The 1,144,118-nt window shown below is 46.1% G+C and overlaps 31 protein-coding genes and 15 long non-coding RNA genes across 78 annotated transcripts in view; 28 read left to right on the plus strand and 18 right to left on the minus strand.

Annotated features, from left to right (window-relative positions):
- Positions 1 to 5,154: 5,154 nt before the first annotated feature.
- Positions 5,155 to 6,918, plus strand: LOC310844016. The gene is made up of 2 exons (XR_014563884.1): positions 5,155 to 5,226; positions 6,416 to 6,918. It is a non-coding gene; the product is annotated as an uncharacterized lncRNA (long non-coding RNA).
- An 11,141-nt stretch (positions 6,919 to 18,059) lies between these two features.
- PLEKHB1 (pleckstrin homology domain containing B1) lies at positions 18,060 to 60,690 on the plus strand. 3 transcript variants are annotated; one of them, XM_083737481.1, is made up of 7 exons: positions 18,060 to 18,414; positions 20,388 to 20,465; positions 27,908 to 28,060; positions 39,654 to 39,756; positions 50,276 to 50,315; positions 52,321 to 52,423; positions 56,586 to 60,690. In XM_083737481.1, the coding sequence occupies exons 2-7, from the start codon at positions 20,429 to 20,431 to the stop codon at positions 56,720 to 56,722; spliced, it is 573 nt and encodes a 190-aa protein (XP_083593607.1). In that variant the 5' UTR covers positions 18,060 to 18,414; positions 20,388 to 20,428; the 3' UTR covers positions 56,723 to 60,690. The 3 variants fall into 3 exon arrangements, with proteins under 3 accessions (XP_083593607.1, XP_083593606.1, XP_083593608.1); XM_083737480.1 differs by having other exon boundaries at positions 18,066 to 18,202; XM_083737482.1 differs by lacking the exon at positions 18,060 to 18,414 and having other exon boundaries at positions 20,306 to 20,465; positions 56,595 to 60,690.
- Positions 60,691 to 65,465: 4,775 nt separating this feature from the next.
- On the minus strand, positions 65,466 to 125,221 carry RAB6A (RAB6A, member RAS oncogene family). Of its 2 annotated transcripts, none has more exons than XM_083737010.1 (8): positions 124,682 to 125,221; positions 90,365 to 90,423; positions 84,091 to 84,144; positions 81,722 to 81,827; positions 75,650 to 75,761; positions 73,998 to 74,091; positions 70,434 to 70,500; positions 65,466 to 67,600 (listed from the first exon to the last, which is right to left on the minus strand). In XM_083737010.1, the coding sequence occupies exons 1-8, from the start codon at positions 124,749 to 124,751 to the stop codon at positions 67,536 to 67,538; spliced, it is 627 nt and encodes a 208-aa protein (XP_083593136.1). In that variant the 5' UTR covers positions 124,752 to 125,221; the 3' UTR covers positions 65,466 to 67,535. The 2 variants fall into 2 exon arrangements, with proteins under 2 accessions (XP_083593136.1, XP_083593135.1); XM_083737009.1 differs by lacking the exon at positions 81,722 to 81,827 and adding an exon at positions 81,548 to 81,653 and having other exon boundaries at positions 124,682 to 125,193.
- Positions 125,222 to 138,065: 12,844 nt separating this feature from the next.
- MRPL48 (mitochondrial ribosomal protein L48) lies at positions 138,066 to 163,967 on the plus strand. Its single transcript, XM_083737452.1, has 8 exons — positions 138,066 to 138,222; positions 142,256 to 142,308; positions 145,049 to 145,092; positions 149,297 to 149,382; positions 152,667 to 152,833; positions 159,779 to 159,881; positions 161,968 to 162,057; positions 163,742 to 163,967. The coding sequence occupies exons 1-8, from the start codon at positions 138,202 to 138,204 to the stop codon at positions 163,814 to 163,816; spliced, it is 639 nt and encodes a 212-aa protein (XP_083593578.1). The 5' UTR covers positions 138,066 to 138,201; the 3' UTR covers positions 163,817 to 163,967.
- A 3,240-nt stretch (positions 163,968 to 167,207) lies between these two features.
- PAAF1 (proteasomal ATPase associated factor 1) lies at positions 167,208 to 184,155 on the plus strand. Of its 3 annotated transcripts, none has more exons than XM_083737094.1 (12): positions 167,208 to 167,608; positions 169,255 to 169,295; positions 170,040 to 170,143; positions 170,776 to 170,865; positions 172,479 to 172,577; positions 173,669 to 173,819; positions 175,334 to 175,528; positions 178,496 to 178,587; positions 179,200 to 179,315; positions 180,218 to 180,300; positions 181,401 to 181,483; positions 183,492 to 184,155. In XM_083737094.1, exons 1-12 carry the CDS (start codon positions 167,562 to 167,564, stop codon positions 183,567 to 183,569), a joined length of 1,179 nt encoding a protein of 392 aa, XP_083593220.1. In that variant the 5' UTR covers positions 167,208 to 167,561; the 3' UTR covers positions 183,570 to 184,155. The 3 variants fall into 3 exon arrangements, with proteins under 3 accessions (XP_083593220.1, XP_083593222.1, XP_083593221.1); XM_083737096.1 differs by having other exon boundaries at positions 167,208 to 167,491; XM_083737095.1 differs by having other exon boundaries at positions 167,301 to 167,600.
- On the minus strand, positions 184,052 to 189,867 carry LOC310844038. The gene is made up of 2 exons (XR_014563905.1): positions 189,689 to 189,867; positions 184,052 to 184,817 (listed from the first exon to the last, which is right to left on the minus strand). It is a non-coding gene; the product is annotated as an uncharacterized lncRNA (long non-coding RNA).
- On the plus strand, positions 189,246 to 200,628 carry DNAJB13 (DnaJ heat shock protein family (Hsp40) member B13). 2 transcript variants are annotated; one of them, XM_083737125.1, is made up of 8 exons: positions 189,246 to 189,515; positions 191,923 to 192,026; positions 194,103 to 194,264; positions 194,558 to 194,715; positions 195,063 to 195,176; positions 196,235 to 196,348; positions 199,183 to 199,259; positions 200,386 to 200,628. In XM_083737125.1, exons 1-8 carry the CDS (start codon positions 189,277 to 189,279, stop codon positions 200,537 to 200,539), a joined length of 1,122 nt encoding a protein of 373 aa, XP_083593251.1. In that variant the 5' UTR covers positions 189,246 to 189,276; the 3' UTR covers positions 200,540 to 200,628. The 2 variants fall into 2 exon arrangements, with proteins under 2 accessions (XP_083593251.1, XP_083593252.1); XM_083737126.1 differs by having other exon boundaries at positions 189,262 to 189,515; positions 199,161 to 199,259.
- A 1,221-nt stretch (positions 200,629 to 201,849) lies between these two features.
- On the minus strand, positions 201,850 to 223,082 carry LOC310843671 (dicarboxylate carrier UCP2). The gene is made up of 8 exons (XM_083737314.1): positions 222,941 to 223,082; positions 219,613 to 219,767; positions 213,359 to 213,594; positions 211,170 to 211,377; positions 210,354 to 210,548; positions 209,377 to 209,478; positions 207,757 to 207,937; positions 201,850 to 203,434 (listed from the first exon to the last, which is right to left on the minus strand). Exons 3-8 carry the CDS (start codon positions 213,482 to 213,484, stop codon positions 203,320 to 203,322), a joined length of 927 nt encoding a protein of 308 aa, XP_083593440.1. The 5' UTR covers positions 213,485 to 213,594; positions 219,613 to 219,767; positions 222,941 to 223,082; the 3' UTR covers positions 201,850 to 203,319.
- Positions 223,083 to 232,980: 9,898 nt separating this feature from the next.
- On the minus strand, positions 232,981 to 250,292 carry UCP3 (uncoupling protein 3). Of its 2 annotated transcripts, none has more exons than XM_083737316.1 (8): positions 250,093 to 250,292; positions 245,540 to 245,756; positions 243,040 to 243,244; positions 240,604 to 240,801; positions 239,867 to 239,968; positions 237,589 to 237,769; positions 235,736 to 236,220; positions 232,981 to 233,184 (listed from the first exon to the last, which is right to left on the minus strand). In XM_083737316.1, exons 2-7 carry the CDS (start codon positions 245,663 to 245,665, stop codon positions 236,106 to 236,108), a joined length of 927 nt encoding a protein of 308 aa, XP_083593442.1. In that variant the 5' UTR covers positions 245,666 to 245,756; positions 250,093 to 250,292; the 3' UTR covers positions 232,981 to 233,184; positions 235,736 to 236,105. The 2 variants fall into 2 exon arrangements, with proteins under 2 accessions (XP_083593442.1, XP_083593441.1); XM_083737315.1 differs by having other exon boundaries at positions 250,088 to 250,292.
- LOC310843911 lies at positions 233,191 to 235,256 on the plus strand. Its single transcript, XR_014563773.1, has 2 exons — positions 233,191 to 234,100; positions 234,770 to 235,256. It is a non-coding gene; the product is annotated as an uncharacterized lncRNA (long non-coding RNA).
- A 6,220-nt stretch (positions 250,293 to 256,512) lies between the features above and the next one.
- Positions 256,513 to 315,537, minus strand: C2CD3 (C2 domain containing 3 centriole elongation regulator). 6 transcript variants are annotated; one of them, XM_083735756.1, is made up of 33 exons: positions 315,352 to 315,537; positions 313,645 to 313,914; positions 312,483 to 312,640; positions 312,057 to 312,271; positions 309,721 to 309,959; positions 309,425 to 309,554; positions 308,501 to 308,623; positions 307,680 to 307,824; positions 306,178 to 306,335; positions 303,276 to 303,494; positions 302,762 to 302,874; positions 301,283 to 301,401; positions 300,176 to 300,298; positions 298,592 to 299,077; positions 296,637 to 296,788; positions 294,020 to 294,263; positions 292,306 to 292,480; positions 290,431 to 290,617; positions 289,371 to 289,543; positions 288,143 to 288,266; positions 287,654 to 287,922; positions 286,126 to 286,215; positions 285,346 to 285,972; positions 283,688 to 283,987; positions 280,668 to 280,806; positions 279,376 to 279,440; positions 275,228 to 275,433; positions 274,711 to 274,841; positions 273,660 to 273,824; positions 272,511 to 272,719; positions 268,054 to 269,077; positions 265,828 to 265,936; positions 256,513 to 257,968 (listed from the first exon to the last, which is right to left on the minus strand). In XM_083735756.1, the coding sequence occupies exons 1-33, from the start codon at positions 315,413 to 315,415 to the stop codon at positions 257,816 to 257,818; spliced, it is 7,104 nt and encodes a 2,367-aa protein (XP_083591882.1). In that variant the 5' UTR covers positions 315,416 to 315,537; the 3' UTR covers positions 256,513 to 257,815. The 6 variants fall into 6 exon arrangements, with proteins under 6 accessions (XP_083591882.1, XP_083591883.1, XP_083591886.1 ...); XM_083735757.1 differs by having other exon boundaries at positions 273,660 to 273,821; positions 315,352 to 315,530; XM_083735755.1 differs by lacking the exon at positions 256,513 to 257,968 and adding an exon at positions 259,125 to 259,465 and having other exon boundaries at positions 273,660 to 273,821; positions 315,352 to 315,531.
- A 1,219-nt stretch (positions 315,538 to 316,756) lies between these two features.
- On the plus strand, positions 316,757 to 353,019 carry PPME1 (protein phosphatase methylesterase 1). Its single transcript, XM_083737101.1, has 14 exons — positions 316,757 to 316,991; positions 319,920 to 320,013; positions 320,371 to 320,463; positions 329,197 to 329,254; positions 333,186 to 333,237; positions 336,578 to 336,732; positions 338,408 to 338,498; positions 339,524 to 339,589; positions 342,330 to 342,459; positions 343,822 to 343,951; positions 344,905 to 344,949; positions 346,956 to 347,020; positions 348,523 to 348,590; positions 350,373 to 353,019. The coding sequence occupies exons 1-14, from the start codon at positions 316,891 to 316,893 to the stop codon at positions 350,389 to 350,391; spliced, it is 1,167 nt and encodes a 388-aa protein (XP_083593227.1). The 5' UTR covers positions 316,757 to 316,890; the 3' UTR covers positions 350,392 to 353,019.
- Positions 353,020 to 356,043: 3,024 nt separating this feature from the next.
- LOC310843969 lies at positions 356,044 to 692,310 on the minus strand. The gene is made up of 3 exons (XR_014563837.1): positions 691,113 to 692,310; positions 550,514 to 550,600; positions 356,044 to 356,795 (listed from the first exon to the last, which is right to left on the minus strand). It is a non-coding gene; the product is annotated as an uncharacterized lncRNA (long non-coding RNA).
- P4HA3 (prolyl 4-hydroxylase subunit alpha 3) lies at positions 363,151 to 403,333 on the minus strand. The gene is made up of 13 exons (XM_083736848.1): positions 402,689 to 403,333; positions 397,661 to 397,803; positions 394,367 to 394,590; positions 390,629 to 390,778; positions 387,907 to 387,958; positions 386,138 to 386,301; positions 385,154 to 385,330; positions 377,327 to 377,391; positions 372,285 to 372,444; positions 371,054 to 371,116; positions 369,674 to 369,742; positions 367,242 to 367,338; positions 363,151 to 364,622 (listed from the first exon to the last, which is right to left on the minus strand). The coding sequence occupies exons 1-13, from the start codon at positions 402,868 to 402,870 to the stop codon at positions 364,552 to 364,554; spliced, it is 1,617 nt and encodes a 538-aa protein (XP_083592974.1). The 5' UTR covers positions 402,871 to 403,333; the 3' UTR covers positions 363,151 to 364,551.
- LOC310843962 lies at positions 363,155 to 415,897 on the plus strand. The gene is made up of 2 exons (XR_014563829.1): positions 363,155 to 363,981; positions 415,540 to 415,897. It is a non-coding gene; the product is annotated as an uncharacterized lncRNA (long non-coding RNA).
- On the plus strand, positions 369,732 to 370,057 carry LOC310844036. Its single transcript, XR_014563903.1, has 2 exons — positions 369,732 to 369,786; positions 369,900 to 370,057. It is a non-coding gene; the product is annotated as an uncharacterized lncRNA (long non-coding RNA).
- Positions 407,650 to 415,064, plus strand: LOC310843920. The gene is made up of 3 exons (XR_014563782.1): positions 407,650 to 408,639; positions 412,949 to 413,072; positions 414,907 to 415,064. It is a non-coding gene; the product is annotated as an uncharacterized lncRNA (long non-coding RNA).
- Positions 417,720 to 423,902, minus strand: LOC310843518 (sialidase-3-like; the record flags this gene model as incomplete). The annotated part of the gene is made up of 3 exons (XM_083737032.1): positions 423,823 to 423,902; positions 419,951 to 420,162; positions 417,720 to 418,787 (listed from the first exon to the last, which is right to left on the minus strand). The coding sequence occupies exons 2-3, from the start codon at positions 420,155 to 420,157 to the stop codon at positions 417,720 to 417,722; spliced, it is 1,275 nt and encodes a 424-aa protein (XP_083593158.1). The 5' UTR covers positions 420,158 to 420,162; positions 423,823 to 423,902.
- Positions 430,532 to 444,008, minus strand: LOC310843628 (sialidase-3-like). The gene is made up of 3 exons (XM_083737257.1): positions 443,729 to 444,008; positions 437,492 to 437,722; positions 430,532 to 432,856 (listed from the first exon to the last, which is right to left on the minus strand). The coding sequence occupies exons 1-3, from the start codon at positions 443,765 to 443,767 to the stop codon at positions 431,807 to 431,809; spliced, it is 1,320 nt and encodes a 439-aa protein (XP_083593383.1). The 5' UTR covers positions 443,768 to 444,008; the 3' UTR covers positions 430,532 to 431,806.
- Positions 449,288 to 460,206, minus strand: LOC310843548 (sialidase-3-like). The gene is made up of 3 exons (XM_083737093.1): positions 459,861 to 460,206; positions 454,410 to 454,615; positions 449,288 to 450,321 (listed from the first exon to the last, which is right to left on the minus strand). The coding sequence occupies exons 2-3, from the start codon at positions 454,608 to 454,610 to the stop codon at positions 449,338 to 449,340; spliced, it is 1,185 nt and encodes a 394-aa protein (XP_083593219.1). The 5' UTR covers positions 454,611 to 454,615; positions 459,861 to 460,206; the 3' UTR covers positions 449,288 to 449,337.
- Positions 466,797 to 481,504, minus strand: SPCS2 (signal peptidase complex subunit 2; the record flags this gene model as incomplete). 2 transcript variants are annotated; one of them, XM_083737254.1, is made up of 5 exons in its annotated part: positions 466,797 to 467,055; positions 470,577 to 470,711; positions 472,379 to 472,539; positions 473,111 to 473,194; positions 481,293 to 481,504. In XM_083737254.1, 5 exons carry the CDS (start codon positions 481,440 to 481,442, stop codon positions 466,869 to 466,871), a joined length of 717 nt encoding a protein of 238 aa, XP_083593380.1. In that variant the 3' UTR covers positions 466,797 to 466,868. The 2 variants fall into 2 exon arrangements, with proteins under 2 accessions (XP_083593380.1, XP_083593379.1); XM_083737253.1 differs by lacking the exon at positions 481,293 to 481,504 and adding an exon at positions 476,323 to 476,730.
- Positions 467,794 to 468,189, plus strand: LOC310844029. Its single transcript, XR_014563897.1, has 2 exons — positions 467,794 to 467,898; positions 468,041 to 468,189. It is a non-coding gene; the product is annotated as an uncharacterized lncRNA (long non-coding RNA).
- XRRA1 (X-ray radiation resistance associated 1) lies at positions 476,768 to 513,097 on the plus strand. Its single transcript, XM_083736135.1, has 19 exons — positions 476,768 to 476,843; positions 479,641 to 479,855; positions 484,300 to 484,412; positions 485,707 to 485,864; positions 487,769 to 487,840; positions 488,543 to 488,615; positions 491,376 to 491,473; positions 492,905 to 493,038; positions 495,774 to 495,872; positions 496,890 to 497,119; positions 498,441 to 498,481; positions 499,733 to 499,843; positions 501,768 to 501,861; positions 502,695 to 502,813; positions 504,605 to 506,209; positions 506,646 to 506,808; positions 509,112 to 509,227; positions 510,886 to 510,991; positions 512,467 to 513,097. The coding sequence occupies exons 3-19, from the start codon at positions 484,316 to 484,318 to the stop codon at positions 512,760 to 512,762; spliced, it is 3,612 nt and encodes a 1,203-aa protein (XP_083592261.1). The 5' UTR covers positions 476,768 to 476,843; positions 479,641 to 479,855; positions 484,300 to 484,315; the 3' UTR covers positions 512,763 to 513,097.
- Positions 497,163 to 499,819, minus strand: LOC310844043. Its single transcript, XR_014563910.1, has 2 exons — positions 499,711 to 499,819; positions 497,163 to 497,203 (listed from the first exon to the last, which is right to left on the minus strand). It is a non-coding gene; the product is annotated as an uncharacterized lncRNA (long non-coding RNA).
- On the minus strand, positions 514,632 to 536,386 carry RNF169 (ring finger protein 169). Of its 9 annotated transcripts, XM_083736820.1 has the most exons (8): positions 536,163 to 536,184; positions 535,865 to 535,910; positions 529,269 to 529,345; positions 525,732 to 525,878; positions 523,303 to 523,415; positions 522,444 to 522,540; positions 517,486 to 521,149; positions 514,632 to 517,340 (listed from the first exon to the last, which is right to left on the minus strand). In XM_083736820.1, exons 1-7 carry the CDS (start codon positions 536,175 to 536,177, stop codon positions 519,944 to 519,946), a joined length of 1,701 nt encoding a protein of 566 aa, XP_083592946.1. In that variant the 5' UTR covers positions 536,178 to 536,184; the 3' UTR covers positions 514,632 to 517,340; positions 517,486 to 519,943. The 9 variants fall into 9 exon arrangements, with proteins under 9 accessions (XP_083592946.1, XP_083592953.1, XP_083592951.1 ...); XM_083736827.1 differs by lacking the exons at positions 535,865 to 535,910; positions 536,163 to 536,184 and adding an exon at positions 536,230 to 536,386; XM_083736825.1 differs by lacking the exon at positions 536,163 to 536,184 and having other exon boundaries at positions 535,865 to 536,048.
- On the plus strand, positions 538,888 to 543,257 carry LOC310843869. Its single transcript, XR_014563720.1, has 3 exons — positions 538,888 to 540,183; positions 541,470 to 541,574; positions 543,052 to 543,257. It is a non-coding gene; the product is annotated as an uncharacterized lncRNA (long non-coding RNA).
- Positions 543,482 to 544,149, plus strand: LOC310843996. The gene is made up of 2 exons (XR_014563864.1): positions 543,482 to 543,596; positions 543,637 to 544,149. It is a non-coding gene; the product is annotated as an uncharacterized lncRNA (long non-coding RNA).
- CHRDL2 (chordin like 2) lies at positions 557,171 to 605,654 on the plus strand. Its single transcript, XM_083737029.1, has 11 exons — positions 557,171 to 557,582; positions 573,724 to 573,836; positions 575,887 to 575,980; positions 579,521 to 579,666; positions 580,800 to 580,893; positions 584,084 to 584,133; positions 586,842 to 587,010; positions 588,205 to 588,399; positions 592,587 to 592,760; positions 598,259 to 598,351; positions 604,496 to 605,654. Exons 1-11 carry the CDS (start codon positions 557,507 to 557,509, stop codon positions 604,573 to 604,575), a joined length of 1,284 nt encoding a protein of 427 aa, XP_083593155.1. The 5' UTR covers positions 557,171 to 557,506; the 3' UTR covers positions 604,576 to 605,654.
- On the minus strand, positions 634,760 to 662,592 carry POLD3 (DNA polymerase delta 3, accessory subunit). Its single transcript, XM_083736998.1, has 12 exons — positions 662,274 to 662,592; positions 661,202 to 661,257; positions 660,270 to 660,372; positions 654,511 to 654,550; positions 651,739 to 651,871; positions 650,267 to 650,534; positions 649,672 to 649,744; positions 648,658 to 648,808; positions 646,385 to 646,491; positions 640,963 to 641,051; positions 638,485 to 638,563; positions 634,760 to 636,985 (listed from the first exon to the last, which is right to left on the minus strand). The coding sequence occupies exons 1-12, from the start codon at positions 662,331 to 662,333 to the stop codon at positions 636,795 to 636,797; spliced, it is 1,350 nt and encodes a 449-aa protein (XP_083593124.1). The 5' UTR covers positions 662,334 to 662,592; the 3' UTR covers positions 634,760 to 636,794.
- Positions 663,877 to 668,611, minus strand: LOC310843835. The gene is made up of 3 exons (XR_014563672.1): positions 668,352 to 668,611; positions 666,800 to 666,914; positions 663,877 to 664,485 (listed from the first exon to the last, which is right to left on the minus strand). It is a non-coding gene; the product is annotated as an uncharacterized lncRNA (long non-coding RNA).
- LIPT2 (lipoyl(octanoyl) transferase 2) lies at positions 686,292 to 690,653 on the plus strand. The gene is made up of 2 exons (XM_083737419.1): positions 686,292 to 686,820; positions 690,006 to 690,653. The coding sequence occupies exons 1-2, from the start codon at positions 686,328 to 686,330 to the stop codon at positions 690,236 to 690,238; spliced, it is 726 nt and encodes a 241-aa protein (XP_083593545.1). The 5' UTR covers positions 686,292 to 686,327; the 3' UTR covers positions 690,239 to 690,653.
- Positions 692,311 to 699,533: 7,223 nt separating the features above from the next.
- Positions 699,534 to 729,369, plus strand: KCNE3 (potassium voltage-gated channel subfamily E regulatory subunit 3). Of its 3 annotated transcripts, none has more exons than XM_083737599.1 (4): positions 699,534 to 699,664; positions 702,880 to 702,974; positions 728,133 to 728,705; positions 728,984 to 729,369. In XM_083737599.1, the coding sequence occupies exon 3, from the start codon at positions 728,161 to 728,163 to the stop codon at positions 728,440 to 728,442; it is 282 nt and encodes a 93-aa protein (XP_083593725.1). In that variant the 5' UTR covers positions 699,534 to 699,664; positions 702,880 to 702,974; positions 728,133 to 728,160; the 3' UTR covers positions 728,443 to 728,705; positions 728,984 to 729,369. The 3 variants fall into 3 exon arrangements, with proteins under 3 accessions (XP_083593725.1, XP_083593726.1, XP_083593727.1); XM_083737601.1 differs by having other exon boundaries at positions 699,616 to 699,664; positions 728,136 to 728,705; XM_083737600.1 differs by lacking the exon at positions 702,880 to 702,974 and having other exon boundaries at positions 699,568 to 699,664.
- A 3,141-nt stretch (positions 729,370 to 732,510) lies between these two features.
- On the minus strand, positions 732,511 to 795,321 carry LOC310843244 (maestro heat-like repeat-containing protein family member 7). Of its 8 annotated transcripts, none has more exons than XM_083736215.1 (25): positions 795,152 to 795,321; positions 781,143 to 781,390; positions 778,332 to 778,456; positions 777,000 to 777,122; positions 776,692 to 776,765; positions 774,616 to 774,760; positions 772,212 to 772,307; positions 770,960 to 771,064; positions 768,851 to 769,014; positions 765,720 to 765,835; positions 763,497 to 763,672; positions 762,466 to 762,626; positions 762,233 to 762,304; positions 757,473 to 757,602; positions 755,275 to 755,453; positions 752,769 to 752,906; positions 750,827 to 750,941; positions 748,220 to 748,360; positions 746,692 to 746,856; positions 744,638 to 744,793; positions 742,950 to 743,072; positions 739,991 to 740,090; positions 738,060 to 738,125; positions 735,905 to 736,455; positions 732,511 to 732,785 (listed from the first exon to the last, which is right to left on the minus strand). In XM_083736215.1, exons 2-24 carry the CDS (start codon positions 781,387 to 781,389, stop codon positions 736,181 to 736,183), a joined length of 3,192 nt encoding a protein of 1,063 aa, XP_083592341.1. In that variant the 5' UTR covers position 781,390; positions 795,152 to 795,321; the 3' UTR covers positions 732,511 to 732,785; positions 735,905 to 736,180. The 8 variants fall into 8 exon arrangements, with proteins under 8 accessions (XP_083592341.1, XP_083592342.1, XP_083592340.1 ...); XM_083736216.1 differs by lacking the exon at positions 795,152 to 795,321 and adding an exon at positions 783,612 to 783,744 and having other exon boundaries at positions 763,520 to 763,672; positions 768,851 to 768,986; XM_083736214.1 differs by lacking the exon at positions 795,152 to 795,321 and adding an exon at positions 783,612 to 783,744.
- LOC310843938 lies at positions 783,787 to 792,001 on the plus strand. Its single transcript, XR_014563800.1, has 2 exons — positions 783,787 to 783,882; positions 791,407 to 792,001. It is a non-coding gene; the product is annotated as an uncharacterized lncRNA (long non-coding RNA).
- A 218-nt stretch (positions 795,322 to 795,539) lies between the features above and the next one.
- On the plus strand, positions 795,540 to 834,765 carry PGM2L1 (phosphoglucomutase 2 like 1). Its single transcript, XM_083736763.1, has 14 exons — positions 795,540 to 796,303; positions 808,802 to 808,969; positions 814,254 to 814,360; positions 816,571 to 816,655; positions 817,899 to 817,982; positions 821,650 to 821,843; positions 822,568 to 822,757; positions 822,864 to 822,961; positions 824,933 to 825,113; positions 826,399 to 826,492; positions 826,955 to 827,084; positions 827,713 to 827,902; positions 829,396 to 829,529; positions 829,962 to 834,765. The coding sequence occupies exons 1-14, from the start codon at positions 796,193 to 796,195 to the stop codon at positions 830,062 to 830,064; spliced, it is 1,869 nt and encodes a 622-aa protein (XP_083592889.1). The 5' UTR covers positions 795,540 to 796,192; the 3' UTR covers positions 830,065 to 834,765.
- Positions 834,766 to 842,974: 8,209 nt separating this feature from the next.
- Positions 842,975 to 862,615, plus strand: LOC310843253 (uncharacterized protein). 2 transcript variants are annotated; one of them, XM_083736279.1, is made up of 7 exons: positions 842,975 to 843,087; positions 843,945 to 844,452; positions 844,620 to 844,701; positions 844,986 to 845,068; positions 849,695 to 849,821; positions 859,653 to 861,958; positions 862,368 to 862,615. In XM_083736279.1, the coding sequence occupies exons 2-7, from the start codon at positions 844,036 to 844,038 to the stop codon at positions 862,410 to 862,412; spliced, it is 3,060 nt and encodes a 1,019-aa protein (XP_083592405.1). In that variant the 5' UTR covers positions 842,975 to 843,087; positions 843,945 to 844,035; the 3' UTR covers positions 862,413 to 862,615. The 2 variants fall into 2 exon arrangements, with proteins under 2 accessions (XP_083592405.1, XP_083592406.1); XM_083736280.1 differs by lacking the exons at positions 842,975 to 843,087; positions 843,945 to 844,452; positions 844,620 to 844,701; positions 844,986 to 845,068 and adding an exon at positions 847,496 to 848,356.
- A 16,976-nt stretch (positions 862,616 to 879,591) lies between these two features.
- On the minus strand, positions 879,592 to 881,502 carry LOC310844003. Its single transcript, XR_014563871.1, has 3 exons — positions 881,360 to 881,502; positions 880,599 to 880,715; positions 879,592 to 880,011 (listed from the first exon to the last, which is right to left on the minus strand). It is a non-coding gene; the product is annotated as an uncharacterized lncRNA (long non-coding RNA).
- Positions 881,503 to 883,900: 2,398 nt separating this feature from the next.
- LOC310842818 (zinc finger protein 202-like) lies at positions 883,901 to 926,770 on the plus strand (the record flags this gene model as incomplete). The annotated part of the gene is made up of 6 exons (XM_083734956.1): positions 883,901 to 884,356; positions 884,509 to 884,590; positions 914,699 to 914,781; positions 915,727 to 915,853; positions 924,702 to 924,740; positions 926,760 to 926,770. Exons 1-6 carry the CDS (start codon positions 883,943 to 883,945, stop codon positions 926,768 to 926,770), a joined length of 756 nt encoding a protein of 251 aa, XP_083591082.1. The 5' UTR covers positions 883,901 to 883,942.
- Positions 889,978 to 893,373, plus strand: LOC310843440 (uncharacterized protein). Of its 2 annotated transcripts, none has more exons than XM_083736843.1 (2): positions 889,978 to 892,086; positions 892,423 to 893,373. In XM_083736843.1, exons 1-2 carry the CDS (start codon positions 890,834 to 890,836, stop codon positions 892,565 to 892,567), a joined length of 1,398 nt encoding a protein of 465 aa, XP_083592969.1. In that variant the 5' UTR covers positions 889,978 to 890,833; the 3' UTR covers positions 892,568 to 893,373. The 2 variants fall into 2 exon arrangements, with proteins under 2 accessions (XP_083592969.1, XP_083592968.1); XM_083736842.1 differs by having other exon boundaries at positions 889,978 to 891,150; positions 891,247 to 893,373.
- A 26,569-nt stretch (positions 926,771 to 953,339) lies between the features above and the next one.
- LOC310843337 (uncharacterized protein) lies at positions 953,340 to 966,075 on the plus strand. Its single transcript, XM_083736530.1, has 5 exons — positions 953,340 to 953,780; positions 953,948 to 954,029; positions 954,314 to 954,396; positions 955,326 to 955,452; positions 963,690 to 966,075. The coding sequence occupies exons 1-5, from the start codon at positions 953,382 to 953,384 to the stop codon at positions 965,267 to 965,269; spliced, it is 2,271 nt and encodes a 756-aa protein (XP_083592656.1). The 5' UTR covers positions 953,340 to 953,381; the 3' UTR covers positions 965,270 to 966,075.
- Positions 966,076 to 966,108: 33 nt separating this feature from the next.
- Positions 966,109 to 1,144,118, minus strand: part of LOC310843952 — a 197,690-nt gene continuing 19,680 nt past the window's right edge. The window contains exon 2 of the long non-coding RNA XR_014563819.1: positions 966,109 to 966,264. This is a non-coding gene — a long non-coding RNA (uncharacterized lncRNA). The remainder of the gene's footprint in view (positions 966,265 to 1,144,118) is intronic.
- On the plus strand, positions 985,088 to 1,087,098 carry LOC310843286 (uncharacterized protein). The gene is made up of 6 exons (XM_083736365.1): positions 985,088 to 985,157; positions 986,342 to 986,834; positions 987,031 to 987,124; positions 1,045,909 to 1,045,991; positions 1,080,526 to 1,080,652; positions 1,084,557 to 1,087,098. The coding sequence occupies exons 2-6, from the start codon at positions 986,433 to 986,435 to the stop codon at positions 1,086,563 to 1,086,565; spliced, it is 2,715 nt and encodes a 904-aa protein (XP_083592491.1). The 5' UTR covers positions 985,088 to 985,157; positions 986,342 to 986,432; the 3' UTR covers positions 1,086,566 to 1,087,098.
- Positions 1,066,931 to 1,068,990, plus strand: LOC310842779 (zinc finger and SCAN domain-containing protein 31-like; the record flags this gene model as incomplete). Its single annotated transcript, XM_083734918.1, has 3 exons — positions 1,066,931 to 1,066,994; positions 1,068,158 to 1,068,650; positions 1,068,847 to 1,068,990. Exons 2-3 carry the CDS (start codon positions 1,068,249 to 1,068,251, stop codon positions 1,068,988 to 1,068,990), a joined length of 546 nt encoding a protein of 181 aa, XP_083591044.1. The 5' UTR covers positions 1,066,931 to 1,066,994; positions 1,068,158 to 1,068,248.
- Positions 1,093,508 to 1,144,118, plus strand: part of LOC310843355 (uncharacterized protein) — a 51,396-nt gene continuing 785 nt past the window's right edge. The window contains exons 1-6 of the mRNA XM_083736615.1: positions 1,093,508 to 1,093,570; positions 1,094,987 to 1,095,479; positions 1,095,676 to 1,095,757; positions 1,129,870 to 1,129,952; positions 1,138,147 to 1,138,273; positions 1,143,112 to 1,144,118. The exon at positions 1,143,112 to 1,144,118 is cut by the window's right edge and continues 785 nt beyond it. Of these exons, the coding sequence (XP_083592741.1) occupies positions 1,095,078 to 1,095,479; positions 1,095,676 to 1,095,757; positions 1,129,870 to 1,129,952; positions 1,138,147 to 1,138,273; positions 1,143,112 to 1,144,118 (1,701 nt within the window). The 5' untranslated portion in view covers positions 1,093,508 to 1,093,570; positions 1,094,987 to 1,095,077. The remainder of the gene's footprint in view (positions 1,093,571 to 1,094,986; positions 1,095,480 to 1,095,675; positions 1,095,758 to 1,129,869; positions 1,129,953 to 1,138,146; positions 1,138,274 to 1,143,111) is intronic.
- Positions 1,096,041 to 1,108,505, plus strand: LOC310843713 (uncharacterized protein). The gene is made up of 2 exons (XM_083737399.1): positions 1,096,041 to 1,096,124; positions 1,107,444 to 1,108,505. The coding sequence occupies exon 2, from the start codon at positions 1,107,602 to 1,107,604 to the stop codon at positions 1,108,364 to 1,108,366; it is 765 nt and encodes a 254-aa protein (XP_083593525.1). The 5' UTR covers positions 1,096,041 to 1,096,124; positions 1,107,444 to 1,107,601; the 3' UTR covers positions 1,108,367 to 1,108,505.
- Positions 1,123,163 to 1,144,118, plus strand: part of LOC310843331 (uncharacterized protein) — a 58,873-nt gene continuing 37,917 nt past the window's right edge. The window contains exon 1 of the mRNA XM_083736523.1: positions 1,123,163 to 1,123,217. The gene's annotated coding sequence lies outside the window, so the exon portion shown is untranslated. The remainder of the gene's footprint in view (positions 1,123,218 to 1,144,118) is intronic.

Consider the following 1,144,118-nt stretch of genomic DNA (forward strand, 5'->3'; position numbering starts at 1 on the left):
AGCTATTCTTCAGATTGTGTCTCTGTGTGTGTGCTGCAGGAGTCCTTTTTACAATGAATTTGTGATGATTCGTGCTCACAATGCTGCCAGGGCAGCTATATATCATAGAATCATAGAGTTGGAAGAGACCACAAGGGCCATCGAGTCCAACCCCCTGCCAAGCAGGAAACACCATCAGAGCACTCCTGACATATGGTTGTCAAGCCTCTGCTTAAAGACCTCCAAAGAAGGAGACTCCACCACACTCCTGGGCAGCAAATTCCACTGTCAAACAGCTCTTACTGTCAGGAAGTTCTTCCTAATGTTTAGGTGGAATCTTCTTTCTTGTAGTTTGGATCCATTGCTCCGTGTCCGCTTCTCTGGAGCAGCAGAAAACAACCTTTCTCCCTCCTCTATGTGACATCCTTTTATATATCTGAACATGGCTATCATATCACCCCTTAACCTCCTCTTCTCCAGGCTAAACATGCCCAGCTCCCTTAGCCGTTCCTCATAAGGCATCGTTTCCAGGCCTTTGACCATTTTGGTTGCCCTCCTCTGGACACGTTCCAGTTTGTCAGTGTCCTTCTTGAACTGTGGTGCCCAAACCAACAAATTCATATATATATAGCCAAACCAACAAATTCAAATGACAATTATAATTCCTATTTTATTTTACTTGATTATTTATTGAGTTTACAGTCATACCTCATGTTATGTCCGCCTCATGTTACCTTCTTTCAGGTTATGTCCTGCAGCGACCCAGAAGTACAGGAAAGGGTTACTTCCGGGTTTCGCCACTCTCGCATGCGCAAAAGCACAAAATGACGTCATGCGCAGAAGCGGCGAATCACAACCCGCGCGTGCGCAGACGCACCGCTGCGGGTTGTGCTCTTTTCATGTTGCGAACGGGCCTCCTGTACGGATCCTGTTTGCAACTAGAGGTACCACTATATATTCCCGCTTGGACTATTGCAATGCGCTCTACGTGGGGCTACCTTTGAAGGTGACCAAGAAACTACAACTAATCCAGAATGCGGCAGCTAGACTGGTGTCTGGGACAGGCCACCGAGACCACATAACACCGGTCCTGAAAGACCTGCATTGGCTCCCAGTACGTTTCCGAGCACAATTCACAGTGTTGCTGCTGACCTTTAAAGCCCTAAACGGCCTTATCCCAGTAGACCTGAAGGAGTGTCTCCACCCCCATCGTTCAGCCCAGACACTGAGGTCCAGCTCCAAGGGCCTTCTGACGGTTCCCTCATTACGAGAAGTGAGGTTACAGGGAATCAGGCAGAGGGCCTTCTCGGTGGTGGCGTCTGCCCTGTGGAACGCCCTCCCACCAGATGTCAAAGAAATAAACAACTATCAGACTTTAGGAAGACATCTGAAGGCAGCCCTGTTTAGGGAAGCTTTTAATATTTGATGAATTGTTGTATTTTAATATTCTGTTGGAAGCTGCCGAAAGTGGCGGGGGAAACCCAGCCAGATAGGCAGGGTATAAATAATAAATTATTATTATTATTATTATTATTATTATTATTATTATTATTATTACATATTATTCCGCCCTATACCTGGAGGTCTCAGGGCGTTTCACAGAAAAGATCACAGCATATATAATCAGAATAAAAACAATAAGCCAATAACACTCCCCACTCAGATAAGAGCCACATTTTTAAAAGGCATAGGAGCTCTAGCTTGCCCATCTTCCCTCAGCAAAGCAGCATGAGTTTCATTTCTTCACATTCTGGTCATCTCCCGCTTGGACTACTGCAACACACTCTGCGTGGGGCTACCTTTGAAGGTGACTCGGAAATTACAATTAATCCAGAATGCAGCAGCTAGACTGGTGACTGGGAGCGGAGCTTATTGTTGTAGACCAGGGGGTCAGCAAACATTTTCAGCAGGGGGCCGGTCCCCGGCCCCTCAGACCTTGTGGGAGGCCGGACTATATTTTGAAGAAGAAATGCCCCACAAATAACCCAGAGATGCATTTTAAATAAAAGCACACATTCTACTCATGTAAAATCACGCTGATTCCCAGACCGTCCGCGGGCCGGATTTAGAAGGTGATTGGGCTGGATCCAGCCCCTGGGCCTTAGTTTGCCTACCCATGATGTAGATCCACTGATCTCAGGTTAACCCTTTGAAGCACGCAAAAGATTTGTTGAAAGTGGTACGCCTCTGAATACTGTGTATGCAGTCAAGTATTTTTTTATTATTAAGTGAGAGGCTGCAAAGTCATCTGAAGTGTTTTCCTCTTCTGGCTTCCCTTCCTGTGTTAATTGTCTCCGGAATATATTTTTCGAGCTGTTCCGACTGTGTTCTCTGTGTGCTCTAATAAGCCCAATAAATAAATAAGTGCTAATAACGGCCTTGGGAAAAAAGATTGCCTGCACAAACATCCCTAAGTGGGCATGCAAATTTATTTAGATACTAACCTCAAACGACCATTTAGATACACCAGAAACGGCAGCGCGCTTGTTTCAAGCTATTAGCAGCTTTGCTGATGTGAAAACACCAGCCTTTGGAGAGAAAAAATGTGATTTATGCACAAAGAGGGCTTCATAAAATATGGAGCGCTTGATCATTTCATTAGGGATATGGTAAGAGAGATACCAGCTCCTGAACCCTCTGATTTAAACCATTATTGCCCTGTTTCAAACATGCCCTTTTGAGGTAGGTGCCCATTGGTCCATAAATTCCACCTTCTCTTGGACGGAACTGATATTTGGTTTTAGATCCCTGATTACAGTCTGGTTTCTGGCTGGTCCTACTCTGCAAGCATTGACCATAGCTGTTGTTAAGTTGTAGGTGAACATATCAGGCAACACAGCGATTCTTCAAACAGCTCTTGTTTATTCACAGGCCAGAACAGAACTGAACTGAAGGGTTCAGCCAGCCTGCTTATATAGAGCTCTGCTACAACGCAACAGTAACCATTTTCTGTAACTATCCAATCACTGAACGTCACTTTCAGTCCCTTATTTGCATATGTGGACCTGAGTGAAAACTATCTACAGTATCCCCCTGCTGGCCCAGGGTGAAAACTTCAGTACATAACAGCTGTCAACGTTTTCCTTTTGTTAAGGGAAATTCCCTTATTCTGAATAGGATTCCTCGCAAGAAAAGGGATGCTATGGCATTGACCTCAGCAGAGGCAAGGCCACAGTGAGATACGTGCTCTGCAGCCAACAGGACGGACCATTTTAAATCAATTTCATTGGCTTGCAACAGGAAATGGCTCAGGGTATCATATTTTCACCTGGAAAGCCCGAAATGACCTGGGATTAGGGTATCTCGAACAGCTTCATGGACCTGCTTAAGTGTCCTGCATTCCTGAGTCTTTCCTCATTTCACCTTTGCCACTGTGGTGTAGTGGTTAAGAGCGGTAGTCTCATAATCTGGTGAACTAGGTTTGCTTCCCCACTCCTCCACATGCAGCTGCTGGGTGACCTTGAGCCAGTCACACTTCTGTGAGGTCTCTCACCCCACTCACATCACAGAGGGTTTGTTGTGGGGGAGGAAGGGAAAGGAGATTGTGAGCCGCTTTGAGAATCCTTCGGGTAATGATAAAGCAGGATATCAAATCCAAACTCTTCTTCTTCTTGGCCAACAAAAGCGGGCATGGAGGGTGAAATATACCCGGAGTTGAGTGTTGATTTCGTGCTCTTTATTTCAGCTCATGGTAAACAGTGAGTGAGTGAGTGCTTTCCCCCAAAACCTCTGCCTATATATACATTATTTACACAATGGGTCCTGTCTGATTGGCTGATTCAACTCTCCTCCTGAAACCTGATTGGACTGCTCCTGCAGGCCAATCAGGTTGCTGATTCACTTCCTCCTGGAACCTGAATAGGCAGCTCCTGCAGACCAATCAGGTTGCTGCCTTCTAGGTGTTAGAATTCCTGCTCCATGATTGCAGTCATGGGATTGTTGTCTATCACATGACAGTAAATGTTTTGACTCCTTCGAGTGGGAAGTGATGGAGACAGGAGGTTACTGTGTTCCATGAAATGGGACTATTGTCATTTGTTCTTTCTCTTTGCTGTCTGATGCTGGAGAGAGATTGAGCCATGTTGCAGTGCTCCGTGTGTGTTTATATGTAAATAAAGTAGATTAGCCAAAATGCTGAGTTGCTGAGGTCTGTTACGCAAGCTGCGAAGACTCTGCGGATCCCTAAGTGTGCTGGTGTCTGTTGGCATCGGTCACTGTGATGTTCGGGCAGAAGGAAGCTTTTGAAGCTCCCGAACGAAATATCAGGAGGGAGAGAACATGTCAGTCGGGAATGTGTCTCTGCCAGGGTCCTACTCGAGTGTCGAGGATCCTACCTGTCTATTGTTCTAGGATCCAAGCTCAGTACATAACAGGGGGGAAAGGACAGAGCCTTCACGGTGGTGGCACCTAAACAATGGAATCACCTTGTTGCTGTCTTTGTTAATAAGAGCAGGAGGATACAGTGCAAAACCCAATGGAGGGCCTATCACCTGACCCCTCCTCCCCTTCTCTCCGCAGTAGAGGAGAGTCCATGGTAACCTGCTCTTCTGGGAAAGTTCAGGGTTTGGAGGGGGCACAAATGCTCGTTTTAAGCCTGTTGTCAGTAACTGCAGATTTCTCCAAGTTACAGATATTGTTGTGGGAAGCAGCAGGGAAAGCCGGCAAGAAACTGTGAGCTTTATTCTGATCAGAACAACATGCCCTCCTGCAGTTGGTTCTGACTTCATGCATTGACTGGAAGTCAGCAGAAACCACCAGGTTGATTAATCTCACAGAAATCCCTTCAGTTGCTTTCTGCCGACTTGCAGAAGGCCATTGTGGGTTAGGAGGGAGGCGAGTGGAGGAGAGAGGAGTTGGTGGCGGTTGGCAGATTAGGAGAGCTGTTGAGTTGATTATTTTCTCAGTTTCTTATTTTGATTTTGATTTCATTTATTTCATTCATTTGATTGATTTGATTCATTTTGATTTATTATTTTAGTTTTTTGTTTTAACACTTAATTTTTATTTTCTTCTTCTTTATTTTAATACTTTTTATTTTACATTTTCATTTTGTGCGCATTTGTGCACATTTTGTATATATTTGGTATATATTTATTTTGTACATAGAGAGGTAGGGTTAGGTGTAGGGTTGGGATTAGGCTTAGGTTTAGGACTGGGGTTGGATTCAGAGTTAGGCTTGGATGGGCATTTTAGATAGCTAGTTTAGAGAGGAGGGTGGGATTTTTCCCTGGACAAAATGGGCAGGCTGTAAGTAGGATTCCTCCCCTTTCTCTTGGTCCCCTGGGGGGGTGTGAGTCCTGGGGTCCCCTGCACAGTCTTGGCTCTCTGGAAATTGACCCGGCCCATCTTCTCCAGAGAGCTCAGCTCCTCCACACTCTTTCCCTGCCTTCCCCATTTCTCTCCCCTCTCATCATCCGCTTTTATTAGGACATTCCTAGCCCTCTTTCCTCCCAGGAGCTCAAAGTGGCCTTCACGGTTCTCCCTGCCACCAATTTTTATCTTCCCAGCAGCCCTGCAAAGTAGGCTATTGAAATATACTCAGAGTCGCAAAGTGATTTCATGCTCTTTATTCAGCTCATAGTGGTGAGGAGGAATGAATGAAAGTCCCCTCAAAGTATCTGCTTTATATACATTATTTACACAATGGGCTGCACATGATTGGCTAATTCTGGAATTCTACTGTAAGCCAATCAGGTTGTGGATTCACTTATATCTGGAGCATGATTGGGTGGTTCCTGCCAGCCAATCATGCTGCTGCATTGTTCTAGAACCAATCAGACTGCTGCATTCTGAATCCTATTGAACTCAGTACATAACAGCTATGCTGGCCCAAGGTCCACCAGGGAGCTCCATGGCTGAGTGGGGATTCGAACCCTGCTCTCCCCGGTCCTCCTTGTCCAGCCCTCCAACCACTACATCTCTCCCTGGCTCCATCTTGCATCTCTCCAGCTGCCCAATGCCATTGGCCATGTCCCTATTCTTGGGGGTCTCTCTGGTTCCAAGGAAGACTCCACCACCTTCCTCTCTCGGCCGCCCACACAGACAATAAACACACCTCACCCACTCCACTAGGGCTCCTGAGTCGCTCTCTCCCTGCTGCTCCTCTCTATAATAATAATAATAATAATTTATTATTTATATCCTGCCCATCTGACTGGGTTTTCCCAGCCACTCTGGGCAGCTTCCAACAGAATATTAAAATACAACAGTCTATTAAACATTAAAAGCTTCCCTAAACAGGACTGCCTTCAGATGTCTTCTAAAAGTCTGGTAGTTGTTTTTCTCTTTGACGTCTGGTGGGAGGGCGTTCCACAGGGCGGGTGCCACCACCGAGAAGGCCCTCTGCCTCGTTCCCTGTAACTTGGCTTCTCGCAGCGAGGGAACCGCCAGAAGGCCCTCAGAGGCAGCGTCTAACCCCTTCCCTCTCTCTCTCCAGCATCGTGAGTCCAACTCCCTGAAATGCAAGAATCTTGGACTACAAATCCCATCAGCATAGCTGGAAACTAGCATCCAAAACATCTGGAGGGCACCAGGCTGAGAAAGGCTATGTTGTGCGAAGGCAGGGGTCAGCAACATGCAGCCCATGGGCCAGATGTGGCACACAAAGACTGTTTTACCAGCCCACGAGCTGCCTGCAAACCAAGCCGCCCGCTCAGCAAGTCCTCCATGCGCTGCGCTAAAGTAGTGCATCACAGTGCAGGGACTCGCATATTGGCGCTGGAAATGGCGTCTGCGCATGCACAGATACCAGAAATTGCACCTGCGCATGTCCAGACGCCGAAAATTGCTTCTGCGCAGGCACGATTTTCAGTGTCTGGGCATGCGCAGAAGCGATTTCCGGCATCGTGCTGCGCCAGTCCAGCCCACAATCTCCGTGCGAGTGATCCTGCCTGTCAGGTGGTGGTGTGGTTGCTCGAGAGCAAACAGGCGAGACTCCAACCAGGCTATATTATTAATGCAGTAGTACCTCGGGTTAAGTACTTAATTCGTTCCAGAGGACTGTTCTTAACCTGAAACTGTTCTTAGCATGAAGCACCACTTTAGCAAATGGGGCCTCCTGCTGCCACTGCGCCACCGGAGCACGATTTCTGTTCTCATCCTGAAGCAAAGTTCTTAACCTGAAGCACTATTTCTGGGTTAGTGGAGTCTGTAACCTGAAGCGTATGTAACCTGAAGCGCATGTAACCTGAAGCGTATGTAACCTGAGGTACCACTGTGCAAACTACAGCGCAGAGCATCGCAAGTCCATGCCTGCTCAGTCGCTAGCAGAATCAGGGCGTGGTTGCAGTGGCGTAGCATGGGTTGTCAGTACCCGGGGCAAGGCAAGTAATTTGCACCCCCTAACCCGTGGATTTGCGCCCCCTAGCCCTAACCCCCAGATGTTGCGCCCGGTGCGGCCAGCCCCCCCTGCACCCCCCACGCTACGCCACTGTGTGGTTGGTCCCTGTACCTCCCCCAGCATAACAGTCGTGTGACCCCCATCCTTCTCCTCCCCTCTCTGCACCCAAACCTCCTGCGCAGAGTGGGCGCTGGCAGTGGCGTAGCGTGGGTTGTCAGCACCCAGGGCAAGGCAAGTAATTTGCGCCCCCTAACCCTTGGATTTGCACCCCCTAACCTGTGGATTTGCGCCCCCTAACCCTAACTCCCAGATGTTGCGCCCCGTGCGGCCAGCCCCCCCCCTGCACCCCCCACGCTACGCCACTGGGTGCTGGCAAAGGGGGACTTTTCTCCTCTCCGGTTTGCTCAGGTTTGGTGTTGGGGCTCTCCCTAACATCTCCTGGTCCCTGCATCCCCTCCCTACTGGAGGCGGGGCTTTCCTCCTCACCAGAAGAGGAACAGCTTCCCAAGATCTTCAGAGGCTCCCTGTAACACAACTGCCCTTCCACCTCTCAACTCTGAGCTGATGGCAGTTCCCTGACACTCCCCATGGCCGGTAAAGCTTGTGGCCCCTTTGCTAAGGCAACAACTTATTGCAGCGCTTAAGCGAAACCTGCAATTCTGGCAGAGGAAAGACGGTTGAGAATAATTGGACCCAACCGCAGAGCCCACATCCCTGCTGAGTTTTGAGCTAATAGTCAGCAGATAGCCTGGAGCGGATAAAAAAACCCCTGCTAAAACTTCCGCACTCCTTGCCTAAGGGAGCGACTTTAATTATTGTTATAAATTCGCTTTAAGGGTGGGGAGGGGAGCTCAGCACTTTGCTTAATTCCAAGCTGTGCAAAAGGCTGGCATGTTTAGAGGCTTGCCCGCCCTCCCTTAGCAGAAGATAACACACACATCCCGCTTTGTAATCAACTGGTTATGTCGCAGGGTTAACCTAATTCCTTCTGACGATTTCACTTGGCAAGTCCTGTCAGCACACAAAATGGGTGGGGGAAGCTTTAGATAGCGAGACTGCTTGGCTGGAATAGAGGGCTTAAGTATTTAAGAGTTGCCAAGTGATTATTAAACAACTTTATTATCAAGCCAGGCTTTGATTGACTATAAATAATTCAACCAGGGGATTCATTTTTAAGGCTTGGAGTCATAAGCACCGGTGTGTGGGTGGGTGGGTGTTTACTGTATGCTTGTGAAACATGGACCACTTATAAACGATATCTCCAACTCCTCAAAAGATTCCATCAACGGTGTCTCCGAAAATTTTTACACATCACTTGGGAAGACAGGCAAACTAATACCAGTGTACTGGAAGAAGCAAAGATCACCATTGTTGAAGAAATGGTTCTTCAACATCAACTTTGTTGGACTGGTCATGTTGTGAGGATGCCTGACGATCGTCTTCCAAAGCAACTACTCTATTCCAAACTTAAAAATGGAAAGCATAATGCTGGTGGTCAACAAAAGAGGTTCAAAGACTCTCTCGTAAGGCAAATCTTAAAAAAATGTACGTAGTATAAACACTGACAACTGGGAATCACTGGCCTGTGAGCGCTCCAGTTGGAGAACAGCCTTTACCAAAGGTGTCATGGGCTTTGAAGACACTCGAACTCAGGACGCAAGGGAGAAACGTGCTAAGAGGAAGGCACACTTGACAAATCCACACCGTGATCTAGTCCCGCCCGGAAACCTATGTCCCCACTGTGGAAGGACGTGTGGATCCAGAATTGGCCTCCACAGTCACTTATGGGCTCACTGTTAAGATCTCATTCATGGAAGACAATCTTACTTGGCTATGAGTGATCGCCAAAGAAGAATGTTCTTATTCTCTGTGTGTGGTATACATCACCTGAAGAGGAATCTGACTCCTCATCCCTGACACCAGGTTCCTGGGATAAGCTTCAGACTTAAACCTCCTGGCTGTTGTTTCTCAATCTCTTGCTGGCCTGAGCAGCTGGCTGGTATCATTGGTCCGGTCCTGGTGGGCAAGATGGACCCAAAAGTATAGAAATCTCACTGCTGGCGTGAAATTCTAATGCTTAAGGCATTAGGATGAATAACTCTCAGGCTGTCTCCTGAGCATGACGGTGAGGTATGACGGAGCATAAACTGAGCTGACATGGTGGGAACTAAAAATAGCTGCAGTGCATAGCTGGGACAGACATATTGTCAAGAACACAGAGTCATTGTAGTGTAGAATTGTTGAGCTGGAAGGGACCTCCAGAATAATCTAGTCCAGTGTTTCCCAACCTTGGGTCTCCAGCTGTTTTTGGACTACAACTCCCATCATCCCTAGCTAGCAAGACCAGTGGTCAGGGATGATGGGAACTGTAGTCCAAAAACAGCTGGAGACCCAAGGTTGGGAAACACTGATCTAGTCCAACCCCCTGCTGCAATGCAGGAATCTCAACTAAAGCATTCAAGACAGGTGGCCACCCAGCCTCTTCTTAGAAACCTCCAAGGAAGGAGAATCCACCACCTCTCGTGGGAATTTGCTCCACTGCAAACAGCTGTTACCATCAGAAAGTTCTTACTGGTGTTTCATTGGAATCTCCTTTCATGTAACTTAAAGCCATGGGTTCAAGTCCTGCCCTCCAGAGCAGGAGAAAACAAGCTTGCTCCATCTCCCATGTGACAGCCCTTGAGATACTTGAAGATGGTGATTATATCTCCTCTCTCTCTCTCTCTCTCTCTCTCTCTCTCTCTCTCTCCTCTTTCCCAAGCTAAACATACCCAGCTCCTTCAACAGTTCCTCATCAGGCTTGGCTTCCAAACCCTTGATCATCTTGGTTGCCCTCCTCTGCACACGTTCCTGCTTGTCAACATCCTTCTTAAATTATGGTGCTCATAACTGGACAAAGAACTCCTGCTGCATCACACTGTTGACTCATGTGAAACGTGTGGTCTACTAAGACCCAGCCTTTCTCAACCTTGGGTCCCCAGATGTTGTTGAACTACAACTCCTATCACCCCTAGCTAGCAAGGCTAGAGCTCAGGGATGATGGGAGTTGTAGTCAAACAACATCTGGGGACCCACAAGTTGAGAACCACTGCAACCCTTTTCACATGTACTCTAAAAATGTACTGGAACATCAATCCATGAATATTAAACATTCGTTGGAACATCAAATGTGAGATAATTACCCTTCTTCTTTTTCTTCTTATTCCTTGGCAATCACTCATATCCGAGTAAGATTGTTTTCCATAAACACAGTTTTAACAATGGGTCCGTAAGTGACTGTGGAGGCCAATTCTGGATCCACATGTCCTTCCACAGTGGGGACATTGGTTTCTGGGCGGGAGTTGATCACGGTGTGGATTTGCCAAGCGTGCCTTCCTCTAAGCACATTTCTCTCTTTCGTCCTGAGTTCAAGCGTCTTCAAAGCCCATGACACCTTTGGTAAAGGCTGTTCTCCAACTGGAGCACTCGCAGGTCAGTGTTTCCCAGTTGTCGGTGTTTATAGCACATTTTTAAAGATTTGCCTTGAGAAAGTCTTTAAACCTCTTTTGTTGACCACCAACATTATGCTTTCCATTTTTAAGTTCGGAATAGAGCAGTTGCTTTGGGAGACGATCATTGGGCATCCACACAACATGACCAGTCCAACGAAGTTGATGTTGAAGTCCAACAGTTAAACATAAAGAACCTGCCCCGTTTTATTTATGGTGGATTCTCAGACGGCTCAGCAATGGAAGTCATGTGCAACGCTCCCTAAAGAGGAGTGTTTCTTCAGTGATGGGATATAGCCTTGTCTGAACATCTTTCACAATGCAGAGGATTAGTCAGAGGTGAAACAAAGAAAGATCAGATCCAGGAAGTGTTTTGTTATTATTATTTCCCCTTTTCAAAAAGGACTAAAAAAATAAATGTGAATATTAATGACATTGAAATGAAATGAAGGGGTTCTAGTAATAAGGTATAAGAATATGTAAGAATGGATTGATATTAGATGAAAATTTGAAATTATAATATGTGGGGGAAAAAATAATTAAGGATAAACTAACAGGATATGAATTTGCTGAACCAATCTTTAAATGGAATACAAAAAAGGGAGGCGTGAGGAAGTCATGAAAATGTTAATCAAAGATGAGATATTAAAAAAGAGGGATTTTTGTTTTTTGTTTTTTCCTTTTGTTCTATGTTAAATGTTTGTATTTTTGTATTTTTGTATTTTTGGATCTTTTTTGTGTTTTTTCTTTTATGTGTTATAACTTATTTATTGTTAAAATGTAATAAAACATCATTAAAAAAAAATAAAAATAAAAAATGATCAGGCCCTCCAAACACCTGCGCCTCACTTTGGAGGGGCTGCACTGCTGCATAAAAATCAAACAAAACTGGTAAAAACTCTTCTAAGATCATTTAATCCAGGCATAGGCAAACTCCGGCCCTCCAGATGTTTTGGAACTATAATTCCCATCATCCCTAGCTAACGGGACCAGCGATCAGGGATGACTGGAATTGTAGTCTCAAAACATCTGGAGGGCCGGAGTTTGCCTATGCCTGATTTAATCATTCGCTGCAAGCTCGTCTGACTCTGTAGAAGGCATTATATAATGTGTGTCTGTAACTAGGTTGTGTTATGCATGTTTACTCAAAGTTGTTTTGTTTTTTAATTAGTTTTTTTTAAGCCTGCTAGACTCCAGGATGCCTGTCCAAATCAGACACGTCCTGATTTTCAGGTGTAAAAAAGGCGTCGGGTGGGGGGAGAATTTTGCCGAATCTGCAGAATGTTAGGGGGAACCCAGCTGTATGGCAACGTGGTGGGAAAAGCACTGAGAAGCTCAACAACTTTGTGGGTGCCAGGAATTTTACTTTTTGAAATATGGCAACCCTATCCCTGACTGATCAGAAGGTCGGCGGTTCGAATCCCCACGATGGGGTGAGCTCCTGTTGCTCGGTCCCTGCTCCTGCCAACCTAGCAGTTCGAAAGCACGTCAAAGTGCAAGTAGATAAATAGGTACCGCTCTGGCGGGAAGGTAAAGGGTGTTTCTGTGCGCTGCTCTGGTTTTCCAGAAGCAGCTCAGTCATACTGGCCACATGACCCGGAAGCTGTACACCGGCTCCCTCGGCCAATAAGTGAGACGAGCGCCACAACCCCAGAGTCAGCCATGGTTGGACCTAACGGTCAGGGGTCCCTTTACCTTTGCGGCGCTCATCTCGCTTTATTGGCCGAGGGAGCCGGCGTACAGCTTCTGGGTCATGTGGCCAGCATGACTAAGCCGCTTCTGGCGAACCAGAGCAGCGCACGGAAACGCCGTTTACCTTCCCGCCAGAGCGGGACCTATTTATCTACTTGCACTTTGACGTGCTTTCGAACTGCTAGGTCGGCAGGAGCAGGAACCAAGCAACGGGAGCTCACTCCGTCGTGGGGATTTGAACTGCCGACCTTCCGATTGGCAAGTCCTAGGCTCTGTGGTTTAACCCACAGCGCCACCCGCGTCTCTTGTAAGGGAATAGCTGAAGGTATTGGTGAATTTCTGAGAAGGGTAACCAGAATTGAGGCTTGATCCTCCACCTTCCTGCATGGAAGCCTTCTTCCGACGATTTCCAACTTTCTGACACTTGCCTGCTGCTGCGTCTTTACCAGACAGGCAGTGTGGCATAACGGTTCGAGTGCTGGACTGCGACTTGGGAGACCAGAGTTCGACCACCGGAGACCAGGCATGAAACTCGCTTGGTGGCCTTGTGCCAGTCCCTGTCTCTTGGCCCAAACTACCTCACCAGGTTGTTGTGAAGGTAAAATGGGGAAGGGGAGAAGCATGTGCAACACCTTGGAAGGGAATGGTGATATATCAGTGTAAAAAAATACAAATACAATCAACCACGGCTTGAACTTCAGGCATCAGCAGCTGAGCCTACCGATCTCCCATGTCGTTAAATAAGTTGGAGTTCTTGTTATTAAATATACCAAGAAAAAGCACACCAAGAACTCTGGCCGATATACGTTTCAATAGTGGGAGTGGTCCCTACTCGCAAATCAATCGTCAATTGTAACAAAAACTAATCCATTCAGAAGCATGTATTCTGACAAGGATTACAAACTCAAATAGAGATTACAAACCCAAACTCATAAGGATATGTATAATGCAATAATTCGTTACAGTATTAAAGATAAGAGTTTGTGAGTTCATGTTAGTCCATGGTCAGTTTTGACATGAAGATCTTAGTTTCAATCATTGAGCAGAAGTCAAAAGTCAATTATGGATCAGAAGCCAGGACAGGGCCCTGTTTCGATGTATTCGCCTTCATCAGCTGGAAGTATTAAACATTACATGAAAATACATTTTAATTCTAAATTATCATAAAGTATAAAACAGTCGTGCAAAATGTTGCCTGTTGATTTCTGCTGAACAAGCGGTGTAGCAGCCACAAGAGAGGGCAGGATGGACACACACACACACCCCCGACAGCTGGTCATCGTGAACTTCCTTCCAAATTCCTAATATGTCCGCAATGCCTGTAGCTAATTGGTAGGACGGTGAACGAACACCATCCGTGCTCGGAGGTAATTCTCCCCAGTTGTTTTCAGCAGCAAAACTCCTGTGCTGGCCCCGGGGGTAACCCATGAAACGCAGTCCAGGACCGGACCAGAATCCAAAGGTTCTGCTAGGAGTCAGTCCGACAGGGCCGAGGCAGGACACGAGGCAGGAAACCAGGCAAGGGCAGGCACAGGATCTCAGGCAGGATCTAGCATACAGCAATGTTGCTCCCGCAACCTGGGGCGGGGTCTGACAGCCTTTTATCTCTGTTGGGGTAGCAGCCGGTCCTGATCCCCCGGCAACTCACCTCCCTCTTTCGCCCGAAGGCGAGCACTTCTCCTGCGAGTACTCAAGTCTCTCCTTCTCTCAGACCTCAGTCTCTGCAGCTCGGGAGACGTCAGTGGGTTACTAGACCCAGAGGCCGCCTCAGCCTCCCCTGACCCAACTGGTAGTGGAGCAGCTGTAGGTGATGGCCCAGCTGGAGGCAACGAGGTCATCCCCAGGGCAGGCTCAGGCCCCTGACTCGGCCCAGCTGGTGCTTGTTGCAGGGGAACCTGTGCAGACTGGGACTCTTCAGGATCAGGCCCCAGACTTGGTTCAGATGATGCCTGAGGCAAAGGATCCAGTGTGGACTTAGACTCCTCTGGTTCCAAATCTGAGCCCGAGTCCCAGGCCACCACAACTCCAACGGAAACAATTGCACACCCGGTTTCTCACACAGCTTGGTGCAATGGCGCTCTTGAAGATTCCTCTTCCCACCTGCCCCTGTGCTCTTCCTCCTTGTAAAATGAGCCTTGATATCAACAAACTCGTTTTCTTCACGACATCAGAACCGTTTGGATGCAGATTGCAGCTCTGGGGGAGAGCGCAGATTCCCCAGTGTCTCATTCATGCGCATGGTAAATAAGCAGATGGCATCAGTGTCTGTCCGTGGGAAGGCACGAGCAACACTGTAGTATATTCTCCCTGTTCAATCTTTGCTCTTGAACAAAGGGGGATCTGTTTTTTCCCCGCATCCCGGAGGGAGAAACAGGCCAATCTCTTGGCTGGGTAAGGAACAGGCCAGGTAACCACAGGTTATCGATCAGTTCCTGGGCGCAATTGAAAGTGCTAGTTAGGTCCAGACTATCCAAAAGACCATAGTTTCTCACAGGAATTTGCCCAGGCTCTGAGGTCTTCAGGGAAGGCCTTTCTTTCATCCTCACAGGGACGCAGTACAGGGCCTTCTCGGTGGTGGTGCTCCCAGACAACTTTGGAACTCCCTCCCTAGAGAAGCCAGACCTGGAGACTCTCTTATCCCGAGAGGCCTTTGGGAACTGGCGCTCCCCCCTCTTTTTTAAAGGGCTTTAAATAGTACTGTGCTGTTTTCATCACCTATATTTCAATAGGCTGGGTTTTTTAAAAAAATTATTAAATATTATTTTTATATTATTTTAATTCCATTAGTGTTCAATTACTTTTAAATGATTGTTTTTAGCAAGCCGGGGTAAGCAGTGGTGAAAACAACTTGGGGCGCCTCCTCCCGAGGAGACGCATGCCTGGCACACGCCTGGTTGTCGTGGCCCCCGAGGCAGAGGAGGGATGCTTTTGTCTGCTTCATCCGGCCATCGTTTTCCTCTGTTTTGCCAAAGTCTTACGTAATGAGGGACACAAGAGTGTGGGCCTCGGTGGGCTTCTGTTTAGGCACGGTCAGTGCCTCCTGTCCTTTCTCTAAGCCAGAGGGCGGCGTGGAGGGGGGGGGCGCAAGTCACCGGAGCATCATTTGAGCAGCCGATGCGCCGAAGCACCACTAAAAATAGCGCAAGATGAGAAACACGCTGCGGGGAACAGATGGGAGCACCGCTGCTGCACACACTTCCAGCTGCTTCAACTGCACCTGCCCAGGCTGTGTATGCATCCTGCATTTAAAGTGCATCTCCTCTCCATCAAGAACCCCGGGAACCGTAGTTCACCCCCCTCGGAGAACTACAATTCCCAGCACCTTAAAAAAATCTATAGTTTCCAGGGTTCTCTATGGGGGTGGGGTGTGCGGGGTGTCCTTTAAATGTATGGTGTGGAGGCCAAGGCACGTAAGAGACTAAACATGGAGGCTCATTGGCCTAAATATTGGGAAATAATTGAAAAGATTGGAGACAATTGGAGGTTGCTGAGCTTGGAAAAACTGAAAACTAAGGTACGAGACTGGTTGCACTATGCGCAAATTCAGGAGGTCTTTAAAATAGATAAAAAGGTTGGATTCCAGGTGGAAAAATCGAAACTAGAGACTGAATTGTTAGAACCAAAAAGTAAACTACTTTCGAGAATGTATAACTTGCTGCTTAAGTGGAATACACAGGATGAGACAGTCAAATCCGCTATGATAAAATGGGCTCAGGACGTGGGGCATAACATTGTTTGTAGACTGGGAAAGGTTATGGAACACCGGGTTGAAATTTACGGCATGTACTGCCTTGAAGGAAAATATTATGAAAATGGTATACCGGTGGTACATGACCCCAGTCAAGCTAGCTAAGATATACCATCTGTCTGACAATAAATGTTGGAAATGTGGAGAGGCGGAAGGGACATTCTTTCATCTCTGGTGGGCCTGCCCGAAAGTGAAGGCCTTCTGGGAAATGATCCATAATGAACTAAAAAAGGTACTGAGGTTTACCTTACCTAAGAAACCAGAGGCCTTCCTTCTGGGCATGGTAGACCAGAGAGTGTTTAAGAAGGACAGAACTTTCTTCATGTACGCTACCACAGCAGCAAGGATCCTGATTGCAAAACACTGGAAGACACAAGATTTACCCACGCTGGAGGAATGGCAATCACAGTTGATGGACTATATGGAATTGGCTGAAATGACTGGCAGAATCCGAGACTTGGGAGAAGAAACAATTGAGGAGGACTGGAAAAAGTTTAAGGACTATTTGAAAAAACACTATAAGTTGTATGAATGTTAAAAAAAAAAAATGCACCTTTCAGGAAACTCTAGCTTCAGCAAATGTAAGTTAATGAAATGAAAATTAAGACACAAGAATTTAGAGGTAAAATAATGAAATAACTTTATTGTGTTTAATACAAAGCATACAAGAATTGGGTTACAGTAAAATTGAAATTAGGGAACATGATAAAATGGAAGATACAATAAGTTTTGAAATAAGTTAACAAATTGCTGATGTTTTATATGACAGGGAACGTAGGGTTTGGAGGATGTGGGGAAGTCCTTTAGATTGGATGGAAAAAGAACATGGAAATTTGTTATTCTTCTATTCTATTTTCTTATAACTATTCTTTATTCTTTTTTCTGTATTTCCTAAAATTAATAAAAATATTTAAAAAAATAATAATAAATGTATGGTGTGGACTCAGCTTGTGGCTCTTTCCTATCCAAAACCTGCTACTCAGCCAGCAAAAGAACAAAATCCCATTCGGACTGGAAGACTGGAATGCCCGCTGCTTTTTTCCTGGCAGGGGGGACACAGGGGGATGCATTTGTTGTTGTTGTTTAGTTGTGTCCGACTCTTTGTGACCCCCTGGACCAGAGCACGCCAGGCACTCCTGTCTTCCACTGCCTCCTGCAGTTTGGTCAAACTCATGCTGGTAGCTTCGAGAACACTGTCCCACCATCTCGCCCTCTGTCGTCCCCTTCTCCTTGCGCCCTCCATCTTTGCCAACATCAGGGTCTTTTCCAGGGAGTCTTCTCTTCTCATGAGGTGGCCAAAGTACAGTCGTACCTTGGGTTACAGGCGCTTCAGTGAGCCCTCAGGGCTGATTTCCTTGGATCGGTTTGATCTTCTTGCAGTCCATGGGACTCTCCAGAGTCTCCTCCAGCAGCATACCCCTAAACATTTTGTGAATCTTTGTACTTTTGTCCATTTACTGTATTTATCCCCCCCCCCCCCGATTTGAACTATAAAACTCTTATTTTCTTAGGTCAAGGTGACGACGGAGGGAGTTCTAGCTCCCCAATTTTCTGTTTTCTCCAAGGCTGCAGATCCTAGATGCCCGTATACCTGGGGGTCAGCCCCATTAGAAGGCAATGGGGCTGTTTTCTGAGCAGGCACCAGAGAGCATGAAGGACCTTCTTCCCCTTTGCAACGGATGCACAACGAAGCAGGGGGAGTCAGGTGAGGGGGGCTTTTGGGGAAAAGCAGGCGAGCATCTCCTCCTCCTCCTCTTGCATCCTGGGAGCTGGAGTCCATCCCGGGCTGCGCTGCCCAGTGCAAACTACGATTCCCAGAATTCTGTGCAAAGAGAGAGCGAGAGAAAGAGAGCTGGCGTTTGAAGGGAGGGTGTTGTGTTCCCATCTGCCAGAGGTTTGATGTGGCTGCCCGGCGAGTCCCGGGAAAGGGGGCAGCGCGCGGCGGGGGCTCTCTAGGTAAAAAAGCAGGGTGAGGTGGGTAGGTGGGTGGGGAAGAGAGGACTTGGACCTGATGGGCTGGGCGAGGGATGGTGCAAAGGGGTGGCGCGTGGCGGAGTTTCTTTGCGCGCAAGAACGCAGGCAGGCGCGGGCGCACCTGGGCATCGCGTGCGCATCTTTGCAACCCCGGGAGCGGCGGCGCAGCTTCTTATTTGCAACGGATCCACAAGGTGGGAAGGGAGGAGAGAGAGAGAGAGAGAGAGAGAGAGAGAGAGAGAGAGAGAGAGAGGCGACAAGGCAACCCGCCCCGATCCCAGGCTTGGTGTGGGAAGGAGGGAGCGGAGTTGATCCACCTTATCCACGCCCAAGGCGCATCCAGCCCCTTCGTTCAGGAGAAATGTGAGTGATCTGGACGGTCCAGCAAGCGGGTGTAACCGAACCCTGGTCCGGACAACGTCAGAGCGCGGCGACCCGGGTTCATTTTGAGTTCTCTTTCCTCTGCCGGAGGTGGAATCGCAAATAGAGTTTGGGTCCAGTTTCAAGCTCCAGATTAGCGGAGCAGATTTGTGCGGGCGGAGACGGGAACGCAGAGATAAACTTTGGGGATCCTTTTCCATCAGGCTTTGGGTTTCTCCTGCCGCCACTGGAAAAAAATTATATCTCCTCTCTTCTCCACATTTATCCCTCGCCTTGCGGGCTTCAGCCAGCCAGGTAGATCCGAGGCACGTTTACCTGGGGGGAAGCGCCAGGAAGAGTTAGATGAGGCTTGCCCCCCTATAAGCGTATATTGGTCGACAGCCTCAATGGTACTTTTCTGTAGTATTTTTGCTGCCCTGTTTGAACGAAACTCCTGGACTTTTAACCGCTCGTTTTTATCTTCATTATTTCATAGTCTAAAAACAGATTTTTGTTATTTTTAAAAATTGTTGAATTTAGGATTCCATGTGCTCCTATGATTCTCCAGACCCGAATCTTCCTTCCCCTTTCTCCTCTGGGTTCCTGGCCGCCCACCCCTTTCATTGATTGATTGATTGATTGATTGATTGCATTTATATCCCCTCTGATTGGCTACAAGGAACTCCAGGTGGCCTACATGGTTCTTCTCCCCCCCCCCCCCATTGTTATTGTTTTAAATATATTTTTACTGAAAGATTTCCCATAGGGAACAAGAGTACATTCAGCGTCTCTGTTTTCAAATTGTAGAGTCTTTCATAAAGGTCAATTACAGTCAATATGAGGCTTTTTTTTTTGTCGTAAGCAATGTGGGGTTGAGGGGGGCGAGAAGGGGGGAGAGAGAAGGGGAAGGAGGGTTGTTGTGAGAGAAGGCAGCGTCTGGGTCCAGGCTCACCCAGCGAAAGGTTCGTGGCTGAGTGGGGGGATTTGAACCCTTATCTCTCCCAGGTCCAAATCCAACACTAACCATTATACCACATTTCCCCCAACCCCCTTGCCTGGCCATGCTTATATTCCCCACCGTCTTGATCCCATTTCTGTACTCCTGCCAAGTTCTGCGCTCTGCGCAAATTAGCGAAATCATATGCTTTCAAGCGGTGTGGGTTTGTTTACGTGGCAGAGCCCAGAATGGGTGGGTGTTTATACTCTCTGTCTCCCCCCAACTTGGTTTTCATTGTGAGCCTGACTGCACAGCGAAGGGGTGTTCTGCAACAGCTCAGCAGCAGAAAGGAGCCAGGACGTTTAGAAAGCAGTTTAAAGCAGCCTTCTCCAACCCAGGTGTTTTGGACTACAATTCCCACCAGCCCCACTAGGGGTGGAATGATGGGAATTGTAGTCCAGAACAGCTGGAGGGCCCCAGGGTGGGGCAGGTTGCTTGGAAGCGATGCCCTGTGCTCCAGGTATGTTCTAGAGAGCTTCAGTTAAAGATAGAAGCAAAATGCTAATCTCTAAATCCCGCAGAGGGAAAAGGCGCTGGAGCCTCCCCTCCCCACCCTTTTGTAATTTACATAACGGAGATAATTCGAGAGGAGCATTAAAAAAAGATCTGGTTAGCCGCACACTCTGTGCCTTTATTTAGAAGTCCAGTGACCCCAATTGCCGCTCTCCTCCCTCCTCTCCACCCCACGGTTAGAAAATTCCCACTAGCAGAAAAAAACAAGTTGTTTTCTCGGAGAGGAGCGAAGGTGATCTGATGTTACAGCCTGATAGTTCTGCATTCCTAACTCCCACCTTTCCTCCTCTTCTTAAGTTCTCCTGCCGGGATAGATCAGCCTGGAGATCGCTGCAGAAATGGCCCTGCTGAAATGCGGCTGGCTCTGGAGACAAAGTAAGTCTTAACCCGGGGAATTTATAACTATATAAGAGGCCCTTTCTTCTTCCGAGAGAGGCGGGCGAGCTTCTGGGACTGCTGCCTTTGCTGGGTTCACGATGGGGTGCTTGAGAGACCAGTTATGTCTTGGGATTCCTTGCACAGTTCGGACCCCAAGCCCCCAAACTGTACACAGCCCATTTGTGTCTGCTTGGGAGCAAGGGCTGACTCCCAGGTAAGCTTGCGAAAGCTTGGATGTTTGCTCTTGTTGGGGGCCACACTCTTTGTAAAAAAAAAACTGGCTAGAGATGGACAAAGCTGTCTTTGCTTCCCAGACACATCTGGCTGACCACTGTCGAAAATGGGAAGGTGAACCAGGTATACGGTCGGATCCAGAAAGACTCTTTTTGTACTCTTATCGTGTTTCTAATATTCTGTTGGGAGCCACCATGGGTAGCTGGGGAAACCCAGCCAGATGGGGGGATAAATTATTATTATTATTATTATTATTATTATTATTATTATTATTACTACTACTACTACTACTACTATTATTATTATTATTATATCTTAGGGCATTTGGTACCAGCAGCAGAAAATCCAGGCAGCACTCCCCTAAAGGTGGTGGAATGCAACAATCCCTTTAACAATGTTCCGTGTCTACTTAGGAGCAAGTCCTGTTGCATTCAGCAGGGCTTCCTCCCAGGTAAAGGGGGTCAGGATCGGAACCTTATTTCTTTGCTCCGCTTCCATCCTGCGTCTCTGCCCAGGCAGTTTGCCACTTTTAAATCCAAAAAATGGGGAAAACCAATAAGAAGTTAAAGCAGGCAAAATAATACAGTGGTACCTCGGGTTACAGATGCTTCAGGTTACATACACTTCAGGTTACAGACTCCGCTAACCCAGAAATATTACCTCGGGTTAAGAACTTTGCTTCAGGATGAGAACTGAAATTGTGCGGCAGCAGCAGGAGGCCCCCATTAGCTAAAGTGGTGCTTCAGGTTAAGAAGAGTTTCAGGTTAAGAACGGACCTCCAGAACGAATTAAGTACTTAACCTGAGGTACCACTGTAATGAATATGACGCTGGCATGAGCTCCAAATGCAAAGGTCTCCCCCTTTCCCTCGTCTGGCCTCCTCCTCCCCTCCTGTTTACTTGAAAGCAAGGCCCCTTGCTTTCGACAGAGGGTGGGCTGAGGACTGTAGCCTAGGCAACATTTTGTTCCAAACTGCTCTGCTCAAGGCAATCATCCACCTGAATAACTGCTGAAGCCATCCAGGCAGAAGAAATCTCTCCACGCTCTCTGCGCTGCTGTCCGTCCCCTTGAAGCTGGACCACCTGTTCCCACTCGCTGTCTCCAGAAAGATGCATGAGTGAGAGCAAACACACAGGGTCCCCTCTCCTCTCATCCTCCAGAACCTTCCACGGGGTCCTTGCTCAACGCCTGCTCTTCTCTAATGCAGAGAGACGCGGGTGGTGCTGTGGTCTAAACCACTGAGCCTCTTGGGCTTGCCGATCAGAAGGTCGGCGGTTCGAATCCCCGCGACGGAGTGAGCTCCCGTTGCTCTGTCCCAGCTCCTGCCAACCTAGCAGTTCGAAAGCACACCAGCGCAAGTAGATAAATAGGTACCGCTCCAGCGGGAAGGTAAACAGCGTTTCCGTGCGCTCTGGTTTCCATCATGGTGTCCCGTTTGCGCCAGAAGCAGTTTAGTCCTGCTGGCCACATGACCCGGAAGCTGTACACCGGCTCCCTCGGCCAGTAAAGCGAGAAGAGCGCCGCAACCCCAGAGTCGGCCACGACTGGACCTAACGTCTCCCCCATCTGGAGGCGCAGGCCTGGAGAGCCTGGTGTTATGTATTGAAGTTCTCACCCTGGGCCAGCAGGGGGATACGGTAGATAGTTCAGGTCCACATATGCAAATAAGGGATCGAAAGTGACATTCAGTGATTGGATAGTTACAGAAAGTTGTTACTGTTGCATTGTAGTGGAGCTCTATATAAGCAGGCTGGCTGAACCCTTCAGTTCTTTTCTGGCCTGTGAATAAACAAGAGCTGTTTGAAGAATCACTGTGTCGTCTGATATGTTCACCCACAACTTAACACCTTGGATCTCGACTGTTTTCGCACACTAATACCCTGTCCTGTAGAATTCCATCAGTTATATTTTATTGGCATGGTCGGAATAAATTTCTGGGACTGAAATGCTTTTTCTGGGCGGCCTTGAGCAGGAGAAAAAGAGGTCGGAATAGGCCAATAGATACATAGACTGTCACTCGATCAAGCAAGTTTTCTCCTTTGAGAAAATTCCCCACCCCACCCCATTGTATCACACCCTCAGTGGGGTCTCCTAAAACCCAAGAGAGGCGAGATGTGGAAAAGGGCCTGGTTCTGTGTGATGATGTTGTTGTTGTTGTTACAGTGGTACCTCAGGATAAGTACTTAATTCGTTCTGGAGGTCTGTTCTTAACCTGAAACTGTTCTTAACCTGAAGCACCACTTAAGCTAATGGGACCTCCTGCTGCCGCTGTGCCGCCGGAGCACGATTTCTGTTCTCATCCTGAAGCAAAGTTCTTAACCTGAGGTACTATTTCTGGGTTAGCGGAGTCTGTAACCTGAAGCGTATGTAACCTGAAGCTTGTGTAACCTGAGGTACCACTGTATTATTATTATTGAATTTATATACCGTCCTATACCCAGAGGTCTCAGGGCGGTTCACAGAATAAATTAAAAATATAAAACCACAAAATACATAATCAAAATAAAAACAATAACCTCCCCACCCCCGCCGACATTTTGATATAACATCAGTGTTGTATATCTGCAATGTCTGCCTGTCCCTCGTTAACGTGATTCACACATTTATTCTGGGAATCTTCTTGGGATCAGGAGCTGTTTTCCCAAACGAGTAAGATCCCGTGCTCCTTTGTGGCCGAGCAAGGGCTCGCTTCTCCTGGTCAGGCAGTGTGGAGACATGTGTGGTTAACAGTCGTAGAATCGTGGAATTGTTGGAAAGGGACCCGAGGGTCCTCTAGTCCAACCCGCTGCAATGCAGGAATCGCAACTAAAGCATCCATGACAGAGGGCCACCCAACCTCTACTTAAAAACCTCCTAGAAAGGAGAGTTTAGCCCCTTCCTTCACATCTGCTCACGAGAGCAACTTTTTCTTTCTTTCTCAAAACACCATGAGGACTAGATTCATGCCTGGAGGAGAAAAGCTTGAAATAATTTGTCAGTTGTAAGGCTTGCTGATGCACTGAATACAGTCGTATCTTTATTTTTGAACAGCTTAGTTCTCAAATGTTTTGGCTCCCGGACGCTGCAAACCCGGAAGTGACTGTTCCGGTTTGCAAAGTATTTTTGGGCTTATTCAGCTTCCGATTGGCTGCAGGAGTTTCATGCAGCCAATCAGAAGCCAAGCTTTGGTTTCCGAACGTTTTGGAAGTTGAATGGGCTTCCGGAACGGATTCCGTTTGACTTCCAAGGTACGACCATATTCAGGTATTATGTTGGGGTGTTATCCAGAGTAGAAACCTTGGATAGGTGAATTAGGCAGTTGCCTTGTCTTGTAGGAGATTATTAATAGATTATATGGTGCGCTGCTCTAAAATGGTGGGTTCTTTTTTCCATAAAATAAATCGTTTGAAAAAAGGACAGGGAGCAACTCAAAATCACATGCGTGTTGTCCGGAAGAATTGTACACTTTACACATTCATACTGCATATTTGAAGCGCTGTGTCGTGGCGTCTCCCAGAGAATTCTGGGAACTGTAGTTAGTTAATGGTGCAGAGATGATGATGATAATAATAATAATAATAATAATAATAATTATTATTATTATTATTATTATTATTATTATTATTATTTATACCCCGCCCATCTGGCTGGGTTTCCCCAGCCACTCTGGGCGGCTCCCAACAAAATATTAAAAATACAATAAAACATCAAACATTAAAAACTTCCCTAAACAGATCTACCTTCAGATGTCTTCTAAAGAGAATTGTTCCTGTTCCCCCTCACAGAGCTACAATTCCCAGAGTTATATTTTGGAAGACAGATGGATTGTTAAACCGCTCTGGGAATTTCACCACTTCAAGGCTTCCTCTCCTCCCAAATCCCTTCGGTGCTTTAGCCGTCCTACCTGCAGCTGCCCACAAAAGCAAAATATGAACTGTATTTTTCTCTCCTTTTTTCCCCAAATAGCAAGCAAAACTTTCACATTGCTCCCTGCCCCTCAGCGAAACCAGCTTCTTTCCTCGTGTCAAATGCTTTTAGTAGACATTTGATCCCGGAGCCCCTATATATATATACGAAAGCATATATATATATATATATATATATATATATATATATTTGCTTTCGTAGATTTTCACGGGTACAGGAATGCAGGTTTTGGTGTCCTCGGGTGTCTTCCCGTGTAAAAGTTGGGGTGTCTAGGCGACGTTTCGACGAGGTCTCACTCGTCATCTTCAGGCTGGTGCTTTCGGCTTCTTGTTACTGGAACAGAGCGGGATCTCAATGTTTGAGTTACTGGAACAAGAAGCCGAAAGCACCAGCCTGAAGATGACGAGTGAGACCCCGTCGAAACGTCGCCTAGACACCCCAACTTTTACACGGGAAGACACCCGAGGACACCAAAACCTGCATTCCTGTACCCGTGAAAATCTACGAAAGCATATATATATATATATATATATATGCAGGTTTTGGTGTCCTCGGGTGTCTTCCCGTGTAAAAGTTGGGGTGTCTAGGCGACGTTTCGACGAGGTCTCACTCGTCATCTTCAGGCTGGTGCTTTCGGCTTCTTGTTACTGGAACAGAGCGGGATCTCAATGTTTGAGTTCCTATAAATACTGTAGAGGGGGTGTGGTGTCTAGCCTCCAATGTTCTGGGCAGAGAGGAAGTTCCCAGGCTAGTGTGCCTTTTCTTCTTTTGTTCCTTAATTACTTGAGAGATACCTTGAGTGATTTCTTGAGTGATATCCTGAGTACCACTTAGGTGGGTCATTAGGTGTGGATTAGTTGCTAAAGTCTTTGTGTCTTGACCTCTTGAACTTTGTGAAGAGTTTTCCTGAGAAGATGGCTGTATTGCACTTAGTTGTGCTTTGGCTTGGCTTCGTGTATAGGGGCGAGCTGTGGTTTTGTGGCTTGTGTCAGCCAGATCTGTGTAGGGATTGCAGGGGGGTGCAGCATCCGGAGGTGCCACCATGGATTGGCTACTGGATGGTGTCAGTAATTCATCTGTGGAGAGGGTCTGGGTTTGGGTCTGGTGTGGTTGATTGGTGTTGGCGTTCTGTGTGCCTCTGGATCTGGTGTCAGTTTTTGTGGGGAGGGCTAATTTCCAGATGTCTGGCAAGCGGGATGTGTCGTCACGCTTGTTCATGTTGTGAGGGTGTTTCTCTATCTCGATGGCTTCCATGATTATTCTCTTGTGGTGATGTTCCGTGTTAAAGAGCAATTTGGAATCTGCAAAATTAATTTCGTGTCCTGTTTCTTTCATGTGTTGGAAAAGAGAGGAAGTTTTTTCTTCTTTTTTGACGGCATTCTTGTGTTCTGCGATACGTGCATTTATTCGTCTGTTTGTTTGTCCAATGTACGTGGCTGGGCAGACTTTGCAGGGTATTTCATAGATCCCTTGGTTTTCCAACTGGATTTTATCCTTGGGGTTTCTGAGGATATTGGCTATCCTCAGAAACGAGATAGAGAAACACCCTCACAACATGAACAAGCGTGACGACACATCCCGCTTGCCAGACATCTGGAAATTAGCCCTCCCCACAAAAACTGACACCAGATCCAGAGGCACACAGAACGCCAACACCAATCAACCACACCAGACCCAAACCCAGACCCTCTCCACAGATGAATTACTGACACCATCCAGTAGCCAATCCATGGTGGCACCTCCGGATGCTGCACCCCCCTGCAATCCCTACACAGATCTGGCTGACACAAGCCACAAAACCACAGCTCGCCCCTATACACGAAGCCAAGCCAAAGCACAACTAAGTGCAATACAGCCATCTTCTCAGGAAAACTCTTCACAAAGTTCAAGAGGTCAAGACACAAAGACTTTAGCAACTAATCCACACCTAATGACCCACCTAAGTGGTACTCAGGATATCACTCAAGAAATCACTCAAGGTATCTCTCAAGTAATTAAGGAACAAAAGAAGAAAAGGCACACTAGCCTGGGAACTTCCTCTCTGCCCAGAACATTGGAGGCTAGACACCACACCCCCTCTACAGTATTTATAGGAACTCAAACATTGAGATCCCGCTCTGTTCCAGTAACAAGAAGCCGAAAGCACCAGCCTGAAGATGACGAGTGAGACCTCGTCGAAACGTCGCCTAGACACCCCAACTTTTACACGGGAAGACACCCGAGGACACCAAAACCTGCATTCCTGTACCCGTGAAAATCTACGAAAGCATATATATATATATATATATATATATATATATATATTAAAAAAAGCAGAATAGAAATGCAGCCGACGGGGCAGAATACGAGAGGAATATGGCTGGGAAACACAGTCAGCAAATTGCGGAGGGCATCAGAGCCCCACAGGAAGTAAGGCAGCCTTTCTCTGTGGATCGTGCCCCTGGTTTTGGCTTGCAGACAGCTTTTCCTGGCTTTTTCTGGCTCCGGAGCTGCACGAGGGATATGTAAATAGAGAGGCGCAGTGACCTCTGCGCTCCAAGAAGGGCTGGCAAAAATAAAGAGGCATGATATTTGCATACTGCTATATCATCTCCACTTTTTTCGTCTCCGTAGTCACCTTTCTCCACCCTTCCCTCTCTCTCTCTCTTTCTCTTTTCCCCCCTTCACAATAATATTTATTATTTTTCATACAAAAGCATAACAAAAGAGAGAATAAATGATAATAAAAGAAAAAGGAAAAGAAAAAATATGAAACATAAAATACTTCAAATTTCCCATATATCACCACATAAACTAAAACTTAGTTAATTGAAATCCATCTTCATAAACATATTACTTGACTTCCTCTAATCTCTTCAATCTGAGTTTCTTAGTAATTAAATGTAGCAGTTTCCAATATCATTATTTCATAAAACCGTATTACGGTCATAATCAAATTTCCTAACTTTTCTTATCGTGCATTTTCTTATTTATTTATTAATCCTAATTTAATCCTAGGCCTAATTAGTTGTTTCAAGTGGTTACATATCTTTAATATTACAATATTTATTCAAATAGCCTTTAAATTTCTTCCAATCTTCTTTCTGGTCGCGGATTTTCCCGGTGAGATCAGCCAGCTCCATAAACTCCATCATTTTCATCTGCCATTCTTCTACCATTGGTAGTTCTTGTGTTTTCCGTTTTTTGGATAGTAAAATCCGTGCTGCACTTGTGGCATACAAAAATACCTTTACATCTTTTGGGGGGCAATTCAGAACCTCTCTCTCTCTCTCTTTCTCTCTCTCTCTCTCCCTCCACAGGTTCCATCCTGAGACGCTGGAAAAGGAACTGGTTCGTCTTGTGGGTCGACGGCACCCTCGTCTACTACCACGATGACACTGGACGCGATATGGACGGCCGGATCAACATCAAGTTCAACTGCCGGGACGTCCGGACGGGCCGCGAGTGCCGCGGTGAGTGTTCACTCCTCGCTTGTTGACCGAGCCAATGCGCGTGATCCCACAAGGACAGAGAGCACTGGTGTTTTTTTGACACCGGAATCGAAACCCCCTGGGGAGCCGCCGTTTATTTTTTCCTTAAACAAGTTGCTAGACCTTAAGACCGCATCTGTTTGTTCATTGTGCTTATATCTTGAAAGACCTACACTGGCTCCCAGTACATTTCTGAGCACAATTCAAAGTGTTGGTGCTGACCTTGAAAGCCCTAAACGGCCTCGGTCCAGTATACCTGAAGGAGCGTCTCCGCCTCCATCGTTCTGCCCGGACACTGAGGTCCAGCTCCGAGGGCCTTCTGGCGGTTCCCTCCCTACGAGAAGCCAAGTTACAGGGAACCAGGCAGAGGGCCTTCTCGGTAGTGGCACCCGCCCTGTGGAACACCCTCCCACCAGATGTCAAAGAGAACAACAACTACCAAACTTTTAGAAGACATCTGAAGGCAGCCCTCTTTAGGGAAGCTTTTTATGTTTAATAGACTATTGTATTTTAATATTCTGTTGGAAGTCACCCAGAATGGTATAAATAAATTATTATTATTATTATTATTATTATTATTATTATTATTATTATATCTCACTTTTTCCAGCCCCCACCAAGGAACTTAATTTTTTATTATTAATAATATTTTATTAAGTTTTACAAAAGAAAAACAATACAAAAACCAACAACAATACATATCAAACATACAACAAACATCAAAACACCAACAAATACAAACAATTAAAGCACAACAAAAGAGAAAAAATATAACAGAAGTAAAAAAATTAAAAAATTAACATAAAAAAGAAAACAAAAAACACCTCTTTTTGAATTCTTATCCTTCATAAACTTATTTTCCTGACTTCCACCCACCTCCCTTTCTTGTTTTCCACTTTAAAATTAATTAGCAAATTCATTCTTATTAGTTTTATCCTTAAAAAAAAATTCCCTCACGTATTGTACTATCCAGATTTTTATCCAATATCTATCCCTTCTTTCATACTCTTATTTACCTTATTTACTAGAACCCCTTCATCTCATTTCAATGTCATCAACATTCAAAAATTTTACAGTGTTTTTGTAAGTAGATTTTAAACTTCTTCCAATCTTCTTCCACCCGCTCTTCTCCTTGATCTCATATTCTGCCGGTCATTTCTGCCATTTCCATGTAGTTCACCCACCAAGGAACTTAAGGCTGTGTGCATATCTTTCGCCCCTCCTGATTTAATCCCCACTGTGAGGGAGTTTGGGCTGAGAGGCAGCGACTGGTATAAGGTTGCCGGTGAGCTTTGTGGCTAAGTGAGAATTTGAACCCTGATCTCCCTCTGGTCCTAGTCCAGCACTCTAACCACTACACCACACTGGGTCTACAACTGTGAAAAGGGGCTGAAAAATAGGGCTGAACTGAATTGCTTCCCACTTGCACCAAGCCATGATGATGATTTATTATGTTATTATTTTTATTATTTTATTCTTGTTTTCCCCAGCCACTCTGGGCAGCTTCTGACAGATATAGAAGCATAGTAAAACACCAGACATTAAAAACTTCCCTGTACTGGGCTTCCTTCAGATGCCTTCTAAAAGTTGTAGAGTTATTTATCTCCTTGACATCTGATGAGAGGCCTTCAGACTATCAAAGAGGTATATTGGATCTCATTGCATATGTTTATAGGAAGCCGGTTTGCCAATATACTTAATATTTTTCATCATCCGTTCCAAGCGACCGCATTACAAACCCTTCCATTGAATTGCCTGCCTTCCCTTTGCCTCTGGGGACCCACCTGATATTTACAAAACAGCTCTGGTTATATAAAACAGGCCCAGAGGCACATTCTCCGCGGCAAAATATCCTCGGGGGACGGTGCTGGGTTGCAGCAGAGAGACGGTGGCGGGGAGGGATGCTTCACCTTTCCCCTGCCGGCTGTTTCTCCCCTGAAACCCCTCCTCTTATTAATAATAATAATAATAATAATTTATTATTTATACCCCACCCATCTAGCTGGCTTTCCCCAGCCACTCTGGGAGGCTCCCAATCGAGTGTTAAAAACAATACAGCAATTAAATATTAAAAACTTCCCTTCAGATGTCTTTTAAAGATAGGATAGCTGATTATTCCCTTCACATCTGAAGGGAGGGCGTTCCACAGGGCGGGTGCCACTACCAATAAGGCCCTCTGCCTGGTTCCCTGTAACCTCACTTCTCACAATGAGGGAACCGCCAGAAGGCCCTCGGCGCTGGATCTCAGTGTCCGGGCTGAACGGTGGAGGTAGAGACACTCCTTTGGGTATACTGGGCCGAGGCTGTTTAGGGCTTTAAAGGTCAGCACCAATATTTTGAATTGTGCTCTACAATGAACTGGGAGCCAGTGTAGGTCTTTCAAAACCAGTGTTATATGGTCTCGGCGGCCGCCAAGGTCTGCGTCAGCATCAGGCATCCTTCCGACGTTTATTTTTCGACTTGTCCTTGCTGGCTCGTGGCAGGTGGTGTTTGGAGGAAGCCTTGGAGAGATGGAAATGTGTGGGAAACATAGGATTGTCAACAGCAGTGGTTCCCAAATGTTTGGGAGCCTCTGCCCTCTTGGTTCCACAAACTCATCCCCAGGGCCTGCTACCCTGTTTAAAAAGCATCATTCAGAACAGCGGCCTGCACGACCCACTAAGAAAGACGATGCTATGATGAAATTCAAAGCGGTACCAATGCAGGTGGAAGTTCTGTGTTCTCTTGTTTCAAATGGATAAATGAATTTCCAGTTCTTGCATGATATTCCTTGTTGCCCTTCATAGCCAAGGAAGCGATGTCCCTCATCACCTTGGGAATCTGTGGACTCTCCTTCCTTGGAGGTTTTTAAGCAGAGTTTGGGTGACCATCTGTCATGGATGCTGTAGCTGAGATTTCTGTCCCAGGTCTCTTCCAAATGTACAGTTCTGTGATTTAATGAATTGTTGTTGTTTAGTCGTGTCCGACTCTTTGTGACCCCCTGGACCAGAGCACGCCAGGCACTCCTGTTTTCCACTGCCTCCCGCAGTTTGGTCAAACTCACGCTGGTAGCTTCGAGAACACTGTCCCACCATCTTGTCCTCTGTCGTCCCCTTCTCCTTGTGCCCTCCATCTTTCCCAACATCAGGGTCTTTTCCAGGGAGCCTTCTCTTCTCATGAGGTGGCCAAAGTATTGGAGCCACAGCTTCAGGATCTGTCCTTCCAGTGAGCACTCAGGGCTGATTTCCTTCAGAATGGAGAGGTTTGATCTTCTTGCAGTCCATGGGACTCTCAAGAATCTCCTCCAGCACCAGAATTCAAAAGCATCAATTCTTCGGCGATCAGCCTTCTTTATGGTCCAGCTCTCACTTCCATACATCACTACTGGGAAAACCATGGCTTTAACTATATGGACCTTTGTTGGCAAGGTGATGTCTCTGCTTTTTAAGATGCTGTCTTGGTTTGTCATTGCTTTTCTCCCAAGGAGCAGGCGTCTTTTAATTTCGTGACTGCTGTCACCATCTGCAGTGATCATGGAGCCCAATGAATTAATTGCACATTTATTCAAAACCCCATTTGAAAATGTTAGTTTAATCAATTCAGCTTAACTGATCCCGTTGTACCAGCTTTCCTCCCCGGGGCAGAAGCAACATTCCTGCCTCTGCCCTCTTTCTGTCTCTCCTCCCTCTGTTTGCGTGTTTTCGCTCTTGCACTACTTGGTACCACAGTGCTGAGTCACACATAGCATTCATCCGCAGACAATGGATGGAAAGAAACAGCCCAAACAGAGGGCTGGTTCATGCAGCACCATGTCTCTCCTTGCTGAGTCTTCCAGCAGCAAAAAATTAAAATTAAAAGTTGCAACGCTCTGCAGTTGCCCAAGCTGCCTGCCAGGTTCCAGCTCACTCCCTACAGGGGATTCCGGGATATTGATGCATAATGTTCAATAAACTTTAAGTGACCTGTTCATCTCGTTTTTCTTCCCTGGCTACAGCTGGGGCTGAAAGGGAACTCGCCGCTCTTCCAGCCTGAACGCTTGCAAAAGTCAAATTCCTCTTCCCAAAATGTGACTTTAAAAACAAAACTTTATTACGTTTTTGAAATTTACAAAGAAAGGATAAAAAGAATAAATTGATCCTAAATTACATATTCTGAGATAAGAAAAAAAAATAGTAGAAAATACAGAGTAGAAATGTATAAAGATCTAAGGTAAATAGGACAACAATGAAAAGGAAAATAATACAAAAAATATTAATAAAAAAGAAAAGAAAGAAAAATAAAAACTCAACAACAAAAATAAAAACAAAACAGAAACATTTATCGAAAACAACATTATTTAAAGAGTACAAACCATAATTTAAATATTCTATACACAAGATCCTAAAAAGAAATTACCTTCATACTGGTTTGAGTCCCTTATAAATTTGTTGACTTCCCTCTATCTCTTTGCAGTTTCAACTCAACTATTACATTTAAATTAGCTGTATTTCATTGTTTGTCTGGACAGGATGAAAAAAAATTTCCTCTTCCCAAAATTTGAGAGTCTTTTTGTCCCAACACCATTCTCAAATCTGTTTGATTCAGAATCATTTTCCATACATGAAATTGGAATGGCTTTGAATTGGTTTATTGTTCTTGATGCTTTTCCCGTGAAGTCCCTTCAAGCTATTTCATGGGAAGCGGAATAAAATCGATTCAGTACCTCATTTCTTACATTTATATCCCACCTTTCCTCCCAGGATCTCAGAGTCGGGGACATAGTTTTTCTCCCTTCTGTTTTATTCTCACAACAACCCTTTGAGGTAGGTCAGGCTGAACGAGGCCGTGACTGGCCCAGGGTCACCCAGAGAGCTTTGTTGCTTGAGTGGGGATTCGAACCCTGCTCTCCCAAGTCTTAGTCCACTGCTCTCTTTCGGAGGAAGAGAGGAGAACTAGCCCCGCTGTACATCGGGGAGGGCTGTGTGGAGAGAGTCTCTTCCTTTAAATTCCTAGGAGTTTAGCTCAGTGAAGACCTTACTTGGAAAATCAATACAACCCAGGTGGTTAAGAAAGCCCAACAGAGACTCCATCTCCTCAGAGTATTGCAGAAGAACGATGTCAATCAACATTTGATGATCTCCTTCTACTGGTCCACAGTAGGATGTCCTTTCCTACTGCATCACGGTGTGGTACACTGGTTTGACATCAGTGGATAGGAAGCGCCTACAGAGGGTGGTGAATACAGCACAAGATATTATGGGCTATCCTGTGAATCCGCTGGATGAAATAGTGGAAGAACGTTGCCTCAGGAGAGTGAGGAAAATTCTCAGGGGTGATTCACACCCTGGCCAGCACTTTCTTGATCTCCTGCCCTCGGGCAGAAGATATAGAAGCCGGATTAGTCGCACCAACAGGGTAAAGAACAGCTTCTATCCTGGGCTGTTAGGCTGCTGAATGAAAAGATAACAACAGGGCAACTGACTTTTGGGTTTGGTGGGGAATTAAGAGAGCTGAGTGGGGGGTGCTTGTGTGATCTCCTTGTATACAAGTTGTACAAGTGACAATAAGGTAAAGGTAAAGGGACCCCTGACCATTAGGTCCAGTCGTGACTGACTCTGGGGTTGCGGTGCTCATCTCTCTTTACTGGCCGAGGGAGCCGGCGTACAGCTTCCAGGTCATGTGGCCGGCATGACGAAGCCGCTTCTGGCGAACCAGAGCAGCACAAGGAAACGCCGTTTACTTTCCTGCCGGAGTGGTACCTATTTATCTACTTCCACTGGTGTGCTTTCGAACTGCTAGATTGGCAGGAGCAGGGACCGAGCAACAGGAGCTCACCCCGTCGCGGGGATTCGAGCCACCGACCTTCTGATCGGCAAGTCCTAGGCTCTGTGGTTTAACCCACAGCGCCACCCGCGTCCCGGCAATAAAGTTACCAAAGCTACCCCATTTCCTTTCCCTTCTCCCCTTTGAGCGCCCCCATCCAATTCCTGCCCCCTTATCTTTGCTTACATCAGGGACAGGGGAATAGCAAAAGCCTGGCAGAAATTTCAGAGGCAGAATTTCCCCCTCCCTTCACCCCACCGTGACCTACAAGCGCAAAGAAGATTTGCTTCCAAGCCCAGCTCAGGTCAGGGACAGACAAGTTTGCTGTCTGCATTTTGACTTGAGGCTGGATTTCCTACTGACGTCAAGCAGAGAATTTGGGGCAGCTAAGGCCCAGCCAGGTGTATCAGGCAGCCATACCCTCTGCCCTGGTGCAGTAACCTCCATCCCAAGAACCACTTTATGGAGCTGGTTGCGGTGATTTTAAAAACGGCAGTCTTGCCTAGTGGCAAGGATACTCCCATCACAGGTTTAAGGGCAGGGCCCCAATAACTGGAAATAGATATAGGGGCTAATTCGCCTGGGTGTAATTAAAGCTTTGTCAATTACACCCCCCGGAAGGTTTCACAGTCAGGCAGAGAAATCCAGAGACATCGTTGCCAAATCTTGGAAGTTCTTTAACCTTAATAATTTAGATCGCTGGTATCCAAGGGTTTGGCAAACTGCCCTTCCTGAAACGAGATTTCGTATGCTAAATGTCTCTAAAGGGCAGAGCTCAAACGACCCCTTTTTTTAAAAAAAATGGCATGGTTTTATTTCTTATACAAATATTGAGGCATGTGTTTCCTTCAGGGCTATCAGCTTTTGCAAATGGCTGGCTCTTTAAGGACTACATAGAACCTTTAGTTTCAGGAACGATGGAACTGACGGATGGAGAATACTGTCATTTTTGCAAATCTTTATTATTTGAAATGGGAATCTTTGTTGCGAGTTAATACTTTTCGATCCCTTTTGGAGGTGTGCTGCTTCTTTGTCCTTTTGTCCTTCCAGACCATGGTTTTAAATTCTGATTCCCTGTTTCCTTTCTTTCTGCTATGTATGCACTTTTCTTTTTATAACAAATCAATGCTTTTTTATTTTTTTGAATCCCATCTTTTGCATGCCAAGAGTGGAACTTGATGGAGTTGGGGGGGGGGGACACTGTCCTCCCTCTTTCTCTCCTCTGGTCTCTTCTGAACGCTGCCCCATCTCCTGAGTGTCTCTGGGCTCCTTGCCAGATCTTGCACCGCCATTCGTTTTGTTGTGGTTTCAGCAGGAGCCACCGAGTCGGCAGCTTCTCCCCAAGGTCCCAATTACTCCGTCGGTTGCAGCAGCGAACCTGACATGCAGAGGCATTCGGCTCGCTCGGCTGCGTGCGGCTGATTCCTTGCTTTGCCACAGACTTTCCCTTCCAAATCGGCATGTTTTTGGTCCTCCAGCAGCAGGAAGCCTTGGGCTAATTCTGGGCCTCTCCTGCGAGTCATTGGTCAAAATGAGCTGCGGGAGCTTCCTTGCACCACCCACCCTTGAGGCTTTGAGAATTCCTGCTTTCCTTTATTTATATATATTTTTATTAATTTTTTTAACATATCATTGCCTTTTTAAAAAGAAAAATTATTAGTTTTTTTTAACATAACTTCTTATCTTATACAATATTTTAGACTTCCATCAACACCTCTGATAATTTCCTGTTCTTTATCACTTATTCTCATAGCTGTCAAGTGTCCCTTATTTGAAGGGACAGTCCCTTATCCCAGCGCTGTGTCCCGCTGCTGCCCCTTATTGATGGATGTCCCTTAAATGTCCCTTAAATTTCAAAGGAAGCAGCTCCTCTCCCTCCCCTCCCTCCCTGCCGGCCAGGGAGGAGGGAGGCTCCAACTGTGTTGCTTGGCTGTGTTGCTCACCCAATAAGAAGTCTAAGAATGACTGAGGGGTGAAGCTTGCATGCCTTGTGTGTGGCTAGTTAATGCAAGCTGAGGGGGTTTTTGAATGCTGGACGCCATTTTGTTGCACGTGCTGCTGCAAACTTTGCAGTGCAAAGCCAGGCCGGGGAGCCTTCTTAAGTTGAGGCTGCATAGGCCTTGTGGTGCATGTGATTCAGATTCTATTCAATTGAACCTCTAGGTTCAAAGTTGGTTGGACAGTGTTCTCAGAGCTACCAGCATGAGTTTGACCAGACTTTTAGGACAGGAAGACTGGAGTGCCTGGAACAGGTGAGGCTGCTAGTCCCTTATTTTCAAGGCTGGTGGTCCCTTATTTTCAAATCTGTAAGTTGACAGCTATGCTTATTCTGCATTTCTTAATTTATCTATTAGTCTTAATTATCATTAACTAATAATTCTCCTCATAGTCTTGCAATATTTCATACGATCCTCCTTACAAAACTTCTTGCAGTCCTACTAGCGTAATCTGTTCATTACAATTACTTTTCAAATAGTTCGTATATTTACTCCAGTCTTCTAAGAATCTCTGGTCCCTTACGTTTAAGATCCTTCCTGTTATTTTATCTAATTCTGCATAGTCCATTAATTTCATTTGTCACTCTTCTTTCGTCGGTAGTTCTTCTTGCTTCCATTTCTGTGCCAATAATATTCTTGCTGCCGTTGTTGCGTATAAAAACAATTTGCTATCCTGTCTCTTAATGTCCTCCCCTACAATGCCAAATAAAAATCCCTGCTTTCCTTTAAAAGGAAAAAAAGTTCTCCAACTGCAGCACTCGCAGGCCAGTGTTTCCCATTTGTCAGTGGTTATATGTACTACATTTTTCAGATTTGCCTTGAGAGAGTCTTTGAACCTCTTTTGTTGACCACCAGCATTACGCTTTCCATTTTTAAGTCAGGAATAGAGTAGTTGCTTTGGCAGATGATCATCAGGCATCCTCACAACATGACCAGTCCAACGAAGTTGATGTTGAAGAATCGTTGCTTCAACACTGGTGATATTTGCTTCTTCCAGTACACTGACATTAGTTCGCCTGTCTTGTTGATCCATCTAGTATTGTCTACACTGACAGGCAGCCTCAGAACATAAGAAAAGCCTGCCAGGTCAGGGAAATGATGCTGCCACACTAAAAGATCTCTCTCTCTCTCTCTCTCTCTCTGGATGAGCCCTTTTAGTATTGTGTACGGTTTTCAAAAATTGTGTTCCCTTTGTATTTATGGCAATCCTGTGTCAAACATCTTTGGAAGTTGCTTTGTAAAAAGCGATGGATGAAAAGCTAAACGATAGGAAAGGTAGCATACAGGCATCCCAGCTACCTCTTAACGGTCCATAGGTGGGGCCTTGGACGGATCCGGCCCCTGTAATAGCAAGGGAATGCCTCCTTCCTCCCATCTCAGCCCATCTGTGGGAAGACCATTTGGTAAACCTTCGACAACCAAGCACATTGAGTGTGGCTTTGTGGCAAGCTGAATTCTGAATTTTTAAAAAAAACAGAACAAGAGGGATAATAACTCCTTGATTAATTACAAGGTCCTTTGAACCTGATCCCGGGCAAAGTAATGGGAAATTAATAAAGATATTCCGACCAGGCATTTTAATCAACACGTTGAACGCAGTTTAATGAACACGATTAGAGCAAAACATCTCATCTATTATTTTATTAAATAAAGACCGCGTTTAGTGTGGTTTTTGGTTTCCATCTTCTCTGCCCAAGGGACAGGTAAGCTTGTATAGAATCCATGGACTTTGGGCAAGGAGGGTCCTGGTTCCTGGGAGTGGGAATGGGAGGGGGTCCTGTAAATGATGCTGCCTGGCGCCAAGGTCAGGATGGCATCTCTCCCTCCCCCCCCCCCCCGATTCCAGGGACAGGAGCCGAGCAGGGCTGGCAGTCGAATGTTCCTCCAGCTTCCTCCGAAGGGATGCCGGTGGCACTGTGGTCTAAACCACTGAGCCTCTTGGGCTTGCCGATCGGAAGGTCATCAGTTTGAATCCGTGCGACGGGGTGAGCTCCCATTGCTCTGTCCCAGCTTCTGCCAACCTAGCAGTTTGAAAGCACACCAGCGCAAGTAGATAAATAGGTACCACTGTGGCAGGAAGGTAAACGGTGTTTCCGTGTGCTCTGGTTCCGTCACGGTGTTCTGTTGCACCAGAAGCGGTTTAGTCCTGCTGGCCACATGACCCGGAAAGCTGTCTGTGGACAAATGCCAGCTCCCTTGGCCTGAAAGCGAGATGAGCGCCACAACCCCAGAGTCGTCTGCGACTGGACTTAACTGTCAGGAGTCCTTTACCTTTACCTTTAAAGCCCTTAGGGACGAGGGTGGCGCTGTGGTCTAACCCACTGAGCCTCTTGGACTTGCTGATTGGAAGGTCAGCGGTTTGAATCCCTGCGACGGGGTGAGCTCCCGTTGCCCTGTCCCAGCTCCTGCCAACCTAGCAGTTCGAAAGCACACCAGTGCAAGTAGATAAATAGGTACCACTGCGGCGGGAAGGTAAATGGCGTTTCTGTGCACTCTGGTTTCCATCATGGTGTACCGTTGCACCGGAAGTGGTTTAGTCCTGCTGGCCACATGACCCGGAAAGCTGTCTGTGGACAAACACCGGCTCCCTTGGCCTGGAAGTGAGATGAGCGCCGCAACCCCAGAGTCGCCTTTGACTGGACTTCACTGTCCGGGGGTCTTTTACCTTTACCAGCTTCCTCCAGTTCACCAGTTGGGGCTTGCAGCTGGAACCTTCTACAAGCCAAGCAGCTGCTGTTCCACTGAGCTCCTCTCCACCCAGTAGTCTACTATGTCTTGGTGCACAGCTGCTTTTCCTGCTGTGTCGCTTGAAAACTTTTTCTGAGAGGTATCCACGCTCACTCCGCAGACCTTCTGAATGCAAAGCAGGGGAGCAGACATTCATTTCTGACGCCTTCATCATCTGAACCTACTTTCTTTCCTAATTTGTTTATTTGCTTTTCAAATCAAAGTTTTACTTTGTGTAAAATAGGAAAATTTGATAAAACTGAAAGCAAGTCAGACAACAGAGAGAAACTTTAGGCAAGTGCAAATTTAAGGAATTTAATGAGGGAACGCAATGGGAGGATTGGAGGTCAAGTTAAATTGAATCACAAAATGGTGTACAAAGCAAGTATCAGTTAAGGAATGAAAGATTGTATACTTTTATTTTTAGTTTAACGTCAGTTGATCATCTTTGTTTTCTTATGCAATTTTCAACCAATAAAGCATTTATTATTTTAAAAAAACACTCAAAGTTTTACAATCACATATCCAATATATAACATAGAAACTAGATTCCAATGAATCTCCTGGACTTCCCACCTCCCCTTTGTGGGTCCTATTGTGAATCATTTCCTCCTGCATCTTTTATAATAATACAAATCTTTCCCATCTCCATTATGTCCAAAATTCACCATTAAACAACAAGTGTTATTCCAGTCCTGGGAACAGTTTACAATGGTTTTTAAGATAAATTATAATTTTTTTCCCATTCCTTACTGAAATTTTGGTCTTCTTGATTTCTGATTCTTCCTGTCATTTGAGCCATTTCGGCACAAATCCATCAAATTTGTCTGCCATTCTTCTCTGGGTAGGAACATTTGTCTTCTTTCCATCTCTGGGCCAATAACATCCATGCAGCTGTGGTCGCATATATAAATAGTTTTTTTCTGCTCTCTCGGGGTTTCGGTACCTAGAATTCCTTTTTTAAAAAAGGTTTGGTTTTTTAAAGAAAAAGTTATGCATTTTAAACATTTTTTTGGCAACTGCTTTCTCCCCCCCCCCTTTTTTTGTCTGCCTCTCCTTTGGCTTTCCAGACATCCCTCCTCCTGAAGGCAGAACCCGCGAGTGTCTTATGTGCATCGTGCAAAGAGACGGCTCCAAAACGATGCTGTGTGCCGAAAGCGAGGATGACGCTGTGTAAGTTGCTGCAATAACAATCCCATTTTACAGGTGGACAATTGAGGCCAAGACTTGCCCATAGCTGCTCAGTTTAATATGAGTTAGTATAAATATTCTGCATTTCATATAGTTGTCATTGTTATGAATTGTTCCCCACCCCCTTCGCCCCAAGGGTCCCAGGTGGGTTCCAGCATTAAAAAAAAATTAAAACAGCTTGCGGCCGTGAAAATAAAGTACGTCCTTAAAGCACACACCTCAAGCCCCTTCACCATCCTCTGAAAAAATACAATGAAGGTGCCAGATGTATCTCTGTGAGGAGTTGCACGGTTTAGGGGCTGCCACAGAGAAGGCCGTGTCCCCCTGGGCTACTGTCAGGAGCTCAGCCTACACTCAAGTCGGACACTGGCAAAGACACATGCCCAACTGGCATGTTCTCTCCCTCCTGGTCGATCGTTTGGGAGCTTCAAAAGCTTTCTTCTGCCCAAACATCACAGCGACCGATGCCAACAGACATCAGCACACTTAGGGATCAGCAGAGTCTTTGCACCTTGCGCGACAGACCTCAGCAACTCAGCATTTTGGCTAATCTACTTTATTTACATATAAACACACACGGAGCACTGCAACATGGCTCCCTCTCTCTCTAGCATCAGACAGCAAAGAGAAAGAACAAAGGACAATAGTCCCACTTCACGGAACACAGGAACACAAACATCCTGTCTCCTTCACATCCCACTCTGTGGAGTCAAAACATATACTATAATGTGATGGACAACAATCCCATGACTGCAATCACGGAGCAGGAATTCTAACATCCTCCCCCAAGCCTCTGAGGGGCACAGGAACTACCAAGAAGACCTCCTCTGCCGATCCCAGCACCTGAGAGGATCTGTAGGGAAGGAATCAAAGAATTGTAGAATAGGAAGGGACCTTAGGGACATCTAGTCCAACCCCCTGCAATGCAGGAATCTCAGCGAAAAAATCCATGGCAGGAGGAAGAGGCCTTTCAGATATTTGCAGCCTAGATCAATTAGGACTTCAAACACCAATGCGAGCCTCTGGAATTGGACCTAGAAATGATTAGAACTGTTAAATATGGGAGCTAAGAAGGGGGAAATGGGTCTGCAGCCCTCTTTCCTCCACAATGTCCCCTGACTCTGGTTCCACGATCTGTAAAATGGGAACAAAAGCGCTCTACAGTCATACCTCAGGTTACAGACGCTTCAGGTTTTGTGTTTTCGGGATACGGATGCGCTGAAACCCGGAAGTACCAGAACGGGTTACTTCTGGGTTTCGACGCTCGCCCATGCGCAGAAATGCTAAATTGCACTTTGCGCATGCGCAGAAGAGCTGAATCGCAACCTGCACGTGCGCAGATGCGGCGCTGTGGGTTGCGGACACTGTGGATTGCGAACATGCCTCCCGCACGGATCACGTTCGCAACCCGAGCGTCCACTGTACTGCCAAACAATCGTCGGCCGCTGAAGCCTGAGAAAACTGCTGGAAAGGGCTTCCTTGGGACGAAGTGAGGCTGTAGCACCGGAGCTGGGACTACAAATCCCATGATTCCTGACCGTTGGCTGGGCTTTTTGCAGGGGCTGCTGGGAGCTGGAACCCAGGACATTGGGGAGGGGAGAGATGCCCCAGTTCTCTGCCCCTGAGCTTTTGGAGCATCACTTCCTTCCTTCATAGCTGTCAACTGTCCCTTATTTGGCGGGAAAGTCCCTTATCCCAGCGCTGTGTCCCTCTGCTGTCCCTTATTGATGATGTCCCTTAAATTTCCTGGGTTTCAAAGGAATCACTACTCTTCCTCCCTCCCTGCTGGCCAGGGAGGAGGGAGGCTCCAACTGTGTTGCTTGGCACGTTGTTCACCCAATAAGGAGTCTAAGAACGACTGGGGGGTGGAGCTTGCATGCCTTGTGCCGATCAAATCGTCTGTGTTGCCTGGGGTGTCGCCTTTGCTCAGCGCTTCCCAGCGGAGAGGTGACGGTGGTTTTCCTTGCTGCATCCCCTTGCCAGGTTGGTGCGCTGTGGGAACCACAGCTTGAGGCTTCATTTGGCTGCTGGCTGGGCTTTCTGTCTTTGGCTCGGAGGGGCTCAGAAGTCGAACATACCTGTGCTCTGAAAATCCCTTATTTTGACTGCTGATCCCTTATTTTCGAGGCTGCTGGTCCCTTATTTTCAAATATGTAAGTTGACAGCTATGCATTCCTGCCTTCCTGTCTCTGAGATCCAGCTGATTAAAGGTTTGCCACCAGCCCTTGTTAATGATGTTTACTCTTGATCCCGGTGCTGCTGCCTCCAGGCCTCGGGGAGCACTGTTTGGAAACAAACCGGCTTCCTCCGGGGATCTGGTCGCTCTTGAAAGATTTCCACCTCCTCGCATCAGCTGCTGTGTTTACAAACTGGAGGGCGACTGCATTTCTGCCAGGCTCCTCTGCAGATTCATGCAGTGTACGGAAGCCAGGTGTGTGGAAATGCAAGCTGTTCAGACTTAAAGCATGCCGAGGGTCGCGGGTTCAAGTCCTGACATTTCCAGGGGAGACTTCTGAGGCCCTGGAGAGCTGTTGGCAGTCATTGTAGACAATACTCAGCTAGGTGGATCTCCAGTAATCCTTGTGATCACTGTATATGTAGGACCAGATGAAGCCTGTGGGGTCCAGCTGTGGTAGAGGTGGGATGGTGTACGGAGGGGTCAGCAAACTTTTTCAGCAGGGGGCCAGTCCACTGTCCCTCAGACCTTGTGGGGGGGCAGACTATATTTTGGAAGAAAAAAAAATGAATGAGTGCACCCAGAGATGCATTTTAAATAAATGGACACATTCTACTCATGTAAAAACACGCTGATTCCCGGACCGTCTGCAGGCCGGATTTAGAAGGCGATTGGGCCGGATCCGGACCCCTGGCCTTAGTTTGCCTATACAGAGGGTCGGACTAGGAGCTGGTGGGGACCAGGGTTCATACAGGTTGGAGAGTGGGGCTCAGGCTAACAAAATGAATTTCAGTAGGGTCAGATTCTGCACTTAGACAGGAAGAAGCAGGTGTCAAAATAAAGGATGGGGGACACCTGGCTTACTAGCAGTACAGTGTGGTACCTCAGATTAAGAACTTAATTCGTTCTGGGGGTCTGTTATTAACCTGAGGTACCATTTTAGCTAATGGGGCCTCCTGCTGCCGCCGTGCGATTTCTGTTCTCATCCTGAAGCAAAGTTCGTCACCTGAGGTAATATTTCTGGGTTAGCGGAGTCTGTAACCTGAAGCGTATGTAACCTGAAGCGCCTGTAACCTGAGGTACCACTGTACATGTGAAAGGGATCTAGGGGTCTTGGTGTCAACAGTGTGATGCAGCAACAAAGAAGGCTAATGCTATTCTAGGTAAAGGTAAAGGGACCCCTGTCCAGTCGAGGATGACTCGGGTTGCGGCGCTCATCTCGCTTTACTGGCCAAGGGAGCCGACGTTTGTCTGCAGACAGCTTCCGGGTCCTGTGGCCAGCATGACTAAGCTGCTTCTGGCAAACCAGAGCAGCACACAGAAACGCCGTTTACCTTCCCGCTGGAGCGGTACCTATTTATCTACTTGCACTTTGACGTGCTTTCAAACTGCTAGGTGGGCAGGAGCAGGGACCGAGCAACGGGAGCTCACCCCGTCATGGGGAATCGAACCGCCGACCTTCTGATTGGCAAGCCCTAGGCTCAGTGGTTTAGACCACAGCGCCACCCGTGTCCCTAATGCTATTCTAGGTTGCATCAAAAGAAGTCTAGTGTCCAGATCAAGGGAAGTAATAGTCCCACTCTCTTCTGCCTCGGGCAGACCACACGTGGAATGCTGTGTCCAGTTCTGCGCAATACAATTTAAGAAGGATATTGACAAGCTGGAATGTGTGCAACCAAGATGATCCTGGGTCTGGTAACTTAAAGGAGCTGGGTATGTTGAGCCTGGAAAAGAGGAGACTGAGAGGAGATAGGAGAGCCATCTTCAAATATCTAAATTGCTGTCACATGGAAAAGTGAACAAGCTTGTTTTCTCCTGCTCTGGAGGGCAGGACTCGAACCCGTGGCTTCAAGTCACAAGAAAGGCAATTCAGACTAAACATGAGGAAGAGCTCTCTCCCCCCCCCCAATTTTTTTTTTTTAAAATTATAACACAACTAAACAACACAAACATAAAAACAAACAAGACTAAACATGAGGAAGAGTTCTCTCTCCCCCCCCCCATTTATAAAAAAAAATTATAACGCAACTAAACAACACAAACAGAAAAACAAACAAATTCTTGTCTTATCCTTATTTTTTCTAAACATTGTTAGGTGAGCTTCCCCAAGCCCGCCCCCCATATGATTTTCATTTTACCTCATCTTTAGCAGTTTACATATATCATAATCTTTAACCATTTTTTTATCACACTTACTTTTACCATAAAAATCTTCACAATTTATCCCTTAGAAGTAATACTATTTTAAAATACACTCTCTTCTACTTCTAACCCTACAGCCTATATCCACTTCCAAAGCTATTCTAAGATTTAAATATTCTTTAAACTTCTTCCAATCTTCTTCCATCGTCTCTTCTCTCTGGTCTCGGGGTTTCCCAGTCAGTTCAGCAAGTTCCATATAGTCCATCATCTTCATCTGCCATTCTTCGATAGTTGGTATATCTTGTTTCTTCCAATTCTTCGCTGGTAATATTCTCGCAGCTGTTGTGGCATACAGAAAAAATAGGAAGAGCTCTCTGGTGGAAAGAGCTGTTTAACAGCAGAACGGAGCCCCTCAGGAGGTTGGGGGCTCTCCTAAGAGGTTTTTAAGCAGAGGATGGATGGACACCACTCATGTATGATCTAGTTGAGATTCCTGCATTGCAGCGGGTTGGACTAGATGACCGCGGGGTCCCTTCCGACTCTGCAATTCTGTGAAACCCATGGAGCTCCCTGGGCGACCTTGGGCCAACCCTTACTTCTCAGCCCTAACCTGGCTCACAGCGTTGTTGTGAGCATTAGATGAGGAGGGATTGAACCACGTCCACCACCTTTGAGCTCCTAGGAAGGAAGAGTTGGGTTGTAAATTCAATAGGTTCAAGTCATCTCTGTGCTGGAGAGACATTAGTAACGCAATGTCCATCTGGGCCGTGACTGAAGGCCACCGGTTATTTCCCAGCTGCTTAGCAGAGCAGCTTGGGCAGATAATTAAAGATGACTTGAAGACGTCAAGGGCCGCAGAGGTCAGAGAAGGGCCAGAACAACCCCAGCTTAGCTGGGCCGGGATCATTTGCTGAAGTGATGCTCCCCCTGCAAAATCCAATTAGAAAAATCCCCGGCCAGTGAAGGCCGTAAGAATATTATTGGCACAAAAATGGAAGCAAGAAGAATTACCGACGGAAGGAGAATGGCAGATGAAATGGATGGACTATGCAGAACTGGATAAATTAACAGGAAGGATTCGAAACCTGCAGGACTAGAGATTCTTAGAAGACTGGAGTAAATATACGAACTATTTGAAAAGTAATTGTAATGAACAGATTATGCTAGTAGGATTGCAAGAAGTTTTGTAAGGATGATTATTTGAAATATTGCAAGAAAGACTATGAGAATTATTAATGATAATTAAGAGTAATAGAGAAATTAAGAAATGCAGAATAAGTGATAAAGAACGGAAAATCATCAGAGGTGTTGACGGAAGTCTAAAATATTGTATAAGATAAGAAGTTATGTTATATGATTGTTGGAAATGATATGTTAAAAAAACCCCAATAAAAATGTATAAAAAAAGAAAAGGAAAAAAAAGAAAAAAATTTGGCCAGGAGCTGCAGCCTCGGTGACTCCTCTAGAGTAGTCGCCAGGTGAAGTCTAGTGGCACAGAATCATAGAACTAGATTCAGGTAGGTAGCCGTATTGGTCTGACGCAGTTGAAATAAATTTAAAAAATTAAAAACTTGTCCAGTAGCACCTTAGAGACCAACTAAGTTTGTTCTGGCTATCTGAAGAAGCGTGCTTGCACACGAAAGCTTATACCCAGAACAAACTTAGTCGGTCTCTAAGGTGCTACTGGACAATTTTTTTTAGAGAATCAGAGAACTGTAGCGTTGGAAGGGACCCCAGAGGTTCTCTAGTCCAGCCCCTTGCAATGCAGGAATCTCAACTTAGGTATCCATGACAGATGGCCGTCCGGTCGCTCAGAGGCCTCTGCAAGGTCCTGCAAGACTCTCACGAGAACTTAACAGAACCGGGAAGTCTGCCTGTGGAGTGGGGAGCCCGCAAGGGGGGGGGGAGTTGCCATCTTCCAAAAAGTGAAAATCCACACACAAGAGTTGTTGAGCTTTCAGAAAATCTGGAAGAAAAAACAATACTTTTGGGCCAAAGTTGTTGAGCTTCGAAGAAGAAGAAGATGCAGCAAAAGGAAATTCGCCAAAATCTACACTACTGACACGGGTTGCCACATCCTGATTTTCCTGGACTTTACAGTGATTTTCACCCAGACGCTGTTTCCAAAGGCCAAATCCCAGCTATGTCTGGTAATTCTACTGCAATAATAATAATAGTAATAGTTTATTATTTATACCCCGCTAAAGTGAGGAGGAATTAAAGAACCTTTTAATGAGGGTGAAACAGGAGAGTGCAAAATATGGTCTGAAGCTCAACATAAAAAAATGAAGATCATGGCCACTAGTTCCATCACCTCCTGGCAAACAGAAGGGGAAGAAATGGAGGCAGTGAGAGATTTTACTTTCTTGGGCTCCATGATCACTGCAGATGGTGACAGCAGTCACGAAATTAAAAGACGCCTGCTCCTTGGGAGAAAGGCGATGGCAAACATAGACAGCATCTTAAAAAGCAGAGACATCACCTTGCCGACAAAGGTCCATATAGTTAAAGCTATGGTTTTCCCAGCATTGATGTATGGAAGTGAGAGCTGGACCATAAAGAAGGCTGATCGCCAAAGAATTGATGCTTTTGGATTATGGTGCTGGAGGAGACTCTTGAGAGTCCCATGGACTGCAAGAAAATCAAACCTCTCCATTCTGAAGGAAATCAGCCCTGAGGGCTCACTGGAAGGACAGATCGTGAAGCTGAGGCTCCAATACTTTGGCCACCTCATGAGAAGAGAAGACTCCCTGGAAAAGACCCTGATGCTGGGAAAGATGGAGGGCACAAGGAGAAGGGGACGACAGAGGACGAGATGGTTGGACAGTTTTCTCGAAGTTATGAGCATGAGTTTGACCAAACTGCGGGAGGCGGTGGACGACAGGAGTGCCTGGCGTGCTCTGGTCCAGGGGGTCATGAAGAGTCGGACACAACTAAACAACTAAACAACAACAACACCCTGCCCATCTGGCTGGGTCTCCCCAGCCACTCTGGGCGACTCCCAACAGAACATTAAAAACACGATAAAACATCAAACATTAAAAACTTCCCTAAACAGGGCTGCCTTCAGATGTCTTCTAAAAGTCAAATGGTTGTTTATTTCCTTGACATCTGATCAGAGGGCGTTCCACAGGGTGGGCGCCACCACCGAGAAGGCAGCACCTTCCTGTTTCGCCTCAGACAGCGAAAGAGGGCGAACCGTAATGCAGAACATCCAAAGGGTGTCAGGTTTGCAAAAACAGCTATGGAGGCTACTCCAGTTCTTGCTGCTGGGCCGAACGGCTGCTTTTCTGCTCCAAGCTGGGCAGGCGGAAGGAAAACAGGCCTCCTTTTGTGTCCCCCAGATCTGCAGAGCCCATGCAGCCACGCGGGAGGGACTCTGAATTTCTGCCTGGAATTTCTGTATGTGCGCCTTCCTCCCAGCAGAGGGGGAAATGGAGAAGTCCTGAGGACCCTGAAAGTCGTGGGTGCAGCTGCTGGACCTGCACATTCCAGGCAGAGCATGGGACAGAGTCACCCGGGTGGGTGAAGGTCGCAATTTGCCTTTGCGAAAAAATGCGCTCATTGTGATCTGCAGATCTGCAGAAGTTATGGGCACAAACATCTTATGAGAAGCTTCTTTAGCGATCCCTTGTAGCAAGTAAGCTTGTCTTCCATAAACACGGTTTTAACAATGCGTCCGTAAGTGACTGTGGAGGCCAATTCTGGACCCACACGTCCTTCCACAGCGGGGACATTGATTTCCCGGTGGGAGTTGATCACGGTGTGGATTTGCCAAGCGTGCCTTCCTCTTAGCACGTTTCTCCCTTGCGTCCTGAGTTTGAGTGTCTTCAAAGCCCACAACACCTTTGGTAAAGGCTGTTCTCCAACTGGAGCGCTCGCAGGCCAGTGTTTCCCAGTTGTCAGTGTTTATAGTACATTTTTAAAGATTTGCCTTGAGACAGTCTTTCAACCTCTTTTGTTGACCACCAGCATTACGCTTTCCATTTCTAAGTTCAGAATAGAGCAGTTGCTTTGGCAGACGATCATCAGGCATCCAAACAACATGACCAGTCCAACGAAGTTGAAGAATCATTGCTTCGACACTGGTGATCTTTGCTTCTTCCAGTACACTGGCATTAGTTCGCCTGTCTTCCCAAGTGATGTGTAAAATTTCGGAGACACCGTTGATGGAATCTTTTGAGGAGTTGGAGACGGCGTTTATAAGTGGTCCATGTTTCACAGACATACAAATACGAGAAGCTATAGCTTGCGGCTGAGTGTGCATTCATAATAATTGCACCAGGCAAGCTCAGAATTTGGAGGCTGAGATCGGGTTCCAGCATCCTGGAAACATCCGTTAGCGTTTGTTTTCCCATGAAATCAAGTTTCTAGTCCTTTACAGAAGCCACAATAGGCTTAGAAGTCAGGAGGAAATGCAGAAGTAAGAGGATTCAGATGAGCAGAACTTTGCTTCAGGATGAGAACAGAAATTGTGGTCCGGCGGCACGGCAGCAGCAGGAGGCCCCATTAGCTAAAGTGGTACCTCAGGTTAAGAACAGTTTCAGGTTAACAACAGACCTCTGGAACGAATTAAGTTCTTTACCTGAGGTACCACAGTACTGTATAACTGCATGCCACAAGCATGAATATAGTCACACAGCATATTTGGGCTGCAAAATTTGCATTTTTCTTCCCCAGCAGTAACAACCCTCCAGATTTTTTTGGTAGACTCCGAATCCCATGTGGCCCAGGCAGCAGGTCCAACAGTGAGGGATGATGGGAGTTGTGATGCCACAACATCTTCAGGGCATTCCATTTGTATCCCATCCCTGGGCTACACAGTATTATCAAAGGGAGGGGTCCTGTGGACCACTGAGTGTTGCTGAACTACAACTCCCATCATCTCTCACCTCAGTCTTGCTAGCTGAGGCTGATGGTTTCTGGTGTGTGACAACTGGTGTTGAAGTTACCTGAGCACAGGTAGCTGTAGCCAGGCTCTCTGCCCAGATGGCCTCCTTCAATAGGGACGAAGATCACGCGTTTGTGTGTCTGTACTGTATGTGCACACACACAAAGACACACACACAGCAGCTCGAATGGTGTTTGCCCAAAAAGTGGAAAGAAGAATCTGCCCCAAATACAGAGGTCCAGCAGCAAAAGTTTCGCAGAAATGGCGAAACTTACGGGAAGATTAAGAAATCAAGAAGATAATTTTTTAAAAAATTAAAACAAAAGCAAGAGTGGGGGTTTGGTTATTGAATGTTTAAAGAACTATTGCAAACAACTTAAAACATTAGCAGGACCACTGTAAACACGTGCAAAGGACCATGTTGAAATGGTGACTTCAAGAGATGAATTATAGTTAGGTTTTGATGTTGGAGGTGCAGGAAAAAGAAGAGACAGCTTATGTAACTGCCGAAGGAGGGAAGTTGATAGCAAAATTAAATGTGTAAAAAGAATGTCTGATGTATTCTGCAAAATGTGAAAATAAAATTTATTAAAAAATGAAGTACCATATTTTTCGCCCCATAGGGCGCACCTAGTTTTTTTTGGGGGGGAAATAAAGAAAAAAAATATTATTCCCCCCCCAGGCGCGTGGCTGGGGTGGGGGGAAGCCCGAGCTTCCCCAGCCCCCAGAACAGGCTGCTATCCACAAGCCTAGGGAGCCTGGCGGGAAGTCGCGCCGGTCTCCCCAGGCTTGCGGATATCTGCCTGAAGTCGCGCAGCTCTCCCACGGCTTGCTGAGAGCTGTGTGAAGCCCGAAGCCTGCAGGCTGCTATCCGCAAGCCGTGGGAGAGCTGTGCAACTTCACGCCAGGCTCCCACGGCTTGCGGATAGCTTCCTGAAGCCTGGAGAGCGAGAGGGGTCGGTGCGCACCGACCCCTCTCGCTCTCCAGGCTTCAGCGAAAGCCTGCATTCGCCCCATAGGACACACACACATTTCCCCTTCATTTTTGGAGGGGGGGAAGTGTGTCCTATAGGGCGAAAAATACGGTAGATAACTACAAAAGGGACTCCTAATTTAATCACAATCAAAATCCAATAATAGAGCTACAAGTGTTATGCATGTTCCCAATGGTTTCTTTTTGCAGCAGTTGGGTGGGAGGGGAACCTGGGGAAAAGGGGGAAGGACTTTTTAAATTGTCCATCTCTGCTGGTGACACTTTGCTTTATTTGCGGCCTTTCTCTTTTTCTTGACAGAGCTTGGAAGATAGCGATTCTGGAGGCCAAAGCTACTCAGGTAAGCTTGCATTCCTTGTCCGGTTTCCTGCCCTGACTGTGAACTGTTCCTGCCCCTTTAAATGCTCCTTAAGGGCAAGAGCCCTGCAAGTCTGAGATTCTTCAGGTTTCTAGTTCTCATTGCTTCCCTGAAAATACAGGAGAATGAAAAAGAACAGAATGCTGGACTAGATGGGCCATTGTGTTGAATGCTCTATGGTAATTTATGGACCTAATAGGTATCTAAAGCCATTTGCACATAACAAAATATGTATTTTATCAAAGTAACTGTGGAACTGAAATACAATTAAGAAAAAGTATATCAATTAAAAAGGTAAAGGACCCCTGATAGTTAAGTCCAGTCGCAGACGATTTTGGGGTTGCGGCGCTGCCGAGGGAGCCAGCATTTGTCCGCAGAGTTTTTCCGGGTCATGTGGCCAGCATGACTAAGCCGCTTCTGGCGAAACCAGAGCAGCGCACGGAAACGCCATTTACCTTCCTGCTGGAGCGGTACCTATTTATCTACTCGCACAGGCGTGCTTTTGAACTGCTAGGTTGGCAGGAGCAGGGACCGAGCAACAGGAGCTCACCCCGTCGTGTGGATTCGAACCTCCGATCTTCTGATCGGCAAGCCCTAGGCTCTGTGGTTTAGACCACAGCGCCACCCGCGTCCAGGAGTATCTCAATAGTGAAATACAATTAAGAAGAAGTATATTAATAGTTAAATTATTATTAAGCTTTAACTTAAAATGATTTTTTTATTCATAACAAACTTAATGCAAACACACTGGCATTTGGCAATAACAAATGTTCCTTTAGAAACACAATTTACAAAGACTCATAATCTAGCCTCTAGAAACTTGCTATAACATGACGTAAATACATCATGCAAACTACTAATAATTATAAATAGCAGAAATGAGCAAACTGGTGATATTTTAGGGAGCAGCCTAGCACTGCTTACATCACAGGAGCCTACACAACACAAAACACTGTTGCTGTTTGTAGGTTTTATTTTATTTGTTGTTTATCTTTTGTATTTTGTATCTTTTGTATTTTTATTTGTTTTTTATCTTTTGTATTTTTTTCCTTTATTTTTTTTGGGGGGCCCCCAAGAGAGTGGGGTCCTAAGCTATAGCTTGTTTAGCTTATGCGTGAATCCGGCGCTGTTCCTATGCTGCCCAAAGGGGAAAGTGGCAGGAAAAAGTAATTTGCACATTAAACTGATTTGCCAGTCGCCTTGTTGCCACGTCTTCCTGCTCTGGAGCCCCACAGCTCGATTTCTCTCCTGCTGAGGCAACTCTATTTTTAGCCGAGCCTTCTCCCCATTTCCCGGCCTGGCCAGCCACACAGATCAATAAGCGCAATCAGGCTGGTGATCGATGGCTCTGACGCCGCAGGAGGGCCTTGAGTGCTCCGGACTGAACTCAAAAGTCTCCGGCCTTTGGGATCCAAAGACTTGGCGAGCTGTTCAGGATCTGGATGGGAAAGCACACCCCCCCCCCCCCCGTTTTCTGCAATGCTCCCCTCCGTCAACAGACTGCTGCCCCTCTCTCCTTTGGGGTCTGGGTGAGAATCTCTCCTTCACAGCTGTCCAGCTGTGCTTACATCTTGCAGGAGATCTTCCCTTCAAATCCATCTTCTTTTCCCCCCATAGCTGCTCCATCAACAACGTAGCAAAGAAAACACTATAAACATCCCATGCACAGCAGGGAAATGAGCAGCAGACCCAACCAGTTAAAAAAATCAGAAAGAAAATGGGTTTCTGCTGGCGTACGCAAGAGAAGGACGAGGCAGGCCTCCCTGAGCAGGGAATTCCACAGATGAGGGGCCACCACCATGAAGGCCCAGTTTCTGGCTGCCACCCAGGGCACCTCAAAATGCCAGGGGAACCCCGGGGGAGCCTCCAAAGCCAATCTGGGTGCAGAGGCTGGTTGCTATGGGGAACTGCCTCCTGCCCCCCCCCCACTCCGGCTTCCGACTCAGGTTTCTCAGCTGCAAACGTTCTTGTTTCTCACCTTCTCCAGGTGCATCTGTATGACCCGTACGACGACTATTACCAGACGGTTCCCCTCGACTCCCACCAGGCGATGTACGTCAGCTCTGATTACTACGGCAACCAGTACGGAGGTGTGTTCATCCATCAACGTCCCTTTTCACCTCCCCCCCCCCGGGCCAGTTCAGGTTTGCTCAGCTGGGGGCTCTTTTCAGGCCCTCCCCCAAGGCTGGGTGGCGATGGGCCTCTGTGTGACGTTTTGGGTGCCGCAGCAGAGGGCCAAACATTGGAGCTGGTCAGACAGGATGCGGCGATGAGTGTTGCAGATGCAATGCTTCGAGGCTGTTGTTGCACACCAGCCCAGTCTCCCAAAGATGCAAGACTCTGGGGGTTCTGGGCTTTGAGGAGAGGCCAGGCTGTCTCCCTGCTTGCTGTCTGTCGTCTCGCAGATTAAGACTTTTCTTGTTGAAACAGGGTTTAAGGAACTGACTGCTTTTATGAAAGGGCCCGTGCCACGCTGTTATTGTGATTATTTGCATTAGGGAGAGAGAGAGAGAGAGAGAGAGAGAGAGAGAGAGAGATATCATCTATCTATCAATCATAATCAATAAGAAACAATTAGAGATAGATAGATAGATGATAGATAGATGATATAGAATTATAACTGCACTATCTATCATCTATGTATCATCTATATCTCTCTATCTATCAAAATCAATAAGAAACAATTAGAGATAGATGATAATTATAATTAATCTGCACTATCATCCATCTATCGATCTATCATCGGTCAATCCATCTATCACTAATTGTTTCTTATTGATTATGATAGATAGATGATAGAAATATAGATAGATAGATGATATAGAATTAAAACTGCTCCATCTATGTATCATCTATATCTGTCTGTCTGTCTGTCTGTCTGTCTGTCTGTCTAATGGTTCCTTATTGATTCTCTCCCCCCCTGTTCGTATTTTTATCTGTCAGCTACCTTGAGTCCTTATTGGGGGGGGTATAAATAATAAAATCATTAAATTGTAGAGCTGGAAGGGAACCAAAAGGATCATCTATTGTTAACCCCTGCTGTAATGGTTCTAGGGGTTGCTCGTGCATAAATCATCGCCACTCCTGGCTGGGTTACCTGGGTGAACCCTTTCTGTCCGGACAGCCTTTCACTTCGTGGCTGTTTCAGAGGCTGGCAGAATCCGTCAGTGGGCGTTTCTTGAACTTCTTCCAGCAAAGAAGCTCTTTAACGCCTAGTTGCCGCCTACTCTCCCTGCGCGGAAGCCTTCTGCGCAGGGAGGGTGTGGGCAGCGGAGGACCCGTGCTCTCCCCGCTGGTCTCCGGCGAGGAGTCATGGAGCCCCCTCGCCGATTCCCCCATCTGCCCCCCTTCTCCACTGGTGCTACGCTGATTTCCTTCCCCAGAAGATGGGCTGCTTCTCTCCCTCCCGGGACGCTCTCCGGAATCCCTCTGGAGCCCGCTCTCTCCCTCTGGCTCCGATGGCAGTTCCCTGACACCTGCAATGCAGAAATTTTTTACCCAATGTGGGGCTTGAACCCGCAACCGTGAAATTGAGAGTCTCACACTCTTACTGACTGAGCGATCTCCTTTCACATCAACTTTTCATTTGAGCTTAAACATCCTTGTCCTCAAAAGCCAGACCAGCTTACTTACCCCTTCCCAAGCTGGGTCCAAATTCTCCCTGCAAGTCTGCTGCCTCTGACGGTGGATGTGGACCATAGCCTCAATTGCCCTCCCCTCCGCACATTCGTCTAATGCAAGTTGTTAAGCATCACTGTCTCCTGTGGGAGGGAGTTCCGTAGTTTCACCACGCAATGTACTGCAAGATGCAGAACACCCAGAACTAAAAGGATGGCCAGGTGAATATGACAGATTTTGCGGAACTTGCCAAATTGACAGGGAGGATCCGGGAACAAGAAGACCAGAGATACAAAAGCAATTGGAGTAAATTTATCAAATCAAATAGAAGGGGAAGAAATGGAGGCAGTGAGAGATTTTACTTTCTTGGGCTCCAGGATCACTGCAGATGGTGATAGCAGTCATGGAATTAAAAGACGCCTGCTCCTTGGGAGAAAAGCGATGACAAACCTAGACAGCATCTTAAAAAGCAGAGACATCACCTTGCCAACAAAGGTCCGTATAGTGAAAGCTATGGTTCTCCCAGTAGTGATGTATGGAAGTGAGAGCTGGACCATAAAGAAGGCTGATTGCCGAAGAATTGATGCTTTTGAATTCTGGTGCTGGAGGAGACTCTTGAGAGTCCCATGGACTGCAAGAAGATCAAACCTCTCCATTCTGAAGGAACTCAGCCCTGAGTGCTCACTGGAAGGACAGATCCTGAAGCTGAGGCTCCAATACTTCGGCCACCTCATGAGAAGAGAAGACTCCCTGGAAAAGACCCTGATGTTGGGAAAGATGGAGGGCGCAAGGAGAAGGGGACGATAGAGGACGAGATGGTGGGACAGTGTTCTCGAAGCTACCAGCATGAGTTTGACCAAACTGTGGGAGGCAGTGGAAGACAGGAGTGCCTGGCGTGCTCTGGTCCAGGGGGTCACGAAGAGTCGGACACGACTAATTGACAAAATTGTTACTACTTCTGCTCTTACAACAAATTTATCAAATACTTAAAGGAGAACTGTAAAAACTTAAAGACACTAGCAGGACTGGAATAATACCTTCAATGTAAAATAGTAGCTATATAAGAATAATATACGCAATAAGAATGTGATAAATATACCAACTGCAGGGAGGGAGGGAAGTCAAGACTCGGCAGAGTCAAAGGGAATATATTGTAACAATAAAGATTGTTGGGAAAAGAATACTTAAAGAAAATAATAAAAATTACTTGGGAGAAAAAAGAGAACTAAAAGGACAGCCTTCTGTACTCTTCAGCCGAGGGGACTGACAGAATAATTCCAGCATCTTGGTACATGTAACCCAGGCATGTGCAAAGTCCGTTTTGGGGGCCTAATCCAGCCCATCGGCTGATTAATACAGCCCCTGTGGCAGTATATGTCCTGAGGTAAAATCCTTAAAAAAAAAAAGTTCAGCAACTTCAATCCTAAAAAAAGCTCAAGAACTTTGGTTGGCCCTCACGCATGTTCATTTCATCAAATCCGGCCCTCTTTTAAAAAAAGTTTGGGCAGCCCTGATGTAGCCATAGCTGGCTTAGGAACATCCTGAAGTGTAGGGTGACCTCTGGTGGCGCCGGGTGCGAATTTCTCCGCATTGCACAAAAAGCAGAAGAGACTGCATTGTTCAAAAGTCAGGCATTACCAACCAAAATTTCACAAAACATTGAAAAGCCTTCTGATTGCTGCATGTAGGTTTTATTTTATTTGTTTTTTATCTTTTGTATTTTGGAAATGTACATCCAGTGGTTTTTTTCCTTTACATTTTTGGGGGGCCCCCAAGAGAGTAGGGCCCTAAGATATAGCTTGTTTAGCTCAGGGGTCAGCAAACTTTTTTAGCAGGGGGCTGGTCCATTGTTCCTCAGATGCATTTTAAATAAAAGGACACATTCTGCTCATGTAAAAACAAGAGGCAGGCGCCACAAATAACCCAGAGATGCATTTTAAATAAAAGCACACATTCTACTCATGTAAAAACACCAGGCAGGCCCCACAAATAACCCAGAGATACATTTTAAATAAAAGGACACATTCTACTCACTAATAATAATTTATTATTTATACCCTGCCCATCTGGCTGGGTTTCTCCAGCCACTCTGGGCATCTTCCAACAAAACACTAAAATACAATAACCTATTAAACATTAAAAGCTTCCCTAAACAGGGCTGCCTTCAGATGTCTTCTAAAAGTCTGGTAGTTGTTTGACATCTGGTGGGAGGGCGTTCCACAGGGCGGGCGCCACCACCGAGAAGGCCTTCTGCCTGGTTCCCTGTAACTTGGCTTCCCGCAATGAGGGAACTGCCAGAAGGCCCTCGGAGTTGGACCTCAGTGTCTGGGATAGAATGATGGGGGTGGAGACACTCCTTCAGGGATACTGGTCCAAGGCCGTTTAGGGCTTTCAAGGTCAGCACCAACACTTTGAATTGTGCTTGGAAACGTACTGGGAGCCAATGTAGGTCTTTCAAGACTGGTGTTATATTCCTGGACAGTCCATGGGCCGGATTTAGATGGCAATTGGGCCAGATCCGGCCCCCGGGCCTTAGCTTGCCTAGCCATGGTTTAGCTTATATGTAAATCCGTCACTGGCCATGTTTCCTGCTTACATCGATTACTACATCTGTTCCTTTTCCTCTCTCCGCAGCACCCGGAACGACCCACGTCATTTTCCGCGAGGATCCGTACCGCGTCTCCGGAGACCAGATGGCCTTGGGCCTGCTGGCGGGGGCCGCTTCGGGGGCCGCCTTGGGCTCGTTCATGTGGATGCCCTGTTGGTTCTGAGCCCCCTCTTCCGCAGACCCAGCCCAGACGCTCAGCTAAGACGCCGCTGCGATTCCCCACCGGAGAGGGAGGGCCAAAGGGGGACCTGCTTTGTAGGGGGGGGTCAGGGGGGGGCAGAAGCAAAATCAGGATCCCCCCCGAACATCTCTGGGACGTTTGCGGGAGGCCGGCGGCCGTCCCTTATCACTAAATCGTCTTAACAACAGAGTTAGCACCAGAAAGGCTTCTTTCGTCGCAAGGAGGCCGTTAGCATCCCTGATGTGCAAGTAAGCCCAGGGGGGGCATGGTAGGCAGTAGGCCCCGCCCAGTCCCAGCCGCCATTCTTCATCTAGCCCCGCCCCCGAGCCGCCATTTTGCACTTGGCCCCGCCCACCCGAGCCACCAGTTTCTCTCTGCTCTAACAAACCATAGCTAGCAAATAGAATCAGAAATGGATTCCACCAGCCTGGTTAACTGCCCACACCTGATGTTGACTCCGGGTGATATTTGCTTCTGCTGTCAATCACAAGAGCCGCTTTCTGCGCTGCTGCACCCTCCCCTCCGCATTTCGCTTTGCTAGGCATCCTCCAGCTCGGCTTACTCAAATCGGTCTTCGTGTATTTTGGGGGCGTAGCTGCCAGCTACGTTGTCCTGCCTCCCCAAACAACACCTCGGTTTTTGTTTTGTTTTTGCTGGCACCCTGGAAATTGCAGGTGATTTCCCAGCTGCACCAGGGCGCTTGTGAAAAAGGGCAGACACCCTCCAGTCCCCAGCGGCTACAAAATTTTCCCACCCTTCTTTCTGGCAAGGACCCCCTCTGCATTTTGACGCTTCCACGGCAGGCCGGAATCCATCAGGTCAAGCCTTTCCGCAACAATGGGGAGCGGCGGCACCTGCTGAAATACTGCGTCTCCGAGGCTCAGAGCCCTGCGGGGAAGAAAGCCGCAAACCTCCAGTTTACGGATGTAAGCTTTCAGCTTGACCCTATTTATTCCGGTGAAACGAACTCCTGGGGGGCTCGTTTCAGATTGCTGGTTTTTGTAAAGGTGGGTTGCCATCTCTTCCAGATACTTGGAGGTGTTGTGGCTGATCTCACCGGGATCACGGCCCTGGGACTCTGGCTGATTTCTGGGATGGCAGCCGTTTTTAAGACGCCTGGCAACAGAGCAGCTGTAGCTCAGTGTACGCAGAAGCTCCCTGGTTCAGTTCCGGTTTCTGCCATAAATCCAGCAGGGCTGCTGCCTGCCCGTGTAGGCAGCACTGAGTTCAATGAACCAAAGGTCTGGCTCTGTAGGAGGCGGACTTCCTAGCTTCCTAATAGAGAGTCATAGGATGCTTTTGAAAACTGCCCAATTTATTATGGCACAAGCTTTTCATGCAAAGAAGTCTAGTCCGTGGAAGCGTCCCACTGAGTTCAAAGGGGGCTGGTGTCCCCGATATGTCTGTTGTTTTTGCAGGTTACAGTGGTGGGTTTGTGCTTTTTGGTTTATAGAAGTGTAAACCACTATGCACGCAGTTAAGACTGTGGAACTCCTTGCCACAGGAGCCAGCGATGGATGGCCACCAGCTTGGCTTTGAAAGGGGACCAGGCAAACACATGGAGGATAAGGCTGTGCTTAAGCTCAGCTCCGAACGCCACTTGCTTGGGGGCTGCTTTCCCATCGGGGCATCTTCTTGGCCGCTGTGAAACGGAGGTGCTGGCTAGACAAGCCTTTGGCCTGATCCCTAGAATCGTAAGAGAGCTGGAAGGGTCATCTGGTCCCTGCGGGAATCGCAGCAGGACTCTCCTCGCGCCCTTTGCCCATTTGGCGTGAAATTTTTCACGGTCACCCCGCCACATGGTTGCCCAGCCTTGGAAGCAATAGTTTAAAAGCTGCAATCTGCGTGTGCCGAGGTGCTATAGAGGAGTGCTGAGAAGGAACCGTGTCAGAGACACCCCCAGGTTGCCCCTAATAACACCCTGCCCTAGAGGAGTAGCTTGGCAAGGCTGAGTGGCAGAAATGCATTGCTTGTGTTTTAGCAAGTGAAAGGTAGTTTTTGTGAGGTTGCTAGCCACAAGGCCTGGCCCTTGAGCAAAGGCTTAAAATAAAAACGAGTAGATACAAGCTCTCCCAAGTGCCACAATACTAAAATCGCCGCAATCTTTTTTTTCTTGGCCGTTTCAGAACTTTCCCTCTCTGCAACTTGAAAGCACAATTATGTGACCAAACCACAACCGATTGCACTTCACAGCTAACAACGCAAATATATAGCCTCTCTCCTTCTTTTTTGACTTTGCAATATTGGCCATTCCACCACCCCCAGAAATTCCCCAAGCAGCATACAAAATTTAAAAAATCTCCCCTCCCTTCCCTATGGATCCATAACATTATTGTCATTAAAACAGTCCAAACGGGCGAGAGGGCTGATTGTAGGGACTCTGCACACTGAGACGCACCAACATTACAGAGACCACAGCAGCGGCTGGTTCCTTTGGGCACAGGGAACATTGCCCGCCAACCTCAGACTACACTCTGCCAGCCCCTGCTGCTTGCTTCCTTTATTACAACTATTCCAGGGGGTTGCACTGCCAGCCAACTACCTTCCCCCTCCATAGCCTCAGCTTTGAGCTCACCAAGGAAGATGGGGAAGATGTGAGGATGCGTTTGCTCTGGCGCCACCTACTGTTCAGCTCCCTGCCTTGTGCCCAACCCATTGACACTACTACTAGAATCCCAGAATTGTAGAGTTGGAAGGGAGTCAACTTGTGCAATGCAGGGATCTCAAGTGGGAGGCTGCTTATCAAAGATGGAAGTGGGGTTTGGGAGCATCGCTTGTGGTCCCTAGGAGGTGAGCATTCACCAGAGCACACACTCCCGTTCTACTTCCCGTTCATTGTAGTAGCTCAAAAGTTCTCTTGGGGCCGTTCTCACATTCTGGAGGCAGGACTGCAGCTTGCATCTAGTTCCAGGATTCCGTAAACACACATTGCATCGACTGACAAAGCAGAACGTGGAAAGCTGCAAAGCAAGACATTTAGACTTCCAGCTGCTCCGATGCAAATCGAAGGTGCCCCGTAGCCAAGGCTAAATGTTTTACTTTAAATCTCTCTGGGTTGTATTCCACAGGAACAATTTCTTCCCGCATGATGGAACATTCCCCTCCCCCCCACACAAACACCCTAAATCTCTGGCAGAGTTTTGGGGATGAGGAACAGAGCATTGGGGCAGGAGAGAGGAAACATCCTTGCACGAATGCAAAGTCTGAATACTGCCCCGTTTCATTAGCCTGCGTAATAAATATGGTTTACGTGATTCTCTGTGGGTGACTCTTAAGCAGATTAGTCAGAGTGGGGAAAGACCCCCTCCCCAATATGCTTTAACACCCGGGGGTGGGCATTATTTCTGCCTTGTCGGATGCAGTGCGGTTTGTGCAATGTGCATATGCAAAGAATCGTGGAACGAGCTGTTTGTGTGTAGTTCTGCCTTTTCTGAGGGGCTTTGGCCTGGGTCTGTCAGGCCTTGCTCATTAGTTAAAGGCCATTTCAAACGAGAGTCAGGTATTTTTGTACTTGGGTACACTGTCATGTTCACAGATCACGCCTCTTTTAAAAAGAAAACAGCCTGGAATAAATCCATGCACACTTCACCTCTGGATTTGCAGAGAAGTGCGCTGTACCTAAGCACTAAAATATCTCTCGTTGGTGAGAGTGCAGCAGCTGAGGGGTCAGTGAAGCTGCTAGCCGCTGCCGGAAGGGGGGTCCCCTTTGGGACCCTGCAGTCCTCGGCTGAGAAATGGGGGTGTCTGGATCCCCTCACTATCCACAGCACAAGCAAGACCTCGCTTAGGTTCGCTTCGCTCACCACACATTTCAGTGTCTGGGTTTCTCCTGTGTCAGTTTGCAGTTTGGTTCTGTCAAGTGTTGTTCAAAGCACTAATAGTTATGTATATTTTTTTGGGGGGGGGGAATAAAAGCTATTTAAGAATAATAAAAGTTGCTATTCACTGCACCAAAGTCTTTGTTTCCTTTGTGGGGTGTTAACGGAGAAATCCGAGGGCTCCCTTGGACAAAAAAACAAGGACACCAGCCAGGAATACCAGAGCAAAACAGCAGCCAGTAGGCTTGGTCTTGATTGAAGACTGTCGGGACAGGACTCCCACCTGCCACAAGGTGGAACAAGATGGAAGCACACACAAAAGAAGACCCCAATTTTTATTAGCTACTAATCCCCCAAACTACACTCCTAGAACTACATCACAAGTACATCATGACTACATCATTGACACATCACAAAAAGGAGGGGTTGGGGGAGGAGTTGTGGAGGTCACCTGAGTATCTTGTCACCTGGCTGGTCCCTCCTTTCCCCCTCCCCATGAGTCATTTCCAGAGGACAAAGGGGAGTTTGCAGTTTCCTGCCCCCAGAGGGAAGATCTGATCATTGTCCTTTGTTCAAGTCCATGTTGAATCCACTTCCATATGCAAGCCCTTTGTGACCTTGATGGTCTTCTGTCTAGGACCATCAGGGTTGGCATAGCAACTGGGCAGGGCTCCTGTGGATGTGCTGGTATGCTCAAGGGATTATGGCTGGCCTGTATCATGGAGTAAAATAAAAGTGGAACAGTGCAGATTCGATATATGGTTGATTTTCTATGAATTTATAACAGAAGCGTAGCGTATGTAGTGTGTGAGTGTGTGTGAAGTTTGTACAAACTGAATGATTGGGGGGGGGGGTTTCCTGCGACAGTTGTAAGGGTCTGTGGAGTCCAGCCTTTGATGGGTCTTGGCCAGGGGTCAGCAAACTTTTTCAGCAGGGGGCCAGTCCATTGTCCCTCAGACCTTGTGGGGGGGGGCGGACTATATTTTTTTGGGGGGGGGGATGAACGCATTCCTATGCCCCACAAATAACCCAGAGATGCATTTTAAATAAAAGGACGCATTCTACTCATGTAAAAACACCAGGCAGGCCCCACAAATAACCCAGAGATGCATTTAAAATAAAAGGACACATTTTACTCATGTAAAAACAGGCTGATTCCCGGACCATTCACGGGCCAGATTTGGAAGGTGATTAGGCCAGATCTGGCACCCAGGCCTTAGTTTGCCTACCCAGGTTGTTGGCCCACCAGGTGTTTTGGACTACAACTCCCAGAAGCCCTAGCCAGCATGTGATGCTAGGGCTGATGGGAGAGAATAGCTCTGCTCGCTAGGAGTGATGGGAATTGTAATTCACAACATCTTAAGGGTGGCTGAGCCGAGAATCGGGAGCACCAACTGGCTTTTGCCTTCTGGCCAGGCTTTAATGCCTTCAACCGGGCACAAGATAAGGGAAGCTTTCACCCTAACAGCAAGAAGGGAATGCCTGTTCTAACACAGAAATAACTCTGAACATGGTTGTTCTATTTCTAGCAAGCAACCAGCCAGCAGATGTTTCTATAGAGACATCTAGCATCTCCGGCCCTCCTGGAAAAATGGACTCCCAGATCAATAAGAGCAGTTATACAATCTGGCAATGTCCTTGACGTAGCCGCCGTGTATGTTTTAGATTGCTGTTACTGTTATACTTATTAAATGTCATTTTTTAGACAAAAGTGACTCAACTATAGCCAAAACCCAGGTGCCAGTCCCTACAAGTTCTGTATCCGTATATGGTACAAATCACAATTCAGGGCCAAGTTCAACCACCCAGCTGCATTATCGAAAGCCAGCCAAAGGATTCCTGCTGGTGCAGCTGGAATTTCTGTTCTCGTGCAACACACCTGGTGCCATCCCAAAATATGCTCCAGATTTAGAGGGCAGCAAGGGATGGGAAGAGATGTTGTTGTTGTTTAGTCGTGTCCGACTCTTCGTGACCCCATGGACCAGAGCACGCCAGGCACTCCTGTCTTCATGGATCACTGCCTTGCCGTGGCGAAGGGGCTTGAATAACTCAGAGAAGCTATGAGCTATGCTGTGCAGGGCCACCCAAGATGGACAGGTCATAGTGGAGAGTTTTGACCAAACGTGATCCACCTGGAGCAGGAACCGCAAGCCACTCCAGTATCCCTGCCAAGAAAACTCCATGGACAAAGGCAACAGGCATATAAGAGAGAGATAGAACCATAGAATTGTTGGGAGGGACCTCAGAGGCCATCTAATCTAACCCCCTGCAATGCAGGAATCACAGCTCAAGAATTCCTGATGGAGGACCCTCCAAACCTCTGCTTGAAAACCTCCACCACCTTCCGAGGGAGACCGTTCTGCTGTCAAACGGCTCTTGCTTCCAGAAAGGCCTTCCCAAGGTTGAGTCAGGGAGAAAATTCCATCGCACACAAGGCAAATTCTCCTTAGTTGTGGAGCTATGTTCAATACAAACCTTACTGGCCTTAAGTTCCATTTCCACCCAAATGCATTTGCACTCTTGTCTTTGGCAATTCTGCTCCCTGGGGAAGAGAGGTGGCGATGGAAAGCAGAGGGCTGTTTGGGGTTACTGGCAATCTTCCTTTCTCCTGGAAGAGAACACACACACAACCCAGGCTCCCACTTGCAAAAGCTCCCTGTCTCCCTATGAAATAGGGCATGGGTTGGCAAACTAAGGCCCGCAGGCTGGATCGGGACCAATTGCCCTCTGGATCTGGCCCACAGACAGTCCTGGAATTGTCAGTTGGATTGGCGTGATTGGGCTGTGCAATATTTTTTTTGCATTTTTTTTCAGGTGCCATTCCCCCCAACACACACACACACACACCGCGGCAGCGGTGCCTCCTCCTGGCTTCTCCCCGCCCTGTGGAGGAAGGGAGCTGTGCTTTCATTGGTGCCAGCAGCTAGCCAATCTGAAGCCTCGCCGTCTGCCAGCCTCTCCGCCCATGGCCACACTGTGGACATCGTGACTGGCGTGATAGTGATGGCATCATGGGGCTTCGGCTGGAGCTTGGCATGCCTGCTGGCCCCGTAATGGGCACCTGGGAAAGCTGGCCCAGAAAGGAGAGCCGCCGCCACCACTGCTGGCTCCCAAACGCAGGCAGAGTGGCGGAGGTGGTAGGAAATTAATTTAATGATAATAATAATAATAATAATTTATTATTTATATCCCACCCATCTGGTTGAGTTTCCCCAGCCACTCTGGGTGGCTTTCAACAGAATATTAAAATTGTTGTTGTTTAGTAGTTTAGTAATAGTCTATTAAACATTAAAAGCTTCCTTAAACAGGGCTGCCTTCAGATGTCTTCTAAAAGTCAGATAGCTGTTTATTTCCTTGACGTCTGATGGGAGGGCGTTCCACAGGGCGGGTGCTACCACCGAGAAGGCCCTCTGCCTGGTTCCCTGTAACTTGGCTTCTCGCAGCGAGGGAACCGCCAGAAGGCCCTCAGATCTGGACCTCTGTGTCTGGGCTGGACGATGGGCGTGGAGACGCTCCTTCAGGTATACTGGGCCGAGGCCGTTTAGGGCTTTCAAGGTAAGCACCAACACAGGGAGGGGAGAAGCTGGGAGAGAGAGTGCGCACACAGTCTGGCCCACCCAAAGGTCCGAGGGGCGGTGAACCAGCCCCCTCCTTTAAATGTTTGCTGACCCCTGGGATAGCGTTTTCCCTGTATTTGAGGGAGGTCACTGGCGCCTTTGCAACCAGTCCCAATAAAGATCTGAGATTCTTCTGCTTGGCCAACGCACCAAACCCAAAGTGAAAGGCACTGCAACAACTTGCCTCAGCTCCGTCCCACCCGAACTGGCCCTCCCCACCCTCCTAGCACCGTCATACCTACGAGGCGGAGCGCTAGAGGCCAGGAAGGAAGGCTGGGAGACGGGGACCGTAGCAGCAGCATAGCTGTCAACTTACAGATTTGAAAATAAGGGACCAGCAGCCCCGAAAATAAGGGATCAGCAGCCAAAATAAGGGATTTTAGTTAACTGAAATACAAAGTTAAAAGGGACCAGATACCGGTAATTTAGGAGAGCAGCGCCGGTTTTTAGCCCTTCGTTTCTAGAGGTTGCTGCTCAAGACACCAGCCGATGAAACACTGCAATTCAATAACTACAAGCAGCAACCACTTTTCGCGCAAAACGAAGTCCAAGCTACGAAGATGCTGCTGCAGTTCTGTATCTTTTCTCTTGCGCTCCATCTGCAGCTCTCAGTTCCATCAGGCGGGGCGGGAAGGGGGGGGGGAATGGCACCCAAAGTAAACCTGCAGATCAGACCATCTATGCTAATCTACCACTACAAATCTAGGGGAGAAGCGCTTGCGGTCCTTCTTCCGCTTTCCCCCTCTATGGTTAGCCCTTGGAACACCTGCCCGTGACTCCGCCTCCCCCTCCTCTCTCTGAACTGCTTTCTCCATGGTTGCCCTCGCTCTCCTCTCAAGGCTCCTCAGCAATTCATAGGCCACGCCAGGCTGCCCATCTCATCTGGGTCCTTCGGCAGCGCAGCTGCAGTACGGCCTAGCGGGGGCGACGGGCAGAGGGGAGGCCCCAGGCAGAGACGCTCAGTTCGGCGGCCACAAGGAGGATGGCGGCGGAAGGGCCCGAGACTCCCGCCAGTCCCGGTGGGGACGGGCTCCTGGGGGCCGAGGCAGGTGAGAGGAGGCCGGAGGGGGGCGGGCCGGGCAGCCAAGCAACACAGTTGGAGCCTCCCTCCTCCCTGGCCGGCAGGGAGGGAGGGAGAGGAACTGCTTCCTTTGAAACCTGGGAAATTTAAGGGACATCATCAATAAGGGACAGCAGTGGGACATGGGATAAGGGAGTTTCCCGCCAAATAAGGGACGGTTGACAGCTATGAGCAGCAGCGTAAAATGAGCAGAGGCGAAGGCCTGTCGATTTTAGTGTTTTGATTAGATACTTTATTGGAAGCAAAAAATTCTGTGCATGTTTAAAAAAATCCAACCCGTGTACACATTTTCATTGCTTTAAGAACCCAAGCCACGGAAAACTCAATATTAAAAAGCAGCAAGATGGATCATGTTTTTAATTTTTTTGTGGGTTTTTTTTTCTTTTCGCACACATAGAATACAACAATACAGGAAAAGTAGCGAGGCCTTCCTTCCCTTTCGTTTTTCTTTTCGGGGGGAGAAAAGAACACATCCACCTGTCGTCGCCATTATTTAAACGCTTGAATTCCAGACATGCTACTTCCAAAAAGGAAAAGGAAAGATAAACCACCTCTTCAATATTGCATTAAAAGCATTTGGGTGTCTTGTTCTGCCCTTGAAAGATATGATGACATTGCTGGTATATGCAAAGTTACTGGAAACTCAGGTCAAAGTGATGAATTTGCCATTCCAATTCCACAATGCAGGAACAGAGAGATTTTGCGTGTGCACATCTGAACGAAGCTGGGGTGCTTGGGGAGGGGGCTTCCCCCCCTAAAGTGAAGGGGGCATAGAGAGGGAGACCCAGTTCTCCCCATCCGCCCCCCATTTAAAACGATCACTTAGAAAAACGGAAAATTCGAGAGGCCTTTTCTGGATTCTACCCCTCCCCAGCCGCAAACGCTCCTCCCACAAACAATGTATTTACAGTTGTGTTAACTTACACAGCAACTTCACAATGACTAGTACAGATTAAGAGAGTGCACTTCTAGAGTGAGCATGTGAATGTGTGTCCCCACTTCCCAGTGTGTTTCTTGAATTAGCTATATCTCGTGACATTGCCAAAGCTCTAAATAGATGAACAAACACCTCCCCCCCCCACAAAAAAATTACCCTTGAAGACAGTAAAAAAAAAGCAAAGAAATAAATATTGAAGGTTACCACGGTTAATTGTAGTCCAGTTAAAACGTAATACTAAACAACCAATTATTTAACCAAACTATTAACAAATACACGAGACTCCGAAGACCCAAAATAATAATAAAAAATGCTAAAAACGAAGGCAAAAGTCTGCATAATTTTAAGTTTTGTTTCCATCTTTTGTTCCCTTCCTTTTTCATCTAAGGGACTTTTAAAATCTACTTTTACAAGTACCCCCCTCCCTTTCCAACTCAGGAATAGTCTCTTCTGCTCTGTCTCCTCATCTCCCTCATTACGTATTAACTTTATGCTGGATCTTTAAATGGCTGGCAGCGTAGGTGTCTCTGTTCAGAGACAGATTCACAGCTTGACCAAGTTGTCTATAGTGCCAGAACCTGTTTGAAGCCTGTGTGCCTCCCCCATCCTCATTCTGAAGACAGTCCAGCCAGTCCACCCAAAGGTGCCCTGCAAACTGGTTCATTTGTTCTGTGGGGCTCCTATGTAGAGCGAACGGTTTCTAAACCCCGAGAACAGTATCTTGCAACTTTGCCCCTTTACAAAAAGCATCTTATTAGCATTTCAAAAAGGCTACTGTTTAGGGGGAAAAATAGCCAGAGGATCTCAACCGAAAAGGCAAAGCAGGCTAGTTGGGGGTTTTTTTTTGCAAAAGAACAGGCTGAACATCCGAGGACTGCTCCACAGTGCCTGCCTGGGGTGCCGATGCATTTTTACCCTGCACACTCCTTTTCACCAAATCCAAACGTTCTACTCCCATTTCCACTAATTCTGTAAGTGCAATATTGAAACGTTAAAAAACAAAATTACCAAATTTGTACCTATCTTTCTGGCGGGACTGCTGTTTTCAAAAGAATCACTGAAATACGCTAGGATCGTTTTGGCTCGTTTTTGAAACTTCCTTATAAATAACGAAGACACCGACTTTTCTTTTGTGCTTGTGAAGCTAACAGATCATCTTCACGAGACAAGCAGCAATGATGAACCGCGGCTACGTTACGGATGGGGGTGGGTGGGGTGGGGTGGGGGTGGGCAAGCCAATAGTCACATTGCTGCCAATAAGTCTGGGGAGGGGAAAGGGGGTGGGGGGGAGGAAGAAGCAGTGATGGTCTGGAGAAAGGTAAGAGAAAAGCAATACACTATATTAGCACGAACAGCCCCCTTCACTGACTGGCTGCTCCTGAGGCTTTTCAAGTTTGATGTCGATCACTGTTGGGGGAAAGTAGTTAAGGGAAATAGGAGCAGAAAGAGGAAGACAGGCTGAAATGGCTGAAACCGTCTCCCCTCAAGTCTCATAAAATGCCCAAACATTCAAGGAAGAACATGTGGCTCACCCCCCACTTCCAAGTTCTCCATATGCAGATTGCGTGCTCTTTTTGGTAGCCCTCACTCCTACGGAATAAGCCCTTCCAGAGTCTCTGGCATTGCATTCCTTGCAACCCCTTCCTGCATGAAACATTAATTCCCCACTGGGTGAAAACTGCAGCTTCACCTGCAACCACAGTGGTGCCTCGGTTGTCGTAATCCGTTCCAGAAGACCGTTTGACTTCTGAAACGTTCAACAGCCAAGGCACAAAGTCAATGGAGAAAATTGAAAGGGAAAAAAACGCAGCAGAAGCCATTCGACTTCTGAGCCGCATTCGAAAACAGAAGCAATTGCTTCCGGGTTTTCGGCGCTCGAAAACTGAAACGTTAGGCTTCCAAGATGCTCGAAAAACGAGGTGCCACTGTATAATACAGCAAACTGCCCTGTGATCCTCAGGTGAAGGGTGGTATAGAAATTTAAACTACAGTGAGTGCTGGCAACTGATTTCCAAACAATGGGAATGCCTGGCAAAGTTTGTGATGGTTGCGGAGTCTGCTTGGGAAAGAAGCCACAGGGTCTGAAAAGATTTTCCTTTTGCTTGTAACCATCAACAATGAGGAGGAATGACGCTTCCGTTGATTTTCAGCAAGTGTTGCTTCCTTGAGGTTTCATCACAGAAAGAAGTACCACCCATCTCCTGAAGCTCTGAAAGCCTAGATATCCCTCTGAAGTGTGATTGTGCATGTGTGCGTGCTCTGTGACTGAGAATTAGCCTTCCAGTTTGCTCTCTTTTCTCCTCCCCAACCTCTTTTCCTTCTGTGTTGTGTGTTTTAGAGTGTAAGCCTGAGGACAGAATCTACATTATTACTGATCTTTGTAAGTTTGATCTGGGAGGCTTTTTGCAGGGGGGGACACATCTAATTAAGGGGAAACAAGCTAAAAAGCTTTGTATGCTGTGGGTAGTACGACACACACGTGGCAATAGAAGCAAGGACCTTTGAACATTTGCCTTCCAGCACTGCATGTCGTGTTAACCCACCATGTCATAAATGCCTCCTTTATCGGTCTGATCAGAACAAACAATTCACACAGCCGTGACTAGAACTAACAATTCAGAAAGGCTGGAAGGCGAGAAAAGTGGCTATCAATAGCCAGGGCAGAGGAATGACAAGTGAAGTGCCTCTGACCAAAGTTCTCCTTAGTCCATTCAGAAATCTGCTGCTACCTACATTCTAGAAGAGGCACAGTTACAAGTGCACTCTGATCTCGCCTGACTTTAGAAGACTGAACTCTGTCCACTAAAGTTGACTCCCGACGTTAACTTATTGGGCAATAACAACAACGTCACTAGGGTTTTGGGGTGAATAAATTCATGAAGGGTTATCATGCCTTTTCTGTTCTGCTACCCTCATCAGAAAAAAAGCTGTACTCGCTGCCTTGCGGGACATCTTCAGGTAAATCCTAGAGAAATCCAGAGTGCAGTCCCTAAGATGGCACCTGCTTTCCTCTGTACCATCTCAACAGGGGGGGGGGCATGTCTTGCCAACTGGGCAGCCCAGGACCTCCAAAAACACTGCCCAGGCTTGCATCCTGGGGAGGGTCACTTCTATGCTACCAAAGCAGCAAAAACATGTTGTTGTTGTTGTTTAGTCGTTTAGTCGTGTCTGACTCTTCGTGACCCCATGGACCAGAGCACGCCAGGCACTCCTGTCTTCCACTGCCTCCCGCAGTTTGGTCAGACTCATGTTTGTAGCTTCGAAGACACTGTCCAACCATCTCATCCTCTGTCGTCCCCTTCTCCTTGTGCCCTCCATCTTTCCCAGCATCAGGGTCTTTTCCAGGGAGTCTTCTCTTCTCATGAGGTGGCCAAAGTATTGGAGCCTCAGCTTCAGGATCTGTCCTTCCAGTGAGCACTCAGGGCTGATTTCCTTCAGAATGGAGAGGTTGGACCTTCTTGCAGTCCATGGGACTCTCAAGAGTCTCCTCCAGCACCAGAATTCAAAAGCATAAATTTTTGGGCGATCTGCCTTCTTTATGGTCCAGCTCTCACTTCCATACATCACTACCGGGAAAACCATAGCTTTTACTATATGGACCTTTGTTGGCAAGGTGATGTCTCTACTTTTTAAGATGCTGTCTAGGTTTGTCATTGCTTTCCTCCCAAGAAGCAGGCGTCTCTTAATTTCGTGGCTGCTGTCACGAAACATGGGACTCAGCAAAAACATGGGACTCAGCAATTACGAATTACTGGTCTCTGCAGCCACAGCAGGCGCTGTGATTCTCCAGTTCGACTCCACCCCATAGTCCACTCCATAGTCTCTCGAGACTTTCCCCCACAGCCACAGTTGATTGACAACTGAACTAATGGACTTTCCTTCACACCATATGGCCCAGTCGACCCAATCACTGGGTCTGAGGTCAAGTGGCAATTTCCCTGCAAAGCAAACTGACTCATGAACTCTGGTTTGGGGGACTTTGGGCTTACCTCAGTTGCTTTAGCTACCTGGCAGGGATCGTTTTCAGTGGGCACACCTGCACATTGTACACTGCAATTCCAAGTTAAAATGCTCAACCCAAGCTTCTGATAATCCCCACCTTTTGAAGAGTTCTCTTTTTGTACTTTTTACCCACCGCTCTCCCCAATTCAGAAAGCTATGCTTTCTTCAATCCCATGGACCTCGACACCCATTCTCCTTCTTAATCCACAGGCTGCAAATGCTGGGCTGAAAAGGATACTGTCTTCTCTGCTTTTGTCCTGCGTGCTTTCCATCCCAGGCAAGGCAGCAGCCACACGTCGGAAAAGCTAGAAAGGGTGAGAGGATTGGGGCAGAAGAAAACAGAAGAAGTAAATCAGAAACAAAACAACCAATTCAGGAGGGAGGCATCTGTTGCAATCCATGCAGCTGCACTGGGAAAGGCCTGTGGTTCTGCACAGGGCAAAATAAAGTCATGCAGGTCTCCCCCACAACTTACCGTATTTTTCGCTCCGTAAGACACACTTTTTCCCTCCTAAAAAGGGGAAATGTCTGTGCGTCTTATGGAGCGAATGCACTGGACGATAGAGGGATCCCTCGGCTGCCGCTGCAGTCGCGAGCTGAGGGATGCCTCTGCAGCCGGAGCCATGGCTCCCGTCCGTCGCTCGCTGTGAAGCCAGCAAAGCAAGAGCCGCTGACACGCTCTGCGCAGCTCTCACTTTTGTTGCTTTACAGCGAGGCGGGAGGAGGGGCGGGCAAGCAAAGTGAGAGCTGCGCAAAGCGGGACAGAAGCCATGTAAGCGGCTCTTGCTTTGCTTGCTTTAGATTAGATTGATTCTTTATTGTCATTACACAAGTGCAACATTGCACAAGTGCAACGAAATTGGATGCCATCCCTTAAAAACAACAAAAGCAACACAACAACAACAACCAAACAAACCACATTCCAGCCACACCCACACCCACACCCATCAAACTCCCAGGTCACACTATCGAGTTACTGCATTTAAGAAGGCCACAGCTCTTGGATAGAAACTATTTTTCAGTCTATTTGTCCTTGACTTTAAAGCAAGAAAAGGGAGAGCCGCTTACATGCTCTGCACAGAATTTTTTTTCCCCTTGCTTTCCTCCTCTAAAAACTAGGTGCGTCTTATGGTCAGGTGCGTCTTATGGAGGGAAAAATACGGTATCCTTTCTGCATCCCAGCAAAAAGAGGTGACTAGCATATACCATCATGATGAAACTTCAGTGCACCTCCTTCTCAACAGGAGAGGTGGGCTCATCAGTGAATTCAAGACAATTTTGTTTAACCAGGAAGTTGCTCTAAAAGTCAAGTTGTCCTCAGGATGCAAGTAACTGGGCATTTAAGGGCATTGCTAATACAGACACACATAACCAGGGGTGGGCAGCATAGAGCTTCCTGGGCAACACCCGTACTTCAAATCTCAGCTTTCAAAAAACAAGATGAGAAAGCTTCAACCTCTCATTCTCAAAGAGGCCATCAAAAGAACAATGTTTGAAAGCAGCAAACCACCTCACCACTAGGATTCCCAAATCTTTCACCCCCAAGCTCTTTCCACGCGCAGCTTCTACTCTGGTTAATGGCCTGTGTGGCATCTCAATCTGCGCTCTCAGGTTTGGCCCAATATTCCATCTCATGGGATTATTCTTGCTCTGGGAAAAACCAGTGGGTCCTCTGTTCACCATGGCTAATCATACTGAGTAATCAACGGGTGGTGAGGAATACTGAAAAGGCCTGAACACACCTTGGTCTGCAACTTCCTATGCTCATCCCAGCGTCACGGCTTCCGCTGCCTGCCTGAACAAAGGACTCCAAGGCCCTGGCGGTGTGTTTAAGTGATTATATTACCCCTAGCTCCTTTCTCCTGCTGACTGTGCTGGAGGGCTCCCCTTTGCAGTATTTAAAGACCATACTTTTTTTCTTTTGGAAGTCTTTTCTAAAAACGGAGCCACTTGACAGAAACCAATTGGATTACTCCATTTAAATCCAGCTGCTGACAACAGGCGTTTTAAAATACAGTAATCACTTCTTTATATTTAAGCTGGGAGCAAAATTATGCCCCGAGCAAGGTTGTCCACCAAAATTACCAAACTAAAGAGAGGGAATTGGCAAGCAAGTCAAGTCAAAGTGGATTTACCAGTCGGAGCATGCAAGAGTAAATCCAATTAGGGAAACGTTACAAAAAGCCAGAAAGCTGCATAAGGAATTCACGGTCTTCACACTCCAGTGTTCCTTTCCTAATGTTTAGTGCCTATTTTATTTGTCTCCTTGGGCTACGGATTTCTATGCAGCACGAAGCAATGCTGCTGTAGCAGGACAGAAGTGCAGCCTCATCTTTCAACATGAACCTGAACATCATTTAGTGTTGCATCCTTTGTCAATATCCAAAAAACCAGGGTCCCTGCCTCTGTAGCTTTTCAACGGATCTCCCAACCCAGGTTTCTCCAAGACTTGCAGCAGGTATAGGGGGTAGGCTTGCAACCCTTTCTTGGCAACTGTGAGATCTTTAAACCAATAAACCCCTGGGAAGTCAGGTTCCATCCCAAGGGGACACAAGGCATGCAAGCACACCCAGCCCAGGACACACACCTACCAAAACTCTGGAAGAATTATGTACAGTGGTACCTTGGTTCTCAAACACCTTGGTACTCAAGCAACCTGGAACCCAAACACTGCAAACCCGGGAGTAAGTGTTCTGGTTTATGAACTTTTTTCAGAAGCTGAACGTGCTCCATTTTGAGTGTTATGCTTCTGTTTTGAGTGTTACGCTGAGGTCTGTCCGTTTCTGCTATTTGTTTTGCGTTTTTGTTTCTGCGGCTGTGTGTGTGTGTGTGTGTGAGAGAGAGAGAGAGAGAGAGAGAGAGAGAGAGAGAGAGAGACACTGGGTGGAACCCAGTTCAGCTACTGACTGTTTTTGTGACAGCAGTACATTGCTTATTGTTTTCATTTTATGGATCAATGGTCTCGTTAGATAGCAAAATTCATGTTAAATTGCTGTTTTAGGGGTTGTTTTCAAAAGTCTGGAACGGATTAATATAATTTGCACTACTTTCTATGGGAAAGAGCACCTTGGTTTTGGAACACTTTGGTTTTGGAACGGATTATGTTTGAGAACCCAGGTACCATTGTATTCAGTTTTATTTTACCTGTTAAGTTTATCTGCCACTCTTAACCCCCACCCCACCCCCAGCCAATAGTCTATGCTAAGGGCCGGTTCATAAAATTCTTTCAGCATACAAGAATTTGGGTGGACCTAATCCTGGCATTTCAAATCCCCGTCGTTCGGTCCCAGCTCCTGCCCACCTAGCAGTTCGAAAGCATCCCTAAGTGCAAGTAGATAAATAGGTACCGCTTTATAGCGGGAAGGTAAACGGCGTTTCCGTGTGCTGCACTGGTGCTGGCTCGCCAGAGCAGCTTCGTCACGCTGGCCACGCTGGCCACGTGACCCGGAAGTGTCTCCGGACAGCACTGGCCCCCGGACTCTTAAGCGAGATGGGCGCGCAACCCCAGAGTCGGACACGACTGGCTCGTACGGTCAGGGGTACCTTTACCTTTAATCCTGGCATAGTTGAGCACACTGGGGGGAATAGTTGTTTGACTGTGTTACTGTTGGACGACTGACTACTTGTCAAAGCAATTCAACAACCAATGAATCCAAAACAGCATTCTGATGAAAGCGGGGAAAGTTCTGCAAACTGATCTCAAGTTTTCTAATGTGACTGCAGTTATTTGAGCTGAAAACATGACTTTACTCCTTTACTCCCCACTCCCCAAAATTTGGGGTGCTGCCTCCCCACCACTTACCTGTTTTACATTGTATCCGGCCTTTGCGCTAGTTTCAATAAACATTACATTCAGCTCTTTGGCTTTCCTCTCCCCTTCTTCAATAGATACTTGCCTGGAGAAAGAGGGAACACGTTGACCAAGATGACATTACAGGCACCTGCAATCTTGACTGCCCACCCAGCCTGCAGCCGCCTCAATCCCCAAAAGCATTTACAGAACTGCTACCAGCTTCCACATTCTAGGTAGTCCAAGACATTAACACAAACAAGCAAGACCTGCATTTTTATAGCACTGTCAATGCACTTAAAAGTAACCCAACAAGGGAGACAGCCCCCTGTGCCCTCAATAACTCAAGGATTTAATATTTTCGCAGATTTTTACACAGTTAACAAGGGATGCCTATTTCAGGAAGGGTTGAAGACTTGGTGGGCTAAGCCAAAAACTTCAGTGAAGAGGTGGGTGTTGCGCTAGTGTTTGGAGGAAGGAAGGCCACTCTGAGAGAGCACAGGAGAAACAGCAAACGCATTTGAAGGGAGCAGGAAGTTTTCGGTCTCATTTTGGTGACTGAAAAGATGAATCATTTCTCTAGGACTCTTCCTAACTCTCTGGAGGAGGTTTGCCCTCTTCAAGAGTGCTCCTTGGAACTGTCAATTCATATCCTACACCTCTTTTTGGTGTACATGAATCATCATCAGTTAACCTCTTAATACCATATGTTTCCCTTGAGATCATCTCTACTGCTCCATTACTTTTCTCCTTTTGCAAACTGACCATCTGAACATCCTAATACTGGGTGGGGTGGGGGAAGGAGCATATGAGTTCAAGATGCACTTATGTGCACCTCCAGACTGGATTATTGTAACTCGCTCTACGTGGGGCTGCCCTTGAGACTGGCTCAGAAACTCCAGCGGGTGCAGAATGCTGCAGCGAGACTCCTTATGGGGTCTTCGCTGCGAGATCACATTCACCCGGTGCTATACCAGCTGCACTGGCTCCCGGTGGAGTACAGGAGCAGGTTTATGGTGCTGGTTTTAACCTTTAAAGCCCTATACGGCCTAGGACCCTCGTACCTACGGGACCGCCTCTCCTGGTATGCCCCAAAGAGAAACTTACGGTCTTCAAATAAAAACATCTTGAAGGTCCCAGGCCACAGAGAAGTTAGGCTGGCCTCAACTAGAGCCAGGGCTTTTTCGGCTGTGGCTCCGACCTGGTGGAACGCTCTGTCACAAGAGACTAGGGCCCTGTGGGACTTGACATCTTTCCGCAGGGCCTGCAAGACAGAGCTGTTCCGCCAGGCCTTTGGCCAGTGGCTTGAATTTAATTAATTTTATAATGAATGATTTTAGAGTGTTGTTTGTGCTGTACTTTTGTACTGTTTTATTGTTGTTAGCTGCCCTGAGCCCGGCTTCGGCCGGGATATAAATAAAAAAATTATTATTATTATTATTATTATTATTACTATTATTATTATTATTATTACTATTATGTTATGATTTCCAAATTTTCCAGGCTTTAGCTCCTCAGGCCTCCAATTACAGCCCTAAACCTGTGGAGCTACATACAGCCCAAGGGCCAAATCATACACCACCCTATACTGTCGCACAGCACAGACTCTCTCAATATAAAAGCCAGTTGGATTGGCCACAACGGCAAGGAATGAGCTGCCTTACCTCTTGTCTGCTAGATCTGTTTTGTTCCCTACTAGCATTATGATGACGTCGCTACCTCTTTCCGTTCTGACGTCATCAATCCATTTTGTGGTTTGCTGGAATGAGTTTACATCTAGGAAGGAAAAGTAAACAAGCAGGTGAAAGTCACCTTACGACATTCCCATCACTCTCAAAGCATCTGCGTGTGATGAACCAGGTTGTCATCTGTGCCAGAGGTTAATTAAGATTTTGGTGTGTCAAAGACTGCAGGCAGGGTGGTGCAGAGATGATGGGTTCTGGACAGGGTCGCCCTCTCATATAAGCAGGTTTGCAGCTTGGGGGGTAACTCCTGGGTCCAACCCTGACACTGGAGGATCAGGTCTTTGTCCAGATACAGTTGGTTTGCCAGCCATGCCCCCTTTGGGACAGAAGTGACTTGGCCACTGGACTCCATGCTCTAGTAGTGGTTCTCAAAGGCTGTGGCAGGCTGGGTAATTCCCTGAAGTTTGGGCCGCAGTAGTAGTCATGTCTTTATTCAAAAAGGGCCAGATATAGACCATTTAGTTTGCTATCTGTAATGAGCAAATTAAATGCAAAGCATCTTCACAATAAGCTAGTTGATTGGATAACTGAAGAAGCTATTCTTGCCGAACAGCAAGCAGGATTTAGACAAGGCAGATCCACTATAGACCATTGCTTTGTACTAGCCCATTTTATAGATAAGTATGTTAAGAAACCAGGTGGTGTGCTATACGCAGCTTTCATTGATCTGAAAGCTGCACTTGAGTCAATCTCTCGAATAAAGATGTGGGATAAGTTGAATTCTTCAAGTATAAGGGTGTGGCAGGACAGGATGGAATGTGTGGCTGGAAGGTTCAAGGACAATCAAAGGAAAATTTAAACATTTCAGTTTAGCATAGTATAATATAGCATCAAAATATTTTATTTATTTGCAGAATGTGGATAGGTATCTTTTCAAAATGAGAGCAAGAGCATCAAGTGATACTGTAAGCTCACGCCTCTCATTGCGTTTGTATGCATACTTTCATATGAAAGAAGCTCGTTTACAATTATATTTTGGGAGTGATTCGTGTTCTTATGTAGCTGCATTGTTTTATACGTTCTGGATGTTCCATGATCATATTACAAAGTGTGTTCTATGTTATAACTCAAGCACTGCTAGCGGATGTTTTCCTTTTCCAATGTATTTCTTATCAATTAGACATCTGTAGGCAGCCCTTTTTAGGGAAGCTTTTAATGCTTAATGGATTATTGTATTTTAATATTCTGTTGGAAGTCGCCCAGAGTGGCTGGGGAATCCCAACCAAATGGGCAGGGTATAAATAAAAAAATAATTTATTATTGTTATTGTTATTATTTAAAATGGCCTGGTGTGAGAAAAAAAATATTCTGAAAGTGAGTCCCAGAGAAAAAAGTTTGAGAGCCACTGCTTTAGACACTTCTAGATTGGATTATTGCAGTACTTCAAAACTTTTTATTTTTTCAAAATGCCATTAATTGTTTCAAAATGGCTGGAGTTCTGTTTAGATCTCGCATAATATGTTAGAGGGGGGTTTTCCTCTGGTGGCAGATGACAGAAGCTATGACACCACAAGACCGGTGTAAAACCAAATCAAATAAAGGTTTTATTACAAAACAACAAACAGCAAAGCTTGTGGGTGTTTTCCCTTGCAGGCAAAGTCAAACTGCAACTTTTCCTCCTTTTGTAGTCATGACCAGCTGTACCCAATCAGCCCAAAGCTTACAGAAACAGTTCTTAAAGGTACAAACTTTTTTAATGTTTCTTTGCAGAATGACTCCCAACATAATACCCATTTCAAAAGAACTACGCTGGTTGTCAAGTTTGTCTCTGGGCTCAGTTCAGGGTGCTCACATGAGCATTTAAAGCTCTAAATGACTCAGGTCCAAATACTGCAAAGACTGCTTCCTTCCCTACAGACCCTCTTGGGTGTTTGGCTCAGCGGAGGAGGCCCTTTTGGTAGTTCTGCCACCCACAACAGCTGGGGGAAGGGAGGTGGCCTGTGAGCGCCCCCCCCCCCAGCAGCAGCAGCAAGCCCCTAAGCCGTGGAACTCTATTCCCACAAGCGTACATCTGGCAACCTCACTATAAAGTTTTTGGTGAATACTGAATATTCACCACTTTGCCATGACCTTTGACACTTGGTGTCCCACACTATTTTTGTGATTGTAAGTTGTTTTAAATTGTTTTCAGTGCTGCGTTTAAAATGGTTGTACCTCTCCCTGTGACCTTAGGGAGAAGGGTGTATAAGTTATTATTAGTAGTAGTAGTAGTGGTAGCAGCAGAAGTAATATTCTCAGCACATCCAGCGGAAGTGGGCCTGAAGTGATAGAAAACAACATGTATTATCTCCTAGAAAAGAGCTTCTTCAAACTGCATTACAGGGAACCTCTGTAAAAGGGAGGGGGAGGGGGAGAGGGAAGACCTGCTAGTTCTTTCCACTGCCCCAGTTCAGAGATGGATAACCCTAAGGGAGAGAGAGAGAGAATGAATCAAATCTATTTACATGGAGCTTTCTTGGGACATAGGCTAAGAAAGCAAATACAGTGGTGCCCCGCAAGACGAACGCCTCGCAAGACGGAAAACCCGCTAGACGAAAGGGTTTTCCGTTTTGGAGGCGCTTCGCAAAACGAATTTCCCTATGGGGTTGGCTGAGGTGGATAAAAAGGGGCAGATTCAGCACTCCGCCTCCTGGACCATCCAACAGGGCAGGTGGCAAGTCAGGTTGGCATTCATATGGATGCACAGAGACTATAAACCATATCCTATTACTTACTTAAACTGCGACCTAAAAGGTAAAGGTAAAGGGACCCCTGACCATTAGGTCCAGTCGTGACCGACTCTGGGGTTGTGGCGCTCATCTCGCTTTATTGGCCGAGGGAGCCGGCGTACAGCTTCTGGGTCATGTGGTCAGCATGACTAAGCCGCTTCTGGCGAACCAGAGCAGCGCACAGAAACACCGTTTACCTTCCCGCCAGAGTGGTACCTATTTATCTACTTGCACTTTGACGTGCTTTCGAACTGCTAGGTCGGCAGGAGCAGGGACTGAGCAACGGGAGCTCACCCCGTCGCGGGGATTCGAACCACCAACCTTCTGATCGGTAAGTCCTAGGCTCTGTGGTTTACTCTCCCATTAATACATGCTTGATTCACAGTCTGTGGGCCCCTATAAAAGGATGGTCACGGACCTCAGCTTTAAAAAAAAGGAATTTGTACTGCCAACTTCTTTATTTGTTAATTTGCATTGTTGAGAAAATTACTCCAGAAAAGAAGAGCTTATACAAATTAAACTGGGCAGAGAACAAAAACAGGAATATTTCTGTATTGTCTGTTTCTTTGGGGGGGGGGGTTAGAAATAACACCAGCCTTCAGTGTTTCTCTCTGCAAAATTCGCATGTAGGTCTGGACAGAGAATGAAGCAAAGTGTAGCACTGAACTTTGTTTTATCTACCCTTTCTCCACGCAAAAAGAGAGGAGAGAAGGGGGGCTTGAAAGCAGTTGGGTATGGAACAACATTGTCATACCTGCACAGAATGACAATTCCACACAAGTGGTTGGAAGGAGGATTGCAACAGCCTTGCTGCTGCTCATGGATTTATCTTTCTCGGTCTTTTTTGGGGACAGAGAGCTTGGTACATTTTTCTTCCACTTTCCTAGCAAACAGTGGCTGCTGAGGCAGCTCACAACAGTTGAAATTCAACGCAAGCAACAGTTAAAACCCAAAACGAAAAGATGCTGAGTCCTGGCAGGATATTTCTTGGCAATGATGGTGTGGGGGTGGGGAGTCAGCTGCAGAGAGCCTGAACAATTCTTCACCTGACGAGAACTGAGCCCATTCCCCAGTTGTGAGCAAGAGAGGCGCTAAGTGTTAAAACTGCTTTCGCTGCAGAGATTTCATTGGCCTACTTCCACCCAGGGTTATCTGAGGCCGACCGCCTCCCTAGACTTAAAAACAGAGGAAGTTCACTCAGCTGACGTGGACTTAAATAGCAACTATTGAGCAAGGAATGACACGCATCCTCAAGAGTTTGGTGCAGGGGGAGTGATTGCCTGAACAACAGTTTGCGTCCTAAAATAAATTAATGGAAGAAATAGCTTCCCCCCACGCCCCACTTCTTGAGGGTTAGGAGGCGCACCTAAACAAATGAGTTGCGGGGCTTGGAAGAGAAGGAGATGGGGAGCTTTCGTTCCAAGAAATTCCTTGTGTTAGCTTACATTAAAAATAATTAAGAAACATGAAGTGTTTGTTTTTAAAATTTTCAATAAAGTTTTTTTTTGGGGGGGCGCCTATCTAAGTATCTAAGCCAGTGTGCCTTGGATGGGGTCAGTTGATTTAGAGCGTCGTGCAGATAATGCCAAGGTTGCAGGTTCAATCCTATATGGGACAACTGCATACTCCTGCATTGCAGGAGGTTGGCCTAGATCATGGGGAGGCAACCTAAGGCCCAGGGGCCGGATCCGGCCCAATCGCCTTCCAAATCCGGCCTGCGGATGGTCCAGGAATCAGCGTGTTTTTACAGTAGAATGTGTGCTTTTATTTAAAATGCATCTCTGGGATATTTGTGGGGCATAGGAATTCATTCATCCCCCCCCCCCAAAAAAAGTATGGTCCAGCCCCCCACATGGTCTGAGGGACGGTGGACCGGCCCCTTACTGAAAAAAATTGCTGATCCTTGGACTAGATAATCCTCAGGATCCCTTCCATCCCTACAATTTTATGATTCTAAAATCAGAACCCAAAGCACATTTGTTGTATCCATTCAAGAGAAGTCTGGCTGGTTAAATAACATACATTTTGCTTTTTTTTTATCCTTGAATGCCAACAATTCTGATTCCATCTGTTTGTTCCACACAGGATGATTTGAGATGAAGCTGCAAAAAGTTTGGTTCTCTTGCAACTTAAGTTGTTTTTGTTTTGTTTTTTTAATTTAAAAAATGCTTTGCTTGTGTTTTTCATTTGTCATGTGAAGGTAATTTTTTTTGTTTTTGTTTTTAAATAGTTCTTAAAGATGTACATACCTCGGTTGGAAATGAAAGAGCAAAACTGATTAGGAAAGAAAGAAATGTGGCACATGGGGGGGGGTGTCACAATCCTTGGAGCTCACACCCAGCTTTTAGGAGCAGCGGAGAAGCAAACAGCGAATGACTTCAGTGGAGAAGCTCAGTTGGAGAATTACAGTTTGCAGAAGCCAAACACATGACAGTGACACCCATAGAACAGCAGATAACTAAGATGGCGATGAGGTCAGCTTGCTTTTCAGGAATTCTGGGCACACAGGGTGGGGTAGGGGAAGAGAAGTGAAAAATGGAACAGAAAAAGAGGTAGAGGTTTTGCTTCAAGGGTGAAAACCCTAGCACACCTTTGGGCAAACGTACCACAGTCCACTCAAGAAGAGAATCTTGCAGAGATAATGCTGTGTATAGGAGACAGTGCTTAAAATTTAGAACATCAGGAGTGCCAGGGGTCTTGCTTGTGAAGCCTGGAAGACCTCCTCTTTGAAGTCCCCAATGTGCACGTTAATTTTGTGTGGCCAGCAGTGAGGAAATGCTTTCTGCACGTGCTCAAAGACACTCTTCATCAATGCACATTGCAGGTGCGAGTTCCGGCTAGCTGCAAGGTTCGGCTCAAGTGAATCCAATTCAAAACATGTCCCTACACACAAGACGTTTGGGGAAAAAATATAAAGTCTCCCACTTGAAGCTCCAAGCCAGAAAATTTTCATGCCACAATGAGGAACAAGCAGGTGAAGGTGGTATGGCATGCACAGCTAGGCTTGAAGATGTTTGTGTGTGCATAGATGCGAGAGAGAAAAAGAAAGAGGGAGGGAGGGAGGGAAAGCAGAGAGTACCAGAAATGCAGAAATTTCCCCCCCACTCACTTGTGATATCATAAACAACAACTGCAACAGTGGAGTCACGAATGTAGCTAGGAATCAAGCTCCTGAACCGCTCTTGACCTGCTGTGTCCCACAATTGCAACCGTACCTAACAGAAATCAAGTCAAAACAAGCAAGAAAAAAAACAAAGTCAAAGCCAGAGCAAAATATACCTACTTGTGATATCGTAAACTACTACAGCAGCGGCAGAGTCACGGATGTAACTGGGAATGAGGCTACGGAAACGTTCCTGACCCGCAGTATCCCACAGCTGCAACCTGATCTGTGGGATGGGAGAAAATTAAAAAAAAAAGCCAAACTGCCACTAAAAATGAATCAATTTTTGATTGCTTTTTTTTTTAAAGAACAAAAAAAGCAAAGTAAAAATGATATAAAACTCATGCATGGAAGGAACCGCTTTAGGGTTGCGAGCGGAAGCAGAAGGGCGGGACTTTTCAGCGGCCCACCCGTTCTGGCAGGCAGGGAACAGATTGCCCAGCTGCCAATCATCCGAGGGCAGCGCCAATCTGCAGCTTTCCTTCACAAGCAGTAGAAGTTGGGTGTCTTGCTGCAGCTTGCAGGGGAAGGTTTAGAAGCATTCCCTCCACAGAGGGACCCTCTCTTGTGCCAAGGGCACGGTGGCCGAAAGATCAGACCAAACTGGATCTTTCGTGAGGAACCTAGTGGCTTTCAACAATCAGCTGAGCAGTGATCAAATGGGTTTCATCAGCAAAGCCAATCGCCAGCCAGCAGCCATGTAGAGAGAATCATTTTGGTTAAAAGGAGCGTGTCAAAACAAACCAACCAGCATTCATGGCGGGCATTCACATAAAGCCATCTGACAATACCCCAGAAAGGACACATCAGGGCTTCGGACAGTGAGAAGCCTAGGATCATCGGGGGCACCCACACTGCTGGACGCTGGTCTAGTACTACAAGTAAATTCCATTTAGATTCCATGAACATCATCTCTGCCAATACATTTCCTAATACACCAGCCTGGGGGAAAGCAACTGCCATGTTAAGAGATGGAACCAAGAGGTGGCAAACAGTGGGGTTGCCTTTTAACTTTGTAGCATCTGAGAGCAGGCAAGCTCCCCTGCTTTTTGGTTAAAACGTTTTTGTTCTCGTGGGCCCTTGGGTATCGGGAGAGTATCACTGCTGTTTCATTCTCAGATGTGAGAGGCAATTTTGTGCTGGTCGAAGTACTGTTTAACACACTTCGTTATTAATTTATGTGTCTGGCATTTTTTATTATGCACATCATCCTGCATCCTTTGGGTGAAGGAACAAAAAATAAGAGATATAAACCAACCAACTTGTGAAGCCCAAATCAGCTCGTCTTGTGTTGTATCTGCCTTCTGTTTCCCACTTGAAAGGGGCATGGGTCTGAAGGCACAAAATGTAGCATCTTTGGCTCCATCACAGAAGATGGGTTATAATGGGATAACTCAAAAGGCAATATATATCCGCTGCCTCAGTGTTGTTGCAAGGATTAAAAACAATGTACAATAAAATTAGAAACCGGAAAGCTGTGTGTGCGCGCGTGTGTGTGTGCTTTCAAAGGGACAGCATCCTTTTGTGACAGCCAAATTTGAGCTTCTAAATCAGGCATCCAGCCCCTCTCTTTTATGGCTGTCTGTGATGGTTAGGACCTGTGTTAGGAGGGTGAAGGAACTGCTTTTTAAGTGTTTTATCATAATATCATGTTTTGATATTATGCTTTGAGGCTCTTGAATATAGCAGCCAATAAGCTTAAGAAATAAATAATATCAATAAAATGTTGTTATTGCTTACAAGCAGCTCTGATTGCTTGGATTGAAGAAACAGCAGCAGATATTGCAAATAAAGAAAAGCAGATGTAGGGAGCAGAGGACCATTTTTCCATTCTGTTCAGTGGCAGACCTGGAAAATGCAAACGTCTGCATCCTTCTGGCTCAGCAGTGGGGAAGCTGTAGGGCTTCCAGATGTTGCTGGATTACAACTCCCATCATCCCTGGACATGGACATGCTACCCAATGATGGGAATTGGGGGCCAACATCTGGAGGTCACAGGTTCCCCTCCCTGTCTCAGCCCAAGAACAGACTATCCAATAAAGAAAAACCACCTAACTTATTCTGCATCTCTAATTATGGTAGTAAGGCAGCTTTTGCTCACTGTGTTAATCGCTAGCTGGCTTAAATGAGTTTATCTGCAAAGCAAACAAAAAGCCAGTCTGTAGAAAAATGCCCCATAAAATCTACAAGTGTTCCACTGAGATCTAGGTTTGTGTTTCCACATAAAGTCTGTTCTACAGCAGTGTGATCTAATTGTAAGCCCCGAAATGCACATTGAACCATACATTTTTCAAGCCAGTGTAGACATGCCATCTGGCATTCTGAAGAGTTTGCACTGACAGGGACAGAGGTAGCATTCTCCAGCTATGACCCAATATAGACATGGTTGGAACGCCAGGCTGCTCTCGCATTTGGACCTAAGTTCCATTTAGACTGCGAATGTGCTCCCTGGACTAGAGTAGTCCAGTTACTACAAAAGTCTTACTCACTGTGCGATCTTCCAGGTACATGGTTTTTGATAAGAAGTCAATGCCAATAGTTGCCTGCAAAACAAAGTTTTCATCAGTGAGCAAATATGTTACTTTTTCTTAGGTTGCTTAGGTCATGTTCCCAAAAACCAAAGATCTACCCTGCCATTTGGAAAGGACAAAAATACCTCATATATTGGCCACAATGCCAAGGCCACTTATTCCTACAATATTGAACAATGGGGGGGGGGGACTCATTTCTGATCTCAAGTAAATGGCCAGCAATAATCTACAGGGATGCAATCACAATAATCCATGGATCATGAAATTTACCCAATGGCAGGATCCATTGGAACTGCTCAAAAAAGACCTGAACTTTCCTTTAAAAAGCATGATCAAACATGCACATGCAACAAGGGAGGGCAAACAGTTATAAAGGATTTCCCAAAGGGGAGTGTCCCCAAAAGTGAAGATCCTCCTATGCTTTTCTGCCTCCACAAAAACCATTTCAAAGGGTACAGCACAAGTAGTGTGTTATGTAACATACAGGAGATGGATGTGATCTGGCCCCTGCTCAGAGTATTTAGGAGAATAGAACTAGCAAGGGAGAAGTGAAGGAAACCATGTGGTAGTAAAGCTGGAGCGCTTTGGGAAAGCCATAATGAAGAAGGTAATTTTAGACCTGAGAGGGAAGAAGAAGAGTTTGGATTTGATATCCCGCTTTATCACTACCCAAAGGAGTCTCAAAGCAGCTCACATTCTCCTTTCCCTTCCTCCCCCACAACAAACACTCTGTGAGGTGAGTGGGGCTGAGAGACTTCAGAGAAGTGCAACTGGCCCAAGGTCACCCAGCAGCTGCATGTGGAGGAGCGGGGAATCGAACCCAGTTCACCAGATTGCAAGACTACTGCTCTTAACCACTACACCACACTGGCTCTCTGGGAGAAGGTGTGGAAGGAAAGAAAGGAGCTGCAGGCAATGCTAGAGAAGATTGAACGTTTCTTTCAGACATATTGGCTTTCGCGCCAACACCCTATCTGGGAAAGGAAAGGTATCTTCCCCACTGAAAATCAGCTTGGGAGGGGTGGGTGGCGGGGAGACCAATGCAACAGGATTCACCTTCTTTCATAGCACCTTTGGGTGCTAATAATTCACGCCATTCCATTTTAGGTTTTCCAGATGGGCCATGGAAGCTTCTTGAACACACTTAAAAGTCTGGTCATTTCCAGCTAATTTCATTTCCAGCATTTCATTTCGGAAGTTCTAAACACATCCAAAGCTCCACCTATTTGCCAAATCCAGCTGAACAAACACCTGTTCCAAAATGGGTGTACAGTGATTCCTCACAAGACGAAGTTAATCCGTTCCGTGAGGCTCTTCGTATAGCGTTTTTTTTGTCTTGCGAAGCTTAGCGGATTAGCACTATTAGCGGTTTAGCGGCTTTTAGCGATCAGCTGTTAAGCAGCTTATCAGCGGATCAGCTGATAAGCGGCTTAGCGGCTTAGGAAAAGGGGGGGAAAGCGGGGGGAAACCCGCAGGAACTCGCAAGACATTTTCGTTTTGCAAAGCAAGCCCATAGGGAAATTCGTTTTGTGAAGCGCCTCCAAAACGGAAAACCCTTTCGTCTAGCGGGTTTTCCGTCTTGCGAGGAGTTCGTCTTGCGGGGCACCACTGTATCTACATCACAAACTTTTAAACTACTTTAACAAGTCAAACCCTCTTCCAGAGAAGCCTGGGAACTATACTTCTGCATGGGATCCAACAGAATTCTCAGCAACCTCTCCAAATGACAATTCTCATGAATCTCTGATACGTTATTTGCCCAGATACTTCTTCAAGACTGCTGCTGAAGAAGACAAGCCAACAAAGAGTAGTCAATATAGCTATAGCAACTGTTTTTCTTTTGTATGCTCAACAAGTCTGCGTTAAGATTTGAACAGAATCCCAGGCACATAAGTTCCCCATTATATGACTGACTGCTAATCTGCCCTTTCTCATGACTTTAATATATCCCTGCGTCTCCACCAAACACCACTGCAGCATTCCATTCTGCCAAATGTGGTATCTTTTTGGAATTAAGCAAATGAAAGATGGGATTCACTAAAAATATACACGGTGGTCAAAATGATGTGGCTCCGCATGGATTTCTAGACAAATAAGACATTTCTGTGCTTGCCAAAGCAGCAAAATTTGGTGTTCGACAAGGAGTATATATGTCTTTGTTTGCAGAGATTCATATATAAAAATTTGAGACTATATACAAGCATTGGAAAAACCTGCGCACACTGTTAGCAATTAAAAATGGAGCCTTTTGCTCTCCGTGCTATGAGAAGCCTCCTCTACAAAATGTGCCATTTCATCTCCTTCAGTTTTTCTGACACTCAGTAGGAAATGCTGCACTGATTTGCAAGTCTGTTCCGATGTTCTCCTGAAGGCGGTTTATTAATAATAACTGGCAGGCAACAGCTAAAGTCCTGCACAGCAGCTAGCAGGCACATGCACCACATACATACACAGCAAATTTAAAATACAATCTTCTTAATTTTTCTAGTGACTGACAACAGTATGAGGGTTATTCTGTCTAGGTGCTGAGCAACACTGATTTGCTTGCTGTCTTATTTCCACCACCAAACCCTAGATAGCCCCAGGCTTGTGAGAAGCCTTTCAGACATAGCTTTTTAATCAGGAAGGAGTAGCTAAGCTAGAAGAATCTCCCAAGGGGGAAATGAAGGAGAACAACAAACAGAAGCCCATTCCCACCTGGTCTAGACAAGCAAGAACAGCACCCAATCCCAGCTTCTGATATAAAGGTCAGACCTTTATCGTATCCACTGAGCACTAATTGCCTCTGATGAAAACTGAAAAGAAACAGTGACCATTTCCTGGACTCCAAGTTAACTTTCATATCTGTCAAAGCAAGGGGCATTTCTGCACAGTTAATAACATCATCTGTCCATCTGTTCCCTTTTCCATGTAATAAGATCTTGAGTTCCAAGGCATGGCAGGTCTTAAGGTTTTAAGTTGAGGTTGGATGTCCCTCTGAAAGAGTTTGCAACTTATGAGGCAGTCTGCTCTGCCATGGAACATCTCAAACCGTAAGCAAGAGTTTCTCAAGTTTTGTCTAAAGCCCTTCTCTTGTAATTGGGACCCATTGGTTTAGATCCTACCCAAAGCAACAGAAAGCAAATTTGTGCCATCATCTAAGCGATAGCCACTTAAAATCTGAAGATGGCTATTGCCTCTTAATAGTCTCTTCTTCAGGCTAAACACATCCAACAGCTTCAGTCCTTTGTCTTATCACCTGAAGGCTCCACACCCTTTACCATATTTACCAACCTCCTCTGAACACAGCTCATTAAATAATTTTGCCCTTTAAGCCATTAATATGCTGGCCAGGGAAACTGGGATCTTTTTCCATGAAGGTGAAGAGAAGGTGAGACAAACATCTGCTTGACTGAATATCCTAAGGCATGGGGATTGGCCTAAAATCATATATTGCTCTAAGACTCCAAGTATTCCTTGGGACCAACATAGCAAAACGGACAAGATTGCTTCCTGCATGAATTCTGACAAGTCACCTGTCCTTTTTAAACCACATAATTCTCACATCATCTTCTTGGTGGCAGCACCCCAATTATAGAACACTCCCATGAGGTATTTGATTAGCACCCAGATTAAAAGTCTTCAGGTATAAGATAAATTCATTTTTATTTATACAGGCCTTTGGGTCTTAGAAGGAGATACCTCCCGAAATTACTAGGGCTGTAAGTGACTGTTGCTGCTGATTTCACTGTAATTTCATGGTTTAATTATTGTTTTATTACTATATTGTTTGCTTTCGGTAATTTTATATCGATAGCCACCCTGTTTGAAGGAAGAGAATAAAAAAAATACATAAAATAAACCCGTCCCTCATTTGAGAAGTGCAGAAATGCAAACCACCTATTCTCCCTACTAGTGGCTTAGCTTTTAAAATTCATAATCACAGCATTCACATTTCAACCCTTATGGCTATTAAAATCATTTATGTAGTGAAGGCTTGGAAGCTACAGGGAAGGCCTTAGTTCCTGCCTAGACAGTTCCTGAACCGTCTCCCCTGTTTGCTTTTCTCCACTATGGCTAGACATAGATGCTGCCCTATTCTATATTTCATCTTCACGAAGCATTCTCTGAAGATCTCGTATTTGGTAGCAGTGAAAGTTTCTTACAAATTATGCAAATTCAGGTGAAGTTTGCGCAATTCATTATGCGCACCCAACAGGAGCTCCCCCTTGGGTAAAGGAGGTTTTCCCTCTCCTTAGATAGGGCTGGCAATTATGGTTGCAGAGCTCTCTGAGCATGTGCTGTACAGGCATGAGCTAATGTTAAGACTCGAATCAGAGGGACAAAGATAGTTAAGGGAGCCTTACAAGTAGCTGTTCTGCAGATGCTTCTCTACTTTCACACTGCTGCTCTCTCCCTGCCACGCCCCCCCAGCTACCAAAGATACTGCTGCCTGTCTCAATCTCTCCTTTCCCCACCCCTATTAAAGGGAGGGGGGCCATACAGACAGTGTGCTTCACTAGATTAGCAGACAGGAAAAGCAAGTGGTGGATGGGCACACAAATCCAACAGAACTGCTCTGTAACCATTCAGGCCAGAAAACCTAACTAGGGTGGTGCTGGAAGGATGGGCAGATGCAATCCAGGGCCAAATTATACTCGCCCAATGCAAATCAAGGCAAAGTGAAATACAGGGTAGAGTCTGTCCAGCAGAGATGCCTTGCAGTTTCAAGCTTTTAGTCATTCACTTTACAATTGGTTCGTTCATTATACCAAGATTCCTTTCCATGGAGATAGCCCTGTTATTATAAAGCGCCGAGGGTCAAAGATCGAAGCCAAAATCTAGGGCACGTGTTCCACAGAGAAAAAGCGGACTGAAAGGGGACCATGAGAAAGACAGATGATTACATAAAAGAACTGCTTCAACGGCTCTGTAATTACAGTGGCCGGAAATGGAAAGGATGTTTGCTCCACTGGGAGGATTGAGGCCTCTCCAAGTCGTCCTGTGCCACGAAAGCTTTGCCAAAGCTGCTGACCCAACAGGAATTTCTATTTGGCCATTAGGTCAAGTGTTGCTCACGTTGCAGGAAAGACTAATTCGTAATTGGAAGGAAATACGTTAAGAACTACCCTTACAAATTATTTTAAATTAGGGGGAAAGCACCCCCAAAGTGTGTTTAGCAAGCAGCCCATATGCAGAGGGACTTCTTAAGCTCTGCATGTGGGGTTTCCTTGATGACTTGAGATGTATTTGGAGATGGGATTCTCAGGAGCACCTTGCTGCCCAATACTTACAATGCATGCAATTGCTCTCTTAGTGCTGTCTGGGCTCAATCCTAGAAGCTAGATTCACTCAACTGCAGGTTGCAGAGAGTATTTCCTCACCAAGAACAACCAACAATATCAAGTGTACGAAGCCCGAATACCACAAGCTAGCCCTACATAGAAAGTAAAGGTAAACGTAAAGGGACCCCTGACCATTAGGTCCAGTCGTGGCCGACTCTGGGGTTGCGGCGCTCATCTCGCTTTATTGGCCGAGGGAGCCAGCATACAGCTTCCGGGTCATGTGGCCAGCATGACTAAGCCGCTTCTGGCGAACCAGAGCAGTGCACGGAAACACTGTTTACCTTCCCTCTGGAGCGGTCCCTATTTATCTACTTGCACTTTGTGCTTTCGAACTGCTAGGTTGGCAGGAGAAGGGACCGAGTAATGGGAGCTCACCCTGTCGCGGGGATCCAAACCTCCAACCTTCTGATCGGCAAGCCCTAGGCTCTGTGGTTTAACCCACAGTGCTACTCCCACACATAGATAGTAGGCATGTGAATTTGCTATGTGTGTATCCTGCACCCCATAGTCACCTTTGACTGGACTTAGCCATCCAGGGGTCCTTTACCTTTACCTTTCCTGATTTATAAGGCAAATCAGCATGATCTGGGTAAATTCTTATGTCTGAGCTGGATCAAGCTGTTAACAAGGTGTCTCATGGCAGATCAGGGACTCCCTAAGCTTCCAAGTGGCTGTGGTTACCCAAACAAAATATATGGCCATTTTTTTCTCCCCCTTTGAAAAAGGAAACCAATCTCCCAGCGCACAAATTAATATTATTTTTAAAAGCAAGTGGAAGGGGTCTATTGTCTCCCAGCTGTACAGTGTTAAAATCACATGAAAGTCTCTATTATTGGGAACCCGCACTGGATAAATCCCTGCATTATATAAGTTGACATTTGTAAATCATGAAACAAATACTGTCTTACCTGGTAGGTGTTGTCAAAGCTGTCATACATGAACCTGGTGATCAAAGAGGTCTTCCCCACTGGAAGACAAAATTGAGAGAGTATTAGTCACATCTAAAAAACGCATTCCAGGTGTTACACTTAAGATGTAGCAGAAGATTGTCATATAATCAAACCCACAAAGAGGAAAATCATCCAGTACAGATAGCATTTGAGAGTGAAGATGCTTCAGGAGGGGGAGACAACACCAGACCAGAGCAAGAGACTACAAAAAGTTACTAGCTTTACTCTTTTTTTACCATCTTGTGGTTGCCTAGGCGTAGGGTTTTTAGATGCTGTTTTCGGGGGGGGCAATCTTTGACATATTCTATAGAAGTATTTATATACAGCCCCACTCATAAAATCTCAAGTTGGTGCACAACATAAAATATCATAAAACGAGACAAAATATGCTGTTATCTACTCAGTGCATCCAACAGGGGGAAATATATAACAAGATCTTAAATTATAAGCTCTTACATTAGGATTGTTATAAAAGACTATCATTTGCAAAACCTTTAAAGTACAGTGGTGCCCCGCAAGAGTTAACTGTCCTCCTTTAAAAAAGAAAATACATCAAAATAATAGAAACTGACCAGAAATAACCAAACCAAGTCGGATTCCTTTCAGGAGATTCCCTTTACAATATTCTTGTAAATACCAAGCAAGAGACATTTTTGCAGCTTGAAATACAGTGGTGCCCCGCAAGACGAACGCCTCGCAAGACGGAAAACCCGCTAGACGAAAGGGTTTTCCATTTTGGAGGCGCTTCGCAAAACGAATTTCCCTATGGGCTTGCTTTGCAAGACGAAATGTCTTGCGAGTTCTTGCGGGGTTTTCCCCCTCCCCCCCTTTTCCTAAGCTGCTAAGCCGCTTATCAGCTGATCCGCTAAAAGCTGCTAAACCGCTAATCCGCTAAGCCGTCAATGGGCTTGCTTCGCAAGACGAAAAAACCGCTATACGAAGAGCCTCACGGAACAGATCAATTTCGTCTTGCGAGGCACCACTGTACATTTCATCCAAGTTTTCCAAGATTTTGATCTGCGAGTTTCATGAAGCTCATTTCAGCCTACATAATGACTATTTGTGTGGCTCATACTGGACACCCTTCCCTATAAGGTGACAAAAGGATCTCTTTCATATAAATGTCTTCAAGCACTGGGATCTCACCATTTTAATTCAGTGAGGACTGTTAATGTGCAAGATTGCAGAAGTGATAGCACAATGAAGTACCTTTCCAGAGATTATAAGAATCAACAATAGCCGCTTCCCGCTGTGTCTGTAATTAAAGAGAAGCAGTGGGCTCCGTTCTTAATATGAGCAGATTTACATAATGCAAGAACGCCCACTCAAAAGTTCGAGTACAGTATTCAGAGAAATAGGACCTCAGGATTCGGTGACACAATACATTCCTATGTTCAAAGCACTCCACCTTTTGTAACAGAATACCAGCCGGTAGAGCAAACAAGTAATGGAATCTGCACTACTATTTACTCTCACTGTATTAGAAGGGCATTATAGCCTATCAGGACCCAAGAGGAGTGTACAGGATCAGGCCAGCGGCCCATCTATGTCACATTCAATCTCACCTTCTGTGGGAGGAAATTCAATATATGAATCCCTGTGGACCCATGTGTGTGGGTGAACAACAACAGAATTGGTGGGGTGCTTGGATTCAAAACGTGGGGCTAGCAAAAAGAGAGCCCCAGTGGCAAAGTATTAAACTCATAACAATAAGCGGCACTATAAAGCGTTAGGAATACAGGTTGCTAAACTTTTTTATGCCATTGAGCTTCTTGTTCTCTTGCAATCAGCAGACCACACACTGTTAAGTTTTAAACGTTTCACTTGCAGACTCAAGGTATCAGTCAGGCATTGATCCATGCAGCAACACAGGTAGTACAGGCAGAAAACCCTTGGGTAGAAAAACCAGTGCTCAAAGTTTGGGAGCAAGCTTTTACAGTGGTGCCTCGCAAGACGAAATTAATCCATTCCGCGATTCTCTTCGTCTAGCGGTTTTTTCGTCTTGCGAAGCAAGCCCATTGACAGCTTAGCGGATTAGCGCTATTAGCGGTCTAGCGGCTTTTAGCGATCAGCTGAGAAGCGGCTTATCAGCGGAACAGCTGATAAGCGGCTTAGCGCTTAGGGAAAGGGCGGGAAAAAGCGGGGGGGGAACGCGGGAACTCGCAAGATTTTTTCGTCTTGCGAAGCAACCCCATAGAGAAATTCGTTTAGCGAAGCGCCTCCAAAACGGAAAACCCTTTCGTCTAGCGGGTTTTCCGTCTTGCGAGGCGTTCGTCTTGCGGGGCACCACTGTACATGCTATCCTTCGTTGGTTACATGTTGTGGGAAAGAGGGAGGGAGAAAGGAAGTGGAATGGCTTCACTTCCTCCCTCTCCAAAGGAGAGGGTTGTGCCTAGCTGAGTCTGTCTAGCAATACAGCTCTATTTTCCTCTATCCCTCCATGCACTAACTAGCAGTCCTGTAAAGTTACGTTTGCCTGCAATCTCTCACACCCAACGGGTACGCAACGGGAACACCATTCAACCTTTGTTATACGTTTGCCTGCAATCTCTCACACCCAACGGGTACGCAACGGGAACACCATTCAACCTTTGTTATACGTTTGCCTGCAATCTCTCACACCCAACGGGTACGCAACGGGAACACCATTCAACCTTTGTTATACGTTTGCCTGCAATCTCTCACACCCAACGGGTATGCAACGGGAACACCATTCAACCTTTGTTATATGCTATCATTAAGATAACCTAATGCAGCAGTGGCATTCTGTGCCTAGGGATTGTAATCAACAGTGGGCCAGGCTTGCAACCAAGAATTCCCAGGTCTGATCACCAGCATAGCCAGATGGAGCTGGGCAAAGGTGGCTTCCAAAGTGCCTGGAATTGCTGGATCAGTGGTTTTCCAAAATCCTACCATCAGGGAATCAATGTAAGAAAAGGGCTCGTGTATGCAGGAATCCTTGCATAGCTGCCATGAAACCAATGTATGTTGCAGCAGGGCATTCTGGGAGTGATCTTGAGACCACACTGTGAGAAGTGAGGTTACAGGGAAACAGGCAGAGGGTCTTCTTGGTAGTGGCACCCACCTGTGGAACGCCCATCAGATGTCAAGGAGATAAGTAACCATACAACCTTCAGAAGGCACCTGGAGGGTGTCAGTGCTTGTTTCTGGATATTCTGGAAGCCACCCAGAGTGGCTGGGACAACCCACTCAGATGGGTGGGGTACAAATAATAATAATAAAATAAAGTAAAATAAAAATAAGACGCTCTCTGAAAGCAAAAGTTCCTGAAAACTTAATGGATGCCAAGATTGTGGATTCTAGTGAATTGTTGTTGTTTAGTCGTTTAGTCGTGTCCGACTCTTCGTGACCCCATGGACCAGAGCACGCCAGGCACTCCTGTCTTCCACTGCCTCCCGCAGTTTGGTCAAACTCATGCTGGTAGCTTCAAGAACACTGTCCAACCATCTCGTCCTCTGTCGCCCCCTTCTCCTTGTGCCCTCCATCTTTCCCAACATCAGGGTCTTTTCCAGGGAGTCTTCTCTTCTCATGAGGTGGCCAAAGTATTGGAGCCTCAGCTTCATGATCTGTCCTTCCAGTGAGCACTCAGGGCTAATTTCCTTAAGATTGGATAGGTTTGATCTTCTTGCAGTCCATGGGACTCTCAAGAGTCTCCTCCAGCACCATAATTCAAAAGCATCAATTCTTCAGCGAACAGCCTTCTTGATGGTCCAGCAATACTGTTGCTGAAATCAGAGAGGCAGCCCTTCTCCCTCCTCGGGGGGAAAGCCCCCAAGAGCCACACACACACTCCACACGCCTCCTTAAAGTGAGCGCTGAGCAGAGCCTCCTGCCTGCATTCACTCACTCCATAAGACGCACACACATTTCCCCTTACTTTTTAGGAGGGGAAAAGTGCGTCTTATAGAGCGAAAAATACGGTGAATACTCTGGGGTGGGTTCAGCTAAGAAGAATTCTATAAGCCTTGTGCTAACCACTTTCATTAGAGGCTACCCAGCAAGTTTTAATGCTGAGGGCTTATCTACACAACGTTTGCCCCGCTCTTTCCAGGCGCAGATGTAGGCTTCAAAGCTCTTTAGTGCTCAATTGGAACAAATTTGGGTTTTCTGCAGTTTGCCATTTGCTCTGATCGAGTTCTTAAGAGCGGGTTTTTGCAGGAAAACTCCAGAGCAAAAAAAGGGGGAGAGGGTGTCTGGATACAGAGGTTTAAAGTACATACCATGCCTGGTAAGGTAAATGTGGATAAGCCCGGAATGGAAATTTAAACCTGGTTCCCAGCTCTGCCTCAGTCTCACAGCAGCCAACAGGATAGCCAATGGAACAGCTTTTTCACATCAGCTAAGCACATCAAGTACTGAGTGGAAAGTTCAATGTCTAAATATCAGACATTTAAGAGTATATTTCTGAAAGCTAGCAAGGAAATCTAAAGCAGCTATTTCTAGTGAGAGCAGCTGCTCACATGGATTCAAGCAGCCAGGAACATCATGTACTGCTAGGAGAGCAGGAGAGGAGTCTACTGCCTCAGTCGTCGTTCAGTGGCTTGTAATGGTGAGCTTTTAGGCAAATGCTCACACAAAATGGCGACATCTCATAATTCTGCACACCAGTCAAATTAAAATGTAAAGAAATGTGGCAATTAGCCAGTGGCTTGAGGAAAAGAAAGGTCCTGTCTTGGCAAGGAGTTTGGCTGCATTGGCCTTCAAACAGCTCTAGGACAGAACATAAGCAAGCTTTTAGGGTTAGCATTTATCTACATGGCTACACTGCTATAACTTTAGTTCAGCTGTTTGAAAGCATTCTTTTTGCCAATGATGACTCTGGTGTTTGAAAGCTAAAATGCAAGTCTTGCAACTATTTTCCTGGCTAGTAAAGGTAAAGGTACCCCTGCCCGTACGGGCCAGTCTTGCCAGACTCTGGGGTTGTGCGCCCATCTCACTCAAGAGGCCGGGGGCCAGCGCTGTCCGGAGACACTTCCGGGTCACGTGGCCAGCGTGACGAAGCTGCTCTGGCCAGAGCCAGAGCCAGAGCCGCACACGGAAACGCCGTTTACCTTCCCGCTGGTAAGCGGTCCCTATTTATCTACTTGCACCCAGGGGTGCTTTCGAACTGCTAGGTTGGCAGGTGCTGGGACCGAACGACGGGAGCTCACCCCGCCGCAGGGATTCGAACCGCCGACCTTTCGATCGGCAAGCCCTAGGTGCTGAGGCTTTAACCCACAGCGCCACCTGCGTCACATGCGTTTTCCTGGCTACCTCTACATAATTGATTGAGGAGTTTTAACTGCATGCTTTGTGCAAGGAATTGATGCATGGATGGGGAAAGGGCAAATATGCAATCCTGCTTTGACTCCATTCCATTGGGAGGAGCCAACAGGTATTCTGGGAACCTCCCCCCCCCCGCCCTGTTTCCATTTATAAGCTCCTCTGATTGGATTGCACAGTTGAAAATTTATTTTAAAATGTATTGACGGCTTTCCAAAAGTTCAAAGCTGAGTGCAATAGGCACCTTAAACAGAACCTCAATAGACAGAATGAGTAACCTTAAACTGAAAGAGTAATAAAATAAAATTAGAGGGCAATAGGATGCCCCAACATGAAATCACACTAAGAGCTAAACTGGCATTGAACCAAAGCCCGAGTAGCTATTCCCCACACTGCATATTAAAAACAAACACAAAACAATACATACTATTTTGTACTCAAATAAGGGCAAGAACCTCTATATTTTGCTTTTTCAGTTCTCATTCCAACAAAGTAAAGTACGAATAGGTTCATCACTCAAATCAATCTTGATCCCTGAATCAATTGGCCGGTGCCAGCCAAGCGCTGGGTGCAACTGCAAAGGGACCTGCATTGCAGTTTCTAAACTGCTTGTCTCGTTAGTTACAATGAGCAAATACCTATGATTTGCCAGTGCCTGCTGATGAGAGCCCACTCAGAAAGCATGGGCAAGAGCTCTGCTCGTCATCTCTGTGGGCTTAATTTGACCCATTAGCACTACAACCCGTTCTCAACACCAGGCTTCTGCTCTGGAACACAGGTAAAAGACTTTCTTTGCATATGTATGCGCAAAGTGCTGTTCCTCACCAATAAGTAATCACTACTAGGCCCCACACATCTATTACAGAGGACTTCCACCATGCTTGTGATATACAGGCTTGAACTGCAGCACTTCCCACCGGTGATTCTTGGTAATCTGCTCACCTGCTTCTAATCACTGGTGTTCAAGTTCGCTGTTACATTAAGAATAAGCAACTATCAGTGGATTCATTTGATCAGCCTGCTGTCCAAAAGTGAGATGCCGCATTGGCCCGAATATAAGCTGCACTCACAAATAAGCTGCACCTTTAAAATTCAGTATCTTGGGGGAGGCTTGGGAGCTGCGGATGGGACGGGTGCCATTGCCCCGTGCTCCCAGGATGCTTTTTTTTTGGGGGGGGGGAGCTGTGCTGCTTGGCCAGCAGTCTTCCCCCCATTCCCTCAGTCAGCGTAGGGGAGGTTTGGGAGTGGTGGGCAGGCTGCGCACCATTGCCTCACAGTTCTCTCGGCGGGGGGGGGGGGAGCCGTGCTGCTTTGCCGGCAGCAAACCCCCCCCCCCCATGGCTATGGGGAGGCTTGGGAGTGGCGGGTGGGTGGCACGCCATTGCCCTGCACTCCAGGGCTGGGGGGGGGAGAGAGAGCTGCACCACTTTGCCAGCGGCGTAAGGTCATGAATAAAAGCCACACTTTAACTTTTCACAATCAGAATTTGGAAAAAAAGTGCAGTTTATATTCAGGCCAATACAGTACTGAGTTTTACAAAACAGTGACAGCTGTGTCCATAACCATGCTGTGTTAAAATGTACTGGAGAGTACTGGGGAGTAACAATAATGAATAATGAATAATAACAACCACCACCACCCTTAAAGTGAACCTTACAGGGCAGGTTGCAACATTAAAACACATAGTTGGACCTTTCATGGTTCCACAAACATATATGAAGATAAGAAGGAGATAAGCATCAGTCCCATTAACATCTCTTCTGGTTTGCTGAATTCTTCTACATTTGAACCAAAATGAGACACCAAAGGCACAGAAGTGTTTATGAGAGGTTGGGTTAACATTCACCTGCCTGAAATGCATGTTCTGCTTCTTTCATTACCGACTAGGCCAGTTCCACTGCTGTTCATTCTTCCCTCTTGCCTTTCGGGCACACAAACACTAACCTCTTTCCACATTGGTCAAAATTCTGTATTTGTCATATTGTTTATCCCTACTTTATTTGTAGGCAGCAAATTGCCTGACAGTGGGACTAATTTACAGTGGTTCCAATTAACACGCTCTTATTTGCTGCTCCTGTAAAACTGTCCATCCAACAGCATACTGCCTCAGCACTGTGGAAAAGGAATCCTTGTTGTAATTGCAAGTCATTGCCATAATTGCTCCAGACAGCAAGATCAGGAATTTGAGGGAGTGGGAGAAAAGAGCAAAAGTAAAACTTGAGGAGGGGGGAAATGAAATTTATCTGCACAAATAGTCTTGCTCTTTCTGTTCTTTAACTGGTGCTTTGGCCAATCTTACATTAAGGTTTTGAAAATTGGCCTTTTAATCACTTCCTTGGAAAATTAGTCCCACTGTGAGGCAATTTGCTGCCTACAAATAAAGCTGTGAATTATTATTTTTTATCAGCAAGAAGAAGAAGCTCTTCAAAGTTGGGTCGCTGCAAATGCTTTTCAGTGCTCCAATCCCTTCACATTTCATTAGATGCTCTTATTTTGGATTCACAATGACTCTGCACTTTAGAGAAGGGCTACATGTAAGGAAAGGGCCTGCACAGCCCATAGGCTGCAGGCAGATTCCTATTGTGTGTTTTTTAAAAAAACCTTTTAGTTCTCAGGACTGTTAACACAGAAGAAGAGGAAAAGCTATTAGCATCCTGCAATTGATTGCCGAATTCCCTACCAATGTTTCTTAAAATGGCACCAAGGGCAATTTCCCAGATTAAAACTGGAGACACACTTTCTGTTCCACTCAAAAAGGCATTTTCCCCTTGATCAACTCCTTGACCCCCACCTGAGGCATTCTTGCAAATGAAGGACATACCAGTTAGTATTGTCTCCTATTCTCCTCTTTTATTTCATCAGACCATGCTTTCTGAGCACTGATGATCTTCTCTACAACTCTCTCTCAAGTAATCAATGGTGCAGCATTTGTGTGTCATTATTATTTAAAACATACACACAAATGTATAGAATGGGAGTTCTCCTTGGTGCTGAAATTGGGGGTGGGGTTGCACTGGACAGACATCCTGAGAGCGTAAACAGTGGACGCTCTGGTTGCGAACGTGATCCGTGCTGGATACACGTTGACAACCAGCGTCTGCACACACATCTAGGGAGTTTGTGGGATTTTGGAGTAGTATTTTGTATATTACGGATACCATCCCTGTACCGTGTCCCTTTGTTGTTAAAGGTAAAGGTACCCCTGCCCGTACGGGCCAGTCTTGACAGACTCTGGGGTTTGTGCGCCCATCTCACTCAAGAGGCCGGGGGCCAGCGCTGTCCGGAGACACTTCCGGGTCACGTGGCCATCGTGACAAAGCTGCATCTGGCGAGCCAGCGCAGCACACGGAAACGCCGTTTACCTTCCCGCCAGCAAGCGGTCCCTATTTATCTACTTGCACCCAGGGGTGCTTTTGAACTGCTAGGTTGGCAGGCGCTGGGACCGAGCAGCGGGAGCGCACCCCGCCGCGGGGAATCGAACCGCCGACCTTTCGATCGGCAAGCCCTAGGCGCTGAGGCTTTTACCCACAGCGCCACCCGCGTCCCACCCTTTGTTGTTAGGAGGAGGTTTTCAAAGGTTGTCAGGGGCCTAGTTGCTACTGATTTTACTACTGGGTTGTTTAAGAGGGCATGTAATTGGTGATGTGTTAACCAGGGCATTTGGGTGTCTTCTAGTTTGTCTTGTATTTCTTGTGTTGCCAAAGGTTTGTTATTTTTATAGAAATCTATTAGGCAATATAAGCCTTTGGTTTGCCAGGTTTTATCTGGAGGTTTTGTGCTGCATGGTGGAATAATGGGTGGTATGCCAGGGGAATTAGTGGGGATGGGGTTGGGGATAGTTTGCCTATTACTGTTTTCCATGCTTTGAGCATGGTCTGTGTGTACCGGTTAAGTGTTGTGGGAATTTTCCTTAGTTTGTTTGGGAGGAGAGGGTATGCTGTGGTGCAGGTATTTTCAATTGTGTCCTTCTCTAGGTGTATCCATTGTTTTGTCTCATCTTCTAGTATATATGGGATTATATGGCGTATTTGGTTGGCAATTTAATATATTTCTATGTTGGGGACTCCTCATCCTCCTTCTGAGGTGGAGAGGTGCAGGTATTTGGGGCTTATTTTTGGTTTTTTGTGTGTGAGAAGATAAAGGAGTGTAGTTTTCTCTGCCATCTGCGGAGTTGGGTTTGGGGAATCCAGATTGGGAGGGTTTGGAATAGGTAGGTTAGTTTTGAGAGGGTGATCATTTTGATCATGGCTATTTTGTCTGAGAGAGTGAAATTCATGTTGTTCCATCTTTTTAGGTCTTTGTTTATTTGGCGCCACAGGGGCTTGTAGTTGTGGAGGTATAATTTATTGAGGTTTCTGGTTATTTGTACTCCTAGGTATCTGAACTTGGTGTGGCAAAGTTTTATCTTGATGACATTAGTGAGTTCTTTTTGGGTGTGAGGAGGGGTGTTGAAGCACATAGCTTCTGACTTTGCAGATGACCTAATGGTCACAACACCAGACCCCTTAAACACAGCAACCTCCCTAATCAGAGAACTCAACACATTTGCAATGGTGTTGGGCCTACAAGTAAATTTTGCAAAGAGCCCTAATTTATATGTTCTGCCTTTTATTTCCACTCCCTTGATGTCTGTGGTTGCTCGGATTCGGATTGCTAAGGGTTCCAGAGCCAGGATAAATAAGAAGGTAGACAGTGGGCATCCTTGTTTTGTGCCTCTTTGGATTGCTGTGGTATTAGAGTCCATACTGTTAGTTCTGCATTTTGCTGAGGCTTGGGAGTATATTTGTTTGAGGATTTGTAGGAAGTTGGGGCCAAATTTCATGCTAGTTAGTACATGCCCCTGTTTTTGTAAATTAAACAGCTTAGGCAGATATGGTGAGACATGCTAGAGTCACAGCAAGAAATGAATATTTAAGAGTACAGTGGTGCCTCGCAAGACGAAATTAATCCGTTCCGCGAGTCTCTTCGTCTAGCGGTTTTTTCGTCTTGCGAAGCAAGCCCATTGACGGATTAGCGGATTAGCGCTATTAGCGGCTTAGCAGCTTTTAGCGGCTTAGCAGCTTTTAGCGGCTTTTAGCAGCTTAGCGGATCAGCTGATAAGCGGCTTAGCGGCTTAGAAAAAGGGGGGGAGGAAAAAAACCCTGCAGGAACTCGCAAGACATTTTCGTCTTGCGAAGCAAGCCCATAGGGAAATTTGTTTTGCGAAGCACCTCCAAAATGGAAAACCCTTTCGTCTAGCGGGGCACCACTGTACAGAGGATACTGTGACTTGTATATAAAGTGGGTGAGATAATATGGAAACTCACAATAAAATTCAGTTAGATGGAAGAATGTTTAAAATTCTCTAGAATCATCATCCGGATGCAGCAACTGATGGCTAAATTTCCAAAAAAAAACACCCCTGCAAACACAAAGCGAGTCTGTAGCTCTCAAAAGGGCCTGGGTGCTTTCAACTGCAAAGCTAAGAGTCTCAAGCATTAGTACACTAAACAGTCCTCTCCACTAGCATGCTAAGACAAAGCCCGTTAAAAAAGTAGTAGTAACAGGCCATGAGCTAAGTATACAAGACTAAAGGGATGACGGAAGCCCGCATGAATATTTATGACTGTCTGGTGTAAAAGCAGCAGAAATGGAAGCTAGAGTAGAGTGAAATGGCATGAAATAATGAGGAATGACACCCGGCTAGCAGCAGAGCATCCTCAGAAGAGAGAAAATTCTGCATACTCTGGCTCCACTGGGTGAGGGGGGTGGGGATGGCGAATCAAGCCTAAATTAGCCCCATTCTCAGCAGCACACAAATATCAACATCAACATTATCAAGGGTAATGGAAGTAGACTCTTGATAACCGGATCACACCAAATGCAAAACACATGCAGAATTTTGCAGATGTCATCACTGAAGGAGATTCAACACCCCACACAATTAGTTTCATAGCCTCTTCCACTTCTCCTCAAGAGAAAGTGGGGAAATGCTCGTTTATTATGTCGTCTGGAAAGCAAGAAGTTGCTGAATGAATGCTTGTACGCTACAGGGACTTCCCAACCATGAAGTCCTTGTTGGTGGAGGCTGTATGTTGGGAGTTCAGGGCAGAGTCTTGCTCCTGTTCCCCCGTCCTCCATAAAAGCAAATGATACAAATCATTTACAGTGGTACCTCGGGTTAAATACTTAATTCGTTCTGGAGGTCCGTACTTAACCTGAAACTGTTCTTAACCCGAGGTACCACTTTAGCTAATGGGGCCTCCTGCTGCTGCCACTGCGCCGCCGGAGCACAATTTCTGTTCTCATCCTGAAGCAAAGTTCTTAACACCCAAGGTAACATTTCTGGGTTAGCGGAGTCTGTAACCTGAAGCGTATGTAACCTGAAGCGTATGTAACCCGAGGTACCACTGTATATGGAAGGAGGAAAGGGATGTTTGTCAGGCCAAGTTTAAAAACACCTGGTGGCTGGGACAAGAGGCAGGCATTGCTCTAGTTCAACTCTGATACTATATCCCATTTACTTAGTTCCACTGAATTTCAGCGGGAAGCACTGAGAACAGTAACCTGCCCCTACAAGCATATTCTTATCCCCAGTTTCTAGACCCAAAGTATGATGAGCCCAGGCTGCCAGATGCTGGTGAAATGCTTACATTTTTTTTTACACTGCTAATGAAATAGCCTAACCCATATTCTCCATACTCCAAATGGAAGACATCAATGTTTTAAAATCTATTGTCTTGCCTTATGAGAATTTCCTTCCTGTCTTTATCTGGGAATAACTTGTGCACATTTTCAATGCAAACATATACAGATGGATTTCAAAGCAATACTGAAATCTTTGGTCTCTGACTTTACATCAGCAACCTATGCAGTCTTCTGTAGAGTGGAGAGCTTAACAAAAAAAAAAAACCAGATAAGCCTGGAAAGGTAGCAGAATTCTCCCATCACAATTGTCTGCCTCCAAGTGCAAACTGGAGGGCTTAGTTCCAGTCAGTCTGACAGGCAATATCTAAAGTAAACAAGATTTTTCATGCCTACTTACTGGCTGCTGGTGCATTCCTAAGAGTGCTCTCCTAGCTTAAGAAAAGCAGCAAGTTTATCACCTCTACAAGAGGCAGATGTCAAGCAAGGAGTACTCAGATCACATGTTTAGAGACAAGATGATTGGAAGAAGATGCGGTGTGAGTTTTAGAGATTCTTGTGCTGTGTTGTGATCTTTTGGAATTTTCATCTATTATCCTAGCCAGGAATGCATGTATTCTGCACCCAAAAGTGTCAAAAACCTAGTGTCCCACTGGGGAAAGGCCCCCCCCCAAATTATCTGTATTTCAAAATTATGCACTCACTCAATTGTATTTTTAGGTTTCATATTTCCTTCTTTTAGTAAACTGCCCTGTGTATAAAATTTAAGGGCAACAAACATACTTATTGAAATATTAAAAACTGCTTAATTTGCGCATCTTTTTCACAATCCATAGTTTATATCTCAATGATCTTTTTTTAAAAGAAACAACCCCCCCCCAAAAAAAAAAAATGATAGAAGGGAAGTTTGTAACAGCGTTTTTTTTAAAAAAGGGATTGTGGGGTGTGGATGGGAAGTTCATGAAATAACAAGCCAATTAGCCCAATGTCCATTCCAGGTCAATTAGTTAAAATCATTATTAAAGATATTATTAAAGACATATAGAGCGTCTACAACAGGACCATGGGTGTAGCCAAGGGAGGGGCAGCTGCCCCCCCACAAATCAATTAAAATATATAGCAAACTGAGGTTCTGCCCCCCCCCAACAAAATGTCTGCCCCCCTAACAAAAATCCTGGCTGCAGGACTGTGGAATGAGTTGTAGTCCAAAACATCTGGAAGCACTAGGAGAAGGCAAAAGTAGTCCAATTTGGATGCAACCAGGGCATATTAATTAAGTTCTAAGTATTAGCAGATGGCAAGATAAAATATATTGACAAAAGGCTCCTGGGAGGTTGCATCCCCTGCCTCCAAGAAATATAATCACAGCTGTCCTTGCATCCGTTGGTCAGAGAAGGAGAGGCTGCAGGGACTGCCAGCTACGCTAGAAATGTAGAGTACTTTGTCAGATCAGTAATACTGCTTATATTAAAACAAAAAAAATTCCTTCCAGTAGCACCTTAAAGACCAACTAAGTCAGTTCTTGGTATGAGCTTTCGTGTGCATGTCTGAAGAAGTGTGCATGCACACGAAAGCTCATACCAAGAACTGACTTAGTTGGTCTTTAAGGTGCTACTGGAAGGAATTTTTTTTGTTTTGCTTATATTAAGTAACTTTAAAATATAAACCCAGAGCAGACCCCAAGGAGCACAACTAGCTTTGTCGGTGGGGAAAAATCTTATCTGGAGATGTTAGATAGGCTTGCTATTCTGCTCAGTGTCAATATGTATTTCTTTTTTTCAAAGTGCTTTTTTCCTTTTCCTCTTGATGGTGCTATTATTTGAAAGATTATACCTCAGACATTTGTTGCAGTTCTTTGTCAAGTTGATGGGGTTTTTTTTGTACTATGCTTTTCAAAAATCAAATAAAAATAATATCAGATAATCTTTGCCTGAAGATTTACAGTCCTGTTCTCTAATCTCCAGGCAGTGCTTGTTATATTTGAAGCACTTGGAAAGCGATAAATAGTTCAAACTGAATTTTATTTAATTCCACATCTCATTATTGGTAATACCACTTGAGATTTTAGTGCAAGAGTAGTCAGATCACAGAAACACATAGCAGCAGGCACTAGTAGCATGGAAAAAGAAGTATTTCTAAACCTTTTTAATATCATAGGTAAGATACCGTATTTTTCTTTCTATAAGACGCACCGGACCACAAGACGCACCTAGTTTTTGGAGGAGGAAAACAAGAAAAAAAATATTCTGAATCTCAGAAGCCAGAACAGCAAGAGGGATCGCTGCACAGTGAAAGCATCAATCCCTCTTGCTGTTCTGGCTTCTGGGATAGCTGTGCAGCCTGCATTCGCTCCATAAGAGGCACACACATTTCCCCTTACTTTTTAGGAGGGGAAAAATGAGTCTTATAGAGCAAAAAATACAGTAAGTCACTCCTGCCCCCTGAAGACTATTAACAATATGATAAGCTATTTCAAGTGGCAGGATATTTGAGGGTGCATGTTTTTTTCCACAGCCTGAAGATTACATCTATTATCTTTTCCCCAAAGATAAGAGGAAGAGCTAATCAGCAATTACAAACAACAAATGCCAGACACAAAGGCTCCAGAACCCCTCTGAGCTGCACCTGCCATTGCATCCTTAAGCACTATTTCAGCAGCAATCCACACCTAAAGATGCAATCAAGTACATAAGCAATTGCATTCCCACCCCAACATTTAGGGACAAATGTGTAGCTCTCTGGAAAAAGTATCAACAGGGGGATCATCCCCATGCTCAAGTCTGGACATTGATGTTAAATTTAAAAAAATGTTGTCTGTCTGAAATTGGGATACAGAAAGTTAAGCAACCAAGAGTTAACTGTCCTCCTTTAAAAAAGAAAATACATCAAAATAATAGAAACTGACCAGAAATGACCAAACCAAGTCGGATTCCTTTCAGGAGATTCCCTTTACAATATTCTTGTAAATACCAAGCAAGAGGCATTTTTACAGCTTGAAATACAAATTTTAAAGGTATTTTAAGTATGCAGGGTGGGCAGATTTCAGGATACATTATAAACCTAGCAAAGTAACAGTTAAATCTGAGATCCAACTATTGGTTGACATTTGCATGATTACTTTAGTGTAATCTCTCTCACTAAACTTCTTGTCATTTATAAGCAACCTTTAGAGGATTACATTGTGGTGTGCAGTCCCTTAGACTGTGGAGGACCTTGAGCAAGGGACCCTAGGGAAGCAAAGAACTTTCTGAAAAGGCAGCTAGGTTTGCCCCATGGATCTCCACCACTGCCAAAGGAAGAAAGACTACAAAATTAGCCAGGTAACACTTGGCTCCAGAAAGTAGCAACTGATATAGGTTGCTGGGTGTGTGGGTGTGGGTGTGCAGGCATCTTGCTAAGAAGCGTGTCTTGTGAACATCCACGTGGCAGAAAGAAAGCAATTCCAATTAGATTCTGCAGTGAAATATGCAATATCTATCATTAAGTGCAAGTAAGAGATCTGGAATCACTGAAAATCAGCTACTCTTTATCTCCATCTGCTACCAACGTTTTCTGGACTTAAGGGGCCACTGGGTCTTTAAATTTCAGATGTGGGCAAGTCACATTTAATTGTCGCAGAACTGCTAAGAAAAGAAACACAGGACTATGCTGGCCACTGGGCTGAGTGCTAAAGGGCTGGGACAGACACCCAGGACAGCGCTAGGGAGACAGAGGGCCAGGTGCTGCTTCATCATAGAATCCTAGAGTTGGAAGAGACCACAAGGGCCATCGAGTCCAACCCCCTGCCAAGCAGGAAACACCATCAGAGCACTCCTGACATATGGTTGTCAAGCCTCTGCTTAAAGACTTCTAAAGAAGGAGACTCCACCACACTCCTTGGCAGCAAATTCCACTGTCAAACAGCTCTTACTGTCAGGAAGTTCTTCCTAATGTTTAGGTGGAATCTTCTTTCTTGTAGTTTGGATCCATTGCTCCGTGTCCGCTTCTCTGGAGCAGCCAAAAACAACCTTTCTCCCTCCTCTATGTGACATCCTTTTATATATTTGAACCCCTTAACCTCCTTGGCTGCTTGTAGAGGGACCAAACAATACCTGCCCAAGGTGAGCAGGTAAGTGGCAAATACTGGAGTTTCAACATCTTCAGAAACGTATTTCTAGTTTTATAGTGTATACCACAGTGCTCTCACATTAAGATCATCATTATTATCTTAATAAAGGTTTGTTTCATTTCAGGTAGCTTGAATTTCAAACACTTTCATTCATTAACTGCAGTTACTCCAAGGAAGCCAAACATGGAGAGAAATCAATGTTTTATATATGAAGTGCAACAGAAATATTATGCGCCAAAAACAGGCAAACACAGTCCTGGCTGGCCAAATACAAACAGCTATATGATGCCACTAAGTCACCTGTTCCAGTTCCAGCAACCATCATGCCACACTTAATGCAAAACACAGGGCTTTAATTGGATGGTTGGCATCTGTCTGTCTTGGGACCCAATGGAAATGCCTAATTAGGGCAACCTTTGGAATGTTCAAAGGTCCTTGAGTTACTACTGATAAGACAAAAGGACATCATAAAAACTTAAGAATGCCCAGAACAGAATTTTTGCTTCTCCCAGCAGCAAATCACACCTCAATTTGGGGAGGAGGGGTTTAAGCCCCTAGGTTTTTCAGGGTCTTTTATTTGTTCGATGGTACAATATAGCAAAAACTAAATTTGGACCTCCTGCTCTCTGCCTATATCCAGAAAGCTCTCCCTTATTATTACTGTTTCAGATTGGAGAATTAGTGTGGTTAAACATACCTGAACTCATATTTAATATCAGTAAAAAATGACAGCAGACTACAGCTGCAGATGGTTTGCTTGTTGTAAATTTGAAAACTATTCTTTGAGTTCAAGCCTATGAGAAGTACATGTACCACAATTCAGTGTGATGTCTGAAAGGAGCCAGTTTCCACATGATTAAGTGGGGAAAGGGGAGAACCATATGCTTTTGAGCAACAGTACACCTCATCAAGCAGCAACACTTTTCAGGTCACTTGGCGTTAAATTTTTTAGTAATAATTCACATGACAAAACCATAACTGCAGCAATATTCACTCTCAAGAGGATAATTTAATGCAATGGCCAATGGAGCAGATTCTGCTTCAGGTGGGAAAGTTCAGATCTTTTATTAGAGAGCCTGCTTAAAGGAGAAGAAACCTTCAAATTAACAGTTTAACATAGGCTGGGATTTTGAAAGCTTACACATCTGTTTTATCTATGAGGGTGCTAAAAAAAACCAAACCTGTTGCCAGAGTTCTTTTCTTGAAAAGCCAAAGCAAGTCAGATACTTTCCTGAGAAGGCTATCAGTACATGGGAGCATCGCCAAAGAACATAACGTTTAGGAGGAAGGGCCATTTTTAAGGGGCTGCTCACTTCCTTTAATTCTTCTTGCACCCAGTTAAGGTATTTTTATTCCGTATTCTGACCATTTGTATACCACTTAATCACCATAGTTTCTAAGTTGGACCACATAACTGGCTTGTTACCCATTGTTCTGAGAATATCTAGCAATCACACATGTCAAAAGGTTTTAGGCAGCAGATACAAGTGCATGTTGTGGGTGCAGGGCTGGCTAGTGCTAGCTGGCCACGTTTTCAAGTAGAGGAATTTGGTGGAAATGCAAGTTTCAAAAAGGCTGCCACTAAGCGTGAATATTTTAGTTACATAATTAACATTGCATGATCACAGTCCTTGTAGACTAGGAGACATTTTGCATTTCTTCTACAATGCTATTTATGCAATTTCCACTGCAAGCCTAAAAAGGAGTGCATTTTAAAATGAGACAATAAACGAAGGTATCAGCTTTATACCCTTTTGGTCAGATCAATTTTCGAAGGCATGTACATGTTTTAAAGGCTTTTGTATTAAGGCATTCAAACTCAAAGAAAAGACATCTTTAATTTGAGGCTTGAGCTAGTTCTATTATTTATACATACCACTTCATAATTTATCCCCTATTTTGTCCTCCCTTCCCCTTTCCCCATTCAAAACTGTTTTCTTAATCACGTGGCAGCTTTTCAATGGATGTCTCACTTGCATGTCTGGCATCTTAAGCAAAATAAAATCAGGTATTCAAGAAGTGAGGCATCTGACCTAGTATGTGGCTATAGAAAGATTTGTTTGATGCCGGAGCTACTTTGCCATCTTACTGCACAAAACAACTGAAAATATGGTGAAAATCCCATAAGAGAAGGCTTAGAGAGTTTTCACAAGATAAGTGCCCCTCACTGAGTAATTAAGAAGGCATGTGATCAATAAAGGCACTCCTAAAATTCTGGAGGCTAACATAACTGAAAGGAGTTAAAAAAATATTTTAAGCGTAAATATTTCCATTTTAAAAGACAGTATATTTCTATAGAACATAACACTCTCTTTGCTTTATTTAACAGCTGTCCTGTGGTTCCCCACCTAAACATCACTTTTATCTTTAATGCAGTCATTGAAGAAAGACTGGCTTTTCATGAGAGGCAGAAGCGGAAATGACTAGGTAATCCCATCACATAAGGATTTTACCAAGTAGATGCCTTATTCCCAATGGAACTTTGCAAGGCAATACTTTCAAGCTATGCGGATCATACCAGTTTAGTCAGTTTCCAACAACAGCAGAACTTCAAGGACAGGCTCATTAAATTGTAATCTGTATATCCCAATTGAATAGCTCCCCATTTACATTCTGCCAGATAAGAGTTTCTAAAGGCTGTGACTGCTCTGCTGTTAATCTTACAGCTTTAAGTAGTTCTCCAATAACAGTAACCAAATGCCATAATAAAAATATTCTACATTTTATATTTTGTTTTCTACCAGGATACTGAATACAAATCTCTCTTCTAAGATGGCCTAGAGCAGGCTTCCTCAACCTCGGCCCTCCAGATGTTTTTGGCCTACAACTCCCATGATCCCTAGCTAGCAGGACCAGTGGTCAGGGATGATGGGAACTGTAGTCTCAAAACATCTGGAGAGCCAAGTTTGAGGAAGCCTGGGCTAGAAAGGCAAACCATCCATGAGGCGCTGCACAAGAGAAAATACTGGCCTTCCATTTAAGCGCATCTTCAGATATCAGGCACTACCAAGACAATATTAAAGACTTCAAGTGGCCATGTTTATGGAAACTTTCAGCAAATCAGAAAAATCTAACACAACCGCTTAAGCTACCTGCAGAGCACATCAAGGCCTTGAGGTCCAGTTAATCATTTATGATGCGCCCCCACTTTAGTGTGTCACATTAATATAACTTTAGAAACCTATGACAATGTAACACATGCCAGACATTACACAATAGGTCAAGACTAATGAAGTTACATGCCAAATCTGCAAGTGGGTGATGTCAATGAAGGAGGAAGATGAGCGACATGGAACACAGGCATACTTGCAATAGAGCTGCTCTCAAGCAACCCAATTTGACAGGAAACTCCACTGCTTAGAATTCACACAGCACTGCAAAAGGCGCACACACACACACACACACACACACACACACATTCTCTCTCTCTCTCTAGTCAGCACAAAGCACTGAGGTAGTGCAAGACATTACAGGAGATCCATCAAGATCCCATTATGATTTACTCTGGTTTCCTTGCAGCGGAAGTACCGTATTTTTTGCTCTATAAGACTCACTTTTTCCCTCCTAAAAAGTAAGGGGAAATGTGCGTCTTATGGAGCGAATGCAGGCTGTGCAGCTATCCCAGGAGCCAGAACAGCAAGAGGGATTGATGCTTTCGCTGCACAGCGATTCCTCTTTTTGTTCTGGCTTCCGAGATTCAGAGTATTTTTTTTTCTTGTTTTCCTCCTCCAAAAACTAGGTGCGTCTTACGGTCTGGTGCGTCTTATACAGCAAAAAATACAGTAACTTCCATCTCACTGCTTTGACTTACAGTGGGAGCCATGCAAGAACTACCAGCCCAAGGAGCTATCAAGCAACTACCAATCTCGGGAAGATATAGTTACAGATAACTGGACTTGCCCCACTGGCCTGAAAGGAGTCATGTCCCTGCAGTATCATCATCTGGAAGAAGATTAATATCTTTGAGCTTTGGTGACTTTTCTATTTCCAAACAAGGGTGACATATGGTAATAACTCAAAGCTATAGTCTTCGTCCCTAAAGTGAATTAGCTTTATATTTGTGAGCAATATTGAGGACAGTCTGCTACAGTCTCATAAAAGCCACAAGGTTTTTATGGGAAAATGTCTAGCTCATTTTAGACAAAGCTACGTAGTTCCTGCTTTTAAAGTCTCACAGCTCATGCATCCCCAAAGAGCCAATGGTTAACAACATAATGACTTTCGCTGCAATATCAAACTAATGGACACATTAACTAAGGCAGGCCATTCCTACTGACATCTGATTACCACCCATAGCTGTGTATGCAGTACGATTTACTTGCTAGTAAATCAAGTAGGCTATAATGATAGTTCCACACTGAACACACTTCTGGATGCAAAGAACTGTCCTTTCTCTACCTGCAGTAATTGGGAGGAGGCTGCACTACGAATACTGGACCACATACACCAAGTAATGGTGTCAGCAGGCAAAGCAGATGGCCAAAACTAAGTACAGTGGTACCTCGGTTTATGAACTTAATCCGTTCCGGAAGTCCGTTCTTAAACCAAAACCTTTCTCAAACCGAGGTGCGCTTTCCCTAATGAGGCCTCCTGGTGCCGGTGCCCTTCTACCATTCAGATCCCGTTCTTAGAACAAGGTAAAGTTCTCAAACCAAGACACTATTGCCGGTTTGTAAACCAAATCGTTCTTAAACCGGATTGTTCTTAAACCGAGGTACCACTGCAGAGCTACATCAGCTAACAAGAAGCATGCACAGGACAGAGAATGAACTGAGCCAGAAAGCTGGTAATTCAAATGTCACATCAGCCATACACTTACTAGGTGGTCTTAAGCAAGAACAATGCCCTGCTTGAGAAATCTCTGTAAATCTGTTTGATGCTAATTTTCAAATCAGGATTAGAGGCAGCACTTCAGCTAGTTTCACAGTTTTGGCCTCACAGGAAACATGAATTCACCAGGAACAAGAGGAGGTTGGGGAAAAGAAGTGCTAAAGGTGGCTTTGTTGCAACACCAATAAACTGATTTGTTGAATGAGCAGCACTGTCCCTAAACTGAGCCACTGATGCTTAGCCTCAGCCATTTGCAGTACATTAACATTAGCAGCCCACCTTATATAAGGATTACCAAGGAGGCGTTTGAAGTGCTTTGAATGTTTAAATAGTGTTTTCTCCAAGTAGCACTGTAATTAGCACAATGAAGACACAGCTGCATAAACAGTACCAACTGTAGAACGCTCTCACCACGTATTTTATAGCTGAGACTAAGGCTGGGGCAGCAGAATCCAGACTTGGATTGTGGGGATCCCCCCCCCTTCCAACCTCACCATTCACGATCTGTCTGGACCTGATTCCATTGCCTCTATGCAGCATGCACTGCCTAGAACTCTATAATTGTATTTCTTTACTCCAAGTTCACAAAAGAACAATTCACAGAAGACAGGCCAAGGTAGGTGGAAATACAAACAAGGTGGTCTTCCAAGTCTGCCCGAATGCACAGAATATCAGCCCTCTTTGGACCCCAGAGGTCAGAATTTGAAACTTTCAGAAACTTGTACAACAGGGGAAATAAAAAAACAGGCTTTTAAAAAGGAATTCCACATACCCAGGACCCTAATAATCCTGGACACAACTATGTCCAAAAACTGACACTTCTTAAATAAGGGACTTCCCAATTCTACAGCTACCCGCCGTTATAAACATTCACTAGTAACGACACTCAAACGGCAAATCAGTTCTTTTGTCGGATCATACAGATCCATGTAGTGATTTTTTTCAACCAATGTGAATAACCTCCTGGGAAGATCAGCGGTGCGCTTCCCAATGGCGAAGGATGGAAGGGAAGAGAATGGTATAGGTAAGAATTGAGGCTGTAGACTGGGAAAGGCTATGTTCATCAATCCAAGTAAAGCAGCTGTAGCTGAAAGGGAGGAGGATTCCACACCATTCTTTGGAGGCTTGGAAGCTTTTGTATGGGACAATTGTAAAATGGTAATCAGTTGAAGAGGCATTGGAGCCAAGAGTCTTTTCTTCACCAAGGGTGAGAAGTTAAGAGATCCATGAACTGCAACTAATCAGAAAGAAGGCACATCAGGGAACTAACTATATGATGCTAATTAAGGTCGGATCTATGAAGCTGTTTCATGAGAAGAGAAGACTCCCTGGAAAAGACCCTGATGTTGGGAAAGATGGAGGGCACAAGGAGAAGGGGACGACAGAGGACGAGATGGCTGGACAGTGTTCTCGAAGCTAGCAGCATGAGTTTGACCAAACTGCGGGAGGCAGTGGAAGACAGGAGTGCCTGGCGTGCTCTGGTCCAGGGGGTCACGAAGAGTTGGACATGACTAAACGACTAAACAACAACAAGATCATCAAGATGCTAGAAGAAGAGAGTTGATATGAGTTTGCAGAATAAGAGCGAGTCAACATTTCTGGAAATCCCTCTCCAATTGATTGGTGTATGTACATTATTATTTGAATTTAATTTTTTAAAAAGCAGTCAAGGTCTCATGTGTGGAGAAGTGACTGGTTGTGACAATATAAAGACAGTTTCTCTGTTCATTGAACATACCTGTACCAACAGTAAAAACACCCATATAAATATCACAAACACATCATGTACACATTGTAAGCCTACTTCAAATCAGCAGATTGTTTTGTCACTTAAGCATGCTTGCTCAAAAGGGAGGATTATCTAATCTGTAAAAATCCTGCTCAACAATCCACAAGCATTTAGGTATTTTCTGATAGCTAAGGAATAGCAGTTTAACACAGCAGGACAGAGTTTCAGATCTTTGTATTATACAAATGTTATTAGACTAATGCAAGATGCAGCTGAGTTGCCTAACCCAAAAACTCAACGTGAAATGCACAGAAAAAGGCCTACAGCTCAGTTACAGACCTTTATAGACAGACGATCCCAAGTGCAATTCCCAACATCTCCAGGTTAGAAGGATCATGTGCTACAAGGGTGAGAAAGAACACTGCCAATTATTTGTATGGTGTATGTTCTCTGCCTGAAATCCTGGGAATCTGCTTCCAGGGTACACAATATTGCTGTCAAGGTACACAATACTGGTCTAGAAGGACCAAAGGCCTGACTGGATACAATGCATCTTGTACACCATGGGGCTGTCTCGATTTGTCATCAGGCTGATGCACAGAGCAAGGCATGATGCTCAATTTAAGTCTTTGCCTTGTGATGTGAGGGGATGGTCTGGATATTTGAGAGTGGAGAAAATCACCTTGTTATTATCATGATCACACCGCTACCAAGTGAAGTTTGGTCTTACAGCAGGTTGCCTCCACAACCCTTGTATGCTAGGAGATCCATTAGGATGGTCGCCACTGGATTCCTAGGATAGTCTAGATAATTTTGGGGTAGCTGAAGTCTGTGATTCTGTTGAGCTTTAGTCTCGCTATAGAACGGTAAATCACAAAGGACTATCAACAATATCACTTCTGGGTGCCCTTTCCAGTGCTATGGAGCCCAGCATGCCCCTGGTTCTCTAAGCAGCTCTAGGCAATGAAACAAGCCAGACCACAAAAGGCATTAAGACTCAATGTGTGACTGACCCAATGTGTTCAGAATGCATAATTTTACCTACCTAGCAGTAAAGGCAGAGAAGGACAACTTTACTGTCTCTGTTGCCTCCTGAAATAGCCTGTCAGCAGAGCTATCCCGAGTGGTGCAGGGCTTGTTGACATCTACCCCTGTGAATGGTTAATTGCCTACTGAGACAATTTTGCTAGGTATTTTGAGGATGAAATTGCTCACCTTCATGCCAGATTGAATACTGTCATTAGTGCAGTACCAAGCCATGTGTCGGCCATGTGTCCAATGTACCATTTTATCCCATTTTTGTGGAATCAGCTCATTTTTGTGGCCTGAAGACTTGCAGCTGTCCTGCCTACATCCTATCATTTCAATATTTGCCTGTCATGGCTTACTCAAGTCATAGGGGGCAACGGCTGAGCAGGCATGTGGGAGTGGTTAATGCATTTTTATGGCGTGGAGTGCAGTTCACAGGTTTTGAAGTGGTGATGAATACACTCCTGTAAAACAATCTTACACGGTAACAGCTTGACCAACTGTGATTCATGGCCTGAACTCCTCTAATGGGCTCTTTGTATGGCTATCCTTAGGACTGGTTTGGAAGCTATAGCTGGTGCAGAAAGCAGCAGCCAAGATACTGAGTGGAGTGCCAGTTGTGCTGAGTTTTTTTTTTCCTTTCTGCCAAAGTTGCTGAGTTAAAAAAAAAGTTTAGAAAATTGGCAAAAATTGCATGTATAGCAACCCTGCTTGTGCCGATATTACTTGTGTTGAAGGAGCTGCATATGCTGCCTTTCAGGTACTGAGTCATATCCAGGTTCTTGTTATTAACTGCTCAGGTCCTTTGAGAGCTCTTGTTGGCTGCACCACTTCATCTAGGGACAATGCAGAAACTGGCCTTCTCCATGGTAGCACCTATACTTTGGAATACTCTGCTTCCATATATGAGAGGCAGTAGAATGCTTCCAACATTTATTGATAACCTCTCTCTGCTCAGGCACTTCCAGTCATTAATACTGGATATTACAGGCTGGACTTTTTTACCATTATATACAGAGAAAGGGTTTGAATATATGTTTTAATGCTGTAATGTGCTCTAAGGTTTGTATTTAATAGAAAGTTGTCTAGAAATATTTTAAAATAAGATACATATGAAATCTTGGGTAAATGCAAAACACATAAAGTCCTCTAGCCATAGCTGCCCAAATCCTAAACAATTTACAGTTATACAAAAGATACAGTCTCATTCATCTACATACTCCAAGGCAGCAGTTAAGTGATCTAGAAAAAAAGTTGGAGTAGATGATCCTCAGGGTCCTTTCCAACTCTATGATTCTTCAAATTATCATCCCTGAACAAGAGTCCTGAAGGTCCAGTTTGTTTCATATGATATGGTCAATGATAACAAAAGAGGCTTTATGACAGTACTGTACCATAAACATGGATTAATGTAGTCACTCATGCAAACTTGAAGCAATGTGCTAGGAGAAGGTAGATAAGAGGTGCTGACACAGAAAATGATTCAATGCAAGTGACTCGCACACTCATGAGCATGATCAAAGTCTGAATGGCGTAAGTCAATGGGATTCTTTGCCTTGAGGCAACCCTTAGACATTTGGCCCTTTCAGCTTTCCTTAGATCTAAGGGTGGGTTTTAATGGGGTTGCACAAACCAATTCGGGGGAAACAAAAATCCAAGTTTTTAAAATGTGAAAGCTAAAACTCAAATAATAAAACAAATCTTAGAGTTACATGAGAAAAAGCTGAAGGAACTAAACAGACCAAGGAGGAAGGATGAGATTTATTTATTTATTTATTTATTTACTTACTTACTTACTTACTTACCTTCCACCCATCTGACTAGGCTACCCCAGCCACTCTGGGAGGCTTCCCAGATTGTTTCAGTTATCAAAAAAGAATGAGACCAATTTTAAATGGGCCGCTTCCACATCATTTAACCATTGGTGCCTATTTGCTTATGTCCCCAATCTGATACGCTGTTGCTGGCATACAGAGCTATGAAACTCGTGGCCTGGATATCTGCTCCCATATAGGCCCTGCTGCCCATCAATGGTGGGCTTGCACACTGTCCCTTCAACTTCTGATTTTGCAGCAAACTCTACAGCAAGCAGTTAAACATCTGAACCAACAAATTCTGGTTTGCTGCAAAATCTAAGCACACAAGCCCAAATCTTGCTCCTGTAGCACCAAGGCATAGAATCACAGAATGTGAATCACCCATAATGTTGGTGTTCCTCCACACACACACAAAAAATCTTGTTCCCAGATACTATCAAATATCCTAGCACACCACATGAGCTCAAGAAGCAGTAACTAATGCAAACTTATCCTATTTGAATCACATGGCGGAATTGCTATGAAGCTAACCACAACAGAGTACAATCCCTTTATATAACCATACACACAAACGCACATGTTTAGTCAATATGATGCAATTACTCAGCAATACCAAAAACAACCAAACAAACAACAGTTGGGAATCAGCTTAGATGATCTATTAGATATGTTGGGGTCAAAGCATTGTAAATGCTTGTGGGATGCACTCCCCAGAGAGGCTCCTTCAGTGCCTTTGTCACATATCTTTAAGAGCCAGTCAAAATAATCCCCCTTCTCTCAGGCCTTTAGCTAATTAAACAATCAATGTCCTTTTAAACTGGGTGTGGGGAATATTGTTTTTATTCCAGGCCCAATAAAGCTTATGCCATACCATTCCCAAATTATTTAAATAGGCACTGAGTCACTGGTGTGTGTGTCTGTGTGTGTTTTTTAAGGTCGCATAAAGCAACAGTGTATAGTATCCACACATGCAATACTTACATTAAAGATAAAGGTACCCCTGACCATTAGGTCCAGTCACGGACGAATCTGGGTTTGCAGCGCTCATCTTGCTCTATAGGCCGAGGGAGCCGGCATTTGTCCGCAGACAGCTTCCGGGTCATGTGGCCAGCATGACTAAGCTGCTTCTGGCGAACTGGAGCAGCGCACAGAAACGCCGTTTACCTTCCTGCCAGAGCGGTACCTATTTATCTACAGTGGTACCTCGGGTTAAGTACTTAATTCGCTCCGGAGGTCCATTCTTAACCTGAAACTGTTCTTAACCTGAAGCACCACTTTAGCTAAGGGAGCCTCCTGCTGCTGCTGCTGCGCCGCCGGAGCACAATTTCTGTTCTCATCCTGAAATAAAGTTCTTAACCTGAAGCACTATTTCTGGGTTGGCAGAGTCTGTAACCTGAAGTGTATGTAACCTGAAGCGTATGTAACCCAAGGTACCACTGTACTTGCACTTTGACGTGCTTTCAAACTGCTAGGTGGGCAGGAGCTGGGACTGAACAACAGGAGCTCATCCCGTCGCGGGGATTCAAACCGCTGACCTTCCGATCGGCAAGCCCTAGGCTCAGTGGTTTAGACCACAGTGCCACCCATGTCCCTAACAATACTTACATTAGATAGTTCTTAACTCTCTAAATACCATTTAGGAAACACCCCGATAACCATACAGCAAGATATTGGGGGAGCAAATCAACCCCTTTATGCCCCCAAAGCCAGCAGAAGATGAAGGCTGCACATCTGCAGTAGCCTCATGGTGCAAGAAAACTTCAGGAGGAGACTGCATGCTGCTGACAACCACCAAGGCCTGTATGTTGAAAGGAAGCAAACAGCCTGCTACTTGCTTCCTTTTCAGTCTGGGCCAAAAGTGGAAGAAGGGAAGCTGTTTTGAGTCTTCCAAGGGCACTTTATTGTATTTTTCTGCTGCAACAGATCCAACACCAGTAGACTTTCTTCTTGCTTCTTGTGCAGATTACCGTATTTTTCGCCCTATAGGACGCACTTTTCCCCCTCAAAAAATGAAGGGGAAATGTGTGTGCGTCCTATGGGGCGAATGCAGGCTTTCGCTGAAGCCTGGAGAGCGAAAGGGGTCGGTGCGCACAGACCCCTCTCGCTCTCCAGGCTTCGCGGACCTCTCCGCAAGCGGGGGGGAGCGCTCCCGCTGCTTGCGGAGAGGTGCCTGCATGCGGAAGCCTGTGCGCGCTGAGCTCAGCGCGTCCAGGCTTCGCGGACCTCTCCGCAAGCGGGGGGAGCGCTCCCGCCGCTTGCGGAGAGGTGCCTGCATGCGGAAGCCTGGGCGCGCTGAGCTCAGCACGTCCAAGCTTCGCGCACCTCTCCGCAAGCGGGGGGAGCGCTCCCGCTGCTTGCGGAGAGGTGCCTGCATGCGGAAGCCTGGGCGCGCTGAGCTCAGCACGTCCAGGCTTCGCGGACCTCTCCGCAAGCGGCGGGAGCCAGCCCTGGGCTCCCACGGCTTGCAGAGAGCTGCCTGTTTGGGGGCTGGGGTCAGGGGAAGCTCCGGCGGGCCTCCCCCGCCCCAGCCCCGTGCCTGGGGGGGGGAAATAATTTTTTCCCCTTTATTTCCCCCCCAAAAAACTAGGTGCGCCTTATGGGACGGTGCGTCCTATAGGGCGAAAAATACGGTACCATAAATTTCCAACAGCATTCTCATGATCTAAACACTAATCAATTAACTCATCAGGGAAGACTATTCTAATCTACTGGATTAAAGTGGGGGGGGAAACAGCAAGCACACCCTTTTTAACAATTCCTGCAAGACAGGAGCTGTTGGTTTTGCAATATCATTTACAGATCTCAGCTGGCTCGTTGACCTTTGAGCAACTACATCACCAAAAAGGATTGAAACTTTCACAGTTTATACCTGTAACCTGACTTCCAAGCAAATGTTGGCAGTGACAGATGGCACTGGGAGCTTGAAATCCAGGTTAGAGGGTTTCCTTTTTTTCCGGTCACCCCACCTCCTCCTGGTATTCACATCTGCAAAGATTCCATGTGGAAATAGATAGAGTAAGTCAACAGTCTCTCCTGCTCTCCTCCCCACATAGGCAGGATGAATAGTTTCAACTTACGGTATTTTTTTTAACCAAAGATTGCCAATGTACCCAACTGTTCTTTAAAAAACTATTCATTAGGAATTAGATTCTTTCCCCCAAAGAGCTAACTTATTAACTAATTATTTGCAGTTGGTAAAGCAAAAAGGCCTCAGTTTAATTTTAAGCATTTATATCCTGTCTTTATATTTAAAAAATTCCTTGGAGGCTACATCTAGTTAAGTCTCAAAACTGAATCTGCCCATTGCATCAAGAATAAGCCACACATTATTCCAAACAACTTTATATAGCGTATTAAAGATTATACACAGGCAGTCAGTCTCAAACAGCTATCATAACCTGAACAACAACAGTAGCTGGACTGGGCTGACAAACTGAAAAATCATTAAGACCGCATTGTTATTTATATAAATTATATAACACCTTTCATTTCAAGAAAAAAATATACCAGCATGGACATCTTTAGTCTTAAGCATGCAGTATTCATATGTGTTGATATAGCAAAAATGTTAAGAAAAGGAATGCAACAATGTGGTTCAATCAGAAGCTATAGCTTAAGAAATAGCCACAGTCCAAGCAGATATAGACTGGAAGATAGAAAAGCCACAATATTATTTAGAGCAGATTCAACTTGCATCTCCAACTAGAACACACTTCTATTTTTGAAGCATATGTAAAAATAGAATTGCTGCAGAGCATCCAATCTCAGGCAGCATCCTTGATCACATGGTATCTCCGTGCAGGCATTTGGGGCTTTGACAAACTTGATTAAGAATCAGAAACACATAGTTAAAGGGAAGATTTATGCAGCCTGCCCAAGAGGCCAGATCAGAGCCTTGGCATACTGATTTACAGTAACTCCCAATAACCTGTCAGATGCTTCAGAAAATGGCAAACAGACCACTAAAAAGAACAGTATTCCACTCTCCTAGGTGTAGCAGGAGCATATGGCTTCTGTCTGACAATGCAAAATTAACTAAAGCATGAAATGGAAACCATTTCTTTCTGTTTTTAATAGAAAAAATCCTGACAGATACTTATCATGGCTAATATTCACTTACAAACCAAACGAGAACCTCCTGAACGATATGGCACTGATTACATCTTGGATGCATCCAGCTGACCAGTTAGAAAGATGATTCTAGACTAAATCTTCTAAAACCTGCAAAGTAGTTGGATTACGTCATCTGCTCGCATACTTTTATACAGCATCTTATACAGACTATACAAGCCATATGGGAGTTCTTACCGTCTCAACATGTAATTTTGCTACATAAATAATGAACTAAAGAAAGGTTAAATAGCAAAATTACAGCTTCCATTAATCAAAGCCATTCCATTTTTCTACATAAAATACAATCAACGCAGCACAGAGGCATGAGTAATATACGGTAACCAGGGTGAAGCAGTGGTTAGCACATTAAACTCAGACCCAGAGGACCTGGATTCTAATCGCCCCCTTAGCCACAAAGCTCACGGGGTGACCTTGGTTTAGTCTTGCCCTCTTAGCCTAATCCAAGTCACAAGGTTGTTAGGACTGAGAGGGTGTGTATATATACAGAGTATATATATATACAGAGTATATATATATACTCTGTGTGTGTGTGTGTGTGTGTGTGTTATAAGAGCAAAATTAAAACAACAGAAGATACTGTACACCTTACACTGCTTTACAAAACATATCCATCACTTCAGAGCTGTACCAATTTCATTGGAAATTTCACAAACATTGTTTTCAGCCTATTCAGTATCTAGGTCAGCCACCTTGGCCACTGCACCATGTGAACCAACATATCAATTTACATGAAATATACCAGAAGTTTTTGGTGTGAGAAAAATTCTACTAAGGTGGGGGAGAAACTACTAAAAGAAAAATATTCCTGAGATGCCAATCCCAAAGGCTTTATTCAGATTTATGCATCACGTTATCAAACAGCTATATCCAAAAGGTCTGAGGCCAGCACTTTGCCTTCATTTTATCAATAGTTTCTTGGCACAAACCACCATCTTTAAATACTAGCAAAAAGCTCCTTGATTGCTCAGACATACGTGACCTTTAGCATGGGCATGCTATTGCCCCCAAATGCACTACCTCTATACAGAAACACAAAAAACACCCTCAGGTATGGAATCATAGAATCATAAAGTTGGAAGAGACCACAAGGGCCATCGAGTCCAACCCCCTGCCAAGCAGGAAACACCATCAGAGCACTCCTGACATATGGTTGTCAAGCCTCTGCTTAAAGACCTCCAAAGAAGGAGACTCCACCACACTCCTTGGCAGCAAATTCCACTGTCAAACAGCTCTTACTGTCAGGAAGTTCTTCCTAATGTTTAGGTGGAATCTTCTTTCTTGTAGTTTGGATCCATTGCTCCGTGTCCGCTTCTCTGGAGCAGCAGAAAACAACCTTTCTCCCTCCTCTATGTGACATCCTTTTATATATTTGAACATGGCTATCATATCACCCCTTAACCTCCTCTTCTCCAGGCTAAACATGCCCAGCTCCCTTAGCCGTTCCTCATAAGGCATTGTTTCCAGGCCTTTGACCATTTTGGTTGCCCTCCTCTGGACACGTTCCAGTTTGTCAGTGTCCTTCTTGAACTGTGGTGCCCAGAACTGGACACAGTACTCCAGGTGAGGTCTGACCAGAGCAGAATACAGTGGTACTATTACTTCCCTTGATCTAGATACTATACTCCTATTGATGCAGCCCAGAATTGCATTGGCTTTTTTAGCTGCCGCGTCACACTGTTGGCTCATGTCAAGCTTGTGGTCAACCAAGACTCCTAGATCCTTTTCACATGTACTGCTCTTAAGCCAGGTGTCACCCATCTTGTATTTGTGCCTCTCATTTTTTTTTTGCCCAAGTGCAATACTTTACATTTCTCCCTGTTAAAATTCATCTTGTTTGTTTTGGCCCAGTTCTCTAATCTGTCAAGGTCATTTTGAAGTGTGATCCTGTCCTCTGGGGTGTTAGCCACCCCTCCCAGTTTGGTGTCATCTGCAAATTTGATCAGGATGCCCTTGAGTCCATCATCCAAGTCGTTGATAAAGATGTTGAATAAGAACGGGCCCAAGACAGAACCCTGTGGTACCCTACTAGTCACTCTTCTCCAGGATGAAGAGGAACCATTGATGAGCACCCTTTGGGTTCGGTCAGTCATCTAGTTACAAATCCACTGAGTGGTAGCATAGTCAAGACTGCATTTTACCAGCTTCTTTACAAGAATATCATGGGGCACCTTGTCAAATGCCTTGCTGAGATCAAGGTAGGCTACATGGATTAATTTCCTTTCCATCATTTCTAAAGCAGAAGACAGATGCAAAGATTACAAGGAGGCAAAAGGGAATATTTTTCAATTATATATTTATATGTTATTATTCAGTGTTTTGAATAATAACATATACATATATTAAAAAATTGGAATCGCCCTCTCAATACCAACAATGGTTACAAGTACTCATTCCACTGACAGTGCAATCCTATAATGCCTATTCTGAAGTTTGTTGGCATCCATCTGTCTCAAGAGACAATGGAAGAGTGTGCCTTTGGTTTCCAGGATAAAGTCAAACCAGAGGAGAGTTACAGTGCCTGCTGTGGCTGTAGAGACTGATACAGGAGAGACATGTTTTATTGCCCCACTGAATTCAAGGACTTACTCCCTGGTGAATGTGCACAGTATTGCAATCTCTTTGATGGGAAGCCAAAATTGTATATCCAGATAATGGCCAATGAAAGTGTTTGAACATAAAAAGGTGCTTTATATTGACATCAGACCGCTTTTCATTTTATCCAGTTTAATTTGCTGATACCAGCGCTCCATGGTGTAAGACTACCTCCCTCAGCTCTGCTATCTAGATATGCCATGACTTAACTATGGTCCCTGTCTTCTGGAGTAAAATAACCAACTGCAAATTGTTGGGGGAAACCAAAGCCTAGTCTCCTAAGAAGCAAGTGGGCATGTAGATAAAGGAAGAGTAGGTGAAAAGATGAAAGGTTTAATATGATAAATGTCTAGACTACTAGAATCGTTGGATTAGGTTGTTTTTCTGTGAGGAAACCGCATTTAATTGTGAAAACATGTATTAAATAGAACTGCCCGCCTTCTCACCTCATTCCACACCCGGTAAAGCCACAGAAACTGAGAATGCATCAATCAGCAAGGTTGTGGTTTCTTTAAAAATAAAAAGCTTAATATGCTATTATCTAAATCTTTTATTCTACTTGAAGCTTTTCTCTTTCCCCAAGACCACTATTTTTTTCTTATACTAAATGGAGTGTGTACCATACCAGGACCAAACCACTCTGCCAAGCCCACATCTGAAAACCATGAATTGCTTGTTCCAAAAAATTATCTAGTCAGGGATTAAGCAGTGGGAAAGGTCTCAATTCTTACAGAAGCTTACAAAAGTCAATTGCCTAGTACTGAATTCAATTCTTAGAATATTGTCAAAGGATCAGGGTTGTCATTGAGGAAAAAAATAGTGGTCCAAAAAGCAATTTGCACACAACCCTTAATGAACAGGAATTCCTACCATCCTTACTCCTTTATCAGATTCAGGACCTCACATAGACTTGAAAGCAGGTACACACACTATAAACCCTCACATTTCCCCATTTGAGGAACAACAGCAGGGGGGGCTTTTGAGCCTCGAAGTTCAAAATGAATTATCTCATGCCTAGGAACAGCTGAAATATTGGGAGATTTCCATAGGGTACTATTTTTATTTTTTGCATTTTTGTTATCTATTCCTGGCAGGGAAAGGGATGGAGAGATATACAAAGAATATGAGGAACCGGGTGCAATCAGGGAGAGAGAACATTTCAATGGGCTCTGGTTTCTTCTACACTGGAATGGAAGGGGAAGATTTGGGTGGCCCTGTTCGTTCCTAGAGATGAGAAACAGCAAGACTCCCCCTTTAGTGACAGAATACGGCAGAATACGGAAAAGAAAAAGGAGAAAATCAAGGTCTCGACGATGACAACAATAACAACCAGGAGTGGCGGCAGGGAAGGAGGTGCTTGATAGCAGAGACACAGAAAAAGACAAATGTCACCCGCTGTAAGCACCTGGCCATGCTAGAGAGAGCACCAGACAGGCTCTCCAAGCTTCAGGCCTGGAGAGATCCGTGCATGGGTTGAATGACTCCCTCCATCTGCACCAAAGCCATCTTCCCCACCGCGACAGGAAGAAGGTGGGAAGCAGGGATTTGGGCTGCTGGCTTGGGGGCCTCGATCCGAGGGAGGAGAGGTTGCTTAGGAATATGCAAGCTGAGGGGGAAGATGGCTGTTTCTGGGGAGGGGGGGTGTTGGGTTTTTTTTAGAGGGGGGTGTTGGCTCCCAAGGGGGATTCAAGGGGGGGAGGAGGATATTCCATCCCTCTCTTTCCCTTTCCACCCAGAATATAGAGCCAAAATCGGGGGCGTCAAAATCCCGAGGGAGGAAAAGATCCCTTTTCCAGCCGCACCCACGATGAAGGGGGCAGGAAAGGAGGAGGAGGAGGGCGGCGGGGAGCGATCCGAGGTCTCCGCCTGAGCCTGGATCGGGTCCAACAGGACCGGCCGGGGAGGGGGGGGGAATGATGTGGCGCGGTGTTGCGATATAGGAGGCAGCCAGGTAGGATATTTTGGGGGGGGGGGTCTCACCGTTGATCACCCCCCCACCGGGGTGGGGTGAAATAGGAGGCAGCCAGGTAGGAGATTTAGGGGGGTGTTTAGGTGTCGGGGGGGTGTCTCACCGTTGATCACCCCCACCCTCATCCCCCCCACCGGGCTAGGATCGGGGCCTGACTCACCGCTCTGCTCCCCGAGGAAGACCAGCTTGAATTTCCGCAGAGGGTTGCCGAAGTCTCCGCCCGCCGACATGATGAGGAAGAGGAGGAAGGTGGGGAAGCTGGAAGAGGAGGAGGAGGGAGGAGCCGCCGCCCGTCCTGGGGCTCCCCTGGCTGGGCTCCCTGGGGGGCGGAGAAGGGGCGAGGGGGCTGGAGGGGGCGAGGGGACGGGGGAGGGAAGGGAGGCCGCCGCTGCTTCTCGCTCGCCCGCTCTTCCCCCCCGCGGCGGGTCTTTCCTCCTCCTCCTCCTTCTCCCCTCACGGAAAGGCAGCGGCGAAGGGAGGCAGCGGCCGGCGGGGCTCCGGGCTCTTCTTTTCTCCGGCGACGGGCGGCCGTCAGTCCCTCCGCCAGCCAGGCAGCCACGACGCAACGTCGCCCTCTGCGCCCGCTGAGGCAATCCCGGCCCCGCCTGCGGCCTTGCCTCTCCTCCCTCAGCCTCGCCGGCGCCGCCTCTTCCCCGGCTCCCTCCCCTCAGCTTGTTATTCGCTTGGCGAGGGAGCGAGCCCGGGCGGAGGGAGGGAGGGAGGAAGGTGAAGAGCGAGCTTGGAGGCCAATCAGAGGGCAGGGAGATGAGACACGTCCCGCCCTTGCCTCGCGCCTGACGGACGGACAGGGAGGGGCAGGGCGAAGAGAGAGACTGAAGGCCAATCACGGGGCAGGGAGAGGAGTAACGTCCCGCCCCTCTTCGCGCCTGACGGACGGAGGGAAGGAGGCGCGCGCGCCCGACTCGCCTGCCACTCATACCGCTAGAACAGCCCAGGCGGCGGCAGCGGCGCTCGAGACGAGTCTCTGCGCATGCGCGCGAAACGAGAAAGAGGGCGTGGCCCGCAAGGAGCCAAGTGGGTGGGGCTTGAGGTTGGCGGCGGTGGCTGCAGGGTTGCGCGTGCGCCCCCGGCCAGTGTTGATTGCTTAAGGGACCCTCCCCTGGGGAGGCGGGGTTTTCTCTTTCTTATATTTCGTCCTGGCGTGGCATTTATCCTGAATACCCCGCGGTGCTGCATTTATGTATAAGCTAAACAAGCTATAGCTTAGGGCCCCACTCTCTTGGGGACCCCCAAAAAAATTAAAGGAAAAAAAACTGGATGTACATTTCCAAAATACAGTGGTACCTCGGGTTACAGACGCTTCAGGTTACAGACTCCGCTAACCCAGAAATAGTGCTTCAGGTTAAGAACTTTGCTTCAGGATGAGAACAGAAATCGTGCTCCGGCGGCACGGCAGCAGCGGGAGGCCCCATTAGCTAAAGTAGTGCTTCAGGTTGAGAACAGTTTCAGGTTAAGAACGGACCTCTGGGACGAATTAGGTACTTAACCCGAGGTACCACTGTATAAGATAAAAAAGAAATAAAATAAAACCTACATACAGCAACAGTGTTTTGTGTTGTATTGGCTCCTGTGATGTAAGTCATAGGCCCTACCTGCTAGCTTGCTCCCTAAAATATCACTGGTTTGCTCATTTCTATTTATACGGACGCGAGTAGCGCTGTGGTCTAAACCACTGAGCCTACAGGTTGCCAATCAAAAGGTCAGCGGTTCGAATCCCTGCGATGGGGTGAACTCCCGTTGTTCAGCTCCTGCCAACCTAGCAGTTCAAAAGCACGTCATGTGCAAGTAGATAAATAGGTATCACACTGGCGGGAAGGTAAACAGCATTTCCATGTGCTGCTCTCGTTCACCAGAAGCGGCTTAGTCATGCTAGCCACATGACCCAGAAGCTGTCTGTGGACAAATGCCGGCTCCCTCGGCCAATAAAGCAAGATGAATGCCCAACCCCAGAGTCGTCCGCGACTGGAGCTAACAGTCAGGGGTACCTTTACCTTTACCTATTTATAGGGTGCCTACTTTCCGCATTATGATTTATGATTATTATTATTATGAATTATGGTGCTGGAGGAGACTCTTGAGAGTCCCATGGACTGCAAGAAGATCAAACCTATCAATTCTGAAGGAAATCAGCCCTGAGTGCTCACTGGAAGGACAGATCATGAAGCTGAGGCTCCAATACTTTGGCCACCTCATGAGAAGAGAAGACTCCCTGGAAAAGACCCTGATGTTGGGAAAGATGGAGGGCACAAGGAGAAGGGGACGACAGAGGACGAGATGGTTGGGCAGTGTTCTCGAAGCTACCAGCATGAGTTTGACCAAACTGCGGGAGGCCGTGGAAGACAGGAGTGCCTGGCGTGCTCTGGTCCAGGGGGTCACGAAGAGTTGGACACGACTAAATGACTAAACAACAACAGTTCCACCCTGTATTTCAGCTTCACGTTGGCTACAGCGTCCAGCCATGTGCCCCTAAGAAGGCAGCACCATTTTTTTTCTGTTGTTGCTCAGCAGCAATTGATATCCAAAGCAAGACTAAACCAGGAGGTTCCATTTAGTGAGCATGACGAATGTATTATATAGCCATGGAGTGCAGGTAGGGCATGTTTCCTCCTCCCACACACACATTACTCAGTGACACAGCTGCGATAAAGCCTTTGTTCAAATAGGCCCCATATGCATACCTGAAGGCAGATGGACATTTAACAAGGAAGCTCTGCCCATCACCGCTGCTGCGAAAAAGCTCCCCTGATAACTATATGGCTGCTCTGAGGCTATTGCAGGCCCAGCAGCTCTGACAGAAGAAACCCCTAAATACAGTCCATGTGGTATGTACTGAGCTGAATAGGATCCAAAATGCAGCAGTCTGATTGGTCCCAGAACAATGCAGCAGTATGATTGGTCCACAGGAGCCACCCAATCCAGCTCCAGGTGGAAGTGAATCCACAACCTGATTGGCCTACAGGAGAATCCCGGAATTAGCCAATCACGTGGGGCCCATTGTGTAAATATAAAGCAGACATTCTGGGGGAACTTCCATTCCTCCTCACCACTATGAGCTGAATAAAGAGCATGAAATCCACTCTCGACTCCGAGTATATTTCACCATCCTAACAAATATGGGAACAGGAAGCAAGGATGCCCCGTCAATAAGGCTTGAACCCCAACACCACGCTTTGGGCCCTTCCAATCTGTCACTATTTTGGAGTGGGATTAAATCACATACTGGAAAATTCAGGTTATACCCCCTTCCCCAGAAGATCAGACTTGTTGCACTAAGGAAACTGATGGGGAAATGTACTGGAAATTGCAAGACAGCATTATCTTACATCCCTTGGGAACTCATAACGGATGCTCAATAATTAACCAACTTTACCTAATGTCCTTGCAAACAAATCGGCACAAATCCACAATAACCATGTTGTTTACAAAGCGATGGTTCTAAGTCAGGGGTAGGCAATGTTGGAGCCTCTGCTACGACCGAGCTGGAAAAGCTCATCCTCCAGTCGAGTCCTTCGGAATCGCCTCCGACGATGATTAACGACCTGAGCCTCTGATAAGGCTCCAGGCAGGGTCCCTCATTACGCAGAGTATCCAGCAGCAGGGAAGGACGAGAAATAGGAGCTACATTGCAAAGAGTTTTATTTCTAACTACGCAGACAGAAAAGAAACATCTTCTCTCTGTGAGAGCAGAGAGACAACTGGAAAAACAAAGGAACGGGAAAGCAGTAACGTCACATGCGTCTCCCGTCTTCCAAGAGACTTCCAACAGTCTCGAATGTCTGGCATGCAAAACAGAGTCTTGTGACTCCAAGCACTGGACAGTGGCAACACACAGAAACCTAACAGGCAACCTAATAATAATAATAATAATAATAATAATAATAATAATAATAATTTATTATTTATACCCCACCCATCTGGCTGAATTTCCCCAGCCACTCTAGGCGGCTCCCAATCAAGTGTTAAAAACAGTACAGCGTTAAATATTAAAAACTTCCCTGAACAAGGCTGCCTTCAGATGTCTTTTAAAGATAGGATAGCTGCTTATTTCCTTCACATCTGAAGGCAGGGTGTTCCAAAGGGTGGGCGCCACTACCAAGAAGGCCCTCTGCCTGGTTCCCTGTAACCTCACTTCTCGCCATGAGGGAACTGCCAGAAGGCCCTCGGCGCTGGACCTCAGTGTCCGGCAGAACGATGGAGGCGGAGACGCTCCTTCAGGTCTACTGGGCTGAGGCCGTTTAGGGCTTTAAAGGTCAGCACCAACACTTTGAATTGTGCTCGGAAACGTACTGGGAGCCAACGCAGACCTCTCAGAACCAGTGTTAAGGCCCGGGAGCCGGATGTGGCCCAATTGCCTTCTCAATCCGGCCTGCAGATGGTTCAGGAATCAGTGTGTTTTTACCTGAGTAGAATGTGTGCTTTTATTTAAAATGCATCTCTGGGTTATTTGTGGGGCATAGGAATTTGTTCATTTCCCCCTCAAAAAATATAGTCCGGCCCTCCACAAGGTCTGAGGGACGGTGGACCGGCCAGGGCTGAAAAAGGTTGCTGACCCCTGTTCTATGTTAACCGGCGAATGAAGTGACATACATTGTGAAGAAAGTGTACCAACTGACCAGAAAAAGCTGACATGACATGCTCTTTTCTGCCTTTTACGGCCCTAAACGGCCTCGGTCCAGTATAACTGAAGGAGTGTCTCCACCTCCATCATTCTGCCCGGGCACTGAGGTCTAGCAGCGAGGGCCTTCTGGCGGTTCCCTCTCTGCGAGAAGCCAAGTTACAGGGAACCAGGCACAGGGCCTTCTTGGTGGTGGCGCCCACTCTGTGGAACGCCCTCCCACCAGATGTCAAAGAGAAGAACAACTACCAGACTTTTAGAAGACATCTAAAGGCATCCCTGTTTAGGAAGCTTTTATTGTTTAATAGGTTATTGTATTTTAGTGTTTTGTTGGAAGCTGCCCAGAGTGGCTGGGAAACCCAGCCAGATGGGCGGGGTATAAATAATAAATTATTATTATTTATTATTATTTTATCAGCAGCTTCACTTGCAGGAATCGGCAGGGGACATTTTCACAAAGGAGCACTAATCCACCTGTTAAGTCTGCACCACAAAGCTTCTGCTAAAGCTATCACCGACTCGAGTCTAGTCGAAAAGCCTAACAATATCTTGATTTATAAGAACGTAGAATGCATCCAGAGTAATTACTGTTCCTAATTCCTGCTGTGAAAGAACAATAAAAAAGGCGACTTGTCCATAAATAAGCACATATGTACCTAAAGCTATCTGCTGGCATTAGGGGCTTCCACTGTGCTTTCTGCCGTACTCCTGCACATTCCCAAAGGGCAGCCAGAATAGGATCCATTTAAATCATTTTGTGACTAAGGGTTTTCTAAGTGGCTTACTGGAAGCACTTTCGTCGTGGTGAGTGAGCTTCAGTGGGCTGGAAAGAGGGGAAATGGCAGCAGGGCTCTTTCTGCAAGAGGGAGGCTGCTGGGGGCGAGGAGCTGGTATCTCTTTTTAGAAAACCAGCCTTGCACCAGCTGCTGAGAATGTACATTTCATAAGCCCCTGCGTCCCCCACCTCGGCTTAAATGAATGGGAGCCGCCTGTCTTCCTACACAGGAACACGACCCGTGCTTTTTATATTTATTTATTTTCCGCACGCCTCCCATTCATTGCAAGCAGGCGTGCAACCCCGGGGGAACTCCCTGACTCGGAGCTGAGTCACGGGTTGCCAAGCACCTGTCCCCGAGAACATAAAAGCACGTCCGCTCCGCAGCAACAAATGTTTGCTGGTTCTCTTGCCCACCCAAACCCATTATAACCAGCCGGTGGTTTGTGCTACGTTTGTAGATGAGATGGGGTCGGCAGTTGTTTTCATTTGGGCATAACTGCAAACTGTTTATTACTATTGTTATTATTGGTTTATTTTGTTTTCTTTGTTTGTTTGTTGCCCATATATGATAGTTGGGGTTTTAAAAAAATGTTTGATGTTTTGTTGTGTTTTTATATACAGTGGTACCTCGGGTTACAGACGCTTCAGGTTACAGACTCCGCTAACCCAGAAATAGTACCTTGGGTTAAGAACTTTGCTTCAGGATGAGAACAGAAATTGTGCCGCGGTGGCGCGGCAGCAGCAGGCGGCCCCATTAGCTAAAGTGGTGCTTCAGGTAAAGAACAGTTTCAGGTTAAGAACAGACCTCCGGAATGAATTAAATACTTAACCCGAGGAACCACTGTATGTTGTAAGCCTCCCGGAGCCGCTGGGGAAACCCAGCAAGATGGGGGGGGTAATAAAATTTTAAAAATATTATTATTATGTGCCCCTAATGCTATGGGGCTTCATGTATACAGTGGGGTTAAGAACTTAATTCGTTCCAGAGGTCTGTTTTTAACCTGAAACTGTTCTTAACCTCGTATCTACGGGATACGAGGGCCCTTGTATCTACGGGACTGCCTCTCCTGGTTTGCCCCACAGAGGACCCTAAGGTCCATGAATAACCATAGTTTAGGGGTCCCAGACCTTAAGGAAGTCAGACTATCCTCCAGCAGGGCCAGGGCCTTCTCAGTGATGGCTCCAACCTGGTGGAATGCTCTGTCCCAGGAGACCAGGACCCTGCAGGATTTAACCTCCTTCCGTCGGGCCTGTAAGACAGAGCTATCCCGCCTGGCCTTTAATTTGAATTCAGCCTGATCTTTTATTTCCCTTCTCTTCCTTCCCCCTCCCCTTTTATGAAGATCACCCGCTCTGGGACCCCACAGCTAATTCTCCCCTGGCTTCCTTGCTGGCCCAATTAGGACCAATTCAGCCAGCTAGCCCTGGGGATTATCTAACTGATTTTTGAATTTTACAGTTATTCATGTTTTTATACTGTATTTTATGCTGCTTTTATAATTGTTTTAAATTTGTTGTTCGCCACCCTGAGCCTGGTTTTTAAACCGGGAAGGGTGGGGTATAAATAAAAATTTATTTATGATGATGATGAAATGAATGGACCTAAATTAGTCATGTGCACTAATTTCAACGGATCTGCTCTGCTTGTGGCAAATGTTGGATTCAGAAGCCTTGCTGCCTCCAACCGATCCCAGGTGCTCAAAACCACAGGAGCGGAGAGTTACTCTTGCGCAATGGTCCTACTTGCAGGTTTCCTGCAGGCATCTGTGAATGTATATTTTAATGAAGAGGCTGAACAGAGTGAAAGATTATGAGTCATCGGGGAAGAGGGTGTGTAAACCTGTGTGTGTGTTTAGCTTGATTTTTCTTGCTATTTTGTTCATAATGGGACATGCTGCAGTTGCGATGTTTAGCCTGTTTCTTTGTTGCTGCTTTGCTAATAGTGCTTTACAGGTTGTAATTGTTTTATTGATGTTCTGCTAATTATATATGATTTATGCTGTACTTGTTACGTTATTGTTCTTTATTGTTTGGAAGCCGATTCGATCAAGAAATCACTCCGGTTGGACACTGTGAGACAGGATGCCGGACTAGATGGGCAAATTGGCCACATCCAGCAGCCTCTTCTTATGGACTGAAATAAAAAAAATTAAGGTCTTATATATAATAAATGTTCATAAACGTACCAACCAAGCTCATACATAGATGTGTGGACCACATGTCTGGAGCAGCACAGGAAGACCGCCCTGAAACCATTTTCACTCCCAAACTGAGCAAATGTTTTCTCGGCAAGGAGGGAGGAGGTGGGGGAGCCTCCCCATTGTCTATTTCTTCACAAATCCTGTTTTAAGGGTATGTCTGTCTATGAATAGGGTGAGCCTGTGACCTGGCCCAGGAACTAAGTATTTGCCATTACAAAAGACTGGCCAGGCTCCCCAGGCAATCCAATCAAGTAAGCATTAACAGGTAACCTGCCAGACAGGAGATAAACAATGCACTCAGATTTCTGTTGTAGACCGCCCTTTCTGTGACGTATGTATGATGTATCTGGGGGTGGTCTTGGACTCCAAGGCGGGCAATTTAAAATGTTGATATAAGGGCGGACACACCTTTGTTCTGGGTCCTCTCTCCTGTGTGTGAGGGGGGCACCCTGTTGTAACATTTTCAATAAAGATCAGGCTTACTAGCTGCTTTGCTTCTCAATATTCTCTGCTTGGCCTCTGTTATTTTCTCTGACCGATGCAGAACCTACAAAGGACTCTATAAGGGCTCTTGTGTCCCCCATAAGGGAATAAGGGCAGATTTACGTTTATTACAGACACAACTTATTTTGTGGTGATCTGCCGACCAGCTTTGGGCCAGGTGGTCTCCCGTAAGATGCCCAATGTCATGTCTGAAGACCCTTCATTAGGCTTCCTCATTCGCCTTTCCACTCCGTTGGCACTTGATTAATAAGGTGGCTGCAGTAGCCCTTCTGCTTAAGGGACTCTCTTCACACAGGTCTTGCTGTTTCTCGAAAGCCTATTAATAATGGAGGAAGTGAACGAATAGCTATTTTGCAGACTGGGGAGTCTATAGTTTCTATTTTCGGTCTTTTCGGTCCCAGTTCCTCGATGTAATGAACTGGGTCTCCGAGGGCTGCTTCAGGCCACAAATGACAGATAACAGAAGTGAAATTACAGCTGTAACCAGGCAGCTGTTTTCAAAGAACTGGTAAATAGCAAAACGGAAAGGACGTCATTTTCTTCACACCGATATTAGAATATCTTCCTCCTTTGTCCTGCAGAAAAATAATACCTGTACCGCCGGCTACCGCTGGAGAACCTACAAAGGACTCTATAAGGGCTCTTGTGTCCCCCATAAGGGAATAAGGGCAGATTTTCATTTACTGTATTACAGAATGTTAGGGGAGGGGTAGCACTTCTGATAGTGCTCCTTCTGGGGTAATTTCTCCACCTTTGGTTCTCAACCTGCACTCAACTCTCACCTGTGTCTTCTAGAAGATGTTAGTATGTGACGGCAGCTACAAAACCGGAAAACAGCTTTGACCAGCATGTTAAACCAGACGAGGGTAGCCGATGGGTCTCAAACCCTCAATGAGTTAGGGATTTCTCCGGCGAATTGAGTGGACAATACCAAGAGTGGGTCCAATGGTCAAGCAGGTGGTTTCTGCCTGTGCTGCAGAGGAAGATGAGGGGCAGAGGGGGCTGGTCCACCTGGGAAGGGAGTCCATCTAGAAGAGGGCAAACTCTGATCCTAAACATCCGCTGCCTTCTGAGATATCTTCATCATGTTCTAAACATGCGTCTTCAAATTTTGAGACCTTGCTTTTTTATATATATTTTGCAGAATGTGGGCATACAAGTTCCCAGCTCTCCAAAGTCATGCAATCTAGAGCCCAAGATGTCAGCATTCCATAAATCAGCTGGAACCATAGCTGTCAACTTTTCCCTTTTCTTGCAAGGAATCCTATTCAGAATAAGGGAATTTCCATTTAAAAAAGGGAAACTTTGACAGCTATGGAACACCATTAAGCACATTGCAAATCACTTAAGAGGTGCCTTGCAAGAGGTAATTCATTAAGAAGAAGAAGAAGAAGAAGAAGAAGAAGAAGAAGAAGAAGAAGAAGAAGTTGCAAACATTAACAGGTAAAAATTGGGAAGACAGTAACAAATAAAAAGTGAAGGCATCCAATACCAAAGTGACATAACTAGTTCTAAATGAGCAAAGACTGAGCTGATATATGTTGTGTATTGAGTCAAAGGATTTTATATCTGTATTATTATTGTCTGTATTTGCATTAGGGTAAAGTGACTGCCTTTTGGTTCCAGAGGGTACAGCTACTATTGGTTCATTTAAGCTGCTGTATTTGGATCCTCTGTCTTATTGGTTGCCTCCAAAAGGCAGGACCGTGATTGCCTGATATTGTTCCCTCCAAAATGTATCCTTTCCAGCTAGTTCCCTGTCCCTATAAATATAGCTCTTCCCTCCTCAAGTCTTAGTTTTGTTGCTTTAATAAAGAAGTGTTACTAGAGAACTGTCTCCAGCATATTATGTCAAGAGAGCTGAAATCACAAGGGCAGAGGAGGCTTGTCCACCTGGGAAGGGAGTCCATCTAGAAGAGGGCAAACTCTGATCCTGAACATCCGCTGCCTTCTGAGATATCTTCATCATGTTCTAAACATGCGTCTTCAAATTTTGAGACCTTGCTTTTTTATATATATTTTGCAGAATGTGGGCATACAAGTTCCCAGCTCTCCAAAGTCATGCAATCTAGAGCCCAAGGTGTCAGCATTCCAGAAATCAGCTGGAACCATAGCTGTCAACTTTTCCCTTTTCTTGCAAGGAATCCTATTCGGAATAAGGGAATTTCCATTTAAAAAAGGGAAACTTTGACAGCTATGGAACACCATTAAGCACATTACAAATCACTTAAGAGGTGCCTTGCAAGAGGTAATTCATTAAGAAGAAGAAGAAGTTGCAAACATTAACAGGTAAAAATTGGGAAGACAGTAACAAATAAAAAGTGAAGGCATCCAATACCAAAGTGACATAACTAGTTCTAAATGAGCAAAGACTGAGCTGATATATACCCTGCTTTTAAAACCAGATTTCCCTCCCTGAAATGCCACACTCAATATGGCTGTTTCTCGGGGCTGAAAGTATGGGCCAATCAGAAAGCTAGTTGTTAGGAGCTGCCTCCCGGGGTCCCGTTGCTTTGATTGATGCTTTTTCAACCCAGTGACAGAGGCAGCAAAGAGGCCCAATCACTGCGGAATGGGTGGGGAATTCCTGCCAATAGGGTAGGACGCCCCGCAGTTTGGCTGCACCGTGCAAGCTGTTGCCACGTTTGAGATTTGCTGCTTTCTCAGCCTCCTGCGGGTCTCCCAGTGCTGTGCACCAGCCCTGTGACTGAGGAAATATGACATTCTCTGGACTTATAGGGAAGGCCTTGCAGTGCAACCCTATGCACAGAGGCCAATAGGAATAAGCCCCCTGAAAACCCGTACTGTGTTTAATAGGTAAAGGTAAAGGGACCTCTGACCATTAGGTCCAGTTGCGAATGACTCTGGGGTTGTGGCGCTCATCTCGCTTTATTGGCCGAGGGAGCCGGCGTACAGCTTCCGGGTCATGCGGCTAGCCTGACTAAGCTGCTTCTGGCGAAGCAGAGCAGTGCACAGAAACGCCATTTACCTTTCCACCGGAGTGGTACCTACTTATCTACTTGCACTTGACGTGCTTTCGAACTGCTAGGTTGACAGGAGTTGAAACAGAGCAATGGGAGCTCACCCCGTTGCGGGGATTCGAACTTTCTGATCGGCAAGTCCTAGGCTCTATGGTTTAAACCACAGCACCACCCGTGTGCCTCTGTTTAATAGGTAAAGGTAAAGGGACCCCTGACCGTTAAGTCCAGTCGCGGACGACTTTGGGGTTGCGGCACTCATCTCGCTTTACTGGCCTAGGGAGCCGGCGTACAGCTTTCAGGTCATGTGGCCAGCCTGACTAAGCCGCTTCTGGCGAACCAGAGCAGCGCACGGAAACGCTGTTTACCTTCCCGCCAGAGTGGTACCTATTTATCTATTTGCACTTTGACGTGCTTTCAAACTGCTAGGTTGGCAGGAGCAGGGACCGAGCAATAGGAGGTCACCCCTTCGCAGGGATTCAAACCGCTGACTTTCTGATCGGCAAGCCCTAGGCTCAGTGGTTTAACCCACAGCGCCACCCGCGTCCCTGTTTAATAGGGAGGGGTGCATATATAGGGTTGCAGCATGGTTCAGTCTGCCAGCAGATGGAGCAGCGTAAATGTGCATTCCTGCAGCAGCTGAGTCACTATTGTATTGAGTTCTGCCTCTGCCTCATGCAAGGTGATTCAGACAGTGCATTTGTCCTATGAGAGATCTGTCTTTTGTGCCAGCTGGTATGTCAGTCAAAGAGATACTGGAACCCACTGGTTTCTGGAAATCTCCTGGCTGCTTCCAAGAAATGTTCTTTCCCCATAAACTGGTGCATAGACTTTTTTTTAGACAGAACAGATTTGAGTCTGGGATCTTCTGATGATCTTTCTCTGAGCTCAGCGATTTCCTGATTGCTCACTGTCAAAGAATATTTTGTTGTTGTTGTTGTTTAGTCGTTTAGTCGTGTCCGACTCTTCGTGACCCCCTGGACCAGAGCACGCCAGGCACTTCTGTCTTTCACTGTCTCCTGCAGTTTGGTCAGACTCATGTTTGTAGCTTCGAAAACACTGTCCAACCATCTCGTCCTCTGTCGTCCCCTTCTCCTTGTGTCCTCCATCTTTCCCAACATCAGGGTCTTTTCCAGGGAGTCTTCTCTTCTCATGAGGTGGCCAAAGTATTGGAGCCTCAGCTTCAGGATCTGTCCTTCCAGTGAGCACTCAGGGTGGATTTCCTTCAGAATGGATCGGTTTGATCTTCTTGCAGTCCATGGGACTCTCAAGAGTCTCCTCCAGCACCATAATTCAAAAGCATCCATTCTTTGGCGATCAGCCTTCTTGATGGTCCAGCTCTCACTTCCATACATCACTACTGGGAAAACCATGGCTTTAACTATACGGACCTTTGTTGGCAAGGTGATGTCTCTGTCAAAGAATATAGCAAGCCTCAATTTTAAAGGAGCAGGCTCATTCATATGAAACGAGGTGCTATGAAATCAACAAGGACACTTTGCAACCTTCCTTCCTTACCTGTCCTGATGGTGCAAAGGGCAAAAAGAAAAGCAATCCCAGTGGAAGAATCGAAATAAGTTGCAAGTCCAGCCTTACAAGCTCTTTAAAGCCACTTCAGATGTTGCTGAACTCTCAGTTCCCATCATTCCCAGCTAGGATGGCCAATGGTCAGGGATAGTGGGAGCTGAAACCCAGCCACTTGTGGAGGGCACCAGGTTGGCTATCCCTGAACACACTAGGTACACTGTAGTGAGGTATAGGCTTGCTTTGTTTTTGTTTTCTTTATGTATTTTGTGCTTTTATGCTGTGAACCGCACTGAGATCTTCGGGTGAAGAAGGGTATACAAATTTAGTAAATAATAATAATAAATCCCAGACGCAGATTTGGCACATAGCAACCATAGCTTTGATATGATTATTATTATTTTATTATTTATTGAATTTATATACCGCCTTATACCCAGAGGTTTCAGGGCACTTCGCAGAACAAAATCAAAATATTAAACCAAATAATATATAATCAAAATAAAAAAAATATATAATCAAAATAAAAACAACCCAATAACCCCTAGATAGATAGATAGAGGCATGTGTATTAAATGAAGGGAAAGAAGACTCATTCTTCTATTTAGTAAGTAAAAGCGGGAAAATGTTCAGTAGTGCTGATGAGGCTTCCTTTTTGGGTAATGACGGATACAAGCCTCCTTCTTAGTAACAGGGAAACTCTTGAGCCTTGCAAAGAAAAAACTGATTTAAAAGCCACCCAGACATGAGACCCCGCCTTCCTCTGTCGGTCTCCAGGCTCCCCCGTCCTTAACCAATCGGAGCAGCCGTCGGGAGGAGGACGCCGCTGATTGGCGGCGGCGGCCGTCTCCTCCGCGGCCTCGGCCACTTTGATTGGAAGGACAAAATTGCGGCGGAACCCTGTGCGGACGGGCCGGATGAGCGAGGGGGACCCATTTTGTCGTTGCACGCGAGAGGCTTGGGGGGCGTGTGTCGGCGGTGGACCCATAGAGACTCGTGCTTCTCCCGCTGCGTCGCCGTGGTTACCGCCTGGAGGGGTTCTAGGAGCGGCTGGGGAGCATGAACGCGGCTCTGGGCAGAGTACGTACGCTTTTTTGGGTGGGCAGAGGGATGAGGAGAGAGACGGGGCATTTTGACCTTCTTACTGCACTCCCAGGAGTCTTTGCTTCTTCCTCGATTCTCATTACCCTCCCTGGTCAAAGCAATAGCTCAGGGCCCAGTGGTTCTCAACCTGTGGGTCCCCAGATATTGTTCGACTACAAATCCCATCATTCCTAGCCAGCATGACCAGTGGTCAAGGATGATGAGAGTTGTAGTCCCAAAACATCTGGGGGCCCACAGGTTGAGAACCACTGGCTCAGGCCTAGGTAAACTCAGCCCTTCAGATGTTTTTGGACTACAACTCCCATCATTCCTAGACAGCATGACCAGTGGTCAGAGATGATGGGAGTTGTAGTGCAACAGGGACCCACAGGTTGAGAACCAAAACATCTGAAGGGCTGAGTTTGCCTATGCCTGCAATAGCTCTCTACCATTCTCAGAATCCTTTTCTTTCGGTGCCAGTGATTCTAAGCTGTGCCCATATGTTCTCCATGGGGCACCTTGTTAGGTATAGGATTGCACTGTGAATTTCCCTTTAATTTGCCATGGATCCTCTCTTGAGTGGAATGAGCTGACTTGCAGGGTTTAGGATCGGTTTGATCTTCTTGCAGTCCATGGGACTCTCAAGAGTCTCCTCCATCACCATAATTTAGAAGCGTCCATTCTTCGGTGATCAGCCTTCTTTAGGGTCCAGCTCTCACTTCCATACATCACTACTGGGAAAACCATAGCATTAACTATACGGGCCTTTGTTGGCAAGGTGATGTTTCTGCTTTTTAAGATGCTGTCCAGTTTTGTCACCTTCAAATATCTAAAGCAAAGCTTTCCAAACCTTTCATGCTGACGACACTCTTTTTTAGACAGGCATCATTTTGCAGCGCAGCAATTCAATTTTACTAGCAAACCGGAAGTTAAACTAACCCCTTCCCAGCCCTGGGAGGAGTGCGGGGAGCATCTTTGTGACACGCCTACACATTGCAGCCGACACATGAATGTGTCGTGACAGTTTGGAAAGCTCTCGTGTAAAGGACTGGCACATGGAAGATGGAGAAAGCTTGTTTTCTCCTGCTCTGGAGGGTAGGAGTTGAACCCATGGCTTGCAAGAAAGGAGATCCTGACTAAACACCAGGAAGAATTTTCTGATGGTCAGAGCTGCTCAACAGTGGAACGGACGTCTTCAGGAGGTGGTGGGCTCTTCTTCCATGGAGTTCTTAAGCAGAGGTTGGTTGGCCATCAGGGATGCTTTAGCTGAGATTCTTTCATTTCAGGGGGTTGGACTAGATGACCCTCGGGGTCCCAACTCTACAATTCTATGACTACAAAACCCTACAAACGGTTTGGAGGTGATCCCAAATTTTGGAGTTTGTAGTTAATGAAGCTTCCTTCCTCCAGTATTTGCCTGATGCTGGTTGCCTTTTTTGTCTCAGGTTTCTCCTCCCAACAGAAAGCTAGGTCTTTAAATGTTTTGTCTCCAAGGGACAGCCTTTTTTTAGGGTTGCCGTATTTCAAAAAGTAGCCTTGTTGAGCTTTTGCGGGGAAACCTACCCCAAACATAGTGATTTTAAGCTTTTTGACCTGTTTCCGCTGATTTTTCTATCACGTTGCCATACATTCCCTGACATTTGGCCAAATTGGCAAAATCCCCCCAACTCCATTTTTACACCTTAAAACCAGGACATGTCAGGGATTTTCCTGACATATGGCGGGTCTAGCCTTTTTGATATTTGAAGGCATTTCAGAGCCCTCACTAAGGTATTCAAAGCTGTTTTCATCCATCCAGGAAACTTGGAAGTTCAAGCCTCATGGGACCCTTCCTTTGATTGCTTGTTTTAACCCCAGGTAGCTTTCCCCACCTTCTCCCTTCTCCCGCTGTTTCCTTGCCACCTTTCCATTGTTGTTATTTTCCTCTGGTTAGCAGGAACCTCAAGGGGACGTGAAGTCATGTGTTCTCCCTCTTCTATTTTTGGAACTGTCTTGGGAGCCTTATAAGAAACCCAAGTTGCTTACACAACACAGGACTCAAAGGTGACCTACAAAGGCTTGCCTATCTCCACAACCAACCTGTCCTCATTCACTGATGCAAATAGATAACAAAGGGCGACTTGATACCTAGGAAAATTGAGGCAAACTAGCTACCCAAGGATTTGCGCATTCTGAGAATGTTGGTTTAGGGCTTGTCTACAGTTCCTCTTGTCCTGCTGCTTTCTCCCAGGGAAAACTGCTCTTTAGCGCTCAGTCGGAGCAAAAAGGCAATTCAGGTTTTTCATGGATTGCTGTTTGTTCCAATTTAGAGCTAAAGAGCAGGTTTTCACTGGGAAAGGACTGGGGCAAGGGTGAAATCACTTGGACTCATGCCTAAAAAGCACGAGTCAAGCGCAAAACTGCTCAGACTGTGTTTCCTAGGCATGGGACCAGCAGAAGTGTGGTAGGTCCAATAAGGGCTGTTCCAGCCCCCACTCTGCCATGCCCACTTACCCCATAAAACATTGTGTGTGGATGGGTAAAGCCTTGGCTGCAAAGGAACAATTGAAAGCTGTAAAGCATGCTCTCGAATGTTGCTTTGCCAGCACGGCTTGCCTTTGGCTCCTTTAAAATTCAGCACCGATTGCAAGCCTGATAGAACTGGTTCCTTTTGGGAGCTCCAGATCAGAGGCAGTTGGTGCAGAGGAACGCTTTTCTTTTGCAAACTAGCCTTTGCGGTGCACTCTGTTGCCTTGATCCAAGCTCTTGGGTCATGGTGATACCAGGAAATCCACTCCTTCTCCCTCCTTGGAACAAGTAAGAATGACTCCTCCATTTTCTCTTTCTCTCTCCCTCTTATCACCTCCATTTCCTAAATCTCACCTTTCATTTGCCCTTGCATGGCCCAAACTCGTGCCACCTTCCTCGTATTTTGGACCGCAACTCCCATCATCTCTAGTTAGGTTGGCCAATGGTCAGGATTGATGGAGGGCATCAGGTTGGCCAAAGCTTCCTGGATGCATCTATATAAAGATGCCATTCTTTATACAGCAATAAAGGTCAGGCGTTTGGGGTTAGTGCTTTGTGTTAGGGTTAGAGGTCAGGCGTTGGGGGTTTGGGTTAGGGTTAGGGTTAGAGGTCAGGCGTTTGTGTTAGGGTTAGAGGTCATGCATTAGGGATTAGGGGTTTGTGTTAGGGTTAGAGGTCAGGCCTTAAGGTTGGGGGTCAGGGGGTTCGAGGTTTGGCCTCAGTTTAGGATGAGGGCTTGAGATTCCGCCTTGAAGTGGGTCGACTAGGATCCCCTGAGAACGTGCAGAGCGCCTCCCTCCCAAGGTCCATCTAGGGCGGCTTCCAATGCTCATCTATGGCTCATTCAGCAGGACCCTAAGGTCCATCTAGGGCAGCTTCCAAGGCTCACCTAATTCTATGGGTCATCCAGCACGACCCCAAGGTGCATCCACGGCTCATCTATTGCTGTCCATATCATCGAAACAAGCTAAGTGTAAACTGTTGTTCTGGGCAGAATGGGCTTAAAAAAAACTCTTCTGTATTAGTCTCAAAATATGTCACCAGGGTTATGTTTGTAGGGGCAGGTGCAGACTTGGGAACTTCCTCCCAGATTTGCTCTTTCCTTTTTAAAGATTGAAAGCCAGTGGGCAGATTTTGAAATAGATTGACTTAAGTGCATGTGTATCATCTTGAGCTGAAGACGAGTCTGTGGCTTCAAAAATAAATCCAGCCTAGCGTGTTCCCCATCGCCCTGAAGATTACGCTGTGGAAATACACAAGTACAAGTGGCAGAGTATGCAAAAATAGAAATTGCACTCATCTGTCTTCCTGTTGTTCTTTTGTGAACACCAGCCTTTAGGGCTTCTAATAACAGGTTGAGAAGTTTGCTGGTGGCTTGCAAATGTGGAGCTTTGAAGTAGGAGGCGAACGCTGGGATAGATTGCCAGAGAGCCATCGATGCCCTGAAAAACTCTTTGCAGTTTTTCTTGACATTTTAAGGGTATTTTTCTTTTCTTTTCTCCCCCTTTCTCCATCCCACTAGGCCTTCTACCTGGGAAAGGAACCCCTTTTAAAACAGACGCCTGCGCTTATCAGGTAAGGTGAATAACGTTGAAGCAAACATGACATCCTTTCCTGAACAAATTTATTCTTGTCGGTAGGGTGGTAGCAGTAAAATAAGCAAAATAGGTCTGGGATTGTGGCCTGGTCTTAAGGCATGTCTGCACTGGAGGAGCAGCCTTATGTTCTCATATTCCATAGTCAGATGTACAACCAGGGAAAAGGGACCCACCCTAACCCTCTGTCAGTTTACTCAGAATTAAGTCCATTTTGATGTTTATTTTATAGATTGATTGAGTGCATTTATATTCCACCTTTCTTCCAAGAAATCCAGTGTGGCCTACAATTTTAAAATACCGTATTATTCCATGTATTAGACGCCTCCGTGTATAAGACGCCCCCCTATTTTGGGGGGGGACTCCAAATGAAGAAAACGGGCCCAGAGATGTTGACCTTTTTTGGGAAGGGTTGCACAGAGTTCTTGAGCTTTTTTGGGGGGAGGGAATGCCAAAAATCACTCACCATACTAACATGCGCTGCCTATCGCACGCATCAAAAAAGCCATAAACAGTCTGCCCAATCGCAACCAGCGGCTGGCAAGCGCACACACAATTGACACAGCGGAAGCCAATCAACAGCAGTCCTTGCTGCATTCAACAATCACCATTGCAACTGCTGCAGCAGCCGCCAGTCCAAAGCAGCCCTTGCCGCAGCCACCAATCACCCGCCCAATCACCGCTGACAACCTCCTGCTCACGGCTGCAACCAGTCGCCAGTCGCCCCTCTGCACTATCCGTGTATAGGGCGATCCCCAATTCTGAACACTCTTTTCAGTAAAAAAAGCTAGTCTTATACAGTGGTACCTCGGGTTAAGTACTTAATTCGTTCCAGAGGTCCGTTCTTAACCTGAAACTGTTCTTAACCTGAAGCACCACTTTAGCTAATGGGGCCTCCTGCTGCCGCCCTGCCGCCAGAGCACAATTTCTGTCCTCATCCTGAAGCAAAGTTCTTAACTCGAGGTACTATTTCTGGGTTAGTGGAGTCTGTAACCTGAAGCGTATGTAACCTGAAGCGTATGTAACCCGAGGTACCACTGTACACGGAAGAGTATGGTACAGTGGTACCTCGGGTTAAGAAATTAATTCATTCTGGAGGTCCGTTCTTAACCTGAAACTGTTCTTAACCTGAAGCACCACTTTAGCTAATGGGGCCTCCCACTGCTGCCGCCACGTGATTTCTGTTCTCATCCTGAAGCAGTTTTTAACCCGAGGTACTATTTCTGGGTTAGCAGAGTCTGTAAACTGAAGCGTCTGTAACCTGAAGTGTCTGTAACCCAAGGTACCACTGTACTTTGATTAATGAGACTTACTTCTAAGTACAGTCATACCTTGGTTTTCGAACACCTTCGTTCTCGGACATTTTGGCTCCCGAACGCCGCAAAGCCGGAGGTGACTGTTCCAGTTTGCGAACTATTTTTGGAAGCCAAACGTCCGACGTGGCTTCTGCGGCTTCCGATTGGCTACAGGAGCTTCCTGCAGCCAATCGGAAGCTGCACTTTGGTTTCTGAACGTTTTGGAAGGCAAACGGACTTCCGGAACGGATTCCGTTCTACTTCCGAGGTACAGCTGTATATACACTTGGCTTTGGAGGCCAGCGACTTCCTACTGAGAACTTTTGTGCTTGTGTCATCCGCCACCTGTGCTGACTCCCAAATCCCCCATGCTGATCAATGGGGAACGTAGGAAGCTGTTCTGTACAGAGTCAGGCCAGTGGTCCATCCAGCCCAGCATTTTCTAGAGTGATTGGAATGGCTTTCCAGGGTTTTCGGCAGGGGACATTCCAAGATGCTGGAGAACCTTTTGTGTCTAAAGCAGATGCTCTATCCCAGGCATAGGCAACCTTTGGCCCTCCAGATGTTTTGGACTACAATTCCCATCATCCCTGACCACTGGTCCTGCTAGCTAGGGATCATGGGAGTTGTAGGCCAAAACATCTGGAGGGCCAAAGGTTGCCTATGCCTGCACTATCCTATCTGCAGGCAACACCTTTTGGGCCCTTCCCTAACATTTTTGTCATTATAGATATGCTTAAGTGTGCTCAAGACATCGATTCCATAAATCATATTTTGTTGCATTGTGCGAAGTATGAGCAAGCCAGGACTGAACTGATACTACCCTTGCTGGTGCCTTTCCCGGGAAAATCAGAGGCTCACTATGTCAGGTTCCTACTGGAAGACCGGACAAAAGCTAGAACGTTAGCAGTGGCAAAGTTTTTATCGGTGGTTGCAAGAACAAATAAGCCCTATATTCTAAACAAAATGCTTGATTAACCTGGAGGTAGGCTGTATGAACTGTGTATTGATTTGTAATGATTTGTTGGGTCTCTGGACCATAATAAAGATTGATTGATTGATTGATTGATTGATTGATTGATTGATTGATATGCTTAAGAAGGTGCTAAATGTCAGCCTTAAGAAAGTTTTGAAAAACAAAACACACGTGGGTGAAGGAAAACAAAACACACGTGGGTATAAGGGGAGGTGGTTGGAGGGTTAGATGTGGGAAATTGCAGAAATAATATATTCATGTTGCGTACAATGTTGAAGGTGTATGGTGATTAACATGTCATGTGAATTCATTGAAAATAATAAAATTTTTATAAAACATAAAATAAAATGGACACAGACAGTAAAAAAAAGAAAGAAATTTTCAAAACATTTTGCAGACAGAGACAACAAGAGCCTGTAGTGACGAACATTCTTCTTGTTTTTCTTTAGTCTTGCCTTAAAAACGTCCAGAAGGAATCCTGTATGTCCCGTAGGTAAGAAATGATCTTCAGGAACTTCTGCACCAGTAGCCTGAGTACTGTGCTCTGCTTTGTTGAGTGGAAGTTATAATTTCCCCCTCTCGCGTACAAAGGCAGCCTGAGAATGGACAGAACAGGCCTTCCGCTGATAGCGTTCACATCAACATTATTAATGACGAGAAATGACAATACATTGCTAGACTAGCCTTTGACCATCCCAGATGTTTTAGACTACAACTCCCATCAGCCCCAGCCAGTGTTGGTTGAGACTGATGGGAACTGCAGTCCAAACACCTAGGAGATGGTTGGACGGCTAGTCTAGCCCATGTAAGCATAATGACGGTTTGAATGTTTTGCTAGATGTGATACCGACAAATCTTCACAAGTTCTTGCCTGCAGGTTTGCAACCTAAACATTTCTCACATGAACAATTGATTCAAGAGTAGGGGGTGTATACCCTCTTTCTATATGAAGCCGCTGGGAGAGATCATCAGGGGGTTTGGGCTGGGTGTTCATCAGTATGCGGATGATACCCAGCTCTCCCTCTCTTTCAAATCAGAACCAGTGAAGGCGGTGAAGGTCCTGTGTGTGAGTGCCTGGAGGCGGTTGGAGGATGGATGGCGGCTAACAGATTGAGGTTGAATCCTGACAAGACAGAAGTACTGTTCTTGGGGGACAGGAGGTGGGCTGGCGTGGAGGACTCCCTGGTCCTGAATGGGGCAACTGTGCCCCTGAAGGACCAGGTGCGCAGCCTGGGAGTCATTTTGGTCTCACAGCTGTCCATGGAGGCGCAGGTCAATTCTGTATCCAGGGCAGCTGTCTACCAACTCCACCAGGTACGCAGGCTGAGACCCTACCTGCCCGCGGACTGTCTCGCCAGAGTGGTGCATGCTCTAGTTATCTCCCGCTTGGACTACTGCAATGCGCTCTATGTGGGGCTACCTTTGAAGGTGACTCAGAAACTACAACTAATCCAGAATGCGGCAGCTAGACTGGTGACTGGGGGCGGCCACCGAGACCACATAACACCAGTCTTGAAAGACCTACATTGGCTCCCAGTATGTTTCCGAGCACAATTCAAAGTGCTGGTGTTGACCTTTAAAGCTCTAAACGGCCTCGGCCCAGTATACCTGAAGGAGCATCTCTACTCCCATCGTTCTGCCCGGACGCTGAGGTCCAGCGCCGAGGGCCTTCTGGCGGTTCCCTCATTGCGAGAAGCAAAGCTACAGGGAACCAGGCAGAGGGCCTTCTCAGTAGTGGCGCCTTCCCTGTGGAACACCCTCCCACCAGATGTCAAACCAATAAAAAACTATCTGACATTCAGAAGACATCTTAAGGCAGCCCTGTTCAGGGAAGTTTTTAACGTGTGATTTTACTGTATTTTTGGTTTCTATGGAAGCCGCCCAGAGTGGCTGGGGAAACCCAGCCAGATGGGCGGGGTACAAATAAATTATTATTATTATTATTATTATTATTATTATTATTATTATTATTATTATTATTTTCTAACAGCAGTCTGTAGTCATCCTCACTTGATCTCCTTGTTTCGTGAAAACTGAAGCTGAAGCATACTAGCTGCTTGATCCTGTGCATGTTTCGTTGTGCATTAATCACAGGGTGGATAAAAATAAATGATTTCTTAAAAAAAAAAAATTAAAAATCGGAATTTAAAAATTTAAATCAGATTTTTAAAATAAAATTCTTTTGGAGGAAAAATCTTTCTAAAGATAGTTTTTTGTTTAAGTTACATTATAGTCCAAAGGCTATTCATCAGGAAATAAGGGTTTGTTTTAAGTTTTACATGTGTGCAGTCTTTTTTTTAAAAAAAATTGTTTAACCACATCAGTTAACAAACATGGATGTATATGCTATAACGTTATTGTTTTAGTTAAATCGTTTCAATTGTTATTAAGGAAATGGTTATTTTTCTCCTTCCAATAAAATACAGCAGAAAAGTTGTCCAAATATAAACAGTTAACTTATTAAACCTCACAATAATTTCATAATTATCTGTCTATGTATTTCTAAAGAGTATAACCAGATCAGTAATATTTGATATACAGTAATTGTAAAAACTACTCTGAAAATTTATTGTTCCAAAAATGAAACCTTCATTTGGTTGTAAATATGCAAGAATGAGTCTTTCTGGAGAAAAAAAAAGATTTAAATCAAGTCTTACTGACTAGTGATTTAAATCGTAATTTACCGTATTTTTTGCACCATAACACTCACTTTTTTCCTCCTAGAAAGTAAGGGGAAATGTCTGTGCGTGTTATGGAGTGAATGCCTACGGATGGCATGCCTACGGATTTTCCTCCTCTAAAAACTACGTGCGTGTTATGGTCGGGTGCGTGTTATAGAGCGAAAAATACGGTAAATCGTGATTTAAATTTATTTGATTTAAATCAAATCCACCCTGATTAATCATCTTGAGCTTGGGATTTTGAATAAACATGCGTTGGATAGGATTGCAAGGGCTTGTTAAAGCAAATAGCCTTCAAATACCCATCCACTCTCCTTCTCTTTCTATGTCCTTGGGACCTCTCCCCAGTGTCCAGTGTCTTTGCTTCTTTTCTTTTTTAAAAATAAATAAATTTTTTATGCACTTTCTTTTCTGTCATTGCAAACATCTCATATCAATAACATACGTATTACACATCTTCACCCCTTCCCTCCCGGGCTTCCCTCAGCTTCCATTTCTGGTTTGTTACCCCCTTATTACATACTGCTGTTTCTTACAATCCACTATATCATTTTTTCATTATTTTAAATGTTCTCTATTACTAAAGATGTGAGTATTTAAATCCTGCCATCAAGTCAATGTTCTTTCTTTGTTTCTGCAAATATATTATAAAAGGTTCCCACTCTTTTTCAGAGTCACCGTTGTCCTTGTCTCGTAGTCTATCCATCAATTTTGCCAGTTCTGCATAATTCATCAATTTCTCTTGCCATTGTTCTTTTGTTGGAATTTCTCCAGTCTTCCAGTTTGCGCTATCAAAATTCTCGCCGCCGTAGTAGCAAACATAAATAACGTCCTCTTCTCTTTTGGAATATCTTGACCTAAAATACCTAGCAGGAAGGCTTCTGGTTGTTTAACAAATGTTATTTTCAAGATTTTCTTCAATTCATTGTATATCGTTTCCCAATATATTGGGCAGTGTCTTTGCTTCTTGATGCAGCTGCTGTGAGCGTCTGGGCGATGCTGCGCAGCTCCTGCCATCCCGTTGTGACACCTGTGGTTTCATTTGAGTGGTCGGAGAGACGAACGAGACAGAAGGCAGCAGCTTGTCCTTCTTCCGCCTGACACTGTCTTTCATTCTTTTCTTTTTAAAAATATTTTTTATTGAATGATTTTATGTTACAAAAAATAATACAGCCATACTACCACTAAATATAATTAAGAAATAAAAATTACATACATCGATATTTAGTTTATTTGTTATTTACTGTCTTATTTCCTCCCAAACATTGCATACAACAAACACACATATGTGCAGACACCCACACGCGCACACAAAATGATAATAATGAAAGTAAATATTTTCCCCCCTTTTATCTTCCAAAAACTTTTCTTCAACTTTGACTTCCTGTCAAGTCCCTTTGCATATATTTTATCTTACATTTGAATGTACACAAAACAATAAACCTTTCTATATAATTTTTCTAATACATTCTGAAAACATAATAAATCCTTAATTGTTGTCCACCTCCTTTTAGTTCCTTTATGACTCGAATGCTAGCACGGAGTCAAAACTATTATTGTATTTTTGAGCATATCTTCTATAACCATCCCATTTTCCGCAAATTTTTGCTTTGAGTTTCCTCTGAGTTTACTAGTCAGTTGAGCCGTCTCCACCAATTCCTGTAATTTGATTTGCCAATCTGTTATTTTTGGAGCCTCGTGATCTTTCCATCCCTTGGCTACAAGTATACGAGACGCTGTGGTTGCATACAAGAATACCTCTCTTAGATTTTTTGGGGGATCTCTTTATCTAAAATACTTAAAAGAAATGCCTCCGGTTTTTTTAGTAAAAGTTATCCCCATCATCTTTTTTAATTCATCGTATATTTCCCCCAAAAAACACTGTCTTTCAGGAAAACGTGTTTGCCGTAGTGAACCCAATTTGCTGGGTTCCTTGGAGCACAGTTCAAAAAGCGCTTGGCAAGTGAATTTAAGGTTTCTGAAGGGACCTAACTGTGTCTGTTTTGTTTCCCAAAGGTAGCACGCTGTTGGACTGCCCCAGGCAGTACAGGTCCCAGCCTACTCACCGCATTGGCCGGTTCAAATACCTGCTCCCCAAAGAGGTAAGCACCTCTGATCTTGGACTCTGCTGACTGGGCAGTTTCTTGAAAGAAAAAAAACCAGAGATTGATGGGAAAACCTTCAGTGTAAACCATTTGATGTGGATTGGTGGCGTTGAAGAGCGCATGTTGTATTTCCTTTCTTTCCCTCCCAAAATATTTTTATTGATTTTGATGTGAAGAATTAATAAAAAGAAGGAAAAGCAAAAGATGTAGACCACAAAACATCACATGCCTGGAAGGACAAAAGCGCAGCACAGCTCCGGAGGAATAATAACTTACTGACCAATGCAAGGATTTTGTTTACAAATGGCAAAGATAATGTAAAAATAACAGTATCCTCTACCACCACTACTATTTAATTTGTTTGCTGCCTTTTCATAGATAAAATCATGCTCAAGGCGGCTAACAACATGAAAAGATTTCCACAATTTCAAAGCTAACCAAAGCAGTCCTAAACAAGAAATGAAAGACATCAAAAAGTACACAACCACCATTGAACAATTCCTATGTAAATTTAGAAATAAAGATTAAAAAAAATAATATCAATAGCAGCAGCAACCAAAATCTGCACAATAACCCAACCCAAGCATCTGTTCAGCAGCTTCAGCTTTTGCAGCTGGAGTCAGTCCGGACTCTGCCCTCCCAGGCCAGGCTGGAAAAGGCCAGCAAGGAGCAGGTCTTCGAAGACTCGCAGCCAAGTGAGCTTGTTGTATTTCTTTTTATAGCACAAGAATGGATGTAGTACGCTTTGTACACTCCTTGGAGAGAAGGAGTTTATTAATCTGAGACTATTAATACATTATTCTTGTCCATTTCACTGTTTTCCCACTGCACCAAGTATTTCATTGAAACTATAGGAGGGGGAGCGCTGTTGTCCCCCTTTCAGCTTTCTCACAAGCATCTGGTTGGCCCCTGTGAGAACAGCATGCTGGACTAGATGGACCATTGGCCGGATCCATCAGACTCTTATTATGTTCTTATCCGTGTAGCAAACTGCAAAATACAGTGGACGCTCGGGTTGCGAATGTGATCCATGCGGGATGCACATTCGCAACCCGTAGCGGCGTGTCTGCACATGCGCGGGTTGCGATTCAGCGCTTCTGCGCATGTGCGACTGCCGAAACCTGGAAGTAACCTGTTCCAGTACTTCTGGGTTTCGGCGTGTCCGTAACCCAAAAAAACGCAACTTGAAACAGCTGTAACCCGAGGTATGGCTGTACAGTGGTACTTCTGGTTGCGAACGGGATCCGTTCCGGAGTCTCGTAAGCAACATGAGCAGAATGCAACTCACGTCTACGTGTGTGCAGGTTGCGATTCTCCACATCTGCGCATGTGCCTGATGTCATTTTGTGCGTCAGCACGAGCAGCGAAACCCGGAAATAACCCGTTCCGGTACTTCTGGGTTTTGGCACGTCCGTAACCCGAAAAAATGCAACTTGAAGCCTCTGTAACCTGACGCAACAGTCGTACCTCTGGTTGCGAATGGGATCCGTTCTGGAGTCCTGTTCGCAACATGAGCAGAATGCAACCCGCGTCTGTGCAGGTCGCAATTCACCGCGTCCGCGCATGCGCGTGACATCATTTTGCGCGCATGCGCGAGCAGTGAAACCCGGAAGTAACCCTTTCTGGTACTTCCGGGTTGCCGTGGGACGCAACCTGAAAAAACGAATCATGAAGCAAACGCAGCACGAGGTAACTGTATATGGGCAGAGCAGTCCTAAACCCCAGGCGACCACTTTAGGATTAATCTCACTGAAAAGTGGAATAGGGATACAATCAAGGAACGATACAACAGTTGCCACGGTCCCAAACCTTGCTGCTCACTCAGACCAAGATGGCAGGTAAGGGTGATTTTTTTCCTCTTCTTACTTTGTTGCACCTGATTCCAGACGCCCTCCAGTAGCAGAAAAGGGCGTTAGGATCACACTCGAAGTAGCACAAATTGAGTTGCATGCTGTTGCTGAGCAGCAGCAGAGATGGAACTTTTCGGAGAATGAGAAATCTGAAAGGGGAGGCCTTTGCAATTTGGAAAGATAATGAACCAATCACTCATCTGGACAGAATGTCTTCAAGGCAGAAGTTGAAATAGGAGCAGTTTGTCCTAGCTTGTCAAGAGCCGGGAAAGATTTTAATTGTTCCAAGACGATTTCGGTTCTTCCCCACCCCCTCTGGCCCCGGTACTGGGAATCAGCTGAACATAAGAAGAGCCCGCTGGATCAGGCCAATGGTTCATTTAGTCCAGCATCCACTTTTCACAGTGGCCAACCGGGTGCCTGTAGGAAACCAGCAAGCAGGATTCGAACACAAGGGCATCACTCTGACCTCCTGTGGTTTCCAGCAACTGGTATTCAGATGCATTGCTGCCCTTTACTGTGGAGGCAAAGCATAGCCCTTCACGGCCTAGGACCCTCGTACCTACGGGACCGCCTCTCCCGGTATGCCCCGCGGAGGACCTTAAGGTCCATAAATAGCAACACCCTAGAGGTCCTGGGCCCTAAGGAAGTCCGATTAGCCTCAACCAGAGCCAGGGCCTTTTCAGTACTGGCTCCGGCCTGGTGGAACGCTCTGTCTCATGGGACCAGGGCCCTGCAGGATCTGATTTCTTTCCGCAGGGCCTGTAAGACAGAGTTGTTTCGCCTGGCTTTTCCCTTGGAATCAACTTGATCCCCTTCCCCCCTATCCTCTTTCCTTTTCCTTCTGTGATGGAACTCCTATTTGGGGACTTCCCTGGCTTTTTTCTGGCCCACGAAGGACCAGTCTGGATAGTTGGCCTTGGTGAAGATTTGATGTTTTCAGCCCCAAAAAAGTTTTTGATTTGAGTTTCTACTGAAATGAGGCTGCATTTTAATGTTGTGTTTTAATCTTGTTTGTAAGTTGTATTTTAATCAATTGTTTTTATACCTGGTGTTAGCCGCCCTGAGCCCGGTCTTGGCTGGGGAGGGTGGGGTATAAATAAAAATTGTTGTTGTTGTTGTTGTTGTTATGGCTAGTAGCCATCAGTAGCCCTCTCCTCCATGAATTTGTCTAATCCTTTTTTAAAGCCTTCCAAGTCTGCCTCCTCTAGAGGGAGTTCCATAATTTCACTATGCGCTGTGTGAAGAAATCTGTCCTTTTTATCTGTCCTGAACCTTCTAGCCTTCAGCTTCGCTGGAGGACGTTCCAGTGTTAGGAGGGAGAAAAGCTCCACTCGATCCATTTTCTCCATGCCATGCTTCAGGTAGATCCTTTTACACTTGCGGGTGCTCCCAGCTGCGTTTGAGACAATTCTGCTTCTTTCTTCTCAGGTTCCCAAGAAAAGGAGGTTACAAATGAAGGAGATTGACCCTGGGACAGAACACGCGTATGGAGTCTTGAACATCGTCATGACCGGCTACGACATGACCTTGGTTGAGCACTATGCGCAGTACGTCCACAAGCTCTGCAACCGACACTCCATCAAAGTGGAGGAAAGGTATAGATATCTGATGGATCCCTGCCTGTGTTCTCCAGTGAGAGATCTACGCTTTGCCACATGTGGTTGAATGTTGTGGTTTGAGGCTCTCCAGATAGTGGGACTCCCACTGCCCATCAGCCCCAGCCGGCTTGGGGCCCAGTGGTCAGGAAGGTTGGGTGTTGTAGTCCAATGACATCTTGGAGCTTGTTGTTGTTTAGTCATTTAGTCATGTCCAACTCTTCGTGACCCCCTGGACCAGAGCACGCCAGGCACTCCTGTCTTCCACTTCCTCCCACAGTTTGGTCAAACTCATGCTCGTAGCTTCGAGAACACTGTCCAATCATCTCGTCCTCTGTTGTCCCCTTCTCCTTGTGCCCTCCATCTTTCCCAACATCAGGGTCTTTTCCAGGGAGTTTTCTCTTCTCATGAGGTGGCCAAAGTCTTGGAGCCTCAGCTTCACGATCTGTCCTTCCAGTGAGCACTCAGGGATGATTTCCTTAAGAATGGAGAGGTTTGATCTTCTTGCAGTCCATGGGACTCTCAAGAGTCTCCTCCAGCACCAGAATTCGAAAGCATCCATTCTTTGGCGATCAGCCTTCTTTATGGTCCAGCTCTCACTTCCATACATCACTACTGGGAAAACCAGAGCTTTAACTATACAGGTGATGGAGCAAAGGTCGGCAAACTACAGGTGAAACCCGAAAAATTAGAATATCATGGAAAAGTTTATTTCAGTAAATCAACCTAAAAGGTGAAACTAATATATGAGATAGGCTCCTGACATGCCAAGCGAGATATGTCAAGCCTTTATTTGTTAGCCTTGTGATGCTGCTTGTGCACCTTTTTCTTCCACACTTTTCCCTTCCGCATAACTTTCCATTAATGTGCTTCGATACAGCAGTTTGGGAACATCCAATTTCTTCTGCAATTACCTTTTGAGGCTTTCCCTCCTTCTGGAGGGTCTCAATGATGGCTTTCTGCGCAACTGTCAGGTCAGCAGCCTTCCCCATGATGACGCCTTTGCTTGATCATTCAATACGTGCAAAATGGAAAAGCCAAATTGCTGAGTGAAGAATCTTAATTATTTTCAGAGGATTTGTCACTGGAGGAAACCCCAGAATGCCTCAGGGCATCCCCACCTTTGCTGTCTAGGTGGCCACCTAAATGCATTTAATCTGGCTGCTTAACCTGCTGTGATTTGTCCTGATGACATGACTGCGTTCTTCGGTTCTTATGCAACTTAAAAAACCATCGCCGGATTGCATCCGTAGCATGTAGCATGTAGTCACACGCACTCAAATCTGCTGAGATCCTACCATCCACTCCTTCCCACCACTTCAGTGCTTACTTTCCGAATTTTGCTTGACCAATCAAATCAGAAATCGCTTCTGCGCATGCCCAGATGCCGAAAACCGCGCCTGCGCAGAAGTGATTTTTGGCGTCTGGACATGCTTAGGCACGATTTCCAGTATCTGCGCGTGCGCAGACATGATTTCCAGCGCCGCTCAGCGAGTCCCCGTGCCGTGCTGCGCTGGTTTAGCACAGTGCGCGGGGGACTCAATGAACAGGCGGCTCAGTTCGAGGGTGGCTTGGGGGCCGGTAAAACGGTCTTCGTGGGCCGCATCTGGCCCATGGGCTGCACGTTGCCGACCCCTGGTCTAGGTCCATGAAACATCGTATGATCTTTGAGGAAGAAAGCGGATTGTCTTCCATTGTAGTATTCTGAAATCTGTTGGGTGGTTGGTTTGTTTTTAAAAAAACCTCTTGTACTCTTGTACATCTTAGAAAAGACTAGAGGGTTATGTTCAGCATGAACCTGCTTCTCTCTCTCTCTCTCTCTCTCTCTCTCTCTCTCTCTCTCTCTCCCCCTCTCTCTCTCTCTCTCTCTCTCCTGAGCTCTTCCTGTTGTGTGGATGGACCTCTTTTTTTCCTACCCGGCCCAGAGACAAAGGCTCCGTTCAGCCTCTCCAGCTTGACCTTTTCCCTCTGCTTTGGCTCTTTGAAAATCCCAGGAGCTGATCAGATCAGGCAGAACAGCAAGCTGGCTTTGTTCTGCCGCAAAGAGAAGCCTCCCAAAAGAAGATATCTTTAAAGGAATGTGTGGAATGGGCTTTTGAAAGGTGGTAGATAAAATCGGAACGAAGGCTCCCTGGATTGTGAGATGGAACATAGGAAGCTGCCTGCTATATATATATATAGATCCAGTTACAGATAGGTAGCCGTGTTGGTCTGCCATAGTCAAAACAAAAAAAATTCCTTCCAGTAGCACCTTAAAGACCAACTAAGTCAGTTCTTGGTATGAGCTTTCGTGTGCATGCACACTTCTTCAGATACACTGAAACAGAAGTTTCCAGACCCTTCTATATAGTGAGAAGGTGGGGAGGGGTATTACTCAGAAGGGTGGTGGGAATGGGTGGTTGGCAGATAGCTGTGATGAGCCTGTTGACGACTCTTAACGACTGCAATAGGTCTTACAGGAAAAAGCAAGGGGTGAGAAGGTGAAAAATGGCTTTGTCATGTATAATGAGATAAGAATCCAATGTCTTTGTTCAGACCAGGTCTCTCCATGGTTTTAAGTTTGGTAATAAGTTGTAATTCAGCAGCTTCTCTTTCCAGTCTATTTCTGAAATTCCTTTGTAGTAAAACAGCTACTTTGAGATCTTGTATAGAATGTCCTGGGAGATTGAAGTGTTCTCCTACTGGTTTCTCTGTCTTGTGATTCCTGATGTCAGATTTATGTCCGTTTATTCTTTGGCGTAAGGTCTGGCCTGTTTGTCCAATACAGAGAGCTGAAGGACACTGTTGGCATTTGATGGCATACACAATGTTAGACGATGAGCAATTAAATAGTCCCGAGATGGTATGTGTGATGTTGTTGGGGCCAGTAATGGTGTTGTCCGGGTGTATGTGGCAGCAAAGTTGGCATCTGGGTTTATTGCAGGCTCTGGTGCCAGTGTCCGTGTTGGGTCTGGTTGTAGTATTATTGTGGGTTAGGAGTTGTTTAAGACTGGGTGGCTGTCTGTAGGCAATGAAAGGTCTTCCTCCCAGAGCTTGAGAAAGAGAACTGTCATTGTCCAGGAGAGGTTGTAGATCTCTGATGATGCGTTGTACTGTTTTAACTTGGGAGCTGTATGTGATGACTAGAGGTGTTCTGTTATTTTCTTTTTTGGGTCTGTCTTGCAGCAAGTTCTCTCTGGGTATCAGTCTGGCTCTGTTGATCTGTTGTCTAACTTCATCTGTTGGGTATTTTAGTTCTAAAATGGTTTGCTGTAGATCTCTTAGGTGAGAGTCTCTGTCTGTAGAATTGGAACAGATGCGGCTGTAACGTAGTGCCTGGCTATATACAATGGACTGTTTGGTATGTTTGGGATGGTAGCTAGAGGCATGTAGATATGTTTGTCGGTCAGTTGGTTTACGGTATAAGGTGGTGTCTATGTGCCCATCCTGTATTTTTATAGTAGTGTCCAAAAAATGTATTTCTTGCATAGATTGATTCATAGTTAGGTTGATTGTGGGGTGAAAATCATTGAATTTCTGGTGGAAGGTGTTCAGGGTCTGTTGACCATGTGTCCAGATGATAAAAATATCGTCAATGTATCGCAGGTACAAGAGAGGTTTGAGTGGGTAGGAGTTTAGGAAACGTTGTTCTAAATCTGCCATGAAGATGTTGGCATACTGTGGGGCCATGCGGGTGTCCATTGCTGTGCCGCTGATCTGAAGGAACAGGTCATCACCGAATTTGAAGTTGTTGTGGGTAAGGACAAATTGGCAGAGTTTGGTGGCAAAGTCCGCTGTGGTTTTATCTGAAATGGTGTTCCTTATAGCTTGTAAACCATCGTTGTGTGGGATGTTGGTATACAGAGATTCCACATCCATAGTAGCTAGTATAGTATTGTTGGGAAGATTATTTAAAGATTGTATTTTCCTCAGAAAATCTGTGGTGTCACGTACATAGCTGGGAGCACTGATGGCATATGGTTTCAGAACAGAGTCCATATAACCGGAGACACCCACTGTAATAGTGCCAATACCTGAAATGATGGGGCGTCCTGGATTTCCTGGTTTGTGTTTCAGTGTATCTGAAGAAGTGTGCATGCACACGAAAGCTCATACCAAGAACTGACTTAGTTGGTCTTTAAGGTGCTACTGGAAGGAATTTTTTTTGTTTTATATATATATATATAGAGTTAGACCTTTGATCCATCTTCCTTAGGGTTTTGTACATTGATTGACAGCAGCTCTCTAGGGTGTCAGACGGGGCACTTTTCATATTGGAGTGTTTCTTCCCCCCTGCCCTGATTGTGTTCGATTTCTAAGTGTTTTACCCGGTCCTTTAAATTGTATTTTTATTTTTGCAGAATGTTCATTGGAAGGCATTAGTGTAGTAGGACAGTGTGACTGGAGAGGATAATGGATGGGCAGGGCTCAGAATCTGTTATCTCCTGAATGCTAGACATATTTTCAAACTTCTCTCTCTATAATACAGTGGTACCTCGGGTTAAGTACTTAATTCGTTCCGGAGGTCCGTTCTTAACTTGAAACTGTTCTTAACCTGAAGCACCACTTTAGCTAATGGGGCCTCCTGCTGCCGCTGCACAATTTCTGTTCTCATCCTGAAGCAAAGTTCTTAACCTGAAGCATTATTTCTGGGTTAGCGGAGTCTGTAACCTGAAACGTCTGTAACCTGAAGCGTCTGTAACCCGAGGTACCACTGTATGTGATTGGTGTCACTTTTCTAGTGAACAGTACATGCGCTGTTGTTACCTTGCCTCACACATCCCTGCTGGGCAACTGTGCTCCTCAAAAGAGTATCTGTTGAGAGTCCTGCCTGCCCCAGAGGTGCACTCGGTGTGTAAAAGAAACCGGGCTTTGAGTGTTGCAGTTCCAGGCCTTTGGAATGAGATACCAGCAATTGCCCAGCATTGTGATGTTTAGACAGGGGTCAGCAAACTTTTTCAGCAGAGGGCCGGTCCACTGTCCCTCAGACCATATGGTGGGTCGGACTATATTTTGGAAGGAAAAAAATGAATGAATTCCTATGCCCCACAAATAACCCGGAGATGCATTTTAAATAAAAGGACACATTCTACTCATGTAAAAACACCAGGCAGGCCCCACAAATAACCCAGAGATGCATTTTAAATAAAAGGACACATTCTACTCATGTAAAAACATGCTGATTCCCGGACCGTCCGCGGGCCGGATTGAGAAGGCAATTGGGTCGGATCCGGCCCCTGGGTCTTAGTTTGCCTATCCAGGTGTTTAGACATCTACTGAATATGTTTTTCTTTAAGGAGGCTTTCCCTGTATTGTGACCCAGTCACTTACGACATATTAATGATACATCTGCAGGAATGGTTTTATTGGAAAGCTGCTAAAAATGGTACCGCTTGCTTATAGAATTTGCATGGGTGTTGTTGTTTTTTTGTATTTCATCTTATTTTTATCTTTTTCTGCATCACTTTGATTGCCCTACACTGTAAATCAGTCTATAAATTTGTAAAATAATAAATAAACCCCAGACATCATTTTTTTTAAGATAGCAGGAGATTCGCCGTCTTAGAATTGGAACTTTCACTTCAAATCAAGTTCCTAGGGTGTGGAGATAGCATGTTCAGATTTTTTAAACCAGATGGGAAGTTGCACAGGGCATCTGGGTTTAGTTTAGTTTTCCTTCTCCAGGGCTACTAGAAAGAGAGACACTTTATAAAATATATGCAAAGGTGCATTGTTTTTGCAAATTGCAAAAATCAAGCTTTCTCGGCATCAGATTTTAATGAACTTTCTCCCGGTTCAAGCCCACTCAGGGAACTTCAGAGCCAACAGGAATGTTGCTGTGTCTCATGAAACCACCCAACCGAGCGCTCTGTGTCTCCTGCAGCACTCTGATTATCTTGAAAATCAACCTATGGGGCACGTACTTGCTTTTTCTTAGAATCATAGAATGATAGAGTTGGAAGAGACCACAAGGGCCATCGAGTCCAACCCCGTGCCGAGCAGGAAACACCATCAGAGCACTCCTGACATATGGTTGTCAAGCCTCTGCTTAAAGACCTCCAAAGAAGGAGACTCCACCACACTCCTTGGCAGCAAATTCCACTGTCGAACAACTCTCACTGTCAGGAAGTTCCTCCTAATGTTTAGGTGGAATCTTTTTTCTTGTAGTTTGGATCCATTGCTCCGTGTCCGCTTCTCTGGAGCAGCAGAAAACAACCTTTCCCCCTCCTCTATGTGACATCCTTTTATATATTTGAACATGGCTATCATATCACCCCTTAACCTCCTCTTCTCCAGGCTAAACATGCCCAGCTCCCTTAGCCGTTCCTCATAAGGCATTATTTCCAGGCCTTTGACCATTTTGGTTGCCCTCCTCTGGACACGTTCCAGTTTGTCAGTGTCCTTCTTGAACTGTGGTGCCCAGAACTGGACACAGTACTCCAGGTGAGGTCTGACCAGAGCAGAATACAGTGGCACTATTACTTCCCTTGATCTAGATGCTATACTCCTATTGATGCAGCCCAGAATTGCATTGGCTTTTTTAGCTGCTGCGTCACACTGTTGGGTCATGTCAAGTTTGTGGTCAACCAAGACTCCTAGATCCTTTTCACATGTACTGTTCTTGCATTACACCCACCCCATGCGCCTTTGGGACGAGACCTGTAAACAAATACGCCTTCCTGGTTTTTGCAGAAACCATTTTCAATGTAGATTTCCCAATTCCACTGGCACAGAGGTAGGAGTTTAGCGCCAACAGGCCTCATTAACGCAGGCGGCTGTGCTCCATTTAACGAAGGCAGCCAATCTTGGCTGCATCACTAATTTGTCATGAAGGCTCCCTCTCAGGAGCCTCGCTCCCTGGGGCTGGAAGTTTGGTTCTTTCTGCTGAATAGTGCAAAAGTCTCCTTTCTCTCACTCACCCCTTTCGTGCCTGTGGAATGCTGACAACAGCTGCTGTTTCCACAGCTATGCGATGCCCACCAAGACCATGGAGGTGATGCTGATGCAGGAACAAGGCTCCAAGGCACACCTGGATGCTGTTCTTACAACCCACCAACGTGTTGTTCAGGTAGGAGGTCTCACCTGCCCAATTTCCTCTTCGTTTTTGTCTTTTTAATAGTATGGTGACATCATGTTGCCCGGCAGTCTTACAGCTGAGTTCTCTGTGACTTCTTTGGAGTAAAAGATAAAGGACCCCTGTACGGTTAAGTCCAGTCAAAGGCGACTATGGGGTTGCGGCGCTCATCTCACTTCCAGGCCAAGGGAGCTGGCGTTTGTCCGCAGGCAGCTTTCCGGGTCATGTAGCCAGTAGGACTAAACTGCTTCTGGTGCAACGGAACACCGTGACATAAATCAGAGTGCACGGAAACGCCGTTTACCTTCCCGCCGGAGTGGTACCTATTTATCTACTTGTACTGGTGTGCTTTCGAACTGCTAGGTTGGCAGGAGGTGGGACAGAGTGACGGGAACTCACCCCGTCGCGGGGATTCGAACTGCCGACCTTCCGATTGGCAAGCCCAAGAGGCTCAGTGGTTTAGACCACGGCGCCACCCGCCACCCTCTTCTTTGGAGTACACTAAAAACAACAGGGGCAGTCCTGGAGATGCAGTCGTTTTAAAGTCCCACTGCTCTACTTTGATCATCTTGGTGGAACTCCTCTGCACACATTACAGTAGCGGGTAAAGGTAAATGTACCCCTGACCGTTAGGTCCAGTCGTGGCCGACTCTGGGGTTGCGGCGCTCATCTCGCTTTATTGGCCAAGGGAGCCGGTGTACAGCTTCCGGGTCATGTGGCCAGCATGACTAAGCCACTTCTGGCGAGCCAGAGGAGCGCACGGAAATGCCATTTACCTTTCCGCCAGAGCAGTACCTATTTATCTACTTGCACTTTTGACATGCTTTCGAACTGCTAGGTTGGCAGGAGCAGGGACCGAGCAACAGGAGCTCACCCCGTTGCGGGGATTCGAACCGCTGACCTTCTGATCAGCAAGCCCTAGGCTCTGGTTTAGACCACAGCGCCACCCGCATTGTAGCGGGTAGAGGAGGTCAATTCCCCACCTTTGGAATAGAGTGTTGGACAAGGGAGACCAGAACAGAGATACGCTGCTGTAGAGCTCAGTAGCTGGCATAGGTCAAGTCTTTTTCTCAATGTATAAAACGGGGGAAGACACATCTATCCCCTTCAGAGGAAGGATTGGATACGACAGTAATAAAGAAACACCTCTTCAGGCCAGCGGCAGACCTACGTAAGAATCCTGGTTTCACACTGTGTTATGGTCTGGTTCATGGGTGGTAGAAGTCCCAGCTGAGGACGTCGGGACTGGGTGGGAGCAGGAACAGGGGTCCAGAAGCCTGGAAGCCAAGAGTCCAAGGGTCAGAGAGCCAGGGGTCAGGAAGCAAGGAGGCATGAAGTCAGGGGTCCGAGGATCAAGAAGCAAGGAGTCAAGAAGTCGAGGTCTGAGGATCAGGAAGCAAGGAGCCAAACGCAGCAAGGCAGGAACCGTGTTGCTGTGGCAAAGAGCCGAAGGGAAATGCTGACCTTATATCCCTTCCCATCTCTTGCCACCAGGTGCAGTGAGTTACCAATGGGCCTCACCTATGCGGCCGCGCCTTGCCTCTTCAGAACAAACTTAGGAAGGCCCCAGTCCTGCGAAGCTCTACTGGTCACAGGGCCTGGCTCCTGCATGCACTCCTGATACACTGTGCCTTTGGTTCCTGCTGGAAACGGGCTCTTCCTCCCCCCCCCCCCATTATCTTTTTTATTTGATTTCCCAAAATATAAACATACAACATAAAATAGTACAAAATCCAGATATTGAGATTACTCTAAATCTCCATACTTCCCCCCCATCCCTTCCATGGGTCCTTTTATTTCTATTTTCAACTGCATAACAGTATCTGTATCAGTAGACGTATCTGTATCTAACGGGGAAAGCCACCATGACGTTTTTTGTTCTAATAAGTCTTTATACTTTTCCCATACTTTAAAAATTGATTTTCTTATTATATGATTCTGAAAGCCTTTGTGTACTTTCACCTTATCATAATGATGTGTGCTGATAACATAATAGGCCTGTTTTTGTGGGGGTTTTTTTGCTCTCTTCCCTTTCCCCTACAATGATCCATTCTGCTTCTTTTTTCCTCTTCCCCTTCAGATCAGTGGTTTGAATGCTGCATTCGCTCCTATTCTCTTGGAAATTGTTCAGAATAATCGGCCCGAAGGAGTCCATCTGTTAGTGAAAGAGGTATGTGGATTCTTACTGAAGCATTCGGGTTTAGCATTGTAGCTCCTCGCTTTTAAACTATTGTTAAAAAGCAGGTTCTGAGAAGTGCTCCAGGACACACACACACACACACACACCTCCCTCTCTCACACACACTCTCCCTCCCTCCTGCATTTGGTACTTGGACACCCTTTGGAATAAAAAAAATTCCTTCCAGTAGCACCTTAAAGACCAACTAAGTCAGTTCTTGGTATGAGCTTTCGTGTCCCTTTGGAATAAACTCCTCAGCAGCCATGATATAGAGCCTCCCTGTTCAGGCGCAGTTTGCCTTTGAATACCAGGTGCTGGAGACAAATAACCAAGGCGGGCTGTTGTCACTGTGCCTTGGAAGAAGCAAAGATCACCAGTGCTGAAGCAATGATTCAACATCAACTTCATTGGACTGGTCATGTTGTTTGGATGCCTGATTGTCTTCCAAAGCAAGTACTCTATTCCAAACTTAAAAATGGAAAGCGTAACGCTGGTGGTCAGCAAAAGAGGTTTAAAGACACTCTCAATGTAAAATGTAGTAAAGGTAAAGGGACCCCTGACCGTTAGGTCCAGTCATGACTGACTATGGGGTTGCAGCACTCATCTTGCTTTACTGGCCGAGGGAGCCGCCGTACAGCTTCCAGGTCATGTGGCCAGCATGACTAAGCCACTTCTGGTGAACCAGAGCAGCACACAGAAACACCGTTTACCTTCCCGCCGGAGCGGTACCTATTTATCTACTTGCACTTTGACGTGGTTTTGAACTGCTAGGTTGGCAGGAGCAGGGACCGAGCAACGGAAGCTCACCCCGTTGTGGGGAAACCAATGTCCCTACTGTGGACGTGTGGATCCAGAATGGGCCTCCACAGTCACTTACAGACTCACTGTTAAAACCGTGTTTATGGAAGACAATCTTGCTTGGCTACGAGGGATTGCCAAAGAAGAAGTAGCTTGTGGGGTTCCCGGATGCCCCTGCCTGCCCATTGCTAGGAGAATGCCAGACCTGATGCCTTTTGCTCAGGCCCAGCAGGGCTCATGTGGAAATGCTGAATTCTTGAGAGAAGCTTCACAGCAGATTTGAACCTTGGTGTCTTTACTTGGCGTCCTTTGCACCACAGGAAATTTGTTCCAGAACAAATGAGGGGGAAGTTTAAACCAAATGGCTGCGATTGTGATGGTAAAGGAAATGACTAGAATCAAGCAAAACAGGCAAATTACCACGCCCCCCATGTATTTGCATACTTTGGCTTTGAGCACAGAATCTGAGGGCATAATTGATTTTACAATGTACAGTCATACCTCATGTTGCGTTTGCTTCAGGTTGAATGTTTTCAGGTTGTGTCCCGCGGCGATCCAGAAGTACCAGAAAGGGTTACTTCTGGGTTTTGCTGCTCGCGCATGCGCAGACACTCAAAATTACGTCACGTGCATGCGCAGAAGCGGCGAATCGCGACCCGCACAGGCGCGCGCGAAAGAAGGGCTTTGCACCTTTATACAATATGCATGTGTGCTTGGGCCCAGGGTCTTTTGCCTCACCATCCCCACTACTGACTCCCTGTTGCTACTCAGCTTAAAAAAGAAGTGTCCCTGGATTCATTGAAAAAATTCTTGTAACCATATGCTAATATCTATAACATCCTGCTCTTGTTGTTTTCCCCTCCCTGTCCCTCCACAGCACACGGAAGAAGACTTCAAGGTTCGGCTGAAGGCTCGTCCAGAACTGGAGGACCTGCTTTCTCAAATGAGCTGAGTCAAGCACATCACAAATACCCGTTTTACATTGGGGTTTGTGGCTGATCGTCGACCTTTTCGCAACGTTCCACAACGCGGTGGAAGTGGACCTCTGTGTTCGCTGCAAAACACGACGAGTCCGTTTTTTCATAATAAATGTTCAATCTTTATGGCGTGCTTCTGCGGTGTGCTGTAACATGAGGCAATTTCTGCTGCTAGAGTTAAGCAAAAGTTCATTGCGTCACCTGTACCAATTTAGACTTCTGCTTACAGAATCTGGAAGCAGAATCCTTCGGTTTTCTGGGTAGAATACTGGCAATTCAGCACTCTGTACAGGGCAGGCCAAACCAGTTTATTGAGTGTGTGTGTGTGTGTGTGTGTGTGTGTGTATTAAGGTGTTATCAAGACCTGAGCTGTAATGTGCCCCCTGAGCTGGGCTGCTGCTCTCACGTCTGGTGGGGGACCTGTCCCATCCTGTCGTGAAGAAATATTCAGCTTCTGGCAGTGTTAGAAACTGGGATAGAAAAACAATTCCCCACATGGCTCCTGGAACCTAGGTTGTGGGTGCCAAAGCAAATTGTCCAGTAGTGTAGCCTCAAAGACAACATCTGGATTTTGAAATCAACACAAATAAGAGCTCTCTAGCAGATTTCGTCCCCATTCTGTGAATTGGTCTTAAAAGCAGTTCCGTGTGCATATACAACACCAGTCTGACCTTCCTTAAACTATCCCCCCTCCCAAATCCGGTTGAATGATAATCTAGACTCCTGAGCAATTATCAAATCCAGTGTGGGACAGGGGCAGGATTCATGAATGCCAACTAAGCAGTCTGGTCCAGGACCTCAGTTAAGTTTGTACGCATTAAGGGACAGAAAATAATTGAGAGTGATAAGGATGGGCTTATCTATCTCTACAATAACTTCATCTTTAGAAAACCCCTAAACGACAGAGAAAATGAAGAAGACATATAAATTCCACCCTTTATTTTTTGGCAAGAAAGTAAGTATTGCTTGTTCTGTTAAAAAAAACAGAAGAATTTAGCCAGGGGATTACTGCAAGAGCAATGCATGCAGTTACATCCCATCTCTTTGAACCACCTCCCACAGCAACCGTTTCCCAGGGCTCAACCTCTGTGCTGCACTGCCATTATTTAAATACTTCCTCCAAGCAAGGGAACTGCCCTTTGTGCAAAGCTGGCTCTTGTCAGCTTGTGGTTTGATGCTGTTTCTGTCTTCTGAGCAGCTCTGCCATCCTCTGCTTCTCGTGTGCCATCATGCAATCCTTGAAGCTCTTCACCTGCTCCTGGCACTTGCGCCAGTCCTGGTGTTCAGCCATGCACTCCTGCACCGCATAGTGGAAAGAGGTGCAGCCGGTGCGGGAAATCATTTTGTCGAAGGGATCTTCCTCTTCCTCCTCCTCTTTGGGCTTCCGGTTCCAGTTGTGACCCGAGGGGTTGGCACTTGACATCCTGGTGGGTCTGGAGGGAGGATGAGAGAGAAGGAAATGGACATTAAAAAAAAAAAGCAGAGAAGGGAAAGGCATTTTATAAAAGCAGTACAATGTCTCTTATCCTCTTAAACATAAAATAATGCAGAGTTTTATTCACATTTGTGAAAGTAAGCAGGGAAGGGCCATATGATTAGTAGATTAAGATTGCAGTCCTAACCCCATTTACCTTGGAATATGCCCCACTGAATTCAATAGGACTGAGTAAACATGGAACACCCTCCCACCAGACGTCAAAGAGAAAAACAACTACCAGACTTTTAGAAGACATCTGAAGGCAGCCCTGTTTAGGGATGGTTTTAATGTTTAATAGACTATTGTATTTTAATATTCTGTTGGAAGCCGCCCAGAGTGGCTGGAGAAACCCAGCCAGATGGGCGGGGTATAAATAATAAATTATTATTATTATTATTATTATTATTATTATTATTATTATTAGCAATGTGCTGTGTGTTTCGTTAACTGAACTGCAGCCCTACTTTCTCTTTGTCAGCTCTTATTATTGAGTTTATATACTGCCCTATACCCAGAGGTCTCAGGGCAGTTCACAGAAATGATAACATATATAATCAGAATAAAAACAGCTACCCAATAACACCCCCTGAAAAGAACCACATTTTAAAAGGGTATAGGATGTCAAACAGATCAACCAAAGCTCTAGGTAAAGGGAAAAGGACCCCTGACCATTAGGTCCAGTTGCAGACTCTGGGGTTGCAGCGCTCATCTTGCTTTACTGGCCGAGGGAGCCGGCGTACAGTTTCCGGGTCATGTGGCCAACATTACTAAGCCACTTCTGGCAAACCAGAGCAGCGCACGGAAAGCTCTAAGGCGGTAATTATCGTTAGGCCCTATACCAGGCTTCCTCAAGCTCGGCCCTCCAGATGTTTTTTGGCCTACAACTCCCATGATCCCTAGCTAGCAGGACCAGTGGTCAGGAATGATGGGGATTGCAGTCTCAAAACATCTGGAGGGCCGAGGTTGAGGAAGCCTGCCCTAAACCCAGAGATCTTGGGGCAGTTCACAACATAAAATTACAATATAAAAAAACACAAAATACATCATAAAAATAAGAACAGAAACAAACCAATCATCCGCCTAGCCACAACACATTTAAAAGGGCATCGGATGTGGTTATTTTGCCTTACGAATGGAGGGAATAAGAAGATGGGAGCACAGTGCATAGCTGTCAACGTTTCCCTTTCTTTAAGGGAAATTCCCTTATTCCGAATAGGATTCCTTGCAAGAAAAGGGAAAAGTTGACAGCTATGGCACAGTGTCTTTTGCATGTGCAATATACTGAATTTGCCACACTTTGCATTCAAAGGCCGTAGTTTCTTTCTCCCCCACTTTCCTGACAATTCTCCTGGATTACTAAAGTCAAAAGTAATAACTGAAGCTTTTCCGGCAAGTTGATGTGAAGAAACTTCACTTGCGGATCCTTAGGCTGACTCCGCTTTCTACATCATCCGGAGAACTTGTCTTATTTATAAATAGCCTTCCTGCAGGAGGAGGTGGGGGACCCTCTCCTCTGATACTCCTGGACGGCTATATAACCCTGAATGTTAGAATGATGTCGGATAGAAATTAAGTGGTTTCCAGCTGTAATGCTTTCAGAGAATATGGGAAGAAAAAAAAAGGGTTTAGAAATAGGCTAAAATTTATTAATAAGGATTTGCTGAACTAATAATTTGAATTGGAATACAAAAAAGGGAGGTATGAGGAGGTCTGGGAAATAAGTTAATGAAAAATAAGCCATGGAAATTTTATGTGTTTTTAATTATTTTTATTTTTGTTTTTGTATTTTTGTTATTTTTTTCTTTGTCTTTTTACTATTTGATCTTTATTGTATTATTATTGAAAACCTTAATAAATATTCTTTAAAAAAATAAATATATAACCTTACTCGAGAGGAGTCTTTGGCGAGGTGTTCTGCGCAGAGAGGCCAGGCACGCGCGAGCTACGCGGAAATGACGCCGCCGCTGCTCCGGTCTCCCATCCGAAGGCTGTCCGGGGCTGAGCCTGCTTAGCTTCCCGCGCGCGCCGGGCGCCCCGCCCACCGAGCTACGCAGGCAAAAAAGGAAGACACCGCCCGCCCACCCACGCCCGGCGGCGGCCTTCCCACGCCCGCCCGGTTCCCCTCGGCCTTGGGCTCCCCTGAGGCCTCCGAGCCGGCCAAGCTGCTTCCCTGGTGGGCGGCGCCCGGGCCTTCCGGGGGGAGGGCAGCGGGATGCGCTTTCCGGGGAGGGGCCCCGGGCAAGATGGCGGCGGTGGTGCGGATCCAGAGCGACTGGGACCAGGTGCTGAGGTGGGCGAGAGGGCCTCCTCGCGGCCACGCGGGGGCACCTGAAGTGGCGGCACCTCCTGCCGCCCCCCCCCCGTTTTCAGTGCCCCCCTCAACCTCTGCTCCCCCCATGACACCTTGCCCTCATTTTCAGTGCCCCCTCAAACCCATCTAGTGCTCTGCCCCCCATTCCAGTTCCTCCTCAAACTTACCTCTTCTCCTTACTTTGCCCCCCATTTTCAGTGCCCCCCTCGAACTTGGCTATTTTCCTTCCTCACCCCTCCATTTTCAAAGCTCCCTCAAACTGTCTCTCTTGTTCCCCCATTTCAGTGCCCCCTCAATCTTGTCTCTCCCCCCCCAGCCCCTCATTTTCAGTGCCCCCTCAAACTTGCCTTTTCCCTCCCCCATTTTCAATGCTCCCTCAAACATGACTCTCTTGTTCCTTCTTGACACCCCCCATTACAATTCCCCCCTCAAACTTGTCTTTTCTCCCCCCCAGCCCCTCATTTTCAGTGCCCCCCTCAAACTTTGCTTTTCTTCCCTTGCCCCTCCATTTTCAGTGCTCCCTCAAACTGTCTTCTCCCCCCTTGTCCCTCATTTTCAGTGCCCCCTCAAGCTTCCCTTTTCCCACCCCCATTTTCAATGCCCCCTCAAACATGTCTCTCTTCTTCCCCCTTGACCCCCATTTCAGTGCTCCCCTCAAACGTGTCTCTTCTCCACCTCCTTGTCCCCCATTTTCAGTGCCCCCTCAGATAAATCTCTCCTCCCCCCCTTGAACTTTCACTTCTTTTTCAGCCCCCTTCACATCACCTGCTGCTGGTGGTCCTTTCTGCAGTCATTCTCCCCACCTCAACGTAGGGCAGACCATTCATGGGGCTCCAGGAGTTGAGTTTCCATCTTGGGCTCACCTTTTTGAGTCAAGCACAAAGGAATCTGCCTGCCTGCCTTCGCCATCCTTCCCCCCCCCCCCCCGAGGTTTTGTTTTTTCCTTCCAGAAGGGTTGCCTGCCTTGACTTGAAAGGTCTAGTCCATTTTCTTTCACTGCCCTCTCCTTGGGTATGGTGCCAAGGTGCTCCCATTATCTGCCCTCCACCATCTGTCATTTGCAACCTCCCACCCCAAATTTGGGGGGGGGGGTTTGTCCCTTAAATGCTCTCCAGCTCCCCCAAATACTTCAGCCTGCACTAATAATAATAATAATAATAATAATGAAGAAGAAGTGAGCCCTTCCTCCTCTTTAGCCTTGCATGAACTCAATAGCTGCTCCTTTCCAAACTTCCATCTACTTCAGTTTCATTAATGTATAACCGCAAAAATTTGCACCCCCTTCAAACGGATGCCAATGTTTTGTGCTCATTTTGGCCTGTGAACCCTGTGTCTTGTGCTTCCTCACAAACTGAGTAATTGACACAGGAAACAGGTTGCAAGTTAACACCCCCTAATCCAACGTCCTCTGATCCCCTCCAAACTGATGCCAAGTGAGCATCTGATCCTTCATACTAGGGATAGCCAACATGGTACCTTCTGATGTTGTGGGATCACAACTTCCCTCAGCCCTAGCTAGCAAAGTCACTGGTACGGGATGATGGGAGATGTAGCCTAGCAACATTTGGAGGGCACCATGTTGACTGTCCCTGTTTTATGCTAACTGGAGTTTCTCATCTTTGCAGGAAGAATGAGGAGCAGGCTTGGCTAAGCTGCAGCAGCCCAGGTGAACAAGAAGAGTCTTCTACCCCTTTTGTGGTGATAATGTACAGTTCCATTCTCTTTGTGCCCAACCAGCTGTCTCTCCACACTTTAGCTTAAGCTCCAGGCTCTGAAATTCTGCCAATATTCAGAGTTAGAGAAGCTTGGCTTTTCCACCAGCTAATGCCATTTGTGAAGCAAAAAAAAACAAATTTATTTTTTAAACAAGCCAAAATCAGTGTTAGATGAAAGTACTAAGGACAAAAAACTTCAGAATTATAAGCCATTGGTACTTGGTGAACAAGTGTGTTAAGACTATAACAAGCCTCGTTTTCTGATTTTCTCTTATTTGATTACTGTTTATTTATGTTAGTTTGCTACAAGTGGGAGTCGAATAATAAACCTGACAGAGAACTGTTTCAATTCCCACCACCCTTCTGAGTAATACCCCTCCCCACCTTCTCACTATATAGAAGGGTCTGGTGACTTCTGTTTCAGTGTATCTGAAGTGTGCATGCACACAAAAGCTCATACCAAGAACTAACTTAGTTGGTCTTTAAGGTGCTACTGGAAGGAATTTTTTTTGTTTAGAGAACTGTTTGTGAATCATTAACTAAAAGTGGATCACATTTGTCTCTCGCTAGAGGAACTCATGTTGAAGGTCTTCATTAAAAATAAAACCTAAATAGATAAGGATGGCTTTATAAAGTACTGTCTAAAGTATTTAACACCTTTTAAGTCTTTCGTTTGTGTTTTTTGCATGCTGTAGGAAAACCTACTTTGTATGGTAATCTGACTTGTCAGGGGGTGAGCTCAGATGGAATTCCTGAAGTTGTAGCCTCTGAAGGATTTGTTGTCAGTGAAATAACTAAGGTATGGTCACTTCCGTCTATGGAGTTGAAGGGCAGACTAGTGGCTTGTAGCAAGAACTAAGATAACTCTATGGTTTTCTATGTCAGATTTATAATCTGAACTTGATCTGGATTAAATTGAGGTGGGGGGATACGGGATGTTATTTTGACGAGGATGGTGTCCTGTGCAGATTACACAAAACATACATCCATGAGCAGCTCTGAATTCACAAGAAACTGCTATGTGGAAGTGCCCTCTGTCATAACTGCATTTTTTTATTTGTTGTACTTATATTGTGCCTTCTGACTGTCACAGCCCCATTTCAGATTACTGTATTATATTTTATGGGTTTGGGCTTCTACTGGAGGAATAAAATGCTCTCTGATGGCCTTAGAGCAACTTAGAGCTCATTTTCTTAAACATTAATATTTTTTCCTCTTGGGGCTCACAGTATAAGGCAACACTCAAAATTACTCATTACTGCAATGGTTTATTTCATATCTATGATATTTAATAGAAACATCCAAAATAATTGTGGCTACCTGCTTTATTGTCTGGAGTTTTCACCATATTAGTTATTGGGTTTTGTGATGATGGGTCATAATCAGCTTCCAGTAAATGTTATCTTCTCCTTTCTGTTCTACCTACTCCAGAAAAGTCTGCTGGTTTCCTGCCCTCGTGAAAATGCCTCCACCAAATTTCTGGCGCCCTACACAACCTTCTGTAGAATCCATCAAAAAAGCGTAAGTATTTTTACAAAGTGGTTTTTCATAAGATGACTTTAAATGATGATGCAGCTTCAGTTAATTAAATGAGTTGCAGTGTTTTTCGATAACTTGTCAGTGCTGGGCGTATGTGCTGTAGAAGCTTGCCACAGAAAACAGCTGTACACCACACCACACACACACACACACTAGTTACAGATGGTACAAGAAGTCTTCTCTCTCTCAGCCCAGAGAGGATTATTTGCTTCAAAGTCCTTGCTGTGTTAAATTCCACAGCCAAGCTCCAAGTGCAGCTTCTTTGAAGTCCTGCAACTCTTCACAAAGTCTTCAGGCTTTCCCACAGTTTCAATTCCTCTTCTTCAGACGGTTTCACAATGTCTCACACCAATTATCTATCCCACCACACCAAGTGCTAAACTCCCAAGTACAAACTTGTCTATATGCTACACAGGTAGGTATGTTCTTCTGTCAGATGAGTGACAGCAGAAATTCAAAGTCATCTCGGGAAGGAGGTGGTCAAGGCTGGGGAGGACATGTCAAGTGCCAGGGGGGCAGGGGGACTGAGATTTTGTTGCATCATTTGCTCCTGAAGAAGCATCTCCACCCCCATCGTCCAGACCGGACACTGAGGTCCAGCTCTGAGGGCCTTCTGGTGGTTCCCTCACTGCGAGAAGTGAGGTTACAGGGAACCAGGCAGAGGGCCTTCTTGGTGGTGGTGCCTGCCCTGTGGAACGCCCTCCCATCAGATGTCAAGGAAATAAACAACTATCTGACTTTTAGAAGACTTCTAAAGGCCGCCATGTTTAGGGCAGTTTTTAATGTTTGATGCTGTATTGTGTTTTTAATATTTTGTTGGGAGCTGCCCAGAGTGGCAGGGAAAACCCAGCCAGATAGGCGGGGTATAAATAATGTTATTATTAATTAATTTATTATTATTATTATTATTATTATTATTATTATTATTAATAATGTTATTCCCTATAAGCCCATGTAAGTTCAAAATGGTTTTTGCCTGCTATTTTATGCACAGTTGTATATCATCTGTATTAGAGGTACTAAAAAACCGGGCAACCATTTTTTATTGTTTAACTATTTGATTTGATCTTTTATATGTCTCCTTGAATAGCCTGTGTTTTACAAATTGGCAGTTTAATTATATGGAATAGAGATTTCTCAATAAACTCATTAGCCTATACATCGTAATACAGTGGTGCCTCGCAAGACGAAAAGAATCCGTTCCGCGAGTCTCTTCGTCTAGCGGTTTTTTCGTCTTGCGAAGCAAGCCCATTGACGGCTTAGCGGATTAGCGCTATTAGCGGTTTAGCAGCTTAGTGGATAAGCGGCTTAGAAAAAGGGGGGGAGGGGAAAAAACCCGCAGGAACTCGCAAGACATTTTCGTCTTGCGAATCAAGCCCATAGGAAATTCGTTTTGTGAAGCACCTCCAAAACGGAAAACTCTTTCGCCTAGCGAGTTTTCCGTCTTGCGAGGCATTCGTCTTGCGGGGCACCACTGTACATTAGTAATACATGGACTGAACTGTATAACATGCCAGTGCCCATGCAGTGCCCATCAATATTTCACTTTTCTAGATTGTTGTCATTTATTCATTTTCTCTTCCTCTCCATCTTAGATTACTTGCCTTGACATTTCTAGTGGCGGAGGACTTGGAGTGTCAGCCAGTGCTGATGGAGCTATGAAAATTTGGCAGGCTGCTAATGGAGAAATAAGAGTAAGACCAGTATTGAGGTTGAAATTTGCCTTTAAGAAACCTGCAGTCTAAATCCTTGAATGTTGAACTAATCCCTGCCCCTCTCAAACTGCTGTTCAAACTCCAGAGTTTTAATAGTCGTTTGATATCATTGGGAGAGAGAGAGAGAGAGAGAGAGAAACAACACGATAAATCTTAAGTGCATGTGCATACCTGCGAGTGCACCTGTGGATCGTGGCAAGGAAGTTGTTTCTGATATTTAACCTAACCCTCCTTTCCTGTAATGTATTATTGCTGCATGTTCTGTCTTCTCAGTGGGTAGAGAAATCCATTTTCCCCATACTTCTTTCCATAAAGGAATTGGGATCTGGTCTCCTTACCATGTTGAGGATCATCTGACTTCCATGTCACAACACTCTGACAGGATAAAAATCAGTTCAGGAAGCCAACTATTATCTTACTTCTGATCCACCCCCTTCCGCCTGACTGCTTTCTGTATAATGAGTTTACTAACAGTGGCCCAACTCTCACTGTGATGCTAACCCTATGTCTGGACTACAGTTTCAGGTAGCAGGTATAGTCTCACAAAGAGACATATATTGGGGGAAAGGCTAGACTATGAAACTTCTTTCTGACATGCTAGTTGATGTAGGTTTTTGTTTTGTTTTTTTAAAATCAAGATCCCACCTGCAGTCTTAAGTTGATGCAAGTTTAGCATCTTAGTGAGAAACATAGCTGTCAACTTTTCCATTTTCTTGCGAGGAATCCTATTCGGAATAAGGGAATTTCCCTTAAAAAAATGGGAAATGTTGACAGCTATGGTGAGAAATAGGTGTGCTGTGACCTGGAAATCTCAGGCATATGTGTACCTTGTTTGGGCAGCTGGCCTAGATTTAATTACCCTTGATTATGGTTTTAGGATACTTCCAGAACCTCAGTGTTATAATCTCTGCAAAGAAACAAAATAAATGATGACAATCTAGGATGCAGTGATGTCATGGAGGCCGTGTAGACAGCCAGTGTGCTTGGCAAATAAGATGGCTGTTGCTAAGTAACAAGGCAGAGGATGAGATGAGGCTTTTAACTAGCTTTCAATTCTTTTGTCTTCCCAGAGATGTCTGGAAGGCCACGTCTACGATGTGAATTGCTGCAGATTTTTCCCGTCAGGCATTGTGGTCCTGAGTGGAGGGATGGATGCCCGGCTAAAGATCTGGTCTGCGGAAGATGCCAAATGCGTGGTAACATTTCAGGGTCACAAAGCAGGTACAGGAAATTGGCAACTGAAATAAATGCAGTTGTAATAGCAGCTGAAGTTGAGTTAAGCTCCAGGCTGGAGAAAAAGGCCAGTGTTTCTCTTTTGTGGCTGGGCTGATAAGGTGTTGGGAGCACCTCTACAGCTCACCACCTAAACGAACTTGGAGGACAAGGGCAGTTGTACCTGGTAGCTGCGGCATTCCAAAGCTCAGTGCAACTATAAAGATGGCTCCCACTCTACTCTCCAGTTCCAGACTTTGAGGGGAGAAAGTCAGCAATGGGATGGTCCCTGCATATGCACAGTGTGAGGTCAGGGATAAAGGCACTGGCAGGACCCTGGTGAATACAGTGGTGCCTCGCAAGACGAAATTAATTCGTTCCGCGAGTCTCTTCGTCTTGCGGTTTTTTCGTCTTGCGAAGCACACCTATTAGCGGCTTAATGGATTAGCGCTATTAGCAGCTTAGCGGCTATTAGCGGCTTAGCGGCTTAGAAAAAGGGGGTGAAAGGGAAAAAAACTCACAAGAACTCGCAAGACGTTTTCATCTTGCGAAGCAAGTCCATAGGGAAATTCGTCTTGCGAAGCACCTCAAAAACGGAAAACTCTTTCGTCTAGCGAGTTTTTCGTCTTGTGAGGCATTTGTCTTGTGGGGCACCACTGTACAAGCTAGCTGTCAGCCAAAAACTTCTGATCATCTGTCCTGAAAAGCTCAAAGTTACAGATTGCCAAAATTATTCAAATTCATCTTACGTACACAGTTATCAGAGCCAGCTGTCTCTTGCTGGAGAGATTTACCACAGCAGAATTGAGCAGATACAAGAATTTGTAGGATTGGATTTCTTTTGTTTTATACGTAAATGTATCAGCAGCTGTGGACAGCTGCGTCTATTAGAATTAATGGTGTTATTGGAAAAGAGTGAATGCTCTTCCTTGCTCGTTTCACAAAGGCACTTTGTTGGCCACTGTAGGAATAGGATGCTGGACTAGTTGGGCCATTGGCCTGATCCAGCAGGCCTCCTCTTACGATCTTATGTTCACTTGTAATCATTTGCTCTTGACCTATTATAGCTAAGTGCTAACACAGTATGGAATTTTGCAATTGCACAACAACAACAAAATACATTTGAGGCCCCAGATATCTGAGATTAGACTGGATTTTCATCTAAACTAGGCTCACATCCACACCATACATTGAAAGCACATGGCTTCCACCTAAGTATCTTGAGAACTGTACCTTACCCCTCACAGAGCTACAATTCCCAGCACCCTTAACAAACTGCAGTTCCCAGGATTCTTTGGGGGAAGCCACATGTTTGAAATGTATAGTGTGGTTGTCACCTAGATGAGCTGGCAAATCTTCAACCTTCTCTTTGGTTCTCTGAGGCTGTCTTAGCTGCTGACTCCTTGCTTTTTCCTTGTGGTGTGCTTTGGTCAGGATTATTGGGGGGGGGGCGGAATTGTGTCAGACAGTGTGGATAGACTTCTTTTCCCTCTCCCACGAGCGTTTCCTTTGCCGTCCTGCAGGAATTCTGGACACAGCCATTGTGGATCGGGGAAGAAACGTGGTCTCAAGCTCTCGGGATGGCACTGCCCGCCTGTGGGACTGTGGGACATCGTCCTGCCTGGGTGTTGTCGCAGATTGTGGCTCTCCAGTCAATGGTGTCGCTTTGGGTGAGGCCGACAACACCTTAAACTTGGGCTCTCCCGAAAAAATACCCAGTAAGTTAACAACATTAAGCAAGTGTTCTCTTCTTTTTTTAAAAAAAAAAAAAAAAAGCAGAGGCACGTTTTATGGTCATAAAGTCATGCCAAAAAGTTGCACACTTGAAAATAACTCCAGGTTTTATTTTGGCTGTAATTCATTGCTGGGAGAGCGGAGGATGTTTTGTATTGGCTGATTAGGCAGGGCCAGACCAGCAGGGGAGGAGCTATAGCCATGTGCCACTGACCTTTGAGCACAGGAGAACCCAGGTTCGGTTCATGGGTGCTTAGTCCTGCATTGGCCATGCTTACAATACAGTGGTGCCCCGCAAGACGAATGCCTCGCTAAACGAAAAACCCGCAAGACGAAAGGGTTTTCCGATTTTTTAGCGGCTTCACAAGACGAATTTCCCTATGGGCTTGCTTCGCAAGACGAAAGCCCATAGGGAAATCTCCGGGGACAGCGGGGAACCCTCCTCCCACCGCAAGCCCCGGAAACAGAGGAGAAGCTGCGCGCCTTCCCCTCTGTTCCCGGACCTGTCCTGAAGGCTTGCGGTGGGAGGTCCGGGAACAGAGGAGAAGGCGCACAGCTTCTCCTCTCTTCCCGGGGCTTGCGGTGGGAGGAGGGTTTTTCCTCCCCACCGCCAACATTCAGAAGGCTGTTCTGAAGGCTGGCGGTGGGAAGAAAAGCCCTCCCGCCTCCAGCCTTCAGAAGAGTTCCCCGCAGGGCTCCCCAAGCTGTGAATGTCTGCCCCGCCCGAGGGGCGCTCTGCTTAAGAGCACCCCTCGTGCGGGGCAGCAGGCTGCTATCCGCAGCTTGGAGAGCCCTGTGGGGAAGTCCGGCAGGGCTCCCCAAACTGCAGATGTCTGCCCCGCCCCAGGGGCGCTCTGCTTAAGAGCGCCCCTCGTGCGGGACAGCAGGCTGCTATCCGCAGCTTGGAGAGCCCTGTGGGGAAGTCCGGCAGGGCTCCCCAAGCTGCAGATGTCTGCCCCGCGCGAGGGGCGCTCTGCTTCAGAGCGTCCCTCGCACCGGGCAGCAGGCTGCTATTCACAGCCTAGGCAGCCCTGCAGGAACTCTTCTGAAGGCTGGCGGCGGGAGAAGGGCTTTTCTTCCCACCGCCAGCCTTCAGAAGGCTGTTCTGAAGCCTGGCAGTGGGGAGAAAAGTCCCCCCCCCCCACCAGCCTTCAGAAGTGGTCCGGGGACAGACTGTCCCCGGACCTGGTCTGAAGGCGGTCTCCCTAGGAACGCATTAATTGATTTTCAATGCATTCCTATGGGAAACCGTGCTTCGCAAGACGAAAAACTCGCAAGACGAAAAAACTTGCGGAACGAATTAATTTCGTCTTGCGAGGCACCACTGTATTGGGCTCAGTCCGACTTTCCCAACCTGGTGCTGTCTCTCCAGCTTCTTTGGACTACAGTTCCGACCAGCCCCAGCCAACACAGCCATGCGAGCTTCGGCTTAAGAAGGTTGGTAGTTCAATAACATCTAGAGCAGGCACGTCAAACTGACAAGAGACTGCAGTCTACTCCCAGTATAAAAATTATAGAAGTGATCTACCCATGAAAGGGGGTGGGATGCCAAAGTTGTTGACCTTTTAGGGAGAGAGCAATCCAAAGTTGTTGATTTTTTTTTAGGAGAGGAAAATTGCTCACCTAAAAAAAGATGCAGTGCTGACAGATACTTTAATTTTCTAACCCATTTGACACGTCGGACTAACACAGTGGCAGAGCAGGGGGGGGGGCGGAGAATTCCCTTGCATTGCTTTTCACTTCCGCCAATATAGAGGGAACGACCTCTCGATCACGGTCGACCGGTTAGACATCCCTGATCTAGAGGGCTCCAGATCTGGGGGAAAGCTGGTAGACCAGTCCTCCAGCTCAGTATAAATGGAGCTTCATATGACAAGTGTAATAATTAAAATATATTAAAGATAAGGCAGAAGGGTAACATTGATGCTGACCTGTTAACTTTTTATGGAGAGGTTTGTGGTCCAACTTTGTTTAAAAATAAAGACATCACCTTGCCAACAATGGTCCGTATAGTAAAAGCTATGGTTTTCCCAGTAGTGATGTATGGAAGTGAAAGCTGGACCATAAAGAAGGCTGATCGCCGAAGAATTGATGCTTTTGAATTATGGTGCTGGAGGAGACTCTTGAGAGTCCCATGGACTGCAAGAAGATCAAACCTATCCATTCTGAAGGAAATCAGCCCTGAGTGCTCACTGGAAGGACAGATCCTGAAGCTGAGGCTCCAAGACTTTGGCCACCTCATGAGAAGAGAAGACTCCCTGGAAAAGACCCTGATGTTGGGAAAGATGGAGGGCACAAGGAGAAGGGGAGGACAGAGGATGAGATGGTTGGACAGTGTTCTCGAAGCTACCAGCATGAGTTTGACCAAACTGCGGGAGGCAGTGGAAGACAGAAGTGCCTGGCGTTCTCTGGTCCAGGGGGTCATGAAGAGGCGGACACGACTAAACGACAACATATATTCATTCAATCAAATGAAGTTTGAAAAAGCATACTGAGAGCAAGGACAACCTTATGCACACCTATGTATGCACTCACTCATTCCTTCTCACTCCCTACCATTCAAAAAAATACATTGTCAATCTTTGACCACAGCATCTGGGCACAAACACAATGTGCTTTGTGAGCAGAACTGAAGGGGCAAATTCAACTCACTAGGTTTGGTCATTCACATGTCTGTCCTGTTCCAAATACATGAAAAGCCGACTGTTGCTTCGGGAACATTTCTCCTAGTTTGGCTCACTTCCGGCAATGTGGAGCAGGGATTAGGGAGGTTCTGTATCTGGGATGGCAGGGAAGTAAAATAGGTGAGCGTCCTTATGTAAAAATCAACCACGTGAGCTGCAAACATGGCTGCTCCCATCACCCCTAGTTTGGCCATGATTCTGGCCTTTAACAAACAACAAGGTGAGCAGCTGCTAACCTAACCCTAACCATGTTTCTTTCCAACACAGGTGAGCGTGAAATCGGAACAGAAGGGAAACTCCTGCTGTTGGCTCGAGAGGACAAAAAGCTGCAAGGGGTGGGGTTGCATAGCAGGCAGCCGGTAAGATATCACCATGACCATGTTTAATGTTGCCTTTTCTGCTGTTATTTGTTTTGAGCCTATCGACAGACACAGTGCAACAACCCAGCCATCGAAGCTGACGGGGAAGATTCGGAATTGCTGTGATGATTTGTTCCAAAAGGACTGGGGCAAATTTATACTCTATATGAAAGAAAATTGCAAACGGTTGAATACGTTTGTAGGTTTAAGTTGAAATGTTTGGTAATGGGAAATTAAGGAGCTGATTTACTTATAAGTAGGTGATTGTTAAAAGATTGATTTAAGGTAAAAAAGTGAATTTAGGAATGTGGAGAAATTGGTAATGAGATATGGAAGTCTGCTAGAGGGAAAGAAGGAGGTCGATGCTTTATTTAAGCAATGTCTTAAGTCATGAATTATTATTTTTTGATATTGAAATGTAATAAAATAAATTATATATATATAAAATGCAACAACCCAGCCAGATCTACTTCTGGTCAGAGGCCAGTTAGGAACATCCTTTTTTCAACAGAAATTTCAACTGCCGTTTTTCCTAGCTGCGCGCGCGCTCTCTCTCTCTCGGAGTAGGATCGCAATCTCCTTTTCATTCCCTCTTGCTTGTTTCCTCCTCAGGTTTTTCTGTTTGTTGGCTCGGATGCATTTAATTGCTGCACGTTCCTCTCCAACATCTACCTCCTTGGCGGCACGCAAGATGGAAATATATACCAGCTGGATGTGCGAAACACCAAGTGAGTAGAATTGAAGGGCAGCTGTTAACGTGGCCTCAGGAGCATCGTTGCTGCTTCCCATGTTGCTCCAGTCATGCAGGTCACTGGGGAAGGGCTGTAAGCTCAGTGGCAGAGCCTCTACCGAAAGCCCTGGGTTCAATTCTCAGTGGCTGTGGCGATCACACAGGGTCCCCGGACGTTTCACCATCTATTGTTCCCTGTGCCACCACTTTATTTCCCGCTGCCACCACCCAGGCCCTACCTGGTAAAATACTGAGTCCATTCAGGGTTAAATTGGAACATAAACTTCTGTTTATTTCTTGCAGTTTACCAAGCGTGTGGTTTCATTAAGGGTATCGGTCCATTACATTCTTGGGGGGGCCTATCCAGACCTATAACCTCCGCTACCTGCTCTCACTCACTAAACCACCTCTCAGATATTGACTTGTCTTCCTAGCTCCTAACTGTTCCTGACTCATCGTATTTCGCTACACTAGCTCAACCTGCCCACAGACTCTATCCCAATTCACTCCCACTCCAACCAACCACCCAACTCCCAATGAACTCCCCCCTTTGCCTCTCCCAGAGCTGGTTTTATAGTCCCTCTGACTCCACCCCCCTGGGTTCTGATTGGGTAACCTGTTTAACTATTTCGCCTCCAGCACTCTCATATGTTAACGTCACAGTGGCATCTCGAGGTAAGAGTAGGAGAGACTCCCTGCTTGAAATGCTGGAGAGCCCCTGCCAGTCAGTGTAAGCAATATAGAGCCAGGTGGACCCGTGATCTGGCTCTGATTCAAGGCAGCTTCTTATGCTCCCTATACAACATGGCCCAGTTTATTTGTCTCTTTAAGAAGAATTCTGACAAACTTGTTATAATGTGAGTGACTCTTTGTGATAAAGGTTCCTACTGCTCTCTCTAGGGCTCCAGTTCGTGTTGTCCATAGATCAGGAGCACCAGTTCTTTCTCTGCTCCCTTTTAGAGATGGATTTATTGCCAGCCAAGGTAGCACTCCTCTTTTCTTTCACTTACCAAGTTAGCATCTGTCTTGTCTTGGGAGACAATGGAGGAGGGCGCATGGGTGAAGTCAAATTGTTGGAACCATTAACGGACCCTCCTGAATTTCTTGCACCGTGAGTTCTCAGCTGTTAAGAAGTCACTACAGTCAAACCTCGGTTCCTGAACAGCTCCATTTGGAATGTTTTGGCTCTCGAACGCTGAAAACCTGGAAGTAAATATTCCAGTTTTTTAATGTTTTTCGGAAGCCAAATGGCTTCCAGAGGTTTTTTTATGACTTTGCCAACCGCTCTTTGATCCTTGGTTGTCGAACGTTTCAGAACTGTCTTCCGGAACGGATTACGTTCAACAACCGAGGTTTGCCTGTATTCTCCATAGACAAAAAGCCTTACAGTGGTGCCCCGCAAGACGAACGCCTCACAAAACGAAAAACTCGCAAGACGAAAGAGTTTTCCATTTTTGAGTCATTCCGCAAGACGAATTTCCCTATGGGCTTGCTCCGCTGTCCCGGGAAGGCAGGGGGGGGGGAGCTGCCGCCCACCAGCATTTTAAAATCGCCCCGGGACAGCGGAGAAGTCTCCGCTGTCCCGGGGGCTTTTAAAATGCTGGCGGTCGGTAGCAAAGCCCTCCTGTCCCCGGAGCTTGCGGGGCGGGAGGTGGGGAGAAGGGCTTTTCTTCCCACCGCCAGCCTTCAGAACAGCCTTCTGAAGGCTGGCGGTGGGGGAAAAAGCCCTTGCCCCCGCCCCAACTTTCAGAAGAGGTTGGGGGACAGACTGTCCCCGGACCTGGTCTGAAGGCGGTCTCCCTAGGAACGCATTGATTGATTTTCAATGCATTCCTATGGGAAACCGTGCTTCGCAAGACGAAAAACTCGCAAGAAGAAAAAACTTGCGGAACGAATTAATTTCGTCTTGCGAGGCACCACTGTACCGCACTGCACTTGAGGATCCAGCAGGTTTCTCACATTTGATTTCTCAGTATCTTGCTCCGGTGGGTGGGCATCATGACGACATTGGTATGCAGAATGTGAAGGCTTGCGATGTAAACTGCAGTTTCTTGTCTTTCACATGTTCTGCATCTCTTTCCAGGTGATGGAACCTGCTTTATTATGCAGCAAGATCTCGACCATGTGGCTGAGCTCACTGGGCCAGACTGTGACCCCGTATACAAGGTACCGTACCAGGGGAAATGCCCGTCTTGGTCTTGGTCTCGGCAAAGGGAGTTTCTGCCTAGAGAAATCACGGAAATTGCTGCTTAACTCCAGGGAAGAAGGGAAATAGGAAAACTCAGGGAATAAAATTATGATAAAATGTTTAACTATTATTTTATCATACACGCTCATTCATAGAATCTCAGAATCATAGAATTAGTACAGTTGGGAGGGACCTGAGAGCCATCTAGTCCAAACCACGGCAATGCAGGAATCTCAGATAGATCATACATGACAGATGGCCAAGCCTTATGAGTATGTTTCACCCGGAAAAGAGACGGAGAGGAGATATGATAGCCATTTTCAAATATCTCAAGGGCTGTCATGTGGAAGATGGAGCAAACTTGTTTTCTCCTACTCTGGGGAGTAGGACTCGAACCCACGGCTTCAAGTTAAAAGGAAGGAGATTCCGACTAAACATACAGAAACATACAGTAAGAGCTGTTTGACAGTTTAATAGTCACTTTCAATAGGTTGTTGGCTCTCCTTCCTCGGAGGTTTTAATGCAGAGTTTCATTGATTTCCGCCCTGTGGTGTTGACACCCATTATAATGAAATGTTTTGAAAAACTGGTGAGGAAGTGCATCTTATCTTGTCTGCCAGTGGGACTTGACCCTTACCAGTTTGCGTACAAGGCAAAGAGATCCACAGAGGATGCTGTGGCAATGGCTTTACATGCTGTCCTGACTCGTTTGGAGAAGCAAGGGAACTACGCGAGACTCTTATTTGTAGACTTTAGTTCTGCATTTAATACTATTCTTCCGCATAGATTGGTGCCCAAATTATTAGACCTGGGACTTCCACCATGTTTGTGCAGGTGGATATTAGATTTTCTATCAAACCGTTCCCAAAGGGTCAGGTTGGGTTCCCACGTCTCTGCGGATCTCATCACGAATACGGGGGCGCCGCAGGGGTGCGTGTTGAGCCCGCTTTTATATACGCTCTATACAGCTGACTGTGCCCCCAAATACCCCAGTAATAAGATCATTAAGTTCGCAGATGATACAACAGTGTTTGGTTTAATCACGGCTGGAGAGGGGAAGGCGGCCTATAGGAAGGAAGTTGAGCAGTTGGGGGAGTGGTGCAGGAAAAACAACTTACTCCTTAACTTAAAGAAAACAAAAGAGATCATTGTGGACTTTAGGAAATGTAAATTGAATATTCAGAGTTGGTCTCTGGACAATTTATTTATTTATTTTATATATTTCTACTGCGTCAGACCAACATGGCTACCTACCTGAATCTTACTTTTAAAAGACATCTGAAGGCAGCCCTGTTTAGGGATGTTTTTAATGTTTAATGGCATATTGTGTTTTTAATATTTGGTTGGTAGCCTCCCAGAGTGGCTGGGGAAACACGGCCAGATGGGCAGGGTATCTATGTATGTATGTATAATTAATTAATTAATAATAATTATAGTGGGAATATGTGTGGCCAGTTCAGAGGAATTACTGTAATTTAACGTAAATGTTAAGTGTCCTCTGATAGCGTCTATTCTATTCAAAGTACACAGAGAGATCTTTGCCACCAGTAGGGTAAGATGGGGTGGTTCTTCTTTTCATTCATTCATTCAATAAACCACCCTTTATCAAAAGATCCCAGGCCAGTGCACAACAATTAAAAATGCTTTACAGAACATCAATGATAAAAATATAATAAAAAACATGCTGACGGACAGCCTAACAACTGGGAAACAATGCATCTGTCCCTGCTTTATTTATGGTTTTAGGTGAGCGTAAAAGACCAATATAACATTTAAACCTCCTTAACGCTATACAGATCAGAGCAGGTAAGATCAAACTTCCCAGGCCCTTGCATTGTAAAACAAAAAGCCCTATAACATACATGAAAAATATATATACAGATCATAGCATGGGAAGGCGTCAGTGTTAAGGAATGAACTAATCCAGCTTCTTATTTGATTGTAATAATACCACTTCTGAAACCTCTTTTCTTACCGTCTTTTTAGGTGGCCACATGGGAAAAACAGGTGTACACATGTTGCAGAGACGGAATAGTGAGGAGATACCAGCTTTCAGACCTCTGACTTTACGAAAGCCATGAACACTGCGCTATGAATGCTGGACACACTTCAGGGATTACTTAAACACCTATTTGAAACAAGTCATATATCCGTGTCCCCCGTTTCCAGGACTTTGTACGGTAGCGTGAATGGAGCGCGCAGGCGTGAGATGTAGGGACCATGTTGAGACAGCACCCAAGGCCAAGCTGTAGGTAACCTTCCTGCCGAGCGATGTGAACACGGCAGCTCTGAAAGTTTAACGCCGTTTCCCTGCACCGAACAGCACAGAAAGTTTGTTGGGTCGATTGTGCCCTTTTTGTGTTTGCAAAAGTGTTTTTGATATCCACTGTGTGGCTGGTGGTTGTTCCTAAGTGAGAGGAAAGGAGCTGATGTGGGCGAGGAAAAGGGAGGCCAGCAGATGTCAATAGAAAGGGGTGTGTTGCTCAGGCTCGCTTGCTTCTTGTCTTGAGCTGCAAACTGCAGCAACCTTTTGTTTCCATCTCATGCCCTCCTTCCAGAATTATTCCTCTGTGGCAATTCTCACTGCCCACCAGCAAGCAGTCTGCTAGTTGTAAGTTTCCATCTTCAAATAAAGCTGCTTTGATCTCAAGCTGTTTGCCCAATTAAGTTGATTCTCTCGGGATCAGCCCTCATTGATTTTCTTTTTAATCTTCTTCTCTTACCGTTCTTCGCTTGCCATTTATCTTTGATTCCCAACAACCAATTGCAGAGGGTTATTTTTTGTCATTTGAGGCTCTCACCAGGCCTCCTTTCATCTTTGACAAGACAAAATTAGGGTTCAGCTCTCTCATCTGACCTCATAACACGGAGCGCAAAAATTACTTTTCAGGAGCTACGCAGGAAGAGCAGCTTGTGGGGTCTATTGCAGTCTGGTGGGGCCGAAAAACTCTGTTTTCACTAAGCTATGTTTATACCCTGCCCTATCCAAAAGACAAGAGTAGATAAAATAAAAAGAAACAAAATAGTTAATTCAAATGAAACAGCTAAAGATATGAGAATTAAATTCTTCAATCTGCCATTATGTTTGCTAGTGCTGACGGGAGTTGGTAGTTAAGCAAGATTTTGCTACAGGGCCAAGGCTTCCCCACCTGCCGTAACTTAACAAAGACAAAATCGCAACACCAGTTCCTGTAACTTCTTTGTTGATGGAGAGAGTGATCAGTCGGGAATCTGATACAAGATGCCAAGGCAGTGGAAGTTGCTCCCAGTACCTGTCACCTCATGGAAGCAGCTTAAGGTCCAAATGGTTTACTGTTGTGGAGGATAAGGCTCAGTCAAACAGTTCTGGATATAGATACAGTTATACACAGATACATACAAGTATATATGTACCTCCATATAAATCCTAGCAATTCACTGTACAACACCGGACAAGTAATACCAACAGACTGACAACTCAGACTTACAGAAAGACTACTGAGCTGACATGCATTGAAACCAGATGGGAGACTGAGCACTGGGCTACTACCATAGCAATTGGCTTGGCCTGCAGGGTACCTACAATTAGCTCATCCACTGAGTGATTTACTCTCATGAATTTACTCTCACGTCCAGTTACTTCAACATGATCAAGTAAATGTGTTTGAAGTGGAAGACAGAACAGGTCAGAACATTTGTCCGTTTAGCCAGATTTTTATTACTACTACTAATTATTTATACCCCGCCCATCTGGCTGGGCTTCCCCAGCCACTCTGGGCGGCTTCCAACAAAAATATTAAAATACTGTACTACATCAAACATTAAAAGCCTCCCTAAACAGGGCCGCCTTCAGATGTCTTCTAAAAGTCTGGTAGTTGTTATGCTCTTTGACATCTGGTGGGAGGGCATTCCACAGGGAGGGCGCCACTACCGAGAAGGCCCTCTGCCTGGTTCCCTGTAACTTGGCTTCTCACAGTGAGGGAACCGCCAGAAGGCCCTTGGTGCTGGACCTCAGTGTCCGGGTAGAACGATGGGGGTGGAGACGCTCCTTCAGGTATACTGGACCGAGGCCGTTTAGGGCTTTCAAGGTCAGCACCAACACTTTGAATTGTGCTAGGAAACGTATTGGGAGCCAATGTAGGTCCTTCAAGACCGGTGTTATATGGTCTCGGCAGCCGCTCCCAGTCGCCAGTCTAGCTGCCGCATTCTGGATTAGTTGTAGTTTCCGGGTCACCTTCAAAGGTAGCCCCACGTAGAGCGCATTGCAGTAGTCCAAGCGGGAGATAACCAGAGCATGCACCACTCTGGCGACGCAGTCCGCAGGCAGATAGAGTCACAGCCTACGTACCAGATGGAGCTGGTAAACAGCTGCCCTGGACACAGATTTGACCTGTGCCTCCATGGACAGCTATAAGTCCAAAATGACTCCCAGGCTGCGCACCTGGTCCTTCAGGGGCACAGTTACCCCATTCAGGACCAGGGAATCCTCCACACCTGCCCGCCTCCTGTCCCCCCAAAACAGTACTTCTGTCTTGTCAGGATTCAACCTCAATCTGTTAGCCGCCATCCATCCTCCAACGGCCTCCAGACACTCACACAGGACCTTCACCGCCTTCACTGGTTCTGATTTAAAAGAGAGGTAGAGCTGGGTATCATCCGCATACTGATGAACACCCAGCCCAACCCCCCTGATGATCTCTCCCAGTGGCTGCATGTAGATGTTGAAAAGCATGGGGGAGAGGACAGAACCCTGAGGCACCCCACAAGTGAGGGCCCAGGGGTCTGAACACTCATCCCCCCGCCACCACTTTCTGAACACGGCCCAGGAGGAAGGAGCGGAACCACTGTATGACAGTGCCCCCAGCTCCCATCCCCAGAAGGATGTTATGGTCGATGGTATCAAACGCCGCTGAGAGATCCAGCAGAACTAGGAAACAGTTCTCAACTTTGTCCCTAGCCCGCCGGAGATCATCAACCAGTGCGACCAAGGCAGTTTCAGTCCCGTGATGAGGCCTGAATCCCGACTGGAAGGGATCCAAATGATCCGCTTTTTCCAGGCGTGCCTGGAGTTGTTCAGCAACCACTCGCTCAATCCCCTTGCCCAAGAATGGAAGATTTGAGACTGGGCGATAGTTAGCCATATTGGCAGCATCTAAAGATGGTTTTTTTAAGAAGCGGTTTGATAACCGCCTCTTTCAGCGGGTCTGGGAAGGCTCCCTCACAGAGGGAAGCATTCACGACCTCGCAAAGCCCATCGCCCAGTCCTTCCCGGCTAGCTTTTATAAGCCAGGATGGGCAAGGATCCAGGAGACAGGTGGTTGGTTTCACTCGTCCAAACAGCCTGTCCACATCCTCAGAGGTAACAGATTGGAATTGATCCCACACAACTTGACTAGACAGGGCTCTAGCACTCTCCTGCCCCGGCCCTGCTCCCACGGTGGAGTCTACTTCTTCCTGAATTATTAGATTTATATACTGCCCTTTTATCAAAAGATTTTCAGACCGAAAAACCGCTCTCCAGAATCTTGAAGCAGAGGCCTTCTGATTCTTTTAGCTGGAGCTATATTGAGATGCTTCATAATTGCATTTGTTAGTCACTTCATATGGGGGGGGGGGGGAGCGCCCTGATGCAACTTCACAAGATAAAATACAACAGACAGAAACAATTGAAACCAGGAAATTCAAAGCAATATATAATGCAACAAGCTTAAAATGCTCATGCAATAACATAAATCCTACCCACTCCACTTCTATATTTTTTTATTAGGTGTACAAATAACATTAAAATGTTGCATAATATATGCTGTTGGGAAGGTCTAGCAATGTAGATTTGCCAATCCCTTCTTAAAAGTACAAAAAGCAAGCTGTGGAGACAAAAACCCCAGCATTTTGGTGGCCATTATTGCTGCAATCGCGTCCCTAATTCCACTTGTGAAATGACATTTAGCTTTTAGTCTCTTCTCCTGGAACTTCAATAAGAGCAGATGGTCGGAAGACATTTATTTTATATATTTTATATACAGTATGCTTTTACTGAATTAAAAACCGTCGCAAACCCTGAAACCTTTCCTCAGTTGGGAGTTGCTCCTCCCTCTTGAACGTTTTCGGAGGCTCTCAAAAAGAAACATAAGAAGAGCCTGCTGGATCAGGCCAATGACCCATCTGGTCCAGCTGAGCATCCTGTTCTCACAGGGACCAAAGGGATGTCTTTGATGGGAAACCAGGAAGAGGGACCAGAGCCCAAGACCAACTCTCCCCTTCTGTGGTTTCCAGTAACAGGGTGTTTAGAAAGAAGCATTGTTGCCTCCAACTTTGGAGCGCAGAGCTATCCTGGCCAGTGGAGGCCGATGTTGTAGCTCTCCGCTCCATATATTGGTGTGCTTCTCTTTTAAAGATCTTGAAGGAAGGTGAGGACAGGTGACCTCACCTAGGCCCGAAGTCACCCCCCACCAAAGCAGGCTCAAAGCTTCTCAGAGCTTTTCAAAATCATTTTTCTCAGCAGCTAAAAGGCATTAGCTAAGCATCAGAAACATTCCGCTTGCTGTAACTAAAAAGATTGCAGCAAAAGGTAGGGAACACAGTCCATTGTTTCTCAGGCCTTTCTCATGCCTTCTGGCCTTGCTAAAGAACCACATTGCAACTTGCTTTGTGTCCGGGAACCATGCCAGAACAAGAGATTGAAACATATCTGAACACTCTGAAACCCCTTTCCTGGGAAGGGGGCCAATAGTCCCAATAGTCCCAAAACAGCTTTCTGTTCATGCTCAGAGGACTCCTGAGGGAGGAGAAAGGAGGAGGGAACTGGAAAGGGGTATATATGCTTGTGCACATGACTGTGAACTCGTGCATGCTTTTTGTGACTTATCACACTTGCTCCTTCTACCAGTTCATGGATGGTAGAAATAAAAGCCTTTTCTGGGAAACTATTCCTTGAGTGTCTGTTGACTCCCACTTCCCTTTCCCAGGCGCAATATATTTTTCCCACCCGAGGGCAAAGCCTCATAAGGCTACATTTTCTAGAGCTATCCTGGCCAGTGGAGGCCGATGTTGTAGCTCTCCGCTCCATATATTGGTGCGCTTCTCTTTTAAAGATCTCTAGCTAGGTTGGTGGTGGTCAGCGTTGTCTCCTGCGGGAAGGAGTTCCGCAGTTACACAGTCCTCCCCTTCCTTTGCCCCGCGCGCTGGGGTCTTGCTCTCCCTTCGCGTCGGGACAGAGAAGCTCCGCAGAAAGCCACAGCTCCTGTTGCCAGCGCTGCTTCTGGGAGAGGGAGAAGCGCGGAGCTGCCTGCCGGGGTTTCCAAAAGCCACCCAGCTCAGCCTTTCCCCCTTGGGGCTTCCTCGTCCCGAAACGCGCCGGCGCCGGAAGAAGGGGTGCATGCGTTTGCATTTGCTGCACTGCCGCATGCATTTGTTGCAGCAATTGCAAACGCACGAAGGGGCGCGCAAAATAGCAATCATGCAGCAAATGCGCGCGGCGGCGCAGCAATCGCAAAACACGCGACGGCGCGCAAAATTGCAAGCACGCACATCAGTGCGGGAAATGCAAGCACGCAGCAAGTGCATGCGGCGGTTGTGTGCAGTGGCGCAGCAAATGCAATCATCCAGCAAATGCGTGCGGCGGTTGCAGCAGTCGCAAGCATGCGACTGCACAAAATTGCAAGCATGCAGCAGTGCGGGAAAAGCAAGCACGCAGCAAGTGCATGTGGTCGGTGCGTGCGGCGGCGCAGCAATTTCAAGCATGCAGCAAATGCAGGCGGCGGCGGCGGCGCAGCAATAGGAAAGCTTGCAGAGAATGGGGCTCCGGGCGCGGCCAGCTGCGCAAAAGGACTACGACTCCCGCCGTGCACCGCGCCGGGCGGGGGAGGCGGGGCCGGGCGGCGTCCCTAGCAACGGGCGAGGCAGCGGGGTCGAGTGGGCAGAGCAGGCGGGCCGGACCTGGCCTGGCCCGGGAGGAAGCGCCGCGATGGGTCAGGATTACTACGCCGTCCTGGATCTCACCCGCAGCGCCAAGGATGCGGACATCAAGAAGGCGTGAGACTCGGGAGGGGCTGCGGGACACGGGTCCCTGCACGTGTGTGTGCGTGCTTGGGGCACATGCGGGATCCACGCGGTGGCGTTTGCGTGCACACCTTCCCCTATCTATGCGCGCGATGCACTTATTATCATTACCAGTGCGTTTTTGCCTTAAAAAATGTTTGGGGTACCTGACATTGCGCACCGCTTTTCCAGGGGATGTTTGGCCCCTGATTCCTGCCAGCCCCCTCTCCTCCCAGCTCTGGAAACAGGTCCGCTTGAGAGCAGTGGGCTGGATCCTTACCTTCCCCTGTCCTCCCCAGGCCACGCACCTTGTCAATCACCATGACATCAGGGTACCCATTTCATTGTTGTTTAGTCGTTTAGTCATGTCCGACTCTTCGTGACCCCTGGACCAGAGCACACCAGGCACTCCTGTCTTCCACTGCCTCCCGCAGTTTGGTCAAACTCATGCTGGTAGCTTCGAGAACACTGTCCAACCATCTTGTCCTCTGTCGTCCCCTTCTCCTTGTGCCCTCCATCTTTCCCAACATCTTTTCCAGGGAGTCTTCTCTTCTCATGAGGTGGCCAAAGTATTGGAGCCTCACTGGAAGGACAGATCGTGAAGCTGAGGCTCCAATACTTTGGCCACCTCATGAGAAGAGAAGACTCCCTGGAAAAGACCCTGATGCTGGGAAAGATGGAGGGCCCAAGGAGAAGGGGACAACAGAAGACGAGATGGTGGGACAGTGTTCTTGAAGCTACCAGCATGAGTTTGACCAAACTGCGGGAGGCAGTGGAAGACAGGAGTGCCTGGCGTGCTCTGGTCCAGGGGGTCACGAAGAGTCGGACACGACTAAAGGACTAAACAACAACAACGACTGATTATATTTCTATATCTCCTGCCCAAGCGTAGAAAATTAAAGAGGTGCTGGCCGGGATGTGAATCGTCCCTGAGAATTTTCCTTGCTCTCCTAAGGCATTGATCCTTTGCGATGTCATGTAGCGATGATATGCACTGTGTTCACCACCCTCTGTAGAGACTTTCTTTTGCGCGGCTGTCAAGCCAACGTACCTCACTTTGATACAATATCAGAGGACACTTTCTATTGTGGACTGGTAGAAGGTGTTAGTCCAGCACATTACAACTTACTGGAGATACCCATATGTCCTGTGTGTTTTTGTACACACATATGCTTAGGGGCTAGGGACACGGGTGGCGCTGTGGGTAAAAGCCTCAGTGCCTAGGACTTGCCGATCGCATGGTCGGTGGTTCGAATCCCTGCGGTGGGGTGCGCTCCCGTCGCTCGGTCCCAGCACCTGCCAACCTAGCAGTTCGAAAGCACTCCCGGGTGCAAGTAGATAAATAGGGACCGCTTACCAGCGGGAAGGTAAACGGCGTTTCCGTGTGCTGCGCTGGCTCGCCAGATGCAGCTTGTCACGCTGGCCACGTGACCCGGAAGTGTCTGCGGACAGCGCTGGCCCCTGGCCTCTTGAGTGAGATGAGCGCAAGACTGGCCCGTACGGGCAGGGCTACCTTTACCTTTACTATTATGCTTAGGGCTTGACGGTGCTGCTTTTTAATGCATCAATGGGCTCGTTTAAAAGGGGATTAGGTAATTTTATGGAGGCTAAAGCTATCAGGTGGACCACTGGCCTGATGCAACAGTGCTGCTGCTGCTATTATTATTATTATTATTATTACAATATTTATAAATAAATATGCAATTATTATTACTACGTTCTCTGGTTGGCCACTCGTGCACATTCATTTCGGCGGAGGAATCTGACTCACAGATGGAAGTCGGTGGGTGTGTGGATTTGACCCCCGTTGGAATTAACCAAGTTGGTCTTACAGGAGGGTGTGTGTGTTTGTGTGTGTTTAGCAATTGCTGATAACCCAAACCAAAGGACAGTGCCTCCCCAATCTCCTTGCCCAGAGACAATGCCAATGTAAAATGTGAATAACAATTCCTAATTTTTTTTTTAGTTGAATGGAAGGATTACACACTTGGCCGGTGCTTTCAGGCCTGTTAAAATCACTTAGTGAAAGAGTCTTTAAATGTATATATTTTGGGGAGCAGGGGAGACAGAGAGAGAGAGAGAGAGACTCCAGGCGGACATCTCCAGGTAAGCCTGATAATATCCTACACCTGAAACCCTGGAGAGATGCTTGTTGTCTGTGCCAGGCATGGCCAAACTCGGCCCTCCAGATGTTTTGGGACTACAACTCCCATCATCCCTAGCTAACAGGACCAGTGGCCAGGGATGATAGGAACCGTAGTCCCAAAACATCTGGAGGGCCAAGTTTGGCCATGCCTGGCACTGTAGAGAGTACTCAGCTCAGTGGGCCAGCTTGGTTGGTACAAGACCACTTCCCCTGGCTCTGTGACTGCAGCAACCTCTTTGTGTGTGTGTTTTGCAGCTATCGGAAGCTGGCCTTGAAGTTCCACCCCTATAAGAACAAGGAGCCGTGGGCCAGAGAGAAGTTTAAGCAGCTTGCGGAAGCCTACGATGTCCTGAGCGATCGTGAGTAGGAGGGGATTCGTTTCATCTGTCTGTGCTGTGCTCTTCGGAAAGGCCCTCTGCCAAGGACCCTTGCCTGAGTATTTAATGATGCATTTCTTTGGCTGTCGTTTATTTTGTCAGAAAGCTTTTTAATGTCTGGTGTTTTGTTGTGTCCTTTTATATTCTGTTGGAAGCGGCCCAGAGCGGATGGGGGAAACCCAGTCAGATGGGTGAGGTGCAAGGGCAGTGGTACCTCGGTTTACGAACTTAATCCGTCCCAGAAGTCCGTTCTTAAGCCGAAACCATTCTTAAACTGAGCCGCGCTTTCAACGCAGGAAGAGACACAGATTGGCTAATTTATATGCATAGATGCAAATTTGAGAAATGAGAACTACAGTGTACATCTCACCATTGTGGGGAGGACTGTGATCAGCTGAGCTGTTTGTGTGCTCAGTTTTCTGCTGACCTGCAAACTTTGTGGCCCCTTCTCCTTTTCCTTCTTGGGGTTTCTTCACCTCTAAACTGGCTTGGACCTGGCAGCCCTTCCACGAGAGTACTGCCCTCTGTAGATCAGACCATCAGGCAGTCCACCTTCCATGTCCCAACTTGTCTCCCGTCTGCTCCCACGCCAAAGATAATTTTCAGAGTTGATTACATTATAGACAATTACATGAGTTGTACAAGGAAGATAATATGAAAAGGTTTAGTTACACCACTTCTAGATTTCAAGTGGAAGTGAAAGCTGGACCATAAAGACGGCTGATCCCCGAAGAATGGATGCTTTTGAATTATGGTGCTGGAGGAGGCTCTGGAGAGTCCCATGGACTGCAAGAAGATCAAACCTCTCCATTCTGAAGGAAATCAGCCCTGAGTGCTCACTGGAAGGACAGATCCTGAAGCTGAGGCTCCAGTACTTTGGCCACCTCATGAGAAGAGAAGACTCCTTGGAAAAGACCCTGATGTTGGGAAAGATGGAGGGCACAAGGAGAAGGGAACGACAGAGGACGAGATGGCTGGACAGTGTTCTCGAAGCTACAAACATGAGTTTGACCAAACTGCAGGAGGCAGTGGAAGACAGGAGTGCCTGGCGTGCTCTGGTCCAGGGGGTCACGAAGAGTCGGACACGACTAAACGACTAAACAACAACAAGAAGAAGAAGATTTCAAAAGGAAGTCATAGAAGAAGAAGCGAAGCTGCTGAAGAGAGCATATAGCATCTTGCTAGAATGGGAAACAAAAGATGAGGAGGTAAAATCGGTCATGATCAAATGGGCACAAGATATAGGACATAATATACAATTTGAGGACTGGGAAAAACTGTGGGAAACAGATTTAAAATGTACAGACCGTTCCCTTCTGAAAGAAAATTATATGAAAATGATGTATAACACCAGTACAGATAGCAAAGATGTATAAAACCGGCTCTAATATTTGTTGGAAATATAAAGAGAAAAAAGGGAGTTTTTATCATATATGGTGGGAATGTAAAGAAATTTTTAAAAATTGGGAAATGATATATAATGAATTGAAGAAAATGTTTAAAATTATATTTGCAAAAAAACCAGAAGCATTTTTGTTAGGGATTGTAGGACAAGGAAAATAAGGAACTTATTTATGTATGCTACAACAGCAGCAAGAGTCTTGATGGCACAAGGATGGAAGAATGAGGAAACCCCAACAAAAGAACAGTGGCAAAAAAAATTGATGAAATATGCAGAACTGGCCAAATCAACATACAAATTGAGAGACAAGTACAATTGTGACTTCAGGGAAGAATGGGAACTTTTTACAAATTATTTAAAAAGGACAACAAAATGAACTGGACTCCTTGGCAGGTTTTGAATAAACATACACAAATTTAGTGTTGATAACATAAAGGACAGATAGGTAAGGATATATATAATTTTATAATATGCAGAGAAAATATGTGTAAGCGAAATCAGGGAGAGGTGCTGAGGGAAGTCCTTGTGGGGGGGAGGGAAGGGGGGGATCATGCAGGTGACTGTATGGTTTGATAATTTGTTATGTGGAAATTGAGCAATAAAAATATTTTTTTTAAAAAACACCTCCCCTCCCCACCTGTTGTCTCCTTCCTTAGCACTGAAGAAGGGCATTTACGACAAATTTGCTGAGGAAGGCCTCAAAGGAGGGATCCCCTTGGAGTTTACGGTGGACACCCCCTGGACAGAAGGCTATGTGTTCCACGGAAACCCCGAGAAGGTCTTCCGGGACTTCTTTGGAGGAGACAACCCCTTTGCTGGTAGGCCCAAGCCCCACGTTTTGTCAAGATACCCCACTCATCTCAGATCTCCCCTGTTTTCGAGCATTTTCCAGATCAGAGCCCTTTCCACGGGGTGAGGGGCAGGGGGTGCGGTTATCAAAAGCCAGACGGCAACTTGCATTTAAGGTAGGCTGCCACAATTCTGAGTATTTATAGGGGCCTTCTTAGTGGTGGCACCCAGGCATCTTCCTACTTTTTCAGTTAGCAATGTGTAAAAATAATAATAATAATCACTACACACACACCCTGACACTGACTTTTTTCTTGCTTAGAGTTCTACACTGCAGAAGGGGCTGAAGTCAACATGGCATTTGGGGGGCTGCGAGGGAAGGGAGTGAAAAAGAAGGACCCTCCGATCGAGAGAGATCTCTACCTTTCGCTGGAGGACTTGTTCTACGGGTGCACCAAAAAAATCAAGATTTCTCGCAGGGTAAGGAAAGGAACTCCTTAGGCGTTTATTTCCTTGACATCTGCTAGGAGGGTGTTCCACAGGGCGGGTGCCACCACTGAGTAGGTCCTCTGCCTGGTTCCCTGTAACCTCACTTCTCGCAGGGAGGGAACTGCCAGAAGACCCTTGGAGCTGGACCTCAGTGTGGGGGCTGAATAATGGAGGTGGAGACGCTCCTTTAAGGCTGTTTAGGGCTTTAAAGGTCAACACCAACACTTTAAATTGTGCTCGGAAACGTACTGGGAGCCAGTGTAGGTCAGGGCCAGTGTTATGTGGTCTCGGCAGCCACTCACCCAGGGACTTCCATGATTCCTCTCTAAACCTTTCAGGTCATGAATGACGACGGCCACGCTTCCACCATCAAAGACAAGATCTTGACCATCGATGTGTGCCCAGGGTGGAAACAAGGAACGAGGATCACCTTTCAAGAGGAGGGAGACCAGGTAATGCTACCTTGGGCACGAGGGAGGAGAGAGGCTGCTTAAATGTTGGAGCCCCTGCCCACAATTCCATCTCAATATTTGCTGTTACGAGAAGAATGATTCCGACTCGAGGGTTACCTCGCACGACCCTGTGCTAAAGTTAGTCCCCACAAAACTGGAGAGGTACCGTATTTTTCGCTCCATAAGACTCACTTTTTTCTTCCTAAAAAGTAAGAGGGAATATCTGTGCGTCTTATGGAGCGAATGTGTGGTCCCTGGAGCCGAATTGCCCAGTGGAAAAAAGCAGGTTGTGCTTTCTTTTTTTTTTTGAAAGAGGGAGGTGGGTGTTGAAACCAAGCTGCTGATCGGTGAGTGATCGGAAGCGAGATAAGGGAGGCTAGCAATAAAGGAGGCTGCCTGGGAGGGGGGAGGTAAAAGCACATGGATCCTCAGGATTTTTGCATTGGGTCGCCCCAAATTCACCATCAGATCACATAGCAGGTCCATGGCGACAGCCTGCACCAAAGAAATCATGCATCCACTGTTTTCATGGTTACAAAGCATGGATCCACATGGATCCTCAGGATTTTTGCATTGGGCTACCCCAAACTCACCGTCAGATCACATGTCTGTGGCCATAGCATGAACCACAAAAATCATACATCCACTGTTTCATTCAGAATATGTTTTTTCTTGTTTTCCTCCTATAAAAACTAGGTGTGTCTTATGGCTAGGTGTGTCTTATGGAGCAAAAAATACTGTAATTCTCACAGGGCTTGCTTCCGGGCAGGGGCAGCGCTCCTGTCCCCAGCCTCAATAGCTGTAGCACGAGCAGTTTTTCTCCGGACTGCAGCCAGGGGTTTTATAACATCAGGTCGAAATCCAACTGGTGCAGCACTTGGTTGTTTTGGGGGTGGGGAGGTGGGACCAGGCTTGCCCCTGTGTGGGCATGCTTCCCACCTTGCGGTGGGCAAATGGGTCAGTGGGTCCTATCTTCTGCCCTCCCTGCAGATGCCGGGGACAACCATTGGGTCTGAGCCCCATACGCCCTTTGGGTTTCTTCCTGTGTTTCGTTCCAGGGCCCAAACATCATCCCGGCAGACATCATCTTCATCGTCAAGGAGAAGATCCACCCCAGGTTTAAGAGAGAAGACGATAACCTGATCTATGTGGCCCCCCTCCCTCTGGGGAAGGTAATGAAGGCATTCTGGGAGCCAAAGTAGCCCCCTTTTCCTCCCCAGGTTTCCACCTTCGCTGCATCAAGCAGTTGGTCCCTTCCCTTTCCCGCCCCAACCTGGCCACAGTGATCCATGCGACAGTCACCTCCAGGCTTGACTACTGTAATTCGCTCTACGTGGGGCTGCCCTTGAAGCTGTCCCAGAAACTCCAGCGGGTGCAAAATGCTGCAGCGAGGCTCCTCACGGGGTCTCTGCCATGGAAGCATATTCGCCCAGTGCTTTTCCAGCTGCACTGGCTCCCGGCAGAGTACAGGTTCAAGGTGCTGCTTTTGACCTTTAAAGCCCTTCCCGGCCTAGGACCCTCGTACCTACGGGACCGCCTCTCCCGGTATGCCCCGTGGAGGACCTTAAGGTCCATAAATAGCAACACCCTATTGGTCCCGAGCCCTAAGGAAGTTAGATTGGCTTCAACCAGAGCCAGGGCCTTTTCAACTCTGGCCCCAGCCTGGTGGAACGCTCTGCCTCATGAGACCAGGGCCCTGCAGGATCTGAGTTCTTACCGCAGGGCCTGTAAGACAGAGTTGTTCCGCCTGGCCTTTGGCTTGGAGCCAGTTTGATTCCCTCCCCCTCTTTCTTTTTTCCTTTTTCCTCCTGTGATGAGGCTGCATTTTAATGTTGTATTTTAATCTTGTTTTTAAGTTGTATTCATTCAACTTGTTTTTATAATTGCTTGTAAGCCGCCCTGAGCCTGGCCTTGGCTGGGGAGGGCGGGGTATAAATAAAACATTATTATTATTATTATTATTATTATTATTATTATTATTATTATTATGCCCCTTCTGCTTACTATATGTTACCAGGGAGTCTAGCAGACTAACCCTCTTCTCAGGATCCCTCCTGAGCTAACTGAAGACGGCCGAGCAGAGACTCGCAGAGAGGGGCAGCGGGCAGCCTCTTCTGAAGGCCAACACCTCAGCTCTGGCCTCGATTTCCTTTCTTTCTTGCCAGTGAGTCCTGGCAGCTTGAGAACGAAAGGTCTCACGGGGGAATTTCAGTCCCATGTTTGAAGAGCACAGCTAGAATTGAATCCCCGCAGCCTGCCTGCATAGAGGGAAGTGCTATGGGGGGGCGAGAAGTGTGTGTCCCTTCCTGCCTTTGTCGACGTCGCCAATCCTCTATTGGTAAAACCTATTTGGTGTTTCGCAACTTTCTGACTAGTTGCAGGACCTTAGCCAGACCTAGCAGAGTAAACACAGAATCCACGGAAGCAATTGGCAACTTTGCTGCAGACAGGATGGATGAAGCAGGAACCAGTAACTTGTAGTTAGGTGTTTATTATATACAGTGGACTATTTACAGGAACAGAACGTGGATCTTATGCTAGCTCTCTCTTACACGACTCACAACTCCTACACTGAAACACAACTCTGAACTCAAACACTGAACCTCTGAACACTGAACTAACACATTCCAGTTAGTAGACCATTAATTACCACTCCATTGAGAGAGCTTGACCAATCAGGGAGCAGTCTCCATGTCTCTGTTATCACCAGGCAGACTTACTCCTTCAGATTGCCTTCTGGCTGTCTGCCAAACCTTAATTGACTCTGTGTGAGTAGCTGCACGTACACAGTTTCCCAACATCCTCTTCCATCCGCGTGCTCAGTGTCACTGCAGAGCCTACTTATTCTTAGGTTTGTAGTCGCCGCCACCCCTCCAAGGAGGCTTCCCGTCGCTTCTCTGTGTGAAGCCCTGTTCTGCTTCCAGAGGCAGGCCCAGCACTCATGCAGGGACAGGGAGTACGGACTCCTCCACAGAGCCAGCCGTCCTCAAAACGCTGGACGTAAGCCGAGAGCCAAGCTTCTCTGTACGCAGGAGTCAAAGTGTGACTCCGCTAATATTTATTGTCATTGTCCCGTACAGAACAACGAAATTGAAAATCTACATCAGACATTCAGAAACCAACAAGCCTGCTATCCCAGCCTGGTTAGCCCCCTAAAAACTCTGATACCCCATAATTAAATACAATATACTCCCATAGAGACTACCTTAAAGGTAAAGGGATCCCTGATCATTAGGTCCAGTTGTGACCAACTCTGGGGCTGCGGCGCTCATCTTGCTTTATTGGCTGAGGGACCTGGCGTACAGCTTCTGGGTCGTGTGGCCAGCATGACTAAGCCGCTTCTGGCGAACCAGAGCAGCGCACGGAAACACTGTTTACCTTCCCGCCAGAGCGGTACCTATTTCTCTACTTGCACTTTGATGTGCTTTTGAACTGCTAGGTTGGCAGGAGCAGGGACCGAGCAACGGGAGCTCACCCCGTCCTGGGGATTCGAACCACCGACCTTCTGATCGGCAAGCCCTAGGCTCTGTGGTTTAACCTACAGCGCCACCCGCAGCCTTAAGACTACCTTACACTGTGTTTAAAACCAAAACCACATTTGGATAGAAGCTGTTTCTCAGGCGGCTAGTCCTAGTCTTTATAACCCTGTACCTTCTTCCAGAAGGCAGAAGCTGAAAGAGATAATTTCCGGGGTGCACACTATCCTGCGCTATCTCTACAGCTTTCTTATGGCACCTGGAAGCGTAGATTTGATCCAAGGTGGGAAGAGTGCGCCCAATTATTCTCCCTGCAGTCTTTACAACCCTGGACAGCATTGGGTTTTCCCTGACCACACATACAGGAGACTCCCATTGTAATTCAGAAATTAAGCATGCCTCAGCTGCCCAAAATTTAGGCTACCTTAACCTTGGTATTCTGTGAACCGTCCTGAGATCTTACGATGAAAGGCAATATTTAGATCTAATAAATATTGCCTGCTCTCAGCCTCCGGCACTTTGCTTTGCAGGCTCTGACCGGGTGCACCGTGGATGTGAGGACCCTCGACGAAAGGCTGCTCAACATCCCTCTCAATGACATCGTACAGTAAGTGCCTGCAGCCCACAGTCCTTATCTCAGGAATCCTAAGAGTTTTAGAGCTGGAATCCAGAATGCGGCAGCTAGACTGGTGACTGGGAGCAACTGCCGAGACCACATAACACCAGTCCTTAGAGACCTGCATTGGTTCCCAGTACGTTTCCAAGCACAGTTCAAAGTGTTGGTGCTGACCTTGAAAGCCCTAAAACGGACTTGTATACCTGAAGGAGCGTCTTCACCCCCATCGTTCAGCCCGGACATGGAGGTCCAGTGCTGAGAGCCTTCTGGTGGTTCCCTCCCTGTGAGAAGCCAAGTTACAGGGAACCAGGCAGAGGGCCTTCTCGGTGGTGGCACCCGCCCTGTGGAACGCCCTCCCATCAGATGTCAAGGAAATAAACAACTATCTTACTTTTAGAAGACATCTGAAGGCAGCCCTGTTTAGGGAAGTTTTTAATGTTTGATTCTATTTTTAACAACAACAACAATTTATTATATATACCCTGCCTGTCTGGCCGGGCTTCCCCAGCCACTCTGGGCAGCTTCCATCAAAATATTAAAATACAGTAATGCATCAAACATTAAAAGCTTCCCTAGACAGGGCTGCCTTCAGATGTCTTCTAAAAGCCTGGTATTCTGTTGGGAGCCGCCCAGAGTGGCAGGGGAAGCCCAGCCAGATGTGGGGTATAAATACAGTGGTGCCCCGCAAGACGAACGCCTCGCAAGACGGAAAACCCGCTAGACGAATTTCCCTATGGGCTTGCTTCGCAAGACGAATGTCTTGCAAGTTCCTGCGGGTTCCCCCCCCCTTTCCCCCCTTTTCCTAAGCCGCTAAACCGCTTATCAGCTGATCCGCTGATAAGCCACTTAACAGCTGATCGCTAAAAGCCGCTAAAAGCCGCTAATCCGCTAAGCTGTCAATGGGCTTGCTTCACAAGACGAAAAAACCGCTACACGAAGAGCCTCACGGAACGGATTAATTTCGTCTTGCGAGGCACCACTGTAATAAATTATTATTATTAAGCACCATCTTCGAATGCAGAAGCCCCTGGTTCAATCCCCAGTGGTGTCTCCCCTTTTCTACCCCCCCCCCCGAAACTGCTGCTGAATCTGACTCAGGCCTCTCTTTTACCTTCAGCCCCAAGTACTTCAAGGTGGTGCCAGGAGAGGGAATGCCCCTGGCCAGCAACCCCACCTGCAAGGGGGACCTCATCATGTACTTCGACATCCTCTTCCCCCAAAGGCTCACCCCGGCCAAGAAGGAGATGCTGAGACACGCGCTCCTGACCTGAGCAATGCCACCCCCCAAAAGCCCATCCCTTTGCTCCTCTCCTTGCCCCCCCCTTTTCTTCAAAGAAATAAAAGCTGACTATTTTTGCCAGATTTTGGTCCTCCCTTCTTTGCAACTGCTGGTCCGGGGAGAAGCACCCACAGCCCCACAACCCGCACAATTGCTGACAAACCTGGACAGCATCTTAAAAAGCAGAGACATCACCTTGCCAACAAAGGTCCGTCTAGTTAAAGCTCTGGTTTTCCCAGTAGTGATGTATGGAAGTGAGAGCTGGACCATCAAGAAGGCTGATTGCCGAAGAATGGATGCTTTTGAATTGTGGTGCTGGAGGAGACCCTTGAGAGTCCCGAGGACTGCAAGATGATGAAACCTCTCCATTCTGAAGGAAATCAGCCCTGAGTGCTCACTGGAAGGACAGATCCTGAAGCTGAGGCTCCAAGACTTTGGCCACCTCATGAGAAGAGAAGACTCCCTGGAAAAGACCCTGATGTTGGGAAAGATGGATGGAGGGCACAAGGAGAAGGGGACGACAGAGGACGGGATGGTTGGACAGTGTCCTCGAAGCTATCAGCATGAGTTTGACCAAAGGCAGTGGAAGACAGGAGTGCCTGGTGTGCTCTGGTCCATGGGGTCACGACTAAATGACCACAAGTTGAGGCCGACAATGCAGAGGCATATTTACAGATCTGCAGTAGAGTGGTACCTTGGTTCTCAAACACCTTGGTACTCAAACAGCTTGGAACCCAAACACTGTAAACCCAGAAGTAAACGTTCCAGTTTGCGAACTTTTTTCAGAAGCTGAACATGCTCTGTTTTGAGTGCCATACTTCCATTTTGAGTGTTACGCTGAGTTCTGTCTGTTTTTGCTATTTATTTTGTGTTTTTGTTTTTGTGACTGTGTGGAACCGAGTTCAGCTACTGACTGATTGATGGTGTGACTGCAGTATATTGTTTATTGCTTTCATTTTATGGATCAGTGGTCTCGCTAGATAGTAAAATTCATGTTAAATTGCTGTTTTAGGGGTTGTTTTTAAAAGCCTGGAATGGATTAATCCCTTTTGCATTACTTTCTTTGGGGAAGCTCGACTTGGTTTTGGAACGGACTTCGGAACGGATTAAGTTTGAGAACCAAGGTACCACTTGAAGGTTGCTTCCACCTGCAGATCTCTCTTCCCAGATCAAGACCTGGTCCATGGGCCAGCGAGAGGTACCGGTATTTCACATTTGCTTGGTCGATTTGAGCCGCCTTGTGGAATCAGATATGCACCCACGATGGAAAAACCCAAAGACGCCGCAGGAACGAGCAAGGGGCAGCTTTGTACTTTAGCTTTATTTTTAAAAAACAAGTCATGCACGACACAAAAGGTGCTTAAAATAAAAATCCACCACCACTTTCCACCATCACGGACAGCGCCACCGAAACGTTAAAACACATAAGAAGCCTCACAATGCATTTTTCTCTACTTGGAAAGTTTTTTAAAGTTGTGCACCGTTAACAGAGACACGAGGTGCTTTATTAAGCTCTGCAGAAAATCCTAAAGAAGGGAGTCGCTTCCCAGAACAGAATGCAGACTGCAAGGACAACCTGGGCTGGTGGATTGGGACCCGAAAGGTTTCCTGTTTGCCAGAGATGCCTTCAGCCAGGAAGGGTGAGGGCGCCAGATTCCCTCTCCACCAGTCAGCATCTCCTACCAGCAAGCTTGATGCCAGGGAGACAGAACCGCTGGCCAGAAGGCTTTGCCAAGTTGCAAACAGGCAACCCTAAAAAAAATAAAATACAGGCTTTTGGGGGAGCCTAAGAAAGGTCGTCTGTTTTTTCTCTCTGCCCAATGGGACAGCCACACAATTAACTGGAGCTACAGGGCTTATGCCGACAGCCTTGCAAGATGCGTAACGGTTTCCAAACAAAACCCAGTTTGCCTGAAACTGACCTTGACTCAAGAGGGACAAAGCAGTGGCAGTCCAGATTTTTGTGTGCAAGCAAGACAAGGTCCCTTGCCGACTCGCTATAAAGTGGGGAGACACCGTGCCGCATGGAGGGTTTTTTCCTCCCCTTCTGGGGGGCTCTAAGACTGGAAGCAATCCTTGCACCGAATAAACAACTTTTAAAAACAAAAGTTTATTGAAATGCAAAAGCAAGGGAGGATTGCTAGGCAGCCCAAACTCTGCTTGCAAATCACCAGCACTTTATAAATAAATTGGCAGGAATCTGCACCTTGCTTGGTCAGAGCTACCCGCAAGCAGCAAGCGCTGCCTTGCCCCAACCTGGTGCACTCCATTTGTTTCGGACTACAATTCCCATCAGGACCCAAGCCAGGCTGGGGCAAGGCTGGGCTAGTCACTTGTGAATTATTCCAAGCATCTCTGCTTGGGGGAAAAAAGCACAGCCCTGGGTAACGGGGGTAACTGACGTTATCTAGTATAGAATATCTAAAGCACAAATTTATAACTCTGTGCGGATGTTACAGATAGAAAAAGGGAACTGGAGCTCTCTTGCAAGTTGAGCCCTTGTGGTCTAAATTCCTCAGAGCTTAATAAAGCACTCGTGTCCCGCAGTTGAAAAGGAGAAAGGTAGACCGGACCGTAACATGTTAAGAACAAATCACTTTGTAAAAGCAGCCAGGAGCTTCTGTTTGTAATGAAACGGAAGCCACATAAACGTTAAGACAGGAGTAGTTTAAAAAATGATAATATGGGAGAAAAGACGAGGGAGAGATCTAGATCGAGGATCCGTTGCGCACGCATATGTGCAAGATCTGTGAAATGCACCAGCCCGCTAGCTCAGAAGGGGGCTTCCCGCGATCCGCGGGCCGCCATCATGGCTCGCTTCAGTTGCTCGTAGGTCACGAACATCACCACGTTCCAGGATCCCAGCCGCAAAAACGAGGGAGTGAAGCTGAGAGACGGAGAGAGAGACCAGGCAAAGGAGAAAAACAGAGCTGGAGTTAGAACAAATGGAAAATGACAGGAGAGCCTGTTGATGGATGGCAAGGGGCGTTATTGCTTTTGTTACTAAGAGATGTATTTTTGGGTTTTTTTATATTGCAAACTGCTTATAAAGGGCCAGGGCCTTTTCAGTGATGGCCCCGGCCTGGTGGAATGCACTGTGCCAGTAGACCAGGGCCCTGCAGGACTTGATTTTCTTCCACAGGGCCTGTAAGACAGAGCTATTCCGCCTGGCCTTTAACCTGAATTCAGCCTGATCTTTTATTTCCCTTCTCTTCCCTCCCCCTCCCCTTTTATGAAGATCACCCACTCTGAGACCCCACAGCTAATTCTCCCCTGGCCTCCTCGATGGCCCAAGTAGGACCAATTCAGCCAGCTAGCCCTGGGGATTATTTAATTGATTTTTGAATTTTATTGTTATTCATGTTTTTATACTGTATTTTAAGCTGCTTTTACAATTAAGTGTTTTAAATTTGAAACTGCCTTGGTCACACTGGTTGATGATCTCCGGCGGGCTAGGGACAAAGGTGAGAGCTGTTTCCTAGTTCTGCTGGATCTCTCAGCGGCATTTGATACCATCGACCATAACATCCTTCTGGACCGTCTTGAGGGGCAGGGAGCTGGGGGCACTGTCATACAGTGGTCCCGCTCCTTCCTCCTGGGCCGTGTTCAGAAAGTGGGGGGGGGGGGTGAGTGCTCAGACCCGTGGGCTCTCACTTGGGGTGCTTACTTGGGGTGCTTCAGGGTTCCTTCTTCTCCCCCATGCTTTTCAACATCTACATGCAGCCGCTGGGAGAGATCATCAGGGGGTTTGGGCTGGGTGTTCATCAGTATGCGGATGATACCCAGCTCTGCCTCTCTTTTAAATCAGAACCAGTGAGGGCAGTGAAGGTCCTGTGTGAGTGTCTGGAGGCGGTTGGAGGATGGATGGCGGCTAACAGATTGAGGTTGAATCCTGACAAGACAGAAGTACTGTTTCTGGGGGACAGGAGGTGGGCAGGTGTGGAGGACTCCCTGGTCCTGAATGGGGTAACTGTGCCCCTGAAGGACCAGGTGCGCAGCCTGGGAGTCATTTTGGACTCACAGCTGTCCATGGAGGCACAGGTCAAATCTGTGTCCAGGGCAGCTGTTTACCAGCTCCATCTGGTACACAGGCTGAGACCCTCCCTGCCCGCAGACTGTCTCGCCAGAGTGGTGCATGCTCTGGTTATCTCCCGCTTGGACTACTGCAATGCGCTCTACGTGGGGCTACCTTTGAAGGTGACTCGGAAACTACAACTAATCCAGAATGCGGCAGCTAGACTGGTGACTGGGAGCGGCCGAGACCATATAACACCGGTCTTGAAAGACCTACATTGGCTCCCAGTATGTTTCTGAGCACAATTCAAAGTGTTGGTGCTGACCTTTAAAGCCCTAAACGGCCTCGGTCCAGTATACCTGAAGGAGCGTCTCCACCCCCATAATTCTGCCCGGACACTGAGGTCCAGCGCCGAGGGCCTTCTGGCGGTTCCCTCATTGCAAGAAGCAAAGCTACAGGGAACCAGGCAGAGGGCCTTCTCGGTAGTGGCGCCCACCCTGTGGAATGCCCTTCCAGCAGATGTCAAAGCGATAAATAACTACCTGACATTCAGAAGACATCTTAAGGCAGCCCTGTTCAGGGAAGTTTTTAACGTGTGATATTTTACTGTATTTTTGGTTTTTATGGAAGCCGCCCAGAGTGGCTGGGGAGGCCCAGCCAGATTGGCGGGATATAAATTATAAATTATTATTATTATTATTATTATTATTATTATTATTATTATTATAAATTTGTTGTTAGCTGCCCTGAGCCTGGTTTTTGGGCCAGGAAGGGCGGGGTGTAAATTATAAATTATTATTATTATTATTATTATTATTATTATTATTATTATTATTATCATCATCATTATTATTTATTATTATTTGTGAGCCTCGGATGAACGCTGACAAAGGAATTTAGCAAATGAGATAAAAGGTAAAGGGACCCCTGACCATTAGGTCCAGTCGTGACTGACTCTGGGGTTGCAGCACTCATCTCGCTTTATTGGCCGAGGGAGCCGGCGTACAGCTTCCGGGTCATGTGGCCAGCATGACTAAGCCACTTCTGGCGAACCAGAGCAGCGCACGGAAACCCCGTTTACCTTCCTGCCGGAGTGGTACCTATTTATCTACTTGCACTTTGACGTGCTTTCAAACTGCTAGGTTGGCAGGAGCAGGGACCGGGCAACGGGAGCTCACCCCGTCGCGGGGATTCGTACCACCGACCTTCTGATCGGCAAGTCCTAGGCTCTGTGGTTTAACCCACAGCACCACCCACGTCCCATAAGGAACAGGTAGCCATGAGCAATGATGGCTGGTGCCCATTGAGACTGGTAGGGCAGAAGGCAAGTAGTCTGCCACTAGGTGGCAGCAGAGCCCATGAAAGGAAGAGCCAACTACTGTATTTTTCCATGTATAAGATGACCCTTCTATTTTTGAACCCAAAATTAATAAATCAATATTGCTTGAGTTGTCGAGCTTTTTTTTTGGGGGGGGGGGAGATTTCCCTTCACTTGATGCCAACAACGCCCCCCCGTATTCACTACCCGTGTATAAGCCAACCCCCCCAATTGTTGATAATAATTTTTATTTGTTTTTCAGTTACAATAATTCAATGATAGCTTCATAATAACAGTGCCGAATTAAAATACCATACCCTAATACAAATAACTCAGGTGCCAAATTATATAATTTAGGTGGCCCGCCGCGTGCTAGGATTGACAGCTTGATGATTCACTTTGTTTCTGCGTTCCAAAACCTTATTGATTTCAATTCCATTACAGTCGTAATAGCAAGCCCTTATTCACCAGCTGCAATATTTATAACTTCTATTCGTGTTAACGCATTAAATAATTTATATGAGATCTTCACTTGTAGACCCATAATTTTTGCCATTTTTTTTAAAAGAAAAAAATCGTCTTATGCATGGAAAAATATGGCAATTCTTTGTCTTGTCCCCATCTTCCTCCTGTTTCCCACATTGCACAAAGGGGAACTAAGGAGGAGGAGGAAGATGAAAGGCGGAATTGCCCCCTGGGCTGTTTGCAGGGCCGAATTTAGGTTTGATGAGGCCCTAAGCTACTGAAGGCAATGGGGCCCTTTATATGTCCAGCTGTCCTTTGTCAACAACAAATGGTTACTGTTTTGTGTGTTGAATATATGCTATATCAGGGGTCAGCAAACTTTTTCACCAGGGGGCCGGTCTACTGTCCCTCAGACCATGAGGGGGGCTGGACTATATTTTGAAAAAATAATAATGAATGAATTCCTATACCCCACAAATAACCCAGAGATGCAATTTAAACAAAAGCACACATCCTACTCATGTAAAAACACCAGGCAGGCCTCGCAAATAACCCAGAGATGCATTTTAAATAAAGGCACATTCTACTCATGTAAAAACACGCTGATTCCCGGATTGTCCGCGGGCCGGATTTGGAAGGCGATTGGGCCGGATCCGGCCCCCGGGCCTTAGTTTGCCTACCCATGTGCTATATGGTAATTGATGGACCTAATAGGTATCTAAAGCCATTTGCACATAACAAAATATGTATTTCATCAAAGTAATTGTTGAACTGAAATACAATTAAGAAGAAGTATATTTTGGGGGAGGGACGCGGGTGGCGCTGTGGGTCAAACCACGGAGCCTAGGGCTTGCCGATCAGAAGATCGGCGGTTTGAATCCCTGCAACGGGGTGAGCTCCCATTGCTCAGTCCCTGCTCCTGCCCACCTAGCAGTTCAAAAGCATGTCAAAGTGCAAGTAGATAAATAGGTAGCACTCCGGCGGGAAGGTAAATGGCGTTTCTGTGCGCTGCTCTGGTTCGCCAGAAGCGGCTTAGTCATACTGGCCACATGACCCAGAAGCTGTACGCCGGCTCCCTCGGCCAGTAAAGTGAAATGAGCGCCGCAACCCCAGAGTCCGCCACGACTGGACCTAATGGTCAGGGGTCCCTTTACCTTTATATTGGGGGGGGCAAGAGAATGGGGCTCTACGCTATAGCTTGTTTAGCTTATACGTAAATCTGGCACTGGCTGGGTGCAAGGAAGAAGACATGCCAGCAGGGGCTGGATGAAGGCGGGTTGAGGCTGGCGGGGGCACTTGCCTCCGTTGCCCGGGGGTCTCCTGTTGCGGACAGCCCAGTCGCCCCACCCTAATTCCCAGATCCTGCCAACCTCCTGCCCCGCGGGGGCCTTCAAGGGAGATGGAGACTCACCCTTTGTAGAAGGCAAGGGGCCCCTCCTTCCGCAGCATGGCGAGGGCACACTTCACGGCACTTCCGTATTGGCCGGGGGCAGAGTTCATATATCTGGTCTTCACTACGTCGACAGGGGAGGCGATGACGGTCGTGCAGAAGCCGGCTCCAAACGCAGAGGTGAAGTGGCAAGGGAGGTTGTCTGCAAGGACAAGCGGGAGGGAGGCATCGTGAGCCGGGAAGAAAACCAAATCTCTTCCGCAAAACGAGCCATTGCGGAATATGTGGCTGAACAACAACACGGAAAAGCTAAAGCCGAAAGCTTGTGACGTGGAAGTTGCACAAAACAAATGAAATACTGTTAAAATCCCTGGAACAAGAAGTAATCGACTATACAGTGGTACCTCAGCTTAAGTACTTAATTCGTTCCGGAGATCCGTTCTTAACCTGAAATTGTTCTTAACCTGAAGCACTTTAGCTAATGGGGCCTCTCGCTGCTGCTGCGCCGCCGGAGCACGATTTCTGTTCTCATCCTGAAGCAAAGTTCTTAACCTGAAGCACTATTTCTGGGTTAGCGGAGTCTGTAACCTGAAGCGTATGTAACCCGAGGTACCACTGTAAATATTATCTTGTAGAAATCCACTAAATTATAAAAATCAAAAAGCCTAAGGGAAAAAATTAGAAAAACCTAATTTTCTTCCTTAAAGGTTTTGTTCTATTTTAGGTTTTGATTATTGTCTCCCAAAGCAACTGCTCTATTCCGAACTTAAAAATGGAAAGCGTAATGCTGGTGGTCAACAAAAGAGGTTTAAAGACTCTCTCAAGGCAAATCTTTTAAAATGTTGTGTAACCACTGACAACTGGGAAACACTGGCCTGTGAGCGCTCCAATTGGAGAACAGCCTTTACCAAAGGTGTCGTGGGCTTTGAAGACACTCAAACTCAGGACGCAAGGGAGAAACGTGCTAAGAGGAAGGCATGCTTGGCAAACCCTCACCGTGATCAACTCCTGCCCGGAAACCAATGTCCCCACTGTGGAAGGACATGTGGATCCAGAATTGGCCTCCACAGTCCCTTACAGACTCACTTCTAAAACCGTGTTTATGGAAGACAATCTCACTCGGCTACGAGGGATCGCCAGGAAGAAGAAAAAGCCCAGTGTGGAGAACCCTGAAAAATCAACATTTGTCTGTATGAACTTACAGACTTTAGCTATTGCAGAAAAAATGCACGTCTCCAGTCCATGTTTAGGGCTTTAAAGGTGCTGAAGCCCTAAATGGCCTCAGCCTTGTATACCTGAAGGAGCATCTCCACCCCCATCGTTCAGCCCGGACACGGAAGTCCAGCTCCGAGGGCCTTCTGGCGGTTCCCTCTCTGCGAGAAGCCAAGTTACAGGGAACCAGGCAGAGGGCCTTCTCGGTGGTGGCACCCGCCCTGTGGAACCCCTCCTGGGAGATGTCAAACAGATAAGCAGCAATATGCAATTTTACATGGTGATATTAAACTGTCAGAACCCTTTGGTGATCTGCAGGAAGGATCCACCACAGCGTGGGCAACGTTTGCAGGAACCTCGCAAGAGGTGGACCCTCCATGCATCTCAAAATCCAGGAGCAACAGCCTGGACCTGTCGATCGCTCCTCACCTGTCATGAGGTTGTACTTGAGCAGAGCATCCTTGATCAGGTCGTAGGTCACCAGCTCAGCGCAATTCACAAGTGCGTTCCGGGTTATATTAGGGGAGGTACCTAGACAAAGCGGAAGCAAAAAGTATTTGATAAATTCAACAGTGTAAGTTTTGATGGATTAATAATGGAAAACTGAATGGTTTAGTTTATGGTTTGCATTCATGTTATGCAAAATGAACCAAGGAAAGTAAGAGAGTCCGTGTACTGGTCCAGTAAACGCTTCCGCTGCGCAACCAGCAACAGTTCTCTTTGCAGAGCATTAATTAAGTCCAGTGCACAGATTCTTGTTGCAGTACAAGCTTCAGAGACTCAGCAGCAAAGAAATAACGACACAGGGAAGCCTGTCTTTCCAAAGACAGGTTTATTGCCGAAAGATAACAGAAACACCTCCGGAGCTTTCAGACATTTTTGCTTCACGCCCCACAGGCAGAGAAAACAAACACTCTTTATATACTGAGCAACTTAACGAGCTTGACTACTTAAAGTCACATGACATTGCTAACTTGCCAGCGTCTTAGGTTTCACACCCTAACAGAAAGTCGTTGATATTTTATGGTTGTTTAATATTTTAAATTGTAAAACAGATTTTTTTTTAAAAAAAAGCAAAAGAAGCACCAAGGCGAAATCTCTTTGTAACAGGGCATGAGTTTGCTACTCTGAATTGGGCCACCGTGATATAGTGCTCAGGGCGCTGGACTTGGACCTGGGAGACATCAGGGTTCAAATCCCCGCTCAGCCACAAAACTCACTGGGTGGCCTTAGCCAACCTCACAGGATCGTTGTGTGGATGATATGGGGAGGAGGCAAACTGTTACACCACCTTGAGCCGCTTAGAGGAAAAGATGGGATATATAAATGCCATAAGCAAAATAATAATGGCTTGGAGGACTTTGGAAGCGTCGATTCTCCCTTTGCCGAAACCCAAATTTACTGACCTTTCCAGAGGCCTCGAACCCCTTCCTCTCTCGCGATGGTCTTGTAGGCGTCGAGGGTCCCTTGGTACCGCCGGCCGCCCTCCATGCGGGCTTGGGCTTGGAATCTCACTTTGACCACATCGGTCGGCTGGGCCACGGCGACAGCCATCGCCCCGGTGGTGCAGCCAGCGAGAAGTCGGCTGCCAATACCAGCATCTGCCAAAATCAGAACGCAGCCATGTAAGAACAGGATTCATTCCCAAAAATAGAATTACAAATGAGCCTCTTTCATGTGTATCATAAATGTACAAAGTCACTGAGAGGTGTGCGCTTTCTTTGGCCGGGTAATCTCATTTATATTAGGTCTAACTGGAGGCAAACAAACTTCTTATTGACCCAAAGAAGCCTTGCTTGGTTTGCTGATCTTTCCTATTTGTCACAGAGTTGGAAATCCCTGTTCGCAACAAAAAGTCGTGGAGAACAGTAGAAGAATAGCCAACGCTCTGGAAGAGAGGCTTAGATATACCGTTTCTGATTCTATAGCCAAATTTATTTTACTATACTACAGTGGTACCTTGGTTCTCAAAATGCCTTGGTACTCAAACAATGTGGAACCCAAACACAGCAAACCCGGAAGTAAGTGTTCCAGTTTGCGAACTTTTTCCGGAAGCTAAATGTGCTCTGTTTTGAGAGCCACACTTCCGTTTTGAGCGTTATGCTGAGGTCTGTCTGTTTTTGCTATTTATTTTGCGTTTTTGCAGCTCTTTTTTTGTGTGACTGTGTGGAACCCAGTTCAGCTACTGATCCTTGGCCCCAGAGAGGCCCAAGTCCACTTACGCTCGGAGCCCTTGGTGTAGAAATGCTTCACCGAATCGTACAGCCCGATGCGGACAGAGGCGAAGCTCATCTGGCGCTGCAGGCCGGCCACCAGCCCATTGTAGAGGCTCCGGGGCCCCTCGTTCTTCACCATCGTCGCCATGGTGCCAAAGACCCCTCTGTACTGCGCCGTCCTGGCTTCCACAGCCACCTTGTTCTCCCCTTGGATCTGCTCAGGAGGAGAAGAGAAAAAAGAGAGAGAGAGAGAGAGAGAGAGAGAGGATGAAGAAACTTAAGAGTGAACTAGAGCCTGCCTGCCTGAGCTCAGAAGCAACATTCTGGTGCTACTTTATCCCAGGTTCAACAAGCAAGACAGGGGACTTTTTCAAACACTCCCTTTTCCCTACAAGAGTGCTTTGCCAGCTAGGAATATCTCCTGCACGTAAGTCCAGCTAACTTTGCACATGTTGTATGTTTTGGTAGGTGTTCAGCGACGAGCGTCCCACTTCTGACACCAAAGTTGCTGCCTAACCTTGACTTCTGGATGACAGATGCTGGCTGACTTAGGCAATTTCCCTGCAGGGTTATATACAACTCCCTGGAGGGGCTTGCTAGCACAAGCCTGCATCAGGGCTTCTCCTTCGCAAAGGAAAGGGGAGTTCTGGGCTGTGCGGGGAAAACGTCGCTTGGGGGCTCAAGTACGGAGGCTCACACCAAATTCTCAGCTGGTCAGGCTTTGTTCAGCAGTGCATTGCAGGACAGAGGCCAGACAGCCTGCAAGAGCTTTCCATTGAGACATACTCTATATTGGAATAATATATCTGGCAGAATCCGAGACCAGGGAGAAGAGTCGGTGGAATAAGATTGGAAAAAAATTAAAGATTATTTACAGAAATATTGTAAAATTAATGAGCTTTAGAAAAATGGTGGAATGAAGTTATATGGCTTTGGCAGAAATGTTATAAGGAACTAGGTACAGATTGTTAATGTATTAAAAGGGGGGGGGAAACAAGGTTAGAATATGTTAAGATTAATTACAGGACAGAAAACAGAGGAAGATGGAAAGGAATTGCTGAAACAGTTAATTGAAGTGGAATACAAAAAGGGAGGCGTGAGGAAGTCAATGAAACAAGTGAATGAAAGCTAAGTTTGGAAATATTGGAAGTGTTTTTAATTGTTCTTGTTTTGTTTTGTTAATTCAATGTTCTATGTAGTGTTTTTGTTTTTGTTTTTGTATTGTATTATATTGATTTGTTTAATTCTTTTTTTTTGTAACCTTTAAACTCTTAATAAATATTATTTAAAAAAATATGGGAATAATATATCTGCCATCTTAGGTATTCATCCTCTGGCCAACGCCCGTCCACCACCCATGCCCCATCTCTCGATCCAACTGTGGTCCTTGAAAACATTTCCTCAACCCATTTTTTTTTTACTATACGTGCAGAGGCCCTCCTTGTACCTATGTGGATATGGTTTTCACTTTTAACAGAGTGCTAAGTTCCTCTTAACCTAGACAGCATCTTAAAAATCAGGGACATCACCTTGCCGACAAAGGTCCGTATAGTTAAAGCTCTGGTTTTCCCAGTAGTGATGTATGGAAGTAAGAGCTGGACCATAAAGAAGGCTGATCGCCAAAGAATGGATGCTTTTGAGTTCTGGTGCTGGAGGAGACTCTTGAGAGTCCCATGGACTGCAAGAAGATCAAACCTCTCCATTCTGAAGGAAATCAGCCCTGAGTGCTCAGTGGAAGGACAGATTCTGAAGCTGAGGCTCCAATACTTTGGCAACCTCATGAGAAGAGAAGGCTCCCTGGAAAAGACCTTGATGTTGGGAAAGATGGAGGGCACAAGGAGAAGGGGACGACAGAGGACGAGATGGTTGGACAGTGTTTGACCAAACTGCGGGAGGCAGTGGAAGAGAGGAGTGCCTGGTGTGCTCTGGTCCAGGGGGTCACAAAGAGTCGGACACGACTAAACAACAACAAGTTCCTCTTATGCTGGTTCCCACCAGTTTTACATACGTGACACTGATCTCACCGATAACGGGTTTTGCAGAAATCCCATATCAGCTGTTCCTAAGCGGACAGTGGGCACCGTTAATTCAGGGTACCTGAACCTAACTTTTGGGAGCTGCTCCCTGCCCACAAAGGAGTAGTTGGAAAAGACATGGAACAACAACCTCTGGGTGTGGCATCTGCTGGGGCTCACCTGCAGCCGGACTTTAGCCGTGTCCAGGGGGAAGGTGATTAGGTCTGCAATGCAGGCAGCCGTCCCGGCTCCAACGAACTTCACAGCAGCCGTCGGAGGGACGTCGGTGGGCTTGAATCCAACCATTTTAAACCAGCCTCACGCCTGGGTTTTTTTGAGGAGATGAAGGAAGCAGCGAGGGTCGCTGCTGGGTGCCGATGTAGGAAGTGGACAAGACCAATGAACTCTGCCCCTGTCTGGGGAGAAGAGAAGACACCCTTAAAATCCAGGTGCAAAACATGGAATAAATAAATAAATAAATAAATAAATAAATAATCATAGTTTAGAGCAGTGTTTCCCAACCTTGTGCCTCCAGATGTTTTTGGCCTACAACTCCCATCATCCCTAGCTAGCAAGACCAGTGGTCAGGGATGATGGGAGTTGTAGGCCAAAAACATCTGGAGGCACAAGGTTGGGAAACACTGGTTTAGAGGTCCCAGGGCCTAAGGAAGTCAGACTATCCTCCACCAGGGCCAGGGCCTTTTCAGTGATGGCTCCGACCTGGTGGAATGCTCTGTCCCAGGAGACCAGAGCCCTGCAGGATTTAAACTCCTTCCCTCAGGCCTGTAAGACAGAGCTATTCTGCCTGGCCTTTAATTTGAATTCAGCCGCTCTGAGACCCCACAGCTAATTCTCCCCTGGCCTCCTCGCTGGCCCAAGTAAGACCAATTTAGCCAGCTAGCCCTGGGGATTATCTAATGTTTATTTCCCCTAAATTGATTTTTGAATTTTATTCTTATTCATGTTTTTATACTGTATTTTATGCTGCTTTTATCATTAAGTGTTTTAAATTTGTTGTTAGCCACCCTGAGCCCCGTTTTTGGGCCAGGAAGGGTGGGGTATAAATAAAAAATTATTATTATTATTATTTATTTATACCCCACCCATCTAGCTGTGTTTCCCCAGCCACTCTGGGCGGCTCCCAACAGAATAATAATAATAACAACAACAACAATAATAATAAAGTGACAAAACATCAAACTTTAAAAACTTCCCTAAACAGGGCTGCCTTCAGATGTCTTCTAAAAGTCAGGGCAGCAAACTCCAATTGTTATTGGACTACAACTCCCATCATCCCTAGCTAGCAGGACCAGTAGTCAGGGAGGAGGGGAGTTGTAGTCCAAAAACAGCTCAAGACCCAAGTTTGGGAAATCCTGCTGTCTCGGCTGATTTGGAGATAACAGAACCAGCTTAGCTTGCTGCCTGGGCTCACTGCTATAGCCTATTCCTGATCCTCGCTTTGTCTGATACACAATAAGATTCGAGGCTTCCTATTTAGGTTAAGAGTTCAGCATGCTGTCCACTCCCTAAACTGTGGTTCATCTTCATTACGCTTTCTGAAAAGCCACCTTCCTAAATGACGGTTCGAAGTTTCGATCAAGGCACAGTTAATTTTAATCACTGTTTGTCAAGACTGAACAACACAACAATCTGCAATTAATCTAGAACAGAGACACAAAAGCTTCCTGTCTCCTCCACAATAACAGAACTAGGGCTGCCAGACGTACGGACATATGCAGGATTCTTCCATCAAAAACAGTGTCCGGGTGGAATTTTCTATAATCGGTTAAAGTGTCTGGGGAAACCCATATCCGAAGTGTTGGCTTTTTTTGGCAAATTTCCTTAAGAAATCTCAACTACTGTTTCTAATCTAATCCAGAATAGCTCAACAACTGGTATTTGAAAGCACTGCAGCCTCTAGAGCGATGGAGTCAGTACAGTGCAATAATAATAATAATGATAATAATCCCAAAAAAAATATTAAAATACAGTGGTCTGTTAAACATTAAAAGCTTCCCTAAACAGGGCTGCCTTCAGATGTCTTCTAAAAGTCTGGTAGTTGTTTATCTCTTTGACATCTGGTGGGAGGGCGTTCCACAGGGCGGGTGCCACCACCGAGAAGGCCCTCTGCTTGGTTCCCTGTAACTTGGCTTCTCGCAGTGAGGGAACCGCCAGAAGGTCCTCGGAGCTGGACCTCAGTGTCCGGGCAGAATGATGGGGGTGGAGTCACTCCTTCAGTGCCAGATTTACAGTGGTGCCTCGCAAGACGAAATTAATCCGTTCCGCGAGTCTCTTCGTCTTGCGGTTTTTTCGTCTTGCGAAGCACGGCTATTAATGGCTTAGCGTCTTAGCAGCTTTAAGAAAAAGGAAAAAAACTCGCAAGAACTCGCAAGACGTTTCGTCTTGTGAAGCAAGCCCATAGGGAAATTCGTCTTGCGGAACGACTCAAAAAACGGAAAGCTCTTTCATCTAGCGAGTTTTTCATCTTCCGAGGCATTCGTCTTGCGGAGCACCACTGCACATATAAGCTAAACAAGCTATAGCTTAGGGCCCCACTCTCTTGGGGGCCCCCAAAAAACTTTAAAGGGAAAAAACTGGATGTACATTTCCAAAATATAAGATAAAAAACAATAAAACCTACATACAGCAAGAGTGTTTCGTGCTGTGAAGGCTCCTATGATGTAAGTAATGGGCCGCGCCTGCTCCCTAAAACATCACTGGTTTGCTCATTTCTGTATCAATTACTTTGATAAAATACATATTTTGTTATGTGCAAATGGCTTTAGACACCTATCAGGTCCATAAATTACCATAAAGCACATATTCAACACACACACACAAAAAAAACCCCAGGGACCATTTGGTTTGCATCCAAGCCAACTGCCATCCTAAACCTGGTGGGTGAAGAAGATGCATCAAAGACATATGCAAAAAGAAGAATAAAAAATGGCACTCAGGCAAGGAACTTTGGCCTGCTGACCTTTGATTCACAGGTCTGAAAATCTGATAAGTAGAAGCCATCTCCAGATAATAGAGATATGACTCCAGTCCGCCCAGATCAAAGCAGCCACACCCGAATGCTGCCTCAAAATGCTGCAACAGCAGCCTGGTTGCTAGCAATGACCTTTGCCGAAGTTCCCTTTTCTATTTACTGCCTGGACTGAGTCAGCGTTAACCGGAACCCGGCTGAATCACACATTGCGCGTGGGAAGCAGGGACAGCCCACCCACGTCATTTTACAGCTTTCTCACTGAGCAAACTAACTGGAGAACCTGGGAATGGATGCAATTTATCCTTTATTATCCTTTATCTAGGAAGCTCAGGCTGCAACCCTCACCAACCCTCCCTCTGCTCCCATCTCAACAGCTTTCGCTCGGCTGAAACGCAGCCTTGTTGTCACGTCCACCATCACAACTTCTGCTTCCCCCCCTCTGCCACTGGCATGTGGCCCCCAGAAAGTTAGGAGGCCCTCGATCTCAACAAGGATACTGTTATGTACTGAGTTGAATAGGGTCCAAAATGCAACAGTCTGATTGGTCCTAGAACAATAGAGTCCAGAATGCAGCAGCCTGATTGGTCCACAGGAGCCACCCAATCCAGCTCCAGGTGGAAGTGAATCCGCAACCTGATTGGCCTACAGGTGAATCCCAGAATTAGCCAATCACGTGGGGCCCATTGTGTAAATAATGTATATAAAGCAGACATTCTGGGGGACCTTCCATTCCTCCTCACCACTATGAGCTGAATAAAAGGTAAAGGGACCCCTGACCATTAGGTCCAGTCGTGACCAACTCTGGGGTTGTGGCGTTCATCTCGCTTTATTGGCCAAGGAAGCCGGCGTACAGCTTCCGGGTCATGTGGGCAGCATGACGAAGCCGCTTCTGGCAAACCAGAGCAGCACACGGAAACGCAGTTTACCTTCCTGCCGGAACAGTACCTATTTATCTACTTGCACTTTTGACGTGCTTTTGAACTGCTAGGTTGGCAGGAGCAGGGACCGAGCAACGGGAGCTCACCCCGTCGCGGGGAATCGAACTGCCAACCTTCTGATCGGCAAGGCCTAGGCTCTGTGGTTTAACCCACAGCGCCATACACTTTCGACTCTGAGTATATTTCAGATACCCTCCCCAGATTTTGGCCGTTAAGGAAATCACAGAACAGCCTTCCCCCACGGCAAACCGGAGTCGGTTCACCCCCTCCACTTTTTTCTTCCCTGTCTTTCTATATCACCCGACGGGTGCAATACAGAATGGAATATATAGTTTTACAACTCTCACTCTGGTATTGAATGGGTGGGGCACCCAGGATGACCCCCCCCCCCTGAAAGTAAGAATTGAGCTCAAAAGTGCATCTTACAATGAGATGGTGCCTGCAATATCCTGGAATGACGAGGGCTCATTATCACAGAGGCAGGTGAATTAGAACATAGAGATTTGCCCTTGGCACCTTTATGGCACAATAATGGCGCCTTAGGGCTCCAGTGTTCTCCCTATCCCATGATGCAGCGCAAGTGCGTGATTTTAAAATAAAAGCCCACTATTCTGACTATCTTGAAATAAACTCTCCAAAAGCACTTGGGAACCTGGTGCCATCCAAATGTTTTGGATTATCACTCCCATCAGCCCAGACAGCTTCATCTCCATGCATCGTACTTGCTGAGGGTGATGGGAGCTGTAGTTCCAAACACCCAGAGGGCAAAGGCTGCTCTGTGGTGAAGTATCTCCACACCATGGATTTAAAAAAAAAATGTATGTTTGGTGGAAGCAAATTAATACATTCAGAGAGGAACAGGAAGCCCAAGTTTAGGGAGAAAACGCAACTTCTGCAACGGGTACTCTGATGACTCCCCAAATATTTATTTTCTTACAACTGTTTATGCAGCACATATTCTTGCAGGGATGGTCAAACCCATCAGTGACTGCAAACAAGATTTTTGGGAGTTACTGCTTGTTAAGTACTTGAGGAGGCGGCTTTGTCAATTTGCAAACGTGCCAGTGTTTTGCTGAGAGACTGAGATAACTTGGCCTGGCAGAATTGGCTGGAAGAAAACTGGCTTAATGATCAGAGCCAGAGATTGTATCATTATGGTGAAATTTTGAGGGCAAAAGACCCCAACATGGTTTGCAAGCAAGCAAGGTGTAAACAGATTAGCTACACCAAGCTAATCATATGCCAAGGAATAACTGAATGGATTTTCCTTTCATCCTGTACACATTATGGAAAGAGCAAGCAAATGTTTCCTTAAGTTATTCTGCTACTTGGGAAGAGAACTGGGGTTATCCAGGGCAATGAGAGCCCTTCTGAGACAATTAAATCCCATCCCACACCAACTGAAAATCTCCAGAAGCTGAGCTAGAAGCCAGCTAGATTAAAACAGGTGCTGTCTGTACATTTTCAGACCTACATTTGCATCCCGGGGTCTCAATTGCCCGCTCCATTGTTAAAAATCAAAGCAGGAATGCTGTTTTCAGAATTCTCAGGAACCAAAACCAATTTCTGCAACTTGTGCAATATACTGAGAACCAATGTGGTCAGATATAAATGCAGTTAATATACCTAAAGGTAAAGGGACCCCTGATCATTAGGTCCAGTCGTGGCCAACTCTGGGGTTGCAGCGCTCGTCTTGCTTTATTGGCCGAGGGAGCCGGCGTACAGCTTCCGGGTCATCTAGGTAGCATGACTAAGCCGCTTCTGGCAAACCAGAGCAGCGCATGGAAACGCCGTTTACCTTCCCGCCAGAGCAGTACCTATTTATCTACTTGCACATTGACGTGCTTTCGAACTGCTAGGTGGGCAGGAAGTTAATATACCTAGAACTGCACTGCTGAATACATAGACTTCTGAATTGTCAGTTTGGCAAGTCCCAGATAGAGAGGATTCAAAGTTTTTTCTCTCTGCATGATTTTTCTCCTGGTATTCAGAGCGAGCAACAAGATATACAGTGGTACCTCAGGTTAAGAACTTAATTCATTCTGGAAGTCCGTTCTTAACCTGAAACTGTTCTTAACCTGAGGTACCACTTTAGCTAATGGGGCCTCCTGCTGCCGCCATGCAATTTCTCTTCTCATCTTGAAGCAAAGTTCTTAACCGAGGTACTATTTCTGGGATAGCGGAGTCTGTAACCTGAAGAGTCTGTAACCTGAAGCATCTGTAACCTCAAGTACCAGTGTACCAAGCATCCCCCAGAAGTCTCATTAATGCAGGCCCTCTACCATTTTTGAGATTTCTTCCATGTATTAGCAAGTGTATCTTTACAACCAAACAGGACTAGAAACTTAAAGCTTATTCAAAAACTCAAATGTTTCGGAAGAGCAGTATTGCACCCAGCACCCTATTTCCCCGCACTTGTGTACTGTTGCAACACAGAGAGAGCTGTGATTTTACGCCATAGTTGTTCTCAAAGTCGTAGCTTGAACCTGAGAAGCCGTCCTCACCTTATTCAAGTATTTCAGGATGCTGGCAGGTCGATCAGGATTCTCTAAAGGTGTCCCGTTCGTCGAAGTTGCTCAAGACCACCACAGTCTGAGTCCCTTTACTTTCCATAGAAAGACGGTTTGAAAGACGACACCTAATAATCATACTATTTATCCTGCGAAAAAGAAGAACAGAGGAAAAGCTGTCTGAGAAACTGGGGCAACAGCTCAGGTTGAGGTTGTCAGGATTCTAGAAGGATGCCAGAGAGCAGCCGACTTCTAAGATGCCAGCCTGCCAACGCTAAACCCTTATCTGGCTTTGCCACACCTCAGATTTGCATTAGACGCCAACAGCTTCTAATTCACAGCTCACCAGAGTCCAGCAATCCTCAAAGACAGAACCGGTTTAGACTGGCACCCAATAATTGCAGAAGCACCGGAAAAAAACAAGAGCCATCTTCAAGTCCACCGATGCAAAGCAGCACCCAGATAAAAACCGTTTAGGTGAACTTTGCAACGAGAGGACATGTAACAGCAAGAAGCATCGTAATCGCCCTTGCGGAAGGGAATCCTCTTTTTGCAAGACCGGCACACACCTGTGCTAGCCACGCTTTAACACACCAGGGAGGAAGGCAACAAGATCTTGCAGATCTCCACCAAACCAGGCCATAATCTGCAATGAGTCCCAATGAAAAGAGGCGTAAAACAGGCCCCAGCAAGCTTTGCTAAGCCTCTTTCCATTGGCAACACGGAAAATAAAATTAACTGGCAAGCTTTCCGAGTTAGGTAGAACTCTAGCTTTTCTTTTTAGCCAAGGAGAGAACTTTTGGGTCACCCTCCTCTCCCCCAGGGTTGCAGATGGTAATTTGCAAGGAACAAAAGTTAGAATCAATTGCTTTTTTTTAAAAAAAAAAAAGTAACAGATTTGGAAAAAGGGAGAGAGGCAAGTGCCAAAATTTGGAGAGATGCAAGCGCCAAAGGATGAGTGCGATTTGGTTCAGGGATTGTTTCGGAAAACGACAATTAGGTAAGGTTGCCTTTAAATGGGAATTGAACAACACACACGCACACGCACACACTCCCATCCTGCTAAAACAATAACCCTATCTAGAGCAGAATCTGCAGCTCAATCTGGTAGCTGCCAAATGTTTTGGATTGCAGCTTTTCTGACCCCAACCAGCAGGATGGTCAGTGGTCCGAGATGTGGACCAGAGTGGAGGGGGGGGGCAGGGGCCTCGCAACATCTGAAGAACCCCTGGTTTGCCATCCCTGTCCTAGAGAACTGAGCTTATGCCCCAGCAGTGCTGGCCACACAGGGCGTCAAGTTGACCAATAATAATAATAATAATAATAATAATAATAATAATAATAAACCACCTATATTTATATGGGTGCCTACCAAAAGTTTGGAACACCAAATTTTCTGCTTGCTCAGGGAGAAAGCCTGCCCTGCCCCCAGAAGCCTTATATGCAGAAGCAAAGAAAAATGGTGATAGCTATAAGCAGTGCAGTGTAGCGGTTAGAGCAGTGGTTTTCAACTGGTCGGGATGCCATGGGCAACACAGCCCTCTGTGCCTCTTTCCTTCCTTCTCTCCCTCCTCTGATGGCCTCTCGCATCTTTGCCTCCCAAAGGCTTGCACAGCTGTTTGTTGCAGCAGCCCCTGCTACAAGCTCCACAGGCGAATGGTGGCTCTGGCGCTGGCCAGGGGGTGCTGGTTGCCAGGAGCTGAGGCGGCCTTGGAGTAAGCAAGCAAGTGGGCGAAGGAAGCCCAGCCAGCCAGTCTGCCAGGCCCTCGTTTTGGGAATGGACGGACAAGTCCCAGTGCCCTGTGGGGCAGTGTGAGGGGGTGCCTCTCTTTGGGGCAGGGAGGGGGCAGCTCAGAGACCAGGGACGGCCGCAGCAGATACCCAGAGGATTCCCAAGGAGAGAGAAGAGGAGAGGAGCCTGAGGGAACCCCCCACAAGGGAGGGTGTTCGAAAAGGGGTGAGGGGCTGCCAGCTCTGCAGGCAAGGGGTGGCACAGCTGGGTTCCTGAGCCCCACAGGGCTGCCACAGAAAGAACGCAGTTGGTCAAGGGAGCCGTGGACTCAAAAAGGTTGAAAACCTCTGGGTTAGAGTATCAGACTAGGACAGGGGTAGGCAAACTAAGGCCTGGGGGCTGGATCCAGCCCAATTGCCTTCTAAATCTGGCCTGCAGACGGTCCGAGAATCAACGTGTTTTTACAGGAGTAGAATGTGTCCTTTTATTTAAAATGCATCTCTGGGTTACTTGTGGGGCATAGGAATTCATTCTCCCCCCCCCTTCAAAATATAGTCCAGCCCACAACATGGTCTGAAGGACGGTGGACCGGCCCCCTGCTGAAAAAGGTTGCTGACCCCTGGACTAGGACCTGGGAGACCCAGGTTCGAATTCCCCACTTTGGCCACGAAGGGTGACCTTGGGCCAGTCCTTTTCTTCTCTCAACCCAGCTTCCCTCACCTGGTTGTTGTGGGGATTAAATGAGGAGGGAGGGGAGAGCCAAGAACACCCCCTTGAGCCCCGTGGAGCGAAAAAAGTGGTTTTTATGTAGGCAGCCCTGCTCAAGGAAATCTCTAATGGTTGATATTTCACTGCTTTTATTACTTTGATGGGGGCAGCCCAGGGAGGCTGAGGCAGCCCGTCAGATGGGTTGCATAAATACAAATTATTAATTATTATTATTATTACGTGTGTGATTATTGTTTGTGTGCGTGCTGCAAATTGCTTTGATATTTTCTGTGCAATTGAGATGTGCAAGTACCAAAAGAAGATACAAGGTAAAAAAGTGGCTACAGAAATGCGAAGAATTTGTAAAAGATGTTGGGGAGTCAGAAAGAGGAAGGGAAGGCGGTAGATGCTTTTAACAATGTTTTAGGTTATGGATTTGTGTAATGAAAAAATTGAAAACTCAATAAAAATTATGGTGTTTTTTTTTAAAAAAATAGATGTACAAGTCTACATATAAAATACTTGTGCATCTCAATTGTGCAGATAATGTCAAAGCGATTTACGACAAACACACAAATAATTGTAAATATATACGCGTAAAGCTTTTGGGAAGGCCAGACCAGCCCCCTAACAAAGGCGCACAGAGATGCTTGCTGGCAGGAAGGCAGAATAAAGGCGGCGGCGGCGGCAAGAGGGGGGTGATGAAAAAGGATGTGGGGTGCGCAGAGGAAGATGAATGAATGAATGAATGAATGAGAAGAAAACGCACCCCCGGGGTATCAAGGGGACCCTGGAGAGGAAACCCCACCCATGGGAGCAGGTTGGAGCGGGTAAAAGGAAAAAGGACCACCCCCACCCAAAATAACCCCCCACCCAGCTCACCTTATACCGAGGGGGAGAACAAAACACCCGCGAGGGAAGCAGAGGTAGCTGTCGGCAGCGAGCGCCCAGATGCGGCGGCGATGATGGATGCGCACGGAAGGGCGATGGAGACGCCGGGCGAGCGAAGGCAGAGCGAGGCAGGAGCGGCCGCCTCTTTATACCGCCTCCGGCGCCGCCTCCTGCCCGCCGGCCGCGCCCACCACCCGCCCGTTTGCCGGTCCGCGCCCCCTTCCGCACGTGCGGAGCCCAAGCGCCCGCAGGATCCAGCCCCCCCGGAGCAGAGGAGGAACCTGTTTGGCGCGGGAGCAAAAGCCCCAGGGCGCACGCATGTTTTACGCATAAGCTAAACAAGCTGTAGCTTGGGGGGGCCACTGTTTTGGGGGCCCCTAAAAAAATTTAAAGAAAAAAGCAACTGGATGTACATTTCCTTTTTTTTAATACAGTGGTACCTCGGGTTACATACGCTTCAGGTTACAGACTCCCCTAACCCAGAAATAGCACCTCGGGTTAAGAACTTTGCTTCAGGATGAGAACAGAAATCGTGCTCCGGCGGCACAGCGGCAGCAGGAGGCCCCATTAGCTAAAGTGGTGCTTCAGGTTAAGAACAGTTTCAGGTTAAGTACGGACCTCCGGAATTAAGTACTTAACCCGAGGTACCACTGTAGTAATTTTTATTGCATTTTCCATTTTTTCATAATCACAGTTTCTGTACATAGTTCAATAAACTCAAGCATTGCTCTAACAGAGCATGGACCTCTTTATGACTTCCGTACATAATTCCTTTATTCTTAGCATTTCTGTAACCACTTTTTTTACCTTCTCCCTTATTTTTGTATTTCCCCTCATTAAATGCAAATCAGTTCCTTATATTCTCATTGCATAACATTTCAACTCAAACCTGCAAACGTTTTCAGATGTTTACAGGGCTGGGTGTACATTTCCAAAGCATAAGATAAAAAACAAATAAAATAAAACCTACATACAGCAACAGTGTTCTGTGTTGTGTAGGCTCCTATTTGTCATGTCCAAATACCTGCTCGGTCCATAAATTACCATATGGCATATATTCAACAATAACAAAACAGTGACAATTTGTTGTGGACAAAGGACAGCTGGACGTATAAAGGGCCCCATTACCTTCAGTAGCTTAGGGCCTCATCAAACCTAAATCTAGCCCTGCACACATCCCAGCCCTCTGCACCCAGCTGCAAATGGGTTGTGTGCCGGCGGGAGCGCCTCTGACCATGTGCAGAGTGTGTTTCTAGGCCAGCGCCGGAGTCTGCATTCAGGACCAGCTGGGGAAGTCTTAGTATACCCCACCGGATTCAAGGGTTAGTTGCTGCCGGCCCCATTGCACAGAAGGGTTTTGCTTCCAAATAACTAGGGAGAAGATGGGAGGCTCGTGAACCCACCGACTCATGAGTAGGCCCCGTTTAAGTCAGTCGGGAGAAGCAGGATTGGGCAAATCCCTGGCGCAACAAGCCTCCATCGTCTCCCAAAAGGGACACTCCCAAAACCATCATGACCCACTTTCTAGAAAAACCAAAATTTTGGATTGATTCAGCATCTTTATGGGTGGAAAGACAAGAGCATAGCTGTCAACTTTTCCCTTTTCTTGCGAGGAATCCTATTTGGAATAACAGAATTTCCCTTAAAAAAAGGAAAACGTTGACTGCTATGGACAAGAGCCTCTCCCCCACGACCCAGGACCTCATTTTTGGCATGCATTTAAACTAACCACGTCTACTCGGAAGTAAGCCCTGCTGAATCCAATGGGTCTTACTCCCAGGTAAGCGGGGCTAGGCTTGCATCCTAATGCAACATCAGCAAGAAAAACAATTAAAAACAAAACCACAGTGAAAGCAATTCCACAGAGGCAAAACAATTAAAAAACAGCTCCGTGTGGAATTGACAGCAATGTCAGAGCTAAAAACAATTTCGAATCCATTTAAAAGGTTTGCTGAAGGTGTTGCATAAAGACATGCAAAGCGGGAGAGTTTGCAAAGGGCAGGTTCCACCCAGTGCTTTTTTTCCTTTAAAAAAATGTTTTATTGTGTCCCCCCCCCCCACTGCTTGATTTAACACAGCTTCTCTCTCTCTGGAACCTACACATGCTCAGGAGACCTCTTGCCTAATTCCTTTGTGTTATTTATTTCCAGCGCTTGCTTCTAGGAAACACTCAAAAGTGGTTTCCTCCAGCTGTATTCCACAGCTGAGTCCTGACCAGGGCCAGATTTAGTTTTGATGAGGCCCTAAGCTACTGAAGGTAACGGGGGCCCTTTCTATGTCCAGCTGTCCTTTGTCCACAACAAATTGTCACTGTTTTTTGTGTTGAATATATGCTAGATGGTCATTTATGGACCTAATAGGTATCTCAAGCCATTTGCACATAACAAAATATGCATTTAATCAAAGTAATTGTCGAACTGAAATACAGTTAAGAAGTACATTAACAGTGAAATAATTATTAAGCTCTAACTTAAAATGATTTTTTATTCATAACTGTCAGGACTGCCGCTAGGTCCCAGCTCACAGAGGACCAACGCCCAGTGGATGTTATATACAAAAGTCTTTATTAAAGTCTAGTTTCCATTTCCAAGCTCTGGGCACGCAGACCCACGTCTCGACGCTAGACCGGCTAAGTCCCCTCTGACTCACTGCTCCACCCACACCAGTTTAAGATTCTAGCCCGGCTCCACCTCCTACGCTGTTCTTTCCTTCGCTGGGTCTTTCTGCCCTCTGGGGTTTCCTCCTTCCTGGACTCCTATGACGCTGAGCCTCCTGAGTCTTGCCCCTCCCTGCGGCGGGCTTTAGGACCTGGCTCCCTTTCTGGGCTCCCTGCTGTGCCGCGCTCCTGTACATTTGAACTTGGCGCGCGCGCCCAGCCGGTGACTTTCCTTCTGACCGTTTCCCCGCTTCCTGATGTGGGCGTTGCCAAACCTGACTCCTCTCCTCCCTCTGGTGGTGAGGACACTGGTCCCGACTCCTGGGACTCCCCCTCCCCACTGCGCTCTGGTGGAGAAGCTGGTCCTGATTTCCAACTGCTGCTCAGGGACTCCCCGCTAGCCCCTTCCTCCTGGGGCTTCCCCCCTGGAGCCCCCTTCGCTCTGGCCACCGGCGCTCCCTTCTGTGAGTCCTCCGATTCGCTAGAGAGGCTTGTGGAATAACTCTGGCCACTGTCACTGCCTGCGCCCCCCTCGTACTCCTCCTCCTCACTCTCCATTTGCTCCCCCTCCTGTGTCTCTCCTTCTGAACCCCTGACAATAACAAACTTAATAATGCAAACACATTGGTGTTTGGCAATAACAAAAGTTCCTTTAGAAACACAGTTTACAAAGACTCACAATCTAGTCTCTAGACACTTGCTATAAGATTAAATAATAATAGGTGTAAATATATGATGCAAACTACTAATAATTATAAATAGCACAATGTAGGCACCCTATATATAGAAATGAGCAAACTGGTGATATTTTAGGGAGCAGGCTAGGAGGTGGGGCCCATTGCTTACATCACAGGAGCCTATACAACACAAAACACTGTTGCTGTATGTAGGTTTTATTGTTTTTTATCTTATATTTTGGAAGTGTACATCCAGTTTTTTTCTTTAATTTTTTTGGGACCCCCCCCCCCAAGAGAGTGGGGCCCTAAACTATAGCTTGCTTAGCTTATACATAAATCCGGCACTGGTTCTGACAAGCTCTGGAGGTGAGCTCAATCCCATCCCATCTGTTGTGAAATTCACTTTATACACTGTGAGGCTCCCTTCCATCATCGTTACCGACAATTAGCCACAAGGAGGCAAAACAAGCAGCTCTGCAAAACTCTCATTTATAACAGCAGTTAAGGCTTTCTTGGGGAATTAGTCAATCCTTTGGACTTTAGTCAATCTCCTCTGAAACACCTGTGACCACTGGCGGAGCAAATTGCTGCTGAATGCATGCACCTTCCCACAGCAAACTCGTTCCCTGAATGCAGTGGCAGTGTGGTGCAGTGGTTGCAGCGCTAGATTTTAGAACCTAGAAAACGAGGCTCCCAATCCTTACTGGGCCATGGGGCTCGCTGGGTGACCTGGGTCCAGTCCCTGTCTCAGCCTAACCTACCTCACAGGGTTGTCGTAAGGCTACAGTGGGGAATCGCTGCCTCGAGCTTCCTTGGGAGAGGAGGTGGGAGATAAATGCAGTAGCGGATTTTTAAAACGACAGATTCCTATCCATGCACCAGCTATTGGCATGTTTAATACCAAGTGTTGAGCATCAGGCAGAGGGCCTTCTCGGTGGTGACTCCCACTCTGTGGAACGCCCTCCCATCAGATGTCAAGGGAATAAACAACTATCTGACTTTTAGAAGACATCTGAAGGCAGCCCTGTTTAGGGAAGTTTTTAATGGTTGATGTTTTACTGAGTTTGCTGTTTTCATTTGTTGGAAGCTTCGCAGAGTGGCTGGGGCAACCCAGTCAGATGGACGGCATAATAATAATAATAATAATAATAATAATAATAATAATAATAATAATAATACAGTGGTACCTTGGATCCATAAAGAAGGCTGATCGCCGAAGAATTGATGCTTTTGAATTATGGTGCTGGAGGAGACTCTTGAGAGTCCCATGGACTGCAAGAAGAACAAACCGATCCATTCTGAAGGAAATCAGCCCTGAGTGCTCACTGGAAGGACAGATCCTGAAGCTGAGGCTCCAATACTTTGGCCACCTCATGAGAAGAGAAGACTCCCTGGAAAAGACCCTGATGTTGGGAAAGATGGAGGGCACAAGGAGACGGGGACGACAGAGGACGAGATGGTTGGATAGTGTCTTCGAAGCTACAAACATGAGTCTGACCAAACTGCGGGAGGCAGTGGAGGACAGGAGTGCCTGGCGTGCTCTGGTCCATGGGGTCACGAAGAGTCGGACACGACTAAATGACTAAACAACAACAACAACACCTTGGGGTACATACGGTTCAGGTTACATACGCTTCAGGTTACAGACTCTGCTATCCCAGAAATAGTACCTTGGGTTAAGAACTTTGCTTCAGGACAAGAACAGAAATCGTGCTCCAGCGGCGCAGCAGCAGCAGCAGGAGGCCCCGTTAGCTAAAGTGGTGCTTCAGGTTAAGAACAGTTTCAGGTTAAGAACAGAACTCCGGAATGAATTAAGTACTTAACCTGAGGTACCACTGTAATAATAATAATAATAATAATAATAATAATAATAATAATAATATGAGCCTAACCATACCCAGCTGCCAACTCGCACAGATTCCCTTATCTTTGTTCTTTTCAATGGCCCATCACCCAGGCAATCACCTCACCGGAAAGCTAGCCTGGCTTATATTTTAACTTCACACACAGCCTGCTTCCTCCCCATCAGTTTTTAATGGTTCATATTTTGTTGCATTATTATTATTATTATTCTGTTGGGAGCTGCCCAGAGTATCTGGGGAAACCCAGACAGATGGGCGGGGTATAAATAATAAATTATTATTATTATTACAAAGGGGAGGAGAGAAGTCCAGGAGATGCTTTAGAATCTTGTTCCTATGTGACTGCAAAATTTTAATCTGAAAAAGCAAATAAATAAATTTATTTTTTTAAAAAAAACCAACATCCTGCCCTTTCCCTGAGCTCCTTTTCTTGCGTCGGATGGTGTCCTTGAGCAGAGATTAGTGGCCTTTGCTTCGCCGGATGCAGAGATGTGGGGGGGTTGAGGAATCTCCCAACCGTGCATGTTGCTGGAACGTTGCCTGTTGCTCGGTCAGGTTTGCAGTTCGGTGCGCTGTACTTTTTGATCTGGGACAATCCAGCCTTTGGAAGGTCGCCCACCCACATCGCCTGCTCAGCCCTGTTTTATCAGAAATTCTCCCAATGATTCAACAAAGCCGAGTCTGGAATAAAATGCATTGACCGTTCTTCCTGTCCACAAAATATCACAAAGCCGTTTGGCGGCAAGGTGTGGGAATCTGATCAATGCCAGGTCCCAGGACCGGAGCCATAGCTGTTACCGTATTTTTCGTTCTATAGGACGCACCCGACCATAGGACGCGCCTTGTTTTAGAGGGGGAGAACAAGAAAAAAAATTCTCCCCCTCTCTGCTCAGCGCCCCTTCAGCGAAGCGGCAGGAAAAACAGAGCCCCTTCCATTTCTCCTGCCGCTTCGCTGAAGGGGCGCTGTGCAGAGAGAGGGAGATTTTTTTTTCTTGTTCTCCCCCTCTAAACAAGGTGCGTTCAGTGTGTTCAAGGTGCGTTCAGTCGCCTTCTGTGAAGGCAACCCGAAGCCTCCGGAGATCCTCCCCACTGCCAGCCCCACAAGCTCGGGGGGCAGCGGGAAGGCGGTGGGGGGAACCGCCAGCCTCAAATATCCCTGAAGCCTTCGGAGCGCAGCGCAAGTTCCCGCTGCGCTCCGCAGGCTTCAGGTTCCTTTTGCTGAAGCCAAGAGAGTCTTGCTCTCCCAGCGGCGGCTATCCCTGAAGCCTGGAGAGCGAGAGGGGTCAGTGCGCACCGACCTCTCTCGCTCTCCAGGCTTCAGCGAAAGCAACGCGAAGCCAAGGAGCACAGAGGGAGCGCTCCCTCTGGGCTTCGGAGGCTTTGCGTTGCTATCGCTGAAGCCAAGGAGCCTGCATTCGCTCCAGAGGACGCACACACATTTCCCCTTAATTTTTGGAGGGGGAAAAGTGCATCCTATAGAGCGAAAAATACGGTAACTTTTCCCTTTTCTTGTGAGGAATCCTATTCAGAATAAGGGAATTTCCCTTTAAAAAAGGGAAACGTTGACAGCTATGACCAGAGCAACCGTTGGGCACATGGAGGCAACTGCCTCAGGTGACAGAAACGTAGAGGTGGCGACGACACCACTTCCTTGACTGTTCCCCTCTGTTGTGGGGCAGAAGCAGTGGCGGAGCAAGGTGGGTGCAGACCGCCGCTGGTGTCATCTCCTAGGCAGGTGACATTTGGCGCACTGCCCACCCGCGACTCCTACCTACCCCGAGCTGTCAGGCGAAGCGGGAAAGCTGCGCTGCTTTGCCGGTGGCCTCCACCCTTTCCCCTTCATTACAAGGAACCAGGCAGAGGGTCTTCTCCGTGGTGGCACCCGCCCTGTGGAACGCCCTCCCGCCAGATGTCAAAGAGAAAAACAACTACCAGGCTTTTAGAAGACATCTGAAGGCAGCCCTCTTTAGGGAAGCTTTTAATGCTTGATGTATTACAGTATTTTAATATTTTTTTGGAAGGCCCCCCCACCATTGCAAAGAAGTTTGTGGGCTGTGCATTTTCGGGGTTTGGCTTCCGATCATCTGGGTCACCTGCAGTTGTTTTGGTGCCGGGTGATTGACAGGTGGGCAGGCCCCGCCGGCCGGATCCTGTCCCCTACTCCCACAGAAAGGTGTGCCAGCTTTTCTCTATCTCTCTCTCCCCCTCCTTTTCTGGCAAAGTTTCTGCATCTGATCTGACAAGGAGAAAGTTAATGGCCTGGAAAAGCTTTTAGTGCAAGTCGGCCAGCGCATTCTAGGAAGAACCAAGGTTTTGGGAAGTTCCTGCTAAATGAGAAATGCTTTTCATTTCCTCCTACGTGTAAGGAGAGATCGTTGTCTTTCTCTTCCTTGCCTGCCTTCCCTCGAATGTCTAGCCTTTCACCTGGATAATTAAAAGGGCTATTAACAGTCTAGTGGCGTATTTGTGTGTGTGTTCCTAAGAGTTATTCTATGGGTGTATATTAGGAGAAATTCTCATTACAATGCTGAAGTTTCATGAAGACTCCCCCCCCCCCCCCCGATCTGGTGTGGAAATCTGGAGAACTGAATTTTAAAGGTGGAAAAATGAGAAATGTAGACACAGGCTGAATTCGACATATATATCCATCTCCATCTTTGGCCCTGGAGCTGTTAGGAATAAATCCTAGCCGAAATCCAATTATCGTCCTGATTATCTCAGCAGGGCGTTCCTTAAAAAAGGCCTGTGACGAAGGTGATGAACAAAATAGAATGACCCTTCTGTATTATGGTCATTAGAGGGTCAGGTGATTTGGGGGGGGCATGGGAATAATGGGCAAGATTTGGGGAGCACTTCTAACTAGGACTGTGTTTCATTTCCTTCTGGAAATTTGATTGCAGACTTCCTGCAGGTGCCCCAGGAAGCAGATGTTATATCAAAACAAAACCCACGTTCTTATTTTTGATGATAAATTCTATTTTAGAGCCCTTCTGAGATGCTGCTATGAAAAACACACAAGCGTGGTCTAAAATAAAGTATCGTCATGAGTTTAGCGGGGAGGAGGCAGGCTGTGTGTGAGGTTAAAATATAAGTCAGGTTAGCTTTCTAGTGTGGTGATTGCCTGGGTGATGGGCCATTGAAGAGAACAAAGATAACGGGCTCTGTGCGAGACGCAACTGGTATGGTTAGGCTCATATTATTATTATTATTAGTAGTAGTAGTATTATTAGTAGTAGTATTATTAATAATAATAATAATATGCCACCCATCTGACTGGGTTGCCCCAGCCACTCTGGGAAGCTTCCAACAAATGAAAACAGCAAACACAGTAAAACATCAAACATTAAAAACTTCCCTAAACAGGGGTGCCTTCAGATAACTGTCTATTTCCTTGACATCTGATGGGAGGGCATTCCACAGGGCAGGTGCCACCACCGAGAAAGCCCTCTGCCTGGTTCTCTGTAACTTCACTTCATAGAATAATAGAATCTTGAGAGTTGAAAGGGACCCCTGAGTGTCATCTAGTCCAACCGCCTGCGATGCCAGAATCTCAGCTAAAGCATCCATGACAGGTAGGCCCACCAATGTTTCATCTTCAGATTGTACATATGTGAGAGCCAGTGTGGTGTAGTGGTTAAGAGCGGTAGTCTCGTAATCTGGGGAACTGGGTTCGCGTCTCCGCTCCTCCACATGCAGCTGCTGGGTGACCTTGGGCCAGTCACACTTCTCTGAAGTCTCTCAGCCCCACTCACCTCACAGAGTGTTTGTTGTGGGGGAGGAAGGGAAAGGAGAATGTTAGCCGCTTTGAGACTCCTTAAAGGGAGTGAAAGGCGGGATATCAAATCCAAACTCTTCTTCTTCTTCTTCTTCTTCTTCTTCTTCTTCTTCTTCTTCTTCTTCTTCTTCTAAATAAGCCACGTATTCTAAAGACACTGCAGTCTCTGCTGTGCCTCATTGCCAGAAGCAACAGGAACGCTGAGTAAGCGCCGAGAACCCCTGGAATCCCGCGTTGCTTGGAGACTGGAAACGCTTCTTGTTTCAAAATTATTATTAATATGCAAATCTGACCAATTAACCAGTGGATTAATCAACTAATTAACGCTTATATGATTAATCAGTGTGCAATCCTATACAGTCACACCTTGGTTTGCGAACAGCTTAGTTCACGAACGTGAACGTCACAAACCCGGAAGTAGGCGTTCCGGTTTGCGAGCTTTGCCCCGGAAGCTGAACGTCTGGCGCAACTTCCGATTGGCTGCAGGACGCTCCTGTAGCCAATCGGAAGCTGCGCCTTGGTTTCCAAATGTTTCAGAAGTCAAACGGACTTCCGGAATGCATTCTGTTCGAAAACCAAGGTACGGCTGTACACAGTTACTCAGCCCTGTTGAACTCAATGTGGCTTACGTCTGAGTAGACATAGAGGAGAGAAATGTGAAGATTTCTATCATCAGGTGTCCCATGGAGCGTCTTTAGGTGTTAGTAGGGGATTTTTGATATTTTTTTTTCTGGGAATAGCAGACTTCCTACCTCCACCACCCAGATTACAATTGCTTGTGAAAGTCCCCACAGTGCTAATAATAATAATAATAATAATAATAATAATAATACCATTTTGTCAACTGGAGTCACAAGTCTGAGAAAAACAAACCCAGGCCACAACTATCCTACCCTTCCCCACTTGGGGACCACATTGCTTTGAGAATATGGGCGTTGATGGAAGACAGAGATATCTTTTAGTTATTTTGCATTCAGCCCCGGCTGGAGAATGTCAAATTGTGGGGCAGCTGCTGAATTAAATGAAGCTGATGTAGATCTGAAAGAGAAAGTTCTGCAAAATAGAAAAAAAAGCTTTATTTGGGGTGGGGGAATGCTACAAAAATGGGAACATGGCAGAAGAGCGTTGATTTCCTCTTGAGTAGGGGGGTGGAGGGGAAATTGCTTCTTCTTCATCCAATCTGTATTTACAGCAGGAGTTCCATCTGCCAGCAGATTTTCCGTGGGTTCAGTAGGGCAGGCGCTTTTGTGTTGCAGAAGCCATCTCTAGGCAAAGGAGAAGGAAATTTAAGTTAGTACTGGGAAGGAGGTTCTGCAGCAGTCTGCAAGCACAGATATCTCTTTAATGTTCCTACTCAGACAATAGCATCCTCCCTTCCCTTGTCTGTTCATGTCCAACCTGCTTCAGGCTGCAGAATGCCAATAAAATGTTGCATTATCAGAAGCATTTGCTGGTAGACTTGGATGGTGTTGCAGGCCCCTGTTTCCTGCAACCTATAGCCACTAAACCACAGAGCCCAGGACTTGCCAATCAGAAGGTCGGCGGTTCGAATCCCCACGACGGGGTGAGCTCCCGTTGCTCTGTCCCAGCTCCTGCCAACCTAGCAGTTCGAAAGCACGTCAAAGTGCAACTAGATAAATAGGTACTGCTCCAGCGGGAAGGTAAACGGCATCTCTGTGCGCTGCTCTGGTTCGCCAGAAGCGGCTTAGTCATGCTGGCCACATGACCCGGAAGCTGTACGCCGGCTCCCTCGGCCAATAAATAAAGATGAGCGCCACAACCCCAGAGTCATCCGCAACTGGACCTAATGGTCAGGGGTCCCTTAACCTTTTTAAAGACTAAGGGAGCTTCTAGACTGTTGCAATTTTCAGGTGAGATTCAGTTGCATACTGTCAAATTTTGGTTGCACAATTATGGATGACTGGGAGGTCTCATGCAACAAACTCGCTTCTCCACAAGATCAAATTTTTAGTGATAAGGAAAGAGATTCGGGGAATGCAATGGAAAGAGTGGGATAATGCTTGCTTTGATGCATCACCTAAGATCCCTACAAACAATTCAGAGGGAAGGCTCAGAAAAGAGCCAACACTGTCAGATTTCCTTGAGAATAAATCGGGACGAAGGTTCTGTAAACAAGGATGTCTGGAAGCGCCGTTATAAATGTATTATGGCTTAAGTCATGTCAAACTTGACATGAGCCAACAGTGTGACGCGGCAGCTAAAAAAGCCAATGCAATTCTGGGCTGCATCAATAGGAGTATAGCATCTAGATCAAGGGAAGTAATAGTGCCACTGTATTCTGCTCTGGTCAGACCTCACCTGGAGTACTGTGTCCAGTTCTGGGCACCACAGTTCAAGAAGGACACTGACAAACTGGAACGTGTCCAGAGGAGGGCAACCAAAATGGTCAAAGGCCTGGAAACGATGCCTTATGAGGAACGGCTAAGGGAGCTGGGCATGTTTAGCCTGGAGAAGAGGAGGTTAAGGGGTGATATGATAGCCATGTTCAAATATATAAAAGGATGTCACATAGAGGAGGGAGAAAGGTTGTTTTCTGCTGCTCCAGAGAAGTGGACACGGAGCAATGGTTCCAAACTACAAGAAAGAAGATTCCACCTAAACATTAGGAAGAACTTCCTGACAGTAAGAGCTGTTTGACAGTGGAATTTGCTGCCAAGGAGTGTGGTGGAGTCTCCTTCTTTGGAGGTCTTTAAGCAGAGGCTTGACAACCATATGTCAGGAGTGCTCTGATGGTGTTTCCTGCTTGGCAGGGGGTTGGACTCGATGGCCCTTGTGGTCTCTTCCAACTCTATGATTCTATGATTCTATGATTCTATTATTCTAAGTCAGATGTGGCTAACATGATGCTTCTAGATCTTTTAGACCAGAGTTTCCCAAACTTGGGGTCCCCAGCTGTTTTTGGACTACAGTTCCCACCATCCCTGACCACTGGTCTTGTCAGCTAGGGATGATGGGAGTTGTAGTTCAAAAACAGCCAGAGACCCAAGTTTGGACAACACAGTTTTAGATACAGTGGTACCTTGGTTCTCAAACTTAATCCGTTCCAAAACCCAAACGTTCCAAAACCAAGGCACACTTTCCCATAGAAAGTAATGCAAAACGGATTAATCCATTCCAGACTTTTAAAAACAACCCCTAAAACAGCAATTTAACATGGATTTTACTATCTTACAAGACCATAAAATGAAAGCAATAAACAATGCCCTGCAGTCACACAATCAATCAATCAATCAATCAGTAACTGAACTGGGTTCCACTCAGTCACAAAAACAAAATGAAAAAGAGCCGCAAAAACGCAAAATAAAAAGCAAAAACAGACAGACATCAGCGTGACACTCAAAACAAAAGTGTGGCACTCAAAACGGAGTACGTTTGGATTCCGAAAAATGTTTGCAAACTGGAGCACTTACTTCTGGGTTTGCAGTGTTTGGGTTCTAAGGCGTTTGAGAACCAAGGTACCACTGTACATACGCTTCAGGTTACAGACTCTGCTAACCCAGAAATAGTGCTTCAGGTTAAGAACTTTGCTTCAGGATGAGAACAGAAATCGCGCGGTGGCAGCAGGAGGCCCCATTAGCTAAAGTGGTGCTTCAGGTTAAGAACAGTTTCAGGTTAAGAACGGACCTCCGGAACGAATTAAGTACTTAACCTGAGGTACCACTGTACTGGTAACATCATTGCTACTCTGTAGGTCTCTTTGCAGTAAGATTAAACTAATCACTTTTTTCCTTGTGTAATTAGGTCCTTCTCCCTAAAACAATGCAATGCTATTAATATTCCCCATTGCATATTTACCTGTCAGTCAGAACCTTTGGACCAGGCCACGCGAGACCCCATTCAAATCCGGATAAACCTCCTGGGCAAGGAAGCATTAGAGTCTCACGGCAATCCTTTTCTGGGGTGGCAGCACCCAGAAGTCATGGGCAAATTTGTCCTTTTTAAAGTCTCCTTTTTCTCAGCTTGAATATTATACGCCACGGAGCCACACAAGCCCATTTCGAAGCAATTAAAACCATTGCCATTTGTGCCTTGCCGCCGCGACAAGAGTGTTTCCTAAAAGCTCCCCGGCCAAAGCTGTCTCTCTCGTGTTTTTCTCTCCCGTGTTCTCCTCTCGGGGAGTCCTTGTCGCGATCCACCTTATCCTTCCCGGAGACGGCTTCCGGTTTCAGAAAGGGGATTCCCAGGTCACCTGGGCCAGAACCATCAGTCTTTTCAGTTGCTCAAAGGACACAAACATCACCACGTTCCAGGATCCGAGTCGCAGGAAGGAGGGTATGAAACTGAAGAGGATAGAGGCAGTCAGTTAGACATGGGCTGTTCTCCTCCCTTGAAAGACATAGGAAGAAGCTCCCATGGGCATCGTGGAGGCCAGGGGTCAGGAACCTTAGGCCTGGGGGCCAAATCCAGCCCTGTAAGCTTCTGGCTATGTGGGCCTGCCTTTGAAGGTGACCTGGAAACTGCAACTAATCCAAAATGTGGCAGCCAGACTGAGGACTGGGAGTGGCCGCCGAGACCACATAAGACCAGTCTTGAAAGACCTACATTGGCTCCCAGTACGTTTCCGAGCACAATTCAAAGTGTTGGTGCTGATCTTTAAAGCCCTAAATGGCCTCAGTCCAGTATACCTGAAAGAGCATCTCCACCCCCATCGTTCAGCACAGACACTGAGGTCCAGCGCCGAGGGCCTTCTGGCGGTTCCCTCATTGCGAAAAGTGAAGCTACAGGGAACCAGGCAGAGGGCCTTCTCGGTGGTGGCGCCCGCCCTGTCAAATGCCAGACAGACAAACAACTATGCGATCTTCAGTAGATATCTGACGGCAGTCCTGCATAGGGAACTTTTTTGTGTGTGATGTCCTATTGTGTTTTTACTATTTATGTTGGGAGCCACCCAGAGTGGCTGGGGCAATCCAGTCAGATAATGATGATGATGATGATGATGATGATAAAAATTATTATTAATTGTTAATTGCTGCATTTTGAAACTTTGCTTTGTGATTTTATTCTGGTTTTTTTTTAATTGTACCTGAGGTTACAGCCGCTTCAGGTTGCGTTTTTTTGGGTTACGGACCGCCGAAACCCAGAAGTACCGGAAAGGGTTACTTTCGGGTTTTGGTGGTTGCGCATGCGCAGAAGTGCCGAATTGCAATCTGCGCATGCGCAGACATGCAGACACGGGTTGCGAACGTGCATCCCACACGGATCGCATTAGCAACCCGAGCGTCCGCTGTATACTGCTTTGAGGCCAATTTAAAAGGTGGCATAAAAATGCCTTTAAGATAAGGAAACTGATACCAAAAAAGCATAGGTGATGGTAATAATAATAATAATAATAATAATAATTATTATTATTATTATTATTATTATTATTATTTATACCCCACTCATCTGGCTGGGTTTCTGCAGCCACTCTGGGCGACTCCCAACAGAATATTGAAAACATTAAAAACTTCCTTAAACAGGGGTGCCTTCAGATGTCTTCTAAAAGTCAGATAGTTGTTCATTTCCTTGACATCTGATGGGAGGGCCACCACCGGGAAGGCCCTCTGCCTGGTTGTGAACTGCTCTGGGCTCTTTGGGTATAGGGCGGTATACAGATTTAATTACTAATAAAAAGAACAGAAGGAGGTGTTTAGGATGTTATTGCTTACCCTTTGTAAAAAGCCGTAGGTCCCTCTTTCACCACCATGGTGAACATGCAGTTCAGAGCGTTCTTGTACTGTCCTGGGATGGAGTTCATGTATCTCGTTTTGACCACATCCACGGGAGATGCCACGATGGTGGCACAGAATCCGGCCCCAAAGGCGGCGACAAAATGGCAGGGGAAATTGTCTGTTGGCAGCAGGGAACAGAATCGAGATGGTTCAGGTTTGGGACAGCCCCAAAAGTGGGAGCTTCCTTCCCTTAGAAAACCGCTCCAGAAGCTACATTTTGAGAGTTGGCCGCCAAGGCCAAAGGCTGGTTGAAAGATCTAGGCTTATGAGGTAGTTTGGTGCAGCAGTTATAGTGTCTGATGAAGGACACCGGGAGACTTGGGTTCAAATCCCACCCTGCAGCCATGACACACACTTGGTAACCCTGAGTTTCTCTCTCTCAGTCAAATTTGCCACACATCATAAAAGAGGGGCACCATGCATGGGCAGAGGTGAGAAACAGGAACTGCAAATGCTAATTTATATGTCTGGATAATAGAATCATCTAACAGATTACTGCAGATGGTGACGGCAGTCACGAAATTAAAAGACATCTGCTTCTTGGGAGAAAAGCAATGACAAACCTTGTTGTTGTTTAGTCGTTTAGTCATGTCCGACTCTTCATGACCCCCTGGACCAGAGCACGCCAGGCACTCCTGTCTTCCACTGCCTCCCGCAGTTTGGTCAAACTCATGCTGGTAGCTTCAAGAACCCTGTCCAACCATCTCGTCCTCTATCGTCCCCTTCTCCTTGTGCCCTCCATCTTTCCCAACACCAGGGTCTTTTCCAGGGAGTCTTCTCTTCTCATGAGGTGGACAAAGTCTTGGAGCCTCAGCTTCAGGATCCGTTCTTCCAGTGAGCACTCAGGGCTGATTTCCTTCAGAATGGATTGTTTTGATCTTCTTGCAGTCCATGGGACTCTCAAGAGTCTCCTCCAGCACCAGAATCCAAAAGCATCCATTCTTCGGCGATCAGCTTTCTTTATGGTCCAACTCTCACTTCCATACATCACTACTAGGAAAACCATAGCTTTAACTAGATGGGCCTTTGATGGCAAGGTGATGTCTCTGACAAACCAAGACAGCATCTTAAAAAGCAGAGACATCACCTTGCTGACAAAGGTCCCTGATGTTGGGAAAGTTGGAGGGCACAAGGAGAAGGGGACGACAGAGGATGAGATGGTTGGACAGCGTTCTCAAAGCTACCAGCATGAGTTTGACCAAACTGCGGGAAGCAGTGGAAGACTAGCGTGCTCTGGTCCATGGGGTCACAAAGAGTCTGACATGACTAAACGACTGAACAACAACAATAGAATCATAGAATCATTGGGTTGGACAGGACCCTGGTGGTCATCTAATCCAATCCCCTGCAATGCTATCTTTCGCCCAATGTGGGTCTCGAACCCAGACAGCCTGGCTGAGGGTCAGAAATGAGGATGAGAGCTTTAGGCCGGCAACATCTGTTGGGTTGGGAACAGGTTCCCCATCTCTGACTTAGGTGCTCCTTTCGTGTGACGCAGCAAGTCCTTTTTTCCACCAGTTGCCAGCCAAGAAAATGCTGAGAAGCTCAAAATGTGTCTGAGAGCGATGGCCAGAGTGATGGTCAGTGATAGACTGGTCTTGGATATGGAGGTTTCATTAAGCTGACGGAAGTAACGTCCTGACAGCTTGTACCGCGGAGCGGCTGGGAGAATGAGCCGCCAAACTGCTGGGCTATATGCCAAAATGGCAAAATTAACTGCGAGACTTAGGAACCAAGAAGATAAGGACTTTAAAAAAGAATGGGGAAATTTTGTAATGTACCTAAGGGATTATTGGAAGCAAAACGTTAGCTGGACTCTAAGAATCACTTGTAAAGCAGTTTATTGTTAAGCTAGATAAATTTGAATTATGGAGAATGTATTGATATGTAGTATGACAGTAGTAGTAGTAATAATAATAATAATAATAATAATAATAATAATAATAATAGAAAGATCCCTGGAAGGGAGGGGGAAGTCATGAGATTCAGAGAATCTCATGAAATGAGTATATAAATGTTGTTGATATAAAGTTGTATCTGTAAAAAGCAATAAAAATATTTCAGGCGGAAAAGGAGAGAGACTGAGCCGCCATTTTGAATCCCGCCTCCTTCATTGGCTGGAGACTCCATAATCTTTAAGACCGCAAGTTAGGTAACTGGAGCAGACCTAGATTTGAGGCCTAGATTTCCAGCATCTGGGGAGAGGCTTCCTTACCTGTCATTAGGCGATATCTCAGCAGCGTTTCCTTGATGAGGTCATAGGTTACCATCTCCCCACAGTTCACGATAGAGTTTCGGATGATGTTTGGCAGGGTCCCTGTAGTGGGCGGAAGCAAAGGGTTGGTGTGTGTGTAGAGATTGTCGATTGTGATCTCCTGGCTGGATCCCAGGAGCTGACCAGGAGGTCTTGGTGGCTAGAATTATCTGTTTCCACGACTGTAGTTCAATAAATGTTCTTGCTGTTATCGCTGCGTCTTGCCTCATGGGAACCCACCTACTCTTCAGAGAGAGTTTTAGGCTCTGATTTTAAAATCGCTTGAACCGATGATAATTTTGCATTTTCATACTGCGGCATCTGACACCCGCACCCTGGGACTTAGGGTGAGAGGCAGGTAGGAAATAAAACTACCGTATTTTTTGCTCTATAAGACGCACCAGACCATAAGACGCACCTAGTTTTTGGAGGAAGAAAACAAGAAAAAAATTATTCTGAATCCCAGAAGCCAGAACAGCAAGAGGGATCGCTGCGCAGCGAAAGCAGCGATCCCTCTTGATGTTCTGGCTTCTGGGATAGCTGCGCAGCCTGCATTCGCTCCATAAGACGCACACACATTTCCCCTTACTTTTTAGGAGGGAAAAAGTGACTCTTATAGAGCAAAAAATATGGTAATAAATAGGGCAATCATAATAAATATCATGCAAAAAGGGAATGAATGGCGGGAGACAACGCACCTTTCCAGAGTCCTCGGACCCCTTCCTCCCTGGCGATGGTCCTGTAGGCGTCCACAGTCCCATTGTACTTCTTTGGTCCACCAACCAACCTGATGTGTGCTTGGAAGCGGACCTTAACCACATCTGTGGGCTGGGCGCAGGTGACGGCCATGGCTCCGGTGGTGCAACCGGCGAGTAACCGGGTGGGGATGCTGGCACCTGAGAGAGAGAGAAAGAGGTGGAAGATAAAGTCCCTACCAGAGAAGAAGGAGAAATCAAGTTGGACTATGCCAAAATGGCAAAACTGACTGGAAAGCTCAGGAACCAGGAAGACCAAAACTTTAATAAGGAATGGGGGAAAATATATATACGATACGATATCTTTATTGTCATTGTCCCATGCAGAACAATGAAATTGAAAAACTACATAAAACTACTATAAAACTACATAAAAACTACATAAAACTACTATAAAACTACATAAAAGATTCAAAAACCCCTAAAAACTCTGAAACCCCGTTTTAAAATACACTATACTATAGAGACCCCTTATGCTGCATTTAGAACCAGAATTGCTTTTGCGTAGAAACTGTTTCTCAGGCAGCTAGTCCTAGTCTTTATAACCCTGGACCTTCTTCCAGAAGGCAGAAGCTGAAAGAGAACATTTCCGGGGTGTGCACTATCCTGCGCTATCTCTGCCGCTTTCTTATGGCACCTGGAAGCGTAGATTTGATCCAAGGTGGGAAGAGGGCACCCATTTATTCTTTCTGCAGTCTTTACAACCCTGGACAGCATTGTTTTTTCCCTGACTGTGCAGCTCCCAAACCACCCACACAGACCATAGCTTAATACGCTCTCCACAGTGCAATGGTAAAATTTTTCCGGAGGATTCTCAGAAAATATAACCTCTGCCTTAAAGACTATTGCAAGCAGCTGAAAACATTAGCAGGACTATAATAACACTTGTAACGAGAAATACGGTATAAGGGAGTTAATTTGTTTTTTTTGGGGGGTAATTATTGAAAAAAGATGCAGTAGAAAAGGTTTAACCTCAGAACCTGTGGGGGGGGGAGTCCAGAGATTTGGAGGAATCTTTAAACTGTGGCTATGTTGTGATGCGATTATAATTTTAAATATGTAAAACCAAACAAAACTAATTTTTAAAAAGAGAGTGAGAGAGCGAGGCAGACAGAGAGACAGAGGCTGTTTTTGTCATTATAATGTCCTCTTCCATCTCTTCCCCCAGTTATACAATTTGGGCTGTGTTCACAAGGCAGTTTATCTCATTTCCCCGATGATGTTTCCCTAGCTGTTAACTGCCACGTTTCTTCTATTTATTTGTTTTCCTTGTTTATTCTACCTCCCATCCCACCTTTTTTACTCCAACAGGATCATTCCCGTCCCTGAATAATACCTTGTCTTGCCCTGCTGGGCTTCGTCAGCCGTGCATACTCTAAATAATACAGTTAAACACAAAATATGGTATGTAGATCCATTGTTCAATATGTGTGTTATGTGTTTATTTCCTAATTTGTTTTAAAAAATACATTATTATGTTTATCTGTATTATTTAGAGTATGCATGGCTGACGAAGCCTTTCAGGGCGAAACAAGGTATTATTCCGGGAACCCTTGTCTTAAGTTCTTTCATCTGATACCTGCATACAGCAACTATATTTTGCAAAGGCAGATGTGGAACATTACAAGGAACAAGTTCATTTTCTGCAGGTACTGTTTCTTAAAGTTGCCATGTCTGACACTTGTATTCGTAAAGACATACGTGGAACACACAAAAAGAGCTTCCATTTGGACATTATGTATATAAGAACTGATCTATTTGTATTTCCTGTTCAACATGTTGGTCTTTAGTTGCTTCTGCTTAATTTGAGAATGTGAAAAGAGGTATGTTTATACGATGTATAAAGAATTCATATAGTTAAACACAGCCAGTTGCATTGTGGGTATATTTGTTAGTTGAATTTACGTAACTATAGCTTTGATAGTGTAGCATAGGATGACAGGCCAATGTTCTGTCAATGGGATAGCTAATAATAATAATAATAATAATAATAATAATAATAATTCATTATTATTTATACCCCGCCCAGCCACTCTGGGTGGCTTCCAACAGAACATTAAAATACAATAACATATTAAGCATTAAAAGCTTCCCTAAACAGGGCTGCCTTCAGATGTCTTCTAAAAGTCAGGTAGTTGTTTATCTCTTTGACATCTGATGGGAGGGTGTTCCACAGGGCGGGTGCCACCACCGAGAAGGCCCTCTGCCTGGTTCCCTGTAATTTGGCTTCTTGCAGTGAAGGAAGCACCAGAAGGCCCTCGGCGCTGGACCTCAGTGTCTGGGCAGAACGATGGGGGTGGAGACGCTTGGAAGCCTGCCGTGTTTCCGAATGAGACCCCCGCCAGAGCTCGGGGCCTCCAGAGGCAGCGGAGAACTTACTGTCGGACCCCTTGGGGGTGTAGAACTGCTTCACCGAATCGTACAGGCCGATCCGGATGGATGCAAAGCTCATCTGGCGCTGGAGGCCGGCCACCAATCCGTTGTAGAGACTCTTTGGCCCCTCCGTCTTCACCATGGTAGTGATGGTGCCCAATGCCCCTTTGTACTTCTTCGCTGCCCTGGAAGCCTTGCATTCCCCCTGGATCTGAAAGGAGAAGTTGACGAGAAATCAACCACTCATCACACGGCACAGCTCTGTTTTGTAGCAGACTGAGTCTGCATTCAGCAAGTGACATCCTCTATGATACACTGGGCAGTAGATATTGGTCAAAATACAGTGGTACCTTGGGTTACATACACTTCAGGTTACAGACTCTGCTAACCCAGAAATAGTACCTCGGGTTAAGAACTTTGCTTCAGGATGAGAACAGAAATCGTGCTCCAGTGGCGCGGCAGCAGCAGGAGGCCCCATTAGCTAAAGTGGTGCTTCAGGTTAAGAACACTTTCGGGTTAGGAACGGACCTCCAGAACGAATAAAGTACTTAACCCGAGGTACCACTGTATAGTCATGGAAAAACCCCGGGTCAAACACATGTTGGAAATGTAAAGAAAAAGAAGGGACTTTTTAGCATATGTGGTGGGAATGTACAGAAGTTAAAAAAAATTCAGAAGTGATATATAATGAATTGGGGGAAAAAATGACATTTGTAAAATGTCATTTTGTAAAATGACATTTGTAAAGAAACCAGAAGCATTTCTGTTAAGGATTGTAGGACAAGACCTGCCAAGAAAAACAAATAACTTATTTATGTATGCTACAACAGCGGCAAGAGTCTTGTTAGCACAGGGATGGAAGAATGAGGAAAGCCCAACGAAAGAACAGTGGCAAGAAAAATTGATGAGCTACTCAGAGCTGCCTAAATTGACATACAAATTGTGGGACAAGGACAACTGTGACTTTAAGGAAGAATGGGAGCTTTTTACAATTTATCTAAAAAGACAACAAAATGAATTGGACTCCTTGGCAGGTTTTGAATAAAAATACACAAATTTATTGGTTGATAACATGGTAGATAGACAATGTAAGGATATGTATAATTTTATAACATGCAGAGAATAATATGTGCTGAGAAATCAGAGAGAGGAGCTGAGGGTTTGAAGGGGGATGGGGGGAAAGGGGAAAAATAATGAATATGATATGTTTTGATAATTTGTTATGTTGAAATTGCTAATAAAAACTTTTTAAAAAAATATAGACATGAAAGCATGGGAACGATTGTGGAATATGGATATAAAATTTACAGCATGCTATGGTCTAAGAGAAAATTACATGGAATTATAGTAGGTATCTAACACCGAGTAAACTGGCAAAAACGTATAAATCTAAATCAAACAAGTGTTGGGAATGTAAAGAGAAAGAAGGTTCTTTTTATCACATGTGGTGGTCTTGTAGTGAGGTTAAAGCTTACTGGGGAATGATATATAATGAATTGAAAAGGAGGTTCAAAATAACTTTTGTAAAAAAAAAACAGAAGCTTTTTTGGGGGGATTATAGGGACAGAACTACCTAAATTGTACAGAAATTTATTCATGTATGCTACTACAGAAGCAAGAATATTACTCGCCCCCAAATGGAAAGAAGCAGAAGTCCCAGCAAAGGAAAGATGGATACAGAAACTTATGGAATATATACAGAAATGGCAAAACTTACCAGAAGAATAAGATATCAAGTTAACAAACGTTTTATAAAAAGAATAGGGTATTTATTAATTGAATATTTACAGATAAATTGCAAACATTGGTAGGGTTATTGTAATAACCTGCAAGACTACAGCGGATGCTCGGGTTGTGAATATGATCCGTGCGGGATGCACATTTGCAACCCGCAGTGTTCGCAACCCGTGTCTGCGCATGCACAGGTTGCGATTCGGCACTTCTGCGCATGTGCAAAGCGCGATTTAGCGCTTCTCCGCGTGCACGACTGCCGAAACCCAGAAGTAACCTGTTCCAATACTTCCGGGTTTCGGCAGTCCATAACCCGAAAAAATGCAACCTGAAGCGGCTGTAACCCAAGGTAGGACTGTATATATTTAAAGAAGATGGATAGTTGACCAAATGAACTTAATTTGGATATGCAGAAGATATTAAAAAATAAATTTAAGGAAACACAGAAAGACGGGGGAAGGAAGTCAAGTCTTAAAATGTCCAAATGATTGTAATGTCAGTGTAATGTATATATCTGAATAAATAATTTTGCATTCATACCACTTTAAGCACCTGAGAGTGCTTCTTGCTTGTGCTCATATTCCACCTTTTCCCTCAAGGAGGTCAAGCTGGCACGCATAGTTCTCCATCTCCTCATTTAATCCCAACAACAACAACCCTGCGAGGTTGGGCTGAGAGGCAGAGACTGGCTCCCACGGTCACCCATGGCTGAATGGGGGATTCGAACCCTGGTCTCACTGGTCCCAATTCGGCACCCTAACCCAGCGGTTCTCACCTGCAGCCTGACTTTGGCCGTGTCCAAAGGGAAGGTGAAGAGGTCAGCAATGCAGGCGGCTGTCCCGGCGCTGAGAAACTTGACGGTCGCTGAGGGGGGGATGTCCGTGGGCTTCAAGCCGACCATCGTGCCACTGTTGACGGAGGCGTTTCAGCCCCGGAAGATGTCCGCCAACACCGAGAAGGAGGCTTTGATGTCCTTGGCAATATAGATGAGCCTGGGGAGGGGAAATAAATCTTCAAAATTCCTGTCCTTTCTCACGGTCCTGTCCAATTCATAACTTTGAAAGCCCTAAACCAGGCATAGGTAAACTTGGCCCTCCAGATGTTTTTGGGACCACAACTCCCATCATCCTTAGCTAACAGGGCAAGTGGTCAGGGATGATAGGAGTTGTAGTCCAAAAATATCTGGAGGGCCGTGTTTGCCTGTGCCTGCCCTAAATGGCCTTGGCCCAGTATACCTGAAGGAGCATCTCCACTCCCATTGTCCAGCCCGGACACTGAGGTGCAGCTCCGAGGGCCTTCTGGCGGTTCCCTCCCTGCAAGAAGTAAGGTTACAGGGAAGCAGGCACAGGGCCTTCTTAGTGGTGGCCCCTGCCCTGTAGAGCGCCCTCCCATCAGATGTCAAGGAAATAAACAACTATCTGACTTTTGGAAGACACCTGAAGGCAGCACTGTTTAGGGAAGTTTTTAATGTTTGATGTTTTTAATATTCTGTTATGGGACACGGGTGGCGCAGTGGGTTAAACCACAGAGCCTAGGACTTGCCGATCAGAAGGTCGGCGGTTCAAATCCCCACGACGGGGTGAGCTCCTGTTGCTTGGTCCCTGCTCCTGCCAACCTAGCAGTTCGAAAGCACATCAAAGTGCAAGTAGATAAATAGGTACCGCTCCGGTGGGAAGGTAAACGGCGTTTCCAGGTGCTGCCCTTATTCGCCAGAAGTGGCTTAGTCATGCTGGCCACGTGACCCGGAAGCTGTACGCCGGCTCCCTCGGCCTCTAAAGCGAGATGAGTGCCGCAACCCCAGAGTCGGCCACGACTGGACCTAAGGGTCAGGGGTCCCTTTACCTTTAATATTCTGTTGGGAGCCAGCCAGAGTGGCTCGGGAAACCCAGCCAGATGGGCGTGGTATAAATAAATAAATAAATAAATAAATAAATAAATAAATAAATCATCATCACCACTGAATGGATAGCAGTCCACATGTATTGAGAGTCTAAGAAGTGACTCCTGGATCTGCAAAATGGCCAGTCTAGACCAGAATCCTGTTCTCACAGCAGCCAACAGGGAACCCACAAGCAAGATTCGAACACAAGACGCGTCTCCCCTTGTGTGGTTTCCACCAACTGGGGTCCAGACGTATTACTGCTTCTAGCTGTGGAGGCAGAGCAGAGCTACTGTGACTAGTAGCCACTGAAAGTCCTCTCTCCTCCATGAATTTGTCTCTAGGCTTTTGCTTATCACTGCTTTCTGTGGCAGCGAGTTCCCCAGTTATCTATCAGGCATGTTGGTAGACCTGATATCAACAACATTGTGATGGCCTGGGATTCGGACTTGGAGGCTGAACCTGAGGAATCCCAGCCTGCACAGGATTCCCCGCCTCCAGAACCTGCTGAGCCGGGGCTGGGGCCTGAGCCTGAAGGGCCCTCACCTGTGCTGGATCCTCAGGTGCAGGCACCAGCTGAGTCTGCTCTGGCTCCTGAGGTGATGGAGGACCCATTGCCTGCAGGTGCTCCACTCTCAGCCCCGTCAGGGGAAGCTGAGGTTGACTCTGGGTCCGGTAACCCTCCAGCCTCTCCTGAGCTGCAGAGGCTCAGGGCAGAGAGGCGGAGGGAACTAAGTTCCCGCAGGAGGAGTGCTCGCCTCCAGGCCAGGAGAGGCGGGTCACCTGAGAATCGGGGCCGCCTCATGTCTCAGGGCAGATAAAAGCCAGCCAACCCCAGTCCCAGGTTGTGGGAGCAATGTTGTTGGTAGCCTGTTCCTGCCTGCACCCTGACCTGCTCTTCTGCCAGAGTTCCTGACCCCACCGAACTCCCTGCCTTGGACCCAGCTTCAGCTTTAATGGACAGCCTCCATACCGCACCCTCGACCTCGGACTGGACTTGGACCTTGCCGCATGGTTAACCCTTGGGACCAGTGCAAACATAAAACTAAAACCAAAACCAAAACAGACACCAGTAGACCACTGTGGGGTGTATACTCTTCCTTGCCTGCTTAGGCCTGGCAGAATAGAAAAGTTTCCTGCAGGCGTTTTAAAGTTGACACAGGAGGTGCCTACTGAATCTCTAGTGGCAGTGTGTTCCACAGGACTGGGTCAATCGCCCAATATACCAGAATACCTGAAGGAGCGTCTCCCCCCCCCATCGTTCAACCCGGACACTGAGGTCCAGCTCCAAGGGCCTTCTGGCGGTTCCCTCCCTGCGAGAAGTGAGGCTACAGGGAAGCAGGCAGAGGGCCTTCTCGGTGGTGGCGCCCTCCCTACAGATCTCAAGGAGATAAAGAACTACACAACCTTTTGAAGACATCTGAAGGTAGCCCTGTTCAGTGGATGCTGGGGTTGCGAATGTGATCTGTGTGGGAAGCACATTTGCAACTCGCAGCACCGTGTGTGCACATGCGTGGGTTGCGATTCGGTGTTTCTGTGCATGTGCAAAGCGCGATTTAGCGTTTCTTGCGCATGTACAAGCACCGAAAGCCGGAAGTAACCAGTTCCAGTACTTCTGGGTTCGGCACAGTGCGCAACCCGAGGTATGACTGTATTGAGAAGTTTTTAGTGTTTGCCGTTTTAGTATAGTATGTTTTATATGTGCTGGAAGCTGCCAAGAGTGGCTGGGGAAACCCAGCCTGATGGGTGGGGTATAAATAATAAAATTATGATTATTATCATTGCCTTACGACAATGTGTTATTTTATTGTTGGAAAGAGGAAGAAAGGAAGAAGGAGAACAAGGATGGGAAGAATTGTTATGACAAAATGTGCTTCTCACAACGCCAAATCATTTAATCTCTGGGCAAGGTGGAACTTGTAGGGTGACGGGAAACAACAGAAACTAGCCTGAGCTTGAGGGCCAGTAATTTAAGGCAGCAACTATTTGCATGAAGATTCCTGGAACGTACCTGAGAATTAAGACTGCTTGCCAAGGCTGGGAAATGAAATATTTTGCCAGTTCTGAGTGCTAAGAGAATTTCGGAGAGAAACAAATTGGATGTTGCTAATGGCAGCAAGAGTTGGGGGTCGTTTTAGGGGGAATTAACAATGTTAGTTGCGTGAAGCTGGCGCTTGCCCAAAGGTTTGCTTCTCAAACGCTCCCACTTCATAGCTGCTTAGCATGTGTTGCAATAAAGCGAATTATGACAAACTTAAAGAAATGTCTGTTGGCGGTTGGAGGATGGATGGCAGCTAACAGATTGAGGTTGAATCCTGACAAGACAGAAATACTGTTTTTTGGGGACAGGAGGTGGGTGGGTGTGGGGGACTCACTGGTCCTGAATGGGGTAACTGTGCCCCTGAAGGACCAAGTGCGCAGCCTGGGAGTCATTTTGGACTCACAGCTGTCCACGGAGGCGCAGGTTAATTCTGGGTCCAGGGCAGCTGTTACCAGCTCCATCTAGTACGCAGGATGAGACCCTATCTGCCCGTGGACTGTCTCGCCAGAGTGCTGCATACTCTAGTTATCTCCCCCTTGGACTACTGCAATGCGCTCTATGTGGGGCTACCTTTGAAGGTGACTCAGAAACTACAACTAATCCAGAATGCGGCAGCTAGACTGGTGACTGGGAGCGGCTGCCAAAACCATATAACACCGGTCCTGAAAGATCTTCATTGGCTCCCAGTACGTTTCCGAGCACACTTCAAAGTGTTGGTGCTGACCTTTAAAGCCTTAAACGGCCTCGGTCCTGTATACCTGAAGGAGCGTCTCCACCTCCATCGTTCTGCCCGGACACTGAGGTCCAGCGCCGAGGGCCTTCTGGCAGTTCCCTCCCTGCGAGGAGTGAGGTTACAGGGAACCAGGCAGAGGGCCTTCTTGGTGGTGGCGCCTGCCCTGTGGAACGCCCTCCCATCAGATGTCAAGGAAATAAACAACTGTTTTACTTTTAAAATACAACTGAAGGCGGCCCTGTTTAGGGACGTTTTTAATGTCTGACTCTGTATTGTTTTTAATGTTTGGTTGGAAGCCGCCCAGAGTGGCTGGGGAAACCCAGCCAGATGGGAGGGGTATAAGTAATATATTATTATTATTAATAATAATAATAATAATAATAATAATTATCTGACGCGTGGGTGTTCCACAGGGCAGGTGCCACTACTGAGAAGACCCTCTACCTGGTTCCATGTAACTTTGCTTCTTGCAAAGAAGACCTTTAAATCCAACCAGTGCTATTTTTCTAGAAAAAGAGGTGCTGGAATTCACTATGAACGCCTCCTTTGCTCTTAGAATGGCAACGGCCTCCAACTGAGAGGTGCCGGAACCAAGTCCCGGCTGAACAAAAAGCCCTGAATGTGGCCAACCAACTGCATGCAAGCAAAAAAACCCCAGAAAAAAAAACACCTTACTTGGCCCCAGATGTTTTCTGCTTGAATTCCTTGCGGGCTGATCCGTAGGCGTTCCTGCCGAAAGGCGGTGATGTGAATTTTGCAGAGAAAAGTATTACTAAATCAGGGGGTTGGATTGACAGCCTAGGAATCGCAGCAGCAGCGAAAGTTACGTTCAGCTCAACCACCCGCTGCTCACGAAGCTACTCTGTTCGGCATCTTCTCATCGAGACCCTCATTTATAAGGTTTGCCGCGGTTGGCATTTCGGCAGGGAGCAGACGGGTGAAAACAGAGATCGGGTCTCCTTGGGGTCAGTCAGTTCAAGAAGAGCACATGCCCCAGTCGCCGTGTCCTCATGTGAATTAAAATAGAAACGGGCGACTTCTGTTTGGTAATATCCCTGGTGGTGGTGGGGTGTACTATTTGTGGTAAAAGCTAAAGGGACCCCTGACCATTAGGTCCAGTTGTGGCTGACTCTGGGGTTGCGGCGCTCATCTCACTTTATTGGCCAAGGGAGCCGGCGTACAGCTTCCATGTCATGTGGCCAGCATGACTAAGCCGCTTCTGGCAAACCAGAGGAGTGCACGGAAACGCCGTTTACCTTCCCGCTGGAGTGGTACCTATTTATCTACTTGCACTTTGAATCATAGAATCATAGAGTTGGAAGAGGCCACAAGGGCCATTGAGTCCAACCTCCTGCCAAGCAGGAAACACCATCAGAGCATTCCTGACATAGGTTGTCAAGCCTCTGCTTAAAGACCTCCAAAGAGGGAGACTCCACCACACTCCTTGGCAGCAAATTCCACTGTCGAACAGCTCTTACTGTCAGGAAGTTCCTCCTAATGTTTAGGTGGAATCTTCTTTCTTGTAGCTTGAAACCATTGCTCCGTGTCCGCTTCTCTGGAGCAGCAGAAAACAACCTTTCCCCCTCCTCTATGTGACATCCTTTTATATATTTGAACATGGCTATCATATCACCCCTTAACCTCCTCTTCTCCAGGCTAAACATGCCCAGCTCCCTTAGCCGTTCCTCATAAGGCATCGTTTCCAGGCCTTTGACCATTTTGGTTGCCCTCCTCTGGACACGTTCCAGTTTTTCAGTGTTCTTCTTGAACTGTGGTGCTTTCGAACTGCTAGGTTGGCAGGGGCAGGGCCCAAGCAACGGGAGCTCACCCCATCGCGGGGATTCGAACCGCCGACCTTCTAATTGGCAAGTCCTAGGCTCTGTGGTTTAACCCATAGCGCCACCCGGTAAAAAGCCATGTCCCACTAGAGATACAATGAGGTTGAGGGTACGTTCTATCATATGTGGCGGACTTGTAAAAGGGTAAAAAAAAGATTATTGGGAAATAATTTGTAATGAATTGGAAAAAAAAATGTTTGAAAGTACTTTCTCCCCCCAAAACAGAGTCCTTTTTGTTGGGAATAATTCATATTGAAATTCCCAGGTGTCAAAAACGGTTATTTATGTATGCCACTAACGCTGCCCGTGTTTTGCTAGCCCAAAAATGGAAAACGAGCGAGGTCCCAACCAAAGAAGAATGGCAACTTAAACTGAAGAAATATGCGCGGCTTGCAGACTTAACATATAGAATAAGAGAACAAGAAGAATGTATGTTTAAAGAAGACTGGAAAATGTTTATTGAATATATGGGGGGAAATTGTGCACACTTGAAAACGTTGGCAGCATGAAGATAAATTTGACAGTGTAAATCAGGCATAGGCAAACTCCAGATGTTTTGGGACTACAACTCCCATCATCCCTAGCTAACAGGCCCAGTGGTCAGGGATGATGGATTTGTAGTCCCAAAACATCTGGAGGGCCGAGTTTGCCTATGCCTGGTGTACGCAAGTTTTGACGGATGTAATAATGGAAAACTGAATGGTTTAGTTTATGTAAAACACACAGGGATTTAGGGTATGCAAAATGAACCATGGAAAGAGAAGAAGGGAGGGAAGCCATTGATATTTTAAGGTTGTTTAATTGAACATTCTAAAATGCAAAACAGAAAAATTTAATAAAAAGTATAACCCCCCCCAAAAGTCCCCAACACAGGAGCCTGGCTTGCAAATGTATCTGCAGAGAAAGTAGGATCCCATTATTGCTTGCAACCCTGCTTTGAAGCTTACAAAGCGATTTAGAGTCTGGCTGTGCTTGCTCTTACAACATCCTTGCAAGGTAGGACCCCGTCGTTCCCATTTTACAGATTGCTCATACTCCTGCAAGGGGGCACTGGATGGGCCTCTTCCAGCTCTGCAGTCCCAAAAGTCTATGCTAGCAAGCTCCTCCAAATAATCAGGTTTTTGGGGGGAGGATTTTTCCTGATTTGCTTGCAACATTTACGAGGAGATTAGCAGCGACAGGCGTTTATCTCGTGTCCTCACTTGACCTGGGGAACTTGTTATAAGCTTTGCAGAGGGAGGCCAGCTCTCCTACGTAACTTTGCTGACGACTCCGAAGTTTACGTCCCCTTCGTTTCCTTGTAAACCGAGGACCTGGTGGTCCGGTCTGGATATTGGCGCATTAAAAATAGATACTGACAAACATTGAGAGGGCCTGGAATTTGACCAGGGCCCGGGGCTGTCCACCTGCTCTTCTGCTATTTAGAGAAGCTGCTTCGGTGAAACGAGGGAGGGAAATGTGGCCTTTGCACCAGATAGTTCATGTGTGTCATGTGGTTTTTTTCGGGGGGCACATGATGCAGCTTCTTTTGCAATTAGGGCAATTTGCTTGCAGGCCACTGATTGAGACGTCTAATCACTAGTTCAGGGACGTTGCTCAGTTTTGACAGACAGCAGAGCTTGGAGGTGGAACAGCCCTGTGGATTTCCTGGGATCTGTTATGCGGCAAGGATCCCTTGCACAGCCTCTGGTTCCAACCTCACAAGGATCAAATCTGCTGCAATTTTGGGTATCTAACACCAACCCAACTTGCTAAAATGTACAGGACAAGAGCTAAAGCGTGTTGGAAATGTAAAGAAAAGGAAGGAAGTTGTTATCATATGTGGCGGACCTGTAAAGAGGTAAAAGCTTACTGGGAAATGATATATAATAAGTTAAAGAAAATGTTTTTGCTATGTTAACGGTGAAATCTGAGGGCTCCCTTGGACAAAAAATAAGGACACCAGCCAGGAATACCAGAGCAAAACAGCAGCCAGTAGGCTTGGTCTTGATTTAAGACTGTCGCGACAGGACTCCCACCTGCCACAAGGTGGAACAAGATGGACGCCGCAAAGAAAAGAGCCCCCAAACTTTTATTAGCTGCTAATCCCCATGTTACACTCCCCCCCAAACTACATAACTAATACATCATGGTTACATCATGAAAGGGGAGGTCTGATGATAGTAATATGAGCATCCTGGACCCTGCCCCATGGTTCTCCTTGCCCTCCACCAAACAACCACAACGGTAACAAAAGAGATCTTTACATTTCCCTTTGAAAGACCATTGCAAGCAATTACGAACACTAGAAGGGTTGTAACAGGACTTGTAAAGATAACCGTATTGACCCTTTTATATTTATTTAAAAATTGTGAAATCTTAAAGGAGTGAAATGTAAATTGGAAAATGTATAAAATAAATGTATAAAAGCTCAACATAAAAAAACGAAGATCATGGCCACTGGTCCCATTACCTCCTGGCAAATAGAAGGGGAAGAAATGGAGGCAGTGAGAGATTTTACTTTCTTGGGCTCAATGATCACAGCAGATGGTGACAGCAGTCATGAAATTAAAAGACGCCTGCTTCTTGGGAGAAAAGCAGTGACAAACCTAGACAGCATCTTAAAAAGCAGAGACATCACCTTGCTGACAAAGTCTGTCTAGTTAAAGCTATGGTTTTCCCAGTAGTGATTTATGGAAGTGAGAGCTGGACCATAAAGAAGGCTGATCGCCAAAGAATCGATGCTTTTGAATTCTGGTGCTGGAGGAGACTCTTGAGAGTCCCATGGACTGCAAGAAGATCAAACCTCTCCATTCTGAAGGAAATCAGCCCTGAGTGCTCACTGGAAGGACAGATCGTGAAGCTGAGGCTCCAATACTTTGGCCACCTCGTGAGAAGAGAAGACTCCCTGGAAAAGACCCTGATGTTGGGAAAGATGGAGGGCACAAGGAGAAGGGGACGAGAGGACGAGATGCTTGGACAGTGTTCTTGAAGCAACCAGCATGAGTTTGACCAAACTGCGGGAGGCAGTGGAAGACAGAAGTGCCTGGTGTGCTCTGGTCCAGGGGGTCACGAAGAGATCTCAACGACTAAACAAAAACAAATAAATGCTATGATATAAAGTTTAATTTTGAAAACCAGGAGGCAGTCGACAAGCTCATATGAGCAAAGGAAGTAAAGTAGATAATGAAGATGTGTCTAAATATGTTAAAATGGAAACTTAATAAACATTATTCAAAAAACAAAAAAAACTGCTGCAATTTTGGATGTTGTATATGGCCTTGCCGGTGTTTTTTTTTTTTTTAACCGAAATGTGAGATGTGGGACAATGGATAGGTGCTAGTCCTCGCCATTAAAGGTTTCCACCTCCCTGCCCTGGAATGGATTTCGTCCCATTTTCTCCCTCCCTCTCTCCCATCTCTGTGTGGCCCTGACTTTTGGCTTTTTCTCACCATTCAAGTGTCTGGTCCTTATTTTTAATCTGCAGCGACATCATTGCAGACCTTGCTGCAAAACAGCTTATCTGTTCCTTTTCTCGGGAACAGTGTTGCAAGCGTGTTCCTTGGATCGTGGCCCTGCCGTCAAAAGACAGGAAGGGGCTGATCTGAGGCTCGGCTTGCCAGCCAGCCAGATATCCAACCAACCAACCCCTTACTGGATTTCTGGGACACCCAGTCCAGGAGAAGGCGTCATCACTTGTTTATAGAACTCCGTGATATTTGATAGCTTCATAGCAATCCAGCCTTGTATCTGATGAGGCAGCAAATTCAAATTGCTTCATTGTTTGAGCTCAAAGAGGAGGAGAGTGAGAATCCAGGCACTTAATGGGATGTTGGATGGATGGAAGAGGAGGTCCAAGGATGGGCAAAGGGGCATAGCAAAAGTGCCAAATGTTACAGCTGCAGTTTTGAAGGGCTGGGAGTTTGCAGAGGGCAGAGAGGAAAGGATCCATCAGTATCTCTGACAGTGGCACATTCGCACAAAATATAGAAGAATATTCGCACCGGGGGTGTTGGGTGTGTCCAGCAGTGTGGAAAATTAAAACTTGTTGGAGGAGTGTAAGGATCATAACGGAGCTATCTATCTTTTTGGTCCGGCAAGGTCAAAATGTTTAACAAAGGGATTAGCTTGCTAGAGTTGGCCACAGTCCAAATACCACTTGCTGCAAATACCACAGCAGGGGAAGAGATGCTCTTGAGCTAAGATTCTGCCTGGTTTCCTGACTGGCCACTCTGAGAATAGGATGCTGGACTGGACAGGGCCACCGGCCTGATCCAGCAAAGGCTGTTCTTATGTAGTCCATCTAGGGTAACTTCAGCACAGCAGATGAAAAGCCCTGATGGAAACAGGGAACAAACATAATGTTGAGCCCAGGGACATGTTCTGAGCACCGCAATGGAACTGAGCCGACAGCACCTTGCCCTGCTTATTTAGTTTATGCAGTATATTTGGAAGAAGAGAAGGGGAAGAATCATGTTTTTGCTGCTCAGTTGGCAGAGCACGAGACTCTTAATTCTAGAGTCATGGGTTTGAGCTGCATGCTCAGCAAAATATTCCTGTGTTGCAGGGTTGGACGAGATAATAATAATAATAATAATAATAATAATAATAATAATAATAATAATAATATCCCGCCCTCCCCAGCCAAAGCCGGGCTCAGAGCAGCTAACAACAGTAAAATGATACAACATTCTAAAATCATTTCATTATAAAATTAATTCCAATCAGATTAATGAGATGACCCTCATGGTCTCTTCCAACTCTACAATTCTATGAATTGGGAGTTGGAAATATTTGATGACTGGCTGAAAATCACCAGAATGGAGGGAGGGGAAATGAGAACTTTTAAGCTTGAGAGCTGCATTCTCTTTTGGACCACCTTCCGGCCGGACCAGAGGTAAAAGTGGGTAATGATTGTAAATTTTAGTATTATATGCCAGGCTATTTTCTACACCCCTCTCTGTCCCCCATTCAGGCAAGCGAGAGGCATTATCAGAGTTCAAGGGTACATTCCAGCGAGGCAAAAACACCTGGGTTGTGAAGTATGACCAGTGAGAGGTGTGTGGCCTGGAAAGTTTCAGGGGCTGGGTGCAGAGATTTGGAGGACTGGATTCGGCCCCCAGGCCTGAGGTTTCCCACTCCTGACTTAGTTATCAACTAAGCAGATAACAATCTACCTTCCGCTCACTCCAACATCTCCAGCGCTTCCTAGGAGCTTCCAGCATTATATGAACAATTATTGCACAAAGCATCACTTATTGAAGAAACACGCTCGAGGTCACAAAAATATAAATGCCGTTTTATTGTAAAAAAAGACAGAGAGACTCGCAAGTCTTTAAAAAACTCTTTACAAATAAATTAGCATGATTTCCATTTAGGGCAGATACTTTTCAAGGCCCAGTGTGCTTTTTAAAAAACTGACTTAAAATATATATATATGTAAATACGTGAAGATATTTATATCCACAATATTGCCACAAAAAGTGCAAGAATTTTATTTGCATATAAACAGTTCTGATCCTGGTGGACAATGTGCACAACCTACTTTTTGTGCATTTAGCCAAGTTTGCAAACGGAGGGCGTATGCTGGGCAAGTCTGCCACGTTCACAGGGCGGTTCACAAAACTCAGCAGGAAAGAGCAGCTACAGCAAGGTTTTTGTCTGAGCCCAGGGTCCTTTGCATTGCCCTTTTGCATGTTGTCAAGTGTACCCAGATATACATGAGACCCGTAACCCTGGGCTGTGTTGTAAAGGACTGCGAGGATAAGAAACGCAGCATAGCAACTTTAACCGCTCACGCTAGACTCTCAGGCACTGTCTGCTTCTGCTTGGAAAGGCGATTCTGTCCTGTTTGAACGTTTGGAAAACAATGAAGCAAACTTCATGACCTCCAAGCAGGTGAGATGCCACACGAACCCCAGGCCTACAAGAGTGGCACAGGGTGGAAGTCTGACCAGCCCCAGACCTTACTGTAGCTCCTTCCCCACACCAGCACTGCCCTCTGGGAAACTGGGCACCCGGCGCAATGATAGGAAGGACACCCAGGGAAAATCTCCAGAATGGTGCAGGGCCTCTCACATTACTTGGTATAGGGAGGGAAGGAGCACCACTGCTGCAACAGCTCCTGGGGTAAGAACACAGGCTAGGAGAAGGAGCTGAACGCAGGAAGGAGTGAGAATGGAACTTTAGCTCCTGGAAGAGCTCGGTTCCAGAGGGTAGGCAGGGATCTGCTGTTGCCTGTAACCTAATTCCTTGGCTTATGTGACTATGCCACGCGTCCTTCTAGGAGGAATGGACAGACCTCATATGAGGCTCAGGAAGAGGGCAGGCTGCATCTCTGGTATACAGCGACAGACGGGTCTCCCGCTTTCACACCGGGAGGAGAATTCCCATACAAATGCAGAGGGGTCTTGTGCTGCTCCTCAAGAATCATTTTTCTCCCGGGGCTCCTTGGGACGCGTGCTTGCTACGGCAGCCCAAACAAGCCAGAGGTTTACAGCAAGCCCGAGCCGCCACCATTCTTGGAAGCTTTGCAGCCTTTCAACTGTCACTGTTGGGCCTCCCTGCCCCCCCTCATTCAGCTACTGCTTTTTGGAGAACTGGGCTGAAAATATCCGAGCGATCCTTCTCATTTCCTTTTCCGGGAGCTCGTTTGGCGTCAGGCTCGGGTTGTGACGGGCCGGCCTTCGGTTAGGGATTCTCCCGGCAGCAGCAACGGCGGCACCACTTCCAGCCTGAAACAGAAAGTGACGTTGCACCAACTTCCTCTGAAGACACAGAAACTGCAGATCTTTGCTAATCATAAGAATGTGGGAAGCTGCAGGGGGCCTTTCTCAGCAGGTTTTATACGTCAGGGACCGATTGCAAAGGCTGCTGGTCTGGCAGCTCCTCCTTGCCCTTCCATCCTCCAACCTGCCTGGTGGGATTCCAGGTGTGCCCCCTTCCCAGTTTTAGTGGCCCACAGTCTTTTGCTCCTAAGAGCAGAATAAAATGAAACCTTACGGCCCTTTCTTTTTATTCAAGCCTTCAGGGAAACCTAGGTGTCAAGAGTCCTGTCTGAGAACCCATGGGTGTAAATTTTTTATTTATTTTCAAGAATAATAATATCTAGTTGCAGAAGAATAAGGGGTTTTTCATTCTTCAGTCAGTAATGGTGATTGCAAAGGTTGATGAATGCAATATTTTACACACACAAATACAGTGGTACCTCAGGTTACAGACGCTTCAGGTTACAGATGCTTCAGGTTACAGACGCTTCAGGTTACAGACTCCGCTACCCCAGAAATAGTACCTCGGGTTAAGAACTTTGCTTCAGGATGAGAACAGAAATCGCGTGGCAGCAGTGGGAGGCACCATTAGCTAAAGTGGTGCTTCAGCTTAAGAACAGTTTCAGGTTAAGAACGGGCCTCCAGAATGAATTAAGTTCTTAACCCGAGGTACCGCTGTAGCTACGTTGAGGTCCAGCTCCAAGGGCCTTCTGGTGTTTCCCTCACTGCAAGAAGTAGCAAGGTTAAAAAAAAATTAAAGAACCCCGGACGGTTAAGTCCAGTCAAAGGCAACTCTGGGGTGCGGTTCTCATCTCGCTTCAGGCCAAGGGAGATGGTGTGAAGTAAAGTTACAGGGAACCAGGCAGAGGGCCTTATCGGTGGTGGCGCCTGCCCTGTGGAATGCCCTCCCATCAAATGTCAAACAGGTAAACAACTATATGACTTTTAGAAGACATCTGAAGGCAGCCCTGTTTAGGGATGTTGATGTTTTATTTTTTAAAAAATATTTTGTTGGGAGCCACTGAGAGTTGCTGGGGCAACCCAGTCAGATGAGCAGCTTATAAATAATAAAATTTATTACATTATTATTATTATTATTATTAACACACACACACCCTGCTGCCACAAGACCCCTCCTGCCCTTGAGAACCCATGTTTGGTGATCTTAGCCACCGATTCTGAGCACTGCAACCTGTCCTGAGCTGTTGCTGAAAGGACAAGTTCAAAATCCAAAACAGATGACACTTGCGTCATTTTTAAACGCCTGTTACATATCTATCTGTATGCTTAACTTTGAGTCACATAAACGTTAATGCTGCTCTCAAGCAGCTTTTTCTCTCTCTCCATGCTATCTTCCAAGGCGAGTGGCTGCTGTCGAAACGGTTGAGAACGCTGAAGTTGCAGAACTTGCAGCCAGCCACAGCCGGCCTGGAGCTCGTGTTTTTGACCTCTGTACAGCTTTAGCTAGCAAGCAATGCAGGATACAGAAAATGAGAAATGTGAACTTGGGCGTCTCCTTTGCCACAGGGTCTGCCCACCTTTCCAACTTGACATGCCTGAGAGCGGCTTAGCATGCTTCCTGTTTCAACACCAGGCCTGTGAATTCAGGTTGATCGGAGCTGACGGGATCGGGCTTGGTATTCAAGAACACTTGCCTGCTCTTTCTGGGTCACTTAAAGATAAGTCAGCTGGCAGCTGTCCAGCCAGGGCAGCTGCCTAATGCCGTAAGGCAGCAATTCACAGCAGCCCCACGGGCTTCAAAATAGGGCGACTCACAGAATGCTAGCGTTGGAAGGGATCCAAAGGGTCATCTAGTCTAATGCCGTGCAATGCAATCGCAGCCAAGGAATCTCTCAAGTAAGCTTTGCGATGCAAATGTCTCAGCTGTGGGAAAGGCCAAAATTGAAGCCCCTCGCAGCAGAAAGCATCTTAAACTTGCAACATTTAGGGCAGGGGTAGGCAAACTAAGGCCTGGGGGCCGGATGCAGCCCAATTCACCTTCTCAACCCGGCCCGCGGACGGTCTGGGAATCAGCATGTTTTTACATGAGTAGAATGTGTCCTTTTGTTTAAAATGTATCTCTGGGTTATTTGTTGGGCCTGCCTGGTGTTTTTACATGAGTAGAATGTGTCCTTTTATTTAAAATGCACCTCTGGGTTATTTGTGGGGCCTGCCTGGTGTTTTTACATGAGTAGAATGTGTCCTTTTATTTAAAATGCACCTCTGGGTTATTTGTGGGGCCTGCCTGGTGTTTTTACATGAGTAGAATGTGTCCTTTTATTTTAAATGCCCCTCTGGGTTATTTGTGGGGCATAGGAATTTGTTCACCCCCCCCCCAAAAAAATATAGTCTGGCCCCCCACCAGGTCTGAGGGACGGTGGACTGGCCCACGGCTGAAAAAGGTTGCTGACCCCTGATTTAGGGGGTCTATAAAGCCACGGATGCCTCCAGGCAAAGCCAACTTTACAAGCCAGAACTGAAGAGTTGCATGATTCCGTCTGTGCGATAATTTTCATTTGTAGTGGCGGAGCATGAACTAGGAGCTTTATCCCAAAGGGAAAGAAGTTGAATCAGATCAGCTGAAGGGTTCAAGAACGAAGGCTCTATAGCAGCCTCTGCAACCTGGTGCCCTCCAGATGTGTTGGACTACAACTCCCATCCGCCCCAGTTGGCTGAGGTTGATATGAGTTGTAGTCCTAAACATGCGGAGGCCACTAGGTGGACAGAGGAGACTCTTTGGCAGGGTTTCCCAAATTTGGGTCTCCATCTTTTTTTGGACTACAACTCCCATCATCCCTAGCTAGCAGGGCCAGTGGTCAGTGACGATGGGAATTGTACAACCTCTGCACTCATTTCATCAGCGAATGGCACCAGCTAAGGAAGATCACTCAAAATTCGCCATGGCACCAGATGGTTGCTTTTCCCAGCAGCTTCTATTTACACCCATTCCACCCTTTTTTGGGAAGAAAGCCCTCACTCTGCATAGTTTTCAGGGCACCTTTTGCACTCACGTTGTGTTTACGCCGTCCCTTGCCAGGGAAAAGCGCTTGGGCAGGTTCAGCTCAGGGCATGTGTGCAAACACCAGTTAACACCTCCCACGCCTGGCTCATCCTTTTTCTACAGGGCTTGCTGCCAAATGCAGTCATACGGTGGTACCTTGGGTTAAGAACTTAATTCGTTCTGGAGGTCTGTTCTTAACCTGAAACTGTTCTTAACCTGAGGTACCACTTTAGCTAATGGGGCCTCTCACTGCCGCCGTTCCGCTGCTGTGCGATTTCCGTTCTCATCCTGAAGCAAAGTTCTTAACCCGAGGTACTATTTCTGGGTTAGCAGAGTCTGTAACCTGAAGTGTCTGTAACCTGAGGTACCACTGTACAGGGACTCTACGGCCTCATTGCGAGAAGTGAGGTTACAGGGAACCAGGCAGAGGGCCTTCTTGGTAGTGGCGCCCGCCCTGTGGAACGCCCTCCCTTCAGATGTGAAGGAAATAAGCAGCTATCTTATCTGGTTTATCTTATATGGTTTTGGAACGCTTTGGTTTTGGAATGGACTTCTGGAACGGACTAAGTTTGAGAACCAAGGTACCACTGGGAACAGCTTCAAGTGGCTGGCTAAACCAGGTGGTGTGACTGGAACTTGAGTATATATATCCTTTTGAGGATAATTCCATGGCTGCCTCATTTAATATCAGATCCTGCTCATTTTATCAGGCTCACAAGGTTCTGCCTCCAGTTTTATCCAAGCAAGACGTTCCCTCTTTTGCAGATGTTCTTTATAGAGTTCCCCCGCCACTCACCTCCATAGGCCATAGGGCAGGGGGGAATGAACCCATTAAACTTGCTTTGACGACCAGCAGCTGATAGGTCTGGCTACCATAACAACAAGAACTTGCCTGGTGAAACTTACACCAGCTCCCTGGATTTATGGGGACGGTGTAAACAACATTTAGAGACCAGGCTATAAAAAACCCAAACACCTGACGCTTTAAGGAAACTTTTTCCAAAGAAGCCAGCATTCCCTTTCAAAGCAACCAGTTTGCAATAGCTACATTTGTGCACTTATAAATAAGCAACCAAATGTATTTTGATGTATTATTTATGCACACCAATCCCTTCCTAAGATTTTTAGTGCTAACTCAGCTTTAACAGCCCGCCTGGCCTTCTCGCTCAGCAGCTTTTAGCTGTAAGCTCATTTGTTAAGCCAGTGTCTCCTGCCAATTCCTGAAAATTCAACAGCAGCTTCTGCAAGTCCCTGCCCTCATTTCGTTCACTGATCTCTGAACCACAGACCTCTCGGCTCTAGATTCAACCCCCAGTGTCGTTCGTGCCAGCGTGAATACACCAGAAACCTGCCCCACTGCAGTGATGACAGCTGCCTGTGGTTGTGCGAAGGAGCGAGTTGTGTGGAATTCATTCAGGGCCATCACAACTCAACAGGCTGATTTAGGGCACAACCCAAATCCCTGGCCAATGGCTGGGGGTGGTGGGGCTTGATGGAGTGGATTAGCCGCCCTTGTATCGACTGCGCTGCAGTTTGCAGTGGCTAGAGCTGAAAGGGGGTGGGCGGGAGGGGGGGAGGAAGCGCCTCTTTGCTGTGCCAGCATCCAGGCTAGTGAAGAAGCCTGGATTAGGTCCATTTCCATCATCTGACGGCAGCAAAGCTGTCTTAGGATCGTCCGGATCCAGTGCTGACCTAGTCCCCCCTTAACACTCCGGGGGGATCCTGCTGGCCGCCATTTGGGCATTCACTGGTAAGGCTCCCCTGCTGGCAGGGCGCGTCCGTCGCATCCAAATTCCTTCCAGCATGGTGGTGCACTTGGGGTCTGAACTGCTCTGTTAGTGTGATGGTCTAGGACTCGGACTCGGGAGAATCTCGGTCCGCACTGGATCCTCTGCCTCAGGAGGCATTTGAACCGAGTCTGGGGCCTGATTCTGAAGAGCCCCAGTCTGCACAGCTTCCCCTGCAACAAGCACCAGCTGGGCCGAGTCAGGGGCCTGAGCCTGTCCTGGCTCCAGATGCGGGGATGACCTCGTTGCCTCCAGCTGGGCCATCGCTTACAGCTGCTCCACTACCGGTTGGGTCAGGGGAGGCTGAGGCGGCCTCTGGGTCTAGTAACCCAGAGCTGCAGAGACTCAGGTCTGAGAGAAGGAGAGACTTGAGTACTCGCAGGAGGAGTGCTCACCGTTGGGTGAAACGGGGAGGTGAGTCGCCGGGGGATCAGTACCGGCCGTTACCCCAACAAAGATAAGACTGTCAGACCTCGCCCCAGGTTGCGGAAGCAACATTCCTGTATGCCAGATCCTGCCTGAGATCCTGTGCCTGCCCTTGCCTGGTTTCCTGCCTTGGCCCTGTTGGACTGACTCCTCGTGGAATCCTTGGATTCGGGACCGGACCTGGACCGCGTTGCTCGGGTTATCCCCGAGCCCAGCACAGTTAGATCCCTTAAACAGAGTTTTAAATATTCTCTGCCCACTTTCTCCACCCCACACCAGCACAGAATCTTCTGGGTCAAGAAAAAACCCAACTTGTGCAACTTACAAATTATGCCAATGAAGTCACTGAAAAACAAAAAGAACCAAGTGCCCTGCGGAATCAAATTTAGGGCCCACCAGCATTTGGTTTCCTCTAGAGGTTTGGCCGTGTGGGACGCAGGTGGCGCTGTGGGTTAAAGCCTCAGCGCCTAGGACTTGCTGATCAAAAGGTCGGCGGTTCGAATCCCTGCGGCGGGGTGCGCTCCCGCTGCTCGGTCCCAGCGCCTGCCAGCCGAGCAGTTCGAAAGCACCTCCGGGTGCAAGTAGATAAATAGGGACCGCTTACCAGCGGGAAGGTAAACGGCGTTTCCGTGTGCGGCTCTGGCTCGCCAGAGCAGCAATGTCACGCTGGCCACATGACCCGGAAGTGTCTCCGGACAGCGCTGGCCCCTGGCCTCTTAAGTGAGATGGGCGCACAACCCCAGAGTCTGTCAAGACTGGCCCGTACGGGCAGGGGTACCTTTACCTTTACCTTTAGAGGTTTGGCCACAGGCCTCCAGGAAGCAGGGGAAGGAAAGCCACAGGCCTCCCTGTTGCAATTTCTCAGCGTTTGGCATTCAGAAATATTGACTGCCCCTGAGCACAAAGGTTCTACCTAACTGTGGTGGGTCAACAACCGTTAAAGGCAACCTGTTTGCACATAATTTGCTAACTGTGCATAACTCCTCCTTTTTTATGTTAATGGGAAAGGGCACCTCTTGGATCAATGGAATTCCTTCTTCCACTCAACCCTGCTTCCTAGATTCCACCGAACACAAGACCATCTTCACAGCATTTATGGCTAAAAGCTTGCTTTCTTAGAAATGTCCTCTGGATGCTGGGCCTGGCACTAGACTCCAGGATTGTGAGGACCGTATTCCTGCATGTACACAACTCTGCCTGTGGGGCCCCCAGTGCCTCTGACTCTGCAAAGCCCTTTCCCTTGCCAGGCTCAGCTCAGCCTGCCCATTTGTACTTGAAAGTCCTAGTTGTTGGCATCCGTCCATCTTGAGATGCGCCTGGTGTGGCAGCAGAGACTGGTAACTTCTAACTGCTGCCTCCTGCAATGTTTTAGTGACTTCCCTGGGGTACAAGCCTGGGAAGTTTGTCTGGAGGTCCTGAGCTGCCCTGGTGACAAGACCCCCCTGATGTGGTCCAAAGGAAAGCAGAGCAATACATTTGGCACCAGCTTGGCTGCAGGAGTTGCCGGAAGGAGGCGTACAAGGCCTCAGGGACTCCACTCTGGATCTCCTTAGCCTTTTCTTCTCCCAAAGATATCCCACAAAGCAGTGGGTAACTGGCTCTATTAGTGGGTTCATATCCCTATAATCATATAATCATATCCCTGCTCCTGCCCACCTAGCAGCTCGAAAGCACGTCAAAGTGCAAGTAGATAAATAGGTGCCGCTCCAGCGGGAAGGTAAACAATGTTTCCACGCGCTGCTCTGGTTTGCCAGGAGCGGCTTAGTCATGCTGGCCACATGACCCGGAAGCTGTACGCCGGTTCCCTTGGCCAGTAAAGTGAGATGAGCGCCGCAACCCCAGAGTTGGTCAAGACTGGACCTAATGGTCAGGGGTCCCCTTTACCTTTTTATAACTATAATCTACGGACCACAGCAATGGACCGAAGTCCTCTCTCTCTACCCCTCTTTCTTTCTTTCTTTCTTTCTTTCTTTCTTAGTTGGGGCAGGGCCATGGTTCCTCTACCCACATCCCCTGTAAAGCCACCACATACCTGGGTGAACAATATTAATAATAATATTATTATAATAATTTATTATTCATACCCCGCCCATCTAGCTGGGTTTCCCCAGCCATTCTGGGTGGCTCCCAACCAAATATTAAAAACACAATACAGAATTAAACATTAAAAACTTCCCTAAACAGGGCTGCCTTCAAATGTCTTCTAAAAGTCAGATAGTTGTTTATTTCCTTAACATGTGATGGGAGGGCGTTCCACACAGCGGGTGCCACCACTGAGAAGGCCCTCTGCCTGGTTCCCTGTAACCTCACTTCTTGTAGCAAGGCCCTCAGAGCTGGACCTTAGCGTCTGGGCTGAATAATGGGGGTGGAAATGTTGCTTCAGGTATACTGGGCCGAGGCTGTTTAGGGCTTTCAAGGTCAGCACCAACACTTTGAATTGTGCTTGGAAACGTACTGGGAGCCAATGTAGGTCTTTCAGGACCAGTGTTAAACGGTCTCGGTGGCTATCCCATAAAATTCAAGGGGAAAACGAACAAATCAGTCAGCCCTCTGCCTAGGCCCCTGCTTGAAGGAAAGGCTGGGGAGAAAGCACAAGAGGCGATTCTACTTACTTTAACAGCAGCGGCCAGTGGAGTAGGAGGAGTGATGCTGAGCAGTCGCATGGAGGCTTCCAGATGCTGTGGTGGAAGGAAGAAGTTGGGGACCACCACGGGGTCAGATCTGCAAGGCAGCGTTAAGGAAGAGACTCTGGAAGCAGGTTAGGACTCCTGCTGGTGCCGCACTGGAACAAATTCCTCTGCAAAGCCCTACTGGGAAAGGGCAGAGGCTGCGTAGCTGCTGCTCTGGGCCTGTTGGTGCAAGGCAGCCACTTTTTGTGCATGTCCACAGCAATACCTTCTGCAAAAAACCTTTTTTGGGTGGACAGGTGGAGAACAACACTGAGGGGGGCCATTCTTACATTCTGTGTGACTCTAATCTCAAGCTGGATAGAGTGGAGTCCCTGAGGCCTTATACGTCTCCTTCCAGCAACTCCTCCAGCCAAGCTGGTGCCAAATGTATCTGGCACCTCTCTTTGTAAGACTAAAGTTATTTTCTTACCTGAAAGGCCAATGTATCTTCCCCCTTGGGCCCAGGAGTGATATGCCTCCAATTTTTGCAGACAGCAAGATGCTGCCTTGTAGCAGCTCAGGCTATTTGCCCATCTAGCCTATGGCTTCTCGAATGGCTTGGCTTCCAAACAAATCAGCTCCTGAATGCTGCAAACCCAGAAGTGTTCCAGTTTGCAAACTTTTTTTGAAGCCAAACATCTGACGCGGCTTACGATCGACTGCAGGAAGCTCCTGCAGGCTAATCGGAAGCCGTGCCTTGGTTCTCGGAATGCTTTCGGGAGTCAAACAGACTCCCGGAATGGATCACGTTCGATAACCAGGGCTCCACTGTATCATATAACTGTTGGTGCATTCCCCCCCACCCCAGCCCAGGTCTTCTCCCTGTTGCCTGCTACCCCAAACTTTTTATGTCTGGAGGGGCAGGGGTTGAGTTTTGGGGGTTTCCACCTGCACAGTGAGTGCTCTAGCAATGATCTACAGTGCCTCTCCAAACAGTTTTTCTGGTGAAGACTTCTGTGCAACTCACTTTAAGCTGGGTCTTTACAAGCCGGGATTGTCTGCCGCCCAGATAGCATTTCTTCAGTATCTCAGGTTCTGTGTCTGAGATCATTTTAAATGGAAAGGAGGGTTCCTCTGCCACTGACCTATGGGCCCTTCATCTTGCGTACCCCTAGATGCAGAACCTGGCGTAACAGGAAGAGCCAAATCTATCCCACCCCCCCACCCCCGTCGAAGAAATCAGTGTGGTAACAAAAATCTGCACCACCTTGACATTAGCTTCCAAGTTATGGGAATCTTTAAGATCTCAGCAGTGAGAAGGCTCATTGTCGGGGAATTTTAAGGGTACCGGGGTGATGTCCTGAGGCTGCATGAACTAATCCCAATCCAGTTACACCCTGCGGTCATTTAGCTGCATGGGGCTATTTTATCACTTGCAACCCTGAGGACACACGTGGTGCTGCTTCAACAAAACGTTAAAATTTAACTTATATAAGGTGGAAGAATCATCTTATGTTACGCAACGCCTCCTCCCAGAGAACACAAAATAAAAACAGGTAAGTGGAACGGACAGGCACCGCCACCCGTAACGAACAATCACCGTACCTTGTTCTTGACTGATCACTGATGTAGCTTTTGCAAGGAGGCAAAACAAGGTTAGCCAGAGACTTAAAGCACAAGCTTCAACCTGGGCCTGTAGGGCAAATGCTACCGAGATTCTGACCCCCATATAATGTGGGGCAGAGGTTGTGGCCAGCCCTACCACTGAATTCTGCTCCATGAAACCTTTCCTCTATGGAAGCTGTGTCTGCCACAGCCTGTCCTATTTTCTCCCTTCCCCAACCTGTTGCCAACCAGATGGTGGCTGGGGCTGATGGGAAGTGGAGTCCAAGACACCTGGAGAGCACAAAGTTGTGTGTTTTTTTGGGGGGGGGGGCGTGCACGCACATTAGGCAGCAAAGAAGGAACCTGGTCACTGAGATGCTGTTTCTGAATGGAGGCAGCACTTCTGGGCAACATGGCCAGCAGCCCCCTCCTTTTGAAAAGCCACTTCTGCTCTTAGATAACCCCATCAGTCTGCATGGCACTGAGGGCCTTGGATGCGACCTGCCTCTTCACGCTGGCCACAGCAAAGCTGGACCAAGAGAAAGGAAGAGTCATCCTAGGAGAATTTCACTGTTTATTTGAAGCCCAGGGGGCTTGCTCAGTTAGCTGGGTGAAAAAGGATACAGGACTACACTGGGCTCCAGAGGCTTCTCTGACTCCTCAGGTAAGTCTTCGTGGCTCTCGTCAGAGCAGCTTCCAGAATGCTGTTCAGCTCCCACTGTTCTAAGGCAAGTGTCTTCGCTCAAACGCCTTCCTTCCTCACCTCGGGGGCCGCTCTCTAAGTCCACCCTGCCCACTCCCGTCTCTGGAGCACGGTGCTTAGCTGCTGCAGATTCTCCATCACCGCCACCGTCGCATGGAATAAACGGTTCCCCTTCCACTATCTTGCCCCCAATTTCCTGCACTCTTCCGTCATCTGCCCTTCGCTCTTCTGCAGCCCTATCCTTTGTTTGGCTCATGGTTGAGATGGGAGCAGGTGGCAAGAACTCTTCCAGACTGCCCCCGAGGTCCTGCCTCCTCACATGTCCATCATCCCCATCTTTTCTCAAGGGGCTGTTACTGGATCTGGCGCTGCTGGGCACGCTCAGAGGGTCGTCTTGGGTGATGCTGGACACGGGGCTGCTTCTGACGCTGCCTTCTTTCAGCGCATGTTCAGCAGTCCCTGCAAGCTGGCCAGCGCTCCTCAGGATGGCAGGATCATGCTCTGGTTCAGAGACAAGGCTGGACCAAGGGCTGGTTCTGTCCGTCATGGTGGTGATTTCGTTCAGCGTTCTTGGTTCTATGACGTCCTCCTCGTACTCTTCCTCCTCCTCCTCCTCCTCACTGTGAGGCTGCGCAGCACCTTCGCTTTTCTGGGTAAAGCAAGCAGTTAAGGGATGGCTGCTTTGGGAACTGGCTTGGCCAAGGAATTTGTACAGCATGCCTACCCCGTAAGCGGATTCGCCAAGAGGGAGCGAAGGCTCTTTGTCGACACAGGTGCGTGAAAGTTCGCTCTTTGGGTGGCCTTTAGGAAGCTCAGCCCTGGCAGCATCTTCTGTTTCGTCAAGACCATCCTCGCCGTGGGAGGCAGCAGCGCTTGAGCACTGGCTGCCATCCACACAGACACTCACAGATCCTTCGGCATTCTTCCCCATGTTGTTCTGCAGGTCTGTGGGAAGGAAAAGAGATTCAGGGCATTTGGTGAACAAACACCAAAGGGAAAAAAGACCAGGGTTTCAACATTCATGCAGAGGTCAATAATGCCATGGCTGTTTCTGCAGTGCACAAGGAATGGAGTGGAAGAATGATATTTGTGTCGCTGGGTGGTGCATCTGGCCCAGTGCAGGTGTGATACAGGCTTCCTTGAAAGTTAGGAGCTGGGCCTGCGAATCAGGATCCAGCCTCAGGGTTGCAGAGCACCTCCTACCCCCTTTTTTTTACTAGCATTACATCACGGTTTACCTCTCCTAAATTTTGAGTAGCTGGAGCATGAGCTAGAGTTCACCCACCCTTAGTAGTGGAATGAACACACCCTGCTTACAATTTCTGCAGAGCCACCCTTCTGGCAATGCCTCTCGATTAGAAAGAGGCAACTCCAGAGCTGGGAGTCTTGGACTACTCTTCCTAGAGCGGCACGTCTGACAATTAATTTACCTTCTTTTTGACACCAGGATAATACTAAAAAGAAGGACCATCAAGAAGGCTGATCGCCGAAGAATGGATGCTTTTGAATTCTGATGCTGGAGGAGACTCTTGAGAGTCCCATGGACTGCAAGAAGATCAAAGCTGTCCACCTCAGGAGAAGAGAAGACTCCCTGGAAAAGACCCTGATGTTGGGAGGGATGGAGGGCACAAGGAGAAGGGGATGACAGAGGACGAGATGGCTGGACAGTGTTCTCGAAGCTACCAGCATGAGTCTGACCAAACTGCGGGAGGCAGTGGAAGACAGGAGTGCCTGGCGTGCTCTGGTCCATGGGGTCACAAGAGTTGGACACGACTAAATAACAACAACAATACTAAAAAGAAATGGACATATATCTCTATGCCTAACACCATTAGCATTTTTTTTTAACCCTCACTGGATATTATTTAAGGTCATTATTTCAGTCTCTGCAGCTGATCCGTTTTGGAGCTGTTGTAGGAGAGCTGAGCTCTGTTGATGGGGTGAAGTCCAAGACCTTCAAATCTTTACCCCGTACTGTTTCATTTTGCTTTCTATGTAACCCCCCCCCCCCCGAAGCCCTTCATTTCAAGGGATTTTTGTCTTCCATTACCCCTCATGTAGTAGGCTTTTCTCCCACATGCACAGCTGAGAGGTACGAACCAATGAAGAACAAGGGACATTAGGGCTTTAATAAGGCAAGTCCCTTGCAAAAGTGGCAGTACTTTCACTAACTGTTGGTGTGTGTGTGTGTGTGTGTGTGTGTGTGTGTGTGTACACACTGAGCCACAAAAGATTCTGCTTTATACACTGGTACTTTGCTTGTTGAACTTAATCCGTTCTGGGAGTCCGTCTGACTCCCGGAACGGTTCGAAAACCAAGGCACAGCTTCCGATTGGCTGCAGGAGCTTCCTGCACTCAATTGGAAGCCGCGGAAGCCACGTCGGACGTTCAGCTTCTGAGAAATGTTTGCAAATTGAAAAACTCACTTCTGGGTTTGCAGTGTACAGGAGCCAAAACGTTCGAGTACCAAGGCGTTTGACAACCAAGGTATAAGTGTACCAGGTTGGCTCACTGGTGCACCTAGCTCAGAAATGTCTCCACTTACCGGAAGGGGCTTTTTAGGATTTCAGACAGGGAGCCTTTTCCCAGCCCTGCCTTGAGATGCTGCAGACTGAACCTGGGATCTTCTGCATGCAAAACACCCCACTGAACTGCTGCCCTCCCGGGATTGCATTAAGCCTATGAATATTAAGCTACACCATCCAGTCAACACAAAATGCATGGCACTTAGTTCAATCCCTACTTTTGTTGACTTGCTCCTGGCGAGCGAGAGGGAGGCTTATTTTTCACAGTTATGAACTCCGTGCCTTGCCTGATACTGGGCAGGCTGTGTCCAAAGAAAGAAGCCAGTCAAACCCTTTACGTACATATACTGGGCACAGAAAGAAAAAACAAGACGTTGCAGTGAAAAGGAAATGAAGCACAGCATCACTCGTTTTCTGCAAAAGAGGAACACAAACTCTGGCTGCCTAGGAAATGGCCCTGCAATATTGTGTCACCTGAGCTACATCACAACTGAATGAGAAGCAGGAAAGTCTTTTGTTTTGTTGCTAGGTGAAGCCTCATTTCCTCTGAGCATTCGAAAATTGGCACTCATCTGGCTGAGGGCAAGATTAAAAGGAAAACAAAAAGGTCACTGGAAAAAGAAAGCGCTCAAAGAGAGATCTGGGGACAAGATGTGATGGTAACATGTTGTGGGAACAAAAGCAGAAAACAGTAAGGGAAAGAGCGTCAGGGTTGCTTGAGGTGTAACTTTGTTCCAACATAGGGGCTCATTCCTGAGTTGGAAAAAGCAGCATGTGAAGCAGTTTTGAGAAAAGAAAGGGTTTTAGAGAAGACCACTTAATTAAAAAACAAAAAACAAAAACAAGCCATCTCGCAATGATTGTGGAGGAGAAAGGAGCAATTGGAAAGTCAGAGAAACAGGAGCAAAGAGGCTGGGATTAAAGTGGTTGTAGCAAATGGCAAGGAAGGTTTTGCCAACTTCCCATTCCTGTTTCTTCTCTCTCTCTCTCTCTCTCTCTCTCTCTCTCTCTCTCTCTCTCTCTCTCTCCTCCTCAGGGCTGTTTCTGAATGGGACGATACGTTCCATTTCATTTTTCATTTCACTTTGTATATTGCCTTTCTATATTACTATATATAAGGTAGTTTACAGGGATGCGGGTTGCGCTGTGGGTTAAACCACAGAGCCTAGGACTTGCTGTTGAGAAGGTTGGTGGTTTGAATTCCCACGACGGGGTAAGCTCCCGTTTCTCGATCCCTGCTCCTGCCAACCTAGCAGTTTGAAAGCACGTCAAAGTGCAAGTAGATAAATAGGTACCGCTCCAGCGGGAAGGTAAACGGCGTTTCCATGCGCTGCTCTGGTTCGCCAGAAGCGGCTTAGTCATGCTGGCCACATGACCCGGAAGCTGTACGCCGGCTCCCTCGGCCAATAAAGCGAGATGAGCGCCGCAACCCCAGAGTCGGCCACGACTGGACCTAATGGTCAGGGGTCCCTTTACCCTTAAGGTAGTTTACAAGCTGAAGAAACAACAAAATAGACAACATATGTGGATAAGGCAGGAAGATGGGGACAGGAGGAGCATGAATCCTGTTCCCCATGCGCTCTTCTATTTCATTTGAAACCAACATTGTGCAGCACCCTGCCCTCCATGACCAGGTGCCCCATACACTTTCATTGGGCTCCGCAGAGGTTCACCCTGCACAGATTCATCTATCAATGTACTCCTTTGCCCTCCCTGTCTCTGTCCCTCCTCTGAGCCTTCTGCTAGGCTTCTCCATTTGCCTGAAGTGGTCTTCTTCTCTCTGCCTGTCGAGCTGCATCCTCCCCTCCTCCCATTACTGCCACCCCCCCCAACCCCCAATTCCAACATCTCACCAGCAATCAGACTGCTGACTTGAGAAACCAGGTGACTGGATTTCTCCAGCAGATGGCGTCCTTCCAAATCTGCCACCATGGAGGCGGGGCTTTGGTGACTGGCGCCCAGATCGTCCGTGTTTCTCCGTGGAGAACCCAAGTCGGGATGAGGTTTGGTGAGCTTTTGACCGAAGTACCTCTGAATCTCATCCAGCTCACTCAGGTTTTTCCTGGAAGGGAAGAGAAGTCAGAGAGGAAGCAGAGCCCTATCACATAAAGGGCCTTATGTGCAGCAATGGGTAAGCAGGTGGAGGTCAAAATCCATTTTATTTTCCACTTCCTTAGTGAATCCTTTTCTTCTTGGGTCTCAGGTCTAGTTAGGGCTCAACAGGGCTATATCTCAGGACCCTTTTGCAATGCCAGGAATTAGCTCTGGCCCCCCTGGATTCAAAGCAGAGTGCCACCTGCCTTCTGAACAACCAGAGTCAGCTGAAGGGAGATCTGGGGTCAGAGGCACGAGGCCCTTGGATATCGGACAGTGGAGAAAGGCTGCAGAAAGGGTGCTCCTGTAGAGGCATCTGCTTGGCCGAGGGTCTTCTGGCAGTTCCCTCACTGCGAGAGGCCAAGTTACAGGGAACCAGGCAGAGGGCCTTCTTGGTAGTGGCGCCCGCCCTGTGGAATGCCCTCCCATCAGATGTCAAAGAGATAAACAACTACCTGACATTCAGAAGACATCTTAAGGCAGCCCCGTATAGGGAAGTTTTTAATGTGTGACATCTTAGTGTGTTTTTGGTCCTTGTGGAAGCCACCCAGAGTGGCTGGGAAAACCCAGCCAGATGGGCGGGGTACAAATAATAAATTATTATTATTATTATTATTGGCCACTGTGGGAAACAGAAGGCTGGGACTAGACAAGCTTCTGGCCTGATCCAGCTGCAGGCACTCCTGATGTGGAATTCAAAAGCACCAGCTTTCAGCTCCATCAATGACCATCTCACCTGCAAGTAGGGAACATCCTAAGCTCCTCCTCTCCACTCCGCAAGCCTGCAAAGCATCTTGCTGTGATTTGGTGCGGAGGGGTGTTTGGGAAGAGCTAGCAGATTATTTTCTAACAGAGCTCCTGCTGGCCCAGAGCGTTTTGCCGTCCTGCCACCTGCAACGTGGCTTTACCTGAGAGTTCTGAGAAGGGAAGTGCGTGAGGAATGGGAAAGGGAATCCAGCCTTCCCAACTGGGACGTGCTGCTTTCTGCCTGCTGCAGCGACTCGTGGAATCGGCGGATGTTCTTCACGTGCTCTTCATGACGGGGCATCTGGGACCCCAAGGACCCAGTCCTGCTAAAGGAAGAAACGCTGTTAGTGATTCTCTGCTCCATGCTTCACCTTCCGCCACTCTTGCTCAAGGGGCGATAACATCTTTCTCTCCATTTCTGAAGATTCAAACACCTTACGCACAAAATCACAGCCTGGTACACCACACTACTTTCTCTGGGAAAACCATCCCCCTAGTTCCATGCTCAAAATCATTAAGGATCCCCTTCACTTAGAGAGGCCTCCTTTGAAAGCATGCGGATGTCAACACAGGGCTGAACACAGGCAGATCTTTCAGCCTTTCCTTATCAGATCTTTGACTTCTCCTTGTGGTTCTCCTTTGGCCCCTGCCCAGTTTGCTGGTTATTCTTTTGGAACATGGTACACAGGAAATAACCTTGCTGTTGGAAGTGGGTGTAAAGGTAAATACAGTGGTACATTGGTTCTCAAACTTAATCCGTTCCGGGAGTCCGTTTGACTTCCAAAACTGTTCAAAAACCAAGGTGTGGCTTCCGATTGGCTGCAGGAGCTTCCTGCACTCAAGAGGCAACCACGTTGGATGTTTGGCTTCTGAAAAATGTTTGCAGGTCATAACACTTACTTCCGGGTTTGTGGCATTTGGGAGCCGATTTGTTCATCAACCAAGCCACTGTAACTATTTAAGGTTTTTTAAGGGGGGGAAATGGGGCAGCGTCCCTCCAGCACTGAAGACGTGGAGTGCACAGTCCACAAAACACTAAATAAAATATGTCTAGCTAAACACATAGATCTGGCACTGAGGGGTTGGAGAACAGCTGAGTTCTCAGTCAGCAGTGATGTTACAGGTGCTCTCCAACAGGTTCCCGTGGAGCACATGGAAGAGCCATAAATATGCTCTTCCATGTGCTCCATGTTCCCCCCACGTTCTTCTCACCTCTCCAGACTGGTGGCATCAGTGCCCTTCAATGGGGACTTTAGATGTTCGCTGGTGCCTCTTGTGGAGAAGCTGGGGAATGCAGTGTACAAGTCCTGTGCTTGGAGGGCAAAAGAGCTGGTGGTTGGAATCTGCAACACAACAGAGAGGGAAACTGGAAGGAAGAAATATCTCCTGGGCTGAGCCAACATGCAGCTGTAGCTGCTCTGGAAGCCACAATTTCATTGGAATGAAAGCTTCCCCTCTAGCTTTCCTTCAGAATGAATGAATAAGCCAGAACATCAAAGGGGATTGTAGATAAGGGGATTGTAGATAAAACTACCACAGGCCTCCTGGGTTAGATTTTTTAATTTGTTCATAATATTTGCCCAACACTTGTGTCAAGTTAGTGTGAGAAAGGCCATGTATTATTTCTGACAGCTGCATCCCAAGACCCCTAAGCAGCCAATATGGAATATTTGCAGTAATTCTGTCAGTCCAGAAGTCAGAAACCTGAGAAACTGGGAAATAGACATACTGATGATCCTGAAGATTTGGTCTGGCTTCTTGCCTGTCTTTCTTCTTTGAGATGAGTTATATTTTCGAGGGGGGAAACGGCGACTTTGATCTGCCCCTGACACTGTCCGCTGAAGTCTGTGATGTTGTACCAGCCACAGACTAACTGGAAGCCGGAAAGGAGGGGGGAGAGGTCCACAGAGGCAAATCCTATCACCCGTTCAACATCTGTAAAAGAAGAAGAGTTTGGATTTGATATCCCGCTTTATCACTACCCGAAGGAGTCTCAAAGCGGCTCACATTCTCCTTTCCCTTCCTCCCCCACAACAAACACTCTGTGAAGTGAGTGGGGCTGCGAGACTTCAGAGAAGTGTGACTAGCTCAAGGTCACCCAGCAGCTGCATGTGGAGGAGCGGGGAAGCGAACCCGGTTCCCCAGATTACGAGTCTGCTGCTCTTAACCACTACACCACACTGGCTCTCATATCAATGGTTGCCTCTCATCTGTAAGGAAAGCAGGGTGGAAAATACACAGGCGTCAGCCAGGAAAATATGGCCAAAAATCACACCTAACTAGCTACAGTAGGTATGTCCAAAGTCTGTTTCGGGGGCTAATCTGGCCTGCCGGTTTAATCTGGCTCAACAACATCATCAAATCTGGCCCTCTTTGAAAAAAGTTTGGGCACCCGAGCTACAGTATACCTTCTTGTTCTCAGAGTGGCCAACCAGGTGTGCCTGGGAAGCTCACACGGGGAGCATGAGTGCAGTCACACTCTTCTCTGATGCCAGAGGTTAAGTACACAGCCATCATGACCAGCAGCCACTGACGACTTTGAATTCCTCCATGAATTTGACCCGCTTTTAAAACCATCCAAGTTGGTGGCCAACACTGCATCTTTAGGTCGCAAATTCCAATACAGTGGTACCTCGGGTTACATACGCTTCAGGTACCAGACTCCGTCAACCCAGAAATAGTACCTCGAGTTAAGAACTTTGCTTCAGGATGAGAACAGAAATTGTGCTCCGGTGGCAGCAGGAGGCCCCATTAGCTAAATTGGTGCTTCAGGTTAAAAACTGTTTCAGGTTAAGAACGGACCTCCGGAACGAATTAAGTTCTTAACCCGAGGTACCACTGTATTAGTTATGCACTGTGCAAAGGAAGTTCTCCTGAATCTTCCACCACTGATCTTCAATGATGCCCCCGGGCTTGAGCATTATGCAAGCAGGCGAAAAGACCTCTATCCACTTTTATCCGCATCGTGTATGATTTCACGCACCTCTATCATGCTCCCCCCACCCCCATTTTTCCTAATCTAAAAAGCATTTTGCACAGTCGCCCACAGCCTTAAGGCACACACTCTCTGCGGAGGAGGGCATTCCGAGTGAAATCTTCCGGTGTGGAATTTCGCACTGCCCAAAATTCTGCCCCTGGCTGTGGCATTCCTTCATGTCCCAGAGGAAAGAGCACAACATCACCACCCCCTGATCCTGAGCCTTGCTACTGGTGTTGGGGGAATACACTTCTAAAATACCTGGATAAAAAAAGTGAATAAATATACAGTGGTGCCTCGCAAGACGAAATTAATCCGTTCCGTGAGTCTCTTCGTCTAGCGGTTTTTTTGTCTTGCGAAGCACGGCTATTAGCGGCTTAGCGGCTTGAAGAAAAAGGAAAAAAAACTCGCAAGAACTCGCAAGACCTTTCATCTTGCGAAGCAAGCCCATAGGGAAATTCGTCTTGTGGAGTGACTCAAAAGACGGAAAACTCTTTCATCTAGCGAGTTTTTCGTCTTGTGAGGCATTCGTCTTGCGGGGCACCACTGTATTCAACATAACCATCTCTTGGGTGGGCAAGGCTTTGGAAAAGAAATCACCTGAGTGTCCCCACGCGGAGAAGGAAACAAACAGGCTCCAAGGCTGTCTGAATGCAGCCCGCAAATTAGGGCTGTTTGTATACTGTACATTCTTCTATCTCTGCCCATTGCCAGCTGGCCTTTGAATATTCAAGGACATTGAAAGGAGACTTGCTGCAGTTTTTCTTTGAAACAATCTTCTGTTTTTTCCCTTCCCTGCACGGATGCCGGTGCAAACAAGAAACAGCCATTCCTTCTGGCAAACACAAAAGTAACCATTGTTTGGATTATCTCCCGCAAGCGGATTTTGGCATTCTGGAGCAAAGCCCCGAGGGAGTTCAAATTCTTTTCTCGAAGCGCACAGACCTGCATGCATTGGCCAGACCCCAATATCTGGGATGAGGCAGAACCTGAGATTGTTGGGAGTGGGAGAACCTGGCAGGAACAGATGCAATCGTGCGCAAGAGCTGCACATATTAAGGCCGCGGGGAAAGGATGGAGAGCCATGAAGGGAATAAGAGGAGCCTGCCTCATGGGGCATTTGGAGTCACTGTCTTAAGAACTAGAAACTTGATTTGGCTTTCTTTTATTTAATCCAAACTTGGCGGGGAGTGACTGATGAAAATCCCTGCATGCCTATCTCTCGGATGACAGTTGTGGCCAGGAGCGCATTGCCTAACTTAGGCTGGTGGGCCCATTCCTGATAAAGGCAGATCTGACCACAGATCTGACCACAGAGTCATTTTGGACTCACAGCTGTCCATGGAGACACAGGTCAAATCTGTGTCCAGGGCAGCTGTTTACCAGCTCCATCTGGTACGTAGGCTGAGACCCTATCTGCCTGCAGACTGTCTCGCCAGAGTGGTGCATGCTCTGGTTATCTCCCGCTTGGACTACTGCAATGCACTCTACGTGGGGCTACCTTTGAAGGTGACTCAGAAACTACAACTAATCCAGAATGCGGCAGCTAGTCCGGTGACTGGGGGCGGCCACCGAGATCATATAACACCGGTCTTGAAAGACTTACATTGGCTCCCACTACGTTTCCGAGCCCAATTCAAAGTGTTGGTGCTGACCTTTAAAGCCCTAAACGGCCTCGGTCCAGTATACCTGAAGAAGCATCTCCACCCCCATCATTCAGCCCGGACACTGAGGTCCAGCGCCGAGGGCCTTCTGGTGGTTCCCTCATTGCGAGAAGCAAAGCTACAGGGAACCAGGCAGAGGGCCTTCTCGGCAGTGGCGCCCACCCACCTTCCAGCAGATGTCAAAGCGATAAACAACTACCTGACATTCAGAAGACATCTTAAGGCAGTCCTGTTCAGGGAAGTTTTTAACGTGTGATATTTTACTGTATTTTGGGTTTCTATGTAAGCCGCCCAGAGTGGCTGGGGAAGCCCAGCCAGATGGGCGGGGTATAAATAAATTATTATTATTATTATTATTATTATTATTATTATTGACACATGCCTTCCTTGCATCTACCTTTGAAGAGTCTTTGGAAGCACCAACTACAGTCATACCTCATGTTACATTTGCTTCATGATACGTTTTTTCAGGTTGCGTCCCGCGGTGACCCGGAAGCACCGGAAAGGGTTACTTCCGGGTTTCACCGCCCGTGCATGCGCAGAAGTGCCAAATCGTGCTGTGCACTTGTGCAGATACGGCACTTCAGGTTGCGGGCTTTTCATGTTGCGAACGGGCCTCCGGAACGGATCCTGTTCGCAACCAGAGGTACCACTGTAGTCCTGAATGCAGCAGTGAGGATGCTGTGGGTGCTGGCTTACAGGATCCTACCACTCCTCTCCTGATACCTATTTGCTTCTGGGCACGATGCAAAGCATCCAACAGGTGTGTCTTCTTAGAACACATACATGAAAACAGCCTGCCAAGTTAGGTCCAAGCCCTTTACCTCGCAAGCCCTTTACCTCGTGGTACCTCGCAAGACGAATGCCTCGGAAGATGAAAAACTCGCAAGACGAAAGAGTTTTTCATTTTTTGAGTTGCTTCGCAAGACGATTTTCCCTATGGGCTTGCTTCGCAAGACGAAACGTCTTGCGAGTTTCTTTCCTTTTTCTTAAAACCAGGGTGCATCCGTGCTTCGCAAGACGAAAAATCCGCAAGACGAAGAAACTCGCAGAACGAATTAATTTCGTCTTGCGAAGTACCACTGTAGTTTAGTTGGAAAGAGCTCAATAGTCCACACAAGTGAAATGAAAAGGCTTCCTGGTCCTCAGCTGCGTAAGGCGCTTTATTAACAGTTCCCCTTGGTGTAGAGCTTGGGGGTTGTTGGCTATATGGTAACTGCATTTGAAGAATAATACCTGCTTTGTGCCACACTTTAAAGACCAGAGTTTGCTGAGGATCCAACAGAAGCTCTTTGGAGAGTCTGTCAAGAAGAAAAAAAAGTCAGAAATGTGCCTTGATCGTGGTCGGATAAAACATTGCCGAAATTCAAGTTACGTATCATATGGAAAACTCTCCCTAAGGTATGAGAACGTAGGAACTTAGGAAGCTGCCCTATACTGAGTCAGATCATTGGCCCATTTTACCCAGTGCTGCCTACACTGACTGGCAGCCGCTCTCCAGGGTTTCAGGCATGAGGGTCTCACAGCCCGGCATGGAGATGCCAGGGATTGGAGCTGGGACCTTCCGCAGGCAAGGCAGCTGCTGCTCTAACCACTGAGCTATAGCCGCTTCCCAAATACATATGGGGGTATGTGTGAATAGGTAGGTATGGGTGGCAGCAGCAGGGCCCATGCGCCTGAAAACTGGTGTGTACATTTCGACACTTCTGACTTTTGCTTAGAAGGTAAAGGTAAAGGACCCCTGGACGGTTAAGTCCAGTCAAAGGCGACTATGGGGTTGCGGCGCTCATCTCGCTTTCAGGCTGAGGGAGCCGGCGTTTGTCCACAGATAGCTTTCTGGGTCATGTGGGCAGCAGGACTAAACCGCTTCCGGTGCAATGGGACACTGTGATGGAAACCAGAGCGCATGGAAATGCTATTTACCCTCCTGCCACAGTGGTACCTATTTATCTACTTGCACTGGCATGCTTTCGAACTGCTAGGTTGGCAAGAGCTGGGACAGAGCAACAGGACCTCACTCTGTCATGGGGATTCAAACTGCCTACCCTCTGATTGGCAAGCCCAAGAGGCTCAGTGGTTTAGACCACAGTGCCACCCGTGTCCCCTTATAACTCCTTAATCCTCATCCTTGAGCAAAACAAACTTATTCTATCCCCCTCCCTATTATTGTCATAGCTGTGGAAAGATTTAGATTGCAAGTTCTTTGGGGCAAAAGATTCTCTCTCTAAAGCACCATTCTGTTGGGTGGTGCTATATAAATACTACTGCTCCTAATTGGTACCTGCAGTGCATTTTTGCCTCCTAACGGGAGTGCTCTTGTTCAGGGTTTATCGATTTCCAAAAATTTGTACCGCTTGATTGCAAGCACACAAACAAAGAAAAAACCTCAAATGTGTAACATGCATTTCTGTTTCTTTGACTGGATAAATCCTTCCCTGTGCAGGAAGCCTGCTATTCCAATTGATTGTCTGCATAGCAGATGATGGGGCTTCTGAGATTCCCATTTGTTAAAGGCTCACATTGCATACCTGGCCTGCTGCTGAAAGTCCCAAACAGGTGAGTCGGAATTTTCAACTATTTCCGTGGCAACGGGATTATCGGCATCGGCAGCGACAAAGGACACGTAGCTACTGGGTGCCACGACCCCACGTTCCGTGAGAGGACTCCCTGAAAGACAAGTTGGGCAAAGGTTGGTTTGGTCTGAAGTTATGAGAAAGGAGGAAACTTTGGGAGGTGCCACGGAATGCAGGCTCTCCCCAGAAGAGCCACAATCCATGAGGCCAAAGGAAAGGGCACTTCCAGATGGTTCTGGGGGAATGACTCCATGATCCCGGGTTCCTGTGAGCCTGCCAGGCGGGCAAGCACAGCCTTGCAACTGGCAATGCGAACGAGAAGCAGGAGGCTGAGGGCACCAAAGCCCCATCGCTCACATGCTCATGCACAGGCCTGTTTGGACAATAAGCAGGGGGTACCCAGCTTGGCTTGGCAGCAGCTAGACTGGTAACTGGCAGTAGCCGCCTGGACCATATAACACCGGTCTTAAAGGATCTTCACTGGCTCCCACTACATTTCCAAGCACAATTCAAAGCGTTGGTGCTGACCTTTAAAGCCCTAAACGGACTTGGCCCAGGAGACCTGAAGGAGCGTCTCCACCCCCATTGCTCAGCCCGGACTCTGAGGTCCTCCTCCGAGGGTCTTTTGCTGATTCTCTCACTGCGAGATGCGAAGTTACAGGGAACCAGGCAGAGGGCCTTCTTGGTAGTGGCGCCCTCCCTGTGGAATGCCCTTCTTTCAGATGTCAAGCAGATAAAGAATTACAGAAGACACCTGAAGGCAGCCCTGTTTAGGGAAGTTTTTAACACTTGATGTTTTTATTATGTTTTTAGATATGCTGTAATCCACCCAGAGGGACTGGGGAAACCAGCCAGATAGGAGATGATGATGATGAATGTTCTGGGTGATAGGTCTTTATAAGGCCCACTGTGTTACAGCAGGCGGGAAATGCAGGGGGGAAGTGCAAATATAGAATTTGCTGAACATTTAGAAACTCTTGCAATATAAAACACAAGACAGGACTTTAGGAACTGCCAAAGAGAGACCAAGGGTTCTTTGGTGCAAGAGAACGGACAAATAAAAGGCTCCCCCCCCCCCCGGTTACTATAATCTCTTTCATGGCTGCAGCAGGACTAGAGCTTACCAGCCCCCCAACCTGGGACTGTTTATCTCAAAAGCATGGGAAGAAGCCTGTGAGAATAGAGATTAGCTAATCGTTTAATTGGCTTGACCTAGTTCGCTCAGCACAACGTTGCTGTTGTGCATCCGCAGAACAACAAGGTTGCCCTCTGGGAAGAGCCTCAATGCCGTTTCAGAGACAGAAACAATGTGGAACATGAATCCCAGGAAATTTTCCTGGGAAGGTGCTGATGTGGAGCCCAAGGCTGCCCAAATCAAGATCAGGACAAAGGGCATGTTGATGGCAGTTCTTTCGAAAAGCAAATTCCTTCCAGAACACTTCCGCCCAAACTCCTGTTACCGATATCTTTTTGGAGTTTTTCAGTACTTTATGATTATCATAAAGGGATAGGAGTTCATAACAACCTCTGTCTAAAAGGGCTGGGTATATAATGCAAGAATTCCATTATGACTACAAGCGGTTAACATGCAAACATAATTAAATTGCTCGCTTATTTATTTATCCCCCTGCCCTCCAAGCTATTCACCCCAAAATCCTTTCTGAAGCAGCTTATATATAAGATCAATAACATCAGCAGCAAACACTGAGCTCCTGCTTACAACCTAAAAAGACACTAACAGAAGAAAAAGTCATTATTTCACACATAACTTTCTCCTTAACGAAGACTTATTACAGCGTGAATAATTTCCTGAGAGCAGACTGCACCTTTTCATTTTTAAAATGCACACACTGAGAACAGTTCTTAGGATGAACCGGATGTGCTCATGTAACAGATTAGTTGTTTATGCTGTTTCCAACGTTTAATTGTCAAGTCATCCTGATAATGGGTGGAATTCAACTACAGTGGTACCTCGGGTTAAGTACTTAATTCGTTCCAGAGGTCCGTTCTTAACCTGAAACTGTTCTTAACCTGAAGCACCACTTTAGCTAATGGGGCCTCCTGCTGCTGCTGCGCCGCAGGAGCACGATTTCTGTTCTCATCCTGAAGCAAAGTTCTTAACCCGAGATACTATTTCTGGGTTAGGGGAGTCTGTAACCTGAAGTGTATGTAACCTGAAGTGTATGTAACCCGAGGTACCACTGTAATGTGTCCCGTAAGCAGAAGCACAGTGTAGGGACCTCCACTCGTAAAGTGGGGAGGTTTTCCTCAACTCTCCTCCCTCTGACACTGGCTCGGGATGGTATAAATTCTGGAGCAGTGCAGGGAGAGAAGAGGGGGGGAATCATTTTGTCTGGAAAACTGAAATGTTTGCCTTGACAAAACAATCACCTTGTTCAATTCCTCCTGGTGTTTTTAAGGGTGAATATAAACCTAAGTTCAAGAAGGACACTGACAAACTGGAACGTGTCCAGAGGAGGGCAACCAAAATGGTCAAAGGCCTGGAAACGATGCCTTATGAGGAACGGCTAAGGGAGCTGGGCATGTTTAGCCTGGAGAAGAGGAGGTTAAGGGGTGATATGATAGCCATGTTCAAATATATAAAAGGATGTCACACAGAGGAGGGAGAAAGGTTGTTTTCTGCTGCTCCAGAGAAGCGGACACGGAGCAATGGATCCAAACTACAAGAAAGAAGATTCCACCTAAACATGAGGAAGAACTTCCTGACAGTAAGAGCTGTTCGACAGTGGAATTTGCTGCCAAGGAGTGTGGTGGAGTCTCCTTCTTTGGAGGTCTTTAAGCAGAGGCTTGACAACCATATGTCAGGAGTGCTCTGATGGTGTTTCCTGCTTGGCAGGGGGTTGGACTCGATGGCCCTGGTGGTCTCTTCCAACTCTATGATTCTAAGTAACAACAGTTATGTCCCATTTGTGGGATTTCAACCTAGACCCCGGGGAGCCCAGAGTTTTACTCACCTTTTAAGCTCAAGTGCATGGCGCTTTCCACAAGGATGCTGACGGCAAATGTCTGCTCGTGACCCACTGTGTGGGGAGACTCCCTGGATGGTTTCTCGCTGAGGGTTTCCACAACGGAGGTCTGATCGGGTTTCAAATCTTGCTCAGGCTCCTTCCGTCTTTCCTCGTGGTCACTGACGCCACTGCTGCCATCTTCGGAAACATCAGGTCTGGAGGGGCTTTTGGGAGCCGCCACAATGTGGACTCGCACGGCGGCTCCCAACAAGTTTGAAGAATTGCGCCGGAACAAGGGGAAGACACCTGCAAGGATGGGAGAAGGCACATTTCAAGAAGGAGAAGAGAGGCTGGGGGCCAAGTGTCTGGTTCTGTGATCTCCTCTGAGATCTTGCTGGTATTAAAAAAACTCTCCCGTTATGCCCCATGGAGGACCTTAAGGTCCATAAATAGCAACACCCTAGAGGTCCCGGGCCCTAAGGAGGTCAGATTAGCCTCAACCAGAGCCAGGGCCTTTTCAACACTGGCTCCGGCCTGGTGGAACACTCTGTCTCATGGGACCAGGGCCCTGCAGGATCTGATTTCTTCCTGCAGGGCCTGTATGACAGAGTTCTTCCGCCTGGCCTTCGGCTTGGAATCAATTTGATTCCCTCCCCCCTCTTCTTTTTTCCTTTCCCCTCCTGCGATGGAACTCCTATTTGGGGACTTCCCTGGCTTTTTTCTGGCCCATGTAGGACCAGTCTGTAAAGTTAGCCTTGGTGAAGACTTGACGTTTTCATCCCCCCAAAAAGTTTTTGATTTGAGTTTCCATTGAAATGAAGCAGTATTTTAATATTTTAATGTTGTATTTTAATCTTGCTTTTAAGTTGTATTTCAATCACTTGGTTTTATATCGGGTGTTAGCCGCCCTGAGCCCGGCTGGGGAGGGCGGGGTATAAATAAAAGTTATTATTATTATTGTTGTTGTTGTCACGAAGAGTCGGACATGACTAAACAACAACAAATATTATTTAATTCATTCATTTGTTGCCTCCCACTCCTGCTCAGGCAAAAAAGTGTGGGCAGCTTCCCTTTCCACCTAGGCTGGAGCCAGCCATCCCTGTTGGCCACCAGCACCAGGTGATCGAAAGTACAGTGGTACCTTGGGTTACATACGCTTCAGGTTACAGACTCTGCTAACCCAGAAATAGTACCTCGGGTTAAGAACTTTGCTTCAGGATGAGAACAGAAATCGTGCTCCAGCAGCGCAGCGGCAGCAGGAGGTCCCATTAGCTAAAGTGGTGCTTCAGGTTAAGAACAGTTTCAGGTTAAGAACGGCCCTCCGGAACAAATTAAGTACTTAACCCGAGGTACCACTGTATGTGACTCTGAACATGGGAAGTTATTTCCTGCGTCCCATGGACAGCGCTAGACCTCTCCTCCAAGAAATTGCCCTCATACTTTTTGAAAGCCATCTGAAGCGGCAGCCATCACCACATCTGTTGGTAGCAAACTCCATATGGTAAGTGGGCATCACATAAATATGCCAATAGGGGCACGGCTGTTACAATCTTTGCTTGGTGATGGGGTTAAAAAGGGGGATGCAAAGACTACGGTTTGGATGGCAATTGATGGATTGAGCCCCAAAGCTGCCCAACATTTTTTTAAGCTGCTAGTGAACATACCACTAACTGTCCTTTTCCCCCTTGAGCTCTCCCCAAGTGCGGCAAGGTCCACGTAGGCCGACCCAATCAGTCGATCGGTATCCAGGGGCCTCTCGGTGTTGCTCTCGTTCCCATAGGCTCGCCATGCCTGAACCTCCAGCCTCTCCTCCTTGAAGTACCACAGCAAGGCTTGGCTCAACGGAAGATCCATTTCTTTGCTTTTCTTGAAGCTCACGGTCACATGCTTCTGGTCTTCGGCTAATTTGGGCCTCCTAAGAGACGTCCACGTGGCTTCTTGGTCATACAGCTTATAGCGGAGGTAGCAATGGACGCTTTTGTTTAAGTGTGTCTCTCCTGCAAGTAACACACACTGCACTGGCAGCCACAGCCGAGGGGTTGAAATGGCCACGGCTGCAGTGTTTGGAGTAGGCTGGCATTCGCCCTCACTGTCGTCCTGCAGGCGCTCAGCGCTGGCTTCCTTCAAATTCCAGCCTAAAAGTTTAGCTGCATCCAGGACACGCTCCCGGTCCCCAGGATGGGCAAAGGTGACAGAAAGCTCCAGGCCTCCAACTATGGTTTGCAGGATGTTTGCACAATGAGCAGGCACCAGATCCTCCGGCAGAGTTATTGGGAACCAGCCTCGAATACCTTTCACAGAGCACACACAGGAAAAGAGTGTCATTATCACCTTTCAATGGAAAGTGTGTGGGGGGGGGGAGCAGAACATTTTCATTTACTGAGCACCTCCCTATCAGAAAGCAACTCTGTTACGTACACAAAAGGTAACATAGGTATCTTTACCTGATCTTCTGTTCAACAGGTCTCTGGTTGGAATCTTGGCAGTTCCCAGGAGGTAATCCCTTGAAGCCTGGGTTTTTGTTCCATATGGTGCTGTAAGATCAAAATGAAGAACATAGCATAAATATGAAATAAATAAAAAACCATGGTTCATCCATCCGGAATGTATTCAAAACGGTCTAGTGTAGAAAAGGTGCAAGGGAAAAGCAATCCTCACGCTACTGGCAATTGCCTTATTTTAGGATGGATCTATAAGATCGGATATGTGTGGGCAAAAATTGTCCTTCCTACAGCTGGGAGTTCTTTGAATCCTCTTTCATGTGGTTTCCTGTCTTTCCTCTCCTGCATACATAGTTGCTTAGGGACACAGGTGGTGCTGTGGTCTAAACAGCTGTGGTCGGCGGTTCAAATTCGTGTGATGGGATGAGCTCCCGTTACTCTATCCCAGTTTCTGCCAACCTAGCAGTCTGAAAGCATACCAGTGCAAGTAGATAAATAGGTACCACTGCTCTGGAAGGTAAACGGTGTTTCTGTGTATTCTGGCTTCCGTCACAGTGTTCCATTGCATCAGAAGTGGTTTAGTCATGTTGGCCACATGATCCAGAAAGCTGTCTGTGGACAAACGCCAGCTCCCTCGGCCTGAAGTGAGACGAGCACCGCAACCCCACAGTCGCCTTTGACTGGACTTAATCGTCCAGGGGTCCTTTACCTGACATAGTTGCTTATTTATGTGAAATGATTTCAGTTGTTATCCCTTGGAACTGGGCATGTTTGCCACAGTTAACTGTGGGGCAGTTCTTTGGGGCAATTCTCTATGCTCGGTGGTTGGTTGTTCTATGAAGGGTAATTCCCTGTTCTGTCATTGGGTGATAATCTACCACTGCTTCCTCATTCTTGGGTGTACAAAGCCTAATGACTGGCAACCTAGTTAGAAGAGTGGCATATAAATAATACAAATAATAATAATAATAATAATACTGATGATGATGTCATCACCACCACAACCATCATGGCCTCCATTTCATCAGAACACAAACTCATAAGCATGAAAGGAGCTCAAGTGATTTAGTCTAGGAAAGCTACATACAAATCCAGGAAATGAAGCACATATTGATTCCTTTGTAATAGAAATTGAGGGCCCCCAGTAAATGGACTGTTTGCTGGCTATAAGCTTGAAGGCAATCACTGGACCGGTCCCAAAGGCTGCCAGCTGCTGACTGTTTAAAGCCAATGTGTTGTGCTTTAAAAATACAGTAGAATATGGCAGCTGGGTGGCTAGAAAGAGCTGGTGCTCGCTGCCAGAGAACCATCTAAGCCCTGGAAATGTCTCTTGCACAAATTTGATGGAAGTTGATGGATGCTGTGCAAAAGAGCAGGTGGGAGTGCTGGGTGGGTTTGCTACCTAAGGGATCCTCCATTGGTAGCTCGTTGGGTCCACTCCCCTTGCCCACCCAGCTCAGAGTGAGGGCGTGATGCAGGTTCTGTCACCGGCACAGCAAAACTATGGGCTGCCCCCGTGTATTTTACATACCTGAGTTCAGGCTCTTGTGAAAGACGGAAAAGACTATCTCCGAAATCTGCAACAGCTCCCCCAGGGAACAGGCTTCTCCACTGCTTCTCTGGACCACAAGGTTGCATGGGAACTCTGTGTGGTGCTCAAATTCTGGGCAGAAAGTGCGAGCCACGGCTCGGGTGTTGCGCCTCTCGGATTCGGGGAGGAAGGGCAGGTGCACGGAGACGTAAGCGTTCACTCCAACCTCTGCACTGCATTGGAGCGAAGGGTTCTTTTCTGCCACGGCTCTTAGCAAAGAGAAGAAAATATCCCAGAGACGCATATAAGGAGCGATTACAAAAAAATTAGACAGGCAAGCACATGGGTTTGTGTTGATTGTGCATTGCCGTATTTAATAGGGGCAGGAAAGGATGGCTGCCCTTATACAAACTATCTGGACCATCTAGCCTAGGGCAGTCAGCTCTGACTGGCAGCAGCACTCAACACTCTCTTGGGCTGTGCGCTTACCTGGCTGCTGCCTGCAAACCAGCTGCAAAGTGTATCTGAACAGAGATAGAAACTGCTTGAGCTGCCAGGATGCCTTCCGTCGCTTTCAGGGAGCGCCTGTATTTTACACTCACATCAAGAAAACCTGGGGGAAAGGGGAGGAAAAAGGAATACATATTTAAGCTTTCTGTTGCTGAAACTGCAGGCAAGGTCTGCACGTGGCTGATGTGACAAGAAGTCATAGCTGAAGACCTTCCTGAAAACAGACGCTCCGGTCCTTCTTGTCAACCACATGAAGGTTAATACTTGGAAGCATCTAAGGAAGGTAGAAAGGGGACACAGGTGGCGCTGTGGTCTAAACCACAGAGCCTAGAGTTTGCCGATCAGAAGGTCGGCGATTCGAATCCCAGCGACGGGGTGAGCTTCCGTCGTTCGGTCTCAGCTCCTGCCAACCTAGCAGTTCGAAAGCACGTCATGTGCAAGTAGATAAATAGGTACCACTGTGGTGGGAAGGTAAACAGTGTTTCCGTGCGCTGCTCTGGTTCGCCAGAAGCGGCTTAGTCATGCTGGCCACATGACCCAGAAGCTGTCTGCGGACAAACGCCGCTCCCTCGGCCAGTAAAGTGAGATGAGCACTGCAACCCCAGAGTTGTCTGCGACTGGACCTAATGGTCAGGGGTACCTTTACCTTTAAGGAAGGTAGAAACAGAATGATATGGCGGACAGAATGCAAGATGCTCTTTCTTAGCCTCAGGGTGGGACCTGACATCATAAGGCAAACACAAGGTTCCCCAATACCATGTTTGCCTTCTAATTCCAATGTGTGTGTGTGTGTGGTGGTGGTGGGGATTTCAGGTGAGGCTGTATAACCAATTGGTCCTTCTTGCACCAATTCTCTCAACCCCTCTGCCCTGGGCCTCCCCCCCCTTCCCCAGATAGCTATAAAACCAAAATTAACTCAGCTGTGAGAAAATACTGGAGGTTAAGAGAAAGACGAAGCCTTCCTGCCTCCACTTGATCTACCTTACACATACAAACACACCCCACCCCTGTTTTACTGTTAATCTCCAAACCTGTCTGCTAATATAAGAAGTTCTGCCCTGTGTGTCACCTGTAAAATAGGACCTCCAGTATAAGATCACCAGGAAGTTGAAGCTCATTTAAAGTCCTGAAAAATTATGCCTTGCATTCCAGTATAGTAAAACCTGACCAAAGTCCAGATTTGCTGTGGGCCAATGTCTTCTGTTACCTGAGGAACGGGGATGGGGTTCCCCTGCACTCTCAGTCCTTGGGATTAAGGGTAGACTGAAGGTCTGGATGCCCACGTCCTCTCGGTACTGCATGGTCACCATGGCACACAGACGGGACAGCGGCAAGGTCCCCCTGGCTACCATCTGGTCTCGGACGTTAGGGTAGTAATACCTACAAGAAGAGATGAAACGGAAGTAAACATTAGGGGTAAACCCTTTTGAATGCAAAGAGGGCCCTGTCAGGCCAGCATCATGTGCCCCACCAAGCCAACTGCAGCCATGTACTGTATCCCGACAGCCCCGTCATAGGAAGCTGGTTTATGCCAGATCCATCTAAAGCAAGGCTGCCTGCTCTGACTGGCAGCCGCTCTCCAGGGTCTCAGGGGGAAAGGGCCTCTCTCATCACCTGGCCCAGCTGCATGCAAACTCTTAAGGTTTTGTTACAGGGTCAAAGAAATGAGTCTGAAAGGGATAATTCTGAGAGTGAAGAGATCAAGGACAGAGGACTTAATTCTTTTAGGACTTTCTGTGCCCCACTTTGAGGAGAATCCAATAATAATAATAATAATAATAATAATAATAATAATAATAATAATAATTAATAATTCATTATTTATACACCGCCTATCTGGCTGGGTTTCTCCAGCCACTCTGGGTGGCTTCCAACAAAACACTAAAATACAATAACCTATTAAACATTCAAAGCTTCCCTAAAAAGGGCTGCCTTCAGATGTCTTCTAAAAGTTTGGTAGTTATTTTTCTCTTTAACATCTGGTGGGAGGGCGTTCCACAGGGCGGGCGCCGCCACCGAGAAGGACCTCTGCCTGGTTCCCTGTAACTTGGCTTCTCGCAGCGAAGGAACCGCCAGAAGGCCCTCGGAGCTGGACCTCAGTGTCCGGGCAGAACGATGGAGGTGGAGACGCTCCTTCAGGTCTACTGGGCCAAGGCCTAACCACGGCTTGATGCCAGCAGAAAGGAGAGGGTGGGTGTTTGCCTTGGCTGCGAGTGCTGCTAAGCAGGGGTCATTGTAGGGATGGCAAGGGACGCCAGAAGAAATACCTGCACCAGATTTCAAACTGGATCCCTCCTCCTCCTCCTCCTAAGCCCTGGGCAGAGAAAGAGCTGAGCAGCAGCCTTTGGACAGGGACATCAGCAGGGACCATCAAGGAGTGATGACGCTCGTCGCCAAAGTTGGGGTCAGGGACGCACAAGGTGGTTGTCGAGCGGAAAGGCTTTAACACAAGGCCTGAGGAGGGAAAGCAAAGCCAGAAAAGAGCTGTGATGCAAGGGACAAGGACCCACGTGCCACCCAACACTGACCCAAGCCCACTCGCTAGCCAAGAGGACCCAAGGCTGCTCCTACGGCCGGCATTCACATTAGGCCTGTCTTTGGGCATTCATATTGGGTCCTAGCTTGTTTCAGTAATAAATAGTAATAATAATAATAATAATAATAATAATAATAATAATAATAATAATAATAATTTATTTATATCCCGCCCATCTGGCTGGGTTTCTCCAGCCACTCTGGGCGGCTTCCAATGGAATATTAAAATACAATAACTTATTAAACATTAATAAGAATAATAATTTTTTATTTATACCCCGCCCTCCCCAGCCAAGGCCGGGCTCAGAGCGGCTTACAAGCAATAATAAAAACAAGTTGAATGATTACAACTTAAAAACAAAATTAAAATACAACATTAAAATAAAATGTAGCCTTAACGCAGGAGAAGGAAGAAAGAAAAAAAGAAAGAGAGGGAGGGAGGGAGGGAATCAAATTAGCTCCAAGCCAAAGGCCAGGCGGAATAACTCTGTCTTACAGGCCCTGCGGAAAGAAATCAGATCCTGCAGGCCCCTGGTCTCATGAGGCAGAGCGTTCCACCAGGCTGGAGCCAGAGTTGAAAAGGACGGAAACTGGACTGAAATGGATCTAAAGCCGATGTTTCCTCCAGAAACCTACCAAGCTGTTCAGCAACCGCTCTCTCAATTACCTTACCCAGGTATGGAAGATTTGAAACTGGGTGGTAATTGGATAGGTCTAAGGGATCTAATGAAGTTTTCTTTAAGAGTGGACACACTACTGCTTCCTTCAGTTCCCCTGGGAATGTCCCCGTGTCAAGGGACAAATTGATAATTTCAACCAGGGGGGTCCGCGCAACATCTGGACACTCCCTAATCAGCCAAGATGGGCACGGATCAAGGAGGCAGATGGTGGGCCTACTAACTTGGAGGAATCTATCCACATCAGCAGGGAGTATCCGATCGAAATGGTCCAACACTGGACCTGAAGTCAGTTGAGGCCGTTTAGGGCTTTCAAGGTCACCAATACTTTGAATTGTGCTCAGAAATGTACTGGGAGCCAGTGTAGGTCTTTCAAGACCAGTGTTATATGGTCTCGGCGGCCACTCCCAGTTACCAGTTTCTAAGCTCAGCCTGGCATGTTTGTGGGCCCTTGCTCATCCAGCACATTGACTCGAGCTGACAATGACGTTCAGTAGGTTGGGATGCTTGCAGCTGTCACTTCCTGTCTCTTGGCCACTTACTTTCTACATTCAGCTGAAGGGGTAGAGCAGCGGAACATACAATATATCGGATGTGGGGGCTCTGTACCCTGGGGAGGCCAGCAGGCGATAACTCAGTTTTCTGGCAACATTCTCATGTGCAAGCTAGCCTGGAAGCGGTTCCATGCTCCAATCCTGTCCAATTACCCTCCAAACAGGAGAGGAGGCAGGTGCCCTGAGTGTAAAACCAGTCGCTGTCAGCAAGCAAGCCCTGGCAAGCAAGCCACTGCTGGTCCTATTATAGATGAGCAAACTTGTTTCATTTTGGAAGCTCGAATACATATTTGTCCATCACCATGGCACTCTAGCCACTTTGGTTCAGAAGCGGGGAAGAGCACCCGGAATATCCTGAAGGGCAAACGGCACTTACCATTCTCACAGAACTCTGTCCCATGCAGTACATCGGACTCCTGAACGGGAAAGTGGTACTGCACGTAACAGTCAGCCTCTCCCCAGACCGTGGACTGGAGGGGAGTGAGCCCTTTGACGCTCTCAATGTGGATCTCAAAAACGTGCTCCATCATCCCTTCCTTTTCCCTGCCTGACTGCAAAATAATAGACAAAATCCCTGTGAAAGAGGGGAATCCCTGTGGGGAGAGAGACTCCGTCTCCAGTGAACAAAATGCCCAATCTCAGCATGTTCTGGGCAGATAATAATAATTATAATTTTTATTTATACCCCGCCCTCCCTGGCCAAAACTGGGCTCAGAGCAGCTAACATCAAATGTATAACACAACATAAAACCAGGCAATCAATTAAAATACATCCTAAAATCAGATCAGGATCAGAATAAAATCCAATCAGATGGCAACCAGCAGATTAGGGTTGGGGTAATAACCCACCATCATTATTTATTTCATAAAAATTATACACCAGCTGATTGTGAAAGCAAAACAAAACCTCAAAGCGGCTTACAAAAAAGAAGGTAATGAAAAGAACAAACAACAATATTTGAAACCATTAATGCTCACTTCAGTTTTCTAAACATCTGGGTAGGATTGTCTGAACAAAAAGGTTTTCACAACGTACCAAAGAGAGGCACTGCAAAGGCATCTGTCTTATGTCCAGAGGCAGGGAGTTCCAGAGAGTAGATGCTACTGCACTAAAAGACTGATTGCTCACAAATGCGGGGTGATTTTGTGTGGCACTTGCAACAGCGCCAGTTCTGCAAACTAAAGTGGCTGAGTGGGTGTATATTTGGTATAGTGATCTCACAGGTATACTGCAGGTTTGCCACACCTGTAAGACAATCACAATCACTAGCAATGACAAACCTAGACAGCATCTTAAAAAGTAGAGACAAAGGTCCGTATAGTAAAAGCTCTGGTTTTCCCAGTAGTGATGTATGGAAGTGAAAGCTGGACCATAAAGAAGGCTGATCGCAGAAGAATTGATGCTTTTGAATTATGGTGCTGGAGGAAACTCTTGAGAGTCCCATGGACTGCAAGAAGATCAAACCTCTCCATTCTGAAGGAAATCAGCCCTGAGTGCTCACTGGAAGGACAGATCCTGAAGCTGAGGTGCCAAGACTTTGGCCACCTCATGAGAAGAGAAGACTCCCTGGAGAAGACCCTGATGTTGGGAAAGATGGAGGGCACAAGGAGAAGGGGATGACAGAGGACAAGATGGTTGGATAGTGTTCTTGAAGCTACCAGCATGAGTTTGACCAAACTGCGGGAGGCAGTGGAAGACAGGAGTGCCTGGCATGCTCTGGTCCAGGGGGACACGACTAAACAACACAAGGCAATCACTGACGTATAAACACAACACAAAACACACACACACACACACACTTTAAATGTTCTACACTCCTTCCCCATCAACACCACCCCAAGCACAAAGCTCTTGGAGACACTACCAGGTGCGGTCTCTGGTGGGTCTCTAAGCCAGGCACAGGCAAACTCGGCCCTCCAGATGTTTTGGGACTACAACTCCCATCATCCCTAGCTAACAGGACCAGTGGTCAGGGATGATGGGAGTTGTAGTCCCAAAACATCTGGAGGGCCGAGTTTGCCTATGCCTGCTGTAGACGAAAAAAGTGCTAGTTTTTCAGCAAACACAAAGATACGTTTGATGGAAATACCTTTGAAAGAGGCATGGCAAGAGAGTCCAGAGCATGGGGAGGGCGCATTGCCGCAGGAGGTGCCATTCCTTCCTCGTTCTTGAGCCTCTGCAGTTCCGCGATCTGCTCTGCGGAGCCCATGGCCAGAATGACCTTCAGGCTCCCCTTTTTGCTGCCGGTGAAGACGTCCACCACGGGCATGGAGCCATCTACAGCCAGCACTGGATACTGAGCCTGAAGCAGCAGGCTGGAAATCTTGGGGTCCCTGGGAAGGGAGGGAGGGAGACAGTCATGCTATGTAAACCGCGTAGTGATTCCTGTTGACGCATGAAGTGGTGAATTAACTAACTAAAACACACAGAAGAGTCCAATTTCCCTACCAATGATTCTCCTTGCCACCTTCGCCTTTAGCAGAGACCGGCAACTTTTTCATGGAGGCTAGGCATTTTAAAATGCAGGAAAGCTGGGCTTCTATGAATTTGACATGTGAGATTATATTCTGTAGTTCATGCTGCAGTTCCTAGACTCTCTGCTCAAGCAACCTGCATACTTAATCTGATCTGTGAGCCTTCAAGGCCTCATCACTCATCTGAATAGTGCTGGATACCTGGGGGGAGCGTAAGTCCAGGGACAGGGGGACCTTTTCCAGCTTTAAAAGGTAAAGGGACCCCTGACCATTAGGTCCAGTTGTGACCGACTCTGGGGTTGTGGCGCTCATCTCGCTTTATTGGCCGAGGGAGCCGGCGTACAGTCATGTGGCCAGCATGACTAAGCCGCTTCTGGTGAACAAGAGCAGCGCACGGAAACGTTGTTTACCTTCCCACCGGAGCGGTACCTATTTATCTACTTGCACTTTGACGTGCTTTCGAACTGCTAGGAGCTGGGACCGAGCAATGGGAGCTCACCCCGTCGCGGGGATTCAAACCGCCGACCTTCTGATTGGCAAGTCCTAGGCTCTGTGGTTTAACCCACAGCGCCACCCGCGTCCCTTTTTCCAGCTTTAGGGTCGTGTTTTCTCATGGGCAACCTTTTCAAGGGTGGCTGCATGTCATACAGGAGAGCTGAGAGGCAAGAGTGGGTGGAGGAAGTTGCGACTTGTTTTTGTATGGTAGGGCACGTTCCAGCCAGAGGAATTTTACTCACCGCTGGAATTCCCTCCATCATTTGTCAAAGCAAATTGAATGACAGTACAAGGGCAGCCAAGCCAGTCAAAAGCACTTGAGGAGGGCATGGAGCAATGGCCTTGCTGAGTGTGTGTGTCCTGACAGTGTGCCAAGGAGGAATGCAGGGCCACATTTGACCCTCAGACTCTCAGTCCCCTTGCCTCAAATTCCCACTCAATCTTTCTGTGATTGTGTTTTCAGTTTATGTGCCATACTCTGGAACCTCAGGGTGAAAAGTGGGTGAGAAATGCAAGAAACAGGAGTCCACGGATTACTCGCACATGAAGGTGGCAGGTGGTTGGTGCCAGGACCCTGTGAGTGAGAGGCAAGGAAGGGAAGGCCTCCCAGGGTGAGAGACCCCACCCCCTGGCCTTGGGAGTCCTCATAAGGAAGCTGGTCCTGGAGGAAGAACTGTGAGGGGAGAGACTCCATCAGGCAAGGCCTCCTTGTTCCACCTGCCTTGCCCCACCCTCCAGTCTCTGCTTCTCAAATTGTATTGTCTTATTTTATGCACTGTGGCTTGCCGTTGTGGTGTAGTGGTTAAGAGCGGTAGTCTCATAATCTGGGGAACTGGGTTCGATTCCCTGCTCCTCCACCTGCAGCTGCTGGGTGACCTTGGGCCAGTCACACTTCTCTGAGGTCTCTCAGCCTCACTCACCTCACAGAAGTGTTTGTTGTGGGGGAGGAAGGGAAAGGAGAATGTTAGCCGCTTTGAGACTCCTTAGGGTAGTGATAAAGTGGGATATCAAATCCAAACTCTTCTTCTTCTTCTTTTATCGATTGTAGTTTCAAAATTATTTATTGCAATTGTTAAGAGTGGGTTTCTGTTTAATTTTTATATGCTGATATTATTAGTCTATGCTATTCTGATTGCTGAATGTTACTTTATTTGATGTAGATTGCTTATTTTAAAGCCGTTTTATTATCACATTTTTGTATTGCATTAGATTGTTATAAGGTGTATATTCTTTGATTCTTCAGCTTGTAAACCGCCTTGAGTATTGTAAGATAGAAAGGCAGTATACAAATTAAAAGTGATGATGATGATAAGGAAGGAAAGCTCCCAGTGAGAGCTGAGAGGGTCCATGGCTTTCTGTGTGAGACAAGGGTTAACAACTAGTTTTGAAAGAAGACTATTTTCTCTTTCTCTGTTTTTGTTTAGATTATATATATGAGAAATGAAAGAAAAAAAATTAAACAAAGCAAACTGGGTGGTGGATGTTTTGGGCAGCATACTGCCCCTTAGCTTACTTTAGGATGAACTCACAGCAATATATCATATGTAGCCCAAGTCTGAGCCACTAAGATAGGGATGGAAATTAAAAATGACTGCCTGGAAGTGATTTTCGGTTTTTTAATCTGACTTGGTGGTGGTGGTGGGGTATTATCAGTGTTCCTGAAAGAAGAAAATTGAGTAAATATGCCACAACACAGTAAAATAAAAACAATTTTAAAAACGAAGAATGAGTTTTTACTTGAATGAAACGTAGAACTGATGCAGTGGGAGCTTCACCAGTCCTAGCAGGGCGTCTCCTCCTGGAATGCAGACCTTGTTCCAGGCTTCTATGACCATCACATTGTTCTTCAGCCTCTCCAGATGTTTTGATGTCAGTGAAATAGGAGTTACCTAGAGATTTGATCAGACTCTTTGATCAGAGAAGCAGGCCTACACACGCACACACACACCCCTTCATCTCAGCCTTTGCAAATATAAAAATAAAGAGGATGGCATGTAAACCAGCAAATCCACAGTAAACTGTCCTTGGACCCAATACAGCTAACCGGGGGGGGGGGGGGGGGGATATTGAGTCCCCTTGCAAGCTTACCAGGTTTGATTAAGTTGCAGGTAAAATGTTTGCTGACAAGTTTTCCTTGTGAGAAAAAGAAAACGAATTTCAAAAGTTAATTTTGTTTAGTGATGTTCTAGACCAGGGGTCAGCAAACTTTTTCAGCAGGGGGCCGGTCCACTGTGCCTCAGACCTTGTGGGGGGTCACACTATTTTTTTGGGGGAGGGGGATGAACGAATTCCTATGCCCCACAAATAACCCAGAGATGCATTTTAAATAAAAGCACACATTCTACTCATGTGAAAACACCAGGCAGGCCCCACAAATAACCCAGAGATGAATTTTAAATAAAAGGACACATTCTATTCATGTAAAAACACGCTGATTCCAGGACTGTCTTCAGGCTGGATTTAGAAGACGATTGGGCCGGATCCAGCCCCCGGGCCTTAGTTTGCCTACTCCTGTTCTAGGCTGCCCCATAAAAGATGTGTTTCGCACACTTTAATATTTGGTCTCTCGTGGGGTTCTGTATGCGGGTGACTTGGGCATGCCTGAGCACGCAGAGAAACATAGAATTGAAAAGTGGGCAGGGAACCTGAGGGTCAGGAATCAAAGCTGGAGAATCCCCAACAGATGGTCATTCAACCTCTGCTTGAGAAGCTCAAAGGAAGGAGAGTCCACCGCCTCCCGATAGAGACTGATCCACTTTCAAATAGCTCTTGCTGTCAGAAAGTTCTTCCTAATGTTTAGTCAGGATCTCATTTCTTGTAATTCTAATCTTACCCGAGCAAGCTCGCTCCATCTTCCAAATGACAGCCCTTCAGATATCTGAAGAAGGCTTTCATACCACCTCCCAGTCTTTTCTTGTCCAGGCTAAACATCCCTAACACCCTCATAAGGTTTGCCTTCCAGACACTTTATCATCCTGGCTGCCTTCATCTGCACACATTCCAGCTTCTCAATATCTTTCTTAAACTCCGGTGCCCAGAACTGGATACAGGTGGGGTCTGACTCATGACTGAGACGTCCTTTGCTGCTGGGCATTGGGCGACTTTAATTATGGGGCCAAGCCAACTATGAATACCTGAATACCTGAAGGAGCGTCTCCACCCCCATCATCCAGCCCGGACACAGTGCCGAGGGCCTTCTGGCAGTTCCCTCTCTGCGAGAAGTGAGGTTACAGGGAACCAGGCAGAGGGCCTTTTCGGTAGTGGCGCTTGCCCTGTGAAACGCCCTCCCAGCAGATGTCACGGCAATAAACAACTATTTTACTTTTAAAAGACAACTGAAGGCGGCCCTGTTTAGGGAAGCTTTTTAATGTCTGATGCTGTATTGTTTTTAATATTCAGTTGGAAGTTGCCCAGAGTGGCTGGGGAAACCCAGCCAGATGAGCGGGGTATAAATAATAAATTATTATTATTATTATGAAGGGCAGCAAAACACATTCTGCCTCCTGGCCAGTCTGACAACTACTTTAGAATACAGAAACTGGCCCTCCTGCTGTAAAGCAGTGGCCAAAAATACAAAGTTTTGGGCCTGTATTTTGTTCTCTGACCTCACAAGTTTAAGGAATTGACATTAAACACTGAGGAGGCAGGAATGTTACCAGGATTACTGCGCACATGAAAAAACTGAAGCTTGCCTGAGAAAACTGGAAGATGGGTTGTGTGGTGCCCCATATCACAGCAGACCTTGTGGCTTCTTCTGTGCTGAAGAGCTTGCAGTTTAGATACACGTTACAAGAGCCATGAAATCCAGCGTCTTTGGGAACAAAGACCTTCCCTTCTGGGACCATCAAGAGTACGTGCAACAGCAAACCTTCTTCTTCTGATGCACAGAGCTGGTTCAGGAGGTTACGGGAGACGGGCATGGGGACTGGCAGCTGACTCACGCCAACGTTGGCCCTTTCTGATACTGCAGGTGAAGACTCTTGGTTCCTCTTTGGGAGCTGGCAATTAGTTTGCTTCAAGACTGGGGGGCTTCCAGCAGGAGTGGTGCTCCTGCCAACTTCTTGAAACTTGACGCCAGGACTCCTGATGGCGTGAACAGCAGCTTGTGGTGCCCCATTCGCTGCCTTGGCACTGGTGCTGGCGAAATCTTTATTATCAGCTGCAAGTTCCAATGACACCTGCCGCAAGAAAGTTAGAAATAACGCGTTACCTGCTGTCTGTTAAGAGCACAGCCTTCTGTAGCTGTGCTTTTCAAACTCTGTTCCTGTGAACCATGATGTCTCCACCTCCATCCTTCTGCCCGGACACTGAGGTCCAGCGCCGAGGGCCTTCTGGCGGTTCCTTCGCTGCGAGAAGCCAAGTTACAGGGAACCAGGCAGAGGGCCGTCTCGGTAGTGGCACCCGCCCTGTGGAACGCCCTCCCACCAGATGTCAAAGAGAAAAATAACTGCCAAACTTTTAGAAGACATATGAAGGCAGCCCTGTTTAGGGAAGTTTTTTAATGTTTGATGTTTTATCGTGTTTTTAATATCCTGTTGGGGGCTGCCTAGAGTGGCTGGGGAGGCCCGGCCAGATGGGTGGGGTATAAGTAATAAATTATTATTAATAATTATTATTATTAATCTGATACAATGCCCTGTTTAGGGAAGCTTTTAATGTTTAATAGGTTATTGTATTTTAGTGTTTTGTTGGAAGCCACCCAGAGTGGCTGGGGAAACCCAGCCAGATGGGTGGGGTATAAATAATAAATTATTATTATTATCATTATTATTATTTATTATTATTATTATTAGCTTTCTAGGGCTTCTTCCTCAATAGCAAAATCAGTGTGTGTGCGCATGTGCAACAGGAAGGAGAAAGAGAGCACCAATGGCTCCAGTCGGTGGCTTCACTCCACTTCACGGAGAGGGCCAAAGCAGCGGGGAGGCTGGCACAGTGCAAAAGTGCAGCAGCGGAGCTAATCTGTCATTCTTGCTACTGCGCTTGCACTGCGCTGACCTACCTGATACCCTGCCCTTCTCAGTAAGCATTGCAACACTGCTGATGAGAGGACAGGGAAGCGGTGACACCCCTCTCCACCAGCCACCCAGACAATCAGTAACAGCAGAGACAAGCTTCCTTGAAAGGCTATGAGACTATTCCTACCCATCTTCCATTCCCTTGTGCAGCCACAGGAGAGTTCCGAATAGTTCAATGATGAGAGTCTATGACACCTAAGTGTTGCATTAAGACAAGCTACCTGTGTGTAGAACGGTATAGAAGCAGGTTGTGTATACCTTTAAAGGCCCCAGCTGGGCTGGACCTCCGTCTTCTTTCACAGGCAGTTCACGGCTGAGCGTTAGTTGTTCAGACTGAATTATGTCTCGCAGCGGGAAAACGGCTGAGCCAATCAGCAGGGGCTGAAGACAGGAGAACACAATGGGGAAGGAGAGGGTAATATTGCACATTTCACTTTTCAATATTACATAATCTATACTGTATTGTGCTCATGGTTGTAAAACCTCTGGTAGGGTTTGGGGGCTGGGGTTCTGCCAAGGTCTTCAAGGAAAAGTAATCAATAAGAAAATATATGTACTGTACTGGCCCGAATATAAGCCGCACCCGAATATAAGCCACACATTTAAAATTGGAGGGGGGCGGAAAGGAAAAAATACTCGAATATAAGCTTCTCCATTCCTCGCTGCTCCTGGCTGCATACTTGGAAGGGGGTGAGTTTCCGGCGGCCTTTCCGCTTCCTTGCTGTCTCCCTTACCGGCCTTGGGGGAGAGGATAGGGGACTATGCACAGGGCGGGTGCCACTTTCTCGCACTCCTGGCGCTGTTTGCCCCACGCTCCTGGCTGTATACCGTAAGGTTGCGAATATAAGCCACACTTTTCATGGTCAGAATTGGGGGGGGGGGTGAGGCTTATTTTTAGGCCAATACGGCATTAAGAACATTAAAATCCCGACTTTCTGACAAAATAGTGCTCTATGTAGCTAACTGTAAAACAAAAAAATTAAATTACGAAACAAAACTTATTAAAAAAATTAACATAAATAACACACTGGTCTAAAAAGGGTATCTATAAGCAGACAAGATTTAAAATATCCATTTAAACCCAGTTAATACGCTGAAAGCCAACTGAAAAAGAAGCATTTTGGCCCTCCTACACCAGTGGAATACCAAGCTATAACTCTCAAAGGAGGGGTTGCAAAGTTTCAGTGGAGCCCGTGAAAAAGTCTCCTTGTTGGCTCTTGCCACGCAGACACCCAACGCTGGTGGGACAAAGAGTGAAGCCTTAGCTGCAGATCTTAATAAGCAACAGTCCCATAAGCAGGGCTTAAAGGTGGGTTGAAATGGGTCTAGATAATCTGCTTCATCCAGAAAAACAATAACGAATACCTTTCTTTGTGTGCCTTGTTTTGAGTAGACATGAAACTCAAGGTCCGAGTTCCACCAGTGGGTTATCATTGTGCCACTGAAGTGAACGGGGAAGACGTACCGCTGTTGAAACTTCACCACTGGAAACGTAAATTGAGAGGGATTGGATGCCCGATGGGATGGAAGAGGGAAGAAAAAGATGTTTGGTCAAAATTTCAAGGATATGGCAGAAGAAAGGTCTCCGGAGGCTTGTGAGGGAAAAGGCACAATGAAAGAAGAACAGAACTAACTACTTAACTACCCCACTCCTCTCTGGCAGATTATTTAGGCTTTTTGCATTTACAGTGTGATCCCCCCCTCCCCCCCTCTATATATATAGATACACACACACACACACTCTCCAAAGGAAGTCTATGAGGCTGTCTCCCAGGATTTCAGCATTTAAAATCCATTTTTATTAACCTTATTAATAAATACTTTTTCTTAACTATCTAAAGGTTCTTTCACTCCCTTTCATTTTGTTGTTGTTGTTTAGTCGTCTTAGTCATGTTCGACTCTCCGTGACCCCATGAACCAGAGCATGCCTTGGAAACACTCACTTTCTTCTCAAAGCTTCTCCTTTTTTATGTCCATGGAGTTTTGTTGGGAAAACGCTGGAGTGGTTCGCCAGCTCCTTCTCCAGGTGGATCACATGTAATCTAAACTCTCGGCTATGACCTGTCTGTCTTGGGTGGCCCTGCACGGCATAGCTCATAGCTTCTTCGAGTTATTCAAGCCTCTTCGCCACAACAAGACAGTGATCCATGAAGGTGATCCCTTAATTTATTAGTAACTAAATCCTATTGACCAAACTGCGGGAGGCAGTGGAAGAAAGGAGTGCCTGGTGTGCTCTGGTCCATGGGGTCACGAAGAGTGGGACACGACTAAACAACAATAACAAATCCTATTCCAGTTAACTAGACTGCCACTCTTCATTTTCTAGTTGTCTTATAAAGTCCTTTGCCTCTACAGTGGTACCTCAGGTTAAGTACTTAATTTGTTCCGGAGGTCCGTACTTAACCTGAAACTGTTCTTAACCTGAAGCATCACTTTAGCTAATGGGGCCTCCTGCTGCTGCCACGCCGCCAGAGCACAATTTCTGTTCTCATCCTGAAGCAAAGTTCTTAACCCAAGGTAATATTTCTGGGTTAGCGGAGTCTGTAACCTGAAGTGTATGTAACCTGAGGTACCACTGTAGTTGCGGGGGGGGGGGTTGGGGGGGGAGCTGAACAGCTTACATTTCCTTATCAGAAAGATCCAATCCCAGCACCTTTCTCCAGCCTTTTGGGGTCAATGGGGACATTAGGGATTTTGAGGAAGTGCCAGGTGCAGTGTGGCATAGGACAAAATGGATGCTACACCTAAAAGGACAGGACCAGAAAGTGGCGTTGGGCATGGCACCATGCAATCAGCTGCCCCATCCATGGGAGAAAAGGCCCCTTTCCCCCAGGCAAGGCTTACCTTCCCCTGAGATTTTACTTGACGCTACCCGAACTATTTCTGTCGTTATGGCAGCCTGCCCTGCTCCAGTCTTCGAAGATCCTACCGGAAAGTGAAACTCAACAAAGAATGTCCTGTGAATGGGAGAAACAGAAAATGTATTGGGTGAATCAATCAGCTGTTTTAAATATAATGGGCCAAAGTGGAAAGGGCATCAACACAAGTCACTGAGCTCAAGCTCAGAGGCAGAGTGACAGCTTTGCATGCAGGAAGTCCTGGATTCAATCTCTGGGATCTCCAGGAAATGCATGGAAACACCCTTTTCTGAAATCTTGGAGAGCCATTTGCCAGTTAGTGGAGGCAGCACAGAACTAAATGGGCCAATGGATTTGACTTGGTATCAACAGGGATTTTACATCATCCCCAAATCTTTGCTCTTGTGATAAAATGAATGATTCTAATGAGTCCTGCTGAGATTGGATCAAGTCAATGGGCTTACAGGTCTCACCCTTAAGAGAGAAGGAAGAATTATTACCTCTTTTTGGCCAACGCTGGCCTGGGTGGCTTTCCAGTTGAACGTTTTTTGCCTGGAGTGATGTTTTCAGGGGGCACCTTTAGGCTCTCCACGACTGCTCTAGCTAATCGGACCCGGCCCAGCACTGCCAGTCTGTCAAGGCTCAAGTTGACAGTTTGTGTTTCCTCGATAGATTCCGTGGAAGCCTCATGAAGAGGAAGCGACCCAGCGGGAGAATGGCTGAGAAGGGGAATACAAACAAGCAGGCTACGGTAACCTTCCTCATAAAAAGGAAAGAGAAAGGTGTTCCAAGGAGTTGTTCTATTACATCTCTTGCACATAAGGACCTAAGAGGAGCCTGCGCTGGATCAGACCAGTGGCCTAACTAGTCCAGCACTCTGTTTTCAAAGGGGCCAACTCACAAGAGGCATGCAAGCAGTACCGGAGTGCAATAGCACCCTATGAAGTTGTGATTCCCAGCAGCTGGCATTCAGTTACATACTGTCTCCAACAGTGGAGATGGTACCTAGCCATTGTTGTGAGCAGCCACTAATCGTCTGACCCTCCATGAATTTGCATGCTCACACATTTGATACAAATGCACCAATTCTGTGTAGGGAAAAACACCTGAACGGAATTGATGTTCAGAGGAAATCAGGAGTTGTGATGTCATTATTATTATTTCTTAAATTTGTTAGTGATTTTTCTTGCCCAGGGCAACCCAAAGGGAGTTAAAACCAACCAAACAGCAGATAGAGAGAATTGATCAGAATAATGATTTGTTGTGACCTTGACAGAAGCATACAATAGATGAGCCTTCTTGTGTTTTGGCTCATCTTCCTCTTTTTTTCTTTTTTTCCCTTTTTTTCTTTCCTCGTCCTCCTCCTTCTTTCCCATAATAGCTTAAGTTCTATGCCATGCACTTAGATTTTTTTGTAGTTTTTTTCATTATTATTATTATTATGAAGGATTATTTTTTTTTGTAATTTTGGTTGTTTATATTTCTCTGTACAGTGGTACCTGGGGTTAAGTACTTGATTCATTCTGGAGGTCTGTTCCTAACCTGAAACTGTTCTTAACCTGAAGCACCACTTTAGCTAATGGGGCCTCCTGCTACTGCTGCACCGCCGGAGCACAATTTCTGTTCTCATCCTTAATCAAAGTTCTTAACCTGAGGTACTATTTCTGGGTTAGTGGAGTCTGTAACCTGAAGCGTATGTAACCTGAAGCGTATGTAACCCGAGGTACCACTGTATTTGTTTAAAGCAAAATAAAAGTTGTTGTTTTTTAAAAAAAAACAACCAACCAAACAGGTGGACAATTACCCACCCCAGTAGTTTTCGACCAGTGTGCCGTGGCACCCTGGGGTGCCTTGAATGATGGTCAGGGGTATCATGGGCAACACTGACCTCTGTCCCTCTTTCCTTCCCTCCCTCCTTGGATGCCCTCTCACGTCTATGTCTCCCAAAGGCTTGCACAGCAGTTTGTTGCAGCAGCCCTGGCTTCAAGCTCCCCAGGCGAATGGTGCCTCTGGGGCTGGTCAGGGTGTGCTGGCTGCCAGGATCGGAGGAGACCTCAGAGCAAGCAAGCAAGCAGGCAAGGGAGCCCAGCCAGTCAGTCTGCCAGCCCTTGCTGTTGGGAACAGACTGACAAGTCCTAGGCTCCTGCGGGGCAGCGTGAGGAGGCACCTCTCTTTGGGGCAGTGTGTGTGTGTGTGTGTGTGTGTGTGAGCTCAGAGACCAGGGACGGCCGCAGCAGATACCCAGAGGTCTCCCAAGGAGAGGGAAGAAGAGAGGAGTCTGAGGGAACCCCCACAAGGGAGGGTGTTCGAAAAGGGGTGAGGGGCTGCCAGCTCTGCAGGCAAGGGGTGACCTAACTGGGCTCCTGAGCCCCACAGGGGTGCCGGAGAAAGAACGCAGTTGGTCCAAGGGAGCCGTGGACTCAAAAAGATTGGAAAATTCTACCCCACCCCATAGGTGCATTAAAACCACAAGGAAAAAGAAATACAGTGGTACCTCGGGTTAAGTACTTAATTTGTTCCGGAGGTCCGTTCTTAACCTGAAACTGTTCTTAACCTGAAGCACTACTTTAGCTAATGGGGCCTCCCGCTGCTGCCGGAGCACAATTTCTGTTCCCATCCTGAAGCAAAGTTCTTAACCCGAGGTACTATTTCTGGGTTAGCGGAGTTTGTAACCTGAAGCGTATGTAACCTGAAGCATCTGTAACCCAAGGTACCACTGTACATTTAAAACATCCCACCCACTTCAAAAAGGCCACAGATAGTTAAAGGCCCACGGCCTGGTTGTAAAGCAAAGTTTTTGCCTGGTGCTTAAAGATGTATAACAGTGGTGGCAGGCAAGCCTCCCTGGCGAAGCATTTCACAAATGGGGAGCCACTGCAGAAAAGGCCTGTTCTCGTGCTGCAGCTCTTCAGATCTCCCTTGGAGGGGGCCCTCGCATGCTGATCGCAGAGTCCTTGTCGGTTCACATGGAGAGAAGCAGTCCTTAAGTTACAGTGGTGCCTCGCAAGACAAAATTAATTCGTTCCACGAGTTTTTTCCTCTTGCGATTTTTTCGTCTTGCGAAGCACGGACTTTGGAAAAGCTTCAAAAATACCAAAGTCTTCAAAAACCTCAAAAAAGGCTACCACACCGCGTGCTATGAGTTGCTCCTCGAAGTGAATGCATGGTTTTAAGAAAAAGGAAACAAATTTGCAAGACAAAGGAAACAAACTTGCAAGACGTTTTCGTCTTGCGAAGCAAGCCCATAGGGAAATCCGTCTTGCGAAGCAACTCAAAAACCGAAAAACTCTTTCGTTTTGCGAGTTTTTCGTCTTACGATGCATTCGTCTTGCGAGATACCACTGTATTACAGTTCTGAGCTGCTTGAGTCATGTGTAATGGAGCCCCCAGCAACTGGTTTACCTGGGTTTTGTCTCCCGAGTCCCTTTCTGACCCAAGGGGCTAGACTCTGAAGCCTTTTTTGATCTCCGACACTTGCTGTTCTGCGACTTGTTTAGTTTTCCGGAAGCAACAGCATCTTCCTCGTCACTGAGGAAGTCACTCAAGCTGCTGTCAGACTTCTAAGGAAAAAAGATTGAGAAAAGCAAAATACATTTAACAATCACAGAACACTCAGGAATTAACGATTCAGTTACCAAAAGGAAGTTCTCCTTATATTGACATTAAAGATGGTAACCACTTATAAAAACCAGGTGATGGAACGGAGGGAAGTCAAAAGCTCGGCAGAGCTAAAACTTTGTAAAAGGTGATATGATGTGATATTTTCAAAAATGGAAAATTAATAAATAAATATTTAAATAAAAAAATGTAATTACAGTATAGAATTCAAACTCAGTTGCTGAAATACATGATCTGTTTTAGTAGGCACGTTGCTGGATTAATAAAAGGAACCATAGAATTATTTTTTTTTAAAAAAAGATGGTAACCTTTTCCAAACACTGCAAGTTTTTTTAAATCTCTGCTCAAATTCTATTTTGTGGCCAAGCTAGACAGAGAGATATGAGGAGCAACTGGAAAGGTGTGAAGTTAAAGGAGCGGAGGCAGAACCTCCGGTCTTCATCTACTCCTTCAGCAAGTCCTGGCACAAATGAGAGGTGTGGCATATCTGATGTGCTCCTACACGAATACTTCTTTTATGGGGGATGCCTCTAGCTGCCAAGGGTGTGATACAGATGCCTCACACTAAAAGAATCTTCATGGTGAGAACCCAAAATTATTTTCTCAGGAGAACACTCTGTGGATGAGCTGTGCTAATCTTCTATTGGGGGGGGAGGGCACCACATAAATCTGATTGACCTAGGAGGGGGCTAGTGTTTTAAACTTCACTTAAGTCTTTTCCACACCTAAAACAAACGTTTTTGTCTTTCTGCGGCTCGTCTTTTGGATGATGCCCAGCGCAAGAGAGGTAAGACGGAATGAAAGGAGAGGCAGAGAGGAAGAACATAAGCCAGCCTTCCCCAATCTGTTGCCCCCCACCCCCCCAATGTTTAGACTATAACTTCCAATGCCTACGGCTGCTGGGAGTTGTAGTCTAAAACACCTGGTGGGCGCCAGGTTAGGGCATGCTGACATCACCAAAGCAGGCTTTGATTTGCAGAATTGTTGCCTGGTTCCTTCTAGTCCAGTACAGACAGCAGCCTTCCAGTATCTCAGGCAGAAAAGTATTTCACAGCCCCTCTTGAGACTCTTTTAATTAGAGATGACAGAGGTCGAATCTGGAACCTTGCACAGGCAAAGCATGGGTTCTACCACTGAGCAAGGCCCCTTCTTCAAACACAGGATAAGAGACTATGTACAAATAATGTTTTCTAGCCAGTAAGATGACTGTGGTAAGACTGGCTTGGTTCATGGAAAGCTTAGTCACAATAACATGCCCAAACCACCTACACGCCTCTGGCGCTTACTCGAGCCGTGTAGAACAAGTTTTCCAGCAGGCTCTGGTCATAGTGGGGATCGTTCAGCTCACTGTCGTACACCTCACTCCCGGGAGAGATACATTCCAGGGGAGAGCCTGTACCATCCAAAAGGCGCAGAGGGGAAGAACCAGAACTGTGGGGAAAGAAAGAAGATAAATATGCACATCCTCTAGCTGCATACACAGACATGTGCGTGCACACAGTAACGTTGAATTCAGCACTGTCCTAGCTTTTTGGTTTTTATCCAGCACCACTCTGCTAGGTGATGTACAGGACACAAATGAGACTTGGAACTTTGAAGTGTCAGGCATAGCTCTAATGGCTTTAGCCCAAACGTAGCAGAGTTTTCCTGCACAGCGAAGAAGCTAGTTGAGGTGGAAATGACTAGTCAGCTAGACTCAGAATAACTATTTACAGGATTTGTTAAAAGGAAAAATAAAACCAGCAGAGTTTCTGCATACAAAACAAAGCAAAATAAATCCTTTCTTTCTCGCTCTCTTAACCACACACAGCACTTCTTCTCCTAACACACCCACCTAACACAAACTGTGCTAGCATTCCTAGATAACAGAGTTGAGTGCTGGTCGTTAACCAATCAGAGTAAGTAGTTTCTAGGTCAAGCAGACCGTGGCTTTCAGCCAAGAGTAAATTGACACTGCCTTGAGTTAATTGTGTGAAGCCAGAATCTGTAAGTTTTCATGAGAATCAATTAACAGAAACTGAACAGTCTCTAGCTGTGTTAGACGGAATCTATTGCATTTCTGATGACCCTTGTTGCTGGAGGTTTCCCCACACATTTCACATCTTACCTGCCCAGCAAGAGCTGGATTGCTCTGTTTTCAGCATGTAAATCAAATTCTGAGCCATCAGGCAGTGGCTGAAGAGGCTCTTCAACGGCAGATATGAGGCCAGGGTGCAGGTTTTTAAGATTCCTGGATAAGAAAATATGCCAATAAAGGTGAACTAGGCACTTCCCGGGCATGGTATGCTTTGGACTACAACTCCCATCAGCCCCTGAAGTCATAGTGAATGGCCAGGAATGATGGAAGTTGTAGTCCAATTTTAGCCGCAGGGCACCAGGTTAGGTAAGGCTGAATGGGGGGGGGGGTTGTTATGATATTAAGCAAGGATAAATTACCAAAACCAATGAGGTTTGCTTGGTGCCAACATCAGCATCATTTAGGCACTAGGCAATTTAACAAATTTTATTGCTATAGGCTGCAGACCCATATACATTTAACTTGTAATAAATCCCATTGGACTTCAGACATGTATAGGATTGTAGTGTTTTGCTATGTTTCGTTCCTGCAGCAAAAAACCCCTTAAAACAATCTGAGCCCCTCTCTAGTTCAACAGGCTTCCATTTTCACTCATTTGAGTAAGAATTCGGAAAACAGGGTACCGAATGAGTAAAGATGGTTACAGACTGTTGGACCAATCCACTGATTCCCTCAATTTAGTATACACACACATACAAAGTTAAATCATATATCTTTGAAATGAGATGTCAATGTACACACTTCATGGTTTTTTCTGATATAGAGTTGGCAACTTGCATATTCCTAATTCAGCAGATGTCAGAGACAGAACCATAACTATTTTGTCTCTGTCTATAGAATTGTTGGTCCCAAGCTACACTGAAAAAGTGATTTGATACATACTGCTTTTACTAAGCATTCTGAATGCCATTATAGCCATGACACAAACATTCCCACATACTCTCCCAAACTCACTTTTCAACTAGTTTGGAGACATCCTGCTTTATAGGCTGAAGTTCATAAAGCTGTATATCAGGATCAGGATTCGATGTCATTGCAGACACTACCATAGCATTTCGGAGTCTATTGCCTCTATCCAAAAGGGCTGGGGAAAAGAGGACAGGAGTGAACACTGAATTTAAAATAATAACTGCATATACTGACTTATGGGCGAGTCATTCCTTGACCACTCCTATAGGGGAAAGTGCAACATGACAGAACTTTTTAAAACAATAACATCGTAGATGAAACCCAACTGTTTATATACATACCTGAAAGGAGATCTTTTGTGGGTGGGTTGTTGCAAGAAAGAACATGGGCAGGTTTGGGACTTTCCTTAGCCAACCTCACTTGAGCCTCAAGATCAGAGCCACCGGAAAACAACCCTTGTTGTTTTGGATCATTTGCATTGACAGAATCATTGTGCCCTTGGAGGTGGTGGTGCTGAGGTCGAAAAAACCCTTCTTTTAGGTTCTCGGAGTTCTCCTGAAAGTACAAGTGATCCTTGCCCCTGTTCCAAAACACAAGCACCATCACGGTGTTTAACTCAAGGATGGTTTTCCAAAATGCCCCTAATGCTGTTCTGGGCATGCATATAAAGTACCAGTATTACCGTCAGGGAGAGCTGAATAATGGGGACAGAAAACACACCCTTGCCTTCAAAGCACTGCAGAGCAAAGGGCTAGGGGACATTCTGGCCTGCAGAGTTACTTGGGCACTGAGACATTTGGCAATATGTTCTCCTGAGTTCCTTTGAGGAGTGCAGTCTCCTTCTGCATCACCTGACAGAGGTCATCATCACTGGGGGACACAGAGACAGGGCTCATGAGCCGTTTTGCAACCCAGGATGTTCAAGTCATGGCTTCACGTGAACTGGGAAGAGACTGGCATGCCCACCCACCCTGAAATGCTTATGGGTAATGACAGCAATCCACTTTGATATGCGTAACAGACACCTATGCAGCTTCTGATCTGCTTAAACAGGGGTCAGAAAACTTTTTCAGCACGGGGTCGGTCCACTGTCCCTCAGACCTTGGGGGGGGGGTGCAGACTATATTTTGAAGAGAGAGAAAAAGAACAACGAATTCCTATGCCCCACAAATAACCCAGAGATGCATTTTAAATAAAAGCACACATTCTACTCATGTAAAAACACGCTGATTCCTGGGCCATCCACAGGCTAGATTGAGAAGGCAATTAGGACGGCCCCGACCCCAGCCCCCGGGCCTTAGTTTGCCTACCCATGTGCTAAAATAAGCTTTCCCGAGGAATACTGAGCTCCCTGGATGCTTAATGGAAGCCAGAGTCCAGCCCATTAGCATTTTTTTAAAAAAATACTTTAAGCAGGCATAAGATTCGTTTGCAGCCGATAGTCCTGTCCAAGCCAGATACATGAGAATGCAGAACACAATCAATGTTGGTTCCTTCCCAGCAGTGGAAAACCTAGACCATGCTTCTCCCATGCCGTTCTTCAAGGGAGGTGTGCAATCTTGAGTGGAGAGTGCTTTTCCCGGACCAGTGGGTTGCCAGCTTCCCATCAATATGAGATTATGGGACAAGGAACCCACTGAAGACAATGTGGCCTCTCTTTCCATCTAAGATGAGCTCCACTTACAAATTAAAACAAAACAAAGTGGCCAGACCCTTTCCTGGGTCTCTTGAAGGCCTGCCCTTTCTAGGTTCAGAGGCAATGAAATCCACGAGAGCCAAAGATGCCCTGGAAGCAGCTCTCCAACCCACCTGATGGGGTACCACACCCAGAACAGCCAGAGGACCTTGGATAATAATAAACAGGGCTGCCTTCAGATGTCTTTTAAAAGTTTGGTAGTTATTTTTCTCTTTGACATCTGGTGGGAGGGCGTTCCACAGGGCAGGCGCCATTACCAAGAAGGCCCTCTGCCTGGTTCCTTGTAACTTGGCTTCTCGCAGCGAGGGAACCACCATAAGGCCCTTGGCACTGGACCTCAGTGTCCGGGCAGAATTATGGAGGTGGAGACGCTCCTTCAGGTATACTGGACCGAGGCCGTTTAGGGCTTTAAAGATCAGCACCAACACTTTGAATTGTGCTCGGAAACGTACTCAGATGCCTCCTTTCCCCTTGAATACGCGCCATGAGAAAGTGAATGCAGCTGTTTAAGGAAGTTTTTAATGACTGATGTTTTAATATATTTTTAATCTTTTGTTGGAAGCTGCCCAGAGTGGCTGGGGTAGAAATAATAAATTATTATTATTATTTATTACAAGAAAAATGGCGGTTGATACGACCCCATGAAGCCTTCTAGATGTTGCTGAACTCCAGTTCCCATCATCCCCGATATTTGGCTGTGCCAGTGGGCTGAAGGGAGTTTTGAGGGTCCCACCTCTGGAGGGCCACATGTTGTTCCCCATCCCTGCCATCACTTAGTTAATTTCTACCTTACCCTTCCTCCCAAGGGAGCCCAGGGCGGCAAACAACAGGTGATAAAATGACAAAGGCCTATTAAAAGGCTTCACAACAGAAACAAAAGCCTCCACCCTGACAAATGTGCGGCTCAAATGTATTTATCTGTCTCTTCGTCTTAAAACATTCATTGAGATCAAAATGGAAAACAGAAAAAGAGAAAAACACCTTGGTGTGGTGGCCCTACTACTGCCAGCGGACTCTCTTCCAACGATATTCGTGCTAGCCGGCCTGTGAGGCTGCGAGGGTGCGAGGAATGGGTTAGAGTCAGCTGCATCTTTGGTTCCCCGGACTGACAAACCAGCACTGAAGCTGACATCTGTGTTTGGGACGGAGCTGTTGCTGTCATAGGTTTCAGACAGCGGTTCAAGAACAAGCGATACCTGAAAGGAAAAGTTTGAAAGGGCTCAGCAGTAGTAGTTAGCATTTAGAAAGCGAGTTTTTTAATCGCTTCACACATTATTATTATTTATTAAATTCGTTAGTAGCTTTATCTTGTGTTTTCCATGCCCACCTCACCATGTGTTGAACTTGGAGCACATGGCTGCCGTGGTGTGGGGATGACCATTAAACAGGGAAAGGTTTGAGAATTACCTGCAGCTCTCCCATCTTCTCAGATGTCGGTGAGACAATGGTGAAAAATCCGCTGATGGGGTGACTTGGAGAGAGCTGTGCCAGCCCATTGATTTGCACCCGGCCAATTGGAAGGTGATTTGGTTTGGCCATTACTTCCAGGACAAGAGCACCCATATCTGTAGAGGCAAAACAAACAAAAATAAACAAGCTCAATAAACAAAACGTGAAGAAACAGCACAATGTGTGCTTTTACTTCAAGATGCAAAAACAAGTGGCTGAGCTATTCATGCTACCCTATACAGTGATACCTCTGGTTAAGTACTTAATTCGTTCCAGAGGTCTGTTCTTAATCTGAAACTGTTCTTAACCTGAAGCACCACTTTAGCTAATGGGGCCTCCTGCTGCCGCCGCGCCGCCAGAGCACGATTTCTGTTCTCATCCTGAAGCAAAGTTCTTAACCCGAGGTATTATTTCTGGGTTAGCGGAGTCTGTAACCTGAAGCGTATGTAACCTAAGGTACCACTGTATATGAAAACCAGTTCCTCACCTCCATCTCTTAGCCATGGCTGGATACTTACCATGATGGAAATAAGAAACTGGTATGGAGGTGGCCCAGGCTGGGGCCTGGAATAAGGGGTGATGGAAGGACCTGAAATGGGGAAAAAGTGAAAGGGGCAATGGGAAGGGGTCTCCCTCCCACAAAAAATAATAAATAAAATCCTTCTAATGCAGGCATCAAACTGAGGGACCATCAGCTAGCAGCTTTTATAAGGCTCTGAAAAAGCAGAAGTTGCCCACCGATTATGAGAATGAACCTTATCTACCAGCAATGCAGAATAATTTCATTGTTTGTTACATCTCATTCTAAGCTGACTCACTGGGACTTGCCTTGAAGGGGCAAAACACATCCATTGCCTTTCATTTAATAATAATAATACATTTTATTTATACCCTGCCCTCCCCAGCCAGAGCCGGGCTCAGGGCAGCTAACACCAATAAAATCACAGTAAAAACATAATCGGGGGGGGGGGGGGGGAGGGGAGAGAACTAATTTAAAATACAGGTTAAAATGCAATTTAAAATGCAGCCTCATTTTAAAAGTAGCCGATTTGTGCTTTGGCAGCTTGTCCAACCCTAAACTAACAAACCGCATGCTCAGACTTCAAAGAAGTAGCTGTACCTGTCAGATAGGAGACAAACTGTTTTGGTCCACACCGAACTGGGTAGCGGGTCGTAGTTTTGAGGGTTTTTTGCTCGGCCTGTGAGGTATCCCGGGGAACAAAGGCTGTCCCGTCCGATGTTTCTCCCCACCATCTCACCCGGATAAGGAAGGAAGCAGGTGGCTTGGCAACCATCCATAAGATTTTGCTAATGGTCAGCTTCAGAAAGCAGCGCAGTTGTCCTTCTACAAGAGGAGGCAAACTTGTAGAGGGGGAGATATCACTGACGTCTGTAGAGAAGAGGTAGAGCGCAGCATTACTATTTATCCAACCCAGGCCAGTTAGTTTATTTCTTTTTTAAAATAAACTTTATTTATCATCTTTCAATTATTACATAGTAACCCAATAACATCCAAATACACAACAAAACATTGGCTTCTCTTCTCCCCCCCCCCGTCCATAGTTCATTGTTTTAACTTCTCTCTCCGCCCCCCCCCTTATGTTTTCTATTTTCTCTCCTATTCCTTCTATTTCAATTTTATCTGTTACAAAACGGAGCTGTGCAATTTAGGTAGTTCTGTCCCTAGAATAATTCCCAAATTCTATCAGTGCTAAATTGTATTTTGACGGTTGCTTTTCTTTCTTTGTTTTGAGCTGTTCTTGCTGTTGTCTGCAAGGCACCTCGAGTCCCTTACCAGGCAGCATATAAATATAAATGTACTTGTAGTAGTGATAATAATAATAATAATAATAATAATAATAATAAATTTAAGGTATATGGTGAGCCCAGTAATACTAATAATAATAAATTTAACGTATGTGGTGAGCCCAGTAATCATAATATTAATAAATTTAAGGCATGTGATGAGCCTGGTAATAATAGTAATAATAATAATATTAATAAATTTAAGGCATGTGGGGAACCCGGTAATAATAGAAATAATAATATCAATAAATTTAAGGCATGTGGTGAGCCTGGTAATAATAAAAATAATAATATAAATAAATTTAAGGCATGTGGTGAGCCCGGTAATTTAAGGTATGTGGTGAGCCAGGGGGGAGCGATTGTCGTTTTAATAATTATAATAATAATTTTTTTTTAAAAAAGGTATGTGGTGAGCACGGGGAGGAGCGCTTGTCGTAATAATAATAATAATAATAATAATAATAATTTAAGGTATGTGGTGAGCTCGGGGGAGCAGTTGTCGTTTTAATAATAATAATATTAATAATAATTATTATTATTTAAGGTATGTGGTGAGCCCAGGGGGAGCGGTTGTCGTTTTAATAATAATAATAATAATAATAATAATAATAATAATAATTTAAGGTATGTGGTGAGCTCGGGGGGAGCGGTTGTTGTTTTAATAATAATAATAATAATAATAACAGTAAATTTAAGGTATGTGGTGAGCCCGGGGGGCGGGGTTGTCGTTTCCTTCCATGCCCGCCTCACCCACCAATTCGGGGTGGGCCGCTAATAATAATAATAATAATAATAATAATAATTTTTTATTTATACCCCGCCCTCCCCAGCCAAGGCCGGGCTCAGAGCGGCTTACAAGCAATAATAAAAACAAGATGAATGATTACAAACTTAAAAACAAAAATAAAACACAACAATTAAAATAATGGAACATTAAAATATTAAAATGTATTAATGACACCCCGCCGCGACCCGTTCCTTCTACGGGGTCCTCGCCCCCCCCCCCCCGACCCCTCCTCACCTTTCTTCTTGCGGCCGGACCCCGGCCGGGCCGGACCAGCCGCCTTGGCCTTCCTCTGCTTCATCTTCCCGACTAGGCCCCCCGAACCCGCTTCCCGCTGCTTAGCAACGGCCGCCGCCGCCGCGCGGCCTTCTGGGAAACCGGCGCCAACGGCGGGAGGAAAGCCCGGCGGGCACTTCGCCTCCTCCGGTGCGACCTCCGACCTCCAGAGGGCGCTGCGGGGCTGCAGGCGCCGCCAAGGAAAGGCGTCTCCGCGGGGACCTTCGCTAGCACAGTAGAGATAAGATTGTAGAGGAGCATTCCAGTTGAGGTGCCGCGGCTCTGCTTCTCTCAAAAGCGCAGGGATGGAGAAGAAGGGAGAGAGGGAATAATGGCAGCAAAGAATAACGGCGGGTGAAATGGGTGGAGTCTTCGGATTTAGCAAATTCAACGAATTTAGTAATTATTAGTAATTATTATGATTACTATGATTATTAGAATTAAAAACAATTTTAGATTTTTAAATAATATTAAGAGTGTTATTTATTTTTAAAATTTATTGTTTATTTAACATAATTGTTACAAAATATAAGCAAAATATTACAACTAAGCACATATATATATGAAAAAAGGAACAAAAGAGAGAAAAAGAAGAAAGAAGAAAAAATAAAGAGAAAAAAAATTGGAAGAATCTCTACCAACTTAATTCTACAAATATCTCAATACGAAAATAATAATAAAATTTCATTGATTGACTTCCATCGCTTACACTGCACATCCTATATACATTTTAAACAAGATTGTATCTGTTATTCTGTATTTTCCCCATACAATCTCACACAAATATTCTAATCAATAAGTTTTCAAAATTTCTCATGAATCTATTCTAAACACATACCTTACATTTAATCCTTGTCTACATAAATAATCATTCTTAATTTTAATAGTGATATTAATATCAACGTTATTATTATTAACAATAATAAATTGTTCTTGTTATAGAGTAAGAGATCAGGAAGAGTGGAGTACGTATTTAAAGGAGAGTGGGAAATGTTTGCAGGTTGAAACGTTAGCAGGGATGGAGCGGATTAAAGTATATGAAGGTAAGATTGAGTAGGGAGGACAATAAAACTTATGGAGCAATTAGAATATGCAGTCACAATGGGAACCGCGGAAGGGAGGGCAAGGGAAGGCGATGATTATGACTGCATGAGTGAATTGAATGGAATAGGAACATTTGTAATGGAAAAAGTATAAATATATTTCAGCTTTTAATCACGGAAAACTAAAGAGCGACTCTACACTTTACTATCTCTACGGCGCCGCCCCGCCTGGCTCGACTCCCGGAAACGCAACCCTGCTTCCCAGGGTGCACCGCGGCCGCTCCCGTCTGGAATCTTCAGAAACTCCATTTCCCAGCAGGCCTTGGGGCGCGGGGAGGCGTCCTTCCGGCGCGCAGAGGCTGCTGGGAGCGGCTGGCCGGCGGCTCCTTCTGGGAGGGCGGGGGCCGGATCCTGCCCCTTCGCCGCCGCCGCCTCGCCTCTGCCCGCCGCCCTCGCCATGTCCGCCTTGGAGAAGCAGCTGCAGCTGGGCCGCCTGCCCCCTCGCCCTCCGGGACCCGCCGGGGGAAGCGGCCAGGCCCTGCCCAAGATGCGCATGGGGTACGCGAGGGGGAGACGGGGGGAGTCGGGTGACGTCACGCGGAGGGAGATGACGTCACGCGGCGGGGGGACCGGGGAGGTGGCGTGACGTCATGCGGCTGGGGTGGGGAAGGGGCGCCGAGTGCAAGAGGGGGCGTGGCTTTGGGGAGGATGAATGGGGCGGGGCGGGGTTTGCCCAGGGTTTATTTTGGGGGTGGGTGGGGTGGGGGGATTTTCCAGAACACGCGTGGGTGGAGGAGTCTTTTTTTGGGGGGGGATTGATTGTTTGTAAAATGAAGGGGGGCTCTGAAGGTGGTGGGAGGGGGCCTCTCTGCTTTCAATGGAAGCCTAGTGTGTGTTTCTCTTATCTATACATAATTATATATATACATATATACACACATATGTACACACACACATATATATATACAGTGGTACCTCGGGTTAAGTACTTAATTCGTTCTGGAGGTCCGTTCTTAACCGGAAACTGTTCTTAACCTGAAGTACCACTTTAGCTAATGGGGCCTCCTGCTGCTGCCGCGCCACCGAAGCCCAATTTCTGTTCTCATCCTGAAGCAAAATTCTTAACCTGAAGCACTATTTCTGGGTTAGCGGAGTCTGTAACCTGAAGTGTATTTAACCCGAGGTACCACTGTATATGTATATATATAACTAACATGGATTAACGTGTATATATGTATTTGTGTATCATGGGGGTTTGACATAACCCCACACTCCTCCATTGTCTCCTGAGACAGACAGGTGCCAACAGCAAATAGGGGTTATGTGATGTGTAATATGGGGGTGAGGGAAGCGGATGGCGCTGTGGGTTAAGCCACAGAGCCTAGGAATTGCCTATCAGAAGGTCGGCGATTCGAATCCCCACGACGGGGTGAGCTCCCGTTGCTCAGTCCCAGCTCCTGCCAACCTAGCACTTCAAAAGCACTTCAAAGTGCTAGTAGATAAATAGTTGGGAAGGTAAACGGGAAGATAAATCTAGCTTGTAGGTAAACAGCGTTTCCGTGCGCTGCTCTGGCTCGCCAGAAGCGGCTTAGTCATGCTGGCCACATGACCCGGAAGCTGTACGCCACCTCCCTCGGCCTATAAAGCGAGATGAGCGCCGCAACCCCAGAGTCGTCCGTGACTGGACCTAACCGTCATGGGTCCCTTTTCCTTTACATATATACAATGTGGATATGCGTGTATATATGTATGTGTGTATCATGGGGGTTTGACATAACCCCAGAGGCACACTCCTCCATTGTCTCCTGAAACAGACTGATCCCAACAGCAAATAGGAGTTATGTGATGTGTAATATGAGGGGCCCAGTTCCAAAGGACAGGGCGGAAGTGTGTAAAAGTGCCTTCTTTCAAAGGGTGGATAACAACAGCTGTGGTGTTCATACGGTGGTGTTTTCTGAAATGCATTGCGTGCAAAACAGCCCTGCAGGGTAGGCCAGCCTAGTTCCTCACTCCCCCCCCCCGCCCCAGTTGGCTGAGAGCGTGCGAGAAATAACCCTCACCCGCTCTACAAGGTTGGTTCATGAGCACGACTGAATTTATGCATTCAAGGAGGTGCTCTGGAGGCAGTAGTGTGCCCCGTAAAAAGCACTGCTCCTGGGTTGCAGACGTGGACAGAGGCCACCTGGGGAATCCCAGGTTGACTACTGCTTCTGGGCTTATGCCATGGGGCGTTGCTGTTTCTTCACCCTTACCCAAAGGGTTTAAGGGGTCCTTTTTTTTGCCTGGTGAGAAAGGATAGAGAAGGGGATTCTCCTGGAAATTGAAGGCTGACGTTTGTGATGTGAAAGCTTAATGCGCTTCTCTCTTCATTGTAAAAAGTTAAAGGGTAAAGGGACCCCTGACCATTAGGTCCAGTCGTTACCGACTCTGGGGTTGCGGCACTCATCTCGCTTTATTGGCCGAGGGAGCCGGTGTACAGCTTCTGGGTCATGTGGCCAGCATGACTACGCCGCTTCTGGCGAACCAGAGCAGCGCACGGAAATGCCGTTTACCTTCCCGCCAGAGCGGTACCTATTTATCTACTTGCACTTTTGACGTGGCAGGAGCAGGGACTGAGCAACAGGAGCTCACCCCGTCGCGGGGATTCGAACCTCCGACCTTCTGATTGGCAAGTCCTAGGCTCTGTGGTTTAACCCACAGCGCCACCCACGTCCCGTCATTGTATGTGTTGTAAAAATCACATTGCAATAGGGGTAACCTCAAGGCAGCAACCAGCTCAGAGAATTGTTGGGGGGGGGGGGTTTGTGCTTGATCCTGAGCCTGGTGCATGAGATTCCATCAGAGGTAGGTGATGTTCATCCGGCGCAAGCAATGCATGGGGGCTGGGAGGGATCACGGGGTGTGCTGTTTGCTAAAAGGAGGGACTTGAACCCTGCTTTCAAAGAGGTGGTGTTTGGGGGAAGGAGAGGACGGTGTTACCAGATTGTGGCGCTTGCTGGCCATTTGCCAGGGAAGGCTGGGTGGGGAATCGCTGAAGGAAACCTGCTGTGCATGGAAGATGCAAAGTGACAGCGGAAGGCGTCTCTCGGGGAGGGGCTGTCGCTCGCTGCTTGAACACACCATTTGCACGCAGAAGTCCCAGGTCCGCTCCCCAGTGAAAGCAATAAAAAAACAACAACACTGGCAGCGGAGCCAGCTGAGATCTCCGCCCGAGACTTTGCGGTGAGAACAGCTAACCAGCCTGGACTAGCCTTCCCCCAGTCTTCATGCTCTCCAGATGTTTTCGACTCTTCACTCCCAGCAGCCTTGTGGGAGTCCAAATCACCTGGAGAGCACAAGGTTGGGGAAGCTTGGCTGTAACTTTCTTCTCCTTTTAAATTGCAAGAACAAGGCTGTCGTTGCACATAAAGGGCCCTCCTGCACACGGCAAAATACTTCTGAATCCATCCATTTGCAATATTTAAGCATCGTGTCTCTGTTTTCCAGGCCTGGAAGAAAGCGTGATTATTCTGCTGTCCCGTGGAGCCAGTACTTCGAGTCCATGGAGGATGTTGTGGTTGAGAGCGACTCTGGCAAGGATATATCCTTTCCTCCTCCTTTGTTAAAAAAATTCCTGATTTATAGGGTCCTCTGTTGCACACGTAGCTGTAAGGCCACCTGTTTAGAAGCTGCCACCCTCCATGCAGTGTGGCTCCCGGCAGATGGCCTTGGGCGGTGATGTTTGCAAAATGTTTCCCTGATTGAGCTCGCTTTGGGTGGCACTGAACCGATTCAGCGCTGCCAAAGGACGGTGCCAAAGTCTTCTGGGCGTAAAAAAATAAAATAATGTCCTGTTGACTGAGCGGCGATGTGTTCCTGGGAGGCACAGACGATGTTGTAGCTTGCATCTTAACTCTTTTTATTTTGAGAAGGTTACAATGTCCTTAACTGTTCATACACTTTTCGAATTTACAAGAGTGGGTCCGAAGGTCCCGTCTTACTCCTTCTACACGGCGGAGGCCATTCTGCCCTTTCCTGGGCTGTGTTTACCGTAAGTGAACAGCTGATTGTACATCTTTTCCTGTGGTTAATATTTCGTTGTTTACGGAGCCCCTTCTGCTTGCGAAGCACCTTTACAGAATAAACCTGGAAAGCATCCTTCGGGATGAGAATTCATGTTGTGGCTTGATGGCCGCAAGCAAATGCGTTGTGGATTTCCAGCACAATAGCTGCCTTGTTTTTAAAGGGTACGACGGAGAGCAGGGCACCTGCTGTGAATGTAGAAGCAGGGCTACAATAGGACTTGAAGAGAAAACCATACATCCTAAAGACACCACAGTCTCCACTAACCTTTATTCCAAGGAGGCAGGATTGTTGAACTCCCTGGAATCTTACCACTCTGTGTTGGTGTGTAACACTATACAGAGACACACACATGCACCCCTCTCCGTCCAGGCAAGCATAGAGGATGATACCCAGCTCTGCCTCTCTTTCAAATTGGAACCAGTGAAGGCGGTGAAGGTCCTATGTGAGTGTCTGGAGGCGGTTGGAGGATGGATGGCGGCTAACAGATGAAGGTTGAATCCTGACAAGACAGAAGTACTGTTTTTGGGGGACAGGGGGCGGTCTGGTGTGGAGGACTCCCTGGTCCTGAATAGGGTAACTGTGCCCCTGAAGGACCAGGTGCGCAGCCTGGGAGTCATTTTGGACTCACAGCTGTCCATGGAGGCACAGGTCAAATCTGTGTCCAGGGCAGCTGTTTACCAGCTCCATCTGGTACACGTAGGCTGAGACCCTACGTGCCCGCGGACTGTCTCGCCAGAGTGGTGCATGCTCTAGTTATCTCCCACTTCGACTACTGCAATGTGCTCTACGTGGGGCTACCTTTGAAGGTGACTCGGAAACTACAACTAATCCGGAATGCGGCAGCCAGACTGGTGACTGGGGGCGGCCGCCGAGACCACATAACACCGGTCTTGAAAGACCTATATTGGCTCCCAGTACGTTTCCGAGCACAATTCAAAGTGCTGGTGTTGACCTTTAAAGCCCTAAACAGCCTCGGCCCAGTATACCTGAAGGAGCGTCTCCACCCCCATCATTCTGCCCGGACACTGAGGTCCAGCTCCGAGGGCCTTCTGGCGGTTCCCTCATTGCAAGAAGCAAAGCTACAGGGAACCAGGCAGAGGGCCTTCTCGGTAGTGGCGCCCGCCCTGTGGAACGCCCTCCCATCCGATGTCAAGGAAATAAGCAGCTAGCCTATCTTTAAAAGACATCTGAAGGCAGCCCTGTTCAGGGAAGTTTTTAATCTGTGATATTTTAGTGTATTTTTGGTTTCTATGGAAGCCGCCCAGAGTGGCTGGCGAAACCCAGCCAGATGGGCGGGGTACAAATAATAAATTATTATTATTATTATTATTATTATTATTATTATTATTGCACTCCCAGAAGCCTTCCAGTCAGGCAGGAACACAGAATCCCACCCTTTTAACTCTGCGCTGCATGAAAAATACTTTTCTTCAGTTTGTCCTGCATCTTCCAATATTGAGCTTCGTGGTGAGGGGCATATTTTTTCTGACTAAGCACCGGGAAGAACTTTGTGACGGCAAGAGTCGTTTGACAGAGGAAAAGGCCCCTTAAGAAGGTGGCAGGCTCTCCTTCATTGGAGGTATAATAATAATAATAATAATAATAATAATAATAATAATAATAATAATATATTATTTCTACCCCATCCCATCTGGCTGGGTATCACCAGCCACTCTGGGCGGCCTCCAATAGAAGGCCAAAAATGCACTAAAACAACAGCCATTAAAAGCTTCCCAAAACGTCATATATTTGAATTGAATTTATTACGGTCCCAGGCCAGACTCACATACCGTACTAAACAAATCAGAAACACAATAAAATTAAGTTTAAATTAACAATCAATATAACGATAAACAATACAATTATGGCAGCTGTTAAAATGTCATATAGTTGTTAAAATGTCATACAGTTGTTACTTCTTTGACATCTGATAGAAGGGCGGCACCACTACCGAGAAGGCCCTCTGCCTGGTTCCCTCACGTCTCACAATGAGGGAACTGCCAGAAGGCCCTTGGTGTCCAGGCGGAACGATGGGGGTGGAGATGCTCCTTCATGTCTACTGGGCCTTTGAGGCAGTTTAGGGCTTTCAAGGTCAGCACTAACACTTTGAATTGTGCTCGGAGACTTACTGAGAGCCAATGTAGGTCTTTCAGGACCAATGTAGGTCTTTCAGGTGTTATGTGGTCTTGGCAGCCGCTCCCAGTCACCAGTCTAGCTGCCGCATTCTGGATTAGTTGTCGTTTCCGGGTCACCCTCAAAGGGAGCCCCATGTAGAGCACGTTGCAGTAGTCCAAGTGAAAGATAACAGAGGTTCGGTGGTCACCTTTCAGGGATTCTTCAGCTGTGATTCCTGCATTGCAGGGGGTTGGACTAGATGACCCTAGCGACCCCTTCTTCCAACTCTACAATTCTGTAAGCTGCTGCTGCTGCTGCCAGATAAGCTATCCCTGTCCCCCCCCCCCTAGTGTCTTCATTTGTTTTTTAACTACAACTCCCATCAACCCCAGCCAGAAGGGTCCCAGGTCAGGGAAGTCTAGGGTACATGGACCAATGGCCTCACTCTCCCCTGTATCCCCTAGTAGAGCTAGGAGAGACTTATCCTAAACCCTGGACAGCTGCTGCCAGCCAGGGTAGACAATACAGATCTCAATGGAACAATGACCTGACTTGGTTGCAGGCAGCTTCCTGTTTGCTTGGACCACTGATGGAAGCAGAACACTGCGTGGGAAATCTTATTCAGCATGGCTCTTCCAAACTGGCTTAAGGCAGCAATCCTGTGTCCACTATAGCTGTCAACTTACAGATTTGAAAATAAGGGACCAGCAGCCTTGAAAATAAGGGACCAGCAGCCAAAATAATGGACTTGCAGCCTCACCTGTTCCAGGCACTCCAGTCTTCCTGTCCTCCTACAGTCTGGTCAAACTCATGCTGGTAGCTTCAAGAACACTGTCCGACCAACTTTGTAACCAGAGGTTCAACTGAATAGAATCTGAATCACATGCACCACAAGGCCTATGCAGCCTCAACTTAAGATGGCTCCCCGGCCTGGCTTTGCACTGCAAAGTTTGCAGCAGCACGTGCAACAAAATGGCGTCCAGCATTCAAAAACCTCCTCAGCTTGCATTAACTAGCCACACACAAGGCATGCAAGCTCCACCCCCCCAGTCATTCTTAGACTTCTTATTGGGTGAGCAACACAGCCAAGCAACACAGTTGGAGCCTCCCTCCTCCCTGGCCAGCAGGGAAGGAGGGAGAGGAGCTGCTTCCTTTGAAATTTAAGGGATATCATTTAAGGGACATCCATCAATAAGGGACAGCAGCGGGACATGGCGCTGGAATAAGGAACTGTCCCTTCAAATAAGGAATGCTTGACAGCTATGGTGTCCACTTTACCTGGGTAGCAAGCCGCATTGCCCTGCACGAGATTTTCTTCTGAGCAGACATGCCTAGGTTTTTGCTGCTACCCACTTGCAGAAATTCCCTCAACCCAGCCCCTCTTTGTCCTTCCTTGGATTTCTGCAGCACAAGAAAATAAAATAAGGGGAACCTGGATCCTTCCAGGGGCTGTTGGACTCCAACTCCCATCGGCCCCAGCCAACGTGGCCTGTGGGATGATGGGAGTTGGAGTCCAGCTACATCCACAGGGCCACAGTCTCCCCATCCCTGGCTTAAATGCTGGAGGGCATAATGGCTTCCGCAATTGCAGGCATCCCTTCTCTCCTTGGCTCTTGGGAGCCTTTTCAACAGGCATTCTCCGCCGCTGCTGGGTGCGCCTGGTTTTTTGCCACCCAGTCGATTTTCCTGGAACAAAAGGCCTATTTTAAAAACGCGCCTTGGAGCCTCAATGCCGCTTAATCACTGCAATTCCAAAAATATGTTATTTAGGTGGCAGGAACAATTCACGAAGCGTCCTCGTCTTTGCAGCAGGGTTCTTATTTTTCATAAGTGTGCCTGGTGCAAATCCCACCCCCCCCCCCTTATTTTGGGAAAGACTGGAGCTTTTTCCCTATTTCCACCCTTCCAACTGAGAGTTCACACATCTCCTCACCCAGTGCAAAGGAAACTTGGATCCTGCACACAAAAGGATGCAATCGCTGTACTAAGTTCAGGTTTAAAGAGGAGCTGGCATTCAGATAGTTGTCTTCAGTAAATGCCACGAGTTGAAAGTTACAGAATTGTAGAATTAGAAGGGACTTCCAGAGTCATTTAGCCCAACCCCCAGCAATGCAGAATCTCAGCTAGATCATCCATGACAGATGGCCGTCCGACCTCTGCTTAGAAACCTCCAAGAAGAGACGAGTCCACTGTCAAACAGCTCCTACCCCCAGAAAGATCTTCCTCCTGTTTAGTTGTTTGGATTTGTAAGCAGTCAGGAAAGAAGGAGGGGCAGTTTTTGGATCAGCCCAAACCATCCTCTTGACCTGATCTCCACTGGATCACTCACCCAGTAGATCATGATCCCCTTATTTCTGCCTGCATCCCTAATAGTTGGACCATGGGTAGGCAAACTAAGGCCCAGGGACCGGATCCGACCCAATTGCCTTCTCAATCCGGCCCGAGGACGGTCCGGGAATCAGCCTGTTTTTACATGAGTAGAATGTGTCCTTTTATTTAAATTAATCTCTGGGTTATTTGTGGGGCCTGCCTGGTGTTTTTACATGAGTAGAATGTGTGCTTTTATTTAAAATGGGTTATTTATGGGTGTTTTCTTATGAATATTTAACACAATGTAATTGCATATAGAGTTTTTTTTTTTTTTAAAAAAAAAGGTTAAGCAGTAAAGGTAAAGGGACCCCTGACTATTAGGTCCAGTCGTGGCCGACTCTGGGGTTTCGGCGCTCATCTCACTTTATTGGCTGAGGGAGCTGGCGTACAGCTTCTGGGTCTAAGCCGCTTCTGGTGAGCCAGAGCAGCGCACGGAAACGCCATTTACCTTCCCGCCGGAGCGGTACCTATTTATCTACTTGCACTGGCATGCTTTCGAACTGCTAGGTTCGCAGGAGCTGGGACCAAGCAATGGGAGCTCACCCCGTCGCGGGGATTCGAACCGCCAACCTTCTGATCAGCAAGCCCAAGAGGCTCTGTGGTTTAGACCACAGCGCCACCCGCGTCCCATGTTAAGCAGTACATATTGTTAAAATAGGTAAAATAAATGTTAAGACCTTCACACCAGGAGCGTTAAAATTACTGGCGTTCCACTGGAACTGCAGACCATGGCATTTCCAGTATGGCGTATTGGTGAGAGTGTCAGATTCGAACCTGGGAGAGACCAGGGTTCAAATCCCCATTTGGCCGTGAAGCTCACTGTGGGGGGGGATGGGCCTTGGGCCTGTTCACTGTCTCTCAGCCTACCTTCCTCACTGGGTTGTTGTGGGTATTAAATGAGGAGGGGGAAAAACCCACGTAGACCACCTTGGGGAGGAAATGGTGATGAACAAAATTTCTTCACAACAGAATACGGTTTCGGAAGCACCTCGGCTTTCGGATTTAATTTTTCGTCCAGTTTCTAGCCCGTCTAATCCTGGCTGAACCTGTTGAAATCTCTGAACAGGAGGGTCTGGGTGGAATCTGTAGCACCCTGAGAGCCGTGCTTTGGTATTCCCCCTTTTTTTACAGCTCCCCCTGAGTAACGTGAGCAGTTAAAAAACAAATAAAGGTAAAGGTAAAGTGACCCCTGACCATTAGGTCCAGTTGTGACCGACTCTGGGATTGCGGCGCTCATCTCGCTTTATTGGCCGAGGGAGCCAGCGTACAGCTTCCGGGTCATGTGGCCAGCATGACTAAGCCGCTTCTGGCGAACCAGAGCAGTGCACGGAAATGCCGTTTACCTTCCCGCCAGAGCAGTACCTATTTATCTACTTGCACTTTGACGTGCTTTCGAACTGCTAGGTTGGCAGGAGCAGGAACCGAGCAACGGGAGCTCACCCCGTCGCGGGGATTCAAACCGCCAACCTTCTGATCGGCAAGCCCTAGGCTCTGTGGTTTAACCCACAGCGCCAGCCGGCAGTTAAAACCTGCAGAATAAATTATTCCAAACGGGAGGGGACACGCATCGCAGGGGGTTGCACAATTCCACAATTCTATGCCACCTATGTTTACTTGCATGAGTTTAGCTTGGGTCTGCAGAATTCGTTTTCCCCCTGCTCTGGGGATGTGGGTCACCTTGTCCCGATTTCAGCCTCTTCTTCTTTAAGTGGGTCGCCTTGTCCCCATTGCACAGCCCCCCTTCCACTACTTAAAAGACCGGAGGCCCTCCGAGAGACTTGGCCTTCTCCCAGTCCCACTGCTTTCCCACTCTCTTCCCCAACCCACTTAGCTTCATTCATATTCCTGGTGGGGCTTCCTTGTTACTTTACGCTGCTTCAAGCTGCCTGCCCTCTTTGTCCGAGGCCCCCCCCCCCAGGCTAGTCAATGGGACCAGAGCGCTCCCTCTGGCCGGCAGCCCTTTCCCTTCCCAGGGGGCAGGTGAAGCGCTTGCGCATGGCTTTCCAAACTGGCCACATCACAAACTGACAGATGCTGCTGTTACAAGAAAAAACTGCTCCTTTTCCCTTATGGGGTATCCAAGATTCCTTATGTAGGTTCTCCATCGGTCGGAGAAAAGAACAGAGGCCAACCAGAGAATATTGAGAAGCAAAGCAGCTAGCAAGCCAGGTCTTCATTAAACTGTTGCAACAGGGTCCCCACTCACCACATGCAGGAGGGAAGAGGAACCCAGAAGCATGGTGCGCAAGCCCTTAAATAGACTTTTGAAATTGACACCCTGTAGCTCAAGACCTGGGACGCAGGTGGTGCTGTGGGTTAAACCACAGAGCCTAGGGCTTGCCGATCAGAAGGTCGGCAGTTCGAATCCCCGCAACGGGGTGAGCTTCCATTGCTCGGTCCCTGCTCCTGCCAACCTAGCAGTTCGAAAGCACGTCAGAGTGCAAGTAGATAAATAGGTACCGCTCCGGCGGGAAGGTACTGTAAATGGCATTTCTGTGTGCTGCTCTGGTTCGCCTGAAGCGGCTTAGTCATGCTGGCCACATGACCGGAAGCTGTACGCCGGCTCCCTCGGCCAATAAAGCGAGATGAGCGCTGCAACCCCAGTCGGTCACGACTGGACCTAATGGTCAGGGGTCCCTTTACCTTTCCCTTAGCTCAAGACCACCTCCCAAAACATCATACGTACATCACAGAAGGAGGCTGGTCTACAGCAGGAAAAAAAAAAAGAAAACCTGTCTGCCAGGATACCTGATAATGGTCACTGATTGCTTTTTACTAGGGCAGCCTGGGCATTCTTTGGTGATGGTAAATACTCAGTTCCTAAATCCAAGTCACAGGCTCACCCTATTCATACACAGATATGCCCTTAAGACAGGATTTATGAGCAAATAGACAATGGGGAGGTTTTCCCATTTCCTTCCTCCTTGCAGAGAAACGTTTGAGGTCAATTTGGGGGAGTCAAAATGGTTTCAGAACTGTTTTCCCATTCTGTTTCAGACATGTGGCTTATATATTTATGTATGTGTTTGCCTGCTACATTTATGAACACTTATTTTATAACTTAGACCCGGCACCCCCAAACTCCGCCCTCCAGATGTTTTTGGACTACAATTCCCATCATCCCTGACCACTGGTCCTGTTAGCTAGGGATGATGGGAGTTGTAGTCCCCAAACACCTGGAGGGCCGAGTTTGGGGTTCCCTGTCTTAGACCTTATGATTCTCATAACACCACGTAATATTCGTTCCTCGCTTGCAAGGAACCAATCCTCTGGAACTCCCTGCCCATTGATATTAAGCATGCCTTCGCTATGCTGTTTACAGCACCTTCCAAAAAATCTATTATTGTTCAGGCAAGTTTCCCTTGCATGTAATTTTGACAAGTGCTTCAACATGTATCATAGAATTGTAGATTTGAAAGTGACCCCATCGTTCTAGACCAACCCCTTCAATGCAGGGGTGTGTGGGTGTACTTTTACTTACATTTTCACTTTTTAAGGTCGGCTTAATGCCTGATCTTTTTATAATCATTATTTTGAGTGGATAGTAAATATTGTTCTGCATAGAAATAAAATAAAATTTTCTGTTTTTCAATCTAAAATATTAATTTAAGCAACCTTAAAATTTCAATACTTCCCTCCTTCTCTTTCCATGGTTCATTTTGCATAACATTAATCCCTGCATATTTTATATAAACCATTCAGTATTCCATTATTACATCCATCAAAACTTATTTACACTGTTGAATTTATCTGAATGCTGCAGCGTTTTCAAATGTACACAATTTCCCCCCCATATATTCAATAAACGTTTTCCAGTCTTCTCTAAAGTCTTCTTGTTCTCTTATTCTGTATGTTAGGTCTGCAAGCTGCGCATATTCCATCAGTTTAATTTGCTATTCTTCTTTGCTTGGGACCTTGCTCATTTTACATTTTGGGGCTAACAAAACACAGGCCACAGCAGTGGTATACATTAATATGCTTTTTTCACACCTGGGAATTTCCACCTGAATTATCCTCAAAGAAAGGGCTCTGTTTTGTTTTGTTTTGTTTTTTGGAAAAGTGCTTTTAAACATTCCCCCCCCCCATGCATTATAAATTATTTCCCAATAGTTCATATTGTACTTTTGTAAACGCCTTGCAAGTATGGGTGATTAAGCTGTGTATAAGCCCTGTTAAATAAAACGGATAAATGAAATCTTTTCCTTCCTTGCAGTCTGCCATCATCAGCCGTGTTCAGTGCCGGATCGTGGCTTTGGATCTGAGAGGACATGGTAAGGAATCCTTTCAGAAATAAAAGGCGACTTTTTTTTTTGTTACTGCTGTGGGTTTTTCTTTCCACAGCCAACCACCCCCTCTACTCCCTGACCTTAAATATAAATGGCAGTTCTCTCCGAAGGATTCATTAAAAGATTATATCGAGCCATCTAGCCCCACCTAGTGTGGTTAAATTATTTTAGCCCAAAAACGTTTTACTCCGCCGTTCGCTCAAAAGGCTCTTGCGATTGCCAAGACACAGGAAGTCTTTTTTTTTTATGCACACAACAACAGGGCCGCCTTCAGATGTCTTCTAAAAGTCTGGTAGTTGTTGTTCTCTTTGACATCTGGTGGGAGGGCGTTCCACAGGGCGGGCGCCACTACCGAGAAGGCCCTCTGCCTGGTTCCCTGTAACTTGGTTTCTCGCAGTGAGGGAACCGCCAGAAGGCCCTCGGAGCTGGACCTCAGTGTCCGGGTAGAACGATGGGGGTGGAGACGCTCCTTCAGGTATACTGGACCGAGGCCATTTATGGCTTTAAAGGTCGGCACCAACACTTTGAATTGTGCTCGGAAACGTACTGGGAGCCAATGTAGGTCTTTCAAGACCGGTGTTATATGGTCTCAGCAGCCGCTCCCAGTCACCAGTCTGGCTGCTGTGTTCTGGATTAGTTGTAGTTTCCGGGTCACCTTCAAAGGTAGCCCCACGTAGAGCGCATTGCAGTAGTCCAAGCGGGAGATAACCAGAGCATGCACCACTCTGGCAAGACAGTCTGCAGGCAGAGAGGGTCTCATCTTGCGTACCAGATGGAGCTGGTAAACAGCTGCCCTGGACACAGATTTGACCTGTGCCTCCATGGACAGCTGTGAGTCCAAAATGACTCCCAGGCTGCGCACCTGGTCCTTCAGGGGCACAGTTACTTCATTCAGAACCAGGGGGTCCTCCACAACTGCCCGCCTCCTGTCCCCCAGAAACAGTACTTCTGTCTTGTCAGGATTCAATCTCAAGCTGTTAGCCGCCATCCATCCTTAAGAATGGATAGGTTTGATCCTCTTGCAGCCCTTGTCCATGGAGTTTTCTTGGCAGGGATACTGGAGTGGCTTGCCGGTTCCTCCAGGTGGATCACGTTTGGTCAAAACTCTCCACTACGACCTGTTCATCTTGGGTGGCCCTGCGCGGCATAGCTCATAGCTTCTCTGAGTTCTTTAAGCCCCTTCACCACGGCAAGGCATCCCTTACCAGCTAGTAAAATGACAGAGACCAGACCAGAATTCTAGCAAAAAGCAAGGCAGCTAGTTAAGCCTGATCTTTATTAAAAGCTGTTGCAACAGGGTGCTCCCCCACACGCAGGAGGAGGATCCAGAACAAAGGTGTGCCCGCCCTTATATAGACATTTTAAATTGCCCCCCTGGAGTCTAAGACCACCCCCAGAAACATCATACCTACATCACAGAAAGGGTGGTCCACAACAGAAATCTGAGTGTGTTGTTTTTACCCTGTCTGCCAGGTTACCTGTTAATGGTCACTTGACTGGATTACCTGGGGAGCCTGGCCATTCTTTTGTAACGATAATACTTAATTCCTGAGCCAGGTCACAGGGCCACCCTGTTGTTGATTGTTGTTGTTGTTGTTTAGTCGGTTAGTGGTGTCCGACTCTTTGTGACCCCATGGACCAGAGCACGCCAGGCACTTCTGTCCTCCACTGCCTCCCGCAGTTTGATCAAACTCGTTCTGGTAGCTTCGAGAACACTGTCCAACCATCTCATTCTCTGTTGTCCCCTTCTACTTGCGCCCTCCATCTTTCCCAGCATCAGGGTCTTTTCCAGGAAGTCTTCTGCTGTCACCATCTGCAGTGATCATGGAGCCCAAGAAAGTAAAATCTCTCACTGCCTCCATTTCTTCCCCTTCTATTTGCCAGGAGGTGATGGGACCAGTGGCCATGATACTAGTTTTTTGATGTTGAGCTTTTATACATTTATTTTATACATTTAATACATTTTCCAATTTACATTTCACTCCTTTAAGATTTCACAATTTTTAAATAAATATAAAAGGGTCAATGTGGTTATTATTACAAGTCCTGTTTCAACCCTCCTAGTGTTGTTAATTGCTTGCAATGGTCTTTCAAATATTGTATATATTTACTCTTTTTGGAATGCTTCATCGTGCTGGTTTCGGATTTTGCCCATCAGCTCCGCCGGTTCTGGTAGCTTCGAGAACACTGTCCCACCATCTCGTCCTCTGTCGTCCCCTTCTCCTTGTGCCCTCCATCTTTCCCAACATCTAGCTTTAACTAGACGGACCTTTGTCGGCAAGGTGATGTCTCTGCTTTTTAAGATGCCGACCACCAAACTAGATGGCTTTAAAAGAGGATTAGGCAAATTTATGGAGGAAGGCAGAGCTATCAAAGGCTACAAGCCATGCTAGCTATGCTCTTTCTCCACAGTTTGGAGGCAGCAATGCTTCTGAACAGTATTTGAAAATTGCCAGGCGCATTTTGTGACCAAGTGAAGATGCCCCGGGTACCAGGATGGCACCTGATGTCTCTCCCACCTGCAGGCGCATGCCTGGGGATCCTTGGATCTTGGCTGTTTTCACACACTAGCAACACATCCTGCAGAAGTCAGTCCATTGTATTTTATCGGCACAATCAGAATGAATTGTGAGGACGGCCTGCTGAGGGCCTGAAGCCCTCGACCTGGCTTGGAGCAGGGCCTGTCGGGCTCTTAAGGACGGCTGCTGCTGCTGAGCAGAGAGGGCTGTTGTAAACAAAACCTGCCCTTTTCCCCTCTTGGGGTATCCAAGAGCCCGTATAGAGTCCTTACGTGGGTTCCCTATTGGCAGGAGAAAATAACGGAGGCCAACCAGAGAATATTGAGAAGCAAAGCAGGTAGTAAGCCTGATCTTTATTGATCTGTTGCAACAGGGTCCTCACTCACCACACGCAGGAGGGAGGAGGAACCCAGAACAATGGCGCGCAAGGCCTTATATAGACATTTTTAAATCCCTGACCTGGAGCTCAAGACCACCCCTCCATATATCATACATACATCACAGAAAGGGATGTAACCCAAAACCACCCCCCCCCCCAAACATCATACCTACATCACAGAAAAGGCGGTCTACAACAGAAATTTGAATGTTGTTGTTTTTCCTGTCTGCCAGGTTATCTGAGAATGCCTTTCCTGGGAGTCTGCCCATTCCTTTGAAATGGTGATTACTAAATTCCTGTAACAAGGAAGGTTTTTTCACCTCCTCCCTCCTTGCAGAGAAACATTTGGTCAGCTTGGGAGTCAAAATGGTTTCAGGACTGTCTTCCTGTGCTGCTTCAGACATGTGGTTTATATATTTATGTACGTGTTTGCTTGGTACATTTATGAACATTTATTATATATCTAAGACCTTAAGATTCTTATAACAGGGCTCCTCTTTTAAATTGTTTTGGATTTCTGTCTGTGTTGTTTTAAATGAGACCACCTTGGCTGGGAGCCCTCGAAGACCCTCACCCAGCCTTGCTGCTCTTTCCCATCTGGCCTGGGAGTGCGGACTGACTCCAGCTACAAAAGCTGAGGCTGTCAAACAGATTCTTGGGCTGGTGTATTTGTTCACCGGAGGTTGAGAGAGCTTGTTGCTGTTATTGATATTATTGTTGTCTCTTTAGTTTTAGATCTTATGATTCACGTGGAAATGGTTTCCATTTGGTTGTGTGCTTTATTTATTGTTTATGACTTCGGTTATGTTTGTAATTATGTCAATCTTGTCATGTTGTAAGCCTCCTTGAGCATAGTTTCAATTATGGAAAGGCGGCATAGAAATGAAATGATGTTGATGATGAATTTCAGGAACCAAAATGTCATATCGAGAGTCGTACTTCGAGGCTTTGTTAGAATAAAGCAGCATATGATTTTTGTCAAACGGATCAAGTAAAAGAAATCCGCTTTCCTTTGCAGGTGAGACGAAAGTTAGGAACCCCGAAGACCTCTCTGCGGAGACGATGTCCAAGTAGGTTGTTCCGTAATCTAACCTTGTTGTGCTTGGTTTTCTTAGCCGTATAAACAAAACCTATTCCGAGGTGCCCTTGATTTTGATGAGGACTTAAGAGTGAAGTTGGAAGACCTGAGACTGGCCCTTAAGCATCCGTCAAAGCGATAAAACTCTCTCCATGCTAAAAAGTGTCTTGGTTCTGGGCATTTGACTGTCTGCCTAGCAGTTCGAAAGCACGCCAGTGCAAGTAGATAAATAGGTACCGCTTCGGCAGGAAGGTAAACAGTGTTTCCGTGCGCTGCTCTGGTTCGCCAGAAGCGGCTTAGTCATGCTGGCCTCATGACCTGGAAGCCGGCTCCCTCTGCCAATAAAGCAAGAAGAGCGCCGCAACCCCAGAGTCGGCCACGACTGGATCTAATGGTCAGGGGTCCAAGCACGCCAGTGCAAGTAGATAAATAGGTACCGCTCCAGGAAGGTAAACAGTGTTTCTGTGCGCTCTGGTTTCCGTCACGGTGTCCCGTTGCACCAGAAGCGGTTTAGTCCTGCTGGCCACGTGACCCGGAAAGCTGTCTGTGGACAAACGCCGGCTCCCTCAGCCTGAAAGCGAGATGAGCGCCGCAACCCCATAGTTGCCTTGGGCTGGACTTAATCGTCCAGGGGTCATTTACCTTTTACCTTACCTTGTCCTCAGCTGTAGCCCAACCGTTCTTGGGCCAGGCTCTTTAAAATGCAATCATCTACCCACCCTGCAAATTTATTTTCTTGAGTCTCCAGATAGCTGCCTTGCGAAGGTGTCAGAGTCCTTCACGCTGGCAGGGACATTTGCCTCCTTGCAGGGCGGCCATCTGTGAAGCCACCAGCAGCCACTTGCTCTGTTTTGGTCTTAAGGCAGCAGCTCTGCCCAACACAACAGTTTGTGATGTTTGTGCGTCAGCACCGGGGTCTTGGAGAGATCCCTTCTGCAAAGACTTTCCCCCGATAACGGCCTGGAGCGAGAGATTTTGACAAACGGCTGTTGCTAACTCACTTAAAAAAAAAAAAAATCTAGCCTACCTTTCGTCCGAGCATCTTTCTGGACTAAATCAAAGCGTCTGTTTTCCAAGGGCAAAGCGGGTTTTGTGTAAGAGACAAATGCAGTATCTTAAATCCAACGTGGTACAGGTTTATAGGGACGCAGGTGGCGCTGTGGGTTAAAGCCTCAGCACCTAGGACTTGCCGATCGAAAGGTCGGCAGTTCGAATCCCTGCGGTGGGGTGCGCTCCCGCTGCTCGGTCCCAGCGCCTGCCAACCTAGCAGTTCGAAAGCACCTCCAGGTGCAAGTAGATAAATAGGGACCGCTTACCAGCGGGAAGGTAAACGGCGTTTCCGTGTGCGGCTCTGGCTCGGCAGAGCAGCGATGTCACGCTGGCCACATGACCCGGAAGTGTCTCCAGACAGCGCTGGCCCCCGGCCTCTTAAGTGAGATGGGCGCACAACCCCAGAGTCTGGCAAGACTGGCCCGTACGGGCAGGGGTACCTTTACCTTTACCTTACAGGTTTATAGGGAGGTAATGGTGCTTTTGCCAACTTATTCCAAAAAATGGAACAGGAGAGGATGTTTGCACTTATCTAGTCTTTTCTGATTTACCGGCACCTCCCCATATGCACAAGGGGTTGTGTTCCAAGTCATTGCACATTTGCATGAAATCGGAAATCCGTTTAAAAAAGGTGGCAAACACCCCATTCGGCCTTTTAGTGTCGTTTCAGTGATGTCTTTATGACGTTTCTGGGTCACTTCTGGGTTCAGTGCTGTGCCTCGGTCTTGCCTAAAATGGGAGTTTTCTGTTCAGTGGTACCTTGGTTCTCAAACTTAATCTGTTCTGGAAGTCCGTTCCAAAACCAAAGTGCGAAGAGATCGCCTTCCAACTGTTCACGGGTGTCGAGCTCCTGAGGAATTTGAAGGAAAGCTGCTGTGGTCCCTCTTCTCCCTCGGAAGCATAGGTGCTCAGGGATGTTTAGCACCCCAGGACAGAAAATGTGGGTGCCCTCACTTGCCTCTCCCGCCAAGCTCTGATATGTCACCGCCTTCGTATTATACCGTGCAGGCTTTGGAAAACGACCGTCGTTTTTGGGTGACGATAAACAGGCCCTCGCTTCTGCCTCCTTGAAAGCAGCCAAACAAAAAGGAATTACAGTGGTACCTTGGTTCTCAAACTTAATCCGTTCCGGAAGTCGTTCCAAAACCAAAGCGTTCCAAAACCAAGTCGCACTTCCTCATAGAAAGTAATGCAAAACGAATTAATCCGTTCTGGACTTTTAAAAACAACGCCTAAAACAGCAATTTAACATGAATTTTACTATCTAATGAGACCATTGATCTATAAAATGAAAGCAATAATGTACTGTACTATGAAATAAATAAGACAGTATTGTAGATTATAAAAATTAAAAGTATTTTGTTTACTTACCTGCACAGATGATAGTCATTGTTTGGATGGGGGGCTTTTATCCATTTCCGCAGGCACACAATCAATCAGTAGCTGAACTGGGCTCCACACAGTCACAAAAACAAATTAACCGAAAAAAACCTCAAAAACAAAAACGCAAAATAAATAGCAAAAAAAAAAAAAAGTGCCAAACTTAATCCATTCCGGAGGTCCGTTTGACTTTCAGAATGTTTGAAAACCAAGGCGCAGCTTCTGATTGGTGCAGGAAACAATCGCCGACAGCCGCATCGGACGTTCGGCTTCTGAAAAACGTTTGAAAACCGGAACGCTTACTTCTGGGTTTTCGGTGTTTGGGAACCAAGGCATTTGAGAACCAAGGGACCATTGTATTTGTATGCTAATTTATAGGAATGAATCATTCATGGACCCCTAAGCGTCATCTACTCTAAGTTCCTGCAATGCAGGAATATGCAGGTGGCCGATATGGGAATCGAACCCACAACCTTGGCATTGCCAGTGCCTTGCTGCAACCAGCTGAGCTGAAACTGTGGCTCCCAGCTTTTTCTCCAAGGAGCTCAAGGTGACATGCAAACCGTTGGCCAATCTAGTTCTGTGTCTCCAACACTGACTGGCAGCAGCTCCCCAGAGTTTCAGACACGCCTACTGGGAGAGGATTTCCGTTTGCAAAGCAGATGTTCAGTCTCTGAGCTCTGGCCCATGCAAGTAAATAAGGGATAGCACAGGGGCTTGAGCCGGAGACTCTTAATCTCGGGGTTGCGGGTTCGAGTGCTGCCTTGGGCGAAAGATCCCTGCATTGCAGCGGGTTGGGCTAGATGGCCCTCGGGGCCCTTCCGCTTCGACAATTCTGTGATTCCAAGCATTATCCTGTGTGCAAGGAAGGAGCAACAAGCTTGTGCCTTTCTTTTTTGCAGGGACGTTGGAAGCGTGGTGGAAGCCATGTACGGGGACCTCGCCCCGCCCATCATGCTGATTGGCCACAGCATGGGCGGGGCTATCGCCGTGCACACGGCAGCGTCCAACCTGGTGCCCAGTTTGCTGGGCCTCTGCATGATTGACGTAGTGGAAGGTAAGAGTTGGCGTCACTTGGCACTTGTTCCCTCGGTTCCTTTCCTCTTTCTCAGCCATGTTTCCCTTCCCTTATGGCCTTGATTTATCGGCTATTTTAAAATGAGGCTGCATTATAAATGGCAATTTAACCTGTATTTTAATACCCCCCCCCTTTTCCCCCTATTACGTTTTTACCGTGATTTTATTGGTGTCAGCCGCCCTGAGCCCGGCTCTGGCTGGGCGGGGGGGGGCGGGGTATAAATAAAATTTATTAATATTATTATTAGTCTCACTGCGGAATATACTAGGCCAGCATTTGCCTCTATATAGGCTGGCCTTCTGCGAAAACACCAACCGCAAGCCATTCTCTTTTCTTTCCACTAAAGCAAACCTCCAGGCATGCCCATAGCAGTTTTTCTTTTTGTGTATTATTTTTATTAAGTTTTCTGTTTGACAATTTAAAATAGCCATTAAACAATCTTCAAATGTCAATGACTTCCCTTCTTCTCTTTCCATGGTTCAATTGGCATATCGTAAACCCCTGCATGGGACGCGGGTGGCGCTGTGGGTAAAACCTCAGTGCCTAGGACTTGCCGATCGCATGGTCGGCGGTTCGAATCCCCGCGGCGGGGTGCGCTCCTGCTGCTCGGTCCCAGCGCCTGCCAACCTAGCAGTTCGAAAGCACCTCCGGGTGCAAGTAGATAAATAGGGACCGCTTACCAGCGGGAAGGTAAACGGCGTTCCGTGTGCTGCGCTGGCTCGCCAGATGCAGCTTGTCACGCTGGCCACGTGACCCGGAAGTGTCTGCGGACAGCGCTGGCTCCCGGCCTATAGAGTGAGATGAGCGCACAACCCTAGAGTCTGGCAAGACTGGCCCGAATGGGCAGGGGTACCTTTACCTTTAAACCCCTGCATATTTTATGTACACCGGGCACATCCAACTCTCTTGAGACTACAATCTGCGCCCAGCATAATAAAACTGGCATTGTTGAACTATCCATTGTTGAACTTTTTTGGTGGGAGGATTCCCCATAGTTGTCAAGCTTTTTTAAGGGGGGAGTTGTGCACCCGGAATTGTTCAGCTTTTTGGGGGTTAAGAACTTTGCTTCAGGATGAGAACAGAAATTGTGCTTCGGCAGCGCAGCGGCAGCGGGAGACTCCATTAGCTAAAGCGGTGCTTCAGGTTAAGAACAGTTTCAGGTTAAGAACGGACCTCTGGAACAAATTAAGTACTTAACCTGAGGTACCACTGTACATCCATCAAAACTTGTTACACTGTTGAATTTATCTTAATGCTGCCGTCGTTTCCAAGTGCACACAGTTTCCCCCCATATATTCAATAAACGTTTTCCAATCTTCTTTAGTCGTATGTTCTGCTTGTTCTCTTATTCTATACGTTAGGTCTGCAAAGCTGCGCGTATTCTGTTGGCTTAAGTTGCCATTCTTCTTTAGTTGGGACTTCAGCAGTTTTTCTTTTTAAATCATGAGGTCTAGAAACCTTTTTTTTAAAAAAAGCAAGTAAGTTTCTAGACCTAATGATTCAAAAAGAAAAACTGCTATGGGGGTATAAGGATAGGGGGACTATGAATCGGCACCCTTGATTTCATCCCAGTCACAGTTATGTAGGTTTGGATATCATCTCTTCTGTAAAACACTGGTTTGCTTCATGCCAGATTTTCCCTTCTTGTTCATAGGCACAGCCATGGATGCCCTCAACAGCATGCAGAATTTCCTTCGGAGTCGCCCAAAGACATTCAAATCTCTGGAGAACGCCATCGAATGGAGGTAAAGGGGAAACTTTGGGGATCTTACGCAGCCCATCACAGTCATTTACAGTCTCCTCTACTAGGAAAGCAATTTTCTCTCTCTATATATAAATATAAATATAATTTTAAAATTAAATTTCCTATTTTACTATTTCAAGTAAACATTTTACAAACTTTAAAATATCCAGTGACTTCCCTTCTTCTCTTTCCATGGTTCATTTTACATATCCTACACCCCTGAGTATTTTACTATAAGCATTCAAATCAGTTTTCCACTTTTACATCCATCAAAAATGATGATGAATTTGTCTTAATGCTGCCAGCATTTTCAGCTGCATAAAATTATTTTCCAGGTATTCAATAAACGTTTTCCAGTCTTCTTTAAACGTATGTTCTTGTTCTCTTATTCTATATGTTAGGTTCTGCATATTCCGTCAACTTGACTTTCCCATTCTCTTGAGTTGGGTGCGCACCGACTCCTCTCGCTCTCCAGGCTTCAGCGAAAGGAACCCGAAGCTTCTGGAGCACAGAGGGCACGCTCCCACTGCACTTCAGAGGCTTCGCGTTGCTATCGCTGAGGCCGTGGAGCCTGCATTCGCTTCATAAGACATACACACATTTCCCCTTAATTTTTGGAGGGGGGAAAGTGTGTCTTACAGAGCGAAAAATACAGTAACTAAAACAATAACATTATAGCATATGTATCCATGTTTATTAAATGATGTCGTAAAATTTTTATTTAAAAACAAACTAACCTTAGACTGGGTTTTAACGCACATGAAAAACTTAAAACAAATCCTTATTTCCTGAAGAATAGCCTTTGGACTATAATGTAACTTAAATAGAAAACTATCTTTAAAAAGATTTCCCCCCCAAACACATTTTATTTTTAAAATCCAATTTAAATCCAGAAAAATCCAATTTAAATCCCAAAAATCCAATTTAAATCCCAAAAAATTAAATAAAAATAAATAAATTGATGTTTATCCACCCTGGCAGTAACTAACCCCCATCTAATGGCTGTTTCCTTTTCTCTTTCTCTAGCGTAAAGAGCGGACAGATACGGAATCTTGAATCTGCCAGGGTTTCTATGGTTGGCCAAGTCAAACAGTAAGCCTTGCCTTCTTCAGTTGCCTTTTATCGTGTGTTTCTGCCCCGTTTTCGTACATGGATGTGTGAAATGATGGTGGGACCTTCTCATCATGGCTGTGACATTCCCGCAGGAGCCGATCTTCTGGGGTTTGGATTGCAACTTAACAGTGTGCGTGCTCTCCCCCCAAATCCCTCTGAGGAACCCCAGTCAGGTAGTTTAGATTTTTATTTTCTTTTGGGGGGGGGGGATCTGTAGCTAATAAACATCAAAGGGAGCATAGGGTTATCAGCCACAGCAGAAGGAGCAAAAGCCGATTGAAGTTAAATCCTTCGAAGACAGAGGTCCTCTGGCTGGGATGGGACGATATGGGATGGGGGGGGGCAACTCCCATCTCTTGCGGGGGCGCAATTAGTGCCAGCACCATCCGTTAAGAGTTTGGGTGTAATCTTCGACACCTGCCTCTCCATGGAGGCGCAGATTGCAGCTATAACAAAGGCGGCATTTTTTCATCTCCACCAAGCTAAGCAGTTGGCTCCTTACCTCTCTCTCCCTGACCTAGCCACTGTGGTCCACGCGATGGGCACCTCCAGACTGGATTATTGTAACTCGCTCTACGTGGGGCTGCCCTTGAGACTGACCCAGAAACTCCAGTGGGTGCAGAATGCCACGGCGAGACTCCTTATGTGATCCTCGCTGCAGGATCACATTCACCCGGTGCTCTACCAGCTGCACTGGCTCCCAGTGGAGTACAGGATCAGGTTTAAGGTGGTTTTAACCTTTAAAGCCCTATACAGCCTAGGACCCTCGTACCTACGGGACTGCCTCTCCTGGTATGCCCCACGGAGGAACTTACGGTCTTCAAACAAAAACATCCTGGAGGTCCCAGGCCACAGGGAGGTTAGGCTGGCCTCAACCAGAACCAGGGCTTTTTCGGCTGCGGCTCCGATCTGGTGGAACGCTCTGTCACAAGAGACTAGGGCCCTGCGGGACCTGGCATCTTTCCGCAGGGCCTGCAAGACAGAGCTGTTCCGCCAAGCCTTTGGTCAGGGCACAGCCTGACTCCCTCCTTTGGCAATCTTCACAGAACTCCATCCCAATGGTTGCCATCAATTTGATTTGAAGTAATTTTTTAATGAAATGATTTTAGAACGTTGTATTATTTTATTGTTGTTAGCTGTCCTGAGCCCGGCTTCGGCTGGGGAGGGCGGGATATAAATAAAAAATTATTATTATTTTTTATTATTATTATGCGGGCATTGTTTTTAAAAGGCACAACCAAAAAATACTTTAACAATACATAGAATTCTGACTCGGAACTTGCCTCACCTTTGATTGACAGCCGGGTGCTGTGACTTTTCCTGAAGCTTAGTAGGAATATTGGAGGGGGGGGGCTTGAAAGCCATGTTTTAGGTGGGACCACACTGCGGTCTTCCAAATCCAAACCTTTATCTTTCAATACTTCCATGCCCCTTAATCCTTGTTATCCCATTCTGGGAGAAATTTCCCTTGGGGGTTCAAGTACAGAGGCTCACACCGCTTATCCAGTCGCTCAGACTTTATTCAGAAATGCTTTACAGGACAGAGACCAGAGAATCTGTGAGATCTTTGCATTACGATGCGCTCTATACAGTGGTACCTTGGGTTACAGACGCTTCAGGTTACAGACGCTTCAGGTTACAGACTCCTCTAACCCAGAAATAGTACCTCGGGTTAAGAACTCGGCTTCAGGATGAGAACAGAAATCATGCGGTGGCGGCAGCGGGAGGCCCCTTAGCTAAAGCAGTGCTTCAGGTTAAGCACAGTTTCAGGTTCCGAATGGACCTCCGGAACAAATTAAGTACTTAACCTGAGGTATCACTGTATAGGGAAAATATACATAATCCGAGCTGTTCCATCTCTTCATCCAACCACAATCCTCGAAAATCAACTTTATTCTACCAATTTTTTTTTTTGCTGTACAGTCTTAGCTTGGAAGTCGAACGGGTTCCGTTCCGGAAGTCCATTCGACTTCCAAAATGTTTGGAAACCAAAGCACAGCTTCGGATTGGCTGCAGGAAGCTCCTGCGGCCAATCAGAAGCCCCGTCGGACGTTCGGCTTCCAAAAGAATGTTCAAAAACCGGAACACCCACAAATCAGTCCAGGAGCTGATTTGTTCAGGAGCCAAGGAGTTTGAAATCCAAGGTACGACTGTATTTGTTAGAACCCTCCCTGTACCTTATCTGGAGTTGTTTTTCACTCTAGCATTCTGCTGTTAGGTTCCCCGCTCAACTGGCTTTTACCAGTTTTGTGGTCGGACTGCAGTCTTGCGTCCGTGACGCTGGCCTCACGGACAATAATAATAATAAATTTTATTTATACCCCGCCCTCCCCAGCCAAGGCCAGGCTCAGGGCGGCTAACAACCAATAATAAAAACAAGTTGAATGAATGCAACTTAAAAACAAGATTAGAATACAACATTAAAATACAGCCTCATCACAAGAGGAGAAAGGGGGGAAAAAGAGGGGGAGGGAATCAATGAGTTTTACAGAAATCCCACATCCTTGCCCGGGGAAGGAAGAAATGTATTCTGCCCCCGGGATTCTGGAAACCAAAACTAAAAATTCTGGGAGGTACATCGGGTGCAAAAACTTCAGTTTCCTATGTAACGCGCTGATATTTCTCGCCCTCCCGTTAAGGCCAAGGTGGAGTGTTTCAAATTGACTTGGGGGTCTTCTTGTCCAGGTCTCCTTCACTCCTTGTTGTTCCTTTGAACCAGGTGTGAAGGTGCTGCCAGCCCCGGGGGTCCCAAAACCATCGTGGAGGGGATCATAGAGGAGGAGGAAGAGGAGGAGGAAGAGGAAAACGGAGAATCCGTGAACAAAAGGAAGAAGGATGACGACGCAGAGGTGAGGAAGGCATCTTGTCAGGATTGGGAGAATAACCGCGGGCCTCTGGCTGTTGTTGGGCTGTCGGGCAGGGGTGATGGGGTCGGAGTATGGCAACATCTAGAGAATCACAGATTTTCCCCATCCCTGACCCACAGGCTGCCTCTTCTCTCTTTCCCCACGACCTCTGAATTCTTCTTCAGCAGCCTAATACAGTCATACCTCATGTTACGTTTGCTTCAGGTTGTGCAATTTCAGGTTGCGTCCTGCGGCGACCCGGAAGTACTGGAAAGGGTTACTTCCAGGTTTTGCCACATGCGCAGACACACAAAATGACGTCACGGGCATGCGCAGAAGCAGCGAATTACGACCCGCACAGACGCAGGTTGCATTCTTTTCAGGTTGCGAATGGGCCTCCGGAACGTATCCCGTTCGCAACCAGAGGTACCGCTGTAATAATAAAAAATAATAATAATCTATTTATACCCTGCCCATTGGGCTTGGTTTCCCCAGCCACTCTGGGTGGCTACCAACAGAATATTAAAAACACGATAAAACATCAAACGTTAAAAATGTCCCTAAACAGGGCTGCCTTCACATGTCTCCTAAAAGTCAGATAGTTGTTTATTTCCTTGACATCTAATGGGAGGGCATTCCACAGGGCGGGCGCCACCACCGAGAAGGCCCTCTGCCTGGTTCCCTGTAACCTCACTTCTCGTGGGGAGGGAACAGCCAGAAGGCCCTCAGTGTCTGGGCTGAACGATGGGTATGGAGATGCCCCTTCAGGTATACTGGGCATAAGCTGTTGTATAGGTTCAAATCCCCACGACGGGGTGAGCTCCCGTTGCTCTGTCTCAGCTTCTGCCAACCTAGCAGTTCGAAAGCACACCTGTTCAACTAGATGAATAGGTACCGCTGCGGCGGGCAGGTGAACGGCATTTCTGTGCGCTCTGGTTTCCGTCATGGTGTCCCGTTGCACCAGAAGCAGTTTAGTCCTGCTGGCCACACAACCTTTAAGCTGTCTGTTGACACACGCTGGCTTCCTCGGCCTGAAAGCGAGATGAGCGCCGCAACCCCATAGTCACCTTTGACTGGACTTAACCATCCAGGGGTCCTTTACCTTTTACCTTTTATAGGTCAACACCAACACTTTGCATTGTGCTCGGAATAATATTAATGGCAGTTTCCCCTCCTCTTACGCTTCCATGGATCCAAGCTGGGATACAACAGGGCTGGGGAAAACATTGCAGCCCCAATGGTCAGGGATGATGGGAGTTGTAGTCCTCCGGGATCTGGAGGACTGCAACCCAGTGCTCGCATGTTGCGTTTCCGGTGTTTTAAAGCGGACATCTTCTGTCTCCCTTATCCCACTCCGAAAAAAAGACCAAGAAGGATGTGGCCTACACATGGCGGATTGAGCTGGCGAAAACGGAAACTTACTGGGATGGCTGGTTCCGGGGTCTCTCGAACCTCTTCCTCAACTGCTCAGTTCCCAAGCTGCTCCTTTTGGCCGGTAAGTGTATTTCTGGCTTCGCTTTCTTCTGCAATCCCCACAAAGACACTCCGACCCCCCCAGTTCCTTGTGGAGAGTCTCCTTGTCACTGTTCACAGGTCAGATTGCCCTGGCTTAGGAAGGGGTGTTTTTTACAGGTAGCATTCTGCAGCCAGGTACTGAGGCGTTCCCAAAGCAAAGGAAGGATTGTGAAAGGATGAACTTTAACACAGCGTTTGTAAGAACCAATCAGATTTCCTCTGAGCATTTCAAAAAATCCCCACGTGGAGACGAAGTCAGATCAGAGGAACCCTCTTACTTACAAAGAACTATGTATTATTTGAGCATGCATACATGTTGTTTAGTCATTTAGTCGTGTCTTGGTGCCTCGCAAGACGAAAAACTCCCTAGACAAAAGGGTTTTCCGTTTTTCGAGGTGCTTCGCAAGACGAATTTCCCTATGGGCTTGCTTCGCAAGATGAAAACGTCTTGCGAGTTTTTTCCCTTTCCCCCCCTTTTTCTAAGCCGCTAATAGCGCTAATTCGCTAAGCCGCTAATGGCTGTGCTTTGCAAGACAAAAAAAACGCTAGACGAAGAGACTCGCGGAACGGATTATTTTCATCTTGCGAGGCACCACTGTAGTATGCATTACTGTCAGGCATTGAGAAAATGGGGCAGAGATGCAGAGGCTTGTGGGATTGATCAGAAATCATGTCAATGACCCAAACCCAGTCAAAGCGATGCTTTCACCGCAGACACAATGGCTTGCTTCATTTTTCATAATTCCTCATAGCAATCCCACATGACCACTACAAACAGCAATTCCAGCAAGTTCTGGATTATGGTTCACTCCTCCTCTTCTCCTCCACTCCCCTTTGCGGGATTTCCAGCAGGGCAAAATAACTTGAAACTTTTTTTAAAAAACCCTTCTCGTCCTTCTCTCTCTTTCCTCCTGCCCTGGAATCATTTTTTAGGTGTCGACAGACTGGATAAAGATCTAACCATTGGCCAGATGCAAGGTAAATATGCTGACGTCCTGGGCTCTGATTGGTTTCCAAGAGGATCACGGGGATTGCCTTTTGAGGGATCTAACAGGAGGCAGGGACGGTGGTAGCCGGTTCTGGATAATGTCATTCTAACAATGACCTCCGATAGATCGGCCCTTTGCTTGGCAATTAGAGTTCTTAAAGCTGGGAGGTGGGGACTAGGGTGTTGTCCGCACACATGCTGTCGTTCCAAAGTGCAATTTTTAAATTGGGATTAATCTTTTTAATTGGGATTATTTAATTGGGATTATTTAAAGCAGGCACGTCCAACTCCCAAGAGACTGCGATCTACTCCCAGTATAAAAGATCTGGCAGTGCTCATTGTCATTGTCATAGAAGGATTGACCAGGGTTGTTGAGTTATTTTTGGGGGAGCAAGAGTTGTTGAGTTTGTTTTTTCTTGTTTGTTTTTGGTGGGGATTTCTCAGGGGGTCCAAAGATCAACCAGGATTTAATAAATATTAAAACAAAAAACAAAGATCGACCAGGGACATCCCGTGATAGACCAGTAGATCGCGATCAACCTGTTGGACATGCCTGGTTTAAAGGAATTGAGACAAGTTCCTAGTCCTTAAGACTGCCCTGATACGTTTGGAAGTGCATTTAATCCCAAAAGCCTGGGAGGAAGTTTCACTGAAGTTTCCGTCGGTTGTGGGTGGGCTTTGGCACTCCTCCTGGGTGCTTGGCCCCACCCAGAATGCAAATCCCCGTAACTTGCATGTAGACCGTTGCAGCATTTGAGATTCCTCAGCTAAGCGGCTGCTGCTGCTCCCCAGGTGTGCTGGAGGATGCTATCCCATTGCTAGTGGGTGTGGCGATCACACAGGGTCCCCGGACGTTTCACCGTCTATTGATCCCTGTGCCACCATTTTATTTCTCGCTGCCACCACCCAGGCCCTACCTGGTACAATACTGAGTCCAGTCAGGGTTTAAATTGGAACATAAACTTCTGTTTATTTATTGCAGTTTAACAAGCGTGTGGTTTCATAAACGGTATCGGTCAATTACATTCATGGGGTGCCTATCCAGACCTATAACTTCCGCTACCTGCTCTCACTCACTAAACCAACTCTCAGATATTGACTTGTCTTCCTAGCTCCTAACTGTTCCTGACTCAGCTTATTTCGCTACACTAACTCAACCTACCCACAGACTCTATCCCAATTCACTCCCACTCCAACCACCCAGCTCCCAACGAACTCCCCCCTTCGCTCCTCCCAGAGCTGGTTTTATAGTCCCTCTGACTCCACCCCCTGGGTTCTGATTGGGTAATCTGTTTAACTATTTCACCTCCAGAACTCTAATATGTTGACGTCACAGTGGGGTCCACTGTTGGTTCAGTCAGCTTTTGAATGTGGGATGCAGGGTGGCATCCATCTACAGTGGTACCTTGGTTCTCAAACTTAATCCGTTCCAGACGTCCGCTCCAAAACCAAAGCGTTCCAAAACCAAGGCGCGCTTTCCCATAGAAAGTAATGCAAAAGGGATTAATCCATTCCAGACTTTTAAAAACAACCCCTAAAACAGCAATTTAACATGGATTTTACTATTTAACGAGACCATTGATCCATAAAAATGAAAGCAATCAACAATGTACTGCAGTCACACAATCAATCAGTAGCTGAACTGGGTTCCACGCAGTCACAAAAAAAGAGCCGCAAAAACAAAAGCGCAAAATAAATAGCCAAAACAGACAGACCTCAGTGTAACACTCAAAATGGAAGTGTGGCACTCAAAACGGAGCAAGTTCGGCTTCCGAAAAAAGTTTGCAAACCGGAACACTTACTTCTGGGTTTGCGGTGTTTGGGTTCCAAGTTGTTTGAGTACCAAGGTACCGCTGTACTTTACCTAAGGAGGAAAAAGACCATGTCTTGGGCTGCTGCCGCCTTCTCCCTGCCTACGAACCATGGAGTCAAAAGCAGAAGGCCGGGAGCAAAGGATTCTGGGAGTCTTGCCTCACCCTCTCTTGCCCCCTCGCAGGGAAATTCCAGATGCAGGTCCTTCCGCAGTGCGGCCACGCAGTCCACGAAGACGCCCCAGACAAAGTGAGTGACGTTTTGGAACACCTGGGGCTTTGAGGGCAGAACTATAGTTCACCCCCTTGGTTTTTGTTTTTTGTTTTTTGCAAAATGTATTTATTATTTATACCCTTCTTGAATGGGGTGTAGAAAAATAACCCCAGCTTGGTTGGAGAAGATTGGAAGAAATTTAAAGTTTATCTACAGAAACATTGTAAAATTAAGGAATGTTAGAAGGGTGTTGGAATGAAGCTATGTGGTTTTAGCAGAAATGATATAAAGGATTAAGTAAAAATGGATTGTTGATTGGTGAAAGAAGAGAATGTAAAATTATAGTATATTAAGATAAATCATTAGGATAAAAACAAAGATGGAAAGGATTTGCTGAAATATCTAATTGAATTAGAATACAAAAAAGGGAGGTGTGAGGAGGTCAAGGAAATGAGCAAAAGAAAGAAAGTTATGTAAAGGATCGATTTGTTTTTGTTTTTTTAATTATCTGCATCTTTTTTTCGTGTTTTTTTCCCTTTTGTTCTTGTATTGTTCTGTATTTTTATTTTTTTCTGTTTAAATTGATATGTTCTTTATTTTTGTTTTTTGGTAACCTTTAAAATCTCAATAAAAATCAATCAATAAATAGAAAAATAACCCCAGCAACCTCAAAGCGGTAAACAAACGAACAAAAAAGATAAAACCGTAAAATGATCCCTGAGAAAATCAGCAACGGTAATTGAAGATATTTGGAAAAAGTTAATGGATCGCAAAACCCAGCCAGATGGGCGGGGTATAAATAATAAATTATTGTTGTATAATTGTTATTGCGACTCGCGTCAACTTTCCAAGCAGCCAGGTCAGCTTGTTTTTAGCAGGTGCCAAAAACAGTACAGTGCTTCCTCAGCCACTCTGGGCAGCTTCCAACCAAATATTAAAATACAGTAATGCATCAAACATTAAAAGCTTCCCTAAACAGGGCTGCCTTCAGATGTCATCTAAAAGTCTGGTGGTTGTTCTCTTCGACATCTGGTGGGAGGGAGTTCCACAGGGCGGGTGCCACCACCGAGAAGGCCCTCTGCCTGGTTCCCTGTAGCTTTGCTTCTCACAATGAGGGAACTGCCAGAAGGCCCTCAGAGCTGGACCTCAGCGTCTGGGCAGAACGATGGGGGTGGAGACGCTCCTTCAGGTATACTGGGCCTTTGAGGCCGTTTAGGTTCTTTAAAGGTCAACACCAACACTTTGAATTGTGCTTGGAAACGTACTGGGAGCCAATGTAGGTCTTTCAAGTGTTATGTGGTCTCGGCGGCCGCTCCCAGTCATTGGTCTAGCTATCGCTAGATGAAAACACAAATAGTTAAAACACAAACAGCAAAGCAATAGCTTCCGCCTCCTGCAAACACTGTAGAATATTAATCAATAAATTAATTTATATGGTGCCCTTGATAGTCTGCAGGGAGGCAGGGCTTATTCAGGGCACCCTTCGCATACAAGCCTTTCCGTTCTCTCTTTTAACGTCTCTGGCCGCTCTCTTCCAGGTTGCCGAAGCCGTCGCCACGTTCCTGATCCGTCACAGGTTTACAGAGCCCATTGGAGGATTCCAATGGTGAGGCTCGTCGGGCAAAAGCAGGCCCCAGGCTGGTCTCTTCCCTTGCACAAAAGTCGCCGTTCCTGCCCTCCCCATATGTCTGTGGACCACAACTCCCATCAGCCCCAGCTGGCGTAGCCAGTAGCCATGGATGATGGGAGATGTAGTCCGACGGGTATCTGGCGCGGCCGTGGCAGATCAGGCCTTGATTATCGACCCCGCTGGGATGGGGAGGCAAGGCCTGCCAAACAGGTCTGTGCAGGTGGATATTAGATTTTCTATCAAACCATTCCCAACGGGTCAGGATGGGTTCCCACGTCTCTGCGGATCTCATCATGAATACGGGAACGCTGCAGGGGTGTGTGTTGAGCCCGCTTTTATATACGCTCTATACAGCTGACTATGCCTCCAAATACCTCAGTAATAAGATCATATACGCTCTATACAGCTGACTGTGCCCCCAGATACCCCAGTAATAAGATCATTAAGGGACGTGGACTTGCCGATCAGAAGGTCGGCAGTTCCAATCCCCGCGACAGGGTGAGCTCCCGTTACTCAGTCCTTGCTCCTGCCAACCTAGCAGTTTGAAAGCATGCCAGTGCAAGTAGATAAATAGGTACCGCTCCGGCGGGAAGGTAAACGGCGCTTCTGTGCACTGCTCTGGTTCGCCAGAAGCGGCTTAGTTCTGCTGGCCACATGACCTGGAAGCTGTACGCCGGCTCCCTCTGCCAGTAAAGCGAGATGAGCGCCGCAACCCCAGAGTCGGACACGACTGGACCTAATGGTCAGGGGTCCCTTTACCTTTACGTTTAAGATCATTAAGTTTGCAGATGATACAACAGTGGTTGGTTTAATCACAGCTGGAGAGGGGGAGGCAGCCTATAAGGAAGGAAGTTGAGCAGTTGGGGGAGTGGTTCAGGAAAAACAACTTACTCCTTAACTTAAAGAAAACAAAAAAGATTATTGTAGATTTAAGGAACGTAAATTGAATATTCAGCCACTCATTATGGAGGGGAAGTGCGTGGAACAGGTCTCGGTGTTTCAATTTCTGGGAATGGAGTTGAGAGATGACCTAACCTGGGGAGAAAACAGTAAAGACCTGATGAAGAGAGCACAGCAGAGGTTATATTTTCTGAGAATCCTCCAGAAAAATAATCTTTCAAAGGACCTATTGATGGCATTTTACCATTGTACTGTGGAGAGTGTATTAACTTATGGTCTGTGTGTGTGGTTTGGGAGCTGCACGGTCAGGGAAAAAACAATGCTGTCCAGGTTTCATTTCTGGAATAATAAAGTTTCAGAGTCGTTTTTACAGTTATATAAAAAATTACTGATTTGGTTCTGGAGGTCCATTCTTAACCTGAAACTGTTCTTAACCTGAAGCATCACTTTAGCTAATGGGGCCTCCTGCTGCCACCGCGCCGCCGGAGCACGATTTCTGTTCTCATCCTGAAGCAAAGTTCTTAACCCGACATACTTTTTCTGGGTTAGCGGAGTCTGTAACCTGAAGTGTATGTAACCCGAGGTACCACTGTACTTCTTCCAATCTTCAGTAAATCTCTGGTCCTGAGCAGGGACCACACATTCGCTCCATAAGACGTACAGACGTTTCCCCTTACTTTTTAGGAAGGAAAAAAAGTGCATCTTATGGAGCGAAAAATACGGTATACACCTGTTGCTCGTGGGCAACTAGGCGAAACCTGTGACCCGTTGCTTGAGTGTGCAGGGGCTGGCTGGCTCGGCCAGCATGGCGCCGTAATCCTGCTCTGAATTTACCTCTCTTTCTCTCTTCCTCCACAGTGTTTTTCCTGCTTGTTAATGCCCCGACGGTCCTCCCGGCACCGACTCCCCTTGTAAATAAACCTGCACCAGAGGGCTGTGGTGTTTTCTGTCTCCTCCTCGGCCGTCCCTTTCAGTTGCCAGCTCGGACCAACTGGCGCCAGGGCCCAGTCCGTGGCCAGACCTTCTGCCGCCGGACCCCCAACCTGGTCCATCTCTGGATCGGGGGGGAGGCGGCCTCCTTCCCGTCGCCCTGAAGGAAATAAGCTGGCTCTCTGCGAAATCACGGGTGGATGCGAAGGATACTCTGCGCAGCCCCTCCTGGAAGTTTTACGAAATCCTTGGCCCGGATGGACCCCATCGAAGTCCCCTCTCCCCTTTGGTTTTTCTTAAGCATGCAGGATTCCACCATTTCAAAGCTGGGCTCTCCGCTTCGCTCCTCCAGAGCAGGGCTTTCATTTTGGGGTTGCTTGGGCCATCTTCCTCCCACCCTCTTCCTCCTGGCGAGTTCTCAGTAGCGCAGGCTGCCACGATGCATAGAAATCTGAAACGCATTGCTCCATCCATGGCTTGTGGCCTGTTGCCTCCTTGACCGACCTCCTGTGTTTGTGTTCCCCAGCGAACGGGGGCTGCACTTCGGTATGGTTGACACACCTGCGTCCACCAAGGTGATTCAGGAAAGGAGCTGAAAAGCAGGGGGGGTTTCTGAGGTTTCCCCCAGCCTGATGTTTGAGAGCCCAGCCCGGCAGGTACTCCAGATGTTCCCTGCTGGCCAGTGGCATTGAAACAGCTGCCAGAATTGGGCGGTTCAGATTCACACGGCGCTGTGCAGTTGCGCTAACCATCAGCAAGCAAGAAGAGGGCAGTGTTGTTTTAGGATTACAGAAATGGGAATGGGGAGCAGTCCATTCCTTTGCTTCAGGGCTGCAAACGACGGTTTGGGCATCCTTCAGCGAAGCAACCCCTAGATTTAAAGCGCCTTTATGGCTCTTGTCAGTTCCGGGTCTCTGGTGGGGATAACGTCCTAGAGCCCAGACCTCTGTGTATTTGAGGAGGTGTTTCCCATGCGTTCACACTTCCAAGCCCCAGTTAAGAACAGGAGAGTTGGCCCCCTGAGCAATATTTTCAATACTAGGGGAGAGAGAGGAGCAGATTTGCATTGGGGTTTGCGGTCCATGACTCTTAGAGGCAGGGATAGAGGCTGTGTCAGGAGCCTTGATAGTTTTCACCGCGTGCTGCAGTCAAATCCTCCTCCAGCCTCTCTTGCCAAAAAAAAAAAAAAGGTGAAGAGAAGCAATGTGAAATAATACGCAACAAGCAAGGAGGAGAGACTTTGGGAAAATATCCCCAGCCATCCCCTGGGAAGTTCTCTTGCAAACTCCTTGTGCTGCTCCTGTTCAGTTCGGAGGGGTGTTGGCCAGAGACCTTCCTGGTGGATTGAGCCCTGTCAGGCCCAGAAAACCCAAACCCTTTGCCAGGTTGGGGGTGGCGGGTTGGCTTTGTTCCTATGTCCCAAGCTGAGGGATAGGGGCTATGACTTTTTCCTCACGCAGGAAAGATGAGCGATGCATATTGGAAGACGCACCCTGCACATGGATGCCCCGAACGTTTTCCAGTTGGAAAAGTTTCTGGAATTCAATGCGTAGTCACAGCATTAATAAATCTGTTTGAGCAGCCTGCCCTTGCGGTCTCTTGCCTTCTCTCCCACAATGGCCTTTTCGTCTAAGATGGGAGCCCCCCATTCTGCTCCACCGACTGGAGGAAAAAAACCCCAAACTCGCACGGTTGCTGCCCAATTTCTGGAAATGGCGCCCAGACACCAAAACACCAGCTGGAGTGAGGAGCCAGGAGAGGAAGACTCCTCCCAGTGCAGTTTCCAACTTCATGGTCGCCTTTGTTTTTCCCCCTGCTCAAGTCTGGCAGTGGTACCCAAGGATGCTCTCCTCTTACTGGGGAGCTCCCCAAAATTAAGGAGCCGCCTCTGGAAGTCAGGCAGGCGAACCTGACCCAGCTGCATTCCTTGTTTTGGCAGGGAGGGCACTATTCCCCCCCCCTTCAATTTTTTCCGGGCGTATTCCCTTCCCTTGGATAATCGCCACTCAGTCAGATGTTTAGGATGACAGTGCTTCCAATGGCTTTTGGGGGTCTCCTTTCTTCCCCCTCTTCTCCTGGCTTTTGAATGAGCTGCCTTGGAAAGAGGTTGCCCCTATGCCTGCGCATTAGATGCCAATTTTTGCCGATTCCGTTTGGTGGTTTTCTTTGAACCAGTTTGAAAAACGATCTCCCATGGCGTATATCACAAAACGCAACGCAGAGTCGCCAGGTGACAGTCCCCCTTCGGTTAGGTACTCTGTCTGTGGGTCACTTGCTACATTCGGGGGCTGGGAAGCGTCCCTAGATTTTCCCGCACACCCCCCCCCCCAAACACTCCTTCCCAGCCCAAACTCTGAACCTTCAGCATAATTTGCTTCTCCTTTTCTGGGCAGGGAGGCAAACCGTATCTGGTTCAACAAAGACTAGAGTCCTCGTTTAGCCTTGCCCCCTTTCAATAATACATACTGTACTGTTGGCATTTTTTTCTGTGGGGGAGTGAGATATTTTTTTTGTCAACTCCCTGCTGATGATGACGACCACCCTTGTTTTATGAAATAAATATTTCGCTACCTGCCGTGGTGCGGCTGTGTGTGTGTGTTTAATGGTTCTTTGTCTATAGAATAATAATTTATTATTTATACCCCACCCACTCTGGGCAGCTTCCAACAAAATATTAAAATACAGTAATGCATCAAACATTAAAAGGTTCCCTCAACAGGGCTGCCTTCGGATGTCTTCTAAAAGTCTAGTAGTTGTTCTCTTTGGCATCTGGTGGGAGGGTGTTCCACAGGGCGGGTGCCACTACCGAGAAGGCCCTCTGCCTGGTTCCCTGTAACTTGGCTTCTCACAGTGAGGGAACCGCCAGAAGGCCTTCGGCGCTGGACCTCAGCGTCCGGGTAGAACGATGGGGGTGGAGACGCTCCTTCAGATATACTGGACCGAGGCCATTTAGGGCTTTGAAGATCAGCACCAACACTTTGAATTGTGATCGGAAACGTATATATTGTTACGGGTTTCAAGAGAGGGGTCAGTTTGGATGATGCGCTGAGTCCCTTCCAATTCTTGGGATCCTGTGTCTCTGCAGGTGGAATGTACAAGTCACAAAGTTTCCCAAGCTTGATTCTCCAGCTGTTATCGGACTACAGTTCTCATGATGATGGGAACTGGAGTCCCAAAACAGCTGAAGACCAAAGTTTGGGAAACTCTAGTATAAGAGCAACTTTGCCAAAGCAGCCCTTTGAATGGATTCGGCTGGCGAATTAAGAATCGCAATTAGCTTAACTAAAGAATTTGCTCAGTGCCATAGAACAAATGGGTGGGCATGCCGCCATGACCACCAGCTGCTAGGTAGGAGAACAAAAGGCAGGGTTGTGTGTGAGCTGGAAGCTGGACCTGCTTGCTTTGTGCTGGAGTCAAAGCTATGATTAACGCAAAAGCAAGATCTTTGGGGTTATTAATGCTCTGAGATTAAATTACCGTATTTTTCGCTCTATAACACGCACCAGACCATAACACGCATGTAGTTTTTAGAGGAGGAAAACAAGAAAAAAAATATTCTAAACGAAATAGTGGATATATGATTTTTGTGGTTCATGCTGTGGCCACAGACGTGATCTGTCTGAGTTTGGAGTAGCCCAATGCAAAAATCCTGAGGATCCATGTGGATCCATGCTTTGTAACCACGGAGGAGGGAAGGAAGGGGAACCATGGATCCTCTGCTCACGACTGCAGCAGATCCCCCCCCCCCCGCCACCCGCAGGCATTCGCTCCATAACACGCACAGACATTTCCCCTTACTTTCTAGGAGGAAAAAAGCGAGTGTTATGGTGAAAAAATACGGTAATACTCAACTTGTACAGTCATACCTCGGGGTACAGGCGCTTCAGGTTGCTTTTTTTGGGTTACGGACCCGCCGAAACCCAGAAGTACCGGAACGGGTTACCTCCGGGTTTCGGCGGTTGCGCATGTGCAGAAATGCTAAATTGCGCTTTGTGCATTGCGCAGAAGCCCCAAATTGCAACCCACGCTTGTGCAGATGTGCTGTCGTGGGTTGAGAACGTGCATCCCCCACAGATCATGTTTGCAACCCAAGTGGCCACTGTATATACGCGTAAATAAAACCAGATATCCTAAAGACACCACGAGTCTCCGCCAATCTTCATTCCAAGGGGACCAAATGGGGCAAGCTGCTAGCATCTCAGCCCTCTGGGGTGGCATAGAGGGTCCCTGGATGGTTAAGTCCAGTCAAAGGCGACTCGGGGGTTGAGGCTCTCATCTCGCTCTCAGGCCGAAGGAACCGGTGTTCGTCCACAGACAGCTTTCCGGGTCATGTGGCCAGCATGACTGAATCACTTCTGATGCCATGGAGCAACGTGACCGAAGCCAGAACGCACAGAAACACTGTTTACCTTCCAGAGCAGTGGTACCTATTTATCTACTTGCACCAGTGTGCTTTCAAACTGCTAGATCGGCAGAAGCTGGGGCAGAGCAACGGGAGCTCACCCCGTTGCGGGGATTTGAACCGCCGACCTTCCAATCAGCAAGCCCAAGAGGTTCAGTGGTTTATACCACAGCGCCACCCACGTCCCTTTTGGAGTGGTGTAACAATACACTGAGCCAGAGTTCTCACTGTCCAGGCAAGCAGAGAGGCACGATTGCATTTCAAGGTCAAATATCAGGGAGGCAGGAACACAGGACAGATGCATTGCATAGCAAACCCCACCAGTTTTATTCTATGCTCTATAAAGGCCTTTATTTGGTCTCTCCTGAAGCTTCCAACATTCGGCTTCATTGGAGGGCCATATTTTTGCCTTCTGACTAAGGACTGGGAAGAACTTTCTGACAGCAATATGGGGAGATGGACTGGATGTCCTTTGGGGGCCCTTCCAACGCTTCAATTCTGTGAGTCTATTGTTCTTTCTGTGCTACATGCAAAAGGCCGCTGGGTGGCAGCACCCCCCAATATCTCAGACCTACTGAAACCTCTCTGCAGCAGCCGCAAGTTTGGACTGGTCACTCCTGCCTATTTGCTAAATGAGGTTTTATCATGCTGACGCCTCCTGATAATTTGCAGATTTGCCAAAGCTTTTGCTGCTGTCTTGCTGGGGACTGTCTGTAACTCTCATAGATTTTTATTATAAAGATAAAGGGACCCCTGACCATTAGGTCCAGTCGTGACCAACTCTGGGGTTGGGGCACTCATCTCGCTTTATTGGCCAAGGGAACCAGTATACAGCTTCTGGGTCATGTGGCCAGCAGGACTAAGCCGCTTCTGGCAAACCAGAGCAGCACACGGAAACGCCGTTTACCTTCCCGCCAGAGCGGTACCTATTTATCTACTTGCACTTTGAGGTGCTTTGAAATTGCTAGGTTGGCAGGAGCAGGGACCAGGCAACGGGAGCTCACCCCATCACGGGGATTCGAACCGCCGAGCTTCTGATCGGCAAGTCCTAGGCTCTGTGGTTTAACCCACAGCGCCACCCGCGTCCCCAATTATTATTATTATTATTATTGTAGTGCATTTTTATTTTCATGCTTTATGTTTGTACAAAAACCTTCCAGTCATTAGGAAGGAGCATGTGTATAGCAAACAATTTTGTTGTTGTTGTTTAGTCATTTAGTCGTGTCCGACTCTTCGTGACCCCCTGGACCAGAGCACGCCAGGCACCCCTGTCCTCCACTGCCTCCCGCAGTTTGGTCAAACTCATGCTGGTAGCTTTGAGAACACTGTCCAGCCATCTCGTCCTCTGTCGTCCCCTTCTCCTTGTGCCCTCCATCTTTCCCAACATCAGGGTCTTTTCCAGGGAGTCTTCTCTTCTCATGAGGTGGCCAAAGTATTGGGGCCTCAGCTTCAGGATCTGTCCTTCCTGTGAGCACTCAGGGCTGATTTCCTTCAGATCGGAGAGGTTTGATCTTCTTGCAGTCCATGGGACTCTCAAGGGTCTCCTCCAGCACCATAATTCAAAAGCATCCATTCTTTGGCGATCAGCCTTCTTTATGGTCCAGCTCTCACTTCCATACATCACTACTGGGAAAACCAGAGCTTTAACTATACGGACCTTTGTCAGCATGGTGATGTCTCTGCTTTTAGAACCGGCAAGCCTCTTCAGTGTCCCTGCCAAGAAAACTCCATGGACATAGTAAACAATAAGTTCAATTACAGTAATTAGAACCCTGCATTTGCTTATTTTATTTTTACATGAAATATGCTCTTATAAAGATATGTACAGTGGTACCTCGGGTTAAGAACTTAATTCGTTCTGGAGGTCCGTTCTTAACCTGAAACTGTTCTTAACCTGAAGCACCACTTTAGCTAATGGGGCCTCCCACTGCCGCCGCGCAATTTCTGTTCTCATCCTGAAGCAAAGTTCTTAACCCGAGGTACTATTTCTGGGTTAGCGGAGTCTGTAACCTGAAGCGTCTATAACCCGAGGTACCACTGTACTCTCAGTTATGCACTGCAGAGATTTTAATGCAAGATGCTTAGCATTTCTAGTACATAATGTTGTTTTAGATTCGTTATCCCTCCCCACAACCACCCTATAAGGTGGGTCAGTGTTGCTTTCCCCCCATACTGGCCCCCCCTTCCCTGAGAACTCGCTTTGAGTTTGATTGTTTGGGGAAGAAAAGAGTAACAATTAACAACAACTCGGGGAATCTGGGTGCAGAATAGCGATCCATGTGTCTCTGCAATGTGATGCCTTTGACAGAGAGTTTTCTCACACCTCCTTGCGAAAACTGCATAAGTGTGCGGATAAATGCCAAATCTGGGGAGTCCGGGACGTGCAGGAGACACCCGGGTCTGCTTCAAGCAGGGCTGTTCTCTCTTTTCTGATCTATCAAACACACAACTCAGTCACCAGCTTTGCCCCCCCTAGACCGGGGGAGGGGCCTCTTTGGAAGCAGCTGGTGAAAAGCTATTTTATTGCAGCACTGAGAAGTTGGGACTTTTCAGGTTGGGGGAGAATCGCCGTTTTTTTATAATAATTTTTATTAACTGGCCAATCACATCAAATTAAATCACATCACATAAATTCCGAATTACAAAGCCAAATTTTGAATTTCGTTGGGGGGTCCCATACTTCAAGATCCAAAGGGGAATTCTGATAATCTTCTTGCTGCTGCATTAATGTCCAAATCAGTCCAGACAGAGTTTGTAATTCTATCCCCTCTTATCTTGCTGTTTCCACACCACATCTGGTTCATATATTTTCTCTTTTTTCTTTATGATCTCTTCTGATAGTCTCCTTAAGCCGATAAACGGGAGAATCGCCCTTTTGCTAATAATCTTGTTGGGTTTTGTGTGCGTTTTTTTTAAACCACCATTGCAGACATACAACGCGGACATATCCCGTTTTATACTGTTTTTGGTCCAAGGTTGTTGCCCACTCTGGTGCATAGCTGTCAACTTACAGATTTGAAAATAAGGGACCAGCAGCCTCGAAAATAAGGGATCAGCAGTCAAAATAAGGGATTTTGGCTTAGTTTATACATAAATCTGCCACTGATGGAGCTATGCTGCTTTGGCTGCCACTGACTGTGTTTTGCAGGGGGTAGGACTACATGATCCTAAGGGTCTACAACTCCGACCAAAGAAGAGGGGCAGACAAAACTGATGAACGACGTCGAGATGGCAAAGCTTACAGGCAGAATTAGAAACCAGGAAGAGGACCTCTTTAATAAAGAATGGAGAAAGTTTATAATTTAGTTGAAAAGCTATTGTAAAGCATTACATACATTGGTAGGATTGACTTGTAGTAAAAATTTGAACCATGGATGGACAAATGATTTATAAAAATAGAGTTATTAAAGGGATGCGGAGGGGGAAATCACTGCATTAAGATGCAGCACTGGTTGGAGGGGATGCTAAGCAGCACGTTGGAGCTGTGTTGTCCTGGCGCGAGGAGTTCCATCAGCCCTACCCCACCTGAGAGAGAGGGAGAGAGACTCTCGCCCACGCCACCCGCGAACCCGGCATGAGGCGGTTGCCATGCCGGCCGCTGAAGCGCCGCCCTTCTGCATCCCTCCCCATCCCCTCCTCTTCCTCCTCCCTCAGGCCGCCTCCTCAGCCACCGCCGCCACCTCTGGCTTCCCCTGGCAGTGCGGCGGAAGTCTTACAAGAGAGGGGCTGCCTTCCCCCCCACCACCCGTCTCCTCACGACGCGCCCCTGAGGGGGAAAAGGGAGAGATGGAGACGCGGCAGCTTGTGTGCGCTCTTTCACTCTCTCACAGCGGAGGACCCTGAGCCGCTGCTTCCCTCCTGAGCCGGGCGAGCATGAAACTCGGGAAATTTAAGGGACACCATCAATCCGGGACAGCAGCGGGAAACGGCGCTGGGATAAGGGAGTTTCCCGCCGAATAAGGGACGGTTGACAGCTATGCTCTGATGTTGTCCTGGTTAAACCTTTGATACCTGCAGACGTTTGTGTATTTTAAAGTTTACCATGTTTTTCCAGGTATAAGACAGGTTTTCTTCCTAAAAAAATAAGGTCAAAAATGAGGGGGTGTTTTATACGCAGGGCCATCTCCCCCCATTTTTTTAAATCTGAGTCCCCCAGAATAGGGGGTGTCTTATACATGGGGGTGTCTTATAGATGGAAAAAGATGGTATATTCCTGTTAGGGGGGTAGCTCTGGTGCGGGATACATTGTGCTTCTTTTGGGGTAGTTGGTCTATCTCTGGCCCCCACCCTGAATTCAGAACCAATTTTAAATATTGCTTCACAAAAGTAAAAAGGAAACACACCACCTGTAAGTTAGCAAAAATGTGTTACATAGTAAGAAAAATGTTACCAAAAAATATGTCACATATACAGTGGTACCTTGGTTTTCAAATTTAATCCGTTCCGGAAGTCCGTTCCAAAACCAAAGTGTTCCAAAACCAAGGTGCACTTTCCCATAGAAAGTAATGCAAAACAGGTTAATTCGTTCAAGACTTTTGAAAACAACCACCAAAACAGCAACTTAACAGGAATTTTACTACCTAACGAGACCATCGATCCATGAAATGAAAGCAATAATCAATGTGCTGCACTATGAAATAAATAAGACAGTATTGTAGATGATAAAAATTATTATCCACACAGTCACAAAAACAAAACCTCAGAAAGAAAAATGCAAAATAAATAGCAAAACAAAAGCGCCAAACTTAATCCGTTCTGGAAGTCCGTTTGACTTCCAAAATGTTCGAAAACCAAGACACAGCTTCTGATTGGTGCAGGCGCCCAGGAAACAATAGCCGACAACCACATCGGACATTCGGCTTCCAAAAAATGTTTGAAAACCTGTTTGAACACTTGCTTCCAGGTTTTCGACGTTTGTGAACCAAGGTAACACGGTAAATAAAATTAAGTTCTTCCACACTTTAAGACTTCTGTCTCTCTCAGCATGGGTACATCATTGCCTCATTAACTGCATTATATTATAACAATTAACCTAAGATATATTGTCTATATTCTTTATAACATATTATATTGCAGCAGTTAGTCAAAGCATGTTAAAGGTTTCATATGGGAACAATGTTCTTTTAAATATAATCTACAGTTATCCCATTCTTTACTGAACTTTTGGTTTGTCTGATAGCTAATTTTCCCTGTCGTCTTTGCCAATACCTGTGGCTCCTTAGAGCTGTCAGCATATGACAGCGGCCACAACATAGCTGTCAACTTACAGATTTGAAAATAAGGGACCAGCAGCCTCGAAAATAAGGGATCAGCAGCCTCGAAAATAAGGGATTTTGCTATTGTAAAGAGTTATATACATTTGTAGGACTGACAGATGCTGTCAATCCGGCATGAGGCGGTTGCGGCACGGCGGCGGCCGCTGAAGCCTCGCCGTTCTGCGCCCCTCCCCACCCCCCCTCTTCCTCTTCCCTCAGGCCGCCGCCTCAGCTGCCACCACTGCTGCCGCCTCCGGGCTCGCAGGCGGCATGGGCAAGAGTCTCTCTCCCTCCCCCCCCCCTCGGGCAGGGAAGGGCCGATGGAACTCCTTGCACCAGGATGACGGCACCAGCGAACTCTCTCTCTCGCAGCGGAGGACCCTGAGCTGCTGCTTCCCTCCCGAGCCGGGCGAGCATGAAACCCGGGAAATTTAAGGGACATCATCAATAAGGGACAGCAGCGGGACACGGTGCTGGGATAAGGGAGTTTCCCGCCAAATAAGGGACGGTTGACAGCTATGGACTGCAATCCCAGGAAATGGCTTCGACAGGCCAGCTAAAGCAGGTCTCCCATCAGCACCAGCCAATAGTCAAGGTTGATGGGATCTGTCAACCAACATCATTTTACGGCCTTTAACGGCATTTTACGGCCTTGTGGGAGGGTGTGTTGTTTGTTTTTATTTTATTGTAGACCCTCATTCTGTATTTTTATGTTGTGCACCACCTGCAAACTGCGGGTAAAGGGTGGTAAACAAATTTAATTTAATAATAATAATAATAATAATAATAATAATAATAATAATAATAAACATTTGGAGGACCAAATATTCCCCAGCCTTGGACTAGATGAGTCTCAGTCTGCTCCAACAAAGCACTTAACTGTTTTGCTTCTTTTAACTTTTAATCAACTTTTTTTGGTTCTAAAACACTCACATTTTTAAGCTCTTTAGTGGGGGAAATTCCATCGATGTCTGGGGCTTGTGGACGGTTGGATGTGTGAGATACAGGCGGAGAGGGAAAGAGAGGGGGCTTGTGTGGGACGGAGAGACCGTGTATCATTCTTTTGTCTCCCAGGAGGCTCTCTCTGAAAGAAGAGGCACAGTCTGTTTCTGCTCCAGTTAACCACAATTTCACTTTTTCAAATATTGACTCGGCTGGCCTCAGGCCACCGGAAGGTGTGTGGATCCACAGCTCCTTGGGAAGAAAGCAGCTTTCTTTTGCCCCCGCGCATGCATGCTGCACCAGTTTGGTTGCCACTGAGATTTTCTGCCTTTTGGTGGGCTGGGTGCCTTTAATAGTAGCAGAGCAGGCAGAAATCAACCTGCGAAGCTGTTCCCATCAGTGTTTCCATGTGTCGGGAAAAGCTTCATGTTGTGGCGCTGGGCAGCTTCTGAGCAAGGACATGTGTATGTTTTGATGGTGAATTTCAGCTTCCATTCATGAAAGAAATCAGGTGTCTATACCTTCGGATTGCAAAAGAATTTAATAATTATTTATTTATTTATTTATTTATTTATTTATACCCCGCCCATCTGGCTGGGTTTCCCCAGCCACTCTGGGCAGCTCCCAATCGAATATTGAAAACACAATACAACATTAAACATTAAAAACTTCCTTAAACAGGGCTGCCTTCAGATGTCTTCTAAAAGTCAGACAATTGTTTATTTCCTTGACATCTGATAGGAGGGCATTCCACAGGGTGGGTGCCACTACCCAGAAGGCCCTCTGCCTGGTTCCCTGTAACCTCACTTCTCGCAGCGAGGGAACTGCCAGAAGGCCCTCGGAGCTGGACCTCCATGTTTGGGCAGAACGATGAGGGTGGAGACGCTCCTTCAGATATACTGGGCTGAGGCTTGGCAGGGAGTTGGACTTGATGGCCCTTGTGGTCTCTTCCAATTCTATGATTCTATGAGGCCGTTTAGGGCTTTCAAACCATGGAGAGACCTGGTCTGAATAGAGAGACTGGATTCTTTTCTTATTATACACGATGCAGCTATTTTTAGCCATCTCACGCCTTGCTTTTTCCTGTAAGACCAATTGCAGTCCTCAACAGTCGTCAACAGGTTTACCACCCCGATCAACGAATCACCCATTCCCACCACCCTTCGGAGTAATACCCCCCCCATCCTCTCACTATATATGTCTGGTGACTTCTGTTTCAGAGTATCTGAAGAAGTGTGCGTGCACATGAAAGCTCATACCAATAACTAACTTAGTTGGTCTCTAAGGTGCTACTTTGTCCATGGAGTTTTCTTGGCAGGGATACTGGAGTGGCTTGCCGGTTCCTGCTCCAGGTGGATCACATTAAGTCAAAACTCTCCACTATGACCTGTCCATCTTGGGTGGCCCTGCACGGCATAGCTCATAGCTTCTCTGAGTTATTCAAGCCCCTTCGCCACGGCAAGGCAGTGATCCATGAAGGGGAAGAAATGGAGGCAGTGAGAGATTTTACTTTCTTGGGCTCCATGATCACTGTAGATGGTGACAGCAGTCACAAAATTAAAAGACGCCTGCTTCTTGGGAGAAAAGCAATGACAAACCTAGACAGCATCTTAAAAAGCAGAGACATCACCTTGCCAACAAAGGTCCATATAGTTAAAGCTCTGGTTTTCCCAGTAGTGATGTATGGAAGTGAGAGCTGGACCATAAAGAAGGCTGATCGCCGAAGAATGGATGCTTTTGAGTTATGGTGCTGGAGGAGACTCTTGAGAGTCCCATGGACTGCAAGAAGATCAAACTGATCCATTCTGAAGGAAATCAGCCCTGAGTGCTCACTGGCAGGACAGATCCTGAAGCTGAGGCTCCAATACTTTGGCCACCTCATGAGAAGAGAAGACTCCCTGGAAAAGACCCTGATGTTGGGAAAGATGGAGGGCACAAGGAGAAGGGGACGACAGAGGACGAGATGGTTGGACAGTGTTCTCGAAGTTACCATCATGAGTTTGACCAAACTGCGGGAGGCAGTGGAAGACAGGAGTGCCTGGCGTGCTCTGGTCCAGGGGGTCACGAAGAGGTGGACACGACTAAACAACTAAACAACAACATTGTCTAGTCTCACAGTGGCCAAGCAGATTTTTTTTTTTTTTTTGCACTTCATCTCCCCAGAGCTGAGACTTCGCTCGGGGAGGCGTACAACACTTAAAGTTTTATGCCATCACAAACGTCGCAAAAGTTGTCATGAACAATAAATAAAAGGCACCCAAAAATACAAAAACAAAAGGAACTATTTTCACATAAATCATAACAAGATCTAAGAAGAAAGGTACAAAAAATTTAATCCGTTCTGGAAGTCCGTTTCAAAACCAAAGCATTCCAAAACCAAGGCGCGCTTTCCCATAGAAAGTAATGCAAAAGGGATTAATCCGTTCCAGACTTTTAAAAACAACCCCTAAAACAGCAATTTAACATGAATTTTTCTATCTAACAAGACCATTGATCCATAAAATGAAAGCAATAATCAATGTACTGCAGTCACACAATCAATCAATCAATCAATCAATCAGTAAGAACTGATATGGATTTGTTTTTGTGTGGTTTTTTTGCATGTTGGTTTTTGTGTTTTGTTTATTGTTATTTTTTGATATTTTTCGGGTTGTTGTGTGGAAAATACTAATAAAATTTATAATTTAAAAAAACAAAAAGGAAAAAAAACTGGGTTCCACACAGCCACAAAAACAAAGCAAAAAAGCCGCAAAAACCGAAATGCGAAATAAATAGCAAAAACAGACAGACCTCAGTGTAGCACTCAAAATGGAAGCGTAACGCTCAAAACGGAGCACGTTCGAATTCTGGAAAAAGTTCGCAAACCGGAACACTTCCTTCCGGGTTTGCAGTGTTTGGGTTCCAAGTTGTTTGAGTACCAAGGCGTTTGAGAACCAAGGTACCACTGTACCGGCAACAAAAAAACATACCCTGTCTGTTCAGCCTCAGCTTTTGCAGCTGGAGTCAGTCCAGGCCCTGCCCTCCCAGGCCAGGTGGGAAAAGACCTGCAAGGCAGGGAGCAGGTCTTCCAAGACTCACAGCCAAGATGGTCGCAGCCAAAGGCTCATGGGGAACCTGCGATCAGGATTTGAACCCAAGAGCAACTATCCCCTCTTGTGGCTTCCAGCAACTGAGATTCAGAACCATTACCGCCTCCAACTGCGGCCAGAGGCCGCCGACAGCCCTTTCCTCCACGAATTTGCCCCATCCTCTTAAAGCCGTCCAGTTTGGTGGCCAGTCACTGCGCCCAGTGGCAGGTAGTTCCATAGTTTAACGATGTGCTACATCAACAGGTACTTTCTTTCTCGGATGCCTGAGAAAACCTTTGCCAAGGTGTGGTTTGGCCGTGGTTCACTCCGAGGTGGTCTTTCCGGACCAGGCCGTGTTGGGATAGGGAGTGGGCCCAGAATCTCTCCCCACACTTGAGCCCCTGGCATTCGCCGAACCCAGCTGAGAGCACTTGAACTATTTAGTCTTCTGGGCTGGTGCCACACGGTCTCCGAAATTCCTGTCCATGTTCATGAAACCACTTGTTGGCCACTATTAAAGAGAGGTGGGGATTAATAATAAAGTGGTAGCTCAAGTTACATACGCTTCAGGTTACAGTCTCCGCTAACCCAGAAATAGTACCTCAGGTTAAGAACTTTGCTTCAGGATGAGAACAGAAATTGTGCTCCGGCGGCGCAGCAGCAGCAGGAGGCCCCATTAGCTAAAGCGGTGCTTCAGGTTTCAGGTTAAGAACGGACCTCCGGAACGAATTAAGTACTTAACCCGAGGTACCACTATAATAATATCCCTCATTTCCCCCTGATAGGAACTACTCAAGGCAGCTTACAGTTAAAATAGAAACAGCTAAAATCACAGAGATGAAAAAGCAGTATCTAAAAAACAATTAAATATGAGTCTATTTGGGAACTTTCATGATTATTCAATATGTTTGTTACAAAGAGGAACCTTGTATTCATTCCACTGTCGAATATATTTTACAACACTCATTCTATTTCAAGCATTCTTTGATTATTACGATTATCATTCTATTATCTTGCGCTTTTATTCTTCCTACTCTTATGACTGTTTTTATTATTCTAGCTTGATGTTTTCAAGTTAAATTGAAAAACAATTTAGATATAGATATGGATACAGATATATAGATGAGATCTCTTAAGATATACAGAGCATTATGATAAAAGCAGTATGATAGGAGTGTCTCCACTCCCATCATTCTGCCTGGACACTGAGGTCCGGCTCCGAGGGCCTTTTGGCGGTTCTCTCCCTGCGAGAAGTGATGTTGCAGAGAACCAGGCAGAGGGCCTTCTCGGTGGTGGCACCCGCCCTGTGGAACGCCCTCCCACCAGATGTCAAGGAAATAAACAACTATCTGACTTTTAGAAGACATCTAAAGGCAGTTTTTACTGTTTGATGTTCTCGTGTTTGTGTTGGAAATCGCCCAGAGTGGCTGGGGAAACCCGGCCACATGGGCGGGGTATAAATAATAAATTGTTATCATTATGATGATACCCACCAGACTGTTTTCATTCAAAACAGTCAGTTCCCCAAAGCCTGTTGGTCTTCACTTGCTAGCAGGAGAACAGCAAGGAGGGAGCCAGTCTGTCTTCTCCAGGCAGGGAGTTCCAATGTTGCCTGGGAGAAGCCACTGCTGAGAATACCCTGTCTTCCCTGAAGGGCATCCTTGAAGTTCTCAAAACTCGGGCAGGTTCTTATGGGGAAATACAGTCCTTCAGATAACCTGGACCAAAGCTATATAGGTAAAGGCACCCCTGACCACTAGGTCCAGTTGTGGCCGACTCTGGGGTTGCGGCGCTCATCTCGCTTTACTGGCCAAGGGAGCCGGCGTACAGCTTCCGGGTCATGTGGCCAGCATGACTAAGTCGCTTCTGGCGAATCAGAGCAGCACATGGAAACGCCGTTTGCCTCCCTGCCGGAGCGGTACCTATTTATCTTCTTGCACTTTGACGTGCTTTTGAACTGCTAGGTTGGCAGGAACAGGGACTGAGCAACGGGAGCTCACCCCGTCACGGGGATTCGAACCGTAGACCTTCTGATCGGCAAGTCCTAGGCTCTGTGGTTAGAACCACAGCGCCACCCATATAGGGCTTTATAAGTTATAAGCACCCCTTTGAATTGTGCCAGGAAAAAAGACCTGCTTTATCACGAAAATCGTCTGCTCGCCATAACCACCCCCGGTCAGAAATCTAACTGCAGCTCTTTGAGCCAGCCGAAGTTGTTGTTGTTGTTGTTGTTGTTGTTGTTGTTACATTTATTCGTCGCTTTTTCTTGCCACATATCGGCATAACTGGAAACAATTGCCCTGTGCCATGAAAACACAAGCAAAAAATAGCAATTCCCCTGCCTGGGTCTTTTCCTGGCAGGCTTTTTGAAGAGAGGGCAACCAGGGTCACACTTTATTTTATTTTTTATAATTTTTTTATAAAATTTTCTGCTTTACAATTTAAAGTACAGTGCTCATTTTTATATCCTTCAGATCTCAATGACGTCTTCTCTTTCCATGGCTCATTTGGCATATCACCAGTCCCTGCATATTTTACAAAAACTGTACCCTTGTTCCATTATTACATCCATCAAAACTTATTTACACTCTTGAATTTATCTTAACGCTGCCCAGGATTCACATTTTGGACGTTCGCCCCTTTTTAGGCATCCCTCGCCACAATTGAAGTCAAAACTAATTTATAATTTATTGTTATATAATAGTAATTTATTGTTTATTATTTTATAGGACAAATTTAGCCAGCTAGCCCTGGTGATCATCTAATGTTTATTGGATGGATTTCCCCCCTAAATTGATTTTTAAATTCTGAATTTATTGTTATTCGCGTTTTATACTGTATTTTATGATGTTTTTTGTTGCATCAATTAAGTGTTTTAAATTTCTTGTTAGCTGCCCTGAGCCCGGTTTTCTGAACCAGGAAGGGCGGGGTATAAATAAAAAAAATTATTATTATTATTATTAATAATCATGTCAATTTCACTTCCCAGCTTTTGATGGCACAGCAGTGAAATTGACCGAGCTCCTCGGCAAGGCCTTTTTTGTGTGAGCCCCCTACCCATGTAGGAACTTGACGGTTGAAATTAGCCGGTCAGTTCCTTCCTTCCTGCACCCTAAGCTCTGCTCCTTACCCCATTTGTCTCCGGCAAGGACCGGGCAGCCAGCATGGAGGGTGTCGTCGTCCCCGTCCCCGTTCCTGCGAAGGTTCCACCAAAAGAGAGCCGCGTTCTGGAAAGGAGACCAGAAAAATAAGAATGTTCATGGCGTGTCTGCAGAGAAATAACGCAGGCTCCAGATTTAGCAGCATGGCAGGTGTGATAAGAATTTTAAGGCCTTAGATACATAATAAATGTTCATAAATGTACCAAGCAAACACGTACATAAATCTATAAACCACATGTCCAAAAACGCCCCCAGAAACAAGTCCTGAACAAATTGACTTCAATTATTTCTCTGCACGGTCAAAGTGGGAAACCTACCCGTTTTCTCTTTCCTTCACAAATCCTGTCTTAAGGGCACATTTAAGATATGAGGGTGAAAGAGGAGAGCACAAAATATGGTCTGAAGCTTAACATCAAAAAAACTATGATCTTGGCTACTGGTCCCAGCACCTCCTAGCAAATAGAAGGGGGGGAAATGGAGGAAGTGAGGGATTTTACTTTCTTGGGCTCCATGATCACTGCAGATGGTAACAGCAGCCACGAAATTAAAAGATGCCTGCTTCTTGGGAGAAAAGTGATGACAAACCTAGACAGCATCTTAAAAAGCAGAGACATCACCTTGCCGACAAAGGTCTGTATAGTTAAGGCTATGGTTTTCCCAGTAGTGATGTATGGAAGTGAGAGCTGGACCATAAAGAAGGCTGATCACCAAAGAATGGATGCTTTTGAATGATGGTGCTGGAGGAGACCCTTGAGAGTCCCATGGACTGCAAGAAGATCAAACCTCTCCATTCTTAAGGAAATCAGCCCTGAGTGCTCACCGGAAGGACAGATCCTGAAGCTGAGGCTCCAAGACTTTGGCCACCTCATGAGAAGAGAAGACTCCCTGGAAAAGACCCTGATGTTGGAAAAGACAGAGGGCACAAGGAGAAGGGGACGACAGAGGACGAGATGGCTGGACAGTGTTCTCGAAGCTACCAGCATGAGTTTGACCAAACTGCGGGAGGCAGTGGAAGACAGGAGGGCCTGGCGTGCTCTGGTCCATGGGGTCTCGAAGAGTCGGACACAACTAATTGACTAAACAACAACAAAAAGATATGAATAGGGTGTGGGCCTGTGACCTGGCTCAGGAACTAAGTATTTATCATTACAAAAGACTGGGCAGGCTCCCCAGGCAATCCAATGAAGTGACCATTAAACAGGTAACTTGGCAGACGAGATAAACAAGGCACTCAGATTTCTGCTATAGACCACCTTTTCTGTGATGTAGGTATGATGTATTTGGGGGGTGGTCTTAGGTTACACCCCTTCTGTGATGTATGTATGATGTATGGAAGGGTGGTCTTGAGTTCCAGGGCTGGGAATTTAAAATGTCTATATAAGGCCTTGCACGCCATTGTTTAGGGTTCCTCCTCCCTCCTGCGTGTGGTGACTGAGGACCCTGTTGCAACAGATCAATAAAGATCAAGCTTACTAGCTGCTTTGCTTCTCAATGTTCTCTGGTTGGCCTCTGTTATTTTCTCCTACCAATAGGGAACCTATGTAAGGACTCTATACAGGCTCTTGGACACCCCATAAGGGGAACAGGGCAGATTTTTTGTTTACAACACAGGCACCCAGCTGAGTGCACAAATCCCGTTCCTTTGAGCATGTACAGGGGGCAGTTTCCCTGAAAAAACGTGCTGAAAACAGGTAAAGGTAAAGGACCCCTGGACGGTTAAGTCCAGTCAAAGGTGACTGTGGGATCGTGGCGCTCATCTCGCTTTCAGGCCGAGGGAGCCGGCGTTTGTCCACAGACAGCTTTCTGGGTCATGTGGCCAGCAGGACTAAACCGCTTCTGGTGCAATGAGACACTGTGACGAAAACCAGAGCGCAAAGAAACACCATTTGCCTTCCCGCTGCAGTGGTACCTATTTATCTACTTGCACTGACGTGCTTTCGAACTGCTAGGTTGGCAGGAGCTGGGACTGAGCAACGGGAGCTCACCCCGTCACGGGGATTTGAACCGCCGACCTTCTGATCGGTAAGCCCAAGGGGCTCAGTGGTTTAGACCACAGCGCCACCCGCGTCCCCAGGGAACAAGAACCTTCATGGCATGTCTGCAAGAGCAATAACCTAGGCCCCAGTTGAATGCACAAATCCCGTTCCTCTGCGCAGAGGGGCAGTTTCCCTGAAAAAACATTTGCTGAAAAAAGACAGCGCCCTGAACACAAAGGGGTGTGTTGGCACAGCTGCCAAAGGGGTGAGAGGATGATAAATTTGAGCCTCAGACGCCTCTTTTTTATATGTTCAAGGAAGTTGACGACTTGTTCCTCTCTCTCTTTTGATCTTGTTACCTTTGATACCTCTTTTCACGCCACGGAGAACCCTTCTTTCTGCAGTTCACAACACACAGACCTCACCTTGACAGCAGGAATGCTGAGGTTTGCATAGATGAAGGCTGTGGACCCTCCGGCTTCTACCAAACTCAGCTGAGCAGGAAAATAAATGGGACAACGTTATCCTTCGGCTCAAGGTGGCATATGTGGTTATCTATATCTCTCAGCCTAACTACCTCACAGGGTTGTTGTGGAGTTTAAAAGAGGACAGGGAGAACCATGCTGAGTTTGTTTTTTGTTTTTTGCACAGAAAAAGAAAGTTTTGGAGCTATTTTCAAGGAAATTGACCAAAATCTACACTTCTGACGTGGGTTGCCAGACGTATGGCAGTGCTAGGATATAAAGCATGAGACTTTTTTTTTAATCGTTTTTATTACTTTTCCAATAAAAAACATCCAATTGACATGAGACTTAATCTCAGGGTCATGAGTCTGAACCCCATGCAAATAATAATAATAATAATAATAATAATAATAATAATAATAATAATTTATTTATACCCCGCCCATCTGGCTCTCGGCGGCTCCCAGCAGAATATTAAAAATACAATATAACATCAAACATTTAAAACTTCACTAAGCAGGGCTGCCTTCAGATACCTTCTAAAAGTCAGATTGTTGTTTATTTATTTGACATCTGATGGGAGGGTGTTCCACAGGGTGGGCACCACCACCGAGAAGGCCCTCTGCCCGGTTCCCTGCAACCCACCTCTCGCTACTTTGCAAAATGGGCAGAACTGATCCTCACTGCCATTAAAGAAACTAAATATAGTAGCTGCTTTGGCTGGTGTGATGAGCATTTAGAAATACCAGGGGAGGTCTGCTTAACCCTGTTTTCCCTTCTCCAAATCAACCTTCGACCCAGTGACACTTCCCTCCCGTGAAAACATCTCCCAAATCAGTGTTATGTACTGAGTTGAATAGGATCCAAACTGCAGCAGTCTGATTGGTCCTAGAACAATAGGATCCAAATGCAGTAGTCTGATTGGTCCTAGAACAATGCAGCAGTATGATTGGTTGGCAGGAGCCACCCAATCCAGCTCCAGATAGAAGTGAATCCACAACCTGATTGGCCTACAGGAGAATTCCGGAATTAGCCAATCACGTGCAGCCCATTCTGTAAATAATGTATATAAAGCAGATACTTTGAGGGGACTTTCATTCCCTCCTCACCACTATGAGCTGAATAAAGAACATGAAATCACTTTGCGACTCTGAGTATATTTCACATGCTTGTCCTAGAAAATACACTGCAGAAATCTAGCTGGAGAAGAAACACTGGGCCAGCTGTTTGAAGCTTGGAACTTTCCGTTTTAGCCATGGAATGACAAAACAAAAAACAAAAGCAGCCCTAGCAAAACCACAAGATCCTTTTGCAGATCCCAGCAAAGAGAAGAAGACTCACATAGACCATCAACGTGGCAATTCGGTTTCCGGATTTCATCCTGTAAAGGGGGCTTTTTCTCGACTGCATTGGAAAAAAATAGAATTTCTTGATTATGAAACACCAGGTGGTTGCATTCATACTGTTTTAGTACTTCCAGAACTGGGATTATCTACCACAAAACCTGAGCATAACTACGCATAACTACAAGTTGTCCTACAAGAGCAGAACTTTTGCAGTCAAACTGGTGGGAAGTCACGGGTGGAAAAAGATTTGTACAGGAAAACAAGTATTCAGTTAAGAATCTATGCTGTAAAGAAAACAAGTATATATGTATATGTACAATTTACATTTAATAAAAACTATATAAATACACACACACACCGGTTTAAATTTTAAAGTGTAGGTGGAGTTTAGGACTGTGCTTGTGGCAAGGGGAAGCAGGAAATATAATTAATTATAATTATAAATAAAAATATAATTATAAATAAGAGAAGTTTAAAAAGACAGAAAGACTTGGATTCCTTCCAACCAAAAATGCATGTGTTTACATCTCGGAAAATACAGTGGGACCTTGGTTCTCAAATGCCTTGGTACTCAAACGCATTGGTTCCCAAACTCTGAAAACCCGGAAGCAAGTGTTTTCAGATGTTTTTCGGAAGCTGAACATCGGATACGGCTGTCAACTATTGTTTCTGGGCGCCTGCACCAATCAGAAGCTGTGCCTTGGTTTTTGAGCATTTTGGAAGTCAAACGGACTTCTGGAATGGATTAAGTTTGGTGCTTTCGTTTTTGCTATTTATTTTGCGTTTTTGTTTTTGTGACTGTGTGGAACCCAGTTCAGCTACTGCCTGATTGATTGTGTGACTGCAGAAATGGATAAAAGCCCCCCATCCAAACAGTGACTATCATCAGTGCAGGTAAGAAAACAAAACACTTTTAATTTTTTTCATCTACAATACTGTCTTATTTACTTTATAGTACAGCACATTGATTATTGCTTTCATTTTATGGATCAGTGGTCTCGTTAGATAGCAAAATCCATGTTAAATTGCTGTTTTAGGGCTGTTTTTAAAAGTCTGGGACGGATTAATCCATTTTGCATTGCTTTCTATGGGAAAGTGCACCTTGGTTTTGGAACGCTTTGGTTTTGGAACGGACTTCCGGAACGGATTAAGTTTGAGAAGCAAGGTTCCACTGCATCAAACTGCTTTCGTGCCCTGCCGGACTTTGCAGCAACAGGATTACTCACCGTCGCGTGGTCAAAATGGGGCTCATAGTGCCCGCCCAATCCATAGTTTACCACCTGCAGGTATTCTGCGTAAGGGGGTTGGGTGTTGAGGCCGGTCAGGGCTGCGACCCGTCGATCTAAAGCCACGATTGCTGGATCCAAGGTGTTTTTCAGCCAGGCACTAAACAAGGCACAATGCCAGAAAAATTGTACATATTTACCATAGCTGTCAACTTACAGATTTGAAAATACGGGACCAGCAGCCTCGAAAATAAGGGATCAGCAGCCAAAATAAGGGATTTTCTGGGCACAGGTATGTTCAACTTCTGAGCCCCTCCGAGCCAAAGGCAAAAAGCCGAGCCAGCAGCCAGACGAAGCCTCAAGCGGTGGTTCCCACAGCGCAGCAACCCAGCAAAGGGGATGCAGCAAGGAAAACCACCGTCACCTCTCCGCTGGGAAGCGCTGAGCAAAGGCGAGTCCCCAGGCAACATGGACGATTTGATCGGCACAAGGCATGCAAGCTCCACCCCCCAGTCATTCTTAGACTCCTTATTGGGTGAGCAACACAGCCAAGCAACACATTTGGAGCCTCCCTCCTCCCTGGCCGGCAGGGAGGGAGGGAGAGGAGCTGCTTCCTTTGAAACCCGGAAAATTTAAGGGACATCATCAATAAGGGACAGCAGTGGGACATGGCGCTGGGATAAGGGAGTTTCCCGCCAAATAAGGGACGGTTGACAGCTATGCTCTGATGTTGTACTGGCTAAACCTTTGGTACCTGCAGACGTTTGGGTATTTTAAAATTTTACCGTATTTTTCCAGGTATAAGACTTGGTTTTCTTCTTAAAAAATGTCAAAAATGAGGGGGTGTCTTTCCCGCCAAATAAGGGACGCTTGACAGCTATGATATTTACACAACTGCACTTATGAGCTCAAGTGCAGTCGTGTAAATATGAACAATTTTTCTGGCAAAGGACGTTTAAGGAGATAACAGAAATCCCTGGGTTAAAGCTGAGCAAAAGTCCAGAGGCAGCATTATTATCAATTTACCATGGGGTGGAAGGTTCACAGTCCACAAAGGACTCGCTCACAATTTTATTGACAGCTGCATGAATTACGATAGCTAGGAAGTGGAAGGGACAAGAAAATATAAAAAGGAAGAATGGTATAAAGAAGTGTGGGATATAGCTATTAATGATAAATTAACATGTGCCATTAAGGTAAGACGGGGAATATGCATTTTGAGGAGATATGGAAGGCGTTTGTTGAATTTTGTAGTGTTAAAACAGAAAGGGGTCAAACCAGGGCAAGAGGTGTTGAAATTTTGGGAGACTGGATAGTTTGCAATGGAATGGTGCTGGTGGTGGGGTGCACATTTTCATTCTTATTTATGTATGAGTATTACTTTACAGTAGTGATGCATGGAAGTGAGAGCTGGACCATAATCAAGAAGAAGAAGAAGAAGAGGAGGAGGAGGAGGAGGAGGAGGAGGAGGAGGAGGAGGAGTTTGGATTTGATATCCCGCCTTTCACTCCCTTTGAGGAGTCTCAAAGCGGCTAACATTCTCCTTTCCCTTCCTCCCCCACAACAAACACTCTGTGAGGTGAGTGAGGCTAAGAGACTTCAGAGAAGTGTGACTGGCCCAAGGTCACCCAGCAGCTGCATGTGGAGGAGCGGAGATGCGAACTCGGTTCCCCAGATTACGAGACTACCGCTCTTAACCACTACACCACACTGGCTGATCGCCGAAGAATGGATGCTTTTGAATTATGGTGCTGGAGGAGACTCTTGAGTGGACTGCAAGAAGATCAATCCGATCCATTCTGAAGCAAATCAGCCCTGAGTGCTCACTGGAAGGACAGATCGTGAAGCTGAGGCTCCAATACTTTGGCCACCTCATGAGAAGAGAAGACTCCCTGGAAAAGACCCTGATGTTGGGAAAGATGGAGGGCACAAGGAGAAGGGGAGGACAGAGGACGAGATGGTTGGACAGTGTTCTCGAAGCTACCAGCATGAGTTTGACCAAACTGCGGGAGGCAGTGGAAGACAGGAGTGCCTGGCGTGCTCTGGTCCAGGGGGTCACGAAGAGTCGGACACGACTAAACAACAACAACATTACTTTGCCAAAATAAAATAAAATAAAATAAAATTTACCACAACTTTTAAAAAAAAGGAAAAAAGAAGTGCAGTTGTGGCAGGGTAGGGGTGGGGAGAGACAGAGATAAGAAGGTCAGGGCCATGGGTGGATTTACTATAAATCTAATTAAACTCAGACCCTCCTAGTGTCCCTATTTTCCAGGGACAGCCCCAGATTCACAGAAGCTGTCTTGGGACTCAGCTACATTAGTAAAAAAAACCACAGAAGCGTTTTAAATGCATAATAAACACGCAGCAGCAGGTGGCGCTGCAGAGCACAAAACTTTCCCATGTGATTTTTACATAGCTTTTACCCCCTTTTGTTATAATGATCTAATGTATGACTTAATAGTAGCAGGGTTTTTCCCTATGTGTAGATCCACCCCGGTTTTTTATTTGATGCCAGCATGTCCCGCTTCCCCTCGCGATGTTGCATGATGTCGTGACCTTATGAGAGCAATGCCGCGAAGAGCCAGTCTGCTAAGCCCAACACCCCCTGAATATTGAGGGGGCTCACAAAACTACTTTGAGGGGCCCAAAACTGCCTTGGCCCCTAGGACTCAGCGTGCCTGCTCAGAACCCAGAACCCAAAACAAACTACAGCTCCCAGGATTATTTAGGGGGGGGGCATGGCTATTTAAAGTGGTAAAAGGTAAAGGGACCCCTGACCATTAGGTCCAGTCGTGGCCGACTCTGGGGTTGCGGCGCTCATCTCGCTTTATTGGCCGAGGGAGCTGGCGTACAGCTTCCGGGTCATGTGGCCAGCATGACTAAGCCACTTCTGGCAAACCAGAGCAACGCATGGAAACACCGTTTACCTTCCTGCCGGTGTGGTACCTATTTATCTACTTGCACTTTGATGTGCTTTCGAACTGCTAGGTTGACAGGAGCAGGGACTGAGCAACGGGAGCTCACCCCATCGCGGGGATTCGAACCGCCAACCTTCTCATCGGCAAGTCCTAGGCTGTGTGGTTTAACCCACAGCGCCACCCGTGTCCCTATTTAAAGTGGTACAGCGCTGCTTTTAAATGAATAGCACAAATGAGGCCAGAGTATTAATCGATTTAAAATATCTTCACTGGCATACGATTCTGTTCATTTTACTGCTGCCGTTTCAAGCCAAGTTCCTTCTGTTTTTCCCAACAGGGCCAGAGGTGAGGGAAGAGTTAATCGCTTGTTCATCCAACCATAATTCAAAGCCCCCCACCCTGCAGAGAATGGAATTCCGGCGGTCAGTGGGGGTCTCTCAAACCCAGATTGCAAAACCCGGCGCTGAGATCATCTCGGAAAATATTTGCCAAGGCTGCTCTGCAACCGCAGCCTATGTCTCCGTCATCCTTTGTGTGGAAATTCCATATCTAGCTCTGCATTGCAAGACGACTCAATGAAGTCATTTTTTCCCAGCCTCGGAAGCCTGGAATGATAAACGCAGCTGTTGGCTATAAATCCTGCCCTTTGGCAGTTTGCAGGAGAATAGAAACCTGGATTGTAGTGTACTAGGGAGATGGGAGGCCTGATCCTGAACTATGCACCTCTAGATTGCTTGCTCAGGTTCCTTTGCTCAGTGGCAGAACACCTGGTTGGCATGCAGAAGGTAGCAGCTTAACCAAACAGAACGCCTGGTCCACTCCCCAGCCTCTCCAGTTAGAAAAAAGGATTTTGGGAGAAGCCCGTGTACATTTAGCAGCAGCTTCCAAACTTTTTTGGACCACTGTCCCAATGGTTCCATAAACTCATCCCCAGTGTCATGCCCGGCCTATGACAGATTCCATCAACTGTGTCTCCGAAAATTTTTACACATCACTTGGGAAGACAGGCGAACTAATGCCAGTGTACTGGAAGAAGCAAAGATCACCCATGTCAAAGCAATGATTCTTCGACATCAACTTCGTTGGACTGGTCGTGTTGTTTGGATGCCTGATGATCATCTTCCAGAGCAACTACTCTATTCCAAAATTTAAAATGGAAAGCGTAATGCTGGTGGTCAACAAAAGAGGTTTAAAGACTCTCTCAAGGCAAATCTTAAAAAATGTAGTATAAACACCAAGAATTGGGAAACACTGGCCTGCGAGCGCTCCAGTTGGAGAACAGCCTTTACCAAAGGTGTCATGGGCTTTGAAGACACTCGAACTCAGGACGCAAGGGAGAAACGTGCTAAGAGGAAGGCACGCTTGGCAAATCCACACCGTGATCAACTCCCACCCGGAAACTGTAGAAGGACGTGTGGATCCAGAATTGGCTTCCACAGCCACTTACATTGTTAAAACCGTGTTTATGGAAGTATTGTTTATGCATTCTTGCTAACAAAAACATAAGGTTGAAGGAAATTTAGGGCATAAAATGTTTTGATTGATTGATTGATTGATTGATTGATTGATTGATTGAGCTAGCCTGCAAACGTGACAAGAAGGCTAGCAACATCATCCCTGCGGTGTGGGGTGTCCCTGGTAAAGGTAAAGGTAAAGGTACCCCTGCCCGTACGGGCCAGTCTTGACAGACTCTGGGGTTGTGCGCCCATCTCACTCAAGAGGCCAGGGGCCAGCGCTGTCCGGAGACACTTCCGGGTCACGTGGCCAGCGTGACATCGCTGCTCTGGCGAGCCAGAGCCGCACACGGAAACGCCGTTTACCTTCCCGCTGGTAAGCGGTCCCTATTTATCTACTTGCACCCGGAGGTGCTTTCGAACTGCTAGGTTGGCAGGCACTGGGACCGAGCAGCGGGAGCGCACCCCGCCGCAGGGACTCGAACCGCCGACCTTTCGATCGGCAAGTCCTAGGCGCTGAGGCTTTAACCCACAGCGCCACCTGCGTCCCTGGAGGCACCCCTAAATTTCACGAGGGGGCCAGCTCCTTGCACATCCGTTGGTACATCAAACGATGTAGCTCCTTTGTTCCCTGAGATTTCTGTGTGTAGCTAGCAAGAGACCTTACCTTTTGCTTATTCGGTAGTCCGCTTTTTGCTGCTTTTCTCCGGAGGCAACCACCGACCTCTGCAACTGGAGAGGGGAACAGAGAGAGAAAAACGCAAGAGGTTGCAGTGTCAAATCTGGAGTGGAAAGGAGACAGGATGGGCTTTGCTTCTGATGTTTGGCTGAGTTATAATAATCAAAAAAAAGATGGGAGGATGACATAGGCTCTGAGATTAATTCCACTCAATGGACCAGAATGTGGTCTAACCCCCCCCCCCTTTAAATCCATATCAACAAAAAGAAAAGAACTCACTCTGAAACTCATCTGCAGGTGGTACCTAACACCAAGAAAACTAGCGCTAATAAGCTATCGCAGAGAGATGACCCAGAGTCACCCATGGAACCGAGTTTGGGGATTTTCTTAATGAACTAGAATCATAGAGTTGGAAGAGGCCACAAGGGCCATCGAGTCCAACCCCCTGCCAAGCAGGAAACACCATCAGAGCACTCCTGACATATGGTTGTCAAGCCTCTGCTTAAAGACCTCCAAAGGAGGAGACTCCACCACACTCCTTGGCAGCAAATTCCACTGTCGAACAGCTCTTACTGTCAGGAAGTTCTTCCTAATGTTTAGGTGGAATCTTCTTTCTTGTAGTTTGGATCCATTGCTCCGTGTCCGCTTCTCTGGAGCAGCAGAAAACAACCTTTCTCCCTCCTCTATGTGACATCCTTTTATATATTTGAACATGGCTATCATATCACCCCTGAACCTCCTCTTCTCCAGGCTAAACATGCCCAGCTCCCTTAGCCGTTCCTCATAAGGCATCGTTTCCAGGCCTTTGACCATTTTGGTTGCCCTCCTCTGGACACGGTCCAGTTTGTCAGTGTCCTTCTTGAACTGTGGTGCCCAGAACTGGGCACAGTACTCCAGGTGAGGTCTGACCAGAGCAGAATACAGTGGCACTATTACTTCCCTTGATCTAGATGTTATACTCCTATTGATGCAGCCCAGATTTGCATTGGCTTTTTTAGCTGCCGCGTCACACTGTTGGCTCATGTCAAGTTTGTGGTCAACCAAGACTCCTAGAGTTTGGGTCTAGTTTGGGTCGGGGGATGGTCTACGCCTACAGATCTGTACACAGAATCTGGCGACCATCCAGGTCGTCTTATGATCTTTGCCTAACAGGAAAAGGTCAAATTTTGTTTTAAATGTTTGTTTTCCTTCTGGGATTGTACCCCCAAGTGTGTTTTATAAGCTGGTTTCCCACAGTAATAAATTATCTATCTATCTAGTGCTAATACGCCCAGGAACCTCACCAAAATGCTGGAGAGGGTGCACCTCCACAGGCACATACCTCCACATGTGGTGGGAGTGCTCCAAATATGTAAAATAACCAAACAAATATTAGTTATAAGAATATATAAAAATAATATTTCATTTATACCCCACTCATCTGGCTGGGTTACCCAAGCCACTCTGGGAGGCTTCCAAGACATAAAAACATAATAAAACATCAAACATTAATAGTAACAATCTGATCCAATATAAAAGTCACAATAACTCTAAAATAAACAACTGATATCAAACAAAGCAACATTCAACAATAGAATCAAATAGTAAACAGTAAAATTAAATACCAGCAAATAATAATTAAACAGTCCAACCGCAATAAAGAATTACTATAATCTATAATAATAAAGAATTAATATAAAGTCTATAATCAGTAAAAGGAAAAGCAAATCACAACACATAAAATACCATAAAACATACAAAACCATGTAAAAGGGTCAAATTGAGAAACAAAGAAGCACAACTTATAAAAGTATTTTAAAAATAATAATTAATTAAAGAGTGGCAGATGAAGATGATGGACCTTGAAGAATTGGTGAAGCTGACAGGAAAAAATCTGAAACCAGCACAATCAAGTATTCCAAAAGGACCGGAGTAAATTTATACGATATCTGAAAGACTACTGTAAGCATTTGACATCACTAGCAGGGTGGTCTGAAGACTTGTAATGAGAAATTTTCTACCTTTCTATATTTATTCAAATTTTGAGCTATTTTGTAATGAGTGTAATTGGAATTGGAAAACGTACAAAATGCAATGATATAAAGATTAATTTTGAAAGCCATGAGGTGGGAGGGAAGGAGGTCGATAGGCTCTAAAGAGGCAGGGAGATAAAGTGGATGATGATGTGAATGTATAATATTAAATGGAAAATAAAAATTACAGTCATACCTCAGGATAAATACGCTTCAGGATAAGTATTTTTGGGTTGCGCTTCATGGTGACTCGGAAGTAACGGAGCACGTTACTTCTGGGTTTCGCCGCTCACGCATGCGCAGACAGTGAAAATGATGTCACGGGTATGCGCGGAAGTGGCGAAAGGTGACCTGCGCATGCGCAGTCACGTCTTACATTCTGTTCAGGATGCGAACGGGCCTCTGGAATGGATCCCGTTTGCATCTCGAGGTACCACTGTACATAAAGAATAATAATTTAAAAACTGGACGTACATTTCCAATATATAAGATAAAAAACAAATAAACTAAAACCTACATACAGTGACAGGGTTTTGTGTTGTGTAGGCTCCTAAGATATAAGTCATGGGCCCCGCCTGCTAGCCTGCTCCCTAAAATATCACTGGTAATTATTTCACTATTAATAGGGACCCCTGACAATTAAGTCCAGTCGCGAACGACTCTGGGGTTGCTGCACTCATCTCGCTTTACTGGCTGAGAGACCGCCATTGGAGACTGAGCATAGGGGCCTTTGGCATCCAAGAAAGATGCTCCCACAATGCCCCACACCTGTTATAGGTGAAAGCCCCACCTTTTCCTCTTGGCAACCTCCTTGTCTTTTGCATTTGGTTAAGGAAAACAGCCCTCGGCCGTTGTTAGGAGCAATGCACCCGGCGGAAGGGCGTCTAGCCCGGAGAACTGCAGCCATGATGACACACTCGGCCGAGATGCCAGGATGTCTGGAAGCTGCCCAGAGGAATTGTGATGGATTAGCAGCCAGAGCCAAGTGCCGTCTGGCCTGGGGAAGGAGGAGAACCGCAAAACCGATGTCCCACCCATGCCGTGGATTAGGTTAATAATCTCCATGTGGGCCTGTTTGCGCGGTTGCTGAGGCAACCGGCTGGGATGTTGGATGGAGAAGGAATAGTTTCGGCCAAGTGTGGAGGAGCTGGACCGCAGACTCCCCTCCTCTTTCTCCTCGATCCTGTCTCGAGGAGGTGGCAATTTCTAAGCTTAACTCTCTCGGCTGCTGAAGGAATCTGAATAACCAAAAAGGAAGTTTTCTGCCCTCTTGTTCAAAGTAGGGTTGGGCACACCATATTAGCAGAACTTGAGTGATACGTGTAAACACAACAAATACCGTTTGTGGAGTAGACGGGAATAATAATAATAATAATAATAATAATAATAATAATAATAATAATAATAATTTATTATTTATACCCCGCCCATCTTCTGGCTGGGCTTCCCCAGCCACTCTGGGCGGCTTCCAAAAAATATATTAAAATACTGTAATACATCAAACATTAAAAGCTTCCCTAAACAGGGCTGCCTTCAGATGTCTTCTGAAACAATATTAAAGAATATAAAACTGTGCAGGGAAAACGATGACAGTATAAACAGTACAATGAGAATGATTGGAAGACTCGTTTTGTCAGAAGTCTTTTTTATTTAAGTATTAATTAGGAAGTTTAAGATTTTTTATGCATGTAAATCTGCTTTTTCTTCTTACTTTTTTCTGTGTTTTCTGCTTTTCTTAATTGTTTTTCTTTAATTTTCTTTTTGGAGTGTGAGACTGTAAATTCTTTCTAAATTCTTTGTATATGTGTGTAATTTAAATTAATAAAGATTATTTTAAAAACAAAACAAAGTAGGGTTGGGGATGCAAATTGGGGTGGTCCCCCCCCCCCGCTTTTTAGGGGGTTTTCTAGTATAACAGAATTTGGAAGGAACGAAATTCTCCAGCAGATTAACCTGGTTAAATCTTTTTATTTAGCTGCGATTTCTGCATTGCGGGGGGTGGTCTGCATGACCTTTGGGGATCCCTTCCAACTTTACGATTGTAGGATTCTATGATTTATTAATCGTCCTTGGGGGACTTACTAACCAGTCATCAATACTCCAAACCCATGAGAAAGCCTCAAAAATCTCATCGACCACAGCAGCAGTAAAAAACAAGTTTGTGGCCCAGGATAGCCGCCTTTTGGCTCCTATAGGAGGAAGAGGGGCAGGAAAGACACCCAAGGTACAAAATAAATGCACTGGTAACCTCAAGGTTGGTTACTGCAAGGCATGGGTAGGCAAACTGAGGCCTGGGGGCTGGATCCGGCCCAATCGCCTTCTCAATCCGGCCCGCGGACGGTCCGGGAATCAGCGTGTTTTTACATGAGTAGAATGTGTCCTTTTATTTAAAATGCATCTCTGGATTATTTGTGGGGCCTGCCTGGTGTTTTTACACTGTTATTTCCACTGAAATGAGGCTGTATCTTAATGTTTTAATGTTGTATTTTAATCTTGTTTTTAAGTGGTATTTCAATCAATTGTTTTTATGTTGGGTGTTAGCCGCCCTGAGTCTTGGCAGGGGAGGGCGCAGTATAAATAAAATTTATTATTATTATTATTATTATTATTATTTACATGAGTAGAATGTGTGCTTTTACCATATTTTTCACCCTATAGGACACACTTTTCCCCCTCCAAAAATGAAGGGGAAATGTGTGTGCGTCCAATAATAATAATAATAATAATAATAATAATAATAATAATAATTTATTATTTGTACCCCGCCCATCTGGCTGGGTTTCCCCAGCCACTCTGGGCGGCTTCCATAGAAACCAAAAAACACTAAAATATCACACATTAAAAACTTCCCTGAACAGGGCTGCCTTAAGATGTCTTCTGAATGTCAGGTAGTTGTTTATCGCTTTGACATCTGATGCGAGGGCGTTCCACAGGGTGGGTGCCACCACCGAGAAGGCCCTCTGCCTGGTTCCCTGTAGCTTTGCTTCTCGCAATGAGGGAAACACCAGAAGGCCCTCGGTGCTGGACCTCAGTGTCCGGGCTGGACGATGGAGGTGGAGACGCTCCTTCAGGTCCTATCGGTGCGCACCAACCCCTCTTGAGCCCCAGGCTTCGGGATGCAGGCTGCTATCCACAAGCCCTGGGAGCCCGACGGGAGTTCCCATGCCCCAGCCCCGCGCCTGGGGGGGAAATAATTTCCCCCCCTTTATTTCCCCCCCCCCAAAAAATAGGTGCACCCTATGGGCCGGTGCGCCCTATAGGGCGAAAAATACGGTATTTAAAATTCATCTCTGGGTTACTTTTGGGGCATAGGAATTCGTTCATTCCCCCCCAAAAAAATATAGTCTGGACCTCCACAAGGTCTGAGGGACGGTGGACCGGCCCCCTGCTGAAAAAGTTTGCTGACTCCTGCTGCAAGGCGTTCTACATAGTGCTGTTTCTGAAGACGGTTCGGAAACTTCACCTAGTGCAGAATTCAGCGGCCAGGTTGCTCACCGGAGCAAGACGGTTTGAGCATGTTTCACTGATCCTGGTCTGACTGCACTGGCTACCGTTTAGTTTCCGGGCCCATTTCAAAGTGCTGGTTTTGACCTATAAGGCCTTAAACGGCTCAGGACCACAATACCTCAAGGACCGCCTCTTTCCATATGAACCTACCCAGACCCTGAGATCACCTTCTGAGGCCCTCCTTCATGTGCCTCCTCCTCGAGAGGTCTGGAAGGTGGCAACACAAGAACGGGGCCTCGTCTGCGGTGGCCCCGTCTCTGGAATGCTCCCCCCAGGAAGTTCTGCCTGGCGCCTTCATTACACACCTTTAAGGGCAAGGCAAAAACGTTCCATTTCAACCAGGTCTTTGGTTGATCTTATTGACATCCTATGCCTTTTTAAAATGTAGTTCTTTTTTTGGGGGGGTGTTATTGGGTTGTTGTTTTTATTTTGATTATATACAGTGAGGGGGGGGAGTATCTGATCCCCTGCTAAATTTGCCCGTTTGCCCTCTGACGAAGAAATGACCAGTCCATAATTTTAATGGTAGGTTTATTGTAGCTGTGAGAGACAGAATAACAACAGGAAAAAACCCAGAAACCCAGAAGACAAAAGTCAGAGATTGATGTGCATTATAGTGAGTGAAATAAGTATTTGATCCCCTATCAACCAGCCAGATGTCAGGCTACCTGCTATCTTCACTGTATGTAACTGAGCTGAGATTAGAAGCACCTGCTGTAAGGGAGAGGTCTTACCTGTAATCCCAGCTCGTTACAGTACCTGTACAAAAGACACCTGTCGACAGAAGCAATCAGTACCTGGAGTACTGTGTCCAGTTCTGGGCACCACAGTTCAAGAAGGACACTGACAAACTGGACCGTGTCCAGAGGAGGGCAACCAAAATGGTCAAAGGCCTGGAAACGATGCCTTATGAGGAACGGCTAAGGGAGCTGGGCATGTTTAGCCTGGAGAAGAGGAGGTTAAGGGGTGATATGATAGCCATGTTCAAATATATAAAAGGATGTCACATAGAGGAGGGAGAAAGGTTGTTTTCTGCTGCTCCAGAGAAGCGGACACGGAGCAATGGATCCAAACTACAAGAAAAAAGATTCCACCTAAACATTAGGAAGAACTTCCTGACGGTAAGAGCTGTTTGACAGTGGAATTTGCTGCCAAGGAGTGTGGTGGAGTCTCCTTCCTTGGAGGTCTTTAAGCAGAGGCTTGACAACCATATGTCAGGAGTGCTCTGATGGTGTTTCCTGCTTGGCAGGGGGTTGGACTCGATGGCCCTTGTGGTCTCTTCCAACTATGATTCTATGATTCTATGAATCAAACCAGCAGATTCCCAAACTGCCACCATGACCAAGGCTTCGTCAGGGGGCAAACGGGCAAATTATCAGCGGACCAAATACCTTTTTCCCTCACTGTATATTGTGGTTTTTATATTGATCTTGTTCTGTGAACCGCCCTGAGACCCCTGGGTATAGGGCGGTATATAAATTCAATCAATCAATATTATTATTAATGTTGGTATTCACAGACTTGTAGGATCTTAGAGTTGGAAGGGACCCCGGCGGTCATCTAGTCCAACCCCCAGCAATGCACGAATCTCAGCTAAAGCATCCATGAGAGATGGCCACCCAACCTCTGCTTAAAACCCCCCAAGGAAGGAGAGTCCACCACCTCCCAAGGGAGACCGTTCTACCATTGAACGGCTGCTCCTGTCGGAATGTTCTTCCTGATGCTTAGCTGGAATCTCCCTTCTTGTAGCCTGAAGCCAACGAGGCAAGAGATTATGATGAAAAGAAAGGAAGTTAGTGATTTGAACTAGTTAATTTTATTAGAAAGTGAATATTGGAAAATTGCTAAAATGAGATTCAATGAAAATCCGTTAGGAAGGATTCAAGGAAGTCATTTAATAATGGAAATTAATATGGATTTTTAATTGGAAGAAATTTTATATGTTTGTTTCTCTTCTTATATGTTTTGTTTATCGTGTTGTGTTGTATTTGTTATAAATCTGGAAAATTAATACATTTTTTTGGAAACAAAAACCCCAAAACAACGCAGGAGCCCAGGAGTGACCCGTCCCGTTTTGCCGCATAACACGGCTTCCAGGCTCTGGCAAGATATTGCTAGAGCCCCACAAGATCCCACAGGGCTTTTGCGAGGTCCTGCCAAAACCTTGAAACTACTTCTGCAGCAGGCCTGCCCCTTCGGTTCTGCCGCCTGAAGCGGCTGCCTCAGTCTGCCTCGTGGGTGGGCCGGCCCCGCAAGACCCCATTTCCTGACGCCCCAATGCCCCTGAGCTGCTCACCCGTGGAGCGGCAAGCTCCTTGATCTTCTCCGCTTCGGCATCGCTGACGAAGTCGTGGTAGAGTGCGATGTGGGGCTGCTGGTGGACAATCTCCCTCTTCAGAGGCTGGAGCATCAGGAAGGGGGTCCCATTGGTCTCGTAGGAGCAGTAGAGGTCTTGTTGCTGATACTGGGATGGCTGGAGGAGGACCAGAGAGAGAGGGTGACGCAAGGGAACCTACCAACATCAATAGGTCAATGTCTATTGCACCAAGTTATAGGCAAAAGGCCCTAGCCCAGTAGTTGGAACCAGTGAAGGCAGTGAATGTCCTGTGTGAATGTCTGGAGGCGGTTGGAAGATGGATGGTGACCAACAGATTGAGGTTGAATCCTGACAAGATAGCAGTACTATTTTGGGGGGACGGGGCGGGTGTATGTGGAGGACTCTGTGGTCCTGAATGGGGTAACTGTGCCCCTGAAAGACCAGGTGTGCAGCCTGGGAGTCATTTTATATTGCAAAATTGTCCCTCAGATATCACAAGCAGATCATTGGTGTTATCTATATACCGTATTTTTTGCTCTATAAGACTCACCCTTTCCCTCCTAAAAGGTAAGGAGAAATGTGTGTGGGTCTTATGGAGCGAATGCAGGCTGCACAGCTATCCCAGAAGCCAGAACAGCAAGAGGGATTGATGCTTTCACTGTGCAGCGATCCCTCTTGCTGTTCTGGCTTCTGAGATTCAGAATATTTTTTTTCTTGTTTTCCTCCTCCAAAAATTAGATGCGTCTTGTGCATCTTATAGAGCGAAAAATACGGCATTTAAAAGCTCATCCGATTCCCTGTGCAATGTTGGCATTTCTATCCCAAGGACATGGAAGGCACATCGATGCTCATTCCACAATCAACACCCGCCTGCTAACATCATCCTAACACTGCTGGGGTTTGTCACTATTTCGTAAAAACGAAACACCAAGGTTGGATTCTGTGCCTTTTCTGCGGCCCCACCTGAGACCCCAGAGTCTGACACAGCTTCTCATAAATATCTCTGGTCTCCAGCTGGGTCACGTTTGGCCTCTGCAGGGACCCCCCTTCTTCGCCACTCTCGGGGTTCACCAGCAGCAGCTTCTCGTACTTGAGGACATTCCTTGCCATCCTCTTGTTGCTTGGATCTGGTTGAGATAACAGGTGGTCTGAATCCAAAAGTGGATATACATTTTTAAAAGCCCCCCCCTGCCCCTTTAATAGCCATCTAGCATGCAGAAATGAAGTGGTCGCCCATGTTTAGGAAAGTTCACCCCATGTGCCAGGTTGCCACTGAAGGCAAAGGAGCAGAGCCAGTAAGAAAAAGTTGGCAACCCGGTTTTAATTATTTGTAGCTTTTCAACTTGGCCCCAAGACCGTGCCAACTTGGCCCTGCGGCCGTGGGGGCCCTGCGGCCGTGGGGGGCCATGCAGCATGAATATCCCTGGCATAGAAATTTGTGGGTGCCCGGTCATGAGGAATTTTGTGGGTGCTTGGGCACCCAGAGGCCCAGGGAGTTGGCACTTATGCAGAGCAGTACTGAAGTAATGAGCATGACATTGAAACAAAGGTTTTGCTTTGTTTTATTTTTGGGTTTTTTTTTGTCTTTTGATCACTTTGTGGGTGGGTTGCCAACTGACTGTAAAAAATGTCCTGGCCTGCTCTTGTACTTCCCACCCCCCATTATTTTATTTTATTTTGACAAAGTAATAATCATAATAAAATAAAAATGTGCACCCCACCACTGAGACCATTCCATTGCAACTATCCAACCTCCCAAAATTTCAGAACCTCTTGCCATGGTTTGACCCCTTTCCGTTTTAAGAGTACAAAATTCTACAAACATCCTCCATACCGCCTCAAAATCATTTCTCCTGCATATTCCCCGTCTTACCTTAATGGCACATGTTAATTTATCATGAATAGCTATATCCCAAACCTCTTTGTACGATTCTTCCATTTTATATTCTGCTTGCTCCTTCCACTTCCTAGCTATAATAATGCGTGCAGCTGTCAATAAATTTGTGAGTGAGTCCGCCATGCTCTTGTACTTTTAAGAGCAGCTGAATTCAGCCGAAAAGCTTCGTGGCAAGAAACAGAGCACAATCACTTGCTAACTGAACGGCTGTTAGTTAGAGGCTGTGGTTCGAAAGCTAGCAGCTCTGGTGGTTTTTACGCAGGTAGAATTAGGTGGGTCTTTGGCCGGCTGCGGCCAGCTCCCTTTTACCTTCTGATTCTACGGATGTTAAGTTATTTGAGAATCTCTGCAATCGAGAGAGAGATGATTTCAATGTCCGTTACTGATACATGAAATCATTACCAGGAGACAGCATTACTTTCCAGTTAGGTAACCCAGAATAAATGTGGAATTGCTGCTCCTTTTTCAAATGGAGGGTTCTTAGTTGTGTAGGGAATTTCAGCAGGAAGCATGTCATATCTGCTGAAAGTCCATTTTCACGGCTATGAAAAGTGCAGTAGTTTTTAGTTTTTTGTTTAAATGCCCACCTCATTGTAATGTTCCTCTGATATTTACTTCCCCATGTTCAACCCGGAATCCCTTACTCCCTGGGAGAAAAAAACGCCCTGCTTGGTTTGAACAGAAACTGCCTCTCCCCCCCCCCCCCCCCCAGTTATGAAGGCCCGCTGGTGATTGTGCAATTTTTGAGGAGCCTGTCTAATCCTTCAAAGCTTGATGTTTGGAGTGACTAAGTAACATTCTTCAGTCTGACAGGATCTGGACAAGAAGCACATACCGTAGTGAAGAAATTCTTGGGAAAGGCTTAAGGCATGAGAGATGTTTCCTGCCTTTAAAACATGAAGAGGGGAGAGAGCAAAAAGTTAGATTTCTGGGGGGGAATAGACACTCAAGCTGACATGAAAGCAAAGTGTGTGTGTGTCTGTCTGTGTGTGGAGGCTATTCTTACTCAGCGAATGGGGAGGGTTGCACTCTACACATGCTCAGAGGAACACCTGATTTAGACTTAAGGAGAGAAGGATGAAAGATGGTCCATAGGGAGTCAGGGCGTGATGTCAAGAGTCACCCAGGGTCCCAAGTCAACAATTCAGTCTTCCATTGCCAGGCAAGCTGAATATTCCATGCAGGGAGTTCCACCAGTGTGACAACAGAGGGGAGCAGCACACTGTGAGTGTCTGGAGGCGGTTGGAGGATTGATGGCAGCTAACAGATTGAGGTTGAATCCTGACAAGACAGAAGTACTGTTTTTGAGGGACAGGGTGCGGGCGGTTGTGGAAGACTCCCTGGTCCTGAATGGGGTAACTGTGCCCCTGAAGGACCAGGTGAGTCATTTTGGACTCACAGCTGTCCATGGAGGTGCAGGTCAATTCTGTATCCAGGGCAGCTGTCTACCAGCTCCATCTGGTATGCAGGCTGAGACCCTCTCTGCCCACAGACTGTCTCGCCAGAGTGGTAAATGCTTTGGTTATCTCCCACTTGGACTACTGCAACGCGCTCACCTTTGAAGGTGACCCGGAAACTGCAATTAATCCAGAATGCGGCAGCTAGACTGGTGACTGGGAGCAGCTGCCGAGACCACACAACACCGGTCTTGAAAGATCTACACTGGCTCCCAATACGTTTCCAAACACAATTCAAAGTGTTGGTGCTGACCTTGAAAGCCCTAAATGGCCTCGGTCCAGTATATCTGAAGGAACATCTCCATCCCCATTGTTCTGCCCAGACACTGAGGTCCAGCGCTGAGGGCCTTCTGGAGGTTCCCTCACTGCAAGCCAAGTTACAGGGAACCAGGCAGAGGGCCTTCTCGGTAGCGGCACCTGCCCTGTGGAATGGGCGGGGTATAAATAATAAATTATTATTATTCCACCCTCCTCACCTCCTTGAGTGAATCATCTTGTGCAGAATGTGGGATGTTATACTTAATTAGCAGTCAAGTACTGTACAACATTCCTTGTTTTCCTAGAGTGGACATGCAAGGGGATGTTTGGTCCAGCCAGTTGAAAACTTCCTGTTTCCTCCTTGCTGGGGTATACTTCCTTTGCATGTGACTAGAGGTGGCTGTAACCTTACCTGTCCAGGTGACAAAAAAAGGACAAGGCACGCAGCACCCTCTCTCTTTAAATATCTTTAAATAAGATTGTCGTGTGTTTATTCTTTTTAAGAGGGACAATAAGGCAACTTACCAGGAACATACAATTCAATACTGAATTGTATGATAGCGAGAGGCTTACATAAGCCTGCAACCAGCTACCCCCTGTCCGTTAAAAGGGGAATTGAAGTGAAGGGTGTGAGGCAGGAGTTGGTAATACGGGTGAGCTGTGCACAAGCAAGCTGCCAGCTAGCTCTGCTGAGGCTCTTTTTATTAGCACAATATGCAAAACTAGTCAGATACATTTTGGACTGTGCCCTTTACACATCTTCCAATCACGAGATCGGGGTGGTGGTACAAAGTTATTTTGGGACCTGTTTCCACTGCGCCACTTTCCCCCTGAACAATGTATGACGAAGGAGACCTAGGTCACAGACAGGGCACGGCAGACCACAGAGAAAGCCAAAGGTTAGATAGAGGGCATGATGTTCAGACAGCTGTGGCTTGTCTGCGGGTGGAAGTGTGCTCCACACCCGCCGCTCATTCCTTCAGGGAATGTAAACTCTGCTAAGTAAAGGGACTCACTAACGCAAGTTGTTGTTGTTGTTTAGTCGTGTCCAACTCTTTGTGACCCCCTGGACCAGAGCACGCCAGGCATTCCTGTCTTCCACTGCCTCCCGCAGTTTGGTCAAACTCATGCTGGTAGCTTCGAGAACACTGTCCCACCATCTCGTCCTCTGTTGTCCCCTTCTCCTTGTGCCCTCCATCTTTCCCAACATCAGGGTCTTTTCCAGGGAGTCTTCTCTTCTCATGAGGTGGCCAAAGTATTGGAGCCTCAGCTTCAGGATCTGTCCTTCCAGTGGTTTCCTTCCAGGGCTGATTTCCTTAAGAATGGATCGGTTTGATCTTCTTGCAGTCCATGGGACTCTCAAGAGTCTCCTCCAGCACCAGAATTCAAAAGCATCCATTCTTCGGCGATCAGCCTTCTTTATGGTCCAGCTCTCACTTCCATACATCACTACTGGGAAAACCATAGCTTTAACTATACGGACCTTTGTTGGCAAGGTGATGTCTCTACTTTTTAAGATGCTCTCTAGGTTTGTCATTGCAAGGCAAGTTAGGAAGGACATTAATAAACAATTTATCCTCTCCAGCCTCCCTGAACATTCCCACACAGAATCAGCGTGGAAGTTGTGCGGGACGAGTGGGAGTTGTGCAGGAGGACTGTAGCTCGATGTCAGCACATCTGCGTTCATGAGGCAGGCTCCAAATTCAATCTCCAGTGTGTGGCATCCCCCCTGCCTGGAGAGCTGCTGCCTGTCCGTGCAGACAGTACTGAATTAGATGGACAGAGAGTCCGACTCGGTAAAGGCAACAGCTCAATGTGTCCTCCTGCAGTATCCTGTCTTACCTTGAAATAAGAAAAAGCCAGGTGGTCCAGTGCATCTTCGAGGCTCCCCTCGTCCTCCGTGTTCCAGCTCCCGTAGGAAACGCGGAACAGCCTCACGGCCTCCTCCAGCCACAGAATGGAGTGGTAATAATCTTCCATGTCGTAGGCAACCTGGAAGAAACCAGGAACGGTAAGAGAAAGCCCTTAGGAACTTGGGACCACTTTAACCTGCAAAATCACTGGCTAGATGAGGATTTTTGCCTGCGTAATTTTTACTGCTGCCGTTGCTGTGAACCAATGCAAAATTTTAAGTAAGTACAGTGGTACCTTGGTTCTCAAACTTAAACCGTTCTGGAAGTCTATTCCGAAACCAAAGCGTTCCAAAACCAAGGCGCGCTTTACCATAGAAAGTAATGCAAAAGGGATTAATCCGTTCCAGACATTTAAAAACAACCCCTAAAACAGCAATTTAACATGGATTTTGCTATCTAACGAGACCACTGATCCATAAAATGAAAGCAGCAATCAACGTTCTGTACTATGAAATAAATAAGACAGTATTGTAGATGATAAAAATTAAAATTATTTTGTTTTCTTCCCTGCACTGAAGATAGTCATTGTTTGGATGGGGGGCTTTTATCCATTTCTGCAGTCACACAATCAATCGGTAGCTGAACTGGGTTCCACACAGTCACAAAAACAAATTACTGTATTTTTTGCACCATAACACTCACTTTCTTCCTCCTAGAAAGTAAGGGGAAATGTCTGTGCGTGTAATGGAAGGAATGCCTATGTGTGGCGGGCGGGATCTGCTGCGGTCGTGAGCAGAGGATCCATGGTTTCCCTTCCTTCCCTCCTCCATGGAAAGCGGGAGAGGAGAGGAGCCGCTTACACTCGTCCACTGTCCAACCACTGTCCGGTTGGTTCCTTTAAAGCAAGCAGGCACTCTGTCCCTCTCTCCTCCCCACTCAGCTCACTACATAGCAGCAAAGTTTTTCAGCTTGCTAAGCCGGGGATGAGCGAGGAGGAGGGAGAAAATCAGAGCCTGCTTGCTTTAAAGGAGCAAAGTGGGAGAGGAGAGGAGCCTTCTCCCCTTATACCCCTCTTCTTCATTATTAGCAGCATCCTTCTCCACCCACCCCACACATGCTCCTTGTCCCTTGAGTGCTTTTCCTTCCCTCCCCACTTAAAACGTGGTTACAAAGCATGGATCCACATGGATCCTCAGGATTTTTGCATTGGGCTACTCCAAACTCACTGTCAGATCACATGTCTGTCGCCACAGCATGAACCACAAAAATCATACATCCACTGTTTCGTTTAGAATATTTTTTTTCTTGTTTTCCTCCTCTAAAAACTATGTGCGTGTTATGGTTGGGTGCATGTTATAGAGCGAAAAATACGGTAACCAAAAAAGCCTCCAAAACAAAAATGCAAAATAAATAGCAAAAACAAAAGCGCCAAACTTAATCCGTTCCGGAAGTCCATTTGACTTCCAAAATGTTCAAAAACCAAGGCGCAGCTTCTGATCGGTGCAGGCGCCCCGGAAACAATAGCAGACAGCCGCAATGGATGTTCAGCTTCCAAAAAACGTTCGAAAACCAGATCACTTACTTACGGGTTTTCAGCATTTGAGAACCAATGTACCACTGTAAAATATATTTTTAAACTTAACCCCCAAGTTGCTGCCTGATTCTTGTTTAAAGAATATCTGAAAAAACATGTTAATATTTAAATCTTAGAATAGCTTTGGAAGTAGATATAGGTTGTAGGGTTAGAAGTAGAAGATAGCGTATTTTAAAATAGTATTATTCATAAGTGATAAAATGTGAAGATTTTTATGGTAAAAGTAAATGTGATAAAAAAATGGTTAAAAATTATGATATATGAAACTGCTAAAGATGAGGTAAAATGAAAATCAGATAGGGGGGAGCTGGGGAAACTCACCTAACAATGTTTAGGAAATTATAATAATAATAATAATAATAATAATAATAATAATAATAATAACAACAACAACAACAACAACAACAACAATAATAATTTATTATTTGTACCCCGCCCATCTGGCTGGGTTTCCCCAGCCACTCTGGGCGGCTTCCAACAAGGATGAAAGATACACTAAAATGTCACATATTAAAAACTTCCCTGAACAGGGCTGCCTTCAGATGTCTTCTGAATGTCAGGTAGATGTTTATCGCTTTGACATCTGATGGGAGGGCGTTCCACAGGGCGGGCGCCACTACCGAGAAGGCCCTCTGCCTGGTTCCCTGTAACTTGGCCTCTCGCAGTGAGGGAACCGCCAGAAGGCCCTCGGAGCTGGACCTCAGTGTCCGGGCAGAACGATGGGGGAGGAGACACTCCTTCAGATATACCGGACCGACGCCGTTTAGGGCTTTAAAGGTCAGGACCAACACTTAGAATTGTGCTCGGAAACGTACAAGAATTTGCTTGTATTGTTTGTGTTTCTGTTTGTATTGTTTATTTGTGTTATAAAATGAATAAAAAAAATGGGGGGGGGGAGTTGCTGCCTGATTCTTTGTTAAGCAGGGCGAAAAAGGGAGAACCAGTTGAGTAAAGGTTAAGGGTAAAGGGACCCCTGACCATTAGGTCCAGTCGTGGATGACTCTGGGATTGCGGTGCTCATCTCGCTTTACTGGCCGAGGGAGCCGGTGTACAGCTTCCGGGTCATGTGGCCAGCATGACTAAGCCACTTCTGGCGAACCAGAGCAGCGCACGGAAACACCGTTTACCTTCCCGCCAGAGTGGTACCTATTTATCTACTTGCACTTTGACGTGCTTTCGAACTGCTAGGTTGGCAGGAGCAGGGACCGAGCAAGGGGAGCTCACCCCGTTACGGAGATTCGAACCACCGACCTTCTGATTGTTGAGTCCTAGGCTCTGTGGTTTAACCTACAACACCAACTTTGTAGCTAATTCTTAATTTTGCAGCCTAATTCCTATGCTTTTAATTTGTTGGCAAGGATGGGGTTTTTAACCTACACACTTGGGTGCCTGGAGGCATAAATTGCAATTAATATAGCTCGCACAGCGCAACCCTAGCAACCCTCTGCCTCTTAGCATGCCTGCCAGGTACCGTATTTTTCGCTCCATGAGATGCACCTGCCCATAAGACGCACCTAGTTTTTAGAGGAGGAAAACCAGAAAGATATATATATTCTGAACAAAACATTGGATGTATGATTTTTGTGGTTCATACTGTGGCCACAGACATGTGTGTTTGGGGTATCCCAATGCAAAAATCCTGAGGATCCATGTGAATCCGTGCTTTGTAACCAGGTTTTTGCGCCATTGCGGCCCCACGAAACAGTGGATGCATGATTTTTTTGGTGCAGGCTACAGCCATGGACATGCTATGTGATCTGATGGTGAATTTGGGGTGACCCAATGCAAAAATCCTCAGGATCCATGGGCTTTTACCTCCCCCTTCCCAGGCAGCCTCCTTTATCACTAGTGTCCCTTATCTCCCTCCCAATCGCTTGCCGATCAGCTGCTCAGCGGCTTTGTTTCAACACCCCTTCCCTCTTTCTAAAAAAATAAAAAAGCATGATCTGCTTTTCGCCCCTGGGCAATTCAGCTCCAGGGACCCCGCATTCGCTCCATAAGACGCACAGACATTTCCCCTTACTTTTTAGGAGGCAAAAAGTGCGTGTTATGGAGCAAAAAATACGGTAATCCCACTGACCTCCAGGGGGTCTGTTACTGCCCCCATTGGAAACCACTGACCTGCCCCCTCACCTTGCCAATATGGAAACAGTCGTCGGCGGACAGGGAGAAATCCTGGCTGGGGTTGTAGACGTCCGGAAGCGGAGCATTGCTAACCCTCTGGAATTTCCCTTTGGCCAAGCCCTTCACGCTCAGGGAGTAGACATCTTGCAGGCGCATCACCCCCCGGGCTGCTCCTTCCAGGTCCTCAAAGATGGGCAGCTCCTCCTCCAACCGTTGGTAGCCATTCTTCAGTGCTGAGAACAAAAGGTAAAAAAAAACGGTGAAGGATCCCTGGATGGTTGAAATATACTCGGAGTCGAGTGTGGATTTCATGCTCTTTATTCAGCTCATAGTAGTGAGGAATGAAAGTTTCCCCAAAATATCTGCTTTATATACATTATTTACACAATGGGCCGCACGTGATTGGCTAATTCCGGGATTCTCCTGTAGGCCAATCAGGTTGCGGATTCACTTCCACCTAGAGCTGGATTGGGTGGCTCCTGCGGACCAATCAGACTGCTGCATTGATCTAGGACCAATCAGACTACTGTATTTTGGATCCTATTGTTTTAGGACCAATCAGACTGCTGCATTTTGGATCCTATTCTACTCAGTACATAACAATGGTTAAGTCCAGTCGCAGACGACTCTGGGGTTGCGGCGCTCATCTCGCTTTATTGGCCGAGGGAGCCGGCGTTTGTCCACAGACAGCTTTCCGGGTCATGTGGCCAGCAGGACTAAACCGCTTCTGGTGCAACTGGACACCGTGACGGAACCCAGAGCACAGGGAAACATTGTTTACCTTCCCGCCACAGCGGTACCTATTTATCTAATTGCACTGGTGTGCTTTGGAACTGCTAGGTTGGCTGGAGCTGGGACAGAGCAACAGAAGCTCACTCTGTCGCGGGGATTCGAACTGCCAACCTTCTGATCAGCAAGCCCAAGAGGCTCAGTGGTTTAGACCACAGGGTCACCCGTGTCCCTATCAAGATAAAGGTAAATGGTAAAGGACCCCTGGATGGTTAAGTACAGTCAAAGGCAACTATGGGTTTGCGGTGCTTATCTCACTTTCAGGCCGAGGGAGCCGGCATTTGTCCGCAGACATCTTTCCGAGTCATGTGGCCAGCAGGACTAAACCGCTTCTGGTGCAATGGAACACCGTGACAGAAACCAGAGCAGCGTGCAGAAATGCCGTTTACCTTCCCGCCTGAGCGGTACCTATTTATCTACTTGCACTTTGACATGCTTTCGAACTGCTAGGTTGGCAGGAGCAGGGACTGAGCAATGGGAGCTCACCCCGTCGGGGGGAATCGAACCACAGACCTTCTGATCGGCAAGCCCAAGAGGCTCAGTGGTTTAGACCACAGGGCCACCCGTGTTCCTGCTGAGAACAATACCAATCCCTCCTTGGTACCGATCCTTAACAATAGGGGCAGGGTAAAAAATTTAAAAAATTGCTTCCTGTTGCACCTTAGAGACCAAGGAAGTTTGTTATTGGTATGAGCTTTCATGTGCATGTACACTTCTTCAGATACCTGCCTCCATAATAAATCATTTTTATTTATTTTTTGAATTTACATTTCAAAATATTCATTTTAACAATCTTAAGCCAATGACTTCCCTTCTTCTCTTTCCGTGGTTCATTTTGCACACCGTACATCCCTGCATATTTTACATGAACTAAACCATTCCGTATTCCATTATTGCACCCATCAAAACTGATTTACACTGTTGAATTTATCTTAGTGCTGCCAGTGTTTTTAAATGCACACAATTTCCACCCACATATTCAGTAAACATTTTCCAGTCTTCTTTAAATGTATGTTCCTCTTGTTCTCTTATTCTATATGTTAAATCTGTAAGCTGCACATATTCCATCAGTTTGTTGCCATCCTGCTTTGGTTGGGACCTTGCTCATCTTCCATTTTGGGGCTATCAAAACATGGGCCACAGTAGTGGCATACAGAAATAGTCTTTTTTGAGATGTTGAAAATATCAATAATTAAAAAAACAGAGATATATCTCTTTGGATTGATAGGGGAAGAGATACCATGGGGGTGGGAAAAGAATCTTTTTATATGCAGCTAGAGCAGTGATTGCTGCTAAGTGGAAGTCGCAAACTCTACCCTTAAGGGAGAAATGGATTTGTAAACTAAATGAATACTTAACTCTGGCAAAACTAACAGCTATTGCAAGAAACCAATCGAATCAAAAATTAAAAAAAGGAGTGGGACTGTTTTGATGAATATATGGTAAAATATTGCTCAAAAAAAAAAAAAAGAGAGAGATGCTAATATGCCTAGATTAAAATGCAAAGTATCTGAGGGAAGCTAAATTAGTAAGGAAAGATAATAAGAACATATAGAAGATTTGAGAAGATTGTAAATGCAAAGATAAATGTAATCTCAGAATGTAGAGGAAATCGAGTGGGGGCGGAGGGTAGCAGGGGGAGGGGCCAAAGAATATTCAGTCAACTAGCCCTGGGGATTATCTAACTGATCTTTGATTTTTGAAATTTATTGTTATTCATGTTTTTATACCACATTTTATAATTAAGTGTTTTAAAGTGTTTTAAATTTGTTGTTAGCCGCCCTGAGCCCAGTTTTTGAACTGGGAAGGGTGAGGTATAAATAAATTATTATGGGGGAGTAGTCTTTTTTGACACCTAGGAATTTCCCTCTGAATTATCCCCAACAAAAAGGACTCTGGTTTTTTGGGGGGAAAGGTACATTTTTATTTTTTTTAAAGGTGCCTTTTTTAAAAAAAGGTCCACACGAAAGCTCATACCAAGAACTGACTTAGTTGGTCTTTAAGGTGCTACTGGAAGAAATTTTTTTTGTTTTAAATTATTATTATTATTATTATTATTATTATTATTATTATTATTAAGGATGTGGTGATGGCTTTGGTTTATTTATATTGTGATGTAATATGGGAAAACCAATAAAATACAGTATTGGAAAGGGGGAGTAGTCTTTTTTGACACCTAGGAATTTCCCTCTGAATTATCCCCAACAAAAAGGACTCTGGTTTTTTGGGGGGTAAGGTACATTTTTATTTTTTTTAAAGGTGCCTTTTTAAAAAAAAAAAAAAAAAAAAAGGTCCATCTATCTCAGGGCTGCCCATACTGGCCGGCAGCTGCTGCCCAGAGTTTCATGAAGGCAACATTCCTACCTAGAGATGCTACTGTGGCTTGAACCTGGGCCCTTCTGCATGCCAAGCAGGTGTCCTCCCGCGATGCAATGAACCTTCTCCAAATGCCCATTGCTATCACTGTTATATTCCCAGCAGCTAAACAGTATGCCCTGCCTTCAGCCCACATACCTTGGGCGTTCTCGCTGGCTTCCACGCTGTACACCACGTTCAGCCAGTCCGACTGCAACCTCTTGATGAGCGTGTAGGCCAGTAAAGGGTTAACCACGGTGGTGCCCGCTCCTTGGTGCAAGGCCTGGATCTTCCTGTAGAATCTGGTTGGGGAGGAAGGCATGAAGAAGGATATTATTCGCAATTAGACAAAACTCAGGAGGAGAGGGCTATGGAAGGCTCCTATGGAAGGCTCCGCAGTTGGGGGCAGCGATACTAGCCTAGTTGTGGCAGCTAGACTGGGGACTGGGGGCAACCACCGAGACCACATAACACCAGTCTTGAAAGACCTACATTGGCTCCCAGTACGTTTCCAAGCACAATTCAAAGTGTTGGTGCTGACCTGGAAAGCCCTAAGCCAGGGGTTTAAAGGACCAGGTGCGCAGCCTGGGAGTCATTTTGGACTCACCGCTGTCCATGGAGGCGCAGGTCAATTCTGTGTCCAGGGCAGCTGTCTACCAGCTCCATCTGGTACGCAGGATGCGACCCTACCTGCCTGCAGACTGTCTCGCCAGAGTGGTGCATGCTCTGGTTATCTCCCGCTGCAATGAGCTCTACCTTTGAAGGTGACCTGGAAACTACAGCTAATCCAGAATGCTGCAGCTGGACTGGGGACTGGGAGTTCAAAGTGTTGGAGCTGACTTTGAAAGCCCTCAACAGCCTCAACCCAGTAGACCTGAAGGAGCATCTCCACCCCCATTGTTCAGCCCGGACACTGAGGTCCAGCTCCAAGGGCCTTCTGGCGGTTTCCTCCCTGCGAGAATTAAGGTTACAGGGAACCAGGCAGAGGGCCTTCTCGGTGGTGGCACCTGCCCTGTGGAACGCCCCCCCCATCAGAAGTGAAGTAAATAAACAACTACGTGACTTTTAGAAGACATCTGAAGGCAGCCCTGTTCAAGGAAGTTTTTAATGTGTGACATTTTGATGTATTTTCAATCTTTGTTGGAAGCCGCCCAGAGTGGCTGGGGAAACCCAGCCAGATGAGCGGGGTACAAATAAATTATTATTATTATTATTATTATTATTATTATTATTATTATTATTATTGGTCAGGGGTCCCTTTACCTTTTATACATTTTAATTCACTAACTATAATAAATTATTATTATTATTATTATTATTATTATTATTATTATTATTAATAATAATAATAATAATAATTTTTATTTATACCCTGCCCTCCCCAGCCAGAGCCAGGCTCAGGGCGGATAACACCAGTAATATTACAGTAAAAACATAATGGGGGGGATTTAAAATACAGGTGCTGTACTAGATGGGTCATTGGCCTGATCCTATATTTCCTAAAACTGAAAAGTCACAAACTCTGCAAACTTTCTTCATACAGGCATCGTTTCATCCCCTGGATCATTTTAATTTTCTGAACCTTTTCCAATGGAAATATATATCTAATATGTTTTTACTTATGAAAACCCAATTCTTTATGGGCTGTTCCCATAAGGCTTTTTTTGGTGGTGGTGGTGGTGGGGAGAGGTTGTATTCACTTTCCCTTTCAAAAAAAGCCCAAACCACAAAAACCCAGCCCTTGTGGTTCACATTCTATCATACACAGCCAACACCTACAAAAGGGCAGATGAATATTTGCCAAGACACTGTTTCGAATTGCAATGCTCTCTTGCCAATTTTGCTGTCCAGTAGTTTAGTGCAGAAGGACTGATTTCCCTCCACACCCATCCCCGGAAACCTGCATAGCGAAAACCTCAAACGAGGAGGGGCTGTTTGAAAGTGGACATGTTTGTGGCTGGTTCTGGCGTGGAACCGGGCTAAGGTGGCTGCCTCAAGTGGCAGATTCTGGGCACCTGTTCTGGTGGATCGGGGCGTTTTAAAAATATGCACCATATTTTTCGCTCTATAAGACACACTTTTTCCCCTTCAGAAATAAAGGGGAAATGTGTGTGCGTCTTATGGAGCGAACGCAGGCTCCTTGGCTTCAGCGATAGCAACGTGAAGCCTCCGAAGGGCAGTGGGAGAGCTCCCCCCGCACTCTAGAGGCTTTGCGTTGCTTTCGCTGAAGCCCACGGAGTTCCCACTGCGCTCCGAAGGCTTGCGGATAGCCGCATGAAGCCTGGAGAGTGAGAAGGGTCGGTGCACACTGATCCCTCTTGCTCTCCAGGCTTCGCTTCACTGGAGAGGCACTGCACAGTTTTCCCTCTCTGTGCAGCGCCCCTTCAGCGAAGCGGGAGGAGAAATGGAAGGGGCTCTGTTTCTCCTGCCGCTTTGCTGAAGGGGCGCTGAGCAGAGAGGGGGAATTCCCCCCCCCCCCGTTCTCCCCCTCCTATGGTCCGGTGCATCCTATAGAGCGAAAAATACGGTATGTATAATTGCAAGGCACAGAAGATGGAAGTAGGAAACAACTAGCAAGGAACAGTTGGGAGAGTGCCTTCTGGGAAGCCTCCAGACTGTTGTTGTTCGGGGTGGGAATCCATCACATACTGGCAAATTCAGGATCTGCAAGTAAATGTAATTTGGAGCTCTTGTGCAACAAACCAGCTCTCCCCAAATACCAGACTTTGTGATCAGGAAAGTGGTGAGAAAATGTGCTGGGTATCTTGGGATAACTTTTGCTTTGAGTCAGTGTCGGGCTCCCTCATGCTGTCGATGAATGTGGGTAGTTTTTGCACCTCCATTCATTCTCCTTTGTCTCTATAAGTTGCTCCTCCAAATCTCTGTCTCCCCCTCTCCAGATCTTCAGACATGCCTGCAGGCGCCAACAGGAGTCTGCCAACATTTGGAGAAGTAGAGGTTCCCCATTCCCGCTTTAAATAGAGATGGCAGGGATTGAACCTGGCATAGCTGTCAACGTTTCCCTTTTTTAAAGGGAAATTCCCTTATTCCGAATAAGATTCCTCGCAAGAAAAGGGAAAAGTTGACAGCTATGAACCTGAGATGTTCTGAGAGCACAGCAGTCACCCAGTGTAGCACGAACAGAAAACTAATGAAACTGGCAAAATTGATTTCAACAGGGACAAATTTCAGGTTCTGCACCAAAGTAACCAGATGCACCAAAGGTCCGTATAGTTAAAGCGATGGTTTTCCCAGTAGTGATGTATGGAAGTGAGAGCTGGACCATAAAGAAGGCTGATTGCCGAAGAATTGATGCTTTTGAATTGTGGTGCTGGAGGAGACTCTTGAGAGTCCCATAGACTGCAAGAAGATCAAACCTCTCCATTCTGAAGGAAATTAGCCCTGAGTGCTCACTGGAAGGACAGATCCTGAAGCTGAGGCTCCAAGACTTTGGCCACCTCATGAGAAGAGAAGACTCCCTGGAAAAGACCCTGATGTTGGGAAAGATGGAGGGCACAAGGAGAAGGGGACGACAGAGGACGAGATGGTTGGACAGCGTTCTTGAACCATGAGTTTGACCAAACTGCAGGAGGCAGTGGAAGACAGGAGTGCCTGGTGTGCTCTGGTCCAGGGGGTCACGAAGAGTCGGACACGGCTAAACGACTAAACAACAACAACCAGATGCACAAAGATAAGACTTGACAGCAGTACATGTGGAAAGGATCTAGGAGTCTTAGTTGAGCACAAGCTGAACTTGAGTCCCAGTGTGATGCAGCAGCAACAAAAGCGAATGCTATTCTAGGCTGCATCAACAGAAGTCTAGTGTCCAGATCGAGGGAAGTCATAGTCCTGCTCTCTTCTGCCTTGGTCAGACCACACCTGGAGTCCTGTGTCCAGTTCTGGGTGCCACATTTCCGAGCACAATTCAAAGTGTTGGTGCTGACCTTGAAAGCCCTAAACGGCCTCAGTCCAGTAGACCTAAAAGAGTGTCTCCACCCCCATCGTTCTGCCCGGACACTGAGGTCCAGCTCCGAGGGCCTTCTGGCCGTTCCCTCCCTGTGAGAAGTGAGGTTACAGGGAACCAGATAGAGGGCCTTCTTGGTGGTGGCACCCTCCCTGTGGAAGGAGGGAAATAAACAACTACCTCACTTTTTGAAGAAGGCAGCCCTGTTTGGGGAAGATTTTAATGTTTGATGTTTTATAGTGTTTTTAATATTCTGTTGGGAGATGTCCAGAGTGGCTGGAGAAACCTAACCAGATGTGTGGGATATATTAAATAAATTATTATTATTATTATTATTATTATTATTATTATTATTATTATTGTAAAGGGGCCCCTGACCATTAAGTCTAGTCATGACCGACTCTGGGATTGCGGCTCTCATCTCACTTTACTGGCTGAGGGAGCCGGCGTACAGCTTCTGGGTCATGTGGCCAGCATGACTAAGCCTCTTCTGGCGAACCAGAGCAGCGCGCGGAAACGCCGTTTCCTTTCCCGCCAGAGTGGTACCTATTTATCTACTTGCACTTTGGCATGCTTTCAAACTGCTAGGTTGGCAGGAGCAGGGACCGAGCAATGGGAGCTCACCCTGTTGCAGGGATTCGAACTGCCGACCTTCTGATCGGCAAGTCCTAGGCTCTGTGGTTTAGACCACAGAGCCACACGTGTCCCACTGCCACCTGTGTCCCTTATTATTATTATTATAAATATCTGACGGGCTGTCATCTGGCTTGTTTTCTTCTGCTCCAGAGGGTGGGACCCAAACCAACACATTCAAATGCCCAGAAAGGAGATTCTGGTTAAGTGCTAAGGTAGTCAGAACTGTTTGACAGCAGAATGGAAGTTACAGATAGGTAGCCGTGTTGGTCTGCCATAGTCAAAACAAAAAAAATTCCTTCCAGTAGCACCTTAAAGACCAACTAAGTCAGTTCTTGGTATGAGCTTTCGTGTGCATGCACACATGCACACGAAAGCTCATACCAAGAACTCACTTAGTTGGTCTTTAAGGTGCTACTGGAAGGATTTTTTTTTTGTTTTAGCAGAATGGAAGGTTATCCGGCAGGGACTATTCAGCTGCGATTCCCTGCATTGGAGGGGGTCGGACTACATAGCCCTGGGGTGTCCCTTCCAACTCTATCATTCCAGCCTCCCGGGCTTGATCCCCGCAAACAGAGCCCGGCCCTTACCTCCTGAGGTCCTCCAGCCTCTTGGCTTCCTCTTCCAAGTAGGTGTGCAAAAAGCGCAGGAGCTCCCTTTCGGTGCTGAGCGCCTGGTGGATGCTCAGCATGGAAGTGTAGGTCTCCGCCTGGACGCACTGCGAGAGACCGGCCAGGAGGACCACTGCCGCCGCTGCCGCGGGCCACAGCATCGCCTTACTCTTCTGCACAATGCCTCTGTCTCTCGCCTCCGCCTCCCTTCCTCTCCCGCAGGCTGGGATCCAAAATCTCCCCTCTCCTGCACCCACCCAGCTTTTCCAGTGCCACCCAGTCCCTCTCCCGAAGCCAAGGGTGCGTCGGTGGTGTCATGGGCGCAAGCGGAGCATCCCTTTGCGCGGCTGTTGCGCGCCCTCGGTCCTTCTCCTCCTCCTCCTCCTCCTCCTCTGGAATCTCGCCCTGAGCTGCGAAAGCCAAAACGGCATCCCAGCACCGACTTGAATCTCTCTCTTTCTCTCGCAGCAGCAACAGAAATGAGCCGAATGGAAACCAGATGGGGAAAGAGGCAATAAAAACCGCTGTGCGTTTTTCGCTTCCCTCTCCAGTCTCTGCACAGCTCCGGCAAGGATTCGCTGGGGCTGCTCAGAAATCCGTCTATCTCTCCCTGTTTACTCCAGGATTGAAAGTGGGGTGGGAGGGGAGAAGGGGGAAAGTCCTCCCTTGGCTCAGAGGCTGAGCATCTGCTATAATAATCATCATCATCATCATCATCATCATCATCATCATCATCAGAATCAGGATTATATATAATAATATATAATAATAATATATAATATAATATAATAATAATATAATAATAATTAATAATAATACATCATCATCATCATCATACCTTGGGTTCCATATAGTTAAAGCTCTGGTTTTCCCAGTAGTGATGTATGGAAGTGAGAGCTGGACCATAAAGAAGGCTGATCGCCAAAGAATGGATGCTTTTGAATTATGGTGCTGGAGGAGACTCTTGAGAGTCCCATGGACTGCAAGAAGATCAAACCGATCCGTTCTGAAGGAAATCAGCCCTGAGTGCTCACTGGAAGGACAGATCCTGAAGCTGAGGCTCCAATACTTTGGTCACTTCATGAGAAGAGAAGACTCCCTGGAAAAGACCCTGATGTTGGGAGGGATGGAGGGCACAAGGAGAAGGGGAGGACAGAGGACGAGATGGTTGGGCAGTGTTCTCGAAGCTATCAGCATGAGTCTGACCAAACTGCGGGAGGCAGTGGAAGACAGGAGTGCCTGGCGTGCTCTGGTCCAGGGGTCACGAAGAGTCGGACACGACTAAATGACTAAACAACAACAACACCTCGGGTTACAGTCGCTTCAGGTTGTGTTTTTTCAGGTTATGGACCGCTGAAACCCACAAGTACTGGAATAGGTTACTTCCAGGTTTCGGCAGTCATGCATGCGCAGAAGCGCTAAATTGTGCTTTGCGCATGTGCAGAAGCGTCGAATTGCAACCCGCGCAGACATGCCACTGTGGGTTGTGAATGTGGATCCCGCACGGATCACCTTTGCGACCCAAGCGTCCACTGTAATTTATTATTTATACCCCGCCCATCTGGGTGGCTTTCCCTAGTTACTCTGGATGGCTTCCAGCAAAATATTAAAATGCAATAATTCACCAAATATTAAAAGCTTCCCTAAACAGGGCTTGGCATGCAGAAGGTCCCGGGTTCAGTCCTTGACGACTTCAAGGCTCCCACCTGGAAACATGAAGGAGAGGGTTCTGGCTGGCTCCTAGCCATGATCCCTATACGCTCTGCCTCCACAGCTTCTGAATCCCAGTTCAGAGAATCGCAGAACTGTAGCATTGGAAGGGGGACCCCTGAAGATCATCTAGTCCGACCCCCCTTGCAGGGCAGGAATCTTTCGCCCAAGGTGGGGCTCAAACCCATGACCCTGAAGTCTCATGCTCTTCAGAGAAGAAGAAGAAGAAGAAGAAGAAGAAGAAGAAGAAGAAGAAGAAGAAGAGGCCATCCTTGAAGAGGATTTGGAAACGATTTGTAGATTGTTTTCTTTAACAATTGCTGCAAACATGTTAAAACGCAAGTCGGATTGGAGTAAGCCCAGCAGTAAAAAAATTGTTATGAGAATAAAATGATTGGAAGAACGATTGCAATTATTATAATGTGCAGCAGTAAGAGATAATTTGAGGAAACCATGGAAGGGTGGAAGGGAAGTCGAATAACAAGAAATAATTTGGTGTATCGGTTAATTAATTGTATTGTACTTTTCCTGCTTTTGCAGTTTTGAAAACATTATATATTATATTATTATTAGAGTTTCATGCCCTACCAACAGAGCTATGCTGGAAAACACCAGCAAGGGGAAAAGGCTTGTGTTCGAATTCTGCTTGCTGGTTTCCGACAGGCTCTGTGAGACTGGGATGCCGAACTACATGGGCCATGGATTCAGCAGATGTTCCTTAGATTCTTAAACTTGGCATGCTGCTGCCAACAGTGTAGAGCAGTAGATCCCAACTGGTCGTCCGTGGATCCCAGGAGGTCTGCATAACCCATCCAGGGGGTCCATGAAACCATTCACATAACGAAAACTACCATAGAGATATCAACGTTTCTGAAAGGAAGTGGTCCAAGGTGTCCTGGGCCCAGGGGTTAACCCGAGCCAAGCGGTCTAGATCCGGTCCCAAATCCAAGGATTCCGCGAGGAGTCAGTCCAACAGGGCCCAGGCAGGAAACCAGGCCAGGTCAGGCACAGGGTAACAGGCAGGTCCCAGCAAGCAGCAATGTTGCTCCCGCAACCTGGGGTGGGGTCCGTTAGCCTTTTATCTCTGTCGGGGTAGCGGCCGGTCCTGATCCCCCGGCGACTCACCTCCCTCTTTCGCCCGAAGGCGAGCACTCCTCCTGAGAGTACTCAGGTCTCTCCTTCTCTTCGACCTCAGTCTCTGCAGCTCAGGAGACGTCGGTGGGTTACTAGACCCAGAGGCCACCTCAGCCTCCCCTGGCCCAACTGGTAGTGGAGCAGCTGTAAGTGATGGCCCAGCTGAAGACAACGAGGTCATCCCCACATCTGGAGCCAGGTCAGGCTCTGCTTAAAAAGCTCCAAGGAAGGAGAGAGTCCAGTCCACCATGTTTGACCGTTCCACTGTCAAATAGCTCTTACCACCAGAAAGTTCTTCCTAACTTTTAGTTGGAATCTCCTTTCTTGTCACTTGGAGCCACGAGTTCGAGTCCTGCCCTCCGGAGCAGAGCTTGATAGGTCATTAGCTTGACCCAGTAATTTCTTATTATGCTCTTCTTACGTTCCACCTTGCTGGAGATTCTATCCTCCCGGCTGCTTTCATTTGCTCTAAATTTATGAGAGGTAAACACAGGAGAAGCCTCTGTGCAGACCATGGAGGCTTGGACAGCATGGCGATGCCCTGAATTTCTGAGCAAAAAAAATCCCTGAACTTTGCAAGCAGTTATCCTTGGGATCCGAACATGAATGCCTAGGATGCCCCCTTGTGGGAAGCTCTTGCAGAACAAGCAGAGCATATTTGGTAGGCCTGGGCTGAATGTACAATGGTACCTCGGGTTACAGATGCTTCAGGTTACAGACGCTTCAGGTTACAGACTCCACTAACCCAGAAATAGTACCTCAGGTTAAGAACTTTGCTTCAGAATGAGAACAGAAATCGTGCAGCAGCAGCGGGAGGCCCCATTAGCTAAAGTGGTACCTCAGGTTATGAACAGTTTCAGGTTAAGAACGGACCTCCAGAATGAATTAAGTTCGTAAGCAGAGGTACCACTATATGTGCATTTGGGGGGGGGGGCATTAGAGTAGGGTTTTCAGGTGTGTGAAAGATTCCGCCGCCCCCTAAATCTCTGCTCATCATCAGAATTACTAGGCTGCCTTTTAGAGTATAAACAAATATTTCCTAAAATGTTGGACTGCTTCTGATAATAATAATATTTTTCAGATTCAGTGGACCCTCTGGATACGAATGTAATTTGTTCTGGAGGTCTGTACGCACCCTGAAAATTCCATAAGCAGAGGCGCTGCTTCTGCACATGAGTGAGCGGTGAAACCCAGAAGAATACACTTCCAGGTTTGCTACATTTGCAACCCGAAAGTTATGTTATCCAAAGGTAACGTAACCCAAAAGTCCACTGTATTTGAAAACAGCTATCATATCCCCCGTCACTCTCCTCTTTTCCAGGCTAAACACACCCAGCTCCTTCAATTGTTCCTCATACGGCCCAATTTCCAGATTTCTGCACACCTTCCACCCAGTCAATATCCTAATAATAATAATAATAATAATAATAATAATAATATATTACTTATACCCCGCCCATCTGGCTGGGTTTCCTTAGCCAGTCCCAGTATTCTGTTGGAAGCTGCCCAGAGTGGCTGGGGAAACCCAGCCAGATGGGTGGGGTATAAATAATAATTCATTATTATTATTATTATTATTATTATTATTATTATTATTAAGACAGGAGTGCCTGGCATGCTCTGGTCCATGGGGTCATGAAGAGTTGGACATGACTAAACGACTAAACAACAACAACAACTATTATTATTATTATTATTATTAACCCTAATGAATCAAATAAGCCTGGCAATGACAAGGCAAGCAGACTTTGCAGCAAGGACGGTCATGGGATGTGCCCAAGGCCAGGAAAGGGGAGACAAAAGCGTGAATAGAGCACAATTCTGCTGATTTGCTCGATTTCTGCTTTGTGATATAATAAGGGCTCACGCAGGCCCAGACAGCAGTGTTGAAATTCAGACATTGCCAACCTGGGGCTCTCCTCGTGTTGGCTCCGTACCTCTCTCGCCCTGACCTAGCCACTGTGATCCACGCGACGGTCACCTCCAGGCTTATTGTAACTTGCTCTACTTCAAGGCTGCCCTTGAAGCTGACCCAGAAACTCCAGCGGGTGCAGAATGCCGTGGCGAGACTCCTTACGGGGTCCTCGCTGCGAGATCACATTCACCAGTGCTTTACCAGCTGCACTGGCTCCCGGTGGAGTACAGAGTCAGGTTCAAGGTGCTGGTTTTGACCTTTGAAGCCCCATGCGGCCTAGGACCCTCATACCTATGGGACTGTCTCTCCTGGTATGCCCCACGGAGGACCTTAAGGTCCACAAATGACAACACCTTGGAGGTCCCAAGTCGCAAGGTGGTTAGATTGGTCTCAACTAGGGCCAGGGCCTTTTCAGTACTGGCCCCAACTTGGTGGAACGCTCTGTCACAAGAGACCAGGGCCCTGCAGGACTTGACATCTTTCCGCAGGGCCTGCAAGACAGAGCTGTTCCGCCTGGCCTTTGGCTTGGACTCAGTCTGACCCTTATGTTTCCCTCCCCTTATGGTTTTGATGAGGCTGCATTTTAAATTGCATTTTAACTTGTATTTTAAATTGGTTCCTCCCCCCATTATGTTTTTACTGAAATTTTACTGTTGTTAGCTGCCCTGAGCCTGGCTCTAGCCGGGGAGGGCAGGGTATAAATATTATTATTATAATTATGTTTCATATCCCATCGCTCCAAGGAGCTCAAGGTGGCTTGGGTCTCCCTCTCTTCATATCCTCACAACAACTGTGCGAGGTGGGTGAAGCTGAGCGGCAGTGACTTGCCCCGGGGTCATCTAGTAAATTTCATGACTGACCTCTGCTTGCCCGCTTGGGTGTGCGCACTAATGAATTCCGCACAATAATTGAGTTTGGAGTAAACATGCATACGATCAGGCTGTATACAATGCCGAAGCTAATTCCTAAATCCTGGCCTCTCTGAGTCACGATGCGGCACGAGTGTGCCAAAGTCCACCTTTTTGCAGAGGGGGCCCCCAAAGGATAAATGTCCAGGGATCTGGGATGGTTGGATGGGAGCCGGCAGAAATATTAGCACCCGATCAACGCAGAACCATGAAAGCGTTCGGACCACAGCTGCTTCTTTTGCTGGCGCTGCTAGGATTCATCGGTAAGTACTGCATTTTTTCGCTCTATAAGGCACACCTGACCATAAGACACACCTAATTTTTAGAGGAAAACAAGAAAAAAATAATTCTGAACGAAACAGTGGATGTATGATTTTTGTGGCTCATGCTGTGGCCCACAGACATGTGATTTGATGGGAAGTTTGGGGTAGCCCAATGCAAAAATCCTGAGAATCCATGTGGATCTGTGCTTTGTAACCACGTTTTTGTGGCCCTATTTTTTTTAATTATTTTTAAGCATGATCTGCTTTTTGCCCCTGGGCAATTCGGCTCCAGGGACCACGCATTCGCTCCATAAGACGCACAGACATTTCCCCTTACTTTTTAGGAAGAAAAAAGTGCGTCTCCTGGAGTGAAAAATATGGCATCTTCCAGTGACCAGATGCAAAAGGAAATATCTCTGTCTTAAAGGGAAATATCTCAACTTGTCATGGGAGAAATAGTCTTTGTTGAAAGGTCCTCTTTTCACTGCTGAAGGGATAGGAATTATTATTATTTTTTTTGTCTAGTTGCCCTGCATTTTAGAGTGCCTTGCCACTGAGGGCCTCTGTTATTTTAGCTCAGTGGTACAGGATTGGTTTAGCATGTAGACAGAGGGTGGTGAACACAGCACATGATATTATGGGCTGTACCCTGATGACATCGCAAGGGATCAATGCCTTAGGAGAGCGAGAAAAATTCTCAGGGATGATTCACACCCCGGCCAGCACCTCTTCAATCTTCTACCCTCAGGCAGGAGATATAGAAGTCTAATCAGTCGTACCAACAGGCTAAAAAACAGTTTCTATCCGTGGGCCGTTAGGCTGCTGAACAGAAAATAATACAGTTATACCTCGGGTTGCAGACGCTTCAAGTTGCGTTTTTCGGGTTATGGACCTGCCGAAACCTGGAAGTACCAGAACGGGTTACTTCCGGGTTTCGGGGGTCACGCATGCGAAGTGCTAAATCGTGCTTTGCACGTGAGCGCCGAATCGCAACCCATGCGTGCGCAGACGCACCGCTGTGGGTTGTGAACGTTGCAGGTTGCAAATGTGCCTCCCGCACGGATCACGGTTGCAACCCGAGCGTCCACTATATAGTGCAACTGACTTTCAGGGTTGGTGTGTTGTGCGACAAGCACACAGAGTGCAATGAGACTGAGTGTTTTTTTGGAGGGGGGGGGAGGGAGGCTCAGTTAATTTTATTGTACACGGGTTGTACATTCACAATAATGGTATTATTACAGTGGTTAAGAACTTAACCTTGGGTTAAGAACTTAATTCGTTCCGGAGGTCTGTTCTTAACCTGAAAATGTTCTTCACCTGAGGTACCACTTTAGCTAATGGGGCCTTCTGCTGCCACCGCGCGATTTCTGTTCTCATCCTGAAGCAAAGTTCTTAACCCGAGGTACTATTTCTGGGTTAGCGGAGTCTGTAACCTGAAGTGTCTGCAACCCAAGGTACCACTGTATTAGGTTCAACGCTTGGCATCTCCCTGGGACCACCAGAGAGATCTTGTAGATCACTATGCTGTCAGCTAGGATCAGGGCCAGATTTATGTATAAGCCAAACAAGCTATAGCTTAGGGCCCCACTCTCTTGGGGCCCCCAAACAATTTAAAGGGGAAAAAACCTGGATGTACATTTCCAAAATATGAGAGGAAAAAAGAAATAAAATAAAACCTCTGGGTATAGGGCGGTGTATACAGTAGTTTTCCATTGTATAAGACCAGGTTTCCCCCCTAAAAAATAATGTCAAAAATTAGGGGGCATCTTATACACGGATGCATCTTTTCCCCATTTTCTTAAATCCAAGTCCCCCAACATGGGGGCCTCTTATACATGGGGGCATCTTATAGACAGAAAAATATGTAAGTTGAATAAATAAAATAATAAAATATTCAGTTTCTCACTTTTCCAAACTTAAATGCAGTTCTTTGCATTTCTGCAGCGGTCTGTGATTTATTTATTTTTAAATCCTCATGAAAATTGGTCAACATTTTAGTCCAAATCTCTCCTTGATATCATTATACTTCCGGACCTGTTTACTGAGAATTCTTCCTGATTTGTTTGCGCAGTTTGTGGGGAGTTTAGGCAAGCTTGTCTCTTTAATGAGCATTTATCCTAATTTGTTTCCAGGATGTGTGTGTGTGTGTGGTGGTTTGATGGCATTTCATCAAAACAAATGGTATCCCACAATTTCCTTTGCATTTTCCCAGAACTTTCCTTATCACAAAAACTCTGATTTTATTGGGGGGGGGGAGTGCTTAAAAGTGCCAATTCAGTTTTAATTTTGTGACCTGAATTTCAATTGCTTAGCTGAACATATGCTTGATCTCAGTTGTGTTCACTCTAAGAACACCCCTGTGATAAATCTCTCAAATAGAAGCCCAGATGAATCACACTGGTTTAGACCGCAGGCACCATTTGAGACACGGACAAGCCATCCTTTGTAAAAACATTGGCCGGGAAGAGCAGCTGCAACGGGGAAAAAATGTCTGGGCTTTGTGAGCTAATCCGCAGGAATTAATTGGGGCGACACAACATTAGTTCCGGCACTCAGGTTCTATCAACAATCCCCTCTGTGTGAAGATGGGCTTGCTTTATTTGTTTATTCGATTTACAAAATATTCCTATACAACGCAAAACCAACAATAAAACAACCTCTGTAAAAAAAGCAAGCACGAAATACGTTGCGATTCAGTAGAAAGTTGGTGACATGAAATGGTGAGCCGGCCCACTCATTGCACAAATGGGACATTTGTCCCGCTGCTACTGATGCCTACACCCTTGTGCAAATTAATTGAAACAAGCAATGTAGTTTATTGGACAAAACTCATGTATACATGGACAAAACTCACATATACATACATTAGTAATAGATATGACCTCTGCTATTTTTAAGCAGCGTTTGAACACGGTTTGGCATGGAGTCTACTAGTTTCGAACAGTCACTGTTGATTTTGGGATCCCTGTACCTCACTTGAATCAGTGCCTGAATGAGCTTCTCCATAGTCATATAGTCTACAGAACGGAGGCGACTTTTGCATAACAGCCCACAAATTCTCAATGGGATTTACGTCTGGGGAATACCCTGGCCAATCAAGTACCTGTCTTTGCTGCTCTGTCGTGAATTTCTTCACCACTTTCAATGCATGACAGGGAGCTAGATCCTGCTGCAATATCCCAGTACTGCCAGGATACCTCTTTACCAGCTCTGGAATAACTCTCTTTCGTAGAACCTCAATATATTGTGGCAAGCACATCATTCCTTCAATTGGCTGCAGGCTTCCGACACCACAATGACCAACTGACTTTTCGTGTTTGTTCTGAGTACAAGATTAGGAGTAAGATAGAAAACATGCTTTTTTTCCAATTAATTTGCACAAGGGTGCAGATACTTTGCTCCCACCCCCTTCAATCATCTTGCTGGTCCAGTGGGAGGGAAGGAGAATTACCAACCATTTGTTGTTGTCGTTTAGTCATGCCCGACTCTTCGTGACCTCCTGGACCAGAGCACGCCAGGCACTCCTGTCTTCCACTGCCTCCCCCAGTTTGGTCAAACTCATGTTAGTAGCTTTGAGAACACCATCCAACCATCTCGTCCTCTGTCGTCCCCTTCTCCTTGTGCCCTCCATCTTTCCCAACATCAGGGTCTTTTCCAGGAAGTCTTCTCTTCTCATGAGGTGGCCAAAGTATTGGAGCCTCAGCTTCAGGATCTGTCCTGCCAGTGAGCACTCAGGTCTGATTTCCTTCAGAATGGAGAGGTTTGATCTTCTTGCAGTCCATGGGACTCTCAAGAGTTTCCTCCAGCACCAGAATTCAAAAGCATCCATTCTTTGGCGATCAGCCTTCTTTATGGTCCAGCTCTCACTTCCATACATCACTACTGGGAAAACCAAGGCTTTAACTATACGGACCTTTGGTTCATCTGGTTACTCCTGCCTAAGTGTGGAATCTGAAATTTGTCCCTGTTGAAATCCATTTTGCCAGTTTTGTTAGTTTTGTAGTAGGGCTGCACTGGGTGCCTGCCATGCTCTCAGAACATCTCAGGTCCAATCCCTGCCATCTCTAGTTAAAGCGGGAATGGGGAACCTCTGATTCTTCAGCTGTTGGCAGACTCCTGTTGTCGCCTGCCAGCGCGCCTGAAGATCTGGAGAGGGGCAGACAGAGATTTGGAGGAGCAACTTATAGGGCCACCTATAGCTTTAACTATACAGACCTTTGTTGGCAAGGTGATGTCTCTGCTTTTTAAGATGCTGTCTAGGTTTGTCATCACTTTTTAACCTTCATTGTTGTGACTTCCTATATCCTAGCTGGACAGGAGATGGGAATCGCACTGAATACACGGACCTGTGCCAGTTGGAGAGGTCTCTGCCGTCGCTCCTGTCTGGCTTACGAGATCCACCTCGGTGTTCACGGTTGCCCACGTCACTATAGGTATGGCTGTTCTCCTTGTGGGTTGTTTAATGTTTGTGAGCACATTAAAGTCTCATCACGCTTGTTAACACCTGCCTTGGTCCATAGTGACCCCAAGGTCTCGTTCGTTCATGGTCCCTCACCACTGTGATGTTCCCAAAGCAATGAAGGATTGGACTCTGATTTATAGAATACACACAGAGGCTTGACCAGCAAGACTCTGGGAGGAGTGCGTACAATACTTCCTGTCCACCCCTTGGCCCAGGTCGTTTTATTCACAAAAGAACTTTTTACATAGTGTTCGTAAGAACCAATCAGATCTCCTCTGAGCATTTCAAAAAACCCACGTGGGACAAAGTCAGATCAGAAGAAATTCTTTTAACTGCAAATACTACTCTGAGCATGCATACACAATCTGAGAGTAAATAAAACAGGACTAGAGGAATGCATTCAGGTCATAAACAGGCAGGAAAGGAAGGAAACATGGCAAGGAAAGAGTATTTACCATCTCCTTGTGAACTCTCTTCCTGGCCCTTAAAGGTGAAGGGACCCCTGACCATTAGGTCCAGTCGTGACTGACTCTGGGGTTGCGGCGCTCATCTTGCTTTATTGGCCGAGGGAGCCGGCATACAGCTTCAGGGTCATGTGGCCAGCATGACTAAGCCGCTACTGGCGAACCAGAGCAGTGCACGGAAACACAGTTTACCTTCCCGCTGGAGCGGTACCTATTTATCTACTTGTACTTTGACGTGCTTTCGAACTGCTAGGTTGGCAGGAGCTGGGACCAAGCAACAGGAGCTGACCCCGTCATGGGGATTCAAACCGCCGACCTTCTGATTGGCAAGTCCTAGGCGCTGTGGTTTAACCCACAGCGCCACCCGCCTCCTGGCCCTTAAGATCTACCTAAAGATTAAACTACATCGAAGCTAACTACCATCTTTATGACCCAGGGTGCCTGATGAAGCAACTGGCCTGTGTATTTAGAATGCTTATACGTTCCTGTCAGGTGTAGAGAAATAGGACATAGATGCAGAGGCATGGATTGATCAGAAATCGTATCAAAATGGCTCAAACCCAGTCAACGCAAGGCTTTCATCGCGGACACAAATGGCTTGTTCCATATTTTTTATAATTCCTCATAGCAATCCTACCTGATCACTACACACCACCAACTGATAAGATATTTTCCTCTGACGTGCCTCAATTTCCACTTGTTTAGGTCGAATTGAATTTGCCATCTTACCGCCCATTGGTTCAGGGCTGCCTTCCTGGCGTGGGAGCCAGTTTCTGCTAAGCGTTGGGGGGAAAGGAAAGCAGGGGGAAAGAGCTACGAGGAGAGAAAACCCCTTTACATTAAGTCCAAACACTACTTACCGTATTTTTTGCTCTATAAGACTCACTTTTTCCCTCCTAAAAAGTAAGGGGAAATGTGTGTGCGTCTTATGGAGCGAATACAGGCTGTGCAGCTATCCCAGAAGCCAGAACAGCAAGAGGGATTGCTGCTTCCACTGTGCAAAGACCCCTCTTGCTGTTCTGGCTTCTGAGATTCAGAATATTTTTTTTCTTGTTTTCCTCCTCCAAAAATTAGGTGCGTCTTGTGGTCTGGTGCGTCTTATAGAGCGAAAAATACGGTAGGTCTCTGTGATTGTTGCATGGCTTCTTTCCACCTCTCCAACTTTGAATCCAGCGAAATAGCCCAATATTTGGGAGGCTCAGGACAATGTGGGGGGCAGGAGTGGGGCAGTGCTTTGGGCACCAGGCAGGGTGACCTTTCAACAACCTGCAGCCTTGTTCTTCTGAGACTGCCCTTGGTGGTTGCAATTCTGAAAAAGACTCATTTCCTCTTGATTCACAGATGCTGTGTGCTGAGAACCTAGCACAGACAGGAGGTCAAGGAAATCCATCACTCCAGTGAAGCGAGGGATGTTCCGGGTACAAGCTGATCAGAAGAAGAGTGGCCCCTGTTATAGACAGCATTTTGCAATACAGTGGTACCTTGGTTCTCAAACTTAATCCGTTCCGCAAGTCCGTTCCAAAACCAAAAGCGTTCCAAAACCAAGGCGTGCTTTCCCATAGAAAGTAATGCAAAACGGATTAATCCGTTCCAGACTTTTAAAAACAACCCCTAAAACAGCAATTCAACAGGGATTTTACTATCTAACGAGATCATTGATCCATAAAAATGAAAGCAATAAACAATGTACTGCAGTCACACAATCAATCAATGAATCAATCAATCAATCAATCAGTAGCTGGACTGGGTTCCACACAGACATGAAAACAAAACAAAGAGCCGCAAAAACAAAAAGGCAAAAGAAATACAAAAACAGACAGACTTCAGCGTAACACTCAAAACGGAAGGGTGGCACTCAAATCGGAAGCGTAACACTCAAAAGGGAGCACGTTCGGCTTCCGAAAAAAGTTCACAAACTGGAACACTTCCTTCGGTGTTTGCAGTGTTTGGGTTCCAAGGCATTTGAGAACCAAGGCACCACTGTATCTGTTTATTTGACATCGCCACGGAAATTATCGCCTCCCAACAATTCAATATGGCTTCGATTTGTTTTAAGCTGATATGTTTTTAAGTTGCTTATTTCTGCCTTGCAGCAAGGTGATTGCGACTGTTTAATTTTCTTTAAAGGAAACGCTTCGGAGAACATACGACACAACTTTTGAAAAGTTTGACAAGGCTAAAGTTAAAGCTTTGCAACTGTCTAACACTACTTTCTGCTTGTTTATTGTTCTCAAGACAAAGATGTAGCACATAGTGTAACCAGCCGTAACAAAAAGCATGGTGGATAATTCATTGTTTGGCAATAATGATTAAAACATGCATTTATCTTGAACATTCTGTTTCAGCAAATGCACACCCACGACTGCTTTCCGTCTAGACAACAGGGTTTTAGTCACAGACGAGGCATAAACTTGGCTGGTTTTTGCTGCAAAACAGGAAATTCTGGAAATTCACTAACTCTGAAAGGGAACACACCAGGAAGATAACTTACATGGAAATATATGTTCCTGGCTGAGATGTGCATGCCCATTGTGTTCTAAGAGATTAAAAAAAAATTACATATGTTTTCACACCAGCAGACAACAGAAGAAAAGCTTGTGCAAAATAACAACAACAACAACAATAGTAATAATAATAATAATTTATTTATACCCCGTCCTTCCCGGTTCAGAAAACCTGGCTCAGGGCAGCTAACAACAGATTTTAAACACTTACGTAATTGATGCAACAAAAAAAGCATAATTTACAGTATAAAACGTTAATAACAATAAATTCAGAATTCAGAAATCAACTTAGGGGGAAATCCATCCAATAAACATTAGATGAAATAAAATATTTAAAAAAATATGATAGAATTAATATTAAGACAGTGTGACACATTGGTTAAGAGTGTTGGATTAGGACAGGGTTCTAATCCCCACTTGGTGATCGCCCGGGCTAGGTGGCTAAATTACCGTATTTTTTGCTCTATAAGACTCACCCTTTCCCTCCTAAAAGGTAAGGGGAAATGTGTGTGCGTCTTATGGAGCAAATGCAGGCTGCGCAGCTATCCCAGAAGCCAGAACAGCAAGAGGGATTGCTGCTTTCACTGCACAGCGATCCCTCTTGCTGTTCTGGCTTCTGGGATTCAAAAATTTTTTTTCTTGTTTTCCTCCTCCAAAAACCAGGTGCGTCTTATGGTCTGGTGCGTCTTATAGAGCGAAAAATACAGTAGTCCTATTTGGGCCAGTGAGGAAACCAGGGGAGAATTAGCTGTGGGATCCCAGAGCGGGTAGTCCAAGCGGAAGATAACCAGAGAAGGGACCACTCTGGTGAGACAGTCTGCGGGCAGGGAGGGTCTCATCCTGCGTACCAGATGGAGCTGCTAAACAACTGCCCTGGACACAGAACTGACCTGCGCTTCCATGGACAGCTGGGAGTCTAAAATGACTCCCAGGCTGCGCACCTGGTCCTATGATTCAAGACACTATTCAGAAGTAGTGCCTGTTCTGTTCCAAGGCTTCTTCATCCAACGGAGTCCAAAAATCTCCCAAGATCTGCACAACCCATGAAGTTATAGAGAAATCACTGGGCCGTCAAAGGGCCTCTGAGGGCATGAACACCCTTCCCTTAGATCAGGGGGTGACTAACTGTGGCACTCCATAATAATAATAATAATAATAATAATAATAATAATAATTTATCTATACCCCACCCATCTGGCTGGGTTTCCCCAGTGATCCTGAACTACAACTCCTATCGTTCCTGGCTGCTGGTGCTGCTGGCTGATCTTCCATCTCTAGAGGATGGTGGACTCTTCTTTCTTGGAGGTTTTCAAGCAGAGGTTGGACGGCCATCTGTCATGGATGCTCTAGTTGAGATTCCTGCATTGCAGGTGTTAAGTTGTGGGTTGACATAGCAGACGGCACAGCGATTTCTCCAAGTAGCTCTTTATTTTGTAAGCTGGAATAGAACTGACTGCAAACAGCTCAGCCGGCCTGCTTTTATAGGCAGCCGGCTGTCAACATTGTAGCAACAACAGCCCAGAGTTTCCCGCCTAAAATAACTGACGTGGACCTGAGTGAAAACTATCTACAGACCTGAGTGAAAACTATATACAGTATCCCCCTGCTGGCCCAGGGTGAAACTTCACTACATAACAGCAGGGGGTTGGACTAGATGACCCTTGGGGTCCCTGACTGCTCTGCGATTCTACGATTCCCAGGCCTTAGGTTCTTCAGAAGCTCAACGTCGCTGAAAAGCTGAAAGGCAATTTCTTCCCATGCAGTCGCCGTCCCGCATTCAAACAGGCACCCAAACATCACCGGCTTGTCCTCCTCCTGACACACGGCCAGGTCCGAATACCCGCTGGGGCCTTTGTTCAGCACCCAAGGGGCTGCCCAGCACCCCTTCTCCAACGGAGAGGGGTTCAGGTAGATGCCCAGATCCGAACGCTTGTGGCTGTTTGTGGGGTGGGAGAACACCAGCCACGACTTGGTGCTCCTCTTGCGAGGGGCCGAGGAGGGATCGACACCCAGCAGACACGCCAATTCGCCAGCGCCTTCCTCTAGGCCTCGATCCGGGGCGAAACTCACCACACTGCCCTGGCACCCGTGGGGCGGCTCAGGCAGCTGTTTGCAAATAAAGGGCTTCTGGAAATGGCCTCCGTTATCGGCGCTGAAGGCCTCAGCGCGGCAGCGGCTCCAACCCGAATGCCGGGCGTTGACGTACAGTAAGCGGCTTCCGTCCTGGCGGTTGATCTCGGCCACCTGGCACTCGGTGGCTCGCAAGTCTTCAAGGAGCCGGCCCCGCGCCCAACTGCGCCCTCCGTCGTCGCTGAGCAACGCGAAGCAATGGGGAGCTGCGCAGCAGAGCGGGCAGAAGCAAAAGCAACGTTTGCTGGTGCGGTAGGCGTACGCCGGGACAGCCAGGCGCCCGGAGCCAAGCTGCACGGCGTGGCCCGGCCCGACGGCAAAGGTGGCCCACTTCCTCCGCTCGCCCCCAAACATCTGCCTGGTTAAGTCCACCGCCTGGCTCCAGGTGCGGCCGCCATCTTGGCTGGAGACGTAGCAGAGCTTGGTGGCGTTCCTCCCCGTTGCAATCTGCCGCCGGGCTGTGACGTGGTCCAGAACGCAGATGAAGAACAGGTAAGTGGTTCCGCTCTTCTCTTCGTGAACCGGGCAGGGGTTCATGGTGCGGTATTTGGGGAGCGTGGCCATCGGCAGGGGCTCCTGAGGACCCCACTGGAGAGAAGAAGAAGAAGAGTTTGGATTTGATATCCCGCTTTATCACTTCCCTTCAGGAGTCTCAAAGCAGCTCACATTCTCCTTTCCCTTCCTCCCCCACAACAAACACTCTGTGAGGTGAGTGGGGCTGAGAGACTTCAGAGAAGTGTGACTGGCCCAAGGTCACCCAGCAGCTGCATGTGGAGGAGCGGGGAAGCGAACCTGGTTCCCCAGATTACGAGACTACCGCTCTTAACCACTACACCACACTGGCTCTGAAACAGAGAAGGGACAAAAGGGTTTGCTCTCGGGGTGATGTCTCTGCGCACTTCACATCCAACCTGGAATCGTCATCATTAATTAAATCTTCATACCTTCCTTCGTCTGCAGATCTCAGGGCGGATCACAAGATGCAAGTTAGCGGATTAAAATGTATAAAAGGTAAAGGGACCCCTAACTATTAATAATAATAATAATAATAATAATAATAATAATAATAATACTTTATTATTTGTACCCCGCCCATCTGGCTGGGCCTCCCCAGCTACTCTGGGCGGCTTCCAACAAAGATTACATCAAAATGTCACACATTAAAAACTTCCTTGAACAGGGCTGCCTTCAGATGTTTTCAGGTAGTTGTTTATCCCTTTGACATCTGACGGGCAGGTGTTCCACAGGGTGGGTGCCACCACCGAGAAGGCCCTCTGCCTGGTTCCCTGTAGCTTTGCTTCTCGCAGTGAGGGAACTGCCAGAAGGCCCTCAGAGTTGGACCTCAGTGTCTGGGCTGAACGATGGGGGTGAAGACGCTCCTTCAGGTATACTGGACCCAGGCCGTTTAGGGCTTTAAAGGTCAGCACCAATACTTTGAATTGTGCTCGGAAACGTACTGGGAGCCAATGTAGGTCTTTCAAGACCGGTGTTATGTGGTCTCGGCGGCCGCCCCCAGTCACCAGTCTAGCTGCCGCGTTCTGGAGTAATTGTAGTTTCACCTTTGCTCTTAGCTTGACATACATTCCTTCCACCCTTGCCTCATCACCAGCTATTGGAGTTGGTGTGGCCGCATATTGGCAGGCCTATAAACTGCTGCGTGACAACAGCCTTACATTTATTGTATATAGTAAGAAAGAAAAGAAACATGCAAGGAAGAACAACAGCATTACGCTTTCTGCTCCTGGCCTTACCTGAACGGATGTTCCTTCCTTCCGCCCTCGCCTCATCACCAGGAATTTAGCATCTTCATCTCGGGGGGATGAGCGCTCCTCTGCAAACGCCAGGAAGGTGGACTTGGAGGGCAGGTAAAGCAGCGCCGGGATGCGGTAGGTGAGACCCCCTCGTTTTTTCTGGCTGAAAAGAACCACCTTCCCAGAGCCAGCCTGAGCCTCGGCCATGTTTTCTGGGCATGCAGAAATATTTGGGGAGGTGAGAGGAGGGAAAGAGGGAGATGAAGAATCCAATTAGTTTGTTGCATCACCTGAAAGGTCCTTTCTCCCTTTATAAACCTGCCCAGGTGCCAAGATCCTCCTACCACCAGCCCATATTCCTCACCAGGGGGAACGAAAAGCTAAGTCGCACCCAGAATCCACTGTCTTCCTTGATTCCCATAAGTATAGAAATCCTGGATTTGCACCCTGTAAGGGACATTTTGCCTCCGGGTCTCCGACCTGGAGAAATTTCACATTCTGGCGGGAACCAGTCCGGGTTGCAAATCTGCCTGCCGACATGTACTGAGCAACCAGTAGCTAATTGACAACCTGGGAAGAAAACCAGCCAAACAGACCCCCACCCCCCAATAACATCCAGTTTACAAAAGCTGTGAAGCTTGGTCACCTGCAAAAGATTCCTGCTTGCTAAAGATGACAAGTAGGCTAGTTATCGCCAGAAATAATAATAATAATAATAATAATAATAATAATAATAATAGTAAATTTTATTTATACCCCACCCTCCCCAGCCAGAGCCAGGCTCAGGGCGGCTAACAACAGTAAAATTACAGTAAAAACAGAAGGGGGGGAAACCAATTTAAAATACAGGTTAAAATGCAATTTAAAATGCAGCCTCATCAAAACCATAAGGGGAGGGAAACATAAGGGTCAGACTGAGTCCAAGCCAAAGGCCAGGGGGAACAGCTCTGTCTTGCAGGCCCTGTGGAAAGATGTCAAGTCCTGCAGGGCCCTGGTCTCTTGTGACGGAACGTTCCACCAAGTCGGGGCCAGTACTGAAAAGGCCCTGGCCCTAGTTGAGACCAATCTAACCTCCTTGAGGCTCAGGACCTCCAAAGTGTTGTTATTTGTGGACCTTAAGGTCCTCCGCGGGGCATACCAGGAGAGGTGGTCCCGTAGGTACGTGGGTCCTAGACCGCATAGGACTTTAAAGGTCAAAACCAGCACCTTAAACCTGACCCTGTACTGATCTATAGGAAGCCCTCTTTAGCCAAACTGTAAGCATTACATGCATAAGCTGCTTTATAGAGTCTCAGACTATTGCTCCACCTAAGCTTAATACTGTCAACACGGACTGGCAGCAGCAGGAATCACAGTTAAAGAATTCCTGACAGGGGGCCATACAACCAGCAATGTTTCATCTTTAAACCCTCTCTCTCTCGCACACACACAAAACCAGACTCTGCCTCTCAGAATATTTGCACAGGGCTACAGTATAGTCCTCAGGGTTGAGAGAATAAATCCTAAATAGAATTAGCTGCGCCGCTTAAAAAGTAACCAGTATAAAGTAAGCAGCCCATAAGCGGCACACAAAACACTAAAAAACCATTCTATGCTCTAAATCTTATATTAATAATCCAAAAATTGAGAGAGCTATGTACAAGATCTACTACAGAAGCCACAAACAGAAAACTCATTCAAATTGTGTCCAAAAGGAAGATACAGTCTTTAAATGTTCCTTTAGCCAGGCTCCTGTACATATCAACAAAGGATAAGTTGGATCAAATGAAGTGTCGGTGGTGTTGCGCACAAGAGTTAGACAGGGTGCTGGCATTTGTCACCTGTTTCGCCCCTGAAGAGTCTTAAAAAGTAACAGCTTTTGTTTGTGTGTTTTCGGGATTCACAGAATGCTGTGTGAGATAGTAAGTCTGCAGGCTTGAGTTTGCTAGCCGATGCAGCTGGCTGATGCAATACTTTCTATGGAAGTGCTGAGTCAAAAAGACTCAGCAGTAATAAGACTCAGCAGTAATATGCTGTCAGTTGATTGGCTGTCATCGGTTTAAAAGGGAACCTGCTGTGAAAGAGTGTGGAGAGAGAGAGAGGGAGAGAGAGAGAGAGGGGGGGGGGAGAGGGAGAGGGAGGGGAAAAGAAAAGAAAAGAAGGAAGGGAGGGTCTTCCTGTTTGCCTTAAGGTGCAGCCAGGCATTCTGTTTGACTGTATGAAATGCTTGTGTATTATAGCCTGTAGAATATTGTATATACAGACATACCTCGGGTTATAGATGGTTGCGTTTTTTCGGGTTACAGACCGCTGAAAGCTGGAAGTACTGGAACGGGTTACTTCCAGGTTTTGGCGGTTGCGCATACGCAGAAGTGCTAAATCATGTTTTGCGCATGCACAGAAGCGCCAAATCGCAACCCGCACGTGCGCAGACGTAGGTTGCGAACGCTGTGGGTTATGAACATGCATCCCGCATGGATCACATTCGCAACCTGTATTTGTGTGTATATATATGTTATGTACTGAGAACAATAGGATCCAAAATGCAGCAGTCTGATTGGTCCTAGAACAATGCAGCAGTATGATTGGTCCACAGGAGCCACCCAATCCAGCTCCAGGTGGAAGTGAATCCACAACCTGATTGGCCTACTGGAGAATCCCGGAATTAGCCAATCACGTGGGGCCCATTGTGTAAATAATGTATATAAAGCAGATATTTTGGGGGAACTTTCATTCCTCCTCACCACTATGAGCTGAATAAAGAGCATGAAATCCACTCTCGACTTCGAGTATATTTCTATATATATATATATATAATCTCATAATAAATATACTGCACTGCACTGAAGAACCTGGAACTCTGATCATTTCTGCTAAAGTGCAGCGGAGAATTCGTGACAGTGGGGGGGGGGGGCGTGTTGGGGCAGGATCAGTACCTTGGTACTGGGGAATGACTTTTTAATTTTCTACTGGGTTGCCACATTTCAAAGTCAAAACCAGAAAAACCTGAAAGTTGTTAACCTCTCTTGAGAAAAAGCCTGAAGTTTGACATATGGCACTCCTACTTCAGCAGTTAAAATGGTATCCCTGATCATTATTTTCAAGGTAAGGAACATTTCCAGGAATCAAACCCTTGCAAGATTTCTCCCAGGAGACAAAACAGCAAGTTTGGACAATGCTTTATCCAAGTTGCAAGCTCACCAGCTGCTATTATTATTATTATTATTATTATTATTATTATTATTATTATTATTATTATTATCATTTAAGATGTGGGGAGATCCTTGTCCTAAATCTCTACCTCTTTGGCTCTAGGTAGAAGCCGCCTCTTCTGTTGAAAGGACTGGGTTCCCACCCCCCCTCCCGTCACTGGCAGAAGCGTTTTGAAAACAGGAACTCGGCTGCTGAAATCCTCAAGCGCTTTCTCCGAAAAGCGGCGAGAAAAATGCATTGCAAATATTGCAGCGTTCCTAAGCGGTACACCTGAGATTGCATCACATCCTTTTTTTGCAGGAAACGGGGGGTGGGGGTGGGACAAAAAGACGACTCTCTTTGGATTTCCAGCACTCATCCCCCCCCCCAAAAAAAAAAAAATCCTGATGCGGGGAAGTGTCTTCCAGGGGACTGAAATCGATCTTCCTCCCTGGGCAAACTTCTGCAAAAATAAGTGGGGCTGCGGGAGACGCTTCCATCTAGGGCGGGGGTGTGTGTGTTATATCCCCACCCCCATAAAAGAGATATATTCCCTAGTTTATATTTTACCCCTTTAAATGCATCACACTGTCCCCTCCCATCCTTTCATGGAGCTTCCCCTAATTTTTTTGCAGGGGGAGAATAATTATGGGTTTTCTCTCCCTGGGATTTTCCTGCAATGTCCTTGCTGCATCACTCACCGTGCAAAGGCTTTTCCCAACTGCGCAGGTGAAAGGGATACGCGCGGGGAGAGGATCGGTGCGCAGGATCAGCTCCCTGGAGGGCGAGATCAGGATTTCCTCCTCCTCCTCCGAAGCACCGCCCCTCCTTTAGCCACGCCCACTCAGCATCACTCAGCATCCCAGAGAGACATCCCACAGCATCCCTCCTGCGCCATTCAGAGCGCAGACCCGTGGGAAGGTTTGCCCGTGTGAAACGCTCTCGGGCCTTTGCTACCTTTGCCACTTCCACCCCCCTCCCGTTGACAATAGCCTAACATTACTTTAGCTCCTGCTCCATTTATGCACATCAAGCTGTTATCAAAGGCACTGTCGTTGTTTTTTAGAGAGATAATACCAGGCAGAAGTCACGCTTCCAAGGATTATTTGATGGTCATGATTTAAAAGAATAAACAGATGTTGGGTAAAGAAATCAAAAAAGAAGATAAGATACTATTCCTTTATGCCACTACAGCCGCAAGAACTATGTTGGCACAAAACTGGAAAACGGAAATTATACCCAGTATAAATGATTGGCAGGTTAAAATGATAAATTACGCCGAGCTTGCTAGACAACAGGTAGAATAAGAGACCAAGATGAACAGAAATTTCATGAAAATTGGAATAAATATTGGAAGTATATTGGAAATAATTTGTAGAGGGCACTGGTGGGGCTGGAGCAACTCTAACAGTGAGTGGCTAATATTTAAGATTAAAAATAAATTACGTGACTGTAGAACTTATTTGACACTTACCAAAAGGGTGGAGGGGAGTCCAAGGCTAGGTAGAGCCTAAAATATTGTGATCTTTTGATTCTTTGTTTCCTTTTTTTTGATATAATTTGGGGAGGGGATATAAGAAACTATGTAAATGAACTCTATGTATATATATATATATATATATGTGTGTGTGTGTGTGTGTGTGTGTGTGTGTGTACCCTGATATGTTTATGGATATGTTTATTTATGTATTCAATACCTACATTGATATATTTATTTGCATAATTTGGATAAATATGCATTGAAAGAAAAAATAATAAACAGATTTATTGCTCCAAACAAAGCTACGCGGAAGCAAAGAGTATACTGTACAGTGGTACCTCGGGTGACATACACTTCAGGTTACATACACTTCAGGTTACAGACTCCGCTAACCCAGAAATAGTACTTCGGGTTAAGAACTTTGCTTCAGGATGAGAACAGAAATCGCATGATGGCAGCAGAAGGCCCCATTAGCTAAAGTGGTACCTCAGGTTAAGAACAGTTTCAGGTTAAGAACGGACCTCCGGAGCGAATTAAGTACTTAACCCGAGGTACCACTGTATATGACATTTTAAAAATTTATTCTTACCGTGTAGGCAGCAAGGGAACCGACCGTTTTGCTTGATCCAAATGTGCTCTGTCAACTACCATGGTCTATTCCCGTCCCAAATAAGTAGAAGGATTTCTTTTAGCCACAACAATATTTATGCTGCCCTCGTGTTCCATGCCTGCCCTGACGCTGCAAATGCTTTTCCTTCCAGGATCTTGCTCAATCTTGTATCTTATTTCTTTATTTTTTTCCATATAAAAAGGAACAAATAAACCCACCCACACAAACTATTATGTAGCTCAGAATCATTTCCAAAATATTTAGGTTTGATGAGGCCCTAAGCTACTGAAGGTAATGGGGCTCTTTATATGTCCAGCTGTCCTTTGGCAACAACAAATTGTAGCTGTTTTTTGGTGTTGAATATATGCTATATGGTAATTTATTGACCTCATAGGTATCTCAAGCCATTTGCACATGCAGAATGCAGGCACCCTATATACAGAAAGGAGCAAACCAGTGATGTTTTAGGGAGCAGGATAGCAGGCGGGCCCATGACTTCCCGTATTTTTTGCTCTATAAGACTCACTTTTTCATTCCTAAAAAGTAAGGGGAAATGTGTGTGCGTCTTATGGAGCAAATGCAGGCTGCGCAGCTATCCCAGAAGCCAGAACAGCAAGAGGGATAGCTGCTTTCACTGCGCAGCGATCCCTCTTGCTGTTCTGGCTTCTGAGAGTCAGAATATTTTTTTCTTGTTTTCCTCCTCCAAAAACTAGGTGCGTCTTGTGGTCTGGTGCGTCTTATAGAGCGAAAAATACGGTACATCCTAGGAGCCTACACAACACAAAACACTGTTGCTGCATGTAGGTTTTATTTTATTTGTTTTTTATCTTATATTTTGGAAATCTACATCCAGGTTTTTTTCCTTTATTTTTTTTTTGGTGGGGGGGCAAGAGAGTGGGCAGCCCTAAGCTATAGGTTGCTTAGCTTATGTGTAAATCCGGCACTGCTCAGAATGCAACCAGCCTTTATGTGTTAACAGCTGCACTCGTATATTATGAGCGGGCAGCTTATAATATACCAGGGTTACGCTAGAAATGCTGGGGTGCAATTCTGCTTGTCTTAAGGCTGATGGGTTTTGCGGGGGGGAGGGAAGCAGGTATGGAGGGGGACCATAAAGTTTCCTAGGCTGCCATCTGACCTAGCTTGTGCTAACTTTCCTTCTGATGCCCTTAGGCAGGGGTCAGCAGACTTTTTCAGCAGGGGGCCGTTCCACTGTCCCTCAGATCTTGCGGGGGGCCGGACTATATTTTTTGTGGGGGGGGGGGAATGAACGAATTCTTTCCCCCACAAATAACCCAGAGGTGCATTTTAAATAAAAGGACACATTCTATTCAGGTAAAAACATGCTGTTTCCTGAATCGTCTGCAGGCCAGATTTAGGGTTGTAAAGACTGCGGAGATAATAATTGGGCGCACTCTTCCCACCTTGGATCAAATCTATGCTTCCAGGTGCCATAAGAAAGCTGCAGAGATAGCGCAGGATAGTGCGCACCCCGGAAATGTTCTCTTCCAGCTTCTGCCTTCTGGAAGAAGGTACAGGGTTATAAAGACTAGGACTAGCTGCCTGAGAAACGGTTTCTCTCCAAATGCGATTTTGGTTTTAAACGCAGTGCAAGGTAGTATCTACGGGAGTATATTGTATTTTAAAAATGGGGTATCAGAGTTTTTAGGGGGCTAGCCAGGCTGGGATAGCTGGCTTGTTAGTTTCTGAATGCCTGATGTAGATTTTCAATTTCGTTGTTCTGTATGGGACAATGACAATAAAGATTATCGTATTGTATTATCATATCGTAGGAACACGGGTGGCGCTGTGGGTAAAACCTCAGCGCCTAGGACTTGCCGATCGCATGGTCGGCAGTTCGAATCCCTGCGGCGGGGTGCGCTCCCGTCGTTCAGTCCCAGCGCCTGCCAACCTAGCAGTTCGAAAGCACCCCCGGGTGCAAGTAGATAAATAGGGACCGCTTACTAGCGGGAAGGTAAACGGCGTTTCCGTGTGCTGCGCTGGCTCGCCAGATGCAGCTTGTCACGCTGGCCACGTGACCCGGAAGTGTCTCCGGACAGCGCTGGCCCCCGTCCTCTTAAGTGAGATGGGCGCACAACCCTAGAGTCGGACACGACTGGCCCGTATGGGCAGGGGTACCTTTACCTTTATTATCATATCGTATTGTAGAAGGCAATTGGGCCGGATCCAGCCCCCGGGCCTTAGTTTGCCTGTCCCTGCTCTTAGGCTTGCTGGTCTCAGTCTCTACCACTTCTTCATCCTTTGAGAGAGGAGACATCTTTGTATCTCTCACCTGCTGAGAACGAAAAGCAGGCATCAATCTTTGTGTCTCCACCTTCATTAGTTTGAACAAGGCTCATTCCTATAATAAAACATGCAATTCTTTTATCAAACTAGGCATACTGTACTTTCCTTCCCTGAACTGAGAGATTCAGGGTTCATTCACACTTCCAGTTGTCCCACGATTTTTAGGCAGAGTTCCGAGAGCTTTTCATTTTGTTCCATCTCTTTCCCTGGGAAAACCTGCCGATGTCTGTTTGTTCCAATTCAGCAGTAAACATCGGGTTACATATACTTGTCTGACTTTTTGCAATGCAGTTACTGTCTATTTCTTGTTTGTATATGTATGTGTGTATAAGTCTATTTTAGCATAAAATATATTTAAAAGTACACGTTTTAATGCACACTGAAATAAGCCTTTTCATAAAGATTTATTTTTTTAAAAAAACAATAAACTGCACATCAGTACAGAAACAGAATTGAACTCTTGAATAAATATATAAGGCAAAACGGATGGAAATCAGAAGGCGTCTGATCTGATCTGTCCATCCCTTCATGTAATAATAATAATAAAGTTATAATAATAATAATAATAATAATAATAATAATAATAATAATAATAATAATTTTATTTATACCCCCCCCTCCCCAGCCAAGACCAGGCTCAGGGCGGCTAACACCAGGTATAAAACAATTGATTCAAATACAACTGAAAAACAAGATTAAAACACAACATTAAAATGCAGCCTCATTTCAGTAGAAACTCAAATCAAAAGCTTTTTGGGGATGAAAACGTCAAATCTTCACCAAGGCCAACTATCCAGACTGGTCTTACGTGGGCCAAAGAAAGAGGTTTAGTACAGGCTTTCTCCCCTGATGAGCTAGATTTCCAGATACGGGAAGTAGTGTTGTTTTTTAAGGAGATGAACTGCAACAGGAAGCGGGAGAGATCTGAGGTGGAGCATGGGCAGAGCAGTTATCCGAAGTTATCGCCAGCACATGTGCCAGGACTTCATACAGTGCCACGCGGAGCCAGAGGCAGGAACAGCATGCAATAACAACATGTAGCGACACTAAGCAGAATTGGGTAGTATCATGCTATCCCCCACAAATAAGAGGGACAGAACTCACAAGCCACAAGCCTTTGGCCAACATGGTGCCAGCCAACCTGTAGGCCGGCACATGTGATATGTAACTTTAAGAACTGGTGCTAGAATTTGCTCTTTTTCATTCCTCCTCCATTCCCACCCTCTTTTCCTTGTGTGTCGTTGCCTTTCAGAATGCAAGCCTGAAGACGGGATCTGTGTTAACTACAGATCTCCGTAAGCCCCTCTGGAGGTCCAGACCATGAAGAGAATTATTAGTTAATGGCAATTAAGAGTAATAGAGAAATTAAGAAATGCAGAATAAGTGATAAAGAACGGAAAATCATCAGAGGTGGTTAGACGGAAGTCTAAAATATTGTGTAAGATAAGAAGTTATGTTAAATGAATGTTGGAAATGATATGTAAAAAAAACCCCAATAAAAATGTATATATATAAAAAATACTGTAGGTAAGTAAATGTAAATGTCAGTAAAATGATGGTGGTGATGGTAATAATAATAATAATAATAATAATAATAATACAGTGGTACCTTGGAAGTCAAAAGGAATCTGTTCCGGAAGTCCAGTTGACTTCCAAAACGTTCAGAAACCAAGGCACAACTTCCGATTGGCTGCAGGAAGCTCCTACATCCAATCGGAATCCACATCGGACATTTGGGTTCCAAAGAACGTCCGCAAACCGGAACACTCAATTCCGGGTTTGCGGGGTTCGGAAGCCAAAACGTTCAAGATCCAAGGTACGACTGTGATGCTGATAATAATTAATAATTAATAATAATAAAATTATTTCCTGTTTTCTAGCACTGTTGCTCAAGACAAATCAGAAAGCCATGAAAGGCCACCATCTCGTTGCCGCAGGAAAATGAACCTCTGGGCCCAAACTGAGCGACACCTTGCAGGAGTCAGGGAACAGGATACTCAAATAACCAAAAAACACACATCTGGGAATGAGAGAGACTTATTTCAAATGCAGCTCCGTTCTTTAGAAGGCACGGAAATTTGTGTGTGAGACAGAGAGCTGTTGCAGACGTTTTATGCATCCTTCCTAACAGGCTCAAGACATCTCCGTTTTGCACAGTCGTATGCTGGCTGTAATTTTGGTTTGTTTTGCAATGAGGCAACCACCCTCATTCATCGTCTCTCTTAACTACAGACTTGGGCTCCATTCTTTAGACATCCTCCCAATTTCTTCACTTTCTGCACCCTTCCTGGGCAAAAGTGAGGGGAAGTCTATAAACTCAGGGTTTCAGCATAGTTGGGGAGAAACTGCCCCCACCGCAAAGCTAACAAGATGCTGAAACCCCTGGCTTTGTCATTTGCTGCGAACCCAGAAGTCCCTTCTCTATAATAAATAATAACAATAAATTTTTATTTATATCCCGCCCTTCCCGGTTCAGAAAACCGGGCTCAGGGCGGCTAACAACAGATTTAAAACACTTAATTGATGCAACAAAAAACAGCATAAAATACACAATAAAACGTGAATAACAATAAATTCAGAATTCAAAAATCAATTTAGGGGGGAAATCCATCCAATAAACATTAGATGGTCACCAGCGCTAGCTGGCTAAATTAGTCCTATTTAGGCCAGTGAGGAGACCAGGAGCTGTGGGATCCCAGAGCGGGTAATCTTCATAAAAAGGGGAGGGCGAGGGAAGGAAGGGGAATAAAAGATCAGGCTAAGTTCAAATTGAAAGCCAGGTGGAATAGCTCTGTCTTACAGGCCCTGGTCTCCTGGGACAGAGCATTCCACCAGGTCGGAGCCATCACTGAGAAGGCCCTGGCCCTGGTGGAGGATAGTCTGGCTTCCTTAGGGACCGGGACCCTATGATTATTCATGGATCTTAAGGTCCTCTGCGGGGCAGACCAGGAGGGACAATGAGATGACCTGCTCTAGATCTGTGTCTCTGGGCCTTATTATGGGTTTTTTTAAAAAAAAAAACTGTAACATACACATTTCTGCATATTTAGGAACCCCCCACAAGCACATCGGAACAAGCACTGCCTTGCTTTTGAGGTGACTCTGATCTTTTTCAAAATTACAGACGTCCACATGCTTTCGCGCACGTGCAAGAACTCAGGCAAAAATGGAAGAGTGCCAGTTCCGGTGCCAAAAATCCCAGAGGGTATGGCATTGCCCATCCATTTTTGAACTTTGAAAAGTTCCTCCTTTTGTGTACAGAAGTAGAAGGCAGCAAAGGCGGCAATGAGCCGATTCTGAACAATGCAGTTCTGTTTATATATCATTTTAGGCCCCAGGACATGGAAGGGTGAGACGTATCTTGTGACCAACAGGAGGCAGCGGTCAGCGATGGTGAAAAAGAGAGTCCCGAGGTAAAAATGAAAGAAAGAAATCACAACAACCTTGAATTGTAGACCGCCCCTTTCGATTTATCAATATAATTACGCAGAAGATACAGTACAGTGGTACCTTGGTTCTCAAACGCCGAAAACCGGGAAGTGAGTTTTCCGGGTTTCAGACGTTTTTCGGAAGCCAAACATCTGATGCGGCTGTTGGCTATTGTTTCTGGGATGTCTGCACCAATCAGAAGCTGCACCTTGGTTTTCGAACATTTCGGAAGTCAAATGGACATCCGGAAAGGATTAAGTTTGGCGCTTTTGTTTTTCCTATTTGTTTTTGTGGCTTGTTTGGTTAATTTGTTTTTGTGACTGTGTGGAACCCAGTTCAGCTACATTGATTGTGTGACTGTGGAAATGTATAAAAATCCCCCATCCAAACAATGACTATCATCATTGCAGGTAAGAATTTTTTTTTATATCATCTACAATACCATCTTATTTATTTTATAGTACAGTATGTTGATTATTGATTTCATTTTATAGATCAATGGTCCCGTTAGATAGTAAAATTCATGTTAAATTGCTGTTTTAAGGGTTGTTTTTAAAAGTCTGGAACGGATTAATCCCTTTTGCATTACTTTCTATGGGGAAGCACGCCTTGGTTTTGGAACGCTTTGGTTTTGGAACAGATTAAGTTTGAGAACCAAAGTACCACTGTAATTCTTTTTTGTTTAGCTACTTTCAAGGAGGCAGAAGCGAGGGCCTGTTTATCGTCATCCGAAAACGATGGTCGTTTTCCAAAGCCTGCACGGTATAATACTATGGCAGAGACATAGGAGAGCCTGGCGGGAGAGGCAAGCGAGGGCACCCACATTTTCTGTCCTGGGGTGCTAAATGTCCCTGAGCACCTATGCTTCTGAGGGAGAAGAGGGATCACAGCAGCTTTCCCTCACGTTCCTCAGGAGCTCGACACCCGTGAAGAGTTGGAAGGCGATCTCCTCACACTCGCAGGACACCCCACACTCAAACAGGCACCCAAACATCACCGAATCGCCCTCCTCGCACACAGCCAGGTCCGAATACCCGCTGGGCCCTTTGTTCAGGACCCACGGGGCTTTCCAGCACCCCTTCTCCAGCGGAGAGGTGTTGAGGTAGATGCCCAGATCCACACGCTTGTGCCTTTTCGTGGGGTGGGAGAAGATCAGCCACGACTGGGCGCCCTTGAGGGGGGCCGAGGAAGGATCGAGACCCGACGACTTGGCCCCGTCTTTCTTCCTGCCCAGATCCAACGGCTCCAGCTGAGGGGAGAAGCTCACCACGCTGCCCTGGCAACCGTGGGGAGACTCGCACAACTCCTCGCACAGGGAGGGGCTGACAAACTGGTGGCCGTTGTCGGTGCACAGCGCCCCGACCCGGTACTTGTGGAGGCTGCGGGCGTTGCAGTAGAGGACCCGGCTGTCATCCGGGCACGACAGCTCGGCCACCTGGCACTCAGAGGTCAGCAAGGTCTCGAGGAGTGGGCTGCGCAACCAGCTCTGCCCGCCATCATCGCTGTAGAAAGTGAGGCAGTGGGGCTTGATCCAGCACTCCAGAGGGTTCCCAAACAAGCGCTTGTGGATATAATAAGCGTACGCCGGGATCACCAGGCGGCCGGAGCTGAGCTGAACGCCGTGGCCCGGGCCGACGGCAAACGTGGCCCAATTGGTCAGCTCTCCGCCAATGACCACCTCAGTCAGGTCGGTCGCCTGGCTCCAGGTGCGACCGCCATCTTGGCTGGAGACGTAGCAGAGCCTGGCGGCGTTCCTCCCCGTGCTGATCTGGTGCCGTTCCGTGATGTACTTCTCCACACAGATGAAGAAGAGGAAAAGGGTGCCGCTCTTCCTCTCGAATACGGGGCAAGGGTTCATGGTGCGGTGGTTGGGCAGCACGGCTGTCTCCAGCGGTTCCTGAGGACCCCACTGAAATACAAAGCAGAGGATGAGTTAGAGCACGGGTAAAGATAAAGGGACCCCTGACCATTAAGTCCAGTCGTGGCCGACTCTGGGATTGCGGTGCTCATCTCGCTTTATTGGCCGAGGGAGCCGGCGTACATCTTCCGGGTCATGTGGCCAGCATGACTAAGCTGCTTCTGGCGAAGCAGAGCCGTGCACGGAAACGCCGTTTACCTTCCCGCTGGAGTGGTACCTATTTATCTACTTGCACTTTGACGTGCTTTCGAACTGCTAGGTTGGCAGGAGCAGGGACCGAGCAACGGGAGCTCACCCCGTCGCGGGGATTCAAACTGCCGACCTTCTGATCAGCAAGTCCTAGGCTCTGTGGTTTAACCCACAGCGCCACCCGCATCCCTTAGAGCATGGGTAGTCAAGCTTTTAATACCTACTGCCCACTAATTCATCTTTCTTGATGGTAAAATTTCCTTACCACCCACCAGTGCTTGATGGAAGGAGGATTCAGCTTGTGCCGTAGAACACCTTACCGCTCAGCTACAATCCTTAAACGGCCACTAGTGGGTGGTAGGGACTGTTGGAATTCCTGCTCCATGATTGCAGTCATGGGTCTGTTGTCTTTCACATGACGGTGTATGTTTTGGCTCCACAGAGTGGGAAGTGACAGAGACAGGATATTTGTGTTACTGTGTTGCGTGAAGTGGGACTATTGTCCTTTGTTCTTTCTCTATCCGATGCTAGAGAGAGAGGGAGCGATGTTGCAGTGCTCTGGGTGTGTTAATAATAATAATAATAATAACGACAACAACAATAATATATTATTTATACCCCGCCCATCTGGCTGGGTTTCCCCAGCCACTCTGGGCGGCTTCCAACAAAACACTAAATTACAATAACCTATTAAACATTCAAAGCTTCCCTAAAGAGGGCTGACTTCAGATGTCTTCTAAAAGTTTGGTAGTTGTTTTTCTCTTTGACATCTGGTGGGAGGGCGTTCCGCAGGGTGGGCGCCACTACCGAGAAGGCCCTCTGCCTGGTTCCCTGTAACTTGGCTTCTCGCAGTGAGGGAACTGCCAGAAGGCCCTCAGGACTGGACCTCAGTGTCCGGGCAGAACGATGGAGGTGGAGACGCTCCTTCAGGTATACAGGTAAATAAAGTAGATTAGCCAAAATGCTGAGTTGCTGAGGTCTGTCATGTGCATGATGTGCAAACTCTGTGGTTCCCTAAGTGTGCCAGTGTCTGGCTGTGATGTTTCGAAGCTCCCGAACGATCGACCAGGAGGGAGGGAACATGCCAGCTGGGCACGTGTCTCTGCCAGGGTCCTCCTTGAGTGTAGGCTGAACTCCTGACAGAGACCAGGTTGACAACCTCCAAGTTAGAGAGTAAACCCAGATATTTCCCTCTCTTCGCTTCGCTGCGGTGCAGTGGTTAGTGTGTTGGACTAGGAACCAGGGAGGCCGGGGTTCAAATTCCCGCTCGGCCCAGGAGTGGACTTACCAAAATCACAAAAGAATCTATTTATGTATGCAACTACGGCTGCACGGACAGTATTAGCACAATATTGGAAAGAAGAAGGTGTCCCAGCTAAAGAGGATTGGCAAGTTAAATTAATGGAATATTCTGAAATGTTTAGGGAAGTTTTTAATATTTAATGCTGTATTGTTTTTAACACTTGATTGGGAGCCGCCCAGAGTGGCTGGGGAAACTCAGCCAGATGGGCGAGGTATAAATAAATTATTATTATTATTATTATTATTATTATTATTATTATTATTATTATTATTATTAAAATTTCAAAACTGACAATGAAATTAAGGGGAAGAGACGACAAGAAATTCAAGGAAGAATGGAAGATGCTTATTGCACATATACAGGAGCATTGTACACAGGTTAATACATTAGCAGGGTTTTAAAAGTACTTGTAATTTTACAATGAATGGATAATAGGTGATTTAAATATGTTCCAAATTTAACAATGGACATCCCTGTCTGAGGATAATTGCACTTTTTGCTGAGGACACAAGTGGCATCCCAGCGCTCGAAAAAGGCTTTGGGGTTTTTAATTTGGGAGTCAAGCGCCACTGGAGTGAGCACACAATCTATTTTTGGGTGGCTTTAAATAGAGGTTTAATCTCCTCTCCCTTCTCGAACTCCCCGCAGGCTGTGTGTTCAAGGAGGGCAGCTCTACCCAACACTCAGACCTCAACCTATTCCTATATACTGTACTTTTGGGGCTGTCTTACCCATAGGCACTAGGGGTGCGGGGCACCCGGGCGCTGGGCTCTCAAGGGCACCAGGCCGAGAGTCTGGGGCCCAAGAGTTGAGTCTGGGGAAGAGCCCGCCCGTCGGCGGAAGCGCCTGGGACTGGGCAACCTGGCGCTGCATATACTTAAGACAGCCCTGCATACTTTTCCATCTATAAGACGCCTCCTATTTTGGGGGACTCAAATTTTAGAAAATGGAGGAGATGGCACAGAGTTGTTGAGCTTTTTGTGGGGGGATTTCCCAAGGTTGAGCTTTTTTTTAAAGGGGGGATTGCATCACTAAATCCGCCTCCGGTCTGTCCCATCACCGGTGGCCATTTAAAAGTTGTTCTGCTGAATTTCCAGTGGCAGAGAGTTCCACAGGACTGGGACATTTGACCCTAAAAGCTCGGTTTATTGCTGCTGTCAAATGAGCCTCCCCGACTCGGGTAATGACGAACAATGCTCCTGCAAATGATCCCAGTGATCGAGCTGAGATATCAGGGCTCTGGTGATCCCCGTGGTATCCTAGACCGAAATTGTTCAGGGCTTTGTAAATTAATACAGCTGAGGAAAGTGAAACTTTCCAGAAGGAGCAGAGAAGCATTTTGGTGGCTTGGATTTGGAGAGGACAGAGCTGAGAGGCCTTGCCTGGATATCGTCTTTTAAAAAACAATCTCAAACTTGATCCCTGGAAAATTGATGCAGGATTAGGAAATTTGCCCTTTTTCTTGTAGGAGTGTCTGCTTGCTTCCGCTATCATATACCGACTCAAACCCAAACCCCCAGTGTTACCAGGGCAAGTTCCCAGCAAGGCTTCAAGTTACTTATTGAGTCAGCGGCATAAATATACACAGACTGGAACAGCTGTCAGTCGCTCAGCCTGACTGGCAAGCTGTTAACCCTATCTTTCCATTCCTTTTTTTTTTAAAATGTGGGCAGAAGGCATATGGAACAGACTCTTCATAGCCACATGTGGAAGAATCTATGCCATATATCTGTTGCTCATGAAGTCAGGACAATTCAAGTAATCGGACAATTTCTTGAATTATTTGGATCCGATTGTTGCAGCCTCAAAGCCAGTCAAATTTATCTGAATTTAGGTTTTGTCTGAATTTCCTTGTACAGTCGTTTACCTTGGAAGTCGAACGGAATCCGTTACGGAAGTCCATTTGAATGCCAAAATGTTCGGAAAGCAAAACGCAGCTTCTGATTGGCTGCAGGAAGCTCCTGCAGCCAATCAGAAGCCGCACTGGACGGTCAGCTTCCGAAAATCATTCGAAAACCGGAACATTATCGGGTTTTGATTGTTTGGGAGCTGATTTGTTCGGGAGCCAAGGCATTCAAGATCCAAGGTATGACTGTCTGTTTGTAAATCGTTATTAGCAAAGACTGTAGATTTTTAAAAAATCTAGTTCCATGTGTGCATATCATTATTATAAATACAGGGTTGTACACAATGGCATAATGTAATTTGGGACAAAGCATTTTCTGAAAAGAAAGGGGAATACAACAAAAGAGGTATAAGGGCACTCTCAAGACAAATCTAAAAAAAAAAAAAAAGCAACATAAGCACAGAAAATTGGGAAACTCTGGCCTGCACCCACTACAATCGGAGAGCAGCTTTTACTAAAGGTGTCATGGGCTTTGAAGACACTCGAACTCAGGACGCAAGGGAGAAACGCGCTAAGAGGAAGGCACACTTGGCAAACCCTCACCATAATCAATTCCTGCCTGGAAACCTATGTCACCACTGTGGAAGGACGTGTGGACCCAGAATTGGCCTCCACAGTAGGGTTACCAGACGTCCCGGTTTCCCGGGGACAGTTCCCAGATTTGCGAATAAGTCCCCGGATAAATTCCATCCCCGGAGTGTCCCCGGATTTCATCTAATGGCCCCAGGAAACGCAGCGGCGGCAGTCTCAGTAGCCCGGAGCAGTTGGCTCTGGCTGGCTTCAGGAGCTGCTCGGAGGTCCCCATGTTATAGTGGTGCAGGGGCTCAAAGATGCAGCTTCTGGGCTGCCCCCACCTTCCCTGAGCCCAGCAACTCAGCTGTGAAGGGAGGCTTCACGCTGCCTATCAGAGCTTGCGTGCAAGCAAGAGGGGGCAGGGATCTCTCAGTTAGGCAAGGGGAAGCCTCCCTTCCCAGCTGGGGGACTTGCTTCAGAGAGCATTTCCCCCCATTATACCAGTGTGAAGAGCTTCATTAAATCCCCGCCTTCATTAAACAGCTTACCTGAGCTGCCTGCCACCCTGCTGTCACGCTGGAGTTGGTGTGGCCGCATATAGGCAGGCCCATGAACTGCTGCGTGACGACAGCCTTACATTTATTGTATATAGTAAGAAAGTAAAGAAACGTGCAATGAAGAATAGCAATGTTATGCTTTCTGCTCTTGGCGTTACCTGAACGGACGTTCCTTCCTTCCGCCCTCGCCTCATCACCAGGAACTTAGCATCTTCGTCTCGGGGGGATGAGCGCTCCTCTGCAAACGCCAGGAAGGTGGACTCGGAGGGCAGGTAAAGCAGCGCCGGGATGCGGTAGGTGAGGCCCCCTCGTTTTTTCTGGCTGAAAAGAGTCACCTTCCCAGAGCCAGCCTGAGCCTCGGCCATGTTTTCTGGGCATGCAGAAATATTCTAGGAGACGGGGAAAGGAGAGAGCTTGAAAGCCAGAACTTATTGAGTTACATTTCCTTTTAGCGCGCCTGCGCTTCCAGCAGAAGCAGAAACCTTCAGATCGGTCCGGTTGATTTGCTGACATAGCTTACATCAACACATTTTGTTACAAAGTCTATTGTGCTTTGTATTGTGCCTATGTGAACCTGCTACTTGTGTTCTTGCGATAAGCGTTCTAGCTCCTCTCTTCCCAAAGTGAAATACTTTCTCAGCAGTTTCTTAACAGTTTCTTAAAGCGATAGGCTACTATAAGTTCCTTTTTCTCCTATGAAAAATGTTGGTCTGAAATTAAAAGGGATCTAGAAGTCTGGTCAAGATTGAAACTTTCCTTGTCAGGACGTATTGCTGCTATCAAGATGAATGTATTGCCAAAAATGTTGTTCTTGTTTCAAACTTTGCAGATTGTGGACAAAATGGGGTGTTTTGAGAGGTGGCAGAGAGATATTTCTAAATTTGTCTGGCAGGGCAAAAAGCCCAGAATCAAGTTCAAGATATTAACTGATGCTAAAGAAAGAGGGGGCTTCGCCCTGCCAGACTTAAAGTTGTATTACGAATCAGCAGCTTTCTGCTGGTTGAAAGATTGGCTACTTCTTGAAAACACCGATGTTTTAGATTTGGAAGGATTTAACAATGCTTTTGGTTGGCATGCATATCTGTGGTATGACAAGGTTAAAATACATAAGGCTTTCAAGAACCATGTTGTCAGAAAAGCAGTTTTCAATGTCTGGTTAAAATATAAAGATTTATTGGAAAATAAGACCCCAAGGTGGTTATCACCAATGGAGGCTAAGGCCCAGAAAAGACTCAATATGGAGGCCAAGTGGCCGAAATATTGGGAAATAATAGAAAAAGATGGAGACAATTGGAGGTTGCAGAGTTTGGAGAAATTAAAGGGGAAAGTGCGAGATTGGTTACATTACGCTCAGATTAAAGAAGTTTTTAAGTCAGATAAAAAGTTAGGATTCCAGGTGGAAAAATCAAAGCTAGAAACAGAACTGTTAGAACCCAGTTCTAAGTTACTCTCAAGAATGTATAACTTGCTGCTAAAATGGAATACACAGGATGAAACGGTCAAATCAGCTATGATAAAATGGGCACAGGACATAGGGCATGACATTATGTTAGCGGACTGGGAAAAGCTATGGACCACAGGTCTGAGATTTACGGCATGTAATGCCTTGAAAGAAAACATTATGAAAATGATATACAGGTGGTACATAACCCCAGTCAAGCTTGCAAAGATATATCATGTGTCTGACAATAAATGTTGGAAGTGTAAAGAAGCTGAAGGAACATTCTTTCACCTCTGGTGGACTTGCCCTAGAGTGAAGGCTTTCTGGGAAATGATATATAATGAGTTGAAAAAGGTATTTAAGTATACCTTCCCTAAGAAACCAGAGGCCTTTCTTTTAGGCATTGTCGGCCAGAGTGTGCAAAAGAAGGATCGAACCTTTTTTATGTATGCTACAACAGCAGCAAGGATACTCATCGCTAAAAGCTGGAAAACTCAAGATTTGCCCACACTGGAAGAATGGCAGATGCAACTGATGGACTATATGGAACTGGCGGAGATGACTAGCAGAATCCGAGATCTGGGAGAAGAACTGATGGAGGAGGAATGGAAGAAATTTAAGGACTATCTACAAAAATATTGTAAATTGTATGAATGTTAAGAAAGATGTAAGATTAGCAATAGAATGGCTCCAACAAATTAGTTACAAGGAATACAAATCTAATTGTAATTGAAAGAAAAGACAAATTTTGGATAAATTCTTATAACTAAGTCTCCAAAAGAGTGATTTAAATTCTAAAATGTGAGATTTAAATATTGGAAAAATATATTATATGAAGTCAAACAAGTTAATAATTTGCTAGTAAAATTTATGAATTTAGGATGCAGGAACGAGATGTGAGGAAGTCCAAAGATGAGAATGAAATGTGGATATTGGAAAATATGTTATTATGTATGTTTTTTTATTGTGTAAACAAAAACTTAATAAATATTATTATATAAAAAAAAATTTAAGTTCCTTTTTCTCAGTCACTCCCAGGGGTCCACATTATCACAATTTGGGGGGTCCCTACAACTTGACTTAATTTAACAAAATAGTTTGGATTTTGAATAAATGTGCAATGTTGTTACTGTTTTGAATTTCACTGTGCCATTATCTCCTGTAGTGGGCCATGCAAACCGCTATTCTGGATGATGCTTTTTGCAGGGTAACAGGTACTGGGGATGCATTTATGAAACCAAGCTGGAGAATGGCCCCCAAAGATTTGAGAGCCGATGATCTAAACTATCAATCCTTCTTTGGAAGAACCAGCCAGCTCCAAAGTTTAAAGGTACACTGTTTTGTGGAAGTAAGGGGGCTGGAGACTAGAGGGGAAAGAGACTACCCTCTTTCTGTATAGTAACAAGGCAAAGGGACCCCTGACCATTAGGTCCAGTCGTGGCCGACTCTGGGGTTGCGGCGCTCATCTCGCTTTACTGGCCGAGGGAGCCGGCATACAGCTTCCGGGTCATGTGGCCAGCAGGACTAAGCCACTTCTGGCGAACCAAAGCAGCGCACGGAAACGCCGTTTACCTTCCCGCTGGAGCGGTACCTATTTATCTACTTGCACTTTGACGTGCTTTCGAACTGCTAGGTGGGCAGGAGCAGGGACCGACCAACGGGAGCTCACCCCGTCGTGGGGATTCGAACTGCCGAACTTCTGATGGGCAAGCCCAAGAGGCTCTGTGGTTTAGACCACAGCGCCACCCGTGTCCCCTTTCTGGAGAGAGAAGATCAAAAAAGTGAGGAGGGACACATTTTACCCTTAGGGGAATCAACTTTTTTTAAAAAACACCTATTTATTGATTTATTTTTAATATTTACCCACCCACTTCTAAGTAGTCTACATAATAATAATAATAAATTTTTATTTATACCCCGCCCCTTCCCGGTTCAGGGCGGCTAACAACAAATTTAAAACACTTAATTGATGCAACAAAAAGCAGGATAAAATACAGTATAAAACATGAATAACAATAAATTGAGAATTCAAAAATCAATTTAGGGGTGAAATCCATCTAATAATAATAATAATAATAATAATAATAATAATAATAATAATTTTTATTTATACCCCGCCCTCCCCAGCCAAGGCCGGGCTCAGAGCGGCTTACAAGCAATAATAAAAACAAGATGAATGATTACAAACTTAAAAACAAAAATAAAATACAACATTAAAATAATGGAACATTAAAATATTAAAATGTAGCCTCATCACAGGAGGAGAAGGAAAAGAAGGGGGGGGAGGAGAGGGGGGGAGGGAATCAAATTGGCTCCAAGCCAAAGGCCAGGCGGAACAACTCTGTCTTACAGGCCCTGCGGTAAGAACTCAGATCCTGCAGGGCCCTGGTCTCATGAGGCAGAGCGTTCCACCAGGCTGGGGCCAGTGTTGAAAAGGCCCTGGCTCTGGTTGAAGCCAATCTAACTTCCTTAGGGCCCGGGACCTCTAGGGTGTTGCTATTTATGGACCTTGAGGCTCTCCGTGGGGCATACCGGGAGAGGCGGTCCCGTAGGTACGAGGGTCCTAGGCCGTGAAGGGCTTTAAAGGTCAAAAGCAGCACCTTAAATCTGACCCTGTGTGACGCAGTGGTTAAGAGTGTCAGACTAGTACACGGTTTGAATACCCATTTGGTCCGTGAATTCTCAGGTGACATCAATAAAATGCATGTTCATAATATGTGTGCAAGGTAAACACACCATAAACCACATGTCTGAAAGACGGCTAGCTCTGTTCTTTGGTTGCCTCTGTTCTCAGACTGGTGATCGGACCTTGATGGGGAGTCCGGCTGTAAAAGCCAATCCCAGCTTCCTTATAATACCTTACGGGGTGATTTCAGACCCATCATTCCCTTCCAGGCTCACCTACCTCACAGGGTTGTTTGTGAGGATCAAATAGGGGAGAGAAGAACCCCGAATACCACTTTGATCTCCCTGGAGGAAAACGTAGGGCGTTGATGCAACAAACAAATAAAAACAAAACAATAAGTTGCTATTCCTGTCCTTGAATTACTCCACTAAGGGCAATGTCTAACTAAGACATGCTCAAAAGAGTCAGACCCATCGACTTCAATGGAATGGCTGGTTTGGTCCATTGATTCAAATGGGCCTGACTCTGCATATGACTAATAAAGGATGGTCACACAGTCCATGGCATGGTTAGGGAAACTAAGGCCCGGGGGCCAGATCCGGCCCAATCACCTTCTAAATCCGGCCCGCGGACGGTCTGGGAATCAGCGTGTTTTTACATGAGTAGAATGTGTGCTTTTGTTTAAAATGCATCTTTGGGTTATTTGTAGGGCATAGGAATTCGTTCATTTTTTCCCCTTCAAAATATAGACCCCTACAAGGTCTGAAGGACAGTGGATCGGCCCCCTGCTGAAAAAGTTTGTTGACCCCTGTACTGTATGGGGCTTTTTGTTTCTGAACTTTGGCAGGTACAACATTTTAATTTTAATAGTATTCAGGCTGAAGGTAATTTTAATTTTTGATATGGTGGGTAGAAGTAACTTCCTGAATAGTATTCAATCTGAAGGTAATTTGTGGATGAAGGAATTTTTTTTGAAATAGTTAATAAATGTGCAAACATCAAATAGATAAGAGTTAGAGATCCAGATTTAACACTCCAAAAGTAGGTAGCCATTTTAAAAAGTCCTCAAAGGATTTCAGCTCCAAAGGTGGACTGACTGATTAGGGCTCTGATATGTTAGAAAGAGAGAATTTCCCTCTCTCTTTCCTCATATAACGCTAGTGGATTGGCATGGGATTCAGGACAGCCAAATGAAAATACTTTTTTCACATGCCGCATAAATGAGTCATGAAATTCTTGGACATAAGAAATGGTGGTAAAAAATAAAATAAAAATAAAATAAGGGATGGTCACCACTCTTTAAAGAATCTTAGAATGTGGGGAGAGGGATCTACAGCTTCCTCTGTGAGACCCAAAGATACTGAAAGGCATTTTATATGTCCAGCTGTCCTTTGTCAACAACAAATTGTCATTGTTCTTTGTGTTGAATATATGCTATGTGGTAATTTATGGACCTAATAGGTATCTAAAGTCATTTGCACATGACAAAATATGTATTTTATCAACGTAACTGTTGAACTGAAATACAATTAAGAGGCAGCATATTAATAGCGAAATACAGTTAATATTTATATTAACAGTGAAATACCGTATTTTTCGCACCAGACCACAAGACGCACCTAGTTTTTGGAGGAGGAAAACAAGAAAAACAATATTCTGAATCTCAGAAGCCAGAACAGCAAGAGGGATCACTGCGCAGTGAAAGAAACAATCCCTCTTGCTGTTCTGGCTTCTGTGATAGCTGCGCAGCCTGCATTCGCTCCATAAGACGCGCACACATTTCCCCTTACTTTTTAGGAGGGAAAAAGTGAGTCTTATAGAGCAAATAATACGGTAATTATTAAGCTCCAACTTGAAATTTTTGCATTCATAACAAACTTAATAATGCAAACACATTTGGCAATAACAAAAGTTCCTTTAGAAGCACAATTTACAAAGACTCATAATCCAGTCTTTAGAAACTTGCTATAACATGAAACAATAATAGGTGTAAATATAGGATGCAAACTAATAATAATTATAAACAGCACAATGTAGGCACCCTATATATAGAAATATATATTTTACGGAGCAGGCTAGCCGGCGGGGTCCATCACTTACATCATAGGAACCTACACAACACAAAACACTGTTGCTGTATGTAGCTTCTATTTTATTTGTTTTTTAATCTTATATTTTGAAAATCTACATCTAGGTTTTTTTTCTTTAATTTTTTTTGGAGCCCCCAAGAGAGTGGGGCCCTAAGCTATAGCTTGTTTAGCTTATACCTAAATCTGGCACTGATTGCACGCCCTGCGCTGCCCACTTCCCCATCCATCCATCACTCACCGCGCAGCGGATTCCTCGCAATGCATAAAGACTCAGCATGGGGGGGGGGGTTGGGTTGGGGGTTTGGGAAGCGCGATCCGCAGGCGCAGGATCCGACCCTGCAAGCCGAGGAGAGAGAAAGAGAGACCAGGAGAAGCGCTTCCTCGCCGGCGCGCACAGCCCAGCTTTGGCAACAGCTGAGCGCAAATTGCAACAAGAAATATAAATATAAATAAATGCTCGGCAGCTGCTTCCACAGGCTGCCAGCCAGCCTGCTGGGATCCGGTTCCCCGCTTGGCCAATCAGGGGAAGGGATCTCTTTCAGAAGCCATAGATTTAGTCCATGGTAAGATGCATGGCTAGCAGCTCCAGCCTTGGAGAGGCTTTTTGCAAAAGCATCAGAAGGAAATTGAAAGTCAACCCGCAAGCTGGCGGCAGTGTGTCAGTCTACCCTTTTTCTTTCTCCCTGTGCCCCATGCAGATGAGCAAGAGGCAACGTCAGAGTATGTTAAATGAGCCATTTATGAATTGTTAATAGATAAAAACAATTAATTGAGAGCTAACATTTTACCGAGAGACACAGCTTTCATCGAATTGTAAAGAAACCCAATGGTCCTTGATTGATTGATTGATTGATTGATTGATTGAATTTATATAGTCCAGCCCCCTGCAATGAAGGAAGCTCAACACATGGTCTCCCATCCCCTTTGAAACCACGCCAGATGCTGCTTGTCTTTGCAAATGTCCTACAGTTTTATTGCTGCATCAGTAGGAGGCTTGAATAGTGGCGGGGGTGGGGGGAATATTTCTGTACAGCCATATAATAAAACACTAGTGTGGTGTAATAATGCATAAAACACAATTTACCAAAAAAAAAGAAGACGACCATCGTTAAGGTGATGGGTTAAGCAAAGTACAAAATAAACACCTGCAAAGGTCTGTTAGCATTTAAAAAAAAGAATTTGAAGAGCTACAGCAGCAAGGATCCTGATTGCAAAATATTGGAAGACACAAGATTTACCCACACTGGAGGAATGGCACACGCAGTTGATGGACTATATGGAACTGGCCGAAATGACTGGCAGAATCCGAGACTTGGGAGAAGAAACGTTCGAGGAGGATTGGAGAAAATTTAAAGACTATTTGGAAAAACATTATAAGTTGTATGAATGTTAAAAAACGCACCTTCTAGGAAATTCTAGCTTCAGTAATGTTAAATTAAAGAAATGCAAATTAAGGTACAAGGAGTCAGAGATAGAATAATGAAACAACTTTATTGTGTTAAAATGAAAACGTACATGATTTGGGTCATAATTTATTTGAAATTGGGTAACATGATAAAAAGGAAGATACAATAAGTATTGAAGCAAGTTAACAAATTGCAGACGTTATGCATCACAGAGAATGCAGGGTTGGGAGGACGTGGGGAAGTCCAACAGATTTGGAAAAAAGAGTAAGAAAAATTTGTAACTTTCTTTTTCTACTTTCATAATATGTTCTTTATTCTTTTTTCTGTATTTCATAAAACTAATAAAAATATTATAAAAATAAAAATAAAAAAAGAATTTGAAGAGAATGTCAAAACCAGGGGTGCCTGCAAAATCTCTTTCTTATACAGTATGACACTCTATATATTTTTTAATCCATATGAAAATACCTGTTTAAATCCATACCCAGATTCGTAGTTCAGTTAAAAATACAGACTGTATTCAGTTCTCCTCCATCCCTACTCAAGATGTCTGTCACCCTGAAATATACTCAGAGTCGCAAAGTGATTTCATGCTCTTTATTCAGCTCATAGTGGTGAGGAGGAATGAATGAAAGTCCCCTCAAAGTATCTGCTTTATATACATTATTTACACAATGGGCTGCACATGATTGGCTAATTCTGGAATTCTACTGTAAGCCAATCAGGTTGTGGATTCACTTCTATCTGGAGCATGATTGGGTGGTTCCTGCCAACCAATCATACTGCTGCATTGTTCTAAGACCAATCAGACTGCTGCATTCTGAATCCTATTGTTCTAGGACCAATCAGACTGCTGCATTCTGAATCCTATTGTTCTAGGACCAATCAGACTGCTGCCTTTTGGATCCTATTGTTCTAGGACCAATCAGACTGCTGCAGTTTGGATCCTATTGTTCTAGGACCAACCAGACTGCTGCCTTTTGGATCCTATTGTTCTAGGACCAATCAGACTGCTGCATTCTGAATCCTATTGTTCTAGGACCAATCAGACTGCTGCATTCTGGACCCTATTGTTCTAGGACCAGTCAGGCTGCTGCCTTTTGGATCCTATTGTTCTAGGACCAATCAGACTGCTGCAGTTTGGATCCTATTGTTCTAGGACCAATCAGACTGCTGCAGTTTGGATCCTATTCAATTCAGTACATAACACACCCCATTTGGTGAAGCAATATGGCCGTGTTAGATACTGTTTGTTTGAAATCTTGACGTTGGGCAGCTGAACAAGGCAATAAAACAAGGGATGCCCACAAAAATGGGTTTTTAGCCTGCCTGTTCCTGCAGGCTTTGGGGCAGGGCACAAACCTCATGATGCTTTTCCCTCCTGCTGTCCCAGATAAGAAACCAGTTTTTCTCCTAACCGGTAGCATGAAAAGGATTTTTAGATTCATCACATGGCGTTGGGCCATACAGTGTGCATTCCGCGTGCTACAGTGTTTGATGTATGCAAAACCCCCTCCAGAAAAAAAGAAGGAAGCGGAAAATGGAACTGACAGCAGATCATTTTATTTAAACACATTCCCTGTAGGCTATTGTTCGTTAACAGCTTCCGCTTTTATTTCCCACATGCTCACAGTGCAACGTCCTGGGATTTGGCTGGTGTTGGTGCCAGGAACTTGGGCGATACAGCTGGACCAAGCAAAGGCATAGACGGTGGGCAACAGGGAATGTGCCACTGCTTTAGGAAAACAAGCCAACTTCATAAACAACGTTTGGAAGTTCGGTTGTTTCAGTAAACCACAGTTAAGGCCAACCACAGTTTCTCGGGGTTCAAACATAACACAGGAAACAATAGACAAATGGAATCTTCAACTTCCAATCTCTTCCTCATGGCTGCACCAGGGAGGGAAGAAGGTTGCTGAGAAGGCTTGTTCAAATTTGGCTGAGCTATAATTTTAGCACAATAAGACCTTACTGTGAAATGGACAAAGGCACCCAAGGAAAACAGCCCATGCTGACAGCACTGCTAGCTTAAAAAGCAAAGAAAGCTCTTAGCTAGGGTCGCCATATTTCCAAAATATTATTTCCAAAAAGTAGAAACCAGGACAGCACCGAAATTGGGGTTTGTTTAAAAATAGCTCAGCAAAGTTGCTTGCAGCCCTATCTTAGCATCCTCTTTGAGGGAAGCCATAGCAGTTAAAACTGGTAGAAAACCGATATACATTTGTAGCGTTTGACACATAATACATTTCCAGCCAAGCTGAGTTCATCCAACATAACAGAAGCACAGCAGATTGCAAGCGTTTTGGCACAAGAGTTCAAAACTGAGTATAAAGATTTTGGCACAAAGGTCTGGCTTAAGGCTCCAACATTTAGTCCCGTGCAGGCCCAGAAGGCTCAGAGATAAATCTCCGGCGTCTCCAGATGAGGCTGAGAGAGAGAACTTTGCCTCAAACGCTGAAGAGCCACTGACATTCAGTGTAGACAATAAACATCATCAACAACAACAATAATAATTTATATATATCCCGACCATCTGGCTGGGTTTCCCCAGCCACTCTGGGCGGCTCCCAACAGAATATTAAAAACACGATAAAAGATCAAACATTAAAAGCTTCCCTAAACAGGGCTGCCTTCAGATGTCTTCTAAAAGTCAGATAGTTGCTTATTTCCTTGACATCTGATGGGAGGGCGTTCCACAGGGCAGGTGCCACCACCGAGGAGGCCCTCTGGCTGGTTCCCTGTAACTTCACTTCTCGCAGGGAGGGAACTGCCAGAAGGCCCTCGGAGCTGGACCTCAGTGTCTGGGCAGAACGATGGGGGTGGAGATGCTCCTTCAGGTATACTGGGCCGAGGCTAACTAGGCCAATACTCTGACTCTGTGCACAAAGTACTATTCCGTTCTCGTCCCAGTCTTTCCAAGACCCTTGGGACTCTCCTCAAGTCCTTGAAGAATGGCAGGGTGTGTAAAAAGATGGCCCCAGTATGAAATTGTCTGGTACCCAAAAGTTTTCCAGCTCTCTCTATATCAGGAGTGGGGAACTGCTTGAAGAATATGCCTATACAGTGGTACCTTGGGTTAAGTACTTAATTCGTTCCGGAGGTCCGTTCTTAACCTGAAAGTGTTCTTAACCTGAAGCACCACTTTAGCTAATGGGGGCTTCTGCTGCCGCCACGCCGCACGATTTCTCTTCTCATCCTGAAGCAAAGTTCTTAACCCGAGGTACTATTTCTGGGTTAGCGGAGTCTGTAACCTGAAGCATATGTAAACACACACACACAGTATAAAAATATTGTTAAATAAAAAAAAAAGAATTTAAAACCCCACCTTTTGCAATGATGGAGGCGTAGTGCTAAAGGGGTCCCCATCAGCAGAGATCATATCACCGAAACCCAGACTTTCTGTGGTCTGAGGAAAGATGAAGGAGCCTCAGGGAAAGTACAGAATGTATCTGCCAAAATTTTAAGTGAATGAAATGACATCTTTCCACACTAACTGTTGAATGTAGAAGCACCGAGTGTCTGAATGGAGCAGAAGGCTTTCTGTGCTCTTCTAATGAGGTAAATTTGGAGGACCCGATTATTGTTAACTAGAAACAGCGACTATTTCCGAAGACCTACACCTCAGTTTTGTAAGCCCATGACTTTACCAAGATGTAAGACATTCTGGGATCAAATCAGAAAGCAGGACAGCTTCTGTAAATCCGGGACTGTCCTTAGGAAACAGGGACTCTGGGAGGGTCTGCAAGGATTTATTTTTCGAGAGACAGTACTTCTCCCTTTTCCTCCCTCCCACATGTACCCTGCACCCATCCCAAATCAATGGGTTGGCAGAAATCCCAAAACAGATTTAGGACATGCACAGGGGGGAATATCCCATTGCACAGTCCTTGTACTACAACTACAACAACAACTACTAATTTTATTATTTATACCCAGCCCATCTGTCTGGGTTTCAAACATTAAAAACATGGAACAGGTGTGTTGGACGCCGCTCAAGTTTTGCTCAAACTTCTAGGCTGCTGAAACGAGAGAGAGAGAGAGAGAGAGAGAGAGAGAGAGAGAGAGAGAGAGAGGGGAGGTAGGGAGAGAGAGAGAGGGGGGAGGTAGGGGGGAGAGGGAGAGACGGAGGGGGAGAGGGAGAGAGAGAGGAGGGAAGGAGGGGGAGAGAGAGGGAGAGGGAGGGGAAGAGAGAGGGGGAAGGAGGGGAGAGGGAGGGAGCGGAGGGGGTGAGAGAGGGAGGGGAGAGAGAGAGAGGGAGAGATAGAGGGAGGGGAGGGGGAGGGGAGGGAGGGGAAGAGAGAGAGGGAGGGAGGGAGGTAGAGGGAGGGGAGGGAGGGGAAGAGAGAGAGGGAGGGAGGTAGAGGGAGGGGAGAAAGAGGGAGGTAGAGGGAGGGAGAGGAAGGGAGGGGGAGAGAGAGAGAGGGAGAGATGTGTCGCAACATCATCCTTCCCTCACGTTCCTCAAAAGCTCATCACTGGTGAAGAGCTGGAATGCGATTTCTTCAATGGGATGGTGCACCCCACACTCAAACAAGCACCCAAACCCCAGTGTGTCCCCCCCTTCCTGGCACACAGCCAGGTCCGAGTAGCTACTGGGACCTTTGTACAGCACCCAGGGAGGGCGCCAAGAGTCTTTTTCCAACGGGGACTTGTTCAGGTAGATGCCCAAATCGAAGCGCTTGTGGCAGTTTGTGGGGTGAGAGTACACCAGCCAGGACTTTGTGCCGCTGAGCGAGGCCGAAGAGAAGCGAGAGCTGCCCTCCGGCTGAGGGAAGAAGCTCACCACACTGCCCTGGCACCCACTGGGCGGCTCACACAAGTCCCCGGACAGGTACCCTTCCTCAAAGTGTTCTCCGCCATCTGTGCTGAAAGCCTCTGCCCGGTACCTGTCCAGGCTGCGGGAGTTGCAGTACAGCACTGGGCTATCGTCCCGGCGGCTCAGCTCCGCAACTTGGCACTCGGATGTGTTCAAGTGCATCAGGAGCTGTCCTCGGGCCCAACTCTGCCCGCCGTCATCGCTGTAGAACGCGAAGGAATGAGGTCTGGTCCAGCAGTTGAGCGCATGCCCGAAACATCGCCTGTGGATGTAATAGGCGTAAGCCGGGATCACCAGGCGCCCGGAACTCAGCTGAAGGCCGTGACCAGGCCCAACCGCAAAGGTGGCCCAGTTCCTCAAATGTTTGCCGATCACCTGCTCCGTCAGGTCGGTCGTCTGGCTCCAGGTGCGGCCGCCGTCTTGGCTGACGACGTAGCAGAGCCGAGCGGCGTTCCTCCCTGTGGAGATCTGGTGCCGTTCCGTCACGTGGGTCTCCACGCAGATGAAGAACAGGAAAACGCGTCCGCTCTTCCTCTCGAGAACGGGGCAAGGGTTCATGGTGCGATGGTTGGGCAACGTGGCTTCCATCAGAGACGTCTGAGGACCCCACTAGAAGGGAAGAAAGATAGAGTAGTTAGCCGGTGGTTCTCTCACTAGGGCTCACTAGTGATATATCCATATATCATCCAAAACCGGTTTGAAGTCTATAGCGTGATATCGGTTTAATAGCTTTTGTCCTAACAATATATCACGAATCATGATGTGTGTTAGGGTTGGGTGGAAACCCTCAAAAACCGGTTTCCAGTCCATATCCTGATTTTGGTTTCATAATTTTTGACCTGGCAATGTATTGCAAATCATGATGCGTGAGGGTGTTTAGCGGCAGTGGGGAGTTTCCTGAGGCAGAGGAAACAGAATCCATTTTCATGACACAGGTATGTGAGCTGGCAAAGGGACGTAGTATTTAAGCAAGAGGTGTTTACCAATGAAGCCATTCTGGAATTTTCTGGAATTCTGAAATTGGCCACAGTTCAAATGATTATTGGTACTAATATTGGTACTAATATTATTTCTATACATTTATTCATTTATTCTCTGTTAAATTTGCCACTTAAAACATTAATAAAAAAGAAGATGAGTTTAAAACAAACATCATTGCCTGGTCAACTAACATTTCAGAATGAAAGGAGTCAGATAAGCTGTCCACAATTATTTCAAGACACTTCCTTTCCCCCCCCCCCCAATACATTTTTATTAACATTATATACATAACAGGCATACAAACAAATACAACAAGAAAAAAGTAAAAATATACAAGCCAAACTTTTTCCTCTCTCTAACTATACAAAGAGAGATTAATCCGGCTACTTCACAAAAAAGGAGAGGGAAAAAAAGAAAAGGAAAAGAAAAAAAAGAAAAAAAAACCCACCTCCTGGACTTCCTTCCATCCTTTTGGTAAGTATCGAATGTTTACTTCCATTCACGTATTTGATTTTGATCTGTAAACCTAAATTCACACGCTGGTAGTATTGTTCTGACCCCGCCAGTCACATTAACCATTTATTCCAATGTAGTTCCATATTTACTCCAATTTTTCAGAGATTTCTGTTCATCATGGTCTCTTATTTTACCTGTTAATTTATCAAGCTCAGCATATTTTATCATTTTAATTTGCCAATCATTTATATTGGGGATAGTTTCCACTTTCCAATATTGTGCCAACAAAATTCTCGCTGCTGTGGTGGCATAGAGGAATATCGTTCTATCTTCTTTTTTAATATCTTTATCCAACATTCCCAGCAAAAAGGCTTCGGGTCTTTTGGGGAAGGTGTATTTAAATATTTTTTTAAGCTCATTGTAAATCAATTCCCAAAAGCCTTTCACCTTTTTACATGTCCACCATAGATGATATAGGTCACCCTCCACCTCCCCACATTTCCAGCATTTCTTATCCTTTAATCTATACATTTTGGCCAACTTCACAGGGGTGAGATACCACCTGTATAGCATCTTCCAAATATTTTCTCTCAGGGACATACATGCTGTAAACTTTATGTTACGGTTCCACACTTCCAACCACCTTTCAAAGTCGATGTTATAACCAAAATCAATTGCCCATTTGATCATTGCCTCCTTGACCTCCTCGTCCTTTGTGTACCACTCTAATAGTATATCATAGGTTCTAGATAGGGTTTTGTTCTTACCTTCTATTACTTCTACATTAAATTTTGATTTTTTATCATCAAAACCCAACTTCTTCTTGTCCTCTTTTAACAAATCATTCACCTGGTGGTATTGCAACCACCCAGTGAATAGATTTTTTATCTCTTCATAAGGTCTAAGTCTTGGCCCTTGATCTGTTTTTCTTAACATTTCTTCATAGGTGGCGTTTCCCCCCTCCATATTTATTTTCTTCACTGTTAATGCCTCAATCGGTGAGATCCACCATGGGGTCTTTCTTTCAAGGAGATTTTTATTCCTTTCCCATGTTTGGTATAAAGGTCCCCTGAAAATATGATTTAGAAAGCTCTTGTGAGCCTTCACTTTCCCATACCAAAGGTACGAATGCCATCCGTACCAATTATTAAAGCCTTCTAAATCCAGCAGATCTCTATTCTCCAGTTTAATCCAATCTTTTAACCAAAGTATACAGGACGCTTCATAATATAAACTTAGGTCCGGGAGAGAAAAACCCCTCTTTCTTTTTTATCTATCAAAATTTTCATTTTTATCCGTGGCCTTTTCCCCTGCCAGATATACTTTGCCAAAGCTCTCTGCCACTCTTTACATTGTTTCAGGTCTTTAAGTATGGGGATGGTCTGGAATAGAAATAGCATTCTAGGCAGAATATTCATTTTGACCACCGCTATCCTCCCCAGAAAAGAGAGTTTCATCCTCCCCCATATTTCCATGTCTTTCTTTATACTCCTCCAGGTGACATCATAGTTATCCTTATATAAATTTATGTTCTTGGCTGTGACCCATATCCCAAGATACTTCACTTTCTTGGCTACTGCAATTTCCGTCCTTCTCTCTAAGTCTGTTATTTCTTCCTTTGTTAAATTTTTAACCAACATTTTGGTTTTATTTTTATTTATCTTAAGTCCTGCCACGACTCCAAATTCTTCAATCTTTAATAAAGCTTCTTTTACACTATTTTTTGGGTCTTCTAAGGTTAGTACGATGTCATCTGCAAAGGCCTTATTTTATATTCCCTCTTTCCTACCCGGACTCCTTTTATTTCTGTTGCCCCCCTCAGTCTCTCATTCAGTATTTCTAGTACCGTTATAAACAATAAAGGAGACAGGGGGCAACCCTGTCTAGTTCCTTTGTATATATCAAAATATTCTGTTGTGGTGTTGTTTATTACCAATTTTGCCTTCTGTTCCTTGTATATTGCTTCTATCCCTCTTCTGAATTTCTCTCCCATTCCCTTCGTTTCCAAACTTTTCTTCAAGAAATCCCATGAGATGTTATCAAACGCCTTTTCAGCGTCTATAAATACCAAAGCCGCTTGTCTGTCTATACTCATATCCAAATATTCAATAATGTCTATCAAATTCCTTAACATTTTCCCTTAATTGTCTCCCTGGGAGGAAACCCGTTTGATCTTTATGTATTTTGTTGTTCAAAACTGTGATGGGATAATGAGCTGCTTGTGCGTAAAAGCTTGATCCCTCTGGGGTTTGGCTGGTCACCCAAACCTAGGCACTAACGGAGCCCCCAAAGCATGACTCCATCAGTCGCTGGTAGAATCCGACAGTGGGCGTCTACGGAACTTACTCCAACATAAAAGCTGTTTGACGGACATACGCCTCCTGGACTCTCTGCGTGACAGCTTCCGGCGAGGGGTGGGGGTTGCTAAAGGGGGTCTTGTTACCTCCTCACTGTTCTCACTAGAAGTATCCCAGAGCCTCTCCCCCGATTCCCTTTCCGCTGGAACTCCTGCTCTCCCCCTACTGGTTCCTTCTTCTGCTGTAGAGTCTCTCCTATTCTCCTGGAGCCTCTCCACCACCTGTCCCTCCGATGGCAGTTCCCTGACAAAAACCTTTTTTAGTCTTTCTGCCATTATGTCTGTGAATAGTTTATAATCATTATTTAATAATGAAATTGGCCTATAGTTTTTCACTTCCAAGGTATCTGCATCTTTTTTAGGGATCAAGGTAATATATGCTTCCTTCCAGGTATTCGGGATCCTTCCTTCCTTTAATATATTATTCATCACTTCTCCTAACACTGGGGATATTTGATTACTTAGTGTTTTATAATATTTGGCTGAAAGGCCATCTGGCCCTGGCACTTTCCCACTTTTAATCCTTTTAATAGCCTTTTTTATCTCTTCAAGACACTTCCTTGGGTGGTCAGTTCCAAGCCAATCCTCTTTCCTGGCAATACTTTTGTTCCTGGAACCCAACTCAAACGTTACACAGAATGACAAATCAGGAAAAGCACAGTTACATTTCCTGCACCTGGTGTTACCTGGAACACCTTGTCACCAGGAACTTCACAGAGCACCATTAAACAGCTCACCTGGGCCACCTGCCACCCTGTTTTCACACTGGAGTTGGTTTGGCCACATACTGGTGGCCACATGAACTGTTGCGTGATGACAGCCTTACATTTTATGTATATAGGATGAAAGAAGAGAATTATGGAATGAAATATAGCTCGGTTACGCTTTCTGCTCTTGGTGTTACCTGAACGGACATTCCTTCCTTTTGCCCTCGTTTCATCACCAGGAACTTGGCATTTTCGTCTCTGGGCGTTGAGCGCTCCTCAGCAAATGCCAGGAAAGTAGACTCAGAGGGCAGGTAGAGCAGAGCTGGGATGCGGTAGGTGAGACCTTTTGGGTCTTCCTGGTGGAAAAGAACCGTCTTCCCTGAACCAACTCGGGCCATGTTTCCTGAGCATGGTAGAAAAAGAGAGGTCAAAGGAACGGACAGTTTCGCCAATGGAGAGATGTAGAAAGTGGAATCCCCAAGAATCAGAATTGGGACTGCTGCTTTTTAATTTGTTCATAATTGATCTAGAGAAAGGAGAGAGCAGTGAGGTGGCCGTGTTTGCTGATGATACTAAATCGACGGTGCTAAACAAAAAAAGAGATTGTGAAGAGCTCCAATAGGACCTCTCCACGCTCCGTGAATGGGCGGTAAAATTGCAAACGCAATTCAACGCAAACAAGCGTAAAGCGATGCATGTTGGGGCAAAAAAATTAAAAATCTTATTTCCACATATGCTCCCATGATGAACTAGTGGTAGGTGTAGGTAAAGAACCCCTGGGCGGTTAAGTCTAGTCAAAGTCAACTATGGGGTTGCGGCACTCGCTTTCACGCCGAGGAAGCCAGCGTGTGTCCACAGGCAGCTTTCCAGGTCATGTGGCCAGCAGGACTAAACCGCTTCTGGCATCACGGGACACCGTGACAGAAGCCAGAGCATACGGTGTTGTAAATAAAAATATGCCCTTTCCCCTTATGGGGTATCCAAGAACCCATATAGAGTCCTTACATAGGTTCCCTATTGGTAGGAGAAAAGAACAGAGGCCAACCAGAGAATATTGAGAAGCAAAGCAGCTAGTAAGCTTGATCTTTATTGATCTGTTGCAACAGGGTGCTCCCCTCACTCGTAGGAAAGGAGGAGGACCCACAAAAATGCTGTGCAAGGGCTTATAAAGACTTTTGAAATTCCCATCCTGTAGATCAAGACCACCCCCAGAAACATCACAGAAGGGGTGTAACCTAAGACCACCCCCTCAGATACATCCCACCTACATCACAGAAATTTTAATATTGTTTTTCTCGTGTTGTGGTTTATCTCCTGTCTAGCAGGTTACTTGACTGGATTTCCTGAGGAGCCTGGCTAGTCTTTTGCAATGATAAGACTCACACCCTTATTCAAACACCCTGATTCAAACACTTAAGACAGGATTTGTGAAGGAAAAGACAATGGGGAGGCTTTTCCATTTTGACCTTGCAGAGAAAACATTTGGTCAGTTTAGGAATCAAAATGGTTCCGGGTTGGCCTTCCTGTGCTGATCCATGTATGTGCGGTTATGAACATTACCATATATCTAAGACCATAAAATTCCTATCACAACGGAAACGTTGTTTACCGTTGTGCCACAGTGGTACCTATTTATCTACTTGCACTGGTGTGCTTTTGAACTGCTAGGTTGGCAGGATTAAGAGTGTTAATTAAAAACACCTTTTTGCCCCAAAATGCATTGCTTTACGCTTGTGTGCGTTGAATTGTGTGTAAATCTTAAGTGTATATCACCGCAGGGTAGTAGTCTACTTAATAAATTAACTGTGGCCATAAAGGAAAGTTAATTCCTCACGCAATACATAGTTCTAGGGAACTCCCTTCTGTAGCAAGTCAGTGATGGCCACAAACTTGGAAGGCCAAGGAATAGACAAATTTAAGAATGGCTTCTGTCCACAACAGCAAACGCTGTGTCTCCATGATCCGAAACAGGAGGGATGGAGTATTCTTGTGTTCGAATCCTACTTGTGGGTTTCCTGAAGGCATCTGGTTGAGAAACTGGAGAACATGATTCTAGACCATTGGCCAACAGACTCTTTTTAGGTTCTCGCGTAATTAAAACCAGTCTGGCTTGTCCCTGACACATACATTCCCCCGACGTTATTCCCTTCATGTGGCGACATCTTTTTCTCTGCAACTCCCTGGCTCTTGACGTTAGTCAGATACCCTCACTAACCTCCTTCTAAGCGCCTGAAAAAAACCTTTCGGCTTTGGCAGTCCCACCTAGACACCTGCCTTGCTGACATTTCTCTTTGTTCTCAATGAATCCTTCGTGGGCATTTGCTTGCAATTGGGTTTGTGGGTTTTAGCTGGATCATTTCACATGTGCTGCATGGAGAATTCTTGTTTCGATCAAAGGGTTTCTTGGGTTGTTTTGTTTTGTTTTTAGATAAATGAACAATGCATCTCCCCAGTAAATTAAGTACCCCAAGCTGTTTGCCCCAGGAGGGAAAAGAGGGAGATAGTCAGGAGGATGGTGTTTTTGTACTCAGGGCTATTGGTCACAATGGCTATGTTTCACCTCCACTGTCAGAAGCAGTGGTCCCTCTGAACGCTGAGAATCGCAAGAGAGCAGGGCCAGATTTAGGTTTGATGAGGCCCTAAGCTACTGAAGGTAATGGGGCCCTTTCTATGTCCAGCTGTCCTTTGCCAACAACAAATTGTCACTGTTTTGTGTGTTGAATATATGCTATATGTTACAGATAGGTAGCCGTGTTGGTCTGCCATAGTCAAAGCAAAATAAAAAAATTCCTTCCAGTAGCACCTTAAAGACCAACTAAGTTAGTTCTTGGTATGAGCTTTCGTGTGCATCTAAAGTATGATCAACTAAGACCAACTAAGTTAGTTCTTGGTATGAGCTTTCGTGTGTATCTGAAGAAGTGTGCATGCACACGAAAGCTCATACCAAGAACTAACTTAGTTGGTCTTTAAGGTGCTACTGGAAGGAATTTTTTTATATGCTAGATGGTAATTTATGGACCTAATAGGTATCTAAAGCCATTTGCACATGTTGCCATGCAACCAGTCCATGCAGAATGTCAGCACCCTGTATGTAGGAAGGAGCAAACCAGTGATATTTTAGGGAGCAGCATAGCAGGCAGGGCCCATGACTTACATCACAGGAGCCTACACAACACAAAACACTGTTGCTGTAAGTAGGTTTTATTTTATTTGTTTTTTATCTTACATTTTGGAAATCTACATCCAGCGGTTTTTTCCCTTTAATTTTTTTGGGGGCGCCCAAGAGAGTGGGGCTCTAAGCTATAGCTTGTTTAAAGATAAAGGTAAAGGGACCCCTCACCATTAGGTCCAGTCGTGGCCGACTCTGGGGTTGCGGCGCTCATCTTGCTTTATTGGCTGAGGGAGCTGGCGTACAGCTTCCGGGTCATGTGGCCAGCATGACTAAGCTGCTTCTGGCGAACCAGAGCAGCGTACTGAAATGCCATTTACCTTCCTGCCAGAGCGGTACCTATTTATCTACTTGCACTTTGACATGCTTTCGAACTGCTAGGTTGGCAGGAGTAGGGACCGAGCAATGGGAGCTCACCCCGTCGCAGGGATTCGAACCGCCGACCTTCTGATTGGCAAGTCCTAGGCTCTGTGGTTTAACCCACAGCGCCACCCACATCCCTCATATAGCTTGTTTAGCTTATACGTAAATCCGGCACGGTTTGTACGCTTCTCCCATGGGGCAAATGGCTGAATGGGGGAATGAGTTCAATCAGGAAAACGGCACAGAGGGAGGAGAATTAAACCATTCCCTTACTCCAGTTCTGCTCTGAATTTGGTAGTGCTGCCACCCAAATCTGAATGGTCCCAGTGAATCTCCCAATTTGCACCCTAAGAGTTCTTTGTTATCCAGAAGCTTGCTCTTCCTGTCGTTGGCTTGGTTTCTCTGCTGACAGCACTCTGTCTCCCAAGAACCCTTCAAAATAAGGTGTGTGCATCAGGTGAGATGGAGAAATAAATGATGACTGTCTAGGCAACCCCCTAGAGCCCTTTTATATTGTTAACAATAATTTCAACTGGTGTTCTGTTTTGCAGCTGTTTTATTGCTCCTGTGGCCACATCCTGCTCCAGAATGGATGGAGTGCAGGATATAAAAATATGTAATATAAAGAAGTACATTTAAAACAGTCAGTGTAGAAACTGGTCCCAGGGTGGGTGCAAGGGCGGGGGCTACATATACAAAACTTGGTGGACCAGGGAACTGGACAGTAGGTTGATCTTTAAGAGCATGCTGGTTTTCTGCATTTGAGGGAAGGGGGCTAAGAGGGGAGATTGTTTAATGCAGGGGTCAGCAAACTTTTTCAGCAGGGGGCCGGTCCACTGTCCCTCAGACCTTATGGGGGGGCAGACTATATTTTTTTGGGGGGGGTGAACGAATTCCTATGCCCCACAAATAACCCAGAGGTGCATTTTAAATAAAAGCACACATTCTGCTCATGTAAAAACGCCAGGCAGGCCCCACAAATAAACCCAGAGATGCATTTTAAATAAAAGCACACATTCTACTCAGGTAAAAACACCAGACAGGCCCCACAAATAACCAGAAGTGCATTTTAAATAAAATGACACATTCTACTCATATAAAAGCATCCTGATTCCCGAATTGTCCGCGGGCCGGATTTAGAAGGCGATTGGGCCGGATCCGGCCCCCGGGCCTTAGTTTGCCTACCCCTGGTTTAATGGGACTGTTTGCAAGACACGCAAAAAGGGGGAAGAAGAATCTATTGCAGCTTAATGGACCACATGGGATTTGTAGAAGGGGGATCTGCTGTTACTCTGTGCTAGAGGAATGCTGCGAAGCATCTCAGATTTGAGGATGTGCAGAGGGGAAATCATTTCCTGCTGAAGATGCTGAAGAGGTATATTCTCTAAATGAGATTTTGACTGGGGTTCTTTATCCCCCTAGTTTTATGGACTGGGCATGCCTTTCTTTTTGCTCTGAAAACATTTTTTTTTTTTTTTAAGAAACCATCCGACTCTAGAAAGCTATGATTATCTATAATTGCCTCTCCGGCAGAAAGCAGTATTCAGGGTAGGTTGGGACATTCTCTTTGAGAGAGAGAAAAATAATTAAAAACTAAATAAACCACCAGCCCCACCAACAGGGTTATGAACACGTGGGCTGTCCTGGGAAAAGCTATAGTCTTAAATGCACAAATCCAGCCTCTGTACCTAAATAAATCAACAAAGGTCTTGGCATCCTGATAGCAGCTTCACAGCACGGTCTCCCTCCCTCCCCCCTCCCCCCCTCTCTCACACACAGGAATAAAGAAATAATTGTGGGTCTGCACCCCTGCAGTCTGCCTCCCTCCCTTCTAACTCTTCCTCCGGCTCCGCGCATCTTTCTTTCTATCTCTCTCTCTCTCCCTCTCCACCCACCTCGCCTGCAAAATGCAGTTGTAAAAGCGCGCCCTGGAACGACCCCCTTACACGCTTGGGATGCTGTGGTTGTTGTGAGCGGGTGCTGGGGGGAGAAATAGTTCATTTCGTCGCATAAAGGGTTAGAATAATGGGGGAATAATTCGGGGGTAGCCGCCCAATTCGGTTGTCCTACCCCCCCACCCGCCGCCATCCCCTCCATCTTCATCTCCATCACTCACCAGGCAGCAAGCTCCTCCGAGATCAGGGGGAGAGGGAGCTCTTTCGTGGGCAGGATCCACCCCACAAGTGATGGCAGGGAGGGAGCTGAGCCTTTCCACCCCAGAAACCAGGGCAGGATGAGTTTATTCTTCTTCCACCCGCCTCCTCTCTGCAGCACCTGCCGAGCCCCGGTGTGTTGCGTCAGGAATTGAGCAAAGCAGGTGTGTGAATTGGGAAGGGATAAGGGATGGAAAGAGGCAGAGGCGACAAGAACTAATGGATAGCTGTCAACTTTTCCCTTTTCTTGCGAGGAACCCTATTCGGAATAAGGGAATTTCCCTTTAAAAAGGGAAAACGTTGACAGTTATGAACTACAGCGGTACCTCGGGTTACATACGCTTCAGGTTACAGACTCCGCTAACCCAGAAATAGTACCTCGGGTTAAGAACTTTGCTTCAGGATGAGAACAGAAATTGTGCGGCAGCGGGAGGCCCCATTAGCTAAAGTGGTGCTTCAGGTTAAGAACAGTTTCAGGTTAAGAACAGCTATGAACTCCAGTGGTACCTCGGGTTACATACACTTCAGGTTACAGACTCCACTAACCCAGAAATAGTACCTTGGGTTTAGAACTTTGCTTCAGGATGAGAACAGAAATTGTGCGGCAGCGGGAGGCTCCATTAGCTAAAGTGGTGCTTCAGGTTAAGAACAGTTTCAGGTTAAGAACTGACCTCCAGAATGAATTAAGTACTTAACCCGAGGTACCACTGTGATGAGTGCTGGAAATGTAAAGAAGGGGAAGGTATCTTCTAATCTACCACATGGGGTGGAACTGTAAAGAGGTAAAAGGCTTTCTGGGAAATGGTATATAATGAGCTAAATAAAATGTTTGAAAATTTGTTGTTATTTAGTTGTGTCTGACTCTTCGTGACCCCCTGGACCAGAGCACACCAGGCACTCCTGTCTTCCACTGCCTCCCGCAGTTTGGTCAAACTCATGCTGGTAGCTTCGAGAACACTGTCCCACCATCTGGTCCTCCGTCGTCCCCTTCTCCTTGTGCCCTCCATCTTTCCCAACATCAGGGTCTTTTCCAGGGAGTCTTCTCTTCTCATGAGGTGGCCAAAGTCTTGGAGCCACAGCTTCAGGATCTGTCCTTCCAGTGAGCACTCAGGACTGATTTCCTTAGGAATGGATCGGTTTGATCTTCTTGCAGTCCATGGGACTCTCAAGAGTCTCCTCCAGCACCAAAATTCAAAAGCATCCATTCTTTGGTGGTCATCCTTCTTTATGGTCCAGCTCTCACTTCCATACTTCACTACTGGGAAAACCATAGCTTTAACTAGACGGACCTTTGTTGGCAAGGTGATGTCTCTGCTTTTTAAGATGCTGTCTAGGTTTGTCATTGCTTTTTAACCTTCATTGTTGTGACTTCCTATATCCTAGCTGGACAGGAGATGGGAATCCCACTGACCACACGGACCTGTGCCAGTTGGAGAGGTCTCTGCCATTGCTCCTGCCTGGCTCAGATGCCTTGGCATTCAAAAGCCGAAAACCCGGAAGTATGTGTTCTAGTTTCCGAACATTTTATGGAAGCTGAACGTCCGATGCGGCTGTCGGCTATTGTTTCTAGGGCGCCTGCACCGATCAGAAGCTGCGCCTTGGTTTTTGAACATTTTGGAAGTCAAATGGACTTCCGGAACAGATTAAGTTTGGAGCTTTTGTTTTTGCTATTTGTTTTGCGTTTTTGTTTTTGAGGCTTTTTTGGTTAATTTGTTTTTGTGACTGTGTGGAACCCAGTTCAGCTACTGATTTGATTGACTGTGTGACTGCGGAACTGGATAAATGTCTCCCATCCAAACAATGACTATCATCAGTGCAGGTAAGAACTTTTAATTTTTTTTTTATCATCTACAATACTGTCTTATTTACTTTATAATACAGTACATTGATTATTGCTTTCATTTTAAGAATCAATGGTCTCGCTGGATAGTAAAATTCATGTTATGTTGCTGTTTTAGGGATTGTTAAGTCTGGATCGGATCAAACCGTTTTGTATTACTTTTGATGGGAAAGTGTGTCTTGGTTTTGGAACGCTTTGGTTTTGGAACGGACTTCTGGAACGGATTAAGTTTGAGAACCAAGGTACCACTGTATTTGATTGACATTTGGACCTCTTATTCTTCTAGTGTATTTCACCATTTCCGCATATTCCATCGGTTTATTTTGCCACTCTTGCTCAGATGCTCAATAATTCTATCGTTCTTCGGCCGGTTGCTGGGTCACAGTGACCTTCAAATGCTGGCCACAAGACCTGCAGGTGCAAGGTAGAGTGATATGTATCACATGTACACCAGCTTTCCCCCCCTAACAGCAATTAAATACCTCCACAAAGACATGATGGCTTTAAAAGAGGACTAGACAAATGTCAACAAAGGTTTGTATAGTTAAAGCCATGGTTTTCCCAGTAGTGATGTATGGAAGTGAGAGCTGGACCATCAAGAAGGCTGATCACCAAAGAATGGATGCTTTTGAATTCTGGTGCTGGAAGAGACGCTTGAGAGTCCCATGGACTGCAAGAAGATCAAACAGATCCATTCTGAAGGATGGATGAGGAGCCACCATCCCAGAAGGAGCGCCAGGCATTTTTTAACGGAGGTACAAGAAGGTTCTGTAACCGCTGCAGGGCAGGGCAGCCGGTGAGAAGTATAATCAGGACAATCATAATCATCTAGAAACTGGTTTGACAGGAACCATAAAACTCTGCCTCACTAACATATTTGGGATCCCGAGGATCGTAAAATAAAAAAATAAAAAAATAAATAAAAATAAATTTATTACTTATGCCTCACCCATCTGGCCAGGTCTCCCCAGCTGCTCTGGGCAGCTTCCAACAGATTATTAAAAACACAGCAAAAGATCAAACATTAAAAACTTCCCTATACAGGGCTGTGTGTGAAATCTGCAGATCAGGGAAAACCAACGTGGTGCGTTCTGGTTGTTGTTAGGCTACGATTCTCATCACCTCCAAACACAGGATCTGCTAGCTGGGGGTTGATGGGAGTTGTAGTTCAGCAGCACCTCGAGGGCTCCACATCTCTTCCTTTCTCTGTCAAAGCCTTACACTGCACCCTTCTCTCCCCTTTTGCCTTTTCCTGAGTGATGTGGGACAGCCAAAGGCACTGTATGTTTCCCTTGACAGTGAGAGCTCCCCGAGTTTCCCGGCTCTGGAAGTCTTGCTCTTGGACGACAACCGCCTCTCCCATGCCAACATATTTGTCAGCCTCGCCAACCTTCGCAGGTAAGGAAGACCTCCTATGCTTACTATAATAATTTAATAATAATTTATTCCTTATACCCTGCCCATCTGGCTGGGTTTCCCCAGTCACTCTGGGCAGCTCCCAATAGGATATTAAAAACACAATAAAACATCAAACATTAAAACCATCCCTAAACAGGGCTGCCTTCAGATGCCTTCTAAACGTCAGATAGTTGTTTATTTCCTTGACATCTGATGGGAGGGCGTTCCACAGGGCGGGTGCCACCACCGAGAAGGCCCTCTGCCTGGTTCCCTGTAACCTCGCTTCACGCAGTGAGGGAACTGCCAGAAGACCCTTGGAGCTGGACTGCAGTGTCTGGGCTGAACGATGGGGGTGGAGACGCTCCTTCAGGTCTACCTACGAGACCGCCTCTTCTGGTATGCCCCGCGGAGGACCTTAAGGTCCACAAATGACAACACTTTGGAGGTCTCAAGTTGCAAGGTGGTTAGATTGGTCTCAACTAGGGCCAGGGCCTTTTCAGTACTGGCCCCGACTTGGTGGAACGCTCTGTCACGAGAGACTGGGGCCCCGCGGGACTTGACATCTTTCCGCAGGACCTGCAAGACAGAGCTGTTCCGCCTGGCCGTTGGTTTGGACTCAGTCTGACCCTTATGTTTCCCTCCCCTTATGGTTTTGATCTATGGGCTGCTATTAAAATGAGGCTGCATTTGAAATTGTATTTTGACCCGTATTTTAAATTGTTTTTCCCCCTCCCCATTATGTTTTAATTGTAATTTTACTGGTGTTAGCCACCCTGCGCTGTGGGTAAAACCTCAGCGCCTAGGACTTGCCGATCGCATGGTCGGCGGTTCGAATCCCCGCGGCGGGGTGCGCTCCCGTCGTTCGGTCCCAGCGCCTGCCAACCTAGCAGTTCGAAAGCACCCCCAGGTGCAAGTAGATAAATAGGTACCGCTTACCAGTGGGAAGGTAAACGGCATTCCGTGTGCTGCACTGGCTCGCCAGATGCAGCTTGTTACGCTGGCCACGTGACCCGGAAGTGTCTGCGGACAGCGCTGGCTCCCGGCCTATAGAGTGAGATGAGCGCACAACCCTAGAGTCTGGCAAGACTGGCCCGTACGGGCAGGGGTACCTTTACCTTTACTTTTAGCCACCCTGAGCCCGGCTCTGGCCAGGGAGGGCATGGTATAAATAAAAAAAAAATATTATTATTGGGCCGAGGCCGTTGATGGCTTTGAAGGTCAGCACCAACACTTTGAATTGTGCTCGGAAACGTACTGGGAGCCAATGTAGGTCTTTCAACACTGTGTTATGTGGTCTTCGCGGCCGCTCCCAGTCACCAGTCTAGCTGCCGCATGGTGAAGGCATGAAAGCCTCATCATCTATCTATGAGCAGAGGCACCCACATGCACAATTTCAACCAGCCTGCCTTCAAACGCATATGGTTCAAACTGTTCAGGCGCAATGTGCATAAAATCTGTCAGACTAGATGCCCCTTGACATCCAATGCTACAATTCTCTGATTCCATAAGATGTGACCGTACTGTATTTGCTATCACATTCTTTTGTTATTCCTGTTACCAAATTGTTCTCGAGATCGATTTTGAGATGAATCGCTGGTTTTTGTTGTTGCAAGTTGCTTTGATTTTTTTGTGGGCGGAAAGGTGACTTGCAAATAAAATGATGGCGCTTCTTTAATTACCATATTTTTCGCTCCACAAGACGCACTTTTTTCCTCCTAAAAAGCAAGGGGAAATGTCTGTGCGTCTTACGGAGCGAATGCGTGGTCCCTGGAGCCGAATTGCCCGGGGCAAAAAGCAGATTGTGCTTTTTTTTTTTTAGAAAGAGGGAAGGGGGTGTTTAAACAAAGCCGCTGAGCAGCTGATCAGTAAGCGATCGGGAGCGAGATAAGGGAGGCTAGCAATAAAGGAGGCTGCCTGGGAGGGGGGAGGTAAAGACAGCGAACTTGCAAGGAGAGGAGACAGGAAGATTAAAGCAATGAGGAGAGAAATTAGAAGAAAAGGAGGAGCAAAAAACTGCTCCAGCTAAAGAAAAGACACTAAGGCAAACAAGAGGGAAGGGGGTGTTGAAAGGAAGCAGCTGAGCAGCTGCTCGACAAGGGATTGGGAGGGAGATAAGGAACTCTAGAGATAAAGGAGGCTGCCTGGGAAGGGGAAGAAAAAACACATGGATCTTCGGGATTTTTGCATTGGGTCACCCCAAATTCTCCATCAGATCACATAGCATGTCCATGGCTACAGCCTGCACCAAAAAAATCACACACCCACTGTTTCGTGGGGCCGCAATGGTGCAAAAACATGGTTACAATGCACGGATCCACATGGATTCTCAGGATTTTTGCATTGGGCTATCCCAAACTCACCGTCAAATCACATATCATGTCTGTGGCCACAGCTTGAACCACAAAAATCATACATTCACTGTTTCATTCAGAATTTTTTTCATTGTTTTCCTCCTCTAAAAACTAGGTGCGTCTCATGCAGCGAAAAATACAGTATTTACCAGAAGGCTGCAGATTAAAAGCATTGGTTGGGAGAAGAGATGGAGCTCAGTGGCAGAACATCTGCTTGCATGTAGTAGGTCCTTGACTCAGTAGAAGGCAGCTTCTCAACTAAAATTAATTCAGCTTCTTCCTGATGTCACTGCCTTGTTTGTTGCATTATATTATTTTTCTAATGATATATCATCTTATGGTATTACTCTTTTAAAAGGCTGCTGTTATGAGCCATCAAACCTCAGAAATACATATTTTCAAAAAGGTTTCCAAATTTGGCTGCCGGTGTACGTTTGTGTTACGCATATCTGTTATCGAGTGTGTTGAGGTCACATAAACCATTACATTTGCGAGAGGGACAACAGAACTGCTTTGATTCCACTCTCAACCCCATTATTAACACTTTCACACTGTTTTGACATAAATTTGTTCCTTTTATTGGAGAAAAGAGTCATTTTAGAAAATGGCTGTTCACAGAAGGGATAGAAGAGATTTTTCAGCATGAATAAAATGCACCAGATGGGACAAAAAACAGATGGAATGGATTTTAAACCCCTCCTTGTTGTTTTCTTTTAAAAACTCCTGCCGTTGCCTTTGTCCTGAAATACACCCTGGCAGATTTACTCAGCTTTCTTCCCAGGTCTCTCTCCCATCCAATAAAAGGTTTTCTTTAAAAAAAAAATCATTTTCCTTCTGCCTGATTGATAAATATATATAAAAAAATCAAAACTTGCTTGCAAATGGACGTTGGCTTAATAATGGAAGTCCTGTCTTGAATCCCTAACATAAAAACTAAGAATCCTTTTGCAGCCAGCAGCCAAGACAATTAATTAATTCAGCCTAGCTTTTGTGATAAATGCCGCGTGGTGCACGGCTGTTGCCAGCTTAAAATAAAAATAATTCTACAGAGGGTTATGCAAACTCCCTGCTTCTGAGAGTCCTTAGCAAGTCCACCTTCATAGGAGCAAAGGAACCTGATGGAGCAGGTTGAAGACGTTCTCAAAGCAAGGCAAAGTGAATCCTGGCTGGATCTTTGCATCTGTTTTGTATGTCTGAAATTTAAAATCTTTTCTCCCCCCCTCTGGAGAGAGACAGAGAAAGGAAGGAAGAAGAGAAAGAGAAAGAGAAAAAGAGAGAGAGAGATCTCAGGACAAAAACAGAGGCTAACATTTGTTGCTATTTTGCTTTATTGGCTTAAACTCAGCATGAGCCCAGCGGGTAAGGTGGACGCCGGACGGAGCCTACTTTATCTTCCTCTCTGTGAGCAGGCTGTCGTGAAGCTTGGAGACTTCTGGCTCAAAGGCTTCCATGACTAAGGTGCCGTTGCAGTCGAAGAATTTGGCGATGGACATGGTGAATTCCGCCTCCCTCTGCTGCCTGGTTCTGCCGCTGATGAATGTCATCTTCAGGGTGTATTTGTCGTCAAACCTAGAGAGATGGTTGCAGGAGCAGAGAGAGCTGGAGGTCAAGCCGTTTAAGTTCTGCTTGCAGCTGCATTACAGAGCTGAACCTAATAGTTCTGATGTTTTATTGTATTTTTAATATTTTGTTGGGAGCCACCCAGAGTGGCTGGGGAAACCCAGCCAGATGGGTGGGGTATAAATTATTATTATATTAGTCTGGTTAAACGGATCGGAATCTCACTAGATGCCCAGCACCGCTTATTGAGTCCAGCATCCTGTTTTCACAGTAGCCAATTGGGAGACTTTGGGAAATCAGGAGATTTTGGGAATCCTGCAAGCAAGATTCTGATTTCCAGAAACTGGTATTATTGCTATTATTATTATTTATTAAATTGGTATACCATCCTATGCCTCCAGGTCTCAGGGTGGTTACAACATAAAATCACAATACAAAAAAATACAAAATACAGTGGTGCCCCGCAAGACGAATGCCTCGCAAGACGGAAAACTCGCTAGACGAAAGGGTTTTCCGTTTTTTGAGCTGCTTCGCAAGACGAATTTCCCTATGGGCTTGCTTCGCAAGACGTAAACGTCTTGCAAGTTTGTTTCCTTTTTCTTAACACCATTAATACAGTTGCGACTTGACTTCGAGGAGCAACTCATAGAACGCAGTGTACATAGTAGCCTTTTTTGAGGTTTTTTAAAAATCACTTTGGTGATTTTTGAAGCTTTCCCAAAATGTATTTTGCAGCCATTTGGTAAGTTAAGCTTTTAAAACTTTTTTGGGGGGTTTTGGATTTTGGGTTGGGGTGTTTGGAATTCAAGGACTTGGTGTTGGGTAGGGGTTTGCAAGAATCTGGAAGCTTGTGTTTTTTCCCCTGCATTTTTATGTTTTTTTTTTGTGACCATTGGGGCACTCTGCTGTTTTTTAAAAAAAATTCTGCATTTGAATTTCTGCGTGCTGGGTGGCTGGGGGAACAGTTGGGGAGGGGTTTGCAAGAATCTGGAAGCTTGTTTTTTTTTCTGCATTTTTATGATTTTCTGTGACCATTGGGCCACTCTGCTGTTTTTTTAAAAAAATTCTGGGTTTGAATTTTGAAATGCTCTTTACAGTATGTGTGACTTTAAAGAGCACTTAATAAACTCTTGTTGTACCAAATTTGGCTTTGTTTGGACTTTTTTTGACCATAGGAACGCATTAATTGATTTTCAATGCATTCCTAGGGGATTTCGTGCTTCGCAAGACGAAAATTCGCTAGACGAAAAAATTCGCAGAACGAATTAATTTCGTCTTGCGAGGCACCACTGTACATAATAAAAATTAAAAACAAACCAATAACACCCCCCACCCCAACACTTTTAAAAAGGGCATAGCCATCCCAATAGCACTCAATAACTTGTGATAATTCAGCCAGAATCTCACTGGGGAAGGATGAACCCCTCCAGGGCCAACATGATTTTCCACAAGCAGTTCCCACTGTCCTCATAGAAAACTAGCCCGAGAGAGCAACTCCTAGCTCTGTACGTGGAAGGGATTTTTCTGCATGCGGCTTTCCCTGGGCGAGAGCCTCCTACCTCCAGTTTAGCACTGTGGTGAAGAACAAGCTTTCAGCAGCGTGATCCTGCAAGCCAAAAATTATCTGTTTCAAACTGTCACTATGTTTCCTTAGGGATACCGGTGATCGTGTTTCAAGTGCTTAATCTGATTAATTAGCAGCGAGGCAGTCTGCAGGGCTGTGAGGGCAACATTTGGCTGCTATACTCTGCAACGGCGAGGTTAAGGTTCCTTTAAGGTCTTACAAGTGCAATACCTCAAGGACCACCTTTCTTTATATAAACCATCCTGGCCTCTGCATTCATCACAAGGCCCTTCGTTGTGTGCCTCTTCAGTCCAGAGGGTGGCAACACAGGAACGGGGCCTTTTCTGCAGTGGCTCCCCATTTGCGGAGTGCTCTTCTATATACAGTCGTACCTTGGAGGCCAAATGCCTTGGCTCCTGAATGATCGAAACCCCAAGGCAAGTGTCCAGGTTTTCAAACGATTTTCGGAAGCCGAATGTCCGGCACAGCTTCCGACTGGCTGCGGCCAATCGGAAGCTGTGCTTTAGTTTTGGACGGTTCCAGGAGTCAAACAGACTCCTGGAATGCATTCTGTTCAAAAACCAAGGTACCACTGATCTTAAGGCGCCAGGCAAAAATGTTCCTCTTCAACCAGGCCTTGGGCAGATTAATATTCTATAGCCTTATGAATGTATCTGTGGGAAGTGGGTGTTATTGCTTGGTTTTACTTAATTTACTTGTTGTTAACCTGTATTTTAAGGGACGCGGGCGGCACTGTGTGTTAAACCAGAGATCCTAGAGCTTGCTGATCAGAAGGTCGGTGGTTCAAATCCCCGCGATGGGGTGAGCTCCCATGGCTCGGTCCCTGCTCCTGCCAACCTAGCAGTTCGAAAGCACGTCAAAGTGCAAGTAGATAAATAGGTACCGCTCCGACGGGAAGGTAAACGGCGTTTCCGTGTTCTGCTCTGGTTCGCCAGAAGCGGCTTAGTCATGCTGGCCACATGACCCAGAAGCTGTACACCGGCTCCCTCAGCCAATAAAGCGAGATGAGCGCCGCAACCCCAGAGTCGGCCACGACTGGACCTAATGGTCGGGCGTCCCTTTACCTTTAACCTGCATTTTATTCTGTGAACTGCCCCGAGATCTATTGATGAAGGGCTGTATATAAATTTAATAAATAGAATAAATGAGGTGGCACAGCTGGCAAACGGGAAGAGGGCAGAAATGGGGAACTGAGGATAGCAAGGCATGGCTGTGCATGCTCTGCCGGGGAGACATTACTTCTGCACCAAGGAGCAGCATTCGTGGCCTGAGCGAAGTCTGCAAATTAACTACAGCTGCATTACTGGGCCCAATTCAGGCATAGGCAAACTTGGCCCTCCAGATGTTTGGGGACTACAACTCCTACCATCCCTAGCTAACAGGATCAGTGGTCAGAGATGATGGGAATTGTAGTGTCAAAACATCTGGAGGGCCAAGTTTGCCTATGCCTGGCCCAATTTATTCTGGTCGCCAAGGAAATAGGCAAATCTCAGGAACCTCCCCTCCTATACCTTGGAAACTCTGCTCAGCTGCCCACCTCTGGCTTATGCCGTTTCAGCTTATGCAGGAACACAGTGTCAGACTACTGGGTCCATATAGCTCAGTACTGTCTACACTAACAGGCAGCCGCTCCCTAGTGTTTCAGACAGGTCCTGGTGAGCCCTGCTGGGAGATGCCAGGCATGGAAGCAGAGATCGTCTGCCTGCAAAACAGGTGCTTCACCTCTGAGCTACATGCGCAACATCCAGGGCTAGGAACTTGTGTTTCCTCCAGAAACAAATGACCGGCAAGATTCTCAGGGCGCCCAATTCAATAGCCGAAACCAGCCCATACAGCTGCAGCGTACAAATACAGAAATGGAGAGGATACTCAAAAGCCCTGAACATCGTTAGAAGGTTTCTCCCAGGGGCGGGAGGGGAGAGAAGAGAAGAGAAGAGGCTGGTACCTTTTCAGACTCGAGGAAAGCTGCCAGATGTCATCAGGATCCATTCCAGCTGGATCTTTCCTATGTGCTACCAGAAAGATGCTCTTCTCCTTATACGAGGTATAGATGGTCAGAATCCCCATCATAACAAAATACGTGGGGAGACATTAAGGAAAAGAGTGTCGGAAAAGAGAATTGTTGCCCTATAAAAGCCACGTTGTCCGGATCCGACGGTTTTGCAAACGAGGAATGCCGCCGGGCTCAAGCCCACTTGACGGGAGCAGCAATAAAATTGCCAGCGCGTTTGCAAAGCTAAGCAATGCTCCAGTATGGTTTCAAATTGGATGGGAGGGTGCCTGCATGGGGGGGGGGGGGTTGGACTAGACGACCCTCTGGATCCCTTCCAACTCTGCAATCCTATACAAAATCGCAAGAAATGAGAAAGGGGTTTTCCCCAGCAGTGTTGCCTTTCCTCTTGTGTGGACAGGGTTCTGGAGTAAGGTTCCATGTGATTAGGAAGTCATGTATTGGTATGACTTTATTGAATTGTCTTGATGAATTCATTGCTGTTGATTCAGGTAGGTAGCCGTGTTGGTCTGAGGCAGTAGAAATATATTTTAAAAATGTCCAGTAGCACCTTAGAGACCAACTAAGCTTGTTCTTGGTATGAGCTTTCGTGTGCATGCACGCTTCTTTAGATACTTCCAGTATTCTTCAGTATCTGAAGAAGTGTGCATGCACACGGAAACTCATATAATGAACAAACTTAAAGGGACCCCTGACCATTAGGTCCAGTCGCAGACGACTCTGGGGTGGCAGTCTCTAAGGTGCTACTGGACAACTTTTTTATTTATATTTCATTGTTGTTGTTTGCTTTATATGCCATTGCATTTTACATTCTAGTGCATATCAACGTACAGTGGTACCTCAGTTTACGAACTTAATCCGTTCCAGAAGACTGTTCTTAAACCGAAAGTGTTCTTAAACCGAGGTGTGCTTTCCCTAATGAGGCCTTCCGCTGCCGCCGGCGCCCTTCCACTGTTCGGATTCCGTTCTTAGACTGAGGTACAGTTCGCAAACCGGGACACTACTTCTGGTTTTGCGGAGTTCGTAAACCAAATCATTCATAAGCAGGGCTGTTCTTAAACCGAGGTACCACTGTATAAGTTGCATTTTCAGCTGAATCTGGGGAAACCACTTGAAGCATCTGTTGTGTCAAGTTACAGTGGTACCTTGGTTTGCAACCGCTTTGGATTACAACTGTTTTGGATTAGAACCACGTCAAACCCAGAAGTGTGTGTCCCTTATTTTGGATTACAACCCATTTTTTTTTTGTTTTACAACCAATTTTTTTGGGGGGGGAGGCCCCATTGGTGAAAGTGCGCCTTGGGTTACAACCTGTTTTGGTTTACAACTGGACCTCCTGAACAGATTATGGTTGTAAACCACGGTACCACTGTATTTCAATTGCTTTTGTTTGATTTGCCCATTACAAACAGCTGAAAGCCTGTAGGTTTTTGATAATAAACCCGATTTGCAATGGGAGCTGAATAATTTTGATTGCAACTGTAGTTCAACCGTTTGCAATGCAGGAATCTTTGCCCAACGAGCCCACAAACCTGAGATTAAGAGTCTAATGCTCTACCAGTTGAGCCATCCCAGGTCTTTCCAAAATTGCACTTTCCATCTTGTGCAAGCGGGGTGGGGGCAGCTTTGACAAGACACCCTCTTAAGGGCAGGCTAGATCTGATTTCGGCAACCAAGCCATGAAGGGGAATGAATGCTTGGGGGAGGCTGAGGCCCCCGCCCCCCAAAAAGGATATGATACAACACAGACAGCAAGAACAGGCTTGGATTCGGGGAAGGGGTGAAGGTAATCCCATATTAAAGCCACGATGGCGAAGAAACAAGAGATTGTGCAGATAACAAGGCGACCATCTATCAGGCAGAAGTTCTCCACGTACTTGTACTTTTCCAACAGAACCTAGAGGGAGGGAAAGAAGCGCATTTAACAAAGGAAAGAGCAAACCCGATCTAGAGCTCGAGGAGTCATAGGATCAGAGCAATGGAGAGATACAGGAATTTAGCAAAGTATTCCCCAACGGTCTGATGAGGAGGCTAGCAAGGAGGATTAATGAAGCCTACAAAACCATGAAGGAAATACAGTGGTGCCCCGCAAGACAAACGCCTCGCAAGACGGAAAACCCGCTAGACGAAAGGGTTTTCCGTTTTGGAGGTGCTTCGCAAAACGAATTTCCTATGGGCTTGCTTCGCAAGACAAAAATGTCTTGCGAGTTCCTGCGGGGTTTTTTCCTCCCCCCCCTTTTCCCAAGCCGCTAAGCCGCTTATCAGCTGATCCGCTAAGCCGCTTAACAGCTGATCCGCTAAGCCGCTAAACAGCTGATCCGCTAAGCCCGCTAATAGCGCTAATCCACTAATGGGCTTGCTTCGCAAGACGAAAAAACTGCAAGACGAAGAGACTCGCGGAACGGATTCTTTTCGTATTTTGAGGCACCACTGTACCCGGCTATTCCACAAGGGAGGGGAAATGGTACCTTTTTGGCGGAATCGTCCAACGAGTTCTTCACGGCTGAACCATCCCACTTGTCCACTTTTACAGGTTTGTCATCAATCTTCCACTGTGGGGTAAAGGAACAAAAACACAAGCAAGAGTTGCATCAATGAGTGCACCTCAATTATCGCAGGTGAAAGCGGTCAGTCATCCTGTGCATCTGTTAAATTTATAACCAACTCTTCTATATGTCAACAGCAGCGTCTGGTTGGCTCCCAAACCATTTTCAATTTGGGGCCCGGTGAATGTTTTCAGCGCAGTGCTCCTGAAATGTGCAACGCCGACAGCGACGGAATAATGTGTGTTGCAGAGAGGAACACCAGGTACAGCTTGCCAAAGACCTCTGCCTGCAATTAAACGTGACGATAAATACACTGGATTACATCCAATAAGGTCATACTCGAGGGGAGACACACTAAAACCAACGGGCTTAAGTTAGCCATGACTAATGCAAATCCATTGATTTCAATGGGCTTATCTTGTGTATGACTTAGCTGGATACAGCCCACGTGAAATGTCCATAGTAGTTTCCCCAGCAGTCAGGGGTTGATTGATAGACCTCACATGTCATGGGGACCCCTATAACACACTGACCATTACAACAGGAGACGCCACAGCTCAGAGGCACGCAAATCACAAGTCTTCCCAAGATCCCAGGCTCTAGCACAGGGGTTGGCAAAGTTTTTGTGGCATGGGCAGGTTCTTCTTCCGGCGCAGAGGATGCGAGCGCAGCTTCCCATTGGCTGCAGGAGCTTCCTGCAGCCAATGGGAAGTTGGCCAGCATCGTGGAAGGCGGTCCCCGCTCTGCTCTGTGCCAGTTTAGCATGGCACACGGGAGCCGACCGAGCGGGCGTCCAAGGGCCGGTTAAATGACCCCCATGGGCTGCTTGTGGCCCATGGGCCTTAGGTTGCCAACCCCTGCTCTAGCATCTCAGGGCCAAACAAGATGTGGTGTTGATGTCTTCAGCCCTGACGCGCTTCATTTTATGCTACAGGGTGTTTGCTTGTGAGCACAGCCAGCTTGGGACCATGCCACACACACACACCGCAATAAGAAGATTAGAGCAGGACTGTGGTAGGGCAAAGAGTGAAAGCCCCTCTCCCCATGCACAGAGAAAATACGGGGCTAAATGATCCATTTTGCATGTTCAAACAAAAAACTCTCCCTCACATTTGGTTATAAACAGTTGTTAAGATACATATGCTTGTGGAACAGTGTAGCAGGAATCAACACAGGCTTTTGAAAAGATGCATAAGCTTGAAGCATAAGCCCTAGGCTGCATTAAATGAAGTTTTACTTACTGTAATGAACAGATTGAAGTTAGTCACGTCCCTCAATTCCTACCCCCGAGTATGACTGAATGGAGCCCTGCCTAATAAAGATACTAAGAGCTAATGTGGCCTAGCAGTCAGAGGCTAAGGGCTAAGCCATGAACTTCCTTCCTCCTTCCATTTCTGCAGGTTGCTCCGTTACTCGCTACAACCCTAAAACAGAGAGACACATCACCCCTCTTAAAGTACACATCATCCTTCTTGAGACAGAGGGAGCGTTTCAACTGCTCAAGGTTCAAAGGGAATTCTGAATCCACCCCTTTCCAACACAGGAGACAGAAAGCAAGCCTTCCTGTGGATAATATGATATAATCCTACGCAGGAGGGCAACAATTCAGATTTGTTCAAGACTCTGGAAGTCTAGAGCAGCTGTCCATCAGTGTAGGTGATACTGACACCTCTCACCATCAGAAAGTTCTTCCTGATGTTTAGTCAGGATTCGCCTTTCTCGTCTAGCCATGGGTTCGAGTCCTACTCTCCAGAGCTGGAGAAGACAAGCTTGCTCCATCTTTCACGTGACGTCCCTTCATATATTTGACGACAACTAACGCATCTCCTCTCAGTCTCCTTTTCCCCAGGCTAAACATCCCAAGCTCCTTCAACCGTTCCTCATCAGGCTGAGTTTCTAAACCCCTGATCATCTTGGTCACCCTTCCTTGCACACCTTCCAGCTTGTCAATAACCTTCTTGTTCAGGGAAGTTTTTAATGTGTGACAATGTATTTTTAATCTTTGTTGGAAACCGCCAAGAGCGGCTGGTGAAACTCAGCCAGATGGGCGGGGTACAAATAACAAATTATTACTATTATTATTATTATTAAATTGTGCAAAGAAATGCTGTAGGGGAGGGAGAGAACAGCCTCCTCCTGCATGAACATCCCTCTTTCCAAGCCAACGCAGCTGGTGGACACCAACAACATCAAGGAACACAAGAGCCCTGCAGCTGGGTCAGGCCAAAGGGACACCCCCTAACCCCCCGCCCAGCATCCTGACATGATAGCAGTGACACGAGAGCTCAGTGGGTAGAGCACAAGGCTGTTGCTCTCAGGTTCGTGGGCTGGAGCCCCATGTTGGGTGAAAGATCCCTGCATTGCAGGGGGCTGGACTAGATGACCCTGGTGGCATCGCAGGCGCAGCACCTCCACGCTTTTGCCGCCTCCTCCGAAGCCACCCGAATTGCTGGCTAACTCTTGTGGCTGCGAGTTCCGCGCGCTAACGGCGTAAAGAACCAGGAATTGGGGGAGGGGGAAAGCTGCATTGTGGCTCCTCAGGGAATGGATGGATGGAGCCTAATAATAATAATAATAATTTATTATTTATACCCCGCCCATCTGGCTGGGTTTCCCCAGCCACTGTGGGCGGCTTCCAACTGAATATTACAAACAATACAGCATCAGACATTAAAAACTTCCCTAAACAGGGCCGCCTTCAGTTGTCTTTTAAAAGTAAAATAGTTGTTTATTGCCTTGACATCTGATGGGAGGGCGTTTCACAGGGCAGGCGCCACTACCAAGAAGGCTCTTTGCCTTGTTCCCTGTAACCTCACTTCTCGCAGGAAGGGAACCGCCAGAAGGCCCTCGGAGCTGGACCTCCTGGGCTATGTCCGGGCTGAACGATGGGGGTGGAGACGCTCCTTCAGGTCTACTGGACCGAGGCCATTTAGGGCTTTCAAGGTCAGCACCAGCACTTTGAATTGTGCTCAGAAACGTTCCTTAGCCTACGGAACTCCCCGCCACTGCCTTCGTTCAAGCGCGCGCGTGTGGGGTTGTTTTTTGTTTTTTTTTGCTCCCTCCTCCGTCGCCGAGGCCCTTCCACCCCGGCTCCCTCGAAGCAGAACGATCCCTGCCCGCTTAGCCCGGTCCACCTTGTCCAATATCCCGTTCTTGTTAGCGCCGCCGCCGCCTCCTCCTCCAGCGCCGCCGCCTTTCGCCGCCATCTTGCCTCCTCCTCCCTGCTTAGCGACCTGTTCGCCGCTGATTGGCCGGGAGCGGGAGGAACGGGGCGCGCAAGGGACGGCGGGATTGGTAGTTTGGAACGCGGCGGCGGGCGTGGAGGGAGATAGGCCGGCGCGTGTGCGCGTGCGCATTGGGGAGTTTGCCTGTTGTTTTTTAAAATGGACTGTGGAATTCTGGGAAGAACTAGGCGTGCCCTGCGCGACAATGGCCCAGATTCTCCTTCGCCGCCGCCCCGCGTGGCATTCTGGGAGGCGTAGTTCTCCCCCGGCTTCCGGCTTCCTCGTTACCGTGGCAACCGCGTGGCCGGGCGAGGACATGGGAACCGGGGCCTCCTCGTAAAGGGGGAAGGGAAAGAAGGCGAGCGGGGGGTGGGGGGAGGTCTTGCTCCGGAGGGGGCGGAGTAGCCTGACTGCTGCGGGGCAAAGGCCAGGTAAAGCGTGGTAGAGAATGAAAACAACCGCCCCTCTTTCTGTTTCTCTGTCGCCGCCTTTCTAGCCCTTGGAGGTCTTCGACCTCTATGGCTTCCCCACCCCCAATGCTGCCTCACACCTGGACAGATGACCCCGGACAGGTGAGGGGGTCGGGCACAGGGTGTAGAGCCCCAGGCCTGCCCTCAGGCCCCACTCAGCTGTGAAGATGGCTGGGGGTGTTGGGGACCAGGCAGAGATGCTGCGCGTGCGCTCTCTCATTCTTCCTCAGCAGCCCAAGGGACTACCTCACAGGGGTGCTGTGAAAATAAAACGGGCCAGCCATATCTATCATCTATCATCTATCTATCTATCTATCTATCTATCTATCTATCTATCTATTTCTTTATCAGTAACCCAATGGACTACCTCATAGGGGTGCTGTGAAGAAAAAATGGGCCAGCCATATCTATCCATCTATCTATCTATCTATCTATCTATCTATCTATCTATCTATTTCCATATCTATGTCAATGTTTTCTATTTCTATTTCTTTCTTAGCAGCCCAAGGGACTACCTTGCAGGGGTGCTGTGGAAATAAAATGGGCCAGCTGTATCTATATATCTATTATCTATATTTCCATTTCTTTATCAGCAACCCAAAGGACTACCTCGCAGAGGTGCTGTGAAGACAAAATGGGCCAGCCATATCTATCTATCTATCTATCTATCTATCTATCTATCTATCTATCTATCTATCTATTTCCCTATATCTATTATATATCTATATTTCGGTTTGTTTCACAGCAGCCCAAGGGACTAAATCACAGGGGTGCTGTGGAAATAAAACGGGCCAGCCGCATATATATATTTCTCTTTCTTCCTTTCTGTTTCTATTTCTCAGCAGACCAAGACACTACCTCGCAGGGTTGCTGTGAAGATACAACAGGCCGGACATTCTCTCATCTATCTATCTATCTTTCTCTGTCTCTCTCTTTCTATTTCTTTCTCAGCAGCCCCAGGCACTGGGTGGCTGTGAAGTAGTGTTGTCACCTTTGTTCTGGGAAAATACAGGACAGGACCATGGGCATAGCTAGCAGATTCAGAATGAAATGTCTCAGCAAGAGTTGTTTTAAATTACTTTCTTTTGACCCCGAGGGCTCAGGAAAATCTGTCAAAATCTTTCTACAATTTCTACTTTTAGTTAATTTTTTTAATTTATTTACTTGATTTAGGTGGGAGCATCTGCTCCCCCCTGACTACACCCATGGGGGGTGGTTCCCCACCTGGTGCTGAAGTGACTTCAGAGCAATCAAGTACAATCTATTGCAGCCAACAGGGTGGCCCCTCTGGAATTTGTCACACACACACACACACACACACACACACGTGAATGTGTAAATCTGCCTGTGCTTGGCTACCCAGAACTTAAATACATGACCTTTTGCACATCCTTTCAAGCACATGCATTTGGAGAGGATCCTTAACTTGGCAGAGAGAGAGAGAGAGAGAGAGAGAGAGAGAGAGAGAGAGAAATACAGGATGTAGTATTTTACATCAAAATATGGGACAATCCTGTATTATGCAAGACAGGTGGCAAGCCTACAGTGTGAAGATAAAATGGCCCAGTCATATCTATATTTCTTTCTCTCTCTTTCTATTTCTTTCTCAGCAGCCCAAGGCACTACTTTGCAGGGTTGCTGAGAAGATAAAATGGGGTAAGGGAAGGGGCTGGGATCACACTCTAGAACACTGGAGGGTGTGTGAGATGGAAAGGCAAGGATTGTAAGCTTGCAAAATTCCAGTCCTCATGGCAGCTGTGGGGTGCTTGGAAGGTAGAATTGTAGTTGGAGAGGTGTGGGTAGCTCAGTCCGCAGAGCACAAAGAGGGTCGTGGGTTTGAGCCCCTTGTTGGGCAGAAGATTTCTGCATTGCAGGGGGTTGGACCAGATGACCCTCAAGGTCCCTTCCAACTACGATCCTATGATTGTGTGAGAGAGAGTGAGAAGGAAGGAGGGAGGGAGGGGTGCCTGGCTGATTGCAACTGAAGCAAATGGGAGAGGCTGCATTTTCCCTGTGCAGGTTGCTGACGTGTTGCCCCTCCTGAAAAAATAATAATACAGTCATATCTCGGGTTACAGACACTTTGGGTTGTGTGGTCTTGGGTTGCGCACTGCGCTAAACCCGGAAGTACCGGAACAGGTTACTTCCGGGTTTCTGCGCATGCGCAGAAGCGCTAAATCACACTTTGCAATGTGCAGAAGCGCCAATTGCAACCCAAGTGTGCGCAGACACGGCACTGCGGGTTGCGAACCTGCTTCCCGCATGGATCACGTTCGCAATCCAAGTGTCCACTGTAATCAGGATTGGAGGGGGAGGGCAGAGGCAAAGTGTTCAAGTATCCCATTCTTGAGGCAGTGTGGTGTAGTGGCTAGAGTGTCATACTATAACCTAGGAAAGGGGGCTTCAAAGCCCTACATGGCCACAAAGCTCACTGCCTCTCAGCCTACCCATCCCTGAAGGGTTGTTTTGGGAATTATATGATGAGTGGGAGAAGCATTTTCTCCTTTGAGAAAAATGTGGGATGTAAATGCAATAAGTAAATAAATAAACAGAGCCCTAATCTTGACAAAACATACATAGGAAGCAGATGCCACTGTGGATAGATTTCTGCAGGCAAAGCAGTTGCTGGGCCTCTGAGCTACGGCCCTTCCTCTTCCTGCCCCCCATTATATGCTAAAAAATAAAGCCCTGCATTTAAGGACCCAGCGTGGAGGGCATAATGCTGTATCCGAGAGCAGACCATTGCTTTTCTTTCAAGGAATGAATGGCAACCATTGATTTGCAACGGGAGGAAGTCGCAGCGTGTCCTGCAGAAACACTGATCCTGGCCTGCTTTGACCCCAGTTATCGAGAATCAGCTCTGCTCCTGTCTGTGCAGCCTTCAGCTCCTGAACTCTGTTTCCAACACTAAAGCTGTGGTGTGAAGTTTAAGGAACGGGATTTTATGTGAAGATTCCCACAGCATTTCTTAAGGTATGAAATCTGGAACAATCCTCTGCCTGTCCCTGCCATAATAATAATAATAATAATAATAATAATAATAATAATTTATTTATATCACACCCTCCCCAGACAAAGCTGGGCTCAGAGCGGCTAACAACAGCAAAAATAGCACAATTTACATAAAATCACAGTCAATTAACTGAAATACATCCTAAAATCAATTCATTCTAAAATCAATTCAGAATCAAATTAATGGCAACCATTGGGCTAGAGTTCTATGAGGTTTGCAGAAGGAGGGGGTCAGACTGTGCCTTAGCCAAAGGCCTGGCGGAACAGCTCTGTCTTGCAGGCCCTGCGGAAAGATGTCAAGTCCTGCAGGGCCCTGGTCTCTTGTGACAGAGTGTTCCACCAGATCAGAGCCACAGCCGAAAAAGCCCTGGCTCTAGTTGAGGCCAGCCTAACCTCCCTGTGGCCCGGGATCTGCAAGATGTTTTTGTTTGAAGACCGTAAGGTCCTCCGTGGGACATACCAGGAGAGGCGGTCCCGTAGGTACGAGGGTCCTAGGCTGTATAGGGCTTTAAAGGTTAAAACCAGCACCTTAAACCTGATCCTGCACTCCACCGGGAGCCAGTGCAGTTGGTAAAGCACTGGATGAATGTGATCCCACGGCAAGGACCCCATATAAGGTAAAGGGACCCCTGATCATTAGGTTCAGTCGTGGCCAACTCTGGGGTTGCGGCGCTCATCTCGCTTTATTGGCCGAGGGAGCTGGCATACAGCTTCCGGGTCATGTGGCCAGCATGACTAAGCTGCTTCTGGCGAACCAGAGCAGCGCACAGAAATGCTGTTTACCTTCCCGCCGGAGCGGTACCTATTTATCTATTTGCACTTTGACATGCTTTCGAACTGCTAGGTTGGCAGGAGCAGGGACCGAGCAACGGGAGCTCACCCCGTCGCGGGGATTCGAACCGCCAACCTTCTGATCGGCAAGTCCTAGGCTCTGTGGTTTAACCCACAGCGCCACCCGCGTCCCTTAAGGACCCCGTATATATTTTATTATATATTGTATTTATATCCCTCCTTCCCCTCCCCTTTAATGATCTCTAGATGGCATACGAGACTCTCTCCCTCCTCAGTTAATCCCCACACGCTGTTAGGTAGGTTCAGCTGAGAGACAATGACTGGCCCAAGGTCACACACCCAGCGAGCTTCATCATGGCTGAGTGGAGATTCGAACCCTGGTCTCCCAGGTCTTAGTCTGACGCTCTAACCACTACACCACACTGGCTCTCACACAGCGGCATATGGGAGGGGATGAGCCTTCAGCGCACCACCACCGTGCTTTCGGGAAAAGATGGGGTGCTAATCTGATAAAACCCAAACCATTAAGGCAAGACGTGATTTCTGGGGGTCAGCCCGCGACTTCTAAACAAACGAGGCTGAACTTTGCGACGTTCCTGGCTATACCTCACGTCCCCTGCCATGGTTCCTCCTCGTTCCGTTGCTGGTGCAAGGCAACGGTGAAGAGAAGGTCTTTTCTTGTAGGCGTTCTCTGGGAACGTTGCACCATGGCTTCAGCTTGATGTTAACCCTCACGTCCCCATGTGTCACCCGCATCGCTGACCGTCCTCACTGCCGCGATGCCATGGTGCTTGCTGGACTCTGCCCCTCTGCAGAGGGGGCTGGCGGGAAGGGGGCCTTTGTGTTGTGTCACAGAAGCAAGGCTGCTTTGCTCAGCAAAGACATCACGTGGGTTTACTTAGAGCAGCAGCAGTACACAAAGTCTCAAGCCCTTATGATGGGGCTTGTGTAGAGGTCAATAGAGGTGTAATATTCTGCTTCCAGCCACAAGGACTGTTCTGTTTCCAGTATCAGAGGCCATATGTTGTTGAATCCCAGTTGCTTGGAATCGCAAGTGGGGAGAGGTCCATTGTACCCAGTTCCTACTGATCCCGCTATGGTCTAAACCACCGAGCCTCTTGGGCTTGCTGATCAGAAGGTCGGCGGTTTGAATCCGCGCAAACGAGTGAGCTCCCGTTCCTCTATCCCAGCTTCTGCCAACCTAGCAGTTTGAAAGCACGCCAGTACAAGTAGATAAATAGGTACCACTGTGACAGGAAGGTAAATGGCATTTCTGTGCACCCTGGCACTTGTCACGGTCCTCTATGCACCAGAAGCGGTTTAGTCATGCTGACCACATGACCTGGAAAGCTGTCTGTGGACAAATGCCAGCTCCCTCAGCCTGAAGCAAGATGAGCGACGCAACCCCATAGTTGCCTTGGGCTGGACTTAATTGTGCAGGGGTCCTTTACCTTTTTTAACTTACTGGTGGTCTTCCCAGTAAGTATTTGGGCTGGCCACTGGGAGGACAGGATGTTGCAGCCTCTTCTTGCATTGTAATGCAATTTTTGGAACGACCGGCAGTAGACAAGGCCCTGTGTGGGATAGCGGAATGGAGCATTGGACTTGAATTTGGAAGGCCTGGATTCAAACCCCAGCTCAGACATGCAGTTCCATGGCAGGTCTGGAGCAAGTCATTTTCTTGCTGCCTTGGCCAGCGTCCAATGACTGTTTGAGAGGAAAGAATTGTTAGGATATAGTTCTGTTCCTCCTTAAAAGAGTCAGGCATGATTGTTGTGCGTCACATGCCTGTTTACTCTCAGCACTGTTCTCTCTGGGAACTTCCGTTTTGTATATAGCTTTTGTTCTGGCTGTTTCCTCGACACCGATGCAAGCAGTCATGTTTTTCCTTTGTTCTGATCTACGTTGAATAAAGCTGTAAATATGCTCTTCTGTCTGAATCTTCCGTTGTGGAGACTGCTGAAAAGGGTGTGCACGAGTCATGGAATGTGTCTGAGGCTCGTGTCGCTAATTGACTGATGCTGTTCCAACGGGAGACCGGAGATCGTCCGGAGACGACGTGGAGGCCTATTGCCTCCGTCTCCCTGGCAGTATCCCAACAAGAATGGCATAGCTCCATCTGTACCCTGCACTTCTTGGAGAAGGGAATGATGCAAATGTGAGGACCCCGAGTACGTGCACACTTTGCCAGGCCCCTAAAGATTCAATCAGTGCCTTGCACATTTTCTCACCTTTGAGGGTTTGCAGCCGAGTGGCAGATCCCTAGCATCTCTCGCTTAGAAGAAGGGTCCTGGGCATCAGGGCTGGGAAAGCGTTTGGGCACTGGGGCTGGTCAATATATCAATATAGCATCCCAAACCGGTTTGAAATCCACATTGTGATGTCGGTTTTATAATTCTTGACCTGACAATATATCACGAATCATGATGTGTGTGTATGTGTGCTATGCAAAAATCGGAATGTGGGAAAAACCGTGAAGCCAGCCAATGGTTCTACATAGCTCCATCCTTATTTCTGACAGTGATATATCAGGATATTGTGATGTTCAGTTAGTGATATATCACAAAGTTGAAAACCAGCTCCATCCTTATTTCAGACATTGTGACACATCAGTATATCACAATGTTTAGATGGTGATACAGTGGTACCTCGGGTTAAGAATTTAATTCATTCTGGAGGTCTGTTCTAAACCTGAAACTGTTCTTAACCTGAAGCACCACTTTAGCTAATGGGGCCTCCTGCTGCCGCTGCGCCGCTGCTGCACGATTTCTGTTCTCACCCTGAAGCAAAGTTCTTAACCCAAGGTAATATTTCTGGGTTAGCGGAGTCTGTAACCTGAAGCGTATGTAACCTGAAGCGTATGCAACCCAAGGTACCACTGCATACCATGAAGCTGAAAACCAGATATCGCCCAGCACTACTGTTCGCCTCTACATAGTTCCATCCTTATTTCAGTCATCGTGATATATTGCGATGTTGAAAACCAGGTATCGCCCAGCCCCAGTGAGTTGTCACAGCAGACAGTCCTGGATTCATTCAACCAGTGATCTGATGCAGGCAGCTTCATGACACCAGCCTAATCTTTGGCCCACCCAGAGCAATATTGTCAACACTCCCTGGGGGCAGTTGTAGCTAAGCAGTATATAGATTATCCGAACAAAGAAAACAGCATCACTCCGTCAGTCATCCTTTTGCTTAGCTAATGACCATTACAAAATCCAAACAGGCTTTAAAATATCATCAAACATCTAAATAAAAAGAGAGCCTGGATCCAACCCAACATGTATATAGACATGTTGGGTTGGATCCAGACTTATTCATTGTGCTTCGAGTAGACCTGTTGAAATCAATGGGACAAGCCTGTCATGAAAATAGGGACATCCCAAGGAAAAGCGGGACATTCCAGGATCAAATCAGAAACTGGGACAGCTTCTGTAAATCTGGGACTGTCCCTGGAAAATAGGGACACTTGGAGAGACCTGCTGGTGTAGGAGAGATGTGACTCAGTATAAGGAAGCTTTCTGTTTTCCTAGGGTGCTAAAAAAACATTGATTCAGCCGCAAGAGCCTTGCTGTTCTAGGAAATCTTTCATCGCTTTCTCTGCTGCCTTTAGGTGCTAGAATGACAACATGGCTACCAAAGGAATGTATAAACTGGATGATGGAAACTGCTGCCCCACCAACTGCTTTCCGGCCCGGAGCCTTTTGCGGTCCAGATATGAGGAAGGTAACTCATCCCGATGTTGATAACGTGGAAATAAATTCCCTGGAAATCAATAGGGCTCCCTCTTAGGGCAGGAGTGGGGAGCCTTCTTCAGCGAGAGGGCCACATTCCCACACCTCAAGGGCAACCTGGGTGCTGCACCCCATTGGTGGGTGAGGCTAGAGGCAGGAATGGGGAGAGCATCAGATGTCCCGTAGATGTCCTGTTCTCCTTGGGCTTCTGGGTAAACACAGGACTCAACTCATGCAACACCAATAGGGTAACACCCAGGGCCTGATCAAGGTCAGGGTCCAAGCTAGGACAGACCACAACAAGCGTGAGGCAAGAGGCAAGGTCAGAGCCATCCGTGGTCAGATTCGGTGCAGGCAGGCAATCCAATAGCAGGCGAGGCTAAGCTGGTCCAAAGTGTTCCTGTTTTAGATTCCTGGAAGCCAAGTTTGGGGCAAGTACAGTGGTGCCTCGCAAGACGAAATTAATCTGTTCCGCGAGTCTCTTCGTTTTGCGGTTTTTTCGTCTTGCGAAGCACGGCGCTTAGCGGCTATTAGCGGCTTAGCGGCTATTAACGGCTTAGCGGCTGTTAGCGGCTTAGCGGCTTTAAGAAAAAGGAAAAAAACTCGCAAGAACTCGCAAGACGTTTCGTCTTGCAAAGCAAGCCCATAGGGAAATTTGTCTAGCGAAGCGACGCAAAAACCGAAAAACCCTTTCGTCTTGCGCGTTTTCCGTTTTGCGAGGCATTCGTCTTGCGGGGCACCACTGTACTCTTTTGTGAGGGAACCCCAGCAGAGATTTAACACTGCAAAACACGCAGCACAGAAAAGCGTGGAAATGCAGGCTTTAGAATGTGCCCTTCCAGTGAGTCCTAAAGTGTCCCCTTCTAAAAGCTCGCTCCAAGGTTTTCCACTTCCCCAGCACCACACATAGACCACACATTCGGTAAGTCATGGTTTACTTACAAAGCTCTTCAAAGGCTAGATTCATGTGGTTTTCCATGCAGCAGTCAGGCAAGGTGCACAGGCAGTTTAAAACGTTGCTTAGTTACAAACGGTAGAAGTTTCTGAACTATTGGTGTAGAAAAACACAAGTTTCACGCTCCATTTTGGTCTGAAACAAAAGAGGGTGGTTGAAGCCATGCGGCTGGAGCGACCAGGTCAGAGCTCTTTATATACCGAAGCTCACATGGAGCGGTGTAGAAATTTTACGAAATGAATATGAATAAATGAATGAGGTCGCGTGTGGCAAATCCAAAGTGCGCTTTCTCCCGATTTGATGCTGGCTGTTTTCTGTCGTGGCTCCTCAGGGGCTGGCCACTGGCAAGTGGCCCGCCGGACAGCGGAGAAGACCAAGATTGAGTTGCTGTTTGGGACAAAAGCCCCCCAGGTTAGGCTGAGAAGACCAGAGACGGCGAGTGGGGCTTACAGACTTCTGGACAACAAAACTCTCGACGGCGCACAGCTGGTGGGTGTGATTGGGGTACTGCTGTTTTTCTGTTGTGCGTGTGGAGTGACTTCAAGGAAGAGACTGTGCAGCTTGAGACTGGGGCCGATCCTCGCACAAATACGTTAATAATAATAATAATTTATTATTTATACCCCGCCGATCTGGCTGGGTTTCCCCAGCCACTCTAGGCAGATTCCAACAAAACACTAAAATGCAAAAACCTATTAAACATTAAAAGCTTCCCTAAACAGGGCTGCCTTCAGATGTCTTCTAAAAGTTTGGTAGCTGTTTTTCTCTTTGACCTCTGGTGGGAGGGCATTCCACAGGGCGGGCGCCACCACCGAGAAGGCCCTCTGCCTGGTTCCCTGTAGCTTGGCTTCTCGCAGGGAGGGAACCACCAGAAGGCCCTCGGAGCTGAACGATGGGGGTGGAGACGCTCCTTCAGGTATATGGGGCCGTTTAGGGCTTTCAAGGTCAGCACCAACACTTTGAATTGTGCTCGGAAACGTACTGGGAGCCAATGCAGATCTCTCAGGACCAGTGTTATGTGGACTTGGCGGCCGCCTCCAGTCACCAATCTAGCTGCTGCATTCTGGATTAATTGCAGTTTCCGGGTCACCTTCTAAGGTAGCCCCACATAGAGCGCATTGCAGTAGGCCAAGAAGGAGATAACTAGAGCATGCACCACTTTGGGGAGACAGTCCGCGGGCAGATAGGGTCTCATCCAGTTGTTGTTGTTGTTGTTGTTGTTGTTATTTAGGCTCTTCAGCTCTTTGATCATTTTAGTTGTACTATTTGGGGGTGGTTGAGAGCATGAAAAACTCAAGCATCATTTGAAGAGGCCCAGAGCTTGGCTTTCCTTGGTAGAGGATTTTGCATTTTTCTTTTTTCTGTATTGCTGCATTTAAATCCCACCTTTCCTCCCAAGAGCTCAAAGGGGGCTTCATGGCTCTCCCCATCACCCTGTGAGGTGGCTGGTGACTGCCCCAAGGTCACCCAGTGAGATTTCATGGCTGAGCAAGGAACTGAACTCTGGTCTCCAAAGTCCTGGTCCAGCACCCTGGCCACTAGGCCACACTGCCTTCCTTGGGCAGTGTGTGTCCACAACCCTGTTCTCTGGCTTGTTGTATCAGGAAGTTTTCCCCCCCTTTTTTAAAAAAAATTATTTATACTTTTCAAGTTTATACATTTCACTGATTTTATAATCATTTTGACATTTCAAAACTTGACTTCCTTCCCCCTCTTTCTGCGGTTCCTTACATATATTTTTAATATCTTCTGCATATCCCAATTGTCTTAATTTGTCTTAGTCTTGTTTGCTTTAATAAAGAAGTGTTACTAGAGAACTGTCTCCAGCATATTATGTCAAGAGAGCTGAAATCACAAACCCCACGTCACAACAACTGACAACAACAACATCGCTCTGAGCCCGGCCTTGGCTGGGGAGGGCGGGGTATAAATAAATTATTATTATTATTATTATTATTATTATTATTATTATTATTATATTAATTTGCTCATTTGTTCATCTTCTTTAAATATATACTCTTATGAAACTGCAGGTTATTACAATAATCCTGCCAGTGTTTTTATCTGTTTACAATTTATTTGTAAATATGCAATAAACCATTTCCATTCTTTTATAAACAGTTTGTTATCTTGATTTCTTATTCCCCCAGTAAGTTTTACCATTTCTGCATATTCCCTGAATTTTTGTATCCATTCTTCCTTTGCTGGGACTTCTTCTTCTTTCCATTTTTGGGCAAGTAAGATACTTGCTGCTGTAGTAGCATACATAAATAAGGAAGTTTCAGGAAGTTTTTAACGCTTGATGCTTAGTTGTGTTTTTATATTATGTTGAAAGCTGCCAGCGTCAGATGGGCTGGGTACAAATAATATATTACTATTATTATTATTTGCAGATTAAGCTCCACCATGTGAAAAGCCCGTCACATTTGTGCTCTGTGGACATCAGTAACCAAAATTTTGTCATGGTGAGTAGGAGGCTTGCCTTGTGAATTTACTCTGGTGTGCATTGTACTGGGATAGCAGCAGCTATGGTAAAATGGGATGGAACGACAACCCACCTAACTGGCTGAATATAGCCATGGTCCAAGCCTGGAAAGTCACGCTGCTATGCAACCATTAGTTGGGGGGCTTCTATGGGATGCGGGTGGCACTGTGGTCTAAACCACTTAGGCTTGGGCTTGCCAATCGGAAAGTCAGCAGTTTGAATCCGTGTGATGGGGTAAGCTCCCATTGCTCTGTCCCAGCTCCTGCCAACCGATCAGTTCGAAAGCACGCCAGTGCAAGTAGATAAATAGGTACCTCTGCGGCGGGAAGGCAAATGGCATTTCTGTGCGCTCTGGAACTTGTCACGGTGTCCCGTTGTTTCAGAAGCAATTTAATCATGCTGGCCACATGACTTGGAAAGCCTTAGGCGAATAAATGCCGACTCCCTCGGCCTGAAAGTGGAGATGAGTGCCACACCCCATAGTCGCCTTTGACTGGCTTTAACCGTCCAGGGGTCCTTTACCGTTGTTGTTGTTTTAACCTTTGCTTTAGTTGAGGGTCTGGGGTCCGTCCATGGTTATGAATGTCAGAGGATTCCAGTTTGCTCTGCAGTTGGGAGCAAGCCTAACCATTTTGGCCCCGCTTCTGTGTCGATGGAGCTTGTTTCCTTTTGACTTCTACAGGCAAAAGAAGAAGATTTTGAGCAGTTTGACTGCGTTGCCTATATCAACGCCACAGAAAATCTCTTGACCTTGGGTAAGGAATGCCTGGCAGTTTGTGGGCTTCAGCACCGGCATGTTATTTTTAATTGGGCTGTTGGGTGGGCGATGAAGAATCAGCGGGCATGTTCACACAGGTGGCTTGAAAGACAGAGAGGTCATTTTCCGCATTTGCATCAAAATGGGGATGGGGGTGTCTTCACCTGAAATGCATGTTTTTTTGGGTTCTCCTTCCTTCCTGCAACTCCTGTTCATCAACTCCTGCCTGCACAACAGCTATTAGGGTACATCCTTGTGCAAATTAATTGAAACAAACAATGAGTTTAGTAGCTTATTGTACAAAACTCACATATACGTACATTAGTAATGGACATCATCTTTGACATCATCTGATAGGAAGTGCCTACAGAGGGTGGTGAAGATATTATGGGCTGTCCCGTGAATCCGCTGGATGAAAAAGCAGAAGAACGTTGCCTCAGGAGAGTGAGGAAAATTCTCAGGGATGATTCACACCCTGGCCGGCACTTTCTTGATCTCCTGCCCTCGGGCAGAAGATATAGAAGCCTAATTAGTCGCACCAACAGGGTAAAGAACAGCTTCTATCCTGGGCTGTTAGGCTGCTGAAGGAAAAGATAACAACAGGGCAACTGACTTTCGGGTTTGGTGGGCGTGCGTCAGTAAACGAGGGGAATTAAGACTAAGAGAGCTGAGTTGGGGGTGCTCATGTAATCTCACTGTATACAAGTTGTACAAGTGACAATAAAGTATTTCAATATGACCTCCACTATTTTTAAGCAGCATTTGAACACATTTCGGCATGGAGTCTACTGTACTAGTTACAAACAGTCACTGTTGATTTTCAGATCCCTGTACCTCACTTGAATCAGACCCTGAATGAGCTTCTCTGCAGTCTGCAGAACGCAGGCGACTTTTGCATACAGCCCACAAATTCTCAATGGGATTTACGTCCTGGGAATTCCCTGGCCAATCAAGTATTTGCTGCTCTGTCGTGAATTTCTTCACCACTTTCAATGTGTGACAGGGGGCTAGATCCTGCTGCAATATCCCAGTACCGTCAGGATACCTCTTTTCCAGCTCTGGAATAACTCTCTTTCGTAGAACCTCAATATATTGTGGCGAGCGCATCATTCCTTCTATTGGCTGCAGGCTTCCAACACCATAATAACAGAAGCATCCCCAAAACAACTTTTGTGGGTGCTTGACAGACTGATCAATGTGGCAATCACACAGCTTCTCTTAGATAGAAAACTTGCTTTGTTTCAATTTATTTGCACAAGGATGTAGATTTAGGCTTCCTCAGAGCTGGAGGAGTGGTCCCACCCACTTCAGACTTTTCCTTCTTAATGGCTTTCTTAATGCACCATCACCTCTGCTTCATTCTTAGTCAATGGCTCCTTTCCCAGGTGATTTCCTGAACACGGGAAGCTGGTTTCGCCCAAATGCTAATGTGCTAAATCCAGTGACTGGCACTCAGGAAGTGGGGGGTCCAGGAAGTAGAAGGGTAGTCCAGGCACTCCACAAACTCACAACACTACATTACCTTGTGTTTCTTAGCCATGATGGCTCCAATCTGGCCTGCTGGCGATAACTCACAGCCACTTAAAAAATCACACCAGGCACTCCACCCCCATGCCTCCTCTGTTGGAGATAGGGATGAAAGGAGCTGTCCGATTTTGCATCTCTCAGTTTCTCATTTTTCCAATCTTAAATACGGTTCTTTACATTTCTACAGCAATTGGCAAACTCTTCTTTTCCCAATCCTCATAAAAATTAACCAGCCGTTTCCTTGGAATTTCACCTTAACAAGTCCTTTTCTGTACGCAGCTTTGACCAATGTACACATTTTTTCAAGCCCATTCCCCTGATATAGCATGTTTATTTGTACATAGCTTTCACTAACATACTCATTTTTATTCACACTTTCCCCCGATATATGTGTTTTGGTAAGCATTGTTTGGTTCAGAGAAGGGCACATTCTGAAGGATGGCTGTGTTTCAGTTCTCGTCTTGTTTCAGAAACTGCAAATTTGATTGATTTGGATTTAAATGGCTGGGGAAACCCAGCCAGGTGGGTAGAATATAAATAAGAAAATTATTATTATTATTATTATTATTGCAAACTGAACCCAATTTCGCCCCCATCCTAGCTGGAGATTAGAGTGACATGTGCCATAGACCTGTCATGCATCTAAATAATAATAATAATAATAATAATAATAATAATAATAATAATAATAATAATTTATTTATTTAAACCCCACCCATCTGGCTGGGTTTCCCTAGCCATTTAAATCCAAATCAATCAAATTTGCAGTTTCCGAAACGAGAACTGGGCGGCTTCCAACAAAATATTAAAATGCAGTAGTCCGTCAAACATTAAAAGCTTCCCTAAACAGGACTGCCTTCAGATGTCTTCTAAAAGTCTGGTAGTTGTTGTTCTCTTTGACATCTGGTGGGAGGGCATTCCTGTAAGCTAGACCTCTGGCTTTAGGGACACTGGAGGACCTGTCCCCTTTCCGAGTGTGGAAGTGAGATTCAGCCGGCTTGTCCTTTGCTTCGGGCAGCAAAATGCCTTGAGCTGGCCCTCCAACTGCTTAGAAAGTGTGTGTGGTTCCCTTTTTTGGAGACTCAGTGTTGCCCAAAAGAACATGCACATCTGGGGAGTCCTAAATGGGGGGTGGCGGCTATACCATTCACATGCTTTGTGCCCAGTAATCCAAAACAATCGGCACTGATTCTTTCGGTTGATGTTGCCTTCCCTTTTATCACCCATTCAGATGCTTTCCGTACATTTCCTGGGCTCCGGGAACTGGAACTCTCCTTGAACGGCCTAAGGAATCTAAAAGTCAATGCCGGGGACTTTCCACACTTGGAAGTAAGTCAGAGGGGTGACTGATAGAGCTTAAGGGACTAGCTTCTCGTGGCATGTAGGGAAAGGACCTGGAACTCACTGGAAGAGCAGCGGCTTTGCCTACAGAATGTCCCGGGTGCATTCCTTGTGGCATTCCCAAAGCAAGGAAGGATTGGACTCTGATTAATAAAATACACCCAGAGGTTTGACCAGCAAGACTCTGGGAGGAGTGGGTATAATAATTCCTCTCCACCCCTCAGCCCAGGTCGTTTTATTCACAAAAGAACTTTTTACACAGTGTTCATAAGAACCAATCAGATTTCCTCTGAGCATTTCAAAAAACCCCACGTGGGGACAAAGTTACACTACAAAAGCTAATTTAAGCATGTGTACTTCTAGAGTAAATAAAACAGGACTAAAAAGCAGGAATGCATTCAGCAACCCCAGAACTCATAAGCAAGCAATAAACACGAGAGGAAGGATGGCAAGGAGATAGGGATTTTTATCGCCTTCCCTGTGAAACTATTTCCAGGCCCTAAGATTAACAAAACCAAGGAAGGGTACATCAGAGAAACTGCCTACTATCTTTTACGACCCAGGATGCCTGGCGAAGCAACTGGCAACTGGGCTGCGTACTGCTTCAGACATGTGGATTATATACCATATTTTTCGCTCTATAGGGCGCACCAGACCATAGGGCGCACCTAGGTTGGTTTTTTTTTGGGGGGGGGGGAATAAAGAAAAAAAAAAATCCCGCTCGCTGTCTTGGCTTCTTTGCTCTTTGGGGCTTCCTTTTTAGCTGCGGGGCTGGGGCAGGAGAAGCCCGAGCTTCCCCCGACCACAGCCGCCAGAACGGGTCCGGGAGCAGGGGCAAGGTTGTGCGCAACCTCACCTTCGCTCCCGGAGCTTGCTGCTATCCGCAAGCCTTCTGAGCCCGGCGGGCTTCCCTGGCTTCGGGCTGCAGGCTGCTATCCGCAAGCCTTGGGAGCCTGGCAGGAACTCCCACCGGGCTCCCAAGGCTTGCGGATAGCTCCCCGGGCTTCAGGCTGCAGGCTGCTATCCGCAAGCCTTCGGAGCCCGGTGGGCACTCCCGCTGCGCTCTGAAGGCTTGCGGATAGCTTCCTGAAGTCTGGAGAGCAAGAGGGGTCAGTGCGCACCGACCCCTCTCGCTCTCCAGGCTTCAGCAAAAGCCTGCATTCGCCCCATAGGACGCACACACATTTCCCCTTCATTTTTGGAGGGGAAAAAGTGCGTCCTACAGAGCGAAAAATACGTGTTTGCTTGGTACGTTTATGAACATTTATTTTATATATAAGACCTTAAATTTTTTATTTCACCCCCAAAGCCATTGGCAATAAAAACATCTCACAGTGTCGTTCTTCCTGCTGTGGCTGGGTCAGATTTGACGCTGGTTCTTCCCCAGCCATGGAACTGCCTGGTTTGCCTCTGCTCCAGGTCTTGGATCTCTCATACAACAACCTTTCTCCTGAGGACGTCCGAGCCCTGGGAGTTTTGTCACACTTAAAAGCCCTCCATCTCACCGCCAATGGGCTCACTTCGCTTCCCCTCGACCTGGCAGCCCCTGAGAGGTAAGCCCACGGGGAGTGGAAGGTGGAGAGTAAGAGTTTTTATTTGTTGGGGGGGGGAGGTCGGGTCGCGTGGGGTTTGTGGAACCTGTAGATCAGGGAAAGCCAACGTGGTGCATTAATAATAATAATAATAATAATAATAATAATAATAATAATTTTTATTTATACCCCGCCCTCCTCAGCCAAGGCCGGGCTCAGGGCGGTTAACAAGCAATAATAAAAACAAGTTGAATGAATACAACTTAAAAACAAGATTAAAATACAACATTAAAATATTGAAACATTAAAATATTAAAATGCAGCCCCATCACAGGAGGAGAAAGGAAAAAGAAAGAGGGGGAGGGAATCAAATTGGCTCCAAGCCAAAGGCCAGGCGGAACAACTCTGTCTTACAGGCCCTGCGGAAAGAAATCAGATCCTGCAGGGCCCTGGTCTCATGAGGCAGAGCGTTCCACCAGACCGGAGCCAGAGTTGAAAAGGCCCTGGCTCTGGTTGAAGCTAATCTAACTTCCTTAGGGCCTGGGACCACTAGGGTGTTGCTATTTATGTTTTTTTTTTATAATAATTTTTATTAAGGTTTTCCAAATTAGAACAAATCAAAACAAATTAAATCCAATCTATTGCCAATAACTAGGACTTCCCCTCCCTACCCCCTCTTGTGTTCCAAATCTTCCAAATAAGCAATTAAATTCAACAAATTCTTATCCCCAAATTACACTCTTCGTCAATAACCCAATTTATCCAAATTCTCATCCCCTAAGATCGATCTATACCCTTCCACGGGTTTCCCCCTTTCGAACATAGTACAGATGAAAATAAGATAAATATAAATAATAATTTTACAGCCTTTGGATTCCAATTTTCCCTCCCCTCTTTCCCCTTTGCGTTTCACCTATCCCTCCACTTCTAATATCTTCCTGGAGTTCCCACATTACACTATGTCCCTCCGGTTCTTTGCCAGTCTTTAATTACGGATGTCCAATCGTAGAAGGAGTCTATCAAATAAGGGCCCATTTCTTCTATCCAGGTTTTTATATCCAGGAGTAAAAACTCCAATTTTGTATCCATAAGCTTGTCAAACCTGAATATCCCAAATGTTCCCCCAGTTCTGTCCAGTTCTTGTTGTTTCCTTGTTCTTATCAATCATTCTCCTCCTTTTTATTTCTCTGTTCTCCCACAGAAATGTTCTTTTTCCAAAAGTTTCTAGTGTCTCTGCAGAGGTTTGTTATTCATGAAGCAAAGCATTACATCATGTTCCTTTCATTTTCCAACAAATAGTTCCATTGTTTCCTGTAGTGTGTAGACCTCTGTAGACAAAATAGTGTTCCATTCCTGCAGTTTCCCAGGAGATTGAAAGTTCCATTCAACTGTTCACATTTCCTGTGAAAAACACATGCAATGTCCCTCGGCTCCTCTAGGTGGATTGCAGTAACAAAGTTCCCTTCCAGAATCACATCCACCAGACCAAGTAGCTTGTTGACCGATATTTAAAACAGTTTGTATTCAATTTGTAACAAATATAACCGGCAAAGTCCTCATAACAAAGTCTCTATTTTAATCTTCCTTTTTGACAGCTCTTTGACAGCTGTCAAAACCTCCATCACTTTTCTCCAGGCAGTTTCACGAATCGCTCCAGGGATTCCGGGGGGGTTGCTTTTTTTTAAAACAATTCCACTTTTCTCCTCCAGCTCAATCTTATAATTTTCCCTCGCGAAGTTGCTGATTCGGCAAGATAAGGTTACACTCGATCTTAGTTGTCCAGTCCTTTGTTTTGGCTCTTCTACAATTTAGGGGTAGGCTGACTTCCTTTTTTCCACCTCCCCCGTTCGCTCCGAATTTTAAAAATTTATCCCCCTTTTTTTTTAGTCCATATTCCAATTACTCACGGGTTCTTCTTTAGAGCCGAATTTTCAATAGAAGAAGTCAGCGCTCTCCGCCGGATGGCATGCGGCTGCGCTCGGCAGGGATAGCAGAGAACTCAAAGCACCACGCTTCTCCCCGGCACCCGATCCGTAGCCTTTAAAAAGGCTCCTTCACGAGTCGGGAGGGCGCTAACGGTGCCAGCCGAGTCTCCATGTCCACGGCCTCAATCTGGCCGTGGTTTTTAAGGGTCCCCGCATCGCCGGTGCGGTAGGACCCAGCCCCTGCCAAGCCGGCTCCCTCCGGAGCTCGGAGGGAGCCCGCCATTCGGCGATGGCGCCGACCCGGAAGTCCCAGGGTGTTGCTATTTATGGACCTTGAGGCTCTCCGTGGGGCATACCGGGAGAGGCGGTCCCGTAGGTACGAGGGTCCTAGGCCGTGAAGGGCTTTAAAGGTCAAAAGCAGCACCTTGAACCTGACCCTGTACTCCACCGGGAGCCAGTGCAGCTGGACAAGCACTGGATGAATATGCTCCCATGGCAGGGACCCCGTAAGGAGTCTCGCTGCAGCATTTTGCACCCGCTGGAGTTTCTGGGACAGCTTCAAGGGCAGCCCCGCATAGAGCGAATTACAGTAGGCAAGCCTGGAGGTGACCGTCGCATGGATCACTGTGGCCAGATCAGGGCGATTCTCATCACCTCCAACCACAGGATCTGCTAGCTGGGGGTTGATGGAAGTTGTAGTTCAGCAGCACGTCGAGGGCTCCACATCTCTTCCTTTCTCTGTCAAAGTCTTACACTGCACCCTTCTCTCCCCTTTTGCCTTTTCCTGAGTGATGTGGGACAGCCAAAGTCACTGTATGTTTCCCTTGGCAGTGAGAGCTCCCCAAGGTTCCCAGCTCTGGAAGTCTTGCTCTTGGACGACAACCGCCTCTCCCACGCCAACGTCTTTGTCAGCCTCGCCAACCTCCGCAAGTAAGGAAGACCTCCTGTGCTTGCTCTAATAATGTAATAATAATAATTTATTACTTATACCCCACCCATCTGGCTGGATTTCCCCAGCCACTCAGGGCGGCTCCCAACAGAATATGAAAAACACGATAAAACATCAAACATTAGAAATTTCCCTAAACAGGGCTGCCTTCAGATGTCTTCTAAAAGTCAGATGGTTGTTTATTTCCTTGACATCTGATGGGAGGGCGTTCCACAGGGCGGGTGCCACCACTGAGAAGGCCCTCTGCCTGGTTCCCTGTAACCTCCCTTCTTGCAGGGAGGGAAGCACCAGAAGGCCCTTGGAGCTGGACCTCAGTGTCTGGGCTGAACAATGGAGGGGGCGGGGGAACATCCATGGCAGGTCTGGAGGGGGGCAACACCACAATGGGCCTCTTCAGTGGTGGCTCCCTGTTTATGGAATGCTCTTCCCAGGGAGTCTCTCCTGGCACCATTGTTATCTATTTTCAGGCAACAGGCAAAACAGTTTCTTGTTAACCAGGCCTTTCTTTGGCTTTTAACTATCTATGGCATTTTACAGAGCGTGGGATGTATTACAGTGGTACCTCGGGTTAAGAACTTAATTCATTCTGGAGGTCTGTTCTTAACCTGAAACTGTTCTTAACCTGAAGCACCACTTTAGCTAATGGGGTCTCCTGCTGCTGCCGCTGCACCACCGCTGCACGATTTCTGTTCTCATCCTGAAGCAAAGTTCTTAACCCGAGGTAATATTTCTGGGTTAGCAGAGTCTGTAACCTGAAGCGTATGTAACCTGAAGCGTATGTAACCCGAGGTTCCACCGTACTGTATTCCCCACCCACCGCAAGTTTTCATATATGATTATTTTTTAGGTAAGTCGTCTTGTAAGTCACGTGGCAAAAAGTGACCAATAAATTTAGCAATAATATTATATTGTAATAATTGGAAAACAGTCTTGCGCCTTGCCCTGCAGGAGTTCTGCAAACCTTGGCCTTATCACTGGAGTCCTTGTTTCCATTTCAGCCTGAAGCAGTTAAACTTGGACAGAAACGGAATCAGAGAGGTGCCATATCTCCACCACTTGGACAGCGGCCGATTCTCCATCCATCCTTTATCCGCCAAGTCGGGCATCAGGGAAGGATTGCGCAGCCGCAAGAGTGCTGGGAAACAGATCCGCCAGGATAAGTCCCCGGCTGGTGGTGGGCAGCCGGAGTACATTGTCTTCCAAAACAGCAAGGACCCAGACAGGACTGGTGGGCCATAATTATATATTATTCCTTTGTAGTGCAATGGTGCTCCTCGCCCCCGTGGATGATGGTGAAAGAAGCTAACCAAGCCTAGGAAACAAAAAACAAACAAAAAATAAGCCATTTATTAGCAGCATAAAATTTTAACTTAAGGACCAGGTTTTATCCGAAGATAAGAGAACTGACAGTACATTTTGGCAATCCTCACAGAACTCTAGCCCAATGGTTGCCATTAATCTGATTTGAACCTATTTTATAATGAAATGATTTTAGAATGTTGTATCATTTTACTGTTGTTAGCCGCTCTGAACCTGGCTTCGGCTGGGGAGGGCGGGATATAAATTATTATTATTATTATTATTATTATTATTATTATTATTAATTTACCGTATTGGCCTGAATATAAGCCTCACCCGAATATAAGCTGCTCCCATAAAATTCCGCAGGCACTCAAACCTGTTCCATTTTACTGTATGTCTTTTTCAGCAGCAATATCGTAAAAGCCAATTTTTGTAAAGTCTCAAATTTAAGCCACACTTTTTCCACGGTCAGTATTTGGGCGGGAAAGTGAGGCTTATATTCGGGCCAATGCGGTATTGATAGCCACTCATATGGCTATTAATTGGGTGAAAATCTTAACTCTTTGACATTAGACGTATGGTTAGCCGAGGGACAGTGCAAATGATAGAATTGACAGACCTAGTTAGGACAAGAGAATGAAGACCATCTAATCCACGGGTGTCAAACACAAGGTCCGCGGGCCGAATCCGGCCTGCCAGACCTTGTCATGTGGCCCGTGTAGCCGCCACCGGCCACCAGCCTTCACCTTTTATTCTCGCTTTTTTTTTTACACAAGAAAGCCACCTCTTCAGCACATGCATGGCAGCCTACGAGCCAGAGAACGTCTGTCCTCTAGCGGCGCCGGCCGTTCTACACAGGAAACCTCCACTTTACATGCGGCCCCCGATGAATTTGAGTTTGACACCCCTAATCTAATCAATTTATTGAAAAATGAAGGCTCTTCGGTATGTGTGGGAGCAATAAAATGCAATAAAATGGTAACAACAGCAGCAGCAACAACAATACTAATAGACAACACTGAGCTGGATGGGCCAAGGCAGTTCAGAGTTTTTCTCCCCAAAACCAACCATGAACAGCAAGTCAGGAACAACCCTTGGTTACAGCTCACAGTTTCTTTGGAAGTGCCCCACTGAATCTCATAGGATATAGCCATGGTTAGGGCTGCCATCTTAGTCCTGTTTATCCCTGTATTCAGCATCTTGATACTGATACTCCTCTTTCTCTATTTTATTTTTACAAAAAACAGAAGTTATCTTTCCATCCTGGTCCCCAGACCTACCAACACAGGTAAGATTTTCCTTTTCTTTCAAGTCATCCTCATTGGCTCTAAGTAAAGGGTAAAGGGACCCCTGACGGTTAGGTCCAGTCGTGGCCGACTCTGAGGTTGTGGCGCTCATCTCGCTTTATTGGCCGAGGGAGCCGGCGTACAGCTTCTGGGTCATGTTACCAGCATGACTAAGCCACTTCTGGTGAACCAGAGCAGCGCACGGAAACGCTGTTTACCTTCCTGCTGGAGCGGTACCTATTTATCTACTTGCACTTTGATGTGCTTTTGAACTGCTAGGTTGGCAGGAACAAGGACAGAGCAACGGGAGCTCACCCCGTCACAGGGATTCGAACCACCGACCTTCTGATCGAAAGCACACCAGTGCAAGTAGATAAATAGGTACCGCTGCAGCGGGAAGGTAAACGGCGTTTCTGTGCGCTGCTCTGGTTTCACCAGAAGTGGCTTAGTCATGCTGGCCACATGACCCAGAAAAAACTGTCTGTGGACAAACGTCGGCTCCCTCGGCCAGTAAAGCAAGATGAGCGCTACAACCCCGGAGTCATTCGCGTCTGGACTTAACTGTCAGGGGTCCTTTACCTTTTTTCAACTGGTAAGAACGCTCCTTTTGTTTGATCTGCTTATTTACTGTCACTGGGGGAGGGACCCGATTCCCCGAAGCCTGGTACTACCCACATATCTTTACAGAGGGTGGTGAACACAGCACATGATATCATGGGCTGTCCCCTGAGCCAGCTAGATGACATCGCACAGGATCGATGCCTTAAGAGAGCGAGAAAAATTCTCAGGGATGATTCACACCCCGGCCAGCACCTCTTTAATCTTCCACCCTTGGGCAGGAGATATAGAAGTATCATCAGTCGTACCAACAGGCTAAGAAGCAGTTTCTATCTGTGGGCTGTTAGGCTGCTGAACGAGAAATAATATAGTTCAACTGACTTTCGGGGTTGGTGTGTTGTGCGACAAGCACACAGAGTGCAATGAGATTGAGTGTTTGGGTGGGGAGGCTCGGTTAATTTCATTGTACACAGGTTGTACATTGACAATAAAGGTATCATTATTATATGTTATTGTCAGGTGGCATCACAGAGCCACCACTTGCCTTCTGGAGTTGGACAGTCCCAGGGAGAGACTGACACACCCATATGCAGAGATTCCAAGGGGGAGGATCACGACAACCCATGATGCATTGGGGCAGGTCCTCTTTCTTCTTTCTGTTTCTGTTTCTCACCTCTCCTCTGCCTTCCTTTCAGGACAGTTCTCCTTCGCCGCAGATCGCTTCTAAGGCCTCCTGTGCCAGTTTCAACCCCGAGTTCTCTCTTCCCCTACCGGAGCTGAGGTTTCTCAGCCTGGCCAACAACCAGGTGACTGGATCCTTCCTTTTCCACTGTTAACGAGACACACTGATCTTTTGCAACAAATGGTAGAGGCGGGTTTGTCTAGGAATCGCTACGATCTTATATCGCCCCGTTGGAGGACCTGGTTTCTAGTCCTCAACATCATCATCATAATTTTATTTATACCTCGCCCATCTGGCTAGGTTTCCCCAGCCAGTCTGGACGGCTCACAACAGAACTGAAAACAGAATAAAACTTCAAACATTAAAAACTTCCCTAAACAGGGCTGCCTTCAGGTGTCTTCTAAAAGTCAGATGATTGTTTATTTCCTTGACATCTGATGGGAGGGCGTTCCACAGGGAGGGAGCCACTACCATGAAGGCCCTCTGCCTGGTTCCCTGTAACCTCACTTCTCACAGGGAGGGAACCGCCAGAAGGCCCTTGGAGCTGGACCTCCGTGTCCGGGCTGAACGATGGGGGTGGAGACGCTCCTTCAGATATACTGGACCGAGGCCATTTAGGGCTTTAAAGGTCAGCACCAACACTTTGAATTGTGCTTGGAAACATACTGGGAGCCAGTGTAGGTCTTTCAGGCCCTCAGAGCTGGACCTCAGTGTCCGGGCTGAACGATGGGAGTGGAGACGCTCTTTCAGGTGTCTAGAGGACCTCAGGCTTCAAAGCCCCTCCCTGGCAGGTACTTCTGGTGGCAGAGGAGACCACACTCAGTATGGGGTGGGGCAGGAAACACCTTTGCATGCTAAGAAGATGCTCTACCACGCCTAGAAAATATTATGACAACACTCAGACGCCACCACTAAGAACAAGTTCTCACAGAGGTGGCAAATCTCTGTGGCACTTCAGAGTTGCAAGTTGTTGCCCATCATTCTTCTTCTTAAAAAAACACCTCCCAAAAAACAACCTTCCAGACTGAAATCTAGATCCCTCAGGGAGGAGAAAAGGCTAGAACCCTTCTCCCTGACATGCAATTTCTTTCTTTCTTTCTTTCTTTCTTCAAAAGAACCCCCCCAATAATAATAATTAATAATAATAATTTATTATTTATACCCCGCCCATCTGGCTGGGTTTCCTCAGCCACTCTTAGCGGCTTCCAAAAGAATATTAAAATATTCTTTTGGAATGTATATATTACGAAGGCCTGTATTCCTATACACGCACCACAACTTAAAATAGTACCTATCCATCTGTAAAACATGTTCTTATGAAGTGACCCACAAGTTGCCTTTGGATCTGGTCTTCGGTTTCTTGGATAAATTGTGAATGAAATGAAGCTCCAGCAGAGGCACCTCTCTGCTTTCTTCCCCCTGCCAGTCTTAATTTGTGAGGCAATTTTCCCCTCAGGGCAATACACCACCCTCCCTTGTACCAAGCGTTCAAATGTGCACCCTTTAAGTCTCTTCCGAATGCGGCTATAACCCTATGCACTGCTGCTAAATAAAAGCCAATTCCTGGTTCATCCACCAAGTCCTGATTTCGGTCATCGTTTAAATACAGGCTCTATAGCGCAGGCTCTGGAGACTTCACGATATGCTGATTAGTAATTTTACTTATCTCGTAAAACACTCGTTCCCCCCAATTTGCCACTTTTCTGCACGTCCACCATAGGTGTCTATAGCTGCCTCTGTCCCCACATGCTCACCAGCACATCAGTGGAGTATGTTTATGCGCATATGGATGTTTACCTGAGGTTAAATACAATATCTGCATTATCTTCAGAATCGTTTCCTTGATGCTGGGTGCATTTTCTATGACCAGGAATTAATTGATTGATTGATTGAAGGATGCATAGATTGTGTGAAGTGGGGTAGCCCCAATGCACCTGCCTCCTTCCTAAGCCTAAATCTTAACAGTCCTTTTAATGCTGGCTCCTTTTCTCAGCCAAGACAGACAGTCGCCTACCAGCCTGAAAGCACTGCTGTGTTCTGATTTGCAGATCGAACATGAGGAAGATTTGTTAGCCGTGGCTCTTTTCCCATCGCTGACCGAGCTGACGTTCCACGGCAACCCTTTCACCACATCGCGCAGCGGTAAAACAAGAACAACAGCAACCATTTTCTAGTCCCTGTGGTTATGGGTGTGGCCAGCAACAAGTTTCTAGTCCCTGTGGTTAGGTAAAGGGGCCCCTGGCCATTAGGTCCAGTCGTGACCAACTCTGGGGTTGCGGCGCTCATCTCGCTTTATTGGCCGAGGGAGCGGGTGTACAGTTTCCGGGTCATGTGGCCAGCAGGACTAAGCCGCTTCTGGCGAACCAGAGCAGCGCACGGAAACGCAGTTTACCTTCCCGTCGGAGCGGTACCTATTGATCTACTTGCACTTTGACGTGCTTTCGACCTGCTAGGTTGGCAGGAGCAGGGACTGAGCAACGGGAGCTCACCCCGTCGCAGGGATTCAAACCGCCGACCTTCTGATTGGCAAGTCCTAGGCTCTGTGGTTTAACCCACAGCGCCACCCGCGTCCCTGTCCTTGTGGTTATAAGGCATGAAAATGCCTGCTGTGAAACCTTAAAAACCAGAAGGTGCCTAAATTAGATTTTCTGTGCTCTGCAGTTCTCACCTCTTATTGTGACTAGGAGAGCCAGAATAAAGAGGGCAAAGTCATCAGAAAAAATTTACGTTGCCTCAATCGACACATTTTATGTAGGTTGCAGAATTCTTAGAGTTTGGAGCACCCAGGTGCAGATTTTTAGACCCAAGTCTGCACAGCATTGCTGCAGCTGTCTCCACTCTCTGTGCTGTCTTGTGGTTCCTCTTTGTTGCTAGCTAAAATGCATTGTGGAAATGAAGCTAATCTATGCAACATAGACCACACAGTTGCTTAATGATGATTCCCTCCCCCTTTCTTTTCTTCCCTTCCTTTCCAGGTGACCCACCTTTACTCACCAGTTTCCTTCAGAACAAGCTGGGGATTAAAATGGTTCGGAAAAAAATTTCGAAACTGGAAAAACCACGTATCTTTATACCCAACAAGCCTAGCCGGAAGGTAGGAGCCCTTTAGGAAGGCCGTTAAGGAAGTCCGTTTCAGAATGGGAAGCTTTTAAACAGAAGTCGGATGCCTAGGAATTCTTTGTGATTCCCGCATTGCAGGGGGTTGGACTAGATGACCGGTGGGGTCCCTTCCAGCTCTACGATTCTGCTGTAGTTTATTGAGGAGAAGGGGGCAAGAGGAAGATGATGTTTCCACTGTTGTTCGTCAGACTTGGAAGGGCCAAGGAACCTCCCTGCAGCTGACTCATAACCCAAAGATTTTGCTGGCACAGGGAGTTCAATTTAATACAGTGGTGCCCCGCAAGACGAATGCCTCGCAAGACGAAAAACTCGCTAGACGAAAGAGTTTTCCGTTTTTGAGGTGCTTCGCAAGACGAATTTCCCTATGGGCTTGCTTTGCAAGACGAAAACGTCTTGCGAGTTCTTGCGAGTTTTTTCCCTTCCCCCCTTTTTCTAAGCCGCTAAGCCGCTAATAGCGCTAATCCGCTAAGCCGCTAATGGCCGTGCTTCGCAAGACGAAAAAACCGCTAGACGAAGAGACTTGCGGAACGAATTATTTTCATCTTGCGAGGCACCACTGTATATGAATTTTAGCTTATGCCTACCTACTGCTCCTCACCTACAGGACCTCCCGGGTGTTAAGATTAGCAGGGGGGGACCCTCTTAGTAGTTTCTCCACTCTCAGGCGCAAGCTGGTGGGGGCGGCCTGGGAGAATGCAATCTCTGGCACAGGCGGAATTCTTTCCCCACAAAGGTGCCCGCAACTTCCTTGCATAATTTCCATCATAAGCCGAAGACACGCCTCTTTTCCCCGGCCCCTGACACCTGAGAAGTGCATTTTCAGGGCCCAACCAATTACTGTGGTGGTCATTTGTTTTAAACCCGTTTTAATATCAAATTTTTTAATTGCTATGACCTGCCCTTGGGCCTTAGGATGAATTATTTCATTATTATTTATTAAATTTGCAAGCCACCCCATCACCCAGTATCAGGGCAGTTCACAGCATAAAAATACGAGATAAAAACACTAAATATGTAATGAAAGCCAGAACAAAAACATGCCAGTAACCCCCCACTCCCCCCATCCTGGGTAAGAAATAACAACAACAAGAAGAAGTTGTTATTTGGCAATCCTGATACAAGATCTCATGTCTTCCCTTCTTCCAAAGTCCTGCCCACTCCTGTTCTGCCAGCAGCAGATGCATTGCCTTCTAGGCTCAGAATAAGGAACTTCTGGACCTTCCAGATTTTGAACTCCCAGCTCCCATCCTCCCTGACCCTTGGCCACGTTGGATGAGGCTGATGGGAGATGGAGCCTGACCACATCTGGAGGGCCTATGGGTTCCTCCATTCATCCCTTAAGCCCTGAGTTCCCCCAGCCAGCTTCTCATTTTCTCAGCTCTGTTCATTCCCCAAATCTTCCTAAACATACTCCTCTGCAGTGGGAAAAGGGGGTGCTGCTTTCTCCCACTGCTTAGTTTCTGAAAAGTGGAATGTTGATTGGGTGGGGTGCAGGGAGAACGACAGTGGGAGGACACTTGTGGTTATTTATTTCGTGAAGTTTTTGCACCATTTGATTGTAAAACAACTACAAGAAGTTCTTACAAATTTGGAATGGACATCATGGGGCAGCTGAAATAGTGTCAGTTCTGCTGATTAATGGTTAGGGTTTTAAGAGCTGTAGATTGTGGCTAGGGATGGGTGCTGGGTTTGGAACGACAGGAGACTGCTGCGCTGTAGTCCTTCCAGGTCTAGAATGCACCGTGGCCTTCTGTGTCTTTTGCAGGTGAAAGCACAGCTGCCCAAGGTCCAAAAGCGGCCTCAGATGCTAGAAGACCACCTGGAGACCACCTTCTGGCAGCTGTGGACAGGTGCAGATCTGGATCCCAATAAAAGAGCAAGTCTGGACGAGCCTCTTCCACCCATCAAGAGATTTTCACTACCGTATGAACCAGAGAAGCCCGTCTTGCCTCTTAAGGAGGAGGAAATATCTGCACCCTCTTCTCTGGAGTGTTGTGTTTGTGATGCTTCAGCAGACCAGCTTTCAGCAGACCAGCTGGAAGACGTTCCTGAAGGCCAGTCTTCGCTAGCTGACTTAGTGTTTGGAAATGTTGCTTCCACTCAACCTCCTGTGGAGCAGCTCCCACCTGAACCTCTCCCACCAGAAGAGAATCTGCCTGAACCCAGCCCTCTGATCACAGCACCTTCACAAGGACAAGACCTGCCCAGGAGGCCTCAGTTCATCTCATTGTCTTTGCCAGGCCAGGACCACGGCGCTCCGGTTCCTCCTCCCAACTCACCTTTGCCTTTGCAAGAGCAGGGTCTCTCTGAAGGTCCTCCAGCAGAACCTGATCAGCTGAGGCCGTTTCCACCCCGCAGCTCGCTTTTGCCAGGGCGAAGTAGATCAGAACCTCTTCCACCAGCTCATTCTCCTGCAGGGGAGCAGGACTTGTCCAGGTCTCCAGCCAGATCCCTGTCGGTGGGACAGGGCTTTCCTGATGCCTCCCCACCAGCAGGACCACCAGCAGTGGAGGGTGATCACCCAGAACCCATCCCACCAGCCAGCTCAGCTCCTCCAGGACCGGATTTGCCAGAACTTGTCTCAGCTACTAGATCAACCTCAGCAGGTCCACCGAGGATTCTCCTGCCAACCACTTCTCCTGCAGAAGGTCAAGATCAGGTGGAGCCACCTCTGCCACACAGCTCAGCTTCCGAAAGTTTGCCTGGACCTGCTCCACCACACTTGTCTGGGACTCTCCTGCCGACCACTTCTCCTCCAGAAGGGCAAGATCAGGTGGAGCCCTCTCAGGACCTGGCAGAACCCGTCTCTCCATCGATGCCCCGCTTGGAGGAACCAGCTCCCTCTGAGCCTGTTCCACCACCTGGATCCCCTCCTGCAGAACAAGATCACCTGGAATCTACTTCATTGCCCACCTCACCCACACAAGAGCAGATTCCACCAGAGACCGTTCCACCACCTGGATCCCCTCCAGGGGAGCAAGACTTGGCCCAGCCAAGCCCTCCTTCAGCTGAACGGAATCTTTCTTGGACTTCGCAACCAACTGGATCCCCTCCAGGAGGGCAGGATCATCTGGAACCCGTTCCACCGGCCACCTCACCGGTCCAAGAACCCGACCGATCGGGTTCTGAGCTCCAAGATGGATCAGAGGAAGAGGCGTTTTCAGAATCTCGACCAGCCAGCTTAACTTCTGTGGAATGTGGCCTGTCTGGGTCGTCTTCTAGGGAGCTTTACATGCTCTTTGCCAAAGTCCACTCGAGCACGAAGCCTATTTTTGAAACATATGATAGTCTTTCCAGTGAGGGTGAGGTGTTTAGCGGCAGCGGGGAGTTCGTGGAGGCAGAGGAAACAGAATCCATTTTCATGACACAGGTATGTGAGCTGGCAAAGTGCCGTGGTATTTAAGCAAGAGATGTTTACCAATGAAGCCATTCTAGAATCCCAACCTGTAGTTTACACTAGACAATGTATTGTCCAAAAACTGGTTTGAAGTCCATATTGCAGGCATCTCCAAACTCGGCCCTCCAGATGTTTTGGGACTACATATACATATCAAATAGTCCAAATATTCTGCCTAAATTATAAATTTGTTTGTTGGGACTTCCCATGCTTCAAGTTCGGGGGGTGGGCTCTGATCATCTCATATCTCTGCTACTTTGAATAGTCTTTCCAATAGTTCCTTTAAATCTTCCTGTTGTTAACCTTTCTTTCATGGCCTCTGAGTTGTTTCCACAAGCGAGTTGAAATAAGCAATGATATGTTTCGTGCATGACTCTCACATACCTCCACTTCTTTCTTGGGTCTGAAGGTGGACGAGGAGTCTGGTCCCTTGCCGAAGACTGAAAGGGCGGCATCCCCACGTAAGAGCTCGGGCAAAGGAAGAAGACAATCGCAGCCAGTCCCCGAAAAATACAAGGGTTACGAAGAGCTGCTCGGCGGAGACCCTGGCGTGGATTTCGTTGACCCAGTGGGTGAGTTGACTTGGGACTGCTGGAAATTTCAAGTGTAGGCTTTTGACCTTCTTTGTTCCAGTAGACAAAAGGATCTTGGCTGGGGCCCATGGTTGAACTTTCCTCTCCCATCACACAGAGAGCTACCATCTAACTTTTGCAAAGATCCATCTGTCTCTGCATCGTCCACACTGCGCGTGTGTCCATGCGCGCGCATGGGCCCTCAAGATTCACCTAGTGTATGTACTCATGTTTTTAAAAATGCACATCTATTTCTTGAGTCACTGTTGGAGCCAGCCGTCACAAGTGGCAGTTGTTTAGTATAAAATACACAGAAGCCAGCAATATTTCCATAGTAAGAGAGAGCAGCCCCTCTGTCTGCCCTTCTCCGATTTATTCTCCTTTGTTCTGTCCAGCCGCATGGCCGTTTGCCAATCTCATGTTACCTCACCCGGTCAAGCTTTTATTGCCCCCATCATTACATTCCAATACATTATAAAGCTCAGAGTGCTGGTCACGAGGTCCGGAGGTACCCTGCAGTATTTACAAACCTCTGCCATGGCTTTATGATTCCCACAAGTCACTCTGTACTCTAAGCATTGATCTGTGTTTCGGGTGCTGAGTTGCTCTGTGTAAAATGAAGCTCTGTGGTCCCCATTCACTATAATGGTAAATCTAAAAACAACTACAGTGGTACGTCAGTTTTCGGATGTCTCCGTTGACGAACGTTTCGGTTTTCGAACACCGTAAACCTGCAAGTAAATGCTTCGGTTTTCAAACACGCCTCGGAAGTCGAATACTGAGTTTTCCGTATTGTGTTTTCGGTTTTCGAACGTTTCAGAACTCGAATGGTCTTCCGGAACGGATTACGTTCGAAAACCGAGGTACCACTGTGTAACTTTCCCCCTTTTTGGATAAAGTGGATTAAATTTGCAGGCCTCTTCAGAGTGGATTAAGCCTCCCCAATTGCAGAGAAGAAAAGGTCCAGGGCTTTCTGTTGGGGGAGTAAAAGGGATTCATTTCCCTTCATAATCTTGTATGGGGAGGGGGAAGCAGGGGGTCAGTCGTCTTTTGCTCTTTCCCACCCTAACATAATTCAGAAATAGATAATAATAATAATAATAATAATAATAATAATAATAATAATAATTTATTTAAACCCCACCCATCTGGCTGGGTTTCCCTAGCCATTTAAATCCAAATCAATCAAATTTGCAGTTTCCGAAACAAGACGAGAACTGGGCGGCTTCCAACAAAATATTAAAATGCAGTAGTCTGTCAAACATTAAAAGCTTCCCTAAACAGGACTGCCTTCAGATGTCTTCTAAAAGTCTGGTAGTTGTTGTTCTCTTTGACATCTGGTGGGAGGGCATTCCTGTAAGCTAGACCTCTGGCCTTAGGGACACTGGAGGACCTGCCCCCTTTTTTTATTTATACCCCGCCCTCCCCAGCCAAGGCCGGGCTCAGAGCGGCTTACAAGCAGTAATAAAAACAAGATGAATGATTACAACTTAAAAACAAAAATAAAATACATTAAAATAATGGAACATTAAAATATTAAAATGTAGCCTCATCGCAGGAGAAGGAAAAGAAAGAAAGAGGAGGAAAAAGAGAGAGAGAGAGAGAGAGAGGGAATCAAATTGGCTCCAAGCCAAAGGCCAGGCGGAACAACTCTGTCTTACAGGCCCTGCGGAAAGAAATCAGATCCTGCAGGGCCCTGGTCTCATGAGGCAGAGCGTTCCACCAGGCCGGAGCCAGAGTTGAAAAGGCCCTGGCTCTGGTTGAAGCCAATCTAACTTCCTTAGGGCCTGGGACCACTAGGGTGTTGCTATTTATGGACCTTGAGGCTCTCCGTGGGGCATACCAGGAGAGGCGGTCCCGGAGGTACGAGGGTCCTAGGCCGTGAAGGGCTTTAAAGGTCAAAAGCAGCACCTTAAATCTGACCCTGTACTCCACCGGGAGCCAGTGCAGCTTGAAAAGCACTGGGTGAATATGCTCCCATGGCAGAGACCCCGTGAGGAGCCTCGCTGCAGCATTCTGTACCCGCTGGAGTTTCTGGGACAGCTTCAAGGGCAGCCCCGCATAGAGCGAATTACAGTAGTCAAGCCTGGAGATGACCGTCGCATGGATCACTGTGGCCAGGTCGAGGTGGGAAAGGTAAGGGTGGTGTATCTTATTGCTTGTTGCTTATTTTAAAGAGCTTTGTGGTGTCCTAGTGGAATTCATTTTCTAGTTTGATTCCTGAGAGATCTTCTAAACAGGGTTTACGTTAACATGGTTCCCACCCCCAATTTCCCCTGTGCTCCCATTTTTATTTCAACCAGGAATACAGCACAATGTCCAAGCTCTGGAGAAGGCGCTCCGATATCCCCGTGTGTACCGCGAATCAAAGGCCAGGTTGGACAGCTACCAGAAGCCTTATGTGCCTGCAGAGAAAAAGGTACTGTATTTTTCGCTCCATAAGATGCACCAGACCATAAGATGCACCTAGTTTTTAGAGGAGGAAAGGGGAAAACCCCTGTTTTTTTTGAGATCAGCTCAAAGTTGTGCAGCTTCTTTTGCAAAGGGAAAAAAATCTTGTTTTTATGGGGTTCAACTCACGGTTCTGCAGCTTCTTTAGGAAAGGAAAGGGAGCCGTTTCTACAGTTTCCAGACAGATTATCTAATCAGCCAGTCCCATGTCACTGGGGAAACAAACAGCCTCCGTTTGCAGAACATTCAAGAATGGAAGCCTGGGCAAGGGGGTGGGGCCGGAAAGGGAGCCAGCGATCAACCACACATTTGCTCCATAAGACGCACAGACATTTCCCCTTACTTTTTAGGAGGAAAAAGGTGCATCTTATAGAGCGAAAAATACGGTAAATGCTATCCAGGGAAGTAAAACTCTTGCCTCTAGACCTGGGAGGTTGGAGCTCAAGCTTCTACTCAGGGGAGGGGTGTTTGGCAAATGGTTCCCTCTGTGCCTCAGTCCCACATCTGTAAAATGGGAAGATACAAAGGGAGGGGGGCGTGTTGTCAAATGAACAAACAAGCGCTTTGTGAAATACTTTGCAAAATATTGATGCTAAATTGTACTGAGGTCACCCTCTAGATTAGTGACTTCCAAACTTTTTGGAGCCAACTTCCCCGCTTTAGGTTCCGTAAACTCACTGCCCCGTCTCCATTACTGTACCCTATAAAAAGCAATATTCTGAATAGCACTAAGGAAGATGACAACAGAGGCGGATTTAGGGGGAAACAACCGGTTCAGTCACACTCGGTGCAGAACCTCAGGGACACCGCAACTATGATGTAGAATGGAAGGCAGGGGGAGGCACAGATTTTTGCGCCGCTCTGGTTTCTCCAGAAGCGGCTTAGTCCTACTGGCCACATGACCCGGAAAAACTGTCTGCGGACAAATGCCGGCTCTCTTGGCCTGAAGGTGAGATGAGCGCCGCAACCGCAGAGTCGTTCATGACTGGACTTAATTGTGAGGGGTCCTTTACCTTTATTTATACCTCGGTAGGCAACCCCCAGCAAAAGGGTGGAGTGTGAAGGGCAGGCAGACACAACACCCTCCAGGATGCTCATTTGCATTCCTCCCTCCTCTCCTGTCCCCCCCCCCCTTGAAAAAAAGCAGACACTGGGCATTCCGTGGCCACTGAGCATGCTCGGTCCTCATCCAGCTGCCTCATTGCTTTTTAGCACTCTCCCCCCCCCCTGCACCATTTTGGCTATACAGTGGTACCTCGGGTTAAGTACTTAATTCATTCCGGAGATCTTAACTTGAAACTGTTCTTAACCTGAAGTACTCTGGTCCATGGGGTCACGAAGAGTCGGACACGACTAAACGACTAAACAACAACCACATTAGCTAATGGGGCCTCCTGCTGCTGCTGCGCCGCCAGAGCATGATTTCTGTTCTCACCCTGAAGCAAAGTTCTTAACCTGAGGTACTATTTCTGGGTTAGCAGAGTCTGTAACCTGAAGCGTATGTAACCTGAGATACCACTGTATAAGGATCGGCCCACACTCCTGAGCATCACCAATAGAGGGAATGGTAAGTGAAGATGTGGGGATTGTCCGTGGCCTTCTCATTTTGATCCGCTTTCTGTGCAGGCCTTGAGTGTCCGTCCGCCGCCAGCTGAAAAGACCCGGCTGCAGAAGCTGGAAGAAATCCTCCTGAAGATGCGCAACCCCACGAATATCATACAGATGCCGCTAGGTATTTATATATATCATAAAATTAACGCACCACTTAATTGCAGAAAGAAAGAAGCGGATTACAAACAAGGTAAAGCAACGAAAGGATCAGTGAGAAAAATTAAGGAAAATGAGCAACACTTAGCTCTGTTGGTGGGGGATGCGGGTGGCGCTGTGGTCTAAACCACTGAGCCTAGGGCTTGCCGTTTGGAAGGTTAGCGGTTCGAATCCCCGTGATGGAGTGAGCTCCCGTTGTTCTGTCCCAGCTCCTGCCCTCCTAGCAGTTTGAAAGCACGTCAAATGTACAAGCAGATCAATAGGTACCACTCTGGCGGGAAGGTAAACGGCGTTTCCATGCGCTGCTCTGGTTTTGCCAGAAGCGGCTTAGTCATGCTGGCCACATGACCCGGAAAAAAACTGCAGACAAACGCCGGCTCCCTCAGCCAGTAAAGCGAGATGAGTGCTGCAACCCCAGAGTTGTTCACGACTGGTCTTAACTGTCAGTGGTCCTTTACCTTTACCTTTTTTAGCTCCATTGGTTAGAAGGTGGCGCTGAGAATGCCAGGGCTGCAGTTTCGATCCCCGTATGGGGCAGCTGCCCTTTCCTGCTTTGCAGTGGGTTGAACTGAATGACCCTGAGGGTCCCTTGCAACTCTATGAAACCTTCTGAAAAGTTAAAACAAAAATAGGCTAAGAAGAGATTAAGACTCACTCACACAGCAACGCTAGCCTGTTTTCCATCTAACCTCCCTTGCTCCTCTCTCGCAGCTGGCAGAGGCAGAATACAGTGGTACCTCGGGTTAAGTACTCAATTCGTTCCGGAGGTGCGTTCTTAACCTGAAACTGTTTTTAACCTGAAGCACCACTTTAGCTAATGGGGCCTCCTGCTGCTGCTGCGCTGCCAGAGCACAATTTCTGTTCTCATCCTGAAGCAAAGTTCTTAATCCGAGGTCGTATTTCTGGGTTAGCGGAGTCTGTAACCTGAAGCGCCTGTAACCCGAGGGACCACTGTACATTGCAAATGCAATGAAAAATAGACCTGCCTGGCTGCAGTTTGGTTCTGTTAATAAGAACACAAGAGCCTGCTGCACGGCCAGTGGCCCATCTAATGGAAAATCCTGTTCTAACAGTGGCCAACCAGGTGCCTGTGGGAAACTGGGAAGCAGGATCCGAGCACAAGGGCCCTCTCCCCTGCTGTGGTTTCCAGCAACTGGGATTCAGAAACATTGGATGCAGAACAGAGCCATTGTGGTTCGTAGCCCCCGATAGCCCTCCATGCATTTGTCTAATCGTCCTCCAAAGCCATCCCAGTGCATAGCTGCCAACGTTTCCCTTTTTTTAAGGGAAATTCCCTTATTCCGAATAGGATTCCTCGCAAGAAAAGGGAAAAGTTGACAGCTGTGTCCCAGTTGGTGGCCATCGCTACCTCCTGTGGGAGTTCCATAGTTTAGCCGTGTACGGCATGAAGAGGCTCTTTCTTCCCCGCGTTCTTTGCAGTGTGCATCCTGCGGAGGAAGAAGGACAACTGGCGTGAGTACCGGAAGGCCCTGGCGATGCTGAAGGAGTTCCGGAAGGAGTACAAAGCGGCAGTGGCCAGCTGCAACAAGCAGGTGGAGTCCAAAGCCATTAGTAAGAAGGGTACCAGTGCAGAGACGAGTCAAAACTTGATGCTCGACGGTCTCCCTGAGGCTGAGTTGGGTGGGCAGTCGCTTGAAGAATCCTCGGTCCCTACGGAGGAGAAAGGACTTTCTCCATCCAATCCAAAGAAAGCTCAATTTAAACCGGACTGCTGAGGAACCGCCTCTTTTTACAAGACATAGAGCTATTTGCTGTATTTTCCGAAGAGTCCCATGTCCTAGGAGACCATAGTGGTGTAACTAGCAACCATAGGAACGGAGGTTACCTACTTCCAAAACCCTCTGTGAAGGTTTGACCCGCTCAGGGTTACAGGCTAAGAGTAGTTCAGGCTCCACTTCAGTGCAGACGTTCAGAAGCGCAACAGAAAACCGACGGGAACCGCTAGGCGCACTCCGAAAGGCTGTTTCAGGATGCAGTTCCCATCTAAATCATGAGACTTGAACCCGGGCAGCCGCCGCAAAAGCAGTGAAATAAATGTGTCATGGTGGGCCTCCGGTTTTATCAAATGACTACGGCCTAAGTCCCCCCTTTTACAATTGTTCAGATGGAAGAACCTTGGTAGAATCTGTTGGGAGGGGGAAAGAAGTCATGCCAAGACAGCTTTCCATAGAAGCAATGACTGGCACAGAAAGGCTTCGTCACACTTCCAGTGCCTTATTGTAAGACCCCAATTGCCCATGTAGTTTGCTAGGCATTTCCCCACTTCCCTTCTGCTTGCCCCAAACCAGGGGTGTCGGTAAAAGGGCATGTTGTCCCTTGCACACTTCTTTTGCTTTGCAGGTTTAAATTGCCCCCGGCACCTCATGACCGCTTGCCCTGACTCTTTCCTTTCCCCTTAGGCTGTGGCTCTAGGGGGGGGGAAAAGGAATTAAATATTTAATCCTTAAGGTAATTGTGCAGTTAATATTCTGCTTTATGTACCCAATAATCCTTCAGATCAGTTAGCTAAACCCCACCCAGGAGCAATTCATGGGCCAAACCTCGCTGTTTCTTTTACCAAGGCAGAATTCCCTCTTAAGACCACCCAAGGTTAAAAGGGCAACCATTTAAAACTAGTACAGTACTGCAGGGAGGGAGAGGCAGGAGCAATGGCTGCCCAGCGGCAGTCTATCATGTACACCCAGGACCCCACCTAGTCCCATTCTTCCTCATAGTCCAGACTTCCGAGTCCCATGGCTTTTCCCCCATGAGCTCACGCAGAATGGCTTGGCTTCCTCACACCGAGTCACCGTCATGTTTTCTCTAGATTCAAGCACTTCTCTTTTGCCCATGCGTGGGAATGCCTGCAACTCATTCCCTGGGCATGTACATGGGAGCATGAAGGTACATGCACAGAGATCGGCTCGGCCTGTCTCCTCTGTGAGCCCCCTCTCTGGAGCATGAAGCACATTTTACCCTCTATTTTTGTTGCAGAGAACTCTCTAAAATTCCTTGAAACCCAAGCCAGTCTTGGGGCTGCATTCTACCTTGTTGATACAGTGGGACTACTAGACAGAGGTAGGGAACGAATTTTTGCATGCATAGGCTACTGAATGTGCGTCTTGAGTAGCCCTTGGAAAATTCTAAGAAACTTGTAAGTAGATGGAAGAAATAAAAGCATCTCTAAAGAGGTGTTAAAATCACCACTGCTGGATCAGCATGGAAGATGGGCTAAGTCTCCTCCCCCTTCCAATTTATCTGACTGCTAGTTAAGTATTGATCCTTGTTCAGGGTGGCAATGTAGGTAAAGCTACACTAAAGGAGGTTGTGGTTGAATATCTACAAAAATGATCCACTCTCCACAGTCATTTCCTGGTCAACTCAACTATCTTATTTTAGGTGGAGGGGCTTGTCAAAGAGGGAGATTGAGGAAAGCATGCAAATTCATTGTGTTAGAATTAGTAGCTGGGTTGGGTTAAAGGACATCCACTTTTCTTTTTTACTGTTGCAAATCCCCTCCCCCCACCCCCAAAAATCCATTTCTAACAACTTAGTGAGGGAGACTTGTGTACCTTTACCCATACATACAGACAGACACACATTCGTTTCTCAGTAAACAGATTTGTTTTATCAAAAAATCTGATGAAGCCACAGTGATTCAGTTGCGATCTCAAAAATGATGCTTTGTCTTGTACTGCACTGGTTTTCAAGTACCAAGCGGAGGATACACACCAAAGCACAAAATGATTTAAAGCATACTGGGGGTGGGGGGTGTTGAGAGAAGGGAATTAGATAAATGCAGCAACATCAATTTTTATGGGAACAGTCTGACAGTAAACACCAGTAGAACCTAGCTTACACAAAATCCCACCAATGGTAACCAAAAAAAGGTGTTTTCTTTGTTTGCATAGTGGATAGCTAATTCTATACCTGCTTGCAGTGTTTTAAATAGTTGGAAAAGGAACAATATTTTCCATCAGATTCCTAGTAACACAACATTTAGGAAGATGGCGGCACCAGCTGTAGAGTTCAGCAGTGCAGTTTTGACCTTACTGGGGAGACTCAGCACAGAGTATCTCGCAGACCAGCGTCAAAATTGATGGACTTTCACATCCAGTCAGTTCTTGGGCAAGGAATGTTACTTTTAAGCGACTGCATCTGGTCCTCTCCGAGAGCTGAAACTGGTTTTGGGTGGCACCTTCCTGAAGTCAAGGCCGCCTTAATCAACCGGTAAAGATGAAAATCAAGATGCCAGCGTGATCCTTTTTAAAAGCCCAACAAGAAGCGTTGCAGGTGCTCATTGAAGCAATGTCCAGGTTTGTTTTTTGTCTTTTTTTTGGGGGGGGGGAATCAATGCATTATAGAAAGTCTTTAAGGCTTGTACTTTCCTCTTCCTTTGCCTTCATTGAGAGAACTTCAACAAAGTGCTTGGGTTTGACCTGTAGTCCATGACATGCCCCACAATACATTTGAAGAGAAAGAATACTGACAGTTATATAATAAAATGCAATACAATCATCGTACAAAATCCAATCTTTTGGCACTTTCCCCATCTTCGCTATTTCCACCAACATCCGTAATCAACTGAAGAACTTGCATTGCTCCCTTTTCCAAACAGGGATATCCAGGAGGGTCAGAGTGGATTTTCAGGGTCAAATTGTGTCTTTGGCAGCTGCATTCATTCACTCACTGTCAAGATCTCTTCCCCCCCCCCCAACTGAGCTATAAACAGAACCCCATTTTTAAACCTCATCAGGAACCAGAAGTCTGACAAAGGCAAGAGCCGGTAAGCAGGAAGTTCACACCCACTGACACTTATGGCAAGACACTCTTTGACCTCTGTGGGTACGTAACGGGCCCAACGGTAGTGCTCTCCTTGATAAGTAGGCACGCCTGGGTCACTTTCTGACCAAATGAGGGCAGATCTCTCAAAGGCAAGGAAAACACAAAAACTCCGGGCACACTTTTAGGCTATGAGGTGGGCAACCAACCCTGCAAGATTAAGGCCCCCCCACATCTATCTAGACTAAAGGGCCCCGTTAATACATTCAGTGGCCAATAGGCTCATATGTCCAAAGAGATTTGTGTTTGGCATCAGGTCGGCCAGAACCTTGGGCAAAAAGCACTCTAGTAGTAGTTTGCAACTGCCCTACCCAAGGGCCAGTAGAGAAGATGTAAGGGCTACACAGCTACCCATTGTCAGATTACATCCCTGCAGTGTTCATCGCCACATCCCCCACTAGCCAATGATGCATGACGGGGAGGTTCACAGCCATGACTTCATCTAACAAGTGATCTCTCGCTCACACACATGTACACACACACACACAAACGCGCGCAAGAGCCTTGTTTGGCCTCCTACTCCTGAATCTTGTTCACATCCTGAAACAGTCATGTTTGCGTTCCATACACACCCCTCTTCCGCAATGCCTGCATTTGAAACACCAAGCTGAGGCCACTCGCCCACTGATCAGATCCACTTGCAGAATGTGCTTCGGTTTGGAGCTTCACGCAGCAAAATCGCAGGGGATAATATTGCTCGAAGCTACCAACATGAGTGACCAAATTGTGGAAGACAGGAGTGCCTGGCATGCTCTGGTCCGTGGGGTTACAAAGTCGGACATGACTAAACAACAAATATTGCTCCTTGTTCCCACTTCCAGACATTGCCCTGGATTACAAGAGCATATAGCAGATCTCTGTTTGCAAGAGGGCTAGAGCTCTTTTGCAACTGGGGTGTTTCCTTCAAAAAGGAGGAAAGTCCCAGAAGGCTACTGGGTGCCCCTTAGGCCTACTTCAATAGTCCACTGCAAGGAAGTTAAGAGCCAAATTGATACATCGCTTTGGCTATGTGCAGGTGTGCCATGCAGGTACATTACATTCTTCAGGGTGCTCAGATTGGCTTCGCTTTCCTTCCGAGCGCATAATCAGTCAAAAACCTGGGATTGTTCCTATATAATTTGTGGAGTTGTCCTTTGTGCCTCTTATCATGAAATCCTGATGACCCCACAAAGAAAAGTGCAGCCATAGGCAATCTCTTGTCTGAGACCACATGGACGGCACTAGACCTTTTCACAGCATATCCTGGAAGGAGACCGCTGGTGTGAAGATACCACATGGGTAAAGCTTTGCTTCCCTACCTTTCCACAGACTGTCAAGACCTTTTCCAAATTCAGTCAGGGCGATATCACACATCCGACTTCGCCATTGCTTCTGCCATCCCAGTTTGCCAACAGGTGTACCTGGAGGATGCCCTGTGTTTCTGGCACTCACTTAAATCACTTGTGCACCCTGAGGGTGTACTGATCAAAAGTCTAACATCCGTGGGTGAAGAGGCCTTCACTCTCACCCATTCATTCTTACCAGTAATGAGACATGGCAGAGTGATATTCTCTGTTACTCCATGTCAGCCTCAAGCTGGAGACTTTAGCATTCATCTCCTGCCAGGGCCTGTGGGGCAAAGGGAACTGGGCCCTAAATGGGTCTTGAGCGCTGAGCCCCTGCAACATGCACCGGGACAACACGGAACAGACAGCCTGACTACCTGTGTGCAGTAGTGCAACAAAAATTATGTGGAAATCCACATAATTCTTCCAGTGATGATCCTAAATTCCCATTAAGAAACATTATCATCAGCTCACCCAAATTATGCTACTTGACGTGCGATCACTTGGAAAAAGTGCTCTACATTCACCAGAGATTATGCTGAAATAAGCATCTGAAGTGAACTCATACTTTCCAAGTTTTTAAGGCCCGGTTCTCCTCCTCTGAAGTGTCTTTCCAATCCCCTTTTCTTACCAAGGACCTGAAAAGGTCTGGTCTCCATAAGGGTTTCCTTACTGTAATGGCAGTCTTTGGCATGTTGAGAATAATACCGATTGCTCCCAGGTTTTCAGCAAGGAAACATTGCATTTTACATAAGCATTTTCTGTCTCTAACAGATCAGCAAAATTTAATGTTGCAATTCTACTCAAGCTTACCAAAAATTGAGCCCCACTTCCTTCTAACTAAATATGATAGAATGGTAAGGGCCTAAAGAAATGAAGCAAAAGTGAAACCAAAACATATTCTAGTTCTGTTTGCCAGGAAAACCAACCAATCTGGAATTAGTTCAAAGTCCACCTGAACACTTTCCTCCACATAATTTTTAGAGAATTCTCTTAAGTGCCGTATTTGCTTGGTCCAAGCTAGTGTCAAAAATGATGCTAGACAGTGCAGACCGCAAGAGCTCTGCCCCTCCAGCAAACAGCTGTAGAGAGGAAGTTGCAGGATAACCAAGGAAACTCCGCAAGGCAGAGTTGGAATGAACGAGTCAGGCTGGAAGACAGGTGGGGGTAGCTCTCTTGTCAGTGATTGATGAAGCCTTGAGAAAAGTATGCCAAGTTTTAGCTTCCCACCTCCAAAGGGATACAGCAGCACAACACAGAAACCTGGGTCTACAAGTGACTGTTGAAGTGCTAAGTGCATTTTTAAACCGCAACCTGTTTTTAGAGATTACAAGTTTCCACCCATTGTGAGCTTCTTTGGCTCTAACCATACTAGGACGGTGTACTTATAGACTATTTACTCTGTATTTCACCTTTTGTGGCTTTCAACTTTCCTTGAGCAGCAAACCCAGAGGCCTCAATGTCAATCTATCATGCTACATAGTTCAAAGGGGCTTAAAAACACTTACTCCTAGCGTGGGACAAACCTAGCTGATTGCAGTGGCCACTTCTGGAGTCATCATTTTGAGTCAACTTATCCTCTTCAAATTCTTACGATAAAGCAGGCTTGTGAAAAGCCTATCTGATACAGCAAAACTAAACAAAAAACAAACCTCTGCAGCACACTAGACAACAAGCATTGCTGAAGAGATTGTAAATATGACACACTTCCACATGTGGAAACTTTAACTTGTTGACCAAGTGAGCACTGGTTAGGGCGGGTGTCCAGAAAATACTACCAACACCGCCTATCTCCAATTTAAAGCCCACTTTAAATGGGACAGTTTAGTCATCTGCATTGGGCCTTTCAACTCAGCAATCTCAAAAACCAGACAATGGAAGAGTTCAACAGAATCCACTCTCCACGGCCATCTCATTCACACAACACACATTTCCAGTCACATAAGTCATTCCACTGCTGTCATAGTTTATATCCCCAAAGCTGTGCATGATGAGGACCAAGAGAAAGGCTTGGGATAACAAACAAATTGCCAGGTAGTGAGAGAGACTAGGTGCAATTTCTCTGCCTTCAGTTCTGTCTCGCCAGAGTGGGAAGACTTGTAGCTGTACTCTGCAAATCTGACTCCTATTAACATGGCCTTGGGATCAAAAAATAATCTACGGCAATGCAAACGGATTGTGCCAGGTGTTAAGAGATGGACAGCACAAATAGCAGCCACAGATCTGGCAAAAGGTTATTAGTTTGGGTTTTGTATAAACAGCCCTCCATAGATGTGAATGCTCAATAATACACTGTATATTTAAACACATTCCTGTGTATCCCACAGTTCAAGCGACTGGCCTCCCTCCCTCTCAAGGCTGCTCCTGAGGTAAGATCACTTACAGCAACTGGTTTCAGTGACAAAAAATGCCAATCCAATAGTGTCATCTACTCGCAACCTGGAAGCAGTTTGCATACCAGTGGGACTCAGCTGTAGACACAGGTCTATGCCCTTCTGATCAGTGAAATTTAAATGCATTCCTGTGAGTGGGTCTGAAGAGTCTCAGAAGCAACTTCAGTAAAAAGAATAAAGTGTAGCCTACATCTGTGCAAAGACCTTGACTGTAGCGTGAACTGGATTTAACTCACCTTACCATAAAAAAGGAAACGCAATTGGGGGAGGTAGGATAACTAAACAGGTCTTCCTCCTTCCCAGATCATTTTGACCAACCTCACATTAACTAGAAAAGGCAACATTGTTCAATAAGTGCTACTTTGCACCCGTGATGCTCTTTGACCGCAGGAAATACTGATCTGCCCTCCCTTTCCGCCTTGCTACTGTCCTGTTCTCGCTGTCAAACTTCCGTTGGAGCTGCAAGGCCAGCCGGCGGTCTTCCTCCTCCTGCTTCAGCCTCTGCTCCACCTCACTCCTCCTCCTCTTCCTCGGAGGTTCGGGAGCAGCCAGCACCCCATGGTGACAGGCCACCTGCCTCAGTCTCTTGACCGAGCCGGCCTGTTCCAAGTGCTTCATTTTGCACTGTCTCTTTCGGCCCCTCCTCAAAGGCGAGGCCTCGTCGCCCAGGGCTTTCTCGATACAGACGCCGTTTGGGAAGTTGCTCCGCTCACTTTCGTTCAGGTACTTCAGCTGCTTCCTGCCGGCTGCCTTGACTGATGGGCCGAGGGCCCCGTTCTCTGGAAACTCCGAGCTGACTCTAATCACTTTCCGGGTCACCATTTTGGCATCGACGTTCAGACACATTTCCGTCTGCCGCAAGGCTGCTTTTGCGCTGGGGACCTCAGAAATCCTGGTGTTTAGGGTGCTTTCGTTGGGTCTCGCTACGGGTGCTTTGGGGTAATCTTCCACCGCCTCCAAGTCTCTCCTGATATTGCCAGAGCTTTCAAACTTTGAAACACAGACGGAAGGCGAACAGTCTGTCGCTGCCTGCCCGTGCGTGATGCTTTCAGGGGGCAGCACATCGTTTGATATCTGCAGGGGCTCTTTGACGAGTGAGTTCGCGCTAGGAACTAGAAAATCTTCCCCCGCCTCTGGGGCCAGGGATGTTAGGGTGGCTTTAGAAAGCGTCTTTTTCACCTGCCGTTCCTGGAATATCTGCTCCCATTTTTTCAAGATCCTGGGACTGGCTTCGTAAGTGGTTGGCTTCTGTAAACTCCTCGTTAGGTTCCTCGGAGTAGACTTGATAATCAGAGGACTGAGAACTCCACCGTCGGGAAGCTGCTTTGGAGGTGTGCAGGGGGAACAGACAATGGGCTTGAAGTGATTGAGTTCTTCTGAAATGCTGTCATTGCTCTCGGGGCTGATAGAGCGCTCTGGCTTCTGGAGGACGGAGAAGGAAGCAGCTGCATGGAAGACAAGGCGCTTATCAGCTGTTAGGTCTGGGGCGGAGAGGCAGCGATTGTTCTGGGTGGACGATAAAACTCCAACGAGGGGAGCAGGCGCGCCAGATAACTGGTTTATCTGCAAGGAGCAAGTGGGTATCATTATTAACTAATTTACACACAGCTTAATGCCAAAAGGGGTTTACAAAGTACAGTGGTACCTTGTTTTAGAACCACAATCTGTTCCAGACATCCGTTTGTAAACCAAAACAGGTTGTAACCCAAGGCGCGCTTTCGCCAATGGGGCCTCCAAAAAAAATTTGTTCGCAATACAAATAAAATGGGTTGTAATCCAAAAAAAGGTTGCAAACCGGGGGACACACTTCCGGGTTTGTCGTGTTTGTAATCCAAAACATATGCAAACCAAGACGCATGCAAACCAAGGTACCACTGGATAAAAACGATTTTCACAATTAGGTTGAGAACTGCTATTGCTGCACATTAACATGGAAGGCAGATTCAGGGTAATAATGAAAACAGCTGTAATGCAGCCCTCCAAGCACATTACAAAAAAAAAGGCAAATTCCATGTTATAGATCATTAAACATGGGGATGGGAAATAAAACTGTCAATATCATGACGACGTTATACAAAACTATGGCACAACCACACTAGATGTACTGCGCAGTTCTGGTCAACACACCTCAAAAATGAGATTGGAGAGCTGGAAGGTTAAAAAAAAACCACAACTGAAGTGATTGTGGGGCTGGAGCAATTCACCAAAGAGGAAAAGTTACACAACATTTGGGGATTAATTCAGTAAAAAGGTGGATAAAGAGGGAGGCATGATAGTGGTGTATAATGATTATGGATGGTGAAGGCAAAGGGGACAGAGACAGAATAGTGCAGTACAATAGTAAGAACCCAAGGTTATTTGATGAAGCTAAATGATGGAAAAGAAGATAGAAAGAAGAAAGTTCTTATTCATACAGTGCAGAGTTAAAACTATGGCATTCGCTCCCAAATGATGTAGTGATGTCCCAAACTACAGGTGACTTTAAGGGACAAATTCATAGAGGAAGAGGCTCCCACTGGTTGCTAGCCATGAAGGCTGCGTCCAACCTCCACTACAGGAGGCAGTAAAAGCCTCTGAAATGCCTCTAAAAACCAGCTGCTGGGATTTGCAACTAGGGAGAGCACTATTGCACTCAAGTCCTGCCTGGGGGTGTCTTATGGGCACCTCTGTGAAAAGCACCCACAGGACCCTCTGCGGTAGTAAAGGAATATGTCAAGAAACACACAGTCAGTATTACAGAAAGCCAGCAGATGCAGCAGTCCCCTGGTCAAATCAAAGACTCTTTACTATATAGCTCAGGATATTTTGAGGCAGTGGAACCCAACACGATAGCCACCATTTTCAAAATCATCATCACCTTTGTTCTGACTGGAGCTGATCTTTGCCTGCTTTTGGATCTTTCGCGAAGGGTATCGTTGCAACTCTGGCTCCTTTCTACCTTGGAGCTCAAGCTTCTAAAAAAATGTAAAGAAAACAAAAGTTTAGTGGGAAAAGCACAATAAATTAACACAATGCCTACATAATGCTATCATTAAACACCCGTTTGATCTTTGCGCAATATCTTCCTCTTTGTCTCACTTGGGGGAAGGTAGAGGCACAGACCCACAGTATATATGCAGGTAGACTTACATGTATTGAACAAGGTACTGTTCTGGTTCAGCTACATGCCCTCTATCTAGAAATCATATTTCACTAGTTTTAGTTTTATTGCTTCTAACGGACTGAGCTTTATTTTAAATGTTGTGAACCCATTAGTAATAAGGATACTTCAGATATGGTATAAAAACCATTTATTTTTTACTAATGGCCCATGACCTACAGATAGCCGCCTCACCCAGAACATGAAGGGGCTGTGAAATCTTTATAGAGAGGAGCTCCAACTGTTCAGCATTTCTGGTCCACATGATTGCCAAGAAGATTGCAAAGCAGGCAAACAAAATCCAGCTAAATTGTCCCTTCACGCAACACTGCCCCCCCCCCCTTACAGCTCCACAAAAACCAGGAGTCACAATTTCCTTGTGCCCCAGTCCCTGTAACACATCTGCTTAAATGTGCACACAATTTCGAAGTGGCTTCTAATTGTACAAATTCTGGGCCACTATAACACAGTCCAGAGTCATCTGCTCACTCTCCTAATATTCCCTGCCCCACCTACCTCCATTGCCTTAGCTGGAACTTTCCCCTGAAGACAACCCAGAGTGTGACCAAGGACTTACCCTGCCACCAGTGCTATTGAGTAGGTGCTTCCCTTGGAGACAAAAGCTGACCGATGTGCAGATTTGCCCTGGAATGGTTCCTCATTCTCGGAATCAGAGAGGCGTTCCGGAAACTGAAAGGATCAAGGAAAGATTAGTTGACACTTTCCTTATTTATAACAATATTTTAAACCGCCAACTCACAAAAAGTACCAATGTGGCATACAGTGGACCACAAACAGCCTCACTCTAGCAATTCACTACTTCTTCCAACAGTGTTTTGAGCCTCCGTTCCGCAGAGCAGTTACGTTTGAAGTACGCACCGAGCAGAGGGGGATTTGTTGGCTGTAACCAAATTTGAGACAACAGGAGAAGAACAAAAGAAGAGCCTTTCTGTTGGATCAGAACAAAGACCCATCTTGTCAAGCATCCTGCTTCCCTTGGTGGCGAATTAGATGCCCCTGGGAAGCCCGAAAGCATGACATGGAGGCAAACGGCTCTTTCTTCCACTATTTTTTCCCAGAGGCTGGAATGCAAAGAGGCTGGAATGCAAAGAGATACTGTCTGAAAGTGATTTACGTCATCGTCAAATAGATTTCTACATGCTCATAACTGCAAAGTCTTAAGATGTAAAAAAACTCACAACAGTAAAATCCTGACCAGTATATAGCCATGGTTTCAGAGTTAAGGGACTAATATACAGTGGTACCTCGGGTTATGAACTTAATTCGTTCCGGAGGTCCGTTATTAACCTGAGGCGCACTTTCGCTAATGGGGCCTCCCGCTGCCGCGCGATTTCCGTTCTCAGCCTGGGGCAAAGTTCTCAACCAGTGGTACTACTTCTGGGTTAGCGGAGTTTGTAACCCGAAGCATTTGGAACCCAAGGTACCACTGTACTATGGCAGCTATGGCTATCCACGACTAATAGTCATGATGGCTAGATTTATATTCAACATCACAGGGAGTATGCCTCTGAATACCAGTCACCGGGGAATTACAGAGGGAAAGGGATACTAGCCAATCCAGTTTCTATGCCTGGGTCCTAAAATCCTTAGCTCATCAACATCCCATGGGAGATTACTCTGTACTTCTTGATACACATGTCTGAAAGCGAGTGCTACTGAAATCAACTTGGCTTTCTTTTGAGTAAAGCTTTAAGGTCCAGGCTGTCATCTAGTTAAATCAGTGGTCGGCAAGGTTTACCTCGCTTGGGCTGGTTCACTCCAGCGGAGATTCCTCCGTGGGCCAATTGCGCGTGTGTGAGAGAGAGCACGCCCGCGGTTTCTGGAATTTGTGCAGACATGATTTCCGGCGCCGTGGAAGCAAGTCCCGACACCGTGCTGTGCTGTGCTGGTTTAGCACAGTGCACGGGACTTGCTGAGCAGGCAGCTCAGTTCGGGGGCAGCTAAACGACCCCCATGGGCCACTTGTGGCCCATGGGCCTTAGGTTGCTGACCCCTGAGTTAGATGCCCCGTTCTCCCATCCCACTCAGCATTCTGTCCGCACATTCATGTAGTTATAGCTAGGGAGGAGGAGCCTGCTCAGCGCTTTCAATCCCTGCAGTCCATATTCGTGGAAATCTTTGTCCTGTGTTGGTTCACACAGCTGAACAACAATATCTGTGGCTTCCTACGGCAAGACGTTCCAGAGGAAACAAGGTCTCAAAAGTTCCCCCTTCAATTCTGCACTGAATTTGTTTTGGCATGAACCTGACAATAAAGTCCCAGGAGAAGACAGTGTGCCATCGTCACGTGACATAGTCCCTAGTGTCTGCAAGATATTTCTAGGAGGAACACCCAAATTATTGGCTTCTGCATTAAAAGCAGCGGTATTTTTTTTATCCTACATCCACCATATGGACTGTAACTTATGGTTACCAGATTTTTTTCCAATGAATCCGGGGACACTTTTTTTTTTTGGAAGTGGAGTAGCAACAGGGAGTCAGTAGTGGGGATGGCGAGGCAAAAGACCCTGGGCCCAAGCACACATGCATATTGTATAAAGGCGCAAAGCCCTTCTTTTGCACCCTGTAAAACATAAACATGCAGAGCAACGGCTGCCCACCCGTGACTCCCGAGCCTCCTCCGATCAGTCAAAACAAAGGGGGAAGGAGGCAGGAGATGTTTACTGCTGGATGTCCCCAGTACTCCTTTGGCAGTGGCAGTCAGCAGCCAGAGTCAGCCTGGTAGCGCAGTTGGCTCTGGCTGGCTCCGGGCTGCCGCTGCCGCGTTTCCCGGGGACAGATTTGCAAATCCGGGGAAATCTGGTAACCCTACTGTAACTAAATTGTAGTATTTTGGAGGGGGGGTCACTGCACATGTTTTGCCCAAAAAAGGTTCAATCTCTGATGCCTCCAGGCTATCCTGGCTGTGGCAGGTAGGTATATAGGGGGGGTTTTTTGGTGGTGGTGGGGAGACAAAGCAGCATAGCACAATCCACAGTTACTTACACGTTCCTGGGTCATTTTGACCATTAAGGACTCCTCTTTCTTCTGATCTTCTGTTTTTCTTTTCCCTGCATCAGTAGTGTCCTCAACAATCAGCTTGTGAATAAAATCATCAGAGCTTCTCTCTTCTTGCAGTTTTTCATCCCTCAACTAGAAGCAAACGAGAATTCATGTCCTGGTTTAATCTTGCTTTGGCTGCTGCTCTTTTTTAAAAATGCAGCTGTTTTATTACTGCGGCTACATTTGGGTGCCACAGTTAAAGAGATCCAGTTACAGATAGGTAGCCGTGTTGGTCTGCCATAGTCAAAACAAAAAATACACTGTTTCAGTGTATCTGAAGAAGTGTCCATGCACACGAAAGCTCATACCAAGAACTGACTTAGTTGGTCTTTAAGGTGCTACTGGAAGGAATTTTTTTTGTTTTGACTATGGCAGACCAACACGGCTACCTATCTGTAACTGGAACTATGGAAGGCACCCCATTGAGCCACATGAAATGGAAGAGAGTCGTCAACAGGCTCATCACAGCTATCTGCCAATCACCCATTCCCACCACCCTTCTGAGTAATACCCCTCCCCACCTTCTCACTATATAGAAGGGTCTGGAAACTTCTCTTTCAGTGTATCTGAAGAAGTGTGCATGCACACGAAAGCTCATACCAAGAACTGACTTAGTTGGTCTTTAAGGTGCTACTGGAAGGAATTTTTTTTGTTTTGACAGTTAAAGAGAGACATTGACCAATTGCAGTGTGTCCCAAGATGGGCGAGCAGGATAGTGAGGAGACTGGAAACCAAACTGTATGACAAATGATAGAAAGACCTGGATCTCTTTAGCCTGGAGAAGTGACTTTTACACTGATTTTAAGGCAAAACCTTCCAAAGCAGTTAACGTAACTTTAAAAACAAAGCAATCTATAGAAATACAATAAAACAGCTGAACAACGGTAACGTTAAATCCAGATAAAACACATCATCAAAACCTGAAAACACTAAAAGGTGGAAACAAATAAAAATAGTCTTCACCTAGCACTGAAAAGGTCTCAGACCTTGCAACATGTAGGCCTCTCTGAGAAGAACATTTCAGAATCCAGGTCCCACAATCAAAAGGCCCCTATTGTGGTCACCACTCAAGGCAGGGGGACCTATAAGAGGACCTAAGTTGGCTCAGGGTAGCCATTTTAGAAATATAATTACTTATTTTTGGTGTTGCAAGGTTCTGCTCTTTAAAAAATAAATAAAAAATAAGGCAGTTATCATGGGGAAGACTGGAGCTGCAGCTCTTCGTCATGCAGAAAAGTCTCAGGACCCATCCCTGTCATCTCAGGTAGAGTTGAAAATGTCTTGTCTGAAACCCTGGAGAGAGATGGCCAGTCAGTGTCGACAATATTGAGCAAGATTGAGCAAAGGTCTGACTCCTATTTTCCTATCTATTGTGCAAAAATTATAGTGAAAAGATCAGGTGTAGCATAGGACTAAATCCCAAGACTTGGCAGTAACTCCTGAATTTAGGCACTGGACAATCTATATGTCCCACCTGAGCATAGGTTTAGGAATCTGCTTCCTTTGGCCACAGTTTAAAGTTCAGAAAAGGTGTTTAAACATTGAGAGGAAGCACATCTAAGCTCTGCCAGTGTGTCTGAAGAAAAAGAGCAGGGCCAGCAAGCCAAACAGGAAGTGGACAAAAAGCTGTCTCCCAACTGCACACGTGGCAGAGTCAGAGCCCCAGAAACACTTGAGAACATTTTCTCCTCAATTGCTGTAAAGAAAATCATTAGAACTATTGCCAGAAATGCTTCTACAGCATGAAGAAAATAGTGCAGTTTCAACAAGGAAGCTGTGTAGGATATGCAATTCCCAACTTCCCTTTCCTAAAGTCACCGGGCTTCTGCTGCTGAAGGCTTTAAAACTACAAGATCTGTATAAGGAATTCAGTATTTCACCTCTATGATACTGCATGCATAACATTTCTATTTCCCCCCCCTCTGGTGGCCAGTAGGCAACTGTGCTATCTTATTTATAATCCTGCAGTTTTGAATGAATCACCCAGAAGGCTCTTCACGGAGGATTAAAAACTAATAACTATTTCTACTGGGCAACTGGGTGCTTTACCAAGCAAAGTACATGGGGCCTAGAGTCCCTCTGGAGAAAATTTAAATGGTGGGTAGCTAGGGGACTGCTTTGCAGTGTGTCCAACCACCCAGGGAAAATAGTTTTGAGGAGGAGATGGTAGGGGCAAAAAGAGCAATGGAGATGGAAAAAGAATGATGGAAGAGGTGAGGGTAATGAGCAGAGCGATAACGAGGAATGAGTTAAGGGTGTAGGGATCAAGCCTGGTTTGCACAATGTCTTCCGCCCCACAAAAGACAAAGCACTTGCACAACACAGGTACACACAGCACCCTGCAGGCATGTGTCCTCCTTGCTTTTCCATGGGCCTGGCAAATGTAGAATCCCGTGGAAATAAAACAAAGCAACCTGAATTTATAACAATGATAATTTCCCCAGCCACTCTGGGCGGCTCCCAACTGAATATTAAAAACATGATCATAGAATCATAGAGTTGAACCATCGAGTCCAACCCCCTGCCAAGCAGGAAACATGATACAATTTGTGTGATTTTTACAAGGGATTCCCTCGAACGCGTCCATGGATGCGTACTGTCATTTTGTTGGCACCCCATGTAAAAATCACGCAAGAGACACAAAGATCCATGACTTGGATCAACATCTGTGTGTCATGACAGCACTGGGAGTGGCAAGGGAAGAAGAGAAACTGAGGTGTACAGCTCTGGCACACTCTCAACATTCCACAGGTCTACAAGGGTTGGGAGCTCTTGCAATAATAATTTGCAGAAAGCATGGAAAACATTGCGCAGTTATCTCCTTTGCTCTACCTAATCTCTTTCTCTCATCCTCTACCAGGGCTGAGAAAGATTCCAACAAAATGAAACAGAAGTTCTCAACTGTGCCCAAGCAAACCTCCTTAGTCAAGGAAGAGAACAACAATTAACATACTTTAAATTGCCCTCAGTAGTAAAAGACTGCCCAAATTCACATTTACAGAGATGTGTATAAATTTGATGTAAATAAATGGATAGACAGATAAATAATTGATCTGACATCCAGAAAGACAAGACAACAGAAATCTGCAAGAGTCTACGGCATGCCTTAACACCCCTGAATGCAAAATGCTTATTAAAAATAGGGTATGGATCCTATCAAACCCCAAGAATACCTGTCAGTACTACAAAAGGATTAGCACAAAATAAACACCGGCTCTATGCTGGAGACAGATACACACTAGGCAAATGTAGCAGTGACTGCTTTAAACTTTAACAGCCATAGACCTAGAACAAGGGCAGGGCACTTCTGGCCCTCCAGATGTTGCTGGACTCCCAACTCCCACTAAGCCCCACCAGAAGGTCCAAAGTGTCGGGGAAGATGGGTGGTGGACTCCAGAAACTTCTGGAGGGCCACCAATTGCCCATCCTGGTCTTGATGATATGGCTGCAATAATTTATCACAGAATCCAACTGTCTTACCTTTCGTAGCTGGCTTTTGTATTCCTCATGCAGCTCTCCAGGCTTGCTTAACGTGATGGGTGCTCTGAATATAAAATCTGCAGGCAGAAAGAGGGGTTGGAGGAGTTGTTTAGCGTTTTGAGCATTCACAGAAATGCAGCTAAGCATGGTTATTCTTACTACTATAGCAGAAATGTGTTTTTTTCCTCATACTGGGGCTCACCACAAGGAGATGAATCCACTTGGCAACTGCATGCTAAAATAACGATCCAAAAAACAGCCCCTGGCCTCTCAAAACTTTTTTAAAAAATCAAGTGCAACAATGGTAGCCTACCTATGCAACTTGAGTGAAACTAAGCAGGATTCGCGCACATAGATGTCCTGCTGTTGGAGAGCAAAATGTCGCACTACCTCCTGTGCCATCTCTAGTAAAAAGCTCAACAGCAACTTTAAAAACCACACCCACTTTGGCAAAACACATGCCCAGGCAAGTCACTCTCTGGAACCAGAGATTCTCTACAAAGGAATTCAAGACCAAGTCATCCATAAAGCCATACAATTTTATCTCATCATGTTTGCAAAGAAGAGACTATCGCAAAACAAATATAAGTCACTGATAAGAAGCTGAAAAGGGACAGGTTAGCCAATCCACAATTTGTGCCCACACAATACCACCAGCTAGCTTTAAGAAAACTTTCCACATTTAAGTTACCAAACACAGGACCCATTTCAGTATCACATGGGCATGTTTATTTTCAGACGTTAAGTGTGTGGACATGAGTGCAAGAAGCAAAAATAAAAAATGTACCGTGTGCCTCTGTCACTGCCCCATCTTCTAGGCATCAGCTTGGACTACAAACAACCATTTGTGATATACTGCCAGGTCAAATATTATGAAGCCATTATCACAATACAGTGGTACCTCGGGTTAAGTACTTAATTCGTTCCGGAGGTCCGTTCTTAACCTGAAACTGTTCTTAACCTGAAGCACTTTAGCTAATGGGGCCTCCTGCTGCCGCTGTGCCGCGGGAGCACGATTTCTGTTCTCATCCTGAAGCAAAGTTCTTAACCTGAAGCACTATTTCTGGGTTAGTGGAGCCTGTAACCTGAAGCGTATGTAACCTGAAGCGTATGTAACTGAGGTACCACTGTATTAACTTCAAACTGGTTTTGGACGATTTATCGACATATTGCCCAGCCCTAGATGACATGGGGTGACATGTGTACAGCGCCCCAAAAAGGTGCCTGCATCCAGCATTGAATGTACATTATCACACATGCGTTATGGGACTTATGTCAATTCTTCCCCTAACAAACATTTGAAAAGTCAGGATTTGCCAGAAAGTCAAAGTGTCTCTAAATGTGCTCTCCTTTATACAAAGGAAGCCTGTCCTGAATTTCCCTATCACTTGAAAGGGAGCATGATTGTATAACAGAGTGGAAATGCTTAAAGGGATCCACGTCTTCCTCTCAATAGTCCTTCCTAGTGGCAAAATGCATCTTTTACTTTCCAGACAGGTTAGTTTGCCTTTCTTGGCACAAGGTCACGATAAATCTACGGGGAAGGAGCATGCGTGTGCACACACATCAAGATTCCCACACCAGCAGCACCCATAACACAGGCATGCACAAAGCTACACAGCCAGTCAGCTGTGAGCAAAATTTATCTGCCGGGACCCAGGGAAGCCTCACAACACGTGGATTTTTTTAAATTTTTTTTTTTAAAATCATTTAATGGTTTAGCACCAGTGTTGAAGCAATGTTTCTTCAACATCAACTTTGTTGGACTGGTCATGTTGTATGGATGCCTGATTGTCTTCCAAAGCAACTACAGTGGTACCTCTAGATACGAACAGGATCCGTTCCGGAGCCCCATTCGCATCTAGAAGCAACCGTAACTAGCAACAGCACATCTGCGCACGTGCGCGTCGCTTTTTGACACTTCTGTGCATGCACGTGATGCCATTTTGAGCATCTGCGCATGTGCAAGCGGTGAAACCCATAAGTAACAGAGCACAACTCGAACGCACTCAACCCGAAGCTCATTCAACCCAAGGTATGACTACTCTATTCCGAACTTAAAAATGGAAAACGTAATGCTGGTGGTCAACAAAAGAGGTTTAGAGACTGTCTCAAGGCAAATCTAAAAAAATGTAGTATAAACACTGACAAATGGGAAACACTGGCCTGCAAGCGCTCCAGTTGGAGAACAGCTTTTACCAAAGGTGTCATGGGCTTTGAAGAGACTCAAACTCAGGACACAAAGGAGAAACGTGCTAGGAGGAAGGCATGCCTGGCAAATCCACACCGTGATCAACTCCCGCCTGGAAACCTGTGTCCCCACTGTGGAAGGACATGTGGATCCAGAATTGGCCTCCACAGTCACTTACGGACTCACTGTTAAAACCGTGTTTATGGAAGACAATCTCACTCGGCTACGAGGGATGGCCAAAGAAGAAGAAGTAGTGTGTGTATGGAGAGACAGATCTAGCAACTTTGTGTACTCATACAAGGTTTCCCTAAGACAAAACAGCATGTCCCCATGGCAGACGTTGCTCTGAAGCGACCCAACATTGGGTTGCATGAAATCTGACACAACTGTTGCTCAAGACTAGACAGAATTTCCTAGATTAACAAAACAAAATCCAGTTTCCTATTTGAGGAAGTTTAATGACAGGGCAGGGCAGGGCCTAAAAGCAGAAGACCCCTTCTGAAGTTTAGCAGGTCAGAGTTTGGTCAGTGCCTAGATGCTTAAAGCTAGGGAAGAAAAATGACTTTGAATAAACTATTTCTTAACATGTTTGTGACAGTTTACTGCGTTTAGTTAACCTGAAAACATGCCATACACAATCTTTTGTCCATTCTGATAATCCAATTTAGATAGAAGAGCTGGATATTGCAAACAAATGTAACCTGGTACATATGATAACAGAAAATAAATTAATTCAAGCTTCATTTGCAATTTCCCATAATCAAACCAACAGCGGAATGTTGCTGTGTACACCCCCCTGCAATTACAACCCCTATTTTGTGTGCTCAAGAATCAGACAGTGACTTCTATTCAAAGCAAGAAAGCCAACCATTGAGATCTGAAGATCCACAAGGCTCCACCTTAACTCTTTGTGTCCCCCTCAGGTGACATCAAGGAGTGGCAAAAGTACAACTTGCAGGCCAAAGCTCAACACAGCATTATCTGAGGAATTCTCCTGAACTGAATAGTCAATTTCAAAAAGCAGTTTTCAGAAAACCTGACAAACTACACCTAACCCAGACTTTCCATCCAACACTAAGCTATTCATTCTTTTCTGTAGTTGTACAGCAGACCAGAACAACCAGAAAATGTCAATTTATGGGGGGGAGCCGATAAAATTAGTGGCACTGAAGTGCTTTTAGAGATGAAAAGGTTTTCAGCGTAGATAACACAAAGTTTTATGGCGCACTGGAATCTAGGAACCTGTTGCACAAGGAACGCTCTCTCAATAACAAGAAAGAAAAAAGAAGGGTTCAGTCCTGAACACAGGTCAGACAAAATGAAGGTAATCTGCTTAGTGGAGATCCAGCCCAGACAAGTAAAGGAAAATGGATCGAAACTGAATTTACTCATGACATCCAATTCAGCGCCCAAGGTAGTGGTGGTTGTTAAAACCCATCAAATCCCTTGCTTTAGGACAGAATAACAACCTTGCGGAAGGCGGTAGGAATTGGAGAATAACAGTAAGTCCAGGTGACCCTTGCACCTTTGACCAGAGAAGGGACAGGGCCATTCCCTGTATACACACCTTAGGAAAATCTTTCCTCATACTATCACCGTCTCAATTCACCAATCATCTTCTTTTGGGCAGCATTATGTGTCCTGCATACATTATGTAGCTCAGCAGGTAGAGCACGAGACTCTTAATCCCAGGGTTGTGGGTTCAAAGCCCATGTTGGGCAAAAGATTCCAACATTGCAGGGGGGGTTCAACTAGATGACCCTTGTGGTCCCTTCCAATTCTACAATTCTATGATTTAATTCTATGTCCAGAACATTCAATACATCTACCCACAAAGTCAATAAATATATGACCAACACAAAAAGCACTTGCTCATCTCCAGAGCATGTTTAAAAGGTGCAAATTCACACTCCATGATAAAACTCTCAAACACACATACACAAAGCCCTGCTTTACACCATGTGAAATATATTTTGGACTAATTCAGCACCATGAGTGTTAGTTGTTTTCAAATACACAGGCAGAGTGACTAAAAAAAGAATCATCTTATGTTTGTGTACAATTGTAATCCATGTAAGTGATTCAAGGAGTGGCTATCGTTCCATCAGTAACCAAAAACAGGAAATTAGCAGACTTAGAAACATATTTTGCATATGCATCATTACACAGCCGACCTCTTGTTCTTAGGAACACCACCTCACTTACTAAGTGTCATATTGTTCTAATAATACTGTGCTCCACAAACAATTAGTGATGTATACGCCTTTTCCCAATGTGCATGACTATCACACCCAAGAACTCACACACACACACACACACACACACACCCCAAAGGCATCCCATTTCTCTTTACACTGTTGTGGCCCATGTGTACAACACAATACTACATTTCTTGGGCTTTCAATGCTACATTCTCCTCTGTCCACCCCTCCTCTCAACACCTGACTCAAAGCAAACCTCAACACACCCAGTCAATCAGGCACTAAATTTATCACAACTCTCGAGACCCACAAAGGCTGTACTTTTTGGTATCTCTGGTTAACACGTACTTGAAAAGCCTCACAGTAACACGCCCATCACACTGCCCATGCCCCATAGCCAACGGATGATCAACCCGTGTGGTGTAGTGGTTAGAGACTAGGAGCTGGGAGGCCAGTGCTCAAATCCCAGCTCAGCCATGAAACTTGCAGGGTGACCTTCGGCTAGTTCTCAGCCTAACCTACCTCACAGGGTTGTTGGGGTGGGAATGGGGAGGAAGAAATGCCTTGAGCAACTTGGGAGAGAAAGTGGGATACAGTGGTACCTCTGCATGTGAACGGGATCCGTTCTGGAGCCCCGTTCGCATCATGAGCAGAACGCAACCCACGTCTGCACATGCACGTGACGTCATTCTGAGCGCCTGCGCGTCAACGGCGAACACCGGAAGTAACCCATTCCGTTACTTCTGGGTCGCGCTGGGACGCAACCTGAAAAGATTTAACCCGAAGCGTCTAGGTTAAACCACAGAGCCTAGGACTTGCCGATCAGAAGGTCGGTGGTTTGAATCCCCGCGTCGGGGTGAGCTCCCGTTGCTCGGTCCCTGCTCCTGCCAACCTAGCAGTTCGAAAGCACATCAAAGTGCAAATATATAAGTAGGTACCACTCCGGCGGGAAGGTAAACAGCGTTTCCGTGCGCTGCTCTGGTTCGACAGAAGCGGCTTCGTCATGCTGGCCACATGACCTGGAAGCTGTACGCCGGCTCCCTCGGCCAATAAAGTGAGATGAGCGCCGCAACCCCAGAGTCGGTCACGACTGGACCTAATGGTCAGGGGTCCCTTTACCCTTACCTATGACTGTATAAAGGCAATAAAGAAAGAAAATTGAACGGGGCATGTCTGGTGACTGTTCCCCTGCCGCTGCGAGGAAGAAATACACACACGGGACTCCTTCATTTCACAAGATACACTTCAGACAGATGCCAACTGTGCCAAGGGTGAGGACAATGCAAAAGATAAGAATGCAAACACAAAGGAGCACAGCCAATTGCAACTGACTGCACAGTATATGTGCTTGTTACACTTCTCCTTTGAGTGCACCAAAGATGTATAAAACATGGACCTCCAGCACATTGCTGATGTTTTAAAACAAACAAACAAATAAACACACACACACTCCAATGTTGTGGTTAGCAAATTCCTTAAAACCATTCTTTTTTGGGAGCCAACTTGTATTTTTTATTAAGAAAGAGATCAATTATTTCTGGGTATTTAACCAATTCTTCCTGGAAATAAAGCCTGAAGGAATCGATTTCAGCAAGACTTGCAGAGAGTGGATAAAAGCAGGTGGAAAACACGGGTCTTTGGGGTCACCTGAAAGGTGGGTCAACACGCATCATCCGGCTCCCTCATTTGCTCTGAAGGCATTGCAAAACAACCACCGCAGCCACCACACGCATCTTAAGCCTGTGTCCATTTAACTAGAAATAAATGCAATTGGGCTTCTCGGGCGAAGCCCCACGCAGAGCTGCTCTCTCCGCGTGACACAGCCCCACGGCATTTCGTGTTTGCATCTTGTGTTTTTCATGTTGCGAACTGCCCCGAGATCTACGAATGCAAATTTAATTAACAAACAACAACAGCCACCTGCCCGCAGGCCCACGCGCCTACGCCCGCCCCCGTGAAATTTACGCATTCACACACGCGCGCCGCGCCTGGGCGCATCCCGACGTGCTTCGCTGGCAACTGGGGCGCCTGTCCAAAAAAACCAAGCACACCCTGAGGCTCCGCTGCCCACGTAGACAGAAACGCGAGCAGGCACGCGCGCGCCCAGAAGACGTCAACGAGTCGCGTGCATTTCCTACTCTCACTCACACACGCACACGTAACCCATTCACACGATACGTTTCGCGCACGGGCGGGCGCCGCACCTCGCTCTGCCTGGGCGGGCGGTGGCGGAGGAGGAGGCGGCGGCGTCTCCCCTTCCGACGGGGCCCGAACCGAGGAGAAGCTGCCGAGGCGGCTGCGGCAAAACGGGCGGCCGGGGCCCTGAGGCGGGCAGCGCTGCGGCCCGCAGGCGCACCGGGGCCCGCGGCCCTCCGCCGCCGCCTCTTTCTGCTCAGGCCCGCCCTGGCGCCGCCTCCTCCGGCCCCGGCCCCGTCGCAGGAGCGGAGGCGGCGGCGGAGACCCCGCGGCCCGGACGCCGAGCGCCGCCGCCGATGCTGCTGCCGCCGCCGCCGCCATTTTCTCACGGCGTGAGGGGAGGGAAACGAGCCCCCGCGTCGGCCACGCCCACCTCCTCCATATTCATGAGCCCCTCCACCGCCAGCCTCCTCCTCCGCAGCTGCTTGTTTGTAATGGTGGCGGCGGGGGAAGGTAGTCCGTTAATGCGCGCGCCGCGGACGACGGTTAGGAAAAGGCGCGCGCCTGCCTCGGCCGCCGCGGGAGCCCCGCCCACTTCTCCCCCACACCCAATAGCCAGGCGAAGGTGGGTCGGCCGCGCCCAGTCAGAGGAGCGGGCCGGGAAGGAGGCTCCTCCTCCTGCTGTATAAGTGACACCGCGGCCCCCTCCCCCCCACCGCCTCAGCCCTCACAGGCGTCGTTCGCTTTTCGCCCCGGTTTTCCCCTCACGTTACACGGCTGCACGTTGTCAATGAACGCAAATAAAGTGACTGGAAACACGCGTGTCTCTGTGTCTAGACATACGCATATTTACACGAAAAGGGTGTATATAACGTGTGTCTCGCATATCACTGAGGGAGAGAATACAGAGACGGATCTCTGTGTGTGTTGTGTAACGGGGTATGCAGATAAAACACTCAGATATTTACAAAAACAACGTTTTTATATAGCACGTGTGTGTGTGTGATATAAAGTCTCAAACTCAGACCCATCTCAGACCTTCCAAGGCTCTCTTTTTGCCTGGGACGTCCCTGATTTACAGAAGCTATCCTAGTTTCTGATTTTTTATATGTACACAGGGTGAGTCTTTTAAAAGAGTATCCATGGGCCTCTTTTAAAGTACTCACCCTGTATATAAAACATTGTTTCTCAGGTCAGCTCCCTATTTGGTTCACTTTTCCTGTTTGCAATGCATAGTCTGTCACACACCAACTATAAGTATCAGTTGAAGCTTTTTACACATGAAAGTCAAAAGCGAGGAAGCATCCAGAAGCCACAAAGAGATGGATCTTGTCCTTTGAGCTCCTTGGAAATTTAATTCAGAACCAGAGATTGTCTTTTAAAGTCCAGCTGGAGTTGACTGTTGATCTGAATTGGACGGATGCTTCAGATACTTTCAATTGTAGCTAATATTCTATATATATATATAGAATTAAATTTCCCTGAATTAAATTTCCAGCTTCATCAAGACTTATTTATGCCCCCAAGCCTATGCAACAGTGGCTTGAACCATTTTTCCCCACTACCCAGCCATTTTGCAGATTTTTCTGCACTGCTTTGAATGTTTTTTATATTGCTGTACACACATTCTGGATATTTTGCGAATGGGCGATACATAAATATAGATACCAATTTATTTATTTTCTAACGGTAGGCAGAGAGCTAGCTGGGCAGTCCCACAGTTTGCTGCCACAACTGAGAAGGCCCTGGATTTTATTTATTTGTTTAAAAGAATTTATATAATGCTTGATTTAAAAAAACAAAAGAAAACAAAACCCCCAAACCTCAAAAGGTTTTTACTGTGCTTCTGACAGTGGGGGCATCATTCAGCCTAAGTCCTCAGGAAAACACAGCAGAGGGGAGTTGGTACATGGGAAGAGGTGTTCCTTCACATAGTTATAAATAAATTCATGAATGTCAGAATCTACCGTATTTTTCGCTCCATAAGATGCACCTGACCATAAGACGCACCAAGTTTTTAGAGGAGGAAAACCAGAAAAAAATATTCTGAATGGATGTATGATTTTTGTGGTTCATGCTGTGGCCACAGACATGTGATCTGATGGTGAATTTGGGGTGACCCAATGCAAAAATCCTGAGGATCCACGTGGATCCGTGCTTTGTAACCACATTTTTGCACCACTGCAGACCCAGGAAACAGTGGATGCGTGATTTTTTTGGTGCAGGCTGTAACCATGGACATGCTATGTGACCTGATGGTGAATTTCGGGTGACCCAATGCAAAAATCCTGAGGATCCATGAGCTTTTACCTCCCCCCTCCCAGGCAGCCTCAGCTAGCCTTCCTTATCTCCCTCCCGATCCCACCGATCAGCTGCTTTCTTTCAACACTCCCTTCCCTCTTGTTTGCCTTAGTGTCTTTTCCTTAGCTGGAGCAGTTTTTTGCTCCTCCTTTTCTTCTAGTTTCTCTCCTCGTTGCTTTAGTCTTCCTGTCACCTCTCCTTGCAAGTTTGCTGTCTTTACCTCCCCCCTCCCAGGCAGCCTCCTTTATCGCTAGCCTCCCTTATCTTGCTTCCGATCGCTTGCGATCAGTGGCTTCCTTTCAACACCCCCTTCCCTCTTTCAAAAAAAAAAGAGCAAAGAAAGGAGAGCATGATCTGTGTTATGTACTGAAGTTGTCACCCTGGGCCAGCAGGGGGATACTGTAGATAGTTTTCACTCAGGTCCACATATGCAAATAAGGGATTGAAAGTGACGTTCAGTCAGTGGCATAGCGTGGGGGGTGCAGGGGGGCCCGGCCGCACCGGGCGCAACATTTGGGGGGGCGCTCACACTCGCAGCTCTCTGCCCCTACCTGGCTCACTCACTCTCTCTCACTGCAGTGCTGGCTGTGCGAATCCGATCCGAGCCGCCGGGTCGCCACCCACTGTGGGGGGTGTGCCAGGCGTGCGGGTTAGGGGGCGCAAATTACTTGCCTTGTCCCGGGTGCTGATAACCCACGCTACGCCACTGCGTTCAGTGATTGGATAGTTACAGAAAGTTGTTACAGTTGCGTTGTAGTGGAGCTCTATATAGCAGGCTGGCTGAACCCTTCAGTTCAGTTCTGTTCTGGCCTGTGAATAAACAAGAGCTGTTTGAAGAATCGCTGTGTCGTCTGATATGTTCATCCACAACTTAACAATCTGCTTTTTGCCCCTGGGCAATTCGGCTCCAGGGACAACACATTCTCTCCATAAGAAGCACAGACATTTACCCATACTTTTTAGGAAGAAAAAAGTGCATCTTATGGAGCAAAATATACGGTAGCTAATATTTGGGATAGTAAGGGAAAATGCAAGCTACAGAACCTAGCCAGCTTATTCAAACCAGCCTGGTCAAGCTGGCTGAATGCAAGCCAAGATGAAACAATGGCTGGTCATCTACGTATTTAAGAAGGTTCTCAGGTCTGTGCAAAACAGGGGTTTGCCGAGGTGTGTGAGGTGACAGGGAAAAGTGTTGTTTTACTGGAGGCTTGGCTTTTTGGCGAAAGATGATGGGGAAAAGGAAGAGAACGAAGGGCAAAACCATCTCAGTACTAGCTGGAGGAGGTTGCACTAAGAGACCAGGAGCCGTGACTGACCGCCACTTCGGAGCCAAGCTTGCTGAAGCTATGAAAGGGGCCACAAGAGATACTGTTGGGATATAATGATCTGCACCCCTCCACGGCAGACTTCCCAGTGTCATTCGGAATAAATAACAAGATGAAAGATGAAAAGATCTTTTTTAATAATTCCAGTAATTTAGCTTTAGTATGTATAATGGGACATGAATCCAATATCTCCATTCAGATCAGGTCTCTCCATAGTTTTTAGTTTGGTAATGAGTTGTAATTCAGCAACTTCTCTTTCAAGTGTATTTCTAAAATTCTTCTGCAATAAGACAGCTACTTTAAGGTCTTGTATAGAATGAAGTTAGAAGCTAATTTTGGTCATCTATCCCTTTAAGAATCCCTTGCCCTTCCCTGTGGAACCAACTGCCATAAATAGTCCTCAACAGTTATAAGGCTGAAGTATCTGACAAAGTGTGTATTACACACGAAAGCTCATACCTTGAAAACGTATATTGAGTTGATCTTTAAGGTGCAACTGGAATTATTAAAAATTATTTTTTTCATCTTGTTATTTATTATGACTATGACAGATCAACATGGCCTTCCACCTGAATCTGGTGTCATTCGTAGCTGACCTCTCCCACGCACACTGTCTTAGGCAACTTATTCCGGTTTTCAACTTCGGCTTTTGATCTCAAAACGTTCTGTTTATCACAGTTGATTCCTCTGTTCATCTTTATTGGAATCGGAGGGGTCGGCCTGTGCACCATGCGCCTTGCTCTTCGCAACCCTGATGTCAGGTAAGTGCCACCCCTCAGGGCAGGATCAGCCCTTGGCATGGTGCTGACAACTGCCATCCCTGCAAAACCACGTCACGTGCTCCCCGCCTCCCAGTGGCCCCTGGGTGTCCTTCACTGATGGATGTGAGGCAGCGCTTTTGAATGGGGGCTAAGCTGGACTCCCATCCGTGGCAGCTGCCCACCACTTTACGCAACTCAGAATTAGCCACAGGGATCCGTGGCCTGAGTGGATGGGAGTGAGCTTGGCTTCTTTTCAGAAGCGACACTGCCACTGAAGAGTGTCTAGGGACCCAGCGGCAGGGACTGGTGGCCTGGTTGGCCAGCCTGATAAGTACCCTTCCAAGCTCCTTTGCCACTTCTTTAAGTATTGCATCTTAAAGCACCACCTGAATAAAATATGGCCTTCTGTGCTCCAGAGGTAGAATAATAATAATAATAGTTATAAAACAAATTATAAAACTACAGTAAAACATTAGCGTCAGCTTCTTAGCTTTAGAGTAAGAAAAGCAACCATATAAGCATTGCCATTCCTCAGCCAAGTTGTACCCAAGGCATTGCAATGAGCGGTAAAGGTAAAGGTACCCCTGACCATTAGGTCCAGTCGTGACCGACTCTGGGGTTGCGGTGCTCATCTCGCTTTATTGGCCGAGGGAGCCGGCGTACAGCTTCCAGGTCATGTGGAAGCTGCTTCTGGCAAACCAGAGCAGCGCACAGAAACGCCGTTTACCTTCCCTCCTGAGCGGTACCTATTTATCTACTTGCACTTTGATGCACTTTCGAACTGCTAGGTTGGCAGGAGCAGGGACCAAGCAACGGGAGCTCACCCCGTCACGGGGATTCGAACCGCTGACCTTCTGATCGGCAAGTCCTAGGCTCTGTGGTTTAACCCACAGTGCCACCCGGGTATTTGGGAAGAGAGTAAAGCCAATGAACTGTGTGTGCAGAAAGCACAAAGTCTAGCAGGGGCCTGTCATGGAGAAAGTGTAGGATTGGGTCGCCAGCATCGAGTTCTGTCCAGCACTGCCTCACCAACTTGCCGCTGTCTCTGGTGAAAGGCAGTGAGAAGCTGCCCTTGCATTTAGGTAACTATGCGTTAACTGGCTTTAAAGGGCTTTTACAAATACTTTTGGTACAGATGGGCTTTTTTTACATCCCACATTATGAAAGAAGTGTGCTCTTCTGATGGCACTGAGGAAGCCATGATTGTTAAATTTGGTGAGAACCACGTGCCAACAGTTGGACAGAGCCCGTTACGCTTTATGCTGTATGTTTTTCTTCTTACAGAGATGTACTCCTTGCTGTCTGCCTCTTGTCACGTTTCTCTGCCTGGCTGGGACAAAAAGAGCAACCCAGAGCCTTGGAACAAGCTGTGACCCAATGACCAGTACAAGGTATGGCACGAAATACTTAAATAGGGTTATAATGCTATTTATCTTATAGGCCAGGAATGGGAATCCTGGTGTCCAGTAGAGATTGTTGGGACTCCAACTCCCATCAGCCCCATCCCTGAAATCTACAGAAGATGGGCTAATAATAATAATAATAGCCATTTGGTGGGAGGAATAATAAGCTTCAGCTTTGGAAGGCCTGGTGTGTGTGATCACAGCATTTGGGGTTGGACTAGACGACCCTTGGGTTCCTTCTATGATTCTTCATTCTCCTCTCCAGTTCAATCTTCTAAACTCTGACTGAATAAGCAGGATAGATCCCTGAGTTTATGCCATTGACTTGTGGTTCTTTCTGCAAAATTGCTTTTAAGCCCATTAAAGTTGAATGATTAGAGATCCTTTTCCCCAGTGAGGCAAAGGTTGTAGCGTCCAAGTCACCTTCAATGGTAGCCCCACCTAGAGCGCATGGTAGTAGTCCAAGCTGGAGATAACGCTTAACCGTGCTGCCCTCTTTCAGTTCTATGCGCTGAATGCAGACTATGAGAAGCTGAAAAAGGAGTGTCCAGATATCGGAAGAGCAAATGAATCTGGGAGCTATAGTTTGGGTCATAGGGTTTGATGCTTTTGTAACTGGATCTGTAATGCCTTTTAGTCAAATACAATAAATAAATGATTGATTGATTGATTGATTGAATGACTGATTGGTGAAAAAGTGCTTTTTTACTGAGATGCTAACTTTGTCTCTATATGTCATTCCTTGCACAGCTTCCTGTGCAAAGATAAGGCTTGTGCATTTGACTAGTGTTGTGTGGAGGTAAATGCAGCCCCTGGGCTGAAAAATGTCCCCTCCTGCCCCCTTGGGTTTCCAGTGTGGCCTTTACAGATATTGGCACAACGTGGGGTGGGGTGGCTGCTGAGCTGCATCCCCCATTGTGAGGGCTGAGGGGGTGATGGTGATGCCTCCCCAAGCTGCTGCCATTGTCTGTGGATTGACTGTGATGCCACAAAAGCATTTGGCAGCTGAGCGGGTGTAAATGTGGGCCAAGGCGCAAGCCTCGGCAGTTGCCCTCCCCAGAGAGAAATGGCAGCTTGGTGGCACTCAGCCCTGGTGGTCTCCTGCCCCGTGGCAGCAAGCTGACAAGCGGAAGGAGCCAATCGCCCGCTGCTGGGATGCTGTGGAGCAAGGAGAAGGCAAGTACAAAGTTTACTTGCTGGTGGGATCGCTACCTGAAGGCGATGGATATTCAGCTCTGAAGCTGGTTGATATCTGACAATGGACCTGGCGAGGCTGCAGCTGGTGGGTGGTTGTTGGAAGAGTTTGCGTTCAGGCTAGTGGAGGCCGCGAGGTTACGCTGGCTGAGATGGATGCAAAGTGGTTTGGAAGCCTTGTTTATTAATAGGCAGCCAAACAGAGGAGGAGTCTGGGGGGACGCTGTTGGATGGGGGCCATCCCACTCACCTCTTTGCCTTTGCCTTACAGGGATGTCCGGAGCTGGTGAGGTTTTCCCCAAGTCCAAAGTCATGAAGAGAACCGCAGGACGTCCCAATTTACATCAGAGAAATGAATGTGAAATACTGGCAGTGAGCAATGGACAAGGCCGTGGCCGTACCTGAGAGAAGGAGCTTTGAAGGGAGACTGCAGGCGGACATCTGCTGCATTGCAAGTGATGGGGCAGTGGGGAGAGAGAAGAAAGAGAGGGAGGAAACATTAGGCCACATTAGGAAGTGCTATGAAGACGCTTTGAACAGGAATGGCTTCCCCTCAGGGATTCTGGGAACTGTAGGTGGTTAACGGGACAGAGAGTTGTTAGGCGGCTTAGGCTTAGGCTTAGGAGTAGGGCAGGGGTAGGGTTGAGTTGGGGTAGGGTTCTCTTCTTGTCAGGGAACTCTGGGAAATGTAGCTCAGGTTAAGGGTTAGCATTAGAGTTAGAGTTAGCGTCATGAGTAGGGGTAGGGTTCCCTTCTTGTCAGGGAACTCTGGGAATTGTAGCTCTGGTTAGGGGGTAGGGGTAGGGTTCCCTTCTTGTCAGGGACTCTGGGAATTGTAGCTCTGGTTAGGGGGTAGGGGTAGGGTTCCCTTCTTGTCAGGGAACTCTGGGAATTGTAGCTCTGGTTAGGGGGTAGGGGTAGGGTTCCCTTTTTGTCAGGGAACTCTGGGAATTGTAGCTCTGGTTAGGGGGTAGGGGTAGGGTTCCCTTCTTGCCAGGGAACTCTGGGAATTGTAGCTCTAGTTAAAGGTTAAGGGTTAGGGTTAGAGTTAGGGGTAGGGGTAGGGGTAGATTTCCCTTTTTGCCAGGGAACTCTGGGAATTGTAGCTCTTGGAGGGGAACAGGGGTTCTCCTAACACCTCTCTGCACCCTTTTCAAACTAGAGCTCCCAGATTCTTTGGGGGAAGAAGCCATGAGTGTTTAAAGCTGCTTCATAGTGCATGAAATGGTGTGGAAGTGGCCCTGGCCTCCCTCACCCCACTGCCCCTTATTATTGCGGAATCGAAAAGATTTCCCCATGCAAATCTCTCGGAAACAATGTATTTCATCTGGAAAAATATTTAATAAAGATTATTTTTTATTAAAACCTTTGAATGTGTTTGAACTGTGAGTGCGCAGAGAATGATTTCCCTTGAAAGCAATGCCCTTAGATTACAGAATCATGGAATTGCAAAGTTAGACGGGACCACGAGCGTCTTCAAGTCCAGCCCCTGGAGGAATATTTTGCTCTACATGGGGCTCAAAGGACAGCCCTGAGATTAAGGGTGGCAGTAATCTGAGCATCCTGGACCCTGCCCCATGGTTCCCCTTGCCCTCCACCAAACACCCATCAAGTGTACCAAAAAAGATATTTACATTTCCCTGTTTCCCAGCCAAGTCAATCACACCCTTTTGTCTTGATCTGGGTTTGTTATTTCTGGAATGGCTACCTGTCTGGCACTCAGGTATCAGGATGCCAGGGATTATCACTCAGGCAGAGGGGCTGCTGAGTAGCTGAGCCCACATGTCTATATGAGTTTCTGAAGTTTTCCCAGTGAGCCAGTACATAGAGACATTTATCAGTGAATTCTTACATTTGGTATCGTGCATCAAAGGCCCTTTGAATAGATAGGAAGAAACTGTGATGAAGTGCTTTGTGGGGACAAATCACAAAAGTCACAAAAGTGATTGTGCTGGTTTTGGTAGTGGGCTGCATGTGCATGAGATCTGCTGGAGGGGCAACCCCCCCCCCAACGTATTCCTAAATTCCTGCAACAGTACTGAGGTAAAATCAGTCACTGAATGGTTTGTGCACCCAAAAACATCAGGCTCAATGGTCTACTCCTAAGTAATCTATTTAATCTCCCTTTCACTTTTCTCGTTTGCTTCTGTTGTATCCAAAAATTAGATCTCAAGTAAAAGGTCCAGTTTAAAGCATACAGCTGTGTCTATTTTCCACGTGTTGAGACAAAGTCAGTAGAGTTAAATTTATCTTGTGAAAATAATTTCCCTTTTCATCTTTTTTTTAATAATAATAATAATAAACTGGTGAAACCAGTTCCTGGTTCCTGCTTGCTAGTTTTCTACAGTTTGGCTAGATGGGTCATTGGCCTTGTCCAGCCGGCTACTCCTATGTTCTTATATCTGATATTTTAATTTATAGAAATGTACCAAAGGTGTGAATGAAAATCCATGTGTAACCAGCATGCATTCCACCACAGTTCCCAGCAGATGTCTCTGTTGCCCACAAATTCAATTGTTCCAACTGGAGTGTTAATTGACATGGAATAATCACATACACATGCAGATCAATGGAGATCAGGATAGCAAGTATTACCGTAGTTCCCCTTTAATATTTACATTGTTAGCAAATCTGAATGCTTATAATCATAGGGTGGCTGGGTGTCCTACTTAAGAAAGGACAGTCCTCTGTTTGAAAGAGTCTAATTGTAGGGTAGTCCAGTCTGAGTCTTCATTCTATTAAAATCTTTTGCGCAGTTCCAGCTGCCTTCATAGGGTCAATGACTAATAATAATAATAATATATTAAATTTGTATACCGCCCTTCATCTGAACATCACAAGGCAGTTCACAACATGAAACTACAAAATGGGAGAAATACATAATAAAACAAGAAAAAACCCAATACCTCTCAACCCCCAAAAAACACATTTAAAATGTGATATAATGTTAATCAGCCAAAGGCCTGGTTATACAGAAATATTTTTCCCCAGTCCCTAAAAATTTGTAATGAAGGTATCTTTCTTTCTTTCTTTCTTTCTTTCTTTCTTTCTTTCTTTCTTTCTTTCTTTCTTTCTTTCTATTACTATTTATTAAATTTATATCCCACCCTTCACCCAAAGATCACAGGAGGGTTTACAGCATAAAAACAACAAAATGCATGACACAATAATAACAAAACAACGATCCCCGCCACACAGTCACAATTGTTGTTCTTATTTATTAAATTTATTATTTCTTAAGTTTATATACCACCATTAAAACCACCCAATGTTGAAGCTTTAAAATATTTTTTGTGTGTGCGTGTGTGAGACTGTTCATAACTCATACTGTTAGGAACTTAGGTGGGTCAGTCTGGAAGTTGCCCTGAGGAGGTTGCAGAACCGGACAGGCAAGCAAGACAATGGCCTTAGCTGGCCATTTAAGTGTCCTCATCATCATCCCAAAAGAATGAGATCCTTTGCCAAAAGGGATCTATTTATATATGTGATGGCAGTGGCAAGAATGTTGTATGCCCAGGGATGGAAGGAAGAAAGAACTCCATTGAAAGAAGAATGGATACAGTATTGAAACTGATGGACTATGCCGAAATGGCAAAATTGACTGGGAAGATTAGACACCAAGAGGGCAATAAATTTAAAAAAGAACAGACTAACTTTATAGGATATATGAAGGAGCACTGCAAATATCTCAAAACGTTAGCAGGATTGGACTAGCATTTGTCATCTAATTTGACAAAGGATATTAAAAAGGAAATTGAATAGTCTGGAGTAAGGTATTTAGACACAGACAAGAGAAGAGATAATTATTGGAAAACTGGGAGAGGCGTAGGGGGAGTTCTGGGGGTTGGGAGAACCCCCATAAAGATACTGAGATTGTTTGTGGACTAATGCAAATAATAATGTATGTAAAACCTTTAAAAATAAAATTGATATATATAAAAAAGGAATGAGCTCCTTTGCAAGAGGTACACCTAAGTGACGGGGCCCTCTTAGCTTTTCCTCCACGCCCTCACCTTGCTGCTAGGTAGAAGAAGGAGAGCCCAGAGCGTTGTGCGTGAGCTGAGCTGGAAGCTGGAGACACAGAGACCTACTTGCTCTGTGCTGGAGCCAAAGCTCTGGGCAATGGGAAGCAAGGTCTGTTGGGCTGTCAATGCCGTGAGACCCTCCATCCTATGCTCAGGTTGTATATACAGTGGTACCTCCGGTTAAGAACTTAATTCATTCCGGAGGTCCGTACTTAACCTGAAACTGTTCTTAACCTGAAGCACCACTTTAGCTAATGGGGCCTCCTGCTGCTGCCGCACCGCCGGAGCAGGTTTTCTGTTCTCATCCTGAAGCAAAGTTCTTAACCTGAAGCACTATTTCTGGGTTAGCGGTATCTGTAACCTGAAGCGTCTGTAACCTGAAGCGTATGTAACCCGAGGTACCACTGTACAGTGATACCTCGGGTTGAAGTAGCTTCAGGTTTTTGGGTTGTGCTCTGTGGTGACCCGGAAGTAACGGAACACGTTGGGGTGGCATGCAAGAATACTTTCATTCGGGAAGCAACAGAAGAAAGGGGAAGCAGAAAAAGATTGAAGAGGTGTCTGTGAAACCTGGTTGAACCTTAGCATTATGGAGTTTGGTTCATCCTGAAGGCTATCGAGAGTCCAACCTTCTGCTCAGTGCAGATAGCTGCGAAGAACACCAGCAAGACAGAAACTTTGGGTTATTGATTGCACGGTCCAAATGCTCTTAGCACGCCTGTGTTCTTCCTAATGCTCAACCCATTGGAAGCTGATCCATGAAAGCAGGGATGTCCAACAGGTCGACCGCGATTGGCAGGTCGACCCCCGGTTGTTAGAAGTCGATCGCGGTTGATCGCTGGCTCTTTTTCGTCCGCGGGGGTGGAAAGGAGCATTCGACATTGCGTCCTCCCTCTGTCCTTTATCGTACACAATTTCAAGAATGGAAGATGGAGTTTCCACTAGCAGGATGACTTATTGTTTATCGATTTATGTCGCAGCCCCGCCAGAAAAGCGGCAGAAGTATCAGTTGTCCCCCCTAAAAAAAGGTCAAAAACTTTGACCTACACCCCTAGAAAAAGGTTGACAATTTAGACTTGGTCCCTTAAAAAAGCTGAAAAAAACCCCAATGGGTAGATCACAACCAGTTTTTTTATAGATCACAGTCTCTTGGGAGTTGGACATTCCTGCATTAAAGCAAACAGGGGCACTGCCCACCAACCTCAGTTTGCCTTTTGCTAACAGCACCAACCTGCAGAGAATACTTTACTAAACAGTGCCCCAAAATATACACCTGGACTTGTTTTGATTACCGTATTTTTTGCTCACTTTTTCCCTCCCAAAAAGTAAGGGGAAATGTGTGCGTGTCTTATGGAGTGAATACAGGCTGCACAGGTATCCCAGAAGCCAGAACAGCAAGAGGGATCGCTGTGCAGCGATCCCTTTTGCTGTTCCGGCTTCTGAGATTCAGAATATTATTAATATTCTTGTTTTCCTCCTCCAAAAACTAGGTGCGTCTTGTGGTCTGGTGCATCTTATAGAGCGAAAAATATGGTGATTTCTATAGGAGACTTTGCGGTTTTTAAAGTCATAATTAGGAAAAAATGTAATAATCACATATAAAAGAAACAGTACACAAGAAGGAAATAAGGAGGCCATTTACAGAATAAAGGAAGTCTTTTATTTTTATGTTATTTATTTTTAAAGTTTTTATTAAGAATTTCAACATAACAAATTATCAAAACATATTATATTCATTATTCCCCCCTTTCCCCCCTTCAAACCCTCCCCCCAAGACTTCGCTCAGCTCCGCTCTCTGATTTCTCAGCACATACTATTCTCTGCATCTTATAAAATTATACATATCCTTACATTATCAATCTACCATGTTATCAACCCATAAATTTGTGTATGTTTATTCAAAACCTGCAAAGGAGTCCAATTCATTTTGTTGTCTTTTTACATAACTGGTAAAAAGCTCCCATTCTTCCTTAAAGTCACACTTGTCCTTGTCCTGCAATTTGTATGTCTATTTAGCCAACTCTGCGCAACTCATCATTTTGTTATGTTTTCTTTGTGTAGGGGGATAGGAGTTTAATTTTGATAATTCAATTGTCAATGGAGGTAGGTTGGTTTGTATGTATGAGTTGTTGTGGACTATGTTGCAAACAAAATAAAACATTGAAATTGGAAAAAAATAAAAATAAATATAGCCCCCAAGGGTCATCCAAACCAACCTCCTGCAATGCAGGAATCACAGCTAAAGCATCCATGACTGATGCTTAGAAACCTTCCATGAAGGAAAGTCCACTACCTTTCAAAGCCGTCCATTCAGCTGTTGAACGGGATGGTGTTGAGGTGGTATTTAGCGCCCGTCAGACTAGCTATGCTGTCTCATGGCTGGTATGTCCATGGAGGCGCAGGTCAATTCTGTGTCCAGGATGGCTGTGTTCCAGCGCCATCTGGTATGGCAGAATGAGACCCTCCCTGCCCGCGGACTGTCTCGCCAGAGTGGTGCATGCTCTGGTTATCTCCCGCTTGGACTACTGCAATGCGCTCTACGTGGGGCAACCTTTGAAGGTGACCCGGAAACTACAACTAATCCAGAATGCGGCAGCTACACTTGTGACTGGGAGTGGCTGCCGAGACCACATAACACCGGTCTTGAAAGACCTACACTGGTTACCTGTACATTTCTGAGCAAAATTCAAAGTGTTGGTGCTGACCTTGAAAGCCCTAAACCAGGGCTTTAAAGGATGAGGTGCACAGCCTGGGAGTCATTTTGGACTCACCGCTGTCCATGGAGGGCGGCTAACACCAGTAAAATTACAATAAAAACATAATAGGGGGGGGAAACAATTTAAAATACAGGTTAAAATACAATTTAAAATGCAGCCTCATTTTAATAGTAGCCCATAGATCAAAACCATAAGGGGAGGGAGACATAAAGGTCAGACTGAGTCCAAACCAAAGGCCAAGCAGAACAGCTCTGTCTTGCAGGCCCTGCGGAAAGATGTCAAGTCCTGCAGGGCCCTGGTCTCTTGTGACTGAGCGTTCCACCAAGTCGGGGCCAGTACTGAAAAGGCCTGGCCCTAGTTGAGACCAATCTAACCTCCTTGAGGCTCGGGACCTCCAAAGTGTTGTCATTTGTGGACCTTAAGGTCCTCCGCGGGGCATACCAGGAGAGGTGGTCCCGTAGGTACGTGGGTCCTAGGCATGGTTTGGACCATTAGTCCATTTGGACCATTAGTCTGGATCCAACCTTCTCTCCAAGGCCCCTCCAGACTGGTATTTCATTGGGGGTGCATTTCGCAACATGTTCTTGATGCAATAGTAGCAGTGGGTTTATTCTGTTTGAGTTTTGTTCTGCGTTGCTTCCCCTATGCAAGCACAATTCCGCTCTTTGGAGGGCTCTAGAGCAAAGAAAGCCGGGCAAAAATAAACCGGAACATTTGTGGCAAAAAAAGGTGCGGGATTTCAGCCGGGGGATAAGCACTGATTGCAAATGAAGGAGGGTGAAAGTAAGATGTTGTGTGATCACTCCAAGAGCATAAAGAGCACAAATCATTATGAATCCACAATGGGGGGAATGAGTTCTAGAGCGGCCCTAAGTTATACAGTGGTACCTTGGGTTAAGTACTTAATTCGTTCTTAACCTGAAATTGTTCTTAACCTGAAGCACCACTTTAGCTAATGGGGTCTCCTGCTGCTGCCGCGCCGCCAGAGAACAATTTCTGTTCTCATCCTGAAGCATAGTTCTTCACCCAAGGTACTATTTCTGGGTTAGCGGAGTCTGTAACCTGAAGCGTATGTAACCTGAAGCGTATGTAACCCAAGGTACCACTGTAAAAGTAGAGAACCAAAATCTGCAGGATCACATGAGGCCATCTGTACAAAACTGTTTTGACCGTTATTCTTATTATTCTTCTAACTGAAGTTGAGGTTTATCACCTAAGAATGCACCCTAGCTCTACTTACCTGGGAGTAAGCCCCGTAGCATTTAATAGGACTTGCCTTCTGAACAGACATCAACAGGATTATGGTGCTAATTGCTATGCAAAATATATATTAAATCAAAATAAATAAACGTTTCAGACATTGGGTGGTATTATGCTTAGTTTGGAGCATTTTCACCACTGAATTCTGTTTTCCTACTCTTCCTTTTGCTTTCTCTGCAGGTCATAGCTGTCAAATTTTCCCTTTTCTTGCGAGGAATCCTATTTGGAATAAGGGAATTTCCCTTTAAAAAAGGGAAACGTTGACAGCTATGCTGCAGGTTCACCCCATGAAAGGAACAGCCTGGTGGACAGTTGTGAAGAAACACATCTGTCTGTCTGTCTGTCTGTCTGTTTCCAAACACATTCTGCATATTGAGGATTTAAGCATTGGGTGAAAACCAAAACTGTAAATCTGGCCAGATCCCTTGTTTTTGTCCTCGACAATGCACTTACCTGTCTTGAACAAGAGAAGCCACCTTCTGTACTATTGAAGGGAGTGCCATAACTTGCAATTTGATCAGTCGAAAAGCCTACCACACATTCTTGGCAGGTGAAAAGACCTCTGCAATATCTTATTGTCACCCCTATTCCTCATTGAAGTTGCACATCAAAACCAAAAAAAGGATGAAAGCTCAGTTGGAATCAGCCCTTCCTGATTAAAACTGCTCTTTGTGGATTAAAATTACCCCAAACTAATTAAAATGGGTCTCTGCTAGTTAACTAAAGCTTTGGCTGATTAATCTGATAAGCAACCTTGCAACACTGTTCCGAATGGCATGGTGCAGAATTGGTGCCTGAATTGGTATCCTGTTCCCTCCAAATTTCTTTTTCCTTTAGTGTTCTGTCTAGTGTTCAACACCATCATGCACAAGGCTTAGTGGCGAAACACTTACTTTGCAAATACCCTCACCTGAAAGAGTGAGAGCCACTGCCAATTATTGTAAACAATGGCTACTAGTCAAGATAGCTATGCTCTGATGCTCTTAAAGCTCTGAGCTAGACCTAGGGCTATTGGTCTGGCTCAGTATTGTTTGTTGTTTAGTCCTTTAGTCGTGTCCGACTCTTCGTGACCCCCTGGACCAGAGCACACCAGGCACTCCTGTCCTCCACTGCCTCCCGCAGTTTGGTCAAACTCATGCTGGTAGCTTCGAGAACACTGTCCCACCATCTCATCCTCCGCCCTCCCCTTCTCCTTGTGCCCTCCATCTTTCCCAGCATCAGGGTCTTTTCCAGGGAGTCTTCTCTTCTCATGAGGTGGCCAAAGTCTTGGAGCCTCAGCTTCATGACCTGTCCTTCCAGTGAGCACTCAGGGCTGATTTCCTTCAGAATAGAGAGGTTTAATCTTCTTGCAGTCCATGGGACTCTCAAGAGTCTCCTCCAGCACCTTAATTCAAAATGTGCTGGTCCAGGGGAGAGGTTACCGTGGGGCGAGGTCCAGGACCTGAGTTGAGGGTCGGCAGACAGTCCTCCTCGGGCGATGCGGGGTCCACAGCGGGAAGCCGGGCAAGGACAGGAACTCTGGGGGAAACAGGACTGGATGCTGGCCGAAACAGCTCATCAACAACGTTGCTCCCACAACCTGGGACTGGGCTGACTGGCCTTTATCTTCTCTGAGGCCAGGGGCGGTCCCGACCCCCAGGAGACCCGCCTCTCCTGGCCTTAAGGCGAGCACTCCTCCTGGGAGAAACCAGTTCCCTTCGCCTCTCTGCCCTGAGCCTCTGCAGTTCCAGAGAGGCTGAAGGGTTACTGGGCCCAGGGGGAGACTCACCTGTAGGCACTGAGTCCTCAACCACCTCTGGAGCCAGAGTGGATTCACCTGGTGCCTGCTCCTGAGGATCCGGCACAGGTGCAGGCGCTTCAGAATCAAGGCCCTGCCCCAGTTCAGACGGCCCTGGAGGCGGGGACTCCTGTGCAGGCTGGGATTCCTCCGGTTCAGCCTCTGAATCGGATTCCCAGGCCATCACACAAAAGCATCAATTCTTTGGCGATCAGCCTTCTTTATGGTCCAGCTCTCGCTTCCATACATCACTACTGAGAAAACCAGAGCTTTAACTAGACAGACCTTTGTTGGCAAGGGGATGCTCATTATAAGCCACCATTATCCTGAGTTTATTGATTTATTCAATTTCAAGGCTGCCCATCAGCCAGAGTCTCTTGGGGGCTTTTACAAAAAAACAAAACAAAACGCATAAACACAACTCAGTGTTGTTGGTTTTTTAAAAAAACCACACCTCATTACAAAATGCATGAAAAGTCATAAGCCAGCATAAAGTAAAACCACACAGCATGAAAATGGATAAACATAAAGAAAACATTATAAAAACCAATGGGGGAAAAACATTGGAGGAAAAACACATTATTTGATCTACAGTATTTATATCCTGACTACTAAACAAAGTTCCTTAGGTGGTTTACAACGTAATTAGAATTTTAAAAAGGCCTGAGGGAATAAGGCAAACCTACATAGTTTACATTTTCTGAAACAATAGGTGAACCAAAACACAGCCGTCCTCCGAAAAATTGCACTCCTCTGAATTTTGCAATGCAGTCCGCCAGCCAAGCAGTGTGTACAGAAATGCACACAGTGGGGTAAAGGGTACATAAAAATGAATGTACAAGGGGAAATATCACTGCAGAAATGCATTATGTTTGGGGAAATCGGTTTGCAATTTTTTTTTTGCAATATTGCATGTGAATATCAGAAGATTGGAATAATTTTTCACTAAAATGCTGGTGGCCTGTTGTCTTTGTCCATGGAGTTTTCTTGGCAGGGATACTGGAGTGTTTTGCCGGTTCCTCCTCCAGGTGGATCAAGTTTGGTCAAAACTCTCCACTATGACCTGTCCATCTTGGGTGGCCCTGCGCGGCATAGCTCATACCTTCTCTGAGTTATTCAAGCCCTTTCGCCACGGCAAGGCAGTGATCCATGAAGGGGTTATCAACAACCTCAGATATGCAGATGAAACAACCTTGATGGCAGAAAGTGAGGGGGAATTAAAGAACCTTTTAATGAGGGTGAAAGAGGAGAGCGCAAAATATGGTCTGAAGCTCAACATCAAAAAAACGAAGATCATGGCCACTGGGCCCATCACATCCTGGCAAATAGAAGGGGAAGAAATGGAGGCGGTGAGAGATTTTACTTTCTTGTGTTCCATGATCACTGCAGATGGTGACAGCAGTCACGAAATTAAGAGACGCCTGCTTCTTAGGAGAAAAGCAATGACAAACCTAGACAGCATCTTAAAAAGCAGAGACACCACCTTGCCGACAAAGGTCCATATTGTTAAAGCTATGGTTTTCTCAGTAGTGATATATGGAAGTGAGAGCTGGACCATAAAGAAGGCTGATCACCGAAGAATGGATGCTTTTGAATTATGGTGCTGGAGGAGACTCTTGCGAGTCCCATGGACTGCAAGAAGATCAAACCTCTCCATTCTGAAGGAAATCACCCCCTAGTGCTCACTGGAAGGACAGATCCTGAAGCTGAGGCTCCAAGACTTTGGCCACCTCATGAGAAGAGAAGACTCCCTGGAAAAGACCCTGATGTTGGGAAAGATGGAGGGCAGAAGGAGAAGGGGACGACAGAGGATGAGATGGTTGGACAGTGTTCTTGAAGGTACCAGCATGAGTCTGACCAAACTGCGGGAGGCAGTGGGAGACAGGAGTACCTGGCGTTCTCTGGTCCATGGGGTCACAAAGAGTCAGACGCAACTAAATGACTAAACAACAACAACAACGAAATGCTGGTGGGTTTTCACGAGGGCTCTTCTCTTCCCCTCCAAAACGCAGAATGGAGAGAACTGAATTTAAGACTGGAAGAACGAAAAACCGAGAAATACTGAAATCTACAGATTCACCCTTGGACCAAGTGGCTGTCTCAGGCCAGAGCGTTTGACAATGGGAGCATCACCTGCGAATCTAACCTCTTTTTGCTGGCCTCTTGCCCAGCCTCGTCTAGGTGGGGCAGGGTGGGGGCTGGAATCTGGGGAAGGGAGTGTGCCAGTCACACGCTGCGGATCCTGAACCCGTAATCATTACAGCAAGGAGTACTGCCTGAGGAACAAGAAACGCAGAGCAGCTGCCAAAACCATCCCGGGTTCAAGGTCGATGCAGATCTTTTCAAAGTGACAGGTTCACCATCAAAGGAGCCGAGCTGTTGCACAACTTCAATTCGCTGCGTTGTGGTCCTCAGGGCCCGTCTGAATTGGCCCCACGTGCTACCCTTGTGCTTGTTCCAATTAAGAAACTGCAAAGATGTGAGAGATAAGGGAGGCCTGCGCAGATGCCGTCACTCCTTCATATAATCGTAGACCTGGAAGCGACCTCAAAGAGCATCTAGCACAGTGGTTCCGAAAGTGGGTGGTATCGCTCCCTAGGGTACAGGGGATTTTTAGTGGCTGCTAAGAGGCAAGGGACGCAGGTGGGGCTGTGGGTTAAACCACATAGCCTAGGACTTGCCGATCAGAAGGTCGGCGGTTCGAATCCCCGTGACGGGGTGAGCTCCTGTTGCTCGGTCCCTGCTCCTGCCAACCTAGCAGTTCGAAAGCACGTCAAAGTGCAAGTAGATAAATAAGTACCACTCCGGCAGGAAGGTAAACGGCGTTTCCGTGCGCTGCTCTGGTTCGCCAGAAGCGGCTTAGTCCTGCTGGCCACATGACCCGGAAGCTGTACGCCGGCTCCCTCGGCCAATAAAGCGAGATGAGCGCCGCAACCCCAGAGTTGGCCACGACTGGACCTAATGGTCAGGGCTCCCTCTGCCTAAGAGTCAAGGGGGTGGCAGCGGCGGTGAAGGTGTAAACGAATATCAGTGGATAAAGTTCATCGGTTTTGTTGAATTACCGTATTTTCCCATGTATAAGACGAGGTTATTTTATTTTAAAATTATGTAAAAATTTGGGTATTGTCTTATACACGGATGGTGGAGAGGTGGGACGGGCAATTGGTGGCTGCCACGAGCAGACGATCGTCAGTGGCGTTTTTGCGGGCGATTGGTGGGTGCGCTGGCTATTGGCTGCGGCGGCAATGGGGCGGGCGATTGGCGCTTGCTTTTGGTGAGCACACGGCGATTGGTGGCTTCGTCGATGTGCGTGCGTTTGGCTGTGGGGGTCCTGCGGATGAGTGATTGTAATATATATATATATGTGTGTGTGTAATTTTTTATTATTTTTTTTTTTAAAAATATCATTTTCAACAGTAATTAAACATACTTTTACATCTTATTCAGATTTTTGACTTCCATCAATCCTGTCTGAAAATTTTCCAATCTAGTCTCTCAGTATGCATTTCTTATCTTCCCTATTACATTTCGAACTCATAACCAATATCTCTATCTTTTTCTACTCTGTAACACTTCGTATATTTCTCCTTACAAAACTTCTTGTAGCCCTACTAGCATAATTTGTTGATTACAGTTGCTCTTCAAATAATTCATAGACTTCTTCCAATCTTCTGTAAATCTCTGGTCCCGCAGGTTTCGAATCCTTCCTGTCATTTTGTCCAATTCTGCATAGTCCATTAATTTCGTCTGCCATTCTTCTTTCGTCGGAATTTCTTCTTGTTTCCATTTCTGGGCTAGCAATACTCTTGCTGCACTTGTTGCATATAAAAACAATTTAACATCTTGCCTATTAATGTCCTGACCTATAATACCAAGTAAAAATGCTTCTGTTTTTTTTTTTAATGTATATTTTCAACCCCCCCAATGTTCAACAAGTCCAGGCAATCCCCACCCCCAAAAAAGCTCAGGAAATGTGGGCAAACCCCCCCAAAAAGAGGGGGCGTCTTATACACGGGGGTGTGTTATACATGGGAAAATACAGTAATTAAATTTATTAGTTTTTATTAGATTTTGACTACATGCACAGTTAACTGTTACTGCTTTTAATTTAGTTGTGTTATTATATTCCTTCGTGGGTCATGCAAAAAGCAGTTCTGAATGATGCTTTTTATAGCACCCATTGGGAATGAGTTTATGGAAGCAAGTAGGGGGCAGTTCTCCCCCCCCCCCCGGCAAAAAAAATTAGGAGCCACTGCTCTACGTTAAGGTGTTTCCAGATGCTTTGGCAATTGTCGTCATAATTATTATCATCATCAGAGAACGTTCCGGCAACGTGACTGAGATGCTTCCTCAAAAGGTACAGATAGACCAGCTGGACTATCTGTACCAGAGGAGGGAAACATCTGAATAGTTGTTGGCATTTAACGAGCGAAGAATCCAAAAGAAGGAAGGAAGGAAGGAAGGAAGGAAGGAAGGAAGGAAGGAAGGAAGGAAGGAAGGAAGAAAGAAAGAAAGAAAGAAAGAAGGAGAAGTCTCAGAAATGAAGGAGTTAAGGTTTTCCGGATTTCAGCCCCTCCCGCTGCTTTGCTTAAGAAAACTTGGGAAGGGGGGGGGGAGAAGAGAGAGGTTTTTAAAGGCTGATTTTTTAGAAATTGTGCTCCAGTGGTTCCTTGCTTTCCCTGAAGGAGGCATTGTTGCTGAGCCCAGGGCACCTGGTTCTGCTGGCAAGGACCAGCGTAGTTCTCCCAGGTGGATGGCCAAGAAGACATCTGAAATCTGACGATTCTGGTCTCTGCTCTCTCTGATCCCGGTGCCCAGAAACTCCCCAAAGAGAGGCAGATAGATAGATAGATAGATAGATAGATAGATAGATAGATATCAGGATACATCTACATTTTTTCTCTTCTTTCCCTCCCTCTCTCCTGGCGTCACATCTTGAGCAGAAGAATGGTTGCAGAAGTCCAAGAGGTTATTTTTGGCCTGGGATGCTTGCTCCTTTATTTAACTCTGGAAACCGATGCCGGTAAGTAAACTGCGATGGAAAGGCTTAAACAAAAACGATAGAAAGGTCCAGGTGAACGGATGGGGAGGCGGAGGATCTGTTGGCTGAAGGAGGGTGTGTGGTGCAGTGGTTAGAGTGCCAGCCATGGACCTGGCAGAGACCAGGGTTTGAATCTATGAAGCTCACTGGGTCACCTGAGGGGGGGGGGGTCCAGTCACAGTCCCTCTCAGCCTATTTTACCTCACAGGGTTGCTGTGAGGATTAAATAGGGAGAGGGAACCCTCTCAGCTACCTTGGGGATGGATGCAATAAATAAATAATAATAATAATAATAAATAAACCTGAGGACTCAGGTGTGCCAATTTTGACTGCGCAATTATTGTCAAGGCGTTTAGATTTGCGTCTGTTATGAGATTTGCGTCTAGCAAAGGGAGATAAAGTCAGCAAGAGTTTGCTTGACCTGTTTCTATAATACTCCTACAGCACGATGATCGACTGGGGATGGCTCTAATGCGAGACCCGTTTGGATGTTCTTCCTGGGGCCCCTTTCCTTTTAGTAGGGGCTTGCGCTAGGGAGATTCTCTGGGCGGATTGTGCCCTATTTGAGCCACGTGCATGAGACCTTTTTTGCTCACCTTTGCAACAGCGCCGCCAGGAGCGCACCAGCCATCCTGTGTCAGATCTCATGCATCTGGATTCAATCAAATTGCTCTTTCCCTCTCAATCTCAGCTCCCGATTTGTAGCAGAGGTGACGCTGTTGCAACGATGAATGGGGGAATGTCTCTAGAGCAGGCATAGGCGAACTCCAACCCCACCAGATGTTTGGGACTACAATTCCCATCATCCTTGACCATTGGTCCTGTTAGGTAGGGATGATGGGAATTGTAGTCCCAAACATCTGGTGGGCTTGGAGTTTGCCTATGCCTGCTCTAGAGCATGGGTAGGCAAACTAAGGCCCCGGGGGCCAGATCCGGCCCAATCGCCTTCTAAATCTGGCCTGCGGACGGTCCAGGAATTAGCGCATTTTTACATGAGTAGAACGTGTGCTTTTATTTAAAATGCATCTCTGGATTATTTGTGGGGCATAGGAATTCGTTCATATATTTTTTCCAAAATATAGTCCAGCCCCTCACATGGTCTGAGTGACAGTGGACCGGCCCCCTGCTGAAAAGGTTTGCTGTCCCCTGCTCTAGAGAAATTTGTGGAGGAGGAGAAGGCTATCGATGGCTGCTAGCCATCCCTTTCTCACCAAAGCAGAATAGTCTAACCTCTCTTCTGCCTTGGTCAAGACCCCACCTGGAATACCGTGTCCAATTCCGGGTACCACAATTTAAGAAGGATGTTGACAAGCTGGAAGGTGTGCAGAGGTGGGCGACCAAAGGTCTGGAAACTAAGCCTGATGAGGGACAGTTGAAGGAGCTGCGTATGTTTAGCCCGGAAAAGAGGAGACTGAGAGGAGATATGAGGAAATGCACTAAGGGCTGTCATATGGAAGAGGGAGCATGCTTGTTTTCTCCTGCTCTGGTGGGTAGGACTCGAACCCATGGCTTCAAGCCTCAAGAAAGGAGATTGTGACTAACTCGGGGGGAAACTTTCTGACAGAAAGAGCTGTTTGGCAGTGAACAGACTCCCACAATTGGTGGTGGGTTCTCCTTCCTTGGAGGTTTTTAAGCAGAGATCGGACGGCCATCTGCCATGGATGCTTTAGCTGAGATTCCTGGATTGCAGGGGGTTGGGCTAGATGACCATTGGGTCCCTTCCATCTCTAAGATTCTATGATTCTTTCAACCATAATTCTGTGATTCAATGCAGACTTAAAGGAAGGATGTTGTGTTATTTTGCTATGTACGTTCCAATCTAAATGGAAAGATTTAATGGGCAGGATCTGAAAGGGGTTCCCACTGAGGACTTGCTGACACGATTGCCCTTTCTGCAGTCCTCTGGGATTTCCTTCTCTCTCTCCTGCCCTGGCAGTATGTGAACTGACTCACTTACAGGAGGAATCTGTTTTGAATCAACTCAACAGGGTGCAGGTTTTTGTAGCTGAGATGCCCATATTACCTTGCTAAAAGGGAAGACGCATCATAAAAATGGTCGTTCAGTTGAGTCAGCTTGTTTGTTGCGGGGTGGGGACCAGCAGGCAATGAAAATTAAACAGACAAAAGAGAGATGATACGATAATCTTTATTGTCATTGTCCCATACAGAACAACAAAATTGAAAAAATCTACATCAGGCATTCAAAAACCCACAAGCCTGCTGTCCCAGCTATCCCAGCCTGGATAGCCCCTAAAAACTCTGATACCCCATAATTGAATGTAATATACTCACATAAAGGCTACCTTACACTGCGTTTAAAACCAAAATCGCATTTGGATCGAAACTGTTTCTCAGGAAGCTAGTCCTAGTCTTTATAACCCTGGACCTTCTTCCAGAAGGCAGAAGGTAAAAGAGATGAGGTTCTCCTCCTGGTCAGATCAGATTGTGTGACCTCACCTTTCTCGGGTTTTCCTTCCTTTGCTTGTGGCGCAGGACTATGCGGCTTGGCTCACTTGCATGAGTCGCCAGGAGCATTGTACCTCTGGGAAATCATAGAACGTAAAAAGCTTCTTCTGGCTTTTATGCTGAGGCCCACAGTGACCTGGGCTAAGTGTGAGAGTATCTGTATTCTTGGTTGTTATTGTGGTGGTGCGGCTTCTACATTGCCACATGTGTTCCAACTCTACAATTTGATGATTCTTGCTCCCTTTAAGTCCTGTAGATACCATTTTACATCCTCTAGACCAGCCTTCTTCAACCTGTAGCCCCCAGATGTTCAACTACAAATCCCATCTTCCGAGTTGGTTGTGGATTTTTTTTAAACTTATTTTTTCCCCCAATACAAAATTACAACAAAAATTACAAACATAAAGTCCAAAACAAAGCCGTACAAACAAGAAAAGACAAAAATAAAAAAATACACAAAAAAGGAACACACATCTACGAAGAAAACCATATCGCCATACTAATCATTACGCACATATTGACTTCCTTCTTTTGTTTTGAGATCTCAACATTTTTAATTCAACAAGAAATAGGTAGAAATATTCATAATAAAGTGAAATATTTAGGGATTTGGTTGACATCAAGGAATATTAAAATTCTACAGTGTGGTAAAGATTTCCATCTCTGAGGAATCACCAAGGCTTTGCCGCAAACTGGACTTTTGTAGCTCACTTGCGCAGAACAAATTAAGATGATGGGGTCAAGTTGAAAAACAGAGTAGATTTGTGTCGGTAGCAGAAAAATCCTGTTGTTGTTGTTTAGTTGTTTAGTTGTGTCCGACTCTTTGTGACGCCAGGCACTCCTGTTTTCCACTGTCTCCCGCAGTTTGGTCAAACTCATGCTGGTAGCTTCGAGAACACTGTCCAACCATCTCGTCCTCTGTCGTCCCCTTCTCTTTCCCAACATCAGGGTCTTTTCCAGGGAGTCTTCTCTTCTCATGAGGTGGCCAAAGTCTTGGAGCCACAGCTTCAGGATCTGTCCTTCCAGTGAGCACTCAGGGCTGATTTCCTTCAGAATGGAGAGGTTTGATCTTCTTGCAGTCCATGGGACTCTCAAGAGTCTCCTCCAGCACCATAACTCAAAAGCATCCATTCTTCGGCGATCAGCCTTCTTTATGGTCCAGCTCTCACTTCCATACATCACTACTGGGAAAACCATAGCTTTAACTATATAGACCTTTGTTGGCAAGGTGATGTCTCTAAATCCTACGTATTCCCATAGGACGCTGCCTTGTGTTGTCAGATTATTCAGAAAATAGCAAACTTCCTTGCATTGGTCCAGCTGGCTCAGTAGAGTCTCAGCTGACCGGCAGTAGTTCTCCAAGTGGAGATCCCTCAAGCCCATCTCCCCCAGCCGACAGCAGAGGTCTTTCCCACACCTCGAACCCAGGACTCTCTACAGCCAATTCAGGTGCGCTACGGCCAACCTCTCGAGCTGAGGCTACAGAGTCTTGAGAGTGTGACTCTGGTTGAAAGGAAGGGAATAATTCAAGGAAATATGCAAGGAAAGAAATGATATCTAGAATCACAAATGGGCATAGCTGTCAACTTTCCCCCTTTTTAAAGGGGAATTCCCTTATTCTGAATAGGATTCCTTGCAAGAAAAGGGAAAAGTTGACAGCTATGCAAACCAGCCGAGACATAGGTAAAGGTAAAGGGACCCCTGACCATTAGGTCCAGTGGCGGACGACTCTGGGGTTGCGGCGCTCATCTCGCTTTATTGGCCGAGGGAGCTGGCGTACAGCTTCCGGGTGATGTGGCCAGCATGATTAAGCCGCTTCTGGTGAACCAGAGCCGCGCACAGAAATGCCGTTTACCTTCCCGCCGGAGCGATACCTATTTATCTACTTGCACTTTGACGTGCTTTCGAACTGCTAGGTTGGCAGGAGCAGGGACCGAGCAACAGGAGCTTACCCCGTCATGGGGATTCGAACCGCCAACCTTCTGATCGGCAAGCCCTAGGCTCAGTGGTTTAACCCACAGCGCCACCCACATCCCTAACCGAGACATATTCTTCAAAGAAAGAAAGAAAAAAGAATGAGTCTCCCTCCTGCATTTTGGAGCAGGTGACTCGAGCACACACCACATCAACAGGGGTATCGAAAACTGCAATTTGGTTAAATCTATCACGCTTAAACGTTTTTCTCATTTTATTGCCGGGTAGCAGTGGCGTTGAAAGCAAAAGAGAAATGTCTTGCTCAGTGGGATCTGAGCCCAGATCTCCTGGGTCCAAGATCCAACTCTCCTCCGCAGGAGCACTTTGATTCTTCTCCAATGATCTCACAAGGTCACACACATATTAATCAGCCTAGAATAGCAAACAGCTCCTGGTTCTTCACTCCCGGTCGCTAAAGCTGGTTCAAGTTCCCATGTCCCCTTGTAAGCTTACATTCTCCTTCCAATTAGCCCAATTAGCTGGACAGATGGAGAGCGCTAAAACGACGACTCGCCAGGAAGTTTTATTGCAGGCAGATCCAAATAGTTTGAGTACCAAGGCGTTTGAGAACCAAGGCACCACGGTACAGGGCTGCCTTCAGAAGTCTTCTGAAAGTTGTATGGTTACTTATCTCCTTGGCTTGGGGAGGTCACATAACTCCATAGCCTCCAACATTTCTCTGATGAAAATAGGGACATCCTAAGGAAAAGCGGGATATTTAGGGATCAAATCAGAAACCAGGATGGCTGCTGAAAATCAGAAGCCGCCTCTGGAAAATAGGGACACTTGGAGGGTCTGTATTCATGGGAGACCGCCTCTGATTCACAGTGTTTACAGAGCTCACAGAATGTAAATCAAGTGCTCACCTGACAAATGTTGGAGGGCAGGCCACACCCTGGGAGGAAACACTTGTTTTCTGGATGAGAAACACAACCACAACTTGTCTGTGCAACCGCAGATGGGTATCTCCGCCTTTGCTGATCTGCCTGTGCGAATACCGGAGAAGGAAGCTGAGCATAGGAAGCCGCTTTGTGGTGAATCAAACCATTGGCCCATGTTGCCTGCACGGACTGTCAGAGCAGCTCTCCGTGACAGCTGATAGGAACATGATAGGAGTTTGTAAAATGATGCATGGCGTTGAGAAAGTGACTCAAGAGACATACGTCCGCCCAATAACTCGTGGAAATCCACTAAATGAATGTTGGTTGTGCTCGGATCCTACTTGCAAGTTTTACCCAGGTATCTGGTTGGCCACTGTGAGAACAGAATGCTGGACTTATAATAATAATAATAATTTATTATTTATACCCCGCCCATCTGGCTGGGCCTCCCCAGCCACTCTGGGCGGCTTCCATAGAAACCAAAAATACAGTAAAATATCACACGTTAAAAACTTCCCTGAACAGGGCTGCCTTAAGATGTCTTCTGATTGTCAGGTAGTTGTTTATCGCTTTGACATCTGCTGGAAGAGCGTTCCACAGGGCGGGCGCCACTACCGAGAAGGCCCTCTGCCTGGTTCCCTGTAGCTTTGCTTCTCGCAATAAGGGAACCGCCAGAAGGCCCTCGGCACTGGACCTCAGCGTCCGGGCAGAATGATGGGGGTGGAGACGCTCCTTCAGGTATACTGGACCAAGGCCGTTTAGGGCTTTAAAGGTCAACACCAGCACTTTGAATTGTGCTCGGAAACGTACTGGGAGCCAATGTAGGTCTTTCAAGACCGGTGTTATATGGTCTCGGTGGCCGACCCCAGTCACCAGTCTAGCTGCCGCATTCTGGATTAGTTGTAGTTTCCGAGTCACCTTCAAAGGTAGCCCCACGTAGAGTGCATTGCAGTAGTCCAAGCGGGAGATAACCAGAGCATGCACCACTCTGGCGAGACTGTCCGCAGGCAGATAGGGTCTCAGCCTACGTACCAGATGGAGCTGGTAAACAGCTGCCCTGGACACAGATTTGACCTGTGCCTCCATGGACAGCTGTGAGTCCAAAATGACTCCCAGGCTGCGCACCTGGTCCTTCAGGGGCACAATTACCCCATTCAGGACCAGGGAATCCTCCACACCTGCCCGCCTCCTGTCCCCCCAAAACAGTACTTCTGTCTTGTCAGGATTCGACCTCAATCTGTTAGCCGCCATCCATCCTCCAACCGCCTCCAGACACTCACTTGATGGGGTTTAGCCTCATCCAGCGGGCTCTTTTCTGATTTACTATAAATTCGGCAGAGTTAAGCAGCATTAAAACCGAAACCTGCAAGCTCAGCACACACTTGTTTAGCTTTAACAGGGTCATCACCTTTTCACTAGTTCCAAAAGAAGAGATGAGCTTATGCAAGACTGTGACATACTCATTTTTGTCCTGACTTTCCCTTTGTCGTTTTCATCGGACTATCTCCAGGCTACTTAATGCTCTCAGCAAAGAAACCAATAATCCTAATGTTCTTAGAAGCTATTCATTCCATTGGCCTCACATAGGATTGTGAAAATCAGCTCAATAATTTCTTTAAAAAAATAATAATATTCATTTTTCTTTTTCATTCATTACATACATCTCAATTTCTTATTATTATTGTTTTTTATTAGAAAATACACACATATTGCGAATATACAAGCATACAAACATACATTTCATACAATCATTAAATATATACAAACATACCTACATTCATTCCCACAGATAATTCCTTTTCCCATCACCATCCACCACCCCTCACCCCACCTTTGTGTTAGACTTCCAATCTACTCAATTGCAATTTCTTTCCACTTCTAGTACTTTCTTTCACACACCTTTAACCTAATTTCATACTTCTTTTTCTATTACACATTTCTTATGTATCCTCTGTGAACAGAAGACACTCTGATTTTTTTTTTAAGTATTGTGCTGTTTAGTTGTTTAGTCGTGTCCGACTCTTCGTGACCCCCTGGACCAGAGCACGCCAGGCACTCCTATCTTCCAATGTCTCCCGCAGTTTGGTCAAACTCATGCTGGTAGCTTCGAGAACACTGTCCCACCATCTCATTCTCTGTCGTCCCCTTCTCCTTGTGCCCTCCATCTTTCCCAACATCAGGGTTTTTTCCAGGGAGTCTTCTCTTCTCATGAGGTGGCCAAAGTCTTGGAGCCTCAGCTTCAGGATCTGTCCTTCCAGTGAGCACTCAGGGCTGATTTCCTTCAGAATGGATCAGTTTGATCTTCTTGCAGTCCATGGGACTCTCAAGAGTCTCCTCCAACACCAGAATTCAAAAGCAACTTTTTAAGTGTAAAAAGTTACAAATGACTACAATTTTATACCAGTGTGTAAAAAACATTGACGATTCATCAGATAGATCTGGAGGAATCTTCAAGGTCATAATTTCGAAGGCTCCTCTTCGGAATTAGGCTTCCATCCTTAATTTTGCACCCAACCACCTGCACTCTCCCTTCTCTTGTACACAGCGAATGGGAACTTCGTGGCCCTTTGTCTTTGAAAGATTCCCTAGCCAGAAACAGCTTCCGGACGAAAACAGGAGCACTTCCCGACGGGAATTTAATCTGAAAACGGGCCATGACAGAGACATCTCAAACACCGGCAACATATTTGTCAGTGCATAACTCAGTTAGTTAGATGTTATCGAGCATGGCCTCTGTCAGAACAGGATGCTGGACTTGATGGGGTTTGGCCTGATCCAGCAGCTCTTCTTATGTTCTTATCAGGGCCGTCTTTACCCGGGGGTGCAAGGGGTGCAGGGCACCTGGGCACCAAATTCAGGGGGGGGGTGGTGCCAGGCGCCCGCCGCTGAAGCCGTCTAAGCTCTTATCTACCTGTTATGAAATAATAAAGAATTTTGATCAAGCTAGAAAAACAAAATACATATATACCTAGGTATTGCCGAAATGTATACCTACTATTTCACTAAAGGACTTTTGACTTAGTGCGCTCATTTACCAAAGACACGCTGCGCCAGCGGCGGCGCTTGTCATTCGCAATGGCACCATGCACATGAAATTAACTAAATTTGGGGGCTCTGGGAGGATCTTTGCACCCCAGCGGCCTCAGTCCAGTATACCTGAAGGAGCGTCTCCACTCCCATCATTCTGCCCGGACGCTGAGGTCCAGCGCCGAGGGCCTTCTGGCGGTTCCCTCATTGCAAGAAGCCAAGTTACAGGGAACCAGGCAGAGGGCCTCTCGGTAGTGGCGCCTGCCCTGTGGAACGCCCTTCCAGCAGATGTCAAAGCGAAGACATTCAGAAGACATCTTAAGGCAGCCCTGTTCAGGGAAGTTTTTAACGTGTGATATTTTACTGTATTTTTGGTTTCTATGGAAGCCGCCCAGAGTGGCTGGGGAGGCCCAGCCAGATGGGCGGGGTATAAATAATAAATTATTATTATTGTTAAGTTGTGGGTTGACAAAGCCGACGACACAGCGATTTCTTCAAATAGCTCTTTATTTCGTAAGCTGGAATAGAACTGACTGCAAACAGCTCAGCCGGCCTGCTTTTATAGGCAGCCGGCTGTCAACATTGTAGCAACAACAGCCCAGAGTTAACGCCTAAAATAACTGACGTGGACCTGAGTGAAAACTATCTACAGACCTGAGTGAAAACTATATACAGTATCCCCCTGCTGGCCCAAGGTGAAACTTCACTACATAACACCCCTCCCCACCGAGATAAGGCGTTAGTTACAATCGTAATGGTTTCCTTATATACAGCACTACGCATAATGGTTCAATTAGGCACAAAAGCATATCGGTTACATTTCCCATACTTAGACCAACAGTGATACATGTCCAACAACATAGTCCTTTAAATAAGTTGGGCGCTTGGGAACTCTGCCAGACCGCCGGGGACTGGTAGCCAAGTCCGGAGGGCCACACAGTTCTTGCTGAGGCTGTGGTGCGACCCTAGGTGGCGTTGGAACCAACTCCCCTGGATCCGCTGCTGTGGGTGGAGCCTCCGCAAGTGGAGTGGTCTGAGTCTGTGGTAAGTCTGGCAGACCCTCTGAAGCGGCTTGGTTCGGCTCCACGCTGGCAGTTTGCGAGGGAGGTGTAGGTGGGGCCTCGCCATCTGTACGTGTCTCTTCTGGAGCCGCAAGCGCAGTTGGGGGCACCTCGGTAGTGTCCAAGTCCCCAACCCTGCGCCTATGCTGGTCTATGTGCCGTCGCCACAAGCGTCCGTCTTCGAGTGCCACCTGGTACGAGCGAGGTCCAGTGACTCCCACTACTGTGGCTGGCACCCAAGGAATGTCCCCTACATAGTTCCGGGCAAAGACCTGGTTTCCTGGGACAAATGACCGTGGCGCGTTGGCACAGCCTGGGGGTTCAGCCACGGCAAAGTCCGGGTGTAGCCGGTCGAGCGGTGACCTGAGGCGGCGGCCCATAAGCAGTTCAGCAGGACTCCGCCCTGTGGCCGCATGAGGGGTGATGTGTTGCATGAACAAGTATTCGGCGACCCGCTCATGCCAGTCTCCCCGGTCCAGGCGCGCCAGTGCCTCTTTTGCCGAGCGCACCATTCTTTCCGCTTGGACCGGTGGAGTTGGACGATCACCGGCGAGGAGGCCCAGGAGTGGCTTGTGGTCAGTGATGAGGTCAAAAGTCCTGCCATAGAGGTATTCATGGAACCTCTTCACTCCAGCCACAAATGCCAGTGCCTCCTTGTTGAGCTGGCTGTAATTCCATTCCGTCGGAGATAGCGTCCTGGAAAAGTAGGCGAGCGGTGCTTCTCTTCCGTCTGGAAAACGGTGACTAAGTACAGCACCGATGCCAAAAGGTGAGGCGTCGCAGGCAAGGACCAGCGGCCTGGATTCACTGTACTGTACCAGCACACTGTCTGATGAAAGGAGAGCCTTGACCGCGTTGAAGGCCGCCGTCTCCCGATGACCCCAGGCCCAAGGCGTATTAGTGCTAAGGAGTCGGTGAAGAGGCTCAGCCACTGTGGCTTTGTGGGGCAGGAACATGTTATAAAAGTTCAGCAGCCCCAGGAACGCCTGCAACTCCGTCTTGTTCTTTGGGGTGGGGGCCTGCTGGATAGTGTGGATCTTGGATGTGGTCGGGTGAAGGCTGGAGGCATCGATAAGATAGCCCAGGAACTCTACCTGTGGAACGGCGATCTGGCACTTCTCCCTCTTTACCTTGAGCCTGGCCTCTTGGAACCTGGTCAGCACGGCACGGAGGCGCTCGAACAGCTGCTGGTGTGAGTCTGCAGACACCAAGACGTCATCAAAATATGGTACCACGCCCGGAAGCCCTTGCAGGAGACGCTCCATAAGGCTTTGAAAAATGCCAGGAGCCACACTCACCCCGAACTGCAACCGGCGGCAATGGAATGCCCCCCGGTGGGTGACGATCGTCTGGGCTTCAGCAGTGGCAGCATCGACTGGCAGTTGTTGATAGGCTTGGGCAAGTTCCAGCTTAGCGAAGACCTTACCCTCACCCAGGGAATGCAGCAGGTGTTGGACAACAGGAACCGGATAAGCGTGCTGCTGAAGTGCCTTGTTGATTGTGCACTTGTAGTCAGCGCAGATTCTCACCGACCCATCTGGCTTGACAGGCGTGACGATGGGGGTTTCCCACTTGGCGTGATCAACCGGCTCCAAAACTCCTTGGGCGATCAGTTTGCCCACCTTAGCCTTGAGAGCAAAGGGAACCCGGCGTGGCTTTAGCTTGATGGGGGCAACTTGTGGATCAAGGCTAAAGGAGATGGGCGTACCTGTATATTGCCCCAAGGTGCCGTCAAAAACCTCGGCAAAGTCTTTGACCAGACCCTCAGTCTCTGCGTTAGAGATGCAGTTGATGCCGGTGACTTCCAGGCCGAGGGCATCAAACCAGTCTAGCCCTAGGAGGCTTGGCCGCTGACCTTCGACCACCACCAACCGGAGCAGGCCTGAAAAATCCTTGAAGGCGATCCGGAACCGGCCAACCCCTACCACGGGAATGTCGTTTCCCTGGTAGTCTCTCAGGTGTACGCGGTGAGAGTCGAGTTGCCTTTTGGACACTCTGGGTACCAGTCTTTTGATGGTGCTCTACCTCGGTAGTGTCCAAGTCCCCAACCCTGCGCCTATGCTGGTCTATGTGCCGTCGCCACAAGCGTCCGTCTTCGAGTGCCACCTGGTACGAGCGAGGTCCAGTGACTCCCACTACTGTGGCTGGCACCCAAGGAATGTCCCCTACATAGTTCCGGGCAAAGACCTGGTTTCCTGGGACAAATGACCGTGGCGCGTTGGCACAGCCTGGGGGTTCAGCCACGGCAAAGTCCGGGTGTAGCCGGTCGAGCGGTGACCTGAGGCGGCGGCCCATAAGCAGTTCAGCAGGACTCCGCCCTGTGGCCGCATGAGGGGTGATGTGTTGCATGAACAAGTATTCGGCGACCCGCTCATGCCAGTCTCCCCGGTCCAGGCGCGCCAGTGCCTCTTTTGCCGAGCGCACCATTCTTTCCGCTTGGACCGGTGGAGTTGGACGATCACCGGCGAGGAGGCCCAGGAGTGGCTTGTGGTCAGTGATGAGGTCAAAAGTCCTGCCATAGAGGTATTCATGGAACCTCTTCACTCCAGCCACAAATGCCAGTGCCTCCTTGTTGAGCTGGCTGTAATTCCATTCCGTCGGAGATAGCGTCCTGGAAAAGTAGGCGAGCGGTGCTTCTCTTCCGTCTGGAAAACGGTGACTAAGTACAGCACCGATGCCAAAAGGTGAGGCGTCGCAGGCAAGGACCAGCGGCCTGGATTCACTGTACTGTACCAGCACACTGTCTGATGAAAGGAGAGCCTTGACCGCGTTGAAGGCCGCCGTCTCCCGATGACCCCAGGCCCAAGGCGTATTAGTGCTAAGGAGTCGGTGAAGAGGCTCAGCCACTGTGGCTTTGTGGGGCAGGAACATGTTATAAAAGTTCAGCAGCCCCAGGAACGCCTGCAACTCCGTCTTGTTCTTTGGGGTGGGGGCCTGCTGGATAGTGTGGATCTTGGATGTGGTCGGGTGAAGGCTGGAGGCATCGATAAGATAGCCCAGGAACTCTACCTGTGGAACGGCGATCTGGCACTTCTCCCTCTTTACCTTGAGCCTGGCCTCTTGGAACCTGGTCAGCACGGCACGGAGGCGCTCGAACAGCTGCTGGTGTGAGTCTGCAGACACCAAGACGTCATCAAAATATGGTACCACGCCCGGAAGCCCTTGCAGGAGACGCTCCATAAGGCTTTGAAAAATGCCAGGAGCCACACTCACCCCGAACTGCAACCGGCGGCAATGGAATGCCCCCCGGTGGGTGACGATCGTCTGGGCTTCAGCAGTGGCAGCATCGACTGGCAGTTGTTGATAGGCTTGGGCAAGTTCCAGCTTAGCGAAGACCTTACCCTCACCCAGGGAATGCAGCAGGTGTTGGACAACAGGAACCGGATAAGCGTGCTGCTGAAGTGCCTTGTTGATTGTGCACTTGTAGTCAGCGCAGATTCTCACCGACCCATCTGGCTTGACAGGCGTGACGATGGGGGTTTCCCACTTGGCGTGATCAACCGGCTCCAAAACTCCTTGGGCGATCAGTTTGCCCACCTTAGCCTTGAGAGCAAAGGGAACCCGGCGTGGCTTTAGCTTGATGGGGGCAACTTGTGGATCAAGGCTAAAGGAGATGGGCGTACCTGTATATTGCCCCAAGGTGCCGTCAAAAACCTCGGCAAAGTCTTTGACCAGACCCTCAGTCTCTGCGTTAGAGATGCAGTTGATGCCGGTGACTTCCAGGCCGAGGGCATCAAACCAGTCTAGCCCTAGGAGGCTTGGCCGCTGACCTTCGACCACCACCAACCGGAGCAGGCCTGAAAAATCCTTGAAGGCGATCCGGAACCGGCCAACCCCTACCACGGGAATGTCGTTTCCCTGGTAGTCTCTCAGGTGTACGCGGTGAGAGTCGAGTTGCCTTTTGGACACTCTGGGTACCAGTCTTTTGATGGTGCTCTATGACACAATGGACAGGGCAGACCCGGTGTCGATCTCCATGTCACATGGAGCTCCTTCAATGAGCACCGTGACGTTCAGCTTGCGTCGCGTAGGCGAGTCGGTTTGGCCAATCGTGGTTCCAGACGGGCAGCGGCAGTTGGTGAGAGCGAAACAACTTTCCTTGGCAGACTGGAGTGAAGACTTGGACTTGCGAGTCGATGAAGGGGGGGTGTCAGACGGAGCCGATCGGCAGACCTTAGCAATGTGGCCCCTTCTGGAACACTTCCTACAGATGGCGTCTCTGAATCGACACTTGGCACGGGAATGGTTGCCTCCGCAGCCGGCACATTCTGGTTGGCCCTTGGACTTCTGTTGGAACTTCCTGCGCTCCCGCTTTGTCTGGTGCACGTCATCGCCTTCACTGGAGGATGCCTCATCACTGCTGGCCTCTTCATGATGCACCGGAACTGGCTCCCTAGCAAGACGCGGGCTGCTGGACTTGCGGATCTCCTGGGCGGAGCGTTCAGCAGCTTCTGAGGCCACAGCCTCCTCAATGGCTTTCTGCAGCGTGAGGTCTGGCTTGGCGAGGAGACGCCGTTGCAGATGGATGTCCCGGACCCCGCAGACGATTTGATCCATCAGGGCATCGTCTAAGTCTCGGAACTCACAGTGCATTGCAGCCTGTCGCAGGGCGGTGGTGTAGTTGTTGATTGACTCCCCCTCTGCCTGGTTCCGGTGGTAGAACGCATGGCGGGCAGCAATCTTGGACGGCTTTGGTGCGTAGTGGTTGCGGAGCTTCTCGTGGATCATGTCCCATGGTGTTGCCTGGACTGCTTCAGGCGCAACCAATGCTCGGGCCGTCTCAAACACCTCAGGCCCACAGAGGCTGAGGAATAGGCCCCGCTTACGATCCTTTGATACTGCTGTCAGCTCGTTGGCTTGGAGGTAGCAGTCGAACCGAGCGAGGTAGGAGTCCCATGATTCAGAGGCTGGCGCAAACGGCGGTAGAGGCACAAGTGAAGCCATGATTCCGATGCCGGCGTGAAGGGCGATGGATGGAACACAGTGCTCTAGCCAGAACAGTCAGCTCTGAATTGGTTCTGTCCAGTGATTTCGCTCAGTGATTTCGCTCTGTGATTCAGCTCAGTGATTCAGCTCAGTTCAGAGGCTGGCCGCATCTGGCTGTGCTCTGATGTCCATTGATCCCATCCTCGTCCCCAGTGTTAAGTTGTGGGTTGACATAGCCGACGACACAGCGATTTCTCCAAATAGCTCTTTATTTCATAAGCTGGAATAGAACTGACTGCAAACAGCTCAGCTGGCCTGCTTTTATAGGCAGCCGGCTGTCAACATTGTAGCAACAACAGCCCAGAGTTCCCGCCTAAAATAACTGATGTGGACCTGAGTGAAAACTATCTACAGACCTGAGTGAAAACTATATACAGTATCCCCCTGCTGGCCCAGGGTGAAACTTCACTACATAACAATTATAACAATTATTATTATTATTATTATTATTATTATTATTATTATTATTATTATTATTATGCTAAAGACAACCCTGGTTCTTATATCTAACAATTGGCCAGTAGGCTACTGGTTTATCCACAAGCTTCCCCCGGCCCTCTCCATGTAATATGTTCAGGAGAAGGAGATGGATAAAAGAATTTTAATACTTTCGCTCAATCTACAAAGCAGGACTATCCACGGGGAACCAAGCTCTGAATTTATGAGAATCTCGGTTTTCATCTTTAAAGCAAGTTTCTAGACCTCATGGGTCATAAAGACTCTCACTGAAATATGAGTTGCTTGCTTCCCCATACTCAGTGAGGGACATGTTGTTTTACGACAGGGGTAGGCAACCTAAGGCCTGGGGGCCAGATGTGGCTCAATCGCCTTCTCAATCTGGCCCACAGACGGTCTGAGAATCAGCGTGTTTTTACATGAGTAGAATGTGTGCTTTTATTTAAAATGCATCTCTGGGTTATTTGTGGGGCATAGGAATTTGTTCATTATTTTTTTCAAAATATAGTCTGGCAACCCCACATGGTCTGAGGGACAGTGGACTGGCCATGGCTGAAAAAGGTTGCTGACCCCTGATTTAGGGTCATTCTACCTCCTGATAAGGGACGTGGGTGGCGCTGTGGGTTAAAACACAGAGCCTAGGACTTGCCAATCAGAAGGTTGGCGGTGCGAATCCCCGCGACAGGGTGAGCTCCCGTTGCTCGGTCCCTGCTCCTGCCAACCTAGCAGTTCGAAAGCATGTCAGAGTGCAAGTAGATACGGTAAATAGGTACCGCTCCAGCGGGAAGGTAAATGGCATTTCCATGCGCTGCTCTGGTTCGCCAGAAGTGGCTTAGTCATGCTGGCCAAATGACCCGGAAGCTGTACACCGGCTCCATCGGGCAATAAAGTGAGATGAGTGCCGCAACCCCAGAGTCGGTCACGACTGGACCTAACTGGGATGCCAGTGTGGTGTAGTGGTTAAGAGCGGTGGACTCGTAATCTGGTGAACCAGGTTCGCTTCCCTGCTCCTCCACCTGCAGCTGCTGGGTGACCTTGGGCCAGTCACACTTCTTGAAGTCTCTCAGCCCCACTCACCTCACAGAGTGTTTGTTGTGGGGAAGGAAGGGAAAGGAGAATGTTAGCCGCTTTGAGACGCCTTCGGGTAGTGATAAAGCGGGATATCAAATCCAAACTCTAACGGTCAGGGGTCCCTTTACCCTTTACCTTTACCTCCTGGTTGCTTTTCCCCTCGCCACTTGGAACATGACACCTTCATGTTTTGATTTCCAGATCCGGATGTCTCCTGCGTATTTAACAGCAAGAAGTACAAGGCGGGAGAGAGCTGGCACCCTTACCTGGAGCCGCAAGGAGTGATGTACTGCATCATGTGCACCTGCTCTGAGGTACCTTGCAAAATCCTTAACTGGCTTGGCAGCAGGATCTCCAGATGATATATTTTGAGCGACAATGACCTGAGCGGCCATCGCCATCAATAATACGTATATGCTGCTTAATGTGCAATATCCCTAAGCAGTTTGCATAAAGCACAGTAATACAATTTTTAAAAATGAAAATGTATAGGTGATACAACATTTTAAACCAAAAAAACACAAAGAAATGTATCTGTGGTTTTAAGCAACAGCAGAAGTTTGAAGAAAACAGGGAGGGAGGGATGCAGAGGGATGCAAAGGCTTGAGGATATTTCGTGTTTGATGTGAGACCAGTGCCGGATTTAGGTTTGATGAGGCCCTAAGCTACGGAAGGTAATGAGGCCCTTTATATGTCCAGCTGTCCTTTGTCAGCTTTTTGTGTTGAATATATGCTATATGGTAATTTATGGACCTAGTAGGTATCTAAAGCCATTTGCACATATTGCCATGTAACCTGTCCATGCACATAACAAAATATGCATTTTATCAAAGTAATTGTTGAACTGAAACCAGTGATATTTTAGGGAGCAGGCTAGCAGGCGGGGCCCCTGACTTACATCCTAGGAGCCTACACAACACAAAACACTGTTGCTGTATGTAGGTTTTATTTTATGTGTTTTTTATCTTATATTTTAGGGACGCGGGTGGCACTGTGGGTTAAACCACAGAGCCTAGGACTTGCTGATCAGAAGGTTGGCGGTTCGAATCCCCGCGAAGGGGTGAGCTCCCGTTGCTCTGTCCCAGCTCTTGCCAACCTAGCAGTTCGAAAGCACGTCAAAGTGCAAGTAGATAAATAGGTACCGCTCTGGCGGGAAGGTAAACGGCGTTTCCGTGTGCTGTTCTGGTTTGCCAGAAGCGGCTTAGTCATGCTGGCCACATGACCCAGAAGCTGTACGCCGGCTCCCTCGGCCAGTAAAGCGAGATGAGTGCCGTAACCCCAGAGTTGGTCACAACTGGACCTAATAGTCAGGGGTCCCTTTACCTTTACCTTATATTTTGGAAATGTACATCCAGGTTTTTTCCCATTAAAGTTTTTTGGGGGCCCCCAAGAGAGTGGGGCCCTAAGCTATAGCTTGTTTAGCTTATACGTAAATCCAGCACTGTGTGAGATGATGGGGTAAGGATTGGCAGGCGTCCGCTCTGTGTGATCTGCCTTGTGGCTGCAGTCAGTGATTTCAGCTCGGCTGAGGCGACCATTGCCCAGCAGTGATTTCAGCTTGTGGAAGCTAGCCAGGTCTGAATACCTAGCCTAGCATCCCATCCTCATCACCAGTGAAGTATAGGTGGGTTCCCACGAGGCAAGACACAGCGAGAACAGCAAGAGCCTTCATTGAACTACATAACTGGGAAACGGGGGCGAAGCAACTGCTTATATACATTCCTGAAAGCCTGGGCCACTCCCACTCCCAACATGATTGGCTGTCTAAACTTCTAAACTGCGAATCACGACTCAAGAGTTCGAGGGCCAATGGCAGAGGCCCAAATCCTGAAATGTTCTGTGATTGGGCATTATGTATCAAATCAGAACACAGGCGCTTATCAGAATCCTTAGTCCAGACTCAAGCTCAGGCAAACTCAGACCACTGAATACATAACAGGTTTGACTGTCTATCGATCTATTTATTGATTCTAAGTTTTAATTTATATATTTTTCAACTGCTGCTATATCTGTATTGTCCCTGTTATACCTAATTGCAAATTCAAGTATATCCCTATCATGTTTTTTGACTTCCTTGATATTGTATGTGGGCTGGAACTGGTCTGTGACCGAAATAAAAAAATTCGATTCAATTGATTGATTGATTGATTGATCTATCTGGATAAACGTTGACCAGTCAAACAAAGGAAATGAAAAGGCATGGAGCTGTTTAAAGACTTTCGCTGCACTAAGAATTGTCTTCTTGAAAAAGGCTGAGGTGTTGGGTTGAAATAAACCCAGAGAGCAGAATTGGTGAGGATTTGTTCTGTTGATAGATATTGAGCCAAAAATTCAACCTCACTGATTATTCCGTTTTCTTTGCAGGATACCAATGTCAGCTGCTCCCAAATCCAGTGCCCGCCTCTTCAGTGTCCGAATCCCATCAGCGACCCACACCAATGCTGTCCTAAGTGCCCAGGTGAGTGGATTTGAATGCCACTTCCCTGACAGCACGCAAACAGTTTATACATATCCATAACATATCTGGCGTGCTCTGGTCCATGGGGTCACGAAGAGTTGGACACGACTAAATGACTAAACAACAACAACAACAACAACAACATAACATATCTATATCCTGCTATTTATAGCAGTGCCCCCCTTCCCCAGAAATGTATGTGTGAATGCACTGGTGAGAAATATGCTCATGTGGGGGGGAGGGGGAGAGAGAAAATTGCTGGAAAAGAAGTGTCTCTGCTAGGAGAAATTTCCAGTAAAAGGCTGATGACTGTGCGGAAATGTGGAGAATCGTCAAATCGTAGGGTTGGAATAAGTTCAGCCCCCGAAAGTGAACTTAATTTTTTTTTAAGTGAGGAAATAATGCAGGCATTTTTACCAAGCAAGATAATGGGACGTCAGTAGCAATCTCTTCTATTCAAAGACAGGGATATGGGATTAAAACAGTATCCTTTGAGCGCTTTGCCAATGTTATTTTTCAGATAAAGTAAAGGTAAAGGGACCCCTGACCATTAGGTCCAGTCGTGGCCGACTCTGGGGTTGCGGCGTTCATCTTGCTTTACTGGCCAAGGCAGCCGGCGTACAGCTTCTGGGTCATGTGGCCAGCAGGACTAAGCCGCTTCTGGCGAACCAGAGCAGCGCACGGAAACACCGTTTACCTTCCCGCTGGAGCGGTACCTATTTATCTACTTGCAGTTTGGCGTGCTTTCGAACTGCTAGGTTGGCAGGAGCTGGGACTGAGCAACGGGAGCTCACCCCGTCGCGGGGATTTGAACCACTGACCTTCTGATCGGCAAGTCCTAGGCTCTGTGGTTTAACCCACAGCGCCACCCCCGTCCCCAGTAATTGTAGCATTTGGTGAAAGCTGAGAGAGAAACCCAGCCTTCTGAATTTTGGGGGTGGATTTCTGGACAACTTCCCAAACTGCATCTGGATTCTACCACTAAACTATAGGCTTCACCCTGGCACAACCTCACTAGGCTTTGCTACCAACATTTCTTTTTCCATTTCCTTTTTTAAATTTTCTGGGAAGTCTTCTATCATCACCACCTGGGTTAGAGGGGAATTTGCCGATATCAGTTTTCCTTTATATTTCACCCACATCTCAGTGATATTTCTTAATCAGGGATTTTCAATATTCTGCCACCATTGCCTGCTTGGTTTGATAAAAAAATATATTCGCTAACTTTTCTCTCATTTCCTGTGTACAGTGGACCCTCGGGTTACGTACTGATCTGGCTACGTAATCTTCGGGTTGCAAAAGCGGCAAACCTAGAAGTGTATTCTTCCGGGTTTTCGCAATTCACACATGCGCAGAAGTGCTGTATCGCGCTGTGTGCATGTGCAGAAGTGGCACCTCTGGTTACAGATTTTTTGGGTGTGCATGGACCCCTGAAACGAATTAAATTCAGCGGTCAGAATATTGATTGCAAAGAATTGGGGGGGGGGGAATACCATCATTATTAGAATGGCAAAGCAAGCTCTGTGAGTTTGTGGAAATGGCAAAATTGACCGCAATCATTAGAGGCCATTCAAATCAGAGAATAATTAAAGAGTGGAATGGAGACATGAGAAAATATGGTTCCGGAATTGGAATATCAATAGATAATGTGTAAAACGTGCGGGGTTAAGCAAGGAAATAATAAAAGAATCAACTGAATAATTATTAATCTACAAGAACACAACAAGATGGAAGAAGTTAAAAAAGATATTGAGATCACACATGGGTGAAGGGGAGTGGGGGGTATAGGGGAATTTATAAAAATTTCTAATATAATATTTCTAATTGCGTTGCATTTATATATAGCAAAGGGAAGTCTATAGCAATTAGGTATATTTTAATCTAGTCAACTACTGTATGTAATAGGCTTATGTTACAAAACGAATATGGATTTTGAATCTGAGGTTTGTAATTCTTTTTCGGTTTTGGAATAAAGTTTAAAAAGAAAATAAAAGAAAGAAAGAAATGAATTAAATTCGTAATCAGAGGGTCCACTGTACCACTCTCTAACCATTCTATCTCTCCCTGCTCTGTTATCCCATCTATGATATATCTTAACCAATTTGCTATATAATATAAATTTATGTTGGGGAGACAGAGTCCTCCTGTTTTCTGGGGTTTATACCATCCTCTTTATGTTGATTCTAGGTTTCTTATCCCCATTACAAAATTTATTGATAATACCAACATTTCTACAATCCCTTTCCAGCCCAAGGGCTTCTCTGTGTTGTGGGTAGTGTGGCTGTGTGTCCCTGTTTAGAGTAGACAGTCCTTTACTGCAGCAGCACCCAAACTTTTCCGGGCTACTGCCCCCTTGGTCCCACAAGCGCCTCTGCAGTGCCCCCTATCCTATAAAAAGCAATATTTGGAACAACGGTTTGCCTGGGGGATAACAACCCAATAAAATCCAAAGCAGCGGCAATTGATTGCACACTTACTCAAAATCCAATTAAAACCATTTAGTTTAATTAACTCAACGAGATGGAAGAACTTGATTCAGCGATACCAGCTTTTCAAAATCCGATAGTCATTGACACCTCCAGCGCTCCCTCGTTTTCCCCTTGGCTCTTAGCACCCACTAGGTGACTCCCCCACAGGGGGTGGTACCACCACCCACTGTGGAAACCACAGATCTATTGGGGGGCCTGTCTGGTCGAAGCCCAGTTTAAAGATGAAGAACTCTAAGAAGGGAGAGCAGGTGTGTGTGTGTGTGTGTGTGTGTGTGTTATGTACTGAGTTGAATAGGATCCAAAAGGCAGCAGTCTGATTGGTCCTACAACAATAGGATCCAGAATGCAGCAGTCTGATTGGTCCTACAACAATAGGATCCAGAATGCAGCAGTCTGATTGGTCCACAGGAACCACCCAATCCAGCTCCAGGTGGAAGGGAATCTGCAGCCTGATTGGCTTACAGGTGAATCCCGGAATTAGCCAATCACGTGGGGCCCATTGTGATTGGCCCGGAATTAGCCAATCACGTGGGGCCCAATGTATATAAGGCAGACATTCTGGGGGAACTTCCATTCCTCCTCACCACTATGAGCTGAATAAAGAGCATGAAATCCTCTCTCGACTCCGAGTATATTTTGGTGTGTAAAGCCATCTTGGTTTGTGTTAGCGGCACCAAAGTGACCTCTCTGGGGCTGCCCAGACAACAAGACTCCCCTCTCAACCTCGCTGCAAGTTAAATTGCTGCTTTAGGGGTTGTTTTTAAAAGTCTGGAATGGATTAATCCGTTTTGCATTACTTTCTATGGGAAAGCGCGTCTTGGTTTTGGAATGCTTTGGTTTTGGAACGGACTTCCGGAACGGATTAAGTTTGAGAACCAAGGTACCACAGTACATAAAATTGCCAGAGGGCTATTATTTCTTACTGGGGCTTGCTTGCCTGCCAGAGATCATTGCATGTGTTTTGCCACGGCTGGCCACTCCTGGAAAAATCGTCACAGGGGGATGTAGGGAGAGAAAATGTCCTCAATCGTGTCTTCTTCTTCCTCCGCAGAGCTGCTCACCCCGCCTGGGGTCCAGACGCCAGCCAATTCCTCCTGCCGCTACAACGGCACGGCCTACCGGCATGGCGACATCTTCACCCACAACGAGCTCTTCCCTTCCAGGCAGTCAAATCAGTGCACCAAGTGTAGTTGCTCGGTAAGTGGCTTCGGAGAGCCGTTCTGGACGCCTCGCCCCAAAACGGTCGTTGAGGAGTTGGGAAAGGTTCGGAAGAGGGAAACCCAAATGATCAAATCTCACGGAACAGGACAGAAGCGAGGGGCAACCCAAGCATGTATCAAAATTGAGGAGCTGCAATATATGACAACAGGCCCAGGGGAAAACGAAAGAAAGCATTTGCTTAGCACACACTAACATCAGGGTAGGGGCCTGGTGGGTATAAGATACTGTACGATACGATAATATTTATTGTCATTGTCCCATACAGAACAATGAAATTGAAAAAATCTACATCAGACGTTCAAAACCAACAAGCCTGCTATCCCAGCCTGGTTAGCCCCCTAAAAACTCTGATACCCCATTTTTAAATACAATATACTCCCATAGAGACTACCTCAAAGGTAAAGGTAAAAGGACCGCTGACCATTAGGTCCAGTTGTGGCCGACTCTGGGGTTGCGGCGCTCATCTTGCTTTATTGGCCGAGGAAGCCGGCGTACAGCTTCCGGGTCATGTGGCCAGCATGACTAAGCCGCTTCTGGCGAACCAGAGCAGCGCACAGAAATGCCATTTACCTTCCTGCTGGAGCGGTACCTATTTATCTACTTGCACTTGACGTGCTTTCAAACTGCTAGGTTGGCAGGAGAGAGACTCCTTACACTGAGTTTAAAACCAAAATCGCATTTGGATGGAAACTGTTTCTCAGGCGGCTAGTCCTAGTCTTTATAACCCTGGACCTTCTTCCAGAAGGCAGAAGCTGGAAGAGATCATTTCCGGGGTGTGCACTATCCTGCACTATCTCTGCAGCTTTCTTATGGCACCCGGAAGCATAGATTTGATCCACCTTACTTTGGAAACCCAGCTAAATGCGTGGGGTAGAAATAATAAATTATTATATATGATTATTATTGGGAAGGCAGGAGTGTACAGGCAGGAGCCTTTTCAGTCAGAAGCTGGACACAAGCTCTGGGGAAACGGATGGTTAGACTACTGCAATGTGATGTAGCCGGGCCTGCCCTTGAAGACGGTTTGGAAACGCTAGCTACCTCAAAACACATCCAGTGGGGAGGTGCTGCTATTGACAAAGTGTCTGGATTTGTTGTGTTTTTCTCAGGAAGGCCACATTTACTGCGGCCTGGTGACCTGCCCAGAGGTGCTGTGTGCCTCTCCCGAAACGATGCCAGGCTCCTGCTGCCAAGTCTGCAGAGGTAATGTAAGAACCATGATCCTCGCCGAATCCCTCGCTCCCACAACATGGACCTTTGGAGGGGTGGGAAATGCAGCCAGAGATCTTGTCTGCCGCCAAACATTGCCATTTGTTAACATTTCCTGGGCTGATGTGTAGGAATTGGTTGTTTTTCTTTTTTCCCCTTTTTTAAAATAATAATTTTTGTTGAGTTTTCCATATTTGTTGTTGTTGTTTAGTCGTTTAGTTGTGTCCGACTCTTCGTGACCCCCTGGACCAGAGCACGCCAGGCACTCCTGTCTTCCACTGCCTCTCACAGTTTGGTCAAACTCATGCTGGTAGCTTCGAGAACACTATCCATATTTACTCATGTTTTATTACATAAATCTGTAACGCTGAGCTGGGATGCGGGTGGCACTGTGGGTTAAACCACAGAGCCTAGGACTTGCCGATCAGAAGGTCGCGGTTCGAAGGTCGACGAGGTGAGCTCCCGTTGCTTGGTCCCTGCCCCTGCCAACCTAGCAGTTTGAAAGCACACCAGTGCAAGTAGATAAACAGGTACCACTCTGGCGGGAAGGTAAACGGCATTTCCGTGTGCTGCTCTGGTTTGCCAGAAGTGGCTTAGTCATGCTGGCCACATGACCCGGAAGCTGTACACCAGCTCCCTTGACCAATAAAGTGAGATGAGCGCCGCAACCCCAGAGTCAGCCACGACTGGACCTAACGGTCAGGGGTCCCTTTACCTTTTATAACGTTAAGCATTGCTCAAACAGAGCATCAACCTCCCTCCCTCCCTCTTTCTGACTTCCAAACATCTTTAAGTATGGTAAATTCTTAGCATTTCTTTAGCATTCTTAGCAATTTTTTACCTTCTATCTTCTTTTAACATTTCACCTCATTTTTTACCTTATACCTTCTTTTAGCATTTCACTTCATTATATGTAAAACGGCTCCTTATTTTAACATTACAAATATTTCAACTCAAACCTACAAACGTTTGTACTAAGGTGAAAGCCTTCTGGGATATAATATGTAAAGAATTAAAGAAAGGTTTTAAAATATAATTTCAATAAAAAACCAGAGGCATTTTTGTTAGGTTTAATTGGAGAGGAAATTCAGGAAAAAGATGTAAATTTGTTTGTGTATGCCACAACGGCTGCAAGGATACTTCCGCCCCAGAAATGGAAGCAGCAGGAGCTTCCTACGTTGGCAGTTAAAGATGATGGAATACATAGAGTTGGCAAAGCTGTCGGGGAAGATCCGGAATCGGCGAGACGAACGGTTTCAAAAGGACTGGAACAAATTTATATTTTACATGAAAGAAAATTGTAAACATTTGAAAACGTTTGCAGGAATTGGTTGTTTTTCCAGCGCCAATCTCAAGCTCCTTTGCTCTCCTCCTAGAGGAAGATGATTTTTCCGGGTGGCGCTGTGGGTTAAACCACAAGCCTAGGACTTGCAAATCGGAAGGTCGGCGGTTCGAATCACCGCAACGGGGTGAGCTCCCGTTGCTCGGTCCCTGCTCCTGCCAACCTAGCAGTTTGAAAGCAGATCAAAGTGCAAGTAGATAAATAGGTACCGCTCCAGTGGGAAGCTAAACGGTGTTTCCGTGCACTGCTCTGGTTCGCCAGAAGCAGCTTAGTCATGCTGGCCACATGACCTGGAAGCTGTATGCCGGCTCCCTCGGCCAGTAAAGCGAGATGAGAGCCGCAACCCCAGAGTCGGCCACGACTGGACCTAATGGTCAGGGGTCCCTTTACCTTTACACAGGAGCAACTGGAGCTGTTTTGCTGCCTGAGGCAGAACTTAAGGGCAGCAGGCTAGTTTGGGGGCTGCAGGGCAGACCACGTGGCCCCCATTCTTAGCTGCATTCCAACACCACCCGAATTTACTGCCTGAGGCAGCTGCCTCGCTCTGCCTCATGGAAGGGCCGGCCCTCCTCTCCCCACCCTTGCATTTGGTTGTATAGGGCGGTGGAGGTAGGGATTCGATGGCAGGGGACAGCAAACCTTTTCAGCAGGGGGGCCGGTCCATTGTCCTTCAGACCTTGTGGGGGGCCGTACTATATTTTGAAGAAGAAAAATATGAACGAATTCCTATGCCCCACAAATAACCCAGAGATGCATTTTAAATAAAAGCACACATTCTACTCAAGTAAAAAACGCCAGGCAGGCCCCACAAATAAACCCAGAGATGCATTTTAAATAAAAGCACACATTCTATTCATGTAGAAACACGCTGATTCCCGGATCATCCATGGGCCAGATTTAGAAGGTGATTGGGTTGGATCTGGCCCCCGGGGCCTTAGTTTGCCTACCCATGGGCTAGAGCAGGCATAGGCAAACACCGGCCCTCCAGATGTTTTGGACTACAATTCCCATCACCCCTAGCTAACAGGACCAGTGGTCAGGGATGATGGGAATTGTAGTCCCAAACATCTGGAGGGCCGGAGTTGATTCCCGGACCATCCGCAGGCCAGATTTAGAAGGCGATTGGGCTGGATCCCGCCCCCGGGCCTTAGTTTGCCTACCCATGCTCTAATGTTTCTTCAAGTTCTCTCCCTTAAGTTTCTTTCTCCCTCTGTTTGATATAGTGAATAGTTACTTCCTTGGGAGTGGAGGGCTATAGGGTGTCATGACGGAGGGGTGTTTGTGGTCAACTGCGTTTCACCTCAGGGTGCTCCTGTTAAACCCAGAGATCCCAGAAATTTGCTGCCCTCACAATTTGAAAGTTAACTTTCAACCGGGTTAACTCTACGCACATGTAACGTTCAAATTTGAAATGCAGCAATCGCTTCTTAAAGAACTACACGTAAAACGTTTCAGACGGAAACATTCATTTGCTATCTTTCAAACAGAGACAAGAAAGAAAACTTGATGAATTTAAAAAGGACCATAATAGTGCTTTCAGGCCAATAAGTGAAAAATGGGTGCGTGAACTCACAGGCACTAGCCAGTCTGTGCTGTGCTCAGTGGCCCTCTCCTTAAAGCTGCAGATCCAGTTTTTCACTTTACTTGATCCTGGAAAGAAAATGGTTCAGCTGGACAAAATATAGTGAGTGTGTTACAAAGGGGCGCCACCACTCAAATAATGCTTTGGTCAGCTTAGGAATCTGAATGAATAAACAGGACAGGGTGAACTGATGGACCAAGATGTATGCTTACTGTGCAAAGCTCCCACCTAGATCTATGCTTTTTCTTTTCTCTCTGCAGATAATTCCTTTGAGAGGTTGATAGAAGAGCCCCAATTAAACAGAGGCGTTGTAAGTAAAGATTTCAGTTTTTATTCCTTTAAAATACACAATTCATTAAGAGGCATGTTCTTTCGACATCGCTCACTAGCAGATCGTCTCATGTGCAATGAACGTTACGGGTTCTCATAATTTGTCGTAGTAAAAGGTGGATAGAGAAAGTGGTTAGAGAAGAGGGTTTTTAAAATAGATTTATAGTTTTTTATAGATTTATAGAATTATAGAGTTGGAAGGGAGCCATCTAGTCACTGCAATGCAGGAATTCCAGCTGAAGAATCCCTCACATAATATTGAAATTGAAGCTGCATTTGGGGAGATTCAGGGCAGATAAACGAAAGGATTTATTCACACAGTGCGCAGTCGAACTATGGAACTCCTTGCCACATGAGGCAGCAATGGCCACCAATCTGGATGGCTTTAAAAGAAGATGGAGAAAGAACTGGAAATTTACTGCCTGTGAAGTATTGAGGGAAAACCTAATCAAGATGTTTTATAGAGGGTACTTAACACCTACCAAAATAGCTAAAATGTAAGGGATGCGGGTGGTGCTGTGGGTTAAACCACAGAGCCTAGGACTTGCCGATCGGAAGGTCGGCGGTTTGAATCCCCACGACAGGGTGAGCGCCCGTTGCTCGGTCCCTGCTCCTGCCAACCTAGCAGTTCGAAAGCACTTCAAAGTGCAAGTAGATAAATAGGTACCGCTCCGGTGGGAAAGTAAATGGCGTTGCCGTGTGCTGCTCTGGTTCGCCAGAAGCAGCTTAGTCTTGCTGGCCACATGACCCGGATCAGCCAATAAAGCGAGATGAGCGCCGCAACCCCAGAGTCGGCCACGACTGGACCTAATGGTCAGGGGTCCCTTTACCTTTACCTTTATAAGACAAAAACAAATCTGTGCCAGAGGTGTGGTAAAACAGAGGGGACACTTATACATGTTTGGTGGACCTGTGGAAAAAATCAAAAGCTTCTGGAACATAGTATAATACGAGCTTAAAAAAATGTTTAAGTATAACTTTATGAAAAATACAGAAGCTTCTCTACTAGGGATAACGGACACAGGTATAGCAAGAGAAGATCAGAAAATATTCCTCCATGCCACAGGAGCAGCAAGGATCCTAATTGCTAAAAACAGGGAAAAAGAAACTGTGCCAACAAAAAGGGAATGGCAGGATAAACTGTTAGAGTATCTTGAAACGGCTAGATTAACAGAGGCCATGAGATATCACACTAGACAAGAGTTTCAAAAAGCATGGGGAAAACGCAGAGAACACTTCACAAAACAGTGCCCTAAAAAAATGTTTCGATTAATGTCTGCAGGAGACATTGTGGATATTTAAGTTATAATTAGAAAAATCTTAATACCGGTAATTATTCCTAAAGGAAACAGCTTATAAGAAATAAGGAGGCCAGATACAGGATAAAGAAAGTCTTTTATGTGGTTGTTTGTATTGCTATATGTTATGCTCACTCTATGCTCATGTTTAATGAGGGTAGATTTCTGTATTGGGTGGGTGGGGGGTTTATGTTATGCTGTAAATAAAATTTCCAATAAAAAATTATAAATAAATAAATAAAAAGGATGCTGGAGTAGATGGGCCATTGGTCTGATCCAGGAGGTTCTGCTTAGTTTTCTATTCAACTGATTTCTAGCACCGTCCCATTTATTTATTTATTTTTAATTGCAAACCTAAGAGAAAGAAAGAAAGAACTTTGGCCTACATCCACAACGATCCATTAATCCCAATCTAAAAATATATATCAGTATAGGCAGCCCATATATCACAATAGCTATCCAAATGAGATTGATGATTGGAAGGTATACAGTGGTACCTTGGCTCTCAAATTTGATCTGTTCCACAAGTCCGTTCCAAAACCAAAAGTGTTCCAAAACCAAGGCGCACTTTCCCATAGAAAGTAATGCAAAATGGACTGATCCGTTCTAGACTTTTAAAAACAACCCCTAGGATTTCGCTATCTAACGAGACCATTGATCCATAAAATGAAAGCAATAAACAACGTACTTCAGTCACACAATCAATCAATCAATCAATCAATCAATCAATCAGTAGCTGAACTGGGTTCCACACAGTCACAAAAAAAGAAAGAAAAAGTGCCACAAAGAGGCAAAATATATTGCAAAAACAGACGGACCTCAGCGTAACACTCAAAACGGAAGTGTGGCACTCAAATTGGAAGCATAACACTCAAAACAGAGCATGTTTGGCTTCCGAAAAAGCTTCGCAAACTGGAACACTTACTTCTGGGTTTGCAGTGTTTGGCTTCCAAGTTGTCTGAGTACCAAAGTGTTTGAGAACTAAGGTACCACTGTACTGTACTTTCAAATGTAGAAAGGTCAGTGAGATCTTCAGACCACCGAGTGACGGGTGGTGGATCTTTATCCTCCCAACCCTGAAACATAGCTGTCAACGTTTTCCTTTTTTTAAGGGAAATTCCCTTATTCTGAATAGGATTCAGCGCAAGAAAAGGAAAAGTTGATAGCTATACCTTGAAATCTGTTTGCCTCCGTAAGGGCTCTCAGAATCCGCTTTCATCTGTTAGTTCCCGCATCTCAGGAACTGTACGGTAACTCTAAAGAACCTTTAACTGAATGAGACTAGAATCAGAGTTGGCAGAGACACCTGAGGGTCATCCAGCCTGACCCCGTGCAATGAGATCGCCTGCTGAATTGACTGGGGATCTTTCCATGTTGTCTGGCTCCGCAGAGGCACCCCCGTTACCACTGCGCGGTGGGCGCCGGGAGCAGAGGATCTGCCGGAGCAGTTGATCCCCCGACGGGAGCCTCGCTGGAACTGATCCCCAAGAGCATCAAGCAGAAAGTGGGGAGCGGCGGAACGACGGTCAGAATCATCCTGAAGGAGCAGAACAAAAAAGGTAACGTCAGTTCAGGTGAACACTGCAATGCGCAGCCAGCAGCATGTGAGTTCAGTCTCCCTATGAGATGAACTCACAGTTTCTTTATGTAATCACTAAGTAAAAAGCCTGCCTTTCAGGCATCAAATCGTGAACTGAAATGGGAGTAAACTTCTTGTTACTTTACTTAGAAAGACCCTTGTGTCTTTATTCTTTTAGGAAGGATTAAAGGGGGCACCAGGAAATAATCTTAACTAAGAGATTCAGACAAATCTGCAAACTAGCTTCCAGCTATATTGAGGGGAATCTGCTATATCACTAGCGTGAGAGAAGGAAGGATAATACTTATTCAATATATCCTTTCCTACTATCCTTAAGGACATGGGTGGCACTGTGGTCTAAACCACTGAGGCTCTTGGGCTTGCTGATTGGAAGGTCAGCGGTTCAAATCCCCACAACAGAGTGAGCTCCCGTTGCTCAGTCCCAGCTTCTGCCAACCTAGCAGTTCGAAAGCACGCCAGTGCAAGTAGATAAATAGGTACTGCTGCAGCGGGAAGGTAAACGGTGTTTCCGTGCGCTCTGGTTTCCATCACAGTGTCCCATTGTGCCAGAAGCGGTTTAGTCCTGCTGGTCACATAACCTGGAAAGCTGTCTGTGGACAAATGCCCGCTCCCTTGGGCTGAAAGTGAGATGAGAGCTAACGCCATAGTTGCCTTTGACTAGACTTAACCATTCAGGGGTCCTTTACCTTTAGTCATTTAGTTGTGCCCGACTCTTCATGTCCCCCTGGACCAGAGCACACCAGGCCCTCCTGTCTTCCACTGCCTCCTGCAGTTTGGTCAAATTCATGCTGGTAGCTTCAAGAACAGTGTCCCACCATCTTGTCCTCTGCTGTCCCCTTCTCCTTGTGCCCTCCATCTTTCCCAACATCAGGGTCTTTTCTAGGGAGTCTTCTCTTCTCATGAGTATTGGAGCCTCGGCTTCAGGATCTGTCCTTCCAGTGAGCACTCAGGGCTGATTTCCTTCGGAATGGAGAGGTTTGATCTTCTTGCAGTCCATGGGACTCTCAAGAGTCTCCTCCAGCACCTTTACCTTTTACCTTCCTACTGTGCTTAACTTTCCCACACATCTCAAATGGCTTGAACTTGAACTGCACTCTTTATTTTTTTGTATTTTCACCTGTGGTCTTCTCTCTCTCTCTCTCTCTCTCTCCAGCTTGTGTGTACAACGGGAAGACCTACTCGCACGGAGAAGTGTGGCACCCCACGATCCGCCACTTTGTGCTCCTGCCCTGCATCCTGTGCACATGCAAAGATGGGAGCCAGGATTGCCGGAAGATCACGTGCCCCAAGGAGTACCCCTGCGAGGAACCCGAAAATGTGGAAGGGAAATGTTGTAAAGTCTGCCCAGGTAATAAACTGACACACTGACTGCATTTCATTCTTGTTTGTATTACCCCTTTCCTGTATAGGACTGGGGGGGGGGGGCAGATGCATTGCAAGGGGGGTGGACTAGATTAACCTTAGGGGTCCCTTCCAAGTCTACAATTCTAGGATTCTAGGACTAGGAAGAATACTAAGGTGGGGCGTGCACAGAAATGCATATATTTCCAAAACACTAGGGGAAATATGCATGCCAAAATGTGAATTTTAGGCAACACTGAATACGAAAAGGAGGAATTTGCAGAAAGATCACAAGCTGGTGTGGAAATAGGGAGAATGGATAGACATCATATATTAGAAGGACAGGAAGAAAGATTACAGACAGAATAATTGCCACACACAGGAAGAACCAGAAGAGAGTTTGAATGCTTAATGTGTGGGTGTATAAATCATTTCACGTGCCGATACGAATGGAAGTCGTTAAAACTGCAGCTGCGATATAAAGGATTGCTATTTCGACTGGAGCCTAATTGGAATTTGTAAGATCTTGGAATGCAGAATAATAATAATAATAATAATAATAATAATAATAATAATAATAATTTATTATTTATACCCCGCCCATCTGGCTGAGTTTCTCCAGCCACTCTGGGCGGATCCCAATCAAGTGTTAAAAACAGTACAGCATTAAATATTAAAAACTTCCCTGAACAGGGCTGCCTTCAGATGTCTTTTAAAGATAGGATAGCTGCTTTTCCCCTTCACATCTGAAGGGAGGGCGTTTCCACAGGGTGGGCGCCACTACCGAGAAGGCCCTGTGTCTGGTTCCCTATAGCCTCACTTCTCGCAATGAGGGAACTGTCAGAAGGCCCTTGGAGCTGGACCTCCGTGTCTGGGCTGAATGATGGGGGTGGAGACGCTCCTTCAGGTATACTGGGCCGAGGCCGTTTAGGGCTTTAAAGGTCAGCACCAACACTTTGAATTGTGCTCGGAAACGTAAATCATCAAACCATCAATTCTAGCACACGGGGCCACCTAAATTGTTTAATTTGGCATTTCGGTGATTGGTATTATTAGTTGTATTGTAATTTGGCATTGTTATAATGAGTCTGGGGCCGCGGGTGGCGCTGTGGTCTAAACCACTGAGCCTAGGGCTTGCCGATCGGAAGGTTGGCGGTTCGAATCCCCGTGACGGGGTGAGCTCCCGTTGCTCAGTCCCTGCTCCTGCCAACCTAGCAGTTCGAAAGCACGTCAAAGTGCAAGTAGATAAATAGGTACCGCTCCGGCGGGAAGGTAAATGGCGTTTCCGTGCGCTGCTCTGGTTTCACCAGAAGCGGCTTAGTCATGCTGGCCACATGACCCGGGAAAACTGTCTGCAGACAAATGTCAGCTCCCTCGGCCAGTAAAGCGAGATGAGCGCTGCAACCCCAGAGTCATTCACAACTGGATTTAACTGTCAGGGGTTCCCTTTACCTTTTTATAATGAGGCTATTATTGGATTATTGTAATTGAAAACTAATAAAAAGTATTTTTTTAAAAATGGAAATGTGGAGAGTGGGAAAGTGGGAAAAATTAGAATATGGGATGGGAGCTTGCAAAATGGATGGATTGGCCCATCCCAATGCAAGGGTTGGGACACGGGTGGCGCTGTGGGTTAAACCACAGAGCCTAGGACTTTCCAATCAGAAGGTCAGCGGTTCGAATCCCCGTGACGGGGTGAGCTCCCGTTGCTCGGTCCCTGCTCTTGCCAACATAGCAGTTCGAAAGCACGTCAAAGTGCAAGTAGATAAATAGGTACCACTCCGACGGGAAGGTAAACGGCGTTTCCGTGCGCTGCTCTGGTTCGCCAGAAGCAGCTTAGTCATGCTGGCCACATGACCCGGAAGCTGTACGCCGGCTCCCTCGGCCAGTAAAGCGAGATGTGCACCGCAACCCCAGAGTCGGTCACAACCAGACTTAACGGTCAGGGGTCCCTTTACCTTTAATGCAAGGGTATGCCAGGGTTATGTGAAGTCTACAAATCACTGGGTGCAAATCTGGCTCCCCCATCTCTGCCAGGAGAAATTTCACAGGGTTCCCTGATGGATGAACTTTGGGACATGCTGACACCTCTGAATTAAACGCCACTTATTTATAGCTCTGCCCCAGGAAGAAAATCTGAAGGAAGAGGCCATGGCTGGCTGGGGCGTCCAAGAACCTCGACTAGACACAATAAACCCAAACTTAATTTATTAATTACTCCGCAAGCAAAAACAGAACATTACCAGTGGCAGGTGAAGGAAACACCCTGAGGGCCAGACTACGTCTCTCTGTGAGCCCTTTGGCAGGCCAAAGATAAACATGGCAGGCAGTTGGAAAACAGGAATGATGCAGGGGGAACCGGGAAGAGTGTAAATGACACCTCGACGTGGGTGCGCGAAGGAGCCAGCGGGGTGTCACTCATTCGGGTCCTGGAACTGGGTCATGCCATGACCTGAGGCTTTGGTGGACTGTCTGGCCAGAGTGGTGCATGCTCTAGTTATCTCCCGCTTGGACTACTGCAATGCGCTCTATGTGGGGAAACAGGGCAGGGGAAGGTAACGTGGTTCATGTTGCTGTAAACAAAAATTGCCCTTTTTCCCTTATGGGGTATCCAAGAGCCCGTATAGAATTCTTACATAGGTTCCCTATTGGTAGGAGAAAATAACAGAGGCCAACCAGAGAATATTGAGAAGCAAAGCAGGTAGTAAGCCTGATCTTTATTGATCTGTTGTAACAGGGTGCTCCCGTCACACGCAGGAAAGCAGGAGTTACCCAGAACAATGGCGCGCAAGGCCTTATAAAGACTTTTGAAATTGCCACCCTGTAGATCAAGACCATCCCCAGAAACATCATACATACATCACAGAAGGGGTGTAACCTAAGACCACCCCTCAGATACATCACACCTACATCACAGAAAAGGTGGCCTAAAATAGAAATTTGAAATTTGTTTTTCTCCTGTTGTTGTTTATCTCCTGTCTGGCAGGTTACTTGACTGGATTGCCTGGGGAGCCTGGCCAGTCTTTTGTAATGATAAATACTTAGTTCCTGGGCCAGGTCACAAGCTCACACCCTATTCATATCTTAAATGTGCCCTTAAGACAGGATTTGTGAGGAAAGAGACAATGGGGAGGTTTCCCACTTTGACCTTGCAAAGAAAACATTTGCTCAGTTTAGGAATCAAAATGGTTCCAGGTCGGTCTTCCTGTGCTGATCTATGTACATGCTTGGTTGGTACACTTATGAACATTACCATATATCTAAGACCTCAAAATTCCCATCACAATATGAAGTAGTGCAGAGGTGGTGTGGGCAGCGGGATGAGCCAGGTTCTGTCAGGAGTTCAGCCTACACTTGAGTAGGACCCTGGCAGAGATACATACCCGACTGGCATGTTTCCTCCCTCCTGGTCGATCGTTCAGGAGCTTCATAAGCTTTCTTCAGTCATCACAATGACCGATGCCAACAGAAACCAGCACACTTAGGGATCTGCAGAGTTTGCGCATCTTGTGTGACAGACCTCAGCAACTCAGCATTTTGGCTAATCTACTTTATTTAGATATAAACATGCACAGAGCACTGCAACATGGCTCCCTCTCTCTCTAGCATCAGGCAGCAAAAAAAGAAAAAGAAACGAAAGACAATAGTCCCACTTCACGGAACACAGTAACACAAACCTCCTGTCTCCTTCACGTCCCACTCTGTGGAGTCAAAACACATACCGTCATGTGATAGACAACAATCCCATGACTGCAATCATGGAGCAGGAATTCTAACAGGCTCCGTGCAAGGCGGTGGAGAAGCAGGGGAAGGAGGGAGGGGCACTGGGGGCAGCAGTTGCAGCATGTAGCCTCGAGCGTAGGGGTCTTTTGAGGTAGAGTGGATGGGGGAGTGGTGGTAGAGTCATGTTTATTATGTGCAGAGCTTGGGATGCAAGCACACACCACGCAGCCGAGGAGGTGGTGTGTTGCGGAGCCGGCAGAGAGAGCTCTGGACTGCGGGAGAACATCTGGAGTGTTCCCGCCTCCGACGGGCGCCCGAGACAAACCGGCACCAAGGCCCCGCTCCGCCTCGCTTGCCTCCTGTTCTCCCCTCCCCGAACTCTCTGCCTGGCACCCTCCACGGCTTGGCGCCCTGGCTCGTCGCGCCACTACGCCCAGTGGTAAAGACGTCTCTGTTTGTGTGTGCTTTTAGAGGACAAAGAGGTGCCCACCGACAGCGGGGTCGATACCACCAGATGCCAAGTGTCCGTCTACATGTTTGTTCCGTCCTCCACCTCGGAGAACCCCAGAGAGAACCTGAGGAAGATTGCGATCGAGCGGGAATCCTCGGAAGATGTCGAGATCTACATCTGGAAGCTCGTGAAAGGTGAGGAGCTCTTTCGAACCTGCAGCGCTCTCGCTTTTGTGCGTCTGGGTTTTGGCCTTGCTTTTAATGAGTATTATGAGTTTCATCTATTTATTTGGAGGACTTATACACAGTCTTTCAACCAAAGCGTTTTCTCTTTTTAAAATAATAATTATTATTAATTTTCCATTTAGACCTGTTTCACTGAATTCTTCATCAGCCAATTAGTTCAACACTTGTAAATAGAGAGATATGCAATTTCTTCATTAACCAATCTTTTTTCGAATAGCTATAGACATCAGAATTGGACATTTGCTGATTATACAAAGCTTCACAGCCTGCTCTCCGCTGGGTAAAGTCTGGCACTGTGAGTCATTTAAGGACTTTCAGAGACTTCAGTTTGTTAGTTTTGATGTTTTGAATTATTCCATAAAGTTTTTCACGTTGTTATTGTTTCTGCCCATCATGTTGCTTTTAATAGAGAATCAGGCAATAACCTGGGAAGTAAGATTTACTTACTTAGAATCTGGCCCAAATATAAGCCGCACCTTTAATGCAGCAGTCTGATTGGCCCTAGAACAATAGGGTCCAGAATGCAGCAGTCTGATTGGTCCTAGAATAATAGGACCCAGAATGCAGCAGTCTGGTTGGTCCACAGGAGCCACCCAATCCAGCTGCAGGTGGAAGTGAATTCGCAACCTGATTGGCCTACAGGAGAATCCCGGAATTAGCCAATCACGTGGGGCCCATTGTGTAAATAATGTATATAAAGCAGACATTCTGGGGGAACTTCCATTCCTCCTCACCACTATGAGCTGAATAAAGAGCACGAAATCCACTCTCGACTCCGAGTATATTTCACAACTTGAGAGTCCAAACTCAAAGCAACTCGGAAGGAGGGGGTAATAAATACTTGCAGAGTAACAAATGCTTTCTGGACTGAGAGAGCAGGTCACCCAGTTCCTTGTCATGTTTGACCAGTGATATCGCTTACAACCTGTCAGCGGTGGAGGCGCTATGTTGGGGGGGGGTTGCCTGTTTTATACGGCGTTCGTTGGGTGGTCCCTAGGCTGGAGGCCAGAGGAGAGGAGCCACCCAAAAGGAGTGATGTGGAAAGAAAGATTCTGGGCAGCGGAACAAGCCAAACTGAATTTCAGGTTTTCCCAATGAGTTGGCCTCCCCAAAAAATCACGTACAGAAGGTTGGCGTGTGAGAGATTGTCCCAAAGTCGCTCTGCGAACTTCAAGGCCGAGCCAGGATTTGAACCCAGGACTCCTCAATCCTACCACTCTAACCGCTAGACCACACAGCCCTCTGGGCTTGACAGGAGGCTGTTGGAGCACCGGCCCCTCTCCCCCTGCCACATTGCGGTGTAGTGGTTGGGCTAAGGCGAGCGAGACCAGGGTTCGAAAATCCTCGCTTGGTCACGAACCCTCCCTGGGGCGTTCAATGTCTCACTATCCGTTGGCCTAGCCTACCCCACAGGGTTGTTGTGTGGATAAAACAGAGGAAGGAGGAGCAGCCTAGGCCCCTTTAACAAGCCTACCCATAGATAATAGGATCATAAAATTACAGAGTTCGAAGGGACACTAAGGGTCCAACCCCCCCCCCCCCCGCAATGCAGGAGTCTCATGGGGAGCAGGAAAGAACCTTTATTATTATTATTCTTTAATGGCATTTATTTAATTGCATTTGTGCCCCATCTTTCCCCCCTAAGGAGCTCCAGGTGGCGTACATGTTTCTCCCCCTCTTCATTTAACCCCCACAACAACAACAACCCTCAGAGGTAGGTCAGGCTGAGAGAAGGCTCTCAAGACCACCCAGGGAACTTCATGGACGAGTGAGGATTCGAACCCTGGCCTCTGTTGTAAACAAAATCTGCCCTTTTTCCCTTATGGGGTATCCAAGTGCCCGTATAGAGTCCTTTCCCTATCGGTAGGAGAAAATAACAGAGGCCAACCAGTGAATCTTGAGAAGCAAAGCAGCTAGTAAGTCTGATCTTTATTGATCTGTTGCAAGAGGGTGCCCCCTTCACACGCAGAAGGAGGAGGACCCCGAACAAAGGTGTGCCTGCCCTTATATGGACATTTTAAATTGCCCGCCTTGGAGTCCAAGACCACCCCCCAGATACATCATACCTACATCACAGAAAGGGCGGTCTACAACAGAAATCTGAGTGCGTTGTTTAGCTCCTGTCCGGGAGGCTACCTGTTAATGGTCACTTGATTGGATACCCTGGGGAGCCTGGCCAGTCTTTTGTAATGACAAATACTTAGTTCCTGGGCCAGGTCACAGGCTCACCCTATTCAAACACAGACATACCCTTAAGACAGGATTTGTGAAAGGAAAGACAATCAGGAGGCTTTTCCATTTTCCTTGACCTTGCAGAGAAATCATTTGGTCAGTTTGGGAGTCTAAAAGGTTTCAGGGCTGGTTTCCTGTGCTGCTTCAGACATGTGGTTTATATATTGATGTGTTTGCTGGGTACATTTATGAACATTTATTATAGATATAAGACCTTAAATTTTTTATTTCAGTGTGTTAGGAAGAGTGGGTGGTGTCGGGGGCTCTCCCAATTTATTTATTTTTCACTAAAGTTCTCTGTGGAAAACATTTCAAGTTCTCGGGTTAATTTAGGTTACATCTGCCTTCGTGCAGAGATGTGATCCCAAAGCCCCTCTGCCAATAAATTATTATCATTTTCATTATCATTATCATTATCATCATCATCTCTGGATCCACCCCGAGTCTGAGGACCCATTTCACAGAATCGTGGAATTGTAGAGTTGGAAGGGCCCTCAAGGCGTCATCTAGTCCAACCCTCCGCAATGGAGGTTGGCTCTGTGTGGATGGGGAGGGGGCTTCCTTAAGTCCAGGAAAGGGGTCTCTCAGAGCAGGGCCCAGACCCCCAAACCTTTATTTCTGAGTGCCCCAGATGTTTCTCAGTAGGTAATTAATTTTGGGGAGATTGAATGGGAGTAACCGGGTAGGATATTTACACGAGAAAATAAACTAATTGAAGATGATTTTATCTAGAGTTGCGGGGGGGGGGTGTTCAGGGGGTGATAATTGAAGGGGAACTGAGTTTATTTGGAGCAGGATCTGTGGTGAAGTTAATTGGAAGGACCTGACCTAAAGTAATCCGGGGTGGAGCCCCAATTAATAGGAGACTATCTGGCAAAGGGCTGGATGTAAATATCAATTGGCATGCCTTCTGTGGCATTCAAATTATGGATCTGCATTGTGTATGTGGGAATTAGCATATGCAAATTCCATGCAAAGTTGTGCCCCAAGGCTGCAGCCCCAGATCTTTTATGTGCCTAGCAGATTGCCCCTGCTTAAATCTCTTGGCAGGATTCGCCTCCGTGACTCAATGTGGGTGCCCACCCTGCCTCCGTCCCTCCCTCTCTGTCTCTCTCCCTCCCTCTCTCTCTGACGTTCTCTCTCTCAGAAAAAAGGCATCTCAGTCCGTTTTCCTCTCCGCTTTAAACAATTGACTCAATGGCAGCGGCACAGAAAGGCGCATAAATCTGCAGACAAATATTTTTATATTTCCTGTTTGAGCCACGTTTCAAAACGTCGGGGGATTAGCAGAAACCCAAAACCCAGTTGCTGTGTCTGCCAGGACGGATGAAATATGTACCACGTTTGGCCAGAGCTGTGGAAAAAAAGGGAAGGGCAGAGAGGAGGAGAAGGTTTCTCTTAGATAGGAGAAGGGATGAACGGGCAAAATAAAATAAATGTCCTTTTTATGCTCCGTGTTACAGCAGGGCCAGAGCTCCAGGTGGTTCGACAATAGAGCCAAAGAGTCATAGGATTGTTGGAGGGGGTCTCCAGGGGGTCATCTAGTCTAGCCCCCTGCGATACAGGGATCTCAGCTGAAGCATCCATGACTGAGGGCCACCCAGCCTCTGCTTAAAAACCTCCAAGGAAATGCTTTGAGGCTGTTCTTAGGTTCGCTTCCAGCGACATACCTGAGGCCGGGGAGTTGTCCACACACGTGACACAATGAGGTGGTCGAATCCTGGCAAGGCAGCATGGCCTGTGCCACTTCAGTCTGCATAAGAACATGAGAAGAGGCTGCAGGATCAGGCCAGTGGTCCATCTACTCCAGCATGTGGTTCTCACAGTGGCTAACCAGAGGCCCATTGAGGTGTTAAGCTGTGTGCCAGGCTAGGGGCGAACGAAGGCACTGTGACACCCGGGCAGGGCGTCGCTACGTAGGGTGCATGTGCAGCATCGCTACGTACAATCCTTGATCTGTACGTAGTGACGCCGCACATGCACTGTACATAGTGGTTTGCCGGCGGCAACTTCTAAAACTTAGCAGAATTTTACATTCCCCTTTTAAACGCACAGCGGTTAGCTTGTTGCAGGCTTGTTTAAGCTTCTCAATATTAGATTCCTGGTAAGGTAAAGGTAAGTGCAAGATAAGTGCAAGTAGATAAATAAGGACCGCTTTCTAGCGGGAAGATAAACAGCGTTTCCGTGTGCTGCGCTGGTGCTGGCTCGCCAGATGCAGCTTCGTCACGCTGGCCACGTGACCCGGAAGTGTCTTCGGACAGCGCCAGCTCCCGGCCTCTTGAGCAAGATGAGCGTGCAACCCTAGAGTCGGTCGCGACTAGCCCTGACGGGCAGGGGTACCTTTACCTTTTTAAGGTAAAGGTAAAGGGATCCCTGACCGTTAGGTCCAGTCACGGACGACTCTGGGGTTGCAGCGCTCATCTCGCTTTATTGGCTGAGGGAGCCGGCGTACAGCTTCCGGGTCATGTGGCCAGCATGACTAAGCCGCTTCTGGCAAACCAGAGCAGCTCAGGAAACGCCGTTTACCTTCCCGCCTATTTATCTACTTGCACTTTGACGTGCTTTCAAACTGCTAGGTTGGCAGGAACAGGGACCAAACAACGGGAGCTCACCCTGTTGTGGGGATTTGAACCGCCAACCTTCTGATCAGCAAGCCCTAAGCTCTGTGGTTTAACCCACAGCACCACCCGCATCCCTTTAGATGATATCCCTCTTATATCCCTTATACCCCTCTTAAAAGAATAGACACGCCACAATCTTGTGTAAAGTATATATAAAAGAGGTTTACTCACACATTCAGTTCACAGATGGATCCCTGAAGGCAGACTTAGTTACAAAGTATATACATGTGGAATCTATCCCATATGGAGAGAGTCCCTTTGTCCTCTGTTGGCTGGAAGCATCTCTAGCTAAAAAGCTGCTGCTCCAACGATGGAGGAAGTCAAAGAGGGGAGAGTATGCAGGGTGCCTTGTCCTTTTCTGTTACCTGGACAGGTAAGGTCACACCCACCTGTAATCACATGTAAGAGGAAGTAAGTCCCAGCCCAGGAGGAAACAGGAAGTTCTGACTGGCTGGGCCAAACATCCCCTTGCATGTCCACTCTAGGAAAACAAGGAATGTTGTACTTGACTGCTATCTATGTATCACATCCCACATAATTTTCTAAACTATGTCTGTGTGTCTGGCTCTTTTTTTTTTTTTTTTTTTTTTGCAGGAATCTTTCATTTGATCCAGATCAAGAAGGTGAAGAAACAAGAGTTCCGGCAAGAAGTGCAGAACTTCCGACTGGTTTCCAGGACAAACGAAGGTATGGCTGACGCAAGCTGAACTTTCGAAGGTGGTGTGGCGGTTCGGATTGGGTCTGTTTGGGGCTTTGCCAACACAGAATCCCAGAGAGGTGGTGGTTTGGTAAAAATGTTGTTAACTCCAGCGGAAGGAACAACCAAACTTACAAAAATGTATTTAATTCCCCCTCCCCTCTCCGTTGAAGCGTAAAGGTAAAGGTAAAGGGACCCCTGACCATTAGGTCCAGTCGTGGCCGACTCTGGGGTTGCAGCGCTCATCTCGCTTTATTGGCTGAGGGAGCCAGTGTACAGCTTCCGGGTCATGTGGCCACCATGACTGAGCTGCTTCTGGCGAACCAGAGCAGCACATGGAAACGCTGTTTACCTTCCCGCTGGAGTGGTACCTATTTATCTACTTTCGAACTGCTATGTTTTGAACTGCTTTCGAACTAGGCTTTCAAACTAGGCTTTCGAACTGCTCACCCCGTCGCAGGGATTCGAACCGCCGACCTTCTGATCGGCAAGTCCTAGGCTCTGTGGTTTAACCCACAGCGCCACCCGCGTCCCTTCCGTTGAAGCATAGCTGTCAACTATTCCCTTTTCTTGCAAGGAATCCTATTCGGAATAAGGGAACTTCCCTTAAAAAAAGGGAAACGTTGACAGCTATGCGTTGAAGCAGGAAAGATGAGGTAGGATTGCAAGACCAGTGGTGGGGGTTTTTTGGGGGGGGGTGTTGTGACGTGGGGTTTGTGATTTCAGCTCTCTTGACATAATATGCTGGAGACAGTTCTCTAGTAACGCTTCTTTATTAACGCAACAAGACTGAAACTTGAGGAGGGGAGAGCTACATTTATAGGGACAGGGAACTAGCTAGAAAGGATACATTTTGGAGGGAACAATATCAGGCAATCACAGTCCTGCCTTTTGGAGGCAACCAATAAGACAAAGGATCCAAATACAGCAGCTTAAATGAACCAATAGTAGCTGTACCCTCTGGAACCAAAAGGCAGTTACTTTACCCTAATGCAAATACAGACAATAATAATACAGATATAAAATTCTTTGACTCAATACACAACAGGGGGATGCAATAAAATTCAAGATGCCTTGAAACATTTGGCTTTCTTAGCTGTTGAGATTAATGCACACCCCTCCCAGGCACTTTACTTTCTGGTACAGCTAACAACATTGAACGGGGGCTTCTTGTAAAACTAAGCATGCCATGCGAGGCAAAGCACTCTTGGGAGTCTAACACTGAGATTCCAGGTGGGGGGGGGGTGTCTTGTGTGTTTGAATGCTCCCCAGTGGAAAATAACTCCTGGCCTACAGAGCACTAACACGCCAGAGAAAGTTTAGAGTCTTTTGGTTGGGGCGGGGGGCGGGAAGAAGATGCCTGGGAATGTTATGATAGGGCAGCCTTAGTCAGCCTGGCGCCCTAATAATAAATAATAAAAATAACAAATAATAATAATTTATTATTTATATCCCACCCATCTGGCTGGGTTTTCCCAGCCACTTTGGGCAGCTCCCAACAGAATATTAAAAACACGATAAAACATCAAACATTAAAAACTTCCCTGAACAGGGCTGCCTTCAGATGTCTTCTAAAAGTCAGATGTTTATTTCCTTGACATCTGCCAGGAGGGCGTTCCACAGGGAGGGTGCCACCACCGAGAAGGCCCTCTGCCTGGTTCCCTGTAACTTGGCTTCTCGTAATGAGGGAACCACCAGAAGGCCCTCGGCGCTGGACCTCAGTGTCTGGGCAGAACGATGGAGGTGGAGACGCTCCTTCCGGTATACTGGACCGAGGCCATTTAGGGCTTTAAAGGTCAGCACCAACACTTTGAATTGTGCTCGGAAACGTACTGGGAGCCAATGTAGGTCTTTCAAGACCAGATGTGGTCTTGGCGACCGCTCCTAGTCCCCAGTCTAGCTGCCGCCATTCTCTGTTCCCAAATAAACTCTTCTCCAACCTGACAAGCGCCCGGAAAGGAAAGGAATGTGGGGCGAGCTTCAGACCAGCTGCCCCTGTAGACTTTACCCGGTGTGAACACATCACCTTAAGACAAAACTTTATTCGCATTAGCCAATGGCCATAGCAACAGTAAAACATTACAGTCTATTCAGAAAAGGAAATTGGATATAAGAGCACAATTTAAAGTCCCGAATCAGCCGTCAGTTAGTGGCTCTTATTCTGATTGCCCCTGCTATAAACCTAGCAACCTTTGCTGTTATCTGATAGAAGAAAGGCCATTGTGGCAGTGGTTGAGCGCCCTGGGATGGTTAGTATGAGTGGGGTGATGATCTCGTTCCTCAGGTCTTTGTAGAGAGTACAAGACAGGAGGACGTGTGCCGCTGTTTTCGATGCTACCGTCTCCACAGGGGCAAAGAGGTTTCTCAGACGGGATCTTTTGGAATCAACCCTCGAGGACCACAGATGGCAAAACATCCAGTCTTGCAAGTGTAAAAGCACGTCTGTATTTTGGGATAATAAGTTTGTGCAGATATGGGGCCAGAGAATAAAAATGGAGAGGTGGAAAATGAACATACCAAGGGCAGAATTTCCTTATAGTGGCCAGGTTGTTCCGATGCTCAACATCTTTTAGACGTTGACCAGTTAGACTGTTTGCTTTAGTGGGGCCCATAGTGAGTAGGTGTTGTGGGGATGGGCCACAAGAGTGAAGTTTTTGATAGACGGTTTTAAGCCAGGCACTTTTATGGGAGTCTTGAAGTACTAGGGATAGTAAACCGGGGGGATTTGAGTTTAGGTGGAACCAGAAGTTAAGAGTTGTTTGCCAAGTCCATACAGTGGTACCTTGGGTTACATACGCTTCAGGTTACAGACTCCACTAACCCAGAAATAGTACCTCGGGTTAAGAACTTTGCTTCAGGATGAGAACAGAGATTGTGCTCCGGCAGTGCGGCAGCAGCAGGAAGCCCCATTAGCTAAAGTGGTGCTTCAGGTTAAGAACAGTTTCAGGTTAAGAACGGACTTCCAGATCAAATTAAGTACTTAACCCAAGGTACCACTGTACCTCTACTGAAGGGAGATTTGCCTCCAGTCACAATGCACATCGCCTTAAGCTCACAATTTGTTCTGCGCCCTCTTAGTCACTGGACCGCTGGACGTCTTTCTTCCATCTCTGCACTTTATGGGACATCAGAAGCTGCCAGAGACACCCGCTCGCATTTTGTCGAGGGCGGGCCGAGGGTTACGAAACCCCCACCCACACCGAATCGCATCCCTTCCCGAGTCTGTAGACTGCTTCATGTCTAATAATATGCAATCCATCTGGCATTCTGGGAAGTGGAAGATGTGTCAGACGAATCCATTCCCCCTCCCCATATTAAAAATAATCCCCCATATTAAAAATAGCTCCTGGAGCATTCCTGGAAGATATGTAAGTGTTGTTACCAGAAACTGCAAGGACACACTTTGCTTTCCTGTAGGAATCATTTGTTAAGATTTCTTAAAAGGCCAGCAGACAGATACCTCTCTAAGGTTAGCGATTGTGTCATGGCTGTTCCGGAACATGAAAGACGCAGAACGTCATTAAACTCTGGGACTCGCTCCTGCGCATAGCTGCCAACGTTTTCCCTTTTTTAAGGGAAATTCCCTCATTCCGAATAGGATTCCTCGCAAGAAAAGGGAAAAGTTGACAGCTATGCTCCTGCGGGAGGCAGCGATTTCCACCAAACTTTAAAAGAGAATTGGATAAATGTGTGGAGAACAGGACCATTGATGGCTTCTAGCTATGATGTGGCTGTGCTCTGCCAACATAGCCGGGAGACAAAAACGCTCCTGAATACCCCTTGCTGGAAAATACAGGGGGGGAGAGGGCTTTTTTGTGAGAATTTTCTGCTGCGGTCTAAACCACTGAGCCTCTTGGGCTTGCCGATCGGAAGGTGGGCGCTTCGAATCCCCGCGACGGAGTGAGGTCCCGTTGCTCTGTCCCAGCTCCTGCCAACCTAGTAGTTCGAAATCACGGCAGTGCAAGTAGAAAAACAGGTACCGCTCTGGCGGGAAGGTAAACGGCATTTCCATGTGCTCTGGTTTCCGTCATGGTGTCCCATTGCTCCAGAAGTGGTTTAGTCCTGCTGGCCACATGACCCGGAAAGCTGTCTGCAGACAAACGCCGGCTCCCTCGGCCTGAAAGCGAGATGAGCACCACAACCCCATAGTCGCCTATGACTGGACTTAACCATCGAGGGGTCTTTTACCTTTTTATCTTTTGGGCATCTGATTGGCCACTGTGAGAACCATAGGTGCCAACACTAAGGGGCCCAGGTCCCTCCGCCCCCCCTAAAATATTTGTGGTGGGGGTCAATGTTGAGAACAGTCTGTTGCAGAGGAGACTGATCACAGTGTGGCTTGGCTTTAGTGGCTGATGGGGAATTCCCAGACATGTCTTCTTCTGGGGGGTAGGGTCCTATATTCTCATCCGGGAGGAATTTTGCATTTTAAAGCAAATGTCCTGGATTTTGAGTTTTTAAGAAGAAGAAGAGTTTGGATTTGATATCCCGCTTTATCACTACCCGAAGGAGTCTCAAAGCGGCTAACATTCTCCTTTCCCTTCCTTCCCCACAACAAACACTCTGTGAGGTAAGTGGGGCTGAGAGACTTCAGAGAAGTGTGACTGGCCCAAGGTCACCCAGCAGCTGCATGTGGAGGAGCGGGGAAGCGAACCCGGTTCACCAAATTACAAGTCCTCTGCTCTTAACCACTACACCACACTGGCTTTAAATTTTGCATGCGCCACCACACCCCAAATCTTCTGGTCAAGTTGGTGAGGACCTGACGCTGGACCAGAAAGACTGTTCAGTCTTCTCACCTTCTTAACGTGGAGGTTCAATTTAGGTGTTGGAGAAAGATCTCCTGTCTGCCACGAATCTGTTTTAAACCCACAGATGCCCATGACCTTCCCATATCTTGCAGCAAGTTTCCATTTAATGTTTGAATAATAATAATAATAATAATAATAATAATAATAATAATAATAATTTATTTATACCCTGCCCATCTGGCTGGGTTTACCCAGTCACTCTGGTTGGCTCCCAACAGAATATTAAAAACACAGTAAAAGATCAAACATTAGAAACTTCCCTAAACTGCCTTCAGATGTCTTCTAAAATTCAGATAGTTGTTTATTTCCTTGGCATCTGATGGGAGGGCATTCCACAGGGCGGGTGCCACCACCGAGAAGGCCCTCTGCCTGGTTCCCTGTAGCTTCACTTCTAGCAGGGAGGGAACCACCAGAAGGCCCTCAGAGCTGGACCTCGGTGTCTTTGGTCAGCTCGAATCTAGAGGCAGGCTTGGAGAGGCCCTTGGCCGAAACCTTGGAAACCCACTACCATCGTGGTCCAGCCTTTGGCAACCAGGTGCCCTCCAGCTGTTTGGCACTACGATTGCCCTGCCAAGTGCCAGGGCTGGATATACTAAGAAACTCATGGAGCTGCAGCTTCTGGGACCATAATCCTGGAGTGGCCTCAGAAGCAACTTGACTCCACATCGCTTTAAAAAATTGGAGCTGGTAGACCCAATTTGAGTCGCGCAACTCGAATGGGTTATTTTTGATGTTGTGAAGATTTCAACAATCTCAAAGTGTGAGAGCCAGCAGCAAAGTTGTTCTAAAGGGGGTTGCGATCTGTTCTGGAACAACTCCATTGAAGACGATATTGATGGCACCCAGTGTTGCGAACGGGGCCCCCATGACAATTGAAGCTTCATCGTCCCCAAAATTTAGGTCCACAACAGCCAGATGCAATTGACAATGCTGGCTGGGAACGATGGGAGTTAGAGTCAAGACATCTGGAGTTTCGCCAGGCTGCCAAAATCTGGTGTTGACAGTACCAAGCTAGGCGTACTCAATGTTTCAACCTGGCCAAACTCATCTTCCTGCATTCCTTATACAGGGCGTGTGGTTTGTGAAGGAATACTGTAGATTCATTTCGCAAAAGGAGGACAGAAGGAGATTCTCATTTACAAAAGGTCACGCTGCAATAAATTAGTATTTAAAGTACCAGAGAATCCTTTCTCTTTGCTAGCATTTTTTATTTGGGGGGGGGGGATGGGGGAGAGATAATATTCTATAAATAGTTTATTGCCCTTATAGGGTATACGTTTCATGGGAATAGTGAGTAATGAATATCCTTCTATCTTCTCTCAGCTTATTGGAACACGTTCCTGGTGCAAGGCCCAGAGGCGAAGATCTCTGAAAGTCCGGACAGAGAAATTAAGAACTTGTAAAAGAATTGGGGTGGGGTGGGGGGTGGAGTCTATTGATATTAATATATATGGGGGGAAGTTGCATTATTGAGTAAACTATCGCCGCAGAAGCAGGAAAGACAATCTACAACCAGCTTTGTGAAAATGCCAGCAAATTAACCCAGGGGAATGAAGACGACCAATATGGCTGCTTGACTTCAACGCTCTAGATTCTGCCGATGCAACCAGCCTTTCCAAATGCTGCAAGAGTGAATGGATAGCTCTTTCGCCTGCTATCTGCGAAGGGTACCAAGAAAGATGCTTTAACCTTTTAGGGGAAGGGGAGACTGAGGGGCTGCCGCTTCCTATAGAGCACGTAGGAAACCATCCTAACAGAGCTTTGATTCTGCTGTTTCACCGACTATTCTGGGATAGCAAAGGGCAAATAGGAAGAGGGTTTCTGTTGCAGAAACGGAATATTTTTCATTTGCCTCCCCAGCCGCTCTGTCGGAGTCTCTGTGTCGCTCGAGGTTTTGGGTGCAACCGAGAATTGATGAAACGCCAAGTTTTGTCATCCGATGCCGGACTTTGAAATCTGAATTCAGGAACTGGAACAGGTTTTCCAAAATTCAAACGATCTCCCCTAGATACTTTGAGAAACTGCGCTTTAAAAAGCCCCCTTTCCTTCTGCCTCTCATTTTAATTTTGAATGTAAACCTTTTTGTCAAGTGCTTTTTGTTTTGTTTGGGTGTCTCGCGCAGAGGTGGCCCAAAATTAACCCCACCTTGGCATTCCGCAAACTCATCCCCATTCCTCCGCTACCTTACCCTATGAAAAGCGTTCTTCAGAAAAGCAGTTTGCACAACCCACCAAGGAAGATAATAACACAACAAAATTCAAAACAGTAGCAATTGCACATTTATTCCAAAGTCAACTGAAATGATTTAGTTTATTATTTTTATTTATTAAATTTGTATACCGCCCTTCATCCATAGATCTCAGGGCGGTTCACAGCATAAAAACACAAGATAAAAATAGCAAATACATAGCAAAGGAAAACAATAACCCCCCTCCTGCCGCTGCCAACCCCCCAAAACCAGCAAAATGGATGAGCTTTATTTATATAAATATACAGTGATACCTTGGGTTAAGAACTTAATTCATTCTGGAGGTCCGTTCTTAACCTGAAACTGTTCTTAACCTGAGGCACCACTTTAGCTAATGGGGCCTCCCACTGCCACTGCGCAATTTCTGTTCTCATCCTGAAGCAAAGTTCTTAACCCGAGGTATGTACTATTTCTGGGTTAGCGGAGTCTGTAACCTGAAGTGTCTGTAACCTGAGGTACCACTGTATACTTCTCAGATTTCACTCATTTTTCAATCAGTTCGACATTTCAAAACTCGACTTCCTTCCCCCTCTTTCTGCGGTCCCTTCAATTTATTTTTAATATCTTCCGCATATCCAAATGAGCAAAATGGATGGCCTTGACCCACTGATACCTGTTTTTCAAAGTCTGATGGTGGCTGTTTACTCCTCCAGAAGCCCCACTCCTTTGCCTCTTAGTGCCCTCTCTGTAATCCCAGAGGCGGAGCAAGGTGAGGGCTGGGGGAGGCGGTCCACCCCAGGTGCCATCGCTGAGGGGGGGGTAACATCACCGCGGGCGGTGTACCCCCAGGACGCGTGCCGATGCTGGCGCACCCCCCTGAGACGCGTGCCAACGCCGCTAGCTCCACCTCTGCACGTCCCTATGGGCACTATGCAGCGCGGCCCGTTCCTAGCCCATAGGGGCATCGCCCTGCACACCCCACTGGCCGGTTTGCCCCACCCCTGGGTGCCCTGCCCCCAGTGCCTGAGAGGCTTCCTCTGCCACTGCGTAATCCCACTGAGTGATATCACGCACTTTGGGAACCACTGAGCTAGACGGGTTTTAAAAGAAACCCTCTAACGTTTTACCATAGAACCGTAGAATTTCAGAGATGGAAAGGAATTCAAGGATCCTCTAGCCCAGCGGTTCTCAACCTGTGGGCATAGCTGTCAACTTTCAGATTTGAAAATACGGGATCAGCAGTCTCGAAAATAAGGGATCAGTAGCCACACCTGTCCCGGGGACAGTCTACGGGATATCTAACAATCCGGGATAGCAGTGGGAAGCAGCGGGAAACGGCGCTGGAATAAGGGAATTTCCCGCAAAAAGAGGGAAGGTTGACAGCTATACCTGTGGGTCTCCAGATGTTGTTGGACTACAACTCCCATCACCCCTAGCTAGCAAGGCCAGAGCTCAGGGATGATGGGAGTTGTTGTCCGACAACATCTGGGGACCCACAGGTTGAGAACCGCTGCAGTCTAGTCCAACCCCTTGCAATGCAGGAATGTTCAGTCATCCCGTACGGGGATCGAACCTGGAACCTTGGCGTTATAGTTGCCAGGCTCCAACCAACTGAGCTATTCAGGTTCAGCAATTGTCCTGCACATGCAAACTACCTAGGTGCATATGCGCTGTATATATATATATATTTAAATGGCAGAACTGGTAAATGCTGTGTGGAAGAATTGGGACACATCATGTCTGCATTCTGCTTCCACAGAGGCAGCCCTGCCTCTGAATCCCAGCCACCAGGAGGGGAGAGGGCTCCTGTGTTCGAATCCTGCTTGCGGGCTTCTGGCTGGCCACTGTGAGAACAGGATGCTCGACTAGATGGGCCGTTGGCCGGCTCCAGCAGGCTCTCGTGTTCTCAAAAGTGGTTCAGCCCTTCCCACGTGGAGTTGTTGCTGTTTAGTCATTTAGTCGTGTCCGACTCTTCGCGACCCCCTGGACCAGAGCACGCCAGGCACTCCTGTCTTCCACTGCCTCCCGCAGTTTGGTCAAACTCATGCTGGTAGCTTCGAAAACACCGTCCAACCATCTCGTCCTCTCTCGTCCCCTTCTCCTTGTGCCCACCATCTTTCCCAACATCAGGGTCTTTTCCAGGGAGTCTTCTCTTCTCATGAGGTGGCCAAAGTATTGGAGCCTCAGTTTCAGGATCTGTCCTGCCAGTGAGCACTCAGGGCTGATTTCCTTCAGAATGGAGGGGTTTGATCTTCTTGCAGTCCATGGGACTCTCAAAGAGTCTCCTCCAGCCCCAGAATTCAAAAGCATCTATTCTTCGACGATCAGCCTTCTTGATGGTCCAGCTCTCACTTGCATACTTCACTACTGGGAAAACCAGAGCTTTAACTATACGGACCTTTGTCGGCAAGGTGATGTCTCTGCTTTTTAAGATGCTGTCTAGGTTTGTCATTGCTTTTCTCCCAAGAAGCAGGCGTCTTTTAATTTCATGACTGCTAGAAAACCCTTTCAGCTGTTTAAAACCAGACTTTCCCCCATCGCTTGCCTGTGCCTGGAATGATGGCGGTTTTGGCACCATGGGTCTCGCACAGACTGTCTACACTATGTACTACGGTAGTGGTTTAGTACATGGTTATATCACATTTATAATGTATCTCACACCGTTCTCCGCTGCACTCAACTCAACCGAAAGATGCATCTTCCCAAGAACCAAATGTGGTCCATTTGTCACAAGAGGAGAGCGTGCAAAGGGACTTGCATTCACTCCTGTCCGTTTTTTGGGGAAAAGATTCACAGTCTGATAAATGTATTTATGCTTGTTTTGATTGGGGGTGTTTGGGGAGAAATCTATTTATTTGGAGATGCTGTCTCTGTCTCATAGTCTGGAATAAACTGGTTTCTGAAGCCAAGCATCCTTCTCTTGGTATTTTATATATATAATGTCTTCCTTTTTTTAATAATAATCTTTATTAATTTAAATTACACACTTATACACAGAATTTACAAACTCATACTACAAAAAGAAAATTAAAGAAAAAACAATTAAGAAAAAGGAAAGAAGAAAATAGAAAAAAAATAAAGAAGAAAAAGCAAATTTACATACATAATTTTTTTAAAATCTTCCTAATTAATACTTAATTAATCACTTAAATAAAAAAAACTTCTAGCAAAACAAGTCTTCCAATCATTCTCATTATACTCTTTATACTGTGGTTGTATATTAAAGAATATAAAACTGTGCGGGGGGGGATAAAAATAATATCTTCCTTAATCATATTGTTCCACACCACCCTGATCTCTGGGATTTCAGGTGTTTATGCAGGTTTAGTTTCCTTGAAATGAAGAAGCAGAATGATATTTATGTGCATCAGCCACTAGCCGCCGCGATAAAATAAAATGTACCGAAGATAGAGGTAAAAACTTAACTATAGAAAATACATTTTGGGGGTTTACAGCAATAATCAAATAATAGATCTTATTCTAATTGCCCCGCTACAAACCTTGCCGTTTTTGCTGTCACCTGCTCATCTTGATTTGATAGTAAAATCCATGTTAAATTGCTGTTTTAGGGGTTGTTTTTTTAAAGTCTGGAAAGGATTAATCTCTTTTGCATTGCTTTATATTGGAAAGTGTGCCCTGGTTTTGGAACGCTCTGGTTTTGGAACGGAGTTTGGTTTTGGAACTTAATCCGTTCCGATTTAATTTGAGAACCAAGGTACCACTGTATAAACCAGGGGTCAGCAACCTTTTTCAGCAGGGGGCCGGTCCACTGTCCCTCAGACCTTGTGGGGGGCCGGACTATATTTTGAAGAAAAAGAATATAAACAAATTCCTATGCCCCACAAATAACCAGAGATGCATTTTAAACAAAAGCACACATCCTGCTCATGTAAAAACCATGCTGATTCCTGGACCTACCCCTGGTATAAACAGCCTGAGCATAAGACAGAGAGGCTCACAGCATCAGCACCAAAACAGGTCGCGCTTCTCCATTAGTCGCAGCTTTGGGTCTACCACAGAGCAACCAGGATTCTGTGTCTCCAGCTCCCATCCTTCCTTCAACTCGGCTCTCACACATCTCTCTCGCTCTTGTTCTGCTACCCAGCAGATAGGTGAGGGGGCTGGAGGAAAAACCCACCCATTAGCCCACCCTCTATTAGCTGTACAGTGGTGCCCCGCAAGACGAATGCCTCGCAAGACGAAAAACCCGCTAGACGAAAGGGTTTTCCGTTTTTTGAGGCGCTTCGCAAGACGAATTTCCCTATGGGCTTGCTTCGCAAGAAGAAAGCCCATAGGGAAATCTCCGGGGACCTCTTTCAAATGCTGGTGGTGGGGAGCAAAGCCTTCCCCCCCCCCCCCGGCCTTCAGAAGAGGTCCAGGAAGGCCGGCGGGGGCCGAAAGGCTTTGCTCCCCACCGCCAGCATTTTAAAAGCGGTCCGGGATAGCAGGGAAGCGCTTCCCGCTATCCCGGATGGCTTTTGAAGGCAGGCGGGGGGGAGCAAAGCCTTTTGCCCCCCGCCCGCCTTCAGAAGAGGTCCTGGACCTCTTCTGAAGGCAGGCGGGGGGCAAAAGTCTTTGCTCCCCCCTGCCTGCCTTCCTGGGAGAGCGAGGAAACGCAGCGCAGCGTTTCTCCGCTGTCCCGGAGGGCTTTTGAAGGCAGGCGGCGGGGGGGGAGAGCAAAGACTTTCGCCCCCCACCGGCCTTCAGAAGAGGTCCTGGACCTCTTCTGAACGCCGGCGGGGAGCAAAAGTCTTTGCTCCCCCCTGCCTGCCTTCCTGGGAGATCGGAGAAACGCAGCGCTTTCTCCGCTTTCCCGGACGGCAGCGCTGCCGCCCGCCAGCATTTTAAGAAGTCCTCCGCTGTCCCGGGGTTTTTTAAAATGCTGGGGGTGGGAAGAAAAGCCCTTGTCCCCCCCCCAGCCTTCAGAAGAGGTCGGGGGACAGACTGTCCCCAGACCTGGTCTGAAGGCGGTTTCCTTAGGAACACATTGATTGATTTTCAATGCATTCCTATGGGAAACCGTGCTTCACAAGACGAAAAACTCGCAAGACGAAAAAACTTGCGGAACGAAACCACTGTATCTCTCCCAACCTGGCTCATCTTTTTGGGATGCTGATGAGGACACTCAGGGGGCCAGGTGAGGTCATTGACTTCTCATTTGTCAGACCAGTTCAGCAAAAGAAACCTCTCTTAGATTCCAGGACCCCAAGAATTGGGGCATCATCCTGACTCCCAAATCCACAACATCCAGTTGCCATCATGCCTGTCAAGTATCTCAGGGTAAGGTAAAGGTAAAGGATTCCTGGACAGTTAAGTCCAGTCAAAGGTGACTGTGGGGTTGCGGCGCTCATCTCGCTTTCAGGCCGAGGGAGCTGGCGTTTGTCCACAGACAGCTTTCCTGGTCGTGTGGCACGCAGGACTAAACAGCTTCTGGAGCATGGAGGACCGTGAGAGAAGGCGGGGCGCATGGAAACACCGTTTACCTTCCCGCCGCAGTGGTACCTATTTATCTACTTGCACTGGCATGCTTTCGAACTGCTAGGTTGGCAGGAGCTGGGACAGAGCAACGGGAGCTCACCCCATTGCGGGAATTCGAACCGCCGACCTTCCAATCGACAAGCCCAAGAGGCTGAGTGGTTTAGACCACAGCACCACCAACGTCCCATCCTTTTTTATACCCATTTATGACTTCAGGGATAGGGACACAGGTGGTGCTGTGGGTTAAACCACAGAGCCTAGGGCTTGCCGATCAGAAGGTCGGCGGTTCGAATTCCTGCGACAGGGTGAGCTCCTGTTGCTCGGTCCCTGCTCTTGCCAACCTAGCAGTTCGAAAGCACGTCAAAGTGAAAGATAAATAGGTACCGCTCTGGCGGGAAGGTAAACGGCGTTTCCGTGCGCTGCTCTGGTTCGCCAGAAGTGGCTTAGTCATGCTGGCCACATGACCCGGAAGCTGTACGCCGGCTCCCTTGGCCAATAAAGTGAGATGAGCGCCGCAACCCCAGATCGGTCACGACTGGACCTAATGGTCAGGCGTCCCTTTACCTTTACCTTTATGACTTCAGGGATGGAAATCAATAGAGCTGCCCATCAATGGAGGAGAAATCCAATATTATAATGCAGCTTGGATCAACAGTCGGTGCAGAAACAAAATGGAGTGGGTGGTGGGGAAAACCCCAAACAAGAGAGAATTGGCAAAACAGCCAGGTGAGCACTAAGCTTGCCCGGTGGGCAGGGATTACAGACTGCAGACGGGCTTTTGGCAGGCTGGGATGTGGGATAGTGCCACTTGCAATATCATCTGGAGGGATGTGGGAGAGATGCGTCGGGAAGATGTAGAAACCTCTGCCTTTTGCAGACATTGATTCTCATGCAACGGTAATTATTATTATTATTATTATTATTATTATTATTATTATTATTATTATTTAAATATAACCCGCCCATCTGGCTGGGTTTCCCCAACCACTCTGGCCGGCTTCCAATCGAGTGTTAAAATCTTGATAAAAAAGCAAGCATCAAAAACTTCCCTAAACAGGGCTGCAGCACAGATATTGTAAAGGGGGTGGTGATCCATTCAAGACGATATTGATGGCACCCAAAGTTGTTGGTTGCGAAGGGGTCCCCATGGCAGTTGAAGCTTCAGGGCCCGAAAAATTTAGGTCCGCCACGGCCAGATGCAATGGATCGTGCTGGCTGGGAATGATTGGAGTAATAGTCAAAGCAGCTGGAAGTTCACCAAATAATGTATGTGGCTATATGGTTTGATAATTTGGTATGTTGAAATTATTTAATATTTTTAAAAAATAAGTAAATAAATAAATGTGGTATAAACACCGACAGGTGAGAAACACTGGTCTGCGAGCGCTCCAGTTGGAGAACAGCCTTTACCAAAAGTGTCATGGGCTTTGAAGACACTCGAACTCAGGACGCAAGGGAGAAACGTGCTAAGAGGAAGGCACGCTTGGCAAATCCACACCGTGATCAACTCCCGCCCAGGAACCAATGTCCCCACTGTGGAAGGACGTGTGGTTCAGAATTGGCCTCCACAGTCACTTACGGACACACTGTTAAGACCGTGTTTAGGGAAGACAATCTTACTGGGCTACGAGGAATCGCCAAAGAAGAAGAAGAAGAGGAACCTGCTTCCCAAAACCAGGCAAGCTCTTATCAGACTTCGGAAAGGAGGTGTGAGGCCTGTGTCCCCCTTTTTAACAGCAGAATGGGGGTTATATGATACTGTTATAAGAATTCTAAGGTCCCAAATATAAAATAAACGTTCATAAATGTACAAGGCAAACACATACATAACTTTATAAACCATGTGTCCGAAATAGTACAGGAAAGCAATCCTGAAGCCATTTTGACTCTCCCAAACCATTTTGACTGAAATATACTCGGAGTCGAGAGTGGATTTCATGCTCTTTATTCAGCTCATAGTGGTGAGGAGGAATACAAGTTCCCCCAGAATGTCTGCTTTATATACATTATTTACACAATGGGCCCCACGTGATTGGCTAATTCCGGGATTCTCCTGAAGGCCAATCAGGTTGCGGATTCACTTCCACCTGGAGCTGGACTGGGTGGCTCCTGTGGACCAATCAGACGGCTGCCTTCTGGATTCTATTGTTCTAGGACCAGTCAGACTGCTGCATTCTGAATCCTATTGTTCTAGGACCAATCAGACTGCTGCATTTTGGATCCTATTCAACTCAGTCCATAACATTGACTCTCGCAAATTGACCTCGAATATTTCTCTGCAAGTAGGAAGGAAATGGGAATGCCTCTCCCTTGTCATTTGTTTACCTGTCTTAAGGGTGTATTTGTGTGTCAACAAGGTGAGCTTATGACCTGGTTTCAGGAATTAAACTATTTGCCATCACAAAAGAATGGCCAGGCTTCCCTGGTAAAGCAATCAGTGAACATTGTCAGGTATCCTGGCAGACAGGATTTCTGCTGTAGACCGCCTCCTTCTGTGATGTATGTATGATGTTTTGGGGGGTGGTCTTGGGCTCCGGGTGGGCAATTTCAAAAGTCTATATAAGGGCTTGCACACCATTGTTCTGGGATATCTCCTCCCTCCTGCGTGTGGTGAGTGGCGACCCTGTTGCAACACTTTAATAAAGACTTACTACAGTGGTACCTCGACATCACCTTGCCAACAAAGCTCTGGTTTCCCCAGTAGTGTGGAAGTGAGAGCTGGACCATCAAGAAGGCTGATCCCCAAAGAATTGATGCTTTTGAATTCTGGTGCTGGAGGAGACTCTTGAGAGTCCCATGGACTGCAGGAAGATCGAACCTATTCATTCTGAAGGAAATCAGCCCTGAGTGCTCACAGGAAGGACAGAGCCTGAAGCTGAGGCTCCAAGACTTTGGCCACCTCATGAGAAGAGAAGACTCCCTGGAGAAGACCCTGATGTTGGGAAAGATGGAGGGCACAAGGAGAAGGGGACGGCGGAGGGCGAGATGGTGGGACAGTGTTCTCGAAGCTACCATCATGAGTTTGACCAAACTGCGGGAGGCAGTGGAAGACAGGAGTGCCTGGTGTGCTCTGGTCCAGGGCGTCATGAAGAGTCAGACACGACTAAACGACTAAACAACAACAACCTTGGGTTAAGTACTTAATTCATTCCGGAGGTCCGTTCTTAACCTGAAACTGTTCTTAACCTGAAGCACCACTTTAGCTAATGGGACCTCCTGCTGCCACCGTGCGATTTCTGTTCTCAACCTGAAGCAAAGTTCTTAACCCGAGGTACTATTTCTGGGTTAACAGAGTCTGTAACCTGAAGTGTCTGTAACCTGAAGTACCACTGTAGCCGCTTTGCTTCTCAATATTCTCTGGTTGGCCTCTGTCATTTGCTGCTACCAGTAGGGAACCCACTTAAGGACTCTATACAGGCTCTTGGATACCCCATAAGGGAAAAGGAGCAGTATTTTTCTTATAACAATACTTTGCTCAGGAGGGAATGTGGCCCTTGATCCATTAGAAAAGTCCCCGCTTAACTTTCCTGTTTGAAGATGGAACGAAAGCATGTGGAGCACAGCTGAAAGCAAATGTCATCCAGTTTGGATGACCACCAAATGTCCAAATCTTGCACCCACAATCCCCAGCAATATCTCTTTCCCTGAACTGACATCTCCTTCCCTGTCTTTCCCATTTATGGCCAGGCTTCTCCTTATCTCCTCCCAGATCTTCATTTCTACATCTCCCCTCTCTCCAAATTCTTCCTGCCTCTAATTTCTGCTCGATTCCACCCCCCACCCCCTGCTGCAGCAAAAAAAATAAAAATAAAAATGCACATTGTCCTTGCTGGTGCCCCAGCACCTCTGCTGCCTAGACTTTGGTGCCAGATATCTGTGATCTGCTTTTGCCGTTACATTGAGATGCATTTCAGCGGGAAAACTGCTCCTCTTTGGCTGACGTTCCTTTGGCAGCGGACTCTGAGGAAAGGCCAGCGAAGGACACGCCACCAATGTGGGCCCATTAATCACGGACCGACCTGCCATCCTCCCATAAAAGGGTTTGGCTTAGCAACGCCACCCTTGGCATGTTGACCTGTCAATTTGGATCAGGGCACACTTTGCAGGAGGGGTAGAAATGAGATACCGTTGAAATGACTCCCCTCTGACGAAACACTTGTTGAAGTTAGGGTAGCAGAAACGCAGCTAAGAAGATCAACTAATAATAATAATAATAATAATAATAATAATAATAATAATAATAAATTACTTATACTCCACCCATCTGGCCAGGCCTCCCCAGCCATTCTGGGCCGCTCCCAACAGAATATAAGCAACACGATAAAGCATTAAAAACTTCCCTAAACAGATGTTTTCTAAAAGTCAGGTGGTTGTTTATTTCCTTGACATCTGATGGGAGGGCGTTCCACAGGGCGGGCGCCACCCCTGAGAAGGCCCTCTGCCTGGTTCCCTGTAACTTCACTTCTCGCAGGGAGGGAACCGCCAGAAGGCCCTCGGAGCTGGAACTCAGTGTCCAGGCTGAACGATGGGGAGACGCTCCTTCAGGTATAGTGGGCTGAGGCTGTTTAGGGCTTTAATGTTCCTGATGTTCTGCACTATAACAGAAAGACAAAGCTCGTGTTGCTCTGTCCCAGCTCCTGACAACCTAGCAGCTTGAAAGCACACCAGCGCAAGTAGATAAATAGGTACCGCTGTGGTGGGAAGGTAAACGGTGTTTCCATGCGCTCTGGTTTCCATCACGGTGTCCTGTTGTGCCAGAAGCGGTTTAGTCCTGCTGGCCACACGACCTGGAAAGCTGTCTGTGGACAAACGCCGGCTAATAAGTGCTGCAACCCCATAGTCGCCTTTGACTGGACTTAACTGTCCAGGGGTCATTTACCTTTTTACCTTCTTCTGGTCGGCCCCAAAAGGAGCTATATAACGGCAGTTCAATGCTCCACCAAATAAACCGGCTCCAACCTTAAAAATGCGTTTTGCTATTTTGCAGCAGAGCTCGTTTAATATCAAAGGTGCAATGTTATGTAATGTTGAAAGCCCACGATCAAAAGCCATGGCAGGAGGCACCGCGTGAAATGATAAATAATAATTTGTTTCTCTCCTCTTTCTAGGTTCCAATGCTTTATAGTTCCAAACAGGCACAGGGCCAGCCACAGCCAGCTGCGCCCTCAGAGGTGCAAACAATCGTCTTATCATGCAAAGTCCTCTTGGGAAGATCCAAGAGGAGGATCACGCGCTGGGTTTGCATATGTCTCTCAGGGCTTATTCCCTGCCCCAGCAAGAACATAAAAGCGTAGAAGCAAACATATCGATCAGGGGAGAGGGAACATGACTGGTGAACATTACCACCCTGCTAGCAAAGCCTGGAGGGAGGGAGGCAACACAAGTTGGGTTGCTTTTGCTGCTCCACCCAATTTCCTCTGGAAGAAAATCAATAACTCTCAAGTAAAAAGAGTCAGCATCTCTGCCCCCCCCCCCCCGGTCAATGTTTTCAACCTCTCTTTTAAATCGGAACCAGTGAAGGCGGTGAAGGTCCTGTGTGAGTGCCTGGAGGCCGTTGGAGGATGGATGGCGGCTAAGAGATTGAGGTTGAATCCTGACAAGACCTCATGTTACGTTTGCTTAAGGTTGCGTGTTTTCAGGCTGCGTCCCGCGGCGACCCGAAAGTACTGGAAAGGGTTACTTCTGGGTTTCGCCACTCACACATGCGCAGACACCCAAAATTATGTCACGTGCATGCGCAGAAGCAGTGAATCACAACCTGCGCATGCGCAGACGTGGGTTGCATTCTTTTCAGGCCTCTGGAACGGATCCCGTTTGCAACCAGAGGTACCACTGTATGGTTTTGGGGGGACAGAAGGTAGGTGGGTGTGGGGGACTCCCTGGTCCTGAATGGGGCAACTGTGCCCCCGAAGGATCAGGTGCGCAGCCTGGGAGTCATTTTGGACTCAGAGCTGTCCATGGAGGCACATGTTAATTCTGTGTCCAGGGCAGCTGTTTATCAGCTCCATCTGGTACGCAGGATGAGACCCTTCCTGCCCGCAGACTGTCTCGCCAGAGTGGTGCATGCTCTAGTTATCTCCCGCTTGGACTACTGCAATGCGCTCCACGTGGGGCTACCTTTGAAGGTGACCTGGAAACTACAACTAATCCAGAATGCGGCAGCTAGACTGGTGACTGGGAGCGGCTGCCAGGACCAAGTAGCACCAGTCCTGAAAGACCTACAAGGGCTCCCAGTGCGTTTCCAAGCATTCACCAATGCAGGGTGCAGGCTAGGATCCAGTTCCTGATCAGAAAGGGCACTGCAGTTTGAATTCCACCGTCGGGGCCCCAGTGAAGCCTCCTCCGTCCCGCAATGCCGCCGCACCAAGGGGGGTGAGCGGACGTATCGTCTTGGCTATGATCCGCCTCCGCAGTTTGAATCCTGCTTGTTGGTTTCCCTTTGGGGTATCTGGTCAGCCACTGTGTGTTAATAATAAATAATAAAAAATAATTTTTTATTTATATCCCGCCCTTCCCGGTTCAGAAAACCAGGCTCAGGACGGCTAACAACAAATTTAAAACACTTAATTGGTGCAACAAAAAACAGCATGAAATACAGCATGAAACGTGAATAACAATAAATTCAGAATTCAAAAATCAATTTAGGGGGATAATCCATCCAATAAACATTAGATGATCCCCAGGGCTAGCTGGCTAAATTAGTCCTATTTGGGCCAGCGAGGAGACCAGGGGAGAATTAGCTGTGGGATCCCAGAGCGGGTAATCTTCATAAAAAGGGGAGGGGGAGAGAAGGAAGGGGAATAGAAGATCAGGCTAAGTTCAAATTGAAAGCCAGGCGGAATAGCTCTGTCTTACAGGCCCTGCGAAAGGAAGTTAAATCCTGAAGGGCCCTGGTCTCATGGGACAGAGCGTTCCACCAGGTCGGAGCCATCACTGAGAAGGCCCTGGCCCTGGTGGAGGATAGTCTGACTTCCTTAGGGCCCAGGACCTCTAAACTATGATTATTCATGGACCTTAAGGTCCTCTGCGGGGCAGACCAGGAGAGGCAGTCCCGTAAATACGAGGGCCCTGAGCTAATGTGTTAATGCTGCTTTCAAATGAGGATTGCCTCCAACAGCCCTTCAAACAGAGGAGTGTCTTCCGTAAAGCAGAGCTATAACACCTGCCCCAGATATCTCCTCTGTATCTGCTTTGCTGCCAGGAGAAATTTTAAGCCAGATTTGCCAGCCAAACAACAGCCTTGCTTTGTGAAGGCCCTTGAACCTCTCCTTTGGAGTCGCTTCCAGTTCTGCAGTCATTATTCACCCTCCCTGCGATTTCCTTTTCTCCCTTCCCCTTTTTTCTTTTTTGCCCATGGTGAATTGTGTGATCAAAAACACCAACCAGGAGTCTCTATTGATCTGCTTGCACCTGTGAGTCTGGGAACCTCTCTGATGGTTTTGCCAGTAAATGTCGAGGATGCGGGTGGCACCTTTGCAAAAGAAAAGAAGAACGCCAGGCAAGGTTTTCAATGCTCCCCCCCCCCCCGCCATGGCCCCTACAGGTACCAGGAACTGCCATTAGGCATAGAACGTTTGAAAAACACACAATTCAATCAGATTTAGTATCCCTACAAAAGCTGGCACAGAAGGCACAATCTCCAAATTTTGCCAGAACCAGACTTCAAAAGAGGTTTTGTTCTATGCTTTTAAGTTACGGCATGTTTCTGGGTGTTTTGGCAATCACCATCATCATCGGAGCCAAGTTCTAGGTATGAATGTTGGCTAATGTTGGTACTTAACCCCTGTAAAACTGGCTAAAATTTATAAACTAACATCAAATCTGTGTTGGAGATGTAAGGTATCAGAGGGATTCTTATATCATGTATGGTGGGAATGTGATAAAATTAGGAATTTTGGGGGAAATATACATGAGGAACTGGAAAAAAATGTTTCAAATAGGAAGGCAAATAGGGACAAATAAAGTCGGCAGCAGCTCCTCCCAATACTGTTGTTGTTTAGTCATGTCCGCCTCTTCGTGACCCCATGGACCAGAGCACGCCAGGCACTCCTGTCTTCCACTGCCTCCCACAGTTTGGTCAAACGCATGCTGGTAGCTTCGAGAACACTATCCAACCATCTCGTCCTCTGTTGTCCCCTTCTCCTTGTGCCCTCCATCTTTCCCAACATCAGCTTCAAGATCTGTCCTTCCAGTGAGCTATTGATATGTATAGATATGTATTGATATGTATAGACTGATTTCACAAAGTTAAGTTAAGCTAAGCTAAACTAAACTAAGCTAAGCAGATATATAAGATTGAATGTTTAATTATTAAGATACAAAATTAAGGAGAAGGAGAAGGAGAAGGAGAAGGAGAAGGAGAAGGAGAAGGAGAAGGAGAAGGAGAAGGAGAAGCTCTGACTCTACAGTTGGAGGCAGCAATGCTTCTAGGTACCAGTTGCTGGAAACCACGGGAGGGGAGAGTTGCTCTTGTGTTCGAATCCTGCTTGCGGGTTTCCTACAGGCATTTGATTGGCCACTGTGAGAACAGGATGCTGGACTAGATGGGTCACGGGCCTGATCCACCAGGCTCGTCTCATGCTGTTGTTGTATATAATTTTATTAAGTTTTCTGTTTTACAATTTCAAATACTCATTTTACATCCTTAAGATATCAGTGACTTCCCTTCTTCTCTTTCCATGGTTCATTTTACATATCATAAATCCCTGAATATTTTACAGAAACTATACCTTTAAGTATTCCATTATTGCATCAAATCAAAACTTGATTACACTGTTGAATTTTTCCTAATGCTGCCAGCGTTTTCAGCCATATACAATTATTTCCCATATATTTAATAAATGTTTTCCAATCTCCTTTAAACGTATCTTCTTCTTGGTCTCTTATTCGATATGCTAAGTCTGCGAGTTGTGAATATTCTGTCAACTTAAGTTGCCATTCTTCTTTAGTTAGGACCTCTCTCATTTTCCATTTGGGGGCTAACAAAACACAGTCCGTGGTAGTGGCATACATAAACAACCTTTTTTGACACCTGGGAATTTCAGACTGAATTACCCCCAACAGAAAGGACTTCTGTTTTTTGGGTGGGGAAAGCACTTTTAAACATTTTTTTTTCAATTCATTATGGATCATTTCCTAATACTCTTTTACCCTTTTACAAGTCCGCCACATATGAAAGAACGTTCCCTGCTGTTCATATGTTCCCAGACTTGCTTTTCTGAACAACAGTGAGTCATCGCCAGCAGCATTGACATCACAGGTCATGTTGCTAATCATTATGCAAACTTTTTCTTCATAAAATGGGCCACATCATTGCGGGTTTTCCACACGGTTTAATTGGCCAGGCTTTCAGGTGCCGAAAGGTGTCTGAACAGGTCTCTTTCTTCTCTCGTTGGCGATCACTCTTAGCCCAGTAAGATTGTCTTCCATAAACATGGTTTGTGGAGTTAAGAAATGACTGTGGAGGCCAGTTCATTGTGTAAAGGTAAAGGGGGCCCTGACCATTACGTCCAGTCGTTACCGACTCTGGGGTTGTGGCGCTCATCTTGCTTTATTGGCCGAGGGAGCCGGCGTACAGCTTCCGGGTCATGTGGCCAGCATGACTAAGCCGCTTCTGGCGAACCAGAGCAGTGCATGGAAATGCTGTTTATCTTCCTGCCAGAGCGGTACCTATTTATCTACTTGCACTTTGACGTGCTTTCAAACTGCTAGGTTGGCAGGAGCAGGGACCGAGCAATGGGAGCTCACCCCCATCGCGGGGATTCGAACCGCCGACCTTCTGATCGGCAAGCCCAAGGCTCAGTGGTTTAACCTACAGCGCCACCCGTGTCCAGTTCATTGTATATCATTTCCCAAATCAGCAACTTCTCTTTCAAGTCTGAAATTCTTTTGTAATAAGACAGCTGCTTTGAGATCCTATATTGAATGTCCTGGGAGATTGAAGTGTTCTCCTGCTGGCTTCTCTCGATATGTTGACCATCTGCAGTGCAGCTCGGCAGAGCAAGGAAGGCATCCATTACGCAACATTGCACCTGCAAATAAAAAAACGGAACGCAAGGCCTGGGGCATGGGGTGGATTAGAGAAGGTTGCCAAGTGGATTTTTCCTCCGCTTCCAGGGAAAACCGAGGCAGAAACAGCTCCCTTTCTGCATCATCCCATTTCACTGCAGGGTTTATTCATTTATTCCTTCATTACATTCATGGTATGGTTACCAGATTTTTTTCAATGAATCTGGGGACACTCCCCCCCCCCCCCGAGTAGCAACAGGGAGTCAGTAGTGGGGGTGGTGAGGCAAAAGACCCTGGGCCCAAGTACACGTGCATATTGTATAAAGGTGCAAAGCCCTTCTTTCACACCCTGTGAAACATAAATGCGCAGAGGTTTTAAAAAACTGGGGAATGGCCACCCGCCCGCGACTCCCTGTAAAAGGACCCCTGAGCATTAGGTCCAGTCGTGACCGACTCTGGGGTTGCGGCGCTCATTTCGCTTTATTGGCCGAGGGAGCCAGCTTACAGCTTCCGGCTCATGTGGCCAGCATGACTAAGCTTCTTCTGGCGAACCAGAGCAGCGCACAGAAACGCCGTTTACCTTCCCGCCGGAGCAGTATCTATTAATCTACTTGCACTTCTTGCTTTTAAACTGCTAGGTTGGCAGGAGCAGGGACCGAGCAACGGGCGCTCACTCCGTCGTGGGGATTCGAACTGCCGACCTTTTGATCGGCTAGCCCTAGGCTCTGTGGTTTAACCCACAGCGCCACCCGCATCCCTTCATATCTTGTTTAGCTTATACGTCAATCCGGCGCTGCTCCTATCCTTGCATTATTTGCTTTCCTCCTTCAGGGGAATTGACCTTTTCGCTGAGCTGTCACTGCTTCCCGGAACCCAGTTTTTAATAATCGGCTCCAACCTTTTGATTTCCCGCGAACTGACTGCGTCTCACCAGCAAGCAAAAGCAAGATGCTTGGCAGCCCGAGGTGGGTGGGTGGGTGGGATGAGAAAAGACAGCTCTTGGGTGCTGGAAGCCCTTGCCCGGCCGTGGGCGCTTTGAGCCGTTTCTGGCACTGAGTGGGTGGCTGTTTCTGGAATGCCTTCCCCCTCTGGGGAACGGATTTCAGCTTCTGCCGTCATTCCTGAGCCCAGCACAGCAACATCCTGCCATATGGTGAGCGTCAAAAGGTTTCTGTGGTGCCAGGGATGAAAGATCCTGGAAACTGAAAATGAGGGATTGTCATGCCCTCAAAACAACAATAACAAACCACTGCAAGATACTACAAAGATACAGGAAAGAGAAAGCAGCCCTGGCGCATCCTTTGCAGAAATGACATCACCCCTGAGAGATCAGGAAAGGCCCTGCAGGATCAGGCCAGAGGCATCTAATGCAGCATCTTGTTCTGGCCAAACAGATGCCCTGATGGGAATTGGGCAAGCAGGACCTGAGTGAGAAAGCAGCAATTCTCTCCCCTCCAAGAAGCTGGTATTTCAAGGACTCCTGCCTCTGAACCAAGCCATTGTGGTCAGGTTAAGAACAGTTTCAGGGTAAGTATGGACCTCCGGAACAAATTGAGTACTTAACCCGAGGTACCACTGTAGTGTACTGCTTTTCTATATCACTACGCACAAGGTGGTTTACCACAGCAAAGACGCGGGTGGCACTGTGGTCTAAACCAGAGCCTAGGGCTTGCCGATCGGAAGGTCGGCGGTTTGAATCCCCGCAACGGGGTGAGCTCCCGTTGCTCAGTCCCTGCTCCTGCCAACCTAGCAGTTCGAAAGCACCTCAAAGTGCAAGTAGATAAATCGGTACCGCTCCAGCGGGAAGGTAAATGGCGTTTCCGTGCGCTGCTCTGGTTCGCCAGAAGCGGCATAGTCCTGCTGGCCACATGACCTGGAAGCTGTACGCCGGCTCCCTCGGCCTATAGAGTGAGATGAGCGCGCAACCCCAGAGTCGTCTGTGACTGGACCTAACGGTCAGGGTTACCTTTACCTTTTCAATATTACTACGCACAAGGCAGTTTACCACAGCAAAAAGACTGATGCTGATGAATTGGAAAAAGAAAAATGCAGCTCCCTTCCATGATTGAATCGAAGACTTATACAAACTTGCAAAATATGAACAACTTGCATATAAACACAGACTTGTCATGGACAAATTCAGTGTTATTCGGAATCCATTCTTTCAAATACTGTAATAGGTTAAGATCTGGTGAACTACAATAACAACCTTGTAAAATAAACAATTTTGGGGTCTCCTTTATTTTCCCTTCTACATGAGTTCTGTTTCTCTTTTCTCTCTCTCTCTCTTATTTACATCTCACCATGTTTAGTGCACATATAATTATGTACTTTTTGAACTTTCAATAAAGGTGTTTTATTTTTAAAAAAACTACACACAAGGCGGTTTACAGCAAGAAAATAAAACAATAAAATTGTCTGTAAAAAATGCTCTATAAAACTATTATTATTATTATTATTATTATTACCCCCTATACCTGCAGGTATCAGGACATTTCGCAGGACGAAATCTGAATTTAAATCCACAAAGTACCGTACGTAATCAAATAAGAGCAACAACAACCCAAATCTCCCCCAACACATTTTAAAAGGGCACAGGATGTAGGTTAAAGACAGTTATAACACCATAAAATATATATTTTAAAAATATTTCAAAAAACAACAATTTAAAAGCAATTTAACAGAAGAAGCAAACCAAAAACAATGAAAAAGAGATTAAAACATAGACCAATGTCTGGGCAGGCTTGGCTAAACAAGTTTTTTTCCTCTCAAGTGCTGAAAAGAGTACAGTGAAGGTGCCTGCCTGGTGTCAAGTGGCAGGGAGTTCCAGAGGGCAGGTTTTGCCACATTAAAATATCCAGTTTTTACAAACGCAGAACGGGTATTATGTGGCATCTATAACAGTTCTGCTGGTTCTGCAGAGTTAAGTGGTTGTGTGGGCCACATGTTGGGTAAGGCGATCTTGCAGGTGTGAGAATTATACGACTCTATGAACGCACACAGAGAGGAATTTCTTTCTGACGCCTTCGCTTTGCATAGCAAATGGTTTTACAGACCTCCGCCGTGCCCTTCTGAGTCATGCCAAACGTTGTAATGACATGTACAAGGATTGGGGCAATACGTAAGAAGTTAGGCATGTCAAACGACCTAGATTAAACCACAGGTCTCAGGGCAGTCACAACATAAAAGCACAAAATTCGTAACGAAAACAGAAGAACCTGAGGTACCATCCTGAGCCTGGACAGACCCACAATATTGGGTGTGATCGGAACACCTTGGAATGAAATTTTTTGGCAAGGTTGTGACAGGACCCAGCCGGAGCCCGAGAAAGCTGGAAATAATAATAATAATAATAATAATAATAATAATAATAATAATAATAATAATAATAATATCTTTATACCCCGCCCATCTGGCTGGGCTTCCCCAGCCACTCTGGGCGGCTTCCAACCAAATATTAAAATGCAGTAATACATCAAACATTAAAAGCTTCCCTAAGCAGGGCTGCCTTCAGATGTCTTCTAAATGTCTGGTAGTTGTTCTTCTCCTTGACATCTGGTGGGAGGGCGTTCCACAGGGCAGGTGCCACCACCGAGAAGGCCCTCTGCCTGGTTCCCTGTAACGTGGCTTCTCGCAGTGAGGGAACCGCCTGAAGACCCTTGGAGCTGGACCACAGTGTCCAGGCAGAACGATGGGGGTAGAGACGCTCCTTCAGGTCTACTAGGCCTTTGAGGCCGTTTAGGGCTTTCAAGCTCCTGATGTTCTGCACTATAACAGAAAGACAAAGATCCTGTTGCTTTGTCCCAGCTCCTGGGGGTGGAGACGCTCCTTCAGGTATACTGGACCAAGGCTGTTTAGGGCTTTCAAGGTCAGCACCAACACTTTGAATTGTGCTCGGAAACATACTGGGAGCCAATGTAGGTCTTTCAAGACCGGTGTTATATGGTCTCGGCGGCCGCTCCCAGTCACCAGTCTAGCTGCCGCATTCTGGATTAGTTGTAGTTTCCGGGTCACCTTCAAAGGTAGCCCCATGTAGAGCGCATTGCAGTAGTCCAAGCAGGACATAAACAGAGCATGCACCACTCTGGTGAGACAGTCTGCGGGCAGGAAGGGTCTCATCCTGCGTACCAGATGGAGCTGGTAAACAGCTGCCCTGGACACAGAATTGGCCTGCACCTCCATGGACAGCTGTGAGTCCAAAATGACTCCCAGGCTGCACACCTGGTCCTTCAGGGGCACAGTTACCCCTTTCAGGACCAGGGAGTCCTCCACACCCGCCCGCCTCCTGTCCCCCCAAAACAGTACTTCTGTCTTGTCAGGATTCAGCCTCAATCTGTTAGCCGCCACCCATCCTCCAACCGCCTCCAGACACTCACACAGGACCTTCACCGCCTTCACTGGTTCTGATTTGAAAGAGAGGTAGAGCTGGGTATCATCCGCATACTGATGAACACCCAGCCCAACCCCCCTGATGATCTCTCCCAGTGGCTGCATGTAGATGTTGAAAAGCATGGGGGAGAGGACAGAACCCTGAGGCACCCCACAAGTGAGAGCCCAGGGGTCTGAACACTCATCCCCCACCACCACTTTCTGAACATGGCCCAGGAGGACGGAGCGGAACCACTGTATGACAGTGCACCCAGCTCCCAGCCCCTCAAGACGGTCCAAAAGGATGTTATGGTCGATGGTATCAAATGCCGCTGAGAGATCCAGCAGAACTAGGAAACAGCTCTCACCTTTGTCCCTAGCCTGCCAGAGATCATCAACCAGTGCGACCAAGGCAGTTTCAGTCCCATGATGAGGCCTGAATCCCGACTAGAAGGGATTCAATGGCAATGGCAGAGGAAGGCAAGAAACTTTGGGGTCTGTGAGGCTTTGGGGCTGGTTTGGGCCTTAGGCATGCGACCACGAGGTTTTCTCGTGATACCTGCGCCCTCCAGAGATGCCAACCCCCAGCTGGTTGTGTAATGCTAAGCAGGAGAGAGACAGGATTCTTCCTTTAATGTTCTTGGCACCTGCCACTCTTCTTTCTAATTTCTTGGAAGCTTGCAACCAGCATCTTCCCGCACTGTGCATTCACAAAGCCTTGGCACTCTGGGACGTTTTAATTTAATTTCATTCTATTGGGTGGGTTTTTAATTTTCCAATAGTTGGAACTTGCCCGGAGGAAACAGAATTCTTGCTATCGTTGACAGGAGCCCTCAGGGAATGGAAAGCTTTGACTCAGTTGGCAAAGGGGTGCAGGGCTTGTGTTTGAGGGGCAGGGTGCCCGCACCCCGGGAACAGAAGGGGTAGCGGCAGTGCCCCCTTCTGGCCACCCTCAGCCTCAACCACAGGTTGATAAAACAGCATGGGACAGCCACACGGATACTGCGAGTTTTGCTGCCTCAGGATTGTTAATTACTGGACTGAGATTATACCGTGCTGGAGAGATAATAATAATAATAATAATAATAATAATAATAATAATAATAATAATAATAATACCAAAAAAAGCAGCTTAAAATACAGTATAAAAACATGAATAACAATAAAATTCAAAAATCAGTTAATCCCCAGGGCTAGCTGGCTGAATTGGTCCTAATTGGGCCAGCAAGGAAGCCAGGGGAGAATTAGCTGTGGGGTCTGAGAGAGGGTAATCTTCATAAAAGGGGAGGGGGAGGGAAGAGAAGGGAAATAAAAGATCAGGCTGAATTCAAATTAAAGGCCAGGCGGAATAGCTCTGTCTTACAGGCCCGACGGAAGGAGGTTAAATCCTGAAGGGCCCTAGTCTCATGGGACAGAGCATTCCACCAGGTTGGAGCCATCACTGAGAAGGCCCTGGCCCTGGTGGAGGATAGTCTGACTTCCTTAGGGACCGGGACCTCTAAACTATGGTTATTCATGGACGTTAAGGTCCTCTGCGGGGCAGACCAGATAAAGAAGGAAAGTAAATAGCTCGTATATAATAGTAATAGAAATGATTGTGCTACCAGTCAAGCAATAAAGAAGCTTTTGACTGTGAATTTGAGTATGACTCCTGTTCTTGTCCTCTGCCTCCAGGGAAAACTCTGCTAGAAAACAGTAAGAGGTGGTTTGACTGAGGTGTCGCCACACAAGCAGAAAGCGGAGTGGAAGTGTGTGGGCAGTAACCTCTAATACTGGGACTCACCTCCACGCAAGGAAGAGGAGAGTGACTTTGGTACCCTTGCAGCACCTTAACTCCCCTTTGGGTTGTTCTCTGCCAGTTTTAGGATAGCAAACCAAAAATCTGCCTGTCAAACACAGCTGTATCTCAGCTTATGGGCCTTATACGTAGCAAACGGGATGTATAATCAAATGAAAAGGCACTAAGCACTTAAGAGGGACACGGGTGGCGCTGTGGGTTAAACCACACAGCCTAGGACTTGCTGATCAGAAGGTCGGCGGTTCGAATCCCCGTGACGGGGTGAGCTCCTGTTGCTCGGTCCCTGCTCCTGGCAACCTAGCACTCTGAAAGCACGTCAAATTGCAAGTAGATAAATATGTACCACTCCGGTGGGAAGGTAAATGGTGTTTCCGTGTGCTGCTCTGGTTCACCAGAAGCGGCTTAGTCATGCTAGCCACATGACCTGGAAACTGTACGCCGGTTCCCTCAGCCAATAAAGCGAGATGAGCGCCACAACCCCAGAGTCGGTCACGACTGGACCTAATGGTCAGGGGTCCCTTTACCTTTACCTTTAAGCACTTAAGAAAGGTGGTTGTGTTTAAGGGGCTTAGGGAACAAGAGCTCTCTCACACACACACCCCACACTTTACGACAGGAGGATTTAATAAGAGGGTTGCGTTGTTTTTCTACCCCACCTGGACAGAGAGAGCACGCCACATTCCACATCTGCCAGGCGGCGTAACCAGAATCTAATTAAAATCACACGCCAAGTGAGAGTCGGGCTCCCAGCACAAAATGGGCCTTTGGAAGCAAGCTGAGAACATCAGCCTTGAGTTGGAACGGGGAGGAAGGGGGGGGGTCTGTGGCTTGGAGCACTTCCACTGAGGAGAAGCAACCAGATATTGGAAGGAATGTCTTTGTGCATGTGTGACAAGGATAAATGAGAAGACCCAACAGGTTGGGCAGAGGCTGTGAGGGGAAGGGTCTGTCTGCCGCTTGACGGGCCATGGTCTGGGCAGCTTGTAAGGCGCTGAGAGTTTGGCTGCCGGAACGGGGTTTTATGGCCGTCTGGGAAGGGATGTCATGAGCAAAGGATCCAGGTGGTCTTCTTGGGAGTTATTGGGATGACTCACAGAACCTGGCAGAACTGCCCTAAGGACCTCTGACCCTGAGGAAACCGAAGTTGTACAGTTCTCCCTGCACTCTTGCGGCCGCTTGATCTTGAACCAGACCTTTGGTCCATGGATGGATCTCAGTCTCTCGTTGCTTTCTACGTAGGGCTGCCTCTGAAGACGGTTCGGAAATGTCAGCTGGTGTAGAATTCAGTGGCCAGTTTGCTCACCGGAGCAAGACAGTCTGAGCATATTATACCGACTGCACTGGCTAAAAATTAGTTTCCAGGCCCAATTCAAAGTGACACTTGGAATGTAGAAAATATTGTGGATGAAAATGGAGAGATATAAAGTTTGGATGACAAAATAATACGCATTTGAAAAGGTTGACAATAGGACCCATGGAGGGGTCTCTAGATTTGGAGAAATCTCTGAAGGTGGTTATGTATTTTGTACTGTTAACATTTTATAGTTGTAAAATCAAATACAGTGGTACCTTGTGAACGGGATCCGTTCGCATCCCGAATGGAACGCAAGATGTGACGGCGCGTCTGTGCATGACGTCATTTTGAGCGTTTGAGCATGTGCGAGCAGCGAAACCTGGAAGTAATGCGCTCTGTTACTTCTGGGTTGCTGCAGAGCACAACTCGAACGTGCTCAACCCGAAGCACGTTCAACTCGAGGTATGACTGTAAAAATTATTTCAAAAAGAGATGAAGGAAGCGCTTGGGAGGTTTGAAGGATGGAAAGGACAGGAGTGAATCAGGAGACATTTGGACCCCATTTCATCCTAAGGGTGGAATCCAGTGGAGGCGAAGGAGATTGTTCTGCTTGTCTAATCTCTCACTGATATGCTGTCCTGGGGTTTCCCCCAACCTCCTAGAGTGGATTTGGGGAAGGCGTTGGGTGAGAAGGGGGAAAGCTAACTTGTGCTAACTTCTGCCAGCGGAACAGGTTAGTTGAATCCAGCCCTATATATATGGATCCTTATACAACCATAACAATATACTGTGCTTTTCCATCTATAACACGCCCCCATGTATAAGACGTCCCCTATTCTGGGGGACTCTGATTTAAGAAAATGAGGGGAGATGGCACAGAGTTGTTGAGCTTTATTTGGGGAGGGGATTACCCAGGGTTGTTGAGCTTTTTCTAGGGGGATTGCCTAAAATTGCTCGGCCACACACGTCAATAAATCAGCCATTGCCAGCAGAAGGTGACCAACTGCCAGAGTGTCAGCCAATCAACACGGTCTTTCACGGACAAGCAGAAGGTATCAGCTGGCTCAGGGAAACATCAAGGTTTGCATAAGTCAGGGGTCAGCAACCTTTTTCAGCCGTGGGCCGGTCCACCATCCCTCAGACCTTGTGATGGGCCGGACTATATTTTGAAGAAAAATGAACGAATTCCTATGCCCCACAAATAACCCAGAGATGCATTTTAAAGAAAAGCACACATTCTACTCATCTAAAAACATGCTGATTCCCAGACTGTCTGCTGGCCTAATTGAGAAGGCGATTGGGCCGGATCCGGCACCCGGGCCTTAGGTTGCCTACCCCTGGCATAATAAGGATGGGGCACCATAAAGGGGTGGATGCCACCCAAAACAGTCCAGGACTGAGCATGCTCAGTGGGTGCCAAATGCTTGCTGTTGAGGCCACAGAAAACAGGAATGGGGTGGAGTATCCTGGAATAGGGTTTGGCCGGGAACTTGGACCAGAAGCACTTTACGCTGCAACTTTTTGTTGAAGGTCAAACTGGTGTGCAAATATTAAAATGACTTGTTGGCTAGTCTATTGTAGGACCGTAGCTCAGGGGGTGCAGCACCAAATTCAATCTCCACTAATAATTTTGGGTGATGCTTTCACTCATTAGATGGGACACAGGTGGCGCTGTGGGTTAAAGCCTCAGCACCTAGGACTTGCCGATCGAAAGATCGGCGGTTCGAATCCCTGTGGCGGGGTGCGCTCCCGCTGCTCGGTCCCAGCGCCTGCCAACCTAGCAATTCGAAAGCACCTCCGGGTGCAAGTAGATAAATAAGGACCGCTTACCAGCGGGAAGGTAAACGGCGTTTCCGTGTGTGGCTCTGGCTCGCCAGAGCAGCGATGTCACGCTGGCCACGTGACCCGGAAGTGTCTCCGGACAGCGCTGGCCCCTGGCCTCTTGAGTGAGATGGGCGCACAACCCCAGAGTCTGTCAAGACTGGCCCGTACGGGCAGGGGTACCTTTACCTTTACCTTTTCACTCATTATCTTCCATTTGCTCCATTTCTTTCCCCTCTTCTTGTTTCAAGAAACTTTATAAGAAGCCAATCAGAAATAACAAGGTGCTCAGAAATCCCAGAAAAGTGGTCCACTCCTTTTTCATGAAAAGTTACGTCTCTGCACAGCTGTTGTGCCACTCAATTACTCACCCTTTAATAGCCCTCTGTGTTTTCTTTGGCTCAGCGCGAGATATTTTCTCTGCACATTCACCAGCAGCTTCTTGCTTCCCCAGCCATGAGCCATTACCTGATTTGTTCATCAGAACTGACACTTTTCACCCAAGTGTCAGTCTATTAAACCGAAGACAGAAACCTTATTTGTTCAGCAAATATTAGCTTGACCTCTCAGGACTGTAAAACCAGGGAGCGGAGATACAAAACAGAGGGACCCCATTGAGATGTCTCGTTCTCTGGGGAGGCTTGCTAAAAACTTGGCCAAACACCATTCGGAGATTTGGGTTTATGACTTATCGGGCAATTGGCGGCGGAGGAGAATGATTTATGTATTTATGCCCCTGAAAGAAAACAATCCCTTCTCGCATCCAAGGTACGGGCAGGACTTTATTGTATGACGGTGCAAAACTTATTTTTAAACAGCACGGCTGTATAATCCATGATAGACAGAGGCGCTTTGTAGCCACAGCTGTCTGCGGTCAGCGCTAAAGTGAAAATCTCGCAGTCGTGGAGCACAAATCCTACAGCAGGAGGGTGGGAGGGGGGACGATTTTCAACCTTTCCTCCTAGGTAACCTTGTCTCATACCGAAAACAAACGGTGAAAAAGACTATGAATAAAAAATGGAGACGCAATGTGTACTTTTCCTTGTTTGTTTGTTTTGTAACAGAAGATATTTAATAAACACTATGAAGGAAGGAAGGAAGGAAGGAAGGAAGGAAGGAAGGAAGGAAGGAAGGAAGGAGAGGTGTGGCCTCAGGGGAGAGTGTTTGGGGGGTGTCCCAAGACAGAGGAGACTCGAGATTTCCCCATCCTTGTTCTACAGTATTCTGCACCCTGCATCAGTGATGTAAACTGAGCAGATTCTCCCTGGCTTTTCTTATCCTGCATAACTATATTCAGTGTATCTGAAGAAGTGTGCATGCACACGAAAGCTCATACCAAGAACTGACTTAGTTGGTCTTTAAGGTGCTACTGGAAGGAATTTTTTTTTTGTTTTGACTATGGCAGACCAACACGGCTACCTATCTGTAACTGGAACTATATTCTGGGTTTGCAAAGTGAGGAGGAATTAAGGAATCTTTTAATGAGGGTGAAAGAGGAGAGCGCAAAATATGGTCTGAAGCTCAACATCAAAAAAACGAAGATCATGGCCACTGGGCCCATCACCTCCTGGCAAATAGAAGGGGAAGAAATGGAGGCAGTGAGAGATTTTACTTTCTTGGGCTCCATGATCACTGCAGATGGTGACAGCAGCCACGAAATTAAAAGACGCGTGCTTCTTGGGAGAAAGGAATGACAAACCTAGACAGCATCTTAAAAAGCAGAGACATCACCTTGCCGACAAAGGTCCGTATAGTTAAAGCTCTGGTTTTCCCAGCAGTGATGTATGGAAGTGAGAGCTGGACCATAAAGAAGGCTGATCGCCGAAGAATGGATGCTTTTGAATTCTGGGGCTGGAGGAGACTCTTGAGAGTCCCATGGACTGCAAGAAGATCAAACCTATCCATTCTTAAGGAAATGAGCCCTGAGTGCTCACTGGAAGGACAGATTGTGAAGCTGAGGCTCCAATACTTTGGCCGCCTTATGAGAAGAGAAGACTCCCTGGAAAAGACCCTGATGTTGGGCAAGATGGAGGGCACAAGGAGAAGGGGACGACAGAGGACGAGATGGTTGGACAATGTTCTCGAAGCTAGCAGCATGAGTTTGACCAAACTGCGGGAGGCAGTGGAAGACAGAAGTGCCTGGTGTGCTCTGGTCCAGGGGGTCACAAAGAGTCGGACATGACTAAACAACAACAGTATTGGGAGGAGCTGCTGCCGACTTTATTTGTCCCTATTTGCCTTCCCACCTGCAACCCCGCAGTTCCTCCAAGGCATCTCTCATCACCTGGACCAATAGATCTCTTTCCCCCCCTCCTTACATCAAGTGTACTTCTGCTAACGTGCATCGCTTCTGACCTCCCATCAGCACCAGAGCTGGATCTGACCCAAGACCCACCTGGGTACCTGATCTGTGACCCAATACCTCCACCAAGGTCGGCGTACGTCAATCGCGACGCCAACAGGGAGCCAGCCACCTGCTGCTCCCAGCCTGGGGTTCAGAAGCTGCCAGCCTGCCTTTTTCCTTCCCCATTGAAATGGTGGCCTTTCACTCTCTCCTTATTAATATCATGCACAGAGGTTAATTTGGAGCCATTCCCAGACCTCAAAGCAGCAAAACAGCTTGACCTTTCTGCTAATGAGAAAGCCAGCTTCCTTGCAGGCCTGGATGTAGCAAGCGCCAAAGTTTGGATGCTTTTTCTTCTTCTAATTGTTAATTAAAGTTCTATGGCGCCATTCATCCGAAGGTCGCAGGGCGGTTTGCAACAGAAAAGCGCAAAATGGACCATTTTACAGGTTCCTGGCTGCCTGCAAAGGTACTCCCCAAAAGCTCAGAGGCACTCTGTAGCTCCACATGCCCTAGGGCAGAGCTGTGGGTTGAAATGTTATTCTGTCCTGAGTTCTAACGACTTGCCTGCAAACCGAAACAATTTTGATTCTGAGCAGCAAGAACGCAGGAACCTTCTTTGCTCGGAGACTGGTCCTCCTGCGAGATGGTCTTGCTCAGCAAAGGCAGTTTCCTATGTTCCAGCTGCAGGTAGCACTGAGTGGATGTGAATGGGATGCAAAGGCAAATAAAGGCACAACTCCATCTAGAGACATTGTGCAGCATTACAGGGAGAAAATGCTGTCAAATCATTTTGGACCAGATTTGAAGTCTCCCTGGGACTCCCTGGTCCTGAATGGGGCAACTGTGCCCCCGAAGGACCAGGTGCGCAGCCTGGGAGTCATTCTGGACTCACCGCTGTCCATGGAGGGGCAGGTCAGTTCTGTGTCCAGGGCAGCTGTCTACCAGCTCCATCTGGTACGCAGGATGAGACCCTATCTGCCCATGGACTGTCTTGCCAGAGTGGTACATGCTCTGGTTATCTCCCGCTTGGACTACTGCAATGCGCTCTATGTGGGGCTACCTTTGAAGGTGACTCAGAAACTACAACTAATCCAGAATGCGGCTGCCAGACTGGTGACTGGGAGCGGCCGCCGAGAGCACATAACACCGATCTTGAAAGACCTACATTGGATCCCAGTACGTTTCCGAGAACAATTCAAATTGTTGGTGCTGACCTTTAGAGCCCTAAACAGCCTCAGCCCAGTAGACCTGGAGGAGCATCTCCACCCCCATCGTCCAGCCCAGACACTGAGGTCTAGCTCCGAGGGCCTTCTGGCGGTTCCCTCCCTGCGAGAAGTGAGGTTACAGGGGTAACCAACATGGTGCCCTCCAGATCAGGCATCTCCAAACTCAGCCCTCCAGCTGTTTTGGGACTACAACTCCCATCATTCCTAGCTAACAGGACCAGTGGTCAGGGGTGTCAGAAGTGAGGTTACAGGAAACCAGGCAGAGGGCCTTCTCAGTATTGGCGCCCGCCCTGTGGAATGCCCTCCTATCAGATGTCAAGGAAATAAACAACTACGTCTGACGTTTAGAAGACATCTGAAGGCAGCCCTGTATAGGGAAGCTTTTTAACTTTGGATGTTCGGTCACATTTTTTTCTGTTGGGAGCCACCCAGAGTGGCTGGGGAAACCCAGCCAGATGGGCAAGGTAATAATAATAATAATAATAATAATTGCTGCTAATATTATTATTATTATTATTATAATTCATGCTTTCGAACTGCTAGGTTGGCAGGAGCTGGGACAGAGCAGCGGGAGCTCACTCCATTGTGGGGATTCAAACTGCCGACCTTCTGACTGGCAAGCCCAAGAGGCTCAGTGGTTTAGGCCACAGTGACACCCCCGTCCAATCACATATTACAGGTTCTGGGGCACCTATGCCCCCCTGGTGCCCCTCCAGATGTTTTGGACCACAACTCCCATCAGCCCCAGCCTGCATGTTGCTGATGGGCGAGCAAGATGAGCCCATCTGTCATGTGACTGCTTCCTCCATCCAAAGGAAAGGGTCGACAGCAGGCGCAGCAGCTCAAAAGCCCCTTCTGAAATCCCTGGCTGCCCTGCGATAGGTGAGGAATTCCAGCTGGCTTTTAAATTATATGTGTATTTGTACTTCTGAACATGATAGAGACAGTTCTTGGACGACTCCATCCTTAAGTATTCGGTTGCATGGAAAAACCTTCAAAGCTCAATGAAAATGCTTCAGCCAAGCGGTAGTATCACAAGTTCAGACACAAAAACATCTCTTCAGCAAGATTTTTTTATTTATTAAAAAAAAAGATGTTTAGCAGAAGACCGCATCTTTATTTAACATTTTGCTTTTTCGCCCCAACATAAACATCTCAGCACAGAAAGGAGGAAGGGGAAAGTGTTATTTTATTGGGAAAGAGTTTTTTTAAAAAAAGATTGGCAAAAAATGGGGTAAGGCTTTCAAGCAGAGGCCTCCTATTTCATATTAAAAAACAACCAACGCTAACCCAAGGATGTGAAGCCTTACTCAGCTGTTGGCCTGAACTCCTTAGAGTAGTCTCACTCAACATTGTGCCCTCCATGTTTTGGGCTGTAACTCTCTCACCAGAACACCCCTGCTGGTTGTGTCTGGTGAGAGTTAATAGACAAATTCACCTGGAGGGTACCAGGTTGGGGAAGGAACGGTCGGAGGCGAGGATGCTGCCAAACCCACCTTCCCATGTGTGGGGAAAACCTGGGATGAGAAAGCCAAGCGGGAAGGTCAGCCTGCAGGCCTGGACTAAGGCTTGAATGCACTTCCTTATAAAATCAGCAACCACAAGAACGGGAAACCCCCCAAGGACGCCAGTCAGAGGAGCAGACCAGTTCGTGCATCTGCAACAGCCGTGAACGGATTCTGATCCTTCAAATAACGGATTTCAGAAACCAGGCTGTAGTTTCAGTAGGGGCTTGGGGAGGTCGAGAAACCTCCACTGCTAAGCCTCAAAATAAAAATATAATTTCTGTGATACAGGGTTTGAATAATGAACCCCTTTTGTTTCTCCTTTGGCCTGGGTGCCATCTATAATAGGCAAATGACTTTTTTTTTTTTTAATGTCACCAGCAGCTCTACCTGCTACTCTATTTTGGTTGTGGTTTAGTGAGTGGCTGTGGAAGACCGCCCACTCCACCGCTAGACCTAAACTAAACCAGAATGGAATTCTTGCCCTCTCTCAATGTTTCACTGAAAGAATCTGTCCAAACTGCAGCATTGTGAGAAGAATAGCCAGTCTCCTCCCTGCTCCCTTCCTTTCATTCTAACTTTTAAAAAAAGAGTTGGGTCTTCCGAAACCGGGTTGCTCGTCATTTGGTTCCTCATTAACAAGTGGTTTCTCCATTAAAGTGGGGGGTGGGGGGGGCACACACCTGCTTGGCAGTTGAACAAGGAAGCCAACCAGTCAAGTGACCCCCCCCCCCAATCCACCTTGTTTATGCTAAAACTGATACAAACCCCATGCAAGGCAGCAGCTAGAGTCTTTGGTTGGGCTCCCCTTCTGAATGACAGGAGGAAGACGAGGAGGGCAAAAGATCATTTGGGCAAAAGCCCCATACAAACAGACGGAGCGAAGAGGGCAGTCCGGGCTGGTTCTGAATTGTTTCTCATTTCCAGTGTTTATCACAACAGAGGCAGCCTGCGTCAAGACTCAAGGCCAGAATACTCTTTTCGACATTTCTAAAGCTGCCAATGCTTCTCCCGCCTTTCACAGCGTTTTGTTGAGACAAGGAAAAAGCCCCACCAAGGTTCTTAAGCTATCGCTGCCCTTCCGCATAGCTACAAGAGCAGGCAACTGTGTGAAGGGCCCGCGAGATTTCCCTTCCAAATAGCTGCCTGGCCCCAGAGAAACCTTGAAGACTCCATCAAGCTCTCTGAATGCACCACTGTGAAGAGGAAAGGGTTGGGGGTGGGACAGTGATAGCTGGTGGGGACACTGAGTCGCATCACATTTCGTTGACCTGAGCCAGTGGGAGAAGCCAGCCCACCTGCAGGGCTTGCCGCAGGACGGGGCGGCTAAAAGAAACAATTGGCCTTTACATATAGAGAGATATATTTAACAGGCCGGCACAAAGCAAATTAATTTGATTCTCGAACAGCGGCTCTGTTGCCTGTAGTGGCTGCTTTCTAAGCAGCTTTGGCACCGAAAGGTTCCCACGCGTGGCGAGTCTTGTTTCCGGGTTCTGGAGAAAGCCCACTTACACGGTAAGTATTTGTGCCTCAAAAAGGGTGGCAGCTTGCTCTGACGCAGCTTCTGCAAGCCAGGCAGTGGCTGGAGCTCATTTCTTCTGGAAGAAGCCCATGATGGAGGCCTGCTTGTTGGCCTTTGTGGCTCTCTTTGCGCCTCTCTTCTCCTCCTTGGGCTCTTTTTTGGCAGCCCCGGCAGGCGGTTTGTGAACCGCGGAGGGCTTGGAGCGGAAGTCGCCTTCGCTGTCTGTGCAGGACTCGCTCTCGTAAGCCTTTTCGGTCACTGGAAACAAAAGGGCAGCGTGAACCGTTTGCACCACTGGAAAGTTCCTGATTCTTGCAGCCTCTGGGTTACCCAACAGTCTCTTAAAACTGCCCCAGATCGACCCCCCCAATTCTGAAGGCCACCACTGGAGGCAAGCAAGACACGGACTCCTGATTGCTGCCCAACCCAACTCAACTCCCATCTTTCCTTCACCGTTCTTCTCCTGCAGAACTATATTCCTGGGCCTGCTGGCCTTTCCTCGCCCTTAGACTGAATCCACATACAGTGGTACCTCGGGATGCGAACGGGATCCATTCCGGAGCCCCGTTCACATCCAGAAGGAAACATAACTAGTGGTGGTACATGTGCGCATGTGAAAAGCGCCGCGCGTCTGCGCATGTGGTGAAACCAGGAAGTAATGTACTCCGTTACTTCCAGGTTGCCGCGGAGCGCAACTCAAAAATTCTCAACCTGAAGCGTATTCAACCCAAGGTATGACTGTAGTATGAAACCCCTGATGCAAGCCATAATGGCTTGGCTCCCAACACGAACCCAAAGTTAAACATGGGAGGAGTGGGAAATCTCTCTGGATTGGACACCTAGAAATCCTCTACATACCTACGACCCAAATGCCCCTAATCCCAACCCCTGACAGATATACATATACAAATACAAACATTCTGGAAGTTCGGCAAAGGCAACATTCAGATCTCTGACTTGAATGTATGGCTAGGCCGCTTCTCCCATCCAAACAATTCTCACCATGATTCCGTTCCGTTCTTTCTTTGCTACACCAGACCTTCTGCCAAGAACACACCAGAGGTGCGGGTAGCAATGAACCGGGCCGGATCTGGACTGCAAATCCGTAATGTCAGCATTCCACAGAGGACTATTTATTCCAAGTGGTGAAGGAAAGCTTCCCACTCTTGACATGTTTAGAAAAGACTGAAGTTAAAGAGTAAAACCCACACTTTCTTTGGAAGGGGAGGGGGGGTCCATCTTTGTTATTGCAAGCTCTGTATGCATCCTTTCGGAGGGGTGGGGGATGGGGGGAAGGTTGGCTGAGGATAGACAGAAAAGAAAGAGCCTGTTTCTTCAGAGGCGCCTGAAGTGGAGGCCAGAGCTCTTGGCCAAACGTGAAAAGTCAGATCCTTAATCCATTTCTAACTTGACAAAACCCAGGCTAGAGGCTTGCATGACAAATGTGCACCAAGGGTTTCTCATCAACACACGGACAGACTTCCCCACTTTCCTCCAGGCTCCCTAGGCCCCCACTTGCAACGGGTGTTGAGAAAGGGGTCCTACACAAAATGACAGGGCGTCCTGAGCTTGGCAGGGTAACATAGGATGCTATGCAAATTGCACCGCACCCGTTAATACAGAGCCCAAAGGGATTTGCCCTCCCGTATCCAACAACAGCTCACTGTTTTTGCTACTGTTTACGTTACTTAATCGATCAGTTAAAACGAACACGGTTCATTAGTTAATCCCAGGACAGCTCCATAGCTAAGCCTCACCTATGCAGCCTTCCTCATCCACAAACGTTTTGGACTTCAGCACTCGCTTCCGCTTTCGTTTTCTCTCTCCTGCTGATGCCTGAAAAAGAGGATAGTGCAGACTGTGAAGATGGTGTGCAGTGAATGTTGCGACAAACAGCATCTACTTTTTTGCTTCTTTCTAGTGGTTGCCTGGGACCAGGGGAGGGGCTCAATGTGCTACCAATGGAAGAGGCCGTTTCCTCCGGTCGGAAAGCAGGTTCCAAAGGTGAAACTGTGTCACATTTGGCAAATGTCACTGGATCGATCATGTTACTAGCAACAAGCAGCTTTCAAGCTACCTTTAAAAGCGAGTTTATAAAAGGGTGGGGAGTTTTATTCCACAGCACAGTTGCCATCAGCACTAGGGCGGTTCGTAAAAAACTTTTTTGAAAATGCCTGCTCCAAAGGTCTTATCTTACTACACCAGGGATTATATAGCTATATCTGAAATTTCATGCATATCAGTTAATATCTTGACCCTCCTCCACTGAAAATCATTGGGTGTTCAGTACAGCGGTTTATAAAAAAAAACCCTCCACGAAAATAGCTGTTTTCTTGGCCGTTTTTCTGTTGTGAAGGAGGCTGAAATTTCAATTTAATGGAGCAGGGTCAAAATATTAACTGATATGCCTGAAATTTCAGATGTAGCTATATAATCCCTAGTGTAGTAAGGTAAGACCTTTGGAGCAGGCTTTTTTTAAAAAAAAAAAAAAGTTTTTTATGAACTGCCCTAATCAGCAAGCAATGATGCCTCTCCAAAGGAAACAGCCAACTGTCCTTCCTTATAAGCCAAAACTGGCCCCAGGAGGGAGAAGGAAATGGCTATTCCAACCCACCATTCCTGGGTTCAAGCACATATACTTTCTTACATAGAGTAAGGGCAGAGTGATGGCTAGGCTTTGACAAATTCACCCGCCAGGGTAATTAAGGCAATGGGCCCACATTGTCATGGTGAGAATGAGGCTTTCCATTTTCACTACAGTTAGCAATGACCAGCTGAAATTCAAAAGGTGTGAAGAAAGAAGATTCTGAACATTAAAAATGTAAGAAGCACCTTCAAGCTGGATTAGGCCCAAGGCTCACCTGAAAACAGCCCTGTATAGGGAAGATTTCAGTGTTTTACTGTGTTTGATGTTTTGATTTGTTGGAAGACGCCCAGAGTGACTGGAGTAACCCAGTCCGATGGGCGGCATATAATAAATTATTATTATTATTATTATCCTCCTCCTCATTATTCTCACAATGGTGAGAAACCCACAAGCAGGACCTGACTGCAACAGCATTCTCCCCACTTGTAATTCCCTCTGCCTCCAAAAGCGGAGAAGTGTATTTTACAGGTTGGATCTATGCATATTTACTCAGAAACAAGCACCACTAAAGAAAAAAAGAAATTTCAGTTCAGCTTTTAAAATCAAAGTGCATAACTGGGGTGAGTTGGAAGTTGGGTGGCGTTTTATAACAACTAGAATACATCCAATGTCTTCATTCACCCCACTTTGAAGAGAGAAGTTTGCTGAATTGATTCTGAAGTGAAACCTTTTGGGCTTCTGGAGATGTTAACCGACTCCGACAAAAACGCAAATAGGTTTTGTCTCTTTGCCAAATTTTAGGTTTTCAGCCAAGCGTTAAGAGCAAAGTGGCATCTGCTTGTGATTGCATGACTGGGTCGGATCATTTGTAACGGAGGCTGTGGCCACGAAGAATTCACTTCTCACTAAGCCCATCAGTCACAAAGAAGGCGCTGAAAGCAATTACAGCTGAACTGAGAATCACTCATCTTGCACTACATTCCCAATTCTGCCACTTTGGGCCAGTGATATGAGAAGCAACAGCTTGAGATACATTTATATAAATATTTTTAAGCAAGATTAAGAAGCAAATGAAGCTTCTACTGAGAAATGTAGTTTAGACCAAGGCAAGACTTCCTCCTTAATTCCTTCTGCCTCCAACCCCACAAGAAGGGACACGGTTGGCGCTGTGGGTTAACCCAGAGAGCCTAGGACTTGCCGATCAGAAGGTCGTTGGTTTGAATCCCCACGACGGGGTGAGCTCCCGTTGCTTGGTCCCTGCTCCTGCCAACCTAGCAGTTCAAAAGCATGTCAAAGTGCAAGTAGACAAATAGGTACCGCTCCGGCAGGAAAGTAAACGGCGTTTCCGTGTGTTGCTCTGGTTCGCTAGAAGTGGCTTAGTCATGCTGGCCACATGACCCGGAAGCTGTACATCGGCTTCCTCGGCCAATAAAGCGAGATGAGCGCTGCAACCCCAGAGTCGGCCACGACTGGACCTAATGGTCAGGGGTCCCTTTACCTTTTTTTTTACCAACCTCACAAAAACTCTCCCCACTCCATAAAATTACGTAAGCCAAGCAAGCGAAGGACGTTTGTATAAAAAACAACCCCATGTTCAGAATGTGGGGTTTCCCACTGTCTGAAACATGCCTGCAAAGCCAGTCTTTACCTCCATGGGCAGAGGATCAGGCTCTGGGTTCGCGTCTGGCTCAGGAGAAAGGTCTTTCACTTCAGGAGTTACAGGCGATTCCGGGACATCTGCAGGGGAAAAGAGGAGTTAAGTTGCAGTTTTGGAACCATGGCCCAACGAGAGATTGCAGCATCATTGTGTCATTCTATTCATTTTCCTACCTTTGCATTTTGCCTTGCTTCCATCACAGAACCCAAGGAATGGTAGCAGCCTCGTGCGCCTCCACATGGCACGCTGGATATTTATTACTGCCTGTCTAGTTCAAGCCAGGGCAAACATGCCTCATTTCTAAATCAGCCACTGAAATATGTATTTGAGGCCTGATCTTCATAAGGGCCCTGATGCCAGCTTGGAAAATGAAGCAGTGAGGCACCTTTCAAAAGCAAAAGTGTACACACTCCATTTTGGTCAGCCAATATAGGCTCTTTTTAATATATATATTTGTACCCCGCCCATCTGGCTGGGTTTCCCCAGCCACTCTGGGCAGCTTCCAACAAAGACAAAAAATACACTAAAATGTCACACATTAAAAACTTCCCTGAACAGGGCTGCCTTAAGATGTCTTCTGAATGTCAGGTAGTTGATTATCGCTTTGACATCTGGTGGGAGGGTGTTCCACAGGGCGGGCGCTGCTACTGAGAAGGCCCTCTGCTTGGTTCCCTGTAGCTTTGCTTCTCACAATGAGGGAACCGCCAGAAGGCCCTCGGCGCTGGACCTCAGGTATACTGGGCTGAGGCCGTTTAGGGCTCTTAAATGTGTTTGATTCTTTGGGCGAGAGGGTACAGCAAAGTGTGGTAGAATGGACTCAAAAGCAACTTTTCTAACAACCCCCTCGGAAAAACTCATGTTATAGCCCAACACTCCTGTAAATTCACACATTTAAGACGTTCTCTGCAACAAGCACAAATAAAAACATATCCTTCAGTACTGAAAGCTCTGATTTGAGATTTTGCAGGAGGCGCGTTATATGAGCTGGATCGTAAGAAGACAAATTCGTAAAGGCACCCAGAAATACTCTGCTTTCCCTTGTGATATACCCACTACATCTCAGGCCTGCTATGCCATTAGATAAGTTCTTGGCAGCTTGACTATCTAACCAGTCCTTGCACCAGACCATCCTCAGTTTACTGGAATGCAAAACCTATCAAAAGTATGTTCCTCTTGAACCATATCCATGAACCATATCCATAACGTACGAAACTCGAAGCATTGACACTAGCTTTGGGGAAATGCATCTCTAATGGCTGGTAAAGGTAAAGGTAAAGGGACCCCTGACCATTAGGTCCAGTCGTGACCGACTCTGGGGTTGCGGCGCTCATCTTGCTTTAATGGCCGAGGGAGCCGGCGTACAGCTTCCGGGTCATGAGGCCAGCACAACTAAGCTGCTTCTGGCGAACCAGAGCAGCGCACGGAAACGCCGTTTACCTTCCCGCCGGAGCAGTACCTATTTATCTACTTGCACTTTGACGTGCTTTCGAACTGCTATGTTGGCAAGAGCAGGGACCGAGCAACGGGAGCTCACCCAGTCATGGGGAATCGAACCGCCAAACTTCTGATCAGCAAGTCCTAGGCTCTGTGGTTTAACCCACAGCGCCACCCGCATCTAATGGCTAGAGGTTGCTTAAAAAAACCCCTGATACAATCAAGCAGTCTAAAAACCACGTCAATACAGAGGTTACTAACCTCTCCTCAATTCCACAAGACGCTTTCAAAAATGTTTTGGTCCTCAGATCCTTTCCTGACTAAACCCTGGGCATTTTGCGTTGATTACTCTGCGCTATTTGGGTTCAGCTACGGCAGCAAGTTATAACCTGTTGTGGTTCTGCCAAAGAGAATGGCGAAAGCCACTGATGATCACAAGGCAGATTTCATTTTAATGCTCCCCTGAGCTGACAGGAATGCGGAAACTGCGTTAGCAGCGGCACCTCTATCATTCAACCCCCTGCTGCGTCACCCTGACTAGTTGAAAGGTTGCAAGGAAGCCCTGCTGAGTTCAAGGAGAACAACTGCCATAGGGAGCCTCTCTCAGGGTAAGCAAGCAGAGAAGGGACTTGCCCTGCTAACCTGCTTGCTTAATAGAAAGAACGGAAATGTTGGACAGAACAACAGCCAAGCTTCCCTTTCAATCCACATTTGGCTGGCGGCAGCTCTGTGCTCATACCATAGTTGCGACTTGTGTTTTTTTGGACGTGAAACCAGCCCAGCTTATTAGGTCAATACCAGGAATGCTGCGTCTGGGCCAGGCATCAGGCCAAGCGACCTTTCGCAGGTTAAGCAGGGCTGAGATCTACTGGTGGACGGCTTCCAACCATGGAAGAATGAATTGATTTCTTCTGTCGGGGGAGGAGTGGAAACACGAGCAGTGAGGTAGATGGCAGCGCATGGGGCATTGCACAAAAATACACACCTCAATATGCGCAGTCAGATGAAGCGGTGGCAGCAGCCAAGGTGTGCTGTCCTCATATTGATGAGGACTGATGGAGCAACCAAGAGGTTCCTTTAAGGGCTTAAATCCCAAATTCTCGCGGTTATCCGATTGTGAGAATAAATGCAGTTGGGGTCGAGGTGAAAAATCTGCTTCACCCCTCCAGCAAGACCCTTTGTAACTTGCAAGGTGCTACTGAAAAGTCCAGCCTGTCCACCAGGTGCTCATATGCCTGAACTGGAAAAGGTGACAAGGTACCATTTGTACCTTGATGTTGGTATACAAATACTAAACGGCAGCAGCAAAGGTTACGATGACAATCTCCACCATGCGGCTTTTAAGGCAGAGGAACAGCTTTAACTGTGTATTATTATTATTATTATTATTAATAATAATAATAATAATAATAATAATATCTTTATTGTCATTGCCCCCTCTCGGGGGCAACGAAATTACTTGGCTGCTCCATCCACCCGGGTAGGGCACTCCACACAAAATCAAAACAACTATAAAAACACTAATTAAAACAATACAGCATAATACAGCAAGGAAGATTAGACGACTTTCAAAGTCCAGGCTTCCCATTCAGGGCCGAGATCGCTCTGGAGAAGAAGCTGTTCTTAAGACGGTATTCCCAGCCTTCCTGGGACAAACCAACACAGTATCTGGTTTTGTTTTCTTCTGTGATGCTGCTAATTACACTTTAACTTTGGCCTCCCAAATTTCTTCTGCTGCCTGGCTTGCTGGATGCCTGTTGTGTTCAGAGCGCAGGTTCAGAGTGAGGTTACAGGGAACCAGGCAGAGGGCCTTCTCGGTAGTGGCTCCTGCCCTGTGGAACGCCCTCCCAGCAGATGTCAAGGCAATAAACAACTATTTTACTTTCAAAAGACAACTGAAGGCGGCCCTGTTTAGGGAAGTTTTTAATGTCTGACGCTGTATTGTTTTTAATACTCAGTTGGGAGCCGCCCAGAGCAGCTGGGAAAACTCAGCAAGATGGGCAGGGTATAAATAATAAATTATTTTTACAGTGGTGCCCCGCAAGACGAATGCCTCACAAGACGAAAGGGTTTTCCGTTTTTCGAGGTGCTTCGCAAGACGAATTTCCCTATGGGCTTGCTTCGCAAGACGAAAACGTCTTGCGGGTTTGCTTCCTTTTTCGTAAAACCGTTAATACCCGGGGAATCCGCGCTCCGCAAGACGAAAAAATCGCAAGACGAAGCAACTCGCGGAACGAATTAATTTCGTCTTGCGAGGCACCACTGTATTATTATTACTCCCACTACATGTGGTTCCCAACTTATGATATGGCAATTTACTACAGACAGCAGCCCTGCATCTGCCCAGATGGGAACACGGAAGTCCTTGTTACAGGTGAGCATCCTGGACACGTATCCATTGTCTTGGCAGCTTGGCTTTCAGTGCCATCACTTGGACCATTTTAGAAACAATTTTGAATCCTACGACTCTCCACAAAACAAACCCCGGCTTATTCATTGAGACAAGGTAGCTGTGGTGAGTTACAAGAGCCTAGCTAGATGCTGCTGCTCCCAGAAGACAGAACAAAAGCTTTGGGGAGACTCGTGGCAGCAGGCTCTTGCCAAGAAACAGAACTCAGCTCCAATAGGGAGCCAACTAGTCTCACTCTGCAAGAAATGTCTTTTAAAAAATCTTACCTTTCTTTTTAAAAAAATCGCCCAGAAAGCTGGTGGTCCAGAGGGCTGCGGAGATGCATTTGAAAGAGAGACTGCTGATACCTGCAGAGGGTGTCAGTATTTGGGGTGGGTGCTACTGTGCTGTGCTTGTCTTCCTGCCTCCCTTACTTGTTTTTAAATTACATCCTGCCTTTCATTTGGGATACTGTCTTCCATACACAGTTCCTATTGCCCTTTGCTTACCTATTATCAAGGTTATGCTAAAAAGAAAAAGATCCAAGTTTCTTGCAAAAGAAATATCATGGATTCCATAGAGAAAGTGAATTATGGGTATTTGTGTATCTTGCGTAACAAAGGGTTGTCTCCAACATTAGCCATACTCAAGAGCAGATCCACTTATATTAGTGGTTACGACTTAAATCCATTCCTTTCAATAGCTCTACTCAAGAGCAGAACTTAGTTGGTTACAACAGACTTCTCATTGCCACCACCTCTGTTGCCACTATATCAGAGAGAGGGCCCAGGCTTTGGTTAACAAAGCAGATTTAATTTCTGTTAATTTCTGCAGAAATTAAGTCTGCTTTGTTAATCACATATCGCATATTTTTAATTTCTGCTGCATCTCCTTTTCATGAGCTGTGTTTTATTGGAAGCTCTTTGTTAAGCCCCCCCCCTCCCCCGGGCTCATTTGAAACCAATATGATGGGGAAGAATTCTGCAACTCAGAAATACAGTGGTGCCCCGCAAGACGAACGCCTTGCAAGACGGAAAACCCGCTAGACGAAAGGGTTTTCCGTTTTGGAGGCGCTTCGCAAAACAAATTTCCCTATGGGCTTGCTTCGCAAGACGAAATGTCTTGCGAGTTCCTGCGGGTTTCCCCCCCTTTTTCCCCCTTTTCCTAAGCCGCTAAGCCGCTTATCAGCTGATCCGCTGATAAGCCGCTAAACCGCTAATAGCGCTAATCCGCTAAGCTGTCAATGGGCTTGCTTCGCAAGACGAAAAAAACGCTATACGAAGAGCCTCGCGGAACGGATTAATTTCGTCTTGCGAGGCACCACTGTAAATAAAACACCTGCAAAGAGCTGATTTCTTTTCAGCATGGAAGTCTGCATTTCACTAGTGATAAGACGAAGGGTCGTATGCCTGGGCAGAAAGAATAACCATTTATAGAAAGAGAAGCCTCGTCGGACGAGACTTTGCACTTATTCAGGGCAGGTGCTTAGCACTGCTGTACCCACTTCCAAGAAGACCAGGATCTACTAGAGATACTGGCTTCAATGTAACTGCAATCTCATCAAACCTCCACCCACCATCTTCCATTTACCCTCGTCATCGCTGCTCTCGGGTTGAGGCTGTTTGATCCGACGCCTCTTTCTCTTCAGGCTCTCAACCTCTTTCTCCTCCTCATCTGACATCTCCAGCCTCTTTGTTCTGCAAACAAATAAGGCTCATCACTTCAAATGCATTTGGGGGTGTGGAACAGGCGGAAAGAGAACAACTTCTCCAAACACGAAACGTGCAACTGCTAATCTGGAGCAAAGAACAATAGCAGCATGCTTTTCCTCTTCTACCACCTATAATTAAAAGATGGCTGCATGCACTGAACTCTAGAGGAAGAAGCGAGCTGAAAAGATGCTCCCAGGGTCATGTATGTTCTGCAATCAAAAACGAACAGAACAAACCAAGGTAATGATTCTATCCAGAGGAAACTGGTTTCCTAGCAAATGGAAAAGGTAACGGTAAAGGACTCCTGACAGTTAAGTCCAGTCGTGGACAACTCTGGGGTTGCGGCGCTCATCTCACTTTACAGGACGAGGTAGCAGATGTTTGTCCGCAGACAGTTTTTCCGGGTCATGTGGCCAGCATGACTAAGCCGCTTCTGGCACAACGGAAGACTGAAACCAGAGCAGTGCATGGAAACGCCGTTTTACCTTCCCGCTGGAGTGGTACCTATTTATCTACTTGCACTTTTTGGCATGCTTCCGAACTGCTAGGAGCAGGAGCTGGGACAGAGCAATGGGAGTTCACCCCGTCATGGGGATACGAACCGCCGACCTTCCAATCAGCAAGCCCAAGAGGCTCAGTGGTTCAGAGCTCAGTGCCACCGCGGTAACTACCAGCCAGCACCCTCTGACTTGAAGCCAACAAAACAATATGTTATTAAAAACAGCATCGACCAGCAGCCCACCCAAGATCCCCCAAAACGAATCAACTTGTTCTGAACCCTTGAACAGGGCAGGACGTAAAAGTCAATGACATCTCAGATGCAAAATGCCACGTTACCAAAGTGACTGCAGAGCTGTGAAAGCTAATATCCCCCAGACCTGGGATCTCATCCTGCCTCAGGGGGTCTAAACAAGTTTGTCCCCAAAGGACAGTTTTTACAAAAAATCATGTCTCAAATGGTCAATCAATACTCTTTTAATGGAGTCGCTATGAGGTAGTGTCTCAGATGTCTGGAGTGGCTTTGAAATACATTTTAGCATGATCATATTTTTACTAGTGGAAAAAAAATTAATTAAATGGCTTCTTTCAGCATTGATGGGAAGGTGCCAGCGAGCTAGCGCTGGTGGCAGAGACAACTCTGGGCACTGCGGCCTCTGCTCTTCTGCCAAAGGGGCATCCTTTTCTCCAGGCCTCTGGGGCTAAAAACAAGGCAGCTAGTTAGAATCAGCTGACTGGCTAAAAGTCAAGCGAGGAGGGGGCCTCCACAACAGGAAACTGCCCACACCAGGCTGCAGACAAATGCTTGAGCTAAAATTAAAAGTAAGCACAGAAGGATACCAGTCCAGAATTCTGCTATTATATGATTCTGGTGAAGCAGCTATTCCTGTCATCCTGTGATAGATTTCTACTAGGCACCAAGCTAAAGTATACAAATGCAATATGGGGTGGGTGTGTGCATGCATGCATGCGTTTTTCTTGTCTTGCTCTGTCTTTCAACAACCCGTTCCTTTCTGCGGCCCCCCCCCCCCCAGAATGCTCCCCACCTGCACCTCAGTCCTTCCAGGCACTCTATACACATAGAAATCTAGCACTGAAGAGAAGTATCTGAGCTCCAGAAACTCACAGAAGCCTGCAATATTGGTAAAATTTATTCTGGACACAAATTTAGGTTTAGCAGTTGCAGAATATCTAGCAGCTTTTGCTCTGCTGCTCTCAAAATCAGAATCAGAGAAGTGATGACAATTGCAGCTAGTTTAAAGCTGAATCACTGGACTGTTTGTTATTTGTGTAATACTCACGTATTACACTGGAACACCGCATTGTGTGTGCACATTTTGAGTGGTTTTTAAAAAGAAAAATTAGGATGGAAAACAGCAACGAGCCCCAGCTTTAATACTGATGTCATTTGCAATCCTGCCTCTAGTTTCTGAGCATTTAGAAGTGCAATCAGTCTGGAAGAAAGTCAATGGAGTTCAAGACTTCTTATGCAATTCAGTGCTTGACTCGGCCTTTTAAAAATCTGTGTGCCTGCTTCCTCCCCTTCCAGGCACTCCTTTACAGTACAATGAACTCCTGCAAATGAATGAGCCAAGCTGGCCATTTATACCCCCAAAGCCTTAGACAACCACAAACTTAAATGGGGAGGGCTACCTTTTTTTGTCCTTCTGCTGTCCTCTTGCAGGGTCAGCTTTCTTGCTGGGTTTCTCACGTTCTGGTGCACCCGGAAGCGATTTGGGTTCCACTGGGGACTTGGCTGCAGCTTTCTCTTCCTTTCTCTGTTCGGGTTCAGGGCTTGCTTTGCCTGTATTTGTCACAAGGGAAAGCAGGAAGGCTGCAGTTTACCAGTTTGCTCCCTATGGTAGGATCTGGCTACAACAAGGGGCTCCACTCTCACAAAAGGTGGGGAAGGGATAGAAGTATGTTGCAAAACTACAAAAGAAAATCTGGACAGAGGCTACTGGAGCAGTGTAATAAATCACACACAATACAGCAGTCCTAAGCGTGCTCAGGCCTGGTCTGCATGTACAGCAGGATTTATTTATTTTTAAGTAGACTTATTTGTCGCTTTTTTCCAACAAAATAATTCAAAGTGATTTACAACAACAAATCAGTAACACACACATTGAAACCAGCATAAAACTGAGACAAGAGAAAAATATAAAACTCATTCGTATTTTTTAAAGGTTAAAAAAACCTACCCACAGATAACTAAAAGCCACAGGCCTGGGGAAATTAAATCTTTTTGCCTGGTGCCTAAAGATAAGTAATGAAGGCACCAAGTGAACCTCTGGGTAGAGCACAAGTGAGAAGCCAACACTGGAAAGGCCTCTTCTCGTGTTGCCACCCTCCAGACCTTCAGTGGAGGAGCCAAAAAATGGCAGCACCTGTGCCATGGAAATCCCTGCCTATTGACATTATGCTGGCATCCTCAACAAGCCTGCTGAAAACGTTTTGTTTCAGCAAGCCTTTGTTACCTATATTTCCCCGCTGAACTCCTTAAGATTTGCAAATGAAGAGACATGCTTAGGAACAAATTGCTAGTTTATCCTTTATCTAGCTATAATAAGCCCTTTGGAGCCAAGGATTTGAATGTAAATGCTGTAAGCTGTATTTAGCCCTTGACAATGGGGCAGGCAACACAAGCAGGAGCTCGACAATCCTTACCCAGAGCAGCTTTTCCAAAGAAGTTGTTCAGCAGATTTCCTTTAGCAGGTGCCTTGCTACTTGCTGTGGAGGCCTGGAAGGAATGAGCATATTCAAAGCGAACTGTATTTGTTCTCCCTTTCATGCCTTTGTGTCCAAAGCTGCACTTTACGGTGCAGCCCTGAGATGAGGTTGGGGGGGGGAGTGTAAAAAGGTAAAGGTAAAGGGACCCCTGACTGTTAAGTCCAGTCACGGACGACTCTGGGGTTGCGGCGCTCATCTCGCTTAATTGGCCGAGGGAGCCGGCGTACAGCTTCCAGGTCATGTGGCCAGCATGACTAAGCCGCTTCTGGTGAACCAGAGCAGTGCACGGAAATGCCGTTTACCTTCCCGCCAGAGCGGTACCTATTTATCTACTTGCACTTTGATGTGCTTTCAAACTGCTAGGTTGGCAGGAGCCAGGACTGAGCAACAGGAGCTCACCCCATTGTGGAGATTTGAACTGCTGACCTTCTGATCGGCAAGTCCTAGGCTCTGTGGTTTAACCCACAGCGCCGCCCACGTCCCAGAGGGGAGGGTAGCTGATGAGAAAGGGTGCCAAAGCCTGGAAACTTACACTTGGCGACTCTTTAGCTTCCACTTTGGTCTCTTTCGGGGTCTCCTGGGACTTGGTGGAAGACTTGGCCGCAAACATTCCCATAATGCCCTTGGCCTGCTGGGAGGTCTGCTTTGAAGAAGCGCTTGGGGCATGGCCGTTGACCACAGGAGTAGCAGCTTTATCCATGCCATGAGGTGGCTGGTGATCCACCTGGGCCGGGGTTTCGACGCGAGACATTTCAGCGGCTGTCCTAGCAACTGCAGCAGCACAGTGAATAGCACTAAACCTGGGTAGCAGGAGGGGGAAAACTTCAGTTAGCACGACTTGGATGTTTTATCATTTGACGTCCATGCCAAAAACTCTCAAAGAGCCTTGGGATAAAGGTGTTTCCTGAGAAAACAATTCCTGTTTCATTTCTCATGCATTCCTTAAACATGTGCGACAACGTTATGTCATACTGACCAATAAGATGGGAGTAGACCAAGAAAGGTTTCTGTTCCTTTTTATACAAATGTCTTTTAAACTTGTCCTAAGAGTCACTTGCCCAAGCACAGCAGTGTGGACAGGAAGCAAGGGAATCTCTTTTCACTGAAGAGAACTGGCCAGAAGAACAAAATTATTTTCATGCCAACTTGGGGGAAAGGCAGGATATAAATATATGAAATACTCCCTGCCTATTGAGATCTTTTGCACCTGCTAAAAACATTCCTGTTTAGACAAGTTTACTCAGCTGCTTAGAAAGTTGAGGTGATTTTAACCTGTTTTAGTATTTTAGCTTCTGCATGCCTTAAAGTAGGGTTGTATTTTTTTCTTGATTTTACTGTTCATCTTTTGTAAACATCTTTGAGATTTTTTTACAATTAAGATACGTTCAGTTTTTATGAATTAAATAAATAATAATCACTCAGTCAATCCAAGTGAAGCAATACTGTATTGGCCTGAATATAAGCCGCACCTTTAAAATTCAAGGGGGGAGGAAAGAAAAAAAGACAATACCCAAATATAAGCCACTCCCTTAAAATTCTGCAGGCACTCACACCCGTTCCATTTCACTGTATGTCTGTTTCAGCAGCGATATCATAAAAAAGTCAATTTTTGCAAGGTCACAAATTTAAGCTGCACTTTTAACTTTTCATGGTTGGAATTAGGAAAAAAAAGTGTGGCTTATATTCGGGCCAATACGGTAAATGAGAACATAGCAATTAAACTTGAACGGAATGTCAGAAAGGAAAAGTTTGGAACACTTTGCATGTTGCCGACTTTGAACTGAAACAGTAAGCAAAAGGAAAACCAGCACTGTGAGGGGGGAGAAACAGCTCAAAACTTTTCCTAGCAGAGTGGGGGAAACCACTACTGCAGGGGCACAAGAAGGAACCCCCTGGGATGGGTTTTGGAGATCGCTTACAGCCTGAGCACAATCTACAATGATGGCAAGATAAAGGTGGGCTTATCTGGATGACCAGCAGATCAGTTACCAAGACAGAACTCACGTGCTGCAGTTCTGCAGGTTTGCTTTGATGACATCATAGTCCGTGTTATAGAGCGGACTGCTGTCCTTGAGCATGGCTTTTTGGATGCTGTAGACGTGCACGCTGGCAATGGTGGACAGCTTCGACTTCATTGCTGAAAAGGAAGACAGGTCTGTGAAATGGAAAGGACCTTATAAAAAGCAACCATTTTGCAGCGGCATGGTTCGCAACTCAGCAAGCGATCTGGGAGTGCTCCGGGCTGCTGGGAGGCCATACCTGTATGCTCAGATGAAGCTTGTGCAAACTGGTGCCTCCATATACAATGGCAATATGTGTATGATCATGGCACAAAACTGGGGGAAATATTGGGAGGGGATAACTCTTAAAATCGAGAATGGACACCCAACAAGCGAACCGATCCCAGGACACCTTAGAAGACTCTCAGGAGAAGCTTGCATTGCTCCCTGCCAGTTTCATCCAGTACCCAAAGCAGCTATTCTGGAACTATCATGCTCTTGGCAGCTGAACGTTTGGCTGTCAAGAGACTCACAATGTAAGACTGTCTACCATAAAGCTGAATTATGGCTACAAAAGCATTTGTAGTCAAAATGTCTAGCCCACATGCCTCTCCCCTGGGAAGGAGAAACATTAGCCCTGCGATAACAATCTGAGGGCTTGCAGCCCAAGCGCTTCTGCCAAGGCTGTATCAGATCACACGAAGCAGAGTTTGGTCGAAACAGAAGTTTGGAGGAATGTCTGCCTCACCTCTACAGTAGCTGGCTGTAATCTCAGATGCTTTCGCTTCAGCATCACCCTCCCCCCGCCACCCCATGCGGGCAACTGGCTGAGGCTGCACAATTTTTGCAGGACAGACTTGAAGCCAGAGGCACATTGATTCTGGCCAGAATTGTTGCCTGCGATGGGCTCTTTATCTCTGGTGTCGCTCTGAATCTCAGAGGCTGTCTAAGTGCTTCTGGAGCAGAGTGCAAGATTGGGAACAGATTCCCCTTTTCCCCCTGTGTTTGGAGGTGGGGCAGGATTCTCCCCGCAATCACGCTGTGCTTCAGAAGTGCTTCATGTGCCTGCAAAGGACAGCACAGCACAACGTGGACAAGCCTGGCTCTCCACCCAGGCCTGGGTCTGGTGCTTGTCATAGTCCTCAAAGCAGGGAGGGATATTGTCCTGACCGCAACTGAAAAATCGCATGTGCTCAAACTAGGAAGATGAGACTTCCAAGGAGAGTGCTTCAGGACAACTCATTCAGGGAACACCTGATCATCTGTCTCCTCCGTGTTTGACCTCAGGGACTGCAGCAACTGGAGCACCAAATTGGGAAGTTGTTTGAAAGTCTAGTCCTTGAATACAGTTTGCGTTGCTTGAGGGGGAGGAGGGGAGCCCGTCAAGAGGAAAAGGCAAGAGGGGACAGGAAGCATGACAACTCCCCCTGAGAAAGGTCAGACAACACAGAGGTTTAACTGGATGAAAGGAGCGAGTAGAACAGGGTAGGGGAAAGTTAACATGTAGGCAATGTCCCCTTAGGAATGAAAAAGGACTGAGCATTCAGAAATTAGAGTTTAAACCAGGTATGTGGCTTGTTAACATTCAGTCTAGGTTCTATTCTGCATTAAAGGGGTTTGTGCTCTTTTAAGTTATTTCCCTCAAGTTTTTGGGATACAGTAGTTTATGGTTCACCGGACACGGGTGGCAATGTGGGTTAAACCACAGAGCCTAGGACTTGCCAACCAGAAGGTCGGCGGTTCGAATCCCCGCAATGGGGTGAGCTCCTGTTGCTCGGTCCCTGCTCCTGCCAACCTAGCAGTTCAAAGGCACGTCAATGTGCAAGTAGATAAATAGGTATCGCTCCGGCGGGAAGATAAACAGTGTTTCTGTGCGCTGCTCTGGTTCGCCAGAAGCGGCTTAGTCATGCTGGCCACATGACCCAGAAACTGTATGCCGGCTCCCTCGGCCGATAAAACGAGATGAGCGCTGCAACCCCAGAATCGGCCACAACTGGACCTAGTGGTCAAGGGTCCCTTTAACTTTTACCTTTAGTTTATGGTTAAGTATATAAGGCAAGACATGCCGAGCCTCTCCAGAGGTAACCTTCATCCACCTCTTTATTATAATTGACTTCCAACAGGTACAAGCTCCCTTAACCCTCTCACATTTCAGCCAACCAATCTCCGCGCCAAGAGCAATCAGAGGGTCAGTGGGGGAAGGTGGCTATTTGCATTATTTCCCAGCCCACTCCCTCACCTGCATGCAAACTGCCTTAGACAGAGTAGGAACACTGGTCCCCCTGGCTCAGTATTTTCTATACTGGCTGGCAGAGACTCTCCAGGTTTCCAGACAGCGATCTAAAAACCAGCCCTATCTGGAGGTGCCTGGGGACTTCTGGATAAAAAGAGGGTACAGTTCTTCCCCCAGGTACAAAGTGCCTAAATACAAAGCTACAAAGTAGACACCTTTCCAAAGGTATGTGAAGGTGAAGTCCTATGTAGCTTTGTCTATTTTCTCTTCCTCACTCTCACACCATAGTTGCATTAAGTATTTCAAACCAATGTTAAATGCTGTTTTTTCTGTTCCTCACTCTAGAGGCATTACTACGACACAGAGGTGAGTTGGCAACAAATGTGGGAACATCCTTAGAAAATAGCATGGAAGCAAGGTGTTCCAGACAAACCAGCAATACTACCCAAACTCATAAATTTGCAAACGGGAAAAAAGTGATGTTAGGATTATTTACAAAGACAGAGCAAGCTTCTTTGGAAGCACTGCTCTCAATGGACCTACCTTCCAGCTTTTCTTCTTTCACTACCGCAACCTTGTGGCACTGTAAAGAAATCGCAACTTATTAAAGAAGCAAAATATAAAATCATATAATTGGAAGGGGGCACAAGGGCCATCCAGTCCAAGCTCCTGTAATGCAGGAATATTTTGCCCAGCATGGGGTTCAAACTCATGACCCTGAGATCTTTGTTCTAGCTAGTAAAGCAATATTCTGATCCTTACCATATTTAACCTGCAACAAAATCTTTTAGATCTCAGTAAAACTCACTTTTAAGAAAGCAACTTAGGACTGCAGCCTCAGTCTTGTCCCCCAACTTCTAGCTTAAGTATTTCAAAAAGGACTTGTGTGAATTTCTCTTGTTGTATGAATAATAAGATACCTGATATTAGGTGCCATAAGCTCTGGTTTCCCTTGCCCACCACTGTAGTACTAGGCAGTGATCCTATTTCGGGGGGGGGGGGGTGCCCTCTCATATAGCATGCCAGACCAAATATCCAAAAAGCTTTCAGCAAACACCTTGACAAATATATATATATACATATACATATACATATATATTATATATATATATATATATATGCAGGTTTTGGTGTCCTCGGGTGTCTTCCCGTGTAAAAGTTGGGGTGTCTAGGCGACGTTTCGACGAGGTCTCACTCGTCATCTTCAGGCTGGTGCTTTCGGCTTCTTGTTACTGGAACAGAGCGGGATCTCAATGTTTGAGTTCCTATAAATACTGTAGAGGGGGTGTGGTGTCTAGCCTCCAATGTTCTGGGCAGAGAGGAAGTTCCCAGGCTAGTGTGCCTTTTCTTCTTTTGTTCCTTAATTACTTGAGAGATACCTTGAGTGATTTCTTGAGTGATATCCTGAGTACCACTTAGGTGGGTCATTAGGTGTGGATTAGTTGCTAAAGTCTTTGTGTCTTGACCTCTTGAACTTTGTGAAGAGTTTTCCTGAGAAGATGGCTGTATTGCACTTAGTTGTGCTTTGGCTTGGCTTCGTGTATAGGGGCGAGCTGTGGTTTTGTGGCTTGTGTCAGCCAGATCTGTGTAGGGATTGCAGGGGGGTGCAGCATCCGGAGGTGCCACCATGGATTGGCTACTGGATGGTGTCAGTAATTCATCTGTGGAGAGGGTCTGGGTTTGGGTCTGGTGTGGTTGATTGGTGTTGGCGTTCTGTGTGCCTCTGGATCTGGTGTCAGTTTTTGTGGAGAGGGCTAATTTCCAGATGTCTGGCAAGCGGGATGTGTCGTCACGCTTGTTCATGTTGTGAGGGTGTTTCTCTATCTCGATGGCTTCCATGATTATTCTCTTGTGGTGATGTTCCGTGTTAAAGAGCAATTTGGAATCTGCAAAATTAATTTCGTGTCCTGTTTCTTTCATGTGTTGGAAAAGAGAGGAAGTTTTTTCTTCTTTTTTGACGGCATTCTTGTGTTCTGCGATACGTGCATTTATTCGTCTGTTTGTTTGTCCAATGTACGTGGCTGGGCAGACTTTGCAGGGTATTTCATAGATCCCTTGGTTTTCCAACTGGATTTTATCCTTGGGGTTTCTGAGGATATTGGCTATTTTTTGGTTGGTGCAAAAGGCTATTTTGGTTGGTGCAAAAAATAAACTCCGTAGCCAAGACTCTCATCTCCAGAACCAAACGCCTGGCTGACAAAGACCACTTGACAACTGAGTTACAGAATCTCTCAAATGTGTTAATTGCCAATGGATACCAGCAAAACAGGATTACGAAGCTAATCCAAAAGGAAACACCCCCCAAAAACCAAGACACAGAAGAAAACAATGGCATGGCCCTCCTTCCTTATATCAAGGGCACTACAGATAAAATTAGCAAAATCCTCCATAAACACAATATCAAAACAGCCTTTTGCACCAACCAAAAAATAGCCAATATCCTCAGAAACCCCAAGGATAAAATCCAGTTGGAAAACCAAGGGATCTATGAAATACCCTGCAAAGTCTGCCCAGCCACGTACATTGGACAAACAAACAGACGAATAAATGCACGTATCGCAGAACACAAGAATGCCGTCAAAAAAGAAGAAAAAACTTCCTCTCTTTTCCAACACATGAAAGAAACAGGACACGAAATTAATTTTGCAGATTCCAAATTGCTCTTTAACACGGAACATCACCACAAGAGAATAATCATGGAAGCCATCGAGATAGAGAAACACCCTCACAACATGAACAAGCGTGACGACACATCCCGCTTGCCAGACATCTGGAAATTAGCCCTCTCCACAAAAACTGACACCAGATCCAGAGGCACACAGAACGCCAACACCAATCAACCACACCAGACCCAAACCCAGACCCTCTCCACAGATGAATTACTGACACCATCCAGTAGCCAATCCATGGTGGCACCTCCGGATGCTGCACCCCCCTGCAATCCCTACACAGATCTGGCTGACACAAGCCACAAAACCACAGCTCGCCCCTATACACGAAGCCAAGCCAAAGCACAACTAAGCGCAATACAGCCATCTTCTCAGGAAAACTCTTCACAAAGTTCAAGAGGTCAAGACACAAAGACTTTAGCAACTAATCCACACCTAATGACCCACCTAAGTGGTACTCAGGATATCACTCAAGAAATCACTCAAGGTATCTCTCAAGTAATTAAGGAACAAAAGAAGAAAAGGCACACTAGCCTGGGAACTTCCTCTCTGCCCAGAACATTGGAGGCTAGACACCACACCCCCTCTACAGTATTTATAGGAACTCAAACATTGAGATCCCGCTCTGTTCCAGTAACAAGAAGCCGAAAGCACCAGCCTGAAGATGACGAGTGAGACCTCGTCGAAACGTCGCCTAGACACCCCAACTTTTACACGGGAAGACACCCGAGGACACCAAAACCTGCATTCCTGTACCCGTGAAAATCTACGAAAGCACATACATATATATATATATATATATATATATATATATATATATATATATATATACTACTACTACTACTAACTATCCACCATTCACCCTATGCTCCCAGGGTGGGTTACAACATACTGCAAAATGTATTGTACAAAACAATTAAAATTATCAGTTATAAATCATCACAGGCAACAGTATCAGCTTAACACCTCCCACAACCTTGAAAAGCCTATACTGTATTTCAAACACCCAGTGTTCAGGAATGTCCCTTTCGCAGCACAGTAGTGCCCTCTGCTGGACCAAGCTCATTACTACAAGAAACTGGCCATTTCATTTATTTCTTCTTCAGTTAACAACTCATGAAGAGGGCAGCCGAGTAAGCATGCCCCCGCCCCCAGTGCCCATTTTCATCACCTTCTGCTCATTCATTGTCCAGGATTCCAAAATGTGTGGAAAGCCTTCGGATACAAGACGCACTGTTGGAAGGTATTGAAAACAGACACACACCTGCTGCCCTCTCACAAATAATAAATCATCTGATTGAATGAAGTTTGAGGAGGACTACTATGCCAAAAGGAACCAAGAGGAGATTGAGAGGAGATAGGATATCAGTCTTCAAATATCTAAGGGCTGTCACATGGAAGATGGAGCAAGCTTGTTTTCTGCTGCTCCAGAGGAGAGGACCTGAACCAACGGTTTCAAGTGACAAGGAAGAAGATTTCGACTAAACATCAGGAAGAACTTTCTGACAATAAGAACAGATTCCCACAAGAGATGACAGACTCTCCTTCCTTGGAGGTTTTTAAGCAGAGGTTGAATGGGCATCTGTCATAGATGCTTTAGCTGAGATTCCTGCATTGGAAGGGGTTGGACTAGATAACCCCTGCTGTCCCAACTCTACAAGAGTTTGGATTTGATATCCTGCTTTATCACTACCCGAAGGAGTCTCAAAGCGGCTAACAGTCTCCTTTCCCTTCCTCCCCCACAACAAACACTCTGTGAGGTGAGTGGGGCTGAGAGACTTCAGAGAAGTGTGACTGGCCTAAGGTCACCCAGCAGCTGCATGTGGAGGAGCGGGCAATCGAACCTGGTTCCCCAGATTACGAGGCTACCGCTCTTAACCACTACACCACACTGGCTCTCTATAGATAATATGATTCTATTATCACCATGGACCTCAGATGCTGTAGAGTAAGAGCAGCCAATGGGGTGCCCTCCCACATTGTGGACTGCAACTCTCATCAGCCCCTGCCAGCACAGCCAATGGTGAGGGATGATGGGAGTTGTAGTCCAGCATCATCTGGAGCAGGCACCCCCAAACTCGGCCCTCCAGCTGTTTTGGGACTACAATTCCCATCATTCCTAACCATTGGTCCTGTTGGCTAGGGATGATGGGAGTTGTAGTCCCGAAACAGCTGGAGGGCCGAGTTTGGAGATGCCTTATCTGGAGGGCACTGTGTTGGTTACCCCCCCCCCCCGTAGAGACTTGTACTTTTTCTGCAAGGAACGCTGCTCTAGAATGTATGGGAAAGTAGCACAGTCAACACACTGAGCGAAGTTGGTTGGAAGTGCAAATATTTTTAGTCACTTTGGTTTTAACTCAAACACTTAATGCTTCAGTAAGACACAATTTCAGTAACTGTTACTGACTACAGAAACAATGTGCGCTTTCTTTAGCCCGTTGTCCTAACAATGGAGTGTGCCTCCGGGGGTGAGGTCAAACAGCACTGAGGTGACCTCCTTGGGGCGCAAGCCTGGGCTGTGTGTATGGAGGTCCTAGGCCTCCCAGACGACAAGACACACACACACCCTCATTGATGGGGTCCAAAGAAAAACAGAGCAATATGTTTGGCACCAGCTTGGCTGCAGAAGTCTCTGGAAGGAAGTGCACAAGCTGCCATCCAACCATCTTAGGGACTCCACTACAGATTTGTGTAGGGTTTGTTCCCAGAAGGTAGATATCCCAGAGGCAGTGGATGTTTAGGATCAGAGTCTTCCTTCTCCTGGTTGGGCTACCTTCCCAGGTTGATAAGCCCCATGTGCTCTGTTTCCCTTTATATATACTTTATTTATTTATTTTATTAACATATAAAACACATACATATACACTTACACAATACACATACACAACACACTACCTAATTTTCATAACATAAAACATACCTACATTACTTTATATAATACCTACCTATACTATACATTCTACACTATACTATACTATACTATACATTACTCTATATAATACCTACCTATACTATACGAGAGCCTGTCACGAATGGACCTAGTGGTCAGGAGTCCCTTTACCTTTATACTATACATATCAACATACCTACACACCTACCCCACATGAACACCCACTAAGTGACTTGACTTCCAGCCATTCTTGTTACTATTTTTCCAACTAGCTTAAATGGATTTCATTATTTCTTTAATCTCTTCTTTTATCTTAACTTTACTCTCCTTTCGCTCTAATCATTTTCTGGATTCACTCAGTATCTTTCAGAAATTCTACTTTTTCCACATAAATTCTGATGGATTCCTTAAAGATAGCCCACTCCTTATTCACTTTTTGTACCATATCTCCTCTCCCTGTTACTTTGGCAATATGGAAGTATTCCATCATTTTAGATAACCAGTCTGTTTTAGTTGGGACACTGCTGCTTTTCCAGTTTTTGGCAATCAATAACCTTGCCGCCGTAGATGCATACATAAATATTGGTCTGACTGTTCTTTTTATTTCCTCTGACATGATACCTAGGAGAAAGGATTCTGGTTTCTTTTCCAAATGAAAATCCAAACAGAAAGCTCTGTTTCCCTTTGTAACCCGCTGAACTCCACTGCATTTGTACTTGTAATGGAAGAAGCTGTGCACTCACTGTGTGTCCATTCTGAACGAGGTTTCCGGCCACTAAATAGGTGACATGCAACTGGGCTCCCGAATTCTCCTTCCGTTTTCGTTCCACATAGTCATACAACATCCTGTGCAAATGAGAGCAAGGGACAGAGACACTAAAATGAAGATTAATCCCTTACGTTCCTTGAGAGTGTCTTAACCTATAGTATATTATCGTGGTATGGGAGCAGCTCTGAAATGGATAAAAAAGCTTTACAGAGAATAATTAAAATTGCCCAGAATGTTATTGGGCTCCAACTACCAACCCTGGATGAGATCTTCACGTCTCGCAGCTTGAAGAAGTCACACAATATCCTGAGAGATCCCACCCATCCTGCTCACAACCTCTTTGAACTGTTGCCTTCGGGCAGAAGATACAGGACAATGAAAACACGAACCACACGCCTTCTGAATAGTTTCTATCCAAGAGCTCTGATTGCACTAAATAATGATCTCAGGGCCAGTTGTAAGAAATAGCAAGCAGTGAGTAGTAAGGAATGAGATAGGTTTTAGGTTATGCTATGCTTCTAATAGGTTATGTTATATTCTGGATTATGTTATGTTCTAATAGATTATGTCTGAATAGGATGAGAGTGTTGGAGATACGTGCGAATGTGTATGTGAATCTGGTCTTGGGTGTTTGATTTTCGTTGTTGTGTATACTGTGTATATACGGACAATGACAATAAATTATGTTATGTTGTTATGTTATGTTATGTTATGTTATGTTATGATAAAGTTATTATTAGTGAATGCAGACCACACACCTTGGAGGTGGCCTGGTGGGTCAAGAGTCCAACAAATAATTATTCTACTCAATCTTTTTTAAAAAAATCCCACGGAGAATTATTTAGCCTTAAGAGGAGAACTGAAGCTACAGTTGAGAAGACTTTTTATCAATATATCAATACTTACTGCTTAGCTTGGTTGACGTGAACACCTAGTGTATAGCTCAGCCATTTGTATGTTACCTGCAATGGAGAACAATCCAATCTCAACATGCAACAAGTGCCAGCAGCCCCCCCAAACACTGCCAACCATCATTACTGCAATCGCCCATAGAGAGCCAAGGTCGTAATTTCTGTGCCAATTTCTGTTAACCCACTGCCATTAGGTTAAAGGTAGGATATACTGTATTTTTTGCTCTATAAGACGCATTTTTCCCCTCCTAAAAAGTAAGGGGAAATGTGTGTGCGTCTTATGGAGCGAATGCAGGCTGCGCAGCTATCCCAGAAGCTAGAACAGCGAGAGGGATCACTGCGCAACGATCCCTCTCACTGTTCTAGCTTCAGGCTTAGCCGTGCGAAGCCTCTTCAGGACAGCGGGGAGCCTTCACGAAAGAAGAATGGCAGACGAAATTAATGGACTATGCAGAATTGGACAAAATGACAGGAAGGATTCGAAACCTGCGGGACCAGAGATTTAGAGGAGATTGGAAGAAGTATATGAACTATTTGAAGAGCAACTGTCATCAAGAAATTACGCCAGTAGGACTACAAGAAGTTTTGTAAGGAGAAATATATGTGTTACAAAGTAGAAAAAGATAAGCGATATTGGTTATGAGTTTGAAATGTAATAGGGAAGATAAGAAATGCATACTAAGAGATTAGATTGGAAAATTATCAGACAAGACTGATGGAAGTCAAAAATTTGAATAAGATGTAAAAGTAGGTTTAATTACTGTTGAAAATGATATGTTAAAAAACTAATGAAAATTATATATAAAAATAATGAAAATTATATATAAAAATAATAAAAATATATATATAAAAATAATAAAAAATTATATATAAAAATAATAAAAAATATATATAAAAATAATAAAAAATTATATATAAAAATAATAAAAAAATATTCTGTGAGTTCGGGCCCCCCCCCGCTCCGCCCAATCCCCCTCCCCTCCCCCAACAGCCCCCCTCCTCCCGCCCCTCCCCCTCTGAAGCACCTGCGAGACCCCCCCCGCTTTCGCACCCCTCCCCCCACTCACGACTCTGTTCTGGTCCGTGACGAACTCGTCGATGTTCTCCAGGTACAGCTCGTCCTCCATGGCCGGCCGGGTCGGCAGCGCCAACTTAGGCCCCACTCGCCCACTTCCCCCTCACAGGCGCCGAGCGGAGACGAAGGAAACCGCCGCCGCCGCCATGGCAACCTGAGGCCTCCCTAGAAAGAGCGCGCTACGGCGGCCGCGCGGGGACACGCTCAGCGCGGTCTTTCTCTTTCTCGCGCGCGCGTTACGGAAACCGCACTGAGCCAAAGGCGGCTGAGGCGCCTCCGCTTCCCGCTGCGCGCGCACGCGTGCGCATTTCGGCCGCTCTCCCGGGGGCTGACGGGAGTTGTAGTCCAGAAGGTTCCAGGGAGGGCGCCGGGTCTCTAGGGAAGGCGGCCCTGTGGCGTCTTGCTGGAGTATATTTTTGCCCCCGCTAGGGCAGGCCAGAATGCCTTCCCAAGAGGTTTGCTGCTTTGCCCCTCCCTCAGCCGCTAGTAATTCAGAGGTAGACTGTCTCTGGAGATGGAGGCTCCATTCGGCAGCTCTTACAACCAAGGAATCCCCATGGCCATTTCCTCCACAGTACGCAGCAGCCCGTGCTATGTGTTGAGAACGGCCCTGTGATCTGCAGATGAAGGGCGGCATACAAAATAATAATAATAATAATAATAATAATAATAATAATAATAATAATAATATGTGGAGCGCCATCCCTGCCTCTCTGACATCTGATTATGCAACTTTCCAAAGACATCTGAAGGCAGCCCTGTATTGGCAAACTTTTAGTTTATTATGCTTGGCTGTTTTTATATTATGTTGGAAGCTGCCCAGAGTGGCTGGGCAACCCAGTCAGATGGGTGGCGTATAAGTCGTACCTTGGTTGTCAAACGCCTTGGTACTCATATATATATTAATAATAATAATAATACAAAGTCCAGTAGCACCTTCAGAAGAAGTGTGCATACACACGAAAGCTCATACCAAAAACAAACTTAGTTGGTCTCTAAGGTGCTACTGGACATTTTATTTATTTATTTATTTACTGTTCCACCTGGTCTTTGGCTTAGAATCAATTTAATTCCCTCCCCCTCTTTCTTTTTTCCTTCTCCTCTGAAGAGGCTGCATCTTAATGTTTTAATGCTGTATTTTAATCTTGTTTTTTAAGTTGTATTTTAATCAACTTGTTTTTATTATTGGTTGTTAGCCACCCTGAGCCCGGTCTTGGCTGGGGAGGGTGGGGTATAAATAAAAAAGGATGTCTAACGGCAGCGGCCAGAATAATCTATGCACAAAGGTGGAAGGACAAAAGGAGACTGGCAGAATAAGTGAATAGAATATGCGGAGCTAGCAATGTTGACTGTAAATATAAGAAATCAGGATGAGTCTGAGGAGTGGGAATAAAATGGAGAATACTTAAATAATTATAGTAGCCAGATAAATTCCCAAGTAGGACAAGATATATGAGCAGCAGTTAAAAACAACCAGAAGAGGGGTAGTAATTAAGGAACTGCAGCTCAATGAGGATTAAATATGAACCCATGGAGGGATGTGTGGGGAAGTAAAAGAATGTAGGACAAATGATTATAAAGTGGATGTATCGAACTATGGAAAATGCATAATTTTATTTATTTATTTTTTAAAGGATGTACGATTGGAAAAGGTTCAGAAAACGGCCCAGTGTGCTGGGCGGAGCCGTCGTCCATTCTTATTTCTCTGTGGGAGTGTTTGCACATCTTCCTGTTAATCTTTCGTTCGACCCATACTTTTCAGTGCGCTTCCCTGCTACTTTCCAGACAGCAAAAAAAGGCACCTTAAAAAAAAGTTTTTTTGTTGTGCTAGAGTGCTTTAATCCACTTTAAATGTGCAAATCTAGAGTGCCGCCATGCACCCGAGTCTGTCCCGCAAAACACTGATAATCTGGAGGCACCCGTAGGTGCCCTGAGCTCAAAAGTGTGACAGAAGAGACCCCCCCACACCCATCTTGTCTTTTCCTGGCCACTCCCAGGTCTGGGTAGCAAAGCTTCCATAACTAATGATAAAGAAACGATTCATCATAAGTCAGAGCAAAAGCCGAGGAGAAATAATTTTATTGTTTGCAAGCTATTTGCCGGAATGAATGGGCTGTCGTTCCATCTTCAAGAAATTCTCTTCACAGCCCATTCACTTGGTTATTAATCCAAATTGCTATCCCAACATGCCTGATATGCAGCAGCTGTAAACAGAAAGAATAAATGGTTAAGAGAAAGCAATGCTAGTACACCAAATTATTAGCAAACCTGAACTTCAGTGTCCAAGATATACGTACCATATATAGTAATCATGACTAATAATAATTCAATAATAATTTATTTTTTATACCCCGCCTATCTGGCTGGGTTTCCCCAGCCACTCTGGGCGGCTCCCAACCGAATATTAAAAACACAATACACAGTACTAAGAAGACTGTGTATGCACTATGCCTTTAAAACTCAAATCAAATGACATTCTTTCCCTCAAAGAATTCTGGGCACCGTAGTTTAGCACTCACAGGGTTACAGTTCCCATCAACCCTGAACAAACTGCAGTGCCCAGAATTCTTTGAGGGAAAGAATGTGCTTTAAAGGGATGGTGTTCACGCACAGCTAGTAGTGACAAAAGATGGTCCTCTAGTGCATTAATTTTTTAAAAAATACCACACAGACATCGCAGGAGTTTAGGGTGCGTTTGCCAAAAAGGACAAAACATTTACAGATTTGAATACATTCTGCACGTGCTAATTCATAGATAAAAGGTAAAGGGACCCCTGACCATTAGGTCTAGTCGTGGCCGACTCTGGGGTTGCGGCGCTCATCTAGCTTTACTGGCCGAGGGAGCTGGTGTACAGCTTCTGGGTCATGTGGCCAGCAGGACTAAGCCGCTTCTGGCGAACCAGAGCAGCGCACGGAAACACCGTTTACCTTCCCGCTGGAGCGGTACCTATTTATCTACTTGCACTTTGACGTGCTTTTGAACTGCTAGGTTGGCAGGAGCAGGGACCGAGCAACGGGAGTTCACCCTGTCGCAGGGATTTGAACCACCGACCTTCTGATCAGCAAGTCCTAGGCTCTAGTTTAACCCATAGCACCACCCGTGTCCCTAATTCATAGATAGATAGATGCAAATTTAGAAATAATTGCTAGGATTTAAACTGCATATGATGCATTTCACCATAATGGGCAAGGCAACCCAGGTCACTTTCAAACTATCGATGGGCAACTACTATTTTTATTTTATTTATTTATTGAATTTATATACCGTCCTATACTCGGAGGTCTCAGGGTGGTTCACAGAATTTTAGATTTCTCTTACCACCAAGTGACATGCAGTTTAAAAAGTTCTACCCAATTCTGTAGATTTTTGGATGTTGGCAGAAACTGAAAATTGGTTTTCAGTGTGTCATGAAAGTTCTCTCAGGCATGTAGCGCTCTCTCTTTTTAAACTGGACTTGCATCAGACAACGAGAGGACTGCACTCTGTCAAGTGGGACACTTGCACACCCTACCAAAAGCCAGTGCCGTGTAGCGCTGAGAGTCCTGGACCTGGGAGACCAGGGTTCAAATCTTCACTCAGTTGTGGGGCTCCCCTTGGAGCCAGTCACTCACTCTCAGCCTAACCTACCTCCCAGGGTTGTTGTGGGGATTAAAAGAGGCTGGGGGAGAATTACGTACACCACCTTGAGATCCTTAGAGAAAAGTTGGGCTATAAACGCAAGATATAAATAGTAACAAATAAAGAACATTTCAGCCATCGCGTTACAGAAGTTTGGTTCTGTTGCCTAGTTTCCATTTAAGTTTTGTTGTTGTTTAGTCGTGTCCGACTCTTCATGACCCCCTGGACCAGAGCACGCCAGGCACTCCTGTCTTCCACTGCCTCCCGCAGTTTGGTCAAACTCATGCTGGTAGCTTCGAGAACACTGTCCAACCATCTTGTCCTCTGTCGTCCCCTTCTCCTTGTGCCCTCCATCTTTCCCAACATCAGGGTCTTTTCCAGGGAGTCGAGTCTTCTCATGAGGTGGCCAAAGTCTTGGAGCCTCAGCTTGAGGATCTGTCCTGCCAGTGAGCACTCAGGGCTGATTTCCTTAAGAATGGAGAGGTTTGATCTTCTTGCAGTCCATGGGACTCTCAAGAGTCTCCTCCAGCACCATAACTCAAAAGGATCAATTCTTCGGCGATCAGCCTTCTTTATGGTCCAGCTTTCACTTCCATACATCACTACTGGGAAAACCAGAGCTTTAACTATACAGACCTTTGTTGGCAAGGTGATGTCTCTGCTTTTTAAGATGCTGTCTAGGTTTGTCATCGCTTTTCTCCCAAGAAGCAGGCATCTTTTAATTTTGTGACTGCTGTCACCATCTGCAGTGATCATGGAGCCCAATAAAGTAAAATCTCTCACTGCCATTTAAGTTTGGTTTCCCTTATTTCCCACCAGGCAGTTGCGCTCTGAGAATTATTTATCATCTCGACAACAGAAAGATCAGAACGGGGAAGGGGGCATAAAAAGGGACTTACACCAAGCCTTCAGCACAGTCTTCGGGCCCCAGAGATTTTTCCTGGGGGAAACAGTCCTTGCGGCAGTAGCCTCGGAAGTTTCCGCAACCCCATTCTCCAGTGCGCACATCCAGACCTGTGAACGGCAACAGCAGAAAGGAAAAACCAAGCATATAAATGCCCTCTTAAAAGATAGGTTCTGTTGCAGTTTGCCCAGAGAGGGAGATTTTTGGGGGGCGAAATCATTGTGGCATGCTTTTTGTCTGCTGCAAGCAACAGGGAATTTCATTCTTCCCTTGATATCTTCTCCCTTTGGGGAAGCATAATGCACAGCTGTTGGGCAAGGGCTGTGGCTCAGCAGCAGAGCATTTGTGTGCAGAAGGTTCTGAACTGTGCAGAATGCCCGCCATCTCCAAGCAGGGAAGGGAGAAACTGAAGTCATTGCAGACAATACTGGGATGCGTGGACCACTGGCTGGACTCGGCAGACTTCTTCACACACATTACACTGTACAGTGGTACCTCGGGTTAAGTACTTAATTCGTTCCGGAGGTCCGTTCTTAACCTGAAATTGTTCTTAACCTGAAGCACCACTTTACCTAATGGGGCCTCCTGCTGCCGCCGCACCGCCGAAGCCCGATTTCTGTTCTCATCCTGAAGCAAAGTTCTTAACCTGAAGCACTATTTCTGGGTTAGCAGAGTCTGTAACATGAAGCGTATGTAACCTGAAGCGTATGTAACCCGAGGTACCACTGTACACATATAATAATATAATAATTTATTATTTATACCCTGCCCATCTGGCTGGGTTTCCCCAGGCACTCTGGGTGGCTCCCAACAGAATATTGAAAACAAGCTAAGACATCAAACATTAAAAACATCCCTTCAGTTGTCTTTTAAATGTAAAATTGTGGTTTATTGCCTTGACATCAGCTGGGAAGGCGTTCCACAGGGCAGGTGCCACTACCGAGAAGACCCTCTGCTTGGTTCCCTGCAACCTCCCTTCTTCCAGGGAGGGAACCGCCAGAAGGCCCTCGGCGCTGGACCTCAGTGTCCGGGCTGAACGATGGAGATGGAGATGCTCCTTCAGGTATACTGGGCCGAGGCCATTTAGGGCTTTAAAGGTCAGCACCAACACTTTGAATTGTGCTCGGAATCGTACTGGGAGCCAATGACAAACTCTGGGACAAACTCTGTCTACACATTCTTGCATTGCAATGGGTTGGACTAAATGACCCTTCTTGCAGTTAAAAGATTTCAAAGCAATACAGTCTTTGCATCTAGACAGCGGTGAAGCTCACTGGGTGACCTGGGCCACTTGCCACCTCAGCCTCACTTATCTCACATTGTGGGGATAAAATAGAATGGCAGAATCATAGAATTGTCAAGTGGGAAGCTACCCCTAAGGGTCTTCAGTCCAACCCCCTACCAGCCTCTGCTTAAAAATTGTGCGTGCCACTCCAAGTTCCTTTGAGGAAAGGGGATTGATTTGTTTTTTTAAGGTCAAGGGATAAGGGATACTGATAGTTACCGCTCTACAAATTAAGGGATGAGGGATATTGCCCCATACTCACAGACAGCAGCAGCTATAGCCAGGAACAGCACCAAGAACAAGAAATTAAGGTTCACAAAGGCAGCCATTTCCTTGGAGAGACTTCAAGATGAGGCACACGGACCTGGCTCCACAAACTCCTTCTGCTTAGAAATCCACTGGGGACAATCGCACCGTTCAATGGGATCCCTTTGAATTGATATTCCCACAGGACAAGGGAGTCCCTAGCAGAGCAAATCTGTAGTGTGTAGAGGGGGAAAGAGCTGTACGGATTGAGGAGTCAATGACGGGTGGTGTATCTTATGACACACCGTTAATGAAATTAAAAAGCTGGCCCGTTGGCCTGGTCACAAGAAACCTATTGGAGATTTCTGAAGAGAACCCCTGTTTGGGGTCAGGAGAGGAAGAGGTTTTGCCTGACTCGGTGGGTAAGGATTTCAATTAGTGTTAGCGACATACACTAGAGTCCCTATGGATCAGCCCGAGGGCTGCCAACTTTTTCGAAGAGCGGACATATTTTGAATTTTGAGAGTGCTGGTAGCGCTCCTCACATAATAGCTTCCACAGAGGAGGAATGGCACAATGCAAAATGGCTGGCTGTGGGGAACGGCATAACCCAAAATGAGAGAGACAACCACTCTTGACAGCCTTATATTTACCATGGGAAGACAGCTATGTCCTGATTATGGAGATCACACACACACATAGATGATGTTGCTGTCTAAGAACAACAGGGCAGCAAAATAACAACACCACAAACTGGCTTATAAGTATAAAACCAAATTTACTAGAATAATAACTAGAATAGAGATAGACTTGTAAGCATTCAAACAACAAACATACCAGTGTGCAAGACAAAGGCACAACAGCAAGGGTAGCACACTGGAGAATATGAAAAAGTTTTTCAAAGCAGTTTTTCATTTCCGTTGTGGCGGCACGGGGTTGCCGTCCTGTGACTGGACTTACGCTACTTGTTGAAGGGTTCATTTACCCAGTCTGTATAACGTTTACTGCACATGTAACTTGTTAAGATAGAGTTGTACATTTATCCACTCCATGTTTACAGTATCTCCAGGCTTTGTCTTGCACATGGCACCTTAGTATGTTTGTTGTTTGAATGCTTACAAGTCTATCTCTATTCTAGCTATTATTCTAGTAAATTTGGTTTTATACTTATAAGCCAGTTTGTGGTGGTGTTGTTTTGTTGAATTATTATTACTGTCACCACATTTGATACTTTGTGTATGTAATAACGACAGGGAACATTCCTCAGTACCAGGAACAAATCACAACGTTCCCACACCACACTCCTTTCACAGATACGGCCTAGAAGATGCTGCACACTATGCCTCAAATTTTTATTTCTCGCAGGGCTACAGACATGCTTTTTTGAAAGCAAAAGCTCAGAATCTGGGGCACCTGCCCAGCTGCACCACCAGAAGCCTTTATGGTTGAATAGGCAAGCTCTCTACCCAGGCAATTCTGGGAACTCTAGCTCTGCAAGGGGAATAAGAAGTCTCCTAACAATTTTTGACATCCTTGAGGGTGGGGTGGGGGGCCATGAACAGTTTCAAGTGGTTGGGTGGCCATCTGTCCTGAATGCTTTAGCTGAGATTCCTTTTGGGGTCCCTTCCAACTCTACGATGCTGTGGTATCATACTGTATCACTTTAGATGCTTGGAGAATGTGGTCCAAGTTCACCAAGGTGCTCTCCTAACTTGTAGATGGAGCTGGCCCTACCAGGAGGCCAAGTGAGGCAGCTGCCTCAGGCAGCCAATGTTGAAGGGTGGTGAGGGGACAGAGTGTGTGCCATGAAGTCTTTCCTGGGCCCCTTAAGCTCGCCCGCTCCCCTCAGAGGCAATGGAGGATGCCGAAGTGAGATTCAGGTTACATACGCACGATGCTTTTAAGGCACATGGCTTCCCCCAAAGAATTCTAGGAAGTGTCACCTGCCCCTTAAAGGTAAAGGTAAAGGTACCCCTGCCCGTACGGGCCAGTCTTGACAGACTCTAGGGTTGTGTGCTCATCTCACTCTAGAGGCCGTGAGCCAGCGCTGTCCGCAGACACTTCCGGGTCACATGGCCAGTGTGACGAAGCTGCTCTGGCGAACCGGCACCAGAGCCGCACACGGAAACGCCGTTTACCTTCCCACTATAAAGCGGTCCCTATTTATCTACTTGCACTTAAGGGTGCTTTCGAACTGCTAGGTGGGCAGGAGCTGGGACCGAAAGACGGGAGCTCACCCCGCCGCGGGGATTCGAACCGCCGACCATGCGATCGGCAAGTCCTAGGCACTGAGGTTTTACCCACAGCGCCACCCGCGTCCCTCACCTGCCCCTTACGGAAGTACAATTCCCAGCACCCTCAGTGAATTCCAGTTCCCAGGATTCTTTGGGGGGGAAGTCATGTGCTTGAAACCACAGTTGCCAGTCTAGTCAGCTTTTGCACATGGAATGGAGAGAGGTAACATCTTGTTCTTTGCCTCAGGCAGCAAAGTGTGTTGGGCCGGCCCTGATTGTGGAGGTTATTGTCCGACAATATTGCCCAACATTTTATTATTTATATGCCACCCATCGGACTGGATTGCCCCAGCCACTCTGGGTGGCTTCCAGCAAAATATCATCAACAACAACAACATTAAAAACTTCTCTGTACAGGGCTGCCTTCAGATGTCTTCTAAAAGTCAGATAGATGTTCATTTCCTTGAAATCTGACAGGTGGGTGTTCCACAGGGCAGGCGCCACTACTGAGAAGGCCCTCTGCCTGGTTCCCTGTAATCTCACTTCTTGCAGCAATACTAATAAAAAGGTAAAGGTAAAGGTACCCCTGCCCGTACGGGCCAGTCTTGCCAGACTCTGGGGTTGTGCGCCCATCTCACTCAAGAGGCCAGGGGCCAGCGCTGTCCGGAGACACTTCCGGGTCACGTGGCCAGCGTGACATCGCTGCTCTGGCGAGCCAGAGCCGCACACGGAAACGCCGTTTACCTTCCCGCTGGTAAGCGGTCCCTATTTATCTACTTGCACCCGGAGGTGCTTTCGAACTGCTCGGCTGGCAGGCGCTGGGACCGAGCAGCGGGAGCGCACCCCGCCGCAGGGATTCGAACTGCCGACCTTTCGATCGGCAAGTCCTAGGCGCTGAGGCTTTAACCCACAGCGTCACCTGCATCCCTCAGCAATACTAATACTACTACTAATAATAATTTATTAGCAATTTATTAGCAATTTATTAGCAATACTAATACTACTACTAATAATAATTTATTTGTACCCTGCCCATCTGGCTGGGTTTCCCCAGCCATGCTGGGCAGCTTCCAACAAAGCTTAAAAATACATTAAAATGTCACACATGAAAAACTTCCCTAAACAGGACTGAAGAAGAAGAAGAGTTTGGATTTGATATCCCGCCTTTCACTCCCTTTAAGGAGTCTCAAAGCGGCTAACATTCTCCTTCCCCTTCCTCCCCCACAACAAACACACTGTGAGGCGAGTGAGGCTGAGAGAATTCAGAGAAGTGGGACTGGCCCAAGGTCACCCAGCAGCTGCATGTGGAGGAACAGGGAATCGATCCCAGTTCACCAGATTACGAGTCCACCGCTCTTAACCACTACACCATACTGGCTCTCATGTCAGGTAGTTGTTTATTTCCTTGACATCTGATGGGAGGGCGTTCCACAGGGTGGGTGCCACTACTGAGAAGGCCCTCTGCCTGGTTCCCTGTAGCTTTGCTTCTCGCAGAGAGGGAACCGCCAGAAGGCCCTCGGCGCTGGACCTCAGTGTCCGGGCTAGACGATGGGGTGGAGATGTTCCTTCAGCTATACAGGACAAAGGAAGTTTGGTGCTTTAAAGGTCAGCACTAGCACTTTGAATTGTGCTTAGAAACGTACTTAACTTCGTAGCAAACGTTTGCATCTTCTAAAACACTCTATCAGCAAACTAGCTTGAGAAATACCAGCAAAATGGCACCTTGCCATTCATGATAACCATCTGCTTAGGGGAGCTAGGCGGGAAGGAGGGGTGTCACACCGTTTTGCCAACGCCTTGTGCATCATGCTGTTCTGCTTTGGGTAGAGAAGGGTCATTCAGTCCTCTGGGCTGCGGAAGCCCTTGGATTCCTTACTAGAATAATAATGATGATTTTGCTCCTCTCCACCATGCCCCCTGGTCCATGTGCGTATTTGCTGACCCCAAATTACACTCCTGAGACAGTGATGGGAAGAGAGGAAATGCAAGGAAGTTCGTGTTTGCGTCCGACTTCTCATCTTCATGCCCTGTAAGAACCATGAAGGAAGTTGATCCAGAATTCCTCCTGGTGGTTTGGCAAGGCATGGAGGCCACAGCTGCACAGTTCATGTTGGCGCATAGCCTCAGCTGCTCCTTGGCCCATATTGTTTTCTACAGAAGGTGCCAAGTACATTTTTCTCATGGATAATCCTTGTTGGTGTGGCCCCATCTGCACGGGACATTTAAAGCAGTGCTGCGCTGCTTTCAACAATGGTAGCTTCTCCCAAAGAATCATGGGAACTGAGAGTTGTTTGGAGTTTTTCCAGACAGCTCCCTGATAGTTTACACAGAATGTAAAGGCAGCCCATGTTCCCCAAGTCTCGTCCAGAGCTCAGGAGAGCATGCCGGTGTCCCGCAACTCTGATCCTATACGTTCAGTGTTATGTACTGAGTTGAATAGGATCCAAAAGGCAGCAGTCTGATTGGTCCTAGAATAGGATTAGAATGCAGCAGTCCGATTGGTCCTAAAACAATAGGATCCAGAATGCAGCAGCCTGGTTGGTCCACAGGAGCCACCCAATCCAGCTCCAGGTGGAAGGGAATCCGCAACCTGATTGGCCTACAGGAGAATCCCGGAATTAGCCAATCACCTGGGGCCCATTGTGTAAATAATGTATATAAGGCAGACATTCTGGGGGAACATCCATTCCTCCTCACCACTATGAGCTGAATAAAGTGCATGAAATCCACTCTCGACTCCGAGTAGATTTCATTCAGTAAGCAGGATTTCAAGCATCTAGACAGGCAAGGAATTGAGAAGAAGTTTGGATTTGATATCCTGCCTTTCACTCCCCTTAAGGAGTCTCAAAGCTGTTAACATTCGCCTTTCCCTTCCTCCCCCACAACAAACACTCTGTGAGGTGAGTGGGGCTGAGAGACTTCAGAGAAGTGTGACTGGCCCAAGATCACCCAGCAGCTGCATGTGGAGGAGCAGGGAATCAAACCCGGTTCACCAGATTACGAGTCCACCACTCTTAACCACTACACCACACTGGCTCCTAATTGAGAACCCTGACACTGGCAATTGTACACACTTTGGTGGTCAAATAGTGAAACTTTTATTAGAAATAAAAGGTAGGGGGAAAGCAGGCTGCAGAATGCATACTTGCCTCTCCTTGATGTCTTAAAAAAAATATTTATCTAAATGGAGGGACTCATCACAGCCCTATCTGTGCCTTTACATTTTTAGGAACAACAAACTGCCTCTTTCGCGGCAGGACTTGGAACCAAGACCTCTCTCTGCATAACAAGCAGGATGTTGGCAGTAAACTGACCACAACATTCCCCTCTTCCTATTTTGAACAGGAACCCTGACCTGTTTGGATCACACAATCTTCCTGCCACTGCGTCCGGTCCTTGCTTCCCCCCGGCCAGCCAGGGAGGAAAAGCATTGGCCTTTGATATTTGGAAATGAAATGTGGTGCTTCCTCCAGAAAGGAGGAAAATAACTGGGCGATAAACACACGCAAATGAAATGAGGCGGGTTGGCTCGTATTTGTGCGTGTTCACAAACCTTATCCGAGCTGGAGAAAACAAACTATTTGCATGTGGAACTCTCTCTGCCTAATGAGGTGTGTGTGGCCTCATTTCCTCCTGGCTTCAGGAAGCTGGTCAACAGCTTTTTTGCCGCTATTAGTCATCGTTGTGCATTTTCAATGCAACTGGCTGTGTTTTCCCCCCATTATGGATGTTATGTATTCTTGATCTACTTGTTTTTTCTGTAAGCCACCTTTTGGGGGCTATAAATCATGTAAATAATAATACATGTGACCCCTATTTCTAAGCGGCGAGAGACTCTGGGGCTTCCAGGTACTTACCCAGGTTTGGTTTCCTTTGAATGAAGGTCAGCAGAGACTGGTGTCTAGGATATATGGTTTGATTTGCACATACATTTAACAGTTCGAAAGCACGCCAGTGCAAGTAGATAAATAGGTACCACTGCGGTGGGAAGGTAAACGGTGTTTCCTTGTGCTCTGGTTTCCATCGCAGTGTTCTGTTGTGCCAGAAGCGGTTTAGTCATGCTGACCGCATGACCCGGAAAGCTGTCTGTGGACAAACACCAACTCCCTTGGCCTGAAGGCAAGATGAGCGCCACAACCCGAGTCGCCTTTGACTGGACTTAACCGTCCAGGGGTCCTTTACCTTTTTTTACATTTAACCTGAGCATGATGACGGGGCTCACGGCATTAACACCAAAACAGATCTTGCTTCTCCTTTAGCATTAGACTGGAGGGCATCATCCCTTAGTTTTAGTTCTTGAAACTGAGATTCTTTTGGGATGCTGATGGCCAGCTAAGGTCATTGCCTGACCAGTCTAGCAACCTCCTCAATTAGATTCCAACCCTTACTGGGCACAGGACCCCAAGTACTGGAAGGGATTAAGGGTATCGTTGAGACTGACCCCCCCAACCAAAAAAACCCTACAACATTAAATGAAAAATAATAACTAGAACCCAGAAAGCCCAATCCACATTTTGCCCTTGCTGGGCTGTGTTAGGGCTCATTCTTGGTTATGTAAGAATTGCTGTTCAATTTACTGCCAGGCCCAGACTTGCCATAGTCAGAAAAATGCCATGCCCTACAAAAACCAAGAAGGGCTGCAGGCAGTCACCAGCTTCCTTCTTTCTTCCCCTGCCCCATTTTGTTTTTCCAGTGGGGACAGGTGTGCTGCAAAACTCCAGGGGCATTCTGGGGGAAAGAAGGTCGCAGACAGCTGTAGCCTCTCAGTCAAAACTTCAGTTTACAGCACATACTGCTTGAGTAAAAATGTAAAAAAAAGGGAGGGGGAATAGAGCAAGGGTAGGCAAACTAAGGTCTAGGGGCCAGATTCGGCCCAATCCTTGTCTAAATCTGGCCCGTAGTTGGTCTGGGAAATAGTGTGTTTTTACATGAATAGAATGTGTGTTTTTATTTAAAACACATCTATGGGTTATTTGTGGGGCATAGGACTTCGTTCATTTTTTTTTTCAAATTATAGTCTGGCCCCCAACAAGTTCTGAGGGACAATGGACCAGCCCCCTGCTGAAAAAGTTTGCTGAAGAAGAAGAAGAGTTTGGATTTGATATCCCGCCTTTCGCTCCCTTTAAGGAATCTCAAAGCGGCTAACATTCTCCTTTCCCTTCCTCCCCCACAACAAACACTCTGTGAGGTGCGTGAGGCTGAGAGACTTCAGAGAAGTGTGACTGGCCCAAGGTCACCCAGCAGCTGCATGTGGAGGAGCGGGGAATCGAACCCGGTTCCCCAGATTACGAGTCTACCGCTCTTAACCACTACACCACACTGGCTCTCAACACTGCTGACCCCTGGGATAGAGGAAAAATAGGGATGCCTGGCCTGGACCACCACTTGCTATGGTTGCTGGAAGCGGGGATCCTTGCCCAGACTCAGTCCTGGTGCCAGCCTTCATTTTTATATAAATTTACAGTAGTACCTTGGGTTACATACACTTCAGGTTACATACGCTTCAGGTCACAGACTCCACTAACCCAGAAATAGTGCTTCAGGTTAAGAACTGTGCTTCAGGATGAGAACAGAAATCGTGCTCTGGCGATGCGGCAGCAGTGGGAGGCCCCATTAGCTAAAGTGGTGCTTCAGGTTAAGAACAGTTTCAGGTTAAGAACGGACCTTCAGAACGAATTAAGTACTTAACCGGAGGTACCACTGTATACAAATATGAAATTTTGCCTTTTTTTTTTTAAAAAAGGTGTGGTTTTGAAAGCAGTTGTTTGCACTCACATCCTCAGGAACAGCGAAATGGTGAGCAGGTGCCTTATGCCAGCATCAATTTGAAAAACACTTGCTATTCCCCATGGCAATGGAATATTGAAGAGCTTTCAAACGAAATGGCATTCCGAATGAATGTTATCAGTGACTGCAGTCGGGAAGATTCCACAGCACACCAACTTGTGTGTTTATGCTGATATCAGAGAACACTTTCTGGAGCCCTCTTGAAAGAGAATGAAGTACTGGGGAGGGGAGGAGAAAGTGGGATTTCTGTTGCAAGCAACAAGCCGGGATACGCTTGTTTCATTTACTTCGTTTGCAGCAAAGGCCACCGGATAACAGGGAAATTCTTGGGACTCCATTTCTGCAAACTGGTAGTATAAAATGAGAGTATTAGAGAGTATCCTGGAAACAATTCCTGAATGCCACCTGATCTTGCGCTGGGGTTTTTTTTTATCCAATAGCAATGCTTATCTGATTTATTTATTTTTTTAAAGTAATATTTATTAAAAGTTTAAGAATTACAGAAGGAAGGAAGAAAACAAAGTTAAACAAAACAAAACAATACATTACAATACATAAAAAAGCAAAAAAACACACTACTTATCTTAACAAAACAGAAGCAAAAACAAAAAAAATTAAAAACACATCCAATATTTCCATATCTTATCCTTCATTTACTTGTTTCATCGACCTCCTCGCACCTCCCTTTTTTGTATTCTAGTTCAATTAGCTATTTCAGCAAATCCTTTCCATCATTCTCAGTTTTTGTCCTATAATTTATCTTAACACAATCTAACCTTACTTTTTTCCTCTTTGACCCATTAACAATCTATTTTTACTTAATTCTTTATAACATTTCTGCTAAAGCCATATAACTTCATTCCAGCATCCTTCTAACATTCATAGCAATGCTTATCTGTTTTAAAAGTTCTGTTTATTCTAAGGATATTAATACATTTTATATATTCGTTTTAGAGCAACCTTTGCACTTTTTGGGGGGGGAATCGGACACTTGGGTTTACTTTTTTTGTTTCAATCTGCTGTGATCCATGGGCTGATGTAAGAAATGTTATTCATTCATGATAGCAGTTACGATAAATTGGCACCCGGCTGCCCTGGGATTCCCAGGAGAAGCGGAAACAAGACAAAAGGGCAGATCACGAAGCAGATCAGGACCCTGGACAGCTCCCAGGCAATGCCCCATACTCTACCCCACGCTGCTCCTACTAAGCCACGGGTGTCAAACACAAGGCCCGCGGGCCGAATCCGGCCCGCCAGACCTCGTCATGTGGCCCGTGTAGTGGCCACCGGCCGCCAGCCTTCATCTTTTATCCTCGTTTTTGTTTTTGACACAAGAAAGCCGCCTCTTCAGCGCATGCGCGGCAGCCTACAAGCCAGAGAACGTCTGCCCTCTAGCGGCGCCGGCCGTTCTACACAGGAAACCTCCACTTTACATGCATTCAGGAAACCTCCACTTGTTTTTATATTGAGAGCATGCCATCCTGTGATGTGACAGATCCAACGGCTGCCTGAACCCTTCTCTCCTGTACTGTAAGTCCTACAGATACAACCGGCCCTTTGAGGGTGACCAAACTGCTGAAGCGGCCCCCAATGAATTTGAGTTTGACACCCCTGTACTAAGCAAAGCTTGGAAGGTGTCTCAGCCAAGAGCTGTGGCCATCCAACACCTTATTATAGGTAGATCTCATCTTACATGGAGGTTACACTCCTGGCTATCCTTACAAAATCACGTAAAGCCAGGATGACCCTCTGGAACGGCCCTGCGCAATCATGGCTACCTGTCCAAAGCTGGTGCTAAGTAGACCTTGCCCCCACCCCCAGGTGGAGAGATTTTTAAGGCCCCCAACTTGCTTACAGCCTAACCAAGAAGCAGAAACCAGGAAGAAAGGAAAGGGGTGTGCAGCTGCCTCTATATAAATGAATGGTGAAAATTCCTTTGGAAGAGTTTCCTTTCGCCCAACACCTGGTAGCTTGGACTTCCGCAGGGCGGGTGGCAATTTGTCTCTTGACACAAAGGTCTTCAAGGTTTATTGTGAGAAACACTGACGAACATTATCTGGATCCATAACTGAACAGGGACTCATATGATGTATCTGAGGCCTTGCCCTGGTTGTATTATGTAAGATTTGACTAGGAACAATGAGTTTTACCGGTGTTGTCTTAGACAACGCTTTTCTCATAAACATAGTTAACAGTCTTTCTTACGGTCCTTTCTCCCCTACTTTTTTAATGAGTGAGAAAGTAAACAACGGACAGAAGCACATTCCTTTATGCTTGTTGCAGTCTGCGGCACGGTTTACGTATTTTAGGAAGTACAGTGGTACCTCTGATTACAAACTTAATTTGTTCCGGAGGTTCGTTCTTAACCTGAAACCGTTCTTAACCTGAGGCGCACTTTCGGTAATGGGGCCTCCCACTGCCGCCGCACGATTTCTGTTCTAATCCTGGGGCAAAGTTCTTAACCCGAGGTACTACTTCCAGGTTTGCAGAGTCTGTAACTCAAAATGTTTGTAACCCGAGGTGTTTGCAACCCGAGGTACCACTGTAGTGGAAACGATGAGACATTATAGACTCCATGTGAAAGCGCCGACTTTGTCTTGCTGACGTCACATGCAGGGGTTGTGATGTTCAAAGGTTCCCTTGCCGCATGTGCAGCTTCCAGGAGACTTGAGCAGTAATAACCAGCTGCACAGATATAAAATGGGGGACACTTGGCTTGACAGCAGAACATGTCAAAGGATCTAGGGGTCTTGGTGGGCCACAAGTTTAGCATGAGTCAACAGTGCAACACAAAAAAAAGCTAATGTGATTCTAGGCTACATCAACAGAAGTCTAGCATCCATATCAAGGGAAATAATAGTCCTGCTCTACAGTGGTACCTTGGGTTACATACGCTTCAGGTTACATACGCTTCAGGTTACAGACTCCACTAACCCAGAAATAGTGCTTCAGGTTAAGAACTTTGCTTCAGGATGAGAACAGAAATTGTGCTGCGGCGGTGCAGCGGCAGCAGGAGGCCACATTAGCTAAAGTGGTGCTTAAAGTTAAGAACAATTTCAGGTTAAGAACGGACCTCTGGAACCAATTAAGTACTTAACCTGAGGTACCACTGTATTATGCCTTGGTCAGATCACACCTGGAGTCCTGTGTCCAGTTGTGGGAACCACATTTTCAAGAGGATACCACTGGAACATGTGCAGAAGAGAGTGACCAAGATATAAGCGTATAGAAACCAGGCATTATGAAGAACGGTTGAGGGAGTTGGGTATGTTTAGACTGAAGAGAAGATTGAGATGTGATAGGATAAAGGTAAAGGGACCCCTGACCATTAGGTCCAGTCGTGACCGACTCTGGGGTTGGGGCACTCATCTCGCTTTATTGGCCAAGGGAGCCAGCTTACAGCTTCCGGGTCATGTGGCCAGCAGGACTAAGCCGCTTCTGGCGAACCAGAGCAGAGCACAGAAGTGCTGTTTACCTTTCCACCGGAGCAGTACCTATTTATCTACTTGCACTTTGTGCTTTTGAACTGCTAGGTTGGCAGGAGCAGGGACCGAGCAACGGGAGCTCACCCCGTTGCGGGGATTCGAACCGCCGACCTTCTATTCGGCAAGCCCTAGGCTCTGTGGTTTAACCCACAGCGCCACCCGTGTCCCATGTGATAGGATAGCCATCTTCAAATATCTCAAAGATGGAAGATGGAGCAAGCTTGTTTTCTGCTGCTTCATTGGATTCAAGTTACAAAGAAGAAAATTCTGACTAAAAGTTAGGAAGAACTGTCCGATAGTAAGAGCCGTTCAACAGTGGAACAGACTACGTACCTCAGAAGGTGGTGAACGCTTCTTCATTGCAGCTTTTTACACAGAGGTCAGGTGGCTATCTGCCAGGGATTCTTTAGCTGTGATTAGGGGCTAGTCTAAACCATGCTTGGGGTCCCTTTCCAATCCTATGGCTTCTATGATTCAAGTAATCCTCTTAGCGGCAGAGGGCAGATGTATACGGAAACGTAATAATCTGCCTCATACTGAATCAGACTCTTGATACATCTAAGTCAGGGGATGTGGGTGGCGTTGTGGTCTAAACCACTGAGCCTCTTGGGCTTGCTGATCAGAAGATCGGTAGTTCAAATCCTTGTGACAGGGTGAGCTCCCGTTGCCCTATCCCAGCTCCTGCCAATCTAGCAGTTCGAAAGCATGCCTGGGCAAGTAGATAGATACCGCTGCGGCGGGAAGGTAAACGGCGTTTCCATCTGGCTTCTGTCACAGAAGCAGTTTAGTCCTGCTGGCTACATGACCCGGAAAGCTGTCTGTGGACAAACATCGGCTCCCTCGGCCTGAAAAGCGACATGAGAGCTGCAACGCCATATTTGCCTTTGACTGGACTTAACCATTCAGGGTTTAACATCTAGCTTAGTACTGTCAACACTGACAGGCAGCAGGGCTCCATGATTTTAGTCAGGGGACATTAGAGCCCTACCTGGAAATGCCACACACTGAACCTGGGAACTTCTGCCTGCAAAGCAGATGCAGAAAGTCCCGCTGAGCTATTACCCTTCTGCAATCTGCGCTATCTGCAGACTGAAAGAATCAACGGGACCCAGAGAGCCACAGTACGGCATGGGATAATGAACACTGCTTAGCTAATGGGTAGGCAAACTAAGGCCCGGGGGCTGGATCCGGCCCAATCGCCTTCTCAATCCGGCCCGCGGACAGTTCGGGAATCAGCGTGTTTTCACATGAGCAGAATGTGTGCTTTTATTTAAAATGCATCTCTGGGTTATTTGTGGGGCATAGGAATTTGTTCATTTCCCCCAAAAAAATAGTCCAGCCCCCCACAAGGTCTGAGGGACAGTGGACTGGCCCACAGCTGAAAAAGGTTAGTGACCCCTGGCTTAGCTCCTGTTTGTTTTATCTTGCAGTGCACTGTGTGAGTCTCTTGAAAGAAGCACCATCAGGGCATGTGTGAGGCTCACCCCAGAACCAGCTTAGGCTGGAAGTTCCGCAAGTGAAGTTTTATTATCTGCAAAATGGTCAGTAAAAGCTACTTTTAGATCATTTTATTATTCTTTTAGGCCTTTTAAAGTGCTGCAAGTCACCTGGCTAGTTCCCTAAATGCACTGTAAGAGTTTTAGAAGTTTTGGAGCTATATAAAAGTTTGTAGTAAACAGAAGCGAGTAGACACACATTGTGAAGGATACACGTGGACTTTCAATGAGCTTTTGCGTAACAGATCCCCATAACTTGTTTTAAGGCTGCGAAGTTCTGCACTGATTTTTGGGGAAAACCCAAAACAAACACAAAATTCGATGTCCCCAATTACTAGTGTTGCGAGAGAGGGATTTCCCCCCACACCTTTATCTTTCCATGTATAATGTTATAAACTTCTATCATGTCATAGAACTTCTATCACTGTAGCTGTCTCAGAGAAAAATAATATCCGAATGACCAGTGCTACTTTTTCTTTGAAAAAGAGGTGCTGGAGCTCAAAATGAAATTCTCCCTTGTTCTCTTAGAACGGCAATGGCGCACACCTGAGAGGTGCTGGCACTGACAGAGGAAGAGGGGGGTGGGGTGCCATCGCGGCTGCCCCACAGGCAGCATACCATGCCCCCAGGATGCACACCAGCCACGCCCCCGCCTGCTCTCCGCCCCCGGTGCCAGAAAATGCAGCTCCACCAGTGGGTGCTGGAAATGAGTTCTTGTGAGCTCCAGCTGAAAAAAGCCCTGCTAATGGCTCTCAGAATGATCTTGGGAGAAAAGCAATGACAAACCTAGACAGCATCTTAAAAAGCAGAAACATCACCTTGCCAACAAAGGCCCGTCTAGTTAAAGCTATGGTTTTCCCAGTAGTGATGTATGGAAGTGAGAGCTGGACCATAAAGAAGGCTGATCGCCGAAGAATTGATGCTTTTGAATTATGGTGCTCGAGGAGATTCTTGAGAGTCCCATAGACTGCAAGAAGATCAAACCTCTCCATTATGAAGGAAATTAGCCCTGAGTGCTCACTGGAAGGACAGATCCTGAAGCTGAGGCTCCAAGACTTTGGCCACCTCATGAGAAGAGAAGACTCCCTGGAAAAGACCCTGATGCTGGGAAAGATGGAGGGCACAAGGAGAAGGGGACGACAGAGGATGAGATGGTTGGACAGTGTTCTCGAAGCTACCAGCATGAGTTTGACCAAACTGCGGGAGGCAGTAGAAGACAGGAGTGCCTGGCGTGCTCTGGTCCAGGGGGTCACAAAGAGTCGGACACGACTAAACAACAAAACAACAACAACAATGCCTCTCAAACAGAGTCTCACATAGAAAGACACCATATAATTGTTTTAAAACAAATAAACAAAATAAATGTTCCATTTTTAAAATTTTCATTTTCAAAAACAGGAACAGAGAGTACAGTGGTGCCTCGCAAGACGAAATTAATTCGTTCCGCAAGTCTTTTCGTCTTGTGAGTTTTTCGTCTTGCGAAGCACGGTTTCCCATAGGAATGCATTAAAAATCAATTAATGCGTTCCTATGGAAACCGCCTTCAGACCAGGTCTGGGGACAGTCTGTCCCCCGACCTCTTCTGAAGGTCAGCGGGGGGCGAAAGTCTTTGCTCCCCCCCCCCCGCCTGCCTTCCCGGGACAGCGGAGGAATTCTCCGCTGTCCCGGGGCGATTTAAAAGCCCCCGGGAAGGCAGGCAGGGGGGACAAAGACTTTTGTCCCCCGCCCGCCTTCAGAAGAGGTCCTGGACCTCTTCTGAAGGCGGGCGGGGGGCAAAAGTCTTTGCTCCCCCCCGCCTGCCTTCAAAAGCCATCTGGGATAGCGGGAAGCGCTTCCCTGCTATCCCGGACTGCTTTTAAAATGCTGGCGGTGGGGAGCAAAGCCTTTCGGCCCCCGCCGGCCTTCCTGGACCTCTTCTTGCGAAGCAAGCCCATAGGGAAATTTGTTTTGCGAAGCGCCTCCAAAACGGAAAACCCTTTCGTCTAGCGGGTTTTTCATCTTGCGAGGCGTTCGTCTTGCGGGGCACCACTGTATATTGAACCCCCTAAATCCATTTTGGGGCCTAATCTGGCTCGCCAGTCGGTTTAATCCGGCCCCTGTGGCAGTTTATTTCCCGGGGTAAAATCCTAAAAAAACCCCTCAACAACTCCAACCCTAAAAAAAGCAGCAACTCCAACCCCCACGGCCCTTCACTTCATCAAATCTAGCCCTCTCTTTGAAAGAAGCTTGGACACCACTGCCCTTGAACACCACTGCCCTAAAGGTTTCTCATAAATAAATTCTAGAGAGTTTAGTAGGGTTTACTGTTCCGTATATGTGCAACAGGGTCTGTAGCTTTACAATTCACTCCCAGTACAAAAAGGGGCGGTGAGAGGTGGTCAAGGAAGGAAGCAAATGAGTTTAAAGTTATAAAAAACGGATTTGTTCTTCTTTTTTTCTTATTTACTTTTTGTCTTTCGTATGTTGTACTTTTATTTTTATTTTTTATTTTTTCATGTATTTCTGTACTTATGTCTTTGTAAAACTTTAATAAATATTTCTTAAAAAAAAAAAAAGAATACAATTCACTCCCAGGCTTGTTTACTTGGAATTAAGCCCTGCTAAATTCAAAGAAACATAGAACTGTTGGGGACTTGGGAGGTACCCAAAAGTACCCAGCCCAACCCCCTGCAATGAAGGAATCACAGCTAATTTAACGGAGCTTACACCCAAATATGCATACATGGGGCACCTGCAACCGCGGCACGCATTTTCCCAGGAGAAAGGGGCACTATCCAACTCAGTTTTACCCAGTTTTCAACAGACTTGTTAAAATTACCGTATTTTTCGCCCTATAGGACGCACTTTTTCCCCTCCAAAAATGAAGGGGAAATGTGTGTGCGTCCTATGGGGCGAATACAGGCTTTTGCTGAAGCCTGGTGAGCGAGAGGGGTCGGCTGCCGTGCCGGGCTCCCGAAGGTTGCGCAAGCTCCCAGAGCGAGGCTGAAGATGCGCACAGCTTCGGCATTGCTCTGGGACTTGTTCTGGGGGCTGGGGTCGGGGGAAGCTCGGGCTTCCCCCGCCCCAGCCCCGCGCCTGGGGGGGTGGAAATAAAATTTCCCCCTTTATTCCCCCCCCCCCCAAAATCTAGGTGCGTCCTATGGGCCGGTGAGTCCTATAGGGCGAAAAATATGGTAATTCAAAAAAGGCCACCTACTGTGGACGCGGGTGGTGCTGTGTGTCTAAACCACTGAGCCTCTTGGGCTTGTCGATTGGAAGGTTGGCGGTTCGAATCCCCGCGACGGGGTGAGCTCCCGTTGCTCAGTCCCTGCTCCTGCCAACCTAGCAGTTCGAAAGCACGTCAAAGTGAAAGATAAATAGGTACCGCTCTGGCGGGAAGGTAAACGGCGTTTCCGTGCGCTGCTCTGGTTCGCCAGAAGCGGCTTAGTCCTGCTGGCCACATGACCCGGAAGCTGTACGCCGGCTCCCTCGGCCAGTAAAGCGAGATGAGCGCCGCAATCCCAGAGTCGGTCACAACTGGACCTAATGGCCAGGGGTCCCTTTACCTTTACTGTTTAACCAGCTCCAACTTCACACTATTTGCACAAGGGGAGGGTTTAGGCAGGTAATTATTTTGCTCCTGTTAGTTTATTCATGGGGCAGGCCCAGGAATAATTCCGAGGAGCATTATGCTCGATTCAATTTAAATAAACTAAAACAGCTGAAACTGCTAAAACTCGCCGAATTGAATCAGATACATATGGTTTTTCTTTCGCAATATTTCTGCAAAAAAACCCCAACACTGATTATTGTTATTATTATTAATTTATATGCTGCCTAATAATAATATTTATTCATAGATTTATTATTGTTGTTGTTGTTATACTATTACAGTCATACCTCGAGATATATACGCTTCAGGATAAGTATTTTCGGGTTGCTCTCCACGGTGACCTGGAAACAATGGAGCATGCTCGCGCATGCGTAGACGGTCAAACTGATGTCACGCGCATGTGCGGAAGCGGCGAAACGCGACCTGCACACGCACAGACACGTCTCACGTTCTGTTCAGGATGCGAAGGGGCTCTGGAACGTATCCCATTCGCATCCCGAGGTACCACTGTATAGTATATTATATTATTACTATTAATTTATTATTATCATCAGTAGCAGCTGTTACTATTATTATTATTAATTTATTATCATCAGTAGCAGCTGTTATTATTATTAATAATAATTTATTATTATCATCAGTAGCAGCTATTATTATTATTAATTTATACACCACCTAATAGCAATGTTTATTCATATATTCATCATAATAACACTATGATACTATACTATAATATTGTTATTAATTATTATCATCATTAGCAGCTGTTATTAATTTATACATCACCTAATACTAATAATATTTATTCATATATTCATAATAATAACATTATTATGATACTATACTATATTATTGTTATTATTTTCATCAGTAGCAGCTATTATTATTATTAATTTATACACCACCTAATAATAATGTTTATTCATATATTCATACTAATAACACTATTATGATACTATACTATAATATTGTTATTAATTATTATCATCATTAGCAGCTGTTATTATTATTAATTTATACATCACCTAATAATATTTATTCATATATTCATAATAACATTATGATACTATACTATATAATTATTATCATCATCAGTAGCAGCTGTTATTATTATTAATTTATACACCGCCTAATAATATTTATTCATATATTAATAACAACAACAACACTGATACTATACTACATTATTATCACTTATTTATTATTGCCATCAGTAGCAGCCGCAGCCAAAATAAACCCCCCACCCCCAGGCTTCGTCGTCTGCACTCTGCACTCTGCATGCGCCCAGGAGCCCTCTCGCGGCCTGCGCCAGAACTTCCCCTTCCTTCTTCCTCCGAAGCCGGGGTATCCGCCTCTGCCCTTCTCCTCCTCCTCCGTACCCCGGACCCCTGCTGCCGAATGCGGCCTCCGTGCGCGGCAGACCCCGCGGTGCGGGTGCTGCGCCTAGGCCGCGCGGCCTACCTGGACTCCCTGGCGGCGCAGGGCCGCTGCGTGAGGCGCCACCGCGAGGCCTCGGCCTCCCCCTCCTCTGAGGCGCCGCACCGCCTGCTGCTGTGGGAGCCGTCGGGCCCCGTCTTCACGGTGGGGCTGCGCGGCCTGGACGCCCGGCGGGCCTCGGCCTCGGAGGAGGAGGAGCGTCGGCTGAGGGCGCTGGGCGCCGGCTTCGAGCGCGTCCCCCGCGGCGGCCTGGCCACCTTCCACGGGCCCGGCCAGCTGGTGGCCTACCCGGTGCTGGACCTGCGGCGCTTCGGGCTGCCCGTGCGGGGCTACGTGGCCGCCCTGGAGAGCGTGGCCGTGGCCGCCTGCCGCAGGCTCGGCCTCCCGCAAGCCGCCGCTCTGCCCCCGCCCTGCACCGGCGTCTGGCTCCGAGGGAGGAAGGTCTGCGCCATCGGTGGGTGAGAGGAGAGAAATCTCTCTCCTCCAGAGGCATAGCTCTGTCTACCTAGGGCTATACCCGTAACCATGTCTATAACCATATCTATCGCTATACCCCCCCCCTCTCTCTCTCTCTCTATATATATACACACACACACCTCTCTCTATATATATCTGTCTATATATATATACTTGTCTATATTTTGCTATATATGTGTGTGTGTGTATATATATGTATATATATATGTTTGTGTGTGTGTGTGTGTGTGTGTGTTTATCTCTCTCTCTCTCTCTCGGGTTATCTCTATATATCCATCTCTCTCTCTCTCTTTGTATATGTATCTATGGCTATCTATATGTACCTAGGGCTATACCCATATCCACATCTATATCCATATCTATCTCTATACCTATCCATCTGTATAAATCATATCTACCTAGGACTATATCTATATCCATCTCTCTCTCCATATCTATCTATCTATCTATCTATCTATCTATCTATCTATCTATCTATCTATCTATGGGTATCTGTATCTATATATGTATCTAAGGGCTATACCCATACCCACATCTATATCCCTATCTATCTATATGGCTATCTCTATATCTACCTAGGGCTATATCTATATCCATATCTATAACCATATCTATCTCTATACCTATCTCTCGCTCTCACTCTCTCTCTATATATATCATATCATATCTACCTAGGGCTATATCTATGTCTATATTTATAGCCATCTCTCTCTCTCTCTCTCTCTCTCTCTCTCTCTCTCTCTCTCGGGTTATCTCTATATATCCATCTCTCTCTCTCTCTTTGTATATGTATCTATGGCTATCTATATGTACCTAGGGCTATACCCATATCCACATCTATATCCATATCTATCTCTATACCTATCCATCTGTATAAATCATATCTACCTAGGACTATATCTATATCCATCTCTCTCTCCATATCTATCTATCTATCTATCTATCTATCTATCTATCTATCTATCTATCTATGGGTATCTGTATCTATATATGTATCTAAGGGCTATACCCATACCCACATCTATATCCCTATCTATCTATATGGCTATCTCTATATCTACCTAGGGCTATATCTATATCCATATCTATAACCATATCTATCTCTATACCTATCTCTCGCTCTCACTCTCTCTCTATATATATCATATCATATCTACCTAGGGCTATATCTATGTCTATATTTATAGCCATCTCTCTCTCTCTCTCTCTCTCTCTCTCTCTCTCTCTCTCTCTCTCTCTCGGGTTATCTCTATATATCCATCTCTCTCTCTCTCTTTGTATATGTATCTATGGCTATTTATATGTACCTAGGGCTATACCCATATCCACATCTATATCCATATCTATCTCTATACCTATCCATCTGTATAAATCATATCTACCTAGGACTATATCTATATCCATCTCTCTCTCCATATCTATCTATCTATCTATCTATCTATCTATCTATCTGTATCTGTATCTGTATCTGTATCTGTATCTGTATCTGTATCTATATATGTATCTAAGGGCTATACCCATACCCACATCTATATCCCTATCTATCTATATGGCTATCTCTATATCTACCTAGGGCTATATCTATATCCATATCTATAACCATATCTATCTCTATACCTATCTCTCGCTCTCACTCTCTCTCTATATATATCATATCATATCTACCTAGGGCTATATCTATGTCTATATTTATAGCCATCTCTCTCTCTCTCTCTCTCTCTCTCTCTCTCTCTCTCTCTTTCTCTCTCTCTCTCTAGCTATCAACATCTATTTCTATTTCTGTTTCTATTTCTATTATTTCTATTTCTATTTCTATTTCTACAGTATATCTATATCTATCTAGGGCTATACCCAAACTGATATATAGAGAGATAGATATGAACATATATAGATACATATCTATCTGTGTATGTCTATGTCTACGTCTATATATATATATATAGATATAGATATATGTCTATATCTGTATGTATGTATATATCGGTCTTATATCTACCTAGGGCTATATCCATATCTATATCCATCTCTATATCCCTATCTATATGGCTGTCTTTTTCTATATCTAGCTATAGCTATAGCCATAGCCATTTCTATTTCTATATATATGTCTATATCTATATCTATCTATATATCTATATCTATATCTCATATCTATCTACTGGTATATGTATATCTATGTATATCTATGGCTATACCTGTATCTATCACTATCTACAGCTGTACAGTATATCATGGGGTGGACCGATCCGTCTATCCTGAAGGAAGACGCATCTTTTGTTCACTTTTGGGTGATGCAGACATGTCTTCTAGGCATCATCTTAGAAGAATTGTTCCCTCCAGTGTGTGAGAGAAACACACACTAGAGGGAACATTCCTTTCTTAAATTCGGACTTGCCACTTACAGCGTTAACACATGCTGATAGCCTTTAGACAATTAAACTATTTGTAAGTTAATTCATTTCCCTGGTGAGTCAATTAAATACTCCAGCCCTAATCTTAAATTTTGCTACCTTTTAAGTGCAGGGTTAATAGTTCGCTAGAAGTTGATTTATTCAGGTGTTCACTCTGAGGTTACTCCATGCCTTGGTACTCAAACAACTTGGAACCCAAACACTGCAAACCCGGAAGTTAAGTGTTCCAGTTTGTGAATGTTTTTCTGAAGTTGGAAATGCTCCGTTTTGTGTGTTACGCTTCTGATTTGAGTGCCACACTTCCGATTTGAGTGTTACACTGAGGTCTGTCTGTTTTTGCTATTTATTTTGTATTTTTGTTTTTGCGGGGCTCTTCGTTTTGTTTTTGTGTCTGCGTGGAACCCAGTTCAGCTACTGATTGATTGATTGATTGATTGATTGTGTGACTGCAGTACACTGTTTATTGCTTTCATTTTTATGGATCAGTGGTCTTGTTAGATAGTAAAATCCATGTTAAATTGCTGTTTTAGCGGTTGTTTTTAAAAGTCTGGAACAGATTAACCCATTTTGCATTACTTTCTATGGGAAAGTGCACCTTGGTTTTGGAACGCTTTGGTTTTGGAACAGACTTCCAGAACAGATTAAGTTTGAGAACCAAGGTACCACTGTATTGTGGCACAGCGCTTGATAAATCGATGGCTGCTCTCCCTTCCCAGTAAGTTTAATGCATCTCTTTTGTCTCGCTCTCCAGGCATCCACTGCGGAAGGCATATCACCTCGCATGGTTTGGCTCTGAACTGCTGCACCGACTTGACCTGGTTTGACCACATTGTTCCTTGTGGGCTGGAGGGGAAGGAGGTGACCTCTCTGAGCAGAGAACTCCAGAGACACGTCTCAGTTGAAGAAGCCACAGAGCCTTTTCTGGCTGCCTTTCAAGAAGTGTTCAAGTGCACTTTGATAGAAGGATCTCCAACAGAGAATTAGGAGTTTGGGAGAATGAATTGTCCTGATATCCGCCTGCTCCGTAGGAACACACAGTGCTGTTCCCAACAGAAGATCTATTGAATCATGAAAATCTCTGTATGCCTTTGTGTATGAGGTTTGTCTTCTGCTGCCAATGTGTTGCCTTCAGATATTACTGCATTACAACTCCCATTATCCCATTAGCTGTGTGGGCTGGGGATGATAGGAACTGGAGTTCAACAACATCTGGAGAGACTGGGCCAACCCAATTCTGCTGCATAGACTTGAAATGCTGGCGATTCCTTTCCCAGCCAGTCCTGGGAACTTTGCTTTTGTGTGAAAGGAGAGTCCCAAGGAATTTCCATTGGAATGTTCAGCATCTCAAATAAACTACGGTTTCCAGGAAGCCGTGATGGTATTAAAGGTGTTCAAAGTTTGTGGTGTAATGGGGTTTCTGTTCAGTTGTTTCCGTTAGGAGAGCTGAAGATAATGCCAATATATTTCACATCTGGCAACACAACGTTCCCCTCTGGTTTCAGATTTTCAGATAGTACCTGGGTAGACAAGTCTAAAAAGTCCTGGAGACAAATTTTCACAGCCCTCTAGCAGCTATGGTGGTTCATATACTCAATTCTGACCCAACTAAGTCTCCTGGAACAAAAAATACCACAGGAGGTTTAGTTTGGTCAGAATCAAGTACAGTGGTACCTCGGGTTAAGTACTTAATTCGTTCCAGAGGTCCGTATTTAACCTGAAACTGTTCTTAACCTGAAGCACCACTTTAGCTAATGGGGCCTCCTGCTGCTGCTGCGCCACCGGAGCACGATTTCTGTTCTTATCCTGAAGCAAAGTTCTTAACCTGAAGCACTATTTCTGGGTTAGCGGAGTCTGTAACCTGAAGTGTATGTAACCTGAGGTACAACTGTATACAGAGAAAGAATATAGACCTCGTGATATTAGAGATGATTGTAGAAGTGGAACAGGGTTCGCTCTGATAACATGTTGAAGGTTTCCCCCCCAAAAAATGTTTGGAGATCGCTTAACATGGATTAAGACACTTTGAATTTTCCCAATCGCCTCTCCCCCCACCCCCAGTAAACTAACAGAATAAATAATCTATAAAGCCATCTTTGTTAGGTGGGTTTTCAGTGGGGGTCATTCAACTGTTCCTGTGGGTGTCCTTGTCAAGTATTTCCACTCTTTATTGACTAGGGTAAATTTATATTCTGGCGATACAATGTGATCCGAAAAATGCTTACTTAGAAGTAAACCACAGGACTTCCTCTAGTAAATAGGTTTAGGATTGCAGCCTTAAAGAGTACGTACGACTTCCTGAGACAAGTTAATATGAAATATTTTCATTGTTCTAATTGAAAGGCCAGTGGCTGCCATATATATATTTCTTCTGGGACAGCTGAAACATGCTTTCAGGTCCCCTTTCTGTGGTCACAACTGAGGTGGTTAAAGAATGCTAGATAAGTAGATTAGTTCCACTACTTGACAGCATTCTTACGAATGTCATTGCAGTTCTGATCTGCAAGGGCTAAGATATTCTAGAATCCCACATCCAGAATAAAATGGTTTTCATAATAGCTGGGTGGTGCCAGATGAGGCCCTGGTGGATGTCTAGACATGTTTTGGGATTCAGAGGCTGCAGCCTAACCTGACAAGTATTAGTGTGTGGGGAAAAGGAAATTTGGGTCTGTCTGGCAGCAGGAAAGATGGGAGGTTCTAACTAAGTTTGATGGTCGACACTCAACTACTCTCATAGGAAGCGTTTTATTCTTGTATCTATAAAGGTACCGGTATTTATGAGCCGTAATAGCACATAATACTGTGGCAGCACACAACAAATAAAACTGAAAACATACAACATAAAATGGTAGCGTACAAGATCACATGACCCAACAACGAATAAAATGTATTCTCTCAAAATGCTTGGCAGAGCAAAAATGTTTTTGGCTAATGGCAAAACGTTTTTCCACCTGTGCTTCTGAATCCCTCCTGGATAACAAAGAAATACCTGTATACAGGTGGAGGAATGGGGTGGGAAACTTTTCTTTCTTTATGTATGTTGCCTTTTGGGGAGATCACAAGGGAACCCCCCAGCCCATAAGGCAGGAGAACACAGTACAGTGGTACCTTGGTTTATGAACTTAATCCGTTCTGGAAGTCCGTTCTTAAACCAAGGCATGCTTTTCCGTAGCAGTGGGGGACTTGATTTACAAATGGAACACACTCAACAGGAAGCGGAATGTGTTCTGCTTCCAAGGCAAAGTTCGCAAACCAAAACACATACTTCCGGGTTTGCAGCGTTCTTAATCCAAGTTGTTTGTAAACTAAGCTGTTCTTAAGACAAGGTACCACTGTACTTCTTCCCTTCTGGAAAGGCAACAGTGTTGTGGGGAGAAGAGGCATAGCAATACTTCTCATGTGGCTCTGGGTGTCTGATATTTCCCCAAATGGTGCAGAAAGGAGCCATGCCACAAAGACATGATCCTCCTCTCGAGAAGGCGACCAAAAAGCCAATTTGGCCCCATAACTAGGCATGAACCCACATTGAAAGACGTCGAGACAATCTGTTCCAAGAGTACTTGGAAAGTATTTCCCCACAACCCTGTCACAAACCTTCTTGAGATGGGTCTTTGGGACTAGGCAGTAGTAGTAGTAGTAGTAGTAGTAATTTATTGGTACCCCGCCCATCTGGCTGGGTTTCCCCAGCCACTCTGGGCAGCTTCCAAGAAAGATTAAAAATACAGTGGTACCTCAGGTTAAGTACTTAATTCGTTCCTTAGGTCCGTTCTTAACCTGAAGCACCACTTTAGCTAATGGGGCCTCCTGCTGCTGCCATGCCGCTGGAGCCCGATTTCTGTTCTCATCCTGAAGCAAAGTTCTTAACCTGAAGCACTATGTCTGGGTTGGTGGAGTCTGTAACCTGAAGTGTATGTAACCTGAAGCGTATGTAACCTGAGGTACCACTGTACATTAAAATGTCACACATTAAAAACTTCCCTTCAGATGTCTTCTAAATGTCAGGTAGTTGTTTGACATCTGATGGGAGGGCGGGCGGGCGCCACCACCAAGAAGGCCCTCTGCTTGGTTCCCTGTAACCTCACTTCTCGCAGTGAGGGAACCGCCAGAAGGCCCTTGGAGCTGGACCTCAGTGTCCGGGCAGAACAATGGGGGTGGAGATGCTCCTTCAGGTATATTGGGCCGAGGCCATTTAGGGGTTTAAAGGTCAACACCAACCAACAGATTTTCTGGAGTGGTGAGATCATGGTGTCTTTTGGGACAGCTGAGACCATTCCTTCCCTAACACATTGACTACATGCGAGATCCACCCGCTCACATCCCCTTGGCAGGCTTTAATAAGCCCAAAGGGTCAAGGGGACAGACACACTGCTAGCCACATCATTGCGAGGAACTTGTCCACGTCATTGATTGAAACCAATCCCATGAACTTGCAGCAAACACCACTGGACACCTCGTTGGAGACAGCCGGGAACACGGATCACCATGAAGATTGCTATGAAGGCAAGTGACTCTCAAGGTGCAAACAGTTCACAGTGGGCTTTTCTGAAGGGTCTAAAAATATTTTTTTAAGTGTTGAAGAATCGCTACAAACCTTTATAACTTCACAGGTTTCAGCTCTGCAAAAACCTGGCTAGCTTGTAAATGTTAGAGCATCGCTTCTCAATCAGAAGGTGATTCTTAAAATATGTGTGTACAAGTATTAAGATGGAAGTGAAGAGGTCCAAAGTCAACATTTGTTCAAAAACCCTGATTAAAAAGGCTTTCCCTTTCACCTCTGCTCCTTAACTGGAGCTAAATGTCGTTCCAGGGAATAATGCTCTCTTTCTGCCCTTCCCATCTCTACCATTTGACACTTTGATTTATCTGACGTTATTTATTAAATGAATTATATGGGTTTGGTTTTTTTAATACCAGGTTAGGCTTGGCCAGAGAATCATGGCATATAGCCAGTGGCCTACTTAGAAGAGTACAATGATGGGGTTTTTTTTGGGGGGGGGGGTTGTGGAGTTCTTTTTAAAGCTTTCAGCAATTGTGTTTCCTTAAGGCTTCTTCTGTTGAGAGAAAATTGGGGATTCTTGAGTTAGTGGCATTAAGGCTCATAGTCAATTTCCCACAGGAATGTGGGCAATAATCCAAGCAATTTGCAAGGGGTCCCTGAGTAAAGAGTAGCATCATTTATTTAAATATATATGAGCCACACTTTTATAAAGTGTATTGCTGTGGCTTGCAGGGTGGCTGTATAATCAGTTCATACAAATACCCATAAAACATAACAAAAATCATCACGAGTTGGTTAAAAAAGAGAAACTCATTGTGAAGGCCTGCCTATAAACAGTAGATCTTTCAGAAGATGCCGGAGGTTCATCCCGGTTTGCCTCATGGGCGCTACAATCCTGTGCACAGTTTTTTGTTTTTTACCTTCCCACCGGAGTGGTACCTATTTATCTACTTGCCCTGGCATGCTTTTGAACTGCTAGGTTGGCAGGAGCTGGGACAGAGCAACGGGAGCTCACTCCGTCGTGGGGTTTCGAACCACCGACCTTCCGATCGGCAAGCCCAAGGCTCAGTGGTTTAACCCCAGCGCCACCTGTGTCCCTCATCCTGTGCACAGTTACCTGGAGGTAAGCGTCATTGAAAAAAGTGGGCTTTACTGCCAAGTAAATTCCTGCCTTGCAGGGGGTTGGTCTCCCTTCCAACTCTACAAATCATTGATTCTAAATATGCATGTAGGGCCAGATTTAGGTTTGATGAGGCCCTAAGCTATGGAAGGTAATGGGGCCTTTTATGTCCAGCTGTCCTTTGTCAACAACCAATTGTTCCTGTTGTTATTTGTGGTTGAATGTATGTGATATACTAATTTATGGACCTAATGGGTATCTCAAGCCATTTGCACATGTTGCCTTGCAACCAGTCTATGCAGAATGTAGGCACCCTATATATAGAAAGGAGCAAACTAGTGATATTTTTGGGAGCAGGCTGGCAGGCCTAGCATGGCTTACATCATAGGAGCCTACACAACACAAAACACTGTTGCTGTATGTAAAGGTAAAGGTACCCCTGACCATTAGGTCCAGTCGCGGACGACTCTGGGGTTGCGGCACTCATCTCGCTTTACTGGTCGAGGGAGCCGGCGTACAGCTTCCGGGTCATGTGGCCAGCATGACTAAGCGACTTTTTTTTTTTTTTTTTACTTTTTATAGGTATTTATTATCAACAAGTAAGTTTGATATAGAGAGTTTAAGAAATGATTGGAATAAAGAGTTGGAATGTTCACGATTACCTAGACCAGGCATGTCCAACAGGTCGATTGCAATCTACTGGTTGATCGCCAGGAAGTTTCTGGTCAATCGCCAGTAGATCGTGTGTTCTTTAGTGATCGCCAGCCTAAAAGGGAAAAAAAGCTCCCCGTAAAAAAGGCTCAACAACTCTTCTCCCCCCCCCCCAAAAAAAAGCCATGGGCAATTGCACGGAGAGCTCCTTCCCTCTTGCTGACAGAGAGCTCACCAGTATGTGTGTGAGTGTGTTGTGCAGGATGGCTGGATGGCTCCCCCTCCTTCATGCTGACAAAGAGCTGGCCAGTATGTGTGTGACTTGGCATGTGTGCGTGGGATGGCTCCCCTTCCCTCGAGGATGTAACAGGGATGCTGCCCTGTGCCTAAGCGACTAAGCGACTTATGGCAAACCAGAGCAGTGCACGGAAACACCATTTACCTTCCCGCCGGAGCTGTACCTATTTATCTACTTGCACTTTGACGTGCTTTTGAACTGGTAGGTTGGCAGAAGCAGGGACCGAGCAACGGGAGCTCACCCTGTCGCGGGGATTCGTACCACCGACCTTCTGATTGGCAAGCCCTAGGCTCTGTGGTTTAACCCACAGCGCCACCCACGTCCCATAGCAGCTGTCTATAGGTTTGATTTTATTTGTTTTTTATCTTATATTTTGGAAATATACATCCATTTTTTTCCCCTTTAAATTTTTTTGGGGGCCCCAAGGGAGTGTGGCCCTAAGCTATAGTTTGTTTAGCTTTTACGTAAATCTGGGATTGGACTATATGTCTCCGATCTGGCTAGGCACCCCCAAACCGCTTGCAGGGGTTCCTGCTTTCGGTCAAACGTAACTCAACCTCAGATCGCTTTCATTTAAAAGCATTTTATCAGCCCCATTTTTCTCAGCTAGCGGAACTAGTGGTTTCTGAGGATTGAGATGTGCCACTATTGTTGCTTCACGAAACAGCCAGGAGTCTCTTGACCTCTGCTCCATTGCAGAATAACCCATCCATGCCATTGCGCCACATTTATGGCTTCTAGGAACGGGAGCGGCCGCTCCTGTTCAGAGGGAAGATGAGGTCAGGGCCTTCCAGTGCAGCTGGGACATGCCCCACAATTGCGTAAGTCGTTCCAGGTATGTAGCCTGAAATATGCACCGCAACTGTAGATTTAACTCATAAATCCAGGCAGTAATTTAGCCCTGCCATCTTGCAGGAGGAAAAAATAAAACAAGGACTGAGGCGGTGGCTTAGGACATGTCTGCACAAATGTCAATCAAGTGAAACTCTGATGCTCACTCAACCGCCATGCTCACCACTGCAGGGCAGGCCTGATGCGGACCCTGCTGTGTGGCAAACAGGAGTGAGACCAGAAGCACGTTGCAAAGCATGAGAACAATCTCTCAAAGGACCTGTTGATGGCATTTTACCATTGGACTGTGGAGAGTATATTGACTTATGGTCTGTGTGTATGGTTTGGGAGCTGCAGGGAAAAAATAATGCTGTCCAGGGTTGTAAAGACTGCAGAAAGAATAAATGGGTGCAGTCTTCCCACCTTGGATCAAATCTATGTTTCCAGGTGCCACAAGAAAGCTGCAGAGATAGCGCAGGATAGTGCGCACCCCGGAAATGTTCTCTTTCAGCTTCTGCCTTCTGGAAGAAGGTCCAGGGTTATAAAGACTAGGACTAGCCTATGGGAGTATATTGTATTTAATTATGGGAGTATCAGAGTTTTTAGGGGGCTAAGCAGGTTGGGATAGCTGGGATAGCAGGCTTGTTGGTTTTTGAATGTCTGATGTAGATTTTTTCAATTTTGATGTTCTGTATGGAACAATGACAATAAAGATTATCGTATCGTATTGTAACATCAGAAGAGCCTGCCGGATCTTGTCCAGCATCCTGATCTCACAGTGGCTGAACAGTTTTCTGTGGAAAACCAGCAAGCAGGATCCGGACACCAGTGCAATCGTCTCCCTGTGGATTTCCATCAACTGGGATTCCGAAGCATCGCTGCCTCCGATTGTGGAGCGCAGAACAGAGCCATCGTTGGCAGAATTCTCCTCCTAGAGTTTGTTTAATCCTCTTTTTTATCTTTTCTTATTTTTACAAATTTTTTTTAGAAAAGATTGGAAAACGTTTCTTTTTTTAAAAAAATAATTATTTAACATGATTATTACATAATATAAGCAAAATATTGCAAATGCATACATACATATAGGTTTCAGATAAGCACACATATATAAAAAAGAACAAAAAAGGAGGAAAAGGAAAAGGGAAAAGGGAAATAAGGAGAAAAAGAAGAAGAAAAGTTGGAAGAATTTCTTCCGAATTTATTCTACAGATATCTCAATAATAAAATTTCATTAATTGACTTCCATCGCTTGCACTGCACTTCCTATATATACATTTTAAGCAAAATTGTATCTGTTATTCCATATTTTTTCCATACACTTGTATGGTTTAATCCTCTTTTAAAGCCACCCAAGTTGGCGCTGCAGGAGGGAGTTCCACAGTTTAACTATGCACTATGCACTTTCTTCTCTCTCTCTCTAATTTATTTATTTGGTTTTTCAACTTAAAATTTTACAGAGATATATCAATCACAAATCATAGAAACAAGAAACAAGATTCCAAAGAATCTCCTGGACTTCCATCCTCCCCTATGTGGGTCCTATCATTAATCAATGACTCTGGCATCTTTTATGATCATCCAAACCCTTTACCTCTTCTGTCATGTCCAGAATTAACCTTAAACAAAAGAGATATTCCAATCCGACTAATTATTTTAACTGAGTGGGGCTCCAAGCTATAGCTTGTTTAGCTTATACATAAATCCGGCACTGCGCATATCCCTAAACATTTTGTGAATCTTTGTACTTTTGTCCATTTACTGTATTCATTTCCCCCAATTTGAACTATAAAATGGTGGTTTTCTTGAGTCAAAATCAGAGTATAGTACCACTAAACATTTATATATATATATAGAAAAAGAAAGCACTGGACTTACCTCCAGGTAAGCGTGAATAAGAGTTTTTGCTTTTGTTTTTCATGTGCCACAGACTCTATGGGATCCTGAAAACACATGCAAACGGCAGATCTCTCCTGCGCTGTGAGATTACGATATTGCATTTATTTGCCTTACCTACAGCATGTTCTACTGATGAAGCCTAGGATGGCGAAACAAGGCTAATATTCCATAAATCCTTGTCTTGGACTCTGTGAAAGGATTCTGTGGAACTGTAACAACCTTTCATGTGGATGATTGGACTCTTTGAACAGACAGGTGGAATAGATACCTGTATACATGTATGGACCTTATGCATGAACCGACTAGAGAACGAACTGATCCACTGGGTCTTCTGCCTTTTTCCTTGAACTTTATGAGACTTCCGTTGAAATCTACAATCTGATACAATGAATGGTATACCTTATTTATTCAAAAGTACATCCGGTTACGTCTTGTGTGTTTATGTTTCAGGTAACCATAGGTTTGTTGTTGTCGTTTTGCAGCGCACGCCAGGCAAAAGTTCAACAGGTGAAGGCCCACCTGTTGGACTTCTTATTCCAATTTTTTTAATTGATTTTCACAAAATTATAAACAAACAAAATCATAACCTTATTAAAAATTACACTTATTAACATTGTTAAGTGACTTAACACTTGGTTGAATTTTAATTTCGTTGTCCCCGAGAGGGGGCAATGACAATAAAGATATTATTATTATTATTATTATTATTATTATTATTATTATTATTATCAATGCATATCCTTTTAATGGTTTTCCAAATCACAGTTCTTCTAAAATTTAACTTGAACATTAACATCCTTAAGCCTTTTCATTTGTAATTAAACATATTAATTCATCACTTAACTTATCTAAAATCCTAAGCCAATTCAGTATCTGCAAGCTGTTTCCAATTAATTTAACTTCCCACCTGTTGGATTTCTGCCCAGGAAAGGGCTGACTGCGGGATCAGGTGGCGGCTTGGGCTTGGGCTGCCTGCCAGGGAGGGAGGGAGGGACGGCCCCTGTCCAAGGGGAGGGCCGGCTTCGCCTCGCCCAAGGCGGCTGCTGCCGGCAGACGCTCCGCCGCAGAATCCCGCAGGCGAGTGAGCCGGCGCCTCTGGAGCAGCAGCAGCAGGTGGAGGTGAGTCCGGTGCAGCGCGCAGGGGAAACTGAGGCCGGGCGCGGGGAGGATCACCATCAGCCCCGGATTCAGCGCCCGAGCCGTTTGCCTCCCCCCAGCTGTGGCGAAGCGCTGGCTGGGACACGCGACCCACTGTCTCGTGTGAAAGCGCTTCTCTGGGGACACGCGGATCGCGGATTTGGGTCCCGATCCGGCCGAGGCAACTCCTTACGAAGGAGAGGGTGCACCCTCCCAGAACATGCAGACACGTGTTGACTCCTCTCGCGCGTCGGAGTCCAACCTCATCTTCTTAGAATGCCCCAACAGCCCCAAATGGATGGAGCTGCCCCCTGGACACGTGTCAAGGGATTCTTGAGCTGTGATTCCCGCATTGCGGGGGTTGAGCTAGATGACCTTTGGGGTTCCCTTGCGTATCTACAGTTCTACGATTCTATGAATTGATGCCACCCTCCTTGGGGGCAGCCTGATTTAATAAGTTTAATAAGTTAACTGTTTATATTTGGACAACTTTTCCGCTGTACTTCATTGGAAGGAGAAAAACAATCATTTCCTGGATAACTAAACAATTTATTTAAATGAAACAATAACATTTTAGCATAGTCTCCATGTTTGTTAACTAATATGGTTAAACAATTAAAAAAAAAACTTAGACTGAGTTTTAGCACACATGAGAAACTTAAAACAAATCCTTATTTCCTGATATTATAGCCTTTGGACTATAATGTAACTTAAGTAGAAAACTACCTTTAGAAAGTTTTTTCCTCCAAAAGCATTTTATTTTAAAAATCCAATTTAAATTTTAAAAAATCCGATTTAAGTAAAAAAATCCAATTTTATATATACTGTATATATATTTTAAAAATCATTGATTTTTTTTTTATCCACCCTGCTTTCTTGCAAACTTTTCTGGGGACAGGGGAGGCTGGGTTTGGGTCCCAATCCGGCCAAGGCAGCTACTTACGAAGGAGAGGGTGCCCCTGAACATGCTAGATGACCTTTGGGGTTCCCTTGCGTATCTACAATTCTACAATTCTGTGAATTGATGCCACCCTCCTTTGCTTGATCAAGCTCATACAGTACTCCAAATTCTCCATCTGATTTTCTGACCCTTTGGTTGGCTGCACGATTTAAATCGCTAGTCAGTAAGCCTTGATTTAGATCTTTTTTTTTTTTTTACAGACTTGTTCTTGCTGGTATCATCTTAATATTTACAACCAGATGAAGGTTTCCTTTTTCCCCGAGTACTAAATTTTCAGAGTAGCTTTTACAGTGACTGGTTTGGTTATGCGATTAGAAAAACATAGACCGATCATTATGAAATTATGGTGATGTTTAATAAGTTAACTGTTTATATTTGGACAACTTTTCCGCTGTGCTTTATCGGAAGGAGACAAAGCAATCGTTTCCTGAACAACTAAACAATTTGTTTAACTGAAACAGTAACATGATAGCATATGCATCCATGTTTGTTAACTGATGTGGTTAAACCATTAAAAAAAAAATTAGACTTAGAGTTTTAGCACGCATTAAAAACTTAAAACAAATTTCCTGATGAATAGCTTTTTATCAGGGGTCAGCAAACTTTTTCAGCAGGGGGCTGGTCCACTGTCCCTCAGACTTTGTGGGGGGCTATTTTTTTGGGGGGGGGGATGAACAAATTCCTATGCCCCACAAATAACCCAGAGATGCATTTTAAATAAAAGCACACAATCTACTCATGTAAGAACACCAGGCAGGCCCCACAAATAACCCAGAGATGAATTTTAAATAAAAGGACACATTCTACTCATGTGAAAACACGCTGATTCCCAGACCATCCACGGGCCGGATTTAGAAGACGATTGGGTCGGATCTGGCCCCCGGGCCTTAGTTTGCCTACCCATCCTCTAAGCTACTGAAGGTAATGGGGCCCTTTATATGTCCAGCTGTCCTTTGTCCACAACAAATGGTCGCTGTTTTTGGTGTTGAATATATGCTATATGGTAATTTATGGACCTAATAGGTATCTAAACCCATTTGCACATAACAAATAGGAGCTTACACAACACAGAACACTGTTGCTGTTTGTAGGTTTTATTTTATTTGTTTTTTATCTTATGTTTTGGAAATGTGCATCCAGATATTTTTTTTCTTTTATTTTTTGGAGGGCCCCCAAGGGAGTGGGGCCCTAAACTATAGCTTGTTTAGCTTATATTTAAATCCAGCACTGGATACACCCAGCCTTCATCGCAGGGTTTGCAGAACAGAAAAGCATGCACAGCCAATGAAAGGGTTAGAACAGGGGTAGGCTAACTAAGAGCAGAGGGCTTATTTTGTTAGAGGGGTTATTTGTGGGGCCTGCCTGGTGTTTTCACATGAGTAGAATGTGTACTTTTATTTAAAATGCATCTCTGGGTTATTTGTGGGGCCTGCCTGGTGTTTTCACATGAGTAGAATGTGTCCTTTTATGTAAAATTCATCTCTCGGTTATTTGTGGGGCCTGCCTGGTGTTTTCACATGAGTAGAATGTGTCCTTTTATTTAAAATGCATCTCTGGGTTATTTGTGGGGCCTGCCTGGTGTTTTCACATGAGTAGAATGTGTCCTTTTATGTAAAATGCATCTCTCGGTTATTTGTGGGGCATAGGAATTCATTCATTCCCCCCCCCCATATAGTCTCGCGCCCCACAAGGTCTGAGGGACAGTGGACCGGCCCATGGCTGAAAAAGGTTGCTGACCCCTGGCTTAGGGCCTCATCAAACCTAAATCCGGCCCTGTGTGTATCTGTTTGTGGATTACAGTTCCAGCTGCTGTTTTCCTTTCCCACTGTATTTGATAACTTTTGTGATCAAATGGCACCCCTGGAACAATATAGAACTGCGAATTATCATTGTATGAAAGGCCCTTGATGAAATATCTAATACAAAAAGGCAGGCTGGTTAGTAGCAGAAGAAACTTCTGCTGGGAATTCCCATCTCAAATCCAGGTATTTGCAGGCCGATTGTGATTCCTGGGGCAAAAGCACTCTGCACATGCTCAGAAAGCAAATTATTATTACGTTCTGTGTTCCACACTGGCATTGGGGGAAAGGGGTTCCCAGGGAAAGTAATCTTTTTCTTTCCAGTCTGAGGGCCACAATCCCCCATGGGCAGGTTTCTGGGGGCCAGCATGCAGTGGGTGTGGCCAAACGCAAAAGGGGGCGGAGCAATGGATTTGACTCTTCACCTTGCATTCCAGCTACGCGAAAAGCAGAGGTTTCTGCTGACACAAATCTTTGTATCTTCCATCCCAGCAAGCCAAAGACACCGTCAGGGTTCAAGAACGCTTTCCAGGTAACTGAAATCGTGTGAGGAGGTCGTGAGACGGGACTAGTGAGAGATTTGGCCTGGGGGAAGAGTCCACAGGGCCAGGAAGGAGGCCTTCGAAGGCTATCTTTGAAACCTGGTTGGCAGGGTCCCCGCCTCTATTGCAAGGCTCCAATTGCCTCTCGGCTCAGATTAAGCCGTGTTTTCGATGCCACAAGACACCTTCAGTATCTCGGGGGGGTTGTGCCTTTGTCAAAAGCGCAATGGTGCCCAAGTCCACCAATCCCTGGACCCTGCTGCCACACTTTCCCAAGGCAGCCGAAGGATTGTGGATCATGTGCAAGCTTTTGTGTTAACACAGAACGGTTCAGCGGGCAAACAGTTCTTTATACAGTGGTACCTTGGGTTACAGATGCTTCAGGTTACAGATGCTTCAGGTTATAGAAGCTTCAGGTTACAGACTCCGTTAACCCAGAAATAGTAAAAGAACTTTGCTTCAGGATGAGAACAGAAATCGTGCTCCGGCGGTGCGGCGGCAGCGGGAGGCCCCATTAGCTAAAGTGGTACCTCAGGTTAAGAACAGTTTCAGGTTAAGAATGGACCTCCGGAACGAATTAAGTTCTTAACCTGAGGTGCCACTGTATATTTACTAGGATTCTGGTTCCGGCTGCTAGCCATGCCAACCCCGCTGTGGACTTTGCATATGAGAAGTTACTTTATTTAGAAGACCAGAGAAAGTTTCCAGTCCTCCTCTAAAGATTCTAAACTTGGGTCTCTCATCTGCACCATCAGTTTTGCCATCTCTGCAAATTCCGTGATTCTCACCCGCCATTCTGCCTCAGAGGACATTCTTTGAGAGGAGATCGCACTTGTGCTCAGGTTGTAGAATCATAGAATTGTAGAGGCAGGAGGGACCCCCAGGTTCATCTAGTCCAACCCCCCTGCAATGCAGGAATCTCAAATAATCATCTAAGACAGGTGGCCTTCCTCCTGTTACTTAACTAAACTCCCATTGTCCCTGACCATTCTTGCTGGGGCTGATGGGAGTTGTAGTTCAGACACACCTGGGGGGCCAAATGTTCCACATGCCCAATGTAGACAGACTTGCAGACTCGCTAATAGCCACTCCGACTATACTCTGCCTCTACAGTTGGAGTCAGCAATGCAGAACACAGTAATAAATTTGTTAAAAAGGATGAAGCTGGAAGTGATGGAATTTTAAAAATGCAATTGCATGTGCAGTGGTACCTCGGGTTAAGAACTTAATTCGTGTACCTCCTCCTCGAGAGGTCTGGAGGGTGGCAACACAAGAACGGGGTTTTCTCTGCAGTGGCTCCCCGTCTGTGGAACGCTCTCCCCAGGGAAGTTTGCCTGGCACCTTCATTATACACTTTTAGGTGCCTGGCAAAAACGTTCCTTTTCAACCAGACCTTTGGCTGATTTGATTTACATCCTATGCCCTTTTAAAATGTGTTTTTCCTTGGGGTGGGGGCGGCTATTGGTTTGTTGTTTTATTTTTACAGTGGTACCTCAGGTTAAGAATTTAATTCGTTCTGGAGGTCCGTTCTTAACCTGAAATGGTTCTTAACCTGAGGTACCACTTTAGCTAATGGGACCTCCTGCTGCCACCACACAATTTCTGATCTCATCCTGAAGCAAAGTTCTTAACCTGAGGTACTATTTCTGGGTTAGCGGAGTCTGTAGCCTAGCCTGAAGCGCCTGTAACCTGAAGCGTCTGTAACCCGAGATACCACTGTAATCGTAATTTTGGTTGAGCGGGAAGTTGGCGGTGTTGTGAAATGGGATTATAGCTGTTGAGTGATAGAGTGTAACTCTGAATCTTGAAATAAAATAAGATATTACTGTAAAAGTGAAAAGAGAAATCTCCTCCTCTGGGGCCCTCCAAAGGCAATTGGAGTTCAGTCCCATGAAGAGTGGCCAAGATGCTGGAAGTGTAAAAATGTAGAGGGAACATTTTCCACATGTGGTGGACATGTAAAAAGGTAAAAGAGTATTGGGAAATAATTTATAATGAACTGGGGGAAATGTTTAAAATTACTCCCACCCCAAAAAACTAGAGTCCTTTCTGCTGTGGATAACTCAGACTGAAATTCCTAGGTGTCAGAAAAGATTATTTATGTACGCAACAACTGCGGCCCGTGTTTCGTTGGCCTCAAAATGGAAAGTGAGTGAGGTCCCAACTCAAGAGTATGGGCAACTCAGGTTGACAGAATATGCTCAATTTGCAGATTTAACATATAGAATAGGAGAACAGGAAGAACATATGTTTAAAGAAGATTGGAAAACGTTTATTGCATATATGGAAAACAGCTGTGTACAGCTGAAAATGATGGCAGCGTTAAGAGTAAATAATTCTTGATGGGTGTAATAGTGGAAAATTGATTTGAATGGTTATAGTAGAGTACGCAGGGATGTAAGATATGTAAAACGAACCACGGAAAGAGGGGGAAGTCATTGGATATTTTAAAGTTTGTACAGTGGTACCTCTGGATCCGTTCTGGAGCCGTGTTCACATCCTGAGTAGAACATAACATGCGTTTGCGTGTGCACGGGTCACATCTTGCCACGCATGACGTCATTTTGAGCATCTGCGCATGTGTGAGCGGCGAAACCCGGAAGTAACGCACTCCGTTACTTCCGGGTCACCACAGAGCGCAACCTGGAAACGCTCAACCTGAAGCATATTTAACCCAAGGTATGACTGTACAATGTTTATCTGAAATTGTAAAACAGAACCTTTAATAAAAATTACTATTGAAGAATGGCCACGGTGCAAGACAATGGGAGCTATAGTTCTGCGATATCTGGAGGGTTTAAGGTTTCCCACACTCAGTCTGGATGTGACCCCAATTCTAGGATCTGGCTGCCTTTCTGCCTTTTGGGGACGGGACGGGACGACGCTGTTTTGCCCTGCCAAAACATACAGCGTCTGATGATGCTTTCAGGTGCAGTGTTGGGCTTCTGAGTATAACACACGCCCGCTGCAGGTGTCATGAAACTGGAGAACTTTGTTTGCGCAAATCTGTAAAAGCACACAGCCCAAGCAGTCCTTGGAAATATGCAGCTAATTCCCCAGTGTAAATACTGAAGGGTGTGGAATGAGGGAGGCCTCGCCGATCCCTCTTGCTCCTCAAACCTGAATGGGCCTCGCCAGAGTTGTCTCAGCATCGCCGTAGGCGTGCGACCGAGGAGGGATGCTTTTCAGGCAGCGCCAGATTTACATATAAGCTAAACAAGCTATAGTTTAGGGCCCCACTCTCTTGGGGGCCCCCAAAAAAATTTAAAGGGGAAGAAAACCTGGATGTACGTTTCCAAAATATAAGACAATTAAAATAAAACCTACATACAGCAACAGTGTTTTGTGTTGTGTAGGCTCCTATGCTATAAGTCATGGGACCCGCCTGCTAGCCTGCTCCCAAAAATATCACTGGTTTGGTGACAGCAGTCACAAAATTAAAAGACGCCTGCTTCTTGGGAGAAAAGCAATGACCTAGACAACATCTTAAAAAGCAGAGACATCACCTTGCCGGCAAAGGTCTGTATAGTTAAAGCTCTGGTTTTCCCAGTAGTGATGTATGGAAGTGAAAGCTGGACCATAAAGAAGGCTGATCGCTGAAGAATGGATGCTTTTGAATTATGGTGCTGGAGGAGACTCTGGAGAGTCCCATGGACTGCAAGAAGATCAAACCGATCCATTCTGAAGGAAATCAGCCCTGAGTGCTCACTGGAAGGACAGACCGTGAAGCTGAGGCTCCAAGACTTTGGCCACCTCATGAGAAGAGAAGACTCCCTGGAAAAGACCCTGATGCTGGGAAAGATGGAGGGCACAAGGAGAAGGGGACAACAGAGGACGAGATGGTGGGACAGTGTTCTTGAAGCTACCAGCATGAGTCTGACCAAACTGCGGGAGGCAGTGGAAAACAGGAGTGCCAGGCATGCTCTGGTCCATGGGGTCACGAAGAGTCGGACACGACTAAACGACTAAACAACAATATATAGGGTGCCTACATTCTGCATGGACTGGCTGCATGGCAACATGTGCAAATGGCATTAGATACCTATGAGGTCCATAAATTACCATCTAGCATATATTCAACACCAAAAACAGCAACCATTTGTTGTTGACAAAGGACAGCTGGACATATAAAGGGCCCCATTACCTTCAGGAGCTGAGGGCCTCATCAAACCTAAATCCGGCCCTGTTTCAGGGATATTTGAGTATATCTGAAGGCAGTTTTAGAGCACTCTCCAGACATTGCACCCAGCCACCCTCTATGCCATTGCAAAGCACAGCGATGCATGTTTTTTGGGAAAGTGGCAATTTATATGTTATATTTAGGATCAGAATATGTCTTTTGATGCACATCTCCCCAATACAAGGCTTTTGCACGCCTCGGCCAGTTGAATCTTAGAATCAGAGCTGGAAGGGACCACGAGTGTCATCTAGTCCAGCCCCTGTAATGCTGGAATCTTTCACCCAATGTGGGACTCGAACCCACAGCCATGAGGTTAAGAGCCCCGTGCTATACCAGCTGAGCTATACATCCTAGACAGAAGCGTGTACGAACTATAGTGTAAAATACAGAGATGTTCTGATTCTGAAGGACGTCGCTGTGTTTTGGTTCACGTACTCACTCAAGAAGCACAAATAGGGGGGTTTCTCATTAAAATACAACCAAAATTGAATTTCTCCCCCCAACCCAGATTCACACACTGTTGTATATCTCTCCCCACACCCCCCATGGCTGCAAAGTAGCCTTTTCAGGCCAGTCAGCCCCCGAAATCTCATTCTCCTCTGGCCCCTCCACTTGTCTTTGCAGATATCCCCCTTGGGGATTAGTTGATTAGTTGTTATTCATTTATTGCATATCTCTTCCACCTTTTCCTCAAGATGCTGTAAACCAGGCATAGGCAAACTCGGCCCTCCAGATGTTTTGGGACTACAACTCCCCTCATCCCTAGCTTACAGGCCCAGTGGTCAGGGAGGAGGGGAGTTGTAGTCCCAAAACATCTGGAGGGCCGCGTTTGCCTATGCCTGGCGTAAACGGTTCTCCTCCTCTCCATTTAATCCCAACAAGAACCTTGCCAGGTAGGTTAGGCTTAGAGCAAGTGCCTGGCCCAAGCTCACCCAGTGAGCTGAGTGGGGAATTCGAACCCTGGTCTCCCAGGTCTTAGTCCAGTGCTCTAACCACTACACCACACTGACTCTCCGTACTTGGTACTGCTGTCTGATTGTGCCAGGATTTTGGATCATGTTTCTCTCCTGCGCCTGCAGCCACAAGGAAGTGGTTTCTTATTTGCATTCCTCCTTTTTTGCAGAAAGGGAGTTTGGCAGGCTCAGCCGGGCAGGCACAATGGAATTGTGGACGGCCCGGTTTTTTGGTTGACCACGGAGCTCTTTGCCAGGGGCTTATCAGTCTTTCCCCCTCTCTGAACAATAGCGGCTTTCACAAAACAGAAAAGGGGTGGGGGTGAGAAGGGTGCTTGGGACTGCAGCACCCAAGCAAGACCAGGAAGTCAAATATGTCAGCTGGAATCAGTGGAGGTTCGAGTCAAAGAATTGTAGAGTTGGAACAAGTCATCTAGTCTAACCGCCTGCAATGCAGGAATCTCGGCTAATCATAGAATCATATTATAGAATCATAGAATCATGTAGAGTCATAGTACCGCCAACACCATCGTGCCATTGTACAAATCTGTAGTGCAACCACATTTGGAATACCGCGTACCGTTCTGGTTTCCTCATCTCAGAAAGGATTTTGTAGAGTTGGAGAAAGTTTCTTCCTAACCTGGGGAGAAAACAGTAAAGACCTGATGAAGAGAGCACAGCAGAGGTTATATTTTCTGAGAATCCTCTGGATAAATAATCTCTCAAAGGACCTGTTGATGGCATTTTACCATTGTACTGTGGAGAGTGTATTAACTTATGGTCTGTGTGTGTGGTTTGGGAGCTGCACGGTCAGGGGAAAAACAATGCTGTCCAGGGTTGTAAAGACTGCGGAGATAATAATTGGGCGCACTCTTTCCACCTTGGATCAAATCTACGCTTCCAGGTGCCATAAGAAAGCTGCAGAGATAGCGCAGGATAGAGCACACCCCGGAAATGATCTCTTTCAGCTTCTGCCTTCTGGAAGAAGGTCCAGGGTTATAAAGACTAGGACTAGCTTCCTGAGAAACAGTTTCTATCCAAATGCAATTTTGGTTTTAAACGCAGTGTAAGGCAGTCTGTATGGGAGTATATTGTATTTAATTATGGGGTAATTTAATTATGTATTTAATTATGGGGTAATAAATTTTTAGGGGGTTGACCAGGCTGGGATAGCAAGCATGTTGGTTTTTGAATGTCTGATGTAGATTTTTTCAATTTCGTTGTTCTCTATGGGACAATGACAATAAAGATTATCGTATCGTAAAAGGACAAAGCAGATGATTAAGGCAAAGGAGCTTCTCCCCTACAAGGAAAGGTTGCAGCGTTTGGGCCTTCTTAGTTTAGAGAAAAGGCTCACCAGCGGAGACATTCTGGAATTTGGTGGCTGTCACTGCCTTCTGCTTAACTATGGGCAGAGTGAAGAAAAAACATTCACACCCCACTTTCTCCATTCCAGGTATTCATCAACTTCTACAATGGTACCTCAGGTTACAAACGCTTCAGGTTACATACCCTCCAGGTTACAACTCCACTAACCCAGAAATAGTACCTCGGGTTAAGAACTTTGCTTCAGGATAAGAACAGAAATTGCGTGGTGGCGCGGCCCCATTAGCTAAAGTGGTGCTTCAGGTTAAGAACAGTTTCAGGTTAAGAACATACCTCCGGAACAAATTAAGTTCTTAACCCGAGGTACCACTGTATTTCGCTTTTCCTCTAAACTGAAAGGGCCCAAACGGCTTAGGGTTGCCATCTTTCCAAAAGTAAAAACCGGGACACTCCAAAACTGTGGAGTTGATTTTCGACTGACTCGCCTAAGATCCAGGACAAAGCGCCGCCTTTCGGAAATTTCCTTCGGACGTCAGTTCCACCTTTGTAATCACGGACAGGGGTGGTGCTGTGGTCTAAACCACAGAGTCTAGGACTTGCTGATTAGAAGGTCGGCAGTTCGAATCCCTGCGATGGGGTGAGCTCCCGTTGCTCAGTCCCTGCTCCTGCCAACCTAGCAGTTCGAAAGCACCTCAAAGTGCAAGTAGATAAATAGGTACCGCTCTGGCGGGAAAGTAAACGGCGTTTCTGTGCGCTGCTCTGGTTCGCCAGAAGTGGCTTAGTCTCATGCTGGCCACATGACCCAGAAGCTGTACGCCGGCTCCCTCGGCCAGTAAAGCGAGATGAGCGCCGCAACCCCAGAGTCGGCCACGACTGGACCTAATGGTCAGGGGTCCCTTTACCTTTACTAATCCCGGGAATGTCCGGTATAATCCGGGTGTGGGGCAGCCCTGCAAACGTTGCAAACTTTCTTCATTGGGGAGTTGCACCCCACCCATTGATCATTTGGGTTTCCCCGTCTGAATGTTTTCCAACTTCGCAAGGTCCTTAAAAAAAGGAAAACTCTCAGGGCAGGAAAATAATAATGCTAGAGCGATGATAGCACAGGAGCACAGCCTCACAGCAAACTGCTTTTTCTCGATTGAGTTTACCATTCCCACACATGTAGGTAATGTTTATTTGCTTTTCCAGAAGAGCAATGAAGCATAATTCATTCATGTTTGCAAAGCCCTCGAAGATCTTTGAGCAAGCAGAGCTGCGATGGAATTAGTTCTAACACAGAGCTGCTTTATACTTACTTAGCACGAATGTTGCCATTGTGCAGATGTGTGCCCCTGTTCCATTATAAATAATAATACAGTGGTACCTTGGTTCTCAAACTTAATCTGTTCCGGAAGTCTGTTCCAAAACCAAAGTGTTCCAAAACCAAGGCGTGCTTCCCCATAGAAAGTAATGCAAGAGGGATTAATCCATTCCAGACTTTTAATAACAACCCCTAAAGCAGCAATTTAACATGAATTTTACTATCTAACGAGACCATTGATCCATAAAATGAAAGCAATAATCAATGTACTGTACTATGAAATAAATAAGACAGTATTGTAGATGATAAAAATGAAAATTATTATTTTTTTCTTACCTGCACTGATGATAGTCATTGTTTGGATGGGGGCCTTTTATCCATTTCTGCAGTCACACAATCGATCGATCAGTAGCTGAACTGGGTTCCACACAATCACAAAAACAAATTTACCGAAAAAGTATCGAAAAAAAAAAAATGCAAAATAAATAGCAAAAACAAAAGCACCAAACTTAATCCCTTCTAGAAGTCCGTTTGACTTCTGAAATGTTCGAAAACCAAGGCGCAGCTTCTGATTGGAGCAGGTGCCCAATAGCCGACAGCTGCATCAGATGTTTGGCTTCTGAAAAACATTTGAAAACCAGAACACTCACTTCTGCATTTTCGGCGTTTGAGAACCAAGGTGTTTGAGAATCAAGGTACCACTGTAATAATAATACAAACTTTCGAGCCCTCATTCTGCAGTGGATGAAATCTTGAAACCTAATAATTATTCATTAAAAAATTATCTCCGCAAATCAGCTTTGGTACTATCCTAAATCCTACAGTGCTGAAAAAATAGGTCCCTGCTCCCAAGGGCATTACAATCAAAAATTTGATAGTGGTGGAGAGAAAGGGAAGGAGGAGAGAGAAAGTCAGCAAAGGACGAGTGAGTGCGTGCAAAAATAGTTACGTGTTCTTAGGCTTTATTTTAGATGGGGAGTCAGACACGAGAGGAGGATCGGGAGCTATGTGAAGGCTATTTAGCTGTGGCGCATGGAAATTGTAGTTAATATTGTCTAGAGTAGACGGTGATGGGTTGGCGAAAGGCTGTGCTAGGAATGAAGTGCTGGCCGGGGGCTTCTGGGAGTTGTAGTCAAAAACATTGAGGCTGAGGAAAGATGTATGACAATGAGAAAAGAGGCTGCAGCACACATTTCCCTGGGAGTAAATCCTGTTGAGCTCTGCAGGGCAAATGACGATTGCGCTGTAAGCGAGAGTATGGAAACCGTGCGAAGTGGCATGAATCAGGTCCTGTTGCCTGGCTAGCAAAGGATTTTCGCCTTTCTGCCAGCACATAACTGGCACCAGCCTTTCTTTGCAACGGCCATGGGAGGTCAGCTGAAGGTCAGCTGGCGGCATAAAAGCCGAAGGGTTTGTAGATGCCACCCGTCACTTATTATGTGGACACAACAGGGCTTCTGTCGCAGCAAAGCAGAATTGGGTCTGTACAGATGTTGCATCAGATCAGGGAAGATTGAAGAAGAGTTTGGATTTGATATCCCGCTTTATCACTACCCGAAGGAGTCTCAAAGCGGCTAACATCCTCCTTTCCCTTCCTCCCCCACAACAAACACTCTGTGAGGTGAGTGGGGCTGAGAGACTTCAGAGAAGTGTGACTGGCCCAAGGTCACCCAGCAGCTGCATGTGGAGGAGCGGAGACGCGAACCCAGTTCACCAGATTACGAGTCCACTGCTCTTAACCACTACACCACACTGGCTCTCCAGGCATTTTCAATCAAGAAACCCAGGATATCTGTATATGGGGACTTCAAAGGAGGGGGTAAAAGGAGAGTGAGGGGCTGAGGAGTTAGGAGTCCTTCTCAGACACGACTCTCAAGAGCCTTTTCAGGTTCAAGGTGCTACTATTAGTACAGTAGTACCTTGGGATACAGACGCTTCAGGCTACAGACTCCGCTAACCCAGAAATAATACCTCAGGTTAAGAACTTTGCTTCAGGATGGGAACAGAAATCATGCAGCAGTGGTGCAGCAGCAGCAGGAGGCCACATTAGCTAAAGTGGTGCTTCAGGTTAAGAACAGTTTCAGGTTAAGAACGGACCTCCGGAACGAATTAAGTACTTAACCCGAGGTACCACTGTATACAAAGCCCTTAGGTAAAGCCCTTATGGATGTGGGTGGCGCTGTGGTCTAAACCAGTAAGCCTCTTGGGCTTGCCGATCAGAAAGTCGGCAGTTCAAATCCCTGCAACGGGGTGAGCTCCTGTTGCTCGGTCCCTTCTCCTGCCAACCTAGCAGTTCAAAAGCACACCAGTGCAAGTAGGTGAATAGGTACCGCTCTGTTGGGAAGGTATACGGTGTTCCTGTGCGCTGCTTTGGCTTTGCCAGAAGTGGCTTAGTTATGCTGGCCACATGACCTGGAAGCTGTATGCTGGCTCCCTTGGTCTGTAAAGCGAGATGAGCGGTGCAACCCCAGAGTCGTCTGCAACTGGACTTAACTGTCAGGGGTCCCTTTACCTTTATCTTTAAAGCCCTTAGGGATGTGGCTGGCTGTCAGGACTGCCGCTAGGTCCCAACTCACAGAGGACCAACGCCCAGTGGATATTATATACAAAAGTCTTTATTGAAGTTTAGTTTCCATTTCCAAGCTCTGGGCGCGCAGGCCCTGTTGTAGATAAGCAGTGTCCAGTGCACAGCGGAATGATGAAAAGTACGTGCCAACATGCTCTATATTACTTTATTTACACTTCAAAGCTGGTAATTTACAGAAAAACATCTTCCCTCTGCCGGAGCAGAGAAAGGCATCCTCTCTCCTCTAAAGCACAGAGAGAATCACACTGAACTGCAAAGAACAGTGAAAAACAGGAAACCAGTGTACGTCACATCCAGTCTCCTTTCCCGTGAGAAAACCCAACAGCACTTGACTGTGGAATGTAAACATTGTCTTGTGACAAGCACTTCGCTGCTCAGTGAAGGAAGCAGAAACCAACATCCTCCCCCTTTCTGTGAACATCACTGGGCAGCGTGTTCGTACAATATTAGTACAAACCCAACTTCTGCACATAGGTACAGTGTTGATCCCTTGATACAATCTTGGACAATACATCAGCAGGAATTTCATTACCTGGCATATAGGACACCGTTACGAGTCCCTTTTGAATACGTTCCCTAGCATGTTGCAACTTTAATTGCAAGTGCTTCGTGCTTTGCTTACAACCTTCAGAATTCAGCAAAGCCAAACATGCTTTGTTGTCCTGGTAAACCTGGATTGGACATTTGACAGGAATTTTTATGTCTTTGCACAATTGTAACAACCATTCACAATCCTTAAGTGAATAAGACAGTGCATTCAGTTCAGCTTCACAAGTACTTAAGCTAACTGTTGTTTGCTTCTTGCATGACCAATCAAATAGACCCTGATTGTACTTATAGCAAACTCCAGACGTACTTTTCCTGTCTGTAGTGTCACCTCCAAAACTTGCATCTGCAAATATCTCAAGACCACCAGACTTCTGATTGTTAAATCTCAGTCTGTAATGCATAGTGCCTTTCAAATACCGCGCTATGCGTTTCAGAGCTTTCCAATCCTTAACAGTAGGATTGTTGACTTGTCTGCTTAGCAAATTACAGCTAACAGCAATGTCAGGTCTTGAACATCTGGCAATGAAGTTTAGCTTGCCTAGCACACTTCTGTACAGTGTAGTATCAGAAAATGCTTCTTCAGTGTCATCTACCTGATAACCTGTTGTCATCGGTGTGTCTACAGGGTTAGCATCCATCAGGTTTAGTTTGCTTAACACATCAGCAATTTTACGTGACTGGTGTACTAGAATGTTACCATCTTGATCTCTCTCTATTTCCAGAGATAGGTAGTTGTTTACCTCACCAAGATCTTTCATGTCAAAGTGCTCTTTCAGTTGAGCTAGGGCGTTATTGTACATTGTGACATCCTTCCAAAAGAATAAAAGATCATCAACATAAAACAAACAATACAGTTTCTTTTGCCCCTCCTCTTTGACAAATACGCATGGATCAGCTTTCCCTTGCTTAAAACCTAGAGAAAACAATACTTCAGTGAGTTTTGTGTGCCAACACCGTGCACTTTGTTTGAGACCATAAAGGGACTTCTTCAGAGCACAAACAAATCCCTGTTTTACCTGTACGCCATCAGGTGGAAGCATATAAAGTGATTCATCTAGAGATCCGTACAGCAAAGCTGTATTCACATCATGGTGACTAATGTGTAGATTCTCCTCTGCAGCTAGCTTGAGCATAAGCCTAATGCTCTCATACCTCACGGTGGGTGAGTAGGTCTCGTGATAGTCTTCACCTGGTACCTGTGCAAAACCTCTGGCTACCAATCTGGCTTTGTGTCTGACTATCTTGCCATTTTGATCTGTCTTCGCTTTGAAGACCCATTTGCTTCCAAGCAGTTTCATTCCTGGAACTACTGGAACAAGGTCCCATGTTTTGTTCCTTTCCAAGGAATCAAGCTCTGCCTTCATGGCATTTAACCATGGCTCAGCTTCCTTTGAATCCAAATCCTGGATTTCTTGGAAACTTGAAGGTTCAAATACCTTCTTGGAGCTTTTAACAGCTGTTACTGCTGTCTTAGCAAACTCATCAGCAAATCTCTTTGGAGGTCTGCCTTTTGTCGCTCTCTGTGACCTACGAATTAGCCTTAAGTCTTCAATACTCTCCTCTTCCTTCTTAGGAGAAAAGTGACCTATTGTGAACAATGGTTCCTCTAATTCTTGATCAGAGCTTTCAGAGGGTCGCATAGAGGCTTTCGCACTCTTGAAATCCTCTGAATCACCCGATTCAGTTTCAGACTCAGAATCAGAACCTTCATCAGTGGGTGTGGGTTGTTGCGGTTGCTTTTGACTATCCTCAGTTTCATCACTGTCATCAGGATAACATTGGAAAATTCCCACATTCTCCCCCCACTTGGCATTGTACTCAACACTTCTTGTGAGCTTAATTGTCTTAGAGTCAGTCATCATTATTCTGTAAGACCCTTTCTGATAACCTAGAAAGATACCATGCAATCCACGCTTGTCTAACTTGGAGTTTTGTGGTGAGTGAACCCACATGTCAGAACCAAAAATTTTCATGTGTTTGATGTATGGCTTCTTGCCAAACATCTTCTCATAGGGGGTACAACCAATCGCTGAAGATAACCTACGATTATAACTGTAAGTGAAACATGAGAGAGCTTCGGCCCAATAACTCTCTGGAAGATTGGCATCATGCAGCAAGGTTTTTAACCCTTGAAGCAATGTCTGATTTGCTCGTTCCGCAAGTCCATTCTGCCATGGCGAGCGAGGACTAGACAAATCGTGTTGAATTCCTTTCTCAGTCAGAAAAGCTTCAAACTGCTGAGAAGTGAATTCTCCCCCGCGATCACTGAAAAGAGTCTTTACCTTCTTTCCATGCACATTTCCCAACCAAGCACAGAATTCCTTGAACCTTGGAAAAGCCTCTGATTTCTGCTTGAGATTGTACACATAAATATACCTGGAAAATGCATCAATGAGAACCATGAAGTACCTGTTTCCACCCAAAGAGGGCGCTAGTGGTCCAACCAAATCAGCATGAACAACCTGGTATGGTTCTGTAGCTTGCCTACTAGACACCTTACCTTTCGCAGCCATTTTTACCTTGTTTGCTGCGCATGCCTTGCACTTCATGTGGTACCTGCAGGGTTTAATAGTCATACCTTCAACCAAGGCAGGCATTTTAGATACTGCCTCAAAATGCAAATGACCAAATTTTCGATGAAAATCGTGAATACATTCTGCATGCAAACTTTTGTTAGAACCTGCAATGCAACAAGTGTCATCCTGCACAACATCATCAAAATACAAAACATACAAACGATCAACATATTCAGCATGCAATACATAATCATTTTTCTTTGTGATGATGCACCTTTTGTTCTTAAAGGAAACGTCAATTTTCCGCTCATTCAGCTGTCCAACGCTGAGCAGATTATGCTTGGCATCTGGCACATAAAGCACATCCTGTATCGATAAGTCCAAACTGTGAAGAACAACAGTTCCGTAGCCTTTACTGGGAATTGTGTGGTCATCCGCCTGGTGAATCGCACCTTCCTGCGGTGTAAAAGACACGAACAGTCGCTTATCGTTGCACATGTGATGCGTTGCAGCCGAATCAACAACGAAGAAAGATCTAGACGTCTCCTGGACCTCTGCAACCTTTGGAGTGAAGCGTGAGACCATTGCCTTGTGCTGAGTTGTCCTGGACACTGGACCTTTGCCTCGGCCTCGGCCTTTTCCACGCGATGAGCTTTCGCTGCGCTGCTCTGTCTTGGCCCTGGAATATCTGCATTCCCTCTTCATATGGCCTAGACGTCCACACGTGTAGCATTTCACTGCCTTCAAAGCTTTGGCGCCATCTGGTGGTTCCACTGCACTCTGGGATGACGTCTGTGAAGACTCCCCCTTGCCCATGCAGCTATCACCCTGGCGGTCTGCTCCATTCAGAATCATGGCAGTATCACTGGCTACTGTGAGTTGAGCATTTGGCTGATTGGCATCAAATTCCCCACTTGCCTCATCCAGCCTTCTGCAGCTAGCCATCATGACTTTGGCATTAGCCTTCTGCGTCATCTCTGCTGCTTTAAATCAGGCTGCTTTATACATGCTGCGTCTGTGTACAGCTGCTTCAAACCGCATTCCAAAGGCAAGTTCAAAAGTGAAAGTTCTCTCTGCTGTCTTAAATTCATGCTGCGACACTGCTGCAGCTGCTTTACTTTCGATTTCCCCCAGCATAGGAAAAATTTATCCTTCTAGCCTTTTGCCTGTGCCACGGCAAAACCGGCTATAAAAGTTCAAAGTCCAGCCATAAAGCCATTAATTAGAAGCTGGCAGGCTGCCCGGAGCTGTAGCACATACCTCATCAAATCATCTTGACGCGCAGAGATATCGTCTGATCCGGCCCTCTGCATTCCGATCCTTTGCCGGCACTCCAATTCTTTGCTCCTTTGTTCCTTTGCCAGGAGCCCGACTTCTGGAGTCCATTCTCAAAACACTGCGTTTTTCTGGGCCCGGAACCAAATGTTGTAGATAAGCAGTGTCCAGTGCACAGCGGAATGATGAAAAGTACGTGCCAACATGCTCTATATTACTTTATTTACACTTCAAAGCTGGTAATTTACAGAAAAACATCTTCCCTCTGCCGGAGCAGAGAAAGGCATCCTCTCTCCTCTAAAGCACAGAGAGAATCACACTGAACTGCAAAGAACAGTGAAAAACAGGAAACCAGTGTACGTCACATCCAGTCTCCTTTCCCGTGAGAAAACCCAACAGCACTTGACTGTGGAATGTAAACATTGTCTTGTGACAAGCACTTCGCTGCTCAGTGAAGGAAGCAGAAACCAACAGGCCCACGTCTTAACGCTAGACCGGCTAAGTCCCCTCTGACTCACTGCTCCACCCACACCAGTTTAAGATTCTAGCCCAGCTCCACCTCTTGCGCTGCTCTTTCCTGCGTTGGGTCCTTCTGCCCTCTGGGGTTCCCTCCTTCCTGGACTCCTCTGACGCGGAGCCTCCTGAGTCTTGCCCCTCCCTCCGGCGGGCTTTAGGACCTGGCTCCCTTCCCGGGCTCCCCGCTGTGCCGCGCTCCTGTACATTTGAACTTGGCGCGCGCGCCCAGCCGGTGACTTTCCTTCTGACCGTTTCCCCGCTTCCCGATGTGGGTGTTGCCAAACCTGACTCCTCTCCTCCCTCTGGTGGTGAGGACACTGGTCCCGACTCCTGGGACTCCCCCTCCCCACTGCGCTCTGGTGGAGACGCTGGCCCTGATCTCCAGCTGCTGTTCAGGGACTCCCCGCTGGCCCCTCCCTCTTGAGGTTTCTCCCTTGGAATCTCCCTTGCTCTGGCCACCGGCGCTCCCTTCTGTGAGTCCTCCGATTCGCTAGAGAGGCTTGTGGAATAACTCTGGCCACTGTCACTGCCTGCGCCCCCCTCGTACTCCTCCTCCTCACTCTCCATTTGCTCCCCCTCCTGTGTCTCTCCTTCTGAACCCCTGACATCCATCCCCCCCTCGAAGCCCCCCCTTCCCCCCTCCCCCTCTTCCGGTGCGGGTTCCGGGTGCTCCATTGTTGTAGGGGTGAGTCCAGGATACAGCTCGTCCCCTGAGGCTTGCAACCATCGAGATAAGTCCGGGAAGTCCCCCATGGGCTCGTCGACGACGACCTCCTCCGCTTCCATCTCCTGCGCGGTGTGCTCGAAATCTGCGCTCGACCCCAAATCACCCAAGAGCCCTCCTCCCCCTGTTGCTTGATGGGGGTCCACCTCCCAGGGCCCCTTCGGCATGTCTCTGCGCCAGCCCACTTCGGGTTGGTCCTCCCACCAATAAGATCCCCCCGTGCCAAAACCTGAAAGTGATCCCTCCGGAGAGCTGCCTCCCAGAGCTGAGTCCTCAGCTGACGAGAAACCCCGGAAAGTGCTGGCTGAGAGTGTGGGTGTGAACAAACAATCCTCGAAAAAGCCCGCCGGCATAGGCTTGTGCGGGAAAAGTGTGTGGAATTCTTCCTTGAGCAACTGCTCTTCCACTGCGTAATCCGGCACCCACCTGTTGGCGCTGGCCGGGGTGTCCTCTGTGGCGAGAAGATATTCAATCCCGTCCTCCCCCCACCTTGAGTCTAAAATCTCAGTGGCTTCATTAAGTAGCTCCCCTTTCGGCGACCCCCCTTTTTTGGGCGCTTCTCTGAGCGGGTCTGGCGCCTTCCCCGGTGCTTGAAACCTGTGGGGCTCTCTGTAGGGCGTGAGCACTGATCTATGAAAGACCGGGTGCATTCTGGAACCCTCCGGGAGTGTCAACCGGAAGGCCACTGGGTTGATCTGCGCCTCTACTTGGTAAGGCCCTAGCTGCTTGTGCCCTAGTTTCTTCTTGGCTAACGATCTGGCTGGAACTGCTTGTGCTGCCAACCAGACCCAGTCTCCCACCTGGATGTCCTCCCCAACCCTCCTGTGTCGATCTGCCTGCACTTTGTAAGCCTGTTTTGCCAACTCTAACTGCCTCCTGAGCTGCTCGTGGATCTCCTGCAACTCCGCTGCCACTTCCTCTGCTCCCTGTGGCTCCCCCTCCCGCACTGTGTCCAGACCTGGGAAGGTTCTGGGATGCCTCCCGTAGTTGGCGAAAAATGGGGTCACCCCCGTGGACCCGTGCTTCGTGTTGTTGTAGGCAAACTCGGCCAACGGTAGATAGTCCACCCAGGTCGATGGCTGCTGGTTCGCGTAGCATCTCAGGTACTGCTGCATGATGGCGTTGACCCTTTCCGCCTGCCCGTTAGTTTGCGGGTGTCTCGCCGACGCCAGGCTGACCTTGACGTTCAGGAATCCCATCAGCTTTTGCCAGAAGTTGGAGATGAACTGGCGCCCCCGGTCGGACAAAATAGACCGTGGTAGGCCGTGCACCTTGAACACGTGGTCTATGAACATCTTAGCGGTCTGCTCGGCCGTGGCCACCTTCGCGCACGGAATGAAGTGGGCCATCTTGGTGAACAGGTCCACTACCACGAGCACTGCCGTCTTGCCCCTTGAGCTGGGTAGATCTGTGACAAAGTCCAGGGCCACCCTCTCCCACGGTACGAACGGTGTCTGTAGCGGTTCCAACAGGCCCGCCGGCGGCTGGTGCACAGGCTTAGCCCTTTGGCAGGTGTCGCACCTATTGACATAGTCCGCGACATCCCCCCGCATCTTAGGCCACCAAAAGTCTCTGGCTACTAAGTCCACCGTCTTCTCCTTGCCGAAGTGCCCCGCGCTGGGCGCGTCGTGCAGCTGTTGCAGGACCTTCGCGCGGAGGCTGTCTCCTGGTACGTAGAGGACTCCCTTGCGTAGGAGCAGGCCGTCGCGCACTTGGAATTCGTCGCCCCTCGCCTTGCCACTGCACACCTCCTCCATCTTGGCTCGGGCGAACGAGTCCGTTTGCAGCGCGCGGCGCACCGCGTCCAGGTCCACCGTGGCTGACGCGCATGCCCACGCCTGTGGTGTGAAAATGTGCTTGGCCGCCGCCGGTGCCTCTGCCTCCAGATACTGCGGTTTTCTGGACAGCGCGTCCGCCAAGACGTTGCTGTTTCCTGGGATGTACTCAATTCTGAAGTCGAAATCTGCAAAGAACTCCGCCCAGCGGATGTGTCGCTGGTTCAGGAACCTCGCCGTGCGCCAGTACTCCAAGTTCTTATGGTCTGTGCGGACCTGCACCGTGTGCTTGGCTCCGACGAGGAAGTGCCGCCACGCCTTGAAGGCTGCATGTATGGCCAGCAACTCCCTGTCCCAAATGGTGTAGTTCTGCTCCGCTTTGCTGAGTTTTCTGGAGTAGAAAGCGCACGGCTTCCAGTCCCCCTGGTGGTCTTGCTGCAACAGAACGGCTCCCACGGCCCTGTCTGAGGCGTCCGTCTCCACTCTCATGGGCCTGCTGGGATTTACGTGCAGTAGGTTCTCTTCGGAAGCGAAGAGCTGCTTGAGCTTCTGAAAGGACTGCTCTGCCTGCTCCGTCCAGATGAACCTCTTCTTCTTGGAACTGAGGGTGTCGGTGATGGCCGCTGTCTGCATGGCGAAACCCTTGATGAACTTGCGATAAAAGTTGGCAAAACCGACAAACCTCTGTACTTCCTTCCTATTGCGTGGGCTCTTCCAATCCAGTACTGCACGTACCTTGGCACCGTCCATAGCCAGTCCCTTGTCGGACAGTTTGTAGCCCAAGAAATCCACCTCCGTCTTGTCGAACTGGCACTTCTCCAGCTTGGCGTACAGCCTGTGCTCCCGCAGCCTCTGCAGAACTTCCCTAACATCTCTCTCGTGAGCCTCCGGCGATTCCGAGAAGATTAGGATGTCATCCAGGAAGCAGACGCACTTCTTGTAGAGGAGACCCGCCAAGACATGATGCATGAAGGCTTGAAAGCAGTGGGAACCATTTTTTAATCCAAAAGGCATAACTCTGTATTCATAAGTGCCCAGCGGCGTAAACATGGTTGTTTTCCACTCGTCGCCTTCCCGTACGCGAATGAGATTGTACGCTCCGCGCAGATCCAACTTGGTAAAGATGCGACCCTTCCTCACCGTCGCCAGCAGGTCATCGATCTTGGGCATAGGGAAGGCTGAGGGCTTGGTCTTGAGGTTCAAGAAGCGGAAATCAACGACCAGCCTCTTTTGGGGCGTGTCCCGCTTCTTTACAAAGAACACTGGACTGCCTCCTGCCGCCTTGGACTCCTGGATGAATCCCCGCTTCAGGTTGTGATCTATGAACTCCCTGAGCTCTTGCAATTCATCCTCAGACATGGAGTACAGTTTCCCCGTCGGGAGCGTCACCCCGGGCAGGAGGTCGATCTTGCAGTCGTAGGGTCTGTGGGGTGGCAGCTTATCCGCCTCTTTCTCGCAGAAGACCTCCAAAAACTCCTTGTATTTGTTAGGCACCGCTTGCAACATGCCCAAGTTCAGCTGTGGTCCATCCTCGTGCCCCTCATCTTCCAAGTCCGCCAGGATGCAGTGTTCTGCGCAGTAAGAGGAGCCGAAGGTCAGTTGCCGCTGGTACCAAGCTAATGCCGGGCTGTGCCTATCCAGCCAACTCATTCCCAACACTATGGGCGTGTCTGACAGGCGGGTGACGTTGAAGCTGATGACCTCACGGTGGTTTCCAATGCGCATCACCATTGGCGGCGTCTGCTGTAGCACTTGCCCTCCCAGTAGCTCCCTGCCGTCCACTGTGACGACTTTCAGAGGTACCGCCGCTGGCAGAAGGGCTATGCCATGTTGCTGGAGGAACTGCATGTCTATAAAATCTGCATTGCTCCCCGAGTCGATGGTGATGGGAATTTCCACAAGTAGCCCATTGGGGAGCTGAAGGGATGCGGTGAGCTGCACTACTGGTTTGGGTGGGAGGGGGTCGGTGGGCTGTAAGATCCCTGGGGATTGCTTCACTGACTTGTCTGGCTAGTCCCCAGAGACGCCATCTCCAGCCAGACAGTGGAGTTTTCCTGCTGCGACTCCCTCTGCTGAATTGCGTCTGTTACTGTCGCTGCGGCTGCAGTATGCTTGTGAAACCGCTGGGGACACTCTTTTGCCATATGCTGAGCACTGTCGCAGATGTAGCACTTCCTGGTTCCTCTAGGAGGCTTCATCTTGACTGCTCCCGGAGTTAGGGCTCCGACTGTGGAGTGAGCCTTAGCACCACCTATCTCCATCGGCTCCTCTCCCCCTCCCAGCGGAGGCATGGATCGAGCGCGCGCCGCCTCCTTGGGGAAGGGAGGCAGTCCTCTCGCTGGCGTGCGTCCCAAATGCCCTTCCTCCCTGCCCCAAGGGCGTCCTTCCAACCGAACCCCAATGGAGAGTGCCCGTTCCACCACTTCCTTGGTGGTTTGGGGTCTTCCCCCCCTTGCGATCTCGTCTTTCACAGCTCCGCTCAACCCCTCCCAGAACAGGTCTCTGACGGCAGGCGATTCTTTCTCCCAGGCTAGTACATTCACCAATCCGAAAAAACGTGAATGATATTGCCTCACAGTGGCTTTACCTTGTCTTAGTCCGTGAATCTCCCTCCTAGCGATATCCACATCAATCTCAGATAAAAAACACGCATCCATCACTTTAATGAAGGCAGTCGCATTTTGGAGGGCTGGATCCTTGTCTCTCCATAGATTGCGCAGCCACGATTTTGCCTCCCCCCGTAAATGCGAAATAATAAATCCCACTCTCTCTTCCTCATTTTTAAAGTCTTTGTCAAGCAGCTGCAATGCATAAATCACATCTGCTCTGAAGTTAGGATACTCCTGCAGGTCCCCATTGAAGTGAGATACCAGGCTCCCTCCTCTGTTTCCCAGCCCAATCCCTTCTGGTCTGGTGGCGGGTAGCCTCTGTGTACTTAGCACTTCTAACCTGGTTCGCAGATCCTGGCAGGCAGCAGCTGCTTCCTGTTCTTTCTTTCTGGAAGCCGCAATTTCTGCAGTCAACTGCGTCACTGCGTTTTGCAAACTCGCTATCCTCTCTTCGGTAGTCATTTCCCTGTTTTTCGTGAGCTCGCGAAGCACCAATCTTCACCCCTCGCTGCTTTCCCGCACTCCACGAGGTTGCAAAATTGGTGAAAATGGAGAGGGGACTTACTGTCAGGACTGCCGCTAGGTCCCAACTCACAGAGGACCAACGCCCAGTGGATATTATATACAAAAGTCTTTATTGAAGTTTAGTTTCCATTTCCAAGCTCTGGGCGCGCAGGCCCACGTCTTAACGCTAGACCGGCTAAGTCCCCTCTGACTCACTGCTCCACCCACACCAGTTTAAGATTCTAGCCCGGCTCCACCTCTTGCGCTGCTCTTTCCTGCGTTGGGTCCTTCTGCCCTCTGGGGTTCCCTCCTTCCTGGACTCCTCTGACGCGGAGCCTCCTGAGTCTTGCCCCTCCCTCCGGCGGGCTTTAGGACCTGGCTCCCTTCCCGGGCTCCCCGCTGTGCCGCGCTCCTGTACATTTGAACTTGGCGCGCGCGCCCAGCCGGTGACTTTCCTTCTGACCGTTTCCCCGCTTCCCGATGTGGGTGTTGCCAAACCTGACTCCTCTCCTCCCTCTGGTGGTGAGGACACTGGTCCCGACTCCTGGGACTCCCCCTCCCCACTGCGCTCTGGTGGAGACGCTGGCCCTGATCTCCAGCTGCTGTTCAGGGACTCCCCGCTGGCCCCTCCCTCTTGAGGTTTCTCCCTTGGAATCTCCCTTGCTCTGGCCACCGGCGCTCCCTTCTGTGAGTCCTCCGATTCGCTAGAGAGGCTTGTGGAATAACTCTGGCCACTGTCACTGCCTGCGCCCCCCTCGTACTCCTCCTCCTCACTCTCCATTTGCTCCCCCTCCTGTGTCTCTCCTTCTGAACCCCTGTGATCTAAACCACTGAGCCTCTTGGGCTTGCCAGTCGGAAGGTCAGCAGTTCGAATCGCTGGGATGAGGTGAGCTCCCGTTGCTCTGTCCCAGTTTCTGACAACCTAGCAGTTCAAAAGCACACCAGTGCAAGTAGATAAATAGGTACTGCTGTGGTGGGAAGGTAAACAGCGTTTTCGTGTTCTCTGGTTTCCGTCACAGTGTCCCGTTGCTCTAGAAGCGGTTTAGTCCTGCTGGCAACATGACCCGGAAAGCTGTCTGTGGACAAATGCTGGCTCTATCGGCCAGAAAGCGAGATGAGCACTGCAACCCCAGAGTGGCCTGCGACTGGACTTAACCGTCCAGGGGTACTTTATCTTACAAAGCCCTTAACAACTTGGGACCAGTTTGCTTGCGAGATCGCCTTACGTAGTACAGTGGTACCTCAGGTAACATACGCTTCAGGTTACAGACGCTTCAGGTTACAGACTCCGCTAACCCAGAAATAGTACCTCGGGTTAAGAACTTTGCTTCAGGATAAGAACAGAAATTGGGCTCCGGTGGCGCGACGGCAGCAGGAGGCCCCATTAGCTAAAGTGGTGCTTCAGGTTAAGAACAGTTTCAGGTTAAGAACAGACCTCCGGAACAAATTAAGTTCTTAACCCAAGGTACCACTGTACATGCTTTCTTGATTGCTTTGATCAAAGGAACTGGCCCTGTTATGGGTGCCGGTTCCACCTTGAAAAGGAATCAATCTTGTAGTTCAAAACAAGCTCAGCTGGTAGAACGTCAGAGTTGTAATCTCAGGGCCATGGGTTCAAGCCCCACCTTAAGCAAAAATAAAATAACATCCTGCATTGCAGGGGGGAGTTGGACTAGAATGATGATCTATGTAGTCCCTTACAACTCTACAGTTCTATGATTCTATGTCTGGAGTAGGGTTACTAGACGTCCCCGTTTCCCAGGGACAATCCCCGGATTTGCAAATAACTCCCCGGACAAATTCCATCCCCGGATTTCATCTAATGTCCCCGGGAAACGCAGCAGTGGCAGTCTCAGCAGCCAGGAGCAGTTGGCTCTGGCTGGCTTCAGGAGCTGCTGGGAAGTCCCCATGTGATGGTGGTGCAGGGGCTCCAAGATGCAGCTCCCGGGCTGCCTCCACCTTCCCCGACCCCACCTTCCCTGACCCCTGACTCAGCTGTGAAGGGAGGCTTCACGCTGCCTATCAGAACAGCCTCCAAACTCCAAACTCCTACTTGTGTGCAAGCAGGGCTGGGATCTCTCAGATGTGAAGGGAGGCTTCACGCTGCCTATCAGAGCTTGCGTTCAAGCAGGGCGGGGCAGGGATCTCTCAGTTAGGCAATGGGATGCCTCCCTTCCCAGCTGAGCTGCTCCGATGGGAGGATAGATCCCTGCCCCCTCCTGCTGTATCTTGGGCCGTGATAATCTCTCCAGCGAACCTCTTAAGGGTCAAGATAAGGAGATGGTTACGGTCTGTTTACTAACACGCTGGCTTCTGAAGCTGGGATTGTGAAGTGAATGAGTAACTGTCCAGCATTGTGTAATATTGTGTCTGCATTCACCTGCAAAATTCCACCGGTTCCTCATCCCTGGTCTACTTTTTAAACCAGGAAATGGTGTAGCTCTGTGGCAGAGTGCTTGCTATGCACACAGCACGTTTCAGGGTCAGTCCCCAATGGTAGGAGAGACTCCGGCTTGAAATCCTGGGGAGCTGCTGCCAGCCAGTGCAGGCACTATTGAGGTAATTGGAGCAATGGAGAGGGTGGGGCAGCAGCTCAGTGATGGGGCAGCTGCTTTGCATGCCCCAGGTTCAATCCCTGGATTCTTCAGGTAAGGCTGCCAGAAACCTTGGAGAGCCACTGCCAGTCCGTGTAGGCAATACTGAGCTAAATGGACCAATGGAGAGTGTGGAGCAATAGCTTCATGGTAGAGTGCTTGCCTTGCAAACAGGAGGTCCCAAATTCAATCCTCAAAGGCATTGCCACATAGGGTTGTGTAGGGATATTGCGGAGTGGGGAGTGGGGTCCGGAGGGAGCCCACTCTCCACCAGCAGGCAGCCACAGTCTGCCTGCACGTGTGACCCTGGGGTGCAGGGAAACCCCCTCCCCCTCAGACAAGCCACGGCTGTCAGAACATCGTCCCCTACGTCTGACCTTTTGTGGTCTCAGCAGTCAGCGGTGTCCTGTCTGTAACCTTTTATCCCTGAGACCTTTTCAGTGGCATAGCGTGGGTTGTCAGCACCCGGGGCAAGGCAAGTAATTTGCACCCCCTAACCCTGAGTGAGCCAGGTAGGGGCAGAGAGCTGCGAGTGCGAGCGCGTGCCCCCCAGGTGTTGCGCCCGGTGCGGCCAGCCCCCCCTTCACCCCCCACGCTACGCCCTGGACCCTTTTGTCTCCATTCGTCATACACTGTGCAAGGGGAAAATGACGCTGTGGAACAGGTGCCAAAATAGCTTTGTACCACCCCACGATCTTGGGACGGAAGATGTGTAAAGGTCACAGCCCAAAATGTATTTGCCTGGCTAGAATATTTGTCTCAATAAAAGGAGGCTCCACAGCAATGGCAGCAGCTCGCTTCAGCCCACCTGTGCGCAGCTCACATGATGATCAACTCCTGTCTTGGGCCTTCACTTCAGGGTTGGGAGAGACTCCTTGAAATCTTGGGGAGCTGCTGCCAGCCAGTGTAGTCAGTACTGAAGTAGATGAACCAACTGTCTGCTTTTTATTATGTTTTTATCATTGGTGTTCTGTAATGTGTTTTTAATGTTGGACGCCGCCTTGGGATAATTTGATGAAGGGCAGTATAAAAATTGAAATGCTAATGATAATTTATTATTTCAGTGGCACCTCGGGTTGAGAACTTAATTCGTTCTGGAGGTCCGTTATTAACCTGAAACTGTTCTTAACCTGAGATACCACTTTAGCTAATGGGGCCTCCCACTGCCGCCGCTCGATTTCTGTTCTCATCCTGAAGCAAAGTTCTTAACCCGAGGTACTATTTCTGGGTTAGCGGAGTCTGTAACCTGAAGCGTCTGTAACCCGAGGTTCCGCTGTATTATTATTACAGTGGAACCTTAGTTCTCAAACGGCTTAGTTGACGAACAAATTGGCTCCCGAATGCCGAAAAGTCAAAAGTAAGTGTTCCAGTGTTTGAACATTTTTCGGAAGCTGAACGTCCGATGCGGCTATGAGCTATTGTTTCCAGGGTGCCTATTCTAATCGGAAGCCACACCTCGGTTTTCGAACATTCCGGGAATCGAATGGACTTCCGGAATGGATTAAGTTCAAGAACCAAGGTTCCACTGTATTATTATTATTATTATTATTATTATTATTATTATTATTATTATTATTAACAACAACATCTGTGTGCCTGAGGGTGCCTACGTCCTATTTCCTGTGCTTCCTGGGACAGCTGAATATCTTGGGCCGGCTCTGAGTGCGAATGAGGCCGCCCCATGTGCTTTCAGAGGTTTGCTTGTTCTGAAACGGTTCCTGTTTTTGTTTTTTGCAGCAGCGACGGCACCCCCCGGGATCAGACGATGGCCTCCGCATTGGGAAACCGGACGGAGACCTGGCTTCAGAAGCTGGACTCGATGATGCGGGCCCTGAACCAGACTCTCTCCCACGCTTGCCCCCACGATGCGAAGCCCATCGAGGAAGAGAAGGACAGCTACGCTTGCATCTACATCCTCTTCGTGATGATCCTCTTTGCCGCGACGGTCGGGAGCCTGATCCTCGGCTACACCAGATCCCGCAAGGAGGTGGACAAACAGAGCGACCCCTATCATGTTTACATCAAGAATCGGGTGTCCATGATATGAGGAGGGAGGACCAAGGCAGAAAGGACTTGAGATGCCCCAAGGCAGAAATCCTTGGTGCATCCTTTGCAAGAAGATGACACACCTTTTATTGCCTTTTATTTGCCAACCTGGCGCCCTTCAGATGTGTTGGACTACAACTCCCATCAGCCAGGGCTGACAAACAACCCCTACCGGTTAAAAAAGGTTCTGCCACATGAGCTGCCTTTTAAATTTTGCAGAGATCCAAAGCCTTCAGCTCCAAACCTATTCTCACTTACCTGGGAGTTTGTTTAGTTGTTTAGTCGTGTCCGACTTATCATGACCCCATGGACCAGAGCACACCAGGCACTCCTGTCTTCCACTGCCTCCCACAGTTTGGTCACACTCATGTTTGTAGCTTCGAAGACACTGTCCAACCATCTCGTCCTCCGCCGTCCCCTTCTCCTTGTGCCCTCCATCTTTCCCAACATCAGGGTCTTTTCCAGGGAGTCTTCTCTTCTCATGAGGTGGCCAAAGTATTGGAGCCTCAGCTTCATGATCTGTCCTTCCAGTGAGCACTCAGGGCTAATTTAAGCCTCCCTAAAGTCAGTGCTGCAGATACAGTAGAGATATCTCAATGGGGCAGTACCTTTTCTAACCAGTAGGAGTCATCCTACCAGCATGGCTGCGGTTGATGGGAGTTGTAGTCCAGGCGCTGGGTTGATGAATCTTGCTTTTCCTATTCCAGTTATATCCCCGCCTCTGGAACTGAGGCGCACCTCTGTGCTGATGGGTGGAAATCTAAGATGCGGGGAGAGGAAACACTGTTTTCAAAGAAATTTGGACTGGTGGGGGAGCCTTCAAATCGCAGATTATCAAGAGGGTTTTTTAATATATATATTAAAAGTACACGTTTGATTGATTCCTCCTTCCCTGCCCCCAGTACACAATAAACAGATCAGTTTCCTACCCTGAGAATTAAATTACTAGCCTTCAGGAGCGATGGAAGATGTTCTGGTGCCTAAGGTTGATAATCCAGTGGAAGTCGCAGAAGAGGGTTGGACAGGGTCTGGGATACCTGATTCATCTAATATCGTGTGTTCTTTGGTCCTACAGGTTTAACAAATTCACATCCAGTATTTTTATAATAATAATAATTTATTCTTTATACCCTGCTCATCTGGCTGGGTTTCTCCAGCCACTCTGGGCGGCTTCCAACAAAACACTAAAATACAATAACCTATTAAACATTAAAAGCTTCCCTAAACAGGGCTGATTTCAGATATCTTCTAAAGGTTCAGTAGTTATTTTTCTCTTTGACATCTGGTGGGAGGGTGTTCCACAGGGCGGGTGCCACTACCGAGTTCCCTATAACTTGGCTTCTCGCAGCAAGGGAACTGCCAGAAGGCCCTTGGCGCTGGACCTCAGTGTCTGGGCAGAACGATGGGGGTGGAGACGCTCCTTCAGGTATACTGGACCGAGGCCATTTAGGGCTTTAAAGTCAGCACCAGCACTTTGAATTGTGCTCGGAAACGTACTGGGAGCCAGTGTAGGTTTTTCAAGACTGGTGTTATATGGTCTCGGCGGCCGTTCCCAGTCACCAGTCTAGCTGCCGTATTCTGGATTAGTTGTAGTTTCCATGTCACCTTCAAAGGTAGCCCCACGTAGAGCGCATTGTAGTAGTCCAAGCGAGAGATTGCATGCACAGCTCTGGCGAGACAGTCTGCGGGCAGGGAGGGTCTCAGCCTGCGAACCAGGTGGAGCTGGTAAACAGCTGCCCTGGACACAGATTTGACCTGTGCCTCCATGGACAGCTGTGAGTCCAAAATGACTCCCAGGCTGCGCACCTGGTCCTTCAGGGGCACAGTTACCCCTTTCAGGACCAGGGAGTCCTCCACACCTGCCCGCCTCCTGTCTCCCAAATACAGTACTTCTGTCTTGTCAGGATTCAACCTCAATCTGTTAGCCACCATCTATCCTCCAACCACCTCCAGACACTCACACAGGACCTTTACTGCCTTCACTGGTTCTGATTTAAAAGAGAGGTAGAGCTGGGTATCATCCGCATACTGATGAACACCCAGCCCAACCCCCCTGATGATCTCTCCCAGTGGCTGCATGTAGATGTTGAAAAGCATGGGGGAGAGGACAGAACCCTGAGGCACCCCACAAGTGAAGGCCCAGGGGTCTGAACACTCATCCCCCACCACCACTTTCTGAACACGGCCCAGGAGGAAGGAGCGGAACCACTGTATGACAGTGCCCCCAGCTCCCATCCTCTCAAGACGGTCCAGAAGGATGTTATGGTCGATGGTATCAAACGCCGCTGAGAGATCCAGCAGAACTAGGAAACAGCTCTCACCTTTGTCCCTAGCCCACTCGGAGATCATTGACCAGTGCAACCAAGGCAGTTTCCGTCCCATGAAGAGGCCTGAATCCCGACTGGAAGGGATCCAAAGCATCTAGTGAATTAGCTTAGGGTACCTGATTTATCTGTTCTGGGAACCAGCCAAGGCAAATTCACCCCAGTGGCAGTTAAAGCAAGCCCCATGAATTCTTCTTTTGTTTCCCTTGAAAGTGGACTTGATAAGGCAGAACTTCTATGCCAACAGGATATTGGGCATTGGCCCTGAAGCAGGTAAATCTGTCTTTCCTCTTGGACTGCCCGCCCCCCAATTTTCCCCTTCCTTGGTGGTTTCATAACATCTTCAAACACTTCCTGCAGCGCTAGAAAGAGATCGTTTTTATGGGGCAATATAATCCCACAATAGGATAAAGGATTCATTCTTCCCAGCCCAAGAACGTCGTCCTTTCTCCTCCCCACCCACCGCCACACGGTGAAATGTGTTTACTCAGTGAGCTTGCGAAATCCGCTCTGAAGCCACACGCATGCTTAACGGATTTGTTTTTCTTTCCTATATCGTGCTGAGATTTAAACATGGGCGGCAGCCTCTGGTTCGTCCCGTTTTCCAAAAATACCAACAACCCTGGAAGGTGGGCTAAGCTTGGCAGAAAGTTAAGATAGAGACTTAAAACTAAATATTGGGTGTATGCATTAACAAGGATCGTTTCCTGCCTTGCGTTGGCTGTGGTGCCAGGTTTGGATTTGATGCAAGTGCCTGTTCAGAACGGGAGATTTCTGTGAAGCTGGCACTGCTGGGAGTTTTAGTCCAAAATGCCTAGAACAGGGGTCAGCAACCTTCTTCAGCAGGGGGCCGGTCCACTGTCCCTCATAGCTTGTGGGGGGGTCCAGACTATATTTTGAAAAAAAATTGAACGAATTCCTATGCCCCACAAATAACCCAGAGATGCATTTTAAATAAAAGGACACATTTTACTCATGTAAAAACACGCTGATTCCCAGACCGTCCGCAGGCTGGATTTAGAAGGCGATTGGGCCAGATCCAGCCCCTGGGCCTTAGTTTGCCTACCCATGGCCTAGAAGCTACCAGTTTGGATAAAGGCTGACCAGATTGGTTTGTCCCCTGCTTCCTGTAGGCTCAGGGATGTCTCCAATGTGATAGCAGGCACCCCACACCCATATATATATAAAGCTGTCATATTTAACTTGATCCTATGGATTTTTAAAAAGAAAACCTATGCAGTTTTGGAATTTGAACATGGCCCTTTCAAGGACAAGGCCAGCAAGGACTGCTAAGCCTACGAGGACACCAAAGCTTTTAGAGAAATCGCACACAGCACATGTGTGATTGCAAGGGGCTCTGATTAGATGACCCTAATGGATGATAATCCATCCTACAATTCACCCCAATTTGCTTGTATACGTTTCCCCATTAATCCCACACTTTTCCCTAGTGTACTTCCTCAACCGGATAAAATCTATTTTTTAAATAAAAAAAGAGGATTTCTTGCACTAGGACAATAGAGCACTTTAATCCACTTTCATTGCACAAGCCTACATCTCTGGCCTGCACTTGAAATTATTATTATTATTATTATTTATTATTATTATTCTGCTGCAAGATTGTGGCAAATCTGGAGGCGCACACAGACTTCAACAAACAGGTCCCGAGAGTCAGTTAGGTACACACACAAAGAGAAGTCTATTCCACTTTTGTGAAACACAAACCGACTTTAAAAAATAAATCAGAAAACACAAATTTACTGTCTTAAAGTCCTCAAGGCATATGTGCATATAAATATATATATACATGAGAACATTGCTATATATTGCTTGCAAATTCTATCTTGATGCAGGAAGCTGCATTTTGCAAGCAGCGTGAAGGCTCTTACGGTAAGGGTTCTTCAGCAAGCAAGAACCATCGGCTTCCATCCACCATATTTTGGGTTTCTCATCTGCATCCTTCAACTGAGGCATCTCCTGCAGCCACCGCTGGCTCTGTCCTCCTGCAGCCAGAAAGCTCCTGGTGAAAGAGAGAGATAGAAAGGACAGAACGCCCTCTTGTGGTTGCTTATCTGTGCCAGGAGAGGAGGGGAAAGGAAGCAGTAGGTCCTGGGAGCCTGAATACAGTGGTACTTGGAGTTATAGACACTTCAGGTTACATACGCTTCAGGTTACAGACTCCGCTAACCCAGAAATAGTACCTCGGGTTAAGAACTTTGCTTCAGGATGAGCACAGAAATCGTGCTCTGGCAGCAGCGGGAAGCCCCATTAGCTAAAGTGGTGCTTCAGGTTAAGAACAGTTTCAGGTTAAGAACGGACCCCCAGAACAAATAAAGTTCTTAACCCGAGGTACCACTGTACAGGGAAGGTGGACAACTGGCTTGACTGTAGTACATGTGGAAAGGATAGAGGTGGACTTAGTAGACCACAAGCTGAACATGAGCTAACAGTGCGATGCAGCAGCAAAGAAAGCTGATGCTATTCTAGGCTGCATCAACAGAAGTCAAGTGTCCAGATCAAGGGAAGTCATACAGGTAAAGGGACCCTTGAGCATTAGGTCCAGTCGCGGCCGACTCTGGGGTTGCGGCGCTCATCTCGCTTTATTGGCCGAGGGAGCCGGCGTACAGCTTCTGTGTCATGTGGCCAGCATGATCAAGCCGCACCTGGCGAATCAGAGCAGTGCACGGAAACGCCGTTTACCTTCCCGCCAGAGTGGTACCTATTTATCTACTTGCACCTTGTCGTGCTTTTGAACTGCTAGGTTGGCAGGAGCTGGGCGGGGAAGAGGCGGAGGCTGGACACAGCACCTCCCAGCTCAGCTGGTTGCTTTGTGCTGCGGTGGCCATGGCAGACGGAGGGCGGAATGGCGGAGGCGGGCAAGGGCAGCAAGCTAATGCCGGGAGGCGCCACGTCCAGCCTCTGCCTCTTCTCTAGCGCCCTCCACAACGCCTTACCACAACGATGGGTAAGACGCCCCTGCCTGGAATACGGTGTCAGTTCTGGGCACCACAATTTAAGAAGGATGTTGACAAGCTGGAAGGTGTGCAGAGGAGGGAGACCAAGATGATTAAGGGTCTGGAAACCAAGCCTGATGAGGAGCGGTTGAAGGAGCTGGGCAAAAGAGGAGACTGAGAGAAGATAGGAGAGCCATCTTCAAATATCTGAAGGGGGGGGGAGGGAACTTGTAACCTTCCAGGTGGCACTGAACTGCAATTCCCAACAGCCCATGGGCAGTGGTCACGTATTGGGAGTTGTAGTTCAGCAAGATCTAGAGGGGCAAAGGTTCCTCTGCTTTGTGTGCAGAAGGTGTCAGATTCAATCCCTGGCATCTCCCAGGTAAGGCTGATTTCCACATTTGCCACAAGAGGGCAGCTCTGCATTTTTTTAAAAAAGCTAGTGAACATTCCAGTGGAGAACAGGCTTCCTTAACTCTGAGACTTCCAGGTGTTTTGGACCACAACTCCCATCAGTCCCGGCCATTACGGCCAAGGGCACTGTGTTCTTGTAAGCATTGAGCATGGAAACAAGCTTCTTGGGTTTGGGGCCCAAGCTCCCAGTCCTCAAGGAGGAGTGACACAGTGTAAAAAGAGCCCAGGGGGGCCGGGCCAAACGTCTATCTCAGAGGTGGCCAACATGGCGCGCTCGTTGGCCAATGGCGCGAGGGATGATGGGAGTTGTATTCCAGGTTTATGATTTGATCCCGGAATGTCCCACTTTCCCTTAGGATGTCCCTATTCTCATTGAAGGAATGTTAGAGGGTTTGGAGTTATGTGACTTCTGAGTCAAGGAGATAAGTACCTAGATAACCTTTAGAAGACATCTGAAGGCAGCCCTGTCTAGGGAATTTTATTTTTTTTAAAAAAAAAGTTTAATGTTTTTATATAGGTCAGAAGCCACCCAGATGGGTGGGGAATAATAACAATAATAAGACAGGGGGTGCTTGGGTTGTGAACATGATCTGTGTGGGAGGCACATTCACAACCCGCAGCGCTGCGTCTGCGCACGTGTGGGTCGCATTTTGGCACTTCCGTGCATGCACATGCGCAAAGCATGGTTTAGTGTTTCTGCGCATGCGCGAGTGCCGAAACCCGGAAGTAACCCGTTCCGGTACTTCTGGGTTTGCCGCGGTGCGGAACCCGAAAACACACAACCTGAAGCATCTGTAAGCTGAGGTATGACTGTAGTAGTAGTAGTAGTAGTAGTAATAAGAAGAAGAAGAAGAAGAAGAATTAGAATAGGGGTGGCCAACTCCCAAGAGACTGCGATCTACTCACAGAGTTAAAAACTGGCAGTGATCTACACCCCTTATGGGGGTTCAGGTCAGAGAGTTGTTGAGCTTTTTTTTTAGGAAGAAAAGCCCTTTTTTGGGGGGGTGCAGGGCAAAAATGTTGAGCTTTTTTAGGGGAGCCAAAGTTGCTGAGCTTCTTTGGGGGTGATCTACCACAGGCATCCAGTGATCTACCTGTTGGACGTGCCTGGATGTCCCTATTTTCAACTGAGAAATGTTAGAAGGTATTATTCCCAGGTTGGAGAAGTTTGGTTTAGGGCAATGGTTCTCAAAGTCAGTGGTACTCTCATCATCATCACCTTTTATCTGTTTATTAAATTTCTATATCACGGCTAATAATAATAATAATAATAATAATAATAATTTTTTATACCCCCGCCCATCTGGCTGGGTTTCTCCAGCCACTCTGGGCGGCTTCCAACAGAATATTAAAATACAATAACCTATCAAACATTAAAAACTTCCCTCAACAGGGCTGCCTTCAGATGTCTTCTAAAAGTCAGGTAGTTGTTTATTTCTTTGACATCTGGTGGGAGGGCGTTTCCACAGGGTGGGCACCACCACTGAGAAGGCCCTCTGCCTGGTTCCCTGTAGCTTTGCTTCTCGCAGGGAGAGAACCACCAGAAGGCCCTCAGAGCTGGACCTCAGTGTCAGGGCAGAACGACGGGGGGTGGAGGCGCTCCTTCAGGTATACTGCGCCAAGGCCGTTTAGGGCTTTAAAGGTCAGCACCAACACTTTGAATTGTGCTTGCAAACGTACTGGGAGCCAGGGTAGTAGTAAACAGAATGAAAATAAATGGGATCAATACATGGCCCCATTTCACTCTTTCCTCCCCTTAATGGTCACTCACCATGCAAGGCCATCCTGGTTCTATGGAGGAATGCAAGAGGAAGTCTTGATGGTTCCCATCACAGAACGTTCCCAGTTCCTGTCCTGCTGCGGACGCTGGCCGAATCCAGGCACACTGAGCATCCTCCCGCCGCCTCCTTTCTCCCACTCCTTCCTTTCTGGTCCTCTCCCATCATCTGTGGCTCCGGTGCCTTTTCGACTGGGAGTTGTGTGCAGGTCTCCTGAGCTTACGTCGAGCGCCTCCCAAGGGAGCGCAGGGGCGTCTTGATGGGTGGAATCAGGCCTGCCGGGTCGGCCCAAATCCTCTCTTCCGGGCAGTGCTGGGCACCAACCGGTGGGAGGTAGGGGAAGCTGGATTCCACCGGTGCGTCAGGGCAGGATCCGGCGTGTCCCAGTGGCCCCGGTCAGAGGAGAGGCTATCTTCGCCCTCCGAGCCAGAAAATCGGGGTGAGACGGTGGCCGAGACGCCACAGGCTTCCTGCACCATCCGGGTGGCTTGCAAGGCCGTCAGGCGGACGGAGGGGTCAGGATCCTGCCGCAGTTTGGAGAGCGCTGGAGCAAGGGAGAGAAAGCCAGGCCCGTGAGAGAGGAGGACGCGCTTTGGACAAAAGCAGAAATGGAATGAACCTGGGGAGATAAATCCCATGGCTGTCTGGTTTAAATTGCCATTGGTTTTGCTTGCTTTTTTTGTCTCTCCTCTGGTTTTGCTTCATTTTTATAAGATTTGAGAATGCGAACCCAAAACCCAGGCCTTTACCCTAACCCTGACACAAACCGAAACCCTAAACCTAAACTTAAACCTAACTCTAACCATAACCCTTTAACCCTAACACTAACCCCTAACCCCTACTGTTAACTCTAACCAAAGCCTAACCCTAACCCTGACACAAAGCCAAACCTAACCCTAACCCCACCCCAACCTCAACCATAACTCTAACCCTAACCGTGACCCTCTTAACCCCTAACCTTAACCCCTACCGTTAAGAAGAGTCTGGATTTGATATCCCGCTTTATCACTCCCCTTCAGGAGTCTCAAAGCGGCTAACATCCTCCTTTCCCTTCCTCCCCCACAACCAACACTCTGTGAGGTGAGTGAGGCTGAGAGACTTCAGAGAAGTGTGACTGGCCCAAGGTCACCCAGCAGCTGCATGTGGAGGAGCGGGGAATCAAACCTGGTTCCCCAGATTACGAGTCCACCGCTCTTAACCACTACACCACACTGGCAACCCTAACCCTAACCCTAACCCTAACCCTAACCCAGCCCAACCCTAACCCTAATCCTAACCCTGACATAAACCAAAGCCTAAACCTAACCCGAACCAACCAACTCTAACCCTAACCCAACCCTAACCCTAATCCTAACCCTGACATAAACATAATCCTAACCCTAACTCTGTCAATAACTCTAACTCTAACCATAACCCTCTAAGCCTAACTCCTACCGTTAACCCTAACCCTGGTTTAAATCTGCTTTAGAATTTATGTTAATCTTAACTCCCTTCTCATCATGCATATACCAAATGAACGGAGACATGCTGAGAATAAAATGTGATACAATAAGATAGAGTGGTGCCTCGCAAGACGAACGCCTCGCAAGACGGAAAACCCGCTAGACGAAAGGGTTTTCCGTTTTGGAGGCGCTTCGCAAAACGAATTTCCCTATGGGCTTGCTTCGCAAGACGAAAATGCGAGTTCCTGCAGGTTTTTTTCCCTCCCCCCCCTTTTCCTAAGCCGCTAAGCCGCTTATCAGCTGATCCGCTGATAAGCCGCTTAACAGCTGATCGCTAAAAGCCGCTAAACCAGTAATAGCGCTAATCTGCTAAGCTGTCAATGGGCTTGCTTCGCAAGATGAAAAAACCGCTATACGAAGAGCCTCACGGAACGGATTAATTTCGTCTTGCGAGGCACCACTGTAAAATAAAAGAGAATGGGTGTGTGGCATCTTATGGATTGTATTTTTGCACTTCAGCGTAAGCTGGAGGGACCATGTGCCTCCTTATTCGTAAATGATATCATCAAAACGTACGGCATAGAACCTTCTCTTTTTTTACTAGACACGCGAGAGACGGTCTTTTTAATTTGTAAGTCTCCCTGGAGCTAGGAGTTCATGTCGTCATCATGCAAAGGGGCTTGAGTCCCGCGGTGTTGTTACTTACAGAGGAATATCAAGTCCTTTTTTTCCTGAGTGATCGCAACTGGCTCTGCACATTGGGCAACGCAACCTGAAAGACAGGAAGTCCGTGAGCCTCTCAGGAAGTCACACCTTTCCCGCGAGCATCCCGCCTCCTTTGCGCTGGGACTAGGAAGACCACCAGGGACAGAGAGGAGAGGCAGCTCAAGGCTCCCTAGACCACGGACTCATTGTGTGACTTCAAACAATTCACTCATTTTCCCTTTTAATTTTAAATGGTTAATTTTGTTCCAGCAGGTATATAGCATCAGGTAAGAGGAAAAGGGAGATATATGATATGATATGATTATAATATAATATAATATAATATAATATAATATAATATAATATAATATATAGAATCATAGAGTTGGAAGAGACCACCAGGGCCATCGAGTCCAACCCCCTGCCAAGCAGGAAACACCATCAGAGCACTCCTGACATATGGTTGTCAAGCCTCTGCTTAAAGACCTCCAAAGAAGGAGACTCCACCACACTCCTTGGCAGCAAATTCCACTGTCAAACAGCTCTTACTGTCAGGAAGTTCTTCCTAATGTTTAGGTGGAATCTTCTTTCTTGTAGTTTGGATCCATTGCTCCGTGTCCGCTTCTCTGGAGCAGCAGAAAACAACCTTTCTCCCTCCTCTATGTGACATCCTTTTATATATTTGAACATGGCTATCATATCACCCCTTAACCTCCTCTTCTCCAGGCTAAACATGCCCAGCTCCCTTAGCCGTTCCTCATAAGGCATCGTTTCCAGGCCTTTGACCATTTTGGTTGCCCTCCTCTGGACACGGTCCAGTTTGTCAGTGTCCTTCTTGAACTGTGGTGCCCAGAACTGGACACAGTACTCCAGGTGAGGTCTGACCAGAGCAGAATACAGTGGCACTCTTACTTCCCTTGATCTAGATGCTATACTCCTATTGATGCAGCCCAGAATTGCATTGGCTTTTTTAGCTGCCGCGTCACACTGTTGGCTCATGCCAAGTTTGTGGTCAACCAAGACTCCTCTATAATGTATACCCCGCCCTTCTGGCTGGGTATCCCCAGCCACTCTGGGCGGCTTCCAACAAAGATTTAAAATACATTAAAATGTCACACATTAAAAACTTCCCTGAACAGGGCTGCCTTCAGATGTCTTCTAAAAGTCAGATGGTTGTTTATTTCCTTCACTTCCCACACGACGGCATTCCACAGGGAAGGAGCCACAACTGAGAAGGCCCTCTGCCTGGTTCCCTGTAACCTCTTTCACAGGGAGGAAACCTCCCGAAGGCCCTCGGCGCTGGACCTCAGGGTCTGGGCAAAACGATGCGGAAGGAGACGCTCCTTCAGGTATACTGGGCCGAGGTTGTTTAGGGCTTTCAAGGTCAGCACCAACACTTTGAATTGTGCTCAGAAACGTACTGGTAGCCAATGTAGGTCTTTCAGGACTGGTGTTACATGGTTTCAGGGGCCACTCCCAGTCACCAGTCTAGCTGCCACATTCTGGATTAGTTGTAGTTTCTGGGTCACCTTCAAAGGTAGCCCCACGTAGAGTGCATTGCAGTAGTCCAAGCAAGAGATAACCAGAGCATGCACCACTCTGGTGAGACAATCTGCGGGCAGGGAGGGTCTCATCCTGCGTACCAGATGGAGCTGGTTGACAGCTGCCCTGGACACAGAATTGGCCTGCACCTCCCTGGACACCTGAGTTCAAAATGACTCCCAGGCTGCACACCTGGTCCTTCAGGGGCACAGTTACCCCATTCAGGACCAGGGAGTCCCCCACATCCGCCTACCCCCTGTCCCCCAAAACAGTACTTCTATCTTGTCAGGATTCAACCTCAATCCGTTAGCGCCATCCATCCTCCAACCGCCTCCAACTAGTGCGATGAAGCACAGGATGATAAAGGAATAGGGCCACTATTTTGCTCACCAAGAAAGATGGCAGCTGCTCTCCGGATCGAGACCTGCGGGCACTGAAGGTGGTCCAGACATTGGAGCAAGATGGCAGGGATGGTCTTGACCTTCCAGGACTAGCAAAGCAAAGAGGAATGTTAAGAACATAAGCAGAGGCTGCTGGATGAGACCAATGGTCCATCTAGACCAGTCGTCTGTCCTCACAGTGGCCGACATGATGCCTCTGTCATGGAATTCTACTCCTATTAATCCAGAGCAAAACTCCATCGTATAGTTTATTATTAAATTTTTTATTTTTTACCAACAACCAAATACAAACAGTGAAGCCCCCCCAGGCAGCTGATACATTGGGTATACATAATCAATAATAACATATTCAAATCAGCCATATGTACAATTTTATATACGTTAACACTCCTCCATCCACAAGGTAACTTTTAACATTTTAATTGCCGGAAATTGTTCAAACCTACCCAAATAATTCAGTATCTTCTCAAACCAATCCTCCTCTTTCTCACGGACCTTAAACCCTTTCAGTCTGTGTATCTTCACTGTTAGTTATTCTAAAATTATAATATTATTCAGTTTCTTCCTCCATTGGTTCACCCCTATCTCTTCTGCATTTTTCCAGTTACTCGCTATAACCTGTCGGCTGCAGTTACCATCAATTTTACCCATTTACATTCCTCTTTTGTTTTTAACTCGGTGCTACTCAGACTAATAAGTACCATTAATTTAGATATTCTCAACTTCCTACCCACAGTTCACAATATTTCTATACCAATCTGTTTCCAAAATTCATTAACTAACAGACAATCCCACCACATAGGACTCCAACATATAGTTAGCAGAGTACAGTGGTGCCTCGCAAGACGAAAAGAATCCGTTCCGCGAGTCTCTTCGTCTTGCGGTTTTTACATCTTGCGAAGCAAGCCCATTAGCGCTATTAGCGGCTTAGCGGGCTTAGCGGATCAGCTGATAAGCGGCTTAGCGGCCTAGCGGATCAGCTGTTAAGCCGCTTAGCGGATCAGCTGATAAGCGGCTTAGCGGATCAGCTGATAAGCGGCTTAGCGGATCAGCTGATAAGCGGCTTAGCGGATCAGCTGTTAAGCGGATCAGCTGTTAAGCGGCTTAGCGGATCAATGATAAGCGGCTTAGCGGATCAGCTGATAAGCGGCTTAGCGGATCAGCTGATAAGCGGCTTAGCGGATCAGCTGATAAGTGGCTTCGCGGATCAGCTGATAAGCGGCTTAGCGGATCAGCTGATAAGCGGCTTAGCGGCTTAGCGGCTCAGCTGATAAGCGTCTTAGCGGATCAGCTGATAAGCGGCTTAGCGGATCAGCTGTTAAGCGGCTTAGCGGATCAGCTGATAAGCGGCTTAGCGGCTTAGCGGCTCAGCTGATAAGCGTCTTAGCGGATCAGCTGATAAGCGTCTTAGCGGATCAGCTGTTAAGCGGCTTAGCGGATCAGCTGATAAGCGGCTTAGCGGATCAGCTGATAAGTGGCTTCGCGGATCAGCTGATAAGCGGCTTAGCGGATCAGCTGATAAGCGGCTTAGCGGCTTAGCGGATCAGCTGATAAGCGGCTTAGCGGCTTGGGAAAAGGGGGGGGGGGGAAAACCCTGCAGGAACTCACAAGACATTTTCGTCTTGCGAAGCAAGCCCATAGGAAATTCGTTTTGCAAAGCACCTCCAAAACGGAAAACCCTTTCGTCTAGTGGGTTTTCCGTCTTGCGAGGCATTCGTCTTGCGGGGCACTACTGTAAAAACTTAAACATGTTGCAGGATTCCCCCCCAAAACAGACCAGAGGCAATTGTATTTCATCCAGCAGAGATTTACTGCTTCTGAAGGCAAATGAGCATAATGGTCACAAATCCAAAACATTCAGGATTGGCACTGGCCATAAGAAATCCAGTTGCAGCAGACTTAAACTTACAATAACTTATTATAAGTCTAAACCTTAACGCTTTATACAGAACATCACACCAGAAGGAAAAGAGATCAGAGAAAGTGAAACCTAGGCTCTTTCTGGCCTATTATAGTCAGCATGACCTTGACAGAAAAAGATAACAGAACCAGTTGAAGCCCACTATATTCAGCTTCTCCGAAGGTATAACCCAAACATCATGAAGCTTGAAATAATAATAATAATAATAATTTAAAAATGTCCAGTAGCACTTTAGAGACCAACTAAGTTTGTTTTGGGTACAGTATAAGCTTTCGTGTGCATGCACACTTCAGATACCATGAAATCAGATTGCATGCACACGAAAGCTTATACGTACCCACCACAAACTTAGTTGGTCTCTAAGGTGCAACTGGACATTTTTCTTTTTATTTCGACTGTGTCAGACCAACACGGCTACCTACCTGAATCTAGAATCATGAACCTCCTGCTTGTTTCTTTCACCCAGAGAAGCTTCCAGAACATAGCTGTCAACTTTTCCCTTTTCTTGCGTGGAATCCTATTCAGAATAAAGGAATTTCCCTTAAAAAAGGGAAACTTTGACAGCTATGTTCCAGAACCCTCTTGAATTAAGTAGAATAGGAAAGGTCTCTACACATCAGTTCAAAACTTTCTGCACTAGGAAATGCAAACTGACAGCCTCAAGGGGAAACCTGCAAGCAGGATTTGAACACAAGACCCCTTTGCCCCCTGAGATTCCCAGCAACTGGTATTTAGAGGCATAAACTGGACTCAGTGAACTCAAAAGAGTCTTTACAAAATCTGGAACATGCAGTCGAAATATTTGAAAAGGCGGCTCCAAAGATATTTGATTCCAAACCCGGAATCCTAGAAACTGAATACCAAAAATTGTGGGATCCAGAAAGACTTGAGGGGATTTGCAGAGATGCAACCCCAACTTGAAATGGGGGTACTTGCCATTTTTTTACTTGTCTCCCACCTGGCCCTACGGGGGGAAATTTGGAGCATACCCTGCCAAGCCGTTGCTAGACAAAGGCTGGTGACTTACGATTTGCCGGCAGAGGGTCTCTGCGATCTGAGGGTGGTCGTGCCAAGCCTTCTTGCTGTTAATCTTCTTCGGGAGGGACCAGCCCAGGAAGCGGAAGCACCTGGCGAGGGCATCCTGGCAACCCTGCCGTGGGGAGTCAAAAGGGGCACCAAGGGTCAGTCAGGGAGAGGGCAGGTCAATGGCAACAGCGACCGCCAAGCTGGCAACCTCTACCTCTGCTCACAACCATCCTGACCTCCATTTCCATCCCCTACGTTGTCTTCCTCATTTTAATTTTAAGTTTGTATTAAAATTTGTAAATTGTGACCGGGAGAAATGGAACACACATTTTAAAAAAATCGTTTGGGGGTGGGAGAGCATAGAAATCATAAGTAATATTAAGATCCAGGAGGAGAAGTCGAAAAGCACTTCCTGCATACTTCCATATGTATTTCTAATAATAATATGAAATATGAAATATGAAATTAAAAAATTTAAAAAAAAATTTAAATTTAAAAATTAAAAATAAAATAAAATAAAATAAAATAAATAAAAAATAAAATAAAATAAAATAAAATAAAATAAAATAAAATAAAATAAAATAAAATAAAATAATTTATTATTATTATTATTTATACCCTGCCCATCGGGCTGGGTTTCCCCAGACACTCTGGGTGGCTTCCAACAAAATATTAAAAATACGATACATTGGTCCATGAAGCACAGGGAAATCGGATTCTGCAAACTCAGAGCAAGGAAAGGTTGGGTTCAGTGGTAGGACATTTGCTTGGCATGCAGAAGGTCCCAGGTTCAACGGCATCTCTGGGTCGGACTAGGAATGTCCCCTGTTTGAGATTTTAAGACAGCTGCTGCCAGTCAGTGCAGACATCACTGAGCTAGATGGACCCAAGGCATAGCTGTCAACTTACAGATTTGAAAATAAGGGACCAGCAGCCTCGACAATAAGGGATCAGCAGCCAAAATAAGGGATTTTAGTCAACCAGCAGAAGTACGAAGTTAAAAGGGACCAGATAATTTTGGAGAGCAGCGCCGGTTTTTAGCCCTTCGTTTCCAGAGGTTGCTGCTCAAGACACCAGGCGGTGAAACACTGCAATGAAATAACTACAAGCAGCAACCACTTTTCACGCAAAACGAAGTCCAAGCTACGAAGATGCTGCTGCAGTTCTGTATCTTTTCTCTCGTGCTCCATCTCCCGAAGTAAACCTGCAGATCAGACCATCTATGCTAGTCTACCCCTACAAATCTATGGGAGAAGCGCTTGCGGTCCTTCCTTCGCTTTCACCGTCTATGGTTAGCCCTTGGAACACCTGCCCGTGACTCCGCCGCCTCCTTCTCCTCTCTCTGAACTGCTTTCTCTGTGGTTGCCCTCGCTCTCCTCTCAAGGCTCCTCAGTCCCGGTGGGGACGGGCTCCTGGGGGCCGAGGCAGGTGAGAGGAGGCCAGAGAGGGGCGAGCCGAGCAACCAAGCAACACAGTTGGAACCTCCCTCCTCCCTGGCCAGCAAGGAGGGAGGGAGAGGAGCTGCTTCCTTTGAAACCCGGGAAATTTAAGGGACATCATCAATAAGGGACAGCAGCGGGACACGGCGCTGGGATAAGGGAGTTTCCCACCAAATAAGGGACGGTTGACAGCTATGACCCAAGGTCCTGACTCAGGGTAAGGCAACTGCATTCTCTGTTCCTGACTCACCTTCACCACCTCGGGTTCCTCGTCTTGCAGGTGGAGAAGCAGCGGGAGCAGACTCTGGGTCACCTGCTCTTGGATGAGGTACTTCTCCTTCTTCTTGACCACGTTGGGCAGCTCAGCAAACAGGGCAATGGCGGAATTGCGGGTCCTGGCCTCTGCCTGTGGGCAACAGAGGCTGCTTCATGGGGTGAGTCTTCAAACTTCAGAGCTTGGCTGAAAGCATGGGTTGATCAAATGGGGAGGTCCCACACGCCTTGAGAAGGGAGAAACCTGCCACTCTGACTGCCCCCAGCCCTTGCTGACTGAAATATACCCGGAGTCGAGTGTGAATTTTGTTATGTATTGAAGTTCTCACCCTGGCCACCAGGGGCGTTGTGTATATAGTTCTCACTCAGGTCCACATAAGTTAATTTAGGCAGGAAACCCTGGGCTGTTATTGTTACAATGTTGACCTATAAAAGCAGGCCAGCTGAGCTGTTCAGTTCAGTTCCAGCTTACTAATAAAGAACTACTTGGAGAAATCTCTGTGTTGTCTGCTTTGTTCACCCACTGCTTAATAAATTTCACGCTCTTTATTCAGCTCGTAGTAGCAATGAATGAAACTTTCCCCAAAATGTCTAGCTATATATACACATTATTTACACACTGGGCTCCGCGTGGTTGGCTAATTCCAGGCTGCTCCTGCAGGCCAATCAGGTTGCTGATTCACTTCCACCTGGAGCTGGATTGGGTGGCTCCTGCGGACCAATCAGACTGCTGCATTCTGGATCCTATTGAGCTAAGATTCAGCTCAGTACATAACACTGACTATGTCTCCAGCCTTCAATTCCTACATTTCACCTTCACTGACCAACCATCTGAACCTCATTATTTGACCCCCACTGCCCAGATCTTTGAGCAGGGGGGGAGTTTAGCTCTGCCCTCTTCCCACCCTTGCCCTCAACCCATTCCCCAGCCCGGCTTTACGCGGGATGCAATCCACTGGGGCAGTCAAGTACAACATTCCTTGTTTTGCTAGAGTGGACATGCAGGGGATGTTGGTCCAGCCAGTCAAGCTTCCTGTTACACCTGGCTGGAGCATCCTTAGGTGAGTGTGACCTTTCCAATTCTGGTAAAAGGCCAAGTCATGTAGCCATCTTCCCTTCTTTTTCGTCCTGCCTGCTTTCTGCTTCACCTGGACTACACTGCTGGCTCTCTCTGGGTTATCTCTCATATGGGGTAAACCTATTTGTACATATTTGTAACTTTAAGCCTAAAGCCTGCCTTCAGGGATCAGTCACACTGTGCTCTGCCTGATCGTGAGTAAACTTCTTTTTGTTACTTATGAACAAGACTGTTGTGTCTTTATTCTTTTAGGGTTTTGTTATGTACTGAGTTGAATAGGATCCAAAATGCAGCAGTCTGATTGATCCTAGAACAATGCAGCAGTCTGATTAGTCTGCAGGAGCCACCCAATCCAGCTCTAGGTGGAAGTGAATCGACAACCTGATTGGCCTACCGGAGAATCCCAAAATTAGCCAATCATGTGGGGCCTATTGTGTAAATGATCTATATAAAGCAGATATTTTGGGGGAACTTCCATTCCTCCTCACCACTATAAGCTGAATAAAGAGCATGAAATCCACTCTCGACTCCGAGTTTATTTCAGGATCCAAGGGATATTACCAGGAACATATCCTAATTTGGGCAAGCCAGATTGAACTGCTTATTGTTTTAAGAGACTCAAGCGAGTCTGCAACCAGCTTCTGGCTGTGTAATAGGGGAATGCGCTCTGCTACTTGCTAGCGCGAGTTAGGAAGGATGATATTAATCAATATATCCTCTCCTGTTACCCACAACATTCCCACACCTTACGGGTCTCGCACTGACCCAGCCTCTCCATTTTCAGGGCTAATGGAGGGGACATAGCCAAGCCACCAGGGATTGGAGGGAGAAGGGGGCACAGGGAGCCCTAAAAACAGAAGTAGGGGGCACGATGGGACCATGGAGAGTTCTGGGGTCACAGGGCGATGGGAGGCACACCCCGGATTGGAAAGTAACCTCCCCCAAATTCTTACGTTGCTGAACAAAGGAAGCAGCTTCTCAGCCAGGCTGACAATGTCACTCCTCTGCATGAACTTCAAAAGGTTCTGGATGGCCGTGATGCCCTCAGCGACAACCACACCGTCTGCCTCTTCCAAGCTGCCCAAGAGCGTTGGCATGAGGGTCTTGACCTCCTCCACCTGCAAAGAGGAAGCAGATGAACATCACTCCCTTCCCCAAGCTGCTTCTGGACAGAAAGCTGACTCTTGGGTCTCTAGATAATGTGGGGTGTGTCATCACTGGAGCAGTCAAGAACAACACTTCCTGTTTGCCCAGAGTGGACACACAGGGGAATGTTGCTCCAGCCAGGAGGACTTCCTGTCACACCTGGTCTGGAGCATCCTCCCCCCCCCCATGTGACCAGGTAGATGGCCATGACCCTGGGAGACCCCCATCTTGATTCCTTTTGATGTCTGCTGGCTCTCAGCCAGCAGCACATAGGCTCATTCCCTGGCAGGGATGTCCAACAGGTCGATTGTGATCTACTGGTAGATCCCCATTTTGGTAGATCGTGGTCAATCTCTGGCTCCCTTTCCTTAGTGTCGCTAAAACTGACTCCTGCCCCACCCCCCTCGTCCCGCCCTCCATTGTTGTATGATTTCTGGAAGGGAAGATGGAGATTTCTCTGTGCTGCTGTTTTGATCCACAACAATCTTTTTGTTAGTGACTTTACCCCTTTGTCCCTTGCCTTTAATCCCCCCAATAGAACTCCCCCCCAAAAAAAGTTATTTTTTTAACTTCCCCAAAATCGGGGCTCCTCTCTTCCCTAAAAAAGGCTCAACAACTTTGAGCTGAACCCACCACCAAAACGAGGGTAGATCACTGCCAGTTTTTAATTCTGAAAGTTGATCGCAGTCTCTTGAGAGTTGGCCACCCCTACCATATGGGATGGAATCAAACTCTCTTCTGTAACTACAAGCTAAAGCCTGCTTTCCAGATCGAATTGTGAACTGAATGTAAGTAAATTTCTTGTTACTTTTAAGAGAAGACTGTTGTGTCTTTATTCTTTTAAAGAGGGATTAAATGGGAATTTAATAGAAGAAGAAGAAGAAGAAGAAGAAGAAGAAGAAGAAGAAGAAGAAGCAGCAGCAGCAGCAGCAGCAGCAGCAGCAGCAGCAGCCACCAGACTGGATTGCTTAACTCAAGAGATTCAAACGAATCTACCAGATTGCTTCCTGCAATATATAGGGGAATGTGCTCTGCTACCAGCTCACTAGCGTGAGTGAGGAAGGATAATAAGGACCAGTGTGAGTGTGGAAGGTCGGCGGTTTGAATCCCTGCGACAGGGTGAGCTCCCGTTGCTTGGTCCCAGCTCCTGCCAACCTAGCAGTTCGAAAGCACAAAGTGCAAGTAGATAAATAAGCACTGCTCCAGCGGGTCGGGCGCGTCCTATAGAGCGAAAAATATGGTACATTCTCCACAGCTGCCAGCCCTTCCAACTCCACAATTCCCATGATTCATGTGAGAGAACAGAGGGGTTGTCCCTGCCCCCTCCTTCCTCACCTTATCAGGGTGGATGGCTAAGATGCCCAGAGCTCTCAGGCCAAGGGAACGGACGTCCGGGCTGGGATTCCTGGTCCACTCCTCAAGACTCTCAAAGATCTGGTCCGCTGGCAGCTGCTCAATCTCCTGGTAGTGGAGAAGCTGAGGAACAAGAAAGGACCATCAGCCACGTGAGAGAGGAACGGGCAGGATGCAACCACCTCTTTCCCTGGAATGGAGCTTGCCTAGAAGAGCAGGACTAACAGCCGTAAAAACGTCCGCATTAAGTCTCCAAAATGCTGTGTGCGTGTGTGTGTGTATTATTATTATTATTATTATTATTATTATTATACCCAGCTACTCTGGGCAGCTTCCAGCACACAAAAATAATAAGAAAACATCAAACATTAATAGTAACAATCAGATCCTACATAAAATAGGTCACAATAACTTTAAAATAAACAACGTATACCAAATAAAGCAATATGCAATAACCCAACAGTAAACACTAAAATGAAACATCAGCTAGTAATAATTAAACAGTTATCAATTACAATAAAGAATTACTCATCCATGATGGATAAAAACAGCAGCAAATCACAATGCATAAAATGCGACAAATCATGCAAGACGATATAAAAGGATTAAATTGAGAAACAAGGGTACACAACTTATAAAATAACAACAACAACAACAACAACAATGACTATCCTTGAACTCTCCTCCCAGCTGCTTCTCATTGTGTGCAAAACGATGAGGTGGTTTAGGGCAGTAGTTTTCTACCTTTTCTGACCCAGGACCCGCCTTTAGCCCAAACATTAATTTGGGGAGCCAGGTCTTAACCCTTTACTTACCATACAATATCTTTATTACATGTTTACTTAGATTGACTGAGCTGCATGTAATCAGCCCTGGGTGCAAGGATAAAGAGGCAAGCAAATTAAATAAAAATAAAAATCCTCAACCAATTCATTAGGCCCGTCTGCTGTTTAAACAGTCCTTAATCAACTAAGGACTCACCTCAAAATTAGCCATTTAAATAACTCATTAGTCCGTTACATTTAATTCCATTTGATTTAAATGTCTTTTAAATTGATGAGCTGAGCTTATCCTTAGGATACAGTCTTTCTCTCTCCTCCCCCCCCCAACATTTCTCACAGGAGGAATCAAAATAGCTTCCAAAAATTAAAATGTCTTTAACCCCTTAAACACACAGACTCCGAATGGGGTTGCCTGTGAAGAGGGAAGGAAGACCACGGTTCAGTCTCTCCTTTGCTTCAAACTTGCTAGGTGACGTTCTCCTCACTGCACATTTAAAAGCACACGCCGTGTTTCTTATTTCCTTATTGCATTCTTATTCCACCTCTCTCCCAGGGAGTTCAAGGTTGGGTGTGCGAGGTTCCCCATTCCTCATTCATTCTCCACAACAACCCTGTGCGGTAGGATAGGCTCAGAGAAGGCGTCTGAGGGTTTTGGACCAGAATCTTTCCAGCCCTTCTCGGGGATTGAACCTGGAGAGGTTCTGCATGCCAAGAAGATGCTCCAGCCCTGAACAACGGCCTTGGGACGCAGCATCCATCCTAAGCCTCTGCGGGGATCACTCTCCTCCTGGTCCTGAATGGGGTGGCTGTGCCCCTGAAGGACCAGGTGCGCAGCCTGGGAGTCATTTTGGACTCACAGCTGTCCATGGAGGCGCAGGTCAGTTCTGTGTCCAGGGCAGCTGTCTACCAGCTTCATCTGGTACGCAGGATGAGACCCTTCCTGCCTGCAGACTGTCTCGCCAGAGTGGTGCATGCTCTGGTTATCTCCCGCTTGGACTACTGCAATGCGCTCTACGTGGGGCTACCTTTGAAGGTGACCCGGAAACTACAACTAATCCAGAATGCAGCAGCTAGACTGGTGACTGGGAGCGGCCGCCGGAACCACATAACACCAGTCTTGAAAGACCTACATTGGCTCCCAGTACGTTTCCGAGCACAATTCAAACTGTTGGTGTTGACCTTTAAAGCCCTAAACGGCCTCGGCCCAGCATACCCAAAAGAGCGTCTCCACCCCCATCGTTCTGCCCGGATGCTGAGGTCCAGCGCCGAGGGCCTTCTGGCGGTTCCCTCACTGCGAGAAGCAAAGCTACAGGGAACCAGGCAGAGGGCCTTCTCGGTAGTGGCACCCACCCTGTGGAACCCTGTGGAAATAAACAACTATCTGACATTCAGAAGACATCTGAAGGCAGCCCTGTTCAGGGAAGTTTTTAATGTATGACATTTTAATGTATTTTAAATCTTTGTTGGAAGCCGCCCAGAGCGGCTGGGGAAACCCAGCCAGATGGGCGGAGTACAAATAAAAAAATATTATGATTATGATTACTCCTGTGGAGGCTTGAGAGGCAAGCTGCACGCCCGCCAGCCATATGGTTGACAGGGCACAGCCGGCGGGCGTGCAGGGAAAGGGGAGGCCGCCAGCAAAGCTGTGCAGTTCCCCCACTCGCTGGGGCTCCCCTGAGAGGCCAGCGCCAGTAAGCCCAACAAGAACGATGGCTCTGTTTCCCCACTTGGCCCTGTATGGGAGAAGGCGTTCTCTCAGGTCACCTGGTCCCAGGTTGTCGCTCTACCTGTCCTGCGCATCTCTTACCTCTACGAAGAAAGCAATGGTGGTCGGCTTGAGTTTCTTGCTGCCTTTGCTGAGCAGAGAGAACATCACGTCCAAGATTCTCATGGTCTCGGGGCAAGCAAAGTGCAGCATGGCTCTGGAAGACAAAGGGGGAAGGAGCCATGTTGGTTCAAGGAAGGAGGGTAACGCCACCCCTGCGAGGCGGCCGCAGCTGAATAATGCAGCACCCCTCTTGTAGTGATATTGGGAAATCTCAGTTTGGTTCATGTAGAAGAGGAGCATGCTGGGAGAACCAGACTGTAGAATGTTGGGAATGCATAGGTGCCGACTCCATGGGGCCTGAGGGGGGCCCGAGCCCCCTCAAAAAATTGTTTGGGGGGGCTCTGCCCCCCAATAATTTAAGAAAATTATTAGTTATATTATGCTTTGTAAAATCACAAAATTATGTTGGTATTTTTTATTTTCCTTGTTTGACGATAGTTACCTTTTAAAATACATTCAGTAATGAGTTAAAACAAAGCCACTCCCGATCTAGAGAGGGGGTGGGGTTGCGGGCTCTCGACCCATCCACAATCCCGTGAGAAGCGGTGATTCCCCCTAGCTCATTAATATTCACCGCCCACGGCGGCAGCCAATCGACTGCTGCAAAGGGCGGGCCCTCACAGGTTCACTTAAGGTCGGGGCAGCCCGGGGCTCGCCCCTTTCGTTCCCCCAGCAGCAGCGGTTTGGAGGTCTTGGGCCCCCCCAATATTTTTTATAAGTCGGTATGGGCCCCCGCCCCGCCCCCAATATTTTTTATAAGTCGGCGCCCCTGTGGGAATGCATATCTGGGTCTCAATTACAGTACAGACTTCTGACTTTAAAAGTGTGAGCAGGGTTATCTCTTTCCCTTGATAAGAATAAAGTTTCTAGCTGATTTGTGGTTTTGACACCTGGGTGTCTGGGACGTAGATTCAGTATGAGACTGTTAACTGGCTAATTTACAACTCAAAGAATTTGGTCTGTCTCTGGGAATGCTTTAATCTTCAAGGCCCTTTTGATAAACAGAATTCAGCTAACAAGCCTGGGTTATTGTTCCTCCACGTAACCATTGGCAAATTGCTAATTAATCCAAAGAACTGATTGGTTTCTAAGTTTGAATCCATGTGGGTTCAAGAAGGATAAAACCTGAGGAAACTAAGATGCAAATTGCAGCAGACCATCTTGCCAATGGTCTGAAGCTCAACATCAAAAAAGTGAAGATCATGGCCACTGGTCCCATCACCTCCTGACAAATAGAAGGGGAAGAAATGGAGGTAGTGAGAGATTTTACTTTCTTGGGCTCCATGATCACTGCAGATGATGACAGCAGTCACAAAATTAAAAGACGCCTGCTTCTTGGGGGGAAAGCGATGACAAACCTAGACAGCATCTTAAAAAGCAGAGACATCACCTTGCCAACAAAGGTCCGTATAGTTAAAGCTATGGTTTTCCCAGTAGTGATGTATGGAAGTGAGAGCTGGACCATAAAGAAGGCTGATCGCCGAAGAATGGATGCTTTTGAATTCTGGTGCTGGAGGAGACTCTGGAGAGTCCCATGGACTGCAAGAAGATCAAACCGATCCATTCTGAAGGAAATCAGCCCTGAGTGCTCACTGGAAGGACAGATCCTGAAGCTGAGTCTCTAAGACTTTGGCCACCTCATGAGAAGAGAAGACTCCCTGTTCTCTCGCTGTGATTATTAAAGTTTCTAACTGGTAAGAAGACTCCTTTTCTTTTGTTTGCTTATCTACTGCCCCCCCCGGGGGGGGTGTGGAGCCGATTCCCTGAAACCTGACACCAGCCTTCTGGGCCCAGGGCCTAGGCTCCCTTGGAGAAGAGCTGTGATGGTTTTCAAAACGGCAGAGCCAGCGTGGCAGTCTGGGTGCTGGCGGGTGCCTCTCCTTGGCCAGGGGCGAAGTTGGCGGAACAGCAGGGCCCTCACCTTGCCAGCAGCGTGGCCCCCTGGAGCACTTCCCTGGCACTCTGCAGCATGCTCCAGCCCCGCGTCCTCTCCATGAACGTGACCTCGTAGCGGCAGCCAGTGCGAATCAGGAGCAACTTGAGGGCCTCCACTGAAAAGCTAAGCCAAGAGGACGGCCTGGTTACATAAGGACATAAGTGACGCTCTGCAGGATCAGGCCATGAGGATGCTCAGCCAGATAGGCAGATTTGGCCTGACGCAGCAGGCTCTTCTTAACGGTCTTAACTGTTTTTATACCTGCAATTGTTTTGTGCATGTCTTTATTGCATTGTGAAATCGCCTTGACATAATTCATAGCAAGCAACACATAAATGTTGTTGTTGTTGTTGTTGTTGATAATAATAATAATAGTCTGGGTAGAAATGGAGAATAATGTAAGAACATAAGGATTTGCTGGATCCAGCCAATGGCCCATCTAATCTAGTACAGTGGTACCTCAGGATGTGAACGGGATCTGTTCCGGAGCCCCCTTCGCATCCTGAACATAACGTAAGATGCGACAGTGCGTCTGCACGTGCGCGGGTCGCGTTTCGCCGCTTCCACGCATGTGCGTGTTGTCATTTTGACCGTCTGCGCATGCGCGAGGTGTGAAACCCAGAGATAACGTGCTCTATTACTTCCGGGTCGCAGTGGAGCGCAACCTGAACATGCTCAACCTGAGGTATGACTGTATCCTTTTCCCACAGCGGCCAACCAGATCCCTGTGGGAAACCCGCAAGCAGGATTCGAACACAAGAGCAACAAGAGGGCAGAGCAGAGCCATCCTGGCTAATAGCCCCCCAAAGCCCTCCATGCATTTGTCTAATCCTCTTTGAAAGTCATCCAGGTTGTTGGTCATCACTGCCTCCTGTGGGAGTTAACTATGTGCTGCATGAACAAGTGCTTTTAACTGTCCTGAATTTTCCAACATACAGATGTTTACAAGTTCTAGCGTTCTCTCCTTGTCACCCACTAGCAGAGGACCCGGGTCAGGCCTCAGACTATGGGTGCCCAGCGACACAGGTGCCTGGCTTATATTTTAACACTTGTGTGTGTTGAGAGATCAAGGCAATGCCTGGGTAAACAGGCCTGTCTTCGAAAGCCGGCGGTATGCCAATGCAGATGGATGCCTCTCTTATTTCACCAGGGAGCATGTTCCATAACCATGGGGCTACCAGTGAAAAAGCCCAGCTCTGTGTTATACAAAATGGATAGCTATCAGACTGCGGAGAGACTAACCAGGTTACATTTCTTAATCTTTTTTAAAAATATATCTTTTATTAAGTTCTTCTATTATGCATTTTAGAATATTCATTTAAGCAACCTTAAAATATCAATGACTTCCTTCCTTCTCTTTCCATGGTTCGTTTTACATAACACAAATCCCTGCATATTTTACATAAACTAAACCAGTGTTCCCCAACCTTGGGCCTCCAGCTGTTTTTGGACTACAATTCCCATCATCCTTGACCACTGGTCTTGCTAGCGAGGGATGATGGGAGTTGTAGTCCAAAAACAGCTGGAGGCCCAAGGTTGGGGAACACTGAACTAAACCATTCAGTATTCCATTATTACATCCATGAAAACTTGTTTACACTGTTGAATTTATCTTAACGCTGCCCACGTTTTCAAACATACACAATTTCCACCCATATAGTCAATAAATGCTTTCCAGTCTTCTCTGAATGTATGTTCTTCTTGTTCTCTTATTCTATAGATTAAGTCTTTAAGCTGCGCATATTCTGTCAGCTTATGTTGCCATTCTTCTTTGGTTGGGACCTTGCTCGTTTTCAATTTTGGGGCTAACGAAACATGGGCTGTGGTAGTGGCATAAATAAATAGTCTTTTTTGACAACTGGGAATTTCAGTCTGAATTATCCCCAACAAAAAAGACTGGTTTTTTTTGGGAAAGTACTTTTAAACATCATTTTTTTCAATTTGTTTTAGATTATTTCCCAATACTCTTTTAACCTTTTCAGGTTAAAAGGCGACATTTGCTAATCTGAATGTTAGAATTCCTGCTCCGTGATTGCAGTCATGGGATTTTTGTCCTTCACATGGCATGGCATGTTTTGACTCCACAGCGTGGGAAGTGATGGAGGCAGGATGTTTGTGTTCCTGTGTTCCGTGAAGTGGGACTATTGTCCTTTGTTCTTTCTCTCTTTGCTGTCTGATGCTAGAGAGAGAGGGAGCCATGTTGCAGTGCTCCATGTGTGTTTATACGTAAATAAAGTAGATTAGCCAAAATGCTGAGTTGCTGAGGTCTGTTACACAAAGCTGTGCAAACTCTGCGGATCCCTAAGTGTGCCAGTGTCGGTTGGCATCGGTCACTGTGATTTTTGGCTGAAGAAAGCTTTGGAAGGTCCTGAACGATCAACCAGGAGGGAGCGAACATGCCAGTTGGGCATGTGTCTCTGCCAGGGTCCTACTCGAGTGTAGGCTGAACTCCTGACACTGAATGCCCTCGCCAGGCAACCAAGGTACCCACCTCGCGAGGTTTTCCCCACGACCACATTGCTTCCGGAGGAAATTCATATCCGGCAGAGCTTCGGCCTGGTTGCTGAAGTAGAGTTCGATGAGCAGAGCGGTCAGAAGGTCTGGATAAAGTCTCTGGATGGTGTCTTTAGATTCAGGCACCGAGATCACTTCGTAGAGAGCCTGAGTGATCTGATTGGGGAGGAGAGAAAACAGTGGGTGGGGAGGCTTTGAGGACAATTCTCTTGTGTCTTTTTAAAATACAGTCATACCTCAGGTTATAGACACTTTCAGGTTGCATTTTTTCAGGTTATGGACCCGCCCAAACTCAGAAGTACCGGAACGGGTTACTTCCGGGTTTTGGCGGTCGCGCATGTGCAGAAGCGCTAAATCGTGCTTTGTGCATGCACAGAAGAACTGAATTGCAACCTGCACATGCGCAGACGCGGCACTGCGGGTTGCGGATGCTGCGGGTTGCGAACGTGCCTCCTGCACGGATCATGTTCGCAACCCGAGCATCCACTGTAGTTTTTTATTTATATTTTTCAAATTTATGCATTTCATTAGTTTTACAATCAATTTAACATTTCCAAACTTTGACTTCTTTCCCCCTCTTTCTGCAGTTGCTTAATTTAATTTTTTAATATCTTCTGCATACCCAACTTGCTCATTTATCCATCTGCTTTAAATATATACTCTTATGAAACTGCAGGTTATTACATTAATCCCGTCCATGTTTTTATCTGTTTACAATTTATCTGTAAAGATTCAATAAACAATTTCCATTCTTTTATAAGACGTTTGTTATCTTGGTTTCTTATTCTTCCAGTACGTTTTGCCATCTCTGCATATTCCATGTGTTTTTGTATCAATTCTTCCTTTATTGGGACTTCTGCATATTCCATTTTGGGGCAAGTGAAAATTCTTGCTGCTGTAATAACATACCTGAATAAGTTTCTATACAATCTGGGTGGTTCTGTCCCTATAATTCCCCAAAGGAAAGCTTCTGGGTTTTTAATCGAAGTTATTTTGAACACCCTTTTCAATTCATTATATATCATTTCCCAATAAGCTTTAACCTTACTACAAGACCACAACATATGATAAAAAGAACCTTCTTTCTCTTTACATTTGCAGCACTTGTTTGATTGAAATTTATACATTTTTGCCAGTTTACTTGGATTCAGGCACCGAGATGAGCTCGTAGAGAGCCTGTGTGATCTGAAAGTGAATCCGTGAGGACAAATCTCTCTTGTGTCAGGGACCTTGGTGCGAAAGATGCGACGCCTTCAATTTAAGAAGTCCAGGAATCTGTTTCTTGACTAAATGGGGCACCCAGTCCTTCCACACAAGATGTGCCTCCTGGTTACCACCGCCTCCCTTTCTTCAATTCAGCAGTATTAATTTATTTTGATTTATAAACTGCTTGATCAAAAATCTCTCCAATCGGTTTGCAAATAAAACGGGAGACGAAACGTGACTAAAACCCACAGTCCAATGAAAAACAGTGTATAAGATCATCATTGAACAAACACACACAAACATATAAACAAATGCTTTGACAGGCAGCTTCCTGAGTTAGAATCATAGAACTGTAGAGTTGCAAGAGACCCGCCCAGGGGTCATCTAGTCCAACCCCTTGAAATGCACAAATTGTCACTAAATATAAAATAAGCTTAAGAAATGAACACTCGCAGCTAAACAAAATATATACAGAACCACTGTCATTAAAAGCAAACACAAAAATAATAAATATTTAAAAACAGATGTAAGTAATAAAATTATATGCCTCGATTGGCTTGCTGGAAAAATAAATCCTTTTGAGCAGGCAATCTAAAGCAATCTAGCGAGGGTGGCTGCCTAATATTCTTAGTGTAACTGAGGGCAGTCCTTTAGTTAAAAAATGGGGAACTGGGAACTTTTGCCAATCACCCAGAGATCTGCCAATCAGATCCCAATCTTCATTCTGCCCAGGTCAGCTCAGACGGTGGCAAGAGGAGAACGGGGCCTTTTTGGTATTGGCTCCCTGCTTATGGAACACTCTCCCCAGGGAGGCTTGCCTGGCACCGTCATTATATAGCATTACATGCCAGGGAAAAACCTTTCTTGTTAACCAGGCCTTTGGCTTTTAACTATTGATAGCCTTTTAGAGCGGGTGATGTTCAGAGAGACCCGTAGCTCTGCTATCTCCAAAGATATGGCAAGACTCACGGCAATAGAGGCTGCGGAGGTCTGCAGCTCAGTGCTGTGGTGGTCCTGAAGCCTGGCCAGCAAATTCTCCATCAGCTGCTCCTCCACGACTTCCTCGGTAGAGAGGGACTGCCACAACTCGGACGAATTGCTGCAAAGGGCCAAAAGAGGATGGAGCAACATCAACGGCTGAGGGCCTCTGAAACGTGTCTCGTCGTTTTGACAAATTAAAAAATAAGGTACAAGATTGGCTTCATTATTATCAAATAAGGGAGGTTTATAACCTGGATAAGAAAATTGGCTTTCAGGTGGAAAAATCAAAATTGGAAACAGAATTGTTAGATCCTAAAACTAAGAATTTGTCAAGAATGTATAACTTGCTGTTGAAATGGAATACACAGGATGAAATGGTTAAATCTGTTATGATCAAATGGGCACAAGATGTTGGACATAACATTATGATGGCTGACTGGGAAAAGTTATGGACCACGGGTATGAAGTTTACGGCATGTAATGCCTTAAGAGAGAATATAATGAAAATGATTTACAGGTGGTACTTGACACCAGTCAAGCTTGCAAAAATTTATCATTTGCCCGACAACAAATGTTGGAAATGTAAAGAGGTTGAAGGTACATTCTTTCACCTTTGGTGGACATGCCCAAAGATTAAGACCTTCTGGGAGATGATCTATAATGAAATGAAAAAGGTATTTAAATATACCTTCCAGAAGAAACCAGAGGCCTTTCTCTTGGGCATGGTCGGCCAATTGGTGCGAAAGGAGGATAGAACTTTTTTTATGTACGCCACAACAGCAGCAAGAATACTCATCGCAAAGTATTGGAAAACACTTGGGAAGAATGGCAGACAAAGCTGATGGACTATATGGAACTGGCTGAGATGACTGGCAGAATCCGAGACCAAGGAGAAGAGTCGGTGGAAGAAGAGTGGAAGAAATTTAAAGTTTATCTTCAGAAATATTGTAAAATTAAGGAATGTTAGAAAGATGTTGGGGGAAAAAATTATGTGGTTTTAGCAGAAAGGATATAAAGGATTAAGTAAAAATGAATTGGTGAAAGAGAGAAGGTAAAATTATAATATGTTAAGATAAATTATTAAGATAAAAACAAAGTTGGAAGGATTTGCTGGAATATTTAATTGAATTAGAACACAAAAATGGGAGGCGTGAGGAAGTCAAGGAAATAAGTGAATGCAAGTAAGTGAGTTAAAGGTTTAACTTGTTTTTTGTTTTTTATTTCTTTTTTATTTTTTCTGTTTTTTGATTTTTTTCCCTTATATGTATTGTTTTTTCTTTTCCTTGATTGTTTTCTTTTCTTTTTTTGCTCTGTAACCTTTAAAATCTTAATAAAAAATTTATTTTAAAAAAAATGAAACGTGTCTCGTCGTCCCACTCTGCTCTGCCTTGGTCGGACCCCCAACCTGGAGTCCTGTGTCCAGTTCTGGGCACCACAATTTAAGAAGGATGCTGAGAAGCTGGAAGGTGGGCAGAGGAGGGCGACCAAGATGATCAGGGGTCTGGAAACCAAGCCTGATGAGGAACGGTTGAAGGAGTTGGGTATGTTTAGCCTGGGAAAGAGGAGACTGAGAGGAGATAGGATAGCCATCTTCAACTACCAACAGGGGTGTCACACAGAAGAGGGAGTGTTAAAGTTTGTGGGTCGTAAATCCGTTGACCCACGGAGTCTGCTGCAATGGCACTGCAATAAATCTGATTTATTGGCACTCCGAGAAACTTCAATGGCGCCCACACGCTTTCACTCGCGCGCTGCCTCTCTTCTCAGTTGTCGGATTGTGGCAGAATTCACAAGCAGCGTAAAATGGCTTTGTCTGTGTCTGCGTGGTGTCTACGATAACTCAGCTCGACACCAGTGCTTCTAATCTATCACTCTTTATTTAGGTAAAGGTAAAGGGACCCCTGACCATTAGGTCCAGTCGTGACTGACTCTGGGGTTGCGGCGCTCATCTCGCTTTATTGGCCGAGGGAGCCGGCGTACAGCTTCCGGGTCATGTGGCCAGCAGGACTAAGCCGCTTCTGGCGAACCAGAGCAGCGCACGGAAATGCCGTTTACCTTCCTGCCGGAGCAGTACGTATTTATCTACTTGCACCTTGACATGCTTTCGAACTGCTAGGTTGGCAGGAGCTGGGACTGAGCAATGGGAGCTCACCCCGTCGCAGGGATTTGAACCACCGACCTTCTGATCGGCAAGTCCTAGGCTCTGTGGTTTAACCCACAGCGCCACCCGCGTCCCTTATCACTCTTTATTTAGAAGCATACAAAAACAGAAAAGAAAAACCTACCGAATCTAGCTGCACGCTTGCAGCTTTTTGTCTCTAACAAAAATGAAACTACCTTGCTCACATTCTCAGACAGACTGCTCTCAGCAGCCCCTAGAGAGCACAGATCAAAGGAAAATGCCTGGGTCATTTGGGCAATGCACCCAGTGAATAAAAACGCTTCCAGAGAGCCAGTGTGGTATAGTGGTTAAGAGCAGTAGTCTCGTAATCTGGGGAACCGGGTTCGCGTCTCCGCTCCTCCACCTGCAGCTGCTGGGTGACCTTGGGCCAGTCACACTTCTCTGAAGTCTCTCAGCCCCACTCACCTCACAGAGAGTTTGTTGTGGGGGAGGAAGGGAAAGGAGCTTTGAGATTCCTGAAGGGAAATGAAAGGCAGGATATCAAATCCAAACTCCTCCTCTTCTTCTTCTTCTTCTTCTTCTTCTTCTTCTTCTTCTTCTTGTTTTTCTGCTGCTCCGGAGGGGAGGACCTGAAGCAATGACTTCAAGTTACAAGGAAGGAGATTCTGATTATTAGGAAGAACTTTCTGACAGTCAGAGCTGTTAGACAGTGGAACAGTCTCCCTCGTGAGGTTGTGGACTCTCCCTCATTGGAAGTGTTTAGACAAAGCTTGGATGGCTGCGTGTCAGGGGTTCTGTAGCTGTGATTCCTGCACTGCAAAGGAGCTGGACTGGATTTATGGAAAATGCACCCGGAAGACAAAATGTATCAAGGAGTTTAGTGGTCTGATACGGACTCCTTCCTGCCTCTGTTCCTTCCCCACTCCCTCGCTCTCAGGGCCGGATTTATGTATAAGTGAAACAAACTATAGCTTAGGGGCCCACTCTCTTGGCCCCCCCCCCAAGATTTTAAAGGAAAAAAACCCTGGATGTACATTTCCAAAAAGGGACGCGGATGGCTCTGTGGGTTAAACCACAGAATCTAGAACTTGCCGATCAGAAGGTCGGCAGTTTGAATCCCCGCAACAGGGTGAGCTCCCGTTGCTCGGTCCCTGCTCCTGCCAGCCTAGCAGTTCAAAAGCACGTCAAAGTGTGAATACATAAATAGGTACTGCTCTGGCGGGAAGGTAAACGGTATTTCCATGTGCTGCTCTGGTTCGCCAGAAGCGGTTTAGTCCTGCTGGCCACATGACCAGGAAGCTGTACGCCGGCTTCCTCGGCCAGTAAAGTGAGATGAGTGCCGCAACCCCAGAGTCGGCCACGACTGGACCTGATGTTCAGGGGTCCCTTTACCTTTACCTTTACATTTCCAAAATATAAGATAAAAAACAAATAAAATAAAACCTACACACAGCAGCAGTGTTTTGTGTTGTGTAGGCTTTTGAATTATGGTGCTGGAGGAGACTCTTGAGAGTCCCATGGACTGCAAGAAGATCAAACCTATCCATTCTTAAGGAAATCAGCCCTGAGTGCTCACTGGAAGGACAGATCCTGAAGCTGAGGCGCCAATACTTTGGCCACCTCAGGAGAAGAGAAGACTCCCTGGAAAAGACCCTGATGCTGGGAAAGATGGAGGCCACAAGGAGAAGGGGACGACAGAGGACGAGATGGTGGGACAGTGTTCTCGAAGCTAACAGCATGAGTTTGCCAGCACTACCAGCAATGCGGGAGGCAGTGGAAGACAGGAGTGCCTGGCGTGCTTTGGTCCATGGGGTCACGAAGAGTCGGACACGACTAAATGACTCCTATGATTTAAGTCAGGCATAGGCAAACTCGGCCCTCCAGATGTTTTGGGACTACAACTCCCATCATCCCTAGCTAACAGGACCAGTGGCCAGGGATGATGGAAGTTGTAGTCCCAAAAACATCTGGAGGACCGAGTTTGCCTATGCCTGACATAAGCAGTGGGTCCTGCCTGCTCGCCTGCTCCCTAAAATATCACCTAAAATATCCCACCCTCCCGCCCTATAAGGTTCTCGTTCCTTGACCTTGCTATGGACCTTGGTTGGTCGCCGTTGAGGGGCCTGGTAGGAATTTTTCCACTTGGCAAATTCGCACCAGCCACTTGGTTTTCGCCTGCCTTATAGCAAATCATCACAACTTTCTGGGTATTGGCGGTTAGGCATTGGTATTGCTCCGTAGATGGAAGAGGGGAGGTAGCGCCATCACCTGGCCCACATATTGAAGGGCAGTCCGGTAAAGGATTCCGGGGGCGTGGCCCTGTCCGAAGCATAGGGAGGTGAGGGCCTAAGGCACGCCCGCTATTGGTGACCCCGGGGGAGTTCCTAGTTGATGTGCATCAGCAGGACTCCCCCTACTGGTGGTTAACCCTTCAAGTGGATGGGCTGAAGTTGGATATAGTCAGTTAGAACCAATGCCTAAGCCAATACTGCTCATCCCTGTAACCAATAAAGTTGTGGCCTTTTTTAGCCCATTAACCTTAATAAGTGTGTCATGTGTCATTATTTCCACCTTGGGGGGGCGGGAACTCGCCACGCAATACATCCAATCTGAAACCAAACTGTACCTGGAAATGCCCCTGAAGATTGAACCCAAGACCTTCGTCAAAGTAGGTGCCTGGACTGAGCTATGGTTGCACCTGATGAACATAGGAAATTGTCTTCTTCTCAGTCTGACCACCGATCCATCTAGCTGAGTACCATCCATGCTAAAAACCAGAGGCACCAGGATTTCCCATGTGGACAGAGACTTGCTGCCTAGGGTTCGGTTCTCAAGGGAGAAACGCGAGGAACTTGTTACCTGTCTGGTGGGAAGGAATGCTCCAGGAGGCTGGAGATGACTGTGTCCAAGTGCTCAGTCCTGCCTGCCAGCAAGCCCACCAGCTTCATCACCAGCCTCCTTGCGCTGGGCTGGTGGATCAGGTCCAGGCGGCTGCAGATCCCGTCCACAATGTCCGAGACCTGGAAGGGGAAAGGGGTTGGGAGGTAGGAGGGCAGGAAGGAAGAGGAAGGAGGAAGGGGAGATGGGGAAGGAGAAAGAAGAAGGAGGAGATGGAGGAGAAGGAGAGGGGGGGAGGAGGAAGGAGGAGAAGGAGAGGGAGAAGCAGGAGGAGGAAGGAGGAGATGGAGATGGGGAAGGAGGAGGAAGAAGGAAAAGATGGAGGAGAAGGAGAGGGGGGAGGAGGAGGAAGGAGGAGAAGGAGAGGGAGAAGCAGGAGGAAGGAGGAGATGGAGGAGAAGGAGAGGGGGAGGAGGAGGAAGGAGGTGAAGGAGAGGGAGAAGCAGGAGGAGGAAGGAGGAGATGGAGATGGGGAAGGAGGAGGAAGAAGGAAAAGATGGAGGAGAAGGAGAGGGGGGAGGAGGAGGAAGGAGGAGAAGGAGATGGGGCAGGAGGAAGGAGAAGGAGATGCAGGAGAAGGAGAGGGGGAAGGCGGAGTAAGGAGAAGGAGGAAGGTGAAGGAGGAGAAAAAGTGAAGGAGGAGGAGGAGAAGGAGAAGGAGAAGACCTTCAGCCAGAGTCTTGAGTGATGGGCAGGTCTCTTTAGGTTGTAGTCACCCAGTGGAGTGGCTATTGTGAAGTTCAGAAAAGCTCAGCCCCGCTGCAGGAAGGACTCAGGGGTACAGTGTGAGGGGGAGACACATTTTTTTAGGGGGCACTGTGCATTTGCCAAAGCGACGTAGGGCTGGCGTTGCTCCTGCAGTGGCGGTGGCAGCGAGGATTGGGCTGGAGCTGTGAGCTCCGTTCACCCTCTGTGCCCCGGGCCCCGGCAAGCAACGCTACGCCACTGCAAGGACTCCCCACCTGCCAAATCAGCATCCTCAGGACGCCCACCTGCTGCCTCAGACCTGCCCCACCTTCTCTATCTCGGCGCCACAGTGCCTTGCCATGCTGGCAAGGAGCCCCTCTGTGGTGGCGCAGCACTGGGTGGTGCACTGCACCGTCAAGCCATCCAAAGCGGTCAGGATGAAGTCGGTCTTCTCTCTCGGGCTGAAGTAGACGCCAAAGACCTGGAGCACAAGGGGAGGGAGGGAGGAACGCTGTTGGAGTGTGGCTGGCAGGGACGGGTTGTGCAGAGATGCCCCTGCTTTTTCATTTTCTTAAAATAAATTCTATTAGCAGAAAACCATGGATAGAAAAGCCACCTCTATTGGTCTGTCACATCCCCCCCAACTGTATTACCTGGGTTATGAAGGCTCCCTAAAGACGTTAAAGCAAAGATTATGGGATAATGCACACTGTGACTTGCCATCTCGGTCACACGCAGTCTGTAGTCCGCTGGCAGTAGGAGCACAATATGGGCATGTCTTTAAGTTAGCATCTTACATTAAAAACCTGACAGTACCAAACTGTTGAAGGCTTTTCACCAAAGCCAGACTAAACGTCTTTCCTTCTGCAGTGTTGAGAGGAGTTCCCTACCAGGACAGACTTCGCTCGTGTGCTCAAGACATCGATTCCATAAAATATATTTTGTTGCACTGTGAAAAATATGAGCAAGCCACGGCTGAACTGATACTACCCTTGCTGGTACCTTTTCCGGGAAAATCAGAGGCTCACTATGTCAGGTTCCTATTAGAAGACCAGACAAATGCTAGAACATTAGCAGTGGCCAAGTTTTTATCGGTGGTTGCAAGAACCAATGATCCTTATATTCTGAACGAACCTCTTGTTTAACATGGATGTATGAATTATGTATTGCTTTGTAACGATTTGTTGGGTCTCTGGACCGTAATAAAGGTTGATGATGATAAATTCTATTAAGGCTTGCAGAGAAAAAATTGAAGCTTAATATATTTTCCCTTATTTTAAACCAAACCAAGACTTTAGATAAAAAACTTTAGATACCGTAAGGACACACAAGAAAGGGGGGGGGGGGGAGAACTAGAGAAAGAAAAAGGAATATTAAAAAAAAATAGGAAAGAGTTTAAAAGAGGAAGATAGAAAAATAAGAATCAGAAAATAAAGAATTTCTGATTGATCTGTCCGCTATGTAAAAACAATATTCACTTCCAACAAAGCCGTTTTCTATCAACAAATCCTGAAATATCCTCAAATCCAGATATCATTATTTCTTTTTCAAGCAAAAAGTCCTTGAGAGGTTTCCCTTCTTTAAGAAACATTAGCAGTGACTTCTCTCCGATTAAACATGTCAATTTTGCCATCTCAGCTAAGAGGTGAGCCTTTTTTCCCCATCCAGGATGGCCAGAACAGTGGGAAACTTATGTAAAAAGGTGAAAAGCTTCTGGGAGATGATATATAATGAGATGAAAAAAATGTTGAAATATACATTTCTAAAGAAACTAGAAGCATTCTTATTGGGCATTGTAGAGAGTGGTATAAATAGAAAAGAATGTAAGCTCTTTTTATATGCAACAATGTCAGCAAGAACATTATTGGCCCAAAAATGGAAGCAAGAAGAATTACCGACGAAAGAAGAATGGAGGACGAAATTAATGGACTATGCAGAACTGGATAAACTAACAGGAAGGATTCGAAATCGGCGGGACCAGAAATTCACAGAAGACTGGAGTAAATTTACGGATTATTTGAAAAGAATTTGTGAAGATCAGACGACGTTTGTAGGTTTGCAATAAGTTTTGTGAGGAGTATCATTGGAATTATTGCAAAAATGGATAAAGGGGGGAATGATTCGCTAAGATATTTAAAAGTAATATAAATTTAAGAAATGCATAAGAAGTGGTTAAAACAGTGGATCATCACAGGTGCTGATGGAAGTCCCAAAAAATTGTATAGGTGACAAAGTTTTGTGGTACGATTTATATGTTAAAATTAATAAAAAATATTTTATATATATATATATATATATATATATATATATATATATATATATATGCAGGTTTTGGTGCATTCCTGTACCCGTGAAAATCTACGAAAGCAAATATATATATATATATATATAAAAGGTGGGAAACTTAATATCCCAACCTGAAAGTAACCAAGGGGATTCATGGAGCCACGGATATTGTAGTGAGCAATATCCAGGCATAAATTTGTCCAGGGATAATGCCCACCCCCCAGTTGTGTCCTCCCAGTTACCTCTGCAACTCTGGAGGGGTTTTTGAGAAACACGGACGGATTCCAAGATTCCAAGAACTCCTTGTGCTTGCGCTTGATGGCTTCCGTGTGGACGTTCTTCTCGTCCAGCCTCGCAACTGACACACCCCGGAAATTTAAAAAAACAAGAACACACCCGTCAGTTTCAGGGCAGCGCGGTGTAGTGGTTAGAGCAGGGGTTAGGGTGCAAATCCTTGCTCAGCCATGAAGCTCGCTGGGTGAGAGTCGCTGCCTTCTCAGCCTAACCCACCTCACAAGGTTGTTGTGCGGAGCAAATGGGGAGGACTAAAATCACAGGGAAAGGTGGGGCATAAATATAATAAATATAATATGATATAATAATAATAATAATAATAATAATAATAATAATAATAATAATAATAATAATAATAATTTATACCCTGCTCTTCCCAGTTCAAAAACCGGGCTCAGGGCGGCTAACAACAAATTTAAAATACTTCATTGTAAAAGCAGCATAAAATACAGTATAAAAACATGATTAACAATAAAATTCAAAATTCAGAAATCAATTTAGGGGAAATAAGCATTAGATAATCCCCAGGGCTAGCTGGCTGAATTGGTCCTACTTGGGCCAGCGAGGAGGCCATGGGAGAATTAGCTGTGGGGTCTCAGAGCTGGTAATCTTCATCAAAGGGGAGGGAAATAAAAGATCAGCCTGAATTCAAATTAAAGGCCAGGCGGAATAGCTCTGTCTTACAGGCCCGGTGAAAGAAGGTTAAATCCTGGTCCCCTGGGACAGAGCGTTCCACCAGGTCGGAGCCATCACTGAGAAGGCCCTGGCCCTGGTGGAGGATAGTCTGGCTTCCTTAGGGACCGGGACCTCTAAACTATGGTTATTCATGGACCTTAAGGTCCTCTGCGGGGCAGACCAGGAGAGGCGGTGCCGTAAGGAGATGAATATTTCTATACACAATGGGGACCTACCTATTGGGCATATTAATTAGGTGCACAAAGTTCCTGGGAAGCTATACTAATCTCACATTTATTTATTTTGAGGATTTATAAGCCGTTTGATCAGAAAAGCTGTCCAGGTAAAATCCGCACTCCAAATGTACACATCATAATTAAAGATGAATAATTATGCTAGAAACATTCTTGTTTAGGCAAACCTACCCAGATGCTTCAAAAGCCGGTGTGAATTTTTAGCTGCCTTTATTTAACTTTTTGTGTGTTTTAAGGTAATGTGATTTTTCTTGCTTTTTAAGAAATCTTTCTGTAATCCGCTTGATATTTTTTTAATCAAGCGGTATATAAATCTTATGGAATGGAATCAGTAAGTAAATATAGCAATGAAACAAACAACGACACAGCTTTCCAAAGACATCTTTATATCAGGAAGTTTTTAATGCCTGATGTTTTGTTGTGTTTTTGTGTAATCTGTTGGAAGCTGACCAGAGTGACTGCTTGCAGATGGGTGGGGAATAATAATAATAATAATAATAATAATAATAATAATAATAATAATAATAATAGATGGTGATGATGATGATGATAAACATAATAATAAACATAATAATAAACATAATAATAAATGATGGTGATAATAACAACAACAACAACAACAACAACAACAACAACAACAATAAATGATGGTAATAATAATAATAATAATAATAGATGGTGATAATAATAAACATAATAATAAACGATGGTAATAATAATAATAATAATAATAAACAATGGTGATAATAATAATAAACAATGGTAATAATAATAATAAAAATGATGGTGATAATAATAATAATAATGAAAAACAATGATGATGATGATGATGATAATAATAATAATAATTGGTGATAATAATAATAATAATAATAATAATAATAATAATAATAATAATAATAGATGGTGATAAAGCCACTCCCGAATTTAGGAGGGGGGGTGTTGCGGGTTCACGACCCCGCCCATACTCTTGCGGGGCTGGCGCCAGCCCCGCAGAATCAGGGGATTCCCATTACTATAATAATTATTGTTCTGGTTTTATGTTGCTAACCACCTTGAGATCTACAGATGAAGGGCAGTAAATAATAATAATAATAATAATAATAATAATAATAATAATAATAATTAGTGATGGTGATAACAATAACAACAACAACAATAACAATAATTATTATTGTCACCATTACCATCTTCTATTATTATTATTATTATTATTATTATTATTATTATTATTATTTACTGCCCTTCATCTGTAGGCTGCATCTTAATGTTTTAATGTTGTATTTTATGTGAGGAGAACCTGAGCTTACAGGGTTAAACAGCACAGAGTGTGAGTCCTGCCCCTGACTCTGTGTCACTTCTGAGAGTCTCAGTCCTTTGTTCTATTCTGCTTTCGTTCCTGTCCGGGACAGGCATGCATGCACGATGTTCCGTGACTGTGGATAATTCTGCTGTAAATAAACTGCTTTTACCTTTTAGTAACAGTGTGAGAGTCTGATTTACACACAGAAGACAGAGGCTTATTTTCTGACCGCTGCTAGACTCTCTTTTGCTCAGAGCTTTGGTATGCGTTTGAAGGCCTGCTGCCGTGGAAGCGCTCTGAGCTATAAATCACCTAAGATTTTAATCTTGTTTTTAAATTGTATTTTAATCAACCTGTTTTTATTATTGGTTGTTAGCCACCCTGAGCCCGGTCTTGGCTGGAGAGGGCAGGGTATAAATAAAATTTGTTGTTGTTATTGTTGTTGTTGTTGTTGTTGTTGTTGTTGTTGTTGTTGTTATATCAGCTCAGGGTGGTTTGCAACATAAAATCACAATATAAAAAACACAATAAAAATAAGAACAAAAACAAACCAATAACCCCCCCCTCTCGCCGGGGTCTGACATCCTTCCCAGTGGTTCTGAGCTGGCCACCCTATGGCCATTGGTTCACCCTGCCTCATGGGTGAGCCGGCCCTGGGATGAAAGGGAAAAGGAAGGAGGATGTGTTGCCTGCAAGGACTGGCAGCCGTTCTCCAAAGATTTCAGGCAGGAGATGACAGGGACTGAACCTGGGACCTTCTGCTTGCGAGGCAGAGGCTCTGCCGCTGAGCTATGGCCCCCTCGCACTCTGCACATGCTCAAGGATGGCTTCGCTGCCCGTTTCTTACTTTTCTGGCCAAGAACGATTGCCAGGAGGAGGTGGACACTCTTGGCTGCCTTGGAGCTGATGGACTTGACGGCGTCTCCGCAGCAGATCCCCAGCACCGCGACGAGGTGGCCCAGCCGGGAGAATTTGGACAGTGTCTGGCGGAGGAAAGGGGGCACAGCAGTGCTTTAAAAAAAAATTTTTTTTTGGAAATTTTATTTACAACATAACATAAAACCCCCACTCCCCTAATACAGAAATCCACCCTCATTAAACGCGAACATGACATACAATAAGCATAACATAAGGTAAAGGTAAAGGTACCCCTGCCCGTACGGGCCAGTCTTGCCAGACTCTAGGGTTGTGCGCTCATCTCACTCTATAGGCCAGGAGCCAGCGCTGTCCGCATACACTTCCGGGTCACGTGGCATCTGGCGAGCCAGCACCAGCGCAGCACACGGAACGCCGTTTACCTTCCCGCTGCAAAGCGGTCCCTATTTATCTACTTGCACCCGGAGGTGCTTTCAAACTGCTAGGTTGGCAGGCACTGGGACCGAACGACGGGAGCGCACCCCGCTGCGGGGATTCAAACTGCCGACCATGCGATCGGCAAGTCCTAGACGCTGAGGTTTTACCCACAGTGCCACCCGCGCTGTGCATAACATACAACAATACAAACCACCAAATAAAAGACTTCCTGTATCCTGTATCTGGCCTCCTTATTTACTTCTTATAAGCTGTTTCCTTTATGAATAATTATTAAGATTTTTCTAATTATAACTTAAATATCCACAAAGTCTCCTGCAGACATTAATCGAAACAAGTCCAGGTATGTATTTGAGGGCACTGTTTTGTGAAGTGTTCTCTGCATTTCCCCCATGCTTTTTGAAACTCTTGTCTAGTGTGATCTCTAATTGCCTCTGTTAATCTAGCCAGGCTGTGTTATGAGGAAAGCTTGCAGCATTTGGAACTTTAGAGCAGGCATCCCCAAACTCGGCCCTCCAGCTGTTTTGGGACTACAACTCATAGCTGTCAACCGTCCCTTAATTGGAGGGACAGTCCCTTATCCCAGCGCCACGTCCCGCTGCTGTCCCTTATTGATAGATGTCCCTTAAATGATGTCCCTTAAATTTCAAAGGAAGCAGCTCCTCTCCCTCCCTCCCTGCTGGCCAGGGAGGAGGGAGACTCCAACTGTGTTGCTTGGCTGTCCGGCCCACCCCCCTCCGGCCTCCTCTCACCAGCCTCGGCCCCCGGGAACCCCTCCCTGCCGGGACTGGTGGGAGCCTCGGGCCCTTCCGCCGCCATCCTCCTTGCGGCTGCCGAACTGAGCATCTCTGCCTGGGGCCTCCCCTCTGCCCGTCACCGCCGCTCCCGCTAGGCCGTTCTGCAGCTGTGCCGCCGAAGGACCCGAATGAGATGGGCAGCCTGGCATGGTCTATGAATTGCTGAGGAGCCTTGAGAGGAGAGCGAGGGCAACCATAGAGAAAGCAGTTCAGAGAGAGGAGGAGGAAGAGAAGGAGGTGGAGGCGAGGCGTGGGCGTGGGCAGGTGTTCCAAGGGCTACAAGGGAAGGACCGCAAAATAGATTTGTAGTGGTAGACTAGCATAGATAGTCTGATCTGCGGATTTACCTTGGGTGCTATTTCCCCCCCCCCTCTTCCTCCCACCCTACCTGATGGAACTGAGAGCTGCAGATGGAGCATGAGAGAAAAGATACAGAACTGCAGCATCATCTTCATAGCTTGGACTTCATTTTGCGCGAAAAGTGGTGGCTGCTTGTAGTTATTTAATTGCAGTGTTTCATCAGCTGGTGTCTTGAGCAGCAAACTCTGGAAACGAAGGGCTAAAAACCGGCGCTGCTCTCCCAAATTATCTGGTCCCTTTTAACTTCATACTTCTGCTGGTTGACTAAAATCCCTTATTTTGGCTGCTGATCCCTTATTTTCGAGGCTGCTGGTCCCTTATTTTCAAATCAGTAAGTTGACAGCTATGCTACAACTCCCATCATCCCTGACCAGCTAGGGCTGAGTGGAGTTGTAGTCCCAAAATATCTGGAAGGCCGAGTTTGGGGATGCCTGCTTTAGAGGAAAGTTTGATGGATAGCTCAGTTGGTTATTTCACAGTCTACTCACATCCAGCTGTAATTTGCTGGCCACAAAGTTGAGCAGCGACGCACTGGTCCAGATAGCCCTCTCTCGCAGGTCGGCCTCCGAGGACTGTAGCCAAGGAGCCATCAGCTGTTGGGGAGGGAAAACGCAACAGAGAGAGAAAAAATTCTGCAGCCATCTGGTCTATTCACTTGTCTTCCCAAAGTACCAGAAAGTGCAGAGCACTCTAGCGTCAGTGTCCATGAGAAACATGTAACGTACATTTTGAATGTGTGCCCATAAACATTATCTAGGTGGAGCAGACACTGCATATACAGTGGACACGTGGGTTGTGATTCGGTGCTTCTGCACATGTGCAAAGCGCGATTTAGCGCTTCTGCGAATGCATGACCACCAAAACCTGGAAGTAACGGTGCTTCCGGGTTTTGGCTGTCCGTAACCTGAAAAAACGCAACCTGAAGCGTCTGTAACCCAAGGTTACTATATAAAATATATAGAGGTTGAGCAGGAACTCCCACTTAGCCACCAACCAAACCCATGGGCAGTAAGATGGAATCCTGACAGTCTGAAGATACTGTCCATGGAGGCACAGGTCAATTCTGTCTCCAGGGCAGCTGTCTCTCAGCTCCATCTGGTATGCAGGCTGAGACCCTCCCTGCCCGCGGACTGTCTCACCAGAGTGGTGCATGCTCTGGTCATCTCTCGTTTTGACTACTGCAATGCGCTCTATGTGGGTCTACCTTTGAAGGTGACCTGGAAACTGCAACTAATCCAGAATGCAGCTGCTAGACTGGGGACTGGGAGCGGCCACCGAGACCACATAACACTGAGCCTGAAAGACCTGGCTCCCAGTACGTTTCTGAGCACAATTCAAAGTGTTGGTGTTGACCTTGAAAGCCCTAAACGGCCTCGGCCCAGTATACCCAAAAGAGCATCTCCACCCCCATCGTCCAGCCCAGACATTGAGGTCCCGCTCTGAGGACCTTCTGGCAGTTTCTTCCTTGTGAGAAGTGAGGTTACAGGGAACCAGGCAGAGGGCCTTCTCGGTGGTGGCACCCGCCCTGTGGAACACCCTCCCGGCAGATGTCAAAGAGAACTACTACCAGACTTTTAGAAGACATCTGAAGGCAGCCCTGTTTAGGGAAGCTTTTAATGTTTAACAGACCACTGTATTTTAATACTTTGTTGGAAGCCGCCCAGAGTGGCTGGGGAAACCCAGCCAGATGGGCGGGGTATAAATAATAAATTATTATTATTATTACTCCTTTCCTCTTACCTGCAAGATCCTCTCCAGCTCCGAAGGAATTGGGTTTTCCACCATCAGCTGCTGGAGCATCTCACTGAAGGTCTGGTATGTTCTGATGAAGAGATTCTGGAGGAGCGGGGAGGAATGTTGAAGGAGACCAATTCACTAAGGGCCCAGGAAAGGATGACCTTGGAAACTAGGAGAGCTGAATGCCTTGCCTAGATTACTGCTCAGGACCACAAGGGTCATCTAGTTGAAGCCTTTGTGTGATGCGGCAGCTAAAAAAGCCAATGCAATTCTGGGCTGCATCATTAGGAGTATAGCATCTAGATCAAGGGAAGTAATAGTGCCACTGTATTCTGCTCTGGTCAGACCTCACCTGGAGTACTGTGTCCAGTTCTGGGCACCACAGCTCAAGAAGGACACTGACAAACTGGAACGTGTCCAGAGGAGGGCAACCAAAATGGTCAAAGGCCTGGAAACGATGCCTTATGAGGAACGGCTAAGGGAGCTGGGCATGTTTAGCCTGGAGAAGAGGAGGTTAAGGGGTGATATGATAGCCATGTTCAAATATATAAAAGGATGTCACATAGAGGAGGGAGAAAGGTTGTTTTCTGCTGCTCCAGAGAAGCGGACACGGAGCAATGGATCCAAACTACAAGAAAGAAGATTCCACCTAAACATTAGGAAGAACTTCCTGACAGTAAGAGCTGTTTGACAGTGGAATTTGCTGCCAAGGAGTGTGGTGGAGTCTCCTTCTTTGGAGGTCTTTAAGCAGAGGCTTGACAACCATCTGTCAGGAGTGCTCTGATGGTGTTTCCTGCTTGGCAGGGGGTTGGACTCGATGGCCCTGGTGGTCTCTTCCAACTCTATGATTCTATGATTCTAACCCCGTCCCTGCAATGCAGGAATCTTTTGCCCAATGTGCGGCTTGAACCCATGACCGATGAAATGAAGAGTTTCGTGCCCTACTGGCTGAGCTGGAAGTGTAGATTAGTTCCTTGTCAGGATCCAAGTCACAAACTTCCCACTGGAGCAGTGTGGGAACAGAGATGATAGATAGATAGATCTGTAACATTACAATTTGTGGACATTCGATGAAGCTGAACATTGGAAGATTCAGGAAAGACAAAAGTAAGCATTTCTTCAGGCAGCACACATAATGCCAGAATAGCTCAGCTGGTTACCAACACGGTGCTGAGAACGCCAAGGTTGCAGGTTCGATCTCCGTATGGGACAGCTGCATATTCCTGCATTGCAGCGGGTTGGACTAGATGACCCTCGGATCCCTTCCAACTCTACAATTCTATGATTCTATGATGGAATATTGGGCTGGCTGGGCTGATGAGCTCCAGGATCTGGGGGGATTCCCATACATGAAACCCCTTCTTTATATCACGGCTGCATAAAAAGTCCACTAAACCAGGGTGGCTAAGCAGTTTGTTCGACTGCAACTCCCATCATCCCTAGCCAGCACGTCCAGTGGTCAAGGTTGATGGGAACTGGAGTCCAGCAATATCTGAAGTGCCACAGGTTAACTGTCAAACTGCATTTCTTGGTACAGATAGTATTGATATGATGTGCAGATATCTTTCCTATTCTACTTAATTCAAGAGGGTTCTGGAAGCTTCTCTGTGTGAAAGAAACAAGCAGAAGGTTCATCATGATGTTTGGGTTATTCCTTCCGAGAAGCTGAGTACAGTGGGCTTAAACTGGTTCTGTTATCTCTTTCTGACAAACTCATGTTGGCTATAAAAGTAAGGCCAGAAGGAGACTGGGTTTCACTTTCTCTTTCTATCTGCCTTTCTGGTGTGGTGTTCTGTACACAGTATGCTTAGTATTAAGGTTTAGACTTGTTGTAAGTTCCTCTGCGGGACGCGGGTGGCGCTGTGGATTAAACCACAGAGCCTAGGGCTTGCCGATCAGAAGGTCGGCGGTTCGAATCCCCGCCACGGGGTGAGCTCCCGTTGCTCGGTCCCTGCTCCTGCCAACCTAGCAGTTCAAAAGCACGTCAAAGTGCAAGTAGATAAATAGGTACCACTCTGGCAGGAAGGTAAACGGCATTTCCGTGTGCTGCTCTGGTTCGCCAGAAGCAGCTTAGTCATGCTGGCCACATGACCCGGAAGCTGTACGCCGGCTCCCTCTGCCAATAAAGCGAGATGAGCGCCGCAACCCGAGAGTCGTCTGCGACTGGACCTAATGGTCAGGGGTCCCTTTACCTTAAGTTACTCTGCAGTTCTATGATTTTATGATAGTTGAACTTTCTGACTCGCTGCCATAGGCTACAGGAGGGAAGAAGGCTCTTGTGCTTGCAGGATCCCCATTGAAGCATCTGGTTGGCCACTGAGATGACAGGATGCTGGACTAGATGGGCCATTGGCCTGATCCAGCAGCCTCTCCTTATGTTCTAAGCCAGAGAGGAAGACAAAACTACCTTTGCGTACTGGGCATTGGCAGAATTGGCCGCTCCTTCCTCTTGTCCCGTCTTCTGGGGTGAAAGTGCAAAGACGCTCTTGAAAAAGGTGCGGAGCAATATTCCCTTCTTGTAGGACCCCATCGTTTTTGTGACGTTCGCCTTGCTGGTGGAAGAAACGGGAGTCAGAGAATGGCATTTTGCCAGCTGGGGATGAGGCGAGATGGAGTCTAAAAATTCGGGTGGGCGTTTGGCTGGGGAATGACTCACTCGTGTTACTTTTAAGATTTCAACCCAGTCTTTTGACCTATGATCTCACGGATTGACCCTTTCGTTTTTCTTCAAATCTGTCATTTTAGGACAATAATACAGAAATACCTACCTTGGCTCCCAGTACATTTCCAAGCACAATTCCAAGTGTTGGTGCTGACCTTGAAAGCCCAAACGGCCTCGGCCTAGCATGCCCGAAAGAGCATCTCCACCCCCATCATTCTGCCCAGACGCTGAGGTCCACCTCCAAGAGCCTTCTGGCGGTTCCCTCCCTGCAAGAAGTGAGGTTGCAGGGAACCAGGCAGAGGGCCTTCTCGGTGGTGGCTCCTGCCCTGTGGAACACCCTCCCTTCAGATGTCAAGGAAATAAACAACTATCTGACTTTTAGAAAACATCTGAAGACAGCCCTGCTTGGGGAAGTTTTTAATGTATGATGTTTTATTGTGCTTTTAGTGTTCTGTTGGGAGCCGCCCAGTGTGGCTGGGGAAACCGAGCCAGATGGGTGGGGTATAAATAATAAATTACAGTAGTACCTCGGGTTAAGAACTTAATTCATTCTGGAGGTCTCTTTTTAACCTGAAACTGTTCTTAACCTGAGGTACCACTTTAGGTAATGGGGCCTCCCGCTGCCGCCACGGGATTTCTTTTCTCATGCTGAAGCAAAGTTCTTAACCCAAGGTACTATTTCTGGGTTAGCGGGGTCTGTAACCTGAAGCGTCTGTAACCTGAAGCGTCTGTAACCCAAGGTACCAAGGTACCACTGTATTATTATAGAAACAATGAAGGATTGCAACTGATTAGTTAGTTAGTTAGTTAGTTAGTTACCGTATTTTTCGTTCTATAAGACGCACCAGACCATAAGATGCACCTAGTTTTTGGAGGAAGAAAACAAGAAAAAAAATATTCTGAATCTCAGAAGCCAGAACAGCAAGAGGGATCGCTGCGCAGTGAAAGTAGCGATCCCTCTTGCTGTTCTGGCTTCTGGGATAGCTGCACAGCCTGCATTCGCTCCATAAGACGCACACACATTTCCCCTTACTTTTTAGGAGGGAAAAAGTGAGTCTTATAAAGCAAAAAATACGGTAGTTAGTTAGCATACATAGTTGCTGGACTTTTTTTTCCAGCCAGAAATCACCAGAAGTCAATTCCGGCACCTCTCAGGTGGGCGCCATTATAAGAGAACAAGGGAAGCGTTCATGGCGAGTTCTGACATCCCTTTTTTCCTAGAAAAAGGAACTGCAGAGTCCTGAGCAACAGGGTAACACAGAAGGGCCTTAAAAGATCTCATCTACCATTAAAAGCCCAAGAGAGCAGGGTAGGCAGTGCCTGGTCCCAAAAGGATGGTAGAGATGTGACCAAGCAAACTTCTCAGCAGAGAGTTTTCAACCATTTGGGTGCCACCAAGGAGAAGGCCCTCTTCTCCAGCAGCTTCCTGCTAGACCTCAGAAGGCAGGGAAATTAGAAGACAGGTCTCTGAAGAACATATTTAATGAGGGATAGGTTCAAGTGGAAGAAAATGACCCTTTAGATAGTGCTGGGCCTAGCCTTCACCAATGTGGCAGCCTACTAATGTTTTGGACTACAATTCCCACGATTCCTGGCCATTGGCTATGATTGCTGGGGCTGATAGGAGTTGGAGGCCCAAGGGTATCTGGAGGGCGCCATGTTATATCTCCTTCTAATCTATGAGGCACCACTTCGTTTGAAACCCTCGGCCACAAGTGTAAAACAGATTCCTTTTGCACAGCGGAAAGCTTCAACGCAGTTGCCACAGCGGGTCATGAGTTAGACGTCAACCCAGGACGTGAGCTAAGGAATTGAATCTACCTCAAGTCAATAACGGTGGCCATAGCATGAAGACAAACGACGCTGGATTCTGGAAAGTCTCTCTTAATCATCTCCTGTAAACGAGAAGTGGGATATCCTCAGTGAGTCAGGTAGAAATCCTGCAAAACTCATCAACAGTGAGGTCAGTGTCCGCCTGACCACAAGATTGGTAACAGGAGGAACCTTAACTCCAGTTAAGGTACAAGGAGGGCTCTGCATGTACAGGGAAAAAAGGAAGGGTTGAGTAAGTATTTTTCAAGAGCAGGATCAGATTGAAAACAGGCAAACAAGCAAATAGAGAAACTCACTGTTAAGACTCCCACAACATCGGAGGTAAAGTTATCCATAAAAAAATCAGTCATGTTGCTCCAGTTGATTGTCTTGCTGAGGATGGATAAGAACCTGAAAAAACTTTTCTTCATGACATCTTCCTAAAGGAAATTGGGTGTGTGTGAGAGAGAAGTATTTCTTATTATTATGGATTTATTGCAGATCTATCCTGCCTTTTTTCTTCAGGGAGCTTGAGGGGGAGCACAGGGTTCTCCCTCTGCTCTTTCAAGCCCCACAACAACCCTGTGAGGGAGGCCAGTCTGAAAGAGACAGTGACAGGCCCCAAGGTCATATACCCAGTGAGCTTCATGGCCCAGTGGGGATTCGAACCCTGGTCTCCCACATCCTAGTCTGACACTAACCACTACACCACACTGGCTCTCATTGTCCTGTGCCCATGGAGGAGAAAGTAGACAGTGTATAAAGATGCGGGATCCTTTGGATCCAGAATGGGGGTCAGATGGAGAGCCCCCTGGAGGCTGGATTGGATGCTTAGGCTGGCAGTTGATAACCCTACATTGTGGTTTCCAGAGAGAGAGAGAGAGAGAGAGAGAGAGAGAGAGAGAGAGAGAGAGAAGGAGCGTCTCTACCCCCATCATTCAGCCCGGATACTGAGGTCCAGCTCTGAGGGCCTTCTGGTGGTTCCCTCCCTGCAAGAAGTGAGGTTACAAGGAAGCAGGCACAGGGCCTTCTTGGTGGTGGCGCCTGCCCGGTGAAATGCCCTCCCAGCAGATGTCAAGGAAATAAACAGCTATCTGACTTTTAGAAGACATCTGAAGGTAGCCCGTTTAGGGAAGTTTTTAAAGTTTGATGTTTTTTTGCTTTTTAAATTATTGTTATTGGTGTTCTGTTGGGAACCACCCAGAGTGGCTGGGGAAACCCAGCCAGATGGGCGGGGTATAAATAATCAAATTTTGCTATTATTATTATTATTATTATTATTTATATCTCACCTTTTCCCCAGTTGAGGACTCAAGGTAGCTTACACAAATTAAAAGAACAGAGGAAAAATACACACAGCTAAGAACATATAAAAGATAATGGTTAAAAAGTAAAAAAAGGGACCCTGAGGGTCATCTAGTCCAACCCCGTGCAATGCTGGAATCTCAGCTAAAGCATCCATGACAGACGGCCATCCAAACTCTGCTTGAAAACAATACAAGAAGAGCCCGCACGTCCTGAGGGAGTCCGTTCTACTCCCTCTTTGTTGCCCTGCCTTCTGCCTCCCCTGAACACCTTGGAGCCTGGGTGGGCTCGTATGGGACAGTACGGCCCCTCAGATAGCCTGCTCCTAAATCGTGCCCCCTTACCTCTTTTTTACTGTTGAAGTAATCTATGGTGCTCCTCCAGGAGTTCAGCAGGAGCTCAGGCTCCTGAGCAGAACCAGGGTTCTCGCTTTCTTCCCAGATGGTTGCCATAGCAGAGAGATCAGGGACTAAACGTGCCAGGGAAGAAGAGAGAAAGGAGAAATCAATTAAAATGGTACCTCGGGTTACAGACGCTTCAGGTTACAGACTCCGCTAACCCAGAAATAGTACCTCAGGTTAAGAACTTTGCTTCAGGATGAGAACAGAAATCGCGTGGTGGCAGCAGGAGGCCCCATTAGCTAAAGTGGTACCTCAGGTTAAGAATGGTTTCAGGTTAAGAACAAACCTCCAGAACGAATTAAGTATTGGCAAAACCTGTTGGTGTTTCACAACTTTCCGACTAGTTGCAGGACCTTAGCCAGACCTAGCAGAGTAAACGCAGAGTTCACGAAAGCAATTGGCAACTTGGCTGCAGACAGGATAGACGAAGCAGGAACCAGTAACTTGTAGTTAGGTGTTTATTATATACAGTGGACTACTTACAGAAACAGAACAGAACATGGATCTTTAGCTAGCTCTCTCTTACACGACTCTCAACTCCTACACTGAATCTCATACCAGTTAGTAGGCCATTAATCATTATTCCCGTGAGAGAGCTTGACCAATCATGGAGCTGTCTCCATGCCTCTGTATCACCAGGCATCACTTACTCCTTCACATTGCCTTGACTGTCGGCCAAAGCCTAATTGACTCTGTGTGAGTAGCTGCACGTATTCATATTCCCAACATTAAGTTCTTAACCCGAGGTAGCACTGTACAGTCATACCTCGGGTTACAGACGCTTCAGGTTGCATTTTTTTTGGGTTGCGGACCGCCGAAACCCGGGAGTACCGGCACAGGTTACTTCTGGGTTTCGGCGGTCGCACATGCACAGACGCACTAGATCGCGCTTTGCGCATGCACAGACGCACTGAATCGCAACCCATGCGTGCGCAGATGCGCCGCTGCGAGTTGCGGACACTGTGGATTGCAAATGTGCATCCCGCACGGATCACGTTCACAACCCGAGCATCCACTGTACTCTCCTAATGGGGATTCAGGGTCCCTTGATAAGTATGGATCTAACAGTTTGCTCCAGAAGTAGTGTGCTTGTAGCAAAGGTGGGCCAAATATGCATAGCTGTCAACCGTCCCTTATTTGGCGGGAAACTCCCTTATCCCAGCGCCGTGTCCCGCTGCTGTCCCTTATTGATGATGTCCCTTAAATTTCCCGGGTTTCAAAGGAAGCAGCTTCTCTCCCTCCCTCCCTGCCAGCCAGGGAGGAGGGAGGCTCCAACTGTGTTGCTTGGCTGTGTTGCTCACCCAATAAGGAGTCTAAGAATGACTGGGGGGTGGAGCTTGCATGCCTTGTGCCAATCAAATCGGCCGCATTGCCTGGGGTCTCGCCTTTGCTCAGCGCTTCCCAGCGGAGAGGTGACGGTGGTTTTCCTTGCTGCATCCCCTTTGCCGGGTTGCTGCACTGTGGGAACCATCGCTTGAGGCTTTGTTTGGCTGCTGGCTGGGCTTTCTGCTTTTGGCTAGGAGGGGCTCAGAAGTTGAACATACCTGTGCCCAGAAAATCCCTTATTTTGGCTGCTGATCCCTTATTTTAAATCTGTAAGTTGGCAGCTATGCAAATACGGGGGCCAAATTCAGCCTGCTTGGCACCTCTCCCTGGCCTGCAGGACTTTCTCCAGGCCACCCACCCCTCCTCTCTAGGTCACCTGCCCTGGATGGAGAATAGAGAGGAGTAAAATCAGCCTATGCTGCAAAGCTAAGCATCTTGTTCATTGCCCCGCCCACTTTTGCCTCTGGCCCCGCCCACCAATGTCATGTGCCCCCCCCCCCCAGAAGGGAGGGCAGCCCTCAGTCTGCAAAAGATCTCCCAGCCTTGGTCTGCAGGATCCATGAAAGCTTTCCTCAATTTCTGTGTGTGCATGTGATATAGAATTAAGAATTTGGGGTGCTGCCTGGTGCCAGTCTACCAGAGAAGCGTGTGAGAAGGTCTGAGCAGTGCCGGATTTACATATAAGTTAAACAAGCTATAGCTTAGGGCCCCCAAAAAAATTTAAAGGGGAAAAAAACCTGGATGTACATTTCCAAAATATAAGATAAAAAACAAATTATTTTGATAAAATACATATTTTGTTATGTGCGAATGGCATTAGATACCTATTAGGTCTATAAATTACCATATAACATATATTCAACAGAAAAAACAGCGACAATTTGTTGTTGACAAAGGACAGATGGACATATATTAAGGGCCCCATTACCTTCAGTAGCTTAGGGCCTCATCAAGCCTAAATCCGGCCCTGGGTCTGAGCTGCAGAGAGCTGGTTGCTGCAGCTCAGACCACATGGCTCTTACAAACCACACTTGAATTCCTATACCAATAATTTGGGAACTCTCACCACTGTAACTAAGCCAGGTTTTACTGCCTGTGCAACTTTTCTGATGAGTGTGTGGAAAAGCACATAAACCTGACCTTTGAAGAGTTTGTAAGTAAACCCATTTTCAACTTACCAAACCTGTGGTCTTTTCCTATGCTTGGGGCAGCAGGGACTGTTTGGTTACTCACAAAGACATATTTTAAAGGCCTAACAGCCAATATTGCTGCCTATTTCACTTTGCTGCATATTATAAATCTCTGTCACCAAAGAGCACTAGCCCCAAACCTGGAACTTGGCATCTAGGAATTATCCTTTCATATGTATTTGTTTTTCCTCGCGTCCACAATTACAACGCAATCTGAGGTGCAGAGACCTCGCTTTACCTGAAGTCATGGTTTTTCGTCGCCTCGTCTTTTCTTTCTTTCCCTTCCGGTAGATTTTCTTGAGGCATCGAAGCAGCGGCCCGCTTTCATCCGTGATAGACTCGGTTGTGTCATCCTGCAAGTCCCCTTGGCTCAGATCTGTCCCGCTCTGGCTACCCAGAAAAATTTCAGAATCTTCCCACCCCAGGGGGGAAGACCCTCGGAAGATGTCGTCTTCATAGTCTCCCAGGTAGCTGCTCAAATCCATTCTGCAACAGACAGGAAGAAGGGACACCTCAGGTTTTGTTTACAGAAACAAAAGGTAAGGTAAAGGTAAAGGAATAGAATAGAACAGAATAGAATTTATTATTTATACCCCGCCCATCTGGCTGAGCTTCCCCAGCCACTCTGGGCGGCTTCCAACAAAGTATTAAAATACAGTGGTCTGTTAAACATTAAAAGCTTCCCTGAACAGGGCTGCCTTCAGATGCCTTCTAAAAGTCTGGTAGTTGTTCTTCTCTTTGACATCTGGTGGGAGGGCGTTCCACAGGGCGGGTGCCACCACCGAGAAGGCCCTCTGCCATGGTTCCCTGTAACCTCACTTCTTACAGGGAGGGAACCGCCAGAAGGCCCTCAGCGCTGGACCTCAGTGTCCGGGCAGACGATGGGGGTGGAGACGTTCCTTCAGGTATACTGGACTGAGGCTGTTTAGGGCTTTAAAGGTCAGCACCAACACTTTGAATTGTGCGCAGAAACGTACTGGAAGCCAATGTAGGTCTTTCAAGACTGGTGTTATGTGGTTTCAGCAGCCCCTCCCAGTCACCAGTCTAGCTGCCGCATTCTGGAATAGTTGTAGTTTCTGGGTCACCTTCAAAGGTAGCCCCATGCAGAGCACATTGCAGTAGTCGCAGCGGGAGATAACTAGAGCATGTACCACTCTGGTGAGACAGTCTGCGAGCAGGTAGGGTCTCATCCTGCGTTACCAGATGGAGCTGATAAACAGCTGCCCTGGACACAGAACTGACCTGCGCCTCCATGTACAGCTGTGAGTCCAAAATGACTCCCAGGCTGCGCACCTGGTCCTTCAGGGGCACAGTTACCCCATTCAGGACCAGGTAGTCCCCCACACCTGCTTGCCCCCTGTCCCCAAAAAACAGTACTTCTGTCTTGTCAGGATTCAACCTCAATCTGTTAGCTGCCATCCATCCTCCAACCGCCTCCAGACACTCACAGAGGACCTTCACTGCCTTCACTGGTTCTGATTTGAAAGAGAGGTAGAGCTGGGACAGAGTGATGGGAGCTCACTCCGTCGCGGGGATTCGAACCACCGACCTTCCGATCGGCAAGCGCAAGAGGCTCAGTGGTTTAGAGCGCAGCACCACCAAAGTAGCTAAGCTGTCCTGTTGGAGCTTTTCATTTGGCGGCCCTCCTTATTAGGGTTGACAAAGTGCATAATTCAACTATGGAACTCACCGCCACTGGAAGCAGTGATGGCTTTAAAAGAGGACTGGAGAAATTCATGAAGGATAAGGTTACCAATGGCTGCTAGCCGCAATAGCTATGCTCTGCCTCTACAGCTGGAAGCAGCAGTGATTCTGAATCCCAGCTGCTGGAAACCACAGGAGGGGAGATAATTGATTTTTTGCTCAGATCCTGCTTGCAGGTTCCCCGAAAGAGACCAATGAGAGGACAGGATGAAGGACTAAATGGGTCACTGGCCTGATCCAGACAGACTCTTCTGATGTTGTTATGCCATTCAGGGACCCCATTATTATAGCTTAAGCAAACATATATGGCCAGGAGCTTCTCAAATATATATAAAAAATCACAGTCCTAGTTATGTATGCAAAGGATGAAGGAGAAAACTGGTTTCGTTTGCATTTTAATATGACCAGCCCAATTTGCTCTTCCTGAAACTATTCACCAACTGAAACCTGTTGAAATTCTCCTTTTTCCCAATCTATTCTTGCGATGCAGCTCTTCAAACAAAATTTGGGCATGACAATGTGTATATTAGGTGAGAGCGTGCCTAAAAACACATAAACTCATGAAAACAGCATACAAAATGCATTGTATTTCTTACAAAAAGGTGCCCTTTTTTTGGCAAAAATCACATACAAAAATGAGTATATTATGAGAAGTTTCTATGAAATTGACAGGTTCCTGCATGTGTAATGTGGATGCTGCTGGCGAGCTGCTGCTGGCGGGAATCAAGAGGGTAAAATAATGATTCCGTCATGATTTAGAATCATAGAATCATAGAGTTGCAATGGAACCCCCTTCCAACTTCCTTGTAATGCAGGAATCTCAGCTAAAGCATCCATGACGGATGGCCCTCCAACCTCTGCTTGGAAACCTCCAGGGAAGGAGAGGATCTTAATTTATCTGTGTTGTAGATGCACTGTGTGACTTCACCTTTCCTAACGAACTGAGATGATGCAAGCAGCTTATTCCTCCAGAAAAAAAGGACCACAGATCTGTAGCACTTACTGCCCGGCTGAGAGTAGATTTGATCTTCGGTTCACTCCAGGCAAGCAGCTCAAGAGGCAGAACTCAGCCCTACATCGCAAAAAGGGCAACTAGTGCTGGGGAGGGGGGGGCGATTCACTGGGTGGAGGGTTTACACTGCAGCTGGATGGGGTCACCCGGGAAACCGCAGGGCAGAGTTGCTATGAAAACACACAGGTAATAAAGGGTGGACCAAGGTGACCCGGCGATGTGGTCCCTGGGCTCACGAAGCTTTTCTCAACGTTGAGTTCAGGTGAGTTTATAAAATTAGGGATGGATTGGAGAAAGGGGATAGAGAAAAGGTTTTCCTCCCTCTCTCATCATGCTACAACTCATGGTCGGAAGATTTCAGGGCAGATAAAAGAAAGCACGACTGTACTTGTTAAACCACCGGTAGGCAAACTAAGGCCCGGGGGCCAGATCCGGGCCAATTGCCTTCTAAATCCGGCCCGCAGATGGTCCGGGAATAAGCGTGTTTTTACATGAGTAGAATGTGCCCTTTTATTTAAAATGCTTCTCTGGGTTATTCGTGGGGCCTGCCTGGTGTTTTCACATGAGTAGAATGTGTGCTTTTATTTAAAATGCATCTCTGGGTTATTTAAAGGATGTGGGTGGCGCTGTGGGTTAAACCACAGGGCCTAGGACTTGCCGATCAGTAGGTCGGCGGTTCGAATCCCCGTGACGGGGTGAGCTCCCGTTGCTCGGTCCCTGCTCCTGCCAACTTAGCAGTTCAAAAGCACGTCAAAGTGCAAGTAGATAAATAGGTACCACTCCGGTGGGAAGGTAAACGGTGTTTCCATGCGCTGCTCTGGTTCGCCAGAAGCGGCTTAGTCACGCTGGCCACATGACCTGGAAGCTGTATGCCGGCTCCCTCTGCCAGTAAAGAGAGATGAGCGCCGCAATCCCAGAGTCGTCCACGACTGGACCTAATGGTCAGGGGTCCCTTTACCTTTACCTGGATTATTTGTGGGGCATAGGAATTCGTTCATTCCCCCCCCCCAAAAAAATATAGTCCAGCCCCCCCAAAACTCTGAGGGACAGTGGACCAGCCACCTGCTGAAAAACTTTGCTGACCCCTGTGTTAAACTATGGAACTCTGCCATAGGAAGCAGGGATGGCCACTAACCTGGATGGCTTTGGAAGAGGGTTAGACAAATTCACGAAGGAGAAGGCTGAATTTCTGAGCTCCGCTCTGCTTCCAGAGCAATGCTTCTGTACACCATGTTGGAAACCTCAGGAGGGGAGAATTGCTCTTGTGGTGGGTTTCTCTTTTGGGTTTCCCAGAGACATCTGGTCGGCCACTGTGAGAAGAGGATGCTGGTCTAGACGGACCATTGGCCGGATCCAGCAGGGCTCATCTTATGTTCTTATACTGAGTACAGTGGTACCTTGGGTTACGGACGCTTCAGGTTACAGACTCCGCTAACCCAGAAATAGTGCTTCAGGTTAAGAACTTTGCTTCAGGATAAGAACAGAAATCGGGCTCCGGCGGCGCCAGGAGGCCCCATTAGCTAAAGTGGTGCTTCAGGTTAAGAACAGTTTCAGGTTAAGTACGGACCTCCGGAACGAATTAAGTACTTAACCCGAGGTACCACTGTAGTTTCAAAGTCTGGCACTGCTCTCAAAGATGGATTATGCATTGAAAGGCTAACAGGTCTGGCACTTCTGACCCGTGTTTTTGTCATTGAATTCTACTCAATATTGATCCAGAGCAGATTCCAACGTATAGTTAGCAGAGTAAAAAATTAAACACGTGGCAGGATTCTAAAAAAAAAAAATTGATCAGAGGCAATTGTATTTCATCCAGCAGAGCTTTACTGCTACTGAAGGCAAATGAGCATAAAGGTCACAGATCCAGTACATTCAGGATTGGCATTGTCCATAAGAAATCCAGTTCCAGCAGACTTAATAACTTGCAATAATACTAAACCTTAAGGCTAAGCATACTGTGTACAGAACACCACACCAGAAAGAAAGAAAGAAAGAAAGAGAGAGAGAGAGAGAGAGAGAGAGAGAGATAGAAAGAGAAAGTGAAACCCAGTCTCCTTCTGACCTTACTTTTATAGCCAGCATGACCTTGACAGAAAAAGATAAAAGAACCAGTTTAAGCCCAGTGTACTCAGCTTCTCGGAAGGAATAACCCAAACATCATGATGAACCTTCTGCTTGTTTCTTTCACATAGAGAAGCTTCCAGAACCCTCTTGAATTAAGTAGAATAGGAAAGATATCTGCACATCAGATCAATACTATTTGTACCAAGAAATGCAATTTGACGGTTAACCTGTGGCACTTCAGATATTGCTGGACTCCAGTTCCCATCAACTTTGACCACTGGACGTGCTGGCTAGGGATGATGAGAGTTGCAGTCCAACAAACTGCTTAGCCACCCTGGTTTAGTGGGCTTTTTATCCAGCCGTGATATAAAGAAGGGGTTTCATGTATGGGAATCCCCTCAGATCCTGGAGCTCACCAGCCCAGCCAGCCCAATATTCCATCATAGAATCATAGAATTGTAGAGTTGGAAGGGATCCGAGGGTCATCTAGTCCAACCCCTACAATGCAGGAATATGCAGCTGTCCCATACGGAGATCGAACCTGCAACCTTGGCATTCTCAGCACCGTGTTGGTAACCAGCTGAGCTATTCTGGCATTATTTGCGCTGCATGAAGAAGTGCTTACTTTTCTCTTTCCTGAATCTTCCCATGTTCGGCTTCATTGAATGTCCACAAATTGTAATGTTACATATCTATCTATCTATCTATCTATCTATCTATCTATCTATCTATCATCTATCTATCTTCTATCTATCTATCTATCTATCTATCTATCTATCTATCTATCTATCTATCATCTCTGTTCCCACACTGCTCCAGTGAGAAGTTTGTGGCTTGGATCCTGACAAGGAACTAATCCACAATTCCAGCTCAGCCGGTAGGGCATGAAACTCTTCATCTCATCGGTCATGGGTTCAAGCCGCACATTGGGCAAAAGATTCCTGCATTGCAGGGACGGGTTGGACTAGATGACCCTTGTGGTCCTGAGCAGTAATCTAGGCAGGGCATTTAGCGCTCCTAGTTTCCAAGGTCATCCTGCAAATATGCAGTAAAATAAAAAGTAAAAGAAAGTGTTCCATTCAGGTTGAAAGTGTGGACCCAGGAAGGTATACCGTGACTGGAAGCAGCTTTTGGGACCCAAACATGGGACCCAGGGAAGGAAACATGTCATCAGGAGAAGGGTGATGACTCTGTTGCATTCATGATAACAAAGTGGTAGGACAGAGAGCCAGCAAAACCTTTGCAAATTCTGCTAGGGCCGCATCTGACTTCGCATTCAATGAAACCGGGGAGAGATTTTTACCATTGTGATCAAGGAACAGCAGAGTCAACCTGAATGGTGTGGGCCAGGGGATGACATCACCGGCAGCCAATCAGAGGGATGCTGCAGAATTCCAAAGCATCGCCCCACCATCTCCATAGCAAGGCTTTTGCTACAGAACGGGCTTCCCCAACCCGGTGCCCGCTGGAGGTTAGGGACCAACCCGGTGCCTGCCTAGCGTTGATCTCGTGGGCATCCAACAAAGAGGAAGACTGGAAGATTCAGAGCAGATAAAAAAAAAGGACTCCTTCACATTGTGCATAGTTATGCTGTGCAACTCAGGAGGCAAATCCAGTTCAAATTTTCAAACCATTATTGGCATATATACAAGATTCCAGGAGGGTTCAGCTCAATAAAATCACTCATCAAAAACCTGCATCTAACACTTAAGTTGTATTTTAACATTCACGAATCCTCGTTGCATGTTGCTAAAACCTGGCTGCTATCTCCATCTTATCCTGGTACGCAGGTGAGACCCTCCCTGCCTGCGGACTGTCTTGCCAGAGTGGTGCATGCTCTAGTTATTTCTCGCTTGGACTACTGCAATGCACTCTATGTGGGGCTCCCTTTGAAGGTGACCCAGAAACTGCAACTAATCCAGAATGCGGCAGCTAGATGGGTGACTGGGAGCGGCTGCCAGGACCACATAACACCGGTCTTGAAAAAACTACATTGGCTCCCAGTACGTTTCTGAGCACAATTCAAAGTGTTGGTGCTGACCTTTAAAGCCCTAAATGGCCTTGGCCCAGTAGACCTGAAGGAGTGTCTCCACCCCCATCATCCAGCCAGTACACTGCGGTCCAGTGCATTTCCCTCACTGCGAGAAGCCAAGTACAGGGAACCAGGCAGAGGGCCTTCTCAGTAGTGGCACGCACCCTGTGGAACACCCTCCCACCAGATGTGAAGGAAATAAGCAGCTATCTTATCTTTAAAAGACATCTGAAGGCAGCCCTGTTTAGGGAAGTTTTTAATATTTAATGCTATATTATTTTTAACACTTGATTGGAAGCCGCCCAGAGTGACTCGGGAAACTCAGCCAAAGGGACGGGGTATTAATAATAATAATAATAATAATAATAATAATAATAATAACTAGATTGGTCATTGGCTGGATCCAGCTGGCCTCTTCTTACATTCTTAACCTTTGGGTTGAATGGGACAAAAATGCTCAGCTGCTGTGACCCCAGGTCAGACGAGAAACTCAGCTCAGGACCAAGCCACTTCACTTTATTTTTTTTTAAATGCTTTTTATTGGTGTTTCATTTAATACAAACAAACAAAATACAGTAAAATTCAACAGTCATTTACCCACATTCTTTCCCCACACTCTGCTGAGCATTGACTTCCTTCCTTCCATTCAACAGGTTTTCTTATGTCAGTTATTTTTCCGCAGTTTCTTATTGTATCCAATCCTATCTACATCGCAAGATTTATTTCAGTCCTGCCAGGGTCTTCAAATTTCTACAATTATTATTTATGTACCCCATAAATTTACTCCAATCTTTTTGGAATTTTGTTTCCTCCTGATTTCGGGTTTTGGTCAGTTTTGCTAGTTCCGCATAATCAACCATCTTCGTCTGTCACCCCTCTATTGTTGGTAATTCCGGTACTTTCCATTTTGGGGCTAACAAAATTCTGGCAGCAATCATACCATACATAAATAACCTTTGATCTGCTTTTTCTATTTCCTCTCCATCAAGCCTAGCAAGAAAGCTTCCGGCTTTTTCGGGAAAGTGTATTTAAATATCTTTTTCAATTCGTTATAAATCAGTTCCCAAAACTGTTTCCTTTTCTCACATGTCCACCACATGTGGTAAAAATCTCCATCTTTATCTTTGCATTTCCAACATATCTTACTACTCATCCTGTACATTCTCACTGCTTCACTTCTTTGCATAGCTGTCAACACAGATTTGAAAATAAGGGACCAGCAGCCAAAATAAGGGATTTTCTGGGCACAGGTATGTTCAACTTCTGAGCCCCTCCTAGCCAAAAGCAGAAAGCCCAGCCAGCAGCCAAACAAAGCCTCAAGCGATGGTTCCCACAGTGCAGCAACCCGGCAAAGGGGATGCAGCAAGGAAAACCACCGTCACCTCTCCGCTGGGAAGCGCTGAGCAAAGGCGAGTCCCCAGGCAACATGGACGATTTGATCGGCACAAGGCATGCAAGCTCCACCCCCCAGTCATTCTTAGACTCCTTATTGGGTGAGCAACACAGCCAAGCAACACAGTTGGAGCCTCCCTCCTCCCTGGCCGGCAGGGAGGGAGGGAGAGGAGCTGCTTCCTTTGAAACCTGGAAAATTTAAGGGGCATCAACAATAAGGGACAGCCGTGGGACACGGCACTGGGATAAGGGACTTTCCCGCCAAATAAGGGACGGTTGACAGCTATGCTTCTTTGTTGCTCCTCCTGCAGTGAGCCAGCATTGAAGATGCTTTCATTTTTTAAAAAAAAACCAAGTTTAAGGTTTGCCAGAGATTGGGAATGAACACACACACACACAGCTTCAGGGACAAAGCGAAACATCCAGCCCCCAGAGTATCAGTGCCTCGTAATCTGAGACATCCAGATAAAGCAGGACAGTACTGATGTTAAATAAGTAATGATCAGACGAAAGGCATCCTGGAAAAAGGAGATTGATCTGTGTGTGCAGCTGGTCTTCTGGAGAGCCACCAAGGTCACCTTGCATGACCCTGAAAGGCTGATGCAATGTAAGAACCTAAGAATGCAAGAGTCTTGCTGAATCCATATAGGTCCATATGAGGTCCATATAGTTCAGCATCCTGGTCTCATCTCAGGGACCAACCACATGGCCCAATGGGATGCCCATTTGAGATTCCCAGCAAGTGGCATTCGGAAGCATATTGCCTCATACAGCGGGGGTCCAACACTGTAGTCCTACCACATCCATGCAAGGTGGGCCAGGGCCCCTGGTCTGGATAGAGGCAGAGGCTTAAAGCCCTAGCCCTTTGCACTAGGTTCTGTGATAAGAATTTTCAGGTCTTAAAGGTAAAGGGAACCCTGACCACTAGGTCCAGTTGTGACCGACTCTGGAGTTGCGGCGCTCATCTCGCTTTATTGGCTGAGGGAGCCGGTGTACAGGTCATGTGGCCAGCATGACTAAGCCGCTTCTGGCAAACCAGAGGAGCGCACGGAAATGCCGTTTACCTTCCTGCCGTTTACCTTCCTGCCGGAGCAGTACTTATTTATCTACTTGCACTTTGACGTGCTTTCAAGCTGCAAGGTTGGCAGGAGCTGGGACCGAGCAACAGGAGCTCACCCCGTCGCGGGGATTTAAACCACCGACCTTCTGATTGGCAAGTCCTGGGCTCTGTGGTTTAACCCACAGTGCCACCTGCGTCCCTTAGGTATGTAATAAATGTTGATAAATGTACCAAGCAAACACGTACATAAATATATAAACCACATGTCTGAAAACACCACGGAAAAAAGTCCTGAACAAACTGACCTCAACTATTTCTCTGCAAAGTCAAAGTGGGAAACCTCCCCATTCTCTTTTTCCTTCACAAATCGTGTCTTAAGGGCACATCTAAGATATGAATAGGATGTGAGGCTGTGACCTGGCTCAGGAACGAAGTATTTATCATTACAAAAGACTGGCCAGGCTCCCCAGGCAATCCAATCAAGTGACCATTAAACAGGTAACCTGGCAGACAGGAGGTAAACAAACCACTCAGATTTCTGCTGTAGACCACCCCTTCTGTGATGTATGTATGATGTATGGAGGGGTGGTCTTGAGCTCCAGGGCTGGGAATTTAAAATGTCTATATAAGGCCTTGCGCGCCATTGTTCTGGGTTCCTCCTCCCTGTGGCGTGTGGCGAGTGAGGATCCTGTTGCAACAGATCAATAAAGATCAGCCTTACTAGCTGCTTTGCTTCTCAATGTTCTCTGGTTGGCCTCTGTTATTTTCTCCTACCAATAGGGAACCTACGTAAGGACTCTATATGGGCTCTTGGATACCCCATAAGGGGGAAAAGGGCAGATTTTTTTTTTGTTTACAACAGTTCCCAATTCAGATCAGGCCCTTGGGTTGGCAATTTGTGTTTGTTTGTTTTTTTTAAAAAACCTTGCACCTATGGGCACGGATGCAGAGCAAATGTATCATCCAATTTAGTCCCCAGTAAGCACACAGGTTTGCATTGTGCAATTAAGGGTTTACACAAAAGGAGGTCCCGCCGGTCCATTGAGACTTCTTCTCAGGAAAGCAGGTTTAGGAGTTCAGTCCCCTTCTGCTCGTGAGACACACTTTTCTTTAGGGTTTCACTCGTCCCAGAGCTAAACGCATTTATTATTTTTCCCTTGTGCAATTTTACGATAACGCGGCTCGTATTGATAAACAGCAAAACAATGGCATCTGACTAAATGTAATTTAATTTACAGATGAAAGCTGCACCCGTCTGAAAATCAGTGAAACCTCTTTACAGATCTGAAAAGAGCGAAAGGAATGAAGAGCAATTACGCCAAGCCCTGCGCAGGATAAAATTCCGTCATCTGTCACCCCTGCTTTGTGTCCATCATTTTTGTGTTTATCCAAAAGCGGGATTTATGAGGGTCCGGACCCACTACTTGTGTTTCTGGGGAAGATGGGCATCCATTGCTTCAGGGGTGGGGTGCCCCTCCTGGACCCAGAGACACGCAAACAGCTCCATCGCCACAGCCTTCCTGCCCAGATGATCCAGATTTCTCTGCAATGCCTGTGGTCACCATGGCAACAGAAGACTTGATAATGCATTCAGGGATGCCAGTGCTTTCTCCTCTAGCAGCAGGCTTTAAAGGGAAGGCCAGCCTCCAGACATCCTGTGAAAATTCCTTTATTTGAGCTTTTGAGTCAGAGTCCAGCCTCAGAACATATTTCAGATATCTAAGTTCCATGCACATCTTCTGTATATTGGGGCAGCCCCTCCCCACCCTGTATATCAGCCTCCCCGTTTTTGTCTTTGAAGGATGTCTTATTAAAATGTTGATATTTGTTTTACACATGTAATTGGGGTTATTATTTTTTAATTGTGTTCTTTAAATTTCCCCTGAGACCCCTGTCCTCCAAAATACATTATGAAAACCTATCTTCCATTACATACACCACAACTTTATACATCTGTAAAACATGTTCTTATTAAGGGATCCACAAATTGGTCTAAACTTTTGGAACTCATCTTTGGGTTTTAAGGGGGGCGGGATGTGTTTACATGAAACCTGGATTTCTGAAGGTTACAGTTTGCTTGTGGGCAGTTCTCATAGACACCTGGTTGAACTAGACAGGGCACTGGCCTGATCCAGCAGCCTCTTATATTTTTAAATGCCTTCTCCTGGGTGAAACTATTGGTCTCTCAAAGCTGCTGTTGTTTATCCTGATTGAAGCCTGCAGTTCAAGATGTCTGGCAAAGATCCAGGACTGATCCATTTGCGGGCTTTGCCCTAGAAGAACTAGAGAGCAGGATAAGTCTATCTTTGGCTACTAATATTGCCAGGATGGCTAGATGCTTCTTCCACGGAAGGAGGCAGTCACGCTTCTGAATAACAGTTGCTGGAAGCTGATGGAGAAGAGAGTGGTCTTGTGCTCTTCTTGTGGGTTTCCTTTTGAGGTATCTGGCCTGATCTAGTGGCGCTTTGCATTCATAAGATTCTCCCAATACCAGAGAGAAAAAAATCTCACACGGGGGGACTTACCAACCTAGCAGCCTGAAAGCATGCCAGTACAAGTAGATAAATAGGTACCGCTCCGGCGGGAAGGTAAACGGCGTTTCCGTGCGCTCTGGTTTCCATCACGGTGTCCCGTTGCACCAGAAGCGGTTTAGTCCTGCTGGCCACATAACCCGGAAAGCTATCTGCGGACAAACGCCGGCTCCCTCAGGCTGAAAGCGAGATGAGCGCCACAACCCCATAGTCGCCTTTGACTGGACTTAACTGTCTAGGATCCTTTACCTTTACCTTACCTCACAGCATTGTTGTGGGCATTAAATAAGGGAGGGAACCAGGTACACCACCTCCAGCTCCTTGCTGGAAACAGTGAGATATAGAATAAATAAATGTGATTTACATCCAGGTGCAATTTAATTTTAGACTCCATACTATCAAATGAATAGGTTCAGTTTGTTAAACGCATTTTGTTCCAGAAGCTAGTTCGGAAGTGGGAGATAGCAAGGAAAATGAAGGCAGATGGGGAAGAATCTCCAGCGCCGGTATCTAACCAGGGCGGTGTGACGACAGAAAAGAGTTATTATGAGAAATCCATCATTAAGCCGCACGGCAGCGAGATGCTTTCACTGGAACAACAAGCCACTTAATGGACTTGTACTCTCCCTTTCCCCCTCCTGGCAATGGTTGCTGCTTGTTTTGAATGCAAAACAGGTACCGTGTTTTTCGCTCCATAGGGCGTACTGGACCACAGGGCGCACCTAGTTTTGAGGGGGGGAAATAAAGACACCCCCCCTTCCAGCCCCAAAGAGCAAAGAAGCCAAGACAGTGAGCGGGATCCATCCCGCTGGCTGTCTTGGCTTCCTCTTTAGCCACGTGCAACCTCTCCAGCCGGGAGAGGTTGTGCGCGGCTTCGTTTTTAGCCGTGGGGCTGGGGCGGGGGAAGCCCGAGCTTCCCCCGACCCCAGCCCCCAAAACAGGTCCAGGAGAGGCGACGAGATTGCACGCAACCTTGCTGCTACTCCTGGAGCTTGCGGGGCTGGGGACGGGGGAACCCCGAGCTTCCCCCGACCCCCAGAACAGGCTGCTATCCGCAAGCCTTCGGAGCCTGGCGGGAACTCCCGCCGTGCTCCGAAGGCTTGCGGATAGGTGCCTGAAGCCTGGAGAGCGAGAGGGGTCGGTGCATACCGACCCCTCTCACCCTCCAGGCTTCAGCAAAAGCCTGCATTCGCTCCATAGGACGTACACACATTTCCCCTTCATTTTTGGAGGGGGGAAAAGTGCATCCTATGGAGCGAAAAATACGGTAATTAAAAAGGGGTGTGTGAAAGAGATGCCTGGTGGCAGCAGCAGGTGGCGGGAATCCCTGCGACGGTTTCCAGATGTAGCCTGCACTACACACAAAGAATCCTTAGAAGAATGCAAGCTCCTTCTTCAGGACACGCAGTCAACCCTGACAGCTCAGTGGGTTACAGCATGGTGCTGATGACGCCAAGGTTACAGGTTTGATTCCCTGTGACTGCATATTCCTGCATGGCTGGAATATAATTGTACCTCAGGATCCCTTCCAGCCAGTGCCGGAGTTACATATAAGCTAAACAAGCTAGACAAATCTAGACAGCATCCTAAAAAGCAGAGACATCACCTTGTCAACAAAGGTCCGTATAGTTAAAGCTATGGTTTTCCCAGTAATGATGTATGGAAGTGAGAGCTGGACCATAAAGAAGGCTGATCGCCAAAGAATTGATGCTTTTGAATTCTGGTGCTGGAGGAGACTCTTGAGAGTCCCATGGACTGCAAGAAGATCAAACCGATCCATTCTGATGGAAATCAGCCCTGAGTGCTCACTGGAAGGACAGATCCTGAAGCTAAGGCTCAAGACTTTGGCCACCTCATGAGAAGAGAAGACTCCCTGGAAAAGACCCTGATGTTGGGAAAGATGGAGGGCACAAGGAGAAGGGGACGACAGAGGACGAGATGGTGGGACAGTGTTCTCCAAGCTACAAACATGAGTCTGACCAAAGTGCGGGAGGCAGTGGAAGACAGGAGGGCCTGGCGTGCTCTGGTCCAGGGGGTCACAAAGTTGGACACGACTAAACAACAACAAAACAAGCTATAGCTTAGGGCCCCACTCTCTTGAGGGCCCCCAAAAAATGTAACGAAAAAAGCAACTGGATGTACATTTCCAAAATATAAGATAAAAAACAAATAAAATAAAACCTACATACAGCAAGAGTGTTTTGTGTTGTGTCGGCTCCTAGGATGTAAGTCATGGGCCCTGCCTGCTAGCCTGCTCCCTCAAATCTCACTGGTTTGCTCCTTTCTATATATAGGGTGCCTACATTCTGCATGGACTGGCTGCATGGCAACATGTGCAAATGGCTTTAGATACCTATGAGGTCCATAAATTACCATATAGCATATATTCCACACAAAAAACAGCGACCATTTGTTGATAAAGGACAGCTTGACATAGAAAGGGCCCCATTACCTTCAGGAGCTTAGGGCCTCATCAAACCTAAATCCGGCCCTGCTTCCAGCTCTACAATTCCACATTTCTCAAGGGAACCTGTCAGCGACAACAAACGCCCCCAAGTGGGAGACAGAGAAAAGAGCGAAAAAACTACACGCCCCATCAGCCCTCGGGACAACCCCTTAGGGAAAGCTGCGCGCGCAACCCAAGCCTGCCGCAGCGCGTTACTTGGCCTGAGGGGCGGGGCTTGGATGGTTTCCGCCCCGTCCTCCTGCTCCTTATTATTATTAAGGCCCGGCCGTTGGGCGCGTGCGGGCGGCGGTTGAGCGCGAGGGCGGGGCCTGCCGGTTCCTTGGGCGGGGCCTGGCGGGGGCGGGGCTCAGCTCGTCTTTTCTCTTATTTACGGCGGGCGCCCGGTGGTCGAAACCGGCTTGGTGCGCGCGCCTTGGAAGTTCGCGAGCGCGCTCGGTTGCGCGCGCAGCTCCTCTGAGTGGAAACTTGGGAGGGGGGTGGGGCACCTTCTCCGTGAGGGAAAAGTGAGGGGAAGGTCTCCCGCCCTGTGAGGGAAGGGGCTTCTTTTTGCCTGAAAAGGGGGGGGGGCGTGACGGGGAGGGGTGTCTTTTTTCGACAAAAAAAAACCCCACACCCAAATATTTGCCGCCTCCCCGCTCCCGGCGAATTCTCTCTGCGCGTTAGAGAAAACCGACTGAGGGCTTATGGGGGGAGATTGACAGGCCCCTCCTCCCTTCCACGCCCCCCCCCTCGACCAATTTTGGACCAGCCCTTCCCCCCCCCCGCCGGGTGGGGGCAGTGAGCGCCTCCATGCCCTTGGCTGGGCTGCTGGGCGGTCTCCGTGCCAGCGGCAACCCCGCCCACCCAGCCGGCCAGCAGGTGGGGTGGGGGCGTGGGAGGGGGCGGGGGTGAGCCTTTGCACACGCATACACACACACACACACACACACACGCGTGTGCCTGCGAGACCAGCGCCCGTCTGCACGCTCGCCCCTCGCTGCATCGCCCGAAGTGCTGCTGGCGCCCACCGGGACCCCTGGGGAGGCGATGGGGGACCACCGAGAGGCCGGCGACGTCAACTCGAACCTGCTCATCACCTTCAGCACGGGGGACCTGCAGCTGGACAAGGCCATCTGGCAGTGGCTGACCTGGGACAAGGTGGGTCGGGCTCTTCTTCCCAATAGCCCCCCACCAAGCCTCCAGGATCTGTTATGTAGCTGCCAGAGAGAGAGGGCGATAGTATACATTTCGCTCCTCGGGCAGTTAAAGGGCTTTGCCAACGCCAGAAATAGGAGTTTGCTGCGCTGGGCACTGCTGGAAAATCGTGCGCACGTTAACGCGCTGGAGAGGCTTGCTGGGGGGTGGGAACTCACATCTCCCTCCTTTGCAGTGTAGGTGAATTTTCGGCGCTGGCAAGAAATAGACCGTTATCGGTTGCCTTTAATTGTGAATGTGCGATCGAGATCGGTGTGCGTGTTTTCCCTTGCCTCTGCCATTTCTCGCCTCCCTCAAAAACGAAGCCCTGCTGCATAACGTTTCACGCATCTGAAGACTGTAGTCCACAAAAGCTTGCGCCATAATAGATTTGCTAAGTCTTTAAGTTGCCAAAGTCTCTCTGCAAACGACTAACATGGCTACTCATATTTATATTGCGAGGGATTCCTTAGTGTCCAGTAAACCTTTGCATTCATGTTCCCTTAGAATAGGGCTCCTGGTCCATGTAATTAGGCAGAAGACCATAGTTTAAAATTGGGGTGCAGCCCCTCTCTGAGTAGGGGGCTCATGTGGCTCTGGAAGAAAGAAATTAAGGCATCCCCTCACTTCAAAAGAGATGCTTCTCCCTTATTTCAGCACCATGTACTGCTATCCTTAAGCAGTAGTGCTTAATAAACAGTGATGCAATGTAGAGCAGTGACTCATCTATGTTGTAGACAAAGGAAAGTGTTTCTGAGAGCTGGATGTTTTGCATTTTCCTGCTTTGAAATTTCTGTTTTCAGCAGAGGGCAGCTCTGCTATTTTGATTTCATTTTGTTTTTGCAAAGCTGTGCAATTCTAAGACCAAGCTTAAACAACTTTCTTGGGTGGGCTGTTCTGCCGTAAGCGCCCCACAAGTTCCTTTACACTATCATTCTTGGAAAGGTATGACATTGCAGAATACAGATTAATTTGCAAGTCACAATTTGTGTGTTACTGTCTTAAGACACTTCCCTTTTCTCTCTCTCTTCTTCTTCTTCTTCTTCTTTTTTAAACTAGGCAGTGCTGCAAACTGTGTGGCTTTGCTTTGTTGCTTGTTTTGTTTTGCACTGTTCTGCTTCCTCCGGGAAGCTATTTCAGTCTGGCATCAAATTTGCTTTTGTACTTGGTTATCAGTAGTGTGTAGGTCTTTTGGCCAGTTATAGCTGATCGGGTTCCCTGATGTCTTACTCTTCCTCCTCTTGCTTGCTTGGTGATGTCATACAGAGTCTGATTAGCATTGTGCAGAGGAAACCTTGTGAAGTGGTCTAGGGGGTGAGAGCTGTCTAAAAGGCAACAATCAGAAATTTGGAAATAGACAATTTTATTTTTTGAATTCTCAGTATTGGAAAGTTCTCTGTAAAATAGCTTTTATATTTAGCACAAAAATAAAACTGAAATATTGGAAAAGAACATGTCATCTTGCAGGTGGACTACGGATGTATTTTTTCAAGGGGAAGGAGGACATTTTGGTGTCTGCATTTTTCAAATAAACTTGGGAGACCAACAGTTTCTACGTTATTGCAAAAGGGTGATCTTGCCTTCCTGCACATGGGACTGATGTGACTATGTGCATTATTACACTCTAAAATTTAGTGTACAATATGTAAAAGAAGCTTAACGTGTTTTACTGCTTCCAGGTGCTCCATAGTTATATCCTTAGATGACTATGGTTGTCTATGGGAATTCTAGGCATTTAAAAATGTGCTTCTCCAAACCTTGCATCTCTTTGACGTTTCAACATTTTATTCCATGCTCTTCAACAGCTTTACATAATTCCACATATTTCAGTTTTTCCACTCTTGTCACTTCCAGCAGTTAACCTGGGCTTGTGATGTAGATGGCAGCCTACATGGGTCATTGCTTCATTTTGAGCTTAATTGTTCCTTTGTTAATACAAAATCTTACAAAGAGGCAGGTGGCACCTGAGCCCCAGTATGTGACGTCAACATTGTACCCAAGTACTGCAGCTCTTTTTTTTTTCTTTTTTTTTTGGTAACAATGGCCATACATCAATATTTCATTATCTGTGCAGCTTGCTGATGCTGCAGATTGGCTTGGGGCCTATTTTTAGGAACAGTTGCCTCTGAGGTTGGATGTAGCAAGCGATTAATAATGCATGCCACCAATTGTATAAGTGAGGAAAGTTAGTAAAAAAAAATAATCATCCTGCATTTGAAATGTGAAGGATACAGTGTCGGGGGGGGGGGGGGAGTTCAGTGATGGAGGAAATGTTTTGCTTACAGAAAATTCCAGGTTGAATCCCTAAAATTTCCAGATTAAAAAAGGGTCAGGTAGCAGGTGATGTGAAATAGCCCTGGCTGCGATGCTGGAAGTCAGAGTAGCTGTTCTGGGCTAGGTGAGTGAATCAACCCAGGATAAGGCCGTTTCCTGTGATCCTAAATGTACTTACCTGTGTCTTGAAATTACTTTGAGTTACAGGAGATCAGCAAATGCTAGATCCACATCCAATTTAAATTGAAGTACTTTGCTTAATTGGATCAAGCAGAATAAAGGTGTAACTTTAAAGGTGTAATCATGGTGACCCACATAAGCTCTGTGACATTTCTCTTATTCAGGCATGAGGTGTAGACTTGGAGCATTACATGATAATTGATATCACATTTGGAGAAATGTCAAAATACTTTTTTGCAACCTATGTCATCTTATTCTAGAAACAGATGAGCTTGTACAAATAAAACAAGTTGTGGGTGCGCCTGTTTCTCTCCCTCTCTCTCTCTCTCTGAATGTATGTGAAAGCTAGGCCATGAAATTGGGATTTCTTAGGTAAGATTTTAAGTTTTGTTTTAGCAGAAGTGCATACATAATTCTGTCAATTCACTACTGCTTTGTTATCTTTGGTTTACTGAAAAACTGTCAAACAAAGCCAATAATTCAGAAGATAAGTTGATAATGGTTTTATGAAGCAGACAGTAGAATATAAATTTAAATAATAATAATAATACATGGAACATTCTTGTCTCCTTTCTCTTTGGGATTTGACTTCCAGAAATTAGAATCAAGCTCTGTCCAGTATTTGGAAACCTAGAACTATGGTGGGTAGAGTTTATTTACAGGAGTTGTACCACAGGTAGCTGACTTGAGTTGCCCAGATGCTTGGAGCCAGTCTAGAATCTCTGATTTTCAGGGCCGAACTAAAAGTCACATTGTTTATGTTTTTAGCCCTTGAGTGTTTGGGGTTTTAAATATATAAATACAAGTGTATTTATATATATTTATATATTATATGTATCCAGACACTGTGGTGGGGACGGTGTGGTGGGGAAGGGAGACTTTAACTTTTTGCTCCTGCCATGGTTCCAATAGGAATCAAGGGGTCTGGGCCTGCCATCTCCAGTGGGAGGAGAGACTGCAAGTAGTGTTCATGCCCCACACACGCTTACTAAACCACCGCTAAAGGATTAAAAGATGCTGATAAAATTGGGTCTATTTGAGGCCTTGGTACTTGATGTGTCTGCAAGACACCTACTCCCAATGTTGGAAGAAGGGGATACTGTACGTAACTCTTTCCCTCGTAACATAGTTCCAATTGAGCACAGTGGGACTCAGTTGTGGGTGAACGTGCACAGACTTGCACAAAGCTAATATTTTTGACTTTCACCTTAAAGCGGCTATAACAGATTGATTTAGCTGAATCAGTGCTTGTAGTGTTTTGGTATCTGGGCCTGTCTTCCAATGAAATAAATATTGCTTTCTTTTAAGAGTTAGGAATAAGACAAACGTGTTTTGAAGACTTGAAGATGTTAGAACTTTAAAATGAATTGACAACTAAAAGAGAGAAAACAAAATAATACGATAACTAGTAAGACTAAAACTGCAATTATATGCACACTTTTCGGGGAATAAACTCCATTGATTGCAGTGGGATGTATTATTTATCTAGCAAATTGATTGTATATGATATTTTATGGTGTCATAAGCAAAAATCATGCATAATAAATGTGCATAGTTGATAAGGCTGTAGGTCTTGGAATTAGACCTGCCATGGATAAATTATTTTATAGGATTACATATCTAACAGTCACTCTCAGAGTCATTCCACTGAAAATGATTTATGTGTGTCTCCTGTGAGAATGACCCAATTGGATACCACATACAGTGTATTCATATTATTATTATTTGGATAACTTGAAGTGACTTTTTACCTCCTACTAAAACCCATACAAGGGCTGGTTCTTAATGGAAACTTGTAAGGAATGAAGGTCATGCATGTATTTATTTTGGCACATCAGTTAACAGGCTGTAGATTGCTTCTACGCAAGCTCTCTGAAGCCTCGCTCAAGTGATCCTGGATTTCATCTTTGGCATGTTGATTTCTGCGCCAGGGTCTGATCCAGGTGAGCAAGCCACTAAAATGTAGACGTAATGCAACTGAATGCACTTCACCTCGGGCAGCTGCGTTTTGAAGAGCTTAATTGCTGCCACAATTCACTGGGAATGTCAGGGGAATTATGAAGTAGGAATGTATGGCAGGGAACCTTTTTTGCCAGAATTTTGGTAAATTATTGCGTATTGTGAGCCACTGCGGGCACAGTTTATTGTGGAAAGCGGCATATAATTAAACTGAAGCTTAATGTACTGTGTCCATGAAGACAGTAAAACTGCTGCTTCCTTGTAACCTCTTGCTGGCCTAGTATTTTGTCATATTTAATGAGCCATAGTTGGGAGGAGGTGGATATAATTTACAGTACCTCAAATTCTTAGGTTTATAGGTTTATGGATAGTTGGGCAGGGATGTCTGCGCGAACACTCTGTAATGGGGATTAGTCCTACAGCGACTGGGTATGAATTTAGATAAGGCAAATATAAATCTATATACAGTGGTACCTCGGGTTAAGTACTTAATTCGTTCTGGAGGTCTGTTCTTCACCTGAAACTGTTCTTAACCTGAGGTACCACTTTAGCTAATGGGACCTCCCGCTGCCGCCGCTCGATTTCTGTTCTCATCCTGAAGCAAAGTTCTTAACCCGAGGTACTATTTCTGGGTTAACGGAGTCTGTAACCTGAAGCGTCTGTAACCTGAGGTACCACTGTAAAGGTTTTAGGAAACAACAATATGAATCACATCAGGATTGTCTACAGCTTAATCCCTTGTTTTTAGCCCTGTTTTACAGCAGGGCTCCGTCTGCTTGGCTCCTATCTCAGGCTTTTGATTCTGCACCCACTATGGAAACTTTTCAAATTGTGGAAAAACACAGATCTGCCTCATCTTTATCAGCTCGCTCTTCTCAGTGGAACATAGGAAGCAGCCCTATACAGTACTCAGTCATCTAGTTCCACATTGTCTACTCTGATTGACAGTGGCTTTTTAGGGTTTCTGGCAGGCAGGCATCTCTCCCAACCTTACCTGAAGATACCAGGGATTGAACCTGGGACCTTCTGCAGGCAAAACAGAAATGCTCTACTACTGAGCTACTGCCCTTTCTCGTGCTTGGAATTTTGCACAAATGAGATCACTTCTCAGTTTTAAAAATATACAAAAAATGTATTCTTGTGAAGCTGACCATTTGAGATATGTGCATGACTGCAGCTTGTTCTCTGGTGTTATAAAGAAGATACCGTATTTTTGCTCTATAAGACTCACCCTTTCCCTCCTAAAAGGTAAGGGAAAATGTGTGTGCGTCTTATGGAGCGAATGCAGGCTGCGCAGCTATCCCAGAAGCCAGAACAGCAAGAGGGATTGTTGCTTTCACTGTGCAGCGATCCCTCTTGCTGATCTGGCTTCTGAGATTCAGAATATTTTTTTTCTTGTTTTCCTCCTCCAAAAACTTGGTGCGTCTTATAGAGTGAAAAATACGGTACTTAAATGTGTCTCAGATTACACTAAACAACTTTCTTCATTTGGTTTGCATTGTGAATGTCTGATTTCTGTTGAAGATGGTGGTGTGTAGAGCAAAGAGTTATGCTGGAGCTTGGTGAATCAATATTGTGCATGCTCAGGTGCTGTGTGGCTGTGAAAATAACAGCCTAGGGATGTAAGATCTAATCTGACTTGCTCAGTAAAACTTCCAGCATAGCGTGCAGGGTGCAGAAGGACTGGTTAGAGAATAGGGATACAATTTTACAGTGTGAAAAACTCTACACCATTTTAACTGGCGGTGTGGGTTTTCCAGAAAAAAAATGTTATGGTAATTTTGCATAGGAACCCTTTCACTGGAAAAAAAACTTATACTCTTGTTTATTTTACTTGTATTTAGTGAACAGTGCTAAAAACCTTGAACCTGCCAAGCTTTCCTAATAGTGTCTTTGCATTTGGCATCCATTCATGGTTAAAGCTGAACTTATTAATGGAAAATTTTCTGCAGAAAAAATGAGCACTGGAAAACTCCACATCTTGGAAAACCTTCCGCCCACATCACTAAATTTCACGTAGAAATAATTCACATCTTTCAAAGATATACCCATTCAGTTGAATTATGCTTACTTTCATATCTTTCAGGTCTTTTTAAGATTAACGTGTGCTAATTTTATTTTGGGTATGCATGCTGATTTAGAAAGTATGGCTATACATAAGTAAAATGTTATGGGCAAGATGATAATGGGAGTGGGATGGGTCTTATTGTTTTTTGAAATTTTTATTATGATGTATTTTGTGTTCTCATTTTGTATTATAATGTTGTGAACCATCCTGTGATTTTTGGATGAAGGGTGATATACGTATTTAATTCATCATCATCACCACCACCACATATTTTGCTTGGCTATTTCAGGTCAAAACCTGAATTGCCTTGATCTTAAGTAATCCAACCTGTTGCTGGATGGCGGAAGAGCCCAGAGAGCATATGTGCACCATTTGTCTTGCTCTGAAAAGCAGCATCATGACTCCCTAGAAGGGAGGATCAGTCCCAGCCCCTTTATTGATTCTTCAGCCTCCAGTCCTTTTGTCCTTGCATTGGTTCCAGGGCTATAGTAGGTGCTCCAGGTGGGGCTGCCCTTTGAAACATTCTGCATATTTCAGCTCCTGGGTGTGGGGAGATGGGATCATATTCAGCCACACACAGTGGCAGGCAGCTGTTCTGCTTGTAGTTGGTCGCCAGGTTCAGTTGCCATCCTGGGCTCCTTTGGGACGAAGGGCAGGATATAAACTGAGAATGCTATTCAGCTAAGTTTTACTCAGACCCATTGAAATGAATGGGCCTAACTTAGTTGTGTCCATTTATTTAACTGATTAAAGCTTTGCTGAATACCCTGCTTAATAAATTTAAAAAATAGGAGGAGAGGTGGTGTTGGTCTTTAATTTTCTTTGCATTCTGGTGCTTGCCTCCTCCTCTCTTCTTTCCAGAGGAGAAATGACAGTAAATCATCAGGAAAAAGCAGAAGAAACCTGTTCCTTTGGCTTTCGAAAGCTTGCGCTGGTGCTGTTCCTTTGCATGCCTAGAGGATATTGCATTGCGTGTGTGCCTCTTTTACCGTTTTATATTTATCAGAGTTTAATTGTTGTAGTCTTGTGTCTGACAAATCAGGAGAGGTGAGCTATGAAGGGTTGTATCAAACAACCTTGTTCAGTTGACAGGTTTCTGTCATTGGAATGGGGAAGGAAATAATTTTCAGCAATTCCCCTCCTCCCCTTCCTAAAATTGTCTGGAGGGTTCCGGAATGCAGGGCGGCGGGGGGGGGGGCAGCAGCGAGAGGGAGAATTGCTGGAAATTGCTTCCCTCCCTGGAAGACTTAGTGCTGGGCAGAATCGCTGGATGCAACCCAAATCGATAAAATAAAAAGCATGCTTATAATTTGTACCTGGGGGGAAAAGCAAGTAGCTTCTAGCTTCTAGTGAGTACTATGGGAAAATGTGTGTAGTATGTTGTCTTTTTCTTCTCCTAAGCTGGTGGGGTGGGGTATTTGAATAATTTGCTAAGAGTTCCACTTTCTGATATGGTAGCCGTAGGAAGAAAGTGACCACTCTACACATTTTCAAGAGCCTTTCATTACCCAGCCTTCCCTCTCCTTGTCATGACCTGTCATTACAGTGGTACCTCGGGTTAAGTACTTAATTCGTTCCGAATGTCTGTTCTTAACCTGAAACTGTTCTTAACCTGAAGCACCACTTTAGCTAATGGGGCCTCCTGCTGCTGCCACGTTGTCGGAGCACGATTTCTGTTCTCATCCTGAAGCAAAGTTCTTAACCCGAGGTACTATTTCTGGGTTAGCGGAGTCTGTAACCTGAAGCGTATGTAACCTGAAGCGTATGTAACCCGAGGTACCACTGTACAGAGTTGCAAGTTGAGATGCAAAGAGTGGGTGGGGCAGGGGAGAATATTCAAAATGCAGCAATAAGACAGCTCTGAATGTAATGGAATATTGTGCTTGAAGAGCAAGCATTTTATATTGCAATAAATAAATAAATAATATAATATATTTATGAAAAGCAATAAATAAATATTTTTAAAATGCGCTCTTTTTGCAGAAAGACAACTTTGTGACATCAGTTGCAAATGGGTTTTGCACCCACTTAGAATTTTCTGTTTCTTCAACAAAAAGTAGCGGACAAATTAAGCAAACTTCAAATCGTCCTTAGCTAAACTCTTTACTAACCCTGCTAGCAGATCCAGTCAAGGTTTGAAAAACAGTGCTAGTACAAGGAAGTTATACTGAGTGACTGTTACAGCTCACCTCCCGATGCATAGCCATGCATGAGTCTAGCTCTTCATCTCCCTGCAAAAGAAAATGCAAAATGGCATTTATCAATAAATGCTTACCTTCCATTGAGTTTTATTTAGAGATATAAATCTACAGGGTGGGATTTACCTATCAAATCCCATCAGCAAAAACCCTGTGCAAGGACATAAGCTTGTGTAATGGTGCTGTCCGTGCCCTCCTCTCCCCATGTGCCCCCAAAACAGCAGGAGGGGGTTGGGAGAACCCCCAAAACAGTGCATGGGGGCTGGTGGAGGGGGGGGTCATTCTGTCTGGCAAGCTCCAATGCCTGCACAAACAGAACATTCATCATAACATGAATTCCACTCGCAGTTTCTACCTCCTTTTCATTTTATTACTCATTCTATGATATTTAATTTATTTTTCCTATCCTCCTGTTTTACAAATAGAGTTCAGAGCAAAATTTAGACCTGGCGTTGTTTGTAGAAGAGATAGTTGGGGATGCAAGATTCTGTTTTTCCAGGCCACAGTGGTGAAAGGAGCATTAATTCCTAGAAAATAGTAGAGTTCAACCAAGGTTAATTTCCCACAGTCCATGAATCATCCCTCTGCTTTGTTCATTATTTGCAGTCGCTCACATCTTACCCTTTCGGCAAGATTCAATTCCCTGCCCCATTCGTGCAGAAAGAAGTATAATAATAGTGGCACTACGTCTCTGCCTAACCAATTCCGAGGCCCTCTAATTGGTGGGGAGAGCAGCTGGCGCTGGGCCTAAGCAACATCCTGGTCCATTTTCATCAGCTTCTGCCCCTTTTGTCTTGCTGATGGAGTGGAGTGGGATGAAGCTACAGCACTGGAGAACAGCCACCCGCAGCAGATGCGCAAAGCAGGAGCTGCTCAGGAGTGGACAGTCGGGGAGTGTGGTAGCAGGGATGGCTTACTGCTGTTCTATATTCATTGCCGTGGAGCCAGCTGCATTTGTTATTGATTGATTTATTCTAAAAATAATAAAATTCCACTCCTTCATGATGCAGCTGTAGAATGGCAGAATGCCTACAACCCTGATCAGAGCCAAGTCATTGGCTTGAAGCCCTGCAAAAGCTGGCCGCTAGGTGCCAGTGGCATAGAGCATCTGTCGATAAATGAATGGAAACTGATAGAAATAGTTTTGAATCAGGGGAACTTGGGTTATAAAGCAGGCAGTAGTGGGTGAGGACTAAAGTGAAGTGGGTGAGGACTAAAGCAGTCAGTGCATCTGCTCCACCACCCACCAAACGCTCACGCGTTCCAGAATATGGGTGTGTGATCTGGATGTTGGTAATAATAATAATAATAATAATAATAATAATAATAATAATAATAATTTATTATTTGGGCAACTTCCAACAAAACACTAAAATATAATAACCTATTAAACATTAAAAGCTTCCCTAAACAGGGCTGCCTTTAGATGTCTTCTAAATGTTTGGTAGTTATTTTTCTCTTTGACATCTGGTGGGAGGGCGTTCCACAGGGCAGGCGCCACTACCGAGGAGGCCCTCTGCCTGGTTCCCTGTAACTTGGCTTCTCGCAGCGAGGGAACCGCCAGAAGGCCCTCAGCGCTGGACCTCAGTGTCCGGGCAGAACGATGGCGGTGGAGACGCTCCTTCACGTATACTGGACTGAGGCCGTTTAGGGCTTTAAAGGTCAGCACCAACACTTTGAACCTTTGGTTCTTCGTATAGATTTTTGTTGTTGTTGGGGTTTTTTTGCATTCTATGAAACTCTTTAACTAGTGGCAGGTTGTTATTACAGTGTGTGTGTTTTGTCTTTATATTGTAAACCGCCTTGATATCTTCAGATGAAGAATAATTTAAAAACAGACATGAAGAACCGTTTGTTGATATTCATTTCCATGGTGCCGCATAGTTGCTTTGGTTTCAACAGGAAATGAAACTTTTTTAAAAGTTTCCCTCTGTGACTCTCAGGACTTTCTTCTATTGAACTGCTTGCAATGCTAGATCTGGAGACTGAATAACATTAAAACTGCACCATGGGTGTTTTCCTCATTCTGAAATAAATATTATTCAGGCTTCACAAGCTGATTGGTGTCTTGCAGTTGCTGGACCTAGAAGCTGGCTGACCTCTTTGTGGTAAATGTCACCGTTGCTCACTCACCCTTGGGACTTCAGATTCCATTGCCTTTTTTAAACCCCTGCTGAGGAGCCCTGTTTACCCTGCTCACCGTGGAGAATGGCTTTAGAGACATGCATATTGTTGAGCAACTCTACGTTATCAAAAGTAGTTTGGTTTTATTATGTAGTACAAATTGCACTTAAGATCATTCCGTGCTGTCAGCCAGCCAGCTCCAAGTTCTGGCTGAAGCAGGAAAGCAATAACTAGCAAAGGTTGCTGTGATTACATATCCACTTCAGAGAGTCTGGCAGAACAAATCTTTGCATATGTGCAAGGCTCCCACAAATTACCTTGGAATTTTCCCCTAATCTCAGAACAGGTTTTGTCTTGTTCTTAGCATTTAGTGAATATGACTGGAATGAATTGCTGGTGCTTCATACGTGTGCCCTGGGGACACCTGAATGGGAAATAGACATTGAGAAGGTGGGGGGACGGGAATCGGTTAAATGAAGAATTATTATTATTATTATTATTATTATTATTATTATAATATCACACATTTTCTCCAAAGAGCTCAAGTTGGCATACACACTTTCCCCCCTCTTCTTTTTATTTCACAACAACCCTGTAAGGTAGGTTAAGCTGTAGGACAGTAACTGGCTGAAAGTCACCCAATGGCCTTCATTCTCAAGTAGAGATTGAATCCTGGTCTCCCAGGTCTACTCCAGCACTCTAATCACTACTCTACACTGGCTCTTCCTCTAGTTTTTCTTCTCAGGTAAACTTGAATATATTTTTATGGTGCATAACACACCTACACACTATAGCTGACATACTAACCTGTCGCAACACACAGTTTGGAAAGCTCTGAACGAGATCGTCATCCTGCACATAACACAGGCTAGGACAGCAATCTTCTCAGTGGCGTCTGGAGATGCCGGGCATTTGGATCATGTAGTAATTGTTGGGGACAGGTTGCTACAGATACTATCACTGCTGCTTATTGTATTTTATTTGATTCTTTGTTTTTAATGATATTTTATTGACAAGTGGCTGTTTTGTTGCCTTGTGTTCCATACTGACTAACTGGGCAGCGTACCTACTTATGCTACATGTTCTCTGGCTTGAAAATGTTTCTTGGCACAATTTACATAAGTCTATTTGTTTTGTTTTGAAGGGAGTAGATCCTGCATGCTATGAACTGTATGATCTGTTAATGCCCTTGACCCCTTATATCCTAGTGTTCAGACTTTGCAGTCAGCCATGAGGTTTATTAAGATGCTATCTACTGACATCAGCTTGGTTTGGGGTACTTGGGCCACATTTACTCACTTCTCTAGAGGGGTAAAGACATAACCAGATGAAGAACAGCCAGGGTTGATTCACCAAACCTCCCTGTCCACAGCAGCAGAGATTCTGCACATACACACACACCCCGGGCTCATGTTGGTGTATACAGTAACCATGTCAGGCTGTGTCAAGGCAGCAGAGAACGTGCTCTGTACTTGGCTTGGCTTTGGTGTGCTACTGCAGATTCAGACGTAACAGTTGTGGCTTTTATGTGCTGAAAGGGCTGTGAGACTTAGTCCTCAGATATAACCCAAACATATATGATTTCATGCAGCATAAATGCTGTCCGGTTCTGAGTTTTGTGTTTGTAAAACATAACCCTATTGTGTGTTTCATTTGCAGAATCCGAAAACGAAAGAGCAAATTGAAAACTTGCTACGAAATGGGAAGAATAAGGAGCTGCGGGACCGTCTATGCCATCGGCTTACCTTTGGAACTGCCGGGCTCCGCTCTGCCATGGGGGCCGGCTTTTGCTACATCAATGATCTTACTGTGATCCAGTCAACACAGGTGAGCTCCAGGCAACATGGTGCAGGCAGGAAATCTATGCTACTGTCTGTCCCTCTTCTTGCAAATACAAATATTTGTATTTTACAAACACAAACATTTCACTTTCCAGTCCTGAGCCCTTCTGGTGTGTGGTAGTTGCCCCAAAGAGTATGGACGCCGTGGAGTCAATTAGTAGAGGAAATCAAAAATTACTGTTATTTATGAAGTGTCACCTGTGTGCACAAGAGGGCAGATCTCTGCCCCGAGGAGCTTGCAATCTAATACAGCACAGCGGAAACAACAGTGCGGGGAGTGGAGGCATGTGGAGCCGCATGTACAGCTGTTTCAGTGGCACTGGCACATGCTAAGGTATAGTTGCTGAATGAGTTACAGTAGGGCAAGGAAATAGCAGGTTATAACGAAACCTTCGTGGTAAAGGTGGGCCTTGAGGGATAGCAAGGAAGAGAGATGGCATCATATTGGTGTTCTGGGAAAGAGTTCTGAGCAAACAGGGTAGCAAGGGAGAAAGGGCAGAGTCTTTGAGGGAGCAGACCTCTGGACAATGGAGGGTGAACAAAAGCTTTGTCCAATTGAGTCTGCACAGAGAATTCAGGGGAACAAAATTGCCTGTCTGTTTAGAGCAGTTAGCTAAGGCCAGTCTCTAGCTCGCAACTTAATCTACCTCACAGGGTTATTGTGCAGTTAAAAAGACCAGGTGGAACAGTCAAATGCCTCCCTGAACTGCGGCCTTACGGTTTTAAAACATTTTTATTCATTACATTTTAAAAAATCTTCAGTGTCTGTGGATGAATGTGCTTCAGGTTGAGCACTTTTGGGTTGCACTCCGCGGCAACCCGGAAGTAACAGAGTGCGTTACTTCTGGGTTTTGCTGCTCACGCAGGCGCAGACGCTCAAAATGACGTCACACGCATGCGCAGAAGCAGCGAAAAACGACATGCGCAGACGCGCTGTCGCATCTTACGTTCCATTCAGGAAGCAAACGGGGCTCCAGATCCCGTTCGCATCCTGAGATATCACTGTATATTCAGAGGAAACAAAGAGTGGCATCATTGCTGCCTCACTAAGCAGGAACCCAATTGTGCAAAGTTGTGCCCAAGGAGCTGAACTACACATCAGTGTGGCTTCTCTTTTGGGGGTTTATGTTGGCTTTGCTGAAATTTCAGGAGCTCCAAAAGAGAGCTGTTTCACACAAAAGTCAACTACCTTGCCATATAAATTTGAGCTTCCCGTGTGCGTATGGTCGATGTAATTCCCTTTGTGAACATGAGCGGCTGACAAGCTGAAAGCCTTCAACTATAAATGATTACCGAATTAATATGTGCATATGAGGAGTACCAAAGCACTTTTACTACAGGGCAGGCTTTAAGAAACTAAACGTGCTCATGGGCCTTGCTCAACTGCTGAGGAAGCAAACACAGCTTTGTACTTTCTGACCTCTCTGTTTTGTTCACTTTGAAAGTGTTCATGCTGTGACAGCCTGAAGAGCACGTGCCGGCTTTGTGTTTTGGTCTACTGGAAGCACGAGGAACTTTGGATTGGCTGCTAAGTAATAATAAGCATTCTTGGCAGAAGACTTCAGTTCAGATACCAGGAAGTCTCTGCGAACACTGTTGTGCTAGCTTTGCAGGTTATCTCCCTTACTGGTGGTTATTTTCTTCGGTAATGATTTTTTGTTGCATAAGACAGCATTCTTTGACAAGTGGGTTAAGGCAGGTTTTCCCCTGAACTTCAGGAGTTCTTGAAAATCCTTGTTTGTCTTCTTCAAGTCCTTTGTTTCAGGTTTATATTTGCATTTTGGTGAAGGCTAAGACTGAGAAATCATTTTGGGAGGCTGCCAGCTACATTACTGGTTTTGACTAAACATTTGCATTTTGCATTGACTAGAAAATAAATAAGTACAGGGCTGGTCCAGCTTTGCCATGCCAAATACAGTGGTACTTTGGGTTACATACACTGCAGGTTATAGACTCCGCTAACCCAGAAATAGTACCTCGGGTTAAGAACTTTGCTTCAGGATGAGAACAGAAATCGTGCTCTGGTGGCGTGGCAGCAGCAGCAGCAGCAGCAGGAGGCCCCATTAGCTAAAGTGGTGCTTCAGGTTAAGAACAGTTTCAGGTTAAGAACGGACCTCCGGAACGAATTACCGTATTTTTCGCTGTATAGGATGCACTTCCCCCCCTCCAAAAATCAAGGGGAAATGTGTGTGTGTCCTATGGAGCGAATGCAGGCTCCTTGGCTTCAGCAATAGCAACGCGAAGCCTCTGAAGTGCAGAGGGAGCACTCCCTCCACGCTCCGGAGGCTTCGCGTTGCTTACGCTGAAGCCTGGAGAGCGAGAGGGGTTGGTGCGCACCGACCCCTCTTGCTCTCCAGGCTTCAGGGATAGCCGCCTGAAGCCTTCGGAGCGCAGCGCAAGTTCCTGATGCGCTCCGGAGGCTTCAGGTTCCTTTTGCTGAAGCCAGGAGAGTCTTGCTCTCCCGGCTTCAGCAGAGAGGGAGAACTGCGTAGCGCCCCTTCAGCCAAGCAGGAGGAGAAATTTTTTTCCCTTGTTCTCCCCCTCTAAAACAAGGTGCGTCCTATGGTCCGGTGTGTCCTATAGATCGAAAAATACGGTAAGTACTTAACCCGAGGTACCACTGTACAGGTATACCTTAGATTATTGAATAGAACTATTTGATATATGTTGTTTATTTTAAAGTTATGTTTATATTATGACTTTTTTGTATTGGATTAGAGTGTTATAAAACCATCTTTGTTGACTATTTTGTTGTTTCTTCAGCTTGTAAACTGACTTGCATATAGTAATGTAGAAAGGCGGTATACAAATGAAAAGTGAAATGAAATGAAATATTTAGATTGGGAAGATTATTCCCCTTAGGACAGACTGGTTAACGGCCTTGGGTTGCATATGCCCTCCTGTATCGTATCCTGGCTGGCTTGCTAATACCATTTGGAACTATTTGCTAATCAAGCGCTTAGTGTGGTGCAGCTGCTCTCCTCTTTTGGCACACATCCGCCTGGGTTGCAACCGGCAGGCTGGCATGGGAATGGGGAGTTGGCCACCTTTGGCACCTTACAGCTCAGATTCTGGAGCTCCCCGTTCTTACGCTTTTGTGGGGAAAAGAGGCAGTATGAAACTATGTCCACCATTCTCCTTGCATGAATTTGCAGACCCCCAAGCCCTTCATGGTGTCCCAGCTAAATCTATATCAAAGTCAGCATGATGGGGGAAAGGCTTTGCAGTGCAGTCATACTGAGCCTCAGATAAGCATGCTAACTAGCTGGTCAGCAATCTCATGACTGAGATTTCTGCTGGCTGTGGCTGAAGTGCCAGGAGCTTAATCAGCATTCAGGTTTTGAGCCTCTCTCTATGTTGGCTTTGTGCTGAGTCAAGAGAAGAGGTGTCCTATGGTACACAATCTGAGCCACAACCATGCTGGATTTGTGGGAAGCTGAAGAAAAAGGGCTTTTCAATATGAGCAGCACCATTATTTCAGCCATTCTGAAAGTGAAATTGGTACTAAAAGTTCTCCCAGACCAAGTAAAATTACAAATTGTGGTATTGCATTTGGAAAGGGTTGCTTGCTTCCCTATGGAACCATCTGCTTAATCAGAGACCTCAAGTGCAGACTGCTATGAAACATGCTAGGGCTGGCATCAGTTGCATTTTGCACTAAGCATAATTTCTGATGCCAAGTCCTAGGGACTCCTTGGAGAGTCCATGGCAGACGTCTAGTTTGGATGTTCATACCACAGCTGAATAAACCGAGATGAGCATGATCCATTTGCCCATGCATGTCATCCTCCTGCAAAAAACCAATGGATTTCTATATGGTAGTGTTTTTAATGTCACTTTGTACACTGCTTAGAAATACTATTAAATAAATAAATGACCTCACCAATTCTCGCTGTGCTATAATAAACCAGGAAGTCTTCACTTAACCAAAGTTTCCTGTTAATGTCTAAACAGGGCCACCATGGTTACCAAGTTTGGGAAAAGACAGGTTCTTAAAACACGGGTTGAAGATGGCTCACCATCCTGGCCTATTCCAAGCCTGGTAACCATATTTTAAATATTTTTCCTGAGTGGGAAAGGGTCTGTGAGTATAGGCACAATATTTGTTCATATTAGCTAATTAAACCGAGCTATGGTGGTTTGAATTGGGCCACAGTGTTCTACAACTGCAGATGCCATGTTTGCTGGAGACTATATGAATAAGTAATAGCCATTATTATGTGAAGAATAATTTGCTTTACTGCTGAGTAAATAACCTGAAACTGTTCTTAACCTGAAGCACCACTTTAGCTAACGGGGCCTTCCGCTGCCGCCGCTGTCCGATTTCCTTTCTCATCCTGAAGCAAAGTTCTTAACACGAGGTACTATTTCTGGGTTAGTGGAGTCTGTAACCTGAAGCGTCTGTAACATGAGGTACCACTGTACCATTCATTGTGAAGGTTTGCTGACATGGGTGGGGAACCTCCAGCCTGTGGGCCAGTCTTCACCTGCTGCCAAGGTTGTCCCATAAGGTTATTTTCCCCAAACCACACCCTCCTGACCATCAGTTTACATCACTGGGTGATGTCAGCTGATGTGTGGAGTTCAGTCCTGCTTGGCTGCTGCTTTGCTAGTGAAGCAGACCCTTTCCTCGTGGGTCGACTTTAGAGAAATCCCGTGGTACCACCCATCTTTCAGTCGCCTGGCATAATTGCGACATCAGATGATTGATAGGTGGGTGGCCTTACCCACCTGTCAGAGTTGGCTCATGGATTGGGGGAAGCTAAAGATTTGGCTCTCTGGGCCAAAAAGATTCCTCATACTGTACCTGGCTTACTATGTAGGGAACCTTTTCATTGAATAGCACTGGAGACAGTTGGTAAGGGTGAATTAAAGTCAAATTTATGGATTCCCTTTTGTTTCTCTTGCCTTGCTGATGGCAGTAATCAGTGCCAGATTTGAGACTATGGTTGACCAAGGTTCAGATGTTCCACCTGCTCCCCAACCAGGAGGCTTTGGGTAATTAACTTGGTGTAGCCAACGTTGCAGGACTGATGTGAAGTTACTAATGAGAAAACATTGTACTATAGCTTCTCCTGAGATTGCTCAATAAAGAAGGAAACAACTCTAATTGATAATATAATTTGTCCACCATGACAAATTCAGATTACATAATTGGGACAGAGAATTCTTTATTACAACTTCCCTGTGCCAGTGGAATAGGGAAGGTCTGAAAACCTAATCAAATAGGAGGCTTCATGCATGGGACTTCTCTTTTTACTTTCCTGCAGGGGATGTATAAATACCTTGAGAAATCGTTTCCAGACTTCAAGCAACGTGGTTTTGTTGTTGGATATGATACTCGAGGCCAGATAACCAGCAGTTGCAGCAGCTTAAGGTATGGGCTTTGTTGGGAGTAGAAACAAGATTGCCATGGAATGACTAAGTCCCCTTTGCACTAAGCAGAAATCAAACTTTTAAAATTTGAAGATGAGAAGAAACATGGACTATATATCAGTTCTTTTTGAATGCGAACGTCTGTATCTGAAAGCGACACGAAGGCGTAGCCTCCGTTGTGCCACATTACAGATCTCATTTCAGTCATAAGGGGCAGTTTGGTGGCTGAAGTCAGGCACAGAGTAACTCAAGCCATGGATTTGATACTTAGGCATTACACCTGTTGCACAGGCCTGGCTCTTTTCATTAAATGCATAATTTGTGTCAGGTCCTACAGATAAGGCCTAGGATCAGGCAGATTTGCAGAACCTCTGCCCAAGCCTTCCTGATGCTTTAAAAACTCCTCTCAAAAGCCACTGAACTATTTAATATGAGGCCAGTTCAAGAGAGACCTTCTGGCAGTGTGTGTGTATTGTTGTATTTTCTTTGAGTTTCAGTAGTTTAGAATTAGAGAGCAGATATGTCCCATGTTTGGCACATTACAGACATCATATTGTGCCCCCTGGAGGGAGAGTGAGAGAACCATAGTAGATTTGGAGTGCAGACAAACATAGTATAAGGAATATAGCCTAGCTTCCTTCTCGCCTTGCAACTCAAATGATAGGTGTTTGTACCAGTGAACTGAATGCTGACTCAGCTCTCCGTCTCAAGCATAACACAAGAGGAGCCCTGCTGGATTGGACCAAAAGCCTAGTTGCTTCAGCATCCTGTTTCCCACATTGCCCCGCAAGAAGCCCTCAAGTAGCACATGAACAGCATAGCCCTCCTGCTGTTCTTTCCCCAGTGCCACGTCCAGAGGCATATGCTGCCTGCCTCTGATCCTGGAGGTGGCATATTGCTGCCATGACCAGCAGCTGTTGATAGCCTTTTGCGCCATGAATTCGACTAATCCCCTCTTAAAGCTGTACAAGTTGATTGTCATCAAGCGGGACTTCCCTGTATTCTGTCCTGAACTGACCCCCACTATTCAGCTACATTAGATGATCCCAAATTATAGTCTTATTAGATGAGGGGGAGAAAAATTAGATGAGGGGGAGAGAGCCAGTGTGGTGTAGTGGTTAAGAGCGGTAGTCTCGTAATCTGGGGAACCGGGTTCGCTTCCCTGCTTCTCCACCTGCAGCTGCTGGGTGACCTTGGGCCAGTCACACTTCTCTGAAGTCTCTCAGCCCCACTCACCTCACAGAGTGTTTGTTGTGGGGAAGGAAGGGAAAGGAGATTGTTAGCCACTTTGAGACTCCTTAAAGGGAGTGAAAGGCGGGATATCAAATCCAAACTCGTCCTCCTCCTCCTCTTCTTCTTCTTCTTCTTCTATCCACTTTATCTGCACCAGGCACAATTTTATATTTCTCTGTCATATTTCCCCTTACGCACCTTAAGAGGCCCCCAACGGTGCGCTCTTTCCTTGTGTGAAAATACCAAATTACCGGTATTTTGATTGCCTGTCTCTGCATGTTTTTCAGCTCTACAATATCCTCTTTTTGAGATGTGGCAACTAGAACTGTGCATAGTATTCCAGGTGTGGCAATACAATAAAGGGACCCCTGACCATTAGGTCCAGTCGTGGCCGACTCTGGGGTTGCGGCACTCATCTCACTTTACTGGCCGAGGGAGCCAGCGTACAGCTTCCGGGTCATGTGGCCAGCATGACTCAGCCGCTTCTGGCGAACCAGAGCAGCGCACGGAAACGCCGTTTACCTTCCCACCGGAGTGGTTCCTATTTATCTACTTGCACTTTGACGTGCTTTCAAACTGCCAAGTGGGCAGAAGCTGGGACAAAGCAACGGGAGCTCATCCCATCGCGGGGATTTGAACCACCAACCTTCTGATTGGCAAGTCCTAGGCACTGTGGTTTAACTCACAGCTCCACCCGCGTCCCTTAGATACTTAGATACTATAGATCAATACTATAGATGCCTATAAAAGCATAGTGATATTTGCAGTTTATTGTTGATCCCTTTCATAATGATTCTTAACAGGGAAGCTACCCTTAGCTGCCCTACATTGGGTCAGGTGACATTACCCATTTATTTCTCCATTTGCCACTTTCTTCTTCTTCTTTTAAAAAAGGAAATGGGAATTTGTCTTGTCTTAGGATTTGGGGCATAGTGCAATGGACAGGAGAGCCACATTATCATTCTTTGTCTTCCACAGACTTGCAAAGCTCACAGCAGCAGTCCTGCTTGCTAAGGGTGTACCTGTCTACCTGTTCTCAAGATATGTTCCCACTCCTTTTGTGGTAAGTCCGTCCTTATATTATTATTATTGGGAACATGGCCAGCAGGTCCTAAACTGGATCCACATCTCCAGTGCGAAACCTTATTGAATGTTGTGGCACAGCAGTCCCTGGGGTAAGAAATGAATGTTTGGATTGATCACAGTTTGTTTGCTGTAAGGGCTAGCATTTACATATGGTAATGGAGCAGTGGTGTGCTTGATACTTAAAGTAGAAATTAGAACTCTGAATAATGTCAGGCCTTGGCTTGATGAAATTACCAGTATATATCCTCTGGTGATCCTTTGCTAGAGTCGGAATAGGTGACTTGAACCCCTGTTTCAAAACCATTTGAAACCTGTTGCAACATCGACATGTATATATCAGATGCTTGGGGGTTATTTTTTGTTTTGTTTTTGTTTTCACTATTTATTTTGTGCTTTTACCCTGTATTTTTCTCTTGCCAACCACCCTGAAATCTTTGGATGAAGGGTGGTGTATAAATTTGATCAATCAAATAAATAATTAAATGGGGGTGTGATGTGAATATGTGTTACCGGAAGTCTCTTGGAGCTGCAATTCTTTCTCATACCAGAAATTGCACAAATAACATTACAGAAGGTCTGCCCACTGAACATATCTCGACTTATGGCAGATGGGCTCCTCAAATGTATGGATTACCATTATTACCGTTTGTAGCACTTGCTTTCCAGAGTCGTGAAAGGTCAAAATCCTGGCCTCCAACCCATCTCAGCATGCGCAGTAGATTTTTGAACTCTTCCCTTGGGTGTGAAGTGGCTTGTGCTTAGAAACAAAACCCGAAGCCTTTGCTTCCATGTGCCTGGGCTTTCTGGACTGCAGCCTTGGGTGCAATACAGAGAGAGCTGAACATGTTTTCAGGCCTTTTGATATCATTGGAATGTGCGTGTCTTCCGGGACACAACACCATCTTGGGCTCAGTTAGGCATATTGATTTTTATGTATCTTTGGCACTAATCTTATGAACAGCTCTGAGCACTTATAATAACTTGCTTGTTTAGAGGATGTGACTTGGGAAATATCTAGGGATTCTTCTTTTGTTTAATAGCAATGTTAAGCCAAAAACGCTGCTTAACTCAAAGGTCATACTGAATGGCAGCTGTCATTCAAGGGTCCACATATTCTTCTTGCATCAGTTGTCCAGACACTTGGAATATCCTGAGTTCCTATCTGGGCTGTTTCGGAAATCCTGGCATCCTGGAGAGTGAATGTGGTTTTTGTCTTGCAGCCCTACGCAGTTCAGCAGCTCAGAGCTGTAGCTGGGGTGATGATTACTGCTTCCCATAACCGTAAGGAAGACAATGGCTACAAGGTACGTCAGAGAACTCTCTAGATGCCTGCTAGCTGTTAACAATCCTTTAAATCAAGAGTCTAAGAAAAGATCTGTGTTAGATACTGTAATTGTTTGGGGAAAGGTCCTAAATCAGCGGTAGAGCAGATGGTCCTAGATTCAGTCCCCAATGGCATATTTACCGTATTTTTCGCCCCATAGGACGCACCGGCCCATAGGACGCACCAAGTTTTTTTGGGGGGGAAATAAAGAAAAAAAAAATTATTTCCCCCCCAGGCGCTTGTAGGGCCGGCAGCAGGGAGAAGGCTCTTCTCCCCGCAGCCCGCCTGCAGATCAGGTCCGGGGACAGCTGGAGGACGTGCTGCGCCTCCCAACTGTCCCTGGAGCTTGCGGGGCAGGCAGCGGGGAGAAGCGCTCTTCTCCCCGCAGCCCGCCTGCAGACCAGGTCCGGGGACAGAGGGAGGACGCGCTGCGCCTCCCAACTGTCCCCGGAGCTTGCGGGGCAGGCAGCGGGGAGAAGCGCTCTTCTCCCCGCCGCCTGCCTGCAGATCAGGTCTGGGGACAGAGGGAGGACGCGCTGCGCCTCCCAGCTGTCCCCGGAGCTGGCGGGGCTGGCGGCTGGGAGAAGCACGCGTCTCCCCGCCGTCAGCCTCCAAACCACATCGGGAGACAGCGGGATGGCGGCGTTCCGCCTCCCCGCTGTCCCCCGACCTTGTGGGACTGGCGCTGCGGCTCTCCTGAAGCCTGGAGAGTGAGAGGGGTCGATGCACACCGACCCCTCTCGCTCTCCAGGCTTCAGCGAAAGCCTGCATTCGCCCCATAGGACGCACACGCATTTCCCCTTCATTTTTGGAGGGGAAAAAGTGTGTCCTATAGGGCGAAAAATACGGTAGTTAGGGCTGGAAAAAACTCCTGTGTGAAACCCTCAAGAGTCACTGCCAGTCAGTGTAGACAGTACTGAGCTAGATGGATTCAATGGTCATATATATATATATATATGGAATATAAACAAAACATATCATCCTTAATTCCCCCCCCCCATAAAGCAACCCCCCCTCCCCCCCAACTTCCCTCAGTTCCAATCTCTGGTTTCTCTATAGATGCTATTCTCTGCATGTTACAAAATTGTATAAATCCTTAATTTATCTGACTGATTATTATCAATACAAAGTTTGTGAGTGTTTATTCAAAGCCTGCCAAGGAGTCCAGTTCACTTTGTTGCCTCTTTAAATACTTTGTAAAAGGTTCCCATTCATCTTTAAAGTCACAGTTATCCTTGTCCCGTAGTTTATGTGTCAGTTTTGCCAGTTCTGCAAAGTCCATCAGTTTCTCTTGTCGTAGTTCTTTAGGTTTCCTCATTCTTCCATCCTTGTGGATGGATCCAGTGGTCTGACCTGATGTCAGGAAGTTTCCAGACTGTAATATTCTGGAAAATGCTCAAGAATGGAACACCACATACTGTATGTTCTGTTAGTGGAATAATTGCCTTTTAATGAAAATAAATGCATGCTTTCTGCTTTGGTTCTTTGGCCCCTACTGGTTTGCACAGACAATAAATCAGGGGTAGGCAACCTAAGGCCCATGGGCCACAAGCGGCCCACGGGGGTTGTTTAACTGGCCCACTAGCCGCCCCCGAACCGAACAGATTGATTGCTTGGTGAGTCCCCGCGCGCTGCGTTAAACTGGTGCAGCGCGGTGCAGGGACTCTCTTCCGTGGCGCCGGAAATCGTGCCTGTGCATGCACAGATGGCGGAAATCATGTCTGCGCCGACGCCAGAAATCGTGGGCGCGCACAATCCGGCCCACAGATGGATCTCCACTGGAGTGAACCAGCCCAGGCGAGGTAAACCTTGCCGACCCCTGCAATAAATTGTTCTTTTTTCTGTGTTTATATGTAAAATGTCTGCTAAAACTTGATGAGACTTGCAGGTGGGGAGAGCTCAATGCTACTTGCAGGCTTCCCATAGACAAACAGATGTAATAGTAATAGTAATTTATTATTTGTACCCCGCCCATCTGGCTGGGTTTCCCCAGCCACAGTGGGCAGCTTCTAACAAAGATTAAAAATACATTAAAATGTCACACATTAAAAACTTCCCTGTCCACTGTAAGAACAAGGATGCTGGGCTAAATGGACCTTTGGCCTGGTCCATCTGCCAAGCTCTGCTGATAGGATGATGTTGGGTGAAAATACCCTCCAAGGGAGAGTGAAGGGAGTTTTTCACACTTTGGTGGAAAGACTTTTTATTTTGACACCCCCAGAGTATTGAAAGCTGGCATTGTAGGTGCATTTCCATGCCATTAGATATCATTTTAACACAATTTTAAAGGGAGCCTGCCTGAATGAGCAGCACAGAGCAACAGGAAACCCTCTCTTTCCAAATAGCCCCTGGCCTTTACAAATACTAGGGTTGTATTCAACTAACTTTTACTTGGAGCGGACTCATTGAACTTAATGGCTATAAATAACAGGTTTGTTGATTTCAGTGGATCTATGCAGAGTACAAGTTGGTTTTTGATATAATTAATTACTGTCTTTACTATGAATTTCTAAAAGTGGATAATAAAACACCAACCACAGCTTTTTTATTATTCTGATACATCAGACTATCAAATATTGACTTATTTGCCCTTCAGAGTTCTTTCCAAAGTGGAACTTAGTTCTGTATTGCTAAATGAGCATGTATGTTTATTGATCATTTCAATTTTGTTTTCAAAAATACAAACCAAGTGGAGAATACTTACATAGAAAAGTGATATACCAGCACCGTTTTTGAAAAAGTGTGCTGCTGTTGCATTTTATAGATCAAGGCTTTTTCAGCCCAAATGAAGTCAAAGCCGGCAGAACAGCAGATATGATGCTTAGCTTCTTACAGTAGGCTACAGTCTAGCCCTGCAAGCCCACCCACCCACATTTCTCTCCAGGCACGCAGGAGGTATTAGCTGGACAGAAGCACTTGAGGAGGGCTTCTAAGGAGCCGTGGTCTGGTGAGACTTCTGAGAGCCAAGTATAGATGGCTGAGGGGCCACATTGGCCCCTAGGCCTCAGGTTCCTCACTTTTCTCGTAGAGCTTGCATCACTACATGCATTCTTTTTCTTCTTTTTTAAAGAATTTTTAAATTAGTTTTCTTTTCTATTATTTAAAAACATCTCATATCAATAACATACATATTACACATGGTCACCCCCTCCCTCCCTCTACAAGAAAGAAGATTCCACCTAAACATTAGGAAGAACTTCCTGACAGTAAGAGCTGTTTGACAGTGGAATTTGCTGCCAAGGAGTGTGGTGGAGTCTCCTTCTTTGGAGGTCTTTAAGCAGAGGCTTGACAACCATATGTCAGGAGTGCTCTGATGGTGTTTCCTGCTTGGCAGGGAGTTGGACTCAATGGCCCTTGTGGTCTCTTCCAACTCTATGATTCTATGATTCTCCTGGACTTCCCTCAGCTTCCATTTCTGATTTATTGCCTCCTTATTATACCACTGTTTTATACAATCCACTATATCATTCTTTCATCACGTTAATTGTTCTTTATCAATAAAGATGTGAATGTTTATTTAAACATCACCACATGCATTCTCGTGCTATAGTTGCTGAACGTTTGGCATTTAAATTTTGGAGTGCTCAGACCCTTCCCAGAGGTCTTGCAGTGGTTGAATTCTTACCCTTTCCCAACTCTCACGTTAGGTATACTGGGAAAATGGCGCTCAGATCACATCTCCTCATGACAAAGAAATCCTGAAGTGTATAGAGGAATGTGTTGAGCCGTGGAACGACTCCTGGAATGAGAATCTGGTAGAAAGCAGCCCTCTCACACGAGATCCCTTGAAGGAAATCTGTGCAAGCTACATGGAAGATCTGAAAAAGATCTGTTACCATAGGTAAGAAATCAAAGCACAACTCCTGTAAGCATCAATTCCATATGTTAGAAGCCCTCAAAGGTGGAGGTTCAGAATTGGAAGCAGGTAAGATGCAAATGTTTGGCTTGGGCGTAGATATTTGAACAGGGAAGAGCAGAAGAAGAGTGTGTATTTTTTAATTTTTGTGTAAAAGACCACCTTTCTGGACAAAGACCACTGAAAGATGGCCACCACTGTAGAGGAAAACTTAGTTACCAAAGGTTTGACTGAATAAAAATGATGTAGCCTGGTGCCTGAAAATTGAGAACAATGGAACCAGGCCACATTTCCCTGGGGAGAACATTCCACGAATGAAGGGGCCACTACTGAAAAGGCTCATTCTTATGCGGCCACCTTCTGTACCTCCCTCAGATTTTATGTTTAGTTTTGTATTTACTTTAGCCCCCCCCTTATTTGCTGTAAGCCACCCAGAGAACTTTACCAGACAGAGCACTTGAAGTCTAGGAGAAGGGCAAAGGTAACAGCTGATCCCACATTAGATTTGCTGGTTATCCATGTCTATCATTTTTAGTTGCAGTGTCCCATGAAAGCCTGGCTCATTCTGCAAATGCTGGACAGGTGCTGTGAGCTGTTTTTATATGATGTCTGCTTTGGCGTCTGGGCATGTCACCATCTCATGTGATGCCACATCACCTTTTGGGAACAGCAGGTCTCCTAGTAATCCATTGTGTTGTTTTCTTTATAGGGAGCTGAACACAAAGAGCAGCTTAAAATTTGTTCACACGTCCTTTCATGGGGTTGGGCATGACTACGTGCAGTTGGCTTTTCAGGCGTTTGGCTTTCAGCCTCCCATTCCAGTTCCTGAACAAAAAGACCCAGATCCAGATTTCTCCACTGTAAAATGTCCGAATCCTGAAGAAGGAGAATCTGTGCTAGTAAGTTTGGCAGGCGATTTTGTCAACAGTTCTGTATGTAAATAAGGGTGGGCGAAACCGACTGGCTGTTTTGTGTTGAGTAAAAATAATAACTTTCCTCTTCCAGGAATTGTCTTTGAGGCTTGCGGAGAAGGAAGGTGCCAGGGTGGTGGTGGCAACTGACCCGGATGCAGACAGATTAGCTGTGGCAGAACTGCAGAAGAAGTAAGCGTGTGTTTGTTTGTGTATGAGAGAGAGTTTACTCTGTGAAGGGGAAAAGACAGGCAAGAATTCTGGGTGTTCCTTGAGATGCAGACCTCTACACCAAATAATGTTTGAATATCTAAACTTTTGTTTTAAAAATGACACCAGTAATTGTAAGTGGTGGTAAGGTAAAGGTAAAGGGACCCCTGACCATTAGGTCCAGTCGTGACCGACTCTGGGGTGGCGGCACTCATCTTGCTTTACTGGCTGAGGGAGCTGGTGGTCAGCATGACTAAATTGCTTCTGGCGAACTAGAGCAGCGCACGGAAATGCCATTTACCTTCCTGCCGGAGTGGTACCTATTTATCTACTTGCACTTTGAGGTGCTTTCGAACGGCTAGGTTGGCAGGAGAAGGGACTGAGCAATGGGAGCTCACCCCGTCGTGGGGATTCGAACCACTGACCTTCTGTTGGACTCAATGGCCCTTGTGGTCTCTTCCAACTCAATGGCCCTTGTGGTCTCTTCCAACTCTATGATTCTATGAAGTCCTGGGCTCTGTGGGTTAACCCACAGCTCCACTAAAAGCACATATAGCTGAAGCTCCCTGTGCTTCAGATATTCCAAGAAATTGAATTAAAGGCTTGGAAGGGACATGAAAATCCTCAGATCCCCCTATAGTCTAGGAATATATCTGCACCTGCCTCTCTCAGGCCACATCAGAAGAGAAACAAACAGATACACAGCACCGCACCAACGCATAAAAGCAGCCCGGTTTCTGTTTTCCCTTCTGCCACCATCTCCATCCCCTCCCTACCACACCATTATCCCATGGCTCCGTTCCAGTTAGCAAGCTCTTAGATTGTTTCTATACTGTACACATCAAGGATCAGGGCTTTTCCCTTTCAGGGGGTACTCAGAGGGTACTTGGTACCAGCACCTCTTTTTGTAGTTGTTAAAAATTGTGGCACTTACTGTAACAACTTTATGGTGAGTACAGGCACCTATTTTTCTAGGGAAAAAAGCACTGGCAAGGATGCTCTCAGTTTGGGAGCAGGGAGTGCTTAGGGAAATGCCCAAAGGTTCCAGTGTAACTATAAGTAGCAAAAATTGCAGAAAAATGTGGAGCTGTTCTTGTTCTCTCTGTCCTGGCCCATCTCATTTCCCCTTTGCTACCAGCTTGTTCTGCCAGATATATCTCCCTCTCTTTCTTTCTTTCTTTACTCCTCTTGTTTCCTTCTCCATAAACCTTCCAACTGGGGGACTTTTCTGCCACAACGTATTCTTCTGAGTTCTCCTAGTACTCTCCCTGCCTCTCCTTCCACCGCTAGTTCTCAGGCCACTTCCAAACAAGTCTGTGTTGAGGGATGGGTGATTCACATACCTGCAGGTTTCTTGCAGCATCTGGACATTGTTGTCGTCATCAGAATTCCTGCCCATATTCCCACATCCACCTATTGGGTTGTTTTTATTTTGATTATATATTATGATTGTATCATGATAATATTTTGATTACATGTTTTGTGGTTACATATTTTGATTTTATTCTGTGAACTGTCCCGAGACCTGCGGGTTTAGGGTGGTATATAAATTCAATTAAAAATAAATAAATCTCAATTTACCCATCCTGTGAAAAATCCAATAACTTAAAAACAAAAATCACCTGTTGCCAAAGTCTGAGTTGTTTGAAAAATTAAGCCTCAACCTGAAATTCCCTTTCAAATGAATGAGTCCACAGTTCAATGAGTGCAGGGGAGGAGCTTCAGTCACCTGGGAAACTCTGCTTCCTGGACCATTCTGAAAACGATGGAGTGTTGTAGTGGCACCCACAGGCAGCCGTTTAAGAAGCCCTGCTGGTGGACAAGTCTCCTCTTCTGCACAGAAGAAACTTTTAAAGCAGCCGTTGTGTTTGTGGCTGCGTTCCTCTGTGTTTTGGATTCTTGTGCGTATTCCTCTTGACCTCTGGTGCTCTCCTCCTCCTTCTCCTCCTGCAGTGGCCGCTGGAAAGTCTTCACTGGCAATGAGCTGGCAGCGTTGTTTGGGTGGTGGATGTTTACTTGTTGGAAGGAGAATTGTTCCAAAGATGCCGACGTCAAGAATGTTTACATGCTGGCCACCACGGTCTCCTCTAAGATCCTGAAGGCCATCGCACAAAAAGAAGGATTTCACTTTGAAGTAAGAGCTGAATGGCTTTTAGGGTTGTGGTTTGGCTGAGTAAATCCCAGCCGTCTTTGTACAGTGGTACCTCGGGCTAGGAACTGAATTCGTTCCGGAGGTCCGTTCTTAACCCGAAACCGTTCTTAACCTGAGGTGTGCTTTCGCTAATGGGGCCTCCCGCTGGTGCCGCGCTGCCAGTGCGTGATTTCCGTTCTCATCCTGGGGCAAAGTTTGCAACCCGAAGTGTTTGTAACCCGAGATACTACTGTACAGGGTGCATCTGACCATGGTGGGGTATGGAATATGACTACATTCATTATGAGCTAAAGGAGAGAACTGAAGCTGCTCTGGGAAGGAGCTCCAGGCAGAAAGGGAAACTTTTGAGCGTTTGGGGCGCAATTCAGAGGTCTTTTTAAAGGACACGCAAAATGTTAGAAGAAGTGAGCACCCCCTCACTTATGCCTTTGACATGTAATAAGTTATACTCAGAGGGGACCCATTGAAATTAATGTAGAAGACATAAGTTAGATCCATTAATTTCAATGGGTTTACTCTGAATAAAATTTTGGTGGGGGGAGTATCAAGTTGATCCAGATGGTGTGCAGATGTACAAGTTTGGGTTCGGGCAGCATCTGTCTTTTGCTTCTTGCAGGCAATTTACCTAGCTCTGGTCAGCTTCAATGTGATATATAATGAATTTATAGAGTGCCATGTGACTAGATTGCAAGGGCTGAGATGATTAAAGCTGTAGAGAGAGCATTGACTCCTTTTCATCATTGCAACTCTTACTGCCCTCTAGTGCCCCTTCTGGAGCACAGCTGCTGTGGCATCTTTCTGAGAAAATCTGTTTTGTTTGTTAGGCCTTTCAAGCCTTCAGTTTCTGTTTTGCAGCACCGTCCTTGTGTGCAGTTTAAACAGGGCAGACAATTATTCTAATGGTCAAAAGAAATTGTTTAGTTATGGTAGACTTTTGAGAAAAGGAAACTTCAGTCACGTCTTCCAGGACCACTGATCTTGGGCCAGAGGACTATTTTTAATTTGGGTACCATTCTACAATGTGCTGGCATATAAGAAGGAACCCTTTTTTGCCCATTTAGAGCCATGCTTAGGACTCTCTTCTGAGTAACCTTTTCCCAATCTTGGGTGACCCGGCTGCAATTCTAAGCCCACTCAGGACTGCATACTTAAAAGAGAGTTGCTCTCAGAAGGCCTCTTGGAATGAGCAGCTTGGTGAATTTGCGTGCAGTTGGCATGTTCCATGAGAACGATCTGTATTAAGTGAAGGCACCTTCCTGTCTTTCAGGATACACTCCCTGGCTTCAAATCGATTGGCAGCAGAGTTAAAAACCTCCTGGACAGCGGCAAAGAAGTCCTTTTTGCCTTTGAAGAGTCCATTGGTAAGCACAGCAAGTGTTGGGTGCTATGCCAGGCAGAAGGTGGGGCCAGAGCCCAGTCCTAGAATCTGGCCTCTCCCTTCAGGCTGTTGTTTCCCATCACTCCATTGCATGGTCTTAACTCTCAAACTCTTTGTGTTTGGTTCTAGCATCATATAACCTTCTGAATAGATCCCTTGAATGCAGGGTGGAGGGGTGGGTATACAATGATCACTTACCACTTTGCTTCCACTTTGATGTAAAAAGGGACCTATTCTTTAATTACAGACTTGAACCCCCCCAGGCCTACCAACTTGGAGCTGAGATTTCCGCGTATTAGATGCTCAGATGAGCTGGATAAGGAAATTCCTAGGAAGCTACTCTTTGTGTTTGGTTCTGTTGTACAGAAATGTTAAGATGATGGATTTAAGGCGACATGTGGATTAAATAAAACAAAATGCTGTTTTGCAAATTTTTGTTTTCCAGGCTTCATGTGTGGCACTTCCGTGCTAGACAAAGATGGCGTCAGCGCAGCTGTGGTGATTGCAGAAATGGCTGCTTATCTAGATACCAAGGGCCAAATGCTGGCATCCCAACTAACAGAAATATATAAAATGTAAGTTCTGTTCATCATCATCGCTATTCTGATTTATTACCCTCCCTTCGCCTGAGGTCCCAGGGCAGGTTACAACATTGAAACACAATGCTGAAGACAGTTAAAGCGACTTTCCATCACGGAAATTACTCTTGGAGCTGGTTGCATCAATTCCAGCTAGTGAAAAATAAGTTTAGTCATTACTAGAACTGTAACTTAAAGCTTGATCTTGCTTTTCTCCTCCTCCACATTGCTCCCTTGTGTGTTGTGCCTTTTTAGATTATAAGTGTGAGGTAGGGAGTATCTTGTGGTACTGATTTTTGAAAGCTATTCTGGGAGCCTTTTTGGCCAAAGGGTGACGTTAAATGCTTTCCATAAATAAATCTGAATGGAAAAGAGTAGGAATTGTCTTTCCTCTGTTTTTGCCTGTGAGATAACTCAGAAATGTTGGAAGTGGCTGAAAGGGTAGCATTCGAAAAAGAACTTCTGGCGGGGCCTTACTTTATCCCTTTTCTGTGCCACCATTTGTAGAGACATCATAGATACGTTTAGTGATAAGGAGGTTTGTGCTTAGCTTTCCTTTCTTTTCCTAGTGACAGAATTTAGAGATCTAGATTACCATGGCTGACTATATATTGTTTTTGTGTAGGTATGGCTACCACATTTCAAAAACCTCGTATTTCCTGTGTTATGATCCTCCTACTATCAAAAGGATCTTTGAAAGACTCCGAAACTTTACATCGCCTAATTCTTACCCAGCAGTTTGTGGCACTTTCAGTATATTGGACATCCGGGATGTGACCACTGGATATGACAGCAGCCAGCCAAATAAGAAGTCGGTGAGTTGTGCGACTCTTGTTAGGAAGCTGTTACAGATCATTTCTCATAATAGCTTTAATCTGAACCCTTTTGCCTTTCAACCCTTTGCAGAGTTTTCAAGTAACAGAGGTGTTGCTTGGAGGAAATCAGTAATTACCGTATTTTTTGCTCTATAAGACTCACTTTTCCCCTCCTAAAAAGTAAGGGGATATGTGTGTGCGTCTTATGGAGCGAATGCAGGCTGCGCAGCTATCCTAAAAGCCAGAACAGCAAGAGGGATTGCTGCTTTCACTGTGCAGTGATCCCTCTTGCTGTTCTGGCTTCTGGGATTCAGAATATTTTTTTTTCTTGTTTTCCTCCTCCAAAAACTAGGTGCGTCTTGTGGTCTGGTGCGTCTTATGGAGCGAAAAATATGGTAGATTGTAGGCTTGGATGTTGAGAAAGAGAAGCGAGTATGTCATTTCAGTCTAGGCCAGTGTTTCCTAACCTTGGGGCTCCAGCTCTTTATGAACTACTACTCCCATCATCCCTAGCTAGCAAGACCAGCGTTAAGGGATGATGAGAATTGTAGTCCGAAAACAGTTGGAGACCCAAGTTGGGGGCACACTGGCCTAGGTTCTGTCAGGCTGACCACCTTTCAGCAGGTGAGTTGCCACCTTAAAGGAGGAAACCCATAAAAGATCATATTGGCATGCAGATACTTATGATGGTTCACATAAACTTCAGCTGCCTTATGTGTTGGGTTGTAGTTGAGCACAGTGCAGAGTTCTGTGTGCTTCGATCGCAATCCTGCATATTAAAATTACATCCACATCCCATGTTCCCTCAACAAAAAGTAAACTCCGGTCAGGACTGAGTCTGACACCAAATTCCTCAGAGCAGAATATGAAATTGTTAGCCTATATACAGAACAGCCTTCCCCAACCTGGTGCCCCCTAGATGACTTCGGCTACAACTTCCATGAGCCTCAGCCAATAGGCGATGCACTTTGAAGCATCTGGAGGGCACAAGGTTGGGGGTGTAAAACAGGCTAACTGGATTCAAAATCCTTTAGGAGGACTCTTCTTGCAGTGTTCAAATAATTTTTTCCTCCTGCCAGAACTGGCTAAGGAATTTACCATTCCTAACTTGAGAGTCAAAGGAACCTCTCTATAAATAAACAGCAATTGACAAATTCTGTTGTATATACTTTGAATAAGGTCTAACTAGTTCATCGATGGGTTCATTTGCACAATTCTGTAACTTAAAATCGCAGAACAGCAACGAACATGTGACAGATTTATTTGTACCGTGCCATCAGTGCTTTAGAGAGTAAATTCAGGTCTACAGATACTATCATTATCACCATCATAATGCAGTGTTTTTAGTCTTTGGGTTGAAACTTGTCCACAAAACACTTAACTGGAGCACTTGATATTTAATTAGTGGGTGGGGGGAGGCTGCAGGAACCCCTACATCAATTCCACAATGATTTTTCTCCGATATTCTGCTGCTCTTGTTGTTGTCGCTGCAGGTACTGCCTGTGAGTAAAAACAGTCAGATGATCACCTTCACCTTTCAGAATGGCTGTGTCGCCACCCTTCGGACAAGTGGAACTGAACCAAAGATAAAATATTATGCAGAGATGTGTGCACCACCGGAACAGAGGTGGGGAATTCTGTTTGTGTCATCACTCCCATGAGTTAGGTTTTATGCCTGCCAGTGGTTCTGTGAACAGTCTTCTCTGAACCAAGCATTTAGAGAGTAGAAGGTGTCTCATTGTGGCTTGATCTGGACACAACTTCTCACTTGATCTCTGCAAAGTCCAGCCAGGCGGAGCATGCATGGTCTTCTGATAGCTAGAGCATGGGGCACATTCAAGCCCCATATTGGGCAAAAGATTTCTACGTTGCAGGGGTTTGGACTAGATGACCCTAGTCCCTTCCAACTCTATAGTTCTATGATTCTGTGACAGCAGAGTAGCTTTGGCATGAAGAAAATGAATGGAAGTCTGATAGAACTTTTCTTTTTAGAATGTGAGTTGGCATTTTGGATTGTGGAGGGGTATCTTAACAACCTCTGACTCCTCTTCTCTTTTAGCGACACAGTCTTCCTGGAAGAGGATCTACAGAACCTCATTGATGCCCTGATTGAGAATTTTCTGGAGCCTAGTAAGAATGGACTAATCTGGCGTTCGGTGTAGCCTTCCTCCTCCTGCTGCTGCTGCTGCCATTGGCTGTGATAGCAGTCACTCCATGCACTGCGTAATGTGGAACAAAGGAACCAAGATGATAACTCTTGTTTGCATTTATATATATGCTGTTTATATATATATGAATGCCTCTGTGTGCGTGTGTGTGTTTTATATATAGATATATATATGTTCCTTAGCCAGCATATTTATATGGAAGCAGTATCATTTTGTCAGCTTTCTTTCCAAAATGAGAAGCAGATTACCAGACAGCTTTGGGCTCCCACAGAGATCCATCAAGCCAAAAGGAAAAGGCTGAGCAGTTTCTGGCAAATTTGCCAGGAGTGATTGGTGAAAGGGACTTCCTCTACCGCCGCACCTCAAAAACGAAATAAATGCAAACCTGGAGGCTTTTTTGGCTGCCGCCTTGTATTAAACCAGTGTTGGGTATCTGAAGTCTTCAACTTGCTCAGTCCCTTGGCAGCTGGCCTGGATGATCATATTGGACTGGCAGAATGGTCCTGCTTCCTTGTAGCTGTTTTGAGTGTAGGTATCTTTACTGTACTGTTGAGTCTTACCTTTTTTAAAAAATCAGTCTATTCAGTAGAATTCAGTACTTAGGGTTTTCTAGTGCAGAAGTTGTTTAGAAGTCATAACGGTTCCAGCTCTTTAAATCTCTTCTTTTGAAAGGTGCTCTTTGTGCATTGTATTCTTATCTGTCTGTGTATTTGCTGAAGTTTACTCAACAGTTAAGCAGTAGTGGCAAGCTATATCGTATGAGGTGTAGCTGGCTAGCCCTGGGGCCAAAGCAGGTATGATGGACCACCTCGTTCCTCTTTTGGCCCTCGGACTGCCTACTGGGCTTCTTGGAAGTTAGGAAGCAAGACAGAATGCAGACCTCTTGGCTCAAGGGGATAAAAAATTGATCATTGCTTTGCCTTCACTTGCCACTATTTTAAAGTATCTTTAAAATAAACAACCTACATCAAATAAAGCAGTATTCAATAATCCATCCAAATCTAAGAGTGAACAGCATTTGGTCATGGGCGCCTCCAAGCTGCAATGCGAAATGGTACAGCCCGGACACAGCTTTGCCACCTCAGAACTAGACATAATGCCGCTTGGTTAAATTGATCAAGTATATATTTGAAACAGGGAGAAGTCCCATCCGTTTCCCCATCTGGCACTACCAAAGTTTCCAAGCAGATTTTTTTCTTCTTCTTCCAAACCCAGTAGCTTCTTTCTTCTGAGTTGACGGAAAAGCTGAGTTTCGGTAGCCCAGTTGATATAGCTTTGCCACTGTTGCTTGACTTTGTCCTCCTCTTTCTCCTTACGCCCTTTGTGAGTTGGATCTGATAAGTTGGTGCAGGTGACTTCTGTCCTTTGACCCAGCTTTAGGCCACAGTGACAAGAAACTCCATTTCCTGTACATCTGGGTTGGGGGTTTGAGGGGAAAGAGGGGGATTGGTGCCAACTGAAGCTTTTGCTCTGTGGCATAACAAAGTACCTTTGTGGTATCTGAATGTATGTGGAAAGCAGGAACTTGCTTGTATTGCACGAGGCTTTCGGGGCAAGATCCACCAGGAACCTGTCCTGCGCGCGGGACGTTTTCCTGTTGTGTTTTGCCGTTGATTTACATGCAATATTTATTTATTATTTTTATTATTTAATGCTTAAATGCCTTCCAGGTTGTTCGTATATATCTGAGTGAAATGTATTGAATGCCAAAAAACCTTCCTTTTTATTTTATTTTTTACTCTTTGTTTTCTTTTTCATTTACTGTATATTTGAAAGTGCTGCAGCGTAGCGAGGAGAAATTACGAGGGGGCAATTAAAGCGACAGAGCTGCGCCAACCTACGTGCCAGAAGGCATCCAAAGACATTGGGGGCAAATGTTTGCCTCATGGGAGTTTTGTCATCCTTTAAGAATCCAATTCCCATCTCCTTAATGTGTTGCTGTTTGGAACAGAGAGAACAGAATCCAAGGCCTTAAGAGGCTCCTTCTGAATCCTTTGCTGATTTGGGGGGAAAGAACCCTCATTCTCTGGTTTAGTTTGAACAAACATAAGTCATGGAAGAACAAAGCAACATGTTTATTGACAAGTTTTCTACCTGTAGAGAGGATAGCAGAGGGGGCAGCCTATGTCCTCCCAATTCACATGATAGGGATCACTATCGGATTGATTCTGTCCTGGGACAAGAGTTTAAGAGAGGGGGGGCATATACTCCCTACCCCCAAAATGTATGGGAAAGAGGGCTATGGCTCCAGTTTTGTTTAGTGTCCTGAGAAAGCTGACTTGTTAAGGATTTGATTATTTCTGCTGGAACCGCTGCTGTCGGTGGTTTTGTTTTTGTTTTGTTTTTTCAATTGTTCACAATGCTTGAAAATCCATCCTATTCCATTGGGGGAAGTTTCTTTTTCTTCTCTTCCCTGCTTTTGTTAACTGTGAAAGATCACCTCCTCCTCTTACCTCACCAATGAGCAACATGGAGGTCCTTTGGGCTTCTGCTCCCACCCTCCTTCCCTGCGGGGTTTCTCTTGACTGATGCCAGGAACATTTATAATGTGGCATGATGGGCAAAAGTATTTGAAACCACTTCAGAAACACACTGTGGTTTGTTTAAGATGCCTCTTGCCTTCTAAGATGTTGGTGTGGAGCGATATCACCAGGTTGTTGTACGATGATTTGATAAGGTGGGGGGTGGTTTGTTGTTTTGCTCTTTCAAATCTTGAAATGCTTTGCGGAAAGCACTTTCGTCTCCCGAAATTCTGTAGCATGGTCTCTGTGCATGTCTCCTCAGAAGTAAATCCCAGTGAATACAGTGGGACTTACTCCAAGCTAAAAGAGTATAGGTTTGCAGCTTAAAATGCAGGCTTTGAAAAAGCAACACATACACACACATGAAGTTTGCTAGTTGAGAATATTTCTAATTCACTTTGGCTACTTGGTTTACCTGAGCATGCTTTTGAGAAGACGTCCCCTTTGCTACCCAATAAGAAAACGTCTTAATGGTCTTCATCGTCTTAACTTTGTTATGACAAAAAATGGCAACCACTGTTTTGGGAATGGGTGAGGGAGAGAACAGATTTTCCCTTGTAATATCAACTGCAAAGGAAGAGCCTAAAATCTGGTCTCATTTTTATTATGGAGAAGACTCCCTTTCTGGTGCAGCCTTGCACTTGATGAATCACATCCCATAAAGAAGAAGCCCCGCACATGCAAGCAAGATTTTTTTCCATTATCAGCAGAGTCCAGTGCTATAGTGGGCTCTATATACTTGGAGCTCCAAATCACACTCAGTAAGTTTTTAAGTCCTCATGCCAACAGAGTGTGTTGAAATAACCTTTAGAAACTGGCAGGGCACATCCAGCCCCCTGCCCCAGTTTCTTCCAGCTCCTGCCACTCCCTGTGCCAGGTTTACAAGTCCCAGCCGGGGCTCTCCTGTGTGTCTTTCAGCCTTGACTGCTGCCTGAGCAGCTGTGCTGGACAGGGAGCCCAGCAACATCTCGGGGAGCTGAACTCTCCTAGGCCAAATAGGGGGAATCACAGCAAAAATTGGCCAAGCGGAGATGAGTCTCTTTGACTGACACGTTGTTGGTTCTGGTGGATGGAGCTTCGTAGCTCACCTGTGCCTCACTGCATCCAATTTCATCTCACTTAAGGATGCTTTCAGGGCATGGGGAGTCATGCTCTGCAATGTGCGCTTGCGCAAACAAGCACTGGAGCTTGTGTAGAACTTAAGGTCATAAAGCATTCTGTTGATGAGTGTGAAGATAATTCACTTTTTTGCAGGTGGGGCTGACCGTTCATAGATGTTTGACTCAAAGCAAGACCTTCCTTCATAATTTTTGTTCAGTGTGTACTGAGACTTTCAGAAATGTGTACCGCTTCTTCTGGGCTGTTTATTGCAGACAGCCCAAGTGCAGCAGGAATGCCAGCTGAAATGAGACTCGGTTGGAATACTTGTTTGGCTGCCCCAACCCAGCAACATCTCAGGCTATAATGTGGCACCTCCCCCTTCCTCTTTTCACAAAGCTCCAGACTGTTGAGAGACTTCAAGAATAAATAGAGAGAGAGAGTTTTGCCCTTTATTGGAAGCACACATCATATGTGCCATAATGAGAGACCTTGTGTGTTTCCTCTGGGACCTTGCAGTGTTATCTGCCACTCAAAAGCTGGAATGGTAGGAGTTGAGGGTGTGATTCTTACAACTGATAAGATTCCATGTCTCTTTTTGTTTTGTTCTGAAAGATGCGCATGTCCTAAGTTTACATAGGTGTACCCTTCCCACAAGACTGAGTGTGTGTAGTACAAAACACGGAGTACAAAAAGCAAAGTGAGGCTTCGCCCCTTACTGTGCTTGCCTTCGTTTGGTAGCCCACTTAGCTTGGAAGGAGGTGATACACTTAGCACCTGCCCAGCCCAACCTTCAGCTTCCTTTTTATGTATCCTCCTTGACTTCATTTTCAGGACTGTTGCTTTAACCAGGGTAGTCACCATCTTGGACTGCCCTTCAACTAAATCTAAAGAGTGGTACCAGGCAAGCTTTTCATTATCCTTCTTTCATTTCAGATGTGCTTTTCTGCCTAAGAGACAATGGGTGTATTATCAATATGGACTGAAAATTTGCACTTTGATTCTGTTGGAAGTATTTTATTTGTGTCTGGATTATGAAGTGGGTTTAGTTGAATAAAGTGTTAAGTTAATAAAACGTTCTCCTTGTAGAAGTGTTCTTCTGTGTCTTTGTTTCTCCAGCTTTTGAAAAGGACTGCGGGGGGATTCTTGGTGACCAGATAATTTCCTGGGCTCTCTGGAGGGAGACTCGAACCCTTGTTTGTTTCTAATTAAAACCAAATTGTGAGGCAGATGAATTTTGCCTTCTGTGCTCTGTGTGGGGGGTTGCAGTTTAGATGCAGCCTTGCTTGTGGCTCCCTGGTGGACCCAGGGAGGCAACAGGGCAGCCAGGGTTATATAAAAAGGTAATGAAGGAATGGGTTTCCCAAATCTAAAACCTGACTGTTCAGTCAGTCTGAAACGGGCCCCAAAATTCCCATTTTTTCCTCCTCCAAGGATGTATTAGCTAAAAACCATTAACGTAAGCACCTGAGCAAATGTGTAACAGGAACCCAGCTGTATAAACAGCAGCTCTCTCCTTTATCAGTCCGTGATGCTTAATGGATGACCTTGTCAGTGGAGACAGGATGGCAGAGCTCCCCTTGTAAGCACGCTGACGCACAGACTCTGCAAGACAGGAGGCTTTGCGCCGCTAACCCCAAGCTAGAACAGCGAGATGGAGCGCTGCGCATCGCTCCGTCTCCCTGTTCTGGCTTTGGGCTTAGCCTTAATTTTTGGAGGGGAAAATGTGCATCCTATAGAGCGAAAAATACGTTATGTCCCCTCTCAGTCCCTAACAGGAGTGCTGTTGTTCAGCATTCCAGGCAAGCCAGAAACTTTGCAGCAGTTGGGCTGCGGAGAGAGCCTCTTCTTATGCAATCGACATAAGAAGAGGCTTGCCTAGTTTAACTATGTGCTGTGTGACATGCTTTTTTGGCTGGCATTCATCTTCATTGGATGACCAAGGGTTGGGTTCTAGCATGATGGGTGTGAAGAAATAGCACACTCTCTGCTGTGGCATGGCTCCCCAAATCTATTTTCTGATGAGAGCAGCTTTTACATCTCATCTGGAAACCAAGGACCCAGAGTCTGGAGGAAGAATGGGGAGGCACACAATGCCAGATGCTTGAAGTCCAGTGTGAAGTTTCCACAGTCTGTGTTGATTTGGGGAGCCATGTTATCAGCTGGTGTTGGTCCACTGTGCTTCATTAAGTCCAGGGCCAACACAGCCGTCTACCAGGAGATTTTGGAGCACTTCATGCTTCCTTCCACAGACGAGCTTTATGGGGATGCTGACTTCATTTTCCAGCACGACTTTGGCACCTGCCCACACTGCCAAAAGTACCAAAACCTGGTTCAATTCCCATGGGATTACTGTGCTTGATTGGCCAGCAAACTCTCCTGACCTGAACCCCATAGAGAATCTTTGGGACATTGCCAAGAGAAAGATGAGAGACATGAGACCGAGCAATGCAGAAGAGCTGGAGGCTGCTATTGAAGCATCCTGGTCTTCCATAACACCTCAGCAGTGCCACAGGCTGATAGCATCCATGCCACGCTGCATTGAGGCAGTAATTGATGCAAAAGGGGCCCAAACCAAGTATTGAGTACATATGCATGCTTCTACTTCACAGAGGTCCAATATTGCTCTTTTTGCAACCCTTGTTTTGTTGATTTCATTTAATATTCTAATTTTCTGAGATTGTTAATTTGGGGTTTTCATCAGCTGTACGCCATGATCATCACAATTATAGCAAATAAAGGCTTAACATATCTCGCTTTGCCGGTCATAAAACTATCTCATATATTAGTTTCACCTTTTAAGTTGAATTATTGAAATAAATGAACTTTTCCACGATATTCTAATTTTCTGAGTTTCACCTGTATTACGTTCTGAAGAGGAAAGAAAAATCTGGGTCAGATGACACCACAAAACCCACCTTGGATGGCTGCAAGAGAGCACAGAAGCAGCCCCAAGCCAGGAAGGATGGGGCTCCCCCTGGTTTGGACCCAATCCCTTGCCCCAGAGGACCTCCCTGGGCCCCACAGCCTCCTGGGCAGAGGTGGAAGGGCAGCATCAGGAAAGGGGGCAGGAAAAGCCTCTGGCCTCATCCTGGCACCCAGGGACACATACTGCATCATCTGTGTTGAAAGTTGTTTGGGGGGGTGCTCTCGGGAGCGATGGAAGCAACCAAAGAAATGAATTCAAAAATGTTGCTGGCCGGTACTTTCCCCAAGGGCGTAGCCTTGAAGGTCCTGCGGGAGGAAAGAGCATCTCAGAGTCAGGGGCCAGTCTGGGCCAAAGCGGCCTCCACTCCCCCACCACAGAGTCCCTGGCACTCCTGAACCATGAAGGCTGCAAGTTTTTTTTTTGTTTGTTTGTTTGTTTTAAAATAATTTTTATTAACTGGCCAATCACATCAAATTAAATCACATCGCATAAATTCCAAATTACAAAGCCAAATTTTTAAATTTTGTTGGGGGAACCCATACTTCAAGATCCAAAGGGGGATTCAGATCATCTTCTTCTTACTGCGTTAATGTCCAAATCAGTCCCAATCAGTCCAGACAAAGTTCATAATTCTATCCAGTCTTATCTTGGTGCTTCCACATCATATCTTGTTCGTATAATTTCTCTTTTTCCTTTACGATCTCTTCTGTTAGTCTCCTTAAGCCGATAAGCAAGTATAATAATCCTGTGTGGATTTCCCGTTCCTCCACTAAGTCCAGATGGTCTCCATATATCTCCTTCGTAGATAACATCACTCTTTCCATCATAAATTTGGCATTGTCGCTCTTAAGTCCCACCGAGGAGTTGATCCACGATATGTAAACAACTTTCTCTCTTTCTCCTCCCAGACCTAAGAGCTCCAACAATGCCTCCCAAAATGGCGACCGCATTTTTAACTGCGTCATTCCAAAACTCTTAGCTTTCCAGCTTCATCTTGAAACATTGCTTTGGATCGAAAGTTTATCTCCACACAGCCTTAAATCCACAGCTTAAGTCCTTAATTTCTGACTCATTAGGGGAGGGGATTCTTGTTAAATCACATGAAAAAAGGGAAGGCAGGTTTCCCCCCCGCTCCCCCCTCAGTCATTTGTCGTACCGTATCTTGACATATCTTCTCATATTTTATTCTTGTCTTGTTATCAGAGATCTCTTCTGTCAGCAGTCTTTACTCCCCTTTTTCCTTGAAGCATGTGCAATTAATCGCGTCCAAATTGTTTCTTTTGAAGATCATTGCAACTAGCGGCGCGAATCAGGGACGGCGTCAAGGAGTGCCGGAATCCCACAGGAGGGCTTTGTGCCTAGTGCCCCCACCCCCACAAATTCGGGGGTGGTATAGGGCACAGCAGGCAAGGGCCGTCCATCCCCCACAATCCTGGTGGGGTTAAGGAGGCTAATTACCCCCATCATAGCCTCCAAATTACCTCGTGTGGGTCGGAGAGATGTTATTGTCAGCCATCTTCCGATGCGCCACCTACTGGCCCCCCGAAGGCTGCAAGTTTTGGTCTTGGGCCAACCCCATCCTGCCTATGAAGCAGACAGGAACATCTTCCCGGAGCAGGGTCACCATTTGGAGTTTCCGCATTGGCCTAAAGGAAAGTCACTAAAGTTCTAGCGATTCTACCAGTCTCTGTTTCCTGCCCCTGCGTTTGTAATATAAGGGGTCCCTTTACTTTTACCTAAGAAGTGCTGAAAAATAAGGCTTTTTAAATAATAATAAAAATACCCCACAATCAGTTGTAACAATGGCAGATGACATATGACATCCTAAAATCTGCATTTAGTTCGACGAGAGGGAAAACATATTTCCAAAACAATTACAGGGCAGGATTAATATAGGATCCGATATCCCTCATTTGCACAGGCACCAGAGCTGCTGTTTCCGGGAGAAAACGCTAATACAGTGGTACCTCAGGTTACAGATGCTTCAGGTTACAGACTCCGCTAACCCAGAAATAGTACCTCAGGTTAAGAACTTTGCTTCAGGATGAGAACAGAAATCGTGCTCAGGCAGCGGGAGGCCCCATTAGCTAAAGTGGTGCTTCAGGTTAAAAACAGTTTCAGGTTAAGGACCTCCGGAACAAATTTAGTTCTTAACCTGAGGTACCACTGTAGAAGAAAGGTCATGGATCAACACAAAGAAAGCCCCATCCCCAGATGCCTGGCCACGTCCTTCATCCTGCAAACGGAACTAAACTACGCTACACAGACTCCTTCCTTCCTGCCTCCCTGCCTCTGCTGTGGAGAATAAACTCTTTCTCCACGCTTGGAAAAGGCTGCTGCTCCACTTTGGGCTGGCCTGAAGCGTCCATCGGCTGGCCGGCTTTGGAGAGGAGGGCAGGCTCAAGGGCCTGAGCACTGAGCAAGTTGGGGGGGGAGCCCACAAGGGCCAATTTCTGTTCTCTCCCCCCCCCCCAATAATTTTTATTATTTTTTTCCAAATGTCGTAAACACAATAATAATATTATTCTCCTTTCAATCTATATCTTATCCAAATTGACTTCCCTCTACCCCTCTTCCGGCTTCTCCACATTGCTCGTACTTAAGCGTGATTACTATATATACATTCTATAAATGTCTATAATTCCTTAATAAATTTTTGTATTATACTTTAGACATGCATTCCTTATTATAGCATTACATCTTGTGGTCTAACCAAATGTTTACAATAAACGTTATGAGTTTTATTCCAGTCCTGTGAGTGTCTTTATTTATGTACAGTTTTTTCTCTTTTTTTTAAACAAAAAATTTATTAGTTTTTATAATGTCAACAACAAACAAAAACACAAAACAAACAAAACATAACAAACATAAATCATAACCTTATTGAAAATAACAGTTATTTACTTTGTAAAATGACTTCCTCATTTCCTCTTAGTTGAATTTCATTGCATATCCTTATAACGGTTTTCCAAATCCCAATTTTAATACCCTTTAAATTAAACATTAACATCTTTAAGTCTTCTCCTTGTATTAGACATATTATTTTATCAGTTAACATAAATACAATCCTAAGCCCATTAAGTATCTGGAAGCTATTTCCAATTATTTTAGCTTAACAAATTTAGCTAAATAATCATTAAATTTCTTCCATTCTTCGTGGTGTTCCTCCTCCTTCTGGTTGCGGACTCTTCCGGTTAGATCGGCTAGCTCCATAAAATCCATCATCTTCATCTGCCATTCTTCTACTGTTGGTAATTCTTGAGTTTTCCACTTTTTAGCTAACAAAATACAAGCCGCAGTTGTGGCATACAAAAATAAATTAACATCTTGGGCAATTCTGAACCTGTTATTCCAAGAAGAAAGGCCCCTGGTTTCTTTATAAATGTATATTTCAACATTTTTTTCAATTCATTATAAATCTTTCCCCAGAAGTCTTTCACCTTGGGGCAGGTCCCCCACATATGAAAGAATGTTCCTTCTTTTTCTTTACATTTCCAACATATATTATCACAATTATGATACATCTTTGCTAATTTTACAGGAGTCAAATACCATCTATACATCATCTTCGTAATATTTTCCTTTAACAAAGTACATGCAGTGAACTTAACCCCTTTCTGCCACAATCTTTCCCAGTCCTCAAACATTATATTATGTCCTAAATCTCTTGCCCCATCTATCATCATCGATTTAACTTGTTCATTTTTCGTATGCCACTCCAGCAAAAGCTTGTACATTTTAGTTAAGTTTTTACCTTCAGTATCTAACAATTCCATCTCCAACTTAGATTTTTCCAAGGCAAAACCATTTTTTATGTACAGTTTTCTCTAAGTATATCATAAATTTGGACCATTCTTTTTGGAATTTCTCATCATCCTGCTGTCGGATTCTTCCAGTTTGCCTTGCTATTTCCGCAAGGCAAGGAAATCCTTGGCGAGGAATCCTATTCGGAATAAGGGAATTTCCCTTCAAAAAAGGGAAACGTTGACAGCTATACTCTCCCTACTCTTGTTTCCTCCAATACTCACCATTGCTGGATGAAGAAAGCCTGTGGCACATCTTCAAGAAGAGAAAAACAAGTAATAAATGAAATAAGAAGCTGAGAAAATAAGAATCCACTGATTGCCTCGCCTTGTCCTCCGTCAACTGCCACCAACTGCTCTCTCCTCCACTCGCCTCACTGCTAACCCAAAAAGGCCGCCTGCAAGTCTGTGGTCCTTGTCACCATGGCAACCCCCCTCACCTGGACCTGGGCCCACCTGGCTCCACCTATTGGGAGATGATCTATAATGAAATGAAAAAAAATGTTTAAGATAATCTTTGTTAAAAGACCAGAAGGGTTTTTAGTAGGTATTTTAGGGCAGGATTTACCAAAAGATAAGAAAAATCTATTCATGTATGCGACAACCGCGGTCAGAATTTTACTAGCTCAAAGATGGAAAGGCGATGAAATACCAGCAAAAGAACTCTGGCAAGAAAAGTTGATGGAATAGGCTGAAATGGCGAAGCTAACTGAGAGACTTAAAGATAAGGACAATAATGACTTTAAAAAGGATTTGGAACCTTTTAAGATGTATATACAGAAACAATGCATAGAGATGAACTCACAGGCAGGATTTGAGTGATACACTTACAATGGACAAATACAAACAGAAAATGCAGTTATGAGGTAAAAATGAGAAGGAAGAGACAAATGTTATAACCTTAATTTTAATATATAAGGAATACAAATTTATAAGCAAAAGAAACAGAGGTGTTATAAACCAGTCAGGGAAGTTGGAGAAAGACACGGAGGGGGGGTGTTAATTGAAATTGCAAAATGTAATTTGAATGATTGATTATGTTAAAATTTCTTTAATTCAGTTATTAAAAGTGGCTCCTCTTACTTAAGGGCCGTACAGACCTCATGGGACACCAGAGCAGATTCCCTTGTTGCTTTTTTGAGTTGACTAGCAATGGGGGTTGCATTTCCTTATTTCCAGGAGGGCTGTTGCTAAAGCACATGACATGCTCTTCACACTTAGTTATCTATTAGGAACACAGGCACAAATTATTGTGTGTGTGTTTGTATTTGCAAACTACCCCAGTCTCTGAGGGGTGAGATTCCAGGGGTCCCAGGCGCTTCCCCATCTTCGGTTTCCTTGGAACAAAAATCAGTGGAGTCTTCATGATATCTAGTTTTACTCACATACACAACCGGAGTGTAGGACGGAGGGGCTCACAGTATCAACACACAAACAGATCTTGCTTCTCTATTAGTGGCAGATTTGGCCCCGGCACAGAGCAAGCTGGTTTCGGGGTTTCCCACAACTCTCTCCGGGTCTTGCTTTCCTACCTAGCAGCCAGGTGAGATGGGAGGGGGGAGGACATGTGAGTCCGTCCCTGAGCACCTGGCAAGGCTATTCCAAGAGTTTTCTCCTGGATTCCAAGTCCTACTACAGGGGAGGAGGGACACCCCAGGCCTTGGGGGCTAATTCTGGCCTCCTTCAACCAGAATGTGGCTCCCCAGGCTAACGAAACGCTATTAGCAACGTTACGCTATTAACATCCCTGGAGATTCCACCTGCCTCTTATGAAAGGAGAACACTCACCTGATCAATTTAAATAATAATAATAATAATAATAATAATAATAATAATAATAATAATAATAATATATTTATACCCAGCCCATCTGGCTGGGTTTCCCCTGCCACTCTGGGCGGCTTCCAACAAAATATTAAAATACAATAGTCCATCAAATATTAAAAGCTTCCCTAAACATAATAACAACCACCATCCATTTTCAGTCCTGTGAATTAGCAATTAAGCATTTCTGGAAAGGGAAATGGCATACTTTGTATATTAGCATAAAAAGCATGCCTAAGAAAGTATTACTCATTTACTCATTTAATTTATTACTCATTATTACTCATTTTGGCAGGGGAAAGGTCTCCCTTGGGAGGTGGGGGACTCTCCTTCCTTGGAGGTTTCTAAGCAGAGACCCGACGGCCATCTGCCATGGATGATTTAGCTGAGATTCCTGCATTGCTGGGGGTTGGACTAGATGACCCTGGGACCCCTCCTATCTCTCCACTCCGGAATTCTAGCAGGAGCTTCCTTGCCTCCTGCAAAGCCCTTTTCCCTGCAGGCTCTTCCTCTGGTTTCTTGACAAGGGAGGGAGATGCTCAGAGTCCAGCCAAGAGCCTCACCCCCAAAAGGATATCTGGGCGTGGGCGTAGCCAGGGGGGCAGCTGCCCCCTAAATCCATAAAAAATAACAAGAATCTGAGGTTCTGCCAAGCGAGAGAGGGCTGCGCTGGAGGGACTCGGCTTGGCAAGGGTTAAAGGGAAGTGAGCTGCCTTCCTAGAGAGGCCAGGAAGCAAGAGAGGGCAGGTCCTCCAGAGCCAAGGCCCCTCCCTCCCCAGTCCTTTCCTTGCTTTGGGGTCTCTCCTGCAAGGGCTGCCTCGCTGTCCCCTCCTGGGATCTGGTGAGTCTCCTCTCTCTCCCCCCAGGGGGTGCAGTGGGGAGACGGGGGGGGGGAGGCCAGGAATAAAGAGAGGGATCCCAGCCCATAGTCTGGCTGCTGCATTGCAGACCAGTTTCCCAGTCGTCTCCAAGGGCAGGTCCCCACGGAGGCCACTGCAGCAATCCCCTCGCACCCTGAGCATGGCATCCCAGGACCACATCCTCTCTTTCCCAAAGGGATTGTTGCTGGCAAAGCAGCCAGAAATGGGCGCTGCTACTCACTGAGCCTCCAGGGACCTTGGCATCAATGGCTGTGTGTGTGTTAAGTTATCTAGTGAAATAATAATAATAAATTACCCGCCTAAATTTCAAGGGAGATGTTTTTGGCCCTGCCCACTTGGACCTCAGGGGATTGGTCAGGGACCTGGCCCTCAGAGCAAAGAAAAAGCGACCCCACCCCAGGAGTCTGTCTGGAGAGCAGCAGAGAGTCCAAGTGCAAGAAAAAGAGACAGAAGCAGGGGAAGGGGGGGGAGCAACTCTTGAGGACCCCCACTAGAGCCAAGCATCCATTTTTCACAAGATACAAACGATTCTCTTGTCTGTTGGTTCTGACTTCATGCATTGACTGGAAGGCAGCAGAAACCAGGTTGATTAATCTCACAGAAATCCCTTCAGTTGCCTCCACATTTTGCCTTGCTAGAAGGCTAGAGATTTATTTCTTCTCCTCTTCCTCCTCTTTCTTTTCAAAAAGATAGCTCATGGTCTGGGATGCGGTGCAGTCCAGCCCTGGTTCCCAGCAAGACTCATCTATGCTTGCTCAGGGAACCATTTTCCCCCGTCCTACAAATTCTGTAACAGAACAATGTATTTGCTTTGTAGGATTTGCTAGAGCCCCTCATTAAGACGGACAGAACTTGTCAGAAGACCGAAGGGTTCCTTCCAATCTCTCAGAGGCTTCCTGAGAGCACAGATGGATGAGCGAAACACAGCTGGCCCTGGAACAGGAAGAGGCCATGCCAGCCAAACTGGGAGCAGCCAAACTGGGAGCAGTGGGGGATTCTGGGAAAACCCGGTGCAGAAGATTCTGGGTGAGGAGGACACCCTCCGCTCAGAGGTGCAGAGCCAGCAGGGGAGGCAATTCTGCTGCCAGGAGGCCAAAGGACCCCGAGAGGTTGGCAGCCGACTCTACCACTTTTGCCACCACTGGCTGAAGCCAGAAAGGCACACAAAAGCTGAGATGCTGGACCTGGTGATCTTGGAGCAGTTCCTGGCTGTCCTTCCCCGGGAGATGGAGAGCTGGGTGAGGGAATGCGGAGCGGAGACCAGTTCCCAAGCGGTGGCCCTGGCTGAAGGTTTTCTCCTGAGTCAGGCAGAGGAGAGAAAGCAGGTGAGAGAGACTTCCCTCTGGATACTCCCAAGGGGCTCCAAACAGGACAGAGAACATCCCATAATGGTCTGCTGATGGCCCATCCGTTTTCTGGGAAAGCATCCATGGAATGAGATCTCGCAGTCTTTCTCACCATTCTCTGTTTTGAATCCTTGTTTCTTTTTCAGGGAAAGGATCTCTTTGCAGAAATGGACCTGGATTCCTGTGAGGCAGAGAGGCCTCCGTTGGACACCAGAGAGAGGCCACTGGGTAAGGAGGAAGGTGGTTTTTCTCCGTTTGGTCTCATTCTGTTGGTTTTCCAACTCATCTGAGGGTTATTTTCATCTTGTTTTGGGGGGAGACAGTTGGGAACAAGGGTCCAGAGGAGGGGAGATGTATTTCTGCACAACTAACATATGAAATGGGCACAAACGTCCAAATGCTCTCAGTAGGTAAGGCTTTCTCAAAAGCCCATCTGTAGTAAGAGATGCCCTGTTTCACCTGTGAGAGAAGCAGGCACTCCAGGCGTCCTGATCACCTTTTTTCTCTTGCAGGTGACAGAAGGATGCCGGCAAGACCTCCTGATCCGTCTTTTCATGGGGGCAGAAGGGAAGCAGTGGCTGTGGAACCAGATCAGGTCAGGGGAAGCTGCCTTGTGGGGACAGAGGCTGAGGGATGGAGCAATGCCATGGACTAGTTGGTCACAGAGCAATGGTGGGAGGATACAGCTGGGGAACCAGGAAGGGAAGATGGCTCAGAGCCCAAGAAGTGGAGGTGGAGGAAGGATGGGTGGTCAGAGGGGGAAGAGGGATAAGCCTGGGAAGAGGAGGTGTCAGAAGCTGAAGGGGAAACAGGGCTTAGTGAGCTGGGAGACTCTGTGGCAGAATGCAGTGCAGAATCAGAGGCAGAAGAGGAAGGAGGCGAGTGGGAGGAGGTCGAGAGGCAAAGGTGAGTCAGGAGAAGGAAGAGCCACAGGTGGCTCCCTCTCCTTTTGCCAGAAGACACCCTCCCTGCTCGTCTCTCACAGCCAGGAGACCCTGTGCATTGCAGGAATCTCTGCTAGATCATCCAAGACAAATGGCCATCCAAAACAGGCTGATTTTATTTCTAGATTTATCACTGAATGCTTAGATTGGTTTCTAAGCAGTGGACAAATCAGAACAAATAGTGGCCTGGATTCACCTAACCAGCCCCATCGGCTACAAAAAGGGGCCTGCCCCCCATTCCTCCCCCTCTCCATGCCCCCATGAACCCCTGGATTTTGGCTCTAGGGCATTGGGAGGGAACTCTCCAGAACAGCTCAGGAGGAGAGTAGAATGTGGACCCTTCCATCAGGCAAACTGGAATGCTTGTGTAGGCAGAATGACCTGGAAAACACAAGGTGGAGTACCACCTATTTGCACAAAGACGAATACCCATAATTAAAACTTAGAATAAAATAAGCATCCATAAATAAAATGTGCAGCAAAGCAATCCTATTGAAACAACTCCCCTGCGTGAGTGCCTGAGGGCCCTGCTCCTGCCACTCACCGCCTGGCCCAGGGCGGGGCCTGACAGGCCTCATAAGGACGGTTGCTGCTGCTGCTCCTGCTGGCCAGGAGGACTCGGAGCGGCGCAATGTTCTTTTTAAAATGTTTTTTAAAATTTTCTTTTTCCCTTTTGATTACTTTTTTTGTGGGGGGTAGGATGGATGTTTGGTTGGGCTTGGGAATTTGTTTGATTTTGATTGTAATTTTTACAGTTTTTTGTTTGTATTGATTTATTGTGTGTTCTTTCTTTTCTTTAAGGGTTTTATTTTGTTCTTAAGGGGGGGGGTAAGGGCTGCCAAAGAGTGGGGCCCAGCCCACAAAATAGCTGGGGCATGTTCCATGGGGGGGGATGCACTGGGACAACCAATCTCAGTGATCACGGGTAGGAGGAGGAGTTACGCTAAGAGCAGACCATGTCATTACAGAGGAGACAGGTTTAGTCGTTGTTGGAGGACTATCCCTGCCTCCAGGCCTGGTACTGACTGGACGGATACTAGAATCAGCAAGCGATATCCACATGACCTGAAGGTGCTGCTGTGCAATGCCAGGTCAATGATTCATAAAACCACTGCCATCCATGACTTGATCATGGATGAAGGACTTGACCTGGCATGTGTAAGAGAGACTTAGTTGGATGAAGCAGATGGGCCTGTCCTTGCCGTTGCTTGCCCACCAGGTTTCTCTTACACAGCAACCCAGGCCTTGTGCATAGCTGTCAAGTGTCCCTTATTTGAAGGGACAGTCCCTTATTCCAGCGCCATGTCCCACTGCTGTCCCTTATTGATAGATGTCCCTTAAATGATGTCCCTTAAATTTCAAAGGAAGCAGCTCCTCTCCCTCCCTCCCTCCCGGCCAGGGAGGAGGGAGGCTCCAACTGTGTTGCTTGGCTGTGTTGCTCACCCAATAAGAAGTCTAAGAACGACTGGGGGGTGGAGCTTGCATGCCTTGTGTGTGGCTAGTTAATGCAAGCTGAGGGTGTTTTTGAATGCTGGACGCCATTTTGTTGCACGTGCTGCTGCAAACTTTACAGTGCAAAGCCAGGCTGCGGAGCCATCTTAAGTTGAGGCTGCATAGGCCTTGTGGTGCATGTGATTCAGATTCGATTCAGTTGAACCTCTGGTTACAAAGTTGGTTGGACAGTCTTCTCGAAGCTACCCAGCATGAGTTTGACCAGACTGCAGGAGGACAGGAAGACTGAAGTGCCTGGACCAGGTGAGGCTGCAGGTCCCTTATTTTGGCTGCTGGTCCCTTATTTTCCAAGGCTGGGCCCTTATTTTCAAATCTGTAAGTTGACAGCTATGGCCTTGTGGGCGGGGAGGGGGGGTTGCAGTGCCATGGTCAGTTCACTTCCTGGCGCAACTGGACTTCTCCGCGACCCTTCCCCTCTGCAGGGAGGTGGGACCGATTCGGATGGTCCCCCCCGCCACTTAATGGATCCAAATGGTTTCCAGAGAGTGGTAGGGGGTGCTTTATCCCATGTTGATGGCCTTTCAGCTGATTCCCTGGTGGCCCAGGACTATTGACTGTTTGGCTCTGAAGCGCCCTCTCCGACTGCATGTAGCCCAGACAGCCCTGTGGTTTTCCACGGATCTGAGGGAAATGAAACAATCGCTGAGACAGCTAGAGCGCCGGTGGCGGATAACTCATTCTGAAGCTGACCGGACATGGGTTAGAGCTCAATGCCGAGCCTACCAAGTGGCGATAGCAACGGCAAAAAAGACTTTCTTGGCCGCCTCTATTGCATCTGCAGAAAACAGCAGCAGGAGACTTTTTCAGTTGGTTCACAATATAACAGAACCACCTGCTACATCGGGGCCCAGTATGGGCCACATTATCTCCTGCAATGATTTTGCAAAGTTTTTTGCAGATAAAGTCGCTCAGATTCAGGAAGAGGTAGACTCCACCGTGGGAGCAGGGCCGGGGCAAGAGAGTGCTAGAGCCCTGTCTAGTCAAGTTGTGTGGGATCAATTCCAATCTGTTACCTCTGAGTATGTGGACAGGCTGCTTGGACGAGTGAAACCAACCACCTGTCTCCTTGATCCTTGCCCATCCTGGCTTAAAAAAGCTAGCTGGGAAGGGCTGGGCGATGGGCTTTGAGGGGTCGTGAATGCTTCTCTCTGTGAGGGAGCCTTCCCAGACCCGCTGAAAGAGGCGGTCATTAAACCGCTTATTAAAAAACCATCTTTAGCTGCTGCCAATATGGCTAACTATCGCCCAGTCTCAAATCTTCCATTCTTGGGGAAGGTGATTGAGCGAGTGGTTGCTGAACAACTCCAGGCACGCCTGGAAGAAGCGGACCATTTGGATCCCTTCCAGTCAGGATTCAGGCCTCATTATGGGGACTGAAGCTGCCTTGGTCGCATTGGTCGATGATCTCTGGCGGGCTGGGGACAAAGGTAAGAGCTGTTTCCTAGTTCTGCTGGCTCTCTCAGTAACGTTTGATACCGTCGATGATAACATCCTTCTGGACCGTCTTGAGGGGCTGGGAGCTGGGGGCACTGTCATACAGTGGTTCCGCTCCTTCCTCCTGGGCCGTGTTCAGAAAGTGGTGGTGGGGGATGAGTGTTCAGACCCGTGGGCTCTCACTTGTGGGTGCCTCAGGGTTCCGTCCTCTCCCCCATGCTTTTCAAAATCTACATGCAGCCGCTGGGAGAGATCATCAGGGGGTTTGGGCTGGGTGTTCATCAGTATGCGGAAGATACCCAGCTCTACCTCTCTTTCAAATTGGACCCAGTGAAGGCGGTGAAAGTCCTGTTTGAAAGTCCTCTTGGAGGATGGATGGCGGCTAACAGATTGTTGCTGAATCCTGACAAGACAGAAGTACTGTTTTTGGGGGACAGGAGGCGGGCAGGTGTGGGGGGACTCCCTGGTCCTGAATGGGGTAACTGTGTCCCTGAAGAACCAGGTGTGCAGCCTGGGAGTCATTCTGGACTCACAGGTGTCCATGGAGGCACATGTCAATTGTGTGTCCAGGGCAGCTGTTTATCAGCTTCATCTGGTACGCAGGCTGAGACCCTATCTGCCCTCAGACTGTCTCACCAGAGTGGTACATGCCCTAGTTATCTCTCGCTTGGACTATTGCAATGTGCTCTATGTGGGGCTAGCTTTGAAGGTGACCTGGAAACTACAACTAATCTAAAATGTGGCAGCTAGACTGGTGACTGGGAGCTGCCACCGAGACCATATAACACCGGTCTTGAAAGACCTACACTGGCTCCCAGTACGTTTCCGAGCACAATTCAAAGTGTTGGTGCTGACCTTTAAAGCCCTAGACGGCCTCGGTCCTGTATACCTGAAGGAGCGTCTCCACCTCCATCGTTCTGCCCAGACACTGAGGTCCAGTGCTGAGGGCCTTCTGGCGGTTCCCTCGCTGCGAGAAGCCAAGTTACAGGGAACCAGGCAGAGGTCCTTCTCGGTAGTGGCACCTGCCCTGTGGAACGCCCTCCCACCAGATGTCAAAGAGAAAAATAACTACCAAACTTTTAGAAGACATCTAAAGGCAGCCCTGTTTAGGGAAGCTTTTAATGTTTAATAGATTTTAGTGTTTTGTTGGAAGCCGCCCAAAGTGGCTAGGGAAACCCAGCCAGATGGGCAGGGTATAAATAATAAATTTATTATTATTATTATTATTATTATTATTATTATTATTATTATTAGGAAGGAAATAACAGAGCATTGTGTAGCAGATCATATTTCTGCTGTCTCAGAGGAGGATATTTCCCTTTTTCTTTTAGGGTCCAGTGTGCTTTGAAGATGTTGCTGTTCGTTTCACAGACGAGGAGTGGGCGTTGCTGAATCCTGACCAGAGAGCTCTGCATAAGGACGTCATGGAGGAGAATTGTGGGATATTGGCCTCTCTTGGTAAGGCTCCCTGTGGGATCATCATATCAGCCTGGGAAAAAAAAATACCTCAATGTGACCAACCTCATATATTTTCACAGAGCTCAACAGTGCCCCCTATAACACCTGGGAACCTAACACCCCCACAATAAAGAGTAAATTAAAGTTTTTTCTTTGAACAGCCTTCCTCAAATTATTCCTTTTTCTACCAGGATTGGGCTGGTCTGAACTTCCCAGGCCATCTTCAATGCCAGCTTCAGAATTGTTAGGAAAGCTAAGTAGCTTCAGATTTTTGTTTTTGCTCCTGTCAGTCTTGGGTTGATCAAAGAGACGACTGGCAGCGAAGCTCAGGTGCTGCCAGCCAGAGAAGAAGCAGGCCAAGGGAGAGGAGAGTTAGCAGCGAAAGGCAGAGAGGAGGGGGAGAAGAACTGTCATCTGAGCTCTGAACAAAGGGGAGAAGAAAAAGGGAGACAGAGGGACAGACAGCTGTGTGAGAGCAACAGGAGTGAATCAGACATTGGAATGCAGGAAGCATTCTCTGCCAAATTTAAAGATACTGGAAGAGAAGGTGGGGGCTTCCGTGCTGGGGAAGGGGGAGGAGCTCAGTCTGGGCAACTCCATCTTGTGGGGAGGACGATGAGTAGAGGAGCTCCGTCCAAGTTTGTTGTTTTAGCAATAAATCTGAAATTATTAACAGGCAGAGTCGTCTCACGTTTGTGGGAGAGACCAAACCATAAGAAGGACTGACATTGGAGATGGAGGGGATGCCATGACTGGGCCAAACAAAATCCATCCCAGAGAAGAGCTAGGCTTATGGAATCTCAGGTAGTAGTAGCAGTGATGAGGATGATGATGATACAGTGGTACCTCGGTTTACAAAATTAAGCTTTTCCAGAACGGGTACCACTGGAGTAATAATAATAATTTTTATTTCTACGCTGCCCATAATAATAATAATCTGATTCCATATAAAAAGAACATTAACTTTAAAATGAACAACTTATACTAGTTGCCAAAATTGTGGAAACCTTTTGTGAAAAGTGTATTTCTGAAGTTTGATGGCTCATAACTCCACCTTTGTGTGGAATAATGCCATAAAATTATATAGCAATGGAAAGATATTTTAATGAAGAATGTAATGCAATGACTTTTATGAAGGAGTATTTATTAGAACAGCAGTCATAAAGAAAAAATGTGAAATCTTTGGTAACCATTGGTAACCATTAGCTTTCACTACTGCCTTACAACGCTTTCCCATGAAGTTTTTAGTTCTCCAGCTCTAATAATGTGAAACCAAGATTGAATTATTGGCTCTGTTCACTGGGCTTTATTGCTGGGTTATTTCTGACTAACAAGTTTCTTTCAAGTATTTCATTTATGTATTTGGGGGCATTTACATTCCCATTAATGATGCAAATTCTGCCCACACCTTTTGCTGCCATACAACCTCAGATCATCACACTATCTGGGTGTTTCACGGTCGGTGTAATGCAAGTAGCATGTAAATCTTCTCTGATTCTTCTCCTTGTGTATTTCATGCCATCACGGACTTCCGGGTTAGCGCGATCGGCTAATGGCGGATTCCCTCCGAGTTTCGGAGGGAATCGGCTCTGCTGAAGATGGGTCTCACCGCGCCAGCGACGCGGGGACCCTTAGAAACCGCAGGCACAGAAGCCTGCGGACTTGGTGACTCGGTGGGCACCTTTAAGCGCCTTCCCCGACCCACGAAGAGCCTTTTTAAAGGCTACGGAGAGGGTACGGAGAGTGGCGTGGTGCTGGGAGTAGACCGCTACTTCAGCGAAGCGAAGCCGCGAGCCATGGCCGGAGAGCGCTGACTCTCTTCCCAAAATTTGGACTGGAAAATAAACAACCCGTGAGTAAATGGAATTTGGACTTTAAAATTTTTTACCTTTGAATTCGGCACGACCGGGGGATGTGTTAAAGGGAAGTCCGCACCCCCCCTACCTACAGACGATTTAAAGCAAGAACCGGAGAACTAAGGTGGAGAGATTACTGTTTTTGTGGTGTTAGTTAAAGATATTTCCATGAATCGGATTGAAGAAGTTTTGGTGCTGGAGAGAAAGGCAGGAACTCTGGAAGTTTTTATGTAACCCCCCCCCCCCCAAACCCGGGAGCGTCCTGTGTGTGTGCCGGAGGAAAAAGAATAAGGAGTTTGACAGCTGTCAAACGAGCTGTCAAACGAGCGGTTAAAGCTAAGAACTTTGATATTTAATAACTCTCTGAACTAAAGGTGTTACATTTGAACAGAGGTGGTTGGAAACAAAGTAGTAATAAACAACGAAGTAACGGATTGTTGGAAAAGGACTATTAAGCAATTGGAATCCCCCTAGGGGGAATTAGAGACATTACAATGGCTGCAGAGGGAAAATTACTGGCAGAAATAGAAAAAATGTTCTTTCTCGTGGGAATCTTGCAAGAGCAGAGTATGGCTATGAACAAAGAACTTATGACCTTGAATTCTAAAACAAACAACTCTGCTGAATGCACAAAGGATTCGACTGATAAAAAACCTGCAGCTAAACCAGAAAAGGCATCTTTGGATGGGATGGAGAAGAAAGAAGGAGCGGAGAAAGTACAGGTGGAAAATATCAGCCAGCAACCTATATTGTCAGAAAATAAAGAAGAAGACTTTTGGATTACAAATCTGCGAAAGATGAGAAAAATGAAGGAGGGAGTCCCTGGAGTACCTGGAACATTGGAATTTAAAAGAATAAAGAAATATGATTGGGACTTCCTCTTTGAGTTTGGGAGATCAGCTGACCTTTTGCAGCAACTGTTTTTAAGTATCATGGATGGAAGGAAATTTGACGTGACTGTGACAGAACTCCTTCGAGACTTGAGGACCAACAAGAAGGGATACCAACAAAATTGGCAGAGAGAGACTGACAGAGACTTAAAGGCCTCGGATGTGAGGAATCCGGGCTAGGATTTGCTTTGGTGGACATTTGCTTGGGAAGGGATGGAAACCGGGGTAGGGAGGGAGGGGAGAATAGAATTTTAAAATTTTATGATCTTTGCATTTGGTTATTATGATATATAAATTAATTAAGATATAAAGGGAGATTCGTGGAAGGGAAATTAGGTCGACCTTAGAAAAAAAGGATTAAACTTTTACAAGAGAATGGGATAAGTTAAATGTGGATAAGTTAAATGAGCGAATTTTTTTAAAAATTTTTTAAATAATAATAATAATATGTTAATGACGAGAGATAAGAACTTGCTGATTTAATTATGGGAATTGGGATGTATGAAGAGGGCGTGGGGGGAAGTCCGGGAAAGAGGGTAAAGAAAGTAAGGGTATGAAAATGTATGTGTGTTGTTTTTGTCTTTTTATGTGTGTGTGTCTTTACAAAATGTAAAAACCCAATAATTTTTTTTAAAAAAATATATATATTTCATGCCATCACTACTGTCAGGGAACTGCCATCGGAGTTAGAGGTGCTGGACAGGCTCCAGCAGAGTAGGAGAGACTCTGCAGCAGAAGCAGGAACCAGCAGGGGGAGTGCAGGAGTTACAGCGGAGGGGAGGCTCTCAGACGCTTCTAGTGAGAATAGTGAAGAGGTAACTAGACCCCCTTTAGGAATTCCCTCCCTTCGCCGGAAACTGTCACGCAGAGAGTCACGAAAGCGCATGTCCGTCAAACAGCTTTTATGTTGGCGTAAATTCCGTAGACGCCCACTGTCAGATTCTACCAGCGACTGACGGAGTCATGCTTTTGGGGGCTCCGTTAGTGCCTGGGTTTGGATGACCGGCCAAACCCCAGCGGGATCAAGCTTTTACGCACAAGCAGCTCATTATCCCATCATAGCAATCTGACAGTCTCCGAAAGCTGTTTGTGCAAGCAGAGGGCATCATGAGTGAACCAGCAGGAACCGGGGCAGCTGGAGCTGGAGCAGATCCAAGCCTGGAAGAAAGGTACAGGGCGTTGGAGGTCCAGCTCGCACTGCAAACGGCGAGGCTGGAGGAGAGGAGGGCTCAAGATGCAGATAAGGGGAAAACCACCCCACTTGCCAGAAGGGTGCCTGGATTGGTGCAGAAATTTGGGGGGAATCCCAGGAACTATCAAGCCTTTAGAACAGAGATGCAATATGCTCTCAATCTACTGTTTGATGACTTCCCCGATGAGAACTCTAGAGTGGCGTACGTGATTGGCCATCTAGAGGGAGGGGCGAGGGACTGGGTTCGCCCCCTGATGGCAGGCAATAATGAAATCTTAAAGGACACAATGAAGTTTTTTCGCGCCATGGACTTGATGTTTTCCAGCGAGATTGAGCAGGGGATGGTGCGCAGGGAGTTGATGGCTTGTAAACAGGGGAGCCGATCTGTACGTGAGTACTGGACTGAGTTCACCATGCTGATTCATAGACTGGGGTGGAACCTTGCTAGTGAACCTATTCAAATGCTATTTGAAGAAGGTCTCTCTCCGGCAGTGAAAGATGAACTTTCCCGGGCGCCTAGGGCGGAGTCTATGGACCAGCTGACTAAATCAGCGCTGTCCATAGGAGCACGCCAGGAGGCTAGAGCTTTGGAAAAGCGGGAAGGAAAGGGGGAACGTTGGAAGGACTTCCGCATTCCAGAGATTCCGGAGCAGCCTTTCCCGCCAGCAGAGCCGATGGAACTTGGAGCAGCGCGCGCGCGCACAGTTTCAAACACCAGTGAAGGGCGGAAGAAGGAGGGAAAGAGCGGCAAGAGATGCTATCTCTGCCAACAGCCAGGTCACTTTGCCAGGGTCTGTCCGCAAAGGAAGGAATGGCAAGGGATGGCAGGAACTGTTGGGGGGAAGGAGGAGGATGAAATGAAGGAGCAAGTAAAAGCCAACGCCTGGTTGCCAACATCGGGGCACAGCAGCCAGGCCAGGGAGTAGTGAACGTGCCCACGCCGGAACCCCCAAGACCAGCACTTGTGATAGAGGTGTTGCTGGAACTGGCAAACGGACACCCACTAAAGATAAGAGCGCTATTGGACTCAGGTAGCTCATGTAATTTCATGAGTAAGGAGTTTGCAGCTGAGCACCAGATACAGACTATCCCATTAAGTAAGCCTTTGCAGGTTACCACGATTGATGGGAGGGAGCTGTTGGGAGGAGAAGTGAGCCAACAGACTGTACCAATGATAATGAGGGTGGCACGGCACACAGAACTGATAGCGTTTAACGTAGCCACCCTGGGAGGAGCCCCTATTATCTTGGGAATGAGCTGGCTGGCACTACATGATCCGCTAGTAGGCTGGCATCAGCGCGTGGTTTCCTTTGGATCAGCACATTGCCTAGAACACTGCAAGGAGGGAGAGGCCCAGGCAGGCAGCAGGGCCACTCTAGCAGGGGTGGAAGTGATGGACAAGGGGAAGGTGCCACCACAATACGCTGACTTGATTGACGTATTCAGCGAAAAGGAAGCGGATAAATTGCCCCCGCACAGACCCTTTGACTGTCAAATTACCTTACTCCCAGGAGCACAATTGCCAGTGGGGAAGCTGTATGCAATGTCAGACAGTGAGATGCAGGAGTTAAGGGAGTTCATTGACAAGAATCTCAAGAGAGGTTTCATCAGAGAGTCACGAGCGGTGGGGGGCAGTCCAGTGTTCTTTGTGGACAAAAAAAACACGGGCAAGCCCAGACTTGTGTGTGATTTCAGGTCCCTGAATGCAGTGTCAGAACCAGTGACTTTCCCTATGCCTAGAATTGATGACATTCTGACACAGGTGAGAAAAGGGAAGATTTTTACCAAGCTGGACCTTAGGGGGGCATATAACTTGATACGTGTGAGGAAGGGGGATGAGTGGAAGACCACTATGTTCACCCCCTTGGGGGCGTTTGAGTACCTCGTTATGCCTTTCGGATTACAAGGAGGCTCCGCCTGTTTTCAATCATTCATGAATCACGTCCTGGGGCCATTGCTCTACAAGAACTGCGTAGCGTTCTTAGATGACGTCCTGGTGTACTCAGAGAATGAGGAGCAGCATGTGCGAGATGTAAGAGAGGTACTGAGCAAACTGCGAGAAAACCGGCTGTGGGTGAAACTGGAGAAGTGTCAGTTTCATACTAGGGAGGTGGAATTCCTGGGGTACCGGTTGTCTGACAAGGGATTGGCCATGGATCCCAGCAAGGTTCAAGCGGTACTGGAATGGAAAACACCAAAGACCAAGAAGGACGTGCAAAGGTTCCTGGGGTTCGGAAACTTCTATAGGAAGTTCATCAAAAACTTTGCCCATTTGACCGCGCCCATCACAGATTGTCTTAGTAGCAAAAAGAAATTTGTTTGGACGGAAGAAGCGCAGCGGGCGTTCGAACGCCTAAAGCAGGCGTTTGCGTCGGAAGAACAGCTTCTGCACGTGGATCTACAACAACCAATGAGAGTGGAGACTGACGCGTCAGACCGAGCAGTGGGGGCCGTGCTTCTCCAGCCGGGAAAGGATACGTCGGAATGGAGACCGTGTGCATTCTTTTCGCGGAAATTGAACAAATCCGAGAGGAACTACACAGTGTACGACAGAGAACTGCTCGCCATTCATGAAGCATTCCGGAAATGGCGGCACTTGCTGATTGGGGCGCAACACAAGGTTCAAGTCCGAACTGACCACAAAAATCTGGAATATTGGAGAACAGCCCGTGTCCTGAACCAGAGACAAGTGCGATGGGCCCAGGAGTTCTCCAAATTTCACTTTGAGATTCGTTACGTGCCAGGTTCAGAGAACGTGAGAGCGGATGCCCTTTCCAGGAAACCTGAGTACTTAGAGGGGGAGGGAGCGCCTGAGGCAAGGCATGTAATCTCCGAAGACCGCTGGGTGTGTGGGGCGGCATTGGTGGGGCAAAGGGAACTGATGGAAGGTACGGAGAACGATGAATACGCCCAAGAGAAACTCAGAGAACTCAGGAGGACAGAAGAGAACACAGGGGGATTTGAAGAAAAGAACGGGGCGTTGTATTACAAAGGGGCACTGTACATACCAGATGGGGAACTGAGGGGCAGAGTACTCAAGCAGTTGCATGACAGCCCCACAGCGGGACATTTTGGACAGCACAAAACCATGTGGTTGGTTACCAGGGAGTTTTGGTGGCCCAAGGTGAGGGAGGACGTGCGGGAATATGTTAGGGGTTGCGACAGGTGCCAGCGAGCAAAAGGAGAGAGGGTGGCGCCAGCGGGGCTATTACAACCCTTACCCACGCCAGAAAGGCCTTGGGAGGCAGTATCCATAGATTTTATGACGGACCTGCCAAAATCCAAAGGCAAAACAGCTGTCATGGTGGTGGTAGATCTATTAACCAAAATGTGTCATTTTATAGCCTGTTCACATGCGGTTACAGCGGAGGAGACCGCCAAGTTGTTTGTAGAGCATATTTTCAGGTTGCATGGCGCCCCCTTGAGGGTGGTCAGTGACAGAGGCAAACAATTTACTTCCAGGTTCTGGAGGAAACTTATGAGCTTACTGCAAGTAGAACTCAATTTCTCCACTGCCCGACATCCAGAAACTAATGGGCAAGCGGAAAGGGCAAACGGCATTTTGCAACAATACCTGAGGTGTTATGTAAAGGACAGAGAAAATGATTGGGTAGATAAGCTACCGCTGGCCGAATTTGCCTACAACAACGCGGAGAATGTGTCCACAGGGATGAGTCCTTTCCTGGCAAACTATGGGTGCCATCCCCGGGCATTCCCAGGAGAGGGGGGGGAGAGGTGGAGCGTGCCGGCAGCGGAACATTTTTTTGAAGAGATGGAAGCGATCCACCGTCAGCTTCAACTTAACTTAGAGAGAGCCAAGGAAGAATATAAGAAGCAAGCAGACAGAAATAGGAGGGAAGGTGAAATCATAAGGGTGGGAGACCGAGTGTGGTTGTCCACCCAAGGACTACCGTTCAAGGGTGGGAGTAAGAAATTGAGACCCAAGAAATTGGGACCCTTTGAGGTCATACAGCAGGTCAACCCAGTAGCATTCAAACTCAGACTGCCCAGTCACATGAAATTACACCCAGTATTTCACAGGTCATTACTGTCGCCGTACCGAGAGGGACGTGAGTGGGGGGAGCGTGAGAGAGAGGCCACCCAAACGCTCGTGATAGAAGAGAGAGAGCGCGACATGAACGTGGCAGGAATCATTGATTCCAGGTGGAAGGGGAATCAGGTGGAATATCTGGTAGAATGGGAGGGGGAAGTAGAGTCGGAAAACACTTGGGTGCCAGCAGAGGTAGTGAATGACGAGATCTTAATAGAAACATTTCATCAGCGTTTCCCAAGAAAACCGCAACCCGTGGCACGATTTAGAAGGGAACACTTTGGGACCACCGATGAGGAGGGAGAGTTTGAAGGGTTCCCAGAGTCAGGGGTGGGTGAGGAAGCTGCCTCCGACGAAGAAGAAGAAGACGGGGAGAGAGACGGGACGCCGTGGCTAGAAGTGTTTGAATCCTCTGATGACGAGGATTGCTCTTTCAGGGGCTTTCCGCCCTCACCGCCAGTGGGAGAGGAGGCGGGAGGGGGTGAAGGGGGGCCTGGGGGGGAGGTGGATGTCAGGGAACTGCCATCGGAGTTAGAGGTGCTGGACAGGCTCCAGCAGAGTAGGAGAGACTCTGCAGCAGAAGCAGGAACCAGCAGGGGGAGTGCAGGAGTTACAGCGGAGGGGAGGCTCTCAGACGCTTCTAGTGAGAATAGTGAAGAGGTAACTAGACCCCCTTTAGGAATTCCCTCCCTTCGCCGGAAACTGTCACGCAGAGAGTCACGAAAGCGCATGTCCGTCAAACAGCTTTTATGTTGGCGTAAATTCCGTAGACGCCCACTGTCAGATTCTACCAGCGACTGACGGAGTCATGCTTTTGGGGGCTCCGTTAGTGCCTGGGTTTGGATGACCGGCCAAACCCCAGCGGGATCAAGCTTTTACGCACAAGCAGCTCATTATCCCATCATAACTACCAAGCAAGGAGATTTGGGTCTCATCGCTCCAAATAACACTGTCCCTTTGTTCCACTGTCCAGTTAACATGGGTTTAATCTTTTCAACCTTTGCTTGAGAGATAACAATGGCTTTTTCCTTAGAATTCTAACATTTTGACCAGTCCTTGTACTCAACTTCACATTGCATCTCGCCATGTCATCTTATATACACCAAGATGATTTTCTTCTGCCAGGTAGGGACTGTCTCTCCATTCTTTGATCGTCACTTGCCTTTGTGCACCTCTTCCTGCCTTTACCAGTCTGATTTTATAGTTGCTGAGTCTCCTTATACCTCTTCAATAATATCGAAATGCCAGCTTTGGTTAAGTTTTCCCCAATCTTTCATCTAATTTCTTCATAATTGTAGCCTTATTCACTTAATAGTACTATTTTACATCGCTTTCTGGGTGACCCGTCAACTCTTTGTGCCATTTCTATCATTTTATTATGTTTTACAACCTCACTAAATGAAAGAACACAAAAAAGCAACCAACTTGATAGCAATCACATAACACATTGACAAAAGTAAACCTAAGCAAGTTGTGCTTCCTTTATCTGGTTAATTGACTATAACATTTGATAAAATACGAGTAATTGAACATACTTGCATTCTTGATGGATTGCATTCTTGATTAAATTATCTTTCCATTGATATACAATTTTATGTTATTCTTATAAAAGAAGTGGTGTTATGAGCTATCAAACCTCTGAAATACACTTTTCTCCAAAAGGCTTCCACAATTTTGACCACTACTGTATATTAAACAAACCAACATTCAACAACTCATCAGAATCTAATAATAAATATGTTGGTTAATGACAAACAACACAGGTAATGAACACTCCCCAACTTCCTTCAGTTCTTCTCCATTTGTTCCTGAGACTCTAATCCCTTTTTGTCTCCATTGCAGATTGTGATGAATCGGAAATCGAGAACAAAGGTGACCACGATAAAATCCCCAGAGAGGAGAAGCCACGTAAAAATTTGGAGTGTGGAGAAAGCTGCAGTCAGAGCTCCCATTCCACTTCCCATCAACAAAATCTCATTGGAAAGAAACTCTATCACTGCATGGAATGTGGAAAAAGTTTCAGTCACAGCTCCAAACTAATTTACCATCAAAGAATTCATACAGGGGAGAAACCCTATCAGTGTGTGGAATGTGGAAAGAGCTTCAGTCACAGCCACAGTCTCACCTCCCATCAAAGAATTCATACAGGGGAGAAACCCTATCAGTGTGTGGAATGTGGAAAGAGCTTTAGTCACAGCCACAGTCTCACCTCCCATCAAAGAATTCATACAGGGGAGAAACCCTATCAGTGTGTGGAATGTGGAAAGAGCTTCAGGAAGAACTCCCATCTCACTTCCCATCAAATAATTCATACAGGAGAAAAACCCTATCAGTGTGTGGAATGTGGAAAGAGCTTCAGGACACGCTACAAACTCACTTCCCATCAAATAATTCATACAGGGGAGAAACCCTATCAGTGTGTGAAATGTGGAAAGAGCTTCAGGAAGAAGGACAAACTCACTTCCCATCAAAGAATTCATACAGGAGAAAAACCCTATCAGTGTGTGGAATGTGGAAAGAGGTTCAAGACATGCTATGAACTCACTTCCCATCAAAGAATTCATACAGGTGAGAAACCCTATCAGTGTGTGGAATGTGGAAAGAGCTTCAGTCACAGCTCCTCTCTCACTTTCCATCAAAGAATTCATACAGGGGAGAAACCCTATCAGTGTGCGGATTGTGGAAAGAGCTTCAGTGTTAGCTCCGCTTTCACTTCCCATCAAAGAATTCATACAGGAGAAAAACCCTATCAGTGTGTGGAATGTGGAAAGAGCTTCAGGAAGATCTCTGATCTCACTTCCCATCAAAGAGTTCATACAGGGGAGAAACCCTATCAGTGTGTGGAATGTGGAAAGAGCTTCAGTCAGAGCTCCTCTCTCACTTTCCATCAAAGAATTCATACAGGGGAGAAACCCTATCAGTGTGTGGAATGTGGAAAGAGCTTCAGTCAGAGCTCCAATCTCACTTCCCATCAAAGAATTCATACAGGGGAGAAACCCTATCAGTGTGTGGAATGTGGAAAGAGCTTCAGTGACAGCCACTATCTCACTTCCCATCAAAGAATTCATACAGGAGAAAAACCCTATCAGTGTGTGGAATGTGGAAAGAGCTTCAGTCACAGTCAGAATCTCACTTCCCATCAAAGAATTCATACAGGAGAAAAACCCTATCAGTGTGTGGAATGTGGAAAGAGCTTCAGTCACAGCCACTATCTCACTTCCCATCAAAGAATTCATACAGTGGTGAAACCCTATCAGTGTGTGGAATGTGGAAAGAGCTTCAGTCATAGCTCCTCTCTCACTTCCCATCAGAGAATCCATACAGGGGAGAAACCCTATCAGTGTGTCGAATGTGGAAGGAGCTTCAGTCATAGCTCCTCTCTCACTTCCCATCAGAGAATCCATACAGGGGAGAAACCCTATCAGTGTGTGGATTGTGGAAAGAGCTTCAGTCACAGCTCCTCTCTCACTTTCCATCAAAGAATTCATACAGGGGAGAAACCCTATCAGTGTGTCGAATGTGGAAAGAGCTTCATTCACAGCTCCTCTCTCACTTTCCATCAAAGAATTCATACAGGGGAGAAACCCTTTCAGTGTGTGGAATGTGGAAAGAGCTTCAGTCACAAACACAGTCTCACCTCCCATCAGAGAATTCATACAGGGGAGAAACCCTATCAATGTGTGGAATGTGGAAAGAGCTTCAGTGTTAGCTCCGCTTTCACTACCCATCAAAGAATTCATACAGGAGAAAAACCCTATCAGTGTGTGGAATGTGGAAAGAGCTTCAGGAAGAGCTCCGATCTCACTTCCCATCAAAGAGTTCATACAGGGGAGAAACCCTATCAGTGTGTGGAATGTGGAAAGAGCTTCAGTCAGAGCTCCTCTCTCACTTACCATCAAAGAATTCATACAGGAGAAAAACCCTATCAGTGTGTGGAATGTGGAAAGAGCTTTAGTGACAGCCACAGTCTCACCTCCCATCAAAGAATCCATACAGGGGAGAAACCCTATCAGTGTGTCGAATGTGGAAGGAGCTTCAGTCATAGCTCCTCTCTCACTTCCCATCAAAGAATTCATACAGGGGAGAAACCCTATCAGTGTGTCGAATGTGGAAAGAGCTTCGGGACGAGCTCCAATCTCACTTCCCATCAAAGAATCCATACAACGGCAGCAATTACCAACGTTGGAAGAATGGAGAACGAAGCTGATGGACTATGCAGAACTTGATAAACTGACTGGGAAGATTAGATATCAACGAGATCAAAAATTCATCGAGGACTGGGGAAAATTAACAGATTACTGGGAATGTATAAGTGATAACGAAATAACGTTAGTGGCATTTAGAGAAGCTCTGTGACAAAATAAGAAATATTGTAAAAAAAGTAAAATATAAGAGGCGGGGAGGTATAAAGGCAATATTAAAATTTGGAAATGTGTATTTAAAGAAATTAAATTTCGAATGATTGGCAGAGAAGCCAAAGGAAGTCAAAAAATCGAAAAGTTTAACAGAAATTGTAATGTGGTACGATTGTATGGAAAAATTAATAAAATATAATTACAAAGAATCCATACAACGGTCAAAAAAACCATTATAAAGCTTTAGGAACCAGGCAGATGCACCTATTTAACCAGGCTTTTGGCTGATTGACATCTAATGCCCTTTTTAATAGGTGGTGTGTTTTTTTTGTTTCTTGTTTTTTTTATGTTGTAACCATCCTGAGGCTTTTGGGTGTAGGGAATAGGTGCCAACTCTTAAAGGCCTAGGGGTCTTTGCCCCATCCCCCAATAAAATATTTAAGGATGCCACCCCCAAGGTTTTGGTGTGTGTTTTTTCAAACACAACCTTTTATTCTTCTGCCGCTTGCCATACAATTTCTCTTTCAATTTGCCCTCTTAAAAAATAAAAAAAATAAATGCACAAAGGTCATGAGGAAAACAAAATACAAGAAAATACAAACGTGGACAGGTCCCATCTTTGCAGGTAAAACGGAAAAGTTGCTTTGAAGCTGGGTTTCCCAAGCTTACATCCCCATCAGCTCCCGGACTACAGTTTCCATCATCCCTCCCCATTGGTTCTGCTAGCTAGGGATGATGGGAGTTGTAATACAAGAACAGCTGGAGACCCAAGTTTGCTTTAAAGGGAAAGTAGGCTGGCCTTGTGACACCCTCTGCTGGCCAAAAGAACTGCCCCAGAATCTGAACCACCCCCAGTACTGCTAACTGGAATTAATAGAGCGCAAAACTGAAGTTTGATCGGCACTTCTACCTCTAGGGAGCTTCTAGGCGCTTTCTGCACCACCTAGAGTGCCCACAGAATTGTGGTGTCTACTGGCAACACACAAAGGAGAACAAATGAAAGACAAACACAAGAGGCAGGAAAAAACCTGGAAAGGGCCATAGCAAATGGACATCCGTTGTGAAGAGGTCACTTGCCCCACTGCTGAACAATGCCACAGGTAGAGGATGTGAAATGTGTTCTCCGGGGCAAGGGGAGCTGCTGGGAAATTGAACTACGGGCTCAAAATATTACTGTTTTAAAAGGCAGCTGCCTGGTAGCTCTGCATCACCTGGAGCAAGAGATCTTGTTCTGGCTCCAGCAAAAGTCAGGCTGTCAGTTCCTCACAAGTGAGAGTCCTGGCAGCGGGGAGCAGGTCTTTGGGATCCTCTCCCTCATAGCTGTCAACTTTTCCCTTTTCATGCGAGGAATCCTGTTCGGAATAAGGGAATTTCTCTTCAAAAAAGGGAAACGTTGACAGCTATTCTCTCCCTGCTCTTGTTTCCTCCAATCCTCACCATTGCTGGATGAAGAAAGCCTGTGGCATGTCCTCAAGAAGAGAAAAACAAGTAATAAATGAAATAAGCTGAGACAATAAGAATCCACTGTTTGCCTCGCCTTGTCCTCCGTCAACTGCCACCAACTGCTCTCTCCTCCACTCGCCTCACTGCTAACCCAAAATGGCCGCCTGCAAGTCTGTGGTCCTTGTCACCATGGCAACCCCCCTCACCTGGACCTGGGCCCACCTGGCTCCACCTATTGGGAGATGATCTATAATGAAATGAAAAAAAAGGTTTAAGATAATCTTTGTTAAAAGACCAGAAGGGTTTTTATTAGGACTTTTAGGGCAGGATTTACCAAAAGGTAAGAAAAATCTCTTCATGTATGTGACAACAGCGGCCAGAATTTTACTAGCTCAAAGATGGAAAGGCAATGAAATACCAGCGAAAGAACACTGGCAAGAAAAGTTGATGGAATAGGCTGAAATGGCGAAGCTAACTGAGAGACTTAAAGATAAGGACAATAATGACGTTTAAAAAGATTGGGGACCTTTTAAGATGTATATACAGAAACAATGCATAGAGATGAACTCACAGGCAGGATTTGAGTGATACACTTACAATGGACAAATACAAACAGAAAATGCAGTTATGAGGTAAAAATGAGAAGGAAGAGACAAATGTTATAACCTTAATTTTAATATATAAGGAATACAAATTTATAAGCAAAAGAAACAGATGTTATAAACCAGGAAGGGAAGTTGAGGGAATTCGCATGGCGGGGGGGGGGGGTGTTAATTGAAATTGTAAAATGTAATTTGAATGTTTGATTATGTTAAAATTTCTTTAATTAAGTTATATTTTTAAAGAAAGAAAAGCAATGGCTCCTCTTACTTAGGGGCCCCACAGACCTCATGGGACACCAGAGCAGATTCCCTTGTTGCTTTTTTGAGTTGACTAGCAATGGAGGTTGCATTTCCTTATTTCCAGGAGGGCTGTTGCTGAAGCACATGACATGCTCTTCACACTTAGTTATCTATTAGAAACACAGGCACAAATTTACTCACATATGCAACCGGAGTGTAGGACGGAGGGGCTCACAGCATCAACACCCAAACAGATCTTGCTTCTGTATTAGTCGCAGCTTTGGCTCCAGCACAGAGCAAGCTGGTTTCGGGGTTTCCCACAACTCTCTCTGGGTCTTGCTTTCCTATCTAGCAGCCAGGTGAGATGGGAGGGGGAGGACAGCCCCCCCATTAGCTGCAGCTCTTGCAACCCAGCTCCTTCGTTGGGGATGCTGAGGAGGACACTCTATGGCCAGCGAAGGCCCTTGTCTTGCCAAGAAACTTGTCTGTGGGAATCGTGCATCCATAATGCTATGGAAAGGGTGAATGTCTTCTAGAATTCTCTGGTGTCACCAGAAGAGGAAGCCGTTCTTTTCAGTTAGGTCTGTTCTCAACTGCAGAGGATGAGTAGCCTTGGGAGCCTCTTGGGGAGATGGAAGTGATGAAAGGACTGAATCCATGAGGGAGAACTACTTGCTCTGAGATGGGGGACCTTAGGGCAAAGGCCAACAGAGAAGGAATGCTGTTGGCCGCTAGTTTCCGCTCTTCCCCATTGTCACAGAGGGCGTAACATCGGAGGTCCTGCAGGAGGAAAGAGCGTCTCGGAGTCAGGGGCCTTTCTGGGCCAAAGCGGCCCCCACCGCCCCCACCACGGAGTCACTGGCACTCCTGGACCATGAGGGTTGCCAACTTTAGTCTTGGACCAAATTGGTGGCCAAACTGTCAGTATTTCATTCTCCCATTGCTAGTGTAGCATGATATCCACGTTTACACCTTCTGTACTGTCGGTGTAAGAATGGAAGTCAGTCTGTAAATCACTTCCATCCGTTCTTCTCGTTTACTCTGACCGAGGAGGAGACAGCTGTGGAAGACAGCTCACGCCATGTTTCTTTGTTATCTTCTGCTGTAAATAAAGCTTGATGTCACATTCCAATACAGTTTGCAGCACATCTGCAAAGAGAAGGACATGGGGACAGGTGAGTCCGTCCCTGAGCACCTGGCAAGGCTATTCCAAGAGTTTCCTCCTGGATTCCAAGCCCTACTGCAGGGGAGGAGGGACACCCCAGACCTTGGGCGCTAATCCTGGCCTCCTTCAACCAGAATGTGGCTCCCCAGGCTAACAAGATGGTCAATATCTGGTTTCACTCCACCCTTTTAAAAATTAAATATCAAAACAGATCCCAACTTTCAGAGCATGTAAATCACAGGAGTGGAAAACCGCTGCGCCACTCACAGAAATGGGACTATACTTCCTTCTCCCACCTTTAAAGTAAATGTCTACGTAAGGAAACCAAATCGACCCAAGTCTGTCTTCCTCTTCCAACCGCAATTTTGCTCTTCAAGCCAAAGACAACACTTTCCCGTCCCCGGGCGAAACCCCCTGGCTTTTCATTGCTGGAGCCACCACCACGCTTGTGGCATTTACTTCAGCGCAGGGACCGACTGAGCGGGGCCGCAAGATGCTTTCAGCCTCAGACACTTGGCGGGTTCTGAAATGGCCGTGCAGGCCAGATTCACGACCCTGGCAGGCTGGATTCATCCTGTGAAACATACCATATTTTTTGCTCTGTAAGACTTTTTCCCTCCTAAAAAGTAAGGGGATGTGTGTGTGCATCTTATGGAGCGAAAGCAGGCTGCACAGCTATCCCAGAAGCCAGAACAGCAAGATGGATTGCTGCTTTCACTGCACATTGATCCCTCTTGCTGTTCTGGCTTCTGAGATTCAGAGGTTTTTTTCTTCTTGTTTTCCTCCTCCAAAAACTAGGTGCGTCTTGTGGTCTGGTGCGTCTTATAGAGCAAAAAATACGGTAGATTGAGGACCCCTGGCCTACACTGACTAGCAGCTGCTCCCCAGAGTTTCAGGCAGGGATTTTGTCCAGCCCTTGCAGGAGGTGTCAGGGGTTGACCCTGGGACATTCTGCATACCAAGCAGATGCTCTAGGGCTCCCTGTATTTCCCTAGCTTTCAACGTTATGCTATTAGCAACCCTGGAGATTCCACCTGCCTCTTTCAAAAGGATAACACTCACCTGAATAATAATAATAATAATTTATTTATACGCCACCCATCTGGCTGGATTTCCCCAGCCACACTAGGCGGCTTCCAACAAAATATTAAAATACAATAGTCCATCAAATATTAAAAGCTTCCCAAAACATAATAACAGCAACCATCCATTTTCAGTCCATTGAATTAGCGATTAAGCATTTCTGGATAGGTAAATGGCATACTTTGTATATTAGCATAAAAAGCATGCATAAGAAAGTATTACTAATTTACTCATTTAATTTATTACTCATTATTACTCATGTTGGCAGGGGAAAGGTCTCCCTTGGGAGGTGGGGGACTCTCCTTCCTTGGAGGTTTCTAAGCAGAGATCGGACGGCCATCTGCCATGGATGCTTGAGCGGAGATTCCTGCATTGCTGGGGGTTGGACTAGATGACCCTGGGATCCCCTCCTATCTCTCCACTCCTGAATTCCAGGAGGAGCTTCCTTGCCTCCTGCAAAGCCCTTTTCCCTGCAAGCTCTTCCTCTGGTTTCTGGCCAAGGGAGGGAGATGCTCAGAGTCCAGCCAAGAGCCTCACCCCCAAAAGGATATCTGGGCATGGGCGTAGCCGGGGAGGGGCAGCTGCCCCCCTAAATCCATAAAAAATAATAAGAATCTGAGGTTCTGCCAAGCGAGAGAGGGCTGAGCTGGAGGGACTCGGCTTGGCAAGGGTTAAAGGGAAGTGAGCTGCCTTCCTAGAGAGGCCAGGAAGCAAGAGGGGGCTGGTCCTCCAGAGCCAAGGCCCCTCCCTCCCTCCCCAGTCCTTTCCTTGCTTTGGGGTCTCTCCTGCAAGGGCTGCCTCGCTCTCCCCTCCTGGGATCTGGTGAGTCTCCTCTCTCTCCCCCCAGAGGGTGCAGTGGGGAGACGGGGGGGGGTCCCAGGGCTGCAGCAGGGGAGGATGCCTGGGGGGCCTGATCCGGGAGGGGCCAGGTCTGCACCGCTCTCCTTCCTGGAGATCAGAGGATCCCAAACTCCTCTGGCCCTCCGCCCCCCCTTTCAGAAAAAATCTCCCTTCTTTAAACAAAGGAGTCCCTGGCACTTTAACTCTGTGTGACATTGCAAAGCCTCATTGCACAACAGAGGAAACATGTGCAAATGGTTTTCCAAAGCTGGACGACGAGGTGGACTAGCCCCCCCCCCCCCCGAACAACGGGGACAAAGGAAGGTAAAGTGGGGAAGAAAGGCCAGGAATAAAGAGAGGGATCCCAGCCCATAGTCTGGCTGCTGCATTGCAGACCAGTTTCCCAGTCGTCTCCAAGGGCAGCTCCCCACAGAGGCCACTGCAGCAATCCCCTCGCACCCAGAGCATGGCATCCCAGGACCACATACTCTCTGTCCCAAAGGGATTGTTGCTGGCAAAGCAGCCGGAAATGGGCGCTGCTACTCACCAAGCCTCCAGCGACCATGGCATCAATGGGTATGTGTGTGTGTGAAGCTATTTAACAGAATAATAATAATAATAATATTAAAATAAAAAATTACCCACCTAAATTTCAAGGGAGATGTCTTTGACTCTGCCCACTTGGCCCTCAGTGGGTTGATCAGATACATACCTGGCCCTCAGAGCAAAGAAAAAGGGACCCCACCGCAGGAGTCTGTCTGAGAGCGGCAGAGAGTCCAAGTGCAAGAAAAAGAGACAGAAGCAGGGGAAGGGGGGGGGGGAGCAACTCTTGAGGACCCCCACTAGAGCCAAGTATCCATTTTCACATGATACAAACGATTCTCTTGTGTGTTGGTTCTGACTTCATGCATTGACTGGAGGGCAGCAGAAACCAGGTTGATTAATCTCCCATAAATCCCTTCAGTTGCCTCCACATTTTGCATTGCTAGAAGGCTAGAGACTTAGTTCTTCTCCTCTTCCTCCTCTTTCTTTTCAAAAAGATAGCTCATGGTCTGGCATCTGGTGCAGTCCAGCCCTGGTTCCCAGCAAAACTCCCAGCAAGACTCAGGGAACCATTCCCCCCCACCCCCGTTCTACAAAATCTGTAACAGAACAATGTATTTGCTTTGTAGGATTCGCTAGAGCCTCTCATTAAGACGGACAGAACTTGTCAGAAGACCAAAGGGTTCCTTCTGATATCTCAAGGGCTTCCTGAGAGCACAGATGGATGGGCAAGACTCAGCTGGCCCTGAAGCAGGAAGAGGCCATGCCAGCCAAACTGGGAGCAGTGGGGGATTCTGGGAAAACCCAGTGCAGAAGATCCTGGGTGAGGAGGACACCCTCCGCTCAGAGGTGCAGAGCCAGCAGTTGAGGCAGTTCTGCTGCCAGGAGGCCAAAGGACCCCGAGAGGTTTGCAGCCGACTCTACCACTTTTGCCACCAGTGGCTGAAGCCGGAAAGGCACACGAAAGCTGAGATGCTGGACCTGGTGATCTTGGAGCAGTTCTTGGCTGTCCTTCCCCCGGAGATGGAGAGCTGGGTGAGGGAATGCGGAGCGGAGACCAGTTCGCAGGCGGTGGCCCTGGCCGAAGGTTTCCTCCTGAGTCAGGCAGAGGAGAGAAAGCAGGTGAGAGAGACTTTCCTCTGGTTACTCCCAAGGGGCTCCAAACAGGACAGAGAACATCCCATAATGGTCTGCTGATGGCCCATCCTTTTTCTGGGAAAGCATCTATGGAATGAGATCTCACATCCTTCAAGTCTTTGCCATTCTCTTTCTAATATTTCTCACCATTCTCTGTTTTGAATCCTTATTTCTTTTTCAGGGAAAGGATCTCTTTGCAGAAATGGACCTGGATTCCTGTGAGGCAGAGAGGCCTCCGTTGGACACCAGAGAGAGGCCACTGGGTAAGGAGGAAGGTGGTTTTTCTCCGTTTGGTCTCATTCTGTTGGTTTTCCAACTCATCTGAGGGTTATTTTCATCTTGTTTTGGGGGGAGACAGTTGGGGACAATGGTCCAGAGGAGGGGAGATGTATTTCTGCACAACTAACATATGAAATGGGCACAAATGTCCAAATTCTCTCAGCAGGTAAGGCTTTCTCAAAGGCCCATCTGTAGTAAGAGATGCCCTGTTTACCTGTGAGAGAAGCAGGCACTCCAGGCGTCCTGCTTACCTATTTTCTCTTGCAGGTGGCAGAAGGATGCCTGCAAGACCTCCTGATCCATCTTTTCATAGGGGCAGAAGGGAAACAGCGGCTGTGGAACCAGATCAGGTCAGGGGAAGCTGCCTTGTGGGGACAGAGGCTGAGGGATGGAGCAATGTCATGGACTGGTTGGGCACAGAGGAATGGCGGGAGGAAGCAGCTGGGGAACCAGGAAGGGAAGATGGCTGAGAGCCCAAGAAGTGGAGGTAGAAGAAGGATGGGTGGTCAGAGGGGGAAGAGGGAGAAGCCTGGGAAGAGGAGGTGTCAGAAGCTGAAGGGCGAACAGGGCTTAGTGAGCTGGGAGACTCTGTGGCAGAATGCAGTGCAGAATCAGAGGCAGAAGAGGAAGGAGGCGAGTGGGAGAGGAAGGTCAAGAGGCAGAGGTGTGTCAGGATAAGGAAGAGCCACAGGTGGATCCCTCTCCTTTTGCCAGAAGCCACCCTCCCTGCTTGTCTCTCAGAGCCAGGAGACCCCATTCATTGCAGGAATCTCTGCTAGATCATCCAAGACAGATGGCCATTCAAAATAGTCTTATTATATTTCTTGACTTCGGTTTCCCAGGGACTGTCCTCGGATTTGTGAATAAGTCTGCGTACAAATACCATCCCTGGCATGTCCCCAGATTTCATCCAATGTCCCCGGGAAACGCAGCAGTGGCAGTCTCAGCAGCCCAGAGCTGCCGGAGAGATCCCTGCCTCCTCCTGCTTGCACGCAAGTAGCAGTTGGGATGGGGCTGCTCCGAAAGGCAGTGTAAAGCCTCGCTTCGCAGCTAAGGGATCTACGCTCCCTCCTGCTAGCATGCAAGTAGGAATGGAATTGGGGCTGCTCCAATGAGAAGGGAGGCATCGCGCTGCCCGAGCCTTGCCGCTGCTCTTGGCCTTCCTTCTTCGCCTTCCATGCCTGACCCACCGCACAACGCTTCCCCCCCCCCCCACCACCGAAGAACCAACAACTCAGGGGCTACCCAGGCTCATGGAGAAAGGAGATAGAAGCCTTGGAGGAAGGGGAACCGTGGCGGTTGAGGTCAAGGTGGTGGCCGCCCCTCTGCCGCCTCCATCGCTGCAGCATCAACATGTAGTATTTATTTATTCATTCATTCATTCATTCATTCTTAGTGTCCCCGGATTCATTGAAAGAAATCTGGTAACCTTATACAAGATTCATCAATGAATGCTTAAATTGGTTTCTAAGTGGTGGACAAATGTGAACAATTCGTGGCCTGGATTCACCTAACCAGCCCCATCGGCTGCAAAATGGGGCCTGCCCCCCATTGCTCCCCCTCTCCATGCCCCCATGAACCCCTTGAATTTGGCTCTAGGGCATTGGGAGGGAACTCCCCAGAACAGCTCAGGAGGAAAGGAGAAAGTGGACCCTTCCATTGGGGAAACTGGAATGCTTGCGTAGGCAGAATGACTTGGAAAACACAATGTGGAGAACCACGTATTTGCACAGAGACAAATACCCATAATTAAAACGCAGTATAAAATAAGCATCCATATTTGAAATGTGCAGCAAAGCAACCCTATTGAAACAACACCATAATGTACAGGAAGGAAACAACAGAGCATTGTGTAGCAGATCATATTTCTGCTGTCTCAGAGGAGGACATTTCCCTTTTTCTTTTAGGGTCCAGTGTGCTTTGAAGATGTCGCTGTTCGTTTCACGGACGAGGAGTGGGTGTTGCTGGATCCTGACCAGAGAGCTCTGCATAAGGATGTCATGGAGGAGAATCGTGGGATCGTGGCCTCTCTTGGTAAGGCTCCCTGTGGGATCGTCATATCTGCCTGGAAATTCAAAAAATACCTCAATGTGACCAACCTCATCTATTTTCACAGAGCTCAACAGCGCCCCCAATAACACCTGGAAACCTGATGATGATGATAGTAATAGTAATACAGTGGTACCTCGGTTTACAAACTTAACAACAACAACAACAATAATAACAAGAGTAATATAGTGGTACCTAGGTTTACAAACTTAATCTTTTCCGGAACAGGACTGTTCTTAAATCGAGGTACCACTGTGATAATAATAGTAATTTTTATTTCTATCCTGCCCATCTGGCTGGGTTGCCTCAGCCACTCTGAGCAGCTTCCAACGCATATATAATCATGAAACATAAATAATAATGATCTGAACCCATATAAAAAGAACATTAACTTTAAAATTAACAACTTATACTAGAGGCCAAACTTGTGTAAATCTTTTGTGAAACATGTATTTCTGAGGTTTGATGTCTCATAACACTACTTTTGTATGGAGTAATACCATAAAATTATAGAGCAATGGAAAGACAATTTAATGATGTATTGCAATGACTTTTATGAAGGAGTATTTATTAGAACAGCAATCATAAAGAAAAAACGTGAAACCTTTGGTAACCATTGGTAACCTTTAGCTTTCATTACGGCCTTACAACGCCTTGCCATGAAGTGAACCAAGTTTTTAGTTCTGCAGCTGTAAGAATGCCAAACCAAGACTGAATTATTGTCTCTGTTAATTGGGCTTTATTGCTGGGTTGTTTCTGACTAATAAGTTTCTTCAGTCTTTAGTCGGCTCTATAGATTTCTGATTGGGTTAATGTTTGGGCTATTCCCACGCCATTCCGGCAGTGAAATAAGATTATCTTGAAAGCACCTTTTGCACACAGCAGCAACATGACATGGAGCTGAATCTTGTTGAAATAGAAAACAAAAAACAAACAAATATAAATGCTTCCGTAGCTGGGTAAAGATCACCTGCGGAACGCTTCAGTTTGGGCTCAAGTATTTCATTGATGCGTTTTGTTGTTGTTTAGTCGTTTAGTTGTGTCCTACTCTTCGTGACCCCCTGGACCAGAGCACGCCAGGCACTCCTGTCTTCCACTGCCTCCCGTAGTTTGGTCAGACTCATGTTTGTAGCTTCGAGAACACTGTCCAACCATCTCGTCCTCTGTTGTCCCCTTCTCCTTGTGCCCTCCATCTTTCCCAACATCAGGGTCTTTTCCAGGGAGTCTTCTCTTCTCATGAGGTGGCCAAAGTATTGGAGCCTCAGCTTCAGGATCTGTCCTTCCAGCGAGCACTCAGGGCTGATTTCCTTCAGAATGGATAGGTTTGATCTTCTTGCAATCCATGGGTCTCTCAAAAGTATCCTCCAACACCATAATTCAAAAGCATCCATTCTTCAGCGATCAGCCTTCTTTATGGTGATGCGTTTTACATTCCCATTAATGACGCACGTTCTGCCCACACCTTTTGCTGCCACGCAACCCCAGATCATCACACTATCTGGGTGTTTCACGGTCGGTGTAATGCAAGTAGGATGTAAATCTCTGATTCTTCTCGCATATTTCATGCCATCACTATCAAGCAAGGAGATTTGGGTCTCAGTGCTCCAAATAACACTGTCCTATTGTTCCGCTGTCCAGTTAATATGGGTTTAATCATTTCAAGCTTTGCTTGAGAGATAACAATGGCTTTTTTTCTTAAAATTCTAACATTTAGACCAGTCCTAGCACTCAACTTCACAGTACATTGCTCCATGTCATCTTGTATACACCCATATGATTTTCTTATGTCATGTAGGGATAGTCTCTCCATTCTTTGATCGTTATCTGCCTTTGTGCACTTTTTCCTGCCTTTACCAGTCTGATTTTATAGTGATTGAGTCTCCTTATACCTCTTCAAAAATATAGAGAGGCCATCTTTGGTTAAGTTTTTCCCAATCTTTCATCTACTTTCTTCATAACGGTAGCCTTGTTCACTTAATGCTACAATTTTACATCTCTTTCTGGGTGACCAGTCAACTTTTTGTGCCATTTCTATAATTTTATAATGTTTTACAACCTAAGCAAATTGTGCTTCCTTTCTCTGGTTACTTGGCTATAACATTTGCTAGAATACGGATAATTAAATGAACTTTGTTGAATTGCATTCTTGATTAAATTATCTTCCCATTGATATATAATTTTATGATATTACTCCAAAAGAAGTGGTGTTATGAGCCATCAAACCTCTGAAATACACTTTTTTCCAAAAAGCTTCCATAATTTTGACCACTACTGTATATAAAACAAAGCAAGATTCAACAACACATCACAATCTCATAATTAATATGTTGGTTAATGACAAACAACACAGGTAATGAACACACACCCTTCAGTTTTTCTCCATTTGTTCCTGAGGCTCTAACCCCTTTTTGTCTCCATTGCAGATTGTGATGAAACGGAAATAGAGAACAAAGGTGACCATGACAAAATCCCTAGAGAGTACAAGCCACGTAAAAATTTGGAGTGTGGAGAAATGTGTAGTCAGAGCTCCCATTCCACTTCCCATCAACAAAATCTCATTGGAAAGAAACTCTATCAGTGCATGGAATATGGAAAAAGCTTCAGTCACAGCTCCAAACTCACTACCCATCAAAGAATTCATACAGGGGAGAAACCCTATCAGTGTGTGGAATGTGGAAAGAGCTTCACTCAGAACTCCCATCTCACTTCCCATCAAAGAATTCATACAGGGGAGAAACCCTATCAGTGTGTGGAATGTGGAAAGAGCTTCAGAATCAGCCACGATCTCACTTCCCATAAGAGAATTCATACAGGAGAGAATCCCTATCCGTGTGTAGTATGTGGAAAGAGCTTGAAGAATAACTCCAATGTCACTTCCCATCAGAGAATTCATACAGGGGAAAACCCTATCAGTGTGTAGAATGTGGAAAGAGCTTCAGTCACAGCTCCAGTCTCACCTCCCATCAAAGAATTCATACAGGGGAGAAACCCTATCAGTGTGTGGAATGTGGAAAGAGCTTCACTGATAGCTCCGATCTCACTTCCCATAAGCGAATTCATACAGGGGAGAAACCCTATCAGTGTGTGAAATGTGGAAAGAGCTTCAGTCAGAGCTCCTCTCTCACTTCCCATCAAAGAATTCATACAGGAGCAAAACCCTATCAGTGTGTGGAATGTGGAAAGAGCTTCAGTCACAGCCACAGTCTCACTTCACATCAAAGAATTCATACAGGGGAGAAACCATATCAGTGTGTGGAATGCGGAAAGAGCTTCAGTCACAATCAGAATCTCACTTCCCATTATCGAATTCATACAGGGGAGAAACCCTATCAGTGTGAGGAATGTGGAAAGAGCTTCAGTCAGAGCTCTGATCTCACTTCCCATAAGCGAATTCATACAGGGGAGAAACCTTATCAGTGTGTGGAATGTGGAAAGAGCTTCAGTCACAGCCACCATCTCACTTCCCATCAAAGAATTCATACTGTGGCCAAACCCTATCAGTGTGTGGAATGTGGAAAGAGCTTCAGTCAGAGCTCCCATCTCAGTTCCCATAAAATAATTCATACAGTGGGGAAAGCCTATCAGTGTGTGGAATGTGAAAAGAGCTTCAGTCGCAACCACAGTCTCACTTCCCATCAAAGAATTCATACAGGGGAGAAACCCTATGAGTGTGTGGAATGTGGAAAGAGCTTCACTCAGAGCTCCTCTCTCACTTCCCATCAAAGAATTCATACAGGGGAGAAACCCTATCAGTGTGTAAAATGTGGAAAGAGCTTCAGGAAGAGCTCTGATCTCACTTCCCATCAAAGAATTCATACAGGGGCAAAACCCTATCAGTGTGTGGAATGTGGAAAGAGCTTCAGAATGAGCCACGATCTCACTTCCCATAAGAGAATTCATACAGGGGAGAAACCCTATCAGTGTGTGGAATGCGGAAAGAGCTTCAGTCAGAACTGCAATCTCACTTCACATCAAAGAATTCATACAGGGGAGAAACCATATCAGTGTGTGGAATGTGGAAAGAGCTTCAGTCACAGTCAGAATCTCACTTCCCATCAAAGAATCCATACAAAGGTTGGAAAAACCATTATACAGATTTAGAAGCAAGGCAAATCCACACTTTTTTAACCAGTCCTTTGGCTGATTGACATTTAATGCCTTTTTAAAATGTGGTGTTTTGTGTTGCTGTTTTTTTAATGTTGTAACCATCCTTAGACCTGTGGGTGTAGGGAATAGCTGCCAACTTTCTGCACCACCTAGAGTACCCACAGAATTGTCGCTTCTACTGGCAACACACATAGGAGAACAAATGAAAGACAAACACAAGGGGCAGGAAAAAACCTGGAAAGGGCCATACCAAATGGACACCTGGTGTGAAGAGGTCACTTTCCCCATTGCTGAACAATGCCACAGGTAGAGGATTTGAAATGCTAGAAGTGTTCTCATGGGCAAGGGGAGCTGCTGGGAAATTGAACTACGGGCTCAAAATATTACTTTTTAAAAAAGTTGCTGCCATTATAGGCATTGCAGGCAAAAAGATGTAAAAACTATGACCAGGGCCACGGGCTGAGCTGGGTGATTGACAGTGGGGCCAGTCACCACCTCATGCCATCGCCATCTAGTGTTTTTTTGTGGAACTGCAAGGCTGTGAAAACTGGAAGAAGTGTAACTCTTGCAGATGGTTCCAAGCGCCAACTAACTATGTCTGGCTCTGTTTATTGTTCCTTTTTACAGGCGGAGATTGAGGCCTATGTCGTTCCAGAGATGCAGTGCTGTTTGCTTTCTGTTTCCTCTCTTGTCCATGATGGGTTCAAAGTGTGTTTTGAAAATAATGTGTGTTCCATTTCCAGAGGTGGGCGACAAGTGGTCAGTGTTGAGTGCAAAGACAGGCTTTTTGTGCTAGAATCGCCTACGGCACGTAAAGGTCCCACTGAGGATGCACAAGCACAGTGTGCTAAGGTTCCCATCCATGATGGGTGACATCATGGCGTTTGGCACCAGAGAATGTCACATATCAACTGGGGGTATGTGAATAAGGTCCCATGGTGCACTGAGGGGTGCAAGATGAAGGCATGTGACAAATACTTGGAATGCAGGGCCTTCAAGAAAGCCAAGGTTCAGACGTGCTCTTATCCTAGGACTGACAGGGTAACCACAAGACCTTTTGAGCTAGTCCATGCAAACCTTTGGGGCCCTATGCCAGTTGCCAGGCGGGGTGGGGCCAAATTTGTGTTATCTCTGGTGGATGATTATTCCAGAAATGGGTGGATTTTCTCTCTGAAGTACAAGGGAGAGGCCGCTGCTTTGGTGAAAGACTGGATAACGGCAGTAGAACTACAGTTCTCACTGCAGGTCAAGAGCTTTCAATCAGATCGCGGTGGAGAGTTCACCAGATCTGCGTTGCAGAACTTCTTCTCCCAGAAAGGCATACGCCACAGGTTGACTAGCAAATTCTCCTCAGGAGAATGGAGTTGCAGAATGCAGGGAGAGAACGCTGCAGGAGGCAACCGAAGCCATGCTCTTTGACACAGGGTTGCCCCAGCAGTTTTGGGTGGAAGTGTGGAAATCTGTGTCCTACACTCTGAACCTTTCTTACAGTTCTGTAGTAGGGGACACACCCTATTTTCTGCTCCATGGCAAGAAGCCCAATGTGCATTTTTTCTTCTTCTTTTCTAACAATCCCTAACATTCTTCCTATCTGCACTGGTGATATATAGCATTTATACATCATTTTCATGTAATCTTCTTTCAACAAAGAGCAGTCTTTAAATTTTAAATCAGTTTTCCCCAATCTTCCCCAATCTTCCAACATTAAATTATGACGTATATCTTGTGCCCATTTAATCATGACTGATTTCACCTCTTCATCTTTTGTTTCCCATTCTAGCAGAATACTATATGCACTTTTCAGCAACTTCCCTTTCCCTTCTACAACTTCCTTTTGAAATCAAGATGTCGTGTAGCTAAATCCTTTCTTATTGTCTTCTTTGTATATTTAATGTAGTTGCCGATAGTGTAACCAACTCTGAAAGTGGTCTTTTATTTCCTCGTAATCTCTTCGGTTCCATTTTCCTTCTTGATCCTTTAACAAGTCAGCATACGTAAGCCACTTTCCTTTCTTTTCAAGTGGTTTGAGCAGTAAAGCTTCATGTGGTGAAAGCCACCAAGGGGTCTTCTGTTCTAACCTATCTTTATACAGTAGTACCTCGGGTTACATACGCTTCAGGTTACACACTCCGCTAACCCAGAAATAGTGCTTCAGGTTAAGAACTTTGCTTCAGGATGAGAACAGAAATCGTGCGGCGGCAGCAGGAGGCCCCATTAGCTAAAGTGGTGCTTTAGGTTAAGAACAGTTTCAGGTTAAGAACGGACCTCCAGAATGAATTAAGTACTTAACCTGGGGTACCAGTGTATCTCTCCCATATGCTCATTAGTGATTTCCTAATTATATGGTTATAAAAACATTTTTTATATATCTTCCCTTTCCCATGCCATAAATATGCGTGAGACCCCCCCCCCCCCCGATAAACCTGATAATTTATTTCTGCCATTTTTTGAAACATTTTGAAAAATCTTTCACAATTACTGGGACTGATTGAAAGAGGAATAACATTTTTGGCAGAACATTCATTTTAACCACTTAAATTGATCTAATCTAAGTACTGGACTACCCAATAGACTGATCTAATTGAAAGCTTAAAATGCATGAGAATCCTCCATTGGGGTATAGGCAATAAGACACTATACATTGAGCGTAATAGCAATTATACACAAAATTTGGGTGTCCCCCCCCCCTTGTGGAAATAACATACTGTCAGACACATGTTAGCATTCCTACATAATATCACACAATACACCACATACTAATTAAATATCAGTTGCATATCTTGAGGCAATTGTGATCTTTTACATATCTTTTCAATCCTGGGGCACAGAGTCTTGAGGTTTAAAAGGTGAGAGAATGTGCTTGCAATTCAACTTTCCCCCCTTTGTCAGCCCCCCCCCCCCGTCAGTCTATATCCTTTGGAAAGAGATAGCTGGGGCCACTCTGGTGTCTTTTGTTGTTGTTGTTGTTGCAGGTAATGAATAGTCTTGTGGTGACGAGGTCTGCGTTGACATCTGGAGAAGGGATATCTAGTAAGCGGGGGGGGGGGGCAGGACTTTCGGGACTTAATGACACAGTTATAAAGGGAAGAGGTAAAAGCCAAAAAGGCGAGAATCTCCTTGAGTTTTCTTGGGAAGCTCCAAGCATTTTATTCATTTCACTATTATTATCTTAGAGAGTTAAGCATTTTATTCATTTCAATATTAGGATCACATTTCCATATACCGGTATTTACTACTGTTATTATATGCTAAAAATACAAAAAAAGGAAAAATATAAAAAGAAAACAAAAGTAAAGAAGATAGATTACCAGTTAAACATTTTTCCAGATAAAAATAAATGGACTTGATTCAAAGATAGCAGATTTTTTAAAAAGTTATTATTAAATATTAAACAATACAAAGAGATTATCAAAACCACACAGATTGTTACTAGACAGGAACCTTAAAGACTAGGAGGTGAAGGAGGTGATGGTGAAATGGGCACACGATTGTAGCTATCCAATCAAGATGAAAAATGGGGGAAATTATGGGAAAAGACATAAAATTCACCACGTGCTATCTGATTTTTAGATGGTACCTGACCTCATCCAAATCAGTCAAAATAAATATCAGCAATAAATGTTGGAGATGCAGACAAAATGAGGGAACTTTGTTCCACATGTGGTGGACATGTCCCCAAAGGGAAAATAAAATAAAGTAAAATAAAATAAAATAAAAGCTATTTATTTTAAAGAAAACCATAGCTTTCCTATTTTATTTTCATTTGGTATGCTTATTGTTAGAATATCAAATATCAAACTCATTTTCCAGTATTTTGCTATTAACATCCTAGCCGCTGTTGTTGTGTAAAGAAACACTCTTTTATTTTCATTTGGTATGCTTATTCTTAGAATATCAAAGAGTGTTTCTTTACACAACAACAGCGGCTAGGATGTTAATAGCAAAATACTGGAAAATGAGTTAATATCAACAAAAGGTGAGTGGCAATTAAAGTTGTGCTAGTACCTTGAAATGGCCACAATGCCAGAACTTCCAAGAGACTGAGATCTACTCCCAGTAATAAAAATCCTGCCAGTGATCTACCCATTGTCTTTGCCCAGAGTTCTTGAGCTTTTCTCAGGGAGCAGTGACCAGAGTTGTGGATCGACCACTAGATCATTTAATAATTTAAAATTATATAAAGAATTGTGCTATAAAAGTACATGCCATATATGAAGTATCAAGATAATAGAACTTTTAACACAGTGGTTTCTTCAGTGAACAACAACTCTTACAATGTATATAGACAGGCGCAGCATTGATTTTAGCTACAGGTGACAGGAATCTGCAGCTGTAAGGTTTTCTTCTTAAAGTGACCCCTTTAAAACAACAAATGTAAAACAAACTTTATCCATTCACAGGTTTGTTAATTTGTTAAAATATGTTGAATTACAACATTACATTCATTTATATTACTTAGAATATGTATAACGGATGGAGCCCATGAGAGCGAAACAAGGTATTATTCCGGAAATCCTTGTCAACACTGTGGAACTGTAATAGGCTCCAATTTGGACTTTATGAACGTATGTGGAACAGAAACTAGCCGACATTTGGTCTTTTGAATGAACTGATTTATTGGGACTTCCGTCTATATTATTGCAATTTATGTGTTGTTTATGTGCAAGATAAACATTTGATATTGTGATGAGAATATATAGAAGAGTATTGTTTATGTGAATCCACAGACTGTTATGTTTTGTGTGTTTTGTGTGTTTGTACGTTCAAGGAACAGCATTCCTGACCCAGATTTCCACAGGAAGTCCCTAAGATGATTCCCCTTTCAAACAGGATACGTGAACCTAGACCAGTAGGGTCCTCCTCTCCGGCAGACGGACAACCCCTTCTCCAAAGCCCCTCCCTCCCCACTCCCCCATGGGGGTCCCCCACACCACCCATCACTCACCAGGATGGCTTTGGCCATCTCCTGCTTGGAGCACTTCAGGGTTTGGAGCCCCCTGAGCTGAGCTGCCTGGCATTGATGAATCACCTCCGGCAGGTACAGCTGATCTTCCTCCAGCAGCTGTAAGGCAAAAGTCAGTTCCTCACGAAGGGAGGGCTTCTCCACCTCCGAGAGGGCAGATTGGGGGGGGGCAAGGAGGGCAGGTCTGAGTCCCTGCTCTGGTTCTCTCCAATACTCACCTCTGAGCGACAGATGTGCAACCGCAGCACATCTGCAAAGAGAAGGACATGGGGACAGGTGAGTCCGTCTCTGAGCTCCTGGCAAGGCTATTCCAAGAGTTTCCTCCTGGATTCAAAGTTTTTAGATGAGTAGAATGTTTTTAGATGAGTAGAATGTGTCCTTTTATTTAAAATGCCTCTCTGGTTATTTGTGGGGTATAAGAATTCGTTCATTCCACACACACACACCCCAAAAAATATAGTCTGGCCCCCTACATGGTCTAAGGGTCGGTGGACTGGCCCATGGCTGAAAAAGGTTGCTGACTCCTGCCCCAGGCTAACAAGGTGGCCAATATCCGGTTCCATTCCACCCTTTAAAAATCTAAATATCAAAACAGATCCCAGCTTTCAGAGCATGTAAAGCACATGAGTGGAAATACCGCTGCTCCATGTACAAAAATAGGAGTATACTTCCTTCTCCCACCTTTAAAGTAAACCTCTACGGAACGAAACCGAATTGGCCCAAGCCTGCCTTCCTCCACCAACCTCAACTTTGCCCCTCAAGCCAAAAGACAACACTTCCCCATCCCTGGGTGAAACCCCCTGGCCTTCCATTGGTAGAGCCGCCACCACGCCTGTGGCGTTTACCTCAGTGCAGTGCGGGGACTGACGGAGCTGACGGCGACATGCTTTCAGCCTCAGACACTTGGCGGGTTCTGAAATAGCCATGCAGGATATAGTTTGAGGACCCCTGGTCTACACTGACTGGGACATTCTGCATGCCAAGCAGATGCTCTAGGGCTCCCCATATTTCACTAGCCTTTCAACGTTATGCTATTAGCAACCGTGGAGATTCCACCTGCCTCTTTTGAAAGGAGAAAACTCACCTGATCAATTTAATCAATTAAAATAATAATGATAATATATTTATATATATATTTATATATATTTATACCCCGCCCATCTGGCTGGATTTCCCCAGCCACTCTGGGCAGCTTCCAACAAAATATCAAAATACAATAGTCCATACAATATTAAAAGCTTCCCAAAACATAATAAACAGCAACCATCCATTTTCAGTCCATTGAATTAGCAATGAAGCATTTCTGGAAAGGGAAATGGCATACTTCTTTTATTAGCATAAAAAGCATGCATAAGAAAGTATTACTCATTTACCCATTTAATTTATTACTCGTTATTACTCATTATGATGAGAATAGGATTTATTTATTTTGAAATTTGCTTGGTTCCTGCTTGGCAGCCAGTGCGATTGTTTCAGCAGGGCTAGAACTCAGGACCCGCTGCCTTGAGGGACATCTAAGAGCAGTTGGGCAGGGGAAAGGTCTCCCTTGGGAGGTGGGGGACTCTCCTTCCTTGGAGGTATCTAAGCACAGATCGGACGGCCCTCCGCCATGGATGCTTTAGCTGAGATTCCTGCATTGCTGGGGGTTGGACTAGATGACCCTGGGATCCCCTCCTATCTCTCCACTCCGGAATTCCAGGAGGAGCTTCCTTGCCTCCTGCAAAGCCCTTTTCCCTGCAAGCTCTTCCTCTGGATTCTGGACAAGGGAGGGAGATGCTCAGAGTCCAGCCAAGAGCCTCACCCCCAAAAGGATATCTGGGCGTGGGCGTAGCCAGGGTGGCAACTGCCCCCCTAAATCCATAAAAAATAATAAGAATCTGAGGTTCTGCCTAGCGAGAGAGGGCTGAGCTGGAGGGACTCGGCTTGGCAAGGGTTAAAGGGAAGTGAGCTGCCTTCCTAGAGAGGCCAGGAAGCAAGAGGGGGCTGGTCCTCCAGAGCCAAGGCCCCTCCCTCCCTCCCCAGTCCTTTCCTTGCTTTGGGGTCTCTCCTGCAAGGGCTGCCTCGCTGTCCCCTCCTGGGATCTGGTGAGTCTCCTCTCTCTCCCCCCAGAGGGTGCAGTGGGGAGTCGGGGGGGGGGGTCCCAGGGCTGCAGCAGGGAAGGAGGCCTGGGGGGCCTGATCCGGGAGGGGCCAGGTCTGCCACGCTCTCCTTCCTGCAGATCAGAGGATCCCAAACTCATCTGGCCCTCCGCCCCCCCCCTTTCTGGGGCTTTAACTCTTTGTGACATCGCTCAGCCTCATTGCACAACAGAGGAAACATATGCAAATAGTTTTCCAAAGCTGGACGAGGAGGTGGACTAGCACCCCTAAAAAAACAAAACCCCATGTGGAGGAAGGAAGGATGGAAGGAAAGGTGGGAGAGAAAGGCCAGGAATAAAGAGAGGGATCCCAGCCCATAGTCTGGCTGCTGCATTGCGGACCAGTTTCCCAGTCGTCTCCAAGGGCAGCTCCCCACGGAGGCCACTGCAGCAATCCCCTCGCACCCAGAGCATGGCATCCCAGGACCACATCCTCTCTGTCCCAAAGGGATTGTTGCTGCCAAAGAAGCCGGAAATGGGCGCTGCTACTCACCAAGCCTCCAGCGACCATGGCATCAATGGCTGTGTGTGTGTGTGAAGCTATCTAACAGTATAATAATAATAATAATAAATTACCCGCCTAAATTTCAAGGGAGATGTCTTTGGCCCTGCCCGTTTGGCCCTCAGGGGGTTGATCAGATACATCCCTGGCCCTCATAGTAAACAAAAAGGGACCCCACCCCAGGAGTCCGTCTGGAGAGCGGCAGAGTCCAAGTGCAAGAAAAGGAGACAGAAGCAGGGGAGTGGGGGGTAGCAACACCTGAAGACCCCCGGGTGAGGACCCCCACTAGACCAAGCATCCGTTTTTCACAAGATACAAATGACTCCCTTGCCATTCGGTTCTGACTTCATACATTGACTGGAGGGCAGCAGAAACCAGGTTGATTAATCTCCCAGAAATCCCTTCAGTTGCCTCCACATTTTGCATTGCTAGAAGGCTAGAGACTTATTTCTTGTCCTCTTCCTGCTCTTTCTTTTCAAAAAGATAGCTCATGGTCTGGGATGCGGCGCACTTCAGCCCTGGTTCCCAGCAAGACTCATCCATGCTTGCTCAGGGAACCATTTCCCCCCCTGTCCTACAAATTCTGTAACAGAACAATGTATTTGCTTTGTAGGATTTGCTAGAGCTTTTCATTACGACAGACCAAAGGGTTCCTTCCGATCTCTCAGAGGCTTCCTGAGAGCACAGATGGATGAGCAAGACTCAGCTGGCCCTGAAGCAGGAAGAGGCCATGCCAGCCAAACTGGGAGCAGTGGGGGATTCTGGGAAAACCCAGTGCAGAAGATCCTGTGTGAGGACACTCTATGCTCAGAGGTGCAGAGCCAGCAGTTGAGGCAGTTCTGCTGCCAAGAGGCCAAAGGACCCCGAGAGGTTGGCAGCCAACTCTACCACTTTTGCCACCAGTGGCTGAAGCCAGAAAGGCACACGAAAGCTGAGATGCTGGACCTGGTGATCTTGGAGCATTTCCTGGCTGTCCTTCCCCCGGAGATGGAGAGCTGGGTGAGGGAATGCGGAGCAGAGACCAGTTCGCAGGCGGTGGCCCTGGCTGAAGGTTTTCTCCTGAGTCAGGCAGAGGAGAGAAAGCAGGTGAGAAAGACTTTCGTCTGGATACTCCTAAAGGGCTCCAAACATGACAGAGAACATCCCATAATGATCTGCTGATGGCCCATCCATTTTCTGGGAAAGCATCTATGGAGTGAGATCTCACAGCCTTTCTCACCATTCTCTGTTTTGAATCCTTGTTTCTTTTCCAGGGAAAGCATCTCTTTGCGGAAATGGACCTGGATTCCTGTGAGGCAGAGAGGCCTCCGTTGGACACCAGAGAGAGGCCACTGGGTAAGGAGGAAGGTGGTTTTTCTCCATTTGGTCTCATTCTGTTGGTTTTCCAACTCATCTGAGGGTTCTTTTCATCTTCTTTTGGGGGGAGACAGTTGGGAAGAAGGGTCCAGAGGAAGAGAGATGTATTTCTGCACAACTAACATATGAAATGGGCACAAACGTCCAAATTCTCTCAGCAGGTAAGGCTTTCTCAAAGGCCCATCTGCAGTTAGAGATGCCCTGTTTCACCTTTGAGAGAAGCAGGCACTCCAGGCGTCCTGTTTATGTTTTTTCTCTTTCAGGTGACAGAAGGATGCCAGCAAGACTTCCTGATCCATCTTTTCATGGGGGCAGAAGGGAAGCAGCGGGTGTGGAACAAGATCAGGTCAGGGGAAGCTGCCTTGTGGGGACAGAGGCCGAGAGATGGAGCAATGTCATTTACTGGTTGGGCACAGAGGAGTGGTGGGATGAAGCAGCCGGGGAACCAGGAAGGGAAGATGGCTCAGAGCCGAAGGAGTGGAAGTGGAGGAAGCATGAGCGGGAAGAGGGAGAAGCCTGGGAAGAGGAGGTGTCAGAAGCTGAAGGGGAAACAGGGCTTTGTGAGCTGGGAGACTCTGTGGCAGAATGCAGTGCAGAATCAGAGGAAGAAGAGGAAGGAGGCAAATGGGAGAGGAAGGTCAAGAGACAGAGGTGAGTCAGGATAAGGAAGAGCCACAGGTGGCTCCCTCTCCTTTTGCCAGAAGCCACCCTCCCTGCTTGTCTCTCAGAGCCAGCAGATCCCGTACATTGCAGAAATCTCTGCTAGATCATCCAAGACAGATGGCCATCCAAGACAAGCTTATTTTATTTCTATATTGATCTTTGAATGCTAAAATAGTCTTCTAAGCACTGGAAAAATGAGAACAAATACTGGCCTGGATTCACCGAACCAGCCCCATCCGCTACAACAAGGGGCCGGCCCCTCATTCTTTCCCCTCTCAATGACCCCCTTGGATTTGGCTCTAGGGCATTGGGAGGGAGCTCCACAGAACAGCTCAGGAGGAGAGGAGAAAGTGGACCCTTCCGTTGGGAAAACTGGAATGCTTGCGTAGGCAGAATGACTTGGAAAACACAAGGTGGAGTACCACCTATTTGCACAAAGATAAACACCCATAATTAAAATGCAGACTAAAATAAGCATTCATGTTTAAAATGTGCAGCAAAGCAATCCTATTGAAACAACACCGCAATGTACTAGAAGGAAACAACAGAGCATTGTGTAGCAGATCAAATTTCTGCTGTCTCAGAGGAGGATATTTCCCTTTTTCTTTTAGGCTCCAGTGTGCTTTGAAGATGTTGCTGTTCATTTCACGGACGAGGAGTGGGCGTTGCTGGATCCTGACCAAAGAGCTCTGCATAAGGATGTCATGGAGGAGAATCGTGGGATCGTGGCCTCTCTTGGTAAGGCTCCCTGTGGGATCGTCATATCTGCCTGGAAATTCAAAAAATACCTCTATGGGACCAACCTCATCTATTTTCACAGAGCTCAACAGCGCCCCCTATAACACCTGGGAACCTAACACCCCCACAATAAAGAGTAAATTACAGTTTTTTCTTTGAACAACCTTCCTCAAATTATTCCTTTTTCTACCAGGATTGGGCTGGTCTGAACTTCCCAGGCCATCTTCAATGTCAGCTTCAGAATTGTAAGTAAAGCTAAGTAGCTTCAGGTTTTTGTTTTTGCTCCTGTCAGTCTTGGCTCGACCAAAGAGACGACTGGCAGAAGAGAAGAAGCAGGCCTAGGGAGAGGAGAGTTAGCAGCGGAAGGCAGAGAGGAGGGGGAGAGCAACTGTCATCTGAGCTCTGAACAAAGGGGAGAAGAAAAAGAGAGACAAAGTGACAGATAGCTGTGTGAGAGCTACAGGAGTGAGTCAGACGCTGGAATGCAGGAAGCATTCTCTGCCAAATCTCGTAGGATCTGAGTGCAAAAGATACTGGAAGAGAAGGTGGGGGCTTCTGTGCTGGGGAAGGGGGAGGAGCTCAGTCTGGGCAACTCCATCTTGTGGGGAGGACGATGAGTAGAGGAGCTCCGTCCAAGTTTGTTGTTTTAGCAATAAATCTGAAATTATTAACAGCCAGAGTCGTCTCACGTTTGTGGGAGAGACCAAGCCATAACAACGACTGACATTGGAGATGGAGATGACATTGGAGATGATGATGATGAGGATGATGATACAGTGGTACCTCGGTTTACAAACTTAATCTCTTCCGGAAAAGGACAGTTCTTAAATCGAGGTACCACTGAAGTAATAATAATAATAATTTTTATTTCTACCATGCCCATCTGGCTGGGTTGCTACTAGTAGCCAAAATTCTGGAAACCTTTTGTGAAAAGTGTATTTCTGAGGTTTGGTGGCTCATAACACCACTTTTGTGTGGAGTAATACCATAAAATTATATAGCAATGGAAAGATAATTTAATGAAGAATGTAATGCAATGACTTTTATGAAGGAGTATTTATTAGAACAGCAGTCATAAAGAAAAAATATGAAACCTTTAGTAACCATTGGTAACCTTTAGCTTTAATTATGGCCTTACAACACCTTCCCATGAAGTTTTTAGTTCTGCAGCTGTAATAATGTGAAACCAAGACTGAATTATTGCCTCTGTTACTTGGGCCTTATTGCTTTGGTTGCCTCTGATTAACAAGTTTCTTTAGTCGGCTGCATAGATTTCCGATTGGATTAAAGTTTGGGCTATTCCCAGGCCATTCCGGGAGTGGAATAGGATCATCTTGAAAGGACCGTTTGCACACAGCAGCAACAGGACATGGAGCTGAATCCTGCTGAAATAAATAAATAAGCAAGCAAGCTTATCTGGGAAAAGATCACCTGAAGAATGCTTCAGTTTGGGCTCAAGCATTTCGTTTATGTATTTGGGGGGCATTTAAAGTTAAAGGGACCCGTGACTGCTAAGTCCAGTGGCGAACGACTCTTGGGTTGTGGCGCTCATCTCGCTTTATTGGCCAAGGGAGCCGGCGTACAGCTTCCAGGTCGTGTGGTCAGCATGACCAATCCTCTTCTGGCGAACTAGAGCAGCGCACAGAAATGCAGTTTACCTTCCCACTGGAGCGGTACCTATTTATATACTTGCACTTTTACATGCTTTCGAACTGCTTGGTTGGCAGGAGCTGGGACCGAGCAACTGGAGCTCACCCCGTCGTGGTGATTCGAACTGCTGACCTTCTGATTGGCAAGCCCTAGGCTCTGTAGTTTAGACCACAATGCCACCCACTTCCGATTTTGGGGGCATTTACATTCCCATTAATTACGCAAATTCTGCCCACACCTTTTGCTGCCATACAACCCAAGATCATCACACTATCTGGGTGTTTCACGGTCGGTGTAATGCAAGTAGGATGTAAATCTTCTCTGATTCTTCTCCTCGCATATTTCATGCCGTCACTACCAAGCAAAGAGATTTGGGTCCCATATCTCCAAATAACACTGTCCCATTGTTCCACTGTCCAGTTAACACGGTTTTAATCTTTTCAAGCGTTGCTTGAGAGATAACAATTGCTTTTTCCTTAGAATTCTAGCCTTAGACCAGTCCTTGCACTCAACTTCACATTACATTGTGCCATGTCATCTTGTATACACCCAGATGTCATGTAGGGACAGTCTCTCCATTCTTTGATCGTCATCTGCCTTTGTGCACCTTTTCCTGCCTTAACCAATCTGATTTTATAGTGACTGAGTCTCCTTATAACTCTTCAAAAATATAGAAAGGCCAGCTTTGGTTATGTTTTCCCCAATCTTTCTTCTAATTTCTTCATAACTGTAGCCTTGTTCATTTTACATTGCTTTCTGGGTGACCAGTCAACTCTTTGTGCCGTTTCTATAATTTTATTATGTTTTTCAAGAACACAGAAAACCAACCAACTTGTTAGCAATCACGTAACACACTGCCAAAAGTCAACCTAAGCAAGTTGTGCTTCCTTTGTCTGGTTATTGGGTTTGATAGAACACGTTTGATAGAATACGTATAATTGAACAAACTTTCTTGGATTGCATTCTTGATTAAATTATCTTCCCACTGATATATAACTTTATAATATTACTCCAAAAGAAGTGGTGTTATTAGCCATCAAACCTCTGAAATACACTTTTTTCCCAAAAGACTTCCACAATTTTGACCACTGCTGTTGGTGTTTAATCGCTTAGTCGTGTCCAACTCTTCGTGACCCCATGGACGCCAGGCACTCCTGTCTTCCACTGTCTCCTGCAGTTTGGTCAAACTCATGCTGGTAGCTTCAAGAACACTGTCCAACCATCTCGTCCTCTGTCATCCCCTTCTCCTTGTGCCCTCCATCTTTCCCAACATCAGGGTCTTTTCCAGGGAGTCTTCTCTTCTCATGAGGTGGCCAAAGTATTGGAGCCTCAGCTTCAGGGTCTGTCCTTCCAATGAGCACTCAGGGCTGATTTCCTTCAGAATGGATCAGTTTGATCTTCTTGCAGTCCATGGGACTCTCAAGAGTCTCCTCCAGCACCATAATTCAAAAGCATCAATTCTTCAGTGATCAGCCTTCTTTATGGTCCAGCTCTCACTTCCATACATCACTACTGGGAAAACCATAGCTTTAACTATATGGACCTTTGTTGGCAAGGTGATGTCTCTGCTTTTTAAGATGCTGTCTAGGTTTGTCATTGCTTTTCTCCCAAGAAGCAGGCGTCTTTACATTTCGTGACTGCTATCACTATCTGCAGTGATCATGGAGCCCAACGAAGTAAAATCTCTCACTGCCTCCATTTCTTCTTCTATTTGACAGGAGGTGATGGGCCCAGTGGCCATGATCTTCATTTTTTTGATGTTGAGCTTAAGGCCATATTTTGCGCTCTATTCTTTCACCCTCATTAAAAGGTTCTTTAATTCCTCCTCACTTTCTGCCATCAAGGTTGTGTCATCTGCATATCTGATATTTCTTCCGGCAATCTTAATTTTGGCTTGGGATTCATCCAGGGAGACAGACAATATACAGCCTTGTTGTACTCCTTTTCCAATTTTGAACCAATCAGTTGTTCCATATCCAGTTCTAACTGTAGCTTCTTGTCCCACATAAAGATATCTCAGGAGACAGATGAGGTGATCAGGCACTCCCATTTCTTTAAGTTTGCTGTGGTCAACACAGTCAAAGACTTTTCCTTTGTCAATGAAGCAGAAGTAGATGTCTTTCTGGAACTCTCTAGCTTTCTCCATAATCCAGCGCATGTTTGCAATTTGGTCTCTGATTCCTCTGCTCCTTTGAAATCCAGCTTGCACTCTTGGGAGTTCTCTGCTTTAGCCTGCCTTGTAGAATTTTAGGCATGACCTTGCTAGCATGTGAAATGACTGCAATTGTGTGGTAGTTGGAGCATTCTTTGGCACTGCCTTTCTTTGGGATTGGGATGTAGACTGATCTTCTCCAATCTTCTGGCCACTGCTGAGTTTTCCAAACTTGCTGGAATATTGAGTGTAGCAACTTAACAGTATCATCTTTTAAAATTTTAAATAGTTCATCTGGAATATCATCACTTCCACTGGCCTTGTTATTAGCAGTGCTTTCGAAGGCCCATTTGACTTCACTCTCCAGGATGTCTGGCTCAAGGTCAGCAACCACACTACCTGGGGTGTATGAGACATCCATATCTTTCTGGTATAATTCCTCTGTGTATTCTTGCCACCTCTTCTTGATGGCTTCTGCTTCTGTTAGCTCCTTACCACTTTTGTCCTTTATTATGGTAATCTTTGTACAAAGTGTTCCTTTCATATCTCCAATTTTCTTGAACAGATCTCTGCTTTTTCCATTCTATTGTTTTCCTCTATTTCTTTGCATAGCTTCTCTGAGTTATTCAAGTCCCTTCGCCACGGCAAGGCAGTGATCCATGAAGGGGATTTTGATCACTACTGTGTATCAAACAAAGCAACATTCAACAACTCATCAGAATCCCATGATAAATATGTTGGTTAATGACAAACAACACAGGTAATGAACACACACCCAATTTGACGCACACTGTAAATTAATAATGCAGAGTTCTTAAGTGAAAGAATAAGATCTTTACTGAGTTAAAATTAACTTCTTCATAAAAACATGGTTCCAAACAGTTTGACTGAGATTACATACTGACTCTGCTCACAACTGAGGCAGACTGACTCTGACTGAAATCTTACAGAGAACACAGAGAGAAAATGGCTGCCAAGTCACATGTCAGAGTGACTCAACAGTTAGCACTTAGGCCTCAATGACTTTAGTAGACCCAAATGATTGTGCATTCCCAGCACCTGCCAGCCTGTTTCCTGTTTCTGCTCTCATGTGTCTTTGTCACATGACACGACTCCCTTCAGTTCTTCTCCATTTATTCCAGAGGCTCTTATCCCTTTTTGTCTCCATTGCAGATTGCTATGTATCGGAAATCGAGAACAAAGCTGACCATGACAAAATCCCAAGAGAGGAGAAGCCAGGTAAAAATGTGGAGTGTGGAGAAAGCTGCAGTCAGAGCTCCCATTCCACTTCCCATCAACAAAATCTCATTGGAAAGAAACTCTATCAGTGCATGCAGTGTGAAATGAGCTTCAATCAGAACTCCAATCTCACTAAGCATCAGAGAATTCATACAGGCGAGAAACCCTATCAGTGTGTGGAATGTGGAAAGAGCTTCGGTCAGAGCTCCCATCTCATTTCCCATCAAAGAATTCATACAGGGGAGAAACCCTATCAGTGTGTGGAATGCGGAAAGAGTTTCCGTCAGAGCTCCCATCTCACTTCCCATCAAAGAAATCATACAGGGGAGAAACCCTATCAGTGTGTGGAATGTGGAAAGAGCTTCAATGATAGCTCCTCTCTCACTTCCCATCAAAGAATTCATACAGGGGGAAAACCCTATCAGTGTGTGGAATGTGGAAAGAGCTTCACTGGTAGCTCCTCTCTCACTTCCCATCAAAGAATTCATACAGGGGAGAAACCCTATCAGTGTGTGAAATGTGGAAAGAGTTTCCGTCAGAGCTCCCATCTCACTTCCCATCAAAGAAATCATACAGGGGAGAAACCCTATCAGTGTGTGGAATGTGGAAAGAGCTTCAATGATAGCTCCTCTCTCACTTCCCATCAAAGAATTCATACAGGGGAAAAACCCTATCAGTGTGTGGAATGTGGAAAGAGGTTCAGGACATGCTACGAGCTCACTTCCCATCAAAGAATTCATACAGGAGAGAAACCCTATCAGTGCGTCGAATGTGGAAAGAGCTTCAGTCGGAGCTTTGCTCTCACTTCCCATCAAAGAATTCATACAGGGGAGAAACCTTATCAGTGCGTGGGATGTGGAAAGAGCTTCAGTCGCAGCCAGAATCTCACTTCCCATCAAAGAAATCATACAGGGGAGAAACCCTATCAGTGTGTGGAATGTGGAAAGAGTTTCACTGATAGCTCCTCTCTCACTTCCCATCAAAGAATTCATACAGGGGGAAAACCCTATCAGTGTGTGGAATGTGGAAAGAGGTTCAGGACACACTACATGCTCACTTCCCATCAAAGAATTCATACAGGAGAGAAACCCTATCAGTGTGTCGAATGTGGAAAGAGCTTCAGACAGAGCTCTACTCTCACTTCCCATCAAAGAATTCATACAGGGGAGAGACCTTATCAGTGCATGGAATGTGGAAAGAGCTTCGATCGCAGCCAGAATCTCACTTCCCATCAAAGAATTCATACAGGGGAGAAACCCTATCAGTGTGTGGAATGTGGAAAGAGCTTCACTGGTAGCTCCTCTCTCACTTCCCATCAAAGAATTCATACAGAGGTAAAACCCTATCAGTGTGTTGAATGTGGAAAGAGGTTCAGGACACGCTACGAGCTCACTTCCCATCAAAGAATTCATACAGGGGAGAAACCCTATCATTGTGTGGAATGTGGAAAGAGCTTCAGTCACAGCCACCATCTCACTTCCCATCAAAGAATTCATACAGTGGCAAAACCCTAACAGTGTGTGGAATGTGGAAAGAGCTTCAGTCACAGCCACCATCTCACTTCCCCTCAAAGAATTCATACAAAGGTGGGGAAAAACATACAGCTTTAGAATCCAGGCCTTTGGCTAATTGACGTGTATGAAAATCAAAGTGTTATGGGCCTTAATTTATGATGAGTTTAAAAAAATGTTTGGAATAACCTTTCTAAAAAGATCAGAGGGAATTCTGTTAAGTATTGTTGGCAGGGACATCCCGGATGCCTTTAGGGAGGTATTCTTATATGCAACGGCCACAGCTCGGACTTAGGTGGGAAAGGGGTGGAAGGAAGAAGAAGTCCCGACAATAATGGACTGGCATAACAAGCTACAAGAATTTGATGAAATGCAGTTGACAAATAGCCTGAGAGGCAATTCAAAACAAAAATGTATGGAAAAGTGGGATAGATATATGTTCAAAAATACAGTAATGGTTCGCTATCTATGCTAGCATTCAATTGACGTTGGAAAGAGACTGAGTTGAGAAATAAGACAAAGGGTACATATTGATATAGGAATTTATTAGATAAAATGTAAAGAAATATACAGTAATAAGAGCACATTCATTTGTGAAAAAGGAATATACAACGGGATAGACAGGAAGTCCAAAGTGTTGGTACATATATGATTTTGGAATAATTTTTTGTCCTTGTTTTCTTTTTCTTTTAGCATATAAACTTTGTATACATGTTGAAAATTATAGTATAATAAGCCTTGTGATGTTACATGATAATGTTTACCAATGTAACATAAGAACATTAATAAATAATTTTCTTGAAAAAAAATCTAATGCCCTTTTAACATGTGATGTTTTGTGTTTTTATGTTGTGTTTTATGTTGTAACCATCCTGAGACCTGTGGGTGTAGGGAATAGGCGCCAACTCTTAAAGGTCTAGGGGTCTTTGCCCCACCCCCAATAAAATGTTTAAGGATGCCACCCCCAAGTTTTTGGTGTGTGTTTTTTCAAACACAACCTTTTATTCTTCTCTTAAAAAATTAAAAAATAAACTCACAAAGGTCATGAAGAAAACAAAATGCAAGAAAATACAAACGTGGACAGGTCCCATCTTTGCGGGTGAAGCGCAGAAGTTGCTTTGAAGCAACGTTTCCCAACCTTGGGTCCCCAGCAGCTCCCGGACTACAGTTCCCATCATCCCTCCCCATTGGTCCTGCTAGCTAGTAAGGTTCTGCAGTTGTAAGAATGTGAAACCAAGATTGAATTACCGTATTGCCTCTGTTAATTGGGCTTTATTGCTGGAATGCTTCTAACAAACAAGTTTCTTTAGTTGGCTCCATTGATTTCTGATTGGGTTAATGTTTGGGCTATTCCCAAGCCATTCCAGCAATGGAATAGGATTATCTTGAAAGTACCTTTTGCACACAGCAGCAACATGACATGGAGCTGAATCCTGTTGAAATAGAAAATAAATATATAAATAATTATTTATATAAATATATATAAATGCTTCAGTATCTGGGTAAAGATCACCTGTGGAAGCCTTCAGTTTGGGCTAAAGTATTTCAATTATATATTTGGGGCATTTACATTCCCATTAATGACGAAAATTCTGACAACACCTTTTGCTGCCATACAACCTCAGATCATCACACTATCTGGGTGTTTCATGGTCGGTGTAATGCAAGTAGCATGTAAATCTTCTCTGATTTCCCCCCTTGTGTATTTCATGCCATCACTACCAAGCAAGGAGATTTGAGTCTCATCCCTCCAAATAACACTGTCCCATTGTTCCACTGCCCAGTTAACATGGGTTTAATCTTTTCAACCTTTGCTTGAGAGATTTTCTTTAGTTGTGTAAGACTCTTCGTGACCCCATGGACCATAGCACGCCATGCACTCCTGTCTTCCACTGCCTCCCACAGTTTGGTCAAACTCATGCTTTAGAGATAACAATGGCTTTTTCCTTCGAATTCTAACATTTAGACCAGTCCTTGCACTCAACTTCACATTACATCTCGCCATGTGATCTTGTATACACCAAGATGATTTTCTTGGAACGCTCTGTCACAAGAGACTAGGGCCCTGCGGGACCTGACATCTTTCCGCAGGGCCTGCAAGACAGAGCTGTTCCACCAGGCCTTTGGCCAGGGCGCAGCCTGACCCCCTCCTCTGGCAATCTGCACAGAATTTTGCTTAATGGTTGCCATCAATTTTGATTTTAATTAATTTTATAATGAATGTTTTTAGAATGTTGGATTATTTTGATTGTTGTTAGCCACCCTGAGCCCAGCTTCGGCTGGGGAGGGTGGGATATAAATAAAATTTATTATTATTATTATTATTCTGTCAGGTAGGGACAGTCTCTCCATTCTTTGATCATCACTTGCCTTTGTGCACTTTTTCCTGCCTTTACCAGTCTGATTTTGTAGTGGCTGAGTCTCCTTATACCTCTTCAATAATATAGAAATGCCAGCTTTGGCTAAGTTTTTCCCAATCTTTCATCTAATCTATTCATTTATTTTTTTTAATGAATATTTATTAGCATTTTCAAAAAACACACAAAAACAACAATTAAACAGAAAATAACAGAAATACAAAAATCCAAAATTTAAAAAAAGAAAAACAGTTAAAATCACATAAAATTCCAATTACTTATTTTCATTTAGCTTATTTCTCAGACCTCCTCACACCTCCCCTTCTTGTATTCCAATTTGAATTATTCAGCAAATCCTTATTACTTATTTCTCAACTTTAACTTGATAATTCTTCCATTTCCTCAATTTATTTTTACCAACCTTATTTTCATTTAATTTAAACCGTTTTGAAAACCAATTTTATCTTATCCAAATTTAAACATCAATACTTAAACATCGTTGCTCCTTCTTAAACATTTTTCCTAAAGTCAACCAAAATTTCCCTTCCATGGCTTTCCCCAATTCCAAACAAATAGCAAAACAAAATAAAAACAAAGCAAGTTATAGTTATATACCCTTTGGATTCCCAGACTCCACCCACCCCTTTCCCGGTTTCAGTCCCCAACAAGTGTTCATCAGTTCAATATATTGTTTAGCCTGGAGATCTCACATCCGAGGCTCTTAAATCTCTTTCAGTTCCTCTCTGCCGGCCTTTTTGATAGTCCTTAATGTTGAACCCCAAATTTCGGAGAGCCTTCGGCCCAACAGGATCCATGTTTTTTCCAGCCAGCCCTCCATGCTTAAAGATAGAGCCTATGGGGTACTCCAAATCTTGTTTCATACCCCTTTCAAGTCCAAATGTCCCCAAAGCTCCAACTTCCACCTTGATCAAATTTATAATCCTTCGGTCTTCAGATCTCCACATGAGGGGATCTCTCAGTTTTGGGCTCACCAATTCAGGCCAGGCTTTCCACATCAAATTATTACAATCCTTTGTTGCCTTCATGTCAGGCCACAAATTGCAACTCTCCTTTGACATCTGCAAAATTACAGCTCCTCCTTCCTTTTCTTCAGGGACAGCATATGTCTCCTTCTCCATGTTCTCATAACTCTCAAGTTTCTCTATTTGTCCAATTGTATGAGCTTCCTGCTTCAAATCCTTATCAGCTTCAACAAAATTGTTTGCTGCTAAGACCAGAGTTGTGACGCTTGTAGCCAAAACATCAATTTCACCTTGTAACTTTCCCAAGAGAACAAATGTTCTATCCAGTTCAGTCTGAATTTTCCCTCCTCCAGCCATTCTTGTAATGTCCTAAACCCCCTCTAGGGGGATTTTGGTTCCTTGATGTTTTTTCAGCTCAAATCCAATAATCAAGTTAATTTGTATCAGTCCTTCCTTATTTTCAACAAATTGTAACAAATATAACCAGCAGAAGCCACAGAAACAAAGTTCTCTTTTTCCTTCTGACAGCCAGTTTGACAGCTGTCAAACTCTTCAGTACTTCATCAACAGGCTCTCTCGCGGGACGCTCCCGGGTCCGAGGGGGGTGAAACTTCAGCTCCCAAAGTTAATCTTTTATCCTCCAGTAAAATTTCTTAATAGTGTCAAACCATGAAGGTTGAAGTCTTTTAAAAAAAGAAAGAAAGGATTCTCTCGACCTTAGATAGCAGGTTCTTTGCTTTAGATTATCTACAAAGAGGGGGGCGGACTTCCTTTTTAACCCTTCCCCGCTCATTCCTGATTCAACAAAGATTTTTCTTTAAATTCCAAATTCCGTATTACTCACGGGTTTTTACTTTAAAGTCCAATTGTTCCAAGGAAAAAGTCAGCGCTCTCCGACAATGGCTTGCGGCTTCACTCCGCGGAAGGAGCAGTCTACTCACAGCACCGTGCCGCACCCTGTCCCCGTTCCGTAGCCTTTAAAAAGGCTCCTTCGCAGTTTGGGGGGGCGCAAAAGGTGCTCGCCGAGTCACCACGCTCACAGGCATCCGTGCCTGTGATTTTTAAGGGTCCCTGTGTTGCTGGCACGGACCAGACCCGATCCTGCAGAGCCGATTCCCTCCGGAGTTCGGAGGGAATCCGCCATTAGTCGATGGCACTAACCCGGAAGTCCCCCATCTAATCTATTCATAACTGTAGCCTTGTTCACTTAATAGTACAATTTTACATCGCTTTCTGGGTGATCAGTCTGTTGGGATACTGCCAAGGAGACGTGGCCATCAGGCAGCCTCCATGTCGTCTCCGGACAATCTCCCGGTCTCCCATAGGACAGCATCAGTCAATTAGCGACACGAGCCTCAGACACATTCCGAGTCTTGTGCACACTCTTTCTGCAGAGTTTCTACAACAGCCGGAACAAAAAACAGCCGGAACAAAAGCTATATACAAAATGGAAACTCCCAGTGACCAGGAAGTAAACAGGCATGTGACAAACAACAATCATGCCTGACTCTTAAGGTGGAACGGAACTATATCCTAATTCTTTGTGCCATTTCTATAATTTTATTATGTTTTACAACCTCACTAAATGAAAGAACAAAAAAAAACCCAACCAACTTGATAGCAATCACATAAAACACTGACAAAGGTCAACCTAAGCAAGTTGTGCTTCCTTTTTCTGGTTATTTGGCTATAACATTTGATAGAATATGGCTAATTGAACAACCTTTGTTGAACTGCAGTCTTCATTAAATTATCTTTCCAATGATATATTATTTTATGATATTATTCTAAAAGAAGTGGTGTTATGAGCCATCAAACCTCTGAAATACACTTTTTTCCAAAAGTCTTCCACAATTTTGACCACTACTATATATCAAACAAACCAACATTCAACAACTCATCAGAATATAATAATAAATATGATGGTTAATGACAAACAACACAGGTAATGACACCCCCGACTCCCTTCAATTCTTCTCCATTTGTTCCTGAGGCTCTAATCCCTTTTGGTCTCCATTGCAGATTGGGATGAATCGGAAATTGAGAACAAAGGTGACCATGATAAAATCCCCAGAGAGGAGAAGCCACATAAAAATTTTAGAGTGTGGAGAAAGCTGCAGTCAGAGCTCCCATTCCACTTCCCAACAAAAAATCTCATTGGAAAGAAACTCTATCAGTGCATGGAATGTGGAAAGAGCTTCAGTTGGAGCTACAATCTCACTTCCCATCAAAGAACTCATACAGGGGAGAAACCCTATCAGTGTGTCGAATGTGGAAAATGCTTCAGGAAGAGCTCCGATCTCACTTCCCATTAAAGAATTCATACAGGGGAGAAACCCTATCAGTGTGTGGAATGTGGAAAGAGCTTCATTCAGAGCTCCTCTCTCACTTCCCATCAAAGAATCCACACAAAGGTCGGGAATACCATTTTACAGCTTTAGGAGCCAGGAAATTCGCAACTTTATTACCAACCCTTTTGCTAATTGACATCTAATGCCCTTTTAACATGTGGTGTTTGGTGTTTGTATGTTGTAACCATCCTGAGACCTGTTGGTGTAGGAATAGGCACCAATGCTTAAAGACCTAGGCATCTTCCCCCCAATAAAATATTTAAGGAGGCCACCCCCAGGGGTCTTTTTATTTTTTTCCAAACGCAACCTTTTATTCTTCTGCTACTTGCCATACAATTTCTCTTTCAATTTGCCCTCTTAAACAAACAAACAAACAAACAAACAAACAAAAAACAAGTGCAGAATGGTCATGAGGAAAAGAAAATACAAACATATACCCTTGCCATCTTTGTCGGCAAAACGGAAAAGTTGCTTTAAAGCAGGCTTTCCCAAGCTTAGGTCCCCAGCAGCTCCCGGACTACACTTCCCATATTCCCTTCCCAATTGTTTTGCTAGCTAGGGGTGATGGGAGCTGTAGTCCAAAAACAGCTAGAGACCCAAGTTTGCTTTAAAGGGAAAGTAGGCTGGCCCTGTGACACCGTCTGCTGGCCAAAAGCACTGCCCCAGAATCTGAACCACCCGCAGTACTACTAATTGGAATTTATAGAGTGCAAAACTGTAGTTTGATTGGCACGTCAACCTCTAGGGAGCTTCTAGGTGCTTTCTGCGCCACCAAGAGTACCCACAGAATTGTGGTGTCTACTGGCAAGACACAAAGGAGAACAAATGAAAGACAAACACAATGAGCAGGCAAAAACCTGGAAAGGGCCATACCAAATGGACATCTGTTGTGAAGAGGTCATTTCCCCACTGCTGAACAATGCCACTGGTAGAGGAGATGGAATGCTAGAAGTGTTCTCCGGGGCAAGGGGAACTGCTGGGAAATTGAACTACGGGCTCAAAATATTACTTTTTTAAAAAGTTGCTGCCATTATAGGCATTACAGACAGAATGCTGGAGGGTGAGCAGGCCCAGGCTGTGCTGCACCCAAGAGTGGGGGTGAAGGGAGAAGTGAAATGTAGCCTTATTGGAGTTCACCGATTGGGTCTGCGTTGCTCCTGAACAGGAGGAAGGAAGTCAAAACGACACCAAGGTGGATTCAAGGAAAGAGTTTATTCTGCTCTCTGGATAGCAGAAGGCACTTGTGTGATCAAGTCCACGACAAGTCCAAAGACATGACAAGTTTCATGCAGTATATATATCCTCCAGGCATCCTCTCCCCCTTCCCCAGCCACGTCAACTTGTATACGCAGGTTGATATCACATATGTTCCTGCTCTGGTACTCTCAACCATAAAAGGATCTTCCTTCCTGTACTTCTGACCATAAAAGGATCTTCCTCTTTCTACTCTTATCTGGGAAGAGGTCATAATCTCCGGGAACACGCTTTTGGCATTTTCCCCGGACATTGGTCTTGCGTGTATTTTGTGGTCAGCACATAAGATAAAGTTCTGACGTGTTTTTTTTGTTCCCCTGGAGGGCCAAGGCCACCCCTTGCCTGTCCAGATAAAGGAGAGAACTGTTTATGCAGTTGTGTCCTTATTATGGTTTTGTTCAACAGTTCAAGTTTTACGCAGTTAAAAGTGCTCTCTTTTGAAAGAACAAAAGGCGGGGGTTGAGTCAGTTTTTAAAATTACTACACAGAAACCCATTCCTTCAGAAACCGTGAAAGCTTTTTCTTCCCGACATTTCCGGTGCGGCTCTGATTTCCACCTGGTCCGGAATTGTCCAGTGGAGGGACAGGATGTCTCCAAGGCCATTTTCTTTGGTAACCAGATAACAGGAGCTGCCAAGCGTGGGAAGCCTCGCAAAGGTCCCAAGGAAAGTGGCAGAGACATGTCGTCACAGCATCATTTGGCTGCTGCTATGGCAACAGTGAAAAACTTCGACAAGGGCCACGGGCTGAGCTGGGTGATTGACAGTGGGACCAGGCACCATCTCATGCCATCTCCATCTAGTGATTTTTTGTGGAACTGCAAGGCTGTGAAAACTGGAAGAAGTGTAACTCTTGCAGATGGTTCCAAGCGCTAACTAACTATGTCTGGCTCTGTTTATTGTTCTTTTTTACAGGCAGAGATTGAGGCCTATGTCGTTCCAGAGATGCAGTGCTGTTTGCTTTCTGTTTCCTCTCTTGTCCATGATGGATTCAAAGTGTGATTTGAAAATAATGTGTGTTCCTTTTCCAGAGGTGGGCGACAACTGGTCAGTGTTGAGTGCAAAGACAGGCTGTTTGTGCTAGAAACACCTATTGCAGGTAAAGGTCCCACTGAGGATGCACAAGCACAGTGTGCTAAGGTTCCCATTCATGATGGGGACATCATGGTGTTTGGCACCAGAGAATGTCACATATCAACTGGGGGTATGTGAATAAGGTCCCATGGTGCACTGAGGGGTGCAAGATGAAGGCATGTGACAAATACCTGGAATGTAGGGCCTTCAAGAAAGCCAAGGTTCAGACGTGCTCTTATCCTAGGTCTGACAGGGTAACCACAAAACCTTTTGAGCTAGTCCATGCAGACCATTGGGGCCCTATGCCAGGTGCCAGTCTGGGCCAAATTTGTGCTATCTCTGGTGGATGATTATTCCAGAAATGGGTGGATTTTCTTTTTTTAAAAAATAAATTTTTATTAAGGTTTTAAAGGTTACAGAAAGAAAAATAGAAAAAACACCGAGTTAAACAAAAAAGAAAAAGAAAAAGAAATGCATACAACATCAAAAAAACAAAAAAGACAAAAACATGCAGACAATTGAAAAACAATTCAAACCTTTACATAACTTTCTTTCCTTTCCTTATTTCCTTGACCTCCTCACACCTACCTTTTTTGTATTCTAGTTCAATTAGATATTTCAGCAAATCCTTTCTTTCTTGTTTTTATCCTAATAATTTATCTTAATATACTATATTCTTACATTCTCTTCTTTCGCTGATTAACAATCCATTTTTACTTAGTCCTTTATAACGTTTCTGCTAAAACCACATAACTTCATTCCAACATCCTTCTAACATTCCTTAATTTTACAATGTTTCTGTAAATAAACTTTAAATTTCTTCCAATCTTCTTCCACCGACACTTTTCCCTGGTCTCGGATTCTGCCAGTCATTTCCGCCAATTCCATGTAGTCCATCACCTTCATCTGCCATTCTTCCCAGGTGGGTAGATCTTGTGTCTTCCAATACTTTGCAATAAGTATTCTTGCTGCTGTTGTAGCATACATAAAGAAAGTTCTATCCTTCTTTGACACCAATTGGCCGACCATGCCAAGGAGAAAGGCCTCTGGTTTCTTCAGAAAGGTATATTTAAATACCTTTTTCATTTCATTATAGATCATCTCCCAGAAAGCCTTAATCCTTGGGCATGTCCACCAAAGGTGAAAGAATGTACCTTCAGTCTCTTTGCATTTCCAACATTTATTTTCGGTCAAATGATTTCCAACATTTATTTTCGGGCAAGCTTGACTGGTGTCATGTACCACCTGTAGATCATTTTCATTATATTCTCTCTTAAGGCATTACATGCCGTGAACCTCATACCTGTGGTCCATAACTGTTCCCAGTCAGCCATCATAATGTTATGTCCAACATCTTGTGCCCATTTAATCATAACCGATTTCACCGTTTCATCCTGAGTACCCCATTTCAACAGCAAGTTGTACATTCTTGACAAGTTCTTACTTTTGGGATCTAACAGTTCTGTTTCCAATTTTGATTTTTCCACCTGGAAGCCAATTTTCTTGTCCAAATTATAAGCCTCCATTATTTGGTAATAATGGAGCCAATCTCGCACTTTGTTTTTTAGTTTTTCAAAACTCTGCAGTTTTAATCTATCTCCCTCTTGTTCCAGAATTTCCCAATATTTCGGCCATTTGGTCTCCATATTGAGCTTTTTCTGAGCCTTCGCTTCCATTGGTGACAGCCACCTTGGAGTTTTGTTTTCAAGCAAATCCTTATATCTTATCCAGACATTAAACACTGCTTTCCTGACAATATGGTTTTTAAACGCTTTATGTGCTTTGACCTTGTCATACCACAAATATGCATGCCACCCAAAAACATTATTAAAACCTTCTAAGTCCAAAATGTCCATGTTTTCAAGAAGCAGCCATTCTCTCAGCCAACAAAATGTGGCTGATTCATAGTAAAGCTTAAGGTCTGGCAGGGCAAATCCACCTCTTTCTTTGGCATCTGTTAATATCTTAATTTTATTCGAGGCTTCTTGCCCTGCCAGACAAATCTAGAGATATCTCTCTGCCACTTCTTGAAACAATCCATTTTGTCCAAAATTTGGAATGATTGAAACAAAAACAGCATCCTTGGCAATACATTCATTTTTATCATAGCAATTCTGCCTAGCAATGATAACTTCAAATTTGACCATATTTCTAAATCCTTTTTCACTTCTGTCCAACATTTTTCATAGTTACCTTTAAATAGATTCACATTCTTGGCAGTCATATTAACCCCTAGGTATTTCACTTTCTTAACCAATGTTAATCCTGTCTCCTTCTGAAATCTCTCTCTCTCAATCACTGTTAGATTTTTCTCTAAAACCTTAGTCTTCATCTTATTCAACTTAAATCCCGCTACCTGACCAAATTCTTGAATCAATTCCAATACTCTTTTGGTACTGGTTCCTGTAATGTCAATACCAGATCATCAGCAAATGCTTTCAATTTGTACTGTTTGGCTTCGACTTGTATACCTTTAACCAATTGGTCCTTTCTAATCATATTTAGCAGAACCTCCAGGACCGATATAAAAAGCAATGGAGAGATTGGACAACCTTGTCGTGTTCCTTTCTCAACCTTAAACTCTTCTGTGACTACATTTTTCACAATTAATTTTGCTTTTTGTTCTGAATAAATTGCACCTATACCATTTTCAAAACCTTGGCCTACCCCCATACCCTGTAAATTTTTCTTCATGAAACTCCAGGAAATATTGTCAAAGGCTTTCTCCGCGTCCACAAATATCAAAACTGCTTTGGTGTTAATATTCACTTGTAATTTTTCTAAAATGTTCATTATGTTCCTCGTATTGTTAGACAAGTGCCTGCCCGCTTGATCTTTATGTATTTCTTCTACTAAAACCTTTTTTTAGTCTTTTAGCCATAATATCAGCAAAAATTTTGTAATCCACATTGAGCAAAGATATGGGGCGGTAGTTCTTAAGCTGTGTCTTCTCAGACTCTGTTTTTGGTATAAGTGTAATATAAGCTTCCTTCCACGACTCCGGTGCCTTTTTCCCTTCCAATATTTAATTACAAACTTCCTTTAAAGGCTGTACTAACCATTCTTTCAAGGATCTATAATATCTTGAAGTCAATTTCTGCTATCTCTGGTGGATGATTATTCCAGAAATGGGTGGATTTTCTCTCTGAAGCACAAGTGAGAGGCTGTTGCTTTGGTGAAAGACTGGATAACGGCAGTAGGACTACAATTCTCACTGCGGGTCAAGAGCTTTCAATCAGATCGCGGTGGAGAGTTCACCAGGTCTGCCTTGCAGAACTTATTCTGCCAGAAAGGCATACGCCACAGGTTGACTGTATCAAATTCTCCTTAGGAGAATGGAGTTGCAGAATGCAGGTAGAGAACGCTGCAGGAGGCAACTGAAGCCATGCTCTTTGACACAGGGTTGCCCCAGCAGTTTTGGGTGGAAGCGTGGAAATCTGTGTCCTTCACTCTGAACCTTTCTTAGAGTTCTGTAGTAGGGGACACGCCTTATTTTCTGCTGCACAGCAAGAAGCCCAAGGTGCATTTCTTCTTCTTCTTTTCCTACAATCCCTAACAATAATGCTTCAGGCTTTTTTTACAAAGGTTAATTGGAGCATTTTCTTCAACTCATTGTATATCATTTCCCAGATTTTTTAAATTTTATTACAATCCCACCACATATGGTAAAAAGTCCCTTCTTTTTCCTTACATTTCCAACATATATTTGAGCCTGTTTTATACATTCTTCCTATCTGCACTGGTGATATATACCATCTATACATCATTTTCATGTAATTTTCTTTCAGCAAAGAGCAGTCTTTAAATTTTATTTTATTTTAAAATAATTTTTATTAACAGGCCAATCACATCACATTATCCAAATCACATTAGTTCCAAATTATACAGCCAAATTTTAAATTTTGTTGGGGGTACCCATACATCATGTTCCGCACGAGTCCAAAACTCTGGACAAGTCCAAGCATCACTTATATTACTGCTTTAATTAGACAGTTCTATCCAGTTCAATCCGGATAGTCCTTTATTACTTTCTTTCTCTTCTTGTCGTTATCGTATATTCCTTTCTTTGCGATCTCTGATGATTTTCACAAGCAGATTGAAAACAGGCATCTCTGTGTGGGTTTTGTACTCCTCAAAGGTCATATCGCTCAGGAACAGCCTCTGTTCAACACTTCCATAAACAAAATCTTCGGTCTGTCCTTTATTTTTCTCAGGCTTGCCAAATAAATCAAATGAGTGAGTCAGGGGGCTGTCAGGTCAAGCTTGCGTCCCAACATTCCTTCTCTTTCGAACAATCCTGATTCTCCTCCCCCTGTCCTTTCTCTGGCAAGCCTGTCTTGGTGAGTCCCCATTTTTAAACTGCGTCATAAAAAATTTCCTCTTTCTCACCGTTCAATCCTCTATCCTGTTATAATCCATCCCACAGTTCTTGGATTCCTGCTTGTGTTTAATAAAAACGCAACAATCTTATTTCTATCTGGGGTGAAGGGTTATTAATATCACATCATGCAAAGAGAAAAAAAGAGCTTTTTCCTCCACCCCCCTTCGTTCCATAGATACAGTCTCCTAGTGGTGATTCTGTTGGGATACTGCCAGGGAGACAGGCCATCACTGCCTCCACATCGATTCCGGACATCCATTGACCTCCCGTAGATACAGTATCAGCAATTAGCGACACAAGCTCCAGAAAATAGCTTTTCACATTCCAGAGCACATGCACGCTCTATCTCAGAGTTCATACAGCGAAAGATGCACTCAGGAGAGCATTATTTAGAAGTTTATTCAGCGTTGGTCAGAGCAAAGAAAAAACATGACTGCCTGCTTGCGTGTTCCGGTGCAGGAGGGAGAGAGAGACAACAGCTCTATCAAAACACAAACATCCTGTGAACAGGAAATACACAGACTCTGTGACTCACATAGCCTGCTCCCTTTTAAGGTGGAACAGAAATATCCTAACAGATTCATCAGAAGATTTACTTATCCATCCGTCACTCCCAGTCACAGAGATCCATTAATCAGCAGTCTTATCCTCAAGCATTACTTGATGTATGTGCTTCAGCTTCATTTCCAATCATTTGTTTCCAATTATAATTCTGAGCTGAAGCAACCAGCACGCGCTAATTGGAATCGGCGTCAGGATGATCTGACTCCACCGAGGGCTCGCGCCCAGTGTTCAGCACCCCCTTCTCACGGATCTGGGAGTGCATTGTGAACACCGCTGGCAAGGCAGCGCCCCCCATCTCCTGGGGGGGGGGAGGAAGACTGCATACTTCCCATAGCAGCCCCTTAATTACCTTGTTTGGGTCAGAGAGATGTTATTGTCGGCCATCTTCCAATGCGCCACCTGGTGGCCCCCCCCCGCAGTCTTTAAATTTTAAATCAGTTTTCCACAATCGTTCCCAATCTTCAAACATTATATTATGACATATATCTTGTGCCCATTTAATCATGACTGATTTCACCTCTTCATCTTTTGTTTCCCATTCTAGCAGAATACTATATGCACCTTTCAGCAACTTCACTTTCCCTTCTACGACTTCCTTTTGAAATCTAGATGTCGTGTAGCTAAATCCTTTCTTATTGTCTTCTTTGTATATTTCATGTATTTGCCGATAACGTAACCAACTCTGAAAGTGGTATTTTATTTCCGCGTAATCTTTTGTTTCCATTTTCCTTCTTGATCCTTTAAAAAGTCAGCATACGTAAACCACTTTCCTATCTTTCCAAGTGGTTTGAGCAGTAAAGCTTCATGTGGTGAAAGCCACCAAGGGGTCTTCTGTTCTTACATATCTTTATACAGTGGTACCTCGGGTTACATACACTTCAGGTTACATACGCTTCAGGTTACACACTCCGCTAACCCAGAAATAGTGCTTCAGGTTAAGAACTCTGCTTCAGGATAAGAACAGAAATCGGGCTCCGGTGGCGCAGCGGCAGCAGGAGGCCCCTTTAGCTAAAGTGATGCTTCAGGTTAAGAACAGTTTCAGGTTACGAACAGACCTCCAGAACGAATTAAGTACTTAACCTGAGGTACCACTGTATTTCTCCCATATGCTCATTAGTGATTTCCTAATTATATGGTTATAAAAACTTTTATGTACCTTCCCTTTCCCATGCCATAAATATGCGTGCCAGCCAAATCTTTTGTCATGTCCTTACAATTCTAATGCTTCTTGCTTTTCCAAGTTCACCCAGTCCCTAATCCATACCAGGCATGCAGCTTCATAATATAATGAAAGGTCTGGGAGGGCAAAACCACCTCTGTCTGTTATGTCTGTAAGTATCATATCCTCGACCTCCCCCCCCCCCCCCGATAAACTTGGAAATTTCTTTCTGCCATTTTTTGAAACATTCATCTTTCACAATTACTGGGACTGATTGAAAGAGGAATATCATTTTTGGCAGAATATTCATTTTAACCACATAAATTGATCTATTCTAAATACTGGACTACGCAATAGCCTGATCTATTTAAAAGCTTAAAATGCATGAGAATCCTCCTTTGGGCTGTAGGTAATAAGACACTATACATTGAACAAAAAAACAATTATACATAAAAATTGCCCCCCCCCCTTTGTGGAAATAACATACTGTCAGACACATGTTAGCATTCCTACATAATATCACACAATACACCACATACTAATTAAATCTCAGTTATATATCTTGAGGCAATCATGATCTTTTACATATCTTTTCATTCCTGGGGCACAGAGTCTTGAGGTTTAAAAGGTGAGAGAATGTGCTTGCAATTCAACTTTCCCCCCTTTGTCAGCCCCCTCCCTGTCCGTCTATATCCTTTGGAAAGAGATAGCTGGGGCCACTCTGGTGTCTTTTGTTTTTGTTGCTGCAGGTAATGAATAGTCTTGTGGTGACGAGGTCTGCGTTGACATCTGGAGAAGGGATATCTACTAAGCGGGGGGGGGGGGCAGGACTTTCGGGACTTAATGACACAGTTATAAAGGGAAGAGGTAAAAGCCCAAAAGGGGAGAATCTCCTTGAGTTTTCTTGGGAAGCTGCAAGCATTTTATTCATTTCACTATTATTATCTTAGCGAGTTAAGCATTTTATTCATTTCAATATTATGATCACATTTCCATATGCCGGTATTTACTACTGTTATTATATGCTAAAAATACAAAAAAAGGAAAAATATAAAAAGAAAACAAAAGTAAAGAAGATAGATTACCAGTTAAACATTTCTTTCCAGATAAAAAATAAATGGACTTGATTCAAAGATAGCAGATTTTTAAAAAAGTTATTATTAAATATTAAATAATACAAAGATATTATCAAAACCACACAGATTGTTACTGGACTGGAACCTTAAAGACTAGGAGGTGAAGGAGGTGATGGTGAAATGGGCACACGATTGTAGCTATCCAATCAAGATGAAAAATGGGGGGAATTATGGGAAAAGACATAAAATTCACCACGTGCTATCTGATTTTTAGATGGTACCTGACCACATCCAAATCAGTCAAAATAAATAAATATCAGGAGTAGGTTGGACACGCAGACAAAATGAGGGAACCTTATTCCACAAGTGGTGGACATGTCCCCAAAGGGAAAATAAAATAAAGTAAAGTAAAGTAAAATAAATGCTATTTATTTTAAAGAAAACCAAAGCTTTCCTATTTTATATTCTAACAATAAGCATGCCAAATGAAAATCAAAGAGTGTTTCTTTACACGACAACAGCGGCTAGGATGTTAATAGCAAAATACTGGAAAATGAGTTAATATCAACAAAAGGTGAGTGGCAATTAAAGTTGTGCTAGTACCTTGAAATGGCCACAATGCCAGAACTTCCAAGAGACTGAGATCTACTCCCAGTAATAAAAATCCTGCCAGTGATCTACCCATTATCTCTGCCCTGAGTTCTTGAGCTTTTCTCAGGGAGCAGAGTTGTGGATCGACCACTAGATCATTTAACAAATTAAAATGATATAAAGAATCGTGCTATAAAAGTACATGCCATATATGAAGTATCAAAATAATAGAACTTTTAACACAGTGGTTTCTCCAGTGAACAACAACTCTTACAATGTATATAGACAGGCGCAGCATTGATTTTAGCTACAGGTAACAGAAATCTGCAGCTGTAAGGTTTTCTTCTTTAAGTGACCCCTTTAAAACAACAAATGTAAAACAAACTTTATCCATTCACAGGTTTGTTAATTTGTTAAAATATGTTGAATTACAACATTATATTCATTTATATTACTTAGAATATGTATAATGGATGGAGCCCATGAGAGCGAAACAAGGCATTATTCCGGAAATCCTTGTCAACACTGTGGAACTGTAATAGGCTCCAATTTGGACTTTATGAACGTATGTGGAACAGAAACTAGCCGACATTTGGTCTTTATGAATGATTTATTGGGGACTTCCCTCTATATTATTGCACTTTATGTGCTGTTTATGTGCAAGATAAACCTTTGATTTTTTTAAAATAAATATTTATTAAGAATTTTTATAAGAAAAAAGCATAAATAACAAACAACATTGCTTATGTCATACACAAAATTTCATAACTCGTTTGGACTTCCTCACGTCTCCCGCTCCCACTTACATTGTTAAAAGATTTTTTTCAAGCAAATTGTCATCTTGTTTACAATCTTATATCCACTCGTTTAAATATAATCTGATAGTTCTCCCAAAGGGTTTGTCCTTTCCTTTATCTCGCTTATCGTCTAATTTCAATCTAGTTTAGTGGTGGCCAATTATTTATGATCAAGCAACCTTCTTAACATTCAATCAAATTACAATATTTTTGTAAATAAGTTTTAAATTTCTTCCAGTCTTCTTCCATCCTTTCTTCTCCCAGGTCTCGGATTCTGCCGGTCATCTCTGCCAGTTGCATATAGTCTATCAGCTGCATCTGCCATTCTTCCAGTGTGGGTAGATCTTGAGTCTTCCAATTCTTGGCAATGAGTATCCTTGCTGCTGTTGTTGCTTACATAAAAAATGTTCGGTCCTTCTTTAACACCCCCTGGCCGACAATACCCAAGAGGAAGGCCTCTGGTTTCTTGGTGAAGGTATACTTAAATACCTTTTTCAGCTCATTATATATCATTTCCCAGAAGGCCTTCACTTTAGGGCAGGTCCACCAGAGGTGAAAGAATGTTCCTTCATTTTCCTTACATTTCCAACATTTATTATCAGACGAATGGTATATTTTGGCAAGTTTAACTGGGGTCATGTACCATCTATATATCAATTTCATTACATTTTCCTTCAAAGCATTACATGCAGTGAAGTTCAGCACGGTGGTCCACAACCTTTCCCAGTCCTCAAACATAATGTTATGCCCAATATCCTGTGCCCACTTTATCATAGCAGATTTAACCAGTTCGTCTTGTGTATTCCATTTTAACAGCAAGTTATACATTCTTGATAGTACCTTAGTCTTTGGTTCTAACAGTTCTGTCTCCAACTTCGATTTCTCCACCTGGAACCCTAGTTTTTTGTCATTTTTAAAAACTTCTTTAATCTGGGCGTAATGTAACCAGTCTCGCACTTTACCCTCCATTTTCTCCAAACTCTGCAATTTCCAATTGTCACCGTCTTTTTCTAATATTTCCCAATATTTTGGCCATTTGGCCTCCATATTGGGTCTTTTTCGGGCCTTGGCTTCCAGAGGGGACAGCCACCTCGGAGTTTTGTTTTCCAATAAGTCTTTGTATTTTGTCCAGACATTAAATACTGCTTTCCTGACAATATGGTTCTTAAAGGCCTTATTGATCTTAACTTTATCATACCATAAATATGCATGCCAGCCAAAAGCATTGTTAAAACCTTCCAAATCCAACACATCAGTGTCTTCAAGAAGTAGCCAGTCTTTTAGCCAGCAGAAAGCTGCGGCTTCATAGTACAGTTTTAAGTCTGGCAGGGCGAAGCCCGCTCTTTCTTTCGCATCAGTTAATATCTTAAACTTAATTCTGGGCTTTTTGCCCTGCCAGACAAATTTAGAAATATCTCTCTGCCACTTCCGGAAACACTCCGTCTTGTCCACAATTTGCAATGTTTGAAACAAAAACAACATATTTGGCAATACATTCATCTTAATAGCAGCAATTCGGCCTAGAAAAGAAAGCTTCAATTTTGACCAACTGTCCAAGTCTCTCTTAATTTCAGACCAACATTTTTCATAATTATCCAGATAAACTTTTGATATTGTGATAAGAATATATAGAAGAGTATTGTTTATGTGAATGCACAGCCGGTTACGTCTTGTGTGTTTGTACATTCAAGGAACAGCATTCCTGACCCAGATTTCCACAGGAAGTCCCTAAGATGATTCCCCTTTCAAACAGGATACGTGAACCTAGGCCAGCATGGTCCTACTCTCTGGCAGATGGACATTCCCCCCCCCCCCAAAAGATATAGTCTGGCCCCCCACATGGTCTGAGGGACGGTGGACTGTCCCATGGCTGAAAAAGGTTGCCCCAGGCTAACAAGATGGTCAATATCCGGTTCCACTGAACCCTTTTAAAATTTCAATATCAAAACAGACCCCAGCTTTCAGAGCATGTAAACCACATGCGTGGAAAGACCACTGCTCCAGGCACAAAAATAGGACTATACTTCCTTCTCCCACCTTTAAAGTAAACGTCTGTGTAACGAAACCAAATTGATCCAAGTCTGCCTTTCTCCACCAACCTCAATTTCGCTCTTCAAGCCAAAAGACAACCCCGTCCCCGGGCGAAACCCCCTGGCCTTCCATTGGTAGAGCCGCCACCACGCCTGTGGCGTTTACCACAGCGCGACGCCTGGACTGAGCGGGTGGCGAGATCCTTTCAGCCTCAGACACTTGGCGGGTTCTGAAATGGCTGTGCAGGCCAGATTCACGACCCTGACGGGCTGGATTCATCCCGTGGAACATAGTTTGAGGACCCCTGGTCTACACTGACTGGGACATTCTGCATGCCAAGCAGAGGCTCTAGGGCTCCCCATAGTTCACTAGCCTTTCAGTGTTATGCTATTAGCCACCATGGAGATTCCACCTACCTCTTTCATTTAATAAATAATCATAATCATAAACATAAGCATATATTTATACCCCGCCCATCTGGCTGGGTTCCCCAGCCACTCTGGGTGGCTTCCGACAAAATATTAAAATACAATAGTCCATCAAATATTAAAAACTTCCCTAAACATAATAACAACAACCATCCATTTTCAGTCCATTAAATTAGCAATTAAGCATTTCTGGAAAGGGAAATGGCATACTTCTTTTATTAGCATAAAAAGCATGCATAAGAAAGTATTACTCATTTACCCATTTAATTTATTACTCGTTATTACTCATTTTGGCAGGGGAAAGGTCTCCCTTGGGAGGTGGGGACTCTCCTTCCTTGGAGGTTTCTAAGCAGAGATCAGACGGCCATCTGCCATGGATGCTTTAGCTGAGATTCCTGCATTGCTGGGGGTTGGACTAGATGACCCTGGGATCCCCTCCTATCTCTCCACTCCTGAATTCCAGGAGGAGCTTCCTTGCCTCCTGCAAAGCCCTTTTCCCTGCAGGCTCTTCCTCTGGTTTCTGGCCAAGGGAGGGAGATGCTCAGAGTCCAGCCAAGAGCCTCACCCCCAAAAGGATGTCTGGGCATGGGCGTAGCCAGGGGGCAGCTGCCCCCCTAAATCCATGAAAAATAATAGAAATCTGAGGTTCTGCCAAGCGAGAGAGGGCTGAGCTGGAGGGACTCGGCTTGGCAAGGGTTAAAGGGAAGTGAGCTGCCTTCCTAGAGAGGCCAGGAAACAAGGGGGGCTGGTCCTCCAGAGCCAAGGCCCCTCCATCCCTCCCCAGTCCTTTCCTTGCTTTGGGGTCTCTCCTGCAAGGGCTGCCTCGCTGTCCCCTCCTGGGATCTGGTGAGTCTCCTCTCTCTCCCCCCAGAGGGTGCAGTGGGGAGACGGGGGCGGGGGTCCCTGGGCTGCAGCTGGGGAGGATGCCTGGGGGGCCTGATTCGGGAGGGGCCAGGTCTGCCACGTTCTCCTTCATGGAGATCAGAGGATCCCAAACTCCTCTGGCCCTCCGCCCCCCCCCTTTCAGAAAATATCTCCCTTTTTAAAACAAAGGAGTCCCTGGGACTTTAACTCTGTGTGACATCGCTCAGCCTCATTGCACAACAGAGGAAACATGTGCAAATGGTTTTCCAAAGCTGGACGAGGAGGTGGACTAGCCCCCCCCCCAAGAAAACCCCTCGTGGAGGAAGGAAGGAAAGGTGGGAGAGAAAGGCCAGGAATAAAGAGAGGGATCCCAGGCCATAGTCTGGCTGCTGCATTGCGGACCAGTTTCCCAGTCGTCTCCAAGGGCAGCTTCCCACGGAGGCCACTGCAGCAATCCCCTCGCACCCAGAGCATGGCATCCCAGGACCACATCCTCTCTGTCCCAAAGGGATTGTTGCTGGCAAAGAAGCCGGAAATGGGCGCTGCTACTCACCGAACCTGCAGGGACCTTGGCATCAATGGCTGTGTGTGTGTTAAGTTATCTAGTGAAATAATAATAATAAATTACCCGCCTAAATTTCAAGGGAGATGTCTTTGGCCCTGCCCGTTTGGCCCTCAGGGGGTTGATCAGATACATCCCTGGCCCTCATAGTAAACAAAAAGGGACCCCACCCCAGGAGTCTGTCTGGAGAGCGGCAGACAGTCCAAGTGCAAAAAAAGGAGACAGAAGCAGGGGAGTGGGGGGTAGCAACACCTGAAGACCCCCGGGTGAGGACCCCCACTAGACCAAGCATCCGTTTTTCACAAGATACAAATGACTCCCTTCTCAGTCGGTTCTGACTTCATACATTGACTGGAGGGCAGCAGAAACCAGGTTGATTAATCTCCCAGAAATCCCTTCAGTTGCCTCCACATTTTGCATTGCTAGAAGGCTAGAGACTTAGTTCTTCTCCTCTTCCTCCTCTTTCTTTTCAAAAAGATAGCTCATGGTCTGGGATGCGGTGCAGTCCAGCCCTGGTTCCCAGCAAGACTCATCCATGCTTCCTCAGGGAACCATTCCCCCTCCTCACACACAAATTCTGTAACAGAACAATGTATTTGCTTTTTAGGATATGCTACAGCTTCTCATTTAGAAGGGCAGAAGTTGGCAGAAGACCGAAGGGTTCCTTCCAATCTCTCAGAGGCTTCCTGAGAGCACAGATGGATGGGCAAGACTCAGCTGGCCCTGAAGCAGGAAGAGGCCATGCCAGCCAAACTGGGAGCAGTGGGGGATTCTGGGAAAACCCAGTGCAGAAGATTCTGGGTGAGGAGGACACCCTCCGCTCAGAGGTGCAGAGCCAGCAGTTGAGGCAGTTCTGCTGCCAGGAGGCCAAAGGACCCCGAGAGGTTTGCAGCCGACTCTACCACTTTTGCCACCAGTGGCTGAAGCCAGAAAGGCACACGAAAGCTGAGATGCTGGACCTGGTGATCTTGGAGCAGTTCCTGGCTGTCCTTCCCCCGGAGATGGAGAGCTGGGTGAGGGAATGCGGAGCGGAGACCAGTTCCCAGGCGGTGGCCCTGGCCGAAGGTTTCCTCCTGAGTCAGGCAGAGGAGAGAAAGCAGGTGAGAGAGACTTTCCTCTGGATACTCCCAAGGGGCTCCAAACAGGACAGAGAACATCCCATAATGGTCTGCTGATGGCCCATCCATTTTCTAGGAAAGCATCTATGGAATGAGATCTCACACCCTTCCAGTCTTTGTCATTCTCTTTCTAGTATTTCTCCCCATTCTCTGTTTTGAATCCTTGTTTCTTTCTCAGGGAAAGGATCTCTTTTCAGAAATGGACCTGGATTCCTGTGAGGCAGAGAGGCCTCTGTTGGACACCAGAGAGAGGCCACTGGGTAAGGAGGAAGGTGATTTTTCTCCGTTTGGTCTCATTCTGTTGGTTTTCCAACTCATCTGAGGGTTCTTTTCATCTTGCTTTGGGGGTAGACAGTTGGGGGAAAGGGTCCAGAGGGGGGGGAGATGTATTTTTGCACCACAAACATATGAAATGGGCACAAACATCCAAATGCTCTCAGCAGATAAGGCTTTCTCAAAGGCACACCTGCAGTTAGAGATGCCCTGTTTCACCTGTGGGAGAAGTAGGCACTCCTGGCATCCTGTTTACCTTTTATCTTTTGCAGGTGACAGAGTGATTCCAGGAAGACTTCCTGATCCGCCTTTTCATGGGGGCAGAAGGGAAGCAGTGGCTGTGGAACCAGATCAGGTATGGGGAAGCTGCCTTGTGGGGACAGAGGCTGAGGGATGGAGCAATGTCATGGACTGGTTGGGCACAGAGGAATGGTGGGAGGATGCAGCTGGGGAACCAGGAAGGAAAGATTGCTGAGAGCCCAAGAAGTGGAGGTAGAAGAAGGATGGGTGGTCAGAGGGGGAAGAGGGAGAAGCCTGGCAAGAGGAGGTGTCAGAAGCTGAAGGGGTTACAGGCCTTAGTGAGCTGGGAGACTCTGTGGCAGAATGCAGTGCAGAATCAGAGGCAGAAGAGGAAGGAGGCGAGTTGGAGAGGAAAGTCGAGAGGCTGAGGTGAGTCAGGAGAAGGAGGAGCCACCGGTGGCTCGCTCTCCTTTTGCCAGAAGCCACCCTCCCTGCTTGTCTCTCAGAGCCAGGAGACCCCCTGCAATGCAGGAATCTCTGCTAGATCATCCAAGACAAATGGCCATCCAAAACAGGCTGATTTCATTTCTAGATTGATCACGGAATGCTAATATTGGTTTCTAAGCAGTGGGCAAATGAGAACAAATAGTGGCCTGGATTCACCTAACCAGCCCCATCGGCTGCAAAATGGGGCTTGCTCCACATTCCTCCCCCTCTCCATGCCCCCATGAACCCCTGGAATTTGGCTCTAGGGCATTGGGAGGGAACTCCCCAGAACAGCTCAGGAGGAGAGGAGAAAGTGGACCCTTCCATTGGGGAAACTGGAATGCTTGCGTAGGCAGAATGACTTGGAAAACACAAGGTGGAGAACCACCTATTTGCGCAGAAACGAATACCCATAATTAAAATGCAGATTAAAATAAGCATCCATAATTAAAATGTGCAGCAAAGCAATCGTATTAAAACAACACCACAATGTACAGGAAGGAAACAACGGAGCATTGTGTAGCAGATCATATTTCTGCTGTCTCAGAGGAGGACATATCCCTTTTTCTTTTAGGGTCCAGTGTGCTTTGAAGATATTGCTGTTCGTTTCACGGCTGAGGAGTGGGCGTTGCTGGATCCTGACCAGAGAGCTCTGCATAAGGATGTCATGGAAGAGAATCGTGGGATCGTGGCCTCTCTTGGTAAGGCTCCCTGTGGGATCGCCATAGACTTAAACTTCAAAAACTACCTCTATGGGACCAACCTCATCTATTTTCACAAAGCTCAACAGCGCCCCCTATAACACCTGGGATCGTGGCCTCTCTTGGTAAGGCTCCCTGTGGGAATGTTATAGCTGCCTGGAAATTCAAAGCATACCTCTATGGGACCAACCTCATATATTTTCACAGAGCTCAACAGCGCCCCCTATAACACCTGGGAACCTAACACCCCCACAATAAACAGTAAATTACAGTTTTTTCTTTGAACAATCTTCCTCAAATTATTCCTTTTTCTACCATGATTGTGTTAGGATATTGATGTTCCGTTCCACCTAAACAGATGTGTGGAGCTATTGTATGTCACATGTCTGTTTACATTGCAGCACAGCTTGCTGGGAACTTCCGTTTGTGTATAGCTTTTGCCTCATCCTTCCTGCTCTTAGACATGAAGGAGAGCAGACATGCTTTTCTTGGTCTTGATCTATGCTGAATAAACTGCTTGTAAATATGCTTTACATATGCCTCTGTCCACCCTTCTTTTTTTTTTTTTAAAAAAAAACACATTTTATTAGTTTTTACAATATCAACGACAAACAAAAATATAAAACAAACAAAACATAACAAACATAAATCATAACCTTATTGAAAATAAGTTATTTACTTTGTAAAACGACTTCCTCGTTCCCCCTTAGTTGAATTTCATTGCATATCCTTATAACGGTTTTCCAAATCCCAATTTTAATACCCTTTAAATTAAACATTAACATCTTTAAATCTTCTCCTTCTTGTATTAAACATATTATTTTATCAGTTAACATAAATACAATCCTAAACCCATTAAGTATGTGGGCGCCATTTCCAGTTATTTTAGCTTAACAAATTTAGCTAAATAATCATTAAATTTCTTCCATTCTTCGTGGTGCTCCTCCTCCTTCTGGTTGCGGACTCTTCCGGTTAGATCAGCTAGCTCCATAAAATCCATCATCTTCATCTGCCATTCTTCTACTGTTGGTAATTCTTGAGTTTTCCACTTTTTAGCTAACAAAATACGAGCCGCAGTTGTTGCATACAAAAACAGATTAACATCTTTCTTGGGCAATTCCGAAACTGTTATTCCAAGAAGAAAGGCCTCTGGTTCCTTTATAAATGTATATTTCAACATTTTTTTCAATTCATTATAAATCTTTTCCCAGAAGTCTTTCACCTTGGAGCAGGTCCCCCACATATGAAAGAATGTTCCTTCCTTTTCTTTACATTTCCAACATATATTATCACAATTATGATACATCTTTGCTAATTTTACAGGAGTCAAATACCACCTATACATCATTTTCATAATATTTTCCTTTAACAAAGTACATGCGGTGAACTTAACCCCTTTCTTCCACAATCTTTCCCAGTCCTCAAACATTATGTTATGTCCTAAATCTCTTGCCCAATCTATCATCACCAATTTAACTTGTTCATCTTTCGTATGCCACTCCAGGAAAAGCTTGTACATTTTAGATAAGTTTTTACCTTCAGTATCTAACAACTCCATCTCCAACTTAGATTTTTCCAAGGCAAAACCATTTTTCTTATCCAGTTTATACAATTCATTAATCTGGTGGTAATGTAGCCAATTTTGCTTATCTTTAATTTGCTCAAATGGTCCTAATTTATAACCTTCCTCTTCTATTAATAAATCATAATATCTCAACCATTTGGTATCCATATTTAATTTTTTCTGGGCTTTTGCCTCCATTGGTGAAAGCCATCTGGGCGTCTTTCTTTCTAAAAGGTCTTTGTATTTTATCCAAACATTATACAACAATTTCCGAATTATATGATTTTTAAATGCTTTATGGGCTTTTACTTTATCATACCACAAATATGCATGCCAACCAAACACATTATCAAATCCCTCCAAATCTAGTAAATCTGTATCTTCTAATTTCATCCATTCTTTAATCCAACAAAGTGTGGCAGCTTCAAAATAGATTTTTAAGTCTGACAGAGAGAATCCCCCTCTTTCTTTGGAATCCGTAATTTGCATTTAATTCTGGGTTTCCTCCCCTTCCACCCTTCTGTCGCAAAGAGTTAATTACTCTGCTGATTAGAGGGTGCTCCAGCTTCTGAAGAGTTCTGAAGCTGCGGGTCGTTGTTTGATGCTGTTCCGCGGACCGGAGTTTGCCCGGTTACCGGTCGGTGGGCTGGAGCCAGCTGGGAGCCTGCCAAATGCCCCCGTTTCCCTTGGACACATCCCAAGAGATTGGGCTGGTCTGAACTTCCCAGGCCACCTTCACTGTCAGCTTCAGAATTGTTAGGAAAGCTAAGTAGCTTCAGGGTTTCTGTTTTTGCTCCTGTCATCTTGGGTTGACCAAAGAGAGGACTGGCAGTGAAGCTCAGGTGCTGCCAGCCAGAGAAGAAGCAGGCCTAGGGAGAGGAGAGTTAGCAGCGGAAGGCCGAGAGGAGGGGGAGAGGAACTGTCATCTGAGCTCTGAACAAAGGGGAGAAGAAAAAGAGAGACAGAGTGACAGACAGCTGTGTGAGAGCTACAGGAGTGAGTCAGACGCTGGAATGCTAGAAGCATTCTCTGCCAAATTTAAAGATACTGGAAGAGAAGGTGGGGGCTTCCGTTCTGGGGAAGGGGGAGGAGCTCAGTCTGGGCAACTCCATCTTGTGGGGAGGACAATGAGTAGAGGAGCTCCGTCCAAGTTTGTTGTTTTAGCAGTAAATCTGAAATTATTAACAGCCAGAGTCGTCTCACGTTTGTGGGAGAGACCAAGCCATAAGAAGGAGTGACATTGGAGACGGAGGGGATGCCATGACTGGGCCAAACAAAATCCATCCCAGAGAAGAGCTAGGCTTATGGAATCTCAGGTAGCAGTAGCAGTGATGATGATGAGGATGATACAGTGGTACCTCGGTTTACAAACTTAATTTTTTCCAGAACAGGTACCACTGTAGTAATAATAATAATTTTTTGTAATGGCTTGGCTCTCCCACAGAAGCGAGACACCGGCAGTAATTACCGTATTTTTCGCTCTATAACACGCACCTGACCATAACACGTGCATCGTTTTTAGAGGAGGAAAACAAGGGAAAAAACATTCTGAATGAAACAGTGGATGTATCATTTTTGGGCTTCATGCTGTGGCCACAGACATGTGATCTGATGGTGAATTTGGGGTGACCCAATGCAAAGATCCTGAGGATCCATGTGGATCCATGCTTTTTAACCACGTTTTTGCACCATTGCAGCCCCAGGCAACAGTGGGTGCGTGATTTTGGGGGGGCAGGCTGTAGCCATGGACATGCTATGTGATCTGATGGTAAATTTGGGGTGACCCAATGCAAAGATCCTGAGGATCCATGTGGATCTATGCTTTGTAACCACATTTTAAGTGGGGAGCGAAGGAAAAACAAAGAAGGGACATTAGAGGGGTGTGCAGAGAAGCAGCTGGCTAAGAATGCAGGAGAGGGATTTAACGGGTTGGAGGAAAAAAAGGCAAAAGTTTCCCCCCACCCAAGCCTGCCATATCTCTCCCTCCCTCCCTCCCTCCCTCCCTCCCCCCTCCCCCTCTCTCTCCCTCCCCCTCCCTCCCTCCCTCCCCCCTCCCTCCCCCTCCCTCCCCCCTCTCTCTCCCTCCCCCCTCTCTCTCTCCCTTCCCCCCTCTCTCTCCCTCTCCCCCAGCAGCACAGGAGCACAGAGAGGAATTCCCCTCTGCTTGCCTGGAGGGGAGGGGCTTTCCCTGCTCTTTGTTCCGTTTCAGCAAACACAGCAACGAAACAGAGGAGGGTGGGCAGTAAGACCCTGAGGCAGAATGCAGGAAAGCAGCCGCTTCCTCTTTTCAGATTTCCCTTCTCCGTGAAGCACCGCTATTTGATTTTTGCCTGATTTTTCGGCTCCAGGGACCACACATTCGCTCTATAACACGCACAGACATTTCCCCTTCCTTTTTAGGAGAAAAAAATCTGCGTGTTATAGAGGGAAAAATACGGTATCTCGGGTTTATTGCTCAAACACATAAATCACTCCGGAGCTCCTTCACTCTGTGTCTGACTTCAAGTTTGCAGTTGCCAAGTCTAAACTCCACCCCTTCCTCTTCCAAGAGGGGGAAAAAACCCTTTCGCGTCTGCTCTTTCCCCTCCTCTCACTGACCTTTTTGCGCCTTCGAGTTTTTGGGCTAGCTATTCCTGGCCTCTCCCCTTGTGTCTCTGAGCTAAGATTGGTATTTTGTGGATCTTTGCTATCTGCTGCCTGCTCTCTGTTCTCTGAAGCTCTGCCACTCGGCTGCCCCCCCTCCCTCTCACATTCCAGATCACATTCCAGTGTCCTTATCTCTCTTTGCCTGCTTTCATACATTCCAGCCTCTGTCAGCTCCGGAACAAAGCTGACATTTTTATTTCTACCCTGCCTGTCTGGCTGGGTTGCCCCAGCCACTCTGGGTGGCTTCCAACACATATATAAACATGAAACATAAATAATAATATTCTGATCCCATATAAAAAGAACATTAACTTAAAATGAACAACTTATACTGGTGGCCAAAATTGTGGAAACCTTTTGTGAAAAGTGTATTTCTGAGGTTTGATGGCTCATAACACCACTTTTGTGTGGAGTAATACCATAAAATTATATATCAATGGAAAGATAATTTAATGAAGAATGTAATGTAATGACTTTTATGAAGGAATATTTATTGGAACAGCAGTCATAAAGAAAAAACGTGAAACATTTGGTAACCATTGGTAACCTTTAGGTTTAATTACAGCCTTACAACGCTTTCCCATGAAGTGAACCAAATTTTTAGTTCTGCAGCTGTAAGAATGTGAAACCAAGATTGAATTATTGCCTCTGTTAATTGGGCTTTATTGCTGGATTGCCTCTGATTAACAAGTTTCTTTAGTCGGCTCCATAGATTTCTGATTGGGTTAATGTTTGGGCTATTCCCAAGCCATTCCGGCAATGGAATAGGATTATCTTGAAAGCACCTTTTTCACACAGCAGCAACAGGACATGGAGCTGAGTCCTGTTGAAATAGAAAATAAATATATAAGTAGGAGGGGGCCGCTAGGGGCGCCTTGGAAGATGGCGGATATTAACATCTATCCAGCTTGCACGAGGTAATTAGAGGCTGATTATGGGGAGTAAATCAGTCTCCCTCATCTCTCCAGGGGGGAGAGATGCAGTTTTCACTCGCTGTTGCCATAAATCACCCCTGAGTTCGGAAGAAGGAGGGGGTAAGGCACTGGGTGCACAACCCTCGGTGGGCCTCGGAACTCCTCCGAAGCTACTTCCAGGAGCGAAACTAGTGTTACTTAAAAGGAAAAAGATTGGTGAAAGATAACGCACAAGCTTCAAGAGAGGCAGGAGGTTTTTATCTGCTAACAATTTTACCACTGAAATGAAGAAGACTGAGACAGAAGATTACATCAAAGAACTACAGACATGCTGGTATGTGGATTGGAGTGCAACAGAACTAAAGGGGGGGAATGACTTTTTATCTTTTTTTGCTCTATGTGATTAACTAATAACCCTCCCTCTTAGAATATCCATCACAGCAACTAATTGGCAAATGGGACTAAAAAGGAACTGTGTGGGAATAATATGAATTTAAAGGTTTTACTCTGTAAAGGATTGGAAAGAAGGGCTCTCTTTGTGACGCAGTTAGAATGGAGATTTGATACGAGACCTGTGTTGCAGGAGGTTTGGTCTTGGGGAGGGCGAGCCAAAGATTTATTACTTTCGATGAGATTGTGAACTGGAAGGGGCAGCCCTCCTGGAAAAAGACTAATTTACGATGCAACAGGTCGGGAAAATTAAAGAGCGAGCTTTTGGACTGTATTTCATCAGAACAACAAGAAGGCAATTGCTTGCTCGAGCGGAAATGCCTGGATTATTGGGATTTACGAGAGAGCAGTACAAAGCCCACACAGAAATACAAACAAGACTGTTTCTTTCAACCCACTTGCGGAGCAATTTGGAGGTTAATGAAAATGAGTAACGACAAGGATTTAGAAGAAGGGACTGGAAATATCATTCTTAATATGAAAGCAGCAGAAAATATTCGAGGATTGGACTCCTGCCGATCAAGAAGCATGGGTACCCCCCACAAAAAATTATAATTTGGAAAATAATTGGATTACATGATATGATATGTATTGTTATAATTTGGACTAATTGGTTTGATGTGTTTAATTCGGTAATATGAAACTTAATAAAAGATCACCTTCAGTTTGGGCTAAAGTATTTCATTTTTTATTTGGGGGCATTTCCATTCCCTTTAATGGTGAAAATTCTGCCCACACCTTTTGCTGCCATACAACCTCAGATCATCACACTATCTGGGTGTTTCACGGTCGGTGTAATGCAAGTAGCATGTAAATCTTCTCTGATTCTTCCCCTTGTGTATTTCATGGCATCACTACCAAGCAAGGAGATTTGGGTCACAACCCTCCAAAAACATTGTCCCATTCTTCCGCGTCCAATTAACATGAGTTTAATCTTTTCAACCTTTGCGGTGGGCCACTAGGGGGCGCATTGGAAGATGGCCGACAATAACATCTCTCCGACCCACAGGAGGTAATTTGGAGGCTAAGTTGGGAGTAATTAGGCTCCCTACACACTCAAGACAGTTAGTGGGGCTGTTTGCCTGCTGTGCCCGATATCACCCCCGAATTTTTGAGGGGGATGGGGGCATTAGGCACAAAAACCCTCCTGGGGTATCTCGGCACTCCTGGACGCTGTCTCTGACCTGCGCCACTAGCTGCAAGAACTTCAAAAGAAACAATTTGGCATGAAGGAATGCACATGCTTCAGGAAATGAGGAGGAGTGAAGACTGCAACAGAAGAGGTCTCTGGAAAAATAAGATTTAAATTATGAGAAGACACGTCAAGATACGGTATGGCAAAGGACTGAAGGGGGAGGGGAAAAATGTTTTATTTTCCTACTTATGTGATTAAACCCAAGAATCCCCTCCCTTCAAGAGGCAAAAGCCAGAAATGAGAAAAGGAGCAATGCAGCAGCGAGCTGCAGCTGGCTGTAAAGCCAAACAGGATGTTGATATTTGGGACTGTACCGTGGGAGCAAAGGGGCAGTCTATTCACTGTACTGAGCACCGGATGTTAGCTCAGAGTGTCATCTGATCCCTACTGGAAGTACAGGGGTGGAGTTTCTTTCTCTGCTGTTGGTGTTTGGAGAGTGCAGACATGTTTCTCTGTACTGCTGCATAGACAGAAATAAAGGCATGTAAATACATTTCTGTCTGTCTCTTTCCCCCTCCTGGGGAATGCAGGGAGGAGGGAAGAGTGGTGTGTTCTTCTCACGTTTGAGGAGGATCGCCGATAGAGACCCCGCCTGTCTCCTGCCGGGAGTCGCGGACAGGGAGGTCAACAGTAATTTAAGCCGGGTGCCTGGAGAATGGCAAATTCCTCTGACAAGGCTAGAGATTACAACAGTTTTAAGGACTTAAGCTGTGAATCTAAGGCTGTGTGGAGATAAACTTTTGAACTAAAGCATGTTTCTAGAAGACTGTGGAATGTATAAGAGCTTTGTTCTGACACAGTCAAAAATCCCGTCGCCATTTTGGGAAGCTCTGTCGGAGGACTAAGTCCGGGAGGAGGAAGAGTGAAAGAGAGCGTTCTTACATCGTGGGAGAAACTCCTCAAAGAGGTCTTAAGAGCGACAGAGCTATAATTTACGAGGGAAAAAGTGATCTTATCTCCGAAGGTGACGATTTATGGGAACCATCTGGAATTGAGGATTGACGACGGGAAATCCATCACTACCAAGCAAGGAGATTTGGGTCACATCCCTCCAAAAACATTGTCCCATTGTTCCACTGTCCAGTTAACATGGGTTTAATCTTTTCAACCTTTGCTTGAGAGATTTTCTTTAATCGTTTAGTCATGTACGACTCTTTGTGACCCCATGGACCAGAGCACGCCAGGTCCTATTGTCTTCCACTGCCTCCCGCAGTTTGGTTAAACTCATGCTTGAGAGATAACAATGGCTTTTTCCTTAGAATTCTAACATTTAGAGCAGTCCTTGCACTCAACTTCACATTACATCTCACCATGTCATCTTGTATACACCAAAATGATTTTCTTCTGTCATGTAGGGACAGTCTCTCTATTCTTCGATCGTCACTTGCCTTTGTGCACCTTTTCCTGCCTTTACCAGTCTGATTTTATAGTTGCTGAGTCTCCTTATACCTCTTCAATAATATCGAAATGCCAGCTTTGGTTAAGTTTTCCCCAATCTTTCATCTAATTTCTTCATAACTGTAGCCCTGTTCACTTCATAACTGTAGCCCTGTACTACAATTTTACATTGCTTTCTGGGTGACCAGTCAACTCTTTGTGCCATTTCTATAATTTTGTTATGTTTTACAACCTCACTAAATGAAAGAACAAAACAAAAAAAACCCCAACTTAACAGCAATCACATAACACACTGACAAAAGTCAACCTAAGCAAGTTGTGCTTCCTTTTTCTGGTTATTTGACTATAACATTTGATAGAATATGGGTAATTGAACAACCTTTGTTGAATTGCAGTCTTCATTAAATTATCTTTCCATTAATATATTATTTTATGATATTACTCCAAATGAAGTGGTGTTATAAGCCATCAAAACTCTGAAATACACTTTTTTCCAAAAGTCTTCCACAATTTTGACCACTACTGTATATCAAACAAACCAACATTCAACAACTCATCAGAACATAATAATAAATACGATGGTTAATGACAAACAACACAGGTAATGAACACACACCCAACTCCCTTCAGTTCTTCTCCATTTGTTCCTGAGGCTCTAATCCCCTTTTGTCTCCATTGCAGATTGTGATGAATCAAAAATCTCCAGAGAGGAGAAGCCACGTAAAAATTTAGAGTGTGAAGAAAGCTGCAATCAGAGCTCCAATTCCATTTCCCATCAACAAAATCTCATTGGAAATAAACTATCAGCGCATGGAATGTGGAAAAACCTTCAGCCAGAGCTCCTCTCTTACTTCCCATCAAAGAATTCACACAGGGGAGAAACTCCATCAGTGTGTGGAATGTGGAAAGAGCTTCAGTTGGATCTCCCATCTCACTTCCCATCAAAGAATTCATACAGGGGAGAAACCCTATCAGTGTGTGGAATGTGGAAAGAGCTTCATTCAGAGCTCCTCTCTCACTTCACATCGAAGAATTCATACAGGGGAGAAACCCTATCAGTGTGTCGAATGTGGAAAGAGCTTCAGGAAGAGCTCCGATCTCACTTCACATCGAAGAATTCATACAGGGGAGAAACCCTATCCGTGTGTGGAATGCGGAAAGAGCTTCAGAATGAGCCACGATCTCACTTCCCATAAGAGAATTCATACAGGGGAGAAACCCTATCAGTGTGTGGAATGCGGAAAGAGCTTCAGTCAGATCTCCGGTCTCACTTCCCATCGAAGAATTCATACAGGGGAGAAACCCTATCAGTGTGTGGAATGCGGAAAGAGCTTCAGTCACAGCTCCGGTCTCACTTACCATCAAAGAATTCATACAGGGGAGAAACCCTATCAGTGTGTGGAATGTGGAAAGAGCTTCCCTGAAAGCTCCTCTCTCACTTCCCATCGAAGAATTCATACAGGGGAGAAACCCTATCTGTGTGTGGAATGTGGAAAGAGCTTCCCTGAAAGCTCCTCTCTCACTTCCCATCGAAGAATTCATACAGGGGAGAAACCCTATCAGTGTGTGGAATGCGGAAAGAGCTTCAGAATGAGCCACGATCTCACTTCCCATAAGAGAATTCATACAGGGGAGAAACCCTATCAGTGTGTGGAATGCGGAAAGAGCTTCAGTCACAGCTCCGGTCTCACTTCCCATCGAAGAATTCATACAGGGGAGAAACCATATCAGTGTGTGGAATGTGGAAAAAGCTTCAGTCAGAGGGCCAATCTTACTTCCCATCAAAGAATCCATACAAAGGTTAGAAAAACCATTGTACAGATTTAGGAGCCAGGCAAATCCACACTTTTTAAACCAGGCCTTTGGCTGATTGACATTTAATGCCCTTTTAAAATGTGGTGTTTTGTGTTTTTATTTTGTTTTTTTATGTTGTAACCTCCTGAGACCTGTGGGTGTAGGGAATAGCTGCCAACTTTCTGCACCACCTAGAGTACCCATAGAATTGTGGCTTCTACTGGCAACACACATAGGAGAACAAATGAAAGACGAAACACAATGAGCAGGCAAAAACCTGGAAAGGGCCATACCAAATGGACATCCGGTGTGAAGAGGTCACTTTCCCCACTGCTGAACAATGCCACAGGTAGAGGAGATGGAATGCTAGAAGTGTTCTCCCAGGCAAGGGGAGCTGCTGGGAAATTGAACTACGGGCTCAACATATTACTTTTTTAAAAATTTGCTGCCATTATAGGCATTACAGGCAGAAAGCTGGAGGGTGAGCAGGCCCAGGCTGTGCTGCACCCAAGAGTGGGGGTGAAGGGAGAAGGGAGAAGTGAAGAGACTGAAAGCTTTTTCTTCCCGATGCGTTTGCGGTGCAGCTCTGAATTCCACCTGGTCCGGAATTGTCCAGTGGAGCCACAGGATGTCTCCAAGGCCGTTTTCTTTGGCAACCAGATAAGAGGAGCTGCCAAGTGTGGGAAGCCTCAAAAGGTCTCAAGGAAACTGGCAGAGACATGTCGTCACAGTATCATTTGGCTGCTGCTATGGCAACAGTGAAAAACTGCAACCAGGGCCACGTGCTGAGCTGGGTGATTGTCAGTGGGGCCAGTCACCACCTGATGTCATCGCTATCTAGTGGTTTTTTGTGGAACTGCAAGGCTGTGAAAACTGGAAGAAGTGTAACTCTTGCAGATGGTTCCAAGCGCTATGTCTGGCTCTGTTTATTGTTCTTTTTTACAGGCGGAGATTGAGGCCTATGTCGTTCCAGAGATGCAGTGCTGTTTGCTTTCTGTTTCCTCTCTTGTCCATGTTGGGTTCAAAGCGTGTTTTGAAAATAACGTTTATTCCATTTCCAGAGGTGGGCGACAACTGGTCAGTGTTAAGTGCAAAGACAGGCTGTTTGTGCTAGAATCGCCTATTGCACGTAAAGGTCCCACTGAGGATGCACAAGCACAGTGTGGTAACCTTCCTATTCATGATGGGTCCCATCATGGCATTTGGCACCGGAGAATGTCACATATCAACTGGGGTTACGTGAAGAAGGTCCCAGGGTGCACTGAGGGGTGCAAGATGAAGGTATGTGACAAATACCTGGAATGAAGGTGCATTTCTTCCGTGTGTTTGGATGTGAGGCTTGGGTCCTTGTGCCAAACACAGAAAGGGTGGCCCTAGGTCCCAGAGAATGATCCTTTGTGGGCATGAGCCAGGGACCAAGTGGTGGAGATTTGCCTATCCAGAAGGCAATCAGTCTAGGATTCTAGTCAGCAGGAGTGCTGAGTTCTGTGAGCAGAGTGGGTGGAAATGCATACATGGGAATCCAGACATTCTTTCAGAGAGTCTGCTGACTCTGCTGATGAAGGAAAGGTAGAAACTGATCCTGCTGCTGAGGCTCAGAGTCCCAACCCAGAGCAGGAACAGGAAAGGGCATCTCCTAAAGCTGTTAAACTAGAGCCAAAGAGTGCTCCTCCTCACCCACAAGTCCAGTTGAGAAATCCAGAATGCGCAGTAAGTCAGAGGGGAGAGCAAGGACACACTAGTTGGCCCTAGTGAGTCAGAGGGGGTACCTGAGGTTGTGCTGAGGTGTTCAGCTCACACTACTAAAGGAAAATGAACTGAAAGGTTTGAGGTCACTAGCGTGTGGATTGGTGTGGCTCAGTGTGAACCAGAGAGTATTGAGGAAGTTCAGAAGTTGCCTGAAGAGGAAGCCAGGAAGTGGCAAGAGGCAATGCAGAAGGAAATGAACTCAATGGAGTATCTAGGTGTGTTCTCCATCACGACGCTGCCAGCAGGCAAGCAGGCCATGAGCAGCCGCCGGGTTTACCGTCTTAAACCCACAGCAACTGGAGAACCGCAGTACAAGGCTAGGCTGGTAGCCAGAGAGTTTGCGCAGTGGAACTGCTGCCTTACACTGAGGTGTATGCTCCTGCTTCCAGAAGTAAAAGTCTGTGCATGCTCTAAGCCATTGCTGCACAGAGAGGTCATCAGGTGTATCACTTTGATGTAGATGTAGCCTATTTGAACTCAGACCTCCAGGAGGATCTGTACATGCATCCTCCTCCAGGGCTTGAGAGCAATAGGCCAGATGCAGTGTGGAAGCTTCATAAGTCCATTTACGGTCTGAAGCAATCAGCCAGGAACTGGAACTTGTGTCTGAATGAAGCCTTAGAGAGCATGGGTTTCAAGAGGAGTCTTGCTGATAGCTGCCTGTACCTGAAAGGGTCAGGAGAGTCACAAGAGGTGGTCTTGATTTTTGTGGATGATACAATCTATGTGGCAAAGACAGGGAAAGAGGTTCAAGGGTTTGCCACAGAGCTTGGAAAACATTTCCAACTCAAAAACCTAGATCCAGTGAAAGTTTACCTAGGCGTCCAGATAGATAAGTCCCAGGATGGAAGCTTCTTGCTCAGTCAGAAAGGCCAGATTGAGCAGTTGCTTGAGAAGTTCAGAATGTCTGAATGTGCAGGGGTCAGTACACCCATGGAGACAAGCTACATGAAAGACAGTCAGCTAGGGGAATGTGCCAAGTTTGAAAACACTGAGATCTTTCAGTCAGCTCTGGGTAGTTTGCTGTATCTCTCCCAGTGGAGCAGACCAGACATATGCTAGCATTTGCTACCAATCTGTTCAGCAGGGAAGCTACAAGGCCAAGTGTGAGTGCCTGGAATGCTATCAAGAGGATGCTGGGTTACCTGCAGGATACCAAAGATTTCTGTCTTAAACTGTCGGCTAAGGGTGAAACCAAGCTTACGTTCTGAACTGATAGCGACTGGGCGAATCTGGAAGACAGGAAGTCTGTGCCTGGGATGGGAATAAAGTTTGGGGACACTCTAGTTGGGTGGAAGTACCAAAAGCAGAGTCTCATTGCGCTTTCCTCTGCTGAAGCTGAATTCAGTGCATTGTCAGAGCTTTGCAGAGAACTAGAGTTTTACACGTGTTTGGTCCAAGAAATCGGCAGGGATTGTTGTTTGCCCGTCACTGGGAGGATAATCAACCCTGTCTGAAGTTGGCAGAGTCTGGGCAGTTTAAGGCCAGAACCAAACATTTGGACATATGTTTCCAAAATGTGTGTCGGAATGTCCAGTCAGGCTTGGTGATGCTGAAGTACTGTCTAAGCCAGCAGAATCTGGCAGATGGGTTTACTAAACCTTTGAGTTTCCAGAGGCACAGTGAATTCTGTGCAGGGTTGTTTTGGGGGTAAGTGTTGATGCTTACGAGCCCCAGCAGTGCAGGACAAGAGGGGTGTGTGAGAATCAGAGCTTACAGGGTTAAAACAGCTCAGAGTCTTGTGTTGTGCCCACTGAGGGGTGGAGATCCCTACATCCGGGATCTTTTATTTGTCTTTCTGCTTTCGTTTCCTGACCAAGACGAAAGGAGTAGCAATATCTGCCGCTCCCAGAACGGATGATTTATTTTTGCTTCTGTACATAAATAAAGCTGCTTAGATTAGAAAGTGGCTGTGTATAGATGCTGTTTTCTGCATGCCTACACACACAAGCACAAAGCTGTGTTTCTCTGCTACAAGTCCAGGAAGCTGAGTCGCAGCGTAAGAGTATCGGACTCCACAGGCTCTGGATCGCAGAGCCTAACCCCACAGTTCCTAAGGGACCAAAAAGATAATTGCAGCCTGGATACACTTGCCAATTCAAACTGATTCCAATTAGAATTTATATAGCCCCATGGTTCTCAACTTTTTTTTTGGAATATTTTTTATTAGGAATTTGAACAGCAATTTATAAAAAACACATCATCCTCATTCCCCCCATTTCCCCTCCCCACAGAAAGAAAACCTCCCTTCCCACATTATATTATTACCTATATCTTGTGCCCATTTAATCATGACTGATTTCACCTCTTCATCTTTTGTTTCCCATTCTAGCAGAATGCACCTTTCAGCAACTTCCCTTTCCCTTCTACGACTTCCTTTTGAAATCTAGATGTTGTGTAGCGAAATCATTTCTTATTGTCTTCTTGTAACCAACTCTGAAAATGGTCTTTTATTTCCTCGTAATCTCTTCGTTTCCATTTTCCTTCTTGATCCTTTAACAAGTCAGCATAGGTAAGCCACTTTCCTTTCTTTCCAAGTGGTTTGAGCAGTAAAGCTTCATGTGGTGAAAGCCACCAAGGGGGTTGCAGTTCTAACAAATATTTATATCTCTCTCATACACTCATTCGTGATTTCAAAATTATATGGTTATAAAAACTTTTATGTACCTTCCCTTTCCCATGCCATAAATATGCGTGCCAGCCAAATCTATTGTCATGTCCTTCCAATTCTAATGCTTCTTGCTTTTCCAACTTCACCCAGTCCCTAATCCATATCAGGCATGCAGCTTCATAATATAATTTAAAGTCTGGGAGGACAAAACTGACTCTGTCTTTTATGTCTGTGAAAAACCATTCTAAAAAGGGCAGTTGTTGAAATTAGTCATTTTAACTCTATAAGGGACCATTCCTGCTAAGTCAAAGCATATACACCTTCATGTATCTGCTGTTTAATGGCTCCTGAAGCTTTGTCTTGGCGAAGTGAATTTGAAACCATTTAAAAATGGATAGAGAAGGTTGGCACACTGCAGAGTGCCAGGTGGAACAAGGAAATGTGGTCATAAATTGATCTAATCTCAATACTGGACTCCGCAATAGTCTGATCTATTAGAAAGCTTAAAATGCATGAGAATTCTCCATTGGGGTGTAGGCAATAAGACACTATACATTGAACATAAAAACAATTGTACACAAAAATTGAATCCCCCCTTTGTGGAAATAACATACTGTCAGACACAGCATTCCTACATAATAACACACAACATACTAATGAAATCTCAGTTGCATATCTTGAGGCAATTGTGATCTTTTACATATCTTTTCAATCCTGGGGCACAGAGTCTTGAGGTTTAAGAGGTAAGAGAATGTGCTTGCAATTCAACTTTCCCCCCTTTGTCAGCCCCCTTCCTGTCAGTCTATATCCTTTGGAAAGAGATAGCTGGGGCCACTCTGGTGTCTTCTGTTGTTGTTGCTGCAAGTAATAAATAGTCTTGTGGTGACGAGGAATTGGGCGGAGGGTTTTCCATCGTTGGGTCTGCGTTGACATCTGTAGAAGGGATATCCTGTAAATGGGAGGGTGGGGCAGGACTTTTGGGACGTAAAGAGACAGTTATAAAGGTAAGAGGTAAAAGCCAAAAAGGGGAGAATCTCCTTGACTTTTCTTGGGAAGCCGCAAACAATAAAAATCTTGGCGAGTTAAGCATTTTATTCATTTCAATATTATTATCACATTTCCATATAATTACGACTGTTATTATATGCTAAAAATACAAAAAAGGAAAAATATAAAAGGAAAACAAAAGTAAAAAAGATAGTTTACCAGCTAAACAATTTTTTCCAGACAAAAAATAAATGGACTTGACAGAACAACAGCGGGTTGTTTTTTTAATATAATATTATTAAACAATACAAAGATATTATCAAAACCACACAGATTGTTACTAGACAGGAACCTTAAAGACTAGGAGGTGGAGGAGGTGATGGTGAAATGGGCACACGATTGTAGCTATCCAATCAAGATGAAAAATGGGGGGAATTATGGAAAAAGACATAAAATTCACCACGTGCTATCTGATATTTAGATGGTACCTGACCACATCCAAATCAGTCAAAATAAATATCGGCAATAAATGTTGGAAATGCAGACAAAATGAGGCAACCTTTTTTTTATAAATAATTTTTAGAAGAAGAAGAAGAAGAGTTTGGATTTGATATCCCGCCTTTCACTCCCTTTAAGGAGTCTCAAAGCGGCTAACATTCTCCTTTCCCTTCCTCCCCCACAACAAACACTCTGTGAGGTGAGTGGGGCTGAGAGACTTCAAGGAAGTGTGACTGGCCCAAGGTCACCCAGCAGCTGCATGTGGAGGAGCGGAGACGCGAACCCGGTTCCCCAGGATTACGAGACTACCGCTCTTAACCACTACACCACACTGGCTTATTGAAGTTTCCACAAATTTTTGTCAGAACAAACAGAACATAAAAACATAACAATAAAAGACACACAACACATATAATTTCAGCTCTTAATTTCATATACAGTGGTGCCTCGCAAGACGAAATTAATTCGTTCCGCAAGTGTTTTCGTCTTGCGAGTTTTTCGTCTTGCGAAGCACGGTTTCCCATAGGAATGCACTGAAAATCAATCAATGCGTTCCTATGGAAACCGCCTTCAGACTAGGTCCGGGGACAGTCTGTCCCCCGACCTCTTCTGAAGGCTGGGGGGGGGGACAAGGGCTTTTCTTCCCACCCCCAGCATTTTAAAAAACCCCGGGACAGCAGAGGACTTCTCCGCTGTCCCGGAGTTTTTTAAAATGCTGGCGGGCGGCAGCGAAGGCTTCGCTGCCGCCCGCCAGCATTTTAAGATTGCCCCGGACAGCGGACTTCTCCGCTGTCCCGGGGCGATTTTAAAGCCCCCGGGAAGGCAGGCGGGGGGGAGCAAAGACTTTCGCCCCCCGCCAGCCTTCAGAAGAGGTCCAGGACCTCTTCGTCTTGCGGGTTTTCCGTCTTGCGAGGCATTCGTCTTGCGGGGCACCACTGTACCTTTCTTTCCCGACTTCCTCATACCTCTCCTTTCTGCATTCTCGTGTCTAATTAATTATTTAACATATCCCTCCCTTACTTTCAACTTAATTTTAATAACACTCATTTTCTTTTAACTTGACCATTACCGCTGTTAACCCCTATTTTTCTCATCCAACATCAATCTAACATTCATTGATTTTAAATATTTCTTTAGATAGTCTAAATTTTTTCCAGTCCTCTTCCGCCGTTGCTCTTCCCTGGTCTCGGATTCTGCTCGTCATCTCTGCCAAACCCATCTAGTCAATCACTTTCATCTGCCATTCTTCCACGGTGGGTAGATCTTGTGTCTTCCAGTACTTTGCGATATGTATTCTTGCTGCTGTTGTAGCATACATAAAAAATGTTCTATCCTTCTTTAACACCAATTGGCCGACTATGCCCAGGAGAAAGGCCTCTGGTTTCTTAGGGAAAGTGTACTTTTTCAGTTCATTATAGATCATTTCCCAGAAAGCCTTAATCCTTGGGCACGTCCACCAAAGGTAAAAGAATGTTCCTTCAGTTTCTTTGCATTTCCAACATTTATTATCGGGCAAATGATAGATTTTTGCAAGTTTGACTGGGGTCATGTACCACCTATAAATCATTTTCATAATATTTTCTCTTAAGGCATTACATGCCGTGAATTTCATCCCGGTGGTCCATAACTTTTCCCAGTCAACAAACATAATGTCATGACCAATATCCTGCGCCCACTTAATCATTGCAGATTTATCCATTTCATCTTGTGTATTCCATTTCAACAGCAAGTTATACATTATTGACAAATTCTTAGTACTGGGCTCTAACAGTTCCGTTTCTAATTTTGATTTTTCCACCTGGAAGCCGACTTTCCTGTCTATTTTAAAGACTTCCATTATCTGATAGTAATGAAGCCAAACTCTCACTTTCCCTTTTAACTTCTCAAAACTTTGCAGTTTCAGTCTGTCCCCCTCTTGCTCCAAAATTTCCCAATATCTCGGCCAGTTGACCTCCATATTAGGTTTTTTAACGGCTTTTGCCTCCATTGGTGACAACCACCTTGGAGTTTTACTTTCCAACAAATCTTTATATCTAATCCAGACATTATATAATGCTTTCCTGACAATATGGTTTTTGCAAAATGAGGCAACCTTATTCCACATGTGGTGGACATGTCCCCAAAAGGAAAATAAAATAAAATAAATGCTATTTATTTTAAAGAAAACCAAAGCTTCCCTATTTTATATTCTTACAATAAGCATACTGTCAGGGAACTGCCATCGGAGGGACAGGTGGTGGACAGGCTCCAGGAGAATAGGAGAGAATCTGCAGCAGAGGAAGGAACCAGCAGGGGGAGTGCAGGAGTCACAGCGGAGGGGAGGCTCTGGGATACTTCTAGTGAGAATAGCGAAGAGGTAACAAGACCCCCGTTAGGAACTCCCACCCTTCGCCGGAAACTGTCACGCAGAGAGTCACGAAGGCGCATGTCCGTCAAACAGCTTTTATGTTGGCGTAAATTCCGTAGACGCCCACTGTCAGATTCTACCAGCGACTGACGGAGTCATGCTTTGGGGGCTCCGTTAGTGCCTCGGTTTGGATGACCAGCCAAACCCCAGAGGGATCAAGCTTTTACGCACAAGCAGCTCACTATCCCATCACACATACCAAATGAAAATAAAAGAGTGTTTCTTTACATGACAACAGCAGCTAGGATGTTAGTAGCAAAATACTAGAAAATGAGTTAATATCAACCATAGATGAGTGGCAATTAACGTTGTGCTGGTACCTTGAACTAGCCACAATGCCAGAACTTCCAAGAGACTGAGATCTACTCCCAGTAATAAAAATCCTGCAAGTGATCTACCCATTGTCTTTGCCCAGAGTTCTTGAGCTTTTCTCAGGGAGCAGTGACCAGAGTTGTGGATCGACCACTAGATCATTTAACAAATTAAAATTATAAAAACAATTGTGCTATAAAAGTACATACCATATATGAAGTATCCAGATAATGGAACTTAAACCACAGTGGTTTCTTCAGTGAACAACAAGTCTTACAAAGTATATAGACAGGCGCAGCATTGAGTTTAGTTACAGGTGACAGAAATCTGCAGCTGCAAGGTTTTCTTCTTTAAGTGACCCCTTTAAAACAACAAATGTAAAGCAAACTTGATCCATACACAGGTTTGTTAATTTGTTAAAATATGTTGAATTACAACATTATATTCATTTATATTACTTAGAATATGTACAACGGATGGAGCCCATGAGAGCGAAACAAGGCATTATTCCGGAAATCCTTGTCAACACTGTGGAACTGTAATAGGCTCCAATTTGGACTTTATGAACGTATGTGGAACAGAAACTAGCAGACACTTGGTCTTTATGAATGATTTATTGGGGACTTCTGTCTATATTATTGCACTTTATGTGCTGTTTCTGTGCAAGATAAACTTTTGATATTGTGATGAGAATGTATAGAAGAGTATTGTTTATGTGAATGCACAGCTGGTTACGTCTTGTGTGTTTGTACATTCAAGGAACAGCATTCCTGACCCAGATTTTCACAGGAAGTCCCTAAGATGATTCCCCCTTCAAACAGGATATGTGAACCTAGGCCAGCATGGTCCTCCTCTCTGGCAGATGGACATTCCCCCCCCAAAAAAAATATAGTTGGCCCCCCACATGGTCTGAGGGACAGTGGACTGGCCCATGGCTGAAAAAGGTTGCTGACCCCCTGCCCCAGGCTAACAAGATGGTCAATATCCGGTTCCACTCCACCCTTTTAAAATTTCAATATCAAAACAGACCCCAGCTTTCAGAGCATGTAAACCACATGCGTGGAAAGACTGCTGCTCCATGCACAAAAATAGGACTATACTTCCTTCTCCCACCTTTAAAGTAAATGTCTATGTAACGAAACCGAATTGATCCAAGTCTGCCTTTCTCTACCAACCTCAATTTCGCTCTTCAAGCCAAAAGACAACACTTCCCCGTCCCCGGGCGAAACCCCCTGGCCTTCCATTGGTAGAGCCGCCACCACGCCTGTGGCGTTTACCACAGCGTGATGCAAGGACTGAGCGGGTGGCGAGATCCTTTCAGCCTCAGACACTTGGCGGGTTCTGAAATGGCTGTGCAGGCCAGATTCACGACCCTGACGGGCTGGATTCATCCCGTGGAACATAGTTTGAGGACCCCTGGTCTACACTGACTGGGACATTCTGCATGCCAAGCAGATGCTCTAGGGCTCCCCATAGTTCACTAGCCTTTCAGTGTTACCGTATTTTTCGCTCTATAGGATGCACTTTTCCCCCTTCAAAAATGAAGGGGAAATGTGTGTGCGTCCTATGGAGCGAAGACGCCATAGCCCCACGACCCTCTTCTGGCTGGAGAGGTGAAGCGCGGCTATGGCAGGAGCCTCTATAGCCGCGCGTCACCTCTCCAGCCGGGAGAGCGCGCGCGGGGCTAAAGAAGCACCCCCCGACCCTCTCCCGGCTGGAGAGGTGACGCGCGGCTATGGCAGGAGCCTCTATAGTCATGTGTCACCTCTCCAGCCGGGAGAGTGCGCGGGGGGCTAAAGCAGCCCCCTGTGACCCTCTCCCGGCTGGAGAAGTGACGCGTGACTACGGCAGCAGCCTCTCCGCTGCGCCTTTCCGCTGCTCCCTGACCTGCTCTTTGGGGCTGGTGGTGGGCTTCCCTCCGCCAGCCCCAAAGAGCAGATCAAAAGGAACCTGAAGCCTGGAGAGCGAGACGGGTCGTTGCGCACCGACCCCTCTCGTTCTCCAAGCTTCCAAGGTAGCCGCCTGAATGCACCTTAAACGGTACCTTGTTTTAGAGCGGGAAAACAAGAGGGGGAAAATTCTCCCCCTCTCTTCGCAGCAGCTCCTGCCGCTTCGCTGAAGGGGCGCTGGGCAGAGAGGGGGAGAATTTTTTTCTTGTTCTCCCTCCTCTAAAACAAGGTGCGTCCTATTGTCCGGTGCGTCCTATGGTGCGAAAAATACGGTATGCTATTAGCCACCATGGAGATTCCACCTACCTCTTTCATTTAATAATCATAAGCATAAGCATATATTTATACCCTGCCCATCTGGCTGGCTTTCCCCAGCCACTCTGGGCGGCTTCCAACAAAATATTAAAATACAATTGTCCATCAAATATTAAAAGCTTCCCTAAAGATAATAACAGCAACCATCCATTTTCAGTCCATTGAATTAGCGATTAAGCATTTCTGGATAGGTAAAAGGCATACTTTGTATATTAGCATAAAAAGCATGCATAAGAAAGTATTACTCATTTACTCATTTAATTTATTACTCATTATTACTCATTTTGGCAGGGGAAAGGTCTCCCTTGGGAGGTGGTGGACTCTCCTTCCTTGGAGGTTTCTAAGAGAGATCAGACGGCCATCCGCCATGGATGCTTTAGTTGAGATTCCTGCATTGCTGGGGGTTGTAATAATAATAATAATAATAATAATAATAATAATAATAATAATATCATTTATACCCCGCCCATCTGGCTGGGTTTCCCCAGCCGCTCTGGGCAGCTTCCAATAAAACACTAAAATACAATAACCTATTAAACATTAAAAGCTTCCCTCAACAGGGCTGCCAGTTTAGGGAACTAGACCCCTCTTGCTTCGGGTTGGACTAGATGGCCCTGGGATCCCCTCCTGTCTCTCCACTCCTGAATTCCAGGAGGAGCTTCCTTGCCTCCTGCAAAGCCCTTTTCCCTGCAAGCTCTTCCTCTGGTTTCTGGCCAAGGGAGGGAGATGCTCAGAGTCCAGCCAAGAGCCTCACCCCCAAAAGGATATCTGGGCATGGGCGTAGCCAGGGGGGCAGTTGCCCCCCTAAATCCATAAAAAATAATAAGAATCTGAAGTTCTGCCAAGCGAGAGAGGGCTGAGCTGGAGGGACTCGGCTTGGCAAGGGTTAAAGGGAAGTGAGCTGCCTTCCTAGAGAGGCCAGGAAGCAAGAGGGGGCTGGTCCTCCAGAGCCAAGGCCCCTCCCTCCCTCCCCAGTCCTTTCCTTGCTTTGGGGTCTCTCCTGCAAGGGCTGCCTCGCTGTCCCCTCCTGGGATCTGGTGAGTCTCCTCTCTCTCCCCCCAGAGGGTGCAGTGGGGAGATGGGGGGGGTCCCAGGGATGCAGCAGGGGAGGGTGCCTGGGGGGCCTGATCCGGGAGGGGCCAGGTCTGCCACGCTCTCCTTCCTGGAGATCAGAGGATCCCAAACTCATTTGGCCCTCCGCCGCCACCCCCTTGTCAGAAAAAAAATATCCCTTCTTTAAACAAAGGAGTCCCTGGGACTTTAACTCTGTGTGACGTCGCTCAGCCTCATTGCACTACAGAGGAAACATGTGCAAATGGTTTTCCAAAGCTGGACGAGGAGGTGGACTAGCCCCCCCCCCCCAAGAAAACCCCTCGTGGAGGAAGGAAGGATGGAAGGAAGGAAAGGTGGGAAAGAAAGGCCATGAACAAAGAGAGGGATCCCAGCCCATAGTCTGGCTGCTGCATTGCAAACCAGTTTCCCAGTCGTCTCCAAGGGCAGCTCCCCACGGAGGCCACTGCAGCAATCCCCTCGCACCCAGAGCATGGCATCCCAGGACCACATCCTCTCTGTCCCAAAGGGATTGTTGCTGGCAAAGCAGCTGGAAATGGGCACTGCTACTCACCGAGCCTCCAAGGATCTTGGCATCATTGGCTGCGTATGTGTGTGAAGCTATCTAACAGAATAATAATAATAATAATAATAATAATAATAATAATAATAATAATAACAACAACAATAGAAAATTACCCACCTAAATTTCAAGGGAGATGTCTTTGGCCCTGCCCACTTGGCCCTTAGGGGGTTGGTCAGATACATACCTGGCCCTCAGAGCAAAGAAAAAGGGACCCCACCCCAGGAGTCTGTCTGGAGAGCGGCAGAGAGTCCAAGTGCAAGAAAAGGAGACAGAAGCGGGGGGGGGGGGAGCAACTCCTGAGGACCCCCAGGGTGAGGACCCCCACTAGAGCCAAGCATCCATTTTTCACAAGATAGAAACGATTCTCTTGTCAGTTGGTTCTGACTTCATGCATTGACTGGAAGGCAGCAGAAACCAGGTCGATTAATCTCCCAGAAATCCCTTCAGTGGCCTCCACATTTTGCATTGCTAGAAGGCGAGAGACTTAGTTCTTCTCCTCTTCCTGATCTTTCTTTTCAAAAAGATAGCTCATGGTCCGGGATGCGGTGCAGTCCAGCCCTGGTTCCCAGCAAGACTCATCCATGCATGCTCAGGGAACCATTCCCTCTCCTCACACACAAATTCTGTAACAGAACAATGTATTTCCTTTGTAGGATTTGCTAGAGCCTCTCATTAAGACGGACAGAACTTGTCAGAAGACCGAAGGGTTCCTTCCGATCTCTCAAAGGCTTCCTGAGAGCACAAATGGAAGAGCAAGACTCAGCTGGCCCTGAAGCAGGAAGAGGCCATGCCAGCCAAACTGGGAGCAGTGGGGGATTCTGGGAAAACCCAGTGCAGAAGATCCTGGGTGAGGACACTCTATGCTCAGAGGTGCAGAGCCAGCAGTTGAGGCAGTTCTGCAGTCGACTCTACCACTTTTGCCACCAGTGGCTGAAGCCAGAAAGGCACACGAAAGCTGAGATGTTGGACCTGGTGATCTTGGAGCAGTTCCTGGCTGTCCTTCCCCTGGAGATGGAGAGCTGGGTGAGGGAATGCGGAGCGGAGACCAGTTCCCAGGCGGTGGCCCTGGCCGAAGGTTTCCTCCTGAGTCAGGCAGAGGAGAGAAAGCAGGTGAGAGAGACTTTCCTCTGGTTACTCCCAAGGGGCTCCAAACAGGACAGAGAACATCCCATAATGGTCTGCTGATGGCCCATCCGTTTTCTAGGAAAGCATCTATGGAATGAGATCTCACATCCTTCAAGTCTTTGCCATTCTCTTTCTAATATTTCTCACCATTCTCTGTTTTGAATCCTTATTTCTTTTTCAGGGAAAGGATCTCTTTGCAGAAATGGACCTGGATTCCTGGGAGGTAGAGAGGCCTCCGTTGGACACCAGAGAGAGGCCACTGGGTAAGGAGGAAGGTGGATTTTCTCTGTTTGGTCTCATTATGTTGGTTTTCCAACTCATCTGAGGGTTCTTTTCATCTTGTTTTTGGGGGAGACAGTCGGGAAGGAGGGTCCAGAGGAGGGGAGATGTATTTCTGCACAACTAAGATATGAAATGGGCACAAACATCCAAATGCTCTCAGTAGGTAAGGCTTTCTCAAAGGCCCACCTGCAGTTAGAGATGCCCTGTTTCACCTGTGAGAGAAGCCGGCACTCCTGGCATCCTGCTTACCTATTTTCTCTTGCAGGTGGCAGAAGGATGTCAGCAAGACCTCCTGATCCGTCTTTTCATAGGGGCAGAAGCGAAGCAGCGGCTGTGGAACCAGATCAGGTCAGGGGAAGCTGCCGTGTGGGGACAGAGGCTGAGGGATGGAGCAATGTCATGAACTGGTTGGGCACAGAGGAATGGCGGGAGGAAGCAGCCGGGGAACCAGGAAGGGAAGATGGCTCAGAGCCCAAGAAGTGGAGGTAGAAGAAGGATGGGTGGTCAGAGGGGGAAGAGGGAGAAGCCTGGGAAGAGGAGGTGTCAGAAGCTGAAGGGCGAACAGGGCTTAGTGAGCTGGGAGACTCTGTGGCAGAAGCAGTGCAGAATCAGCGGAAGAAGAGGAAGGAGGCGAGTGGGAGAGGAAGGTCAAGAGGCAGAGGTGTGTCAGGATAAGGAAGAGCCACCAGTGGCTCCCTCTCCTTTTTCCAGAAGCCACCCTCCCTGTTGTCTCTCAGAGCCAGGAGACCCCATTCATTGCAGGAATCTCTGCTAGATCATGCTAGAGACAGATGGCCATTCAAAATAGTCTTATTTTATTTCTTGACTTCAGTTACCAGACGTCCCCCTTTCCCAGGGACTGTCCTCGGATTTGTGAATAAGTCTGCGGACAAATACCATCCCTGGCATGTCCCCAGATTTCATCCAATGTCCCCGGGAAACGCAGCAGTGGCAGTCTCAGCAGCCCAGAGCTGCCGGAGAGATCCCTGCCTCCTCCTGCTTGCACGCAAGTAGCAGTTGGGATGGGGCTGCTCCGAAAGGCAGTGTAAAGCCTCGCTTCGCAGCTAAGGGATCTACGCTCCCTCCTGCTAGCATGCAAGTAGGAATGGAATTGGGGCTGCTCCGATGAGAAGGGAGGCATCGCGCTGCCCGAGCCTTGCCGCTGCTCTTGGCCTTCCTTCTTCGCCTTCCATGCCTGACCCACCGCACAACACTTCCCCCCCCCCACCACCGAAGAACCAACAACTCAGGGGCTACCCAGGCTCATGGAGAAAAGAGATAGAAGCCTTGGAGGAAGGGGAACCGTGGCGGTTGAGGTCAAGGTGGTGGCCGCCCCTCTGCCGCCTCCATCGCTGCAGCATCAACATGTAGTATTTATTCATTTATTTATTTATTCATTCATTCATTCATTCATTCATTCATTCATTCTTAGTGTCCCCGGATTCATTGAAAGAAATCTGGTAACCTTATACAAGATTCATCAATGAATGCTTAAATTGGTTTCTAAGTGGTGGACAAATGTGAACAATTCGTGGCCTGGATTCACCTAACCAGCCCCATCGGCTGCAAAATGGGTCCTGCCCCCCATTGCTCCCCCCTCCATGCCCCCATGAACCCCTTGAATTTGGCTCTAGGGCATTGGGAGGGAACTCCCCAGAACAGCTCAGGAGGAAAGGAGAAAGTGGATCCTTCCATTGGGGAAACTGGAATGCTTGCCTAGGCAGAATGACCTGGACAACACAAGGTGGAGTACCACCTATTTGCACAGAGACAAATACCCATAATTAAAACGCAGTATAAAATAAGCATCCATATTTGAAATGTGCAGCAAAGCAACCCTATTGAAACAACACCATAATGTACAGGAAGGAAACAACAGAGCATTGTGTAGCAGATCATATTTCTGCTGTCTCAGAGGAGGACATTTCCCTTTTTCTTTTAGGCTCCAGTGTGCTTTGAAGATGTCGCTGTTCGTTTCACGGACAAGGAGTGGGCGTTGCTGGATCCTGACCAGAGAGCTCTGCATAAGGATGTCATGGAGGAGAATCGTGGGATCGTGGCCTCTCTTGGTAAGGCTCCCTGTGGGATCGTCATATCTGCCTGGAAATTCAAAAAATACCTCAATGTGACCAACCACAACTATTTTCACAGAGCTCAACAGCGCCCCCAATAACACCTGGAAACCTGACGATGATGATAGTAATAGTAATACAGTGGTACCTCGGTTTACAAACTTAACAACAACAACAACAATAATAACAAGAGTAATATAGTGGTACCTAGGTTTACAAACTTAATCTTTTCCGGAACAGGACTGTTCTTAAATCGAGGTACCACTGTGATAATAATAGTAATTTTTATTTCTATCCTGCCCATCTGGCTGGGTTGCCTCAGCCACTCTGAGCAGCTTCCAACGCATATATAATCATGAAACATAAATAATAATGATCTGAACCCATATAAAAAGAACATTAACTTTAAAATTAACAACTTATACTAGAGGCTAAACTTGTGTAAATCTTTTGTGAAACATGTATTTCTGAGGTTTGATGTCTCATAACACTACTTTTGTGTGGAGTAATACCATAAAATTATAGGGCAATGGAAAGACAATTTAATGAAGAATGTATTGCAATGACTTTTATGAAGGAGTATTTATTAGAACAGCAATCATAAAGAAAAAACGTGAAACCTTTGGTAACCATTGGTAACCTTTAGCTTTCATTACGGCCTTACAACGCCTTTCCATGAAGTGAACCAAGTTTTTAGTTCTGCAGCTGTAAGAATGCCAAACCAAGACTGAATTATTGTCTCTGTTAATTGGGCTTTATTGCTGGGTTGTTTCTGACTAATAAGTTTCTTTAGTCTTTAGTCGGCTCTATAGATTTCTGATTGGGTTAATGTTTGGGCTATTCCCAGGCCATTCCGGCAGTGAAATAAGATTATCTTGAAAGCACCTTTTGCACACAGCAGCAACATGACATGGAGCTGAATCTTGTTGAAATAGAAAACAAAAAACAAACAAATATAAATGCTTCCGTAGCTGGGTAAAGATCACCTGCGGAACGCTTCAGTTTGGGCTCAAGTATTTCATTGATGCGTTTTGTTGTTGTTTAGTCATTTAGTTGTGTCCTACTCTTCGTGACCCCCTGGACCAGAGCACGCCAGGCACTCCTGTCTTCCACTGCCTCCCATAGTTTGGTCAGACTCATGTTTGTAGCTTCGAGAACACTGTCCAACCATCTCGTCCTCTGTTGCCCCCTTCTCCTTGTGCCCTCCATCTTTCCCAACATCAGGGTCTTTTCCAGGGAGTCTTCTCTTCTCATGAGGTGGCCAAAGTATTGGAGCCTCAGCTTCAGGATCTGTCCTTCCAGCGAGCACTCAGGGCTGATTTCCTTCAGAATGGATAGGTTTGATCTTCTTGCAATCCATGGGTCTCTCAAAAGTATCCTCCAACACCATAATTCAAAAGCATCCATTCTTCAGCGATCAGTCTTCTTTATGGTGATGCGTTTTACATTCCCATTAATGACGCACGTTCTGCCCACACCTTTTGCTGCCACGCAACCCCAGATCATCACACTATCTGGGTGTTTCACGGTCGGTGTAATGCAAGTAGGATGTAAATCTCTGATTCTTCTCGCATATTTCATGCCATCACTATCAAGCAAGGAGATTTGGGTCTCAGTGCTCCAAATAACACTGTCCTATTGTTCCGCTGTCCAGTTAATATGGGTTTAATCATTTCAAGCTTTGCTTGAGAGATAACAATGGCTTTTTTTCTTAAAATTCTAACATTTAGACCAGTCCTAGCACTCAACTTCACAGTACATTGCTCCATGTCATCTTGTATACACCCATATGATTTTCTTCTGTCATGTAGGGACAGTCTCTCCATTCTTTGATCGTTATCTGCCTTTGTGCACTTTTTCCTGCCTTTACCAGTCTGATTTTATAGTGATTGAGTCTCCTTATACCTCTTCAAAAATATAGAGAGGCCATCTTTGGTTAAGTTTTTCCCAATCTTTCATCTACTTTCTTCATAACGGTAGCCTTGTTCACTTAATGCTACAATTTTACATCTCTTTCTGGGTGACCAGTCAACTTTTTGTGCCATTTCTATAATTTTATAATGTTTTACAACCTAAGCAAATTGTGCTTCCTTTCTCTGGTTACTTGGCTATAACATTTGCTAGAATACGGATAATTAAATGAACTTTGTTGAATTGCATTCTTGATTAAATTATCTTCCCATTGATATATAATTTTATGATATTACTCCAAAAGAAGTGGTGTTATGAGCCATCAAACCTCTGAAATACACTTTTTTCCAAAAAGCTTCCATAATTTTGACCACTACTGTATATAAAACAAAGCAACATTCAACAACACATCACATCTCATAATTAATATGTTGGTTAATGACAAACAACACAGGTAATGAACACACACCCTTCAGTTTTTCTCCATTTGTTCCTGAGGCTCTAACCCCTTTTTGTCTCCATTGCAGATTGTGATGAAACGGAAATAGAGAACAAAGGTGACCATGACAAAATCCCTAGAGAGTACAAGCCACGTAAAAATTTGGAGTGTGGAGAAATGTGTAGTCAGAGCTCCCATTCCACTTCCCATCAACAAAATCTCATTGGAAAGAAACTCTATCAGTGCATGGAATGTGGAAAAAGCTTCAGTCACAGCTCCAAACTCACTACCCATCAAAGAATTCATACAGGGGAGAAACCCTATCAGTGTGTGGAATGTGGAAAGAGCTTCACTCAGAACTCCCATCTCACTTCCCATAAGCGAATTCATACAGGGGAGAAACCCTATCAGTGTGTGGAATGTGGAAAGAGCTTCAGAATCAGCCACGATCTCACTTCCCATAAGAGAATTCATACAGAAGAGAATCCCTATCAGTGCGTAGTATGTGGAAAGAGCTTGAAGAATAACTCCAATCTCACTTCCCATCAGAGAATTCATACAGGGGAGAAACCCTATCAGTGTGTAGAATGTGGAAAGAGCTTCAGTCAGAACTCCGATCTCACTTCCCATCAAAGAATTCATACAGGGGAGAAACCCTATCAGTGTGTAAAATGTGGAAAGAGCTTCAGGAAGAGCTCTGATCTCACTTCCCATCAAAGAATTCATACAGGGGCAAAACCCTATCAGTGTGTGGAATGTGGAAAGAGCTTCAGAATGAGCCACGATCTCACTTCCCATAAGAGAATTCATACAGGGGAGAAACCCTATCAGTGTGTGGAATGCAGAAAGAGCTTCAGTCAGAACTGCAATCACATCAAAGAATTCATACAGGGGAGAAACCATCTCAGTGTGTGGAATGTGGAAAGAGCTTCAGTCACAGTCAGAATCTCACTTCCCATCAAAGAATCCATACAAAGGTTGGAAAAACCATTATACAGATTTAGAAGCAAGGCAAATCCACACTTTTTTAACCAGTCCTTTGGCTGATTGACATTTAATGCCCTTTTAAAATGTGGTGTTTTGTGTTGCTGTTTTTTTAATGTTGTAACCATCCTTAGACCTGTGGGTGTAGGGAATAGCTGCCAACTTTCTGCACCACCTAGAGTACCCACAGAATTGTCGCTTCTACTGGCAACACACATAGGAGAACAAATGAAAGACAAACAAAGGGGGCAGGAAAAAACCTGGAAAGGGCCATACCAAATGGACATCTGGTGTGAAGAGGTCACTTTCCCCACTGCTGAACAATGCCACAGGTAGAGGAGATGGAATGCTAGAAGTGTCTCTGGGGCAAGGGGAGCTGCTGGGAAATTGAACTACGGGCTCAAAATATTACTTTTTTAAAAAGTTGCTGCCATTATAGGCATTGCAGGCAAAAAGATGTAAAAACTGCGACCAGGGCCACGGGCTGAGCTGGGTGATTGACAATGGGGCCAGTCACCACCTCATGCCATCGCCATCTAGTGTTTTTTTGTGGAACTGCAAGGCTGTGAAAACTGGAAGAAGTGTAACTCTTGCAGATGGTTCCAAGCGCCAACTAACTATGTCTGGCTCTGTTTATTGTTCTTTTTTACAGGCAAAGATTTAGGCCTATGTCGTTCCAGAGATGCAGTGCTGTTTGCTTTCTGTTTCCTCTCTTGTCCATGATGGGTTCAAAGTGTGTTTTGAAAATAATGTGTGTTCCATTTCCAGAGGTGGGCGACAAGTGGTCAGTGTTGAGTGCAAAGACAGGCTGTTTGTGCTAGAATCGCCTATGGCACGTAAAGGTCCCACTGAGGATGCACAAGCACAGTGTGCTAAGGTTCCCATTCATGATGGGGACATCATGGCGTTTGGCACCAGAGAATGTCACATATCAACTGGGGGTATGTGAATAAGGTCCCATGGTGCACTGAGGGGTGCAAGATGAAGGCATGTGACAAATACTTGGAATGCAGGGCCTTCAAGAAAGCCAAGGTTCAGACGTGCTCTTATCCTAGGACTGACAGGGTAACCACAAGACCTTTTGAGCTAGTCCATGCAAACCTTTGGGGCCCTATGCCAGTTGCCAGGCGGGGTGGGGCCAAATTTGTGTTATCTCTGGTGGATGATTATTCCAGAAATGGGTGGATTTTCTCTCTGAAGTACAAGGGAGAGGCCGCTGCTTTGGTGAAAGACTGGATAACGGCAGTAGAACTACAGTTCTCACTGCAGGTCAAGAGCTTTCAATCAGATCGCGGTGGAGAGTTCACCAGGTCTGCGTTGCAGATCTTCTTCTGCCAGAAAGGCATACGCCACAGGTTGACTAGCAAATTCTCCTCAGCAGAATGGAGTTGCAGAATGCAGGGAGAGAACGCTGCAGGAGGCAACTGAAGCCATGCTCTTTGACACAGGGTTGCCCCAGCAGTTTTGGGTGGAAGTGTGGAAATCTGTGTCCTTCACTCTGAACCTTTCTTACAGTTCTGTAGTAGGGGACACGCCCTATTTTCTGCTCCATGGCAAGAAGCCCAATGTGCATTTTTTCTTCTTCTTTTCCTACAATCCCTAACAATCCCTAACATTCTTCCTATCTGCACTGGTGATATATAGCATTTATACATCATTTTCATGTAATCTTCTTTCAACAAAGAGCAGTCTTTAAATTTTAAATCAGTTTTCCCCAATCTTCCCCAATCTTCAAACATTAAATTATGACGTATATCTTGTGCCCATTTAATCATGACTGATTTCACCTCTTCATCTTTTGTTTCCCATTCTAGCAGAATACTATATGCACTTTTCAGCAACTTCCCTTTCCCTTCTACAACTTCCTTTTGAAATCAAGATGTCGTGTAGCTAAATCCTTTCTTATTGTCTTCTTTGTATATTTAATGTAGTTGCCGATAGTGTAACCAACTCTGAAAGTGGTCTTTTATTTCCTCGTAATCTCTTCGGTTCCATTTTCCTTCTTGATCCTTTAACAAGTCAGCATACGTAAGCCACTTTCCTTTCTTTTCAAGTGGTTTGAGCAGTAAAGCTTCATGTGGTGAAAGCCACCAAGGGGTCTTCTGTTCTAACCTATCTTTATACAGTAGTACCTCGGGTTACATACGCTTCAGGTTACACACTCCGCTAACCCAGAAATAGTGCTTCAGGTTAAGAACTTTGCTTCAGGATGAGAACAGAAATCGTGCGGCGGCAGCAGGAGGCCCCATTAGCTAAAGTGGTGCTTTAGGTTAAGAACAGTTTCAGGTTAAGAACGGACCTCCAGAATGAATTAAGTACTTAACCTGGGGTACGAGTGTATCTCTCCCATATGCTCATTAGTGATTTCCTAATTATATGGTTATAAAAACATTTTTTATATATCTTCCCTTTCCCATGCCATAAATATGCGTGAGACCCCCCCCCCCCGATAAACCTGATAATTTATTTCTGCCATTTTTTGAAACATTTTGAAAAATCTTTCACAATTACTGGGACTGATTGAAAGAGGAATAACATTTTTGGCAGAACATTCATTTTAACCACTTAAATTGATCTAATCTAAGTACTGGACTACCCAATAGACTGATCTAATTGAAAGCTTAAAATGCATGAGAATCCTCCATTGGGGTATAGGCAATAAGACACTATACATTGAGCGTAATAGCAATTATACACAAAATTTGGGTGTGTCCCCCCCTTGTGGAAATAACATACTGTCAGACACATGTTAGCATTCCTACATAATATCACACAATACACCACATACTAATTAAATATCAGTTGCATATCTTGAGGCAATTGTGATCTTTTACATATCTTTTCAATCCTGGGGCACAGAGTCTTGAGGTTTAAAAGGTGAGAGAATGTGCTTGCAATTCAACTTTCCCCCCTTTGTCAGCCCCCCCCCCCCGTCAGTCTATATCCTTTGGAAAGAGATAGCTGGGGCCACTCTGGTGTCTTTTGTTGTTGTTGTTGTTGCAGGTAATGAATAGTCTTGTGGTGACGAGGTCTGCGTTGACATCTGGAGAAGGGATATCTAGTAAGCGGGGGGGGGGGGGGAAGGACTTTCGGGACTTAATGACACAGTTATAAAGGGAAGAGGTAAAAGCCAAAAAGGCGAGAATCTCCTTGAGTTTTCTTGGGAAGTTCCAAGCATTTTATTCATTTCACTATTATTATCTTAGAGAGTTAAGCATTTTATTCATTTCAATATTAGGATCACATTTCCATATACCGGTATTTACTACTGTTATTATATGCTAAAAATACAAAAAAAGGAAAAATATAAAAAGAAAACAAAAGTAAAGAAGATAGATTACCAGTTAAACATTTTTCCAGATAAAAATAAATGGACTTGATTCAAAGATAGCAGATTTTTTAAAAAGTTATTATTAAATATTAAACAATACAAAGAGATTATCAAAACCACACAGATTGTTACTAGACAGGAACCTTAAAGACTAGGAGGTGAAGGAGGTGATGGTGAAATGGGCACACGATTGTAGCTATCCAATCAAGATGAAAAATGGGGGAAATTATGGGAAAAGACATAAAATTCACCACGTGCTATCTGATTTTTAGATGGTACCTGACCTCATCCAAATCAGTCAAAATAAATATCAGCAATAAATGTTGGAGATGCAGACAAAATGAGGGAACTTTGTTCCACATGTGGTGGACATGTCCCCAAAGGGAAAATAAAATAAAGTAAAATAAAATAAAATAAAAGCTATTTATTTTAAAGAAAACCATAGCTTTCCTATTTTATTTTCATTTGGTATGCTTATTGTTAGAATATCAAATATCAAACTCATTTTCCAGTATTTTGCTATTAACATCCTAGCCGCTGTTGTTGTGTAAAGAAACACTCTTTTATTTTCATTTGGTATGCTTATTCTTAGAATATCAAAGAGTGTTTCTTTACACAACAACAGCGGCTAGGATGTTAATAGCAAAATACTGGAAAATGAGTTAATATCAACAAAAGGTGAGTGGCAATTAAGTTGTGCTGGTACCTTGAAATGGCCACAATGCCAGAACTTCGAGGAGACTGAGATCTACTCCCAGTAATAAAAATCCTGCCAGTGATCTACCCATTGTTTTTGCCCAGAGGTCTTGAGCTTTTCTCACTGAGCAGTGACCAGAGTTGTGGATCGACCACTAGATCATTTAATAATTTAAAATTATATAAAGAATTGTGCTATAAAAGTACATGCCATATATGAAGTATCAAGATAATAGAACTTTTAACACAGTGGTTTCTTCAGTGAACAACAACTCTTACAATGTATATAGACAGGCGCAGCATTGATTTTAGCTACAGGTGACAGGAATCTGCAGCTGTAAGGTTTTCTTCTTAAAGTGACCCCTTTAAAACAACAAATGTAAAACAAACTTTATCCATTCACAGGTTTGTTAATTTGTTAAAATATGTTGAATTACAACATTACATTCATTTATATTACTTAGAATATGTATAACGGATGGAGCCCATGAGAGCGAAACAAGGTATTATTCCGGAAATCCTTGTCAACACTGTGGAACTGTAATAGGCTCCAATTTGGACTTTATGAACGTATGTGGAACAGAAACTAGCCGACATTTGGTCTTTTGAATGAACTGATTTATTGGGACTTCCGTCTATATTATTGCAATTTATGTGTTGTTTATGTGCAAGATAAACATTTGATATTGTGATGAGAATATATAGAAGAGTATTGTTTATGTGAATCCACAGACTGTTATGTTTTGTGTGTTTTGTGTGTTTGTACATTCAAGGAACAGCATTCCTGACCCAGATTTCCACAGGAAGTCCCTAAGATGATTCCCCTTTCAAACAGGATACGTGAACCTAGACCAGTAGGGTCCTCCTCTCCGGCAGACGGACAACCCCTTCTCCAAAGCCCCTCCCTCCCCACTTCCCCATGGGGGTCCCCCACACCACCCATCACTCACCAGGATGGCTTTGGCCATCTCCTGCTTGGAGCACTTCAGGGTTTGGAGCCCCCTGAGCTGAGCTGCCTGGCATTGATGAATCACCTCCGGCAGGTACAGCTGATCTTCCTCCAGCAGCTGTAAGGCAAAAGTCAGTTCCTCACGAAGGGAGGGCTTCTCCACCTCCGAGAGGGCAGATTGGGGGGGGGGGCAAGGAGGGCAGGTCTGAGTCCCTGCTCTGGTTCTCTCCAATACTCACCTCTGAGCGACAGATGTGCAACCGCAGCACATCTGCAAAGAGAAGGACATGGGGACAGGTGAGTCCGTCTCTGAGCTCCTGGCAAGGCTATTCCAAGAGTTTCCTCCTGGATTCAAAGTTTTTAGATGAGTAGAATGTTTTTAGATGAGTAGAATGTGTCCTTTTATTTAAAATGCCTCTCTGGTTATTTGTGGGGTATAAGAATTCGTTCATTCCACACACACACACCCCAAAAAATATAGTCTGGCCCCCTACATGGTTTAAGGGTCGGTGGACTGGCCCATGGCTGAAAAAGGTTGCTGACTCCTGCCCCAGGTTAACAAGGTGGCCAATATCCGGTTCCATTCCACCCTTTAAAAATCTAAATATCAAAACAGATCCCAGCTTTCAGAGCATGTAAGCCACATGAGTGGAAATACCGCTGCTCCATGTACAAAAATAGGAGTATACTTCCTTCTCCCACCTTTAAAGTAAACCTCTACGGAACGAAACCGAATTGGCCCAAGCCTGCCTTCCTCCACCAACCTCAACTTTGCCCCTCAAGCCAAAAGACAACACTTCCCCATCCCTGGGTGAAACCCCCTGGCCTTCCATTGGTAGAGCCGCCACCACGCCTGTGGCGTTTACCTCAGTGCAGTGCGGGGACTGACGGAGCTGACGGCGACATGCTTTCAGCCTCAGACACTTGGCGGGTTCTGAAATAGCCGTGCAGGATATAGTTTGAGGACCCCTGGTCTACACTGACTGGGACATTCTGCATGCCAAGCAGATGCTCTAGGGCTCCCCATATTTCACTAGCCTTTCAACATTATGCTATTAGCAACCGTGGAGATTCCACCTGCCTCTTTTGAAAGGAGAAAACTCACCTGATCAATTTAATCAATTAAAATAATAATGATAATATATTTATATATATATTTATATATATTTATACCCCGCCCATCTGGCTGGATTTCCCCAGCCACTCTGGGCAGCTTCCAACAAAATATCAAAATACAATAGTCCATCCAATATTAAAAGCTTCCCAAAACATAATAAACAGCAACCATCCATTTTCAGTCCATTGAATTAGCAATTAAGCATTTCTGGAAAGGGAAATGGCATACTTCTTTTATTAGCATAAAAAGCATGCATAAGAAAGTATTACTCATTTATGATGAGAATAGGATTTATTTATTTTGAAATTTGCTTGGTTCCTGCTTGGCAGCCAGTGCGATTGTTTCAGCAGGGCTAGAACTCAGGACCCGCTGCCTTGAGGGACATCTAAGAGCAGTTGGGCAGGGGAAAGGTCTCCCTTGGGAGGTGGGGGACTCTCCTTCCTTGGAGGTTTCTAAGCACAGATCGGACGGCCCTCCGCCATGGATGCTTTAGTTGAGATTCCTGCATTGCTGGGGGTTGGACTAGATGACCCTGGGATCCCCTCCTATCTCTCCACTCTGGAATTCTAGGAGGAGCTTCCTTGCCTCCTGCAAAGCCCTTTTCCCTGCAAGCTCTTCCTCTGGATTCTGGACAAGGGAGGGAGATGCTCAGAGTCCAGCCAAGAGCCTCACCCCCAAAAGGATATCTGGGCGTGGGCGTAGCCAGGGTGGCAACTGCCCCCCTAAATCCATAAAAAATAATAAGAATCTGAGGTTCTGCCTAGCGAGAGAGGGCTGAGCTGGAGGGACTCGGCTTGGCAAGGGTTAAAGGGAAGTGAGCTGCCTTCCTAGAGAGGCCAGGAAGCAAGAGGGGGCTGGTCCTCCAGAGCCAAGGCCCCTCCCTCCCCAGTCCTTTCCTTGCTTTGGGGTCTCTCCTGCAAGGGCTGCCTCGCTGTCCCCTCCTGGGATCTGGTGAGTCTCCTCTCTCTCCCCCCAGAGGGTGCAGTGGGGAGACGGGGGGGGGGTCCCAGGGCTGCAGCAGGGAAGGAGGCCTGGGGGGCCTGATCCGGGAGGGGCCAGGTCTGCCACGCTCTCCTTCCTGCAGATCAGAGGATCCCAAACTCATCTGGCCCTCCGCCCCCCCCCCCTTTCTGGGGCTTTAACTCTTTGTGACATCGCTCAGCCTCATTGCACAACAGAGGAAACATATGCAAATAGTTTTCCAAAGCTGGACGAGGAGGTGGACTAGCACCCCTAAAAAAACAAAACCCCATGTGGAGGAAGGAAGGATGGAAGGAAAGGTGGGAGAGAAAGGCCAGGAATAAAGAGAGGGATCCCAGCCCATAGTCTGGCTGCTGCATTGCGGACCAGTTTCCCAGTCGTCTCCAAGGGCAGCTCCCCACGGAGGCCACTGCAGCAATCCCCTCGCACCCAGAGCATGGCATCCCAGGACCACATCCTCTCTGTCCCAAAGGGATTGTTGCTGCCAAAGAAGCCGGAAATGGGCGCTGCTACTCACCAAGCCTCCAGCGACCATGGCATCAATGGCTGTGTGTGTGTGTGAAGCTATCTAACAGTATAATAATAATAATAATAATAAATTACCCGCCTAAATTTCAAGGGAGATGTCTTTGGCCCTGCCCGTTTGGCCCTCAGGGGGTTGATCAGATACATACCTGGCCCTCATAGTAAACAAAAAGGGACCCCACCCCAGGAGTCTGTCTGGAGAGCGGCAGAGTCCAAGTGCAAGAAAAGGAGACAGAAGCAGGGGAGTGGGGGGTAGCAACACCTGAAGACCCCCGGGTGAGGACCCCCACTAGACCAAGCATCCGTTTTTCACAAGATACAAATGACTCCCTTGCCATTCGGTTCTGACTTCATACATTGACTGGAGGGCAGCAGAAACCAGGTTGATTAATCTCCCAGAAATCCCTTCAGTTGCCTCCACATTTTGCATTGCTAGAAGGCTAGAGACTTATTTCTTGTCCTCTTCCTGCTCTTTCTTTTCAAAAAGATAGCTCATGGTCTGGGATGCGGCGCACTTCAGCCCTGGTTCCCAGCAAGACTCATCCATGCTTGCTCAGGGAACCATTTCCCCCCCTGTCCTACAAATTCTGTAACAGAACAATGTATTTGCTTTGTAGGATTTGCTAGAGCTTTTCATTACGACAGACCAAAGGGTTCCTTCCGATCTCTCAGAGGCTTCCTGAGAGCACAGATGGATGAGCAAGACTCAGCTGGCCCTGAAGCAGGAAGAGGCCATGCCAGCCAAACTGGGAGCAGTGGGGGATTCTGGGAAAACCCAGTGCAGAAGATCCTGTGTGAGGACACTCTATGCTCAGAGGTGCAGAGCCAGCAGTTGAGGCAGTTCTGCTGCCAAGAGGCCAAAGGACCCCGAGAGGTTGGCAGCCAACTCTACCACTTTTGCCACCAGTGGCTGAAGCCAGAAAGGCACACGAAAGCTGAGATGCTGGACCTGGTGATCTTGGAGCATTTCCTGGCTGTCCTTCCCCCGGAGATGGAGAGCTGGGTGAGGGAATGCGGAGCAGAGACCAGTTCGCAGGCGGTGGCCCTGGCTGAAGGTTTTCTCCTGAGTCAGGCAGAGGAGAGAAAGCAGGTGAGAAAGACTTTCGTCTGGATACTCCTAAAGGGCTCCAAACATGACAGAGAACATCCCATAATGATCTGCTGATGGCCCATCCATTTTCTGGGAAAGCATCTATGGAGTGAGATCTCACAGCCTTTCTCACCATTCTCTGTTTTGAATCCTTGTTTCTTTTCCAGGGAAAGCATCTCTTTGCGGAAATGGACCTGGATTCCTGTGAGGCAGAGAGCCCTCCGTTGGACACCAGAGAGAGGCCACTGGGTAAGGAGGAAGGTGGTTTTTCTCCATTTGGTCTCATTCTGTTGGTTTTCCAACTCATCTGAGGGTTCTTTTCATCTTCTTTTGGGGGGAGACAGTTGGGAAGAAGGGTCCAGAGGAAGAGAGATGTATTTCTGCACAACTAACATATGAAATGGGCACAAACGTCCAAATTCTCTCAGCAGGTAAGGCTTTCTCAAAGGCCCATCTGCAGTTAGAGATGCCCTGTTTCACCTTTGAGAGAAGCAGGCACTCCAGGCGTCCTGTTTATGTTTTTTCTCTTTCAGGTGACAGAAGGATGCCAGCAAGACTTCCTGATCCATCTTTTCATGGGGGCAGAAGGGAAGCAGCGGGTGTGGAACAAGATCAGGTCAGGGGAAGCTGCCTTGTGGGGACAGAGGCCGAGAGATGGAGCAATGTCATTTACTGGTTGGGCACAGAGGAGTGGTGGGATGAAGCAGCCGGGGAACCAGGAAGGGAAGATGGCTCAGAGCCGAAGGAGTGGAAGTGGAGGAAGCATGAGCGGGAAGAGGGAGAAGCCTGGGAAGAGGAGGTGTCAGAAGCTGAAGGGGAAACAGGGCTTTGTGAGCTGGGAGACTCTGTGGCAGAATGCAGTGCAGAATCAGAGGAAGAAGAGGAAGGAGGCAAATGGGAGAGGAAGGTCAAGAGACAGAGGTGAGTCAGGATAAGGAAGAGCCACAGGTGGCTCCCTCTCCTTTTGCCAAAAGCCACCCTCCCTGCTTGTCTCTCAGAGCCAGCAGATCCCGTACATTGCAGAAATCTCTGCTAGATCATCCAAGACAGATGGCCATCCAAGACAAGCTTATTTTATTTCTATATTGATCTTTGAATGCTAAAATAGTCTTCTAAGCACTGGAAAAATGAGAACAAATACTGGCCTGGATTCACCGAACCAGCCCCATCCGCTACAACAAGGGGCCGGCCCCTCATTCTTTCCCCTCTCAATGACCCCCTTGGATTTGGCTCTAGGGCATTGGGAGGGAACCTTCCCAGAACAGCTCAGGAGGAGAGGAGAAAGTGGATCCTTCCGTTGGGAAAACTGGAATGCTTGCGTAGGCAGAATGACTTGGAAAACACAAGGTGGAGTACCACCTATTTGCACAAAGATAAACACCCATAATTAAAATGCAGACTAAAATAAGCATTCATGTTTAAAATGTGCAGCAAAGCAATCCTATTGAAACAACACCGCAATGTACTAGAAGGAAACAACAGAGCATTGTGGAGCAGATCATATTTCTGCTGTCTCAGAGGAGGATATTTCCCTTTTTCTTTTAGGCTCCAGTGTGCTTTGAAGATGTTGCTGTTCGTTTCACGGACGAGGAGTGGGCGTTGCTGGATCCTGACCAAAGAGCTCTGCATAAGGATGTCATGGAGGAGAATCGTGGGATCGTGGCCTCTCTTGGTAAGGCTCCCTGTGGGATCGTCATATCTGCCTGGAAATTCAAAAAATACCTCTATGGGACCAACCTCATCTATTTTCACAGAGCTCAACAGCGCCCCCTATAACACCTGGGAACCTAACACCCCCACAATAAAGAGTAAATTACAGTTTTTTCTTTGAACAACCTTCCTCAAATTATTCCTTTTTCTACCAGGATTGGGCTGGTCTGAACTTCCCAGGCCATCTTCAATGTCAGCTTCAGAATTGTAAGTAAAGCTAAGTAGCTTCAGGTTTTTGTTTTTGCTCCTGTCAGTCTTGGCTCGACCAAAGAGACGACTGGCAGAAGAGAAGAAGCAGGCCTAGGGAGAGGAGAGTTAGCAGCGGAAGGCAGAGAGGAGGGGGAGAGGAACAGTCATCTGAGCTCTGAACAAAGGGGAGAAGAAAAAGAGAGACAAAGTGACAGATAGCTGTGTGAGAGCTACAGGAGTGAGTCAGACGCTGGAATGCAGGAAGCATTCTCTGCCAAATCTCGTAGGATCTGAGTGCAAAAGATACTGGAAGAGAAGGTGGGGGCTTCTGTGCTGGGGAAGGGGGAGGAGCTCAGTCTGGGCAACTCCATCTTGTGGGGAGGACGATGAGTAGAGGAGCTCCGTCCAAGTTTGTTGTTTTAGCAATAAATCTGAAATTATTAACAGCCAGAGTCGTCTCACGTTTGTGGGAGAGACCAAGCCATAACAACGACTGACATTGGAGATGGAGATGACATTGGAGATGATGATGATGAGGATGATGATACAGTGGTACCTCGGTTTACAAACTTAATCTCTTCCGGAAAAGGACAGTTCTTAAATCGAGGTACCACTGAAGTAATAATAATAATAAGTTTTATTTCTACCATGCCCATCTGGCTGGGTTGCTACTAGTAGCCAAAATTCTGGAAACCTTTTGTGAAAAGTGTATTTCTGAGGTTTGGTGGCTCATAACACCACTTTTGTGTGGAGTAATACCATAAAATTATATAGCAATGGAAAGATAATTTAATGAAGAATGTAATGCAATGACTTTTATGAAGGAGTATTTATTAGAACAGCAGTCATAAAGAAAAAATATGAAACCTTTAGTAACCATTGGTAACCTTTAGCTTTAATTATGGCCTTACAACACCTTCCCATGAAGTTTTTAGTTCTGCAGCTGTAATAATGTGAAACCAAGACTGAATTATTGCCTCTGTTACTTGGGCCTTATTGCTTTGGTTGCCTCTGATTAACAAGTTTCTTTAGTCGGCTGCATAGATTTCCGATTGGATTAAAGTTTGGGCTATTCCCAGGCCATTCCGGGAGTGGAATAGGATCATCTTGAAAGGACCGTTTGCACACAGCAGCAACAGGACATGGAGCTGAATCCTGCTGAAATAAATAAATAAGCAAGCTTATCTGGGAAAAGATCACCTGAAGAATGCTTCAGTTTGGGCTCAAGCATTTCGTTTATGTATTTGGGGGGCATTTAAAGTTAAAGGGACCCGTGACTGCTAAGTCCAGTGGTGAACGACTCTTGGGTTGTGGCGCTCATCTCGCTTTATTGGCCAAGGGAGCCGGCGTACAGCTTCCAGGTCGTGTGGTCAGCATGACCAATCCTCTTCTGGCGAACTAGAGCAGCGCACAGAAATGCAGTTTACCTGTTGGTTTCTGCTTCCTTCACTGAGCAGCGAAGTGCTTGTCACAAGACAATGTTTACATTCCACAGTCAAGTGCTGTTGGGTTTTCTCACGGGAAGGGAGACTGGATGTGACGTACACTGGTTTCCTGTTTTTCACTGTTCTTTGCAGTTCAGTGTGATTCTCTCCGTGCTTTAGAGGAGAGAGGATGCCTTTCTCTGCTCCGGCAGAGGGAAAATGTTTTTCTGTAAATTACCAGCTTTGAAGTGTAAATAAAGTAATATAGAGCATGTTGGCACGTACTTTTCATCATTCCGCTGTGCACTGGACACTGCTTATCTCCAACATTTGGTTCCGGGCCCAGAAAAACGCAGTGTTTTGAGAATGGACTCCAGAAGTCGGGCTCCTGGCAAAGGAACAAAGGAGCAAAGAATTGGAGTGCCGGCAAAGGATCGGAATGCAGAGGGCCGGATCGGACGATATCTCTGCACGTCAAGATGATTTGATGAGGTATGTGCTACAGCTCCGGGCAGCCTGCCAGCTTCTAATTAATGGCTTTATGGCTGGACTTTGAACTTTTATAGCCGGTTTTGCCGTGGCACAGGCAAAAGGCTAGAAGGATAAATTTTTCCTATGCTGGGGGAAATCGAAAGTAAAGCAGCTGCAGCAGTGTCGCAGCATGAATTTAAGACAGCAGAGAGAACTTTCACTTTTGAACTTGCCTTTGGAATGCGGTTTGAAGCAGCTGCAGATAAGCAAAGCAGTTAAGCAGAAAGGCACAGGCTCACAGGCAGAAGCTGGAAATCGAAAGTACTTTTGAATTTGCTTTTGGATTGAAGCAGCTGTACACAGACGCAGCTTGTATAAAGCAGCCTGATTTAAAGCAGCAGAGATGACGCAGAAGGCTAATGCCATAGTCATGATGGCTAGCTGCAGAAGGCTGGATGAGGCAAGTGGGGAATTTGATGCCAATCAGCCAAATGCTCAACTCACAGTAGCCAGTGATACTGCCATGATTCAGAATGAAGCAGACCGCCAGGGTGATAGCTGCATGGGCAAGGGGGAGTCTTCACAGACGTCATCCCATAGTGCAGTGGAACCACCAGATGGCGCCAAAGCTTTGAAGGCAGTGAAATGCTACACGTGTGGACGTCTAGGCCATATGAAGAGGGAATGCAGAAATCCCAGGGCCAAGACAGAGCAGCGCAGCGAAAGCTCATCGCGTGGAAAAGGCCGAGGCAAAGGCAAAGGTCCGGTGTCCAGGACAACGCAGCACAAGGCAATGGTCTCACGCTTCACTCCAAAGGTTGCAGAGGTCCAGAAGACGTCTAGATCTTTCTTCGTTGTTGATTCAGCGGCGACCCACCACATGTGCAACGATAAGCGACTGTTCGTGTCTTTTACACCGCAGGAAGGTGCGATTCACCAGGCGGATGACCACACAATCCCCAGTAAAGGCTACGGAACTGTTGTTCTTCACAGTTTGGACTTATCGATACAGGATGTGCTTTATGTGCCAGATGCCAAGCATAATCTGCTCAGCGTTGGACAGCTGAATGAGCGGAAAATTGACGTTTCCTTTAAGAACAAAAGGTGCATCATCACAAAGAAAAATGATTATGTATTGCATGCTGAATATGTTGATCGTTTGTATGTTTTGTATTTTGATGATGTTGTGCAGGATGACACTTGTTGCATTGCAGGTTCTAACAAAAGTTTGCATGCAGAATGTATTCATGATTTTCATCGAAAATTTGGTCATTTGCATTTTGAGGCAGTATCTAAAATGCCTGCCTTGGTTGAAGGTATGACTATTAAACCCTGCAGGTACCACATGAAGTGCAAGGCATGCGCAGCAAACAAGGTAAAAATGGCTGCGAAAGGTAAGGTGTCTAGTAGGCAAGCTACAGAACCATACCAGGTTGTTCATGCTGATTTGGTTGGACCACTAGCGCCCTCTTTGGGTGGAAACAGGTACTTCATGGTTCTCATTGATGCATTTTCCAGGTATATTTATGTGTACAATCTCAAGCAGAAATCAGAGGCTTTTCCAAGGTTCAAGGAATTCTGTGCTTGGTTGGAAAATGTGCATGGTAAGAAGGTAAAGACTCTTTTCAGTGATCGCGGGGGAGAATTCACTTCTCAGCAGTTTGAAGCTTTTCTGACTGAGAAAGGAATTCAACACGATTTGTCTAGTCCTCGCTCGCCATGGCAGAATGGACTTGCGGAACGAGCAAATCAGACATTGCTTCAAGGGTTAAAAACCTTGCTGCATGATGCCAATCTTCCAGAGAGTTATTGGGCCGAAGCTCTCTCATGTTTCACTTACAGTTATAATCGCAGGTTATCTTCAGCGATTGGTTGTACCCCCTATGAGAAGATGTTTGGCAAGAAGCCATACATCAAACACATGAAAATTTTTGGTTCTGACATGTGGGTTCACTCACCACAAAGCTCCAAGTTAGACAAGCGTGGATTGCATGGTATCTTTCTAGGTTATCAGAAAGGGTCTTACAGAATAATGATGACTGACTCTAAGACAATTAAGCTCACAAGAAGTGTTGAGTACAATGCCAAGTGGGGGGAGAATGTGGGAATTTTCCAATGTTATCCTGATGACAGTGATGAAACTGAGGATAGTCAAAAGCAACCGCAACAACCCACACCCACTGATGAAGGTTCTGATTCTGAGTCTGAAACTGAATCGGGTGATTCAGAGGATTTCAAGAGTGCGAAAGCCTCTATGCGACCCTCTGAAAGCTCTGATCAAGAATTGGAGGAACCATTGTTCACAATAGGTCACTTTTCTCCTAAGAAGGAAGAGGAGAGTGTTGAAGACTTAAGGCTAATTCGCAGGTCACAGAGAGCGACAAAAGGCAGACCTCCAAAGAGATTTGCTGATGAGTTTGCTAAGATAGCAGTAACAGCTGTTAAAAGCTCCAAGAAGGTGTTTGAACCTTCAAGTTTCCAAGAAATCCAGGATTTGGATTCAAAGGAAGCTGAGCCATGGTTAAATGCCATGAAGGCTGAGCTTGATTCCTTGGAAAGGAACAAGACATGGGACCTTGTTCCAGTAGTTCCAGGAATGAAACTGCTTGGAAGCAAATAGGTCTTCAAAGCGAAGACAGATCAAAATGGCAAGATAGTCAGACACAAAGCCAGATTGGTAGCCAGAGGTTTTGCACAGGTACCAGGTGAAGACTATCACGAGACCTACTCACCCACCGTGAGGTATGAGAGCATTAGGCTTATGCTCAAGCTAGCTGCAGAAGAGAATCTACACATTAGTCACCATGATGTGAATACAGCTTTTCTGTACGGATCTCTAGATGAATCACTTTATATGCTTCCACCTGATGGCGTACAGGTAAAACAGGGATTTGTTTGTGCTCTGAAGAAGTCCCTTTATGGTCTCAAACAAAGTTCACGGTGTTGGCACACAAAACTCACTGAAGTATTGTTTTCTCTAGGTTTTAAGCAAGGGAAAGCTGATCCATGTGTATTTGTCAAAGAGGAGGGGCAAAAGAAACTGTATTGTTTGTTTTATGTTGATGATCTTTTATTCTTTTGGAAGGATGTCACAATGTACAATAATGCCCTAGCTCAATTGAAAGAGCACTTTGACATGAAAGATCTTGGTGAGGTAAACAACTACCTATCTCTGGAAATAGAGAGAGATCAAGATGGTAACATTCTAATACACCAGTCACGTAAAATTGCTGATGTGTTAAGCAAACTAAACCTGATGGATGCTAACCCTGTAGACACACCGATGACAACAGGTTATCAGGTAGATGACACTGGAGAAGCATTTTCTGATACTACACTGTACAGAAGTGTGCTAGGCAAGCTAAACTTCATTGCCAGATGTTCAAGACCTGACATTGCTGTTAGCTGTAATTTGCTAAGCAGACAAGTCAACAATCCTACTGTTAAGGATTGGAAAGCTCTGAAACGCATAGCGCGGTATTTGAAAGGCACTATGCATTACAGACTGAGATTTAACAATCAGAAGTCTGGTGGTCTTGAGATATTTGCAGATGCAAGTTTTGGAAGTGACACTACAGACAGGAAAAGTACGTCTGGAGTTTGCTATAAGTACAATCAGGGTTTATTTGATTGGTCATGCAAGAAGCAAACAACAGTTAGCTTAAGTACTTGTGAAGCTGAACTGAATGCACTGTCTTATTCACTTAAGGATTGTGAATGGTTGTTACAATTGTGCAAAGACATAAAAATTCCTGTCAAATGTCCAATCCAGGTTTACCAGGACAACAAAGCATGTTTGGCTTTGCTGAATTCTGAAGGTTGTAAGCAAAGCACGAAGCACTTGCAATTAAAGTTGCAACATGCTAGGGAACGTATTCAAAAGGGACTCGTAACGGTGTCCTATATGCCAGGTAATGAAATTCCTGCTGATGTATTGTCCAAGATTGTATCAAGGGATCAACACTGTACCTATGTGCAGAAGTTGGGTTTGTGCTGATATTGTACGAACACGCTGCCCAGTGATGTTCACAGAAAGGGGGAGGATGTTGGTTTCTGCTTCCTTCACTGAGGGTCTTTTCCAGGGAGTCTTCTCTTCTCATGAGGTGGCCAAAGTATTGGGGCCTCAGCTTCAGGATCTGTCCTTCCAGTGAGCACTCAGGGCTGATTTCCTTAAGATTGGATAAGTTTCATCTTCTTGCAGTCCATGGGACTCTCAAGATTCTCCTCCAGCACCATAATTCAAAAGCATCAATTCTTCAGTGATCAGCCTTCTTTATGGTCCAGCTCTCACTTCCATACATCACTACTGGGAAAACCATAGCTTTAACTATATGGACCTTTGTTGGCAAGGTGATGTCTCTGCTTTTTAAGATGCTGTCTAGGTTTGTCATTGCTTTTCTCCCAAGAAGCAGGCGTCTTTACATTTCGTGACTGCTATCACTATCTGCAGTGATCATGGAGCCCAACGAAGTAAAATCTCTCACTGCCTCCATTTCTTCTTCTATTTGACAGGAGGTGATGGGCCCAGTGGCCATGATCTTCATTTTTTTGATGTTGAGCTTAAGGCCATATTTTGCGCTCTATTCTTTCACCCTCATTAAAAGGTTCTTTAATTCCTCCTCACTTTCTGCCATCAAGGTTGTGTCATCTGCATATCTGATATTTCTTCCGGCAATCTTAATTTTGGCTTGGGATTCATCCAGGGAGACAATATACAGCCTTGTTGTACTCCTTTTCCAATTTTGAACCAATCAGTTGTTCCATATCCAGTTCTAACTGTAGCTTCTTGTCCCACATAAAGATATCTCAGGAGACAGATGAGGTGATCAGGCACTCCCATTTCTTTAAGTTTGCTGTGGTCAACACAGTCAAAGACTTTTCCTTTGTCAATGAAGCAGAAGTAGATGTCTTTCTGGAACTCTCTAGCTTTCTCCATAATCCAGCGCATGTTTGCAATTTGGTCTCTGATTCCTCTGCTCCTTTGAAATCCAGCTTGCACTCTTGGGAGTTCTCTGCTTTAGCCTGCCTTGTAGAATTTTAGGCATGACCTTGCTAGCATGTGAAATGACTGCAATTGTGTGGTAGTTGGAGCATTCTTTGGCACTGCCTTTCTTTGGGATTGGGATGTAGACTGATCTTCTCCAATCTTCTGGCCACTGCTGAGTTTTCCAAACTTGCTGGAATATTGAGTGTAGCAACTTAACAGTATCATCTTTTAAAATTTTAAATAGTTCATCTGGAATATCATCACTTCCACTGGCCTTGTTATTAGCAGTGCTTTCGAAGGCCCATTTGACTTCACTCTCCAGGATGTCTGGCTCAAGGTCAGCAACCACACTACCTGGGGTGTATGAGACATCCATATCTTTCTGGTATAATTCCTCTGTGTATTCTTGCCACCTCTTCTTGATGGCTTCTGCTTCTGTTAGCTCCTTACCACTTTTGTCCTTTATTATGGTAATCTTTGTACAAAGTGTTCCTTTCATATCTCCAATTTTCTTGAACAGATCTCTGCTTTTTCCATTCTATTGTTTTCCTCTATTTCTTTGCATAGCTTCTCTGAGTTATTCAAGTCCCTTCGCCACGGCAAGGCAGTGATCCATGAAGGGGATTTTGATCACTACTGTGTATCAAACAAAGCAACATTCAACAACTCATCAGAATCCCATGATAAATATGTTGGTTAATGACAAACAACACAGGTAATGAACACACACCCAATTTGACACACACTGTAAATTAATAATGCAGAGTTCTTAAGTGAAAGAATAAGATCTTTACTGAGTTAAAATTAACTTCTTCATAAAAACATGGTTCCAAACAGTTTGACTGAGATTACATACTGACTCTGCTCACAACTGAGGCAGACTGACTCTGACTGAAATCTTACAGAGAACACAGAGAGAAAATGGCTGCCAAGTCACATGTCAGAGTGACTCAACAGTTAGCACTTAGGCCTCAATGACTTTAGTAGACCCAAATGATTGTGCATTCCCAGCACCTGCCAGCCTGTTTCCTGTTTCTGCTCTCATGTGTCTTTGTCACATGACACGACTCCCTTCAGTTCTTCTCCATTTATTCCAGAGGCTCTTATCCCTTTTTGTCTCCATTGCAGATTGCTATGTATCGGAAATCGAGAACAAAGCTGACCATGACAAAATCCCAAGAGAGGAGAAGCCAGGTAAAAATGTGGAGTGTGGAGAAAGCTGCACTCAGAGCTCCCATTCCACTTCCCATCAACAAAATCTCATTGGAAAGAAACTCTATCAGTGCATGCAGTGTGAAAAGAGCTTCAATCAGAACTCCAATCTCACTAAGCATCAGAGAATTCATACAGGCGAGAAACCCTATCAGTGTGTGGAATGTGGAAAGAGCTTCGGTCAGAGCTCCCATCTCATTTCCCATCAAAGAATTCATACAGGGGAGAAACCCTATCAGTGTGTGGAATGCGGAAAGAGCTTCACTGATAGCTCCTATCTCACTTCCCATCAAAGAATTCATACAGGGGAAAAACCCTATAAATGTGTGGAATGTGGAAAGAGCTTCACTGATAGCTCCTCTCTCACTTCCCGTCAAAGAATTCATACAGGGGAGAAACCCTATCAGTGTGTGGAATGTGGAAAGAGCTTCACTGGTAGCTCCTCTCTCACTTCCCATCAAAGAATTCATACAGGGGAGAAACCCTATCAGTGTGTGAAATGTGGAAAGAGTTTCCGTCAGAGCTCCCATCTCACTTCCCATCAAAGAAATCATACAGGGGAGAAACCCTATCAGTGTGTGGAATGTGGAAAGAGCTTCAATGATAGCTCCTCTCTCACTTCCCATCAAAGAATTCATACAGGGGAAAAACCCTATCAGTGTGTGGAATGTGGAAAGAGGTTCAGGACATGCTACGAGCTCACTTCCCATCAAAGAATTCATACAGGAGAGAAACCCTATCAGTGCGTCGAATGTGGAAAGAGCTTCAGTCGGAGCTTTGCTCTCACTTCCCATCAAAGAATTCATACAGGGGAGAAACCTTATCAGTGCGTGGGATGTGGAAAGAGCTTCAGTCGCAGCCAGAATCTCACTTCCCATCAAAGAAATCATACAGGGGAGAAACCCTATCAGTGTGTGGAATGTGGAAAGAGTTTCACTGATAGCTCCTCTCTCACTTCCCATCAAAGAATTCATACAGGGGAAAAACCCTATCAGTGTGTGGAATGTGGAAAGAGGTTCAGGACACACTACGTGCTCACTTCCCATCAAAGAATTCATACAGGAGAGAAACCCTATCAGTGTGTCGAATGTGGAAAGAGCTTCAGACAGAGCTCTACTCTCACTTCCCATCAAAGAATTCATACAGGGGAGAGACCTTATCAGTGCATGGAATGTGGAAAGAGCTTCGATCGCAGCCAGAATCTCACTTCCCATCAAAGAATTCATACAGGGGAGAAACCCTATCAGTGTGTGGAATGTGGAAAGAGCTTCACTGGTAGCTCCTCTCTCACTTCCCATCAAAGAATTCATACAGAGGTAAAACCCTATCAGTGTGTTGAATGTGGAAAGAGGTTCAGGACACGCTACGAGCTCACTTCCCATCAAAGAATTCATACAGGGGAGAAACCCTATCATTGTGTGGAATGTGGAAAGAGCTTCAGTCACAGCCACCATCTCACTTCCCATCAAAGAATTCATACAGTGGCAAAACCCTAACAGTGTGTGGAATGTGGAAAGAGCTTCAGTCACAGCCACCATCTCACTTCCCCTCAAAGAATTCATACAAAGGTGGGGAAAAACATACAGCTTTAGAATCCAGGCCTTTGGCTAATTGACGTGTATGAAAATCAAAGTGTTATGGGCCTTAATTTATGATGAGTTTAAAAAAATGTTTGGAATAACCTTTCTAAAAAGATCAGAGGGAATTCTGTTAAGTATTGTTGGCAGGGACATCCCGGATGCCTTTAGGGAGGTATTCTTATATGCAACGGCCACAGCTCGGACTTAGGTGGGAAAGGGGTGGAAGGAAGAAGAAGTCCCGACAATAATGGACTGGCATAACAAGCTACAAGAATTTGATGAAATGCAGTTGACAAATAGCCTGAGAGGCAATTCAAAACAAAAATGTATGGAAAAGTGGGATAGATATATGTTCAAAAATACAGTAATGGTTCGCTATCTATGCTAGCATTCAATTGACGTTGGAAAGAGACTGAGTTGAGAAATAAGACAAAGGGTACATATTGATATAGGAATTTATTAGATAAAATGTAAAGAAATATACAGTAATAAGAGCACATTCATTTGTGAAAAAGGAATATACAACGGGATAGACAGGAAGTCCAAAGTGTTGGTACATATATGATTTTGGAATAATTTTTTGTCCTTGTTTTCTTTTTCTTTTAGCATATAAACTTTGTATACATGTTGAAAATTATAGTATAATAAGCCTTGTGATGTTACATGATAATGTTTACCAATGTAACATAAGAACATTAATAAATAATTTTCTTGAAAAAAAATCTAATGCCCTTTTAACATGTGATGTTTTGTGTTTTTATGTTGTGTTTTATGTTGTAACCATCCTGAGACCTGTGGGTGTAGGGAATAGGCGCCAACTCTTAAAGGTCTAGGGGTCTTTGCCCCACCCCCAATAAAATATTTAAGGATGCCACCCCCAAGTTTTTGGTGTGTGTTTTTTCAAACACAACCTTTTATTCTTCTCTTAAAAAATTAAAAAATAAACTCACAAAGGTCATGAAGAAAACAAAATGCAAGAAAATACAAACGTGGACAGGTCCCATCTTTGCGGGTGAAGCGCAGAAGTTGCTTTGAAGCAACGTTTCCCAAACTTGGGTCCCCAGCAGCTCCCGGACTACAGTTCCCATCATCCCTCCCCATTGGTCCTGCTAGCTAGTAAGGTTCTGCAGTTGTAAGAATGTGAAACCAAGATTGAATTACCGTATTGCCTCTGTTAATTGGGCTTTATTGCTGGAATGCTTCTAACAAACAAGTTTCTTTAGTTGGCTCCATTGATTTCTGATTGGGTTAATGTTTGGGCTATTCCCAAGCCATTCCAGCAATGGAATAGGATTATCTTGAAAGTACCTTTTGCACACAGCAGCAACATGACATGGAGCTGAATCCTGTTGAAATAGAAAATAAATATATAAATAATTATTTATATAAATATATATAAATGCTTCAGTATCTGGGTAAAGATCACCTGTGGAAGCCTTCAGTTTGGGCTAAAGTATTTCAATTATATATTTGGGGCATTTACATTCCCATTAATGACGAAAATTCTGACAACACCTTTTGCTGCCATACAACCTCAGATCATCACACTATCTGGGTGTTTCATGGTCGGTGTAATGCAAGTAGCATGTAAATCTTCTCTGATTTCCCCCCTTGTGTATTTCATGCCATCACTACCAAGCAAGGAGATTTGAGTCTCATCCCTCCAAATAACACTGTCCCATTGTTCCACTGCCCAGTTAACATGGGTTTAATCTTTTCAACCTTTGCTTGAGAGATTTTCTTTAGTTGTGTAAGACTCTTCGTGACCCCATGGACCATAGCACGCCATGCACTCCTGTCTTCCACTGCCTCCCACAGTTTGGTCAAACTCATGCTTTAGAGATAACAATGGCTTTTTCCTTCGAATTCTAACATTTAGACCAGTCCTTGCACTCAACTTCACATTACATCTCGCCATGTGATCTTGTATACACCAAGATGATTTTCTTGGAACGCTCTGTCACAAGAGACTAGGGCCCTGCGGGACCTGACATCTTTCCGCAGGGCCTGCAAGACAGAGCTGTTCCACCAGGCCTTTGGCCAGGGCGCAGCCTGACCCCCTCCTCTGGCAATCTGCACAGAATTTTGCTTAATGGTTGCCATCAATTTTGATTTTAATTAATTTTATAATGAATGTTTTTAGAATGTTGGATTATTTTGATTGTTGTTAGCCACCCTGAGCCCAGCTTCGGCTGGGGAGGGTGGGATATAAATAAAATTTATTATTATTATTATTATTCTGTCAGGTAGGGACAGTCTCTCCATTCTTTGATCATCACTTGCCTTTGTGCACTTTTTCCTGCCTTTACCAGTCTGATTTTGTAGTGGCTGAGTCTCCTTATACCTCTTCAATAATATAGAAATGCCAGCTTTGGCTAAGTTTTTCCCAATCTTTCATCTAATCTATTCATTTATTTTTTTTAATGAATATTTATTAGCATTTTCAAAAAACACACAAAAACAACAATTAAACAGAAAATAACAGAAATACAAAAATCCAAAATTTAAAAAAAGAAAAACAGTTAAAATCACATAAAATTCCAATTACTTATTTTCATTTAGCTTATTTCTCAGACCTCCTCACACCTCCCCTTCTTGTATTCCAATTTGAATTATTCAGCAAATCCTTATTACTTATTTCTCAACTTTAACTTGATAATTCTTCCATTTCCTCAATTTATTTTTACCAACCTTATTTTCATTTAATTTAAACCGTTTTGAAAACCAATTTTATCTTATCCAAATTTAAACATCAATACTTAAACATCGTTGCTCCTTCTTAAACATTTTTCCTAAAGTCAACCAAAATTTCCCTTCCATGGCTTTCCCCAATTCCAAACAAATAGCAAAACAAAATAAAAACAAAGCAAGTTATAGTTATATACCCTTTGGATTCCCAGACTCCACCCACCCCTTTCCCGGTTTCAGTCCCCAACAAGTGTTCATCAGTTCAATATATTGTTTAGCCTGGAGATCTCACATCCGAGGCTCTTAAATCTCTTTCAGTTCCTCTCTGCCGGCCTTTTTGATAGTCCTTAATGTTGAACCCCAAATTTCGGAGAGGCTTCGGCCCAACAGGATCCATGTTTTTTCCAGCCAGCCCTCCATGCTTAAAGATAGAGCCTATGGGGTACTCCAAATCTTGTTTCATACCCCTTTCAAGTCCAAATGTCCCCAAAGCTCCAACTTCCACCTTGATCAAATTTATAATCCTTCGGTCTTCAGATCTCCACATGAGGGGATCTCTCAGTTTTGGGCTCACCAATTCAGGCCAGGCTTTCCACATCAAATTATTACAATCCTTTGTTGCCTTCATGTCAGGCCACAAATTGCAACTCTCCTTTGACATCTGCAAAATTACAGCTCCTCCTTCCTTTTCTTCAGGGACAGCATATGTCTCCTTCTCCATGTTCTCATAACTCTCAAGTTTCTCTATTTGTCCATTTGTATGAGCTTCCTGCTTCAAATCCTTATCAGCTTCAACAAAATTGTTTGCTGCTAAGACCAGAGTTGTGACGCTTGTAGCCAAAACATCAATTTCACCTTGTAACTTTCCCAAGAGAACAAATGTTCTATCCAGTTCAGTCTGAATTTTCCCTCCTCCAGCCATTCTTGTAATGTCCTAAACCCCCTCTAGGGGGATTTTGGTTCCTTGATGTTTTTTCAGCTCAAATCCAATAATCAAGTTAATTTGTATCAGTCCTTCCTTATTTTCAACAAATTGTAACAAATATAACCAGCAGAAGCCACAGAAACAAAGTTCTCTTTTTCCTTCTGACAGCCAGTTTGACAGCTGTCAAACTCTTCAGTACTTCATCAACAGGCTCTCTCGCGGGACGCTCCCGGGTCCGAGGGGGGTGAAACTTCAGCTCCCAAAGTTAATCTTTTATCCTCCAGTAAAATTTCTTAATAGTGTCAAACCATGAAGGTTGAAGTCTTTTAAAAAAAGAAAGAAAGGATTCTCTCGACCTTAGATAGCAGGTTCTTTGCTTTAGATTATCTACAAAGAGGGGGGCGGACTTCCTTTTTAACCCTTCCCCGCTCATTCCTGATTCAACAAAGATTTTTCTTTAAATTCCAAATTCCGTATTACTCACGGGTTTTTACTTTAAAGTCCAATTGTTCCAAGGAAAAAGTCAGCGCTCTCCGACAATGGCTTGCGGCTTCACTCCGCGGAAGGAGCAGTCTACTCACAGCACCGTGCCGCACCCTGTCCCCGTTCCGTAGCCTTTAAAAAGGCTCCTTCGCAGTTTGGGGGGGCGCAAAAGGTGCTCGCCGAGTCACCACGCTCACAGGCATCCGTGCCTGTGATTTTTAAGGGTCCCTGTGTTGCTGGCACGGACCAGACCCGATCCTGCAGAGCCGATTCCCTCCGGAGTTCGGAGGGAATCCGCCATTAGTCGATGGCACTAACCCGGAAGTCCCCCATCTAATCTATTCATAACTGTAGCCTTGTTCACTTAATAGTACAATTTTACATCGCTTTCTGGGTGACCAGTCTGTTGGGATACTGCCAAGGAGACGTGGCCATCAGGCAGCCTCCATGTCGTCTCCGGACAATCTCCCGGTCTCCCATAGGACAGCATCAGTCAATTAGCGACACGAGCCTCAGACACATTCCGAGTCTTGTGCACACTCTTTCTGCAGAGTTTCTACAACAGCCGGAACAAAAAACAGCCGGAACAAAAGCTATATACAAAATGGAAACTCCCAGTGACCAGGAAGTAAACAGGCATGTGACAAACAACAATCATGCCTGACTCTTAAGGTGGAACGGAACTATATCCTAATTCTTTGTGCCATTTCTATAATTTTATTATGTTTTACAACCTCACTAAATGAAAGAACAAAAAAAAACCCAACCAACTTGATAGCAATCACATAAAACACTGACAAAGGTCAACCTAAGCAAGTTGTGCTTCCTTTTTCTGGTTATTTGGCTATAACATTTGATAGAATATGGCTAATTGAACAACCTTTGTTGAACTGCAGTCTTCATTAAATTATCTTTCCAATGATATATTATTTTATGATATTATTCTAAAAGAAGTGGTGTTATGAGCCATCAAACCTCTGAAATACACTTTTTTCCAAAAGTCTTCCACAATTTTGACCACTACTATATATCAAACAAACCAACATTCAACAACTCATCAGAATATAATAATAAATATGATGGTTAATGACAAACAACACAGGTAATGACACCCCCGACTCCCTTCAATTCTTCTCCATTTGTTCCTGAGGCTCTAATCCCTTTTGGTCTCCATTGCAGATTGGGATGAATCGGAAATTGAGAACAAAGGTGACCATGATAAAATCCCCAGAGAGGAGAAGCCACATAAAAATTTTAGAGTGTGGAGAAAGCTGCAGTCAGAGCTCCCATTCCACTTCCCAACAAAAAATCTCATTGGAAAGAAACTCTATCAGTGCATGGAATGTGGAAAGAGCTTCAGTTGGAGCTACAATCTCACTTCCCATCAAAGAACTCATACAGGGGAGAAACCCTATCAGTGTGTCGAATGTGGAAAATGCTTCAGGAAGAGCTCCGATCTCACTTCCCATTAAAGAATTCATACAGGGGAGAAACCCTATCAGTGTGTGGAATGTGGAAAGAGCTTCATTCAGAGCTCCTCTCTCACTTCCCATCAAAGAATCCACACAAAGGTCGGGAATACCATTTTACAGCTTTAGGAGCCAGGAAATTCGCAACTTTATTACCAACCCTTTTGCTAATTGACATCTAATGCCCTTTTAACATGTGGTGTTTGGTGTTTGTATGTTGTAACCATCCTGAGACCTGTTGGTGTAGGAATAGGCACCAATGCTTAAAGACCTAGGCATCTTCCCCCCAATAAAATATTTAAGGAGGCCACCCCCAGGGGTCTTTTTATTTTTTTCCAAACGCAACCTTTTATTCTTCTGCTACTTGCCATGCAATTTCTCTTTCAATTTGCCCTCTTAAACAAACAAACAAAAAAAAAAAAAAACAAAAACAAGTGCAGAATGGTCATGAGGAAAAGAAAATACAAACATATACCCTTGCCATCTTTGTCGGCAAAACGGAAAAGTTGCTTTAAAGCAGGCTTTCCCAAGCTTAGGTCCCCAGCAGCTCCCGGACTACACTTCCCATATTCCCTTCCCAATTGTTTTGCTAGCTAGGGGTGATGGGAGCTGTAGTCCAAAAACAGCTAGAGACCCAAGTTTGCTTTAAAGGGAAAGTAGGCTGGCCCTGTGACACCGTCTGCTGGCCAAAAGCACTGCCCCAGAATCTGAACCACCCGCAGTACTACTAATTGGAATTTATAGAGTGCAAAACTGTAGTTTGATTGGCACGTCAACCTCTAGGGAGCTTCTAGGTGCTTTCTGCGCCACCAAGAGTACCCACAGAATTGTGGTGTCTACTGGCAAGACACAAAGGAGAACAAATGAAAGACAAACACAATGAGCAGGCAAAAACCTGGAAAGGGCCATACCAAATGGACATCTGTTGTGAAGAGGTCATTTCCCCACTGCTGAACAATGCCACTGGTAGAGGAGATGGAATGCTAGAAGTGTTCTCCGGGGCAAGGGGAACTGCTGGGAAATTGAACTACGGGCTCAAAATATTACTTTTTTAAAAAGTTGCTGCCATTATAGGCATTACAGACAGAATGCTGGAGGGTGAGCAGGCCCAGGCTGTGCTGCACCCAAGAGTGGGGGTGAAGGGAGAAGTGAAATGTAGCCTTATTGGAGTTCACCGATTGGGTCTGCGTTGCTCCTGAACAGGAGGAAGGAAGTCAAAACGACACCAAGGTGGATTCAAGGAAAGAGTTTATTCTGCTCTCTGGATAGCAGAAGGCACTTGTGTGATCAAGTCCACGACAAGTCCAAAGACATGACAAGTTTCATGCAGTATATATATCCTCCAGGCATCCTCTCCCCCTTCCCCAGCCACGTCAACTTGTATACGCAGGTTGATATCACATATGTTCCTGCTCTGGTACTCTCAACCATAAAAGGATCTTCCTTCCTGTACTTCTGACCATAAAAGGATCTTCCTCTTTCTACTCTTATCTGGGAAGAGGTCATAATCTCCGGGAACACGCTTTTGGCATTTTCCCCGGACATTGGTCTTGCGTGTATTTTGTGGTCAGCACATAAGATAAAGTTCTGACGTGTTTTCTTTGTTCCCCTGGAGGGCCAAGGCCACCCCTTGCCTGTCCAGATAAAGGAGAGAACTGTTTATGCAGTTGTGTCCTTATTATGGTTTTGTTCAACAGTTCAAGTTTTACGCAGTTAAAAGTGCTCTCTTTTGAAAGAACAAAAGGCGGGGGTTGAGTCAGTTTTTAAAATTACTACACAGAAACCCATTCCTTCAGAAACCGTGAAAGCTTTTTCTTCCCGACATTTCCGGTGCGGCTCTGATTTCCACCTGGTCCGGAATTGTCCAGTGGAGGGACAGGATGTCTCCAAGGCCATTTTCTTTGGTAACCAGATAACAGGAGCTGCCAAGCGTGGGAAGCCTCGCAAAGGTCCCAAGGAAAGTGGCAGAGACATGTCGTCACAGCATCATTTGGCTGCTGCTATGGCAACAGTGAAAAACTTCGACAAGGGCCACGGGCTGAGCTGGGTGATTGACAGTGGGACCAGGCACCATCTCATGCCATCTCCATCTAGTGATTTTTTGTGGAACTGCAAGGCTGTGAAAACTGGAAGAAGTGTAACTCTTGCAGATGGTTCCAAGCGCTAACTAACTATGTCTGGCTCTGTTTATTGTTCTTTTTTACAGGCAGAGATTGAGGCCTATGTCGTTCCAGAGATGCAGTGCTGTTTGCTTTCTGTTTCCTCTCTTGTCCATGATGGATTCAAAGTGTGATTTGAAAATAATGTGTGTTCCTTTTCCAGAGGTGGGCGACAACTGGTCAGTGTTGAGTGCAAAGACAGGCTGTTTGTGCTAGAAACACCTATTGCAGGTAAAGGTCCCACTGAGGATGCACAAGCACAGTGTGCTAAGGTTCCCATTCATGATGGGGACATCATGGTGTTTGGCACCAGAGAATGTCACATATCAACTGGGGGTATGTGAATAAGGTCCCATGGTGCACTGAGGGGTGCAAGATGAAGGCATGTGACAAATACCTGGAATGTAGGGCCTTCAAGAAAGCCAAGGTTCAGACGTGCTCTTATCCTAGGTCTGACAGGGTAACCACAAAACCTTTTGAGCTAGTCCATGCAGACCATTGGGGCCCTATGCCAGGTGCCAGTCTGGGCCAAATTTGTGCTATCTCTGGTGGATGATTATTCCAGAAATGGGTGGATTTTCTTTTTTTAAAAAATAAATTTTTATTAAGGTTTTAAAGGTTACAGAAAGAAAAATAGAAAAAACACCGAGTTAAACAAAAAAGAAAAAGAAAAAGAAATGCATACAACATCAAAAAAACAAAAAAGACAAAAACATGCAGACAATTGAAAAACAATTCAAACCTTTACATAACTTTCTTTCCTTTCCTTATTTCCTTGACCTCCTCACACCTACCTTTTTTGTATTCTAGTTCAATTAGATATTTCACCAAATCCTTTCCTTCTTTGTTTTTATCCTAATAATTTATCTTAATATACTATATTCTTACATTCTCTTCTTTCGCTGATTAACAATCCATTTTTACTTAGTCCTTTATAACGTTTCTGCTAAAACCACATAACTTCATTCCAACATCCTTCTAACATTCCTTAATTTTACAATGTTTCTGTAAATAAACTTTAAATTTCTTCCAATCTTCTTCCACCGACACTTTTCCCTGGTCTCGGATTCTGCCAGTCATTTCCGCCAATTCCATGTAGTCCATCACCTTCATCTGCCATTCTTCCCAGGTGGGTAGATCTTGTGTCTTCCAATACTTTGCAATAAGTATTCTTGCTGCTGTTGTAGCATACATAAAGAAAGTTCTATCCTTCTTTGACACCAATTGGCCGACCATGCCAAGGAGAAAGGCCTCTGGTTTCTTCAGAAAGGTATATTTAAATACCTTTTTCATTTCATTATAGATCATCTCCCAGAAAGCCTTAATCCTTGGGCATGTCCACCAAAGGTGAAAGAATGTACCTTCAGTCTCTTTGCATTTCCAACATTTATTTTCGGTCAAATGATTTCCAACATTTATTTTCGGGCAAGCTTGACTGGTGTCATGTACCACCTGTAGATCATTTTCATTATATTCTCTCTTAAGGCATTACATGCCGTGAACCTCATACCTGTGGTCCATAACTGTTCCCAGTCAGCCATCATAATGTTATGTCCAACATCTTGTGCCCATTTAATCATAACCGATTTCACCGTTTCATCCTGAGTACCCCATTTCAACAGCAAGTTGTACATTCTTGACAAGTTCTTACTTTTGGGATCTAACAGTTCTGTTTCCAATTTTGATTTTTCCACCTGGAAGCCAATTTTCTTGTCCAAATTATAAGCCTCCATTATTTGGTAATAATGGAGCCAATCTCGCACTTTGTTTTTTAGTTTTTCAAAACTCTGCAGTTTTAATCTATCTCCCTCTTGTTCCAGAATTTCCCAATATTTCGGCCATTTGGTCTCCATATTGAGCTTTTTCTGAGCCTTCGCTTCCATTGGTGACAGCCACCTTGGAGTTTTGTTTTCAAGCAAATCCTTATATCTTATCCAGACATTAAACACTGCTTTCCTGACAATATGGTTTTTAAACGCTTTATGTGCTTTGACCTTGTCATACCACAAATATGCATGCCACCCAAAAACATTATTAAAACCTTCTAAGTCCAAAATGTCCATGTTTTCAAGAAGCAGCCATTCTCTCAGCCAACAAAATGTGGCTGATTCATAGTAAAGCTTAAGGTCTGGCAGGGCAAATCCACCTCTTTCTTTGGCATCTGTTAATATCTTAATTTTATTCGAGGCTTCTTGCCCTGCCAGACAAATCTAGAGATATCTCTCTGCCACTTCTTGAAACAATCCATTTTGTCCAAAATTTGGAATGATTGAAACAAAAACAGCATCCTTGGCAATACATTCATTTTTATCATAGCAATTCTGCCTAGCAATGATAACTTCAAATTTGACCATATTTCTAAATCCTTTTTCACTTCTGTCCAACATTTTTCATAGTTACCTTTAAATAGATTCACATTCTTGGCAGTCATATTAACCCCTAGGTATTTCACTTTCTTAACCAATGTTAATCCTGTCTCCTTCTGAAATCTCTCTCTCTCAATCACTGTTAGATTTTTCTCTAAAACCTTAGTCTTCATCTTATTCAACTTAAATCCCGCTACCTGACCAAATTCTTGAATCAATTCCAATACTCTTTTGGTACTGGTTCCTGTAATGTCAATACCAGATCATCAGCAAATGCTTTCAATTTGTACTGTTTGGCTTCGACTTGTATACCTTTAACCAATTGGTCCTTTCTAATCATATTTAGCAGAACCTCCAGGACCGATATAAAAAGCAATGGAGAGATTGGACAACCTTGTCGTGTTCCTTTCTCAACCTTAAACTCTTCTGTGACTACATTTTTCACAATTAATTTTGCTTTTTGTTCTGAATAAATTGCACCTATACCATTTTCAAAACCTTGGCCTACCCCCATACCCTGTAAATTTTTCTTCATGAAACTCCAGGAAATATTGTCAAAGGCTTTCTCCGCGTCCACAAATATCAAAACTGCTTTGGTGTTAATATTCACTTGTAATTTTTCTAAAATGTTCATTATGTTCCTCGTATTGTTAGACAAGTGCCTGCCCGCTTGATCTTTATGTATTTCTTCTACTAAAACCTTTTTTTAGTCTTTTAGCCATAATATCAGCAAAAATTTTGTAATCCACATTGAGCAAAGATATGGGGCGGTAGTTCTTAAGCTGTGTCTTCTCAGACTCTGTTTTTGGTATAAGTGTAATATAAGCTTCCTTCCACGACTCCGGTGCCTTTTTCCCTTCCAATATTTAATTACAAACTTCCTTTAAAGGCTGTACTAACCATTCTTTCAAGGATCTATAATATCTTGAAGTCAATTTCTGCTATCTCTGGTGGATGATTATTCCAGAAATGGGTGGATTTTCTCTCTGAAGCACAAGTGAGAGGCTGTTGCTTTGGTGAAAGACTGGATAACGGCAGTAGGACTACAATTCTCACTGCGGGTCAAGAGCTTTCAATCAGATCGCGGTGGAGAGTTCACCAGGTCTGCCTTGCAGAACTTATTCTGCCAGAAAGGCATACGCCACAGGTTGACTGTATCAAATTCTCCTTAGGAGAATGGAGTTGCAGAATGCAGGTAGAGAACGCTGCAGGAGGCAACTGAAGCCATGCTCTTTGACACAGGGTTGCCCCAGCAGTTTTGGGTGGAAGCGTGGAAATCTGTGTCCTTCACTCTGAACCTTTCTTAGAGTTCTGTAGTAGGGGACACGCCTTATTTTCTGCTGCACAGCAAGAAGCCCAAGGTGCATTTCTTCTTCTTCTTTTCCTACAATCCCTAACAATAATGCTTCAGGCTTTTTTTACAAAGGTTAATTGGAGCATTTTCTTCAACTCATTGTATATCATTTCCCAGATTTTTTAAATTTTATTACAATCCCACCACATATGGTAAAAAGTCCCTTCTTTTTCCTTACATTTCCAACATATATTTGAGCCTGTTTTATACATTCTTCCTATCTGCACTGGTGATATATACCATCTATACATCATTTTCATGTAATTTTCTTTCAGCAAAGAGCAGTCTTTAAATTTTATTTTATTTTAAAATAATTTTTATTAACAGGCCAATCACATCACATTATCCAAATCACATTAGTTCCAAATTATACAGCCAAATTTTAAATTTTGTTGGGGGTACCCATACATCATGTTCCGCACGAGTCCAAAACTCTGGACAAGTCCAAGCATCACTTATATTACTGCTTTAATTAGACAGTTCTATCCAGTTCAATCCGGATAGTCCTTTATTACTTTCTTTCTCTTCTTGTCGTTATCGTATATTCCTTTCTTTGCGATCTCTGATGATTTTCACAAGCAGATTGAAAACAGGCATCTCTGTGTGGGTTTTGTACTCCTCAAAGGTCATATCGCTCAGGAACAGCCTCTGTTCAACACTTCCATAAACAAAATCTTCGGTCTGTCCTTTATTTTTCTCAGGCTTGCCAAATAAATCAAATGAGTGAGTCAGGGGGCTGTCAGGTCAAGCTTGCGTCCCAACATTCCTTCTCTTTCGAACAATCCTGATTCTCCTCCCCCTGTCCTTTCTCTGGCAAGCCTGTCTTGGCGAGTCCCCATTTTTAAACTGCGTCATAAAAAATTTCCTCTTTCTCACCGTTCAATCCTCTATCCTGTTATAATCCATCCCACACAGTTCTTGGATTCCTGCTTGTGTTTAATAAAAACGCAACAATCTTATTTCTATCTGGGGTGAAGGGTTATTAATATCACATCATGCAAAGAGAAAAAAAGAGCTTTTTCCTCCACCCCCCTTCGTTCCATAGATACAGTCTCCTAGTGGTGATTCTGTTGGGATACTGCCAGGGAGACAGGCCATCACTGCCTCCACATCGATTCCGGACATCCATTGACCTCCCGTAGATACAGTATCAGCAATTAGCGACACAAGCTCCAGAAAATAGCTTTTCACATTCCAGAGCACATGCACGCTCTATCTCAGAGTTCATACAGCGAAAGATGCACTCAGGAGAGCATTATTTAGAAGTTTATTCAGCGTTGGTCAGAGCAAAGAAAAAACATGACTGCCTGCTTGCGTGTTCCGGTGCAGGAGGGAGAGAGAGACAACAGCTCTATCAAAACACAAACATCCTGTGAACAGGAAATACGCAGACTCTGTGACTCACATAGCCTGCTCCCTTTTAAGGTGGAACAGAAATATCCTAACAGATTCATCAGAAGATTTACTTATCCATCCGTCACTCCCAGTCACAGAGATCCATTAATCAGCAGTCTTATCCTCAAGCATTACTTGATGTATGTGCTTCAGCTTCATTTCCAATCATTTGTTTCCAATTATAATTCTGAGCTGAAGCAACCAGCATGCGCTAATTGGAATCGGCGTCAGGATGATCTGACTCCACCGAGGGCTCGCGCCCAGTGTTCAGCACCCCCTTCTCACGGATCTGGGAGTGCATTGTGAACACCGCTGGCAAGGCAGCGCCCCCCATCTCCTGGGGGGGGGGAGGAAGACTGCATACTTCCCATAGCAGCCCCTTAATTACCTTGTTTGGGTCAGAGAGATGTTATTGTCGGCCATCTTCCAATGTGCCACCTGGTGGCCCCCCCCCGCAGTCTTTAAATTTTAAATCAGTTTTCCACAATCGTTCCCAATCTTCAAACATTATATTATGACATATATCTTGTGCCCATTTAATCATGACTGATTTCACCTCTTCATCTTTTGTTTCCCATTCTAGCAGAATACTATATGCACCTTTCAGCAACTTCACTTTCCCTTCTACGACTTCCTTTTGAAATCTAGATGTCGTGTAGCTAAATCCTTTCTTATTGTCTTCTTTGTATATTTCATGTATTTGCCGATAACGTAACCAACTCTGAAAGTGGTATTTTATTTCCGCGTAATCTTTTGTTTCCATTTTCCTTCTTGATCCTTTAAAAAGTCAGCATATGTAAACCACTTTCCTATCTTTCCAAGTGGTTTGAGCAGTAAAGCTTCATGTGGTGAAAGCCACCAAGGGGTCTTCTGTTCTTACATATCTTTATACAGTGGTACCTCGGGTTACATACACTTCAGGTTACATACGCTTCAGGTTACACACTCCGCTAACCCAGAAATAGTGCTTCAGGTTAAGAACTCTGCTTCAGGATAAGAACAGAAATCGGGCTCCGGTGGCACAGCGGCAGCAGGAGGCCCCTTTAGCTAAAGTGATGCTTCAGGTTAAGAACAGTTTCAGGTTACGAACAGACCTCCAGAACGAATTAAGTACTTAACCTGAGGTACCACTGTATTTCTCCCATATGCTCATTAGTGATTTCCTAATTATATGGTTATAAAAACTTTTATGTACCTTCCCTTTCCCATGCCATAAATATGCGTGCCAGCCAAATCTTTTGTCATGTCCTTACAATTCTAATGCTTCTTGCTTTTCCAAGTTCACCCAGTCCCTAATCCATACCAGGCATGCAGCTTCATAATATAATGAAAGGTCTGGGAGGGCAAAACCACCTCTGTCTGTTATGTCTGTAAGTATCATATCCTCGACCCCCCCCCCCCCCCGATAAACTTGGAAATTTCTTTCTGCCATTTTTTGAAACATTCATCTTTCACAATTACTGGGACTGATTGAAAGAGGAATATCATTTTTGGCAGAATATTCATTTTAACCACATAAATTGATCTATTCTAAATACTGGACTACGCAATAGCCTGATCTATTTAAAAGCTTAAAATGCATGAGAATCCTCCTTTGGGCTGTAGGTAATAAGACACTATACATTGAACAAAAAAACAATTATACATAAAAATTGCCCCCCCCCCTTTGTGGAAATAACATACTGTCAGACACATGTTAGCATTCCTACATAATATCACACAATACACCACATACTAATTAAATCTCAGTTATATATCTTGAGGCAATCATGATCTTTTACATATCTTTTCATTCCTGGGGCACAGAGTCTTGAGGTTTAAAAGGTGAGAGAATGTGCTTGCAATTCAACTTTCCCCCCTTTGTCAGCCCCCTCCCTGTCCGTCTATATCCTTTGGAAAGAGATAGCTGGGGCCACTCTGGTGTCTTTTGTTTTTGTTGCTGCAGGTAATGAATAGTCTTGTGGTGACGAGGTCTGCGTTGACATCTGGAGAAGGGATATCTAGTAAGCGGGGGGGGGGGGGCAGGACTTTCGGGACTTAATGACACAGTTATAAAGGGAAGAGGTAAAAGCCCAAAAGGGGAGAATCTCCTTGAGTTTTCTTGGGAAGCTGCAAGCATTTTATTCATTTCACTATTATTATCTTAGCGAGTTAAGCATTTTATTCATTTCAATATTATGATCACATTTCCATATGCCGGTATTTACTACTGTTATTATATGCTAAAAATACAAAAAAAGGAAAAATATAAAAAGAAAACAAAAGTAAAGAAGATAGATTACCAGTTAAACATTTCTTTCCAGATAAAAAATAAATGGACTTGATTCAAAGATAGCAGATTTTTAAAAAAGTTATTATTAAATATTAAATAATACAAAGATATTATCAAAACCACACAGATTGTTACTGGACTGGAACCTTAAAGACTAGGAGGTGAAGGAGGTGATGGTGAAATGGGCACACGATTGTAGCTATCCAATCAAGATGAAAAATGGGGGGAATTATGGGAAAAGACATAAAATTCACCACGTGCTATCTGATTTTTAGATGGTACCTGACCACATCCAAATCAGTCAAAATAAATAAATATCAGGAGTAGGTTGGACACGCAGACAAAATGAGGGAACCTTATTCCACAAGTGGTGGACATGTCCCCAAAGGGAAAATAAAATAAAGTAAAGTAAAGTAAAATAAATGCTATTTATTTTAAAGAAAACCAAAGCTTTCCTATTTTATATTCTAACAATAAGCATGCCAAATGAAAATCAAAGAGTGTTTCTTTACACGACAACAGCGGCTAGGGTGTTAATAGCAAAATACTGGAAAATGAGTTAATATCAACAAAAGGTGAGTGGCAATTAAAGTTGTGCTAGTACCTTGAAATGGCCACAATGCCAGAACTTCCAAGAGACTGAGATCTACTCCCAGTAATAAAAATCCTGCCAGTGATCTACCCATTATCTCTGCCCTGAGTTCTTGAGCTTTTCTCAGGGAGCAGAGTTGTGGATCGACCACTAGATCATTTAACAAATTAAAATGATATAAAGAATCGTGCTATAAAAGTACATGCCATATATGAAGTATCAAAATAATAGAACTTTTAACACAGTGGTTTCTCCAGTGAACAACAACTCTTACAATGTATATAGACAGGCGCAGCATTGATTTTAGCTACAGGTAACAGAAATCTGCAGCTGTAAGGTTTTCTTCTTTAAGTGACCCCTTTAAAACAACAAATGTAAAACAAACTTTATCCATTCACAGGTTTGTTAATTTGTTAAAATATGTTGAATTACAACATTATATTCATTTATATTACTTAGAATATGTATAATGGATGGAGCCCATGAGAGCGAAACAAGGCATTATTCCGGAAATCCTTGTCAACACTGTGGAACTGTAATAGGCTCCAATTTGGACTTTATGAACGTATGTGGAACAGAAACTAGCCGACATTTGGTCTTTATGAATGATTTATTGGGGACTTCCCTCTATATTATTGCACTTTATGTGCTGTTTATGTGCAAGATAAACCTTTGATTTTTTAAAAATAAATATTTATTAAGAATTTTTATAAGAAAAAAGCATAAATAACAAACAACATTGCTTATGTCATACACAAAATTTCATAACTCGTTTGGACTTCCTCACGTCTCCCGCTCCCACTTACATTGTTAAAAGATTTTTTTCAAGCAAATTGTCATCTTGTTTACAATCTTATATCCACTCGTTTAAATATAATCTGATAGTTCTCCCAAAGGGTTTGTCCTTTCCTTTATCTCGCTTATCGTCTAATTTCAATCTAGTTTAGTGGTGGCCAATTATTTATGATCAAGCAACCTTCTTAACATTCAATCAAATTACAATATTTTTGTAAATAAGTTTTAAATTTCTTCCAGTCTTCTTCCATCCTTTCTTCTCCCAGGTCTCGGATTCTGCCGGTCATCTCTGCCAGTTGCATATAGTCTATCAGCTGCATCTGCCATTCTTCCAGTGTGGGTAGATCTTGAGTCTTCCAATTCTTGGCAATGAGTATCCTTGCTGCTGTTGTTGCTTACATAAAAAATGTTCGGTCCTTCTTTAACACCCCCTGGCCGACAATACCCAAGAGGAAGGCCTCTGGTTTCTTGGTGAAGGTATACTTAAATACCTTTTTCAGCTCATTATATATCATTTCCCAGAAGGCCTTCACTTTAGGGCAGGTCCACCAGAGGTGAAAGAATGTTCCTTCATTTTCCTTACATTTCCAACATTTATTATCAGACGAATGGTATATTTTGGCAAGTTTAACTGGGGTCATGTACCATCTATATATCAATTTCATTACATTTTCCTTCAAAGCATTACATGCAGTGAAGTTCAGCACGGTGGTCCACAACCTTTCCCAGTCCTCAAACATAATGTTATGCCCAATATCCTGTGCCCACTTTATCATAGCAGATTTAACCAGTTCGTCTTGTGTATTCCATTTTAACAGCAAGTTATACATTCTTGATAGTACCTTAGTCTTTGGTTCTAACAGTTCTGTCTCCAACTTCGATTTCTCCACCTGGAACCCTAGTTTTTTGTCATTTTTAAAAACTTCTTTAATCTGGGCGTAATGTAACCAGTCTCGCACTTTACCCTCCATTTTCTCCAAACTCTGCAATTTCCAATTGTCACCGTCTTTTTCTAATATTTCCCAATATTTTGGCCATTTGGCCTCCATATTGGGTCTTTTTCGGGCCTTGGCTTCCAGAGGGGACAGCCACCTCGGAGTTTTGTTTTCCAATAAGTCTTTGTATTTTGTCCAGACATTAAATACTGCTTTCCTGACAATATGGTTCTTAAAGGCCTTATTGATCTTAACTTTATCATACCATAAATATGCATGCCAGCCAAAAGCATTGTTAAAACCTTCCAAATCCAACACATCAGTGTCTTCAAGAAGTAGCCAGTCTTTTAGCCAGCAGAAAGCTGCGGCTTCATAGTACAGTTTTAAGTCTGGCAGGGCGAAGCCCGCTCTTTCTTTCGCATCAGTTAATATCTTAAACTTAATTCTGGGCTTTTTGCCCTGCCAGACAAATTTAGAAATATCTCTCTGCCACTTCCGGAAACACTCCGTCTTGTCCACAATTTGCAATGTTTGAAACAAAAACAACATATTTGGCAATACATTCATCTTAATAGCAGCAATTCGGCCTAGAAAAGAAAGCTTCAATTTTGACCAACTGTCCAAGTCTCTCTTAATTTCAGACCAACATTTTTCATAATTATCCAGATAAACCTTTGATATTGTGATAAGAATATATAGAAGAGTATTGTTTATGTGAATGCACAGCCGGTTACGTCTTGTGTGTTTGTACATTCAAGGAACAGCATTCCTGACCCAGATTTCCACAGGAAGTCCCTAAGATGATTCCCCTTTCAAACAGGATACGTGAACCTAGGCCAGCATGGTCCTACTCTCTGGCAGATGGACATTCCCCCCCCCCAAAAGATATAGTCTGGCCCCCCACATGGTCTGAGGGACGGTGGACTGTCCCATGGCTGAAAAAGGTTGCCCCAGGCTAACAAGATGGTCAATATCCGGTTCCACTGAACCCTTTTAAAATTTCAATATCAAAACAGACCCCAGCTTTCAGAGCATGTAAACCACATGCGTGGAAAGACCACTGCTCCAGGCACAAAAATAGGACTATACTTCCTTCTCCCACCTTTAAAGTAAACGTCTGTGTAACGAAACCAAATTGATCCAAGTCTGCCTTTCTCCACCAACCTCAATTTCGCTCTTCAAGCCAAAAGACAACCCCGTCCCCGGGCGAAACCCCCTGGCCTTCCATTGGTAGAGCCGCCACCACGCCTGTGGCGTTTACCACAGCGCGACGCCTGGACTGAGCGGGTGGCGAGATCCTTTCAGCCTCAGACACTTGGCGGGTTCTGAAATGGCTGTGCAGGCCAGATTCACGACCCTGACGGGCTGGATTCATCCCGTGGAACATAGTTTGAGGACCCCTGGTCTACACTGACTGGGACATTCTGCATGCCAAGCAGAGGCTCTAGGGCTCCCCATAGTTCACTAGCCTTTCAGTGTTATGCTATTAGCCACCATGGAGATTCCACCTACCTCTTTCATTTAATAAATAATCATAATCATAAACATAAGCATATATTTATACCCCGCCCATCTGGCTGGGTTCCCCAGCCACTCTGGGTGGCTTCCGACAAAATATTAAAATACAATAGTCCATCAAATATTAAAAACTTCCCTAAACATAATAACAACAACCATCCATTTTCAGTCCATTAAATTAGCAATTAAGCATTTCTGGAAAGGGAAATGGCATACTTCTTTTATTAGCATAAAAAGCATGCATAAGAAAGTATTACTCATTTACCCATTTAATTTATTACTCATTATTACTCATGTTGGCAGGGGAAAGGTCTCCCTTGGGAGGTGGGGGACTCTCCTTCCTTGGAGGTTTCTAAGCAGAGACCGGACGGCCATCTGCCATGGATGCTTTAGCTGAGATTCCTGCATTGCTGGGGGTTGGACTAGATGACCCTGGGATCCCCTCCTATCTCTCCACTCCTGAATTCCAGGAGGAGCTTCCTTGCCTCCTGCAAAGCCCTTTTCCCTGCAAGCTCTTCCTCTGGTTTCTGGCCAAGGGAGGGAGATGCTCAGAGTCCAGCCAAGAGCCTCACCCCCAAAAGGATGTCTGGGCATGGGCGTAGCCAGGGGGCAGCTGCCCCCCTAAATCCATGAAAAATAATAGAAATCTGAGGTTCTGCCAAGCGAGAGAGGGCTGAGCTGGAGGGACTCGGCTTGGCAAGGGTTAAAGGGAAGTGAGCTGCCTTCCTAGAGAGGCCAGGAAACAAGGGGGGCTGGTCCTCCAGAGCCAAGGCCCCTCCGTCCCTCCCCAGTCCTTTCCTTGCTTTGGGGTCTCTCCTGCAAGGGCTGCCTCGCTGTCCCCTCCTGGGATCTGGTGAGTCTCCTCTCTCTCCCCCCAGAGGGTGCAGTGGGGAGACGGGGGCGGGGGTCCCTGGGCTGCAGCTGGGGAGGATGCCTGGGGGGCCTGATTCGGGAGGGGCCAGGTCTGCCACGTTCTCCTTCATGGAGATCAGAGGATCCCAAACTCCTCTGGCCCTCCGCCCCCCCTTTCAGAAAATATCTCCCTTCTTTAAACAAAGGAGTCCCTGGGACTTTAACTCTGTGTGACATTGCTCAGCCTCATTGCACAACAGAGGAAACATGTGCAAATGGTTTTCCAAAGCTGGACGAGGAGGTGGACTAGCCCCCCCCCCCCCAAGAACAACGGGGAGAAAGGAAGGAATAGTAGGAAAGAGAGGCCAGTAATAAAGAGAGGGATCCCAGGCCATAGTCTGGCTGCTGCATTGCAGACCAGTTTCCCAGTTGTCTCCAAGGGCAGCTCCCCACGGAGGCCACTGCAGCAATCCCCTCGCACCCAGAGCATGGCATCCCAGGACCACATCCTCTCTGTCCCAAAGGGATTGTTGCTGGCAAAGAAGCCGGAAATGGGCGCTGCTACTCACCGAACCTGCAGGGACCTTGGCATCAATGGCTGTGTGTGTGTTAAGTTATCTAGTGAAATAATAATAATAAATTACCCGCCTAAATTTCAAGGGAGATGTCTTTGGCCCTGCCCGTTTGGCCCTCAGGGGGTTGATCAGATACATCCCTGGCCCTCATAGTAAACAAAAAGGGACCCCACCCCAGGAGTCTGTCTGGAGAGCGGCAGACAGTCCAAGTGCAAAAAAAGGAGACAGAAGCAGGGGAGTGGGGGGTAGCAACACCTGAAGACCCCCGGGTGAGGACCCCCACTAGACCAAGCATCCGTTTTTCACAAGATACAAATGACTCCCTTCTCAGTCGGTTCTGACTTCATACATTGACTGGAGGGCAGCAGAAACCAGGTTGATTAATCTCCCAGAAATCCCTTCAGTTGCCTCCACATTTTGCATTGCTAGAAGGCTAGAGACTTAGTTCTTCTCCTCTTCCTCCTCTTTCTTTTCAAAAAGATAGCTCATGGTCTCAGATGCGGTGCAGTCCAGCCCTGGTTCCCAGCAAGACTCATCCATGCTTCCTCAGGGAACCATTCCCCCTCCTCACACACAAATTCTGTAACAGAACAATGTATTTGCTTTTTAGGATATGCTACAGCTTCTCATTTAGAAGGGCAGAAGTTGGCAGAAGACCGAAGGGTTCCTTCCAATCTCTCAGAGGCTTCCTGAGAGCACAGATGGATGGGCAAGACTCAGCTGGCCCTGAAGCAGGAAGAGGCCATGCCAGCCAAACTGGGAGCAGTGGGCGATTCTGGGAAAACCCTGTGCAGAAGATTCTGGGTGAGGAGGACACCCTCCGCTCAGAGGTGCAGAGCCAGCAGTTGAGGCAGTTCTGCTGCCAGGAGGCCAAAGGACCCCGAGAGGTTTGCAGCCGACTCTACCACTTTTGCCACCAGTGGCTGAAGCCAGAAAGGCACACGAAAGCTGAGATGCTGGACCTGGTGATCTTGGAGCAGTTCCTGGCTGTCCTTCCCCCGGAGATGGAGAGCTGGGTGAGGGAATGCGGAGCGGAGACCAGTTCCCAGGCGGTGGCCCTGGCTGAAGGTTTCCTCCTGAGTCAGGCAGAGGAGAGAAAGCAGGTGAGAGAGACTTTCCTCTGGATACTCCCAAGGGGCTCCAAACAGGACAGAGAACATCCCATAATGGTCTGCTGATGGCCCATCCATTTTCTAGGAAAGCATCTATGGAATGAGATCTCACACCCTTCAAGTCTTTGTCATTCTCTTTCTAGTATTTCTCCCCATTCTCTGTTTTGAATCCTTGTTTCTTTCTCAGGGAAAGGATCTCTTTGCAGAAATGGACCTGGATTCCTGTGAGGCAGAGAGGCCTCCGTTGGACACCAGAGAGAGGCCACTGGGTAAGGAGGAAGGTGATTTTTCTCCGTTTGGTCTCATTCTGTTGGTTTTCCAACTCATCTGAGGGTTCTTTTCATCTTGCTTTGGGGGTAGACAGTTGGGGAAAAGGGTCCAGAGGGGGGGGGGGAGATGTATTTTTGCACCACAAACATATGAAATGGGCACAAACATCCAAATGCTCTCAGCAGATAAGGCTTTCTCAAAGGCACACCTGCAGTTAGAGATGCCCTGTTTCACCTGTGGGAGAAGTAGGCACTCCTGGCATCCTGTTTACCTTTTATCTTTTGCAGGTGACAGAGTGATTCCAGGAAGACTTCCTGATCCGCCTTTTCATGGGGGCAGAAGGGAAGCAGTGGCTGTGGAACCAGATCAGGTATGGGGAAGCTGCCTTGTGGGGACAGAGGCTGAGGGATGGAGCAATGTCATGGACTGGTTGGGCACAGAGGAATGGTGGGATGAAGCAGCCGGGGAACCAGGAAGGGAAGATGGCTCAGAGCCCAAGAAGTGGAGGTGGAGGAAGCATGAGCGGGAAGAGGGAGAAGCCTGGGAAGATGAGGTGTCAGAAGCTGAAGGGGAAACAGGGCTTAGTGAGCTGGGAGACTCTGTGGCAGAATGCAGTGCAGAATCAGAGGCAGAAGAGGAAGGAAGCGAGTGGGAGGAGGGAGGTCGAGAGGCAGAGGTGAGTCAGGAGAAGGAAGAGCCACAGGTGGCTCCCTCTCCTTTTGCCAGAAGCCACCCTCCCTGCTTGACTCTCAGAGCCAGGAGACCCCCTGCAATGCAGGAATCTCTGCTAGATCATCCAAGACAGATGACCATCCAAAACAGGCTGATTTCATTTCTAGATTGATCACGGAATGCTAATATTGGTTTCTAAGCAGTGGGCAAATGAGAACAAATAGTGGCCTGGATTCACCTAACCAGCCCCATCGGCTGCAAAATGGGGCTTGCTCCACATTCCTCCCCCTCTCCATGCCCCCATGAACCCCTGGAATTTGGCTCTAGGGCATTGGGAGGGAACTCCCCAGAACAGCTCAGGAGGAGAGGAGAAAGTGGACCCTTCCATTGGGAAAACTGGAATGCTTGCGTAGGCAGAATGACCTGGAAAACACAAGGTGGAGTACCACCTATTTGCGCAGAAACGAATACCCATAATTAAAATGCAGATTAAAATAAGCATCCATAATTAAAATGTGCAGCAAAGCAATCGTATTGAAACAACACCACAATGTACAGGAAGGAAACAACGGAGCATTGTGTAGCAGATCATATTTCTGCTGTCTCAGAGGAGGACATATCCCTTTTTCTTTTAGGGTCCAGTGTGCTTTGAAGATATTGCTGTTCGTTTCACGGACGAGGAGTGGGCGTTGCTGGATCCTGACCAGAGAGCTCTGCATAAGGATGTCATGGAAGAGAATCGTGGGATCGTGGCCTCTCTTGGTAAGGCTCCCTGTGGGATCGCCATAGACTTAAACTTCAAAAACTACCTCTATGGGACCAACCTCATCTATTTTCACAAAGCTCAACAGCGCCCCCTATAACACCTGGGATCGTGGCCTCTCTTGGTAAGGCTCCCTGTGGGAATGTTATAGCTGCCTGGAAATTCAAAGCATACCTCTATGGGACCAACCTCATATATTTTCACAGAGCTCAACAGCGCCCCCTATAACACCTGGGAACCTAACACCCCCACAATAAACAGTAAATTACAGTTTTTTCTTTGAACAATCTTCCTCAAATTATTCCTTTTTCTACCATGATTGTGTTAGGATATTGATGTTCCGTTCCACCTAAACAGATGTGTGGAGCTATTGTATGTCACATGTCTGTTTACATTCCAGCACAGCTTGCTGGGAACTTCCGTTTGTGTATAGCTTTTGCCTCATCCTTCCTGCTCTTAGACATGAAGGAGAGCAGACATGCTTTTCTTGGTCTTGATCTATGCTGAATAAACTGCTTGTAAATATGCTTTACATATGCCTCTGTCCACCCTTCTTTTTTTAAAAACAAAAACAAAACACATTTTATTAGTTTTTACAATATCAACGACAAACAAAAATATAAAACAAACAAAACATAACAAACATAAATCATAACCTTATTGAAAATAAGTTATTTACTTTGTAAAACGACTTCCTCGTTCCCCCTTAGTTGAATTTCATTGCATATCCTTATAACGGTTTTCCAAATCCCAATTTTAATACCCTTTAAATTAAACATTAACATCTTTAAATCTTCTCCTTCTTGTATTAAACATATTATTTTATCAGTTAACATAAATACAATCCTAAACCCATTAAGTATGTGGGCGCCATTTCCAGTTATTTTAGCTTAACAAATTTAGCTAAATAATCATTAAATTTCTTCCATTCTTCGTGGTGCTCCTCCTCCTTCTGGTTGCGGACTCTTCCGATTAGATCAGCTAGCTCCATAAAATCCATCATCTTCATCTGCCATTCTTTTACTGTTGGTAATTCTTGAGTTTTCCACTTTTTAGCTAACAAAATACGAGCCGCAGTTGTTGCATACAAAAACAGATTAACATCTTTCTTGGGCAATTCCGAAACTGTTATTCCAAGAAGAAAGGCCTCTGGTTCCTTTATAAATGTATATTTCAACATTTTTTTCAATTCATTATAAATCTTTTCCCAGAAGTCTTTCACCTTGGAGCAGGTCCCCCACATATGAAAGAATGTTCCTTCCTTTTCTTTACATTTCCAACATATATTATCACAATTATGATACATCTTTGCTAATTTTACAGGAGTCAAATACCACCTATACATCATTTTCATAATATTTTCCTTTAACAAAGTACATGCGGTGAACTTAACCCCTTTCTTCCACAATCTTTCCCAGTCCTCAAACATTATGTTATGTCCTAAATCTCTTGCCCAATCTATCATCACCAATTTAACTTGTTCATCTTTCGTATGCCACTCCAGGAAAAGCTTGTACATTTTAGATAAGTTTTTACCTTCAGTATCTAACAACTCCATCTCCAGCTTAGATTTTTCCAAGGCAAAACCATTTTTCTTATCCAGTTTATACAATTCATTAATCTGGTGGTAATGTAGCCAATTTTGCTTATCTTTAATTTGCTCAAATGGTCCTAATTTATAACCTTCCTCTTCTATTAATAAATCATAATATCTCAACCATTTGGTATCCATATTTAATTTTTTCTGGGCTTTTGCCTCCATTGGTGAAAGCCATCTGGGCGTCTTTCTTTCTAAAAGGTCCTTGTATTTTATCCAAACATTATACAACAATTTCCGAATTATATGATTTTTAAATGCTTTATGGGCTTTTACTTTATCATACCACAAATATGCATGCCAACCAAACACATTATCAAATCCCTCCAAATCTAGTAAATCTGTATCTTCTAATTTCATCCATTCTTTAATCCAACAAAGTGTGGCAGCTTCAAAATAGATTTTTAAGTCTGACAGAGAGAATCCCCCTCTTTCTTTGGAATCCGTAATTTGCATTTAATTCTGGGTTTCCTCCCCTTCCACCCTTCTGTCGCAAAGAGTTAATTACTCTGCTGATTAGAGGGTGCTCCAGCTTCTGAAGAGTTCTGAAGCTGCGGGTCGTTGTTTGATGCTGTTCCGCGGACCGGAGTTTGCCCGGTTACCGGTCGGTGGGCTGGAGCCAGCTGGGAGCCTGCCAAATGCCCCCGTTTCCCTTGGACACATCCCAAGAGATTGGGCTGGTCTGAACTTCCCAGGCCACCTTCACTGTCAGCTTCAGAATTGTTAGGAAAGCTAAGTAGCTTCAGGTTTTGGTTTTTGCTCCTGTCAGTCTTGGGTTGACCAAAGAGACGACTGGCAGTGAAGCTCAGGTGCTGCCAGCCAGAGAAGAAGCAGGCCTAGGGAGAGGAGAGTTAGCAGCGGAAGGCCGAGAGGAGGGGGAGAGGAACTGTCATCTGAGCTCTGAACAAAGGGGAGAAGAAAAAGAGAGACAGAGTGACAGACAGCTGTGTGAGAGCTACAGGAGTGAGTCAGACGCTGGAATGCAAGAAGCATTCTCTGCCAAATTTAAAGATACTGGAAGAGAAGGTGGGGGCTTCCGTTCTGGGGAAGGGGGAGGAGCTCAGTCTGGGCAACTCCATCTTGTGGGGAGGACAATGAGTAGAGGAGCTCCGTCCAAGTTTGTTGTTTTAGCAGTAAATCTGAAATTATTAACAGCCAGAGTCGTCTCACGTTTGTGGGAGAGACCAAGCCATAAGAAGGAGTGACATTGGAGACGGAGGGGATGCCATGACTGGGCCAAACAAAATCCATCCCAGAGAAGAGCTAGGCTTATGGAATCTCAGGTAGCAGTAGCAGTGATGATGATGAGGATGATACAGTGGTACCTCGGTTTACAAACTTAATTTTTTCCAGAACAGGTACCACTGTAGTAATAATAATAATTTTTTGTAATGGCTTGGCTCTCCCACAGAAGCGAGACACCGGCAGTAATTACCGTATTTTTCGCTCTATAACACGCACCTGACCATAACACGTGCATCGTTTTTAGAGGAGGAAAACAAGGGAAAAAACATTCTGAATGAAACAGTGGATGTATCATTTTTGGGCTTCATGCTGTGGCCACAGACATGTGATCTGATGGTGAATTTGGGGTGACCCAATGCAAAGATCCCCTTCATGGATCACTGCCTTGCCGTGGCGAAGGGGCTTGAAGAACTCAGAGAAGCTATGAACTATGCCGAGCAGGGCACCCAAGATGAACAGGTCATAGTGGAGAGTTTTGACCAAACGTGATCCACCTGGAGGAGGAACCGGCAAGCCACTCCAGTATCCCTGCCAAGAAAACTCCATGGACAAAGACAACAGGCATATAAAAGATATGACGCTGGAAGATGAGCCCCTCAGGTCGGAAGGCGTCCAACATGCTACTGGGGAAGAGCGGAGGGCAAGTACAAGTAGATCCAGAGCTGATGAAGCGGCTGGGCCAAAGCCGAAAGGACGCTCAGTTGCGGATATGCCTGGAAGCGAAAGGAAAGTCCAATGCTGTAAAGAAAAATATTGCATAGGAACCTGGAATGTAAGAACCATGAACCTGGGTAAGTTGGAGGTGGTCAAAAATGAGATGGCAAGAATAAATATTGACATCCTGGGCATCAGTGAACTAAAATGGACGGGAATGGGTGAATTCAGTTCGGATGACCATCATATCTACTACTGTGGGCAAGAAACCCATAAAAGAAATGGAGTGGCCCTCATAGTCAACAAAAGAGTGGTGAAAGCTGTACTGGGATGCAATCTCAAAAATGATAGAATGATCTCGATACGAATCCAAGGCAGACCTTTTAACATCACAGTAATCCAAGTTTATGCACCAACTACTTGTGCTGAAGAAACTGAAATTGACCAATTCTATGAAGACTTACAAGACCTTATAGAAGTGACACCAAATAAGGATGTTCTTCTCATTATAGGGGATTGGAATGCTAAAGTAGGGAGTCAAGAGATAAAAGGAACAACTGGCAAGTTTGGCCTTGGAGATCAAAACGAAGCAGGGCAAAGGCTAATAGAGTTCTGTCAAGAGAACAAGCTGGTCATCACAAACACGCTTTTCCAGCAACACAAGAGACGATTCTACACATGGACATCACCAGATGGGCAGCATCAAAATCAGATTGATTATATTCTCTGCAGCCAAAGATGGAGAAGCTCTATACAGTCAGCAAAAACAAGACCTGGAGCTGACTGTGGCTCAGATCATCAGCTTCTTATAGCAAAATTCAAGCTTAAACTGAAGAAAGTAGGAAAAACCACTGGGCCGGTAAGATACAATCTAAGTCAAATCCCTTATGAATACACAGTGGAAGTGAGGAACAGGTTTAAGGATTTAGATTTGGTGGACAGAATGCCTGAAGAACTATGGATGGAGGCTCGTAACATTATACAGGAGGCAGCAACGAAAACCATCCCAATGAAAAGGAAATGCAAGAAAGCAAAGTGGCTGTCCAATGAGGCCTTACAAATAGCGGGGGAGAGAAGGCAAGCAAAATGCGAGGGAGATGGTGAAAGATACAGGAAATTGAATGCAGATTTCCAAAGAATAGCAAGGAGAGACAAGAAGACCTTCTTAAACGAGCAATGCAAAGAAATAGAGGAAAGCAATAGAATGGGAAGAACCAGAGATCTGTTCAAGAAAATTGGAGATATGAAAGGAACATTTCGTACAAAGATTTCCACAATAAAGGACAAAAGTGGAAAGGACCTAACAGAAGCAGAAGACATCAAGAAGAGGTGGCAAGAATACACAGAGGAATTATACCAGAAAGAAATGGATGTCTCGTATACCCCAGGTAGTGTGGTTGCTGACCTTGAGCCAGACATCCTGGAAAGTGAAGTCAAATGGGCCTTAGAAAGCACTGCAAATAACAAGGCCAGTGGAAGTGATGGCATTCCAGCTGAACTATTTAAAATTTTAAAAGATGATGCTGTTAAGGTGCTACACTCAATATGCCAGCAAGTTTGGAAAACTCAGCAGTGGCCAGAGGATTGGAGAAGATCAGTCTACATCCCAATCCCAAAGAAGGGCAGTGCCAAAGAATGCTCCAACTACCGCACAATTGCACTCATTTCACATGCTAGCAAGGTTATGCTTAAAATTCTACAAGGAAGGCTCAAGCAGTATGTGGACCGAGAACTCCCAGAAGTGCAAGCTGGATTTAGAAGAGGCAGAGGAACCAGAGACCAAATTGCAAACATGCGCTGGATTATGGAGAAAGCTAGAGAGTTCCAGAAAGACATCTACTTCTGCTTCATTGACTATGCAAAAGCTTTTGACTGTGTCGACCACGGCAAACTATGGCAAGTTCTTAAAGAAATGGGAGTGCCAGATCACCTCATCTGTCTCCTGAGAAATCTCTATGTGGGACAAGAAGCTACAGTTAGAACTGGATATGGAACAACTGATTGGTTCAAAATTGGGAAAGGAGTACGACAAGGCTGTATTTTGTCTCCCTGCTTATTTAACTTATATGCAGAATTCATCATGCGAAAGGCTGGGCTGGATGAATCCCTAGCCGGAATTAAGATTGCCGGAAGAAATATCAACAACCTCAGATATGCAGATGACACAACCTTGATGGCAGAAAGTGAGGAGGAATTAAAGAACCTTTTAATGAGGGTGAAAGAGGAGAGCGCAAAATATGGCCTGAAGCTCAACATCAAAAAAACGAAGATCATGGCCACTGGTCCCATCACCTCCTGGCAAATAGAAGGGGAAGAAATGGAGGTAGTGAGAGATTTTACTTTCTTGGGCTCAATGATCACTGCAGATGGTGACAGCAGCCACGAAATTAAAAGACGCCTGCTTCTTGGGAGAAGGGCAATGACAGGCCTAGACAGCATCTTGAGAAGTAGAGACATCACCTTGCCAACAAAGGTTCGTATAGTTAAAGCTATGGTTTTCCCAGTAGTGATGTATGGAAGTGAGAGCTGGACCATAAAGAAGGCTGATCGCCGAAGAATTGATGCTTTTGAATTATGGTGCTGGAGGAGACTCTTGAGAGTCCCATGGACTGCAAGAAGATCAAACCTCTCCATACTGAAGGAAATCAACCCTGAGTGCTCACTGGAAGGACAGATTGTGAAGCTGAGGCTCCAGTACTTTGGCCACCTCATGAGAAGAGAAGACTCCCTGGAGAAGACCCTGATGTTGGGAAAGATGGAGGGCACAAGGAGAAGGGGACGGCAGAGGACGAGATGGTTGGATAGTGTTTTCGAGGTTACCAGCATGAGTTTGAGCAAACTGCGGGAGGCAGTGGAGGACAGAGGTGCCTGGCGTTCTCTGGTCCATGGGGTCACGAAGAGTCGGACACGACTAAACGACTAAACAACAACAACAAATGCAAAGATCCTGAGGATCCATGTGGATCCATGCTTTTTAACCACGTTTTTGCACCATTGCAGCCCCAGGCAACAGTGGGTGCGTGATTTTGGGGGGGCAGGCTGTAGCCATGGACATGCTATGTGATCTGATGGTAAATTTGGGGTGACCCAATGCAAAGATCCTGAGGATCCATGTGGATCTATGCTTTGTAACCACATTTTAAGTGGGGAGCGAAGGAAAAACAAAGAAGGGACATTAGAGGGGTGTGCAGAGAAGCAGCTGGCTAAGAATGCAGGAGAGGGATTTAACGGGTTGGAGGAAAAAAAGGCAAAAGTTTCCCCCCACCCAAGCCTGCCATATCTCTCCCTCCCTCCCTCCCTCCCCCTCTCTCTCCCTCCCCCTCCCTCCCTCCCTCCCCCCTCCCCCCTCTCTCTCCCTCCCCCTCCCCCCTCTCTCTCTCCCTTCCCCCCTCTCTCTCCCTCTCCCCCAGCAGCACAGGAGCACAGAGAGGAATTCCCCTCTGCTTGCCTGGAGGGGAGGGGCTTTCCCTGCTCTTTGTTCCGTTTCAGCAAACACAGCAACGAAACAGAGGAGGGTGGGCAGTAAGACCCTGAGGCAGAATGCAGGAAAGCAGCCGCTTCCTCTTTTCAGATTTCCCTTCTCCGTGAAGCACCGCTATTTGATTTTTGCCTGATTTTTCGGCTCCAGGGACCACACATTCGCTCTATAACACGCACAGACATTTCCCCTTCCTTTTTAGGAGAAAAAAATCTGCGTGTTATAGAGGGAAAAATACGGTATCTCGGGTTTATTGCTCAAACACATAAATCACTCCGGAGCTCCTTCACTCTGTGTCTGACTTCAAGTTTGCAGTTGCCAAGTCTAAACTCCACCCCTTCCTCTTCCAAGAGGGGGAAAAAACCCTTTCGCGTCTGCTCTTTCCCCTCCTCTCACTGACCTTTTTGCGCCTTCGAGTTTTTGGGCTAGCTATTCCTGGCCTCTCCCCTTGTGTCTCTGAGCTAAGATTGGTATTTTGTGGATCTTTGCTATCTGCTGCCTGCTCTCTGTTCTCTGAAGCTCTGCCACTCGGCTGCCCCCCCTCCCTCTCACATTCCAGATCACATTCCAGTGTCCTTATCTCTCTTTGCCTGCTTTCATACATTCCAGCCTCTGTCAGCTCCGGAACAAAGCTGACATTTTTATTTCTACCCTGCCTGTCTGGCTGGGTTGCCCCAGCCACTCTGGGTGGCTTCCAACACATATATAAACATGAAACATAAATAATAATATTCTGATCCCATATAAAAAGAACATTAACTTAAAATGAACAACTTATACTGGTGGCCAAAATTGTGGAAACCTTTTGTGAAAAGTGTATTTCTGAGGTTTGATGGCTCATAACACCACTTTTGTGTGGAGTAATACCATAAAATTATATATCAATGGAAAGATAATTTAATGAAGAATGTAATGTAATGACTTTTATGAAGGAATATTTATTGGAACAGCAGTCATAAAGAAAAAACGTGAAACATTTGGTAACCATTGGTAACCTTTAGGTTTAATTACAGCCTTACAACGCTTTCCCATGAAGTGAACCAAATTTTTAGTTCTGCAGCTGTAAGAATGTGAAACCAAGATTGAATTATTGCCTCTGTTAATTGGGCTTTATTGCTGGATTGCCTCTGATTAACAAGTTTCTTTAGTCGGCTCCATAGATTTCTGATTGGGTTAATGTTTGGGCTATTCCCAAGCCATTCCGGCAATGGAATAGGATTATCTTGAAAGCACCTTTTTCACACAGCAGCAACAGGACATGGAGCTGAGTCCTGTTGAAATAGAAAATAAATATATAAGTAGGAGGGGGCCGCTAGGGGCGCCTTGGAAGATGGCGGATATTAACATCTATCCAGCTTGCACGAGGTAATTAGAGGCTGATTATGGGGAGTAAATCAGTCTCCCTCATCTCTCCAGGGGGGAGAGATGCAGTTTTCACTCGCTGTTGCCATAAATCACCCCTGAGTTCGGAAGAAGGAGGGGGTAAGGCACTGGGTGCACAACCCTCGGTGGGCCTCGGAACTCCTCCGAAGCTACTTCCAGGAGCGAAACTAGTGTTACTTAAAAGGAAAAAGATTGGTGAAAGATAACGCACAAGCTTCAAGAGAGGCAGGAGGTTTTTATCTGCTAACAATTTTACCACTGAAATGAAGAAGACTGAGACAGAAGATTACATCAAAGAACTACAGACATGCTGGTATGTGGATTGGAGTGCAACAGAACTAAAGGGGGGGGAATGACTTTTTATCTTTTTTTGCTCTATGTGATTAACTAATAACCCTCCCTCTTAGAATATCCATCACAGCAACTAATTGGCAAATGGGACTAAAAAGGAACTGTGTGGGAATAATATGAATTTAAAGGTTTTACTCTGTAAAGGATTGGAAAGAAGGGCTCTCTTTGTGACGCAGTTAGAATGGAGATTTGATACGAGACCTGTGTTGCAGGAGGTTTGGTCTTGGGGAGGGCGAGCCAAAGATTTATTACTTTCGATGAGATTGTGAACTGGAAGGGGCAGCCCTCCTGGAAAAAGACTAATTTACGATGCAACAGGTCGGGAAAATTAAAGAGCGAGCTTTTGGACTGTATTTCATCAGAACAACAAGAAGGCAATTGCTTGCTCGAGCGGAAATGCCTGGATTATTGGGATTTACGAGAGAGCAGTACAAAGCCCACACAGAAATACAAACAAGACTGTTTCTTTCAACCCACTTGCGGAGCAATTTGGAGGTTAATGAAAAGGAAAATGAGTAACGACAAGGATTTAGAAGAAGGGACTGGAAATATCATTCTTAATATGAAAGCAGCAGAAAATATTCGAGGATTGGACTCCTGCCGATCAAGAAGCATGGGTACCCCCCACAAAAAATTATAATTTGGAAAATAATTGGATTACATGATATGATATGTATTGTTATAATTTGGACTAATTGGTTTGATGTGTTTAATTCGGTAATATGAAACTTAATAAAAGATCACCTGCGGAAGGCTTCAGTTTGGGCTAAAGTATTTCATTTTTTATTTGGGGGCATTTCCATTCCCTTTAATGATGAAAATTCAGCCCACACCTTTTGCTGCCATACAACCTCAGATCATCACACTATCTGGGTGTTTCACGGTCGGTGTAATGCAAGTAGCATGTAAATCTTCTCTGATTCTTCCCCTTGTGTATTTCATGGCATCACTACCAAGCAAGGAGATTTGGGTCACAACCCTCCAAAAACATTGTCCCATTCTTCCGCGTCCAATTAACATGAGTTTAATATTTTCAACCTTTGCGGTGGGCCACTAGGGGGCGCATTGGAAGATGGCCGACAATAACATCTCTCCGACCCACAGGAGGTAATTTGGAGGCTAAGTTGGGAGTAATTAGGCTCCCTACACACTCAAGACAGTTAGTGGGGCTGTTTGCCTGCTGTGCCCGATATCACCCCCGAATTTTTGAGGGGGATGGGGGCATTAGGCACAAAAACCCTCCTGGGGTATCTCGGCACTCCTGGACGCTGTCTCTGACCTGCGCCACTAGCTGCAAGAACTTCAAAAGAAACAATTTGGCATGAAGGAATGCACATGCTTCAGGAAATGAGGAGGAGTGAAGACTGCAACAGAAGAGGTCTCTGGAAAAATAAGATTTAAATTATGAGAAGACACGTCAAGATACGGTATGGCAAAGGACTGAAGGGGGAGGGGAAAAATGTTTTATTTTCCTACTTATGTGATTAAACCCAAGAATCCCCTCCCTTCAAGAGGCAAAAGCCAGAAATGAGAAAAGGAGCAATGCAGCAGCGAGCTGCAGCTGGCTGTAAAGCCAAACAGGATGTTGATATTTGGGACTGTACCGTGGGAGCAAAGGGGCAGTCTATTCACTGTACTGAGCACCGGATGTTAGCTCAGAGTGTCATCTGATCCCTACTGGAAGTACAGGGGTGGAGTTTCTTTCTCTGCTGTTGGTGTTTGGAGAGTGCAGACATGTTTCTCTGTACTGCTGCATAGACAGAAATAAAGGCATGTAAATACATTTCTGTCTGTCTCTTTCCCCCTCCTGGGGAATGCAGGGAGGAGGGAAGAGTGGTGTGTTCTTCTCACGTTTGAGGAGGATTGCCGATAGAGACCCCGCCTGTCTCCTGCCGGGAGTCGCGGACAGGGAGGTCAACAGTAATTTAAGCCGGGTGCCTGGAGAATGGCAAATTCCTCTGACAAGGCTAGAGATTACAACAGTTTTAAGGACTTAAGCTGTGAATCTAAGGCTGTGTGGAGATAAACTTTTGAACTAAAGCATGTTTCTAGAAGACTGTGGAATGTATAAGAGCTTTGTTCTGACACAGTCAAAAATCCCGTCGCCATTTTGGGAAGCTCTGTCGGAGGACTAAGTCCGGGAGGAGGAAGAGTGAAAGAGAGCGTTCTTACATCGTGGGAGAAACTCCTCAAAGAGGTCTTAAGAGCGACAGAGCTATAATTTACGAGGGAAAAAGTGATCTTATCTCCGAAGGTGACGATTTATGGGAACCATCTGGAATTGAGGATTGACGGGAAATCCATCACTACCAAGCAAGGAGATTTGGGTCACATCCCTCCAAAAACATTATCCCATTGTTCCACTGTCCAGTTAACATGGGTTTAATCTTTTCAACCTTTGCTTGAGAGATTTTCTTTAATCGTTTAGTCGTGTACGACTCTTTGTGACCCCATGGACCAGAGCACGCCAGGTCCTATTGTCTTCCACTGCCTCCCGCAGTTTGGTTAAACTCATGCTTGAGAGATAACAATGGCTTTTTCCTTAGAATTCTAACATTTAGAGCAGTCCTTGCACTCAACTTCACATTACATCTCACCATGTCATCTTGTATACACCAAAATGATTTTCTTCTGTCATGTAGGGACAGTCTCTCTATTCTTCGATCGTCACTTGCCTTTGTGCACCTTTTCCTGCCTTTACCAGTCTGATTTTATAGTTGCTGAGTCTCCTTATACCTCTTCAATAATATCGAAATGCCAGCTTTGGTTAAGTTTTCCCCAATCTTTCATCTAATTTCTTCATAACTGTAGCCCTGTTCACTTCATAACTGTAGCCCTGTACTACAATTTTACATTGCTTTCTGGGTGACCAGTCAACTCTTTGTGCCATTTCTATAATTTTATTATGTTTTACAACCTCACTAAATGAAAGAACAAAACAAAAAAAACCCCAACTTAACAGCAATCACATAACACACTGACAAAAGTCAACCTAAGCAAGTTGTGCTTCCTTTTTCTGGTTATTTGACTATAACATTTGATAGAATATGGGTAATTGAACAACCTTTGTTGAATTGCAGTCTTCATTAAATTATCTTTCCATTAATATATTATTTTATGATATTACTCCAAATGAAGTGGTGTTATAAGCCATCAAAACTCTGAAATACACTTTTTTCCAAAAGTCTTCCACAATTTTGACCACTACTGTATATCAAACAAACCAATATTCAACAACTCATCAGAACATAATAATAAATATGATGGTTAATGACAAACAACACAGGTAATGAACACACACCCAACTCCCTTCAGTTCTTCTCCATTTGTTCCTGAGGCTCTAATCCCCTTTTGTCTCCATTGCAGATTGTGATGAATCAAAAATCTCCAGAGAGGAGAAGCCACGTAAAAATTTAGAGTGTGAAGAAAGCTGCAATCAGAGCTCCAATTCCATTTCCCATCAACAAAATCTCATTGGAAATAAACTCTATCAGTGCATGGAATGTGGAAAAACCTTCAGCCAGAGCTCCTCTCTTACTTCCCATCAAAGAATTCACACAGGGGAGAAACTCCATCAGTGTGTGGAATGTGGAAAGAGCTTCAGTTGGATCTCCCATCTCACTTCCCATCAAAGAATTCATACAGGGGAGAAACCCTATCAGTGTGTGGAATGTGGAAAGAGCTTCATTCAGAGCTCCTCTCTCACGTCACATCGAAGAATTCATACAGGGGAGAAACCCTATCAGTGTGTCGAATGTGGAAAGAGCTTCAGGAAGAGCTCCGATCTCACTTCACATCGAAGAATTCATACAGGGGAGAAACCCTATCCGTGTGTGGAATGCGGAAAGAGCTTCAGAATGAGCCACGATCTCACTTCCCATAAGAGAATTCATACAGGGGAGAAACCCTATCAGTGTGTGGAATGCGGAAAGAGCTTCAGTCAGATCTCCGGTCTCACTTACCATCAAATAATTCATACAGGGGAGAAACCCTATCAGTGTGTGGAATGCGGAAAGAGCTTCAGTCACAGCTCCGGTCTCACTTACCATCAAAGAATTCATACAGGGGAGAAACCCTATCAGTGTGTGGAATGTGGAAAGAGCTTCCCTGAAAGCTCCTCTCTCACTTCCCATCGAAGAATTCATACAGGGGAGAAACCCTATCAGTGTGTGGAATGTGGAAAGAGCTTCCCTGAAAGCTCCTCTCTCACTTCCCATCGAAGAATTCATACAGGGGAGAAACCCTATCAGTGTGTGGAATGCGGAAAGAGCTTCAGAATGAGCCACGATCTCACTTCCCATAAGAGAATTCATACAGGGGAGAAACCCTATCAGTGTGTGGAATGTGGAAAGAGCTTCAGTCACAGCTCCGGTCTCACTTCCCATCGAAGAATTCATACAGGGGAGAAACCCTATCTGTGTGTGGAATGTGGAAAGAGCTTCCCTGAAAGCTCCTCTCTCACTTCCCATCGAAGAATTCATACAGGGGAGAAACCCTATCAGTGTGTGGAATGCGGAAAGAGCTTCAGAATGAGCCACGATCTCACTTCCCATAAGAGAATTCATACAGGGGAGAAACCCTATCAGTGTGTGGAATGCGGAAAGAGCTTCAGTCACAGCTCCGGTCTCACTTCCCATCGAAGAATTCATACAGGGGAGAAACCATATCAGTGTGTGGAATGTGGAAAAAGCTTCAGTCAGAGGGCCAATCTTACTTCCCATCAAAGAATCCATACAAAGGTTAGAAAAACCATTGTACAGATTTAGGAGCCAGGCAAATCCACACTTTTTAAACCAGGCCTTTGGCTGATTGACATTTAATGCCCTTTTAAAATGTGGTGTTTTGTGTTTTTATTTTGTTTTTTTATGTTGTAACCTCCTGAGACCTGTGGGTGTAGGGAATAGCTGCCAACTTTCTGCACCACCTAGAGTACCCATAGAATTGTGGCTTCTACTGGCAACACACATAGGAGAACAAATGAAAGACGAAACACAATGAGCAGGCAAAAACCTGGAAAGGGCCATACCAAATGGACATCCGGTGTGAAGAGGTCACTTTCCCCACTGCTGAACAATGCCACAGGTAGAGGAGATGGAATGCTAGAAGTGTTCTCCCAGGCAAGGGGAGCTGCTGGGAAATTGAACTACGGGCTCAACATATTACTTTTTTAAAAATTTGCTGCCATTATAGGCATTACAGGCAGAAAGCTGGAGGGTGAGCAGGCCCAGGCTGTGCTGCACCCAAGAGTGGGGGTGAAGGGAGAAGGGAGAAGTGAAGAGACTGAAAGCTTTTTCTTCCCGATGCGTTTGCGGTGCAGCTCTGAATTCCACCTGGTCCGGAATTGTCCAGTGGAGCCACAGGATGTCTCCAAGGCCGTTTTCTTTGGCAACCAGATAAGAGGAGCTGCCAAGTGTGGGAAGCCTCAAAAGGTCTCAAGGAAACTGGTAGAGACATGTCGTCACAGTATCATTTGGCTGCTGCTATGGCAACAGTGAAAAACTGCAACCAGGGCCACGTGCTGAGCTGGGTGATTGTCAGTGGGGCCAGTCACCACCTGATGTCATCGCTATCTAGTGGTTTTTTGTGGAACTGCAAGGCTGTGAAAACTGGAAGAAGTGTAACTCTTGCAGATGGTTCCAAGCGCTATGTCTGGCTCTGTTTATTGTTCTTTTTTACAGGTGGAGATTGAGGCCTATGTCGTTCCAGAGATGCAGTGCTGTTTGCTTTCTGTTTCCTCTCTTGTCCATGTTGGGTTCAAAGCGTGTTTTGAAAATAACGTTTATTCCATTTCCAGAGGTGGGCGACAACTGGTCAGTGTTAAGTGCAAAGACAGGCTGTTTGTGCTAGAATCGCCTATTGTAAAGGTCCCACTGAGGATGCACAAGCACAGTGTGGTAACCTTCCTATTCATGATGGGTCCCATCATGGCATTTGGCACCGGAGAATGTCACATATCAACTGGGGTTACATGAAGAAGGTCCCAGGGTGCACTGAGGGGTGCAAGATGAAGGTATGTGACAAATACCTGGAATGAAGGTGCATTTCTTCCGTGTGTTTGGATGTGAGGCTTGGGTCCTTGTGCCAAACACAGAAAGGGTGGCCCTAGGTCCCAGAGAATGATCCTTTGTGGGCATGAGCCAGGGACCAAGTGGTGGAGATTTGCCTATCCAGAAGGCAATCAGTCTAGGATTCTAGTCAGCAGGAGTGCTGAGTTCTGTGAGCAGAGTGGGTGGAAATGCATACATGGGAATCCAGACATTCTTTCAGAGAGTCTGCTGACTCTGCTGATGAAGGAAAGGTAGAAACTGATCCTGCTGCTGAGGCTCAGAGTCCCAACCCAGAGCAGGAACAGGAAAGGGCATCTCCTAAAGCTGTTAAACTAGAGCCAAAGAGTGCTCCTCCTCACCCACAAGTCCAGTTGAGAAATCCAGAATGCGCAGTAAGTCAGAGGGGAGAGCAAGGACACACTAGTTGGCCCTAGTGAGTCAGAGGGGGTACCTGAGGTTGTGCTGAGGTGTTCAGCTCACACTACTAAAGGAAAATGAACTGAAAGGTTTGAGGTCACTAGCGTGTGGATTGGTGTGGCTCAGTGTGAACCAGAGAGTATTGAGGAAGTTCAGAAGTTGCCTGAAGAGGAAGCCAGGAAGTGGCAAGAGGCAATGCAGAAGGAAATGAACTCAATGGAGTATCTAGGTGTGTTCTCCATCACGACGCTGCCAGCAGGCAAGCAGGCCATGAGCAGCCGCCGGGTTTACCGTCTTAAACCCACAGCAACTGGAGAACCGCAGTACAAGGCTAGGCTGGTAGCCAGAGAGTTTACGCAGTGGAACTGCTGCCTTACACTGAGGTGTATGCTCCTGCTTCCAGAAGTAAAAGTCTGTGCATGCTCTAAGCCATTGCTGCACAGAGAGGTCATCAGGTGTATCACTTTGATGTAGATGTAGCCTATTTGAACTCAGACCTCCAGGAGGATCTGTACATGCATGGGCTTGAGAGCAATAGGCCAGATGCAGTGTGGAAGCTTCATAAGTCCATTTACGGTCTGAAGCAATCAGCCAGGAACTGGAACTTGTGTCTGAATGAAGCCTTAGAGAGCATGGGTTTCAAGAGGAGTCTTGCTGATAGCTGCCTGTACCTGAAAGGGTCAGGAGAGTCACAAGAGGTGGTCTTGATTTTTGTGGATGATACAATCTATGTGGCAAAGACAGGGAAAGAGGTTCAAGGGTTTGCCACAGAGCTTGGAAAACATTTCCAACTCAAAAACCTAGATCCAGTGAAAGTTTACCTAGGCGTCCAGATAGATAAGTCCCAGGATGGAAGCTTCTTGCTCAGTCAGAAAGGCCAGATTGAGCAGTTGCTTGAGAAGTTCAGAATGTCTGAATGTGCAGGGGTCAGTACACCCATGGAGACAAGCTACATGAAAGACAGTCAGCTAGGGGAATGTGCCAAGTTTGAAAACACTGAGATCTTTCAGTCAGCTCTGGGTAGTTTGCTGTATCTCTCCCAGTGGAGCAGACCAGACATATGCTAGCATTTGCTACCAATCTGCTCAGCAGGGAAGCTACAAGGCCAAGTGTGAGTGCCTGGAATGCTATCAAGAGGATGCTGGGTTACCTGCAGGATACCAAAGATTTCTGTCTTAAACTGTCGGCTAAGGGTGAAACCAAGCTTACGTTCTGAACTGATAGCGACTGGGCGAATCTGGAAGACAGGAAGTCTGTGCCTGGGATGGGAATAAAGTTTGGGGACACTCTAGTTGGGTGGAAGTACCAAAAGCAGAGTCTCATTGCGCTTTCCTCTGCTGAAGCTGAATTCAGTGCATTGTCAGAGCTTTGCAGAGAACTAGAGTTTTACACGTGTTTGGTCCAAGAAATCTGCAGGGATTGTTGTTTGCCCGTCACTGGGAGGATAATCAACCCTGTCTGAAGTTGGCAGAGTCTGGGCAGTTTAAGGCCAGAACCAAACATTTGGACATATGTTTCCAAAATGTGTGTTGGAATGTCCAGTCAGGCTTGGTGATGCTGAAGTACTGTCTAAGCCAGCAGAATATGGCAGATGGGTTTACTAAACCTTTGAGTTTCCAGAGGCACAGTGAATTCTGTGCAGGGTTGTTTTGGGGTAAGTGTTGATGCTTACGAGCCCCAGCAGTGCAGGACAAGAGGGGTGTGTGAGAATCAGAGCTTACAGGGTTAAAACAGCTCAGAGTCTTGTGTTGTGCCCACTGAGGGGTGGAGATCCCTACATCCGGGATCTTTTATTTGTCTTTCTGCTTTCGTTTCCTGACCAAGACGAAAGGAGTAGCAATATCTGCCGCTCCCAGAACGGATGATTTATTTTTGCTTCTGTACATAAATAAAGCTGCTTAGATTAGAAAGTGGCTGTGTATAGATGCTGTTTTCTGCATGCCTACACACACAAGCACAAAGCTGTGTTTCTCTGCTACAAGTCCAGGAAGCTGAGTCGCAGCGTAAGAGTATCGGACTCCACAGGCTCTGGATCGCAGAGCCTAACCCCACAGTTCCTAAGGGACCAAAAAGATAATTGCGGCCTGGATACACTTGCCAATTCAAACTGATTCCAATTAGAATTTATATAGCCCCATGGTTCTCAACTTTTTTTTTGGAATATTTTTTATTAGGAATTTGAACAGCAATTTATAAAAACACATCATCCTCATTCCCCCCATTTCCCCTCCCCACAGAAAGAAAACCTCCCTTCCCACATTATATTATTACCTATATCTTGTGCCCATTTAATCATGACTGATTTCACCTCTTCATCTTTTGTTTCCCATTCTAGCAGAATGCACCTTTCAGCAACTTCCCTTTCCCTTCTACGACTTCCTTTTGAAATCTAGATGTTGTGTAGCGAAATCATTTCTTATTGTCTTCTTGTAACCAACTCTGAAAATGGTCTTTTATTTCCTCGTAATCTCTTCGTTTCCATTTTCCTTCTTGATCCTTTAACAAGTCAGCATAGGTAAGCCACTTTCCTTTCTTTCCAAGTCGTTTGAGCAGTAAAGCTTCATGTGGTGAAAGCCACCAAGGGGGTTGCAGTTCTAACAAATATTTATATCTCTCTCATACACTCATTCGTGATTTCAAAATTATATGGTTATAAAAACTTTTATGTACCTTCCCTTTCCCATGCCATAAATATGCGTGCCAGCCAAATCTATTGTCATGTCCTTCCAATTCTAATGCTTCTTGCTTTTCCAACTTCACCCAGTCCCTAATCCATATCAGGCATGCAGCTTCATAATATAATTTAAAGTCTGGGAGGACAAAACTGACACTGTCTTTTATGTCTGTGAAAAACCATTCTAAAAAGGGCAGTTGTTGAAATTAGTCATTTTAACTCTATAAGGGACCATTCCTGCTAAGTCAAAGCATATACACCTTCATGTATCTGCTGTTTAATGGCTCCTGAAGCTTTGTCTTGGCGAAGTGAATTTGAAACCATTTAAAAATGGATAGAGAAGGTTGGCACACTGCAGAGTGCCAGGTGGAACAAGGAAATGTGGTCATAAATTGATCTAATCTCAATACTGGACTCCGCAATAGTCTGATCTATTAGAAAGCTTAAAATGCATGAGAATTCTCCATTGGGGTGTAGGCAATAAGACACTATACATTGAACATAAAAACAATTGTACACAAAAATTGAATCCCCCCTTTGTGGAAATAACATACTGTCAGACACAGCATTCCTACATAATAACACACAACATACTAATGAAATCTCAGTTGCATATCTTGAGGCAATTGTGATTTTTTACATATCTTTTCAATCCTGGGGCACAGAGTCTTGAGGTTTAAGAGGTAAGAGAATGTGCTTGCAATTCAACTTTCCCCCCTTTGTCAGCCCCCTCCCTGTCAGTCTATATCCTTTGGAAAGAGATAGCTGGGGCCACTCTGGTGTCTTTTGTTGTTGTTGCTGCAGGTAATAAATAGTCTTGTGGTGACGAGGAATTGGGCTGAGGGTTTTCCATCGTTGGGTCTGCGTTGACATCTGTAGAAGGGATATCCTGTAAGCGGGAGGGTGGGGCAGGACTTTTGGGACATAAAGACACAGTTATAAAGGTAAGAGGTAAAAGCCAAAAAGGGGAGAATCTCCTTGAGTTTTCTTGGGAAGCCGCAAACAATAAAAATCTTGGCGAGTTAAGCATTTTATTCATTTCAATATTAATATCACATTTCCATATAATTACGACTGTTATTATATGCTAAAAATACAAAAAAGGAAAAATATAAAAGGAAAACAAAAGTAAAAAAGATAGTTTACCAGCTAAACAATTTTTTCCAGACAAAAAATAAATGGACTTGACAGAACAACAGCGGGTTGTTTTTTTAATATAATATTATTAAACAATACAAAGATATTATCAAAACCACACAGATTGTTACTAGACAGGAACCTTAAAGACTAGGAGGTGGAGGAGGTGATGGTGAAATGGGCACACGATTGTAGCTATCCAATCAAGATGAAAAATGGGGGGAATTATGGGAAAAGACATGGTTTTCCCAGTAGTGATGTATGGAAGTGAGAGCTGGACCATAAAGAAGGCTGATCGCCGAAGAATTGATGCTTTTGAATTATGGTGCTGGAGGAGACTCTTGAGAGTCCCATGGACTGCAAGAAGATCAAACCTCTCCATACTGAAGGAAATCAACCCTGAGTGCTCACTGGAAGGACAGATTGTGAAGCTGAGGCTCCAGTACTTTGGCCACCTCATGAGAAGAGAAGACTCCCTGGAGAAGACCCTGATGTTGGGAAAGATGGAGGGCACAAGGAGAAGGGGACGGCAGAGGACGAGATGGTTGGATAGTGTTTTCGAGGTTACCAGCATGAGTTTGAGCAAACTGCGGGAGGCAGTGGAGGACAGAGGTGCCTGGCGTTCTCTGGTCCATGGGGTCACGAAGAGTCGGACACGACTAAACGACTAAACAACAACAACAAATGCAAAGATCCTGAGGATCCATGTGGATCCATGCTTTTTAACCACGTTTTTGCACCATTGCAGCCCCAGGCAACAGTGGGTGCGTGATTTTGGGGGGGCAGGCTGTAGCCATGGACATGCTATGTGATCTGATGGTAAATTTGGGGTGACCCAATGCAAAGATCCTGAGGATCCATGTGGATCTATGCTTTGTAACCACATTTTAAGTGGGGAGCGAAGGAAAAACAAAGAAGGGACATTAGAGGGGTGTGCAGAGAAGCAGCTGGCTAAGAATGCAGGAGAGGGATTTAACGGGTTGGAGGAAAAAAAGGCAAAAGTTTCCCCCCACCCAAGCCTGCCATATCTCTCCCTCCCTCCCTCCCTCCCCCTCTCTCTCCCTCCCCCTCCCTCCCTCCCTCCCCCCTCCCCCCTCTCTCTCCCTCCCCCTCCCCCCTCTCTCTCTCCCTTCCCCCCTCTCTCTCCCTCTCCCCCAGCAGCACAGGAGCACAGAGAGGAATTCCCCTCTGCTTGCCTGGAGGGGAGGGGCTTTCCCTGCTCTTTGTTCCGTTTCAGCAAACACAGCAACGAAACAGAGGAGGGTGGGCAGTAAGACCCTGAGGCAGAATGCAGGAAAGCAGCCGCTTCCTCTTTTCAGATTTCCCTTCTCCGTGAAGCACCGCTATTTGATTTTTGCCTGATTTTTCGGCTCCAGGGACCACACATTCGCTCTATAACACGCACAGACATTTCCCCTTCCTTTTTAGGAGAAAAAAATCTGCGTGTTATAGAGGGAAAAATACGGTATCTCGGGTTTATTGCTCAAACACATAAATCACTCCGGAGCTCCTTCACTCTGTGTCTGACTTCAAGTTTGCAGTTGCCAAGTCTAAACTCCACCCCTTCCTCTTCCAAGAGGGGGAAAAAACCCTTTCGCGTCTGCTCTTTCCCCTCCTCTCACTGACCTTTTTGCGCCTTCGAGTTTTTGGGCTAGCTATTCCTGGCCTCTCCCCTTGTGTCTCTGAGCTAAGATTGGTATTTTGTGGATCTTTGCTATCTGCTGCCTGCTCTCTGTTCTCTGAAGCTCTGCCACTCGGCTGCCCCCCCTCCCTCTCACATTCCAGATCACATTCCAGTGTCCTTATCTCTCTTTGCCTGCTTTCATACATTCCAGCCTCTGTCAGCTCCGGAACAAAGCTGACATTTTTATTTCTACCCTGCCTGTCTGGCTGGGTTGCCCCAGCCACTCTGGGTGGCTTCCAACACATATATAAACATGAAACATAAATAATAATATTCTGATCCCATATAAAAAGAACATTAACTTAAAATGAACAACTTATACTGGTGGCCAAAATTGTGGAAACCTTTTGTGAAAAGTGTATTTCTGAGGTTTGATGGCTCATAACACCACTTTTGTGTGGAGTAATACCATAAAATTATATATCAATGGAAAGATAATTTAATGAAGAATGTAATGTAATGACTTTTATGAAGGAATATTTATTGGAACAGCAGTCATAAAGAAAAAACGTGAAACATTTGGTAACCATTGGTAACCTTTAGGTTTAATTACAGCCTTACAACGCTTTCCCATGAAGTGAACCAAATTTTTAGTTCTGCAGCTGTAAGAATGTGAAACCAAGATTGAATTATTGCCTCTGTTAATTGGGCTTTATTGCTGGATTGCCTCTGATTAACAAGTTTCTTTAGTCGGCTCCATAGATTTCTGATTGGGTTAATGTTTGGGCTATTCCCAAGCCATTCCGGCAATGGAATAGGATTATCTTGAAAGCACCTTTTTCACACAGCAGCAACAGGACATGGAGCTGAGTCCTGTTGAAATAGAAAATAAATATATAAGTAGGAGGGGGCCGCTAGGGGCGCCTTGGAAGATGGCGGATATTAACATCTATCCAGCTTGCACGAGGTAATTAGAGGCTGATTATGGGGAGTAAATCAGTCTCCCTCATCTCTCCAGGGGGGAGAGATGCAGTTTTCACTCGCTGTTGCCATAAATCACCCCTGAGTTCGGAAGAAGGAGGGGGTAAGGCACTGGGTGCACAACCCTCGGTGGGCCTCGGAACTCCTCCGAAGCTACTTCCAGGAGCGAAACTAGTGTTACTTAAAAGGAAAAAGATTGGTGAAAGATAACGCACAAGCTTCAAGAGAGGCAGGAGGTTTTTATCTGCTAACAATTTTACCACTGAAATGAAGAAGACTGAGACAGAAGATTACATCAAAGAACTACAGACATGCTGGTATGTGGATTGGAGTGCAACAGAACTAAAGGGGGGGGAATGACTTTTTATCTTTTTTTGCTCTATGTGATTAACTAATAACCCTCCCTCTTAGAATATCCATCACAGCAACTAATTGGCAAATGGGACTAAAAAGGAACTGTGTGGGAATAATATGAATTTAAAGGTTTTACTCTGTAAAGGATTGGAAAGAAGGGCTCTCTTTGTGACGCAGTTAGAATGGAGATTTGATACGAGACCTGTGTTGCAGGAGGTTTGGTCTTGGGGAGGGCGAGCCAAAGATTTATTACTTTCGATGAGATTGTGAACTGGAAGGGGCAGCCCTCCTGGAAAAAGACTAATTTACGATGCAACAGGTCGGGAAAATTAAAGAGCGAGCTTTTGGACTGTATTTCATCAGAACAACAAGAAGGCAATTGCTTGCTCGAGCGGAAATGCCTGGATTATTGGGATTTACGAGAGAGCAGTACAAAGCCCACACAGAAATACAAACAAGACTGTTTCTTTCAACCCACTTGCGGAGCAATTTGGAGGTTAATGAAAAGGAAAATGAGTAACGACAAGGATTTAGAAGAAGGGACTGGAAATATCATTCTTAATATGAAAGCAGCAGAAAATATTCGAGGATTGGACTCCTGCCGATCAAGAAGCATGGGTACCCCCCACAAAAAATTATAATTTGGAAAATAATTGGATTACATGATATGATATGTATTGTTATAATTTGGACTAATTGGTTTGATGTGTTTAATTCGGTAATATGAAACTTAATAAAAGATCACCTGCGGAAGGCTTCAGTTTGGGCTAAAGTATTTCATTTTTTATTTGGGGGCATTTCCATTCCCTTTAATGATGAAAATTCAGCCCACACCTTTTGCTGCCATACAACCTCAGATCATCACACTATCTGGGTGTTTCACGGTCGGTGTAATGCAAGTAGCATGTAAATCTTCTCTGATTCTTCCCCTTGTGTATTTCATGGCATCACTACCAAGCAAGGAGATTTGGGTCACAACCCTCCAAAAACATTGTCCCATTCTTCCGCGTCCAATTAACATGAGTTTAATATTTTCAACCTTTGCGGTGGGCCACTAGGGGGCGCATTGGAAGATGGCCGACAATAACATCTCTCCGACCCACAGGAGGTAATTTGGAGGCTAAGTTGGGAGTAATTAGGCTCCCTACACACTCAAGACAGTTAGTGGGGCTGTTTGCCTGCTGTGCCCGATATCACCCCCGAATTTTTGAGGGGGATGGGGGCATTAGGCACAAAAACCCTCCTGGGGTATCTCGGCACTCCTGGACGCTGTCTCTGACCTGCGCCACTAGCTGCAAGAACTTCAAAAGAAACAATTTGGCATGAAGGAATGCACATGCTTCAGGAAATGAGGAGGAGTGAAGACTGCAACAGAAGAGGTCTCTGGAAAAATAAGATTTAAATTATGAGAAGACACGTCAAGATACGGTATGGCAAAGGACTGAAGGGGGAGGGGAAAAATGTTTTATTTTCCTACTTATGTGATTAAACCCAAGAATCCCCTCCCTTCAAGAGGCAAAAGCCAGAAATGAGAAAAGGAGCAATGCAGCAGCGAGCTGCAGCTGGCTGTAAAGCCAAACAGGATGTTGATATTTGGGACTGTACCGTGGGAGCAAAGGGGCAGTCTATTCACTGTACTGAGCACCGGATGTTAGCTCAGAGTGTCATCTGATCCCTACTGGAAGTACAGGGGTGGAGTTTCTTTCTCTGCTGTTGGTGTTTGGAGAGTGCAGACATGTTTCTCTGTACTGCTGCATAGACAGAAATAAAGGCATGTAAATACATTTCTGTCTGTCTCTTTCCCCCTCCTGGGGAATGCAGGGAGGAGGGAAGAGTGGTGTGTTCTTCTCACGTTTGAGGAGGATTGCCGATAGAGACCCCGCCTGTCTCCTGCCGGGAGTCGCGGACAGGGAGGTCAACAGTAATTTAAGCCGGGTGCCTGGAGAATGGCAAATTCCTCTGACAAGGCTAGAGATTACAACAGTTTTAAGGACTTAAGCTGTGAATCTAAGGCTGTGTGGAGATAAACTTTTGAACTAAAGCATGTTTCTAGAAGACTGTGGAATGTATAAGAGCTTTGTTCTGACACAGTCAAAAATCCCGTCGCCATTTTGGGAAGCTCTGTCGGAGGACTAAGTCCGGGAGGAGGAAGAGTGAAAGAGAGCGTTCTTACATCGTGGGAGAAACTCCTCAAAGAGGTCTTAAGAGCGACAGAGCTATAATTTACGAGGGAAAAAGTGATCTTATCTCCGAAGGTGACGATTTATGGGAACCATCTGGAATTGAGGATTGACGGGAAATCCATCACTACCAAGCAAGGAGATTTGGGTCACATCCCTCCAAAAACATTATCCCATTGTTCCACTGTCCAGTTAACATGGGTTTAATCTTTTCAACCTTTGCTTGAGAGATTTTCTTTAATCGTTTAGTCGTGTACGACTCTTTGTGACCCCATGGACCAGAGCACGCCAGGTCCTATTGTCTTCCACTGCCTCCCGCAGTTTGGTTAAACTCATGCTTGAGAGATAACAATGGCTTTTTCCTTAGAATTCTAACATTTAGAGCAGTCCTTGCACTCAACTTCACATTACATCTCACCATGTCATCTTGTATACACCAAAATGATTTTCTTCTGTCATGTAGGGACAGTCTCTCTATTCTTCGATCGTCACTTGCCTTTGTGCACCTTTTCCTGCCTTTACCAGTCTGATTTTATAGTTGCTGAGTCTCCTTATACCTCTTCAATAATATCGAAATGCCAGCTTTGGTTAAGTTTTCCCCAATCTTTCATCTAATTTCTTCATAACTGTAGCCCTGTTCACTTCATAACTGTAGCCCTGTACTACAATTTTACATTGCTTTCTGGGTGACCAGTCAACTCTTTGTGCCATTTCTATAATTTTATTATGTTTTACAACCTCACTAAATGAAAGAACAAAACAAAAAAAACCCCAACTTAACAGCAATCACATAACACACTGACAAAAGTCAACCTAAGCAAGTTGTGCTTCCTTTTTCTGGTTATTTGACTATAACATTTGATAGAATATGGGTAATTGAACAACCTTTGTTGAATTGCAGTCTTCATTAAATTATCTTTCCATTAATATATTATTTTATGATATTACTCCAAATGAAGTGGTGTTATAAGCCATCAAAACTCTGAAATACACTTTTTTCCAAAAGTCTTCCACAATTTTGACCACTACTGTATATCAAACAAACCAATATTCAACAACTCATCAGAACATAATAATAAATATGATGGTTAATGACAAACAACACAGGTAATGAACACACACCCAACTCCCTTCAGTTCTTCTCCATTTGTTCCTGAGGCTCTAATCCCCTTTTGTCTCCATTGCAGATTGTGATGAATCAAAAATCTCCAGAGAGGAGAAGCCACGTAAAAATTTAGAGTGTGAAGAAAGCTGCAATCAGAGCTCCAATTCCATTTCCCATCAACAAAATCTCATTGGAAATAAACTCTATCAGTGCATGGAATGTGGAAAAACCTTCAGCCAGAGCTCCTCTCTTACTTCCCATCAAAGAATTCACACAGGGGAGAAACTCCATCAGTGTGTGGAATGTGGAAAGAGCTTCAGTTGGATCTCCCATCTCACTTCCCATCAAAGAATTCATACAGGGGAGAAACCCTATCAGTGTGTGGAATGTGGAAAGAGCTTCATTCAGAGCTCCTCTCTCACGTCACATCGAAGAATTCATACAGGGGAGAAACCCTATCAGTGTGTCGAATGTGGAAAGAGCTTCAGGAAGAGCTCCGATCTCACTTCACATCGAAGAATTCATACAGGGGAGAAACCCTATCCGTGTGTGGAATGCGGAAAGAGCTTCAGAATGAGCCACGATCTCACTTCCCATAAGAGAATTCATACAGGGGAGAAACCCTATCAGTGTGTGGAATGCGGAAAGAGCTTCAGTCAGATCTCCGGTCTCACTTACCATCAAATAATTCATACAGGGGAGAAACCCTATCAGTGTGTGGAATGCGGAAAGAGCTTCAGTCACAGCTCCGGTCTCACTTACCATCAAAGAATTCATACAGGGGAGAAACCCTATCAGTGTGTGGAATGTGGAAAGAGCTTCCCTGAAAGCTCCTCTCTCACTTCCCATCGAAGAATTCATACAGGGGAGAAACCCTATCAGTGTGTGGAATGTGGAAAGAGCTTCCCTGAAAGCTCCTCTCTCACTTCCCATCGAAGAATTCATACAGGGGAGAAACCCTATCAGTGTGTGGAATGCGGAAAGAGCTTCAGAATGAGCCACGATCTCACTTCCCATAAGAGAATTCATACAGGGGAGAAACCCTATCAGTGTGTGGAATGTGGAAAGAGCTTCAGTCACAGCTCCGGTCTCACTTCCCATCGAAGAATTCATACAGGGGAGAAACCCTATCTGTGTGTGGAATGTGGAAAGAGCTTCCCTGAAAGCTCCTCTCTCACTTCCCATCGAAGAATTCATACAGGGGAGAAACCCTATCAGTGTGTGGAATGCGGAAAGAGCTTCAGAATGAGCCACGATCTCACTTCCCATAAGAGAATTCATACAGGGGAGAAACCCTATCAGTGTGTGGAATGCGGAAAGAGCTTCAGTCACAGCTCCGGTCTCACTTCCCATCGAAGAATTCATACAGGGGAGAAACCATATCAGTGTGTGGAATGTGGAAAAAGCTTCAGTCAGAGGGCCAATCTTACTTCCCATCAAAGAATCCATACAAAGGTTAGAAAAACCATTGTACAGATTTAGGAGCCAGGCAAATCCACACTTTTTAAACCAGGCCTTTGGCTGATTGACATTTAATGCCCTTTTAAAATGTGGTGTTTTGTGTTTTTATTTTGTTTTTTTATGTTGTAACCTCCTGAGACCTGTGGGTGTAGGGAATAGCTGCCAACTTTCTGCACCACCTAGAGTACCCATAGAATTGTGGCTTCTACTGGCAACACACATAGGAGAACAAATGAAAGACGAAACACAATGAGCAGGCAAAAACCTGGAAAGGGCCATACCAAATGGACATCCGGTGTGAAGAGGTCACTTTCCCCACTGCTGAACAATGCCACAGGTAGAGGAGATGGAATGCTAGAAGTGTTCTCCCAGGCAAGGGGAGCTGCTGGGAAATTGAACTACGGGCTCAACATATTACTTTTTTAAAAATTTGCTGCCATTATAGGCATTACAGGCAGAAAGCTGGAGGGTGAGCAGGCCCAGGCTGTGCTGCACCCAAGAGTGGGGGTGAAGGGAGAAGGGAGAAGTGAAGAGACTGAAAGCTTTTTCTTCCCGATGCGTTTGCGGTGCAGCTCTGAATTCCACCTGGTCCGGAATTGTCCAGTGGAGCCACAGGATGTCTCCAAGGCCGTTTTCTTTGGCAACCAGATAAGAGGAGCTGCCAAGTGTGGGAAGCCTCAAAAGGTCTCAAGGAAACTGGTAGAGACATGTCGTCACAGTATCATTTGGCTGCTGCTATGGCAACAGTGAAAAACTGCAACCAGGGCCACGTGCTGAGCTGGGTGATTGTCAGTGGGGCCAGTCACCACCTGATGTCATCGCTATCTAGTGGTTTTTTGTGGAACTGCAAGGCTGTGAAAACTGGAAGAAGTGTAACTCTTGCAGATGGTTCCAAGCGCTATGTCTGGCTCTGTTTATTGTTCTTTTTTACAGGTGGAGATTGAGGCCTATGTCGTTCCAGAGATGCAGTGCTGTTTGCTTTCTGTTTCCTCTCTTGTCCATGTTGGGTTCAAAGCGTGTTTTGAAAATAACGTTTATTCCATTTCCAGAGGTGGGCGACAACTGGTCAGTGTTAAGTGCAAAGACAGGCTGTTTGTGCTAGAATCGCCTATTGTAAAGGTCCCACTGAGGATGCACAAGCACAGTGTGGTAACCTTCCTATTCATGATGGGTCCCATCATGGCATTTGGCACCGGAGAATGTCACATATCAACTGGGGTTACATGAAGAAGGTCCCAGGGTGCACTGAGGGGTGCAAGATGAAGGTATGTGACAAATACCTGGAATGAAGGTGCATTTCTTCCGTGTGTTTGGATGTGAGGCTTGGGTCCTTGTGCCAAACACAGAAAGGGTGGCCCTAGGTCCCAGAGAATGATCCTTTGTGGGCATGAGCCAGGGACCAAGTGGTGGAGATTTGCCTATCCAGAAGGCAATCAGTCTAGGATTCTAGTCAGCAGGAGTGCTGAGTTCTGTGAGCAGAGTGGGTGGAAATGCATACATGGGAATCCAGACATTCTTTCAGAGAGTCTGCTGACTCTGCTGATGAAGGAAAGGTAGAAACTGATCCTGCTGCTGAGGCTCAGAGTCCCAACCCAGAGCAGGAACAGGAAAGGGCATCTCCTAAAGCTGTTAAACTAGAGCCAAAGAGTGCTCCTCCTCACCCACAAGTCCAGTTGAGAAATCCAGAATGCGCAGTAAGTCAGAGGGGAGAGCAAGGACACACTAGTTGGCCCTAGTGAGTCAGAGGGGGTACCTGAGGTTGTGCTGAGGTGTTCAGCTCACACTACTAAAGGAAAATGAACTGAAAGGTTTGAGGTCACTAGCGTGTGGATTGGTGTGGCTCAGTGTGAACCAGAGAGTATTGAGGAAGTTCAGAAGTTGCCTGAAGAGGAAGCCAGGAAGTGGCAAGAGGCAATGCAGAAGGAAATGAACTCAATGGAGTATCTAGGTGTGTTCTCCATCACGACGCTGCCAGCAGGCAAGCAGGCCATGAGCAGCCGCCGGGTTTACCGTCTTAAACCCACAGCAACTGGAGAACCGCAGTACAAGGCTAGGCTGGTAGCCAGAGAGTTTACGCAGTGGAACTGCTGCCTTACACTGAGGTGTATGCTCCTGCTTCCAGAAGTAAAAGTCTGTGCATGCTCTAAGCCATTGCTGCACAGAGAGGTCATCAGGTGTATCACTTTGATGTAGATGTAGCCTATTTGAACTCAGACCTCCAGGAGGATCTGTACATGCATGGGCTTGAGAGCAATAGGCCAGATGCAGTGTGGAAGCTTCATAAGTCCATTTACGGTCTGAAGCAATCAGCCAGGAACTGGAACTTGTGTCTGAATGAAGCCTTAGAGAGCATGGGTTTCAAGAGGAGTCTTGCTGATAGCTGCCTGTACCTGAAAGGGTCAGGAGAGTCACAAGAGGTGGTCTTGATTTTTGTGGATGATACAATCTATGTGGCAAAGACAGGGAAAGAGGTTCAAGGGTTTGCCACAGAGCTTGGAAAACATTTCCAACTCAAAAACCTAGATCCAGTGAAAGTTTACCTAGGCGTCCAGATAGATAAGTCCCAGGATGGAAGCTTCTTGCTCAGTCAGAAAGGCCAGATTGAGCAGTTGCTTGAGAAGTTCAGAATGTCTGAATGTGCAGGGGTCAGTACACCCATGGAGACAAGCTACATGAAAGACAGTCAGCTAGGGGAATGTGCCAAGTTTGAAAACACTGAGATCTTTCAGTCAGCTCTGGGTAGTTTGCTGTATCTCTCCCAGTGGAGCAGACCAGACATATGCTAGCATTTGCTACCAATCTGCTCAGCAGGGAAGCTACAAGGCCAAGTGTGAGTGCCTGGAATGCTATCAAGAGGATGCTGGGTTACCTGCAGGATACCAAAGATTTCTGTCTTAAACTGTCGGCTAAGGGTGAAACCAAGCTTACGTTCTGAACTGATAGCGACTGGGCGAATCTGGAAGACAGGAAGTCTGTGCCTGGGATGGGAATAAAGTTTGGGGACACTCTAGTTGGGTGGAAGTACCAAAAGCAGAGTCTCATTGCGCTTTCCTCTGCTGAAGCTGAATTCAGTGCATTGTCAGAGCTTTGCAGAGAACTAGAGTTTTACACGTGTTTGGTCCAAGAAATCTGCAGGGATTGTTGTTTGCCCGTCACTGGGAGGATAATCAACCCTGTCTGAAGTTGGCAGAGTCTGGGCAGTTTAAGGCCAGAACCAAACATTTGGACATATGTTTCCAAAATGTGTGTTGGAATGTCCAGTCAGGCTTGGTGATGCTGAAGTACTGTCTAAGCCAGCAGAATATGGCAGATGGGTTTACTAAACCTTTGAGTTTCCAGAGGCACAGTGAATTCTGTGCAGGGTTGTTTTGGGGTAAGTGTTGATGCTTACGAGCCCCAGCAGTGCAGGACAAGAGGGGTGTGTGAGAATCAGAGCTTACAGGGTTAAAACAGCTCAGAGTCTTGTGTTGTGCCCACTGAGGGGTGGAGATCCCTACATCCGGGATCTTTTATTTGTCTTTCTGCTTTCGTTTCCTGACCAAGACGAAAGGAGTAGCAATATCTGCCGCTCCCAGAACGGATGATTTATTTTTGCTTCTGTACATAAATAAAGCTGCTTAGATTAGAAAGTGGCTGTGTATAGATGCTGTTTTCTGCATGCCTACACACACAAGCACAAAGCTGTGTTTCTCTGCTACAAGTCCAGGAAGCTGAGTCGCAGCGTAAGAGTATCGGACTCCACAGGCTCTGGATCGCAGAGCCTAACCCCACAGTTCCTAAGGGACCAAAAAGATAATTGCGGCCTGGATACACTTGCCAATTCAAACTGATTCCAATTAGAATTTATATAGCCCCATGGTTCTCAACTTTTTTTTTGGAATATTTTTTATTAGGAATTTGAACAGCAATTTATAAAAACACATCATCCTCATTCCCCCCATTTCCCCTCCCCACAGAAAGAAAACCTCCCTTCCCACATTATATTATTACCTATATCTTGTGCCCATTTAATCATGACTGATTTCACCTCTTCATCTTTTGTTTCCCATTCTAGCAGAATGCACCTTTCAGCAACTTCCCTTTCCCTTCTACGACTTCCTTTTGAAATCTAGATGTTGTGTAGCGAAATCATTTCTTATTGTCTTCTTGTAACCAACTCTGAAAATGGTCTTTTATTTCCTCGTAATCTCTTCGTTTCCATTTTCCTTCTTGATCCTTTAACAAGTCAGCATAGGTAAGCCACTTTCCTTTCTTTCCAAGTCGTTTGAGCAGTAAAGCTTCATGTGGTGAAAGCCACCAAGGGGGTTGCAGTTCTAACAAATATTTATATCTCTCTCATACACTCATTCGTGATTTCAAAATTATATGGTTATAAAAACTTTTATGTACCTTCCCTTTCCCATGCCATAAATATGCGTGCCAGCCAAATCTATTGTCATGTCCTTCCAATTCTAATGCTTCTTGCTTTTCCAACTTCACCCAGTCCCTAATCCATATCAGGCATGCAGCTTCATAATATAATTTAAAGTCTGGGAGGACAAAACTGACACTGTCTTTTATGTCTGTGAAAAACCATTCTAAAAAGGGCAGTTGTTGAAATTAGTCATTTTAACTCTATAAGGGACCATTCCTGCTAAGTCAAAGCATATACACCTTCATGTATCTGCTGTTTAATGGCTCCTGAAGCTTTGTCTTGGCGAAGTGAATTTGAAACCATTTAAAAATGGATAGAGAAGGTTGGCACACTGCAGAGTGCCAGGTGGAACAAGGAAATGTGGTCATAAATTGATCTAATCTCAATACTGGACTCCGCAATAGTCTGATCTATTAGAAAGCTTAAAATGCATGAGAATTCTCCATTGGGGTGTAGGCAATAAGACACTATACATTGAACATAAAAACAATTGTACACAAAAATTGAATCCCCCCTTTGTGGAAATAACATACTGTCAGACACAGCATTCCTACATAATAACACACAACATACTAATGAAATCTCAGTTGCATATCTTGAGGCAATTGTGATTTTTTACATATCTTTTCAATCCTGGGGCACAGAGTCTTGAGGTTTAAGAGGTAAGAGAATGTGCTTGCAATTCAACTTTCCCCCCTTTGTCAGCCCCCTCCCTGTCAGTCTATATCCTTTGGAAAGAGATAGCTGGGGCCACTCTGGTGTCTTTTGTTGTTGTTGCTGCAGGTAATAAATAGTCTTGTGGTGACGAGGAATTGGGCTGAGGGTTTTCCATCGTTGGGTCTGCGTTGACATCTGTAGAAGGGATATCCTGTAAGCGGGAGGGTGGGGCAGGACTTTTGGGACATAAAGACACAGTTATAAAGGTAAGAGGTAAAAGCCAAAAAGGGGAGAATCTCCTTGAGTTTTCTTGGGAAGCCGCAAACAATAAAAATCTTGGCGAGTTAAGCATTTTATTCATTTCAATATTAATATCACATTTCCATATAATTACGACTGTTATTATATGCTAAAAATACAAAAAAGGAAAAATATAAAAGGAAAACAAAAGTAAAAAAGATAGTTTACCAGCTAAACAATTTTTTCCAGACAAAAAATAAATGGACTTGACAGAACAACAGCGGGTTGTTTTTTTAATATAATATTATTAAACAATACAAAGATATTATCAAAACCACACAGATTGTTACTAGACAGGAACCTTAAAGACTAGGAGGTGGAGGAGGTGATGGTGAAATGGGCACACGATTGTAGCTATCCAATCAAGATGAAAAATGGGGGGAATTATGGGAAAAGACATAAAATTCACCACGTGCTATCTGATATTTAGATGGTACCTGACCACATCCAAATCAGTCAAAATAAATATCGGCAATAAATGTTGGAAATGCAGACAAAATGAGGCAACCTTTTTTTTTATAAATAATTTTTAGAAGAAGAAGAAGAAGAGTTTGGATTTGATATCCCGCCTTTCACTCCCTTTAAGGAGTCTCAAAGCGGCTAACATTCTCCTTTCCCTTCCTCCCCCACAACAAACACTCTGTGAGGTGAGTGGGGCTGAGAGACTTCAAGGAAGTGTGACTGGCCCAAGGTCACCCAGCAGCTGCATGTGGAGGAGCGGAGACGCGAACCCGGTTCCCCAGGATTACGAGACTACCGCTCTTAACCACTACACCACACTGGCTTATTGAAGTTTCCACAAATTTTTGTCAGAACAAACAGAACATAAAAACATAACAATAAAAGACACACAACACATATAATTTCAGCTCTTAATTTCATATACAGTGGTGCCTCGCAAGACGAAATTAATTCGTTCCGCAAGTTTTTTCGTCTTGCGAGTTTTTCGACTTGCGAAGCACGGTTTCCCATAGGAATGCATTGAAAATCAATCAATGCGTTCCTATGGAAACCGCCTTCAGACTAGGTCCGGGGACAGTCTGTCCCCCGACCTCTTCTGAAGGCTGGGGGGGGGGGACAAGGGCTTTTCTTCCCACCCCCAGCATTTTAAAAAACCCCGGGACAGCAGAGGACTTCTCCGCTGTCCCGGGGTTTTTTAAAATGCTGGCGGGCGGCAGCGAAGGCTTCGCTGCCGCCCACCAGCATTTTAAGATTGCCCCGGACAGCGGACTTCTCCGCTGTCCCGGGGCGATTTTAAAGCCCCCGGGAAGGCAGGCGGGGGGGAGCAAAGACTTTCGCCCCCCGCCAGCCTTCAGAAGAGGTCCAGGACCTCTTCGTCTTGCGGGTTTTCCGTCTTGCGAGGCATTCGTCTTGCGGGGCACCACTGTACCTTTCTTTCCCGACTTCCTCATACCTCCCCTTTCTGCATTCTCGTGTCTAGTTAATTATTTAACAAATCCCTCCCTTACTTTCAACTTAATTTTAATAACACTCATTTTCTTTTAACTTGACCATTACCGCTGTTAACCCCTATTTTTCTCATCCAACATCAATCTAACATTCATTGATTTTAAATATTTCTTTAGATAGTCTAAATTTCTTCCAGTCCTCTTCCGCCGTTGCTCTTCCCTGGTCTCGGATTCTGCTCGTCATCTCTGCCAAACCCATATAGTCAATCACTTTCATCTGCCATTCTTCCACGGTGGGTAGATCTTGTGTCTTCCAGTACTTTGCGATATGTATTCTTGCTGCTGTTGTAGCATACATTAAAAATGTTCTATCCTTCTTTAACACCAATTGGCCGACTATGCCCAGGAGAAAGGCCTCTGGTTTCTTAGGGAAAGTGTACTTTTTCAGTTCATTATAGATCATTTCCCAGAAAGCCTTAATCCTTGGGCACGTCCACCAAAGGTAAAAGAATGTTCCTTCAGTTTCTTTGCATTTCCAACATTTATTATCGGGCAAATGATAGATTTTTGCAAGTTTGACTGGGGTCATGTACCACCTATAAATCATTTTCATAATATTTTCTCTTAAGGCATTACATGCCGTGAATTTCATCCCGGTGGTCCATAACTTTTCCCAGTCAACAAACATAATGTCATGACCAATATCCTGCGCCCACTTAATCATTGCAGATTTATCCATTTCATCTTGTGTATTCCATTTCAACAGCAAGTTATACATTATTGACAAATTCTTAGTACTGGGCTCTAACAGTTCCGTTTCTAATTTTGATTTTTCCACCTGGAAGCCGACTTTCCTGTCTATTTTAAAGACTTCCATTATCTGATAGTAATGAAGCCAAACTCTCACTTTCCCTTTTAACTTCTCAAAACTTTGCAATTTCAGTCTGTCCCCCTCTTGCTCCAAAATTTCCCAATATCTCGGCCAGTTGACCTCCATATTAGGTTTTTTAACGGCTTTTGCCTCCATTGGTGACAACCACCTTGGAGTTTTACTTTCCAACAAATCTTTATATCTAATCCAGACATTATATAATGCTTTCCTGACAATATGGTTTTTGCAAAATGAGGCAACCTTATTCCACATGTGGTGGACATGTCCCCAAAAGGAAAATAAAATAAAATAAATGCTATTTATTTTAAAGAAAACCAAAGCTTTCCTATTTTATATTCTTACAATAAGCATACTGTCAGGGAACTGCCATCGGAGGGACAGGTGGTGGACAGGCTCCAGGAGAATAGGAGAGAATCTGCAGCAGAGGAAGGAACCAGCAGGGGGAGTGCAGGAGTCACAGCGGAGGGGAGGCTCTGGGATACTTCTAGTGAGAATAGCGAAGAGGTAACAAGACCCCCGTTAGGAACTCCCACCCTTCGCCGGAAACTGTCACGCAGAGAGTCACGAAGGCGCATGTCCGTCAAACAGCTTTTATGTTGGCGTAAATTCCGTAGACGCCCACTGTCAGATTCTACCAGCGACTGACGGAGTCATGCTTTGGGGGCTCCGTTAGTGCCTCGGTTTGGATGACCAGCCAAACCCCAGAGGGATCAAGCTTTTACGCACAAGCAGCTCACTATCCCATCACACATACCAAATGAAAATAAAAGAGTGTTTCTTTACATGACAACAGCAGCTGGGATGTTAGTAGCAAAATACTAGAAAATGAGTTAATATCAACCATAGATGAGTGGCAATTAACGTTGTGCTGGTACCTTGAACTAGCCACAATGCCAGAACTTCCAAGAGACTGAGATCTACTCCCAGTAATAAAAATCCTGCAAGTGATCTACCCATTGTCTTTGCCCAGAGTTCTTGAGCTTTTCTCAGGGAGCAGTGACCAGAGTTGTGGATCGACCACTAGATCATTTAACAAATTAAAATTATAAAAACAATTGTGCTATAAAAGTACATACCATATATGAAGTATCCAGATAATGGAACTTAAACCACAGTGGTTTCTTCAGTGAACAACAAGTCTTACAAAGTATATAGACAGGCGCAGCATTGAGTTTAGTTACAGGTGACAGAAATCTGCAGCTGCAAGGTTTTCTTCTTTAAGTGACCCCTTTAAAACAACAAATGTAAAGCAAACTTGATCCATACACAGGTTTGTTAATTTGTTAAAATATGTTGAATTACAACATTATATTCATTTATATTACTTAGAATATGTACAACGGATGGAGCCCATGAGAGCGAAACAAGGCATTATTCCGGAAATCCTTGTCAACACTGTGGAAATGTAATAGGCTCCAATTTGGACTTTATGAACGTATGTGGAACAGAAACTAGCAGACACTTGGTCTTTATGAATGATTTATTGGGGACTTCTGTCTATATTATTGCACTTTATGTGCTGTTTCTGTGCAAGATAAACTTTTGATATTGTGATGAGAATGTATAGAAGAGTATTGTTTATGTGAATGCACAGCTGGTTACGTCTTGTGTGTTTGTACATTCAAGGAACAGCATTCCTGACCCAGATTTTCACAGGAAGTCCCTAAGATGATTCCCCCTTCAAACAGGATACGTGAACCTAGGCCAGCATGGTCCTCCTCTCTGGCAGATGGACATTCCCCCCCCAAAAAAATATAGTCTGGCCCCCCACATGGTCTGAGGGACAGTGGACTGGCCCATGGCTGAAAAAGGTTGCTGACCCCTGCCCCAGGCTAACAAGATGGTCAATATCCGGTTCCACTCCACCCTTTTAAAATTTCAATATCAAAACAGACCCCAGCTTTCAGAGCATGTAAACCACATGCGTGGAAAGACCGCTGCTCCATGCACAAAAATAGGACTATACTTCCTTCTCCCACCTTTAAAGTAAATGTCTATGTAACGAAACCGAATTGATCCAAGTCTGCCTTTCTCTACCAACCTCAATTTCGCTCTTCAAGCCAAAAGACAACACTTCCCCGTCCCCGGGCGAAACCCCCTGGCCTTCCATTGGTAGAGCCGCCACCACGCCTGTGGCGTTTACCACAGCGTGATGCAAGGACTGAGCGGGTGGCGAGATCCTTTCAGCCTCAGACACTTGGCGGGTTCTGAAATGGCTGTGCAGGCCAGATTCACGACCCTGACGGGCTGGATTCATCCCGTGGAACATAGTTTGAGGACCCCTGGTCTACACTGACTGGGACATTCTGCATGCCAAGCAGATGCTCTAGGGCTCCCCATAGTTCACTAGCCTTTCAGTGTTACCGTATTTTTCGCTCTATAGGATGCACTTTTCCCCCTTCAAAAATGAAGGGGAAATGTGTGTGCATCCTATGGAGCGAAGACGCCATAGCCCCACGACCCTCTTCTGGCTGGAGAGGTGAAGCGCGGCTATGGCAGGAGCCTCTATAGCCGCGCGTCACCTCTCCAGCCGGGAGAGCGCGCGCGGGGCTAAAGAAGCACCCCCCGACCCTCTCCCGGCTGGAGAGGTGACGCGCGGCTATGGCAGGAGCCTCTATAGTCATGTGTCACCTCTCCAGCCGGGAGAGTGCGCGGGGGGCTAAAGCAGCCCCCTGTGACCCTCTCCCGGCTGGAGAAGTGACGCGTGACTACGGCAGCAGCCTCTCCGCTGCGCCTTTCCGCTGCTCCCTGACCTGCTCTTTGGGGCTGGTGGTGGGCTTCCCTCCGCCAGCCCCAAAGAGCAGATCAAAAGGAACCTGAAGCCTGGAGAGCGAGACGGGTCGTTGCGTACCGACCCCTCTCGTTCTCCAAGCTTCCAAGGTAGCCGCCTGAATGCACCTTAAACGGTACCGTTTTAGAGCGGGAAAACAAGAGGGGGAAAATTCTCCCCCTCTCTTCGCAGCAGCTCCTGCCGCTTCGCTGAAGGGGCGCTGGGCAGAGAGGGGGAGAATTTTTTTTCTTGTTCTCCCTCCTCTAAAACAAGGTGCGTCCTATTGTCCGGTGCGTCCTATGGTGCGAAAAATACGGTATGCTATTAGCCACCATGGAGATTCCACCTACCTCTTTCATTTAATAATCATAAGCATAAGCATATATTTATACCCCGCCCATCTGGCTGGCTTTCCCCAGCCACTCTGGGCGGCTTCCAACAAAATATTAAAATACAATTGTCCATCAAATATTAAAAGCTTCCCTAAAGATAATAACAGCAACCATCCATTTTCAGTCCATTGAATTAGCGATTAAGCATTTCTGGATAGGTAAAAGGCATACTTTGTATATTAGCATAAAAAGCATGCATAAGAAAGTATTACTCATTTACTCATTTAATTTATTACTCATTATTACTCATCTTGGCAGGGGAAAGGTCTCTCTTGGGAGGTGGTGGACTCTCCTTCCTTGGAGGTTTCTAAGCAGAGATCAGACGGCCATCCGCCATGGATGCTTTATCTGAGATTCCTGCATTGCTGGGGGTTGTAATAATAATAATAATAATAATAATAATAATAATAATAATAATATCATTTATACCCCGCCCATCTGGCTGGGTTTCCCCAGCCGCTCTGGGCAGCTTCCAATAAAACACTAAAATACAATAACCTATTAAACATTAAAAGCTTCCCTCAACAGGGCTGCCAGTTTAGGGAACTAGACCCCTCTTGCTTCGGGTTGGACTAGATGGCCCTGGGATCCCCTCCTGTCTCTCCACTCCTGAATTCCAGGAGGAGCTTCCTTGCCTCCTGCAAAGCCCTTTTCCCTGCAAGCTATTCCTCTGGTTTCTGGCCAAGGGAGGGAGATGCTCAGAGTCCAGCCAAGAGCCTCACCCCCAAAAGGATATCTGGGCATGGGCGTAGCCAGGGGGGCAGTTGCCCCCCTAAATCCATAAAAAATAATAAGAATCTGAAGTTCTGCCAAGCGAGAGAGGGCTGAGCTGGAGGGACTCGGCTTGGCAAGGGTTAAAGGGAAGTGAGCTGCCTTCCTAGAGAGGCCAGGAAGCAAGAGGGGGCTGGTCCTCCAGAGCCAAGGCCCCTCCCTCCCTCCCCAGTCCTTTGCTTGCTTTGGGGTCTCTCCTGCAAGGGCTGCCTCGCTGTCCCCTCCTGGGATCTGGTGAGTCTCCTCTCTCTCCCCCCAGTGGGTGCAGTGGGGAGATGGGGGGGGGGGTCCCAGGGCTGCAGCAGGGGAGGGTGCCTGGGGGGCCTGATCCGGGAGGGGCCAGGTCTGCCACGCTCTCCTTCCTGGAGATCAGAGGATCCCAAACTCATTTGGCCCTCCACCGCCACCCCCTTGTCAGAAAAAAAATATCCCTTCTTTAAACAAAGGAGTCCCTGGGACTTTAACTCTGTGTGACATCGCTCAGCCTCATTGCACTACAGAGGAAACATGTGCAAATGGTTTTCCAAAGCTGGACGAGGAGGTGGACTAGCCCCCCCCCCAAGAAAACCCCTCGTGGAGGAAGGAAGGAAAGGTGGGAGAGAAAGGCCAGGAACAAAGAGAGGGATCCCAGTCCATAGTCTGGCTGCTGCATTGCAAACCAGTTTCCCAGTCGTCTCCAAGGGCAGCTCCCCATGGAGGCCACTGCAGCAATCCCCTCGCACCCAGAGCATGGCATCCCAGGACCACATCCTCTTTGTCCCAAAGGGATTGTTGCTGGCAAAGCAGCTGGAAATGGGCGCTGCTACTCACCGAGCCTCCAAGGATCTTGGCATCATTGGCTGCGTATGTGTGTGAAGCTATCTAACAGAATAATAATAATAATAATAATAATAATAATAATAATAATAATAGAAAATTACCCACCTAAATTTCAAGGGAGATGTCTTTGGCCCTGCCCACTTGGACCTCAGGGGATTGGTCAGATACATACCTGGCCCTCAGAGCAAAGAAAAAGGGACCCCACCCCAGGAGTCTGTCTGGAGAGCGGCAAAGAGTCCAAGTGCAAGAAAAGGAGACAGAAGCAGGGGAGGGGGGGGGAGCAACTCCTGAGGACCCCCGGGTGAGGACCCCCACTAGAGCCAAGCATCCGTTTTCACAAAATACAAACGATTCTCTTGTCAGTTGGTTCTGACTTCATGCATTGACTGGAAGGCAGCAGAAACCAGGTCGATTAATCTCCCAGAAATCCCTTCAGTGGCCTCCACATTTTGCATTGCTAGAAGGCGAGAGACTTCGTTCTTCTCCTCTTCCTGATCTTTCTTTTCAAAAAGATAGCTCATGGTCCGGGATGCGGTGCAGTCCAGCCCTGGTTCCCAGCAAGACTCATCCATGCATGCTCAGGGAACCATTCCCTCTCCTCACACACAAATTCTGTAACAGAACAATGTATTTCCTTTGTAGGATTTGCTAGAGCCTCTCATTAAGACGGACAGAACTTGTCAGAAGACCGAAGGGTTCCTTCCGATCTCTCAAAGGCTTCCTGAGAGCACAAATGGAAGAGCAAGACTCAGCTGGCCCTGAAGCAGGAAGAGGCCATGCCAGCCAAACTGGGAGCAGTGGGGGATTCTGGGAAAACCCAGTGCAGAAGATCCTGGGTGAGGACACTCTATGCTCAGAGGTGCAGAGCCAGCAGTTGAGGCAGTTCTGCAGTCGACTCTACCACTTTTGCCACCAGTGGCTGAAGCCAGAAAGGCACACGAAAGCTGAGATGCTGGACCTGGTGATCTTGGAGCAGTTCCTGGCTGTCCTTCCCCCGGAGATGGAGAGCTGGGTGAGGGAATGCGGAGCGGAGACCAGTTCCCAGGCGGTGGCCCTGGCTGAAGGTTTCCTCCTGAGTCAGGCAGAGGAGAGAAAGCAGGTGAGAGAGACTTTCCTCTGGATACTCCCAAGGGGCTCCAAACAGGACAGAGAACATCCCATAATGGTCTGCTGATGGCCCATCCGTTTTCTAGGAAAGCATCTATGGAATGAGATCTCACATCCTTCAAGTCTTTGCCATTCTCTTTCTAATATTTCTCACCATTCTCTGTTTTGAATCCTTATTTCTTTTTCAGGGAAAGGATCTCTTTGCAGAAATGGACCTGGATTCCTGGGAGGTAGAGAGGCCTCCGTTGGACACCAGAGAGAGGCCACTGGGTAAGGAGGAAGGTGGTTTTTCTCTGTTTGGTCTCATTATGTTGGTTTTCCAACTCATCTGAGGGTTCTTTTCATCTTGTTTTTGGGGGAGACAGTCGGGAAGGAGGGTCCAGAGGAGGGGAGATGTATTTCTGCACAACTAACATATGAAATGGGCACAAATTTCCAAATGCTCTCAGTAGGTAAGGCTTTCTCAAAGGCCCACCTGCAGTTAGAGATGCCCTGTTTCACCTGTGAGAGAAGCCGGCACTCCTGGCATCCTGCTTACCTATTTTCTCTTGCAGGTGGCAGAAGGATGTCAGCAAGACCTCCTGATCCATCTTTTCATAGGGGCAGAAGCGAAGCAGCGGCTGTGGAACCAGATCAGGTCAGGGGAAGCTGCCGTGTGGGGACAGAGGCTGAGGGATGGAGCAATGTCATGAACTGGTTGGGCACAGAGGAATGGTGGGAGGATACAGCTGGGGAACCAGGAAAGAAAATTGCTGAGAGCCCAAGAAGTGGAGGTAGAAGAAGAATGGGTGGTCAGAGGGGGAAGAGGGAGAGGCCTGGGAAGAGGAGGTGTCAGAAGCTGAAGGGCGAACAGGGTTTAGTGAGCTGGGAGACTCTGTGGCAGAAGCAGTGCAGAATCAGAGGCAGAAGAGGAAGGAGGCGAGTGGGAGAGGAAGGTCAAGAGACAGAGGTGAGTCAGGATAAGGAAGAGCCACAGGTGGATCCCTCTCCTTTTGCCAGAAGCCACCCTCCCTGCTCGTCTCTCAGAGCCAGGAGACCCCATTCATTGCAGGAATCTCTGCTAGATCATGCTAGAGACAGATGGCCATTCAGAATAGTCTTATTATATTTCTTGACTTCGGTTTCCCAGGGACTGTCCTCGGATTTGTGAATAAGTCTGCGGACAAATACCATCCCTGGCATGTCCCCAGATTTCATCTAATGTCCCCGGGAAACGCAGCAGTGGCAGTCTCAGCAGCCCAGAGCTGCCGGAGAGATCCCTGCCTCCTCCTGCTTGCACGCAAGTAGCAGTTGGGATGGGGCTGCTCCGAAAGGCAGTGTAAAGCCTCGCTTTGCAGCTAAGGGATCTACGCTCCCTCCTGCTAGCATGCAAGTAGGAATGGAATTGGGGCTGCTCCGATGAGAAGGGAGGCATCGCGCTGCCCGAGCCTTGCCGCTGCTCTTGGCCTTCCTTCTTCGCCTTCCATGCCTGACCCACCGCACAACACTTCCCCCCCCCCCACCACCGAAGAACCAACAACTCAGGGGCTACCCAGGCTCATGGAGAAAAGAGATAGAAGCCTTGGAGGAAGGGGAACCGTGGCGGTTGAAGGTGGTGGCCGCCCCTCTGCCGCCTCCATCGCTGCAGCATCAACATGTAGTATTTATTTATTCATTCATTCATTCATTCATTCATTCATTCATTCATTCTTAGTGTCCCCGGATTCATTGAAAGAAATCTGGTAACTTTATACAAGATTCATCAATGAATGCTAAAATTGGTTTCTAAGTGGTGGACAAATGTGAACAAATCGTGGCCTGGATTCACCTAACCAGCCCCATCGGCTGCAAAATGGGGCCTGCCCCCCATTGCTCCCCCCTCCATGCCCCCATGAACCCCTTGAATTTGGCTCTAGGGCATTGGGAGGGAACTCCGCAGAACAGCTCATGAGGAAAGGAGAAAGTGGACCCTTCCATTGGGGAAACTGGAATGCTTGCGTAGGCAGAATGACCTGGAAAACACAAAGTGGAGAACCACGTATTTGCACAGAGACAAATACCCATAATTAAAACGCAGTATAAAATAAGCATCCATATTTGAAATGTGCAGCAAAGCAACCCTATTGAAACAACACCATAATGTACAGGAAGGAAACAACAGAGCATTGTGTAGCAGATCATATTTCTGCTGTCTCAGAGGAGGACATTTCCCTTTTTCTTTTAGGGTCCAGTGTGCTTTGAAGATGTCGCTGTTCGTTTCACGGACGAGGAGTGGGCGTTGCTGGATCCTGACCAGAGAGCTCTGCATAAGGATGTCATGGAGGAGAATCGTGGGATCGTGGCCTCTCTTGGTAAGGCTCCCTGTGGGATCGTCATATCTGCCTGGAAATTCAAAAACTACCTCAATGGGACCAACCTCATCTATTTTCACAGAGCTCAACAGCGCCCCCTATAACACCTGGGAACCTAACACCCCCACAATAAAGAGCAAATTAAAGTTTTTTCTTTGAACAATCCTTCTCGAATTATTCCTTTTTCTACCAGGATTGGGCTGGTCTGAACTTCCCAGGCCATCTTCAATGTCAGCTTCAGAATTGTTAGGAAAGATAAGTAGCTTCAGGTTTTCTGGTTTTGCTCCTGTCAGTCTTGGGTTGACCAAAGAGACGACGGACATTGGAGATGGAGGGGATGCCATGACTGGGCCAAACAAAATCCATCCCAGAGAAGAGTTAGGCTTATGGAATCTCAGGTAGTAGTAGCAGTGATGAGGAGGATGATGATGATGATGATGATGATAGTAATAGTAATACAGTGGTACCTCGGTTTACAAACTTAACAACAACAACAATAATAATAACAAGAGTAATATAGTGGTACCTAGGTTTGCAAACTTAATCTTTTCCGGAACAGGACTGTTCTTAAATCGAGGTACCACTGTGATAATAATAGTAATTTTTATTTCTATCCTGCCCATCTGGCTGGGTTGCCTCAGCCACTTTGAGCGGCACAACACATATATAATCATGAAACATAAATAATAATAATCTGAATCCCTTTAAAAAGAACATTAACTTTAAAATTAACAACTTATACTAGAGGCCAAACTTGTGTAAATCTTTTGTGAAACGTGTATTTCTGAGATTTGATGTCTCATAACACCACTTTTGTGTGGAGTAATACCATAAAATTATAGAGCAATGGAAAGACAATTTAATGAAGAATGTAATGCAATGGATTTTATGAAGGAGTATTTATTAGAACAGCAGTCATAAAGAAAAAACGTGAAACCTTTGGTAACCATTGGTAACCTTTAGCTTTCATTACGGCCTTACAATGCCTTCCCATAAAGTGAACCAAGTTTTTAGTTCTGCAGCTGTAAGAATGCCAAACCAAGACTGAATTATTGCCTCTGTTAATTGGGCTTCATTGCTGGGTTGCTTCTGACTAACAAGTTTCTTTAATCGGCTCTATAGATTTCTGATTGGGTTAATGTTTGGGCTATTCCCAGGCCATTCCGGCAGTGAAATAAGATTATCTTGAAAGCACCTTTTGCACACAGCAGCAACATGACATGGAGCTGAATCTTGTTGAAATAGAAAACAAACAAACAAACAAATATAAATGCTTCAGTATCTGGGTAAAGATCACCTGCGGAACGCTTCAGTTTGGGCTCAAGTATTTCATTGATGCGTTTTGTTGTTGTTTAGTCGTTTAGCCTGGACAGCCCCGTGGTTTTCCCCGGAGCTGAGGGTGATGAAACAATCGTTGAGATGGCTAGAGCGCCGGTGGCGGAAAACTCATTCTGAATCAGACCGGACACGGGCTAGAGCTCAACGTCAAGCCTACCAAGTGGCAATGGCGACGGCAAAGAGGGCATTCTTCGCCGCCTCCATTGCATCTGCAGAAAACAGCAACAGGAGACTTTTTCAGGTGGTTCGCAATCTATCGGAACCACCTGCACCACTGGGGCCTGGTAGGGACCCCAAGATCTCCTGCAATGCTTTTGCAAAGTTTTTTAAAGATAAAGTCGCTCAGATTCAGAAGGAGGTAGACTCCATTGTGGGAGCAGGGCCAGGGTGGGAGAGTGCTAGAGTTCTGTCTAGTCCTATTACATGGGATCAATTCCAATCTGTTACCTCCGAGGATGTGGAGAGGCTGCTTGGACAAGTGAAACCGACCACCTCTCTCCTTGATCCTTGCCCATCCTGGCTGATAAAAGCGAGCCGGGAAGGGCTGGGCAATGGGCTCTGCGGGGTGGTGAATGCTTCCCTCTGTGAGGGAGCCTTCCCAGACCTGCTGAAAGAGGCGGTCATTAAACCGCTTCTTAAAAAAACATCTTTAGACCCAGCCAATTTGGCTAACTATCGCCCAGTCTCAAATTTACCATTCTTGGGCAAGGTGATTGAGCGGGTGGTTGCTGAATAACTCCAAGCACGCCTGGAGGAAACGGACCATTTGGATCCCTTCCAATCGGGATTCCAGCCTCACCATGGGACTGAAACTGCCTTGGTCGCGCTGGTTGATGATCTCCGGCGGGCTAGGGACAAAGGTGAGAGCTGTTTCCTAGTTTTGCTGGATTTCTCAGCGGCCTTTGACACCATCGACCATAACATCCTTCTGGACCGTCTTGAGGGGCTGGGAACTGGGTGCACTGTCATACAGTGGTTCCGCTCCTTTCTCCTGGGCTGTGTCCAGAAAGTGGTGGTGGGGGATGAGTGTTCAAACCCCTGGGCTCTCACTTGTGGGGTGCCTCAGGGTTCCGTCCTCTCCCCCATGCTTTTTAATATCTATATGAAGCCGGTGGGAGAGATCATCAGGGGGTTTGGGCTGGGTGTTCATCAGTATGCGGATGACACACAGCTCTACCTCTCCTTTAAATCGGAACCAGTGAAGGCGGTGAAGGTCCTGTGTTGAGTGCCTGGAGGCTGTTGGAGGATGGATGGCGGCTAACAGATTGAGATTGAATCCTGACAAGACAGAAGTACTGTTTTGGGGGGATGGGGCGGGCGGGTGTGGGGGATTCCCTGGTCCTGAATGGGGTAACTGTGCCCCTGAAGGACCAGGTGCGCAGCCTGGGAGTCATTTTGGACTCACAGCTGTCCATGGAGGCACATGTTAATTCTGTGTCCAGGGCAGCTGTCTACTAGCTCCACCTGGTACGCAGGCTAAGACCCTACCTGCCCGTAGATTGTCTCACCAGAGTGGTGCATGCTCTAGTTATCTCCCGCTTGGACTACTGCAACGTGCTCTACGTGGGGCTACCTTTGAAGGTGACCCGGAAACTGCAATTAATTCAGAATGCGGCAGCTAGACTGGTGACTGGGAGTGGCCGCCGGGACCACATAACACCGTTTCTGAGAGATCTGCATTCGCTCCCAGTACGTTTCCAAGCACAATTCAAAGTGTTGGTGCTGACCTTTAAAGCCCTAAACGGCCTTAGTCCTGTATACCTGAAGGAGCGTCTCCAGCCCCATCGTTCAGCCCGGAAACTAAGATCCAGCGCCGAGGGCCATCTGGCGGTTTCCTCATTGCGAGAAGTAAGGTTACAGGGAACCAGGCAGAGGGTCTTCTTGGTAGTGGCGCCTGCGCTGTGGAACGCCCTCCCAGCAGATGTCAAGGCAATAAACAACTATTTTACTTTTAAAAGACAACTGAAGGCAGCCCTCTTTAGGGAAGTTTTTAATGTCTGATGCTGTACTGTTTTTAATATTCAGTTGGAAGCCGCCCAGATGGGCGGGGTATAAATAATAAATTATTATTATTATTATTATTATTATTATTATTATTATTATTATTAGTTGTTGTGTCCGACTCTTCGTGACCCCATGGACCAGAGCATGCCAGCCACTCCTGTCTTCCACTGCCTCTCGCAGTTTGGTAAAAATCATGCTCATAGCTTCGAGAACTGTCCAACCATCTCGTCCTCTGTCGTTCCCTTCTCCTTGTGCCCTCCATCTTTCCCAACATCAGGGACTTTTCCAGAGAGTCTTCTCTTCTCATGAGGTGGCCAAAGTATTTGAACCTCAGCTTCAGGATCTGTCCTTCCAGTGAGCACTCAGGGCTGATTTCCTTCAGAATGGAGAGGTTTGATCTTCTTGCAGTCCATGGAACTCTCAAGAGTCTCCTCCAGCACCAGAATTCAAAAGCATCAATTCTTCGGCGATCAGCCTTCTTTATGGTCATGCGTTTTACATTCCCATTAATGACGCACGTTCTGCCCACACCTTTTGCTGCCACGCAACCCCAGATCATCACACTATCTGCGTGTTTCACAGTCGATGTAATACAAGTAGGATGTAAATCTCTGATTCTTCTCCTCGCGTATTTCATGCCATCACTACCAAGCAAGGAGATTTGGGTCTCAATGCTCCAAATAACACTGTCCCATTGTTCCGCTGTCCAGTTAACATGGGTTTAATCTTTTCAAGCTTTGCTTGAGAGATAACAATGGCTTTTTCCTTAGAATTCTAACATTTAGACCAGTCCTAGCACTCAACTTCACAGCACATTTCTCCATTTCATCTTGTATACACCCATATGATTTTCTTCTGTCATGTAGGGACAGTCTCTCCATTCTTTGATCATTATCTGCCTTTGTGCACCTTTTCCTGCCTTTACCAGTCTGATTTTATAGTGATTTTATAGGTATAGTCTCCTTATACCTCTTCAAAAATATAGAAAGGCCATCTTTGGTTACGTTTTTCCCAATCTTTCATCTAATTTCTTCATAACGGTTGACTTGTTCACTTAATACTACAATTTTACATCTCTTTCTGGGTGACCAGTCAACTTTTTGTGCTATTACTATAATTTTATAATGTTTTACAACCTAAGCAAATAGTGCTTCCTTTCTCTGGTTACTTGGCTATAACATAATTAAATGAACTTTGTTGAATTGCATTCTTGATTAAATTATTTTCCCATTGATATATAATGTTATGATATCACTCCAAAAGAAGTGGTGTTATGAGCCATCAAACATCTGAAATACATTTTTTTCAAAAAAGCTTCCATAATTTTGACCACTACTGTATATCAAACAAAGCAACAGTCAACAACACATCAGAATCTCATAATTAATATGTTGGTTAATGACAAACAACAGGTAATGAACACACACCCTTCAGTTCTTCTCCATTTGTTCCTGAGGCTCTAACCCCTTTTTGTCTCCATTGCAGATTGTGATGAAATGGAAATCGAGAACAAAAGTGACCATGACAAAATCCCCAGAGAGGACAAGCCACGTAAAAATTTGGAGTGTGGAAAAAGGTGCAGTCAGAGCTCCCATTGCACTTCCCATCAACAAAATCTCATTGGAAAGAAACTCTATCAGTGCATGGAATGTGGAAAAAGCTTCAGTCACAGCTCCAAACTCACTACCCATCAAAGAATTCATACAGGGGAGAAACCCTATCAGTGTGTGGAATGTGGAAAGAGCTTCAGTCAGAAGTCCCATCTCACTTCCCATCAAAGAATTCATACAGGGGAGAAACCCTATCAGTGTGTGGAATGTGGAAAGAGCTTCAGAATCAGCCACGATCTCACTTCCCATAAGAGAATTCATACAGGAGAGAATCCCTATCCGTGTGTAGTATGTGGAAAGAGCTTGAAGAATAACTCCAATCTCACTTCCCATCAGAGAATTCATACAGGGGAAAAACCCTATCAGTGTGTAGAATGTGGAAAGAGCTTCAGTCACAGCTCCAGTCTCACCTCCCATAAGCGAATTCATACAGGGGAGAAACCCTATCAGTGTGTGGAATGTGGAAAGAGCTTCAGTCAGAGCACCCATCTCACTTCCCATCAAAGAATTCATACAGGGGAGAAACCCTATCAGTGTGTGGAATGTGGAAAGAGCTTCAGGAAGAGCTCCTCTCTCACTTCCCATCAAAGAATTCATACAGGAGCAAAACCCTATCAGTGTGTGGAATGTGGAAAGAGCTTCACTGATAGCTCCGATCTCACTTCCCATAAGCAAATTCATACAGGGGAGAAACCCTATCAGTGTGTGAAATGTGGAAGGAGCTTCAGGAAGAGCTCCTCTCTCACTTCCCATCAAAGAATTCATACAGGAGCGAAACTCTATCAGTGTGTGGAATGTGGAAAGAGCTTCAGTCACAGTCAGAATCTCACTTCCCATGAAAGAATTCATACAGGGGAGAAACCCTATCAGTGTGTGGAATGTGGAAAGAGCTTCACTTATAGCTCCTCTCTCACTTCCCATCAAAGAATTCATACAGGGGAGAAACCCTATCAGTGTGTGGAATGTGGAAAGAGCTTCACTTATAGCTCCTCTCTCACTTCCCATCAAAGAATTCATACAGGGGAGAAACCCTATCAGTGTGTGAAATGTGGAAGGAGCTTCACTTATAGCTCCTCTCTCACTTCCCATCAAAGAATTCATACAGGGGAGAAACCCTATCAGTGTGTGAAATGTGGAAAGAGCTTCAGGAAGAGCTCCGATCTCACTTCCCATGAAAGAATTCATACAGGGGAGAAACCCTATCAGTGTGTGGAATGTGGAAAGAGCTTCAGTAACAGCTACAGTCTCACTTTACATCAAAGAATTCATACAGGGGAGAAACCATATCAGTGTGTGGAATGTGGAAAGAGCTTCAGTCACAGTCAGAATCTCACTTCCCATCAAAGAATCCATACAAAGGTTGGAAAAACCATTATAAATATTTAGGAGCCAGGCAAATCCACACTTTTTAAACCAGTCCTTTGGTTGATTGACATTTAATGCCCTTTTAAAATGTGGTGTTTTGTGTTTTAATTTTGTTTTTTTATGTTGTAACTATCCTGAGAACTGTGGGTGTAGGGAATAGCTGCCAACTTTCTGCGCCACCTAGAGTACCCACAGAATTGTAGCTTCTACTGGCAACACACATAGGAGAACAAATGAAAGACAAACACAAGGGGCAAGAAAAAACCTGGAAAGGGCCATACCAAATGGACATCTGGTGTGAAGAGGTCACTTTCCCCATTGCTGAACAATGCCACAGGGAGAGGATTTGAAATGCTAGAAGTGTTCTCATGGGCAAGGGGAGCTGCTGGGAAATTGAACTACGGGCTCAAAATATTACTTTTTTAAAAAGTTGCTGCCATTATAGGCATTGCAGGCAAAAAGATGTAAAAACTGCGACCAGGGCCACGGGCTGAGCTGGGTGATTGACAGTGGAGCTAGTCACCACCTCATGCCATCACCATCTAGTGTTTTTTGTGGAACTGCAAGGCTGTGAAAAGTGGAAGAAGTGTAACTCTTGCAGATGGTTCCAAGCACCAACTAACTATGTCTGGCTCTATTTATTGTTCTTTTTTACAGGTGGAGATTGAGGCCTATGTCATTCCAGAGATGCAGTGCTGTTTGCTTTCTGTTTCCTCTCTTGTCCATGATGGATTCAAAGTGTGATTTGAAAATAATGTGTTCCATTTCCAGAGGTGGGCGACAAGTGGTCAGTGTTGAATTTTTAAATTTTATTAGAATCACACCACATATGGTAAAAAGTCCCTTCTTTTTCCTTATACTTCCAACATATATTGGAGCCGGTTTTATACATTCTTCCTATCTGCACTCGTGATATATACCATCTATACATCATTTTAATGTAATTTTCTTTCAGCAAACAGCAGTCTTTAAATTTTAAATCAGTTTTCCACAATCTTTCCGAATCTACAAACATTATGACCTATATCTTGTGCCCATTTAATCATGACTGATTTCACCTCTTCATCTTTTGTTTCCCATTCTAGCAGAATACTATATGCACCTTTCAGCAACTTACCTTTCCCTTCTATGACTTCCTTTTGAAATCTAGATGTCGTGTAGCTATATCCTTTCTAATTCTCTTCTTTGTATATTTCATGTTGTTGCCGATAGCGTAACCAACTCTGAAAATGATCTTTTATTTCCTCGTTATCTCTTTGTTTCCATTTTCCTTCTTCATCCTTTAACAAGTCAGCATACGTAAGCCACTTTCCTTTCTTTTCAAGTGGTTTGAGCAGTAAAGCTTCATGTGGTGAAAGCCACCAAGGGGTCTTCTGTTCTTATATATCTTTATACAGTGGTACCTCGGGTTACATACGCTTCAGGTTACACACTCCGCTAACCCAGAAATAGTGCATCAGGTTAAGAACTTTGCTTCAGGATAAGAACAGAAATTGGGCTCCTGCAGCGCAGCGGCAGCAGGAGGCCCCATTACCTAAAGTGATGCTTCAGGTTAAGAACAGACCTCCAGAACGAATTAAGTACTTAACCTGAGGTACCACTGTATCTCTTCCATATGCTCATTAGTGATTACCTAATTATATGGTTATAAAAACTTTTATGTACTTTTGCTTTCCCATGCCATAAATATGCGTGCCAGCCAAATCTTTTGTCGTGTCCTTCCAATTCTAATGCTTCTTGCTTTTCCAACTTCACCCAGTCCCTAATCCATACCAGGCATGCAGCTTCATAATATAATGAAAGGTCTGGGAGGGCAAAACTAGCTCTGTCTTTTATGTCTGTAAGCATCTTGTGTTTTATCCTTGGCCTTTTGCCCCCCCCCCCCCCCGCCCACTAAACTTGGAAATTTCTTTCTGCCATTTTTTGAAACATTCATCTTTCACAATTACTGGGACTGATTGAAAGAGGAATAGCATTTTTGGCAGAACATTCATTTTAACCACTTAAATTCATCTAATCTCAATACTGGACTACACAATAGCCTGATCTATTTGAAAGCTTAAAATGCATGAGAATCCTCCATTGGGGTGTAGGCCATAAGACACTATACATTGAGCATAATAGCAACTATAGACAAAATTTGGGTCCCCCCCCCTTTATGGAAATAGCATACTGTCAGACACATGTTAGCATTCCTACATAATATCACACAATACACCACATACTAATTAAATATCAATTGCCTATCTTGAGGCAATTGTGATCTTTTACATATCTTTTCATTCCTGCGGCACAGAGTCTTGAGGTTTAAAAGGTGAGAGAATGTGCTTGCAATTCAACTTTCCCCCCTTTGTCGCCCCCCCCCCCCCCCGTCAGTCTATATGCTTTGGAAAGAGATAGCTGGGGCCACTCTGGTGTCTTTTGTTGTAAGCGGGGTGGTGGTGGCAGGACTTTTGCGACTTAAAGACACAGTTATAAAGAGAAGAGGTAAAAGCCCAAAAGGGGAGAATCTCCTTGAGTTTTCTTGGGAAGTTCCAAGCATTTTATTCATTTCACTATTATTATCTTAGCCAGTTAAGCATTTTATTCATTTCAATATTATGATCACATTTCCATATGCCGGTATTTACTACTGTTATTATATGCTAAAAATACAAAAAAAGTAAAAATATAAATAGAAAACAAAAGTAAAAAAGATAGATTACCAGTTAAACATTTTTTTCCGGATAAAAAATAAATGGACTTGATTCAAAGATAGCAGATTTTTTAAAAAGTTATTATTAAATATTAAACAATACAAAGATATTATCAAAACAACACAGATTGTTACTAGACAGGAACCTTAAAGACTAGGAGGTGAAGGAGGTGATGGTGAAATGGGCACACGATTGTGGCTATCCAATCAAGATGAAAAATGGGGGAAATTATGGGAAAAGACATAAAATTCACCACGTGCTATCTGATTTTTAGATGGTACTTGACCAAATCAGTCAAAATAAATAAATATCAGCGGTAAATGTTGGAGATGCAGACAAAATGAGGGAACCTTATTCCACATGTGGTGGACATGTCCCCAAAGGGAAAATAAAATAAAGTAAAGTAAAGTAAAATAAAAGCTATTTATTTTAAAGAAAACCATAGCTTTCCTCTTTTATTTTCATTTTGTATGCTTATTGTTAGAATATCAAATAACAAACTCATTTTCCAGTATTTTGCTATTAACATCCTAGCCGCTGTTGTTGTGTAAAGAAACACTCTTTTATTTTCATTTGGTATGCTTATTCTTAGAATATCAAAGAGTGTTTCTTTACACGACAACAGCGGCTAGGATGTTAATAGCAAAATACTGGAAAATGAGTTAATATCAACAAAAGGTGAGTGGCAATTAAGTTGTGCTGGTACCTTGAAATGGCCACAATGCCAGAACTTCGAGGAGACTGAGATCTACTCCCAGTAATAAAAATCCTGCCAGTGATCTACCCATTGTCTTTGCCCAGAGGTCTTGAGCTTTTCTCACTGAGCAGTGACCAGAGTTGTGGATCGACCACTAGATCATTTAATAATTTAAAATTATATAAAGAATTGTGCTATAAAAGTACATGCCATATATGAAGTATCAAGATAATAGAACTTTTAACACAGTGGTTTCTTCAGTGAACAACAACTCTTACAATGTATATAGACAGGCGCAGCATTGATTTTAGCTACAGGTGACAGGAATCTGCAGCTGTAAGGTTTTCTTCTTTAAGTGACCCCTTTAAAACAACAAATGTAAAACAAACTTGATCCATACACAGGTTTGTTAATTTGTTAAAATATGTTGAATTACAACATTGTATTCATTTATATTACTTAGAATATGTATAACGGATGGAGCCCATGAGAGCGAAATAAGGCATTATTCCAGAAATCCTCTTGGGGGCTAATCCTGGTCTCCTTCAAACAGAATGTAGCTCCCCAGGCTAATGGGTAGGCAAACTAAGGCCTTGGGGCTGGATCCGGCCCAATCGCCTTCTCAATCCGGCTCGCGGACAATTCGGGAATCATTCTGTTTTTAGATGAGTAGAATGTGTCCTTTTATTTAAAATGCCTCTCTGGGTTATTTGTGGGGCATAAGAATTCGTTTATCCCCCCCAAAAAATATAGTCTGGCCCCCCACATGGTCTGAGGGATGGTGGACTGGCCCATGGCTGAAAAAGGTTGCTGACCCCTGCCCCAGGCTAACAAGGTGGCCAATATCCGGTTCCATTCCACCCTTTAAAAATCTAAATATCAAAACAGATCCCAGCTTTCAGAGCATGTAAAGCACATGGGTGGAAATACCGCTGCTCCATGCACAAAAATAGGACTATACTTCCTTCTCCCACCTTTAAAGTAAACGTCTATGTAACGAAACCGAATTGGCCCAAGGCTGCCTTCCTCCGCCAACCTCAACTTTGCCCTTCAAGCCAAAAGACAACACTTCCCCGTCCCCAGGCAAAACCCCCTGGCCTTCCATTGGTAGAGCCGCCAACACGCCTGGCCTGTGGCGTTTACCTCAGTGCAGTGCGGGGACTGACTGAGCTGACGGCGACATGCTTTCAGCATCAGACACTTGGCGGGTTCTGAAATGGCCGTGCAGGCCAGATTCACGACCCTGGGGGGGCTGGATTCGGCCTGTGGGACATAGTTTGAGGACCCCTGGTCTACACTGACTGGCAGCAGCTGCCCAGAGTTTCAGGCAGGGATTTCGTCCAGCCCTGGCAGGAGAAGTCAGGGGTTGACCCTGGGACATTCTGCATGCCAAGCAGATGCTCTAGGGCTCCCCATATTTCCCTAGCCTCTTTTGAAAGGAGAAAACTCACCTGATCAATTTAATCAACTAATAATAATAATGATAATATATTTATATCCCGCCCATCTGGCTGGGTTTCGCCAGCCACTATGGGTGGCTTCCAATCAAACACTAAAATACAATAACTTATTAAACATTGAAAGCTTCCATAAACAGGGCTGCCTGTTTAGGGAACTAGACCCGGCCCCCTCTTGCTTTGGGTTGGACTAGATGATCCTGGGATCCCCTCCTATCTCTCCACTCCGGAATTCTAGGAGGAGCTTCCTTGCCTCCTGCAAATCCCTTTTCTCTGCAAGTTCTTCCTCTGGTTTCTGGCCAAGGGAGGGAGATGCTCAGAGTCCAGCCAAGAGCCTCACCCCCAAAAGGATATCTGGGCATGGGCATAGCCGGGGGGGGGCAGCTGCCCCCTAAATCCATAAGAAATAATAAAAATCTGAGAGAGGGCTGAGCTGCAGGGACTCGGCTTGGCAAGGGTTAAAGGGAAGTGAGCTGCCTTCCTAGAGAGGCCAGGAAGCAAGAGGGGGCAGGTCCTCCAGAGCCAAGGCCCCTCCCTCCCTCCCCAGTCCTTGCCTTGCTTTGGGGTCTCTCCTGCAAGGGCTGCCTCGCTGTCCCCTCCTGGGATCTGGTGAGTCTCCTCTCTCCCCCCAGGGGGTGCAGTGGGGAGACGGGGGGGGGGGTCCCAGGGCTGCAGCAGGGGAGGAGGCCTGGGGGGCCTGATCCGGGAGGGGCCAGGTCTGCCACGCTCTCCTTCCTGGAGATCAGAGGATTCCAAACTCACCTGGCCCTCCGCCCCCCCCCCTTTCTGAAAAAATCTCCCTTCTTTAAACAAAGGAGTCCCTTGGATTTAACTCTTTGTGACATCGCTCAGCCTCATTGCACAACAGAGGAAACATGTGCAAATGGTTTTCCAAAGCTGGACGACGAGGTGGACTAGCCCCCCCCCCAGAACAACGGGGGGGGGGGGAGGAAGGAAAGGTGAGAGAGAAAGGCCAGGAACAAAGAGAGGGATCCCAGCCCATAGTCTGGCTGCTGCATTGCGGACCAGTTTCCCAGTCGTCTCCAAGGGCAGCTCCCCAGGGAGGCCACTGCAGCAATCCCCTCGCACCCAGAGCATGGCATCCCAGGACCACATCCTCTCTGTCCCAAAGGGATTGTTGCTGGCAAAGCAGCTGGAAATGGGCGCTGCTACTCACCGAGCCTCCAAGGATCTTGGCATCATTGGCTGCGTATGTGTGTGAAGCTATCTAACAAAATAATAATAATAATAATAATAATAATAATAATAATAATAATAATAAATTACCCGCCTAAATTTCAAGGGAGATGTCTTTGGCACTGCCCACTTTGCCCTCAGCGGGTTGATCAGATACATACCTGGCCCTCAGAGCAAAAAAAAGGGGACCCCACCCCAGGAGTCTGTCTGGAGAGCGGCAGAGAGTTCAAGTGCAAGAAAAGGAGACAGAAGCAGGGGAGTGGTGGGGGGGGAGGAACCTCGGGTGAGGACCCTCACTAGAGGCAAGCATCCATTTTTCACAAGATACAGTCTTGTGATACAAGATACAGTGGTGCCCCGCAAGACGAATGCCTCGCAAGACGGAAAACCCGCAAGACGAAAGGGTTTTTCGTTTTTCAAGGCGCTTCGCAAGACAAATTTCCCTATGGGCTTGCTTCGCAAGAAGAAAGCCCATAGGGAAATCTCCGGGGACCTCTTTTAAATGCTGGTGGTGGGGAGCAAAGCCTTTTCCCCCCCTCCGGCCTTCAGAAGAGGTCCAGGAAGGCCGTCGGGGGCCGAAAGGCTTTGCTCCCCACCGCCAGCATTTTAAAAGCGGTCCGGGATAGCAGGGAAGCGCTTCCCGCTATCCCGGACGGCTTTTGAAGGCAGGCGGGGGGGAGCAAAGACTTTCGCCCCCGCCGGCCTTCAGAAGAGGTCCTGGAAAGTCTTTGCTCCCCCCCGCCTGCCTTCCTGGGGGCTTTAAAATCGCCCCGGGACAGCGGAGAAGTCCGCTGTCCAGGGCAATTTTAAAATGCTGGTGGGCAGCAGCGCTGCCGCCCACCAGCATTTTAGAAAACCCCGGGACAGCGGAGAAGTCCTCTGCTGTCCCGGGGTTTTTTAAAATGCTGGGGATGGGAAGAAAAGCCCTTGTCCTCCCCCCCAGTCTTCAGAAGAGGTTGGGGGACAGACTGTCCCCAGACCTGGTCTGAAGGCGGTTTCCATAGGAACGCATTGATGGATTTTCAATGCATTCCTATGGGAAACCGTGCTTCGCAAGACGAAAAACTTGCAAGACGAAAAAACTTGCGGGACGAATTCGTCTTGCGAGGCACCACTGTACAGACTTGTCAGTCGGTTCTGACTTCATGCATTGACTGGAAGGCAGCAGGAACCAGGTAGATTAATCTCCCAGAAATCCCTTCAGTTGCCTCCACATTTTGCATTGCTAGAAGGCTAGAGACTTATTTCTTCTCCTCTTCCTCCTCCTTCTTTTCAAAAAGATAGCTCATGGTCTGGGATGCGGTGCAGTCCAGCCCTGGTTCCCAGCAAGACTCATCCATGCTTGCTCAGGGAACCAATCCCCCCCCCCCACCGTTCTACAAATTCTGTAACAGAACAATTTATTTGCTTCGTAGGATTTCCTAGAGCTTTTCATTACGACAGATAGCACTTGTCAGAAGACCAAAGAGCACAAATGGATGAACAAGATTCAGCTGGCCCTGGAACAGGAAGAGGCCATGGCAGCCAAACTGCGAGCAGTGGGAGATTCTGGGAAAACCCAGTGCAGAAGATCCTGGGTGAGGAGGACACCCTCTGCTCAGAGGTGCAGAGCCAGGAGTTGAGGCAGTTCTGCTGCCAGGAGGCCAAAGGACCCCGAGAGGTTTGCAGCCGACTCTACCACTTTTGCCACCAGTGGCTGAAGCCGGAAAGGCACACGAAAGCTGAGATGCTGGACCTGGTGATCTTGGAGCAGTTCCTGGCTGTCCTTCCCCCGGAGATGGAGAGCTGGGTGAGGGAATGCGGAGCGGAGACCAGTTCCCAGGCGGTGGCCCTGGCCGAAGGTTTCCTCCTGAGTCAGGCAGAGGAGAGAAAGCAGGTGAGAGAGACTTTCCTCTGGATACTCCCAAGGGGCTCCAAACAGGACAGAGAACATCCCATAATGGTCTGCTGATGGCCCATCCGTTTCATGGGAAAGCATCCATGGAATGAGATCTCACACCCTTCAAGTCTTTTTCATTCTCTGTCTAATATTTCTCACCATTCTCTGTTTTGAATCCTTGTTTCTTTTTCAGGGAAAGGATCTCTTTGCAGAAAAGGACCTGTATTCCTGTGAGGCAGAGAGGCCTCCGTTGGACACCAGAGAGAGGCCACTGGGTAAGGAGGAAGGAGGCTTTTCTCCATTTGGTCTCATTCTGTTGGTTTTCCAACTCATCTGAGGGTTCTTTTCTCATCTGAGGGTTCTTTTTGGGGGGAGACAGTTGGGAAGGAGGGTCCAGAGGAGGGGAGATGTATTTCTGCACAACTAACATATGAAATGGGCACAAACGTCCAAATGCTCTCAGCAGGTAAGGCTTTCTCAAAGGCCCATCTGCAGTTAGAGATGCCCTGTTTCACCTTTGAGAGAAGCAGGCACTCCAGGCGTCCTGTTTATGTTTTTTCTCTTTCAGGTGACAGAAGGATGCCAGCAAGACTTCCTGATCCATCTTTTCATGGGGGCAGAAGGGAAGCAGCGGGTGTGGAACAAGATCAGGTCAGGGGAAGCTGCCTTGTGGGGACAGAGGCCGAGGGATGGAGCAATGTCATTTACTGGTTGGGCACAGAGGAATGGCGGGAGGAAGCAGCCGGGGAACCAGGAAGGGAAGATTGCTGAGAGCCGAAGGAGTGGAAGTGGAGGAAGCATGAGCGGGAAGAGGGAGAAGCCTGGGAAGAGGAGGTGTCAGAAGCTGAAAGGCTAACAGGGCTTTGTGAGCTGGGAGACTCTGTGGCAGAATGCAGTGCAGAATCAGAGGCAGAAGAGGAAGGAGGCGAATGGGAGAGGAAGGTCAAGAGACAGAGGTGAGTCAGGATAAGGAAGAGCCACAGGTGGCTCCCTCTCCTTTTGCCAGAAGCCACCCTCCCTGCTCGTCTCTCAGAGCCAGGAGACCCCCTGCAATGCAGGAATCTCTGCTAGATCATCCAAGACAAGCTTATTTTATTTCTATATTGATCTTTGAATGCTAAAATAGTCTTCTAAGCACTGGAAAAATGAGAACAAATACTGGCCTGGATTCACCGAACCAGCCCCATCCGCTACAACAAGGGGCCGGCCCCTCATTCTTTCCCCTCTCAATGACCCCCTTGGATTTGGCTCTAGGGCATTGGGAGGGAGCTCCCCAGAACAGCTCAGGAGGAGAGGAGAAAGTGGACCCTTCCATTGGGAAAACTGGAATGCTTTCATAGGCAGAATGACCTGGAAAACACAAGGTGGAGTACCACCTATTTGCGCAGAAACGAATACCCATAATTAAAATGCAGATTAAAATAAGCATCCATAATTAAAATGTGCAGCAAAGCAATCGTATTGAAACAACACCACAATGTACAGGAAGGAAACAACGGAGCATTGTGTAGCAGATCATATTTCTGCTGTCTCAGAGGAGGACATATCCCTTTTTCTTTTAGGGTCCAGTGTGCTTTGAAGATATTGCTGTTCGTTTCACGGACGAGGAGTGGGCGTTGCTGGATCCTGACCAAAGAGCTCTGCATAAGGACGTCATGGAGGAGAATCGTGGGATCGTAGCCTCTCTTGGTAAGGCTCCTGTGGGATCGTCATATTTGCCTGGAAATTCAAAAAATACCTCTATGGGCCCAACCTCATTTATTTTCACAGAGCTCAACAGCGCCCCCTATAACGCCTGGAAACCTAACACCCCCACAATAAATAGTAAATTTCAGTTTTTTCTTTGAAGAATTTCCTCCAATGATTCCTTTTTCTACCACAATAGGACTGGTCTGAACTTCATAGGCCATCTAAAATGTCAGCTTCATAATTTTCAGGAAAGATAAGTAGCTTCAGGGTTTCTGTTTTTGTTTTTGCTCCTGTCATCTTGGGTTGACCAAAGAGAGGACTGGCAGTGAAGCTCAGGTGCTGCCAGCAAGAGAAGAAGCAGGCCAAGGGAGAGGAGAGTTAGCAGCGGAAGGCAGAGAGGAGGGGGAGAAGAACTGTCATCTGAGCTCTGAACAAAGGGGAGAAGAAAAAGAGAGAGAGAGTGACAGACAGCTGTGTGAGAGCTACAGGAGTGAGTCAGACGCTAGAATGCAGGAAGCATTCTCTGCCAATTTTTAAGATACTGGAAGAGATGGTGGGGGCTTCCTTTCTGGGGAAGGGGGAGGAGCTCAGTCCGGGCAACTCCATCTTGTGGGGAGGACGATGAGTAGAGGAGCTCCGTCCAAGTTTGTTGTTTTAGCAATAAATCTGAAATTATTAACAGTCAGAGTGGCCTCACGTTTGTGGGAGAGACCAAGCCATAACAAGGACTGACATTGGAGATGGAGGGAATGCCATGACTGGGCCAAACAAAATCCATCCCAGAGAAGAGCTAGGCTTATGGAATCTCAGGTAGTAGTAGCAGTGATGAGGATGAGGATGATAGCAATAGTAATACAGTGGTACCTCGGTTTACAAACTTAATCTTTTCGTGAACAGAACTGTTCTTAAATCGAGGTACCACTGTAGTAATAATAATAATAATTTTTATTTCTACCCTGCCCATCTGGCTGGGTTGCCCCAGCTACTCTGGCTTCCAACACATACCGTATTTTTCGTCCTATAGGACGCACCGGCCCATAGGACGCACCTCGTTTTTTGGGGTGGGGAATGAATAAAAAAAAATTATTTCCCCCCTCCAGCCGCGGCTGCCGCCCCAAGCCTTGCACACGCCTGCCCGAAGCACGGGGCACCCTCCGGAGGGCTCCGCGTGCTTCGGGCGGCAGGCTGCCCTCCTGCCGGGTGCGCAAGGCTTGCAGACACTCGCCCGAAGCACGGGGCACCCTCCGGAGGGCTCCGCGTGCTTCGGGTAACAGGCTGCCGCCCCAAGCCTCACGCGCCTGGCGGGAGCTCCTGCCGGGCGCGCAAGGCTTGCAGACACTCGCCCGAAGCACGGGGCACCCTCCGAGGGCTCCGCGTGCTTCGGGCAACAGGCTGCCGCCTCAAGCCTCGCGCGCCTGGCGGGAGCTCCTGCCGGGCGTGCAAGGCTTGCAGACACTCGCCCGAAGCACGGGGTACCCTCCGGAGGGCTCCGCGTGCTTCGGGCAACAGATGCCACCCCAAGCCTCACGCGCCTGGCGGGAGCTCCTGCCGGGCGCGCAAGGCTTGCAGACACTCGCCCGAAGCACGGGGTACCCTCCGGAGGGCTCCGCGTGCTTCGGGCAACAGATGCCACCCCAAGCCTTGCGCGCCTGGCGGGAGCTCCTGCCGGGCGTGCAAGGCTTGCAGACACTCGCCCGAAGCACGGGGTACCCTCCGGAGGGCTCCGCGTGCTTCGGGCAACAGATGCCACCCCAAGCCTTGCGCGCCTGGCGGGAGCTCCTGCCGGGCGTGCAAGGCTTGCAGACACTCGCCCGAAGCACGGGGCACCCTCCGGAGGGCTCCGCGTGCTTCGGGCAACAGGCTGCCGCCCCAAGCCTCGCGCGCCTGGCGGGAGCTCCTGCCGGGCGCGCAAGGCTTGCGGACAGCTTCCTGAAGCCTGGAGAGCGAGAGGGGTCGGTGCGCACCGATGCCTCTTGCTCTCCAGGCTTCAGCGAAAGCCTGCATTCGCCCCATAGGACACACACACATTTCCCCTTCATTTTTGGAGGGGAAAAAGTGCGTCCTATGGGGCGAAAAATACGGTATATAATCATGAAACATAAAAAACAATAATCTGATTCCATATAAAAAGAACATTAACTTGAAAATGAACAACTTCTACTAGTGGCCAAAATTGTGGAAACATTTTGTGAAAAGTGCATTTCTGAGATTTGATGGCTCATAACACCACTTTTATGTTGCGTAATACAATAAAATTATATAGCAATCAATGGAAACATAATTTAATGAAGAATTTAATGCAATGACTTTAATGAAGGAGTATTTATTGGAACAGCAGTCATAAAGAAAAAACGTGAAAGCTTTGGTAACCATTGGTAACTTTTAGCTTTAATTACGGCCTTACAAAGCCTTCCTTTGAAGTGAACCAAGTTTTTCGTTCTGCAGCTCTAATACAGTGGTGCCTCGCAAGACGAAATTAATCCGTTCCGCGAGTCTCTTTGTCTTGCGGTTTTTTCGTCTTGCGAAGCACGGCTCTTAGCGGCTTAGCAGCTATTAACGGCTTAGCAGCTTTAAGAAAAAGGAAACAAACTCGCAAGAACTCGCAAGATGTTTCGTTTTGTGAAGCAAGCCCATAGGGAAATTCGTCTTGTGGAACGAATTAAAAAACGGAAAACTCTTTCGTCTTGCGCGTTTTTCGTCTTGCAAGGCATTCGTCTTGCGAGGTACCACTGTAATGTGAAACCAAGACTGAATTATTGCCTCTGTTAATTGGGCTTTATTGCCGGGTTGCCTTTGATTAACAAGTTTCTTTAGTCGGCCCCATAGATTTCCAATTGGGTTAAAGTTTTGGCTATTCCCAGGCCATTCCGGCAGTGGAATAGGATTATCTTGAAAGCACCGTTTGCACACAGCAGCAACATGACATGGAGCTGAGTCCTGTTGAAATAGATAAATAAATAAATAAATATTTATAAAAATATATATAAATGCTTCAATATCTGCGGAAAGATCAGCTGCGGAACGCTTCAGTTTGGACTAAAGTATTTCATTTATGTATTTTGGGGCATTTACCGTATTTTTCGCTCCATAGGACGCACCGGACCATAGGAGGGGGAGAACAGGGGATATATTTTTTTCTTGTTCTCCCCCTCTAAAACAAGGTGCGTTCAAGGTACACTCACCAGAGCTTGTGGGACTGGCGGTGGGGGGAAGCGCTGCTTTCCCCCACCGCCAGCCTCAAAGATCCCTGAAGCCTTTGGAGCGCAGCGCCCGCTGCCCTGCAGAGGCTTTGCGCGGAGCCGTCCCCAAGCCCTCGCTGTTCTGGCTTGGGAACAGCCTTGCTAGCTTCTGCAGGACAGCGGGGTGAAGGCAACCCGCTGCCCTGGAGAGGCTGTGCGCACAGCCGTCCCCAAGCTAGAGCAGCAAGACGGAGCGTTCCGCAGTGCTCCGTCTTCCTGTTCTGGCTTTGGGCTTAGCGGCGCAGCCTGCATTCGCTCTATAGTACCCACACACATTTCCCCTTAATTTTTGGAGGGGAAAATGTGCATCCTATAGAACGAAAAATACGGTACATTCCCATTAATGACGCAAATTCCACCCACACCTTTTGCTGCCATACAACCCCAGATCACCATGCTATCTGGGTGTTTCACGGTCAGTGTAATGCATTTAGGGTGTAAATCTTATCTGAATCTTCTCCTCGCGTATTTCATGCCACCACAACCAAGCAAAGAGATTTGGGTCTCATCGCTCGAAATAATACTGTCCCATTGTTCCACTGTGCAGTTAACATGGGTTTAGTCTTTCAACTTTGCTTGAGAGATTACAATTGCATTTTCCTTAGAATTCTAGCCTTTAGACGAGTCCTTGCAATCAACTTCACATTACATTGCACCATGTCATCTTGTATACACCCAGATGATATTCTTCTGTTTTTTGTTTTTTTTAAATAATATTTATTAAAGTTTCAAAGAGGTTACAAAGATAGGAAAAAGAGGAAATACAAAAAGAAAAAATAAACAAAAAATACAAAATACAAAAAAGTAGAAACAATTTAAAAACACATCATCCTTTCCATTTACTTGTTTCCCTGACCTCCTCACACCTCCCTTTTTTGTATTCTAGTTCAATTAGTAATTTCAGCAAATCCTTTCCATTTTTGCTTTTATCTTGATAATTCATCTTAATATGTTATAACTTTACATTTTCACCTAATAACCCTCAATTTTTATTAAGTAATTTATCTCAAAAGTCTAACCTATTAATTAACTCAACAAGTCCTTCCATCTTTCTCTGCTATATTCTGTCATTCAATTTACCTTAATTTATTTTAACCTTATCTTACCATAAAATACCTTAAAGCTTAAGACTTAATATTTATACATAACTCCTTATATCATTTCTACTAAAGCCAAATAGTTTCATTCCAACGTTTTTCCTAATATTCATTAATTTTACACTAATTCTCAAAATAAATCTTAAAAAACTTTCTTCCAGTTTTCATCCAGCGTCTCTTTTTCCTGGTCTTGGGTTATGTCAGTCCTTATTGTCCATTTCTTCTAGTCCATCAACCTGGTAATCTTGTGTCCGAGGCTCTTAAGTCTCTTCCATGTCCCTTCTGCAGATCTTCTTGTTTGTACTTGTACTTTACCTTATCTTTTGTTAATCTCTTTCTAAGTTTCTTTCCTTTCTCATTGAAGAGTAGGTCTCGGGAATGTTCCAACTCGAAAATATCAAAGACCCTCCAAACTTAAGGGTCCCCACAACTCCACCCCCCCCAGCCCACTCCAGATTCAACCTTCAACAACGGCTTATGATCCTGTAGGGCCTCGGGCTTCTCCATTTGTATTGCTTGAAGTTCAACAGCAACCTTCTCCCTTATCTTCTACATTTGCACTTGCTCTATCAAATCAGGTTCTTGAGTTGGCTCCTGGATAATTCCTGTATAAATATTCACTGTTTGTCCAAAATTTTTGACCTCAACAGTCATCAAATCCATCTTCTCATGCAACTGCTCCAACAAGGCGCTTGTCTTGCAAAAAGCAAGCACCAAAGCTTCTTCCAAACACATTTTTGTTCAAAGTCACAGTCTGTTCCCAGGATCATAATCACTACAGCTAGAAAATCCCCAGATCGACTCCGGCAACAATTTAACAAACTCCCTCTAGAGGAGACAATTTCTATTTGTATCCATCTTTTTTTTTTGACAACCATATGGCAGGAGTGCTATGATGGTGTTTCCTGCTTGGCAGGGGGTTGGACTCGATGGCCCTTGTGGTCTCTTCCAACTCTATGATTCTATGATTTTTTGAAAGCAAATCCAACAAAAGAAAGTTACTTTCACTTTTTGAGTTTTTAGTTTCTTTTAAATGCAAAAGGCAACATTGGAGATAATTTGTTTCTCTTCTTTAGCTATCTGTCAAAAAGATGTTCCTTTCCCAGTCAATGAACTTCACCAAAAATCTCTGTCTCTGACACCCCGTTCCCAGGTTTGAGACGGTGGAAATTTATCTTTCTTCTTTTTTTTAAATAAATGTTTATTAGCATTTTCAATAATAAACATAAACACACAAAAAAAGAAAAAGAGAAAATAACAAAAAATACAAAAAACTTTAAAAAGCTATTAAAAACAAATAAAATTTCAGTTGCTTATTTTCATATAACTTCTTGCTCAGACCTCCTCACCCCTCCCCTTCTTGTATTCCCATTCAAGTTATTAATCCCACAAATCCTTATTACTTATTTCTCAACCTTCACTTAATAATTTTTACATACTGTTGTTTTACCTTTCCTCTTTCTTCCATTTAATTACTTTTACATGCCTTAATTTCATTTCCTTTTAACCATTCTAAAAACCAATTTTAACTCATCTAATCTAAAATATCTTATACCTCATTTCTTATTCTTTAACATATTTCTTAAAGTCGATCAATTTTTCCCTTCCACGGCTTTCCCAACTTCCATACAAATAACAGAACAAATTAAAACAAAATAGTTAATAATTATGTACCCTTTGGATTACCAAACATCACCCCCTCCCTTTCCCGGTTTTAGTCCCCAATTAGTGTTCATCAGTCAATACTGTTTAGCCTGGAGATCTCACATCCGAGGCTCTCAAGTCATCCTCTCCTCTCTGCCGGCCTCTTGGATAGTCCTTTAAATTGAGCCCCAGAGCTCAGAGGGGCTCTGACCCAACAAGATCCATGATATTTCCAGTTGACCCTTCATGTTTAAGATTGGTGCTTATGAGGTGCTCCGCTCTCAATTTTACAATTTCCAGCTCAGCCCACACTTTCCACCTCGAATTTTTATTCTCCTTAGTTGTCTGGATGTCAGGCCCCAAAATGTAATTCTCCCTTGACATCTGCGAAATTACCACTCCTCCTTCCTTTTCTTCAAAAACAGCATGTGTCTCTTCCACAATCTCATGGCTCTCAGATTTCTCTTGTTGTTCATTTGTGTAAACTTCTTGCCTCCACTCCCTGTCAGTTTCAACAATGTTATTTACTGCCAGGACCAGAGTGTTCACACTTGTAGTCAAAACATCAGTCTGATCTTGTAACTTTCCCAGGAGAACCAGTATTTTGTTAAGTTTAGTCTGATTTTTACTTCCTTCAGCCATTCTTGTAATGTCTCTGTCCCCCGCAAGGGGGATTTTGTTTCTTTAATGTCTTTCAGTTTAAAACCAGTAAACAAGTTAATTTGTATCAGCTCTCCCTTATTTTCAGGAAATTGCAACAAATATAGCCAGCAGATGCAACAAAGACAAAGTTCCCTTTTTCCTTTCCCTTTGACAGCTAATTTGACAGCTGTCAAATTCTTCAATACTTCCTCAGCAGGCTCTCTCACGGGACGCCCCCGGGTTCGGGGGTGTGTGAAACTTTAGCTCCTAACGATACGTTTATCCTCCGGTAAAATTCTATAGCGTCAAGCCGTGATGGTTAAAGGCTTTGTTTTTTAAAAAAGAAAGAATTCTCTCGACCTTAGGTTGCAGACTCTTTGCTTTAAAGTATCTACAAAGAGGGGGGGCGACTTCCTTTTTGACCCTTCCCCGCTCGTTTCCAATTCAGCAAAAATTTGTTTAAATTCCGAATTCCATATTTACTCACGGGTTCTTGTTTTTGAGTCCAAATGTTCCAAGGAAAAAGTCAGCGCTTCTCCGACAATGGCATGCGGCTTCGCTCCGCAGAAGGTGCAATCTACTCACAGCACAGCACCGCGCCGTACCCCGTCCCCGTTCCGGAGCCTTTAAAAAGGCTCCTTCGCGGTTTGGGGGCGCGCAAATGGTGCCCGCCGAGTCACCACGCTCACAGGCATCAGCGCCTGCGATTTTTAAGGGTCCCCGCGTCGCCGGTGCGGACAAGACCAAATCCTGCGGAGCCGATTCCCTCCGGAGCTCGGAGGGGATCCACCATTAGTCGATGGCGCTAACCCGGAAGTCCTCTGGAAATTTTATCTTTCTTTACTCTCTCTCCTGCAGGCTTAAACAGTCAAAATTCCCCCTCTTTACTCCTGCTTCAAAGAGGGGTTTAGATGGTTAAAACAGGAGGGATTTTAGACCTTTATGAACAGCTTTTCAGACTTTAGCTTGCACAATTTTTGCTTCAGACTATTTACAAAAGCGGAAGGCGGACTTCCTGTTTAGAACCTTCCCGCTTGAGTGCCAAATTAAAATGTTTCTTAGCCCAATTTTCCGTTCTACTCACAGGTACTTGTTTTAGAGTCCAATTGTCCACAGGAAAAAGTCAGCGCTCTCCGGCAACGACTGTGCAGCTTCACTCCGTAAAAAATAGCGGTCGATTCAAGACACAGCGCCACTCCACGTTGCTTCGGATCCCCGAAAAAGGGGTTTCCTTGCGTGTAGGGGGGCGCTCCTGGTGTCAGCCGAATCCCACGTTCCCAGGCTTCCTCCGCCTGGGATTTTTAAGGGGTCTCCGCCTTTGCCGCCGCGGCAAGATCCAGATGATATTCTTCTGTCATGTAGGGACAGTCTCTCCATTCTTCGATCGTCACTTGCCTTTGTGACCTTTTCCTGCCTTTACCAGTCTGATTTTATAGTGACTGAGTCTCCTTATACCTCTCCCAAAATATAGAAAGGAAGCTTTGGTTATGTTTTCCCCAATCTCACTTCTAATTTCTTCATAACAGTTGCCTTGTTCACTTAATAGTACAATTTTACATCGCTTTCTGGGTAACCAGTCAACTCTTTGTGCCATTTCTATATTTTTATTATGTCTTACAATGTCACTAAATGAAAGAACAAAAAAACCCCAACCAACTTGATAGCAATCACATAACAAACTGACAAAAGTCAACCTAAGCAAGTTGTGCTTTGTTTTTCTGATTATTTGGGTATAACGTTTGATAGAATACGGATAATTAAATAAACTTTGTTGAATTGCATTCTTGATAAAATTATATTTCCATTGATATATAATTTTATAATATTACCCCAAAAGAAGCAGAGTTTTGAGCCATTAAACCTCTGAAATACACTTTTCTCCAAAAGGCTTCCACAATTTTGACCATTACTGTATATCAAACAAAGCAAGATTCAACAAATCTCCAGAAACTCATAATAAATATGTTGGTTAATGACAAACAACACAGGTAGTGAACACCCCCCCAAACTCCCTTCAGTTCTTCTCCATTTGTTCCTGAGGCTCTAATCCCTTTTTGTTTCCATTGCAGATTGTGATGAATCGGAAATCGAGAACAAAGGTGACCACGAAAAAATCCCCAGGGAGGAGAAGCCACGCAAAAATTTGGAGGGTGGAGAAAGCTGCAGTCAGAGCTCCCATTCCACTTCCCATCAACAAAATCTCATTGGAAAGAAACTCTATCAGTGCATGAAATTTGGAAAGAGCTTCAGACAGAGCTCCTCTCTCACTTCCCATGAAAGAATTCATACAGGGGAGAAACCCTATCAGTGTGTGGAATGTGGAAAGAGCTTCAGAAACAGCCACAATCTCACTTTACATAAAAGAATTCATGCGGGAGATAAACTCTATCAGTGTGTAGAATGTGGAAAGAGCTTCAGGAAGAGCTCCGATCTCACGTCCCATAAGAGACTTCATACAGGTGTGAAACACTATCAGTGTGTGGAATGTGGAAAGAGCTTCAGGACGAAGGGCATTCTAACTTCTCATGTAAGAATTCATACAGGGGAGAAACCCTATCAGTGTGTGGAATGTGGAAAGAGCTTCAGTCAGGGCTCCGATCTCACTTCCCATAAGCGAATTCATACAGGGGAGAAACCCTATCAGTGTGTGGAATGTGGAAAGAGCTTCAGTCAGGGCTCCGATCTCACTTCCCATCAAAGAATTCATACAGGGGAGAAACCCTATCAGTGTGTGGAATGTGGAAAAAGCTTCAGTCAGAGCTCCCATCTCACTTCCCATCAAAGAATTCATACAGGGGAGAAACCCTATCAGTGTGTGGAATGTGGAAAAAGCTTCAGTCAGAGCTCCCATCTCACTTCCCATCAAAGAATTCATACAGGGGAGAAACCCTATCAGTGTGTGGAATGTGGAAAAAGCTTCAGTCACAGCCACAGTCTCACTTCCCATCAAAGAATTCATACAGGGGAGAAACCCTATCAGTGTGTGGAATGTGGAAAAAGCTTCAGTCACAGCCACAGTCTCACTTCCCATCAAAGAATTCATACAGGGGAGAAACCATATCAGTGTGTGGAATGTGGAAAAAGCTTCAGAAAAAGCCACAGTCTCACTTCACATCAAAGAATTAATACAGGGGAGAAACCATATCAATGTGTGGAATGTGGAAAGAGCTTCAGTCACAGTCAGAATCTCACTTCCCATCAAAGAATTCATATAGGGGAGAAACCCTATCACTGTGAGGAATGTGGAAAGAGCTTCAGCCACAGCAACAGTCTCACTTCCCATCAAAGAATTCATACAGGCGAGGAACCCTATGAGTGTGTGGAATGTGGAAAGAGCTTCACTCAGAGCTCCAATCTCACTAAGCATCAGAGAATTCATACAGGGGAGAAACCCTATCAGTGTGTGGAATGTGGAAAGAGCTTCACTGATAGCTCCAATCTCACTTCCCATCAAAGAATTCATACAGGGGAGAAACCCTATCAGTGTGTGGAATGTGGAAAGAACTTCATTCAGAACTCCCATCTCACTTCCCATCAAAGAATTCATACAGGGGCGAAACCCTATCAGTGTGTGGAATGTGGAAAGAGCTTTAGTCACAGGCAGAATCTCACTTCCCATCAAAGAATCCATACAAAGGTTGGAAAAACCATTATACAGATTTAGGAGCCAGGCAAATCCACACTTTTTAACCAGGCCTTTGGCTGATTGACATTTAATGCCCTTTTAAAATGTGGTTTTTTGTGTGTTTTTTTGGTGTTTTTTATGTTGTAACTATCCTGAGACCTGTGGGTGTAGGGAATTGCTGCCAACTTTCTGCACCACATAGAGTACCCACAGAATTGCGGCTTCTACTGGCAACACGCAGAGGAGAACAAATGAAAGACAAACACAAGGGGCAGGCGAAAACCTGGAAAGGGCCATACCAAATGGACATCTGGTGTGAAGAGGTCACTTTCCCCATTGCTGAACAATGCCACAGGTAGAGGAGATGGAATGCTAGAAGTGTTCTCATGGGCAAGGGGAGCTGCTGGGAAATTGAACTACGGGCTCAAAATATTACTTTTTTAAAAAGTTGCTGCCATTATAGGCATTACAGGTAGAAAGCTGGAGGGTGAGCAGGCCCAGGCTGTGTTGCGCCCAAGAGTGGGGGTGAAGGGAGAAGGGAGAAGTGAAGAAACAGTGAAAGCTTTTTCTTCCCGACGTTTCCGGTGTGGCTCTGAATTCCACCTGGTCCGGAATTGTCCAGTGGAGGGACAGGATGTCTCCAAGGCCGTTTTCTGTGGCAACGAGATAACAGGAGCTGCCAAGTGTGAGAAGCCTCGCAAAAGTCCCAAGAGAAGTGGCAGAGACATGTCGTCACAGCATCATTTGGCTGCTGCTATGGCAACAGTGAAAAACTGCGACCAGGGCCACGGGCTGAGCTGGGTGATTGACAGTGGGACCAGTCACCATCTCATGCCATCGCCATCTAGTGGTTTTTTGTGGAACTGCAAGGCTCTGAAAACTGGAAGAAGTGTAACTCTTGCAGATGGTTCCAAGCACCAACTAACTATGTCTGGCTCTGTTTATTGTTCTTTTTTACAGGCAAAGATTTAGGCCTATGTCGTTCCAGAGATGCAGTGCTGTTTGCTTTCTGTTTCCTCTCTTGTCAATGATGGGTTCAAAGTGTGTTTTGAAAATAATGTGTGTTCCTTTTCCAGAGGTGGGCGACAAGTGGTCAGTGTTGAGTGCAAAGACAGGCTGTTTGTGCTAGAAACGCCTATTGCAGGTAAAGGTCCCACTGAGGATCCACAAGCACAGTGTGCTAAGGTTCCCATCCATGATGGGTGACATCATGGCATTTGGCACCAGAGAATGTCATATGTCAACTGGAGGTACGTGAAGAAGGTCCCAGGGTGCACTGAGGGGTGCAAGATGAAGGCATGTGACAAATACCTGGAATGCAGGGCCTTCAAGAAAACTAAGGTTCAGACATGCTCTTATCCTAGGTCTGACAGGGTAACCACAAAACCTTTTGAGCTAGTCCTTGCATACCTTTGGGGCCCTATGCCAGTTGCCAGTCTGGGCGGGGCCAAATTTTTGCTATCTCTGGTGGATGATTCCTCCAGAAATGGGTGCATTTTCTCTCTGAAGCACAAGTGAGAGGCGCTGCTTTGGTGAAAGACTGGATAACGGCAGTAGAACTACAGTTCTCACTGCGGGTCAAGAGCTTTCAATCAGATCGCGTTGGAGAGTTCCCCAGGTCTGTGTTGCAGAACTTCTTCTGCCAGAAAGGCATACACCACAGGTTGACTGTAGCAAATTCTCCTCAGGAGAATGGAGTTGCAGAATGCAGGTAGAGAACGCTGCAGGAGGCAACCGAAGCCATGCTCTTTGACACAGGGTTGCCCCAGCAGTTTTGGGTGGAAGCGTGAAAATCTGCGTCCTTCACTCTGCACCTTTCTTACAGTTCTGTAGTAGGGGACACGCCCTATTTTCTGCTGCACGGCAAGAAGCCCAAGGTGCATTTCTTCTTCTTCTTTTCCTACAATCCTGAACAATAATGCTTCAGGCTTTTTTTACAAAAGTTAATTGGAACATTTTCTTCAACTCAATTGTATATCATTTTCCAGAATTTTTAAAATTTTATTACAAGCCCACTACATATGGTAAAAAGTCCCTTCTTTTTCCTTAGATTTCTAACATATATTTGAGCCAGTTTTAGACATTCTTCCTATCTGCGCTGGTGATATATACCATCTATACATCATTTTCATGTAATTTTCTTTCAGCAAAGAGCGGTCTTTAAATTTTAAATCAGTTTTCCACAATCTTCCCCAATCTTCCAACATTAAATTATGACCTATATCTTGTGCCCATTTAATCATGACTGATTTCACCTCTTCATCTTTTGTTTCCCATTCTAGCAGAATACTATATGCATCTTTCAGCAACTTCCCTTTCCCTACTACAACTTCCTTTTGAAATCTAGATGTCGTGTAGCTAAATCCTTTCTTATTCTCTTCTTTGTATATTTCATGTTCTTGCCGATAGCGTAACCAACTCTGAAAGTGGTATTTTCTTTCCGCGTAATCTCTTCATTTCCATTTTCCTTCTTGATCCTTTAACAAGTCAGCATACGTAAGCCACTTTCCTTTCTTTCCAAGTGGTTTGAGCAGTAAAGATTCATGTGGTGAAAGCCACCAAGGGGTCTTCTGTTCTTACATATCTTTATACAGTGGTACCTCAGGTTACATACGCTTCAGGTTACACACTCCGCTAACCCGGAAATAGTGCATCAGGTTAAGAACTTTGCTTCAGGATAAGAACAGAAATCGGGCTCCTGCAGCGCAGCGGCAACAGGAGGCCGCATTAGCTAAAGTGGTGCTTCAGGTTGAGAACAGTTTCAGGTTAAGAACAGACCTCCGGAATAAATTAAGTACTTAACCTGGGGTACCACTGTATTTCTCCCATATGCTCATTAGTGATTTCCTAATTATATGGTTATAAAAACTTTTATGTACCTTCCCTTTCCCATGCCATAAATATGTGTGCCAGCCAAATCTTTTGTCATGTCCTTACAATTCTAATGCTTCTTTTCCAAGTTCACCCAGTCCCTAATCCATACCAGGCATGCAGCTTCATAATATAATGAAAGATCTGGGAGGGCAAAACTAGCTCTGTCTTTTATGTCTATAAGTATCTTGTGTTTTATCCTTGGTCTTTTGCCCCCCCCCCCCCCCACTAAACTTGGAAATTTCTTTCTGCCATTTTTTGAAACATTCATCTTTCACAATTACTGGGACTGATTGAAAGAGGAATAGCATTTTTGGCAGAACATTCCTTTTAACCACTTAAATTCATCTAATCTCAATACTGGACTACACAATAGCCTGATCTATTTGAAAGCTTAAAATGCATGAGAATCCTCCATTGGGGTGTAGGCCATAAGACACTATACATTGAGCATAATAGCAATTATACACAAAAATTGGGTCCCCCTCTTTGCGGAAATAACATACTGTCAGACACATGTTAGCATTCCTACATAATATCACACAATACACCACATACTAATGACCATATTTTTCGCTCTATAAGACGCACATTTTCCCCTCCAAAAATTAAGGGGAAATGTGTGTGCGTCTTATGGAGTGAATGCAGGCTCCTTGGCTTCAGCGATAGCAACGCGAAGCCTCCAAAGCGCAGTGGGAGCGCTGCTGCCACGCTCCAGAGGCTTCACATTGCTTTCGCTGAAGCCTGGAGAGCGAGAGGGGTCGGTGCACGCTGTCCTCTCTCGCTCTCTAGCCGCCTGAAGCCTCCGGAGCACGGCGGGAGATCCCGCTGCACTCCAGAGGCTTCGGGGTTGCCTTCACTGAAGGGTAGGTGCCCCTTCAGCTAAGGTGCAGCGCCCCTTCAGCTAAGCGGGAGGAGAAATGGAAGGGGCTCCGTTTCTCCTGCCGCTTCGCTGAAGGGTCGCTCTGTAGAGAGAGGGAGATTTTTCCCCCCATGGTCTCCCCCCTCTAAAGCAAGGTGCGTCCTATGGTCGGGTGCGTCCTATAGAGCAAAAAATACGGAAAATATCAGTTGCATATCTTGAGGCAATTGTGATCTTTTACATATCTTTTCAATCCTGGGGCACTGAGTCTTGAGGTTTAAAATGTGAGAGAATGTGCTTGCAATTCAACTTTCCCCCCTTTGTCAGCCCCCCCCCCCCCCCGGGCAGTCTATATCCTTTGGAAAGAGATAGCTGGGGCCACTCTGGTGTCTTTTGTTGTTTTTGTTGTTGCAGGTAATGAATAGTCTTGTGGTGACGAGGTCTGCGTTGACATCTGGAGAAGGGATATCCTGTAAGCGGGGGGTGGGGGGTGGCAGGACTTCTGGGACTTAAAGACACAGTTATAAAGAGAAGAGGTAAAAGCCAAAAAGGGGAGAATCTCCTTGAGTTTTCTTGGGAAGCTGCAAGCATTTTATTCATTTCACTATTATTATCTTAGGGAGTTAAGCATTTTATTCATTTCAATATTATGATCACATTTCCATATACCAGTATTTACTACTGTTATTATATGCTAAAAATACAAAAAAGTAAAAATATAAAAAGAAAACAAAAGTAAGAAAGATAGATTACCAGTTGAACATTTTTTCCAGATAAAAAATAATGAGGGAACCTTATTTCACAAATAAAGTAAAATAAAATAAAATAAATGCTATTTATTTTAAAGAAAACCAAAGATTTCCTATTTGATAATCTTACAATAAGCATACCAAATGAAAATAAAAGAGTGTTTCTTTACATGACAACAGCGGCTAGGATGTTAATAGCAAAATACTGGGAAATGAGTTAATATCAACAAAAGATGAGTGGCAATTAACGTTGTGATAGTACCTTGAACTAGCCACAATGCCAGAACTTCCAAGAGACTGGGATCTACTCCCAGTAATAAAAATCCTGCCAGTGATCTGACGAGAACCTGCTCGCCATCTGTAAATAATCAGTCTCACACCAAGATGGGTTGCAGAAATCTGGCCGCAGCTCCCTCTAGAAGCTGCTGCAGCCCCAACCTTTATTGTGTGCCGAAGAAAAGATACAAATTCAAGGAGAGAGCTTTGCCTCAGTCAGCAGATAAAAGACAATACAATACATTAGTCTCATGTTCTCACACCAGACCACGCAGTTGATCATGCTATGCTACGTGAACCAATCATCGGATGGCATGAGCTGTCCACGCGCTGCTCATGCTTCCAAGCAATGCTTTCTGCTATGAAATCACCTTGCAATAATAAACTTTTGCCCATACTCTTATGGACAAATGACCATATTCCCACAGTGATCTACCCATTGTCTTTGCCCAGAATTCTTGAGCTTTTCTCACTGAGCAGTGACCAGAGTTGTGGATCGACCACTAGATCATTTAACAAATTAAAATTATATAAACAATTGTGCTATAAAAGTACATGCCATATATGAAGTATCAAGATAATAGAACTTTTAACACAGTGGTTTCTTCAGTGAACAACAACTCTTACAATGTACCGTATTTTTCGCCCTATAGGGCACACCGACCCATAGGGCGCACCTATTTTTCAGGGGGGGAAATCAAGGAAAAAAATATGATCACCCACCCCCCAAGCTCTGGGAGCAGCAGACAGGCTGCACGCAGCCTGTGCGCTACTCCAAGACCTCCCTGCTTTTGCGGGAGGTGGCGGAATTCCCCCATCTCCCGCAAAAGCCCACAGGAGGGAGAAGGGACTTACTCAGCCAGTCAGTCCCTTCTCCCTCCTTGGGGAAAAGCCCCCAAGAGTGGCACACTCTTTAAAGGCTGCACGGCTCCTGCGGGATTTTCTGTGAGGTGGGGGAATTCCCCCACCTCGTAGAAAAGCCTGCAGAAGCCACACACCCTTTAAAGAGCACGCGGCTTCTGCAGGCTTTTCAACCCAGCTTGTGGGGCTGGCGGTGGGGAGAAGCGCTGCTTTCCCCCACTGCCAGCCTCAAAGAGCAGACTCTCCTGGCTTCAGCGAAAGCAACGCACAGCCTCCGGAAAGCAATGCGAAGCCTCCGTTGCTATCGCTGAAGCCAAGGACGCACACACATTTCCCCTTCATTTTTGGAGGGGAAAAAGTGTGTCCTATAGGGCGAAAAATACGGTATATAGACAGGCGCAGCATTTATTTTAGCTTCATGTGACAGAAATCTGCAGCTGTAAGGTTTTCTTCTTTAAGTGACCCCTTTAAATCAACAAATGTAAAACAAACTTTATCCATTCACAGGTTTGTTAATTTGTTAAAATATGTTGAATTACAACATTGTATTCATTTATATTACTTAGAATATGTGCAACGGATGAAGCCCATGAGAGCGAAACAAGGCATTATTCCAGAAATCCTTGTCAACACTGTGGAACTGTAGTAGGCTCCAATTTGGACTTTATGAACGTATGTGGAACAGAAACTAGCAGACACTTGGTCTTTATGAATGATTTATTGGGGACTTCCCTCTATATTATTGCAGTTTATGTGCTGTTTCTGTGCAAGATAAACTTTTGATATTGTGATGAGAATGTATAGAAGAGTATTGTTTATGTGAATGCACAGCCAGTTACGTCTTGTGTGTTTGTACATTCAAGGACGTTTGGTCTTTCGAATGAACTGATTTACTGGGGACTTATTATTGCAATTTATGTGTTGTTTATGTGCAAGATAAACCTTTGATATTGTGATAAGAATGTATAGAAGAGTATTGTTTATGTGAATGCACAGCCGATTACATCTTGACAGATTAGAGAACTGGGCCAAAACAAACAAGATGAATTTTAATAGGGAGAAATGTAAAGTATTGCACTTGGGCAAAAAAATGAGAGGCACAAATACCAGATGGGTGACACCTGGCTTGAGAGCAGTACATGTGAAAAGGATCTAGGAGTCTTGGTTGACCACAAACTTGACATGAGCCAACAGTGTGACGCGGCAGCTAAAAAGCCAATGCAATTCTGGGCTGCATCAGACCTCACCTGGAGTACTGTGTCCAGTTCTGGGCACCATAGTTCAAGAAGGACACTGACAAACTGGTACGTGTCCAGAGGAGGGCAACCAAAATGGTCAAAGGCCTGGAAACGATGCCTTATGAGGAACAGCTAAGGGAGCTGGGCATGTTTAGCCTGGAGAAGAGGAGGTTAAGGGGTGATATGATAGCCATGTTCAAATAAATAAAAGGATGTCACATAGAGGAGGGAGAAAGGTTGTTTTCTGCTGCTCTAGAGAAGCGGACATGGAGCAATGGTTCCAAACTACAAGAAAGAAGATTCCACCTAAACATTAGGAAGAACCTCCTGACAGTAAGAGCTGTTTGACAGTGGAATTTGCTGCCAAGGAGTGTGGTGGAGTCTCCTTTGGAGGTCTTTAAGCAGAGGCTTGACAACCACATGTCATGAGTACTCTGATGGTGTTTCCTGCTTGGCAGGGGGTTGGACTGAATGGCCCTTGTGGTCTCTTCCAACTCTATGATTCTCTGATTCTATTATCTTGTGTGTTTGTCAATTCCGGGAACAGCATTCCTGACCCCGATTTTCACAGGAAGTCCCTAAGATGATTCCCCTTTCAAAGAGGATACGTGAACCTAGACCAGTATGGTCCTCCTCTCCGGCAGATGGACAACCCCCTCCCCTCACCCCCCCACTTCCCCATGGGGGTCTCCCACACCACCCATCAATCACCAGGATGGCTTTGGCCGTCTCCTGCTTGGAGCACTTCAGGGTTCAGAGCCCCTTGAGCTCAGCTGCCTGGCAGTTCTGAATCACCTCCGGCAGGTACAGCTAATCTTCCTCCAGCAGCTGAAAGACAAAAGTCAGTTCCTCACGAAGGGAGGGCGTCTCCACCTCCGAGAGGGCAGAGTGGGGGGCAAGGAGGGCAGGTCTGAGTCCCTGCTCTGGTTCTCTCCAATACTCACCTCTGGGGGAGGGATGTGCAACTGCAGCACATCTGCAAAGAGAAGGACATGGGGACAGGTGAGTCCGTCCCTGAGCACCTGGCAAGGCTATTCCAAGAGTTTGCTCCTGGATTCCAAATTCCTACTGCAGGGGAGGAGGGACACCCCAGGCCTTGGGGGCCAATCCTGGCCTCCTTCAACCAGAATGTGGCTCCCCAGGCCAGGAGTAGGCAAACTAAGGCCTGGGGGCCAGATGTGGCCCAATCGTCTTCTCAATCCGGCCCGCGGACAATTCGGGAATCAGGATGCTTTTATATGAGTAGAATGTGTCATTTTATTTAAAATGCCTCTCTGGGTTATTTGTGGGGCATAGGAATTCGTTCACCCCCCCCCCCATATAATCTGGCCCCCTATATGGTGTGAGGGACAGTGGACCGGCCCACAGCTGAGAAAGGTTGCTGCCCCCTGCCCCAGGCTAACAAGATGGTCAATATCCAGTTCCACTCCACCCTTTTAAAATTTAAATATCAAAATAGATCCCAGCTTTCAGAGCATGTAAACCACATGAGTGGAAAGAACGCACAAAAATAGGACTGTACTTCCTTCTCCCACCTTTAAAGTAAACCTCTACATAACGAAACCAAATTGACCTAAGTCAGCCTTCCTCCGCCAACCTCAATTTCGCTCTTCAAGCCAAAAGACAACACTTTCCCGTCCCCGGGTAAAACCCCTGGCCTTTCATTGGTTGAGCCGCCACCACACTTGTGGCGTTTACCTCAGCGGGACGCAAGGACTGACTGAGGGGCGGCGACATGCTTTCAGCCTCGGACACTTGGCGGGTTCTGAAATGGCCGTGCAGGCCAGATTCACGGCCCTGGCAGGCTGGATTCGGCCCACGGGACATAGTTTGAGGACCCCTGGTCTACACTGACTGGGACAGTCTGCATGCCAAGCAGATGCTCTAGGGCTCCCCATATTTGCCTAGCCTTTCAATGTTATGCTATTAGCAAGCGTGGAGATTCCACCTGCCTCTTTCGATAGGAGAACACTCACCTGATCAATCTAATAAACAAACAAACAAACAAACAAATACCCCGCCCGTCGGGTTTCCCCAGCCACTCTGGGCGGCTTCCAACAAAATATTAAAACACAATAGTCCATCAAATATTAAACATAAAAATAACAACAATCCATTTTAAGTCCATTCAATTAGCAATTAAGCATTTCTGGAAAGGGAAATGGCATACTTTGTATATTAGCATAAAAAGCATGCATAAGAAAGTATTACTCATTTATGATGAGAATAGGATTTATTTATTTTGAAATTCCCTTGGTTCCTCCTTGGCAGCCAGTGCGATTGTTTCAGGAGGGCTAGAACTCAGGACCCGCTGCCTTCAGGGACATCTAAGAGCAGTTTGGCAAAGAAAAGTATTCTAAGCAGAGATCGGACGGCAATCTGCCATGGATGCTTTAGCTGAGATTCTTGCATTGCTGGGGGTTGGACTAGATGACCCTGGGATCCCCTCCTATCTCTCCACTCCGGAATTCCAGGAGGAGCTTCTTTGCCTCCTGCAAAGCCCTTTTCCCTGCAAGCTATTCCTCTGGTTTCTGGCCAAGGGAGGGAGATGCTCAGAGTCCAGCCAAGAGCCTCACCCCCAAAAGGATATCTGGGCATGGGCGTAGCCGGGGAGGGGCAGCTGCCCCCCTAAATCCATAAAAAATAATAAGAATCTGAGGATCTGCCAAGCGAGAGAGGGCTACGCTGGAGGGACTCGGCTTGGCAAGGGTTAAAGGGAAGTGAGCTGCATTCCTAGAGAGGCCAGGAAGCAAGAGGGGGCTGGTCCTCCAGAGCCAAGGCCCCTTTCTCCCTCCCCAGTCCTTTCCTTGCTTTGGGGTCTCTCCTGCAAGGGCTGCCTCGCTGTCCCCTCCTGGGATCTGGTGAGTCGCCTCTCTCTCCCCCCAGAGGGTGCAGTGGGGAGACCGGGGGGGGGGGGTCCCAGGGCTGCAGCAGGGGAGGATGCCTGGGGGGCCTGATCCGGGAGGGGCCAGGTCTGCCACGCTCTCCTTCCTGCAGATCAGAGGATCCCAAACTCATCTGGCCCTCCGCCCCCCCCCCTTTCTGGGGCTTTAACTCTTTGTGACATCGCTCAGCCTCATTGCACAACAGAGGAAACATGTGCAAATGGTTTTCCAAAGCTGGACGACGAGGTGGACTAGCCCCCCCCCCCCAGAACAACGGGGACAAAGGAAGGTAAAGTGGGGAAGAAAGGCCAGGAATAAAAAGAGATTTCCCAGCCCGTATTCTGGCTGCTGCATTGCAGACCAGTTTCCCAGTCATCTGCAAGGGCAGCTCCACACGGAGGCCACTGCAGCAATCCCCTCGCACCCAGAGCATGGCATCCCAGGACCACATCCTCTCTGTCCTAAAGGGATTCTTGCTGGCAAAGCAGCCAGAAATGGGCGCTGCTACTCACCGAACCTGCAGGGACCTTGGCATTAATGGCTGTGTGTGTGTTAAGTTATCTAGCAGAATAATAATAATAATAATAATAATAATAATAAATGACACGCCTAAATTTCAAGGGATGTCTTTGGCTCTGCCCACTTGTCCCTCAGGGGTTGATCAGATACATACCTGGCCCTCAGGGACCCCACCCCAGGAATCTGTCTGGAGAGCGGCAGAGAGTCCAAGTGCAAGAAAAGGAGACAGAAGCAGGGGGGTGGGGTTGGGGAGCAACTCCTGAGGATCCCAGGGTGAGGACCCCCACTAGGGCCAAGCATCCGTTTTTCACAAGATACAAATGACTCCCTTCTCAGTCGGTTCTGACTTCATGCATTGACTGGAAGGCAGCGAAACCAGGTTGATTAATCTCCCAGAAATCCCTTCAGTTGCCTCCACATTTTGCATTGCTAGAAGGCTAGAGATTTAGTTATTCTCCTCTTCCTCCTCCTTCTTTTCAAAAAGATAGCTCATGGTCTCGGATGCGGTGCAGTCCAGCCCTGGTTCCAGCAAGACTCATCCATGCTTCCACAGGGAACCATTTCCTCCCCCCCCCCCCGTCCTACAAATTCTGTAACAGAACAATGTATTTGCTTTGTAGGATTTGCTAGAGCCCCTCATTAAGACGGACAGAACTTGTCAGAAGCCCAAAGGGTTCCTTCCGATCTCTCAGAGGCTTCCTGAGAGCACAGATGGATGAGCGAAACTCAGCTGGCCCTGGAACAGGAAGAGGCCATGCCAGCCAAACTGGGAGCAGTGGGGGATTCTGGGAAAAACCAGTGCAGAAGATCCTGGGTGAGGAGGACACCCTCCGCTCAGAGGTGCAGAGCCAGCAGTTGAGGCAGTTCTGCTGCCAAGAGGCCAAAGGACCCCGAGAGGTTTGCAGCCGACTCTACCACTTTTGCCACCAGTGGCTGAAGCCGGAAAGGCACACGAAATCTGAGATGCTGGACCTGGTGATCTTGGAGCAGTTCTTGGCTGTCCTTCCCCCGGAGATGGAGAGCTGGGTGAGGGAATGCGGAGCGGAGACCAGTTCCCAGGCGGTGGCCCTGGCCGAAGGTTTCCTCCTGAGTCAGGCAGAGGAGAGAAAGCAGGTGAGAGAGACTTTCCTCTGGATACTCCCAAGGGGCTCCAAACGGGATAGAGAACATCCCATAATGGTCTGCTGATGGCCCATCCTTTTTCTGGGAAAGCATCCATGGAATGAGATCTCACACCCTTCAAGTCTTTTTCATTCTCTGTCTAATATTTCTCCCCTTTCTCTGTTTTGAATCCTTGTTTCTTTTTCAGGGAAAGGATCTCTTTGCAGAAATGGACCTGGATTCCTGTGAGGCAGAGAGGCCTCCGTTGGACACCAGAGAGAGGCCACTGGGTAAGGAGGAAGGTGGTTTTTCTCAGTTTAGTCTCATTCTGTTGGTTTTCCAACTCATCTGAGGGTTATTTTCATCTTGTTTTGGGGGGAGACAGTTGGGAAGGAGGGTCCAGAGGAGGGGAGATGTATTTCTGCACAACTAACATATGAAATGGGCACAAATGTCCAAATGCTCTCAGCAGGTAAGGCTTTCTCAAAGGCCCATCTGCAGTTAGAGATGCCCTGTTTCACCTGTGAGAGAAGCAGGGACTCCTGGCATCCTGTTTATGTTTTATCTCTTGCAGGTGACAGATTGATGCCAGCAAGACCTCCTGATCCGTCTTTTCATGGGGGCAGAAGGGAAGCAGAGGCTGTGGAACCAGATCAGGTCAGGGGAAGCTGCCTTGTGGGGACAGAGGCTGAGGGATGGAGCAATGTCATGGACTGGTTGGGCACAGAGGAGTGGTGGGAGGATGCAGCTGGGGAACCAGGAAGGGAAGATTGCTGAGAGCCCAAGAAGTGGAGGTAGAAGAAGGATGGGTGGTCAGAGGGGGAAGAGGGAGAAGCCTGGCAAGAGGAGGTGTCAGAAGCTGAAGGGGTTAGAGGCTTAGTGAGCTGGGAGACTCTGTGGCAGAATGCAGTGCAGAATCAGAGGCAGAAGAGGAAGGAAGCGAGTGGGAGGAGGGAGGTCGAGAGGCAGAGGTGAGTCAGGAGAAGGAAGAGCCACAGGTGGCTCCCTCTCCTTTTGCCAGAAGCCACCCTCCCTGCTTGTCTCTCACAGCCAGGAGACCCCCTGCAATGCAGGAATCTCTGCTAGATCATCCAAGACAGATGGTCATTCAAACTAGGCTTATTTTATTTCTAGATTGATCACGGAATGCTAAAATCGGTTTCTAATGAGAGCAAATAGTGGCTTGGATTCACCTAACTAGCCCCACTGGCTGCAAAATGGGGCCTGCCCCCCATTCCTCCCTCTCTATGCCCCCACAAACCCCTGGAATTTGGCTCTAGGGCATTGGGAGGGAATTCCCCGGAACAGCTCATGAGGAGAGAAAGTGGATCCTTCCATCAGGCAAACTGGAATACTTACGTAGGCAGAATGACTTGGAAAACACAAGGTGGAGTACCACCTATTTGCACAAAGATGAATGTTGTTGTTTAGTCATGTCCGACTCTTCGTGACCCCATGGACCAGAGCACGCCAGGCACTTCTGTCTTCCACTGTCTCCTGCAGTTTGGTCAGACTCATGTTTGTAGCTTCAAGAACACTGTCTAAACATCTCGTCCTCTGTTGTCCCCTTCTCCTTGTGCCCTCAATCTTTCCCAACATCAGGGTCTTTTCCAGGGAGTCTTCTCATGAGGTGGCCAAAGTATTGGAGCCTCAGCTTCACGATCTGTCCTTCCAGTGAAGGACTCAGGGCTAATTTCCTTAAGAATGGATGCGTTTGATCTTCTTGCAGTCCATGGGACTCTCAAGAGTCTCCTCCAGCCCCATAATTCAAAAGCATCAATTCTTCGGCGATCAGCCTTCTTTATGGTCCAGCTCTCACTTCCATACATCACTACTTGGAAAACCATGGCTTTATCTATATGGACCTTTGTGGCAAGGTGATGTCTCTGTTTTTTAAGATGCTGTCTAGGTTTGCCATCGCCTTTCTCCCAAGGAGCAGGCGTCTTTTAATTTCGTGACTGCTGTCACCATCTGCAGTGATCATGGAGCCCAAGAAAGTAAAGTCTCTCACTGCCTCCATTTCTTCCCCTTCTATTTGCCAGGAGGTGATGGGACCAGTGGCCATGATCTTTGTTTTTTTGATGTTGAGCTTCAGACCATATTTTGCGCTCTCCTCTTTCACCCTCATTAAAAGGTTCTTTAATTCCTCCTCACTTTCTGCCATCGAGGTTGTGTCATCTGCACATCTGAGGTTGTTGATATTTCTTCCAGCAATCTTAATTCCAGTTTGGGATTCATCCAGCCTAGCCTTTCGCATGATGAATTCTGCATATAAGTTAAATAAGGAGGGAGACAATATACAGCCTTGCCGTACTCCTTTCCCAATTTTGAACCAATCAGTTGTTCCATATCCAGTTCTAACTGTAGCTTCTTGTCCCACATAGAGATTTCTCAGGAGACAGATGAGGTGATCAGGCACTCCCATTTCTTTAAGAACTTGCCATAGTTTGCTGTGGTCGACACAGTCAAAGGCTTTTGCATAGTCAATGAAGCAGAAGTAGATGTCTTTCTGGAACTCTCTAGCTTTCTCCATAATCCAGCACATGTTTGCAATTTGGTCTCTGGTTCCTCTGCCCCTTCTAAATCCAGCTTGCACTTCTGGGAGTTCTCAGTCCACATACTGCTTGAGCCTTCCTTGTAGAATTTTAAGCATAACCTTGCTAGCGTGTGAAATGAGTGCAATTGTGCGGTAGTTGGAGCATTCTTTGGCACTGCCCTTCTTTGGGATTGGGATGTAGACTGATCTTTTCCAATCCTCTAGCCACTGCTGAGTTTTCCAAACTTGCTGGCATATTGAGTGTAGCACCTTAACAGCATCATCTTTTAAAATTTTAAGTAGTTCAGCTGGAATACCATCACTTCCACTGGCCTTGTTATTTACAGTGCTTTCTAAGGCCCATTTGACTTCACTCTCCAGTATGTCTGGCTCAAGGTCAGGAACCACACTACCTGGAGTGTACGAGCCATCCATATCTTTCTGATATAATTCCTCTGTGTATTCTTGCCACCTCTTCTTGATGTCTTCTGCTTCTGTTAGGTCCTTACCACTTTTGTCCTTTATTATGGTGATCTTTGTACGAAATGTCCCTTTCATATCTCCAATTTTCTTGAACAGATCTCTGGATCTTCCCATTCTGTTGTTTTCCTCTATTTCTTTGCATTGCTCGTTTAAGAAGGCCTTCTTGTCTCTCCTTGCTATTTTTTGGAAATCTGCATTCAATTTCCTGTATCTTTCACTATCTCCCTCGCATTTTGCTTGCCTTCTCTCCCCCGCTATTTGTAAGGCCTCGTTGGACAGCCACTTTGCTTTCTTGCATTTCCTTTTCATTGGGATGGTTTTCGTTGCTGCCTCCTGTATAATGTTGCGAGCTTCCATCCATAGTTCTTCAGGCACTCTGTTCACCAAATCTAAATCCTTAAACCTGTTCCTCACTTCCACTGTGTATTCATAAGGGATTTGACTTAGATTGTATCTTACCGGCCCAGTGGTTTTCCCTACTTTCTTCAGTTTAAGCTTGAATTTTGCTATAAGAAGCTGATGATCTGAGCCACAGTCAGCTCCAGGTCTTGTTTTTGCTGACTGTATAGAGCTTCTCCATCTTTGGCTACAGAGAATATAATCAATCTGATTTCGATGCTGCCCATCTGGTGATGTCCATGTGTAGAGTCATCTCTTGTGTTGTTCGAAAAGAGTGTTTGTGGTGACCAGCTTGTTCTCTTGGCAGAACTCTAGTAGCCTTTGCCCTGCTTCGTTTTGAACTCCAAGGCCAAACTTGCCAGTTGTTCCTTTTATCTCTTGACTCCCCACTTTAGCATTCCAATCCCCTATAATGAGAAGAACATCCTTCTTTGGTGTCAGTTCTATAAGGTGTTGTAAGTCTTCATAGAATTGGTCAATTTCAGTTTCTTCAGCACAAGTAGTTGGTGCATAAACTTGGATTACTGTGATGTTAAAAGGTCTACCTTGGATTCGTATCGAGATCATTCTATCATTTTTCAGATTGCATCCCAATACAGCTTTTGCCACTCTTTTGTTGACTATGAGGGCCACTCCATTTCTTTTACGGGATTCTTGCCCACAGTAGTAGATATGATAGTCATTCAAACTGAATTCGTCCATTCCCGTCCATTTTAGTTCACTGATGCCCAGGATGTCAATATTTATTCTTGCCATCTCATTTTTGACCACTTCCAACTTACCCAGGTTCATGGTTCTTACATTCCAAGTTCCTATGCAATATTTTTCTTTACAGCATTGGACTTTCCTTTCGCTTCCAGGCATATCCGCAACTCAGCGTCCTTTCTGCTTTGGCCCAGCCGCTTCATCAGCTCTGAATCTACTTGTACTTGTCCTCCGCTCTTCCTCAGTAGCATGTTGGACGCCTTCCGACCTGAGGGGCTCATCTTCCAGCGTCATAACTTTTATATGCCTTTTGTCTTTGTCCATGGAGTTTTCTTGGCAGGGATACTGCAGTGGCTTGCCGGTTCCTGCTCCAGGTGGATCACGTTTGGTCAAAACTCTCCACTATGACCTGTCCATCTTGGGTGGCCCTGCGCGGCATAGCTCATAGTTTCTCCAAGTTATTCAAGCCCCTTCGCCACGGCAGTGATCCATGAAGGGGACAAAGACGAATACCCATAATTTAAACTTAGAATAAAATGAGCATCCATAAATAAGATGTGCAGCAAAGCAATCCTATTGAAACAACTCCCCTGCGTGAGTGCCTGAGGGCCCTGCTCCTGCCACTCACCACCTGGCCCAGGGCGGGGCCTGACAGGCCTCATAAGGACGGTTGCTGCTGCTGCTGGCCAGGAGGACTTGGAGTGATGCAATGTTCTTTTTTTAAAAAAACTAAATTTTCTTTTTCCCCTTTTGATTACTTTTTTTGTGGGGGGTGGCATGGATGTTTGGTTGGGTTCGGGAATTAGATTTTTTTTATATAAGGGTTTTATTTTGTTCTTAAAGGTAGGGGTCAGGGCTGCCAGGTAGTGGGTCCCAGCCCACAAAATAGCTGGGGCATGTTCCACGGGGGAGGGGGGATGCACTGGGACAACCGATCTCAGTGATCACGGATAGAAGGAGGAGGTAAGCTAAGACCAGACCATGTCATTACAGAGGAAGCAGGTTTAGTCGTTGTTTGAGGACTATCCCTGCCTCTGGGTCTGGTCCTGACTGGACGGATACTAGAATCAGCAGGGGATACCCACATGACCTGAAGGTGCTGCTGTGCAATGCCAGGTCAATGATTCATAAAACCACTGCCATCTATGACTTGATCATGGATGGAGGACTTGACCTGGCATGTGTAACAGAGACTTGGTTGGATGAAGCAGATGGGGCTGTCCTTGCCGCTGCTTCTCCACCAGGTTTCTCTTACGCACAGCAACCCAGGCCTTGTGGGCGGGGAGGGGGGGTTGCAGTGCCATGGTCAGATCACTTCCTGGTGCAACAGGACTTCTCCGTGAACCTTCCCCTCTGCAGGGAGGTGGGACCGATTCACCCGCCACTTAATGGATCCAAATGGTTTCCAGAGAGTGGTAGGGGATGCTTTTGAGGAGATTTCACCCCTCCCATATCCAAGAATCTCCTGAGGAGCCTGCTGATTCTACAGAGAGGAGGAGGCGTGTCCTGCTATCTATTTATTCTGCCCAGCACCACTATTTAGCTCTGTATATAGTTTTGTATCATAGCTGTAGTTATAGAATAAAAGGAAGATACTCTACAGAGCTGCTCTCCGAGTGGTTTATACTCTGCAAGACTCTGCAAAACGCTGCTGTGCAACGACTGTATAATTGTGGAAGCGAATCCTGTGCTCTCAGCTCTAAGCTGTGAGTCCACAGCACTGTGACCTGTCCCTGTGAGAAAGGTGGTCTCTGGCAGTGCTACCCAGCTCGCCTAGCCCATTTGGGGTTGAAGTGCATGAGTCCAGCTGGTACACTGGCTCAAGGGCGATGCTGACATCGGTTATGGGCCCAGTCGTCTGACCAGTCGTTGTTCCAGTCGTCCCAGTCGCCAGAGGTTTCTGTTGCTGATTGCTGGACGGCGGAACGGAGGCTGCATGCTGGACTGATTTGTGGTGCCTAGAAGCAGAGCTGTGTTGGAGCAGAGTGCTCAAGCTGCCGCTGTTGCTGTTGCTGCTGCTTGATTTATGGAGGTATGTTGCTGACTGCCAAAGAAAGAAGATAGCATCCCTGTTTGCCTGTTAATTGCGTTCTGAGTGGGGGAGAGAGTGGCTGAAGAAGTCCAAGGCTTTATCTGTGTTTGCACGAGGGAAGTGTCTTGCTCTAAGTAATAGCAGACATGGCCTGTGCACATTCTGGCCAGATGGCTCTGTCCTTTCCTCTCCTCACGCCTGAAAACTATGCAGTTTGGCAAGTTAAGATGAAAGCGCTTTTACAGAGGGAAAAGCTATTTCACACAATAGAAGATGACCCTCCAGATAAAGATGATGATGATTGGGCTGAGTGGCATGCTGCAGATATGAAAGCCCGAGGGACAATTGTTTTGAGTGTTTCAGACCACTTGCTGGTGAACTTAGAGGGTCAAGAGACTGCACAAGCTGTTTGGCATAAGTTGAGAGATATGCATCTGAGACAAAATGCTGGTTCCAGTGTGATTTTCTTTAAGAAGCTGTGCAGGTTACAGTTGGAGAAAGGTGGTGATTTGCCTAGCCATCTATCTCAGTTAAAGCGTCTCAGACAGGACCTTGTTCAGCGAGACCTGGCTATTTCAGAGGCTGTGTTTGCAATGCTGATGATAAATAGCCTAGATGATTCTTACGATGGAGTAGCTGCCCAGATTTCTACACTGCCTGCTGACCGGCTAACAGAAGATTATGTGTCTAGCGTGCTCTTGAATGAGTGGGATCGCAGACAGGCTGTTAGAGAAAGCCGGGACTGTGCTGCTAAAAATGTGCTTGAAAATGTGCCTGAGTCTTCAGCAGGGGAAAGTGAAAGTGAAACTGCTGCTGTTAAAGCACTAAAGTTGAAGCGGTGCTTTTCATGTGGAGCACAAGGCCATTTGAGTTTTCAGTGCTGCAAGAAATCTTCAAAGAAGAAGGGAAACTTCAGAGGCAGAGGGGGAGGAGGACGAAATCCCCAAGCACCTGCTACTTCAAAGGCTTTGGTCTCTCGCTGCTCCAATCAACGTGGGCGGAGTTTCTTTGTGATTGACTCTGGCTGTACCAACCACGTAGCCAAAGATAAGGATCTCTTTGTTCAGCTTGAGAAGCAAGAGAAAGAAATTCATCAAGCAGATGGGACAGTTCTCACGAGTGTGGCTAAGGGAACTGTGTTCTTAAAGAGCCTGAATGCAACAATTAAGAATGTCCTGTATGCACCTGATATTCAGGACAATTTGTTGAGTGTTTCCCAGCTTGATCATCAGGGTTTTAAGGTGGTGTTTGCTAAATCTCGCTGTGAAATTCGTCGAGATAGCAAGCTCATTCTATATGCAAAATGTGTAAATGGTCTGTATCAATTGCCTTTTGTTTCAGGTACAGGTACTGCAGAAGCAACTGTGAAAGAGTGTTGCAATTTGTTTATTGATAAGAATGAGAAGTTGCATGACCAATGTATTCATTATTACCACCGTGTTTATGGTCATTTGAATTTCCAGGCTGTGGCAAAAATGCCTGATATGGTTCAGGATATGAAACTGAAAGAATGTCCCTACCACATGAAATGTGTTTCTTGTGCTGAGAGTAAGGCAAAACAAGCTCCCAAAGGTACAGAGTCTGGGAGAGAGGCCAATAAACCATACGAAGTCATTCATGCAGACTTAGTGGGGCCTCTAGCACTCTCTAGAGGCAATTCAAGGTTTTTCATGGTTTTGATAGACTCCTATTCTAAATATGCATGGGTCTATATGCTGCAGAAAAAGTCTGAAGCCTTTACCAAGTTTCGTCAGTTTTGTAAATGGCTCAGGAATGTACATAATGAGAATGTACGTTGTATTTTCACTGACAGGGGTGGAGAGTTTTGTTCAGAGGAGTTTGAGGCTTTTCTTTCTGAACAGGGCATTGAGCATAGGACGGCCACGCCCAGATCGCCCTGGCAGAATGGTTTATGTGAGAGAATAAACCAGACCCTGCAGCAAGGAATCAGAACACTGTTACATGATTCAGGGCTGCCCAATCCTTTTTGGGCCGAAGATCTCTCGTTTTTTTGTCACGTGTATAACAGGAGGTACCAGTCCGCAGTAAATTGCACCCCATATGAGATGCTTCACGGAAGGAAGCCATGTGTGAAGCACTTTAAAATTTTTGGTTCAGAGGTTTGGGTGCACACCTCGCAGGGTGACAAACTGAGTAAGCGTGGAGAACATGGTGTTTTCCTAGGATATGAGAAAGGGTCTTATCGTGTCCTGATCACAGACACGAAAACCATAAGGCTGACCAGGAGTATTGACGACAACCCACAATGGGACAGAGTTGGCGTTTTTCAGTGCCATCCCATTTGTGATGATGGTGCAAAAGGGGCAAAGAAAGTTAAGAGGGAGGCATGTTCTGATGTGATTGATAATCCTGATGCCAATGTAGATCCAGATGATGGCACAGATTATCAGAGCCCCAAAGCCTCAGGTGAGTCTGACGCTGATTCAGACTTAGCAGCTTCATATACTTTAGCTCCCCATTCTCCCAAAGAGGAGGAAGCACCAGAACAAGAGGATCAAAGAGTTTTGCACAGATCTGAGAGAACAACCAAGGGTGTACCACCGAAAAGGTTTTCTGAAGAGTTTGCTAAGGCTGCGGGCACATGCAACTCTGGTGGGGTTTTTAAACCTAGCATGAAATGTGCTGAGAGTAGTAGCACAAAACGCTTCATTTATTTCCTTACCTGACATTTGAAGGATCAGGATTGAAGGAGCAAGCATGTGTTTAAAGTGGTTTGTTCAAATCTGCCTAATTAGAAATGTCAATTTGTATCTGAGAGAAAGAAATGTGTGTGAAGATTTTTCCAGAAACTGCTTATTCATTTGTGTATTCACAATGTGTATTTTGTGTAAATTACAGGTTGAGGTTTATGTTTTAACTCTTTCCTAATAGACACAGAGTGATTGTAGTAACTGTTTAATGATGTGATAAAAGTGTCTTAGATAAGGGGGGAGAGAGATACCTGCAAATATGTTACCAAGGTTGTAAGCAGAGAACAACTTTTGGAGTGTGTGTGCAAATTGCAGTTATGTTAAAGATTCTTGAAATGTTCGGATGAAATGGGGGAGGATGAGGAGATTTCACCCCTTCCATATCCAAGAATCTCCTGAGGAGCCTGCTGATTCTACAGAGAGGAGGAGGCGTGTCCTGCTATCTACTTATTCTGCCCAGCACCACATGTGTGTGTGTGAGAGAGTCAGTCAGTGTGTCGGAGAGAGAGTGAGTGCTAGAGATCGTGTTTAGGGATAAGGTTGCTGCTAAGAGCAGCTGCAGGCACTCAAAGTAGCATTGATTTATGCTCAGACTATTTAGCTCTGTATATAGTTTTGTATCATAGCTGTAGTTATAGAATAAAAGGAAGATACTCTACAGAGCTGCTCTCCGAGTGGTTTATACTCTGCAAGACTCTGCAAAACGCTGCTGTGCAACGACTGTATAATTGTGGAAGCGAATCCTGTGCTCTCAGCTCTAAGCTGTGAGTCCACAGCACTGTGACCTGTCCCTGTGAGAAAGGTGGTCTCTGGCAGTGCTACCCAGCTCGCCTAGCCCAGTCGGGCTTGAAGTGCATGAGTCCAGTTGGTACACTGGCTCAAGGGCGATGCTGACAGCTTTATCCCATGTTGATGGCCTTTCAGCTGATTCCCTGGTGGCCCAGGACTATTGACTGTTTGGCTCCAAAGCGCCCTCTCCGATTACATGGAGCCCTGATAGCCCTGTGGTTTTCCATGGATCTGAGGGCAATGAAACAATCGCTGAGACGGCTAGAGCGCTGGTGGCAGATAACTCATTCTGAAGCTGACCGGACACGGGTTAGAACTGAATGCCGAGCCTACCAAGTGGCGTTAGCAACGGCGAAGAAGACTTTCTTTGCCGCCTCTGTTGCATCTGCAGAAAACAACAGCAGGAGACTTTTTAAGGTGGTTTGCAATTTAGCGGAATCACCTGCTACATTGGGGCCCAGTATGGGCCACATTATCTTTTTTTTGCAGATAAAGTCGCTCAGATTCGGGAAGAGGTAGACTCCACCATGGGAGTAGGGCCGGAGCAGGAGAGTGCTAGAGCCCTGTCTAGTCAAGTTGTGTGGGATCAATTCCAATCTGTTACCTCCGAGGATGTGGACAGGCTGCTTGGATGAGTGAAACCAACCACCTGTCTCCTTGATCCTTGCCCATCCTGGCTTAGAAAAGCTAGCCGGGAAGGGTTGGGCGATGGGCTTCGCGGGGTCGTGAATGCTTCTCTCTGTGAGGGAGCCTTCCGAGACCCGCTGAAAGAGGCGGTCATTAAACCGCTTCTTAAAAAACCATCTTTAGATGCTGAAAATATGGCTAACTATCACCCAGTCTCAAATCTTCCATACTTGGGCAAGGTGATTGAGCGAGTGGTTGCTGAACAACTCCAGGCACGCCTGGAAGAAGTGGAGCATTTGGATCCCTTCCAGTCGGGATTCAGGCCTCATCACGGGACTGAAACTGCCTTGGCCGCACTGGTCGATGATCTCCGGCGGGCTAGGAACAAAGTTGAGAGCTGTTTCCTAGTTCTGCTGGATCTCTCAGGAGCGTTTGATACCATCAACCATAACATCCTTCTGGACCATCTTGAGGGGCTGGGAGCTGGGGGCACTGTCATACAGTAGTTCCGCTCCTTCCTCCTGGGCCGTGTTCAGAAGGTGGTGGTGGGGATGATATCCAGCTGTACCTCTCTTTCAAATCAGAACCACTGAAGGAGGTGAAAGTCCTGTGTGAGTGTCTGGAGGCTGTTGGAGGATGGATGGCGGCTAACAGATTGAGATTGAATCCTGACAAGAGAGAAGTACAGTTTTTGGGGGACAGGAGGTGGGCAGGTGTGGGGGACTCCCTGGTCCTGAATGGGGTAACTGTGTCCTTGAAGGACCAGGTGCGCAGCCTGGGAGTCATTCTGCACTCGCAGCTGTCCATGGAGGCACAGGTCAATTGTGTGTCCAGGGCAGCTGTTTATCAGCTCCATCTGTTACGCAGGCTGAGACTCTATCTGCCCGCAGACTGTCTCACCAGAGTGGTGCATGCTCTGGTTATCTCTCGCTTGGAGTACTGCAATGCTCTCTATGTGGGGCTATCTTTGAAGGTGACCCGGAAACTACAACTAATCCAAAATGCGCAGCTAGACTGATGACTGGGAGTGGCTGCCGAGACCATATAACACCGGTCCTGAAAGACCTACATTGGCTCCCAGTACATTTCTGAGCAGAATTCAAAGTGTTGGTGCTGACCTTTAAAGCCCTAAAAGGCCTCGGTCCAGTATACCTGAAGGAGCGTCTCCACCTCCATCGTTCTGCCCAGACCCTGAGGTTCAGCGCCGAGGGCCTTCTGGTGGTTCCCTCGCTGCGAAAAGCCAAGTTACAGGGAACCAGGTAGAGGGCCTTCTCGTTAGTGGCACCCGCCCTGTGACACGCCCTCCCACCAGATGTCAAAGAGAAAAATAACTACCAAACTTTTATAAGACATCTAAAGGCAGCCCTGTTCAGGGAAGTTTTTAATGTTTAATAGCTTATTGTATTTTAGTGTTTTGTTGGAAGCCGCCCACAAAGACAAATACCCATAATTAAAATGCAGAATAAAATAAGCACCCATAATTAAAAAGTGCAGCAAAGCAATCCTATTGAAACAACACAATTAACAGGAAGGAAACAACAGAGCATTGTGTAGCAAATCATATTTCTGCTGTCTAAGAGGAGGACATTTCCCTTTTTCTTTTAGGGTCCAGTGTGCTTTGAAGATGTCACTGTTTGTTTCACGGACGAGGAGTGGGCGTTGCTGGATCCTGACCAGAGAGCTCTGCATAAGGACGTCATGGAGGAGAATCGTGGGATCGTGGCCTCTCTTGGTAAGGCTCCCTGTGGGATTGTCATATCTGCCTGGAAATTCAAAAAATACCTCTATGGAACCAACCTCATAAATTTTTACAGAGCTCAACAGCGCCCCCTATAACACCTGGGAAATTAACACCCCCACAATAAAGAGTAAATTACCGTTTTTTCTTTGAACAATCTTCCCCAAATTACTCCTTTTTCTACCACAATTGGGTTGGTCTGAACTTCCCAGGCCATTTTCAATGTCAGCTTCAGAATTGTTAGGAAAGCTGAGTAGCTTCAGGTTTTTGTTTTTGCTCCTGTCAGTCTTGGGTTGACCAAAGAGACGACTGGCAGCGAAGCTCAGGTGCTGCCAGCCAGAGAAGAAGCAGGCCTAGGGAGAGGAGAGTTAGCAGCGGAAGGCCGAGAGGAGGGGGAGAGGAACTGTCATCTGAGCTCTGAACAAAGGGGAGAAGAAAAAGAGAGACAGAGTGACAGACAGCTGTGTGAGAGCTACAGGAGTGAGTCAGACGCTGGAATGCAGGCAGCATTCTCTGCCTAATCTCAGAGGTCTGAAAACTGGTCGAGACAGGCAAAAGATACTGGAAGAGAAGGAAAGATACTGGAAGAGAAGGTGGGGGCTTCCGTGCTGGGGAAGGGGGTGTAGCTCAGTCTGGGCAACTCCATCTTGTGGGGAGAACGATGCGTAGAGGAGCTCCGTCCAAGTTTGTTGTTTTAGCAATAAATCTGAAATTATTAACAGGCAGAGTCGTATCACTTTTGTGGGAGAGACCAAGCCATAACAAGGACTGACATTGGAGATGGAGGGGATGCCATGACTGGGCCAAACAAAATCCATCCCAGAGAAGAGCTAGGCTTATGAAATCTCAGGTAGTAGTAGCAGTGATGAGGATGATGATAAAGTGGTACTTCGGTTTACAAACCTAAGCTTTTCCAGAGCAGGTACCACTGTAGTAATAATAATATTTTTTTGTAATGGTTTGGCTCTCCCACAGAAGCGAGACACCGGCAGTAATTATCTCAGGTTTATTGCTCAAACACATAAATCACCCCGGAGCTCCTTCACTCCGTGTCTGACTTCCAAGTTTGCAGTTGCCAAGTCTAAATTCCGCCCCTTCCTCTTCCAAGAGGGGGAAAAAAACCTTTCACTTCTGCTCTTTCCCCTCCTCTCACTGACCTTTTTGCGCCTTCGAGTTTTGGGGCTAGCTATTCCTGGCCTCTCCCCTTCTGTCTCTGAGCTAAGATTGGTATTTTGTGGATCTTTGCTATCTGCTGCCTGCTCTCTGTTCTCTGAAGCTCTGCCACTCGGCTGCCCCTCCTCCCTCTCACCTTCCAGCTCACATTCCAGTGTCCTTATCTCTCTTTGCCTGCTTTCATACATTCCAGCCTCTGTCAGCTCCGGAACAAAGCTGACAATTTATTTCTACCCTGCCCATCTGGCACCTGGGGTTGCCCCAGCCACTCTGGGCGGCTTCCAACACATATATAAACATGAAACAGAAATAATAATATTCTGATCCCATATAAAAAGAACATTAACTTAAAATGAACAACTTACACTGGTGGTCAAAATTGTGGAAACCTTTTGTGAAAAAACGTGAAACCTTTGGTAACCATTAGCTTTCATTACGGCCTTACAAGGCCTTCCCATGAATTTTTTAGTTCTGCAGCTGTGAGAATGTGAAACCAAGACTGAATTATTGCCTCTTTTAATTGGGCTTTATTGCTGGGTTGCCTTTGATTAACAAGTTTCTTTAGTCGGCCCCATAGAATTCCGATTGGGTTAAAGTTTGAGCTATTCCCAAGACATTCTGGTAGTGGAATAGGATTATCTTGAAAGCACCGTTTGCACACAGCAGCAACATGACATGGAGCTGAATCTTGTTGAAATAGAAAAATAGATAGATAGATGATAGATAGATAGAAAGATAGATAGATAGATAGATAGATAGATAGACAGACAGACAGACAGACAGATAGATAGATAGATATATGCTTCAGTATCAGGGAAAAGATCACCTGCGGAAGGCTTCAATTTGGCTAAAGTATTTCATTTATGTGTTTTGGGGCATTTACATTCCCATTAATGACGCAAATTCTGCCCACACCTTTTGCTGCCGTACAACCCCAGATCATCACACTATCTGGGTGTTTCACGGTCGATGTAATGCAAGTAGGATGTAAATCTTCTCTGATTCTTCTCCTCACGTATTTCATGCCATCACTACCAAGCAAGGAGATTTGGGTCTCATCCCTCCAAATAACACTGTCCCATTGTTCCACAGTCCACTTAACAAGGGTTTAGTCATGGCGTGGTGCAGTGGTTAAGAGCGGTAGACTCGTAATCTGGTGAACCGGAACTCCTCCACATGCAGCTGCTGGGTGACCTTGGGCCAGTCACACTTCTTTGAAGTCTCTCAGCCCCACTCACCTCACAGAGTGTTTGTTGTGGGGGAGGAAGGGAAAGGAGATTGTTAGCCGCTTTGAGACTCCTGAAGGGGAGTGAAAGGTGGGATATCAAATCCAAACTCCTCCTCCTCCTCTTCTTCTTCTTCTTCTTCTACTTCTTCTTCTTCTATCTTTTCAAGCTTTGCTTGAGAGATAACAATGGCTTTTTCCTTAGAACTCTAACATTTAGACCAGTCCTTGCACTCAACTTCACATTGCATTGCGCCATGTAATCTTGTATACACCCAGATGATATTTTTCTGTCACAGTCTCTCCATTCTTCAATCGTCACTTGCCTTTGTGCACCTTTTCTTCCCTTTAACGGTATGATTTCATGGTCACTGAGTCTCCTTATAGCTCTTCCAAAATATAGAAATGCCAGCTTTGTTTACCGTATTTTTCGCACCATAGGGCGCACCCAGTTTTTTTGGGGGGAAATAAAGGGGGGGAAATTATTTCCCCCCCGACCCCAGCCCCCAAACAGGCAGCTCTCTGCAAGCCGTGGGAGCACTCCCGCTGCTTGCGGAGAGGTCCGCAAAGCCTGGGCGCGCTGAGCTCAGCGCGCGCAGGCTTCAACATGCAGGCAAGTCTCCGCAAGCAGGGGGAGCGCTCCCGCTGCTTGCGGAGAGGTCCGTGAAGCCTGGGCGCGCTGAGCTCAGTGCGCGCAGGCTTCGGCATGCTGGCAACTCTCCGCAAGCAGCGGGAGTGCTACCGCTGCTTGCGGAGAGGTGTGCGAAGCCTGGAGAGCGTGAGGGGTCTGTGCGCACCGACCCCTCTCACTCTCCAGGCTTCAGCGAAAGCCTGCATTCGCACCATAGGACGCACACACATTTCCCCTTCATTTTTGGAGGGGGAAAAGTGCGTTCTATGGTGCGAAAAATACGGTAAGTTTTCCCCAATCTTTCTTCTAATTTCTTCATAACTGTAGCCCTGTTCACTTAATAGTACAATTTTACATCGCTTTCTGGGTGACCAGTGAACTCTTTGTGCCATTTCTATAATTTTATTATGTTTTTCAACCTCACTAAATGAAAGAAGACAGAAAACCAACCAACTTATTAGCAATCACGTAACACACCAACAAAAGTCAACCTAAGCAAGTTGTGCTTCCTTTTTCTGGTTATTTGGCTATAATGTTTCATAGAATATGGATAATTAAACAAACTTTGTTGAATTGCATTCTTAATAAAATTAACTTTCCATTGATATATAATTTTATGATAGTACTCCAAAAGAAGCAGAGTTTTGAGCCATCAAACCTCTGAAATGCACTTTTCTCCAAAAGGCTTCTGCAATTTTGACCACTACCGTATATCAAACAAAGCAACATTCAACAACACATCAGAATCTCATAATAAATATGTTGGTTAATGACAAACAACACAGGTAATGAACACCCCCCCCCCGAGCTCCCTTCAGTTCTTCTCCATTTGTTCATGAGTGTCTAACCCCTTTTTGTCTCCATTGCAGATTGTAATGAATCGGAAATCGAGAACAAAGGTGACCAAGATAAAATCCCCAGAGAGGAGAAGCCACGTAAAAATTTAGAGTGTGGAGAAAGCTGCAGTCAGAGCTCCCATTCCATTTCCCATCAACAAAATCTCATTGGAAAGAAACCATATCAGTGTGTGGAATGTGGAAAGAGCTTCAGTAAGAAGGACAGTCTTGCTTCCCATCAAAGAATTCATACAGGGGAGAAACCCTATCAGTGTGTTGAATGTGGAAAGAGCTTCAGTCACAGCTCCAGTCTCACCTCCCATAAGCGAATTCATATAGGGGAGAAACCCTATCAGTGTATGGAATGTGGAAAGAGCTTCAGTCAGAGCTCCCATCTCACTTGCCATCAAAGAATTCATACAGGGGAGAAACCCTATGAATGTGTGGAATGTGGAAAGAGCTTCACATGTAGCTCCTCTCTCACTTCCCATCAAAGAATTCATACAGGGGAGAAACCCTATGAATGTGTGGAATGTGGAAAGAGCTTCAGGAAGAGCTCCAATCTCACTAAGCATCAGAGAATTCATACAGGGGAGAAACCCTATCAGTGTGTGGAATGTGGAAAGAGCTTCAATCAGAGTTCGTCTCTCACTTCCCATCAAAGAATTCATACAGGGGAGAAACCCTATCAGTGTGTGGAATGTGGAAAGAGCTTCAGGACGAAGGACATTCTCACATTTCATCAAAGGATTCATACAGGGGAGAAACCCTATGAATGTGTGGAATGTGGAAAGAGCTTCAGGAAGAGCTCCCTTCTCACTTCCCATCAAAGAATTCATACAGGGGAGAAACCCTATCGGTGCATGGAATGTGGAAAGAGCTTTAGTCACAGCAAGAGTCTCACTTCCCATCAAAGAATTCATACAGGGGAGAAACCCTATGAATGTGTGGAATGTGGAAAGAGCTTCAGTCAGAGCTCCCATCTCACTTGCCATCAAAGAGTTCATACAGGGGAGAAACCCTATGAATGTGTGGAATGTGGAAAGAGCTTCACATGTAGCTCCTCTCTCACTTCCCATCAAAGAATTCATACAGGGGAGAAACGCTATGAATGTGTGGAATGTGGAAAGAGCTTCAGGAACAGCTCCCATCTCACTTGCCATCAAAGAGTTCATACAGGCGAGAAACCCTATGAATGTGTGGAATGTGGAAAGAGCTTCACATGTAGCTCCTCTCTCACTTCCCATCAAAGAATTCATACAGGGGAGAAACGCTATCAGTGCATGGAATGTGGAAAGAGCTTTAGTCACAGCCAGAGTCTCACTTCCCATCAAAGAATTCATACAGGGGAGAAACCCTATGAATGTGTGGAATGTGGAAAGAGCTTCAGTCAGAGCTCCCATCTCACTTGCCATCAAAGAGTTCATACAGGCGAGAAACCCTATCAGTGTGTGGAATGTGGAAAGAGCTTCAGGAAGAAGGACATTCTCACATTTCATCAAAGGATTCATACAGGGGAGAAACCCTATGAATGTGTGGAATGTGGAAAGAGCTTCAGGAAGAGCTCCCTTCTCACTTCCCATCAAAGAATTCATACAGGGGAGAAACCCTATCGGTGCATGGAATGTGGAAAGAGCTTTAGTCACAGCCAGAGTCTCACTTCCCATCAAAGAATTCATACAGGGGAGAAACCCTATGAATGTGTGGAATGTGGAAAGAGCTTCAGGAAGAAGGACATTCTCACATTTCATCAAAGGATTCATACAGGGGAGAAACCCTATGAATGTGTGGAATGTGGAAAGAGCTTCAGTCAGAGCTCCCATCTCACTTGCCATCAAAGAGTTCATACAGGCGAGAAACCCTATCAGTGTGTGGAATGTGGAAAGAGCTTCAGGAGGAAGGATCAACTCACTTGCCATCAAAGAGTTCATACAGGGGAGAAACCCTATCAGTGTGTGGAATGTGAAAAGAGCTTCAGTAAGAAGGACAAACTTACTTCCCATAAAAGAATCCATACAAAGGTCGGGAAAACCATTATATAGCTTTAGGAGCCAAGAAATCCACACCTTTATTAACTGGTGTTTGGCTGATTGACATCTAATGCCTTTTAAACATGTGGCGTTTTGTGTTTGTATGTTGTAACCATCCTGAGACCTGTAGGTATAGGAATAGGCGCCAATGCTTAAAGACCTAGGCATCTCCCCCCCCCCTAAAATATTTAAGGAGGCCTGTGGGGTTTGCCCTCCTAGGCGTGTGACATCATACTGGGTCATAAGGAAAGGGTTAACTAAGTATAAAATGATTAACCAATAGGAACCCAAGGGGAGGAGTTAGTGTCGTTAAGAGGTGAGTCTGGAGTTAGAGAAGGAGGGAGCATAAGTCTGTGGGTTGGGCTAGTCTGATATGAGAGAGTGAGAGAATCTGTTAAGAGGAGTCAGTTGGGATAATCAGAAGGTATTAGGAAGGTATAGGCCGGTAAAGAAACTAAGGTTAAGAAACTGACAAGAAAAATTATCTGAAACCATAAACTTGTTAGTGCTTATAAAATAAACTTGTTTATTTGGTTTAATTTTAACAACTGTCTGGACTCAGTGTGTAGCCGAGAGAAATGGGTTGGTGGCAACTGGGAAGTGATCACAGTGGTGGCACAGGGATCAATAGACCGTCAAACATCCGGGGACCCTGTGGACAGGTCCCATCTTTATGGGCAAAACGCAAAAGTTTTGCGGACTACAGTTCCCATCATCACTCCCCATTGGTCCTGCTAGCTAGGGGTGATGGGACTTGTAATCCAAAAGCAGCTGGAGACCCAAGTTTGCTTTAAAGGGAAAGTAGGCTGGCCCTGTGACACCCTCTGCTGGACAAAAGCACTGCCCCAGAATCTGAACAACTCCCAGTACTGCTAATTGAACTTTATAGAGCGCAAAACTGACGTTTGATCGGCACTTCAACCTCTAGGGAGCTTCTAGGTGCTTTCTGCGCCACCTAGAGTACCCACAGAATTGTGGCTTCTACTGGCAACACACATAGGAGAACAAATGAAAGACAAACACAATGAGCAGGCAAAAACCTGGAAAGGGCCATAGCAAATGGACATCCGGTGTGAAGAGGTCCCCACTGCTGAACAATGCCACAGGTAGAGGATGTGAAATGCTAGAAGTGTTCTCCAGGGCAAGGGGAGCTGCTGGGAAATTGAAGTATGGTCTCAAAACATTACTTTTTTTAAAGGTTACTGCCATTATAGGCATTGCCATTCAAATGGTGTGCATGCATCATGTGATTGATTGTGCAAGGCGGGCCTTACCTGGCCCCCCCACCAATATTTTATTCAAGTTGGCACCACTGGGTTGGTTGGTTTACAAATTAAATAAATGCATAAATCTTCCTTTGCACATGTCAATATCCTCTTTTATTATTTTTAAAATTTATTCACCCTTCATCTGGAGATTTTACAACATACAGGATGAAAGCATGGCTTTCTCAAAAACGAGTCAAGCCAGAGAAATCTCTCCTTTTCTTTTTTTGGATGGAGTTACAAACTTTGTTGATCAGGGGACTGCTGTGGAAATTGTGCATCTTGATTTCAGTGAGGCTTTTGACAAAGTCCTCTGTGAGATTTATGTGAGGAAGCTGGTAAAATGTGGGCTGAATGAGATATATGTCTTAGGACATCAAACTGGGAAAGTGGATTTTAAACTGACGGAAGAGGTTTTATGCCGTTGGGAATTTGGTCTCTTAAATCTACCCCTTCGCCTTCCGTTTCTGTGCGCTGCTCTGGTTCGCCAGAAGCGGCTTAATCATGCTGGCCACATGACCCGGAAGCTGTACGCCGGCTCCCTCGGTCAATAAAGCAAGATGAGCGCCGCAACCCCAGAGTCGGCCATGACTGGACCTAATGGTCAGGAGTCCCTTTACCTTTACCTATGCATTATAGAAGGGACGTCCAACTTCCAAGATTCCATTCTAGGAATTTGCAAAACAACATCAAACCTTGCGTTACATGAGATAGAATTGACAAACACGAGACGTAACCGGCTGTGGATTCACATAAACAATACTCTTCTATATATTCTTATCACAATATCAAATGTTTATCTTGCACATAAACAACACATAAAGTGCAATAAATCAGTTCATTCATAAAGACCAAGTGTCTGCTAGTTTCTGTTCCACATATGTTCATAAAGTCCAAATTGCAGCCTGCTACAGTTCCACAGTGTAGTAGTGTTGCACATGCCTCCATTGTAGGAACCGCATTCCTGACCCAGAATTTCACAGGAAGTCCCTAAGATGATTTCCCTTTCAAACAGGATACATGAACCTGTCCTCCTCTCCAGCAAATGGACAACCCCTTCCCCAAAGCCCCTCCCTCCCCCACTTCCCCATGGGGGTCCCTCCCCAGAATGGCCTCCACTGTCCGGTGCTTGGACACCTGAAGGGCGTGGAGGCCTCTCAGGGCAGCTGCCTAGCAGCTCTGTCACCTGGAGCAAGAGATCTTGTTCTGGCTCCAGCAAAAGTCAGGCTGTCAGTTCCTCCCAGCGGGGAGCAGGTCTTTGGGATCCTCTCCCTCATAGCTGTCAACTTTTCCCTTTTCTTGCGAGGAATCCTATTCAGAATAAGGGAATTTCCCTTTAAAAAAGGGAAAAGTTGACAGCTATACTCTCCCTACTCTTGTTTCCTCCAATACTCACCATTGCTGGATGAAGAAAGCCTGTGGCACATCTTCAAGAAGAGAAAAACAAGTAATAAATGAAATAAGAAACTGAGAAAACAAGAATCCACTGATTGCCTCGCCTTGTCCTCCGTCAACTGCCACCAACTGCTCTCTCACTGCCAGTGTGGTGTAGTGGTTAAGAGCGGTAGTCTCGTAATCTGGGGAACCGGGTTCGCTTCCCTGCTCCTCCACCTGCAGCTGCTGGGTGACCTTGGGCTGGTCACACTTCTCTGAAGTCTCTCAGCCCCACTCACCTCACAGAGTGTTTGTTGTGGGGGAGGAAGGGAAAGGAGAATGTGAGCCGCTTTGAAACTCCTCAAAGGGAGTGAAAGGCGGGATATCAAATCCAAACTCCTCCTCCTCCTCCTCTCCTCCACTCGCCTCACTGCTAACCCAAAATGGCCGCCTGCAAGTCTGTGGTCCTTGTCACCATGTCAACCCCCCCCCTCACCTGGACCTGGGCCCACCTGGCTCCACCTATTGGGAGATGATCTATAATGAAATGGAAAAAAAATGTTTAAGATAATCTTTGTTAAAAGACCAGAAGTGTTTTTATTAGGTATTTTAGGGCATGATTTACTAAAAAGATAAGAGAAATACATTCATGTATGTGACAACAGTGGCCAGAATTTTACTAGCTCAAAGATGGAAAAGCGACGAAATACCAGCGAAAGAACACTGGCAAGAAACGTTGATGGAATACACTGAAATGGTGAAGCTAACAGAGACTTAAAGATAAGGACTATAATGACTTTTTAAAAGACTGGGAACCTTTTAAGATGTATATACAGAAACAATGCGTAGAAATGAACTCACTGGCAGGATTTGAGTGATACACTTACAGTGGACAAATACAAACAGAAAATACAATTATGAGGTAAAAATGAGAAGAAGAGACAAATGTTATAATCTTCATTTTAATATATAAGGAATACAAATTTATAAGCAAAAGAAACAGAGGTGTTATAAACCAGTCAGGGAAGTTGGAGAAAGACACGGAGGGGGGGTGTTAATTGAAATTGCAAAATGTAATTTGAATGATTGATTATGTTAAAATTTCTTTAATTCAGTTATTAAAAGTGGCTCCTCTTACTTAAGGGCCGTGCAGACCTCATGGGACACCAGAGCAGATTCCCTTGTTGCTTTTTTGAGTTGACCAGCAATGGGGGTTGCATTTCCTTATTTCCAGGAGGGCTGTTGCTAAAGCACATGACATGCTCTTCACACTTAGTTATCTATTAGGAACACAGGCACAAATTATTGTGTGTGTGTTTGTATTTGCAAACTACCCCAGTCTCTGAGGGGTGAGATTCTAGGGGTCCCAGGGGCTTCCCCATCTTCGGTTTCCTTGGAACGAAAATCAGTGGAGACTGTGTTGTCTTTATGATATCTGGTTTTATTTACTCGTATACACAACCTGCGTGTAGGACGGAGGGGCTCACAGCATCAACACCCAAACAGATCTTGCTTCTCTATTAGTCACAGCTTTGGCTCCAGCACAGAGCAAGCTGGTTTCGGGGTTTCCCACAACTCTCTCTGGGTCTTGCTTTTCTACCTAGCAGCCAGGTGAGATGGGAGGGGGGAGGACAGCCCCCCCCCCATTAGCTGCAGCTCTTGCAACCCAGCTCCTTCGTTGGGGATGCTGAGGAGGACACTCTATGGCCAGGAAAGGCCCTTGTCTTGCCAAGAAACTTGTCTCTGGGAATTGTGCATCCATAATGCTATGGAAAGGGTGAATGTCTTCTAGAATTCTCTGATGTCACCAGAAGAGAAAGCCGTTCTTTTCAGTTAGGTCTGTTATCAACTGCAGAGGACGAGTAGCCTTGGGAGCCTTTTGGGGAGATGGAAGTGTTGAAAGGACTGAATCCATGAGGGAGAGCTACTTGCTCTGAGATGGGGGAACCTTTGGGCAAAGGCCAACAGAGAAGGGATGCTGTTGGCCGCTAGATTCCGCTCTTCCCCATTGTCACAGAGGGCGTAACATCGGCGGTCCTGCGGGAGGAAAGTTGCCTCAGAGTCAGGGGCCAGTCTGGGCCAAAGCGGCCCCCACTGCCCCCACCACAGAGTCCCTGGCACCATGAGAGATGCCAGCTTTGGTCTTGGACCAAATTGGTGGCCAAACTGTCAGTATTTCATTCTCCCATTGCTAGTGTACCATGATACCCACGTTTACACCTTCTGTACTGTCTGTGTAAGAATGGAAGTCAGTCTGTAAATCAATTCCATCCTTTCTTCTCTTTTACTCTGACCGAGGAGGAGACGGCTGTGGAAGACAGCTCACGCCATGTTTCTTTGTTATTTTCCGCTGTAAATAAAGCTTGATTTCACATTTTAACACAGTTTGCAGCACATCTGCAAAGAGAAGGACATGGGGACAGGTGAGTCCGTCCCTGAGCACCTGGCAAGGCTATTCCAAGAGTTTTCTCCTGGATTCCAAGTCCTACTGCAGGGGAGGAGGGACATCCCAGGCCTTGGGGGCTAATCCTGGCCTCCTTCAAGCAGAATGTGGCTCCCCAGGCTAAGGAGATGGTCAATCTCCGGTTCCACTCCACCCTTTTAAAATTTAAATATCAAAACAGATCCCAACTTTCAGAGCATGTAAATCACAGGAGTGGAAAGACCTCTGCTCCACTCACAGAAATGGGACTATACCTCCTTCTCCCACCTTTAAAGTATACGTAAGGAACCTCAACTTCACTCTTCAAGCCAAAAGACAACACTTTCCCGTCCCCAGGCGAAACCCCTGGCCTTTCATTGGTAGAGCAGCCACCATGCCTGTGGCGTTTACCTCAGTGCTGTGCGGGGACTGACTGAGCTGACGGCGACATGCTTTCTTTCTTTCTTTTTTATATATAATTTTTATTAAATTTTTTCCATTATACAAATTCCAATATCAAACATTTTTTACAAATTTCAACTTTTTGGACTTCCATCAGCTTCTCTGCCAATCATCCGTATTTTCCCATTTTTACACATTTTCTAAATTTGATATTGCATTTTAATATTACCTTTACTCTTTCTGTTTAACAATACCCTACCTTTTACAAAGCCTCTTTAAATCCCACTAGCGTTGTTTGTTCATCACATATACTTTTCAGATATTCTACAAATTTCCCCCGTGCAGGCCACATTCACGACCCTGGGGGGCTGGATTCGGCCCATGGGACATAGTTTGAGGACCCCTGGTCTACACTGACTGGCAGCTTCTCCCCAGAGTTTCAGGCAGGGATTTCGTCCAGCCCTTGTAGGAGATGTCAGGGGCTGACCCTGGGACATTCTGCATGCCAAGCAGATGCTCTAGGGCTCCCCATATTTGCCTAGCCTTTCAACGTTATGCTATTAGCAACCATGGAGATTCCACCTGCTTCTTTCGAAAGGAGAACACTCACCTGATCAATTTAATAAATAATAATAATAATAATAATAATAATAATAATAATAATAATAATAATAATTTATGTATACACTACCCATCTGGCTGGGTTTCCCCAGCCACTCTGGGCGACTTTCAACAAAATATTAAAATACAATAGTTCATCAAATATTAAAACTTCCCTAAACATAAAAATAACAACAATCCATTTTCAATCCATTGAATTAGCAATTAAGCATTTTATTAGCATAAAAAGCATGCATGAGAAAGCATTACTCATTTATGATGAGAATAGGATTTTATTTTGAAATTTACTTGGTTCCTCCTTGGTAGCCAGTGCGATTGTTTCAGCAGGGCTAGAACTCAGGACCCGCTTCCTTGAGGGACATCTAAGAGCAGTTGGGCAGGGGAAAGGTCTCCCTTGGGAGGTGGGGGACTCTCCTTCCTTGGAGGTTTCTAAGCAGAGATCGGGCGGCCATCTGCCATGGATGCTTGAGCTGAGATTCCTGCATTGCTGGGGGTTGGACTAGATGACCCTGGGATCCCCTCCTATCTCTCCACTCCGGAATTCTAGGAGGAGCTTCCTTGCCTCCTGCAAAGCCCTTTTCCCTGCAGGCTCTTCCTCTGGTTTCTGGCCAAGGGAGGGAGATGCTCAGAGTCCAGCCAAGAGCCTCACCCCCAAAAGGATATTTGGGCATGGGCGTAGCCAGGGGGGCAGCTGCCCCCCCTAAATCCATAAAAAATAATAAGAATCTGAGGATCTGCCAAGCGAGAGAGGGCTGAGCTGGAGGGACTCGGCTTGGCAAGGGTTAAAGGGAAGCGAGCTGCCTTCCTAGAGAGGCCAGGAAGCAAGAGGGGGCAGGTCCTCCAGAGCCAAGGCCCCTCCCTCCCTCCCCAGTCCTTTCCTTGCTTTGGGGTCTCTCCTGCAAGGGCTGCCTCGCTGTCCCCTCCTGGGATCTGGTGAGTCTCCTCTCTTCCCCCCCCCCCCGAGGGTGCAGTGGGGAGAGGGGGGGGACCCAGGGCTGCAGCAGGGGAGGATGCGGGGGGGGGGGATGAAGCGGGAGGGGCCAGGTCTGCCACGCGCTCCTTCCTGCAGATCAGAGGATCCCAAACTCATCTGGCCCTCCGCCCCCCCCCTTTCAGAAAATATCTCCCTTCTTTAAACAAAGGAGTCCCTGGGACTTTAACTCTGTGTGACATCGCTCAGCCTCATTGCACAACAGAGGAAACATGTGCAAATGGTTTTCCAAAGCTGGACTAGGAGGTGGACTAGCCCCCCCTCCAAGAAAACCCCACGTGGAGGAAGGAAGGAAAGGTGGGAGAGAAAGGCCAGGAACAAAGAGAGAGATCCCAGCCCATAGTCTGACTGCTGCATTATGGACCGGTTTCCCAGTCGTCTCCCAGGGCAGCTCCACACGGAGGCCACTGCAGCAATCCCCTCGCACCCAGAGCATGGCATCCCAGGACCACATCCTCTCTGTCCCAAAGGGATTGTTGCTGGCAAAGAAGCCGGAAATGGGCGCTGCTACTTCCTGACAGTAAGAGCTGTTCGACAGTGGAATTTGCTGCCAAGGAGTTTGGTGGAGTCTCCTTCCTTGGAGGTCTTTAAGCAGAGGCTTGACAACCATATGTCAGGAGTGCTCTGATGGTATTTCCTGCTTGGCAGGGGGTTGGACTCGATGGCCCTTGTGGTCTCTTCCAATTCTATGATTCTATGATTCTACTCACTGAGCCTCCAGGAACCTTGGCATGAATGGCGCTGTGTGTGTGTCAAGCTATTTAACAGAATAATAATAGTAATAATAATAATAATATTAAAATAAAAAATAACCCACCTAAATTTCAAAGGAGATGTTTTTGGCTTTTCCCACTTGGCTCTCAGGGGGTTGGTCAGATACATTCCTCGCCCTCCGAGCAAAAAAAAGGGGACCCCACCCCAGGAGTCTGTCTGGAGAGTGGCAGAGAGTCCAAGTACAAGAAAAGGAGACAGAAGCAGGGGAGTGGGCGTGGGGAGCAACTCCTGAGGACCCCCAGGTGAGGACCCCCACTAGAGCCAAGCATCCATTTTTCACAATATACAAACAATTCTCTTGTCTGTTGGTTCTGACTTCATGCATTGACTGGAAGGATGGAGAAACCAGGTTGATTAATCTCCCAGAAATCCCTTCAGTTGCCTCCACATTTTGCGTGGCTAGAAGGCTAGAGACTTATTTCTTCTCCTCTTCCTCCTCTTTCTTTTCAAAAAGATAGCTCACGGTCTCAGACGCGGTGCAGTCCAGCCCTGGTTCCCAGCAAGACTCATCCATGCTTCCTCAGGGAACCATTCCCCCTCCTCACACACAAATTCTGTAACAGAACAATGTATTTGCTTTTTAGGATATGCTACGGCTTCTCATTTAGAAGGGCAGAAGTTGGCAGAAGACAGAAGGGTTCCTTCCAATCTTTCAGAGGCTTCCTGAAAGCACAGATGGATGAGCGAGACTCAGTTCTCCCCAAAGCAGGAAGAGGCCATGCTAACCAAACTGGGAGCAGTGGGCGATTCTGGGAAAACCCAGTGCAGAAGATCCTGGGTGAGGAGGACACCCTCCGCTCAGAGGTGCAGAGCCAGCAGTTGAGGCAGTTCTGCTGCCAGGAGGCCAAAGGACCCCGAGAGGTTTGCAGCCGACTCTACCACTTTTGCCACCAGTGGCTGAAGCCGGAAAGGCACACGAAAGCTGAGATGCTGGACCTGGTGATCTTGGAGCAGTTCCTGGCTGTCCTTCCCCCGGAGATGGAGAGCTGGGTGAGGGAATGCGGAGCGGAGACCAGTTCCCAGGCGGTGGCCCTGGCCGAAGGTTTCCTCCTGAGTCAGGCAGAGGAGAGAAAGCAGGTGAGAGAGACTTTCCTCTGGATACTCCCAAGGGGCTCCAAACAGGACAGAGAACATCCCATAATGGTCTGCTGATGGCCCATCCATTTTCTAGGAAAGCATCTATGGAATGAGATCTCACACCCTTCCAGTCTTTGTCATTCTCTTTCTAGTATTTCTCCCCATTCTCTGTTTTGAATCCTTGTTTCTTTCTCAGGGAAAGGATCTCTTTTCAGAAATGGACCTGGATTCCTGTGAGGCAGAGAGGCCTCTGTTGGACACCAGAGAGAGGCCACTGGGTAAGGAGGAAGGTGATTTTTCTCTGTTTGGTCTCATTCTGTTGGTTTTCCAACTCATCTGAGGGTTCTTTTCATCTTGCTTTGGGGGGAGACAGTTGGGGACAATGGTCCAGAGGAGGGGAGATGTATTTTTGCACAACTAACATATGAAATGGGCACAAATGTCCAAATGCTCTCAGCAGGTAAGGCTTTCTCAAAGGCCCATCTGCAGTTAGAGATGCCCTGTTTCACCTGTGGGAGAAGTAGGCACTCCTGGCATCCTGTTTACCTTTTATCTTTTGCAGGTGACAGAGTGATTCCAGGAAGACTTCCTGATCCGCCTTTTCATGGGGGCAGAAGGGAAGCAGCGGCTGTGGAACCAGATCAGGTCAGGGGAAGCTGCCTTGTGGGGACAGAGGCTGAGGGATGGAGCAATGTCATGGACTGGTTGGGCACAGAGGAATGGTGGGAGGAAGCAGCTGGGGAACCAGGAAGGGAAGATGGCTCAGAGCCCAAGAAGTGGAGGTAGAAGAAGGATGGGTGGTCAGAGGGGGGAAAGGGAGAAGCCTGGGAAGAGGAGGTGTCAGAAGCTGAAAGGCTTACAGGGCTTAGTGAGCTGGAAAACTCTGTGGCAGAATGCAGTGCAGAATCAGAGGCAGAAGAGGAAGGAGGCGAGTGGGAGAGGAAGGTCAAGAGACAGAGGTGAGTCAGGATAAGGAAGAGCCACAGGTGGATCCCTCTCCTTTTGCCAGAAGCCACCCTCCCTGCTTGACTCTCAGAGCCAGGAGACCCCATTCATTGCAGGAATCTCTGCTAGATCATCCAAGGCAGATGGCCATCCAAGACAAGCTTATTTTATTTCTAGATTGATCATTGAATGCTAAAATCGGAACAAATCAGAACAAATAGTGGCCTGGATTCACCTAACTAGCCGCATCTCCTACAAAATGGGACCTGCCCCCCTTTTCTCCCCCTCTCCATGCCTCCATGAATCCCTTGAATTTGGCTCTAGGGCATTGGGAGGGAACTCCCCAGAACAGCTCAGGAGAAGAGGGAAAAGTCGATCCTTCCGTTGGGAAAACTGGAATGCTTGCCTAGGCAGAATGACTTGGAAAACAGAATGTGGAGTACCACCTATTGCACAAAGACAAATACCCATTATTAAAACTTAAAATTAGCACCCATATTTAAAATGTGCAGCAAAGCAATCCTATTGAAACAACATCGCAATGAACAGGAAGGAAACAACAGAGAATTGTGTAGCAGATCATATTTCTGCTGTCTCAGAGGAGGACATATCCCTTTTTCTTTTAGGGTCCAGTGTGCTTTGAAGATGTCGCTGTTCATTTCACGGACGAGGAGTGGGCATTGCTGGATCCTGACCAGAGAGCTCTGCATAAGGATGTCATGGAGGAGAATCGTGGGATCCTGGCCTCTCTTGGTAAGGCTCCCTGTGGTATCGTCACATCTGCCTGGAAATTCAAAAAATACCTCTATGGGACCAACCTCATCTATTTTTACAGAGCTCAACAGCACCCCCTATAACACCTGGGAACCTAACACCCCCACCCCCACTTTTTCCTTTGAACAACCTTCCTGAAATTATTCCTTTTTCTACCAGGATTGGGCTGGTCTGAACTTCCCAGGCCATCTTCAATGTCAGCTTCAGAATTAAATAAAAAAATTCCTTCCAGTAGCACCTTAAAGACCAACTAAGTTAGTTCTTGGTATGAGCTTATGCGGATTTATTGATTGGGGCATGACCTTGCTGATTTCTTTACGATCCCAATCAGCCGTTTACAGCGTCCGGCACGTTTCCTCTGCGCAGTAAATACTGCTCTCTCTTCAGTCACGCCTAGCAGAGTAGACACAGCGGCAAAGCTGTCACTTGCTTCAGACAAACATACAGAGTACAGGTTGTCTATTTACAGTTCTTTATTGCGACATTTCTCAGAAAAACAGTCCTGGGCTTGTTTCAGCCATGACAAACATGTCCGTCTCTCTCAAAGACACAGAGAGAACGAGAAAGAACAGAGAACAAGCTCCTCCCAGCTTCGAATCCTGACGTCAGAAGGTGACGCACACCTCAGAACACTTAACCTGTTAAGTTCTGAACTCTAACACCCCCTCTTGCGTCCCTTTCTGACAAGACCTGTGAAACATCTTCAGCAACACCCTGTGAGAGCAATCCCTTCCCCAGTGCCTTGCGCCCTCCCTTGGCGTTCATGTCAGGCATCTGTGGAACAACCTCACAACTCTCAGATTCGCACTGTGCGAAACTTACCCATGCACCTGTGGCCTGATACCTCTCAGGTGGAATACCCTTCGTTGTGCGACTGGACCGCCTGGGCACAAACTCAGGTGTTTCCTCTGGCTCACCGTCACCAGCAGGTGTGTCCTCTGCATCACGGGATTCCCCCTCTGACTTAAAGCGTCTTCGAATCCTCTCCATTACACTCACAGGAGAACTAGGCTCACTCTTGGGCTCTCTTTTTACAACTTGTGGAGATGCCCCATCCAGCTCCTGACTCTGGTCAGTAAGCTGATCGTCATGTGCAGACTCAGCCTCTCCTTCTTCCTCATCAGAACTGTCCTCTGGAGCAGAGAGACATTCTGAAAGAACATCACGCTTGACAGGAGTCTTTTCATCCTGCTCACAGAAATCAGCGTGTTTACTGATCAGCACTTTACTCTGATCACCTGACGGGTAAGCAAACCTCCATGCACAAGCTTCTGGATCATACCCACAGAAGATCATTTTCTGGAACTTGGCTCCATCTGGCCCTTGCAAAGCCTTAGGCACCGGCACAACTGCATTCACACCAAACGTACGCAGAAAATGAATCTGGGGTTTCCTGCCATGCAACAAAGAATAAGTTGTGTCACCTACCAGTGAATTGTAGACACGATTCCAGGTGAAGCACACACACCTGGTCGCCTCCAGCCAAAACCTTGGAGGTAACCCAGAATCTGTAAGCATCACCTGTGCAGCCTTGACCAGAGCTTCACTCCTAAGCTCTGCCACCCCCCTCTGTTTGGGAGAAGTAACTGTGTGTCGTATCCCTTTCTTGTGAAAGAACTTCTGCAAAGCAGAACCAGTATACTTAGCATTTCTGTCACTGGTGACTGCTCGCACCCTGGTGGAGAACCTTAGTTCCACCTCCTCAATCCAGCTCCTGATCAGCTGTGCTGCATCCTCCTTGGACTTGAGACCGTGAGTCCAGGTGTTCTGCGAAAAATCATCTTGCATTGTCAGCAAATACCTGGCCCCTCCCAGACTCTGTTCCTTGACAGGACCCAACAGATCTATGTGTACCAGTTCAAAAGGTTTTGTGGCTACCCTCTCCACTTCTGGGTAACTGCACCCTTTTACCTTTACCTGTCTGCACGTGTCACAATTAATGGCACGTCCACAATTTCTAATCTTACATCCTCTGGCCACCTCAGGTAACGTCTGCAAGTCCTCTAGAGAACTATGAATTGTCCTTTGGTGCCAGACACAAGCACATGAAACATGAGTGGGAACTGTAGCACGCAGGGCCTGTGCTTTCTCAACCTTCCCCTCACCCCCCAGAGATGTTTTAAGAATGAAAAGATCATTCTGTCCCTTTTTCACTTCGACAAGCCGCCTCCCTTCTCTGGAGATTGTGCAGATATCATTCTGGAAACAAACCTGAAACCCCTTCTTTAACAAATAAGGGACAGATAACAAACAGTGATGCACCCCTGGGACGACGCAAAACTCCACCTGTTCCTGCAAAACAGAAATATAGGCATTAGCAACATTGGTTATTTTCCCCTTTGTCCATTTGCAAACTGTATAGACTGTCCCTCTGGAACTGCTTTGCAATTCCACATCTCGACTGCAGGGGTCTCTGATAAGCTGATAAGGCTCTTCCTGTTGTTTACCACGTCCGCTTTGTTCAGATCCACGCCTGCCTGCCTTGCCAGGCTGGTTGTCATGGAAACCCACCTGGTTCCCATGGGAAGTGACCTTGCTACCATCCTGCCTCGACTCTCTGCTCCGGTGTGGGCAGTTGCGACGTAAATGCTCCGTCGAATTACAGATGTAGCAACGACGAACGGAAAAAGCCTGGACAGTGCATTCCGCTGGCTTGGCTCCGCCCTTACACCCGGAGCTCCCTGTGCCAGCTCTGCCCTCTTTCTGGCGTTTCTCCTCCTCATCCTGTAAACGTCCCGCCACGTAATTCAGAGTCAAATTTTGGGGATCCATCGATTCCAGAGTTAGACACAGATTGTCATAACTCTTGTCCAGAGAGCTGAGCAAAATGTACACCTTCAGCTCCTCTGAAAAGTCAACTTGTAACAGTCTCAGCTGGTTAAACACAGCCAGCATATCAGTCACGTGCTTCCTGATGCTATCCCCAGGGCGTAACTTCATCTCAAACAAGCGTCTGGTGGTGTGTATCTTTGCTCCAGCAGTGGTTCTGTGGTGCACCCTTTCCAACGCTTGATAGGCGTCACATGCATTCTCCAGCCCCTCTACCAAAGGCAGCTGTGAGCCATCCAGGCTAAGCACAATAGCTCCCAGGGCTCTTTGATTCCTCCGCTGAGAATTGCGGGCCTCTTGAATATCAGCCGCAGTGGCTTGGGGTCCTGGTGTGGGTAGGGGGGGCGCCTGGACAGCCTCCCACAGCCCCTTAGCCACCAGCCATGCTCTCAGCCTTCGGCTATATTCTTGCCAGTTCTTGCCGTCTAGTTTTTCAAAAGGGACGGAATATGAATCGTGGCCTTCCGCCATGTTCTCCCGTTCTCCCAAGGGGCCCCAAAGCTGTACTCACTCAGCACCAGCTCTTTCCGGCTCTCCCTTCCGTGGAGAAACGATTCCCATCTGCTTCCAGCTTCCAGCTCTGTCTCTGCTTTCCAGCATCAGGCAAGACTCACTGAACGCAGTCTCCACCTCCAGCCAGCTTCCCTGCCTCAGAACGCAGACTTCAAAGCATTCCGGCTGCTCACACCTATGCGGATTTATTGATTGGGGCGTGACCTTGCTGATTTCTTTACGATCCCAATCAGCCGTTTACAGCGTCCGGCACGTTTCCTCTGCGCAGTAAATACTGCTCTCTCTTCAGTCACGCCTAGCAGAGTAGACACAGCGGCAAAGCTGTCACTTGCTTCAGACAAACATACAGAGTACAGGTTTTTCTATTTACAGTTCTTTATTGCGACATTTCTCAGAAAAACAGTCCTGGGCTTGTTTCAGCCATTACAAACATGTCCGTCTCTTTCAAAGACACAGAGAGAACGGGAAAACAGGGAACAAGCTCCTCCCAGCTTCGAATCCTGACGTCAGAAGGTGACGCACTCCTCAGAACACTTAACCAGTTAAGTTCTGAACTCTCACAGAAACAGCAAGATGAGATTGGAAAGAACTATGAATATGTGTTTGGACTGATTTGGACATTAATGCATGTTGCTATCAAAGGGTTAAAAGGTAGCAGAAACGCTCTAATCACTGAGCAGCTGGAAGTCATTAGGCTTCCAGGATCATGAGTTTGTATAAATAGTCTCCTGTGTGTTCCTCCCTTCCTCCCCTTTTTGGGCGTGTTTGCTGAGATGTGTGGTTCTTCGCCAGGGTTGTTTTTTGTTTTTGTAAATAAACCTTATCTTTGAGTTACAAACCGCATGCTCCAAGACTCCTCTTTGAAAAGATACTGCCTCTCCTGCCCTTCTTCAACTGCTGTGCGAAATACTCTGCTGTAGTGGGACTTGTGACGATGGAAGCGCACTGGGCATTTACATTAAACTAATTAAAGTTTAATGGGACAGGTTATGGGTGTTTTTACGTCTAGAAGGAGATAAGGAGTGCAGTTCAGAGTGATTTATGAAAGGACTGGAGCGAAGACAGAAGCGGTTGCCGACAACGAAAGCCTTCAAAGCAGCTTGAGTCCTGCAAAGTGCCTAGAAAAGTTTTAAACAGGCACTGAGCAGTTTGTACTCGCTGAAAGACGTCTTATTCCTCAAGGAGCCACCTCAGCAGCTGGGAGACGGTCTACAGGTGTGTGAGTATCGTTCCTAAGCCCCAGGGAGGATGGCAGAGTCCCAGGAAAGTTTTACTGTCCCGTTTACGTGACTCAATGGGAAAAATTGGCAAGATTGGAAGGCTAGAGTGAGGGTTTGGTTGCAAGCAAAAGAGTTGTGGAGTTGTACTGAAGCACCGCCTTTATAGGCAGCTGCAGACGCATCTGCAGAAGACAAAGCAGCAGCAGCAGCTTCACAGAAACGCGACAGGAAAGCCCAAGGTCTACTAGTCTTGGCAGTGGGGCCAGAGCCTTATGTTTCTGAGTTAAAGAACACGCATGAGGTCTGGACAGTTCTGCAGCGGCTAAATTCCAGAAACACTGCAGGGGCCAAGATCCATGCTACAAGATGTTTGTTTGATTTACGTCTCCAACCGGGAGCGTGTGTGAAAGAACATATTGCCAAAATGGTGTCTTCCTTTAATTAACTAAGACAGCTGGGCATTCCTTTCTCTATGGAGCAGCAGTCATACATATTGTTGTCTTCTCTTGATAAAAGTTATGAGACTCTAGCTCTAACTTTGGAAGCTATGCCTTCAACTGAATTAACCCTTGAATACATTTCATCTCGGCTTGCAGATGAACAGGATAAAAGGCAAAGAGAAAGAGGTTTGTCTTTAAAGGGGAGTTATGCTGTGCCTAAGAGTGTTGATGCTGAGTTTGAGCACACAGTAAATGCTTTTGCAGCTAGACACTGTTTTCGCTGTGGTTCCCCTTCCCATCTAATCAGGAATTGCACACGTGAACCTGGTCAAGACAGCACCAAGGCCGTTACCCCTAGTAACCAGACAAGGAGTTCCAGGGGACATCGAAGAAGAGGAGGAGGTCGTGGCTACTCCCACAGCACACAGCACATGGCTTCAGCAATGGCGTTGATGCAAGGGCATGGCCAAGGCAGCAATCTACGCTGGTTGATCGACAGTGGTGCATCTCACCACCTGGTGGCGCCATCTAGTGTCCGTTTGCAGAATTGCAGACATTTGCAAACCCTTAAAGTTGTGACAATGGCAGATTCAACTAAACGTTCCTTAGAGACTGTAGGCACAGTGTTCTTGAAATGTTTGCAAACAGAAATTGATGCCTACGTGCTAAAGGGATTGAAGGGCTGTATTTTGTCTGTGTCAGAACTTGATAGAAATGGGTTTAAAACTGTGTTTGAAAATGGGGTTTGCACTATTTCAAAGAATAACGTATCTCTTTTGCAAGTGGAATGCAGAGATGGGTTATATTATTTTGAGACAAGTCCAGATGAAGTTGAACAGGTTCATGCTGGTTGTGTGAACTCACCTACCCATAATTCTTGTGTCCATTTATGGCACCGCCGTCTGGGACATATTAATTTTCAGTATGTTAAAAGGCAACCTGAATTATCAGAAGGGTGCAAAATGAACAAATGTACTAAGTATTTGGATTGTACTGCATGCAAAAGGGCGAAGGTTCATAGATGCAGCTATCCCAGTTCAGATAGGAAATCTGACAAAGTATTCCAACTTGTGCATATGGACCTATGTGGCCCAATGCCTGTTGCTAGCATGGGAGGTTTGAGGTATGCACTGTGTCTCTCGGATGACAAAACAAAGGTTACATGGTTTTTTCCTCTCAAAACAAAAGCAGATACTGCAGAAACAGTTAAAAATTGGGTTCATGCAGTAGAACTTGAATTCGGTACTAGAGTACTTGCTTTTCAGACAGACAGAGGGTCAGAATTTACCGGGTCTGTGTTGCAGAATTTCTTTAAGAAAAAAGGAATTAAGCATCGTCTGTCTACACCTTATTCCCCCCAAGAAGGAGGCATGGCCGAACGTAAAAACAGGGTTCTGCAAGAGTTGGCAAACTCTATGTTGTTTGATGCTAAACTCCCTCAAAGTTACTGGGCGGAAGCCTGGCAGGCGGCTACTCATATTCTGAACCGAGTATATAATTCTGTAATTGGCACCACCCCTTATTTTGCTTTATATGGGAAGAAGCCCAAAGTTAATTACTTTCGGGTGTTTGGATGTCCAGCCTATGTACTTATCCCAAAAGCGTTAAGGAAAAAGGGAGGTCCAAGGGCTAGGAAACTCATCTTTTGTGGGTACGAACCACACGCCAAATCTTGGAGATTCGTGAACCCAAATGGGGATACTACGAGAGTGGTCCTCAGTAGGAGCGCTGAATTTTGTGAGCAGTCCGGATGGACTCACTTACATGCTAACCCTGACATTTTGAAAGATGATTAGGCATTTATGCTGAGAATGAAAGTCCAGAGAGTAGTGAGCCAGAAGGGGATGGTGCACACGGTTCAGATGCAGATTCTGACCAGGCACAAGGTTCTTCTCCTAAAGTAGAAAAGCCAGAATCTAGGAGTGTTCCAACATCGCCAGTCAGTAGGCCTAGCAGACAGCAAAAGCGAAGCAGGTCGCCTGCAACACCAAGCCCAAGGGAGGTATCTAAACGGAGGTCTTTATCCCTAGGGGCGCGTCCAGATATAAAGTCTGAAACAGATTCTGACAGCCAACGGTCAGAGGGGGCACAAGAGGAGCAATTGCGCAGGTCAAATCGTGCCACGAAGGGCAAGCCGCCAGAGCGGTTTAAGGTGACAAGTGTATACGTAAATATGGCACAGTGTGAGCCAGATAGCTATATGGAAGTACAACAGCTTCCAAGTTCAGAAGCCATAAAGTGGCAGGAAGCAATGGAAAAGGAGATGGCTTCAATGAAGTCTCTCGGTGTGTTTACAAGTACAGAGCTTCCGAAAGGGCAACAAGCTGTAGGTTGTCGATGGGTATATCGTTTAAAGCCCACAACTACTGAGGAGTTGCAATATAAAGCCCGACTAGTTGCAAAAGGGTTTTCGCAGCGCAAAGGTGTTCACTATTCTCAAATCTATGCCCCTACTTCAAGATCAGAGTCACTAAGAATGCTTTTAGCCTCTTCAGCTAAGAAGGGAAATAAGCTGTTTCATTTTGATGTCAATGTGGCTTATTTAAATGCAGACTTACAGGAGGAAGTCTATATGACACCACCACCAGGTTTTGAAGGAGACAAGCCAAACCAGGTCTGGCTCCTACACAAATCCATTTATGGGTTGAAACAGTCCGCCCGTAATTGGAATTCCTGCTTAAACGATGCTCTAGAGAGCATGGGGTTCAGAAAGAGCGCAGCAGATGCGTGTCTTTATCTAAAAGGCTCGGGATGTGAACAAGAAGCAGTCTTGATATTTGTTGACGATTTATTATACAGTGGAAAGGATGATAAACTTGCACAACAATTTGCCACAAAGCTTGGAGAAAGGTTTCAGATAAAATCACTAGGCAATGTATCTGTTTATCTAGGAGTTAAAATTCAGCAAGATGAAAATGGGAACTATTGGCTCAGCCAAGAAGCTAAGATCCAGCAGTTGCTGGAAAGGTTTAAAATGGACAACTGTGCTGGTGTTAAAACCCCAATGGAATTAAGTTACACAAAGGATGCTCAAGCCGAGCAACAGGCAGAGTTCTCTAATCCCGGGGTTTACCAGTCAGCGATAGGCAGTCTACTCCACATTGCACAGTGGACTCGGCCCGATATAACCTATGCTGTCAACATGCTGTGTAGACAAGCTGAAAAACCATCAATGCATGCTTGGCAAGGAGTAAAAAGAGTTTTAAGGTATCTCCAAACTACCAAAAGGTTTCGCTTAAAACTATCAGCAGAGGGCAGCACACAACTTGAATGTTGGGCCGACAGCAGTTGGGCAGATGCTGGACCAGATAGAAAATCAGTGTCAGGAATGGCGATAAAATTTGGAAATGCACTAATTGGTTGGAGATCAAGAAAGCAATCACTTATAGCTTTAAGTTCAACTGAATCTGAGTTTAATGCATTATCAAATGTATGTAGAGAACTGGAATTTTATAAGCAACTGGTACAAGAATTGTTTGGAGAATGTTCCCTACCTATCAGAGTGTGGGAAGACAATCAACCTTGTATTAAACTAGCTAAATCAGGTCAATTCAAGGCACACACAAAACACTTGGATATCCGTTATCAAAATGTATGCCAAAGTGTAAAACAAGGTTTAATTGAACTAAAGTATTGTCCAAGCCAAGAAAACCTTGCAGACGGTTTTACGAAAGCTTTGAGTCCGCAATCTCATAAATGTTTCTGTTCAGGTTTAAATTTGAATTAAGGTTGGTACAGCTCAGTGTTACGAGCGAGAGGGGGTGTTGCTATCAAAGGGTTAAAGGGGAGCAGAAACGCTCTAATCACTGAGCAGCTGGAAGTCATTAGGCTTCCAGGATCATGAGTTTGTATAAATAGTCTCCTGTGTGTTCCTCCCTTTCTCCCCTTTTTGGGCGTGTTTGCTGAGATGTGTGGTTCTTCGCCAGGGTTGTTTTTTGTTTTTGTAAATAAACCTTATCTTTGAGTTACAAACCGCATGCTCCAAGACTCCTCTTTGAAAAGATACTGCCTCTCCTGCCCTTCTTCAACTGCTGTGCGAAATACTCTGCTGTAGTGGGACTTGTGACGATGGAAGCGCACTGGGGATTTACATTAAACAAATTAAAGTTTAATGGGACAATGCAAAAGTAAGGATTAGATCAGAATCCTTCCTCGGATCTGGAAGTATGGGACCCCCCAACAAAATTTAAAAATTCGGCTCTGTAATTTGGAATTTATGTGATGTGGTTTGATTTGATGTGATTGGCCGGTTAATAAAATTTATTTTTTTAAAAAAGAATCTTTTCAACCTTTGCTTGAGAGATTTTCTTTAGTTGTTTAGTCGTGTATGACTCTTTGTGACCCCATGGACCAGAGCACACCAGGTCCTATTGTCTTCCACTGCCTCCCGCAGTTTGGTTAAACTCATGCTTGAGAGATAACAATAGCTTATTCCTTAGAATTCTAACATTTAGAGCAGTCCTTGCACTCAACTTCATATTACATCTCGCCATGTCATCTTGTATACACCAAAATGATTTTCTTCTGTCATGTAGGGACAGTCTCTCTATTCTTCGATCGTCACTTGCCTTTGTGCACCTTTTCCTGCCTTTACCAGTCTGATTTTATAGTTGCTGAGTCTCCTTATACCTCTTCAATAATATCGAAATCCCATCTTTCGTTAAGTTTTCCCCAATCTTTCATCTAATTTCTTCATAACTGTAGCCCTGTTTACTTAATACCACAATTTTACATTGCTTTCTGGGTGACCAGTCAACTCTTTGTGCCATTTCTATAATTTTATTATGTTTTACAACCTCACTAAATGAAAGAACAAAAAAAAAAAACCCAACTTGACAGCAATCACATAACACACTGACAAAAGTCAACCTAAGCAAGTTGTGCTTCCTTTTTCTGGTTATTTGACTATAACATTTGATAGAATATGGGTAATTGAACAACCTTTGTTGAATTGCAGTCTTCATTAAATTATCTTTCCATTGATATATTATTTTATGATATTACTCCAAATGAAGTGGTGTTATAAGCCATCAAAACTCTGAAATACACTTTTTCCCAAAAGTCTTCCACAATTTTGACCACTACTGTATATCAAACAAACCAACATTCAACAACTCATCAGAACATAATAATAAATATGATGGTTAATGACAAACAACACAGGTAATAAACACACACCCAACTCCCTTCAGTTCTTCTCCATTTGTTCCTGAGGCTCTAATCCCCTTTTGTCTCCATTGCAGATTGTGATGAATCGAAAATTGAGAACAAAGGTGACCACGATAAAATCCCCAGAGAGGAGAAGCCGCGTAAAAATTTAGAGTGTGGAGAAAGCTGCAATCAGAGCTCCAATTCCACTTCCCATCAACAAAATCTCATTGGAAATAAACTCTATCAGCGCATGGAATGTGGAAAAACCTTCAGCCAGAGCTCCTCTCTCACTTCCCATCAAAGAATTCACACAGGGGAGAAACTCTATCAGTGTGTGGAATGTGGAAAGAGCTTCAGTTGGATCTCCCATCTCACTTCCCATCAAAGAATTCATACAGGGGAAAAACCCTATCAGTGTGTGGAATGTGGAAAGAGCTTCATTCAGAGCTCCTCTCTCACTTCACATCGAAGAATTCATACAGGGGAGAAACCCTATCAGTGTATCGAATGTGGAAAGAGCTTCAGGAAGAGCTCTGATCTCACTTCACATCGAAGAATTCATACAGGGGAGAAACCCTATCCGTGTGTGGAATGCAGAAAGAGCTTCAGTGCCAGCTCCGGTCTCACTTACCATCAAAGAATTCATACAGGGGAGAAACCCTATCAGTGTGTGGAATGTGGAAAGAGCTTCCCTGAAAGCTCCTCTCTCACTTCCCATCGAAGAATTCATACAGGGGAGAAACCCTATCAGTGTGTGGAATGTGGAACGAGCTTCACTCAGAACTCCAAACTCACTTCCCATCAAAGAATTCATACAGGGGAGAAACCATATCAGTGTGTGGAATGTGGAAAGAACTTCAGTCACAGCCACAATCTCACTTCACATCAAAGAATTCATACAAGGGCGAAACCATATCAGTGTGTGGAATGTGGAAAAAGCTTCAGTCAGAGGGCCAATCTTACTTCCCATCAAAGAATCCATACAAAGGTTAGAAAAACCATTGTACAGATTTAGGAGCCAGGCAAATCCACACTTTTTTAACCAGGCCTTTGGCTATTTGACATTTAATTCCCTTTTAAAATGTGGTGTTTTGTGTTTTTATTTTGTTTTTTTATGTTGTAACCATCCTGAGACCTGTGGGTGTAGGGAATTGCTGCCAACTTTCTGACCACCTAGAGTACCCACAGAATTGTGGCTTCTACTGGCAACACACATAGGAGAACAAATGAAAGACAAACACAACGAGCAGGCAAAAACCTGGAAATGGTACCAAATGGACATCCGGTGTGAAGAGGGCACTTTACCCACTGCTGAACAATGCCACAGGTAGAGGAGATGGAATGCTAGAAGTGTTCTCCCAGGCAAGGGGAGCTGCTGGGAAATTGAACTACGAGCTCAAAATATTACTTTTTTAAAAAGTTGCTGCCATTATAGGCATTACAGGCAGAAAGCTGGAGGGTGAGCAGGCCCAGGCTGTGTTGCGCCCAAGAATGGGGGTGAAGGGAGAAGGGAGAAGTGAAGAAACAGTGAAAGCTTTTTCTTCCCGGCGTTTCCGGTGCAGCTCTGAATTCCACCTGGTCCGGAATTGTCCAGTGGAGCCACAGGATGTCTCCAAGGCTGTTTTCTTTGGCAACCAGATAACAGGAGCTGCCAAGTGTGGGAAGCCTCAAAAGGTGTCAAGGAAACTGACAGAGACATGTCGTCACAGTATCATTTGGCTGCTGCTATGGCAACAGTGAAAAACTGCGACCAGGGCCACGTGCTGAGCTGGGTGATTGTCAGTGGGGCCAGTCACCACCTCATGTCATCGCTATCTAGTGTTTTTTTGTGGAACTGCAAGGCTGTGAAAACTGGAAGAAGTGTAACTCTTGCAGATGGTTCCAAGTGCTATGTCTGGCTCTGTTTATTGTTCTTTTTTACAGGTGGAGATTGAGGCCTATGTCGTTCCAGAGATGCAGTGCTGTTTGCTTTCTGTTTCCTCTCTTGTCCATGTTGGGTTCAAAGTGTGTTTTGAAAATAATGTTTATTCCATTTCCAGAGGTGGGCGACAACTGGTCAGTGTTGAGTGCAAAGACAGGCTGTTTGTGCTAGAATCGCCTATTGCACGTAAAGGTCCCACTGAGGATGCACAAGCAGTGTGGTAACCTTCCTATTCATGATGGGTGCCATCATGGCGTTTGGCACCGGAGAATGTCACATATCAACTGGGGGTACGTAAAGAAGGTCCCAGGGTGCACTGAGGGGTGCAAGATGAAGGCATGTGACAAATACCTGGAATGAAGGTGCATTTCCTCTGTGTGTTTGGATGTGAGGCTTGGGTCCTTGTGCCAAACACAGAAAGGGTGGCCCTAGGTCCCAGACAATGATCCTTTGTGGGTATGAGCCAGGGACCAAGTGGTGGAGATTTGCCTATCCAGAAGGCAATCAGTCTAGGATTCTAGTCAGCAGGAGTGCTGAGTTCTGTGAGCAGATTGGGTGGAAATGCATACATGGGAATCCAGACATTCTTTCAGAGAGTCTGCTTGACTCTGCTGATGAAGGAAAGGTAGAAACTGATCCTGCTGCTGAGGCTCAGAGTCCCAACCCAGATCAGGAACAGGAAAGGGCATCTCCTAAAGCTGTTAAGCTAGAGCCAAAGAGTGCTCCTCCTCACCCACAAGTCCAGTTGAGAAATCCAGAATGCGCAGTAAGTCAGAGGGGAGAGCAAGGACACACTAGTTGGCCCTAGTGAGTCAGAGGGGGTACCTGAGGTTGTGCTGAGGTGTTCAGCTCACACTACTAAAGGAAAACCACCTGAAAGGTTTGAGGTCACTAGCATGTGGATTGGTGTGGCTCAGTGTGAAGCAGAGAGTATTGAGGAAGTTCAGAAGTTGCCTGAAGAGGAAGCCAGGAAGTGGCAAGTGGCAATGCAGAAGGAAATGAACTCAATGGAGTCTCTAGGTGTGTTCTCCATTACGACGCTGCCAGCAGGCAAGCAGGCCGTGAGCAGCTGCCGGGTTTACCGTCTTAAACCCACAGCAACTGGAAAACTGCAGTACAAGGCTAGGCTGGTAGCCAGAGGGTTCACGCAGTGGAACTGCTGCCTTATACTGAGGTGTATGCTCCTACTTCCAGAAGTAAAAGTCTGTGCATGCATCACTTTGATGTGGATGTAGCCTATTTGAACTCAGACCTCCAGGAGGATCTGTACATGCATCCTTCTCCAGGGCTTGAGAGCAATAGGCCAGATGCAGTGTGGAAGCTTCATAAGTCCATTTACAGTCTGAAGCAATCAGCCAGGAACTGGAACTTGTGTCTGAATGAAGCCTTAGAGAGCATGGGTTTCAAGAGGAGTCTTGCTGATAGCTGCCTGTACCTGAAAGGGTCAGGAGAGTCACAAGAGGTGGTCTTGATTTTTGTGGATGATACAATCTATGTGGCAAAGACAGGGAAAGAGGTTCAAGGGTTTGCCACAGAGCTTGGAAAACATTTCCAACTCAAAAACCTAGATCCAGTGAAAGTTTACCTAGGCGTCCAGATAGATAGGTCCCAGGACGGAAGCTTCTTGCTCAGTCAGAAAGGCCAGATTGAGCAGTTGCTTGAGAAGTTCAGAATGTCTGAATGTGCAGGGGTCAGTACACCCATGGAGACAAGCTACATGAAAGACAGTCAGCTAGGGGAATGTGCCAAGTTTGAAAACACTGAGATCTTTCAGTCAGCTCTGCAATAGTCTGATCTATTAGAAAGCTTCAAATGCATGAGAATCCTCCATTGGGGTGTAGGCAATAAGACACTATACATTGAACATAAAAACACTATACATTATACATTGAACATAAAAACAATTATACACAAAAATTGAATCCCCCCTTTGTGGAAATAACATACTGTCAGACACAGCATTCCTACATAATAACAGACAACATACTAATGAAATCTCAGTTGCATATCTTGAGGCAATCGTGATCTTTTACATATCTTTTCAATACTGGGGCACCGAGTCTTGAGGTTTAAGAGGTAAGAGAATGTGCTTGCAATTCAACTTTTCCCCCTTTGTCAGCCCCCTCCCTGTCAGTCTATATCCTTTGGAAAGAGATAGCTGTGGCCACTCTAATAATAATAATAATAATAATAATAATAATATCATCTTTATTGTCATTGCCCCCTCTCGGGGACAACGAAATTACTTGGCTGCTCCATCCACCCAGGTAGGGCACTCCACTCAAAATCAGAACAACTATAAAAACACTAATTAAAACAATATAGTATAATACAGCAAGGAAGATTAGGTGACTTTCAAAGTCCAGGTTTCCCATTCAGGGCCGAGATCGCTCTGGAGAAGAAGCTGTTCTTGAGACGGCTCGTTCTTGTCTTCATCGTCCTGTATCTCCGTCCCGACAGCAGGAGCTCGAAGAGACAGTGACCAGGATGCGATGGATCTTTTACTATGTCCAGTGCCTTCCTATGGCACCTTGTGGCATAAATCTGCTCTAAGGTGGAGAGTGGGCAGCCAACAATGCTCTCTGCTGCCTTAACAACTCTGCACAACGCCATCCTGTCATGGGTGGTACAGCTTCCGTACCACACATAAGCCATAAGTGAGCACGCTCTCAATGGCACAGTGATAGAAGGCAAGCAGCAATTTCTGCGGAAGATGGTTTTTCCTTAGGATTCTCAAAAAGTACAGTCTCTGCTGTGCCTTCTTCACAAGCCCCCTTGTGTTGACACTCCAGGACAGATCCTCTTGTAATTCAATACCCAAAAATCTGAACGTTGTTACCCTCTCCACACAGACCCCATCAATCAAAAGTGGCTGGACATTGCTCTTCTGTCTCCTGAAGTCCACCACAAGCTCCTTTGTCTTCCTTGTATTTATGAGCAAGTTGTTAGCTCTGCACCACTCTGTCAGCCGCTCCACCTCATCTCTATAGTCCGTTTCACCCTCCCTTTCAGAGATGAGCCCAATCACGGTTGTGTCATCTGCAAATTTGACAACCCTATTACTAGGGTGAGCAGCGACACAATCGTACGTGTAGAGAATATAAAGGAGCGGACTAAGTACGCATCCCTGTGGTGTTCCTGTGTTAGTCTTAAGTGTATTAGAGGTATAAGGGCCCAACCGAACCCACAAAGTGATAACGGAAGCCCCAGATCTTCCAGTTTAGACATCAGACGTTGTGGTAGAATGGTATTAAATGCTGAGCTGAAATCCAGAAAGAGCAGTCTGGCATAACTCCCCTGCTGCTCCAAATGTGCAAGAACGGCATGGAGGGCAATGGCCACAGCGTCCTCTGTCGATCTTTTCGTTTTATAAGCAAATTGGAATGTGTCCAGTCCCTCTGGTAGGCAAGCAATGACATAATTTCGTACCAGCTTTTCAAAGCACTTCATGATTATAGGTGTGAGTGCTACTGGACGAAAGTCATTCAGATCTTCCGGGTTAGATTTTTTTGCTATTGGAACGATAGTAGAGGACTTTAGGCAGGATGGAACAATAGCCTGGGCTAGGGATCGATTTAAAATCCCAGTGAAAATTCCTGCTAGTTGATCTGCACAGTCTCTCAGTACCCTTCCAGCTACCCCATCTGGCCCTGTGGCCTTCCTTGGGTTGATTCCCTTCAGCACCTTCCTCATCTCTTCTTTTTCCACAGAGACTACCACATTCCTTTGTACTGATGATGACGATGGTGGTGATGGTGGCAAAGCCTTCACAGGGAGTGGTGGTGGTGGTGGTGGTAAAGCCTCAGCAGGTGTTGCTGCAGATGTTACTTCAAAACGGTGTCTTTTGTTGTTGTTGCTGCAGGTAATAATAGTCTTGTGGTCACGAGGAATTGGGCGGAGGGTTTTCCATCATTGGGTCTGTGTTGACATCTGTAGAAGGGATATCCTATAAGCGGGAGGGCGGGGCAGGACTTTTGGGACATAAAGACACAGTTATAAAGGTAAGAGGTAAAAGCCAAAAAGGAGAGAATCTCCTTGAGTTTTCTTGGGAAGCCGCAAACAATAAAAATCTTGGCGAGTTAAGCATTTTATTCAATTCAATATTATTATGACATTTCCATATAATTATGACTGTTATTATATGCTAAAAATACAAAAAGGAAAAATATAAAAGGAAAACAAAAGTAAAAAAGATAGATTACCAGCTAAACAATTTTTTCCAGACAAAAAATAAATGGACTTGACAGAACAACAGCGGGTTTTTTCTTTAAATAATATTATTAAGCAATACAAAGATATTATCAAAACCACACAGATTGTTACTAGACAGGAACCTTAAAGACTAGGAGGTGGAGGAGGTGATGGTGAAATGGGCACACGATTGTAGCTATCCAATCAAGATGAAAAATGGGGGGGAATTATGGAAAAAGACATAAAATTCACCACGTGCTATCTGATATTTAGATGGTACCTGACCACATCCAAATCAGTCAAAATAAATATCAGCAATAAATGTTGGAGATGCAGACAAAATGAGGGAACCTTATTCCACATGTGGTGGACATGTCCCCAAAGGGAAAATAAAATAAAATAAATGCTATTTATTTTAAAGAAAACCAAAGCTTTCCTATTTTATATTCTTACAATAAGCATACCAAATGAAAATAAAAGAGTGTTTCTTTACACGACAACAGCGGCTAGGATGTTAATAGCAAAATACTGGAAAATGAGTTAATATCAACCATAGATGAGTGGCAATTAACGTTGTGCTAGTACCTTGAAATGGCCACAATGCCAGAACTTCCAAGAGACTGAGATCTACTCCCAATAATAAAAATCCTGCCAGTGATCTACCCATTGTTTTTGCCCAGAGTTCTTGAGCTTTTCTCAGGGAGCAGTGACCAGAGTTGTGGATCGACCACTAGATCATTTAACAAATTAAAATTATAAAAACAATTGTGCTATAAAAGTACATACCATATATGAAGTACCCAGATAATGGAACTTATAACACCGTGGTTTCTGCAGTGAACAACAAGTTTTACAATGTATATAGACAGGCGCAGCATTGATTTTAGTAACAGGTAACAGAAATCTGCAGCTGCAAGGTTTTCTTCTTTAAGTGACCCCTTTAAAACAACAAATGTAAAACAAACTTTATCCATTCACAGGTTTGTTAATTTGTTAAAATATGTTGAATTACAACATTGTCTTCATTTATATTACTTAGAATATGTACAACGAATGAAGCCCATGAGAGCGAAACAAGGCATTATTCCAGAAATCCTTGTCAACACTGGAACTGTAATAGGCTCCAATTTGGACTTTATGAACGTATGTGGAACAGAAACTAGCAGACATTTGGTCTTTCGAATGAACTGATTTATTGGGACTTCCGTCTATATTATTGCAATTTATGTGTTGTTTATGTGCAAGATAAACATTTGATATTGTGATGAGAATATATAGAAGAGTATTGTTTATGTGAATCCACAGACTGTTATGTTTTGTGTGTTTGTACATTCCAGGAACAGCATTCCTGACCCAGATTTTCACAGGAAGTCCCTAAGATTATTCCCCTTTCAAGTAGGATATGTGAACCTACACCAACATGGTCCTCCTCCTCTGGCAGACGGACAACCCCTTCTCCAAAGCCCCTCCCTCCCCCACTTCCCCATGGGGGTCCCCCACACCACCCATCACTCCCCAGGATGGCTTTGGCCGTCTCCTGCTTGGAGCACTTCAGGGTTCGGAGCCCCCTGAGCTGAGCTGCCTGGCAGTTCTGAATCACCTCCGGCAGGTACAGCTGATCTTCCTCCAGCAGCTGTAAGGCAAAAGTCAGTTCCTCACGAAGGGAGGGCTTCTCCACCTCCGAGAGGGCAGAGTGGGGGGCAAGGAGGGCAGGTCTGAGTCCCTGCTCTGGTTCTCTCCAATACTCACCTCTGAGCGACAGGTGTGCAACCGCAGCACATCTGCAAAGAGAAGGACATGGGGACAGGTGAGTCCGTCTCTGAGCTCCTGGCAAGGCTATTCCAAGAGTTTTCTCCTGATTCCAAATTCCTACTGCAGGAGAGGAGGGACCCCCCAGGCCTTGGGGGCCAATCCTGGCCTCCTTCAACCAGAATGTGGCTCCCCAGGCCAGGGGTAGGCAAACTAAGGCCTGGGGGCCAGATGTGGCCCAATCGTCTTCTCAATCCGGCCCGCGGACAATTCGGGAATCAGCGTGTTTTTACATGAGTAGAATGTGCCCTTTTATTTAAAATGCCTCTCTGGGTTATTTGTGGGGCATAGGAATTCGTTCAGCCCCCCCAAAAAATATAGTCTGGCCCCCTACATGGTCTGAGGGACGGTGGACCGGCCCATGGCTGAAACAGGTTGCTGCCCCCTGCCCCAGGCTAAGAAGATGGTCAATATCCAGTTCCACTCCATCCTTTTAAAATTTAAATCTCAAAACAGATCCCAACTTTCAGAGCATGTAAACCGCACGAGTGGAAAGACCGCTGCTCCACGCACAGAAAAAGGACTATACTGTACTTCCTTCTCCCACCTTTAAAATAAACATCTACGTAATGAAACCGACCCATGTCTGCCTTCCTCCACCAACCTGCACTTCGCTCTTCGAGCCAAAAGACAACACTTCCCCGTTCCCAGGTGAAAACACCTGGCCTTTCATTGGTAGAGCTGCCACCACACCTGTGGTGTTTACCTCAGTGTGACGCAAGGACTGAGTGGATGGTGAGATGCTTTCAGCATCAGACACTTGGTGGGTTCTGAAATGGCCATGCAGGCCAGATTCACGACCCTGACGGGCTGGATTCAGGCCACAGGGCATAGTTTGAGGACCCCTGGCCTACACTGACTGGCAGCTCCCCAGAGTTTGAGGCAGGGATTTCGTCCAGCCCTTGCAGGAGATGTCAGGGGTTGACCCTGGGACATTCTGCATGCCAAGCAGATGCTCTAGTGAAAGACTATTTCACTAGTCTTTCAACGCTATGCTATTAGCAACTGTGGAGATTCCACCTGCCTCTTTCAAAAGGAGAACACTCACCTGGTCAATAGGAGTAGTAGTAGTAGTAGTAGTAGTAGTAATAAATAATAATAATAATAATAATAATAATAATAATAATAATAATAATAATAATTATTTATACCCAACCCATCTGCCTGGGTTTCCCAGCCACTCTGGGAAGCTTCCCAAAAAATATTAAAATACAATAGTCCATTAAATATTAAAAGCTTCCCTAAACATCATAACAACAACCATCCATTTTCAGTCCTTTGAATTAGCAATTAAGCATTTCTGGAAAAGGAAATGGCATACTTTTGTATATTAACATAAAAAGCATGCATGAGAAAGTATTACTCATTTATGATGAGAATAGGATTTATTTATTTTGAACTTCGCTTGGTTCCTCCTTGGCAGCCAGTGTGAATGTTTCAGGAGGGCTAGAACTCAGGACCCGCTGCCTTGAGGGACATCTAAGAGCAGTTGGGCAGGGGAAAGGTCTCCCTTGGGAGGTGGTGGACTCTCCTTCCTTGGAGGTTTCTAAGCAGAGATCAGACGGACATCTGCTATGGATGCTTTAGCTGAGATTCTTGCAATGCTGGGGGTTGTAATAATAATAATAATAATAATAATAATAATAATAATAATAATAATTTCCCCAGCCACTCTGAGTGGCTTCCAATAAAACACTAAAATACAATAACCTATTAAACATTAAAAGCTTCCCTAAACAGGGTTGCCGGTTTAGGGAACTAGACCCCTCTTGCTTCGGGTTGGACTAGATGACCCTGGGATCCCCTCCAATCTCTCCACTCCTGAATTCTAGGAGGAGCTTCCTTGCCTCCTGCAAAGCCCTTTTCCCTGCAAGCTCTTCCTCTGGTTTCTGGCCAAGGGAGGGAGATGCTCAGAGTCCAGCCAAGAGCCTCACCCCCAAAGGATATCTGGGCATGGGCGTAGCCAGGGGGGCAGCTGCCCCCCTTAATCCTTTTTTTAAAAAAAGAAATCTGAGGTTCTGCCAAGCGAGAGAGGGCTGAGCTGGAGGGACTCGGCGTGGCAAGGGTTAAAGGGAAGTGAGCTGCCTTCCTAGAGAGGCCAGGAAGCAAGAGGAGGCTGGTCCTCCAGAGCCAAGGCTCTGGCCAAAATGGCGTCCGGCACTCTTCTTAGCTGCGTCACTGCTGCTGTCCGTGCCGGTAAAAAGCTTCTTTCAGCTTCCTTAGCTCTCTTAGCAGAGTTTACACAGCGGGGAATGCTGTTGCTTTGTGTGGGAATAAATCAGACTGCAATGCAGGCTTTTTTCTTATCTCCAAAAGTCTTTATTGCATAGAAAAACATCGTAAATCAGCCCAGTGAATTTGCTGGCATCCTTTCCGCTTCTCGGTAAAAGCGAAAGAAAGACACACAGAGAAACACTCCCCTATGTGAATATAGCCACGCCTCAAAATGTGAGACGTCACTCAGAACTGTTTAACCCTGTAAGTTCTGATTCTCCTCACACCCCTCTCGTCTCGCATCCTGAGGGAAACTGTGAAAACACATCTACAGATTTCTTTGAGTTCAAGTCCTTTCCCATTGCCTCTTGCCCCTTCCCGGCTTTTGTCTCAGGCAACTGTTGAACCTCCTCAAAACTTTCAGGTTCGCACTGTGTGAAACCAACCCACGCGCTGGTGACCTGAAACCTCTCAGGTGGTACCCCCTTCGTCGAGCGTGCGGAACGTCTGAGCACTGTCTCAGGTGCTCCCTCTGACCCACTGGGGCCAGCAAGTGTGTCACTGGTACCAGGAGGCTCCCCCTCTGACTTACTGCATCTTCGGGCCTTCTGAACTTTGCCAACGGGAGACGAAGGCTCACTCTTGGGCTCTCTTTGAACAACCTGTGGAGATGCCCAATCCTGTTATTGACCCTAGTCAGCGACCTGGTCCTCATCAACAGGTTCAGCTTCTGCCTCTCCCTCCTCATCAGAATCAGACAGACATTCTGAGAGAACGTCAGGAGTCGCATGGATCCTTGACCAACCATTCTGTTCATAGAACTCAGCATTTCTGCTGACTAGAATCCTGGACTGATCACCATCTGGATATGCAAACCTCCACCCCTTTGTCCCAGGCTCGTACCCACAAAAGATCATTTTCTGGGACCTCGGGTCACCTTTCTTTCGTTGAACCTTTGGCACAAGCACCCACGCTTCACAACCAAAGACACAGAAGAAATGCACCTGTGGCTTCTTTCCATGAAGCAAGAAATATGGGGTGTCACCTACCACTGAGTTGTACGACCTGTTCATCGTGAAATTGGCCGTCTTCACCGCCTCCCCAAAAAAACTTTGAGGCAAACCAGAGTCAAACAGCAAAGCGTCAGCTGCTTGAGCTAGTGCCTTGCTCCTGCGCTCTGTCGCACCAATCTCCTGAGAAGAGGTAGTAACCGTCAACCAGTGACGTATTCCCTTCTGGCGGAAGAAACTCTGCAGAGCAGACCCAGTGACCTCTGCGCCTCGGTCACTTTGGAACCCCTGCACCTTGGTGGAAAACTGTAGTTCCACTGCCGCAACCCAATCTTTGATCAGTTGCACTGCCTCGCTTTTGCATTTCAGCGAGAAGACCCACCCGTTCTGGGTAAAATCATCTGTCAGTGTCAGTGCAAATCTGGCCCCTCCCAGACTCTCTGGCATGGGCCCAAAAAGGTCTGAGTGCACAAGCTCAAAAGGCTTTGTGGTTACCCTCTCCAATCTGGGATAACTACACCCTTTTACCTTTGCTCATTGGCATGCCCTACAATCTAGGGATCGGTCACATGCTTTTATCCTGCAACCTACAGTGCACTGGGGCAACTTCTGGATACCTCCCCAACAGCCATGTGACATTCTCCTGTGCCACAAATGAGCACATGAATCATGAGGTGGAACGTTTGCACACTTCGCCTGTGCTTCCTCAGCGTCCCCCTTTCCCTCCAGAGGTGTCTCCAAAACAAAGAGGTTGTTTTGACATGCGACACTGACCAGTTGCCTCCCACCCCTGGAAATAGAACAGACATTATTTTCAAAATAAACCTTGTACCCCTCCTGTAAAAGACAAGATACAGATAAAAGACAATGTTTCATTCCAGGCACAATGTAGACTTCCAACTCCGCCTGCAAGAAAGAAACAAACACATTTCCAACAGTTGTTAAATGTCTCTGTGACCCATCAGCAAATTCAACTGTTTTCCCAGTTGAAACAGCCCTGCAGTTCCACATTTCATCACAAGGTGGCGTTGGCATTAGATGATGACTGGCTCCAGAGTCTATGACCCAACGCAGCACTCTCCTCTCACTGGAGTTGGCCTTTAGCGTTGCCATAGAGGCAGTTGGGTGATAAGAACTGTCCTCCACTCTGTCACGTCCTCCCTGTGCATTCCCACGCTGGCCTCCTTTCCTGGACTGGCTGCCATGGAAACCTTGTTGACTGCCATGGGAAGTGACCTTGGAGACATCCTGCCCGGCATCTCTGGCTCTCCGGGGGCAGGATCGACGCAGATGTTCAACCAACCCACAGATAAAGCAGCGACGAGTGGAAAAAGCCTGAACTGTGTCTTCCGCTGGCCTGGCCCCCCCTCTGCAACCGGATGGGCTCCCTTTGCCAGCTCGGCCCTCTCTTTGGCGGCGTTCCTGTTCGTCGCACAAACGACTGTCACATACGACAGCGTAAGATCGGTTGGATTCATCGATTCCAAAGTTAGACACAAATTGTCATAACTTTTGTCCAAAGAGCTGAGCAAAATATAAACTCTCAGTTCCTCAGAAAAGTTGACTTGCAACAGTCTCAGCTGGTTGAAAACAGAAAGCATCTCAGTCACATGCTGTCTGATGCTATCACCAGGACGCAGCTTCATCTCAAACAAGTGTCTGGTAGTGTGGATTTTTGCCCCAGCTGTGGTCCTGTGGTGCACTCTCTCTAGTGCCTGATAGGCCTCATGAGCAGTCTCCAGCCCCTCTACCAAAGGCAGCTGTGAGCCCTCCAAACTGAGCACGATAGCTCCCAGGGCTTTCTGATTTTTTCTCTGCGAAGCATGGGCAGCTGCGATATCTGCTGCTGAAGCATCGGCTCCAGCTTGCTGTGCAGGCCCTCGGACCGCCTCCCACAGACCCTTGGCTACGAGCCATGCCTTCAGCTTCCTGCTTCACTCCTCCCAATTCCTTCCATTTAATTTTTCAAAGGGTACAGAGTATGAATCCTGGCCGTCTGCCATCTTCTCCCCCGGGGCTCAGCGTACTCACGTAACAACAGCTGCTCCGGCTCCCGGTTCAGCAGATGAGATCCTCCCAGCGAGCTTCTCTCTGCCTCCAAACGTTAGGCACAGCTCCAACTGGCTCCAGCTTCTCCCACACACACAGGCACAACTTGGCAACAGCTTCCAAAGCTTGGCTGACTTCCATAACCTCTGGCCAAAATGGCGTCCGACACTCTTCTTAGCTGCGTCACTGCTGCTGTCCGTGCCGGTAAAAACCTCTTCCAGCTTCCTTAGCTCTCTTAGCAGAGTTTACACAGCGGGGAATGCTGTTGCTTTGTGTGGGAATAAATCAGACTGCAATGCAGGATTTTTTCTTATCCCCAAAAGTCTTTATTGCATAGAAAAACATCGTAAATCAGCCCGGTGAATTTGCTGGCATCCTTTCCGCTTCTCGGTAAAAGCGAAAGAAAGACACACAGAGAAACACTCCTCTATGTGAACATAGCCACGCCTCAGAATGTGAGGCGTCACTCAGAACTGTTTAACCCTGTAAGTTCTGATTCTCCTCACATGGAAGCACCTTCGAATCTCCACAGGATTCTGAATACTTTCCCCCTCTATCTCAAGATTTGTGATAGTATTTAATTTCTGTCTTTTTTTACTGCCAAGCTAGCAGTTTCCCGCATTTATTAGCCGATTCAAATGTCCTTTGCCTCATCTGTTTTATTTTCCATTCCACTTCTTGATTTATAAATTTCATATATTGTACTTGGTATAATTTAATTTCTCTCAGAATCTCCTTAGAATTGGGTTTCAACCTTAATTTCTTCTCCCCTTCTTTTATTTTTTCCAAAATTTTATCCTTCTTTTCATTTTGAGTCCTCTTTTTTATAGCATTCTGTTGGATTAGAAACCCTCTCATGACCGCTTTACTTGCGTCCCAGATTACTCTTTTTTCCACCATAGTTCTCAAATTTACTTCAAAATAGTCTCTCAGTATCTTTTGGGCCTTCTTGATAATCTCTTGGTCTCGTAATAAGGTGTCATTCATCTTCCATCTAAAGGAACCGGTTGGTATTAGTTTCATTTCCATCTTTACAGCATTATGGTCGGAGCAAGTTCTTGGGCAGATTTCCACCTTTTTTATCTTAGGTGCCAGTGCTCTAGTTATCCATATCTGGTCAATTCTAGTCCATGTCAATTTGGCTTCAGAAAAGAATGTTCCTTCTCTTTCCAGGGGGTTTTTGGTTCTCCATATGTCAATTAAGTTCATATTGTCAGTCAGTTCGAAAAAGGTTTTTGGTAGTCTGCCCTCTTTTGTTACAGTCTGTTTCTGTGCCTTGTACATGTTCGTGGATACCACTCCATTCATACCTCCCATCATGGTGATGTTATTATAGTCCATGTAGTCCAACATTGTCTCATGCAACTTCTTGTAAAACTCCGATTTCCCCTCGTTTGGTGCATAAATTCCTAAAATCAGAAATTTTTCTCCTTGAGTTTGAATTTCAATTGCCAAAATTCTTCCTTGTTCATCTTTAAAGATAAATTTTGGTGATAGGCTTTCTTTTGCATAGATGACCACTCCTCTCTTTTTAACCTTATCCGATGCGATAAACTCCTGGCCCAATCTTTTATTAATCAAAACCTTCCTATGAAGCCTAATCACATGTGTTTCCTGTAGGCAAATTAAGTCCAATTGTTCCTTTTTTAGTAAATGAAAAACCTTCCTCCTCTTCTCCAGGGAATTTAGACCACAAATATTCCAACTTAATAGTTGCAGAGACATGATGCTGTATTTCTATTTCCCTCCTACTGCTCCCAAAAGTTCTTCCTCCTCCGTGACGGAGTGAGCTCCCGTTGTTCGGTCCCTGCTCCTGCCAACTTAGCAGTTCAAAAGCAGGTCAAAGTGCAAGTAGATAAATAGGTACCACTCCGGCAGGAAGGTAAACGGCGCTTCCATGCACTGCTCTGGTTCGCCAGAAGCGGCTTAGTCATGCTGGCAACATGACCCGGAAGCTGTACGCCAGCTCCCTCGGCCAATAAAGTGAGATGAGTGCCGCAACCCCAGAGTCGTCCACGACTGGACCTAATGGTAATGGGTCCCTTTACCTTTACCTATGCATTATAGAAGGGACGTCCAACTTCCAAGATGCTGAGATCTACTCCCAGTAATAAAAAACCTGCCAGTCATCTACCCATTGTCTTTGCCCAGAGTTGTTGAGCTTTTCTCAGGGAGCATTGACCAGAGTTGTGGATCAACCAGTAGATCGCGATTGACCTGTTGCACATGCCTCCATTCTAGGAATTTGCAAAACAGCATCAAACCTTGAAATACATGAAATACATTCGACAAACACAAGACGTAACTGTGGATTCACATAAACAATACTCTTCTATATATATAAAGTCCAAATTGGAGCCTACTACAGTTCCACAGTGTAGTAGTGTTGCACATGCCTCCATTGTAGGAACTGCATTCCTGTCCCAGAATTCCACAGGAAGTCCCTACATGATTCCCCTTTCAAACAGGATATGTGAACGTAGGCCAGTAGGGTCCTCCTCTCCGGCAGACGGACAACCCCTTCCCCAAAGCCCCTCCCTCCCCCACCTCCCCATGGACACCTGAAGGGCGTGGAGGCCTCTCAGGGCAGCTGCCTGGCAGCTCTGTATCACCTGTAGCAAAAGTCAGGCTGTCAGTTCCTCACAAGTGAGAGTCCTGGCAGCGGAGAGCAGGTCTGAGGGATCCTTTCCCTACTCTTGTTTCCTCCAATACTCACCATTGCTGGATGGAGAAAGCCTGTGGCACATCTTCAAGAAGAAAAAATAAATAAGTAATAAATGAAATAAGAAGCGAAATAAGAAACAGAGACAATAAGAATCCACCTCACCTTGTCCTCCGTCCACCTTGCCTCACCTTGTCCTCCGTCAACTGCCACCAACTGCTCTCTCGTCCACTCGCCTCACTGCTAACCCAAAATGGCCGCCTGCAAGTCTGTGGCTTTTACCGGTCCTTGTCACCATGGCAACCCCCTCCCCCTGGACCTGGGCCCACCTGGCTCCAGCTATTGGGAGATGATCGATAATGAAATGAAAAAAAATGTTTAAGATAATCTTTGTTAAAAGACCCGAAGGGTTTTTAGTAGGTTTTTTAGGGCATGATTTACTAAAAAGATAAGAGAAATCCATTCATGTATGTGACAACAGCGGCCAGAATTTTACTAGCTCAAAGATGGAAAAGCGATGAAATACTAGCGAAAGAACACTGGCAAGAAACGTTGATGGAATACACTGAAATGGTGAAGCTAACTGAGAGACTTAAAGATAAGGACAATACTGACTTTTTAAAATATTGGGAACCTTTTAAGATGTATATAGAGAAACAGTGCATAGAAATGAACTCACTGGCAGGATTTGAGTAATACAATTACAGTGGACAAATAGAAACAGAAAATTCAATTATGAGGTAAAAATGAGAAGGAAGAGACAAATGTTATAACCTTCATTTTAATATATAAGGAATACAAAATTATAAGCAAAAGAAACAGAGGTGTTATAAACCAGGAAGGGAAGTTGAGGGAAGTCACATGGCGGGGGGGGGGGGTTAATTAAAATTGTAAAATGTAATTTGAATGTTTTATTATGTTAAAATTTCTTTAATTCAGTTATTAAAAGTGGCTGGCTCCTCTTACTTAAGGGCCCCACAGACCTCATGGGACACCAGAGCAGATTCCCTTGTTGCTTTTTTGAGTCAACCAGCAATGGGGGTTGCATTTCCTTATTTCCAGGAGGGCTGTTGCTAATGCACATGACATGCTCTTCACACTTAGTTATCTATTAGGAACACAGGCACAAATTATTGTGTGTGTGTTTGTATTTGCAAACTACCCCAGTCCCTGAGCACTGAGATTCCAGGGGTCCCAGGCGCTTCCCCATCTTCAGTTTCCTTGGAACGAAAATCAGCAGAGACTGTGGTGTCTTTATGATATCTAGTTTTATTTACTCGTATACATAACCAGAGTGTAGGACGGAGGGGCTCACAGCATCAACACCCAAACAGATCTTGCTTCTCTATTAGTCGCAGCTTTGGCTCCAGCACAGAGCAAGCTGGTTTGGGGTTTCCCACAACTCTCTCTGGGTCTTGCTTTCCTGCCTAGCAGCCCGGTGAGATGGGAGAGGGGAGGACAGCCCCCCCATTAGCTGCAGCTCTTGCAACCCAGCTCCTTCCTTGGGAATGCTGAGGAGGACACTCTATGGCCAGCGAAGGCCCTTGTCTTGCCAAGAAACTTGTCTGTGGGAATCGTGCATCCATACTGCTATGGAAAGGGTGAATGTCTTCTAGAATTCTCTGGTGTCACCAGAAGAGAAAGCCGTTCTTTTCAGTTAGGTCTGTTATCAACTGCAGAGCATGAGTAGCCTTGGGAGTTTCTTGGGGAGATGGAAGTGATGAAAGGACTGAATCCATGGGGGAAAGCTACTTGCTCTGAGATGGGGGACCTTAGGGCAAAGGCCAGCTGAGTAGACATGCTGTTGGCCGCTAGTTTCCGCACTTCCCCATTGTCACACAGGGCGTAACATCGGAGGTCCTGCGGGAGGAAAGATGCCTCAGAGTCAGGGGCCAATCTGGGCCAAAGAGGCCCCCACTGCCCCCACCACGGAGTCCCTGGCACTCCTGGACCATGAGGGATGCCAGCTTTGGTCTTGGACCAAATAGGGGGCCAAACTGTCAGTATTTCATTCTCCCATTGCTAGTGTACCATGATACCCATGTTTACACCTTCTGTACTGTCTGTGTAAGAATGGAAGTCAGTCTGTAAATCACTTCCATCCTTTCTTCTCTTTTACTCTGACCGAGGAGGAGACGGCTGTGGAAGACAGCTCACGCCATGTTTCTTTGTTATCTTCTGCTGTAAATAAAGCTTGATGTCACATTCCAACACAGTTTGCAGCACATCTGCAAAGAGAAGGACATGGGGACAGGTGAGTCCGTCCCTGAGCACCTGGCAAGGCTATTCCAAGAGTTTCCTCCTGGATTCCAAGCCCTACTGCAGGGGAGGAGGGACACCCCAGACCTTGGGCGCTAATCCTGGCCTCCTTCAACCAGAATGTGGCTCCCCAGGCTAACAAGATGGTCAATATCTGGTTTCACTCCACCCTTTTAAAAATTAAATATCAAAACAGATCCCAACTTTCAGAGCATGTACCATATTTTTTGCTCTATAAGACTCACTTTTTCCCTCCTAAAAAGTAAGGGGAAATGTGTGTGTGTTTTATGGAGCGAATGCAGGCTGCGCAGCTATCCCAGAAGCCAGAACAGCAAGAGGGATTGCTGCTTTCACTGCGCAGAGATCCCTCTTGCTGTTCTGGCTTCTGAGATTCAGAATGTTTTTTTTCCTGTTTTCTTCCTCCAAAAACTAGGTGCGTCTTATGGTCTGGTGCGTCTTATAGAGCGAAAAATACGGTAAATCACAGGAGTGGAAAACCGCTGCGCCACTTACAGAAATAGGACTATACTTCCTTCTCCCACCTTTAAAGTAAACGTCTATGTAAGGAAACCAAATCGACCCAAGTCTGTCTTCCTCCTCCGACCGCAATTTTGCTCTTCAAGCCAAAGACAACACTTCCCCATCCCCGGGCGAAACCCCCTGGCCTTTCATTGCTGGAGCCGCCACCACGCTTGTGGCATTTACTTCAGCGCAGGGACTGACTGAGCGGGGCCGCAAGATGCTTTCAGCCTCAGACACTTGGCGGGTTCTGAAATGGCCGTGCAGGCCAGATTCACGACCCTGGCAGGCTGGATTCATCCTGTGGAACATACCGTATTTTTTGCTCTGTAAGACTTTTTCCCTCCTAAAAAGTAAGGGGATATGTGTGTGCATCTTATGGAGCGAATGCAGGCTGCGCAGCTATCCCAGAAGCCAGAACAGCAAGATGGATTGCTGCTTTCACTGCACATTGATCCCTCTTGCTGTTCTGGCTTCTGAGATTCAGAATTTTTTTTCTTGTTTTCCTCCTCCAAAAACTAGGTGCGTCTTATGGTCTGGTGCGTCTTATAGAGCAAAAAATACGGTAGTTTGAGGACCCCTGGCCTACACTGACTGGCAGCTTCTCCCCAGAGTTTCAGGCAGGGATTTCGTCCAGCCCTTGCAGGAGGTGTCAGGGGTTGACCCTGGGACATTCTGCATGCCAAGCAGATGCTCTAGGGCTCCCCATATTTCCCTAGCTTTCAACGTTATGCTATTAGCAACCCTGGAGATTCCACCTGCCTCTTTCAAAAGGATAACACTCACCTGAATAATAATAATAATAATTTATTTATACGCCACCCATCTGGCTGGATTTCCCCAGCCACTCTAGGCGGCTTCCAACAAAATATTAAAATACAATAGTCCATCAAATATTAAAAGCTTCCCAAAACATAATAACAGCAACCATCCATTTTCAGTCCATTGAATTAGCGATTAAGCATTTCTGGATAGGTAAATGGCATACTTTGTATATTAGCATAAAAAGCATGCATAAGAAAGTATTACTAATTTACTCATTTAATTTATTACTCATTATTACTCATGTTGGCAGGGGAAAGGTCTCCCTTGGGAGGTGGGGGACTCTCCTTCCTTGGAGGTTTCTAAGCAGAGATCGGACGGCCATCTGCCATGGATGCTTTAGCGGAGATTCCTGCATTGCTGGGGGTTGGACTAGATGACCCTGGGATCCCCTCCTATCTCTCCACTCCTGAATTCTAGGAGGAGCTTCCTTGCCTCCTGCAAAGCCCTTTTCCCTGCAAGCTCTTCCTCTGGATTCTGGCCAAGGGAGGGAGATGCTCAGAGTCCAGCCAAGAGCCTCACCCCCAAAAGGATATTTGGGCATGGGCGTAGGCAGGGGGCAGCTGCCCCCTAATTCCATAAAAAAATAATAGAAATCTGAGGTTCTGCCAAGCGAGAGAGGGCTGAGCTGGAGGGACTCGGCTTGGCAAGGGTTAAAGGGAAGTGAGCTGCCTTCCTAGAGAGGCCAGGAAGCAAGAGGGGGCTGGTCCTCCAGAGCCAAGGCCCCTCCCTCCCTCCCCAGTCCGTTCCTTGCTTTGGGGTCTCTCCTGCAAGGGCTGCCTCGCTGTCCCCTCCTGGGATCTGGTGAGTCTCCTCTCTCTCCCCCCAGGGGGTGCAGTGGGGAGACGGGGGAGGGGGTCCCAGGGCTGCAGCTGGGGAGGATGCCTGGGGGGCCTGATCACGCTCTCCTTCCTGGAGATCAGAGGATCCCAAACTCATCTGGCCCTCCGCCCCCCCCTTTCAGAAAAAAACCTCCCTTCTTTAAACAAAGGAGTCCCTGGCACTTTAACTGTGTGTGACATTGCAAAGCCTCATTGCACAACAGAGGAAACATGTGCAAATGGTTTTCCAAAGCTGGACGAGGAGGTGGACTAGCCTCCCCCCCCCCCCAAAAAAAAAGAAAACCCCACATGGAGGAAGGAAGGAAGGAAGGAAAGGTGAGAGAGAAAGGCGAGGAATAAAGAGAGGGATCCCAGCCCATAGTCTGGCTGCTGCATTGCGGACCAGTTTCCCAGTCGTCTCCAAGGGCAGCTCCCCACGGAGGCCACTGCAGCAATCCCCTCGCACCCAGAGCATGGCATCCCAGGACCACATCCTCTCTGTCCCAAAGGGATTGTTGCTGGCAAAGCAACCGGAAATGGGCGCTGCTACTCACCAAGCCTCCAGGGACCATGGCATCAATGGCTGTGTGTGTGTGAAGCTATTTAACAGAATAATAATAATAATAATAATAATAATAATATTAAAATAAAAAATTACCCACCTAAATTTCAAGGGAGATGTCTTTGACTCTGCCCACTTGGCCCTCAGTGGGTTGATCAGATACATACCTGGCCCTCAGAGCAAAGAAAAAGGGACCCCACCGCAGGAGTCTGTCTGAGAGCGGCAGAGAGTCCAAGTGCAAGAAAAAGAGACAGAAGCAGGGGAAGGGGGGGGAGCAACTCTTGAGGACCCCCACTAGAGCCAAGTATCCATTTTCACATGATACAAACGATTCTCTTGTGTGTTGGTTCTGACTTCATGCATTGACTGGAAGGCTGCAGAAACCAGGTTGATTAATCTCCCATAAATCCCTTCAGTTGCCTCCACATTTTGCATTGCTAGAAGGCGAGAGACTTAGTTCTTCTCCTCTTCCTCCTCTTTCTTTTCAAAAAGATAGCTCATGGTCTGGCATCTGGTGCAGTCCAGCCCTGGTTCCCAGCAAAACTCCCAGCAAGACTCAGGGAACCATTCCCCCCCCCCCCCCGTTCTACAAAATCTGTAACAGAACAATGTATTTGCTTTGTAGGATTTGCTAGAGCCCCTCATTAAGACGGACAGAACTTGTCAGAAGACTAAAGGGTTCCTTCCGATCTCTCAAAGGCTTCCTGAGAGCACAAATGGAAGAGCAAGACTCAGCTGGCCCTGAAGCAGGAAGAGGCCATGCCAACCAAACTGGGAGCAGTGGGGGATTCTGGGAAAACCCGGTGCAGAAGATCCTGGGTGAGGAGGACACCCTCCGCTCAGAGGTGCAGAGCCAGCAGTTGAGGCAGTTCTGCTGCCAGGAGGCCAAAGAACCCTGAGAGGTTTGCAGCCGACTCTACCACTTTTGCCACCAGTGGCTGAAGCCGGAAAGGCACACGAAAGCTGAGATGCTGGACCTGGTGATCTTGGAGCAGTTCCTGGCTGTCCTTCCACCGGAGATGGAGAGCTGGGTGAGGGACTGTGGAGCAGAGACCAGTTCGCAGGCGGTGGCCCTGGCCGAAGGTTTCCTCCTGAGTCAGGCAGAGGAGAGAAAGCAGGTGAGAGAGACTTTCCTCTGGTTACTCCCAAGGGGCTCCAAACAGGACAGAGAACATCCCATAATGGTCTGCTGATGGCCCATCCTTTTTCTGGGAAAGCATCCATGGAATGAGATCTCACACCCTTCAAGTCTTTGTCATTCTCTTTCTAGTATTTCTCCCCTTTCTCTGTTTTGAATCCTTGTTTCTTTTTCAGGGAAAGGATCTCTTTGCAGAAATGGACCTGGATTCCTGTGAGGCAGAGAGGCCTCCGTTGGACACCAGAGAGAGGCCACTGGGTAAGGAGGAAGGTGGTTTTTCTCAGTTTAGTCTCATTTTGTTGGTTTTCCAACTCATCTGAGGGTTCTTTTCATCTTGTTTTGGGGGGAGACAATTGGGGACAATGGTCCAGAGGAGGGGAGATGTATTTCTGCACAACTAACATATGAAATGGGCACAAATGTCCAAATTCTCTCAGTAGGTAAGGCTTTCTCAAAGGCCCATCTGTAGTAAGAGATGCCCTGTTTACCTGTGAGAGAAGCAGGCACTCCAGGCGTCCTGCTTACCTATTTTCTCTTGCAGGTGGCAGAAGGATGCCTGCAAGACCTCCTGATCCATCTTTTCATAGGGGCAGAAGGGAAACAGCGGCTGTGGAACCAGATCAGGTCAGGGGAAGCTGCCTTGTGGGGACAGAGGCTGAGGGATGGAGCAATGTCATGAACTGGTTGGGCACAGAGGAATGGCGGGAGGAAGCAGCCGGGGAACCAGGAAGGGAAGATGGCTGAGAGCCCAAGAAGTGGAGGTAGAAGAAGGATGGGTGGTCAGAGGGGGAAGAGGGAGAAGCCTGGGAAGAGGAGGTGTCAGAAGCTGAAGGGCGAACAGGGCTTAGTGAGCTGGGAGACTCTGTGGCAGAAGCAGTGCAGAATCAGCGGAAGAAGAGGAAGGAGGCGAGTGGGAGAGGAAGGTCAAGAGGCAGAGGTGAGTCAGGATAAGGAAGAGCCACAGGTGGCTCCCTCTCCTTTTGCCAGAAGCCACCCTCCCTGCTCGTCTCTCAGAGCCAGGAGACCCCATTCATTGCAGGAATCTCTGCTAGATCATGCTAGAGACAGATGGCCATTCAAAATAGTCTTATTATATTTCTTGACTTCGGTTTCCCAGGGACTGTCCTCGGATTTGTGAATAAGTCTGCGGACAAATACCATCCCTGGAATGTCCCCAGATTTCATCCAATGTCCCCGGGAAACGCAGCAGTGGCAGTCTCTCTCTTTTTTTTTTTAAAATATTTTTTATTGATTTTCACAAACATAAAAGATAACATAAAAAACAAAAATAACAAAACATACAAACACACATAACACGACTTCCCCAAACCTCCCCTTCACTGCACCCTTATTTTTAAAACAACAATTTTTAGCAATCCTTCGTTCAAATTCATAGCTAATTTTCTTTAAAAAAAAAATTTTTTTTAAATTTAAACTTTAACGGCTATAGTTCTCTATCTCATACCCCTTGACATCTTAGCATTCCAGAATTTTGCAACAGTTCTTAAGATATACTTTAAATTTTCCCCAGTCCTCTTCCACCGTCTCTCTCCTCTGGTCACGGATTCTGCCGGTCATCTCAGCCAGTCCCATAAATTCAGTCACCTTGGTCTGCCATTCTTCCAGAGTAGGTAATTCTTGAGTCTTCCAATACTTTGCTAGTAGGATTCTTGCTGCCGTGGTTGCGTACATGAAGAATGTTCTGTCTTCCTTTGGTACCATTTGGCCGACCATGCCCAAGAGAAAAGCCTCCGGTTTCTTAGCAAATGTCCTCTTAAGGATTTTCTTAATTTCATTATAGATCATTTCCCAGTAGGCCTTAATCTTTGGGCAGGTCCACCAAAGGTGATAGAAAGTTCCTTCACATTCATTGCATTTCCAACAATTATTATTGGGCAGATGATATATCTTTGCTAGCTTGACTGGGGTCATGTACCACCTATATATCATTTTCATTATATTCTCTTTTAAGGCACTACATGCCGTGAATTTAATGCCTGTGGTCCATAACCATTCCCAGTCTGCAAACATAATATCATGACCAATATCTTGTGCCCATTTAATCATTGCTGATTTTACTGTTTCATCTTGCGTGTTCCATTTCAGCAGCAAATTATACATTCTAGACAAATTTTTAGTATTGGGCTCCAATAATTCCGTTTCTAACTTTGACCTCTCCTTCTGAAATCCTAATTTCCTGTCCTGTTTAAACATCTTGTTAATCTGATGGTAGTGTAACCAATCTCGGACTTTAGGTTTTAGTTTCTCCAAGCTCTGTAGTTTGAGATTTTCACCATCATGTTCTAAAATTTCGCAATATTTTGGCCAATCTGAATCCATATTAAGTTTTTTTACCGCCTTGGCTTCCAGGGGTGACAACCACCTGGGGGTTTTATTCTCCAACAAATCTTTATAACGGTTCCATACATTAAACAATGCTTTCCTGACAATGTGGTTTTTAAAGCCTCTATGCACCTTTACCTTGTCATACCATAAATATGCATGCCAGCCGAAACTGTTATCGTGTCCTTCTAGATCTAAGATGTCTGTGTTCTCAAGAAGTAGCCATTGTTTCAACCAGCAAAAAGCTGCTGCTTCATAGTAAAGTCTTAAGTCCGGCAGGGCAAAGCCCCCTCTATCCTTTGCATCAGTTAAGATCTTAAATTTTATTCTGGGCTTTTTGCCCTGCCAGACAAAATTAGATATATCTTTCTGCCACTTCTTGAAGCAATCCATCTTGTCCAAAATTTGCAGTGTCTGAAACAAAAACAACAGTCTCGGCAATACATTCATTTTAATAGCAGCAATTCGGCCTAACAAGGAGAGTCTCAACCTAGACCATATGTCAAGATCTTTCTTCACCTCCAACCAACATTTCTCATAATTATCCTTAAATAAATTCACATTTTTAGATGTTAAGTTCACCCCCAGGTATTTCACTTTTTTTGTTATTTCCAAACCAGTTTCCCTTTGAAAGCTATCTTTTCCCTCCATCGTTAGATTTTTTTCCCAGCACCTTTGTCTTTTGTTTATTTAATTTAAAACCTGCCACTTGACCAAATATTTCGATAAGTTCTAAAGCTCTTTTTGTACTGGCTTCTGGTTGTTGCAGAGTCAAAACTAAGTCATCTGCAAATGCTCTTAACTTGTAATGTTTAGCTCCGAGTCGTATTCCTTCTACCAGCTGGTCCCTTCTAATCATGTTCAACAATACCTCCAGGACTGATATAAACAATAGAGGGGATATTGGGCATCCCTGTCGTGTCCCTTTTTCTATTGGGATCTCATCCATAACCATACCGTTCACAATTAATTTAGCTCTTTGTTCAGAATATATTGCACCTATACCGTTTTCAAAGTTTTGGCCTACCCCCATCCCGTGGAGATTCCTCTTCAGGAAGCTCCAACAAATATTATCGAAGGCTTTCTCCGCATCCACAAAAATCAGAACTGCTTTTCTATTTATGTCAGTCTCCAAAAGTTCCAAGATATCTATAATGTTCCTCACGTTATCTGACATATATCTCCCTGGGAGAAAGCCTGTTTGGTCCTTATGAATCTCCTCTGATAACACTTTCTTAAATCTTTTTGCTAAAATGTCTGCAAAAATTTTATAATCCACGTTTAAAAGTGATATAGGGCGGTAGTTCTTAACTTGATGTTTCTCAGTTTCTGTCTTCGGTATAAGTGAGATGAATGCTTCTTTCCACGATTCGGGAGCCTTTTTCCCTTCTAAGATTTGGTTGCATACTTCTTTCAATGGTTGTATTAACCATTCCTTCAGTGCTTTATAATATCTGGCAGTCAGTCCATCTGGTCCTGGTGATTTTCCCATTTGCATATTTTGGATGGCACCCTCTATTTCTTGATCTGTAATTTTCTCATTTAAAATCCTCTTGTTCTTTTCCGAGATCTTTGACAATCCATACTTTTAAATAAAATCTTCTATCTCTTGTTCATTCTTTGGCCCTTGAGCATATAACTTCTTGAAAAAGCTTTGAAAGCAATTACTGATCTCGTTTGGTTTATAAATAGATTTACCATCTACTTCGAGAGATGTCACAGTGTTCAACTTTTGTCTCTTTTTCAATTGCCATGACAGCAGTTTCCCACATTTGTCTGCTGATTCAAAAGTTTTTTGCCTCATTTGTTTTATTTTCCATTCTATCTCCTCGTTCATCAGTTCCATATATTGGGTCTGATAGTACTTTATTTCCCTTAAAATCTCCTGAGACTTGGGTTTAGATCTCAGTTTCTTCTCTCCTTCTTTCATTTGTTTCCAAATTTTTTCCTTCCTCTCATTCTGTTGTTTCCTCTTTATAGAATTTTGCTGAATCAGGAAGCCACGCATCACGGCCTTGCTTGCGTCCCATATTATCCTTCTTTCCACATCTGATCTTAAATTTATCTCGAAGTAGTCTTTCAGTGTCTTTTGGGCTTTTTTATAGATTGTTTCATCTTTAAACAGGGTGTCATTCATTCTCCATCTGAAGGTTCCAGCTGTTGTCAGTTTCATTTCCATCTTTACTGCGTTATGGTCGGAGCAGGTTTTTGGGCAGATTTCTATTTTTTTAACCCTTGGTGCCAGATTGCTAGAGATCCATATTTGGTCAATCCTGGTCCATGTCATTTTTGCTTCAGAGAAGAAGGTCCCCTCTCTTTCCAGAGGGTTCCTTGTTCTCCAAATATCAATCAAGTCCATGGTATCAGTCAGTTCGAAAAAAGTCTTTGGCAGTCTCCCATCCTTAGAAATTGTTTGCCTTTGCGCTTTATCCATGTTTGTGGAGACAACTCCATTCATATCGCCCATCAATATTATTTTAAAGTCCATAAAGTCCATTAAAGTCTCATGCAACTTCTTAAAGAACTCAGCCTTCCCCTCATTAGGTGCATAAACTCCTACAATCAAAATTTTTTCTCCTTGGGTTTGGATTTCCACTGCCAGAAATCTTCCTTGTTCATCCTTGAAGATCAATTTTGGTTCCAATTTTTCTTTAACGTAGATCACAACCCCTCTTTTCTTAACTTTGTCTGAAGAAATAAATTCCAGTCCTAATCTTTTATTTGTCAAAAGTTTTCTGTTTGTCCTGGCAATATGGGTTTCTTGCAAACATATTATGTCTAAGTGTTCTTTCTTTAATATGTGAAACACCTGTCCCCTTTTTCGGGGATGGTTCAAACCATTGCAGTTCCAACTCAGAAGTTGCAGAGACATTTTTGTTACTGGGCTGCTTTTCCACCGACTGCTCCAAGTTCTTGTTCCTCCTCAGTAGGTACTGAAACTAATCCAAATGATAGATTTGCTATGTCCGGTATTTCCCTCCCACTCACGGTTCCTTTCTCCAAGTCCTCAAAGTTTCTCTCCAAAAAGTGTTCTTTATCTTGAATTGTTTTAATCTTGATTTTCTTCCCTTTGAAGTTGAAGGACAGCCCTTGTGGAAACTCCCACCTAAATGGGATGTTGTTTTGTTTCAGCAAATCCACTAGAGTCTTAAATTGGGTCCTCACCTCTAAAAAGTGTTTAGGAATGTCCTTGAAGATCTGTATTTGGGAATTCTTAACAATCAAGGCCTTCTGGAAATGCAGGTTCAATATTTTATCTCTTTCTTCCTTAGATCTCAGAGTGATTAAACAGTCCCTTGGTTTCTTGCCTTGTTTTCTACCAATCCGAAAGGCTGTAGTTATTACAAATTCATCCTCTTCCCCTTCTAGCTCATCAGTCCAAAATTCTTGGAACTTGTCTGTAAGGAATTCTCCCAGGTTGCCCTCTTCCTCCTCTGGTACCAATCTCAATTTCAGATTCTTATTTTTCCTCTCTAATTCCATAAGGGCCAAAGCTGCATCATGTTCATGAACTTTCTTCGCAATGGAACTGTCTCTCTTTTAGTCCTCTAGAGGGAGAGGTTGTATCCAAACAATGGTAACAATAGTAACAAAGAAACAGGGAAACAATTAGCCAGTGCGGAGTTCCACAAACAAAAGTCCAGCCAAAAGCCCTACTTGTTACAGTTTAGAATACTATAAGTTCCATCCACTAAAGTCCCGTTGTTTTGTTTCAAATAAAGTTGTACTTTGTATCCACAAACTTTTTTGACAGCTCACTTCCAGGCGCTCGTCTCTCCGGCAGCCTGACCAGAGGTTTCGGCAGCGGAGAGTTTCACTTTCTAAGCTCTTTTCCTCTGGCAGATTAAATTTAGCTCAATCTTCTTCCCCCCTTCTCCTGCCTATGGGGAGGGGGGAGGTCCCCTTCCGATGTCAGGTCTGATAAAATTTTTGAAAGATTAAGTTCCCTTTAAATATAGCTTGTTTTTTCCATTGCTCAGTCAATCGTGCAGTTCCGGGGGGCTGACTTCCTTAATTTCTGCCTCTCCCGTTTTCAGCCAAATCTTCTTAATTTAATTTAAAAGTCCCGTTCACTTTAATTTGCAGATCTTACTCACGGGTGTTGTTGCCAATCGGTTGTTTCAGGAAGGAATCGGCGCTCTCCGTCAATGGCGACGCGGCTTCGCTCCGTAAGCTGGGTTGCGATCCTCAGCACCGCGCTCACACCCGATGCCGCTCCGGAGCCTTTAAAAAGGCTCTTTCGCGATACCGGGGGGCGCAAAGGTGCCCACCGAATCTCCTTGCTCACAGGCTTCAGCGCCTGTGATTTTAGGGGTCCCCCGCTCGCCGTAGCGGGTCAGACCCGAACTCACGGAGCAGTCCTGCTTCAGAGCTCGAAGCAAGGACCGCCATTAAACGCTGGCGCCGACCGGAAGTCCCGCAGCAGTGGCAGTCTCAGCAGCCCAGAGCTGCCGGAGAGATCCCTGCCTCCTCCTGCTTGCACGCAAGTAGCAGTTGGGATGGGGCTGCTCCGAAAGGCAGTGTAAAGCCTCTCTTCGCAGCTAAGGGATCTACGCTCCCTCCTGCTAGCATGCAAGTAGGAATGGAATTGGGGTGCTCCGATGAGAAGGGAGGCATCGCGCTGCCCGAGCCTTGCCGCTGCTCTTGGCCTTCCTTCTTCGCCTTCCATGCCTGACCCACCGCACAACACTTCCCCCCCCCACCACCGAAGAACCAACAACTCAGGGGCTACCCAGGCTCATGGAGAAAGGAGATAGAAGCCTTGGAGGAAGGGGAACCGTGGCGGTTGAGGTCAAGGTGGTGGCCGCCCCTCTGCCGCCTCCATCGCTGCAGCATCAACATGTAGTATTTATTCATTCATTCATTCATTCATTCATTCATTCATTCTTAGTGTCCCCGGATTCATTGAAAGAAATCTGGTAACCTTATACAAGATTCATCAATGAATGCTAAAATTGGTTTCTAAGTGGTGGACAAATGTGAACAAATAGTGGCCTGGATTCACCTAACCAGCCCCATCGGCTGCAAAATGGGACATGCCCCCCATTGCTCCCCACTCCATGCCCCCATGAACCCCTTGAATTTGGCTCTAGGGCATTGGGAGGGAACTCCGCAGAACAGCTCATGAGGAAAGGAGAAAGTGGATCCTTCCATCAGGCAAACTGGAATGCTTGCGTAGGCAAAATGACTTGGAAAACACAATGTGGAGAACCACGTATTTGCACAGAGACAAATACCCATAATTAAAACGCAGTATAAAATAAGCATCTGTAGTAATGCTCGTCCCCAACCTCTTGCCCCTCCCTTCTCCTGTCTCTGCTCTCCGGCCAGACCAGGACGCCCAGGACAGGGTTGGCGGACGAACATACGTTTTTGCAAAACAGAACAAACAAAACCCGGTAGGGCTGCCACCACTCCCTCTGATCCAGGGGATCCAGAATCACAACCCAGGGAGAAGGCCGTGACCCATTAGCCTGGCTGTCCCCTTCTCTACAAGCTGTATCCACAGACTTGCAGGCAGAAGTTCTACGGTATAGCGTAACCAAGCGTAAGGCTAGGACTTAGCTATTCCCTTTTGGAAAGGCACACAACTAAAACAGTTCCATCTTTAAAATGTTTATTTTAAAATAACATAAGAAACATGCTAAAATAGCAGGCACATCTTTTAGAACGTTACAGGTAAGAAAACAACAAAGCTACATAGACTAACTAAGATTACATACTTACAACTCTAACACAAAGATAGGATAGTTGATGTTCTTTAAGCCTCTGCAAGTAGAAGACGATCGAAGATCTCCATTTCAAAAGATGAATAGCGGCCTATTAAGCTGGAACCATAGAGCTGGGCATCTTTGCGATTTGCAGGGCAAAGGCAGAGAGGCCAAGAGCAGAGAATTCTCTGATCTTTTATTTCCAATTCGCAACCTGCGTCGTAACTTTCAAGCCAATCATAAACTCAAATTATTTTTTGAATGCACCAATGATCGGCTTGCTAGTCTATCAATTTACCTCTTGACAGCTGGGCCAATTTGGAATTCAAACTTTTAAATCAAAGGGTTTCCTCCCTTCCGCCAGAGACACATTCCCAGGCAATTCAAGGGCAGATAACAACACTGGGAGGGGGGATGTTTACATCATTGAACTCAGGTGTTAGATCCTTCATCAATCAAGACATCCTGGGTTCTAATAAACCTTTCAGCTGAGGAGTCAGTTGTCTAGAATTTTAAAGATACACAATTCCTTTCCCAGGGTCCTTGTGGCTGATGAAACTCCCACAAGGCCTCACTCTCTTTTGCTTGGCCAAAGAATAATTTTCTAAATATTCCTACTTTACTACAGCATCCATATTTGAAATGTGCAGCAAAGCAACCCTATTGAAACAACACCATAATGTACAGGAAGGAAACAACAGAGCATTGTGTAGCAGATCATACTTCTGCTGTCTCAGAGGAGGATATTTCCCTTTTTCTTTTAGGGTCCAGTGTGCTTTGAAGATGTCGCTGTTCGTTTCACGGACGAGGAGTGGGTGTTGCTGGATCCTGACCAGAGAGCTCTGCATAAGGATGTCATGGAGGAGAATCGTGGGATCGTGGCCTCTCTTGGTAAGGCTCCCTGTGGGATCGTCATATCTGCCTGGAAATTCAAAAACTACCTCTATGGGACCAACCTCATCTATTTTCACAGAGCTCAACAGCGCCCCCTATAACACCTGGGAACCTAACACCCCCACAATAAAGAGCAAATTAAAGTTTTTTCTTTGAACAATCCTTCTCAAATTATTCCTTTTTCTACCAGGATTGGGCTGGTCTGAACTTCCCAGGCCATCTTCAATGTCAGCTTCAGAATTGTTAGGAAAGATAAGTAGCTTCAGGTTTTCTGGTTTTGCTCCTGTCAGTCTTGGCTCGACCAAAGAGACGACGGACATTGGAGATGGAGGGGATGCCATGACTGGGCCAAACAAAATCCATCCCAGAGAAGAGTTAGGCTTATGGAATCTCAGGTAGTAGTAGCAGTGATGAGGAGGAGGATGATGATGATGATGATAGTAATAGTAATACAGTGGTACCTCGGTTTACAAACTTAACAACAACAACAATAATAATAACAAGAGTAATATAGTGGTACCTAGGTTTGCAAACTTAATCTTTTCCGGAACAGGACTGTTCTTAAATCGAGGTACCACTGTGATAATAATAGTAATTTTTATTTCTATCCTGCCCATCTGGCTGGGTTGCCTCAGCCACTCTGAGCGGCACAACACATATATAATCATGAAACATAAATAATAATAATCTGAATCCCTATAAAAAGAACATTAACTTTAAAATTAACAACTTATACTAGAGGCCAAACTTGTGTAAATCTTTTGTGAAACGTGTATTTCTGAGATTTGATGTCTCATAACACCACTTTTGTGTGGAGTAATACCATAAAATTATAGAGCAATGGAAAGACAATTTAATGAAGAATGTAATGCAATGGATTTTATGAAGGAGTATTTATTAGAACAGCAGTCATAAAGAAAAAACGTGAAACCTTTGGTAACCATTGGTAACCTTTAGCTTTCATTACGGCCCTACAATGCCTTCCCATAAAGTGAACCAAGTTTTTAGTTCTGCAGCTGTAAGAATGCCAAACCAAGACTGAATTATTGCCTCTGTTAATTGGGCTTCATTGCTGGGTTGCTTCTGACTAACAAGTTTCTTTAGTCGGCTCTATAGATTTCTGATTGGGTTAATGTTTGGGCTATTCCCAGGCCATTCCGGCAGTGAAATAAGATTATCTTGAAAGCACCTTTTGCACACAGCAGCAACATGACATGGAGCTGAATCTTGTTGAAATAGAAAACAAACAAACAAACAAACAAATATAAATGCTTCAGTATCTGGGTAAAGATCACCTGCGGAACGCTTCAGTTTGGGCTCAAGTATTTCATTGATGCGTTTTGTTGTTGTTTAGTCGTTTAGCCTGGACAGCCCCGTGGTTTTCCCCGGAGCTGAGGGTGATGAAACAATCGTTGAGACGGCTAGAGCGCCGGTGGCGGAAAACTCATTCTGAATCAGACCGGACACGGGCTAGAGCTCAACGTCAAGCCTACCAAGTGGCAATGGCGACGGCAAAGAGGGCATTCTTCGCCGCTTCCATTGCATCTGCAGAAAACAGCAACAGGAGACTTTTTCAGGTGGTTCGCAATCTATCGGAACCACCTGCACCACTGGGGCCTGGTAGGGACCCCAAGATCTCCTGCAATGCTTTTGCAAAGTTTTTTAAAGATAAAGTCGCTCAGATTCAGAAGGAGGTAGACTCCACTGTGGGAGCAGGGCCAGGGTGGGAGAGTGCTAGAGTTCTGTCTAGTCCTATTACATGGGATCAATTCCAATCTGTTACCTCCGAGGATGTGGAGAGGCTGCTTGGACAAGTGAAACCGACCACCTCTCTCCTTGATCCTTGCCCATCCTGGCTGATAAAAGCGAGCCGGGAAGGGCTGGGCAATGGGCTCTGCGGGGTGGTGAATGCTTCCCTCTGTGAGGGAGCCTTCCCAGACCTGCTGAAAGAGGCGGTCATTAAACCGCTTCTTAAAAAAACACCAGCCAATTTGGCTAACTATCGCCCAGTCTCAAATTTACCATTCTTGGGCAAGGTGATTGAGCGGGTGGTTGCTGAACAACTCCAAGCACGCATGGAGGAAACGGACCATTTGGATCCCTTCCAGTCGGGATTCAGGCCTCACCATGGGACTGAAACTGCCTTGGTCGCGCTGGTTGATGATCTCCGGCGGGCTAGGGACAAAGGTGAGAGCTGTTTCCTAGTTTTGCTGGATTTCTCAGCGGCCTTTGACACCATCGACCATAACATCCTTCTGGACCGTCTTGAGGGGCTGGGAACTGGGTGCACTGTCATACAGTGGTTCCACTCCTTTCTCCTGGGCTGTGTCCAGAAAGTGGTGGTGGGGGATGAGTGTTCAAACCCCTGGGCTCTCACTTGTGGGGTGCCTCAGGGTTCCGTCCTCTCCCCCATGCTTTTTAATATCTATATGAAGCCGGTGGGAGAGATCATCAGGGGGTTTGGGCTGGGTGTTCATCAGTATGCGGATGACACACAGCTCTACCTCTCCTTTAAATCGGAACCAGTGAAGGCGGTGAAGGTCCTGTGTTGAGTGCCTGGAGGCTGTTGGAGGATGGGTGGCGGCTAACAGATTGAGATTGAATCCTGACAAGACAGAAGTACTGTTTTTGGGGGATGGGGCGGGCGGGTGTGGGGGATTCCCTGGTCCTGAATGGGGTAACTGTGCGCCTGAAGGACCAGGTGCGCAGCCTGGGAGTCATTTTGGACTCACAGCTGTCCATGGAGGCACATGTTAATTCTGTGTCCAGGGCAGCTGTCTACTAGCTCCACCTGGTACGCAGGCTAAGACCCTACGTGCCCGTAGATTGTCTCACCAGAGTGGTGCATGCTCTAGTTATCTCCCGCTTGGACTACTGCAACGTGCTCTACGTGGGGCTACCTTTGAAGGTGACCCGGAAACTGCAATTAATTCAGAACGCGGCAGCTAGACTGGTGACTGGGAGTGGCCGCCGGGACCACATAACACCGTTTCTGAGAGATCTGCATTCGCTCCCAGTACGTTTCCAAGCACAATTCAAAGTGTTGGTGCTGACCTTTAAAGCCCTAAACGGCCTCAATCCTGTATACCTGAAGGAGCGTCTCCAGCCCCATCATTCAGCCCGGAAACTGAGATCCAGCGCCGAGGGCCATCTGGCGGTTTCCTCATTGCGAGAAGTAAGGTTACAGGGAACCAGGCAGAGGGCCTTCTTGGTAGTGGCGCCTGCGCTGTGGAACGCCCTCCCAGCAGATGTCAAGGCAATACACAACTATTTTACTTTTAAAAGACAACTGAAGGCAGCCCTCTTTAGGGAAGTTTTTAATGTCTGATGCTGTACTGTTTTTAATATTCAGTTGGAAGCCGCCCAGATGGGCGGGGTATAAATAATAAATTATTATTATTATTATTATTATTATTATTATTATTATTATTATTATTATTAGTTGTGTCCGACTCTTCGTGACCCCATGGACCAGAGCATGCCAGCCACTCCTGTCTTCCACTGCCTCCCGCAGTTTGGTAAAAATCATGCTCATAGCTTCGAGAACTGTCCAACCATCTCGTCCTCTGTTGTTCCCTTCTCCTTGTGCCCTCCATCTTTCCCAACATCAGGGACTTTTCCAGAGAGTCTTCTCTTCTCATGAGGTGGCCAAAGTATTTGAACCTCAGCTTCACGATCTGTCCTTCCAGTGAGCACTCAGGGCTGATTTCCTTAAGAATGGAGAGGTTTGATCTTCTTGCAGTCCATGGAACTCTCAAGAGTCTCCTCCAGCACCAGAATTCAAAAGCATCAATTCTTCAGCGATCAGCCTTCTTTATGGTCATGCGTTTTACATTCCCATTAATGACGCATATTCTGCCCACACCTTTTGCTGCCACACAACCCCAGATCATCACACTATCTGCGTGTTTCACAGTCGATGTAATACAAGTAGGATGTAAATCTCTGATTCTTCTCCTCGCGTATTTCATGCCATCACTACCAAGCAAGGAGATTTGGGTCTCAATGCTCCAAATAACACTGTCCCATTGTTCCGCTGTCCAGTTAACATGGGTTTAATCTTTTCAAGCTTTGCTTGAGAGATAACAATGGCTTTTTCCTTAGAATTCTAACATTTAGACCAGTCCTAGCACTCAACTTCACAGCACATTTCTCCATTTCATCTTGTATACACCCATATGATTTTCTTCTGTCATGTAGGGACAGTCTCTCCATTCTTTGATCATTATCTGCCTTTGTGCACCTTTTCCTGCCTTTACCAGTCTGATTTTATAGTGATTTTATAGGTATAGTCTCCTTATACCTCTTCAAAAATATAGAAAGGCCATCTTTGGTTACGTTTTTCCCTATCTTTCATCTAATTTCTTCATAACGGTTGACTTGTTCACTTAATACTACAATTTTACATCTCTTTCTGGGTGACCAGCCAACTTTTTGTGCTATTACTATAATTTTATAATGTTTTACAACCTAAGCAAATAGTGCTTCCTTTCTCTGGTTACTTGGCTATAACATTTGCTAGAATACGGATAATTAAATGAACTTTGTTGAATTGCATTCTTGATTAAATTATTTTCCCATTGATATATAATGTTATGATATCACTCCAAAAGAAGTGGTGTTATGAGCCATCAAACATCTGAAATACATTTTTTTCAAAAAAGCTTCCATAATTTTGACCACTACTGTATATCAAACAAAGCAACATTCAACAACACATCAGAATCTCATAATTAATATGTTGGTTAATGACAAACAACAGGTAATGAACACACACCCTTCAGTTCTTCTCCATTTGTTCCTGAGGCTCTAACCCCTTTTTGTCTCCATTGCAGATTGTGATGAAATGGAAATCGCGAACAAAAGTGACCATGACAAAATCCCCAGAGAGGACAAGCCACGTAAAAATTTGGAGTGTGGAAAAAGGTGCAGTCAGAGCTCCCATTGCACTTCCCATCAACAAAATCTCATTGGAAAGAAACTCTATCAGTGCATGGAATGTGGAAAAAGCTTCAGTCACAGCTCCAAACTCACTACCCATCAAAGAATTCATACAGGGGAGAAACCCTATCAGTGTGTGGAATGTGGAAAGAGCTTCAGTCAGAAGTCCCATCTCACTTCCCATCAAAGAATTCATACAGGGGAGAAACCCTATCAGTGTGTGGAATGTGGAAAGAGGTTCAGAATCAGCCACGATCTCACTTCCCATAAGAGAATTCATACAGGAGAGAATCCCTATCCGTGTGTAGTATGTGGAAAGAGCTTCAGGAAGAGCTCCGATCTCACTTCCCATCGAAGAATTCATACAGGGGGAAAACCCTATCAGTGTGTAGAATGTGGAAAGAGCTTCAGTCACAGCTCCAGTCTCACCTCCCATAAGCGAATTCATACAGGGGAGAAACCCTATCAGTGTGTGGAATGTGGAAAGAGCTTCAGTCAGAGCACCCATCTCATTTCCCATCAAAGAATTCATACAGGGGAGAAACCCTATCAGTGTGTGGAATGTGAAAAGAGCTTCAGGAAGAGCTCCTCTCTCACTTCCCATCAAAGAATTCATACAGGAGCGAAACCCTATCAGTGTGTGGAATGTGGAAAGAGCTTCACTGATAGCTCCGATCTCACTTCCCATAAGCAAATTCATACAGGGGAGAAACCCTATCAGTGTGTGAAATGTGGAAGGAGCTTCAGGAAGAGCTCCTCTCTCACTTCCCATCAAAGAATTCATACAGGAGCGAAACTCTATCAGTGTGTGGAATGTGGAAAGAGCTTCAGTCACAGTCAGAATCTCACTTCCCATGAAAGAATTCATACAGGGGAGAAACCCTATCAGTGTGAGGAATGT

This window comes from Podarcis gaigeae, assembly GCF_964106915.1.
Source record: "Podarcis gaigeae genome assembly, chromosome: 4".
NCBI lineage: Eukaryota > Metazoa > Chordata > Lepidosauria > Squamata > Lacertidae > Podarcis > Podarcis gaigeae.

What these genes read in the sequence shown, in the direction of transcription:
- LOC310843253 (XM_083736279.1), top strand. Translation starts at nt 844,036, where the DNA reads ATGGATGAGCGAAACACAGCTGGCCCTGGAACAGGAAGAGGCCATGCC. An exon ending in TGGCTGTGGAACCAGATCAG is followed by an intron (nt 845,069 to 849,694) that starts GTCAGGGGAAGC and finishes TTTTTCTTTTAG; the next exon opens with GGTCCAGTGTGCTTTGAAGA. An exon ending in GCTCCAATCTCACTTCCCAT is followed by an intron (nt 861,959 to 862,367) that starts CAAAGAATCCAT and finishes AAAATATAATTA; the next exon opens with CAAAGAATCCATACAACGGT.
- POLD3 (XM_083736998.1), bottom strand. Translation starts at nt 662,333, where the DNA reads ATGGAGGACGAGCTGTACCTGGAGAACATCGACGAGTTCGTCACGGAC. An exon ending in CACGTCAACCAAGCTAAGCA is followed by an intron (nt 660,373 to 661,201) that starts GTAAGTATTGAT and finishes TCATTTGCACAG; the next exon opens with GATGTTGTATGACTATGTGG. An exon ending in CTGATCCTCTGCCCATGGAG is followed by an intron (nt 638,564 to 640,962) that starts GTAAAGACTGGC and finishes CCTCTTTTTCAG; the next exon opens with GCATCAGCAGGAGAGAGAAA.
- P4HA3 (XM_083736848.1), bottom strand. Translation starts at nt 402,870, where the DNA reads ATGCTGTGGCCCGCGGCAGCGGCGGCAGTGGTCCTCCTGGCCGGTCTC. An exon ending in GTCAGACTCTGGGGTCTCAG is followed by an intron (nt 385,331 to 386,137) that starts GTGGGGCCGCAG and finishes GTCCTCCTCCAG; the next exon opens with CCATCCCAGTATCAGCAACA. An exon ending in GACTACCGAATAAGCAAAAG is followed by an intron (nt 372,445 to 377,326) that starts GTAAGGTCTCTT and finishes TGCCTTGTTTAG; the next exon opens with TGCCTGGCTGAAAAACACCT.
- C2CD3 (XM_083735755.1), bottom strand. Translation starts at nt 315,415, where the DNA reads ATGAAGCAGAGGAAGGCCAAGGCGGCTGGTCCGGCCCGGCCGGGGTCC. An exon ending in CCAGCGTTGGCCAAAAAGAG is followed by an intron (nt 302,875 to 303,275) that starts GTAATAATTCTT and finishes TCCCATTCACAG; the next exon opens with GACATTCTTTGTTGAGTTTC. An exon ending in AAGTAAAATCTCAGGGGAAG is followed by an intron (nt 301,402 to 302,761) that starts GTAAGCCTTGCC and finishes TTACGTTTCCAG; the next exon opens with TGGTGAAGTTTCAACAGCGG.
- UCP3 (XM_083737316.1), bottom strand. Translation starts at nt 245,665, where the DNA reads ATGGTCGGCTTGAAGCCCACGGACATCCCCCCCTCAGCGACCGTCAAG. An exon ending in CACCCCCAAGGGGTCCGACA is followed by an intron (nt 240,802 to 243,039) that starts GTAAGTTCTCCG and finishes TCTCTCTCTCAG; the next exon opens with GTGCCAGCATCCCCACCCGG. An exon ending in GAGATATCGCCTAATGACAG is followed by an intron (nt 237,770 to 239,866) that starts GTAAGGAAGCCT and finishes TGCTGCCAACAG; the next exon opens with ACAATTTCCCCTGCCATTTT.
- PPME1 (XM_083737101.1), top strand. Translation starts at nt 316,891, where the DNA reads ATGTCCGCCTTGGAGAAGCAGCTGCAGCTGGGCCGCCTGCCCCCTCGC. An exon ending in AGAGCGACTCTGGCAAGGAT is followed by an intron (nt 320,014 to 320,370) that starts ATATCCTTTCCT and finishes AACTGTTCATAC; the next exon opens with ACTTTTCGAATTTACAAGAG. An exon ending in ATGGTTGGCCAAGTCAAACA is followed by an intron (nt 339,590 to 342,329) that starts GTAAGCCTTGCC and finishes CCTTTGAACCAG; the next exon opens with GTGTGAAGGTGCTGCCAGCC.
- LOC310843548 (XM_083737093.1), bottom strand. Translation starts at nt 454,610, where the DNA reads ATGGCCCGAGTTGGTTCAGGGAAGACGGTTCTTTTCCACCAGGAAGAC. An exon ending in AGGAAGGAATGTCCGTTCAG is followed by an intron (nt 450,322 to 454,409) that starts GTAACACCAAGA and finishes CTTCCCTTCTAG; the next exon opens with TGGGGTCCTCAGACGTCTCT.
- DNAJB13 (XM_083737125.1), top strand. Translation starts at nt 189,277, where the DNA reads ATGGGGCTCCGGGCGCGGCCAGCTGCGCAAAAGGACTACGACTCCCGC. An exon ending in AGGAGACAACCCCTTTGCTG is followed by an intron (nt 194,265 to 194,557) that starts GTAGGCCCAAGC and finishes TTTCTTGCTTAG; the next exon opens with AGTTCTACACTGCAGAAGGG. An exon ending in AAATCAAGATTTCTCGCAGG is followed by an intron (nt 194,716 to 195,062) that starts GTAAGGAAAGGA and finishes TAAACCTTTCAG; the next exon opens with GTCATGAATGACGACGGCCA.
- LOC310843440 (XM_083736842.1), top strand. Translation starts at nt 890,834, where the DNA reads ATGACTTTAGTAGACCCAAATGATTGTGCATTCCCAGCACCTGCCAGC. An exon ending in AAACTCTATCAGTGCATGCA is followed by an intron (nt 891,151 to 891,246) that starts GTGTGAAATGAG and finishes ATGTGGAAAGAG; the next exon opens with CTTCGGTCAGAGCTCCCATC.
- LOC310843713 (XM_083737399.1), top strand. Translation starts at nt 1,107,602, where the DNA reads ATGGAATGTGGAAAAACCTTCAGCCAGAGCTCCTCTCTCACTTCCCAT.
- PLEKHB1 (XM_083737481.1), top strand. Translation starts at nt 20,429, where the DNA reads ATGGCCCTGCTGAAATGCGGCTGGCTCTGGAGACAAA. An exon ending in GAAAGCGAGGATGACGCTGT is followed by an intron (nt 39,757 to 50,275) that starts GTAAGTTGCTGC and finishes TTTTCTTGACAG; the next exon opens with AGCTTGGAAGATAGCGATTC. An exon ending in CTACGGCAACCAGTACGGAG is followed by an intron (nt 52,424 to 56,585) that starts GTGTGTTCATCC and finishes CTCTCTCCGCAG; the next exon opens with CACCCGGAACGACCCACGTC.
- LIPT2 (XM_083737419.1), top strand. Translation starts at nt 686,328, where the DNA reads ATGCGGCCTCCGTGCGCGGCAGACCCCGCGGTGCGGGTGCTGCGCCTA. An exon ending in GAGGAAGGTCTGCGCCATCG is followed by an intron (nt 686,821 to 690,005) that starts GTGGGTGAGAGG and finishes CTCGCTCTCCAG; the next exon opens with GCATCCACTGCGGAAGGCAT.
- XRRA1 (XM_083736135.1), top strand. Translation starts at nt 484,316, where the DNA reads ATGGCTACCAAAGGAATGTATAAACTGGATGATGGAAACTGCTGCCCC. An exon ending in AGCCTCGCCAACCTCCGCAA is followed by an intron (nt 495,873 to 496,889) that starts GTAAGGAAGACC and finishes TTTCCATTTCAG; the next exon opens with CCTGAAGCAGTTAAACTTGG. An exon ending in GGATTTCGTTGACCCAGTGG is followed by an intron (nt 506,809 to 509,111) that starts GTGAGTTGACTT and finishes TATTTCAACCAG; the next exon opens with GAATACAGCACAATGTCCAA.
- KCNE3 (XM_083737599.1), top strand. Translation starts at nt 728,161, where the DNA reads ATGGCCTCCGCATTGGGAAACCGGACGGAGACCTGGCTTCAGAAGCTG.
- PAAF1 (XM_083737094.1), top strand. Translation starts at nt 167,562, where the DNA reads ATGGCGGCGGTGGTGCGGATCCAGAGCGACTGGGACCAGGTGCTGAG. An exon ending in GCTAAGCTGCAGCAGCCCAG is followed by an intron (nt 169,296 to 170,039) that starts GTGAACAAGAAG and finishes TGCATGCTGTAG; the next exon opens with GAAAACCTACTTTGTATGGT. An exon ending in GGTTGCATAGCAGGCAGCCG is followed by an intron (nt 178,588 to 179,199) that starts GTAAGATATCAC and finishes TTTCCTCCTCAG; the next exon opens with GTTTTTCTGTTTGTTGGCTC.
- PGM2L1 (XM_083736763.1), top strand. Translation starts at nt 796,193, where the DNA reads ATGGGGGACCACCGAGAGGCCGGCGACGTCAACTCGAACCTGCTCATC. An exon ending in CTGTGATCCAGTCAACACAG is followed by an intron (nt 808,970 to 814,253) that starts GTGAGCTCCAGG and finishes ACTTTCCTGCAG; the next exon opens with GGGATGTATAAATACCTTGA. An exon ending in TGTGCACCACCGGAACAGAG is followed by an intron (nt 829,530 to 829,961) that starts GTGGGGAATTCT and finishes CTTCTCTTTTAG; the next exon opens with CGACACAGTCTTCCTGGAAG.
- LOC310843337 (XM_083736530.1), top strand. Translation starts at nt 953,382, where the DNA reads ATGGATGAGCAAGACTCAGCTGGCCCTGAAGCAGGAAGAGGCCATGCC. An exon ending in CACCAGAGAGAGGCCACTGG is followed by an intron (nt 954,030 to 954,313) that starts GTAAGGAGGAAG and finishes TTTCTCTTTCAG; the next exon opens with GTGACAGAAGGATGCCAGCA. An exon ending in CGGGTGTGGAACAAGATCAG is followed by an intron (nt 954,397 to 955,325) that starts GTCAGGGGAAGC and finishes TTTTTCTTTTAG; the next exon opens with GCTCCAGTGTGCTTTGAAGA.
- LOC310843286 (XM_083736365.1), top strand. Translation starts at nt 986,433, where the DNA reads ATGGATGGGCAAGACTCAGCTGGCCCTGAAGCAGGAAGAGGCCATGCC. An exon ending in AGGCAGAGGAGAGAAAGCAG is followed by an intron (nt 986,835 to 987,030) that starts GTGAGAGAGACT and finishes TTTCTTTCTCAG; the next exon opens with GGAAAGGATCTCTTTGCAGA. An exon ending in TGGGATCGTGGCCTCTCTTG is followed by an intron (nt 1,080,653 to 1,084,556) that starts GTAAGGCTCCCT and finishes TCTCCATTGCAG; the next exon opens with ATTGTAATGAATCGGAAATC.
- LOC310843628 (XM_083737257.1), bottom strand. Translation starts at nt 443,767, where the DNA reads ATGCTGAGTCTTTATGCATTGCGAGGAATCCGCTGCGCG. An exon ending in TGCGAGGAATCCGCTGCGCG is followed by an intron (nt 437,723 to 443,728) that starts GTGAGTGATGGA and finishes CCCGTCTCCTAG; the next exon opens with AATATTTCTGCATGCCCAGA. An exon ending in AGGAAGGAACGTCCGTTCAG is followed by an intron (nt 432,857 to 437,491) that starts GTAACGCCAAGA and finishes TTTGTATTTCAG; the next exon opens with TGGGGTCCTCAGGAACCGCT.
- RAB6A (XM_083737010.1), bottom strand. Translation starts at nt 124,751, where the DNA reads ATGTCGGCGGGCGGAGACTTCGGCAACCCTCTGCGGAAATTCAAGCTG. An exon ending in CTTCCTCGGGGAGCAGAGCG is followed by an intron (nt 90,424 to 124,681) that starts GTGAGTCAGGCC and finishes TTTGTCTTCCAG; the next exon opens with TGGGGAAGACCTCTTTGATC. An exon ending in ACAGATCTAGCAGACAAGAG is followed by an intron (nt 74,092 to 75,649) that starts GTAAGGCAGCTC and finishes CTCTTTCTCCAG; the next exon opens with GCAAGTATCTATTGAAGAAG.
- MRPL48 (XM_083737452.1), top strand. Translation starts at nt 138,202, where the DNA reads ATGAACGCGGCTCTGGGCAGA. An exon ending in CAGACGCCTGCGCTTATCAG is followed by an intron (nt 142,309 to 145,048) that starts GTAAGGTGAATA and finishes GTTTTTCTTTAG; the next exon opens with TCTTGCCTTAAAAACGTCCA. An exon ending in TCCATCTGTTAGTGAAAGAG is followed by an intron (nt 162,058 to 163,741) that starts GTATGTGGATTC and finishes GTCCCTCCACAG; the next exon opens with CACACGGAAGAAGACTTCAA.
- LOC310843244 (XM_083736215.1), bottom strand. Translation starts at nt 781,389, where the DNA reads ATGGATTTGAGCAGCTACCTGGGAGACTATGAAGACGACATCTTCCGA. An exon ending in GGGGCCACGCTGCTGGCAAG is followed by an intron (nt 750,942 to 752,768) that starts GTGAGGGCCCTG and finishes TTTGTCTTCCAG; the next exon opens with AGCCATGCTGCACTTTGCTT. An exon ending in CCATTGCTTTCTTCGTAGAG is followed by an intron (nt 748,361 to 750,826) that starts GTAAGAGATGCG and finishes CTTGTTCCTCAG; the next exon opens with CTTCTCCACTACCAGGAGAT.
- RNF169 (XM_083736820.1), bottom strand. An exon ending in GCCCGCCCAGGCAGAGCGAG is followed by an intron (nt 529,346 to 535,864) that starts GTGCGGCGCCCG and finishes TTCTGCCTGCAG; the next exon opens with ATTTTATATTCAGAGCACCC. An exon ending in TCAATAGCACTGGTGGCAGG is followed by an intron (nt 522,541 to 523,302) that starts GTAAGTCCTTGG and finishes ACATTTTTTTAG; the next exon opens with AAGCTTGAGCTCCAAGGTAG.
- CHRDL2 (XM_083737029.1), top strand. Translation starts at nt 557,507, where the DNA reads ATGGTTGCAGAAGTCCAAGAGGTTATTTTTGGCCTGGGATGCTTGCTC. An exon ending in CTGCTGCCAAGTCTGCAGAG is followed by an intron (nt 580,894 to 584,083) that starts GTAATGTAAGAA and finishes TTCTCTCTGCAG; the next exon opens with ATAATTCCTTTGAGAGGTTG. An exon ending in CCCAATTAAACAGAGGCGTT is followed by an intron (nt 584,134 to 586,841) that starts GTAAGTAAAGAT and finishes CTGGCTCCGCAG; the next exon opens with AGGCACCCCCGTTACCACTG.
- LOC310843671 (XM_083737314.1), bottom strand. Translation starts at nt 213,484, where the DNA reads ATGGTTGGATTCAAGCCCACCGACGTCCCTCCGACGGCTGCTGTGAAG. An exon ending in CGGCTAAAGTCCGGCTGCAG is followed by an intron (nt 211,378 to 213,358) that starts GTGAGCCCCAGC and finishes CCTCCTGAGCAG; the next exon opens with ATCCAAGGGGAGAACAAGGT. An exon ending in GGTTCGAGGCCTCTGGAAAG is followed by an intron (nt 209,479 to 210,353) that starts GTCAGTAAATTT and finishes CGCTTTGTCTAG; the next exon opens with GTACCTCCCCTAATATAACC.